Source organism: Phasianus colchicus, chromosome 7 (genome assembly GCF_987193195.1).
Source record: "Phasianus colchicus chromosome 7, bPhaCol1.hap1.1, whole genome shotgun sequence".
Classification (NCBI taxonomy): Eukaryota; Metazoa; Chordata; class Aves; order Galliformes; family Phasianidae; genus Phasianus; species Phasianus colchicus.
The window spans coordinates 21051793-21955795 of NC_143442.1; the positions used below are offsets into that span (position 1 = coordinate 21051793).

Genomic DNA, 904003 nt, shown 5'->3' on the forward strand with positions numbered 1-904003 from the left:
GCTCGGAGACGCGGGTTTTGCTGTTTCCATCCGTCCATTTTATTAGGGACACATTAATCTATAATCAAATACACCTCATAAAATTTTTATTGAAAGGCATAAAATCATTACAGAGGTCTTCCACCTGTTTTAAAACAACACAATGGGCATCTCTTTCAAAACGCGAATCCTTCCCATGGAAACTTTCTGTCGCGGGGGGGGGGAGAGGACGGGGGGACGGGGACGGATAATAATACCCGCACACGCTCTGAAATATGGAAGTGCCGCAATGTGCTTTTACTGTAACATTTTCCTGTTTTATGAGAAGTCGTTACAGTCCCAGCTTGCGACGGTTTGTTTTTACAGGCAAGAATCCCCCCTTCCCAGCGGGTTTCCTCGGCAGCTCGGAGTGTGATTAGCAAGCCAAGGCTGTTGGATGTATTTAAACACCCTGCCTCTCATTGATTAAGAAATGAATGGCAGAAATCACTCGGAGGAGGTGAAGAAATAGTCCGCGGCCGTGGGCTGCCGGCGCGGCCACGCCCGGCGCGCCCCGGGAAGGGCACGGGCAGGGAGCGGGCAGGGTGGGCTCGGAAGGGGCATCGGGCGGTGCGGGGCGGGCGGTGCGGGGCGGGCGGCCCCGGAGCGGTCCGGGTGCGCCGCGCGGTGCGGTGCTGTTGTTGATGATGATTTTTTTTTTTTTTTTTAATCACAGCAGCCCCAGTTTAGCGGATTGATTTACTCGCAGTATTGGTAAATATGATCACGTGGGCTCCGCAACCAATGGTTGAGGGTTGCAGTCTGCAAAATACTACGATTGTTCTCAGGGAGGGTATCATATACAGTTAACAGTGTAACCTTTTATATGAGTAAGAGGGGAGCCTAAAATGTCGTCTAGTGGCACCATAAGTAACTATTATGTCGATTCTCTCATAGGCCATGAAAGCGAAGAAGTTTACGGGAGTAGATTCGTCCAGGGGGGTCACAGTGCGACCTCCAGGCCATCAGGTGTGGCAGAGAGTTCCGATTTTTCCTCCTGTAGCTTTGCACCAAAATCCACCGTGTTCTCCACCTCCTGGTCCACGGTTCACCCGCAGCCGCCCGCGGCCATGACCGGGATCTACCACCCCTACATGCACCAGCCCCACTTAGGGGCAGCCGACGCCGGCCGCTACGTGCGCTCCTGGATCGAGCCCTTCCCGGGCTTCCCGGGCGGCGGCGGCGGCGGCGGCGGCTCCGCGTCCGGCTCGGGCTCGGGCTCCTCCGCCGGGCGCCACTACGGGATAAAGCCGGAGACGGGAGCAGCCGCCTCCTCTTCTTCCTCCTCTTCCTCCTCCTCCTCCAAAAGGACTGAGTGCTCCTCGTCCCGAGAGTCCCAGGGGATCGCCGTGCCCGAATACACGTGCGGCGCTTTCCTGCCGGAGCCCCGAGAGAAGGCGGCCGCCGGCAGCGCCAAGGAGCCCGCCGCCTGCAGCCACAGCCCCGGCCCCGGCGGAGAGCCGAAGGAGGAGAAGCAGCAGCAACTTGACCCAAGTAAGTGGGGAAGGGGAGCGAGAGGGGAAGAGCGGCAGGGAGAGAGGGAGCGAGGGAAAGAAAGGAAGAAAGAAAGAAATTGCCCCTTTGATTTATTGCCGAAACCTGTAAGGCTCGAATGTGCAAAACTGATAGTTTTACTAACCTATAAAAACGTCTAGACGCCTACCCCAGCGCGAGCAGCAACAAGCACCCATAAAAGACTCCACATAACCACCTACCATCAAGACATCATTTGTACAGTAAACAGACCGGGGCATTAAGGCTTTTATGATAATTCTCCCGAAGTTGTGAAAACAGTCCATCCTTCGTTAAATTAATTTAACGACCTTTCTCCCCCCCACACCCCCCTCTCCCCCATCCCTTCCCCCCTGTGCCTCCCTTCTTCCAGATAACCCCGCGGCAAACTGGATCCACGCTCGTTCGACGAGGAAAAAGCGTTGTCCCTACACTAAGTATCAAACTCTGGAACTGGAGAAGGAGTTTCTCTTTAACATGTACCTCACCCGCGACCGCCGCTACGAAGTAGCTAGGATTCTAAATCTCACCGAGAGACAGGTCAAAATCTGGTTTCAGAACAGACGGATGAAAATGAAAAAGATGAACAAGGAGAAAGGCAATAAAGGAGACTAACGCCGGGGTGGGAATGCGGCCGGGGAACGCTGCTCTGGGGCTGAGGTTGGGGCTGTATTTTTTTATTTGTATTTTTATTTTCGGTTCGGTCGGGTTTTATGCTTCCCCTGCCCCCTCGGCCCCGCGTGCTTCTCTCCTCCCTCCCCACCCCCCCGCGCCCCCGCCCCAGGACCGTTAAATCAATCGGGTCTTTTTTAGGTAGAAGTGAAACGTGGTCTGTGTCAGGTATTTGGGGAAATGTTGTCTTGCTCGCCGACGTGTTTGCAGAGTCGCTTCCCCCCCTCCTCCCCCCCAGGCCGTTCGGTCGGTGGTGTTGTGAGTGCACGTTAGCTTCGGGGACTTTAGCTGATGTTAAGTGTTCGACATGTCTCTTACAAGTGATGTAGTTAGGTAGTTCCTTTGCCAAAATAAAGGTAAGGCAAGTAATTAGAATAACGATAACAAAATACGTATTAAATCACAGTGGCTTCAATCGACGGCAGCGCTGCGTCGTCCGCGATTCATTGAGAGGAAATCTCGCCCCAACCTCTGCTTTCTAGGTCTAAATTTTTGCAATAGATGCCACCGCGAGGCCACGGGATGCCCCCCACCCCGCCCCCCTTAGTGCACCGTTAGGAGGTCGTCTCCGACTCGAAGCCATTTGCAATAGGCCTCACGTTTCCCGAGCCCCGGCCCGGTAAATGCTGTGCGCACCCCACGTCTCTAACTGCCGACCTGCTGTATCTGTGTCCGTTCTAACACAATAAAGGCTGTCGTGACCGAACGAGAGCGGAACTCTGTGCGTCCCCGCGCCGCGCTCAGACCCCACGCTCGGGGCTGCGGCCGCTCGGGGGGCATCGGACCGGGGGGGGCAGGGAGGGGGAGCGGCCCTCTGCCTCGCCGCTGTGTGAGCGGGCGGTCCGCGGCTTCCACGGGCATCTCTTGGGATCGTTTAGGGAATATTCCCGCATCGCTCCTGCTAAGCCAACGAACCAAACGTTGTTATTCTCTCTCTCTTTTTTTTTTTCTTTCTTTTTTCCTTTTTTTTTTTTTTTTTTTGGTGGCCGTTTCTAATCTGCGCGCTCTACTCGGGCTTTGTTGGCGAAAGCTCATTTCGCAGCACGTCCCGTGCCTCCAACATTTATAAACACCCACGGCTTTATCGAGATAATTGAGATGAAGTTCATTGTAAAAAATGCTTTGTTTAAAGAGCAACCATTAAAATGAAGGACCCGTAAATATTTACGAGCGGCTCGGTTAATTCAAGATTAAGGGGAGAGCAGAGACCTGGTGTTTCATGGTTTTTACCTCTCTCTTAAAAAAAAAAAAAAAAAAAAAAAAAAGGAAAAAAAAAAAAGAAAGAAAAAGGAAAAAAGAAAAGCCAGCCCATGTAGTGCCAGGAAAAGGTGTTGCATTGCTTCCCATCCATTGTCGAGAAGATACCTATAATTCTTTTAAAACAGGAAGAACCGCGGTATAATAAAACCATTGAGATGGCTAGACGTCTGGACCTAATGAGTTTACGATATGCTATGGCGCTTTTCTTTGAAACCACCTTATTTTGATGTTTGTGTTTGTTAGAAGAGAAAAAAGCCAAAAAAATGCAGACAAGCTCGGTCTTAAAATCTTGGACTATAAATTTCGATATGTCAGCGTTAGGCCAAGGCAGCGGGCTCAGAAAAGACACGGGGGTCACGAAACAGATTTTACAGAGAGCACTGATTTGTTGAAATGCATTTTATTGGATATTCTACCGCGAGGAATCCCACCGCTGCGTTTTCCAAAATCACCATGTGTGTGTTGGGAGGGGGGGAATCTATAGCTAACAGCGTGCACGCAGTATTTCTGCCATAGGACGCCATCAGGAAGCTCGGGTAAGAAATCGTCACAAAGCCCACACCACTTCCTTTTAATATTTTATCTCGGACACGGCGACATATTTTACCTCGGATAAATATCTTTTTCTTTTCCCTATTTTTTTTTTTTTTTCCCGCCCGTATTTCTTTTACTTCTTCCTAACGCTGTGTGTGTTTGGTTCAAAATGGCAGAAAGCAAAACTCCCCGCAATGCTCTTCCACGTCCAACGGCAGCCTGGTTCGGTCCGTCCGTAGCGTTACAGCGCGGCTGTGCTCAGCACAGCGCCGAGCGGCTCCGTGTGTCGCCTGCACAAAGAATCTTCCTTACTTTCTTTGCATAAATCAATCTAGAGAGACGTAAGCGCACGGGTAAACAAAATAACGTGTTCAAGACAAAACCGTATAGCTCTGAAACTACCACACATGGAGTATCTGTGGTGTAATGTGTGGGGAAACATGATCGAAAACGCGATAGCAGAGCTCTTCAAAGCTCCGGCGTCTGTGCTGGCTGCCATGTGTAAGCGAGGCGCATTCTTTGTATGTAGTTAATTAGAGCACTGGCAAAAAAAAAAATTAAAAGAAGGTCACAGAAATATGCTAAGTAAATGGCACTGGGAACTCCGTCAGACAAGAAAAAAAAAAGGGGGGGGGGGGATATATACATATTATTTATTTATTTATTAAGGAAGAAAATCGAAGCAAAAAAAAGAAAGGGAATGAAAATCCGCTCGTGGCTGAGCGCTCCGACAAGCGGATCAGAACCGTGCCGGTTCGTCGCTGCGGTTCTGGGGTCATTGGGATTGTGGAAACCCCTTCTCGGTGAAGGGCTGTGCGGGTCACTGCCTGACCGTGTCCCTGTCCCTGTCCCTGTCCCTGTCCCTGTCCCTGTCCCTGTCCCTGTCCCTGCCACCTCACGCCGCCAGAGGGCGCCCGCGCTCCACTCTACCGCCGGAGCCGCGCCCGCCGCCTGCGCCCCTTTCCGCGCCCGCGCAGCGCTCCGCGCCCTGTCCGGGTAGCCGCGCTCTGGCTCCGGCCCGGCGGATGCGGATGGGCGCGGCGCTGCCCGCGGGGCCGCTGCGTCTTTGTGGGGCTGCGGAATTCTCGGCCGCCTCTCCGCGCGAAGCCGCGCAGGGCTGAGTGGGGCTCCGGTGCCACCTCTGCAGCCCCTGCCGCTGTGGGCGTCCTCTGCCGTGTTTTTCTCATAGAAGCGGAGACCCGTGTGCTCCGACACCCGGGAGTGAGAGATGCGCGTGGTCACCGTGGGGGGACCGCCCCGTGCCCCCCATCCCCGGACAGGGATCGCTGCTCCCGAGGGGGCCGTGCTGGGCCGTGCTGAGCCGGGCCGTGCTGTCACGAAGCCCCGGCTGTGGGCGCCCGGCCGCACGCTCACCGGGCCTCCGGCAAGACCCGGACTGCGTCCCCCGCGAGCATCGAGATGCCTTGTGAGGGGCAAGGGCGGCTTCCGAGACAAAGGGAGAGCCGGAAGTGGGGGTGGGTTGGGGTGCGGGATGCGATGGGGCAAGGGCCTGAGATGGCTGTTATGGAACCACAACGTTGTTGTCAGTTCACACCAGACGGTCACGCGTGGCTCCGACAGGCCAGTCTGGTATTCCCCCTCCATTTTCCGTCTGTTCACATCAGGGTGGACTCTGACTGGTGGGGGTGTCTGCCCTCAAAAACTGCTCCCGCCTCAGGAAAAGCGGTTCGCCAGGAACCTCAGCTGGGACCGGAGAACGGAGACGGTGCTTCGCCGAGCGCTGGGAGCGGGACCGTGCAGCCCTTCCTGAGCAGCCTTCCCCCGTTCTGGAGCCCAACGGGCAGCGCCTTCCTCCCTTCCTCCCATTCCTTCCTTCCTTCCTCCATGCCCGCTAGCGCGCTCGCTGCCCCTTTCGCCCAGCGGCCCCGTGCTGCTGCCTTCGCACCCACCCGCCCTTCTTCCTCCCCCTCCCTGCCTCGCTAATGACGTCCACCAAGGGTGAAATGATGGAAAGTATATTCATGGGCATGATTTCCATTAAGTGTCAATTAACCTGGGGCCTCAGCCATGCGTGCACGGCGTCAAGGGTAAATGTGCATCTCATTTCCCAGCGCTCCACTCGCCCGCGAGGAAATGATCCGCAGGGCCCCGGCCCCACGAGCCGCCGCCCGCCCTCCCCCCCCCCCCGGCCACCCTCCGGCCGCCCCCGGCCCCGCGCACCGGGCGGCTGTTCCCTGCGGGCTCTCTCCGGCCGCGGCTGCGGGCCGGCCCCGGGCAGCGCGCCCGCGGTTATCGCGCGGATCTGCGCGGCCTCGCCCGCGCGGCGGGGGTTCGGCGGCTCCCGGCGGGGGGAGCGGGGGCGCCGCGGCCGGGGTGGATCCGGGCAGGGTTGGGCCGGGTTTTTTCTTGCCTGAGGAGCGGCACATGTAAACTGAAGCCAAAAGTCCCCCCTGAGCTCATGAGCGTGCGTGCGTGTGTGTGTGTGTGTGTGTGTGCGTGCGCGGGCTGCTGTGTGCCTAATAGGAAATAGTAAAAGCAGTGAGGCAGGTCATTTTGGGAGCGATTATATTCCAGCCCCGGTCACCGCGCACACGGAGAGCAGGAGAGGGGAGCGCACGGGGCGCGGCGGCGGCGGCACCGGGAGAGCAGCGGAGAGGCACCGGCGGCGGCACCGGGGGGAGCAGCGCCCCGTGCCCGCTCCCCGCCCGCCGCTGCCCCCTCCCCGATGAGCTCCTACTTTGTCAACCCGCTCTACTCCAAATACAAGGCGGCGGCGGCGGCGGCGGCGGCGGTGGCGGCGGGGGAGCCTCTGCCCGCCCCGTACTACGACTGTCACTTCGCGCCCGAGGTGAGCGGCCGCCACGCCGCCGCCGCCGCCGCTCTGCTCTACGGGACCGGCTTCCCGCAGCCCGGCGGGGCGGGGGGCGGCGGCGGCGCGGACTTTTACCATCCGGCCGGGGGGAGCCCCGCGGCCGCCTACCAGCCGCCTCCTCCTCCCCCCGCCGCGCCTCCGCCTCCTGCCCCCTGCAGCGGGGTTACCTGTCACGGGGAGCCCGCTAAATTTTACGGATACGATAACTTACAGAGACAGCAGATTTTTACGACACAGCAAGAGGCCGAGCTGGTACAATATCCTGACTGTAAATCGTCCAGTGCTAATATTGGCGAGGAACCAGACCACTTAAATCAGAGCTCGTCTCCTGCTCAAATGTTTCCCTGGATGAGACCGCAAGGTTGGACGCAGTCGGCATTCGCTTCCATCTCACGTCTGAGTTCGAAACTTTCTTTCCTCCTCCCGCTCCTCTCTCCCCTCTCCCTCCGTTCCTCCCCTCTGTGCATCTCGCTGCGTTCCCGCACCGCTCTCGCTAACGGAACTGCGGGAGGACTGCGGGAGGTGTGGGGGCTGGGGAGGCTGCTGAGCTCCCGGGGCCCGGCCGCCGGGGGGGGAGCGCGGGGCCGGGGGCGGTCACCAGGTGCTGCCGTGCTCCTGCAAACTGCGGCTCCGGGGAGCCGCGCTTAACGCTGCGGCCGCACCCCTACGCACTCGCGCTGCTTTGCGCTCCCCGCGCTCTCTTTTCCTCCTTTCCCCCCGAGGGATGTGCGGAGGGCCCCGGGCGCCGCGGACGCGTTGCTCCGAGCCGCCCCGACCCCCGTGTTTTTGTTTCAAACAGCAGCGCCCGGGAGGAGGAGAGGGCGGCAGACGTACAGCCGCTTCCAGACGCTGGAGCTGGAGAAGGAGTTTCTCTTTAACCCCTATCTGACCAGGAAGAGACGAATCGAGGTGTCCCATGCCCTAGGACTCACCGAGCGGCAGGTAAAGATCTGGTTTCAGAACAGGAGGATGAAGTGGAAAAAGGAGAACAACAAGGACAAATTCCCCGCTTCCAAGCAGGAGGGAAAGGAAGGGGAGGCCAAAAAGGAAACACATGATCTGGAAGACGACAGAGCCGAAAGCCACACGAATTAAATTAATTTTGCCCTAAAAGCCTTTGTGAGAGGCCATCAGAAACGAGGAGCCCACGGCCACCGCTCCGGGCCCATCCCCGCCGTGTGCGTCCCGCGGGGTCGCGTCCCGCCCCACTGCGTGCTGTGTGGGTTCGGGTTTGGGTCTAACTGCATCCGGAGCGATCTCCAGATGTCCGCTCGTCTGCTCCTCATGGAAATCTGATAGCGAGTTCGCAGCAATACATTTCTAATGAGATATATATATAGATATATATACTATTTTTTTTTCTTGCAATATTGAAAGGCAGTGATTGCGACATACACTTCCTAATGATAAACGCCAGTAAGCGAGACATGTACCAATGCTTTATTAATCAAACAAGTGCACTTGTGCTATTTTAATTCTTGTTATTTTCTAATCTCGAATAAATTAAATAAATTTAATAAATTTTGAAGATGAAATCTTAGAAATATATGAAACTTTCTACTATTGATTTAAATAAACCAAAATTATTCAAATATAAAATCTATCGGTTTCCTGACATCCTTTCTGTAATCTGCTCCTCCGATAAACTCTCGGACCTCCGCATCCGCCCTCTCCTCCGTTCCTAGCTCCTATTTGGGCGGAGGGGATCTCGAAATGTCCCACTTAAGACAAAACCTGAGGGGGGACCCCAGCCCCGGCCGGGTCCCGACGCGCCCTGACACGGGGACGCGGGGCGTCACAGGGCTCCCTGACAGAGCTTCCTCCGTGGGAGACCCCCCGCTCCCCGGCGCTGGGACCCCGGCATGCGTGCCTGGGCCTCGCAGCTTTTTGCTTGCATCCTCACCGAGGGGCTCCGCCGCGGCCCTACCGTGCCGTGCTCCCCGTTCTGTGGGTCCGTGAGCGCCGGGCCGGCTACAGCCTCCCTCACGGATCTCGGGCAAAGTGGCTCGTGCACTCAAATCATGTATAAATACAGAAAAGGGCGTTTCAGCAATAAATATCTCGGCACTGTTTCGGGGCAATTTTCCAAGCTATCGGGCAGGGCGGCGGGGGCAGCCCGTTTAGGGGCAGCGGGCACACGGTATGAAGCCTTACAAAAATTTCTGTGCATTTTTTTCCCCCTTCTCACGCCTGCAATGCGCGATGTTCGCTGACGGCCCCTCAGGACGCGGTGCGGTGAATGCGACAAACTCGACTCCCATTATGTGCCCCCTAAAGGAACGGCGCTGCCGTCGGAGAGGGATCCCTTCGGCCCCGTCCTCCCGAAGCCGCTCGCGAAGGCCCCGAGATGTGCCGGGGCCTCGTCCCGCAGCCCCACGGCCGGCAGCGGCCCGACAATCGGAGACGGCCGCGCCGAAGCCGTGCTCGGTGCGCGGGGTGGGTTCGTGCAGCTTCCCCTCTGCTCCCAGCCCGCAGCCAGGTTCGCTCAGCCCCTGAGAAACTCCAGCTCCGGAGGGAGGCGGAATCGAGCGGAGCCATTGTTCTGATTTATTTTAATCGCGCAACTGGTTAAAGCTTGCAAACGCGTGGAAACTGCGGCAAAGCGGGGAAGGCACCATTTTGCTGCACGGATTTGCATATACGCAGCAGTGCCCGGGTGGCCGGGAGCGATGCGGCTCCGGGGCCCGACTGCAGCCCGCATCGGGCCTCCTCCTGCTCCGGCCCCGGGAAGCGCGCACCGGAGCCGTCACGGCCCGGCGGAGCATTCATTTCCCGAGCCGATGTTCGTCAGTGAAAGAGCCGCTGTCGACGTTGTTTTTAATTTCCAGACTAAGAAAATGAAATTAGAATATTCCTGACGAAGTTTCCGTTAGCGTAGGGCTGACTGGGAAGGCAGCCACGCACACAAACCAACGCCCCGGTGCGCACAACGTTTGCAAAGGCCTCGTCCTAACGGGGAACTTCCCTCTCCCTCTCTCTCTTTCTCCCTCCCTCTCTCTCTCTCTCTCTTTTTTTTTTTTTTTTTTAGTTAGGGGGAAAAAAAAAAAAAATCCTGTTATGTACTTATGAAGGTATTTCCCGCCTGTAGCTGGCAGCTCAATCTCCCCTTCGCTTTCGTTTAGAGTCCTGTGCAGGAAAAGCGAAGTGAGGCAGCGGTTGCCCAGTGCGCTTTCGGGGCCGGGAGGGAACGCCGCACCGTGCGGGGAGAGGCCGGAGCTGCGCCGGGCCGCGGGAGGTGGCGGTGCCTCGGCCCAGCGGGTGCCTCATCCGAGGGTGTGCGATCCCCTGCAGCGGTGTGACACCGACCCCACGTCGTTAGCGCAGTTTGGTTTTTTTTTTGTTAGCTTTGTTTTTATTTTCTTTCCCGGCGGGTTCGTAGGGTACAGACAGAGGGCTCTTGCTCTTCTCTGAACAGAAATCGAGCGAGAGCCGCAATTTTCGTTCCTCGCTCTCCGTGACACGGGGCAGCCGTAGCCTTTTCCGAGCGCTTTTTAAGCTTCCGGGTTCCACGCGGCCCCGCGGATGCTTCGCGCTAGGGCTCGACGGCAGCGCGACCTGCGGGACCCCGAACTGCGGGGCGCGGTTCGGCATCAGCTCGGCTCGGGCTGCCTTTGGGCCATCGATGGTTTCGGCTTCAGTAGTGGGCGCTACAGGAAACACGTTTTCTCGTAGGGCCCGGCTGTGGGTAACGCAGTCCAAAGTCCCTTTCGTTAAGGCAAGGAGCGAACAGAAGGGCACAGCGAGGGGACATTAAGCGGGGTCCCCCCACCCCGAATGCGGCTCAGCGCTCCGCTCTCTCCGGAGCTCCGAGCCCGCGGGGCCCCGACAGCCGCTCGGAGCACGCAGGCCGCGGGGGCAGAGAGTAAAAAACACGAGCACAGCGCGCAGGCGAAAGAAACATGGCGCTGGGAAGCAGTATGTGCAAAATCCGCAAGGAATTGCAGTAAATTCCTTTTTGTTTGAAGAAAATTTACAACTTGGTAATAGACCTTTTTATGACCTATTTGGGCTCGTCATTGGCTGCGGCTGGTCATGTGCAGGCAGCGAGCGCTTTCATGGCCTTTTCCTGATTTCCCTGGCGAATTTCCCCCTGCATTCTGCCTTCAGAGAGTCTCAGCCCCTCTTTTCCTAACCTTTGTCTGGCTGAGGTGTATGGCAGCCGCGATGTTGGCGCGGCGCTCCCCGAACCCCACTGCTCCCCGGCCCCGTGACGCCTCTCCTCCCGCGGCACTGCGCGGAGCCGCTCGCCGCTGCCCCCCGGATTGCTACGCGGGCGCAAAATGGATTACAGCGAACGTCCCCGGCTCTTCGGCAAGCGGGCGCTGCCGCCCACCGGTAAGCCTTCGGCTGCCCCTAGCACCGTGCTCCCGCGGGCGGAGCGCCGGTCCCGCTCGGTCACCTGTCCCTCGGAGCACCCAGCGCTGTGCGGTGCAGCCGCGGGACCGTTAGCGCGGCCGCTTTCGGGGCTGCCGTTGCGCCGGCTCTCGGTGCGATTAGCGTGGATACAGACTGCCGCTCGGGGCGGCGCGGAGGAGGCTGCGGAGCGAGCCTCGGCCCCGCGCAGAGCGGCGGAAGGCTGAGGGTCGGGGAGCGGAGACACTGCGGTTCTCCCACTAAGTGCCCCTTCCCCGTGGTTTGGTTTCCCCGCAGGCTGAAGCGCTGCGCCGTGTTTCCGCGCCGCGTTTTCCCGTAGCGGAAGGGCGCTCGTGTAACTTCACACCTAACAGGTGTCTGTGCGGCAGCGCCGGGGGCGGAGGGCGCGGGCGGCCCCGGAGAGCCGAGCCCCGTCCTGCCCCGGCAGCCCCCGCCCGGCCTCTGATCCCGCAGCCGCGGGCGCGCCCGCCCCGCAGGGCGCAGAGGGAGGATCCGGGCCCGACTGCTCCAGGCGGGGCAGCGAGGAGAGGAGAAGCGGAGCCGCGGTCGTGCAGCCGGGCGGGAGCGCAGCGAGTGGGCAGCCCGGCTGGCTAAAACATGGGCGAGCACTCGATAAAATAGGTTTGGTTTGAAATGTGCAGAGGAGATAGAATGATCACGTAGACGTTATCCACATTGCCTGCATATGCGTAGACCCTGTACCGCATTGCTTATATACGGGTGTACATACCCGGATCTACATTGCCTACGTGTGTGTATGTACTTGTCCACACCTCTGTTTCTCTCTATAGAACATACTCGTAAATATATTATTTCACAACGTGTGTATTTATGCTGCATATCTCCTCCGCACTTTCAAAACACGCAATCAGAAGCCGCTGTGCTGCGCTGGGCGCTCCCGGCGTCGCTCAGGGACGGAAATGCACCGTGCCACTGCACTGCAGGAATTCACCACGTCGTCATTTCCCTCAAAAACAGCCATACATTTAGCGGCGGAGCAAAACGCCGCAATTAAACCGGGCCCGGGGAGGGTGTGCGGGTGCGGGACGCATCCCTGTACGTGTTCGGGAGGCACGGGGGGATCCTTCTGTCAGCCACCCGGCGCCCGCAGCCCGCGGAGCCGCGCCGCCCCCGTGCTGGGGCTGTTTGGGAGGAACCGTTTGCAGTGTTGAAATACTCTGGGAAAGTTGGAAAGTGTGTTGTGTTGCGTTAGGTTTTGTTCTTAGAGCCCCTCCTGGTCGGCAGGATAATTATAGCTGCTTCGTAATAAATCTCAGCCACAGTTTCGGAAAATCTCGTCCTTGAGGTATTTTCACATGATTCGTAGCCTGCGGGCAAATAAGACAACAAACGCAGGATGTTCGAAAGGGTTCTGCTGCGCGTGTGTCCATATGCTGACAAACACACAGACACAGATGCATTTACGATCCCACTGCTGTATGTGGGAGGTCAGCATTTTTTCCTCCTAACCGGCTCCTTCCTTCCTTCCTTTCTTTTCTCCTTTTTCTTTTTTTTTTTTTTTTTTCTTCTTTCATTCATTTAATTAACATTAACGCACACATACGTATGTGTATTTCCTTAAACATACCTCTGTGTGTCCTTTCACAACAAACTCTGCACGCCTGTATGTACACAGGGCACCTTCGAGGACCGCACGGTTATGCACGTTTCTGTACCTACAGAGCGCCTGTAGCCGTGCGGCTGTGTTGGTGCTTTGAAATGAGTGCAATTCCGATTTCACATCCAGCATTCCAACACCTGCTTCATTTTCCGACGTGTGTAACAGAATTTATGAGTCATTAAAAAAAAAAAAAAAAAAAAGGAAACAGGCGATCTCTAACCTATGCTCTACTGACGTAGAGATACTGAAACAAAAAACAAACACAACAACAACAAAATATGACCTCCAGGCAATGGCAGCTGGTTTTGCAGGCGGCACCCAGGTACAGCCGGCAGCTGCACCACGGGGCTCTGCAGACGCCGGGCCGGGCCCCGCTCAGCTGCCCGGGGCAGAGCTCGGACCCCCGAATGTGGGGGGCTCTGAACGAGGGGGGATGCGATCCTTGGTCTCAGATTGATAAGAGCAACGCACGTTGTGTTTGTGCTCCTAAACTCCGCTAATCCCACCAACTGGCTTGTTTCCTGATAATATTTCGCTTTTCCCAAACAAATATATTTCTCACGGGGTGTTTCATGGGCGATGGGGGTAGAAAAAAATCGGAACAAAGACAGTATTTCACCCCCGGGTTGGCAGGCAGCTGTTAAAGGTATTTACGGCTCTACTGCAGTGCGGCACTCAATGCTGTGTGGTGCGAGGGAACAAACAGGAAGCGGGAGGCAGAGATGAGGCACAATAAAGCGTGCAGCGGGAGCGGGGCCGGGCCGGGCGCGGAGGAAATGTCCCTGGCAGAGAGAGGGGCAATAAAAGGGTATTCAGCGGCAGAGGGGCTGCGCGCAGCACTGAACCTCCCCGGATGCCTTTGGGGGAGGGGTCCCCGGGCCTTGTGGGGGGCAGCTGTAGTGCCTCCGTGCGGTGCCGCACCGGCAACCCCTCGAGGCGGACCCGAAAAGGTGCCACCAGGCTGTCCGAGGGGCTTGCGGAGCCCCGCGACATCCCGGCCACGTGGCTGCCGCGCCGCCTTCGAGGTCCGGCAGCGGGCGGACTCTCGGGGACGCTCCAGAGCCTCCCGGCCCCGACGGCGCGGACCGGGGGCACCTGCCCGCCCTCGGGGCAACCGGCCTGGGCGCGCTGCGGCCGCCGGGGGCGCGTCGGGGCCCGCCGCCGCCACCAGCCGTTTTGTGTCCCACGGCCTCTTCCAGGAGAAGGCGCTGTAGGACAAGCCTGGCCGCGATCCCCGCCCGGGAGAGGGGCCCGCCGCCCCCCGCCGCCCGCCCCGGGCCCCGGGCCCCGGCCCACGCCCACGGGAGAGACCACTGCAGGGCGGGGGGCACCGCTCGACCCTCCGTCACTTTCCTGGGGAGGCCCCGGAGCCCTCCCTCTGTCAGTCGTCTTCCTGCCTCCACCGCCGACCCTCCCGCCCGTCCGGAGTCCTGCGTACCCCCCCGCCTCTCCCATGGGCACCGCTAGGAGCCGGAGCAAAGCGCCCGCTGATGTCGGCCCTCTCTCCTCCCTCCCTGCCCCTTTGGCTCCGCGCCCCCGCCCCACGCACGCCGGTGCCTCGCGGCTCTCTCTGCCTCCGCCTCATTTCGCTCTGCCCGGGCATGACCCTGGCCGCCCCCGGGGCCGTTTCTGCCCGAGCCGGGCGCTCCCATGGCCCCGGCTCCCCTCTTTAACCCCCACCCCGAGTCCCCCGCCCCGCGGACCCGCGGTGCCGCCGCCGCTGTTCCCGTTTGATGTCGGGGTGCGTCTCGCTACCGCCCTGCCCGCTCCCGGGGCTCCGCTGCCGCCGGGGCCGCCCCGGGCCTCTGCGTGCCCACATCCTGCGCAGGGAATGGGCGGAAAGTCAGAGCAGCGATAAAAGCACAGAGCGATAATGCGTTGGACGCTATCAAGGCGCGCAGTTGTTGTTCAAAGCGAGTCGGAGCCTGTCATTTTGTGACGGTGCGGTCCTGGGGGCAGGATGCTGTCTTAGTGTCTGGCACGGAGCAGCAAGGGCGACGGTGTTTCACCCTTGCGATTCGATTTCCCCAACCCTTTTATCGCAACTGTTCCCAGAGGGTAAGCAATTATTATGGGGCTTCTTCATTCCACTCTTTATCCGTCTCCAGATCATCAGCCCCGAAAATGGGAGCTGCCATACAAGCCCGAGGAAGGAACTGGCCAGAGCTTCAAAGTCAACTTTCACATCTGCATTTTAGAATAGGAAATGTGAAAATCCTAATTCCCCCTTCAGAATATCAGGGCTACTATTATTCAATTGCAGAACCACTTACGTCGTGCCTAGATCACAGGGAGCTTCCTCCCTTCCAGCTACCCCTCGGATCCCACAGTCCTTTCCCATCCCCGCACCTCCCGGACACATTTGCCCTCAGCCCACGCCCTCCCCATCTTCCAGGGACCGATGTTCACCTCTCTTCCTGTTCTTCCCACCTCCACCTCACGAGCTCTGCCGGCCCTCGAGACTGCCAGGGTAGCAGCCACCTGCCCTCGCAGCGGGCGGGGAGCACGGGCCGGGAGCCGGTGGGTGCTGCCGAGCGGCTGAGGCGTCGAACAAGAGTCGAACAAGCTAAGGAGTAGGGCGAGAACTAAGGTTTTAAGTAAACTCAAACTTCAGTGTCTGGAATTACTTCTCCAGCCGAGCGAGCGCAGCTCAGGGGAGAGCCCGCCCCGGCGTTAGGCAGGTGCCGGCCGGTGCCCACCGCCGCGGAGCCGAGCCCCAGAGGGAGTCGGAGAGCGGTGCTGCTGCCCGCAGCCGTGCGCTGCCGGACCCCGACGGGGCGGACACGGCCCTTTCCCTCTGGTGAAAACCGGCTCCCCCCGGCCCGGGCTCCAGCAACTCTGGGCCGCTTCGGGACCGTGATAGAGAACTAATGCCCGGGCTCTTTGTGAAGAAGCGGCCGTGTGACTCCAGGGACATTTGACTTCCTGTGCTCGGGCTCCTTGAAATTCTCATTTGCTAACTCACACCCTGCTCCCTTCACACCAGAGCTGTTTTATTGTTTTATAGCTCTCCTCAAACTTCCAGTCCTCAAAGATCTCATTGTGGCAGCCTTCACACTTCCCTCTCTCCCAAAGCCCGGTGCCCGCTGCTCCCAGCAGTTTGGTCGCTCGCAGACGCCCCTCGGTGCCTGGCGAACCCGCAGCCGCGGCACAGCTCGAGCAGAATGAGTCAAAACCACTTCCCAGAGCCGTCTGACTGAAATGCCACAAACACCCGGGGAGGGACGGACCCCCGCCCCGAGCTAACTCCGCGTTTCATCCCGACGCGCTCCTCTGTGCCTCCAGAGGTGGCTCTCAGAGAGGGGCACCGCCCCTAGCCCAAGGGACAGGGAACACACCCACAGCCCTACGGGATGCTCCCCGCAAAGCCGCCGCGGAGCTGACCGGCCGCCCGCCCCCGCACCCGCTTACAGAGCAGCCAGCGGACCTTTATTTAGCGAATAAAAGTTTAAAGCTGAAGGTTATTTATGGTTCCGCAGAGATAGGTCCTGAGTGGCTATTTAGGAGCACGTGATTCCAATAAACTTTGTTTTATGGCTTGAGAGTTGACAAGCCAAAATATAATTCCCACCATAAATTAGTTTAAGAGCATACAAGTGCAGATGCTTTCGTTCCTGGAAGCAGTAATCGGGGAAGTGTTAGCAGGGATTCGTCTGCGGGAATGCGGCCGTGCGGGCAGCCCCGCTCCCCGGTGCCCCCGCTCCCCCCGGCCCCGCGCCGGGCGCGCAGTAAGTCGGCGTCAGCCTCCGGGCTGCGGTGCCTCCGCGCCTCCGGGCACTGCGGGCGGGGAGATGGGCCTCGGGCTCTGCCTGCGGGAACGGGCAGGTAGAGCTGGGCCGGGAGGGGCTGGGAGCTCGCTGCGCCCCGGCCGAGGCTGGAGAACGTGGTGAAGATCTTCATTGAAACTGGACTGGAAAAAAATAATAATAAGAGAGAGAGAGAGAGAAAGAGAGAGAGAGAGGCATAGTATTGTAATGTTTGGAGTAGAAGGACTGATGCTCTTGCATTGGCCTCGCAGTGCTATCTGGAGTGCTCAGAGCTAAAAGAAAACAATATATATATGTATATTATAAAAATGATCTTGGGAAGCGAGTTATCGATACCCGGGCTATTGTTTTGCTGTTGTACAACAGCACTCCAAAATGTACCGTAAAGATACAATATTGGAGTTGAAAATTGGCTTGCAGCAAAATAAGAAAACAAAACAGATACTGGCATTTTGCTTCTAAACATACAGTCCTTTTCGGGAGCATGGGATCGAATGTGTGTTTTTGTCTTCCTTGATGTTATATTTGAACGCGGTTCTTAAAAGATTTGAAGGAGAGTTCGGGTCAGATGCATCCTCCTATAACGCAAACAAAAGCGCGTGGCTCGAGTTTACTGTTGGATAATTATGTGATCTTAAAGAGAAACGGGCTTAGAGCGGTCCGAGATTTGTTCCTATACAATTGTCGTTCTGCCACCCTTAGCACGGATGCGGTGCTGCTCTGCACACTGTGACATTTTCTGGGCGATGTTTTAGCGAAGGTGATCTGAATATTTCATTTGTAAGTGACTGAAACGCCACAAAACGACGAAAAAAAAAAAAAAAAAAAAAAAAAAGAGGCCTTTGTTATTCTTTTTTTTTCCCCCACCAGTGAAAGAGGGAGGTCTGACTTTCCATCCCTTTACTGATTATCTGCTATAAAATCTGGGCTATGACTCTAAAAGGTGAATCTGACACGCAGCTCGGGAGGGCACGTGTCCGAGGGATGCCCGGGTTCCTCACGGTCCCCGCTTAGAAGGGGCTCCCATCCCACCCGCCCCAGCACCACGCTGCTCGCGGGATGCTGCCCGCTCCTCTGCCTCCATCCATCTGTAGCAGTCCTCCAGAAATATCACCCGCGTGTGGAATACGGCAGTAACAAACGTTTGTATTGCAACAGGTCCGGCACCATGGAAAGGCACCCGCGGTAAGTGACCTCTTATTTCTCGCAGAATTGGAGTGCTTTGAAAGCACCGTTTCTCCCTCTCAGAGCAATTAGAAGCTCCGTATCCCTGCCGCACGTCGCTGCCACCAACCAACCAAAGCTGTGTCAGCGCGTTAAGGCTTTGGGGACCGTTGCGTGGTGCCACGTCGCGGGCAGCTCTGGCTGAGGCAGAGGGGTTTATTATAGGGCTCGCAGGTGCCTGGCTGCTGCCGGGCGGCTCGGGGCGCTGCCCTCTGCTCCGGGAGGCTCGGGCCGGAACCGTGCCGCCGCCTCGTTTGGAGCAGCCCGGGCAGGAGGAGCGGTGGCTGTGCCCGGGCCGGGCAGGCAACGCTGTGCCGTAGGGCCGGGCGGCAGCGTTGAGGGCGAGGGGGGGGGGAGGGAGGGAGGAGGTGGGCACGGTGCGGAGGGGGCGGCTTTCTCCAGCTGTGTGCCGGTCCGCGCCGGTCCCGCGTGAAGCGGAGGATGAGAGCAGCGCGGTGTGCTGCAGGACACGCAGCGAGCGAGCCGCTGCACGCGGCGGTGCTGCCGTTCGGGCTGGCTCTGCCTTGTCCCTCAGACGGAAGGGGAAGGCTGCGGTGTGTGAAGGTTCATTACGTGCGCCTCGCCCTCCCCTCTCCGCAGGCTGTGCTCCGATGGGGGAGCGCGCAGGAGCGGAGCTCTGTTTGTTTGCATTTCTTCCCGTTTCCTCCCCTGCTCAATAAGCTCTTTCACTGCTTCTCGCCGGGTTCTCGTTCTCGTTTTACCCTATGTGGCGATGTGGGTTTTCGAGCCCTTTAAGTGCGAGATAAACAATTGCCCCGAGCACTGCGTTTTTGGGTTAGTCCCATAGGTAATTTCCTGCTCGCACAGCCCCGCGTCACGGAGGTGTCCTTGGCGTTTTGTTTTAGGGCCGGCCTTCAATGTATGGATTACTCGTTTTCTGCTAACGTACATATAGCACGAGATTATGAACCAGAATACAAAAAGGCAGATAGATCAAAAGCCCTCTGTATGGGCAGTTGAACAGGAGGTGAATATATAACGCTTTTGTTCATCAATAAATCTTTGGCTTTGACCTGTCTGAGCAAGTCGTGCAATAAGGTGAAACGCAGGTCACAGCGTCTAACAAATATGAAAATGCGTAGGATGAGGCAGAGAGGGGGCTGCAGCTCCCCGGCCCCTCCGCGTCCCCCCCGGCGGCTGCTCCGTTCCCGGGGCTGCCCCATGGGCGAGCTGGGGGGGGGGGGGGGGGGGGGGAATTATGCTCCCTGCCCCTTCGGTCGGTAGTTAATAGAACCCAGGGGGGAACCCCTCCCCTCGGCGAGAGGAGGAGAAACCAGGAAGAGGCTCTGAAATAGTTGGGAGGAGGCTTAAATAAGCTAGGGGAGGGGGGAAAAAAAAAGAAAGAGAAATAGAGAGAAAGAAAGAAAGAGAGAAAGAAAGAGAGAGAGAGAGAGAAAGAAAAGAAAGAAAAGAAAGAAAAGAAAGAAAGAGTAGAGAATGGGGACGCAGGGTGGTTTTGAGGTGCACTTGCCGTGAGGATGGTGCCACCGCAGCCATAGCAAAGCAGCGTTTCCAAACGGCATCCCCAGCTCAGGCAGCTGCGAGATGGAGCCCAGCGAGCAGAGCGGTGCTCATCGCTCGGGTGAACGCAGCAGCCCCAAATCCGCCCTCCGCAGCGCCTGGATGTGTCGCACCCCACCATTATCTGCCCTTATGTCGCCTGTTTCACATAGTGGAAGGAGAAGAGGTTGACCGAGGGACAGCAGCGAGGAGCTGGGTCAGGCACAATTCGTGAACTTTTGTACTCTAGTGTGCTGCTGTCGGCAAAGTAAAAATAATGAAACTTGGTGATGTGTTTGCAAATGATTTGGGATGACCTCTCGCCCTGCCCTTCACCATAAACGCTACGCGGGAGAACCTGGGAGGGTGCGCGCTGCGGCTCCCGCGGGATGATGGAGCGCATAGAGCAGCAGAATGGCACCAAGGTAAATGTGGCAGCCCCCCGCTCCCCGGACCCGCTCACCCCAGCTCTACCCTCGTCTTTTTCACCCATCGCTGTCTCTGCTGTCGCCTGTTTCACTTCTGTTTCGATTTTTTTTTTTTTCCCCCTCGAGTGGGAAAATTCTAGCTAGATAGAATGCCTTCAGATTCGTATCAGGATAAATAGGTGTACCCTTTATTTCCTGTGCGGTTTTAACTAGTAGCATTCTAAATAGCGATTTTTTTACTGGGCATGTCCGTTTTCTGTAGCAAGGACGAAAACGGCGAGCACTAAAGCCGTCAGCAGGTCTTGTGAGGATGTGTTAGCCGAAATTCGTCGCCATCAGTTGGTGCAGGGTCGTAAAGCTCCATTTCGTCAATAATAACAGCCGTGAATCCTTCCCGAAATCCCACCTTCCTGCAAAGCCGTGTTTCTAAGCTCGGTCCCCACCGAGTAGTTGGCATTCCTCAGAAGACAGTAAGGAGTAAGGATTGCAGGGAGCTGCTGTAGGGTAGGTGAAAACAGAACGTTATTACGTTGTCTATATATACCCTGTAGAACCGAATTTGTGTGATATTCATATAGTCACAGATTCGATTCTAGGGGAATATATGGTCGATGCAAAAACTTCACCTTTCTGCAGACGGCCAGGGGTTTGGGCACTGACGGAACCAAAAGACGTGTGCGTGTTGAACACGGAGAAATCCCCAAAGTTTTGCCGCCTCTCTCCCATTAAGCAGATTTTAGAACGTCCCTGAGAATTCCCCTGGTCGTTGAGCCCTACCTCCCGCTGGCAGACTGTGGATTTAAACGAGTAATCTCGGGAGATCTAAAAAATATTCCGGAAAAAAAAAAAAAAAGAAAAAAAAAAAGAAAGAAAAAAAAGAAAAAAGAAGTCTGCCAATCAGTGAGCGAATCTTTAACAAAAGCCCCATAAATTAGCCCGATGTGCTGGGCGCTGCCAGAATTTCCCTGTCGTGTGTCCAAATCTCACCCAAATATTTACGACAGCGGCGAAAACAGCGCTCGACTCACTGGGACGTATTTCCTTGCGCTCCAGGAAGGATGTTGATGAGCGAAGATTGAATTTCTCTCTTTAAACCCGTGATGTTTGTAACCCAATTAGAAGCCGTCTCAGTGCAATTGGCTGAACTTTGGTGGCCAAAAGTGGACAGTTTCTCGTTATCTGGATGCTTTCGTACGCACACACGCACAGATTTTGTATGTGAGTGTGCGAGCGAGCGTGCGTGCCCACGTGTGCACACGTATGTGTTGAGGTCGCAAAGTGAATGAGAAGTTACTGATTGCCTAATTTTATTCAGCAGAACGAAATTCTGGTAACTTTTGGATGACCTCTGCGAGACAAAGACAGGACAGATCTATTGTACATCATATTGCCCTCTTCTTTGATGTCTTTTCTTTTCCTCGCCTCCTTATCTGTTCCCCCCCTTTAAGTCCCGCTCCGACTCCTCGCCCCGCATCTCTCTCGAGATTTTATTCGTATCGGAGCCCGGCGGCCATCCCGCCCGGCGGATGGGGCGGGGGGGCGGTTGGGGGGAGGTGAGGGCTCTGCTCAGACAAAGGCTGCCCGCACCTGGGGGCAGGGAGGCGGCCGCACGCGGGGAATGGCCCCAAAACTCCGGGATCGGCCCCGGAGGGCGAACCCCGGCGCGGAGGGGTCACTCAGCTCCGCGTATATTATTTAGTTAAATTCGTGGAAATTCTGAGGCGCACACAAATCCGGTGATCGGCTCCCCGCCTCCCCATTGGCCGGGCCGGTCACATGCACGCCTAACTTTATTCAGTTGACAGCAAGTAGGAGGGCTCTATGGAAGGAGAAAAAAAGACAACACGAGAAAAATTAGTATTTTCTACCTTCCGAAATTAATGGCCATGAGTTCGTATATGGTGAACTCTAAGTATGTGGATCCCAAATTTCCTCCTTGCGAGGAATATTTGCAGAGCAGCTACCTAGGCGAGCAGGGGGCCGAGTATTACGGGGCCTCGCAGGGCTCCGATTTCCAGCACCAGGGGCTCTACCCACGGTCAAACTACAGCGAGCAGCCCTTTGGCTGCGCCGGTGCCCAGGGCTCCGCCGTGCAGCCGCGGGGTCACGGACAGGAGCAGTCCGCCCCTCCGAGCCACTTCCCCGGCCAAGCCGAGCATTGTCCTCCGCCTCCAATGTCCAACTCCCGAGCCTGCGGCCAGCAGCCAGCCCTCAAAGCCCCCCACGGGTCAGCAGTTAAGCAGCCAGCAGTAGTTTATCCCTGGATGAAGAAAGTCCATGTTAACTCGGGTAAGGATCCTCTTCTTACTTTGCTCTTCTACCCCGCTCCCGCGTGTGTCCTCAGGGATGCTCGCTCGAGCCCTGGCGAGGCTGTAAGGCGAGGCGGCCAATTACACTCGTCATAAATTTTTATTGCCGAGGAAATAGGCCGTCGGCGTGCGGGGCTCTTCCGCGCAGGAGCCGCGGTGGCAGCCGGCCCCGCGGAACGGCCGCGCCGGGCACCGCCGGAGCGCCGCTGGGGCCGCGTGGGAAGGCGAGGCGGAAAGTCCCCCTTCGGTCTGTAAAGTTCTCCGTGTTTCTTTCCCAGTGAACCCCAATTACAGCGGAGGGGAACCTAAGCGCTCCCGAACAGCTTACACCAGGCAGCAAGTCCTAGAACTGGAAAAAGAATTTCATTTTAACAGGTACCTGACCCGGCGCCGCCGTATCGAGATAGCGCACACTTTGTGTCTCTCTGAGCGCCAGATCAAGATCTGGTTTCAGAACAGAAGAATGAAGTGGAAAAAAGACCACAAACTGCCCAACACTAAGGGCAGGTCTTCCTCCTCCGCTTCTAACCCCCACTTACAGACTGTTCCCAAGGACCATCAGACTGACTTGACAACTTTATAGAAGAGGTGACATTTTCCATTTCATCCTTCGATTCTGACCAGTACTGTACATAAGTGACACTATCCAAGCAGAACCTGCGTGTAGCAGCCAAGGACTCGAGAAACTGCCATCTTTCCATAAGGTACTGTGGTACAAAGGAGACTAAATGACGCTACTTCGGACTTTATTTTATTTGCCTCTCGCTAGCACAGAAAGAAAGAAAGAAAAAAAGCATCATACAGGCAGTAGGAATTGGGAAAATATTAAACGAGACCTTCTGTCCATAAAAAGTAATAAATCATTGAAAATGAAACTGTCCTGTGTTTCAGTTTTGGATTTGAAAGTGAAGGTTCGATGCTTTATTCTGGGATTTTTGCTTTTAATTGTCTTTTTATCCCACGCAGTGAGTGTGATGCTTTTGGGGCAAGTTGAGGACAGGAAATTTATGGCATAGTCCTTTATTTGAACACAAAGACTCGCGGTTGTGAACTTTTTGTGCTGCTTTACCTTTCTTGGTGTGATGAAAATACTCGCTCATTTCCATAATTTTCAGAAGCTGTGCATAGGAATTAAGTGAAAACGGGTTATTTTGTGTCCTGATGGTGTTAGCGTATTTATTTATTTGTTACGTAGAAGAGTGAAGATTAAAAAAAAAAAAAGAAAGAAAGAAAAAAAGTCAAACCAAAAAATGGGAAAGAGGGCTGAAATGCAGCATCTCTCCTTCCCAGTCTCACGAGCCCACATATGATGTTTACTTGTCTCGAACGTACACAACTTTCTGGTCCCATTTTATGCATTTCCTTCTTTGTTGTGAGAAGCGTCCCTGCTCCGTACCGTGTGCCACCGGGGCTAACGGGCTCCAAATCTCTTCCCAAAGTCTGCCCTGCTCGGCGCTGTACTTTTGACCAGCAATACGTCATTTAAAAGGCAAAAATAAACCACAAAGAAAACCCCGGAGTGAAAAATCAATGTGTTTTCTGGGATGGTCTGACCCATTCAGAGCTCAAAGCTACATGCTTTATTTCTGGCTGGGCTTAGATTTATTTTCTGCCCAACAGAGGGACGGGCTGTATGGGTTGCTGGTTTGGTTTTGTGCTTTGTTTATTGAGATTCTTTTCTTTATTTTTGTCCTTCTTTTGGTCTACGTTACGTTTGCTGGGTAGGTTTGGTTCGGGTTCTTTTCACATGGGCGGCGATTGTTCTTAAGCAACCCTCGACACATGGCTGAAACTGTTGGAAATCTCAGCAAGTTATTGAGGGAAGGAGGGGAAGTTTGCACGGGAGCCGAGCTGCTCTTAAACCACGTATTTGCCTATGGCTGCTGCTTGTATCGTGCCAAAGTTGTAGTGCGCTGAGCCTGCGTTTTGAGTCCCAACCCAGCCAAACCTGCCCCTTTACACCCTGCTCGTGCGATCTGAGCTCAGCCCTTATCTCCCTTCCCCGAGGGCAGCCTGGGAGAGGGACCATCGCATCGAGATTTTAACTAGATGATCCCATTATTAAAGGAAGAAGGGAAAGGAAGGAAAGCCGGGGCAAGTGCTGAAGCTGCACTTCTGTAAAGCGAGGTTCAAACATCGGTGTAAGTTAAAGCGCTCGTGTCTGGGCTGAGTGCTTCCCACCGAGGACCCGTTGCTTCCCGAGCTCACCCGGGAAAACGCTGCAAAAACAGGCATGAATAAATTCTAAAATAAAGGGAGAGCTTTTCAAAACGAGGGCATTCGGAGGGATTAACTATGGGCAGCGGTTAATTTCTGCCCTTTTCTCATCCCTAGCAGTCCGCACAGTGTCTTGTAAGACTTGCTCTTTTGTTTTAGAGCCCGGAGAAAACTCTTTGTTCCTCCTCGGGGTTAGCCCAGTTCTCAGACTTGCACATGGCAATACTTGAATATCTCCACGTCGTGATATTAAAGATGGATATTCCCGCATTATTCGCATCATTGTTTCTACGACAAAAAGCGCGGAGTTCATACATAGTAAAGACGTCTTTTTTTCTGACGCCTTCACGTTGAGAGGCTGAAAAGGTATTTTACTGAAGTTCGGCTAAATTGCAGGAACAGGTTCACCCAGAGGACAAATTTTCTATTCGATTAGTTGTATTTCAGCCGGGAAGAGTGACCTCTAAACCCTTAACCTTTTGGACCCAAACTGCTCTTCCCTTTCTCTGGCATGGAGAGCAGCTCGCAGCGGCGCTTGGGGAGGGAATTCCTCAGGCAAGTTTTCAAGTTTTGTTCCATCCAATTCCTGCGTTTCGTCTCCGGAGCTGACCAAAGCCCTCCCTTCTCTCTTCATGCGAACCTAGGATAAAGGGGGAAAAAAAAAAAAAAAAAAAAAGAAGGAGAAGAAGAAGAAGAAAAAAAAAGGAACAACGCTCTCCCTGGCTGCTCCCCTTGAAAATACCCCTCCCGGCCCCCCGCTGCCCGCTCAAAGTCTGTGACAAGTTGGCTCGGAGCGGGGAGAACGCGATACTCAGGGGGGAGATGCCAAGTTTGGCCTCTGTGGTGCCAGGCCGGAAAATAATGTCCCGGGATAAGCAGACCTCGCTTTGTGCTCCTTATCGTGAGAGATCGCTCCCCAAGTTAAAGGGCCAAATTCTGCTCCCGGCTTTCCTTCCCCCGCCCACTGCAGTCAAACAAGGATGTAGCTGCGAGCAGAATTTGGCTCATTGCCTTTTGAAATGTTAATATCTCCGGGATGAGTGTTGGCTTAGCAGGCTCGGCTCCCATAGCCCTCTGCACGTCCCTTTGAGCGAGGCAGGGGCACCGCGAGTTTACGGAGTTGTCATTGCTCTGTAAGCCCCGGCAATATGGGAGCTGGGGGCAGAAAGCACCAACGCAAATAAATGGTTTCCAGCTGCCAATGATCCGAAGGGTCAGGAATGCGGGCAGTAACGACCAGGAGCACCCACTGGCCATTATCTCCCGTGGAAAAGGAACCCGAGATGTATTTTTTATGATTTTTAACCGTCTTCCAGGGTCATTTTATGCGAGGGAGGGAGGGAATCCCTTATTTTCATCATGGATGAAACGTGGTGTGTCGAAGCCTTTGTTAAATGCTCGCGTTGCCCAGCAATACTCTTGTCTCTGTTAAAGTGTGATGCTTTTACAGACTTTACAGACGTTTTGCTACCATTGATTAAAGCGTTGTTTATACTAATTGTCGCCTGTAATTTTGATGTAAGCCCTCCATATACATTTGAAATAATAAAAGGTGTAGAGAAATAGATTCTGTTTTGTACCTTGTACCAGCAGTCCCTACGAGGCGGGTCCGTGCGAAAAGCCTGTCCCTCCCTTCATTACTATGCTAAGAGATGAGTGACTCCGCATTGCATCCGTCCAAATGTCCCTTTGAACAGGTCTGCCGATGGCCCCGCCATCGTGGTGTGACTCCAGGCCAAGCTGGAGCCTGTATTTACATTGAGGCTGCAGTTAAAAGCGCCTGCCACCCATTTGCTGCTGCTTTGCATTTAACAAGCCCTCCTAGAACGACTGCCGGGTACGTGCGTGAGTGGTGGGAGCGGGAGCCCCACCTGAAGCCACCTCGGTCCCCACAAGGATGTGTGGCTCCGGGAAGCGCGACGTCAAGCTGAAAATACAGCGCAACGCCAAGCTGAAAATACAGCGCAGTGAGTGGCTTTCAGCTTCACTCGTTGACCTGACACAACTGAAAGATCACACAGAAACACAGACTCGGAGAGTTTAGACTGCCCCGTGCACCCAGGGCAGACACCATTATATTCCAACCCCGCGTAAGCACCTCAGCCAACGCCGCATCCCCTGCGCTGGTGCCAGGAGCGCTGCCAGGGAGCACTCGACCCCTCGGAGCGCGGTCAGGGCACGGGGCCAAAGAGCCGCATCCCGAGCAGAGGGGCGAGAAGCGCTGCGCGGCCCGCGTGCGCCCTCGGGGCAGCGGGGGCCGCGCATCCACAGCCCCGCGTTAAGTGTCGAGACCCATTCAGCGATTATACTTTCTCTCTGCTGTTTAATGGCTCCTCCTGTTACCCCGATACATCAATACGGCTCTGCGTGCTGTATGGCCGCTAGTCGTTAAGGTAAGAATGGAGAGGCGAGGCGCAGTCCATAGCACACCCCGCGCACTGTACAGTACAGTAAATAGGGACCTCTCCGCGCGGAGCCGCACCGCTGCCAACGGCCATGTTGGTCGGCCCTTTCCCCTGATTTCTTCCTTTCCCCCCTCCCCCCTTCTTCTTCTTCTTCTTCTTCTTCTTCTTTTTTTTTTTTTTTTTTCTTTTGCAAGCCCAGAGACCAAAATAATCGTGCTAGGAACAGTCATAACAGGCAGAATTTCAAAGTGCGAGGAAGATGATAAGAATAGATTTCTACAAGTCCTGACCACGTGATTCGCGAAATAATTAATTCAGCACGTCCCTTAAGAAACACGGAGTCGTCATTAATCTGCCAAGCAAAGGACTCTATCAGACTTGAAAACTGAAGAGATCCCAAGAATATAATATACAAAGGGCGCAGCCCCTCTCTCCGCACACCTAGCTCCGTGCAAGCTGCCGAAAAAAAACAGCCGCCCGGTACGTAAAGGTTTTTTGCTTTTATTCCTTCTTATTTCAGCCTTAATGAACTTAGCTGTCAAACCCGTGACAAATAGGGCACGCCGCTTCCTGCTCGCAGCCCGGCCGCGGCCGGCAGCCGGAGCGGGTGACCTTTGGTTCCCAGGGAGCGGGGACGCGGGGCGCGGAGCGGCGGAGGAGAGGCTGTCGGTGGGCGCGGAGAGGCGCGGAGAGGCGCGGGGCGGAACAACGCGGCTGTCAGGGCATCTGCCGCCCGCTGCCGGCGCCGCCGAGAGGCCCTCAACTTCTTTTCGAGAGGGATCGTAAATCGCGTCGCGCTTCGTGTGACGGTGGGGCTACCGCGGGCGCGCAGGGCCGCTCCGCTCCTCCCGCAGCGCCGCTGCTGCCCGGCCGCGCTCCGTGCCGGCCCCGCGGGGAGGGAACCGCGCACCCTGCCCCGCAGCGCCTCTCGCCCTCGATCGATAGGGGAAAACTGGGGAGGGGGGGGGGGTGTTGTGCTGATAGGAAGGCACCCTCCGCGAACTCCGTGAAATACGGACCGCGAGGCTGAGGCTTCTCTCTTAAATCCCGGAGTCAGCTGGAAACGCTTTCTGCAAACAGGATATTCTTTATTGTCCTTGCTGGAGTAATTTCTAAAAAAATCCGAGATTGCAGCTTTTTATTACTTCCGTTTCGGTGGCAGGACAGAGACAAAGTTTCCTATGTTATGAATTATACATTCAAACAATAACACATTAATTCAATTATTCAAAGATGACAAATGTTTATGTGCTTTGGTAGTGACTAAGGAACAGATTCGCTACTTCACCGCGAGTCCCACGTTTTTATCAATGAAGTTTTATATTATCCCGTTGGCCCGGGAAGGAAACCCAACTCCTCCAAGAGGCGCAGTAAAATGGACCCGAACATAAATCGCGGCCCCTTCGTAAGAGCGTTTATTCCCGCATATAGCCCGGGCTATTTTATCAGTTTGACAATTGCCGGAGTTGTTGTTATAAATCATCATAAGTAATTCCTGAAAGGGTGCGAGGCTGCTGGGGGGCGGGCGGAGACTGTAAATCTTTCTGTTTTATTGCTCTATGAACATATGCTCCGATTGAAGAACTCTTAGATCCTTTACTGGAGACAAATTCGCGCAAAGCCGGAGTCCCACCGGCGCGAAGGATTTACATTTCCTTAGGAGCTTTGCGGTCCCCCTGCGATGCCTTCGTTCTGGTGGCGGTGCCGAGGTGCACCCATCTCCCCGCCGGCCTCCGTGTGTAGTTTCAACGGCCCCTTTTGGAGCCTCCGAGCGGCCGCTTCCCCGGGGGCGCCGGGCCGAGAGCCCCCGCAGCCCCGCACCGAACCCCGCAGCCCTTCGGCCCCGGGGCTGCGGGGCTGCGGGGGCGCACGAGCCGGGCTCCGCGACGCGCACAGACGCCGAAATAGATGGCAGGCGGAAAGGATATAAAGAACCATTACCTCTTACTCGGGGCGAGATTTAAGTGCGTCGTTTCGAAGAAATATAGGATTATAAATCCGAAGCCGTACACAATAATTTACACAGAACTTACGCTTCCATCACCGGACTCCAATCTTTTTATAACTGGTTTGCAAAGTCAGGAAAAGCAATGTAATTTAGATAAATGTTACAATGCACTTACGGTTGGTATCGTAGGGCAATACGTTACTGTCACATCCCCGTGCTTTGGATGGTAATGAAATCATAGCAGATGTTAGATTAGGGCTGGTGTATTTATAGCTACAGATACGTTAGAAAATCAAAGAGAGAACCCAATAAATGTATTTTTTTCGCCGAGCTGGAATTGCTGGCGAGCTCTGTGGGCATACATGACGGATACGTATCGGGTTCGCTCTGCTCTCAGCTTGCTCAGGGAGCGGGGAGGCAGGCTTAAGGCACAATGTCATGAGTTCTTGCTGTTTTTGTTTTTTTCCCCAACGCTTCTGTAGCCTCCAGCCAGGGCCAGTCCCTGCCGCCCGCCCGCTCCCAGGACGGAGAAGGAGAAAACACAAATCCGCGCTCTCCATTCCTCTCGGCGCACGGCCGCCGGAGCAGCGCGGGTCTCGGCCGGTCCCAAACCTCTCCTCTCCCTCCGCCGGCAATTTCTGCGCCTTGGGAACACCCCGCGGAATTCACCTTTTTCCCGGCGCTCGGGCGGGCGCGTAAGTGCGGAGCGGTGCGGAGAGGCGCGGAGCCCCGGGCCGGGAGCGGGGCGCGGGGGGGCCCGGCTGGGAGCTGCTGTGCCTCGGCCCGGAGAGCTGCTCCAGGCATCACGTGGGCAAACACGGCTGTATTGGAAGGCAGTGCCCATATTTCTGGTTATAAAGGGCTTTCTCCTGCTCGTCCCCAAAATTCATCAATGGCCGCACGATTTAAAAACAAAACAAAACGAGAGGCGGCCAATTGCTGCCTTTGATTCCGGGAGGCTGATGGCTGAAGGGCCGTGTGTTGATTTTTTTTTTTTTTTTAACCCCACCAAATTCCGATTTCCACTCGCTCTCTTTTATTGGTAGCTGAGCCCGTGCTTGTTCTCATTCTATCGGGAATTCTGGCGTGGAAATGTCTGTAAGACCGCAGGATCAGGTTTAGGACAGTGCTGTCTGCAGACAAAGGGGGAAGGATGTATTCTAAGAACTGCGAGAGCAGATCCTGAAAAGTGAGGAGCCCAGGTTATGATAAATTGGCACACAGGTAAGGAACTGCATGGCAAAACGGGACCTTTACTCACAGGGGCTGCATTACCACTTTTATTCAGAGACCGCCCGGAATTTGTTTGTAATCTCTGCCCATAACGTGTGGAGTAACATCCACCTCCTTGGAGGCTTTAAGCTCTATCTTTTATTATGCCGCTTAAATAAAAGGCGAACTCCTTCCCAAAGGCTGGGAGAAAAGCTTTATCCTTCTCCTATCTCCATTTTTTTCGGTGGTTTCAGGGAGGGAATTGCCAATAACAAAGAAAAGGGGGAGAGACAACTTTGCTGGATGCTCCCGTTGCAAAGTAAGATGGAGCACCAGGATACTCGTTGCCGTGGCGGGGGGGGGGGAGGTGTGCTGGTTCGTAACGTGCGATCTCAAGCAGGCTCGTCTGTTAACGCAGCCCGTCCGTTGGGCTTCTGAAATCTTCCTGCCAGGTGCGTTCTCATGCCTTTCCCCCCATTTCTGTCGCTCAGTGGCTGCTGCCCCCTTTTCCCTCCAGTTGTTTTAGTCTTGCTATTACCTGGCCGCCCGCGCCCCCGGCTTCTGCTGCTGCAGCTCGCGGTGACATTTATCCTCTGGGAAGCCGTCCCGGTGCGTTCGGGCGGTGGGAACAGCAGGACGGTGCCTGCCTGGGAGTGCCCGAGGGCTGCGGCCGCTCAGAAGCGCTGGGAACGGCCTCAGCTCCCCGCAGTCTGGCTGCCTTCCCCCACCCAGAGCCGGTTTCCCCCGGCCCCGACCCGTGGCCTGAGCGGAGCTCCCAGGCTGTGTTTGCGGGGAACCCTGCGCAGAGCCCCGCATCGTACTCTGGTAGGGCTGCGGCCGGACAGAGAGGAGAGGGAAGGGAAGAAAGAAGTTGTTTTTTGTTGGCTTTTGTGTGCGTGTGCGTGCGTGTGTGTGTGTGTGGTGTGTGTGTGTGTCTTTCTGCTGCACGTTGCTTTGCTCGATGAGAAGTTAAAGGCAGCGAACATTTTTCTTAGCTGTATGCCTCCGAGCTGCTGGCCTGCCAAGTTAGTCAGCTGAATCCAATTACTGCGAGCAGCATTTCATTTGGCTCGATGGAAGCACTCACTTACAACTTCACCTAAAATTTCAATAATACCGATATTGGGCCCACGCCTGAATAATCGTAAAGATTTCCCCGGTGGAGCTCCGGTAACTCCGCCGCGGCTGCGGGAGAGCAGCGCCCAGTTCCCTCTGCTCTGCAGAACGTCGGGGCTCTGCAGGGTGCGGGGTTGGCGGCCCCTGGCCGAGGAACGCGCATCCAGCGCGGCTTCTGAGGCTGCTTCGGAAAAGGAAGAGAAGTCGATAATTAATTAGGCACAAAATGAAAACTTACCGTGCTCATCACCAGCGGGCTCGCTGTGCGCTCTCTGCGCAGCCCCACTTACGCTCTCCTCGCGCAGGCCGCGAAGTGCTATTTCTAATGAACTCTGCTTAAAAAAATAAAGCACTTAAAGTTGACGTACGCCCACGTGCATATATTATATAAGACGTTCTCGGGACAGGCCCGGGCCAAGAACCTGAGCGAGCACCGTGTGTAATCGTGAAGCTCCACTTCCCCAACTCCGGTTTGCCAGCATAAATTAAGGTGATTCGAAGGGGTAACGCCGCATCCTACCGGGTTTGGGCTGGGAGAGGGGAGACGCGGAGGAAAGTTGTAGGGTCTGTTGTGTTGTGAGCTATTGGAGGCGCTTCCGTTGGTTGTTCATTAAGGGGTGAGTTATTGCTATCCGAGCCAAAGGTCATTTCAAAGGCTTATGGCTGCGAGATATCGTCTTTATAATGACCCGGGCTTCTTTGTGGGGGATTTCTGGCACTCTGAAGTTCTTAAAGTCCCGACTCGATACCTTACACAACCAGAAGCAAAATGTGCCTTTCGAGCAACAAACGTTTGCGGTGTGTTTTCAGCGCTGGGGATTCTTCGCTTCTCTGTCTCTGTCTCGGCCGGTGGATGGGGAGCGAGGGGCAGAGGGAAGGACCCGCGGTAGTTCCGCTCTCGCGGAGCTCCCCTGCGCAGGCGGGCGCCTCGGGGAGCGGCGGGGGCCTCGGCTCGGGGCCTCTCTCCTCCCGTCCCCGTCCCTGTCCCCTCCCGGTCCCGGTCCCATCCCCGCGCTGCCCGAACCGGGCCGAGTTCCCCCGCTCCCTTCTTCCTCGCCGCCGTGGAGGCGGTGGCAGTCTGGGGGTATTTCGTTCTTTTTTTTTTTCTTCTTTTGCTCCCCGCCTCTCTCAAAGCGTTATTAATAAATGAAGAGAAGCGTCTGCCCTTTGTCTGGTAAAAGATCTGACGTGGACTTAGAGAGGCGGTGAGGGGCTGCGGATGAGACGTGCGTTTATTAACAAAGTCCTAAGGAAGAAAGTCCAAAACAAAACAGCTTCCGCTGAGAGTTCTCACTTCTGTTGCAGGTCCGCGCCCAAGGATTATCCAAAGGAACCTGAAGATCCTACACACACAGTTAAAGTCAAAATTCAAGAAAAAACAAAAGTGTGGTGAGTTCTCTAAATTTCCTTTTCCATCCGTCTCCCACTCCCCCGCCGCGGCAGCCCCTCGTTAGGAGCGGGGCTGCGGGGAACGGGCGGCCCGTGCCGCAGCCGCTGCTCCGCAGGCCAAAGCTACGGCAGCGTTGGGCAGGCCCCACCGCAAGCAGACTGGGCGAGCCGAGCCCGGCCAGGGAAACGGGGGGCTCCCCGGGGACGGGGAGTCCGCACCCGCTCTCTGAGGCCGCAGCGCAGCGCCCTGCCCGCGATCCCACTCAGCAGGTGCCCCGGCCCCGCTCAGCACAGCCCCGGTTCTGTCCGGGCAGCCCCACGCCGGCCGGGGGACTCCGACCCCGTGCCCCGTCCCGTCCCGTCCCGCCCCGCAGCCGTCCCCGGGGCCGCCCGGCTCCTGCCCGCGGGCCGGGCCGCTGCCGGCTCGGGCGCGTCCCTTATATACGGGGCTCCCTCCGGGCCGGCGGCCGGGAAATGTGCCGAGTGGGGAATTCTTTTGCCGGGCTCCCTCCTACGCGCAGGCTGCTTTGCACTTCTGAAAGTGCTGGGGCTTGGGAAGTGTTTTCCTTTTCATTCCTGGCCGGAGCGTTTACTGCCACAGCACTCGCAGTCATAAATTTTGCTACAAACCACAATGACAGGTGCATTGATATGCACCCTGAGAGCTCCGGCTGCTTTAATAACCGCTCCGCTGGCCGCTCTCACCGCCTTTTATTTATTCCGTATCATATGAGATATTGATCCTAAGCGGAATTAAGTGCGGGGGAAGTTTTAGTAGGGAACTGCTTAATATGGGAGCGCCGGCACCGCGGCTCCGGCCGTGCACACGCGTGGGGTGGCCGCGCGTCCTCGCGCGGGGCTCCGCGGGCGCGCAGCGGGGGACCGGGAGCCCCGAAGATGCTGGAACCGGACAAAGAGCCCCATTATGGTGCGCCGTGTCCGGCGGTTCAGCTGAGGTTAACCTTTGTGGGGAGGAGGAAGGGAGATGTGAGGCACAGCCGTGGATACTCCGCGGCTCCCTACCCTCCGAGCCCACCTCCCACGGCTCGGCCTCGCCATTTGGATGTCACTTTTTTTCCTGGAGGCTGTTTCTGGCCGAACCAAGTGTCGGGCCCTCGCTTTGGTGTCGGCTACAAAAACATCACCCTGGGCCCTGCACTCGTGGAAAATCAAAACCTGGAAGGTCTCCCTCTTCCTCCTTCTCTCCCTCTCTCTCTTTTTAAGATCTAAAGATGAGCCACCGAACAGTTGAGCATTGTCCATGTGATTTATGGCCCATAGCCTCCTTTGTAGGTTCAAGCAGAGTTCACAAGCAGTTGGTATTTCAGAAAAGAAATAAGGCTTTTAACAGCTTAACAGCAATATTCTTTCTTAAGATTCTGCCCATCCTTTTGGGAGCTCTATTTTCCGAGGCACATAAAAGCACACACTTAAGGCAGCGCCGTGCAACCAGGAGTCCTCAGTCCTCAGCTCCCGAAAACGCAGATGCTGGAAGGGAGAAACGGGCGAAGGAGTTATTTTGCACAAAAATACTTGCAAGACCCGTCAAGATCATCACAGTTTATTAGAAATCATCTGAATCGCCACCCCTCGTTTCCTTAGATGCTCTTTCACCAACATTCTCCAGGAGAGGAAAAGGGCTCTTTCCCCATCCTTCCCGGTCCCCCGATAATCCCAGGCTTTGTTTGGGAAGAGCGGGGTGGTGGCGGGCCGGCCGGGCTCAGCTGCCCCAGCGGCTGCGGTCCCCCCGCACGGCTGTGACTGGCGGGGAATTTCAGGAAATGTATCGGTGGTACCAATCGCCACGGGGGAAAGAGAGGTGCTATTGCGGTGCTGCACGAGTATGGACCAGAGAAATGATAATTAACAGACACTGCTCTCATTTTTCTAGCTATTTTTCTCTGGTGTGTTAGTAGGCTCAAACCCTGTAGAAATACAATGAACTCCTAAGACACGCTGAGTTACGGACCTATGCAGTCAGACGAAGTGCGTGTTAGTCTTTAAAATTACTGAAAATGTCAGAGAAGAACCCAACCCAACGAGAAAAATACAGCGAAAAATTAAGAACGGAGAGTTTTGCCATAGCAAAACTGCGGGCGAGTTTCTGTCTTGCAATAAAAGAGCAGAAGTCCCGTGTTGCAGCCGGGGGAAAGGTATCACCCTGCCCCAGATGCGCCAACAGCCCGACGCGGGGGGGTTCGCTCCGTCCATTTTCAGCCCGAACAGCACGATCGGGGGGCGGGGAGAGGAGCGGGGAGAGTTCGCAGGCCGCTAAAAGAGGTCCCCAACGTCTATAGTGAAAACCATCCCTTAAAGATAATCCTCAGTGTCTCAGGTTCTTTCTGCTGAGGACGAATGAAAGGGACCAGAAACGTCGGGTGAAGGATTTTAATTCATCACGGCATTAAAATAGGGGAGCTGACCTGCGACATCCTTTATGGTGCAAAGTGAAGTTAGTGAATGGCGTCGGTTATCCTTTAACTCCGGAGGAATCCGGGGAAGAAGGAAGGCCGGGTTTACAAAGGGGACGGGGTTTGTCTGCCTTCGCCCGGCTGCAGCGCGGCTCCATCCATCATGTCAGCCCCGCGCGGCCGTGCGCACGCGTGGCGCCAGGCGGCCGTGGGGTTCCTGCCGGTGCGGGCCCGGGGGTCTCTGGGGACGGCACCCACCCGCCGCCGGGCCCCGAGCGTGGTCTGTCCCTGGAGGCCTCGAGAAAGTGACCTCTGTACCCCGTCATGTGTGCCTGCTCCTCCACAGCGCCATCGTTCTCGGGTGGCTCCTTCCCCGGTGCCCCTTCTCCTTCCCTGGTGACTCTGCTCCTTCCCCGGTGTTCCCCGCTCCTTCCCCGACGCTCCCTACCCCACCCCCAGTGTCCCTTCTCTCTTCCCGGTGTCCCTCACTGCCCCGCACTGAAGCTGTCTCTTGTGTCGCCGCTGTCCCCCTCCCCAGGTGGCTCCCGCGGCGGCGAGTGGCCCGGGCCGACGACGTGAGGCGCGGGGCGGCGGTCAATGATCTTTGAGCAGGGGCCGCGGGCCTTGGCGATCGCAGAGAGCAAGATGCAGAAAACCGCCTACTACGACAACGCGGGGCTCTTCGGGGGTTACACGTACAGCAAGGCCGACGCCTACCCCTACGGCGCGGCCCAGCAGCCCTACGGTGCGGCCGGCCTGGACGGCGAGTACCCCGGCTCCGCCTGCTCCGTGCAAAGCTCCGCGCCCGGCCGCGGCCCGGCCCCCAAGGGCCCCGAGCTGGGAGGCAGCTGCATGCGAACGGCCGGGGGCGGCCCCGGGGGCAGCCAGCCCCCCGGCATCGGCGAGCAGCAGCCCCCGGCTCTGCCGCCGTCCTCCCCGCCCAATCCCTCCAGCGCGCCCCCCCCGAAAAAAGCCAAGGGGGGGCCCAACGCCTCCGGCTCGGCCTCCGCTACCCTCAGCAAGCAGATATTCCCCTGGATGAAGGAGTCCCGGCAGAACTCCAAGCAGAAAAGCACCTGCCCCCCCTCAGGTAGCCCCCGCCCCGTGGCCCGATGTCCTTCCCACGGCCTTTCCCTGCATCCCAGCGCCCCCCAGCCCGGCTGCAGGGGGCGGCCCGGGGGATCCCATCCCGTCTCTTCGACGGGCGCGGCCCCGACGGAGCCTTCACGGGCCGAGGGCCCCGAAGGAGGCGGCGGAGGAAGGAGGGTGCGGGGGGGGGGGTGGGGAGAGGTGTGGGCGGCCGTCCCCGGTCCCACGCGGAGCGGGAGGGGCGGAGGGTTCCGGGGGACCCCGGTGGCTTTCGTGGGGGACCAACGGCTCTCCGTGCCTCTTCCCGCAGGAGAGAGCTGCGAGGACAAGAGCCCCCCCGGGCCGGCCTCCAAGCGGGTGCGCACCGCCTACACCAGCGCGCAGCTGGTGGAGCTGGAGAAGGAGTTCCACTTCAACCGCTACCTGTGCCGGCCGCGCCGCGTGGAGATGGCCAATCTGCTGAACCTGACCGAGCGGCAGATCAAGATCTGGTTCCAGAACCGCCGCATGAAGTACAAAAAGGACCAGAAAGCCAAAGGCATCATGCACTCCCCCGCGGGCCAGTCCCCGGAGCGCAGCCCCCCGCTGAGCGGCGCGGCCCACGCCGGCTACTCGGGGCAGCTGCCCGCCGTCGGCGGCCTGGGCTACGACGCGCCGTCGCCCACGCCGTTCGCCAAGGCGCAGCAGAGCATGTACGGGCTGGCCGCCTACACGGCGCCGCTGGGCGGCTGCCTGCCGCAGCAGAAGCGCTACGCGGGCGCGGAGTACGAGCCGCACCCCCTGCAGAGCGGCGGCGGCTTCGGCAACCCCGGCCTGCAGGGCAGCCCCGTCTACGTCGGGGGCAACTTCGTGGACTCGATGCCGGCCTCGGGGCCCGTCTTCAACCTGGGCCACCTGCAGCACCCCTCCTCCGCCAGCGTGGACTACAGCTGCGCCGCGCAGATCCCCGGCGGCCACCACCACGGACCTTGCGACCCCCACCCCACCTACACGGACCTCTCCTCGCACCACGCGTCTCAGGGACGGCTGCAGGAGGCCCCCAAGCTCACGCACCTGTAGCGGCCGGGCCGGCGGCGGCGAGCGGAGCGGGCTCGCCTCTATTACCTCACTCCTCCGACGGGACGGGGCCGGCGGGGCGGGTGCGTGCCCCCCGGGGCCGCCCCTTTGCTGCTCCGAGCCGCTCGGAGCACGGCAGTGCAATACGCCGCGACCCGGGGACTGGTAGCTGGTAGCGGTGTGCCCGAGGTAAGTCGTAGGGATCACGTAGAGGTAGCAGCGCGTCGCGCTGAGGTGTGTTAGAGCAGCTGTGAGCGCCCAGCTTATTTCCGACAAGTTAATTTATGAATTCCTCCGTAATGTAAGGATCGCATCGGACTGAACGATACCTATTTATTATTTGAAAGCGAGACATTTTTGTATCACTGATTATTTATCCTCGTCTTAATGTATTTATGTGGCTATTGGTAGAGTTTCTTCGCCGACACTCGGGAGCCCGACGCAGGGCCGCCCCGCCCGTCAGCACGCCCGGCCCGAGCCGTTGGGAGCGTAGTGGTGAGCAGTCGTAACCGTGGCTGGTGTTCGTAGTTTGTGTAAGGATTAATTAAGACAGCGAGTCGTAAGTCATTAATAGGGTGAAACAAACCGCGGCGTCACGCAAGGAGCCGTTACACTTCACGAAGAAAGAAGAAAAGGGAATTATTTCTCGGGTATTTATTTCGCCGGGCCGGCCCCGCGGTGGGTGCAGAGCCGGCCCTGCCCGCGGAGCCTCGCGCATATTTATTGACCGGGTACAAGAGCACACCTTCTTTCGGTGGGCTATTTACTTTTTCTATTTTTTTTTTTTTTTTAATTGCATTCTGGCTATCTGAAATAGGAAAGAAATTAGAAGCTTAGCGGAAAAAAAAAAAAAAAAAAAAGGAAAAAAAACCCCACACCCTCTGATAGCGCTAATTTCATTAGGGTCTCCATAGCAATCCGTGCAGCAGCTGCCGCCTCCTTTGTTATTTATACTGTTGTCTTTATACTAACCATAAATCAATTTTGTAGACATCTTTGGAAGCCCGAGCTTTTCCTCTTGTTTTTTATCATTAAAAAAATAAAAATAAACTTTGAAAGAAAATTGACAATCAGAAACGTGCAGCCGGGTCTGGGGCTCCTGGCCAGGATGGTCCCAGCCGCCTCTGCCACGAGTGGGACAGCGAATGCATGGGAGAATGGGAAAAATATAAGAAAGGAGGGAAAATAAAAGAAAGGAGAAAAGGGAAAGATGTTCTGAAACCTCGAGTTTCCTCCTCTTTAGTTACGCAGTCGTGTTGAACCCCTCATTGAGCTCACAGAGATACTCCTGTTTAAGGCACTGAGGTCTCCTCCTGACGGCACACATCGCCCCGAGAAGACTGCCATATCTGTCGCTAGAAGCGTTGAGTTAAGGATTAACCAAATCTTTGCATTCCTCACAAAACTCTCTGATGCTCACTTTGCAGATTGCAAACACTGCAGCTCCTTCTGCATCCTCTAAGACAGAACCTGGAATTCCCATTGTGAGAAATGCGTTAACTCCTCCAGTTCTGGCCAACGCAGCCACGTTTTCCTTTCTTTCTTCTTTCCCTTCCTTCTTTCCCCTCCCTACTCTCCTCCCCACCTTCTGGTGTTGGTGTTTGGCTGGACAGCAACGGTACAAAATGTTACTTGGGGTTTTATTTTGCCCTCTGTGCGATTTGAGCAATGTTGTGCTGCGTTGAGAAGTGTATCTTTTGTTAAATTTCACTTTGACCCGAGCGGATTTGGATATATGTGTTGTAGATCTGTAAACAAACCCGAACAGAATAAACTACTTTGATTGGAGACATATTTTAACCATTCTGAGCCCTAACATTGTTTTCTATTGAAGACCTCATACAAACTCTCTTAGAAGATCCATCCTGGAGTGACTGAAATGTACAACAATGTGGAAAGTAAGGCTGGACACTACTCATGAGATACACTTCTGTAATGTTCTGTATATGTAGATGTGTCTGTATCTCCAAACCCCTCTGTAATCGATGCAGCACGACTGGAAAAGTCCATGCAGATCCTCTTGTGTGCTCTCCACCCACAATGTGTCTCACACACTGCACAAGGCCTGGGCAGCTCCCTTCCTGGGGATCACCCTGATGCAGCCCAGCACACCGCTCCCAGGTGCTTCCCACCTTCCTGCTCAGGGCTGTTTGCTGAGCAGCGGCTGCTCTGCTTTACACCATCGGTTTATTCACAAAGCTGTTCCCTGCCCGGGGGAGGAAGGGCTGACTCGCACAGTGTCACCCCGCTGGCCCTGTCCCTGCTCACATTGAGCCAGGATTTGTACACTGGGTCTCCAGCGGGGAGGAGGAGGAGCGTGTGTGAGGGGGCTTGCTGTGAATAAATTCGCTTTCTTCTCCGTGGCTCTGGCAGAGGCATCTCGTTTGTAACACAGCAGAAGCCCACGATGATAACCTAATTATTAGAAGTAATGCTACTTTAGTGAGACCGCTGGCACTTTTACAATGTTTGTACAAGCATCAGCAATCTAGAGGAGAAAGACACTTTGGCACAGGCCACACTTATTCTTGGCCCATCGTTTAGAACTCATAAATTACAAAGGAGCTCCTTTCATGCTCAGGAGGAAACTCAGCTCCTTTGCAGCAGCATCTGATGCACTGAGCTCTGGTTACCCGCTAACTCACAACTCAGTGGCCAAGGCCAGCCCTGGGGCTCACACAGCCTTGCCTTTCTCTGCAGGCAGAGCCTTGGACCCTGCTGCAGAACCCACGGCACTGAGCTGAAGCTGGGAGCTCTGACAGCTCCAACTGGGGGACACCAGGTGTTCCAGGCTTCAGTGAGACTGCTCCTGATTGCATTCATGGGCTTTGCATCTCTGCTTGTTGGTCTCATCCTAACAGCAGTCCACTCCTGAATGGGAAAATGCCACTTCTGTGGGGCTGGGCTAACAAAGCCAGATGCACTCTGCACCACTGGCAAGAGCACTGCAAACCATCAGACCCAGTCCCCCCCAAATGGCTGCAGCATGGGACCGTGCCTGAACTGGGGACCCTATCAGCACTGACTAGAGGACTCTGGCTTGCTGAGCACCAGCAGGGCAACTGGAGCTCCACTGCCCCAGGCAGGACTCAGTTCTGGGGTCTCTGCACAACACCAGCATCGTGCTTAGCCCTGCAGAGCTGCCTGCAGGGAGATCTGGGCACAGAAGGGAATTTGCTCAGGAAAAAGAGCAAAGGGAAAGGGGATGGAAGCTGCTGGGCTGCTGCTGAGGGGTGACTGGTGGCAGCTGGAAGGAGCCCAGGCTGCCATTCTGTCCTGCCACGTGCCACGTGGTGTGCCCAATGGGACGGCTGCCCGCACACCCGCTTGGGCTGCCACAGCCCCGAAAGAACAAAGGCGGCGAGCAGTCGGGCAGCACAAAGGGCCAGCGCTGCCAGGGCAGCCGGCGGCCACGTGGCTGGTGGGGCACAGTGTGAGGCTGCGGATTACGGAGGGCTACCTCTTCTGTTTCCAGAACGGAGTTCAAGCAGCATTTCTGCGGACTGAACGCCCGGTGGGGCCGGGCATTGGGTGCGCTGCGGTCCTCTCGGGGAGTGGGGCTGGCGGGGAGGAGGGGGCTGGTTCTGAGCGTTCATCAATCACAGCCCGCGCAGCTCTACACCACAGCCCTTCTTCTTCCATCAGCTCACTGGAACTCGAGTAAAACCCATTTGGCAGTGCCTGGGCTGGGGCTGGAGTGCCTCCAGTAACAGCTCCCAGTCGACAGGATGTGACTGAGCCCCTGCGGCCCGTGTTCACTCTTCCTTTATTTGCTGATGGGCAGCGTCTCTGTATGATCCATACTTGTAACTTCTTCCTACCAAATTCATGGCTATAGGATAGCAAATGGGGAATGACGTGGCACAGGGCCCATCGGGACATCCCTCTGCCAGGGGAGCCTTGGCAGGAGGAGAGCATTTCCTCTTGGTGCTCATGCAAAGGATCCTGGAAGTGAATGACATGCACTGGGAGAGCACAGCTCCCTGCTCCAGCCTCACTGCACAAACTGGGGTCAGCTTGGAATGGGGGGCCCATGGCACGCAGGTGTTGATGGAAGAGGAAGGCACACCTTCCTCAGGAAGTGATGCTCTGCCTGCCTGAGTGTATGATGGAACTGAGCCTGCTTGCCCACTGCAGCAGCACTGTTTCCCCTCTTTGCCCTGGGGCCTCTGTACATTCCTGTTTTTAGCCATACTCTATAAAATAAACTTCCCAGTGATTCTACTTCTGTAGCAGCCTTCCTCTGCAGGCCCTTTGATGGCTGACCACTGTGTGTATTCCAGGTTCAGGGATGGATACGCATCCCCACGTAGCCAAGTTCTTCTCAGGGATCTGCATGTTTTTCTGTATGGGTGCTTGCTCCGAGCAGCTCCAGGACCCAGCCTTGGAGGAGTGCCTCGGGCATGGGGCTGCCACTGCCTCCAGCACATGTGCTGGCACAGGGCTGGCTGGTCCCATCACTCCCCCAGAGGTTTGTGCCCCTGGCTTGCACTGTCACTGCTCTGCTGAGCTCCTGGACAGCCATGGCAGCCCTCATATTCTTCCCATGCTTCTTTCTAACTATTTTTCTTTCTATTCCTCAAAATTGCAGAGGCTCTTATCCAACAGACCTCTTGCAAGAAAACATCTGCAGTCGCTCAGCATCCCATCACCAGGATTTTTGCTCAGAGTACTGTGAAATCTGGGACCTTAGAGAATTGCAATTCACTCCTCAAAAGTCAATGGCAACAGGAGACACTGTGCCAGTGTTCAGCAGTGGCTTCTGCTTTCCTCATCCCTGAGCAGCTGTGCAAAAACAAACGGGTAACGAATGAGAAACTCGGTAAGAGGATCCAGATGGGTGAATGGGAAGATCATATGTTAGCATTAACATGGTCTGCCCCTGCTTTATCATTTAGAACGCAGCTTTAGGTGTAATCAGAGCATTTGTGTTCTACAAACAGAAGCCCTCCCCTGGAGCCAGCGCTGCCTGCTTTGCTGCAGTGGGAGTTTCTGCAGCAGGGGACCCTGAGGGAGCAGATGCTTTCCTACTGGACAGCTTTCTTTGCTAAAAAGGAAGCGTGGTATTTCCAGACCTCTGCTTAGTCCAAAAATGACATTTTCTAAACCTATTTGCTTGCCTTGCATGTGCTGAGCAAGCTTCACCCAGAATTTAACCCCTCCCTCAACATTTAGGGTTTCCTAAACAGGTATATTTGATTTAAACACTTTTAACTGACACCTCTGTCCTTCGAGCATGGCGGTGTAAGTGATAGCATGTTGTTAGTGCACCGGGGCAGCACAGCCCATAGCTGTGCCTGTAGCTACGAGGCTCCGGGCTTACAGTGAGGGTTCTGTTTGAAGATGCTCAATCCCGAGTAATGAAGCAGTAATGTGCCAGCCTTTGCTCTCACACCAGATGGGCTGGATGCACTGGGGAGAAAGCGGGGCTGTTAGAAAGCCTCACTGCCGTTCAGAGCCCATGTGCAGGGAAGTGTCCCTGTGCCCTCACCATCTTGTGTCCACCAGCCCCAGGGATGTGCCCCTCCCCCTGGAGGGAAGCAAAGCGTGCCGGCTCCGAAGCAGTGCCACCAGTGGGGCACGATGGTGGGGCAGCCGGGGCTGAGCAGAGTCAAACCCCCATGGGCAGGAGCTGAGACTGCCTGTGAAATGCTGTGATCATGTCTCCCCGTGCTGTTCCTTTGCTGCCACCAGCCAGCTGTTGGGCTGCTGAGTAGAAGGCACTGGATGACGGGTGAAGGGGTTTTAATTTAATGCCTTTGTTAAGGACCAAAATACTTCTGTGGCAAGTTGCAACTTCTACATTTCCCAGTTGTCCATAGTCACCTCCTAAAACTGAGAAAGCTAAACTAAGTCAAAGCTTAAGTCAAAACTGCATAATGCAGCCCGTCCCTGTGTCCCTCGTCTGTCCAGTCCCAGGTCAGCCAAGCTCATGTGAGCTCTGTCTTCTGCTTTTCTGAACAGCATTGACACGACTCTCAGTTTTAGGAGATGGACGAAACCCAACAGCATCCAAGCAGAGGCTTAGGTAGCTCAGACCTGTAGTTCAACCTCCCAGTTAACCAGTCAGGGGAAAAGTGATCACTGCCGGAGCCCGGGGCTCACAGCCCCGCTTCTTTGCCATTCAGGGAGAAAAGGATGAGCCGGAGTTTTCGCTGGGCAGCGCAACAGGCCGCACTCCCGCGCTGCTGCTCCGTGAGCTTCCCGTGCCAGCTGTGAACACTCAGTAAGCAACGCCGAATTGCCAAGGGAAGAGTGAAAGCCCATTAGCACGGAGAGACCGGGGATTCACTTTGGAGAGCCCTCAGAGCACTTATCTGATGGAGAGAGGCCATAAGCGTCGGGAGGTGCAGCATTCCCTCCCCCGGGTGCGGACAGACGCGTGTGCTCCCCCAGGCCGGGAGGGGACAGACGTGCCGGGCACAGGGACACGAATCCGGGCGGCGTGGAGGCGCGGTTTCCCCTCCGAACTCCCGGCGAGCGGCTCCGAAGGCAGCGGCGGCTCCGGCGAGTGGGGGATCCCGAGCGGTCCCGGGAGGGCTGAGAAGAGAACGGCACCCGACTCCCGGCGCCGTTCCCTCCGTGCCAAGGCCAGACCGTCGTAGGGTCACGCCTGGGCGCTCGAGGTGCGCTGCCCCCGCATCGACCGCGGGCAGCAGGGAGCGGGCAGGGCACCGGCGGCGCCCGGGATACCCGGTGCGGGCTGCACCCGCCGGGCTCCCATTGGCCGCGGGACGGGACGTGCCTCCGCTCCGGCCCTATATCAGGGCAATATTGCCCCGTCGGGGGGTGGGGGTCGGCGTGGTGCTGTCTCCGTAGGCATGGACCTGGGCTTTTTCCCCATCGTCCTCCCGCCCGGGCTGTGCCACGGGACCCCACCGTCCCCCTACCCTCGGCGGGGACTCGACGCCTTCCCAGCGCTGAGCACCGCGGCCAGCTCCGCGCATCCTCCGTCGGCTGTTTGCGTCGGGGCGGCGGGGTACGCGGCCGGCCCGGCCCCCGGCTGCCAGCAGCCCCGCGGGGCCGCGTGGCCGGGTGAGGCTCCGCCGCATCCCGACGCGTCCTTCTGCCCCGGGAGCGGCCGCCCGACGTCATCGGAGCCCGAAAGGCCATGCTCCTGCTGTCCGACCCCGGGGGCGGCCCCGCCGGAGCCCCGCGCCTTCGAATGGATGCGGATGAAGCGGAGCGCGCCCGGCAGAAGTGAGTGGGGCGGCGGGGCGCGGGCGGGGGTCACTCTCATCCCTGCTTCCCCTGCCCGGACCCCCGCCCCGACCCTCCGTGCCCCCGCCGAAGCGCGCTGTTTCTCGGTATTTTTCGGCGTTGCAGGCGGCGCGGCGCCCCCCGCCTACTCCCTGCGCACCAGCTTCAGCACCCGGCAGCTCACGGAGCTGGAGAAGGAGTTTCATTTCAGCCGCTACCTGTCGCGGGCCCGCCGCCTCGAGGTAGCCCGCTCGCTGCGCCTCCGCGACGCCCAGGTGAAGGTGTGGTTCCAGAACCGCCGCATGAAGCAGAAGAAGCGCGAGCGAGAGGCGCTGCCCGGCCCCACCGCAGCGCCCCGGGCAGCCCCGGGCGGCACCGCCTGAGCCCGCCGCCACGGCGCGCCGCGGGGATGCTGCGGGAGGCTCCGCGCTCCTCTTCGTACCGCCGCTGCTTTGCTCCGGTTGTGCTGATGAGGATAATCGGGGCGAGCGGTCGCTCCGAAGCGCCGCCGCTCAACTTCGTCGTTTTGCGGGGGGATGAAAGAGCCAGAAGAGAGCCTCGAAGAGCCGCACCGCGGGGCCGACCCGGAGCTGGGGGCGGGCAGGACCGCAGCCCCTGGCCCGGGCTCCCCGGTAGCCCTGCCCCGCCGCCTCCCCGAGCCGTGTCCGGTGCCTCGGCCGGGCCGGGAGGCAGCGGGGGCCGGGCCTGCTCGTAGCCGTCGGGGTGGGGGTGTCGGGCAGAAGTCGTGCGGGGGATGGGCGGAAATCCCAGCGGGGCAAAGCAGAACAGGGCAATGCTCCCCTCCCAAGAAAAGGGGGGTGTATATCATTAGCAAGTGTAGCAGAAATCCCTTTTTAGAAAAGTACCCTCTTCCTCCCTCCCTGTACAAAATTGCTATGAAAAGAGCTTACTTGTACTCATCCCTCACTAGTTTCCATCCCCTTTTGTTATGTGGCTGATTTAGTTCAAAATCTGTGAAAGAAAGCTTGAATAAATGGTTCACTAGGAGAAAAGCAACCCCGCATGGCCAGCACCCACTCTGCTGCCTCCCAGTATGAGAACAAGGACAGCATAGAGCCTCTCAGGACACTGAGGCTCTCCCAGGCCTTACTGTATCTAGCATCTAAAGAAAAGTACCATATTAAGACAGTTCACAAATGCTAAGAGCCGTTAAAGCACATAAAGATGTTTGGGTTTGACTGCAGTCCTTTGTGAGACCATGGGAACTCCTGGGTCTCTCCCAGGGAACCAGTTCCAGAGTGGTGACAACCCCAGCTACTCCACTGAAGTGCAACATTCACCAGCAATCCTCACTTTTCTGGATTTCATCTTTCCCCGTGCTGAAACAATGGTATTGAAGTGGACAGAGAAGCTGGATTCAGGGGTTTTTCCAGCACCTGGCTGATGACTGGAATGTATAATGGCAGCAGAGATAAGGATGTCACCTGGATTCAAGGGACAAAGAAGGCTGGGAGTTTGCTTTGGATTTCACTCAGATGAAAGAAAAATATAGCACTGGGAAAGGGATCTGCAGGACCTGGGAATGTGGATCTGCACCTGAAAAGTAGCTCCAGCTACCAAGAGATGCTGGGATTTCTGTTCTAGTTACACACCATACCCCAGGCAGAGGCTCATGGCCATGCTTTCACAGAGAGACTTTTAGGTTTCGTGCACAGTGTTACAGCTCACTTCCAAAGAGCTAATGCACTTCACACATTTAAAAAAAAAAAGCTCCAGGGTGGAGCTACTTGTATGAAATTTGTACCAAGATACAAACCTCTAAAGTAAAGGATGGGCAGTTCCTTGTTAAAGCACTGACCCCAAACTTTTATTCTGTTCATCATTTATTAAAGAACAGGAAATATTATTCCTGCTAGCTGTTTTTGAAAAGAAGCTATTTAGAATAAAGCAAGATGTGATAAGATTCATGGATATTGCATATAATTATTAAAATCAATTACAAATCAGCTCTTTTCAGTTCTTTTTTTTAAGGTACATTTTACACCAAACCCCCTGTTTGTAGATTTGAAGAAACACAACACAAATCTACATATACATGCAGCAGGATAGCCTCTAGCTTTCCAAGAGCATCTGGTTCACACACAAACTTCAGACAACAGCTGTGTTTTCAGTTGCTTCCAAATGTGTCACATGTCTATGGGGCTGCTTGTTTGTCAGCCTGTTATTTTCTTAATGATGTCAACATTTGTGCTGGTCACTTCCAGCCTGAGGAATGTTTTCCACATTGGTGGCACGTTCCTGCACTCCCAAAACAGGCAGAAAGGTTCACATTGGTTTCAGCGTGCTGAATCAGGCTGTTAGACCACACAAAGTCTTTTATGAAGAGAGTTTCCATGCCATATATTTTCTCCACTAAGTAAATACACGTGCCAGCCTTGTAGTACTGCACAGTTCTGTATCAAAGTGGCACAGCCTGAATATATGGAGATTTACTTGCAAATTAAGATGAGACCTTACAAGCCTTTTATGGCTGTCTGAATGAATTTGCTGGTCTGAACACAACCATATTCTGTTTTAAAAACTGGTACTTAGTATTAAGTGTAATTTCTGCTCACTAAACAGGGACAGTTTAATGGCATCCCTCTTCCTAACAACCAGTTTTTACTGTATAAGCTATTACTCCTTCACACTGTTATGTCAGCAAGATACCCAGAGGAAGGAGGTAATGCGAGTCATGTGCCAGCTCCAGAATAATTAAAAATGCCTGTGGTATACATGGGTGCACACAGGAGACAAATAAATAGATAAGGTCTAAGATTCACTCACTTAATGTTCCAAGAGTTGCATCTCACACATTCCATTTGATGCCTAACAGTTGGAAGTGGGATTTAGGTTCTGCAGATAGAAGTAAGAGCACGGCTGTAATTATCACCAAAGGCAGAACACAATATTTCTGACTTCTCTCAGTAAACACCTCCCACCATATAATATACCAAAACTCATGAAAATATTATTTCCTAGCCTTATTTTCCCTCCAACAACATTAGAAACAAAGACCATTCTGTTTCAACCTAATATTAACTTTTGCCTACTGACTATTGCTCAGAGCCACAGGCTACCAAGGGGATATGAACAATATATATATATATTTTTAAACATGTTCCCATTTTGCTTGAAACAGAACAAAACAATTGATCTGGAAAGCTTCCAAAGAGAGAAAAAACTGTTAAATTACCATTCTTATATACAAACCTGTAGAGTGGATATCCTTTGGCTAGGTAAGTGATAACAGACGATCACACCTCTTTGAAAGCTGAACTCAGGCCAGGAGCCAGGCTTGCTTTGGTATCCAACAGTCAATGCAGAACTGAGTGAACAAGCCATCATGTGCAAACACACAATGGGGAATGCTTTGTTGAGGGTCAAACCCACTGCTCTGGTTTATGGCATCAGCTGCACATACAAGTTTATTTTGAGCATCAAAGACACAACAGTAAGCCAGAAAATACAAACACGCAGCCCACTCGCCACAATTCAATCTCCTTTTAAAAGTGTGCCATTTCCTCCGTGTATTGGTAAAACCTGGAACAATGGCTTACACATAAAACAGTACAGATTATTAGCAGAATAAACCAGGCTATTACTTTTAAGAAAAATATTTGCAGGCAAAATTACAAAATGGAAAGGCTTCCTTGTAGGTCCAACCATTTGTCTCTAGCAGCTAATAAATCACGCTTGTGATTTGTCCTGGACTGCTCTGTTAGCCTAGATTTCAGTGAGTCTTAAGAACAGTTGCAAATCCCTGATGGCCAGGAAGACAGAGGTGTGGAGAGAAACTCTGAGTAAGTCATGATTGGTACCAGGTTAGCACTAATAGATGACTGAAGTTTATGGGAAACTCATTCTATTGGCGATATACATCCCCACATGTGTGTGTGTGAGTAGCTCAAGCATTATTTCTTACTGCTTTTCCTTATGTCACTGAGCTAAAGGAGCCTTCAGCCACGAGAAGGAAACACAACGAAAGAAAGAAGTGAATCAAGTCAGTAATCATTTTGTTCCCTATCATAATGGTGCCTGCTGGTCAACACTGCTCCCTATGAAGTGTACCTGGAATAATTCTGGGCAATATACAAGAAAAATACACTTACCACACATGCTTTACTGTATTTTATTTTTATCCAAGAGGTATTTTTTGTTCTTGAGCACCAGCCAAATGAACAAAATAACCCTCAGCTGGGCAACATTTGAATCTTTCTTGGCTTACACTGACACCTGTATAGAGTGATGAGAACTCAGGTACAGCCCTGAGAACAGCTTGTTCCTCTGTGCCGAAAGAATCAGGCCATAGGCTCACAAAAGAGCTTTCCATAAACATTTTTTTTCCCCTTGTGCTTTTGTTTCCCTGGTGATTAACAGATCGAAAAAATTTAAGCAAACTCATGAACAAATAGAATTCATGTTTGTCTATCAGTCTTCACACCACTGAGGAAAAACAATTATCCTTCCGTAACATTACAAATAATAAAACAAAAGAAATTTCACTTCATCCTGGAGATCAGGGCACTTTTAGCTGGAGTGATGTATCAGGCCTTATGAAAACACGAAGCAGACCACACTCAAGCTATCTGGCCCCTGGCCTCACAAGGATACCCCCAGCAAATGAGGATATACCTGTCAGAGTGCTCATATCCCTACAGCTCTGCTGAGAGCAAAGCCCCTCGCGATGCCTCAATTGACCCCACTCTGGCTCTGCACACCAGATCAGGATAGCTGCTTCTGCTGAGGGAAAGGAGCCATCCATTCTGCCCCTGCTGCCTATGAAAGATAGCTGCATCTCAGTAATATGATTTCTGTGACATTAGTATAGGAGCAGAGCCTGAGAGTTAAGGCTTCCCAGCCATTACTCTTCATCTTGACTATTGTAGGACACTAAATCTGCATTCCTAATGTCTCTTTTTATGTTCCTTTAACAAGTAAACTAGATTAAATACAATAAAGTTTAGAGTGGTACTTGAGAACAGATAAAAATCTCACTAAATTTTTTAATGGCTACTCAAGATCAGATTTCACCCAGTTACTGTTCAGATAGTGGACACTGCCTTCACTCCTGGCACTTGCTAGTATCAGATCCATGTGTTAAGGACAGATACGCAAATGATTCTAAAAAACCCACACATTTATGGATTTATAAGTTACACCATTTACATAGAGGCATGTCCTCCAACATCCCAGTGTATCAAATCCAAAGACAATTACCCAGCAGTGTTAATAGCCTGTCATTAAGCCCTATATACCTCTTTAATAATTAATCTGACTGAATGCATGTCAATACATGATGGCAGTGGGCTATCACACCTATTTTCTTACATTGGAGAAACTAGACCCCAAAACTCCACGCACACACTATAGTTATGTCCTATACTAAAAACAAGATTTCATAAAGCACTGTAATTGTAACTAGTGTTGAGACTTTCACTTTAATATTAGCAGTCAGCCTCTTAAAAAGAGAACAGTACAGGACTGTTGAACACCCTCAAAGTCACGTCTCACTCAAGAAATGGACCACCTGGGCTTCTGGTTGCTTTTCAAAAGTAGTACTAAGTAGATTGGCTAATGTGATTTGATAACTCAAGTGTGAATTGTTATAACAAGAGCCACATGAGAGAAGAACCATCACAACTCTGGGGATGATCATAATTGTGATAAAAATAAATGCATTGCATCCTCTCTGCACATTGTCAATGCTATCTACTTTGCTGCTGCGTCATCCGCGACCTCATCCACCTCAGAGGCAGAAAGTCATGCTTTCAAAGGCACGGCTCTGCCCTTTTCCTCTGACAACTTGTTCCTAAATTTGAAGCCCATTGAATTTTATAAGTTAATGATGGCATATCTGGATGTTGTCAGCAGCAGTCACATCTGGACTGGGACACCTGGATCTGCAGTCACCACCAGTCTTCGATTCATTTCCTAAAACCTGTTGTACGGTCAGTGAATAAGAGAAGCATAAATGAACCCAGTGCTGACACTGCCTAGGTCAATATCTGTGACAGTTGAAGTCCATAAACTCAGAGTGCCACCAAAGTGTGCTCTTCTTTTAAGACACTGAAAAGAGGATGTTCCCCTTCATATAGCCTGTATAATCTTTCAGGGAGGAGGCACTACAGCAGAGCCAGTGATTTCTCTCCTGGAAGACTTGGGCTTCATTGCTTCTGAAGACATTTTTGCTTCAGAATGATTATGGGGATCTAGAGCTGAACCAGCCAAACATTATGGTTATTAAAAAACTCACAAAATTATCCAGTTCTGAAGACCTATTTGTTATTTCGTAAGATAGCACTGTCTTTCCCACAGTGAAATCACTTTTGTTCTGCAGCCTAAGTGAGACCAAACTGAATATTGCCACCCTAATGACAGTAACCATCTCCTTATAAGAGAAATCATTAAGGTGTCCTGATTTTCCACTATGCATTGCTCTCAAGAGGCTCCACTTGGAGCTGCATTTGAGGAGTCTGAGACAGCAGTAGAAGCTCAGGGCTGAGACAGTGACAGCCAACTCTGTCCATCTTGTTCACCCTGCCAAAGGAAGAAATTTACTGAAGAGTCATTCTATTCCTTTCTGCATGACACCACAGTGATGCAAACCTTGCAGACAAGCCTCCTATGAGAAGAGTGCATAGTCAGCACTGTAACCCACATCCCATGCTGCACAGAGCTCACCACTCAGGAATTCTCACGCTGTTTCCAGACTACATGCAGATATGTTGAAAGTGCAGTCTGACTGACCGTATGACCCAGAAGCATAAAGCTTCACCAGAGCTAATAGCTGGGTTTGCAAATATTCATTTTACTAAATAAATAGAATGCTAAACAACCGACTAGTACAACTTGAGATTGTAACAATATTAGCCTTGTACATTTACTAGCCTTTGGGGAATTGAGGAAATAATGGATTGGGAATGCTACACATGGCTGTTAGCTGGATCAGACTGGAGTTCAGTTTGCCTCCGCTCTTTGCATGTTCATGAAAACCAAATCTGATTCATGTGGCTCAAAACTCTTCTGCATCAGTGTTCAAAAACCTTCAAAGTACATATCCTTCATAAAATATTCTGAAATCATCACCACACTACTAACTGAGCACTATTTCTTCACACAGCATGAACTTCTCATTTCTGGCTGCTTGGCCTTAAGAAAGATCAAAGGAGACACCTGGTGCCTTTCTCACATCCTTCCATGACTACCAGGGAAGGGATCAATCTGCTCTGCCGCATGCCCTTACAAATCTCTGGAGGTAGCCAGCCTCACCAGCTCATACCTATTGCTAACAAGACCATATGTTTTTAATGTAGATGCATTCAAGTCATGTCAGTCACTGTCATTTTTTTCCTTCACCACAGTTACACCCTGGGGAAAAACTGTGTCAAGTATGAGCTTCCACAGCTGCAATGAAGATACAGAAGAGCTTTCCCCGTTCCTTTTATGGATCAAGACAGTGATTTTAGATGGCATAGATTCTACTTCTGAAGTTTCTGCTACATCACATTTACTGAATCAATTTTCAGCCTCCCTCAGAAATACACCAGGGCACTGCTGTACAGTCAGGCTACATGTTGAAACTGGAAACATTGGAAACAATCATGAAAAAAGCCTCTTATTTATGAAGCACATGAGGGAATGAATCACAAGAATAAAAACCTCACTTCCCTGTAAGCTTTTTTAGAAAAGGAGATTTCACATCTGGAAGCAAACAGGTTTATAGAAGATGACTCAGCTCCGTACCTTTTCTCTGTAAAAACAGAAGGGCCCAATACAAACAACAGATGCTGCACTAAGGACTGAGCATTTGGGCAGAGCCAGTCACAGCTCTTCCACTGCAGTGCAATTCACAGTGCCTCCAAAGAGCAGCTATGAACCCTACCCTGGCTCAGCAGCTGGGGCACACTCGTGGGATTGGTGACATTTGTGTCCCCACACCAGTGTGTTGGTTGGTGCCAAGCTCTCAGCCAGGAAAGCTCCTCACCTGCTCAAAGCTTGGGGCTATGCTGTGGGTCAATCCCCAGGAACTCCATAGCAAGCTTTCTTCTCAGCTGTGAAAAATTTCTGTTGGGCTCTTGTTTTGCTAGAGTTGTACATATTAGATTTTTGTGTGTTGTTTTGGTCTTCTAATTCTAAAACTGTTACAGGGGTTTGGGTTTTATCCCATTGTGGAATAGCAGCACATTTTTAATCTAAAAAATCTTTTGGGATGAGGAAACCATTTCCTGCCCAGCTCTACAATTAATCACAGCACATCCCTTATAGTGCGTTATGGATAAATAATTCATTACAGCTGCCTCTTCCCTCTATACAGGGTAAGCAGTTGTGATCATTTCCACAGGAAGAAGAAAGTTAATTCTCTCTATGCTGGCCTCCAGAGAAGGATTCAGACCATCTTACAAGGAGCTTTGATGAATTAATAAACCCCCTCAGTATTTACCACACTTGTCCAGAAACTGAGCTCAGCTGCAGCTCCTTAATTTTACAGATACCATCTCAAGAGTTTGAGAAGACTTGCCTAACCTGTGCCTGCAGTCAAACTGTGAGCAATTATTCTGACTTTCATTAGCAGGATGATTCAGGATTTAGCAGCTGTGTGAGCTACACAAACATCAGGATGAACATTTAGAGCAATTGCTACTGCCAGTTGGGGCCATAACTGCTGCTTTGACATTCCTGCAATTTAGGCAATTCAACTGTGAGCCATGCTTCAAGTTAAACAAAATAATAAACAAAGAAATAAATGAATTAATATTTGTCTCATTGATTAGAAATTCAGAAGAGATGGACAAGTACGGAATCAGTCTGTTACTACAGGTTGGACAGTCAGCACAGCAGGGAAGATGGAGGAAAGCATTTGTGGCCATGTGAGAGCATGTGCAGGGAGAATGAAGGAAGTCCAGTGGAAATCTGGATGTTTCAGAGCACGGGGAAAGTCTCCTCAGCAGTTGCCATGAAAGACAGCAATGAAAGACTGATGATGCCCCCAGTGAGTAAAAAGTGAAGTGAGGATCTCCGCACAGTAGCTTTGATGCTTGCTCAGGGCAGCTGTGAGGATGACAGATGTTCTAAAAGAGACTTGGTACCTCTTAAAAAAAAATCAGATCATGCTCTATAAAAGAAGAGAAGAAAGGAGGTGAGAAAGCAAGAAGAAAATGATTTTATCAAATTGCTTTTATACTAAGTTTAAGATCCACTCTTTGCTTTCAGAAATGCTATTCTTGTACCTCTTAAAACACTACAAAAACCCTTTTTACGCTCATGTGGGTTACTGGAAATAGATCAGCATTAGTTGATTTGTCAGTTAAGTAAGCAGTATCTTCCACAAGTGCAAAGTGGTTATGTTAATACTCTAACCACTGCATTTTTATGGAAGTATATTCCTAAAATTCATGCTTTACACTGTTTACACATCTATTAGATCAAAGTCAGTACCTCCCTGGCAATCAAAATAAGGAATACTCTCACAGTACAATCAATAGGTGTACAAAGATTAGGCTTAATAAGATTACCACAGTGGAAAGATAATCAAAATAAATGGAAATGCTCACTGGTGTTATAGGCTTGCAGTAAACTCCATAAAGAGCCATCTCTAGAAAGAGATCCTCCCTCAGTGGCAATCAGCACTTAAATGGGATCTAAGAGAGGTGCAGCCACACTCCACCCCTTCCAGTAGGGCAGCTGAATTGCCTTCACCTGTGCTCCCACAGCTGACTCATTGCTTGGCTCAGGTGGTCAATCAGAGGTTCTGGCCATGATCAACAGTTCCCATACACCTCACCATCATGCAGTTAATATTCATGGCGTGTAGCCTACTATAAAATACACCTGAACTTCCACAGAAGCACCTTTACTTCTGACTGAGTTCTAGATGCTCCCATAGGGCATATCAAGTTCCCAAGGACACGCACAGGAATTGTGGAGGGGAGTTAGGCCTCAGCCTTGACTTCAATCTCTCACAAAGCAGTATCTCAGTAAGCTCACTAAATTTTGTGGGACTGAAAACCTTGTAATTTAGCTTATACTTGGGTGATTTTGGCACCATTCCTCACATGGAAAAACAGTGCATTACATGAAACAGCTGACAGGCAAATACTTGCATGACAAACATACTAAATACGCTGTGAGATCTATTTGATCATGTCAATCTGGATCCATCTGTTTCTGCTGCTCTGCCAGGCTGCTTAGCACACAGATCACCTCTGGCATGAAGTCATGCTAGAAACACCCTCCTGCTGTTGCCTGGCACTCAGTGTGTTGGCAGGGAAGAACATGCTCAAATCCTTCTCCATTGCAGAGATCCCCAGCAGCCATAATAGCATTTTAAAGACACTGACAGGCAGTATAATTCAGACCAGCACTTAGAATGCCCCAAGTTACACCAGAGGGGCAACCTGGCAGTGGGCCAGGCAAGGAGAAGGCATTTCTGTGCCAGTTTGTTTGCTTCCTCTAAATGAGAGGAATCCCTCACCACCACTTGGCCTATTCTCAAGCACCAGCCACACCACGCAAGCAGTCTGTTTCAAAGATTCCACACAATTCTCTTTCAGGAAGAACCATCCTTATATGAATCCACAACTGTCAGCACTCATGTGATTTGGTAAGGCAGGAATTGTTTGAAACCTGCTCCATGGAAATGGAGAGCAGCAGTTTGGGCAGAGAAAGTGCTCTGAAATGGTCTGTCAAGCATCCTGAGATGAAGGAAGGTCACACTACAATACAGAACAGCTTACACTACCACCTCAACTGTTCTTTGAAGAGAAACTTTTGCTGTTAGTGCTTGGCACTGATGCTACTGTATGCCAAACACCAACAACATAAGCTTCTCTTCAGAGAAGTAGAGCCTAGATTGCCTTATAGCCTTCAAAACCTAAGTTAGACTAAGCCTAAAAAATGTATTTCATGAACTTGGGAACTGCATATGAAACCCAGCATAACTCAGGTCCAGAGAGAGTCATATTCCTACTCTTTCCAGGAATTTGATCAACCTTAAGACTTACCACACAGGTGAGAACGAAATGTTACATAGCATGCTAGCAAGAGTGGTCGTGTTAAAATTTAAGAAGCTTACTGCAAAACATGAGAAGTCTTTCTCTATCATCCCCAGATTCCCCCTTCAAAAATATTATTAAAAACTTAAGGCTGGGGATCTGCTAGAGATTTCTAATGCAGCTGCTAGAATGTGCTAGTCACAGTGGCGCCGTGCATTTTACTGAAAAACAAAAGAGAAAAGTGATACAAATTAAACGTGCATGTTAAACATTACCCAGATAACATCAAGGGAACTAATAAGAGGAGTCTTTAAATTTTCTTAGGAACGGATAAATCCTTTTTCAAATTCTAATCAATTTTAAACGGAACATTACAGACACACACACAAATATATATTTATTTATATACATACAGACAGTCCTGCTTCCCTGGTGGACAAACTCAACCCTGGGCATTAAAGTTTTGCCTGCTAAAGGCAGCCTACAAGAAGAGATGAGCTACATGAAGGCTGTACATTATCTTCCAGGCATGCATTTGTAAGGCAAGATCCCTGTTTACAGGTAGTGGTTCTACTACATTGCCTTGTAATGTAGTAATGTTTGAACACAATCAAAAGAAGAGCAATAACACTAGAGTTGCAGAATTCTACACTATGGCATATGAGAACAAGCCCAAATGAACCCTCTATAGACACAGAAACAAAGAAAGAAAACTGCTTACCTTTGAAAGTTCACAGATACACAGGGACCTCCAAAAAGGTTCCCTCTCTTCCACTGCCAACCCTTAAATGAGGTCTGAGAAGGGGTGGATCAGGGGCATTGCATGCACCTGAGCTCCCCTGGATTGGCCCTGCCTTCCCACCAGGTGCTCAATTACTGGTTCAAGCCATGACTCAGCATTTCTGCTATACCACTCCAGCTGACCTTCTGAAATACAAAGTTCTGCAGATTACCCAATTTTGCCTTTTGGTTTCCCTTGAAATTCTAACTTGAAGTGTATCTTTCTCTCAGTATTGAAATCTGATGGATTTCCATCTTGGGACCTGCTGTTTGCCTTTGCAATCTGTGAAAGGTGGGAAGCTTTCCATGGCATTAAGTATTACAGAAGGAAGCTTGCGAATTGCATGGCCAGCTGAAGAAATTATGTGTATGATGGCCCTGAAGGAAGCCGGGCTCACCAAGAGCAATTCCTGATCTCCGGTCCCAGAAAAGGGAGCCTGAGCATCTTTATCTTGCCACACTTTGAAGGCAGGACATTAACAACAATCCAGATATTCTATTCATAATGTAATATTACGGCATTTTCCTAAACTTTAGATAGCCTTTATGTCACAGAATTAAGACTAAGACATTAATGGTGGTTCAGGGCCAAGATGTACATCTCAAAACACAAGGTCTGTACCATGGAATGGTGATGAAGGAAAGGCAGTTATACCCTTAATTGATTCCCTTTAGTTATCATCCACAAAACACTTCAGGAAGCATTCACGTGTTGAAAAGGAGATAGCTGGTATGATCCATAAGAAAAACACCTGTAATTCTTGGAAATCATCTCCTGTCAAATTCAGTTAATTTAATGCCACCTTGCCTGTGCTCACTGATCATTTCTCTAAAGGTCAAAAAATGAATGATCCAGTTGGTACATATTCCAGAGACACACAGCCACATCTAGTATCTTTGTTCTTGTTCTAATTCGCAATTAGTTCAGGCAGTTAGAGGTTGATCTTTTTTTCTGCTTTCAGACTCTAAACCATATTTAGATGTTTCTGTTATCTTCAGAGAACTACTGGGATTAAGTCCTCACATGTGTTGAAGCTCCATACAGTGTAAGTGCCAGAGGAACTGAAGATGGATTGAGTTGCCTTACTTGGCAGATTCTGGGGCCTGTTACAGCATTCCCAATAGCTCTTACCTACATGGAAAATTTTTAAATAAAATCATTAAAAAAAAAAAAAAGTAAAACAGACTGAAATTACACCTTTCAGCTCCTTATCTATTTCCTCTGCATGTCAGGTGGAGCAAGCTAGATAAACCAACTTTCCTTCAGTAGTAGAGAATGCCCACAAATGGGGGCTTTGGTAGATCCAGAGCACTTTTAATAGTCCTTTGATGTTGCTCCACTGGTCCAGGGCACCCTTGCCCTGACTCCTCTCCATAGGACCACAATCGAAGTTTGTGTACACATAATATATCACCAAGAAAAAGCTGCAAAACATCTGCAATTATCCTTCCACGTGCACTTATTTCATTTTTCTCCTTGAATGAAGCTGAAGTGTCTGCAGTATTTCAGATGTCAGCCATGTTTATACTGCTGAAGGATTTGGCATCTGTCACGAGTTAAATAACAAATGTCATCGCTCCCCGAGCAAAGGCTTTACTACTGTTTACTGGATAGAGATGTGGCTAAGTCAGCCCAAGAATCCATCACAATACTCAGAATTATGATAAATATTCTCATCCATCATGATGTTGGCCAGTGTTTCCTGCTACCATTTGTCAGACTGCAGTTTTGTTTTCACTTTTCTTTTGATTATATTTCCAGGCAAAGAAAGAGAATTGTTACACCGCGGCTAAATATGCAGTTGTATCTCAGATAACATTTCAATTGGGTGCAAATTCAAAGGGATTTTTTTTCAGCCTGGATTAACTAAGGGGATCAAGACGTAATTTCCCAAATAGTGGGTTGTTCACAATCCTCTCGAAGTTCCTATCCTCTACCTATGAAAAGCTTTAAGGGGAAGTTCTGCAGAGCTGGTGCACACAGAGCCCAGTGAAGCTGCTTTTGTTGGTATTTGTGGTTGTTGCAGAAAGCGTGTATCATAATACACAAGGATGTCCTTCACGTTATGTCTCTCTTTTATGAAGTCTGAAATTGTGTGTGGCTGACACAGGGCTGCAAAAAGGCTGCAGTCTGTGCAGCAACCTTCGTTAGGAGATGGGGAATCCGTCATTTGTGGTTCACGGCGTGGAACTCAGGAACATCAGATCTGGGCTGTGTTCCTTAGCTCCACCCCCAAGAACAGGATCTCAAGTGGACGGAATGAAAGCCGTTTGGCTTCACAGCACACTTCCACCCTTTGAAATGTTTGCATTCGCATTTAGCGCCAACGCCGCACGCGCAGCTTTGCAGCGTATCATTTCCAGATGAATCTCTGCCTCACATCGCGCAGCACGCGCTCCCGACAGCAGGTCCCGCGCTGGAGTCGCGCTGCACGCCAGCCCTCTTCATCCGTTTTGAAATTTTACGTGGGACGCGAGCACGACGGCGAGGCGCCGCAGGCCCAGCAGCAGCCCTCGCGGAGGCACCGCCGCTTTCCCGCGCGCAGCCCCAGCGCCGGGCTCCGCTCCGCTCCTCAGGCCGCCCCGCCAGCCCAACCCCTCAGCAGCCGGGGCGCAAACCCCGCCCGCGCGGCGAGCGCCGGCCACGCAAAGCCGCCGCGAGAGCTGGCGGCGGGAGGCGGGCCGGGCGGCGGGGCGTGCCCCGGATACACGGCCCTGCGGCGCGGCCCCAGTTCCTGCCTGCGCCCTCGGCCCGGCGGGGCTCGCCCTGCGCAGCATGTCGCTGGTGGCGGAGGCCTTCATGAACCAGCTGGCCGGTGAGGGGCGGGCGGGCGGCCGGTGGGGCGGGCGTCGGCCCGGGGTGGCCGCTGGCGATCGCGGTTGCGTTCGGTCCCGCCTGGCGGGGCGCCGGGGACGGCCGACCGCAGGCCGCGGGAGCCCGCCGGGCCCCGTCCCCCGCCCCGCTGCCCGCGGAGTCCCGGTGCCCTTGCTGCGGCCGGAGCCCGCGTGACCTCTCCGAGGCTCGGAGGGGAGCGGGCCGGCCCGCCCTGCAGGGACCGCTCGGGAAGCCGGCTGCCCGCGGCTCCGCGCAGAGCCGTGCTCCGCACGCGCTCGTCCCGCAGGACGGCCGCCAGGGCAGCTCGCCAGCTTCCCGCTGCCGTGGCGCGGCGCGCACCTGCGGGCGGCCATCACGGCCTCTGCTCGCTTAACGAGCCTACAGCTCCCAGCTGTGCTAGGCGGCACCTTCACTTTGATTTCATAACGTTCCTTCGCTGCGTTTCTTGCGTTGCTGTTATGAAGCTGAGAAGTATAGCGATGCGTTATTTGCTCTTGTGATTTGCCCCAGCTGGGCCACATGCACCAAACGCGAGCCTCCTCATAAACGGAGGTGATGTGCGTAACTGTGACACTTTTTATCAGAAGTGCTCTCAAAGAATGAGCATGCACATCAGCTAGCTTCTGGCTGAGGAGTTCAAAAAGCACTCAGTACCTCGCATGTGGAAAGTCAGGGCATTGGTCACTTTTTTCCATTGTCTCTGTTCTTATTTCTTCCTGCTACGAGTCCACAAGGAGCAAATACTGCAAGGAGATGGCATTACAATTTCTGCCAGGCTGTTGGGGAAGAAGCCAGTGTTTGTCCCAAAAGCTGGGTCTGCAGAGGCCCTAATGTAGGAGTCCCAGTTCAGTTTTCAGATCATGCTCGCCTGTGGCTGGTGCAGTAGGGGAAACCCAGATAGCTCAAAATTGGGTACCCACAGGCATCCTTAAAGTTGCACTAGGCTCTTGGGTTGGGACTAGTTGATTCACAGATGTTTGCTCTAGCAGCACTTACATTCTAAGAGCTGGGAACCCTGGTTCCTCAGGACGTGAGTATTATAGATATGTTATGGTACGTCAACATCACTCCATGCCATTTACTGCCATGATTTCCCTAATACTTTTCATTCACTTACATTGCAAAACACAAGTATAATCACAAATGTGAGTAGGAGTTGATTGTTGTGTTTGTCTGCCCTGTGGTCTTTATGAATATCTTAAAACACATACTTGTTTCTTACTAGAACTACAAATACTGACTCAAAGCTGTACTGCATATAGGCATGTGCATAGTGTATGAAAAAATATAAGCAGGAAATACTGCAATGTCTGGCTCCTCCCTTTCTCTCCTTTCTGAGTTGTTCTTCCTTTGTTTCTGGGAAAATTCTTGCCTCCCCTTTGGGATGGTTGCTTTTGCTAGCCTCAGGCTATTGTGGTGACAGTTAAACTATGAATGTGGGACTCTGAGAGCATCAGAAGTGTTCATATGCTTCCTTCCTAAAATGTAGTAAGCATAGAGCCTCATCTTTTACCTGTCAGTTACAGGTTAAGCAATGCTATTTTTTTTTTTGGTAGTACAACATGCAGGTATCTAATACAGAATTTCTGCCAATGCTCCTGTATTTTTACAGAGCAGAAGTGCTCAGTGCTTACTTTATTGATCTGCTGGATGTGCAGCAACTTACAATAACTGAAGGTACAGTACAAATCCTTGTTGTGGACCTGTCCACTTATAACACTATGATGCAATGGAAAGCACACCAATAAGAGTGGGTGGAAAAGTCCTAGGCTGCAGCCAGTGAGGATAAGTCCAAATGCAGCAGCTGTGGACACAAAAACAAAGGAAAAACAGCCTGCTTAGCCTTAAAAAGTCTCAGGTAGACAGGAATCTCCAGCAAGATACCCTAGCCTCCACTGCCAACCCTTAAATGAGGTCTGGATTCTTGGCTGCACCCCTTCCAGTTACTCAGAGGCATTGCATACACCTGAGCTCCCCTAGGTTGGCCCTACCTTCCCACCAGGTGCTCAGTCACTGGTCCAGGCTGTGACTTAGAATTTCTGCAACACTCCACCCCTTCATGGTATGAACCAATGATTGAGCAGGTTAAAAGTAAGCCCTTTGCATTATGGTGATCAAGTACACCTCAACACTTCGTTGAATTTGCCTGTCAGAGTGTCAGTTGACAGAATATAAGACAATTGATGATTGGTTCATGGTTGAAGTTCATATTCCTTTGTGGGCCAGAACTCAGTGATCTTCAGGAGGCACATAGTAGCTTAGACCAGGAAAGGTTCAGCTCATATTTCATCAGTCTCATATAGTCCTACACCGGGTCAGGGTGATCTTACAGTGACACTAGAGCATCTCGATGTCATGTTGCTCCTCCCTGTGGTCAGGTGGACTCAAAAAGACTCACAGGGAGTAGTATAGATGTTTCAGAGGTACCAGAAAGGGTCTGCCATCTACAGCAAGATACAGGCCATGTTCCTACTCTGGGTCAACACTTCAGCTTGCAGTAGGGCATGATCTGGCTGTCTGTATCCTACCCTTTGGCCTGATATCTGAGACTGCATAGCTATATTGGGTGGCAAAAGGGGGGGCTGATTTGCCACAGAGACATGACTAAGGTCCACTTAGTAATGAATAATACAATACCTGCATGCCATATACCCATTACTGGGGAACTACCAATCCCCCAGCCTCCATTAACCTCCCCCAAGGTGCAAGTAGGCCACACCGCTTTGGAAGGTGCAAGTAGTTCCAAGGTCATTCTGTTTTACAAATACCTGGTTTTAGGTCTTCAGGCACAGGGAGCAGAATATTATTTTTACTGCTTATTTGGGATTTTACCTGATTATCACAGTGCCTGTAATTTGGATCCTTAGAACAAGCCCAAATGCAGCAGCTGCAGACACAGAAACAAAGGAAGAAAAACTACTTACCTTTGGAAGGGCACAAGTAGGCAGAGATCTCCAGCAAGAAACCCTTACCTCCACTGCCAACCCTTAAATGAGATCTGGGAAGGGATGGATCCTGGCTCCACCCCTTCCAGATACTCAGAGGCATTGCATACACCTGAGCTCCCTGGGTGCTCAGTCCCACCAGGTGCTCAATAACTGGTTCAGGCCCTGACTTAGCATTTCCACTACACCACTGAATCATTTTAAAAACAAAATTATGACCTTGCCTTTGCTTTCCAAAAGAAGATCAGTGTCAAAAGCAGCGATCTGCCTTGAAAATAATAAATACCTTTGCCAGTGGGTCATGGCCTTCTAGCTCTTCTGTATTATGTATCACTCTAAGACTGAAATTAAATAAGGGAAAAATTGCTCAATTTGTTCATATTGGAAAATTTTTCTGAAAGTTATCCAGGGTCTGGGCCAATACCCCCACTTGTAGGTTTGCTGAGGCCTTGTGTAGACACAGGGAATATTTTATTCTGGTCTCACAAGTATTTTTGAGGATGAAAAATGGTGTATCTGAAAGGAAAAACATACATAACAATGGCTGTTCTAATAGCCTTCTCCTCCTACCTGTGGTTGTGAATACTAGGCTATGTTATGCATGAGTGGAACGCTAAGGTTGATTGAGAGGGAAAACATCAACAACAAAAAAAATCAACGCCAAAACTATGAATCTGCTTTAACATTGGCACAGGTTGCTCAGAGCAGTTTTGGAATTTCCACTCCTGGGGATGCTCAGAACCCAGCTGGTGACAGCCCTGGGCAACCTGCTCCAGCTCCAGCACCTCCAGCTCAGCCTCTCTGTGCTCCTCACTGCCTCAGCCTGTTTGCACATCTGCAGAGGCTCAGCAGTCTCTGTGCAATGTGTGTGCAGCTTTGTGCTGAGCATAACTTGCTGCTGTCATGCCTTAGTGATGCACTACACACTGATGACTGTATCTCTTATGTGGAGTCAGGTGCTTGGTTTAGTGACGTTTAACTGTTCACTTGTTCAGGAATGTAGAGAGACTGATGCTGTATCGCAGGGAATAATAAATAGTTCCATAGTTCTGTGAATTGCAAGCATGTTGTACCACATTTTGAATAATCAGTTTCTGAACTGTTGCAAATATTAATTGGATATATGGTAGGGAATTTGTTTAGAGTAGCTTAGCATCAATCACATTTTAACAGGGTAGGAAATGGGTATTTATACTACAAGAAGAATTAGAATGCCAGCTTTCAAGTGGTGCAGAATATTAAACTCTGACTGTGGCAGTTTAGAGAATTTGGCTGCTCAGATCGCCTAGAAGAGATTGTTGAAATGTTGTTCAGTTGATCAGTGAATTACTCAATATGCTTAGCATTTTTTCCCCCACACGTTAATTTCAGATCAGCAATGAGAAAGAGAGAAAATAATATCCCTGTTTGTCCTTTGATCTCTGGAAAATTACTTCTGTTCATTGCAGCTGAGTTATGTCCAGAGGTCTTTGGCCAGTTTTAGTGCTGAGGGAAATGAATGCAGTTTGAAAAACAAATGCCCTTCTGCCTTTAGATATTTTACATTCTCATTGAGTCTGCCTGCAATGTAACACACCAAAGCAAAAGTAAATCTCTTATGTGCTTGTTTTATGTATTAAGACAATCTGCAGTTTGGCTTAGAGAAAACATCCAGAGTGAAAACTGCCTGCCTTCATTGTTCCTGCATATGAAGGGATGAAATGTAAGCTGGGCATGCATTTTGTACATTCGAATGTGCATGTGTGAGTGTGAACAGTTTCTGCCATTATACGGCGAAAAAAATAGTTCCCTGTTTTTGCTTAATACAGGACTGTCTGCTGCACATGCTGTTGAAGCCTCTTGCTGAAATGCTTGTAGCTGGGGGATGGTTTGTAAATACTAAATTCATCAGGCTGTTTTGGTTTTTTGTTGCTATGTACTTTAGGGGGACATGGACATGGGCTTTTTTGTTTTCTTTTGGAGGGGGAGGTAATCCAACCTTTAACTCCTTTTGCCATGAACAAGTCTCTTATGTAGCTCCTGCCAGTTTGCTCGGACACATGTTTTGTAGCTTGATTTGAATCAGTCCTTTGAAGGGATTGCCTGTCTAATCTTTTGTTAGGCCAGGGGAGAAATGACTTTATTTCGTAATAACTGCAGTACTATACATATTTAATTCTGAGTTAGCTATTTCTTGTTTTTAAGAAGCGATATAATGACAGTTTATAATAGAATGTTCCTCTATAGTTGGTTCTGGCTCCATTAAGACAAAGCAGTCTTCCTCTAATCAGGATTTTACTATTAGATGTTTTCTGCTAAGTAGTATCTTCTTTTTTTCTCATGGCAGGAAACAGGATTGCTCTAGGAGTATGACAAGAAAATTAGTAAGTGAAAAGGAACTCTTACTTTGATTTTGTCCCATTTGCTTTGCAAATACCATTGTCTCTTTTGGGGGTTGACCTGAAGATCATGAGCCCTACAGCAGCAGCAGAGGCACCAGTGCCTTCCCCTCACCAGCGGCAGTGGTTGGCTGGCTGCACCACTGCCAGCCCTGCCTGCATTGCTGCCCTTTGCTGCTAACCTGCCTCAGATCTCTGCGCTTCTTTCCTCTACCTGAGGTCCAGGCTCTCAGCACTGCTGTCATCACCTTGTGCCTCCTGGTAGTGCTGCCCTTGGCTCCTCGGGTGAGATAGGAGAAAGGGAATGGAAGGCAGCCATAATGAAAGGCCACAGTGCTGGGACTGGATGAGCAGGAAGAGTGCTTGGGGGGAAGCATTTGGAGAAGATCAGGGATATTGAGGGCAGGTCTGGTGGGACAGGCGGGTTGGATCCCTGGTGTGGGTCAGAGTAAACGCACTGGGGATGAAGCAGGGAGCTCCCAGGGGCATTTTGCAGAAGTGGCTTTCAGTCTGCCTGCCAGACATCCTTAGGAATGGAGGAGTTTGAATTGTTTGGATGAGGAGCTCTCAATCTAAAATAGCTTCCCAAAAGGCTAACTTAAAGTGTAAAAATGTAAGCAACGTGGCTAAGGGCATTCATGAGTGTCAGACATCTGTCCTCCTCTTCAGGGCAGCTCCTATGCATGGACCTTTATGTCTTCAGGCAGGGGCAAAGGACTTGAGTAGCACAAAGGGAAGAGATTGATTTAGAGATCTATAAAAAGCTATGATGAAGAATTACAGAGTTTCTTTGAGATGGAGCATTTGTGCTGAATATCAGGAATAAGTAAAATAGCTCCAGCTTGTCGAGACTTGAGAAATAAATCTATTGAGATCATTAGTTGGCACTCTGTGCTTTTCTGAAGGAGTCCAAATGTTGATTTAGGAGCAACTTGTATTTATGATTTTGTCTCTGCTGGGTTTCAGTGGCCTCTTTGAGCATGGACTTACCAGGCCACCTCCTCTCAGGGAGCATGCCGAGAGCCCAGGGACCAAAGCACAGTGTCTGTGCTCTGGGCATTCAGCTCAAAGTAATGAAGTTGGACAAATGCTTCAATCCATGCCATTAATAGCTTTCTTGGAGGGTTAAGGAGCAGATTGTCTTATCCTAAATGGCTGCTGCAGTCACGTCATGCTCAGCCTCTCAACATTCTGCCGCAGGAAACTTGAGTTTGGGAATCGCTGCTCAGATTGAGTCTTCGCATTGACGTGTCTGCTTGATCAATAATTACTGAGCAGCCATGATTTATCTGAATTGTAATGTCTCTCAGAAGGAGGCCCAGGATAGATTTAAGCAAATGATGTAATTATTTGATACATGATTTAATGTGTCCTGTTTAACTTGTGTGAAAGTGGGCTTTCATTTGGCAAGGCACTGTGGAATACTTCTTGATCCCCTGTCAGCAATGCCAGGGAGCTGCTGATGCTCTCATTTCTTCTTGGCCCTTGTCAGTTTGCAGGACCAGGCCAATTAGGTGGCATTGATCTCAGCGTGGGTGGGTTAACTGGTGGGGCTCAAGGTGGCCAATCCACAACTTCCTCATACTTGCATTACTGGTTGTGGATAATGGACGGGGTGTGCCTTCATGGCATTAACCAAAATGAATTTCTTTGCCTTATTCCTGTAGTAGAGATTTAGAAATGCATCAGTTCCTGGCATTTTCTTTTAAAACAATATATCGCTCCTTGCAAATGTGACCATTTGCATTGTGAAAAGGGAAGAAAGTGATGGCCTACTTCTTTTTGATGCATCTCGGCATCAGGCTATTAATGATCCTTTTTCCTTCTGGAGTCTGTGGGTTGGCTTTCGGTGTGGTTCCTTTGGGTTGAGCACGGCTCCCATAGCAGCAGCCCGGGGAAGCCAGGCAAGGAATGCCTTCCCAACCGTTGTTGCGATGTCTGCTCCGCGGTGCTTGGAGACTTGTAAATAATGCTGTTGGATGTGGATGCTGCCAGATGTAGGACTCGATTTCTTTGTAGTGTTTACTCTTGTGAGAAAACAGTTTTGAGGTATCTCATTATAATTTAATCAAATCTGTACCTAGGGAGAGGCTAAAGGAAACAGTGTGGAAATAATGCGTAAGTTAATTTCTCCAGCTGTAATATTGGAATACGGCGATTCAAATTAATGCTAACTTTTTTAGGTTTTAGTAGAGAGTATTTTGCCTCTTGGCTGTTTTAACAGGCCTTTAATGCTATGTGAACAAAACTGGTAAATACAGATGTTTTCGCTTTCCTTCTTTTTATGCGAGTTTAATATCAAAGTGCTTAAGAATATAACAGTAAGGGAAATGATCCATGCAAATCTGGTGACTTCAGAGAAGCTGTCTTTATTTCTGCACGGTCTGTAAACTTCTGCTTACAGTTGCAGGCAATGATTCTGTCCCAGGCCTGGCTTCACTTGCATAATTTCATACAGAGGTCTGCATGAAGGAGGTTGCTGGTCACTTGGGTGCTTGATTTACAGAAGCAGAAAGAAGGTGTTGAGGGATTAATTACTGGCAAACTGAGAACTCAGGAGATTTTAGTTTACAGGGTACTTGAGGCAGAGATTGTCTTGTTTACTTTTCTTTATGTAGTTTCAGCACTTGACAAATAATCTGCAGGGTAGTAACATTTGGTATTAGTTCCTTAGCCTTGACTCTGATTTGGCATATTTTGGCTTCACAGCTGAAAATTACTTACATCTGCATCGCCTTCGGAAAACATTCCCACTCCACCCAAATTCTATGGTTGTGCTAATTGCTGGGAACAGCTTAATTTCAAGTTGAGCATCGTCCTGCAGAACTCTTTCACCTGATAATAACTTCATTTCCCTTGAAGGAGAGAGCACTTAGATGCCTGCATCTGGAGGTTTCTCATGTCTGTGCCCAGTAGTCAGGAAGGAGCAGCCTGCAGACCTGTGCTAAATGAGCTCACGCTGTAAATCACGTCGTGTACCGTGATGGTTGAAACTGGCGATTCATGCTAGGCTTCTGAAACTGTTACATTCTTGCTTAGCATATTCCACAATTTAACATGCAAAGTGTATTATGTCTTCTTATTTCCACAGTCTGTCTTATTTTTTAAGTAACAGGATTAAAGGTATAATTGTAAGCCATTTATTTCATTTCAACTCTTTCATCATTGTGAAGCTGCTTGGGGAAAGTGGATGAAAATGGCTGTTCCCCCATCCATCCAGGCAGCACTGACATGGGATGAAGTTTCCCAGCTATTAGAGTGTAGGAGTTGAAACCAAATTTGGTACTCTAATAAGATGTTGGAACAGTCTGGACAAGGAGCTGGTGGGACTGAAGTGCTGCAGAAAGTGTTGGGAAGTGATGCCTTCCTCATCACGGACTTCACTGAGGGGATGTTCTTGCTGCCTTTCATTCTTTGACCTTGAAATTCACCTGTGTGCAAGGACCCCAGGGAAGTACAGCCTGTCCTGTTCTGAGAGCATCAGTTGGAACTGAGATGTGTGAGCCTCGGCTGAGCTGCTCTTCTCCTGCTGGTAGTGAATTCCAGAGCTCTCTTCTTGTGGCTTAAATGCCTTCATCCTTCTTGCTGTCCCAAAAGCATTTAGATTGATAAACTTTTATTATTGAAATGACAGCTCTGAAACATCTGGAAATGTTGAAGTTGGGATGTTAATTGGATATAATCTCTGACCTTAGTGTAGCTCAAGTAAAACATTTCACTGCAAAACCTAAAAATGCACCTGATGCTGTTCTTTTTTAGTGGCAACGAGTTTTATGTGACTGTCATGTCTTGTTCTATGCTTTAAAAGCTTTTTGTTTGAGCAGAATGATACATTCAGTAATTCATTCTCTTACATGACAGATGAGGCTAGTGATCTCTTTTAATAGATAGCTGCAAACCTGAGTAATTACAACTCCACTGGGAACATGCAACACACCAGTTCTCAGAGTTTCCCTCAAAGTCTAATTTGACACCGAAGAATCCTGTTAGCACTTTGTATTCTGTATTTTCTATGCTAAACTGTTAATAAGTAGAACACTTTGACTAACAAATACATTGAGCTTAGGGAAATTTTCATCTATTTTTAGTGATTTACAAAACCAAAGAAGATTTTTTTTGTAGATTTTGTTGATTAATGCTATAATAACTCCTCACAAACTTATCATTTGTGCACTAATGAAGTCAAATCCAGTTTATCCTCTGGCAACTATAGTCTTCTGGTCACTAGATGTTAGTTTCCCAGCTAAGGGAAGCTTTCCCTTAGCTCACTGTTTGTTTCCTCCGTGGCACTGAATTCTTTGCTCCTGTAACCAGGCTTATGTGGTGATACTTTCTGTGTCCGTATGCTTTTAGTTCTCACTTGCCAGTAACTTGAATTTGGTGCTTGTTCCGGATGTACGTAAGAGGGAGAACTGGTCCATAGGTGCCAGTTTCCTATAACTGGCACAAAAGCAAGCAATACAGGAGAGAAATAGGGGAAGACAACAGTCCAAGGTTTACATGTCCTGAAAAACAGCAGACAATCCATATGAAAGATTAAATGTTTGAATTCCGTAAGCATGGGAAAAATGTCATTAAAGTGAGAAAGCAATCTTCAATAAAGATTATGTGCCTGGGAGGCAGACGCATTCGGCACCACACGGTCGTGGTTCTGCTGGTTCTGGAGGCAGAAGGAAGAACCTGATTGTTACTTATTCATAAGTTACGGAGAGAAGCAGCTCCTGGAAGGTGTTCCAGGCAGTTATTTCATCCTGTGAGCAGTTAGTGATAAAAGTGTGCACTGCATAGGATCTAACGCATAAATGTGGTTCTGTGTTGAAAGCTTCTGAAACTGAATTGACATGGCCTTTGTTAATTTTCTTTCTCTTCTCGTTTTTCTCTTTTTCTCCTTCTGTCCCAGTAGCCTTGGAAAGCTTCCCTTAGCTGGGAAACTAACATCTAGTGACCAGAAGATTATAGTTGCCAGAGGATAAACTGGATTTGACTTCATTAGTGCACAAATGATAAGTTTGTGAGGAGTTATTATAGCATTAATCAACTTGATGGATTGGAAATATGACAGAACTGAAGCAGCGTGTAATATTAGTGCCTATTATTCTACAAATTATGTCTTCACCTACATTCATAAAGCAGGAGTCATTGCCGTACACATTACTCCTTTTCTCCTCTTGCACAGGCTTGTGGTGTCCCCTCAGTGACTTCTTGCTCTGTCCCCAGCAGGTTCTGGCCTCTCCGAGCTGCAGATTTTGGCCTTGCAGCAGTTGTGGGGCTGGTCTCTGAATTTAGCTCGTCCCTCATGAGCCTGGACATGAAGAACTGAAGGCTTTGGTTCCAGGCCTCTGAGCATGTGTTCACCTTGTCCACACGTATGTGCTCGGAGTTGGGAGCTCCTCTGGAGACTGGCAGATGCTGAGTGCAGGGCTGCTGTGCTTTCTTTCACACAGAACTGCTGAATTTTGGAGTTCAGATGTCCTGATAAGAGAGGCTGAGATTTTTATGTGACTGTTCATGTTTCATTTACTTGTTAAAAGACAAATTTTAGTGCACAGCTGTATGCTAGATGAGTGCGTGCAAACGTGTAGAACTGCCCTTGTGCTTTCCTTCCCCTTAGCTTGGTGTGAGCTCCTGTATATACTAGGATTGGTGGTAAAAGCTTCATATAATGAGTGACCAAATGAGGGTCAGATCCTCAGCAAATACAGTTTGTGAAAATCTGTATTTGATCAGTAGAATGTGGAAGGAAATTCTGAGCAGATAAAGGCCAGCAAGTTACAAAAACATTCTGCTTGTGTTTTGGTTTATAACGCAGATGCAGTGGTGTCTGGTTGGACTGTGCGTGCCAAGAAGCTGTGATTTGTATCGAGGGCTGCCTGTAGCTTAATGCCAAGATCAGACTGGAATTAGTGTTTGAACTTCTTGAAACAGACTTAGCTCTCTTGCTGGAAAAAGAAAAGTTCATGTAATTTTTGTGGGCCTGAGACGTGTCAGCCACGTGCCTGTTCTTCCAGTGTGGGACAGAATCCAAGAACTGGATGTAAATCTGGCATGGCAATCTAAAAACAGGCAAAAATTGTCGATAGAAACGGGCGCATGCAATTTGAAGTTCTCAGTACCATTTTGGGCATGGAAAAAGGATGCTCTCTCTTTGCTGGCACAGTGGGGTGTTGCCGTGTACAAGAGCAGTGTGCTTTTGTGGCTTACTTCTGTAAGAGTTCCAGAGGTCAGCACTGTAAGTTTGCTAAAGTACAGCACTAGCTTTCTTAATTTCCTCATTGCATTTGTTCTTCCAAGACTTGAGTGGATCTGAAGAAATGTATTTTAGATAAATTATTTTAAATGCTTAAGGTTGCAGTACCGTGGACGATACCTAGTCTCTATTCCAAGAAGTAAATGTACTTCCATCTCAAGAATTTTTACTCCAGGGCAATACTTTAATGGAAGGGTGTAAAACCAATAACTGCTACAATAAAACATAAAACATTTCTTCCTGACACGTAGGGGTGATTGGTTGCTTTCTCATGCCTCTGCTAGTGTAGCTTCGGTGAGCTCTGTGCCTTCATGTTAAAGGTAGTGACTTTTGCAGGACTGTGCAGTGATACAAACTTTCCAGTTCTGTGTGGCTTCCATACAAATTTCCATATCTTCAGTATTTTCTTGGAGTCGAAGGACTAAGGTACAAATAATGACTTTCCTGAAGCCAGTGGCACAGTTTTGTTTGAAGCACACACAGTTATTCATACACTTCATTGCTTTAAAAAGTAATCTTTGTGAGGCTAAAATACAATATAGCTTGTTGGGATAAAATCCAAGTTTGAATTGCTATCTAAGAATAGATTTCTAAAATGAATTTAACAAAGAATGTAATGGAGATAGTACACACAGTACAGTGACCCATCTTAATGCTAATATAATCGGTGCTCATTAGCTGTTGATTATTTTTGCCTTCCCATAAATTCATATGGAATATGATGAACTGCAACGGTTCTCAGTTGGAAGCCGTCATTGTCTTCTGTTCCTTTGCTTTACGACTGGTGGTGCAGGTTTTTTTAAAATGAATATTGCCATTGCTGTGCCGGGGCTGGCCGGTATTTAATTTAAAGCAAGGGGCAGCCGGGTCTTGGTGGGGTTCATCTTGTGCCCACACACCTCGCTCTCTGGGTACGGCATCGGGCCAGTCAGGCACAGAGCTCTTCCATTTCCCCAGAGCATTCTTCGTGTTTGGTTTTGAGGTTCTTGCTTCTCTCTCTGTGTTTTCTTCTGTTATTTCCAGAATTCATTGTTTTGTACCTTAATAAATAATTGCTCGAGTGGCCGGAGTTGTGATGGGAATGTCCACAAGGATGCCTTATGGCAGAGAACAGCTAGCTGCTTTTGCTGTGTGGTAATTGCGAAGCCATTCTGCAACATAGCTTGGGTTTTAGCTTTGTCTGCAACATTTAGTTTTGAGGCTTAATTTTCTGCCCTGTGTTGTGCCCCTACGTGCAGAAGAGAGTGGGAGGGGGACATCTCAGGGCAGGTCACATCTCACATCAGCTCTTTGCAGTTTGAGTTCTGCTCTTGGTAATGTTTGTGTTCTGTTAGCATCTGCAGTGCGTTGTTGTTTGGCCTGCCTAATTAATTCCTCTTCTTTCCACAGCCGCAGAGCCTTGGCCTGAAAATGCTGCGTTGTATCAGCAGCTGAAGGGTGGGTACGCTTTTTGCAATTAGTAATGACTCTATTTTTAAAAACCTATTAAATGTGCTCGAAGATAATTAACTGCGAGGAAGCACAGCAACTGTTAAGAGCCCTTTGTGTTGTTTGTCTGGTCAGAGGTTTGAGCTACGCTTACATCTGCCAATATAAACCAGCTATTCATGGCCTATAAGGTCCTTGGTTTATTATTGACTCATTATATTGGCTGCTGTAGGCAGTGTAAAATGATGTGGTTGCAGGCACAGTTGGCAGATTTACTGCACCAATAGCTGAGGCAGCAGATTTTTGAAGTCTTGTGGTAAAGTGGGCTCTCAGTAAAAAGGAACTGTTAAAATGTATAGGCTAGGATGGTTCAGGCTCCCTTTAGCAGCTCTTCATATATCATCAGATCACATTATGGCCCCCATTTGGGGCTCAGCAGCCTGCTACAGTTGTCAGAAGACTGCAAAGTAATGAAGACTAATAGGTAGCAGCCCTAGTCTTCTAAGCATGGAATTTTTATTGCAGTGAACTTGTCATCTTTCTTTTGTGTGACAGACCTAGACACAGTGTGCAGTATTAACTGCAAGCCGTTTTTATAGCTTTCTGAATGCTTTTACTTTTTAGCCAGAGGAGTTATGAAGATGCGGTTTTATTTAACTTTGATTAGAAGAAGAGTAATTGGCAGAAAGCTCAAGCGTTTGGTTTTCAATTGTAGCATTTTTATATAGAGTATACACCACTACGTTGTTGGTAGTGTATGATAAATGCAATTGCATTTGCAGGAGAAATATTCTTGGTACTTAAAAAATAATATAGCAGGTTTTCTAGCCTAGCTCCGTAACAATTATACATTTGCTCCTTCTTTTACATGCAAGAAATGCAACTCAGGATGACTTACAGTTGCAGATCAGTAGGTAAATAGACATTGCTTTCTGTAATTGTGATTTTTCTTTTTTCTTTCAACAGAAGACCAGATTTTGCTCTCTGATAATGCAGCTTCCCTTGCTGTTCAGGTAACGTCATCTCTTCTAAACTAAAGATGTTATTTCTGTTTTAGGTTTTGAATTATTTTCTTTTAGCTAAAATGTCTGTATTTTCCCAAATGAATAATTTAAGAATTATTTTTGTCATAAGCAGTGACTTATTTCCTGTGTGTGATTTGCTTCGTGTTGTCATTGAAGTGCCAGAGCCGAAAGGACACGAGGGTTTGTGTGTTCTGTACAGAGTGCTTGTACTTGTATTTATGCTATATTTTATCGTACGGTATCTGCTTGTCCTCCTGATCTGGGACCCTGTGGGGTGCCCCTGTTGTCAGCTGGGGTGCCAGTGCTCCTTGTAGCCTCTTGTATGATGCTTGCTGCTATTTCATTCTCACAGCTACTACTGCCCCAGCTCCAGGCAGATGTGCTGTGGGCATCAAATCTCCATGTGTCTCTGGTGAAATTGAGGAGAGCTATCATATATACATAGTAGAGATCCAATGTGGTTTGTAGAAATAGTCCATATAATTGACAGATTTGCATCTCTAACTGACTTAAAAGCACCTCTGTGGCTGTGAAGTCTGTGTAAACTCCATTAACCTGTTAGGTTCAGTAACCCCAGATCTCGAGGGAATGTGTTCCCATTAGCAGAGGGGGTCAGGCTGTCAGAAGTGGTGGTGGGCAGGATGTCTGTCAGGTTCCTGTTCAAAGTAGCTTTGCTACTGCTTTGTGTAGCAGGGAGCTGCACTGTTCCCCTGCTTCTTGCTTTGGTGTGTGGTCTGGCTTGGCTGCTGTCAGCCAAGACCTAGGGGTCTCCTAGGGCTGTCCAGGGGGTCACTTCTCATTTAGCCTCATGGGACACTGGAGACTGTAACTGACATTACTGCTAAAAATATTGGGATTATATGATCGTATTAACTACTCACTGGATCTCTAACATTTTTTCCTCTCAGTCTGGCAATGTAGGAAATATCTGTAAGAGTAAATTCTATCAGAACAAAAGGTACCTTTGTCTTGTGCTAGAAAAATGAGTCATCTTTGATATATCAAATAAATGGGCAATATTTTTTTTTTTTGGTTGGTGTGTTTTACGTTGTGTCTCACAGTAAAGCAAGTAAGTGCTTTTGTTGCTCCCTTGATTTCAGTGTTCCTTTTTACTCCAGAATCCTGTATTTTTTGTGGTTCTTATATATTTTCTTGCCATGTAGCGATGCACATAGGTGTGGCTTGCATTAAAAACACACAAACAAAAGAAACAATAACATAACACTAAAATTTCCTTTTCTAATGCATCATTTTACTTTACTGTATCCAGTCCACTGTTATCCTACACATGTCACTTAGATGATAAATTAACTATAATATATTAAAAACGCTTGTTTTTCTTCAATATTCTCTAGCTGGACAGCTGATAGTAGCCATGACTATAAATACAGCTCTGGTAGATATCTGATCTTCAACTTTATAGAACAATTTTCTATTGGGGAATCGTATCTATTTAGAAGAACCTGTGTAACAAGGTTGTGACTGTGAAAGAATAGTTATCCTTGGTGTATGCAATCCAATTTGAAATACTAGGAGCTGTAGTTATGTATTACTAGCTAAGAGATCAGAGAGCCTTGACTAGACCAGTGTAGTTTGCATAAGGAAATTGCTGCATTCCTCTGGTTCAGAAATGACATTTTATGCTGATAGGAGCCTGTTTATCTTTTTACTGGATATCTCTCCCTCCTGCTCCCCCTTCCCTGAGGAGTAAATGGGAGCAGTGGATAGGAATAGAAATAGGAGCTGGTACCTGTTTTTTTTTTTCCCCCACAGTTGCCATTCCCCTTCCCTTGTTAGGGATTCTGGGCACGTGACTATCACCAGGGCAGATCCATGGGTTGGTCATGGCCTGATGAACTTTCATGTGATGGAAATGCACTGGAATTTTGAATGCATCTGCTCAAAAGAGCGTGTGGAGCCGGCAGCCATCAGGTCCCTAAGGAACATGGTTCATGTGGGGACACTGGTTGTGCTGGAACTGGTCTTCTGCATCTTTCTCTGAGTCCCCTTACAACAGCCCTGTGTAAAACTGCCCTGAAGTAGCTCTTGGAAAACAGATATACAGAGAGTTACATCTAAAATAACGATAAAATCCAAGGCCATAGGAAGTAGCACTATGTGCCGTGCAAGTGGGGAGGTCGGAGTATGCTGGGTATTGCTGAGCTGCTGTATTGGTGGTGTCCTCAGTAGTCAACAAACAAACAAATGCCTTTTCTCTTGTGGAATCTCAGCTGATCCTGGTGGGTTGGTTTGTTGTTTTTTAATTCCTCTTCTACTCATGTTCTCTAATTCTTCTGTCCTCTTCTACTGTTGTTCCTGGAAACACACCGAATGAAGAATTCCTTCCTCTTTTCCAGCGTGCAGATTCTTTGAGTTTGCTGAAAATGCAACATAACTTCAAATGAGCTAGTGCATTGTCTCATGTACCACTTGGTGTTTGCACTCCTTGCTTGATAACTTGAAGGATTTTATTATATGGTCCTGTTGAGAAGGAAGGCTGCAGAACCTTGATATTGAATGCAGTGCTGTTTTCACTTCAGGGGAATTACTACTTTGCCCTGATTTTAATCTCAGCCATGATTTTCCAGCTACAGGAATGAGAAAGTTGCATTCAGAATGAAGACTCTGTTCTTCTCGTGAGATGTTTGGCATTGTTCTCGTTAATGAATATACATATACTTCCTGGGCACTGTGACTCACAGTTAAAAGCATTCTCCCCTTGTTTACTGTACTGTTTCCGAAGTACAGCATTCCTGCTTATCAGTCTTATCATACTAAAAAAGTCACCAAAACTCAGAATCAAACACACAGCTATAATTCAACCCCTGAGCAGCTCCACTTTTAAAGGAGGTAGAGATGGAGTTACTATTTAAAATGATAGCCTGAGAAATTGAGATTTATTATGTCATACTCGGGTAGTGTAAGAACACATTTAACAAATTGATACTATCTTTGCTTTAAAAAGCTGCTTCATTTCAAATTCAGTAGATTGCTATGCATTCCGTTCTGTGAATAATTACAAGGAGTTCAACAGACTGCTGTTGGAAATCTAGTACAGAGGTGTAGGCCTTTTGGAAAGAAAGGGGCCATCCTAGGAATTCTGAGGTCTTAAACTCAGACCTAACTGCCTCAGATTGTACAACTTCTACCTGCTGTGTCCTGTGTTTAAGATAAATTCTGATTTAGAAGAGAACTGTGTATGCTGGGAATGCACTTATAGGGGTTTCTGGGTTATCACTGTCAGACCATGGGTAGGAGAGAGTGGAAAATGAAAATTATGAATGCTCATTCTCAGTGATAAAATGCTGTCTGTATTTGCAGCCAGTTTATTATTATTTACTATTATTTATTTACATTTGTCAGCAGTTCCCTTGAGGCACAGCTCTGCGTTTCTCTATGCCTGTTGGTTCTGTAGGTGTGGTGTCTTCAGACATTTGCCACCCATGGGCCATCAGAAGATTGCATGTGTGTAAGCTTCTGAGCACAGTTTCTTGCAACAGGATTTTTCAGTGAGTAATTGCATTCCTCTCCTCATTGATGAAGGTGTTACCTCATCTTGGTTGGCTCTTACTTTGCTCACATGTGGTGGCCAAGGCCACCAACTCGTGCAGCCATCCTGGTGGGAGAGCAGTCTGTGGTTGTGGCACTGAGGGATGTGGGTAGTGGGCACGGTGGGTGTGGGATGATGGTTGGACTCCATGATCTTGGAGATCTTCTCCAGCCTTTGTGATTCTGTGGATTTAAGATGTGGATTACGGTTGCTTCTGTAAAGGTTATTTGTGAGAACCAAGGACTTCCAGGTGGTGAATTGGGTCTACTGTGTGTGTTGCTATGTTTAAGCTTTAGGATGCTGTTGCATTCATAGCTGGTGGATTACAGTTTTTTCATCTACTTTAAGCCACAAGCTGGGATTAAAACTAAATAACCGTAGCGGACAGTCTCAGTCTGCAGCGGAGGGCCTGCCCAGGCCCCGTCCCCCTGCTGTGCCTGGTGCAGGTGAAGGCTGGTGGGGTTGGGGTAAGGGAGGGGACAGTGGGTGCACACAGCTGTGCTCTGCAGGCCTGCGGCTGCAAGTACAGCAGCAGCATCTCTGCGTGCTGCCCCAGCTTGTCAGGGGGAGGAATGCGAGCGTTTCGGCTGCCTCTGTCATTACAGACTCTTCTGAAATATTTATGTGGGTAGCAGTGGAGTCTTGCTTAAAAGGCTGTCAAAAATGTTCACGACTGTGGAAATTCTCACAGCTATCCTGAGGTTATATAGCCAGCAGCTCATTACGTTAAGATATGTATTAATTGCTTGTGCAATTGATGTCCTTGTAAATGATCTTAATATATTCCAGGAAAGTGCGTTTAGAATTGTCTGCTCTTAGTCCTGAATGACAGAAGGATGTTTGGGCAATGTAAAATTGTGTTACATAGACTAACTGCTTATTTACTTCAACAAGTAATCAAATGAATGTGTAAATCACTCATGATTAATTGCTCTCTACACATTTGTGATTTTTTTCTTCTTTTTTTTTTTCCTGTGTATGAATTGTGGTTTGGTTTTTCCCTAGACAAAATGTGAGGAGAAATGTGAACTTGCTGCTGAGGTTGAACCAAGGCTGAGTGGAGAAATGAAAATCTGACCTTTTTTTTTTTTTTTTAAGAGAATAAAAACTGGAATTCTTCACCATGAGAAATGCAATATCAACATAATCAATCTGGCAGCATTATGTTGTAGCTGAAAACATGCCTAAATCCCAAGCCGTAGAGGTACTGTTTGTGAGTGAAACATCTTTCATATAGTTCTAAGATGAAATTACCCCTGAATGAATAGCATCTTCATTTATCTTCAAAACCTCTGTGCTACCACTGAATCTACTCCTTCCACATTCTACGACAAGAATTACATTATACCATTAGAACAGTGCTGAGCTGCAGTGTAAAATAGATTGTTTTGGAGAATGAACGTGGCTTTGCTATAAATTATGTTCACAGGTACAAAGGAATTTGTTATTTTGTTTAAAATAGTCACAAATATAATTAAGCTCTTAATTTATGTTAAACTACAAATGTGGCCATTACCATAACTGGATTAGGAATTTAATCTGTCACTCAAAGAATGATACTGAGCAGTTTTCATTTATAACCTTAGACATACTATTTCGGTTACAGGGTCTGCAGCTGTTTGATATGAAAACTGAATTATTCTGTGGATTTGTTCATGGTTTTTAATTTTAAAATGCGTTCCTGCAATAAAGTAGAGAATAACTCTTTAGTTGTCGTCACATATTGTCCTTTGTCTGCTCATGAAATAGTGTAAGAATGAAAACAAAATGCCTTTTTCTCTTTCTTCACAGCAGTATTATGCGGGTGCATTTAGAAGTGCTGCTGAATAAGAGATGCCTGCAGTGGATCGTTCTTTATTAAAAAACTAATCATGAGTATGTCTTCTTTGAATGAAGCCTGGAGTGTGTGCCATCTGACAACAGTGCTCCTCGTGTGGGGATATAAGTTGTGAACTATTTGGGACTTAGCATAAGCAATTTCATTCTTCCCTCTGATCTTGGAAACTGCAATCTGGATATGATTTACATCAAGTTATAACTCATTTTTAATGAGTGTGTGTGTGTTTGCTTTTTTGTATTATTCTGAGAGGGGACTGGAAGGGAAGAAGAGAGCATTGTGATGGAGCTCTGATGGGGTGATTTGCTGCCTGATTGGTGTTATGCTTCCAATCGACAGCATCCAAACAGTCTGGTCTTTGGGGAGGGCAAAGAGGAAGGGAGAGTGAGAGCAAAGCTGCTACATAAACCAATTAACCAAGGGAATAAAACAAAACTCCCCCCTCCCTCCTCTTACTCTTTCCCACTGTACTTCATGTGCAGTCATTTTCCATTCTTGTTATCACAGGAAGACAGAATGGCATCATTTTCGTACACTGTTTGGAGGGCAGCAGCAGCAGAGCTGGAAATGTCATTTCTGGGAGAGGAGGGGAGGGCCGGGGTTTCTGAGCTCTCTGCTTCTGGACCTTGGCAAAGCAGCACTGACTTTTTTTCAGTAATTGAAATCCAACATACTATTTACGTTCTTAATTTGAAATTGGGTAAAGTAGAAGAAAACAAGGCAAGCCTTCAGTTCATTGTGTCCTGTAAGCTACACTGTTGTTGTAAATGTACTCTAATTTTGTCAGGAGGTGTGCCTGCCATTGTTGTCATGAATGATACGCATAGCATTGTTGATTAATTTTCTAATAAGCATCACCTCAAAGCTTCTTACCAAATATTTTGGAGGGAGGTGAATGTCTCCTTGTACTCAGCTCTAGTGAAGCTGCATCTTGAGTAGTGTGTTCAGTTTGGGGTCCCTCACTATAAGAAGGACTCTGAGGTCCTGGAGCCTGTCCAGAGAAGGGCATTGAAGCTGTGAGGGGTCTGGAGCACAAGTCTTATGGGGAGCAGCTGCGGGAACAGGGATTGTTCAATCTGGAAAAGAGGAGGGCCAGGGGGGGACATTATTGCTCTCTACAACTACCTGAAAGGATGTTATGGTAAGGTGGGGGTTGGACTCTTCTCCTGCATAAGTAGCAGTGGGATGAGAGGGAATGGCCTCAAGCTGTGCCAGGGGAGGTTCAGGTTGGGTATTAGGAAGAATGTTTTTGCTGATAGAGTGGACAAGCACTGAAATGGGCTGCCCAGGGAGGTGGTGCAGTCACCTGGAGGTGCTCAAGAAACATGGAAATGTTCTGAGGTACACAGAGGCAGTAGAAGCTTTGTAGACTCAGTTCTTTCTGTCTGGAAGAAGAGAGACGTAGCATTGCTACAAAGATATTGTTCATATTTCTCCCTTACTTTCCCAGATGCCAGAAGAGAATGTGATGCTACAGGTACGGAGACTGGAAAAGCATGAGAACGGGGGTTGGTTAGCCTGCAGGGGAGAACAGAGCATGTGTGGGAGAGATGATGACAGACTCCATTAAACCAAATCTTTATTTTTAATATCTTCATCATTTTTTCACATTAACCTCATCCAAAAAAAGGACACGTTTTGTTCTAGAAATAACTTAAAGGTTTTTGTAGAGAACATTATAATGACCACAAGTTACTAACCCAGATTATCTTCCTAGTTTCTGCTTCGGTTGTTGGGAAATGTCAATACCTATCAAGAAAGTCAGGCCCTGGTTTTTAAGTTCACAGAAATGAATATAACCAGGGATGTGCATGGATAAAAAAGGAGGTCCTGTTGATACCAGGGGAATAAAGTCAGTTCTTCCCAACCTGAGATTTTATTACACTCATAAAAGCGGCGTTAACTAGTATGAGCCATGAAATTGCTCAGGCTTTTAAAATAAATGAGTGCTTTGGTTTGATTTCCTTCAGCTGTAGTTACTTTGGTATATTTATGCTTGAATTAGGTTTCCTTTGTTTGTATAAAGTCTGTTGGGCAGCCGTCTCTGATCTTCTGCAGTGTGGACAAAGGGAAATAAGAATATCAATCCCTCATCTCTCCTAATTGATCCTAGTGATTAACTCTTTTGGGTAGGTGTTAAGCAACTACTCTAAGGTTCTTATGTGAGAATCCTAAGTGGTGAAGGAGATTCACGTGGATTCGCTCTGTTAGTACTGCTGAAGTAATTTTTCACAGAGTACAAAGAGAGAGAGGAATTCAATGCTTTTCTTTAGAATTAAAAGCACCTTTGGGGGCTGACAGTTCGGCTGGGGCTCTGCTGGTGTCAGGTTTCTAGTTGTGCTGTTGCTGTCTCACCCGCCAATTTTCTAGGTGAACTTTTAGAAGGGTTTGATTAACTAGCTTGTGTGTTACTTGGAATTCAGTTGGCCCCTTTCAGCCTCTTGTAAAGTTCATCAGCCAAATTTATGATGTTGACAATGATCTCTGATGTCCTGGAATAAGTCTGGGCCCTTGATCTTTCAGGTCGCTCAGCTTTTGATGCCGTGTCTTTGAAGGGGTGTTGATATCTTCATAAATCGTGGCAGAACCACCCTGGGGTGGCTGCAGCCTTCCTTCTCACCCTTTGCTCCCACAGCACTTGGAGCACTGCCACGCCGGGGGCTTGCTCAGGTCATGTGTGCCAGGTATGGAGGGAGAAGGAGGTGTTCTGAGCTGCGTTCCACTGCATCTATTACCAGGACTAGAAACCTCATGGTCTGATGCTATCTGCACACCAAGTGTGCTGGTACAAAACATTCTACGTGAGTGGTCAAAAGGGGAACATATCCTCCCTTGATCGCTGGGCTAAAATGTTAAACAAGATAACAGACTGTAACAAGCCTCACAGACATTGCTGCTTTTGTCTTCTCTGTCCTGTGTTCTCTCTGTAAGATTCCTTAAGTCTCTGCCAATTTTCACCTGAGTTTGTGCCACAGAACAGTTGCTGTCTGAAATTGAATTCTTCTAGCTGAACACATCAGGAAAGAGTTTGAGGTTTTCTGGCAATGAGTTTTTGTAAGAAAGCATTAGTCAGAGCCATTGTCAATCTCTTCTAAAAGAAATCATGAATATTTGTGCCCAGGAGTGAAGAACTACCTGTGTAGTTAGTACCAGCAGTTTTGAAAGCTTTTCATATTTATGTCAATAAAAGAATGTAAGTATGCCCATGATGATGCCAGGCCTGTTTCTTAGGCTGAGCCCTTATGGTGGAAGCTCACTGTGGAGCTTCTGCCCTTCATTTTTCTGCACAAGAATATTTAAGGGGCACTTGAGCTGAATAGCTCATGTTTTTGGGGTACAGATGTGTGCTAAAGCATACTGGTATTTTGATTTTCCAGTCTTGTAACTTCTTAAACAACAACACTTCTTCACTTCCAGAGGACTTTTCTGGTTATTTGTCTGTGCTTTGGCGAGTATTTCAGGGGCCTTTTTTAAAGTTTGCAGAGAGTATGCTGACTGACTTCCAAGCTTGTTTATTACACAGAGTAGTGAACGTTTTATTGTGTTCAGTGAAAATTTGTTTCCATGTTAGAACTCAGTTCTAGCACAGCTTCCTCTATGCTCTTTTCTTTATTAAGTGCTAAGAAGGCACATGGATCAGCACATTTGTAGCACTGAGATGTCCAAATGGCAGCATGTTCTCCATCACTTTCAGCCAGGCCAGAGACTGAGGTAGAACTTCCCTGCCAACTATTAGAGAGGTCGCTGTTCAGTGTTCCTTGGTCTGTGGATGTTTATTATGGAGCAGGAGGGAGGAAAGTAACGTTCAGATTTCTGCAGGAATCTTGGCTGAACTCTTTACACTAAAAATATTTTGTTTATAATTTAACCTCAATACTGAGGAATGCTTTTCACAGACACAAGCCACGTTTTTGGTAGAAACTTTGTACTGTGGAGGAGCCAATGTACAGTGGACAAGAATTTGCCAAAGCAGCTCACGTAACCTGACTGTTCTATGCTGGCATATCTCATTTTTGTTGAACCAATGTGGAAATGTAAAAATAGTCCTGATTCACTTCCTTTTGCTTGACTGTGTCTCTGCGCTCATGAGCTTTTTAGTTATTCATGTGTTCCAGTACAGATCAGACATTCTCATCTGAACCAGCAGTGGGAACAGTACATGGAGGCCTTAAAATTCATCTCAAGCTTAATACAGAATTGCAGTGAACTCAGTGCCCCAGTTTGGGCAGAGGACATGATGCATATAGTAATAGCTGGAACAGTCTGCACTGTCGCTGGAGCTTGCAGAGCCAATAGGCAAAGGAAGAGCTACAGCACTGAGACAGTGCCTTATGTTCCTGCTTAAGAATTCTTCCTTTGGGTTCTTACTGCTTGCATGAAGTTTGGGAAGCAGAGACTACAAGAGCACTGATTTCTGGTGGTTGTGCACTTGGAAAGTGTGATGTTGTCAGATGTGGCCAGTGCCCTGTGTTCTCTGTGGCTGATGGTTGCTGCTATAAGCAGTTATAGGGGTGCTGGTTGGGATGAGGTTTGGCAGTCTAACGACCAGTTTATTCTAGACTAAGTCAAAGTTCTCAGCATTTGGCAGAGGTGCATCGACTTGTGGGTGTGTACGAATTGGCTCCTGAGCAGTACTTTCAGCTGGGGTTAGGCTGAAGAAATAAAAAACTCAGGTTACTGGTGGATTTTGCAGAGCCTCGGGTTCAGAGGCCCGTGCTCCTGTCAGCTGTAATCATTGTCTTTAGCAGCTTGTGACCATAGCTTCTTGCTTTAATTTGGGGTTTGGGATTACTTAGGTCATCTGAAATAGTGAGAGCCAAGTGATGTAATGGGTTGTGGGTTCTTGAATTCATTGGAAGAGGCATTGGAAGGGACCAAAGCTTTTGGCTTTTCCCTGGTACTGTTAGTATCAGTGCTTGGGTTAGAATTTGGGAATGAAGCACCTGAGGAGGAGAGGAGTGGTTTGTTTATTTGCTTGATGGGTACTACAGAAACCACAAAGTTAGGAACAGGGCTGTTGTTGATATTTGTTAATGCCATGTGGTCTTAGGTCATGCAGAGCTGCCCTTCTGCCATGGGCACTGATTTCCTGAATATAGTTATGGCTGGGTCAGGTTCTGGGAGCCTGTGGCAGGGCTTTGCTAGATGCTGTGTACCTTGTTTCCTTTGGTTTTTTACCCCCTGTCCCAAATGAGGCTGAAGTGTAGATGGAGTACATGTTGTTCAAGCTGGGAGAGCTGTTTCCAAAACAGGATCGAAAAGTATGCTGTACTGTTTGCCATCCTTGAAGATCTTAGCATTTTGGATTTGGTCTGCTTGCTTACAGTGAAGGCAGACCATGTTCTGTCCCTCAACTTACAGCAGCCCTTTTCTTCATAGTTAGTGACCTTCATGGTGTAGGCTTTAGTTTCCAGCCACAGTGGATAAAAAGGTGCGGTGTTGGAATCTGGAGTTCTGACCTTTCTATTGGCAAAGACAAAATGAATGAAAGGACTTCAGCTGAGTTGTGAGAGACTCTGGAGATTAAGATTCCTTATTTCCACGATACATCCAAATTACATTTCTTGATATTTTGCTATTTAAACAGAAACATGTTAGGGCTTTTGTAGCAATGGCAGCTGCAGACAACAATGGGTATCCCAGTGAAAATGTTTGAATCCAGGGTTGGAGATGAAAGAAACAGTAAATCCATCACTTGCACTCACTACAATTCACATACAGTAGAGGAAATAAATAAAGCAGACATGCTCTCAGAGTATTGTAAAACAAGATTTCTGATGACTCTTACAATGTGGGAAGGTGCTGTGTGTGTTTGCTGTGTTACACACGGTAAGCTCGGTTAGCCAGCTTCAGCCACAAGAAGTATGCACTGTGATTTTCGGGAGGAGCAGAATGTCACTTTATTTCTTGCCGCTACAGCACTGCTTCTGTGCATCTCTTAAGGGTGTGTGTGGGGGAGAATCTTAATTAGAGGAATTCCAGCCACTGACGATAAGCAATTGTCTGAAGAAGTTACAAAACCTTGGTTTTCTTTTTTTTTCTTAAAAGCGTTATGCAAGGATCTGTTTTTGGTAGGCACCTGCTAACAGTTTGCTAAGAAGTGGTTAAATGTATCGAGAAGAACTCATTTGTTTGTCACTGTTGTATCAATGCTCTTTCAATGCTTTGTTTCCAGGCCTTCTTGCAAATGTGCAATCTGCCAGTTCGGGTGGTTTGCAGGGCCAATGCTGAGTACATGTCCCCATCTGGTAAGTGCGGCCTTCATTTAGATTACTGCATTACACCTCCATTTTGGTACCATGGCAACTGTGCCTTCTCTCGCTGATAACAGGCGGTCAGCGCTGCCCCGTGCGGGGCCTTCCCCCTCCTCACCAGTTCCTTTCCCATAAACAATTGGAACAGTTACGTGTCAAGTAACGGTGCTACAATACGGAACCGAGGCTGTGAACGCAGCACGTCGGTGCAGCGGTCAGATAGCTCAAATCTCTGGTGGCAATCTTCTCTAAAAGGCCTAAGCAGAAAGACTTACATTTCCTAGAGTGTCTTTTTTCTGCATCCAGGGAGTATTCCTGCTGATCAGTGAGTGCTGGTATACTCTCCCGTATGTGAGAGGGTGAGAAAACTGGAGAGAGCCTCTTTTGTTACCTTACCTGAGAGATAATGGCCAGTATGTAAATACAGGGTGAAAATGAAGAGTGAGTGCATTGTCAGCCGAGGGTGACAGGTGATTTTAAACCTTTCTCTGATAAAGGAGACTGTCTGGGGAAAAAAACAACCAACCAAACGAAAACACCCCAAACCAGAACCCCACCAAACCCATCAACAATAAATTAAGCACATGAAGCGTACAGTCTGCTTTCTGCTGAAGGTGACTGGTTGCCTAAAATTTCCCAGAGCCTGGTTCCAGAAGATTGCCTAAAACCCAGTGAGAGCTGCTGACTGCAGGGCTCTCCGGTCTGGCAGTCCTTGCACTCCTTCCCAGTGTTTTGTTGCAGAAGGAGGTGCTTCTTTGCCAGCTGCCTGCCTGTCAGCATGGCTGCCACCCGTACTGGTTCTGTTGCTGCTGGTATTGCAGGCAAAGCAAGCGGAAACAGAGTAAAAGCTAGCCAAATTTTGGAGTTATTCCTTAGCAAATAAAGGCAGTGTTGGAATGCTGAATGTCTGCACAGAAGAACTTCTTAGGTGTACAGCCGTGTGCCCTTTGCCCCTCCAGCCCATGGCCACACTTGTGGGCACCTAATCTGCAATTTTGGTCTGACCCCTTCTTCTTCCTGCTGGCTGATGAAAACGAGCACAAGGGGAACTGATACCAGCTCAGTTTTAAACATAGCTACACATGCTCTTTTTGCCCTTACTCCTGGATTTTTATTCACTTTCCCAATTGTCTTTCTTTACAATATTTTGATTCTGTAAGGATAACTCGAAACGGGTTTTTAATTGCTGTCCACTCCTCTGCCTCCAACAGTTTCACAGCAGCAGTAGACAGATGTGTATCTCATCTTTTTGGGGTGAAGGTTATTTACCTCACAGTCAGCATAATGAGAAAATCCATTAGGAGAGAGTCAGAAGTGGAGCACCAGAGGGCTGTTATGTGTGAAGTGTAGCCTGACGGATTCTGTGAAGCTCTGGAGCTCAGAGGGCTCTGCGTTTTCTTCACAGTACACAGCGTACGGATGCAGTGCAGCCTTTGGTGTGGTGCACTTCTTTACCCTGAGGCCAGCTAAGCAGTGAGAGTGAATCTCAGGGCAAAAATAAAGACTGGATGTGCTGTGAGCATGAACTCCGTGTGAACTAGGCCAGCAGTAGCTTTTATGTGCGTCAGTGGAAAGGAATGCATGTATTGCTAATGATATGTTTGGAGCTGGGCAGGTATTGATCTTGCTCTTCGGGCTCTCTGTAGAGAGCAGAGTTTGCGAGACAGGAAAGTAAGAGTGTGCTGTGTCCCACTGCACTGGGCAGCTTCTTTGCTGTATTTGGTCATGAGGGCTTTGTCAGTAATACAAACTGCCCAGTGTGTGTCAGTCTTATGGCCAGTTTCAGTCATGTAGATGATCATAAGCATTTAGTCTTAAATTTACACAGTACTTAAGATTGATGTTTGTCAGTTGCAGTTGATTGAAGAGTTAGAGAATGAGCAACGTGATTAGGGTGGGTTGAAGGAAGAGGAGCCTTCAGCTCCCCTTTATGAGCTGGTCCCAGTCACTGGAAATCTAGGAGGATAGAAGGAGAGAGAGAGAGACAAGATTCTGCCTTGCTGAGTGTGCATTTTGCTTTTCCTGCTTGCTTTTCTGGGCTCGGTGCCACATCTCCCACATTCATTTCAGCAGCTGTTTCCCTGCTCGTGGGCTGGAAGGGAGGGTGGGAATGTCTTCTTGTCAAACTGTCCGAGGGCTCAGTCTGATTGCCTGGGATTTCCCACCTGTACTTCAGAGAAATGTTGAATTCAGTCTTTCCAGCAAAGCAAAATCCGTTATTAAAATACAGGTCAATGGATCTCATTCAGTAACTCTGAGATAGGGAACTGCAAGTCTTCCATGTCAAAGAGGGTGAGAAAGAAGATCAGGCAGTTACAGTGGTTATTGCAAATGAAAACTGTTTGAGCTTCATATGTAAAAACTTTACCTGTGCTCATCTGGGAAAAAAAAACCACAAAACAACAAAAAAACGAGACTGATATTCAGGCATACTTGTGGTATTTAATTGCATTGAAAATATGCAATGACAGTTGACATGTATAAAAAGCTCCTACTAAAATACATTTCTCATTTTACAGGCAAAGTCCCCTTTATTCATGTGGGAAACCAAGTAGTATCTGAACTCGGGCCCATAGTCCAGTTTGTGAAAGCCAAGGTAATTACGCACAGGCTGCATCTATTACTGGGTTGTGTACCAACCTTCTTTAGCACTGCTGTGGAGTTGGGGTGCTCTTCTGGAATGTTACTTCACTGTTAAAACGGTGCAGCAATCTGGTGCTGGTTCAAAAGAAAGACACTCCGAAGTGAGAGCGCTGAGGTGGAAATGTTTCAATTTAACATTACCTCCAATTCAGGAAGCAAATTCTATGCAGGACACGTGCACACCACTGCCACTTTCTGCAGCTGGTTTTCTACATCTCTGTCTCAGAATTCTTAAACCCAGAAATTACTGGTGTAATTTTTGAAGCTGTATTTTCAACAACATTGTCTTCCCACTGAGCACTTCATAAAGCTGTAGCACAGATGTAAATCTGTGTTTACTTCTTGATACAGGCTGTATGCTCACCTCTAACTGGTAATAACCTACATTTATTGCAGATCAGTTCTGTTACATTATAATTATTTTTCTAAAGGGCACTTTATGTAGAAAGTATGTGTGTAACTTGTTACGTGCTGTGTGACAGATCAGTGTCTGAACCAAAGCTCACTGACTTCTGAGGTCTTTGGGTCAGGCATTGCTGAATATTCCAATATCCTCTCTTATGTGTCTCTTTCTTTCCCCATTAGGGCCATTCTCTCAGCGATGGGTTGGATGAAGTCCAAAAAGCTGAGATGAAAGCCTACATGGAATTAGTCAATAACATGCTCCTGACAGCGGAGGTACAGCAAACCATAGTAACTGCACATACTTCCATAAGGGATTATAGGCAAGAATGCTTCATGATATTTTCTTGTTCTGGAAATAGTGTTTGTTCTTAGATTCAATCTTAGGTCATCAGTTTTTAAGGTGAAATCAGACAGGAATAAATTCTGTGGATCCTGTGGACTACTTGATGAAATATCCTGCAGACACAAGCCATGCGTACAGCTCCCTTTACTTGTCTGAAGCACGCCCTGTAGCTGTAGAAGTGCCAGATTTGTGCGGATGGAAAACGCCAGCAGTCCTTGCGGTCCTGCCCCAAGCCATAGCTGGCTGTGCAGCCCCAGCGCTGCCTTCCACACAGCTGCTGTCCTTGCTGGAGGCAGGCCTGCCCTGCGGGTCATGCCCATGGCCCGTTAATGTGATGTGGGGCTGGTGCTGGAAATGCTTCTGCAATCCCAGGCACATGGCTGAGGGCTGGGACCCCGGGTGTTGAGCTGTGTGTGGCACAGGCAACTGGAGTGGGCCTTCAGCTCCAGCGTGGTTCTGCTGCTTGCGAGCCAGCAACTTGGAGCTGGGCTTGTGACTCTGGTTTTAATTTCTTCACCATGTTCAGAAGTCTAATAGAAGGCACTAAATGGAAATTTAATCTAATATAGAAAGGAAAATTCTAGTAGTGAGAAATGATTGTCTCTGTATTCTCGTTTATTAGGAAGTTGTAGTAAGTGTTCTTTCTGTTCCTAGCTCTATCTGCAGTGGTGTGATGATGTTACAGTAGAGGAGGTGAGTGGTTCTGCAACATTTATCTTAATTAAAATTTAATGAGAAAACACTTTTGCTCACAAATGGAAGTCCCTACTCATAAATGAAACATTGAGCTCCATACCATTAATGATACAGTCTTCTCACTTGAATTCTGCTTGCGTATACATTTTAGGGAAGTTGTAACTTTACTGGAGGTATGTGACTGCAGAACAAATATGAGTTTTGCATATGTTTTCTAGGTAATAATTTTAAATGGTTATACTGAAAACAATAAATTCTGCACAAATAATTGCAAGGTATCACACAACATTCTTTCTCTTTATTGCCCTCTTAGCTGTTTAGTAAATAGAGCTGTCTGCATTTTTTACATTGTAACAAAGTAACTTTCTGTTTCTTAACAAAGATTACCCACCCAAGGTATGGCTCCCCTTACCCCTGGCCTCTAAACCGCATTCTGTCCTATCAGAAGCAGTGGGAGATAAGGAGAAAGATGAAGGCCATTGGGTGGGCTGGCAAGTCGCTTGAACAGGTCAGTATGAGGGGTAAAGCTTATTTCTTCCCAGTGTTTTCCACTGTTCTTTTATTTAAGACTTAAGAGAAATAACACTTTATTTAACTGCAACTGTTACAACAAAATTCCGTGCAGAGTTATGTGAGGTCAGGTATCTGTCATCAGTAGTGATAAATCTTAAATGCTGTGCAGTCTGATGGAGTGGGAGGAAGGATGCTTTACCACATGTGCATCTCTCTTCATGTTCGTTTAGCCGATGGTCCTGAAAAACAGATTTTGAATTACTGCCCCTCTCCTGTGGCATTAATAAGCACGCTTTGCAGGACTGTAGCTTCACTTCTCAGTAGTCCTAAAAAAAAAAAAAAGCAAGCAGTTTGATGTGTAGGTTAGTAACTTTCATTAAGCTAAGTTAAAAATTTCTTGGAAAGCATTTAATTAGAGTTGGCTCTACATTAAATGTGTGATTAAATAACACATAGCTGCTACCTTTAACAGCTTTTGATGCTCCAACATTGTATGTTCCTTGTTCCCTCTGCCAGCACTAATACAGTAAGGAGGTACGTATATATATGTACTGTTGTTCTTCCCTGACAATATGATTATCTTATCTCTTGTGTGTTTTGATAGGTGCTTGAAGATGTAGACCAGTGTTGTCAGGCTCTCTCCCAGAGATTAGGAACACAACCATATTTCTTCAATAAGCAGTAAGTTGCTCTCTACAGAAATGGTACATCCACAAAAAAAGCCCACCCTTATATCTATATATTTAAAAATGTGCATACAGGTATACATTTATAAATATGGAAACTTTCTGTTTTACTTTAATGGTTGAGGAAATTTGAATGTGTGGCTGCAATACAATTTCAGAAACAAGTTATTATAGATTTTAAAGGGAAAGAGCACCACAGCTCACGTAGGCTACAAGCTTGCACCTGTATACAGTTACTTTCTTAAAAAGAAACAAACAAAGATACTTTTATAGCTTGTATTTCTTAGGCAACGTTCTTTACTGAGCACAGGACAGGAGATAAAAGGAACAACTTGGCCTTTGTCAGATGTCTTCTGCTTCCACTCGTTGATGCCAACTGCAAAATGCTATTTTTTTTCTCTCTGTAATTCAATGGGTTTTTTACATATTTAAATTAAATGCTAAATAACATCTGTGGAGTACTTCCTGGGTTGTATTCAGGGCTGATAACTATAGTGTAATGAACTGTGCTGAAAACCTCCAGGTTTCTCAGGCTCTTATTTTTAGGTATCCTCTGCAGCCAGAGTTGGAGGTTTTGTGGATTAAACAGTAGTAGGGGAGTAACACTGAAAAACAGCAAAATGACCACTATGTTTGTGTGACAGTTAACCAAGAGCATGCTGAAATTTTTTCTAAAGAGTCTTCCGTGACACCTGCTTTATGTCCACTTCTATGAAATAAACGTCGCCAGCTGTTGTCATTCTGGAGCTCCTGTTCTAATTGATTAAGTAGCTCTTGAGTATGAAAAAGCACAAAAAATGAATAGAAAGAGCTTTATTTCCCCCCTCTTTTAATTTTTAGTTGATTCATTTATTTATTTAGAAAAGAGCTGCAGGAACAAAGCCAATGGTGGAGCATGTCTGACTTCAGTCAGTAACTGTGCCCCTTCTATAAGTGTTACTTTTACGTTTCCCAATTGCTAAAAGGAAAGAAAGATGACATATTGAGAACTATGCTCATACTATGCTCCTTTCCCACGTGTTTGCTAAATTCATTGTTGCTTGTTTAATTCTGAGTTCTTAGATTGCATGGTTACCTGGAAGTTACTCAAAGCAGAGATGGGATATTTCTTGATCATAATATCTTCCAAATATCTGTTCTGTTCTTCTGTTTTCACAGACCAACTGAATTAGATGCTCTGGTATTCGGACATCTGTTTACAATCCTTACTACTCAACTAATCACTGATGAACTCTCTGAAAAAGTGAAAAACTATGGTAATCTCACAGCCTTTTGTAGGCGAATAGAGCAGCAATACTTCGAAGGTCACGATAAAGATAGCTCTGCAACTGCTTCAGCCAGATATGCTAAAAGGTCCTTACTGAGATAAGTGTGTTGTTTGATGGTCAGGGTGTGCTGCATCTCAGTTTTGGGTTTTCTTGTTTATTGAGTTGGTTTCGAAAATTGTTTATTGAATTGGTTTCAAAGCTGCCAAATCATTCTGAAGCAAGAACTCCTCTCTAAATGTAGTTTTAGTGTTGTAGAATACACTGTGCACATTTAACTTGAAATGACTGTATGGGCACCTGGATTTCAATAGGCTGCATGCCACTTACTCTGAAGTGACCTTGGAAGAATATTGTATCTGTACTAAAAAGAATAAAATATTTGTAAAAGTTTCTCTGGTCTTTCTAAATAGCTTTCACTAAGCTTTACAGCAGTGGAATAGATCCTGCTCATCCTTACAGTAAAAAAGCAAACGAATACATGAAATAGTGAATGAATCATTTCACTTTGTAATAAAACTCATTATAGGAAAATACTTCCTCCTTCTGTCAGTACTCCCTAGTCTTTCATGTGCTTGCACTTCAAAAATTAATGTTGACAAAAGTGCCAGCATTTGTAAACGAGTGGTCAAAAATAGGGCTGTAGGGCTTTTATTTCCCCTTCCCCTCATACTATTCCTATTAGAATAACACTTCTACCTGGAGGATAGCTGTATGGTAAATAGTCCAAATTACTGTTTTGGACAGCATTAGAGAACTGAAGTTCTCCTGCCTCAGCCAAAATGCATCCAGGAACTGAGTGACAAAAATGTCTTGTAGCTTTGCAACATCACAACTGATGAGATTCTATTCAGTCCTTATTTTGTGTCAGTGTGTCAGAACAGCTACTGGTTGTCATTGTGTTTTACTCTGTTTGCCTTGTTTCTGCTTTTACTTCTTGTTCACCATTGGTTTTCAGATTAGAGTTCTTTTTTTCTTTTTTTCCTTTTTTTTTTTTTCTTTCATTCCAGTGTTTTTTCTCCTCAGTTTGTCTTGCTCTTTGTTTGAAATGAAATTTGCTGGCTAAGCATCTGCCTGTCTGTTTTTACCTTCAGTATGTTAACACTGCTATTAAACTTTGAAATAGTTGCTGGGGTGGTTTGCTTCCCAAAATGAGGTGGTGTGAGCCTATTGCTAGCATGCCTCAGTCCTCCTGCCTCCATATCCTGTGATGCATGTCAGCACAATAATACTGCAGTAAGCAAAACTATACCCTTTGGTGCTCCAAAAACCATGGCAACCTGGACCTTTTCAAGGAAGGAGAGACTGTGCGTAGGCCTCTGTCTTTCTGGTATTTCTTTGAGCATGTTAAATAGCATCACTTTGCTTTGCTGTGTCAGTTGTGCTTGATGCTTTTCCAGAAGTGCTAACAACCCAGGGAGAACGCTGGTGGCAAAACCAGTCCTCACGCGCTCTACACAAACTGGGAACCTGCCTGAGCTGTCTGACTTGCTGGAACCATTGTGTTTTGGTACCATAAAATATATTTATTTGGCTGTACCTTCCAGTGTCAGAATTACTGCATGGCTTGAACTGTTACACAGTGATTGAGATTTTTGGCTGCTGTTTCCTCTTCAAAACTTGAGCATACTTTGGAAAGTAGCAGCATACCTTGCATTGGCTGGGTCTCTCTTGGCTCTGTGGCTCATGAACCACTGCTACTTATTCACACTGGAAGGGACCAGCATTGCCAGCTCAACTGGAAAATGGAGCTGAATTCCTGCAGCTTGCTTTCTGATCTCGGACTTACAATGGAGTTGAACTAAGGTAAGTATCTGTGCGTAAGTGGGGTTTGGCTATCTATCAAATCACTTCTGCTAGGAGAGGAACATTGCCCTTGTTCTGTGTTTCATCTTTTTAGCTTCACAAGTTGGGCTTTAGCTTGAAAAGGAATTCAGACAAAACAATCACCTCTTAATTGCTTAGTGACAGTTTCTGCTATCAGAGTGTTGGTAGCTGAGAGCCCAGAAGTTTCTTTAGGGTCACCTTTCCTGCATTAATGTCACTTCTGGAAAAATTAGGAAGTGAATTTGTTGTGGAGGTTTTCTTGGATTGGGGGGAATGGCATATTGTGATAAGCACTGCTTTGAGTGAAATCCTCTCTGATGGGCTTGAAAGCTAGCAGTGCCACAAAGGTGGGGAATCCTGGATAAAAACAGAATTATTTTAATCCAGAAGGATTAAACTTGGATTTACTTCCTATGAACTTCAGAGCACCATTCATGAATGCAGGATTTAACTCAGCTCCAGTGGTTTTGCAGTTCTGCTATCAGTAGATTGAACTACAGAAGTAATTTACTTGGTGGATTTCCAAAGCCACCTGTGCACAGGCACGAACTTACACATAGCCTGAGAAGCACCAGTGGGCATGTATTCCTCCTCTTTTAAGGCTGCAGTGGCCATTGGCCTATTTCTTAACAAATTTGAGAGATTGCTTTGAAATGACAGGGTTGGATTAAACACCATTGCTGCATTTTGGCAAGAACAGGTTTCTCTGAGGATGAGCGAGCACTGGTAAGACAACAACTTGAATGCTGAGCTGATAGTCATTGCAAATGTTGTGTGGTAACACCTAGCAAGCTTTTAACTTCACAGGAAAAAAAACCCACTGAGGTACTGTATGTATTCACCCACTTTGAATGTCTCATCTAGAAAACATGCCCAAATGCTGTGGAAGCGGTTCAGCAAAAGATAGTGATCTGTTCCAAGCAAAGTTTGTGTAAATCTGAGCTACTCAGACTGCACTTAAGGATATGGAGACAGGCAAATTACATGGAGCTTTCAGTTCTGAAGTGAGAGGACATGCAGGGATCTGCAGGCTAACCTGAATAGCTTCTGAAAACTTAACCCCTCCCCCTCTTGCTTCTTGAGTCTGACTTTGATACCTTCATTAGTAAAACAAAATTTAAAAAGGATTTTTGATTTCCTTAAGAGCATACCTGGTCGTTCATAACTGCATGTTCTTCTGTGCAATCTCTAAACTGAAAACTACTAGAAAAGTCTCTGCTACTGATGCTAAAGATAGCTATTACACTCATAGATGGAGGACATTGAGCTCCAGCAATACAAGAAGCCGTGATGCTTTCATGAGCTCAGCACTAAGGATCACAGCTTGCAGAGACCATGCTCTAACTCTGGGAAGCTGTAGTCCTGTAAAGGACAATGACTACTGCTGAGCTGCTGTGCACAGCTCAAGAAAAAGAATGAAAAGCTGAAACATGACCAGCAATAAAGCCAGGTAGGAACTTCTTATTTCCCAAAATTAGGACAAAAATAAGATTTCTAGCACAAGGCATGTCAGGAGCAGCTGTGTCATGGCTTAATGTACATCCTCTGAATATGCTCTAGCACAAGAACTGCAATGATCACTCAGCCAAAGTGGTACACGTGGTCATAAAAGCACTTATCTACAAGTGAATGGACACTGTGGAGTCTGAACAATGCGTACATCACTTACCCTTGGTGGATTTCTTCTCATTGCCTTTCTGTTCCATTAATTGCTTCATATGGAGATGCTCAAGCTGAATGAGTTCTTGCTGGAAAATGGCACGTGCTTTCCTTGCTTGACAGAGCTAAACCAAATAGGAAAGCTGTGGTGAAAATAACTGCTCCTCTATTCCCAGGGTGCTGCTGTGCCACTGTGTTGCCTGACTCCAGCAACATCTGCATAGACTGTGGGGTGATGGAGAAGCTGGTTTCAGAGATGAGAGCGGTGGTACAGCAGGCATTTGTACTGCAGGCACTTGTAGGCTGAGGAGGAAAACAAATAGAAGAGGGATTTTATTGTTTACTGTTGCATTTACTGCGTGCAACAGATGTGATCGCTGCAGATTGAAACAAAGTCCATTTTTAGAAATGTTTTATGATTATATAACTCGCCATTGCACAAGAAAAGTGGCAGTGTTACTGTGCATCCTTTTTGGATGTTCAGAGTTGTGCCCTGTAGGCAAAAGGTTATCTAGCGGCTGGCAGTGTCTCTGCCTTGAATCTGTGCAGCAAGGCCTGCTGCCCTGGGAGGACAGAAACCATCATCATGAATTTGAACATTAAATAGTGTAGACCGGGAGTTGTTTGCGTGGGGCAAACAAAAGCCATTCTAAAAACTATAAACCCAACTTGGAACCTTGTGTGTCTTGATCTTGTCCAAATGCATTAACACTTCTGCTGCAAATGTTTAAGGGTATCTCCTTTCATTCTCTCTTTTTGATTATAATTGAACTATTGCATGGCCCCATGTTTTCCTAATGGCTTTTAGTAAGCAAGGGCTACCCCCCCCTCCCACTGAGGTGAACATCCCTTGGCCACACAGTTTAGCTCAGTGGGTAGAAGAGTGGGGTCCTGTATTCAAATGTACAACATGGGAAATGGTTGTCCATCCTACTTCACTGTGAGCAGTGACATGAAAACAGCCCAGGATGTGAAAGCAGCTGGAATTTCAGCTGTAGGCCTTACAGTGCTGATCCTGGTTTCCAGCTGACAGCTCTCCCTGAGCCCCTGCTTCTCCTGTCCCTCCCTGAAGGCAGTTCTCCACTGGGGAGTGTCTGCTGCTGCGTTTTATACTGCTGTGATGAGGTTACCAAAGAAACATTAGGTAAAGGATCTTTGGATTTAGCAGCTTTCTCTAGGATTTATCACTCCATACATCAGATAGTAAAAACTGTAGTACTGAGTGGTGTTAATGAGATATACATCTGCTGTGTTCTCTTTTATTTCTCTTCCACCTCTCCAAGGAAGAAAAAATAACCTGGCAATCTCCTGCTTCTCAAATGTACTTAAAACACGGTCTGGTGGAAAAAAAAGAGCATAGCAAGCCCTGCACATGGAGAATGCTGCTGAGCTGCACTTAATGATGCCTCTTAGGATCAGCCATGCTGCCTGAAAATGCTTCATTTCCTGTGGCTTTCCTTCTTTACAAGCCGAGTGCAGCTCCAATGGCTCTCACAACAATTATCACCCACTTGTTCTGCAGGTTTGAAGTTTTTTGCATTAGTCAGGTTGAGAAATTCATGGTATTAATCATGACTGAAGTTGTTATTTATCACCTGCTGGGTGAGAAATAATAATTTTGGCACTACTGGGGCAGCAGACCAGAAGTACCAAATTAAGTAAAACATCTAAACACTAGCAAGGATCATTTCTCTGATTAATGATTTGTTACAAAGAGAAAGTGCTATTTGTTATCTGATCTTAGGATAAAAGTGGAACTTGGAAGTAAAAACCATTAGCAAAGTCCGGTTGTGCTGTGATGTAGTTTGAAACTTTCCTGGCGGATCTCTCTGCTGTCATTCACTGACTGTGAACATGCACTCATCTGTGGCAGAGTTGCAGTACTTGGCTCACACTCCCATTGCCAACTTTGCAAAAAGCAGCGTTTGGCCAGGAGCTCAGGCCCCATTGTGTAATCGCTGGAAAGAAATGTTGAAACTACTTTAACCTTCTAGGACTTGCCTGGGCTGGAAGGTTTTGCCATAGGAACAGTCACCAGACTGGCAAAACACCATTGTGTGAAGGCGGTAATGGAGGCACAGGAAATAAAATAAGCAACATCAACAGAAGTGAGTTTATGCCCAGGTAGCTGTATCCATACACAGGGGCCATCAGTCACCTACTGGATTAAAAATCCCACAGATACTTGCTACCTGACCAGAGGTATTTCACATATAAATGCAAAAAGGGCCTACACAGACATGGTTCCATTGAAATGAGGTGAGTGTGTGCTTTTATAATTGCAAACCACCGTGTCACCATGATGTGCCCCATCCTTTCCCTGAAAGACTGTGGTAAGGAGCTGAGGAGCTGGCCAGGTAGGAATGCCCATGGAAACTCCATTTTTGGGGTTCATAAATGAGATGTAAAAACTTGCTCTCAGCTTTGAATATGGTCGAAGAACTCAGCCCTATAGAGAAGGGCCACACTGAAAACAAATTAACTTCAGGCTCAATTTTTTTTTGTTGTGGCTTAGAGAAAAAAAAAAAAAAAAAAAAAAAAAGAACAGAACTTGTTTTAGAGGCCCTTCCTGGCTCCAGCTAATACATTTTCTGGAAAGAGGACATAGCCAAAACCACTGCTGTCAACCAAACCAGCATGCATAGAGGCTGACTTGAAACCATGAGCTGACATTAGAGGCTGACGTGAAATCATGCCTTTCCTATCTGGCTTAATGTTGACAGTATTCCAGCTGGTCAATAAAAACTTCTTTTTTTTTCTTTTTCTTTTTTCTTTTCTAAGCAAGCTTTACTGCATGTATATGCTTTATAATGTAGATTTTTTTTAACCTTAAAGTTTATTTTACATTTACGAAGAAATTTAGAGACCTCAGGGATGTGGGACGTGATGGTCACCTTCTCTACAAGAGTTGCTCGAATCACCTGTCTTCTAGGGTCTGCGCCTTCAGTTCAGTGACAAGAATTTGAAATGAGAATGAAAAGCATGCCCAGCCATAAGAGCAGCTAGGAGCCTGGCAAGTGGAAGGCCATCCTCCCAGGTGGAGCAGGCAGCCATAAAGGGGTACTGGTGCCTTGTTGCAGGCACTGAGGGGAGGAACTAGTGCTGCTCAGCCTTGATCAATTTTGTGGTGCTGGAATGAAGAGTAGCCATCACTCATGCTGCTTAAACTACAGCATGATCCTGCTGCCAGAGCGTGCTCCTTTTTTGCCTTTGTCTTCTCATAATGAATTCACACTTTCTACCAGTTCTTGCCAAAGACTTTCCAGCTGTGGATCAACCTCTCTCCTCACAGACCTCAGGCTCTCTTTGTCATCCCCTCATGGATGGTAGCATCTCCTCTCTGTGCTTTCATCTACAAAGCAGAATTTTGGCCAGCTTCTCTTGACTTTGAAGCTATCTTTTGCTGGTCACATGATTCTCTCACTCTTGTGATCAGCAGTTCTGTCACTGATGCCCGGGATAATCACCTGAGATTATCTTGTGATGACTGCCTCTCACCTCTCAGATGTTAGGAAGCTGTTAGGCTAAGAGCTGCCCCTTTCTTTTCTTCTCAAGACAATAAAAACTTCCCTTCAAGTCCACTTTCTGCTTCCACGTCGATTCCTGTAAATTCCTCTCTAAAATTCCATTGCAGTTTCTGTTGGCTCCTTCCCTCAGAAGTGAGAGTATTTTGATCTACAATGCCTCCTAGCCAAGAAGTATACAGCCAAATTACTGCCTATCTCTAAGATCTCTTTCATTTGCAGTTTAAGTCTGTGTTGTAGCATGCTTAAAGAACCAGTTGATGGAGATCAGTCGTTTGGGGGCTTGATGGGAAGGGTATTTTTCTATCTACTTGAATAAATTCATCTCCAGCATATTTTGTCATAGGTTACGGTGTTTTGTAAAAGGCAGGTAGGTTTATGCATGTGTGTGATAATCACCGGCATTAGGGCAGACCTGCCTGTTAACTTCTGTATGACAAGCAAGCATGAGCACACAGGGCTTTCTATTATGTCAAAACACTCTTGTAGCAAAGCAAAAGAACAGTGCTGTGGAGAATGCTGCCCATCAGCTGATGGAAAAGTTTCTGACACACACAGGACATCTCCTGCATACCTGTTTCAAAGGAGGAGCTCTTTTTTGGTTCAGCATGCTGTCCTGGGGCCCTTCCTGCCTTTGCTGCTACTTCATGGTCTTCCTATCCTGGGAAAAGGAACGTAGTGAAGGTTTTTATACCACTAAAATCACGTTAGAGCAAACAGAAAAACCAGCTTTCTAGGCTTGTTTAGATGGAGAGAAGCACTCTTCAACCCTACCACATTCTGCAACAGTGAGTCCTCATGCTGCTTCCACAGGAAACAGAAGGCTAACAAAGTCAGTTCCATGATGTGTTTCCATAGGCCACGATGCCTAAAATCTGCTTTTCTGACTCACTAACCACAGAAAATTGCAACAAGTTTTTTTTTTTTTTTTTTTTCCCTGATTAAAATTCAGCACTGGAAAATAACAGGAATGAAGACTAAAACTCATTTGGCTAACACAGCTCTGTAAAATCTATTTGCAATACTTGTATTAGAATAGTAAAAATCATCAACGTAATTATAAACTATGAAATAATGAGAAGCAGGCTGAGAAAAGCTTGGGAGTGCAAGGAGCAACTCCTCACTGCTGAGGGGTTAAGAGCATGAAATGCTTAAACGAAGCTTTTAAAAGAGGAAAAACCAGTAGCAATAGGAGAAAGGAGTTCCATTTCAGTCCTTAGCTCAGATCAGTGGGTTTGTCAGTGCCTTGTGCTCTCTCTGCAGTGAGTTGGAGCCATCTCTTGCACTGCAGCCAGCAGAAGTTGTTTGACGCATCACTACAGCACACATTTGAAACGTCACTGGTCTGCAATCAAAGGAGTGATTTCTAGCCAAAGATTACAGAATACTTGGCAAACTGAACCAAGTGGATGAGTCAGATAGCAAAACCTGTTCAACAGAAGAGCTAAGTCAAGACACAGCAGTTGCAAGTAATTTGTCCCAAATGCGAGCAGAGCAAAATCTGGACCAGGGGGCTGGAGGCTGCCTTCCCAGCTCCACGCTCCAACCACCGCACTGCATTCTCTGCTTCTCTCGTAACCACAACGGCCTCTGAAAATAACCCTTCAAAGGCATTTCTTGGTAGTAACAAATGAACCATCAAAACCTAAACAAAGAACCCAGCAGTCGAGATGATGCGAGTTAACAAACAGAAATAACTAAGCCTGCTTTGTCCTCTGCTTATTTCCAAACAAATAAAACCCAGGTCATTTGTACAGACTTCCTCCTTCCCCTCTCCTCTGCAGCTGCTTAGGAGTCCCCAGGAGACAGGACCACTTTCCTTTGCTTTCCAATCTTTAAAATATATTCATTCCAGTTTTCAAATTGCTATTTTGTAGTGCTAAATCTCTACCCACACTAATTTCTCCAGGTCAGAATCTGACCCTGATTTGAACAAAATCTGGAGTCAAATATTCACACCAGAATGCTTCTGCCTTGCTGCATGTCAGATGCCATCTTCCTGCAAATGTGTCACACACCTTGGAGTGCAGCTTGTGGAACTGATGAGGTGAAGAGCACCGCGGAGCAGCTCTGTGCTGGTAATCACAGGACTGAAGAAACACATACATCATCTGCCACATAGGTTGGCATTTCAAGTAAAAAACCTTCACAATGTGTAAGATGTTGGACAAATGATGGCCATATGCATGTTTGTCTCTGTGCAGATGTCTTCGCGTTCTCAGCTAGGAAAAAGCTGAGGTAGGCTCTTTTTTGCAGACAGTTTAATATTAGTGACACAGTTTATGTCCTCTGCAAAAACAATAATGGAGGATAAGGTGACATAAATTATTTGCAAATCGTTTGACATATGCAGGGCATTGTCCTTGCAATAATCACCATCAGTCTGTCAGTTTAAGATATGAACCGTGCCACTGCCATTTTATATCATTGTGTTAAGCTTTCACATGTTGTAATTTTACAGATTTGTTCTTTGCAGAACACTGCAACACAAATCAAATTGTATTATGTTTAGTCATATGCTGCGTGGAGCACCTTGCTGCAATTAGGGATGGAGCAGACGAGCAAACAAACAGTCGCAGATAAGAGCCAGCTCCTCGAAAGTTAGGAAATCTGTTAGATACCATTACTCAACTTTCGTGGTCATTATTCAAGGCAAGAGGAATTATTTAAATTCATGCTAACATCAGTTGCTGCCTGCATGAGCAAAGTGAGCACTGGAAAGTATCGTACTGACAGGTCAATTTAAATCCCCCTTGTCTTTTTTGTTTCACCACAGCAGTCACACACAAGGTTTGATTCTTATGAATAATGTGGGTTTTTCTAAAGTAAATATGCGGATTTCTTTTCAACTTACAAAAGACCCCATAGGTGCCTGTAGTTTTAACCCTGCTTTCTGTAGAGGCACAGAATGTTTCTGGAATAGCAATTAACTCAGCATTGTCTCTTTTATTCTAAGTGAATTAATTCCTGTGGTACAGTTAAACAAACAAACAAACAAACACAGACAGAAAGGCCTAAAGTCAGTGGGTTATTTTTAGTCTTTTTTTAAAATTTGAACTGCTGATTACTGTGGGAACCACTCACAAGTGCATTCTAAGTGCATTCAGTGCCAGGTACCTCATTTTAACCATCTGAGAAACATTTTAGCGTGAAGGTGTGTCTTAATCAGTGGAGGAGTCAGTAGGAAATACTGGAACATACATTCCGGATTCTGCATTTCAGTGACTTTTTACTCTATTTTGAATAGAGAAACATGATTTGTTTTCCCCTGGGAAAGTTCCCCACATTCAGTTGTCAGCAGAACAGAATCTTTCTGCTTCCAGTGAGCCCTTAAACTAGAAAGATTTATTGCACTTACACCCTTGAAAGAACATATCTTTTTCTTTGAAGGCAGCCATTATCACCATCCCATTTTATATCTTTTCTGATAAGTGCAGGCAGTAAAGTAGATAAACTCCTTGCATACCAATTAAAGACACACGCACACCGAGACGTATACTATCAGGGATGCTCAGAGTAATATTCTTCTGAACACAGTAGATATATCTAGGGAGTTTGACTTTTATTATTCTCAGCTTTACACCTCTGACATTTCTAAAAACACGGCGGAAATTAATGAATTCTTGCCCAGGACTCTATTGTCTAATCTTGCCCCGGCGCTCATGAATTATGGAAAATGACAGATCAGCTGATGGCATACAGCAGGCTATTTTAGAACCACCCTTTTAACACAACCTGGGCCACAAAAAGCTCATCCCTGAATTTCATACAGCCACCTGACAAAATATTAGTCCTGTTTTACATGACACCTTAAACAGTAGCCTGTCTCCTTCACATCCAGCCTTATATGATCGTTGTCAAGCACAGAAAGTACAAAAGCTGGAGCCCTGAGCCTCAGGCTGCCTCTCTCTCTTCTCAGGTAGGGTACTGAAGTTCTAACTCAAGCAGCCCGCCTTGGACTTTTCCCCTGGAGATCTCCACAAGCTACCTGTGGGCTCAGGGACATCTTGAGGCTCTTACACACAGCCTCCTCCATCTGCCTGTGCAAGGCTCCTTCTCCACGTCCTTTCCCCAGGCAGAAGCGAGGCCTTCGCTCACAGTGACTGGGGAAGGTGCAGGCTGGAGGGGTGCTGAGCAGGGTGCAGCACCCTGGAGCCAACTTAACAGCTCAGGCCCAAGGGTCGCTGCCTGCCCTGTAACGCAGGCACAGCAGAAGCCTTCAGCCACGCCATCTCCCACACGCTCCTCACGCGGCCAAGATGGCGGTGGGGGGCTGGTGGGTGCTGCCCTGTGTGCTGCTCCCTCAGGGCCCTCGCTGAGGTGTGCCGTGACCCACAGGTCACTTTGTGCTCGGGCTGAGGCCTGCTGCTGGGACAGGGTTACCTTTAAGAGGAGATTATGGGAAGCAGTACATCTCATTCAGAACATCTGAGAGCCGACGCTATACAAAGCACTAATCGGTAATTAATACAAATAAAAGAAACAATCTTTCATGGTGCTGGTAATAATAACACTCCCGAGTTTGTTCTAATCCATCTTTTTGTCAAATGAAGCACTGGGGAATTTGTCTGCAACAATTTTTCAGAGTCTTTGCTTTGATTTGCACTGTGGGTTTAAGCACTGTTAGACCTCAGAATAAATAATAAATAAATAATCCAAAGGAATAGCTTTAATACTTGTAAGTTGGTATTTAACATGCAAAGGGAATCTTTTATATGTGTACATGCTTCTCACACCAAAATTTAACTTTATCTACAAATTCTATGAATTTATCTACAAATGTGGCAATAGGCCACTGCACAAACCCTTCCCTCCTATCTACCAGCTGAAGAATATTGAGCTTCCTCCAGAGAAGTAGCACCTTCCACCACAGCAGACAGCTCTGAACCTTTAAATAGCTCCGTGTTCGTTATATTTAGGGACAATTACACCAGCGGCTTCCTGGCTGCAAATATGATTCATTACTCTGAAGTAGAAGTAATACCTCTAATAGACTATGCATTGAGCTGACCCAAAATAGCTGCTGCTGAGTATTTGCTCTGAACCACTCCATGGATGGATCTGTTAAATGATTCTAACCATAGACAGAAAGAACAGATTACCCTGCCATGTAATTATTTGGCCCTACCCCTAGATCTTTATGTAAACTAAATTTCAAAGGTGGACAAAACTAAGCAGTGTTTAATAACGGGTTCCTAGGTATAATTTGTCTGGAACTTGCTGGGAGGTTATAAATCCAATTTTAAATTAAAAAATTTGCATTTGCTGTTTAGTCATCCTTTAGCTCTACTGTTACCATCATTCTTTGAGTTAAATTAAAAAAAAAAAAAAAAGAGGAAAAGAGAAATATATGAGTGATTCTTTTTCTGAGGAAAAGGAGCAGAAAAGGGTGACTTCCAAACCCCATAGGGCTGAGGGCACAGCTCCTGCTCCTGCCCTGCTCTGCAGTGATGCTGCACTGATCTCACAGCACTGCCTGGCACCTGCACAGTCGTTCCTGCAAGGATGTGCTGCCCTGCTATGGACTCTGATCCTATACACTGATGGGCTTACAGGTTGCAGAATTCACACAAACTGGGGAGACTGAAAATGACTTCAAGAGATTACTACGCATCCATTCCCTACTGCAGAGCCTAAGCCATAAAAAAAGATCTATTTTGCTTCTACACAATCCCTCTTTTCTTAGGTGGAGCGCACTCCCAGGTGCTCCGAGAACCTTCAGGTCACCCTCAGCACCCAAAGCAGACGGCAGTTCTCCTGCTGAAACACCCACCCTGCCTGGTGCCTGGCTGACCTGAGCTGTGCTCCATTCTAAACCATCCAGGTGGTAGCTCTCAGCTTCTGGCCCAAGCAGTGTGCTGCTCCTTTGGTTAGAGCAGCAGCAGCCTGCACCAAGCCTCACCCCGCACAGTATCTGATAGCACTGCCAAAAGCCTCAGTGACAGGGTCTTGGGGTAACCCCATTGCGCATCTCTCTGCTCAGGCTTGTACAGGGCATTCTACAGTGCTGGTACGTAATCCGGAAATCATCATAAGTAATAATTAAACATTGAGTCAGATTAATTCCAGGCTTGCTTGCCCTGGATAATAATACTATTAATTCTCCAGAGAGGAAAGTAAGACAACAATGAGAAAACTAAACACACATAATTCCACAGAACGCACAGGAAATATTTCCAGTGTTAATTTTGTAATATGGAATATTCATGTTGTAATATGGTGGTGACATAAAATATGCAGCGGCGGCAAATAGAGGAAAGTTGATGGTCTGCCAAGGCAGTTTCTCCTTAACATGCAGATGGTTCCTGAGCAGCCACTCATGCTGAGGCAGCTGCCTGCACAGCGCTCCCAGAGGGCTTCATCCGGCTCCAACATGGGATCGGACTACGGCCTGGGATCACATGGAAACCCACCCAGACTGTGGGATGGCCTTGGAGGATGTTCCCTGCTCACTGCCGCCATGTCAGAAACATTGTGCTTACAGGCAGCAATCTAGGTGCTGGAAAGCGATGTCTGCATGATATATGGCTGCTGGCAAAATGATCCTGTCCGTGGGCTATTGCTGGCTCTAATTAAAGGAAGACACAGGCTACTGAGTTGGGGTCCCTTCCATCGAAGCTGAGAGGACAGCAATCTCCAAGAGAGCTGCAAAGGAGGACAGATTCATTTGACTGATTGCATGATGTCTGAATTAATGGTCAGGAAAAGAGCCATTATTGTGCTCTTACTGGTAGGCTGCTTCTGGGAGCTTTTGCTGTGCTATCCGCTTGAACATGGAAGTAAAGCAATGCATTCTTTGAGATACAGCTGTATTGCAGACTCCATTTTTTTTCTATCTCCATATGTATATGTTCTGTGTTTGTATGAACAGTCTGAATTGCTCACACAGAAAGCGAAGCACAACCACAACGCCATGAGCTGTGTATGCAATGTTTTTGCCTCTGCCAGTGCCCGGCCCAGGGCTGTGGGGTCATTTCCAACTCAAAGTCCAGCTGCCTGTGGAGCAGGCTCAGAGCTGCTCTTCCATCTCAGCTGCTCTGTCCTGCTGCAGAAAGTGGGGATTTGGGCTGCAGTCTCTACTTTGGGAACAGCCCAAGCTGCTGTCTGCAGTTGCGGTGAAGCTGGGTATGGTGTGCCTCTCCTGGATCAATGATACAAGGCTGAGTGCCTAATGCATAATGAACGTTCAATACGCTCAAATACAAATACCTTGTAAGGAGCAGGCTGTTAGTCAAACAAATGCTGCTCTAACTTTAAAATAGCTGTATTGTTTTATTGACGCTGCGGGTGGCAGAGACAAAGCAAAGCACTGCACAACACAAAACACAGCACCAAACAGCTTTGGCTCCTGGCCTTCTTTGCGTCTCCCTGTTTTTGGGGCTGGGAAAAGCTCACTAATTAAATCCTGGTAGCCAAGCTGGAGCTGCTGGGAACAGAGGAGTGAGGAATAACTGCTATCAAACAACAAAGGCCAGGTGGCCCAGCATGTGCTTGACAGGTGGGAAAATCTGGTTCAAACCCTTGGTGTTGGGAGGGTGCTTCTATTTTTTTTGGAGGGGGGAGGAGGGCTTAATTCTTAAGAAAACATGTGTGTGAGAACTCTGGCTTCTCTCAGGATTACAGTAAACTTTCAAAACCGGAGCAAGTTCCAGAGCTAAAATTAAGCTCACAAGCTGCAGCAAGCTTGCAGGCTGGAATGAGCTTGCAAGCAACAACCTGCTTCCAACATTACATTTGAATGTAATGCTTACATTTCCCAGCTCTTCAGGATCACAACAGACTTCTAGTTGGATTACATGGCTCACATCATCTCTTGCCAAGAGCTGCGGGATCAAGCTGTAGAAGTTCTTCAGCATGACCCTTCATTACAAATATGACTCATCAGTCCTACCCCACTCAAAAGGCAGCATCAAAGTTTGCTCCTGTGGCAAACTTCACCTCTTCTGGGAATCCTCCACTACTAAGTGAAAGTCTCATCTCAGACAAAATGAAGTCAACAACACATGACAAGCCAGCCAGATTCCTTGTTTCTTATTTGCTACTTCTCTTTGGGAGTTGGCAGAAAATTCTGCTATAGCACAAATACAACCCCAATGCCAGCTGGCATTGTCTGTATGGGTTTTGGCTCCTGCTGTGCACAGCACTGACCACCAGCACCACAGGGGTATAAATGTTTCTCATTTACAGATAATGTAGCTTAAGACTCAGTGATTTCTGTGGCCAAAAATGTGATATAATCTGATCTACGTGTTATGTGTGGAGAATCACAACCAACACCCATACAAACAGGACCTGAGCAGCAGAATGAGTATCTCTGCAACTCTTCAGTGTCAGCATGTGGAAAAATTTCTCAACTCTGTTTAAAAGTTTTTAATGGAAACAAACCAACCTGTTGTTCTTTCAACACAGGAGCAGAAATGGTTAAACATTTCTATTTGATTAAAAAGCAAATCTCAGCTCTTCTGATTAAAAATTCAGAGAATAAGAAGCAATTCAACCAACAGTCTCTAATAGCAAATGGGAAATGATTTTAACCATGCCAAAACCTATATGAGAAAAGCAGAAATCGGATGACATATCTTCCTTTGTATTAGAAACAGTGTCAGTGCTGTAATTTAACTACATTTATTGTTGAAATACATCCCTTCTTGTGCACTTTCTACAAGAAACTTAATAAAGAAAGAAACATTTAACAAGATACTTTTCAAATGTGCCATTACTGAGAGTTACTGAGCACTCCTGAAACATCAATTCAAAAGCCAACACTACTCAAATCAGTTTAAGAATGAGTGTGTGCATGCACATTTGTACACAGATTAGGGATTCATACTGTTTGAATAAATTGAAACAGAAAATACAATGAACAATGCTTCACGAAGAAACAAGTAAATAGGGAGAAACTGGATAAATGTAGTTTAATGAACATGCTATAGTGAACATGCTATAAAAGGTGTTTCTTCCATTATCAACTTAGAGCTGATTCACTCTCATTCAATGTTAAAATCAGCTTTGCCATGACTGCTTGATGCTGTGTCAGCAAGTGCTGCCTCATAGGAATCTGATATTACAGAAGGAACTTCTATATTGGAATGTTAGAGTATTTATACTGAAATAGGTACACATTGATTTGGCTCTTCTGTGAACACAGGCACCTTCCTTGCAAGCAGGGTCACCATGTTATAGTAAAGAAATATTCAAAACAATCTATTTACAACATTATTTTAGTGGCTTCTGAAAAAAATATAATGTGCTTAAACTGTCAGCATTAGGACATGGAATTTATTTTCTCTCTGCCAATTAAAGTCTTTTTTTTCTGTGTCATGGCTCCAGGGCTCTTCACAGCAGGACTCCACAGAGCCAGAAACAAATCTTCGTTTGCAGCAGTGTGTTCAGAGGGCTTTTTCCCATTAGCTCTCACTTCGGAACCAGCACCAGAGCCGCATTTTGGTCCTGCTCCTGGCACTCCCAGGCACCTGAGCCCCCCAACAGCCACCTGTGCTCCCTGATTTGGTTTAGCTTTCCTAACGATACAGGACTGTGCTGACCCCTCTCCTCATTCCCAGGCATCCCTGCAACACACTCCTGTGGCTACAAACATTTCCATGCATACTTTAAAGCAGTCTGGGGCTGATTTATTCAGTGCACCTGCACGGGGCTCGAGGGAACATTCTGCACCGCCCACAGCCTCCCAGGCGCACGCATTCCCCACAGACTCCTTGGTCATGACCCTGTCTCCTTCTCCTTCAGCCCTGGGTTGCATAGCTGAAATGCTTACAGGAAGACATGTCCAAGAGTGCTGGTGAAGTGATGGGATATGGGGCTGCTACTGCACCTTTTATCACAAAATTGAGTTGAAGGGACACTTAAAGGCCATCCAGTCCAACCCCCTGCAATAAAGAGGGACACCTACAGCTCCATCATGTTGCTCAGAGTCCCATCCAGCCTAACATTGACTGTCTCCAGAGACAGGATACACACCGCTCCTCTAAGGCAATCTGTTCCAGTACCTCACTACCATTATTGTAAAAAATTTCTTCCTTATGTCCAACCTAAATCTCTTCTCTTTTAGTTTGAAACCATTTCACTTTGTCCCATCACAACAGATCCTGCTAGAGAATCTGTCCCCTTCCTTTTCATAGCCCTCCCTTAGATACTGAAAGGAACTCATGTCCAACTGGGCTCTGGCTGTCCTTTTGGCAGCTCACTCTTCTATCAGAAGCTTATATGATACATCCTCAGAGAGGAGGTATGAAGGTGGCAGCTTTAGTTGGAAGCAGGAAGGGTCCTGTGGTGAGGTGCTCTTGCCTTGATGGCTTAAAACAGAAAAAAGAATGCCCTGGAAATTTTAACACACCTGGATCTAAGCACAGTCTTTCTTTACTTTATTAGCATTTTGCCTGTTAAGATGAGTTGGAAAGGAAATCCCCTAAAGCTGCACAGCTAGGCAGATAAAATGAGACACTGATGGTCTCCCCTTACTGACAGCACTTTGGCTGATGTACATGTACAGAAGGACAAAGGAAGTCGGGAGCTCTGTCAGGCCCTTTTTGGACAATGTCTTGGAGGAATTAATCACATCAGTGCTTGCTGCACGAGGCTGTGCATTTCAGGCACTGTTTGCTCCTCCAGCTCTTTAAAACAAGGAAACACTTCTTCCCTAGGACTCAGGGGTCAGATTTGGTCCCCTTCTGACACCTCAAATCCTTTCAGTTTGCCTGCTGCTGTTCCACTAAATGGTGGTGTAAGGTAATTTATTTGGGAGCAGGGTTAAAGTGTTAATGAGAACACCACATTTTTCATAAGCTCAGCAAAACTGAAAGCAGAATTCTCAGCTGAGAGAGAAAAAAAAAAAAAAAAGAAATCCTCAGCACATACTGGAGCCAAGAAACATATGGAGCCATTTTAACCCACAGTTCTATCTTCTCAGGTTTCAAGGAAGTAAATCTAAAGCACGGTGTGACTGCCAATACACATGCAGGAAGTGCATGCCTCCACCATCAGTACAGAGCAGGCTAATGGGAGCACTGCTCCTGCGAGGTGCTGAGAGCCTTCACCTCCACTTGTAGCCTGAAGAACGGGCAAGGTTTAGCACCTTGAAGGATTAGGCTTCTAAATGTCCCTACTGCCGATAGCACATTTGCCAAGAGAATTGATTTGACAAGGGTAGCGATGTATGGCCATTAAATTGTTTGCAGATTTGACCTATCTGTCCATAGTAAGAAATAATACCTGAAATGCCATAACTCTGTCAAACATTTCAAAGGAATTCTTGTTTAAAGATCGAATGCATTATGTAATCTCATAATGTCGGATTAGGACATAAAGCTCTGGAACATGACACAGAGCAGCATTACAAGACATACTGTGTCAGAAATTTTACAAACAATTTCTTCTGGCCCTCTCACATGTTATCAGTTTGAGCAGTGACTATGATACATTTCAAATTTCTTCTGGCAGCTGGAAACAAAATGACGTGGGAGATATGTGACTGGAAATCGCATCCAGGGGCTCTTGAGAAAGGATTTTTCCATGGCAAATCACTACAGGCTTGGGGATTTTGTCCTGCTGTCAGAGCACCTGCGGGGAGAATGGGGAAAGACAAGGGGGGGGCAGCATGACTGGAATCGAGGAAAGCAACAGAGCCCACTGCTGTGTGTCACCAAGGTGAACCAAGGCTCTCAGTCAACAGAGTCAAATAACTCACAGCAAAAGAAATGTTCAACTGTGCTACCTACCACCAGTATGAGGGTTTAGGCTTACCCAGTGAGCATGGCTACAGTTTCATTAGCATCATTTTCCTCCATACGGATTTATTTTTATCTCTTGTTATTTGTCTGGCTGTAAGACAACTGAGGCAAGATAAACACCTTCCGTCTTGGCAGGAACTATCTGATTTCTGCTAAGTATAAAGCGTCTTGGAATTTGGGGAAATAGAAAGGCAAAATAAGTTCCCCGAAACTAAATCTAAAATCAAGAGAGGTATAAAAATAAACAGAGGTGATAGGAGAAAGGGAAATAAAGCAGCAATGAAATATTGACAGTGATTTTTTTTTTTTTAATGAGACTTGTAATAAGGAAAAGTGATTTTAACTTTCCCAAAGTGACAATTTGTGGAAAAACAGGAAGAAGCTAAAAATGAAGCACTGAACACACTATCCTGGTGAACTCCAGCCAAAGTTTCAGACCCCCAAACTCCCTTTTCTGTTATTTTTCTTTTATATTTAACCCTTATCCTTTTTATGACCTTTCATTTGAAAATACGCATAGAAATATATATATAGATTATAAGTAAAATAAAACTATATATATAGATTTCATAGGTGGCATTTTTGGGAACTGAAATTTAATCAGGCAGAAGCATTGGGCTCTCTGGCAACTTCTGCCCTGGCCGGTGCAGAACAACAGCGTGCACAAAGCAGGGCTGTGATGGGGAAGGCCTCTGGCGTGCAGCGAGGGGCCCACAGCACTGCAGTGATCTTGAGATCACATGGCTCAGGGCTGGGAAGGCAGCAGGAGAGCTCTGGGATGTGCCATCCCTTCCAGAGCAGCCTGAAATGCAGCTCTGATGTGGCACCCCATGCTGCTGCAGTGGCCTTGTTCTAATACCACGCCTTGGGGAACGGGTGACAGAAGAAGGATGCTGAGGCACTGCTCTGATGGGGACCAGCTGAGCAGATTCCAGATTTTTGTCTTGCTTGTCTTGGCACAGCATGCGCCAAGCTGGTCCCACACACTAGGAATGGGGTTTTAGGGATAAACGTGCAAGAGCTGCTCCACTTGGCACAGCAGATTTCCAATGAGTTTGCCTCCTTCTGTGAGGCACACGGACACGCACAGCGTGGGAACCCATCAGGCATGATGACTGGAGGAGGCGGGAGCTGCTCTATGCTGCTGCACTCCTTGCAGGAGACATGCCCTTCGACTGCCCCCCAGCAGGCTGCAGAGCCCCCACCCGTGCTTATTCCATGGGTAGCATCTTGCGGGCTCTACTTTGCTTCTGTCCCAGGGCAAACCACTCCTCCTGAGACAGGAGGCAGCCCTCTGTCTCCCCCTCTCTATGCATGCTTTGTTCAGAGCAGGGCTGTCAGGAAGCTGAGCCCAGACCATGCTGGGCAGCATCAGTCGTGGTCACAGCCCTGCAGGATGCCTCCAACACCAGGAACCCCAGCACTCAGAAACAGTTTCTCACAAATGGCTGCTCTCCAAAATCTGCCAGTTAGCCAGCACCTTTGCATTAGTGGATGGTAACTGGGTCAGAATTACTTGCATTAGATGTAATCATGCTTTGTTCCCTCCTCTCTCTTGCTAATAAGTGACTTCTTCCTTACTTGCCTTCTGGTCAGCCCTGCCCGTCAAATGACACAGCTGTCAAGATGAGCATTATTCAAAAAGAGACCTGTTGCCAGCTCTGGGAGGCTGGGGGATGGGCTCATGTATCATATCACTCTTCTCTTCCATACATCTCAATTTCCTGCTTTCTGCATGATTAATGCACATTTGCTTCTCTCTACATAATGTAGACAGCAAAGGATGAATTATGCTGCTTCATTACATTAACTGGTAACATGTCTTTCCATACATATATACTCTAATCACTGCTTTCTTGTGCCTTGTGTTAGTAAATGAACTATATAGGAAGAGTAAACATAGAATAATGGTGTGTCGAACTCCTCTAATGTCACAGAAATCAAGGAAGGGGACAGAAAGGTGTTTCTCCTATTACAGAGTTAGTTTAATAGCTCCTCCTGATTATAAAGTCGTCACTGTCCTCATTATACCTGAACTCTAATGTAGAATTTCAACAGTTTTTACTAAATGCAAGGAACAGAAGACAGACGTTTTCTGCACTCGAGAATTGATACTAGTAACAAAAAACAACCAACATGTGCATCAACATAGGCTATAATACATTGCTCACATACGGAACGGTTAATAGCTGCCTAAACTTACATCTAAACAACACGAGCCAACATTCTACCTAAACTAACATCTAAACAATACCAGCCAACATTGGTACTCACAGATAGACTTCAGCAGAGAACATGGAAATAACAGTATTATGCAGACTTGGAGGTGTTAGTAGTTAGTAGTTTGAAAGCAAAGAGCAATAGCGGATACTTGAAATACAAGGAATCCATCCTGCTAGTTAGCAGCAAAGTGTTTTTACTGCTGACTACACAGAAGGGAGAGAGTGTGTGTGCGTGCACAACGTACACGCAAACATACACATGCTGGCTGCTCTGCTGGGCATAGACAGTTCCTAAGAGGACAGCAATAAGACTGTTTTAACAACACACAGCAGCATCATATGATGTGCCATAAGGACACAATGCAAGGCAATACTGATTCCAGTTTGGGTTTTGATACAGGGGATAATGATAGCATTAACCAAATATGATGATGATTAGAAAATAAACTAACAGCTTAGCTTGGAGAAACACCTTAGGCTCTTTAACCAGAAGCAAGAAACCAGCTGTTGGCTACTGTTGTCCTTTTTTTTTTCCTTTTACTTTACAGAGCCTCCAGAAGCTTATGTAGAAAGAAAATCAATTAAATAAAAATGGACAATGATGAAGAAGTCAAGAGAGCAATTTTAAAATCAATACATTGCTTCAAAGAAGCTCACAATGTGGCTGCAGAATATGGAACAGAAGCCTGACATACCTGGCAGAGACAAGGCTGAGAACCAAAAGCATATCCAGCAATCCTCTCATACTTATCAGAAAGGATAGCATGAAGAAATCAGTAGTAACTCCAGACAATAAAAACACATCAAATTAATCTTCTATTGTCTACTCTAACTCCTAGAGGATAACTAGTGAAGTTTCAGATACTGGGCCAAGTCTTCAAAGTAATCAGTAGACAATGTTTGAGCTTAAAAAACCCAAAGCTCCAAGAATCAGCAAGGAATAAGCTCTTGCAGTAATTCAAGATCAGCACAAATATCATCCAATTCTTCTCCAAGTACAAGTCATCATTATTCAATTTGCAAATAAACACATGGCAGAGGCTTTAAAAAACAGCAACAATTAAACAATAAAACTCTACCAAAGCAAAATGTTCCATTATATGTGCAATTTTCTCCCCAAGGAGTGGACTGAAGAAAGAACATCCCACATGTGAAATGTTAGTCATGTTGTTTGACGCACTTCTGGGTGATTCTCACATAATGTGGTAAGGATGGTACAATAGCTTACACAGACTGGTGGTGAAATCGAGGAAAAAGTGGACGAACTTCATCTTAATGTTTGCTTACAGGCTGATGTTGGCAACTTTATGAAACCATCAGGGATTAAAATCACCTAAATCATCATAAAATATGGTGTTCACAAACTATTTAATGGAAAACACAAATGGCAGAAAGTGGTCCTCAAATAGCGAGAAATTTGCTACAGGGCTTTAATACTGCTTCTGAAATTGCAAACTGTACAACTCAACCCAAGACATTTCTTGGCCAGCTATTACTGTGTCAAAATTAAGGCAGAATTAAATATGACTTAAATAGGCAGTCAGGGTATTAAGTAAAAAAAAAATACATTCAGAGCCATTTTCACTTTTCATTTCAAAACCCTTCCTGTCTTAGTGCTCTAAAGAAATTCTTTGATTTCTTTTTTTTTTTTTTTGATGTGCAAAACATCTGAGTAGTGATGGACCATGATAAGCATGAGGTGCGCAAATACTACTCAGAGCAACTGACACTTCTGTCAACACAGCACTGAAAACACTGATGTCATCTGGTATTTGCAGTAAGCCCCAAGTACTCCTCTTGCAGCTGAACATTTGTTGCCTTCTTCCTATGGAACTTTTAAGCTGGAATCAGGATCAGCTATATCATATTCTATTTCTTTCCTTACATCAGGTTTTATTTTTTGAACTCTTCTGTATCAAATGCACACAAGTTCCCATCTGAACTCGCATATTTGTAAGCCTGACCTCTCCCTGGAAACAGACTTGTGGGCTTTTCCTACAGCTATTATTATTAACAGATGAAATACCACGCTTACGTTAATGAAACAACTTCAGTGATTATTGTAGTAACAGCAGCAGTGGTGGTAAAGGACAAACCTATGAACTGTGTTCTACACTGCTGCCCTGAGTTTGAGGCACTGTTGATGCCTGTTCCAGTTGCCTCTGGTTGCGGAAAAGCTCATGTAAGAACATAAAGGAGAAAATTGGTATAAGAAATTGACTGCATGGTTATGTGAGACGTCCAACTTACAATTAGAAGAAAAAGATACTACCGAGCAGGTATCAACCCATATGTGAAGCAGGGAGTGTCACTTGCACAGGACAAAAATGGGGCTGCTTTTTCATCTTTAACTTTGATACCCATCACGTTTAGAAGTGCGTTACAAGAGATAAAAGTTGCACCCTACTGTAGAGAACCCGCTTTAGCAGGGGGTTGGACTAGATGATCTACCAGGTCCCTGTAGAAGCTGATAAGGTACTGCAGAGCGTCACTGGCTGCTAGTCAGCTAAACGTCCTATCAGGATTTAAATTTACAACAAGAATTCACCAAATATTTCCTGTAAAATAGAATTCTTTTTGGAGTCTATTTTGTATAAATTATCATTATTATTATTAAGCTGCTGTCTGTTTTATCAGAAATGAGCCTTGGAGCAGATGTTTAATGATCTGCTCATGTCAGCAGCAGTTCCTTGGATCAGCAAACTGACACCAGCAGAAACAAAGAGAATTTGAAAAAGCAACAAGTCCCCTCAAAACAAAGCACGTGTAATTTTTCAACATACACATATTGAGTACTTGAAATTAATATTCCCTGGCCCTTCGCATATGCATCTGTGACTTGTATATAGGAAACAAAAATCAACAAAAGGAACCAGAACAAATTAATAATCCTCTCCTTCAGCAAATTAAACTTCACTCTGCTAAATTAGTTGACCTTCAAAGTTTGCCCGGGGGAACGATGCAAGATTGGAGGGTTTATCTGAAGAAACTAAGATGAAAACTGGGATGAAGAATGTGAAGTGACTCATGGAGTAGGTGGGCCCTGAGAGCTTTGTTTAGCTCCCATTAAAAAAAGTTCATTGAAAGAGAGCACCACCACAACCTCCACATGAAGGTAGGTTTTGTCATACCTTATTATTTATGGTAAGGAGCTTAACTACCACTGTAAAAGCACACAAAGAGAGGAGAAGAAATACCGTTCACAACTCAACACAGAATGTGCAGCATCAGCTCAGAGATGAAATGAAAAAGATGGCTATAGACATCTGCTGTGGTTTTTGAGATGCTCTGGACTGAGGTACAGGTGTTCTTCCGTGAGTGCTCTTCAGCACGGGCGTTGTTCCAAATTGCCTCAGACACATGAGCTGAGATGACGTGAGTGTCTAAGAACTGTAATTCAGCTACGGAGGATCTCCTCTTTGGCATTTCAAACGTATTGGGTTTCTGTCACAATGAACTTGGGGAGAGTGGAATGTCTAATAAGAAAAGAACCAGGATGAGTAAAAAGACAAATAATTATGTGGCTTTTTTTTTTTTTTTTTTTTTTTAAATCTTGTTAAATTCTCGTTAAATGTAAAGAGGACAATTTGTCTCATGCTGGAATTCACCTGCCCCTGCTGACTTACAGCCTTTTCCCCATAGCAGTAAGGCATTCAGCATCACACTGCACAAGCTCTCCAGTGACAAGTGTGCAGTTTTATATTGTAGGTTTTATTAAAGGTACTGCTACACAATTTCCTAAAATCTGTGATATGAGATGCAAGTATGATGGTTGATAATGACTGTATGAGTACACCAACACTAAAGCACACCCACAATTTCTCAGCCTATGAAAGTGCACAGCTAGTCCCCAGATGTCTTTCTAATACAGCCAGCACTTTGTTGTTACAGGAAGACTCTCACTAGCATGCTTCTCACAAAAAAAGGAGATCTGACTAGTAGCTGAAAACACTTTGGTGCCTGCTGCATTGATGGAAAGCAGGAAGCATAACCTTTGACCACAGAGACAATAACAGTGCAAACTCTTCTAAAAACATAACCTACAGGAATTAGAGTCTGGTATCAGTTGCAAAGTGCATTTAGAGCTCTCTATAAATCTCACTGAAGCATTTAATGAAATGGTCATCTTCCTGTGTAATTTGAAACCGATGTAAGAGTTTTGCAATGATGATGTTAAGACTCCCATGGGACAAGGGCTAGAACCAAAAGAACCCATTACTTCCTACAGAAGTAGGAGCTTTCCTGGGCTCTGTTCTGGTACCTAGAAATCCAAGCGCAGGGTCTTGGTGTTTGAAGGAGAAAAGGAGGATCAGCCAACTCCAGATGGAATATTCAGGATCACTACACTGAATAGGGACCATGCTGTCAATCACTTGGAAACACTGAGAAGGGTGGGCTTATGCAGTCTTTTAAAAAGATACGTAGGTGTTTTCATTTTGTTTCATACTCCATGGGTCAGAAGACTTTCCCCAGAATATAGAAGGTCCAGATTCTGTCCCCTGTTCCCCTTCATCCGAATGGCTCAAAAAAATCTACCTGCCATGTCCAGCAGAGCCTCTTTAAGGAGCACAGGAGGACTCCATCCTGACAGTGCTGTTTCCTCACTGAGGGGCAGGTCCTTTTTTGAACTATATGGGACAGCAAAGACAAATGTTATCTCATCAAAACTCAGCTTTTAGCAAGTCAGGGATAGGCTAACAAACATACTGTAAGTTGGCTTCCATTAACTAAATGAAGCTGGTATAGTCTAATAAAATGTTTGATGTCAGCTATGTTATTTCTTTTTTTTATCTGAAGAAGATTAATGGGCTTATCTTCTACCTAATTTTCATCATGATATTCAATTTTTATTGTGATTTGCTATTTAATGTGATTTCACCACCTTTTTCCTAATGTGAAGCCCTTTTCATGACCTTGCTGAAGATTTCTTTCTGATGTCAGAACTCCTGCACAAGCAGGTGTTGCGCACTTTAGCAGTGATAGAATTATTCTTTCATAGTCCATAGAAGCTCTTAAGCTGCCTTCATCCCCATAGCATTTAAAGTCCATTGAATAGCACATTAACTGACAAGACCAAAATCCATCATCTTTGCTTCATTCTCTCTTGAGGAAGTCTGTATATAGGAGAACGTGTAGCTTGGGTGTGGTTCCCATGGAATTTTATTTTAATCGTACTTGATGTTAAGATTCAGAAATATTCTCCTCTCACTTTGAGCAGCATAAATTTGTGAAGTTCTTTATTTCTGCCATTATTAACACTAGCATCTCCAGTCAGGTTCAGTCTTGTCCAGAATTCAGCTTTATTATGACATATGATCTAGTACAAATGTTAAGAAAAAGAGATCCCTTTTCTTAGGGCATTTTATACTGATTAAGTCTCTTGCATACATAACTGAGCTGTCCAAGCTGTCTGGAGATTGCGTTCTCTTGTATATGCATTGATACTAGCAGCTACAGCCATTGCTCCTTACGTACGCAGCTACCAATAAAGACATGCAATTGAAGTTTTGCTAGTGAGTAAAGGCTGATGGTCAGCTTTATAGTTCATTTGCTCCTAGAACATCAAACCACACAGGTAAAGCATTTCTAGAATAAGGCTATTCTAATACTCATGATAATGGAATATTCTTGTGGGAGAGTACTTAATCCTGGGGAGCTGGATGGTCACTGAGTGCCCAAATTATACACTAAACATGTTCCTAAGTGCTACATCTACCTTTTCCTTAAACACCTCCAGGGTGACTCCACCACTTCCCTGGGCAGCCTGTTCTGATGCCTGACCGCTCTGAGAAGTTCTTCCGAATATCCAACCTGAACCTCTCCTGGCACAACTTGAGGCCTTTACTTCTTGTCCTGTTGCTGCTGGGAAAAGAGGCCAACCCCTACCTCACCACAACCTCCTTTCAGGTAGTTGTAGAGAGCAATAAGATCTCCCCTGAGCCTCCTCTTCTCCAGACTGAACATAAGACTTGTGCTCCAGACTTCTCACCAGCTTTGTTGCCTTTCTCTGGACATGTTCCTGGGCCTCAATGTCTTTCCTGTAGTGATGGGCCCAAAACTGAATGCAATACTAAAGACACAGTCTCACCAAAGCTGAGTACAGGGGGATGATCACTTTCCTGCTCCTGCTGGCTGCACTATTTCTGATACAAGCTAGCATCAGCCTACCTGGTCGTGATGCTGGCTCATGTTCAGCTGTGTACTGACCAACATCCCTAGATCCTTTTCCATCACGCGGCTTACCAGTCACCCTGTTTCAAACCAATAGCATTGCCTGAGGTTGTTGTGACCAAAATGCAGGACCCCAACGCTTGAACTTGTTAAACTTCATCTCACTGGCCTCAGCCCAATGATACAGCCTGCCCAGGTCCTTCTGTAGGGCAGTTCTGCCCTCACGCAGATCAACACTTCCCCCAACCTGGTGCCATCTGCAAACCTACTGGGGTTTGTTCAGACAGTTCTCTCATCCAAATAACCAGTAAAGATATTAAGCAAGATGGGCCCCAAACTGACCCCTAGGAAACACCACAAATATATAAGGATTCAAATAAACAAGGAATTCAAAAAGGAGATATGAAAAGAGGCCAACATTACTTACTTCAAAGAAGATCCCATTACATGGGAAGGACTAGAGTTGTGGTTGCTGAACTCTCAGTTCTGATAGTGCTGATGCTGCCAAGTAGCCCTTGTTGACAGATCTGCAGAGAAAACTTGAACTCTATGCAGAATTGCTGTACTTCCTAATTTTCCCAGTATTGTTCTGAGCAAGTTAATTTTCCTCTTCCTATTTCATTAGAAATCTCCCTTAATTATTTGTTTTACTCTTGTCACAAAGCCTCTTCCAACATTTCCTGTTGAATTTCACCCCAGATCTCCTCCTTGATTAGCAAGGGATTTACCCAAGTCTTAATTTCTCTCCCCCACTGCTATTCTGCTCTCACTTCAACTCTCACAGCTCCTTCCCTTCACAGGTAATCTTTCTTTTGCTGTCTGATTTTGTTCCGTCCCCTCATTCTTGAGGCATCAGTCCTCCTCCTACACCTTCTATACTCTCTCTCTCCCCATTCATACCGCTCCATTTTGTGTCCCTGTCAGCCCAGTAGCAGACATCAATCTGGTCAGGGTCCCCATCCCCCACTGCTATTTCAGAGCTTTGGAACCAGCTCAGTGTTGTGATGCTGCCAGCAGAGCTGGAAGAGAGGGGAGGGAGAGCACTCAGAGGCAGCACAAAGGGCCAGGCAAGCAGGATGCCTGCACCAGGCTGAATGGAGATCCTGCAGAAGGGAGATGCACAGCTTCATCCCTCCCCATAGCTGTGCTGTTTCCTGTAAAGGCAGCAAATGTGAGGAAATGCTCAGGGCTGAAGCACCTATGAAGGCTGCATAGGCAGTTCTGGGAAAGACTTCAGAAATCTGTCTGAACAACGAACTAAAAGGGATTAAAATACAGGGCTCTCTCTTGGCAATCTACATCTCAGCTCCAAAAAAAAAAAAGCAAACTGATCCCAGGTCTGAGGGAGCACATGGTCACCCATGCCCTTGTCCACAAACACCACATCTAGTTGTATAAATGTTGGGATATTCTGAAAGTAATAGGAACAATACATAAAGACATGTTCAGTCTTGCTATTAGTATTTGGCAACAGAGAAACCATCAAAAAAGCCCTTTCCTTCCTTACTGGGCAACAATCTGTTAAAAGCATGCTATAATGTTTGCATATTACAGACCCACAATACAAAGAAAACATGGAAAGAATTGTCATTAATTTCCCACAGATTGTGATGGTGGGGCTCAAAGCTTTCCTCTGTTCTGAGACTCTTCCTTCAGAGGGGTTGGTTTACTCTAGCCACAGAGATCACTGCCATGAACATACCTCTGATATTTCCCACTTTCTTGTAATAATATCACAGTATGTTGGGCAGCCTCGGTATATAGCAGTAAAAACGCACGCTCCTGACAACGAGTGTCCCATATCCTGCTGTGGTGAATACTAGACATTTTACTGGCTTGAAAAATGAGTGGTTAGCCATATCAAAGGCAACACACTCCGTGTATCTTCATGAGACAGTTTGTACACTGTCTCATCTACACCAACGCCTATGTTGTTTTAACCCAATTCAGTATTATGCTGAGATGTTATTCACTACCATGCACTCACCCCATTCAACCTGCCTAATGGATCACTATAGCAAAGACATCATGAAAAAGATCCAGAAAATGAAAATGAGTTGGAGGAGGAGGTGGTCAAATACTTCATTTGTATTTTCATTCCACTAGACGTATACAAAACTGGAACACAGCAGATTTAATAAAGAGGAGGTGAAATGCCTTCTGGCCAATACCAAATTAAGCTGTAGCTCTCACTGTTGCAGCAGTCACAGAGATATTCCATGATAATTCTGAATAGGAGGCCCCAGGAGAATTTGCCTTCAATGAGTTGTGACATATATTTGGTATACATTTTTTTTTGAAGAATTCTCTATTCTCATGTTACCCATTGGGAATCTAGCCAGTAAAAAAAATTTGAATCAATTATTCATATAGGCTAATCCCAGAAAACAACCTTAACATACTCCTCTTAAACTGGTTTTGAGCTTCCAGGCTGCTTGATCAGACTTTCTAGAGACTAAGACACAACCATTCCAGCCAAGATTGCTTCTATTTTACGTGAAGAAACCTTCTGAACTGAAGCTGGAACGAGTAAGGCAACCCCCTGTGGTACTTTTGGACTACTATAGAAAGGAAAAAAACTACATATTCTTCTGGATACAGCCACACATTTCTAAGTAAAAATCAGTCTCTCCTACCTGGAGAGTCTGCAAGAACCAGGAAGACCTGACAAGATCTCAATATCTTCATCCTACTGTCAGGTCCTCCTGTATAGCTCAGGTCCTCTGTACAACCTTCCTATGTTTGGATGAAAACCAAAAGCCTCAATAGCATGGAAAATTTATAGAAATAAGCTACAAATGGCCATTTCTAACAATTAAAAAATCTAGATAACAGGACAGGATCTAAACTTTCCCTCTGTGAAAAACCAATATAAAAATATTTTAAGTAGAAAATACAGTAAATATTAAGGTTATTTATTAACAGTCAAGTTACAAAAATGTTAAATTCATTTTTGTACCCAAACGATCTTTCAATTTTATTGCAAACTTTACATTAAAATTAAGAAAAAAAAGGAAAACATTGAAGATATGAATGTACTTTTTACCACAAGCTTATCTCTTTATCATATCCTACTATGTCCATTATTGAGACATAATTCATATCAGTGAGAATTACTTCCTACTCAGCACTCTGATTCACATGAAAACGTCTTCAGCTCAAAACAAGAGCCAACTGTTTCTTTAGTATTATTGTAAGGAAATTAGAATCCTGCTTTGTCCCAGGAGGAGTAGGTTTTTAAGAGGCAAATGGGACTTAATAATTACCTTAGATCATTAACAGACTTCTATTCTTTTTTGAAGCTTGCAGTCCTGGTAAGTCAGTCACTTAATGTAGACAAAAATGCAGCACTTTGGAAATATCTAGCCACCAGTAAAGGGGATCTTCTGCAACATCCAAGTGTGGTGTATCTACCCTGCAAGGTATCCATAGGGGTAGGAATGCACAAAGGAAGAGATCGCTGATGCAATTTAAAGCTCCCACAAAATGCCAAGTCAACTTAAAACAGCCAGACTCTGTCAAACTAGTATTTTAAGATAAGGTCCTGAACTCCGATTACGTTTGCAACATTGATGGGATTGTTCTCACTGCGAGGAGTCTTGTCCTGCTTTGACCAGAAAAACATTCATCCTCACTGTCACTAGCAAAACTTACATAACAACTAGACCCTGATCTTGGCTTGTATCTTCTTTCATTCTTATTTTAAAAAATACATTATATTTAAAAACAGCTACTTTCTCTTTGAGACACAGTCTGATAATGAAAGCATCATTAATCTGTAGCATGGAGGCAGCTAGATCTTTGACAAAACACCTTGTAAAAGGCTCTAACAGAATAATATTGACTGATTGTCAATACTTAGTAAGGAATCTGTTGCAATATCACAGAATCATAGAACAGTCTGTGCTGGAAGGGACTTCTCAGATCTCACTTGGTCAGCCTCTTGCTCAAAACAAGTCCAGCTATACGGGACTGCTCAGGACCACCTCCAGCCAAGCTCTGATGATCTCCAAGGTTGAACTTCGTCTCTCTTGTTCCCTATTCCAGTGCTTAAGCAATACCACAGTGAATTTATTTTTATCTAATAAGAAATTTCCATGTCATGACTTGCATTATCTCCTCCTATCATATCACTGCATGGCTCCAAGAAAAGTCTCTCTTCTCTACAGCCCTGATCAGCCTCTCATCATTGCAGACAGCAATCAGACTCCTCTAACTTCCTTCCTCAGGGCTGAATAAACCTTTCCTCAATCTCTCCTCATATATCAGATGTTCTAGAGGCCATCTTGGAGACCTCTGTTGGACTTCCTCCAGTATGTCAACATCCTTTTTGTGCCAGAAAGCCACAAACTGGAGATAATACCCCAGATGCTCTTGCTATCACTTCATGGTATGCTGTTGGCTTTGTTTACCACAAAAACAGTCTCCTTTACTGCTTCCTGCCTACCAAGAGCATCAGGTCTTCTGCATCCCTGCTTTCTATGCAGGGATGGATATACAGCTGTAGGCTTGGACTGGGTTATTTGGTCCCAGTTGCAGGACTCCACTTGTCTTCACTGAAACCCATTCAACCCTGTCAGCCCACTTTGTCAGCCTGTCAAACTCCCTCAAAGTAGCATTCCTGCTCACCAGTATATCCCACTTCTCAACACAGTTTAGTACCTAGCAAAACCTGCAGTACATGCCCTCCAACTTGCTGTTTGAGCTATTTAAATAGAGATGTTAAAGCTGTAGCATATGTCCAGTATATGCTTAACTAGTCCCTTAATTTGCCCTTGCTGTGGGAAGGGCTTTATTCCCACAGATCCCCTCACTAATCTCAGCAACCTGTGAGAATGGAGGGCAGATTCTACTAGTAAAAACAAAGGCAAGAAAGGCACTGAGTATCCTGGCATTTTTTATGTTCCTCGTCACTGTGCTCCCCGACCCAATACACTGGTCCATATTATCCTTAGACTGTCTTTTGCTCCCAACACGTTCATAAAAATCTTTCCTGCTTCTGCTCACATCCCTTTTTAGTTTTGGCTCCAGCTGAGCTTTACTCTTCCTCTATCTCAGCACAGTGGAGTAGTGTCTTTATACTCCCCCTGGGCAGCCTGTATCTGCTCCCATCCTCCATATACCTCCACCCTTCTGAGCTCAGTCAGGAATTCCCTGCTGTCTGAGCTACCCTTCCGTGCTGCTGGCTAGACCTCCTGCAAAGCAGAACTACCATTTGCATGCTCTGAAGAGGCTGTCCTTGAATATAAAATATTAATGTAAATTAAATATATATGCATGCATTTTGAATACTACTTAAGAATGTACACTTTCCTGTATTGTATTTAAGTAACTGAGAATTGGAGAGCATACCCTAAGGAAGGCTTGCTAGTGTTCTGTATTTTATCCATGTAGCTGGTACCATATACTGGTATCTCCTGAAGGAAACAGAAAACTGGCCCAAACAAAATCAATGCAAACGCGTCCCCCAAAAGCTCCTGATCTGCAGATTCATATAGTCTTGGGCAAAGGTAGCTTCTTTTGGGGGATGTTTCAACAATGTTGCAGGCTCTGCCAGCCACCTGGTAACAAGAACAACTACACCAGGGTTGAGCTATATAAATTGCAACAAGAACAAACCACAACAAGAATGAATTGCAAATCCTGAGCTCTTTCCCCTGAGAAGAGGGACTACACAAATACGGTTAGTCAAACGACAGGCACTGTACAGTATCTCTAAATGCATAGGGAAAGTACTTTTTCATATTTCTCTCATGTAAATAAACTAAGATTTTTTTCAGAGGTCTGACATCTCACTTTTGTCAAGATCTCAATTACAAAGCAGGTAACGGACATGAGCAGGGAGCTTATGGGGAATCAACCTTACACAAAAGTGTTACACAGAGACTCCTGTAAAAGAAAAAACATTTTTAGGAACTGATTCACAATAACTGTGAAAACATGGTTGAGTATTTTGGCTACTATTGGGCACCATGGCAACACCTATTACTTTATTGTCATCATGTACTTTGGTCATGTTGTAGAGAAATACATTATTCCTGATTGTGACTAATGTTACAGCCTGCTTCACAAATGCCTGTGTGAATATGGGCACCAAACACCCTCTGAAGGGCCTATTGTCAGCTCCCATGGCCCTGGCTGAGCACAGAGCACGGCATCAGAAGCCAACCTGCAGGCTGGGTTGGCAGCCAGGGCCCCATCTGAAGGCTGGGCTCCCAAATTCCCAACAAAGTATGGGTGACACTCCGGAGCACTTCTGTGCTGTGTGTATAAGCATGAAGTAGCACGCCAGACAAGCTCCAACTAGCAGCAGCAGCACTCTTCTCTAGATTGGAACCACACTGCCATACAAATCACGGGAATTTTCAGAAATATCCAAGAAGGAATTTTCCTGCAGACAAACCAAAGGAGAGACTAAACAACAGAGGGTGAAATAAAATGATACTCCTCCTCTTCTCTTTGCTACACAAAGAAAGGTTTATAAGGAGCTGAAGCTGTGATTACATGTAGAGGAAAATTCCAATAGTCTAGTAAATTATTAATTAATATTGATGCACTATCAATAAGCACAGTACAGTTATAGAGTACTCAAAGTTAGAGAAAGGCTAATTGGTAGTCTGAAGGGAAGACTTTTTGAGAAAGCATGGCAGAAACTTTGGCTCAGATTTACAGTGGTATTTATCATTAGATTTTATGGGCTGCATGTACATTCAGTGGTTTCATAAAGTTAGTTATCAGATACTTTGTAGAGAAAAAAGTGCGACTAAGTATAACAAACTTTTCAAGATTAAGTGTAATACAAAAGCCTGCACTGGACAGGGAGGGGAGCTCCCTCAGACCAATTCATCACAGCAGTTCCAGAACTGCCCATACAAGAAAACCTATAGTTAGATTATTTAGTTGAGTAAATGCTCAACTTCTGTTCACCTCAATAAAGCCTATTTCTGTCTGGGCAATATAAAAATAGTCCTACTGCTGTAGAACAGTTAAAGATCATAATGAGTATGGATGTTATATGAACAAAGATCCGTATGCATAGCAATTTTCTCCTGTGATAGTACCTAGTGTACAGTAACACATTAATTAAAATAGAGTCAAGAATTTTTCTACATTGTTTACAGTACTGAGATTCATCATCCTGCTATAGCTTTAGAACATTTGGAATGGTAGTTACTAAACTTCAAAATTGCGTTGTTGGAGCTTGAAGACTCAGCCACATGAAATTTTGCCTGTTATGACAAATTCAAACAGTGAAGCTACCACTTGTTCCTGTTAAAACAATCCCTGATGACAGTCACTGTTTTGTGGTAGTTTGACACATTTGGTTTTAAAATCTGTCATCAAAATTAACTTTCCATCTTTTCTTTAGCACCACTCTAAGGGTTAATGCAGGTTCATCCACATTTCCTACTCAATCTCACCAAAAAGTTAAAGAAAAGATTTGAAATTGTAATTCAGATTTCATTTTAAACTGCTTATCTCTGTTCGCCTTCTGATTAAACATAATTTTTTTTTAATCCAAAATGTCACATTATCTTTATGACCACGCTCTCCATCAAAGCAGTAAAAGCTTGAAGGTTTACTGCAAAAAGGGTTCCCCTTACTGGTGATTCACAATACTGCAAGCACTCAGATACCCAATATGGCTTCAAATCTCCAAGTGATTTAATGTAAAGCAGCTGCTGGTTGTATGTCTGGAGCTGAGGAACCCTCACACAGACTTTCTTCAAGGCACACACATGTTTAGCAAACGCATGCCAGATCATCCATAAATACTACTGGTTTTTGGATTTGCAGCATCCTTACTGTATTTGGATGCTCACTGGGAGGGATGTAACTGTAAGTGCGTAAGCAAACATTACGTGCTAAGATACTAATCACAATATTTACAGATATAACACATGTATTACAGCTACACCGGATGGTTGGAAGATTTTACTGGCATTTACATAGAGTGGCTACAAAAATGGGTAAGTGATAATTGCGTCAGTCATGCCATAAGTACTGTTGAGGCCAGTTTTTTCTGCCAATATATACAGGGGATGCAGAAATCTCACGGCCTCAGAGAGAGGGTGTGTGCAAGAGGTGGTCACAAAGATTCCCACAGATGGAAATACAGAGCTGTAAAGCTAATTCTTCCTGAGCATCTCCGTCCACTGCCTAGAATAGCTCTACAAAAATAAGCTCAGATGCTTTTAAGTCCTGCTAGTGTGTTTCCCATAAGCAGTCGCACTCCAGCCTGTCAGAAGAAAGAAGAGGCCACCAGAACATGGGAAGAACCATTCCTCTGTTTCCCATGCCACACAATTAGGTGCTTTGTATTGACATTTCTTCCGCATAGACACATCAACACCACATGGGGAACGCCAGGTAGGAAGATCTGTAGTTGCACTTCCTCCCAGTGAAGGTAAAGAAGGGAATCTCAGCCTGGAAGGCTGAATTCAATTCTGTAGCTACTTTCAGGTCAGGGACTCCTCCGTGAGCAGTCCTTATCACCCCAGGGATAGGCTTAGATGCAGCAGTGCTCGCTCCCAAGGCAACAAGCTGCCTGTATAGCACCTTCATGCAGGTCCCAACCCTTTGTATCCCACCCAAGAGGCTGCAGCAGGGATGAGAAAACTACAGCCCAAATCACCAGCATCACACCTTAGCTTGCTTGCTAAGCAATGTAGCACTGTTTCTATCCTCTTTACAGCCCACTCACAGCCACAAGACATCCTGGAAGTTAGATAGCATCAGGCAACGCCAGGCAGATTCTGGCAATTTCCTGCTGCCAGAGAATTCCCTGATAACCTCTTCCATGGCTTTACTGAAACACTGCTCATTTTACAATGCTGCCCGCTGTGGTGGGATTCTCCCTCTTAAAAAAAAAAAAAGCCTGAAGGTGAGACTTAAGACTCATGACCGTGGCAGCTGGGTGCACAGCCTACATACACATTTTTTAACCATTTCTAGTCTGAGTGGGGAAAAAATTCCACAATATGTTTGGAATATTTTGTATTTTCATGTACCAGAGGATTCAGCAAGTATGGCACCCCATTAACCACCAACCTTAAATTCAGAAAATATGTACTTCTCAGCATCCTCAAATTACATTTTAATGGAAAGTTGCTAACCCATTGATCCCAGCCCATTTTTGAAGATTTCCTTGTAGGAGGTATCAATGGCATTTGGAAGCTTGCACTGGATTTCTGACCAACTTTGAGGCTAAAAGCTTTGAATGCGAATCAGAATACTGGAATGCTGCTGCAAACTAAACCAAAGCACAACAGACTGATATTTCCTCTTCACTAGTCATTACTGTCATCAGTTCTTAGCCTGTGTTTTCATGCAAAAAGATTAAACTTCTGAAATTTAAGTATCTCACCTGTCCCATTCCAAGCACTAAATGAGAGTGCTGAAAGGTGATACAGGAATCTCCACAAGAAAAATCAAGCTCAATTGACATAATTTTTAATTTAGAGCTGCAGAGCCTTCAGTGATGGTTGGTATAAAACTTTCATGTGCAACTGTGCTCCAGTTTGCTTCAAAGGAAAGAGAATCCATCCTTCAAATGGACAAGCATCTGAAGCATCTGTCCGGCCAGGATGTATATGTTGTAACTAATTCAGGCATCTGCTTTTGATGATGCCTTTTTGGGCTGTTGTAGGAAGCAGCCAGCACTAATAGTCATGTATGCCACTTTTGGCAGCAGGCCTGTTTCCTTAATTAAAGCCACTTCATTCATACAATCAATAAACACACATTTCCTTCCTAAATATATCTTGGAAAAAAAAAGTTAATTTAGATAAGGAGTAATACAGTACTTGGCCATGTTATAATAATATTAAATCAATATTTGAAGGAGATTAGGGAGCATCTTTGAGAATATCAATTTCTTCACTAATGGATTAATAGTTTGTCACATACTTACTTAACAATGACTTAGGAAAAAAATAAATCAATATCTTAGCCGTGTCAGATCAACTAACAAGAAAATTCAAAGTCAAAGCTGCTTTTTCTTGTCTCAAACCTAACCCTTCCTTGTTCCCTTTATTAAATAAATAAAAACAGAGTGATAAAAATTAAGTTTACCCTAGTACTTAGAATTTCCTGACTTGAAGCCAACTCCTTAACATTGCAGCATGCACTGAGCAGCTTTTTAGATGTAAATTACTTTCACACTTAACTAAGAAGTTTAATTACAGGCTTGAATACCACAACAGAATTCCTTTTGAGAAGAACTAAATTTCAGGTCAGACCCCAATTCTACTCCAAAGAGTACTCTGCTCTAAGCAGAGGCAAAGCAGTATTAGCTCACTCCTATTTATCTTTTGCTGGCAGTCCCGGCACTTTTCACCACGTGCTGAAGCAGTGAAGTCCCCTGTGCTCAGGGCCGGGGGGTTCCCGAGAGCAATCACAGTGCTGCAGAGTGACACTGCAGGCTGTTAGAAGGGTGGGTTTACTCTTGGAGCTGAGCTCCAACAGGAGAATGCACGACTGAAGGCAAGAAAAGCAGATTGGTGTCCAAGGTGTAGATAAAGCAGAAGCTCACCATGCATCTGTTCCTTAACACCATCATAACAGAGGCATAAAGGGAGAGCTCTCAGCAATCAGTGTCCACGTATTCCTGAAGTGAAATGGGTGATAAGTTTCTAAAACATTATTGCTATATTAGGGAAGAGGAATGAAGCATGCTCTGAATTACAGAGTCTCAGCTACCTAAATAATAGATGTCAATCATACAAAAAGTCACATTTTTCACACTCCAATAGATTGTCATGGTTTTGTGATTTTTGGTTTTTGGTATTCCACATCATAACATCATGTAGGGCACTGAAAGTTTAACTGTTAATGCTCAAGCTCTGGGTACCTGCCTGGAAGAGAAGACCTACACTCCCCAGGGGACTTTGCGGTCACAGAGAGGAGATATAACTCCTGGCAAGGTCACCTGATGCGCTCTTCTTCATCCATTCTTTTTCGCCTGCTCTTCTGCATTGGCTCTCCTCCCATCTCCCTGCTGCTCAACTGGACTGCGCATCTCACCTCAGCACTGTGGTGAGGCCTATCCACCTTTCAGACATTCTCTCTTATTGTATTTGATTTATTAGCTTCAATTCTAATTATATTGTATTATGATGTGTTATCTTGCATTCCGATGCTATATTTAGTAAATTAGTTTGTTTCTCCTCAGATCGTTGCCGCTGTTTTCAATTATTTCGGGGTCCCCTGTTCCCTTTTTCCGGAGGCATGGATTTTGCAAAATCCCTCCGCCCTGCTAGTCATGGAACCGGGCCGAACCAGCCCGTAAAACGTTGCCATAGTTCTTCGGAAAAACTAGTTCCCTAATATCACACTTATCCTGGGATTTACTGACAACTAACAGCTGCACGCACATTCCAAAAAATAGCATATTTTTTTCTTTGTGGCCTAGAACACAGACAAAAAAAACTATGATTGAGTTTTGTTCCAGATTTAGTAGGAACTTCGTCATGGTAGTTCCATCATCTAGTTTACTTAGGTACTTTGTTCAGTCTATCAACCAGCTGATTATTTGTGAGATTGCAGAAGCCTCTTTCAAACCACCACACATAAGAGCAGGAGCAAAACTGCCTATCAATGGGAAACAAAAAGCAAAATCCAGTCTTCGATAGATAGAAAAGTTCTTAGGTAAATAAATAAATATTTGGCCAAAGTCCTGCCTCTGCATTCATGCATCCCCTTTTTCTACTGCACTAGATAGGATCCCAAGTAGTTCATTTTCTTTTACTGTTTGCAGAAGTATTTTTGGCTGCCTTGGTTTTTTGTTTTAATTGTTGGTAGAGGTGGATCTTAAGAGGAGGGATCAATTCAAGGAATGAGAATCAGGACATAGAGACTTAGCCCAATAGGAATAGTTGGCCTCCTTTTGAGGGTCAGTCTCTAGAACTACCACAGCTAGACAAAGAGTTAGCGTGTGGCCAGGTTTAAGAAGCAAAGTTCTTATGCTATAGATTTATTGTGGTTTTGGCTGACTATAGAAAACACCCTGTTCTGTAGTGTTTATAGAAAGTGATCAGAATTTCTTGCTGTGGATATTTTAGATTTCTTTGAAAAATAATATCGTCTACAGTATATATAAATTTCACAGACTTATAACTGGTAAATACATAGCACATGGTCTTGCGAAATACTGTAAAAGCCTCCCAGGGTTCACTTTTTCCCATCTAAAATCTGAACTGAATGAAGCATCTGGTTGCCATTTTTAATTTCCTGCAAAATGGCTCAGAAAAGACACATTTCTCATTGCCAAAAAGACCACTTAATTCTATCTGTGTGGTACTGCAAAGAGAGCATAAATTACCCATTCTCTTTCTACTTATATTATGGTAAGTCAAATGACTTCAGTGCAACTAATCCTGATTTACATCAACATAAACCAGGAGAGACATAAGGGCTCTAAAATCCCCCAGTGTTTGTTTTCATACAATATTTTCTCCTTCTGATGGTTATCCATTAGCCTATAAATCTGAGTAGTCCTAAACTCATACAGTTCATTAATTTTTAAAGTGGTTTAAGCTATTCTTTGGAGTATACTTGAGCCAACTCTGGCAGTTCGATCTCCCAATCCCATTTCCTGATCTCACTGAAAAGGCTAATCTGTGGAATTTGTCTCAGCTTTACAGCTACGTAGGAACATCCTCAGACCAGTCTTGTGTCTGACTGCATGGTTTAGGAGCGACCTAGAAAGAACTCAAGAATATAATATTGTAACATTTATGTTCAGTAATTCTGCCATTAACAAGTACCAATTCAACATCTTCTGTCACAGCTTTTGCAAACATGGACCCTGAACAATAACAGGACCTACAAATGTCCTTAAGGGAAAAGATGGACCCTATAGGTTTCTGAGGTACTAAACCCCCTTCTAACTTCTCTTTAGATAACATTTTGACACCTGCTAAGCAGAATGTACATCAGATTAAATCTGGAACAACATTAATCAATTAAAATGTCAGTTAAGAAATTGTTCAATACACTACACAGAGAACATTCAATGGCTTAGGAGTTTTCATCCACACTGTACGTGAGGAAATCACACTATAGTCATGAAACAAAAAATGTGAAGCTTGATATCATCAGTATGATTCCTCTTTGCCTCATCATGCCTCTGAGCTATGACTTTTTCAAAGGGTTTTAGAAAGCCGATAACTCTCTCTTCAATCATTACAGGGCACTGTGCTAGCATGCGACAGCTTTCATGAAAGACTGACATCACTAGAGATGTAATGGTTTAAAAATATTTGACACTGCCATCAGTTAATGAGTACAACATCTCTGTTTGGTGTTCCCACACATGTACACCTCCCAACACTATTATTGCAAAGGAAATAAACTATTACATAGCAAAACATCAGCCTTAAATCTCTAGCAATTTGCATTTTTACGTAGTTTACACTGCTTTTCCACCCGATTTATAATAATTTTACAGTAAAAAAAATAAATTCAGCCTTCCCAAATACTAAGAAACGATTCCTAGAAAGAGGAATCCACTGTATGGTTCTTCCACTATCACTGGATCACCACTAAACCAGATAGTATTATTCCCATTTCACGGTGTAGCATAAAGACATATGACTTATCCCAAATCATACACCAAGCAGCAGTGTGGCTAGGAGAAGATTTCAGATTTCTTCACTTCCTACACACACGCTTCTTACACAGCATGAGGACACATGCTTTAGCAACATAACCAAATAAAATGGCATGGATTTTTTTCCTTTGTGTAAGGGCTGCTTTAGAATGGCCTGCTGCACTTCAGAGACAGTTGCGTATCACCTGGTGGGACAGGAAATTAAGACCATACTTATAAATTCAGAAGTGTGTGGCGCTTCTGCTGATCACAGGTGCCCTGGAAATGTAAAGTGTTTAATAATTGTAACTAAAAAGCTTAGCTTCAGAGTTGTAAGAAATTAGCATTTCCTCTTCCAGTTGCAGTCTTTTGGACTCTGCTATCTTTAATGTGAATTTGCAGCTGTCAAATTGAATAATGCGTAGCATCAATTTAAACCCTGCCTTTCGATAAATTCAGTGTAATAGTTTCACTTTGTCTCGATTCTGTTGATTGCTCTTAAATTCGAGATTGTTTTAAATTCCTTGAGATTATCCTGGAAATATCAATTATAAACTGTAGGCATTTGAGACAGAGTGCTCCCATTTAGCTGGAAAGCATTTCTTCCTATTCTTTGCACCTAATACGTTAGAGGTCACAGAAATATAATTTGCTGTTTTAAAGAAGAAATATTTTAAGTGGTTGAAGAGACTAAAAATGAAAGAAACTTCACAAGGAGCAAAGAGTCACACACAACATGCTCTTTGTCCATCTAAGTGATTCATGACTGGTGAAAGTCACTGCAAGAAGTGACTTGAAAACGCAAAGCTCATAAGCACTATATGACTTTTCCCATTCACACTGAAAACCTCCCTTGGACTTCAAGATGGAAAATGAAATCATCAGTCTTGAGGTCAGAGTACTTCTAGAACAGCATGGCTTACAACATACTCCCTAAGAAACCTGTTATTTCTGTGTGACTATATGTTCTAGTAGAGCTATGTATGCTGCACAAGCCTCCCTCCCTCTTTTTTTTTTCCTTTCAACTCATTCATTTTCCCAAGTGTTCACTGATACTCAGTTTTGCTCCAATGAACAAAATTCTGTTCACAGTCTGAGCTACTTGACAATACTTTTTATATAAAACACCTTGTTGCCTTGCAAAGAATAAAATGCTCATATCACTGAAATCAATATTGGAAATGGACTGAGAAAAGGGAATAGACTAGGGTGGGTCTAGAGAGTAAAACAGAGTTAACATTCAGATGGGATGACTGAAATCTTGTTGGCTGTTCTTCTGAATTCTTGTCCATGTGCATGGATGATCTCATAAGATCATCTGGAGGGTGTTTATGCTATGCTTAACAGATACATTCAGTTTCTAACATTTTATTTGTTACTTTCTATATTTTCTGTCTACAAAACCAATATGTGAATTTTCATCTGATACGCACGCAAGCACCAAGCAACTGTAATCAAGCCAGATGAAGATATTTGGTCTCTTCTTTTAAACCTAAATCCTGTTTGTAAGTCCTTCTTTGGCTTTCTCAACTTAAATCTAAACACTGCATTTTCTATAAATTTTCCTGACTGAAGTCATTACTAATGTTGATATTCTAAGTTTTCTTGATTAAAGCTAAAATGGGAACCAAATTGCTACCAAATGCCTATTGGTTTCCATTTTAAAATATTTTTTCTGTCAAGGATGTCAACAATTTCAATTAGAAATATTTGCTAACCGTTTCTTACTGCTCTTAAGAATTTTGGGTTTCTGATTTCCCTCATTTGGAAGCAATATTATTTATTTCCTATGAACCAATAAGACAAAGAGGGTACATCCTTGGCTCCTGGCCAGCTTCACCTCACCTGGATTCTAGCATTACAAGTGAAACTCCATTATAAGCAGATAAGATATTCGTACTTGCAGTTACACGTGTAAATTATCAGGTAGAATCACTGACGTAATCTTTGGCATAGTTGCAATCCTAGCATGAATCAGAAATTTTACAGTCATCCTTAATACGGTTATTAAAACGCATGTACTTTAACATTGATTCTTAATATGTGGTATTGTTTCAAGCCACTCAATTCCAATAAAAAAGGAAATTTGGGCTGTTTAGGCAAGTCAGTTAAAGAAAATGCATAAAATTGGGACTTAATTAAACTGGAAAAGATTATTACATCTACAGAGTCAAAGACAAAGTGGATAACATGGATATATAATATATGATTAAAGCTATAAATAAAGACAGGAGAGGGATAGTGATAGAGAAGAAACTAAAAGAACAATTTTTTTTTTTTGCATAAAACACTGTATAAACTTATCTGCCCCAGTTTTAATCTTTGCTTCTTCGTTAACCATGGTGGTTCTATGATTCTAAGAGACAAGGTAGGAAACGACCTATAAGATCATCTAGTCCAACCGTCTTCTCATTATCACTGCTATCACAAGCACTAAACCAGATCTCGCGGCTCCTCATCCAGATGCCTCTTGAACACTGCCAGGGACAGTGACTCCACCATCTCCCTTGGCAGGCCATTCCAGTGCCTGACCACTCTCTGAGAGAAGAAGTTCTTCCTCATGTCCAACCTAAACCTCCTCTGATACAACTTGCAGCCATTTCCCTGGGTCCTGTTCGTTGCCTGGGAGAAGAGGCCAAACCGCTCTTCATCACAACCTCCCTTCAGGAAGTTGCAGAGTGCAGTGAGGTCTCCCCTGAGCCTCCTCTTCTCCAGACTAAACAATCCCAGCTCCCTCAGCCGCTCCTCATAAGATTTGTGCTCCAGACCCCTCACCAGTTTCGTTGCCCTTGCCTGGACATGCTCCATCTCAGTTTTTTACTCCATCTCAGTTTGCTATTTTTCCATTTTTCTGTTCTTACATTTTTAATCTACAGCTCACCACATCTATAGCTGTTGTCTATCATTTCTAAACAAAGTCTTTTTTAAGCAGACTGGGATTTGGATTTTTTTTTTTCCTAAAAAAATAAGCTGATCTGGTATAGGACCTCTGGAGAGGCCATTTCATAATTAAACTGAACCAACTACCTTAGATGGAAGTGGCTAAATAAAAAAGGATGATTCATAAGCAGCTTTGTATGCACACAGTTCAGATCCGGGGCTTCCTGCAGTGATGGTATTCACTGTGCTCAGATCTAGCCATTCATGCAAAGGGTGGCAAATGCAGGAAACTGGACTTAAGCCACTTTAGATCTAATACATTTGTGATAGACACAAGTCTGTTTGGAGCCTTTCTGCTCAATGATAAGAGGCAATTACCTTCACTTTTGCTTCTCATCCATACACATCCCAAATGCGACAAATAACCAAGATACTGCTGACAAACTGTACTAGAATAGACAGCGCTTTCTGGAGAGAGGGAAAAGGTAGAAGTTAGGGTTTCTATTTCCTTTACTAGTGAAGTATATCCCCAAACCATCACAAAAGCTCACACTTTTATAAGAGGAAAAGCCATCCGTGCTTCGCCTACCACAGCTGCTCAGCCTCATCCCAACTATGCCATCTTCAAGACAAAGCCTGCTCCCATTCCGGAGTTCACCCAGGACTGGCAGCCTCTTCCCAGCCAGGAAGCAGACTCAACCCAAGCCTGGTTGCAGCAAATATTATAACATTAATGCTACTTATATTCCCCCATGATGCTGATGGGGAAGATGAAAAAAATGTCATTAGGACCATGCAGCCATGGAAGAAGCATTTCCTCAGTGTCCCCAGATCCAGATTTATGCTGCTAGCAGAAGTGCAGCGAATGCCAGCATGCTGCTGGAAGAGCTCACAGTGCCTACAGAAGCCACTCCCCACAGGGCACAGGCACAACTGCAGAAGCAGAGCAGGAGCCTCTTCCCAGGCTCCCGGCATCTGTATCCCCCTGGCAGGCCAGATAAAGCTGTGTGCCACTGGGAACACTTTGTGGGTAACTGCTGGGTTTATCGCGCTGACAGGACACAAGCAGCACTGTTTTCCAGAGAAAAGACAGCAACTGGAAACTGAGCAGAGCACTACACAGAGCTGTAATGACTGTGCATGCTACATAACATTCATCATGGCTATTGAGGACTGACTACGACCATAACAAATACATGACTATTTGATATATGTCCTCAAAAAGGTCATCCAGCAGCTTATCCTGGGAAGCACCTCCTGGCATGGAGCGCAAGACCAGCCAAATTGATCTAACTCGACAGTATATTTTTAGAGTTCATTTAAAACATTTTGTCATGCATATTCTCTTTTAAAGAATGATACATGATCACTGACAGTCAGTGCATACTGTTTTCATAGCCTAGCTTTCATAAATATTATGAACAAATATCACAGTGGTATTGTTATAACAAATTACAGTGATGTGTTTCTTGAGAGAGTGCCAATGACTGGTTTATATCCTTTGTGATGTTAGTGTCACAAGAAACGTGGCACAAATCTTTTCCCAAGGCTCAGCAATATCTTTAGGCCAATAATGCTACTTTTTTTTTTTTTTAAATAAAGTGTTTCCTCTGAACATTGATGCCTTTTGAAATTTTATTTTAATATGGTCAATGATCTGACAACACTTAAATTTGAAGTTTCTTTATTGTAATCTGGAAATAATTTTCTTTTGGCTCTCACCAACATAACATAAAGCCAAACATAATAATATGTGTATAGGGCAAGTAAAGTTACACAGAGGCTCTCAGGACTATACAAGGTTCTCATAGAGCCACCCAGAATTAGAATAGTGCAATACAAACAAAAAAGCAAGCACTCAGCCCTTCCCATTTACTGGCAGCCTATCTGGGATGGAAAGAACATTCAGAAATGCTGCAGAGAACACTCACCAAATTCCTGGCTGCACACAGATGAATTGGAAGCTGGGGACAAGCTCTGGGCTTTCCTTGGGGGTGTTCTGCTCCCTCCATCAGGCAGTGTTTGACACTAGGACTGGTGCCTGCCCAGCACCCTACAGCCTTCCCAGATGGACTATTTCCTCAAGGAATTACATGCCAGCAGGCCCCCTTAAGGAAGGCACAGCTGGATGGATGTGAAATCCATTTTTATAAGATGTGGGGGGAGGGAAAAAAAGAAGTCATATGCTTGCCAGCTGCTCATCTTGAGATGGGCTTGTAGTTGGAGACATTAAAAAATAGCTTTTTTTTTAAACTTTTCTTTTTCATGGTTTTTAATCTAGCCTATTCTGTGAGAACAATTCACTTAACTCCAGCTGTTTTCCACCACATTCATTTCAATAATGTTTGGTCTACTGAACATACAGAATTAAGTACCTGTGTGTTCTGAAGTGGCACAGATATTTCATCTCAGACTCTTAGAAACAAACTTCCATACCATATACAAAGGGGAAACAATATGTCAGTGTATACCTGGTTATGACTGAAATGCCAGCATTTGCTACATACATCGTGCAGGGTATGGCAAGCATATTTCATATTATAAAGAACAAGAGAGAACAGAACAAACTACAATAGCAATTATCTTTGCAACTTTGTTACTCTACCCAAGTTAAAAACTCTGCCTTAACAATAACCTGACCTAAAGAAATTCTAAATGCTCTGACTCTTCAGCACTGCCAAGAGTTTTAGATTTCACAAAGCTCCTTTTGCTTCACTCATGAAGATGTTTCTTTCCAAGGAAAAAAAAAAAAAGAAACTTTCCAGAATGATAAGGAGATCAAAAGTGCTGGGGAAAAACAAAAAGTCTTTGCCTAAAAGAAGGAAAAACCCTGAGGGGCCTAGAGCTGCAGTTTCTTAATTTGACAGGCATTTAGAAGGGTAATTGATGGGGCAGTTAACAAGGCTCTTGACCAAAACAGTTCATATGCAACAGCAACGAAACATTTAAGATAGCAAAAAATCATGCTAATATATATACACCATGAAAACACTCCAGGAGAAAAAAACCCCATGCATTAATAAAAACATGAAAAGTTTTGAGTCTTAAGTGTGATATAGTTCAGATTATTTATACAAATAAACACACAATGAAGGCATTTTCAAGAACTGTTTTTCTGCTGCATTAGGCTATGCTAACTCTACTACAAATATGATAAAGCAAATTGTCTACAATTCAGGTCTACAGTGGAAACCAATTGCTTCCCACAGTGGGGCAAGGGAAAACCAGGTCATTTATCAAAATTCACTGATGCCTAAAGCCATGGGTCACTTTTCAACCCAAAGGATAATAGTTTTTTCTTTCAACTACAAATTCCAGTCTAGACGTGCTTTATGATACCTTTTGAAATGCCTTTTTGCCTAAAGTCTGCTTCAGTGTCAGTTACCCTCAGCTGAGGCTTCTTCACATCAATCCAGAGCCACCTGTCTGTCATCAGCACTAGCAAAGCCTGAAATGGGCAGACAGAGGAGTGCTCCAATTCATGAGTTTTTTGCAGGCTGTTTGCTGACAACTTCAGTGCCCACCTGTAAAATACATGTATATAGTCTTGTAATTCAACTTTTTTTCCCCCTCTATATGTATTCTGTTTCACACTTACATAGCGTGGTAAGTTCTAGACAAACATACAGAAACAAGGTTGCAGCCACCAGAAACCTACAGGCTGGTTCTGTGACTGACATGCAGAAACTGAAGCACCTCTTGTGACAGTCTTAACTGGTTGCTGTACATTGCACAAGAACTTCAGGCAGGCCATAATGAAAATTAATCTTAGTACACATGCAGCCCTTGGAGACAGCTTGCTAATTACAAAGCTGATATTTATTACAGATGTATGGGGTCACTGTTGACATTTCAGCTTTTATTGGCCCATCTTCAAATACACACCAGAGCACAGCATGACCTGTTTAGCACCATGCAGGTCTCACACCATCAGTAGAATCAGCAATCAGCCAGCAGCAACAAACCCACCAGTTGCATTTCGATTTCCTAATGGATCTTAACAATTTCTACACAGGGAATCAACAGGAGTGAGTACCTGTCACCTACCAAACAACAGCAAAGGAGTAAAAAATCATCTGAAAGTCAAGTGAGGAACTAATGCTTCGTAGGAATGACAAAGGAATACAAGCTCTCCAGGAAGCCAGAGCCACCAAGTTTGAGCAACCTGAAAGCAGAGCGCTTCCCTAATGTCACATGGCAGAGCTGAGGTACCCAGGCAAGACAGAGAGCACGTCTCCACACTCTGCTTTTCTCCGTTCTCCTTTAAGGACCATGATCTCCAGAAACTGTCAGTTCTGCAATGCATATGAACATTAGCATTACAGAAACATAGCAATTGTTGCTTGGAGCAGAGTTTCCCCAGGCTACAGCCCAGTTAAACTGAACACCTACTAAAAGGAAAAAAAAAAAAAGCTCTGAGATACTAGCATGTGGTAACTGTAAATATTAATTTATGAATCACTAACTTGGAAAATATGAATAAAGATGAAAGGACCAAAAAGAGTGGCTGAAAATTTTATGACTCAACATGCTGAATTTGATTAGTTATGATTAATAGGGGATCACATTTTGTTCCTTGTAAATAATTGAGTAATCACTGTAAATCCATGAAAATATTCACAAAAAGTGAAAGGCTTTAGCAGAAACATCAGCCCACACAGGAAACGTGTGGTGAATTATTTTACAGCCACACAAAATCTAAACACTCAACCATCTGTGATAGTAGCCAGCTTTCTCTAAGTTTCTGGCGTTACTGTCCATTTCTTCTACCCAAAGATGACCACACAGTATCCCTGAGACAACCACCCCAGCTGTGTAAAAGCCATTTAAAAATGTTATTGTCTAGTTAAAATTTACTGTTTTTCTTTAAATGTAATCATATTTGCTGAACTAATGACATGTCTAACATACCAGCTAGTTATTGGGATGAAAAAGACGACATAGCAAGAAGCACATCTTCAAAGTGGCCTTCAGTTCTTCAACAGTGATACATCCACCAATGTTCAGTTTAGTTTGGCTAGAGAAAGGAAACAATTTGTAGATCCCTTCTGTCACACAAAAAAATCTGGGCAGACCACCACCCTGAAGCCATGACCTATAAACCTGCAGAGTGGAAAAATGCGAAGTCTATCCAACCCATCCTTACAGCTTGGAACCCACTGCTTTGCCCCTGTTACCCATCAAGCTGTCTGTGCTTGGCATTAGTCTGGAAAACTCTTTGCACCCATGAAAAGATCTCCTTTTTCCAAGAAGGTTTTTTTTTTTTCTTCCCTTATTTCCCACCTCTAACCACCTTATCTGCTAGAGACTCTTCAGACAGCCTTAACAGTTCAAGTATTTTAATTCTTCCTTAACATTTCTCCTTTAGAGCCCCAGTAGTGATTTAACATCCCCCCAGAAGTCCACACTTGAGTTCTTCCAACTTAAACTGCAACGTGACAGCAGTTATAAAGCAAATGCAGAGTATTTATCAGTCATTTCCATATCATTTCTGTATCTGATGAATACTGCTGAGTTGTGCAAGCAGTATTATTGAATTGTATCTACCTGAACTTCAAAATATCAGCCAGCAAATGCCAGATATGGACCCACAGGGAACTCCTCAGCACCTTCCAGCTGAATTCGGTTTACAAAAGCTCTGAAGGTGATTAGACTCCAAGAGCTTTTTCGCCTGCAAAGATTCTCCTTGCCAATGAAAATCTGAAACATTTTCATTATTTTCATACCTTGTTAAAGGTTTTGCATTTCCTGCTTTCAGTATTGAAAGTAAGTTTTCAATGTAAATAAAAAAATCCAATATTAGCAATGGAAATACAGACTTAATTTTGTATCAGATGAGTTTGTCTCCCTTTCCAACCCCAAAATCAGAGTGTTACATTTCATCCCCCATGAATACACCTTTCTTCACCTGCCTGAAACACACTTACCAAACTTCTACCAAAAAAAGTTCCTCTCCATACTAAAAATGTGGGCAACCTATACTTTTCTTCCTCTTTATCAACTCTTTAGGAAGACTTTACTCCTTAGCATCCTTAGAAGTAAATTCTGCTTTCCTGCAGCCAGGAGTCTGGGTTAATTGGAGGACACTGCCCAGGACTAGTGCATGGCAGTATGGATATTAGCATCTCCTGTAAATGCAAATATAAGCTACTATTATTACCAGGTGGTGTGGCAATGTTAGCTGAACTGACATGCTCACATGAGACACTGATGAAGTTAATGACTGTAAAATTAACCTTCACTTAGTCATGAAACTGATAAAAGAATTTTGTACTGTCTTCCCTAGTAGATGCTTTTGTCACTATGCCCACCTGAGCTCAGGATGCCTCTGCAACAGTTGCCAAAGGTATGTAGGCTTAGATGAAAGTGAAAGATTATTTTTGCAAATAATCTGTTTGTCTTTTTTTTTTTTAGATGTCCAAGAAGATCCTATGCTAATGTGTGCCAGGTGAACAGGCAAAAATTTTCACAAGATACTAAGGTGCAGGGGATGAGACTGTAGTCCACTTTGATACCATGATGCAAAAAGGTTGTTGAGGAAGTTAAGCTCAGACTGCTGCAAAGCAGCTGGGTAGGCTTTCCTCCCCTCCCCCTCAAATAAATAAATAAATCTGTCTCCAAAAACTTTAAGAGGGCTATTCAAAAGCCACTGAGATTACACTAAGCCTGAAGACTATTGAATATGCTCTCAGAAGCCTAGATGACCAGTGTGGCACAGACCAAAACGGAGGGTGCAATAGGAAAGCAACAGCAACTTTCAATGTCAGAAAAGCTGCAACACCTTGCTGAAATTAAGAGAGAGAAACCCACAAAATAAAACAGATCAAGTGTAAACACAAAATAAAGAATTCTAAAGAAGAATCTGAACAGAGCCTTTAGAGGAATGCCCAAATACTAAAACATTCACTGAACACATGGAAAGCAGGAAGCTCTCCTGTGATCAGGGACCAGTTGGTGACAATAAAGTAAACTCTCAGATGACAATGCAACAGCACAGATGCTCAGTAAATAATTTGTTTTCACCTTTGCAGCTGAGGAAACTGGGGAGATTTTCTTGCACAACACACGTGGCACATCAGTACAACTTTTAAAGTGGTGTTACGAGCATTGGAACTTCACACAAACATGATCAAACAATTAAAATCCTGAAATAATAGGAATGTAGGAGAATGTAGGAGAAGATGTTATGAAACTAAGAGGGGACTTATCAAATTGAATACTTCCTACAGCAAGTAGCAAAGCTCTGGAACTTGCTGCCACAGGAAGCTGCTGAGGCAGACACTGTCAACAGGACCAAGAGGGATTGAAGCAAATTCCTGAAAAACAGGTTCATAAACACCAGAAGGACTGTGCAGGCAAAAGGCCTCTAGAATTCTTAATACAACAAAAGTGACGCTAAGAGTGCACAAGGAGAACAGACCAGGGAAATGGCCAAGCACGCAGACTCTCCTTAAAGAGTCTCTCCTACTGCCTCTGCCTGAAACAGGCTGCACACATTCATATCTCACCCAGTCAGCATTTTTAGGAACTTCTATATAGCTTCTGTATCTTCACTGGTGTCAAACTGCGTTTTGCATCCTTTTGCCAAACAGCCCACTCCATAGTGGGCTGTATCAGTCTTACCATTACCATTAGATGAGTCACTGCTCCTGAACTCAAAAATGGTTGTTCTTCTGTGGCTGATGTATAACAGAAGTCCAAATGATTCATGAGTGAATATCCAAGTCCCAAATTGATGTATATGATCCCATAGTAGCACTTGTACAAGAAAAATAAATCGTGGTAGATCTCTTGTAGATTTATTTCTTGATACCAAATACCTCTGTTTTTAATAAAGGGGCCAGAAACTGAAGTGGAAAATATGTTCTGAAAACTATACTAGTATTGATCAGCCAGAACATTGCAGAAGTCAGTAGCCTAGCAAGACCGATTTTAAGAGCAATAAACAAAAACACAGGAAAAGCTGGCTAGTAACAGTGAAAAGGAGGAAGTTTACTCCTCTGCGGACTGATTTCTACATCTGAACTATAGTGGTGCAAAACAGAAGAAAGGAAGACTGAAAAGACAAATATGCCCAAAAGAATTATAAATTACAACACATTAACAAAGTCACTTGGATTTCGTCACTGGTACAAGAAAAAGTACAAGCAGCAACAGCACCCTCAATGTCCTTCACAATCAGAGGAAATACAAACAGATTCCTTAGTATACAAGTAGCAGACTCACATCTGGAATACCCTGTATTTCCTTTCTCCTCACAGTTTGATGAAAGATAACTAATTACTACAAATCATCAGCACAAGCTCACTTATTTGCACAATGCAAATTCTGAGGAAAAAAGATCTTGACAACAGCATCCCAACCATCTCTTTTTGTGATTTGTTGGTGCTGCAGAATGTACAATCATCAGAGACACAGTTTTACAGCCACTGCAATAGTGTTTTCTATTTATAACTAGAGGAATGTGAATTTACAGTCTGTGAAAGGCTTTAGAGTTCTGACTGACAGCTTGGGAGTCTTTTATTTCATAAACACTACATGATTTAGTAAGCAAGAAATCGGGAAGCCGATGCTCAGAAATGAACCTCAGAAAGTATTTTTCAATCTGAAGACAGCCATGCTAGTAAGCACGAGGTTATCCTCATCACATTGCTTCATACAGATGTGCATATGCTGCTGTACATAAACACAGCAAGCAGCAGGGTTCAAGCAAACTTGTAAGAGGGACAAAAAGTTAGAACAGCATGCTGAGAGGACAGCTGAATCAGAAACCTACCAGAAGAAATAAGTGGCTTTTCAAAGGATGCATGATACATACTCAGTAAATACTAAGGACTACGTGCTACAGACTAACACATTTATGTTCAGGGCAGGTTTGTAAAACAAACAAACAAACAAACAAAAAAACAAAACAAAAAACCCCCCCAAACCCACGAAACTTTCAAGGTATATGGTCAAATACAAAGATGAAATTACCAGTTTGGAATTTTTAAGAGATTCTGTGCTAGCTTGGCCTTGCACCCTTTGAAGTCAATGATTGTTGTTTTTCTTGATATTTTAATAGGACAAGAACTGAAGCATGTGGAATAACCTCAGCAGCTCTGCCATGAAGGTACTCAGCTTCACTCTTTATAGGAGTATTAATTACATTTTTGTGTGGATATCTGGACAATCCAGGTAGATAAAGCCAGCTCAAGAGAATATTTTTATTAGCCCAATAGGTCTATGAGTTCAGTAATACTTTTAAATATTTTGTTGAATTAACTTCATACAACCCATCACTAAATCCTTGTATCTTTCTAAACACACAAGTTGTTAATAGAATAGTTTAACTTCAGAAGCTCTTAATGAACATTACAACAATGCTGAAACTTATACATGTAAAGACCTTCCCAAATGCTTTACAACTACCAATAGTTTTAGTCTAAAACATCCCTTTGAAGTGGGCTATGTCCTCGCCCCTGCCCCACACTTTTACAGATGACTGAGATGAGATGGAGGCCATGTACAGTGGTAGCAGATTCCACCCATCTATTTCTGTTGTCATTTTGACAGACATATAAAACATCACACAGTTCAAACAATAAAAGAACCTGCTAAACACTTGTATGTACCCACACATCTACATGTATTTCACATTTTATATTACTGATCAACTACACAGCAAAACTCTAAATAATAAGAAATAAAGCACACTATAGCTGGTAACCTGAAATCTAGCCTAAGAGAGTGGCTGACTTCATGCTATACTCCCACAAACCAAAGGGGAAGCTAGGGAATTGCTGGTGAGGACAATACTGAGTAGCCCAGCTCCCTTCTGAAAGATACAAATAACCGTTAAAGACATTGAGTAGGGAGGAAGAGCAATCTCTCCTTGCTTCTGAAACAGTCTGGAAACTCAGGGGAAAAAAAAAATGAGCATGAAGCCATAATAAGAATTTGGTCTCATTTTGACAAGGCAGAGCGAGGTTCACTTAATTTAATCATCTAAAATTTGCTAAAGTCCCATTTGAGCTGGCTGTCCATCTTCCCTTTAGCACGAATGAAGATATCAATGCTCTACCAGGGTACCCCGAGTTTATCCATCTATTTCTGAACCCATTCCCAGACAACAAACTGCAGGCAGCTAAAGCTGATGATGGGAATCTTACACACCTTGAGAGCATGTGATGATTATTACTACAATGTGGGGCAAGTTTTCAATAAATGATAGTCCTTTGGCTAGTTTTACCCAGGCAGTAGAGGAATTCAACTCCCCAGCCAAACTGCATCAGCATGCAGTCCTGGCTGTGACTAACTGCAAGTGTATTTTTGTTCCATCTGTACACAGTGATGACCTAATCCATGATTTGAGCTCACATACATCACTGCAATGGAGAATATAATGCTAGGCCTTAGAAAGCATGTATAAATCCAGGGCTGGAAACTGCTAAACACTAAAAGGTTGCATTATTATAACTAGATTTAACTGCTTAAGAAATAACTGAAAAAGTTCAGTAATTAGTGCTGTCAGATGTAATTTGTCCTTCAATTTGCATAGACAAACCTCATTATTTCCTTAACATTTTTCATATATTCCCTTAGAATATGAACGTCCACCACTATTCAAGCAAAGAGCTTGAATACTTACAGCGAGAGCAGGGTTGGTCTCTTCTCAGTGGTGACAGGATGAGGGGAAATGGCCTCGAGTTGCGTCAGGGGAAGTTTAGGTTGCATATCAGGAAAAACTTATTTACAGCAGGGGTTGTTAAGCACTGTAATAGGCTCCCCAGGGAGGTGGTTGAGTCACCATCCCTGGATGTGTTCAAAAACCGTTTGGATGTGGTGCTCAGGGACACGATTTAGCAGAGGGTTGTTAGTTAGGGTAGTATGGTAAAGTTGTGGTTGGATTCTATGATCTTTAAGGTCTTTTTTCCAACCTGAGCAATTCTATGACTCTATTCATAATCAATGAAAAATATTACTGCTTCCTCACCTATAACATGTCACCTTTAATTGAAGGAGTTGGTAACTACAAGGAAAAAAAAAAATCAAGAGCATCATACTTGTTTTCCCAGAGGACACCGCTATGACTGGGAAAGGAAAAACAACTTCAAGCACTTTCCAAAATAGCAAATAAAAATTACATCTGTCAGCAGCGGGAATAGATCTTACAGTTAGTTCTTAAGCACAGCTTCCTTTTGATATTACTTAAATGGAAGGATTCGTTTTCTCAGTAGCTGTTTAGAAATGTCATCTAGAAGTTTCAGAAAGATAACCCCTGAAGGTATTACATCCCACACCTTAAAAAGAAATGTTTTAAAAATCATCCCTGATCTACACTTCTCCCTCTGGGCACACTACACACCAGACTAACATCTGCACATCTGTTCATACCTGAGTGTCTCAAATGAAAGAATACAGAAAACAAACTACTGTCTAAATCAACAAGATATTGTATTACACTCTGTGGTTCTCATTAACTCCTCAAACCTATCACAAACCCTTGGAAATGAAATCTTATCATTAATTACAGGCATTTGTCTCTCTTACGAAAAATTACAATTCAACTTCTAAATGTGACTATTTGGCACCAAAACCTGAAAATGTACTCAGTCTGATTCGTGCAAAACTGGTCTGGAAAAATGTGCAATTAAGTGATATTCAAAACGGATGTTGCTTTCCGATCAGTATAAGCAATCCTTTCTGCTGCCCAGTCCATTTCTGAACTTCTCTTTGCTGTACAAACTTCCATCATCTACCAGGATCAACATGCCATGCATGCACTCTTCAGGCTGTTGCAATGTAGATATGCTCACCACCAAAATATAAACAAGTAGAGGAAGAGCAGCTCTAGAAAACAACTCAGAATAAATCAAATAATTAAATGGATAATAAACTCTGGAGTCTTCCATGCTGAACCTACCCATGTTTATGTGTGGGTCATTATTCCTGCCTCTCTGCGAGCAATATATTCTTCTCTTTCCTTGTAAGCATCACTTGAAATTGGGAAAGGCAGTGTCTTTGAAGGTCTCTCAAAGCCCTGTCTGGAAGCAGAGGTTTGATGGATTTTTGCACCTGGTACCTCTAGGGAAAGAGATATAAGACAAGTACTCTGCCTAACTAATACCATAAAAGGGTATATCATGCTAAAATGTTTCACTCCAAAATCAAGTATCTCTGCCCAAAGTCCTTAGACACTCTAATATGCTAAAAGGAATCAAAGAGCTGTCTGCATATTCCTGCACAGTTCTAACTGCAAATTAATGGTTTTGAGTCTATCCTTACTACTACTCAGGTGGCTTCTGACAACTACCCAATAGAAACAAATAACAACAACAAGAAAACCTATTAGGACATAACTGTGATAATTTTGGTTGGAAATCAAAGGACACAAAGAGAAGCCACCACAATTAAAAAATCAACTGTCCATCTGTTATCTCTGGAAAAATGGCAATGAAATATTTCAGTCTGAAGATTACCTGATTTCAAAGCACACACTGTGGTATTTTTTGAATCGGATCCTCAGCAAGATAAAAGCTAACATTTAAGCTACCACCATGAATTTTTGTTTGTCATAAATTCAGTTTCCAATTTCTCTCATCCCAGCTCCATAAACAGTTACAACATATAACCACACAAACACTGTGGCAAAAAGGATTTACATGAGATAGCAATGGAACAGATACACGATGTATTTAAAAAGTGAAATAGTTCTGAAAATATCACACAAAACACACCCAGAGCTAACGCAGCCTTTCCCACCCATGTTAACTGGAACGTCCTTTAATTCTGCTTTCACAGCTCAACTCCTATCATTTTTTGAGACCGTCCACCATAAAACAATTCTGCCAAGTATTTTTGTTTGATGTTGTCTAGTTCTAGAAATGGCTCATAAAGCCAAGCTCTTAACATACTACACTTGAGATTAATTTTTTTTTTTTCAGTCCCCATTACAGCAGTCACTACCACTCGTTCATACAGATTAAAGTTTCTGACACACTCCTCCCTCCACAGACACGTTATATACTACGGCACTGTTGCCCTGCACACATCCAGCATGCTCCTGGCAGCTGGAGATGAGCACTCCAGACAACCAGGAACACTTCCTAGCACACCATGAATACTTCTACACCTTGCTTGTGCTTCCCTCAGTAGTTTGAATACTGATCCAAGCCACGCGTCACCTGCAAATGGATGGATGGGGAAATGACACAAATTATCAATGTGACAACTAACAAATGGGGGAGGAAGCATCCGCTCCAGTTAACCAAATGCATAAGTTTAATAGTCAACACTACATAAAGCGTCCAAAAAAAATATCACTTGAACTTCAACTTCCTTTCAGCATGCTTAATGATACTGTTTACAGTCTTTTAGCATGTTACCAGGTCTTAATACAACAAACGTGCTCAGCTACTGTCATAGCTGCCACGCTCAGTGTCTCACCCTGTGACATGCGACTGCTGCCAGCTGAACACAGCTCCGGGAGTTTAAATCTGAGCCATGAACATGCCTGAATGTTTCCCCTCTCAGTACTGCAAATGCTTGCAATAAATAACTTACAAAACACAGGCCTGATTCAGCACTGCATTACTCCATTTGTACACAGCTACTTCAACAGAGTTGTACGAGAGCAGAAGAGAAGCAGGGAGGGGTGAAGCAAGCCCTGCGTGCAGATAATTAACCATCTTTTTCATTGAACCATAATATACTTTCTCCATAAACTGGCAACAGAACCAATCAGCATACACATTTCATTTCAAATACAAAGTAATTTTAGAAGCCAGCATTATTGTACCATTTGAAATATTCTCTGTTCTCATCAAATGATTCCCCTTGTAATTGATGTCATAAAGAATATCTGTGTTAAGCTGTCTTCATTTCCACAGTTTTCAATCCTTATGATGATCAATTATTTATATACAGACTAGATGAAAGGCAAGATTGTAATGACTCCAAGAGATTTAAGAGTGATATAATAAATCTTGAAAACAGAACTCAAGTGGGTGATGGTAACAAAAGCCAGTACTGGACGATCATATTTTACTATTTTTAGAAATTCCTTCTCTCCCCTCCCATAAAAAGATCACTAAAGCAGTATCGCTCACTGCAGTCCCTCTCCTTTTGTTCCAACAACAGACATTCTGCTTCCTTGCGACTTCCCTGCCACTCTCATCACTCCTTCTAGCTAGTTTTTCCTCACCAAGGAAAAACATGTTTAGGGCTATCCTCGTTGGCCCAGTCCTCTTGGTTGCCAGGATGACCTTAATGAGGGGCCAGGGAAATTCTTTTGGTCTAATGATTTAAGAAGTCCTCCCTAGGCAAAGCACATTAGCACACCTTTATTTCACTAATGTGACTAACAGCTTCGAAGTTTATTTGTATCTGAACACTTCATAAACATCTGCTTGGCTTTGGATCAAGGCCACAATAAGCCTAAGCACTGTCACCAGCCAGTATTCATGTCATATTTAATTCAAAAAGATGATATGCATCTTCATATGACTTCCATCAGACTTGAAAAAGAAATCTGGCAAAAATACCAATGACTTATGTAAAAGAAACATTTGAACTCATGCTCCCATCTGCCTTTACTCCACAATTTTCTGAGTAGAAGCTTCAGCAGTTCGGAGTCACCAGCCTACTTTCTGGGATCACACTGCGCCATCAGATCCATCTCAGCACATCAATTCCAGCTTGCTTCAACAAATGGAGCTTCCAGCTACATTTAGGAACATTCTCTCCATTCACTGTCCAACCAAACTATACTAAAGGACAGCCTTTAGATTTCTCTCAGAACAGGATAAAGACAGTATCCTCTTCACGCTTTCCGTATAACTAAAAGCTGTCAGTCACAAATTACGCTATTACTTTTTTCTTTTAGTATTTAAAGTTTTTTTTTTTGACACATGCACCATATATAAATATACATAACACAAATGTATGTTGCAACACTAACACATAATTCGGGCATCTACTTTTGGACAACTGTAAAGAATCTCATTCAATGTAAAGCAAATTTGAAAGTGAACCCAAGCTCATGTGAAAGGTCTCCTGCTGGGACAAAGAAAACAAAGGAGCTCCAAATTATTTATCATTTTTCAGAATTAAAGCCAAAAATCTGTGGTTAAATAAAGGGCAAATTCCAAAGCCTGTAAGTAATACAAGAATTCTCACTAGTGTTTTATTTCAACAGGCCCTTCACAATTTATTACTTATATGAGAAGATATACAGTGGGTACACCTTGTAACATAGTCTTACATTTTCAGTGCGTACTAAAAAAAAAAATGTTTCCTATAATAATAGGCAAATGATGTGATTGAAATATGGCACGTTCTAAGACCAAATTTTGCAGTAAAAGAAATAAATAAACAGCAGATTTCCTCAATTAAGGCTCACAAAACACAGCCCTAATTGATTTGTATAACAATAAAAGTGGCCATGCTTACAATTAGCACCAAAGCATTTTGCCAATTTATTTCTCTCTCTCTCTTTTGGGATTTCTCCTTTTCATAATATACTTGCAAGAAACAGTAACTCTTGTAAATGTCTGCAAGGAGTTAATTCCAAATGATGAAGCAATCCAGCCCAGAAAGCAGCTAAGATTGAGCTTATGTCAACAGGTAGAATTTACAGTCTCACAAAAAGAAATGTTTAACAGTCAACTATTTAGTTGCAATAAATTAGACTTTCACTATGTTCTTCTTATCACAGAGATCTCTAGATGAAAAGCAGTATATAGTAGCTAATTATTAATTTTATTTATTACCGCAGGCAGGATTTTCTAGTAGCATTCTGTTCCTTAATGTGAAACTAGGGATCAGAATTTTATGATGACCTGAAGCTGGTTTCTTAACAGTTTCGATTTCCTGCTCTTCACAGTCACTATAAATCTTGTTTTCCTCCTCAAAGTTTCAGATGTTTCTAACTTCTTATCTATCAGCTCTAAAGTGCTTCCAGACTCCCACAAACGTTTTAGCTGACTCCAAAGTCTTGTCTGCCACTCTTCTAAGTGTCAGGCCATATATCTGTTCTGAGGGAGTTCCTCATTGAAAAAGGCATACTATGCAAAACATATATGCAGGGAGGACCCAGAGGCACCCCAGTCTCACTTATATTTCAAGTCTGAACCCATGCTGTCATTCAAACTTGCCTAGCATGCAAACTGCCTGGACAAGCCTTTGCTTAAGCTCACCAAGCTGAAGGCAGCAGCACTACAGTAATTCCTCCATGATTACAGTTCCAAGGGTGAGCAAGGCCATGGCCCACGTTCTATCCTATAATGCTTTGTGAAGGCATTACATGACTGATCTCAACATGAATACATGAACCTCAGATCGTGGACCACACCGGGACTCATCCAGCACTTTGACAGCAGACACCAGCAGCCAGGCATTGGTGAGTCCCCCGCCTTAATTTGAAACTGGCTCTCGAAGAAGGAAGAGGGTGGGGGCTGAGGGAGGAGAATGAACATTGGAGAGAGGTTGCAAGGAGGGAAAAGGAGTTTGCAACACCACATCTCAACACAGCTTAAATGTCATCACTTCAGGTTAGGATTATAACAGAACACTGCACTTGCTCTATCAATTTTCTTCACAAATCACAGCCACCAGAACAGGTCAGTAGAACAGACACTTGCCTATTCAATCTGACTTTGACTTTCAGTTGTATCCCTTGGAAGCATTCTCAAGCAGCAAAACCAAGGCTTTATCATAGCTCCACTATGACCCCACAGAAATTGTACTACTTTTGGGGAAAGCACAGAGCAAAGAGAGAAAGGAATTTACAATCCTCACACAGCTATTAGAACTGCTTCTGTAAAAAGAAATGCTAAGAGCAGCACAGCTCAGCAAAGCCATTATTTTATCCAAAAATAATCTTTAAGCAAAAACATACACGTAACAAAGGATATTTGGGACTGAAAATTAAGAAGTATAACATAGGATGACAGAATAAGATATTTGTATGACACACTGGATCCTCACATGAAAAAGTTTAAGATGTCTTTCATTATTTTGGTTTGCGTGTCTTAAAGAATACACAGTGAATACACAAAAGGCTGCTCTCCTTAGAAGAGCATTATCCTTTCATGTGTGGCAGTATGTTTGGCTAAAGTCCAGCAACATGAGGGATAAGGTGGCCTGTCCATACTGGATGAAATGTGAAATGACAAGGGACTCAATATATTTTGTGAAGGTGCCTTTAAGTTCAATTATACTAGTTTTTAAGCTGTTTGCATGTGAATGTATTTGTATATTCAATATTTGAGTCATGTGGCTTTGGTCACACGTGGCAGGGTTTATAGAACTTTATACATTCCTCTATAAATAGGTGCTGAGAATATCCTGCCCCATCTCAGCATCTGACTCCTACATGTAACATCCACAGATGGAATTCCCTTGAGTCAAACAGAGCTGAATGTTTACAGATGTACTTGCCAGATCTAACTTCTGCGCTAGAAAATCTTGCCAAATCATGATTCTTTTACTAAAATGAGGAAGAGTTCATAAAATGGGGATCCATGTTTGATGGGAAACATGTTGCTGAGGAATACCATCACATTGTGAAACAGGAAAAAAAGTGAAGAACAGTTCTTCTGTTATTTTGTAGAGGCAAGCTAATCAGCTGCAGCCATGGTTATTCAGCATTCTCCATAACGAGGACCAGCAGGACACTTGACAAGGTGAGAAAAATAACTTACTGACTACTGGGTGCTCTTGCTTTTGGTTTTAAGTCCTTGCTCAATTCTACCTAACTGCACTGTCTGAAGCTGCCAGAGCTCCCTTGTCTTTTTCCCCCTGCTCAGCTGGCAACCCTCCGCAATGGGAGGCTGCTGAGAAGCAGAGGACTCAAACAGCATTCTCTGGATTCCTTCTCTCCCCAAACACCCCAACGTGGCTCTCTTTGCTGTTAATGAAATTGGTTGCAATGACAGTTATAAGATTATCCTTCTGATTGTTTTTCCAGACAAATGCTAAGTTGCTTTGTTACATTTGGACATATGTTGCTTCTTTTCCTAAAGGACATTTCTCAAGAGCAAGACCTGCCTTGGATCAGCAAAGGGCAGGCAGTTTTGGATCGGCTCTCAGGACCCCTCAAACTGAGGAGGATTCTCACTGCACGCTGCTCACTCCTTCCCCCTCTCAGCTCTTCTGTGCCTCAACATTTTTGTCCATTTTGCCAAGTCCTTCAAACATCTGCTTCCTCCACCCCTACTCTAGTGTTCAGGAATGTCTCTGGCAAGAGCCTGTGGCCAGAATGGCTTTCCCCACCTAAAACCTATTCTCCTCTCTTGGTCTTCTCCCAGCAGAACACTTCCCCCCAGCAGAAATAAGTTTACTGACTGCAAACTTCAGTGACCAAAACTCAGATTCTTCTCTGTCTCTACAGCCTTTTGCACTGCACAAGACTGTATCAGTCTTTCAGAAGAGGCTTGATAGAGCATGACTCGATCTTCCTCTTACCTGTTCACTACTTTGCTTTCAGTGATTGCTCCCCAGGTCTCTTCCATTTAGTACCCAGAGAACACAAGTTTTCCTCCAACCACTCCATGATCTCCTCCTATTTCTTCTCCTGAGATTTCCCCACAGGTTCCTGCACATTTTTTCCCTTAAACTCTTTTCTAAAGAAAATACAGAGAAACCTTTGTCCTAAAAAGAAAACAAAAAATCCAGTAACAGACCATCCAATCAAACAATCCCCAAAAAACAAAATGGAGAACAACCAACTCAGAAAAATACTAAGAACTCCACACAGGAACACAATAGTTAACTTCTCCTTTCATCTCTAAGCTCAATCTGTGGTATTAACACCACAATGTAATTTTTTGACACTGCTTCCACTTAAAATCCTCTCCAATCTTACCTCCTCCCTTCACGTTCAATAAAGATGCTGTCATTAGTACTTCAAACGATTCCTAGACATATCTCACAGTCATTTCATTTTCATGCATTCTGTGTTATTCTTAAACACTTCACAGCATATGCTCAAATACTTACTGTCTCATACTTTCATTAATACTGCCTCAACTCAATTGCCTTATTTCTTTAACTGATCCTTTAGACAGACGCTCAAATTCTTTTCCCTAGTTTTCTGTGGGACACCTCTGTACCATAACTAGATTACAGTTTCTGTAACTTGTTTACCTAAAATAGCTTTCCCTTGTGGTAAGATGAAGTAAGTTACAAAGCCCCCTCTTCTAGCTTTGGCTCAGAGGTTTCTCCCTACATACATCTCAAGTTGCTCCTCCTCTCTGTGTCTTCTTTTCAGTTTTTCTGATAGAATGAACACATTACTCTCTTGCTTTCTAAGAGACTTCTAAATGTCAGGATTAAAACAGCCATGCAAAACCAGACCAAAATTATTCACCTCACTCCTTGCTCCCTACACCCAGTGAAACTCAAATGAGAGGCAGGAAGGGGTAAACAGTCTGTGAGACCAAGGGAGCTGGTCTCATCAGACAACCGCACCCAGCTGTTTTATATATGGGACAGGAAGAGGAAATTAGAAGCTGGAGTTGGAGGATAGTTCTCCATTCAGAAGCTGAATGCAAGAAGGCTGTTGTATTAAAGGCTGCACCTTGTTTTTACTACATAAAGATTTAAATAAATAGGAAGCAACACTTCTGTTGCAGGGAAGAAAGTGGAAAAGTGTTATTTATTTCCTATGTGTCTTTTACTTTGAATACATTGTACGAGAATATCAAAAATTGAAAGTGATTCTGTTGGATTTACCTTTCTAGTTATTTTGCTAAGTGCTTATCAGTTTTCCTTCAAGAAGTCAAGTTGCATAAGTAGATATCTCCTATAAGCCCTGTGCAAGCTTGAGTCTTGACTCAATGCCAATTTAAATAATTCTTCCAACCTAAACTTCACCCACAGGATGGTGTAGCTTGCCTTGCCTCCAAAAACACTTGCATTGAATACTGGAAGTCTATCACTTAACTAGTATGGACTATCAAAAGATCATTAGAGCAAGTGGTGATCTCTCTTTGAGAAGCGTTCGGGGAAAATACTACAACAAGTACACTCAACTTTTTAGCTCAGTTGATATCAGAAGCAGTAGTAAGAAAAACATATCCCCACTCTTACTCTCTGTATGATGTATCCATTTCCCTATTACAAGAGTAACTTTCTTCTACAACCTAAGCAAATTTACTGGTTCACAACAAGAAGCCCTGCTCACAAAAGGTTAGGAATACCAAGTCACTAGCTGCAAGGACAAAAGGTAGCGAATACAATTGCCTTTAACCAGTTCCAGCTTCCCCAAAAAAGACAGTGGTCACAATTGGTAAAAAATAAGGAGTAGCTTACCTTTTCTGATGATCGGGGTTCCCTGGAAACTCTCAAAACAGGTGAGCTCTAGGGCTGCCAGCCCTTAAATGAGCTTAGGGAGGGGTGGACTCAGGGTTGCACAGATGAATTGCTTGCACCTGTGCTCCCAGGGCTGGCCACACCCCTTCACCAGGTGCTCAATCACTGGTTCAGGCTGTGACCTAAGGGTTCCCATACACCTGCCTTTCCACAGTTTTGGTTAGGCATGGTTTGTACTGCAAGCAATACACAACTTAGAATTGCCAATCTTGGCAAAATTTTCAGCAGAACTGCTACGAAATGAAGCAACCTCATTTCTAAACCTCATTACATTCTATAACTTCGTTCTTATTTTTCCTTTCATTAAGAAAGAGATCATGCTACGTTTTATATGAATCGATAATGACTAATAGAATCATACTTCACACAACTGAAATCAGAAGTAAGTCAACAATGGATATGGAACTTAGTACAATCTATTTAGAAATTTACCATTACCACACTAAAAAAATTACAGCAATATAATAAAAAAGGAACATAATGACTGCAGACCTATTTCACGGACTCATGGTTTCCCTTTTTATCATAAAATATAAGAATATAACTTTAAAAAATGTGTTTGAAAACTTTAATTTCTAACATTTATTTACAGAACTGTTGGAAAATGTGTCTACTGTATAATTAGATTTAATTATAAGAGCATTTGGCATGTATGAGAGATGGATATAAATATTTTTACTTCGTTCTCATGATCATTGCCTGTTCAATGGGTGTAAATTGCTACACTTTTTCTTTCAATTTTGTCATACCTGAAGTTCAGAATGGTGTGAAATTTTTTTATTGCCCTTGATGCATCTCATTTTTTCTGTAGTGGATGTTATCCACTACATATTTCATTTCACAACATAATTGTAAGGGGTTTCCTTCATTTGCACATGCCATCTATAGTGAAGATGCTTCCTTCCAGGTTGGAAATAGCTAGTACAAGCAACAAAACAAGTGGCTCTGTGTGATGCAGCTGTCTAGAGAAGCCCTTTGTTGCACATACCTCAGAGCAGTTTCACATCAGCTGAATTTTGATGGAGCTCCATATTGTACAGGAAGACTTTGGCACACAGAAGATTCCCAGATCTCATCTCCAGTAGTCTCAAAATAAAAGCATTGTGCTAGGAATGCAAATATTTAGTTATATTCCTGTCAGTGCTGTGCATTGTCATTTTGTCTATTTTTGACTATGGTGTTTTTTTTTTCCTTTTCCCTGCATCACCCCATTGCCAATGAAACTTGTTATTTCCAAGTGTTTAGTGTCCCCAGAATATGAACAGAGTATGTGAGCTGCAAATGAGGATTTCTTCACGTAGATAGGGATTTGCTTCCCTAAGCTGCCCTGCTACACTGTTAACTGAATTACCTGCTTTAAAAAGGACTTCATACATAGGACGAAAACATGAACCAACCTCCTTAAATATGTCTTTAAGGACCACCTAGTGGACAAACTTTATACAGCAGTTTTATGTAATAGCACCTCTTCCCTACACGCTCCTCTCCTTTGGAAAAAAAGAAAATAAGCAAGCCCATGCTGTATCTGTGTGGAAATTTAAAGGAGAGGTGAAGAAATGCACTCAGATCCTTGCTAAAGACTGTTAGATAAGTTCACTTTCTCTTGACAAATGCCAGTACAGAAATAAAATTTATTTGCCCAAATTAAAAAAAAATCGTATGCTGATTTTGTTGCTTTTGTCTTACATGGAGAAAGACTGGAATTTATGGATGTTTAAACAAAAATGTCAAAAACTGCTTCTATCAGATATGTGTAAAAATTCATGAAATATCTGCTTAGTTCTAGCAGAACTACATTCTGTACAATCAAGTGCTGTATCTTCAGTCTCCCATCCACAGTGAATTGTAAGACAGAAGCAAGGAGCATCTATATTAAAAACTAATGATGTAAAAAATATCTTCAGTAATAATAATCTAAAATGCTAGTAACCTCAGACATGCTGCCTTCCTCCATTATGGAAATTTAAAAACGTATTTTCTCAATTCAACAGTACTCACACAGTTAGCAATACATATTCACCCTATTACATAAAGCATAGCTGGCCATGTGAAATGCAAAGCTATTGCCTATGTTATAAAGAATAAAGATGTATTTGTTTGTCTTTATTGAAAGATTTCCTCAATTTATCTTCATTCAGATTTGTTAAATATTCATGTATTCACTGCAGAATCTTGCATTTTTCCTTATTCTGCACTCAGACAAAGTGTTAATAAGCGACCTCAACTACATTCTGCATTTTTCTGTCATTTGCTTGTTTCTAAATATATCACAAAGCTTTTGCATGCAGCCTGATAGAAGTATTTTTTCCTCTTGTCCTTTCCGCCACTGGCACAACGCAGAACATTTTGTAAGATAGTAAAAAAAGAGTTTGATGCTTTGTGCCACTTATTCTGCTGTCTTGCAGATTCTAGAAATGAGGGCATTACTGTGGGGCAGAAATGCAAATGATTTTTTACACAGCATTCCCTACTACACTTAAATGGTTACATCTGTCATTGTTCCTTTTTAAAGGATCCCTTCCTATAACCAGGACTGCCTCTATACCACTTATATGGAACAGGGCTGACTAATTCAGTAAAAATGTTTGTGCACAGCAGTAATATGCTTTAATGGAAATTCACACACATCAAGTTATTTCCGTGGAATATTCCATTGCTGAAGAAGCAGATGACAGAAAAGCATCATCATGTTCGAAGCTGGAGCCTTCTGTAAGTGGAAAATACATGCTTCAGCAGCTACCTCTTTCTAGAAGCTGAACTGTACTAGTTCAGTCTGATAGACAATTTAGAACTTGAACAGGTTTGTTAATGAAAGTAAAGGCTTTCAAAAACACATCACTACCATAGATAGGGCCATAGTCCCCTAAGGTCTGTCTTTCTTGGCCTGGAAGCTATTTCACATTAGGGGTATGACACATAACCAAGGTACCCCTGTTCTTCTACAGAGATACTGATTAATTTGAACCCCAAGAAATGGGAGGCAGGAAGTGGGGCAGCGAATCCCAACATTTCTGGGCTATTTAAGGATTCAGCTTCCAACCCGGTCCAGCCCAGGTGAATCCTACCTTGCAGCAGACTGATGGGATGTCAGGTGCCACTTGTGAGCCTCTGCAAAGTTCACAGCCCCTTTACCCTCTAAGGTGGCTCAGAGGATAAGAGAGGTTGGCCAGCTGCATTCCAACAGAAATGAAAGGCTGGATTTTACCTGTGGGATTAAGAAAAGATATGCACATTCTAAATTTTGGAAAAAAAAACTTCTCCAAAACAACACACAAACAACACTCCATTTACTTGAAACATGGAACTAGCAGATGAGAACACAGGAAAAAAAAAAGATTATAAGAAGTCCAGAATAGTTGCACTGAATACAAACTGAATAAATGGGAAAACAAGCTCGTTTGAAGTCTACTTTTGATACTGAAAAGGTTTCCGCATGAATGAACTGCAAGTGCTGCAGGAACTTCGCTATCTTTTCATAAAATATACGAAGTTATTGAGATTAAAAAATTAAGTGTAAGGTGCCTTAACAAAATTCCCCATTGTACACAGTCTGTTATTATCAAGTCTCTACCAGGTCTGCTATCTTACGTTAGTCATGGAGAGGCTAAACTAAACACCACAAGTGTCCTCCCCACAGTCCTTCCTCTGAGGGGCCATGATGCTGCCTGCGCTCCACAGCGTCTCCATCTAGAACACGTGCTCCTCAGCACACGTACCTTGTACTGGAGTTTAGAAGATATCTACAAAGCTTATTCCACATTCTCTACATCAAAGGAATCCTTTTACTGCAAAACTGAGACTTTTATGACTCTTTTCTGCTACATTAAAGGGCCTGAATTGAGGATCTTTACCATTTGTGTGAAAGACTTCCTTCTCTGCTTACTTTGGGTTAAACAAACAACTTATTTTTATATGGCCCTCAAAATCAGCTTGAAAGCACCAGAAACTCAGCTGCCACAAGCTGTGTTCTGCTACTAAGAGCAAAGCAGAGGAAGACTTTGACACCTGTGATTTTATTTAGAACAACTGTGCCCAGGACAATGGCTACAACTGCAGGTTAACAGGCAAAGGAATCTCATTTGCCTGTACAAATTCAGTTCAGCAGCCTGAATGTATTATCATCTGACTGTCACCCATATAAAACTGGCAGATATTATCTTGCTTAAAGCCTTCTGTCACCAGTACCATTGTACTGGCTGGGTTAGCAGAAGAACAGGAAAACCATCCTACCTGCCACAGTTTACTTTGATTTAGGCTGGACGCATCTCGGGTGAATGATCACATTGCTGCTGTTCATGTTTTATTTATTCGATGCATAAATTCACAGACGACGATAGAATTAACTCTCTAAAGAAGAACAGTTTTCCGTTGAACTCACATCTAATCTGCCACGTAGAGAAACAGATACAGATTCTTGAAGGAGGGATTGGCTTCACTAAGTCTCATCTTGTAGCAGCTGCAAGATACTCCTTTGCTCTTTATGTCTTTGCTGGCATTGGGCGGTGACACAAAATGCACACAGCAATTTTTGAGACTCCAACACTTTTTCTGCAGCAGGGTTTAGAACATCCATTGCTCATTCTTAAAACATGGAAATCACCAAAGCTGTTACATGTGGCAGTTTAAACAAAACATAAAAACAAAGGAAAAATAACGAATTCACAGGTTCCTTCTGGTACTCATTTGATGTTTCCCCATAGCCTGTTACACCTGTCTGCCCACACCTTTTACAGAAAGTTAGCAGGCCAGCAGCAAACAACTCCAGTTGAACATACTGGCTTGCTTGTTTCTAAAGATATTTTCAACTAGTGGGTATCCGAGCTAAATTCTAGCAAATTGATGCTGGTACTGACCGTAAGTACACAGGTGCAACCACCAGGGATGATTTAAGCCTGCCTAGACAAGCTTGTCGTTGCACACCTGTCACTGATTTGTTGCCTGAGCAGCTCACTACTGAGGGCGTGTGCCAGTGTACGAGGAGGACAAAACAGAACACAACTGGCTCCCAGTCTGTCTGTATTGCTATTGTTAGATGTCTTCTCGAGGATTGCCAGTACTTCTTGTATCAGTGCTGCCGGCATTGACAACTGTAGATTTGTCAGCTGAACTACAAAATTTTAAAGCCAAATTTAACAGCAGTTTACTATGATGAGTTCCCTTCACTCCCAAGAGGATTCCCAGCCCCCTTTAGATGTCTCATGTTATTAGAGAGATATAAGACTTTTCTCCCTGTGAGATGAAGGGCTGTAGTCAGCTATTTTGGAAAGTTCATGGACTGGGTAGGCAAGGAAACAGGCAGAAGAGGAAAGCATCATATTTCATATTATCACACCACCACTATTTCCTGGTAAGGCATTACAGACTCGTGGCACCTGGCTGGTGACAGCTGTGGCTGGGCAAAGACCTTCCAGAGCACAAACCAGGGCTGCACTCTATTCCCCTCCTCCTCAGTTTGTGGAAGGAGGAGGATGCAAGTGCAAGCAGAGCTCCTATTTCTGGCCTCTAAGGGAGGCAGCATCCTAAGGAAAAATCCCACGGAGGAAAGGTAACAGCCTGCCTCCAAAATGCTGCTTGAGCTAAACTACACCCTTTTACTATACAGCAATCAACTAAGATGATACTGCATTCTGTGGAATATAGAATCAATACAGAATTATGTCATGCAAAAAAATAATCAGTTTTCTTAAGGCATTTTCAAAGATGATCATTTCTAACAAAATACTTCACTTGAAAAATGTTCCAGAATATGATAAATTCCTGAAGCGTTCATTTCTTATCAGTTCTATCATTCTGAACATTTCAAAAAGAGACAGTGACGGGACCTCAGAGGCTAAGCAGCTTTCCTATTAAAAACCTGATTCTGTACTGACTTTATATGGAGTCTACCTTTTAACATCCAAATATCCACATGGAAGTCCACATGAAACACGGCACTGTGAACCTGAACCTGCTGTGCCTTGCCTCGTGGTCCACAGGGCTGCTCCTGGGATGGGCACCAGGCAACGCCATCACACCTGTGCACCAGAGGCACCTTCCACACGCAGCCTGGGTGCCAGCCTTGGGGTAATGCACAGCAACGTGTGAGCTCTGTGAAAGGACCAGGGTGGCGTGCTGATATCCCCAGTGTGGACTCCTGGTTTCCAGAAAAGAAAACAAGGGCAACTGGGTATTTGTGCCTTCCAGTACCTCATCCCTTGATTTTGGTTTCCAGGCAGCTGGGAGCACCCTGCCACTCCTACAGCTGCAAAATCAGTCTTCATCTGTGATTCCTAAGACAAGCCCTTGCTCAGCATTCTTATCACTTTTCTGTCCCTGATTTGATTTTCTCTGTGCCCCCAAATTCAATTTTCCAGCAAATTATATCAGTTGCTCGCAAAGCCTGAAGCACGCTCTGCACGCTGCATTCCTTTGCGGTACCAACTGCTCTTCGAACCGCGCAGCCCCGCTCGCCACCGCCGTTGCACGGCTCCTCCTCGCGTGCAAACCCGTGGGCAAGGCTTTCGGTCAGCCGCCCGCCCTGCCCGTGACGGCGTCGCTACACCGCCGTGCGCGCCGTTAAAGGACAAGACGCATCCTGACGGACGGCGGTCCCCCGAGGGTTAAACCTCGCCTTAGGGCGGCAGCATCCCCCGCCCCACTCCGAGGGAGGGGGCAAGCCAAGATGGCGACGGCTGTAACGACGGCGCCGCTCCTTTTGTGCAGCGCCGCGCGCCCCGCCTCCGCGCCGCGGCCCCACCGTGGGCGACACCCAGCGGCGGCGCGGCGCAACGGCCGCCTGGCTGCGGGCATGGCGCGAGGCGCCGCGGCCTCGGCGTCTGCAGAGGCGTTTTGCTTTTCAGTGAAAGCAAAACCTCCCTTCGGGCCGGAACGGCTTCTGTCCAATCCGCCTTCTGCTGAGCTGGCGACCGGGGCTCCCGTGGCGTGAATTTCGGTACTCTGTGGCAGAGGCTATGAAAGCCGACCACCGTTACCGTTTGGGGTATTTTCCTGTATCTGCTTAGATTTTGCATATTTTGTCTGCCAAAAATGTGTTTGCAGTTGGATATTCCATGAAATAAAAATACTTATGATCAAGACAATGTCACACTATTTTCTTCATCTTCCGGTGAACTGTGTATAACATGTAAAAGTCCCTCTGAAATCACGCTTCAGAAATACCGACCTGCTGTGTTAAAGCAGCACTGAGTGCACGACCGCTCTTGTACTGCAAGACAAGTTTTTGCATCAGTGCCATAGCTGAGGGAGCCCTGAGGCGGTGTGTGCTACAAGTTGGCATTACAGATGTGACCGACCCTATTTCCGTAACAGAAAGAAAATCCCTGCATCTTTCACACGTGCTGAAGTCAAAAGAATGGACCGGGATGGGATTACCATCAGTATGTGCTGATGGTCTGCACTGGGCACGGAGTGCATGCTGCAGAAAAAACATGACGGGATTACTTACGCAGCAGTTGCTCTTAAAATCACACATTTGTAACTGCCCGCAGGCTCAAAATCCCCGTGAAGTTTGGTATCGGCTCTGACCCTTATTCTCAGAGGAAATGGGTTTGAGAACAGTGAGTTTAACTGAGGAGTTTGCCTTGCTGTCTCACCCTCTATTTCTACAAGTCTCCGGTGTCTAATAATGCAGCTATTCTGAATTTCAGTTTTCCATAGGAAAAAACGTCCTCAGGTGACAGCTCCATGCATCACTGATGCTGCTCTCGAACTCAGTTGTTCTAAATGTGGATCAGGCTCTGGCTCTGGCTTCTCTTCAATAAACTCTTTATTAATCTGGCACCATTTCTTACTCGCATATTAGGGTGGGAACTGTTCCATTGGCAAGATTATGTCTAAGTCTATACTTAACTGCAAACTACTTAAACTAAATAATGTCGCTGTCACTTACAGTTATGTCAGCTGCATCCCAACTTATCCAGTGCTTTTGATACATACTCTCATCTGTAATATCTTCTATTTAGGGTAGCTCAGCAAAGAAAGAAAAATAGCGTAGGGTACGTGGTTTTGTTTTTCAAGCTTATGTAAAGCAAAGCCTGCTTTGCTTTTGAGGAACCTTTGTCTTCTGAGGTTTTTGCTTGATGTAGTTTCATTTTGGCACCTGTGAAGAGTCTTAGATTTTCCCATGTCGCCTTCCATTTTCAGGCAATGCAGAATATCTTCATACCTTTCTCGAGTGTTTATCCATGCCTAGCTAACCATCCCATGTTCTTCTCAGTATTTTTATTCAGCATAGGGTAAATAATCTTTTCATTCCTTTTAAACAAAATCCCATATAATTTTTTCCTCTATACTGGCAACAGATGCAGGGAATATACAGCACCAGCCACTCTGTGCTAGAAGGCACATGTACTTTTCTACAGACTTTCATCCTAGGGTAAGTGGAGAAAGATAAATATGTACCACTGATCCTTTCCCTACCGGAGATATATATAATAGCTAACAAACTGGAAAAGGTGCAATTTGTCACTATGCTATGGAAAATTCTGAGATTTTTCTTAAGCTTTTTTTCTCCTTTGCTTCCCTGATGAAGACATTCTCCTGAGGAAGCTGTAGAACATAGTTATACCGAGTAATGGGCTTCTGTCTTTTTCCTTTGGCTTTTCTGTCATTGTGAATGACTTAAGATTCTCGTACTGCATTGGTTTGGGCATCACTGTCCAACATGAAGTAGCACATACTGCTTTTCTGTCAGGTAAACACTTGCCATCGGCTGCAATAATGTCTACCACTTGGCTGAAAAATTCATCTGAATGTTTTACTTTCTAGTGCATGCCCTTCTGATAGCAGCATGCACATTTCCCATAGGCTGGCACTTCCATGCTGCGTGCTGTAATACCCACAGCTCCACATGCCACATCTGTCAGAATAATCACTCCTGTAAAATTGCCTTTGATCTCAGTGTTTTTTTTTTTTTTTCCTATGACAAATTATTATGATTCAAGATGATTAATTCTTGTGCTGTGTCAGTGAGGCTTTTTGTTCCCATTCACAGTCTTATCAGACTCCAAAAAACTGCAGCAATTCTTCGCAAACTTTTACAACAAATGTTTTGTCATTCTGCTTGCATGGATACAGAGTCCAGAGGGAGCAGGTTTTGCTCCCTCAGCCTGGGCTGGGACACATGTTATATGGAGGGAGCACCCAGCTGCCTCCAACCAGCACCCTGAGTTGAGTCACTAAAGAGAACCCATGATACTGCACTAACAAATGAGCTTCCAGAGGTGCAGGATGAGGATGTAAGGCAGGGGTTAATGGGGGGGAGGTGGTAGAGATCCTTAATATGCAGGGTGAATTCATCACTGTTTCTTCTTTCTTCTCATACTGTCAGTGTGAAGAACTGTAGTCCATATCACAGTCATTCTGTAGGATGTGTGTGCTTCATGGCTGTCTTCACCTAGAACATAAAGAATATGAAAATCTTCAGAGCCATAAATAAAAACAGCTTGTCTCTTTTTTTTTTTTCCCCCAGATTTAAGAGAAGGAACTCCTCTCTGTGTCAGTGAATTTTTATTCTGATGTCTACATTAATAGTTAAAGTCTTGTGGTGCCTACTTCATAAACTAGATGACTGGCATTAGCTTTTGAAAAACTATTTTAATATGATGGATCTCGAGTGTCTAGATGCTACTGTGACTTGGTAATAATAGAGAACAATGATACATGTAAATGTTTGAATTATAGAAATTATTTCAGACCAGTAGGGCAGAAATAGCCATCTTCTCAACCCTGCCAGCTTATTGAAATTGGTCATCTTTTCTTGCTTTTCTTGTTACACAATAAATGCTATTTACTTCTAATTTATTATAAGCACATGTTGAGTAATAGCCCATAAAGCTTTTGGAGATTCTATTTTCAGTTACATTGTACTGCTGCTGAATAAGAAATGTGATTGCTGAAATTTGTTTTCAATGGTATGTTGATTAAAAGCTGCTTGAGTTTAAAATTCCAACCATCTAAAATGAAAACCCTTCACATGCTTCATATACCCGGCCAGCCAGAGTTTATTTTCCTACAGTGTATAAATAATGGATTTTGCTGTTTATACGAATCCATCATCGAACGAGGTTGAATTCTCAATTGGCAGTGTGAATTGTCTTGCAGAGAAGCTAACTAGCTGGAACTAATTTTGAAATGGGTATAGTGCATAATTATGGTAACCTAGTGTACAGGTATATCTGATATATAACAATATGTATGAAAACAATACTGAAAAACATAGCTGCCTGGTTATAAGCTAAATCCATTTTAGTTTAGTGATTTAAATCCCCTTACTTGGCAGAAAGCAAGTGTGAAAGATGAATGTATTTCACACTACCTTTTCCCACGAAGACTAAGCATAACCACTGCCAGCAGCTTACAGAGCTGCCTCTAGAGAGGTGAGGAAGGTGTCCACAGAAAAAGCAAAAGCATTAAAATGAACTTTGTTTTTTAAAAACTCACTTTAAATCTTTTATGTTTTTTAGTACCAGGGTGGCTTGGGAACCATCTGGATAAATCGCTCACAGTCAGCCTGGCGACAGCTGGGTTTTCCAGAAGCTAGGTGCATTCTGAGCTGAGCAGCTCACAGGCAGGTGACCAGCAGGATGTAGCAGGGATAATGAAAGCAGCAGTATTGGCACCCATGATGGGAAAGTTTGTGGTAGCAGGGAAGTTTCCAGCAGAAGGGTTCAGCAAAGATGTGCTGAGCAGGTGCAGTACTGTAAGGAAGCTGGTGAAAATCATGGAAGGAAGTACAAAGAGGGGAGATAATTTAAGGGTATTAAATACAGAGAGACTTGACCATCATGCTGGAGTTTGAGGATGTCTGAACTAGAAAGGGGTTGGGGGAAGGGATGGAGCCTTTGAACACAAAGAAATTTATGGACCTCTGAAAGCAGAGATAAAGATAAGGCCTTTCAGAGATGCCTGAAGATGAAAGACTCACAATTAATCTAACTTTGGGAGATAGATCTAGCTAAGGGAGCTGCAAGATTTAAACTTTTGTAGCTGCTGCATGACACGTGCCATGGTGTTATGTCTCCCCAGATAATGGTCTGTAGCAGACTCCACACCTTGCCATGCTTATATCAGTTCTCTGGTGTTGTTAGCCAGCCATGAGCTTTCTGATATAACCAGAATAGTCAGGTTTTTTTCACCTTTAAAAGAAGAAAGTTGCACTGGCATCTAATATTTATCTTGAATATATCTCATCAAGAAAGCCAACTGAGCCACTGAAAGCACTCTGTGCATATCAGGTGCTGATTTGTTATCTGCACACAGTGGTAAGACAGGTGCTGAGAATTTCACCACAGCCATCAAGTAATAAAAGTACTTCTGTAACAGCAGCTATTGTTTATTTCAGTTTGATGAATGCCAACATAGCAAACAGCACAGAGAGAAACACAAATAAGAATGTAGCATGTTTACAAATACAGTCATTTCTCCTATGCCAAATTCATCTCTGTGGAGAAAGCAGAGATGCAGGCTGCATCCTGCTCAGCTAAGCTGGGAGAGATTAGAGAGGGTCCACACCGTTCCAGTTGTGGACAGTCAAACTGTAGCACGTATGTTTCCTGAGGGATTATTCAGTTCTGCAGTTAAAAGCCACAAGTAAAAGCTCCTTGTTGCTCCGCTGGGGAAATTATTCCACAGATTATAATAATTCATGTTCAGGAAGCATTTCTTGATACTTGATGCATGTTTTGGCTTTTCAGTCACATCTCCTGACTCTTAGCTGTTCCCTGTGAATCCCACTGAAAAATGCCTTTCCTTCACTGGTGGTCTTCTTCAAATATTTGTAGGCTGTTATCATGTCCTCCATTAATCATTTCTTAGCTGAGCAATTTATATATTTAACTCTTCTAATCTCTCCTCATAAATCAATCCTTCTAGCCTTTGGATCATGTTTGGTGCTCTTCTCTGAACTCTCTAATTTGTCAATATCCAGAAATGTGTATAATATTCCAGATGGAGCTATACTAGTGCCCATGCAGAATGTGGTTATTTCTTCCTTTTGCAGTGATTTGATACTGTTTTCTCTCTGCAGTATTGTACTGGCCTTTTCACACCATATCATGTTGCCAATTCATGTCATTTAGCATGCACTATCTCACTTAGATCTCTTTCATCATTATTGCATCCCAGATTTCTCCTTCCTGTTATTCCCTCTCAGATGCCCTCCTAGCCTGCAGCTTTTCAAAGCTGAGTCTCATTTAGTTATTTTCTTTCCATGGTTCTATCTCCTCTCGGAAATTCTCTGTTATTTTCTTTGTACACTGATCTTTCGTTCTTTCATACTTGTATTTGTGAGTTTCATCAAAGTGCTGTGCACTCCCTTTTCCAGCTCATTAATAAAGAAGTCAGACACAGACCGTTCCTAGCATTCACCCACATGGTAGCCAGGAGCCATTTCCCACCATTTTACTACATTGCAGCTTATTTCCTGTAATTTCATTACAGTTTCATTGAAAGCCATATGGAAATGGCCAAGCCAGTGTGAATTACTTTTTCAGCTAAGATCTTGTGAGACACACCATCACAGCTTTATGAAAGCTCATACACAACGTGTTTGCTTAGTTCTCTGTCCTTGCTACAGGCTCTACAGCCAAAGCTCACTAAAGTAGGAGTGACTATTAGAAATTGCATTTACAAGAGAGTGTCTGGGTGCAGTACCCATGCTGTTGTAAAAGTTGATAACATTAATCTTTCCCTCTGCTCTATCTTTTTTCAGTTCTTTGGCTTATGCAAGGTGAACATAAATTAGTTTAACTAACTCCTGTAAGTCCTAACAGATGCAAGCTGGCCAGGTTTTTTTTGTTTTTGTTCACATTTCCCTAACGTGCTCTCTTGTCTGTCATTTCTCAGTTACAGTTTTTTTTTTTAATTATTATTATATATATATATATTTTTAAAGGATTCTCATCCCATCCTCCCTCGGTGCTCCAAGCGTTTCTTCTTTGTTTTTTCCCACTGAGGAAATATCTGAAAAGGAACTTGGTGTCAGAGCCATTTCATTTATTCCTTTTGTGTGTGAAAGGATCTGTTCTCACTAGCATTTCTTTTCTTCAAAGAATACTTATGAAAGCCCTTAAAAGAGTCAAGGTCAATCTCCTTGAACTCTTTGGCTAACAAAGTTTTGCAGTATGGTTTTTTTTTCAGTTGGTTTGGGGGCTTGGAGCTTTTGGGAAAAGATGCCTTTTGTTTTGGGAATTGTTTATATCTGTGTTTTCATTTCACTTGCAACTTTTGACAGGCCAAAGAGTCAGAATGATTTCTTTTAAATAGAATTCCATGGTATATGTAAGGAAAATGAAATATTTGTAAACAAACCTTTGCACCGTAACTGGATTATTACTCTGGATTATTACCCTATTACTCTGAAATGCTGGTGAAATGACATTGTTTGAAATAAGCATATCTGACCTGGATTTCTTATGGTAGACCTTGAAAGTGGATGAGAGTATATCTAGTTATCCTACATTTCATCATTTCCATGTATAATTACAGTTAGTGATCTCCAGAATAAGATGAAATTGAGTGATTTTACATTCTAAATTACACAACTAAAGAAATCATTAGAAACATAACCTTGGATGGCAGAAACTTCTTCAAGTAATTGATGAGAGAAGGAGCAGAACATGATAGCTATCAGAAATGAGTCTTGGCTCTCAACACAAAATGGAAGCAAGAAATGCAATGAAAGACCAAATTATGTCTCATATAGCCTTGTGACACTTCCTTCAGTTTGAAAGATTTTGGTAAGTGATAAGTAATCAGCATAACTGTCTTGGAGAATAGAAAGATATTGCTATCTCTCTTACTAAAGATGGGCAAACAAAAGGCCAGGAGTCAAACTGACTGTATGGCATAAATCAGACCTATAGAGACAAATCTCTTCCTTGTTCTGTTTACCCAAGCTATTTCAACAGTGAGATTAAGTATCTTTCAAAAAAACAAGCATAAAAAAAGCATGAAGAAATAATTTTGGATTGTCAGGATCTGATTTGATAATTCTTTTACATTTCTAATACTTGCCATTCTGAGATATATAAATAGGCCATATTTCTCAGATGCTGGCAGGTTCTGTCAACATCTAAGTTTTTATTATTACAAACATTTTTACAATTAATTTGATTGCAGATAGGGATTGCTCTTTTGGAAAGGAGATTCCTGTGGAATACATTATAATGGTTGCCTGTAGTCCCCTCAAATATGCTGGCTGTGCACTACAGACCAAGTAATTGACAGAACAATTGTTTCAGCCCTCTGTATCTTGTCCTTTTTTTTTTTTTCATATTGCAGCATGCAGTTGAAGTTCAATACAGTGTATGCAAAGTCTGCTATTGATTTTAATGTGCTGTGAATCCATGGTGCATGTGCCAAATGGACTCAAAGCAAAGCACGCTTGGCTGAATGAGCCAATAATGTTCTGCTACAGTCTTGTGTTTTACACCTGAATCTTGAGAAAGAGATGGATAAAATTTGAAAAAGAGTACCACAATAAGAAGGTCATGTCTTTGGCTTTCATTTAATTCTCTCCTTTTAAGCAGAGGAATGCAGTAAATATCAATGCTGAGGTAGAAACAGGATCAGAAAAAGATACATATCCTTTTTTCACTTGAAAGTAAGGTGGAAGATTATGCCAATTAACAGTATGGGTTTTTGAGTACCTACATGTAGTGAACGGCCCTTTTCAATCATGTTATTGGAAAATAGATGACTTCCTTATAAAATTATATCATAGTTGGCACTCTTTCTCTTATTGTAAAGAAGCAAAAGAATGACCTGGCATGAAGCCTATATTACATTTTCCTTTGATGGAGATCTCTTCAGATCCATGTTTTAGGCAGACTCATGAGTCAAACTGCAGTAAAATTCCATCTTTATTGCTTGTTATGAATGTGAGCTTTATGGAGAACAGGACTGTCAAGCTAACAGCTTTGTGTGCTTATTAAAATTTAACCCCTTTAAAAAAAAAAGCAACTTGTGACTAGCTTAGTAGTCTCAGCACAGTATACATGCTCAAAAGTGGAATCACCTGAAAAACAGTGCAAACACGTGGTCTGAAGATGGAGCACCTGACATCTAAGTGTTGGCTGGTTAGCTGGCTGCCTTCACTCAAAATAGGTGTTGGTCAGGGCTCCTTCTCTCGTGCAGCTACTCAGGAGAGGTGGTTAATGTAAATGCAGTCATAAACCTTTAATTCCTCCCAGTTGTGAGCTGCCTGAAACACCCTTGGGTGGGATGAGCGGCCCATGTGGAGGTGCAGTGGGGCCCAAGCCCAGCAGTGCAGCTCACCAATGCAGAGGTGTTGCAACACTGCTGTAAAACAGTGCACCGTTCTGGGTTTGCTATGTCTCTCCTGATTGCTTCTGTACAGCAGAACCTGAGTTATCTGAATTCATTGTTAGAAAATATCCCTCTGTTACTTAGAACTTGCTTGTCATGTTTTTTGATGTTCATTTATTACACGGAAAGGAACACGGTTATATTAACATCTGATTATCTCTCATGCTTAGCCTTCGCTGTTGCATTTGTCATGCGCGATGTTTCCCTTTTTTGGGCTGAAACACTCATTCCAGGTTCTGCAAGCCTGGTCCCTTGCTGTGTGCGCTGCATCCCCTGGCAACGGCCGGCTGCTCAGCACCAGTGTGGCTGGGTGCTCCCTGCCATGACGCACGTCCCTGGGGCCACCAGGCTGCGGCCAGCACCGCAGGGCTGCCAGCCAGTACCCTGCACCCGGCTGCGCTTTGTTCGTTAGCTGCAATGCCACTAATGAAGTTGCTGTGAACTTCTTTGTGCTTTACAAAATGTGAGGTCTTTGGAATTGTCCAGCAATGGATTTATTTTGTTTCAATGGATGTTGCTGACATCAATAGAGACAGAATGAGGCCAGCTCTGAAAATCTGTCTTTTCAGGGGTTTGTTTTTCCCTGGTACATCAGTAAATAAATAAATCCAATTCTCCACAGTAATTCAGCTTCTTGAGGAACTTCAGCTCAGTGGTGGTCTCTGACTTTCACAGCAGACCTGTTTTTGCCTGGCCATGCAGCTAGGCTGGCAGAGAAGCAGAAAGGTTGGGTCCTCTGTCCTCTGTCCCATGGCCTCACAGGAGAAGGATGGGTTCAGGCTGGATCCTGACACATCCTGGATCTGCAAATTCACTTCGGCTAGAAGTGTTAATTTGTATTTTCTCTCATTGCGTTTTTGCACTGCAAATGCACCTAATAGCGACACTGGTTTCAAATAATACTTTGAGGAAAAAAACATGGTGATCCTAAGGAAAGATGGACAGCTATTTCTGTTCATATCTGTGTCGGTCTAGAGACAACGCGAATTATTGGAAATCCCTGGGAGTGTTTGAATGCAAAAGCAGTCCCACTGAGTATTTTGCCATCTGCTTTCTTTTGGAAGAAATATTCCAGAGAAAGTTGGGGAAAAGTCATGAGTGCTTTAAAGCTTGCATTGTGATATTATTTCCCGAAGATTTATTGCCTTTTGATGGCAGTCTTTCAGCAGAAACTCATGAGTAGTTATGTTGTGAAGGAATTAGGAACTTTTGTGGTTTGTCTTTAATTTACAAATCAGCAAGAGTGTATCTCTCTGAGGTGACGTGCAGTCTTGCATAATTTACGTTCTATGACACGGCAGCTTTCTCCTGTGTGCAAATTGCCCTCCAGGAACGTGACAAAATGGCCACCACTCACATAGGAGCGCTTTCTTACACCACAGCGTTTAGATCCAAATCCAAAGGTTTGTTGTGTTGCAGGTGTTCCCATTAGAAAAGAAGGGATCCAAAAGCTGAATTCAAATAAAATGTGACTATCTTCTGAGTGTAGGATTTCAGTTGGCTCGTCTTTCACTACAGCTTCAATTTTGATATGCTGTTTTGTGTTCAGAATTTCTTTGCTCAGAAACATTCTTTTGCTTGTTTAGACCCTTCCATATGTCAGTGCACTCTTAATTTTTATGACATTGTTAATCTTGTTTTGTTTTGGTTCAGGATCTGGATAGTGAATTAAATGTGCATATTTATTTTGGTACTCTTCAACATTATTGCCTACGAAGTTCTTAATTAGGAGAATATTTTCCTATTCACGCCAGGGAATAGCAGATTTCTGAAACTATTCTGTAGGTCCAGACTTACTGTGAGGTTTTATTTTGGAAGAGATTATTCTCTTGATGAAAGTACAACCATCATATCAATTTTAATATTCGATCTAACTCCCTGAATCCTATGTTTATGGCAAAGGATCAAGTCAATAAGGCTTTATGACTTTGTCACAGTAGAGTCCTTTCCTCATTCAAGGAATAAATCCCAGGCCACACAGAAACCCATTATGCATTCTTGATATGTAAACCATTCCAGAATAAAATTTAATAACAGTAATGAAACTAAATCAACATGACAAATTTCAAATAATCCACTGGAACAATTTTTTTTTTTTATCATCCAGCTGTTAAGACTAACTGAAATGGCAGAATCATGATGTGCAAAGTCCTACAGAATAATGCTATGGATTTTGCTGCAGCGGCAGCAAGAAACAACCTTTATCAAAAAAACATCTGCTGAGTTCCCTTTGCAATCACTGGCAGCTGAGACCAGCGCACAGTAAATTACTCTCCCCATTCTATCAGCCCTCTCCTTTATTCCTCTGATGCAGCATACCAATTTGTACTCCTGTACACTGGGCGTTAGAGTATTTGTGCTGCATTTATGCTTGCTCTTACATTTATAAATAAAGGAATAAAAAGCAGGAAAAGTCCATATACATCGGGTTTCCATCCAGGGCTCCTGCACTTTATATATGTTTAAATGGAGATAAAAACTAGATTTAAGAGGCCACGATCTCAATCTAAAAAGTAACCTGCTTCACAGTGTGCAGTTTCTACGGCAGAGTACATCACCTGGGTAATGAATAGGATCAGCCAAGTTTTTGATGGGTTCAAATCAGTGCACATATTGCACCTGGCCTAGTTTTTGCCTTTCTTGTCTATTGCTGGAAATTTCCTGAAGGCTGCAGGCCTCCATCAATGTGTGCTACTGGAAAGCCAGCTAACAAAGGCTGTGTTAACTAACAAATCATGTCCCCAGAGCGGTGCTGGTTGCTGACATGATGGATGGTGCTGCAACATCAGGTAGGGCCCTACTTAGGAGAAAATACACACAGCCTTTGGGGGCTCATGAGACTTCAGAAGGCTTTCTGCATTGGTTGCATGTCAGGACTTCCTGTGGAGAGGGAAAGTCAATCCCAGTCTGTGAGGCCCACAGAAAAAGCAAATCACAGCTTTCCAGCATACAGTCAGATAGCTGCTCGCATCAAGCCTGCATACAGTCATTCCTCAATTTCTCTCTCTCACAAACCCCAGTCCTACATCTGTTACTCTTCTGTCAGTGAAGTAACAGCAGTTATCTGAGCCCTGAATAATTCAGGATGGATAGATCTGCGAAATGATCTGCATGAAGTAGAAAAATCTCCTTTTTTTGTTAACGTCTTCACGCAAGAAAAGGCTTTCTGACTAAAAATTTAATTATGTTATGGGTGAAACACTTGGAGGTTTCACAGAACTGTCAGAGACAGCTACCATGTGTGGGTGGGTTTGCACTGCCAGGTGGACCTGCCTCAAGGGGTTGTATTGTGGAACAAGCTGTTCCCTCTGTGCCTTCACTCTTCCTGTTTGTGCTCTACTCCCATCAGTATCAGAGTTAAAAACAACCCAGATCCTGATAGTATACTTAATATATATGGTCTGCAACTGCAAAGGGCTATTCCCTATTTATATCATACGGTGTTTTTTAATTGCTTGATGTGCTTTCGCCTCAGTGGAGCCTTCAGCTTGTTATGCTTGCAGAGCTATTTATATTCTGCCTTGCCTTGGGACTACTTTCAGAACCATTGGTATTCAACCTCTCCTAAGAAAAGTCTTTAAGCTCTGGAAGCAGGCAATAAAAATTAGACTGCACACAGCACAACAAATAATAGTAGTTGCACCAAATCCTATTAATTATTTTTAAATGTCCTTCAGCTCAATTGCAGAGGAAACTATTGGCCTCTTGGCTTAGAATGAAAGCGCAGAGGCTGTGTGGTCAGCTGCGATCGTGAGCATTCCCCTGAGCTCTGATGGGAATGGAGAACAGGCTTGTGAGTTCTGCCCTCACTCTGTGCGGAAGGTCAGCGGATCAGAAAACAGCCAGCCGAGCAGCTAGTTTCAAGAGCTTTCATGCGCTCGTTATGAATCTTATTTTATAGTTCGTGTTCCTTTTAAGTTTGACATTAGTCTCCTTACTGCATTATGCACACAATGCTATAAGTTATTTTTTGATATATAAAGATTAAAATATTCCCGAACTATCTAACCACTTCACAAAAGCAGTGGACCCAGTGACAAGACAAGTCCTCTCTCTTGGATTTCACAAGGGAATGAAGAGCCACATTTACATTAGTCCAGAGCTCTGCATCAGAAAACAACAGTGTTTTCTCATGAAAATAGTGAGTCATTGGAACCAAAAAGATTTCAAGGAGGCCTCCATATCAAAACTCTTTTGATTCAGAAAGTACGGGGAAATGTTTCTGATTTTTAGAGCGTGTCAATGTTTTCTTAAAAAACTGCTCAAAGAAATCTTTTCCTTTGAACCTCAGGCTAATGATACAACCTAAATGGTGTAATGGGAACTATCTTGAATAGTTAAAAATTGATAAGGATGTATCTAATTAATCTTCACCCATTTTATTTTTACTTTTATCAATTTTAATTTCTCATACTCTTCTAACACAGGAAAGCCTTTCTCTACTTTGTTGTCCTTGGTTGCATAGGATCTGAGACAAATTTATTTGGAGCATACAAAAAATCTTATTAATCTCACTGTATTTTGAATGAGGTCTCCCATGACTGACCACAGAGGAGCAGACATTTGTTACAACACTCTCCTGTTTTGTGGGCTGGTTCTGAGGTAGCCCACAATTCATGCATGAATCTTACCCATCCCAGAAAGACTACGGCACCTTGGGAAATAACTGTTTAAAAGGGGTCCTTTGGAGGTGTTCAGAACTCCCAAGACTTGTTACATCTGCATGTGGGTTAGGAGAAGCTGAGAAGATGCTGTTTTGCATACATGCTTTCACTAGATAAGTATCTATTTTGTGGGATAAAATAGGCAATAGCTGGTGTAATCTCTATACTATAGTTGGTTGTATTAGTGTAAGGTTGTTTTTACCTGTCTTGAAATACATGATTTTATTTTAAAATATGTATTAAATGAGAAAAAGTTGCACTTAATAGGTATCAGCCTAATTCATTATTTTTTAAATTTGACTTCCCAGCTTGCTGATTATAGTTTCACTCCTACTCTTACTGTAGTCACAATAAAGCAAAAAAGAAATGTATAGGTACTGTGTCTTAGCTGGTAGCTGACATTCTGCCTAAATGCTTTTGTGAGCTGGGTAGTGTCAAATGTTGCTGTACATTTTGCAATCCCCCTTAGAGCTCATCGCTTTGTTTTCACTGATCTTACTATGATGTCCATGCTGCAAATATCCAGGGAGGCAGGGCCTTGTGAGAAGCTGCCAGGGAGCGCTCCCAAGCACCAGGACCACTGCATCCCTCACCCAGATACCAGTGCTGTGGGCGAGCTCAGCAGCTCAGCTGCATGCAGAGACAAGCACAAAACTTGCCCAAGGTTCCCAAGACAGCTGAAACCACAGGATTTTTTATTTGAGTTTGGCCAACCTTTGTTGGAATGTGGGTTTCAACAGAAGGAGGAAAAGAAGGTGGGGTGAAGGGAAGCATGTCAGGGGTATAGGGTTGAGCTCTCACTCTTGTCACATCCCTGCCCAGAGGGGATGCCCCATTATGAGAAAATGTCCAAAAATATATATGCACAGGTCTTCACCTCAATGTGGACTGTGAGAACAGTTCAGCCAGACCTGGGTTCATCCACTCCTTTGGAGCAGAATGTCAAAATTTGACTTAAAATTACCTAAAATTAACTTTCTCTGTAAGTGCTCTGCTTGGAGCTTCCCAGCTACTGAATGGCAAGAGGTGTTTCATACTTTGTAATAGAAGTGGTGACAGTCAGAATCTTCATTTATTTCCTTTCTAAATAAAATGATGCCACGTGCATGATAAAGGTTAAAAACAAACAAGCCATCATTATCTGAATTATTTGTCCAAATTCTATCAATTTCACTATGAGCAGCAGGTTAAGAGCTACCCTCTTGTGCCAGCAGTGAATGAGAAGATGGGGTTCCTGCAACATGTGAGCTCTTTCTCAGGTATCACAGTGAAGCGGAGCAGTTTAGCAGACCCCTGCAATATTTTGCCTCTCATTTACTGACCTCCCCCAGAGAGAATCAGGATTTCTGACTAAATGTTCTCATGTTTGAAAAATCTGGGCGAAGAGAGTTGTTGTTAGTTACAAAAAATCCCCAAACGTTGTTGCTCACGTTAAAATATTCATTAAAGAATGGCTTGAGGTTTTTTCTTAATTATACTGTTATTAATCTTTGAACTCATTTTAATGGATGTGGCTTTATTGTTCTCTAACCAACTGAGCTTATAATTCTATTGCTATATTTGTGGTTGGCCGGGCACAGCACTTCTCACCACACCGACTTTCACGTTATTCTTTTGTTGTTCCATTATGAACAGTGTAACACTGGTTTTGAAGGAAGGGGGAACCCTGGGCAACCTGCTGGAGCTGGTCCTCCAGTCGCAGAGGAGATGTGGTGTGGGGCTGTAGTTTGTGCCAGAAGAAGGCTGTGAAATTAGGAAGCAAAATGAGCATTCCTCACTGACAGCCTTCCGAAACAAAAAGTGAAATCGTCGTTAAAGCGCAACAAACGATTTTGTGGTTGGCTTTTGAATTAACAGACGCAGCTTAATGCAATGACATGAATTGCGTGAAAGCTGTTCTATCGTTGCCATAACGGCGGTACGCACTGTAACGCGGGCTGAAGGTCCGAACCCCCCTCTTTTGCCACTTTCGCCGCCCCGCGGGACGCAGCCGCACACCTGCAGCACAGGACCGCTCCGCAGCCGCACAGGACCCCCTAGAGGCAGGCTGACCAACTACCGCGGCCGGCGGGAGGTGCTGAAAAAATCAGTGCTTCCCAATTGTCGTAACAGTCTGACATCCTGTTTTTGTCTTTCTGCCACCTCGGCTCTCTCAGTAGTTCCGAAGCCGCATTCCTACGTGTTTTTGACAGGATGCGACAGCCATTTCCTTATTTTGTAGGGCTATTTTTATTGGATTACAATTACTTTACGTTATGATCGATCGAGGGCTAAAACTCAGCTATTCATTTGATGTTCATATAGCCGAAATATTTCTTTGAAGTCGGAGCCCTTTTCTTAAAACAAGACTTTCCTCCATTAGTGACCGAATTGCTCAATTCCCGAGCGGCCGCTGCAGCACGGAGCACACACTGCCTGCATTGTGGGCCCGCACAACCTCCTCTGCTTTGAAAGAGTTTTGCTCCTGCTAGGAAGGGATGAAGCGAGCTGAAAGTGTGCACAAATTTTTGTTTGGCGAAAAGGACGTACTTGCTGTAAAGAGCACACAGTGCACTGTGTGCACACCTCAGTCATGACTCCCTGCTTTTCTGCCACTCTAAAAATGCTGCCAAGAAAGATCATGCTAGCAAAAATGTTCACAGTTTCTGAGTAAAGCTAAGTGAAGTGAAATATAAAGTTGGTGATAAATTAAATCACAAATATAAATATATTTTTACAGCCGGCTGTTATCTCTGAATGTGCACGTTTACCCAACGTGCTGATTAGCAATTTGAGTTCTGAAAACCCTGATTACATTTAAGATGCAAGAGATTAAAATGACTCAACAGATAATGTTAATAGTTCGTCTTCCTTGATGTTTTTATATGTTTAAAATCGCAAAAGTTACACCCAAACTTCTGGCATGGCAGACTCACCAGAAATAGTGTGGCTGTAATGTATCTCATGGCAAGTTGTGAGCCCTTAACAGCCAGTGTTTGAAAGAGAGCTCCTTGCTGGGAACACGTGTGTGTGCTGCCTTTATGTTATTTACACACACATGTCGGATTTAAGCTACAAAACTACATAATAGATAGTTGGATGCCCAAAAGAGAAATGAATGATATCTTAATTACTAATAGAACTCTAACTTCTGTGAAAGTTCATATTTTTGCCAATAATTCATTTTTCAGCCATTGTTCTTTTATATGAATAAAAATTAATTAAAAGAAGGTCTGTGTTTACATTTCATCTAAAATCCAGCTCTGTGGTACACCTCAGTTCTCCCATTCTTGTTTTGTATTTCTTATACATCTGAACATGCAAACGCGGAGGTGAAAACGTTACAAGCCTTTTTTATATGCTGGCAATCGGTGGTTCAAAAGTTCACACAATACCATATGTCCCAATAATATTTATCTAAATCTAAAATAATATGGATCTGTCAAATAGGATCCCGCATGGTAACAAATGATGGAATGCAGGGGAACTCTTAGATTTAGCCTTCTCTTTTTTGTCCAACAAGCTAATGCAATAAGACCAACAATAAAAGGTTGTGTAGTAGGCCAAAAGTCTGTGACAGATAAAAAAGAAATGTTGGAAACCGATGAAGCTTTTGCACAATTAGATTTTTTGAGGCAGTGCTGTAAGGATTGTCCGGGGCCTGTTCAGTTCTGATTGATGGTAAAATCATAACTACATCATATTAGCTGTAGAGTTCACTGACAGGTTACTGCAGATTAATATTGCTACTGCTGTTCGCTTACCATCAAACCGGTGGAAATATGAGTTGAGCTGCTGCTATAACAAACCCTGCATATTAAGAAGTAGGGTGCTTTACTGAACAATCTCCATTCTGTCATTAGGGAAGGAGATGCAAACAACATTTATCTCCGAGGTATGCGGATATATAGTAACACACTCATTAGTTTTTCCAGGGGACCCTGATGGTGCTGACCAGGTAGCAATCAGGCATGTTTAGTGTTGCTTTGAGGTTTAGTTTGTGATTAAAATGATACTTGCAAATGATAATTAACAATATTTTTCTCTGATTTAAATATCCAATCCCATGCAAATGGCAGCAGTGTGTGTGGATACACGCTTGTTTGGGGAGGTGAAATGAGAGCTGTTTTGGGACACTGGCTAAGGGAGGTACTGGCTGGAGGCACAGGGATAGATTGTGCTGCAGCCACAGCTGGCATGTGTGCTGTCTGGTGTTCGGACAGCTGGGGGAAGCATCACCGGTCCCAAAAAGAGGCAATATTGTGTCTATATGAAGTCACAAAGAGCCCTGCGAGATTTCGTCTCTGCTTTATTGATGCTGGGACTCTGTTCTGTTAGAGTCTCCTCTCGGCAGCACCTTCAGCACCCTCCCAACTTTGGCCCTCTGCTCCACAAGCCCTGAGCAGTGAGCTCCTGCTCTCCCACAGGAACACACAGCCTGGCACACCTTGTAGCCCTCAGTTCCCTTCCCACTGTCAGTGACTGTGATAATTTCTGTTGCTTGTCATGCCTGGCTGTGACAAAAGCATACTGACATGACAAGTGCTCCACATATTTCATCAAAATCTGCCTAAACCTTTCTGCTTCTTTCTGTACAAAACCACAAGCCCTTTGGCTAGGGAAAAAATGTGTGTTTCCATAGGAAGGAGGCAAAATGGTGCAAAAGCCTAAAAATGCTATTTGAACAGAAAGGGACAGCAATGGAAAAGTGCTACTGCTGGGTGATTGCAAGGGCAGAAGGGTCCTGATGCCGGGGTTGACAGCCGTGGAAAAGGGGAGTGAAGCCTCACTCCTCCTCTGGTCAGCCCGGTGAGCCCTTCTGCCTCAGTGTTGCCATCTGTAAAATGAGAATGGTCCTTCAGGAGCGTGGCAAGAAGTAATTTGTTAGTGTTTTGTGGAACTTGGAACAGGAAATGTACTACCAGAGTCCATAGATTTACAAAACAAAACCCCAAGTGTAACATAATAGCGTTTGTGATTTTAAAAATGTGGGCATGAATCTTTACTGTAAATCTCAGCTGAGTAAAATGTATTTTTTTTTGTCAAGGAGACTTTTTTTTTTTTTTTTTTTTTTTTTATGATAGCTGCTCTGTGATTCATGAGTCAACATTCTGTACAAATACCAGAAGGCATAAGTGAGTTATAGACATTTCTCCAGAGTGGCACAGCAGTTCTCCATTACCCAATTCTTTTAAAATATCCTATTTATCATGTATTTTTTTTTTTAATGGATGAAGGCTGCAGTTTTTAGTTAAGTGAAAAATCCATGTGAGAGAATATGCTCTTTGGCTGAAATGAGTTTGGATAAGAATTACAACTTAAGTTATAAAAACAATTTAAGAAAATGATATATAATAGTCTCTCTGTAAATTATACAACCTCAGTGGCATTTAATAGCCTTTCATTTCTATCAGCTACTCATTTATTTTACAAGACACAGAGATCCTTATGTCTACCTTTGCATGCTACTGCTCCTTGATACAAGGAACACTTGAAGTCTATCATCCTTTCAGAAAAGTTTTGAACTTTTTGGAATGTAGGTGTTCAGCAGATTTGCAGTAATGCTGTTCACTGAAAAATGCCTATCTGACAATCTGAAAAGTATTTGGTGGACATGTAAAACATTTCAGTGAGAAAAGTCAGGTTAAAAAAAAAAAAAGCAAGTATGAGGTCAGATTTGGTACGCTTACCTGAGATGTGGAAGACTCAGGTTCAAGTCCCTGCAGGCATTTGAACCTGGGCTGTCCCCATTCAGGTGAGTGCTCCAGTACGGGTCATGTTTAGAACACACCTCTATGTTGTTGGCTTTTTTTTTTTTTCCAGGGCAAGGTGAGAATTCTTTGGGGATTTCTCCAATTTTCCAGCACAGATGAAACCATTTCTCTGACACCACTGCTCTGCAGCACGTTTTTGAGAATTTGTAGGGGACTGGATACGCTTTAAGCCATTCAGAAGTTAAATGGATCTCAGGGACAAATACAGCCCTGCCATCAGTTTGATGACTTCCAAGTTGCTCTTGTTACCAGCAGAGTTGAATTTGGCCGGCAGACAGTATTTATGTAAAAAAGCAACATATTTAGTGAGGAGAGGCTCAAATGATCACAGGGGGCAGAGGGGGCGGAGGACATATGGGGGGGAGCTGGAGAGAAGAGAGGGGAAGACAGAAAGGAAAAGGTCATAGCGTGAAAGGGTGCTGTGAATTCCAAAAGTGTCTAATTAGGTTTCTGGCTGTGGAATTTGCCTTTGCCCTAAGCCAAGAAGCCCAGCTGTTTTACAACAGGGCTTTTGCCTCCTAGCAATGACTGCAAACAATGTGTGACCTAAACTGCAAGTGTATTTATAAGGACAACTTCCTCCACTCTTCACAACAGATTCCATAAAATATCTTCAAATGTAATTTAGTAGGTCACATAACTGCTTCAACATTTCTGATGTACATTTCTTGCTTTTGCTGCATGTCTAAACAGAGTTTTGAGAAGTCCTAAGAGGAGGGGGATGAATTTTGTTAGAGGAATTCCTCTGAACTTGTATGCCATGGGACTATTTTTAAAAAGTGCCAGGCTTCAAAATGAAATGCTTGATGGAATATTAAATTTGATGAATCATTGCCAGTTTCCATGTTTGTTAGCTTTTATATACCACATTAAAGCATTCATTAATAAAGTGTCACACAACACTGCTTTGATTGAGTCCTAAAAGGTTAATGACTTGATACAGGCTGGTATTCTGAGCTTTACTGTTTGCAGGCGGTTTGTGGTGAATGTGAAGTGCTTTGAAATTGTAACAAAAAGAAACCTTTTATTTTTCCTCTATTTCAAGTCTAGATAGTATTCTCAACCGATCTGGACATGCAAGACAAGCTACACTTATCACAATTAAACTGCAATAATTAAACAACAGGAGGAGTGAGGTTTTGTTTTTTTTCCTTACAGGACTTACATTTAATAGTAAAAAGCTTCATGTCCATGTGACACCTCACAGGAGGTGGGGAGTAGGATACATCCAAATCCCCTGCTATCCACTTATGCTTCTTCGTAGCTTTAAGCTGCCTTGCCAATCTATTTTTGAGACTGCAGCTATATTTCCTCCATTTTGAAAGTAATTAGCCAGTCCAGAATCATTCCCTATTTTTAGATATGCCAAATTTTTCAAATCTCCAGAAACTTACAGAAAGTGTGACTACAGCTGACTTATCCATGAGACATGTCTTTGAACTAGCCAGAATGCAGTCCAGAAGCACCACCATGATTTTGTCCAGAGCCCTCTTGGTAATGGCCAAGCTGGGTATACGCAGTCAAGTCCAGACATTTCGATAAGCTTAGCAAGTGTAGCCTTTATATCTGGGGCTGAATTGGTAGTATGGGCAGCAAAAATAAAGGAAATAACATTTCCAAAGTCTGTCCTCTTAACTACACAGCGTCCAGGTCTTAGGAAATTTGAACTCCCCTGAGATGGAAATAAGGTTCTTGACAAAGTCATGTGTGGAGTTAATTTTTTTTAAGATAGTGCTGAGGTTCTGCTCTGAGGGGAGTTGTTAGTAAAACAAATGACTCTAACTGTTTTTGTATGGAAGACAAATCAAAGCATTTCCATGAAGTACCAGCGGTGACCTGCTGCAACTTAACCATTTCCTGAGCAAATACAAGCTGTCCTATTGGATGGGGGATAGTTCCCATGTTAGCCATTGTACAGAGAAAAATAAAAGTTCATATAAAAGAGCCCACCAAGGGTTATATGGCTGCAATTGTTTCCAAACTGAAACAACTTAGTATCTGTTTATGATTGTCAGTATTATGTTATATTGTTCTTGTAGAATCCATAAAAGCTAAAAGTCTGTAGTATTGCCACTAAACTTCCACGGCGGCAGCCCGGAGATTTCAGAGCAAACACATTTAAACAGAGTGGAGGTAAAAGCAAAAGTTAATAAAAAGTTGACCTTGATTTAGTTTACCATCTTAATCTAAATTTGATGAGGTGCTTCGTTTGAGCGTAATAAGACAAAGAGCCAAACCCAAGCTGATGCCGTGAAGGTATTTGTGTCTGCGTCTTATAAACGCTTCCTTCTTTTATTCCAGGTTTGGAGTTGAGGAGGAAAAAGCAGTACATCTGAACTGCAACTTTCTCACCATGGCTCACACGTTTCCACAGTTCAGATTGTTATCCATTAATTTTCGGAGCCATTCAGACGTACAGCATGCTATCATATTAACACTACTCAGACGAGGATATTCATTTGCATTTTCATAGTCACTTCCTTTGCATTGTGTATAACAAGTGAAGCAGAAAACGAATGGGCAAAGATGTGGTTCTCCACTAAGCAAGACTATCCCTTGGAAGAAGCTACAAAACAATTCAGTGTCTCAGAATGTTGTCACCAAATGCAAATATAAACTATTCTCATTTTCTAACAATGCTGAAGCATTCGTGTTAATGAAATCATGTTCCAAGAGCTAATGATTAAAAAACAATGCACACTTGGACTTGAAAGAAAGCTGATGGAAAGATAGAACAATCATTTGTTGGTAAATCAGATGTATTGTCAAGTACTTGTACAAGCTAATTGCAGTGCTTTTTTACTATCTGATTTTAGATTTCTCTCTGCGTGGCAGAAATGCCCATTATTTAGCACTTCCAACATTAACATATTCAGAGTAAGATACAGACATTCTACTAGCAAGGTTCACATATATTGCATGGGTATCTGTGAGCCAAAAACGTTTTCATAGGAGCATACTGCTGCTGATACCAACAACAACAAGAAGAGAGAAAAGGGGAAAGAGAAAAAAAAGAGCAAGTCATCTGGTTAATCCTATCTCAAATATACTTCAAAGTAAATTATGCAGAGTAGCTCTTATCATCTGCAGCTGCTTAGTAGGAATGCCATGTGAGCAACACAGTTTGTAAGATAATGGATTTATGTCTATCAGGAACTCAAACGCGTGATGACTTCATGCAGATTCTGTTAGGAATCATGTTGCTAATATTTTTTCCTGTCCCAACAATGTCATATGAAAACACTGGAAATTGTATATTTGAAGCTCCTATCAGATGAGACAGGGAATGCAGAAGAGACAGAGCTTTATTTCAAGGACAGATTGCATTAGGAATGATTCCTTTTAGAGTTGCCCTTGCCAGAAGCAAAGCTCTTAGCTTCCCTGATTTGGAAATAAGGGGCACATCCTCGCATGGGGTAATTGTCATTGTTCCCTTAAAGCCAACACAGAGATGGCAATTTATGATTTGCCCCATGTACTGATGAGTCTGATAGATGAGTTTATATTGCTTGCTCGTAAACAAACCCATTTTTTCTACTTCTCAAATTAGGACTGTATACTTGCAGGTACATAGAAAACAAAAGAGAAAAATAATCACACTTGCTGAACTTGAAAAACTCAGCACTTCCTCTTTTAAACCAGTTGTTACGCCTTTCATAATAATAATTTCATATTTTATTATCCTTGCCAACAGTGGTCTTTTACCACGTCTATACAAAACTCATTTCTAATGGTCTCAAAGGACGTGGTTGGTATTTCCAGAACAAAACAAATTTAAAACAGTCACCCAGAAGCCAGTCACATGCACACACAGTGCCGGAGTGCAGCACGCTGTGTGTGTGATTTGCAGCCCGGGGACATCTTGTGGGGGATCCCGGCTGGGATGACGGACAGTGTGACTGCCCAACAGCGGCACAACCTGCGGCCTGGCTGCAGCCTGGCTCTGTGGGGTACTTTGGGCACAGGTTTGGCCTCTGCAGAGATAGCAGCACTTGTGACATGCCAACACGGCCTCATCTGGCTGCCATCACTGCAGGGATGCAGCCCACAAGGGGCAGGAATGTTGCTGAGCCCAACAGCAGGCTTTGGGGAGAAGAAGATTGAAATAGGAAGATGTGGGGAGAAAAGCCTTAAGTATTTTCTTAACTAATTGCTTGTTTTTGTAAGCTTATGGAAGAAGGAGAAGTGATTCAACAATGTAAATTGCAAAATATGTGAAATGACCAATGAGCTTAAGGGCTTGACAGTGGGAACTCTGCTGAGTTGTGACTGAATGCTGTGTGTGCTGTGGCCACACTCAGAGCCCTGACCTCGGCTCGTGCTCCCATTCCTTTACCAGCATTAGGGCACGCACAGATTGCTCACTCTGCAAAGCTCCCGAATTTAATTAGGCCCTTATATTTCAAGTGAGAAGATGGCATACACGTACACACAGCATGCACACATGTGGAACATGCACATGCACACACAGATCCAACACACGCACCATCCAGCACACACACTACACACATCCACCTCTCACATGCCATGTCCATGTTTCTTGGCACGCAGATAACTAATCAGCAGGTAGATCACTATGCGTTTTCATTTCCTTATAGGATACCTGGAGCCATATGACATGCACTGCATAAGCTTAGGTCACAGAAGTGTTAGAACATAGCTACTGGATCCCAAGGGACAGATGGAGCAAAGCCAGCACTAACTCTGCATCCAGCTCTTTACTGTTGCTCTCTGATGAAAAACCCAGTGTGCTTGGAACAGACTCTTTCATCCAGCAGCTGTTTGCATATCAGAAGTAAAAACTCAACACAAAATCTGAGAGAATGATTTTTCACACTGGCTCAAAGCAATCGGGGAATGGGAGAACTTTTTCTGCCTGGGCAGAATCCCCAGAAGAGCAGCTCCAGCTTTCTAGCAGGCTGCTGGAGATGCTGCGCTACAGAGCTCCCACAGTGCCTGAATTGTCTTCTTCCCTCCTTGTCTCCTGTATACGTCCAGCTCCCAGCACAAAGAAAGTCCCATCAGAGCAGAGCACTAGAAGTATATAAATTATCCTGCTATTACTATAAATAGTGGCAAATATCCTCATATATTCTTGCCCCTCCCCGTGGGAGTTCTGGCCATAAATGTAGGCAGTTTGAGCTCAGGAGTGCAGCCATGGAATTGCACCCTGTGCATGTGCTCTTTTTGACGTGAGAGCTGTAATCTCTCCCACAGGCTGGTGCCTTCCTTTTTTCTCTGTAGGAAACTCAAAGTGCTTCTGTTTTACAGATCTCTTTCAGGCATGATTAAATTGGCCTCAAAGGAATGGGATTTAACTGAAAGAAGACCAACTGGTATTTTTTAACCATGCTCAAGAATCTGTGCTTCATAAATAACAACTGGTGAGCCCGTCACCATGCTCAGCCAGAACTTCACCAGACGAACTTCAAGAAAAAGCATGTCTGTATCACACTGTATTTAAAGGACAGAAGACATATATTTGAAAAAATATCTTTTCCCAGTCTGCTTCTTTTCCATAATTTGCTCTTGTAAGAAGCCGTGTGAGCTTTGGTGACAAAGGCATGAGAATCAGTTACATTGCTCTATAACACCCCACTTATCTGTCTTCACTGATTTTTCCACATAGCTGGTACTTTTTCTGTGATACATTTTAAGGACTTCCATCTCAATCCTCAGTAACTCAGGGTGGATACCTCAAGCAGGACATCTGCATCAGATGCAGATTCTGTTACAGAGGGAGAACCTCTTTTGGAAAGATGTGGCCTTGATGTGAAGACTTCAGATGATCCACCCCATCCTGCAGTAGATTAATGATTAATGTTCCATGCTGGAGAAAGTACTGCAGCTTTCTGCCACTGGATCTTCCTGTGCCTTTTTCTGTTCAGCTAAGCAGCTATTTGTTATCAGAAATCTTTTCCTTACGTAGATACTTGCAGACTTTGATTAAAGCATTTTTTTTTAACTCTTTCTTAGATAACCCTAACAGATTAAAGCATCTTTTCTTGACTTTTTTTCTTTAAATATTTTTTAATAATCTTTTTCTAGCTTCATAATATACTTCAAGAACTGATCCAATATTCCCACTAGCACATTCCCTAACACAAAATGCTCAGAAGCTGCACTTAAACTCATACTTTTGCTTCTGGTCTTTCCCAAGCTACATTTTAGGTACACCTGTGCCAGTCTTGTACCATGCTGATGCTGAGCTAGACTTTCTGACCAAATTTCCCTGCTCGACCTTGATGCTATAGACTTTTCTGGGCCTTGTGGATTCTTGGGCCTGTGGCAAGTGCTGTCCCTGTGCCTGCTCTGCTCTGCTGGCTGGAGTGCAGATCCCTGTCCTGGCCTCAAGGCTACCCTCAGCTACAGAACAGGAGAAGGATGAGGGCAGTGTCTGTAGAACCTCAACAAGGGATGCTGGCTGGTTCTCAACTACTCAGCATCATCCGTTTGCTGAGTTTAGTCCATTTAGCATGAAAATGTTGCTTTATTATCAACAGAGATTCCCTTTCCAACAAAAAAAAATGAAGATCAGACTTGTTTGATAAGACTTGCTTCCCTGGAAGCATAGAGGGAGCAATGTGCTGCTGCTTTTTGTTATTTACTGATTGTGTCCATTATCACTTGCAGCCGGAAGACCAACTATATCCTGGGCTGCATTAAAAAAGGGGTGGCCAGCAGGGAGAAGGAGATGATTGTCCCCCTCTACTCAGTTCTTGTGAGGCCCCATCTGCAGTCCAGGCCTGGGGCCCCCAGCACAAGAAAGATGCAGAGCTCTTGGAACAAGTCCAGAAGAGGGCCACTGAGATGATCAGAGGGCTGGACCACTTCTCCCATGAGGAAACATTGAGGGAATTGGACTTGTTTAGCTTAGAGAAAAGAAGGTTCCGGGGAGGCCTCATTGTGGCCTTCCAGTACTTGAAAGGAACATATAAACAGGAGGCGGAATGGCTGTTAACAAGCATGGATAGTGATGGGACAATGGGAAATGGTTTTAAACTGAGACAGGGGAGATTTAAGTTAGATTTTAGAAGGAAGTTTTTCATTCAGAGGGTGGTGATGCACTGGAACAGGTTGCCTGAGGAGGTTGTGGATGCCCCATCCCTGAATGCATTCATGGCCAGGGTGGATGTGGCTCTGGGCAGCCTGGTCTTGTAGTTGGCAATCCTGCACATAGCAGGGGGCTTGAAACTAGATGATCTTTGAGATCCTTTCCAACCCAGGCCATTCTATGATTCTATGATTCTACGAATAATAAGCTTCCAAGGCATGGACCCTGGCTCTTTTCAGATTAATAGGCTGGCTGTCTATTAGTCATCACATTTACCATTTAAAAACATTTGCATGACCTTAGCCTCTTTTACAGTCCTCTCAGACTCTTCCAGCTTTTCAGAAAGCCAGTGTGTAGATCAGAGTGTTCCCTGGCAAGCTGCTTTCATCCTCCTCAGTCAAATTTGGCTGGGGTGGTCTGTTTGCTGCTGAGTAATATTTCTCTGTTGTCCGATGGGACGTGAAGAAGCTCCACAGCCGCTGTGGATCTATGAGCACTCACACACCCAGCAGCGCCGGCGGAAAAAGGACTTAAAAAGGAATTAAAATATTTGCAGGAAGATTAAAAGATTAGGTTTTTCATTATTCTGCTCTGCAACTAGGACAAAAGCGTAGCCCTGGCTTGAAACCCTCCCTGTATTACGTATATTAAACACCGCCAGCCTTGAACTTGCCTAATTTATGCCTTGTTTCATCATTTCAGCCTAAACCTCATCTAGAATTACCAACTAGGTTGTGCTCCTCAAGTGCCTTTGCTGAGAAAGCTGCAGTTGTGTCTGGAGCTGCCCTCCCAGAGAAAGCACAGTAAAACTGGCCCCAGAGTGAGCGATTCCCGGTGAAAGAGCAAAAATGTCCAGAGCTACAAGACTTAGGAAGTAGTCAAAATAATCCAGATGAGTCTAAAAAAAGAGTAAGGCTGAAAAATTATTGAAGTCACCAGTAGTCATACATGGGCAAAATATTTTGCATTTTTTTCCTCTTACTTTGTTTTGCTTGGGAAGACTTTCTGGAAGGATATATGGAGAATTTTCGTAATATTTTAGATGAAACCATACCAGTGAGCCATCTGCTATTACTAAACTACACTATTGCAAGCTGAACGGACCCTTTTTAGTCTGTAAACAAAATTTCAAATTCCTGTAAAATTCTTCTTAAGCTTCACTCATCATTTTTCCCACTTGGAATTTGGTATTTGTGTTAGCCTACTGGACTGTGCCAGTGGGAAAAGTAAAGGTGAAGGGAAACAAAATAACATTCCTAATTACTCCCATTTTAGAACAAGATCTTAGCAGCCTGCTGCAGTAAAGACACTCACATGGCAGGGCTTTGTGCTTCTGCTGGAATACAGCACTTGCTGTATGTGGTTAAACCAGGGCCCCCATTGAAGTCAATGGGAGTTCTGTGCTAAAATGTGTCTTGTGCTGTCACCTGGGCAAATGTCCACCTCGGGCTACAGCAGCAACAAAACCACCACGTTTGTTTCCACTTCTGACCTGCTGAAACTAGAATTATATTACTTGTGTATTTCATTCTGATTTCCCCCCTCTATTTAAACAAAGATACCACTGTTATAATCTGATCCCAAACGCTGTGTGAGAGCTGGGGAAGTCAATTATAACTGGAATTGCAGACTTTGTGTACCGTTACCTTGCCTTTAACTCAATGTTTCTCTTCATAGGCAATCAAGACACAGTTTCATGCCTTCAACTTGTACTCCTGTGTCTCATGACACCAGCAGCATCAGTGCTGGCTGTAAGTTCCCAGATTCTCCTCACGCTGTGCCGCTTCCTTCATGTTATTTTTATCCTGCACATATACGTTGGGGAAAAATGCACACAATTTCTAACAGGTTGTCAAGTGGCCATAGCAGAACTTAACTGTACCCAGACTTTGCAAGCCAACTTTGCAAAATGTTTTTATTATTATTTTGCTGAGATAATCCAAAGGCCCAGAACACTCTTCCAGTGACTGGCTAAATCTGATTTTTGTTTGTGACCAGCACGAATGCTGACCTTTGCCTTCTTGGCTGATCTTTGCATCTCTCAGAAAGTTCACGGAGAGGTCAGAGCAGGACTGACTTCCTCCATGCAGGCGTGCAGGGACACCTTTCTGCCACTGAGCCAGGAAGGGGCTGGCCTTGCCCACTGATAGCTCCAGGTTCATTTTTTTTTTGAATTCTGGTCCCACCACTGAGAGCCTGGCACATCCTTTTTTATTTACCCAGCATCTCTGCTGCCTTTACATTTCACTGGCAATTGCTCCCTATTAGCACAAAGTTCTGATAGCACTGATTAGCACTCAGCTCTGATACGCCCTTAGTTTAAGGGACTGGTGCTGCATACAGTGATGAATTTTGTACGACTGTGACTATATACTACTACAAAAGAAACGCCTAGACTAAAATTCCCTTAAATACGCTCATATTAAAGAAAATGAATTCTTCCCTTAGGTTGCCCTGGCATAGGTGCATGAGAGAAATAAAAATGATTTCGGGTGCATTCTTCAGCTGATGCCTTTCACAGATAAGCTCAGTGCTGCTTGTCACTGCAAAAGAGGGCGATGAATCTCACGAGAGCTGCTGACACGACCGCGGTGCAGGCACCCACTTCCCCGTCAGAGTGCGGAAAGCAGAGCCCTGAGAGGGCTTTAAATCTCTGCTCAGAAACGACGACTATTTACAAACAGCAAGAATAGCCCTGAAATGGTGAAAAATGCACTCAAGTCATATTTAGAATGATTGGATGTGGGGGATATAACAATACTTTTCAAGACTGTAAGCACTGCGTATATTCATATCTCATGCTATTTATCTTGCAGATATACAGTGCTGGAAGTTGCTGGCTGCAAGCTGGTGAGCTTGTAGCAGTGAGAAGGAAAGATCTCTCCGTTTGTCACTGGCCGTATATCACCGCAGCTGTGCCCTTTGATTACACAGAGGGCTCCTCCAGCCATTAATAATGGGAAACACTTTTTGTCTGGCGAATGCATCTCAGCGCCGTCCTCTAACACCTAGGCTTTTGTGAGGTAGGAAAGGTAAACTGAAGATGGAGCTTGTTCACTACACATTTACACTAGATGCGTAAAGAAGGATAACCTTTGTTTTCCTCAGAAAGGAAAATATGCCATTCTTTTTCCTACGATTGCCACGACTGCTTCTCGCAGAAACAATCTAGCACTGCCAATTACAGCCTGCTGAGGAAGTGACACTAATGAATCACAATAATGCTGCCCCAGCATCACGGAGAGCGCCGTGACGCCAGCCTTGCAGATTAATTGCATCACATATAATAGCGCAGCCACATCTGCTGGCCAGGTGGATCGGTGGAAAAGATTTCCCCAGAAAAGCAGAGCTTAGAGGAAATCGATGTATAGGCTGAATGCTGCATTGCCAAAATTAGATCGCTATCTGGAATTGACATAAGTAATTGATATTAAGATTGGAAAAGCCTAAACTGGTGTAAATTGTTCAGTGCTAGAGAGAACTACAAAAGGCATTTCATGCTTGATCTGCAAAATGAATCAAAATTAATGCTAAGTGCGTGTGGCATGCAGTTGCTCCTACCTCTTGCAGCACAGTGTGTCTGGGCTGCTCCAGAGAGGTGTTTGCAGCCAGGTCGCTGGGGCTAGCCTACAGCAATCCTCTCTCACAGCACTTTTGAGACAACAGGAAAAAGCAAAGTCCTTTTGGCCTAAAGCTGCTTTTAGCCATTCACCAGAACTTTGCTTTAACCCTCTCAAATCTAAGTAGATTGCTCCTAAAGTAATGCCTCCTATTTATTTCCATGGAAACTACAACCGATACAAAGAGCGCAATAACACTGTTAGATAGAGCAAATTCTCAGCTACAAAACACTGTTTTTCAGCACAGTCACCACCATTAGCTGTGCATTTTTGCCAGCGATGAACAAGAGCCTGTGTGCTATGGTTGTAAAAATCTGTACCAGCAGAGGTGACCCGCTGCCTGTCTTCACTGCTAAAACTCACCACCCACAGCCTCACTGTGCTCACATCCACTGTTTGGTCTCCATAAACATTCCGCAAATGACAATGACTGTCAATGGATGCCATTGTTTCCACATGGAGGAATTCAATGACACGCCTTCGCTTCACACGCACTTCCATGTCAGACCTCATTTAGTCAGACTGCCCCTCTGCTGCCATCTGCCACGCGGCAACAAAATGGATTGGAATACTGGTGGGAAGGTTCAACTTCTACTGCCATATCATCAACATCTGCCTTCGACATTGCGGGCCAACATAATAAAATAGGAGGCAGTACTTTTGGAGCAGCACTTGTCTAATTAAAATGTAATTATGGAGAGTTTGAGGTAGAAAAAAAAAAGAGAAAGAAAGAAAGAAAGAAAGAAAGAAAGAAAGAAAGAAAGAAAGAAAGAAAGAAAGAAAGAAAGAAAGAAAGAAAGAAAGAAAGAAAGAAAGAAAGAAAGAAAGAGAAAAAGAAAGAAAGAGACAAAAAAGAGAAACCCTGCGCTTTTCTGAAACTGGCCTCACTGCATACTGCTTCAAGTCCTCTGCTGTCCTGTTGCCAGAGGCAGCCATCTCTTCAGCAAGGTCACCACTAGATTTGCACTGGGTGAAGGGATTCTGGTAAATGAGTTGTTTTGGAGGAATTCCAAACATCACACAAAGAAAGTATCATTCCTGTCCTACATCTGTCCCAAAGCAGTGCCCTTTATTTATGTTTTGGTAGAACCCACAGTTGCTTCATTGATGGTCTTGTGACTACGATATGTTCCTCTTAAATCTGCGCTGACAACTTATTTAGGTCTTGGAGTCAGAGTTTAATTTCCTCAAGTTGGATTTATTCCCTCAAGCTGTAAAGATGTGAGGAAGCGCATGCTTGTTGCTGACTCAAACACAGAGCTGAAAACCTCTGAGGTGGAGGCTATGGTTTGCATAGTGCTCCTCTTTTTGCAGCCTCTGCTCCTCACTTCCCCAGTTGTGGACCTTGAAGTGGAGCTGATCGTGGCTCAGGGCAGTGTGAGCCCAGTGCCTGGAGTCCTGCTGCTGGTGGTCCATTGCCCAAGGCTGCAGCACAACCTGGGCAGGACATATCCTGACTTATGGGAAGGATGTAACGTGTCATAAAGGGTTTTATTTTTGTGTAGTGCTGCTCTTCCACAGATACCTAACTTAGCTGAAAAATGCCATCTATTTGTATGAATACCCACAGAAGAATTGTTAACGAGATGCGATTGACTGAATTTCACCAAGAGAACATATCAGTCGGTAGAAAGTATTTTTCTAAAACAGAAAAGTATACAAACTTACTTTTTGCTATTTTTACAATCTTCCTGCCCCAAATACAGTTATTATATTGGTCACTGAATTTAAATGATGAATTTCTCTGCTTTTAAGGCAAAGAGAAAAAGATCACTAAATTTCTTATCAGGAGATAGTGATAGACTTCTCAAAAATGCACAGCATCTTGGAACTTTGGTTTCATATCACCATTTATATTCCTGAGAAATAGACACGTCTCACATTCTGTAGCAGTGTTTTGTGACATTTGGATTTACAATGTTCAAGTTTAAGTCTCCAGCCCTTTGCAGTCTGTCAAAAACAGCTTCTCTGTCCATTTATTTTCGTCTTCTGTGCTCAGTCTGAATATCTTTTGTAAATTTATACTTGACAACCCTCGTATTTCAGCAGCTGGCTTTGTTTCACAATCTACCTTGCTTGCTCTGTTGCATTAGCTGAAACAACAAATTTAATCCATGATGTCAATAGTAAATTATAGCAGAGAAGTAATATATGCCTGACATCACTAAGGTCAAGGCCACAGTGAAAATATTGCAAATAATAGATCCAAAGGGTCTTCTCATAGAGGTAGTTGCTTGCTGCCCATTTAATGTTATGAGAAACAGATTAGTGCTGCATACTGCATTACATTGGCCTTTTACTTACAGCCAGCATAAACCTCCAGCTACTGTAAAAGTGTTCCCACAGCATGAAAAGAGGTTCCAAAGAAGTTTGCTATGTCATTATATTTCATATTTTCTAACTGATAAATAATTAAAACAAGAATTACTTTACTGAAAAGATTCATTTACAGCACACATTTTCCATTACTCTAACTGTTTGGAGGGGTTGGGGGAAACATTTATTGCATACCTTACCCAAACTACCTTGCCATTAAAGTATCTAAATTACCTCAGTGAATTCTAAGCACAGAAGTGGTTGATGAATTGCTTTTTGCATAAATGCACTTTCCCTTTGCTAGAACCTAATTTTGTGTATAAATACACACACACACACACACACAGAATGAAGCAGCTACTGAACTCTCTCAAGAAGAAAAATTGAAGCCTGGAATTTTCTCTGTGTAATGAAGTTTTTCTAAACGCTGCTTGTATTATAAGCATCCTTGGACTCTCTGAGGACAAGCCAAAAATGGGTTCTTCTACAATGGCAAAAGAGCAGTTAATGAATCATTTTCTCCTCTGTAGAAGAGCTCACTCCTGTTAATTTGTCCATTTTACAGCCAGAGCTTTTTTAATATCAAAATTTGTTTTCAGTTTAAAAGCCCATTTAGAGCCAAGGGGGAAAAAAACTCATGCCAAGTGAACCATAAGTAAGGTCAATGTATGGAAGAATATGGATATTTCCATACCTTCAAGCTCTATTGTTTATTTTCTCTGGCATAAAGAGCATCAACAACTAAGGACTTTCAATCTGCAGTTCATCCCTTTAGCCTGGCTCTACTTTCGTATCTTTATAAGAAGGGGTGGGCAGAGTGTACCGGAGTATGGCTAGAACACCTGGCTTGCCACAGGCCCTGCCTGTCGGTATGCCATTCGATAGCTTTTCTGCTCATAAGAGTGGGTGAGCTTCCACTCCTGGCTGCTAACAATGAGTGACAGACCAGATGATAATCCTTTCTTGAGGTTGTTTGGCAAGCTTGAGTGAAGCTTGTTGACAGAAAGGAACTGCTGGAACTTGTGCTTTTAACCTCTAAGCTGGAGTTTTTGGGAGGGCAGTTTTCATTACCGGTAATCCGGTGATCAACTGCCGGGAAGGTATTGCTTTAAGGATGTAAATATTAAGAAGAGCCCCAAACACCAAAGTTCCTGTGATATTCTCTTATATGCAAACAAAAACTAGAAAAAGGAATCAGTTGCTTTTGGAACCAATCAGCAGTCTCAGTATAGGCTGCTTTGATGACTATTTAATCTCGCCCATAAAAGTAGTTTAAATAATGTTGTTATGTGCCAGTGCTCTTAGCACTTGCTTTGGTGTATGATGTATGGCCAGTGTCTGCTCCAAGAATCAACAAATGTGCATTATTCCATTAGCAATTTTCTGTTTTCTACAAAGCTTTACAATTTATTAGTGTTATTTATGTTAATGTACTACTGCCTTATTTTACATATTTATATCTTCTTTCCTCTGCCATGAAAAGCAATGAAAAGTTTAAGTACTGCATCTCAGTTCAGCTCACATGACATTTACAAATGTTCTTTCTAAAAACAATGTCATAAGAGTCCTTTCTAAGCCTAGAACTGCTGTTTTAACTTCTGTGAAACTCTTACTGACATCAAAACAAGACTGAGGATTTTCCAGTCCTCAGCACCTTCTCCCCTGCTGTTATTCAGAAAGGATGAGACGCTCCAGCTGCATGAGCGGAGATGACCTTTTTATCCCAGTAAAATCTGGGAAAAGCGTAGGAAGAGAAAAGGTTTCTCTCCTTGAAGATGTGGATAAGAAGGTTTCAGCAGGAGGGAGGACTCATAGGGAGCAATGTGATAGTCCTGGAGGGTTTCTAAGTACTCTTAGAAGTTTATTCAACAAAGAGGGAGCTGAGGTCACTGGTTGTCCAGCAATTCACCCGTGTTATGGAACAAGGGACACAACAACTTAGACAAAAATTGTTTACTTTTGGCAGACTGCTTTGCCTTGAGTTCCCTGGTATGTGGTCTTCAAGGCCCGTAACAATCCTGAACATTGTCAACATCATGGCTGCACGATAGATTTCTAAATATGTCTTCTCAAGGCAGCTCCATTACATGCACCACCTTAGCTCTGCCTGTGTAAGTAACAAGTTTACCCCAGTGATGTCACTCTGGGATGATGCAAAGAAAAGCACCATGTCAGCGTGATTCTTTTCATATTTAAGTGCTGCCTGCATTGGGTCAGTACTAGTTTAATCTCTGCCCAGCTCAAGCTCATTAGTATCTGATCAGTGTTAATATTTCTAGATATTTTATTACTGAATTTTCAGACATTTTCAGTGGCACGCGTGCTCTTGTGGGTGGACATGGCCCTGAAAACAGTGACAGAGTAAGAAAGAATATATTTTAGAAAAAATGTAAGTATACTCAAACATAAATCTGCTTTATCTATAGAAGAGTTTCAAATGTCTTTTATTAGCCCCCAAAACGCGACTCAGCTTAAGCCACTATGATTCCTAGATCACTATGTAAAGCAGTGAAAAAATATGCCATGCACTTGGTAACCCATTTTTAACTGGAAACTGCATCAGCACTGGCAGCTTGAATTGCACAAGTCATGTAACAGATGTGAGAAAGTAATGAGTTTCAAGATGAGTAATGAAAGACATTGATTCATCTTGGTGACAGAGAGCTATGCCTTTTCTTCAATATCCCAAACATTCCCAGTTCTAGAAATATTTACTTATTTGACTTTTCAATGGACTTCATAGAATTGATAAGATTGGAAAAGACCTCTAAGATCATCTAGTCCAGGCACCCACCTACCACCAGTGTTGCCCACTAAAGCATGTCCCTAAGTGCTTCATCTATTCTTTCCCAAAACACTTCTAGAGATGGTGACTCAACCACCTCAGTGGGCAGCCAGTTCCAATGCCTGGCCACTCATTCTGAGAAGAAATTCTTCCTAATATCCAACCTTCTTTACTCCGCTTGACATTTCTGAAAGTTTTCCTCAGATAGAGAGAAATCTTACATTTCCAAGATCATTTCCAAGGCACTATATTATATAGGACTCAGTTGATAATTAATATTATTTATATAAGGATAAATTTCTATCAATCAAAACATTTAGGAGGACTAGAGTGTGCAAATAATGTGTAAGTTTTAGTTAACATCACTTGTCAATTTTCCTTTTATTTTTACTGAATGCTTTGAAAGGAGGAACTTCACCCGAAAAATAACAGCTCAAAATCACTGCAATGTGATCCAGCACCTGATTTAATTGTTGGCTACTCTGCCTATGGCAAAGCATTGGAACTAGATGATCTCTGAGGTCCCTTCCAACCCAAGGCATTCCATGATTCTATGATCACAAGATCTTATGCTACCTAACAGTGAAAAGATTACCTGAAGCTGAACTAGCTGAGTTCAGCTTTATCCCCTCCTTTTCCCTTCCTGGTGCATCCCTTCCATCTCTGTTTCTCCAGAGGTGCCTCAGGAGCTTCGCTTGCCTGACTTGAGAAGTCAGTCTTCCTACCACCAGTCACTCTCCTAAGTAATGAGGACCACAGAGCTGAATTCTTTCCTCATGTCACTGTCCTGGCCAGAGGATTTACTCCAAAGATACATGGCAGTCAGAAAAGGCACAGAAGCAGTGGACGATTTTTTGACTGGGAAAGCAGTTTGCCCAACTATAAGACTTTCCAGAAGAGCTTGTACTGGGATCCAGAATGTCAATGGCTTCTCTATTCACAAGCAAGCTAGTTACTATACTTACGATTCTTGTCACAGTGCTAGAATATACACCACTACCCCAATCACACACACTGCAACCTTGCTCCTAGAACTTCCAGTCTCTAAATGGCAACATTTCTGTATTAAAAATATAAATACGTCCTTCTATAAAAGGGAAAGAAAATACAAGTGTTGTTTTCTGCAGAAAACCCAGCTGATTTGAAAATAAATAAAGGGAAAATATATATCAACCAAGAGCAAACTCTGTTTCTCTTCAAACCTGTAAAACTCCAAAAAACAAATAATCTCAAAATGTGCTCTCTGTCTCTGGTCTTCCAGCAACAAGCTCACTCAGAGCTCAGAGCACTCAAAGAAATAAATTACAAGTCAGTTCAGGGGAAAAAGTAAAAAATTGGGTCATTTTTGTCTTGTTTGCAAAACTATATATCTTGCTAGGGCTTGAAAAACACTGCTGTGGATTTCCCATTTAAATTGCTCACATAGCAGGTAACTTCTTTGGGGACATTAAGAAACAAATTAAAATGCCATTTGTGACCATTGGAAGACTCTGAAAGCATATACTAATTCTCACAAACGTTATTCTTAGAGATGTAACCAGGTGTTGCTGTCATAAATTACCATTTGCACTGAAGCAGCCCTAGGTCTGTATCTGGAGGAGGAGACTCAGGAGAGCCTGCTGTGTCCAGTCCTCCTTCAGGTGAGCCCCAGATGTGCGTGGGTTCCCCCAGCTTCTCCTTTGCCCTCACATTCTCTCAGCTTCTCCTTTGCCCTCCCCTCTCAGAAGCTGAGGGGAACAGATCTGACAGAGTCCTGGGTACCCCAAAGCTGCATTAACGCTTTATTTACTGTTTCAGAGATGAAGACCAGATATCTTCCCACCACAGTGTGCAAGAGTACAGGACAAGGAATAGATATAATGAACTTCAGAAAAAAGTCTGTTCTTTCAGGGAGCTCAATGTATTTTTTGAATTACCTTAGTACTTCAGAAGCTAGCAAAGCCAGATGAAGAGATTCAGACACTTTCCTAGGTGACTTGATTTATGTAACAGATAGATAACACGCCGTGTTCTGACAATGATGCTATTTGGTAGCATTTACCTAGGCAAAGTGAAGTTTAAATTGTAACATGCATACCTAAACGCTGAAAGGTTTGCTCTCACTCAGGTTTAAAAAGGCAGGTTCTGATGGCTGGGAACTTTCTAATTAGATGTTTGGTTCATGCTTCTTTGTCACAATGAGACATTTTCAAGGGAAAGTTTCAACCACTCCTTTGTGCTGAAAGGTTTCTTAGCTCCATTTTGGTAAACCTAAAGACAAAAGGGGACGGCAGACAGCACAGCTCAGCAGAAGAGTCTCACATTTGAACCAAGTGAGACCTGAGTGGATGCCTCTGCTGTCCTCCAGCCACTTAGAGGGGACACAGCATGACCTCCAGAATTCCAGTCAGATCTATGATCCATACATCCACCAAAGGGTTTGTTCCCTTTGTTCTTTTTGCTATGGCTTCTTGCCCTTTTTCACTCACGCTTTAAGAAGGTTTATCCTTTTTATTTCTTTTTTCTTTTCTTTTCTTTTCTTTTTTCTTTCTTTTTTTTTTTTTTTTTCCTTCTGTTGCTGACTTGGCCTTATTCCAGCACAGAAGAGCCAACTGTTAGAAACTTTGTAAAGTCTGCTGGCCCAAAGCAAGGTTTCCTGCTCAGCTCCAGGAGCTGCTCCCTTCACCTGCGCAGTGGGATCGTCCAATCGGGCTTCCAGCCTGCAGGAATGAACTCCTACATGTTCCAGCCTGCACAGCCAAGATGACCATTAGCTTCCTTCACCCGAACTCCCCAAAACAAAGCAACCTCCCTACCTCATTTAAAGTTGCATGTATCTTTGTAACTACTAGAAGCAGACCTGTGCCCTGCTGTCCCTGCCCAAGGTCTGGGCATTTAGAGCTGCTTATGATCCACTTGCAGAACAGAACAAAAATTCAAGACTGTACTTATAGCGTGTTCATGATTTTCTGCAAAAAGCCTGTAAAGAGATCTTACATTTTGTTCAGCTTGGCATTTGTGTCTGCTCTGCTGGCAGAGAGCTCTAATTGTCAGGGACACAAAAGGCTGTGCTCTTATCTGTGATTAATAGACATGATCTTTCCAGAATGATAAATGCAGGTAAGGAAAGTCTCTGTGACTATATCTATGCTACATCATAGATTATCAAAAACTCTACAATGTGGACATGATAATAAGCATCTGTGATGTTTTATAAATGCTGGCTAAAAGTTCCTAATGCCTGGAGTTTGATTTTTATGAGGCTTTGTGTGGGAACATCATCCACAATAACGAAATTCAGTATTTCAGTTTCTTAGCCGTTGCTCAGCTCTCCGATCTGGTAATTTCCCTACATTCCTCTTAGAGACTGACTCTAAGCAAAAAGAAGGACCCATCCCGTGCACAGCAGGACAGCCAGGAGCTGTGGGAATTGGGGAAAGTGTGCCCTATCCCCACTATGGCCCTTTCTGGAGTGACGCACTTGGAACAACATATACATATTTCTTTTTCAGACAGCAATGTTTCAGGTGGCTGAGGTCCTCTGAAAGTTGCTGCAGCAATGGATGAACCGCCAGCATTAATATCTTGTGCCACCCAATCACGAAGGGAAAAGTGGTGGTCGCAACTGACAACCAGCGTGATTAAAAACACGCATTAAAGAGATTAAGAATCTGCAAATGCCACGGTACGTAAGATGCAGAGCACCACACTACAATGCAGATGGCAACATCTGTAGTAGAGATGTGACATTCAGAAATGTGCAACAGGTTTCTCAGATGCTCCTGCAGCCTGAGACACAGGCCACACATTGAGAGCAGATGGCTCCACTATGCTTCATCATACACAGAAATACTGATTTGTTATCATGCCATGGTGTAGATTTTTGTGGATCGCAGGTTAATGGCACTTGGCAGTAACCACTGCACAGCCTTTTTTCTATTTTTTGGTGACATGGATAATTTCTCCTTAGAGATACACAGTGTGGTACTGAGATTCCCTCCTTGGTACATCCTCACACCATCTTGGTAGGTTGGGGGGTTTGTGAGTGGAGGAAGGGAGCAGCTCAGCTCTTGTCTACTTGCGTGGGAGCCAAGGACCAGGCAGGAGGTTTTGGCTGACACACAGCTGTCTGAGGCAAGCTTTGAGAGGAGGAAGTTGTCAACACTTGAATCCTAGAAGCATTATTTTCAGCATATACATTCCGTACTACTCAGAATAAGAATGAAGCATGGTGGAAAAACAACTAAAATCAACATGAGAATCGTATCTGCTTTTTATTAATCTTGACTTTGAGCTAAACTTAGAGACAGAGCAGTAATGGCCAGAAGAGCCTTCCAGTAAAGGCAGGCCAGAGTCCTACACCTCTTCCTCTTAGGCATCTCTATTCCTAAAACTACAATTTGGATTGGATATATGTTTTTTATTTATTTTTTTTTTTACAACGGAGTTGGTGAGGCATTGGAACAGGTTGCCCAGAGAGGTGGTGGATGTCCTCTCCATGGAGACATTCAAAGTCAGGCTGGACAGGGCTCTGAGCAACCTGATGGAACTGTAGGTGTCCCTGCTCATTTTAGGGGAGTTGGACTGGATGTCCTCTAAGAATCCCTTCCAATTCAAATGATTCCACAATTCTATGATTCTAAAAAGGCGTGCTAAGGGTTCTCTGAAAAAAATGTTTGAGTCCGTGACTGGCTATATCCACTTAATAAGTCATGTCTCTTAATTAAGACCTTTTATTACACCGGGATTTATAATCCATCTAATGGCTAGATTTTCCCCAAGATTAATTAGTTGCTACAGATATCTACTCCTATTTCTTAATCTTGTAACAGATACCAACAAAATACCGGGAAAGCCATCTTCTAAGTACTGATGAAAATGACCAAGATGATAATAACAAAAAACATCCGATAAACACATTTATTCCTATAAAGCGAATCTTGGGTACAAAGATAAGATGTACAAACAATTTTATTCAAGTGAATAAAGTGTCCTTTTATAAAAAAATAGAAGATATAAGGAAGGAAAAGATGAATTATCAGCAAATTGAGAATTTGGCAGGCAGAAGTACTGTCAGAGAATAAATAGGAATGAGGAGTCAAAAGTATGAAAGAAACTGTAAGACAGCTGCAAAAACCACCCACTCTGCAGCCATGTGGGCATTACCAAATGACATATGCATGGAACACAAAAATAATTACTTTTTTTTTTTACTCTTTTATCAGCTTAAGGACATTTTAATAAGTCTGACTACTGCTGAAGATGTTTCAGAAGATGCTTTGGACCAGTCACCTAAGTACACAAAGTTAAGCACGTATTTAAGGGACTTGCTGCCTTGGGATTTTAATTATTACGGACAATTTCCATGTGCGTGTTTGTTTTAACATTGTCTCCTGCTGGAGAACAGCTGTCTGCAAATGGGCTGGCAAGGTAAACAGAAACAGGCCTGCGATGCTTAGTGACTCAGACAAGTCTTATCATCAGCACAAATTTGTTGCCAACCTGACAAGCATAAAATGTCTTGGAAGGATCCACATTTCATCACAGTTATGTCTTGCAGACTGTTACAGGCCAGCAGCAAGATATTCAGGGCAAAGTACAACAATTGCTGTTGCATGGCAAGGAAAGAACTGGGTCCTTACCAAATAATCCTTCTTTTGAAGTCTGTAGGTGAATTTGGTATTTGTGAATAAACCAGTGTTGTGTTAGTCTGCAGTGCAGTGCTGGCAGAATTGGCTGGTGCTGTTTCAGTAAACCTCGACAGCTTATTATTTTTGAGTTAATTGCAATTTGCCCAAGTCCAAAAGTGATACAAGTGATTAGCAGGCTGCTACTGAAAGACAGAAAAAACCCCAAAACAACAAACCAACAACATAAACTTGCTGTAAATAACAGGACAGAGAGAAGAAGAGGTACAGAAGGGGATGAAAAATAGATGTACTACAGAAAAGTCATCTGTAATACTGAGCAATAGACTACAAACTGGCAAAGGAAAGCAAATACCTAACGATGGTGCCAAGGTTTTGAGCCTGATAGATAAGAGAGTTGAAATGACTCAGAAGACAGACAGGATGTGATGGAGAAAACTAAGAAGCAAAATAAAATACTTTTGTTTGGAGAAAGACAGCCTATTGCAGCCATCTAGAACAGACAGCAGAAAAGGTGGTAGAAGTGCTGCAGAAGACAGAGGTGAAGAGTAGGCTCTGGGGAAAAAAAGGAAAAAAAAGTAAAATGGGTCTGCAAGAACTTCAAATTCCCCATACCTGCCTGCTCATGAAACGTTTGGAGCATTACAGTACAGAAGCAAGCAGCTTCTTCCTCCTTAAGTATGAGCTAAGTATGAGCAATGGAAACTTGGCTGCAAATTGCCTATGTCAGATCCTTCAGCAGAAGAAAATGAAATAAAAATCAAAATTAAAATACCAGCCTTTGAGCAGCAGCCTAACATAACTGTGCTCCACATGGAGGCATAGCCCACATCAGAAAACCAGTCTGTCTGAGAAACAGACTGATGGCATGTCAGGGATTGCTGCATTTTGTGAAGTGGCGAAGCAAGATCAAGGGAACTTATTAACAATGGCATGGGCTGCCTGGTGGTTGTACCTGGGAGGCACTGTCCTCACTGCCTCCCTTTTCACAAACAGCACAACACCTCCATCTGATTCTGGTCTCAGGAATCATAAACTTGCAATGAACTGAGCTACGTGGCTGGCAGGGTTGGAATATGACATGGAAAATTCTCAAATTGTATTCAAAGTGCAGAAATAGTGTTTTGGGCCACCATGGTTCACAGTAACTGTATAAAACGTAATTATGCTTTTTGCTCTTACAATCCAGAGACTTAATAATTCCCTAGCACATTGCTGGACTAATCAATAACCAATATTTTTCTTACTTTGTTAGTTAGTTTTCAGATTCATTAATTTGCCCCAGATTCCCTATATTTTTTACCAGCAAACACCAAACAAAATGTTTGGTATTTAATCAGCATGAAGAGAGTGCCATTTCTGGAAGCTGCCATACCTGACTGCAGTGGACTTACAGAGAAGAAAATTTGAGTTTCACTGCTGACTGCCATGTAAAGGCAAGGTCATACTCTGTCTCAGTTTATCATTCTGCAGACTGGTTTCTCCTAGCATGTATACAGAGATCTTAAAGTCAATAGGCTAAAAAGCACGATGAAAGTATTAATTTACTTCCCAACTTCCCCTTTTATTTTTTTTTGGAGCAGTGCATGACACTGCAGGCATCCTAGCATGACTGTGCACATGCAGACCTGTCGATGACCAAAGGAGCATGCTGTGCCACTACCAATTATGTTGCTACAGCTCCTGAATGGTACCATTTTGTTGTTAGAGTGAACAAAGGATGCCTACAAGAGAGTGAAATGTAAGGTGCTGAGAGAGGAAAGTTTTCTGCAGCATGCTGGGGCAGTGTGGGCAGCGAGGTTAACGTGACAGATCATGATGAATGATGTTACATGTAGAGAGGCTGGGCCAGATGTGTGCATGCAGTGAACAGCTGTCCTCAATGAGCTGGGCAACTTAATGGGAATGAGTAAAGAAGAGCTCCTTTCTGTGATGGGATTTCATCCCCCTCTCTGAATTGTCAGGACCTCTCATTTCAAAATGTTACTCCTGGAGCAGGAGTGGCCATGGGCTACAGTGCGTTAACCTGATTTGATGGGATAGTGCAACAGAGGAACAACTTCATCACAGGACCGGAGTGATGCAGGCTCACTACAAATGAAACACTCAGAGGAAATAATCTCTACCTCAATTCTCAGAAACTAGCACAAGCAAATCTGACTCTAGTTACACTCTGCAAACACTGAAATCAATACTAGATATTCAGAGATGCTGCACAATTAAAAATGTATTGGCCCATTAGGATGAAATCTAAAGTCAAAAAAAAGAGAACAAGAAGAGAAGAATATTTAGGAAGGGTGTTTACAGAAAAAAAAAAAAAAAAAAACCCACAATGCTTTATTTCATTTGAGGAATTAAAAGATACATATTTGTTTATGTAAATTTCTGGACAAATAGAATACTTGGCGGAAGCATTTTGACCAACTCTGGTAGCAATGCTGCATCACTGAAGTCTTTTATAAAGAGGTAAAATTTAGTTCCAGAACACAGCTAACATCATACATTGCTGAATATTTGGATATATATTATTGACAGATATGTGAAGAGGATTTAGGCTAAAGTGGTAATCAGGTAGAATTTACCCCGTAATCACACTATTTCTAACAACAGCCATCCAGAAAAGAAGTTAAGAAAACTACTGCAGTCTCCTTCTGGTCCTTTCCATTGCAGTATCCTCTCTTTGCTAATGAAATGCAGATAAGCATCAATAGTAAGGTCTGTTTTCTATGGTTTTGCACCAAAATCTCCCATGTCAATATTCTCCTATGGCTGACAATATTTTCAACAAATTACCAATAAAATCAATTAATATAAAGTCACGTAATGTGACATTCCATTGGTCACCGGAGACAATTAGAACCCACCTATACCTATTCTATTCTTTATTTCAATATTATAGGGAGATGTCCATTCAGTGGGTAATTGATGAGGGGAGTGATGTTTTCCGAGGCCTTTTTAAGACAGTCAGAAGTTAACTGGTCCCACTTTGCTGACCTATATCAGGTAATCTATCTAAACACTGTAATGTGGTCATATATAAAATGGCAATTCCTTCACTGCTCAAACAATGTAGTAATTACTTTTATTTGCAATTATTTCAACATGCCAGAGATGTCAGTCAGATGATGAGTGCTTAAAACTGTATCAGCAATTCCCTTTTCCAGGTAATTGTATTCTAGGAAGCCTTAATTTTGTTGTACCTAGATGTAACTATAAGAGGAAATATCTCTTTAACAATGAATGAAAATGGTTCGGACATATTAAAGTCATATAAAAGAACAAAAGGAAAATGCAAACTATCATCAGAAGGGGATTTTAATACAAAATATCCATAAGCAGCTTTCTGTTCTAATATTTTTATGTGGGCATACAAGTGTCAGCAGTTCTCTTTCTATTTTCTTTCTCTTCTCTGGGTCATTGGGCAGAATAACAGCTGAGATTTGTAGTTCTTACTCATCTACTATACAGTTTCTTGCAGATTTGCCTTTGATTTCCAATATACTGTCTCATACAGTAAGTTAGAATCCAGCAGTTATATATACAAGAAATGGGAGAAGTGGGCCAACAGTAGAATAAAGACTCAAAGTAGTTTCAGTGCTAAACTAAAACTTACTATTTAATCTACAACACATGCCAAGGCACATACTGATATCTACATCAGCCCTTTGAAGGAAACTAGCAGCCACGCACAGCCTCTCTGTGCTCAGTGGAGCTTGTAGAACTAAGTGCAGGACCAGGGCTTGCTTCATCATCTCCTCGGTCTGCTCACACTTCAGAATATCATTCCTACAGCAACCAGTTGAAGAGCCTGCTTAATGTCAAGAAAGCAGAACACGGCCTTTGGTAGACAGTCTTGCCCTTTTCCAGGGCGTAAGCTGTGATCTAAAACGCACACTGAAACACACTAAATTGTACTTATGGAGTCAGTATCATTCACGGGGTCTGACCACAGTATCTTGGAGACTGGAGAATGCAGTACTGGGTATTCACAGACTGCACAAACTGCAGGGTCTATCTTGTGCCAGCATCTATTGGTATTTTTAGGGGAAATTTGTGTGCAATGCTCAGAGCAAGCAGTTCAGAAGGGCATGTGCAGTCCTGGGGCTTGATGCTCACAGCTGAGAAAGCTGAAACTCAATCAGAATGGTATTTTCTTATGCTAGGTGGCAAAACTGGCCATGCGGATCATCAAAGGCTATACTGGCTTTCCTCAAAGAGGTTAGCAAATTGCAGTTCTCAGCATACTAGCAAGGTCTGAGGAATCAATCCACTGAAGCTGAGGATATAGACCTTCTCTTCCTGTCTTGTATGGGGAAAACAGCCACGTGAGAGGAATGGAAATAAAATAGGCAAGATTCTGTTAGATTTCAAAATCATAGAATCATGGAATATCTCGAGTTGGAAGTGACCTGTAAGGATCATCAATTCTAGCTCCTAGCTCCACACAGGACCACTCAAAATTCAAACCACATCTCTGAGACCGTTGTCCAAATGCTTCTTGAACTCCAGAAGCTTGGGGCCACGATGATGTTACTGATATATGGATGATGATGAAAAGTTATGGTAATACTTCAGAAGCCCTCAGAGATCCATGTGACACTCGGGGTCACCATCAATAATAATACAGAACTGTATAAAAATAAAATTTTTAAATACCAAAATACGTTGGCCCCTTGGCCTTTGATAAATATTGTGTAAGCGGTTTTGATCTCAAAAGTAAACAATGAATGTTTTATTACCATCAAGAAAATTATGTTTTCCCCTCTTGGCTTAAATAATCATAAGAAGAAAAGAAATGATCTACACAACTGTTGTCCAGTTAAATATGTGGACTGATGCTTTTAGCACTGATATATATATATATTTTTTTCTGCTTTCCTTTCTGCATTTGGAAATCATAGAAAAGAAAGAGAGGCTATACAACTTCAAAGCACTTTCTAGCACTGGATGTCATTAGAGATATTTCAGCTGTTCTTCCTAATCCAACAGCTCTGGCTTTCACATGGTGAACATGCTGAAGAATGGCAAGTGGAGAACGGATGACACTTTGCTCACACAGTTAAACTTTGGTGTAAGTACCTACCTGAAGGGACATACCTTCCAGTCTGGGTTCACAATTCTGCCAGCTCTGCTCACGCTGCAGTCATGTGAGCTTTGAGCAAACAGATGGTATCCCTCATTAATGGACTGAAGGTGTTGTTCATTTAGCAGAGAAGGAATGTGTGCTGGTGGTGCAGCTGAAGACCCCCAAGTGGGGAAAAGTGCAGGATGGCAGAGAGTCTCCAGTTCCCATGTTTCAGGAGGAGAAAAAGAGCCTCATCTGCCGTAGGCACAGTGATACAAGAAGAGGAGATTTTGCTGTCCAGAAAGACTAGGATTTTGTATTTTCAACTTCTTTTCTGCCTTAGATTGTCAGGAACTCTGATGTAACTGGTAATATGGTCTGCATAAGAAAACTCACTTCTCAGACAAAGCTCTCTACTGGCAAAATATTGCAGTTACTATTAGCATAAAACAAACAAACAATAACAAAAGAAACTAATGCTCTTGCTCCAAACAGGTCTGTGCTTCTGAGGGCAGAAGACCAATCTATGCTGTGGCCTCACCATTGTGCATACTAGAACCAGGACCAGGCAGGTTTCTGTCTCTCAGCATCTCATTCACACAAACCTACAGGTAGCCCAATTCTTTTGCTACTGGTTGTCAGACATCTTCCCACAGCATTCCACATCATCCTCTGTTGCTTCATTATAATGTAGGCATAAGCCAAACTATGCGGTTAAAGAGAAGCAGTAGATTCATCCATATTCCTTCTGCTTATGGCCTACCCTACAAACTCCTGGGGTACTACAGACATGTTCTGATTCAGCTCTGTGCACACTGCAGCTCCAGGGCACAGAGGGACAGGAATGAGATGCCTTGGCTCTAAACCATGATGTTCCCTTTCTAATGGCAAGGAGTAAGGCTTGAGAAGTTTGCATTTCCTCTACAGTGGACTGGCTCCACCAGCAGGACAAGAAATTTAGCCAGTTATTTGTACTGGCATGGCTTGCCATTGAAGAGTTAACACTGCCTCGCACTGAATGCATTGTTATCAGGCCTCTAAGGTACACATCTGATGGGCACAGTTCACACTTCTCAGAACAATTATTTTGAGCTTCCTGCAAGCTCCTGAGTTTACTCAGGCTTCATATTTGCAGGGTTATTTTTGCATCTACAAAGGCTGCAAGCTCAAGGCCAAGCTCTGGCCAGGAAGAGCTGGTGCAGGGCCATGGCACTCAGTGTGGCTGTGGTGGGGCTTGGGAGAAAATCCTGCCACCCATGGGGGCCTCAGCCAGCCTCTGCTGTGACCAGGAGCTGCCCAGCGCACTGACGCCTTGCTCTTTCAGGCCAGTAGCGAAGCACTTCTGCCAGTTTGAAAGACATATTTTTACTTATGCAGCTCTTCGTTATGAAAATCTCCAACTCTTTTTCTCCTTCCATAGTCAGGGGAGCGTTGGGCTGCTTTTCCACTTTGGCTCCATGACCCGGGCATTAATGTACCATCAAAACAACGCCTTGGTTGTCTGCAGGCAGGGATTGCAAACGAGAGTCACACTGCAGCTGATAACATTTTATTGGGTTTGGGCAAACACAAGGCACAAAGTATGGTGAGGCACAGGCTGAAGGGAAGGCGGGAAGCTGTACTTCAAAGCCAGGAAATAAGGACATTCTTTCCCAACAGCAGGTTATGAGGATGGAAAATTACCTACAACCAGGAAAATGTGAAGCTAGCATTTTCAGGATTATGTTTGTTCCTGCTCAATGGGCTGTATCTGGTAAATATTAAAACAGTCCTAAGCAATGCTTCTGTAGTTAAAGATAGGTCAGATTTTTTTCATTGTAAACACAAATTTCAAAGCATATAATTCAGTTGTATAAATCCACACCAGTCTAAAGCTTGTGATCAAACTACCATGTCGGCTTTTCATGCAGTTTCTCCTCCCCTGCACAGGTCTGGCAAAACAGCCAACTTGGTTTTAGTTAAAGAACTACGAGTAAAAAGAAACTTATTTGGTCTTGGTTAAAATATTGCCTTCCCTTTGAAGAGGAAGAGAAGAATTTAAAACAAAGATGGGAATTTCAAGACAAGTTCTTTCTCTAAGAATATCCACAACTTGCTGTGGATGTAGATCAACTCATTTTCATAACTGTTTCCAGTGAGGAGTTCTGACAGCATCTGGCACTGTCAGTGGGATATTACTGGAATACTCACAGTGAAGGATTTACTCCAACGAGCATACTAAGTCCCAGAAATGCTAGTGTGGCTTTCCACTTTAAGATAGGCACAGTGCAGATTATGCTGCTGAACAGTAGCAACAGATCTTGTCTACACATGGAAGAATTATTCTTTCAAAATCATGTCTGGATCCTCCCTATTCCAGAGAAAAAAGTGTGCTTGATGCTATGCTTAAGTCATTTTCACTGTAAATTAAAATAACTGAAAGGAAGAAGGTTTATTCTAGAGTAAGCGAGCCCATACACAGAGTTCTTCAATTATCTTTCACGTTATAAAGTCACCTCCCACCACAGTCTAAATCTGAACTGCAGATAATGCTGTATTTATAAAGAACATGTTCTCAGGGGATGAGAAATATTGCTCAAAACACCGTCCAAATGTTGAAAATGTAATATTTACACTGGATAGATGCCATTCTTGTCTGGCAGGCTAACAGATCAGAACAAAAACTATCTGTGAAATGATGACTGTGGGAGCGTCTGGGAGACCAGCAGTTTCTCCCCCCCATTTTTTAGGAGGATGTTACATCCTGGTGTTATGGTTTAAATCAGATTTTAAGAAACCCATTATGATGCAACTGTTTAAAATATCAGGGGGAAGCCCAACCAATACCATTAAATGTACAAGGGTGAGGGCTACAAATTATTACTGCCTCTCCTGCTTAACTAACTGCCTCTTGTATTAATGCATCCTGGACGTATAATTGCACATCTCCATGGTCCTAAAAAGTGTCATGAGATGTAAATAGCCACTTTTGCCTTTGAATGTCTTCTCATGCTCTCACATGGTCCAGATCAGACCTGGTGGTCTTACATACAGCAAGGCAAGTTTGTTGATTTGAAGTTAAGATTTCAGTCGAACTACACTGTAGTTGAGAGGGAATCAAAACGTTCTAAAGCTATTAGTCTATTTTGTACTTAGCATTGCCATTTATATTACCTGGAGAAATAAACAGATAACAACCCATGCAAATCATTTGTGGAGGAGCTAATTTTATTTCTTCTAAAAGCCAATATTAAATCTCTCCCATATGGTTAATACCAAGTATTATGATGCAGTCAATGAAAACGTGACTCCAGTGAAAGCAATGAGTTTTCTGACCATCTTCAGGAGAGCCAAGATTTCTCCCATTATCTGTTTCTGTAGCACAGGGCCCAGCTGTATTACAGTAAAAATAATAAAAATAAAAAAATCCAACAACAAAAGCCCGAAGCCATTAATCAACTCAGAGCGATCTGGTTAATGTATTGCAAGATGGGCCCCTGTCGGGCGGTGCGTGCCTTTAAATTCTGCAAGCACTTAAAGTACCCCGCAGAAGTGACACATGTGCAGCCCTGGTCGCTGAGCCCAGCCAGCACTCAGCCGGCCTGCTGTAAGCACTGCTGGAGCTGCAATTTCCTCCTCACTGTGGGGCCCTCCTGGCTGGCAGTGGCACTTTGCTCGTGGGGCTGCTGGGTGAGCTGGGGGTGCAGCTCCCACTGCGGGACATTGAAAGGAGCGCAGCATCTGGCACTTGGCCATCGAGCCCATTTAAATACAACACAGAGCTGCCTGTCCTGTTTTTCTGCTGGAGCGTTATGTTGTGTGAAGCTGATAGAAAAATTCAGCTGCCGAAGTAATGCCATGCAGAGCATAGAGCGCCACCATACAGTAGAAGACTCAATTTAGAAACATAGATGTTTCTCTTGCCCAAATCCTTCACACACAAGCACGTAATCTGACTCAAGTCTGTGAAGCTACAGAACAAGTGGGCTCAGACACAGGGATGCTGCACATGTACACTGTCAGGAGGAGTGCAGCACGAATGGCAGGGCTCGGTGCTTACAGAACAGATCTAAGCATAAGCTGGTGTAGCTCTGCACACCACAGCATAAAGAGGGAGTTCTTAGGATTGTTCCCAAAAGCCAAAATCCTGAGGAGCCATTCAGCAACGCAAAGTGCCTCCCCAGCCCCTTCATTTCATTTAAAACCTTCAAAGTGATGCAGGCATTCACACCCCTCAGCCACATGTATGTGGGACTGCAATGCTTCGGCGGCTTTTTAATTCAGAGAAGTTCAAAGCTTTGATCACATTGCTGCTACAGTCTCTGCTTGCATTTCTGCAGTCTTTACATTATATCTGGTGACCGGAGACTGAAAATTTCATTATTTAGGTCTCGTTGTAAACTTGTGCATTTTCATAGGTGGTTTAGGGCTCAGATTTTTCAAAACGCACTAACAACAGGATGCAGTATTTTTCTGCAGCTAGAAAAGTGCTATTTTCTGTGATTATTACTGGTTGGAGCCATTACTGTGAGATTATTGAAGCCTTATAGGAAAATCTGAGATGGAAGGAAGGCAAAATGTTTTTTCTTGCTATTTATTCAAATGTATTTTATTTCTATTATTTGTCAGTAATGATTTTATATGAATTATGCAATAATACCCTCATTTTTTTACATCAGAGCTGGTGAATGCAAGCGCATATAAACCACTACAACTTTTGAATCTGTGGGTTAAATATATGTTTTATGGCTGTATGGTCTACATATGCATACAGGTCCAGCCAAGTCTATACACAAACAGAACCACCTATTTTTAGAAACCACACTTAATTTAAGACACTTGAACTAAAGCAAGCCCTGCTTAGTGCTCTACCTCCAACTTTCCCATTCATTCACATGACTCAAAATAGAGCACAACTCCGCTGATGCTTTCTATTTTTTAACCCTAGCTTACTATGCAGTGTATAAATCCAAAAACATTTTAAATGCCATTTACTTACAGAATTCTAGATTTTCAACTAAAAATAACCTCATTTGAATTTTCTTTCCCCTCAATGAGAAGTGCAAGTGCACTTTTTGTCCCTGCTTGTGCTACGGATCTTTCAGCCAGTTTGTGCCCCAAACCCGCTCCTCGTTTCCAGCACGCCCCAGCCCGGGCTCACAGACAGCCAGGCACAGACACTACTTCTCCTGCGGGGGGGTGTTGGCCTTGAACATCAACCTTGCCACATGAGAATCAGTTCTCCTCTTTCCCAGAATAAAACGAAACTCAACAGATTTTCTATCCTCAAATCCGAAGTCAATTCCCCTGGCTTATTACTCTCCCTTTATCCTCCCCGCCCCTCCGGCTAAGCCGCGGGCGGCTCTGCGAGAGGCTGCGTGCCTGGAACCTCGGGCTGCCCTGCGGGACGAAGGGAACCCGGCCGACGCGCAGTCCCGCACCGCCCGGCCGAGGGGGTGCTGCCCCGCTTCCCGCACACGGCCGCTGCCGGCTCCGTGCCCGGCCCGGGGTTGGGAGGGGGAACCGTGCGAGTCCGGGATGCCTGCCCCGCCGAGCGGCCGTGAGCGGCTGTCCCTGTCCCTGTCCCTGTCCCTGTCCCTGTCCCTGTCCCTGTCCCTGTCCACCGGCCGCACCTTCTCCCTCAGTAGCATCTGTAGCAAAGGAAAGCGTGAACTTACGTGGCTCCCGCGGCGGCACTCAGGGCTGCGGCCGGCCGTGCCCCCCGCCCTGTCCCTGTCCCTGCCGTTCCCGTGCGGAGCGGGCGGCCAGCAGCTCCCGGAGCCGCTCCGCCGCTGCCCGCCCCGCCGGGCGCTTTGCAGCCCAGAATTGTTTTGCTCTCTACATCTCTTTTTCTTTTTTTTCCCTCTCTCTCTTTCTCTCTCTCTCTTTTTTTTTTTTTTCTTTTTTTTTTTTTTGGTCTCGATTTGCAAGAAAACGCGAAAGCCCCGTAAATAGCAGCTTTGGGGTGGGGGAGCGGCCCGCGGGGCTGCGGGGTCGGGCGCGGTGCGGGGCCGCCGCATTCCCGCTCCCACAGCGCCGCCTGGCGCCCGGCCCGCGCCCCGCCCGCGGGGATCCCCGTCAGCCGGCGCCGGGACCCGAGTTTAGCTCGAGTGCAATCCCTTTCCCCCCCCCCGCCCCCCCTTTCTTTTCTTTTCTTTTTCTTTTTTTTTCCTCCTTCCCCTTCCTGGATCCTCTTTTAAACCCACTCCACTCTGCTTCTCTGTCTATTACATGCTAATTTAATTTTACTATGGACGATATTTTCAGCATTTGCTGAGGACAGTAAATTTTGTAGTTTATGTTATTTCACTTTTTATGACTTTTTAACACTTAATAAAATTTTATTAGAGCACTTTTGTGTTTACAAGGCCACAAAACTCTTGGCAGGTTGTCAGAAGTCCTTTTTATTATGATCCTACTGATATACTGCGAGTAATGAAATAATCATGTCCAGAAATGTATCAAAGGCCAGAGGGATTATCCAATTTAATAGCTCTACAGATGCGCTGCGAGGGATACGGACAGGCAGCGCGTCGACAGGCTGCGAGCTGGCGCGGGGCGGAGGCAGACCTGCTTAATTTCGTTCCCATTTCAGGCAGTTCTGCGCTGCCCCGAGCGCTGCGTGCACCGTCATGTGACCGCGGGCGGCTTCAGAGCAAAGGCTTGATTCTGTTGCTAAAAACTCTTTCCTTTTTATTCTCCTTAGGTACGCGCTTAGTGCCAATGTGCTCGCTCCGGTGTTTCCGCTGCTTGCAACGTTCATTAAAATACAATTTACTGGAAAAAATCCAATGTCACAGCGCCATTGTGCAGTAAACAGCGGCTTCAGGCATTAAGATTTGGTTCGCCCCTTCTTCCCCCCCCCCCCCAAAAAAAAGAAAAAAAGAAAAAAAGGAAGAAACACCAAGGATAACAAACATAAATAAAAAAGGCTGGTGAAATCAAATACCAGCAAGACATCTTGCAGTCTTTTCTCTTTGTCTTTGGAAGGGCACATTGCAGGAGCACGCTCGATGGTGCGTGTGCCCTCGTTCCACAGCAGGCTGTTTTTTCTGCACTGCTGTCTGAGCTACAGCCTGAGATACTGCAGCTGTTTTTAAGGTCATTTCCTTTTATTTTAAATAATTGTTCATTTAACATACGTTGTTAAAGTCATTCTTGCGTCAAAAGGAGGCGATTATACTTCCTGACCCTGAAAGCAAGGTGGGTGGCTTTGTCTTATAATTAAATTTGCTGTGTTCAATTTCATATTTTTCTTTCTCTGCTGTTTCCTAGGGAGCATGCAAAAAAAAAGAAAAAAAGGGAGCAATGATACCAGGAACACTCCAGTGCCAGTCTGCTCCCTTTCATACATATTGCTCCAAACTATCAGGCTTCGCAGGGACACCAGAAAGGCATTCTTTCATCATTCCAGATGAACTGGTTAATGCCCTGTGATTCAAACCCGCCCCGCAGAAGCTGCCGCCAGAATATATTCCCACATTTCCAAGGTAGCACGAGGACCTTTTCCTTCCAGCACAAACAGATGTTGCATATTCGGGGGTAACTCATGGTACTGCCAATAGGGATTTTTAAAAAGAACACAGGTAATATCTGTGTATTTTTAAAATGTACTTGAGGAATTCACTGGGACTTTACAAACAGACCTGAAGACAAAGTGATCAGAGAATTTACCTTCACAATCATCACAATATGAAGGTCAACCGCACTCTGACGTATTCATGCATATTATGGTTCTGCCTCACTCTTGAAAAAAGAAAAGAATGGAAAGAGTGCCTCCAAAAGCAATGGGGGAGTCAGCAAATACACTGGGACCTGACCTGGGAGAAGTAATGTAAATCTTTTGATGCAGCATTGCTTTAAGACGGAAGTTTTGCTTTTCCAGAACAATATCATCTACTGTAAATCATATGTTTGCAGGTCAAGGTCGATTTAAACTTTCTAAACCTTTAAGAGCCATCAAATCAGAAAGCTGAGGGATGAAATGATGTGGTGAAAGAGGCTATGGGCTGGAAGTTGTTAACCTTGGAAGAGCAGCGTTGGCAATTGTTCTTTGGAGAGAAAGAGAAAACTGAGAAACTCCTTGAATATAAACACGTAAACATGCTGCAGATTGTTTAATCAATGAAGCAGCTAACTAATTTAACCCCTTCCTAGGTGACTGAGTTTTCCTCTTAACCAGCCTGAGAAAGCAAGCAGGCTGCTCCCACCTTTGTGGAGAGCAGCCAGGCCTGGGTAGGCAGGTAGGTGAGATGAACAGGGCAGGCAGGACCATCCTGGCTGAAAGCAGACAGCCTGGGTGGAATAACTGAAGGGAGCAGCATGACTGGGGATGGTGCGATCCCCCATGATGATGATGAAGCCACAAAGTCAAGTAGGCTCCCTTCTGAAATCTACTAAATGAAGTTCAATCAGGACTTCAATTTTCTTTCTGAAAATTGGCAAAACAAGTGGTAAGTATTTTTTCAGGGCTGCTAGTTATTTTTATTTTTTTTGTTCAGTAATATATTTGTGGAAAACTGCCATTTTGCAAGTCAGTTGGAAAAGTGACAAAAAATATGGGTCCCTCAAAGCAATGAAAATATTTCCAGGGACTTGATTACTATAACTTGCAAAGGAAGGCCCGGTACATATAGATTAGATATCATTATTCTCCTCTGATATTCAAGGGATCATAAACCAAACCCCTGTCTGTAGGTTCAGACTAGAGCCTACATCTGTCACCTCCCAGATGAGTGCCCAGTGCCCAGTGCCCAGTGCCCAGGGTCTTGCAAGAATCTCTCCCATTGAGGTAAGAGAGGAAATTACAGCAAAGTTTAAATAATCTGTCCCATCCTTTATCAAAATGTCTGAATTGTGGGTGCTACATTGCTGGGAAGTGAAGCTGGAATTGCTGGTCATCAAATTACAAAAAGTGCACCCTTCTATCAAAACTCTAACCTTTCCTATGTAGTTGTCTGCTAGAGAGATTAGTATACTGCAGATGTATAGGAGGACAAAGGTACATGAAGATAATGATATGAACTTAAAGTATATAAAAATAAGACAGCTGAAATGCTAACTGCATTGTAGTTTTATTACAGTTTAATGGGCACACGCCAATGAACATTGTGCCTTTGTGTCCAAACTGATAGATGTACCCCATAAAAGCCTTCCTGAGAAGAAAGTCAGATAAGTGAAACTCAGTAGAAAAATAGCTGTAGTTTCTGCAGCTATAGATTATTCAATCAGTGTAACTCCTATCTAACTCAGTACTACCCACGTCCTTGGTTTTTCTTTCTGAACTCTAATCTGAAGCACAAGCTGGCTCCCAAATTCCTCTGATGAGTGAGGTAATTTTGAATGTCCAGAACCCCTTCCCAGGGACTAAGCAGTAGTTGCAGACTATGGTTTTTATGGCCGAGACCATAGCATTTATGTTTCTCAGGATGGAGTTTGAGGTTTTCTTCCTTGCTTAGGAGCATAGTTATCATTTATAATGCAATGTAGTTTAAGTTCTTAAGCTGAGAGGTTGTTACGCTGCCATTTCATTTTTTATTATTCTGGCTTAGTCCCATTTGTCTTTTCCTTTACTTGTGCTACATGTTATGTATATATACATCATCACCAGTTCTCAAGAAAACATTAACATTTCTTTTGTGCATGTTTCCTGGTAACTTATGGAGACAACTTTATAAACAGTGACCATAGTAATACAGAAACAGTCTAACGTGATGGATTTGAAACATCCAACTCAGCATAACTACAGAGGCACAGTTCTCAGCCATAGGAATTACAAGCAGTGAACCCAACTGGAGAACCTCCCACCTTATATAGGTAACCCTTACTAGACTCCTGATGAGCATTTATGGGCTAGGGACTGTTATGATGTGTAGTACCCTGCTCCTGTCCTATGCTTTTGCTGCATGAAGCGCAGCCTTCCCTTTGGCTCTTTGCTGGAGAAGCAGCTCTGCGATTCCCTGGGTAGTTGGGAACAGGAGCAATGTCAAGGATCACTGTTATTGACCAAGATTCTGCCTTTGGGGAAGCATGATGATGACTGCAGGCAGCCCACCCTGGTCTCAGACCACACCGCATCTCCCTCTTTCCTTTTTCCACTCCCAGCCCTGCTATTGGGGTGGTAGGCAGGGTAGAGAGAGGCCTGCTATCACTTGCAGGCTTTCTTCTCCCCCTTGACCTCTGGTGTGCACTGCTTTCCTGGCACACTCTGAGGCAAGCATGAGGAGATATTTATATCTCCCATATCGATGAGAACTACCAGGATCTTAAAGTGCCATTTAGAAGTACTGTAGCAAGGAATATGTTACACTACAATAGCTGTTTAAAAGTTTCTCATGTATACAAAGGCTGCTCCCAAGAAGAGTCCCATGCATGATATTATGCAGTAATCATTAGCTTTAAAAACTATTACAAACAAAATTCACCACATCAAAATGGATTTGGGCTATGTGACCATTCAAAGCTTATTAAAATGACAAACATGAAGAAGCAGCAGGAATGCTTAAAACTCAGCACATGTTTGTGTGCTAGTTTGATTTAAAAAAGACTCCAGAGGCTTTCTTGAGCCACTCATGAATTACTCCCCAGATACCAACGCTGGCCAAAGCATGGCCATCACTTGGCCCTGGTTCCCTCCTGCAGTGTGGTCTTTTTACAGAAGATTCAAACTTGACAGTCTTTCTTTTCACACCATACTCTCAGCAACTTCTTTTTCCTGGAGGAAATCTAGAGCCTTTATCTTCATTCACACTTAAAAAATTTTTGGTTTGCTGTGCTTTCTTGCTACTAATGCAACCTGATGCTGCTGTGCAGCATGAGCTGAGGCCTTTTCTCTTAGCATGAAAGTCTGCTAGGGCATGTCTGTACCACAGCATGCTGCAGCAGCACCCAAACTAGCAGCACACAGCATGGTTTTGCTCCAGAGGCTCTTTCTCAGTGAAAATTGTTTTGCTGAATGAATATAGTCAAGGTGTATCTCCACCTTTCACAGAAACTTCAGCAAAACCTGTTGTCAGCTGCAGTGTTTGTTCACTTAGCCCAAGTCTCTTGTACCATAGCATAAGTATAGTATTTCTGAAGAGTTCACAGCTATATGTGTTGTATGGGTCAAGTGCATTAAATTCCTGCATGGTGCTGACAAAACAGGCAGTGCCTGCTGTAGGAATGGGGGTTGAGCAGGAGGGGTTAAAAGCCAGTGATAGAATGAAGGTGACAGAGGTTCATAGTCAACCTTCACCTCTTCACAAAGTAAGTTTGGCTCAAGTAACGGGCAAGGATTTGGTCAGTTCTAGATGAGCTGAATCAGCTGCAAAAAAAAAGTTTTGGCCATTCATTCGGTGGACAGCTTTGCACATCAGCTTGCTGTGTTTAAAGTGACATCGTTTTTATCACATCGATAACTCAAGTGACGTCGAGCCAACATGAGAAAAGTTTCTAGAAACAAAATCCTTCAAGCCTTATATTTGGAATGGGGTCTTCTTTCAAAACTGGAATTTTCCTATCGCTGAGGACATGTGTTATAGAGTCCCTTATCTTTCATTTTAATGAGATTGCACAGACCTCTCTTTGTGACATGCTGAAGACCTGTGATGAAGGGATGCAGTGAATTTTCTCAGTAGGACTTAAGAAAAAGATGTCTCCTAGACATCCTCTTTTGTTGTTGTTGGTTGGAGTTTTGTTTCTCTGTTTGTTTTGCTTTAAATTCAACAAAATCCGGTTACAGAATGCAAAATAATTCAAAGCAGATAAAATTGTTACCAGTAAGGTGTTTTAAAAGACAGTATCACAGGAAAAATAGGTGATAGAAAGGCAAATTAAATACAATGCTTAGTTTAAAAGTCTTTGAAAAATTAGCCTGTATTTTGTTCACATTTCTTGCATGTCTCCACTGTTTCAAATTGTTACTGACCAAACACTTTAGCCAATTCCCTGTAGGCTAACACTGATCCTTTTAAAAATGTCACAGGAGTCAGATACGGCCTGATCTGCTGCCAACAGAAAACCAATAAAACTTTCTAGCTCCTTCTAAAGCCTTTGAGCTGGTTGGTCTCGTAGTGAGTATTAGTAAAGCATATGAGAATAAGTGGTTTCTGCTGATTTCCCAAAAGCTTGGTATATTTTTCAGAGTACTCCCATGTAAGTCTGTGCTCAGTAGGCCGGTAGGTGTGTGTACACATAACATACGATGCTTTGTGAAGAGAGAGAAATCTATAAAAATTGCTCATCATTCAGTCAGAAACATATTTTTACATGAGAGCAATGCCTCGTACGTACAGTGATCGAATCAAACGGAGAAAAAAAGGTCCATTTTTATTGTTAGTCCAGTTCTAAATGTTTTTGGTAGGTGATACACCTGGGGGAACACCCCGTACTACAGGATTTGCTAAAAATGTTTCAGACATTTCATTTAATCAAAATATCAAATATCTTTCACTGCAGCCCAGTTAACCTTTGTAAACTAAACAAAGTCCATGCAAGATGGACTTCTGGCAGAGGATATATAAACAGGCTTTTCCACTAACATGCTTTGTTTGTGGCCAGTAAAAAAATCAGAGATGGGAGGGTGGAAGGGTCAGCCGCTGCTCGACATTTAAAATCTTTATCAGTACCAGCAACCCCTTGGTTGGTGTCAGTGATTTGTGGTGCGGTTGTTTATCTGTGTATCACTCACTTGGCCGCACTGTTTAGATCCAAAGGTCTCAGGACCATTTGCAATCTCTTCTCGGCTTGCTGTACCAGACAGGGCAGACATCTGGCTGTCAGTTATAATTGCATCCTGCACCAGAAGTTGTTGTTAAATACTCTTGATCCCCTTTGAACGCAGAACTGTGATGCACAACAGTTTCAAGCCATTACTGCAAGAGGCAAAGTCAGTCCATGGCTTTAGCCCAGTTTGAAACAAGATTTACGAGAGATGGAGGGGAGGGGGCAATTTTACAAAAGGGCGGCTGTTTGAGCCTGCTTGGGTTTTAATGATACAGCAGTTTCCTTTCCAGCCCGTACAACTTATTCTTTGAATGCTGACAGAAATAGTGCATCGGAAAAGTATTTTTGTGGTGTTGCCATGTTTACTGTTTCCTGTTGTCTTTCTTTGGAAGTATTTTAGCAGAAATTAGGACTTCACATAAAAACCCTACAGGCTCTGGGATGAAAGGATTTACTATTAGGTTTCCTTCTCACTCAAATATGGTGGACTGTGATTTAAACCCTGCAGACTTATGACAGGATATGATGCCAATTAAAAGCACAAAACCTAATTTTTTGACAGAATAATCACATAATCCCCTTTCTATTATCTGACTAAAGGGTTATTGACAGCACCTTTATTTCTCAGCCCAAATCTTGGATTTATTAGGCTAACAAACTGCTCTTGTTTAAGTTATATGGGCCAATGAATATTGTTGAATGTCCAGGCGCAGGACTGCATTCAATATTGTAAAGGGATGTTTTTCCCCTGGTAATTGTCACACTGGGTCAAGAATGCACAGAAATGCAAGTAGACAGCTGGTTTTGGTTGAAAGCAGAACTCTGATTTGCTGCTTAAAAACAAATCAATTATAAAGTAATTTAATAACAAATCTTATAAAGTGAAACACTGCGAAGAAAATTCAGCTGAAGTCTCTTCGGAGTTTTGAATGTAGATTGCGTGGAGTACATATTAAGCTTGGTAGAAAAACACTGCTGCATTAGAGACAAAAAAGATGATCTGTTCTGCCTCTTGGAGCTGCCAGTCTGACTGCCTGAGCCCAGTATGTGATCTGCATTATTTTGTCAGGGCAAGAATTCTGCTAAGATGCTTATGCTCCTGTAGAGGCAAAATCTGTCTCCCTTGTGACACCCGATATGGCACCAGCTCAGGTTCAGAGCCCGGTATGCACCATTTCAGCTCAGCCCCTGGTGGACTGCGTTCTCTATTACATACAAGTTTCCCAGAAATGTTTCGTTTAAATACATTTTGTGCAGCAGTGTCACAAGTGGGGGGGAAGCGCGCTCTGTCTCTGCCATGTACATGCTCACACAAACTGGAGCCGGCAATTTCCCTAATCACTAAAATCCTTTCTCCCCACATGTAAGTTGTTAACCTTCATTACATCCCCAAGGGGACATATACCAAGCAAAGGCCTGTTAAAATGAAAATAACCATCCCTTCAAATTGCCAAATCATCGTATTATAAGCCCCCTTCTTATAAAGCAAGGCTCATCATTTGCAGTGGCAGGCTAATTCCTGCTCTAAGTTGGATGCAATTATTTCTGCTATATGCTTTTATTTAAAAAAAATACTTCATTGGCTTCCACAGCATCACCATGACACATTTTGTGTTAGATTTCAAAATCACAAGGTTAAGATGGAAGTACAGCTTATGGTGATTACAGAGTTCAAATGGAGACTGCTTTCACATGCATATATGTGTTGTTTGCTTAGAGCGTCAAGGTTAATTTTTACCCTGTGTGTTTGCCAGATGCACACAGGATTTTCCTCTCATTTCCTGTCTCGTTTCTAATCTAAAATCTATTGCCACTTCATAATAATTAGAAAAAGAGCTAGGCTGCTGAAGAGCGCTGGTGCTGAGGCGGGTGTGTGCCCGTCTGATCCACCATTTTATCACTGGTGCGACTGCAAAATGGTGGTTCCTGAGCTGCGAGGAGAAGGGACCTGCAATATGCTCCTCATGTGGACATGAGGAATGCCCTTACCCCAGCTCAAAGAAGGCCAGCTCGTCTCGTTGCTCTCGCCTTTGTGCCTGTCTCTTGCGCTTTCCCAGCCCTCATTCGCCTCGGGACTGCCCATAATTCCTCTGTGGGATCTGCAAAGCCACTGAATGATGATTTCTAATTTAGAGTTCCTCAGGAGTAGCCATGGTGCTGCGTGCATGACATACAGCCCCAAATGGTGAGAGGACAAAATCACTGTAATTTTGTGTCCTGTGTGTTTATTAATAGAGGACCAAATGTCACGAAGGCAGCAGTCCCAGGACCAGTTTGCACCGAGAATGAATGTTTTGCTGGTGAATAAATGGTCCCTCCAGATCAAGGTTGAGGTCATTGGCAAGATCTAGGCGTTAGCTCACTCTCAAGCTATGTGCACATACGAATAAAGGAGTCAATACTTGGACTGTCAGTATCTTTCCTTCATAAGAGATGCGTTCAGCCTCATTTTTTTTTTTGTAATAGTTTGATACAAACAGTTCATCCCATGCTTCGGTGTAAAAACACTGCTGGCAAAACAGCAGCTCAGGCGGGCGGTGACCTTGGGCTACCGCTAGCATGATATCAAAGAGCACTGCAAAGGATGGTTGGGGAAATGCTAACTAAATGGAAATTGCTGTGATTACCCACAGCAGGATGAGCATCCTCTTTTGCCTGTGAGGAAATTATTTCCTTTCACTCAGGTACACGGCTACTGTGCTATGTCAGTGACAGCAGCTTCACAGTGAGCCGGTAAACATGGATGATACAAAAATATGCCTCTGGTTGAGAATCTATGTGTAGTTTCTCCCGGTATGAAACAGATCCGCAGCAACAGTATTTATGGTCTGCACAACAATACTATTTTCTTTCTTTGGTTTGCAGGGGTTGTAAATAAAAAAAAAAAAAAAAAAAAAAAGAAAAAGGCTGAGCTATTAAATCTAGGAATAACAAGGCTCTTAAAGCTGAGTTTATTGTACTGGGAAGGTAAAAGCTTTACATTTTTGATCTGCGGGTGTTAAATATCCTGTCTGAGCCAGGACTCCAGCTCGGATGTTATTTATCTCCAAATCTTGGGGAAGGAAGGGAGCGGACAGATGTCCTCAAACTGCGGGCACCACCTGCCGGCTGGCGCGGTGCAGGGACGGCTGCGGGGCCGGGCAGCTCCACAGAGAGACCCCCAGCAGTCCCTGCGCACGGAGATGGATTTGTATTTGGACAAAAATGAAATGAAATGCTCCCCGGTGTTTTGGTTTTACTGACTTTTAAGCGCTCAAGCCAAGTGTTATCCAATTTTTCCCACACAATCTGTTTGGAGAGCTAGTAGTGCATTTCAAAATGGCTTATTTTGATGACACGGTCATAATTCTAAATAATTTGATTTCCAAAAATATACATCATATTATGGCCTCGCTAGAAAATCACTCCATTGAAAGCCTTCCATCTTAAGATTTAGACTAAATAAAGGAGAAGTGATTGCATGATCTAAACACCTTTCTGGGGGGAGCACTGGGGGGTGTGCTGCTCTTTGCTGGGAAAAAAAGATAAACAAAGAAAGCATTTTCCAAAACCAAAAGCTTCTTTCTGGGGGTCATGAACCGGAGACATTGCTGGTACTGTCAAAAATCTAAAGAGGAAATGAAAAATAGCACTTGCTCCTTTTGAATGCATGCGTGTGTTTGCCTTTCTTGATGGCTGGAGGAAAGGAGGCTGTATTTTAACAGGGGTTTTCAGAGCACTAGAAAATGCAGAAACATATCATAATTCCCTGCTTCCTTCAGACTGAAAAATCACAGGGTATGTTTAACATACAGGTACTCTGTGTGTGTACGTAGCTTGTATCTGCAAAGAACTTCCATTATAGATGTATGTATGGTGGAATTTAAATCTTCAGCCTCCAATAAAATTGTATTCTGTAATAAAACTGCTGCACCTTGACTCCAGACTACACTGAATTCCAAATTAAACACCCCATTTACTCTACTGTAACAAGCAGAAAGGTTTGCTACAGTGAACACTATTACAGACAGGGAAGCATATTATCATTCTCTTTACCTTTTGTACATACGACAGCAACACCTAAACAGCCCCTGTGAGTCATATTTTTCTCTAGTTCCTGGCTCCTCTTACAAGAAAGAAATGATGAAGGGAGAAGGTGGATTGAAATGTGATATTTAATTTCACGTTGCTCCCTTAATTATTTAGCTAGCTGGACAGACAGCTCCAGCAGTTTAAAGGCAAGCAGGTAGCATATTTTACTACAAAATGTCTTCCTGGATTTCATGAATAACTCAGTGTCATAAACAGAAACAGCTGGCATGCTGAAGGCTGTGTAGATTTCTTTATGCATTATATATAATGTAGATGCTTTCCACATAATGCACATGAACTATCCAATTCATATCAATGTTCGTAGCTCACAATACCACTAAATAATAGACCAGGGGTGTAAAATTAGGGGACTTCAACTTGTTAATGCAGGTTATATATTAGAATTCCATTGTTTAGTGGTGAGTTGTCTATTGTTTAAAGGTCTGGCAATTTCAGATGCAAACTGCTATCGGGTGCTAATTTCCCAGTCTTTCTCTAGAAGAGCCGTTATAGAATTTTGACGTTTTTGCTGTGGTTATTAAATTAGAAATGAGAGCTCACGGCTCACGGAGGGTAACAGGAGAAGAGAAAGCCTGTTAACGCCGCTTTGTCACGTCAAGGGCAGCGCCGGGGCTGGGCTGGGCTGAAGGGTTGCAGCTGTCATCTGGTGGCAGCTTCCCTCTAGTGGACTGATGAGGAATTTTATTCCCCTTTTCATGCCCCATCCTGGTATTCATTCATTAAATACAAGGTACCTTTACGAAGTATATTCTTGGCTATTAACCTTCATGCATTAGATGGGAGCTGAATGTTAATAAAGAAAGTATTTCTAATCAATTGTGATTATGTGAGGCATGGCCAAGTCACACTGGTAAGCCAAGAATGCGGATCCCCAGGCTTCTCACAGCTGAGGTTAATCTGAAAGAAGTTACAAGTTTGAAGTTGTTTTAGATCAGATGTCTAAGATGAAGAAGAAGGGCTCCATTCCCAGACATCTGATCTAAACCCTTTGAGCCTTGAGAATTTTAACTCCAGATGCAGGTTCCAGCTCTGCAGATGATCCTTATCTTTAATGGGACCCTCTCAAACAGCCACACGTAGATTTGTTGCCATTGCAAGAGACCCAAAGAAATAAGTTGGCTTTCAGCCTTAGCTTTGGGGGAAGCTGAATTTGGCTCAAACAGCCTGAATTTGGTTCATCTCTGTTTAAAAGTGGAATCACCCAAGAAAAAGAAATGAGTCAAAGAGTGGAAAGATGAATAAAGGCTGTGGCTGTATCAGAAGATTTCCTGGGCCCATGGAGGGCGTTGTGCAGCACTGCTGGGCTAAAGAATCTATTTGCATCTACTGTAAGTTTTGTTCCAAGGGATCGGATTTCTGGAGCCTGAGACCACTTACAATACATCAGAGGAAGCCTCGTAATAGGAAGCTTTATTGCCTTCTGCTAAGTGAGCCAAAAGTCAGGGGCTTTCCCTTATAAGCATAAGGCTGGGAGGGGAGGCGGGAGGGTGGGATGTTTTTTTTTTCCTTTTTGCCTGATGTGTTTCATCCTTCCCCACCTCCAACATCAAAGTGTTTGCTAGGGCAAGTCTGTCCTGTGATGCTGGAGCTGTGTATTTCCCCTCTCCCAGTAGTTTCCATGCCCATTTCCTATGCCCCAGCTGCCAGAGCACTAACCCTCGCTGCTTTAATCACTCCATTAATCAAGGCTCTGCAGTGATCAGCACACTCGCTCTTGCTGCCACAAGCAAGCCTGTTACTTCTTCAGGACACATAATCTCCCACCAGCTCTCCTAGGGCTTTTACTCAACCGAGCCGTATTGCTCCACCAACTAAAAAGGGTATTTCACTCCATGTGAATGAGGTGTGTTTTTAACATAATGTAGCTCACGTAAGGCACAACTCAAGCATGGATCTTATATTTTAGGCACTGTGGTGGTGAAAAGACGTATTTAGCCATTTCCTATCTAAGCTTCACAGGCACTGTGATTTCATTTAAGAGATGAACACTGTCATCAAACTAAAGATCAGCAGATAAAAACAAGTCGGCTCTGTTGGCTCCTGCAGAGCTGTGACTGCATCCCCATGGGCACTGGGGGCTGTCGTATACCAAGGCATGAGCACAGACAGACTCCAGTCCAGTCAGAGCAGTTTATTAGCCACCGTTTTGTGCTGGGTAATGACAAAAGGTGGCAGATCCCATTACCCTAGGAGACTCTGAAACATTAAATGTAGACACACACAGGAAAAAAAAAAAAAAAAAGGAAAAAAAGAGATCACTTTGTAAAGCCAAAGACGGTGCAAAAATAAATGAAAGGAAAGCACAGTAACCTTCAATGGTTTCTCACATGTCTGACTCTTGCAAGGGGAATAGTACTGCACTCAAAGGTTATTTTGCTGTGTCTTTTGCAGAGTCAAGACTTGGCCCTCTGCTGACAGGCAGGATGGGAATGTCATTTCCGAAGGTTAAGAGGAAGCAGGGAGAGCCCTAAGTGCTGTGGGATGCTGCAGCTCCTGCCCGGGCAGGAGGGGTGAGCCTCACCCCCCGGCAGCTCTGCAGCCCTGCTAGGAAACCTCTCTTCCCATGCATCTGTCCCCCAGCATGCCCTGCCTTTTCCTGAGCCACCCATTTCTGAAGCCAGGAAAATTACAGAAAGGAAAGGGAAAAAAAAAGCCAGAGCTGCACGAGAAAGTGTCCGCATCACTGCTACCATCAATCCAGCAATATGTGAGCAAAGGCACAAGGGCGGGATGTGAGAACAGCGTTAGAGAGGAAATGAGCTCGGAGTTTTAGAGTCCCAGCCTGCTGGGAAGGACAAAATTGGTTGAAGGAACGGAGTCTGAAAGAAGTGGAAATGAGACCAGTCTGCTTACTGACACCAACGTGGGGCACAGAAAGCAAGCATATTGCTATTTACCAGCTTTAGGCCTTTAAGCACAAGCAACCCCTGAAATGTTTAATGTCTCGTTTCTGTAGCTGGTCATTCCCTTCTCAGATCTAAATCTGAATTCTGCAGCACGGGCAGTTTGTGACTGCTATGAGCATAATACTTCTTACAGTAAGACACTCATGCACATGCACACACATTCTTGTGGTGGGCACCTGCAAAAACAGCAGCAGCAAATGTAAATGATAACACCAAGAATAGTCCCCAAATACAAACTCTGATGCAGTGTAATCACTGCAACTGTTCTGCAGGATCATTTCACAGGTGTGTTTGCTTTTCTACCTGCTACGACTGCATGTTGAAGCTCTTCTTCCTGTATGTTAACATTTGTTTTCCATTTAATTTCTTCAGGTCTGGCTCCGTAAATGCACATCAAATCCAAATGACATGTTTGCATGTGTATACTCATGAACAACACAAATTATTTATCCCTTGGGAAGAAGGACTTGAGAATACAGATGGCCTTGATACAGTCTGATAGGAATGTAAACAGGAAAATATCTTTGTTGACTTATTTCTTGGTAATCAGTAATAATTAGTTATTGTCTAGAGATGAATTATGTTATTTCATAAGCCTTACAACAAACAGTAACTAAATGAAATCAACTTTGAGTTTCTTAGGCTTACTATACAATAAGTGCATGTAATAACTTCCTTAGCAAAGTACCAAAAGCCCATGCTGCATGTTCCACTGTGTTTTTTTTTTTAGTCTACATCACATTGAAAGGCAAGAAGCAAGATCATATCATATGTTCCAGAGTTTTACTTTGCCATTCTTTTCTGTGGTTTTACAATGGAGTTGTTTATTTATTCACTCAGAGTTTGCTTTTGCATCCTTGAAATTGCCACTCTCTTCAGATGTCAATTTTATATTTGTTGGATGGCTTTAGTTCTGAAATCATTTTTCATTCTCACAAGATTAGTCAATTATTTCCAAGAGCTACATCTGGTTTCTTGTCTTCAGGAAACCATGTTCTGCTTCTCCATTTCTGCTGAGCAAAGACCAAAAAATCTTTTTACCTGTTTGGGGCTTTTCCATAGGCTGACTACATTTCAGTCAATCATATGTGTCTCTTGTAATGATTTAGCAATTTTTCAAGCAAATTTCAATTAGTGGATTAATGTTGGCAAGAAACTAATAGCTGAGCTGCTTTTGGCTTTAGTAACGCTATGTCCAATGATGCTAATCCTTATCCTGACTTCTAGTGTGGGGGAGTCATGAAGTTGTTATAAAGGTTTGCACACACAATTTTCTTCAGGTCAGGGCAAATCAACTGCAGAAAAACACTGGGGACAAAATGCAAAAGGGTGTGAGAATGACTGAATTAATAAAAAGCCCAATAAAAGTTCATTTTTTGGCATTTTGCAGAGTTGTGGATATTTGCTGCCCCTGCCTCTGCCATTACTCCTCCTGGTCCTATCAGCCCTCTCCGCTCTCTTTGCCTAAATCAGTCCTCAGGCATGTTCAGTGTCCTGTTTCTCTTGTTTCATACATTGGTAGATCATGTTAAGCAAGAATATCTAAATCAATTGGTCAAGTGAATGATGGCTGTCTATCTTAAAGAATGTAATTATTAACAAATTCAATGGTTATTTTGGTATAATTTCATAAATATCTGTTCTTTTCAATTTTCTAAGATGTAAGTGAATTAGACCTTAGGGTATATTTCCTAGTTCATCCACTATTATGCATTAAAATAATACAGAAGGTAAGCCTGCTTCTCCTGCATAGTCAGCTACTGAGTGCAGACTTGTCATGGCGGGATGTTACAAGACTGCTGTGTGTTTGAATAGCCACCTGTTGCAGAACTCCTCCTGAACCTGTTAGAACTCACACACTGCCTCTATAAATAGTCTTGGCCAATCAACTAACAAAGACATTTGTTAATAATGATCTGTGATGGACAGAGCTATCTGACCATCTGTGTTGGTGACTGGCAATGGATGCTTAGTGGAGATGAGGCTCACAGAAGCTGGTACGTGAGGTTGATTTGAACAAAGGCATTTTCTGATGCACATAAGTTGTCTGAGGGTGACTCAGACATCGTTATGGAGATGCCTGTGTAGCTGCTCTGCAGCTTAACTAACAGTGGCCGGGAACTGCAGAATTTGCATTACAGAATCACACAATCACAGAATGGCCTGGGTTGGAAGGGACTTCAAGGATCAGGAATCTCCAACCCCCCCCCCCCCCCCCCCCATCACATGCAGGGCCACCAACTTCCCCATTTAATACTAGACCAGGCTGCCCAGGGCCCCATCCAACGTGGCCTTGAACGCCTCCAGGGACGGGGCATCCACAACCTCTCTGGGCAGCCTGTTCCAGCACCTCACCACTCTTATAGTAAAGAACTTCCCCCTGACATCCAACCTGAATCTTCCCTCCTTCAACTTAAAACCATTTCCCCTTGTTCTGCTATTATCTATCCTTTTGAAGAGTTGACTCCCCTCCTGCTTATAGGCTCCCTTTAGGTATTCAAAGGCTGCAATGAGGTCACCCAGCAGCCTTCTTTTCTACAGCTTTGCTTAATACAAAGCAGAATAATCTCTGCATCTGTCCTCTTTAATGCAGGAATAATCAAACTAGTACCCTACTGGAATAACTAATACCAAGTGAAAATACTAATAGCAAGTGAAATTAACTTAAACAAAAACTATTACATGCTGAAATGTATTGGTACTGATAGGTGAAAGTGTAATGCTCATTTCCAAATGCTGCTCATCTTGCAGAGCTGTGTTTTGTACCTTACTAGTGTCTGACTTCTTGATAGTTAGACTCAGAATGACCACATAGATTGGTAGTTTAGAGGGCTGGCCTTGGCCTCATTCACTGACAGCAGTTTGGAAACAACTGTGAGACTGCCCTTTTCTGAAAGCTTTCAAGCAAAATTGACCACATTCTGAGGAGAAATTGCAAGGCATAGCAGCTCCCGTTAGTCGTTCCAGCCAACAGGCTTCCACCAAGCTGCCTGCCTTCTAGCTGGTTCTGCTGACAGAATAGGGCTCAGGAGTACCAGTTCACTCAGGGCAAAATTAAATTCACTTGCAAACTGCCTGGTAATTAAGTCTACTACCAGCCTGAGCTGTAGTTCATCACTGACCAACCAGCAGCTGTGAGGTCAGCACCTTGGGAAAAACTACTAGGGCTTTATCCTGTAGTATCTACAGAACCAAAAGATTGTTTGAATGAATTAGGCACAGATTTATTCTCCTTTTCTATAAAAGTCATTGAAAAAAGTCTCATGCTAAGAAAAGCAGGATAGCATGCCCATAGATAGGTATCTCTTAATCTTCACAATATTTTTTCAGAATTCAGATATGGGTATGAGGAGACAAATCACGGATCTGGAAAAACAGGAATTTAAATTTCAAGCCATCTGCCATGGATTCTGTCCAGCATACTTGTCTGTCCTAGTTGCTTAGCTTTTTAAGTGAGAGTAATATTATTTCACCTTTCTAAAGTGCTGTGAATTCTTTAGATAGAAAAAGTGCTGTGTATGTTGAACCCTGAACTCAGTTTTGGTAAGTAAGTGAAGAAATTGATTTTGAGTCTGTATTTATTTGCAATTTTAAATTGCACTAAATTCCTTAGACTTACTCCAAATGTACAAATGTGTAATTGACAGCAAAATTCATACCGCACCTTCTTATAGACCTCTGTTCTAACCACTACATCAGGGTAGCAGACAGCTGTATCAAACTCTTTTATAAAACCAATAAAATCAACTTCATTTTTATAGATTTTTTTAAAAATGATTAAAATCTAGTGTTTTTTTTAATATTCAGTGCAAAAATTTAACTGTGCCAAAACAGAATACAGTAAGGGTCAAATTCTGTTCTCCATTATTTGAGTAGCTAGATAATATAAATCCATTGGTATAAAAAAATGTGTCTTTAGATTCATCTTTTTGATCTGTTGCAGAACAGGTGTGAAATGTATTTATGTCATTTTGTAATAGCTGACTTTTCTTGTAATGGCTGCTAGAAGAAATATTGACTTTTTATCTTTTAATAAGTAATACTTATAGATCTAGAAAAAATCATTAGTTATGAATTACAGCTACTGTAATGATTATAAATACATTAGCAACAAATGGTCATGCAAAATAAGAAAAGGTCTATTAAAAATTAAATAAAAAGATCTACTGAGTAAACAGATGTCTCTTTACAGCAGACATATCCCCACAGTTATTGACTGAAGCACTTCTAAGTATTAGGAAATGACCAACCATGACAAAACATTGCTAAAATAATGCTCCATAAAATACAACTTGCAATGTTTCCTTGACCAGGGATGATCAGGAGGCTAATTGGTGTACGATATTCTCAGAAATCCAATTGCTTCTAAGGAGGATCTAAATGATGTGCTTAGAAATAATTCAAGAGTTCAGACAGCAATTTTTTTGAAGAATAGCTATCATCTAAGACGACTGCACTTTAAAGGTGATCATTTGGATGTTGAATTCCTTTTTTTTTTTCTTTTTTTTTTTTTATATACTGCAGACAGAAGGTTCAAGAGAAGAGTAGAGAAGAAAATTGCAGCAAATGGACTCTGAAGCTTAGCAAGGCAGAGCACTCAATTCCTATTTGAATCATCTCAAAGCGGGCAGGGAATGTGTAGGATTGGGTCCCCAGTCGTTGTTAGCATGTTTTAATTACTTATTGAGGAAGTAAGTATATAATATAGGAGGATAATCCTATACAATAGTGATGTTCAAAAAGTAAATAAATGATGTTATACTTCAATTACTATGCTACTTCACTTTTAAAGAGGGCTAAAATTGATGCTTGAGATTTAAAAGCAGTGCTAACTTCCAGGCTAAAACAAAGCTAGTTTAAGGAATTGAAATGGCTCCAGTTCTTGATTTAAAACAGGTTTTTTACTCTGAGTAATCTCTGGCAATAAACACACATATTTTTCTTTTCAAGATGGTTTATGATCAGTGATTTCAGACCACTGCACATTACCCTACCACATGTCCTGAACTGCCTGGGACAATCCCAGATTAGGAAACACATTCACGGGTCTTGCACAAAGACTACTTTGTACAGAAATAACAAAATGTCCTAACATCTGTTCAAGGCCCATTTAGTAATAAACACATAAACCTCGACACTTTCAAGGAAGGCCTTCTACCTAGAAGGTACCACTATCTCTGGGAGATGAGGGAACCAAGTGGCTTTGCACACACACACTTTGTTCTAAACTAAATCTTAATTTCATGGATGTTATTACAGAAGCCATTAAATTTTGTCCTTGCTTTTGAGGGAGAAGACCTTAGCTTAAGTTGAATGATTCAGTTGTGTGGTAGATTTAAAATACACAGGTGAAGTGTGAATACTGGCTGTCACCCACAAAATTACAGTTACAAAAGATTGTCATACACTGTGGGAAGGAAGACTGTTAACAAGAAAAAGGAAAAACAGTGAAGCCACCCCTACACCATGGTGTCTATAGTGATAGTCGTGTAAGAGAACATGAGCTTCCCAAGAAAAAAGCACAGTGGCGGTAGTATGGGTTATTGCTCTTTGACATTTACAACTTTGATTTTAGACTAGAAGGAGAGTTTATGCACTGAAAAGGCTGACAGTCTTTTTTTTCCTTCTCAGTGGTGACCATCACCCTAATAAAACATTACTTCTCCCTTATAAACTTGCAGCTCTGACTGTCATGTACCTGTAGCAGCTAATCCCAGCCAGAGAGATGCCATTTGGTCAGATGACCACCATGCAGGATTTGGGCCTGACTGAACGGCAAAAAACAGTTCTATAATCTCAGCCCTTGCTTTTTTTAATACCAAAATGATATAATTTCAGTTTTAGTGGCTGTTTCAAGTTGCCTTCCAACATATACCTTGATTTAATGTGAGACAGTTGATTTATTATGAGGCACAATGTGAATACTTGTCTGGGCTTCCCTCCTCTCTCCACCCACAATTCCCATGTGTTCTGGTTGAAAAGTTCTGTAGTTATAAGGAACATCATCATCTGCACATGCATTGCTCAGCCCTCTTTGTAAGGTTACTTTTACAGCGAGTGCTGAAACCTACAAGATCTGTAGTCCAAGAAACCTGAATTCTTCAGACTAATGCTATTTTGGGATACGTGCGTGGCCTACAGCCATATTTTTCATCATAGTAGAAATACATTGTTATAAACAAGAGACACAAAAATCCAATAGCGCCTGGATTTTTTAACACTCAGAATAGTTTCTAATTTCTTTAAGGCAACTGCTTGAGGAAAGATAGAAGATACTGCAAGTAAAAGTAATAAAAGCTTCTCACAAAATCATTCATTAAAGCAACAATTGAAATGTACACTTCGAATGACATGACTGACATGCATGTGGGTAATTTAAATCTATTAACATTCTGGGGGAAAACGTTTTATGCTGCTGCTTGGTCTGATGCAGGATAACAGCACTGTGTCACTTAATGCTGCATGGTAACTCTAATGCTCCAGTTGAAAGCATGTTAGAGTTAAATAAGAAATAATAACAGGAAAGAGAAATTGCAGGCATAACACACAGAAGAAGAGAGATGTTTTCAGCTGAGATTTGAAATCAGATTGAGAGTCAATGAGGTAGAGAGAGAAAGAAAGGCTGTTCCAGATGGTGGGAGCTGCAGAGCAGAAGGCTGTCTTTACCACCAATTAATTTAATGAAACCCACCCACCAGTTTCCCATCCTGACTTCTTTCCTGAACCATGTTTGGCTCAAACCTCTTGGTGTGAAACCACAAGAACCCAATGTGAAAAATTCCCTGGTCTCAGCATGCTGTGGTGAGAAACTCCCAAGCAAAGAACCGTCTGCAGGAAGGCCCTATGTTCAGACAAAGGCCTTTTTTTCACAAATGTCACTGTTAAGTCAAACAGATGATTCTTGTGGAGCTCATGCCTTAAGGTGATGAGCATCTCCTTTCCCACATTGTTGTGCACATCTGGGCAGTAGCTGCTCATCATGGGGAGCAGTCTGGTACCACCGGATGAGTGCTGCTCCTTTAGCATACAAGGAAAGGCTTACATGGGTGTACTGTAAGGTCTTCCAGCTGACATGGCACATCATAGCTAGGCTTGTTTGGCCTTCTGCACAAGCAGACACCCTATTGAGCAGAGGGCAAATACCACTGTAAAGCAGCCCATTTCTTTGGCTGAGCCTAAAGGGAATTCCTTTACACATCACATCATACTAAAAATGCTCCTTCGGGGGACTCTTACACATCTGAAGTTTAATGTGACACAAACCAACCGCTGTGACAATTACTTTTGCACAGTGGAATTCACTGAAATGAATGTAAATGTTGATCATATGATCTAGATACCATAACAAGCCTGCGTCAAGTGATATTTGTAAGTACAGCTTGTCAAAGTAAGATAATTCATGACAACTAAACTAGCAGTTCATCTACATCAACAGCTCACTCTGAAGAAAAGAGTTTTGCTTATCCCCTGAAGGCCATCAGAACTGAGCACCTGCAGACAAGACATAGAGTGAGTGTTTGGAAGCCGCTCAGCTCAGCCTGTGGCCTCTTCTCCTCTATACAGGAGACCTTTTGCTGGTCTTACTGGCACAACAGTGGGAGGTGCAGGCTTTTGGGTGTATGGGTCTCAGGAGGCTTCCTACGTTAAAAGCAAAGCCCTCCGTTTCACACACAAACCTATAGGTATGCTTAATGAATCCATGGTCAATTTGCAGGAGGAAGCCTCCCTGAACCATCAGGATATTGTGCTCTCCTTTACAATAGTTTCAGTTTCTGGATGATTTCCCCTCCCTATCAGGAAGATCTGATTTTGCATTATTTAATCTTGAAGAAAGTATAACAAAGTAGTCTCCGTTTGTGGAAGCAATCACTTCATGTTAGAGAAACCATAATAAAACCTAATAAAACCACAAAATCATTAAAGTTGGAAAGATCATTAAGACAATCTAGGTGAACCATCAACCCATGCCTATGACTGTTCTAGACTGTGTCTCTCAGTGCCACATCTACCCTTTTCTTGAACACTTTCAGGGATGGTGATTCAACCACTTTTCGAACACCTCACCACTGTTGGAGAAGAAATGTTTCCTAATATCCAACCCGAACCTTCCATGGTGCAGCTTAAGGCCATTACCTCTCATCCTATCACTAGTTACCTGGGAAGTTACTTAGTTTTAGTTATGGCTGCTCCCTCATTTAATAGCAGTTAAAAGTTCTGGGATATTCTTCCACTGAACAGCACTGAACAAGTATGTGCTATCTACACATAGATATGTGTAATCCACAACCTCCAAGTCATCTGAGGTAGCCATGGTTTAGTGTGTAAGTCACCTCCCAAACACTATAAATGTGGATTCAAAATATTATTTGATTTTATTCCTTTGCATTACTCGACTTATCACAACTCTAAAAAAAATGAGATAGAAACTATTAAAGAAGTGATGACAAAAATGCCATGTTAGATTTCCATTTATTTTATCATTAAAAAGATTTACAGCCTGTACTGATATCAGATTATAAAAATTAGGGCCCTCCATAAATTAAAAGGGCTTGCTCTTGCTGAGCTATAATAAGGAAGCTAATAAGTCAGATTTGAAAGGTTCAAGAAGCAGAAAAACAAGCAGCAATGAAAACATTGCTTAAAGCATGTTGAGATTTTTAAACTAGATTCTTGTAGAATGCAATGAAATATTAGTAGAATAAGGTAACTTGCCAAAATAACTCTGCTAATCTTTTTCTTATAATAGTCTTCATGGCAGAATTAGTGATATTCTTCATTAAACAGGCTCTGCTATAATGACATTGAATTCCATGCAAATATTCTGCTTCTTTAGGAATAATTTATTGTAGTTTTACTGGAAAATTTTAGCTGGATCTTAAAAGGTTTTATGGCCTCAATTATAGCACTTTTACTCCTAATAATCAATATTGATTTTGCCCTATCATCCTTTTTAAAGTTTCTCTTGGTTTACATAGAATTCAAATCTTGACGGTTTATAAAGTGATAATATTTTCATTCTAAAATCATATTCTTTTAGACAATTACTCCAGTTCCTCAATAGTTACATCTGTTACACTACTAAAAAACAGATTTTACTTTGTTAGTTTGAAGTGAGCATAGTGAAAAGCAGTGGGACAAAGACTGTGACTAGCAGGAGTGTTCAGTGCCCCACACAGCTGTGCTCATCCCTTCCCCCGTTCTCATGGTTCTCCAAAGCTCCATTCAGTGGATCACTAAGTCCGTGTCTCATCTGCACTTGCAGCCTACTCTGCTGCTCTAATGCCTAAGAAACAGACACCAGGAAACTCAGTGCTGTATATTCCTCCTAAAAAACTGGACCTTCTCAGTCAGTTCTGTGCATCACAGACAGACATGAAGGATCTGTCTGTCCCATCTGTGCCATCAGGCTTTTCAGCCTCTTCTGTTCTTTCAGGAGCTGAAACACCACCACAAGCCAACATACACACAGTAATTTTCTCAAGTAAATGCCATGCCACTTTTCTTGTTTTAACTCTACTGTGTGTGAAGAGGCTGAGCCACGGAGTGCCCATGCCCAGGCTCCTGCTGCTGATGGACAGCAATGGGATGCAGCCACGTGTGGTCCCCAGCACTTCCCGGAGCTGGGGCTCATGGAGAAGGCAGTGGTTCAGGCAGCCAGCTGCCTCCTTCCAGTCCCACAGGGCATATCTCCCTTGTTCTCTCCAGTGAGCATGTTGGTGAGCAATATGTGCACTTCGACTGGTTAGCCATGTGCATTATTCAGTTTTAAGCAGAGAAATTGGAATCACTTGCCCTGGAGGAGGACAGTGATTCAGTGACATCCTGGAAGGCTGTGCATATAACGTGTATATTCATTACTTTTACCTCCTTTTACCAAAGTATATCTGTCTCATTATTTTACTCTTGCCTTTCCTAACATAATTAAATGGTGACATATGTGTATATATATATATATATAACCTAAATATTTACTTGATTTTGCAACAAGGAAGAATAAGGAAGAAATGTATGACAATGATTATGTGAAAAGAATAGTATATGGAAATTTTCTGTGACTGTTCCCACTAACTTGTATACACCTTTTTTTACTCTGTCATTCTGCTCCCTTACACCAGGTTTATTTCAACATCTTAGGAAATGAAAAGATCCCCTTTTGCTTCAGAATTAGTATTTGACTGATGAAAAGAATGAACCCCAGGGGCTGTCTTTTCCAATCAGGCACTGTACAAGCACTTGAGCTGACTATGTTCTGCAGAACATTGGAAACATGGCATGCCCAGGAAATGTTTGCCATCACATTAGTGATGCTGTAATGGGCATCACAAATCACCTGGACATTAATAGAATGAAATCACTTACTGCCTCTGAAAGCAGCTTTATTCTCAGTTGGTGTCCTGAAGGCACCATGTGTGCAGTCTAGATTTTCTCCCACAAAGGAGAAATTTTCAGGTATCATAAAAGTCTTGTTTTTCTTGCTGCTTTTAGAGTTTGTTTATATTGCCACTGATTATTCCTGATGGCAATCCCTTAAAAACAACTAGTATTGGAAAAAAATAATGTCAAAAAACAAGTAGAAGTCTTTTGAACTTCAAGTGATCTTTGATTTCTCTAAAAGCCATAGCGGGACAGGTTACACATGTCTTCTAATGACTGCTCTTGCTCTCACTTAGCTGCAATAACGCATCAAACGTGTTTCTTTATCCTGTTATTGCTGGTTTGTAATTTGATCATTTTGAATTCTCCCCAAGCTGTTCCAATGTGTCTGTAACAGAATCAGAGGTACCTCTGTGCACTTCTCATTTTGCTCGGAAAATAGAACAGCTTCAATGATCACAGCCCATGTGAAGCAGACAGCAGTGGTTAAATTAATTGTTGTGATCAAAGAAATGGGCTGTTAAAAATACCTGATTTCCTATTAGAGAAGACTTTTTAATTGTGCTTCTGGTGCCTAGAACACGTTGAATTTTTTATGAGATAATTCAGGTAACAGTCCATTAGAAATGGTATTCAATTTAGCCTGAGGAAGCTGAGGAAAAGCGAGAGCACTCCTGTGTGCACAGAGGCTGTCTTTTAGCCCCGACCCCTGCCAGGGCTGCAGCGAGTTCTGTGTGCCCTCCTCAGCCCCACTGTGCCCAGCCAGCCACATGGATGCACACCCGAATCAGCTGCAGGCTGCACTCACACACCTAGGTGAGAGATAAAGCGACTTGTGCCCACTCTGCTTCCCCTGCTGCAGGAGCAGCATCCTCTGCAGTTAAATTGAAGAGATCTCATGAGCCAAATCTTTTACTGTCCATAAAATGAAATGTCTGGCATCTCAGGCTTATCTTTCTACTTTTAACTTATTTTCACTTTGTATTAATAGAATGTTTGCTATACCATGTTCAAGAAAGCATCTAGTTTCTCCAGTGCTACTCTAGCAATCAAACTGATAGCTGTAAAGCAGATAAATAGGAGCTGTACACCACCATTTCTGCTGGCCCATTTTTCATTTTTTGAAATAAACCCCCTAGAGTCTTTTTTTCAGAATAAATTGAAGATAAAAAAGTTATCTTCTGATGCGGATAGTTTGAACATGTCAGATTTGTGAAGCATGGTCTTTGGCTAGCTTAGCACTCTGCCTTTTGAAAGACATACAAGGCAGAGCACAGCTGTCAGATTTTTTTTTTTTTTTTAAAGGTTGGATAAGGCAAAATTAAGTAGCTCGATTAAAAAACAGAGGATCTGTAAAGTCAGGTTCCACTCTTCTTTGTTAATGCCAAGTAGTGTTTCAGTGTACAACTCTTCCTCACTGAAATCAATGTAATAACTCAGGAAGGGAAACATGCCTAAATCTGTCCTTAACTAGTCTGATTTTGGCAGTGAAAATGCCCTTACTGCCCAAAATCTGACAAATGCCCCCTAGTCTGTGCCCCATGTTCCAAGCAGAAGAGAAGAATCAAGCAATTCTGCCAAGATGAGCAGCAGGCTCACTGATTATCAAGGACCTATTTATTTTGAGCAGTTCTTATGTATCTTTAAATTACACTGGGGAAGCTTCCTTTCTCATCCATAGCTCTTCTACAAGTCTAAAGGTTACATATATCTTTTCAGTATATTTATAAACAAAATATCAATTTTAAGCATTGCAGAAAGGAGTACACAGTTCTGCTTCCTGGTGAGTTATAGAAATGTAATTACTTTCAGCCCTCAGAAGACTAGTTATATCTGGATCAGAAATAATAGATCTGAGATTAGTAAAGGTAACAATTCTCAGTATATTGCTTCTTGATTTTCATTTTTCCACATAGATCTTCAGTAGTCAATGCAATTCACAGTTCAGACAAAATGTAGCAAAGATGTTTTTATACTGCACTGACTTCATTAAATGTTCTTGAAATGTACTTTTGCACACCTACAAGCACATACTGTTGTTCTATTCTGCTCATTCTTCTAGACTATCTGGAATGTCAATGCAGCCTTTTATTTAGGAGTCACTACAGGGACCTACTTGCCATCTCATACAGTTGCATCATCTCATCACCATTCTTATCTGCAAAGTCACTAATCCCTGGCCAACTTTGGGCAAAATAACATTTACCCAAATTTGCTGTGCAAGCAGTCGCATTGATTTTACACAGGGAGGTAAGAAATTTAGTGCAGATGTAGTTGTCTGCTTCATTGAATATTTTGATATTATGCTGCTGTGAACCAGGGGTTATGCCAGCAGTGCACTAACAAGCACCAAGCTTCACGACTAGAGCATTTATAAGCCCTGAAATAATAACATGAACAGTAAACATGATCAGTTCTGCTCTGGCAATTCTATTCAAAGAAATCAAGTAAATTTAGTAGAGTAACTGAGATAAGAACTTTGGCCAATGACAATTGCATTTCTCAGTAAGAGCTGAGGATGTATCATAGCCTGGTCATCCCTCAAAGGTTTAAATAGCCATGTCTCAAGAAACAAGTAGTAGTTGAGATGGGAACTTGGAGCCTTCTGATCAGTGAAAGAAAACATCACTGTTAAATGTGGGAAATCTGTAGCACTGTTCAAATTACAGAAGACATGACAGTGCAAGAACAAACCCATAAGTACTTAACACAGCAGTACAGATTCTACTCCTTTCATCCTAAATGTATGATTAAACTTTTAATACTCTTCAGTGATGCAAATTTGTCTTTATCATATGCAATGTCACTTTAGTAAAGATCGTCTCCAGTAAATAAGGAAGGCAACGGACATAATTCCTGATCATTCTGATATTTTTTGCCAAGGACATGCTGCTGATGTTTGTCTCCACGTGCACTGATTTGGAGATTCTCACATTATTCCAGTAAAGAAGGAAGAGAAGTCTGTGTGAGAGAAACTTTCTCTGCTAATAGTCTTTTAATACTATAAAGTGGTTTAGTCACACCACAAGTTAAAAAAGATATGTAGTTGATTAATGAACAGTCTGTATTTGATGCTTATGTGTAGGAACATCCTCACTATCTTTTTCATAGAGCAGAACACTTCAGATAAGACCTAGAATAAAGGGTAGAGTTGGGAAAAATGTGAATTTTCATTTCCGAAATTCATACAGTCTGTAGAAGGCTGAGATGGCAATGGAAGATAGAAGGTCCAAAAGAAGAAGGGAAAGAAGTCTGGATTAAATCTTCAGTGGAAAAGGCTTTAGCCTTGACCTATGTCTTTCTATATAAACATATTTGCACAAAAATAAATGGAACTGCTCATGTAATGGAAATTGCCCCTCTACTTACAGAATCTGGCCTTAAAAAGGCTCCTATCTCAGATGCTGAAAGCCATCACTTTCAGCTTCATTTTCCCTCTGAACTCCAGATTGAGCATTTGTAAGGTAATGTCCCATGAACGGAATTTCCCTTCACTTAAAAAACAACAACAAAAACAACTAAAATATCTCCTGACAAATATATTGAGTGAACTGAGTAATGATTCTCATTTGCTGATGTTCACCCAGTAAAGAAAGGAAGCAGCACCCTTCCTCTCAAAGGAAATGAAGAACGCTGTTCTCAGTATGGGGGTATATATGGGGAAAGCTAATTACTTTTTCCATGCCAGGAGAGAAATGACATGAGACTACAAAGAAAGGTGAGTTCTGGTGACCCTATGACCTCTGCAAAAACGTGACCTTGGCCCATAATGAACTGCCCTTCATGGTGGGCACAGCACTGGGGCCATGCGCTCAAAGGCAAAGAAAAAGGAGTGCAGCTCAGGAGCCAAAGAGAAAAAGCCTAGAGGAAGGTTATCATGACATTAAGCAGTCAGTGCTTCTGTATGATAATGCTTCCTCAAGCCAGATATTCATTAATCTGGCCTGAAAATATGTTCATTCTTGGGAAGTTTGCTTGTGGCTTAAGTGTTGTAAAATACACATTTCCAGAATGGCACAAAGAGAAACTTACAGAATAAAGAAGTAAACAAATCTTTTAAATACCGTTTGAGAACTTTCTATTTCTCTACCACTGGAAAGTGTCATTTAAAAATTGTTTTCCCCCTGCTGCTTTGGCTTGTCATTTCATCTTCAGTCTTCTGCAACTGGCCTTGCTGGTAGGTTTGTCCCAGTCTATTTCTGCCAGACCTGGACCACATCTCTCAACATCCCACTCTTCACCCTGGGCTCTCAGAGCACTGCTTTATCCTGAATGTGCCTTGCTGCATGGTTGGTGGGCTGGTTCCCTGCTGGAACCAGAGTGCAGCTTTCTGTCAACAGAAGTAGCTGGGGCTGCCAACTGGAAATCAACAGTAGGGTATGTTTCTTCACTAGCTCTTGGAGACTACAGCTCTTTTTCCCTTAGTTATTTTCCAAAAACATTTTAATAGCAGTAATAGCAAGGATATTTTTACAGTTAGACCATCTTCCACCCTCATGGTGACAGCATACCATCCTTATCCTCTGCAGAAGGTCAGAAAGTGAATAGTTGTGAAATGAATCAGTACACACAAAAAGAATTTAACTTCATCATTTTTCTGCTCCAGTGAAAATAGAATTAAATCTTCAATAACTATTTCATTTCATGTAGTCCTCATTATTGCAAAAATATGTGACTTTGTTACATAAGAGGAAGAAAAAAGTCATTTTTTTCTAAAATCTCCTTTTTCAGTGTTTTAGACATAAAACTCTGTACTTATCTCCTTTACAAAGGGAATTAACAGTGAATTTACTTGCTGGTGTTGCTGTGTCAAGGGATACAGAAGACTCACTCCTCAGGTGAATATTCCCAGAGGCAGAATCCAAGTTTGTAATGAATAGCTCTGAAAAGTTTCAAGTCACATATGGCCATGACTAGCTAAACTGAGGTCTGAAAATAACGCACTCCACTAACAAAATCTGGAAGAAAGAGGAAATATTTGTTTGATTCTGTGTTATAGTATAGTTATTTTAACTTTTTTTGCTCGTTTTAAGAAGTGAGAGAATAAAAAATGTTCACAACAAATCAGGGGAAAAAAAATAAAAAAACAGAAATGCAATTGCTAGACATGTTTGGAGGTGGTCATTCAATGATCCGAACCTGTGGGACTGAGATAAATTACTTGTGGTAACATTTTCCTCTTGGAAAATCACAAATGAGACTAAATGAGACGTTTTATATATATAGTAGCAAACAGTCATAGGTACATTTCATTTTGAAAGTCCCATCTGTCTTACAGCCCAAACAGTTTTTGACACCACAGAATGATTGCTGCACTTCACTTTATATGAAAAGGCAGTAAGAGTTGATATACACCAGGGCTCTAAACATCAGAGTTCTGTTTTACTATATTGAGCATTTATTCCAGGGAACTGGGTTAAAAAATAAAGAAAAAAGAAAAAGAGGAAGATAGATTAATAGTTTATATTTATTGCCCTAAAAGTGTGATCAAGCTTTGATTTCAAGACTCAGATTTAACTAATCCCTAGAAGGATCATCTAATTCATAAATTCAAGCTGTTGCATTTTTTCCTAGAAAAGCAAACAAAATGCACAAATGTGATTTATCATTTGATCACACTTTAATTGACTACATTAAAGCTGCAAATATTAAGGAACTCAGCCTGTGTACTTCTTGGAGCCTGATTCAGCATGCATCTTAAAGCTAACTGTGTGTGGCAAGCCACAGTCAGTAAGGTTTAAATTAATAATACAGAATTAAATACTGCCATCAAAGCAAAGAGTTAATTGGTTTCCTATTTGTAGTATGACACTGAAATGCCACAAGAGCTCGATGGTTGTTATCATCACTAGAAAATAAGTGTAGAGTTTATCCAAGATTGAAGAGGAATTAGCGTGCTGTCTTATTGCTTAATAAAGAGCCACCAGCAGCATGCTCAGTCACAGCTACAATCATCATCTTTATCAAGGCACTAGCAATTATTTTATCTACAGTATAATGAAACGTTTATTTCTGAGACTCAGGCTATGCCTCTGAGCAGACACTAGTTGGACTCTATGCATTACAAAATCACCTACAACAGACAAATGTATACTATTTGCAGTCCCCAGAAGGATCTTACATGACTCTCAAAAGCAAACAGAAAAGAGATTTCTCCTTTAAATGTCTTATAAAATCCCACTATTTTAGTCCATTTACAAATTCAGGAAAAAATTGTCTACTGGATAGGGAAGATGATTTTGGATCATACAAAACAGAACCACATATTTTCTTTGTGACAGTGTGTACCTCTGGAATGCTTGTATGACTATAAAAGAATCCAAGATGCAAGGGGAGTAATTTCTGGCCCAGGTCAGCTTGCTGCAAGAGTAAAGTCAAGGCCTTCCCCTGATTCTCCCCCCAGTGCAGCTTCATAGGCTTGAATCTGCCTTGGTACTACCAGTATTATGGGGGATGAAGATTAAATGAGAATTGTTTGCTCCTTTTGGTCCTCAAGCTGGCATATTAGTCAACTAAACAATTTGGACTGGAATGAGAAAGTGATTGTTCAGGTCTTTTCCAGTTTCTGAAAGATTGTGTCTGACAGTTGATGGAACAAGAATTTTCCTTTGAATTATCTTCCATGTACATGTGAAGAAGGATGGTAATTATGGAAAACCAACAAAACAAGTTCGCCTCCTTAGCATTCTGGCTTTGCAACAACACTGCAGAAGGTCTTACGTGTCCATAGAAGAACAGAATAGATAGAGATTAATTTTAGCATTTGATGTAATCCAAACCAATGTACTATGCTACAGCTCAGTGTGTTCTGCTAGACTATAACAGAGCAAGTTATAAAGGAAGGCAGATACAACATCAGTTTTTCACATTCTTAATGAACAGTGTGAATTCATTGCTTTCAGAATAACAGATGATTTAATTGAATCTGTATAATCTAATGCAATCTATCTCATTTAACTAAATGTCACACAGCCCTTTTCACCAAGAGGCAGTTTATGTACACACACCAAGGAGCAGCACCAGTTTCTGAAACCCTTACTAGTATTAGATCAGTTTTCATGAGCTGCTCACAAAAACAGCACACTTCTGTTTTGTTTCCGACTTAACTGTTAAATGCACAAGATGTGTTTGAAAGCCCATGGCCTAACAGCAGAGAATCAGAAAATTAGAAGCAAAAAACCATGCTGTATTTATTTATACACTCAGCCTGAGACATAAGCAAAGCAGAAGTTAGGAGTGAGTAAACTTTTAAGCCTTCTTTCAATTGTATATTTCTAAATTCTCTATTAAGTATCTCAGACACCATGGGGCAGTCTAACTGCTCTTATGAATATGGTTTTCCTATCTGAGTCTCAAAGAAGTGGTCTCTCTCTCTCTCTCTCTCTCTCTGTACACATATGGCTCAAGAGTAGGGTAAAATATTTAGGTGTTTTTTGCAGCTAAATTCACTTTTCCTTAAACATATGAAATGTACATTCACATACCCCCAAATGCAGTAAAGTGTACATGTATTTTCTCAAAAAAGATCCAGGGACCTAAATCTCATAACAGGAGAGTGACACTTTTGAAAATAAAACACAAGATTCTTAAATCATTTTGACATTTTGAAAATAAATCTGAAATCATTAGTGACCTCAGTGGCCTTAAGCCTCAATCTAGAGAATGACACCACTATAGTTGCAATCTACCATTCTCCCTAATTAACTGTCATTTTGTGTCAGTTCGCAAGGAAGAACAAAACTCACAAAAGACAACATTTCTGGCCTACTCCTTACTTAAAAGTTCTTCATTTTCACGTAGCTTTTGAAATCTGACTGGCTCAGAAACCAAGAAAGTAGGGGAATAAGTGATCAAAAGATGCTGATTTATGGTTTAAAGCATTTGAACATTTTTAAGACCTTCAAGAGGACAATTTAACATGTCCCCAGGTTACTTTAGTTTACACAGCCAGCCCTCACAACAGAGATAATCTAGGCAGACGTTGTCTTTGGCAACATTTCAGGACTACATTTCACAAAACTGGCCTGTTGTTAACTGTTTTTCACTGTTTCAGACAGCCACTCATGCATTATTTATGGCATCAGGCATTGCTATATCTTTTCTTTCACCTCCTATTTTATTACAGAAGCATAATTGTGGCTAGCATAAAAGCAATGAAAATACAGCAAATACAGATTTAGCTATCAGTTGTGTGTCTTGTCTTTTCAGAGTGCATAGGATTATTTGGTGTGGGAGTTTGATTTTCTTTCTAATAGATTCACTATTAAAAGTATAATCATACAAAATTTGAAGCTCTGAAAGACCTGAGCCCCTCTGAACAGTGACTGACTGAAGAGAATCTTGACCTGTATGGGTAATGGTATGGGTAAATCCAGGACACTGCACCCTATAAGCATCCCCTTATTCACAGTTGATAGTTTAGGTTACCTTCACAAAACTTAGGCAATCTACTTATTTTCTTGCAGCCATTTACACACCCCTCCCCAATATACCAAGAATATAAATGAATAAAGGGCCTGGCATTAATCTACAAAACACCTAGGCACTATCAGCACACAGGGAAGGAACACTTTTGCAGGCTATCAGCCGAATGACTTATCCATTTTTATCTACTTATGCAGTTTGTCGAGAACAAATTACACTGTAGGGGTGGGGTGAAAACTGAGTAAATTTGGGTTGATTCATCACCTGTCCTACTTTGCAGATCAATCAGTTAATAATTTCATTGACCTGGAGGATCACTCAGAACAATATATTTAATTCAGTCATGCATTTAGTTTAATTAAGGTTTGAAGATACAGTGCTCTGCTGGCAAAGAGATTAAATCTGTTTTCTTTCTGCTTTCCTTTCACCATGTGAATTTCCCCTACTGGTTATCATTCATAAAAGATCTTTTATTTTAATTTAGCTAAATTGCCTGCTTCTGTGAAATTATGAGCCATTCTTTGAAGTAAGAATCAGGTGAAAGTCTTTCACACTGTTCAATAGCAAAAAGATACTTGAAAGAAAAAGATGTGCCATGAGACCCTGGAGTACACCGTGTGTCACCATGACTGACCTCCAGATGCAGGTATCTGGGGCAGAGACCTTCCCCCACTCAAAGTGTACATATGTGCAGTGCCACTGCTTCACATTCAGTAACCCCCCTGTCAGTCCTCCCTAGATGCCATTCTGACCTCATCTCACTGCAAGTTTGTTCTTATTAGGGGCCTGATCCATCAAAGCACTTAAGCACATGGTTGTAGGTTGTAAACCCACCAGGACTTTTTATAACCCTGTAAAGTATGTAGAGTGTGTACCTATGGCACTATAAAAGATAGGTTTAAGTGATGCCTGTGATAAGATCTAGCCTTTTCTTTTCAGCAGTTTTCCTCTGTAACACAGTTTCTGCAGTTTGTGTTGCATATATTTCAAACTAGGCTGGTTTTGACAAATCGACTGTTTATTTTTTAGTTTTGTCTTTTTTTTTTTTTTTTTTTTCACCTGTCTAGAAGAGCATCTATACCTAATAAATTTTCAAGATATTCTTCCTTATCTGCATTCCTCAAAAAACCACTTAGATTCTGTTAGACACTCTGGAGGAATACTTAATAGTTAAAATTTTTCAATTCAGCTTCCTAAAAAAATTAAATAAGAAAACAGGACCATCATGGTCCCCGCAGATGCCATGGAGAGTAAATCTTAAGGATTGTTCTGAGAGCAGATTTTCACCCAGTGCAGAATTTTAATTTCTGTAAGCACTGAAAATAAAAAGTAATTAAACCTCTGCATATTCCTCGTGTACTATAAATACATTAATAAAATAGGCACAGAAAACCAACTCCTAAATTATTAGCAGTAGTAAAATGCTGAATATTGAAATAGTTTAATTTATTCATTTATAATTTTTATCAGGCTTAAATAGGCCTCTAGGAGCAATTTAACCATTACAATAACACAACTGTTCAGTACACTCAGTAGTTAGATACACAGATACTTTTGCACAAAACCAGATAGCAAACTACTGACAAAATCCCATATTCTGATGTAAAGTGATGATGAATTTACACAAAGACAGCAGATTATTCTCTCCTGCCTCCTTTATGAATGAGTAACTTCTGTATTTCAATGTAAAAACTACTGGGCAGTGAATCAGTGCCTCAGTTTCAGCTGGGATGGAGTTGTTTTCTTTAGAGTGTCTAGTATGATGCTGTGTTTTGGTTCTAGGAGAAAAACAATACTGATAACACACCAATATTTATAGTTGCTGCTAAGCGGTGTTGTACAGAGCGGTAATCGTTCTTTCAGACAAGTATTAAAAGGTATTGAGACGAATCAATACCTCCTGTTACACTCAGATATCTACCAGTAGAAGACATCTTGTATCAAAGTAGGAGAAACGTGAGTAGATCAGAGACTCTTCATCTCCACAGAGACTACTCAGTCTCTTCGTAAAGCTGTACCTTAATAACTTGCTTATATCCAAATTTGGGAAGGCTTCCTCCAGAAATATAGCATCGTAGTTAAAGGTTGAAAGGGATCTCAGGAGGTTTCTAGTCCAACTCTCTCCTCAAAACAGGATCAATGGTGATGTCGGACCAAGTTACTTAGGTAACTCTTAGGTTACTCTGTCTGGTCAGATCTTGAAACCTCCATGGCTGGAGACTGCACAGCTTTTGGCCAACTCATTCCACTGCTTGAGTGTCCTGCTGCCGTAAGTCCAGAACCACTACAGGAGTACCAATGAGAAAATCTCATTTCACAAACCGCCTCCAAATCACCCTGAGAAAAGGCCATTTATGCATACTCTGCAGCTCGCATTTTATTTACATTTTTTTTTAAAGGAGAGGTAAAATCTGCTCACTTTGTGAATGCAGTTATTAACTATTACTTTTGGTAGAGGCTCCCTCAGCACCCGAGCAAACATTATACTTTGTCATATTTTGAACATTTCTTAACCAAGAGAGCTAGAAAGAGTTTTCTAATTCATGTAAATACTAATACTACATTCACCACCTGAATGCAAAGCACAGAGTTACTGACTTAGGCCTTCATCTGATCTAATCTTAGATGCATCTGTCCCCACTGAAAAGCTTTACATTGCCTGGACATTAGACAGCTGCTGCAGAATCTGCTGCTATGTTCACCCCATTCCATGGTTGGAATATGTCCCCTGGACATACCTCCAGTGTCATCTTCTTAGGGGGATGTTGATAATATTCATGATATAAATATGATGATGATTCATATTCTTTTTTTTTTTTTTTTCTAATCAGATCTTTAAATATTTTAGTATTCTTTTTAAAAACATGTCTTTAATTCAAATTTTAAGATATTGTCTGTCATATAGTTTATCAGTCAGATGTCTCTACCACAGGTTTCTTACTGAGGACTCAAAAAAACCCAAATGCTAGGAATTTGCTGACAGTAAAGGAGGTATTAAACTTGCTTCGAGATCCCCCTCAAATTCTTAAAAAATATGCTGCATCCTTGTAGAGCCTAAACCATTAAGTAGACTTCTAATATTTCGTAAGATGCCAAGAAATCATTTACCATCAAAAGAAACTTGCTTATGTGTAGGAATATTTTATTTTGTAAAAAGAAATATAATAAAATCTAACAGAAAAGGGAAATCAAGATATCTGTGGAAGTCTTTTTCACTGTTGCCATAGTAACCCCCTTAATAAGCTGGTAACCTTGGTTAGGGACAACCCCATAGGCAAATCTACTGTAAAAATTTCTGTCAAAATGAATACACTCTAAGTGTTTGGCTTTTTGTACTGTTTTTGCAAATATCTTATGCCATTATTCTTTTCCTTGTTGCCTTTAAGAAGCAGAGAATCTGTTCAGCCATTGCTCTCAGTGTTGAGAAAGGTATGTTTCAAGTACCACACACTTAATTAGTATTTAATGAGGTTGGAAGAAAAAAAAAAAACAACCAAATTGGCTTGAATGCTCATCCAAAAAATGTCAAAAGCCTTTTCAAGAATATTAAAACTGCAAATTTAGAAATGATTGCAGAATTACTTGAATGCTGTCTGCTCCTAGCAGATCCAGCTTTCGGTTTGTGCAAAGGCTGCAACTGAGAGTGAGCTAAGAAGAGAGAAAGATTTTGGATTTACATAATCAGAAAGAGGGTCAGGGTGAAAAATTACAATCTAAATCAAAAGTTCTCCAGGTTCAAGTAATTGTCAAGATTGGGTTCAAACTATGTGTGCTAATTTTTTGTACTTAGGGAGAAAGAGGAGACCAGCTCTTGCAGCAGGGACTGGTGGGGGGTCCTGGGCCCTGAGGAGATAGGAGAATGACTGGGGATCAGGAAGGCTGTGGGTTTGGGGTAAATAGTTTGGAACCATTAACCTAAGGGGAAAAACACCCTGTCTCTATAGTATTTTAACACATCTAGAACAAAACAGCATCAAAAAATAAGGCTTTGTAGTAGGTGATGAACAAACACAGGATGACAACGTCCTGGCTAGAGCTAAAGCTCCAGTTCTGCATAAATGCACATGCTAAATTTGAACATCTCAAAGCTGTGGCTAAATGCCATAAACTATATAGCTTTCTTTCTTTTTTTAACCTTTTTCTCTTGTGAGGAGTACATGAATGGATAATGCACAAACATCACTCAGCTGGAGACAAGATAGCTACCAACTATCATATCAGTTGCAATACTCTCAAAGTTAATTATAACTATTTTTATTGTGCCTTATTGACTACTAATAATCTCTGAGGTGATTAATGCGTAAGAAAGTATGTATGTGTTGATGATAGAAAGCAGAATGAAGTGTACTGATTTATTGCAACTCTTCATTAAGTTTAAAAGCATTCCACTGTGATGAAGACATCAACCATAGGCTGTGGTATTTTCACACTGCAAAGGAATAGTTAAGGGCAGGAAGACAAAAAAGAAAGCAATGTTTTAACTTGAATTCAAGCCAGATTTCACAAAAACAAGACCCTATTCAAATCCAATGAAGTAAAACATGTGAAAAGTATCTGCCACTTTTCCCTGTTAAAGGCACGGATGAAACGTATCTACTTATGCATGCACTAAAAATGTTGCTAGGTAAGCTTTACTATATTGAATAAATATAGTAAACTGTTTCAAATTTTCAAATCTTGATTCTTATTCTTTATTACCTACAACTGAATTTAAACCACCAATTTAAGTTATAGAACAAGAAGGACATTTTCATATCTTTTTCTCTGTGAAGTTCTGATTTGTATTTTTTAATTAAAAAGAACAGTCTAAACCCCCAAAATCAGATCAAGTATCAAGGTGACATTTTAGATTATTTAACAACTTTGATAAAGATACTTATGAAACGTATTTTTAAGGAGTTGGTAGAAATGAGCTATGTAATACAGCTACAGGTTTTGGACAGAGGAAGCACAAAAGAAGCAAAATAGAAGTATTGCAAACTTCTAATTCAAAAGGAAAATTCCTTTTAACTCCAGTGGGATTAAGATTCTGTCTTGTGTTCTTAATTATTTCCTGGTGAGTTTTACACAAGTGAATATTACCAGCAAAATTCAGGTCATTAACACAACTGCCTCAACACTGAGAAAGACTGAATGCATGCTTGTTTCCCAAATGACATGTGGCCCTGCAGTCTGTGCACATATGCATCCCCATGTAATAGAGCTGAAATTCTTCATAAGCATTATCATCAGTCATTTTTCTCAGAGGAAAACGAGCACAGTATGTCATTATGCTTTAGGATTGTATCACAGTTTGGCTACTAACAGGCACTGGGCCAAACTCCAGAAAAAAAATCAGATTATATTTATTTTGGAAGCCTCTTAAAACAGGAACACTCTCTTTTGTGGCACTTAGCACACTGTCAGCACTTACAAATACAAATAAATAATTCAAAATCTGATATTCAGTTTTGGCAAAATGTTCTGAATACCTGTCTGAAGAGGATTAATTAGGCAGCTGCATCTCTCCTGACTTCAAGCCTGGATGGCTCCTGTCCCCCACCATTTGATAGCAGGACATCTGGGGCTTCTCACACCAGAATCCCCCTCTACAAAGTGTAAAGTAGCTTCTGAGCAGTGAGGCAGCAACACTACTCTGCTTTCTCACTGGTCCACATTGTCTCATAGTTGCCTTAATGGTCTCCTACTTTCTATTTACAATTAAAAAGAAGGAAAGAACCTTATTTCTGCCTTATCTAATGGTATCTCTGATTCCATCTCACATACAACAGTGTATATGGTTTTTTTCTTTAAAAAAATATTTTTTCTATCTTTTGAAATTGCTAAGGCATTTCTAATATCTTTAATGAACCATTTTCAATAGTACAGAGAATCCCTCCTCAATTCTTCTTCAGTCTGATTAAATTATCACAGACACTTAATGCCTATCTTAAACAGCACTCACTGAAGTAAACAACTGCTGGTATTTTCATTAGTGTTTCCAGGTGACTACCAGCCACCCACTGCCATTTGCAGAATATATACAGATGTTGTCTTTTGCCCATCCAGGACTTTCAGTTGGAAAAATGTTGTACATTAATTAATATCATCAAGTCACCATAATTCTCTGTGATGTTCAGAGAGGAAGTTTTAGATGTATTTCAGTTCTCTACACTCATCTGCATGGGTATGCTGCTCCTAATCATCCCAAGATTTTTCTCCATGTCCACACTCCATTCACAGAGTCTGCACCCTTCCTGCAGCTGCCCACCATTAACTTTCAGAAGAATCTCAGTACATCTATGGTGCAGAGCAGAACTTAATGTTTGGATGCAGAGTGTACTATTGAAGTCATTATATTGCTCTGTTCTCCAGTAACCTTAATTGGTTTGAGGTTATTTATGCAATGAAGAACAGCTTTCATATCTCCTTCTCAGCTGCTTATGATACAATTTAAACATCACTGCCCAAATGTGCATTTTCACTTCCTTTAAACCTTTACCACTGTATGGATTTAAAAAATATTTTTACTTCTATGTTCTGATTATTTGCTATTGGGATGAACAGCCCTTTTTATTTTTTGTATATGACTTCAGAAGAGGGATTTTGTGGACTCTTAAGTCATCCTGAGGTAAACAATCACTTCTAGAGTTACTATGTTCTTTATACATAATACAGGCATAAACTGTAAGGTTTTAAGAATCATAGTAAGGTACTTTTAATATAGCAGTACAGTCCCAGATTTCATCTGCAGAGTTTGTATCAAAATAGATAAGAAATTAATCCCTCTGTCTAATAACATTTCCTTGGAAAATACTAGATCATAATAAGTATTCCCAGTAGAAAGATCTAATAGTTCTACTGTTGTAGATGCTACCTCAGTCATTCTGATGCTTCTGCTTAATAAGGCATAAAGCCTGTCATGATAAATGTATATATCTTTACTGTCAAAATTTTGTTTTAGTTCTAGTTCCCAGAATAGGAAAAGCTACCATATGAGAAGTTACTATAGAAGGTTACAGTAGTTCCATTCATCTCATCTATGCTCTTCAGAGGCTTCAGAGGAATGAGTCATCACAGTTTCAGGCTAGACCTCTTTATCCAGGCTTACTACCTTGGATTTATTTTTATATATATTTATTTTAAGTACACTTAATAGAAACAGTTTGGTTTTGGATCTTCAATACTAGGTTCCATCCCACCTTTTTGGTCCATTTTCTCATAATTTTCACTGGTAACTAGTGAAAATCCATTTCTTCCAACTTCAGTTAACTCTCCAGTGGTCTGTCTCTAACAGGAAAAACTCAATTCTTCTTCCAAAAAGCTAACATTTAAAAATTGATTGTATCTTGCAGTTATTATAAAATCTACAGACTGAGACTTCTCAACTCCTGCAAGCCTTTAAGAACAGGTGAAAAATGTCATGCATACTCCTGCTTTGGAGGAGGACAGTGAACTCACATACCTTAAATTTCTGTTTTAAGTACTTTACACAGGTCCCAGCACCAATAATCAGTTTTCTACCTTTCTGCAGAATTTTCCAGCAAGAAACACATTACTTCAAGAGGAGACGGTGAGACCATACAGTCCTTAACAGAACTCATAAAATGTCAAGGCTAGTATTACAACCTGCCCAATCACCTCTATGTAACAGCTCAGACTTTGAGTACCATGTAATGAATACTTACAGGAAATTCTTCATAGTAAACTCAGAAATTAAAAAAAAAATCCTGAATACTTTTAAGCAATAACTAAAATTTAAGAAAGTCTTTATTATTTGTGATTGTGAGCAAAGTCATGTATAGATCATGTATACATCATACAGATGTATGAATAGCCGGGTAGTCTTGCATTTCTTAGGTTATATATATATTTTTTCTCTCTCTTAATTCAGAGCTATACAACTCTAAATGTTCTTTTTGGTATGAAATATCTTCACTGAGATTATCTGTTTATTGGTTTTGATCAGTCATCACTCTTAAGGAACTAGAAAAAAAATAAAGAAACTCAAGAAATCAAAAGAAAAGCATCTCACAGATTGGACAAAATAGAGAAAATGAGCTCATAATTCCGCCACTGTTACACAGACACATTAAAATATCATATTTGATAATTAGCTCACATTACAAAGATTTGTGCCAAATCTAACATGGTTACTTTGAAAAAATTGGTAGCATAATTTCAGATACATGTGCAAACTTTTTAGAGTTGTGATTTAATTTTAACTTGGCAGTTGAGGATTCCTGTAACTTAAATTTCACATATTTCGAAAATGGAAAATTCTAAAAGTTTTGTTAATATTATATTTTAAGGCAACCATACTGTGGATATTCAGCAAATAGAAATAAATCCATTTACTGTTTGCACGAATTATTTCCCTCTACTAAGTGTACAATGAAACCAATAAAGCAAAATATACATGAGTCATACAAACAACTGCAATTGTTTTGTCAGATATTATATCAGAGTACAAGGGGACATGCATTAAATATTAACTCCAGCTAATGTTAGTAAAGAGTCTCTTACACAGATTGTGACTGAATGATTTTGCTTTAAAACACTCACGGTATTCTAGACAAGAAAAATGGCAACTATTCATTCCTAGCCTAATCTGGAAGATGGCCCATTAGCTTTACATTAAATAAATATCAGCAATAATATTAAACAAAGCTTAACTGTTGCCACAAAATGTCAGTTATCATTTACTTTATGAGTGCTACTCAAAATAATGGTTACTATAATTATTATGTCAGTCTCTCTGACTTCTAATTTTCTGTATTGGTAAGAAACTTATGTTTATGTTAGGAAACAAGTTGTCATTCCGGAACAAGAACCCTTAGATGGTGTTGGGACCTAGTGATCTCCTAGACTTCTGCCAAAATTATTTTAATTAATCTTCTTCTAACAGCATTTAAACAAATCCTGTCCTACCAGGAAAGGAAGAAATGACTTCTCAAAGACTTCTCAGTCAGATGGTTTACTTAGTTCTTTTTCTCTGTTGCCATAAATCTTGGTGTGGAGATTATTAGTGACTTAAGACTACTTTTTTTTTTCCTTTTTTTTTTTTTTTTCCCCCCTTACACAATGAACTGCAATTGTGTTACTCACTGGAATGCTCACATATCATTCAAGTATAAATGTCCTGTTTCTGCATGGTTTATTTTCACACCATTGTTGGGTGCTAAAATGCTTTTACACCATTTATAAGGCATGGGCATTTAAACTAATCTATCTAGTCTGTTACATCTGTGTCAAAGTAGAAAAATTTTTATGTAACCATGCATTTGTGTAATGCTGTAGGTACATATATTGGAGCCAGACATGTTTGGCTGATCCTTAACACATTATTTGAATGTCAGATTAGCTGGTAGTGATGTTCTATGAATTTCATGATGCATAGAGAAGTTGAGACTGTACCTTAATCTGAATATGTGAAATGATCCTCAAACACGTCTCCCAAGAGAAATTTACTTACAGACTTTTGGGACAACAGAAGTCCATTATTTTTTGTCCACATTTAGTGAAAACATTTAGAATTCACCTCCTTATGGTCTACAAAGACTTTGCACAATGTTTGGCTCTGGACCTCACATACTTTCTTTACAAAGGAATCGCTGTCTGTTTCCTGAGTGGGAATGCTAACTTCTGCAAGCTCACAATGTGCGTGTGTGCGTGTTGCCCCAGAATTTTGAGCCGTGCAGCCCAGCACTCCATGCTGTTAAATAAACACAGCATGGCTGCTGGGGCACACAGCCAAGGCTGAGGCCAGGAGGAGGGGATGAGGCTGGGAGGAAATAAGAGCAAATTCCTCTGAAATGATCTGACAGGAAATGACAGAGTGTCAGCCTTATATAACCACACCGAGAGAGAGAGAGAGGGTGGGAGAAGTTCTTCCTAAACACAGAGCAGTGCCAGATCCCAGTAGGTGAGGATGATGAAATAATAAAGCATTTCCCGTGTGTGTTTTTCATTAGTCCTGTTTTGTTTTTCTTCCAAGTGCTGTGGAAACAGAACAGAAGCCCATGTTTCAGCCAGGATTGCAATGGCCTCCTCCCATGGGAATAGCAGCTGCATAAATAGGAGGGAAGCCCTCAGTGGAATTGCTTCCAACACCTTTCTAATGGAAATAATGATTTGCAAAGTCCAGTTTATACCTTTGCCACGTAATTAGTAGCCAAGATTAAAAACATTGTTCCAACTTCCAGCATCGTTGAAATCTGGCAAAACCTTAAATATTCCACTGTGTTCCAAGAAGGTAGCCCATAAGTGATCATTGTAAGGACAGTCTTAGCCAGTTCAGTCAAGCCCTTGAATCAATCAACACTTATTATATGGAAATTAACCAGTTTGATGTCAATTAGTGGAAATTTGTTAGCAGACATAACCTATGAGACGTTTTATTTTGAATTCCTTGCTCTCCCCACTGAAGCTAGCTAAGATGGGGCTAATGACCTAGCTGCATGTTTCTGACGGCCGAGAGTAGAATTAATAAAAAAAGAAGTGGAGTGAAGCTGTAGTCAAATACACAAAACTCTGTCTATAAGACACAAGATGAACACAAAACTGGATATCAGATTTTTTTCTCCTGCAAGGAATCAATTTCTAGTCACAGATTTGGGTCCATAACAGTCTATTCTTATGTGTCAATACTAAGTATAGGTAGATAAAAAAAGTATATCTAGTCTGATGGCAATTTGTACCCTCATTTTGTGCTACTTTAAAGGTCCTTTTCTACCATGTTCTTATACATTATATTCTCATATTAAGAAAGTAATAGTTTCTAAATTAAAAAATGTCTGACTTGATCATTAATTTTCCTCCTAAAATAACCTAAAAATGTAAAAAAAAGAAAAAAAAAAAAAGTCTGGCTACTCAAGCCAGAAAGGGTGATGAAATATTTCCTCAAGTCTTAAGAACATTACCTGTCTGGCACATGAGGTGGATTTGACTTTACTGTGAATTCTAACTTTTGTTTAAAATTAATAAAGTACCCTCACGTACCCTTCTACCTGCATCTATCAGCATTCAGTAATGACAGCCTGGTGCTATACAATTCAGATTAGATATTAGGACTCTGGGTTCAATCTCAAAGTTTTACAGCAATCCCGAAGCACTCACAGCTAAGAAGGAAACACAGAATCAGAGTCTTGCTATAATATAGAAAACTCCTGACAGTCTAGAAGCCAGGTTTTCCAGTCAGCTTACGGAAACTCCACTGTAACTACCATTAACTGACCATGACATATACAGCATAGTATCCTCCCATACAAATGAGTGTTTAAAAGAAATGCCTTATGTTGCCTTCTAGACCACAAGCTCACCAACTGGTTATCTACAATACTTTCAGCCAATGTCACTGTGGTACCCAGAGTTTTAACTTATACTTAATTTGAAGTCTCTCTTAAAACAATGTTATAAAGAAGTTCCCAAGCATTTTAAATTGCCAGAATTATTTTTTTATGCTTGTTTAATTTATAAACAGTTATTAAATGAGCCGTCAAACGTAGTGCAGTACAATACTTCCAGAAATTGACAATGTAGACACCACTGTCAAAATATAATGTCTTTCCTTTGATACTGATGGGAGTTCGGTAACCTACATGATCAATGCAATTTATCACCAGATTCAAGCAGTGACAGCACCTCCTCAAGAACAACCTGATAAAGTTGCAATTATTTCTTGATAGTGTTGGTCATCCAAGCTTCTACAATTTCACTTGTAAGAACTGTTCTAAGGCCAGGAGCCTCTCTTGGAGAGGTCATATTTATGCATGATCACATAGCTATGTTGTTGAAAAAGAACATGCTCACATAAACTAGATTGTTTCTCCACCCTTGTTTAAAGGAATTTAAATATTAACAACAATTACTGTTCATTTACACATTTAGTAAATTAGCCATGTTGTTTTATATTATGAGCGGACCTTGTTCGTCTCAAAATTAGAGATAGCAATGCAATAGATGTTAAAACATTAGAAATGTACAAAGGGTCATTAATTTATTACAAGGATACCTAGAGATTGTTCATTTACTAATGTGTCCACACATGGGTGTTGCATAATGAATCAATGATAGCGAAGTATGTTCCATTTATGAAAAAACATATTTCACTATCAATATGTTTTGCATAAGAGTTTTCAGTATATGGAAAGGTAGTATGGATCTCACCCTGAAGTATTTTTCATCTTTGTAGAGACTACAGCTAAATTCCTATTTAGATAAAATACCTGGATAAATCCTTGAATCTGGAGTGGTTTATAGGAATTTTGCTATCCATGCTAACGGATGCCAGATTTTCATTCTGGAATTTTATTTCTGAAGTTACAAAAAATGTATAATCTACCTCAGTAATCTAAGGGCATATTCCTCAATCAACACACAACTATGACAAGAGGAAGTCTGGTATGTTTACTGGGGAACTAGCAGGATATTTCTTATAAATGTAGGCTGTTTCCAGAAACTGCAAGACTTGGTCTTGCAATTCTAATATTAAGACCCTGTCACAGGACTCAAGTAATATGTGCTGCTATGTTTTCTCAATTCACATGGTAAAATGGGTGGTTGTGGAAGCATAAGCAAAATGCTATGAAAGTAAGGATTCAGTTTTTAACAAAGCACACTATTTCTGCTAAAACAATTACCACGATCAGGTCATTGATGTCAAAATCTACCAGTGGCTTTAAGAGTCACATTTATGCCTGATCACATAGTTAAACTGTAATATCACTGGGAAAAAAAAGATGCTAACTTTAAAATAGCTAAACCTTTAAAATAGGTTTTCTGTCCTTCTTTATGTGAATTTAAATATTAGCAATAAATACTGTTCAAAAAATTCTTTGATTAGTCTTTTTAGAGTAGCTTGTTTGTTCCTGAAGTTATGAAAATGGCCAGCCTGTAAACAGTGGACCAAATTCTAGCAATATGATTATACATACAAGATGTAAGACTGACAGATGAAACTATTATCATTTTTTTCTGTTCCATTTTTCACACTAGCCAAGTACATTAAGTGACAAAACCTTCAAGGCCAGAGTACAGAACTTAGGATCCCAGAGACATCAGTAACAACTAGCAATGACCCTATTCTTTCTCTTGTCATGAAATAGAGAGGTACTGCAAATAATTTTCAAAATTCATACATTAAAGAGTAGAGCTTCCTTTGCCCTTGCTAACTACTTCTTGAAGACATAATATTCAATTTTTGAGATAGCATATTATTTCCTCTGGTACTTAAATTTCTATTTATATGAACTAAGATAACTTGATGCTGTGGAACTCAATGTTTCTAATGATTTCATATTGTACAATTTGCAGGTTGCTATCATTTGCAGCTCAAATTACCATGTAAGTCCTACACTAAATGACAACTGAAAACTACACTGCTGTTCCTTGTGTGTAGAAACTTGTTATTAATTTAGAGAAGTACAGAGCAAGTGTATTACTATACCTACTTGCCACACATTTTTAACATCTCAGCATCAGCTAAATAATAATATGCAACACTAAAAACTTGAATCACTTCAGGTTAAATTATTTTAAAATGAGAATATCATAGGATATAGTGTATTTAACTAATGTATTAAGTTGGAAACCTTATACAAATTGCCTTCTTTTACTTTACCTTCAACACCCATTCAGCAATTCACTGGTGATAAGGCTAAGCATGTCAAAGTTAAGAAATACTAGAAAAATGGATGTCTGCAGGAAAATAATTCAGAGCTCTTGCACGTATACACCTAACCAAAGTGTTTAGTTACACAACAGCATGCTATTTTTGTCACAAATTCCACAACATTTTCTCAGATTTCAGAATAGTACTTGAAATACAAGAATTACAGTGCCAACTAAGATGCTCTTTAATCATAAGCTTTTTTCTTCCTGCTAGTGCATAGTCTCAACAATTATTTTCTAAACAGTATTTTAAGGTTGTCTGAAGACAGAGCACATTTTATCAGGAGAATACCTTGATCTTTATCAATATAGCATTTAATCTGTGTGAAGCACCAATCTCCTTACTGTGTCTTTGAAGTAAATAGGCACAACCACTTCTATTTCACAGCTGTTGACTTAAAGTAGATTGGTACTAAAATTAGAAGTTTCCATTGCATTTGCATGTCCATTTTAGACGGTTAATTTTGGAAATAGTGAGGAGTGATTAACAGTACGTAAGACTTCATACATTCAAAATTCAGCTGCAGGTGACTTCTGCCATGAGAAATCTTTGGTGCTGAAAGCTATAGCACACAGGATTGAGTTAGAACTTCAGAAAAAGGGGAACACGGAATTATTGACCCCATGTCAGTCAAAGGTGAGCCAGTGAGGTACTGGCACAAGCTGCCTAGAGAAGTTGTGGATACCCCATCCTTGAAGGCATTCAAGGCCAGCTTGGATGCGGATCTGGATGATCTAGTCAGTGGCAACCCTGCCCATGGCAGAGGGGGTGGAACTAGATGATCTTTAATATACATTCCAATCCAAGCCATTCTATGATTCTCAGACTGATTCTATGATTTAATGATTTGATGATTCAATGATTCTAGAATTTGAGGTCGATTTGCTGCAGAGTGAGATGTGCAGCACCATCAAGACATGTGTCAGAGATGAACCCAGGAAGATGTAAAGAGAGTTTTAATTGGTTAAATTTAATTGTTTTATTTTAATTCCTATTTTTCTGAACGTTAATTTCAGAGATAGTTTGTTTCTGCCACTGCTCTGATCTGGACAGGCTCAGAAGAATGTTATCAGGTGAAGTATCAGCTGTGGCTCATTTGCTCCAAACAGATGAGGTGACAAAGGATTGAATAGATAAAAGATATTCTCTTCATCTGAACTGATTGGATATGAAATAAATAAGTTTCACAGGGGCACTCTCTAAGCACTAGCAAGAACCCATTTTGAAATCGTGTGCCTGAGAGCAGGGACACGGCAATCACCATTTTTTTAGGCTGAGGGAGCTGGGACCTCACTGCAGCATTTCAATACCTAAAGGGAGCCTACAGAGGGGAGGGGAATCAACTCTTTGAAAGGGTAGATAACTGCAGGACGAGGGGAAATGGTTTTAAGTTGAGGGAGGGGAGATTTAGGTTGGATGTCAGGGGGAAGTTCTTTACAGAGAGAGTGGTGAGGTGCTGGAACAGGCTGCCCAGAGAGGCTGTGGATGCCCCGTCCCTGGAAGTGTTCAAGGCCAGATTGGATGGGGCCCTGGGCAGCCTGGTCTAGCATTAAATGGGGAGGTTGGTGGCCCTGCATGTGGCAGGGGGTTTGGAGATTCCTGATCCTTGAAGTTCCTTCCAACCCTGGCCATTATGTGATTTTCACTCATAGCTGAATTCACTACATTTTCATAAGGTGAGATAGTGTCTCTTGCATTGTTTCAGATTCCCAGAGCATTTGGGAGATGGTTTGTAATTCATTCAGCAAATTATTAACTAGACAGCAAGAAAATGCCAGGGATCTCTCTATGGAGGTCTGGAACTCAGCTCAGTTAGCAGGAAGGAGACAAAAACAGCTATAAAAGGGTGCCTTGGTGCATGGTATCTTTGGTGAATTGAATGTTCCATTAGATTAAAAGGCATTCAAGTGCCCACATCCTTAAAAAGCATTACAGTAGTCAGGAATTTGTGTATTAATCTCATTAACCTGAGCATGCTCTGTCGCATAAAAACAGCTTTAGTTCTATGTCTCTTTAGGGTTTCTCCTACGCTCTGGGAACACACTGCTGCCCAAGTCCTTTGGCTGTGACTCATCTGCTAGATTCTGTGGAGAGAAGGAGGCAGAAGAAATACTGCAGCCCCTTTAGGGTGAAGTGTCATTGTAGGACAAGACATGCTGAGCTTTCTTGTGTCATAAACAAGCTGCTCAGGAGGATATACAAATTTTCAGTGTTGGCAGCTTTGCACTCACAGTAGAACATTATCCTTCTGCACCAAAATACAAGTGCGCATTGGCCAAACAACAGAAGATTTACTTCAATTTGTTTTTAAATACAGCTTGACAAATTTAATCAAAGACCACATACTAACAGAATAATTTATGGAAAAATCCTTTAAATGCCCTGGATTTACTAAGTCTATGTGTGACATAAATCAAATATGGCAAAAAAGAGGAATTGTGTTTGAGTGCAAGACATTGCACCATGTTTTACCAGATAGCCAAAATGGTGTTAGCTATTGTACCATCTGATATTATACAGTGATTTTTAGATATACAACTCAATCTCCAGCATTTTAGTTCATATCTACCATTGTTAGACAGATACTATTGTTCTTACCTTCACAAAAAGCTCAAATATATAGTATGATAATACACTAGTATAACTACCTATCACACTGATCTACGTGCTGAAATGAGGACTCCATAAAATGCTAGATACTGTGCCTGGACACTGTAAAATATTATACTTCTTTGTTTTCTTTTTCTTGAAAATGTAGCAGAGGATTTTTGAAGTGGAAATTACACATTCTAAGCAAACATTTAATATAAAAAGAACTGATGAGCATACAGTGAAGTAGGCAAATGGTAAGAACACAGTGAAAGAGAACAAAACAAGTAGAAAACGTCACAGCAAGCTGATCTTAACTTTGGTTGATTGGAGAGAAGGAAGCCATCCACATGGCTCTATGCATAGTTGGCTTTGCCCCTGAAATACAGTCCAATTGCTCTCAAACTGACCCTGATAATCAAACAGCTGAGCCTTTCCAGCCTTGTAAACCATTCTTGTAGTCATATAGCACCAAAATGCTGCATCAACTCAGAGCTCTCTCTTTTATTGTCAGAAATGTGGTGAAGATATGAACAGGGTACAGAACAGCCGCTATGTATGCTTGTGAGTACTCCAATCCAGAGAAGCTCCCAATTTGGTAGTTAGAAGAGATCCTCACCTAAAGTACTTTTTCAGATAGTGCAATACGTGCTTTCAGATTTTACTGAAGTCAAAAAAAAGTCAGATTTTACCCCAAACACAAGTCTTCTGCCAAGCGCACAAGTCCTCTTTCCTGCTTAATTTCTTCTGGAAACACAAATTCTGAAATCCTACAGAAGCAACCCTGTGTCCCTGTAAGCTGTCCTTTGGTGCTTTCTAAATTAGGCAGCAAATACACATCCTAATTTGCACATAAAGGATCTGTGGCAAAAAATCATATTTCTTCCATGTAATTGGTTTTCTTTTAATCCTGACCTTAATGTATATCATCCTTGATGAACTGCTTCAAATAGGCTTTGAACTTGGATTTTTTTAAAACATTAAATAATGAAAAAATGCCATCTTATTTTACTGCTTACATCAAGATTCAGAGAGATGAAGAACAGTGACAGCATAGCTGTTCACCCATAACCCTGGGACAGCAGGTAAACTGACAGTGTGTAATTACTAAGAGGTGATATTAAGTTAAAACATATAGCTAAAGTAATGCTATTGCATATGCATCCCTTGGTTTTCAAGGCAGTGTTTAAAATAAAAAACCTTCACCGAGACAGAAAAACTGCTATAGTTATATCATAGCACACTGAGTTGCAAACCTTTTAATGAAAGACATAATTCTTCTGCTGTCTGCATCATACTATATTCTCATGCAAAACACTTTAATGCATCGTGTAAATTATCTAAGACTTTCTTAGTATGTATTACATTTCTTAATCATAGATATTGGGTGTAAAAAAAAGAGAATTATGTGACATGCTGCAAAACAAATTGCTTGGTGTTAGCATATACTAGCTGGGTCTATATCTGAAAAATGCATGCATAGAAAAGTTGGAATTTTTTAAACGTGCAGTATTTGCTTCTGGGTGTATATGTTATCAACAAGGCAAGATGACTAATCTGAAATGATGGCAGTCTGATTTTCAGCCAATATCATCAGTTTAAAACCAGATCTCGATTAAGAGTTTGGATGATGTATTTATTCTGAATTTTAGAATAAGCTCCATATCTGGAAGAGGATGTATATAAATAAACCAAATGATTTCATGTACTTTTTCCATTCAAATACATTTAGTTTAGCTATAAAGTGGTTTTAAAAGCAAATCTCATTTTCAGCAATGAAACACTTTTGTTGCCAAGTTAGCAGACAGGTTTGTGTTGCTAGTTTCTCAGCATCTAAACACTATCAGAGCTTAAATGGTGGACAGTATCACCACCTTGTCACCTTGGGTAGTTCATTGACTTCCCTTTTGAAAATAATATCTGATGAGACACACTATTTAATTTTCTGCCAATATTGACTGACATACTGGAAGTAATGCTTACTCATATTAAGTTCATATTGAGTAGCATGGAGTGCTACCCACTGGGTGAAAGTTAGCATATTGTATATTATTTATTTCATGAAATTCTATTTCAATAGATATGTATGGGACATCTATTCTGAATGCAGTAATTTATTCCTGTGAGAAGCATATGTCCAGGATTATCAAACAGAACAGAATTTGTGAAGGCTAAACTCTTATGGCCTTTGGAAAAACATAAATACATATTCCAGTTGAGAGCACAGAAGAATAGGACCCCTCGAGTCTGGTAGCATTTAACATGGACCTCTGGGAATAAGACACAGATGAATGCAGACACACTAGGATAACTATAGTCCAACATTTAAAAATTGATTGATTGCAATCATCATATTTAACCATTGCAGATATGTTGTCCTGTGTTTAAGCTCTCAGTTCTCTGAAGACCAACTTTAATGTTGGTTTTATATGCATTCTTTGCAGCTAATATACAAATACTGGTGCAGATTCTGAGAGGTGATGAATACCTAAAACTTTTAACACATCCATAATATTATTTCAGAGATGTTCTTCAAATCTTACTGGTTTTTGAATTATGTATATTCACAGTTTGGGGCAGAGGCGGGGAAATGACAATTATACCAAACTATGTCCTCCAGAGCGTTCTATGCCCAATTTCTTTCAGTAGACAAAACTATAATAGTATAGTGAATAATAATATTAAATACACGGCATTACCAATTATAGGCAAGCATGAAAATATTATATGCAATGAATTAAAAAAAACAAACACACAAGTGCTGAAATGCACATTTATATAAAAACCAAACCCCTCTATTTTAATTAACATAGATCTTAAAAATTATTCATGTTCTCAGTGAAATATAAATAGAAGTAATGTAAAATAAACAATATCAAAAGACAGTATCAAATTTTTAACAGAATACAAAAGGGTCTGACAGGAATTGCTTGCATATCTTTTGTTGTTTTTTTTATTCATACTCCGGATGAATCACAGGCTGATGTTTGTGGCGGTTATTCATGACATGTCTGGTGGTGTTATGACCTTCCCTCTTTTATTGGTTTATTTGATGTTTGTGGTATTTTATATAATTGATTTATGCCTGGTGATATGTTTGGGTGCTTTCTAGTAATATACAATAGTGATTGTATGTCTGTAAGTGATGTTACATATTGCTGTTTGTGAGCTTCCTTGGCCAGGCCACCACTGTAAATAAAACTTGTTCTCAATAGATTTTTATGTGGTTAAAGATTTTGACTGCTTGAACGACTGATTGATTGACCGGAAAACACTTGCTAGCAGGACAGTGGGGTATCATGGAAAAATGTGTCATTTGTATTTCTAAAGCAGAATAAATACAATTATCAATCTCTTAAAATAAAATAAGGTATCAAAGCAGTAAAAGAGTTGCCTACCTTTCTCCTTAGTAGTCCTGATGTGTGTAGGTGCCCACTCCATTTCATAGCCTTCTTCCTCTGACTTACAGTACTGTCGAAGCATATGGCTTATTAGTCTTCTTCTGAAAATCCTTTCAGAATGTATACTGGAATTGTCTTTTTCTAAGTTTCTTTCCTTCTTTTTTTTTTTTTTTTTTTTAACTTTTCTTTCTCTTGTCCCATTGTTTTCTCTTCTGTTCTTTCCTTCCCATTTTTTTTCTGATTTTTTTTCCTATATTCTTTCCTATGTTCTCTTCATTTTTTTTTCCTTCTTTTTCCTTTCTTTTCCTTCTTTCCTTCTTCTTTCTTATTTGTTCTGTCGTGTATCTAAGACAGAAAAAATACATAGGAATGAATAATCCAGCTCCTATAGTGATGGTTTTTCAAAGACAAAATTCATATTCCTTCTGTCATATGCTGACTGCAAAATCTACTCAAATTGATTTAAGAAAAAAATATGGCCCATCCTTTGAACTTCTTTAGAACAACCTCTAGAAATTCTAATAATTATATAGCACACACAAACTATTTTGCACTGTCTGGAAAAAGACTGTCAGTTTTTAGTTCATTATGTTCCATGAACTTGTGCTAATGAACACATGCAATTTCTATCCAGATGTACAAGAGTTCATAGAAGATGACAAATAGCACAGATCTCTCTTGGTTACACAGCAACCTGTTATCAGTATCTCTATTATAAACTCTCATTTCATTAGCATTTCCTGAGTCTGATTAACAGATGTTTGCAGGTCTTGGACCAGATATTATTTGATTCTATTTAAAGTCAAGATACTGTTTCAATTTCTCAACAACAAAAAAATGCTTGCCTTAGTGCATTCTTTGGCTCTCTGACTAAATGGAAGTTCAGCACAGGCTACAGGCAAAAATTAGCACTAGCTTCAGCTTTTCAAGGGAAAAAAAAAAAAGAAGAGGAAGTGAGGGATCTTTTGTCCGACCCAAGACAGAAACCCAATGAGACCAAAGCACAATATGTTAAAGTAAAGCCATTTAACAGCAACTGCTTTTCTCCATTGCAGGCATGTTGGGTCATGTTAAACACCACAGCAAAATGATGAAATATACTATTAGCAAAACAGACTGTTGTTCACCCTCTCATTTCAGTTGACAAAATGAATAAAACTATCCATTTTTTTTCTTGCCAAATTATTTTTCATTATGTTGAATGGGCTTGGTATGGTCCTAGCACCAGAAGGGGATCATGGCTTCCCTCTTCTGTAGCAGCACGCACTTGGACAAGCTCTGTCATAACATGTGGCTGTGAATTTTGTGTACACAGACCAGTCACCAAGGATCCCTATATAATGCAAGAGAAAAGAAAAGAAGTTCAAGACTCAGAGACTTTCCAAAATTCAATTTCAACATATATGGGCAGAGGATAGTGACGGAGGTATTAAATATACACGGAGTAGAGTTGAGCACAACCACTTCACAAGAGTCTGGGAAACCAGCATGGCTTCTACTTTATCTAGCAGAAATGGCAAGTGGCTTGAGCTTAGGATTTCACTGATCCCAAGAGATATGATTGGATTTTACTTCAGTTATGAAACAGCAAAAGAAACAAAAGAGTGAAAAATAGTGGGTTTCTTAACTTGTTTAAGGATCAGGAGAAAACACACATAACTGAATTCATAAGGAATCTTAGAATACATGTGACTTTAGAAGATTATAACCAGTTAAAAATGTAACAAGAAAATTGATGAAAAATTTAATCTTCAGAAACTTTGCACCTCACAGAATCTATCTACAAATATCACAGGAGATTGACCCTGCAAAGGCAGAAGCTGGGCTAAGCTCACTGGCCTTTCTTTGTGTTTATCTTCCCTTTTTCTTTACAAATAACAACATAATAAATACAGTTATATTTATGTCTCTGAGAAAGTCCTTGAAAGCAGCATTCCAGCCCTTACAGGATATTATGGTAGTGGGAAGGAGAACAGGCAAGAGGGACTGAATAATGCACTATGAACAACTCAACATTCAACGACCTGAATTAGCAAATAGAGCATCCTTAAGAGTAATGCCCTGCAAAAAGTATTTCTGTATACTGTATATCCTTAAAGGTAGACACAGCAGTGGACAATTCTAACTACCTAATATAACACCATAAGCTCCAGAAGGACCTCTTTCTGTAAGGATTCACGTAATGTAAACTTCTGGCACTCTTATAAACAGAAAGCAAAATAAAACCCCCAAAATGTCCCATCTTTGATCTGAAGAATATATATTTTAAGAGCTGAGAAGTGAACATAGAGTTACCATGCCAGATTGGATCAATTATCCTTCAAGCTGAGCATTCTGCCTTCACCAGTGGCCAAGGTTTGGTGCTTCAAAGAAAACAGCTGGCTAATTACACAATGTCCTACATGGCAAAAAGGCATGAGAGGACTGTTTCTTATCCCTGTGATCAGCTAACACCCTGGAGTATGAATTTGATGGCCCCACCTAGTACATAAAATTAGAAATGATATTATTGGTCATAAAATTAAGAAGTCCTTTAAAAAATCCCATTACAGTATTTAACTCTTTGACCTCTATAAGTTAACTACTATTCATGCTTTGAAATGAACTATTTAATGTTTATTTTTAAAATTATACAGTAAATTTCTTAAAGTCATTAAGGCTAATAATGGAAACACATAGTCTGTGACACCAAAAACAATACTTTGAGTTTCTGATCCCGGAATTCCGGGAAAATACTTGGCTTTGTTTGAAAAACTGCAACAAAAAACCAAACAGCTTTTCATGAGAAGTTACGTAAAGAAGCTGCTTAGGTAAGTAGATATGAAAACAAAGCTGTAATTAATTTCATGGCTGAATAATGAATTGATAGGTTTTGATCTAACTAATGTTTGCATACCTTGAAAGGGCGCTTGCTCCCACATAAACAAAAGTTCTTTCTCTTGTTGCCCTTCCTTTATTGTTAGCAAGTATATTTCAGGCGCTGAAGGCACTCAGATAAGAGAGCTCTGAGAAGGCCAGAGAGAAGGCACAGGACACCTTGCGCAGGTTCTGCTGGGCTGCTGTGCCCACTGCCACTCTGCCCTGCAGTACCTGGGGAAGCTTATTCCCAGGTCTTTCTGGTTCAAACAATTATGCAACATCAGTGTTGATTTTGGAATATAAACAAATGTTCATTGAGAGAAACTACCAATGTCGGCAGGCTTTTTGCTGAAGATCTAAATTTGAATCACATAGCTATCCTGAATATTTTTAATAAGCTTTTTTTTTTTTTTTTTTTTTTTTACCAGAAAAGAAAACATGAGGAGAGAAGGAATAACACATCTTTAATTAGAAAAATTCAAATCAGCTCTTAATTTAATTCACCATACCAGCAGCCATGATTAGATCTGCATCATGATATATCTCCAATACTATCAATTTTCATAAATGCAAACTTTCCTGAATATGGTTCTGATGTATCCTGACATTTTAAAATATGTCCTATTGTCCTTTTCTGTGCAGCAGACCAAGCACAGAGTGTTCAGTCCTATATCACTGTCACAGTGGTATTAGACCAGATGGCTGCTTCCTCGCAGAATCAGGAATTAGAGGTAATTTATGCTGTTCGCTGTTATTAGAATGTAAAAATATAAAGAGTTTGCAGCACGCATACATGAAAAGCTGCTCAGATCCATCAGTGACACCCTGGTGAAAAGGCATTCACAGTGTTACTGCACTCTTAAAGGTAAAGTCTTATTTGGTGAAGCTGTGAACCCCTGCAAAGCCAATTGAGTTCTCTGCAGAGCATACAGCACAGGGGACTAGGTTCCAGTGCTGCTTTGGTAGGGGAAAAATACACTGCATTAAAAAAAAAAAAGTATAAGAACTGCTTTCTTTTTCTTTCATTTTAAAATAAATTTACCACCTGATCATTCTCATTAATATTTGCAATGCTTATTTTTGTGCCATTGATAATAAAGTTGAAAATACAAGTTTTTTCCATCCAGTCTGTTAATCAGTACAGGAGAACACTTCTCAACAAGCCTTCATACTACAGGACTCAGTAGGTGCATCTTATTAGAATAAGAGTTAGAGGAATTTGCTCCTGTGCCAGTGAGGTCAGTGAGTTTAGTGTATCAGGGCATCACTGCACGCTGCAAATATACTTAATCTACCTGTATATAAGGGCTGCAGTGTGTATCAGAATGTTGAAGAGAAAGGTTGTCAGCCAACTCCTTTATTGAGCCTGAGCTCATTACAGCTAAGAATCTTATATTTGTCTTTCAAACATCTGAATCATTCAATAAAATAAACATTATTAATGCAACTAGTTCATTCAGAGGGGCTTCTCAACCACTATTAACAACTCCCAAAATGAGGGAGAGAAACAAAACGAAATAGAACCTGCTTGGCTTGTCCATCTTGCTGCAAGAAATTACATAAAAACATTAGTAAAAGGGAAGTTAAAACAACAAAATGTCAACCGTTGCATGCAAGTAGCAATACTTTGTTGCTTTATCTTTTCAGTTACGAAGTTGAGCACAGTAGTGTCTATGCATGTCAGATTTGCAGTCAGATTAATGACAAAAACTCTCTCATCAGTATTTATGAATATTACAACAGGAGAAAATTTACTGGCATTCACTGACATGACACTCCTACTATACGTGATCTTGGAAAAAGTATATCATTAGGAGGATGATTTGGTTTACTTTAAGTTAATTTTGAAATTATACTAAGAAACACTGCAAGGGACAGATTTGCTTCCAGCTCTCTGCGAGCATATAATTTGTATTTACAGCATCCAATGAAAGTATTGTGACTCTGAATGACTGACTAGCACCTTATGAAAGTCATTAGTTTTGTATCAAGAAAAACATTTGTAATATAATGTGTTCTTAAACTGATCAGGACAGCAGGAAGCAGCTAAGTGGATCACTTATCTTTGTGTTTGCAATTCAACCTATGTTGTGACAGGGAACAAAAAAATTAGATAATTTGTAGTTTTCTATCAGTGTTACATACTTTGAGGTAATCCTCTAACTACTTGGTGTAACTGAAAAGTGAGGAGATTGGGCTGCCAAATAAAGTAGAAAAAGGATTACTTGAGAGCATAATGAATTACTAGCTGAATGGTAGGACCAGATCACAAAGATTTATCGGATTTTTGTTTCCTGACCAGTATTGTTGATGACTGAATTTTTCTTGATTCCCTCAGAATCACTGTACTAGTTTTATTAAAAGAAAGTCTTTCAGAATGGAAGATAGTTGTTATTCAGGAGCAGTAACTCGCATAATATGAGATGGCATTTCTTTCCAGCTCTTGCTGCTCCGCTGGTTCTAATAGCAACCTGGAGCTCAATTTCCTCCTCAAGAACATTGCATTTCAAGTGGAATGTCAATTATTAAAATGCAGTGTCCCGTGTCTTACTTTTCACTAGATGAATTCATTTGCAAATTTGTTAATTTATGTAAATGATCCTTAACCTGTAACTCCCTGGCATGTATTTCTCAATGCCACTTTTCAGTTCAGAAATATATCCAGAGAATATGGATCCAACAGCATGTATGTCATTTACTTCATGCCACTATTAAAAACAAAACAAAACAGAGCACCAAGATTTAATTCCAGTACAACTCAGAGGGAGTTTCTGATTCATACATTTTTTCACTGGTGAACTTTCAGTAACAGTAAGCCTCTCAAAACAGGTAAATAATCTTCAAAAGATCACCTAAAACACCTCTTTTTTTTAATCATTACTGGTAAGCACAGTATTAGCAGAAGACTTTTGTAGAAGACAATCTGAAAATTCCATGATTTAATTATCTGATGTTTAGCATCCAGTTTTTCAGAAAGTCATGGTTCATCTAAAGGGCCAAATCACAGCTTCCTCAAGATTTGATCATTTCTAAAATTCAGACTTTGCATCTGAGACTCTCCTCTGTATGCCAGAAATCAATGAAGACAGGCAAAACAAACTGCACAGCTTTTTGGTTCACAGGGAATCACCTTCAGGTGATTAGTAGTCCAGCCACAACTCATTCTTTTCCTGACAATTTGAGCATGGATGTCACTCAGTTTCTGGTTCCATCATGTATATGCACACTGTGCTTCTCTAAGTGCTATTTCACTCCAAGCGATCTCAGGAAATCCAGACTCCTCCTTTCTTAAAAATGAAGGAGCAGCTAGAAAAACTGAGCTCATCTCCCTGCTGCCCACCCAAATCTCCCCAGTGACCTCAGACACTAGTATGGCTTCAAACCTTTCAGTGAACCTGGTCCAAATTGGGGTTTTTAACCAAAGCTGGAATAAGGCAGTTTTCCTCTGTGTTATTGTTACTGTTCAGTAACTTTGCACAGTTCAAATAAAATGATCCAAATTCCCTGTGGTGTAATTGCAGGCACAACTCCATTGATTTCAGTGAACTGTGAATGGCAGAAAGGACTGAGGCCCAAGGTCTCCTCTTAACAAACTAGCTATGGCTTGTTTTCTCTTGATTATTATCTGATTTATATGTCCTTATTTAGCTGTCCCTAGAAGGGATAGGTGAACAAGTCTCCATTTCACAGCCAGAGATCAGTCCTAGCCAGCATGGAGGTGCCATGATTAGTACTCAACTCTGACTCTGAACCACAGAGCACACGTCCTTTATGGCGTCCTGCCTGCTCTCAGACCTGGGATGCTTGCAGAGGGCCTTCAATGTACCCCCAGGTTCTCCTTCCCTGGGGTGTAAGGGAGTGTGAGAGGGATGAGGTGCAGCAGCTGGCAAGCCAACTTGTGTCAGGTCAGCTCCAACGTGTTCTGCTGGAGCTGCAGCAGTCTCACGTCTCAGTGTTTAGATTGGCTTTAGAAGCTGCAAAGCCAAGAAATGTTTGGCTGCTTTATCCCTGTTTCAGTATTCAGATTGCAAAGAGAAAATCTCAAATGGCTGCTTGCTGTGTGTTCTACACACATTTCAGTGCAAAACCGGCACCTCCAGAATCACTCACTCATGCTGCTCGGAGGTCTCAGGTATTTGATTTCATTTCTGCAAGGACAGCAGCAGGGAAGACTGAATAAAGTAGTTAGGATTTTTGAATTAAAAAGTCTATTGCTGTAATTTGTTGAAGCAGTTACCTGCAAAAATCCCAGTATCTGCAATTCAAAGTAGCCTTTATGCTACTGCTTAGTCTTGTCCACAAAGGAAACACTACACAGGGCAATGTCTCTTTAAATCCACCCTGAAGATATTCCTTCTGGCCCAGAAGATGCCAGAATGACTTGATGATTTATTTATGTGGAGCTTGGCAGACCATAGTCCAGATTGTGGCTGAGGCTGAATTTTATGAGCATTCCCCCTAGTGAGCATATTTAAAAATTAAAAAAAAATTAAAAAAAAAAAATATAAAAAAGGTCTTTATAGGGCTTGGCATGAAATTCAAGCAAACATTATCAGGAAGAAGAATGACTGTGAAAAGAGTTTTAGGAGAGAATATAAATATTAATTTATTATTAATATCTTGTTTTTAGAGAATTGGAATTTTGTGTTGATCTTTAAAACATTTGAAAAGTGAAGGAGGCATTTCTCACCCCAGCAGAGGCTAATATTTATTCTGGATTTTTCAGCAATATATAACTGCATTTTGTACTGGGAATGGGCACGTTCGTCCACAGAAAGATGGATTTCTCATTGTCATTCCAGACCATACAAGAGGCATGTTGGTGCAATGATGTAAGAAAGCAATTTTCTTCCCTATTTTATTGATTTATAGTATTTTAGTAAAGTGATAAAAACTTAATGCTAGGGATAAAAAGGAGACCCATCTGATGTAGAGGCAGCAGAAAAGAATAGAGAATGAGGAAGATCCAGCATTAATACTTGTTTGCCATGTTTTCTCAGGTCTCTCCTGCACCATTACTAAGTATGGAACTTAGTAATCTAGTCTCTTTGGTAAAGATACCGTTGAGTGCTTGACTCTCTCATTCAAAGCACAACTTGATGCAGAACTTTGGCTTTTTGAAGCATGTGCAAGAACAAGCATAGGCAAATCCTAACAGCCAGAGCAAGGACAAACATCAGCAACCCTGACTCCCTCAGCCTGGGAGACTCTGTGCTGGGCAGACAGGTTCAGAGGGCACTTGTGCCTACTGGGCATTTGCAAGCAGCAAGCAAGAATGTGATACCACAGCATTTCAGCTGCTTTACACTAATTCCTCCTCCTGTGGCCTCTCAGTGGAGCGTTACAGAGCTCTGTGCTAAGTTCACATTCTTGCCTCCTGCTGCAGGGAAGTTTCTGAAGTAGATGCGCCCAGAGGCAGAAACTCCCCTGTCCTTTGGGGAATCTTTAGTTGGGATACTTCCCATGCTTTTGGCTCAGCATAGGGGCTCTGGCCACACTGTTGAAAGGGGATAGTTTTGATGCCCAATCTCCTTTCCTAACGTTAGAAAGCAAGATCTTTCAACTTCAGATTAAAAAAAAAAAAAAGTTTGGTACCAATTTATAGGAAGGCCAAAACACACTGGAAATAAATTCAGCTGAAACTATGTTACACAGTGTTCCTGAGTGTTGCATACAAATAAATAGGTGTGATGTCAGTAAGTGAAAGCTGGAGCATATAAAGAAGTTGAGCTTTCTTTCATCCACAGTGGCACTCCACACCCTTCTCCAAACCAAATAAGGAATATTCCTAAAGGCCTAAGTGAAACACAAAGATATCCAGAACATTCACAATGTTATTAATGACTCAAGAACAAAAGGAAACATAATCACAGTGGCTACATTCATACTTTTTTCTTTTTCTTTTTTTGCCTTTGTTTGTTTTGTTACATTTGAGAATATCTCACATTACAAATATAGCATCAAAGGTGCCAAGGAGAAGGGCATTTTACAGCCAAGTACCAAACTGACCTTAAGAAGTCGAACTCATCAAGGTAAGTACTTGTTTGCCCTAGGAAGGAACTAAGTGAGATATCAGCTAAGCTGTATACAGCATGTATACCTTCAGGACTGGGACTCCCATGGGAAACAACAGTATTAAAGTTCCTAGAAGGAAAATGCTTATTAGATCTTATCCCTGGTAATGCAACAAAAGCACAGCTGTATTTCTAACTGAAGTTATTTCTAAAGTATATGCTTAAAGTGGAGGGAGCCTGTCTGTTGCTGAAATAATTTCAGAGGACTGAAAATTACTTTGAAACTTATGGTTAAAAGGCACTGCATGGAACACACATAGGTGGTAATGCTGCTAATGAAGCAGATACAGAACCAAAAGGAAGTGGAAATAGCCTCTTCCACTCTGTAGACTAAACTGCCCAGGCCTTTACCTTTGGAGAACTGCACACAGCCACAGAAACAAGGTGAGGAACAGTGGGAACAGAAACAGCATTAATTTAACTTCAGCTTCACTATTTTATCTCATTCTGATATATATAGAAAATAGTCCTCGTACTTGATTCAATTTTGTGTTTTTAATGACCTGTCAAAAGCTCAGTCAGAGCTTGTTGTATTTATATTTTTAATTAGTTTAGTAAGAAGCTGGGCTGCTTATATTTGATTTTTTTAATTAACTGTGAAAATTTCTGCATGGGATGATATTGTTCACATTGATACGTGTGCCTCTGTTTCGTTGGGTTTGCTGTGTGATATATTGGAGATAGAAAAAGTGTCACAGGGAAAGCATCCTAAATAGTACTGCACAGATTCCTGAAGCACTGATGGAAGCTGGTTATGTATTATGTAATTAATTCTTTATATTCTAAGAGGCAATTTAGGCAATATTAAAGAAAATAAGATCCAGTCACGTCCCTACATTTTTATTTTTGTGTTACACTGTTAATTTGTAAACTTTGCTGGCTATGCAAAAAAGTCACATTCAGTCATCTCAGCTGACTTGCAGTCTCTGTCCATAAAATCCCCACAGCACTAACTGCTCCTGGCTGTCTTTTGATTGCTATAGTACATCTCAGCCTTCTTGAAATTCTTTCACAGCTTTCACTGTGTATACTGTAGCAACCAAACCTATGGCTTTCTTGCTCCATATTCAAAACCGATAAGAGCGGGAGTGAAATGAGCATGCTCAATTAATTTCTTAAGTCCCTAAAAAGCAACCGGGTGGGAAGTAATTCCATTCACTCTAACATTAACCTAGATTTAAATGAGGATGTAAAACATAGCATCATATTTGTTTGTGCAGGCAAATTTAACTTCTCTTTCTGTATTCAGTTTTCTGCTGGTAACATTAAAAATAGGAGTTGCTTATAGAAAGCAATGCATTGCTTTGCCAGGTCCCTTTCCATGCACCCTGTTGAGATACCATCAGTGTTCTAACTCACTTGCAATTGTTACAAGATGGCAGAAGGGAAAAATTATCATGCAATTTTGATTTGCACAGGTGACTTGGGCTAATTACACAGTTACCAAACAACAGCACAGGAGGATTAACACAGCTTACTCTCTAATTACCATTGCTTCCAGTGAAGTTACCATGTGGTTAACCATGTAATAACATGCATTATTTCACAGTAACTACGCAAGGCTTCATGTCAACAGACAACGCTGCACAAGCGGAGTAAATCATAGGCACGCTGGAGGAGTCTGAGTGTTTCAAGGAGTGACATGAGTTTTACTAGATGGATGATTTTCAGGCTTTTATTAATAACCTCAGAGGTTTGGAGCAGAGCCATAACATTGCTGGAGGAGCTAAGAAAAAAGCTCTCAGGTCTTCCCAGTGAGCTCCCAAATGCATAGACATTGGCTCTCATGGGTATATTTGTATTCCTTAAACTAGTCCCACTGCACAGGGCAGCACAGAAAGCAGATCATTCTTCAGTTCCCTCAGAGCAAGCATTACATTCTGTCTGGCCTGCAAACAGCCAGAATCTGTAGGAAGGTTTTCTATGTCCCCATCTTGTGCAGCTAGTAGGTCCAGCCTTAGGCCTATTTAAATAAGCCATCCTACAAAACATAGACCTTGTACTCTGCCTAAAAATCCACTGTCCTATGATGCAGACAACAAGGACATGAATACAAAGTGCCAAAGAGAATGAGAGAGATCACTCAGCCAATCAAGGATAGACTGCAGAGGACTTGTAATCCAGCACACTGAGGCTGCATTTTTACACATACTTGGACAAAGAAACCATTAAGAAATACGAAATAAGGAGATATTGCTCTACAGTTAATGTAACGAAGAACAATGTTTTGATTAATGCCTTCCCATTAGTGTATGGACAAGCTAGACTGTGTTACAGGATTATGGGCTGAGTTGGCAACACAAAAGAAAAAATATGCTCAAAACTGCAGGAACAACAATTACGGCTCATAGGTGACACCACTATAGACAGCTGAGAGAAAATATTATGAACTGGAGCTAGCTAAATAACTGTTAATACTCGAACATTTGTATATATTTATATTTGTAAATCAGTCTCCTTTCACGCACTTGTTTGTGCACTGACTAATGGTATGTCTGCTTGCTAAAAAAATCACAGGAACAACACACACTAACAAACTGAATTTTGAGTTTCAGATATTGAATGTCCTGCACCATCTGCTCACTGTCTGTGGGAAGGGAAGTTCCCTCACTAATCTGACAAAATTGCAAACAACCATTAAATTTGTGAAAATCTCAACACAGTTGACAGCAATCTGCAAACTACAAAATATGACAGTGGAACAAAAGAAGATTACAGATAAGATTATTGGGGATGTTTGACTACCACAGCAAAGGACCCAACTTAATGACCCAAGAGGTCCCTAAGTATCAGATATCCCCATCATTCTGAATTATGGGCTCAGCTCTGTATGCAACAGCACACAATGCTGCATTATAAAACGCTTCTCTTAATCTTCCACAACGAAGCATCTGCCAGAGCATCTAAAACAAATGGTTCTAAATCTCACCTGATTAGACTTAAATGCACCTACAACCTTCCTCCCCCTATGTTTCCCTATTGCTGTTTAAGTCTGTGTACACTGCTGTCAGTGCTGGAAAGACACGGTAATGCTTCATGATGCTCTCTTTCCCTTCCGATGCTGCCTGGCAGTAGCTTTCTTAGGCCTCAGCTCTTACCTACATCTGTGCTTACTGAAGTGAGACTTTAATTTGCTACACTACGCCAAGGTATTAATAGACAATTATTTATTGCAAATCTGAACCATTTATACTGTTTACTGGCTGACACAATGTAAAATTTTGATCCAAATGTTAATGTGTCCATGACATTGCATAATTCTGTTTCACGCCAAGGTTTTTTCTTTTCTAAATGAATTGAACTTGCAATATAAGGAAATAGTTTTTAATGGATGAATGATTTACAGTCTCAAGCTTATAAGACTGCTTACTGGTACAAATAAGGGAGAACAGACTAATTAAAACAGCAAAAACAATTAGAAAAATTTAGGATTTTACTGGGGAGAAAATTAGAGGCAGAAAAAATAGAACTAACTAGCCAAGTACTTAAAGGGTAACTGAATAAAGTTCATCATTTTAGGGCAATTATGTATTTTAGTGGGTATCTTTGAGGCCAAACAGTTTTACAAACATTCAGCTGAGCAGAGCAAAGATAAAAATTACCCGTTCATAAAGAACTGTAAGAGCAGAAAAGTACTTCTAAGTCTCCAAATATCTGGTGAAATTACCTTTACAAATGTTTTGTGAAGTGAGGGGGGGGAGGGAAAAAGAGCTTCATACGTAAGTAGTTTTCATTACATGGAACACTTAATTTCAAGTGTTTACCTCCTCCAGTTTAAAAATTATGCCTATAATGCAATTTAGATAGAATTATTTTTTAATTGATACCTGTAGGAATCTGCAAAATACATATATTTGAGTTCAAATAATATTTTTCCAGAGCATATTCTTCTTGGCTTTCTCTACTGAACTGTGCTATTAAGTTAATCTTTTTCCATCTTTACAAGCAGAGAGATTGTTACAATAAAGTTATAAGGCAGTTCTAATTAAATCTCACATAACTACGTTCAAGTAGTAATATCCAGAACCTGTGGTCAACTCAACCTACAAAAGACATTTAAAGTCTTTGTAATATTTCAGCTTATATGGGCATGACTACACTAGAAGCCTCTCTAGCAGGTAGATTAAACATAATTTAGTACTAGAATACATTTGACGAAGAAGAAAAAACGTTACAGCTTCATCCAGTCTAGAAAAGTATCCTTATTGAAATGTTCATCAGGAGTACAGGAAAGCGGTGCTATTTTTTCCCCTTTGTTTTTATATATTTCAGATTTGGCAAGCACACAAAATGTCCCAGATATTTTGGCATACCAGAAACCAGTAATAGCACTAGGTGAGTACAGGTTTTATTTGTAACACATCACAGCTTTTCAGCTGCCAACCTGTGACTCCACAGAAGCAATGGTAGCATGCAGAGGTAGGAGGATGCATTTTGGTACACTTGGAGCAAAACAAAAGCAGGTAGTATGACTTTGTACGCAGCATATATGAAAACTGACACGGTACAGTTTTGATATCCATGAAATCAGTGGCAATAGGAACACACCTGTAAGTCACAGACCAGTGCTGGAATTTTTGGATATGGATTTTTTCAAGGACGTCGATAAGGATTTTTTTTCTTTCACCTGCACTGTAAAGATCAGGCTGACAGCTGGCATTCTAGACAAAACACCGCAGTGAGACTGTTCAAACACTACTTTCTTCTTTGGAATTATTTATAGAAAACAATTATTCTGCAGCCTGTTAGAGAACTCTGTAAAATATGATGGCGATACGCAGGAACTAGCATGCAGCCAACAACGCCAGTGACAAAGGTAATGCCTTAATATTTTGAAGCTAAAAGATACAAAAAACAAGCAGAATTTTGATTACAGTCCATTTCTCCCAGTTCAACCAAAAGATCTGTCCCAGAGAGTCCATGTTACAACTATGATTTAAACATTTTCATTTTGTTTAACATTTATTCATATTGAGATGCCTTTCTGGGGTACCAGGATAGATGCTGTTGATTTGTGTTAATGACAGGATGAAATTTTTATTATTATTGTTCTGTAATATGGATGATGTTAAGCCATGTTTTGTTTATTACTCATAATACACAATGATAGAAGTCACCAAAATGGCTCTTTTGGAGACTTCCCATGCTAGGCTGCAAATGTGTATTAACAATAGTATAGATTTCTGTGTTATAGTTTCATAAAATGCATTTGCATAATATGAAATCATAATCCCCAATGTGCGGTAAAAAGCCTATGAAAAATAGTTACTTCTCATCTACTACACAATGGTTAATTTTAATCTTCAGTCTCTCAGATGTAGGGATTGGTTATTTGGGACTTTTTTATACTGTGAAAGAGCCTAGCCCTTCCCACAGAATTAAGTCCTGTAAGATGAACCAATCAAACAAGGATCTTCTGTAAAATGGAGACTGTTTGCTACTAATTTGCATGCACACTTCATTTAATATACTTCCAGGCAGAGATGTTACTTCCAATATCATAACAGAGACTGAAATAAACAGGAAATTCTGGCAGGTCTGACTGCACAGCACTCGAGGGACCTATGCATGCAAAAACATGCAATGGCAGTAGAACAGAAAGGAGCTCAGAGTAGGAGACAGGAGCATTAGGAAGCCATCATTTGGGCTCAAACAGAACCTATGTAAGAATGTGATGCTTTCAAAATCCACTATCCAGTGAATCCCAAGACAGCTTTCTCCCAGTTTGACTGCAGAGATGGGTAAGTCTGTTTTAGTACGGCTTCCATTTAATTGCAAGCACTCACAGTAAAATATTGACTGGCTAGTCATAACTCTTTGATGTCACAACAAAGGCCTCGTGAAGGCCACAGCTACAACTTCTGTAAGAGGAAACGATTTCTACACCTCTTCCTTATGAAGAAGCCTCAGTTCTCACCTTGATGGCTACTGGGATATTCACGTGGACAATTTGTGTTTTGAGCTGCTTTTGTTACATACACATCTTTAAATGATTAATGGTTAATTAGCATTCTACTAATGGAAAATAAATGTAATAAAAACGAGTGCATGCCACTATTTTTCCTCCTTTTTGGTTCCAATTATCACATTTGCATTTTCATTGGTAAAAATCTATGGGTTTTCTTTTTGCTATGACAAATGAACAGTCTTAATTATATTTAAGTGTCCAGTCTTTAAGTAGACACTGTGTGGTACCCTGCTGCATATACACCTGTCTGATGCACCTTACCAGCTCTGAAATTCTCTTCCCTTTGTCAAAGCTTAATTTCTTAGTACATGGAAAATCTTTGCACTGTTATCTAGAATTTCAGAGCTCTTTCTCCTCCAAGGCCTTGGTGGTTTAGTTCAGACATTCAGCTCCTTGCAGATGGATCTATACAGAAACATTGGGATGTTCTGTTTGATGGGGTAATGGGAAGAATAAGCCTTCATACTATGATTATCATTGATGTTTTTACACAATGAGATAGCCTGAAAGCTAAAGTAGGTGGAAATCTCCAGGAAAATAAATATGAATCTTTTCCTTCACTGGGCACTTCCAGTGATTTACAGAACAACAGATAAATGCACTTTGTATGACTGGTAAGAATCACAGCTTGTCAAGTTACAGTCCAGTGGTCCTGATTTTAGCGGAGTCTGAACACAGTAAAATAAACTTTTCCTACAACAAAGAATGATAGAGTTATTCTTTTAATTCACCTGTCCTTTAGATCAAAACAGACAGCTAATCCAGGTGAATCTACCTACATTTGTCATTGGCAGTGCACATAAAACATACAGAATTCTGACAAAGGAGTATAATTCTACATTTACGTTATATTTCATTACGTGATAATTCATTTTACCTGGAAGGTGGTGTTTCCAGATGTAGCTGTTAATGCCATACTATGGCTATTAGCAATCACTGAATAAGAAAGTCTGAAGAAAGGGGAAAATCATTGCATCCAAACAGTGATTGATATGCTGATGAGTTTGTGCTGGTCACCAGAATTGTACCATGCCATTTTCTGAGGAGGTCTGCTATCATCCTCTTATCATATACAGCAGGTTATAGAAACTGAATTATTTTCAGAACTGGAATGTCAGGAGGATTTATTTACGTAGCTAAAATCAATGGCTACATTTCTGGGGCCCCAAAGTTACTACCACCAATCTATCCCCTTGTTTGGGAATAGATTAAGACACACTGGCCCAGCACTTGGGAACACTCAGGTACATTTAATTCCACCCAGACCTTTACAGCTGAGAAGTGGGACACTTGAACTGAGCAGCAACAGGGAAATTACATCAACCCTGTTTACAGAGAACCTTACATGATACTCGAAAGAAGTGGGACATTTCACTCTTTCAGTAGAAGAGAACCTGTGCTACTACTGCCTAGGGTGAAAAAGAACAGCATAAAACATCACACTTGCCACCTCTAGCAGTGATTTATGGGAAAATCTCCACTGCCTGAGCTCTGTCTGGAAGCACTGCCTGATGTAACTACTGCTCCCAGACAACACTTACATGTATTTCTTAAAAGGATGGTATCCTGTTCAATAGCCGCTCCAAAGGTGAGACAGAGCTATAGAGGGGAAGGAGGAGGGCAGGTGTTACCCTGCATCTAGATAACTTTAATTTGGTTTTCAAATTGCCAATAGAGAAAGTACCGAAAGAAGGGCATGCAATGAATATGTGATTTAGTTTTAAAAAATCCTGAGAGAAAAGTAGTTCTTTTCTTTCATGCTGCCCCTGACATTATGAATGGAATCTATTTTCCTCAAAGCTACCAACCTGTTCCTATATCCTTTTATGGTCAGAAATCCCTTTATATCTGTGAGAACTTTGGGGTTGGTTCAGAAGGAGTGAAAGATTGAGTTGGGATAGAAAGCACTATATTTTTATGGAGCATGTCAATCATTTAAGGAACATGGAAATTTGAGTATTGTGTTGTAGGGCATCTGACTTGGAGCCAAATCTGCTTCACATGATGTTTCTACCACTATTTTTTTCTCTCCAACAGTGGTAAATCCGCTGCAATGTGGACAATTCTGATCTGCTTTATCAGCATGTAACTACTCTGAATTCAGCCAAGTTTAAGGTAAGTAGAATTTAGCTCAGCAGCAGATAGGATCTTGCACTTTCACATTTGATGTGCTTCAGGCCTACTGCCAGCAAAATCAGGGTTTGAAAATTCACGTGCAAAAGATGGAGCCTGGAAACTGTGGGAACAACTGATGATATTTCAACTCCTACCTCCTTGCTTTGTAGGCATAATCAGGTATAGTTAAGTGGCAATAACCATGGGCAAAAAATTGCTGGCACTAAAGAGATTAAAAATAATAATAATAACAATAAAGCCAGGAATATATATGACAAAGTCTCAAACGGAGGGAGATGATTAAAATGGCAGACAGTGAAGAAGAATCTAAAAATAGGTGAAAGTTTCTGCAATCTCAACTTCATTTTTGACTGCAATGATGTGCAAGATTGAGCAACAGAGTAACAGCAGGAACATGAAGTATAGAAGGAAATTTAAGCTTATAACAGCAAATGAACTTTGTAGTGAAGTACAGTTGAAAGGTATAGTGCTACTTTTAAATATTAAACTATTTCTGTAAGGTGCCTTTTTTAGATATGATACAATAATTTTTTTTACTCATTTTAATAGAAATAATGAAAATGAGGTACTAAAAAGATATAATTACTCAGAGGAGGAAGAAGAATTTAGAACTTTTACTCTACAAGGTAACAGAAGATCACACCACCCAATCCTGCTGCAGCACCAGAATACCAGCATGTTACTGCAGAGATATTTATTTTTAACCATGTGGGGTGAAAAGCAGTGACCTGCTTTACAGCTGAGACTGATATACATGTGAACTCTGCATGCGTATAGTTAAAAAGTACTTTATTCCTGGCAAAAATAAATAGCTGGCAGTAACCAAACTCTCTCTCCATTGAAAGAATACTAGAGGGCTGGATACAGCCCCTGCAATAGTGCAATAAAATGAGATGAGCTTAACACTACCAGATGGTACCCTGTACAGTGTCTGAAATAAAATGGAGAATTAGGGTGCCCTAAGGTGTGCACAGGGAAGGCAATTACATGAAATAAATGGGCCTCAGGCCTAGATGATGCTCAAGTATGCTACACAGGAGACAGATAGTACATCTGGTGAACAGATTTTATCACACACTGGAAAGCTATAAAGCATGCCGTTGAATTTCAGATCTGGGTTTCACAATGACATTTTACCTGTGTTGGTATTCAGTGCTGTTTATTTTTAAAGGTGCTGTAATCTCAATGATGTGTTTTAAAAGCCTTCTTAACATTGTTTTCTGACGTGCTCCATTTTTTGGACAGATTGATGTAATGCCATGCTTTTTCACGGTCAAAATACAAACTACTTTGGCTGTAGACAATCATGTTTTTATTTAATATATCACATTGCTGATGTGATTTTAGTAATATGGTTATACTTGTCAGCACTCACTGCTTGGGAGAAAGCCAGTATCTTTGTAAAGTTAACTCCCACTTCTCCATTTCACTGCAAGGTCTCACTGTCTATAAAACAGCTCAAGTTCTCCCATGTTTAAAGCAGATACAGTAGATTACGTGAGCAAATCTACTAAAGTGAATCAGAGGGATTTTCTTCTTTTTAATCTCAGAAGAATTTATTTGTTTTCATAGAATTCCTGCTCAATTTGACATTAAGATTTTTTAATGTTTATACTTAGGAGAGCAGCATTCAAACTGTTAGAGGAGCTGATGAGAGCAGCATTTGGTCTTTGATGCTGTGACTTATTTTTTCTTTAATGAGGAAATTATTTAGAACTTTCCTTGGCCTTTGCTAGTTTTGGTATCTCCCTGGCAAAAAGGCAAAAATTTGAGAGACTGCAGGATGAATATTCCTGACAGAAAGATCTATGGGCTGTGAAATGGTGTCTCTATGGAAATGACGAAATCTCCATTCCCTTAAGACATTTAAAATTAGAAGAAGCAAAGCACCAATACATTCTGACAAGGTAATCCTGTTCTGGCCCCTTGTGGATGGGCAAAATACTTCCATTAGCTGAAATTCTGTATATTATTGTTCATACTACAAATCTGCAATTTCAGAATGTTAGGAGTTTGTCTTCAGAATTACTTAAACAAAAAAATTTACTGGTATCACGATATTGGTTTATCACTGTAGCTATATCAATATGTCTCAGTGCCATCCCTCTTATGAGTGCTGTATTTGGGTTACTGTATGCCACTTCTAAGAGCCACAGAAGTACCAGTAACACAACAAATTTTCTACACAGACAGGTTCCTAAACTCACCTTCCCAGCTCTGGACAGCTTGGAACCTTGTCATCATTAAGTTCTTGTTGGAGGAGAAATACACAAATGCAGGCATGGCATATTACGTTCCAATGAAAGTTAACTGTCAGCTGAAGCTACTATACGAGGTGGATACTGATGGTTGAAGCAAAGCGTAACTTCTGCAGGTAGCCTCACCTGCAGAATGAGGCAATAAGTCTATCTTTGTTCAAGGGATGGACAAACTCATTCTCTGAGTTACTTTCTTATGTCTAAACAGACTCAAAAGAGAGCCATTTATAAACTTCTCCACAGCACTTCTGAATTCTCGTGCTATAAACATTGCAAATTAGTATGAAAGCACAGAAAAATGATGGGAAAGTTCTATGGGATTTTCTCTGAAGTAAACTTGTTATTTCATCATAGTCCCTCCCCTGAGAATATATCTGCTGTATGAAATTGTGCAAGACTTCTGGACAATTTGAAACAATATGCAGCAGCATTTTGAGAGGGCCACTTGGGAGTTTTCTTAATTGTGGGGAATTTACCACAGTCACTATTTAGAGGAAGCAGGGGGCTGGAATATTTTCATACTTCAATTAAAATTGTGGCACCAACTTCAAGTTTTGGGTATCAGCCTAAGCAAATTTTCAAGGCTAACAAAGGGTTATAAAATATATACAATGACAAGCAATTAAATAGAGCAATGCAGTTGGGCAATGTTCTGTGCACAATTATCGCTGCCAAATAACGCCTTTCAACCATCAGTTATTCAAAAGCCCTGCTTGTCCTACTATGTCTGCAGTTCTGTATTTCACCAAGTGCCAGTCCTGAATGGCTTTTGGCTGCTGAATAGGAACAGCTCTTTAACTAAGCAAGAAAGGAACAGAAGCAGAAAATAAATGTAGAGAGGAGAGAAATAAAAAGAAGGGAAGAGAAAGCATGCCTGTATAGACAGATATTCTTGGACAGCTGCATATCTTTGTAAATCCCTTCTCTCCTTCACACAGCCCCCAGACAAAATTTCTGTTGTGTAGCTTCAGTTTGAAAGAAAATAACTTCTTTTCTAAGCGGCAGTGACCTCTATTCTACATCAGCACAGCAACAGAAATTAGGGAATAACAACAGTAAGGCCTCCTAAAGAGGCAACAGGCATGAATTTGGCTCCTCCGTGACAGGCTGCCTCTACTACCTGCTGTTTGCTGACTTGGCTACAGAGGACTACATCTAACAACAGAGGGCCAGAGCCTCTTCTAATGTAAACAATCTGAGCTTCAATAAATTCAGTGGTACCATGCCAATTTACTACTATTAGGGGTTTAGTGCTCAGGCTTTTCCTATGGAAATTAGGTTACAGCTCACAGAGGGTTAAGAGTGGAGTTCAGGTGGATATAGGATTCAGTTGCCATTGTGTGCCCACCTGCACATAATCTCCCAGCCATAAAAACCCCAAGGCACCTGAGCTTTCAGGCAAGCTTGTGCCCATGGTTCTGGCCATACTCAGAGGACTACAGTGTTGGCTGTGCTCAGCACATCAATACCAAACGCCAAAGCCCCTTGGGGCTTGCAGCACCAGGATTCCTCCACAGTTTGCAGCTGTATTCAACAAGTGATGTTACGTTGTATGTGGTAGACAATGTCCAAGCAGGAATAGCAGGTGATAGGAATATTTCCATTTTATCCACCCAGTGCCTAACTTTCACATCCAGCACAGAGTCTTGTGTCTGCCTGACAGCATTCCACCAGTGGCACACAGAAGTTTCTTGTCTGAATTTAATGTTTTTATCTATTCAAGTAACACAAACTGCTTAGTTGTGATCAGTTGATCAGAGATCCTCTTACACTTTCTTTGTTACTTGAACAGACAGCCCTAGTCACTGTTCTTACCAGTGCCAAGCTGAGCCTAGAGGGCACAGGTCATAGTACACGAGAGTGAGAGCCTGTGAGGTTCAGCAGGTCAGTGGCTGTTGATTACTGAGCACAGAAGGGTGTAAAGATAACTGCAATTAACTCCTGCAGAAATTAATGCAACTACTCAAAGAATTTAAGTCATTTTTCATTTACGCTATCTTGGATATTAATGCAATGCTCTGCTGTTAATGCTTTCTTTTTTCCTTTGGGTGATTCATGTTAGTATGATTTAAATACATCACAGTTCATTCAATGGAAAGACTGGTGTTCTGAAAATGTTCTTTGCCAAAAGAATAAGCTCTAAAGTAAATGTAGTGCTAGATAAACAACTCAAGTTGCCATAAGCAGAATATTAACAAATTTACAGATTAGCTGCATTTTACAGGAGGTGGGTGTAAATAAACAAAATATCAATACCCATCATTTATATGTATTCAGAGAGTGCTAATGCTTCATACAAAGAGCAAGCTAACTTTCAGTAAGGCTGTAGAAAGTTAGAACCAGTCTACTGTTACCACTATTTGAAAATCATCCTTTAAGAAGCTGTGTCAGTTTGACACCCACAGCCAGCTGGTAGAAGAAACGCCTAGAAGCAAAGTGCAGGTAACACTCAATTGCCCTGAGCTCACAGAGGGGGAACAGAACAAACTCTTGTTTACTTGGCCACACAGTGCATTCCAGGAAAGTACTGCTTTGGAAATATGTTTACATATTACTTACAAATCATGATTAACCCACAGAAATACAATGTGACAATACAGCAAAAAGAAATAAATGCGTATTGGTTGCTTTCTGCATGATTAATGCTTCTTTCAATCAGACACATACATTTCATTTTATTAAAGATCACAGTTCTGATTGCAAGAACTTGATCATAAATAAAGCATGCAAGTGGAAGTTGGAGATCTTCTAATATTAATGACAAGAAAAATGGATTTATTGAATAGCCACCTGCAGTTCATACATATATAAGCACATAAAATGATAACTCAAAAGAAGGTATCATCTCAAACTTGGAACAGATTCTGGTTTTTAAGTAGCTTAATAATAATAGCGGTGCACCTAGAGAAAATTATTTCTATCTATCATGACATAAAAATTAAGCACAATAACAAGCATTTATCAGCTACTTTCTACCTTTTCCCTCTATCTAGGAATTATAAAATCTATTATAAAGTTTAGAAACTGGAAAAAACAAGTGGCTGATGAATAAAGAAAGACCAAGAGCTAATCAAATGGGGTGCTTTGTCCAAAGAACTGATAGAAAATCTAGTGTATTATTGAAAATAAGCATATGTCTAGGAAAAATAAGTAACACAACAATAAACAAACATAACTGAAATGAAACTAATGGACTTCACATAACATAGTGCAGTGCTGCAGAAACTGCTTAGGTAGGCAGTGTAAACAAGATGAAAGAAACCAGCAGAAGTGCTGAGGAAATTTCTGAAGCGGTATAGGGCTGTTTAAGATAGGAGAAACTAGACAATTCCCCACTAAAGCCTGAGGGCAGCAGAAACAATGCAGTTGCACTGTAGAAAGCATCTGTGAGGAGAGCTTATTTTGGGAAGCTACCAATAGCTTTCATGTGATCTGTATGAGGCTGCCTGCTTGCTTATCCCACATGGAAAGGAACCTGTGATGACAAAAAATCTGCAGCTCCACCCTGCACAGCACACACAGGGTTGGCTCACATACCCTGAAGCAGCTGTTGCCTCACCAGTGATTTACCCCATCAAAGCTGCTTCCCATCACCAAGCTCTTCCAGCCTGTCACAGTTCCCACCAGCTCAGCAGTTCTTGGGAGTGTTCCCTCACCTGTTCTGTACCAGAAAGAACCATGTTGCTGGGGTTACCCAGTGCTCCTGGCACATTTTGACAAAGTACAGGACTGTAAAGGCACTGCTGGGAGATTCAGAGGGACAAACAGGTGGGAGAGGAAAGCTGAGCAAGCCCCAGGGTCCCACCATTTTGGAGTGAGAGAGCAGCCAGAGAGGTGTGCTGCTTGCACATCGTGCTCATGGGAACATCTTTGCAGGATAAGACAATTCTATGACTTTGTCTTAGTCAAACAAATTAATTGTAACATAAATACAGTACCTGAAAGAGTTAAAGATCTGAATTCTGTTTCCTGCTAGTCAGGTAACCTCATGCCAAAATTTGAAGACAAACCTAAAAAAGCCCCCTGCAGACAATGTGACAACAACACTCGTACCTGCAGCTGAGGGAACAGATATAAGAGCAGCTACCAAAAAAAAAAACCCAGCAAATATTTTTTTGCTCTAAGAAAAATAACTAAGTGGAACATGATACATGCTTTAGAATAAAGGCAAATGAACTGAAAAACTCCTTAAAAACCAGCTAAATCAAAATCTCTCACTTTTGAGACTGAGAAAGAAATGAATAGAGCTTTAAATAGTTACAAAGAACTAAAATGAAGCAACAAAAAAACTAAATCGCAAATTACAAAAACTCAACAAGCCATTCTCTGAAAAAATCATATCAGGTTGTCAGATGAACCCACAGATAACGACTACAATCTACGTATTTTCAGTTCCAAAGTTATATGGGAAATCTAGAGTGTGATCTTTGAGTTTCTAAATGACTACTAGCATTATATGGAAGTGGAGTTAGGCATTAAATCACTGCTTAAAAATAGTATCTCAAAAAATTATGCAGATAGAACTGAAGCTGACAGTTGTCACATCTGCATTTCCCCAAATCAATATATTTTTCTCAGTTTAATTACCCAGCTACACATCTTAAATCAAAACCACAACCAAGTCCTTCTTTGCAACAGCCTCTTTCCCCTTCTTGCTGCTGACAGGACGAGACTCAGCAGCATCTTCCATGCTAAGCAGCCACCTCCAGCCCCTGCTTCCAGGCCATCCTGCTTAGTTTTCATGCCAAGCACCAGAAACGGAAGGGGAAAAGGAGACTTGCACAGATGTCTGCTTGCATGTGTGGGTTGTCACACCCAGACACCAGATAATATACATTAAGAATGAAACATTTAATCTTTTATGTTGTGCCAAAAAGTGGGGAGCAGGTGCATTGATGTGAGCTGTTTGTACCTTCTTATGCTTTTAGTGAATTAAATCTAGAATCTCCTTTTTTTTTTTAAAAAAAAAAAAAAAATCTTTTTAAACCAGTTTTCTCTAGACAAGTGTTTTTTCTGCTTCAGATGGCTATACAGCTATAATCTCAAATGATTTTCAGGATTACAGCTATAATCTCAAATAGATTCCAGTGGAAGGAGTTCCCTCTTCTGCACACAACCCTCATTCCTGCCTTATCCATCCTTTCAGCTGTGCTGACACAATTGTTGGTTGGACACATAGGATTTGGATCAAGGATCTGGGCCTCATTTTAAATAGTGCTGAAAAAAGAAGCAGACAAGAGCAGAGTAACACCTTGAACAACTGGAGGGGCTGGAAATCAGGAAAAATCATCTGAGGACAGAATAATAAATATTTTAAATATTAAATATAATTTAAATATTGCTGCAGAGAAAGAAAACTGTGAAACTGCACAGTTAAACTGTGCCAGGTATTTATTTAACTAGTTAAAGAAGAAATAATATAGAGCTTGGAAGGTAAGGTTAAAGTCCAGTTTGAAGTCAATCTTAAGAGTGTGCTACCAATGTTTGAAATGATTTTATTAAACAAAGGAACTGCGTGAACAATAATTCAAATAATTTCTATTTTTAACATTATTTCCCTGCAGAATCCTGCATGCTTATGGTTCATTTATTTGCTTTCAGAACTGCAAGTTACTATCTTACCCCACAGTTTTATTAAGTACATGTTCTTGAAAAATTATAAAAGCATAATTTTGTGTGTTTTTTTGTCTGAAGGCTAATTTTCTGTCCAACCTTATTGTTGCTTGATAGAATTACAACTTGCATCTACGTAATACCATTTTCTTGCAGAAAATTTGAATTACATTGTACGTTAAGATGAGAACACAATCTACTCTTTAAGGAAGGATAAGAACAGTTTTATGGGAAAATCTTGCAGAAAAGAAAGATTCCTAGATAACTCTGGCCTACAAATATTTTCTGCTGCTTCTTCAATTTTCCCTAACTTTTCAAGATTAATTATCATTATGAAAACGCATTTCAAATGCTGACAGCCTTTATACCACAGTAAATTCATGATTTACTCAAATCATATTCCCAGAGTTTGGCTGAACAAATGGCAATATATTCAGCATTTCTACATAATGCCATTCATCAACAATTACTTATCTGTTTAGGCCTCATTTTTTGAAGTTTATATTTTTCCATATTTTTAAATATCTAATTTTCTTGTAGAAAACTCCATAGGAGTGTTTGAATCCAAGAGGGCAGGAAAGAATTGTACATCTATTTGTTGAATATTTTAATTACTTCAGAAAATGGAGAAAATATCTTTAGATCATGGAAAACAACTTTTTATCAATTCCTGCATCAACTTCTTTTAATAGGAACAAAAATCATTAAATTCTAGTCAAGTTTTTGAACAAGTGGTGTTCAGACACTCAGTGTGGCTGAAATTTTCACCATGACCAGAATGGTAGCTAAAATTGCCTGACATTTAGGAATGTATAGAATTGCTACTGCCAAAGGGAAAATTGATAATATTCAGATATTATAGGATAATATTCCAGACAGTCACTCTTATAAAGAACTTGAACAAATGGGCAGGGGAGAGGCAAAACCTAAAGTAATTATTATTATTTTTTTTTTTTTGCTACAGTTGCTTAGAGTTGGAAAGCTTATGTTCCACCATTTGTTCCAATCTGGCTAAACCTAACAGCTTAATCTAACAGCAAATCCCAAATTTTATTGTAAATATTACTTTATTAATAGTTGTTATTTTTGGAGTCTGTATGATGACAGCATTAATTTTCATTGCAGATTACATCCAAAATAAGAAAAAGGAAGAAAGACTTCCTAACAAGCAATGCCTGCTTACCATCAGTTGCCAAGAAACTGTACAGTAGCTTAGAGAACTGAAAAGTTTTGTTCTCTGGTTTGGGAGCCTGCAGCACTGTGGTAACTTACAAAATTTGGGTATCTGTAGATTTTGTAAACCTTCTGTCTTGGAAATAAAAAAATATTTTAATCTGTTTAGTACTAAGGCTAACACAAAATAATTCTTTTGACTAAAAAGAAGAATTAAAATAATAATGCAATCAGAAATTATATATTTCCAACATTTCATCTCCTTTTATACAGCTGACACCAATGAGATTGTATTTGCCTGTACATATATTGAAGCATGCAAGTTAGAGACAAAGAAACAATCCTCCTAGTACTATTGTGTATACTACTAACTAATCAAAAATCGAAGTCATTACTGCTGCTTATGTATACAAAACTTGAGCAACATCTACAAAACAATCATTCCTACAGGAGTTGTGTAAATATAAGCCCCAATTAACTATACAGTATGATCACTTTATTAACTCAGTGCAATAATTTACTCAACTAAACCCTTCATCACAAAAATAGGTAAGCTGGAAGAGCAAGGATCTGAATATAGGATCAGCAGCTTCCTGGCCATCCTATTAGTTTTAGTACTTCAATTCTGAAGAAATTAAGAGGAAGTATACAAGTCAAGAACTTTTCTTTACATTGGCAGTGTAATCAGACTTTCATCCCAGTCAACAGCAGAATGAATCAAAGAAGAAAGTTTCATTACAAGTATTCGTTGTAATTTTGCCATGAAATCTAGAGTTAATATTCACAATAAAAAAAAGGGAAAAAAAGGCCTTCCACTGGAAAGTTATGCACCAGCAGATACATTATCTAAAACTGTTTGAATATCTGTATGTAAGAGCTTTCTGGAACTGTACTTTGATACTTGATGAATAAATAACAGTTATTTCTCCACTGAAAAAAACAATTGAGTCTAGCGTAATCAGAAAGAAAAAAGTAACAACACAAAACATCCATACTCCTGGATTTAAGTGTTTAAGAAACGAAACCAGATGATTATCGGTGCTTATGCAATGCCTCTTTGAACAAGTGGATCATGTGATTAGATATAAATTAAAAAAAAAAAGAGAAACTGTCATTTGCCACGTTTGTTATCTTGAGGATATTTGTACCTCTCACCTAACCAAAGTGCTTACATATCTGGCATTTAAGTCAAGATTCAGAGTTGCTCCTATTCACTCAGTCAGCTTCTCCTTTATTTTTCCAATGTAGCTATCATTAAAATCAATGAAAAGAGATATTAGCTTTGCACTGAGAACAGACAACCACCCTGAAATGTTCTTATGCTAAGCCTCAGCTTCATTAGTTCGGAATTTGCCTCTCTGAATTCTTTTAAGTCCTGCAATTAAGGCAAAGTTCTGCAAGTCAGTAGTCAATATTTGGAACTAGTTCATCTGCTAGTAATATCTTGAATTCTTTTCTAAAATGAAATTTTGTCTTATCCTATTTACCATTTGTAAAACAGAATAGCGGCCTGTGCTCCAGGATTCATTGGAAACATTCCAGTGAGTTTTTTTTGGAGCTGATTCATAATAGTAAACCTACAAGTTCTTCACACACAACTAGTGGAACTGAGGAGCTGGTATCAAGGCTTTCATACCTTGTTCAAAAATACGGAGAAACTCACACAGTTATGTGTCCTGCATTCCTCCCAGCATGTGAATTGCCCCTGCATTTGAGGTACCGTTGAAGCAGTGAGCAAAACAGAACAATAAAGGACAGTGTTTTGAAGGCTGGGTGAAAATCAGTATGAATGATTTCTTTAAAGAGATCAGAAACAAGGAAAACTTTGCTCCAGTAATCTAAGAAGTTTCTATACGCACCAGTCTGAAAAATATACACACATTTTAATGTATGCCTAATATCCAATCTGATTAGTCTAACAGCAGAGACTGCGTGGAGTCTAAAGGAGAAGATTTAGACAACAAAAAATCAGAGCTTGTACAAGCTGAACATCAGTCTGTATATAAACTTTCTGAAGTTTTAGGATGCAGTAGACTATGTCAAAAAAAAAAAAAAAAAAGAGAACTCAACCTTAGCAAGGAAGTCCTCTCTTAGGGAGGGATTCTTTCAGATTAGGCATGATTAGAGCTACTACTGAATGAAACAAAGGATAAGTGAAATGTAAAATATCTCAAAGCAACATCTTTTCTGTGTACCAAACACAGTGTTCTGACAGTGACAGATGCCATAAACATGATGTTCCCAGACTGCTCCCTCTGTTGCCAAGAACCCGGTGAGATACAATGTAAATAGCATCACTATGAAGTAGCATTACGTTATCTGATTAAGTTTCTGGGACCCAAATTTTCAGCTTGAAATTGTATTCTAATACAACAAAATTGCATTAGAATTCTTGAAATACTTGCCAATTCCTGGGGGGGGGGGGGGGAGGGAGAGGGGGGAAGCTTACCAAGCGTAACTAAATACACTTCCATAGGTGAGGCATAAATAATCTGGAAGGTACATGCCTATGAATGGGTATTTAGAAGCAGTTTAGTAGGTATAATAATGGCCTGATGAAGTAACCTCAGCTAACACTCAAACTAAACTCTCCACATTCAATTTCTAGCAGATTAGGATGTCTCTCCTGATTTGCCTTTCTGGAGGCCTTTTGAGACAAAAAATTACTGTCCAACTTGTTTAATAATAGCAGAAAACAGCTAAGGAACAGATATCGTGCAACTGGTAAATTGTTATTTAGAGAAGATCAACCGTCTCAACAAACTTAGAAGAGAAATCCAAACGGCTCACATTCAGACATGAAACCATAACTGCAGATAGCAAGATGGCATAAATCTTTGGCTACTCAAAGTCTTCTAGGCTGAAGATCTGTTTTTTGTCCTTTTTTTATTATGCATCTATCAACCTTCATCTCTTCACTTTCATTTATTAGGAGACACCCTCTCTGCTTCTGTATTCACTACCAAACATCTCAAAGTATTTGTTTTCCTTTATATTTTTGTAGATCAGTTGCTGCAATGGAAATGAAACCTGACCAGTATATTTTTTAGCAGTTATAAAGTCCTTCACTTAGGCAATATTGTTGAAGTGCCTGCCGTGAACTCTAAAGCAGCTGGGATTTTAATTGATTCCTAGAAGTGCAATGAAAGTAGAACAGATAAAAAAATGACAGAGTTGTTGCTGATGCAAATGAAAATGCTACAGCAAAGCAGCTGGGGAGAATACTTTGCATGTTTACATTTTCCCAACATGCTTTCATTGTTTCTTCCACATTTTCCAGGCAAAGCTCACCTGGTTTTGCTCAAGGCCTGGAATGCAGTGAATTGTGTACAGCACCTAATATTTATTCATGCCATTGTCAAGAACATCCTTGCAGCTCATGCCAAAGTCTGTCATTGAACGTGTTTGTTCAGCTGCATGGCAAAAACATAATACACAGTCATCATTTTTACTTCGTCACCCACTCAATATTTTTCTTTTCTGATTAAATTAACTCATAAATACTGGGCTTTTCATGCCAGAAAAATCTTACATCCAACCAACTAACACACATTTGTACGTCTTAATGTTCTTGAAAATTTTAGGTACTTCAATAGCAAGTTCTGAAACAAGAAAAAAAGCCAAATGCTCTAATTTACCTGGGACTCTGGAAACTCTAATCACAATTCAAAAGTCTTATGTATTCAGGCAAGACTTTCTGCCAAGATAAACTCTATCAGCTACAGAAGGCAGAGTACAAACAAGTGAGAAAAATACAAGGATAGTAAAGAACCTGGTAAAAAAAGAAAAGTTTACAACTCATCTGCATTTCAGAGGTGTGTGAATGCCACAGAAATCTGACTGCAGCACAGGTGACAAAGACTAATGTTATTATATCATGAGTAAAAACAAAGCAAATCAGTGATTCTGGCTGGAAACTTCAGCTTCTATACTAATATAATTTCAACTCAGTGGCTGCCACTACCCATGAAAGGTAAAGCATGGATACTCTCTTGTGCTATAAATATGTCTCCTACCTTGTATGGCACAGCAACAACAGCTTTACATGCATTTGACTTTGTCTTTCTGAAAATCAATGGAAAATAAGACACCCCTGGGAGGTCTTTTCCTCCTCCCTGGCCAGGTTTAACTTATGACAGATGTTCCTCTTAAACCCATTCTTAAACACTTCCAGTAATAAAGGCTCAACAACCCTACCAATAAATAAATAAATAAATAAATAGAAAGCAGTGTTTTCCTAGCCTTAGAGTCAGAAAGCTTTTTCCTAAGGCCTGATCTGAATTTACCAGAGCAAGTTTGTTCTATCCACCAGAAGGAATAAATAATTCCTGTAAAAGGCTGTTGTAAATAAAATTAAATGCTGCTCTCATAGTCCATCAGTCTTTATTGTAAAGAAAGAAATACAATACACTTCTAACTTTTCAGATACATCATAGTGTTGTGACCTGTTTTTCCCATTTAGACTCTCTAATTTGTTTGTGTTTTTCTATGTCCCAGAACTTGACATGGTATGCCAGTTCAGGCGTGTTGATTTCACAACACAGTTCAGCTGTATTGAGAAGACTGGTCAAAACTGTGTCATGCAAACAGAGTGTTAGACAGATAGAATATCTATTACCTAGCACTTCTCTTTATTTGTGCCAGTTACTCTGCTTAAGAAGAACTGAAATAGATTTGTCGGGACAAGCTCTTGAAAAAATCCTATTTGCCAAGTGGATTAATTTCACAAATTCATATCGACTGCTACTTCTTTATCATCTGGTTCTTAAAAATTCATTATGAATTGTGGGAAAAATCTTTGGATAAAAATGCATGTGGCTGACCAGAGTTCCTTTGCTCCCCTTCTCCCATTCTGAAGGAACTCAGATTAGATTTGACATTTTACAGTTTTTCTCATTGATGTTTCCTGTTTCCTCCAAAACAATTACTGGCAAATCTGAGGTGGCTATGATGCACTTCATTCTGGGACAGTAAAGAAGGGTGTAAAAAAAAATAAGTGTGCCCTTATTTTATTCTAAGCTGAGTTTTCACCCTTCTTTTAGCTGGTGTTTATTACAGCTGGCACAGCACCCTATTCCTTTTTCTATAGAGCTTATTTCGCAATTGCCTAAATTCAGAATAGTTTTTCTCCTTAAAGAGTATTCTGCTTTTGCTCCCTTACCTTCCTCTCTTCATCTGCCTTGACACTTCTATCACAATCATATCACTCAAGAGAAGTTGCCCCTGATGTTCTGCAATGGGATCGTGCCGTTTGCTCAGGTTCTTCCAATGTCCACAAAAGTCAGAAAAAAAGCATTATTTGACTGAGCGGAACAGGGCATTACAGACACCCAACATCAACTGCCTGCCAACAAAGTCCATCCTTTGTCTCCCTGAGCCATTGCACCTTTCAAGATTCTACAAAGTCAAGGCACGGTCACACCGTGCTTCCAGCATCACAGAGCACAGCATTCATAAAGGCAGAGTTGTGACTCATCTAGTCCCTGCTGAGAGGTGTAGTTCAGTCATGGTTCTGACATGATAATTTCTCTGATGAAGGTCAAAGGTAAGAAAAGTCTGGCCCTCAACTCAAAGCCCAAACCCAAGAACTCCACAGTTAAACTGAATTCAGATTGAAATAAGTTTGATCTTTACTGAGAATAGTCCCTGTATTTTCATTATTCAGTACAACAGTGCTAGAGAAGGTGAATTCCCTGCTATCTTCACTGTTCTTTCTTCGGGCAAAGTGCAGAAATTATCGGATCACAGAGGATGCTTAGGACCTGCTCCATGAGTACAAAAGATCCTGAAGTTTATTTTTTGCCAAAGGAAAGCTAGTAAGTGGATATCTGAGGAATCCTCTTAAAAATTGGAAAACAGCCTGCAGGGGAAAAAAAGAAAAGAAAGAAAGAAAGGAAGGAAGAAAAAAAAACTAATTCAAAACACTGATTCACTTTCACTTTAATTACCATCAACAAAAAATTTGCTGATCAATGTTCCACAGTACTACTTTCTCAACAGATGAGTAGCTAAATCCCATGGAGTACAGGGCCTTAGAAGATTCTGTTACACATAAGAAACATTCTTCACTTTATCTTCCAGGTGTAAAGCTTTGTAGCAGATTCTAACTGGGAGACTGCCCATGTCTGTTTCTTCTTTATCATCATGCATATGCTTTGAGTTCCATTTTAGACAACAGAAACATAACATGCTTCCTTGCTTTTACCCTGCTTGTCCTTCCTGAACAATCTGTATCCTTTACATTAATACACCAGCCATATGAATTCCCCCATCAAGTCTCTGTTATGCCAATTGATCAATTGTTAAAATTTTCAGGTTTTCACATTTAGTCTTTATATCTTTTCTATTAGAATGAATGTTAATATACTAATGAATGACCTACTGTGTTGTTTCATTGCAAACTATGAACAAACAGCTTGGCCATTACTTGAAGTTTTTGATCTTTGTGCAAGCTGATAGTGTTTACTTTTGTTTATGGGGTTTTGCCAGCTCACTTCCAAACTCTTAGGCTAAAGCTACTCTATACAGGTCAGCAAATGACTATTCGAAGATGTTTTTCTTTTTCTTTAGGCTCAGTGTTTGCCCAGCAACTCAAAATATCACTAATAGTCACGGTAAACAAATATCCTATTAGTATTAAAGTTACAGCAACACATTCATCTTCAGACTCTAGGCTTGACTGTCAAATGGAAGGCTTCACAATAGACCCACTTGAGTTTCTATTCTCTGTATTTGCACCCCCTATCTGCAGATCTTTTGATCTGCTTAGCATTACTTCCAGCAGCATCTTTATGAAAGAGGATGATGCAATAGAGATCAGTGAGGCAGATGACTTGCAGAAATACCTCAGTAACACGTTGACCCACATTTCTGGGAAGCAGTATGTCTTTAGGCACTGCCAGGAGATGTTAACTCTGCACTGAAAACAATTAGAACTCACTTGCAAGCAGCTTTTTTCCTCTTTGGGGAAAAAGGCTGCCTGTCCATGAACCTCACAGGTCTTAACAGTTTTTGTCTTTTCCTTCTTTATCACTGAGTGTCTTACTTTCACAATGGTCAGTACAAGTAAACTCTCAATGTTAGCAGGTGGCTAGCCTGTTAAAATGTAGTGGACTAGACATTTCCTCCTTTTTCTGCTGGACAATACCTATGCTAGTTTACCTTATCTATTTTCTTCAGTGGTTACTGCATGTATCCTGACTTTCTATAACAGATGCATCTCTGCCTGACCACTTGCAGCTCTCTTCCCTGCTTCATAAGAGATTTTACTAGCAACCACAATCCAAACCAGATGTCCCTTCCTACCCAGCCTTCTTTGGAAGAGAATGTAGGTCACACTCCCTACAAATCTAATGCAGGACTGGAGCCAAGGCATACAGGATCAGGTCCCCATCTGGGCACAGCATTCAGTTTCCTAATTGCTAGCACAAACCAGGATGTTATATGTATAAAGAATTACATTATTTGCTACACTTCATGAAAGCATAGTAGAAAACCTGTAGTTTCAGGGTGGAAGGGAAAAGGGGGAGGAAGAGCAAGACAGAGGCAGATTTAAACCATACATGTGCCTCCAGGGGATGCTTCAAGAGTCCAAGTAACTAAGTTATGGTGCACCTTGAGGTGTTAATGGGCTGCCCCAAAGCCAACAGCAACTGAAAATCCACATAATTAGGCAATGGAAACACTCCCTCTAGTCTCAATGTAGCCCTATGCCAGTAAGAAGCGTTTTCCTCAGTCAGTGAGCTGAAGGAATGTTGCACTGCCTAGACCTATTAAACTGCTCCTCAGGCTTCTATGGCTGAGGTACAGGAAGCATAGCTTAGGTTAGGATAAGCTGTTTTTTCCCCACAGAAGACTGACGCTCTCTTTGTCAAAGATCATATAGCCTTTTCTATCACACAGCCATCATGTTGCCATCACTTGGTCAAAATGCTGGCCAGTGACATCCCCACCACCTGAGCAGTGCTCATGGCATGTGGCAGCCATGCTTTTGGCCACCTAATGGGACAAGTCAAGATGGGTATCTTCCTCACTACCTGGAAGCTTGAGGTGACTACTCAGCTGATAGGAAAGAAAAACTAACAGGGGAAGAACAGTTCCCTTGTACCTTCCACTTCTAAGCTGTATTACAGTACAGCCTCCTGAATATTCTGCAGGCTGCACTGAGAGCACTGCACTTCAGCAGGACTCTTATCAAAGCTCTCTCTGAAGAATGCTAACATGTGGGCCTGGAAAAATCTCAGTACACCAGAGCACTCTAGTATCTGCTAAATAACTTGAGGTTAGCTTCTGCTAAGTGTTGTGCATACTGGGAAAGGTGGTCTTTTTTTTTTTTTTTTGAAGGTTTGATAGCTACTGCTTGCCTTGGATTTTGTTTGTTTTCAAACAGTGCAAAGGAAAATGAATTCAACAACTAAGTTTCAGATTTTTACAAGTTGATAGTTTTTGTGCAGTGATTCTCATGTTTTTACATTATTGCACCCATTTCAATTACCCTGTTAGTCCAGAGTGGTGGAAAACCTGGTGAATACATATGGAACCCTTAACTTCCCTCTGCAACTATTTGAAGCATTTAAGAATCCATCAACCAGGAAAGAGCAGCATATTGCAAATACCATCTGGGCATTAAACATGAACTCGTCAAAAGAAGAAAGGACAAACCATTTTTTACATACTTCATGGTTAGTATTTTTTTTCTTTCAGTACACAAATTGTTTCTAACCATGCTTTATTTTTAAATAATCATTATAAGCCCAGGAAAGATTCAGATTAGTAGAAAACCTTAGTAATGATTACCTAAACTGCTTTCTCGTTGTGTGAAAACACACCGAGGAAATGTATAAATGCAGTGAATTGTTCCCCACTCTTTCATTCACTTTTCAGCATGTGAGTTCCTTCCCTTGGCATTGATATCATTGGGCATTTGTCAAAGACAGACTGTCACTTTAGAGCTTCTATTATGTGCAAGATTTGGCAACACGTTTTACCTTTGGGATTTGCTTATATCCTTTGCATGTTATTGTACTGCTTTGGCATTCAGTAAATTCAGTACACCCATTTCTTTGATGTTCATTCCAGCCCCTAAATGTGGAAACAATGACTGAAATTTTGGATCAAAGCATCCCATAGATGGACAGCAACATAACTTTGTGATCATTTACATTAACAGAAAGAAATCCGAAGGCTAAAATTTAGGCCTCTTCTACAATTTATTTACTCTTACATTCAAGAAAAAGGGAAAAAAGGGGGGGGGGGGGGGGGGGAGGATTAAGAACACAAGTCCAGCTTAATTCCTATCCATGTGCCATTTCTTAATACAATTAAAAGAAAACTTGTTTCTTGTATCAAATACAATTCTCATGGGAAAATAAGAATACAGAGATTAAAGACTGAACAAGGAAGGACAAATATATGCCTCAGAAGTTTTCTAGAACTGAGACCATCTTCCTACTTTCTATTTTTCCTTCAAATACAATACCCAATAGAAATAAAATAACCAAATAAGTTTAATGAGAAATGTTATAAATTATTTAAAATAAGAAGCAAAAATCTTTAAAAGAGCCAATTATTTTCCAAATTTGCAGCCCCTTTTTTATTCGTAGAGAAAATGAAATTGGTTTGGTCTGGTTGGTTCTAAGCTAGGCTATTCTAACAATGAGTCAATCGAAACCCAAATTCCTCACACTTCTTGGGTGCAAATAAGGGCATGGAGAGGAACTCAAACATTCATTCTCAATTATTATAATTTCACTTAAAATAGTTATATCAAATTAAAAAGCTGTACATTTTTTTCTTTGTCCTGAGGGAACATACAAGTGGTAAGACAGCAGCTGGGAGGCAGTACAATATTAGAGTCACATGCTAAAACACAGCTTTTGATATCTCCCATCCAGTGGTGTATGTGCAGCATGACAGTGCTGCTGGCATATTTGGTACTCCCATACCGACAGGTATGCTAAAGTGCCCCAAACCTCATTTTCAAAGTGAGGGCTCTAAGAGGCACGACTTTTACTGCCAGATGCGTGCAACAGTGCCATCCAGTGTCAGCTCAGCCTACTCACACAAATGTGTCCCCGGGGAATACAACAAAATTACTGTTTACAATAAAATAAATAAATGCACTCTTTCACAAATATAGCAAACTGCATTCAGATTAAATGCTAGCTACAGAGCAACAGTTAAATGTGTCTCGAGTTGTTACAGAATTTTCTCACTGTAACAAAGCCCCAGCCTGCTCTTGTCTGTGTTGGGGCACGTGCACAGGGGCTGGAACAGAAACACATAGAGCTTTTACCAGATTCTCCCTTAGCTGCAAAATGAAGTCTTGCTTCTCTGAAGCAGGACTTCCTGAGATTCAGCTTAGGATCAACTGCAATTTCGGACTGTTGGCTTAAGACCCTAAAATCACAACCCTCTTCATCCTGCAAGGCACTGACTTTCTTTCAAGCGATAGCAATAGCTGTATTTTGTGCTATGATACCTCTCAACTGTCACATTTAAAACTCTATATATTGCTTATTTGCAAACATATACTGCATTAACCAATATATGGAGCCTGCTCCGAAAGTAATGCCTCCTATTTTATTATGTTGGCCCATAATATTAGTGGCAGATGTTTGCGGTACAGCAGTAGAAGTTGAATCTTCCTACCCATATTCTGTTCCATTTTGTTACTGTGTGACAGACAGCAGCAAAGGGGCAGACTGACAGAACAGAGTCTGACACAGAAATGCAGATGAAGAGAAGATGTATCATTGAATTCCTCCATATGGAAGAAATCGCACCCATTGATGCGCTGACATTCCTCAACACTTGCTGAATGTTTCTGGAGACCAAGCAGTGTACATGCAAACAGTGACGTGGTGTGTTGTGCATGTCAGCAATGGTGAGAGTGATATGAAAGACAAGCTATATTCTGGACTGATATACACAGCTGTCATACCACAAAATGAAGAGTGTCTCAATCATCTCATCCATGCAAATTGGCAGATTATGACAAAGGAACTGTATACAGAACTGAACATCAGCTTCAATGCATGGGAAGCTGTGGTGATGTTGGAACATCACAAGGTTTGTGCCAGGTGCTCAAATGCTCACACAGGAACAGAAAAAAAAATACTGTACACTAGTTTGTCAGGATCTATTAAACCAACATGAAGCTGAAGGGCATAGTTTCTTCTGTTGCATCATTACTAGTGGTGAGACATGGTATCACCACCACAAGCTGGAGTGATGACATGCAAATTCCCCATTAAAGAAAAAGTTCAAGATACAGCCCTCAGTGGGTGAAGTGATGTGCACTATTGTTTAGGAGAGGAAAGAGGTGATCCTGATGGATTTTCTGGAATACAGATAAGTCATTGACTCTGACCACTACACCATCGTGCTTACTCAGCTGAAGGCTCAAACTTCCAGAGTCAGGCCAGAGAAGGAGACAACATTACCCTTACATACAATAACATCAGGCTCCATTCCAGTTTGAAAACTGTGGAGCACACTGCCAGTCTTGTCCTACCACAGCCATCATGTAGTCCAGATTTGGTGTCTTCTGACTTTTGCTGTACAGACCAATGAAAGATGGATTTTATTAGCAACGATGCCATCATAGCAGCTGTGAAACAGGAGGTCACCTCCACCAGTGCACATTTTATTTATTTATTTTTACCATGCAGGTTCATGTTTACAATGGGTGAAAGTGCATAGCAAATACTGTTTCACAGCTAAGAATGTGCTCTATCAGATAGTGTTAATATGCTCTTTGTATCAGTTTTAGTTTTCATGGAAAGCATTACTTTAGGAGCAAACTACTTAGATGCATGTATTTTGTACAGGACCATGCAGGAAAAAGAACTGATTTACCTCAGTAAATCATTTGTAAAGAGTATTAAATATTTTTCATTGCATTACAAAAGGCATATGATGATTCACAACAGAATCAGTTCATTTGCCAGTTCTCAGTCTTTCAAATTCCCTTGTTTTGACACCACTTGCCCAAAGCCTTGACTATTTTAAATACCACATAACTCTGGGCAGATGTACCTATTACTTCAATCACTTTGAGGGTGGATAGACTAAAATACAGAGATTTGAAATAACTTGCCCAACATAATGATGATAAGCACTGACACAGCCAAGGAACAGGTCATGCTGGTCTGACCTCTAGACTCTACCCAAGCTACCAGCTCCTGACAGAGAAAGACAGGTAGCTTTTTTTTTTTTTTTTTTTTTTTAAGTTCAAAATAAGAAAAAAAACTTATTTTAAGCGTAAGAGAAATCAGAATATGTTGTAGGGAAAGCAAATATCAAAAGCAAATACCAAAAGCTGAGGGATCATCAGCTAGGGAAATAATTATATCAAACTCTTGCCTGAAATATCTGTCAAGAACAACAAAAACCTATTTCCAAAGACCAGATGCTTCATACAGCTTGAGCTAATGATCAGCACAGAAAGCTTGCTCATTTAGGCTCTAGGCCAGCAAATTTACTGTGGGTGTGCTGGGTTAGGCTCACTACTTTGGAGGTAAATAAATAATTATGTCAATGTAATGTTATAACCATATTCAACCATTCTTTTGAAGATGAGCCTAATGATAGATGAATGAGTATTCTAGCACCGTCTCTAAAGCAAATAGGCTATTTCGGAAACCAGAATCTGGTAACGTGCTTGTTGACACTCCAGATGTGCACATAGCATCACATTTCAGCCTCTTCCCCTACAGAGCATGGGAAGGTCCACCATCTCTGCCACCATGAAGGACTTCTGACACTCTCTGCTTTCTGCATCTCAGCCTCTCTTCTCTTGCCTGAGTTCAGGCACTCCATGTGCCATTGCTGGAGCTGGTTGGAGCCTCATCCACTAACAGCCTAAGGTGATGGCTTTTGAGGGGCCAAGTTCCCCTCCCAGAGGCCTTCTCCAGCACTACTCAGCCCAGCCACCATAAGCAGCAAGAGACTGGCACTAGGAATCAGTACTCTCATTCTCCTTGCAATATTCCAAGGGCCAGGCATGTTTTGTGAGCTTCTGGTAGGATTTTCAGCATGGTAAATAAGAAGCCCATAGCAGTCCATGTATATATTTGCTAATAACCTTCAGATAACCATGCATTTTATTATACTGCATAATCTAACATGATATTCGATTTCTTAAGTATACCTTATGCTCACAAGTAATTGTGCATGATCCCATCAAATGATAAAACTCCTTGACCAAATCAGATTTTAGAATACGGCAGAAAAATTTGTTTTACAAGTGTCCTCCCATTTTTACATGGTCAACTAGTCATCTTTTCTGTATCTCAGAACATATCAGAGTGTCCATAGGAAAAATACAAATTCTATGAAATGGTAGCAAGGTTTCTGATTTACTGGTAGTTGCTGGTTTGAGTTTTCACAAAAATATTTAGCTATAGGACAGTGTATTAGGCGTATTCTTAAAGGTAAATAACTGCAGCCAATAAAAGTTCAGCCTATAAAGGGTCCCATCTTCTAGGAGTTTTCTGCACAGAGAATTACTACCAGCATAATCATGGCTCCCTGCACACTAATATTTCCTCTGATACAGTATGATCAATGTTGTGGAAAAACATTTATTATATTTCTTCTAGCTACTTAAAGGCATTACTGAATTATGAGCATCGCAAAACGAATCCACTGTGCATTTTTTCTTTATGTGACGTTTTTACAATCTTCATTTTCTGCTTTGCAGCCACTGAGCTATAGTGATCACACTATGTACCCTCTTACAACTGACACAGGGGCCAGGAACTCCTTTCTGCTTTATTACATTTGAAATGCACTTCATATGACAACATTCATTCTCATTCTGCCTTGGACCCTTATTTAAAGAGAGAAGCCATTTTTTTTTTTTACTGGACTTATACTTACTGGAAGAAATTATGAAAAAACTAAAATGGCAAAATAGTTTAAACAGCTGTTTCAAATATGCCTACTTAACAAACGCAATGAAGTTTTGACTCAAATGTGAGAAAGACAGGCCAAGAGATATCAGTGTATGGATTGGCTCTGAAAATGCTAATAACTGCAGAGATGCCATTTGAGTTTGTTATATATTGCACAGTTCCACTTCAATGGAATAAGGAATAAATGAGTAAGGAAGAAATAAACAAAAGCCGAGTCAAAAGCTTCAGCTGCATCAGTACAAACTTGTGGTAGGCAGTCCACCCAAAGGCTGCCACTCAGACTCATCACAGCCTTGTAGTAACAAGTCAGCTAAAATAAGATGCAAAGTTTACCAGGCTCATTGGAATTACATTTTCCTTTGGTAGAAGAAACCAGAATAACTCTTCAGAAAATAATCCTGATAAGCCATATGTAAATGCATTCTTCTCTATATGGATGAAAGAATTTGTCGCTCTCCCTGCCTCTTTGGGCAGTGAAAGTTTTCATCCAAAACAAGGTATTAATAGAAAGAGCGTGAGGTAAGAGAGAAATGTATAATCATTTTTAGCACTAGCATCAGTGATTTATGACCTACAGCTACAGCCAACTTTATTACAAAAATGACTTCACCTATTATAACCCTACCCAGGGCTCTCTGGAGATGGCATGGGGTTGACCAGCATTAGAACGTCGAGACTTTCACAAACAGTTCCAGCCCCACTCTAGCTTCTATTTGCCCACTCAATGTTGGTGCACACGTATCAGCATCATGTTCCTTGATATGTAGGAAGATCATGGCACATTCTTCCTTCTCTTCCTGTGGAAACTGGCCTGTCATTTGTCATGAGCTCTGACTGAAAGGTTCTTTTCACATTTGCCTCTCCTCTCCCCTGAAGGACAGCCCAATTCAGTGACCCCTTCGGTAACCCTTGAAAGTTGCTAACAATCATTGGCTCTGCTCTACAACTGATTCTGTTGAACATTTGACCACCATCTTCAAAGTGCCACACAACACACTAACTAGCCTTTCATTTTGTGAAATTGTTGTATCAGCAACTGTTTAAATATGAATCCATGCATATTTTATGGCAATTACAAACCCATGTGTATGAACCCAGATTTCCATTTTTAATCTGTCTAGTGATAATCCTACATGAGGTAAAGTATGGCACTAAAAATGATCTTCGTTTCACAAATGCAACTAAAATACAGAAAATAGCCTGCAAGAGATAGTTAGTCAGGACAGTATTAAGTTATGGCCTATTAGACAGGAAGCTTCAAGTCATCAGAGCTGAAATTCCTGCTCGGGTACACAGACATGTTGCACATATTGTTCTAAAGGTCTTTCTTGTCAGTCATAACAAAGTTATTTTGGGGTGATCAGTATCACAGTTTAGGACACAGCCTCTAAACATCACAGGTTGTTTCTCTCCAAAACAACAGATTGCAAGTGTTGTACAAGAGATACAAGACTAGCTATCAGTCAGATTTTAAATCATAAATAAGCTATGATCTCATTTATATACAATCTTTACAGGTGACAATAATATGTATGAGTGACTGCTTTATTCAGTAATGACAGGATGGACATTATTAATAGCTTAATTGACATTAATGCAATTACCCCATTCTTATTACAGTTTGTAGAATTACATGGAAAGCAGTGGCTGTGGCCTTATTTTCCCTAGAGCTACTCAAGGATAAGACATTTTCTACCATGCCAAATCTAGTCTTTGACATTAGATACTTAGCTACAGAATCATTTCAGTAAATCATTATAAATGCATAGTAATAAAGATGTTATGAGCTATTGGATATTAACCCTCAGCCCCTGAAGACAGATAAATACACTGTTCGCAAGATTTCTGCTTTCATTCTGGAATGGAAAAAGGGGATCACTTAGAACAAAAGAATTATAAAGTGTTGTACTAATAAGTGAAAAACGGATTTCACCCTCTCTGGTTAGTTTAAAGCTAAACAGACTCCAACATAAAATATATACTCATAGAATATTAAGAACTATGTTTTCAGTCCATCCCAATCAAGCTTCTCATTTCATTTACATTACAGTTGGAGATTTGTCTGAATGCTATTTGGAGACATAGCTATTGTAATTGCATATGCAGATGTTTCCATTTAAGTATCTAGTTGCTGTTTCTCACTCTTGGTCTCTTCCACATAGAAGTACAAGGCCTTCTATTGCTTTCTGATAAAGTAGTACATCAACTATAAGTTTCGAGTCCAGGAAGCCAAAATAAACATAATATTAGGCAGTCCTAAGCCTGAAACTTAAGTTTTCAACTTAAAAGGAGCCATGGATAATGCAGTTTCTAGCATAATTTATCACAGCTTGGAGAACTAAAAACATCATGACCATACATTAATTAAACCAAAGTAAAATAATGGAGTATTTAGAGCCATTGTGCTAAATAACGTACAAAGAAACAGTCCATTATTTCCTTCCCAAAGAAGTTACACTGCAATATGGGTGAAGCAAACAAAGCTGAAATGAGTTCAGGTCTTCTCTGCTTCATTACACTCAGTTAATTGGGACTTTTTTTTTCCTGACAAAAACTAAAATTCACTGTATACTAAATAAATAATTTCTTATGTTTATAAATAGAATACTTATGTCTATATTAGCATGTTTACATGTTGGCTTGCACACGTGCAGAGGAAAGTTATGTTGTTTCCCCTTCTCTTATTTCCTCCTTCCAGTAAACTGCAGGCACATAGATCATAAACTTTTAAAAGTCATATATCACTGTGGGGCATTCCATTTTTAGCTTGTCTTCCTTGGAGATGACTGGGAATAAATTCAGCTTGAACTAGTGCCTGAAAGAGATCTGTCTCCAGTATTAGTGACTGCTCAGCTATGCTAGTTTGTCACTTTTCAGGGTAGAGTGCATTTGCCTTATCTGTCCTGACTCTGCTCCTGATCACAGCTCAGAATCCCAGTGACAGTAACTCCCATCATAAAGAGCAAATTAAAAACAAAAGCTTTAGCACCAACCAGACACTTCTTATCTTGTGAAATCTTAAGTCAGGTATTCCATTATACTCAGTTCTTCTGGAACAAATACACATCTGGCATCCGATGAAAACACTTCCTGGGAAGGTTCCTCTATTCTATAGGGAAACTTTAGAGGCAAAGCTACAGGATATAGTTTTAATACAGCTCTCTCCGAGTTTGCAATACGCACTGCATATTCTTTAGGATAATGCTTAAGTGTTTGCCAAATCACAGTGTATTTTTTTCCCTCCATAAAGCATTTATTTTTGACCAGATGGTGAATTGTTGAGACTTATTGTTGCCTATCGTAGGCGTGGCGACCTGGTTCGGGAACGGCACGGCGACCAATCCCAGGCCGCTCGGTCCATCGGCTCGCTGACACCAATGTGGTGGACGGCAAATGGCGTTTATTGGCGGGAGAAACAGCCTTATATAACCTGGGCACTGAACGCTATTGGCTATCGGGAGGGGGACCCTGTCTTCCCGTACAACGCGATATCTTCCGGGCGCCAGACCCTCACTACAACACTTATCAGCTATAGAGACAAAATAATCAGGACAATGCTGGATGTCTTGCCTTCTATTTCTCCAAAACAAAGCAGAAGGCCTACCAAAAAGATCCTCTGGTCCAGTAAGAGGTGTGAGGCAATGCCAGGAGAACTGAAATTCCATCTCCTATAGAAATAAACAGATAATCTAATGGCTCTTCCGAGGCTTAAGATCTGTTTAAATAAATAACACACGTAGCAGGTTTTAGAAAAGAGCAGATTTAGAGTCCGTGTTATTTTCTTCATTATTTCACAAGAAAGAGCAAGGAAAGTAAGATAAAAGTATCCTAATCAACTGAGTTACAACATCACGAACCTCCATTCTTTAGAACAGGCGCTTCTGCAGCTCCTTGAGAGAAGAGTGCAATAACAGTTCTGGAGCAGGCTGCACGCCCCTGTGCTGACCAGTTTGTAAGCTGGATGTCAGAATTTTAAATTCTGTCTCAACACGTTTAATTCAAGTCTGGCCTTGGAAGATGGTTCTGGTATTAAGAAGGTGTAACGTGGCTCAGAGCACACTGATACATTTCCTGGCTCTGCTTCAGATTTCCTGTGCAGTGGATAGTGTATGGAACTCTTTTCTATAAGCAGCTTGCCTGAAGAGACGGGGTTCTTCAGTCTTTGCCCAGATGACCTGTTGGCTTGGCTTCACAGTTCCTTCTGGAATAAGCTGCAGCAGCTAAAGAAATTACTACTCTGTAGAAACGATTGAAACTTCAACCCACCCACTCCCTGAAGAACATGTGGAGCCCATAACAGGGGCACGGAGGGGTGGTGTGTAAACTTCCCAGCTGCTGTAATTCCTGGCCCTCACCTATTAATATAAATTAAATTTTAAGAAAAGTATTTAACTGAATATACAAGACTGTGAACAATGGCAAATGAAGGCTTTGATTCACAGCACTGCTTGGACTTGGCTGCAGCAGTGGAAGAAGTTACTGCCCCTCTCTGGCAGCTACTCAGTCCCTGCAGCCAGAGCCACGAGAGGCAGCCAGCCTATAATCCACTGTTGGTTTTCAGGCTATAACCTAATGCTGATTTTCAGCCAACAACAGAGCTATCATTACCAAACATCTATACAGTGATTAACCAAACGTTCTGGATAAAAGCATAACCTGACAGAAGTAAAAAGATGCAAAATTGGTACAATATAAACTTGATAGCACATTTTCCAGGACAGAGAAATAAGATCAATAGTAGCCTTAATCTTGCCATCTCACCTGAGTATCAGCTGCCAACAGACATACAAGTAAGTCACAGAATAAATTTCTGACAACAACTATATGGACATAAAGTAGATTCACAAGTCTGGTCCAACAGCTAAAAGAAATTATTGGACACAATCTCCAGATTTAGGCAAAATTTTGTCTAAGAATGCCAAGCTTTGCTGTTGTGGAAATGATTCCAGTAGGCTCACCTTTGAAAACACATGCCTGGGAAGGGGCAGAGGAAATTCCTTTTCTGCTATGCTACTATTAGAAAAAATAATGAGCACCCTTCTCCAGCTCCTACAATGCAGGAGCATTATGTTAGGAAACACATTCAGAATTCTGAAGAATGTTTGTGCTCTCTTGATCCCCCTACGCTGGGAATTCCTTGATAGGAGGCTCTATTTTAACACTTGCATTTGCTAATATTGTGTAGTCTCAGTCCTGACTGAGACTTCTCAGTCTTCAGCATTAAAAACACTGGCATAATTTACTGCTTTGTATACTGCAGAATGAAGTTTACTATGCATTTTCTATAGTATTGAAAACTTTGTACAAATTAGAAGTATTATCATAATTTACTGAAGCAAAATGATTGTGGTTTTTTTTTTAAATAGGATAAATGAGAAGTGGTACAGAGAGAATAGGGATAGTTCTAGCCTCGGCTTTCTGTTGATTATATCAACAGTTTTTCCACCACTCCCTATGTTTTGTTTCTTTTGCACATGAAGACATCACTCACATCTAAACCTTTATCAAATGACACCCTGATTTGCAGCAGGCTTTTCTGGCAAACAAAGTGACTTTCATGCAAGCTCTCTTCCAACTTCAAAAGTAAAACATTTTCTGTAGTTATTAATGGTCTATTCTTGTGACTATCCATGAGTGAAGGGCATTTGCCTCGCTCACATTTTTTAATAGCAAATAATTAATGAGGTGTTTGAAATTAACAACAATTAACAATGCCTGGGAACAACAGCAGAAGGTGTCTGATCCTCTCTAGACAAAGTTGAGGAAATTTGTTTCTCAGGCAAGGGCTTGTGCCTGCAAAGGAGGGAAAGACAAAGGATTTCTAATGGGATCCTCCTTTTACTTTACCTTGCTGAAAGTCATTGAAGTGACTTGTCAAACTGAAAAGCAAACAGGAGGATCTGAGCCCCTGTGATACGGGTCCATCAATTCTAACTTCCTCAGGGACTTTGAACCTTCAGTTCAGAGCCCTGAAATCAGAACTAAGTGGGATCACAATTTAGAACTTTTTTTTGAAAGCCTAGTCCTCCTACAGTAGTTAAGTCATTTCTTAGTAAAACCAGTATGTTCAAATCATACACAAAATGATTTCTGTTGATCTCATTGTTGCAGAATGTCTGCATATATTCAGAAAGAATCAGTTACACTCGTGGAAGACATCAACCTATCCTGCAAGAAATTCTAAGAAGTATTACTGAATGCTTGATTTGTCTTTCTGGCATTCCTCAGGAACAGACAAGATACTGGACAAAATAGAGCTTGGATCTAATGTAGTACAGATGTTCTTTCCTACTTACAATATAGACACAGAAATCACACTCAAACATGCAAAATAGTCACAAGCACACATAAGGAAGAGCAGGACTGCTCCTTTCTCAAGAAATTTATCTCCCACCTTCCACAGAAATGAAAAACTGGTGAAGAACCCAACCAAAATAAGCAAAGTTCCTTCAGCTTCCTAGCTTGGAATAATTTAAAATATACCCCACAAACAAAAAGTAAATTGCTACCAAGGATCAAGAACTATCTACAGCATGGAGTCACAGAGTCATTGAATGGCTTTGGCTGGAAGGAACATTAAAGGTTACTCAATCCCACTATCCAGGTCATTGATAAAGATGTTGAACCAAACTGGACCCCAGATGGAACCCTAAAGGGACACCACTCACTACCAGCCTCCACCTGGACATACAGCTATTGATCACAATGCTGTGGCTGTGACCAACCAATCAATTCTTTATTCACTGAATATTCCACCCTCCAAATACATATATTCCCAATTTAGAGATAAGAATATGATGTGGGACCATGTCATCAGCCTCGCAAAAGTCCAGGTAGATGACATCAGTTGCTCTTCCTTTGTCCAGTCAAGCTATCAGTTCATTGTAGAAGTTTACCAGATTAGTCAAGCACAATCTGCCCTTGCTGAAGCTATGCTGGCTGACAAGGATCACTTCCTCACCTTGCATGCACTTCAGCATAGCTTTCAGTAGGATTTGTTACCTGCTCTTCCCAGGCACAGACATGAGGCTCCCTGTCCTGTTGTTTACCAGATCTTCCTTTATCTTTCTTAAAATGGAAGTGAATAACAGTGACAAAACAGAAGAAAAATTCTCTTGAATGTGTAAGAAAGGCACTGATATCAATTTAATTGTGAAATTGAGAATGCCCTATTTCTAAGAATGCAATTACACAGTAGAACTTAAGGATGACAGCACATTACACTACTCCCCTCACCTTGGCCCAGGTGAACAGAAAATACTTGGGTAAATACTTCTAGATGTAAAACATCAATGTTCTCCTAGCATGTACTCAGTAAATGGTCCCAGTTTATGAAATAATCATCTCTGTATTGTCTATGAATGTCTACAGCCTTAAAACATAGTTTCAATACTTTTCCATATACAAGGGGGAGCTTTAGAAAGCACAAGTAGAAATCTCTTTCAGTGAATACTTAAGGCTACAAGTTTAAGACTGGTGCCATAAGTTGTTTTTCTTCTTGTTCACCTCCTGTTCACTATAATGCCACCAGAGTTGCCAACCTGCTAATCTTATATGCAAGAAAGTAAATAGAATTTCTATTTATTTATTTATTTATTGCCTTTGAATTCACACCTTGGAAATGATAGTGCCTCTGTGTGGATTTCAGGACCAGTAAAAGTTAGAGTACATACATATAATTTCCAAGTATTTTTCTTACAACTTGGTATTTAAATCAGGCACTACCAAGTAGGACAGTTTAATACCTGTGTTACTCTGATTTGTGATGGGAAAACCTTAAAGAATTGTAATAGTGTAAATACTGTAGTGTGATAAAAATGTAAACATAGAACACATCCTAAAATATATTATTTTTCATTCATTTTTAAAAAAGGAGAGCGTGTTACACTTGAGAAAAGAGCAGCATAAACCCAAGCACAGTTACTTGATCCCTTTCATCCAGAGCCACATCATGGCAAAAAACCCACAACATTAAGAAAAGGAAAAGTGTAATGGAATATAAAATTAAGAGAATTGATCTGCAACCATGTTGTCCAAGGAGCTTTGTCTATGAGGAATAAGATGAGGAAAGACTGGAGAATGTTTACAGAGATAAAGCAGATGCATGGAACTTCAGAGGCTTCCATGTAAGGTTAAGCCTCCACTTTTCAGGTCAGCTGCTGTAGACAAATTTGTCAATCAGTGTATTGTGACAAAGTGATGGGAGCTCTATTTCATTTATATGTACAAGTAGAGGTCAACCACCACCCGCCTAAACTGATAGCAGAGAGCTTCATCTGAGAGAAATAGGTAGAGAAGGAATGCATTTTAACCGTTTTTAACATCCCATTGGCTTTATTTGTACTTCTAGGCATGACAGCATGCATGGTATTTATGGCTGTAAAGAATTTCCGTTTGTAAGTTTATCGTGTTGTAAAAAGCAGTAAGAAAACAACTTAAATATACCAAATCCAACTTACAACAGAGGACATACATTTTATTCTCACTTTGCACACCAGAAAACCTATTAGCATGCTGCTATTTAAAGATTTAATTATTAGAGCTCCAGTGTGTTTCAAAACAACCATACCGCTTCACTTCAGTAGGTCCAGCTAGTATTTCACTGTCTCCAGGGCAGATGCCTATGGAATAAGAAGAGGACAAGACAGTTCTCCCTTATATTCTCCTGCTTCTTGCTATTTTCAGCTTGGAGCCATTCTGAAGCAGAGGTGGTTCTTATGTACTTACTAGCCATTAATGCATCTCTCCTCCATGAACCTCCACACCCTCTTTGTTAGCCACAATAAACTGTAAATACACAACATGTTCTGGCAACTATTTCCAGAGGTCTGACATTTATTGCATAAAGGACCTCTGTCCTTTGGTTTGCCTCAACTTTGGTTCTGCTAGCCCAATTTGACGCTGCCATATGTTCTGTTGGAAGACTTAGGGCATCTTCAGCAAAACATCTAACTGGAGCCCCTGAAATCAAACCACTGACAAAGAGCATGCAAAGCCTGCTTAGCACAATATTTCAATCACAGGTTGTTGCACGAAATAGACTTGACAGAAATCACATAAAAAGGTTTATGTTTTAAGAACTAGTTCAACATTTTATACAATAGCATACTATTATTGTTTTATTATCCTACTAATGTCGTGGTTTTTTGCATACAAAACCTGACTGTACAATCCTCCTTCCTAAAGGATTTTCACTGACTCCAGTGAATGTATTGCAAGATCAGTGTTGTTTACCCAAACTATATCACCAAAATAGTATACTTTTTTGACAGCTTTTTTTCTCCTGTCAGGGTACCAAGCTGTATGAATCCATCAGCATAACCTATATTATGGAACTGAACACTCAGAAGCCACTCCCACTGTAAGCTGAGCTTGTGCAATCAGATTGCTAGGCTTTAGTTTTTAAATAGAACACTAAAAAAAAAAGTGATAGATCTGGATATATAACAAAAAATTGTACATATGGACATGCAGATACTGTGACAGTGTTGAAGTAAATACAAAGAATATGAATATAGACTATTTATAGAGTCTCTTCTTTCCACAGGCATCCTAAGCATCTTTTTCCAGAGCAACAATCCACAGCAACCTCTGGAAGAACAACTAGGCAGAAATGCACTTCAACATGCATTATGGCCTTGAACATCAGTGTTGGGTAGATTTCAAGTGTAGATTCTTCACAGGAGCTAAGGAGCTACTTACACAGCGAGATCATACAGGTAGCAGGATGTTACCTTTTATGTTACCTTCAAAATCACCTATAATTTTGAAGTTGAAAACTACTTGGATAATAGAATAGATAAATAAAATAAAATAGAACAGAAAACAAAGTGTCTTCCATCTTAGTTGTACAGAATGGAAACAAGGGAAGTCATCGCAAAAATACAGATAATAGCAACTACTAGTAACAGTAACAATGATAAATTTATAAACCATTATTAATTACTTTGGAGAGTCACTAACAGGAAGATGAGCCAAACAGTAATAAGTTAGTAGGTCTAGGAATCAGCTTTTAAGGCGATTAAAACTATAACCCTAGGCCTGTACTAAGTGCCTAAGTGGTATTATTTTCAGATCTCAAGCTAGGCACATGCTACAATTCTTCTTAAAATAATTTTCTCAGATATTTATTTAGCAAGTGAAGCTGCTACTATCTACACATCTACTTTCCTCAGAGGGTTCAGCAACTTTTCAACTCTCCCTTATTAGCCAAGGAAGAACAGCAAAATAACTTGGGTCTCAGCGCCATTGGTTACATGACTTACTGCTGGCCTAAATATCAGGCACATCTTTACACAAAGTGTAAATCAAGTAAAAAAACTGCTGGGGACTAGATCTGAACATGATCAAAAACCTATAGATTCACAATTGTTCGAGTTAGAAGGGATCTTTAACGGCCATTTAGTCCAACTCCCCAGCAATGAACAGGGACATCTTAGCTAGATCAGGTTGCCCAGGGCCTTATCCAGCCTTGCAAGTCTGCAGGGATTGGGCATTCACCACATCTCTAGGTGATCTGTTCCAGTGCTTCACTACCCTCACTGTAAGAGACTTTTTCCTTATATCCAATCTAAATCTATCCTCTTTGAGATTGAGACCATTTCCCCTGTTTCAGTCAACACAGACCCTACTGAAGAGTTCATCCCCTTCATTCTTGTAGCTCCCCCTTTAGATACTGGAAAGCTACTATCAGGTCAACCAGAAGCTGCAGTGGTACTACATGGAATTCTTACATACATGACATATCAGTTATCTCTTCTCTATACAGCTCCTCAAGTCTGGCTTTCTAGCTGCTTTGGTTTCTGTTAAAATGCTGATATTTTCTCCTGATGAAGCATCAAAATGTATTTCTCTTAATTAAATTTTACAAGAACATGCAGTCAGTCATCTGAGTACTAAAACAATCTTGTTCCATTAATTCCAGGCATTTCTTTCTTAAAGTGTATGCCATTATATTTAGCAGCATGCCAATAAGTGATTGCAAATGTATCAGTTTAGGTTTTGCATGTCAGCAAATATATGCCCCATTTCATACACTCAAATATCTACAGATCATAGTAGGCAAAGTAATGCAATGTTCTTAAAGAGAATTCACGTTTCTGATTTAGGAATTCTTTACATTTCCCACAATTCAAAGAATACCTACATTTCCCTTTAAACATTCTACATTCAATTCCCAGACTGGCAATACCTCTTTGAAGCTCTGTGGCATAATTGTCCTCTTTTTCATCATCCTCAGCACTACCAATACCTTAGCAAATCTTCATGCACTGAAATCATATTGCCTCTTCACCAGTAGAGGCCTAGACAGATTTAGAGGGGAGAAAATACTTAGAAGGATTTTAGTTCACTTATTAGGATCAAGTAGTGCATCATGCAGTGGCATGATTCTTACTTTTCTATTTCAATTGGAGCTGTGTCTATTGTTTGAATAGAGACATTCTTTCCTTTCTAGGAAATTGAGCAAATAAAGGAAAAACAAATGAACAAGTAAATTCAAAACATGTTAATTCACTCTTTTCATTAACTAGTAGGTAAAATGGCATCCAAGCTTCATTTATTGTGGCTACACAGGAACTCCAGATAAATATATTCTTGCATAAGTTTCTCAAAGTAAAACACATTTCAGAAAGCAGGTTAGTATAACCTGCTATTCTGGGTATCATACTGTAAGTGGTACAATGCAACCTGCTAATGAAATGTTCTTCCATCTGACAGCACTGATATCATTCACATCAAAAAAGGAAGGAGAAGATTGTCAACAAAGCCATAAAATGAAGTGACTGTCCCATATCATTAAGCAGAGTCAGACCATACTCATTTCCTGCTTGTCCCCACATTCCACCCTGTTCACTTAAACTCACTTGCAGGTATTTCAGATTGCCATCCCTCCTCCAATGGCCGTCCTATTCCTACTCCATTCTGCAGCATGGTTTTTTCATTCCAGACTCAAAAGGGATAATGTAATGCCAGGACTTGAGGAACCTACTTGCAACATTCTTTTTTCCTCATCCAGCCCAGTGCAGTCACAGATCAGAATACTTGTTTGGGAACCCACAGGACAAAAGCGTCACATTCATATACTTGTGTAACCATGGTCAGTTGGCATCTCCACAGCTAATGTTTCATATATAACTCCAGACAGACAAATCTCTGAAAACATAGTCCACAAGTTCAATCAAGATGGTACAATGGGATTTTTTTTTATTTTTTTTTTTAACCCCAGAGAGATGTTAACTGATGAAAAGCTTACACTAAACGAGATTTCATCTTTGGCATAGTTAAACAGCCAATTATATGTTTCTGGGCTTCCCAGTACAGCTACTTTTCTTTCTACTACAAGATGGAAGATTCTGAAGTAAAAAGAGGAGCGAAAAGTACTTCATGGGCAAAAAAAAAAAAAAAAAGCACATCATCTATTTTTGATGAAAAGCAACAGTAGTTTTTAAATCACAACACAGGAATTAATCCCTTAAAGGCACATCAAGCTAAATTAAAGCTCCAGGAGATTCTTTGAGTCCCTACTTTTTGACCAAAAAAGGAGAACAACTTGTTCATGTAAGCCCCTTGGTGTATCATCTTCCCAACCATTCAGTTCAATTGAAGGGTCCTGAATAACGGTTTGCTTTCTGAATGTAATTTTACATCATAAATCTTGTCTGAATCTTCTCAAGAGAAAGCCATTTCACTATTTTGTATCAGAATGGAACAGCACAGGTTTGTATAATGGAAAGAGTTTCTACTTAGTAACTCCAAGTTCCACTTCGCAAGGACAAACACAAACATTGTCTCAATCACTCTATCAGCTTTATCCACAAACTTAAGATCAAAAAAAAAAAAAACCCACACAAATCTGAAGTCAAAATTGTTACTGCATTTTTTTTTTCCTAAAGAGGTCAGCCCAAGATGATCAAACAAACAAAAAAAAATCAGCAGTAACATTGATTTACACTAGAATCCAGCAAAAAAAAAATAATACCATAAACAGCTGTAATGTGGTGAGGTACTCAAACACCATGTATAGTTTTTATAGTTCTCTGCTCTATAATACAGTATCAGGTATTAAAGAATTCTGTAAATACTAGGCTTAAGATAGCCTAGCAGTGCGTTCAGAGGCACACCATGTTCTCAAACTGAGGTAGTTCTTACTGCTACTATCAAGTTCTTCCTAAGCAAGAAACTGTAACAGAAAAGACACTGGACACATCACAAGATTAATATTTAAATTCCTGGTCATGGTTCCTGTACTAGATCAGTTTTGTCATTAAACACCATCAGATTCATGAACTGGATCAGATTTTCACTGAAGCTAGTAACAACTTCTGCTAAACACTAGACAGGGGCTTGCATTCTGAGGAAATGTAAAGAGCAGTAGCCAATTTTACTCTTTAAAAAGGTGTGACATTAAGGGATCTGAATGCCATGACCCATACAGAATTTTTGCTGGGGTGTTGAACTCTCTTAAATATTCTAGACAACACATAGGATGCTTTCAAGGGAGTGAGAGCTCCTGTTTATTCTCTATTAATGGGAGTTCTCCATCATTAAGGAATTGATTAAACAACAAACAGAAATAAGCATCCTTGCACTTATCAGTCAGAATTTACCAACAATTCACAATTACCAATTGTGTGGCCTAGCTGTCTCCCATTACCTACAAGTAAATCTAGTTTTTGCAACTGTAACGTTGTCTTCCCTCCAAGCTATCTCCATTGCATCCTACATTATGCAACCTGAAAGAAAACAAGTAGGCAACTGAATCTACATTAAAAAAAAAAAAGCTGAGGGAAACAACATTTTCTAATCCTCTCTTAAATGAAAAAAGGTCCACAAAAGGAAGAGAAACAAGTTTATCTCTTTAGTGCAATATAAAATGTTTTCTTATCACTAATATCAATTATGAATGCTTATTTTAATTTATGGACACTCACTTGACATCAACAGAACTGACACACCCCTCCAATTACTTTCCACATATGATGGCATATTTATTTCACTCTGATGAGATGAGGCTTTTCTAATTTCCTGTGTAACCACCCCCAGCTCTCTGCATATCTGCCATTAAATTGTGAACAGGCTTCACACATTTTCAGATGCTTGAAAATGGCAGGCAGAGCTTTTTGATGTTCAGTCCCAGTGTCTCAATATTTGCTTGCTAACCCTCCAAGCTTATGTCATCCATATGAATGGACTTCAGGCTTTTGAAAAAGTTTACCACATCATTGACATCTGCCTAAAGCGCTGTAGTCAGAGGTCTTTTTTTCTAATATCAGTGCCACTTTGAGAACAAGGTTGTAGGATTCCTCCTAGTCTGGAACGTACTTAGAAGTCAATGTCTTATTTTCTATGATTAGTCCGTAACAATGTCAAGCATGAAATTTAAATTAATGAGCACTCCACTTATTGAAATTACTTCAGCACTTTTGGAACTTTCATTGATTTCTATTTACTTCAGCAACCACAAACATGAAGGACATTTCTAGATGCAACTAAACAGGTTAATAATGTGCTAGCATACAATATGCTAGTATTATAATAATATGCTAGTTTAAGTACACCCAGTGACTGAACTTTTAACTTAACCCTAGTTTTATTTAGAAACATCAACAGTAGAAATTATACTATTTATAAAGTATCGTTTCCTGCATTTCAGACAACGTTGCCTTTATTTTCTTCCTCACTCCCTCCACTCTAGTGATTGGCCTACACAACTGAAACACAGCTCTAAATACACTATCAACATCGCCTCTATGTAGAATCAATTTAACCTAATATTCATCATCCAGTAAATACCATCTCAGCAGCAGATAGTGCTGTAGCTAACCTTCAGAGCATTTCACCCTCCTTACAGAGACCAATTTGAAGAAATAAGCCATATTTGATTCATAGTAGTTAGAGAAATTTGTGAAAAATCCTTCTTTCCCCTCTGCCCTTCTTCACACATAAAACAGTTATTTGAGTTATTTGTTATAAGCTTACACAACTTACATTTCTTGCTCATACCTAACAGAGTACTAATCAGCAAAATAAGAGAAAGGGGTATTGTCTCAGAAGAGTAAGCCAAGACCATGATTTTCCACCCATAGGTTACAGAGAGAGATTGATTTGAGAGAGAAGTGGAGAAGCAAGTCTTCGCAAAGGCTTCTCAACACGTTTGTAGCACAGCAGGCTGCTCAGAGAGAGCACTGCACTCAACGGAACTCTTCATATCCTCCTAGGCTTAGCCTCATCCTTCTCAAAAATGGATGTGCATATAGACAGTATAGCACAGCCAATTCCACAGCTATTAAAGCTACAGTCTAATGTCAGGGAAAAAAAGTAACTAAGGATGGAATCTGACCTCCGAACAATAGAGTAATAGCTAAAACAAACCTTCACTCCATGAAGTGGTTGCTCTTCGTAAACATGGATCCAAAAGGTTAAATACAATAAAATAATATCGGGAGGGTTGAACCTTTTTCCTTTTGTAGTTTAAAGCCAGATTGCGCGGGCTATTAAATTTCCCATAGCAGCTGCAACTACACAGATCCTTGCAAAAATCAGTTACAGTCTCAAAAGTTTTGTCTACTAATAGAGAAGCTTGGATCATGACCAGTGTCTGTAAACTTGATGACACTTGATCCTGTACAGCTGCACATGCAAATAACTGGAAGATGAAGACTGCAGCATCACGTGTAGCCTAGAAACTTCAACATGGTAGCCCACTGACGCACGGGATTTGCAAGCTCTTTCACATATGGAAGACTGTATCGGTACGGTACTACTTTATTTTAAATCTGAATATTAACCGATTTATTTTACTTTGGTTTTCCAGCAAAACCTATAGGCTGTGACAAGATGATTTTTTTGCATCTATCATCAGGCTGGAAATAGAGTCACGAAACTATGATGCTAACCCATATACCCATGCTGCCTCTTTAGATGAAGAGATCCCTGTTATTTAGAGAAAGCTCACTTTTTTTAGGCAGCACTCCTAGACATTAGAATCACTGTAAGACACTGTAAATCACTGAAAAGGAGACTTCATTTGATGGCACCAACAAAATAAGCTAGAGATTGCAGAACATTTTCATAGGAAACTAAGACGGGGATCAGAAAAGCACCAAACTAAGGATCAAAATGAAAGAGAAGAACAAGCCCACAATCAAGAACAAGGAGCAGATACTATGACTAAGGAGGAAAGATGCATCCTCAGGGATACTCATGATGCTAGCCTAAACCCGAGAACATTTGAAAGTATTGAAAGAGTGCCTGTATCAAATAACATCAAGTTATGAAGTTGAATCAGTATCTCAGTTGTACAAAATCTAAGTTGCTTACTATCATGTGGCCCTGAGGATGAAAACCTTGTGAAATCTGAAAGATTTTGATTTAAGCTCCCAAAAAGCACTTAACATTAGAACCTGCAATTCACTGAAAATACTGTAGGTACTACAACTGCACAAAGTACAAAGGATGATTTGGTACCAGTCCACCATTATTTTTACTTCTTTCATTGTGCTACTTATTTCAAAATACATACGTTGATTGCTGTCATTAAATAATTGTTTTGCCCCACACAATGCAGTGTTCTGCATATTTGCTGATGTTTCCCCAAAAGCACTGGGGGAATGAATCATTACTGAAACAATTTACTTTCAGTTAGTGCATGAATGCCTTCCCATGATGCTTTGATGCTTTGTTTGTCCTCCTATAAAAATTATTTATGACCCAAGTGTGATCTTTTAAATCAGAATACTTACTCAGAAATCAAAGCTCCCGCATGTTAATGCAAGTAGAAGCCCTGACTAATTTTTCAAAGCCACGTTGAATATTCAAAAGCTAGAACTGAAGGAAAGGAGTTAACATTAATTAATATTTGAAGCAGTAAAATAAAAGCAACAGTGAAGCTAATTTTGCAGGACAATTAATCATGAGTCTTGCTAATTACACATGGGATTTTGCAAATGATTTTTTTCTCAGGTAGCAGAGTAAAAATGATAATCCACTACCCATCAAAATCATTGGCTCCTCACCAATGTCCCCAGCAAGAGCAATTAGTGGGAACAGCAGAGCCCTAGTAATTGCATGTCAAGAGAGGAGAACGTTAGAATTTTAATTGCTCCAAATAAATACCACTTGCTCATCCATACACCTGACTGTCCAAAACTCATCTGCAAGCCAGAGCAAGTATGTAACCACTTCCAGGTGTCTGCACAGAAATAACGCTGTGGGAGAAGCACTCTCTAAGCAACACATGCAGTTTCTGGAAGAAAATATCAATATGCACTCATTCTGAACTGCAGTGTCATCACTTGATGATAAGAACCGGGAAAAAAAAAAAAATACATCACCCACTTGGGAAAAGTGTGCATATTCTTTATATTTGCCAAATATTTATTGCTGACATTTTTTGAAGAACTTTAACTATCTTCAGGGTGCCAAGGGCTTCAAATTTACTGAATTTTAGGATCACCAATAAAATGTTTTTAACAAGACATCTCAAGAGGGCATAAAATAAAAAATTACCATATTCATGAGAGCAAGCCTGTAAGATTGCAATGCTATAAACCGCATGTCTATAATGTGCTTGTGGCTTTCTTAATTAAAAAAAAATTCTAGTAATTAGAGACCCCAGTTCCATTTTTGCACTTTATCCCAATCACTGACATGCCACCATTACTTTTTTGTTTAATACACCTACACATGGATGCACACAATTGCAAATAATCAATAATATTTAAGTATGTGTCCAAGATCTAAACGATGATGGATATATTTAAATATTGCTTTTCAGGAAATTACTACTTTACTGGTCATGTAGTAACTTTAAAAATGCATGGTCTAAAAGACACCATGTTTTTTCCTCTCATCTCTTCAAGATATTTACCATTTACTGTCATTTTTAAACCAAATGAATGCATTGCCTTCTGCTCCTATTGTCTTTTGTGTGTGCCATACTGAGGTGCTAAACCTCATACTTCCTCCTGTTAGATTTGTTAGGCGTTAAACCAAGAGCAGTAGCCTTAACTTGGCTAAATATATTCTTTGCATGTTCAAAAAAATCACTGTACATTGTTTATTACAGTGTGACGGCTCGAGAGAAGAAAAAAAAGCAGGTCATGCAGAGTGCTGCTTCCTTTCCTGAATTACCAGCAGATCACAGGTGTTTATCAGACTCCCGGAGGTGATTCAGGTAATAAACACCAGGATGGCAGTTTAAGTGGTTAGGAGCTTTTCCATCAAATACAGTCCTTGCAGTCCTATCGTTTTGCATATATTGCTCACAAATGGCAAATTATTTATGCAGCCTCCTTAAGTGGTTCCTTATGGTTTTTACTTTATTTTTCCAAAGCAGGAACCTTTTGAAGATGTGTGTTCTCATGACAAAGCAAACTATCATTCCATCTGTAAGTCTGACTCATTTCTTAGAGCTCGCTTTAGAGACATAATGCCTGTGACCTTGCTTTGCCCTTCTCTTTAGCTCAAATATCTTTTCTACAAGAGCACCAGTTTCATAGCAGAAGTTACTATCCAGCACTTATACAAAGAGAACAAGAAAAGTATGCTTTTAGATAGAAAAAGTAGTTCAAGAGCTTTTCTCATGAAAATAAAGTGACAATAGGCATTGACTAGTGACTGCTACTTGAAATGCAGCTTTTGAAAGGATTTGCTGTAAGCTACACTAAGATGAAAATAAAATTGAGTTCATTTTTGTCTAAATTGAGTACTGCCAGTGATGATGTTATATAAGTTTACGCTACTACTGAAAGTTACTGACCTAGGCATACCTCTGCAATTGCCCATTACCTATAAATAACTGGAATTTGTTTCATGGTGCTGAATCACCAAGCCCATATTTAATGCCAGGGTTGTCACATGAACCCGCTTACTACTACACACATCACCTGCTGCTTCCTTTCTTGACAAACAGCTCTGCAATAATCACTTACAAATTCCTTACATGCAAAATAGATTTCAGGAAACGATTTATGGGTATTCAACATAATTTAGCACCAGGAAGAAAGGAGGAAAAGCCAGCACAATCTGAAGTTTCTAAGAATCACCAGATCATAATTACTGCACCAGTGGTGATATTTCTGTGGATCTCCGTAAGATTTTTATCAGTTGTCTTCAACTTATGAGATTTTTATTTCCACAGAAGAAGTGATATGGAATTGAAAACAGTAGGGAATACTCAGAATCTCCAAGATAAGCCACCTTTTTTTTTTTTTTTTTTTTCTTTCCCAGTTTTTCACAGTAGAACATCAAGCCGTGGATAAGATTATAGCTGTATTATACCTCCAAGGTAAGTAATGCAATCATTGCAAGTAAGAACAAAGTGAAAACAAGTATTATTTCTGCTTTTCTACAGTATGAAAATTAGCTACACAGAAAACAAGCAACTTGCCCAAGCACACATAATAAATCCATAGCAGAACTAAAACCCAAGTCTCCTAGAGTTGTATAAGCCTCTAAACACCCTTCCTTTGTGATTGAATCTTGCAAATAAACATTATACTTTATGATCAGTAACCTTCACTGTTTAAGAAAACTAAAATAAAAGATCTAGTTAGGAATACCAAGTATTGTGTTCTCTAAAAAATAATTCAGGATGAACCTCATTTCTTTCCTGTTATCTTCTAGAGGACAGGTTTTGACGCACAGTGTGCACTTTCACACCATTTCAGACTACTATTGTAGTAAATTCATTCTTAGCTCACAGACTGTGAAAAACCATACAGGAGCCTGCAATGCTATTATGTGATGGAAAGTACTGCAATAAGAGCAGGGTGGCCAAGCCTCAGACTGCAGCAAATGAGAACAAGGCCAAATACAGCAATCACAAATACAAAGGAAGAAAATTTAGTTACCTTTGAAAGCCCACACGTACACAGAGATCTCCAACAAGATACCTTTGCTTCTGCTGTCAACCCTTAAATGAGGTCTGGGAAAGGGCGGATCCTGGCTGCACTCTTCCTGTCACTCAGGGGCACTGCATGCAGCTGAGCTCCTCTGGGTTGGCCCTGCCTTCCCACCAGGTGCTCAATTACTGGTACAAGGCACGACTCAGCATTTCTGCTACAGACCCTTTCCAATTTACGTGAGAATGAATAACCAAAAATGCCAGTAGGTTGAAACTAGGCAAGAAAGAATTTTGACTTTGGTTCTAGAATTCCAGACACTTCAGAGGACAAAAATTTTAAAATGATTTTACACGCCAACTCTGTTTCAAAGGAAGAGAAACAATTTCAAAATGAATTCATGTCACAGAAATGTCCTGTGTGCACTAACAAAGGAAAATTCCAAAATACTAGCCTGCCCAGGGAACCTGTCTTTTCTTATTATTTCAGAAGAAAAGCAAGAAGAGTCCGTTTCACTTCAATAAGCCATGACCTAATCAAAACCAATGAAGAAATAAGCTAAGAGGTAAAATATATTTTAAGACCAGAAATGTAATTTGGCTCATTGAAACTAGAAATAAATAAAAATTCTCAAGGAAAAAAAATCCAATGCTTTCACAATTTCAGGCTTTAAGAAATTTATGTCAATCATATTAGAAGATTTTATCTATTACATCAACCTTCCATCTCAGATAAAAATATATATCCCAAAACACTTTAAGGAAAGAAACTTAGGCAAGTGGCAGAGCAGATGCATTAAGCTTTTATGTGGCTAACAGGTGCTGGATTTTGAATTTGCTGACTAGCCACATTTTTAATGACTTTTCAATGAGAGGTGAAATGGGGACCTGGGGAGCCTTCCATTCATGCTTGTCTAGCTATTTTGGTTTTGTTTGTTTGCTAAAAAGTTTCAAAAGAACATAATGTATGAGGATATCACAACACCCTTCCCCAGAATTACTCCAAGTAGAAAACTAGCAGTTAATTATCCAGAAACTAATCTGTTTACATACAGCAGGTGATGTGGAAGAGGAAGTTTCAAATACTTCAGAATGAAGCATCAAGACATGTAAAGTGCAGCACATCAGAGAAAATACTTCAAATTTCTGGCCAGGAGTCTGGTCCCAAATATTCTAATACAAAAGATATTTTAGCATCAAAGACATGAGATTCTCTATCTCAGGTTTAGGGGAATAACAATACATTGCAGTTCCTGCCTCTGCCCACAGGCTTCTCTTGTTCTAATAATTCTAACCTATAAACTCTCCAGCATTTTATGGAGCTGTATTTTTGAAGCACTTCAGGCTGTGAAGGTATGGGGGCTTTCTGCCTGCAGAACAAAATGATTATACATACCCGTGTGATTACTGTGTGATGCATGCTTCCTCCCTCCACACAGGTAAGATAATTGGGTACCCTGTTATACTATAAACTACACACACACACACACTACTATTTTTAGCTACAAAATACATATGTAAGACTTGTGGCAAAATTAAAGATACGTTAATATAAACTAAAAATCAATGTTTGGTTTGAATGCCCAGCAGTAAGGAACAATCTGAAATAAAAAGCTGCCAGGAAATACAGAGTTTAGCTATGACCTTCTTCAGGGGATGCGGAGTGTAAAAGTAAGTCCTATCAAAACCAACAGCCAGAAAAGGCTATCACAGTAGCAATCTAAACTGAATTAAACACCTGAACCGATATTACAGAGCAGGATCATTAGCTAAATGATTAGACAAAGCTCTTGGGTATCCTACTTATCCTCTCAGTTATAAAGAATGGTAAAATTATTGCCCTACTGAACACAAAGCAAGAAGACAACACTGTGTTTTAGAACAGGAGAAAGGCTGTGAAAAGAAAAGAAACTTGCCCAAGGTTAATACAGTTGTCCAGTTTCATGTGCTTCACATTCACTTTCCAATATATCAACACAGTTTTAGAAAATACCATCACGTAAACAAAGTAATCCTGCCTAGTCATTAATTATGCCATCAGTCACCTATCTTTAACACACCGTAGCAGAAAATAAACTGCAAAATGCATTTTCTTTTCCTGAGGCCTCTCTACCTTGGCTCTTCGTCTGTTTTAAGTTTCCATCCACGTTCCTCCTCTCCTACAGTCTTTGACCTATTCAGCCTGCTATTTGGCATTCTTTCAAAAACAGAAATCTAAAAAATGTACAGTGATGGAGAGAGAAGAAAGGGAAATAGTCGCTATTCTCAGAATCAACAGGATGTTGAGACAAGAAATCCAGAAGTTCCTTTCCACCAGACAGATCAATGAACAAGTATCTGTAAAGCATAGGACTAGGCAGCAGGCTCAACACTGCTCAGAATTATTTACTTCTCCTGCAATTAAAAAAAAATATTCTCCTTGTCCTTCACTGTGTAATATATGAATGGGTTTGGAAAGCTGAAAATTCATTAGATGAACTAGGAAAGAGCTAATCCAGCAAGATTGCAGTAACACTAATAAGCTGGAAAAGAAACACTCTCCTGTAGACAGAGCACCTGATATGACTATAGCCAAAGTGCTCTTTATCACAGCAAATTTTGAAAAAGAAGGAATCAGCCATAAGTTCCCTTTCATTGAGGGACAAATACTGTTCATGTTTCACATTTATCCTGTGAGACTGACTGCAAGATGCCCACTCACAAAGTATGGATGATTCAGAATTCACCCCTAGCGCCTATCCCAGAAAATTTTGTGATGTAATTGTCCCACTGTGTCCTCATGCTCTGCAAAACACAGCGTCGAGCCTCCACTGCCATTTCAAAGGCATTGCATCTGAGACAATATAGATGGTCATATTAGGATAGAGGCCTCCATAAGTTGCTTGCAGTGTACCAGCAGCTGGAAGTCTATTCAGAGTTGCTGTCTGAGCCAGGGATGAAAAAATGATATTTCCATTTAACAACTAATACATGGATTCGTGCTTTCAAAAAACTGTCATGCAGCCACAATTGCTAAGATCTGCTCTACCCAGGTGTCTCAGTAGAGTTGCAGGCAGAACCAGCATTACAACTAGATGATAGTTAAAGTGTAGAAGGAGGCCTACATCAGTGAATCCAAAGACTTGGGGTAGGAGGATAATAGCTGGAGGACCTTGCGGGGAAGCAAGAGGAGCTATAACCCCTCCAAAGCAATTATTTCAAGGAGGCTGTTAGAGAGCTCACCTGAGAGAAAGCTAGCTTCCTTCGCCTGTCCTCCTGCCCAGACGGGAGTGCATATATGTCAAGAAACAGAGTGACTGCTTCTGGATATCCTGCCTAAGCAAAGAGAAGGGAGATGGCCTTATCCTCAGAGGATACTATACCAAGTAGTTTTGGGGCATCAGCAATGCTGAGAGAACGAAATGGAAAAACTGATGTTTCCTGTTACTGAGACAACCTGACACAAGTGCCCTCATGCTTGCTGTATTGGCATGAAGCACATTTCTGTGCTTGTGCTAAAACACAGAACACCTAAAGCAAACAACAAAGCAGCACAGGAAAATGGCATCTGACAGACATTCATTTCCTGGCAGATCCTCAGCCTTCCTTTGCTGAGCTTGGAAAACAGTGTACACAGATGTCTATTTTTGATAGTTTACCCAATCCATGGACAGACAGCCCACAGTTGGTAACCAAAGTCTGAACTTCAAGAGCTGAGAGCCTCAAGTCCCTTAGTTTTTATATTATATTTACAGACACAGCTATTTCTATAAGGGCACTGCTGCTTCCTACTTAATTGGCAGTGCCCAGATAGAACACCACCTCTGTTTGTACTCCATGTCTTTTTGAGGGGAAGGTAGCCAAGACTCTTTTGACTAGAATTGAAAGATTTCCAGATGGCCTCAGCAAGAGACCTCTCTTCTAGCTTCCTGTAAAAAATCTCTGACTCAGCTCTATGATCAGTCATAAATAGCTTGTTCAGAAACACTCTGTGGAAGTCAACCTAACTGGATCTAACTCTAATTACACAGAAAGACTGGGCCCCATCTATGAAGTCTCTCTGATATTTCTTTCCTCTGTGCATCAGACTGTCACTTGGTGTTGTTACACTGTTGGCTGTGTGCTAACTTTTAGAGCATTTGCCTTGCCTCCTTCCACGATGACAGCAAGAGATTTTCTGATATTTGACATGTTCATATAAATGAAAACAATTATATCGGTCAAAAATGTCTTCCTTCTTGACTGTATTCACATTCTAAGATTCTTAGGTCTATAGCATCCCCTTGCTTTTTTCCCACACAGAATTAATGTGTTGCAATCTGGGAGGTGTTCAGCATAGTTATTTTCCCAAAAATTACACTTGTTTCTGCTCTGGAGCTACTGTCAGTTCATACAAAACCATGAAACTAGCCTCCACGTCTGGAAACTGGCATTCCTTCTCATCCAGAGGACAAAGCAATCACTCTAATGGGCCACAGTGATGCAAGGCAGATTGGAGTGACACAACAGAGTTCAAAGGCACCAGCCTCCAACACCTGTGCCATGCACTCAAATGTGTTGTAAAGCATTCAACCTGAGCCTGGTGCCAGTGCCAGTTGCACAAGTATAGCACCTGCTCTGAATGTCTCTGCCAGGACATTTGACCAGGAGCCAATACTTTTTTCCAGAAGAGGCATTAACCCATGGGTTCATAGTCTAAATACCTCCCAGAAACAAAGAACAGATAGAGAAAAACTGTATGACTTTAAAACTAGATCTTCCAAGTGGACTGTCTATCATAAATCCTGTTTTCCTTACATAATGTAGAAAGTCTCTGCCGAACTGCTATGGTTCTGTGTGCATAACTCTGCTAGAAAGTGAGAGAATTTAGTCTTCATCTGTGTAAAGGTGACTGGAGATAATGGAGCAGGTTGTAATAAATTTCTTTAATTAATGCCTCTGAATCTCAGAAAGGGGAAGTCTGCTCTGTAATTAGATATGTGTTAAGCTTTTTCTACATCAGTCAAGCTCTCCACTGTAAAGAATCATATGTCATGGTAGTTTCAGAAAGAACATAGTTTAGTTTCGTAGAAATATACTTGCATTTAATGAATATCATTTATTACTGAGCCTGTGATGCTGCCTCAAACATACTCCCTAGCACATACTTTTCTCAAAGCATCAGAAACTAACCTAGTATTGTGGCTGTTCTAAAGCAGTTTATAGCACCAAAACAAATTGATTGTACTGTATTCTAACACCTGGAATGCATGGCTGTCCAATTTAGTCAGAAATTTATAATTCTTCCCCTCAAAGCCCATGCAGTTTTTTGAAGAGCTTGAATGATTAAACAGATTTGTTTGAGTTACATCTTGAATTGGTGAAAGGAGTAAATGTACTCAATGTACTTACTCAAGTAAATTAATGTACTGAAGATAAAAGGCTATCATGTTCTCAATAGGCTAGCTGAGCAATTGCTTCAGTACAGTCACAGAGCTTCCTTCACCTTGTTAGAAGATTTTTCTGATACTACTTCCTCACTACTCTCCTTAAGGCAGGCTTGCTCATTCCACAACTAACTTAAGACTGTAATTTTTTTAACTAGAGTCAGACACTTTTGAAATAGTTTACATCCAATTCTCTAAACTCAAAATATCTCTATAATAAGCCATGGACAGGGAAACCTGATCTTAACACAGTCCAACAGTCTGCTATTGCAGGTCCTTACATGTCTACTCTCGTAAGTTCCTTTCTGACAGTGGCAGTAGCAAAGTATAACTTATTTCCTGTAACATCCATTGTGCCACTCTTTACATTCTCCAATTAGATGACAAACATGAAACCTGTTCTCTCCACAATGATTTAGGCTTTTGGAGGGAATTTTTACACGATAGTAACAAGTCAGACATTCTTATCAAAAATCAAGTTCAAAAGGTGATTGCACTCTGCAAATAAAAAGGCCTAACTCTACCTCTTGGTAATAAATTGCATTTGTAAGTGCTAAGTATCATTTGCTATTAATAATTTAAATTACTGTGTATTTAACAACAACATAAGCTTGGCCAGGAAAGGAGGCAGCATGTCCCACCACCTCCTTAAGTGAACAAGTTCCTTCCTCTGCTAAGTATTCCGGCACAGAGGTACTTTATGTCAGATGAACTGTCCAGCCCATCTCTACTTTTTGCAAGGGAAGGAAGCTTCTAGCTAAAGGAAAGAGCAGCCTTAAATATGAGATACACAATGGTAGAGACCATAATGGCATCTGAAAGCATTTCCAGTAACACAGATTAATCTTTATTGCTTTCGGTATGATTATTAATTACATTAATCATGATGAACTTTAATATTATTATCTACTGATAATCTTGCACTGATACCAATGTGGATGCAATGTATAATACTCTTGGAAAAGCATACTTGGCTTCATGAAGAACAAATGGAATGCATTTTGTTGTTGTTGTTATTTCTGTTTAATTATTTTCCTGCAACCCGGGTAAATTCAATCATATATTGCCATGAAAAGAAATCCGTAACTTATGCTGTTCTGAGGCCAACATTTCCTTTTTTGGGGGGAGAAAAGGAAAGCTTCTCTTAAGCTTAGTCTTAAGGTTTGTTATATTGCTCTGGCAAATGGGTAGCATAGTCTGAGATTTATATATTTAAAACAGAAAAGAATTACAAATATTAATAATGTTAACTGCATAGAAGGAATTTGAATATAAAGTTTAATTTGTAATCCATTGTGAAATAACAAGTTATATTGGAAAACTGGAGAAGGTTAAGTCATTAACTGGCCAGCATCAATAAAAATTCTTAATACAGCTTTATACAAAAGAATTTCTATTTATCATCAGCAGAAAAGACTGAAAGCTACCCAAAACTAGAATGGCAAGAAAATCCATTGGGTAAAAAGCACTAGAGAAGAGCAATGGCATTGACAAAGACTTTCAAAAAGAGGAAAAAACAATTTTGTGATAAGGAACTCAGAAAACAAACAAGCAAACAAAAAATAGGCTACATTAGGTGCTTAGCCACTGTCTTTCTGTCTGAGTTTAGTACAGGCCAAATCTACATCAAAACCCCTTGACCACTCAATCAGCCAGCCAATATGAGGACCACTCATTCATCATAGCTATCAAATGTTCCTTCTGTAAAAGACCTTGAATGAACATCCACACTCTGTGTTTCTGCCCAGGCAGTGTGATGGAAGGGCTCAAGAAATAGTACAGCTGAGGGACTCTCTAGGACATGGGTGCCAAGTAATGCCCAATGGCAGCAATGGGAAGCAGAGTGGACAAAAATACTGCTGAGGCTGTGAAGCTTCAGACATCACCTCCACTCTGCGTGCACCTCTCCTTCAGGTCTCAGCATAGCAGGGATAGATAATATACTCACTGCTTCCCTCATAAGAATGGGTGAGCACATCTAGAGAAGTCAGCAGTCAGGATCCTCACACATAAGACACACATGACTTCACTTCTCTTTAAAGGCACAGACCATGCAGATGGCACAGACCCAAGAATCCTGAAAAAACCACACCTCAGCAATATCCAGGCCACAGAATTTGCTCTTCCACCAGTGTGCACTGCATAGTCAGGATTAGATTGAACACAACTCTTCCAGAAGACTGCAGCCCTGAAACAGATGCTATAAGTAGGGATGCAGGGAAAGATGTGCTGCAGCCTTGACTGCAGGGTCAGAATTTCAGCAGTGAAAGATTCAATCGTGGAAAAGTGTGCCAGATGCCTTAGCACACACCAAGAATTCTTAAGACGATATTAAAACAGATTGCTGTGCTGAGAAGATCTTTCTCAGACAGAACAGAAGCCCTCTGCTCCCTTTCATTCGTTCCCCCAGTTCTCACATGCATACACTGCTGATGCCCATGATGGCTGTGGACCCCTATCTACCAGTGACAGTCAATCTTGCACACCACAGATTGCAGATCTGCATTTCTTAGCATGTGTCTATTACACCTTCTAATCCCAAATTATTATTATTAATGGAAAAATTATTTTTAAGAGTGGCTTCTTTCTAATTCTGAAGAAATTTCTATCTTTTTTTCTGGTCTTGAAACAAGAAACTCCGATTTATCAAGAGATTTCTACCACTAACCCATACAAAGAGCTGTCACACAGCTCTTCCAATAATTTACAGTGCTATTTCCCTTCCGAAAAATTATTTTGCACTCTCATCCTTTTGTTTTCTTTCAAGTTTAGGGTGCTGTCATAAGAGTAACTCTTTCACTTTTCAGTCTCATTATATTTCAGCTGGAGCCCCAGGAAAGGGAATTTATCACATAACAAGTGGAAGGAGGAAAGGTGGCTTCCTAGTGGTAGGATTACACAGTATGACAACTCAGGTGATCACAGCTGGGAGCGCTGCCTCTAGCAAAGCTCTGTGCAGTGAGGAAGGAAAAGGACACAGGAACACTAGCTAGGAGATTTTGAGGTCACAGTCAACCACCGAAACACTAGTATAGTACCTGAACACACTGAAGATCCTGGGCAAGTCAGACATAAACATGACAGGAAAAGATACACCTGCATCTATTTCTGCTTTCTTTGTTTATTTCTAGGGAAACACAAGTAGAGTGAAACACTACTTGTTACTGGCAAAAAACCCTACCCCATAAAGGCAAAATGAACCTTGTCAATTAACAGCTTTTTAGACAAATGCCTTATTGCTACCACAGTTTCATGATCTGGAGATCACGCCTATTCATACATTCATAGCTGAAGCTATTCAAGGAGAAGATTCTTGCATAAAACACTGCACCAAAGCTAATTATAAGTTGAATGTAATTCATTGTCTTTAGCCTTCTAAGGGGTAAAAAACAGATTTAGTAAACATGAAAAATATATTGCAGAACTTTATCCAGATTTCTAAAAAACAGTGATGTTTTGGGCCACCTTTTGGCAGCATAGGCAAAACCTTCTGAAAATAAAATCATGACAATTAAGTAATCTGCATATTTCTGACCAACAATAGGAAAGAAATGCAATTCTGGTTGCTTCTCTAGGGTACAAGCATTTATAGGAGATCCTTAAAAGGAGTTGATCTGTCTCTTCTAACCAGTCTATTTTCCCCTTCCTTGGACAAAGCCTGAGTGGCTTGTGTCCTAACAAAGAATATAAATGTATCTGGCTGCATTTTGAACAAACGGATCCAAATTAAAATGTAACAGTAACACTGGGAAGGACAAGGTGCCAAAACTGGAAAATTCCATTAAGGACAATAGAGCTGATTCTGCATCTACTTAATAGCAAAGTCGATCAAGAGAATTGACGCTGAATTCAGAGAAGTTACACAAGGGAAGGAAAGAGAAAAGAGGAGAGGGAGCAGCAGATTTTAAAATTCCAAACCTTAAAGGTATCGAGAGCCAAGAAAGAATTTCTTACTGATTTCCTACTGAGTTCACATTTGAGAAGCAATTTTATTCCTTTCTATAAGACTTTTACATTGCTGAAGATTCTCAAAGACAAAACACTTGGTCTAGTGTGTTCCATCTGCAGTAGTGACAGAGTAGCCAATAAGAAACAGTTGCTGCAGTGAGATGCATCCACAAGAAAGGCAATAATAAGGAGAGGAAGAACACATTTTTGTTTTGCTTTGCTTTCTTTTTCATTCTCCTGCTCCTTTTCCAGTATTTCTTCTTTCATGATAAGGAGCAGAACTGTTCCAAAATGGAGGTCTCTCTGCTGAACAAAGTTAGGTCGGAGTTCACGTTAACTGAGCTATGGGAAGTCATTACACAGACAGTAAGACCCAGCTCTGGGACTTTTGCTCTCCTTCTCTAAACCTCCATCTCCTGACAATGCTACCCTCAGTTTCAACCTCTTCAGTGCTCTCTGCAAGCAAAGCTGTCTGTGGGTCATGGAAAGTTTATATACAGTGCTGGCCAAAGACTACTAGCAACCTAAAACTTTCTTTTGAGAGTTTCACACACACATTTGTAGAGCTCATCAGCTTCAAGAGCTGTCCCTTGGCTATACTGATCTCACAGTTCACAGTCCTGGCCTGCATTAGCACATCTAATGTATAAAATACTTCTTCCTGTCCCAAATCCTGCAGTTCAGCAGAGAGGCTATCAGTACTGTGACTGCATTTCTCTACCAGTGAATCATGAAGGGTACAGGAGGACATCTGTAATGGCACAGAGCAGAACTTCAGTCCTTTTCACTAGTGGTGCTGCTGTTTCTATACACCACTTTGCCTACCGCTCAGCACCCCATGTTTATTACTCGTCCTCCCCACTATGTTGCTCTGACTACACAAAGAGCTGACATTTCACAGTTACCAAAATAGTGACATTCTCATGAAGTATGCCTGTTATTTACAGAAATAGTTCTCTGAGTTCCTTTGTGTCTGATGCTAATACCACACTGTTTACAGTTCATGCTTTGACCTTGTTTTTCAGAATTCTAATATTTACACAGAATTAGAAGGTATAAATATGAGTTATCTCAATTTGCTCAATTAAAATTTTTATTCAAGTTCGCCTCAAAGTAATTCAGAATTGACCCCAGGTGTTTGTTTCAGATAGAACTGTCTCATCTGGGTCAGCTAACACCAACACTTCCAGTGGGAGCAAAGCAGAACACTCTGTTCACCCCAAAACAAGAACTAGACCACAAGCAACAGCTGACATGGCCACCCAGAAACAAAATGAGAACTGAGTCACAGACAAAACTTCATCTGCACACTTTCTGAATACAAAAAAAAAAAAGTCTGTTTTCATTTGGGTTCTGGTGGAGAGCTTTTTAAATGTATCAACAGTACTATGTTCTTTTCCAGTCATCCATGTGACAGTCTTACAAAAATGATATAACATTAAAGATTGCTCTCTTCACTCCAGAACAGTTACGTGTTCTTCCTTAGGAAAAAAAAAAAATATATATATATATATATATAAGAAAGGGGAGGGAGGGAGGAAGCCTGTGTTTGAAACTGAAGGAAAGAATGTGGCTTTCTCAGTTCTTCACTGTAAATTAATTTTAGTGTACCTAAATCAAAATGTCAGCACATACTTTGTTTTCAGTTACTGTTATATACTGTATATTACACAGCTGTGATTTTATGTTGCATTTCAAAAATACATTCCCACAAAGCATATCTTTAAATAGCAGAAAATATCACCTGAAGACACAGGCAGCACTCATAGTCCAGTAACTTTTCAAACCATTCTTGTATACAAACTGCTGTACTGGTGCAGTAATTCCCCTGGACTTTGTCTGCAGCAGTAAGTGGTAATAGACATTTCAGAAAAAGATACAAGAAACCCTGAAAAGTTTCCAAGATAGAATAAAGGGAGTTTCTTCCTTCCTATCAGATGGGTATGTCCAAGAATATGAAAATAACCTTTTTCTAATATGTCCTAGCCATACAAACATTACTTTTAAAAACAGCTCTGTTGCTGTCGTTTTTTTAGAAAGGTCTTGAAGAACTCAATCTCTTGTGGCTATCAATTTCCATATGTCAACCACATATTATCATAAACAGGACCATAAACACATGCACATAAGCTTTTGTGAAAGAAGAGAGAGGCATGAGATGCTGTGAGATTTCACGGGCACTGTATTTTAAAAACCTGCATATTTCAATCATTTCTTCCCTACTTACATGAGGCTTTTAAGCCTACAGAAATATCATATCATTAGAATAAGCAATCATATTAATTTTATATTTTACAATATAAAACAGAAAGACAGTGTATGTAGTTGTAAGTATATGCATATGGATGCTAGCTATTTAAATATGAAAATTAGTAGCTTGTACACTCAACATTTTTATTATTGACAGATCAGAGAATGTTAGTCCACGCGACTGAGAGACAGGTCACTAAATTTATGTTACCTCCACAGAACACAGCAGGTTTGGGTAATTATGGTATCACATCAGATACCACTCTTTTAAAAAGTACTATAATATATATTTTCATGGCAAGGCCAGCAATTTGCATTTAGAGAGCTTTAGAGAGTTAGGTATTACTGTGGTTTTCCTTTGAACAGCTCGCGTGCTGCTGGAAACCGTGGGTGCTTTACAACCTGATCTCAGCCTTGTGTGGAACTATCAGGCACTGCAGGGCACAGGGAGGTTCCATCAGCTCCTGCAGAATCATTCACAGAACAAAGGCAGATGCAATGCGGGTAGCACTACAGGAACTAATGCAGTGCCTACGCTAAACCTCCATACAGGAAAGGACATAGTATCATAATGTATTTAACTGCTTGAATGACTTTATTTTTAAAAAATACATGTAAATAATCCCCTGCTAAATGAAAAAATGTGCCTTACCAATTGAGACAAATTCTGAAACCAGTGCTGCCTGCAGATCAGCGCTACATCTGAAAGCTGAAAAAGGCTCTCCACCCTAAATTCACTCTCCTGAAAAGAATTTTTGGTAACATCTCAGTACAAAACAGGTAGCTTTTAAGTTCTGTGGCAAGTTTTGAAGATTCCTGCTTTTACTTATGCCAAAGGTAACAGTTCTGGAAGACAAAACTTGTGACAGAGATATATTTAATATCATGTTTATATTATGCAGCAGCTAGACGAAGTTTATTAGAACTATCTCCAATGCTCCAAAAGAATGCCACTGCATTATGTAGCTACCTTAATGTTCATCCTGTTATACTGCCAGTTGCTATGGCAATATCCTCCTAGGTATTTGTAAGGTCACAAAAAGAAGAGCTAACCCTCTTACTCCCAGAATAACTAATGCAGCTCTGTTACTGGCTTGATGTAAATAGTCTCAGGTGACAGCAAACTGTACATATAGTCAATTACAACTGCTCAAAGGAAATGATTTGTTGTAAGAGCCACTGTTCAACCTCGGTGACATCAATGTTTCTATGGCAACAGTTGCCTCTTGCACTGCTTAGAATTGAGTATTGATCAGACGAGGGCCGGCACTATTTCAGAGACTTGCTACTTTTCTGTGTGGCAATTTACAATAGGAACTCATAACATCACTGTATATTTCAAGCCCCAAGGAACCAATTTAGAAGACAGTTACAGTAGAATATTAGCAGAGGTCAATAATGGAAGTCTGATTATAGTCCTAGGACAATTATTCAATGCTTTTGTTGTCTGCCCTTTCAGCATTCCACCAGCTATTAAAATTTTCAAGTAATAATATTCATCCCTGAAGAAAGTGCTGAATTCATTCATCTTCTATTTCAAAGTTTATTTTTCATTGTTATGTTATCTATCAATAAAATTATTCAGCTATATTAGCCAAGCTCTGACCTCTCAGAAGTAAATAACTATTGATCAAGAAGTGGGGCTCTGATGGCATATCAGAGAGTTTCCATTAATGGTCTCATTGGTCCAGCAGATAAGGTGATTCCTATAGGAGAGAGTAGACAGCAGAGAAGGAACAAACAGAACGGGGCAATTCCTTGCGATGAGCAATAAGGAGTGCAGCAGCTGAGGCACAGCTGCATGATGGACTCCTCACCCACTTCTGTCAGCAGTGAAACAGAGCTCTCTGTAAAGGGTGGATGTTCTGGAATGGCATCAAGAGCCGCTATAAAGCTTTTTCACACAAACCCTGTACCAGGGCCCTCTTATTTTAAGAAAGATCTAGAAGAATTTACACTACCTTCCTTGCTGAAAGCAGATGAGGCACGAGTTTTGTTTGTTAATTGGCAAAAATGTTGAGATTGAGAACTCATGAGAAATAATAGTAAAGAGAACGCCAAGAGAATTCTGTTACTTTGAAACTGTTTCTGTATTTTTGCAAGGGTTGCAAACTGAATAGACTAATTATAACTGTAAAGCCATCACATACAGTAGACCACAAATAATTTCCTTTTATCCTTGATAAGGGGAAATAAAAGAATAATTAAGAATTTTCTTTATTTGACTTATCTAATTGTATATTAGATAAATCAGTTATTATTTATTGGATAAATTATTTATTTGCAGAACGACCAGTGTTAACATGATGCATTTTGAAAAAACTTGAGGTACTTCAAACTATTTGCAAAATGAGATCTTTATCAGAAGCAGTTTGTCTCCTGATCTTTCATCTAATTTAGTAGATCAAACCAGAGATTCTCCATGTAAATTGTACCTCAGATGCACATACATTTTCATTCAAATCAATAGGAGTCAGACATATCAAAGGAGGAAATTATACCATTATTGAGTCTTCTATTCCTGAGTAGATTTATATAACTCCTACTCAGAGATAATGCAGTTAATTACATTCATCTCCTAGTACATCACTGGGAAAACAGGATCCAGCCATCTGGAATGATCAGTAAAATAGACAAATTCACCAAGAGCTGAGAAAATTCTTTTTCTCATTTCCAAAAAAAAAGGGTGAAACTTCCAAACTCAGTACGACTTAAATGAAAAAAACTAGGGGATGTGAAGAGAAAATCTAGGTTGATAGTAAGATGATCAGTTTTTCTCTAGTCTCATTTGATACCTTTGTCTCTCCAGAAGAGGCCAAAAAGATCAGGCTGGGATGTCATCAGGATACTCATGGCAGTTTCCCCATCTTTTTTTCATTAGATCCAGGCTATGTTGCTTCCTGTCTGTTTCGATGTCTAGCCAAGACTGGGGCCTGGATGACACTGGTTGGCTGACATACAGTCCAGAAAAGGAAAATACTGGACTGGAAAAAGCAAGCTGAAAGAAGGCAGAACACATATAGCTACCTTGTCAGCAGAAGACCTGTTTTAGTATTCTAAAAGCTTTTAGGGAATCTTCTATTTTTGTGTATCAAAGAGAAGAAAAAAAGAAGTCACAACTGCCTTTCTAGTCTTGACTTGTTCTAGGATAATGGGAACTTTCTGATGCAGCTGAAGTCATTCAAGTTCCTAGTTGGTGGAAAGCAATTCTATGAGTTGTATGAAAGTGTCTAAGAACATTTAAAAAAAACAGTTAATAAAATGCAGAAATTACTTGCTCATCATCATACTGCAGAAAGCATAGTGTAATGACTGTTCTGCTGTTTTCTAAAGCAGTACAAACCAAAACTTTGGGCTTGATTTTTAAAAATGGTAGCTATCCTATAGTTTGGGATCTTTTTTTTTTTTTTTTATGATGGACTATGGCAGCTAAAACCTTCTTCAGTGATCAAATACATTGATCATTGCATGATGGAAACAAAATGCGTTAAGTAGAAGCAGAATGCTTCTTGGTTAATGCCAGTGTATCCAGGCTGTTTAGGTCACTGTTCCACTGAAGTACAGTGCTTTTGGCATCTTGAGTTGGACGTGAAGCAATCAAGGAAGAAACTGACTTCTGTGAATGCAGGGACAGAGTTTTAAAGCAGTTCTCTGTGCATATGATTGATAAGTACATGGTTTCTGTTCCTGACTACGTGTCTTGATTTAGAGAGCTCTCTTGTAATCTAAGACATAGTATTCCTGATTGGGATGAGCTATGGTGAAACAACAGGAGACCACGAGGTCACCTGTCTATCATTTTTCACCACAGTCTGCAGGTAAACATGTAACACTTCATACTTTTTATCTTTCTGTATTTCACTGTACAATCAGCAGTACTTTCACTTCAACAAAACTAATTGATAAAAATTGTAAAATGTGAAAAAATAGTAAATCTTTCATGTTGCAGAAATACAATTCACAAGACTTTAAGTAAGCCAGTCATCCAACTGAAAGATACAAGCTGTCAGAAATGCTTGAGACAGATTCCTTTTCAATGTTTTTGAATTTCACTGTGAGATGACATTACAAAGTACCCACTGACACCAGCACCAGAAGCTACCCTGGGTGCACAAAGTGATATCACTTAAATATAAAATGTACTGTAGTTTTATATTCTTGACATTCAGCCTTGTTCACCAACTAGAAACAAATGGTTATGCACTGAAAATGAATTCTGAATTCATACTAGAAAGAAGGAAACCTTAAAAATTCCACCTTCCTGGGCAACCTGAGCCAGTGCCTCACCACCTTTATTGTAAGAGCTTCTTTCTTACATCCAACCTAAATGGATTATCACAACAGACTCTGCTAAAAACTCTGTGCACTTCTTATAGCCCCCCCTTAGATATTGAAAGGACACTTTCAGGTTTCTCTGAAGCCTTCTCTTCTCCAGGCTAAACAGCCCCAAATGACTCACCTGAGGCCTTAGATGCCTAGTTGTCCATGTTGGACTCCCACAATTGTATGTTGACTTTGTGCTGAAAGTTTAAAAGTGGCAAATTCCCTTGCAATTAAATTCTTATTACATATAAGGGAATAAAAAAACTGATGTACTAGACACTTAAATGTGCTTCAAAATGCCAGTGCATCAAAAATATAAATTAAAAAGCACGTTTTGCTATTGCACCTCAGGAAAAGAGAAGAATTATGTGGAAGCCTACCCAAGTAAGCAGTCCAGGATAAGTTCTCTTATCCAAGTTCTCTTGACAAAAGTGATGTAAAACTTCTCCTTTGGAATAATATTAGAGAATTGGTTTAATGGAAAAAAGAACTCAGTTTCTCCTTCTTTAATTACAAAAAGTAATAAATTAAAGGTGGAAAATCATAGGGATATTCCATGTGTTTAATTTCAAACATACTATTTTGTAACATTTTTTACAGCAAGCCCCACAAAAGTAAATACTACATCTAAGATCAAGCAAGTTCTATAATATAAGGAGTCCATAAAGGTTTGGCAATATGAAGACTTTGAGAAAATACTAAATCAGAAAAGGAAGTCAGAAAAACCTCCCCATTAAGTAGTTTGTTGCTTTTTTTTTTGTCCTTAACACTGAATTGGGCAATTGATTAAGTACTGTTTTTTTCTAGCACTTCCAGACAACTTGTTTATTTTAAATGGGGCATTCATTAAAATTAAAATTAAAAACCTAACAGGTTTTAATATGCTAAAAACCCCCACATTCCTATATTCTTCACTTTGGCATCGCTAACTTAGGTTAACAGCCAACCCACATATTTCAAGGTCAGAAGTGACTACTGTGATCATCTAGTCTGAAATGCTGTAAAATACAGACCATAGGATTTCACCCAGCAATTTCAGTGTCTAGCCAAGTAATTTGTGGCTGAACTGGAGCATATCTTTCAAAAAGTTAGCCAGAAAGATCTGAAGCATTTGTGGAACTTCATTTGCCTCAGTACATTTGTTTAGCTCACTTGAATAGATGTAATTGTTTAGGCTTATAGTGTTCAGGGTCAGAACTTCAGGCAAACAGATTTCAGCTGCCAAAACCCCAGATTTTTCCATTATTAGTGAGGGAATGCATTGTTTTGATTCACAGAGCTCTGGGTTATACTTACAACATATAAGTTGTTGATTGGATCTGGAATACTTAGAGCTTTTAAGAATCTATTCCAGAAATGGTAAAAATCCTTTGGCTGACCTCACAGGCAAAGACACACTCACAGATCATTATTTCCATAGATTTTGGAAAGAGTAAACACTTTCCAGCCCCTAAAAAGATAATCCTGAAAGTGAAAAGAAAAAAAAAAAAAAGAGGGGAAATTAAAAAGAAAAGAATACTTGACACATGTTTTATCTTTAGATATACACATAGAGCTTCCACACAAATGAAGGGAAATCTCATCTACCTGTTTAAATCATCATCCAACCCATTTGCACAGACTGAAACTGACTTCATTTTATTCTGATTACCAAACAGTCTTCTTACACTCATACTGAAGAGGCATGATCAGGCTACAAAATATGCTATATTAATAACAAATACAATTTATAATTTGTGTACAGTCCCAACTAGGTTTTTGGTGTAGGCTCAGTTCTGAGAGCAATGGAGCTTCATTTCAGTAAGTCAGGCCCTTGTTTGTGTAGAAGGGTTTTTACAAAAAAACATGGCATCTTTTCCTCTCAGGCAAAACAAAGCCAACTTTTTTATGGAAAGAGTAGAAGCAAAGGAAATATCAGTAGAATAAGTAAGTATCACAGTAAGTTGAAACACACAAATAGGTTCTATTTCCAAATCTGTTACCAGTGTGGAAATTCTCTTCCTTTTCTCCATGTCCATTTCTAAAGTTTGTTCTGGAAATCTAATTAAAGTAGGAAGCTTTCCAGAGCAAAGTCTGTACTTGCTGTGATTATGTTTGTCTGACATACTGTTAAGTGCTAGTGAAAGTATTTTAATGTTTGTTGTTGCATGTTATGGAAGCAAGACAAGAACAGAAGTGAAAGGAAAGGTGATAAAACCTTTTGAACTAAGATAATTTGAAATACCTGAGGAAATGGAAAACTAAAATGTTAAGAGTAATAGAAAAGAGGGAAGGAGGGAAAGGGGAAAAATGGGATGCCATTGAAGTAGATGAGACAAATGCTGAGCAGAGATTAAAAATAAAAACAATAAAAATCAGCTTGAAGTCAAATGCCAGAACTGTATTTCCTGGCAGTGGTCATTTGCAGTGTGTTGCATCATTGTGCCACAGGAATCAGATGGATATTAATTAAGTTAATCTTTGAAGATAATACTTGTCTTGCCAGTATGGAGCCTGCCTTCGCCTTTATTACTGAAGGAAGATGTTTTTATTTGCCTAGTGCAATGCATTACATACATAAATTCCACCCACTCAGCAAGTCAAATTAATGCTAACCCACAAAATACATTAGGTATGGGCTTAAATCAGTCACTTTTTAAGATATAATGCAACCTAGATCCTATCCAGCTTTGCAATATATTCACCATTCAAAACACCTTGCAAACACTTTTCAACATTTGTTTGTTGAGGTGTCTCTCCTTTGCTAGCAATGTAGAGACATAAAAAATACAGGATCTAATTTGTGTTGCCCCATGATCACTGCCAATGAAAGTGAGAGCTACCAAAACAATTCACTGCCATGGGAAAATGCACCCAGCTGAAACTCATTACTTACTCACGTAACAGTAAAACCTAGCACTTTTTATCACAAGCAGTTTGCATGGGGATATGTGACCATCTTATTTGACCTGAAATCTCTTCAAGTGATAGCTAAAAGAGAATACTGATAAATTGGGTGTGAATCTTTAATAGTGTTTGGTAAAATTAAGGTCTACTTAATGGAGATGTGCAAATTTTCTCCACTTATCAAATTGTCATATTTTACATAATATTAAGCATTTGTGTGCATAATCAGTTATGAATTATAATGTGTATAATGTATCATTATTAAAAAAATAAATAAAATCAAAGTTAACAAAGCAATTCCTGCAGTTGCAGGGCTACACTTAATAAAATAAATCGAGATGTGAAGGAGGTGGGAAAGACAAAAAGAAAAAAAAAAAAAGTAGAGAAAATTCAGAATACAGACATTTCCCTAGAGGGAATGGAGGATGCAGATACAATTGTACAGCATGTGCCACTCTTTTGTCAATATTTACCCAGCAAGCGGAATGGTAATGTGCAGTCATTATTAAACTCAACCTTCTAAAAGAATAGTTTCTGGCTCTTGATAGGGTTGCTCTGTGTAAATTATGCCAGGGATTATGTTTGGATTGTGCCACTGGCATAGTTATTTCAGATCTATGTCTTGTTTCCAGATGGTTCATCTGTTTGTTCCCTTAATATATTCAAGATTCATTGTATTTGCCAGAAATTTACACTTTTTTAATGTTGGTTAGCTAGATAAATCTGATCTTAGACAAAAGAGAAAGAACTAACATCTGTAGTTTTTCACGCTAATGCTAACTTAAAAATTTCCCTGAACAGTGAAAGCACAATAAAGTTTTTGAAAGGTTAGCCAAACATTAGAGATTTTCTTGTTCATCAAATATAATACAAAGTAAAACAGATCTGCTCAGCTTTATCAAATGATTTCCTTTAGAGTAGGAAGCCACGATGTACATGAAGCTAGTCATAGGCCATCTTATTCTTGCCAAGTTTCAGACTCCGCTTCCTAGTCCAGAAACAAACCGTATCCACACAACGCAGTAGATTCATATAGTGCTCCCTTTAAAACATTTTGTGGCATTTATTACTACTTTTCCTCAAAAACAGGCACTGGAAATAGGTTATCATAAGTAAGTCTCAAGTCCAAACTGTTTTTTCAAGCTTTCCTAGTGGAACTCCACAATGTGTCTTTATTTTCCCTTTCAGTTTTCCACACTGCTCTTGTGAGAATGTTTACAGTAAACAGAAAAGTATCCACTGTTTTTACAATTTCTTTACATTACTGTTATATAATTCTGGATTCAGGAGATTTTAAAGGCATGTACCATTGTACTGGCTACCGTTTACACACAGCTTGTATTCCCAAAGTTCATGGCTACTTAGGCAATGGGAGCAAATAGTTGCCATAATCAATTTACAGGTAAGAAACTCAGCATAGGAGGGTGACTTGCACCAGTCAAAAAGACTGGGAGACACTCAGATGGAGCTGAAGTCTTCTGAGTTATAGCCCACTGCAGCTTAATATTTTCCAGAATAGATTATACAAGCAAAGGAATGGGGAGAAGTGTGAAATGTTAATTGCTTTCTCTGATACATTGGAATATAATCAGGAAAAATGTTTTAAAGGATCAGACCTCTTGTCTTGAAGACTGTCACACATCACACTAAAGTGGATTGTCACTGTTTTAAAATTTCCTGATGAATTCAGAAAAGCACTACGTCATGGGTTCTTGTATAACATAAATTTTCCAAGTGTTATAAATGGAATTTCTGCAACTTAGTGGAGTTTTAACCCTGTAACTGATGTTTGACCCTGTTAGAACTGCATTACAATATTGGCATGCTTAAAAAAACTGTCACTTTATTGACATTAAATTTTATAAACACAAAATTTGGTTTTGGAGTAGTAATTAAATGTATCTGAATTCAGCACACATACTAAAAGTGAGTTGATTAAAGCAAAGGATTCAGAAATTCTTGGACAGAAAGCCCCAAAACTTTAAACTACTGTGGCAAATGTACTGATTTTTTAACCTTGCAATATTTGTATTTTTAGTATTTGCTCTATAGCAAAAAAATATATATATCTAAACGCACAGATATAGTAAATACAGAAGCAGCTGCAGAATCTAGAGATCTCAGAATTTCAGAAAAACACCAAGTATAACGAGCTGTCAACACCACATGAAAATGCGGGATGTGAACACATTGAAAAATATTAAATAAAAAAAGATTAAAAACATCTTGTTGCAGTTGATTATTGGTATAAAGTTTTGGATCTATTGGACAGGAAGATGAATTCTTTTATAATGTTATTACTTGGTACAAAAGAAAAATTGATACAAGACATAAGAAAGAATCATCTTTCCACTTGACAAAGCCTGTTGAGCTAGCCTGTAGTTGACTAGTGTATCATAATTTTTCCCTTCTGAAGCAGAGACCAGCATATAAGAACAGAGGCTTCGTTTACCAATGATACTCTGCATTCCTAGACATCTGCAGATACTAAACGATCTTTGACCAGGCTCACAGAAGCCTTCACAGATATCTGTGAACATTCATTTTCCAAGCAATTCTCTTTGTGCTGAAGCTTGTTGAAAACACAGTAAGCAAATTTAAAAAATCAATATATATTCTACATCAATAACATCCACCACGGATATTTGAATCTAAAGGTTCTTTAGTTCCTAAGAGTCAAAACAGATCTTTATTCCATAAAACCCTGCAATATTTTGAAGTTTTTTATTGAAAATTTTTTGCCTCATAATGTGCTGAAAAATATATTTAGTGGGAAGCCATAGTTTAATAAATATTGTTTCTAAAAGACATCAGATTTTCCTAATGGATTCTTATGGGGGAAAAATAACCCAGCTCTAACAACATTACAAAATACTTTTTTAATAGGAAGCATATTTTTCCAAAAATAAGTTATTGACAGAAAATGTTCTGTCCAGCTCTTCCCAAAACACATTCCTACACACATGGTTACTTAGAGAAACATGGCATTAGCTCTTCACAGAGAATCTGCATAACAACCTCTGCTTGCCTCTTTGCTGTCATGGTAAACTGTACAATATTCTGTCTTTCAATGTGGCACGCTATCATCCCAAATTTTGCAACTGGCCATTTAGCTACCACCCTTGTTAGTAGGTAATAGTCTGGGTCACAGCATTGCAGTGCAAATGATGTTCAGAAGAAAGGGGAAAAATATGTAACATTCTCATTCCAAATATGCATAGCAAGTGCTTTCAACTTCCTTACATTTCTGCTGTGGTCAGTGTTCAGCTGTCACTTGAATTGTTAACAGTGCTTATAAAAATAAGCATTAATTTTTGTAATGTCTCTGCTTATGGTGTGCAAGATGTACTCAAAACTGGTACAAATAAAAAAGAAAAAAAGACCTGCTTACCTTGGGCTGTACGTGTATGTCCCAGTACCTCAGGGTTTAACAATGATGAAATCCTGAAAAGTTAAAAAACAAAAATTTAAAGAATGTCTCAGAGCTAAGTCTCATCTTCCCAACCCAAGGTGAATTTTGTTTGTTTTGATGTCATACAACAAAGTACATATACTACAAAGCAGACACATAAATTTTCATATATAGACAAGTCTAGTAACCCAAGAATATTGGAGTATTTGCTGTGATATTGTATGCTGGGCAGAAATTGCTTACGCAGAAGTAACCTGCAGCTGCAATGCATTTTGTATCATCTGCTCACATACTGCACTGGTCAGTGGAGATGCAGCCTCCTTTCCATCCATCTAACTTATTTCCTACTACAGGAAGCAAAGCATCATTCTTCACTTTAAGATGTCTTGGGTAGTTATTTAAGTGAAGCAGCACTATAACTTTCAAAATTCACGTTCAGAGAATTTCCTTTGAACAGAAGAACCAATATCCATTGAATGCTAAGCTTTATGTCTCACAAACAAATCCTGCTGTACTACAGAAATTCAAGAAACAAGTCTGCATGGGATAGCTATCCAGAAAATGCTGAGCCATAACCTCTGATTGTCCAGCCCTGCTCATTTTGTTAGCAGTGTGTAATGGCATTTATCCCCATGTTGTAGCATTCTCACATTTATTTCATCATTATCTAGTGCTACATGGTGATGATGAAGCAGCAGAACCAAAACTCAGTGTTCTGGCCCACCTATCAGAAAAAGGATTATTCTGCAGCACAAGTCACATGTTAAGAAAGATCATTTCAGAAAAAAGGTCCTCCTTTACTGCTGTGTTTTCCTCTTCAGTTCCAGTGTAGCCATTGTTTATCAAAACAGTGGCTCCATATTTTAGCAATCTCCATGAAATATATATTACTTTATGGGACATATGGTAGTTATTGACTTCTACTACTCAGCTCCCTAGTAGCTTTGACTTCCAATCAGCAGCTCTGATAACATATTTCCTCCTCTGTGCCCTATTACCCTCACACATCTCACATCTATCTCATAACATTATTCTCCCTGGAGGAATGCCTCTCAGCAAACTATTCTGCTAGATATGCTTTCTCTCATAACTTCTCTAAACTTGTTACTAACTAGTTAGTTCATACCTAATCACCCAACCTCCTTTTTAAAAGCAATTGCTACTCCTCAGCAACATTCCATCACTCCATATCTCAGCAGTAACTCCAAGGGGGAAAATACAGGCTTTTCTTATTGCTGGTAGCAAAGTTTGAATGTACATGTGTGCTTGGAAAGTCTGATCAGCTATTGGAGCAATCAAAGTGCATGGAAGATTGCTCAACTATTATCCAAGAGTTTATACTCAAGTTGCTAAATGATTATAGTAAAAGTTACAAAAGCTACTAGTAAGATTCCTTTATTAAACACTGGCTGGAAAATACGTGGTGCTCTTCTGGCTAGAAGTCACTGGTTTTAGAAGTATATTTTGATTGTTATGAAAGATTATTGAGGATGTGAGAGTTGTTGGGTTTTATGCTTATACCTAGAGCAGGACTTTTAAGGGAAGTTTTAGAACAGTGTAATCCTGAACTCTTTCCAGGTGAAGTGTTAAGGAGTCCATGACTGAAGAACAATTGGAAATCCATGCAAAATTCAAATTCTACTATAAATCCAGAAGCAGAAACAGCTTGCTTCAGTTGATCAAGAACCCGTAGTTAAGTAACATATAAAGCCAGCTAGCTTTTTCTGCAGTTCTCCTACTTTTCCAAGTTACTAAATTTCAACACTTCTGTTGGAAACACCTTAGAAAATAACTGCTAGCTTCTTGGAACCTCTAACTCTCAAGTTATAAAAGTGGTAGCAAATGTTGGACAGGGCTGTTAAAACTTCTATCATACTCCTATAAAACCCGTAGGTTTAATTGGCAGAGCCACGTCTTTGATCTTTTAACATGGAGTGGTTCTGGAACTTCATAATCCGGACAGAAGTAACAAAGTCAAAAGCCACAGTCCAGCTGCTGGGAGCGAACAGCTACACAACAGAAGATGTGCTGTTTGTCAGTACATTGGTACTAGAAATACTGTATTAAGCAAGGAGGCCATACACTCTGACTTCAGTTAACTAAAATGCTTCAGTCACCCACACCGAAAAGAAAAAGATGTGCATTTGCAGAATACTTGTGAGATCTCTGCAAACATCGACTTTATTTTCCTGAGACTCATTATCAGGCCTATTCCAACAATAAGAAATATCTTCAGTCAGGAAGAAAAATATCTTCAGTGTTTTAAAACTGCTTTAAAACTGTTTGTACATGCATATTGTTGATGAGAGGTATGATTAAGGGTTGAACGTAAAGTTACACTCACAATTATTTTTATCAAGGTTTTTTTTTTTTTTTTTTCAGTGAATGGCAGGTTAAATCAAGCGTTTAGTAAAATAATTCAAGTCACAGACAAATCTGTGGGCTCCAAACAATGAAAATGAAGCTCTCCCATTTCCCCATCCCGGGCCTCAACTCCAGGAATCTTTGATCTGTACTCGTCTTTTTTTTCTTTCAAAGCTTAAAGAAAAGGACAAGAACATTTCTTTTCTGCTACAGAAGCATGTTCACTCTTTTCCAAACAGTATGTTTGAAATTCCTCAGTTAGCATTCTTTCACTAGATCATGAGCCATTAACATCATTCACCTATGTGATGAAAATGATATTGCCACTTGCAGTTTGAATAAGGAAACAAAATTGATCGCCAAGGTTCGCTGCTTCGGGGCTGTCCCGGTCACAACCGCAGCGACCGATGGAGAAGTACAGGAGGGTTTCTGTCGGTTCCCTCATCCAGGGAGCCCCGAGATAACGCTCTCAAGAGAGCGGCTGACGTGCCGCGGGCGTTGCCTGGGCAACGGCTCTGCATCCCTACCTAGAAAATGCCTCCGGGAGGGCAACGGCGCGTCGCTGCCCAGCAGGGACGGAGCGGAGGAGTCAGGGTGCGTGAATCGCGTGGGCTGTTCAAACGTGCAGAAACCGTAAGCCCGTAAGCCCATTCGCGGGACTGCGCAGCGAGGAGGCTCGTTATCACTGTGAAGAGAGTGATAAGTGCTGGGGCACCTGTTAACGGGCTGGTAACGGGGCAGGGAGGTGGCAGCACTACCGGCAGCAGGGCAGGGCTGACCAGTCACACCCCATTCAGGCTACCCGAGTAGTGCTGGTGAGTCTGCTGGTTTGCCCACCCGGCGGAAGGCTACTGCCAGGAAAAATGTGGAGACCCAGAGGTCCCACGTTCACATAAAAGCAAAGCTGCGGCCAAGAAAAATGTGGAGACCCAGCATCTTCCCGAAGGAAGATGCTACTGTGCAGGTCTCTGGCTGTAGTGAATACCAGAGCCTGGCCTTTGCAGTGCTAGGTGAGGGTGACAGCACTTGTGTAAGATGCAACCAGTTAAATGACTTACTCAGCCTTGTGGTTGACCTGAAGGAGGAGGTGGAGAGGCTGAGGAGCATAAAGGAATGTGAGAAGGAGATTGATTGGTGCCAAACCCTATCGGCCCTGAGATCTTGGCAGCCAGCTGAGGCTCCACATGGAGCACGTCAACCCCTGCTGCCTTGCAAACAGGTGACAGAAGGGAACCAGAAGGCTGAGAGTGTTCCCCCATGTCCTCTCCTCCCCCTAGCAACAATTGTGAAGAATTTGGGGGTATGGGGCAATGGCAAAAGGCCCTTGCTCAGAGATGCAGGCGCACCCTCCCAGAGATTCCCCTGCCTCCCCAGCTGCCCCTGTGGAAGAAGTACAGTGCTCTGCAGGGACATGTGGACAATGCTGGTGATGGTGGTTCTCTCCACCATCTCTTTAGACTTTGGTGGTGTTACCAAAGTCTAAACCAGACCTCAGCATTAAAACCTCATCGGCAAAGAAAAAACTATGGGTCACTGTCATTGGTGACTCTCTGCTGAAGGGAGCAGAAGGGCCAATATGTAGACCAGACCCTCTATAGAGGGAGGTCTGTTGTCTTCTGGGAGCCCAGGTTAGAGATGTAAGGAAGAAACTTCCTTCCCTAGTATTCGACCTTCAGATTACTATTCCCTATTGTTGTTTCAGGTAGGCAGTGATGAAATAGGAAGAACTTCCCTAAAAACTATGAAAAAGGACTTGGGGCAACAGGTAAAGGGTTTGGGTGCACAAGTTGTGTTCTCCTTTATCCCTCCAGGTATAGGGAATGACGAGAACTAAATATGATGGGCCAACAGATTAATACCTGACTCTGAGCCTGGTGTGCCTGGCAGGGGTTTGGGTTTTTTAACCTCTGCTCTGTTTGCATGAGACCAGGCCTGCTGGCAACCAATAGGAGTAGCTTCTCCCACCAGTGGAAAGGGGTCTTAAGATGGGAGTTGGGAAGGTTCATTGATAGAGCTTTAAACTAGGTATGAAGGGGGGTAGGGGTGTAACTGGGGCCACTAGAATGGAGGCTGTATGTAACGTCTCAGTGCTTGTAGGAGAGGGATGTGCTAGTAAGATCCCACAGCCTTGTGTCTTAGTGAAGGAGGAAGACGACTCACCCTTTTGTAGGAAGCGTGGGTTGGTGGCTATGGAAACACTTGAGTATGGTCATGAGGATATTAGGACTACTGCCATTCAAAAGGAAGCTCAGCTCATGTGCTTTTACATTAATGCATGCAGCACGGATAATAAACTGGAGGAGCTGGAGGCCACTGTGAGGTCGGAAAACTATGATACAGTTGCCATCAATGAAATATGGTGGAATGACTTGCACAGCTGGAGTGCTGTGATGGATGGCTACTGACTTTTCAAAAGAGATAGGCAAGGCAGGAAAGGCGGTAGTGTAGCCCTCAATGTTAAGAAAGAATATGAATGTATGGAAATGAATGATGGTGATGATAGGGTTGCAGCTTATGGGTCAAAATAAAAGCGAAGGCCAACACGACTGATATTATCGTGGGAGTTTGCTACAGGCCACCCAACCAGGATGAAGAGATGGACAAGATACTTTATAGACACTTGGGTGAGCTCTCAAGGTCTCTCCCCCTTGTTCTTGTGGGGGACTTCAACTTCCCAGACATCTGCTGGACTTATAATACAGCAGGTAGAGAATACTTCCAGAGGTTCCTAGAGTGTGCGGTAGATAACTTGGGAGCCCAGGAAGGCTTGAAAAACTTTAAGGAAGCAATTTTAAAGGTGCAGGAACTGGCCATCCCCAAGTCACGGAAGACAAGCCAATGGGCAAGGAGGCTGGACTGGCTGAACAGAGATCATTGGCTGGAACTCAAGACTGTGGTTGGACTCAATGATCTTTAATGTCTTTTCCAACCTGAGCAATTCTATGTGGGAGTCCACATACTGTTTTAAGTATCTATCAGCTCACAGTGCCATGTCACAGCAAGCAGGCTGGACAACACTCAAAAAAATGGTTGTTTAACAGGCAGAAATACAGTAAAAGTGTTTATGGGACAGTGCGTTCTTATAGGCAAAGTAAATGTCATTGAGTAGTCTGTTCATAATTTTAAGACTTCATGTCGGATTCTTTTGCACTGTTCAAAAATCAATTTTGTATGGAATTTATGTGAGTGCTCCATTATTAATGAAGCAGCAGTAGGCAACCATGGCTGCGCTCTCAGAACAGCAGAACCTGACAAGTAAGTGGATGCTGCCGCACAAAATCCACTGCTTCAGAGCGCTCGGCTCTACGTTCTTTATACTGTGACTGCCTGGGACCATGATTTTATTCCACTTGTAATCAAAAGAATGTCAAAGGCTGGGGAATAGGTGAGTTATTGGTGTATCTCCTGAGGCCTTCACCTGGCTCAAGGTAATTTCACCTGCATGGGCATTGAGTTCATCCAAAAGTTTGTACAATTAAATTCAAATTGAATTTTTTTGTACAAGTCAATCAGAAATATGTTAGAGAATATTTTTTTTAAAAAAAGAATTATTTTCTACTGTTTATATCATGCAAAGCCTGCCACTTTCTAACTGAACAAATTGCTTTTGTACCTAATGCACTCTGGCTGCTGCATCTTTCTGTAAGATTTACATACATGTCATGGCTTTGATTTCATGAGTAACAAACAGAATTGTGATTTCTTCATCCTAATAATGTAATGTAATCCACATTTTGAATTACGAATTTGATTTCGAATTTGAATTACAATTCCCAGTATGCATCAGGTCTTCGATGTCTTCTGATGTGCTGAGATTACCATAGATCTTACTCTAATGTAGGACACACTGAAGTATGTGTTTGACCTTCAGTACTCTTAAGTACTTATATAAAACTGGAATGAGGCTTTCTATGCAAATATACAGGTGAAATGCACAGGTAGACACGAAACATTAAAGACTAAAGTGCTTTAGGAAAGTTAGCAGACAAATATTTAGGAGAGACGTTTTTGCCCTCAGAAAAACAACACTTCACTCGCCCGAGGTTTTAGGTGATCTGAGTTGTTTTGGCCTTTTAAAAACCCTCTTTCTTACATTTAATAAATTTATCTCTGTAAAAGGAAATAACATTTCCATATTGATCCTGATGTTTACAAATTGATAATGAAAATTTTCTGTTAAAGGGGATCCATATGCTGAAAACTCATAGCCCAACACTATTACATAGTGTATTAAATAATAGAAGACTGTGTACCTAACTAGCTAACAGACAAAATCTGAATAGTGCCTAATACAACAAAATTCACTTTTCAGAATTTATGAGACTCATCATCATTTAATTAACAATATAAATATTAAAAAAATTCTAATAAAATTTTATAATTGTAATAAGATACTCTGCTATATGAATTATGGAGTATTAATTAACACCCAGTTGTGTTGAAACTGGGCATGAATGAATAGATCATAATTCACAACCTGTCACGTCCTAGTGCTGAAAAATAAAAATGCAGAAAAAATAAAATAGAATGATGTCTTGCAGAGGCAAATTAAAATCTCAAAAAAGTCAAAAATCTTAAAAAAGTTATTAACATAATTTATTGTTCTGATTTTTTTTAATAACAAGCTTCCCTCTACTAAATAAGGCTTGATCTTGTAGTCCTTACACATGGAAAATGTCAGCTTCAGCAGACAGTGATGTGATGGTGCTGACTTCAGGGATCTTGCCAGAAACACTTGTAGAGATGCTCAGATCTGCAGCAGCCAAGAATTTGGCTGATTAGCTTAAGAAGCAATTTCTCTAGTAAAAGGACACCAAAATGACAGCTCTCATCAAGTAATTAGACTGTGTGGCATGTTTTCATAAATTCAAATCATAAACTGATTTGTCAAAACTACCCTTTGATGAGTCTTACTTGAACCAGACTGATATTTATGATCAAAAAAGAGAACAAGAACAGAAACCTCAAAAGATTTTTATATTTTCTAACTGAAAAATGCTGATTTTTGATTTCAAGCTGATGTTCAATTTTAATTTGTGAACATTTTAAAATGTGTATACATTCAATAAAATACTTTCATTTGTTCTGTGAACCAGAATGTCAATTATTTGCTAGCTCTGGAAAGAAAATATAGTTTGGTCACTTGTATTTAAAGCACTCAGTATGTGAAATGTTTCCAGAGAATCTAACAGCATGAATTTTCAAGATACCTGAATTTGAATCAGAGTCAGTCTTGAAAATCATCCATCCATGTCTGGAATAGTTAATATTAAGCTCATCTAACTCAAAAGTAAAAATAGTGATCCAGCCAGTTTCGCTAAAATTCCTCTCAAAGGACTTCCTTTGTCCTGTGGGCAAGACACATTGTAGTAATGTAACAGCAGTGCAGTAATTAACAGCAATTTGAGCTTTATTCTGGTTCTCGCTGAGTGCAACAAAATTACAATCATTGTATCTCTGCTCCACATCTGCCTGTTATAAACTTTCTACACACAATAAGGGGGACACGGAATAATTTTTTGTTGGGCCAAATCCAGTCATGATGCAAAGACTGTGGCAAAACATACCACACACTTGGTTTCCCTGAGACATACTTCTTGCTGGAAAGCTCCATACTGCACTTCCTTTTCAGTGCACATTAGTTCTTCTTTTATTTCTCAGTAATCTCTTCCTCTTCTCAGAAATAATTGTCACGACTAACATTTATAGACAACTGTGTGGCTATTATGACTGTAAATCTGCATCCATCTCACTCCAGGCAAAATACTTAATGCAAGCTAGAAAACTCAGATATTGGATTACATTAATTCAGTGATAACCCAGTTGTTGCTCAAACTTATGTGAGGTAAAGAAAGAGAGAACAAGAAGACAGGATGCTATTTTTATTTCTCAACACCAGCTCTTTTATTATCAGAGTGACTGAACATCAAATGTGAAATCTTGGCCCTTAGAAAATTAGTGGGAATTTTGCCACTGACATCAATAGAGTCAGGATTTTACCCTGAGTGAGCACAGCTCCCATATGTGCTCCCATAATGAATGTTAGGAATTACTGTCTGGTAGCATATGGAGTCCATTTATGCATTATGAATAAGGTTATTATTTAAAATGGAAGATAAATGTTAAGTTAACTACTATATTCATGCTTGCCTTTCACATATCAAAAACAAAAGGTAGGAATAATATCATCCATTACATATATATATATTTTAATCTATATTAAGTAAAAATTTAAACCATTGGGAAAGGACAAGGGAAAGGTAACTAGCAATCTATCAAATTCTGTGCTGTTTTATAATGATATAAGCCAGGTTGACCGGGTTCTAGATTTTCTGCTGCTTGTCAGTTTAAATGGCTCATTAGCATCAATATAATGCCAGTTTTCTGTTTGTGAATTAACATTGCTATTTAAAGAAATATATTTGAAGGAATAAGAATGGAGAAAAAGCCAAAAAAGGGAATCTAATCCCTCATGGCTCTGTACTGCTTGACCTTTCCCACCAGAAAAATGATCCTGCCTCTTTGGAAATGTGGCTCAGTGCCACCCCCACACTACAGACCTGGTTTCAAACTGCCTTGGAGTTCTGCCACAGGGAACCTCTGGCTTATTATACAGGACAGATGCCAGACAAACTGGCTGAGATGTGGCTGGTTTTTATAGACTTCCAATTTGAAAGTTATGCTATACAAATGTGATTAGATCTGACTGGAATGTTATTTCTTATTTTCTTTTATTGAAGTTTAATTGTTTCCTTATTCCACTGTCATCTCGCCATTTGACTAACACTTGTGCATCACTAAGATGCAATACTCAGCCTAGCTTTGTCTTCATATACCACTGCTCTGTGGATCCGTTTTTGTTCCTCAAAGAAAGAGAGAGCTCTGAACCTTCTCCACTTCTTTCCTGAGCTGCGGACTCAAGATTGAGATGCAGTGCTCCAGATGGGGCCTGAAGAAGTTAGAGTAGTGAGGAACAAACACCACCCTCTCCCTGCTATCACTGTGCCTCACATCACCATATGTCTAGCCTAAGGTGGAGATGTGAGAAAGGAGAGGGGTTGAGATGTTCAAGCAGAGATAGCCAAAGTGCCATAAGGCAAAAACAGGTAAAGAACTGAATTGATTGTTTCTTCATTAGACAATTCTTGTCAAATAGATGGTGGAAGGCAGTACCCCAAACACAAAGAGCCACCAGTTATAGAAACCATGCCAGTGATGTCAGGAGGGGTGGAATAAGACGGTTGCCATGCAACAAGAATAAGAAGGTACCAAGGAAACAAAGAATGCTGTAGTGCTAGCCAGAGATCACTTGCAGAAGAGTAATCTAGTGAGCAAGTCCATGTTGGAGATGGCATGGGAAGGCAGCAGGGCATGCAGCTGCTTCCCTCATTCTTTATTCCCCTCTGCCTTCCAAGTGGACGTATAGATTAAGATGAAACAAGATGAGAAAAGACACATGAGCACAGCATTGCAAACTGGTGCCCAATTAATTCAAAACAGGTAAGTCAGACCAAAATAATTCATACTCAAGGTCCTGAAAAATTCTGCAAGCACCCCACCCTGACCCAGCATCTCCCAAGTATTTACACCTCCTCTAATAAGACATGGAGCCACAGCAGCTCTTGGCACCAGACCAACCAACGTAAAAAAAAACATGAACAGGGATTAGTGACAAAATCAGAAGTAGAAAGAAGGCTAAGAAGAAAACGAAAGAAAAAAGCAATGCTGGGGAAACCAGAGGAAAGCAGCAAAGAATGCGACTGCTTTTTCATTGCTTCCCATCAGTAACGGAGATGGTCATCCAGAACAGGATGGAAACAGACATAGAAAAACACTTGGCCTGAGCCATAAAACTAGTGGCCACACACTTCAAAAGAGATAAGTGAGCCCCAAACAATATCTCCCCTAAGTACTAGAGGACTCTGGTAACTCCACACATACCACCAGCTCATACACTAAGATAAAACCTACTTTCAGGTAAACTGGAAAAACAAAAGTCACGGGCACCAGACCTACCAATGGCACTGGCGAAGTCAAATAAGGTTGGTGACAATGGCAGCCCCAGGAGCGAGAAACCTCTCTGGCTAATGAGCAACCCAGCGAGCAGGGAAATGCAGGGGAGGTTAGGGAAAAGATGCTGAGCATGCGGCAGCTTCTATGTTGCTTCCCCTCTGCATTACAGATAAAAAACCAGGAAAAGCTGGAACCAGACCTGGAAGACTATACCTCAGCCTTGACAGCGCTGACCATGCTCTCCAAAAAAAGATAAGTCATCCGCAAACAAGTCCTCCTCTGAGTCCAACAGGACTCTGGGAGTTCCCTCGCTTGCCCCAGCACCTCCCCAGCCTTTCTACCTGAGCTAATGTCACTTGGACAAACAGCAGGTGCTGGCACCAGACCTGTGAGAAGCAGAGACCACGAGAGGACGGTGACACTGGCAGTCCCAGCAGAGAGAAGCCTGGCTGGCTGACGAGCAACCCAGTGAGCAGGGCCATGCAGGGGAGGGCAGGGAACAGCAGCTGGGCATGCGGCTGCTTCTTTGTTGCTTCCCGTCTTCCTTGCAGACAAACACCCAGGCAAAGATGGAACCAGACCTGGAAGACTATACCTCAGCCTTGACAGCGCTGACCATGCTCTTCAAAAAAAGATAAGTCATCCCCAAACAAGTCCTCCTCTGAGTCCAACAGGACTCTGGGAGTTCCCTAGCTTGCCCCAGCACCTCCCCAGCCTTTCTACCTGAGCTAATGTCACTTGGACACATAGCAGGTGCAGGCAACAGACCTGTGAGCAGCAGGGACCACGACAGGATGGTGACACTGGCAGTCCCAGCAGAGAGAAGCCTGGCTGGCTGACGAGCAACCCAGTGAGCAGGGCCATGCAGGGAAGGGAAGGGAACAACAGCAAAGGTTGCGGTTGCTTCCTTGTTATTTCCTCTCTACCTTGCAGGTGGATGTATAGACACAGTATGTATCAGTCCAATGGAAAAACCAGTTCTCAGCCCTACAAAATGGAGGACACAATTTTCAAAAAAAGATAAGTCATCCTCAGACAATTCCTCCTCTGAGTCCAACAGGACTCTGGGAGCTCCCATGCTTGCCCCAGCACCTCCCCAGCCTTTCTACCCAGGCTAATGTATCGTGGACACACAGCAGGTGCTGGCAGCAGACGGACGAGCTGCAGTGGCATGGAGAGGATGGGTTGGTGACACTGGCAGCCCCAACAGTGAAACCTGGCTGGCTGACGAGCAACCCAGTGAGCAGGGCCATGCAGGGGAGGGCAGGGAACAGCAGCTGGGTATGCGGCTGCTTCTTTGTTGCTTCCCGTCTTCCTTGCAGACAAACACCCAGGCAAAGCTGGAACCAGACCTGGAAGACTATACCTCAGCCTTGACAGCGCTGACCATGCTCTTCAAAAAAAGATAAGTCATCCCCAAACAAGTCCTCCTCTGAGTCCAACAGGACTCTGGGAGTTCCCTAGCTTGCCCCAGCACCTCCACAGCCTTTCTACCTGAGCTAATGTCACTTGGACACACAGAAGGTGCTGGCAGCAGACCTTTGAGCAGCAGGGACCACGACAGGATGGTGACACTGGCAGTCCCAGCAGAGAGAAAGCTGGCTGGCTGACGAGCTACCCAGTGAGCAGGGCCATGCAGGGAAGGGAAGGGAACAACAGCAAAGGTTGCGGTTGCTTCCTTGTTATTTCCTCTCTACCTTGCAGGTGGATGTATAGACACAGTAGGTGCCAGTCCAATGGAAAAACCAGTTCTCAGCCCTACAAAATGGAGGACACAATTTTCAAAAAAGATAAGTCATCCTCAGACAATTCCTCCTCTGAGTCCAACAGGACTCTGGGAGCTCCCTTGCTTACCCCAGCACCTCCCCAGCCTTTCTACACAAGCTAATGTATCGTGGACACACAGCAGGTGCTGGCAGCAGACGGACGAGCTGCAGTGGCCACGAGAGGATGGGTTGGTGACAAAGGCAGCCCCAACAGTGAAACCTGGCTGGCTGACGAGCAACCCAGTGAGCAGGGCCATGCAGGGATGGGAAGGGAACAAAAGCAAGGGTTGCGGTTGCTTCCTTGTTATTTCCTCTCTACCTTGCAGGTGGATGTATAGACACAGTAGGTACCAGTCCAATGGAAAAACCAGTTCTCAGCCCTACAAAATGGAGGACACAATTTTCAAAAAAAGATCAGTCATCCCCAAACAATTCCTCCTCTGAGTCCGACAGGACTCTGGGAGCTCCCTAGCTTGCCCCAGCACCTCCCCTGCCTTTCTACCTGAGCTAATGTCACTTGGACACACAGAAGGTGCTGGCACCAGACCTGTGAGCAGCAGGGACCACGACAGGATGGTGACACTGGCAGTCCCAGCAGAGAGAAAGCTGGCTGGCTGACGAGCAACCCAGTGAGCAGGGCCATGCAGGGAAGGGAAGGGAACAACAGCAAAGGTTGCGGTTGCTTCCTTGTTATTTCCTCTCTACCTTGCAGGTGGATGTATAGACACAGTAGGAGCCAGTCCAATGGAAAAACCAGTTCTCAGCCCTACAAAATGGAGGACACAATTTTCAAAAAAAGATAAGTCATCCTCAGACAATTCCTCCTCTGAGTCCGACAGGACTCTGGGAGCTCCCTAGCTTGCCCCAGCACCTCCCGAGCCTTTCTACCTGAGCTAATGTCACTTGGACACACAGAAGGTGCTGGCACCAGACCTGTGAGCAGCAGGGACCACGACAGGATGGTGACACTGGCAGTCCCAGCAGAGAGAAACCTGGCTGGTTGACGAGCAACCCAGTGAGCAGGGCCATGCAGGAGAGGGCAGGGAACAACAGCAAAGGTTGCGGTTGCTTCCTTGTTATTTCCTCTCTACCTTGCAGGTGGATGTGGATGTATAGACACAGTATGTATCAGTCCAATGGAAAAACCAGTTCTCAGCCCTACAAAATGGAGGACACAATTTTCAAAAAAAGATAAGTCATCCTCAGACAATTCCTCCTCTGAGTCCAACAGGACTCTGGGAGCTCCCATGCTTGCCCCAGCACCTCCCCAGCCTTTCTACCCAGGCTAATGTATCGTGGACACACAGCAGGTGCTGGCAGCAGACGGACGAGCTGCAGTGGCATGGAGCGGATGGGTTGGTGACACTGGCAGCCCCAACAGTGAAACCTGGCTGGCTGACGAGCAACCCAGTGAGCAGGGCCATGCAGGGGAGGGCAGGGAACAGCAGCTGGGTATGCGGCTGCTTCTTTGTTGCTTCCCGTCTTCCTTGCAGACAAACAGCCAGGCAAAGCTGGAACCAGACCTGGAAGACTATACCTCAGCCTTGACAGCGCTGACCATGCTCTTCAAAAAAAGATAAGTCATCCCCAAACAAGTCCTCCTCTGAGTCCAACAGGACTCTGGGAGTTCCCTAGCTTGCCCCAGCACCTCCCCAGCCTTTCTACCTGAGCTAATGTCACTTGGACACACAGAAGGTGCTGGCACCAGACCCGTGAGCAGCAGGGACCACGACAGGATGGTGACACTGGCAGTCCCAGCAGAGAGAAACCTGGCTGGCTGACGAGCAACCCAGTGAGCAGGGCCATGCAGGGAAGGGAAGGGAACAACAGCAAAGGTTGCGGTTGCTTCCTTGTTATTTCCTCTCTACCTTGCAGGTGGATGTGGATGTATAGACACAGTAGGTACCAGTCCAATGGAAAAACCAGTTCTCAGCCCTACAAAATGGAGGACACAATTTTCAAAAAAAGATAAGTCATCCCCAAACAATTCCTCCTCTGAGTCCAAAAGGACTGTGGGAGCTCCCTTGCTTGCTCCAGCACCTCCATAGCCTTTCTACACAAGCTAATGTATCGTGGACACACAGCAGGAGCTGGCAGCAGACAGACGAGCTGCAGTGGCATGGAGAGGATGGGTTGGTGACACTGGCAGCCCCAACAGTGAAACCTGGCTGGCTGACGAGCAACCCAGTGAGCAGGGCCATGCAGGGAAGGGAAGGGAACAACAGCAAAGGTTGCGGTTGCTTCCTTGTTATTTCCTCTCTACCTTGCAGGTGGATGTATAGACACAGTAGGTGCCAGTCCAATGGAAAAACCAGTTCTCAGCCCTACAAAATGGAGGACACAATTTTCAAAAAAAGATAAGTCATCCTCAGACAATTCCTCCTCTGAGTCCAACAGGACTCTGGGAGATCCCTTGCTCGCCCCAGCACCTCCACAGCCTTTCTACACAAGCTAATGTATCGTGGACACACAGCAGGTGCTGGCAGCAGACGGACGAGCTGCAGTGGCATGGAGAGGATGGATTGGTGACACTGGCAGCCCCAACAGTGAAACCTGGCTGGCTGACGAGCAACCCAGTGAGCAGGGCCATGCAGGGGAGGGCAGGGAACAGCAGCTGGGCATGCGGCTGCTTCTTTGTTGCTTCCCGTCTTCCTTGCAGACAAACACACAGGCAAAGCTGGAACCAGACCTGGAAGACTATACCTCAGCCTTGACAGCACTGACCATGCTCTTCAAAAAAAGATAAGTCATCCCCAAACAAGTCCTCCTCTGAGTCCAACAGGACTCTGGGAGTTCCCTAGCTTGCCCCAGCACCTCCAGAGCCTTTCTACCTGAGCTAATTTTACTTGGACACATAGCAGGTGCAGGCAACAGACCTGTGAGCAGCCGGGACCACGACAGGATGGTGACACTGGCAGTCCCAGCAGAGAGAAGCCTGGCTGGCTGACGAGCAACCCAGTGAGCAGGGCCATGCAGGGAAGGGAAGGGAACAACAGCAAAGGTTGCGGTTGCTTCCTTGTTATTTCCTCTCTACCTTGCAGGTGGATGTATAGACACAGTAGGTACAAGTCCAATGGAAAAACCAGTTCTCAGCCCTACAAAATGGAGGACACAATTTTCAAAAAAAGATAAGTCATCCTCAGACAATTCCTCCTCTGAGTCCAACAGGACTCTGGGAGCTCCCATGCTTGCCCCAGCACCTCCCCAGCCTTTCTACCCAGGGTAATGTATCGTGGACACACAGCAGGTGCTGGCAGCAGACGGACGAGCTGCAGTGGCCACGACAGGATGGTGTCACTGGCAGTCCCAGCAGAGAGAAACCTGGCTGGCTGACGAGCAACCCAGTGAGCAGGGCCATGCAGGGGAGGGCAGGGAACAGCAGCTGGGCATGCGGCTGCTTCTCTGTTGCTTCCCGTCTTCCTTGCAGACAAACACCCAGGCAAAGCTGGAACCAGACCTGGAAGACTATACCTCAGCCTTGACAGCGCTGACCATGCTCTTCAAAAAAAGATAAGTCATCCCCAAACAAGTCCTCCTCTGAGTCCAACAGGACTCTGGGAGTTCCCTAGCTTGCCCCAGCACCTCCCCAGCCTTTCTACCTGAGCTAATGTCACTTGGACACACAGAAGGTGCTGGCACCAGACCTGTGAGCTGCAGGGACCACGACAGGATGGTGACACTGGCAGTCCCAGCAGAGAGAAACCTGGCTGGCTGACGAGCAACCCAGTGAGCAGGGCCATGCAGGGGAGGGCAGGGAACAACAGCAAAGGTTGCGGTTGCTTCCTTGTTATTTCCTCTCTACCTTGCAGGTGGATGTGGATGTATAGGCACAGTAGGTACCAGTCCAATGGAAAAACCAGTTCTCAGCCCTACAAAATGGAGGACACAATTTTCAAAAAAAGATAAGTCATCCCCAAACAATTCCTCCTCTGAGTCCAACAGGACTCTGGGAGCTCCCTTGCTTACCCCAGCACCTCCACAGCCTTTCTACACAAGCTAATGTATCGTGGACACACAGCAGGTGCTGGCAGCAGACGGACGAGCTGCAGTGGCATGGAGAGGATGGGTTGATGACACTGGCAGCCCCAACAGTGAAACCTGGCTGGCTGACGAGCAACCCAGTGAGCAGGGCCATGCAGGTAAGGGAAGGGAACAACAGCAAAGGTTGCGGTTGCTTCCTTGTTATTTCCTCTCTACCTTGCAGGTGGATGTATAGACACAGTAGGTGCCAGTCCAATGGAAAAACCAGTTCTCAGCCCTACAAAATGGAGGACACAATTTTCAAAAAAGATAAGTCATCCCCAAACAATTCCTCCTCTGAGTCCAACAGGACTCTGGGAGCTCCCTAGCTTGCCCCAGCACCTCCCCTGCCTTTCTACCTGAGCTAATGTCACTTGGACACACATCAGGTGCTGGCAGCAGACGGACGAGCTGCAGTGGCATGGAGAGGATGGGTTGGTGACACTGGCAGCCCCAACAGTGAAACCTGGCTGGCTGACGAGCAACCCAGTGAGCAGGGCCATGCAGGGAAGGGAAGGGAACAACAGCAAAGGTTGCAGTTGCTTCCTTGTTATTTCCTCTCTACCTTGCAGGTGGATGTATAGACACAGTATGTATCAGTCCAATGGAAAAACCAGTTCTCAGCCCTACAAAAAGGAGGACACAATTTTCAAAAAAAGATAAGTCATCCTCAGACAATTCCTCCTCTGAGTCCAACAGGACTCTGGGAGCTCCCATGCTTGCCCCAGCACCTCCCCAGCCTTTCTACCCAGGCTAATGTATCGTGGACACACAGCAGGTGCTGGCAGCAGACGGACGAGCTGCAGTGGCATGTAGAGGATGGGTTGGTGACACTGGCAGCCCCAACAGTGAAACCTGGCTGGCTGACGAGCAACCCAGTGAGCAGGGCCATGCAGGGGAGGGCAGGGAACAGCAGCTGGGTATGCGGCTGCTTCTTTATTGCTTCCCGTCTTCCTTGCAGACAAACACCCAGGCAAAGCTGGAACCAGACCTGGAAGACTATACCTCAGCCTTGAAAGTGCTGACCATGCTCTTCAAAAAAAGATAAGTCATCCCCAAACAATTCCTCCTCTGAGTCCAACAGGACTCTGGGAGCTCCCATGCTTGCCCCAGCACCTCCCCAGCCTTTCTACCCAGGCTAATGTATCGTGGACACACAGCAGGTGCTGGCAGCAGACGGACGAGCTGCAGTGGCATGGAGAGGATGGGTTGGTGACACTGGCAGCCCCAACAGTGAAACCTGGCTGGCTGACGAGCAACCCAGTGAGCAGGGCCATGCAGGGGAGGGCAGGGAACAGCAGCTGGGTATGCGGCTGCTTCTTTGTTGCTTCCCGTCTTCCTTGCAGACAAACACCCAGGCAAAGCTGGAACCAGACCTGGAAGACTATAACTCAGCCTTGACAGCGCTGACCATGCTCTTCAAAAAAAGATAAGTCATCCCCAAACAAGTCCTCCTCTGAGTCCAACAGGACTCTGGGAGTTCCCTAGCTTGCCCCAGCACCTCCACAGCCTTTCTACCTGAGCTATTGTCACTTGGACACACATCAGGAGCTGGCAGCAGACGGACGAGCTGCAGTGGCATGGAGAGGATGGGTTGGTGACACTGGCAGCCCCAACAGTGAAACCTGGCTGGCTGACGAGCAGCCCAGTGAGCAGGGCCATGCAGGGAAGGGAAGGGAACAACAGCAAAGGTTGCGGTTGCTTCCTTGTTATTTCCTCTCTACCTTGCAGGTGGATGTGGATGTATAGACACAGTAGGTACCAGTCCAATGGAAAAACCAGTTCTCAGCCCTACAAAATGGAGGACACAATTTTCAAAAAAGATAAGTCATCCTCAGACAATTCCTCCTCTGAGTCCAACAGGACTCTGGGAGCTCCCTAGCTTGCCCCAGCACCTCCCCAGCCTTTCTACACAAGCTAATGTATCGTGGACACACAGCAGGTGCTGGCAGCAGACGGACGAGCTGCAGTGGCCACGAGAGGATGGGTTGGTGACAAAGGCAGCCCCAACAGTGAAACCTGGCTGGCTGACGAGCAACCCAGTGAGCAGGGCCATGCAGGGGAGGGCAGGGAACAGCAGCTGGGCATGCGGCTGCTTCTTTGTTGCTTCCCGTCTTCCTTGCAGACAAACACACAGGCAAAGCTGGAACCAGACCTGGAAGACTATAACTCAGCCTTGACAGCACTGACCATGCTCTTCAAAAAAAGATAAGTCATCCCCAAACAAGTCCTCCTCTGAGTCCAACAGGACTCTGGGAGTTCCCTAGCTTGCCCCAGCACCTCCAGAGCCTTTCTACCTGAGCTAATTTTACTTGGACACATAGCAGGTGCAGGCAACAGACCTGTGAGCAGCCGGGACCACGACAGGATGGTGACACTGGCAGTCCCAGCAGAGAGAAGCCTGGCTGGCTGACGAGCAACCCAGTGAGCAGGGCCATGCAGGGAAGGGAAGGGAACAACAGCAAAGGTTGCGGTTGCTTCCTTGTTATTTCCTCTCTACCTTGCAGGTGGATGTATAGACACAGTAGGTACAAGTCCAATGGAAAAACCAGTTCTCAGCCCTACAAAATGGAGGACACAATTTTCAAAAAAAGATAAGTCATCCTCAGACAATTCCTCCTCTGAGTCCAACAGGACTCTGGGAGCTCCCTTGCTCGCCCCAGCACCTCCCCAGCCTTTCTACCCAGGCTAATGTATCGTGGACACACAGCAGGTGCTGGCAGCAGACGGACGAGCTGCAGTGGCCACGAGAGGATGGGTTGGTGACACTGGCAGCCCCAACAGTGAAACCTGGCTGGCTGACGAGCAACCCAGTGAGCAGGGCCATGCAGGGGAGGGCAGGGAACAGCAGCTGGGTATGCGGCTGCTTCTTTGTTGCTTCACCTCTGCCTTGCAGACAAACACCCTGGCAAAGCTGGAACGAGATCTGGAAGACTATACCTCAGCCTTGACAGCGCTGACCATGCTCTTCATAAAAAGATAAGTCATCCCCAAACAAGTCCTCCTCTGAGTCCAACAGGACTCTGGGAGTTCCCTAGCTTGCCCCAGCACCTCCCCAGCCTTTCTACCTGAGCTAATGTCACTTGGACACACAGAAGGTGCTGGCACCAGACCTGTGAGCAGCAGGGACCACGACAGGATGGTGACAATGGCAGTCCCAGCAGAGAGAAACCTGGCTGGCTGATGAGCAACCCAGTGAGCAGGGCCATGCAGGGGAGGGCAGGGAACAGCAGCTGGGCATGCGGCTGCTTCTCTGTTGCTTCCCGTCTTCCTTGCAGACAAACACCCAGGCAAAGCTGGAACCAGACCTGGAAGACTATACCTCAGCCTTGACAGCGCTGACCATGCTCTTCAAAAAAAGATAAGTCATCCCCAAACAAGTCCTCCTCTGAGTCCAACAGGACTCTGGGAGTTCCCTAGCTTGCCCCAGCACCTCCCCAGCCTTTCTACCTGAGCTAATGTCACTTGGACACACAGAAGGTGCTGGCACCAGACCTGTGAGCAGCAGGGACCACGACAGGATGGTGACACTGGCAGTCCCAGCAGAGAGAAACCTGGCTGGCTGACGAGCAACCCAGTGAGCAGGGCCATGCAGGGGAGGGCAGGGAACAACAGCAAAGGTTGCGGTTGCTTCCTTGTTATTTCCTCTCTACCTTGCAGGTGGATGTGGATGTATAGACACAGTAGGTACCAGTCCAATGGAAAAACCAGTTCTCAGCCCTACAAAATGGAGGACACAATTTTCAAAAAAAGATAAGTCATCCCCAAACAATTCCTCCTCTGAGTCCAACAGGACTCTGGGAGCTCCCTTGCTTACCCCAGCACCTCCACAGCCTTTCTACACAAGCTAATGTATCGTGGACACACAGCAGGTGCTGGCAGCAGACGGACGAGCTGCAGTGGCATGGAGAGGATGGGTTGATGACACTGGCAGCCCCAACAGTGAAACCTGGCTGGCTGACGAGCAACCCAGTGAGCAGGGCCATGCAGGGAAGGGAAGGGAACAACAGCAAAGGTTGCGGTTGCTTCCTTGTTATTTCCTCTCTACCTTGCAGGTGGATGTATAGACACAGTAGGTACCAGTCCAATGGAAAAACCAGTTCTCAGACCTACAAAATGGAGGACACAATTTTCAAAAAAGATAAGTCATCCCCAAACAATTCCTCCTCCGAGTCCAACAGGACTCTGGGAGATCCCTAGCTTGCCCCAGCATCTCCCCTGCCTTTCTACCTGAGCTAATGTCACTTGGACACACATCAGGTGCTGGCAGCAGACGGACGAGCTGCAGTGGCATGGAGAGGATGGGTTGGTGACACTGGCAGCCCCAACAGTGAAACCTGGCTGGCTGACGAGCAACCCAGTGAGCAGGGCCATGCAGGGGAGGGCAGGGAACAGCAGCTGGGCATGCGGCTGCTTCTTTGTTGCTTCCCGTCTTCCTTGCAGACAAACACCCAGGCAAAGCTGGAACCAGACCTGGAAGACTAGACCTCAGCCTTGAAAGTGCTGACCATGCTCTTCAAAAAAAGATAAGTCATCCCCAAACAATTCCTCCTCTGAGTCCAACAGGACTCTGGGAGCTCCCTAGCTTGCCCCAGCACCTCCACAGCCTTTCTACCCAGGCTAATGTATCGTGGACACACAGCAGGTGCTGGCACAAGACGGACGAGCTGAAGTGGCCACGAGAGGATGGGTTGGTGACACTGGCAGCTCCAACAGTGAAACCTGGCTGGCTGACGAGCAACCCAGTGAGCAGGGCCATGCAGGGAAGGGAAGGGAACAACAGCAAAGGTTGCGGTTGCTTCCTTGTTATTTCCTCTCTACCTTGCAGGTGGATGTATAGACACAGTAGGTACCAGTCCAATGGAAAAAACAGTTCTCAGCCCTACAAAATGGAGGACACAATTTTCAAAAAAAGATAAGTCATCCCCAAACAATTCCTCCTCTGAGTCCGACAGGACTCTGGGAGCTCCCTAGCTTGCCCCAGCACCTCCCCTGCCTTTCTACCTGAGCTAATGTCACTTGGACACACAGAAGGTGCTGGCACCAGACCTGTGAGCAGCAGGGACCACGACAGGATGGTGACACTGGCAGTCCCAGCAGAGAGAAACCTGGCTGGTTGACGAGCAACCCAGTGAGCAGGGCCATGCAGGGGAGGGCAGAGAACAACAGAAAAGGTTGCGGTTGCTTCCTTGTTATTTCCTCTCTACCTTGCAGGTGGATGTATAGACACAGTAGGTACAAGTCCAATGGAAAAACCAGTTCTCAGCCCTACAAAATGGAGGACACAATTTTCAAAAAAAGATAAGTCATCCTCAGACAATTCCTCCTCTGAGTCCAACAGGACTGTGGGAGCTCCCTTGCTCGCCCCAGCACCTCCACAGCCTTTCTACACAAGCTAATGTATCGTGGACACACAGCAGGTGCTGGCAGCAGACGGATGAGCTGAAGTGGCATGGAGAGAATGGGTTGGTGACACTGGCAGCCCCAACAGTGAAACCTGGCTGGCTGACGAGCAACCCAGTGAGCAGGGCCATGCAGGGGAGGGCAGGGAACAGCAGCTGGGCATGCGGCTGCTTCTCTGTTGCTTCCCGTCTTCCTTGCAGACAAACACCCAGGCAAAGCTGGAACCAGACCTGGAAGACTATACCTCAGCCTTGACAGCGCTGACCATGCTCTTCAAAAAAAGATAAGTCATCCCCAAACAAGTCCTCCTCTGAGTCCAACAGGACTCTGGGAGTTCCCTAGCTTGCCCCAGCACCTCCCCAGCCTTTCTACCTGAGCTAATGTCACTTGGACACACAGAAGGTGCTGGCAACAGACCTGTGAGCAGCAGGGACCACGACAGGATGGTGACACTGGCAGTCCCAGCAGAGAGAAACCTGGCTGGCTGACGAGCAACCCAGTGAGCAGGGCCATGCAGGGGAGGGCAGGGAACAACAGCAAAGGTTGCGGTTGCTTCCTTGTTATTTCCTCTCTACCTTGCAGGTGGATGTGGATGTATAGGCACAGTAGGTACCAGTCCAATGGAAAAACCAGTTCTCAGCCCTACAAAATGGAGGACACAATTTTCAAAAAAAGATAAGTCATCCTCAGACAATTCCTCCTCTGAGTCCAACAGGACTGTGGGAGCTCCCTTGCTTACCCCAGCACCTCCAAAGCCTTTCTACACAAGCTAATGTATCGTGGACACACAGCAGGTGCTGGCAGCAGACGGACGAGCTGCAGTGGCATGGAGAGGATGGGTTGGTGACACTGGCAGCCCCAACAGTGAAACCTGGCTGGCTGACGAGCAACCCAGTGAGCAGGGCCATGCAGGGAAGGGAAGGGAACAACAGCAAAGGTTGCGGTTGCTTCCTTGTTATTTCCTCTCTACCTTGCAGGTGGATGTATAGACACAGTAGGTACCAGTCCAATGGAAAAACCAGTTCTCAGCCCTACAAAATGGAGGACACAATTTTCAAAAAAGATAAGTCATCCTCAGACAATTCCTCCTCTGAGTCCAACAGGACTCTGGGAGCTCCCTAGCTTGCCCCAGCACCTCCCCAGCCTTTCTACACAAGCTAATGTATCGTGGACACACAGCAGGTGCTGGCAGCAGACGGACGAGCTGCAGTGGCCACGAGAGGATGGGTTGGTGACAAAGGCAGCCCCAACAGTGAAACCTGGCTGGCTGACGAGCAACCCAGTGAGCAGGGCCATGCAGGGATGGGAAGGGAACAAAAGCAAGGGTTGCGGTTGCTTCCTTGTTATTTCCTCTCTACCTTGCAGGTGGATGTATAGACACAGTAGGTACCAGTCCAATGGAAAAACCAGTTCTCAGCCCTACAAAATGGAGGACACAATTTTCAAAAAAAGATCAGTCATCCCCAAACAATTCCTCCTCTGAGTCCGACAGGACTCTGGGAGCTCCCTAGCTTGCCCCAGCACCTCCCCTGCCTTTCTACCTGAGCTAATGTCACTTGGACACACAGAAGGTGCTGGCACCAGACCTGTGAGCAGCAGGGACCACGACAGGATGGTGACACTGGCAGTCCCAGCAGAGAGAAAGCTGGCTGGCTGACGAGCAACCCAGTGAGCAGGGCCATGCAGGGAAGGGAAGGGAACAACAGCAAAGGTTGCGGTTGCTTCCTTGTTATTTCCTCTCTACCTTGCAGGTGGATGTATAGACACAGTAGGAGCCAGTCCAATGGAAAAACCAGTTCTCAGCCCTACAAAATGGAGGACACAATTTTCAAAAAAAGATAAGTCATCCTCAGACAATTCCTCCTCTGAGTCCGACAGGACTCTGGGAGCTCCCTAGCTTGCCCCAGCACCTCCCGAGCCTTTCTACCTGAGCTAATGTCACTTGGACACACAGAAGGTGCTGGCACCAGACCTGTGAGCAGCAGGGACCACGACAGGATGGTGACACTGGCAGTCCCAGCAGAGAGAAAGCTGGCTGGCTGACGAGCAACCCAGTGAGCAGGGCCATGCAGGGAAGGGAAGGGAACAACAGCAAAGGTTGCGGTTGCTTCCTTGTTATTTCCTCTCTACCTTGCAGGTGGATGTATAGACACAGTAGGAGCCAGTCCAATGGAAAAACCAGTTCTCAGCCCTACAAAATGGAGGACACAATTTTCAAAAAAAGATAAGTCATCCTCAGACAATTCCTCCTCTGAGTCCAACAGGACTCTGGGAGCTCCCTAGCTTGCCCCAGCACCTCCCCAGCCTTTCTACACAAGCTAATGTATCGTGGACACACAGCAGGTGCTGGCAGCAGACGGACGAGCTGCAGTGGCATGGAGCGGATGGGTTGGTGACACTGGCAGCCCCAACAGTGAAACCTGGCTGGCTGACGAGCAACCCAGTGAGCAGGGCCATGCAGGGGAGGGCAGGGAACAGCAGCTGGGTATGCGGCTGCTTCTTTGTTGCTTCCCGTCTTCCTTGCAGACAAACAGCCAGGCAAAGCTGGAACCAGACCTGGAAGACTATACCTCAGCCTTGACAGCGCTGACCATGCTCTTCAAAAAAAGATAAGTCATCCCCAAACAAGTCCTCCTCTGAGTCCAACAGGACTCTGGGAGTTCCCTAGCTTGCCCCAGCACCTCCCCAGCCTTTCTACCTGAGCTAATGTCACTTGGACACACAGAAGGTGCTGGCACCAGACCCGTGAGCAGCAGGGACCACGACAGGATGGTGACACTGGCAGTCCCAGCAGAGAGAAACCTGGCTGGCTGACGAGCAACCCAGTGAGCAGGGCCATGCAGGGAAGGGAAGGGAACAACAGCAAAGGTTGCGGTTGCTTCCTTGTTATTTCCTCTCTACCTTGCAGGTGGATGTGGATGTATAGACACAGTAGGTACCAGTCCAATGGAAAAACCAGTTCTCAGCCCTACAAAATGGAGGACACAATTTTCAAAAAAAGATAAGTCATCCCCAAACAATTCCTCCTCTGAGTCCAAAAGGACTGTGGGAGCTCCCTTGCTTGCTCCAGCACCTCCATAGCCTTTCTACACAAGCTAATGTATCGTGGACACACAGCAGGAGCTGGCAGCAGACAGACGAGCTGCAGTGGCATGGAGAGGATGGGTTGGTGACACTGGCAGCCCCAACAGTGAAACCTGGCTGGCTGACGAGCAACCCAGTGAGCAGGGCCATGCAGGGAAGGGAAGGGAACAACAGCAAAGGTTGCGGTTGCTTCCTTGTTATTTCCTCTCTACCTTGCAGGTGGATGTATAGACACAGTAGGTGCCAGTCCAATGGAAAAACCAGTTCTCAGCCCTACAAAATGGAGGACACAATTTTCAAAAAAAGATAAGTCATCCTCAGACAATTCCTCCTCTGAGTCCAACAGGACTCTGGGAGATCCCTTGCTCGCCCCAGCACCTCCACAGCCTTTCTACACAAGCTAATGTATCGTGGACACACAGCAGGTGCTGGCAGCAGACGGACGAGCTGCAGTGGCATGGAGAGGATGGATTGGTGACACTGGCAGCCCCAACAGTGAAACCTGGCTGGCTGACGAGCAACCCAGTGAGCAGGGCCATGCAGGGGAGGGCAGGGAACAGCAGCTGGGCATGCGGCTGCTTCTTTGTTGCTTCCCGTCTTCCTTGCAGACAAACACCCAGGCAAAGCTGGAACCAGACCTGGAAGACTATACCTCAGCCTTGACAGCACTGACCATGCTCTTCAAAAAAAGATAAGTCATCCCCAAACAAGTCCTCCTCTGAGTCCAACAGGACTCTGGGAGTTCCCTAGCTTGCCCCAGCACCTCCCCAGCCTTTCTACCTGAGCTAATGTCACTTGGACACACAGAAGGTGCTGGCACCAGACCTGTGAGCTGCAGGGACCACGACAGGATGGTGACACTGGCAGTCCCAGCAGAGAGAAACCTGGCTGGCTGACGAGCAACCCAGTGAGCAGGGCTATGCAGGGGAGGGCAGGGAACAACAGCAAAGGTTGCGGTTGCTTCCTTGTTATTTCCTCTCTACCTTGCAGGTGGATGTGGATGTATAGGCACAGTAGGTACCAGTCCAATGGAAAAACCAGTTCTCAGCCCTACAAAATGGAGGACACAATTTTCAAAAAAAGATAAGTCATCCCCAAACAATTCCTCCTCTGAGTCCAACAGGACTCTGGGAGCACCCTTGCTTACCCCAGCACCTCCACAGCCTTTCTACACAAGCTAATGTATCGTGGACACACAGCAGGTGCTGGCAGCAGACGGACGAGCTGCAGTGGCATGGAGAGGATGGGTTGATGACACTGGCAGCCCCAACAGTGAAACCTGGCTGGCTGACGAGCAACCCAGTGAGCAGGGCCATGCAGGAGAGGGAAGGGAACAACAGCAAAGGTTGCGGTTGCTTCCTTGTTATTTCCTCTCTACCTTGCAGGTGGATGTATAGACACAGTAGGTACCAGTCCAATGGAAAAACCAGTTCTCAGCCCTACAAAATGGAGGACACAATTTTCAAAAAAGATAAGTCATCCCCAAACAATTCCTCCTCCGAGTCCAACAGGACTCTGGGAGATCCCTAGCTTGCCCCAGCATCTCCCCTGCCTTTCTACCTGAGCTAATGTCACTTGGACACACATCAGGTGCTGGCAGCAGACGGACGAGCTGCAGTGGCATGGAGAGGATGGGTTGGTGACACTGGCAGCCCCAACAGTGAAACCTGGCTGGCTGACGAGCAACCCAGTGAGCAGGGCCATGCAGGGAAGGGAAGGGAACAACAGCAAAGGTTGCGGTTGCTTCCTTGTTATTTCCTCTCTACCTTGCAGGTGGATGTATAGACACAGTAGGTACCAGTCCAATGGAAAAAACAGTTCTCAGCCCTACAAAATGGAGGACACAATTTTCAAAAAAAGATAAGTCATCCTCAGACAATTCCTCCTCTGAGTCCAACAGGACTCTGGGAGCTCCCTTGCTCGCCCCAGCACCTCCCCAGCCTTTCTAACCAGGCTAATGTATCGTGGACACACAGCAGGTGCTGGCAGCAGACGGACGAGCTGCAGTGGCCACGAGAGGATGGGTTGGTGACACTGGCAGCCCCAACAGTGAAACCTGGCTGGCTGACGAGCAACCCAGTGAGCAGGGCCATGCAGGGGAGGGCAGGGAACAGCAGCTGGGTATGCGGCTGCTTCTTTGTTGCTTCACCTCTGCCTTGCAGACAAACACCCTGGCAAAGCTGGAACGAGATCTGGAAGACTATACCTCAGCCTTGACAGCGCTGACCATGCTCTTCATAAAAAGATAAGTCATCCCCAAACAAGTCCTCCTCTGAGTCCAACAGGACTCTGGGAGTTCCCTAGCTTGCCCCAGCACCTCCACAGCCTTTCTACCTGAGCTAATGTCACTTGGACACACAGAAGGTGCTGGCACCAGACCTGTGAGCAGCAGGGACCACGACAGGATGGTGACACTGGCAGTCCCAGCAGAGAGAAACCTGGCTGGCTGACGAGCAACCCAGTGAGCAGGGCCATGCAGGGGAGGGCAGGGAACAGCAGCTGGGTATGCGGCTGCTTCTTTGTTGCTTCCCGTCTTCCTTGCAGACAAACACCCAGGCAAAGCTGGAACCAGACGTGGAAGACTATAACTCAGCCTTGACAGCGCTGACCATGCTCTTCAAAAAAAGATAAGTCATCCCCAAACAAGTCCTCCTCTGAGTCCAACAGGACTCTGGGAGTTCCCTAGCTTGCCCCAGCACCTCCCCAGCCTTTCTACCTGAGCTAATGTCACTTGGACAAACAGAAGGTGCTGGCACCAGACCTGTGAGCAGCAGGGACCACGACAGGATGGTGACACTGGCATTCCCAGCAGAGAGAAGCCTGGCTAGCTGACGAGCAACCCAGTGAGCAGGGCCATGCAGGTAAGGGAAGGGAACAACAGCAAAGGTTGCGGTTGCTTCCTTGTTATTTCCTCTCTACCTTGCTGGTGGATGTATAGACACAGTAGGTGCCAGTCCAATGGAAAAACCAGTTCTCAGCCCTACAAAATGGAGGACACAATTTTCAAAAAAGATAAGTCATCCCCAAACAATTCCTCCTCTGAGTCCAACAGGACTCTGGGAGCTCCCTAGCTTGCCCCAGCACCTCCCCTGCCTTTCTACCTGAGCTAATGTCACTTGGACACACATCAGGTGCTGGCAGCAGACGGACGAGCTGCAGTGGCATGGAGAGGATGGGTTGGTGACACTGGCAGCCCCAACAGTGAAACCTGGCTGGCTGACGAGCAACCCAGTGAGCAGGGCCATGCAGGGGAGGGCAGGGAACAGCAGCTGGGTATGCGGCTGCTTCTTTATTGCTTCCCGTCTTCCTTGCAGACAAACACCCAGGCAAAGCTGGAACCAGACCTGGAAGACTATACCTCAGCCTTGAAAGTGCTGACCATGCTCTTCAAAAAAAGATAAGTCATCCCCAAACAATTCCTCCTCTGAGTCCAACAGGACTCTGGGAGCTCCCTTGCTCGCCCCAGCACCTCCCCAGCCTTTCTACCCAGGCTAATGTATCGTGGACACACAGCAGGTGCTGGCAGCAGACGGACGAGCTGCAGTGGCATGGAGAGGATGGGTTGGTGACACTGGCAGCCCCAACAGTGAAACCTGGCTGGCTGACGAGCAACCCAGTGAGCAGGGCCATGCAGGGGAGGGCAGGGAACAGCAGCTGGGTATGCGGCTGCTTCTTTGTTGCTTCCCGTCTTCCTTGCAGACAAACACCCAGGCAAAGCTGGAACCAGACCTGGAAGACTATAACTCAGCCTTGACAGCGCTGACCATGCTCTTCAAAAAAAGATAAGTCATCCCCAAACAAGTCCTCCTCTGAGTCCAACAGGACTCTGGGAGTTCCCTAGCTTGCCCCAGCACCTCCACAGCCTTTCTACCTGAGCTATTGTCACTTGGACACACATCAGGAGCTGGCAGCAGACGGACGACCTGCAGTGGCCACGAGAGGATGGGTTGGTGACAAAGGCAGCCCCAACAGTGAAACCTGGCTGGCTGACGAGCAACCCAGTGGGCAGGGCCATGCAGGGATGGGAAGGGAACAACAGCAAGGGTTGCGGTTGCTTCCTTGTTATTTCCTCTCTACCTTGCAGGTGGATGTATAGACACAGTAGGTACCAGTCCAATGGAAAAACCAGTTCTCAGCCCTACAAAATGGAGGACACAAATTTCAAAAAAAGATCAGTCATCCCCAAACAATTCCTCCTCTGAGTCCGACAGGACTCTGGGAGCTCCCTAGCTTGCCCCAGCACCTCCCCTGCCTTTCTACCTGAGCTAATGTCACTTGGACACACAGAAGGTGCTGGCACCAGACCTGTGAGCAGCAGGGACCACGACAGGATGGTGACACTGGCAGTCCCAGCAGAGAGAAAGCTGGCTGGCTGACGAGCAACCCAGTGAGCAGGGCCATGCAGGGAAGGGAAGGGAACAACAGCAAAGGTTGCGGTTGCTTCCTTGTTATTTCCTCTCTACCTTGCAGGTGGATGTATAGACACAGTAGGTACCAGTCCAATGGAAAAACCAGTTCTCAGCCCTACAAAATGGAGGACACAATTTTCAAAAAAAGATAAGTCATCCTCAGACAATTCCTCCTCTGAGTCCGACAGGACTCTGGGAGCTCCCTAGCTTGCCCCAGCACCTCCCGAGCCTTTCTACCTGAGCTAATGTCACTTGGACACACAGAAGGTGCTGGCACCAGACCTGTGAGCAGCAGGGACCACGACAGGATGGTGACACTGGCAGTCCCAGCAGAGAGAAACCTGGCTGGTTGACGAGCAACCCAGTGAGCAGGGCCATGCAGGAGAGGGCAGGGAACAACAGCAAAGGTTGCGGTTGCTTCCTTGTTATTTCCTCTCTACCTTGCAGGTGGATGTGGATGTATAGACACAGTATGTATCAGTCCAATGGAAAAACCAGTTCTCAGCCCTACAAAATGGAGGACACAATTTTCAAAAAAAGATAAGTCATCCTCAGACAATTCCTCCTCTGAGTCCAACAGGACTCTGGGAGCTCCCATGCTTGCCCCAGCACCTCCCCAGCCTTTCTACCCAGGCTAATGTATCGTGGACACACAGCAGGTGCTGGCAGCAGACGGACGAGCTGCAGTGGCATGGAGCGGATGGGTTGGTGATACTGGCAGCCCCAACAGTGAAACCTGGCTGGCTGACGAGCAACCCAGTGAGCAGGGCCATGCAGGGGAGGGCAGGGAACAGCAGCTGGGTATGCGGCTGCTTCTTTGTTGCTTCCCGTCTTCCTTGCAGACAAACAGCCAGGCAAAGCTGGAACCAGACCTGGAAGACTATACCTCAGCCTTGACAGCGCTGACCATGCTCTTCAAAAAAAGATAAGTCATCCCCAAACAAGTCCTCCTCTGAGTCCAACAGGACTCTGGGAGTTCCCTAGCTTGCCCCAGCACCTCCCCAGCCTTTCTACCTGAGCTAATGTCACTTGGACACACAGAAGGTGCTGGCAGCAGACGGACGAGCTGCAGTGGCATGGAGAGGATGGGTTGGTGACACTGGCAGCCCCAACAGTGAAACCTGGCTGGCTGACGAGCAACCCAGTGAGCAGGGCCATGCAGGGAAGGGAAGGGAACAACAGCAAAGGTTGCGGTTGCTTCCTTGTTATTTCCTCTCTACCTTGCAGGTGGATGTATAGACACAGTAGGTGCCAGTCCAATGGAAAAACCAGTTCTCAGCCCTACAAAATGGAGGACACAATTTTCAAAAAAAGATAAGTCATCCTCAGACAATTCCTCCTCTGAGTCCAACAGGACTCTGGGAGATCCCTTGCTCGCCCCAGCACCTCCACAGCCTTTCTACACAAGCTAATGTATCGTGGACACACAGCAGGTGCTGGCAGCAGACGGACGAGCTGCAGTGGCATGGAGAGGATGGATTGGTGACACTGGCAGCCCCAACAGTGAAACCTGGCTGGCTGACGAGCAACCCAGTGAGCAGGGCCATGCAGGGGAGGGCAGGGAACAGCAGCTGGGCATGCGGCTGCTTCTTTGTTGCTTCCCGTCTTCCTTGCAGACAAACACACAGGCAAAGCTGGAACCAGACCTGGAAGACTATAACTCAGCCTTGACAGCACTGACCATGCTCTTCAAAAAAAGATAAGTCATCCCCAAACAAGTCCTCCTCTGAGTCCAACAGGACTCTGGGAGTTCCCTAGCTTGCCCCAGCACCTCCAGAGCCTTTCTACCTGAGCTAATTTTACTTGGACACATAGCAGGTGCAGGCAACAGACCTGTGAGCAGCCGGGACCACGACAGGATGGTGACACTGGCAGTCCCAGCAGAGAGAAGCCTGGCTGGCTGACGAGCAACCCAGTGAGCAGGGCCATGCAGGGAAGGGAAGGGAACAACAGCAAAGGTTGCGGTTGCTTCCTTGTTATTTCCTCTCTACCTTGCAGGTGGATGTATAGACACAGTAGGTACAAGTCCAATGGAAAAACCAGTTCTCAGCCCTACAAAATGGAGGACACAATTTTCAAAAAAAGATAAGTCATCCTCAGACAATTCCTCCTCTGAGTCCAACAGGACTCTGGGAGCTCCCTTGCTCGCCCCAGCACCTCCCCAGCCTTTCTACCCAGGCTAATGTATCGTGGACACACAGCAGGTGCTGGCAGCAGACGGACGAGCTGCAGTGGCCACGAGAGGATGGGTTGGTGACACTGGCAGCCCCAACAGTGAAACCTGGCTGGCTGACGAGCAACCCAGTGAGCAGGGCCATGCAGGGGAGGGCAGGGAACAGCAGCTGGGTATGCGGCTGCTTCTTTGTTGCTTCACCTCTGCCTTGCAGACAAACACCCTGGCAAAGCTGGAACCAGATCTGGAAGACTATACCTCAGCCTTGACAGCGCTGACCATGCTCTTCATAAAAAGATAAGTCATCCCCAAACAAGTCCTCCTCTGAGTCCAACAGGACTCTGGGAGTTCCCTAGCTTGCCCCAGCACCTCCCCAGCCTTTCTACCTGAGCTAATGTCACTTGGACACACAGAAGGTGCTGGCACCAGACCTGTGAGCAGCAGGGACCACGACAGGATGGTGACAATGGCAGTCCCAGCAGAGAGAAACCTGGCTGGCTGATGAGCAACCCAGTGAGCAGGGCCATGCAGGGGAGGGCAGGGAACAGCAGCTGGGCATGCGGCTGCTTCTCTGTTGCTTCCCGTCTTCCTTGCAGACAAACACCCAGGCAAAGCTGGAACCAGACCTGGAAGACTATACCTCAGCCTTGACAGCGCTGACCATGCTCTTCAAAAAAAGATAAGTCATCCCCAAACAAGTCCTCCTCTGAGTCCAACAGGACTCTGGGAGTTCCCTAGCTTGCCCCAGCACCTCCCCAGCCTTTCTACCTGAGCTAATGTCACTTGGACACACAGAAGGTGCTGGCACCAGACCTGTGAGCAGCAGGGACCACGACAGGATGGTGACACTGGCAGTCCCAGCAGAGAGAAACCTGGCTGGCTGACGAGCAACCCAGTGAGCAGGGCCATGCAGGGGAGGGCAGGGAACAACAGCAAAGGTTGCGGTTGCTTCCTTGTTATTTCCTCTCTACCTTGCAGGTGGATGTGGATGTATAGGCACAGTAGGTACCAGTCCAATGGAAAAACCAGTTCTCAGCCCTACAAAATGGAGGACACAATTTTCAAAAAAAGATAAGTCATCCCCAAACAATTCCTCCTCTGAGTCCAACAGGACTCTGGGAGCTCCCTTGCTTACCCCAGCACCTCCACAGCCTTTCTACACAAGCTAATGTATCGTGGACACACAGCAGGTGCTGGCAGCAGACGGACGAGCTGCAGTGGCATGGAGAGGATGGGTTGATGACACTGGCAGCCCCAACAGTGAAACCTGGCTGGCTGACGAGCAACCCAGTGAGCAGGGCCATGCAGGGAAGGGAAGGGAACAACAGCAAAGGTTGCGGTTGCTTCCTTGTTATTTCCTCTCTACCTTGCAGGTGGATGTATAGACACAGTAGGTACCAGTCCAATGGAAAAACCAGTTCTCAGACCTACAAAATGGAGGACACAATTTTCAAAAAAGATAAGTCATCCCCAAACAATTCCTCCTCCGAGTCCAACAGGACTCTGGGAGATCCCTAGCTTGCCCCAGCATCTCCCCTGCCTTTCTACCTGAGCTAATGTCACTTGGACACACATCAGGTGCTGGCAGCAGACGGACGAGCTGCAGTGGCATGGAGAGGATGGGTTGGTGACACTGGCAGCCCCAACAGTGAAACCTGGCTGGCTGACGAGCAACCCAGTGAGCAGGGCCATGCAGGGGAGGGCAGGGAACAGCAGCTGGGCATGCGGCTGCTTCTTTGTTGCTTCCCGTCTTCCTTGCAGACAAACACCCAGGCAAAGCTGGAACCAGACCTGGAAGACTAGACCTCAGCCTTGAAAGTGCTGACCATGCTCTTCAAAAAAAGATAAGTCATCCCCAAACAATTCCTCCTCTGAGTCCAACAGGACTCTGGGAGCTCCCTAGCTTGCCCCAGCACCTCCACAGCCTTTCTACCCAGGCTAATGTATCGTGGACACACAGCAGGTGCTGGCACAAGACGGACGAGCTGAAGTGGCCACGAGAGGATGGGTTGGTGACACTGGCAGCTCCAACAGTGAAACCTGGCTGGCTGACGAGCAACCCAGTGAGCAGGGCCATGCAGGGAAGGGAAGGGAACAACAGCAAAGGTTGCGGTTGCTTCCTTGTTATTTCCTCTCTACCTTGCAGGTGGATGTATAGACACAGTAGGTACCAGTCCAATGGAAAAAACAGTACTCAGCCCTACAAAATGGAGGACACAATTTTCAAAAAAAGATAAGTCATCCCCAAACAATTCCTCCTCTGAGTCCGACAGGACTCTGGGAGCTCCCTAGCTTGCCCCAGCACCTCCCCTGCCTTTCTACCTGAGCTAATGTCACTTGGACACACAGAAGGTGCTGGCACCAGACCTGTGAGCAGCAGGGACCACGACAGGATGGTGACACTGGCAGTCCCAGCAGAGAGAAACCTGGCTGGTTGACGAGCAACCCAGTGAGCAGGGCCATGCAGGGGAGGGCAGAGAACAACAGCAAAGGTTGCGGTTGCATCCTTGTTATTTCCTCTCTACCTTGCAGGTGGATGTGGATGTATAGACACAGTAGGTACCAGTCCAATGGAAAAACCAGTTCTCAGCCCTACAAAATGGAGGACACAATTTTCAAAAAAAGATAAGTCATCCTCAGACAATTCCTCCTCTGAGTCCAACAGGACTGTGGGAGCTCCCTTGCTTACCCCAGCACCTCCAAAGCCTTTCTACACAAGCTAATGTATCGTGGACACACAGCAGGTGCTGGCAGCAGACGGACGAGCTGCAGTGGCATGGAGAGGATGGGTTGGTGACACTGGCAGCCCCAACAGTGAAACCTGGCTGGCTGACGAGCAACCCAGTGAGCAGGGCCATGCAGGGGAGGGCAGGGAACAGCAGCTGGGCATGCGGCTGCTTCTTTGTTGCTTCCCGTCTTCCTTGCAGACAAACACCCAGGCAAAGCTGGAACCAGACCTGGAAGACTAGACCTCAGCCTTGAAAGTGCTGACCATGCTCTTCAAAAAAAGATAAGTCATCCCCAAACAATTCCTCCTCTGAGTCCAACAGGACTCTGGGAGCTCCCTAGCTTGCCCCAGCACCTCCCCAGCCTTTCTACCTGAGCTAATGTCACTTGGACACACAGAAGGTGCTGGCACCAGACCTGTGAGCAGCAGGGACCACGACAGGATGGTGACACTGGCAGTCCCAGCAGAGAGAAACCTGGCTGGCTGACGAGCAACCCAGTGAGCAGGGCCATGCAGGGGAGGGCAGGGAACAACAGCAAAGGTTGCGGTTGCTTCCTTGTTATTTCCTCTCTACCTTGCAGGTGGATGTGGATGTATAGGCACAGTAGGTACCAGTCCAATGGAAAAACCAGTTCTCAGCCCTACAAAATGGAGGACACAATTTTCAAAAAAAGATAAGTCATCCCCAAACAATTCCTCCTCTGAGTCCAACAGGACTCTGGGAGCTCCCTTGCTTACCCCAGCACCTCCACAGCCTTTCTACACAAGCTAATGTATCGTGGACACACAGCAGGTGCTGGCAGCAGACGGACGAGCTGCAGTGGCATGGAGAGGATGGGTTGATGACACTGGCAGCCCCAACAGTGAAACCTGGCTGGCTGACGAGCAACCCAGTGAGCAGGGCCATGCAGGGAAGGGAAGGGAACAACAGCAAAGGTTGCGGTTGCTTCCTTGTTATTTCCTCTCTACCTTGCAGGTGGATGTATAGACACAGTAGGTACCAGTCCAATGGAAAAACCAGTTCTCAGCCCTACAAAATGGAGGACACAATTTTCAAAAAAAGATAAGTCATCCCCAAACAATTCCTCCTCTGAGTCCAACAGGACTCTGGGAGCTCCCTAGCTTGCCCCAGCACCTCCACAGCCTTTCTACCCAGGCTAATGTATCGTGGACACACAGCAGGTGCTGGCACAAGACGGACGAGCTGAAGTGGCCACGACAGGATGGGTTGGTGACACTGGCAGCTCCAACAGTGAAACCTGGCTGGCTGACGAGCAACCCAGTGAGCAGGGCCATGCAGGGAAGGGAAGGGAACAACAGCAAAGGTTGCGGTTGCTTCCTTGTTATTTCCTCTCTACCTTGCAGGTGGATGTATAGACACAGTAGGTACCAGTCCCATGGAAAAAACAGTTCTCAGCCCTACAAAATGGAGGACACAATTTTCAAAAAAAGATAAGTCATCCCCAAACAATTCCTCCTCTGAGTCCGACAGGACTCTGGGAGCTCCCTAGCTTGCCCCAGCACCTCCCCTGCCTTTCTACCTGAGCTAATGTCACTTGGACACACAGAAGGTGCTGGCACCAGACCTGTCAGCAGCAGGGACCACGACAGGATGGTGACACTGGCAGTCCCAGCAGAGAGAAACCTGGCTGGTTGACGAGCAACCCAGTGAGCAGGGCCATGCAGGGGAGGGCAGAGAACAACAGCAAAGGTTGCGGTTGCTTCCTTGTTATTTCCTCTCTACCTTGCAGGTGGATGTATAGACACAGTAGGTACAAGTCCAATGGAAAAACCAGTTCTCAGCCCTACAAAATGGAGGACACAATTTTCAAAAAAAGATAAGTCATCCTCAGACAATTCCTCCTCTGAGTCCAACAGGACTCTGGGAGCTCCCTTGCTCGCCCCAGCACCTCCCCAGCCTTTCTACCCAGGCTAATGTATCGTGGACACACAGCAGGTGCTGGCAGCAGACGGACGAGCTGCAGTGGCCACGAGAGGATGGGTTGGTGACACTGGCAGCCCCAACAGTGAAACCTGGCTGGCTGAAGAGGAACCCAGTGAGCAGGGCCATGCAGGGGAGGGCAGGGAACAGCAGCTGGGTATGCGGCTGCTTCTTTGTTGCTTCACCTCTGCCTTGCAGACAAACACCCTGGCAAAGCTGGAACGAGATCTGGAAGACTATACCTCAGCCTTGACAGCGCTGACCATGCTCTTCATAAAAAGATAAGTCATCCCCAAACAAGTCCTCCTCTGAGTCCAACAGGACTCTGGGAGTTCCCTAGCTTGCCCCAGCACCTCCCCAGCCTTTCTACCTGAGCTAATGTCACTTGGACACACAGAAGGTGCTGGCACCAGACCTGTGAGCAGCAGGGACCACGACAGGATGGTGACAATGGCAGTCCCAGCAGAGAGAAACCTGGCTGGCTGACGAGCAACCCAGTGAGCAGGGCCATGCAGGGGAGGGCAGGGAACAACAGCAAAGGTTGCGGTTGCTTCCTTGTTATTTCCTCTCTACCTTGCAGGTGGATGTGGATGTATAGACACAGTAGGTACCAGTCCAATGGAAAAACCAGTTCTCAGCCCTACAAAATGGAGGACACAATTTTCAAAAAAAGATAAGTCATCCCCAAACAATTCCTCCTCTGAGTCCAACAGGACTGTGGGAGCTCCCATGCTTGCCCCAGCACCTCCACAGCCTTTCTACCCAGGCTAATGTATCGTGGACACACAGCAGGTGCTGGCAGCAGACGGACGAGCTGAAGTGGCCACGACAGGATGGTGACACTGGCAGTCCCAGCAGAGAGAAACCTGGCTGGCTGACGAGCAACCCAGTGAGCAGGGCCATGCAGGGGAGGGCAGGGAACAACAGCAAAGGTTGCGGTTGCTTCCTTGTTATTTCCTCTCTACCTTGCAGGTGGATGTGTATGTATAGACACAGTAGGTACCAGTCCAATGGAAAAACCAGTTCTCAGCCCTACAAAATGGAGGACACAATTTTCAAAAAAAGATAAGTCATCCTCAGACAATTCCTCCTCTGAGTCCAACAGGACTGTGGGAGCTCCCTTGCTTACCCCAGCACCTCCAAAGCCTTTCTACACAAGCTAATGTATCGTGGACACACAGCAGGTGCTGGCAGCAGACGGACGAGCTGCAGTGGCATGGAGAGGATGGGTTGGTGACACTGGCAGCCCCAACAGTGAAACCTGGCTGGCTGACGAGCAACCCAGTGAGCAGGGCCATGCAGGGAAGGGAAGGGAACAACAGCAAAGGTTGCGGTTGCTTCCTTGTTATTTCCTCTCTACCTTGCAGGTGGATGTATAGACACAGTAGTTACCAGTCCAATGCAAAAAACAGTTCTCAGCCCTACAAAATGGAGGACACAATTTTCAAAAAAAGATAAGTCATCCCCAAACAATTCCTCCTCTGATTCCAACAGGACTCTGGGAGCTCCCTAGCTTGCCCCAGCACCTCCCCTGCCTTTCTACCTGAGCTAATGTCACTTGGACACACATCAGGTGCTGGCAGTAGACAGACGAGCTGCAGTTGCATGGAGAGGATGGGTTGGTGACACTGGCAGCCCCAACAGTGAAACCTGGCTGGCTGACGAGCAACCCAGTGAGCAGGGCCATGCAGGGGAGGGCAGAGAACAGCAGCTGGGTATGCGGCTGCTTCTTTGTTGCTTCACCTCTGCCTTGCAGACAAACACCCTGGCAAAGCTGGAACCAGATCTGGAAGACTATACCTCAGCCTTGACAGCGCTGACCATGCTCTTCAAAAAAAGATAAGTCATCCCCAAACAAGTCCTCCTCTGAGTCCAACAGGACTCTGGGAGTTCCCTAGCTTGCCCCAGCACCTCCCCAGCCTTTCTACCTGAGCTAATGTCACTTGGACACACAGAAGGTGCTGGCACCAGACCTGTGAGCAGCAGGGACCACGACAGGATGGTGACACTGGCAGTCTCAGCAGAAAGAAACCTGGCTGGCTGACGAGCAACCCAGTGAGCAGGGCTATGCAGGGGAGGGCAGGGAACAACAGCAAAGGTTGCGGTTGCTTCCTTGTTATTTCCTCTCTACCTTGCAGGTGGATGTGGATGTATAGACACAGTAGGTACCAGTCCAATGGAAAAACCAGTTCTCAGCCCTACAAAATGGAGGACACAATTTTCAAAAAAAGATAAGTCATCCCCAAACAATTCCTCCTCTGAGTCCAACAGGACTGTGGGAGCTCCCTTGCTTACCCCAGCACCTCCACAGCCTTTCTACACAAGCTAATGTATCGTGGACACACAGCAGGTGCTGGCAGCAGACGGACGAGCTGCAGTGGCATGGAGAGGATGGGTTGGTGACACTGGCAGCCCCAACAGTGAAACCTGGCTGGCTGACGAGCAACCCAGTGAGCAGGGCCATGCAGGGAAGGGAAGGGAACAACAGCAAAGGTTGCGGTTGCTTCCTTGTTATTTCCTCTCTACCTTGCAGGTGGATGTATAGACACAGTAGTTACCAGTCCAATGCAAAAAACAGTTCTCAGCCCTACAAAATGGAGGACACAATTTTCAAAAAAAGATAAGTCATCCCCAAACAATTCCTCCTCTGAGTCCAACAGGACTCTGGGAGCTCCCTAGCTTGCCCCAGCACCTCCACAGCCTTTCTACCCAGGCAAATGTATCGTGGACACACAGCAGGTGCTGGCAGCAGACGGACGAGCTGCAGTGGCCACGACAGGATGGTGACACTGGCAGTCCCAGCAGAGAGAAACCTGGCTGGCTGACGAGCAACCCAGTGAGCAGGGCCATGCAGGGAAGGGAAGGGAACAACAGCAAAGGTTGCGGTTGCTTCCTTGTTATTTCCTCTCTACCTTGCAGGTGGATGTATAGACACAGTAGGTGCCAGTCCAATGGAAAAACCAGTTCTCAGCCCTACAAAATGGAGGACACAATTTTCAAAAAAGATAAGTCATCCCCAAACAATTCCTCCTCTGAGTCCAACAGGACTCTGGGAGCTCCCTAGCTTGCCCCAGCACCTCCCGAGCCTTTCTACCTGAGCTAATGTCACTTGGACACACATCAGGTGCTGGTAGCAGACGGACGAGCTGCAGTGGCATGGAGAGGATGGGTTGGTGACACTGGCAGCTCCAACAGTGAAACCTGGCTGGCTGACGAGCAACCCAGTGAGCAGGGCCATGCAGGGGAGGGCAGGGAACAGCAGCTGGGCATGCGGCTGCTTCTTTGTTGCTTCACCTCTGCCTTGCAGACAAACACCCTGGCAAAGCTGGAACCAGACCTGGAAGACTATAACTCAGCCTTGACAGCGCTGACCATGCTCTTCAAAAAAAGATAAGTCATCCCCAAACAAGTCCTCCTCTGAGTCCAACAGGACTCTGGGAGTTCCCTAGCTTGCCCCAGCACCTCCCCAGCCTTTCTACCTGAGCTAATGTCACTTGGACACACAGAAGGTGCTGGCACCAGACCTGTGAGCAGCAGGGACCACGACAGGATGGTGACACTGGCAGTCCCAGCAGAGAGAAGCCTGGCTAGCTGACGAGCAACCCAGTGAGCAGGGCCATGCAGGGAAGGGAAGGGAACAACAGCAAAGGTTGCGGTTGCTTCCTTGTTATTTCCTCTCTACCTTGCAGGTGGATGTATAGACACAGTAGGTGCCAGTCCAATGGAAAAACCAGTTCTCAGCCCTACAAAATGGAGGACACAATTTTCAAAAAAGATAAGTCATCCCCAAACAATTCCTCCTCTGAGTCCAACAGGACTCTGGGAGCTCCCTAGCTTGCCCCAGCACCTCCCCTGCCTTTCTACCTGAGCTAATGTCACTTGGACACACATCAGGAGCTGGCAGCAGACGGACGAGCTGCAGTGGCATGGAGATGATGGGTTGGTGACACTGGCAGCCCCAACAGTGAAACCTGGCTGGCTGACGAGCAACCCAGTGAGCAGGGCTATGCAGGGGAGGGCAGGGAACAATAGCAAAGGTTGCGGTTGCTTCCTTGTTATTTCCTCTCTACCTTGCAGGTGGATGTGGATGTATAGACACAGTAGGTACCAGTCCAATGGAAAAACCAGTTCTCAGCCCTACAAAATGGAGGACACAATTTTCAAAAAAAGATAAGTCATCCCCAAACAATTCCTCCTCTGAGTCCAACAGGACTGTGGGAGCTCCCTTGCTTACCCCAGCACCTCCACAGCCTTTCTACACAAGCTAATGTATCGTGGACACACAGCAGGTGCTAGCAGCAGACGGACGAGCTGCAGTGGCATGGAGAGGATGGGTTGGTGACACTGGCAGCCCCAACAGTGAAACCTGGCTGGCTGACGAGCAACCCAGTGAGCAGGGCCATGCAGGGAAGGGAAGGGAACAACAGCAAAGGTTGCGGTTGCTTCCTTGTTATTTCCTCTCTACCTTGCAGGTGGATGTATAGACACAGTAGGTACCAGTCCAATGGAAAAACCAGTTCTCAGCCCTACAAAATGGAGGACACAATTTTCAAAAAAGATAAGTCATCCCCAAACAATTCCTCCTCTGAGTCCAACAGGACTCTGGGAGCTCCCTAGCTTGCCCCAGCACCTCCACAGCCTTTCTACCCAGGCTAATGTATTGTGGACACACAGCAGGTGCTGGCAGCAGACGGACGAGCTGCAGTGGCCACGACAGGATGGTGACACTGGCAGTCCCAGCAGAGAGAAACCTGGCTGGCTGACGAGCAGCCCAGTGAGCAGGGCCATGCAGGGGAGGGCAGGGAACAGCAGCTGAGCATGCGGCTGCTTCTTTGTTGCTTCACCTCTGCCTTGCAGACAAACACCCTGGCAAAGCTGGAACCAGATCTGGAAGACTATACCTCAGCCTTGACAGCGCTGACCATGCTCTTCATAAAAAGATAAGTCATCCCCAAACAAGTCCTCCTCTGAGTCCAACAGGACTCTGGGAGTTCCCTAGCTTGCCCCAGCACCTCCCCAGCCTTTCTACCTGAGCTAATGTCACTTGGACACACAGAAGGTGCTGGCACCAGACCTGTGAGCAGCAGGAACCACGACAGGATGGTGACACTGGCAGTCCCAGCAGAGAGAAACCTGGCTGGCTGACGAGCAACCCAGTGAGCAGGGCCATGCAGGGAAGGGAAGGGAACAACAGCAAAGGTTGCGGTTACTTCCTTGTTATTTCCTCTCTACCTTGCAGGTGGATGTATAGACACAGTAGGTACCAGTCCAATGGAAAAACCAGTTCTCAGCCCTACAAAATGGAGGACACAATTTTCAAAAAAGATAAGTCATCCCCAAACAATTCCTCCTCTGAGTCCAACAGGACTCTGGGAGCTCCCTAGCTTGCCCCAGCACCTCCCCTGCCTTTCTACCTGAGCTAATGTCACTTGGACACACATCAGGTGCTGGCAGCAGACGGACGAGCTGCAGTGGCCACGACAGGATGGGTTGGTGACACTGGCAGCCCCAACAGTGAAACCTGGCTGGCTGACGAGCAACCCAGTGAGCAGGGCCATGCAGGGGAGGGCAGGGAACAGCAGCTGGGTATGCGGCTGCTTCTCTGTTGCTTCCCGTCTTCCTTGCAGACAAACACCCTGGCAAAGCTGGAACCAGACCTGGAAGACTATAACTCAGCCTTGACAGTGCTGACCATGCTCTTCAAAAAAAGATAAGTCATCCCCAAACAAGTCCTCCTCTGAGTCCAACAGGACTCTGGGAGTTCCCTAGCTTGCCCCAGCACCTCCCCAGCCTTTCTACCTGAGCTAATGTCACTTGGACACACAGAAGGCGCTGGCACCAGACCTGTGAGCAGCAGGGACCACGACAGGATGGTGACACTGGCAGTCCCAGCAGAGAGAAACCTGGCTGGTTGACGAGCAACCCAGTGAGCAGGGCCATGCAGGGGAGAGCAGGGAACAACAGCAAAGGTTGCGGTTGCTTCCTTGTTATTTCCTCTCTACCTTGCAGGTGGATGTATAGACACAGTAGGTACCAGTCCAATGGAAAAACCAGTTCTCAGCCCTACAAAATGGAGGACACAATTTTCAAAAAAAGATAAGTCATCCTCAGACAATTCCTCCTCTGAGTCCAACAGGACTCTAGGAGATCCCTTGCTCGCCCCAGCACCTCCCCAGCCTTTCTACCCAGGCTAATGTATCGTGGACACACAGCAGGTGCTGGCAGCAGACGGACGAGCTGCAGTGGCCACGACAGGATGGTTTGGTGACACTGGCAGCCCCAACAGTGAAACCTGGCTGGCTGACGAGCAACCCAGTGAGCAGGGCCATGCAGGGGAGGGCAGGGAACAGCAGCTGGGTATGCGGCTGTTTCTTTGTTGCTTCCCGTCTTCCTTGCAGACAAACACCCAGGCAAAGCTGGAACCAGACCTGGAAGACTATACCTCAGCCTTGACAGCGCTGACCATGCTCTTCAAAAAAAGATAAGTCATCCCCAAACAATTCCTCCTCTGAGTCCAACAGGACTCTGGGAGCTCCCTAGCTTGCCCCAGCACGTCCACAGCCTTTCTACCTGAGCTAATGTCACTAGGACACATAGTAGGTGCAGGCAACAAACCTGTGAGCAGCAGGGACCACGACAGGATGGTGACACTGGCAGTCCCTGCAGAGAGAAGCCTGGCTGGCTGACGAGCAACCCAGTGAGCAGGGCCATGCAGGGAAGGGAAGGGAACAACAGCAAAGGTTGCGGTTGCTTCCTTTTTATTTCCTCTCTACCTTGCAGGTGGATGTGGATGTATAGACACAGTATGTATCAGTCCAATGGAAAAACCAGTTCTCAGCCCTACAAAATGGAGGACACAATTTTCAAAAAAAGATAAGTCATCCTCAGACAATTCCTCCTCTGAGTCCAACAGGACTCTAGGAGCTCCCATGCTTGCCACAGCACCTCCCCAGCCTTTCTACCCAAGCTAATGTATCTTGGACACACAGCAGGTGCTGGCAGCAGACGGACGATCTGCAGTGGCATGGAGAGGATGGGTTGGTGACACTGGCAGCCCCAACAGTGAAACCTGGCTGGCTGACGAGCAACCCAGTGAGCAGGGCCATGCAGGGGAGGGCAGGGAACAGCAGCTGGGTATGCGGCTGCTTCTCTGTTGCTTCCCGTCTTCCTTGCAGACAAACACCCTGGCAAAGCTGGAACCAGACCTGGAAGACTATAACTCAGCCTTGACAGTGCTGACCATGCTCTTCAAAAAAAGATAAGTCATCCCCAAACAAGTCCTCCTCTGAGTCCAACAGGACTCTGGGAGTTCCCTAGCTTGCCCCAGCACCTCCCCAGCCTTTCTACCTGAGCTAATGTCACTTGGACACACAGAAGGCGCTGGCACCAGACCTGTGAGCAGCAGGGACCACGACAGGATGGTGACACTGGCAGTCCCAGCAGAGAGAAACCTGGCTGGTTGACGAGCAACCCAGTGAGCAGGGCCATGCAGGGGAGAGCAGGGAACAACAGCAAAGGTTGCGGTTGCTTCCTTGTTATTTCCTCTCTACCTTGCAGGTGGATGTATAGACACAGTAGGTACCAGTCCAATGGAAAAACCAGTTCTCAGCCCTACAAAATGGAGGACACAATTTTCAAAAAAAGATAAGTCATCCTCAGACAATTCCTCCTCTGAGTCCAACAGGACTCTGGGAGCTCCCTTGCTCGCCCCAGCACCTCCCCAGCCTTTCTAACCAGGCTAATGTATCGTGGACACACAGCAGGTGCTGGCAGCAGACGGACGAGCTGCAGTGGCCACGTCAGGATGGGTTGGTGACACTGGCAGCCCCAACAGTGAAACCTGGCTGGCTGACGAGCAACCCAGTGAGCAGGGCCATGCAGGGAAGGGAAGGGAAGGGAACAACAGCAAAGGTTGCGGTTGCTTCCTTGTTATTTCCTCTCTACCTTGCAGGTGGATGTATAGACACAGTAGGTACCAGTCCAATGGAAAAAACAGTTCTCAGCCCTACAAAATGGAGGACACAATTTTCAAAAAAAGATAAGTCATCCCCAAACAATTCCTCCTCTGAGTCCAACAGGACTCTGGGAGCTCCCTAGCTTGCGTCAGCACCTCCACAGCCTTTCTACCCAGGCTAATGTATCGTGGACACACAGCAGGTGCTGGCAGCAGACGGACGAGCTGCAGTGGCCACGACAGGATGGTGACACTGGCAGTCCCAGCAGAGAGAAACCTGGCTGGCTGACGAGCAACCCAGTGAGCAGGGCTATGCAGGGGAGGGCTGGGAACAGCAGCTGAGCATGCGGCTGCTTCTTTGTTGCTTCACCTCTGCCTTGCAGACAAACACCCTGGCAAAGCTGGAACCAGACCTGGAAGACTATACCTCAGCCTTGACAGCGCTGACCATGCTCTTCAAAAAAAGATAAGTCATCCCCAAACAATTCCTCCTCTGAGTCCAACAGGACTCTGGGAGTTCCCTAGCTTGCCCCAGCACCTCCCCAGCCTTTCTACCTGAGCTAATGTCACTTGGACACACAGAAGGTGCTGGCACCAGACCTGTGAGCAGCAGGAACCACGACAGGATGGTGACACTGGCAGTCCCAGCAGAGAGAAACCTGGCTGGTTGACGAGCAACCCAGTGAGCAGGGCCATGCAGGGAAGGGAAGGGAACAACAGCAAAGGTTGCGGTTGCTTCCTTGTTATTTCCTCTCTACCTTGCAGGTGGATGTATAGACACAGTAGGTGCCAGTCCAATGGAAAAACCAGTTCTCAGCCCTACAAAATGGAGGACACAATTTTCAAAAAAGATAAGTCATCCCCAAACAATTCCTCCTCTGAGTCCAACAGGACTCTGGGAGCTCCCTTGCTCGCCCCAGCACCTCCCCAGCCTTTCTACCCAGGCTAATGTATCGTGGACACACAGCAGGTGCTGGCAGCAGACGGACGAGCTGCAGTGGCATGGAGAGGATGGGTTGGTGACACTGGCAGCCCCAACAGTGAAACCTGGCTGGCTGACGAGCAACCCAGTGAGCAGGGCCATGCAGGGGAGGGCAGGGAACAGCAGCTGGGTATGCGGCTGCTTCTTTGTTGCTTCCCGTCTTCCTTGCAGACAAACACCCAGGCAAAGCTGGAACCAGACCTGGAAGACTATACCTCAGCCTTGACAGCGCTGACCATGCTCTTCAAAAAAAGATAAGTCATCCCCAAACAATTCCTCCTCTGAGTCCAACAGGACTCTGGGAGCTCCCTAGCTTGCCCCAGCACGTCCACAGCCTTTCTACCTGAGCTAATGTCACTAGGACACATAGTAGGTGCAGGCAACAAACCTGTGAGCAGCAGGGACCACGACAGGATGGTGACACTGGCAGTCCCTGCAGAGAGAAGCCTGGCTGGCTGACGAGCAACCCAGTGAGCATGGCCATGCAGGGAAGGGAAGGGAACAACAGCAAAGGTTGCGGTTGCTTCCTTTTTATTTCCTCTCTACCTTGCAGGTGGATGTGGATGTATAGACACAGTATGTATCAGTCCAATGGAAAAACCAGTTCTCAGCCCTACAAAATGGAGGACACAATTTTCAAAAAAAGATAAGTCATCCTCAGACAATTCCTCCTCTGAGTCCAACAGGACTCTAGGAGCTCCCATGCTTGCCACAGCACCTCCCCAGCCTTTCTACCCAAGCTAATGTATCTTGGACACACAGCAGGTGCTGGCAGCAGACGGACGATCTGCAGTGGCATGGAGAGGATGGGTTGGTGACACTGGCAGCCCCAACAGTGAAACCTGGCTGGCTGACGAGCAACCCAGTGAGCAGGGCCATGCAGGGAAGGGAAGGGAACAACAGCAAAGGTTGCGGTTTCTTCCTTGTTATTTCCTCTCTACCTTGCAGGTGGATGTACAGACACAGTGGGTACCAGTACAATGGAAAAACCAGTTCTCAGCCCTACAAAATGGAGGACACAATTTTCAAAAAAGATAAGTCATCCTCAGACAATTCCTCCTCTGAGTCCAACAGGACTCTGGGAGCTCCCTAGCTTGCCCCAGCACCTCCCCAGCCTTTCTACCTGAGCTAATGTCACTTGGACACATAGCAGGTGCAGGCAACAAACCTGTGAGCAGCAGGGACCACGACAGGATGGTGACACTGGCAGTCCCAGCAGAGAGAAGCCTGGCCGGCTGACGAGCAACCCAGTGAGCAGGGCCATGCAGGGAAGGGAAGGGAACAGCAGCAAAGGTTGCGGTTGCTTTCTTGTTATTTCCTCTCTACCTTGCAGGTGGATGTGGATGTATAGACACAGTATATATCAGTCCAATGGAAAAACCAGTTCTCAGCCCTACAAAATGGAGGACACAATTTTCAAAAAAAGATAAGTCATCCCCAAACAATTCCTCCTCTGAGTCCAACAGGACTCTGGGAGCTCCCTAGCTTGCCCCAGCACCTCCACAGCCTTTCTACCCAAGCTAACGTATCATGGACACACAGAAGGTGCTGGCACCAGACGGATGAGCTGCAGTGGCCACGAGAGGATGGGTTGGTGACACTGGCGGCCCCAACAGTGAAACCTGGCTGGCTGACGAGCAACCCAGTGAGCAGGGCCATGCAGGGGAGGGCAGGGAACAGCAGCTGGGCATGCGGCTGCTTCTTTGTTGCTTCCCGTCTTCCTTGCAGACAAACACCCAGGCAAAGCTGGAACCAGACCTGGAAGACTACACCTCAGCCTTGACAGCGCTGACCACGCTCTTCAAAAAAAGATAAGTCATCCCCAAACAAGTCCTCCTCTGAGTCCAACAGGACTCTGGGAGTTCCCTAGCTTGCCCCAGCACCGCCCCAGCCTTTCTACCTGAGCTAACGTGACTTGGACACACAGCAGGTGCTGGCACCAGACCTGTGAGCAGCAGGGACCACGACAGGATGGTGACACTGGCAGTCCCAGCAGAGAGAAGCCTGGCTGGCTGACGAGCAACCCAGTGAGCAGGGCCATGCAGGGAAGGGAAGGGAACAGCGGCAAAGGTTGCAGTTGCTTCCTTGTTATTTCCTCTCTTCCTTGGAGGTGGATGTATAGACACAGTATGTACCAGTCCTATGGGAAAACCTGCTCTCAGCCCTACAAAATGGAGGACACAATTTTCAAAAAAAGATAAGTCAGCCTCAGACAATGTCTGTATTGAGTCCAACAGGAATCATGCAGCTCCCTAGCTTGCCCCAGCACCTCCCCAGCCTTTCTACCTGAGCTAACGTATCGTGGACTCACAGCAGGTCCTGGCAGCAGACGGACGAGCTGCAGTGGCCACAACATGATGGTTTGGTGACGCTGGCAGCCCCAACAGAGAGAAACCGGGATGGCTGACAAGCAACCCAGTCAGCAGGGCCATGCGGGGGGGGGGGGGGGAGGGGGCAGGGAACGGCAGCAAAGGTTGCTCTTGCTTCCTTGTTATTTCCTCTCTACCTTGCAGGTGGATGTATAGACACAGTAGGTACCAGTCCAATGGAAAAACCTGTTCTCAGCCCCAGAAAATGGTGCGTATACTTTTCAAAATAAGATAAGTCAGCCTCAGCAGCTGGGCATGCGGCTTCGTCTTTGTTGCTTCCCGTCTGCCTTGCAGATTGACAACTTTTTTTAGATTGAAGTACAGTCCCACTGCCTCTACGAAGGAAGGAGTGTCTGAATATGTAGAAAAGGATATCTCAGAAGCAGGAAATCACTACTTTCGCATCACTTCATGATCCTACTCTTTATCACGGTATTCTTATGCCTTGTAGAATGGAATATCCATTTGATTGTGTTTTAATATTTGTCATTTTTTAAAATGTTTTTTTTCCTTATTCCTTTTTTTTTTTTTTAATGTATTTCCTAAGTATGCTCATATTACATTCGGACATATAGTATATATAATAGAAGTATCCTCATATATAAGAGGAGAATGGGAGAAAAAATTGATATAAAATAACGAACAAGAAGTCACTCCCTCAAAGCACTGCATTTTTATCTAATTTTTGTTATATGATGAAATTGAATGACAGTTTCCAAAAATATGACATCTTAACTCCGGAGCGCATTTTAAAAACACCATCTGCAGGCATTACAGTGTAGATAAACAGATGTTGCAGGAGTACAAAGCCCAAGGAAAGGAAAATGGTTTGACTATTCTAAGGTTGATGCATCTGAAAATATGTAACATATGTTTCTCTGATTAACAGAGAGACACAGAAATGTAACAATTGCTTATGTTTAGAAATAGCTATTGAATAACTAACACACCGTTAATATCTGTTTTTTTTTTTTTTTTTCCTTTTTGTCCTCCTTTTCCCCCCCCTTTTTTTCTGTCAGGTTTCCTTAAGAACAGTAAGTAGATCAACTATAGAGGTTCAAGCATCTTTCTGTTTAGCATTAGGTGTTTATTTTAACTGGAGAAATTCCCTACACTATCTTTAATCTGCTTGTGTTGTTGTTTTTTTTTTCCCTTGTCCAAGAATTCCTCACTGAAGTAAACACTTCTGAAATATGGAACACTGGCTAGCTTAGTCCCACTTACTAATGGTCCTGAATTGATTCTTAATTAGCTATAGTTTTGGACGGAATCCCATTAAAATAGCTGAGTGCTTCAGTAGGAAGGAAGGAACTGGCAAGCATTGTGCTGTGAGCTGGACGGAACTTGCACCCATGATGGGAGCTATGCAAAATACAGTGAGATTCAAATCACGCTCTGAGCTCCCTGTGTGAACACAAACCTTCACGTGGTAGTTCATCCTCCATCTATATAATATGATGAAGAAAGGCATCACAATGCTGTTAGAAAAACTGCATTCTTCCAATGCTCTTCTGAACAGTTCTTAAGATACTAATTCAGAAGGCAATGGAATCTTTTCAGTAAATCACTGATTTTTTTTTTTTATAACTTTGTTTGCTATATAATTTCTTGCCTTCTGTTTATATTCTAGAAAGCCTCTGGGAAGCTACAGATTACATTTTCATGCTTTTCTCTCCAAAAAACTGAGTAGTTGCTATGAACTGAATCATATATTTGTTTGTGAAGGAAGTCAGAGGTCACTGTACAGGCATTGCTTTACAATTTGAGTTTAATTATAGAAAAGTGGGGTATCAAGGAAACAAGCTCTTCTGAAGAATTATCTGAAGCAAGTGTCCCTGTTGTTAGGGGACAGTGATGTCACGTGAACAGCTTTTGTATTCAGCAGCAATAATTCACTGCCTGCATGTGGGGATTGATCCCAGCTATGGTATCCCCAGAGGAGCCTCCACTAGGCATAGGCTCACATACTTTGATCTACAGATTAACATTAGCAGGATCGCAAGCCTTTGTCTCTTGTAAACATTTTATGTGTCTAAATTTCTATCCAGCAAATGGCTGAGTCTTGTGTTTATTTGGGTAATGAATTGCAGTAATTAATGCATGCATTGATTCCTGTACTGACTCTCCCCTAAAGGCCATTTCCATTTTTAATTTATAGAAAATGCGTACAATTCCTTTAATCAGAGCATAGTCTGGAATCTAAAATAAATGTAACACAGAAAATACTAAGTAGAAGTGATATTACTTAGTGGAATTAAGGTCAGCAGAATATATATTTAACAATGTGTTAGAAGATATCTAAAGAGCAATGAGTATAGGAATATGCTTTTACAATTTTCAGGGCAGATCCAGCCCTATAATCAGCTAAGTACAAATCCTCTTATTTTAGTGAACAGATTTCCACTTTTTTCAGGGCTCAGTTTGGTCCCTAACACATGAACAAATATTGTCACATATTTCCATTACAAGGATGTTTAGATGCTTTATTCAGTCTTTTAGCCATCTTTTTGCATTAAGAGATACACTACCATTTACTAACTGTTCTTGAGGAGATGATTCAAAGGGTCAGTGTGTGCTTCTTCTAGTAGTTATGAATACTTTTTGTTTGCTAAGTGCTATAGCTGCAGTAAGCATTGTACAGGAAGAAAAATGCAAACAGCCTTTCCCTCAAAGCCCTCCATCCCTAAAGCAGTTTATGGCATTTCAGTCATTACCTGATCTTAAACTAAACAATTCACAAACGTGGCATCAGAACAAAGCAAAATTCAAGTGCAAATCAAACAGCACTTTTTAGAAATAAAAAGAAACAAATTATAACAGATTTTTTAAAATTCTTGCAGGGGTTTAAGGAATAATGTTTTCTTTTCTTGGAAAATGCATACCTTATATCATACAGTACTTGGTATAGATAAAATCTCCATATACCTACATATATAGAAATGTGTGTAAAATATGCCCAGGAAAGTATGAAAATACAGCATTGTAAATACACAGCAAGGCCGATGATGCTGTGCTGAGAAATGCAATCTCATATTTTTCTGAAATGTACAAGTAATATAAATTAGAAAATACCCCACGGTACATATGCAGCATAAAGGACACAAAAAGAAAGAATGATTTGGAAGCGCACACAAACTAAAGGAATACCTGATTAACCTTTCACTGACTCCTGAGCCACGTGATTCAAAGCTTGCCTTCCTCCTAGAGTGATGGCTTTAGAAGAAGATGTTAAATTTAACCTCTGGCGCAATGATAAATTGACAATAAAAAATTCAATGGCTTGGTAATTACCAATCACTTTGGACATCGGCAACATTTTTCAGTTCTGTCAGCGCTCATTGGCACAAAAGCTTCAGCTGAAATTCTCTCGATCTACCTCTTTTTAACTTTGTTTTCATGATGCAGATTAAATCTGCCACCCTATTACTGATTCATTTTCCTAATTTTTCATGTCTGCACCATGCCCCAGCTGCACTAGGCTGATAATTGTGGAGCCCAGCCCTGATGATTAACATCAGAAGAATTAATTATGCCTGCCATTAAAATTCCAGGTTGCACATGGTGATCAAGAAAAATTAAGTTTCTCTAGGCCTCTAAATCATTTCACCTTTGAGGAGAATGATAGTGCCTCGACAGCTAAACTGCAGCCTGCGTTCCAGAGAAGGTCTAAACCACACACCCTTTGTGTAACTCACTGAATGCCTTCGGAGTTATTCTCACTGGTTTATTCCACTCACTAAAAGGATTTACTGCCCCGCAAATAAAGGGAACCAGAATATCTAGCTGATTGCTGGATTCCAATATAAAACACCTTTTTTCCTTCCATTCAGACACTCTCTGAGAGTATCTGTTATATTAATTTATAGATTAAAAGCATCACACAGATCTGGGCATAGACTTGGTTGCTCATAATTGGTAGAGAATTTACTTTTGTCCCAGTTATAAACCGAAGGGAAATTATGATTTTAGTACTAGGCAAAGACAATGATATTTCCCAGAAATTAATTGCAAATGAAACAGATTCCTAACGTCTTTAGGCAATGCAGTAATGAGAAGGAAAAGCCTGTTGATTGACTCATTTTGAAAATGGTTTTTGCACAGAAAACTCAAAATATACTCAGTTTAGCCTACGGTACAGAATTTACTAGAGCTGTAAAGTGTAAGATGATATGCGTTTATCATTTTCTTTTTCTACACTATGATTTGTTTTCACATTTTCATAATCAAGCACATTGCTGGCTTGCTTTGAAGACTACAAGGAGCCGTATTTTGATAAATGGATGTAACTATATTGTGTCAAATGGTAAATGTCACTCACAACTGTACCAAGTTTATGCACAAACTACACATCATATCTTCTTTGCTTGTTATGTTTAAGCAGGAAAACTATTTAGATGTGACTATTCTTGCTACTTTTGGTAGACGACCAATTTCTAGAATAAATTCAACAAAATCAGAACTGAGAGCAGTGCTAGAGCAGTTATCTTCCCCTATGAAATATGTTATAAAATGGGAGGTCTCAGTGCATTTAGAGATTAACTTCTACGGGAAGTCATGCGTATGATGAAATAAGAGAAAAACCTCTCAGTTTAAAACTTAAATCCTTGAGTTTAACGTGAACATCACCACTATAGCTCAAGGATATTGTATTCTATATAAAATGGGCCATTTAGGACTTGTGAGGACTTTATTGCATTGTCTCACAAATGACAGCTAGCATAGTATTCATGATTAAATGAACATTTATTGTATTTGTAACAGTATTCCAGGAATGCCATAAAATGAAGCATGAAGTCATCTATTTCAACATTTTTAAAACACGTCTTAAGTGAAAGCATTGAAAGTATCTCCTTACAAGACATTCAGCTAAATCCAAAACCTTTCCCTTTCTCCCTCAGGACACAAGTGATAACTCAAAGGTACCAAGATTTTCTGTAAATCACACATCTCCTCTGGAGATTCAAGAGAACAGTCAAATATATTGTCAAAAGCCTACAGAATAAGGTGAGAGAAGTCTGAATATACTTAACTTGTCTTACTTCAGATATACATGTTGAGAGAGCAAATGAAGTCCAAAAAGAAGCACACATGACAAGCAACACAAAGAAAGAGTATTAAAGCATTGGTCACACTTGACTGTAAGATTATCTCAAATGTTTTCAGAAATATATCCCCACTCCAAAATACAAATTCTATTTTCTGTGAGTATGGCTACCAGTCAATGTATTCAGCTGATAGGAGATTAATCACAGATTTAGTTTCCAAGACTTCAAAAAAAAAATCTAACAGTAGCATGATCAAATAGAATGATACTCATTTTGATACATCTAAAACTAGCTCCAAATAAATTTTCTAAGTAAATGCATAAATGCTATATCAAATTCAAGAACAGCCCAGTATGAACTTTGAGAGAGGATTAGCTTCACTGCATCTGTTCCTAGGAATGCCAAAAAAATAGCAATTTGACTTCAAAATAGCTTGAAAGAGATCAAGCTTTGGACTAGGGAAAAGGAGAATTAGTGTGTTCCATTTCCCCCAAAACAACCAACAGCATTTGTTCAGTTTATTCCTACCAGCTCACAAATGAATCTTGCTACATTTGTGACCATTTTATCTACCCGTCAACCAGAATACAACAGATGTTAAAGCATACAGTAGTACAATAGCACTACTATTGTCTCAAGTCACAGAGTTAATACCCAGTTCAAATCTGGCCCTCTCATTTATGGGAACTTGAATATTATATTTGATTAACTCAATAGCCAGAAAGAAAGCTTCAATCTGACTCATGCGCAAACTATTTTGCCTGTAAGAGATTTCAGTTCTCAGTCTCTTAATTTCGGCTAATGCTGACTTCTACTCTAAACTTTGCATTAGCACAGGAAGAAGGAAAATACTGTATGTTAGGAAGAAAAGAGAAGGCGAATAGAGCAGAAAATCTACTTGTAGAAATATTTTTACATAACTACAGTAACATGAATTGTTTTAAACTGTTGGAGAGCAGCTACATGAAGTGACATTGCTGCTAGGCAAAACTGAGATTCACAGCCTAGCTTTGCAAAACACCCATAATAATTTGATGATTAGCTGTTAATAGCAGAATTAAGCCATATCCTATTTCTAGATAATCTTTGGAAAATTTAACTTGGGATTTAATCAAAGGTCAGTGGCTCTGTATGAAATATATTAGGTAAAGAAATCTATGAAATGTTAAAGAGATACAGTTCCAGTTTTCAGTTGCTCAGTCTTTTCTTTCTAAAAATAATTATGCTGTTAGGCTAACAGTGTTTTTCATTAAAAAAAAAATTGCATTGTCATTGATAGTCATCTTCCACCATCCTTTTATCTGATTTATTTCACTGTCCATTCCATTTACATGATCAGTGAAATATGTTACTACACAACATCAGTAGATTTTGGCTTTTTATCCTTTGATAGTAATTCCTAGCACCAAATAGATTGAAAGCATCTGCCATCCAAATTTTCAGTAATGTGGTTTTCTATAGTATTGCATTATAGACTTGCATTAGACATACAGTGTGCTCACCTCTGACATGGAAGCATTACAGCAGCTATGTCTGAAGTACAATAAGGCCTTCAGCCTAATCTCTTCTGCGCTTTCTGTGATCTTTTTGGTATGACTACTATTCATTGATTGGCGTCTGCACTCCACTTTTTAACTTACAGGAATTTTAGCTATTATATATTCACATTAACTTGACTGTGAATTTGGAGCCTCTGGACTAGGTGTGGTAAAACATCGCCATTTTATTCAGTTCACTTTCGAAGATGAGATAATTGACACTTGACAGACCAGCAGGGAAATAACAAGCAAGCAATAAGGCTGAATTTGTCAATATGCTGGGCTGGGTCACTAAGAAGTTTTTGTAGCCGTTACAGAGACAAAAAAAAAAAAAGAAGAAACTTTTTAGGAGAATGATGTAAAGAATGAATTCCAAGTGGAATGATAAGCATGTTTGACTTCCCTTTGATGTACACAAATTGAAAATATTAAGAGATGCTTCTTGTACCAATGTCTCTTCTGTGATCTCTCCTACAAATAGGAGTTGGGGTCGTTTAGGTTGGAGAAGATTCAGCAAGATATTACTGCAGGAGCGCTTAAAAAAAGATCGAGAAAGACTTCTTCCAAGGCTTGTAGTGATAGGACAAGGTGCAACAGTTTCAAACTGAAAGAGAGTAGACTGAGATTGGAAATAATTAAGAAATGTTTTAGTTAGAGAGTGGTAAGGCACCAGAACAACTTGCTCCAAGAAGCTGTGGTTGCGCCATCCTTGGAGGTGTTCAAGGCCAGGCTGGATAGGGCCTCGATCTGGACTGCCTGATCTGGTGGGTAGCAATCACACTCATGGCAGGAGGATGTAGCCAGATGATCATTAAGGTAACTTCTAAGTCAAAACATTCTGTGATCCTGTAATGTATTCCTCCTGTATAATTTGAGTATTGCTCCATCTCCCAGATCTTTATCTAATTATCTCCTGCTGTCAATGTGAGAATCATATCATCATTCAGTCTTCGAAAACAGTGCAGTCAACAAATGAAGAACATAAACATCACAACAACTAGTTAATTTTCAGTTTCATACCCATGAAAAAATTCCTGAAGCTAGACACAGGCTGCCATGCTTCATTGTAACTGATACCATGCCTACTGGTTAGGCTATACTAGCTGAAGATGAAAGCATAACTCCTGATCATCACTGGCTTTGCACTGCAACTTGGACTGTTGTACAGATTGGAAGCAAACTGGTAATGCAAGACACCTTTGGAACAATTGCAACACAGTTAATGTGCTTTTATCCTCACATTATGTAAATCTGCTGTATCTCTTCTACACTAAAATGGAGGAGATTGGCATGTCTAAATTCAGCATTTTTCCTGTCAACTTGCCATACTTTCAGAGCTGTATCAATTCATTAAAGAAGATCAGAGAGAGTATTTCAGTGTCTTGTGAGAAACACAGAGGGGAAAAATAAGAAATAATATATCCTGAAGTGTATGTACAGTTATGTAGAAACGTTGCACTGCTAACGCAAGATATATCGTCATATATGAACTACAAATCATTCACTAAACACAAGCAAAGGGAGAAATTCCTTTTACCATAATTGCTGTAAAGTTATCTTAGAATGATATATCAGTTTAAGATAACTTTACAATATTTTTACCAATGTAGGATATCATTGGTTACTTGCTTACATGAGTAACCAACAAATCCAAGAAGATAAGTTATGTTTCTAAGGACAAGTTGTATGAGCAAGATTTGGAGAACTGGCATCCAAATTCATGATCTATCACATTAGAAACAATTACTTGTGTACAGTGGGAGAGTTCAAAGGAGTATTTTACTGTAAGAGTTTCCTGTGTTGCTGGACTGGAACATTACAACAGACAATTTGGGTTCCTTCTGTCTCTTGACTACTGGCAGAGGCACTGCTGGCCAGTCCTTGTTCTGTCATCTGCTCATTGCTTATCACAGCCTGCAGTATCCCTGTCCCTAAGCTGATACAGATGGCACTATGTGCGCTGTTTTCTCCTCATACCACTTCTTTCTGAGCAGCCAAGTGCTGGACTGCTGCTCTGCAGCTGATGCATAAGCAGCAAAACAGCCAAATGCAACATATACAACTGCATTTATTCTGCTTAATGCTATTGCACAGCATTTTTTTTTTATTTTGATTTTTTAAGAATTGCAACATTTAAACAATTATTACTGAAGTTAACTATATTCTTATAGAGACATTTAGCATAAGGGAACATGTAATATTTTATACCCATGAATTCTGGACTTATTTGCTCTACCGATTCCAAGTAAGTCTACTGGTTTGACTAATTACAGACTTGCTTCCAGTTAACCCTTACACAAAGAAAATGGGCTCATTTATGTATATCTTTAGTTTTATGCTCATCAGGTTTTACCTCAATCTCCATTGTTCTCTGTCATAGTAATTTGACTATGCCTAAAATATAATGAAATGTATCCATGTATTTATCTAAAGAAGATGGCAGATGTTTAGAAGGAGAATACCAAAAGGAACAGAGAAGAGAGCAGTGGGTATACCCCCTTACTGACTAGACTAGTGACAAAGTTCTCATCCTATGCGTTCCAGCTGTTAACCCGTCAAATACAAGGAGGCTTTCAAGACATCTCTTCCCAAATCTGTATTCACAGAAGAAAGATCTAGACTTGGAAACTACATTTTCTTTCATCACTCAAATCTCCATTGGAAAACTTATTAAATTCAACCCTTTCTCATATATTTCTTTGTGCTTAAAGAAAAAGATGTTTAAGTTTTCCTGCTGCCAAGTCATTGTCTCTTTCCTCCACCTTTTACCTGGTACCTCCAGAACAACTCCTAACCTACTCAGACAGTAACCAAAGTTAACTAATATCACTCTAGTGTTTGCTGAAGTCCAAACAAACTTAATTCTTTGAAAGACAGATGCTCATTTCTGCAAAGCAGGGCAATGTTCACTTCCCAGAGAAAGGTTTTCTATACAGAGTTAATCTTATATTCCACATAAACATAGGAGTTGCTAATCACATTTTGTACAATCAAACTCAGTTCATGAAATTGCATATAATTGGGCAAAGGCTCGGTCCTGGTGCTGTAGAGTTGACAGTTACAAATTATATTTAAGAACATGATTTTCTTCCCAGCATTAAGTTTTACTAATTTACTGCTACCACCTGCATAGGGGGTTCAATCCAAATATAAAATGTAAAAGTGTGCTTATTTAGGCCAGTCCATTTTGGCAGCGAGATCTACTGGGATGATTCACACAAAGATTTTTCAAAAAATCTTCATGACAGTTTTGGTGTCAGATATCTAGAGTAGATCTTGGAAATAGCAAAAATCAATGATTTTGTTATTATTTTTTAGCAATAATCAAAGTAAATACAACTAAATTGGGAAAGAATTAGCTTTTTTTTTTTTTTTTTTTTTTTTGCAGAACTATACTTACTATATTACATTTTGCAATTAATGATATTGCTTAGGAAAAAAAAAAAAATCCAAGAACACACAGAAAGTAGTGATTAATAACATTCTAGTTTGTTACACTTTCATTTGACAAGGACCTAGCAGCTTGGTCAATACTTCATCCCTGGTGACTTCCCTTTCACATGCTACTAATCTATGCTCCAGGCTTGGAAAACAGGCCACTAGCTTTAAGCAGTTTCTACATTTCTTAGAATGAACTTTGTTTCATCTTAAAATATCTTAATGTTGAAAAATCAGTAATTGTTCTCTGTGTGCTGCAAAATGGAAAAACCAGTAAAATGATGGTAATGTAATAATTATCACTTCAACATAGTAGTTTTCAAAATACTGCAACTCAGTTTCAAAATATCTTTTTCTGTTGTGAAGAATATCTGCATGAATTCTGTAATATATCTCTAGCTGAAAAAAATATAAAGATGATATATTTTCCCTAAATAATATTTTTTCATATTATTTGAAACAATAGTAATTTTTAAAAACACCATTTGGAATGAAAATAAACCCAGAAACTTACAAAGTATCCTCACATTTTCCGCAGCAACCAGGCTCAATTTCTCAAAAGATTGAGGGAGAAGGACAACAACTTTCTTACGGCAGTATCCCCTCCTTATCCTATATCAAACATAACCAGTAGCAGTCAAAGGTCAGGGGACAAATGAGAGCCACTCAGCTAAGTGAGGCTCTGAAAGAGACAAAGATAAATTGATATAGATGTGAGAATCTGGACTGAACAGAGAATTGAAAAGTCACTTGTACTGGTTTGGCAGCTGTATAGAGGACTGGAAACAACTCACTCTACTATCTATGGGAAAAGTAGCGTGACATCTCTTGAAAACCATAATCAAGCATTTAAGTCTTCTCAAAGGTTTTACTCTGCCATCAGACACGTAAGCTCCAGTTTGGAGGACATATTGAAAGAGATCATTTAACTGAAATATTACTTCAAGTTCTCTGTCCAAGAAATGGATCTTTATATGTAGACATGTTTTAGCAGCCTTTCTGTACTCAAATTCAGCTGAAGAACAGAGGTGAAAATCTCATATAGTTCATCTTTTGATGAGATACTCAGCATTTAATGATTTTAATAAGGCCAAAAATTCCACAGTTCCTTTGAAAGACAAAGACCTACAGCCTTACTTAGGAGATAAAAAAAAAAAAAAAAAAAAGGAAGGTTCAAGGTTTGATTCTGCTTTGTTCTTTTCTATCTGATATCTTGCTGGAACAGAATTGTTATGCTCCTCTGTAAGAATGGCTTCTTTCTATGAAGGAATTTGGCTTTAGTAATATGGTGAGGACTCCAAATGATAAATAACCTGCATATTGAACAGAATGGTAGCATTTCATTCACACAGAGCAGGAAAATTTAGCCCCCATGAGCTATGTTACTGGGAACTCCTTAAATCAAAATGTGGAAACTCAATATTGAGGTACATAAACCATAAGCTTTATTGATCATGTCTCTTGTGACTGGGCATTCCTACCAAGCTAGAGACATAATTCTGGAAGGAGTTGATTTCCTTCAAATCTGACTTAAGAGTAGAGTACTCAGCAACTAAAAAAAAAATACAAAAAAATAAATTAAAAAAATCACAAAATCATGTTTCTGTAGGTTTGTATCTCAGAAGAAAACTCAGAGGGATTCTCAAGGGTATTCTGCAGGTTTTCTGAAACTTTGATTTCAGAACCATCTAAGAATCCTGAAGGAAATTACTGGATATTGTTTCCAGTGCAGGAGGTTGCCTATTTGGCATAAACTTCAGTGAGAGTATGAAGTGCCTTGAAGCAAAAGGCCAGCGCCATTTTGTTTGCTGATCCAGAGTAACACTAGTAATCCATTCTTACTTATTTGCACGAGTATGTGCTATATTTCAATCTGAGTGACTATTTGCTGTGATGTATGGCGCAGTGCTAACTAAGTAGATGCAGAGAAGGACAGCCAGTAGAGGGTTAAGGAAGATGCCAAGGTTAAAAACCAGGGCTTCTATTTACAATCAAGCTTTACTTTCATGAGAAGCTTCTCCACCACAAACATGGAGGTAAGTGGAGATCATCAGAGCTCCCTACCAGGCAAAAGCCTTGCCAGCCCATTCCTGTAAATCCTCCTCAGTGTCATGTTTTATTGCCCTGGAGACACCACATGATGGCTATTTATTTAATTGCTCGGAAAGCCCGGCCAAAGAAGGGTGTCTCAAGTCTGGCATGTTAGTTTCCTGCTTACAGATTTACAATTTAGCACCATTTGAGTTTTCAGAGTCTCCTTGTTAAAAGTGTGAGGGGCCCATTTCACCATATGAAGTACAACCGCTTTGTCTGCCTCCGAGCAGCTGAAATCCCCCAAAAGGCACGGAGCAGAAATGCAGCGTGCTTGAAAAGTGTGCGCCGCTCCTCCAACCACTGATTAATATTTGACATATTCTCCAAGCAGAGCTCTATATCAAGTTCAGTGTTTTCTCTGTCCTGTCCTTTCCTTTCCTCCTCCCGCCTAATTTTGTAGACAGACAGCCATAATACGCAATAGAAACATAACTCTTTAAACTGAAAATGTCATCACTTAAAAATACAAGAGAGTGGTATGTGTCATGTATGTCTGCAAAATGCAGTTGCTGTCTGTTACAGTCTGTAGCAACTTTTAAATCTGTCATCACAGCATGAATTTCATATTAAGCTCCTTCCCAGTGCTTTAGCCAGGAAGTAAAGGGGGGAACATACTGTATCATTTATGGGCATGCTGGTGCTGGGTCAACCATGACATCACTCTCCACTCCGCTGAGCTGTAATGAGGTGAAAAGGCAGCTTTAGAACAACATAGCACTTTATTTATTAGGAAAATTTAAGTGTGCATATATTTCAATTCATGATAAAACTGAAAACAAAGGTTATGGACTGTAGCTCTCTTACAACACAAAGTAAGGGGTGGGGGAGAGGAAGGCATTTTGTAGATGGTGAAAGATTTAATGCACATAAAGCACAGAAGATTGAAAGTTCTGGTTAGGCTAAAATCCTGTACTGACAACCCCACCAATTAGAAATGGTGCACAGCACATTATGCTGCATTTGAATTGTACTATATACTTTGATCAGAGGGCGTCACTGAAACAAGAGACTAGTTGAAACTAGTTAAAATCTTCAAATTTCCACAAATGCAGGCATATAAACTGAGTACAGAAAAAAAAATGGTGAGGGTTGGAAGCTGTATGAGCCCCTGATTTCAGAAGGTTCATTAGAAATCTGCAGAGCATTTTTAATAATGTTGGTAGGCTGGGCACTTCATAGCACTTCTCCAAATTAATGCTTAAATGTAAGATGAGTGTTTGCATTTTACAGCAAGGATCCTTTTTCCTCAAAGCTGGAAAAGGAACAAAAGGGATACAAAAAACACAGTGCAGAACAGGTCTGATCAAACTTATAGTTAAGTGCTCTCATTCCTTTTCACCCCCAACTATTTCTTGTAGTGCTCTGTTTTGTTTTTAAGCCTGGCATCGTTATTTTTCATTCTTAAGTGAAACAGCAAGGAACATGTTTTTATTGCAGGCATGGTACCAGCAGTTGGCTTTTTCTGGAAAGTATGCAAAAATATTGGTGTTAATTCTCCTATTTTGAAGCTTGCCTTGCTTCTAAAGTCATCCCCCTGCCAGCTGATCCCTAGCCTGGTAATACTGTAGAGCCTGGCATACACAGGAACCACCACAATACTAAAATACAGTTTTAAAACACCTCACATAAATGGGAGCCTTTTTGTCTGTGAGATTTGAATACAATAAGCATGATGAATTCAAAGTACTACTTTCTAAGCACTACTTTCAGACAAATACTAAAATGATTTAAATAAATACACTCCTACATACAGCTAAATGCATAGGTGTAAGAAATGTAACAGGGAAAATATTTCAACCTTTGCAAGATGCTCCTTTAACAGCTCTGGTCCCAAGAAACAGAGAGTCAGAAGCTCGTATGCAGCCAGAGTAGCTAGTGTTGTAACCTCCCCAGATCTCACAGCCTCTAACATCTAGTAAGTGTCTGATGAGTATTTGGCAGAAAATAGCTTATGAAAAACCCAGCCACTGCCAGTCCCTCCAAAGGAGATCTTTTTTTTTTTTTTCAATTTAGTTGTAAGGCCACATCTCATCGTGGTGCAAATGTACAGTATATTGCTGGACCCGTAATTTTCCAGATGAAATGTAGGATTACAGTCCTCAGTGTTCATAGATGCAATAGATGTCATTAGATGTTTCTCAAAGGAACTGCATTATTTCTGTCCAAACTCTCACGTGGGGAAATTAATTATGGGGAGTTCATTTGTTCCAATATGGGAGAATTATTTTTTTATTATTTCATAAATGCATCAGAAAAACATCTCAGGAATAATTTTAAGATAGTTTCAAAAGCTGATATCAAACTTCTAGAAGAAAAAAGAGGGGAGAGGGTGGAGGGATGAGGGACAAAGTACACAAAAATATATATATACACAAAATACATAGTTTTCTGCAGGTTCTTGTTTCTGCTGTCCACAAGACAGCACCAAATATTTCATAAGTTGCTGGAGCCACATTAACAATTATGATCCTCATGATTTCCTGATTTAGAGAAGTAAAGTTATTTTCCTATATCATCTTTTTCTGCTTTTCTCCACTCTAATCGGGTTTGATTTATCTGTGGATCTCTTTGCTTAAGAAAGAAGGTCCATAGAAATGCCAAGAATGTAAGTTCTCTTAGTCTACTTGTCACTTTTCAAATAACTTTGACTGCCTTCTCATTATGTATTTGAAAAACAATTTTATTAAACCTAAGAAATCTAAGAAACTCACTGAGTTACAATATTCTCATTTCAATTTGTCTTGCAGAACTTGTTTTTTATTCCTCTTGTATATGTTACATGTTTTGAATACAGCATGAACCAACAATAAGCATTGTTTTCCATCTCTAGCTGTGATGGAAAGCACCTGGAAGACAAAAGATGGTGGGTGGAATCAAAACCAAGATGATACGGCATGAAACAAATTAATCCTTCATGTTTCCTCAACTGCTGACCTAAATTGAATTACACTGTGAGTCTGGCTCTCTATCTGCTTTTGTTATTAAATTGCTCACTGTTAGCATCTGCCTTTTCATTATAGCTTGTAGCCTTTTCTTTCCATTAATAACCTTACCATATGCTCCAAGTTCAGTACTTCCTTCACTGAATTTGTCATATATAAATTCTTTAAACTGTTTCCTTAATACATGAAATGTCTTAGAAAACAAGATGAAAAGCACAGTCTCTAAGTTATCCACTACCTTCGTGATGTTCTTCTCAACAGGTAGTTCTCTATCTTCTCCTGTGTTCTGTAGCCCTGTTTTTATTCCACTTAGTCACACCAACAAGTATGAGACTCCCTATGAATCTACTGCCTTCAGAAAGGAATAAAGGGGAAAAAATGAAAAAAACTCACATACACAGAAAACATCATTATGTCATTATATGAATGTGGGAAGAGTCACTCAAGTATGAATACAGTCTTGGATTCCCTGGCCAAAAGATTGTAGCACAATTTTAAAAAGGAAAGAAAAAAGCAATAAAGGAAAACCAACGCGCAGTTAAGAAAATGAAATCAGGACACTGCAAACATCGAAAATTCAACTAGATTTTAAAAGATGTTTGATATATTCATGAAAGGCAAATCCATCCAGGAGTATTAAACACAAAGATAGCATCTTCCATTCCAGAAATCCTGGATTGTTGAAGGCTAGAAGAACAGAGAGGGGAATATCACTGCATGTTTGTCCCAATCTCATGTCCTTCTGTAGGCCCTATCAATAGCCATCAACAGAGGAAGGAGTCTGGGCTTGCTAGTCTGACAAAGGAACTCTGGTAATGCTAGTTGGAAGTATTTAAAATTTTATCACGGCTTAGCATCAGTGCAACAAAGGTTAGTAAGAAAGGCTGTGTATTCCTGGCTTTCCTACTCCAACTCACAACCAACTGAGCTTTGGAATATAATGCTGATGTAAAACAACTTTCTTCTTTGCCAATAGCGAGGACACAGCAGACAGCTCCTCGACAAAGCCTTACACTGCTATAATAAGATTTGCAAATGCTCTTCTGATAACGTCTGCATCATCTGCAAGTCATTGCACAAAACGTTTTGGCTCAAAGCACACTCACTAGCTGACACCGCAGACCTTCTATAAGTACTTCCCTTACATTTTTCTCTGTGCACAAATTAGAGCATTCTTTTCCATTTTTACTCTCTCATGTTTCTCACAGTGCCTTACAATCTGTACACACAAAGCAGAAAGGGAAGAAACAGACAATGGCACACAATGCAGGAAGATGCCAAATCAGTCAGAACCCCCCCACTATCCACACACAATCAGCACCAGCTGTAGTCCAATTAAACTTAATCTAGTCACATGCTCATGCGTTCCTCGCAAATTAGAGGAAATCAATTCAAATGCTAATGAGAAAACCCATAATTTATTATCTGCTGAGGAATGCATGTTACATTAATTTTAACTGTAAACAATTATTTTTATTGCAAGATTAATTACACCATCTTACTGAACTTCTTTTCTCATATTTGTTGATGGAACTAGTTTTCAGCTACCATTTTTTGATCTGTCACAGTATTTTAAGCCTGAAAAAAATGTAATTGATTTAGGAACACTAGAAATGCAGTTTTATGTTCTTCTGTCAAAGCAAAGTGGGAAAAATGCCCAGGGCAGCTTGTGGAAAGATCCAGCTGAAGCTCGTGGCCTAAACAAAAGGGCAAGAGCTGTGAAAACCACACACTCTAGAGCCAAAAAAGTAAGAGAGAAAAGAGAGAAAGTTCAGGTAAAAGCTTCCCCCCCCCAGTCAATATGTGAAAACAAAAAAAAAAAAAAAAAAAGAAAAAAACAGAAAAAAATAGAACTGTAAGTTTACCCCAAATATCATTCAACTATTTCAGATTTCTTCATTTCAGTTGTTCCATTTTTATGTGATTTATTCTTTTTCTCTCTATATTGAATTTCAAACACACAAAAAAAATCAACTTCATTACAATGCCAAGGAATTAAAATATTTTAAATCAATAAAACACAAGGAAGCAGTGTAAAATAAGAAGCATTTCAGGAAAGCTTATCTTATTTGCTGAGCAGAAGTCTCACTGTTTTTCTATAAAGTATTTGAACAGAATGCAACATCTGCATTATAGCTGAAATTCATTGCAATGATACAGAGGCAGAGAAGCAACATAAATAAACCGAACATTTTTTCTTTCAGTTCACAGTCATTTTTTTGTTTGAAAAGCCTGCCCTGTTCTTAGAGAATGTCAGTGAAAAGGTACCTTATCCTAAGCAGCCTGTTACTCTTTTGGGGCTTGATTTTTAACACCAGGAAAAATTTACACTGTTAACAGAACAAAAAAACCAGAAATGCATTTGAAGAGTTAATTTAATGGCTAGACGTATAAGAGAGACCATCCAAAGTAGCATTTTCATTTTTCACTATTTACTAAGAGTTTGCTCACTACAAAACTAGCCATCAAGTATTTCTGCATAACCATGGAGCTCAGGTTCCAGAGCTAAATAGGACAACTAAATAGGACAAGCGGTTTTCTTGACAAGTACAGTAGCACTAGTCTCCATCATGTTGGGAAATGGGAAACACGATAAATGTATTTCCTCTCCTTTTTGCAAATCCCTCACAAAACTGATTTTCACTTTCACTAATTCATTAACTATTCATTATGTCAAAAGATTTACTGCACTACATTCTATTCTTGTCATATTTCTAGTAAATGCAATCATGTTTTTGTTTAAAATAAATAATGAGCATTGTTTTCTGAGGGGAAAAAAAGCATAATGTTGCAAATAACAGTCCTGAAAAAACAGATAACTCCACCCTGCACAATTCACGTGGATACAGCGAGATAAAATGATACTCAGTCTGTACCCTATAGTGTTAACAGAATACATCACAGTAGATATTAACCAAAAGCATCTGAAAATAAGTTTCAGAAGTTTGGGCAAAATAAATGGTGTTTTTAATATTAAAACAGCCCAATTCATTACAGAGAAACAGGGGACCAGTTTATAATAACTGGCCAATTTCACATCTTAAGGCAACATCTTAGAGAAGAATTACAGATTTCTTAGTGTGTCTTTCACTGTTTTTAACCTGTCTTTACCTTCCTAATAAGAATGGACACTACACTGCACACATTGTTCACTCTTTACCTTCATTTCAATGTTAAAAAAAAACAAAGTTTTTTTTTTCAAGATCTGCCACAGGAGACTACTATTGCCTAACATGAGATCTTGTTCGTAATGCAAGGCTGAAAGGAAACAACGGGTAAAGAAACTGCATCTGTCATACATTGCTTACTATTGCTGGGCCCTATGCTTCAACAGACAGAACAGGCAGTCACCTGAATTACTCTTAGCCTACTCTAAAACAAACTTTGGTTTTCTGAACAAAGCTGAATGTGACTATATAGGCTCATCACTAACTCCAATTAAGCTGTAAACCTCTTACAAAGTAAAAGGAGCGCACTAGAACATATCACACCTTAGGAATCAGTGTTACATGAACCTCTCATTAAGCACTACACTCTTCATTCAGTCTTCAGGCTGCAAACCAATGTATTTCATATTTCTTCACAGTAAAAGTGGAGGATGTGATGAAGCTGCTCTGGACCACTCTACTTCACATATTGGTGAGGTACAGCGACCAAAGTCATTTTCCCTTGACATGCTGGGTTGCCTTAACACGTGTGCAGCAGCGCCCCTTCCTCCACATTTGTTCAGATGCAACCAGCAATTCATTCTGACAAGCAGAAGTTTGACATCTGCCTTTATTAATACCTCTCATTATGTAAACAGAGCTGACAGTTTCCATGAGAAGAACTCAGGACTGTTATCTGACTCAGTCAGATAACAATCACTAGAGCTGTAAGAGCATCGTGAGTGACAACCTAAGAATAAAATGGGACCACAGCTCTAATCCTCTTAAGGAGACTGCCCTAAATAACAGCCATTAAATGATAAATTTTAAGATTTCATGCTTCCAGTTGCCCATATGTTGATCAGAAAACATGTTTTATTCAGATAGTCCACCTCAATTCCCAGCATTTCAAGTTAAAATATTTGGGGTTTTGAATAATGACTTGCTGAGGCAGAAAGCAGAGGAGAGCAAATAAGAGTGTAATAGGCAAAACTTCAACATCGGCAGGGAAAGGATGAGATGATATACCCAGGTGATCTCGACAAATGAACTTCAGCCAGCAGTACTGAGGGAAATGCCCTGTCTGGGTTCCAGGTGTATTCTCTCCCATCCAGCAATTAGTCTGAGAACATGAGCAGGACAAGCCAACCACATCTAAGAAATTTATCTTTTCAACTCAGAACACTGGCACATTATCTGTGCTCCACATCTAGTTATGACCAGCCTCTCCTTCTCTACAGAAAGCTGCAAACAAGCAAAATCCGTGGGTCTGTATACTTAGCCGGTTGTCTGGGGAAATTCCTTCTTAATCAGCTGAGGACCTGAAGAACTGTAAACTCTTCATAATCACTGCCTCAATACAGAGCTGTCTGTGTCACAGGACCACAGAGAGCAATGAAAGCATGCCAGTGCCTACTATTAACCCACTAAAGAAAGGAGAAACCTGAAGGACAGAATAATGGAAAACCTCCAGCAATGCAATCCAAAACCTCCAACAACCCCTATATTTTCTCTGCCTGTAAACACAGAAGTATTGCAATTTCTTACTGAAGCTGAATACTAAAGATCTAGTCTCTTTTCCTAAAAATCTATATGATGGTGAATCCTCCACCTCAAGTGGGAAGCAATTCCTTCATCTAATTATTCTCACAGCTTCAAGTCATTTGATCTTGTTATGCTTTGTCAGCAGGGCAGAAAAGCCCAATTATCACATTGTGTTTTTCCTTTTCCACAGGAAGGTATCTGTGTGCTTCTTGGCCTTATCTTTAAGGACCTGTGTAAATAGAACACTTTGCTTCTTTCTTGCAAGAATGACTACTTTTCTAGCATAATTTCATGGCTTTTATCTGAATTCTTACTTACACATTTACCTCTTGAAGGGTACTCACAACACAATCTTGCCTTTTTTGTGTGTCTGCTTCTTCACTTCTACAGATATTTTCATTCTTTAATATATTTAAGGATCCCTTTGCTTCTTTTACCTACTGCACTGACAGCTCATATTGAACTAAGTATTCATAAGCTACATTCTTTTAACACAGAATTACTGCTACAGTATTTCTTGTAAGAAATACTATAACTAGAACTTAAAAAGGTAAGCAGTAATTCTGTGTAATATCTATAGTGTATACATAGAGAGAAATATATAGTGTATATAGAGAGAGATAAATACTGTCACTATAATACAGTATCTGTAATGATACTAACATTCATTTGGAAACAACAGTATGATTATTAGTTTGTGGCCACATTACCAAGTCACTGAGATCCACATAACAGTTGGGCTTTTTCCTTACCAACACTAGCTCACATTTGTTTCACCTACAGCTTTTAGCAGGTCATGCTTTTATCGTTGTCTTTTATCTGACAAAAATATTAGTGTCAAAACAAACCTAGATCTCTGGGGAACTCCACTGGAAATCTTCCAAATTAACCTCTTCCTATGCAAAAGTATATTTTGATATCTGTCATTAGTCTATTATTTTTTTTATTAAGTGTTCTGTTACCTTGACATAATACAATGGGTTTTTTTCCTAATCAAAATATTTTGAGACAAAAGATATGAGAAGACATCTGCAAATTAGAGTCAACTTTGCATTTATAAACTGGACAAATACACGCTGCTCTCCTGTTCCACTTCAGGAGAAGTTAAAGGAACAGGACATTCACACACTCAATTGCAATGAGCCATATTTGTGCAGTCACTTAACATGACACACCTGCCACATTCCACAACTCAACTTGCTGCTGTATTTCACTAACTGCATGCAATCGTATTGAAGACATATTCTTATAGATAAAGGCCCACTTGGAATTAAATCTGGTGAGGGAGGTCAAGGATAGCTAAAAAGGCTTCTTAGGTACGTAAATTGCAAAAGGAAAACTAAGGAAAATGGGAGTCTGCTGCTGAGTGAGGCAAGTGCCCTTGTAATGGAGGACACTAAGAAGGCAGAATTACTGAGCTCCTTTGCTTCAGCCTTCTAACACTATCCCTCAGGAATCCCAGACATTGAAAATAAGAGAGTCTGGGGAAAAGACGACTTCCCTTTGGTCAAAGAGATCCAGTCAGAGATCCTCTGGGCTAACTCAACACACGCAAGAAGTAATTGCCAGGCCATCCTCTATCACCTTTGAAAGGTCACAGAGAGCAGGAGAGAAAACTGAGGACTGGAGGAAAGCCAATGTCACTCCAGTCTTCAGAAGGGGCAAGGAAGAGCAGCGAGAAAACTGTCAGCCATTCTACCTCACTCCGGCCACGGGAAGATGATATAGCAGCTTGTTCTGCATGTCATCTTCCAACCCTTACAGTTCTGTGATTCTTCATGACAGCAACATTCTGTGTACTACACTGAATTTTTCCCCTGTTCCACTGTCAGCCCTTGGAAGCAATGAAATTGCTTCTGACAAGTTCTATCAATACCAGGCAAAGCATCAATAGAAATATCAAAAATCACAGATAGCAAAAACTTGACTCACCTGAGTGGTAATAGGGTCTCTAGTCATAGAGCATTCCTTCTCAGAAAACAACCTTCATCCAGGAGATATTCTCCTTTTGGAGGCTAGCCCTTAAATAAACCCAGGGAGCCCATCACTTCCAGTCATGTGGGAAGCACCAGTGAATTGCCTGCACCCTATTCACCAGGTGCTCCATCATCAGTTCAGGCCATGACAAAAGTTTCCTTACATTCACATTCCTCAGACCAATGATGAAAATGTGCAGAGCTACATGGGACTCCTGAGCAAGCTACCATGCTATCGTGAAGCTCCCCACTAGAGATCTTCAACTTCCAACTTTGCAGAATCCCCTTCCCCAGTCAAAGTTCCAATGCTGCATTTTTCATATGTTACACCGGTCAGTTTTCACAGTAAACTGATATGTGCCTAATAAACACTTGACTTTTTGGGAGGCTACACTAACAACACAGGATATATTGGAAGGTTTATTCTTGTTCCTACTTTCCAGACATTTTAATTGCAAAAGTTCTGTCAAAAGCTGATGTGTCAAACTTACAAATTTAACTAGACAACATTCAAATACAGAAGTTACTAGTAAGCCTGAAGGCCGGTAGCAGAGCAAAGCCAGAGACTAAATTGCTCTCTTTCCCTTAAAAAAAATTCCTAGTTTGAAATTTCATCTTTGAGGTAAACATGTGAATAGAAAGCCATGAGGGTCATTTACTGCTTCTCAGAAGCCATGATGAATAGTTGAGAAGTTGCACAGCTTTCACTGTGACAGTTACCTGTGTACTGCTGTAGCTCCATCACAGATACTGTAAATATTCCCAATGCAGACTCAAACGTTATCCTACGAAGGCTGATATCAGACCATCTTTGTGAGTATAAACATTTGTGCAGATGAATTCCTGCTGCATATCAAGTGATGAACATAGAGATGAGTTTCCTCTTTGTAAAACAAATTCTTTCTTACTAATCAACCTTTGCATCTTGACATTTCAGTGGTATAGCATATACATCCTTTCAGCTCTGCCATCAGAATGCAATAAATCTTCCTGCTTGTGTCATAATACTTTTCTCAATATTTATAGTTACAAAAATTTAACTCTTGACTGCATGCTAAAACACAGAGAAAGAATTGATTGTTAAAACAAAAATCAATCTGTGGCTTTTGATGTTTTAACAAGCCACGAAAGCTTATAAATGTATCACAAAAAGTTTGATTGATTCATAACTTTGTAATCCATGCCTCCTCATCTATTATCCTGTAATACTGTATTAGCGATCATTAGTAGCAAGATGAGATAGAACACCAACATCTTCCTGACACAGTATGACCATAACTGGAATCTTCTAATACATAAATGCTTTTACCTGGCTATTAATAGGGCCCTTCACTGAAGACAGACTGGTATTGCCAGCCGTATTGAACGACTGAAGTTTACTATCAATGCTGGAAGCGCCTGCTCCGGATGGTTGTACCTACCGGAACAGCAGTGGAGTGCCAGTCAGACTACTATAATACTGTTTTTACCAGTGCTTTCATTAATCTCTGTATCAAGACAATCATTTAAAATTAAATCCATAGTAGGAAGACAGAGGTGTGTATTTTTCAAGATCTTGCTCTCAGAATCTGACTCTCATCTCCATGAAAAAAAATGTTTTCCTTTTTCACAAGCTTACAATTCTCCCACACGCATAAAATATCAAGATACCAAGCCCAGGCAAAGACCTGAAGTGATGTCAAATAATAATCAAAGAGTTTACTATTTAAGACTCTTTGTACCATCCTGTGGCAGAACTTTTTTGCCTCCAAACAATTTTAAACAAGGTGAAGAGTGCAGTCTCTCCCAAAAGTGAATACCCAAGAAGGACTACTATTTATTTCATTTAAAACAAAAGAAAAAAACTTTTTTTTGTCACTTGTGTACTTCAAAAATGCAGTGTAGTTCTATAGATTATGCCATAGATACCTGCAGTTTAAGCGATGCAGTGGATAGCTTGCACCACTATAGGTTTTGTTTCTTCCTTCATTTGGCACATTTTGAACTCACTCTTGTGTTCTAGCTTTTAAAATTCCAACCAGAAACAGGTGTTGTGAAAGCCAGCCTACACAGGAGAACTCACGGCCCCGCTAGATCGAATCCTCATAGTTTTCTCCTCTCTCTTACTACCCTACATTCTCACCGTATAAATGGATGAATTTTAATGCTAAAGTGCTTATTCAGAGCCACTTTCTTTTCTCCTTTCCACTGCTGTAAATCTAGCACAATTCCTTTAATGATAGTGGGGTCATTTTGCATTTATGCTTGAGTAAATCAAACCAAACTTTGTCTTTTCTGTCTGCACTTATAACATATTGCCATTAACTTCAGTTATGTTTTAGCTGTGTAAGAAATCCATTGAAATGGCAATAGCATGTAATATGGTTGCGATACTTAGAAATACGTGGCATTATATAATGTGGCCCATTTCATAGCACTGTACTTATTATTTTATACAAGTAATTCATAAAGAAATTACTGTTGAAAGTCCAGTTGTGAATGATTCTATGGAAAATTACAAACTCCAAGATAGTTTAAGTTTGTTTGTTTCGTTTCTTCTAAAGTTGCAGGATGGCAAATTGGACAGGAATGCTATGCAGCTGCCTAGGACAATTTTTCAGCGACAGTGAGCCATTCCAGACTCAAATATTTCTTACACTTTCATATATGGACTTAGCACACATTTGGCACGCTCTAACACATCTGAAATCTAACATTTAAATACAAGTAGTGAATTATATATATATATAATATTATTATTATATTATAATATTATTATTACATATATTATATTATATTAATCCCAGTCATGAGACAACCTTTCTTCATCAGAGTGATTGTCCTTGAATTTTGCATGAGGTCACCTGTCATCATGTATATCATAGTCTTCACACATATAAGACAAAAATATATATAACTTTGAGAACCCTAAACTATACTGACTTCTCCCCTTGGTTCCAGTGGGCCAAGGAATTTTTACTGTGAAGTGAGTACTAGAAATGAATGATGGAAATTAAAAGTAGCCCTCTTTGTATCTATACTATTTTCCTGAAGATCTAAACAGCCTCATGCAAAGTAGTGAATTTTCACAACCACCTTCGTATCACTAATATCATGAGGGAAGTTGAAACTGCAGAGATGGTAAAACACACTTCATCAGAGCCACTCTGCCAAGCAGTAGAGGAGGAACATGGGGGCTATATTCCCACTGAAACAGGTTGCAGAACTACCACAGATCCTAGAGCCTAATTAAATGAGCATAAGAAAAGAAACCAAATATCTAACTTGGACCAGAAAGAAGAGATAAATGCACAAGACATCTTTGGATATTTGCCAGAACCTCACACACCTGCCACGACAGGATAGGCTTGGTCAGCAAAACAAGAAATACATATAAAATTGCATTAGTACATTGTCCTATATGGAAGAAGGTATGAATCTCCTCAGTGAGTCAACATGCCTCCAACAATGCCATCTTTAAATCCATCATCTCCATATGCCCCTTGGACTCAGGTCCTGCTTATGCAGGTCTTTAATGGAATTTTTCTGGACTTGACCCAATCTTACTATTTATTTTTTTATTTCAGAGAAATGAAAGCCAGAAAGGCAAAATGACACAGGGCACACAGCAATGCTGAGCACGAATTTCAAATAAAGTGTCACGTTCATACATACAGGTTAGCATTATTGTCTACCAAGTGAATCTGTAGAATATAAATCTATAGAAGATATGAAAAGGATTTGAAGGACATCTCTTGCTCTTTAATGTTATCACCAATGAATGCTTCATAGATTTCACCTTAGCTCTTTAGTAATCAAGCCAGCAACTGAAAATTGCACACGGATATTTATGAAAGGTCTTACTAAGCTGTTTCTATAGATGTGTTTTCCTTTCATTGTGCTTTCTTTCTCCCAGAGATCAAAATGAAACGGACACTTTTAAGAGTGCTTTTTAAACATTGATTGGTTTGAACATTAAACTGTCACAAGCCTGAAATAAAATTGTATTAAATTAACACTATACTGAAGATCAGGATCCAAATTTGAAGACAACCTAAGTGTATTAGTAGCATTACTGCATGATTTGTCACAGCAAATTTATAAGACTGTCCATAAGCATATGCAACAGCATTTCACCATCATTAGTGAACATTAATTAGCTAATAGTTCATATTTCACAGTAATATCTGGCCACTGATACCTCAAAAGTTATTCAAATTCTTTCTTACTCATGGAAGTACCTTTATTAACATCTGTAAATCCTGTAAGTGAGATACAGTTCATGGATGTTTCCAAGACCAAAAGTTCAAGCATCCTCGGAAATTTCTGAATGAAATTAGTCATATAAAGAAGCAGGGAGCTGTCAGTATGCTCACAGTTCTTTACTTTCACTAGTGCTTGCAGAATCGGGCATCTTTATTCATAATACTAGCACACACTTTCAGGCGCTCTTTTTACTCGAAATTCCTTGAAAATTTTGTTTTTGAGATTAGCAAGTTCTAATTTACACAGTGGGTGAACTGTGCTAATATTTTAGTACTCCACTTCCACTTTGCAAATGATGTTTTTTTGGTTAAAAACCCATTTGTATTATGATGCAAGATTGGAGATATATGCAGATCAGATATTTTTTCAATCTTTCTTATAGATGGCATTTAAGTGGTTATCTAACACACCAAAAATTGCTCCCTATTTCCAGATGGGCTATTTTGGTGCAGCAGATTCTGCCATCTGACAAGAAGCAGCACACGAGTACTTTTATTTAGCTGATGGAAGCACTGTATAGTTTGGAGAATCTTAAGTACAAGAAGAGAACATTCCACTCATCGTATCCAGAAAGAAAAGATTTGTAAAACATAAGTTTACTAAAAATATTTTCCACATAGTTGATATAATTTAAAATTTCAGTACCTTCTTACTATGGACATTATAGACCTGATCTCGTAATCATGCAAATGCCAGAAATTCTTTCCTTTTGACTTACAGAAACTATGTCTATGTGAGTACATTTTCTGGATCTTGCACTAATCATAGGCCTGCTCTGCAAATATCAACTCACCAAAGACCTGTTATAACAATTTACCACCACTTACGTGTCATCATACAATAATTTACAAGGTTGGATTGCAACTTTATAGATGTAATTACCACAATGAGTACAGTAAAGCACTCTTCTGTGTTATTTCCCATCACACTGCAGAACTTTTCTTAAGATCACACTACAACCGAACAGATAAGTAAGATCAGTATCAACAGAAAATTCTACATACCTAAGAATATAAACCAGTATATACTGTTTATCTATAAAACTTTTTCCTTTTCTAACCCTTCTGTGTGAATATTAGGCTAGCAGCTGCCTGGAAATGAAAAACTGCATTCCAAGTTTCATTCTCTTAGGGTCCCAAAGAAAGTCTTTAGAAAGACTCTCTCAGCTTCTTAACTACAAGTAAACCAAAAGTGTTTTCTGTTTTTCAAGTGATTTTTAAGTTGTATTTAGAAGTTATTTTTGTTTCAAAGGCTCTGAGGTAGCTCATACAGAGCTATCTCAAGCATACTCACATGCTACTTCTATCATGTACTCATTTCCCCAATACCCTAGACCTAGAATACATAAGAAAAACAGCACAGACTCTAAGAAGGCTGTTACTGACAGTTATACTTCCCTAAATGAGTGGAACTCAATCATACGTGCCTGTGCCTGCAAAACATAGATCATTCTCAGAAACTTATCGGAATGAATGCAATAAACTTCCACAAAGAGTAAGGACAGCCACAAAGTCTGTTCTACTCCACTCCCAATGCAACATACATTCCTCTAATACTGATATACCTACAGTAAACACACAGCAACTTGTGGGTTTTAAAATGAAGACTCAAGCAAAAAAAGATGTTGCATATGCTTCTTTGCTGGGGAAAAGATGAGACAATAACCAATATACGACAGATATTATTCACATTTCTTCATGAGCTGCTAAACCCAGAACTATGATGACAAACATTTAAAAACCTAAACATAACAGAACCTCAGAATTAAATATCTCCTGAGAAACCAGAACACTTTACTAACACAACAGAGTCTTAACATGAAAACCATAACACTCCACCTCTTACTCCACATCACTACATCATGCCTAATACATATACAAACAAGCAATATTTAACATGCATTGCACTCACACACACACATGGAATGACTGACTGCACTTCCCCAACATCAAATTCCCTTGTGGTACACACTGAACATGACCATTTTTCTGCATCACCCACCAAGTCAACCCAGGTCCCTGAGCAGAAACGGTTCCATGGAGAGTTATGCCTTTTCCAGAAGCTGGAAAAACCCAAAGTGCTTTCCCCGGCATGCTCTTTACATGTACTACAGGGACCTTCTCTCCCTCCAGAGTACATAGAGAGCTGGATTGGCAGGACTAACACAATTTATAGATCCTCAAGTATTGACCAACCAGGTGGCTGTGTTCCGACACCCATTGCTTCCAACATGGTAACAAAACTGATAAGCTTTCTAACAAAGTTCTCTGATAATATAGAGAGGTACACCTTTCCTGGCCAATGCACAAATGAATATCATAGTTCTGGCCTGGTTCTATGACTAATGGGGCAGAGAAACCCAGGGACCCACATCCCTGAGATGGGCATGAAAACAAAATAGTGACAATCAGCTAAGGAAGAAAACTAATTTAGTAATTTGTTGAAGACAACACAGCTAGGGAGCACACCACAGAGACAAGCAGAAAAAGAAGGGGCAGTCTTGTGACTTCCAAACAGTTTTATCTTTCCCTCTGACTGGAAAACGGAAACAGAATAATGAAATCTTCTGGGATGTGTAGTTATTCTTCTTTTCTGAGAAAGGCATACCCAGAACTACTGACAATCCAGGAACTGGAACACTAACTCTTTAACTCCCAGAGATGTTATGTTGTGGAATACTGATAACAGAAATCATAAAACCACAACACCATTTCTCCAGAGCCATTTGTTCTGATCAGAAGTTCTTCAGGGATGACTACCCATACTACCTCTGTTTGCGTAAGAAAGACTGACATATTGAGGTCTCTTACATCTAGCAATTGCTGTCACTGGATTTATGCTACATCCAAATAAAATTCAATATCATATTTAAAATAAACGTATTGGAGAATTAAAGTACGGCTTTTATTAGCTGACATGCTTCTAGCTGCAAGAGAACACTTTGTCCCTTTTATTTTCATGTCCTTACATGTGTATTCAGTGTTCTCCTTTTAATCATCTATGTCTTCAAGCAGTCTCCCTATGAAGCCAAGCTGCAGTTTGTGGTAGGCATACCAGACAAGAGGTATGCCTGTGATAACCTTCACCACAGGATAGATACGTATGAAAACTTACTACAGGAATTATTCTTTCTAAAACACAAATATATAAAACGGACATATCACCTAAAATGTCAATTGTATGGCATCCAAGCAGTGGCTGTGACTCCTTTAAATAAAGAGAGTTCATTTATCTGGGTGAAGGTTCAGCCTATGGCCATTAAAATTAATCTTGCAATTGAAATTATAAGTGAAATTTGCTTCAAGCCATTCTTGCCAAGAAGTTTCTTAACAAGAAGTTAAGAATAAACTTGATGGCATCAGAGGCAATCACATTCATGGCATCAGAAACACATTTATTAGACTGACAATAATAAACAAAGTAGAATTAAAAACAGCATTGGACCAGAATTATACTTGTAGTTCCAAATGTCAGTGAGCTTTGAAACATCAGTGAAGCCCAAATCTAGCTCTGTGGATAAGACACTCCTCTGACCAAGCCAAAATACCAAGGACAATCCGTAACTGAACGTGACTCCAGCTACTGGGGAGAACAAGAAACGCGTGGCTTACTACCATGCAACGTATTTAAATACAAATTAAGCAACAAATGAACAGATGTCAACAATAATACTAAGGATATGATTATGCTAAAGTAACCAACCATTTTACAAATGAAAAAGGGTTCTTTAAATATATTCCTCAGTTTTGCTGGAAAAAAAAAAGTAGGCAAAGTTGAAACTAACTTTTCTCTTGAGGGGAATTTCTAGGCTGAGAAAGAATCACAAGCATTTGGCAAAGATAAACACAAGAGCCAGCCAGAGGCAGCCTTAATATATGGTAGGGGGAAGGGAAGAAAGGAGGAGTTCTATCATTTTGTCATTTTGTGTTTTTAGTTATTTTACAAATGTCCAGATTACTGCAAAGAAATCAGCTGGATGTAATTATGTAATGAGACAATGCCAGCCACAGTAACATTAGAGCTCTAAGATAAGCCCAGAGCTCCCTCTCAGACAAAATAGTGCTATTACATGTTAAAAAGAAAATAAATAATGAATTTCATGCAAACTCTATTCCTTATTATTCATGTTAACTTACCACTGAAATACCCAAAAAGTATTTCTTTAAAATAAATAAATAAAATCTTCTGACCATTATAGGAATATTAGACTTCTTCCTTTTTGCTGTTTCTACATACTTTGAATTTTTCATCAGATACTATATTAGTTCTATAATTGTTCTTTAATTGAAGTTTTTCCAAATATTGTGTTGCTTTTAATAGAATAAAACATAAGCACATACAGAAAGCTGCTGTTGACTTCAGAGTAAACAAAAAGAGGATTGATGAGAAACAGACAATGTTTTTAAAGGTTATTCTTTCCAAAAAGGGATCATTTTCCTTGTCAGAATGCTATGTATTACCACCGTCTCAGTAATGAAAGAAAGACTATAATTTTTCACAATCTTGACAGAGAAACAAGTGCAGTAATGGAGGAACTCATAATTGCCTCTTTTCAAACCAGTTCTAATACTAAATAGAACGTGCCTTTGATATAGAACAAATTCCAGAAGAATTCTGAAATTCTCAAGGAATAGCCAACTAGTAAACAAAGAAAACTAAGTACTTTTTCATAGACTGCATAATTGATCTGTTGAATTCATGTATATTTTTGAGCTCTATGTTAATTAGATAAATTGAAGTTGGTTAGTCACATTGCTGGCTAGTAAGCAGTTCTGTTTTTTAAAGGTTTGGGGTTTATTAGTTTTGACTTCATATCAGCAACAGTAAGGAGGAATGGAGCAAACACAAAAAAGGATTCAGCAGAAGGCCATAAGATGGATAAGGAAGACGCTAGGATACGGAAAGAGAATTCAACTGGCTTGGCAATAAGCTAAGAGCAGAAACGTTGTGGTACAAGTTGTATAAAAACTTTGGCCTATATTCACAAAAATACAGAATTTTGTCAAAGCTGCCCCTTTGCTGAATCACTCATATAAAGATATTTGTTGGAGCATGGAACAATGAGAATACAGAAAGTAAGGCTCTTAGAGAGCAAATTTTGAACATCAAGCTAAATGCAAGTCAGAATGGCTTTCGTATGACATTTGTAAATTTTATTGCCCCCTTATTTCATATTTGCACTCAGCATTTTATCCAGTTTGTTTATTAAGGAAAAATTGAGAATGAGAAACAATTGTGGATTAATGTGCTTTTAACCTATGAAGGATCACAGTCAAAACACAGAAAAATCTGAATTATAAAGCATTTATTATCATACCTATCATTCGTTATAAAAATAAGTGATTCTCTGGAGACTTTTAATCCAGTCAAGCATTGCTTTACTTCTTCATGTAACTCAGCTGACACGATCAGATTTAGATTACCCACCATTCTAAGGTTTTTAAAGAAGCGACTGGCTGTTTCGCAGTATACTGGGAGGCAGCTGATTGATGAGATGGTATCATGGTACTGACATTCAAATTATGATTAGCCTATGTGTAGTTTATTTTACATCTTGTAAAAGCCCCCTCTTACTATGCCAGGTTAATCTATCTAAATATAATAATTTAAATGAAACTATAAAAACAATCATCATGATATTGTTAGTTGTTAAGACAAGAGATAGTCACTTTTTATTTCCTGAAGGAGTAAGCACGTACCAAACTCAGGATGCAGAGGAACAAGTCGCTTAACATCTCTCAAAGAAACTACCGAAAGCATATATTCCAAAACAAACCAACCAACCAACCAACATGAGAAAACATATTCACTCATCCACTTGCTGCTACTAATCATTCTGCACTCTGCAGCTTTCTCTCCCCCTTACTGTGTACTCCAGAGCTCTTTATTCCTCTAAGGACATTTTGCTGGCTTGGGGTTAAATCCAGCTAGACTTCCACTGAGAAATCAGCAGGTATTTGTGATGTGTAAGAACAGAATGGCCTCTAGTGTCCAGCAGTAGGAGGTGAGCCATTGTGAAGAGCTCTTGCAACTAACAGCTGTACCTCATTTTTGCAACGTACTCTTGGTTTTAGATTACTGTTAAAAATATCATGCTATTTGTTTCCCTCCTTGCAAAGGCATACAATAATTGCTAGAGTTGAAAACCTGTGAGCTTCCCTAGGTATCTAAAAATAAGATACAGAGTAAGCAGCAGACAACGTCGTCCCTTAGCATGCCCAGTGGTTAGGCCTGCACCAAAAGGTGTAAGAAAATGGATGTAAGAATGCACATTTCCTCTGCTGCCATTGCTATCAATCAGTATGGGAAAGCAGAGGCAAACTGCAGTATTCATCACATTGCTATGCTGCAGACCACAGCTTTCAGCCATCTTTTTTTTTTTTTTTTTTTTTTTTTTTTTTAACAGAGAGATGGCTGTTACAATCCCTCTGCTAGGCTGGTCAGCTTCTCTTTCTCCCCACCAGCTGAATTTTTGCTCAGTCTGTGTTTATGCCAAACATACTGTGGGCTCTGTAATACAACTCCCTTTCTCACTTACAAGGCATTGCTACTACGTCTGTGTAGGAGCCCTACATTTCTACTCAAAATCATAAAGAACAGAAAATTAGAAAGAATGGTCTCCCTTTCAAAGCACAGTAGCTAGTAGCTGAAAATGAGATGTTAACATTAACAAAAAAAACATTGAATCAGCAAATCCTTACAGCTGAGTGAAGGATTGTCATTTTCAGCTGTGAAAAGCACACCTGAAATTTACTGCAATTTTAATTAATTCTAGAAACTTACAATCAGAACAAAAACATATATCCATACAAAAAAAAAATCCATTCAAACAAAGAAATCACTGGCAACCCTTCTTAAACTGTGCGTCAGCTGTTCATTTTCAATTTGCTGATGTTTCTCTTCTCTCTTTGGTTAACACTTTCCTAGTTACTCTCCGTATTTCATTTTCCAAGAAGGCCTCTATTTATGAAGAGTCACAGCCATTTTCTTCTGGATGGAAATGCTGCCCTCAAGCTGCCATTGTAACCTGAAACAAGGATGCTTCATTGCTTCAGAAAAGACCCTGGGGACTCTAATTCGTACACATATTTATCTTCTTCATGATGTACACACAGATTTTCATTGTGAAGAAAAGCTGTGTGATGCTAGACGATTGTGCCTTTCAGGAAATGAATGTCTGTTCAGAACTGAGATTAAACTGCAGCATTTGGGGAAAGAAAGAAGGAATCTTACCACAAAAGCACTTCAGCTACCATAACGAACTGACCAAATCACATCATGCCTTTTGCTGTATTTCTTCATTTCATCTCCTCTCAGATACCTGTCCCTTTACAGTCCCCTGTCTCTGTCCCCTAAAATTGGATGCTTTTCAGCTTCATTCTTGACCCTCAGCCATAATTTTATTATTTTCCTGCACACTATCCAGAATGTTCATCTATATCCACCTTTTTAATAGCATTGTTAATGATTTGAGGGGAGTAAATCACAGTCAAGATAATAGCTGCAAAAAATTAATAGACATTATTTTTATGATATAATATACTAGTATACTAATCATTTGAACAGTTAATTGAAAAGCACTAAATATTTTATTATGCATTCACTGTTCCTTTTCCTTTTATCTTTCACACTTCTGTTTTTCTTTATTAATAGAACTTTTTAACCTACTGTTTTAGTTTATCTTCAAGAGAAGTAGCAACCTACTGACATCTAATCACAGGGCTTTAAAAACACTGAAAAAACTGAAAATCCTGTTGGACTCTGAAGCAGAGGCAATAGGGAACGCAGATTCCATTTCAGTAACTGGGAAGCCTGCCACTGAACGAAATCCTATTTTATCAATCATTTTTTTGAAATTATTACATGAATTGTTGCATCTCTGAAGCATGCAGACACATAACAAATAAGCAGAGACTCTTAAAAGGAACACTTGCTAGTCCAGTGAGGCCTCTATCTTGACTCCAGCCAGAATCACAGGTTCAGATCTCTATAATGGGATCTATCAGGTCAAGTTTATTTTTCTGAAAAGTTCATTTAAGTTAATGTGTTACATGAAAATGAATTTTATTTATTTCTATCAGAAGGGCTTGGTGTTTCTTTGTTAGAGATTCAGTATTAACTTCTCTCATAATCCTTGAAAAAATGCACACCACATCCTTTACACAGCCAATAGCTAGCAGAGTAATACACCAAAAATGATTAATTATGTTGTTTGCTATTTGTAAACACAGCCAGGGGCTTTCTTAAGTAACAGACTTTATTTATTAAATGCATTGACTGAAACAAAATCAGTGTAAATTTTATCCAGTCTGGGGGAGTTTTTAGTTTTTATATTCTGACTCAGTCTAGCACTTAAGAAAATACTTCCCACACAATTTAGAAGGCAAAGAAAGGCCTGTTATTATATTAAGCACCTTTAAAATACCCCAACCCTGCAATATTTGTGCTCCTGCAGTCTTCCTGCAAGGACAGTCTCACTAAGTCCGTGATGATCCTATGTTGTTTAATACAGTTATACACTTACACAACTACACAAAGCTAATGCTAAATTATCCAACCAGCCACTCAAAGCTCCGCATCATCTGTGACGCAGCTTTTAACGAGATGAGCGCATGCAGTACTTTTCCACAGATTTCTGCCTCATTCAGCAAATGAATACTTATGCAAGTTTTTTCTTTATATTCCCCACAGAACACGCAGCCCCAAACAGATTTTTTTCAGTTTTATGTAGGCCTCTCTCAAGTGTTTGACAGAATATGAATGCATTTTTCTTAAGCAGCAAGATAAGGTCGATATCTATGAAATAAGGCACTGTTACTTCCCATGGTACTATTCTTTCAATTTTCTGCAGAGAGAAAAAAAGCAGGAATTAGCTCCCAGCTACCAAAAATATCACCAGTAACATCTGATGCTCATAAAAAGTTGCTATGACCTGACTGACTCTCAGGTCACTATCCATAGCACTTTTTAGCTTTCTACATTCAAAGCACTCTGTCCTCTGACTTTCTGAAATCTCAGATACATCTGTCTCTGCAAACATGACTTTCAAGGAGAGCTCCACAGATCACTGTCCAGTTACATAATAGAGTTCTCCCCATTACAAGAATCTGTCCCCAGGCCATCAGCTGCATTTTTATATGGACAGCCTTCTCTCCTCCTCCATCCTGGTATATGCTCAGTATATTGCAAGTATCTTAAAATTATATTAAGAAAATAAAGGAATTTTATTTTCACTTTGATATACAAAAAAGTTTATCTCAAGCATATATATGAATTCATATTGAAAACATGATGTTATTTGCTTCTGCATTTTGTACATCTATCCCCAAATACTCGTACAGCCACGCTTACAATGGATCTCTGGCAAAAAAACTGAGCTTTGACTTTTCAGACGTACAGAGCACCTGCAAATTCCTGGTGACATCAGCTGCTGGGATCTCAGCACTTCTGAAATTCTGGCCTTAGCTTATAGACTGCCACAGACATAGCCATTCTTTAATGGGCAGTTAGCATTTAGATGCACTTTAATGAGCTAAAAGTGAAAAAAAGGCAAAAAAAAAAAAAAAAAAAAAAGGTGGAGAAAGTAAAACCAAACTAACCAGGAAAAAACATTAATTCTGCTGCTGCCACATGCCTTAACAATCCTGCGTTTGATTTTACTCAGTTTATCTGACACATTTGTAAACATACCTACAACTACCTCTTCCTCTCAGATAAAGCTTGTTTACCTCAGTGGAAGTACAGCTTTAAGCACAGGTCCTTATGTTCAGTGTCACAGCTCACTGTAAGGACAACTTAAAAACACCTCTCCTAGGTAGCTGTGGGAGCTAAGCATGGCCTGCAGCTCTGGAGATAAACACGCACCCCGAAGCAGCTGTGTGGCTGGCTCCACCAATATGGTTCCTACTCACTGCATTGGAGGAAGCTGCTGGGCAGCAGATAACAAAGAGAAATCCAGCCGTCTCTAGAAAGACTCTTCTACATTTAGCTGTACTACTTTCTCATCTTCCAACCTACCAGTTAAATCCTTCTTTTCTGATATGCATATTGCGTATCATCTTATGACCTTGTAATCACACAAAATGACTTTCCATTTGCCTGTGCAAAGCTATTGTATGCATTCAAAACTAACCCCGACATCCAGTCCTCACCTTTCACTCTCAGTAGCTCCCCTTGTATTCGTATTCACTTGACTCTCACATAAAAAATATGTAAAATTGAACAGTGTTATCTTATAATATTGTTTTACTAACATTCAGTAACAGAAAGCAATAGTCTATTGCAGTATACTCTGTATACTCTGCATGAAGTCTTCTGCTTTTCTAAGAGGTAAGGAACTTGTGTTCTCACTGCACAACTGCGCTTCTCTGAGGTTGTTTTTCGTACCTAAAGCAAGAAATAGAATCTTAGAAGTTCCTCCAAAAACACTATCAGAAGTGTCTCTCAGGACTACTCTCAAGATGAATTTCACTCTAATTCTAGAGACAAAACCATTCTAGAGTTATTTCTTGAATTTGGAATTCTCAGGAACACTTAGAAGGACCAGGTGCTACGTTTACTTATTTCTTGTGGCAGAGCAAGAGTAGGGATAAGTCAACAATTCCACTGTGGCGGAACAGACCAAAACAAACAGTAACAGAAAGAGCAAGGTACCTGCTTTTGTGCACTGAGTTTTAAAAGCACTTACATAGTGACTGTTTTGGTTGATTTGTACATGGTAAAGCAAAAATGTGATGCTTTTGATTTTTAATCTGTGGAAAAAATCATGTTGAGTTGTGTTGATTACATCATGTAACTGGTTTCATCAGCTACAACTGCTGAACATAATCCTTACAAGGGGAAGAAGTTTCCTTTTCTTCTCAAGAACTAACCTTCCAAACAAAATCCTTTCTTCCAGCAGAAGCAACCTCACAGACATAATGCAAGCCTTGGATTTAGCTTGCCAGTGTTATACTTTAGAACAGCTGAATATCACTTTACTAACAGCGGGTAAAAGGGTTGCTTTGCATACTTGGAAGCCACTGAACTCTGAGAAGAGCTCTGTCAGCATAAGAACTGGAAGCCTGTATGGGAGGACTAACAAATCACACACAGGGCTAACATATCCGTGTGTATCCTGACTTCAGATCTGCAGTGAGCCAGAAGTGTAATGCTGACACTCTAAACTTTCCTATCCGTGCATCTACAAGCTGGTATAATTTCACAGTCAATGATGTGAAGCTCAGAGTGGATAATGATAAGTTAATATTATACAACTGTTTCTGTTTGAAAGGCTTTCTAGATGCTAATTACACTTTTCTCAGATTTACAGATCATAACTGAAGATTCCCATCCAAATATGTTTTTCTTTTTTTTTTTTCCTTCAGATGTATTGCTGGTATGTAGCATCCTTTCAATTCATCATTGTTTTGGCAAACTGCTTACATTTTCGGATATAAATGCAGGTATGAACATGAAAATTAAGGAGTATAATGTTAATAAGTAAGAAGAGACTTTTCACACCTCTTATTTTAATTTCCAAGAATCTTAGTACTTAGTTAACAAAAACTCAAACTTAGCTTCTTAAGATACATGTGTAAGCAGGAACAGAAGTTGATGAATATCTTTAAATCACTAAAGGAGAAAATAAAAGAAAAAAGAGGAATGCCCATGAACGCTGACCATCGTGATTCTTAGCTTTAACTACAAAGACTTATGTCCTTGATATTAGTACAAATATCAAAAAGACTAACAACTGTAAGAAGAATTGCTGTATGACAAAGGACTAGTCCTGTCAAAGTAATGATATTACAGCAGTATATCAACAGAAGAATAGCCATACTAACATCTATCTAATCTCCTATCCTATCTTCTGTTACAGCCAATAAGGCTGGCTTGGAAGGATTATAAGTATATATCATATACTGATATTTCCCAGAATAGTCTTCCAGCTTCTGGCAATCTGTAATTTAGAGATTCCTGAGCCAAAGCTGTATATTTGTAGTTAGCATTTTTTTCTCACAGCAATTTATGATTTTTGGAATCAAAATAATTGTTTCACATCTCAAAAATTAAACCTAAACACTGAGGTAAGGACTTCCATTGCTCACTTTTTTCTGTGTGAAAGAGGAGCCCTTCTGTGTTTTTCCATCTTAACAGCCACTAGATTCCTTTGGATTCCTATTCTTACTACATAAAACTACTTTCATTCAACTGCGTATGTTCCCAGTACCTTAGAAAATACCAGCATGGTGAAAGTTGTGATGCTTATTTATTTGTAGTAAAAAAAAATCTATTTTGACTTAGACAAAAATGTAACGTTTCAAATAGATTTGGTGGAGGGAGCTGAATGGACTCAGGACCCGGTTGCTTCACAGTTGTAGTCATGAATTAATTGGCATTGTTATTCTACAAAGTCTCTGTCAATTTAACTGAGATCAGAGATTTTTGTCAAACCTGAAGTTTAATTCTAAGCTCTTAGAGCTTTTCTTAGTGGTTTCAGAGTGAACACTATGATAACTTTCTGGCTCATGCTGATTTTGATTTAGGATAAAAAATAGTAAAGCAAGACAAAAACAATCCAAAGTTCTTACAAAGCATAAAGTTGTTTACACTGTTCTTCAAATACTGAGAACTATTACACTGGAATAGCGACTTCAATTCTTAGAACTGAGTAGTCTTAAATCAGAATGCCTTTTAGAGAAGTCTGCTGTGGCTTGAGTGATTTTAATTCTCATTTGCAGAAGCCTGAAAGAGGTTTGTCAGAGGCTAGCAAAATATGTTAAATATCTGAACGCTTGAGGCCCTCCTGCTCAACACCCTGAGGCAGCCCTTCCAGGCCTGTTCTTGCTGGGTTAACTGTGGTTATTCTGCAAGAGGAGATAAGATAATTTTTCCTTCAGAAGCAAGGATTATAAGAAGTTGGCCAGAAGGATCTTACAGCTTCAGAAAAGAGAAAAAAGCATTGTATGCCTTTGCTGTAGTACACAGTTCATTACCAAAAAGTTTTTCTCCCCTCAAGTTACGGCAGATCTCTGAGAAAACAGTAACCTCTAAGAGTCACTTATATTTTCTTAATTCATTTAAAGTAAAAAGATCTGTAGTAGAGTCACCACCTCACCAGAAATCCTTCTGGAGAAAATCTGTGCAATGAAATTTTTGTTTCTATCACAGCACCGTGATATTGAGGTTCATTGAGCACCTGCAAAGCCTGTACATCATTGTATAATTGAATATTTTTATATTTTTCCAGTATTCATTTACACAATCAGTGTTTCATAAACTACACCTTTACACGCTTGCTATAGAGGTTGCTCCTAAAGCAATACCTTCTACTCATTTCCATGGAAACTAAAACAGCTAAAGAAAGCACAATAACACTGTCTGATAGAGCAAATTCTCAGATACAAAATTTTTTAAACACAGTCACCACCATCAGTTGTGCATTTTTAAAACAGAGCTTGCATGCCATGCTCAGAAAAATCTGCACCACTAGAGATGATAGACAGTTTCTGTCACCACTGCTGAAATGTACCACCTAATGCCTCACTGTGCCCACATCCACTGTTTGCTATCATCAACGAGCACCACTGAATGTCAGTGGGCGCAGTGCTTTCTACATGGAAGAACTCGGTGACACACCTTTGCTCCATATGTGCTTCCATGTCAGACACCATTCTGTCAGACCGCCCCTCTGCTGCCATCAGTCACACAGCAACAACATGTAATGGGATATTGGTGGGAAGGTTCAGCCTCTACTGTCACACCACCCACATCTGCCCTAGACATCATGGGCCAGCATAATAAAATAGGAGGCATGACTTTCAGAGCAGCCCTCATTCATGGTGTTTTAGAAACAAATCAGAATGTATATCTGTATTACAGTCCAGAAGTTGAACTACAACTCACATAGACACATCTGAGTTTGCTTTGAACTATCTTATAAGAATACTGATAGCACCATACCCGCAGCAACTTACAGGCAAGCTGCCACATCTTTAGATACATCCTAGCTAGGTTTTTAACCCAGACTGAACTTTTTGCTTTGTAACTGCTCAAAGATATTCTTCATAGGAATGCTGCAGGGACTGAAACTGAATCAACCTTTTGCTACTAAAGATAATCAGATTAGAGTATAAATGAAATTTCTTCACAAAACTGACAATAGATGCCTTCACTGATAACTTAGCCATCTCTAGAAGCTATCAGTTTGCTTTCAAATAAAATATTCAATAACAATAATATTCTGGGAAAAATAATAATAATAAAAGAAGTTGTTTGATATACAACTAAAGGGTCCAGATTGCTTTCCACCTCCATCACTACTCCTAATAGTGTCACACTTGCCTCTAAGATAGCACAGAGAGATTCTAATGCAAACTAGAGCGCTACGCGCCTCTGAAAGCATTTGTTATTATAATATTTTCACGGTACTTAATGTGAACAAATATTATGTTCTAATAAAGAGCATCCTTATCATTTAGACACAATTCATTGTGATTCTACCATAAGGGGGTTTCCAAAAAGTCACTCCATCAGCATCAGTAGAAAATAAATGCATACATAGATGCAGAAACTGTTCAGATTTTTTTTAAAAAAGCTTTATTCACTGAATGTGGTTTATAATGGAGCTCGGTGCAAAATTAAAGCCTGCTTCCTCAAGAACTCTTACATCTCTTTCAAAATGTTTTTAAAGCATTTTCCTCTTCAATAGATCACTACAATGCCATGTAAATAAAACTGATTAATAAGAATTCAGTGAGGAGAGAGAGACATTTACCATAAAACCAGGAATGCTTTGAGCTCTGTAGAGATTCCTTTCTACCACACACAGCTCGGCTGGAAACATTCCACTGGTCCCACAATGCACATGTTTTCAATTACAAACTACAGATTTTATCAGAGCTTAAGTTAATTATTTTATACCTCTGAGATGAAAGCAATTCATGTTTAAAAACAAATATACGAATCTTCCTATTTTAAAGCAAAAATATTTGTGCTTCCCAAGAATGGGCTGCGAACCGTTTGGAATGATTTTTTACTTTTAACATCACTGTGATAAGAAATCTATTCCTCTCCTGTGGTTTACCTCCCTTGTGTTATCAAGCCTTCACAGCATAATGAGATTAAAATTACATCTTGTGGCAGTCTATTATGCTCTTGTTATTTACAAGCTTAAAAAAAAAAAAAAGCATCTGCACCAGCCTTTGTAAAAATGATCCAGTATGTGTTTTCTACCCACTGCTGTTTTCAACGTCCAAACCATATCAAAGTAAAACAACCCAAAGGAAATGAAGCAGTTTCTGTCAACATCCCAAATGTACCATATGAAGTTTACATCCAGTATACTTAAGATTTATACGTTAATAATATCAGCTTATATTTAATAAGTAAATCATATATATTGTTTTATAAAATTAAAAGAATCATCAGCTAGCACAGATAAATCTCTAGAATATATTACTAAACTTTAAGCCAAAACCAAAATTGTAGAAGTGTGGACATGGATTTTACAAATTCAGTATTAATACACACCATACTCTGTCCAATAAATCAGTGTTTTTTTGGTCAGTCTTTTCTGAGAGAAAAGTTCACAAGCTGCGATATCACACTGTTTAAAACTAGTCAAGAGAAAATATGTTCAACTGCTTTTGGAAGCTGCACAAGTGTCAGAAAAGAAATAAGAATTAATGAGGACTCCACTTCCATCACCAGAAGGTTATTCTCTATAAGGCCATTTGGAAAATAAAATCTTCATGATTCTGAAGTAGGAGGTGCCAGTGGACTGTAAGATGTGTGGGAGGAGGAAAAGGAGACCGAGGTCATTTTGCTCACTTGCCATGGAATTGCCACCCAGCTATAGGGAAATCCATGCTGTGCATCACCACCAATTGGTTTATCCGTCTTGGAAATAGGAAGGATAATGTTTGCTAATCTAATTTCATAAAGCCCTATGAGATTTACATTAGAAAGTGATACGTATAAATGTAAAAGACAATGAATGACCTAAGGCAAAGGGATGACTCATCGGGACTGAGATAATTTGTGGCAAACACACATTACATTAGCTAACTTGTTGCAAAAAAAAGACCGTAACAAACATTTTCTGGCCAAAATAGTAGTGCACACAAAGGTTATCTGAGAAATCATTCCTGCCATTCTAGTTTCATACTAATTGTCATGTAAATTAAGAGATATAAAATCAGCAGCTGGGAAAATAAAAGGTTTCTTTTGTTTCTTGAACGACCCTTAGAAGTCTTTCCCTCCTGATTAACTAACATTGTGTTTGTTTGTGGACAGTAACATGTGGAACAGATTATTTAATACCACTAGACCACCAGGGAAGAAGATTTAGGTGAGCAGCAGCAGAGCTGTACCATTTATTTTTATTACCATGCATTAAAAATTACGTTTACAGATAATTGTTTTTCTCTCTCCAATAAACCAAGATAAAAAAAAATCAAGGAGAATATTTAATAATACCAGACCACCAGGGAGGAATTTTAAAAGTTGATTTTTTTATGGACAAATTAGGTTCGTTCTTTCTTTTCTTCTAAATTTCCAATTATTTTTAAGTGCAATTTGTGGAAAGAAAATTTGAAAATAGAATGACAAAATGAGCTTTCAGCTGGGGGAGTTCCACACAGATTAAGTTGTCCCCTTATTGGGGTAATTAGCTAATCAAATAGTCCCTCAACACCAGCAGCTTTACAACACCTATGTAGCTGCCTACACGTTGTATAATGTTTTGCAGATGTAGGTCCTCCTAGGTCCAGTCGTACAGTCCCATCTCTTTGTATTCTTTGCCACTCCTGCTCCCCCTGAAGGCTGGAATTGCTGCTATTTCTGTGTCTCACCGAGCATAAAGTTATTCAACTTCACTTCCAAAAAAATTGTTTTATATATAAACTTCTATTCTCAATTCCCAATTCCAATTTGAAATTGAAGAATTGTGAGAAAGGTCACTCACTTCTGTGATGCTTCTTATGCTAGCAACCACCCAAAATACTGGAAGCAAAAGTAGTCAGCTTGCCTATGCAAGAGCTCCAGATGATTTATCTATAAAAGGAATTTGGGGCCAAATTCTCATGTCAATACTCATTAGCTAGACAAAGCTGATATGGGCTTCAAAGTCTGTCGTGATTTTGCATAAGTAAAAACAGCAAGTCTGTAAGGAACTGATAAGCATGTGGATGCCTCAGATTTACAAAAAGAAAAAGAAATTAAGCCACGCAACATTTAGCTGTTTGTTTGTTACAGTAGGAAAGGACGCAGATGCTGGAAGAAGAGTCCACGCTGTTAAGTAGTGCTGCTCGGGTTCACACTATTTTCAATCTGAAGAAAACAAACAATTGTGCATGCACAGCAGGGCCAGAAAAACATGCAGTGACACATACACGTGCAGTGAACTTTTTCAGATGTGCACTGAGTTTTTGAAATATAAATACTGGCTACTCAGCAGCCATTCAGCTCCCATTGCCACACTGCTTGTATCTCTGATCATTCATAAAGTGACTATGGAGATTTTTCTTACATATTTTACTACATTTACTACATATGTTTTCAGCTCTACCCTGATTCTTTTATCCTCAAAATACAATTGATCAACCATTAGCTTAAATGACAACTACACTTCCCTTAAGAAGGGCTTACATACATTTGTATGTTGTTCCCATGTGACCAGAAGACTTGAGTAATTAACAAAGCAGATAGCAATCTACACTGACATACTGCTTACCTTCTTTGCATCTAACGAGACAGAGACCTAGGCTGGAGAGTCTGTGCTTTCACAGCCATCTGCTCCTGCCACTGTCACCCATGCAAGTGCATGACATTGTGATTATTGCTGCCTCTTCTTCTCAGTACCAGCAGATGAAAGAAGAAAGCCCTGCTCTAACATCCATTTCTCAGTTCTCACACTGCTCTTCCCCAGACCTGGTTCTGGTTTTCACTTCCTACGCAAAGGACACTATTCTGACCTTACCTCCTTCTCATTTTTCACTCTCCAGAAGATTCAAAAATTCGAAGTTCTGATTGGAAGGCAAAAAGGTCCCCAGAAACACAAGGCAAACAGAACCATGCAGGTGCCCAGTAACCAACAAAGTTGGATACCCAGAAACCTATAGAGTATATCTGATCTCTTTCTCCTACCTAAACTTCTTCAGCTCATTCCTCTTAACTGACTAAGCTCTCCCATAAAGCTTACCTTCACACCGTGGAGGTAATTTCTTAGGATTTCATAAACTGTACACTAAGGTTTCTCAGATCCCAAGTTCTCCAGGGCTCTACTGGCTCCATCCTCATGAACAGCCATTTAGAACTCTCCCTGGCAGACCTACGGACCAGTACCCCTCTGTCAGATTCACATGTGAACTTCCACTTTCACTGTCATCTCCTCAAATCCCAGCCTTCATTCTGTTCCTCCCTGTAAAGTCTGTACCAAAGTAGGATTGAATTTTGTCTACATTATTAGTCCAACTGAAGAGGCAATCCTAAGTTGACTAAAATTGTTTGAAACTCCTCCAGATGGGTTAGGAGGCTGTGTTTTTTCTGTTGTTGTTTTGTTGTTTTAATTAAGACTTGACCTTTGATTCTAACCTCTCTGTGCTGGGGAAAAGCCAATGAGGTCCTACACTGTTCCCAAAATCTAGAAGATGAAATGAAACATGCTGGTAAAACAACTGACTCTTAAAACTTTTTTTTTTTTTTTTTTTTTTAATAAGATCCATGAAATTCCACATATTTGAAGGCACACCAGAATATTCAGTGCTAAAAGAAACCCTTTCTTTATTCTTTTTCAGATGTAGCTGAGAGGACGAAGCACTAAAAGCATGCATGTTCACAAGCCATTCAATAAAATGTCTTTCTAAATAAGTATATTAAGTAACAAACAAAGGAGAGAGAAATTGTGTTTCAGGTGCAGTTTGAAATGAGAGGGGGAGGCTATGAAGTAGAGGAATGAGACTTCCATATACTTAGAAATAGCAATAAACAAATAAATAAAAGACTGTTAGAAACATATGAACAAGGAAAAAGAAAAAGTGCACTTCTCTTCCTTCCCCCTGAACTTTCATCATAAGTAACATTCAAGAAAAAATCTTTCAAGTTCTCTACTAACAGCATCAATAGAATGATTTATAACAAGGCACTAAATGTAACAGCATAGAGGCCCTTGCAAAATCAGGTTCTGCAACCACAGCCACTGGAAGTTGTTTTGACCTGTAAAGTTAAAAATTAAATATTAGCCCAATCAAGAGGCTGTGCTCTTCCCAGACATTGAGGGCACTGAGTTACAAGGTTTTCTGGTTCTTGAGATGTTGCAAAGGTTGTTTCACATTCTTAACAGAGCAATAGTCTCCTTTCTCTCGCTGTTCACATCAAGTACATGAAAACAAAACAAAAAAAAACTGCAAATCATTCTGGCCAATAAACAAGCTAAAATTAGGAAAGGCAAGTAGCATAGCAGTTGCCCAGAGCAACATCTAGCTGATGAATTAAATAATGTTGATGGACAACCAACTAATTCCTATTCCCAAGGTAAATTCTGGTTTGCTAAGTAAGTTAGTAAGATCATCAATATCATTATTGCATTTACCTTACACAGCAGCTGCACCATCCCTGCTGTTATATTTTATTTTGGCCACTTTAGTAAGAAAATTTCACCATAGATCTCAGAGTTGTAGGCAGTGATATCAAGGGAAAAAAGCAAACTGAGACATCATTAATGGGTTTACAGTACAATTTTATTCCAGCAGTTTTATGAAGTGGATAGGGAAAACACTTAAAATGTTGACTCCTCTTCTTTTGCCCCTCGCCTTGAAATGCAGTGACTTTGTTGGCACAGGAACTGTGCCACTTGTATTTTACTTTAATTTTGCCTGTTGAGCGTGTAAAGATAAGAAGAAATTCTGGCAATAGAAATAATTTGTTTCTGAATTTTTTAATGTTAATGAACACAAATTTATGTAATATTCATGATGCCTTTGCACTTAGCACTTAAAGTTCCTTAAAATGCAAGAGCACTTTACAAACAGACATAAAAATGGTACGTAAGAGTCACATCATTTTCCTTAGAATATCTGCTTCCTGTATTGAACTACAGAAGACATTTCAAACATATTCAAAAATAACCTAAGTACTGTTGTATGAATGTAACTTGATACAGACATCCAGATGAAAGTATCTTTCCTGTTGCACATGGTCAAAGCCACGTGTTAAATAATCCCCAAAACAGCAACACATGAGATAAAGTACCTCACTATAGCCTTGTTCCCAAGCCCCATAGTTCAATCCTAGGGAACAGTACTGATTGCTGACAACTTGCTTCACACCTTTCCTTCGTTACTATCCCATTTTGTTTTACCCCTTTGGCAATATTTGTTCCATAACAGGCCTAATTAACACACAAGCTTAAGACAACTTTTCATAATTTTGAACTTCATTAGATATAAGTAGATAAAATTCAAAGCAACTTTCAAATGCATCATTTCAATGCAACATTTCAATGCAAAAAGCAACATCTCTCTATGTCAGTTTTGGGCTATATTGCACCTGAAAATTATTTCTCTTCTTGTTATGGCAAAAAAAAAAAAAAACCAGCATAAGTCCCAATTGCCAACATCTTCTTTACCTGCTCCTGTGTTCCATGAAATTTGGAAGCATTTATTGGGAAGATGATACTAAATTTCATCTGCAATTTCTGTCATGCAATGAAAAAAAAAAAGAGAGCTTGATTCATGCATGCTGCATGAAGAACTTTAGCTGCTCCAATGATTTGTTGTCACTGACATACTAAGGAAACCATATTTGGTAAATTCAGTTTCTTCCCCTTTTCCCTGTTCTAACTTTATAATTGTCAGAAACAGCTGTGTACATCGCCCATCACCTTCCTAAAGACTAACAGGTCTCCAACTGACAAAACTTCTATTCTGCTGCTAAATTTGTTTTTAATTATATTACAAGTAAGAAAAAAAATTGCCCCAGCTGTTAACACTGGCTCAGAAAGGCCAAAAGGAGATGTAGAGCAGACATTAGGAAATAGTTCAAAAAATATCTTGTTCATCATAATTTAAGAGCAGATATTTCTGGCTTTGAATGAACTCTGAAATATTCTTAGATGACAGATTAAACAATAGAATTTGACTAATATTTTCAGATTATAATTTCTCAAATTCCACTTCAAGAACACTGCATTTTAACTCTGTGTTTGCAGGTAAATACTAAACTATTTGTCATAACAACTTTACAGCTTTGTATTTCACCTCGCTGTGCCTTGATTGCTGAAAGTAATAGGGTCTGCTTTATGATGCCCATAAATTGAGTCAATTGACTTATTCTTATATCCTGTTTCCTGAACTTAATGAGAGATTCTGCATCATTAGGAAAACACATCATCCTAGAACAGGATCAAAAGCAAAGGAAGCCTGATAATAAGTCATTTTTGATTCCAGAGTACATTGACAGGCAAACTTTGGATGTTTTGATCAGAGCTAGGACAAACAGCTAGCTTCGTAAGTTTGCTGATTCCTGCATTTACTTGTAGATGGCTCAGAAAACACAAGATGAGATTTGTCACGATTGTAAGCTACATTTACCTAATTATAAACTCTAAGGACTTTATATGAAAAGATAACAAAACGCACAAGTCCAAACAACCAAAAGAAGTAACAAAGCAAAAAATGAAAGGAGCAGCTTCTAATATAGTTAGGGGTTTTTTTGTGGTTTATTTTTGTAATGTTGATATGTATAATAAACAAGAAGTGATTATTATGCATAGCATTGCCATCAAGACATTTGAAAGTAAGGGGTCTCTTTCTGTAATCAATATAGGAGGACAAATCTTCTGAATCCTACCAGACTGACTTCACATGCAGCAGGATAAGCAAACAGGCCACCAGTACCGAGAATAAAACCACATCCATGTAAAAGGATCCAAGGGCCCAGAGCAGGTCAAAGGAGAATGTAGTCCCTCTATTTGATTTATCTTTGCTATGGGCACAAGGCTTGTAGCAGAAAGCACTGTTTTGCCAACATCTGTACCAAGAACCATTCTAGTTCTTCTGTGATTTAAATATAAAACACTACATTATCTATATCATATTGTCCCCACTCAAAAAAAAAAATTAAAAAAATTGAACTACATTGTTGTTTAGACATTCTCAATGCAGTGGAGTGAAAAGGAAGTGCATTGAGAGTGAAAACAGACCATCCGGCTTCCCATTGCCATGATGCTCTTACTCACACTCTTATGAACAATTAAAGATAGGAGTGAGGCACAGAAAGACTGCAAAGTGTGATAAATAGACAATGTTTTCATGAAAGCTGAAGAGCAAGCAGTAGAAGGATCACAAAAATAAAGGGGTTTTCATGCCCTTTTTAAACTCATTTCTGGGCTTTTCTGGTGCTTTTGTTTCGAGTTTTTTGGTTGGTTATCATTTGGGTTTTTTTTTCTCAGCACAAAACTCATGAAATTTCTAATGCAGCCATTAAACAAACTGCAGCCTTGTTTCTCCAATCTGGTTTGCACATTCATCGGCAGTCTCTTGAATTCCCATACTTGGGAGTTCACACATTACTAATATGTATTTCTCATTTATTGTTATCTTTAAAAGATAAGGAGTAATTTCCAGACAAGATCACGTTCAATTTACATATATCTTAATTAAATTAATAAATTGTCCATTAGTTTAAGAGTTTGACAAGCCCACTGAACTAGAGCATTCAAAGATAACAACAAATGCCAGTTTTCCAAAGCAGTGAAGAGTAATCGCAGCATAGCACTATATGCCATGCAATAGCTGTCAAATATTTACACCTGCTAATGGTAAATTTTCCAACCAAATCCTGCCTTCACTCTGTGAACGTATTGTAACCCACCATTACAATCTTTCTTATTCTATAAAATAAGCACCTTTCTGTATATCTTATCTATTTTACTTGAATTCAATTATGAAACAATTACACAGTATATTAAAAATAATGTACATTGTTTTGAATTAACATAAAATCATGGGTAGAAGGTTTTCCTGCAGTATTAAGCTTTATTGTAAAATGGAAGATTTAAGACAACACTCCTGCAACTCAGCGTTTCAAAATATTTTTCCAGCAAAAAGAGCAACAGAAGGAAAGTTTTACGTATTTCATCAGTACGTGGTAGTAGTACAGAATGTGGAGTTGGATGTGCCATGGAACAGTGCAGGAGACTCCAACCTGTGGACTAATGACTTCTCTTCAGTATAACAGAATAAACCATAAAGCTTCATTATGTCAAGACCTACTTATTGTCCCATCACTTCCCAGAATCTTTACACTGAAATTCGTTAAAACTCCTGTAGAGTTCTACAGTCTCTCAGCAGAGAGATGCCCCTCACTGCCCCTCAAAGTTACCCAGTTCTAGCAGTCTGGACACATTTAGCACCATTTGCTTAGCACTACTGAACTATGTCTACTAAGTAAGAATCAGACATGAAAAATATTTAAAAGCATTCTTTCCTTACAAAATATAGCAAAAGAAACTTCCTAAACAACATTTTAAACGCTAACTGTATTTCACTTTACAAAAACGTTGGGATTATTGTATTCCAGAAAGTACTGCAGAAATTTTCTCCCCTCTCTCATCCTCCCCTTAAAATCCAGAATTGGACTGGAGGTCTTTTATCAAAAAAGAAAAATATTAAGATATTAATGTACCAAACAAAACAACCAACAACTACTTAAAATGTTTTCTTAAGCCAGTATGAATGCAAATCATAGTTAAAGCCAAGTGATATATTTGGACATCATATTACTCCTACTTCTGAGCTTTGCATTCAAGCTAAACATTAGTTTTCTAATTTTCTTCAGTTTAACTCACATTGAATAGAATCATCTAAAATGATGTACAGACACCTGAAAATCAGCCTGTAATCTCTTCAAACAAATGAATAAAAGGACATTGAAGGACACCAAATCTTGTAATGCTCTCAAGTAAAATTAGCCAAAGTTCTAAGCAAGGCTAAAAGTTGTCTTGATGTCCTAAATTCGGAGGCATTCAACTGATGGCACAAGTGAGTGCCAAAATAACTTGGTGGACATTTGCAATCCAGAGTAGAAGTGAAAACGAGTGTTGCTTCAGTAATATAAGCGAAAACTAATAAGGGTAAGTAAGCCAGAAGTTACAAGATGTAACTGTGTAACTGTTCCCTTGGCCAACAAATGCCATACCTTCAGCAAAGGATAACAGCTCAGAGAGATGCAGTATCTAGTTTAAAATAATATATAGTAAATAAAATAATTTTGTGCTGAAATGTTGCACAGTCTCAGTTTTTGACCACTTTAATGGTGCTGTGGTTAAGGTTAATGAGATGATTTTAGTTCATACAGTGCATCCATCACACAAATGGCTTCATTCTCGATACAGCCTTCTAACAACAAAGAATATGTCCACTTCTGGGAGCTGCCTCACATCCTGAGTGAATCCACACAGATAATTTATTATGCAAAAGATGAATAAATTGTTGAAGTTCTTGGTCTAAAATTAAATAAGCATGAATGCTAACAAACATATAGGAGTTGGCCTTTCTTTGGAATGGCTGAGAGCTTTACATGTACACCTGGATTAAACACTGAAGTTAATACTGAGAAAAGTAGTTGTAAAACCCTATTGGAGTAGTTTACAAAATCTGAGAGTTAGACTCTGAAATTCACTCATGGCCCTTGAGAATAAGTTCTACTCTCTGCTGAATGGTGGAAACAGCCTTTCACCTAGAACTTAGTAAAATACCATGTCATATGCCTTGTCACTAATCAATTTCTCTAACTGCAAAATGGGGCAACTTCAGCTCTGGTCTCTTGCTGCTTCTGGGATCTATTAATAAGAAAAATATCCTGATATTCTCTGGACAAATGGAATATACTGCCTTTCCCTAGAGTTAGTTAGGGAACCTTCTCTGCGCCTATGTGTTTGTAGGCTGAACACAAGCCAACTATTTCCATGGTCATTGCACTAGGAAATTTCAAGAAAAATAAATGTGCTGCACATTTGTCATGATAGAGCACTATGTTAGTCACATAAGCCAATATCACCTGTCTTCATGAACTTTTTATACAAGACAGAAGGAAATTGTGCAAGGTAAAAAAGGGGATTAAGTTCTATGAATTGGGAGCATGAATGCTGTGCAAAAGGTTCATAAATCATACCTTCTTTATCAGAAATGCCAAACATACTGTACAATCTTTACACTTGCTTCTTTTCTTGGAAATACTTTAAGGATGTTTAAAGGGTGTGGAAAGGAAGAAACTCTTTTGCTAAAACACTAACATTGGCACACATTCAGACTGTTACATAAACCTACTGCAACCGGTTCTAAAATTCTCTTAGCAAATGTCATGTAGCATGCAATATAATGTGTCCCAAAGGGCTCAGAGGAAAAATTTTGAGGTAGAAAAACCTAAATGACAGGTTTGACTTTTGTACTTAACTCTGAAATCATAAAGTCTAGGACAATTTGCCCTCAACTAGAACAGTGTTAACCAAATCCGTATCCAGCTTTTCTGAAATTCACGCTAACATATTCCTAAGTCCTTCTGCAGTGCCTGACACTTTATTTAGTTTTATAGATAGCCATGGACAAGGCTGTAGTGATGAAGATATAGCTTTTTCAGATTGTTATAGTCAGTCCTAGAGACAGCATGGATATGGAAACTGAGCTCTAAACCATAGGGAGACAAAACGTAGAATAACTGGATGAAGTGCTGGCAGTGTTATTAGCCAGAGCAACTGCAGTATTTTAATTAGACAAAGCTATTTTCAGGATCTGTCTCTGCTAGGTGTAGTATGTAAAAGTATTTGCCCAATGCTATAAAAATCTGATGGCTTATTAATGACAAATAGACCTCATGAATAATGGATATTTGCATAATGATAAATACTAGTAGCTAAATTAGGAAGGACCAGTCAGCTGGGAAAACTTTCAACGGAGAGACAAAAACCATCTTTGTTTGATAAAATCATAACAACTCTTCTCCTGAGATGACTATTTCTAGAAGCAGGAACCATTTCTTTGTCTAACATCTGAAAATAATATCCTCTTCTCTCTTCCAATATTGTACATACAAAAGCATGTCACTTTCAAATATTTCCTAGAATATAAAACTTGCTGTAATCCTCACAGTTCACAGAGTTACTCAGAAGAAATACTCCTTGTTTTACAGACTCGAAGCTTTCAGCAAAGCTGATCTAATTATTTTGGTTTTATAAATTGCTTCTAACCATTTTCACAGCTTTGTTGTCAACTTTTTCCAACTTAAATGATGCCAAATACCAGGTGCAGAGTTTCGAGTTACACCACACAAACTTTCACATTAATTATGAGGTAACATAAATGTTGTTTTGGCTTGACTTGTTTATTTTTTCTTAGCCAAAGAGACATTTTAAGTATCTGCAATGCACTCTGGATACCTTCTTTTGGCCTGACTGCATACAGGAAATAGCTTTTAAATACCAAGAGTGCACTATAGTTCTCCAAGCTTCAAATACGGATATGAGATTCTTAACAAATTTTATCATCTTCTAACACGTGCCAAAGAGGAACACGTTGAATAGCTTAAAGTGTTGGAAAAGGATGGAGGATGTGAATTAGTATCTGCTTTTGGTCCTGAAGCTATGGGTGAGTATTGCCATTAATCACAGAACGGCTTAGGTTGGAAAGAACTTTAAAGATCATCTAGTTTCAACCCCCTGCCATGGACATCACTGCAGATAAACAGTCACTCCTGAAGAATAACTTGTTTAAATAAAGATTCAAAACAACTGCACAACCAACAGACTGGTTTTGAGGACCTCAAAACTTCTCTATGAAGTCAAAAAACTTACTTAGGTACACAAGCATCCAGACACAGCAGAAAAATGATTATCAAGGACAGCAATCTCAAAAGCAAACAGAAGTTTGGGCAAAATGCCTACTGCATGATTAAAAAACATTCTGAAACAGCATCTAATTTCAGTTTAGAAACTAAGTCGTATCTCTAAGTAATATTTGTTCATGGCCCTACAGACATGCCGGTTTTCACCTGGCTTTGGAATATTTTTGAATTTTATTTTATTTTTTTTAAGTTGTCCCTTTGAATTGACAAACCATATACATCAAGCAGGCAAGAAGTGAAAATTTTCCCTATTAGTTCTATGCAAGGCCAGAGCCTCTGAAGACACTTCTTATTGATAATCCCCACCTTTCCTAAAAAGCTACATTTAAAGGAGTTCATTTGCAAATAGCTACACTTCTAGAATATATCTTAAAATATTCAGGATACCAATGAAGGTCTACATTTTAGAGATATATTTCTTTAAAAATTCACTTGATCTGATAGAGAACTAATAGAAGGCAACAGCAAGCTCAGTGGCTTTGAGAAGAGTGACCGAAATATGAGAAAACAACAGGTAAAGAATAGCAGAAAAGAGATCAGTAAAAAAAAAAAAAAAAAGCTCACGAATGTAATTTTCTAGACAGTGATATCACGCAGGCTTTATCACACTCTTAAATTAGAACTCCACCTCTCCCTTCACAGGCCAGAAATGCCAGGCATTTTTTAAAAAATGTTGCTACATTACATTCTAAAACACTTTTAAAATAAACTCCATTATCTTAAATACCTCTTCTGCACTATTCCACTTGGCATTTATTTTTAGCACAAATATTGATAAAACTTCTAATTAACAGAAGAGCCTTTTTCTTAAGGTAATCATTTGTTCGATGGACATATGCCATGGTAGCTCTGAACAGGTAGTCACCTCTGATTCACGTGAGTCACTCTAGAAATTCCTTGGATAAAGAGGATAAAACATGGCAGTTAGCAAAAAATAGATGTTCTATATCTTTCTTTGTTTGTATTTATGTTTTTAAATTTGAATTTCAGTATTCCCTTAAAAAAAATCTCCTACTCATTGAAGACCAGTAGCCAGTCTTAAGATTTGTTTGTGAAAACTGTACCTTGATTTAAACAATGATCATATTTAAATGTTATATAAACTAACTCCAAAGCAACAACAACAAAAACTCATCACTATCTTGTAAGAAAACCCAGAAAAAGAAAAGATGACTGTACAGAAAAGCAGGAACGGTAACCTTACAGAGGACCAATACAAGAACTAAACTAAGAACCAGCTAGGAGCAATTCCTGGAAAGCAAGCCAGCTGGGTTCTTGTTGGTTAGCCACCAGGGAGCCAGCTAGATAGACAACATGCCAGTCACATTAACCACACCTCAACAGTCAAGGAGATGAGGAACAACGCAGTGTGAGGCAATGGAATGTGAGGAGCTGAAAAGAAGAGAAGAAGAAAGCCTGTTAGCAAGACACTTAGAAACTCAGGCAAATCTTGGCTAATCTGGGATCCATATAAGCAGCCAGAGAAAAAGCTAGCTACTCATCAAGTGATGATCTGGGATACTAAGCAGTCTGAAAGCTTGCCAGGCTAGAGAAATAGCCTAGAGAGTCTAGAAAAGAAGTCACACAGCTGTTGACAAGCTGTTTGATTGGTACAAAACCTGGCAAGAAAATAAAAGCTCACCTCCCTGCCCATTCTCTGTTGATAGCTGTGACAGAATGAACATTCCTGTGGAACATTTTTGTTCCATCTGAAAGGCACCATTCTTCTGGAAAAAAATCTGCAAGCTCTATTGAAGGAACATTCTGTCTCTTCTAAAAATACCTACTAATCATAAAAGATGTTACACTCCAGGATAACTAACCAGCTTCAGCCACTTTATTCCTTATAATGGGAGAAATGCCTCAAACAAATTAAGGCATTGTCACAAAACAAAAACAAACAGTTCTGGATTCCAGCTCTATTGACCTAAAACTTTACAGATATGTGAGAGCAGATAATAAAAGGATGCACTGCTGCTAGAAAAACAATTAAGAACAAGTAGTAAGGAGCCAAGATGTAGAAGTTCCCTACAAATATATGTTCCTGCTGCTTGTATTTTCTCATTTCTAGAATACTATCTGTAGATAACATTTTGCTACAGAGCAGCAAAGATTCAGTTAAAATAAAAAGCATTTTTCCACCAATACTTCAGCAAAAACTTCTGGAACATTTTCTGTGTTTTTTTTCATTTCAATTTTCACATTTTCCTGACCCAAACAAGTATACAGTACTAGCAAGGGTGAGAAAGCTACTATTATGTTGTTGAAGATGGCTTTTAAAGTTTCAGAGAATAGCTCAGTTAGGTAGTAACACTTCTAACGCTATAGAAGCCCATTGCTGAAGTTTTCATGGAACTCAACATCACAACATGTGATAGCTAAGAAATGGTTCTGGTTAATAAAGATTGCTGAATAGATCAACTGTTACAAAGACACTCCTGTATTCTTAAGGTAGAAATATTTTCCATGTCTTTGGCCAAAAAAATCAGTGCTGTAGGGGAGGTGAAAGAAAGAAATATGCTTATCCTTACACTGGCAAGAGAGGGTGAGCAATGTTCCAAGCTCGTATTTTTTATTCTCATTCTGACGATCACAAACACTTACTTAAGCTGAAATATTGGACCATAGCACAGATTTTTAAAATATGATTTTTTGAATCTTGAACTCTTGACTCATATTTACATAAGAATTATGACATTCTATCCCTTAATGCTAAGGCTTGCCCATTCCTCTAATACTATATTTATATTGTTTAACTGACCAATCCCAGCACAGAAAATCCCACCACACAATGTTAAATGAGTGATAAATTACTTATCTCTCAACACCATTATAAGCCTTAGCAACAAATAACAGATCTCAAGGTCTCCAGTTCCTTATTTTCATGAAGTTGTATCAACCTTATATTTCTCAATCTGAATTTATTTTACAGCTCATCAGTTTAGTTCGTGTTTTGTCCATCAGCCACTGAGCCCAAATTCTACTTTTTCCCCCAGTTTCTTGCAGACTTGAGCCAAAAGTTTTAAGCTTTCTATCCACAGCAACCATTGTAGCCTGGATTACTTCCAGTCTTTTACAAACATCTGTCTATTTCATATTTGTGGTTGCAATGGAGTGGAATAGAAAATAAAGATGGATGGCAACGGATTAACCCTAACACTTCCTTACTGCACTGCAGCCATTTTATAAGTCTGCAGCATACTGAGTCTTCCACAAGTTTGCATATATTATATTCCCCCACCATTCTTTATCACTCATTAACAAAAGAAAAAATAATTATTTTAACTTAATGGAGCATGTTAGATCAAAATTATCAGAGATATAGCCAAGATTTCAGTCAGAAATGCAATCTCTTGCCTATTCCACTTAAGTGTATGATCTAGTTCAAATATATTGTAGCTCAAAGTACCTAACAGAAAACATTCTTGTCTTTAAGGAGTAGGAATAAAATCTAAAAGTTTTAATTTCAAGACTGCAAAAATTAACAGTGATAATTTTCACTTCTGAAAATAATTCCCCCCCAGAATATCACTTGCTTTTGTAAAAAAGAATTAATCTTTATGAGGCAAGTGTTACAGACAAGAACTAAGGAAGATGATAGAAATTCACGCAAGCCAAGCAGAAAGCAGTGCTCTGCCTTTGATATGCCAATGGAAACTATTTATTGCAACAGCTTGGTTTTTATTATTATTTTAATGTCTACATCTACAGCTTTTCTAAAGGCTGTCTCTGTGATCACTGAATTTAGTAGCAGTTTGTATGCAGACCTTATACTTAATAAGAAAGGATTCCTTCTTTGAGCGCACGATGTAAAAATAAGTTAGTTTGTTTTTTTTAAGGTATCCAAATGGGAATATTTGAAAACTTGCAAATTTATTAGCTGCTCTGAACTTCCAGTAGTCACTAGGCCTTGTGAGAGGAGAGCATTTGCCAAACTTTCAGAGGTAAAGCACATGAGATGGGTATGGAAATGTATTAGAACTGAGCTGCTTACTAATACTGGAGGAAAATGAATTTGGAATTAGGATTTTTAATTGATTATATTCCATTCTGAGCTTTAGGGTAGGAAGAATAACAACTACCCAGATCACAAAATATAACACACAGTAAAAGAGTCCCAAGATGATTATTAAAAAGTACCGTGATACTTTAAATTGTTGATCTTCTTCCAAGCTCAATATGACACTCTGTCTAATAGTTCTAGTAAACATTTACAGAAACACTTTTTGGCCTAATGGTCTTATTCAAGGTATGTGACATATACTATTTTACAAGCTCTCAAAGTTTTCTCATATAAATTCCTGGGAGACACAAAGAACTTGACCAGTCAATACATACACTAGATTTTCACCTCGAACCAGGTGACAGGAAGGCAAAAATCCTCCTTAAATTTGTTGCTATTCTTGGAACTTTGAAACTTGAAATGCACAAGGTATCTGAAATCTGCCAACATTCACTGACAGAAGATACTAAAGATTTCCTAATATCCTATTTTTTCTATCATTTGAAATGATTGGAATGAATTTTTCTGTCATTTTTCAAATGATAGAAAAACTAAGATATCAATCAAACACTATTAGAATAAAGAAATAAAAAGAACATAAAAGAATAAGAAAAAGCTGAACTGTTTCAATCAAATTAATTCTGATAGAAAGATAGAGTAGTTCTATATCTCTAGGTTAAAAGCCACTGATGTAGTTAATAAATTCTGTTCTGAATTGGGCTGCAAGTAACTTCCTTCATTTCTCGCCAGGGAGTAAATTAAAAGTTGGTGTAAATAAAATGTAGACATTGCTGGTATTACTGGCTTTTTTCTTTCTTTCTTTCTTTTCTTTTTTTTTTTTAAAGCATTAGTCCCCATGATAAATATCAAAAAGGGAGCAGATCTCTCAGTGATGGCCAAGCTGATGTTACGCATTTTTGAAAGCATCAGATAGGCAGATACATCAGTAGTATTTTCAGGACTGGTAGGAAGCTACAGGTAGGAGTCTCCAGGTAGGACAGGACCTGAAGCCTCCACACCATGGGAGGAGTGAGCTATATGACCTTCTTAAGCCTATTTATGGTCTGCACAGAAAAAAAAAACTACTTCCCTCGCCAGCCCAGGAAGTCATGAACAGATAAAAGATTGTCTTTCAGCTTATCCACAATGCTTCAGAACAAGTGCCTCTGCATTCCCACTGATGGGCCTCTACAGGAGTAAAAAGTGAAAAATGTTAGTCCTGGATAGGCCAGCCAATCACTGGTACCTGCACAGCTCCTACTGCCATCAATATCTGACAAATCTATTCTTTGGTTGAATTTTAGGAACAGCAAAAATGAGCAAGCAATGTTCCTGAAGAAAACAATGCACAAGAAATGGCAACATATCCTAAAAAGAATTGCTTATTTTTTTCCTTCCCTTATCATCATGTGAATATATAGGTGGTCTGTTTATGCACACCTGGGCCTGGCATGATGTATCATTACTCCCAAACCTGTCTCTCCTGACAAGCTTAAGAGTCTACTTCAAGTTACACAACTGAAGTCCTGCTCAACCTGAGCCTCTGTGAGTTCTATGCAAGGCTGTGTTAAAAGAGCAAGAATATCACTAGCTAATGCAACAGCTGCTACACATGGAGAAACTTCAGCTGTGAGACATAAAGAAACCTATATAGACTGCACTTCCCAGAAACATAAATAAATCAATTTTACCACACACATTAAGTCATCTGTCTCAGAGCAGAAGAGATAGTTGGGTCCTTCACCAGTTATAGAAAGGCCACTGTAAAAGCACTAACTAGGGAGGCTTTTTGAGGTCTTATTTTAAACATAATAAGTTGCTCAAAGTTCTGATGCAGACAAAAAAGAAAAAACCTTGCATCAACATCATCATTTGTCTTAATGCCTTTCTGTGCAGCTTTGAAGGCTAACAGATTCATTCATAGCCCTCTTGAGTTCAGTTTGATTACTGAATTATTAGTTATGTTTACTTGCTTATGCTATTATTTTAATAACATACATTTGAAAGTGTATTGAACTATATTAATATCTGAGATTTTCATCTAGACCCATAAATGTGAAATATAAAGGTATATGAGAAGGACTTGCAGTAGTTGTAAATTCATAACTTTTTCCAAATATAAATGGCAGATACTTGACTTAAAATCATGGAATCACCCCATCTGTTTTTGTTTCCATAAGTTAATGTCATCTTTCTATCCATTAATTGAATTCAAAAGTTATTCACATGATTTTTGGAGCACAGCTAAGCCAGCTTTTTTTTTTTTTTTTTTTTTTTTTATCCTAAATGCCTAAGGTAGTAGTCATGAAAAAAAAGAAAGAAAAAGGAGAAAATAAGTAACATCTAACCATCACAGCTAGTACATTTTTGCTTCTACCACCACTCAACAGTGTGGTACCACTTCTACAGAGGCATCTTGACCTCAGAAGTTTGACTCCCTCTAATGAAGTGATAGAACTTTACTATTAAGCAAGACAATTTATGAAAAGGGATCTGTTAGCTGCCTTAATATCAGTGAGACAGCTAAAAACAAGAAGCACCTACCTGCCTACATATTCTGTCTTCAAACTGCAGACTTGTTACTCTTTTGGTTATTCACTGCTTAGAAGAATATTTCATCTGCCTACTGTAATCTACTTCATTTGCTATAATACATAAATATGATAATTACCAGTGGTTGTGCGTTGTTTGTAAATTGATGAGATTATTCCAAATTTTGGAAAGCCAGGTCTTCATAATTTTCTGCAGAATATTTTTTTTTTTTTTTAAACAAAGTTGGGCTATTTCCAGGAAGTCAATTCTCCCTGCAGCATCTGGCCTCCAGGTTCTCTAAACCAAGAAACAGCCAGGCAGAATTAAAATAAGAAGGTTATTTATAAAATTCTCTGCAAGTATAGCTTCTACTGTACATGCAAGAGATTTCCTCTGCAGCTTCCAAAGATTACAGAAAGAAAAAGAACACAGAAAAGCTGGAAAAATTTTTCACTGTATTTCTTTTTTAACCAGAGCAGGAGTGGCTGGCTGTTTTCAAACAGTTCACACAGCAGCAGACAGAAGTTTGACCAGCATCATGAGCCAGATCAAGGGTAAACATGGTTTTAGGCTGACATTATTTATAGTTTGTAGTAACAGAGATATTGCTAAGTAAATATTTATCTTGCTAAAAACACTTCCTGATGCTCTCAGTGCCAAATCCTCAACTGAGGGAAACTGCTATTACACGGCTGAAATTCTGACAACTGAGGTACAATGTCTAGGTCTGTTGTCTCTTCTACTGCTACTAGACAGTGTCATGTCAGTTTAAAACAAAAAAAGGAGATGAATTAAGGTTAACGAGTATTTTGTACACATCCTTACTCTTCCCACTACTCTGTCAAAATACGCGGTGAAGCAACTTATAGAAGCTACACACTTACCTTTATTTTTCCAGAGAGGGCATTGATTTTGTTTATTTATTTAGTTATTTTAATTGAATAATTCTAACTCAAATGGGTACTTCACAGAAGTGCAGAATGAAAGAGGTTGGAAGGAACCTCTGGAGATCATCTTGTCCAGCACCCCACTCAAACAGGGTCACCTGGAACAGGTTGCCCAGATGGCATTTGAGTATCTCCAGGAATGGAGACTCCACAGCCTTTCTCAGCAGTCTATGCTAATGCTTAGCCAATCACAATTTGGACAAAATCTCTTGTATCTTTGACCTCTGCCAGTGCCCACAGCAGAGGAGAAGGTGTTTGACAGTGACAGAATATCTGACAGGAAGGAAGATTTTACATACATTACTGAAATACCCTTCTTCTCTATACTAAGTAGTCCCAGTTCTCTCAGCCTTTTCTCATAAGAGAGTTCTCCAGTCCCTTAATCATTTCAGTGGCCCATCACCGCATTAGTTTAATACTGGGGACCCCACACCTGGGCACAGCACTCCAGATGTGGATACATCAGATCTGATTAGAGAAATGGGATCATTATTAAACATGTCCAACATGGGCCAGTATTGACCCATAGTGTACACTGCTAGTTACTGGCCTCCAAGTGGACCAATTACCATACTCTGAGCTCAGCCTTAAGTTTCTACTTAAATATGAAATAGATCCTGTTACAAGACACTATGTAAACATTACTGGAGAAAGGCAGGTCTTTCTTCTGCAGAATCACGCAAACAGAGAGCAACAGTTATAAATCAGGAAAAAATAAAACTTTGCTAAACCCCCTGGGTAGTGCAAAGATCTGCAAATTGTTGGTATGAGATATGATGATGAAGGTATAAAAGACAATGATGCATCACCATAGATGAATTTTAGTCTGAGAAAGCAATTTGTCTTTCTTGCATGAATTTTTAAATTTGCTACAGATCATTTCACTAAAACACAAATAGCATTTTGGGAACAAATCTAGTAGACATCATTTGAAACAGTAGACATCAGTTAAAATCTAGTTTCAGCCACATAAGTGAACTGGTAAGTTTTTGAAATTCAAACACTTAAAAGCCATCTTAAAATCAAATAGCAGAGAGATGAAGTAAAAATATAAACTTAATGGTGAGCAAAACCAATAGTTTACTTATAGTTTGTTACTTGGTCAAGACTTCAGAGAGTCATTTTATAACTAGACCCTGTTCCTTCCTTGGTCAGCCCCAGGAAAGGGATGGCGTTGTAAGCTTTCTTCCCAAATCAGAATCAGATTGCTATGAATGTCAGCACCTGTCATGCTTCCTTCCAATTTTTGCCTCTTTGGATGATCACAAAATCTGGGGAATTGGGGAACTGTAAGATGGTTCTTAAGCAAGAGTAAAACACTAGCTCCTCTTCCAGGTAACAAAGAGAAATACTGTAGTGCTTTTCTGGAGAGAAAAAAAAACATCCTAGTATTTCAAGAGAAGTTAAACACTGCAACAAAACATACATACTCTAATTCCGCATACCTTAGAGGTGGTTGCCGTGTATGTTCAAATACTATAGGATACCACTGGGGACTGACCACAAATTCTTCACCTCTCATTTTTAAAAGCAGTGATATTACTAGGACTTCAAATGCAATGCATGCCAATTATTAGCAAGAAACAGCCACATTTTCATAAAAATAGTTAATTTTAATAGGCCATTTATGTGTTATTACAAATGGAAAATATTAGAATTATTTAGTATGTTTATAATTAAAATTGAAGTCATCTCCATTTAGTTTCTCAAGTCCTTCCCCTAATACTATTTCTAGCTTCTCAGGACTCTCATGCTCAGTGAGAGTTTACTCCATAAACAACAGCTGGCAATCAGTTCCTCAGTACTGAAAGAATGAGTTAACATGCAGCAGTAATGCAACATGTAAAGTGCTTCACTTTGCAGCATAACTGAACTCAAACTGACCCAGTGGTGCTGAAATGAAAATTTACAGCTTCCAATCAGAGTGGGATTAGCACACTGTGTGCTAAGCCCTATTTCTCAGTTTACAGCTAAAACCTGAAGCTTTCACAGTTTGAAGATTTACCTTTGGATTGAGCTGAATTTCACGTATAACTCAGATGCCAATAAATATTTATGGGAAGTGTAGTTAATTGGTTGCCTTGTCAAAAGAAATCAAATGACAATCATTTGGAGCAGCCAGAACACTGGAATGTAAAAAATAAAAACTAAACTATGTATATCTCCTTCCTTTTCACATGAGTGGAAATTGTGCCAGGACCTCTGCATTTACTTACTTGAAATTGCCACAGAGGGAAACACAATTTTGCAGTTCTTCAAGTAATAAATAAAAGAAGCTTCTCACAGCTCAGTATGTAACTACAGTGTTAAGATCAGTAGGCAATACAAGAAGCATTACTGAGGGAAATTTCTCTTTTCACTGGCTACAGTGGAGGAGAAATAAATTAATCCTATTGCATCACAACATCTATTGATTTCTTAGCGAGGCAGGAACTGCTAATTCACTTTTGAAAATCCAAGTAATACCATCTCTTCATATTCCGGGTTACGGTTTAACCAGTAATGGCCATTTTGTGTAGGACTTCTGCTGCTAAGTTATTCTAACTATTTTGCGCAGATGTATCATTCTATGAACCCTTTCCACACAAACAGTTGGAAACATTTGAAAGATTTGAAGCCACACTCTCAGTCTGTCACAGGCCTAAACCTCAGAAAGAAGGTCAGTAAACACATGTAGCAGTAGGTCCTTTATGACTCACACACACTCATGTTCCTCTCCTGACTTGAACAGAAGTGTAAAGATAAGCTGCTGATTTTTTTAAGAGGCCAAAACCAGTCCTAAAAATAGAACTAAAAACAAGTCCAAAGCCATTTGACACCATGGCTGCTTTCAAGTATCTCTGCACTTCAAGGAATGCCATTCATTCATGTCCCATGTTAATGAAAAGTTACATAAGAAACTTATGGCACTAGATACTGCCAGTAATACTAATATCAGGCTGCCTTCCCCTGCCCCCCCCCCGCCCCTCTCTCCTCTGGTTGACACACATGAAACAACGTGGAGAAAAGCCCACCACAGTGAGCAGTGACTGAAGTGTAAAGTTAAACTCAAGCAATACACAACACTGTCCCTTCCTAGTGTCACTGTAAAACAAAATGTTACTTCTCAGAGTAACTGAGCAATAACACCTTTTCATGATTTTGACTCCTTAAACTTCATCCCTGAAGAGATGCTACTTAGAATAGCAGTTAAATCTTTACTGCATTTACAAGCATTTCAAAAATCTGAGCACTTTCCTACCAAAATCCTGCTAGACAAATTCCATTTCTGTCGTTTCCTGCATCTCTGACAATCAGACTTGCACTAATCTCTAAGACTTCCTTGATATTCTTGGCAAAAACCACCAGAAGTGTAATACACTGCATGGTTTCAAACACTGCTGGATAAATTGCTGCCCTGCAATTATTAACAAGCAAGTACAGTTTATGTTCAGCTCTGACATTTTCTTTGCTTTCCTTGCTAACCCTAAATGCCCAAAAGTGTCTATGCTACAGCCTCCTTAATATGAGGCAAGTTGGTTTCATTTCTTTTTTCCCCATTTTACGCTACTTCAAGATAGATTTCCCTTCAGGTAGTTCATCCACTTGTTCAAACCCATAAAAACCTATTTAAATGTTAACTATGACTTTAATCACAATAATATTTTGAGGAGAGACACTGAGTGAGGCCAGAATCAACATACATAAGGGATTTTGTTACTAATTTTGCCTGAGCGAATAATTTACTTTTCTATGCAATATCCATAAATAAATAAAACAATTAATTATGAAGTAAACCCTGAGCTTTCACATGTATTCCAATATTCACTAGAAGAAATAATGGAAATAATCAGGCATATGAAAAACATGTAAGGTGCTTTAAGATTGTAATTGTGAGTGCTAAGTGGGCAAATCATTCACGTTCTGTTGCTACTACCTTTCTATAAAATTTACTATAGTTCAGCCACAAGTCAGAGTCAAAGAGGAATCCCCAGTGGAAACAGTCTATGGCCAAACTAGATAATCATAACCATCTCTTTTGGCATTAAAATTCCATGAATCCATTTTAAAGCTGTTATAAATCTGGAGAACCACTTAAAGCCTGATGACTAATAAACACAAATACATCCATTTAATTCACTTATAATGCATTATACATTGCCATATATTTAAGAAAACCAGAATGAATATGAACTGAAATAAACAGAACAAGTACAAAATGTAAATATTTCATTATATTTTCAAAGGAATTATTTCCTATGTAAAATGTATTCCACCTAGCGAAACAGTGCTTTTAAACTGTGTGTGTACGGTTTCTTCTGTTGTTAAAGTTTTCTGCTTTACTTTTATGTCATAATCTTTTTAAGAGAGTGGAATGAACATGGTTCAACTACTGATTCCTATGGGGCACAACTTCTATTCAACTATGATTGAATGATAATTCTTTTCTGATTACTCTCTCTGCCTTTTTTTCCTATCCAATTATTTATTCGCTGCTTTTGTGTACTGGAACCTTAAAAAAGCTGTACAAGTACTCTAATGTGGGTACCTTGAATTTTTGTTGTGTTTAATCAACACCTTGTTGTGTGGAATCAAACTCATCGTAAAAGAATCTAAATAAACAGCCCCTTTTTTTGTTGCTGTTGTTCATTTAGCCAAGCAACTCCATTCATCTAAGAAGAAACGTGTATCTTCATACTCTCTTCATCAGGTTATTCAATATATTTAGAGCTGGAAGCTACTCCCTTAAGTCTGAGCATTTGAATGAAAAATGGACAATTCAGCTACATCTCCCTTGGCAAAATGATCCATTTAATCAGTGCTATAGTTTGTATCTAGACAGAAGATTTTAATCAGACTATTTATCTACTAATTCTCAATCGGCAGAAATAGCAGGAGAAGAGAAAGGAGACTTACAGTACCATTGCTGAGTCAGTTTATTTCCTTTAGCTATCCATTATAGCAGAAGAAAAAGCAGGCAGATACATGTTTTACTTGAGAGGAGATTACTTCTTTTCCCCTGGAGATTCAAGTGTTGGATACAGATAACATCTGTACCACCACTCCAAAAAAGGTTCAGTATCTTCCTTTGTTTCTTTCTGTATAAACATTGAAATATTTTAGTCTATTGCATTGCTTATCCACTAAAGAGACATTATGGGCTTGATATTGTGATACTGTACTTATGGATTTCTTACTAATTTTGCCTGAGCGAATAATTTATTTTTCTATGTTAAAAATTGCAATAACCATAAATAAATAAAACAATTAATTATGAAGTAAACCCTAACAGGAAGAATGTGACAGGAAGTCACATAGTGACAGGAAGAATGAACAAATATGACAGTAGTCCTTGTCTTGTACAGAAGTAGAGTAGGCATGTGAATGAGGACTTCGGGGTCTGGGGATTTCATCTGACTGTCTTTCTACTGTGCCCACCAGCTCTGATTCACCACTGGACCAGAGTACGCCATCCAGTCACACTGCCATCAGAAAAGACAGCTGCATACACATACAATCATGAATCACATTATCTGATTTTCTGATACTGTAACAAATTATGTTACATTGCTTTTGTGAGTGTGTATTTGTTAAAGGAAACGTAAAGGCAACTACCTTAAAATTAATTGCTCTATGAGCCCATGGAATAGAACACTTCCCCTACAAGGACAGGCTGAGAGCTGGTGCTGTTCAGCCTGGAGAAGAGAAGGCTGTGAGGTGACCTGATAGCAGCCTTTCAGTATCTAAAGGAGAGCTACAGAACAGAAGGGGACAGACTCTTTAGCAGGGTCTGTGGCAATAGAACAAGGGGAAATGGCTTAAATCCAGCGTCCCTGAGCTTGAAGTTAGATATAAGGAAAAAATCTTTTACAGAAAGGGTGCTGAGGCACTGGCACAGGTTGCCCAGTGATGTGGGGGATGCCCCAACCCTGAAGACTTTCAAGGTGAGGTTGGATCAGGGCCTGGGCAACCTGATGTAGCTGTGGTGTCCCTGTTCATGCAGGGGAGCTGGGCTAGATGGCCTTCAGAGGTCGCTCCCAACTCTAAGGATTCTACAATTCTATGAAGACAGCTTTAAGTATAAAGCTCAGTTTCATCCAGTAACAGCCTCATGGAAGTTTTTTCTTTACTGCACACTCTTCCAGCTCCCAGCATTGCAAGAGAGACTCCTGAACTATGGGTAATATCTGTGTATAGTAGTCCTTGATGGATTTCTGTTCAACACATTTATCTAATTGCTGTTTAAACCAGGATAAAATTTGAGCAACCACAATGTCCAAGGACCAAAACTTTCAAAGCCAAGTTAAACTGCATGAAAAGCTAGTCTTAGTTCTCAGTCTGTCATCCTATACCTCAAGTCCTATGAATTTCCTCTGTGCCTCTCAAGATTTTAAAGGCACCTACCGTATTTCTCTCCATTAGCCATTTGTGTAGCTGAACAATCCTAATTTAGTTATTCCTTTTATTATCATTCCAGTTTTATTCTACAACTCTACTTCTACTATTCTGATCTTAAATGAGGGGATCAGAAATGCAAATAGTATTGAAGGCGTAACTGTATGATGGCTCTAAAAAAGGTTGATTCTCTTCCTTTCCTAATAGTTTCTAATATTTCATTCCATTCAGTTATTATCTAGCATTCAACAGACATCCTCTCAGAACTTGCTATCATGCATGATGCAGTTCTCGCTCTCCTGAATCTAAATAGTCATATCAAAAACCATTCCTGCATATATAAATCTGGAAATGTTTGCTTCTCGTGTCTATTGCTTTACTTTCATCAGTGCTTAATTTATAGCCTAGTCTTTCAATACTGTGTAAATTTTTGCACAGATTTCATTTTTAGTAACAAGAATAGCAAACTGTTACTTATATCCTAGATATGCAGGAGCATTACATGAAGAATTTACATGTTCTTAGAGATCATTAGGCATACAAAAATGACTTAAGTCTAACTTAGATCTAAGTACCAAGTCTGAGTGCGTCAATTCAGCAATCTCAGCTTAACCTTAAAACAAGCAAAACAACAAACACTTGATCACTTCTCAGGACTAAGCCCTTCTTTACTGTTCAATGATTTTTGATAGCCATGGAAACCGCTTCAGTGACTGACTGCTTTAGCTGATCATCATATTATAATTCATGCCTTTGCATAACCTAATTGGTTTATATCAAGAGAAACAGTGTTTCCATATTCCCTTTTTCTCACAAAAGCATAAGAAAACATTCAGTGGTAAAATTTACAATTTTCAATATTCATAGCCAATTTCTAAATAAATTATCAAAACATTTTATCAGTCTTTGAGAATCTACTACTTGATCCACGTCTCATCTGAGATTAGACAAGGATTTTCTATAAACGGATACTGACATAATATAATTCCAGATTTCTTCATTAATTTATTTTACATTTTCTAGAGAATATAACCTAAATGAGGTAAGAAAGAAGTCCTATTATTAACTTGTTTTGGGTACTCACTATTTTTCTCAGAAAAAAAAAAAAATTCAATATTTTAGGGCAATATTTGGGAACAGCATATTTCAGATTCACAGTTATATATCTGATATGAATACTCACAACATAAATTTGACTTCATAGAAAAAAAAAATAGCAGAAGAAACTTCAGTAACATTTTCCTTCCTAGATTTCCTATAGAAAGATACATTATTTTCACATAAGTTCTAAATCAAAAGCCATTATTGTCAGATTTCCCCCAGCAAAAAGCTGCTGAGCCTATTGTTTTCAATATCCTATGACTATTCTCTTTTCCCGTAAAATTAAAATGGTCAGGAAGTGGTCTCAGTGATTCAGCAAGTGGTTTCTTTCTCCTACAAATCAGTGTTGGAACAATGTTTCAGCAACGCTAGGAAAGCATTTGGCTGACAGTGATCTGCAATTTGAATGAGACAAGAGACCGAAGTTTTTACTGACCTAAAGACCTCTATAATCAAAGAAAAGACACCAGTGGTTTTCAGGGCTTCACATAAGGTTCAAAAATTGTTCCAACTGATATAAGATCTTAGTGCCTACGTTGCAACAGAAATAACTCATTTTCCCCTATATTTCTGGTTTTACTTCTGCTATGTGTCCATAGGCATTTGCTGATGGCTTTTGCTGGTCACTAGGTTTATCTACAGACTTCTCTACCCTATCACCTAAAGATTTAAAAGATGAATATAAATGCAAACTGTTTTCAACTTAAGATTTATTTATACTATCCAGAATTATTTAAATGGCTATAAATATGAAATGTGAACCCATGTTCTCTCCCAAAGGTCCTGCTTGTTTTTCAGACACATGAATCTATTGACACTGTAAGAGCAGTTAATAAAAGCTTCTGATTTTCTGCTTCATTTTTTTTCTCCTGACTGTTGTTTTTTCCTCAGAAAAGCAATAGAAGTGTAAGATGAAAGTTACCTCTTCACGTATGACCAAATTTATTCTTTATGATCCCAAAAAGCAACAAAAAAGAAACAGTTTATTTTTTAGTAAATGTAACAAAGAGGGCAACAGGGGGAAAGATTGCGAGGGCACTGATGTTTGAAGCATGCCATTAGGGCTTATGAATGCGTTTTCTAAGCATATGCTGTTGGCTTTCACTTAAAAAAAAAAAATCAATACAACAATCCAGGTGAATATTTTCTAGCATAACTGCCTCTGACCTTGTATTTTTCATTTGCAAAAGGTTAAGCCAGAGTGTAAAAAGCCACATTCATAATATGAAGTGTTTTTTCGTCTTTGCTTCATGAAAGAAATAAGCATACACAGCATTTATAGAAAAGATACTGTTTAACGTCACAATACAAAAGGACTTTTACTGTACTTTAACAGTAGAATTGAACAGAAGGAAAAAAATGAACCTTGCCATGGGATGATGTCAGTTGTTCAATAATTATATGGTTAATCTCTAAAGTTTGCTTTGATATCATCAGAATCAGATGATAGGGTCAAAGGGGAAATAATTAGCATCACAACTGATAAGGGTACAACGCTAGGACAGTCAAAAGCTATGAAGTTGTTGGATTCAAGCTGAAGCTTGTTTTACCGTGAAAGTATAATAATGTCTAAAGACAACTTTTCAATTAAAATGACTTTCTTGTTTATAAATATACATTGTCAGCTTTTTTTTGTTTTGGTTGTTTTTGCTGTTTTTTTTTTTTTGTTCAAAGTTATCATCTTTAGAAAACTGTTTTGGCTCCCAGGAGCTATTGGACTTATTTAAGACAACAGCTTTCTCTTTAAATTGAAATCCAATCTCATTTGCAGTTATGTAGTTTTGTTCTCCTTCTACTTCAACAATTAAAAATGGAAACATAAGCATTTCATTAAAATGATTTAGAAGTTTAATCCTAGGGTACTGAGGCATCAATTTGCTAGGAAAACAAATCTCACTATGGGAAATTTGAGTGCTAACTGCCAGGAAATAACCAATTTTACATCACAGCTGTTGACAATTTTCTTTAAAAAATACAGCAAAATAAAAACTATTATTACTTGTCTGGAAAGATGTTCTATGTTCTTTCATTAAAAATGGTGCAGTAACCATTTTTTTTTTTTAAATTTTGAATACCACTGGATAGATTCTGATCCCAGATACTGAGTACTGACTGCATAGGCATACATTTAAATGTTACATAAGAGTAATATCTTTTTTCCTTGCTCAAACAAAAGCAATAATAGAAGAAAAGACTGAGAAAGGATTTTACCATTTCTTATAAATATGACACTTTCCTGTGTAACCTTCTGTGGGGAACCTGCTTTAGCAGGGAGGTTGGACTAGATGATCTCCAGAGGTTTCTTCCAACAGCTACGATTCTGTGATTCAGTGATTTAGACAGAATGAAGAAGCGAGGCTTCATGTCCTCAGAAATGTGTGTACATAGAACTACATTTGCTACATCTACACTTTGTGCCTGACAAAAATGTTCTCTTATATTAGAACATGGTGTTGAAGTAGTATGATCTGGATCCATAATGTGGATCAGTGGCAGGGCTGGTCCTAACCATCACTACACACAGAAAGCTCAGAAGTCCATCCTGCATCATATTCCCAGGAAGAGAAACAAAGAAAAACATTCAAGCATTAAAAACCAGACTGAACATTCAGTGTCTTGTAAAGAGCTTAAAGGAGCCTATTTCCACAAGCACTCAAAACTTTGTTTAAAAAAAAAAAGCGCATGTGCTGCATTCAGAGAATTAATTGGTTATTATTAACACTTCATAGAACACCTACTGAAGAAATGCCCAATGGAATTACTGCTTTTGAATTTTAGTTTTTGATTTTTTTTCCTCCCACAAGACTGTTTTTCTGTTCATATTCACACAGCTAATAACCACAGTGAATCAAATTCAACACCAATTTACATCCTGCACTAATCTACTGAGTTGAATGGCCCTGTTCCAGACCTGCTATAACTGAATGTGGCCAGCAGAGTTCCATACATTTCCATTAGGACCGGATTCAGCCATTAGTCTATAAACCACTCCTGCAAGACACATTAATAGAACAGTTAGTCACTATAAATAGCAGATAAAAATAACTGTTTGATCCAAGTGTCCTCTGTGAATTGAGTTACGGATAGAAACATTTCCTTCCATTCTGTTTGTGACTGCTTGAAATAAATTGATTTTTATAGATTTTGTATGCAGGTTGAGAACTAATTAAACAGAAGTCAAAGTACTGTTCAGCTTCTGCAAAATCTACAGGCTGTTCTAAACCACCACTAACATCAATTTTGTCAACCATGAACAGTTCTCATAAAAGTCTACAGGTGACAGAAGTTCACACGAGGCACAGCTGAATTTATTCACTGAAAACTTTCATCCCACAACACTGAAACGAGACTTCAAACTTCTAAGATGTTCATAAACATAACTAAAGCAAAAGACAACCCAAGACATAGAAGCATCCTTATGAGCAGAGAGAATCAGAACTGCAGGTGGGAATGAGAGCAGATGATAAGGATTGAAAGAAAAAGAATTTTGGATCATTTAGAGTCCCTATCTGGCTGCACAGTTTGGAGTTGTTCTATGCTAGAATCATTACAGAAGACATTCTAGATTCCACTGCTTCATTTGTTACAGAAGACAAAAGGGTGCAGGTGTACTCCCACTGCGGAGCAAGGCTGAAAATTCAAGTGCAGTTCAGAGTTGGCACTCAGGAGTGCAGCTGCCAGGATTGTCACTATACTTCATTTTAGGAACTTTGCTGTGTGTGTGACAGAATTCATCCAGCTATTTCTAGAAATAACTTCTAGGCCTTTTAAGTCTTCTTCAGATTCCCTACCTGATGTACATACATGAAAAACTTGCTTTAATAATTACTGGCTTCTTTTTTCATCTTTCTTGTAATGTTTTACATCTCCCACTTCAGATTTTTTTTTTTTTTTTAACCTTTCTTGCATCAACCAGATATACTTGTTACATTACAGGAGCTAAGTGAGGTAGTTAAAAGAATTAAAAGTTAGTAGAAACAGAATGGATGATTTCTTGCCTAAGGCAGTTGAAACCTGTCCTAAGGAATTAGATGCTATCTCTGACCTACAAAGTTTTTATACAACAGCAAGCCACTCAAAGCATTTTTTGTTAGCGATCACTAAATAAGTGTTCTCTATGCATGACAGGAGTAATTGAAATCAACAGAAACTGCTCTTCGAATATGCTACTGTATAACAATGTTTTTTATACACTCTGAAGAAACAAGAAACAGCAGTGACAAACTATTCACAGAAATAGTAATCCTTTTAATTCATATGTTCACATGCCTCAGTTTTTGCACTTCTAAAATTGAGGTAACAGCAGTTTGTCTCCAAGAAGTTTGGTTAAAACAAAGTAACTGTTTTGAAAAACAGCTGGTGTGATAAGCAAAGACCACTTTGTAAAGCTCAAGAGGGAATCAAGTTTCATACCACAAACTCTATTATTGTGTTGTAAAGAAGTTGCCTGCAAACAAGAAGTTAAAATTGCTTATTAGCTGAGAAATAGAAATCTCAGTAAATGAGCTGTAACTTAGAGTAGGCTGTTAAAAGGCCAAGAAAGGAGCTGGCATGATAACGCAAAACCACCCCTGAGAAGATAAAAGGACACACCTCAGGAATGAAAGGATCACAGACTGCAATCATTCTGCTTTTCTTTTCAAAGTCAGCCAATAAAAACCAAAAATAAATAAATAAATAAATAAGCAAAAACTAAATGAGACACTAGAAGGATACACAAGCAGACTTTTCCAAACAAGAAAACAGCATACAAGACCCTCTCTACTAAAAGGTGACATTTTAGAGTCTAAAAAGTTACATCTCTAAAAAAAAATCCACTATCACCCATGCTTTTTGCAAGGTAGACTCCCATTTTCTACATACATATTTCCATAAAATACTGGCTACTGACCAAATCTGACACTTGGATAAGATTTCTACATTTTCTTGAAAACTAGCCAGAAAAACTGAAGATGGGGGAAAATTTACTTCAGAACTGAATAGAGCCTCTCAGATTAGATGTTATACATGAGAAAATCTTTAGCTTCCTAACTCCTGTGGATTTAAGCACACTTTGAATCAACTTGCTAAAATAATTAACTTATATAGAACCCACGTGACAGTGAATTTAAGATTTTATAAGAGAAACTAGAATCTTGTACTATATTTAGTACCAGAAAGAGAAACCATGTCTTTCCCCAGCCCCATCCCAGGTCCTTCCCCCAGCTCTTTCATTTGACTGCGCCATCCTGCCTAACCTAACAGCTCTGCCACTTACTTGATGCCTCAGCAACACTCTATTCCTGTCCAAAAACAATCCTTAATCTCAAACAGACAAGAATCGAGCATTATGGCTGCCACGAAGTAAGCAGTAAGAAAAGCAGGGAAAGCAGCAGCTGGTAAGGTGTGTAGGAGTACAGTATCTCAGTTTTGGTAGTGGTGAACTGGTATGCTAAGTCCTGTCTTCTCACTTTGTTTTCATGAGATTAGCAGCCTTCCCAAGCTGTTTGTTGTGTGGTCACCCCTTACTGTTTTGGCAGCACAGGTGAAGTGTGATAATATGTATATACAAATATAACTGTTGATGTTAATTGCTATGATAATTCAGATTTAGGAAAACAAAAGCTTAAAAACTAAGCCTCAACAGAAAGAAAATATTACAGAAGAACGTTTGGTTTTACTGGTTCGTTGTTTTTTTTGTGTTTTTTTTTTTTTTTTTTTGTTTTGTTTTTCTCTTCTTCTTCTTCCAGGAAAGTCCATGGCAAAATGTCCTCTTTCTCAGAATGGGTAAGGGCTTTACACAGAAGAACAACATTAGAGTCTTTAGTAACAATTAGATAAGAGTCCTCCCACAACTTTAGGACAATACACTTCCTGTTCACTTGTAGCAGAGGACCCAGTGGGAAAGCAGGCACAAAAGTTCTTCAACATCAACATTGGTCCTGTCATTCATTTCATCTAAAATTGTTCTCTTCAAGACATCAGAACTCTGTAGCTTTTTTTGTGAATTTCTAGAAATCATTCTATTTTGTATTGAGACTGCATCCAATTTCCATTAGCCTATACATCTTCCAGTAACTATTTAAATTGCTTATTCAAGGGTTGCTCTGAAAATAACGTTTCCTACTATGTTGGCCCATGATGTCTACAGCAGATGTGGGTGGTGTGACAATAGAGGCTGAACCTTCCCACCAATGTCCCATTACATGTTGTTGCTGTGTGACAGATGGCAGCAGAGGGGCAGTGACAGAATGGCATCTGACATAGAAGCGCATACAAAGCAAAGGTGTGTCACTGAATTCTTCCATGAAGAAAACACTGCACCCACTGACATTCACTGGTGCTTGCTGAACATTTATGGATAGAAAACAATGGATGTGGGCACAGTGAGGCCTTAGGTGGTACGTGCAGTAGCAACAGAAACAGTTGATCACCTCCAGTGGTGCAGATTTTGACTCGCACAGCATGCAGACTTCTCTTTCATTGCTGGCAAAAAGGCATAGCTAATGCAGTTGTCTCTGTTAAAAAATAGTCTTTGTAGCTGAGAATTTGCTCTATCAGGCAGTGTTATTGTGCTCTTTGTATTTATTTTAGTTCCAATGGAAATAGGCATTATGTTCAAGTGAGTTACGTAACAAACACATTTATATAGAGATGGTTGTATTGTATTTTATACATATTTTTATCTATGCATTAAACATGCATGTGGGCAAACATAATTCAGCAAACACTTAAAACTACTTCTAAAGCCTAGACATTCATTTAGTACAAGAAATAATGTGTAGCATAGCTTACAATGGCTTCTACAAACACAACAGTCAACAGTTTCATTAAATCTTGCCTCCAGTGACTAAACTGTCTGTAGACAATTCTAGTCATTTCATAGCTCTTGATTCCGGGGCTACGAGCAGAGCTTCCCGGGGATGCAAAGCCACATGGTTTTCCTGAGCAAGTACAGTGTGAAAATGGATGTTGCAAAGCATCACTGCATGAATCAGCAAATTCCTGCATTCCAGTAACAGAGCCAGCCTAGTAAAACAAGCAGCATAAATACAAAAACGTGTTGCTGTCTATACAATCGCTGGGATAAAACACAGCAAGATAGTTGACCAAAAGTCCTTTGAAAACTGTAAAAAAAAAAAAAGTTGTACATTGCAAAGTACTAGCAGCCTTACATTCTTAGGGTTTTCTCTCCACTTAAAGAACTCACATAGCATTTAAGGGGGCAGGCAGAGGCAGCAGCTTTGGGTAATTAACACATGCTAACTATACTGAAAATATACATAATTATTTCAAATAATTATTTAAATTCTTCAGTTTTCTGTTAAGAAAACTCGGTAAGGGCAGCAGAAAAAAGTACCTGACTACTGAATATTCCTGTGTTGTTTCCCTCACATTGCTTGATCCTTGAGGTCCCTTCCAACCCTGGCAATTCTGTGATTCTGTGTGATTCTCAGTCTCTCACACTTTCTTAGCAGCAACATACATAAGACAAAACATATAATTTGCAATGAATAAATCTCAGCTGCTAAGACTCCTTAGTATGTGACCCAAAACGGAAAACAAATACCAAATAGTAGAAGAGAGCATACAGTAAAAAACACTACCTGCACCAAAGTACCACACTACACAACTCCACTGCTGGGGAAAAGAACACTAGAAATGATCATGTCACAAACAAGAGTAAGTACAAGAGAATGACTGGACTTGGACCATCATTGTGTCAGTGGGACTTCCGAATAACCTTGAGTTATGTTTTCCCACTGACATAAGCCGGTTACTCAGCACAACATGTGAAGCCACAGGGCATGACGGCTGCACATGTTGATGCAACAGCAACTAGTGATTTTGAAAGTCTATCCCTGAATTCTTCAAGGGAGAGACCTCTGTCTCAGTGCAAACTTTAGACTAATAACATCTAGCATAACAATACAGCACTGTTGAAAACTGCCTCCAACTAAACAAAGAACAGAAATACTTGAAATACGTTCAAAATTTTTAAAAAATGCTACAAATGTTTTCTTTTAAAATGTAGTTTTTCCCTCAAGGTTAGAAACCCAATTATTTAAGAAAAAAACTGCCTTAAAAAGGTAACTATGATGAACAGAAGAGCGTCACTGGATTAAGTATGCTGCAGAGAATCATAAGTAATAGATGCCTGTGGTCAAATGAGACACTGGTAAGTCTGTTGGTTTCAGAAGGACAAGTATATTTTTTCAAACTGTTAAATTCTGCAAAAGAGATTTAGACTTCTATTTAAAACTCAAATAAGATTTTCTAAAATATTCTGATGACTTAAATATTCTTTAAAATAATCAGTCTATTGACTATTGCATTTGAGATATTGATTTAAATCAAATTATCTCTAATAATGACAGAAATAGCAAAATGACAGCCTGCGATCATCACTGTAGAACTTGGCCTTTACTGCTTCAGAACTTCTAACCAACAGTGGTTCCTTCTTGGTATTTATTGCATGTATGATTGTTCTCTTCTTTTTGTAAGCTTTTTACTGCTTTATCAAATATTCCTCAACCACAAGAATTTTGAGGGCTCCTACTACTAAAATTATGAATTTTTCTAGAAAAGGCCTTTTTAAAAAAAATCTGGTATTGGAAATATATAATCTTTACGATGAATAAAACAAGAGTAAAAAAGGTATATCCTCAAAATACAAGGAGGCAACACACTAAAAGCAGATATAACATTTTTATTCTCTCTTGATAACAGCTATTGAAATTGAAATGCTATGCACTAACAGTTGTCAATGGTAACTTACTGGATCAATTCCATTAAATATTGTTAACTTGCCTTAACTGGAAATCTAATTCATTAAACTTGCTGTATTTCTTGCAATCTGTAACTATCGTTTATTAAAATATTATAAGATGTATGAATATCTCATTATTTACACATTATTTCTAAAATAAAAGATTAGTGTTTTCTTCAGAAGTTCCAGAGTCACATTCACACCCCCAGCAGAAAGTCTATCAGCAGCAAGTAGGATATACTGAAGACAATTCCATACTGATTATAGACATTTTGGTAAGGCATCATCATTTTAATAAATCAATAAGATTATCCAACGTGTTTCGTGCTCAAGTATAAATTCTGAATTCTCACCACCGATAAGAATTCCTTGCAACTCTATACTGTCATCCAGATGAAGCATTCAGCTGAATTAAATTTCACTAAAGCTCTTTGAGGCAAAGTCATCATTAGCTCAGCTTTCACTGTTGATGTTGCAATTCTCTGCAGTTCCATGAGACATCTAAAATTATTCATACATACAAATGCTGTAGTTGGAGTCTCTTTGCTGGATCAGAGTTGATTCAATATCAAAGGAAGGGCAGTGATAAGCACTTCCAGAAGGTTCGACAACCTTGTTCTACAACACTGACATTGATGCAACCATTAGAATATGCGAGCAGCAAAAATCTCTCATTTATGCTCCAGGTTAGGCTGGCTATTATGTGGGATATCCTAATGACCTATGCTTGTGATTTTAACAACAATTTGTTTAGACATGAATGTGATTTGACACATCTAATTTGAACATAGATGAAAGCTAAGCGGGATGCAGATCTCCTCTGAAAGTACTGAAAAATACAGTACCTCATTTGTTTTTGAGCTACTTTTCTGATTCTATTTTTACGCACTATTATTTACCACCAGTATCCTCTGGGTGATAGTTAAGGAAACAGATGCTGGGAATCTCTGTCCCTTCAGTTCCTGAGAGGAGGGCTCTGACTCACATTCGTGCCCAGTCTCTCCTTTGTACTCACGCATGCAAAGGGTGGTTGTGTGAAACTTAAATTACTGCTTGATTTCCAGTTTCCTCAAAGTTTCCACTTACGTATTTTACAGCTTTACCAGTTTCATTTGAACAGCATTTTATTACACGTTTCCCCTTCCAAAACTTGAACTTCATGTTCCCAGGATAAAGTTAAATTCTGTTATTTTGAAGTGCTCTATTTACTTGGGATTTTCCAATGAAACTGGGTAGAAAAGTGTATGAATCTGGGACAAAGTTGAAATTAACTTTTAACAGATGTTTTAGTCTGAGTTTTTTCTGACATTTTGAAGAAATGCCCATTTGGTAAGTGACAGTCAAATGGTTAGAGATGAAGAACATAATAGATCATCATATCTATCCAAAGCAAAGAATTTAACTCCCTCAACAAAAGACAACTACAAACAAATAAATAGGTGTGAGCTGTATTTATCAAGCTATCATGGAGCTTTCTATTGTCTATAAGCAGACATGGGAAGACTTGCTGGCTGAACACTTTCAGATTTAAAGTAGGGATAGGACAGCAGCAGTGTTTCCTCCTGGGTGAGATACAGTACTTATTTTGTCCTAAAATGCAATCATCATTATTTTGAAAATGATGCCCAAAAGACAGCCTGAGAGCAATGATGGAGTTCAATTCACTTGGTTTCATTCATAGAAGATTCCTATTTAACTGGTGTTAAAAAACCACAGTGCAGTTCAGAGTTGAGGTCTTCTGTTGTTTAGCAATGAGTTGCCCTGAGTTTCTAGGAGAAACAGCCATAATGTAATTAATCTGGTGGAACAGCTGAATACACAGCCTGCAATTAATTTCACTCTGAATATTAGCAGTTCCACAGCAGTTGAAAAGAAATTATATCAGTCAGTAGACTTCTGAATTAAGTAGGCTGTGGGCAATAAAATAAATTATTGTTGATATTGTACAACTTGTTTAAATCAACTGAATGATTACAGTGAATTTGTATATTTAATAAATACTTACTATTGCTCATTTACGTAGAAGAGGATATTTTCACTCCAACTTCTAACTATAGAGGAAAGAAGTTTTAAACAAAATGTAGACTGCTTACTAAACTGGACAAATGTGTATTGTTTACCGTTTCATTAATCAGCATGTAAATTGCATATCAAAACAAAGCATAACAAGCATCCGCAAGCTGGAAACTTGATTCTTGATTATCCAGAGATACAGGCAATCTCTCTTCCATAGTTACTTTCAGGGAATATTTCTCCAATAAGAGATGGACTTCTATGCAGATGGTCACTGAATGAGAAACAGTGGAACAGTGGCACCCAGAGGTGAGAAGCATACTGTTCCTAAGGAGTTATTTCATTTGTTGTAATCTATTTCTCATCTTTTCCTTCTTCCATTCCCAACTTTTTCCCCCCCCCCCCAAATGACAGATGCCAGAAAGAAAAAAAAGCTGCAATTTTCAAGAAGGTACTCAAGAGTCTAAAACAGAAAGCCCCCGGTTTGTAATAACTATTACAGTTTGGAATACATTTTAGAAACACATTTTTCCTACATATTTTCACAAACAAAGAGCAGGATGAAAATAACCATGGAAAATAGAATATTTTCAGATGCATCTCTTGAGTTGGAATTCTGAAGCCACAAAACTTCACATTCCCCCTAGATTTTCTAGCTGAATTCAGTGTGCAGGATTATAACAGGAGCTGAAAATCCAAATACAAAAGTTGGTGGATTTTTGGAAAGAGGTTTGGAATCATAATACAAACAATTACAATTGACACAAGCTGTCCCTACTACATCAGATGCCTTGACTTGAGATATTGGTAAGAGTTGTTGTACTAAAGGCATCAGGCTGAGAGCACCAATCTGTGATGACCTCCTATATGTCTTCTACATGTATACATACACACATAAATACATCTGGACGTAACAGTTTTAGTTCACAAAAAAAGTTTGAATACAAAGAAATGGTGTGGGTACCCAGCATCAATTTCAGGAAGACCTAATAAAATGAGGCCCATTGATTTTTTTATTAAAAAGGCCATGTTTTTGCAAATACCAGTGGATGCCTGAACCGTGCAGTCAGACTCCGTACCTGGGCTGAGCTGAACCAAATGACACCTACATTCCCTTAGGATTTTCCGAATAGCCTTCTACTCAAGAGGCTTGAAAAGGTTTGTTAAAAGCCCTTCATCTGCTCAAAATGCAAGAGAAAAAGAAATACGTGCTTGTTCAGCTTGAAATTTAAATACAGAGCTTATTTCTGTGGGTTACATGGATTAAGAGGGTAGACCAGAATGTCTGAAGCTTCTCACTAGCAGCAGAATTCTTTTCTCTGCCCTCCACGCCACTTATTATTATCACCGTTATTATCATAATTGTTATTTATCTCCTAAATAGCAGCGGTGATACGATAGGAACAAAGACAGAGTTTACTTTTACATATCCACATCTCCAGCCCACACATGAAAGTGTTTCCATGAACTCCAGATGAATGCACACGTTCCTAAGCTCATCTCCATATCTGCTGTGTTCAGGATTGCATTTAAAACAGCACACCTGCCGAAACTATCAGCTGGAATATTACCAACAGAACACTGGGCAGTGCATCTCTCCACACCTTCCTTTCATACAAGATGTTAAACATGTGAAAGCAAAGAAGGAAACAAATTTCAGCTACATGAAAAACAACGTCTTCCTTCATGCACACCCCTATCACTGCCTTTATTTTCTTATCTCCTTAGTAAGGCTGCGACTATTTGCAAATAATTTCTGTTGCAAAGGCAGTGACACACTGCAGAGATCCAATACATCCAGCGTGTTGTTGCCGAACGAAGGCTGTAAGGCGCAGAACGAACGAATGGACGGAGATACTGTTCTCAGTACAGCGATCCCATAATGACCGCTGGCAAACGATCATCTGATAAGAATTGTGCCGAGTAACGCTAAGTTTATCGCATATTTTATCTCGGCGGGAACATTCCCGCATCAATCACGCTGACGGCTCCAGCCGCAGCGGCCCCGCACAGCCCCGGGGGCGGGACGGGGGCGCGGCGCCATCTGGCGGCTGCGGGGCGGGAGCGGCGCTGCGGATACCGATGGCGGCTCCGCCCGGCGCCCCGCGGCAGCGGCGGCCGGGGAACGGCGCTCTCCCGCCGGCGGTGCCCGCGCGGCTAATGGAGGCCGCCGGAGCGCGGCTCGGTGCGTAACGTGCTGCGTGCTCGGGGGCCTAAAGAAAGATGCCTTTCGAATTTCTGCTAAGTATTAGCAATGGAATAGATCAGCTGTCTTTCAAACTGCTCAGACACGGTATTGTACTTGTGTCATTCCATCTATTTTTGCCTCAGGTGTCCAGAAAGTGTTTTAATGATCCTAATTACGCTCGCCTGTTTCTTGTGTTTGACTTGGACTAGTCCTGTCGGTACAGGCAGGGACTTGGCTACCTCTGTTTTGAAATTCAGGTTTTAGGTTCCCAGAAAATGTCACCTTAATGGTGATCTATTCCCACTGAAACAAAAGTCACCTGAACGCATGGCTGGAAACACCCAACTGAACAACAATGCTTAGACCACAGTTCCTCTTCCAGGACTGTGCTATAAAGAACCAACTGCAAAAATATGTAATACTTATTGCCAAGCAGTAAATAAAAGTAGCACCTTTTAATTCCATAATTCAATGGGTATGGAAATGTTGCAGAGACGCAGAACGGCAGATCAGTGAGAATTTCCTTCCACAAAAAGCAGAAAATTCTCCATGCTCCATAAAAGTGCGTTGGGTGAGGGGCAGGGGGAGAGCAAAGGAAATCAAAATATGAATTCTGTCCCTATCAATAAACGAGCCTTGGAGAAATGTCAAGGCAGAAATGAACATCCTTGTTTCAATACACTCCAGCACAATGAAGGGGGTGGCAGTTATTTACCCTTCTTCCATTAAATCCCTTTATTTACAGACACCCCTTTAAAACAGACTGCTTTTTAAAAGTCTCCCAAAGGGAAAAGCGCTGCTTTAACCCTTCCTTCTTTATTTGCAGTACGTGGGCTGCTGAGGCATTCTTACACATCCTGTCCCACGATTCTCACAGTGTTAAAAAGAAAAAAAGTCCTCTTCATGCTGTAAGTGCTATGCCTCACAGCCCAAATATGCATTTTTCTGTTTTGCAAGCACTGCAGCTTATTCTACTTGGCTGTAATGATACCAGAAGAAAACAGATAGATAGCTTTGCGTCGGTGGTTAAACACTGAAAATTACTCTTGTGAGTTTTCCCTTCCAATCACATTTACGTCTTATACACGCAGCTAGGAATAAAATGCTTTGAATACCTTCTACATACGCCCTACATGCAAGGCCAACAGCTGTAGCCAGGGAGCTAATGAGCAGCCCAAACTTTTACAACCACCAATGAGGGATGGAAAGCACTGACTGCATATCTCACTGATTCTGATATGCTGTGAAGATTTTTTGGCATTTCTGGCAAATTAGATAAAAGTGCCAAAACAATCTAACTGATGGTCTACTGAGCCAACCACATTTCCCCTCACTCCAGCAGCACACAGAAGAGCTTCCCTTGAAGCATGATTCTAGAGTGAGCTAACCAGCTTGACACAGCACTTGGCAAATTCCCCCAAAGAACAACAGATTATATCTCCATGTAAAACATCGTATCTAACATCACTGCAAATACCACTATTCCTATTGTTGGCTAGTATCTTGGTTAAAGCACAATCCAGGAAGACATTTAATTTTCAGTTAGGAATTACATGCTCTCCTGAGAAAACACTGGATAAAATGGAACACAGAGAGGGAACCAGCCCAGATAAAACACCACACATTGCACAGACCTGAACTGCCTGCACCCAACACACGTGCAGAGATCATTTCCATTTGTGACTTCTGTGGCTTTACAATTAAAAGATTACAGAATGCTCAGATGAAGTCATTTGCCATAATTAAATTCCACCATCACCATGTAAGCAAATTAAATGGTATGTCTGGACATACATGAGTTTTACAGTAAATAAGGTAATAATATTCCTCTTTACAGGTTTTGTAACTATTCAGAAAAATAAATTCACTGAAGATTATTCATAAAGCCTAAAATTCAAATCTGTATTGGTAGATCCTCAGCCTATGGACTACATACATGTATATATTTATTTAAGGAAATGAAATGACAGAATATAGTCTGCTGACTATCTGATTTTAACTAACCAATACACTTATCAAAATGACAGTATTATTTTCATAGCTGCCTGAATGTAAAAATAAGTTCCATTTGATATATAATGTTTATATTAATCCTTTTAAACATTTGCTGCCTTTCACCCCATAGGTGATCCCCTGTAAAGTGTGTTGAGTGATTTATGAAGGTCTGACCCAGCAAAGTGCAGAGAAGGCTCACATCCCACTGGCTTCAGGAGCAATTAAGGGCTTTTCCATGCACCTTCCAAGCTCAAGTTCTGAGGATTTGGCTGGAATACGCTTTTGTTCAGATTTTTGTATGCTGACTTTCTTTGTCATGCTTTCACTCTGCACTGAAGTCAAATAAAACTCTAAGAAAAATATTCAGTTAAGCCAACAGAAGTTTGAGCAAGAAAGGAATACTGGTATGAATAAATGAGCAAATGTCATAGCTAGCTCTTTCCTAAGAATTTCATTTCACAAAAAAAAAGAAAATCCACAGTCCAGACCCAAAGAAAATACAGCTGTCATTGTTAATAAATAAAATATAGCAACAAATATTACCACAGTAACGAATAGTTTGAAGACCCAAAGCAAACATTCAGCAACTCTACCTGTGTAGGAGAAAATCCATTACTCTAATTTTTCTAGTTTGTTGTTTGCCTGTACACCCCAAAATTTTCTCTTTTTTCTTTGATACATTAAGAACCATTTTTAAGCAGCTTGTTAAGTAACAGTGATCATGACATTCCATAAAACATTTGAAAGGATTAAATAATCCAAAGGGTGTATCTGTCTCTGATTGAACAGATTGCCTAGGAAAATAATCTCTTCCCTTTAAGCATACTGCTTTTTAGAACACTGTGCAGGAGGAGCACTGAGCATTTTAACAGGTAGTCTGACGTGAACACCAGTAAAAAGACAGCCCAGCATTCTTAAATTCAAGGGAAAAAAAAAAAAAGTGATGTTCTTTCATTTGTGTCTTTGCTAACAATTTGGAAGCATCCATTGTATTACTACCGCAGTGTTATTGAGCTAGTTTTATTAAGGCAAATTTATAGCAATGTTAGAAATTAATACCACTCTTATTTCCTCCACTGCCTGGCTTTATTGAATGCCATGGGGCATATTAATCAGTAAAGCCAAGTAGTGCATGAAATAAAAGTATAAATTAACCTGTAACATGAATGTAAAAAGGGGCTTAATAAAATAGAAATAAATAACACTTTAATGATAATCAACCCTGCCCAGCTTAACCAAGAACATAGAGTAATAATGCTAAATACAAAAAAAGTATTTAAATAAAGTTTAAATCATGACACAAACGCTATAATTTTCAAGATGAATGCATAATTCACTCTATTGTTTAAACACACAAGTTCATACAAAATAAATAAATAAACAAACAAAAACCACCTTTCTAGTCTGACATCTCTAGTAAAAGTGCTGTCAACTCCGGGAGCAGGTCCAAAACACAGCGACAGGGCATGAGAGAGTGATTTCAGAGCTATTTCACATTTTAAGAGTCTGAGTAGCCAAAAAAACAGGTTTTCACACAATATACTTTGCATACATAGAAAACATGTCTTCAAATCCCAACTAAAACTGAAACCGTCTCTCCAAACCTATTTCACACAGGTGAACTCCACACAATGTGTACCATTATTATTGATGGAGGGATTGACCTTGCAAGTATGTGTGGTCATTTTAACCTGTCCTTAAATTTATGGGGCTTTAAAGAAAACAATGTATTCTTGGGTATAATGCAAGAGGTTTTTTTGGAGGGAAGCCTCTCTCCTCCAGGGTCCAAGAAGAATTATTTGTATTACACAAAGCAATGAATTAAGACTTAGCAAAATCAAAGTTAATTTCGTAATCATAAAACAACAGCCAGCTCAGCTTTCCACCACGGTTGTGGTAGCTCCATAGCACAAACATTTGATCACATTGTCATAAATATAACTACATAAATGAAAACACACATCTTTGCAAAAATAGGGGGAAAAATGCCCAAAATCTGTACCACAAAACTCTGTAGTGTATGCTCCCCCTGGTGGCTCTGCTGTAAAGCTAAGTATGAAACACATCTACTATGAGTGCTCCACTTCTAAAGACAATGACAAAATTTTTTGCTGGGAGCATCAAATAATATGAAAAAAGGTAAGATGAGAAGTGCTACATGAACGACTTCCATGTTTAGCAACATAAGAACAACACTGAATTGAAGGTTTCACAAATTATCATTAAAAATGCAGTGGAATCCACTACATCAGATTGTTTGGATGTTATTGAGATGTAATATTTCCAGATACTAAGGACATCTAAAAGATATGGTAAACTACTCTAGCACTATAATGCAACAGAAAGGATAGCAGGGTGGCAAAATCCTAGGCTACAGAAAGCAAGGACAAGCATAAATCCAGCAACCATGAACACAAAAACAAAGGGAGGAAAAAGAAAAACCAAAAACCGCTTACCTTTAGAAGGCCTCACGCACACAAAGACCTCCAGCAAGATCCCCTCACCTCCACTGCCAACCATTAAAAGAGGGCAGATCCTGGCTCCACCCCTTCCACTCACTCAGGGGCACTGCATGCACCTGAGCTCCCCTGGCTTGGCCCTGCCTTCCCACCAGGTGCTCAATTACTGGTTCAAGCCGTGACTTAGCATTTCTGTTATAACTACGTATGAGACGCTGTTTGGGTGGACCTGTTGCAACCAGCATTAATTTAAATTTGTTACATTTGTAAATTGTGTAAAAGAGGGTTACAGGCTGGTTACATTCCATAGTGTACCTAGGGTCCAATAGAATTAGTTCAGGACTTGACTTTCGGAGAAAAGTAAGGCACTGAACAGGAGGCAAGCTTAACATTTAGCCCAAGTGAAGTCACTCTTTGCTGAGGTTCACTAGGAGTTCTGTCAGCTAAATAACTCCCTGACAGATGCGGCCATCTCCCCTTCCAGGCAGCTGCACATTCTGACAAACAGACCCATGCAGGCTCCAGTAACAGCACTCCTAGGGAAGGGCAGACAGCTCAGCCATTGGGTATCATAATGTGGTGGCTTTTTGTAAAAGGGAAAGCATTTTTGCCATGAGGCCTTCTAAACACACATCTTTTGAGATCAGAATTTCTACCAATCTTTTTTTCTGTTCATCAACTATGGTAACAAATTCAGCCCTAACAGAACATGGGTAGACATCAAGAAAATAGCATATGTAAAGGAAATTCATTTGGACTTTTTTTTTTTTAATCAAAATTTATGCTAAAAATCTGGATTCTTCTAAGTACACTGAGTTTAACCTATTGTACAGCATTTTTCACGTACACATTCATAAACTTCAGAGGTTTACGAGATGCAAAAGGCTGCATCATTTAGAATACTGTGGAAATATACTATCTTAGGGCTATTATAACAACAGAATGTTCCACAGAAGCAAAGAAACTAAGCTGGAAAATGTATTGTTAATCCAGTAATTAAACGTAAGGAAACGAACTTTAAAAGACCTTTAAAAATGGTTCATATGGAACACCTCAAATGGACACTTCAATATTACAAATATTGGTCAATGTGTTCAGATCTCTGAACTCCACATTATTTTGTTTGGAGGTCAAATATCTTGAATAATTAATCTCAGTGCTGATGGAATTATCATCATCAGACGTGAAGAGATTAGTAAAAATATGAGTAAGTTTCTGTTTTCAATGACAGTGGAATTAGCTTTACATAAAAGAAAGAAATTGCAACATAAATATGGCACTCTAATCACATAATAATACATTTATGGATAATTATCTAATTTAAAACACCAAAAGTAAAAAAAAAGAAGAAGAAGAAGCTGGAAAATGTCCCTTGTTGGTCTCTACATTACCAAAGTATCAAAGTGCACATCTACTACATGAGAACTATCCCAACTGGACAACTCATGATAAGTTCTCTGAAGAACTAAAACCTTATGGAATCAACAGTTCTGTAGCTCCCAAGAGGTTGTGCCAACCTACAGAATGCCCCAAATCTAGGCTTTACATTTAAGTAGAAAATTAGGTACATGCATTAAAAAAAAGTGCACATCAGTCAGAAACACACTGTCTATGGAACATGGGTCAAAAAGAAGCATATGATGAAATTGTAACAGTATATTTCAGCTGGCTACATACAAGCAAACAGACATTTACAGTGGCTCTCTGAGATCCTTTCATGTCTATTAGGAGACTATTTTAATAACAGAAGACTGTTTCCTACATTGGTTAATACTTTTGCATACTTTAAGTAAATTTCCTGCACGTTTACATCATTTGATTAAATCTGCTACAAAAATCATTCTGTTTTCTTCAGATCTCTCAGTTGAATACAATGCTGTATTTTCACACCACTGTAGGGATACAATTTAGAGAGGAAGTGAGGCTGTGACAGCTCTGCTTACCGCTTGCAGCTGTCACTAACGCTAGATCTGTCTTCACAAACATTATTACAAGTGTGTTCAGCTGTGTTCATCTGAGGTGTCCTTATTCACAGCAGCTGACCTTCATGGCTATGTCTGACATTTAAAAAGAAAAGTTCTGCTTTACAACCTTCAGAGTGCCTTCAGTTATAAATTACTGGTAGAATATTAGTAATAATAATTGATTTTAGTAGTAAGTAATAGTTATAAACAGCTCCCACTATTTAATGAAAGAAATGCTTCATCTTTGCGTTTTATTTATTAGCATTCAAGAACCTTCCACAACCTCATTTAATTAAACTAGGAAAGATGACCTGTCAATAATCTTTGTTTAAAAAAAAAAAAAAAAAAAAAACATTAAAAATATATATGTATTTTCAATTTTCTACAAATGTTCTTAAGGCTTGTGTGTTTTCCTTTTGTGTTGTGAGCTCATTTGAATACAGAAAAATGAATTGTTTGAACTTTCTTTACACGTTAATAACATAGGACTCTCACCTTAATGAGCTGCATCAGTTACAAGTAAGTATAATCAATGAAGAGTTTTACCCTGTATTGGTCACACTGGAGCTCTCCTTGGTGTTTTCGAGTGAATCAATTGCAGGGACTGCCTAAGCATCTTTTTGCTGCTCACAGCTAGACCCTTACATGTATGCAGCATGTTTGTTTTTGAAACAGGATTCTAGAAAGGTAAAGCAGCACCCGCAGGTCCACAACACATAAGAAACTGATGCTCACAAATGAGAAATTACAGACTAAGAAACTTTACTGGCAAACAGTGTGATGAATGATGTAATTATTCCATCACTAATGGCAGGAAGGTTTCAAATAAACAACACTCAATTAAAATCCAACTAGAAAAGGATAGCAGCTGCTGATTTTATTTTGCCTTTTTTTTTTTTTTTTTTTTTTTTGTCACAAAGTAGTGGTAACTGAGAAATAAAATTTAATGTCACGTTATCATGATGCAGATAAAAATATACTGTACGCTTACAGAAATGTCAAGCTTGAGATTCTGTCATCTCTCACCACTAGCTGGCACCACAGCTTTAAAAATGTAGTGATGCATCCTGTTTGCATTTTACTAATTAACAAGCCAACTACATAATTTTCAACAGAAAACAATTATTCAAAGCAAATGAGGAATATTTGGAGCTATAAACTAAAATGAGTCTGAAAGTGATATTCTAAGTGATGACTGGTAAGATATATCTTCTGCAAAGGAAAATGGATAATAGTTAACAGACTTGGGGCTTGCTTTTATTAAATAAAAATAAACAGTACTGTGCACAGATGGAAGAAACTGATATTTCTGCTCTTGGTAGGGAGGTCAGTGATGACATAGAGGTCAATATGTTGGATTATAAAGTGAATGAACCCCAACAAACTGCCTACCTCACTGGGATTTTTAATCCTAAATAAACTCAGAGGACGTCTCAGGCTTTTTTTCCTAGAGAAACTGCACAACTGCACCAGCTAATAAATAGCATATAGTCCGTCCTTACCAGCTTCCTTCTCTCAGATCAGACTGCTGGCAGGACACAGATGCCCTAGGAAGCAAATATGAGGTTTCCATTCCCCCACAGCTGTGGCCCTAACACTGCAACAGACTACATTGCTGTGTTCTACTCTGACTCTTCCAAGGTGGTCCCTGGACTGATCTGACACACGCATGGCACGCGCACCCCAAATCCAGAGATGCACAAAGTGACACGGGAGTTAGTAAGTCATCTGCTGCTCAGCCTTACAAGAGACTAAACTGTTTCCAACTGTCTATGAATTTTATATTTATTTACACACTGCAGAAATAGACCCATAAATGCTCACATAATACCAACAGCAAAGCACTGCTGATGTACAAATACATCATGTTTGTGGCTGATCTGTCAGCTGTGGTATGAATAGACACTGAAACACTTCTATTGTGTAAGAAAATCCTCCATAAAAATAAAGTTTTCTCCTATCACAGGGCAGATTCTCTGCAGCTGTTCAACTAAAGCCACTGGAAAGCTGGGACATAGAAACAAGATTTCTATGTATGTAAAGGCAATCGCCTCAAGAAAACTCTGCTGGCACTGGCAACATTAAACAGCATTGCTCATAAAGTTAGACCTTTTTTTTTTGTGATCTTCCATACAACCAGAGAGATTATGAGGCACATTCTGAACAGTGGCAACACAAATACTGCTGCAGTTGATTCTCTAAATATCTAACTGATAGCTCTCTACCCATTCCTGTAAGATAGTTTTCTTCTTTACCGACAAAACAAACAACAGAAAATCCACAGAATAAAAGCTACTCACAGTTATGTAGATAGGAAAAAAAAAAAAAAAAACTGATTTGTATTTTAAATCTCTTGGAGCAGCTTCATATTTGTTAGTGAATTTTATCCTTTGCTGATATCAGCATTTTTTGTTTTGTAAATCATTACTTCAATCCCACACTGGCCAGTGTGCATATGAAGACTTCTTGGCTAATCTTACTTTAGGACAGAATGGAATAACTGACACCAGACTCATCTCTCTTCTACTTCAGAAAATGCCATCTAAGGAACACAGATTGGGACCACGAGGTTCTTTTGTAAGAGCAAAGTTTAGGTGACAATAGGCCTCTTTGCTGTATCTAGATCTATCAGATCCCTGCTGCTGGCAAGTGACATTTGCAAAGTTCTCTTTGCAACAAAAGGCTTTGAGTCTTTGCTTGGTGTGACAAAGACTATCAATAAACATCTCATTAGTTTCCTCTTCTGTTTTCACAAAGCCATGGGAGAGGACACCTTTTTGCTGCATGCTCCACAGAATAAACACATCAACAACATCAACTAATCATAACGATAAGAACATGGTTCTGATTTGCCTGTTCCAAAGTTATTTTGAGGTCAGTTTGGTAGTCCTGCACATGGTCAACAAGGCAGCCCCTCGAACTGAGTCAATTCTGCAAAATTCAGGACAGATGGCAATGTGAGATGGAGGATCATAAATTGGAGAAAAACTAGTCTTAGTGAATGCAGCAAAGAAGCTTGTAATGGCTGCAGAATAATAAACTGTTAGAGTTAATCCACTGCTATCTGTCTTTATTTTGCTAACCCACTCAAGTGGACACCACAGCACCGAGACTGCATTAATCAAAATTTGGAATGACCTGCTTTTCATTGCAAACTGCAGTTATCTTTCTTTACTGATTGGCCTTGACCTGTCAGCTGCATTTGGCACTGCTGACCCTGGGGGTTCTTTTGAAGAGCCTGGAGTACTATCAAAGGTTGTCTGACTCTGTTCCTGCTTGGCTTAATTCATATTCCACTCAACATACCCATTTTATTTCCAGTAGAAATTGCTCATTTAATTGCATTGTATGTTTTATGGGGTATGCCTCAGGCTGCGTTCTTTATGCCAAGCTTCTCAGTATTTATATGTGGAATGGTGAAGAAGACAAAAAAAAAAAAGTAATTCACAGCGCTAGACCAAGCTTCGTAATACCGGTGATTCTCACTGCTTTAAATTGTATACAAAGCTGTCTGGGAATAAAACTAACATATATGTCACCATCCAAAGTTCATTTGACAAATGTGTTGCATTTAACTTAAGCCAGGTTTGTCCCCCTTTCAGGAATTTAGAAACCCTTTCTTCAGTGCCAGTATATACATGAAGTCTAGTAATTGACCAACTCACAACTTCACTTCTAACCAGTTTCTAAGTTAGATAAGAGCTTTAGTACTACAAATGCAAAAGTTTATACTCAAAATACTAACATTCTTTCAAATACCTGTCATGGAGTCAAAAGTACTTAATTCTTCCCTTTACTTTGCAGGAGGGTTTGGGGCTTAATATTCACAAACCTGACTCTTCCCAAAGAAATAGAGAAAAGGTGTAGCATAATATAGATCTAGCATACCTGTGATGTTTGCCAAAACAAATAAGATCAATCTATTTAATTATTTAATCTAGGTATGAGGAAATGGCTTTAAATATTATACACTATACAGAAATTGACAGACTAGCATTTACCATCACCCTTATTAGTAAAAGACAAATGGTGCTCTTAACAACTTGCAAGTCCATTAAGTCACTGTTAAAATGAAGAGAAACATTATAGGATTTAAGAATGTAATGTAAAAAAAAAAGACATGACATCAACTAATTTTTGTCACTTTTTGAATGAATAGACAATCTCAACAAATAGGTCCGAATTTATGGCTAAGAATATTTAATTTTGCAATTGAATTGATACATTAAAATACTATCATGAAGATTATGGAATCTGAAATTTTAGTTTAGATCAACCAGTCAGTGGGAATGTGGATCTTAGTCATCCAGCCAGCTTTGGAAAGGACTTCTCCTTTACCAAGAACTAATGGGAACAGAATGCTATGCAAAGATCATAAATCTGCATGCAATTATTAAAGTTCCAGATTCAGACTGCAGAGCAAAATACTGATGTGGTATTGCAAGTAAAACGTATTTGTTATATTTACTAGTCTTCAATATCTAATTAAACTTACTCAGAGCTATGTTGACAATCTGATTTTAAAATCAAAAGTAGAAAATGAAGAAAAATACACGTAGTAAGTACAAAAATAAAACTATCATCAACTTAATACAATTTTTGAAAACAAACAAAAAAAAAAGCCAAGGCAAAGAGCATAGTAATAAAAATTGAAGATACAATCGAAAATCAGAAATAAAGGGAAGCTACAAAAAGAACTGGGTTGCAGCTCATCTGTGAGTTAATAATAATAATAATAATAATAATAATAATAGAAAACTTCTATTGAGAGCTCCAAAAGAAAACTTGGAAATAAAACACCCTCAGATAGTGGAAAAATGTTGCTCTGAAACTGATGTATCAGATGTAAGCTTTTGTGGAAAAGTTGTTGAGTATTTAAATATAGTTGATATAGTGTATACGGACTCAGAGAGTTTATTCTGATGTTATTCTGATGTCACGTGCTCTTAATTGACTAATTTCACTTGAATTATTATCAGTTGTAAATACAATTGTAATAAAGTTTGGAGTCTGAAATTCATCAAGTACTCATAAGGAAAGAAAACAGAGAGGTTTGTTTCACTGTTTTCTGTGATATCCCCCTATTAAATTCATCAAGCCCATTCTTTTTATATACATATATATTTTTGTTAACAGATTTTTCTCTGCTATACATAATTATTAAGAAGAACAGCAAATCAAAAAAATAAATTAAAAAGAAAGGTAAGGTATTCAGGGACTATTCAACCTGGAGAAGAGAAAACTGAGAGGGGATCATCAGTGCTTATAAATATCAAAACTACAGGAGCCATGTGGATGGGACCAGGCTCTTCTCAGCAGCAGCCAGTGACAGAACAAGGGGCAATGGACACAAACTGGAACATACAAAGTTCCATACGAACATAAGAAAAAACTTCTTGACTTTGTGAGTTACAGAGCACTGGAACAGGCTGCCCAGAGAGGCAGTGGATCTCCTCTGGAGATATCCAAAACTCGCCTGGATGCCTTCCTCTTTCCTCACCATCCTATCTAAATTATGACCTATGCAGAACCTCAGCAGAAGCAGCAATATTCACAGAGCTCTTGGAAGAACAGTAGAGTCTCAGGAAGGCATGAACAAGGTCTGAGGAGACATCTGCACTGGTGGTGTACACATAATGTTAATAATGTATGCTGTTCTGCCATACTAATATAATATAGGTAAGGTAGACAAAAATGAAACATAATTCCTGATGTTACAAACTGAGTTTATGAGACAGTTATCAAACAGAAAGTAGCACCTGGCAGCAGCTGGTAGGGATATACTCATTCCAAGTGAAACTGAACTTAATACTTAACTGAACTTATTAATACTTAATAAGGACTTAATAGTCCTTTTCCTATTTACCCTTCACAAATAAGTAATTCAGCTCAATTCTGCTCCAGGCCTGACAAAGAAGTCCACTTGGGATGTAGTGTATAATTGCATGTCTGCTTAAACTCTTGGAAGGGTGATTAGCTTAAAAAAAAAAACAATCAGAAAAGCCCTCTGTTTGGGCAGAGGACTACAGAACAGAAGCAACTTCAATTATTCCTATGGTCAACTTCCAAACAGTGAGAGAATAAAAGCAACGGGTGTACTGGAGGGTTAGCACATGACTGCACAGGAAGGTCAACGAGTACTCAATTCTTAGATAAAATGGCAGCACCAGAGTTGTTCAGAGAGAGCCAGCTGCATGTTATTCATAATTGTACTACAAGCACATTTCTTGAGTTTTAAATAAAATATTGTATACTGAGAGACGCCGAAATTTACAATAACAAACTTTCACCATTGGAAATGTCATGGTACAACCACAGCTAGTGTCTGAAATGGTACAGCTCTCTTTGCTGAATAAACCTACTAACTCCTAAATCACAGAGTCCAACGTAGTACTTCTTCAGCTTCATTCCAGAAGGGAAATAAATAGATCTATGTATCTACAGGTTTTGAGCACCACCTCTGAAATGGCACTCACATATGAAAATGGATAATATCCACAAGCGACTTAGGACTGCTTAGGTTGTAGGCCTCAGCCTCAGTCAATATAAAGTCCAAGGAACGTGCATCAGATAAGAATCTGATTTCATAACTCTAAATCCTTCGCCCCGAATTTTTGTACACTTTGGAGACATTGTTAGATGGTTTCTTTAAATCTCTTAAACACCACAAAATTAAACTACAATTTAACTGTATCTGGTACAAGATATTGTAACCAAGTCCCCTGACATCTGGGTAATATAGACTGTTACCTGCTAACAACTACAACAGCATCGTGGTTGCTGATGTTAGAAAGATGCTAGTGTTTATAGTACCTTTCCAGAGGAGTGACAGGTTTCAGAGGAAGTCAAATGACACTCCACAAATAACAGGTGTCTGTCATTCTTCCAGAAGCAAAATGTCAGCAATTAAAATTAATTCCAGTTCCATTGAAAACGGAAATGAATTGCTTTTGCTCACACAACATCACTTAAAGCTACAGCTTTAAAAATGAATATTTTTTTTAATGTATTAGCTAGTTAACCTTACATTAAATTCTCTTGCATAACCTTCTTAAATTATCATCCTCTCATTAACACGTTTAAATAAGTACGTAGACTTTAGAAATTTTTTTAAAAACAGATAAGACTTGGAATTCCAAATGCAAACCTTTGCACATGTGCTATTACCCCTTGGAATTTAAATTTATTTGGTCAGCTTTTGGAAGACCTAACATTATTCACGTGTTTCATGCCGTCTATATACAGAGAACTGTACACACTCTTTCATTACAGTAATCTAAAAATTTCAAATTAAAATAAAGGTTTCTCTGCAGGAACAGAAAATAACTGTTAAAAAAAAAAAAAAAAAAAAAAAAAAAACCAACCAAAAACAACCAATTCAATGTCTTTTCAAACATCTGAATTCCTGGAGAACATAATAATTCAAAATGCAGTACAACATGTAACCAGGTTGAAATATTGTATGCCATGAGCAAGCACAATCCTAGCAGCTTAAGCACAGCTGAGAGAATTAGTGCAGGAAAGGAATCCTTTATGTAGCTGTTATTAAAACAAACATACAAATGAACAAAAAAAACCCTGTCAATGACAGTCCTTGGCAAAACATTAGTAAGGGTAGCTACTGTGTATACCAAATAAACAGTTAACACTACATTTGATATACAAATCACAGTCCGAATAATGTGTGCAAATTCAATTTAGAAAAAGAAGTTAGACGTTCTAACGTTCAGCAGGCACAGTAAGCCATTTTGAGCCACGCAGACCCAGTGCCAGATGTGAGGCTAACTATTGGCTGAACGCTGACCATGTGCTTGAGCCATGCAGATCTGAAAACCCCTCCCAGAGCCAGATCTGCATTGCAGTCAAGGAAAGAACAAGATTTATTTTCCCTGCCTTATTCTCTTGCACAGCTACATAGGCAAGCAGGAAATTCACCCGCAGCTCCTCCCCTTAATAAAACATAGCCAATAAAATCATTTAGCTAGTAGTACAGTTATTGATAACAAGTGTTTTTCAAATGTTGGTAACAAAGAATGAACACAAAGGTCAAGAATAATTACATGCTATTCTTAAGAATTTGGATCTCAAGAACAGCAGATATTACCTGCTGTGTCCTCCATTTTTCATTCTCTCTTTATCTTCAGCTTTTTTCTTCCTGTAAAGACAATATGAACCCATTAAAATTCATTCTAGAAAGCTTGTATTTCTTACATTTTTGCATGCGATGATGATTTTTCACATATATCTTAGCACAGCGTGAGGATACACCAGCATCTCAAACACGGCATATTAATTTTCATTTTACCTCAAGTTTTCAGCTGTGATTATTACAATAGGCTTAAAACTGTTGAGAAATGGCATTTTCCCCCTAGCAGTACAAATGCACCTTTCTGTTTGATCTAAAGAAAATATGTTTGCTCACAAAATAAATAAATAAATAAATAAAAATCTAGCAGAAACAAAGTATGTTGCTTTTAAGAGAACCCTAAATTTACCCTAGAGCCTAATATAAATCAAGCAGCATAGACTATGTTAGGCGTGCTTTACTACAAGTAAGCTTCTTAAATGTGATTGTTGACACTTTAGCGTGACACCCTTGCACTGTGCCTTGGGCATAACTGTGCTAGGAATAGAATTACAAAGGTTCAGACAATAAATACAAAAGAAATGTGTACAAAATTACAAAGCCAATCATGTTAAAATGGCACCTAAACAAGGCATCTTTCCTTCACTTGTAGAGGTTTTATTGTTTGGTTGGTCCTTGTAATCATTCCAAAGGTGCACATCTTGTTTAATTTTTGACAGAAGAAGTAAAACAAATAAAATTTTAAGAAACATAGAGACAAAACCAAATAGAGAAAGCAGTTTATGGAATAACAGAGAGTCTAAATACATTCAGATTTATTTAGGACCCAAAGAAGGGCAAAACAACTGGGAAAAAAAATGTTTAAGAAACTGTATTAATTTCTACATCAATCCAAAATGCAGGATTATCTTCCATATTACATATTTGACTCATATATGAAATATTCATAGGAATAAATATTTTATTGCAGAAAGCATTAATCTCATGGTCCCGAGTGAAAATATACAACGAGAAAGTAGTTTAAAAGTATTTTTAATCAAGCTAGTTGCTAATTGTTTTGATCTCTCTCATTGCCTGGATCACAGCCCTGAGATGCAGCTCTTGAGGAATACAAGTCATGTGAAATTGTTCAAAGGTCTCTGACAGATGGTGTCTAACGGGCTTGGTTGCAAGAGTTTAGTGTTATTTGCCCAATAGTTTGCTGGAGATTACAAAGGCTCTGTCAGAATAGCAGACATGCATGTGTGCTTTAGCTCCAGGCAAACTAAGTCACAGAGCCACACATTACTTTAAACTCACTTTTGTCATTTATTAACTATAGGAAACTAAACTGAAGCAACTCACATACCTACATGCATTCTGTGACTTCCATGGGAAAAAATGTAAAGAGAAAGGTGAAACACTATCTCTAACCACTGCTACTAAGTCCTCCAGGGACTGCCAGAGTTTTGGGGTATTGGACAAGTGAGCTGGCACAGCCTGGAGTGGAAAAAGCTTTATAGAATTGCTGTTTCTGGAGTGTATATGGAGTATTATTAATGTATGTAAATAGACTACTTTTATATGTATTTAGAGAATTATTAACAATTTTTGAGATAAAGCAAATACCATAGCACAATCAGACTACCAATTCTGATGTCAATAATCAGCTTATTTGTTCTATGTGTTTTTTTATTAATTAAGTAAAGAGTATTCATGTAGCCCGTGCTACCTACAATGACAAGAACTGCCAAAATATTATCAGAATTTACATTAATACATCATCTTGTCTTTCTTAGTGCAGCAATTTAAACCCAGTGCAGAGATGAGAACAACTGTTTTTAGTTGAAGGAGATAGGAGGAGCTGCCCTGCTTGCAGAATAGCCAAGTGATGATGTCACACCTATCCATGTTTAAATACCCCCATCGTTCTCCAACCCAGAAAAAAAGAACTGAATGTTAAAATTTTGTTCCAAAACTCACACGACTATTTTACTATGCAGCACTCAGGCCTTCTTATCAAAATAGCAGTTGTCTCTTTTCAATGTACGAAATTTAAATATATTTAGACAGACTACATTTGCAAAACTACCACCACAATATTATCATTTAATTTATAACAACCCCATTTATTTCTGCTATTTAAGAGGCGTATGAAAAACATCATTGGTTCGGTGAATGAATTCCATTAACATCAGTATCCAGGAGATTAGAATGCACAGCCATTTTCAAATCTCTGTGTAACAATATTAAACAAACAAACAAACAAGAAACATTGGACAAATTTGGGGATAAGATTTCTCTACTCAAAGATCCACTCCACAATCTAAAACCACATAAAAGCCAAAAATAAATAAACAAAGAAATGAAAATGACAAGAGAAACCAGAATTTCAGTCACAGAAAGATAACATTCAAAAATCTTTCCCACATATATTGAAGCAGGTGCAAACTACTGTTCCTTAGGCTTATAAAGAAAGTACATGTCTGCAAAAACTGGTAGGAAAAAAAAAAAAAAAGCATGTTAATCATCTGCATGGATAACCAGTGCTGCATCTGCTACATAATATGAAATTACTTATAATGATGCCACCACATCAATCAGAATAGTTACAAGTGTATTAAATGGAACATTTTCTCTTAAGGAATTAATGTGCAATCTGAAACGTGAAGCAATATTCTTCTGGGTAACAACCAATCTCAAAATGCTTTGCCAGCATAAGACTGACTGAAATCAAAAGTACAGTTTTTCATCTAAGACCACATACTTGTGGATAATTTTCATAAGGAACTGTGAATCTTTTTAAAATGTGCAACCCCCCTCATAGAATCACAGAATCATAGAATCCTTAGAGTTGGAAATGACCTTTAAGGGCCATCTAGCGCAGCTCCCCTGCATGAACAGGGACACCACAGCTACATCAGGTTGCCCAGGCCCTGATCCAACCTCACCTTGAAAGTCTTCAGGGATGGGGCATCCCCCACATCACTGGGCAACCTGTGCCAGTGCCTCAGCACCCTTTCTGTAAAAGATTTTTTCCTTATATCTAACTTAAATCCAGCCTCCCTGAGCTTGAAGCCATTTCCCCTTGTTCTATTGCCAGAGACCCTGCTAAAGAGTCTGTCCCCTTCTGTCCTGTAGCTCCCCTTTAGATACTGAAAGGGTGCTATCAGGTCACCTCACAGCCTTCTCTTCTCAAGCCTGAGCAGCCCCAGCTCTCTCAGGCTGCCCTCATAGGTGTGGTATTCCATCCCTAAGCATCTCTTAGTTTGTCCTTTACGCCAGCATAGCGAGCACAATAAATAAAGCGACTACATTGCATACTAATGGATTATATGTAGGGGAGGACAATCATGAATGTAGAATTCAGATGTGATCTACCTGTGGCTATACAACCAGATCAGGCTGCATAACAAACAGCTCCCTGTCTGACACAAAGTGCAAAATGAACAGCAATCAGACTAATGCAGGTATGCCTCAAATTGAGGCAGATCCAGAATAACGGAACAAAAATCTCCATAATTAACAAGTATTTTATGCCACGTATTCAGCCAGTGCTGTTGTTTGTTTCATGGTATTCAAGGGCAAGACAACAAGCAAAGTAAATGATACCTATATTAAGATTTTTATTTGGGAAAAAAAAATAGTTCGACTGTGCAATATGTCTGGGGAGAAGAAAGGAAGATAAGAAACAGATGGGTTCAGCCGTAGCACAAAGATGAGGAGAGGCTGCTGAGACACCCAGGAGGGTTACTTTGCAGGAAGTCACCTCCGCTCACAGATTAAAATACAGCCGTGCTCCGAAAGCTTCCTTCAACTTTGATACGCAGCAGTGGTGCGAACATTTCCAAACCTATTGCACGTGTCTCCACACGTTAAGGAAATTCGTTTTAGTGGCATTATGACAGGCTGTGACACCTTACTTTTTTCCCTTTTTTATTTTTTTCCCCTCGAGGAAATACAGGCTAAAGGTAAAACCGCCCGGGTTGGATGAGTGCCCCAGATCAGAGCCCGGTACTGCGGCAGCGCACGTGTGAGCACGGCTCAACAGGGGACATGTTTGTGCTTTTTTTTCCCCTCCTCTGCATCACCTTCAACACGAGAAAAAAACGCGGAGCGGCTCGCCGCCGCCGGCACGTGCTTTGGCATTCAACCTGAACCCACTCCCATTTGCCACGGGCGAGGGCTAAACGGCCCCCGACATTTTCACAGCCCTCAGGCATCACCTCTGCGACAAGAACGACGCACGGAACGCGCCGCCTCGCTCGGAACGCCCGCACCCCTCCGTGCGCCCTCGCGCACGCGCTGAGGGAGAGCGCGGAACCAGCACGGCCCCTCCCGCTCGGCCGTCCACTGCGAACGCCGAACCGCCCCACCGCCCCACCGCGGCTCCCGCCGCCCCTCCCCCTCACGCCCGCACCCCGCGCAGCCGGCAGGGGCGGGCCGCCGTGCGCCCTTACGTGAGAGGAAGAGGCGGCGCCGGCCCGACGCCACCAGTAACGGCTGTGCGCTGCGTCTCCACCCCTCAGCGGGCGGCGGTGAGTGCGCCAGGCCAGCGCCGGCGTGGGACCGAGCGGGGCGGGAAGGCGCCGAGCTGAACGCTGGCACGGTTATATCTTTTCTTATCGCCTCTCTCTTCCCTCTCCCCGCCTTCCTTCTTCGACCGATCCGCGCTCCCCTCCTGCCGCCCCCCGTTCGGGCGGGAAGGGCCCGCTGCGCGCGCGGCCCGGGGCTGGCGGCCTCGCGGGTGGGGGAGGGGCGGCGGGAAGAAAGCGCCAACGGCTGCCGCGCGCGCCGCGGCCTCGCTCCTGCCGCGCGCTGCCGCCAGCCCGCTTTCCCGCCACGTGACCTTTACCCCCCCTTTCTTCGGGCACCATGTTGGTGGGGCGAGGGCGGGCGGGCTTACAAAATGGAGGCGATGCCCGCCGCGCGGGGGGAGTGGGGCGGCCCGGCCGGATGGCGGCAGGGAGCCGCCTCCCTCCTCCCCTCCCCCCCCGCCTTGCAGCAGCGGAGGGACTCGTGGCGCTGCCTGGGCGGGCGGGAACGCCGCGCTCGAACGCGGGGCGCGTGACGCAGCCTCTCGAGTTCCTTGCTGTCGCCTTTCCCCGCGTCGTGGCGGGCGGCCGCAATGGCGGCGGCGGGCAGGAAGCGGGAGGCTGCGGGCGGGCCGCGCTTCCGCCCCTCGGCTCTCGGCCGCCATTTCGCTGCGCTGCAGGGCGCGGGGGGAGCGCAGCCTCCATTCTGTGCGCGGGGAGCGCCGAGAGCTTAGAGCCGAGCCGAAGGGAGGTGGCGAGAAGCGGGAGCCGGGCATCGGCGTGCCGTTGTTCTGCTCTGCTGCGTGGCTGAGACCCGCGGCGGGGCGGGGCGGCGCTTTTCAGTCGCTCCTTTTCCGGGCGGGAGCCTTTGGAAGCAGCGAGGCCGCTGAGTGTCTCGTCCTGCGCCTGGCCGAGGTGACGGCGCACGGAGCCGCGCTTCTCCCCTCCCAGCCCCCCATCCCGAGGGCGTTCAGCACGTGCAGTGAGCGCTGTGGACAGGGGCATGGTGCAGAGCGGCAGTGCGGGTCACTGCCCTTACGCTTCTCCACGCCCCCGGCTGCAAACACACACGACATCCGTGGCGTCCCGCCACGATCCTGGTGGGCAGCACAAAGCAGCAGTTCTGCACAAACCACGCTCCGCATTTTCTCAGCTTGCATTCAAGTAAAGATCAGATCCAGCCTAGGGCGATGATCCGCACCCCGACTGGAGCAGAACAGTGAACTGATGTCCTGTCTCGCTTTTTTTTCCCCTCTCCCTTCAGAACATATATTTTTAGCTCAAGGGTTTCAAAGTATGGTGAGTAAAAATGGTGCAGTTCTGTCTGGGCATTGTGCCCCCTTCCTGGCAAGCTGAAACCTTTGTAGGACTGAGAGCAGAGAAACCAGTAGCTCACGCTAGTTTGTGTTACTGTGTTAAAAGCAGAAAAGAAACCTGATCCCTTAACACAACAGCTAAAAATAACTGTTTTCCATCTCAGCAATTGTTTTATTCCCTTGAACAGTTGTCAAAGGGGAGTGATGATGAGTTCAAAGCATGCTTCAGTAAAGTTTGCTAAAATTTTGTGCGTTTTTTTCCCAGCAGATATTCCTGTTAGCATTGGGAATAAACTACCAACACGCTTAGAACTGAAAATCTCTTAATTTGCTACTTTAAGTCTTAGACTTGGCAAGATATGTGGCATGCACACTAGGTCCAAATTTGTCTATACACAAATAATGCCAATAAATCTCTAGCGTTTTCTGAATGGAAAAGGGAATTTCCACTTTGAGAACATCAGCTTCCCCTCTGCTACAGTACTACTTGTCTCTTCAATGACAGTTAAATTCAGTAGATCAAAATGTTCTGATTATTTTAAAACTATTGATATTTCATTGATATTAATTATTACAAAATACTATTCACAGCTTAAACTTCTGTAAATTGGTGGGATTGAGGCAGTACTTCAGCTCATGGTATTCATCAGTAATGCAGTAATTTTCTTCTGTCCATCATCACTGTGAGCTATATGTGGGCTAGGTGGAGCCTCACTGGGGAAAGCAGGTGGCAAAATCAAAGAAATCACACACTTTAGGTTACTTCAGAAAGTACCTAGGCTTTTCCTTTTTTCCCAAATAGTTCCAAGAGATGCATTTGGGATTTGAGAAGTTGAACAGCTCAGGAGACATCAGGGTATTAAGTATTTCAACTAAATCGACCAATTTGAAGGATTTCGAGACAGGCTTAACTGTAGTTAATATACATGCCTTGATTTTACTTCAGAAAACTTGTTAAGACATTAAATTGTGATACTCATGATTTCACAGTTCGGTTCAATATTAAGATCTTAATTTAAAGCTTAGTTTGAATTTAAATGTAGAATTATAGTCAGAGTAAAAATTATTTAATTGTAGCGCAACATTAATTAGGACCTACCTGCTTTTCCCTATGCGATATTTGCAGGAATAGCACGTTACAAACAGGGAAGGTCAACCCACCATTTGAAAAGTTACCAGCAATATACCTAATCTTGTCAGCATCAGCATTGGTTATTTGGAAGCAGCACAAGTGCGGTTTTACAGTAGCGTATTATTTAGGTAACTACTCTGCCTACTGTAATGAGTTTCAAGTAACATCTGAAGTAGTAATAAATTGCTGCTAAAGATAGAAACACAGCATAGTAAGAGAAGCTGAGTAACTTAACGATCTTGGGGAAACTTGAAATAATAAAGGTTAAGGGGAATGTGATTATTTTTTGTTTCTTTGAACGCTTATATAGTGATGCACTCACTGAATTTGTCTACTGAAGTACTTCTTGTGATGATGTGAAACTTCATTAACATTCATTGATACAAATTGGGCATGTAAGTGTAGAGTACAGAGTCATAATGAAATATATCATTTGCAAGGAAAGTAATGCAGATGACCAGTGCTGCAGATTCCTGAGGATCAGCTGTTGGAATTTCTGGTTATGCAAGAATAGAATCACTAAAGGATTCTTCCGCTGGTGTTAGTGGAAAATATTTTTCAGCACAGAAACTATTCTACATCGTTCGGTTTTTCAGTTTGTAGGATGCTAGATTACTGATACAGTAGGTTATGCATAAGATAATTTTAGTAAGCATTACTTGCAATATGTTTTTTACGTTAAAAGTAAAGATTAAAAATCTGGAGTTGAAGGGTTTGATTGTTTAAGTACAAGACCCGTTCATGATAGTTATGTAAGAGACAGTACTTGAAATAAGTGATTCTCTGCAGAAAATCACATATTTTTGTTTTATGTTGCACCTCGTTATTCCAACAGCTGTAAAACACCTTTACCTGCTGGCTGGTGTTCTTTTTGCAGCAACCCCCGGGTGACATAGACTGAGCATTTTTACTCTTTGAAATGATTGCATTTTTTCTACATTTACCCTTTTCCATTTCCTCTCCTGTAAAGACATACCTGTGCATTGCAGCCAGAGAAGGCCCTGCTTCATAGGAATTGGGGTGAGTACTGACTTATCCAACCTGTTTTCTAGGTTTCCTAGATCTAAAAGAAAGGCCGAGTTAGAGTACCCTTCCAAAATGGCTGCTATTAAGGAAGAGAGAGAGGTGGAAGATTACAAGAGAAAAGGAAGACGATCATCACAGGTGAGAGCATTGCCTTTTTTAATTATAATAAAGTAGCTTTAAGGGGGAGAGATTTAAAAAAAGAAAAAGTAGAACTTAACTGGTTCTGTCTGAACATTAATTCAGAACTTTTTCTACCTTCTTCATCCTCATAGGAGTAGAGTAATTGTAAAATGCTGTATGTTACTTTGAGCTTTAAGGGGTGGGATTTTAAGTGTAGTGGGGAAGTTTTGCTTTTCTAGTTTTCTGTTATAACAAAGCTGATTAATGTATGCTTGCGACTAAAGGTGTAATTTATTTTTTTTTTAAGAAACTCATACATCCTCAGAATATTGACAGGAGGAACTTGATTCTTTCCTATCTTCACAGTCTTGTTTTTAGTGGGAATGAAGACAGGTTCTTTTTTAAATAAAAATGGTTGCCTGTTAGTCACTGCAAATGAAAGTGAGGCTGTACTAAGTAAAAATAACTGTTTTCTTTTGCTTCTAGCAGAAATACCGTAGACTGAATAAGGTGCGTAGTATAGAGAAGATGGTGGGTCTGTTCTGGGAGGATGGGAGCTAGTTACTTTGGGGCAGGGTGTGGAAATGGGAGGGGGGTGACTCTTGATACCCTTCAGAAAAATTTAAGATCAGCAAAGAGGGTGTTAAATAATGCTTGTATGGCTTATCATTGAGACGTTTTTGATTGTGCACTTTCATGTATTTGCCTTCTAACGTTACTTTTCCAGGGTGCCTGAATAGTTTAGCTAGCTGAACCCATGTTTCTCTGGCGCTGATATACCGCTGTGAGAGGATACATCCTTTTAAAAAAGAAAAGAAAAAAAAAAAACAAAACAACTTTTCCCAGTTACATTTATCCAGTAGCATAAGGTTACTTTGTATTGAAGAATAGTGCCTGAAGTCCTACTGCAAAGAGCCTCGGGGCTGTCTGCTACTTCTGGACCTGGGATAGAATGTATCACAGGTCTTCAACTGCCTACAATGAGGCTGGAATGCACCTACAGGCTACTAAGTTTCTAGAGAAAATGTTTTGCTGAGAAAGTTTTCTTCAGGCTTTCAATCCCAGAAGGCAGCTCAGGGTTGGGGACAGTCCCATTCTGCAGGTGTAGCTGCAGATGAGCTCATATTAGCTCCCACATAGAGGTTCAGTGCAGGGAAGGTTGCCATGTGCAAGAGAGCCTGTAGAGCCACCGCAGCTACAGAGCACTGAGTGGTCAAAGACCTGCTCTGTGAAAGCTGGGATTCCTGTAAACTCAAAAAGTAGTCATATATCTACAGCGCTATTGGTAAAAATACTTTGGGATGTTAGCAAAACTTAGGATTTTTGCAGAATCTCAGGGTGCTGCTCGTTACCGTTCTTTCTTCCAGGAAAGGTACAGGTAGACTGAGCCAAGTATTCATGATTTCATGGGGGGAATAAGAGTGTATAATTTGATTTTGATCATGAAAGAACTGTGCGGAGTGATCCAGGTGCTTCCCCCGCCTCCAAAATGAAACAAAAAAAGAGCTGGCCTCTCACTGCTGTTTGCCTGCAGGGGCAGCCCAGCCCCCACCCATCAGTCTGGGTGCTTGTGCCTGTGCTGCTGCAGTGCTGGGACGCGGCTGGGTGGTGTGACTGCGCCTGCGTGCTCCTGCTGTGCCTTGGCCCTGCCCCTCTGGCTCCATATTGAGTGGAGGAGACAGATCGCTCACAAAATGGAGGCGGCCTGCGCCGTGTAGGGCTTTGGCTTGAGGAGAAAGTAGGTAGTTACGGCAGGAAAGAGGGCTCCCCGCCTCCTCAGAACGTATTAATTTTTTAGAGAAAGCCCTTAAACTGCTTAGGTGCAGAAATGAAGTTTCTTTCCCGATTGCTAACTGCAGGCAGACTCGGCACTACCACCCCCACCCCCTCCCTGAAGGAGCTGCAAAATGGCGTGCGGGTCTGCAGTGCTGAGTGGGAGGGAGCTGCGGGAGCAGCACGGTGTTGAGGGGGAGGGGTGTCACATTTCCTACCCAGAGAGACTGCTATTGTGACTGGTTCGTAGCGGAAGGATTGAGAAATAGCATCATGCATGACAGAACAGAAGGCTGAAAACCCGAGAGATACTTATCTCCTGTGAGAACAAAATGCCTGAAAAATAGTTCATAGCTGTGAGGTACTGCCTTCTATTTCTGTAGAGAATTCCTCTGACACAGATAAATTCTGAGGACAAAGTAATCTCTGGTGGAAGAGAGATCTGCACGTGTTTTTTCTTTTCCCTATGTAAGAGTGGCTGTTCATTTTCATGGAATAAAAATAAGCAGAAAAGGGCTTTGATTTTCCTTTCTAGAGTGACAAGGAATTCTGTGGTCATTCTTTTAAGATAGAAATGGTCTGAGTTACTATTTGATAACTACATGGCCTTAAGTAGTCTTAGAGAACGATTGAAGTCTGGTTTTTGGGTTTCTGGATTTGGAGAAGTCTAAATTCATTAAAATAGTAAACTTAAGAGAACTTGTATTATGAGTGTTCAAAACACTTAAAAATCCCAGCTTTAAAATAACCAGCTAAAAATTAAGTAGGTACAAAGAAATGCAGTTAGGAGCAGAAAACAGTATTTCACTTACCCTAAATCACTTTCTGTATGCAGTATGTTAACCCTTCAAGATTTTAAGTTTTCCTGTAATTGAAAGGGAGGTTTTTTAAATCATACTTTTGTAGGCTAGGCCACTTAGTAGAAAAGAAGCTTTAACTTTAGCTAAGAGGCCGTTGACTGTTGGTTATTTATATAATATTCCTGTAGTAATGAAGTTGGTGCCTTAGATTAAAACTTGTTAATGAAAATTGTGGAGCTTGCTTTTGCATTTAAGGATCTACATTCCAGGTGGCTTCTCATAATCATAGGCGCAGTTTCCTGCAGTAGAGCCCAACAGCTGGAAAACAACGGACCTTTAAAGCAGTGTATAATTTTGAAATTCTCTTTTGCCAACTATTGCTTCATAGTATGAATTGCTCTGTAGAGTGGTTGTGTAGCACTCGAAGTATAGGTTTTTCTGACCAACTCTTGCACCACCACCCTTCTTATTTAAACTGGCAGAAGCTAAAGCACTTCACTTTCAGGCTTGAAGCAAGGCTGCTTCAGTATTAGAAGTCTGTGGCTAGTTTCATGTAGTTCATCTCTGAGGATTGTGCTGCTTCCAGTCAGCTTAGACCACTGCAACAGAAACAGTGAAGCCCGTTGTGTGTTACTACTGCAGAACTGAAGTCGTGTGCTGGTGTAGCTTGCCGGCACCTTGTTGTGAAGTGTCTTGCACTTGTAAAGATACCGTATTGCAAAATAAGACCTTAATGTGATTACTTGTTAGAAGACTCCTTTGTCTTGGGGATGAGAGAAAGTTGTAAGTGATTTTTTACAAACTCCTTTCAGACGTTCAGGGCTATTTCCTGCATAACTAAAATACTGCGTAACACTAAAAGAAAGCAGGAACATGAAGGCACTTGTACTTACAAGCCCACTTTATTTTGTCTTTGGGAGACTGGGCTTGAAAATCAGCATGTTTTAAAATGCACCTGATGGCATGTAAATGATAATATCAAGAGCTTCAGTTTCTTTTGCTAAGGTACAAGTCTTATTTGACTTGTTCTCCCCGTTCTTGGTTATTCATTATTCTTTTTCCTGTAAGACAAAAATCAGTTTACATAAAGAGGTAAAACGGAAAGCCACATGTACTTATACTTTTTTGCTTGAATGTGCTGAACTAATAGTTACTGAAGAGCAAAATCTGTAATGTTATGGAATTAAAAGTTGACAAATTTTCTTTCAAATGTGTACGTTTTTAAAAAGGTTTTAATACAAATGTTCCCAAAACGCAAAATGTTTAATTTGATCAATAACTTTTTTTTAATCCCATTTGTATATTGCAGTTCTTATTTTTTGATAGCTTCTTGCAGTTGTGCTTCATGAAGTGTTAGAGCTTCCCTTTATCCAGCAGTACTCATTGCTAATCCCTACAGAACAATATGCAACTCCAGTATAGGATAGGCATAAAATGAATGCATTTCCATGGGGGAGGGAAGGAAGCAAGCAAGCTGCTTAGTGTATTGAGATCTCTTTACTGTTGTTTGCATTTGAGCATTGAGCTGTTAGCTGCCGTTTTAATTAAAATCACACTTCATTAACTGTTGAACTTAACTGTGCTGCTGTCTACAATCATTAGAAGACATTATGTTAATGTTTTCGACCTATTTGTAGTTTTCTGCACAGATAAGTTTTAGTAATGCTGTGAAATTTTAATTCTGTTGTTTGTATTCAAAATATGTATTTTATTTTTTTATTTTTGTAGGGCCATGAGCCTAAGGAGCCAGAGCAGTTGAGAAAGCTGTTCATTGGAGGTCTGAGCTTTGAAACAACAGATGATAGCTTGAGAGAGCACTTTGAAAAATGGGGCACACTCACGGACTGTGTGGTAAAGTGTCCAAAATTAGTTTGTGCTTTTGAAAGGACATAGGTACTTAATCTAGTACAGAAATGCAGAGTACTCCCCTATGTTTTTAGGTGATGAGAGACCCACAAACAAAACGTTCCAGAGGCTTTGGCTTTGTTACTTACTCTTGTGTGGAAGAGGTGGATGCGGCCATGAGTGCTCGACCACATAAGGTTGATGGACGTGTGGTTGAACCAAAGAGAGCAGTTTCAAGGGAGGTAAGTTAGGGTTTTTGTTGAACATGTTTCTTATTCTCTACCTACTTAAGAGGCTCAATGTAATTTCTGGTGTTGCAGGATTCTGTAAAGCCTGGGGCGCATCTCACAGTAAAGAAAATATTTGTTGGTGGCATTAAAGAAGATACAGAAGAATATAATTTAAGGGAGTACTTTGAAAAATATGGCAAGATCGAAACGATAGAAGTCATGGAAGACAGGCAAAGTGGAAAAAAAAGAGGCTTCGCTTTTGTAACTTTTGATGATCATGATACAGTTGATAAAATTGTTGGTATGTAGTTGTTTAATGGGAAGTGACTTAAAGAATAGAAGCGCAGCTTAACCTCTGAAAAAAGCTGTTCACGGAGTATAAGATATTGGCATGATTAACTACTTGGACTATAGTAAGAAACGAGGTAGACTTAACGTTCCTTTGAAAAGTGTAGTCATGCTTTATAGTAGCTTATTATGAGTTGTACTGCCTACTGCTTTCAATTATTTGGAATTACTCTAACTTTATCCCATTTCACGTTTTTCTCTAGTTCAGAAATACCATACTATAAATGGTCATAACTGCGAAGTGAAAAAAGCACTCTCAAAACAAGAGATGCAGACTGCCAGCTCTCAGAGAGGTAAGTTTGGAGTTATGCAGGGTTATTGTACATAACTGGTTTTCAATTAATGTAATTAAAGTAAAATACTTTGCAGGTCGTGGGGGTGGTTCCGGCAACTTCATGGGTCGTGGAAATTTTGGAGGTGGTGGAGGAAACTTTGGCCGAGGAGGAAACTTTGGTGGAAGAGGTAAATTACTGAGATGTTTCTAGAGTGTGATTTCTGCTCTGGTTGTGTCTGTTTTCCTGAACACATGCTAAGTATTTAAGCCAACGACTTCGTCTGTTTTGTGTTCCAGGAGGCTATGGGGGTGGTGGTGGCGGTGGTGGGAGCAGAGGAAGCTTTGGGGGTGGTGACGGATACAATGGATTTGGTGATGGTAAGTGTATTGCTGCATCTCCGCACCCTCCTCCCCCCTTTCTCCCCTTTCCAAAATTGAGCTGCTGTAAGTCTTAGTTATCTCTCACTTGGAAGTTAATTCTGCTTTGGTCGTGTTTTGTACATTATAGTGCTGTGAAAAGTTCAGATTTGTCTCCCCTTCAAAATAATGGGTGAAAAAAAAAACAAAACAACACTCTCGTCATGAAGTCATGCAGTAGCTTGTAGTTTATGATCAGTCATGACTGTGAACAATTAAAAGAAGTTTCTGGTGTCACTTGAGATAACTAAAAGCAGTGACCATCAGCTTTTTGGTCAACTGTAAGACTTGTTGATCACTCTCTTTTTCTTGATGTATGAGCATCCAGAATACACCTGAAGAGAACTGTGCAAGTTTTCAAACAGCTATAGTAACCTCATTTTTTATGGGGGAGGAGGGAATGAGAGAAGTAGCACGTAGTTAATTGTATCTTGATTCTGCAAGCAGATATAATATTAACTTCTTTTGGACCAGTTTCACAGTTCACAGTTAATTTCATTGGTATGACTGAGAACATTAAGTCTCTCATACTCTTTTGGTGACTTGAATTATTATCTTTTTAAAGGCATCTAGTAACTTTTAACACAATTTAAATAAAGCTATGTCTAGATGAAGCATGTCCAGCCAGTGGCCTGCAGGCTGCACATGACCAGGGACAGCTAGGAATTAGCCCTGCCCCTTGCTGCTGTGCTAGCATGGCAGTGGCTCTTTGCTGCTCAGTGGTTTGGCTTGGCCTTGGGTGCACACTCAGCAACAGCCAGAACATCAGTTACTCATCAGTTAGTGCAGCCCGGGCAAGCCAAGTGGTTGGACACCTACGATCTAGGTGTAAAATCTGTGAACTTTTGATGGCTCTGTCTACTGAGTAATCTCAGTTCAGAGGAATAAAGAGTGGCAGCAGCGACAGCCACTTCTGCAAAGAATGTGATCTGCAATAGTGGAAGTTAGCTGAATTTAATAATAAAAAAAAAGTAATGATCTTTTTGTTTAGATTAAATAGTTTGGTTAAATGATTCAACAGTGACGATGAGCACAGTGTGGCGGGAAACACTGTGGGAGATTTGTGTGTGTGTTTGTGTGACTTTTTAGGTTTCTTTAGTGGACTTTTTCTTACCAGGGTTTTGCTTTGATGTGCTTAGTTTGTCTCTTCTTGTATTCAAAGGTGGCAACTATGGAGGTGGTCCTGGCTATGGCAGCAGAGGGGGTTATGGTGGTGGTGGAGGACCAGGATATGGAAACCCAGGTGGTGGATATGGAGGTGGAGGAGGAGGATACGATGGCTACAATGAAGGAGGAAATTTTGGAGGTGGTAAGATGCTAGCTCAAATTAGCTGACCCTTTTTTCATCCAGGTCTGAGTAGTACAGTGCAGAATGCTGTGTTACACAATTAAAATTCTCTTCCCTCTGGATTCACTTGGATTAAATCATGCAGCACTAATTTACTTGGAACTTATTTTTCAAAAAGCAGCTGCTGTAAATGTGTGGTGGTAGAATAGGATTATTTCAGATTTTTTCATTTGAAATATGCTGTTGGGTATTATTTTGTACCACGTAGATCTTGTCCTCCTCTGTAAGGACTAAATATCTTAAGTTTATGGAAGCTTTCTTTATTGTCTGGTTGTGAAATGAGATTCGTCAACTATTTTTATAAAAGCAGTTCTTTTACCTATTTTGTCTTTTGAAATAACCAGGAATCACATTATTACACGGCTGTTTTACAGCATTAGTAAGTGTGAACCCTTGATGAGTACATAATGGCATAGAAGACATTAAATATAAGTCTAGCTGTGTCCTGTTAAATCAGTTCAGCTATGTTCTTATTCTGTGTTGTCAGTGTTAATATCTTTGCAGGAGTTTCAAAACGACACGGTTAACTTCTAAATCTATAATTAATTCTGTAGAGGCCTTTAAGGATGTGTTTCTTGTCAGGATATACCACAAACACTAAAACATACATGGTTCTTTGCTAGATTTTTGGGGGGAAGAAGCAGTAAGAGCAAGGATCTAGTGAGTTTAGGGAGTTAAGCTGCAAAATCTATTGCACACTTATTAATACCTTCTGGTGTATATATGGGCTTATTACAGTTTTATCACTTTTTATAGCAAATAAAAATTACTCTTGGCTTGTAGTTTATGTGATTGTCATGTACAGAGCACTGAACAGTGGAAGAATGATGGTGAAACCAGAGTGTTTTTCTGAGTTGGGAGGCATTAACTTTGGCCTTCTGTGTTAATTTCAAATTGCTACTGAAATCTGTTTGAACTTTATAAGATAGCCTGCTATTTTTCCTCTTTAGTGATAGAACAACTTCTAATCTTTGGAATGCTAAAGGTTTTGCTGTCATTTGTGCATTGCAAGTACAAGTAACATGCTCAATGCTTGCAAGTCTACTTTAAATTGTTTTAAATAGCTGTTGCAATTTACACTGAATGTCACAGTTTCACAAACTTCATGAACTTGTTTCAGGTAATTATGGTGGCAGTGGAAACTACAATGATTTTGGTAACTACAGTGGACAGCAGCAGTCCAATTATGGTCCCATGAAAGGTGGTGGCAGCTTTGGTGGTAGAAGTTCAGGCAGTCCCTATGGTGGTAAATATATTTCCGTACAAAAAAAACCCTTTGTTTAAAGTTGCTTGGTATTTCTTATGTTTCAATATGTACTGGGGTTTGTTTTTTGTGCAGGTGGTTATGGATCTGGAAGTGGAAGTGGGGGCTATGGTGGTAGAAGATTCTAAAAATGCTACCAGAAAAAAGGGTAGGTGTAATGCATATTTATAATGATGATGAATAATGTACAACTGTTCACTGAGAGTAATAATTTTCTTATCCTGTATTCAACAGGCTACAGTTCTTAGCAGGAGAGAGAGCGAGGAGTTGTCAGGAAAGCTGCAGGTTACTTTGAGACAGTCGTCCCAAATGCATTAGAGGAACTGTAAAATCTGCCACAGAAGGAACGATGATCCATAGTCAGAAAAGTTACTGCAGCTTAAACAGGAAACCCTTCTTGTTCAGGACTGTCATAGCCACAGTTTGCAAAAAGTGCAGCTATTGATTAATGCAATGTAGTGTCGATTAGATGTACATTCCTGAGGTCTTTATCTGTTGTAGCTTTGTCTTTCTTTTTTCTTTTTATTTTCCCATTACATCAGGTATATTGCCCTGTAAATTGTGGTAGTGGTACCAGGAATAAACAAATTAAGGAATTTTTAACTTTTCAATATTTGTGTAGTTCAGTTCTTCCACATTTGGTACAGAGAACTCTATAACAGAAATAAAATGTAGTTTAGGGTGTTTCCTTGTTAGTAGAGAAGATTAATGCATTTTTCAATTACTATTTTGTATTAATTTAAAGTTAACAATAGAAACACCTATTGATTTGCAGTCTTAAGGGGTCTAGTCTCAGTGTATATATGTAACTGTCATTGATAAGAGTTACATAGGCATACAGAGGGAGAACATCTGTATGTTGCATTATAGTTTGTTTAGATGTATAACTAGGATTGAGTTACTCAAATTAGTGTTTGTGAATTATAGAACTAAGCTTTACCTTCAAATGAAAATTTCAAATTACTTTTTGGTTTGTGCATATTTTTTTAATTTGTAGTTCTGTATTAGTAGTAGCGCTTCAAGAAAATAAGGCATGATAAATATTTTAACAAGACCAACTTTAGTCACATTCAAGCTGTCTCCAGTCTCATTTGAGATGTATAAGGGATTGCAGTTGCTGAAGTTCTGGGTGAAGAGAAAAAGAAACTTGCTTTTTACCTTTTTATTTATTGTAATTCCCGAGAAGTTAAGGTGGGGTGGGAATCAAGTGCCTGTTTCCTTGGGATATACAATGATTCTGTTTCAATAAAACTATACTTTGGGGAGGGTGGCTTGGAATTTTCATCCCCTTCCTTTCTCCCCTCTCCCCTCTCCCTCACACCAGACTGCTGTTTCAATTAAATGAGGCATCGTAGTGAGAGTAATAGGTATGTTCCTAAATAATTTAATGGCTATATACTTTCTTGCATGCACCCTAGGCAATTTTCTGGACACATTCATCTGACTGGGAGCCAAGGGTAGCACAGGTGTAATCACTGACAGTCCCAGGTAATGGCGTTCCAAAAGCCCATTCATGATGGGCTATAAGTAGCATAGTTTTCAAGCTTTTTCCCTTATGAATATCTAAGCTCAGGTAAGAGCTTAAGGATGAAACAAAACACAATCTAGTTATATGTTACTGACCAGTAATGCTTCCCACAGCATAGAATGGTGCAGTTTTAAATTTCCAGAGGTAGAATGATAGTGTTTTATACAGTTTGATTTGATGCACTGGAGTAGCAAAATCTTATCAGCACATCTGGCTAGAAATTGTACTCAATTCTCATTACTGAACTCCAAATTAAGGCACTACAATCTCTGCTTTTCTCAGCTGATGTCACTTCTCTCTCAACTATTGCCAGGACAGTGCTTTCTGACAATTGAGACTCAGAAGAGTAGGGATACAGTCAATAGAAGAAATGTTCAGACACTTGACAATATGTGATTTTGGAAATTACACCTGTTTCACTTCTGGGTCAATGTGCAGTATAAGGTAAATGCAATTCCAGTGTAGGAATGAATCTGCAAAGATGTATGAAATGGCTCAAGGCATAATCAGTCATATTAATATTAATATAATTTTAAGAAGTTATTAGAAAAATGAGTGTGTTGCTTGGAAAAAAAAAATTAAACAATGTTATTTGAACACTGTTATTGAGTGTATTTAGACTGCAGTACACTAAAACAAGGAACCACTGTCAAGATGTTAGCCTCCAAACTGGATTTCAAAGTCTGCTTATTCTTTTCTGTGGAGTTTTAAACTATCTCTAACTTAAAAGCGAGAATTGCTGATGCAGTGAACATTCTGTTGTTGTACATAATTTGGGCTTGTGGGGAGGGTGGGTGGGGGAAGGTTGTATTTCAATAAAGGCATTTTTTTAAACAACCCACTTGGAGTTTGAAAACACATTAAAAACTAAAACATCTCACTAGGGAGTGAGCCACCCAACTGCTGACTTGCTTTGTACATTGCTACACCTAGAAGATGTGTAGATTTGTAACTGGGGCCTGCATCTGGCTGCAGGGACAACTGGAGAATGGGGTTGATGTCCCTTCTGAAAATGGATATGGTATTTCTAAAAGTTTTAGAATGTATTGACAGTGTTCTTTTTAACAGGGCCTCTTGTAGCTGTACTGTGACAACAATGTTAACTTTGAAAAATAGTGTCATAATAAACTTTATGAACAAGATCTGTATGCAACCTTTTAAGAGATGGAGTGTGTAAGTGACCGCTTTGTAGGTGGGTGGGGTAGCTTAGCTGTTGTTTGTGATGTGGAAAAGTGTAAGCTGTGAGGACAGTGATTAACCGGTTTTAAAGAACCTAGGATGTACTTCTTTGATCCATACTTTGTTAAGGAGACCCATAAGACAGGAAGGACTTCAGCAGCCTTTTGTGTATGGAGAAGTCAGCATAATTAAAGAATGACAAGGCAGCAGGAGCGACAGCTTCAACTTCCAGAAAAGTGAAGGCATAAGATACTGTGCTGATAGTGAGCAGCTTTCCAAAGTCTAGTTAAATCTGCTTGTCACAGCTGAAATATCGAAGAAAGTCTAGCAAGAGTTCTTCACCTTTTGGAACCTCCTTGAGTGATAGCTACTTGAGTTGACTCAAAATCAATAGGTCTAGCATTTAGACCTGAAAGGAAGGGCAATGAGCATAGGTAAGGTTTGCCTTTAACATTTTTCATGAATTAAAAAGAGTAGTCGGAGGTTTTGAAAACAAGGTAAGAGTAATTTCTTTAATTTTCAGGTTGAATGAGAAGCTGCTGCTTGACAAAATGGGGAATGTCTTGCACATCCTCTTCCATTGAAGGTTTCTGACTGGGTAAGATTGTAGTGCATAGTAAAATGTGTTTATTGCTTATTTCCTTCTAGGCTTTCCCTGACCAGCTTTTTGATAGCAGGGAAAGCTTTAAGTATAAAGGAGCAAGTGTTCCAAAGTATGTCCTCCACTGTTTCTTGTTCTGGATTAGGGGTGTTGGCTGACATAATTGCTGTTCAAGAATCTTGCATTCCTGGCAGGTACAATAATGCTATGTCAGGGATCAACAAAACAGAAATGATAAATGGATTTAAATATGTGCTCTAATTACCATTAGGAGTGCACTGTTTTTTTTTGTTTTTTGTTTTTTTTTGTTTTTTTTTGTTTTTTTTTTGAGAACATGTTCTTGAAACCCAGTGTGACATGGAAGGGCTAGGATATGTAAGCTGTTCATCACAGTCCAAAGTAGTTCTGTGCTATCCTGAAGCTCTAATTGACATTAAGACATTCTGTTTTTATTTGATCAGTAATTTTCCTTCCTAATAAATGCCTTGCCTTACCAAGCAAGGTTGTACTTAAACACAGAGTTCCCTTTCAGATGTTTTGGTGCTTTCAGGGTAGGTTTGTGAAGGCTGATATTTAAAGTGATACCCAGCTGAAAGCACCACTGTATATGGATAAATAGCAAGGAAATTAATTCATGGATTTTTTTTGGGGGGGAGGGGAATGTGGGTTCTTAACTCTTGGAATTTCTGCTGTATCCCAGGAATGTATCCCATACCTGTATGAATATATAATTTAAAAAGTCCTTTGGATAGTAGTTAACTATTTGAACTTCTCAATACCTCTTTCCTAGAGTATTTTTGAAAAGTCTGTTTCTATTTTAGTGTTATGCTTGACTTACTCAGAACAAGACAACTGGAATATGTGCAGTTCAGAACTTGGCCAGATTGCAGACTGATTCCAGTAGCTGAACTTGCTAGCAGCTGTCTGAACAGCTAGAAAGCAAACTTCATGTTGAAACACAATCAGAGGTTAACTTTTAAGTATTTTTACAATGGTAATGTGCAAATTTCATATAATCAGGAGATATTTAGTAAATTGAAATCTCATAGTGAGTATATACTTAAATAAAATGTTGACAAATGTTTTTACTTAGGGCCAGAATTAAACCTGCTATAGTGAGATCACAGTCTCCTTAGTATAGCATACTAGGTAGCTTGTAGGTGACTTGCTTGCTGTCTTATCTAGAGGTGAAGAACACCTTAGTTTTCTCTCTGCTATGCAGTGTTGCCCTTGTGAGCTGATGTGGTCACTCAATGCCACAAGTTACCGGGGAAAGCATTCATGTGCTCAGTTTGTACAAAAGGTATTTGCCCATTAGGGGAAGGGTGGCCATTTTTTAAAAGGAAAGATCTTGGAAAAATGAATAAGTTTTACTGAACAAAAATTTCTAGCTTGCATTCCATTACTCAGTACAACAGCCTAGTAAAGCCTTACCCTTCCATACTGTGGTCTTTAGGGTTTTTTGCACCAAGTGTGTGCAAGAAGATACTCAAGTTACTTCTGCATTTGGTTTTATAGCACTCAGATTGATTGGCTTCAATTACGCATACCCCATTGGTTAGGTTTTTGTTTTGTTTTTCTTTCAGAAATAAAACTTCTCAAAGATGATCAAATCCTTAAGGCATATTTGATCAAGTATATTTTTGCCCAAGAGACACTTCCAAGAGTTAAGAACATTACTTCATGGCTATTTTTCTCTAGCAGCTGTAAATGGAGATGTAAGGATGTGAAAATAAAGTTGCAAAGTATTGCAGTTCTGAGAAACTTATTAAATACTTAAAAATGTATGTTAACTTGAAAGCTATTTGTCCTTCCAGGTAGTAAATGTATTTGCCCAGAATGAGCCCAGGCTGATGCAGATGTGATTAACTGTTTGTTATTAGACAATACCGAAACAACATGGCATCTTAACTTTGATATCCTTTGAATATTTTAATATGGGAATGGGAATGCTCCTCCTCTTCTAAGTATTGCTTGTGTGATGTGCTGACTTACTGGTTTTCCTTCCTGCATTTAAGACATTAACTTTTATTCACAGACTGTCTGCATTACAATGGAGTACTCACATACCAGTCTGTGATCTCTGACAAATATTTGTATGTTGTGTGAAGCATGAAAGATCTTGAGTATCACTAAAATGCAGATATCTGATGGATGGATTCTTTTTCTGCTGTGGGTGCTACAGGTTGACATCTGTCTAAGATTAGCTTTTTCCTCATCTAAAAATCCAAGTATCTCCGTAGAAGAAAAATGACCTTCTTGTAGAAGACAATATCGCAAGATTGGAAACAGAATAATATTTTAAAATAACTGGCAAAGACTTCAAGAGCAATGGTGCTAGAATGGTGATGTCTGAACCTTGTGGTTAAACAAGTTTAAAAAATATGGAAATGAAAAATTTCACTATAGTCCATAATGGATTGAAATGTTAAAATATTTCATTTTTGTATCAAAATAAAGTGTATGTTGTCAAATGACTCACAATCTTACATGTGTTGCCATCACTTTTATTGAGTGCTGAGAGGAGTACGAAGTGATCTTAATTTACTGCAGTGCAGTGGTGGGATCATTGTTCAAACCAGGGTCGGCAAGTCAGAAGTTCACTTTGATTCAACTCAGCTCCTGAGCTTTAGTTTGCTTTTGAATGATTTGATCAAGAAACAAAATGTCTCCATGTGGAAGCTTGTCAGTATGTGAGGTCAGAATTGCGATGCATGAGAAGTTACATGGTGTGGCAGTGTGACTGGTCGTTGCCAGGTTTGGGAGCACATGCTGTACCTTGGTTGTGATCATAAAATGAAAGACTTGCAACCTAATATTTTCATGTAGACTTTAATGATCTAATGCAGAATAGTTCTGCCTTAATGTTAGTTGTTGTAAGTACGAATGTCATTTTGTTCGTGATGAGGGAAGTTTGGCTTTGTACTGATGCATGTGGTCTGTGTTACTTCAGACTGACTTTTTGCCAGTGGAATTCAAACAAGGTTTCTATGTTAACTGTATTCTTTTTATCACACTTCATCATATTTTTCATCTTGGTAACAGAGTAAGTAAGCCTGTATCACAGCAGGTCCTGCAGAGGCTGTAAGAATGTTTGTCTTAGACTTCTGCATTAGTGCTAAATAAGTACCAAATTAAAACGGAGGGCAGGGGTTTATCACGGACTGTTTTATACCCAAATTGTGATTAAAATGCTAATGTTTCATCTAGAATGTTTTCTTATCAAGCCCTTGATAACCTAGATAAGGGGAAGGGGGGTAAGAGGAAGGAAGGGGGAGGCAAGCATCTTACTGTTCTCTGCTGTACTGTCAGATGTATCTGTGTTAGAGCTACTGTGTATCACTGTTGAATGACAGTTCAGGGCCATAGCTTAGTATGTTTTTTTTTTTTTTTTTACTAGTGCTTATACTTCAAAATTGCCATTCTCAGTAATGCTTTAGATCACCTTGCTTTAAATGGCACCAAAGTCTCACATTCCTCTAGTGTTTCAGACAGCTTTGATGACTCCTAAGAAAGTTTTCCTTCCTTGGTAGTACTGCATTCAAAGTCAATACAGGCATACTGAACAGCAGTAGCAAGAAAAATACCCCATGATACTGTGATATCTTTGATTTAGTTTACCTGGTGACTGACTGCTCTATCTAGAGCAAATAAACCTGCTTAATCTGTCAATCCTGGCTTTCAGGTTTTGAGCCATTGGTATTGACAATTTGCTCAACAAAGTGATATCCTCTTGTGGTCAGAGTATGTCAAGGACTCTGCAGGGGGATGGACTCACGTGCTATTAACATGAAGGTTGGTAAACAAGGTAAGTGCAAGTCAAGTCACCAGGATTTCTATTTACCAACACATACCATCTGCAGAAACAAAATCCCTGCTCAATGTGAAGGGCAGTATTCCTAGTGTTTCCAACACTCTTGCAGTTCTTGTGAACAGTTGAGCTTAGACTGTTTTTCCTTTTTTTCCCCTCCTGTCTTATTGGAGCTTGCAATTGTTGCAGGATCCCTGAAACACCCTGGCTGCAGGATCAGATCATCTCTGCAGGAAATGGCCACAACAAATCTGTGGTTGGGCCAGACCAGAGTGCAGCCAGGCCTCTCTAGAGTTGTCTTACTCTGAGGCCTATTAGTGCAAATGAGAGCACCTTGCCAGCAGGATTCTCTTGTAAAGTTACTCAAGGCTTAATAGCTTGTATTCTGTCAGAAAAAAAAGACATGCCTTTGGGGATAATCTGTTATTCTTCAGCTGTGTTAGATAAGATTGAAAGTTAGGATAGTATTTTTCCAGCATCAGATACTGAACTACTCAGAGCTGCTTTTGAGACTGCATTATTTATAGAAAGGGGAAGAATGTTTGTAAGAGTGGAAACTACTGTTCTTGCTTGAGGGGCTACTCTTCCTATTGTGTGCAGCTGTGATGGTTAAGATTTTTACCAGCACAAGTGCAATCCTTGTTTCCTAGAATAAAGTTTAGACTCATTTAGCTAATATGATGATATGCATTTAATGTGGTTCTAAAAGCAGCAACAGTTTTCACAGCATTAAGGTGAATGTCCTGACTTTTTGAAAAAATTGTAAGAAATAAGTTGAAATTGAAATTGTCTCATACTTATTGGCCTTATTGTACTTACTGACTTCTTCTGACTTCACTGTATCTGCTGCCTCAGATACAAACACCTGTAGGGCAGGACCACACTTCAGAGATTAAGTAACACAGCATGAGAAGTTGTGTGAAACCATTACCTGTGCTCTAGTTCTGTGCTCTCTACTCCAGGGTAGGCACCTGGAGTCTCCGTCAGCTGGAGATTGTCTCCTGGCACTGGTACTTGGCTGCACTCTCTTTCCAATAGGTTATAATCAATAGGAGCAGGGTTCCTAGCATCATCCATCCCTGGAATACAACTACCTTCTTGGTAAAGCTGTTGGAACAGATCTGCTTTCCTACTCCTGGCTCTTCTCTGGTTAGCTAACGTCACACTTCAGCTGAAGCGCAATAGAGACCGTGTGCATGTTGGCACCAGGTAGCAGAAAGGCCTCTGCTATGCAGAATCTGTAAATGAGATAACAGAGGGTGAATGACCAGCTCAAAGTGTAAATACAAAATTCTGGGGAGTAACGAAAACAAAAGCTGATAAGGATTACACTGCTATTATTGCTGTGACCCACTGGACAATAAAACGCTTGTGAAATTTAGTGCATTCAGGGAAAAGCCAAACTGACAGCTACACCATAGTTGGTCCCAAACTAGTTATTAATATTCAGGAATAATAAACAGAGCCACTGGAGCTGTGTGAAAACAGCGGAGAACAAGTGGAAAAAAGGAGAAGCTCCATAGCATCCCCGATAGAGAAACACTCATTGAAACCATGGTTTTCTGTCCTAACCCCCTACCCTTCCTCTTTTGGAACATGAGCCCTGCCCATTGCATTTGCAGTTTCACAACACATTCACATGGGAAACAAGGCTGATTGCCAAAAGCTCTTCAACTTAAAAAATTAGCTTCTTTTTAGAGAAACGTTCAATAGGTCTAGCAAGACTTGTAGAACAGTTCAATGCTTAATGTACTAAACAAATGTATGCATGGTAACAAAATATACCTAAAATAATCACAAAACAGCCCCAGTGGCAGAAAAAACATTTCAAACGCTCCTTTTAGAAGTTCCACAGGGAAGATGATACAGTTTTTAACGTTCATTTCAATGTGTATTTCACATTATGCCTTTTCAGTATTTAGAAAGATCCACGATGATCAAATACAATGAGTCCAGTGGAAGAGTAAATGAAACACTGTGATTTATTTGCCCAATTTTTCATCTCTTATAACTCATAACTTCAAACATCACAACAGTTTTTCAACAAACTGAGCGCAGCTTCCAAAGAGTGCATTGCTCGGCCCATGGGATATCTTTTTCTACAACCTCAAACAGAACAGCAGTGATAAATGATGCCTGCTGACCAGTCAGAGATGCACAATGAATTTCTAGAAAAATTACTGAAAGGTATACAGAATTTATTAGTTGGAAAAATACATAATGCTGACACTTTTTAATTAACAGATTCTAATGCCTTTGGAGGAGATCTCATCATGAGCTTCTGAATAGTGTTCTGAGAGCAAAACAAATTATATAAACTTAGCATAGGCTTGAAACAAATGTGTTACACAATCCTTCCAAACGGTAGTTAAAACTATGGTGAGCATCAATAATGCTGACAGTGCTGTGCAATACATCTCCGCTTGTTAAGCGTATTTGTTGCATGAAGACTTATCCTTGGAAAACCAGTGAGGATATCTGAATCAGCACTTAGTCTACTTTAGGGAAATAAATGCCTATGACATAAAAAATAATAACAATAATAATAATAAAAAGTTTAATGAAATGGTAAGATGAATCAAAATCAAACAATGAGTATCAACTTGACACTAAATTAAAATCGTACATTAAATATAAAGCACTTATAAAAATTGGAAACAAATGCTACTGCATTTTTTTTTCTTTTACAAAAAAGTAAGAAGCCATACTGTTTATCTTGCAAGAAATTATATTTAGGAGGCTAGAATTATTCTTATATATCAAATCTATGAATATAACAGGAGATAAGAACAGTATATAAATATGGTATCTTTAAATATTTACATGTATGGAAACTAGTTAAAATGGTGCTAAAAGAAGGAAATGCCTGTTATAAAAGTGAGATTACAAGTTTTGCATACATACATCTGCATTACACAATTAGTTTTGAACTTGCACCTTTCATAAACTTAAATATTAATTTTCAAATCATCATTGCATAGAATTACTTGAAAAATATTACCTAATTCTGCATTCCACCTCACAGTAAAAGCTTTTGGGATAACGATACAAAAATAGTAACTCGGGGAACACCAGCCAGTCTGCTGCTCTTCAAAGTTTAGTCTCTGCCTTTCTACTTTTAGGAACAAGGAAGATATTGCCATCTCTAGTTTGCTGCAGTGAGTATTCACTAGGAGAATAAGACTTTCCATCTTCGTCACGTAGCATGCTGAAGACCTCAACATATAAGGTGGTTAATTGCTTTTTCATTTGACGAAGGCTTTTGTCATTCTCCCCTTTTTCTTTAAGCAATTTCTCTCTCTCATCTTTTAGGTGACTCAAATCTTGCTCCAGTTCCACTATATTTTCCAGTTTTCTCTTACGGCAGTTTTGAGCAGCCACTTTATTCTTGCCTCTCCTGCGTATATCTCGAATAAGTGCAAGCTGGGCTTCGCTGAACTGCTCCTTAGACATCATTTCATTGAAGTCATCAACAGGGAGATTGATGATTTTTTCTACCGGAAAAGGGATCTGCAGAGCTTTTGCTCTTTGCTCATCTCTTGTGAGATGAGCTTCAAGACGACCCGAAGGTTTATCTTTTGTGAATGGAGCTTTGGGGTGGCCTGGGCCAGCAGGAGGATCTTTCTTTGGTGTGTTCATACATTGCAAGCTGGGTGTTTGAGTGCCTGGCTCCACGGAAGGAAGTATTTGATCAGGGAACTGCAATGAGTACATGCTAGCATTGCTCTGTGGCATACTTCCAGGAGAACTGTCCATGTCTTCCATTTCAGAATCACTACAACCAAAAGTCTTATCTCCACAGGTAGATGATTCAACAGAGTGTTCGGGTGATGCTATATTAGAATTTGCATTCAGTGAAATACCGGAGTCAGAATCATTACACTCTGGTACAGTTCCTGAGTGGTCATCATTAAAAGCTCTCCACAGTGGGAAATCAGAAAGATCAATAGGTTCACTTAAAATATCTGCAAGTGACTGACTGATAGTGTTTGTTGTTACTGTGTCACTGTCACCTTTTGCACAAATAAAACTGGTATAGAAATCTTCACAGAAATCAGAGCTTGAAGTCAATGTGTTATTTAAAGAGTTCACATTCAGCTGGCTGCTGTCTTCTGGCTGCAAAATGCTGGAGAGAGGGCCCTCGATATTCTCCAGGAAATCTGGACCACAGTTAACATCTTTTTTCATGATGGGTAACGAGTTGTAGTAATTATAGCTGTTGTGCATCTCCGCTGGCTTGGTTTCAGGGCTCGTGATTGTGCTTACTTCAGCCAGGTTGTCACTTTCAATGTTTAGACACTATATGGGAAGTGTAAGAGAGGAGTTGAACAACACAAGACCAATTGATCATGAAATATTTTTATAGAATCCACAACTATTAATTATTTTAGTCATTAACACGTACATGGGGTATTGTAACACTGCTGTAACCTAGATGACTACAACATAATTGCACTATGGGGAGACAATCTAGAAAGAACAGATACCTAAGCACAATATGAAGCAACTTATCCTGAACAAAGCTATTCGGAATAAGACAGTGGAGCCTCTCAAATTCATAACAAGGTGCTGAAGAAGAAATCCATCCCAACACACTGATACGTGCAAACGACCCTCCTACCAAATCACAAGTGGGATTCTGGAGCTGTCAGGTCTGAACTTCTCACACACATCACTGCTAGTAATGACTTCACTTCAGTAAATTTAAGACTACTGAATGAGGCTTACTAAGCACTCATAGCAAACTATTTTTAGCCATCTTCAATTTTATGTGATGATTTCTTTTCCTTGAAAGACGAGATCGTTTCAGGATTCACTGAATGGAGCAGTGAATTGCAGAGAAATGTAATTCTCTGGAAAGTAAAAAAGAAAGACTGTGAACCCTTATTAACATTAACTCATCCCATACGCTTCTAGGAAAGCTGGCTAACATTAGTATGAGTGTATAAGATGATTACATTGATGGGCTTTCATTGCCTACAAAACCAACTTTCTTTCCAGAGTGGCAGTTTCTTAACTGAAGGTGAAGTAAGTGTCCCTGCTTTCCCCAAAGAATTAGGCAACTACTGCAGTGCTTCTGTTTATCATAAGGAGGGACCACACACTATTTAACTAGAGAGCATACAAAGCTTAAGATAAGGCTTTGAGTGTGAGAGCTCTTGAATTCCCTTTTCAAACATAATTCACAGATAGCAATAGCCTCAATTTAATTATCTCAATCAGAAGATTACTCAATTAATATACAGAATTAATAATTTTGGCTTGGTTTCTTAATATCTTTTCAGCTGCCTTTTCAAAGCTAGTCCTCCTTGTTACCTATGTGGGGACTTTTAGGCATACCACAGTAGTAAAGACTAGGAAAATTTTGAAATATAGAGAAATAATAAGGAAAAAAGTAGAGCGGCAGGAAATAAGGTTCCCACTGCTGTTAGGTTTTTTTCCCCCTTTTTTAATAGTCAAAACTAGATAAAGGAAATAGAAGATTAGAAAATCCCAACTAGATGCCCTCTATAATATACAACTTAGTAATGTACCAGTGATTTTTAGCTGTCTTCGTTCCCTTGAAATACTCAGTTCACGTACATTATATAATTAGTTTCTACCAACAAATATATAGTTAAGTAGTTAAACAAGAGACAAACAGAAGAGCCAAGTGTAGTTATATGTATCTACCTGTACATTCTATTATTTACATAAACCCTTTTCTTAGGTAAAATTTATTTCAAAATAAATGATTACTTTTGCACTCAAAATACTTAAATACTTTTACATTTACAATAATGCTTGCAGAAAGAATTTACGCTGTAGCTCCATAATTCAGAAGCGTCTATTTTTAATTAGCTCATATTTCCATCATGATTGTGCTGTAACCGGTTGCATACAGATGCAAACAATCATTTTTCAAACATGAAGAAGTGATTTGGAAGACAGGTTGTTTTATTAAGGCACCCTGATAAAGAACTATTTCCTTCCTATTATACATTCTTCAATATATTACTTTTTAAAAAGTAAAGATCATATTGAGTTACAGACATACTATGTCTACATTGTAAAATGCAACAAGTTAGTCATAATCACCATTGGTTGAGATGCTCTTGTACCTCATACTTGTCATACTACAGTCTGCATCCTGCTTTTTTTTTTTTCCAGATGATTATACAAAACTTTTACCTGTAACTCTGGAAGGGACAGTAACTCTTCCCAAACTTGCTCTATGTTCTGCATATTCTCTGCATCAGGAAGTGGAACTATACCAGGTGAGTTGGGTGGCTGAGTTTGATTAGAAGAAATGAAGACTGGGTCATTATCAATCTGATCAGGAACCAGTGATTGAAACGCAGCTGGAGAAGCCTGGAGTGTTGAACAAACAAACATATACTTAGAATCTTCCAAAGCAAAAAATCTCCTCTTGCTGTTTTACCTTCTCCTGCAGCATAAATAGGCATTTCTTACCAAAAGCATTTACTGAACATAATGAAATAATATTAAAGTATTCCCATGAAAGGAGTTATCACATTAAGGACAGAAATAGGAAGCAGCATGAACTGAATGATGAAAGGCTTATTTTTACTTACCAGTCTGGGTCTGTGCATCAAAGTAAAGCAGTCCAAATACATCAACTCCAGAGAGCTGAAATAAGCTCATCACAACAAATTGCAAAACTCTGCTATTTGCAGTAACACTGGCTGATGGCAGTCAGGCCAGTAAAATGTCCTGCAGGACTCAGTAAGCACAAGAAATACAAGAGCACTATGGCATGCCACCTGCTCCTGATACAGCCCAAGTTCAAGCCTACAACATGGCTTTATTCTAGTTACAGATGGCTTGGGGACAGCACTCAACTCATATCATAAATAAATATTACAGTGGAGACAAATGCTGGTATGAGAAAATAAGAAACTGATCCCCTGGCACACCACCCATGGAACTGCTGCACTGAGCGTTTACCTCATTGTCGTCTATGAATGGGAACGCTTCTGCCAAGAGCTGCATGCAGTCATCAAAGGACAAGGCCTCTTCTGGTTTTGAAGTATCTGTGCTCTAAATAGGAAAGTCATGAAAAAAATGTTACTGCATCTTTGAATAACTGAACAATCTTCCATTACAGCAACAAATGCAAATTCTTTTTAGGCAACCTCTAGCATTACACCTTCCTGCGGATGGAAAAAAGATTTAAACACACTCACAACACAATTAGATTTTACCTGTGAAAAATTGATCGGTGGTTCAGCGTTTTCTGACTGAATGTGCTGAGCTGGCTGAGCTGGAACAAATTCACCTGTCTCCTCGTCTAACACCAGCTGAGCCAGCAAGGCTTTCTCTCGCTCTTTCTGAAGCTGCTCTTGTCTTTCCTTTTCAAGTTTCTTCTGTTTCTCGAGTTCATACTCCTTCTGTCGTTGACTAAAATCAAAAACTTCACGCCTTGCCCCAAGGTCTATATCTTGCCTCCAAAGGATGTCAATCAAGTTCATGTCCTGTAATAGAAATGCTGTTTTGAAGCATCCTCCCCAGTAGAACTGGTTTAAAACAATAAGAAGGCTTTTAAATCCTGCATTAAACAGGTAGACTCATGTAAGTGAGATTCATTCTCTTAATCCTACAAAATTATCTAAATGAAACATGTCTCCATATGACCTTCCTGAAGTGTGTGAACTGAAGGTTTGGTTGCTGCAACCCACACACCAGGTCACGGAAACTAAGCAGTTGCAGTTGGTAAGGCAACACACAAACTAGACAGTATTCTTTCCTACATTATCTCATAGAATACATGAAGTGATAGAGTCAATTATATCACATAAGAAAGTAAAAAAAAAAAAAAAAGACTATTTAAAAGAGAAAGATAGAAATTAAGAAGTCTTATTAATGTAATTCTTTTTTTCAGTATAATCTTACTAAATTGTAAAAACTGGCTAAAAACATCACAAGGAGTTGTCTGGGTCACTACAATAACCATACTCAAAATGTGTTTTTAAATGTTTATGGTCCCTCCTCCCAGTATCAAGCATGAATCTTAAGATCAGCAGAACAGTGCTACAAAGCTGGAGGATAACCTGGTTCCAAGTCCCCACCTAACACAACATTACAGGAGTACTTTTTACTTTTTTTATTTAAAATTATTAAGACTATCACTAAAAATTTGTAATTCAAAGCTTAATTTCAGTTGACATTGTAAGTGTGACTGGTTTGGAGCTGAGTATAAACCACGTATCAAGAGGTGTCAAACTTTGAAAAATTGCTCAGAGCCCAACTGATTAACATATTTTTATGCTGTTAAAACAATGTTTCTCGGTGCTGAAGTTTGGACTGTTTTCTTCTGTAAGAAAAATGCACCACATAGAAATCAATCAATTAACTCTGTTCCTGCCAAAGCCATGACAGCAGCCCATTCCAGTGCCTGACTGCCCTCTCCATGAATAAATTCTTCCTAATGCGTGACCCAAACCTCCTCCGGCACAACTTGCAGCTGTTTTCTTGCATCCTATCACACTGGCTGAGAAAGGAGTCCAACAGCTTACTGCAACTACAAGTATATAAACATCATATTTCACTTGAACAGGACTTTACTGATTCAGTGAACAGTTACACCCAAGGTACATTAGATTTTCCACCATATCAAATTAAACATACCCTTCTCTGTTAAGAGTATTTTCGAGCACAGAAACAAAGTAACCTAAACCACTGCCATTCAAAATGACTGCTTCCACACAACGTGATGGCATTAGTGGGAGTCCACATCAGAGCAGACCATCATCTCTTCATTATCAGTTCAATACCATTCACGCTCATACATACACATTACATGATGTACTTCAACCGGTTGCTAAAAAAAACTTTCTTCTAGAATCTGTCAGTTACATGAAACACCCACGTAACACAATGCAGGTATTCTGACATCTAAGACATATATAATATACCTTGCTGAGAGAGACCAAACTCAGCTTTAATGGCCAGCAACGAAGAAACAGAAATAATTGCAGTGGTTGCCCAAGACAATGTTTGGTCTCTCCAGATTGGAGGGTAAAATGAACTAATTAAGTCCTGCAGTAATTGGAGATGCTGCAGTACGGTATAGCTTCATTAAGGGCCAGTAGTTTACCAGCTGCTCACTGTCTCCTTCCGCAGCAGATTCTAAACTGTTTCCTAGTCTCGGAGCATTTGCAATATGCTCTGGATAAAACTGCAGGATCTGGATTTTAGGGCTCACTTCTGAATTATTCATCTACCAGGCACTGTTACAAATGCTACTCAAAAGATGTGTGTGTGTAATGCAAGAGGCTGTGAATTAGCAGAGCTGTTTCACTCACTGAATTGCAGCAGACGATTGCACAAAAATAGCAGAACTGCTGCATGGTTTCGGTTTAAATCACGAAATACAAAAGCAATCCAAAAAGAGATGCAGAAGGCAGAACACATTTACCTTAAGCAGAAAAACATGCTGCCTTGGGCAAAACCCTCAGGTACAGCCACAAACCTTCTGGCTGTGCCACGCTGTATATCACCACTAAAACATGGAGCTTTGGGTGCTGTGCATGGCAGGCACCACTGCAGCTGTACACTGCTCTGGCAGCACAGCTCTGCTTGTGGAACTGGAACAAACTGAACACGCCTGATGTGTGGGTTGTTGCCTGAGGAATAGCACAGCATTGACTTAATGTCACTGTTTCTCAAGTGCCCACATTAAGACCCACATCTTATCTCTGGCTTTGTTAAGCAGTGCTGTGCCTCTGCTCTGGACAAAGATACCTGTCAGGAGCTTTTTTTTATTTTAACTTCTAAATGTATTTGTCTCGTGGCACTTTAAGCCGAAAAGACTTGTTTGCTTTTAATAATCACTACCTAACTGGGAAAGATTACTGCTATTTTCAGCTTGGAAAAATTCTATATAGTGTAATATTATAGTCTTAAATACTAGTAAGTAATTACTCTTCACATGAATGGGTTACGTGGAAGAAGTGTTCTCCTGTTCATTAAGCTAATATTTAAAATCATCAAACAGCATGTTGATTTAAATATAACCTGCCATTTAACATTTATCTATGATTTCAGCCAATGATTTCAGTGATACTGCCCTTGTCAAGAAAATAAGAAGTGCTGGGCATTAGGCCAAAGCCCCAGGTCAAAGTTAATGGAACCACCATTAACCAGTGACTCACAGGGGGGTGACTCACAGCCCCAGCATGAGGGACAGCAAAGGCTAAAAAAGAAATTGCAGTCTACAGAAATATGTTGCAATTTCACTCTTTCAGCCTCCCACTTCCAATTACTTTGCAGCCTTGTTGACACCGACACACACAAATGCATGTACCCACAGGTGAGTGCAGGCACTCTTTCTTAGGTCTGTCACTGAAGCATTTTTACCTTTCCCCATGAAAGCACCACACAGTGACCAGTGTTTCCAAAGCCACTAAAAGGCATTTCAGTTTTTGCTTGTGAAACACCCACCCTCTAATTTTCAAGTGACTCAACACAAACTGCTGGGTGGAGAAGGCTGGTTAGGAGGGAGGCAGCAGCAGGGATCTGCACTCAATGCATGGCGTGCAGTGGGAGCCTGGTGGTAGCTTGGCCAGCAACAGCCAAGTATTGCTTTGCACAGTCCGGTCCCCACCTCCCCCAGCACCAGGCCGGCTTACTGTAAGCGCTCCAAGGGGCCCTCGTGACTGAGTCCACAAGCATCCGTTTGTTCCTTTCTCCCTTGTGTAATTTCTTGGATTGCATCAGAGGAAGTGGTCGCCTTGGCAGGAGCGAGAGAGGCTGGAGCAGCCAGCCCTGCCCGGCACAAGGACACAGCCGCCAGCAGGAGGGATTTTATGGGCAGCACTTCCCCCTGCTCTGGGCTCAGCTCTTTCCCTCTGAACCCCAGTGGCCATTTTGAGAGGAAATACGTTAATACATTAAGGTACTTATTAGAAATATTGGACAATGGTAATTACAACTTCTGGGAGAATAACACGATTTCTGTATTTTCCCTCTGCAGATGAACAGTGGTCTTATTTCTCCCATTTTCTTCACAGTTTTGTAAACAAAAGACAACCACATAATCCCAGAATGGCTTCGGATGGAAGGAATCTTAGAGATCACTGCGCCTCAAGCTCCTTCTGTGGGCAGGGTTGCCAACCACTACATGAGGCTGCCCGGGTCCCCTCCCAACTCATCTTTGAATGCCTCGTCTCCAGGAATGGGGCATCCCTCAGCAGAGAAGGACAAGCTTTGCTTTCCCATCATTCATATTAGCAAGAAGCACCTTGCACTCATCATTTGCTTCTCTGTTCATTTAGTGATACGCCTTCCCCACCATACCAACAGCTTAGTTTGGACATATAAAGGCAGTTTTGATAAGATACACATAAATGTTAAACAATTCACATTAAGCCACCATCTGGCCCCCAATGGAAATTTTCATGTTTTAGATTTACATATCAGCATTTGCCATCTGGGCAGAGTCTGTTATACATTTTATGAGAAAATCTCCCACTACATTGTAAAGTTTGACAATTAACTCTTATCGCTCCTAAGCAAACACACTTGCAGTCGGGTAAACAAAGGAAAGAGACCCTGGTTTTGTGTTATTTCATAGAATGACTTTCCTAGTTTTCACAAAACGCTCATTCTTCCATATCATGCCTCTTTGGTTTCCCATGATCCATTAGAATTTAACTTGAAGAGAGAATATTGCACACGCCAGGGTGAATACATCCAGCCAAGAGCGCAGAAGACAACCCCATAAGAAAGCACTCCTGTCTGCAGCTTATTTACAGAAAGAAAAGTATCACTCATTTTCCATTTGCATTCCAGGAAGAGAGAGGAATGAACAAAAAGCACCTTACGTTTTTGCTGTATTCAAAATACCGCGTAGGAAGTGAAGACCGAGGTCTTTAAACACTCCCAGACTAGAATGAAAGGAAGGAGACCAAATAATAAAGCAAGACTAAGAGGAACTGGAAACATTCCTACCACTTAAGCAGTGGGAACAACAGCTGAACATCTTTCCTTCATCATCCCTAAGAGAAAATGATTTTATTCAAGCATGATTTATAAATCATTTGATTTTTTCATATGATTTCTCAAGTCACTAATTAACGATTTGTTTTCTGTATTCCAGATCTTCCATACTGGCAATTCTCTATTAAGGTAAGCTACTTAGCTAATTGTTTTTGTTCTGTAATTGACTTGCAATCACGACACCTAAGTCCTTTGCTTCAGTGAACGCACAGAAAGCAGATAAAACTATCCCACCACCACGACATTTTATGAACACACAATGAGATTTGAATGCTCGGCCACAATTTTCTGTGCCTTACAACTGGAAATACGAAAACAGAATTTAATTTGAGAAGTGAAAGAACAGAGAAAAGAAGTACTTAATAACAGGGAAAAGAGAATGTCATATGCTATTTATGCTGGAAGGCAGAGAGGCTCAATTTCAATTTTAGATGTCTGGATTTAGGATTTGGAAATGTGATGGAACAAGCAACTCCCAAACAAAGCCATAAGACAGCGACTTGTGATTCATGAATCCTCAAGGTCAAGGCCCCGACCACCCTGTGGAGCTGCCTGCTGTCCCACAGCCTTTGCCAAGACCTTCCTCCAGGCAGTGCAGGTACAAACTATGCACTTGGTCCTTTCTGTGTCTTTCATACCTGTGCCACTACCACTACTGGTGTGCCTGACACGAGATCAAAACAGCGTGGATGCTGCCTGCGTCAGCTTCATGATGTCTGTTTGCTCTTCCTGGCTCTAAGTAATCTTTGGCTACCTGATATCTTGGTCAGCAGCCTCTTTTTAAGACCCAGAAGGCTGGCTTACCTGGAAAAAAAAAAAAAAAACTTGAAAAGAATTGAAAGATAAAGCTTTACAGAACAAATGCTGTGAGAGAATTTCCACTCCTTGTCTATATAAATAAGCCAGCTAAAAAATGCTGGCCATGTTTCTCAGGACATTCTTCTGCCTCAACAGAGACATATGAAATAAGCTCAGTCCCTGAAACATAAATATTTGTAAGCAAATTTCATCTTCTTACTCAAGAAAGAAAGCTCTGGAATGTTTTGCCAGGACAGGAAGTGAAGTTCTGGTATTTCATTCGCTAGAAGTGTTTAGCCTCTGTCTTCTCCTAACATACATCTCATATTTCAGACCGTAGCTCCCACTGTATTCCAGCAGGCACTCCTAATTAATGCCAAATTGTCAGAATCTACTCTTATAAATCAAATCAATTGAAAAACTACTTGGCTGCGCTGTCTAGCATTCTTAAGAAAGTTTCCATGAATGTTGTGATTCTTCTAACAAGGAGTGGGACAAACAGTGACTGGCTGCAATGACAGCCTTCCTCTGCAAGTGCAATTCAGGACGAGGCCCACCGCAATGCCCCTACCAGAACAGAAGTAACTCCCCTGAGAAGCAAACAATTTATGTACTTCACCTGAACTGGCACCTTCTAGGAATGATAACAACAAAGGCTACAATTGTAAGATCTGGTTTTGCTCCAATGGTTTTCCCATGAGATAAATGCTATGGTAAGCAAGCTTTCCAAACTGTTAGGAACAAGATACACCTCACATATTCTCCAGGAGTGAAAAAAAACAGCTTTCTTCAAGCCTGAGGTGTATAAAATGAGCAAGAATGTAACTGCAGTAAAGAACAGATGTTTTAGGATGTTCATGGTCATGCACGTGCAGGCCAATCCCCAAAGCTGCAAACTCCTAATGTCAGCACTAGAGCAAGACCACTGTGAGTGAAGAAAGATAACCAATTACAGATAGCAAAGAGAAGGAAAAGAAGGTACATAAATTGCAGGTAACTGCTTTTCTTTGACAATAGCTTTCTCTTGCTCTGCAAAATCAATCCATCTCCACCTCCATGCCACTCATAGCACCGATTGTGCACAGAAGCCTCAGAGCAGCCCCCTCTAGCTCAGGGTGCAGCATCAGGAATGATGTCCTGCTGCTGGCTCAGCAGACAACAAGGCACACATGCATCATGAAGTATCCATTTCTGATACAACAGAGGAGGAAATTCTTCCTCAGTGCTGCAGACGCCTTTGCAGAATGCCGTTTGGCACTCTCTCACATGCTTCAGAAGCAGCTGTTTTTTGGTAAATTGTTTAATTGATTTTTGGAAAGCAGCTATACATTAATTGAGTTTAATATATAGTACATGGTTTCCAGGGGCCAAATTGCCCTTCAACATCTTAAAAAATTCAGTAAAAAAAAAAAAAACCATCTCAAATGCAGTGTCTCATTTGCATGGCTTGCAGTATGCAAACAGTCTTAAACCTGACATCACTACTTATTTTTCTTTGTATGGTATTTTAGTTTTCAGTGTTATTCTCTAGCACTCGTGGCCAAATCTATCTTGTATTCTATCCCCTATTTCTGCTCTAGCCTAAAGAAAAAGACAAAGCAAAGTCTAACATTGTAAGCCAATGGGAGTGAGCTTTGCTTTACAAATCTAATGATGCCCATATTTATAAGCACTAACCTGTCTGCTAAGCAAAAGCCAAAAACTTCTTCAAACTTCATCCTAAATCTCTTGGAGTCCCAGACTGCTTACCGGAACATCATCGTCAAAAACAATTAATCTTAGATGTTTTCATTGCTTTGTCATTTTAGTTTGATGGCTTCCATTCTTCCCATTTCCCCTTTAGATCATAATTATATTATGTTAATCTCAACATTTCCACTATAATAATTATATTATTATAATAATACATATTATAATAATTATACATATAATTATTATATTATAATATATATAATATAATTATAATTATATTATATATAATATAATAATGTCAACACTTTTCCAGAGCATAGTTGGCTGGTGTATGAGTGTTACAGTCCCCTCCATTCAAATTCTGAATTCCTCTTTCAGTTTAATAGTCATTTACTTGCTATTTCTTTACTCTTTCATCAGCAGCATTACAAAATGATTAAGTCAATAAGCACACAAAATGAGTATGTATACAAGTTACAATCCATTGCACAAGTTGCATAATGAAATTGGAAGGCTGGCAAAAAACATGGGATCGTTTTATAAAAGAGTGGGTTAGGCAGTGTATTTGTTTTTACATGTTTGATCCATCAACAAAACTCTGCCCTGCTGCCCCAGCAAGTAAACTGAGTGATTCCGTTGTGGCTTTATTTCTGGCTGCTGTCTAATCACCATGTGTTGCACTGTGTTACTCCATTTTGAAAGGCATTCAAATAGCAGCCAGAAGTCTATTTCATTTCAGGAAATGCTGGTCTCAATAAGAGCTTTGCTTTTTTCCTCTCAATTTAAAACTTCATTGTAAGAAAACTGGCATTTGTTGAATTTTGCAGTATATACAACAACAACAAAAATCCTTGACCTACAGTTAAACATACAATACAGAAGTTATAATTTCTATCTGAAAATTCTGCTGATCTCTCAGTCAGAGGAAAACCGAAGCCTTTGTTTCCCAGTTCATTTTATACAGGGAACCTACAGTAGTTGGGAAACAATTACCTGTTAAATGATGATCTTCATGCTATCCTGCTGTACCCAGCCAGGCATGTACCATGTGAGGACACTGCCACAGACTACTCATTAGTTTATCTAGGAGAGAATTTGTTTGTAGTAATGGCTCAGTCATCTGGGAAGCATGATCCAGACAAATTATAGCACACTCTTATGACCAATGAAACAAATCAGGAAGAAAAGATGCACAGAGTGAAGAACATAATAAAACTGTAAATAACATTTATTAGGTTGTGTTAACCTTGGGTTATGACCTATTAGCCACTATTTTGATTTCACCAGGATTACACTTTTTAGAAAAGTATTTTCAAGCCAAACATGAGAACAGAGTGCATCTGTTCCGGATCAAAATACACTCAGTGATTATTTATACTCTTGAGCTGTAAGTTTTCACTCCAATGAGATGTTACTGGTAGGCCTCCATTTAGCTGTCATTTTGATGACAGCTGGCCAAGCTATAGGGACAGGCACCAGATGGGTTACTACAGCTACATGACAGCCTGCATATAGAAACTGCATGCTCTGGTGTTACAAGAAGCATGTCTCACCAAGCTTCCATCCACTGATCTCACAAGCAACTCTGTTGTTTTTCATGGGCCAAACTACAAGGGCAAGCACTTGCAACGTCTACGTGGGCTAGAAAAGCACAAAGGTTCACTAACTGCAGTGCCAGCACACATCCATCAGCCCTCCTTCACCAACACAGTCAGCTATTCCATAAGGCTGCACCACAACACTTCCTCCGTGCTTACTAACGAAGCTGAGACAAAGAGCAAGGATGCTTTCAGACCCTGAGAACTCAGCAAACAGCTTATCGATTTAAAAGAATATAAGCCTGAGAATAAGCAAATCAGACTGTTTTAGAGAACAGTAATGAGGCACTGTGTGCTCTTAAGAATTAAACAACAAAAACACTCAGTGAATAGAAAGAAAATCGTGCCATCTGACAAGACCTCAGTTCTCTGTTTCTGAGGCAGAACCAGATGTCATCTTCCAAACAGTCTGCAGGAGCAGCCTGGACACCAGGAGAAAACTGCCACTGCTCTGTAGAGTACTTCTAACTCTCACATAAAAATGCTTCTTGACCTCAGATACAATTTGTATGATAGTGCTCCCCAGCAGCACTGAAGTCTGATCAGACCCACTTTCTATATTGTTTCCCCAGCTTAAAGTTTGAAGTCTTCCTTGTCCTCTTGCTGCTTCTTTCTTTTTATAATTAAAGTTCAATTCCAGAAAACGTGCCAACCAACACACAGTAATGCACACTCCACAACCACATGGTTACATTTTGGGGAATGCAAGCCTTGCTCCAGAGGTGGGCAGCTGTGCCATGTTGTGTGCTGCAGCTCACATCCAGCAGTTACACTGCCTATCTTCCACTGACCTCCGTGGGGCACAGGCATTAAATACCTTTGTGGATCAGAGTCCTGCAATTTGTGCACTTTTCACATACATGATTTATATACATAATGAATGCTGGGTATTTAGCATCAGTGCATGCTGTGAATATAGAAATAAGCACTGCTCAATGTAATAGTGTATTAGAGAAATTAGATGACAACCATGTACTTCCAATTACCCTTCAGCAAATTATGAAGAGAGAAAGAAGTCCACCATAGCTCATTTTCCTTCTTTCCCTCCCCCCCCTTCTTATTGAGTGTGTCTATAAGGGAATTAAAAAAATCCACAACAGAAAAGGCCCAAATAAACTAACCAACTGCCCATCAGTGGACACAAGATCTTAACATATTTGAGGATGCATGCTTAGCATAGCACGTTTTCCTTCCGAAGAAATAATTCATGGCTACATGGTTTATGTGACACCACGTACAACCTTCACTAACACCATACTAAAGAAAAAATTCAGTAAATAACAATACAGCTCAACTGTGCACTGATGACCAAAAACGCACTCTCCAGGTTTATCAGATGCATCATAGAAATCATTGTCACCTTTCCACAAAGGGAGTTTGTACAGCTTCTTTCCTTCCTTCAGCCACACATAGATATATGATGGAAGCTGTTTTTCAATAGAATGAGGCAAGGATAGATTTTATTTGTTCGTTTTCTTAAATACGGTAATTCACAAACTTATCACCAAAAAGCAATCCTCTAAAAATCATTAACCCCCAGGAATGTTTCGGGAAACTCTTCAACTTGTCAGTCCTAAACAGTTAAGCAACTGAAACAAGAAGGGTCAAGACCAACATGTCAAAGTGTTTGTGTGCCAATTTATCATTTATGCAGACACAACAGCTTCTGCTGAAAAAAGTAAATCCACCAAGGAACAACACCATATAAGAAAGTGAAGCCATCTGCATTGTGCCATCTACTGCTCAGTTTTTAAAGTCATGTGTAGTACTCAAATTACAAACTCTGTGAGCAAAATGAGCCAATTCATCTCCCAACACATGAACCAGAGTAGGTAAATGGCTTTACAACTCTTACCAAATTTCATAATAGCAATAACTATTTGTGCCCTTAAAAGAACAACACCATCTCCAAACTGAACCACTGATAATTCTGTCCTTCCACCCAGATCAACAGCTCTCTGGCTCACGGCCTGTAAGATGATTATAATAGGGCTGCCTCCTTCAGCCTCACAACAAAACGGACAAATGTACCTAAAAAACAAGGTACAGGCAATCACACTATAAGGGAATTTTAAAAAATCCACATTTTTCCTTGTATGCTCTATCAGCAGCAATGACCAAAACAAGATTGTTTGCCACAAGTAATAAACTCATCAATACATCTCTTCTACCCATAAGCAAATAAGCATTAAATATTTGGGGGGAAGGAAGGCACAGGACAAGGGTATTCAACTGGCAAGAAAACTACACAAAACCAAGAAATTTTAAATCCAAAGGCACGCATCACATTCTGTTAAACATTTATTTTTAGTTAATAACTGCATCTGTTATCTGAAGAAAAAACACAGAACTGATCTCTTGAACACTTATTATGTAAATATGTGGCTTTATAAATGTTAACTTAGTTAAAACCTTCAGCACATGCTGGTTCAGTGCTCTGTACCAACGGTTTGGAGGGCAACAACAGAGCACTTCAGACATTTTCTAGAGCTGCAACATTTTATCTCCCATGACCACAAGGTACAGCTTGATAAGGTATTCCACCACAGCTTCTGAAAGGGAAATGTTGAACATTGATAAAGACGATAGGTTGTCAAGGGAATAAGGAAGAGAGCTAAACTTCCTTTTCCTTCAAAAAAGTACTGCAAGTTTAATTACTCTACATCCAATGAGGTAGCATAGCAAATTGCCTTTTAACGTGCAGTAAAAGAAAATACTTGAAAACAAACTGTTCTCATACTCTCAGCTTAAGAGTCTTAATCCAAACTACATGTCCTTTCCCTTGCACCTGTATAATCACACACATTTTTTTGAAGGACAGATTAAACACCCCCTCAAGTCCTGCCATGCCTCCTGTAATGTGTGCCAAAGTATCTTTATGCCTCTTCTCTGCTCCTCTTCTCTGCCACCATGTTATTCCCAGTTCAGTGCAGAAGAGGTGGTGACAGGACAAAGCAGAGCTCTTCCAGAAGTAGATTAACCCCAGTGACAATGTTCAAAATTTGTAATTCATTCCATTTGTTCCTTCTGTTTTGTCGGCTCTGCAAAAAAGCACCTTCTTCCTCATACCTGGGAGCCCAAGGAGGTAGCTTACCCTTTTTTGTCTCTTTCTGCATGCCGTTTGTACCTGGGCTTTGGGGAAGAACTACACTAACTGTCATTTAAGTAACAGGTGGGTTCTGTCATAAAAGTCAGACTAACTGGCATAACAAATTGAAAGGGAAATTATTTACAGTGTTCCCAATTAGAGGGCAGAAAGGGTTGAGAAGAGACAGACTTACCTTGCTGCATCTGAAGAAAGCGTCTAATCTCTAAGGGCAGGGTGAAACATCCCAGCACACTGCAGGCTGTCTATCAGCAGCTGAAGGACAGCGCAGAACATAAGTGCAACTGCCCTGCATATCTGATGCCAAATTAAAGTTTGTGTGCCAAGTGCCCCAGTTAGGCAAAATAAGTTGTGGGGCTTTTTTTTTTTTCTTTTTTTTTTTCTTTTTTTTTTTAAAGTAGAACTCTTATTAAAACCAGCTTTTGTAGGTGACTTTTTCCAGTAGTTGACATTACAGAAAATTTAACTGTTTTCCAGATAAATTTATTAAGCTAAAGGAAAAAAAATTGCTGATCACTTGGGGAAAAAAAAAAAAGATCACAGAACAACAAAATATGGAATACAAAAGCAAGCGTCAGGTTTGGGTCTTGAGCTGTTTTTGGTCTTTGCCCAAAACACTTCCTCATGCCTCAGTAAATATTTGGATAGTTAGATTACAGCAAAATGCAAGTAAAAACTGCAAGACTATGATTTCTCTATACTGCAATTAATTTAGACAATGAGATGCTGATATCTCATAGGTTAAATCACTACTTACAAAGTCAGACATTAATTCTGCCGTTACTACTCACATTTTGTAAGGCCTTGTTCATCATCTCTGCCACATACATGCACAACTCACCAAAACCTCCCATCCCAAACTTAAGTTTGAATTCAAAATTATTATACTGCTCTGGCCTTAGTGGCAGAAAAACTCAATTTAAAGTTTTCAGAGCTTAAAATATTTCAGCAATTTGTTACAGCTCCATTAACAGTTTAATTACTTAAAAAGTTCAGGTTCTTCATCTTACCAGCAAAAAGAAACTTAGAGGGATTATGTGATACCTAGAAATGCTCACAGCAGTTACTGCATGACAAGGATTCCCAAGCAGTACATGCTGACTACAAACTTAAAGTGAGAGACAACTAAGGATTACAAATCATGCTGGAAAATATTCCAAAGAACTGCAAAAGTCCACTGGGTCACAACAATTTATACTAATTGAATAACTAGTAGCTATCATATTCTAGTTCAAATGCCCAAAACAAATTACAAGTTACAAAGCAGAGTATCAGAAGTTGCTGTGGTTCAGCGTTCATAGGTATGAGACACCTAAACATGATGTGCACTTCCACAGACAAAGAATTCAGTATAAACAATTTTGAAGACCACCTGTCAGCAGTCGGTACATTATTTTGCTATTACCACTTTTGTTACTGTATTTTATTTTCATCTTCAACCCTGCTTACTTCAAAAGTCTCAAGTTAGACTTATTTTTTTTTTAAGGATCAGGGGGACCACGTCCCAGAAATTCCTCAGCTGACACACAGACCTGCTCAAAACCCATCTACACTAGAAAAAATGCGTTGTAGAACAGCTTTGAGAAAATACGTCCATGTACCTCATGTCAAATAAATGACAGAAGACTTCACCAGGATCTACAGCACACTTGTTTCAAGGACGCTTAATAACTACATCATCTGCACTAGTGCATATCAGTCACTGCTTCTACGATACTGGTGAAAGCAAGTGCTAGTATAATGAGCTAAGATGCAATGCTGCACCCAGATACCTAGACTGACCTCCTCTACCATGAAGGTCTGAGTTCTCCTCCCAGTAATGAAGCTCCTGAAAAGCTGTTACCCAGCTGAGCTGCTCCAGATTCTAAAGTTGCTTTACTCAGCCCCACCACCGTCTTTCACCCACCACTTTATTGCCCAACTGACTGCAAAGCATGCATCTGGTAGCACAGTGCACGCAATCGAACTGGAAATACCCTGCTTTAGGACAGACCTCAACCTTCTTACCCAACAGGACTTAACTCAAGGAAACAACTCCTGAAGACAGAAAGAAGTGACCGAGCACCCAGGTGACACGGAAGCAAGCACCGGCTGTGGAGCAGACAAAGACAGGCCATTCACCAGGACCAGCCAGCACCACCACCACCACCCATGTGCTGCTGGTGAACTCCAGCAGAGACCTTCAGACAGCCAAAGCAATGCAGGAACTGCTCCACTCTTAACGATAACAATAAAGAGGGGAGGCACCAATACTACTCCCAGGGTTCAAACAAGCAAAACTCCCCTCCTGGATCTTTGTCTTAGCTCCTTATGGCTAAACAGCCATGATGACCTGAGCAGGAAGCAAATCAAAGTCAGAACAACTTTTCATAAAACTCTGTTGTAGAAAAGTAGCTGCTTCAACATCTTGTGGGCATGAACTTCCAACACAGCAAACAGACACACCCTTAATCATAAAACAAACTTCTACTTAAAGGCAAACTATCGACCAAGCTTCTTCTGAGTCAATTTCTCAAGCATGCATACTTTGTTTTGCAAGCAGTCTCCAGAAGTGGATTTTTTCATACTTACCAAAGATAGCATGTAATACCATTACAGCAAACAACAATAAAACTTGGATACTGCAAGGCAGGGGTGAAGGCAAAGATATCAATTTTTCCTCCCTTATGTTCCACAGCCATGCAGAAGATACTTCCTTAAAAGGTTTGAAAGTGACCGTCTCAAACTGATCTTACATAACTCATTGCTGCAACACCAAACTTAAAAGAAGTTTCTTCTCCTTTCTCCTGTTTGTTAATTTCATTGCTCACAATAATACTGCAGAACTTAGATGAAAAGTCTTAATATTCCACAAGACAAGTATAAGGGTGGGAGGTCTCAACCATCTCAGTACAGTAAACAGCATTAACGACAAAAACATAGTTCTTGAAATGATTTACTTTAACTGGGAAGATAGGAAACATTTATAGTCACAGTGCTTTTACAATTACTTAACTAAAAATAAACATTATTTTATATTCCTTCTTTTCAGTATCAAAGCTGCAGGTAATCAGGCCAAGATCAGAAATCCAAACTGAGCTAATGAAAAACTTCAACCAGATCTATAGTATATTAAAAAAAAAAAAAATCACAAAACTTAAGTGGGTACATTCTAAGTTAAACCCATCTTATTACAGTCTTGCCAAGCAGTACTTGCAGTGGGGATTACCAATATAGCTGACAAGAAAGCACTAACTTTACCATATACTATGAGTTATTAACACTGTTATCAACCCTTACACGCTTTCCAACATCTCCATGATCATATCAAAATACTTGAAGTAACTCTTAAAATGAACATTACAGTAGAGATTAGGAGTCAGACACAAAGCCCACGTACAAATACATAGCATATCCATGCAGAAGTCAGCAGCAGCCAGAGAGTACTGAGCAAGAATTTTATCAAAAAGGCTGAAGATGGGAAACAGAAGGGGTTCCACAAAATGAAGAGAAATCCTCTTTTTCAAAGGATTCAAATAATTAAATATTTTTTATCCTTACTACATGTCTTACACATTTCTTGGATAATTTAAATTAAATAATACTGCCCTCACACTTAAGAAAACCTCGAGCACTATACCATTAGCTAACTAGTAGGATTACTGCTCTTCATGTACAGTCAACAGGAACCAGGTAACAAAGTGAGGAGCACACAAAGCCTATCTTTACCTGAATTACACACCCAGAGGAGCTGCAGATGCCCCATCCCTGGCAGTGCTCAAGGCCAAGAGGGATGGAGCTTCGGGCAGCCTGGGCCGGTGGGAGGTGTCCCTGCCCATGGAAGGGGGCTGGAACTGGATGAACTGAAGTTCCCATCTGACCCAAACTATTTCATGATCCTATGGTTTTCACCTGCATCTGTTTCAAATAAACCTTTCACGTTTTAGCACAAATACAATAGTGATCATTTTGCTGGCTTCATTTCTTATTGGATGCTTTAATAGTTTACCTTAATAAACAAATACACCATAAAGCTATTACTGTTGAGCAACCCTGAACTGAATTTCAGTTTACTGCTGTATATCAGTCATCTTTGGATAAAACAGCCTTAAAGTCATGACTTTCAACTACTCCTACCAGACTTTTCATTGGTTTATGTAAGAAGACTTGCGTAATGGCAGATGAATTGTTTCTAAAACCAGTTAAGCTAGATTATTGCAGGAAAGAACTTAGCTGACCCCTGCGTTGTATTCTCTTCCTTTCACCTGAGATTGAATTCCATGGCACAAAGTCCTACTTTGATATAATGCCCCATAGCAGAAAACTGAACAGACTTGAAACTGCTTTAAGTTCACTAGGAATGTATTTTATTAGAATAATGGATTACTTAGGGTTGGAATGAGGTGGAAGCCAAAACAAACTTTAACTAGGTGATTAACCTGGGGACTCTGGAGGGCTTTTTGCCTGGCTGGAATTCAAACACAGTAGCAGAGGATTAATATTTAATTCATGCCAACAGGCTCCTGCCTGGACTTGTTCTGCACTAACCACAGCCAGCACAATTACTGCAAATACATCACACTTCCACAAATTGGCCTAATTTTCATGAACAGTTTAGTCATCTTAGAGCTTATCTTTATTAATTTCCAAGAAAAAAAGAAATAAGCGATGTTCTAGATAGGAAAAAAATAAAAATCAGATTCCTTCTTTTCAATGAAGGACACACCTGGTGTTAAAAGCATGGGCTCGGCTGGTGTCATCTACTCTTCTCATCTGGACTTTGTATAGAAAGTCTACAAAAGGTAGAAAGCCTATGTTCTTTCCTTCTGCCTCCTGTAAACTGACCTTTTCCTGGATGTACAGTCAATGCTTTTTCACCCTCCTTTAGAAAAACCCAATGCATCCTAAACATTTTTCAGAGACAAACTGTGGCAGGTTTTGCTGTTTTGGAGTTTGCTGTTTCTTCTGGAGGACCAAATCTAACGAAATTTGACAACTAGCAGAAGGAAAAATGATATGAAAGACTTGACTGAGGAAATGAAAGAACAAATATCTTATTTAGCTCCTTCCACTTCCAGCGATCTCACAAACTCCAGCATATTGCACAGAGGTTTCAGAGACTTCTTCAACATTAAAGAATGCTCAATGTGCCACTGCTACATTAATTTCAGTCAGGATCATGAAAGCAGCAGAAAGTATTTTGCTCTGCAAATTCAAGACAAAAAGGAAAAAAACCACAAGAACTCAAAAGAGTATTCAAGGGCAACAATGGATAATAACAATCTGACAATTTTAACACTGCTTTGGCTGTCAGGGTGATACATAGCCTTCTGTATTCTTATTTAGGATAAATGTTATACTCTTTGCTTTTTTTCAATTTAAAAAAGAAAAAAGCAACGGACAGAGAGCCAAAATTTATTCTTGCTCATGAACACTAGTGGGAAATGTACACAAAGCTTCCCAACCACCCACACACTCCTATAAAAATGTCCCAAGTTCTTTAAAGCACATGAGATCATCCAGCTGCTCTCTGCTTATGCTTAATGTTCTTTTTCATTCCAGTTTGGTCTCTTTCACATATTTTTCAATAAAACTCCCAAACCCAAATTGTTTCCCTACTTTGGGTTCTAATCAGAGGCTTCTTCAAGTTCTGTTTTCAAATGCAACTAACTCCTTGTATTTCAACCAATTTCCAATGCAGTGTAAATTCTCAGCACATTTTTAAGACAAAACATACAGAACAGTGTCCGTATGATAGACGTGTACAATAATAAAATATCCAATTAGCTGTTCCATTGAAAGGATTCTCATGGTCATCTTTTATTATTCAGCATTCCTTTCAGTTACAGGTACTGCACTGCATTGTATCTAACACTGGTTTAACTGAAAGATATTCTGAAGTTTTTGAATGAAGATTTTTCAGTGCAGCATATCAGGGTAAGCACACCAGAATTAAGAGAGTCTAAGAAAATGCATTTGTACTTAAGACAGAATTTGTAATAATCGCATCTATTTTTTCCACCACACTTATTTGCCATTTTAGGAATGACAGAATCATTTAGATTACAAAAGAGTTCTAAGACTGAGTCCAAACATCCATCTATCACTGCAAGTCTATCTCTAAAACACATCCACAGGTCTGTTAAATACCTCCAGCAACGGCAACTCTACCACCTCCCCAGACAGCCTGTTCCAATGCATAACCATCCTTTTCACGTTCTTGATATACAACCTAAGCCTTCCCCAGTACCACTTGAGGCAGTTTCCTCACATCCAGTGTCTCATCACCTGAGAGAGGAGACCAGCACCCTGATCGCTGCAACTCCTTTCAGGCAGTTGTACAGTGAGACCTCCCCTCAGCCTCCTCTTCTCCAGACTGAACCACCTGACTCCTTCAGCCTTCAGTTCCTTCTGAGATACCAATGAAGAATGTAGATGTTTTCCTATACTACAACGTATCTGCATACACAGATGGACAAATAGGTATCCATACACATATCTTAATCTATCAACAGACAAAAAAAAAAAAGAATCAAAGGCCGGTTGCCAGGCCTGAGTGGTGTATTCATTTGTCACTTCCTGCATAATCAGTGTCATGTGGAAAGGACAAACCATTAGGGAACAGAAAATCAACCCATTCACAAGAGAATGTAACATAGTGCGTCACAGAACCAGACGTGTAATACCTGCATAAAGCTCTACAGACCAAAGAGATGTCTCTAATGGAGCTAGAAACTCCTTTCTCAGTTAAAAAAAAACACAAACCCTTACATACACTGAAGCATGTACTCAAGTACTTGGTTACACCAGTCTTCACATTTAGCATTCAGTGCAAATACAACATACGGCCTCATTCTTTACGTGAGAAGCTGAGCAGGATTACTTTCTGCTCACCTCCTCACAAAGCTCAGCATTTAGTGAGAGCTGATGAGCTTGTCGTGCTGTCCTACAAGGCCAGAAGCACCAGGCTCAGCCATTTCAGTACCTTCGAGCTCACTGAAGAAGGAAACAAGTGTGAGAACGTAACGCTTTTACGAACTTGACTTGAAACACCTTGACTCACGTCCCAGAGTGCTTTTATCAGGTGTTTTGACACCCGTGCCGTTAGTAACAGACAACATCCCAAGCGAGTCCCATGCAGCGCTCCATTTAGCCAACAGAAGATAACCCATAAGCTCTCTAGAAACACAGCACCTTTCCACAACAGCTCCGTCAGAAACCGCGGCAGCGGGGCCGGAGCGGCAGCGCGCAGCCAGGTGGCTCCGCACGGGATGCCGCAAGAGCCGCCCCGGCCCGCACGGAGGAGAGCGGCGCAGACACCGGAGAGGCGCGGGGCCCGTTCCACCGCGGCCCCCCCGCCCCTCACAGCGCTGCGCGGCCCTTCCCGCGCCCTTCTCACCCCGCACCCCAGGGCCGACCCGAGACGGGAAACACGCGGTTGTGCAACCGCCCCCACTGAGGGCCGCGTGACGGCGGGAGGCCCTCAAGAAGGAACCGGACAAGCGGGCGGGGCGGGGCCGAGCTCACCCCCGCCACGGACTGACCTGGCCCCGAACTGCGGAGCGAGCAGAGCGAGACCCCGGCCCTCGAGGGGGGCGGGGGGAAAGTACCGGAGGGGCGGGGCCCGGCCCCCGCCGTGACTCAGCGCTGCCCCCGGGGCGGGGCGGCACCACGTGCTCCGCCGGCCGCGTGACCGCCCGGCCCGCCCCTCCCCGACCGCCGGGCCGCGAGGGAGGGAGGGGGAGGCGGGGGCGCGCGCCCCCGGTTCCCGCCCGCCGTGCGGCGGCTGCGCTCTCACCTGTGCGGCGGGGGGCAGCTCGATCTCCATGGCGCGGGGCGGCGGCGCGGACGCGGGAACGGCGGCGCGGAGCTGTCGCGGCTCGGCCGGCACCGCCTGCGCTCTCGTTCCGCCGCTGCTTGGGGACGGGGACGGCCCGGGCCGGGCCGAGCCAGCGGCGACCGCCGCGCTCCGCCCCGCCTCGGCGCAGCCACTCAGCGGTGCCCGCGGAGGCGGCTCCTTTCCCGGCAGCGGCGGAGGTGCTGGGAACGCGGCCCTCCCCCGGCGCCGGGCCCCGCGAGCGGCGGGATTTTCTGTCGGGAGAGCGCGCGGCGCTCCGGCCAGCCCCGCCCGCGCCTCAGAGCGAGCGCGGCGGCGGTGCGCTCCCCAGGTGTGTGGTTCCCCTTCTTTCCGTGTTCTGCCTAACAAGCCCGGCCCCAAAGCGCGGCTGCGAGCCGCGGGCAGCCTGCTGCATTGACAGACACCTTTCCAGACTCGTTCTGGTTGTGCCCTCCGCACGCGCTTTCCTAATACGTCAAGGTCTCATCCCAAAGTACTGCGATTCCCTGCTGTCTGTGGTTTCTTGTACTGTAATTCCCGCTCGTGCTACGGGTGTTGAAACCGTTGGCGTGCGCGGCTCAGCCGGCTGACACACAGACCCGAATCTCTCACGTGATGCTTTCTAGAGAGACGTCGTGGAAATGCCCGTCCTATCGGGTGTCAGCGTTCCTCCGTCAGATGTTCCACTGGCACGGCGCCGCGTTAGAAGAAAGCTCGATCCCTAGGGGCTTTCCAGCACTTAAAGCGAACTCATAAACATGAGAGGGACCGACCTTTAACATGACCTGATAGCGATAAAAAAAAAAAAGAGGGAACGTCTTTAAACTAGAAAAGGAGAGATGTTAGGAGGACATTCCTTATTCAGGAGGCGGTGAGGCATTGGCACAGCTGCCCAGAGAGCTGTGGGTGCCCCCTCCCTGGAGGTATTCACTGCCGGGTTGGATGGGGCCTTGGGCCTTGATCTGGTGGTTGGCAACCCAGTCCATGGCAGGGGGTTGGAGCTGGGTGATTTGGAAGGAACCTTCCAACCTAAGGCATTCTATGGCTCCATGATTCTCTTCAGTCTTACATTCCCTGGTTCTTGCTTGTGCCTTAGCGCAGCTGCCTATCTGAATATTCATCCGGTGTATTTCATGCAGTGTTTGCTAGGTGTCACCTACATCTATTCAAACAACAAATTCAGCCCTGACACAAAAAAAGATGGAAATCACAAGAAAACCTTGTGGAATCCAGATGCAACCTACTGCACATTTAGTGCTGTGGCAGTGTATCACAAATAGCGGGAAGTGGAGCAACACTGTCACAGCATTACAGACTTGTGTGTTTGTCAGCTTTCTTCTTCAAGACAGAGGAATGCCATTGTATGGGGACTGTTGAGTCACAGCCTGAAGCACCTGAGAAACCTGAGCACCTGGGAAAAGGACTGGTCAGCCCTGGGAGCACAGGTGAAGGCAATTCAGCTGTGTGACCAGAAGGGGTGGAGCCTGGCTGCACCTCTCTTAGACCTCATTTAAGGGCTGACCCCTATTAGGGAAGGATGTTTTTCTGGAGATTCCTTCTTGGTGGTGCTTTTCTTTGTAAACCTGGAATCTTCTGATATGGGTGAGCACTTTTCTTTCTTTTCTTTATAGCACCTTTCTATTGTGTTGGTTCTTCTGTCAGTGTACTTTTGTTGTATTGCTTTCCTATTGTGTTGATCTATTTGCTTACTGTAGCTGTGTAAGTGATCAATGTTTCAAAATAGTCAAACGTTATAAGGAGCTTGATGTACACAAATTGTTTTGGATATAGTTTTTTAGGTTTGTCTACTCAGTGATAATATTTTTGCTAAACAAGTAATGACGAGGATTTGATTTTATAGCTATTTAGTATGCACTCAATGATGTATTGTATTCTTTAAGATTAATAGCTAACATATAGCACACCTGGAAGTAAGAGAATGCTTCAGAGCTGATGGGCCAAAGGCCTGTATTCCTGCTACGTCATAGTTATCAAATTATTGTGATGTTTTAATTCACTTGCAATTATTAAATAACTTTCTTGTATCAGAAAGTAAGCTGGGTTCCACTTGCAGTTCAAGTAGCAGAGAAATATTTGATCACTTCAGTGTCCTGAATATAGGCCTGAAAAGATATTGCTACTGTCATCCTGTCTATAAGCTGGCTGGCAGTATGTTTCAGACGCAGAATGGCTGAAGTGGGAAGGGATCTCTAGAGGTCTTCTGAGCCAGCCCCCTGTTCAGGCAGGGACATCCAGAGCAGATTGTCTAGGGGCATTTTCTTAGGAAGCATTAATGTGGGAGTAATGTAGTAAGTATCAGGAATTCTTCATTCTGAAAGTGTGGGTTGTGTTTTGTGTTTTTTTGGAATAAGCATATTCTTCCTAAAGTTTCATACTTACAACTTTCAAGCGATCCTTTGGTTATCCTTTGTGCCCATTTTTAACGCTCCTTTGTAATATAACCAAATAATGTGAGGTTAAGACACTTACTGTTCATAACAGAAAATCAAAGTTTTCCATTGCAGGCAATTGTTTAGCTTGTGTGGCTTGAGGTTGAGGTGTTGCTGTAGATTCTCTTTGAGGTGATGCAGTATGCCTGCATGGAGTGTTCCTGGTGCTTGAGCTGTGCTAGTTCAACTTGCTAATGTACAGCAGTGGTTGCATAAGCTTTTAATAGTTGCCTCACAAGGTGCGAGGGCGTGACTGATTTATTTGTATCTACCTGTTGCAAGTGGGAGTCTATTCAAAAATGTAGAAGGTGCTTGCTTTAGTTATGTGAAATCTGTTTGAAGAAAGAATCCATAATCTAAGTAGGCTTATAATATGTATGTTTGATAAGTGTATGAGCTACAGTGGAAGCACTTGACTTGCAGTGAAAGTTAAAATGCATCCATGGAGCCACTAAATATACTGGAGAGATCCAAGCAGAACACATACTGCGTGTGTGAATGAACAAGCTGTTTTGAAGTAGCTCTCACAATACCATGCCCTCAGTTCTATGGAGGGGTAGCACAAGGTGATCATAAATAATCTCCAGTGGAAAACTATATTTTGGTGTGTTTTGTAGTACTTCAGCTGTATCTTGTGGTCTCTGGAGGAACAGAGCTCTACAGCAGAAATTGGTGCCACAGTTTAGAACTCTTTTGAGTAGAGCTGCTCCTAGCTCAAGATCCCATGCTAGTGATGTCTTTTGATTTTTTTTTTTTCCAGTACTATAAAAGAAATAGAAAGCAGAAGATAGAACACATTAGCACAAAATGAGTAATGCACAATGTCAGTCCCTGAAAGATTGCCCTGAAACTATGAAGGTGTATTTTCTATATGCTTTATTTAATAGAAAGGAAAATAAAAGCACACAGGAATCTTAAGTATTGCTGTAGATTGTATCACAGTGCAGAAATTCTGTGCAGAGCTAACCAGCTTGATTAGAACCTGGGGTGAAAAAAGGAAAAGGGCACTTTCTGGCCAGGCTAGATAAAGTGTTGACTGTATATTTCATTTGTGTTCCTTACTTAATTTCTTTTCTCCTTATCTTCACACCTTGAGCTCAGGCAGACCAGTGTTTTTATGTTCCTTTTAAAATGATAGGGAAAAGGAGAGATTAGGCCATGTTTTTAGTTAATGGTCTATTAACATTTTGATGAAGTTATTTCTAATGTCTCTGCATAACATTTTGTATTATCTTACATTAGAATAATTATGACGCTAGAAACTTCATAGTGCCACCTACTGTTGAAAATATGTATTTTAAAACCCGGCTAGTTTGTGCCAACAGTATCTTTCTTTGTTGCTTGTAATCTTTCAAACATCTGGAAAATGTTGGAAATACATCCTGATTTGCTGAGTGAATTTAAGTAATGCAGAACTTCTAAGTTTTGAATCAACTCATCTATTTTTACTGAGGTTATAATGAGAAGTGACTCTCAGGATCTGGGATTTTGTGCTATATAGAACTTCTATGTTATGTTTTTTAACGGTCTTATTTTAAAATGAGTCCCTCTCATTCAGTGAAACAATACTCATTTTTAAGTTAATAATAAGGAAATGTTCTCTGTTTTACAGAGACGTCTTAAGGAAATATAAACAAAGAACCTTGGAATCGGCATATGTGGCAACACTCCATTCCCTTCTTACTTTGTGAAGCTGTGTGATGGACCATGGATTGCTGCTTGGTTGTTGGCAGGAGGAGTTGGTATGTCCTCAGCCATGATGGCTGGAATTCATCTTCCCTAACTCTTATGATATAAAAAGTTAGATGAAGTTAATGTACAGCATAAAGTGCTGTAGCTGGCTTTTTCTTCACTTCTTGAAGAAAATCCTATCTTGGTAATATTGCTGGAATAGCATCCAAATACCTATAACATTTTTGTGTCCCAGTCTTTAAGTATTGATTATGATCTCATTCCCTGGAATATGGTAATAAGAGAAGTGATAGGATTTTGTTCATAAATATGAATAACTAGAGTAGACCTTTATTTGTTCTTCCTGAGGAAAACTCAACATTAAATTTGGCTCCAAGGACTCAGAAATGGTTTGACTTCTACTGGTACTTGTCTCAGCCTGTAGAATAAACTGATGCTTTGAATGTATGACTGTCAGAGTTTGTCCTATTATATAGCATGATGACTTAAACTTAGAAACTGATTTCCTTTCAAGTTGAGAAATTCTTGAAAGCAATATGTTTAAAACAGGTAAAAGAGCTTGTAAGGTCAATATAGCCACTTTGTGGTAGTATTTTGGAGGCCTTAAAGGGGAACTCTGTAGAACTCCTTTTTTACATTCACAGCAGAGACGGAGTGCTTTTGTCATGGTATTGATGCACTGTGTAGGATAATAGAATCACTAAGTTGTAAAAGACCACTAAGAACATCTATTCCAGCTGTTGTACTTAATTTTGCAACAGTAGGCTAATCTAATCATCAGATAAAAATTGTCAGAAAAATTTTTTAACACTGAATGTGCAGTTTTGAGTGCTCATTTTACTGATGTTTAACAGTAACTAAGTTAGCTTTTTTTAAAAAAAAAAAAAAGAAAAAGGATGTTTTGTAGCTGTTGAACTTGTCATGCCTTTAATGCAGTTAAAATGCTGACTTTTTGGAAGGGTCAATTAAACAATTTTTTTTCTAGTGTACTTTCTATGATATTTCTGTATTCCTTGTCAGGCTAAAAATTGTTTGGTCTTCTGTGCTAAAAACTGTTTTACATTGCAAAGTCCCCTACAGACTGGGGAAAATCCAGAGCCATGTGGCCTTTTTAGTCTGGAACTGAACATTCTATTTGTAAGGGAACTAAAACAAAATATTGATGATCTCCTACAAGGTCCAGTGTGGCAGAATGCATAGTTCTTTCTATAACCTTTCAAAACTGTGTCTTTCCAAAAGAAGTAACAAGAGAAAATAGGCCCACTCCTCTGAATGGAGTAGGGGAGCTCCTTCATGATACTAAAGCTTTCTGTTAGTTGTCTGCCCCAAATTCCTGTTTTCTTGAAGCGCCCACTCTTCTTGCTTGGTCACTTATAATTCAACTGGGTCTTCTTGCTTGGTTCTCACACTGAACTCTGAACTTCTAGTGTTTATTTGTGTCAGTCTAAATAATTAAAAGCAATGCATAGGGTATCCCCGAAACTTAGGTTGAAAATGTTCTGCATCTTTCCTAAAGAAAGGTACAAACTAAAATCACAGAGCAGTTGTTTTTTCTTTTAGCTTCTGTTTAATTTAAGTTGCATATTTTTGTCATGTCCAAAACATACCATTATGTACACAGTGCTCCCACTCATTAGCCTTATTCCCAATACTGCCTGTTAGTGTGCTATATGGAGAGTGTAACAAATGGACCTGGGTATGAATGAAGGATGCTTTGATAACTAATACTGAGCAGTCAGTGTGATCCTCAGCACTTCGCGTGTGTGTGCATCCCTTCCTTTTACTTAAGTATATAGTAGAGATAGGGAAGTCAACGTTTGAAAGAGTTTCTGAGGAAGTAGAACCAAGCTGGATTCTTAGAATGTAATGCAACTCTTATGCATTATTTGGGATTTCTTATAAGGGTGATTTGGTGGCTGCAGAAGGATCTCTGGTAGCCTGTGACCTGCTGACTTATTTTTTAACTTGCAATAAGTGCTCTCTTCCAGAAGTTGCCCAAACCTTAAGGGTGATGAAGAGGAACTCATAATGGACAAGTTTAAACATGTGATATTTCTGAATAAATGTGGCCCTCCAGCCACTGATTATTTTCCTGGATTTTTTCAGAACTTTCTCATTTATCTTTTACTTTTTGATAGTGCTGTGGGTGGAAATGAATATTTAAGACTGAATTCTTATATGGAAATCAAAATTAGATTGTTCTTTTGCCTTGCCATATTCTGTGCAAATTCACTTTTAGTGGCTTGGGAGAGGAAGGAGAGTTTCCCATCATTTTATTTTCCAATTAATGCAGGTTATCTCTTTCACTGAGAAGCTACTTGTATTACTCGTACAATCTTTATCAATTTGCCTGAATCTAGATCAAAACCACTACTTTTGGGGTGCTTAATTCCTTTATACATCTTTAATTTTCTCTTCACTGCTATTTGAAGGTTTTTGCAAATTACAATTGTATATGTCAGGAGCGTGCTGAAGTTTACTTATTTTCCCAATGAATACATTAAAAAATAAAATGAGTCTGAATAACTATACCTGTCATACCCTAAACATTTATCATATCCTCACAGTTCAATGTGTGATATGTCTTTGCAACACAGCATTGGTATCCCCAATATATGACAGTGTACAGTGAGCCATGTTCTGGAGGACCCTACAGGAGAACAGGAGCAGCAGTTTGGTAGTTGGCAGGATGAGGCAGCTGGGCTGTGAGTAGCCAGGGAACTTCACAGGCAAACAGCTTGCTGCTGGCAGGATGTCACTAGTGGCAGCAGGATGACATAAGGAGGCAGGACACACAACAAAACTGCATATGTGACAGGCAGGAGAGTAGTGTCCCAAGGCCCACTTGGTTCTATCATAATCCTCGCTTGAGTTTCAGCTGCAGGGCTGGTGACTTTGACACTGTTAAGAGTTAATTGCTGTTAATTGCGCTTAAGGGAGTTGCCCTACTTGTTCCCAGAAAGCCATAAAGTAGTCGCATTACTTTTGTAGCCCTTGTGTGTTAAACGAGGACGCCCTGGTAACAGAAGCCTGTGGAGTCTCATGTTTGGTACTGCTGGCTGAGAGAGGCCCCTGCCTTCATTCAAGGGACAGGTGGTCCATAAAGCAAGAGAAGTTATGGCCTGCTTATCAAAGCCAGTCTGAATTTTTTAGGTAATATTTTTGTGGAATATGGAACATGTAATGATGAAGTAGATTTTCTTTTTACATCTGCTGTTTCTCTTCAGCCATTCCTTTTCAGAATTTATCTGAACAGATCACTTAAGTTTGCACAGCACAAGCAGTCAAAATGTTTGTTGCTTGTGGTCCTAAACCTTCCAGATGCTGAGTGGTTGCTATGCAGAATTTCTAGTATTAATCACCAGGAACAGAAATAATGCGTAGAGACTGCCACAGATATGCTTTGTTTTTTTCTTTTGAAAGCTGGCGAGATGCTTTTTAAATAAATGTTCCTGAGTTCCACCACACATCTTGTGATGATAATTTGTGCTATAATTACAATATGTGTATCACCATAATTCTAAAACTATGGCAGAATGCAACCACTACTCCTTGACCCTACATTGAACATTAGATGACTACTTCTATTCATTTATAGATATTTAATCCAACCATTTTCAGTCAAATGATTTGTTTTCAAGCTCACAAAAGCTGTTTTCTAAAAGAATACAGTGTGTGTTATATTAGCTTTCACGTAGTTTTTAAGTGCAACAAGAGAGCTGGAGAGGCATTGTCAGATGAAAACAAGTCAATAGGAACACAGATGATTTGCTTAGGTGAGCCAAATAAACAAAGCAGAAAAACTCAGGCATGCACTGGGCTAAGTATTATAACTTGTGATGTTTAGAAGCTCTGCAAGTCTTTGTCATTTTGCAAATTTAACAAGAATAAGAGCTTTTCTGAATGTGAGATTTTTACTGTTGCTCATGCACAGAACTTTTTCTCTTCTAATATAGCCAGTAAGTTGGCTGTATGAGCTGGCTAGCATTTCAGCAAACTAAATTCCTGGTGCTTTGCCTGATTTCCTTGGAAAAACTGAAGCTGCTTTTAAGGAGGTTCTGTGAGAAAACACAGCAGAAGAAATAGTTTTGCTGACTTTAGCCTGCTTATATGGGAAAAACTTGCAGATGCCCTCAGGCATGAACTTGGTTACATAAAGAGTAAGAAATACAAAATAAATCATATTCTTTAATTCTAAATTGCATTATTTGATGTAATAAGAACTTCCAGACCAGATCAAATCTAAATTAGTTGCCTGACAGTGGTAATTCCCAGATGTCTCTGAGGAAATTGCCCTATTCTTCAACCTCCTTTCCCACCTCCACCAGTATAATGGATAATTATATAACAACCTGACTACAGGCGAAGTTATTTTTTACCCTCAGGCTGGTGGCTGATTTATGCCCTGAACTGAGAACATTTATATCCATTATGAATTTTTATCGGGTCCAATCTAATTCCCCACATAAATGTATGAATATGTATGTATAACCTTTTACTAAATCCTGCTAAGCACTTGGCCTCAATGATACCATTTGCCAGCATATTTCATACGCAATGAACTTTTGCCAATTTTAAATATATTGCCTTTTATTACTGCAATCAATGCTTGCTTGGAATGTTTGGATGGCAACAAGAGTGGCATCTCCTTCTGCACTTCTCCTGCTTTGGGAGCTGCAGAGAGCGGTGTGGTCACATCTTAGCCTTCTCCAGCATGGACAACTCAAGTAACCTCAGCCTCTCCTTTTGCTGGCTTTGCTGCCCTCCTCTGGACCCTTTCATGGATCTTAACATCCTTTTTATATTGTGGAGACTGGATCTGCATGCAGTATTCAAGCTGAGATCACCCTGAAGTCAGATATAGAGTGAGAATTGCATCTTTTGACTATGTCTGTGTCTAATGCATCCCAAAATGCCTTTTGCTTCTTGACTGCCAGGGCAGGCTGCTGGCTCATGTTGAGCCTGCTGTTATCAGCACACCCAGGTCGCTTTCTGCAGAGATGTTCTCCTGACACTCATCTCCATCTGTGTCTGTATTAGGCATTGTCTGTCCCAGATGCAGCACTCAGCATTTTCCTTTGTTGAACCTCATGCTATTGATGATTGCCCAATGCAATAATCACAAAAAGTGGACAGGTTTTGACTAGAAGTGAAGGAAAATGGGACAGTCTGTAGGGAAGACTATTGTATATTCTCAGTACTATAGATTGTAGGAAAGAAACAACATAAGTTACTTTGCTTTATTCTAGCAAAAGTGAGTGTTACCAACGGTATCTACAATTATAGTAACCTGAAAGGTGAGGTTGCCAGAAGAAAGGTGTACCCTTGAAAATCAGAGCTTGAATTAGTACCTGAAATGAAAAGAGGTCGTGAAACAGACTCAAGTAGTCCATGTATGAAAATCCTTAAATCTGTGTGTCTTCATAACATCAAGTCAGTGATGAAATACTGAATGGGGATGTACTCAGAGCCAACAGACATCCAGAGTGGTTGTGTCAGATGGCAGGATCTGAGAGGCAGTACTAACATAAAAGAGCTTATGTGAGTGGGATATCTGTCGATTAAAGCCACAAAGTTAAAATCTGAATTTAAATGTTTTAGTTTAGGAGTGCTGAGAAATTGTCTTCTGTTGATTCACTTAACTACATAGTGAGCAGTTGTTATGTTTTTATCCAGTTTAAAACTTCCCTGCAGCTCAAGGTAATTTAGATCTGAGATTTTGGCTCAACTCCATTCCTAGCCTGTACTCAGTATAAATTACTGCCCTAAAACCATGACATGTTCAATTTATCCTCCATTTTAAATGGCTGAAGAGTACATGCATAATTCTGTGCATACTCCACTTTCTGTAATCTACTGTGACAAACAGACCAAGTGACTGAAACTACTAGGTAAGACACTTTATTTTAGTCATGAGCCCACACCCAACTGAACTTTAAATACCGAGTAAAAATGACTTTTGAATTATTTGACTTGAATTAGTGCCAAATTCAATCTTATGCAGTCTCAGAGAGGAATAAAACCAGTGATTTATGTGTAGGAATATAAGCAGCAATTGAAATAACAGTTGTGGATCACTATGAAAAATATGACAGGTTTTTTTGTGCTATTGTGATTGTGGGATTGGGAACTTGGTGATGTTTTGATGCACAGAGTTGAGGACCATCATTCTCAGTTCCATCTTCTATCAAAAATTCTGGCCAGGCTCTGCATGCCATGCTCCACTCACACTACATTGTTCTCTATTGTCCAGTAAAATATAAAGTGACAAATATTCTCATTCTGGAGAGAAAAGTCTGAAGTAATTATGTCACAGATGTCTGAAAGAAATTATACATTTTCTAATTCAAAATAACTATGCTAAGAAATGTATCCAGAAAGAAATGCTGCACCTTTGTATTGAGTTTTGATCTTCTGGCATTTGTCCATTAGTGCTATGAGTTCAGATGTAGGAAAGTAACCTATGCAGAAATCTGGGCTGCCTAGAATTTAATCAGTGTTACACATCCCACAGGGGTAATGTTTTCTAGGATGGTTTTGGGTTCTGAAATACTACTCTTTCTTACAGTTTTTGTTACTATGTAGCAAGCCTTGCTAATAAAGTCATGTTTGCTTCCCATTTGCTAGTTCTGGAAGTCAGCAAGACAACTTTTTAGCTGTACCTATTCGCTCCAACATTCAACTCAAGCTAGGAAAAAAGACCCAGGAGTAGTTAACTTAAAAAGCTTTGTTTTGCTGTTCTGTTTGACTGCTTGTACCAAGGGAGACTTTGAATACTGAAGTCATAGACAGGTCTGACTCTTTGTATCTGTTTATGTAATTTTGTCCTTAGCCAGAGACCTATTCTCTAATTTGTTGTTTCCCAGTGGATTTTTTTCTGAATTATCATGCCAAATGGTTGTCCACTTCAGTTTTTTCATAGGAAGACACCTGTTCAATTTCAGGTACTTTTCAGTCTGTTCCACTTCATTGGTCTGCACTCCTCCTCAGAGAGCCTTGAGCCTTCTTCATATTTTAGGTTGCCAGCTCTCTTACTTTCTTTTCCTGAACAGCCAATTTTGTTCCGAAGCTCTTATGACTGAGCCAACTTCCATTCCTTCATAAAGGGATACTCTTGTTATTGCAATTGAGGAATTCTGTAAGAGGCTTTTCATGTCTCCAGGGAGTTATGTACGATGAAAGCTTGAATTAGGCTTTAACTAACACTTGTTCATGCAAATTGCATTTGTTTCTGCTATTGATATATACTTCTAAGTTTATTTCTAATGCTGCAATTACATGATCAGATTAATACACAACTGAATAAGATATTATATGCTCTGTTTGAGGAATAGAAGCAGCTAGATGCCTGAATACAGTGCAATGTACACTGCCATCTTGTGTTCTGAAGTTCTAGTGAATATAAAAGTGCAGTATACCCTGTAGCCTTTAACAAAATAGGCACTGGCTATATTAGTGGAATACGCAAGATATTTGTTGTCTTCTTTCTAGTAAGATAGAAATAGTGCTTAAAATAGCAAATCTCACTGATAACTCTGAATTTGTCAGTTTGAAGGATCCATTTCTTTTAATTAATGATTTATGGACATCTCAGGCAAAACAGCAACAACAACAAAAAAAAGACTGCAGTGAAAATCTTGCTGCAGCCAAGCCATTCTGCATTCTCCTTTTCAGCAATGAGGTTCAACATGGACTCCAAGGAATAGGTCGGTTGTAAGGCAGCCTCTGAACTGCCTGAACTGTTCCCAGACAAGCTGTCTGCCAAATGCTTCTCTTCTGCAGAAAGGGTGTGTGATAGAAAAGAGGGTGGACTTGTATTCCTAGCTGGAATATCTCTCTCTTTGGAGCAGTTGTCTTCAGGCTGTAACTAGATCATCCCTGAGGCAGTGCCAGTATGCACCACAGTACTGGCTAATTAGCTGAAAGAGGACCTACAGTGACACTTACTTAAAAAAATGAAGAGAGAGATTCTAACATCTCTGCCCTATAGTGTTTATTCAAAACTGGATTCAAAACAAAAAACAGTGACAGATCTTGGTGGATGAAATAAGTACTGCATGCTCTTCCAGTAAAAATAATTCTGTGCTAATCAAAGAAGTGGAGTTGTATGTGCATACTTCCAATTGTTTTCACAGTATAAAAATATTTTGCTCTGCCTCATCTTTTTTTATTAATTCCAACTTCTTCATGTAGTTGCTCACCAACAAAGGCTTTATAAAATCCAGATAATGTTGCCTGAAATGAACAAAATAAGCAAAAAAAGAGAAAATGGTGCCAAAAATCTTTAACTAAGCTTGGAGACCAGCAGCAGGGCAAGAAATAGTACAAGTATATCATAGCAGCAGATGTCATGGTAGAAAGGTAGAATGGCAGGAAACATGGTTTGTTGCTTTCCAGAAACCTTCCATTTCACCCATTTGGCATTCCTTAGCCCATTTATGCATGCTTTTATTTAACGTCTAATATGACTTTCCACCTCTGAAAGGCAAGTGATTATGGCATCTGATAAGACTTGTGCATGCAGTGCCTCTATTTCCCAAGGTTTCTTTTTATGGCTTAAACACGTAATAACTGAATTTAAACAACTTCTATCTCTTGTGAAAGGAGCAGTTAAAATGACTCTAAAGAGCTTTTGCTCCTGTAAGAATAATTTCATCATAGTTCTCTTCCCTTTGCGCTTGCCTTCAAAAGGCAGCATGTCATTATGATTGCATAATCCCCTGTTTCAGTAAGTTTGGAATTAAAGCTGTATGTTTGTACTCTGCAGTACCACCTCTGGGCTGCTGGATTTATCCAGAAAGTGAATTTCAGAGAGAAAGTCTCCAATGTAGGTTTCCATGATCCCTTCTAGGAACACCCTTTGTCTTCAAGTCACAGTCATAGTACAGAGCTGCAAACACCGAATGCAGCTGTGACTATCCAAATTTTCAGCGCTTTTGTGAATAAAGAGAACAGTTAGAGGAAAAAACAAGGTCAGAAAATGGTAGATGGAGTTTCACTAAGCAAAACGTCAGGCACTTGTGTTTTCTCTTGCAATTAAGCTTAACACTGAGTTTTCTCAGTGGCACAAAGCCTATTTTACTATTGAGGAAAAAGTTGTTTGAAGAGAGATCTGTCACAGAGCACAACATAATTAGGCCTTAAATTTAAAGTTATCATCATTTTTTTTGATTTATTGATTAAAACTGCCTTTCCTTTAAAGTGTCCATCTGTAGGACTATAAATGTCAGTGAAAAAGCCTCTGCTTAGCTTTTATTTTCTGTTACCAAGAGCAACTGGCCATCTGCTGGGTGAAAGGAAAGCTTTGCTTCCAAATACAGAGCACAAGTTAGGAATGCCACACCTGAGTCCTTGTGAATAATACATTTGGGCTGTGTCTAACCAAATGGTGTCTTGTTAACCCACCTTGCTTGGTTTACCAGCTCTCCTCAGGTCAGAATCCAGTTTTACGCAGTTTCAGATTTTGTTTGTGTGAATATCCAGTCTATGTAGGATTCTTGCTGTCTCCAGATATGGTAGGAGATGAGATCTTGGGCTACAGCTTTAGGCTTGATGGCAGCACAGGGAACAAGGATGCCCATGTTGCCTGGAATTTCCAGATCCTGGGCTGGGACTGCTCACAAAGCCTCCAGTAGATAGAAACTTGCTGCTAGTGTGTGTGGCTGACAGAACATCAGCAGGCACTTTTGCAGATAAACCTCTGTCCTCAGAGGGTGCTCTGGTACTGGATTTGAAGGCAGCAGAACCACTAAACCTGCTGCAGGGATTATTGACAGAGCTGTGGAGAGGGATGACAAGTTCAAAGCAGAGGCATTGATTCAAAAGAGCTCAGCACTCCATAAATCTGGGGGGTGTTTGTGCTCAGGAAGCTTAGGAATTGTGGGATATGTAGTATCACCAGGAAGAGAGATCTGAGGCTCATGATTTTTCCTCCTTAAATTTTTTTATGGTGTGAGAAACTGGTTAGAAGCTGCAATACAATATATTTACACGTTATAACAAAAGTGTTTTGAAATTCTTTGCTAATAAACAAATGTGCGCTTTACTTAACTAACAAATAATTGCTAGGAGGCTTTATGGAACGTATGTGCTATGTCTCTGTGCTCCTACTCTGAGACTAGAGAGCTCTTCACTGACACAGCAGTGCTTGCAGCATTGATCCTTTTGTTGGAGAGTTTGAATGATATATTGAGTAATACATAAGGAAAGTATAGGTAAACATCATACTGGAGGAGTAATGCAGAAATGATCCCTTGCCTTTTAAGGAAAAAAAACAAACACAAGAAAAATTCAGATTAGTGACTCAAAAATAGGCATATCAGCAGTGTCTTGCTGTCCTGTGTATCAGAAGCATTACCCTCTACATTGCAGCAAAAACTTGGTATTTAAATAGGAGTAGGGCAGTCTTGGCCCAAGTTGCTTTGTACCGTGATGTCCAGGGCAAGTGCGGCTGTTGTCACAGCAAGGCAACATCTTGATAAATGTCTCAATTTTGTCTCTCCCGTCTCTCCCTCTGCTAAATTTATTATTATGCTTTATTCTTTCTTCAGTCACGAGATTGTACTATTATCCTTAGCTGCCCTTCTCAAACTAATCCACACATTGGCCAGGAGGGAGTGCTCTAGCAGGGCTGCCAACGCTATTATCCCTGAATCTTAACAGGCCCTGTTCCAGCAAGCTTGGGAATGATTGCCCTGAGGTTTCTCATCAAGCTGCTTCCAGCTCTCAAGAACACGAGAAGTCACTCAGCGCTTCTTTTTATGTCTAGTCATTTGGTATATTTACAGTATTACTTTCTCCCTCGAAGTTTGGCACTGCTTTCTTTTCCCCCACTTCTATTTTGCAATTGTTTCCCTGCCCCTGAACTTCCCGTGCTGCAGTGCTGAGGAGCCGTGCATACAGGGACAGTTTGTTTTTTAACTTCTCAACATACAAAGCATGTTGTGTTAAAGAGAAAATAAATTGTTTTTCTCTCACATTCAAAAATGTCTACCTTCTTCAGTGATATCATTGCACGTAACGGAGCAGTAAGCTGGTCCCCTATCACACAAAGAAAGCTGTAGAGATTAATTATCTCACAAATATTTTGGAGAATCAAGCAGTTCACCCATTTGTGCTGCTCCATTTCCCATGTTTTCAGCTGAAAGAACATGCTGCTGTCTAAATTGATGGCATCCTTTTCAGCTGAGACCAGCTTAATCTATTTTCTATTCTTCAAAAAAGGAGCTGCCTTTGTTATCCCTTGTATGCACCACATTTCTCTATTGAAACAAAGCACTGGTGAACAGCACTGGCTTGATAGAGCCTGAGACTGGAGTCCTCAGGTCTGGTGCAGCAGCAGTAAGAGCATTTAAGGTGCAAATTCAGCAGTATGAGCTTTAATTTTATATACTTAGTTAAACTTCTACACTATACTGAAGAATTCAAGTCACATTGTAAGGAAGGAAGCAAAATTCTAAAAAGATAAAACCAACAAATGACCGATAATTTCAAAAGTGAAAGGAAGGCAGTTCTTACAGACTGCCTTAGCTGCTCATGGGTTGTCTGCTTTAGCAGTGCTTGCTTACTTACAGATAATGATGCTTTTTAATAGCTCCTAGCTATGGCTGTCCACCCTGCCCTTCTCCAAAAGGGCCTTGTTTAATAGTTTAGAATATTCAGGGAAATTACCACTCATTCCTCTTCACATACTGTGCTGTAATTTGCAAAATCCTGTAAATCACACCCTTTCTGTAGCATCTCTCAGGTTAAAACCATATTTTAATAACTGTAACTTATTCGCATCTGAGCAGAAGCGTTGCTCTCACTCACACAAATACTCAGTTCAGCTGCCCTTCGCTCTTGGCTTAATCTATAATTGAATCGATGTTTGCTTTGTTTCACAGAATGAACTTATTTACTTCTTGATCTCATTACTACTGCTTTAGATTCTCTCTTCTTTGTTTTTGTTTCTCAGAGCAAAACTAAAGAGCTTAGACCCAAGTGTGGGAAGAGGAGGATGAAATGAGGTGTGGTAGTTGCGTACTTCAGCCCAAAACAAAATGCAAATGTTACAATGATGTGCAGTGTAATAATAATGTATGCAGACCTGGTATAATGATAATGACACTGATTGCAAACTAGGAAATCCCATCTCTGCTGTGCAGAGCCACGTGCATGCAACACCATGTGGTGTGCTCCACTAACCAGACATGGCTCCCTGTTCATAGTTTCGTGCCTCTGCTTCCTCCTGATCCACTCTTGAGACAGCAGATCAAGAGAGAACATTAGATGCTCAGTTCCCCCACCTGTTTCTGTCTACACACTTCCTGACTTACCTAATCTATTCTCATCAACTTTCCATTAGTAATTATCTTTATAGGATAATTGTGCTACTGTGAGGGAGGTAATTATGGAGTAATATAAGAGCATACGAGAATGATATAGATATTACTGAAAAAATAGTGTGTGTTTTTTCTTATTCTAAGCTGCAGATGCTTAATTCTCTTTTGACATCTATTTCCATAAAGATAATGAAAAATACTTGGGTTTTAAGCAAAGGGAAAAAATATCAGTTGTCACAAATAAGAAGTGGAAAGTGACTAAAACAGTGGAATTACGTGACAGAAGCCTCAATAAAATCCAGCACTTAATTCAAATACAGCTCACATTTAAAGTGTGGGTTTTTTTTTTTTTCATTTTAAAGAATCACAAGATTACTCCATTTGAGAGCAGTTTTTGCATGGTATATTCAAACACTCCCCTTGTCCCAGATATGGTGTTTACACAATTGCTTAATTGTGTGTCTGATGTTGCGTACCTTGGTATTCCCTAGAGCACACTCAGGTAATTGTCTTAAAATGTAATAGACACTAGAAGATAATGCTCCTTCTCATTAAATGCTGAATTTGGATTTGTTAAGCTGCCTAGCTATCTGATCCAGGAAGCTTTTTTTTTGCTCTTGTTGTTGCTGTTTGTTTGAGTGGGATTTTTTTTGTTGTGGCTGTTTGTTTGTTTTCTTTTAGCTAGCTACAATAATCAAGTGCTATACCTTTAAGTGAAGCGTTAAACTTGGCTATCTGGTAGATATCCATTTTCCACATTAAAGAATTCTGTAATAAGATTCAGTCAAGAACTGCATAGATACACTAAGCTTTTCAATACCTTTTTCATATTTTAATTACACAAGTGAAAATCCAACAGACTTAAACTGCACTCCATCACCTTTAGCCCTCTCCATTCCATTGTATTTTTCCTCTTCCTGAGATGTTATTTCTCATCCTGACAATACAGAGCTCTTGTCACTCCTACAGGCTTCTCAAAAAAATGCAAGAGAGAATCATAGAATCCTTGGAATTGGAAGCGACCTTTAAAGGCCATTTAGCCCAACTCCCCTGCAATAGAACAGAGATACCTACAGCTCGATCAGGTTCCCCAGGGTCTAATCCAGCCTTGCCTTGGAAGTCTGCAGGGATGGGGCATCCACCACATCTCTGGGCAGTCTGTTCCAGTGCCTCACCACCCTCATTGTAAAAGGCTTTTTCCTTATATCTTCCTTCTTTAAGCTTGAAAGAATTTCCCCTTGTTCTATTGCCACAGACCCTGCTAAAGAGTTTGTCCTCTTCTTCTCTATAGCTCCCCTTTGGATATTGAAAGGATTTGAGTTTTTGAAAGTTTTTGAAAAATCTTTCAACTTTATTGAAAGATTTGGGTTTCAAACTAAAATACAAGCAACATTCTCTTCCGCAATACAGTGTATATGTTATATTGCCTGAGGAGGCAACACAAAGTTATTGGCTCCAATACTATGTATAGGGACATAGCAAGGGAAATACAGAATTAAGCATGTGCCTTTATTGGTAATTTCTTTGAAATTCTGGAAATTGTGGCAGATTGGGAGAATTTCAGTACATCAAACTACATAATTAGAGTGGATTATTTAACAAAGTGCTATAATGCAGTCTTGCTTCCAGTATTTCCCCTGATGATGTGATGTGATGTATGTTGAGATCCTAGCTGTATCCTGAGTTGATCTCAAAATTCATACGCATTGGAACATAGGTGACAGGAGATTGCCAGGATATAGCACTGTCAGAGGAAATTGTTGAATGTGATTAATGTTTACCAGATTCTTTTGAATCAATTATACATGGAACTTCTCTCTGTTGGCTGCTGACTGTCAAAGCAATACATTTTGGCAAAGAAGGCATCTTTTCTTTCCAAACACACATAACTACATAAATGAGGAGAGAATCATCATTTTAATGTCTCAAAAAGAAACTACCAACTCTAGTCAGGATAAAGTCATAAACTGGACTGAAAATGCTCATTCTCCAAAGTGGATTTTCACTGTTGCAATGCTTCTTATAAGACTCTTCCAAAGGAGGGCATAAAACTGGAGTGAAAAATGGAAGTTCTCAAAGTAAATGAAGAGAACTGAGTATCTCTGACTTACGAGATTAAGTCATCAAGATAAAATGCAGGTGTACAGGAGCTACAGCAGGCAAGAAAGCATACAGGAGGCAAATAGTTTCCATAGAGGCTCCCTTGTCATGCCGGGCAATAGTATTTCACTTTAATTGACAGCTCTGTTAAAGAAGGGGAAGGAGAGAAATTCTTGGGGCAATAAACAGGAGCGTGGAAACCACACTTGAGCTCCTTTGGGATAGACACCTTGAAAGCTAACTGTCTGTAAATGTCAAATTATGCTTACTTTCACCAACAAAGCCACAGGAAGCCATATGTGGTAAGAATATTTGGTTTTACTGAATTGCCTCGGTAAACAAATAAAAAAGCTGTATCTCTTGACAGGCTTTTGACATACATTGTGGAAGGGTTGAAAGATGGCAGGGATGTACATCTCTTCACAGTGCTTTCTTCCCTTCAGTTATCTGGATGCAACAGGACCGTTATTAGAATAGATCAAAGAAAGTAAAATAAGAATTCACTGAGAACTTGCAAAGCACATATACTATAAACTTATCTGCCACTCTTGTTACCAGTGATGGAATTTAAATGGATTTACTACCAGAAGTAAGCAGAATAAACAAATAGAAATTTATCTTATTCAGTTTGCAAAGATCTGCTTTGAACTGATAGATGCACAAACTCACCCATGCATATATCTAACTATTTAGCAGATATATTTCTTGCAAGCAAAAGATGGAATATATAAAATAGGTCTGACACGGATAATAGTAATATACTACTTCTAACTGCCCTGGGACACCAGTGGAAGGCATAGTGAAGTTGTAACCATTTCACATGCGTTTTTTAATATGCCATTGACAAGGGTTTAGCACTTGCTTCTCAGTGATCAGCTCTTGTTCAGATATAGACATCTAGGCCGTTCTGACCATCTTGTTGATTGAAAGCTGAAATCGTTGATAATCTTGGAAAATGTAATGAGAGAGAGCTGACTGCTGTGTACAAAAAAGTCCGCATTTTTTACATGTTTAAAGAGAGAACATACTGCCCACCAACCTTTTCCATATAAGAAAGTCAGCTGCTGGTTGGAGATCTCTAGATAAGAAGTTTCATCTACAGGCCCTGTAGCTCTGTAGATTTTGATCCCTTTTATCCTAGTTTCAGCTGCTTCTGTCCTTGTGTAAGCTTTCCACATCCTGACCTTTTCCAACGGCTTGAAGTCCTGCGTGCTTCTCCCTAGCTGTGCCCTTTGAGACCTGGGCCTTTCTCAGACTATAGTACTGAATCCTGTATCTTAAGCCTCCTATTGCCATAAGCTGGTAGTTCATGGATGGATGGATGTGTTCCCTTTCCCTCAGGGTCTCTGCTTGCTCTATAAACAAGACACAAAGGCTAAGTAGGAGAAAAGTTTCAGGAAAACATATTGGTCTATTCAAATATTAACGGAACTCCTCCCAGTGAATCAATTAGTTGTTGCTGAATGATGGATTCATCAAAGGGTGTAAGCTTTCCACACTGGTGATCAAAATGACTAATACAGATGTGAGCTCGAGGGCTTATGTCCTTCTTGCCATCTGTTGCCCCATAAGTTTCTTCTAAGCTCGTGATTCAGCCGTGGATGTCCCACACCCATCCTGTTCTTAAGAGAGCCAAAACCCCACCTTTTCTGTAGGTGTCTTTTTGTGCAGGGTTACAGAAATGCAGAACAAAAAGGTGTTCCTAGTACATTGGTGTCAATCACATCTGAATTGGACTGCAAGGAAGCAATATCTGAAACACACCTCATTCAAGCAACATTTCCTTCTGTTTAAACTTTGCAAGTAGTTCCATGAAAGGAAGACTCTTGAAAAAAAAAATAGTTCTTTTGCCCTGTTCGTGTTTTGCTCATCTGTTTAAAGAAATCCCTTCCTTTTGCTGTACACTAAAAAGCTGAGGAAGTACATTTTAATTAAGATACAGTTTTCCCAAATTACAGAAAAAGGTAGCTGTTCTCCTTTGGAAGCTGTTTCACAATGGTATTTTTCAGGTAGTGTATCTAGGATAAAAAAGGCCTTATACTGATGCATGAATTGTTTAAGCTAACATTTAAACTCTGTCAGGGGTAAAGACCAAAGAATCCCCATGCTGCTTCAGACCAACATCCATCCTGCAGAGTGTTCTGTCTGTGGTGCAGGCTACAATCATGAGCTCAAGTGAATCTCAAACTGACATCTGGAAGAATCAGAACCAATAAAGCATATTTGATATTTCCCCCTAATATTCTGCCATTCTCTAACCATTTTCAGTTTAGAGATTTTCCTAAAATGGTTACAGTGAGGTGAAACTGATCAGGGCTAATGAGGTCAGCTAGTGCCTCCTGGGCCTAGTGACATCCCTTGTACTAACATAACCATTTTTTTGTGTGAGGGAGTTGCACTATAATAAACATTATCAACATTTCTCTTGGTTGTTCAAGTCTTTAGAATTAAAGTTTATCCATTTGTAAACTGAACTGTTTTTCTATTTCTATTGGAAGCTACACTGTCTGCTTGCCATAGTTACTGCTACTGCTAGAATATTTAACACTTTACTTTGGGAAGAACTGTTCAGGGTAAGGTGCAGGAGATTGCAGGTTATTATTATACAGAACACAATAGATAATACCTGAAAATACCTGAATCTGTATCACTTTTTCCAGCCACTTTTGAACTACCATAGGACTCAATGTTTTTATTGCTCCATGCTTTTTGCACATCATCTGCTAAAATCTTGGCAATTTAGAGTTAAAGCTCAGCATATTTTACTTAAGTCTTCTGCCTCTGAATTTTTTACCAGTGTAGGAAAAATTATTTTTATCGAAAGCCAACTTTTCCTGTCCTTGTATAAAGCAGAGGATTTTGATTTTCTTATTGCTTACTATTACAATAATGTTATTGTGCTCAGAAACAGTGAGATGAATTAAGTCTCATAAATCTAGTCTGCTATCTAGTCCATAAAGAAACAACACAGGTTTCTACTATGGCAATAGCAGTTCCTGTTAGTTTCAAGAGGCCAGGACCTTTCAGGGGTTTCAATAATTTATTTGAAATTTTTCAAAATTCCTTTTGCTTTTTCAGTTCAGTATAGTCCTCTGCCTTTTCTTCAAGATGTGTGTGCAGCTGCTGTTTCAGCATCTCATTTGAGGTTAGATGTGTATCTCATCAATTAGCTTTCCTTATCTAATACTTACGTCTCTTACTTTTTATACAGGCATGTAGTGACAGGACAGGGAGAAATGGCTTTAAACTGGAAGAGGATAGATTTAGACTAGATATTAGGAAGAAATTCTTTACTGCGAGGGTGGTAAGGCATTGGAACAGTTTGCCCAGTGAGGTTGTGAATGCACCCTCCCTGGAAGCATTCAGGGCCAGACTGGATGGGTTTTGAGCAGCCTGGTCTAGTAGGAGGTGTCCCTGCCTATAGCCAGGGGTTGGAACTAGGAGATCTTCAAGGTCCCTTCCAACCATTCTATGAATCTGTGATCTCAAGTAAATGCTGCTGCTTTGGCTTGGCAACTATTAGCCTGCTTTAAACTACCACTTTGTAGATCTGCTGGAATTTCTGCTGAAATTGTACTTCCCTTTCTCGTCACAATTACGTTACTGTCAAAATTGTTGTGTTTGCTACATTTTCTTTTTAACCCTTCTGCTTATCAGTTAGATTTTATGTGAATTGATTAGACATTTAAAAAAAACGTGTCAGTGGTTCACAGTGCCAGGCAAATGATGAGAAACAGCAACTTCATGTTCTGCCAGTCCATTATGTTCCGACTCCCATTCATAAATATTGCCATCCTTCCAAGGGAGCTGAGGAACACATTCAGAGTGCTGACACAGAAAGGACTGAGGTGTCCATTAGCAGCACTTCCATTCCCTGTAAGATTAAGGTTCACACTGGTTTAAGTACTACCATGTTCTATCGTCCCCAGTTAAATCTTTAGATGCACGCTCTTGAAAAGTAATTGGGAACTTTTTAGACAATTAAGTTCTGAGGTAGCGATAAATGTTGCTCATCGGATATTAGTTAGATTCTATTTTTAACTTGGACCCTTAGAATCAAATAAATGAGCCTGTTACAAATTACTGTTCCTTACTAGTAAGTATAGTGCAGAGAAACATTCTGGAAAAGTCTGAAGCCTACAGTGAACCTATTATCTCACTCCAAACCTTCAGCAATGTGGAATGGTTTAGATAACAGTGACTTAAAATCCTTCCAACTATATCCAGCACTTCAGTAAACAATGTGAATGGAGAATTCAGTCAAAAGAGCTGTGTTTGTTCCCTAAAGACTGCCACCCCAGCAGCAGATAGTTAAATGCAGATATACATGAGTTAATCCAGAAAGTAGCATACAAATTACTCATGGGGGGAGAGGAGCAGGGTGGAATTTAATTCCATACCCAAACTATCAAACTGCTGGAACAGCTGTTTATATCACAGTAATAACAGAAACTTAACCTAAAGCTGAGACTCCATTGCAACTAGTGTAATTCCTGCCCCAGGAAAATTATAGACTATTTTGTAGTCAAAGTACGCTAAGGGCATCAGATTAATCATGGTTAGAATCAAAGCAAAACAAATAGCAGTAATACCTGGCTTTTATGCGCTGCTTTCAACCAGTAGTCTTAAAATGTTTGATCCAATATTGTCATACAGTCCTCAGAGCATTTCTCTTCCAACCAATCTCTGCAGGGAGACCCTGTTATCCCTGCTTCTATATGAGGAGCTATAACTCAAAGAGGCACCGATATTGCATGTGAAGTAGGGAATTGAACCAAAGTCTCTCTGCTTGTCCTCTACATACTGCTCCCTGGAGAACTTTCTGCTAGTTGGTGCTCCCCAGAGAACTTTCTGCTAGTTGCTTAACTAATGGGAAGGTATTATGTTGAAGTATCATGGGAGAAATAGGTCCTTGAAAGGAATTTGAAAGAGGATGAGGCAAGAGTTTTATGAATTTTCATGTAATTTCCTTTTATATATGATAGAATAAGCATAGGGTGAATGAAGAAGGAATGGACATAGAAATTAGCAGTGATAGGTAAAATATCATTATGAAAGCATTAATAATCACATAGATACTTGCACTCCTCTTCAAGATTTCCATAAAGGTTACTGGTGCCATCAAACTGCAAAAGGTAATCACAAAGTAGGTTCTGTGTGATAACAGACTGGACTTAAACTGTGTGAGGCAATTCAGCTTATAGAGAGATGTTGGAATTTATCTGAGGAGGTCGTCTATATGATCATCTCGCTCTGAGCAGAACTAGTTTTACTGATAGATGGTGTGTAGTCTGTTCTTGAAGATAATGGAGGTGACTTCATTCTGTTCTTAGGCAGACAACAGTTTTTCATTTTCGCTGCCATTGAAAAGCAGCCTAGTATAAATACTGAAGTTGCATCTTGAAATTTGCGCTCATTGCTGCTCGCTGACAGCATGGACAAGAAGGGCAGATTGACTGCTGCCTTTTACTTCATAGCAATCTTTTACATATTTGAAGATCTCTGAGCAGATCTCAGAGGTGTGAATATTGTCAGAAAGACTGAACCATATGCATGAGTGAGAGGCAGAGTTGTGTCAATCTTGGACATAATCAAGGCACGTTGGTATTATCAAAGGGCTTGGTATTATCAAAGTGAAGGGCTTGGAAAATCAGCTCTATGAGGAGAGGCTAAGGGAGCTGCGGCTGGTTAGTCTGGGGAAGAGGCGGCTGAGGGGAGACCTTATTACTCTCTTCCAGTACCTGAAAGGTGCTTACAGTGAGAGCGGGGTAGGTCTCTTCTTACTGCTGACAGGTGACAAGATGAGGGGAAATGGCCTCAGGTTGCGCCAGGGTAAGTTTAGGTTGGACATTAGGAAACACTTCTTTACAGAAAGGGTGGTTAAACATTGAATAGGCTCCCCAGGGAGGTGGTTGAGTCATCGTCCCTGGATGTGTTTAAGAGCATCTGGATGTGGTGCTCGGAGATATGATTTAGCAGAGGGTTGTTAGAGTTAGGATAGTATGGTTAGGCTGTGGTTTGGCTTGATGATCCTTGAGGTCCCTTCCAACCTGAGTAATTCTAGGATTCTATGATCAAGGGTTGTGTGCACGGGGCCAGCAAGCTGGGGCTGGGTGTGTGACTGTGAGGTCTGTGATGCTCAGTGCACAGGTAAAATGTGAAATGGCTCTGCTGGATGGTTTTTTTTTGAAACAGCACTGAGAGCTGCAGGTTCATTACTACTGCTGTATTCCTTCACTGCAGACAAATGTGATCAGTACTGCAGTACAGGTTACCTCTGTATTTCAGCAAAAGTGCCTGCAGCAGTGGCAGCCTCTGCCCTCACATTAGGACACTGCCGCGCCTGTCAACACTCATGATAACATCTGTAACACCTGTAAGCCACTATGTCACCTCACCAACCTATTTCTTAAATGTGTCACCCACGCTAATGCCATTAATGAGCATTTCATAATTAACTTAGGCAACCCTCAGCTTTATAGAAGCATCTCTCTCCCTCAGATAGCTCTGGACAGTCAAAGCCCAAGCTACGCAACGTCTCCCGTAAGGCCTGCGCTTTCCCGGCTGCTCACAGCCCCCAGCGGCGGCGGCTACCGCCGGGAAGGGCCCGCTATCCGCCGCCGGCCGCCCGCACGGCAGGCCCCGGGCAGGGCTCGGGGAGCGCGGGGCCGCGCCTTCCGCCCGCCTGACCCCTCACCCGGCAGCGCTCCGCGGCACAACACGGAAGTGCCATGGCGGCGGAGGCGGCGGGAAGCGGCGGCGGGTCCCCGGCCTCCGCCCGGCGGCGGCTGCGCATCATCTCCGGGCACCTGCGGGGCTCGCCGCGTGCGGCGGGGCAGGAGGCGCTCTCCCCGAGCCCCTGCAAGGCGCAGGGCGGCTCCGCCGGGCCGGCCGCAGGCTCCATCCCCAAGAAGCGGTGGGTGCGGGCGGGGGCCCCGCGGGGAACCGGCCTCGGCGGGACGGGACGGGCGGCCGGGAGCGGGCTGCGGGCCCGGCGGGGTCGGGAGGCGCCAGGGAAGTCCGGGGAGAGCGGTCCTTAGCGTCTGGGATGAGCGGTGTGTTCGCGTGCGGAGCCGCTCGCTGTCGTCCTCGGAGCTGGAGGAGAGGCTCGGTGTCTGGTGAAGGACTTGAGGATGCCGTGAGGAAAAGAGCAGTTCGTAAAGAGGGGAGGTTGTGTGCGGGCTTTCTGTGCTCCTGGGCTCACGGATATGTGAGGCCTTCTTGTGGGTGCTGCTAAAGTGCACTTGTAAGTGGGGCTCTGTCTTGAATTTATTGGAGGTGAGTGGATGTAAGTATATCTTATGTTCCTTCTGTAAGTGAAGCATCTCGTTTCACGTGAGACTGAGGGAAGACAAACAGTAGAATTACCTAGCAACAAATTGGTTCACCAGCTCTTGGATTTATCTGTCTGGTGGATTAAATGCTGTAGTTACAGTACGTAAGTATGATTTCAAGTAAGTTATCGCTGTCGGGTCCACTTTCTGGAGGAACGGATGTGTGTGTACGTTGTGATGTCCCCATTTTCTGAAGCCAGTTTGCTGTGTGCACGTTGCCTTGCTGTCCTGTAAGAGCATCTCATGGCTTAGATTATGGGCAACCCACCACTCTCCATAGAGCAGTGCACAGGCATTGGTGTGGTATGTGGCTGTATGGAGGCAGCCGAGAAGCTGGCAGGACAAGCAGCAGGTGTGACTCATTGCTCCTGTGTGGAAAGCCCATTCAGTTAGTGGTTTGCTCTGAACATTTTCTCAGACAAGCCACATGAGATATAAAAGGAACTGTCTGAGTTATTCTAACAGACCATTTGTGCCTTGAGCTGGGTTTGCCTGCTTTGAGGGGACTGGGATGTCGTAGGCGTGAAGCCAAATGTTACAAACTGAAAGCATTTAGCCCTCATGAGGGGATGCAACAAGCAGCGCTACTCACTGACAGAAGCAGGTTTTCCCAAAAGCGTTGGCTTCCATACTGAATTTTTCTTTTGTTTGAGTTCAGGAAGAAATCATTGTTTCTGAGAAATACTGATCTAGCTGCTTGTCACGGATTTACTTGAAATTGATTTTTATGTAATTTCTGGAGCAGGTTCCCACGTCTTTGAAGAGCAGCAGAAATATGGTATATGAAGGTGCATATCTACCTGAGGGTAGCCACTTTTAATGTAGAAACCATGGGCATGGTGAACTTAACACTTCCTCTTCAACAGGTTAATAGCATTGTTCTCCACTATTAGTATTTGCTATAGGAGCATAATTGCTACTTTTATTTTGATTAACTTGTTCTGGATTAAGAATAAATTACATTGTTTCAGGGATCTTAAGGTCAAAGTGATATGACTATGGGACAGTATTCTGTGATAGTGTAAGGGAGCTACTGGAGTGTGTGATCCACATAATTGGTGCAGCTGTCTTGGTGTACTTAGAGCTCAACGTTTCTGTATGTATGGAAATAAAAGCTCTGTTAGCAATTGTGATTTACAGCTTGCGAATGATAAATGCCTGAGTTCTGTTCTAGTGACTTCCAGGTAATTTGGAGCTGGTTGACCCATTCGTAATATTTAGAAAGTGTTGGGCAGAAGGATTCATGCCACCACAGGTGAGTCTGGGTGGCTGAGATTACTTAGTGAATGTGGAGAATGTCAGCCCCAGGAATACCACAGCTGTAGAGGTCTTCTGTGAGGCATAATAAAGAAAAGTTGAAGAGTAGTAGAGAAGTCTAGAGAGAATTTAGGAGAGTTAGAAAGATTTCGAGATGAAGAGCAAGTTTAACTATATTGGGGAAAAAATGGAACATTTTAAAGCAAACAACTTCAGAAATTATTAGATTTTATCAAAGGTGCTTTTGCTTGAATGAGAAGGTAAAGAGATTCTTGAGATGAATTTGAAGAACGCTGCACAGCGACTGTAGCAGTTATCTGAAGCTTGCCAAAAGTAAGAAATTTTAGGAAGTTGAGTTCTTAACTTTGCAGCTAGGTTCACATGGGTGATAGGTTTAGTGCTGGATACTCAGCATTTAGTTAAACTTACTGTTGTTCATCTGTGTGGCAGTTTTGCTTGGGTAGTATAAAGACACTTGTGTGAGTCTAGGACTTACAGTGAATGCAATGGATGTTTTAATATTGTTCTTTGCTTTGGGCGTGGCCGGAATTCTTAGGCAGTTGTGTAATTAAAAGTCATTGTTTAAATATATGCTTTCCTTCATTTGGTAAGCCCCTAAGCAAAACCAAACACCATCCTCTGTGGTCATATATTGGGTGTAAGAAGCTGAGTCTAGAACTCCTGCAAGGATTTTGAGGCAGGAATCAGGTATAAGGAACTTCAGGTATCTAAAAGAGCTTGTTCAAGTGTCTGAAGGCTGTAGTAAGTGTATTAGATGTAAAAAAAAAAAAAAAAAAAAAAAGCTGAACTTGCATTTCAGGCTGTGATTACTGAGCAGTGCGGCATACAGGAGATGAGCTGGCTAAATACAATAGATTTTTAAAGTGTAAAAGTGAGTCTAAGGAGATTTGGTTCTTTGCTTAGTAACTCAGCTGGTTAAATATCTTTTGCTGACAAAGGACTATTCCATGTTCAGTACTTGACCTACTCTGGCAATGCTTCTTTATTTCAGTTTAAGGGTGTCTGACCCCAGTGAAGCTGAGCAATCGAAGAGCGGTAGACGCTGGAGTACTTTCAACTCAGGTCTTGAAGTGGGTTACAAGGTCTTGAAACTGCTTAAAATAAAACTTGTGTTTCTGGTAACTTCTTTCATCTGTATAGATATTCACGCTTACCATTGTAACAAGCTCTGTGCTTGAAACAAATCAATCTGTACTAAATTTTGTGTTAATAGCAAGTTAAATTGTTTCGTCTATCCAATTTGATAGTGCTTTTCCACATATCTTTGCGTAACTGCATCTTGAGAGAGATGAAGTACTAGACTTGGCAGCCATTTTTCCTGCTTACCAGGGAAAGAGGAGTGTGGATTTTGAAAGCCAATGTGACTTTCTATTTTGGGAAGATCCTGAAGATCGTGTTTTTATATATTGCTAACCAGCTTGATTTAGAAAAAGTATATATCTAGTGAGAATAACTGATTTATAGATGATACAGTGATTCTGTGTGTTTTTTTCCAGCAATATTAGAATAGTTCAAACACAAATGGCTTCCTTCTTTCAGTCTCCTATTAAATCTGTTTATGACGATTCAGCTTTTCTGCCTCTTTTGAGTTATTAATTTAATTTTTTGTCAGCAAAGCTGCAGCCCAGGTACTTTATTCAAAAATTTCTTTCTTCATTAGGCCTGTTGCATCTTTCCTGTAGTGTCTGAAATAGTTAAAGCATCTGACAGGCAATTCTACCAGATCTAGCTGCATTCTCTTTGTGTAGTGTTTCTTCTGCAAAGTAGATGACTTGCTATGACCAAAAAAATGCCTTAATGCTTGCGCAGTAGTCACTAGACACTGACCTGCTGAAATGCTGCTTTCTTGTTGACAGTCTGAAGACCACACTAGTAAGGATCTTATCCAGCCATTTTTCATCACCAGCGAGGAGAGGATGGGGAATATCTAAAATGTACAGAGCTCCTGTGGGTATTCATCAAGCTGTCCCAGTTTCAAAATGCCTGTGAAGGCTAGCCAGTATGTTTGCATGTGGATGTGTTTAAAGATTGCAGTGCGATTCCTGGATTTTCTTCTTTTGATAAGTCATTTTCAGAAGAAAAAAAAAAGAGGAAATGCTTATCAAAAAAGATAAGTTATCATGTGTTTAGGGCAGCATTCTCTTTAGGGGAGGATGCACTGTAAAAGTGTACTTTATGAGTGGCGAGTCTTATGTACTGTAAGAGTAGAGAGGCGTTACTTATGGGCGCAACATTTCTGTTTTGGATTGTAGGTTTTAATTCAGTGCTGAAGTGAAAGATGGAGGTCATAGTTATAAAAACATCTGTGTCTTAAGCCTTGAAAAAACGTGCCTCCTGAAAAACTTACTAAAAGCTTGAATTGGAAAGTAATTCTTCCTTGCAAGTATTTTTTCAAAACTTAACGTTTTTCTGTTGGCTTTTGGTGGCTGGTTATTATTAAACTCATTTTACTGGTGGGACTTAAGATAACAACTTTATATATAGTTATTCTGAAGATTAACCACATGAAGTGTACAACTTGTACTGTATCACTTCGAAAGCAGTAAAGTGCTGCAATTCTTCAGGACACAGTTATTCCGGAATCACTTCTATGTATGCCAAAAAATAGGAGTGCCTCAGAGATGGAGCACTAGAATAAATCTAGCTGTAGTAGATTGTGTTATAACTAACTTAACAAGGGCCAAAGTTCTTCAGAGTTTAAAAGGGAGCGTTGATTGAATGTAATAAAATGTTCATCTGTCATCTAATAAGCTTATCTTTTTGTGTCCTGGAGCAAAGAAAAAGCAGAGTAGATTTCCTCACTTTTCTGTCTTTTTGTGGGGAGGTTTGTTTTTTTTTTTCCCTGTTGAATGAAAAGACGTTTGTGGCTTTCTTCTAGTTATTATGGGCACAGTGTTATCCAGTGTAAGCCACAGGATGAGTGCATAGCCAGTCCCCCGCCAAGTTCAAACCTAGGTTGCTCAAGGTAACTTGTTAACATCTAACTCTAGGTCAAGCAAAGCATGAGTTGGTGCCTAGAGATGCTACTTGAATATAACAGATAAGGTCAAAGGCATCCTATCATACCACTAATTTAAAAATGCTTCATTGCAGTAAAGATTTATATCATGTAAATCTAAGTGATGGCTATGCCTTTGTGCTTGCTTGAGTACTTTAAAACCAGTAAAGACTTTTGGTATTACTCTTTGTTCTCAAGTGAATTCAGGATCTGTTTAGGTTGGAGACTGGTAACACTGAAGCTTAAGGTAAGCATCAGAAGATGAAGAAGGTCTGGGGAGCACAGGGAGTGTTTCTCAGAGTTAAATCCATAGAATCACAAAGGCTGGAGAAGACCTCCAAGATCATCAAGTCCAACCATCATCCCACACCCACCGTGCCCACTACCCACGTCCCTCAGTGCCACAACCACAGACTGCTCTTCCACCAGGATGGCTGCACAAGTTGGTGGCCTTGGCCACCACATGTGAGCAAAGTAAGAGCCAACCAAGGTGAGGTAACACCTTCATCAATGAGGAGAGGAATGCAATTACTCACTGAAAAATCCTGTTGCAAGAAACTGTGCTCAGAAGTTAGCTTTTCTTCTGTGTATGTCTTGATGTTTCTCACTAAACTTAGAACTTTGAAAGGTTAGATTCCATATATGGCTTGTTTAGTGTTTGATGGCACTAACTCTTTAGGCAATGATGTTTTTAAGCAAAAGTTGATGCTGAACTAAATCCAGTGTAGCTGACTTCTAAGCTTAAGGTAATGGAAACATCGGGCATAGAAGGAAAGAATCTTAACTAATCATAAGAGCAAGAGCATGTTGCATTGAGGAAGGTGTGGCAGTTCACAGGAGGCTTTTGTGATTGCATCAAAGCAGATAATTGTTTGTCAAGGTTATTTCTTGAAGTATACAAGCAGATAAGATTCTTGCATGTAAATAGTAACGTGATAAAAGAAAGTGCCATAATTTGAAGGCAAATGTGACTTCATAAGCAACAGCAATTTGTATCTATTACCACACTATAAGTAGTTATCAGTCATGGTATGGAAGAAATGTCAGAGGTAAATTCATTTAAATAAACATGAGTTTTCTGTTAGGTCTTTTCATGTTGAGTAAACCAAGGTGAATAATGTGAATATATCCATGGGATTTTTGAAGACAGTGAAGCAGAGTTCTTGACTTTGCAAGCTTCCAAGAAATATTTCTTACATGATTGATCTTTAGTGTTTGAAAAGTGTTGAGGTACCTGTTCCCTGACTGCCTGGAAGTAACCACGTGCATGCATTTTTGCAGTAGAGCTGTCACGTCAAAGATAGAAACTGATACCAGTGGAAGTAGAAGATGGAATAGAAATTGCTTTTTGTAAAGTACTCCCTTGCATGAGAATCATCTGGCCAAGAGTATCAGAAGTGTGGGTATCTTGGCTTTCCTTAGACTGAGTACAGTGTTTCATCTTTAATTCACTTAATCCACCAAATTACTTAAGCTTTCTACAAGAGAACACTGGAGAAGCACCAATTTCCTTGTTCCTTGGGGCTTTATTATTAAAATGTAATGAAGTAGTCAATGTTGGCATTATGTAAGAAGAGTCAACGTTGTTTGTTTTTTAAACTGTTCTGATAAAAACAAAAGCAAACCAATCAAAAAAGAGCCACGCCACACTCTGCTCTGGTCCCATCAAGTCTTCCATGCCTTAAATTTTGTCTATGCTTGCAGCTTTCTGTGGATTTAAACAATAAATATGAACCAAGGTTCATGTTGCTGTAGCAGATACTTGGCAAACAGAACGGCAGCTGTAGTAGATGTGTGTGCAGCTGCAGAGGTTTATGTGAAAACACAGGCTGCAGAACTGGAATGTGTCTAAGCTTACTAAAACAGGCCTCTTATTGGCCTTCAGAAGCTATTGGACTCAGGCTTGGTTTGCTGCAGGGAAGGGTCCCTGCGAGGGAAGACGTGAGAGTGACAAACATAGCAGATATTCCCTGCCTGCAGCATGTCATTCTCCACATAAATGATGCTTTCATAAAGCAGTTCTTGAAGGGATTCCTTGGGCTGTGTTCCCTCTCCTAATTTCCAGGGACCTAATTCTAATTTACTGCTGGCTCCAGAAGCTTTCTTAACTGGTGCTGGAATGATGGGACTGTGTAGCCTGTGCAGGGACTGCTGCAGCACAGAGGGAGTGGACCTCCTGGTGTTGCCTAAGGGAATGGTTCAGAGTTAGTAGCCAGAAGTCCAGCTCAAGTGGGCTTTGAGGAGTTACTGCATAGATAATAACCTGGTGCAAATCCTTAGCACCAAAATGCTACCTGAATCTTACTGCGTGCCTGCTCCATGTCTTGGAAGAACTTCACAGCCTGTAAGACTTATCCACAGTGCTGCATTAGACAAACAGTGGTGGTTCAGCCAATGTGCTAGCTATTGAAACTGCCACTTACATGTCATTTCCAAGAATGTGCTGTTCTTGTGTGGCAGAACAGGAGTGTCTGTTTATTTTGTGTGTGTGATGTTTGCAGGCTAAGCACCAGCTGATGATTGAATTGAAAGCAGCGGTGGTTATTGTGAGAACGCTGCCCTGAGCATTTTGGCTCTGCTCTAGCTGGGTCCCATTGGTGCAGTTGGTTGAATGGCACAGACTTAGGGCTGCTTCTCTGAAGAAAATGCAGGAAATGGCCGTTGCCCATTTAGCGAAGTAGCCTGTTTGCTTCCGTTTGTATGATGTGCTACATTTCAAGTGGTTTTGTAGAAGTGAGGGGGAGGTTGTGTTGAGATAGTTGTGCTTGGATGTATGTCCCTGTAATGATGCTATAATTAATGCTACTAAGCTACAATTCATTCATCAACTTGGTTTCTATATTTCTCTGAATGTGGTCTTGTGACTTTATTGGAAGTGAAAAAACTGTGTGCTTCTGATTTTGTAATAGCAATCTGGTTTAGAACCTGGAAGATAAAAGGCTGTGACTGCTGGAGAAAATTTTCTTTTAAAAGAAAAATCTCTTTTTACCTGGCAGACCTATGTGTTGTGTGTGATGATTTGGTATATAATTGTGCCATTCATTTTAAACTACTGGAAAACAGCATGCATGATGTAATTCCTATGGGGATTGAACTTCTGGATGTTCAACTCCAATACCTGCAGGAGGGCTGGTGCTGCAGCTTGGGTTTTCCAGGGAAAGAAAAGCAATTGGCAGCCTGTCACAGAGCCACGGGCTGTGGGAGTGCAGGCGGTGTCTGGATGCTGGGAGGTCGGCCTGTCCCCTCGGGGGCTGCCCTGCCATTCTAAAGACCTTCACTGGAGACTTCAGCGTGCTTATTTTAGGAACGTTATCTATCTTGTGCTGTGATCTGCACAGCTTCGTGTAGCTAGTGCTTCAGAAAAGTGAAGGGAATTTGTCCAAGAATTTTTGCTGTAAAAATACAAATGAGTAATTCTTATTGCATCGAGTCAAACTAAGTGTTTCAGTGCAGAGCATTGTAAGGAAAGGTTTGAATTCGATTAACCTTAGCACACTGTTTTCACAACACTTGCTCCTATTGTCAGTGTTTCCATGGTAACTTGCTTTCTTTCAGGTTTGTCCCTTCAGGCAATATCATTACTTATTTTACATGCATATGGTGTGTATGTGTATGTATGCAATATAAAAAAAAAAAAAAAAGTAAAGCAAAGCTTGCTTTTAACATTTTTACATTTATCATTTCATTTCAGTACTGATTTTCTGGCTTTAAAGTTAGGAAGCAAGGAAGAACTGATCACTTGCTAATATTTAATGCGAAGGTAGGGCTAATGAACTTGATGTTCTCTTGGGGTCTCTGGACCCGAATAGAAAAGCCGTCATCTTTAAATGAGGGAGGTTAGACACAACACAAAACTTAGCAGCTTTGAGTTCAAAGCAAGAAAAACAGCAAATGTTGGTGGTCTCGTCACTCAGAGCTAGATAATTTGTCATGTTATTTTATATTCTGGATGTTTTTAGGCTGCTTGTTAGGAAGCCACGTGCAGTATTTCCTCCGACTTGCTACTGTGTAGGCGAGAAGTGCTAGGAGCCACTGTAAGTAAATCAGATAGCAGTCCCGAAGCTGGCAGTACTCCCTGCTGTGGTGGAACAAAGGAAAGAATAAATGTCAGTGGCTCATTACAAAACAGTCCTTTCTGTCTCCAAACAGAAACCTCAGAATTGCTTTGGGTAGCTTTGAATATAGAAATTAGATGTTTATAGTTAATTTCCTGTTGTGTCTGCCTGTCACAAGCCACAAAACCATTTTTTAGACAAAGGCTGATTTGCCTGACTTTGTGTTATGCAGTAGTTGAGTTGTTTCAGAACCAGCTGTTCTTCTGCAAACGTGAACTGTTGTATTAGTATTTAAATTAATCAGTCTCACCTCAGCAATAATAAGAGCTGTGTTATCTTTCAGAGCAAACCATAACCATTACTTACTTATTTCATTCAGAAATAGTTAATCCTGAAAGCTCTTAGGAAATTCTTACCCTCTGTTTAGTGGTTTAAAACCTGAAGAAAGCACCAGCCTAGGAAAGCAGGCCTGCAGGAAGGGCCAGGAACTGCAATGCAGGTGGCTTAGCAGAAGGAGCCTGTTGCTGAGTCTCCACTCAGTGCCTTCACTGTGCCCCTCTGGGTTTTGGAGGTCTCATCTATCCAAGTAGACAGTGGGGTTGTTGAGTGTCCCAGAGCAGCACTCACTTGGTTACCTCCAGTCATTGGCTCCTCTGGAGCCTGGTCCTTTGTGTCCCGTTCAGGCTGATCGTCTCCAGCCTCGCTGCTGCTTTCTCTGCCCTGTTCTACACATCACACTTAGCAGTGTTTTTTGATACTGCCTTGAAAAGAGGACCTGCTTAAGCCTTCCTCAAATTTGGTTGATTGATATCAATCTAGTTTACGTGATTGAACAAACTAGAGATTGGATGTACAGAAGTACTCCATGTAGTTAGCCTTGAGGAGGACTACAGTCCTAGACAGCTGTTCATGAAACAGCTTATTTTGGTGGCAGTGTTACAGTCAGTTCCTCAGTGTGCAGAAGTATCACGTGCTGGCTATTTCACAAATGCATCAGTTGCTAAGTGCTTGAATTTCCTATAGAGCTTGCCTAGGAAATGCTAAGTTTATCAAAGACTTGTTGGAATGTCTGTGTCAAACTTCTGTAGTGGAAGACCCCATTTTTTCCATTTGATTACTTGAAGCCTTGTGGACAGACAGTTGGAAGAAACTGAACTTTGAGTACAGCACTGATGGTATCTCAGGAGCTCGCTTTTGTGTTTTCTCTGTTACAAAGGCCTTTGGTAGTCCAGCAGCACCCTGCTACCTTGCATGTACTGCTGGAGTTACAGCTGCTTTCAGGCAGTGACTTCGAGCTGTGAAGTCTTCTCAAAATGATCATTGATCATTCTCTTGCTCTTCTAAGACACAAAAATTATCACTGATTGTTGTCTTGCTCTTCTAAGATGTAAGATGTAAGATCTATGTTTACTGTGTGTAGCAGAGTGAGATATATTATCTGTTCTTCTTTAAGATGCATTTTTGTTAATTCAATTTCATTTCTAATTTAAATGAATTGTTGTTTTTTTTTTTTTAAACAAAATTTAATTGATATGTAATTACTCTTTGTGTTTCTCTGTCTCCAATGTGTTTACACTGATACACTGCTGATGATTTTTACTGTGGTTGTTTTGGAGTGGTTGTGTTTAGATACCTCAGTTTTGTGATAATATTTTGACAATTGTTTTGTTTTTTTCATATTACCTTTCTTATGGTCTCATTACACTGAGATAATTCACACTGTGTTTGGTATATTATTCCCTCTGCTCTGTTTTTTCAGCTTTCTAAAGTATATTTTTAATGGGAATGTCTCTCAGTGCCTCACTGAGTGAATGTTGGGAATGTAATGGGATTGCAGTAATGATGTCAGGCTTAACTGAAGTTTAGTGCATTTCTTGATATCTAGAGCTACTGCATTTTTTTCATTCTTCAGCTGCTACTACCTGTTTGTAGTACTGCTACTTCTAGTAGTGATGTAGAGGTTTAAAGATGAACATCTTTCAAATGTAATCTTTGCTGGTTCAAAAATATTCATTGTACAGTTTATATTGACTTCAGCTGGTTGTTCACAAAGCATCTTGTCCTTCAAACCTTAGGATGCAATCTAAAGGAATAATGGTTATGACTGCAGATGATTTTTACGTGTATTAGGTTCTGTACTTTTAATATATATTTGACTTCTTAAGTTGCTATGCTTTCAAAGCTATAAAATCATAAATCATACGAACATTTTGGCCTTACAGTGTGCTAACATTTTCAATCACGTATGTTTTCTCCCTTCTAGACAAGAAATTCTGAAGTGGAATGGATGGGGATATAATGACTCCAAATTCATATTCAATAAGAAGGGTCAAGCAGAATTCACAGGGAAGAGGTAAGCTGGCAAATCATATCACTGAAGTAAAGTATTTTATTAGTAATTTTTTGTAAAAAAAAGTTTTAAAACTGCAGCATTCAGCTAAGCTGAAGGCAGCAGAAAGCTCCCTATATCTCATAGAACAGGTCTGTAGTTTTGTGTGGGTTTACTGAATTCTATATGAAATAGTCAAACTTCCCCTGCAGTTTAGAATGAGAATCTGTACCATCTTCTAAACCTTAGAAAACATGGATCAGTTCTATGGAGTAGTTTCACTTTTGAAAGTCTCGTGAGCATCAGCAAGTTGCTTTACTCAACTATTTTGTTTTAGGTTTCTTAACTGTTGCACTTGGAGTTTCTGTACGTTCTTAGCTTAAAAATCAAAATGAATGAATGGTTGCATGTTTTGTGGTGGCAACATAAAGCTCTGATTTGTTGTCTTCTAGCCCTTTATACAGCAAATTTGTTTTTCTGAAAAATATATCTATAGTTTTTCAGCAAAGACAAGTTTAATTCTTCTTCAGGATCTCTTTTCCTTCTTCAGTGAGTTTCAAGCCTGTCATTCGATATCTGGCTGCTCCTTTATACCTGAAAGGAAAAGATTCTTACAGCCTTTGTAGTTTTAAAAATAATATCCTTTAGTAAAGAGAAAAATAATGATAATAATAGGAAAGAGAAATGAATTTGCTGGGACACTGTACTGAAGAAAATCTCATTGTTCTTTGATTTTCTGCATAACTGGCATGAGCTAGTTTGAGTCAAACCTGCAAAAAAAGTCTCTCTCAAATATTGAACACAAGTCATTAATCTTTTAATTTTTCAGTCCCGGGTTAAAATGCAAAGCATTATCTTAGGCTCATGAGTTCATTGTATACTATGTATGGAGATGTTGGTGATATTTCATTTTGCTAAGATTCTGACCCTTGTTGCTCTGTCACTCGTTTTTTCATCTGATACCTTTATCTGGGGTTGTTTATTCTCTGCATAAAGAATTCATACAGGGTACTTTGAAAGAGGCAAAAGCATAGTACTTTTTTTTTTTTTCCCCTGGAGGAAGCACTGAGGCTGCTGTTGAACTGATGAGTACTATTCCCTGTTCTAGAAGAGATGGGAGTGATGTTTTATCATTCACCTGATTGGAGAGTCCACTGTTAAGTCCAGATTGCTGATGAAGACTGCATGTAAAACTGGACCCAGTAACAATGTGGCAATTTGCTCTCTTGTTTTGGACAGACTTATTTTTCTTATCTTAAGCCTCAAGAAGAACCTTCCCATCAGTACTGTAGCAGCATATTTTCTTTAATGGCTATTGAGGTAGAACCTCTGTGGAAATAGAGAGGGACGTAATGTAATGTTCACTGCAGTCTCCTTGTTTACTTTATTTTCACACTCTCATAGAACTCCAAGGGTTACTGAAACAGGAATTCTCTTTATGGAAGTTGCACTGACTGTCCCAACAGACTGTGTTTTTCTACTTGTCAAATTATCTTTTTTTCATTACCAACTATACCATCACACCAGAAGTAGAAGATACTTGCTTGAGTGGGCAAATAAACCTGTTTTTCCAGGGAGGACAGTTCTTATTTTATTTTTTTTCAGGGACTTCTTCTACCATCATCATATGTACAAAGCTTACCCTTGAGTAGCTAGTCATAATTGCGTTCTGTGCAGTAAACTCACCAATTTCCTCTCAGTTGGGATTTTTGTTTGCCCTGAGTTAGTTGTTAGATTTCTGTCGGCTTTACTTTGTCCTTTGAGAAAGCTATAGCAATAGGTGGGCAATACGAAAAAGTGTGTCTGGAGAGGAAAAAGTACCAAGCTGAACCAAGACATTCTGTACCTTTGCAGATTCCCAATTTACATTGTACCTTAAACTTTTGTCGCTTTTTGTACTTGCCTTTCCACAGAACTCATTCTGTTCTGTATGAATATACGTAATACAATAAATGCTGTCACAGAAGGGATCACTGAACTTAGCCTTTCTAGCTGAGTTGCGATGTGTTTGTGCCCTTTTGTCTCTAGGAATTGAGTAGATTTTTTAATTGTTTTATCAATGAGAGAACTAGAAGGTAGCTAAGATAAGGAAACAAAATGAATAGCTCTTTCTGCATAGCAGGTGACTTAATGGTAGCTGTGAAGCACAGTGTCATGGTTAGATATAATAATTAAACTATTATAGAAGAAAGATCTCTGAGGCCTAATGTATTGCTCTACATACGAGCTATGAGATTTTCAACTGCTGAAAGCTCTTTATACCGAAGAAGGGTAATTGTTTTCTTCTTGGAGAATGCTTGTGCATATATTGTAAACATATACAAAGAGTGTAAATGTATGCAATTTACAAGTTTCCACTCATTAATGTTTGTGTGTGCCCTGCCTCGCTTGTGGTACATGCCACATGCAAGAACCATGACCAGCTTCTTTGTCACTTGTTTTGCAACTTCCACCTGTCATAGCTCTTGCCAACAGGTTTGTGATAATCACATCGCTTGATGGGTTTGAATGCATCCTGAGGATGAGAGGAACCTTTAGCTCTGGTTTTATTGAGACTGTGATAGGTGTTTTGAGCTGGGTTTGTGTGTTTGAGACTGCTTTAATTTACAGTGCAGTGTGTCTGTACATACATGCTCTCCTTCTCTAATTAGCATGTAGATTATGACACTGCTCTCTGTGTCACTTAGAAATGAAAGTGGGGAGTGGGATATCTGAAAATCCTTATGCCTCAGTTCCCAACAATCACAAAGGAAAATAATGTCTGAGGTACTGACATCTGATTTGTTTTTGTGTTAAGTACAGAATACTTAAATGCAATGAAACTGTGTAGTTTCATGAAAACTGAATGGGCAGAACTTTGCAGCCTTTTAGATGAAGAACTGAATTTAAAACTTACTATTGGTACTTATGCAGAATCAAAAGAAGTGTATCTGACATACATTCTTTTAATTTAAATATGACGCTATGTAATATTGACTTTTCAGGTACAGATTAGGTGGTATGGTATTACCAACTTTTAAAGAATGGATAGAAAAAACCTTTGGAGCAAGTCTGGAGCACAAAACTACCTCTAGAGTAAGTAAATAGCCAAATCAGTTCCTTTAAATGTTAGTCTTGGTGATGATCAAGACTGGATTGTTAAAGGTGATTCAGCTGTTGTTCTGATGGTCACCTTGCATGTAATTGATTTAATCATAGTGTATTAACACCTAAGAGTTTGTATCTGGTGTAGAACTACTATGTAAAACTTCTGTTGACTTAGCACAACTTGTAGTTCTAGGTCAACTGGTAGTGCACTAATTGGATTAAGTATCTCCCACTAAGGGAAATTTTAGTCCTCGCTTGTAGGCTGTTTTTCAAGATTGTGGAAACTGCTAGCCTACAGAGGATTATTATTCATGAAACTGTAATGGTTATAAAATAAATACTAAAATAAATATAGAAGATAGGGTGACATTAAATTGTGTTGTGTTTTCAGTGTATTTCATGTTACCAAGTTCTAATTTGACAGCAGTATTTTTCACATTTGACTGAAAACTGGCTATCAGAATACTCAAGATTGTGCTGAATGTTTTCCGGAAAAAAAAAGTGAGCATGTTCAGAATGTTCTTGTTTCATGAAACATACATATTTTGCTTTTCAAGCAGAATATCTCAAGATTGACCCCCTAATTTAAGAATAATTCATTTGAGGCTGCAGGTTCCTGACCAGATGGCTGCCAAAGCAGCGCTGGAAGAAGGTTGTTCTTGTACAGTTACTGTAGCGACACTGTTTTGGGTAATAGTTTTATTTACCCATTTCTTAAGTGAGTTCAACATTGTGTTTTCTCTGAAGCAGGTAATCTCATTGGGCTTGAAAAACTCAAGCACTTCAGTCTTCTGCTAGTCAGCTTGTTCTTTCATCTGCTGACTTAGTTTCTCACGTGTCAGTATATATTTTTCCTTATATGCTTTCCTTGGTCTTAACTGGCAGCTGCTCACAGCAAAATTGCTTTAATTCATCATGACTAGGAGTCCCATGTGTATAGAATATAGAGAATAAAGCAGAATTGGAGGACAAGGGCAGATTATCAAATGGTATTTTGATTTCACAGCGTATCCTGAAGAGCTAGCGTGCAAGATAATGCCAGCAGTGTTGCTTTTTTGTTATGTCATACACTGTTGTTGTGGTCTGAACCATGCTGACTATCTTGACACAGAATAGGGCTATTCGTAGTTTCCAGTGTGTATCTGTACTTTTCATAGCTATTCTCAATACCAGAGGTTCTCTGTTTTCACGTCTATCTTACAGTTCCTGATTTATATTGCAGGTTGTCGTACTGTATTGGTTCTCACTGTCATCATCAAAGCATGAAGGAGCTCAGACGTAGGAATAGCAGTAGGGAAAGAATGTCTTGGTCTATTTGTCTTTATCTCTTCTTGCTTTTGTTCTATAGGACTGAAGTGTTCCCTGCCATGTGCAGCCTTTCTGTTGTAACTTACCACAGTAAATGCACCCACTTTTCTGCTGCTTGAGGCCTGATGACTTTTTTCCCTTTTCAGTCTAGACTTACAAAACCAGTTTAAACCTAGTTCATGTATGTTTTCTATCTAACCTTTCAGTGTACAACTTCTGAAATATCTCATTCCCATAAGAAAAAAATATTTGTGTGGCATCCTACATAAGACTTACACAGATGAATGTTAACTTTCATTTTTCATCTTCAAAATGTAAATAAATTCTTGCAGAACACAAAAAAAAACCACAATATAGTTATCTGAAAGGAATTGTTATAGTTCTAGGTAGCTTGTCTTCATCTTATAGAGAACCAAGATCATCAAGCATTTGGTGTTCAATTTGAAATGAAACAAAATGCATTTATCTACAGAAATCCATGAAGAAACAAAATGAGAGAAAATATGAGGGGAGCTAACAGGAATTTTCTTTAACTACTTGGTTACTTCGTATATTTGTTTTTCCTCATGTTTTCCAGGTTTGAGTTCTGCTCTTGAGTTTATCCAAATGCACTCTATGGATGTATGTTAATAGCAGACTAACAAGAGCTAAGAGCAGCAGCACTCAGGTTATTATGACTGGCCCCTAAAATCAGGATCTCTTAGTAGCGCTATGCCTCTTGCCTGATCTCGCCTTAATTTCCGGTTTCTGTGTTTGTAGGTGAGAGTGTGAATATGCTGGAAGGAAAACTCTTTTCTCCAATGTCTAACACCTTATTTCACATATGGCATCATTCCTAAAAAGCAAGTCAAAGTAGCACATGTTTTTTCAGAAGTAGATCATTATTAAAACTGTATTTTCATAAGGTTGAGTGACTTATATGAAAAGAAAAAGCAAATAATTAGCTGTTCTTTTGAGTCTCTGAGTTTTTGTGAGGTATCAGCTATGAACCTACCTAAAGCAAATATTCTTTACTAAATTATTCTGTAAGTCCTCTTAATTTCTGTGTAACCTTATGTAGTGTCTTCGAAGTATGCCATAGATCTTGGTAATCACCTGAATACTTTCTTGTTGGAGCTGAGGTCTTCTCTTCTTCCAGCCTGGATATGACTCTGGGCAGTGTGGTCTAGTGGTTGGTGACCCTGTCCACAGCAAGGAGGTTGAAAATAGATGATCTTAAAGGTCCTTTTCAACCCAGAGCATTTTATGATTCTTCAGATCTCATTATTCAACATTCAAAGTAGTTACAAGCATTACACTTGTGTTCACAAAGTGAACTATATGGCATAAGTATGTGTTTCTTGAATTGTATGAGAAATTTTGAACTTTATCTAGTTAAGGGTCTTCAGTACTGTTCAGGCAGTTGTTTCTCTTAAATCTTGAATTCCTTAAGACAAGTATTTTGCCTAGTATGCACTCATAAGCTTGTTCACTTCTCCAGATTTGTCAGGAAAAAAGAATCAAAATGTGCTATGGAATAAAACTGTGTGTGCATCTAGTCAAATTGGTACTAGGCAAGGCAAGTGGATCAATGGCTGAAGATAAGACAAATAAGTTCTGTATTTCTAATCTTAAATAGCTGTGTTTTGGTATTAAGTTAATGGTAAACCATTTTTTTTTTAACTGTAAAGAAATGCTGTAAGAGGGAGCTTATCTTTAATGAAAATATTTTCTTGTGTTGTAGGCATCTTTAAATGTTAATGATGTACCTCCACCTATTGTAAATGAAGAATTTCTTCAGGATCTTAGAGCCACTAAAATCTCATATTCACAGGATGCGGAAGATAGGGTATTCAGAGCTCATGGTAAGAGAAGTTCATTTATATAACTGTGCTTCAGATGCTTCCTCTTTGAACTTGATTACTTACCGTTTGTTTTTCAGGTCACTGCCTACATGAGATATTTGTACTCAGGGAAGGAATGTTTAAGCGAATTCCTGATGTAGTTGTATGGCCTGGTAAGCTTAATGTTTTATTCCTCCTTCCTTCTGATCTGTTTACTAAATTCCTGTGCTCTCTTCTTATTGAGAAGCTGTCTGGCCAAGCTCTTCTTTAGAGACCCTAACGGATTTTTTGGGGGTATGGTAATCATGATTTTGTAACATGAAGTCCCACTACTTAATAGGGAAGTAAAATGTATTATTAAATACAAGTGAAATTTCAGATGAAATTTGTGACTTCAGTAAGCACAGTATGGTATGAACTTGTATATGCACCATAAATAGCTGTCTAAATGGCAGACTAAATCTTGCTGTTTTTTTAACAAGTATGAGATGGTAGAAGGGTGATTAAATGTTTGCATTAAAAATTTTGGTCTTATGACGTACCGTACTGAAATAATATTTTAAAGGTGTAACACCTGTTAACTCCAATCAAAGCACTTTATGAAGGGTGATTGACTCGAAGAAGTGGCGTTGCAGGCTAGACCCGTTTAAAGTAGAATAATCACTGATGTTGTAGTTTAAAATGTAACAGAAAATAATGCTTGTTTTTGTCGAGTAGAAGAATATGGAAACTTTAACTGATAAAATTCACACAAATGAGCAGATGAAGTTTTCTAATTGAGTTGTGTTTCTCAGGTCACTAGGATCTACTTTTCATGCGCTGTTCTTCAATAGCTAGTGAAAAAAATCGTCTTGTACCTAGGCTGTATGAATCCAACTGTTTTTATAACTTTCTGATGCAGCATAGCTTTGAAAAGCTATGCTGTATTAGAAACCCCAAGATTACTCTTAGCTCAGTTTTCTTACTTCATTTGGGGAAAAAAATCATGTGGGTAGCCTAAAAAGACACTGTAAGATTCATCTGCATACTTGAGGACAGTTACTGACACGACAGCTGTGGTGGCCATGGACAGCACTTAATCACCACTTCTTGTGCAGCTCTGAAAGCAGCTGAAGTAAAATGATTGACTACATTGATCTAAAGCTGCTCTCTATTGCAAGAGCAAAATAGCCAGAGTTTGTAAGCCTATTATTTTTTTTCATTCCCTTTCATTCTCTGTTTGCACAAACTCAGTTACAAGTATATGTGGTCTTTACATGGTGGTACTTTTCCTTGCTAGCGCACAAGCATTTCTGTTTCATCTTTGACCAGATACATAGTGCATTCTGAAAAAGTAAATTTGACCAGCAGCCCTTCTTCTGACGCTGAACGTCATCCAGGAAGATAAAAATTGTTTTTCAACTCTCAGAAAAGATTAATTTGGCTTAAAATGGATTTGAAAATCTGTTTTCAATAAAGATTTAATCTTAATTAGTTCTCCTGGATACCTAGCTCAATTCTAACCCATTTGTTAGTCCATCTTACCCTGAGAATTCCCAGTAAGTCTCAATCTGTGAGCAGGAAACCAAGGCTATATAGTAAGTTCTTTAAAAGTGGAATTGTTTTATGTCTAAAATATACCTTGGAGCTCTTTTTACTTTGAGTCCAGCTCTTTAGTGCCTGACTTTTCAAAACGTCTTCCTTGCTGGTGTCAGAAAGGGAGCTGCTGAGTATTCAGACTGTGATATTTAAACAACAGTAACAAGCACAAATCCTGTTTAACTTTTTCAGTTTGCCACGAAGATGTAGTTAAAATTGTGGAATTAGCCTGCAAACATAATCTCTGCATAATACCGTTTGGTGGTAAGTAGTGTTAAATATCAGATTTGTTTAACATTACTAGTGCAAAATTTTTCTACATGAATTTAATTTAAGCCTGTGGTTTTAGTAATACAGTAGGAGGCATTACTTTTGGAGTAACCCTTGAATTTTAAATGCTGTCTGTTTTCTGTGATCTTGGAGTGTTAAAAGTTGCTGTACTCAGCTGAGCAAAAGTCAGCATGTGTAAAAACACTTTGAATATTAGGAGTGCAAGAGAAGCATGTATGTGAAGTTGAAATCTACCTATTTGCCTTTGAACTCTTGTAGGTCTTGAGTCCTTTTCAATCTAGAGAACTTCTAAGGGGCTTCAGGTTATTAATTATACATACTTTTTCCTAATCTTGTAAGGTAAACTATCTGTTTTTGACTAAGACATCAGGTGACATGAGATCTTGACTTTCATAAGCTTATTTCTGTGGTAAGTGTTTTGTCAGGAACTCTTAATTCTGTGCAGTAAGCTGATGCCTTGGTAATCATGCTGAAGGCATGTAGCCCCTGTAGGAAGGATGTCCCTTAAACATTGTATCAAACTAACAAAGATTGTTTCTCCCTAAAGTGCTTCCCAGATACAGTTGTATGACTGTAGACAACAGCAGTATTGACTTGTTCTTATTCATTGACTGTGATACAGGAAGATTTTCTTCAAGCCTGTTATATTAAACTATGCGTCAACTCTTTAAGTTGTTTTAGGAGTTAATATTAAATGAAAATGCTACCTTTCCTATCACTGGAAACAAAAGTGGCAGGTGTTCTGCTCTTGAAGAGCACTGGTGTTTTACTAGCTGGCACTGTATATGTAGCTTGGTGAGAATCTCTGTAGCATTATAGTTTTTTTCTTTTTTTCCTATGGCTTTTGTTGTCTTTGAGAAGCCAAAAACTTGTTGGAGACTGTTCTGTGACATGCTATAAGGATACACTAGAAACCTCCAGAGAAGTTTGATATTTGTTTTTATTCATCCATTTTTATAGTTATACTTTTTTCAGTTTTTTACTTGCTTTCAGGTAAGTATTGCATTCCTGTATTATATAGATCTCTTCAGCCCATTTTCTAGGTAGAAGCGTAGTGTCCTTTCTAGTGCTCTCAGTAGAGTATATAGAAACCACACCTATCTCTGTTTCTGGAATGACTTGATTTCTTATCCTTCCTCATTTTGAAGTTACATTCCGGGCTTTACAGTGGCAGATGAGATGGTCAGAATTTCATTATTTGTTATCAAGTGCTGTTAAAGCCTTTTGTCTGTTCCATCGTTGCCCTGATTGTGTACAACTCTCAATCTGGGAGCAGGGACAGTCTAAGAATGCTAATCATTAACTTCGAGAAGTGATCTTTAAGAAGTTCAGTATTTGAAAGAAGAGAGAAAGAAGGATCGGTATGTGGAAGGTGCGGGAGAAGTCACCTGAGAATTTTACAGTCACAGTATTCATCCTGTATTTTCAGGAGGAACAAGCGTCTCTAGTGCCCTTGAATGCCCTGAAGAAGAAAAAAGAACAATTGTCTCTCTGGATACATCACAAATGGTATGTATCTTTTCTAGGAAAAAAATATGTTGAAATTTAAATCGTCCTATGTTACTTTAGAGAAAGGAATCACTAGAGAATGACATTTCTTTCTTTCGTATAGGAACAAGAAAACATGGAAGTGTTAAATTGTACTATAATGATTAAATTAGTACTTCAGTTTAAGTGATATTTTTGTTGAAGTTACTTCTGTACTTCATATGACCTGTGTACTTAGGAAAAAAAAATCCTAATGCTGAGTCTTTGTACAGTTTTATGTAAGAGAAAATCAGAGGAAGTTACTACTCTTCTATATAGGAATTGTCTGAGTGAAGTGAAAGGCCAGTAGGAAGTTTTGTTCTTGTAAATTTTATTGTTTTTTGCAGACTTTAAAATAATAGTAATAATAATAAATTATATCTTTCAGCCTTCACAGAAGAAATAAAAGATGACTGTATTTCTATATAAAACTGTACATCTGTAACTCCTTCAGATAGCGATTCTTGTTGAAAATGAGTGATACTAGCTTTATTTATGGAAGACAGACACTTGGCACATAGATTATAGAAATGAAAATAGTGTCATATTAAGCAATATAAATATCGCTTTTTACACTGTAGTCTTTATTCCAGAATTTTGAAAGTAAAGGGTTGTTGCATGTTGCCTTTTCTACTGATGAATCCAAATAGAATTCATAATGCCGTTTTTTTCTTTTTTTTTTTTTTTTCCTGAACTATCAATCCCAGTAAATAACTCTATAATCACTTATCAGGGACGAACTGACGTTAAGCCTCTGTGGAATGTTCTCTATAAACAGAGCTAAACCCAGATTTGTTAGTTTCTTCTTCATGGATTGTCCTTGTTAATAGTTATGCTTAGTGCTTCTTTTCCTTTCGTAGAATATCCTGATGGGTCAGTGGGTTTCCCATCAGGTAAAAAGGTATAATCCTTCCCAATACCTTAAATTTCTTAAGTAGTTCCATACTTTGACATCTTATACTATATTTTACTTCTAATTTAGTGTGTCAAAATCCCAGAGCTGAGCTGGGGTACTTCAGTGCCATCTGTTCAACCTAGGGAGTTTATTTAAGAGTACTATTCTTGGAGTATGCCTAATGTCCAGATATCCAGACTCTAGCAACTTAAATTGCACTCATTTTGGAAAATACTGTATTTTAATTTCCATAGCACTTTTGTCTTAATTCTTTCTGATCTTTCTGCTTTGCTTCTGTGAATGTTTCCAGTAAGAGCTGATTAATAATGTTACTTATTGTAGAGGCTGTATAAACTCTAACACGCTGTCTAACTGTTGGAGGGAGTGGGGAGGCTCAGCTTCCCCTGCTGTAATAGCTTGAATTGTGTTAATGTTAACTTGTATGTCCAGGTATTGTTGACGTATAGCATTAGAGAAGGAAACAAACGCTGATTATTAGTTTTGATTTACTTCTTAACAGAATCGGATTCTCTGGATAGATGAGAAGAATTTAACAGCATGTGTGGAAGCTGGAATTATTGGACAAGATTTGGAAAAACAGGTATTTTTAATGTTCTGAGGTATTTAGTATTTCTCCATGTTATTCCATGTTGTTCCTCATATCTTATCTAGGCCACTGAATTCTAGCCTAGTTCTGGTGTTTTTGTGCAAACTATGGTTATTATATTCTTGGTTATGAATAACATCACATGGGAAACTGTATTTGCACATTTTTAAATTACGATTTTTTCTTTTAGCTGTAGACCCAAAATGCTTGTACACCTGTGAGTTAGTAATTTGTAGGATGTCACATTGTGCCTTCAGGCCTTGGATATGCTGTTGTATTTGTAAGATGTGACACTTGGTACAAAATACCAACAGAAGTCTTTAGATTCATTCTGTTGTGCATGCTGTGGTTATTTGGGCCAGAGGTAGTTACTTTATAAGCTTTAACCCTTCTAACAGACTTGCTACTGTTGTTGCTTAAGACTGACTATGAAAAAGTAGCATAAAGGAAGGAGGATGGACTGAAATAATAAAGATCCTGTGAAAAATTACATCACTTTTACTTCTGAGTGATCTCTAGTGACTGCAGTCTATCAGATGAGTCAGAGCACCCTCTCAGGGTCTTTCTCAGTGCTCCTTGATAATCAGGCAGGTTGTAGGTGTTTGTTGACTATTCTTCGGGATGTGCAGTTCTGCTTGCTTAACTTCCAAGACTCGAGTATTTTGATAGCTAATTGCTGTCCAAACTTAGTAACTTAGTACCTAAGGGCGCTTTACAAACATGTAGAGATTTGAAGGCTGTTTTTAATTGAACAACTTTTTTCCAGATGATTTTTGGGAAAAAAAAAAAAATTATTTAAATGACAGAGCAGTTTATAATGAGAAAGATGATCTTTCCTAGCTCATGTTGGTGGGGTTTTTTTTGTTTCTTTATATCATTTAATGTAATGTTTTAACTTTTCAGTTCTTCTACTATTTAAGCTTAAACTAAAATGAAAATTGAGTATATTCTCTCTGCAAAAGATCTTTTTATTTATTTGCTTTCCTAGAGTGGTAGTTTGTGATATTTTGTTACTATTCTGTCCTTTGAGCAAAGAGAAAATTAGTAGCATTTAAAGTAAAGAACAGTACTCCCTTTGTATGGGTTATAATACTGCTATTGTAGTCCTTTTTGAATCCTTTTGATCAGAAAGCTTAGAATCTTTCATTTGGGTTCTGGACTATGAAAAGAGTACTGATTGTCCATTTGTTCTGTAGTGGAAAATGAACTAGTGTTCTTTCAAAAGTTACTATGTGTGGAACAACTATTAATACATTCGGAATTTCTGTGCAACCCTCTCAGTGAGCAAAGAATACTCATCATTATTATGTACTGATACAAATCAGATCACCTACGTAATCTGTGTGTTTATATTTTAAAAACTCTTATTGTACAATCTGAACTACTCAGTGGAATGTGATTAAAATGAAGACTTCAGGTTAAGCTCAAATTATGCTACATAAAACAAGCACAACTGTGATGTCAATGCAGGCGTCCACTGAAATACTGGCACTTGCTGAATGCTTATGGAAACCAACCAGTGGACATGAGCACAGTGGGATGTTGAGTGATGCATTTCAGCAGTGATGACAGAGATGTGAAAGACAGGCCGTATTCCAGACAGCCATGCAGCTTTTTATGAGCATGACTTGCAGACTTCTGTTCATTGCTAGTGCAAATGCATAGCAGTGGCAGTGACTGTTGAAAAATAGTGTTCTGTAGCTGAGAATCTTCTCTATCAAACAGTGTTATTGTGCTCTTTGTATCTGTTGTAGTTTCCATGGAAATAAATAGGAGGCATTATTGGTGTGATGTACATGTATTTGGACAGTGCAGCAAAGGGAATTGCTTTGAAAGACTGCTGGGTTTGCAGCTTGCTAGTATTAAGTAAGCTTTGGATTGAAGGATCTCAGGAACATGGAGGGACTTCCGTATTGCATCAGCATGAGCAAAATAGAGATGAGCAGGGTGAAGAAAAAGCCCTCAAAATCTGGAGTAAAGGTGAATACTGTGCACATGTGGCAAGTACAGCTAAATGAAATGGGCAGGGCTTGAAGGGAGGAAATTGAGTTGTGGTGGCAGGGGGGTGGAATGTGTAATTGGCCAGAGTCCCTGCTGGAGTGGCAGTAAAAGATGGAAAAGGCTTTTTTTCTCAGAGAAACTGTGTTGCTGCAGCAGTAATCAAGACGTGCAAGAGTGAAATGAATTTTACTTTAAGGCTGGACTGTATTAGCAGTAGAAGTGAAGGATCTTATGTTCTCTTCCTGCAAACATGCTACGAGATACTGCTGACATGGATTTTTTTTTCCCCTTGGATGTTCACAGGAGTTCCAAATTCTATTGCTGCATTTGACTTTACCAGCATTATCTAGAAACTGTGAAAAGGTGTGATGCCTCTTACTCTGATTTTTTTGAGTGCTGACCTTACTTAGAAGTTTAGCATGCTCACGGTTACTGTGAACTTTACAACTTAATTAACATCAAGTGCTGGATTCTAAATAAGTAAAAGATTTAGAAAACTAAATATTGTACAGAAAAGGTGTTTTTGAATGGCACATTAAAAATAAATATGAATTTTAGAAGTATGTGTGGTTGTAGCTTAAGACACTCTTTTCTGTAAGATGAGAAGATAGACTCATAAATTCATGTATTACAATGTGCTCTATAGAGGAGCCTCAAGTTGCTTGCTTTTATCAGGAAAGAATGTGAATTAATAGTCAACAGAAGAGCATCATAGGTGAGGAAGAGTAATGAAGCTGGAACTGTTTTGTTGTGTTTTTTTGTTTTTTTTTGTTTTTTTTTTACTATTTTTATGAGCGTTATCAAGCGAATAGTGATTTTTTTGTCTTGTGTTTTGGATGAGAAGGCCATGCTGGCCATCCCATCTGGAAAGTACATAGCACAGTCTCTTTCCCCTACTCTGTAAGTATCCTTAGCACATACCATTTATACAGTGGTGTTCAAAGAGTTTGAATCTGCTGCTTTGTGCATGCCCAGTCAGTTACAAGTATTCAAAAGTACTGTCCTTTGCTGTGCTTGTGTTTATGTACATTGTAGAAGTATGTAAGCTGTGACAGAAGCAAACTTCTAGTTCTCTTGCAGAATAAGGAGAGTGCAGAAACCCTTCCCTAGTGTGATCAGTAAACATCTAAAGCCACATGTTCTTCCAGCAAGAAAAAGGACCATGGGCTCAATAAATCACTGTTAATGTTACAGAAATAACTTTCAATCACTGAAGTTAGAATCACTTTGTACTACAGAATGTAGTTAGTGACCCACATTAAATGTTGTGCTTACAATGGTCTAGTTGGACATAGATTTTTTCAGTTGCCCAGTGCAAATTGATAGTCTCAAACACTAACACAGTTATCAGTGTGAGAGTTCTGGGTCTTTAATTCTTTCTGCCTGACAGCTTTGGTGTTGAAATTCTAAGGGCATCCAATCAACCTCAGGTGCTGTGCAGATGGCAAAGCCAAGCTAATACAGAAAAATGAGAAACAAGTGACTACTTAATGTACAGGAATGCATGATCTGCATCACAAGTAGTTGACAGCTTTGCATACAGGAAGTCCAACCAGATGGCTGTATATTAAAACACATCACTCCTTGAGAGAATTAAGTACAGGCAATTTGCTCACATTTTCTGCAGACCTGCTGCATATCACATTAGAATGGAAAGAACAAGAGATTAAATGCCTTATTTATTGGCAGCATTTGTGCAAAGTTGGCAGTTACTTAGTTATAATTTTTTTCCATATGTATGTGAATTCTCACCTTCTTACAAACAACAGAGGTCTTAGTTTTAAAGTATGGGGGAGGAGTTTTACAGGCTGATGTGTAGCACAGCACATGCACAGTAGGAGCAGAATTAATTTGCATTTCATTTATGTATCAAAGACAAAATTTGTGCCTGAATAATTGAGTGAATCATCAGGATATTCCATTTCTAAGATTGTCTAGTCCAACTGTTGAAGCATCACCTTCCCTCCTGCAACTTAAGGGCTTTACGTCTCGCCCTGTCACTAGTTAGATGGGAGAAGAGGCTGACCCCCCCACTGTGCCACAACCTCTTTTCAAGTCATTGTAGAGAGTGATAAAATCTTCTCTGAACCCTCCCTTCTCCAGACTAAACAATCCCAGTTCCCTCAGCTGTTCCTCATAAGACCTGTGCTCCAGACCCTTCACCTGCTTCATTGCCGTTCTCCAAGACTTTGATGTCTTTCATGTTTTGAGGAGCCCCTGAACACAGTACTCGATTTGTGGCCTTGCCAGAGCTGAGTATGGAGGGATGATCACCTCCATAGTCCTGCTGATTGCGCTATTTCTGATACAAGCCAAGATGCTGTTGGCCTTCTTGGCTACTTGGGTGCTCTACTGTTCAGCTGGCTGTTGACTAATGCTCCTAGATCCTTTTCCTTCATGCAGCATTCCAGCTGTTCTCTGCCAGGTCTGTAGCATTGCATGGGGTCATTGTGATCAAAAGGCAGAAACCAGCACTTTGTCTTGTTAAAATTCACATAATTAGCCTCAGCTCGTCATTCCAACTTGTCCAGATCCCTCTGTAGAGCCCTCCTCTGCTGAACAGTTCAGCACTTCCTCCCACCTTGGTGTTATCTTCAAACTTACTGAGGGTGCACACAATCCCCTCATCCAAATCATCAATAAAGATATTAAACAAGAGGGGTCCCAATACTGACCCATGGGGAACACCACTGGTTGCCAGCTGGATTTAACTCCATTCACCACTACTTTCTGGGCCTGACTGTCCAGCCAGTTTTTTTAATCCAGCTAAGAGGTCACCTGTCTAAGCTATGTGCTACCAACTTCTCCAAGAAAATACTGTGGGAAACAGGCAGATCTGGAGGTCAGGCTGACAGGCCTGTAGTTCTCCAGACTCTTCCAGCCCTACTTTTTAAGACAAGCAAACCTAAAATACTGAGATTTTGAAGTACTACTCAACTGCAGACTCTGTAAAATGCATTTTTCCTTTTTATAGCTTTCTGAAAGTGGCTTCTGTACAGGCCATGAACCAGACTCCATGGAGTTCAGCTCACTAGGAGGATGGGTAGCAACACGAGCATCAGGCATGAAGAAAAACATCTATGGAAACATTGAAGATCTGGTAAATATTTCTAATACTTGTTCTAATTAATTATTCTTCTGATAGGAGGTTTAACTTTTGTAATGACTCATAAGAGGGAGTAGGGAGAGGAAACTGTTCTGTTAATCAGTGATACAGTTTTGGCATCAAATTTTGACTGAGATTGTTGTTTGCTTGTTTTTGGTATCAGTACTAAAGTATTACTGTTAATCTGAAAGTTTCAATTTGGTATTTACTAGATAGCTTAATGAATTGTGTTGATTTATCTTACCCTGTTGCTTTCTTCCACTGTTGACACTCTCTGATAATCTCAGTGTAATAATCCTGTTAAATTTGTAGGGTTTTTCCAGCAGTGCATGCTATTTCCTACTGTTCTTAAAGTTGTCCACTGGAATCAATTCACACTGACAGCCAATGATTAATTCTTTTTACCATCTCACTTCCCTAATCTAAATAGGCTTTTTTCAAATCAGTAGACTAGCCTAATTGACCCTGTGTGCAAACATGAGTGAACTGTAATCCTATTGCATGGCATATCAGAGCAATGAGGAAGGAAGCAAGGGATCAGGAATGGCAGTATTATACTCTTAATTGTTTGAAGCATTAAAATGGTTCATCTCTATATTAATGCTAATAAATTTATTTCTAAAAATTTTTAAAATTAAATCTACCTTTTCTGTTATAGTGAATATATTGAAGTCAAATCATCACTGTTCAGATTTTTCTGCTTCTTTGATTTGAACTTCAACTTTTTCCTCATAGTACCCTTTCTTTTTTTTTCCCCTTCTTTTTTTCTTGTAACATACATTTTGTAATGTATCCCCTATCACCTCAGGCTTTTTCATCGCGTTGTATTCAGAAACACTTTTGTTCTATGGACAGACATGACACTTTACTATCAGTGAATTAACTTGGCAGAAAATATAGTTTTTATTCACTATGCCTTGTTGAAACTGCTAGCGCTAACAAAGTATCATCTGCACCCTACTGCCTGAAGCATTACGGTGTGGTGTAGTTTTGCTTGTGCACAAAGGTATGAAGTACAGAAGACTATTCTATCATGGGAGCAAAACTGCAGGCTAAGACGCAGCTTCTGAAATTTTCATTAGGAGAAAACTGGTTTCAAAGTAGATTCAGAGCAGTTCATGAGCTTCCTGATGTCACAGTGAGAAAGCTTCTGGGGAAGTGTTTACCATCTGAGAAATTTTTACATCTAGAAACAACATTAGGTGTGCTCCCTAAAATCCACTTGTTGCAGAATCAACAGTTTATAAAATGCATATAATGAAGTTCTCGAACAGGATGAAAATTACTCAGTTCCTGAGTGTTTTAAAGGCAGTAGATGAAATCCTACTAATTTGTCTATATTTGAAAGTTTTGCTTACACCAAGGAAGGATTTTTATTGCTTTTTTTTTTTATTAGAAAGAATTGAATAGTATGGGGGGGGAAATAGCTCATGTACGTATCATTCTTATGGAAGACTTAATATTGACAGTGTGTTTCACAAAGGTTTTCTTCCTATTAGCAGTATTTCTGTCACAGCTGATTTCTGAATTAGATGAGCTTCATCAAGTAGCAGTTCTAATGGAAAATTTAAGCAAGAAAGAACATTCCTTCTGCTGCAAGCCCTTTTTTTTTATTTTTCCTTCTGAAGTATTGCATATGTTCTGAATTTAAATGCTGCTGTTCAAGGAGAACACTGTCCATGCTGAGGGGAAAAAAAAAAAAAAGCAGTTCTAGTTGGTACTGTCTGCACATGGCCAACAATTGATTTGATTTGGCATAGTATTTGGTTAATCTGTTGCGTGGGCAAACCATGCTGCATTAACAACAATTGTTAGTAATGGCCCTCCAGTTATCCCAAAAGTTTCTGGGACTTCCTACAGAATGTATAAAATCTGCAGAGCTGAACTGCATCAAGCATAACATGCATCTTGAAGAAAATAAATGTCATACAAAAATGTTTAATGCTGGTATGTATAGTCATTGTTTATTGTTTAAACAGGTGATTCATATAAAAATGGTAACTCCCAGAGGAATAGTTGAAAAAAACTGTCAAGTACCTCGCATGTCAACAGGACCTGATATCCATCACTTTATTATGGGATCTGAAGGTAATTTCATGTACCTGCACTTAATTCAGCTTCTGTAATGGTTTGCTCAATTGAGCATCTTCAATGCTATGGCTTCCAGTGTGTCTATAGATGGTGTTCTGCAGGCATTATTTTTTTCTGTGTGTGTTGGGATAATACAGTAGGCTTTTTTTTTTGTAGCACTGAAGTTAACACAGCTGCAAAATGCTTAAAACAGATCTAGAGTGACCATATGTATCTAGTAACAAACATCATGACTTAAAGGCTGCTTGTAGGAATTCACCGTGTAAATTATCAGGAATAGATTCTCTTTTACTGCAATACTGAATTTTTGGCACTTCTAACTTGTGTTAACTTAGAACATCCTGCTAAACAGTTGTTGGGTGATTTGTAAGAATTGCATCTTGTTGCACTTTACAACTGAGCTTTTCTTTCTTTTCTTGAAGGAACTCTGGGAGTGGTTACTGAAGTTACGATAAAGATTCGGCCTCTTCCTGAATACCAGAAATATGGTTCTGTGGTCTTCCCCAACTTTGAACGAGGGGTAGCCTGCCTAAGGGAAGTGGCAAAGCAGGTAAGGAGAAGCTTCATGTTGAATTCATGCAAGTACACTAGTTCTAACCTTGTCCAGAGGCTAGGACTAGGATTGTGCTGATGCTCTAGTCTTGATTATTGATTATTGGAAAGGAGTTGAGATAATATGAATGATTTAAGTATATATGGCCCCTGAGGCTTTTGGAAATGATGCAGTAAAGGATTGAGCATATTTTTCATTTGGTCAGTATTCTGAGCCAAATTGTGGATATGCTTTCCAATGCCTTTTTTTTTTTTTTTTAGTGTTAGCATATCCCAGCACAGAGATTTTGGCTTTTTATTTCCTTCAGTGGAGAGCTTTATCTGGAGATTTATTCATAAGTATGTAAAAGCAACCAGTATTTAAAGAAATTAAGTTGCTGCAGACAAGTAAAGATCAGTTAATTTCTGATTCCAAATGATAAAGGAACAACAGTCATGCAGTGGAAGGATGTGGCTGTGTATGCAGAGTGCAGAGAATGCTTCATGAAGTGCAGCACTGTGTTCAAATGAGCTGGATATTCTGAGGCAGAACTGTACTTAGACTTCAGTGTTTAAGTAGAGCCTTCTGAATAGCGTGGTCATACAATAAAGAAATGGGTTTCAGGTAGCAAAACTTGGACATTGGTATCCAAATTATGTAATGCTTTTCTCAATACCTGTGCTTCCAAGCAAGTCTTGCACTGGCTAGCTTCCTTTACGATTCCAGAATAACTTTCCTTGGCACTGTGCAAAATGTACTGAATCACTTCAGTGAATGGAGGAATATATATCCTGAATTGGGGAAGTAATATCAGAAATGTTTTAGGTAATGCCAAACTAAATACAGCTTTATGTATTTCCAGTGCTGGGTCTAAATTAATGACTTAATGTTCCAAGCCAGTTGTTCAAACTGGTATGTGACTGATATGTATATGCTAGTTATCAGCACAATTCTTCTGTCACATGCTTTTACTGCTGGTGCTTATCCTTCCTATTAAAGGCATCTAAGCAATGTAGGAATGCTTAATTGTACAGCTTATCAACATTTTAAGTCAATTAAGGAGCTAGCATTTTTTCCTCAAGTAAGGGGTTAGAAGAAAAAAAAAAAGTGTTAGCCACTTATGTTGCTCAGTTATTAAGCTTCTGTGGCTACTACTATTTTACTGCTTATTTAAGCCTAATCTGTTAACTCCTTTCTTCTGGTGTCTTCTTGTAGCAATTACAATGATCTCCTACTGAAAAACTGTGGTGTTCTTTTTTTTTTTGTCTTTGTTAGTCTGTTTTTAACATAAGAATAACCAACCTGCGGGGTGTAGGCTAGGTGGGGGTCAGTAAAACCTCTCATCCAGCCTTTTTTTAATCAGCCTGCCACGTAAGATTTTTTTATTTCTTCCTCCTGCCCTCTTTTGCTGTTGTGTGACAAAGTATGCTTTAACAATATGATACAGAGTGAACATATAAAATTAAGTGATAGGGGAATACTTTTATATTCACATGATTAGATGAAGGCTAGCCTAAAATTCAGACTTTGTTGTATTTCTATGGCCGCATGATTGGACACTGCCATCTCAGGTTACAGGCTGTGAGCATATACATATCACCCAGGAGGTTGTTAGTTGAAGGCAACTACTCTTACTGGTCTCCAGATTTTTGTGCAGTGCAGTCTGGATTGGTTCCAGACACAGAGTTTAATTGTTATCTGTTCACAGAACATTAGTATAGTGGGGTGGATGAAGTTTTTTCCTCATAGCAGCCCATATGGTGATATTCTTTGGGTTTGTGACCAAAACCCAGTTGTTGTGTTGATGACACACTGATGTTTTAGCTGTTGTTAGACAGTGCTTATGCATTGACAAGGCTTGTTTCTTGTGCTGTTCTCCAAGTAGTTTGTAGGTGAGCAAAAAATTTGGAGGGAACACAATTGAAACAGTTGACCCAACTCAATGGAACAGATATTCCATACCACATAACGTCAAGGTCAGCAATAAAACTGGTGGGAAGTTTTTTAGGGGTTACTATTGCTTGGGGAACGTCTGGTCACTGATTGACTGGTGGTGAGCAATTGCTTTTTCATCACTTGTTTTCCTTTCCTGTTTGGGGTGGTTTGTTTTTTTTCCCCCTTTTACTTTATCTCAACCCACAAATTTTCTTGTTTGTGTCTCTTTGGAGGAAAGTGAGTGAGCAGCTGTGTTATTTAGCCATCAACAGGAGTTAACTAGAAACAATTAAATACTTTCCAGTGATTTGTAATGACATGTATTTATGATTGGGTAGCACCATCAGCTTGATACTCTAATCAAATATGATATTTTAGTGCATTATGGCAATTAAGAAATGCACTCTATACATCACAGTCAAAGATCTTGGGACTATGTCCGTGTTGGTTTGATGTTAAACTGAATATCCTCAATGCATTATGTGGAAACATACCTAATAGAAATTGCTTCTCAAATGAAAACAAGTTTATCATCTTTTCAGTGATGATAATGGCCATGGACCTCTGATACCAAATTTACTTCTTGCATGCTGTTTTTAAATGAAAATGTCGCTGTCGTGAGTTTCAGCACATCTGTTCATAGACTTTTTATCCTTTATTTTTCTTATTTCCCCAACTGCCCCCAAGAGATGTGCTCCTGCATCAATTCGCCTTGTCGACAACGCACAGTTTCAGTTTGGTAAGTAGATTTTCTCAGATGGATATTTTTTCTTTTTCTTTTTAGAAAGAAGTCTAAAAAGTCCATCTTATTTGGGAATTCATTTCCTCAAAGCTAGACAAAGAAGGTGATGATCTCTACATTGAAATTCCTAATGTTATAACTTGTACTTTCAGAAATGGAAGTCTGTATACCTCTGGAGAAATGCTACTGACAATAACAGTCAGTAGAAAGCCATGCTGCATATATAGATGCGTAAGATTTTTTGCAGTCTTTCCATTAAAAGTGCATAGCCTACTGGGAAGGTTAAAATACTGGAGATACTGCTTTTATTTAACTCTAAAGGAGTAGAAATGATGGTTTTGTAGTATAGTGCTTGAAACATTTTGTTGTGAAGAATATTAATGACAGGTCAGGTATTAGAGTAGGGTGAGATTCAGAAGGCAGGCATCTTATTTTGTAGTTTAGTTGATCAAAATAGGTTGGTCTGCATTTCCTGATAGCATCACTGTCTGTGTTCCTGAGAAGTAGTGGTTTATTTTGAAAATTCTCTAACATGGCAATGGTTGTTTTGGGGGATGGGGGGGGGGGAGGAATGGAACTTGTCAAAAATGAGGGCTTTTTTTGTTTTGTTTGTTTGTTTAGATGTGTGCAAACAGAACTAAGCTATAGGTTAAAGTCAGTGAAGCTGCTAGAATATTACAAAATCCAGAGAAATAAATAGGACAAGGTCAGACATGCAGAGCAGTCATTTTTGAGCCCCTTCTTAAGGAAAACTGTCATTTTCAACAGTAGAAATTTCAGCAAAAGATATGTTCTGGTTGAGGACACCATTGAGAACCTGAAGTTCTACTACCCAAAAAGCTAATGGTCGTGAAACTTGAAGCACTTGCTGAGGCCATACAGTTTTGATTGTGCACAGATTACAATGTGGAGCGTGACCTTAAAATCTTCTGTTAATACTACTAAAACAAGGCAGAGTTTCTGAAATCTGTTTTGGACAGAATCCTCTAACAAATATTGACTTTAACTGGAATTAATTTGATGAGAAAGCTGAACTTTGTTTCAAATGGAAATAGACATGTCTATAAGCCTGAGAGCCTGGTAAGCATTGCTGCTTGATTTGGTCATCTTTTTGTGTTGTACTCATTCTCACAAATATATATAATAGAAAGTGGATGCCTTTTTTCAATTAGGAAAACGTTTGACCAATTATAAGCTTTAAATCCAACACTGGATTTGGCTTTGACTTGAGGTTGTAGTTTAAGCAGTAAAAGATGCCCGAGGTGCCTCTAAATTTTTCTTGTGGTTTTATTAAGTAGAATTATCCTCAGTTTTTATGGATTGTGGTTTAATAAATTAACGCTCTTTTCTTATCTGCTGCTTTTTTGTGTCTTCACCTTAGTGTGCTTAGAGGCACGCTTCTTGGGCTTTACTCTTATCTTCAGTGAGAGCTCTCTTTACTGAAGAGGAAAGGAGACTAATGAAGTACTGAAGTTCATGCTTTATTCAGGGGGAAATACTTTGTGAAGTATTTTAGAAGGAAGTATCATGTAAATGGTGCATAACTTTTTTTATGAATTGGGCTCACAGCGTGTAGACCAGATGCGAGACTGTTAAAATGAAGCAGTAATGGGAGTTCAGAAGTTGCTTGTGACTGAAAACAATGGAACAAACAGTAAAAGGCTTTCATCTCAATTTAACTTAGTCCTGAGGCAGAGATGTTAATTTAACAGACTCCAAGACACCATTTATGTACCCTGGTAATTTTAGTTCTCCATATGTGATTAAGGAAGTAATTACTAACTTTATGTAGAAAATTTTGCACAAGTGACATAACCATTAAGGAAAAAATTGCTTAACTCCTAACTTGTACCATTTTTTTGCTATTGGTTTCAATGGTTTTGGCATAACTTTAAGAAAAAGGTCAGTGGTTTTGCTTAGTTTTATAGCATGAAACTAATGAAGTGCTCTTTCGAAATTTTCCATATGCAGAATACTTGTGAAGATCTAAACTAGGACAGCTTTAATTAAGTGTCAAATGGAGTATTTGTGCACAGTTGCATGTATGCCTCTTAAAAAATTAATAAAAACCTTTTCTTAAAGTTTCTCCTCAATTAGTTGAGAAAGGTTCCTTTGATTATGACAATCAAAGTGCTCCAAATGATTCTTACAACTTTATGTTTCAAGCTATTTTTTTTTGCCCTTTGAAGTAACAATTTTAAAGAATATGGAGTGCTTTAACATGCTTTTTTCTGCTTTTTTCCAAAGGTCATGCTCTTAAACCACAAGTTGCTTCCATTTTTACATCATTTTTGGATGGACTGAAAAAGTTCTACATCACAAAGGTAACTGTTTTAGGGTTTAATATTGCTTAGAACTTTTCATGCTATCCATGGAATTTGAGACTGCAGTATACTGTCTCTAATGCATCTCTGAGTTTCTGTATAATGATGTAGAATCAGCTAGAAAATCTCAAGGTGGTTTAATCCAAAATAAGATGATCTGCTTGAGGAGTTACTCCATAAGAGATGTTCTCACAGATGTTTTCACCAATTGTATCCTTAAATTCAAGTATCTTCTCTAACAGTGAACTGGTGACAGAGCAAGACTGGTACCAACTTACCTAGCTTGCAGTCCACTGATCATCAGTTAATCCCGATGGATTGAGGCTAGCATTTTAATTTCTTCTCAGATTTTTTTGAAGGTGTGATCTACTTAATTATCACGCTAAACTAGAATTTTTTAAGAACCTCACAACATTTGAACTGCCATACAAATATAGTTCCTGTCTTCCTGAAATTCATCCCAACGAATACCACTTTTTAGTCTAGAATGATTTTACCTAAAATTTTGTGTTATTTTTTTCAAAATGAACTAGGGAGTTCCTGCAAATATGCATATTCAAATGGTGTCATCTTGGATTTAAATAACTTTCAGGTAGAGAGAGGAGGTGAACATTGAATTCTGACCTGATAGTATTGAATGTTTTCAAGGAGTGGCCTTTCTTGAAAGCCAGCAGCTTGTGTTGATGATCTTGAGCAGTTTCTGTTTCTTTTTCTTGTACTGCTGAAGTAAAGAATGCCATGAATCTTTAGGTGACTTCCTTTTGCAAAGGATTATCTATTATTTTAGAGACAACCCCAAAACTATTTTGCATTTCCTCCCTAAGCTTCTGTAGTGCAGGTATAAAGGTTTTGGCAATTGCTGTCAGTTTGAAACAGTCATAGTCAGTAAAACCTACTTCTTTGTCGGCAACAAGCACCACTGCTTACCAACGGATTTCTATGTCAATTCCAATCCTTCCAGCTCTGCAAGAGGAAAGGAGCACTGTGAGAAATGAAACAAACAGTGTGTAATACTGTCTCAAGCTCTGTTGTTAACACATGTGGAGTAGAGAAAGCAGTTTTAATGATCGTGAGATCATATCATATTTACTTTACCTACAGATTGGTCCCTGTAAATCATATTGTGCTCCTTACAGCTAGTGATAAGTTTTGTGGTCTCTTGCTATATGAAGACTTCCATTGTGTGACTTAGTTTCTTTCTTGAGTATGCCATTGATTACATTGGCTATAATATTTTAGTTAAAGCTTTTTTTAAAAAAAAGCAAACATCAGAACAGGTCAGGCTCACTTCTGTTCTTTTTATTGAATGAAGTAGTCCTGTGAATGTTACTGCTTAAAAGAATAGGCACAAAATCTTTCTGGTTTATACCTTCTTATGGTTTGGGACTGTTCACTAATAAGAAGTGCTCTAGGTATCCTTTGTGTCTACCAGGTCATGCTGTAGCTAGTTCTTCCAATGACTCTTCCAGAAAATTGTGAAGTGCTTCCTGAGCATGACAGTCAAGACAGCAGAACAGAAGAAAGGATTCGTACTAGATGAAATACAAATAGCTCTAGAATGAGAAGGGACTGTAAAATGGCATTTTAATAGACCTTTATTCCCATGGTTAGAGTTCATCACTGTAGTAATTATATTTACTTAAGTTGTCTATGCTGCTTTTGCTGTGTTAATGAGTGAGAGATTCTTTGCCTATGAAGATATATTCTTTCAAATTACAGTTTTCATGGTGCTCTTTTGGGGTGGTAGGATGCAATATCCTCTTCAGAAATTCTGATTTGGACATTTCAGGCTGGCATCACCATACACATCTGAGATCATTGACTGAAGGACTGAGATACCTTAAGATGCCCTGCCTCCTTGCTGCTTTATTGGGCCCTCCTGTTACCTTTGGTTAAGTTGCAGCATAGATAATGTATTCAGTCAAGGAAATGCTAAGTGGAATAGCAAGTAACTGATGTATTCTTGACTTGACTGTTGGACACAAAGGATGAATTTAATTCTCTTGACTGTTAATGTATTTTCTTATGATATGGTTTGGTGCTTTGTAACAAATTACCACAAACAGAATGGAGACCGGGAGCAATGAACACCACTGGAAAGGGGAAGGGGTTTTTACAAAATAATAATTGAAAAAGTCATTTATTAGTATACATACTAAGAGTACTTTGTTCCTGATTTTTTTTTAACCCTTTGTAAGTGTGAAAAGGTAATCAAATTTTATTGCAGCTTTATATTTAGAGTCATAGACTTGTTTGAGTTGGAATGAACCTATAAAGTTCATCTAGTCCAGCTCTCCTGCAATGAACAGGGACATCTGTAGCTAGATAAGGTTGCTCGGAGCCCTGTCCAGTCTGACCCTGAATGTCTCTATTCATTTCTTCTCCTTCCGAAACCTGCTCAGTAGTGCAAGTTTACTGGAGCTAATTAATAATCAGCGTGCATATAGAAAATAAATAAGGCTATTACTTTTAGGACTGGTTTTGAAAAGCTGAATCTTACCTCTTCAATTCTTAGTAATGAAAGAAAGCTATGCAAATATCCTGACTGCATTGCACCCCTAATAACTACAACTCTAATAGTATTCTTCTCATTTCAACTGGCTCTCTGCCCCAAGTTTAAGTTATTTTTCTTTTATAGCACTTTCCCAAATGTAGAGATTTTGCAGTGGCACACTGTTATAACAACTGTTTTGAGAAGAGTGATGTTTACAGTCATCATACTTGCCTTCGTGCTTTAATAAAGGAATAGCTGATAGACTATAAATGTCTCCTTATTGCTGAAACCATTTAAGAACTGTTCTTTCTTCAGCAGTAAATAGAGAGCTGTTGACTATTCCACCTTTTTTTTTTTTTTTTTTAATGGACAGGAGTGAAAAAAGTAACACACCAACTCTGTTACTTCAGTAGCTGTAACTGTTTGTCCTGTTTTCTTTTTGGGATAAATTTTCTGAAAAGTGTGTTTTCCTGATATTTTTTCTTATTTGCAACAACAGCAAGCAATGCTTACAGACTAGAGGGAATTATGTGTACATGAAAAGCAAAAACTTGTTGCTTGTATTCTACCACACAGGCAATGACATAATGCAAGGATTTTCTCTCTGCAGTTCAAAGGATTTGATCCCAACATCCTATGTGTAGCTACCTTGCTCTTTGAGGGTGACAGAGAGAAGGTTCTTCAGCATGAAAAACAAGTCTATGACATTGCCACCAAGTTTGGGTATGTGATTTCAAAAAACTTTTCATATGGAACTATCCAAGAAACAACAAGGTTACTGTGTTTACATTGCAAGTTTTGTGTAAATATCTTCTCAATTTAATAATTTGAAGTGGGAACAATGAGCTACTGAGTATTCCCTTTGAAAAACATGACTTGTGCTAATTCTTAATAGGTAGCTTTATGAAAAAACTTCAGCTGTCTGTACACTGCACCAAGACAAGTATTTGACTTAGAATTGATGTTGTTAGAATGGAAACTAGCCCTTGTAATTACTTACAGGCCTGGAAGCTGCTTGCTTTGCAATACTAAATTATAGATTCTGAATAGAGAAGAGAAACAACATTGCAAGGGTAATATTAATTCTTTGCAGAATTGATATAAACAAATAAATATAGAAAGCTTGTTCAAAAGAGAAGTTTGTGTAGTTTGAAGAATGTGCTGAATCTCTGTCCTACAGACTTCTTATTTTTATCCTTTCAACGAAACGGGAACTATTTCGCTGTAGTGGCAGGCTGAGTAATGATCAGGTAGTTCTATTTTGATTACAACAGTGATGAAAACTAAAGTCTCATTTGTAAGAATATAATTTTTAAAGAATTTTTTTTGGCAGTATTAGTCTCAACTATTAAAATACACAAACTGTCTTATACTTCAAGGTCGTCTTTTCTGAAGTTTGTTCTTTTGTTCTACCACTTTAAATGCTTTACAAAAATGGGATTTCATATGAGCAGCTTGCTACCTTTCAGTGATGAGAATTACATTTTTCTTTGAGTGTTACAGCTTAATGTTGTATGCAGCAAAAGGTCTCATCTGCAGGTCCTCTCTTGATATTTCTGGACGGTGTGAATATTTGGGGTGGAGGGAGGGAAAGTGGTCTGTTTTAGTGGCCTGTTAGGAGGTGCTGTCTGTGCTACTCAGTTCAGACTATATTAGCTATCTGTTTAATGTTTTAACTTTCTGGTTTCATATCTGAAAGCTTTCCAGGTTATCTTTCCTTTCCACCCACATAAGCTGCTCAGATTTAGAGTATCATCTAGGAAGACAAGCTAAAGATATACTGCCCTTGTTCTCAAAAGTTAATACTTAAAAGCAAACAAAAAAGACTTTCATAATTCTGCTAATCTGATATTAGTAAAAACAAGACTTCTTTTGTTTCCTTTGTTCTTTTGTGATTTTTGAAGACCAAAAAAGATAATGTACAAAACAGAATGTCCATAATGTGAAAAAGCAGTGATTCTAGAACTAAATTGGGAAAACTTTATTGCTAAATCAGGAATCATAGGCTCCTGTTTTCAGCTTCAGTTTGGCTTAATTCGTTTGTACGCTTCTGCTGTAACAGATTTGTGTGAAAAAAGCCGATGCGTTCAAGCAGCAGTCTCAAATGTTCTGCCAGGTTGGGACCTCAAATGTTCTGCCAGTAATTCCCTGATGACTAAGTGTGGTGACTCTCCAGCACATCAGCAGGTCTACAGAAGCACTTTGGTACTTTACTTCAGAAGTAAAATAGATTGAGCTGAAACACAGAAGTAAATTCAATCTGCTTGTGTTCCTAAACTGCCTTGAAAATTCTGTAAACCTTCATCATTTTTGCTGCTAAACCATACACTTAAAAAAAAAAAAGCTCTGAGGGTAGTTATTTCCTTATGTTTATTTTTTTTGACCTAGGTGATCAGGCTAATGTTACTGTGTTAACATTTCATTCTTTGAAGAGCTTCCATGGGAATTGGTTTTGCTGATCTAAGCCAAAGACTTGTCTAGGTAAATAGTGTTTGAGTTTGAGAGGTAGATGAATGGCAGATTGTTAATGCATTTTTCATCACACTGCTGTTTAGTACTCCTTGAGAAAGTTTTGTTCTTACGTATGTATGTGATCCTACTGTATCTTCAGTAAATGTACTGAAACGTGAGCTGTTAATGTTTTTTAGGTCATGGAATTAACAAAAGCAAAAGTCAAACAACAATGTTATTCCATTCATTTGGATACAGTGCTCTTTTCTTGGCTGCTAGGTTAGTGCCAGTGCAGTTACAAACAAAACAAAAAAAGTCTTGCTTTCAGATATCTTATGAAGGAATAGTGTGAAGTATGTTGATTATGAATAACTACACTACAAAGTTAGTCTTATGAAAATTGACTGCTTTGCCTGATTTTTTTTTCTTTATTGTTGTACCCAACTTCCTTCTCTCTGAGCATCTCAAAGGACAGAAGATGTATTTACAGACAGTCTATTTGCAGCTAATGTGATACAGCTTAGAGACGGATACACTTGCACAAATGTTTCAGAATCAAAATGTTGGTTTTCTGGTTATTTTTTTGAAACTTCTGAATACTGTGCTGAAAAGTTAATTCAATTCCTTAATTGCAGTGGCTTGGCAGCTGGAGAAGATAATGGACAGAGGGGATATATGCTGACATTTGTCATTGCTTACCTTCGGGTAGGTTACCTCTTGCCTCCTACTGAAACTTCTGTTATTAATAAAACAAAACTGAAAGATATCTTTGAAGATGCTTCCTAAATTCAAAATGCAGATTGCCTTGGATGTTCTCTTAATTAAATTTCTCCTTAGAGGATTGTATCTATTCCATCTCTAATTCTGTAGTGTTCACTCATGGAATTTTTCTGCAGAATACCTTATAAACATAAATCTGTACATTTAAACAACAAAAAAAGTTATCTATAAGGAATAACTTGGAGGATTTACTGACAGTTGCTAAATAAACCAGATCAGACTTACCAATCCGCAGGTTGAAATTAGTCTGAGCTGGGAGAGTACTCAAAATTTATATGTGAACACTCAGCTCTTACTCTTTGAACATCCACTTATAGCCATAGTTTGAATAAGAATTCCAGAATTGCAGGGTGAATAAATTTCAGTCTGAACTGGAGCAGCTGCTTTTCTGATCTTCAGTCTTATGGGTTTAAGTGATTTATTTTATTTTATTTTTTTCAGAATATTATGAGTGTCCTTAGTGTTACATTTTGTTTGGCCTCTCTAGTTTGGGACAAATTATTGAATTTCATTTTATTTCAGCAGACTGTAGGTAAAATGGGCTGCATGTTTCTTGTCTTTACGCTTCCTAGGTAGAACTTAAATTCTGGATAGAACTTCAGTTCCAAATAACTAATTCTATTAGATATTATGCTGATTAGAACAGTGGAGCTTTTGGATTGGTGCTAGTGGTACAAATATTTGTTGGTGGAACCATACAGACACTCTGGCAAGCTGTATTTTAGCCATGACATGAAAATGTCAATGGTCTTAGAAGAGCTCTACCACTTCTATAACAATAAACTAGTGTCGCTGGGACAGATGGCTGTTTTTGTGAAATAGACTTTCTTTCTTTCTTAAGCAATCCAAAGTTTCTCAACTGCTAGCTGTGTATCCTACACTGGAATCCCAGATGTTGGTGCTCAATGTTACTGATAATTTCCTTTCTCTGTTTATTAGGATCTGGGCCTGGATTACTATGTAATAGGAGAGTCGTTTGAGACATCTGTTCCTTGGGATAGGTAAACTGATTATTCTTCAGTATTGCTTAAAACCTTGTACCTGATTTCATTCAAATTATTCCTAACTTGTGCTTGCTCATGAGGAAACTTAATTTAATTTAAGCCTTATGTGTATCGGAGGCTCCCTGATGTGCCTCAAATCTTACAGCTGCGTTCTTGCTAAAGTTGCTGATAAATTATGGTTCAGGATTTTCTAAATGCAATGTAGACAAGTATTCAGTAATATTTCTGTTTAGGTTAACATTCCATTTGGTAAGCCAGAAACCTCTTAAAGCAGAATTTAAACTGCTTTAAACTGATTTTAATGCAACCTTGTCATTAATGCAAAGAGGAAACTATGGAAACTGTGATGTGAGCTGGTAACCTTGTATCTTTGCTACTAAATTTAGTATTAGTGGTAAAATCTGGCCTCTGCTTTGAAGATTGGGAGAGTCTGTCTAAATGACTGGGAGAAACTTGAGAAGGGTGATTTTTAAAGCAAAACTGTTGTTTATTTTACTTCAACTTTATAGGTCTTGAAGTACACTCACTTGTTAGCTGTGAGTTTGTTTTTGTTCTACCTGAAAGAATGAGTTGTTGTGTAAGAATTTCTAATATCTTTCTTAAGTTGTGCTTACCAAGGTGAATGCCTTCAAAACCTTTTTATACTTTGACTAATAAGAGCTATGAAGTTTTTCACAAATCAGGTACCCTGTACCTGATTGAATATATATGAGAAAGATACTTTATTGCTAATCCATTGAATGGATTATTTTCTCTCGTATGTAACTTATGTCAGAAAGCAGAGTAGCTTTATGTCTGCATAAAATGCTTAAAAAAGTCAAGTTACACAGCGTGGATGGTGCTACACAACTTAGAGGGAGAATATATAATTAAATGATAATTTGAAAAATATGTTCTTGAATTTTTTTTTTAACGCTTCGAATGTGCCTGAGTCTGCTGAGGTGGGTGTGAAGGGAAGATAAATTACTGAAAGTGAATTAAATACAGTTTATGGCAAGATTTAATAATTCACTGCCATATTAAACTGATAACATTTCAAGCTGGCAGAGTAGTACGCAGCTATAGTCTCTAGTTCTTGCCTTGCACCTTATCAAAGGTATGCCAGAATGTACAAGGCCTTGCACTTCTCTAGCTTTCTGTGAGTTGTGTTTGTGAGCTACAGTTAAGGCTCTTTTGTTGAGGAAAATAAGTTTAGACAGAGAAGTGGTAAGCTCTATTTCCTGTTGAATTCTTTTGACTTCTGTTCCATATGGAAAAGAGCTTTCATTCTGTGCTCTAATTCACGGTAAATTTACTGTTCAGGAGATGTATGCAAAGAGCAATGCTGGTTAAGTCTTAATGGAGGACTGTTTTATTCTTAGAATAAAATCTAAAGTGGTTGAAATTGGTTTTAGAAGGCAGTCTTCTTGGATTATATATGTTACAAAAAAAAAAATACTGAAGATTCAGTTACGTGTTTGTGGTGGTTTTTTGTTCTATAAAGTGGTGTAAAATCTTATTAAGACTTTATATTTCAATATGTTTTCTGTTACAGGGTTTTAGACCTCTGTAGGAATGTGAAGGAAAGGATAGTAAGAGAATGCAAAGAAAAGGGTGTTCAATTTGCTCCCTTTTCCACCTGCAGGTAAGCCATGGAATGACTCAAACACTTCCATTTCTAGAATCTGTTTTTAGTAACCCAACTAAGAGGTCATTACACTTGCTACCTAGTAGATAATCATCTATTAATGATAGAACGAAGACTGGTCATCTTGACTTTTCTCTTTTACCTGCAAGTAGGTTACATGTAATAGTAATTATTTCAAAGGATTAGTGGCACATCACTAGTCTTGATGCTTGTCCTTGACTCTCTGGTGCATAGTAGCAAAATAAGGCTAATTTAAGAACCTTAGCTCTCTGAAAGTCATTGCATTGATTCACTCTTACAAAGTATGTGCAAAACCAAACCTTTTTTTTTTTTTTTTTTTTAAAGTGAGTAACTTTGAGTTGTGTAGCATGATATAATGGCTGATGTTACCATACCATACAGCTCTGTTTGTAATGCAGTTCTCTTCTGCAGGGTGACACAGACTTATGATGCAGGTGCATGTGTCTATTTCTACTTTGCCTTTAACTACAGAGGGATTAGTGATCCTATTCATGTCTATGAAGAAATTGAGGTAAAGTATATAAGTGTGTCAGTTAAGGAAGAGAAGTGAATATTCTGTAATGTATGCCAAATTTGTTGGCCAAGCTAATTGAGTTTTGTAGGAGAAATCTTAATAGATTACTTGTAAGACTTTGATCATTAGCAGCTCGGAGAAGTAGACCTTAAACAGTCTACTGAGGGGTGCAAGGTGAGTATTTTAGCATGAAAGTGTTCAAATATTTCTTCATCAACATAGAAAACAAAATGATGTTTTTTCTTTGCCACAAGCTTCATGCACAAAAGAGTAGTCATTTCTGAAGTACCTTACTTTGTCATCCAGAATCTTGAAAAATCTGAATCTAAATTCCTTTCTGAATGAGTAACTTCAGTCACTCTGGGGAATTTGTTTCCTTTTCAGTAGGCATTTATCCCTCTTCTAAGCTCCCCAGCCCAATAGACTAATTTAGTTTTGGCAAGGGGAAAGTGATCCAGAATATTCTGTTCTGGAACAATAGTTTTGTTATAACAGATGTGCTTTGAAATATCTTGGCTTTTATAGGGTTCATTTGGAAAATTCCTACTTAAATTCATCTGCAGAATTGAGATGTTCACTTTTATTGTGTACCCTATATGTTTCTGACTTTTTTCATACACCTGTTAAAATGCTTACTATAGCAAGCATTTACTAAAACCAAACATCTCGTGCATTTAATGTTAAATGTCTTATCTTTCCCATCTAGAGGGCTGCTAGAGAAGAAATACTTGCCAATGGAGGAAGTCTGTCACATCACCATGGAGGTATTGTTCTCAGTCTATTGTTAATCTTTTTTAACTAATAAGTATACATGAACACATCAAATAGTTTTCAACAGAACATTTCATTTAATGCATTCAAAGTTTTTTTAAATTACTCAAAATATATTTTGTCAGTCTCTCAAGAAACCCTTTTACCAAATGTTCAGCAGAAGCATTACTACTCTTGGTCTGTTTGATGTCCACTTGCACAGCATGATATATTTATGAATAGCAGCCTCAAAACATTCCTTTGGTAGGAAATCTACAGGCTATCTGAAAAGCTGAAAAGGAAGTTTGTAAGTTTGTCATAAGCAGCTTCTATTGAATCTCGTTTAGAGGCATATTCATTTACATAGACAAGTTTTACAGCTCTAAGAAGAGCAACTTAATGTCCCTTGCAGTTAGGTGAATGCTGTTTACCCCTAATTCCAAACCACTTAGTAATATCTGCATGACATTGCTTGACACTTTAGCTGTACTATGCATATTAACTGTATTTCTGTCTGCTAACATCTGATTATTCCATCTTCTCTCTTGTGGTTTGAAAGTAATTTTTAATGTGTTACTAGTTTCTTAGCAAGACGTTTCCATGCTTTAGTAGTAAGGTTTAGAATCAATTAAATGTATAATATTACCCTGATAACTTACATATGCTTTTCCCACATATTCAGGTAGCCTGATTAATTTGATGGTGTCCTATATAATGCTGTAAACTCAAATGTCAGGAAGATTTGTTCTGAATTCTTTTTGATTTGTGTAACTAACTTCTTTAAACTGATTTAAAACAAATTTCTTCTCTACTCTTTTGGAGCATTGCTCAGCTACAGAAATAAGAGCAGAGAGTAAGAAATCTAATGGTTTAAAATAAAATAAAAATTATATAATTCTTAGAAAGCTCCCTGTGAGGGAAAAACTGAAGTGTAAAAACGGCGTTTTAAAAACACATCTGTGAGTTCTAGGGCTTGAAACTTATATCTAGGGCTGTTTCAGGCATACATCTTTTGATGGAAATTGCAGTATCAGAATATTGGAAATTGTGTAAATATTAAAAACATAAGTGAAAATAGTTTCAATATTTTAATATGCGTGTATTGTTCTCTGATTAATTTTTGCTATAATATTATAGTGAACCAGTCACTTTTCAAAACATGGATGTGAAATTACCCTCTTGATCTGCTACTATGTTCTTGCCTGCTGTGGCAACTGTATTTTACTGTGACTAGCATTTCATCCATTAACTCAGACGCAGCTGTAGCTTGTCATGATTGAGTGCATTTGCCCTCACCATCTGAAATTTTGCTTACAGCATCATGGGCAAGAAAAAATTACTTGTATACCATTTTGATACCTTTGCATACTTGAGCTTTCTGACTTTACAGATTTAGAAAACTTGATTTCTATTAGACTTCTCTTGTTCCTATTGGAGCCTGCCAAACCTTTTCTTCTTTAAGTCTTTGTGTCTGGCAAGACTAGATTTTTTTTTTTTCTTTTTTCTGTTCATAGTAGGTGTGCTGCTGAAAATTAGCCTAATAATATCAATTTTATTTACTGACCTTCAGGCCCTGTCATTCCTAGCTCTGCCAAAATCAGTCTGTTGGGGGTGGGGGTGGTAAAAGAAAATACTGGTGCAGTTTATTTTAGTATTTGTCTTGTAATTGTGATTAATAACAGTTGTTTTCACTATCTGGAAGCAGACAGGCTGGTTTGTCTGCCTACAATCATGCTGTGATAAATGGAGCTATTTTAACTCTGGTTTTGTGTATCAAAGAAAACAGATGTAGTCTGGGACTTGAGGCTATAGGAAATACAAAGCTTGCTTAAGTCAGTCTTCATCCACTCTGGGTGAAGAAGTGGTCATATATGACATCTGGAAAAATACTAACTGCAGGTCTGCCCATAGCTGCCATGCACAAGGAGAACTAAAATCATAACACCCTTTATTTTATATTAAGTCTTTCTGAAATTAGTCTTAAGTTCAGATTCTTTTTAATCCCAATATCTATTCTCTCTTTTCCTCAAACTAATGAAAATATTCTAACTGACATCGATGAGGGAATGGAGTGCACCCTCAGCAAGTTTGCTGATGACACCAAGCTGAGTGGTGCAGTCGATACGGTGGAGGGAATGGAGGCCATTCAGAGGGACCTTGACAGGCTGGAAAGCTGGGCTCGGGTGAACCTAATGAGGTTCAATAAGGCAAAGTGCAAGGTTTTGCACTTGGGCCGGAAGAACCCCAGGCACCTGTACAGGCTGGGGGGAGTTGTCCTTGAGAGCAGCTCGGCAGAGAAAGACCTAGGGGTCCTGATAGATGAGAAACTTAACATGAGCCAGCAGTGCGCTCTGGCAGCCCGGAAAGCAAATGGGATCCTGGGCTCCATCAGGAGAGGGGTGGTCAGCAGGGATAGGGAGGTGATTGTCCCTCTCTACTCTGCTCTTGTGAGGCCCCATCTGGAGTACTGTGTTCAAGTGTGGAGCCCTCAGTACAAAAAAGACATGGAGATTTTGGAAAGGGTCCAGAGGAGGGCCACGAAGATGATCAGGGGGCTGGAGCACCTCCCCTATGAGGACAGGCTGAGGGAGTTGGGTTTGTTCAGCCTGGAGAAGAGAAGGTTGCGGGGCGACCTCATTGCAGCCTTTCAATATCTGAAGGGAACTTACTCCCAGGAGGGGAGTAAACTCTTCATAAGGGCTGATAATAGCAGGACACGGGGAAATGGTTTTAAGTTAAAAGAGGGAAGATTTAGGTTGGATGTTAGGGGGAAGTTTTTTACTAGGAGGGTGGTTAGGTCCTGGAACAGGCTGCCCAGGGATGTTGTGGATGCCCCGTCCTTGGAGGTGTTCAAGACCAGGTTGGACGAGGCTCTGGGCAACCTGATCTAGTAAAGGTGTATGTTTGGTGGCCCTGCTAGGCAGGGGGGTTGGAACTACATGATCCTTGAGGTCCCCTCCAACCCAGGTCATTCTGTGATTCTGTGATTCTGTGTGATTCAGTCAGTTAGCAGTGCCGTGAGAGTATTTCCTGACCCCATGGCAGTTTTTGAGATTTAAACCTTAAAAGAAGCATAACTCTTTTTTTGTTAATGGATTACAGCTCACAGCCTTGCTGTAAGTACAGGAACTTTCCAGTAAAGGAATTGCAGAAGTGTATCAATACCAGCCTCTTAAAGCAAGCATCTCATGGACATGAGAAGCTATAGGAATGCCAGACATATACATGAGTGTGATGAACTTGGCCTTCCAGTATAACAATGATTTGTATTTTGGGGTGGAGAATCTGGAGTTGTTTTTCTTGAATTCCTGTTTGATAAAATATATGCTTTTTATGTATACATAAAATAACATTTGCTTAGGAAATATCCTTGTTAAAACTCTTCAGTATTTTTTCTTTAGAGTACAGCATGAGTAGGGAGCTGGCTGGATTTGGCCTTGATCCCTTCTGTATTGCCAAATTATGCACCCGTGCAAAACTAAAAATAGATTCTTTCCATTGCAGGTGATATTCTAACTAACAACTTGTTACTTAAGAAAGTAATTATGAGCTTATGAGTTCTAGCAGAATACATTCATTTAGACACATAACATCATAGAAAGTAGAAGAAAATTAGTTCTAGACAAATTGACTAAATAAAGATTAATATAACTCAGGCTCTACAAAAATGTGAGTTATTGTATCATTTTCCTGGCAATTTATGTAGAAAAGCTCAGAAGAAAGAGAAAGGGATGTGCAAAACTGATGTGCAGTTTCATGTTTGACACTACAATTCTGTGGTATCATTAGGAAGCCATGTCTTAAGATATACTTTGCAGTAATCCATGCAGACTACAATATCTGGAATTATTTCCTTAGGAGAGTGGTAGAGTTAGAATTGCACGTGGACTTTTCGTTATACAACAAAAGTATCCTCTTATCTTCAACTTAAGGGCTGGAGACTGACCATGCTTAATTTTATAATTAAGAGCTTACTTGTTAATTAGAATGAAAAGTTTAAACTCTGAATGTTTTCAGACATGAGGAAACCCTAATTATTTGAAATAATCACTCAGTTGTGTTTTTCTTCCTTAGTCTATTGATGATGAAAATAGAAGTGCCATCTTTGGTGTCTTTCTTGACCAAATAAATACGAAAGACTTTCTGAGTCCTCAACTTCTATTGAAGTATTAGATTAATGCACTGACCTTTCTCAGTGTATTTCAGAACTCTCTCTGGAAGAGTAATTTCTGGAAAGCAATTTCTAGGAGAGCAATATCACTTCCTGTAAGAGACTACCAGCTACAAGAAGAGCATTCTGCAGGTGGAAGAGCCCCATCCTTATGACCCATGTTACTGTTTCTCCTTCTGCAGAGCTATTGCTTCCCAGAAATTACTAGAGCTATTGCTCTGCAGTAATTGCCTCTTTATGTTGAAAGGACTGGAGTGGAGGAAGTCTAGGGCCATGTGTAGTGCCACTGGAGCCTATTTCCCCTGGGACCACACACTGCGGTAAATTTATTCTGCGCTGGGGGTAGAGCTATTCCTGGGATCCATCAGCTACGCTAACTTCTTTTACAAGACTGTTCATGTGTGCTGAAGTACATGATTTTCCTTAGTGAGAAAACTGATTGCTGCCTGCTGTTTGCTAGCTCCATTCATAGCTAGATTTTTAGCAGCCATCTATCTGCATCCTCAGAGATGTGCAACAATAGCCTTCATGACTATGGACTAGCATGTATCAGAATTGCAAAAAAGTATTTTTTCCAGCTTGTGTTTCCTTAACACATGGTCTACAATGGTAATAAAACCAAAAAATGATCATGAAATCAGGTCATTGGACTTTCTTTTTGAGTTGCTACTGGACAACCTTGTTGGCTTTCTGGTTTGAGGTATGTGATTTGTTTGAAGCAGACTCTTTGCCATTCTAGGGTGTTTGTACTGTGTGTAGTAAGCAGGGCTTCAAATTGAATTTGACTGGTCTTGAGTGCTGGGTCACGCTTGGCAAATATTCTAGCTTCATAGCAGTGAATGTTTATGGTCCTAGCATGTGTCAGGAGTAGAGCAATTGCGACTTTTAAAAATTTAATACTTACTCTCATCATTCATTTTCAAGAATTGAAGATAGAAGATTAGGCGTCTTTAGAGGAAAAAGATGAAAGAATGAGAAGTTGTATTTGTTACTAGTTGATTTCACAGGGACTGGGTTTATAATGGTGTGTATAGGATTTGTATGACCAATTTGTAGTGGTCAACAGTATTGTGCTGAGTTGGTAATCTTTATTAATGAAGTTGTTGTGTAGCATATAAAATGAGATTAATTTGATCTCTTGTCAGTTTTAGATAAATTACAACCTCCTGGCTTTAAAGGTGTACCTTCCGTAGGCTAGAAACAGAAAGGTTGTTTTCTCTAGTCCGTGGTATGATCAGGCTCAACTGAGACCTTCTAGTGGTAGGAAAGTTAGGACTTCCTTGAGCCCAAAGCTGTTCTCTGGCCAGGCTTAACAGAATTTAAGTAACTTTGCTACTTGTAGTCATTTTACTTCTATGGGAACATGTTTTAATGGTACTGTATTTTCTTCCTTTTCTCATTCTGGATGTTGATTGTACTGCCCTATGGAGGGCAGAACTAACCTGAAGTGAAACAAACGAAATCTATATTGCTTTTCTGTGTAGTGCTCTCATCTGCACAAAGCTTTCCATGGTCTATAGCTGAAAAATCCATGTATATCTTATTTTCATGAACATTTTCATCGAATGTTTGTGAAGGACCACTGTAACTAGTACAGATTTTTTTTTCTTCACAGTTCACTGATCAAATGTATGTTAGATTTATTATTGCAAAAGTATAAACCATAGAAAATTTGACAAGATAGATGTGTAAATTATCACTTTGACAGAGCTAATGATGCACTCCAAGCACCTTCTGTTTTCCAGCACTTGGTGAGCGACTTCATTAAATATGCAATGACTGTTTGGTGCTGCTCAGACAGTAGTTCAGTTCCTTGTGGAATTGCATTATTACTGGAGGTGTAAAAGAGGCAGGCATGCTAGCTGTTGGGCATCCTGCTGTGATTCTAATGTGCTCCATCTTGTTGGAGCAGTTGTTTGCAGTCTTTTCAGGACAATTACATCCATAACCACAGGACACATTCACTGAAACTATATTACAGATAACAGTTGAGAATGGTAATGACTGTTCTTCAGCTGCTTGTATATGAGCCAGTGAGAGAGGCTTGAGGTGACGGACAGACCACATCCATACCTCTTTTCTGTTTTTTTGTGTGGTAGGATTAGTATTAAAGTTCCCCCAGATAAAAGGCAGCTACATCAACTTGCTCAGTCAAATTGTAACAGTGGTATGTTTGCACCTGAGTGTTTTTTTCTTTTGAGTTCGGCTACCACAGTTCCTACTGCATGAAAAATGTTTTTGTCCTTCAGTTACGATCTTTGCTCTTTACATGAATACTGGTAATAGTTGCTTTCTATTTCTGCAGATTTCCTTCTTTCTCATGTTTGCTTTTTCAGTTGGCTTTATAACTAGCTCATTCCTTAAGGTATAAACAAATATACTCTGTTCTCCAGAGGTGTCTCTGTAATTTATTATTCTGATGACAGTTTGATGGTTACCCTGAGAACAGGGCACAAAAGATGGCTTGAATTTAGTTTCAGATACTCTTAAAGCATCTGCCTCTCAAATCTTTACTATATCACATCATACTAACAAATGGGTTGTGACAAGGTAAGGCTGACAAGGTAAATGCTATACTATGTTTAATGAAAGAATGGCCAATATTTTGCACAATCTGTTAAATCAGAGTTGATGACTTGGTTAATTAGTGTATGAACACTTTGCCATTTAACAGAACCGTTGTGAGAATTTAGTAAAATGAGTTCTTAAATGGCTAGTGTTTCAGCTTTGCTTTGTGTTTGGTGTACGTTGTGAATATCCATTTTAACATGGAAAATAAGCTTTTGTGTAATAGTGTCTGCAAGTGCCAGCCTGTGCAGAGGTTTTTAAATAAAACAAGATATGCTGACTGATAACTAGTCTTCAAGCTTTCTCTTTAGAAAATATTTGTTATTTAAACCAATACTGTTTTAAGTTTGTTTCTGATTCTTGAGCATATTCTTTAAAGCAATCAAGAGGTGTGGAGTCCTACTTCTTAGTAATGTCTTTTTTGGTTTTCTACTTAAAAAAAAAACTACCAAATTCATCTTTTGAAAACTTACCATCAAATCACTATTTTAGTAGAAAGGGTGATTTTCAGCCTAAGCTTCATCTAAATTTCATAGTTTCTAAAGAAAGTAGACAGTGTGGAACACAGTCTTCCTCTGGGAGTATGCAGAGCTTAATGAGCTTGATAGTCTGGTGGGCTCAATAAATCAAATAAAGCAAAACATTTCTCATTTTTGAATAAAAGCATTTATCACACAGTGTTTGTTCATTCATGGTCACAAGATTGATTGGCTCCTAGAATCCTGCCGTATACTGAAACTCTTTGTTTTTGTTTTTCCAGTAGGCAAATTGCGGAAGCGCTGGATGAAGGAGAGTATCTCTGATGTTGGCCTGGGAATGCTGAGATCTGTTAAAGAATATGTGGACCCCAATAACATCTTTGGAAACAAAAATCTTTTATAAAGCCCTGCGCAACATGGTGTACTGAAACTTCTTCAAAATTACCGTTGAAATTCTTCCATTTTCATTGTATTGATATCCCAGTAATCAAATATAACATAGCCTAAACTTTAAAACTAGTATCTTACATTGATTTTTGCCATCCCCTGCTCCCCAATAAAGTTTAAACATTGCTGTTAACGTTTATGGATTTTTACTCATAATGCTCTTAAACAACCCACTGGGCATAAAGTACATTACCAGCCAGGAAATGCTAATTTGATTTTCCAAGTTTGGCTAGGCAACACAGCTGACAATATTTTCAATGCTGGATACAGCCAGCTGTTTCTTACTAAAGCATCCCCCTGCAAGGAGAACAAAGACTGACAACAGTGTTTTCTACAGAAGCAGCTGCTCAACCCAGCCTCTTGCTAAAGGAAAGCTGCTAGGAGACAGATGAGATTACACCAAGGAGTACTTCTCTGTGCTGAAGAATTAGGTATGTAACAGATTTGTAACCAGCGAATACTTAAAGCACAAATGTAGGCTTTAATCAAAAAAGACGATGCAAGTTAAACTGTTTCTAAAAACTCAGTCTCCCACCTTAATAACAATTGTAAAATTGTAATCAATTGAGCTGTCCTAAGTTGTATTTGCATTGCTGGGATTATCTTAAATTAATCATAGATCAGTCGCTGTAAGTTTTGTACAATCGACATTTCTCACTGTATGTTAATAACAGGTTTGTAACAAAACTTTGCCTTCATCTGTACTGCAGTCCTAGTGTGTATGGTTTTGCTCCTGTTTTTGTTTATTTTGCAGAAATGCAAAATATCTTTTTCAGTAAAAGAAAAAAAAATTTTGGCTATTCAAGTGAAACTGCCCAGCGCTGTCTTTTGAAACAGTCTCAATGGTTTAATAAAACTGAAGTGCACATACTATCATTCCGAAAGTGAGGTTTCCCTTTTTAGTTTTGTACAGTTTCCTATGGCCTTTATGAATCATTTATCTACTTCACTAGTAGCCGCAACTTTAATTATCCATTTAACTTTAAGAAAATGAAATATTTTCTTGATCAGTATGGTATGTGAGTAAGCATTTTTACATTGAAACTTGAATCTTGATCAGTAAAACAAACTAAAAGTGTTTGTCGGTACTCATGATACAATTGTAAGGTGGGTTATTTTCTTAAAGCATGTTATTAATCTTTTTGATAATTAATGTATATGATTGCATAAGATGAAAAAAAAAAAACATGAACTGGCCTTTGAGGACACAGTCTCTCTAGCCAACTGCTTCACAACACTGTAGTGTCAGTTTGGACACCTTTTTTTATTAGTATTGCCCTTAATGAGATGAAAAAAAAAGTATTGTTTTTAAACTATTTTAGAATACTGTTTAATTAGCTCTTAGTTTTGGTAGTACAACAGAAAGAATAGAAAATGCTCAAAAAACTGCATATCAGACAAAACCTTGAACTTGTTTAAAAATGAATTTCAATTCTGTAGTTGAAATATGAAAACCCAAAGAATAGTTAAAAATCACTTCAAAATGCATGCTGTCAAGATACTAAAGGAAAACTTTTCATAATCTGCAGGACATGAAGTAGGTGGTTAACGCAATATTTGTAATGCAGCTAGATTTATTTCTGGTGGTCTATTTCACAACAGTTTGATACAGTCTAGTCTTCTCTTTTTTTGTTCTTGGCCCAGAGTTTGTATTTCAGCAGCAACCAAAATAATAGTTAGAGTTTGTTTTAGGAAACTGACTTTTCACAATGTGGTTAAGTATTCCTTTGTTTATATGTACTCAGTGATGTCTCAGCAAAGTGAATCTGTTCATGTTTATGCAGGGAAATTCCTCATCTCACATACTGCACAATGGTGGCTACTTGACCACCGCTGGAATCTTGCCAGCGACTACTATCACTCACATAGACTAGACACCTTTCTAGGAGTTGGTAAATATGAAGGGTGTTTTCATCTGTCCATCAATGAAATTCTTTAGCTATGAATAATCAGTTTTGAAGGAAAGTGTGTGAAGCATTTTGTAAAATGATGGCACAAACATAGAACAAGTTGTCATGGTTCAATAATAGCTGTCTTAAGATTTTGACTTAAAGTACTACTCAGCCCTGACTCTTTAACTTTCTGGCTATGGCTTTCTCAATCCTTGCTTTATTGAAGTTTCACGCTTATGTATGCTTTCTATTTCTACCCTTCAAGTAGCCACTGACTGTTGAAGTTATTTAAAATGCAGTAAAGATTTTTACTGCATATCAGTTGTCCTATGGTGATAATAACATGTTATAGGAGTCCCAAAGTTATATTGTTCCATAACACTGAGGAGAAGATGAACTACAACTGTAATGGATGTTTTTGCTAATGGCCACCTGATCACTGTCTTCCTAAATATTTTTTCTATCTAGAAACTGACTTGAGTTCAGTGAAATTACAGTTAAAATAATATAGTACTGATATCTTTAATTATTTCACATTTAAATTCCTAATGAAAATAGTGAAGATCATACAAGTTCAGGAGCCCATTTAAAAGAAATTTTTCCTTTTTAGTATTACGTCTTCTACCACTCCTTTCCTTCTGTATTCTGTACTTTCTTGATAAAGACTTGGTTTCCACTAGCTGCAGCCTGTTTGAAGAGGAAGCTTGATCCATGTAGATTAAAAGTGTATCTTGGTATACCACATAACTTTTTCATTTGGTTAACTATTTTGGCTATATGTAGGTTACAAACAATTTTAATTAAGATTGTTGTGACATCTTGTTACACAGCGTTGGTTCTCTTGGAAGGAAGAAAGGTGTTGAGTGAGTATGGCATAACTACTAGATGTATTTACATTGGGTTAGAGCTATCTGAAAATTTTGAGAGAATGTCATAAAAGAAAAAATGAAAATTGCCACAGGCTCTACATCTTATTCGAAGAAAAATGTCTCTTCTTGACTTTACTCACAGTACAGTGGTTACATTAAGATGTCATCTTTGCCTTACAGCTATGAACAGAGATCAGGCCAAACAGTTCTTCTGTAGCAATGTTAATTAACTTAAACCAATTTCAAAGGCAGGGATACATTAGCACTGAAATCCAGAAAACACAAGTCAGTTCTCAAATCTTGGAAATGTATGTTTATCAAAGTTGTAACTCAACTTTTGCAAATAAAGCCAAACAGTGTTTGTCATTTCAGTGTGAGATTAACTGTAAAACTTTCGGTTGTAATGTTAAGAGATAATAGAACCTTATATTATTAATAAAAGCAAAATGGGCCTAAACCAGTATGTGTTTCTGTGCTGAAGCTAAGCAGATATATTCTCCAAACTTACCATTTTGTATTGATTTGAATTTGATGGCAAACTGACCGAAGGTATAGTCATAGGAAGGTTTGAGCACTAGTAAAGAGAAATAGGTTAAATTTGTGAATGTATGCTAACTGAAGTTCTGTTTTTTTCTCCCATGCAATGGAAAGCACTTGAAAACCTTAAGCCTGCATGGCTCAGAAATCTCTTCCTCATTCTTCTGATTTGAACAACAAAGCCACCTTCTGCTGCTCTGTCAATATAATGCAGGAGAGTACCTTGTCTTACCTTATCTTTTATGCTTAAACTATTGCAGTAGATACCTTTCTGTTAATTATATGCACATCTGATTTAAAAGCTACTTGGTAACAGTCAGAATATGATTGAAAGAACAGTGTTTATGAAGCATATGTGAGCAGAAGATATGTTTCTGTTACCTGTATAGTTGCTCTAATGCTTTTATGCCCTTTAAACTAGAATGACTGGAATTACATCTTGCTTGTTCAGATGTGGTGCCCTCTGTGCAGGAGTGGCATGGACCTGTTGGAGCACATCCAGGGGAGTATCACAGAATGATCCCAAGGATGGAACTCCTCTCCTAAGAAGACAGACTGAGAGAGCTGGGGCTCTTCAGCTTGGAGAAGAGAAGGCTGCTGGTGACCTGAGAGTATCTAAAGGGGGACTATAAGAAGGAATGGGACAGACTCTTTAGCAGGGTCTGCTGTGATAGCACAAGGGGAAATGGTTTCAAACTAAAGGAGGGGAGATTTTACAATATGGGTGGTGAGGCACTGGCACAGGTTGTGCAGAGAGGAGGTGGTGGATGTCCTGTCCCTGGAGACATTCAATGTCAGGCTGGATGGGGCTCCAAGCAACCAGATGGAGCTGTAGGTGTTCCTGTTCGTTGAAGGGGAATTGGACTAGATGGCCTTTCAGAGTCCTTAGCAACTCAAACGATTCTGTAATTTGTTGAGTTGTCTTGTACTAATGTAGATTCTTCAATGCATATTATTAAAAAAGCCTGCAAGAGCCATAGTATGCAGGGAACAAAAGTTTTAATCACATATTTCTCAATATTATCCAAAATTTCCTGTCTTTGCTCACAGGAAACATTTTATTTGTATGTTAATCTACTATTAAAGGCATAAAAACACAGTAATTCTTATTTAGATCTAGATTTAATATGAGGGAGGTCTTAGATAATGATATACTTGTCTCAAAATGACAGCCAGATCCTATTGGTGTTCTTTAAATAAATAAATAAATAAATTGGACCTGACTTGCTAGCTGTGTAGATATTAAAGACTCATAGTTTATGGTTTTGCAGTCCCATTGCTGACTCTCAGTTTGTATTACCTTTAGGAAAAGCCATCGGTTTCTGTTAGCTGCGTCTTGCAGAGAGGAATTGGCAGATGATTGCCCTGTTCATGCTCAGCTTTAAGGTCTGTCACGGTGCTCAAATATAGAGATAGTTGAAGATAATTTTCAAATGTTTGACATAGTGTATCTGAAAAACAGCGATGCTGTCAATGTGAAATTAACGACTTGGTTTCAAAAATATTTGAGATACAGTTTTTTAAAATCTTGGGGTAATCACCAGTGTTAGTTGCAGTAATACATAAATCTACTGAAATGCTGTGAAATGTTTTTCTTATGAATTTGGGGGTTGGAGACTTGGGAAAAACAAAGCATGGAACTTTTCTATGGGAAACTTTATGTACATTTCATTTGGATTCAGAATAAAACTAAATTTGTTTCAATTGACAGTTCAGAAACTCCAGTATGATATTCCTGTTTGAGGAGCATTCAGTCTATCTCTGCTTTCATGATGAAAATGGGAGACTTAACAGCTTCAAATGAATGCACTTAGTGTAGTGCTATAGCCTTCTAAAGCATAAAATGGAAGAGCTGGTCACAGCAATGACGGCAAAGGAGATGATAGGCAGAACACTGTGCACCTAGTAATGTAAAGTACAATGTGCTGCTGTTTTTTAGCTTCACATCAAATCAGAAGACTGTTTTTTCTTAAAATTAGTTTAAAGTTAACATTTTTTCTAATGATACAGAATGTCAAATGATTTCCAAAACTTTGCAATTTGGTTCAATATCACATCTCAGCACTACTGAATAAAATATAAAATTGACAGTCTCACAACAAGGCCTTGTTAAAAGTATTCCTGTTTCAGGCTAGTAGAAGTGCTGGGCTCTATTCCCATGCATAACACTAATGCTAAGCATATGGACATCTGGCATTGCTATTGCACCAATCAGTGCTAGTTCAGTAAAGTAAGTGTTCAAAGCAGAGTTTGATTGAATGGTATTGATGTTATGTGCTCAAGTGAAGGTCAGCAAATACTGAAAACATAAAAGGTTGATTTGGATAGATCTATGCGCAGGCAGGGCAATTTGACTAATTGAATTACTCATAGATTGATTATTAATTGTGGCAATGATAAATGGTTGTACAGCAATCCTGAATAGCCACAAGTCTGAGGGTATGGGAGTAATGAGAAGGTACAAATACAGCAGTTGACCTTTTTTCCTTCCACCCAGTGGTAGCAGCCATCACTTTTTCCTGTTTCACTCTATTACTGCTGCTGAACAGGAAATCCTGACTGCCCAGAGGCAGGGGTTAAAAGCCCTTCTGAAACATGCTCACCTAGCAAATACATAGCAGCTGGGTAAATACATGTGGAGATGAGGCAATAAAACCCAGTCATTACAGGAAGTAAATCTGGCTAACATTAGAAAGCAAATGTGAGGAAGACATGGGTGAGCTGAACACTGAACAAAAAAAAATTCAGATTTAGAATGACATTTGTTGACAAGATATGGGTATGAACCATGTTGGCTTAGTGCACAGCCCTAGATATATTCAAAGCTTGTCCTTGACTTTCTTATGACAGAATTTTGTACTTAGTCAAGATTCCTTTTAAAAAAAAAAAAAAAGGAAATAGATCTCTTCACTGCTCATTTTGCTCATTTGTTCTCCGTTGTTATCACCAAAGCTTTTGAGCTTCATGGAAGTCTTCAGCAAAGCTTGAACAAGGTAGAAGTCTCAACAAATCAAGTTTCTACAGTTTTTGGTTAGTTGTTTGGGCTTTGTGTGTGTGTGTGTGTGTGTGTTTGTGTGAGAGAGAGAGAGAGAGAGAGAGGGAAAGAGAGAAAGCGATAGAAATACCCTACCTTTGTGCTAGCAAGAAAGAGAAAAGCTGAAATGCCAGATGATTGGTGTGTTCCGCCTTGCAGTTCTTCTTGAACCCTTAAATACTTTAATGAGTGGGTCAGCCACAACTCAAGCCAATCTATTCAGTACTGCTGCTTCTGGAAATACAGGACAGCACTGTTCTACTAGTTAGGTTTTTTTGTTTGTTTTTGTTCTTTTTTTTTTTTTTCTGTAACAAGATAAGAAATTGTGGTTTTGCCATTCTTTGTTAATGCTTTTAACTTTGCTATGACCAAGACCTCATTTTCAGTTTAGCGTATTTTATCACAGAAACACAAATAAAGAAAAGAAGCTGCTGGCTTCCTTGAGAGGACAGATCCTTTTAAAGCATAGTATTAAAGCAGACTGCAGGGAACAAGAACAAGCTGTGAAAAAAAAAGGGTTGCAGAGAGAGAAAAGACACTGGAAAAGAGAGCAGTGAGCTGGATCTGTATGCATGTTAAGAGTATGCATGTTAACTGTTCTCCTGATGAAGAGTTGCTCTGACTTTAGAGGTGTGGAGTCCTTCCATGTTATTGCTAGCATGTAGTTAAGGAAGCAGGAATTATGGTTTTAGATTGAGGGGATGAGTGACTGCTGCACCAGAAGAGGTAGAGAAAGAAAGGCTTTTAAGAGCTCTTGTGTGGTATGAAGGTTAGCATTGCAACCTGGAGCACTAGGGCTTTCAATCTGCAAAATTTCAGCAGACAGCACAATCCATCAGCACGTGTAATAAAAATTTCTTTGTATTGCTTTACCTATCTGTTGTATGACTTATTGCTAATGAAATAGCGACCAGGAAGCAAAGAGAATTACTAACGGAAAACAGAGCAAGGGCAGTGCAAGCCAGTGTCTTGTGTCTGTGTCTAAATTACCCTGAAATGAACATCTGGCAGCGGCAGCCAAGCAGAAGGGACTATGCTGCTGTGGAGCAACAATAAATTCAGGATGGTAACAAATCTGCTGATTTAGTTACAACATAGTACATTTTTGAGGCTGATGAGTGGAAATCACTCTCTCTTCATTCATAGAGCTGTGTGCTGCTCTGCAGACATGCATAAAAATGTGACATTATTTCCTATTCTTTCTGGTAGCTCTTGCAAGTCTCCCTTATGTGTCTGGGCTTGTAGATCGTCCAGCTCAGCCATATTATGCTGCTTTGGGTCCTTCTAACCCATGATTTTCCTTTACTATGGCCAAAATTATCCTTGCAGCTGTTGCAGAAAGGGTAAGCTAATTTTTATCTGCTCCTTCAAAAGATAGAAGAGCAAAAGCTTTGCTTCATGTTGTTCTTGTTGTTGTTCTGTTTCTTTTAATGCTGCATGCTGATAGGCTACATTTGTAGGCCGGGCAGCACACAGCAAGTCTGAAACAGTTCTGAGCAGTGGAGAACTTAGTGAGACATCTCATGGCTACTTTTATCACTCCCCATAGTTGCAAATGCCTGTCACTTCATTCCAGGTGCACTCTTTGCTCAGAACGTGGGTTTTGGCTCCTCACACCTCACAAGGCTTCCTGCCCTGCAGGCCCCGCATGGTGGGGTAAGAGCTGCAGGCCTGGCCCTGCACACCTGTGCCACAGGGCCCTCATCAGCCCCAGGTGCCAGAGCTGTGGGTGGGCTGGGCCTGAGCAGCTGCCCTCCAGAATGGTGCAGCCCAGCAAGGTGGGCAGAGGCTGGAGAGGCAAGTTCCTCAAGGTAAGGAGACACAAGTTATTTCATCTTTCTGAAACTGTGCTGCTATTAAGCTGAGGGTTTGGAGTGAGTGCCTAGTGGAGAGAAAGAGGCACGGGGAAAGACGTGTGTAATGGCTGCCATGGCTGAACATGGCGCCTTGAGGGGCGCAGGCTTGCAGGGGGCAGAGCAGCACCTGTTCTGGGTGGGTGGAAGCAGGTTTCCTCTCAGGGCAGGGGAAATGCACGTGTGAGAAAAAACGTGAATTTAGGTACGTGGGTTGTGCTTGCCCAGCAGAAATTGTTGTTTGTGCTCTGAAGTTGTTTCGTGATTTTTGGAAGTAGTGTGTAAGTTTTGCGTGGCCTGCTGAGACCTCAGAGAGCAGGAGGCTCCTGCCTGCCACACTGTGTTGTCTGTTTGAGGCAGACTTCTGGCTTGGTTTCAATATTCCTCTCTTTTGTGTCCCATTTCTCTCAATTTGGAAATACGTGGTGGTGAAACGTTGGTGTGTGTGCTCACCTTTTGGAACTGAAAATCTGCTCCCTTTCAGTCTTTGCCGCTTTGTGGAAACGATCTGTGTGGAAGAAAAAAAACAGCAACACGCACCAAACAAAAATTCTATATGGTGGAAGTTGCAATTCAATTTTTTCTTAACCACTGTATTGCTGTGACTTGAGTAGAACATGCCTGTAAAAATTCCCAGCTGCACACGTTCCTTTCCTGTCGGAAGGCTGGTTGTAGGATAGATTAAGAGTACAGAACTGAAACCAAGATGGGAAATTAAACTTTTATTAAAGTAAATCAGGTCCTGGATTTATTTTACAGAGTAAGGCAATAAAAGTGAATGTATAAAAAAAAAAAATTGCAATTTAAAATAACGTACATTCTTTTAAGTCATTTTTCTGTTTTCATTTTTATTGGTACAACTGAGTTATATTTACTGAAGTTGCATACCTGTGCTTTTTCCGACTGCAAGAGTGGCTTGTGCGTTTAATGCTCTTAGTTTTTGGGACACTGTGAGAAATTAGGGGGAAATAGAGTGGCAAAAGCAAGCTGCAGAGCTCGGTACAGCTCCAAGGTTCACCACTATCTGGCATCAGCACCATGTGGGGTTGCTTAGAGGTCTCCTTGTCCTACCACAGGAGAGAAAGCTTTAGCCCCCACTGCATCAAAATGGATGCTACCTCTACAGCCAGCCCCCCGCCCCTGCTCTGTGGCCATATGGGTGCTCACACCTGTGGTGTGTTCTAATCAGCAACCAGGCAGCTGGGGTGCAGGAGGAATAAGGGAGGAACCTGGGTGAGGTTGCTGTCTGTAGGTGCTGGGGGGAATGGGCTTAATCCGTAGCATTGGATTTGGGGCATTGGTCAGTCACTCCTGTAGACAGGGAAGGTGAAGAAAGGGTAATTTAGGAAGATTTTCCTCTTTAAATTTCACTTCTTTGAAGAAGAACACGAAAAACTAGGCAGGTTCAATGTCTAACGCTTAGTTTCTGTGTACTTCAGTAACAATGGTAGTAGGAGTGTAACTTATGGATCATATTGATATGCAACGTGCTGTTGATATCCTTGATGTGTATTGTTTGACTCCACTGAAAATAGAATAAAAGGTCTTCCATCTGGCTTCGGGGCTTAAGGGAGTGATGAGAGAGAACTGTATTTCTTTCAAACTTCTTCTGAATGATTTTTCCTTGCATTGAAAAAGCAGAGACAACATGCTGAAAGCACATTTTTCTCTGTGCTGTGTGAGGAAGGAGAGTGGGAGGCAGTGGAGGAACAGGTGTTTAAGCAGGTGATTCGCATCTTGTATCCAAAAGGGTTGTTGAGTTTGCCATGGATGCAAAAGGACGAATTGTATGGGTGGAGCAGAAACCTGACTTTAGAAAAAGTATTTTGCTCTTATCATTTGCTCGATCGTTCCATCTCATTTGTTTGCAGATCTGTCATTTTAGACCTGCAGATCCTAATTTCAGTTCCCACTGTCTTTCAAAATGTGCTAAATGTTATAAATCAAGCAAGGTCTCACTGTCAGTCCAAAATGCTGCCCTGCCTCCGTAGTGGTGCCACCTACAGGTGGATGAAAAAATTAATCGCTTCTGTTACTGATGCTGTAGTTGCTTTCAAGCACAAAAGTAAAATTTTCATCTGTTTGTGTTGGTCTTGGTCTGCAGATGTAGTACACTATAGGCATCAGAGTAGGCTTTGCACAATATGGATATGGGAGTGCATTCTCTTGAGTTACATGTGCAGGTTCTGCAAGTAGTAAAAAAAAAAAAATATTGTGCTTCTGTTGTCAGCTTTCTTTTTGAACAATGGGGACATTAATTGGTCTGTGCTGGCAAAGGTGTACAGAATTCCTCATGCAGGACATTTCCTCTATCACTTCTCCTATTGAGATTTGATTAATTCAAAGAAAAGAATTCATCCACTTTGCCTAGTTTTCAAAGCTCAAGGGGAATGGTTATGATTATGTCAGCTGAATGGAGGATGATTTCTAATCAAACGCTCTGAGTCAGGTCTGTCCACTGTAGAGCAGTCACAGTTCATCAGCCAGGGAACAAACCTGTGGCAGATCTGTGCTCATGTTTCCTGATTCTTCTGGGGTAGAATGTTCTCTCCTGGAATTCATGATAAGCTGCATACTTGGTGGTTTTAATCCATATCAGTGTAGTCCACAGGGAGGATTAATGCACTTTAGCTAGAGTAATGCAGTGATTTTTCCGGACTCATTCTCCATTTTAACATGCCTCTGTGTGGTTAAAATGCTAAATTAAATGTCCTGGAGCTATTGTTTCTCAAAATTTGCACAGTTGAGCAGTGGTCTGCAAAGTTGGTGTTTCCTTCTGGCATTTGGGTATGGATGGGATTGCTGTTCTGATAAGAGGGGGGAGGCCATGCCTCGTGCCCTTCAGCTTTGAGAGGGGAGATATGCAGGCAACGAATCCTCTGCAGTGCTGAATGGAGTGAGTGAAACTGGTGGATTTGTTGCTGTTACCAGTGTATTGCCATCTGGAAGTCACCAAGAGCCTGTTTAATTCACTTTTATTGCTGTTTATTTTAAAGACTGTCAGAGAAGCTCAGGCCTTTAGGACAGGTCTTGGTTTTAGTTTAGTCTAAATCAAAATAAATAATAAAATCCTCATGAAGATGTACAGGCACCATGTGATACTTATCCAAGCTGACACAATGAAAAAATAAACTAATGATGTTTTATAGGCTCATGAAAAAAGTATTTACTTACCTCATATGAATGTGCCAATAAAGTTTTAAACAGATTAAAAGTAAAGACAGATGCCAACATCCATACTAATCACTTTGCATAGGAAAAAAAAAAAACAAAAACAAAAGCCAACAAAGAAGGAAACACAATTATCCCAAATTTAAACTTGCCAAATCCAATTTAAGCTCATCAGTGTCTGTTGCAATATGTACTTGTTTCTCTTTGAAAACCAAGCAGGCTTTGCTACAGACTTGGCAAACCCCAGCAATAGCTGAAGGAAAAATAGTGCAAATGTATATTGGATAGGAATTTGGATCAGAATATGCGGTTTAGGAATGCAACTAAGCTTGAAATTAGGCTATTTCTGTCTGTGCAGTTATGTTTCTAAAGATGGCTCTGATGTACCTGATACAGCAGCAGCTGTCAGAACAAGGTTTTGTTCGCCAAAACAACAGGGGCACTTGCAAACCAAGCGTGTGAACCCAGATGGATGTGAGTGTAGGTACAGTTAGGTGTTTGAGCATTTTAAATGGCTATATCCAGGATGTATAAATGCCTAGAAATGTGCCTAGGGCAAGTTCTCTGCCTAATACAGTATTTGCAGAGTCCATGCTGTTTGCCAGAAACAACTAGTTTCAGTTGCATGTATATATATTTCTTAGACAGGGATTAGTTTTGGATCAGAGCTCTGTCATGATTTTCATCCTCTGCTAACACGATCCAGGCTGGTAGCTCTAGTACTGGAAAAATTTGGCACAGAGATTTACCACCCTCTGTGATGCAAAAATCCAAGCCTCATCCCTGGAGCACCTGCTGACCCAGCAGTGCCTCTTTGGCCATCTGATGCTGAGCCTGGCCCAGTGAATGCAGTGACAAGACTGGTGAGGGTTTGAGGTGACAAAGCAGGGCAGGATTTGGGGATATTGCACTAATGCACTCTACACATACACATATTCATAAAATGAAGCACTTGGTGAGTGGTACCAAGGAGGAGCAGCTTTGTTTCAAGTCTGTAGTTCACAAGAAAAAGTTGTGTAGAATTGGCAAATTCTACACTAGGGTATGTTTGTGGTACTAATTGCCATACAGGCATGTATCTTGCCTTGCAATGCATGACTGCCTTTTTCTCATAGACTATGCTAAATAACTGATATATTTCCATATGGTAACAGATCTCAGTGGCTCTGAGAAAGGACCCCTGGTGCTCTGCCTCATTGCTACAAAGGGCTGGTGAAGTCCTGAAGTTGGACAGCACTGGTTTTTCTATTTTTTGTTCCTCTAGATGACAAATAGATGGTACTTTAATACGCATTTTAAATATGCTTGCTTTTTACCATGAAGTTGGTCTCCCACCCAAGTGAATCAGTGATGTGCAAATGTCTAAAATAAGAGAGAATGCTTCATCCTGAATGAGCCTGGAAAAGCTGCAGGAGTAGTGGCTGGGATTCATGGTAAGAAAGCTGTCATCTTAGCACTGGAAAACATAAGACGTGCTGTGCTGATCCAGAGCTGAACTTGTATGTGAAATGAGCTTTGCTCCTCTTAGCACTGCACTCCTGAGGAGGGGTATCTCAGCCTCTCTAGATCTTCTCTGCATTTTAGTTCTGATACCCCCACATCTGATTTATATCTGGGATGACTTTTTCATAAATCAACACAATTCCAAGATTAACAACCTTCCCCCTCCCCCCAAACTTGTTTATTTTAATTTAGACCTGCAAATAAGCTTGTAAAGCAATGTGCACAAATTGCCTAACATATTCCTGCCCATGGGATATCTGTAATTGACTTTTTTAAAATCAGATTTTAAAATGTATGCACAGCAATGAGTGTGATAAAGATTAACTGCTTTGCAAAATGACTGCTTTCATTGTGAAGGGCAGATCAAAGCTCAGCAAGAAAAATGATGCAAACTCTGTTAGGTGATACAACTCTATTGTGAAATGACTAGCAGTGCTTATGGTCTTGTCTCTATTTTTTTTTTTTTTTTTTTTACCTCTTTCCTTCCCTTCAAACAAAGAAAGGGGGAAGAACAGACAAGAAAAAAGAAAAGAGATGGAACAAGACATGTAGGCCTATATTGAATCAAGACAGTAAGCAGTGGCCGTGCCAGAGGTCAGCTTATAAATCAATGAATTGGTGTTCAGAGTAGCATATGAACCTCTTTGTCCCCTCTGCTTCGTGTGCGTGTATCGTTATTTTCTAATTGGCCACAGTGGTCTGAAGTGGATGTTTCTGGCCCCTTTTCCAGGCATGTCCATTACTCTAAGTGCTTCATGAGTCTGCAGGTTGGCCTGCATCCATCCCGAGCCCCTTTCAGAAACACCTTTTTATAATTTGGAGCTACAATGAGAGCTGTCTACATGCTCACTGGCAGAGTGAGCCCATTTCCCAGCGTTTAGTCTAAGCCCTTGCTAACAAATACAGCTGTATCCCCTCAGCCGTGCTGGACTGATGTGCAGGATAAAGAGGTCAATGTCTCCTGTGCTCTGTAGCACTGGCCAAAAGTGGTCTGAGGATACAGTAAATCTTCATTTAACTCCAGATGGAAGACCTTGAAAGATAACTCTCACTTTAAAGCTAGACAGTGAAAGTTTGAATGCTAAGATGATAGTGGGGGGAAAAAAAGCATCCTGGATGATAGAGTATTTCCTCAGAGTTTCTGGACTTCTCTGTTCTTCTTCAAATGTGTTTGCTATTGCCACCATGCTGCCAGGGACAGTCTGATGGTATTACCTCATTTTTGAGTTTAGATGGTGTGATTAAAACCTTTGTTTTTCAGAGTTAACAAGATTTTAAAAATTTACTTTTAGAGTAAATGCCTTTCAAAATTACAGCCCTTTTGCTTGCATACTCTTTGACAGTCTTAACATTTCACAGGAAAAACTGAGCAAACTGCTTGCTACTGCTGTCAGTGTACTCTAGAAAGGCAGTGGCTGGTTTGGCAAGCTCCTTCCGTCGATTCTTTTACAGTGTCAGTTGTGGTCTAGAGGATTCTTGGTCAGAGAAGGAAGATTCCCAGTTCATTTAACCTGTGGGCTCTCTGGAAGCATAACAAGAATATTTATTGATGCTGTTCATTTTTAATGGCCTTACTAAAGGCCAACAACTCCTCAAATGTTTTGTGGGCCCCCAGCCCAGCCACGAGTAATGAACTGTCTGTGACAAACTCATGTGAATTCAGCCTGCACAGGGCAGTTTGCTATAAACCTGAATTCACTGGCTTCCCTTTTGACAGTTACCTTTCTCTCTTGTGGACTGAGTCAGGGTATCTGCTCCAAGGATTCCAGGCTGTGAGACATTTAAACCTCTGTACAAGTAGTGCAGATTAGGACTTGCTCTGCTCTGGGTAAAAGTTAGAGCTGCAATAATGAGATGTAAAACTCTGCATCAGAAAAAATCATTCTCATAGAAAAAATTCAGAAAAAAGCTTTTCTTCAGAAGATCAATGAGCACGTTATGTTGTTTCCCTGTCCCAGCTGAGGAAGATGTGACACTTCTGATGAGCCCTTAAGCTTCACTGTAGTTCCAGGTCTGCTCCCCTCGTCTCTCCTGTTAGTGCAGTCCCACAGTCAAGGTGGCATACGGGCCCAGACAGATTTCCTCTTATGGGAAGTTGCCCTTCCTGTACAACAGCAGAGATCCAAGTTGAGTAGCTAATATTTAGCTCTGAAACAAGGACTACCAAGCAGTTTTTCTGGATTGATCTCCTTTCTTTTTCTACTTTTTTCCTTCTTCTTTTTTTTTTTTTTTTAATTGAGTTTGATTTCTACTAGCTACTCTGATTTGCTTTTTGGTGGTTTGTTAAGCTTAGGTTATTTTTTGTGTAGTTCTATATGAAAATTTAATTCTATCTGTGAGTGCTGCATTGCAGTTATGAGGTGTTAATGGGTCCTGGCAGAACGCATAGACCTTTATTTCATTCTCTCTACACTACAACTTGAATATGTGTGTGTTTGCTATTTGGTTTCTGTCCCATCATTTTCACTAGCTTTTGTTTCTGTACTGGTAGGCCATGAAATCTAAGGGGATTTCTGCCTTGCTAAAATATGGTCACGTGGATTTTTGAAGCAGCATTTCTGGTAGTTTACTGATAAACATTATGTTTCTCTAGGGAACGAGTGGGATCATTCTGCTCCTAACTTTGTTGTGTATTTGAATTTTTTAATGCTAGTGGATTTCACAGTTTCATTGTTCCTTCTCAGGCTGCTGCTTCTTCTGTTCGTTATTATAAAGATTTGTTCAAAATTTAAAATGCTTGGGCTGTCCATAGACTCACAATTTGTCCTGATCTGTATTGTGACTTTCTGTGATCTATGGTCCCAGGCACAAGGAGCTGGCAAGGAAGTGCCTGAAATTGCAGTTTGGCTGCAGATAGGTGGTTCGGAGTCCTGTCCCTCTATTAATCTGCATTACAGACAATAGGCCAGATCGTTGCAATTCCACTGAGCTTTGATTCAGCCCAGAATTTATACCAGCTAAGAATCCTGCCCAAGGTCTTATTTATGACTGAGATAAAGTTTCCAGAGAGAGGCAATATCTTATTAGACATCTTAATTTATATGAGGGTAAAAAAAAAAAAAAAAAAGGCTTTTGAATGTACAAGACCTTTTACAGGGAAAAGTACCTTTGAGAGAATGCCACGGGAGCTGCAATCACAGTGAAAATGCTTCTGGAAAAGGCATGCATGAAAGAAGTATGAACATGGAGGTGCAGAGCTTTCTTTCCTAGTTCTCACAATTTTTGCTGTGCTGAGCCCTTCTGTTTTGTTTTAACCGCCTTCATTGTTGAGAAGACCTCTAGTCATCTCCTTCTGGATATAACAATCTCTTGGGAGCTGAACTGTTCTTGTGGGTCAGTGTGAGACCTGGCAATGTTTCCTTTGGTCCCTTGCATGCAGGGGGCTCAGTCTGCCCGCAGACAGACATCCTGCCTCTATCCCAGTGCTCCCCAGATGTCCTGACAGGGTTGGATGTGGCATCTGCGTGTTTTGGTGTTTTCTTGGTGCTGGCAGAGAGTATTATAGGTGAAATGAGAGATGGATCAGACTGAAATGTGGAGGGGATGGAGTCTATCAGGAGGAATAAATCCTTGTCCCCCCCCCTTCCCAGCCAGGTGTAGTGTAGGCCTGACAGACTAATGATGTTCTATGAGAACAATGCTAAAGTTTCCATTTCTATAACCGTTAATCAAAAGGTATTTTGTATAAACACCATAATGCTAGCTCTGGCCAGCATGGGTGGGCTGACAGACAGACCCTGCAGCTCACTGCAGCACAGTAAGCCCCATATACCCTACCTTGAGCTGGGAGCCCTGAGTACTGTGCCAGCACTTGTTTGGCAATGGCTGTGTCCACAGAGTAGGGCTGCAGCCTGGAGATCACTAAATACTCGAGGGGCTGCATGTGCAGAAGCCCAGAACGTTCACAGCTCCCAGGAATGATTACTGATCTGCACCCATACCTGCACTAAGAGTTAAACATAGAAGATCTGGCTTTTGTTGGCTGTTCCTGCCAAATGAGGATGATATTCATTGTCTCCTATTGTAAAAGATTTTTTTGAGAGCAGTGTGTAAAATGTGCTGGCTGCTATACAGTGTGCTTGCAAGTGCCCAAAGTTGGTTAATGCATCAGCAGTCAGCACTGAGGGTAGCGGTGTTTCAGAACAGACAAACCTGCTGCACGCGTCTTTGTTTTCGTTGTTCAATTCCTGGCTGGTTTTTGTGGATTTCCAGAGAGCTACTGAGTACAAGTTCAGTCTTCTGCAATCTTAAAAAGAGTGAAAATGAGCCAATGCAACAGGCCCCTGCATAACGGCTTCTTTATGCACTATAATCTTTGTGGCATCTGCTCATTCTGTTGGATTACAAAACTGTGATATTTCTTTTCACTGCAGCCAAAGAATTTGGAACTGCAGGCAAGATGGCTTAGTGAACATTAGCAGATGACGTTTTGCCCACAATCCAACAGCTAAGAACTAGAAATGAGAAGAATATTTTGCCTTGCTCCAGGGACTGGCAGGGGCATAGGAGTCAATGGCTGGGTGCATTTTTCAGAGATGACAGGGTGCCTGCTGGCTGTGCAGTCCTTCTGTGGTCTTCTGAAACCAAGCCACAGGTCTTCTCCATTGTACAGGAGCCTGCAGGATGTACAGGAGCATCAGCACAGATGCTCAAGCACCTTTCCCCCTGAGGTCATGGAGACATCATGCACTGCAAGGGGTCAGTCCCACCAGGAGAAAAGGGGCTTGGACAGGTTGCGGGAAGCCTGCAGGAGAGGACGGGGAGAAACAGTGACAGTTCACAGCATCAGAGTTATTTCTCTAAAGGAAACCATTTTATTGTCCAGTTTTATGCTGCTATTTTGCATAGCGGTCATTTATCTCAAAGGACACTTTCCAGGCTGCTGGTGCCAGGTGATTTGAAACTGCAGCATGGCCAGGACTCTGGTGCCAGGGTGATTCTGAATAGTGGCCAGCATGAACAAGAAGTGCTGGGAGGGGAATAAAATGCTGCTTCTGAAGGCACTTCCAGGAATTAGCAATCTATTTTAATTTTAAGAAATCTGACACTTTTATGAGGGTAATTTCTAAACCTCTGGGGTGGATCCAACAACAAACAAGTGCTCTGACTCTTCTCCCAGAAATTTTCTTTGAGAAATTTAAAATACCAGAATTATAGTAGGATTACTGCACAGATGGCATCAGAAATGAACATCCCTATTATGGTGACAAAAATCATGCATCTTTGTTATTGCTGTCTTCAAGTACTGGGAAGGTTCCCATCAACCACGGGCTATCTCTATATTCTTATAGTTACCAAAAGCCCATTAGGAGCAAGCAAGGCTAATGTGATGCGAGAAATATGCTGCTGGGTCAGCAGTCCTCCCCCTCCCCAGTTCCAGCTGTTGTAAAGGGTTAGTCTGGTTTGGGAGCAGTGGTTCTGCTAGATTAATTTCCATAGGTATCATCATAAAAGCAGTGGACAGAGGGAAATGTATTCATCCATACAGATTCAAATTTCTTCAACATATTGCCCTTGAAGGTTTTCTGTATATCCTGGATGGCTTAAAAGGGTAACAGAAAACTTAAACCACACAGAGAGAGATCATCTCCAAGTAGCAATTTCAGACCCAAATCTTGACAACCACAAACCTGTGGATATTTTAGATGTTCCATTTTTGGATTAGCCACTTCTATAAGCACATCTTTCCAAACTTCTTCTGGAGCCAGACATGCTTTCTTCATTATTTCAGAATTTAGGGCTGGTGACTTCGTGGGGAAAGCAGATTGATGTTTTGGTTGTCTTGAACTGATTGATTTGTAGAAAATCAGATGATAGAATTTGCCATAACAAATTGTTGGGTCGATGATCAAACACAGGTATATTGTTACTGACAACAGGAGATGATTCAAAAGCAACAAACATATTTTGCTGTGCCATCTCTTAGGGGAATAATTTCTTTCTGACACTTCTAGTGATCATCTTACACCGTGAAGCGTGAGATTTGATTACTGATACTTTAGCATGCATAACTACAAAGGTTGTTATTTTTAATGGAGTGGACAGCATGTCTCATGAGAGTTATAAACACATCGTGTGCATTTGAAATGTGATTGTTGTGATTTGGCTGATTCTAATACAGAAGGCTTTGCATAATTAGATTAGCTGATGGAAACACAGTGTCGCTCAGCAAATCAGTAGGACTCATTGTTAATATTATTCATGAAGTCTATAGATAAAGGCATTATTTTCTCCTCAGTAATATGTCTATCTTGAGCAATTTCTGCTGAGAAAGCCAGGCTTGGAAACAGCAAAATTAGATAGAAACATCAGGTATCACAGAATTATAGGGATTGGTAGGGACCTCTGGAGATCATCTAGTCCAGCCTCTTGCTAAAGCAGGTTCTCTGCAATAGATTACACAGGAAACTGTCCAGGAATATCTCCAAAGAAGGAGATCCACAGCCTCTCTGGGCAGCCAGTTCCAGTGGTCTGTTAGCCTCTAAGTAGAGAATTTTTTCTTCGTATTCATATGAAAATGTGTTCTATTTTGTGTCCATTTCCCCTTATTTTCTCGCTGGACAACATCCACTTGATTGCCATGCTTTAGGTATTTATAGAGTCTTTTGAATTGGCAGAGACTCTTAAAGGAAAGGCCATGTAGTCCAGCCCCCTTCAGTGAACAGGGATACCTACAGCTCCATCAGGTTGCTCAGAGCCCCATCCAGCCAGGCCTTGAGAGTCACCAGGGATGGGGCATTCACCTCCTCTCTGGGCAACCTGTGCCAGTGCCTCACCACCCTTATTGTAAAAAGTTCTCCCTTATATCCAGCCTAAATCTCCCTTCCTATAGTTTGAAACCATTTCCCCATTGTGCTATCACAGCAGACCGTGCTAAAGAGTCTGTCCCCTTCTTTCTTACAGTCCTCCTTTAGATACTGAAAGGCCTCTCTCAGGTCACCCTGGAGCTTTCTCTTCTCCTGGCTGAAGAGCTCCAGCTCTCTCAGAGTGTCTTAAAAGAAGAGTTCCATCCCTGGGATTGTTTCTGTGGTACTCCTCTGGATGTGTTCCAACAAGTCCATGTCTCACTGTCATCAGTGCAGGCAGAAGGGCAGGATCACTGCCTTTGACGTGCTGGCCATGTTTCTTTTGATGCAGCCCAGGATATGGTTGGCTTTCTGGGCTGTGAGGGCACATCGCTGGCTCATGTCCAGCTTCCCATCTGCTAGTACCCCTCTTTTTTGACAGGGCTGTGAAGCACTGATAAGATTCTCTGCTCAGTCTTTTCTCCATGCTGAACAGTCCCAGGTCACTCAGCCTTTCCTCGTAAGGGAGAAGCTCCAGGCACCAATCATCTCTGTGGCCCTCTTCTGCACTTTCTCTAGAAAATTCTTGTCTTCCTTAAACTAGGGAGCCCGGAACTGGATGCAAAATTTCAGATGTCCCCTCACTAGAGCAGAGGGAGGATAACTTCCCATGACCTGCTGGCCACAGTCTTCCTAGTGCTCCCCAGATTTGTATGTCTTGAAACATGAGCAGTGGTGTCAGTTCACTCTGATTTGGAGTGACCCAGGAATCACCCTTTTGGCTCTCCATGGTGGTAGTTCTGGCAAAACTACTTTTCAAAGCAGAGGGACTGTTCCTCCGTGGACATCTCATGCTACTTGCACCCAGTCCTCCAGCAGCCTGCAAGAGGCAACTTCAATCTTCGGTGCACAGATGTTTCAGAAATAGCAACAGAAGTAGATCTGACCATGCCCTCCACCAACACAGATTTTGAGCCATCTTATTCTGTGAAACTAAATAGAAGTTGCAAGCTGCCTACCCTTAAATATTTATGTAACCATAAAGGCAGTTTGTCTCCTTTTCTTTTGAGATGGCTTTCTCATTTAGTGCTTTTGGATCTGCTTTCTGTATTTGTACATCCCAGGGAAGTATTGTACCCATGTGCCTGCCTACCCACCCCACTTCTTGATTTTTACAGAGAACTGTAGCAGAGACTGCATTTATAGTGTAGCAAAACAGAATTTTAAGACAAATTGAATCACACCTTGTGGCCGCCACAACTCACTCCAAAAGCTTTAAGAATGAGGACTGAAGTTGTTATGCAGAAACTCTTATTTTCCTCAAATGTGCAGACCAAATGTTTTGTGTCTGTTACACCTTTTCTTCATTTCACCTTATTCGAAATTAGAGTGACAATGGACATACAGCATGCCTGTCTGCCTGTGTCTGGCAGAATCATGTTCATCTACAAATTTGTTTTGCTTTTTTAATATTGTTGATAATTGATAGCTTTATTTCTAAAATAAATGTAGGGGATACAGAAGATGCATTAGACTTTATGCACAGTAATCAGGGCAGTGACTGAGCTCTCTGTGTTACGAATTCACCAGTTAACAAGAGTTGCCAAGACGTATGTAGACACTTAAGGAAAAAAAAAACATAAGGTGCAACAAGATTTGTTCTTTGGACTGAGTGTTGAGACCAAGTATTTATTTGTTAAAGTAGGAGAGAAGAAAGGTGGTGTTAAGACATGGCTTGCAGGGATGTTCTGACACATTTTTAGTGGATGCAGTGGGTGGCCCATTGAAGAATTCTGTGCTTCGTTCTTGTAAGTAGACTTCTGCCTTCTGGACCACCAATGTAATATTGGATGGCAATTATTCTCTCTTGGTGAGAAGTGCTATCGAGAGAGTGCTAATGTGAATCATCTCCCCACCATGTTATCACTCACACCTCTCCAGTTCACACCAATAAACGCACTCATACTTACAACAGCAGCTCTATCCACCACAGGGGAAAGCTGAGCTGTTTGTGTCTGAGCTCAGCTTTACAAACAGCGTGCTTTTCCACCTGTGCCCGGCTGTTTTAGCTTTCAGGCTGTTTCATTAAGCACCCCTTTGCCAGCTTCTCAGCTTTAATAACAAGTAAGTCTGCAGCTGCAGTGGGTGCCTCTGAAATTCTGCCTGATGCTGTGGGATCACATAGCACCTCTGCTGGGTCCCTGCTATGAAATCCTTCCAGTCCCTGTATACCAGCTGATTTGCTACAAGGATTTCTAGTTATTTGTTTTTATGTCTTTCATTATTGGCTGTTCGTAATCACTCTCAGCCCTCCTAACCTGCATGCTCTGACATTTTATTTGTCCTAGTTCATATTCCCTTTCAATTTGCCTTTGGTTGGGCAATTTTTCTTTTTTTTTTGGAAGGCACCTGTTTGGCTTGAACAATATCTTGCTATTTTACCTTTTTATTGTCTTCCCCCCATACTTTCCTGCCTCTCCATGCCCCCCTCCTTTGCACACCTCTTTTTTTGTACTTCCATGATTATATTAAAGTTTCTTAAATGGCTTCCATGCTGAGCCTAAAGATTTTAATTTCCTTACTTTTGAATTTAAAGACTTTTTAATAGCTACAAGGCTTAATCATGAAGTTTCTTTTCACTGCTGCCCTGTGATGGGATGAGCTCTTTCCAAGGATGCCAGGTCCCCCACCTGGCTACCTCTGCCATTTCACCCCAGCTCCCACTCAGAGAGCAGGTCCATGAACCTGGTAGATAGAAAACTGTGCCGTGGAGAAAACAAAAGGGAATCTTCTGCAGTACAACAGTGGAAGATACAAACATCTGCTGAGCTCCTGGACCACCTCAGCTGTAGGATTCGGAGTAGCTCGGGGAGACAGGGTTTTGTATCAGATCCTTCTGTGTCTGCATGGTGCCAAAAGATGGATGAGAAGATGTGGGACTGTCTGACCTTCCTAGGGGCGGGATGAAGTCTTCTTACAAAAACCTTTATTCCTCTTTAAGAGCAGCAGTCTGACTGTTGGTTAGAAGAAAGCTGGAAGGTCTTCTGGATATGAGATCATGTGAAAAACTACAAGCTGGCACAGGCAGCTTCATGCTTGTCTTCAGGGATCCTGCTGCTAATTACCTGTGATATGCCCAGACCATACTGCTCTTTTATTGGGGCACAGTGAGCCAGTTGTGAGGACAGCTCTGACTAATAAAAGCATAAGGGCTCTCAGTAGATTTGCAGGCAGTCTAATTGGGTTCAGAAGACCTTAAAACAACAGCAAGTGGTGGCTTGTGCTGGCTTTTTGTTCTTTATTTCCCTTCTCTATCAGTGTTGTCTAATTTTTGTTGCTACTGTGTTGAAAGTGATTACCATCCAGGGAAAAGCTGGGTGTGCATTTTAAATCTCCTTTAATATTAGTGTTATACTTGAAGCTGTTTGTTGGCTGTTTGTTTTTCTTTGGATCAAGATTATGCTCTCATTCAGCTGAAATTAAGTCTCTCTAAATCAAAACTACACTGGGTACTGGGCAGTTTGCACTAATTCAATAAATTCTTGAAACCTGATTTCACAGAGTTAATTGATAGCACGGAAGCGTGCCATGCTAGCGCTTACCACCCCATGTGACCATGGGCAGCTGTCTCTGGCTCCAAGTTGTCCTGGCATATGGGTTACTGGGAGCAAAAGGTGCGAGTTTTCCTTATCCTGTGTCCCATCTCCCTTCATGTACATCACTTGTGGGAACAAAAAATAGTAGAGGCTGTCTCCTATCAGTTAGCTAGCGGCTCAAAGTCTTGTGCATTCGTATTTGGGGTAAACAGAGAAACCTGCCTTATTGCTTAGGAGTAGGAGTTTCTGTTTTGTCATCAGGCTTGGTGACTCCATTCAGCCCCATTTCAGGAAAGGGATGAAAGTGAGAAGTGCGTAACTAGTGCCAATAGCAAATACTTTGGAGGGAAAAGCTGTGGATGGTTTTTGGAGTTATCTAGGATTAGCTTTCCTCATGCCCCAGGAAGGCAGATAGGTAATAAACCAGGGATTACTGATGTCTCTTGAGCTTTTGGCATGCTGCAGGCTTTGGCTGATCTTCACAGGCATCAAAACAGTCAGCAGACTATGAAAAGCCACTTTGGAGCATGTACACCCAGGTGGAAGAATTCTAGGCTGTTCCTTTCCTTTTTGCTGCTGTTTAGTACACTGCTGATGTTTAGCGAACAGTAAGAACTGGCACATTGAGGCAGATGATGTGAGTGTAACGTGTTGGAAGGAGCGTACTGGCTTCTACCTGGAACACCCAGTGGCTTTCTGTGAAAAGAGGAAGCCAATCTTGAATGTCAGTGGCATAACTCAGAAATTAGGAACCTATAAACTTGGGAGAGCGGTTGTAAAATCAAAACAACTACAAATTTTTTAAGACAGGCTTTAAGACAGTTCTTTTTCTAGAGTTCAAGTCTTTCCTATTGACTACTGAATGAAGAGTCCAAAACTCTGAGCTTTGCAGAACTGAGTGAGTTTTGGCATTCCAATTTGGCTCTGGTTTCTTTTTTCTGTCTTGTTACCTTGAAACTGGAAGTTTCAGCCGCAAAGAGATTTTTATAACCAAGTTTCAAAACCCTGGAACAAATTATTTTATTGAATGTGGTTAGGCCTTGAAGCAGAGCTGTGCTAGCAGGAGCTGCACTAATGCAGAACAGCATGATGGGTGTTGCACTCTTCCTGCCCAAAGGAAATCCAGGTTGTAGAGAAAGAGACTTCACCAAGCGAAGTTCCCCGTGGTCAATAGGACTGTGATTGTTAGAGGGGTCCCTTGACCTTTCTAATGAGGTAAGGCACAAAAAACAAATTACAATTATTTGTAATTTCTTATCAGTGCAGCAGAACTATGTCCAGTCAGGACTGGTAAAGAGTTTAGGTTACACCCTAGTTTTGTTACTCCTATGCTTGGATAGTTTATTTAAACAAAACACTATGTATTTATTACCAAACTTTCCAGGCTTTGATGTAATACCAGGCAGCACTTGGATGGAGGTGTGCTGGGAGCACAAAAAACAGCTTTAATGATCCCCACGTGCTGCCCCTGCTGTTCCTCCACTGCTGTCTCTCCACAGGTGTCTCTGGGTCAGAGTTGAACTGAAAAGTCATTTCACATGAGTGCTTTAGTATATCTCAGTCCCACAGGCAGCGGACATGGTAGTAGACTTGCCAGGCTTTAAGAACAGCTTGAGAATGGTGTGCCACGGTAAGGTTGCAGCTGGCTGCAGTCATAGCCTGTATGCTTTTCTTCACCAACACTGCTGCATTTTCAATGAGAACAGGCACTGTCTTCCAGGTTTCTCCCCATAAAGGCACACAAATGGGGCCAAACTCTTCCTTTGGTCGTGCTGAAGTAAATCAGAAATAATTCCGCTGACAGCCATGAAGGTTGCAATGACGTTACACCAGCAGAAGGTGGGCTGCTGTGTCTGCATGCGTGTGTAACACTGAAACTGCTTGCCAAGCTGGAACGCTCATTTACTGCAGCACATGGATAGCATTATTGTTGCTTGAGACTTTGTTTGAGTAGAAGTCAGTGGTTAAACACCTGAAATCTCAGTAGACAAAAGAGAGCACTATAAAGTTTTATGGCTGCAGAGTAGGAGATTGCAACATGTAGGTTCCATTAAAAGAAAATCAGAAACTATGTTATATTACATACTTCAGGGGTTCTGTCACTGAGTTGATTAGTATGGCTTAGTTATTAGCTGTTACTAGAAGCTTTCTACTGAGAAATGGAATTAGAAATACCTGTTGCTGTATTTTTATTCACGGTCTTGTTGAATTTGTCTTGGTCTTGCAGATGGACTGAGAACCAGTTCAAAAGCTGTTTTATATGTTTAAGTATTTGCCTATTCTTTCCTTGTGGGGAAAAAAAATGCAATCTGTGGAGACAAAAAACAATGTTTTGTAACAGCTGGGCCTCAGATGCACAGACAGGGCAGGAAGGGCAGAGGCTGTCAGCCACATTTGTACTCTTGCAGCTGTAGTTCTGGTGACCAGGATGGTTATTTTCCCAGTGTTTGTATCCTTGTGTTTAACTCTCTCCAGCATCCCCTGACCCTCTCATATCCCTCCTGTCTGAGCGATGGGAGCTGCTCTGACCTCTAGAAAAACCAAGGGATTCAGTGAAAAGCATTTATAAAGGACTCTGGTTTTGTCCCACATCCACCAGAACCTACACGTAGGCAAAATGTTGTTTATTCCTGAAACGTATTTAGTGCATGGTGTTCCTTCGTCCAGTCCCATACAACAAGTGGATAAGAGATCTAGCTTCTACTTGAACCAAGTGCCACTACGTAAAGTTGACTGACAATGGTAATTAAAGGCAAGAAAAGCTTGTGTTCAAGCACAGACATGGGAGAGTTTAAGAACTAAGCCAAGCTTTTGACTGTGCAGCAGACCCCAGTGAGCATGACTGCTGTGGTGACTGCTTTGAGCAAGTCCTGATGTTCCTCCAGCCTCTCTAACAGCAGGCAGACAAAACTAATGGGCCAGTTGTGGTGTGTTGTCCCCAGTTATCACAGCGCTGTGTTTGCAAGTCCTTCCTTCTGACCTGATCACCAGATACCTCAATTAGAACATAAACCACTGGTAATGTGCATAGCTTTCACATTTGTAGCTGAACCTGGTGTCCCCAGGGGAGATATAGGGGTGTTTGAGAATCAGAAGGTAATTTTATTTTACCCATTTTTATTGCTGATTGAAAACTATAGCACTGAGGATGCTTTTTCTTCTTTTCCTTTTTTTTTTTTTTCCCCCCCTCATCGTATTCTTGCTATTGGAGAAATCCAAAGAAAAGAAATTGCTTTGGCACAAGAAATACATGATGTTGTATTTTATTTCATAAGGAGCACATTTTACTGTGCGCCAAACCGATTTATAAACGTGATCTCTGTAACTCACAGTTTTAATTACAAGGTGAAAAACTGAATTAGTTCATTAATGCTGTGAAAGGGAGCGGTGACCTACCTGCCAAGTGGCAAGGTGGAAATAATTAATCTGGTCAATTAAAAAGAAACTGATAAATTAAAATGCAAAGCCTTCCATGTGGTGAATTAAATTAGGGAGCCATGATTTCCAGAACGTGTGGTTATTCTCAGATGGGATCCCTCTTTCTCCTGCATGCCTCAGCACTGAGCTTGGCAAGTTCTGCTAGCAAGTTGTTTGGTGCTCGGGACTGCCATGCGTACTCAAACTCCCCAGCATGATTTGCAAAAGAGAGGAGGATCCAGCTCTTCATGAAATGCAGCTGATAAAATGTGCGTTCCTTGCTTCTCTCATCATATTACAAACCCACTCCTTTCCCTTGCTTGGCTTTCCTTGCTTTCCCACCGTTAAATGTCACTTGCTTTCCTTGGGCTGTGAACTGCTCATTCACCGTGCTGAATTGCTGGGGTCATCTCCATCTATTTATGACCTTAAAAATCTGATCCACGCGGAAACTACCGAGCTGCTGGAGCTGAACCCTAAAGTATACAGCGTATGTGCTCCACAGAACTGGAAATAGTAAAACAGTTTCTTTTCTATAAATACCAGTAACTCCTCTTGACATTTACAAGTGCGTAGTATTTTTTTTACACACTGCATGATCTCAGAAATGCTTAACAGATCAGTGAGCTGTGCATCTGCTCAGCAAGGCAACGGCAAAGCCATTATGTGCCCTGCACCATCCCTCACAAAAGCTCAGGACATTTACATTAGTTCCTGTCCATCTCAAGGCCATAAATCGAAATAAGAAATACGGGCTACTTGCTGAATGGTTGACCAGTGCTCCAGTGCAGCCTGCAGGAGAATATGAATGTTAGTGTTTACTTTAACTAGGGCATATATCATACCAAGCCAAGGTCTTCTTTGTTAAGGTGAGAAATCTCATCAGGAATACTTACTGTATGTCCTGCTGCTAGGAAAAAAATCATTTACAAATGCAAAAGCTAAACAGAGGACGGTCTGAATGTTTTCAGTCTGAGGTGTGAGAATTGGCAAGCACTAAAAATACAGAAAGAGAGTGAAGTCAGGCGTTCCCATGATGTGCGAAAAATGAGCGGTGTGCGGTGCACCTCAGGAGGCGTGGGCTGTGTTGTGAGGGGGGCAGGACCGAGATTGGAGAAACAGCTGCGGCCAGAAATCATGTTCCTGGCAGCTCAGCAGCTCTGCTTCTCCTGCTTCCAAACGACAAATCACCACTGGGATTCCCCTTGCCCCAGTTCCCACTGTAAAATCAGCAGGCAGTCCCTGCAAGGTGGCTTCATCTCCTGAATACTCACATGTGTTGGTGGATCTCCTTGCTAACTCCTCAGGACAGCGTGATGCAGAGGTGAAACACACTCTGTGCAGCCATGTTTCCTGCCCCAAGCAACAAATCCACGCCAGGTTCCAGCTGAGAGTTTTCTCTCTGAGAAGACGTGCAAGCAGCCCCTGTTGAGGGATGCGGTAATGAGTGCAGTTTCAAAGGGAATGGCACAGGAAAGAGATGGGTGGGGGAAAACAAATTTATTTACTGCAAATGAGCACAGAAAAAATATATAACCTGTCTCAGGGTAAGAAACTTATAAAATGCTGTTAAAACCATCAGGTTTCCCAACACCTCTCTGTTAGCCTCTGCTGTAACACCCTCATAAAATATTAGAGTCGTTTCTGTGCAATGACAGCTATCCCAATTTAGGAGATAAGCCCTTTAAAAGCAGTTAGAATGTTGCTGAGGCCAGATTCATTGGGAGCCTCTCCTGACATAGCAAGCTATGCAGCATTGCCAGTCAGGGGAAATCCCAGTACTCTGGCAGCTGCTAGGAGCAGCTGCAATCGGTTTTGGATCTTGTCCCTTTGGCAAGCTTTGCTCTCCCCTCATCCCAGAATACCAGGGGACCCCAGGCAGAAGGTGAGGCCTCGCTGCTGGGAGGTGAGGGGTTTTGCCCTCTGGCCCCAGGAGCACAGCCTGACCTGCCCTCGCCCCAGCTAGGCTGAGAGCCTTGCAGCAATGTGCCCCAGCACAGGTGTGTCCCAGCACAGGTATGCACATTCAGGTGGTGTCTCAGCACGTTGTGTTCCAAGGCACAGATTTCCAAAGATATCTGGGAACCTCTTGCTGAAATGGTGAGAAAGAGGTGCCTGCATGCCATAAAGCCCTCAGCCTGCAGGCTGCCTTGCTTCACCTGCAGTTGCCTTAGTACTGCCCTTATGCCTGTGAGCAAGCCGATGGGCCACAGTGTGTTTTATGTCCCTATTAGCTCCTCTCCAATGCCGGTGTGAGAATACATGATGTCTGGGTTTCCCTGCAGTCAAACTTAATATTCTGATAAATGGGGAACTGTTCTGAAGAGCTGCAGAGTGGGTGGGGGGGGTTCAGCAGCAACACTTCCTGCATGGCAGTAGGTGTGAGGTGGCATCTGACTCAGAGATGTTCCCTTTGTGTCTGTGTGTTTGATTGGTTTGGTTTATTAGAGTAAGGTAAATGTACTTTGTGTAATTCTGACATGGTGTGGCTTAAATTAGTCGGAGGTTGTGATGGGAACTCAATATGTATAAACATGAATGATTCTATAGCTTAAAAAAAAAAAAAAAAGGATGGTGAAAACTGACTGAATTTCATAAAAAGGGTACTCAGCCCTCTGAGTGCTATGTGAAAATACAAGAAATAGATGAAAGAAATAATCAGGAGTACATGAAATGCATGCTGGTTCTTAGCTGCTATAAATATTCATTGTTCCAGGGGAGTCAGGCTGTACGACCTCAGCTGGGGTGTTGGCTATGCGTCACTGACACATTTCTCTCTGAATGGAGAAGAAAGGAGGTGGCTGCAGCAGCCCTTTGTTTGCAGAGCTGAAGCCTGAGAGGCACCTGGCTCGGACAGGAGAGGCAGAATGCCCGTCTCTGAAGGTCGTGTAAGCACATACAGCAGGCCACTGAACACAGCCGTATAAGTGTGTGGTGACCTGTGAGCATGGGCATGCTTTACAAGAGCAAGGAATCCTTGGGGGAAACACTGTCAGGCTCACCACTCTGCTAGGGGTAAAAGTGCAGCTGGCTGAAATCGAGCCCAGGTCCTCACCAAATACAGATGTGGTGTTGTCAGTGCTATTGCAGCACCCAGGAAGGCTCCTCCAACACTGGCTCAGATTGCAGGGGCTCAAAGGTAGGAGGAAAAGAGAACGACAGTCATGAAAATCTCAGTGAATCCATCTTTTTTCAGCATCAGAAAACCAATGCCAGCTTCTCAAGACATGGGAAGTGTGATTGGCTGCCAAATGCAAAGAGCTCGGGAGTTCATGGGAATAATTATAACAGAGAAATATTTTCCTGACATGACCTTGGGCCATGTACTAAATGGAAAGAAGTAAATTTGGCACTAGAAATAAAAACTGAGCCACAGAAACTTGTACCTGCAGAGGCTCCACCCTTACAGAGCCTGCTCCTCAGGGCCAGATTCTGCCATCACTTCATCACTGTAAATCAGAGTGCATTCTGCTGAATTGCATGGAGGGCCTGACATGGGTAACAGCAAATGTAATTTAGTGGCTGCTGAGGAGCGCTACCTGGTGCAAAGGAGAGGTCATCACTACAGATGTGGTCTGCGGGGGTAATCTGGCATGACACAGACCCAACCTGAGTCTTATCACTGTTAAATAGTGGATTTCCTCTGTCTGGTACTTCTGGATATTTCTAATGTATTTATAACTGATCTGGTCATGTTTCTTTGCTTCCTGCATCTGACCCCTCCTTAAGACCAGATAAAAACGTGGTTATTTTTACAGGAATTGGGCCAACTTATATTTCTATCAGATAAAGGGATTATATATCAGATAGGAAAAGGATTTAAGGAAGGGAAATAAAACATTACAGCCTGTTTTTTGTTTATTTTTCTGCTGTAGCTACATGGCAGAAATATTAAGCAAATGCTGTCATATTGATTGCCTTCCTCATCATCCTGAGCACAAAGCTGATCTCTCAGGTTAAAACTCCAAATGCAAGCAGCAGTTGTTTAACGTTTTTGTGCAAATTTATGTCTGTTCGGCAAACAGAAATTAGAGAAATAAATTACACAAGACTTGCTACAGTCTTAAATTATGGGAGGTTAATACAAATCCTTGGTGTTTTCAAATGCAAAAATAGGAGGTATCTGTTTAACGTGTCTCCTTGGGGAGATATTACCTGCTTTCTAACATGAGAACACACCAGAGCCGAGGCAGAGGCCTGCTGTTCCTCCATCATGGAAGAACATGTTCCTTTGAAATCTCATCAGCTAGCAAATCAATGAGTAGGGTTTCAGATTTCATAGAGGAATTTTACTGTTTTTTTTTTTAGGTCCAAATGATAAAAATGCTATAAATTCTATCTTAGACTCTGCAAGTGAAAGGTTTAAGAGATTATGTGAGTAAATCATTCATCCCTTCTGAATATCCTGCTGATAAAAGGGATCCCCTGATGTGATACGTACTGTCAGGTCTGAATTTGAAGCAGAGAATTTCTCTCAAGCTCCCTTTAGGGAATCCGCACGTTTTACACGGAATATTAGGATCACCTCTCCAGGCATGGGGAGGGAGCCAGAATGAGACCCTAAAGCCATAGAGAAATTATCAGAAAGAGATAAACTGGTTTCCTTTTTTATTAAATTCTTCTATAACCAGCTTTATAACCTAGCGAGTCACAAAGATGTCACAGCACATTACACACGCTCACTCGCGGGCATGTCACTACATCAGGGAGGCGTCGCAGAGTTTCTGCTCTGCAGCGAGCACAAAGGCTGAGGACAGGGCTCTGCACCTCTGTTCCCAGGGACTCCAACCCTTCTCTAACAGCTTTGTATTTTCTCTCTTTGCTATTAACTCTTACTGGCATTTCAAGTTATGATTTGATTCTTGGGCAGGAGCAGGCCAAGTACAGGATAAAAGAAGCTGCCATTCCCTGTCTTTCTGTGCTCTCATATGGGTGCGCAAGCCCATTAGAGCTGCTGGGGAGGTGCTTTCATGCTTGCAAACAAACGCTCCCCATGGTACGTGCAGCACGAGCCCCCTGAATATAGGGAGAGCAGCACAGAGGATGCCTGTGCTCTGAGAAGCTGTCCCTCGGACCTGACAGGAAAGCAGCCCTCTGGCCACACGTGGGAGCTGTGGTGATAAATACCATTGACACCGCAAGAAAATCAGATACACCATGTCGGGGATCCTGCATTTCTGTTTGTGTGCTGGTAGGGCAGCCATGAATCAGCAAGTGTGGGCACAAAGAGCCCTGCGAGGCACCCGATAAATGTGCTTCAGAAAAAACTGAGCTGTGTTACATTTAATTTGGAAGACGACTGTTGGAGGACAGTCCAACCCAAAGGGATCTGAGCGTTAGCCAACTCCTCTGCCCTCTCCCACGGGAAAGAGGGCTATAAAATAAAACCGGCTCATAAAATGTTGTTAGTCAACCTGTTCCTCTCTTGTGACACAGCATGGCAAAGGTCCTAGAGGCAGAGCTGGAGGGGGAGAGGTAAGGTGAGCAGTAAAAAAAAAAGGATGAAATTCAGAGAAGGGGATGATTGTGTGCAATAGAGGACGAAAACACCCTGGAGAAGCTCAGCCCACTCAAAGCCAGTGCATAAATTCACTTCTGAAAGTTTAAAAGTTCACAATGCCAGGCGACAATTCCCATGTGTCGAAGGAGAAATTTGGAGTGCATGCTCCATAGCAGCTGGGGAGATCCCACACCATCGTAGTCCCACACTGGGCAGCGGAACCTCTGCAGACCTGCACCCCTCATTTTGCAACAGCCACGTTTTCCTAATGTGGAGCAGTCACACCATGAGAAATGCGGGGTGTGCGGTTTTCTAAGCTGAACTTTAAGTGGGTGGAAATGAGCTTTTTTTTTTTCACTGAGCTTGGCCGGGTTCTAACATTTCAGCATCAGCCACATGCTGCTCTTGGATGGCCTGGAATAGCGGTTTGTGAGAATGGACATTTTCTCAGGTGTCAATTTTAAGCTCACTGAAGTCAAAGAGAACTTGTTGTTGGCTTTGTTGGGCTTTGGTTTGGGTTATGAGCTCAACCGAATTTAAAGAGCCCCAAAGTAGAAAAGTTCTGGACTGAAGCTGTTGGATTTGGAAAGGTCTGCTTGAAGATGGGGCAATGTTGCTTAAATTCAGGCAGTTGTAGGAAAGTGTTGCTAATTGAGGTTCTTTGTGAAATGAGTCCAAATGTCTCAATTTCTATGTTTAATGGAAAAGTGTCAGCCAAGAAAAGGAATTCTTTCAGTGAGAATAAATTCCCAAAGTTTTCAGGACCCAGTGCCGTGCTTCTTTTACTTTATTTAGGTCTGCTTCTCTGGGAGCTTCAGCTATGTCACGCTGCCCAGACAAGGGACAGAGGACTGAAAACAGCTGTTCACTGAAGCAGCTCAGTCTTGATATTTTTCTGCAATAGAATGCATGCACACTTGGCACTCCTTCCATTACCAATTAGCAACCGCATGCCCAAAGCGGGGAGAATTTCAGCCCTTTCTGCAAACCCCACAGCAGCCAGGCATACTCTGAGGCCGACCAGGCTGTGACATCTTCACTGTGCTGTGAAGGTGTGCATTGTCCCAAGGGTAGCTGCTCCTTATTGTATTGAGACAGAAGGATTTAGCAGAGGCCTTTAGAGAAGGTTTTATCTGCTGAAAGGCCAAAGGGAGATGAAGGAAGTGAAGCATGGAGGGAGAGGTGAAGATACATCATTCAGTGCTTATCTTTCAGCCCACACAACCACATTGTCACACTGTGCCTGGATCTGCAAACCATCAGTTAGGGCTGAACTCTGCTGCCTTTGCTGGAGAACGCAGCTTTGAACTCAGGTGGCTAGGATAGGATGCTGTAAGATACTGTGAAACCCAGATCAGCTTTTATTTTTGTGTGTAAAATGTAATAGCATTCCCCTCCTCACCCACTTACTAACAGGGCTTGTTTACCCTACAGAAATACCTGTATCTCCTCTGAAGAAGTTTCTAGTCATGCTCCTTCACAACTACACATTAAGAAGAATCTTTTGTTTCATCTTCTACGTCTTACTATAAAGTCAGCCATCCCTTCGTTCCTTATGTTTTTTTCTCTAACTACAGAGCTGACCACAAGTGGCCCCAGCACCCTCTGTCTCTGCTCTGCTCTGCTCTAGAAGCTCCTTCTGGTTGGTGGTTTTTCTTTGCAGTCTTTTAAACGGAATTAATGATTTTTGGTTAGGGACAAAAGAACTGTGCTAGCACAGGGTGTTAATTTAGGCATGCATTACTGTATTTCTAAGGAGTATAAACCATTATTTGGTGTCCTCCCTTCCTTCCAAATAAAACTGTATGTGCCTTCCTTTATATTTTGTGTGTAAGTCATATAGGGAAACATTAAATGCAGTATAAAGATAGTAATAAAACTGGTTGTAATGTTTATAAGTTTTTCATGACCAAGTGCTTTGTAGCTAGAAGTGCCATAACCGCACACTTTGCACAGCAAGCAGTGAGGCACTGTGGAAGCAGGACCCAGCGCTCTGGTACAGGGGTGGGCAGCTGCCAGGGACAGGGAGGCTGGGCATCTCTCCTAGGCATGGAGGGGCTGGGTGCCTGCTGTTGAGGAGCTGGCTTTGTGCTCAGAGTGGAAATGCTGCAGGGTAGAGGAGGAGATCCAGCACATGTGTTACGTGAAGTCCTAACGTTAGCAATAGAGGAGGAATTGTGTTCCAGATCCTCTCTTGGCATGTCTCAGTTCTGCCTCTTCCCTCTCTCGTTTTGGCACCAGAGGCCTCCTGACATTTGGGCTCATCACATTCAGCATCACTGAAGTCGCTATGAAGTCGTGGGTTAGGTCCAGGCCAGTCCTGGCAGCACACCACACCTCGAGAGGAAAGCAGATAAAAATGTGACGTAAGGGAAGAACAGCGGAAATATTGCTGCTGACATTTTTCTCAGGGTTTTCCGGTGTTTGTGTTGGTCTGCCTGATTTGTTGCAATAGGACAGAGCATATTCTGGAGATGTGGAGTGCCCTCTAGCCACGCTTTCTGAAACAGTCGTATCCCGTACAACAGAGGAGCTCCATTTCCTTGCTTGTGTGTGTGGTTGTTTTTTTGGTTTTTTTTTTTTGGTTTTTTTTTTTTTTTTTTTTTTTTTTTTCCCCCAAGTACGGAAGGCAGCTCATTATTCAGTAAATCCTAAGCTGATTTTGGCTCTAGAGAGCTTCCTATACGCAGAGCTTTCCACCTGCTGCATCTATTTGTTTCCGTGTTGTAGCTGAGCATGTTGCTTTCGTGGACCCCAGACAATGCATTTCACAAACACTGCCATCACTAGGTGTGTGTTAGAGCCACTTGCCTGAGCTGCATCCCCTTCCAGGAGAGGATGTTGCTTTGTAGGCTGCATTGCTGCAGGTGTTGGGGTGTTGGTCCCTTACAATTGGGTGGAATAGGAAAGGCAGACACAGTGCAGGGCACATGGCTCCCTGTTGTCCTGTGGCTGAGGATCCTGTGCCTGCAGCTGACGGGAATAGGAGAGGTGCACCAAAGCTGGCCATGAATACATGTCTAATTTGCTTTCCATTCTGTCTGAACGTTCAGTGTTTGCACTGATACCAGTCTGCAATGTGATTTTTTTTTCCAAATGTCCAACACACACAATGAATATTAGACAAAGCTCTGGTGTTCTCTCAGCCAGGGCCCACAGTTTGCACTTCATACTCCGTTATGAGGTGTGACTCCTGAAGACCTCTTTTTAAAGGTCATGCTGTTTGTGCTGCATAATATAAAATATAGTTCCACTGTAAATTAAAAACATACTTTACAGCTTGCTGGTGTGCTTCGTGAAGGTGAACAAGATTTGAAATCACAGGTCTCCTCGGTTGTGGAAAATATTTAATATCATTCTAATAGGGCCTGGATGGCTTTATGGACTGGTAATAAGCTACAGAGGCCATTCCAGGGCACCTTACTACATACTGCTGCCTACTTTCTCATCTGCCCCCAGCAGAACATTTTCTTATTGTTGACACTGAAGACAGCTGTGCTAGATTTGATTTTACTTTGTTATGGGAATTCTTGAATGAACTGTAACACTGACTAACCCACAGCCATATCCATTAGCTACAGAGGCTACACTCAGCCATGTTGAGTTTCTTTCTCAGAATGGAGGAGAGTTGATTTGCTATGTTGAAATGGTTCACAGGTGTGCTCAATCTTCATTTACACCCTGGAAGGATTAAGTATTCAATTACTTGCCAGAAGGGCAACTTTCAAGAATGTTGTCCTTTCTTTCCAGGTAAACCATGGTATGGAAAATGGATTCAGACAGACCTGCAGTCTGATTCTGACGTTCACCCACAACAACTCTTCAGGAAGCCAGGATCAAAGGTAAGCAAAAGCGTTAAAGCCACAGATATTTGACTGCTATTTAGAAAACAAAAGAGAAAGGTGTTTTGATTAGAATATGTTTGCTCAGTCTGCGTAGGACATGTATTGTGTGTGAAATAGGTATTGAAAGACAGGGTAAAATAAAATGCCTAATAATAGGATGTGATGGAGATGATAAGGAATAAATAGGATTTCAGAGAGGTATTAGAGAAGCGGGAATTGTAAGTAATACAAAGAGGAAACTGGAGAGTGGATTTCTTTCATCTAATATGTTTCACATGAAATGTGGAAGAGATATATTTCACATGAAATGAAATTATATGCTTTTTGAGAAATATGGAAATTATAATTGCACATTTGTGGAGTATTCTACCGGATACTGGTGTACTTTAAGAGCGGTGTTTGGATCAAAGGGGCAGTTTAGGCTTCAAAGGAAGGACTGCTTATTGAGTTAGCACGTGTTGCTAAGTAGATCTGCAGAGTAACAGCTCCTACTTGGGAGGCCCTGGCACAGGAGTGTGAGGCATTGCAGTAGAGGAAGGGGAGACAAGGAAGCCTGTCTTGAGGCTTGAGACTTACCATCTAGTTTACTTTTGCAAGTGTAGGAATGTAGTTAACCTGATAACATAGCATGCAATTAAAGTGCTCTCCAGTAGCAGTCTCTTGCAGCTTTTGTGGGAGAAAGAAAAGGCTACGTTTTCTGTAAAACTCAGCTCTGTCTTCCTAATCCTACCACGTTATCCTCCACATATATTCTTAGTCCTTGTGTTACATCTCCAACTTGCATGAATACTCGCATATGGTTACTGAATTAGGAAAAGGTAATTTTTGCAGGATTTTATTTTTTTTAATTACAAAGCCTTTTTTAAATGTTTGAATATACTATCAACATAATGTGCAACATATTAAAAATACTTCAGAAAAAGCAGAAGAGAAACTTTTCACACACAGGCACAAACTAGAGAACTTTGTTTCTTCAGTATCTGTGCTAGAAGAGATGGATTGCAAATTATTTTTAACTGCCAACTAACATAAAGAAACTTGGTCAAACTTTCACAAGGATAGAATTTTCACCTATAAAATGTTCTGTGATATTTCTGTAGTGAAGTTCTTGATCAGCATATCTTAAGGTGTATTTGAAGTGACTGAGAATGCCTCCAATTACTTCGTGCATGTTCAATTCGAGCATTTATTTAATGTTCCACTGAATATTGTTAAAATACAGGTACAAATCTTTAAATGTAAGCAATCAAGAAAATTATACCAGGGTGAGCATCATCTCACAAGCCTAAGGAAAGAACAGACAAGGTGTTTTTTTTGTTTGTTTGTTTGTTTTTTACTGTACAGGAACATTGTTCATGCAGTCCATCCCACAATTTTATACATCAGTGCCCTCAAATGCCTGGCTTCATATGTAACAGTATTTTTCCCACTGTGCATCCTGTTCTCCTCGAGGGGCTGCTCAATGACAGCTGGAATGTTTCTTCCATACAGTTCACATTGCTTCAGAAATTGGACACACTCTTGAATGACACTGTCACGTAGCATGATCATGTGCTTGGCCATGTTCTCTAGCAAGGACAGGAAACATCTTTTGGCATAATACCACGTATCAGTGCTTAGTTTTTTGTTATATGGCTCCAGGCTTTTAATGACCCTCGAAATGCCGAAGTCGTAGTTTCCTTTCACGCAGTAAAGAGTACCAATGACTAGATTGACAATACAAAGATGGTAGATATTTTTATCAGGATTATCATAGGACAGTTGCTCTTCCCCCTTCTCAATCTTCCTCATCAGTTCCTCTGCGTCTTCATTCTGGCTTGTCAGGATGTAGGAAACACAGAGATTAGCTAACACAATGGCACTAACATTAAGAATGTTATCATAGTGCTTCTTAACTATTGGCTCATAGAAGCTAATAGCCTCTTTGTACTTGTTTTCTTGCATGAAAAGTACGTGAGCCACGTTGAGCTTCCATACCTCGTGTTCATTACAGAACTCCACTGATTTGCGGAAGATCTTTTCTACCATGGTGTAGTTCTTCATGTCCCAATAAATTTTAGCCTGAACCATCAAGACGGGTATATATTTATCCAAAGTCTCATCATACTCATTAACAGTCTTCTTTACAGCTTCATCATCCCAATTTTGCCTAGCTTCCTGTATTTGCTTTGTGAGTTTCCTCAGCTGCTCGGTCAGCATCCCTGCTGCGTCATCCAGCTTGTGGAAAGCCTCCTCAGGGGCAGTCTGACAAGTGATAACGGCATCCAAGAAGTTGTATAAGTAAGGTGTGAGCAGTTTGTAGGTTAGATGGGCGTTCTCTGCCAGCACGTCAGCTGCCAAGTCGTAGTACTGATGCTTGCAGTAGAGGAGCAGCAAGTTTCCAAAGGTTTCTGGTGGGCAGGGGTTCTGCAGCAAAAGAAACTGCAGTTTCTCAAAGCCCTCTGTGGGCTGGGTGTCCATGTTTATTAGTGCTTGGTTGTGGAGCGTGACCGGGTCCAGCTCCTCCTCCGCCCTCGGCGGCATATCGGTGAGCGCCTCCTGAGCCGCCTTCAGGTTGTGCAGCTGGTACTCGATGGCAGCTTTCAGGTTGAAGGCCTCCACCAGGGCCGTGCGGTGCAGGAGCAGGGTGTTGCCCACGCTGCGCACGTCGATGCCCTCGGTGGTCATGCCCACGCTGAGCTCGGGGTGCTGGTGGATGCCGCGCTCGATTATATCGGAGATGTGCTTGAGGGCAGGGGCGTACTGCTTGGCGGCGTAGCAGCAGAGCGCCATGTTGTAGGACAGCTCCGGACAGTAGCCCAGCACCTGCATGGCGCCCGCGAACTTCCCGCTGGCCTCCTCGTGCCGTCCCTGCCGGTACAGCAGGCAGCCCAGGTTGATCTCGGCGTCGGCCCGCTCCGAGGGGTCCTCGGCCGCCCCGGGGCCGCCGTCCGCGGCCAGCGCCTCCTCCACCAGGCTCTTGGCCGCCGCCAGGTCGCCCTGCGCGTAGTGGACGGCGGCCTGGAGGCGCAGGGCCCGGCCCTGGTAGGCGGGCCGGTCCAGCAGCGGGCTGGCGGCCCGCAGCGCCTCGGCGTACAGCCCGGCCTTGTAGAGGGCCTGCGCCAGGTACAGGCGGTACGCGTCGAGCTCGGGGTGCAGGGCCGCCAGCTGCTCGTAGCACTCGGCCGCCGCAGCGAAGTCCTGCAGTTGGTAGTAGCAGTAGCCCAGCAGCGAGAGGCCGCCCCGCGAGCGGCTGCTCCTCTGCAGCTCGCGGCTCAGCAGCGTCGCCGCCTCCCCGCAGCGCCCGGCACGGATCAGCCCGTACACCGCGGCCGTGTACTGCCCGTCGGGCACCGGCGCGGCCTCCATGGCCGCCGCACCGCGCCGGAAGCGGGCGATGGGCGAAGCCGTGCGGCGCCTCTCGCTGCCGTGGCAACGGCCCCCGCGCCGGAAGTACTCCCAATGCGGCCGGCCCGCCGCGCCGGAAGCGGGTGGTCGGCTCGGCGCGGGGCGCGCTGGGCGTTGTAGTGCGGCGCGCCGAGGCGGGAGTCGGCCCGGGCCGTTTCGCGAGGGCTGTGGGGCTCCCCGCGTGGCTCCTGGGCCGGTACCTCCTGCGGGGACAGCCCGTAGGCTGGGCTACCCTCCCGCCTAGCGCCCGCAGGCCGTGAATTGCCACACAACTCTAATCAAGACAGACCTAAGCCTCTAAAGGGCTTTCTGTACCCCCAAGCACAGCTCGTGCTTCCGTGCAAACCGTTGTAGGGGCTGAATTCAGCTGCTAAACAAACGTATACCATCTCTGTACTCTGTACTTAGCGGCACGGATCTGATCACCTACTTGGAGCAGCTGCCTCCAGTCACCAAGAATCGCCATCATCACTCTGGAGAAAAGAATTTCCTCTGCTCACCCTGCCCGGCTCTCTGGAAAGGCCAGAGAACCAGGGCAGCAGTGGGCGGCAGCAATGTACTACCCTCACTGGCCTTGTCTGCGCTCTGGCAGCATGGAATGGAAGAGATGTGTAGCTAGGGTTAGGACAGGGCTGCACCAAGTGCTGTAAGGCACTGCTGAATTCAGCTGCGTCCACCCCTCAGGCACACCAGGCAGCATGGGATGGGGAGAAGTGGATCTGCTGTGCGAGTGCTGAGCCTGGATGCTGCTGTTTGACTGTGCTGGTGAGGGAGCTGCGGGCTGCAGCTGTGCTCTGTGCAGCACCAGGTGCATATGAGTGCCGGATGCCCGTGACTGCATGCTCGTCCCCTCTGCCTCCCCAGCATTTCTTCTTCCTTTCCTCTCACTGTTCATTACTTCATTACAGTGCTTTCAAGGCTCTGCTTGTGTGCTAATTACTAGTCGCAGTGCTAAGTAGGTTCTCAGTGCCAGAACAAGATGGGTTTGCCTTGTTTTTCTAGCAGCCATGACGCAAATGAGACCTTATGCCAGATAAAGAAATTGCATTATCTGTATTTGCCTGTTGTCTGCTTTCCCCTTTGTGCTATTATCTTCTAAGCAGTAAACTGAAATGTATAATAATTATATCCACATCAGCTAGAATAGATCTCTTATCCTTAAAATACTACCTAGACCTGAATATTTTTCTCAGTTCAGTATTTCCTGAAGCTGAGAAGAACAAAAAGTAAAATTAAATAAATTTACTGATATATATTTTTTTCCAAATACTTTTTTTTTTTTTTTTTTTTAAATAAATCTTCAGAAATAGCCTTAAGTATTTCTAAGCAGTTACACTGTAAGAAAAAGCCCTAAGTTAAACACGTAACCTTGGAACACAGGATGGCAAGTACTTTATTGATGCTCTGTACTGTGTGATGAAACTTCCCTTTTACAATACATTAAGAGCCTAAATTTGCTCTTAATGTGCTTACTGCTCTTCTATTTGTGTGATGGAAGGAAGGATGTTTGTATCTGAATAGAATATGATAGCTCTCCTAGCTCTCCAACTGCTTTAAAGGAGTAGATCAAATATTTTCTTACTTTTCTGAAATTGCTTATTTCAACAGTAATTTTTCCTTGGAGGGAAGTGGATATGGTGTTTCTACTGAATAATGCTACATCCGGTGTCACTGACTTGTACTGATGTATATAATTTTTATACAAGTAAATAGTTCTGTTGATGTCTTTGGCCGGATCTGGTTTCTGGTCATTCCCTAATAATGCCAAGTGCAGCAGGTGAAGTTAGGTTTCTTCCCAGGAATGACTGCTGCAAGGTCATGTTTCAGAAGTTATATTTGAGCTGTTCAGTTGCATGTGTTTTCACTGCTCTTCTATTTGTGTGATTCACGAATCAATACATACAGTTCTGATTCATCCTGACAAGTCAGTTTCAATGAAACAAACAAACAAAAGTCAAAATCACAGGAACGATTAAGTGATTTATTTATTTTTTTTTTTAGATAGACCAATAAAACCAAATGGTTAATTTCAAAAACATGCTTTAAAAAGCTGAATCAGCATTGTTTGATCTACTAAAGCAAAACAATGAGGGTAATGATCTTAAAATGCAAAAAGGGAAAAGGAGGCAAGGATATTTATTGTGCATTTTCAAAAGTAAGTAGGATGCACTTGCATTAGAAAATACACACACTGTTTCTGTGCATGTGTCTGTTGTTGCCCATACATGAAGATTGAAAGCTCACAGGGGTACTCTCCACACTACTGTAAGATGCAGTTTTTAACACGCTTATAAATTGGTAATTAAATACGAGATATTCTAAGAAAGAAAAGGTAACAATCAATACACAGTACAGATTTCAATATTGTCACGTTCAGGTAATGAATATCTCTCATTTCACCTGCTATTTACTTCACAATTCTGTTTTCTTATAAACCATTCACACTATTTTACTATTGAAATCATCAGTTTCTTTGACTAAGCCAATGAAAAAAGAAGTCTTACTCTTACATTTTCTTGCCCAGATCTTTCTAAGCATTGGAAGTGTATATTAATGTTTTACATGGCCTTAAAATAAACCTGTCTAAAAATTGCACTCAATGTATAAACTGTCTATAACTCAGATTGTTTAACTGTATGAAGGGAAAATAAATATTTGGCCTGTAAACTGAAACACTCCCATTTTTCTATTAGGATCAATTAGTCTAAATGTTAAAAATTATCTTAGGCACTGCTGGTTGCAGTTTTCAAAAACAGTTTGTGAATATTAGTATTGGCTTTTGCTGATAACTACAGGCACATTATGAAATAGCAGTGCACTATAAGGAGGAGCAATTAGTAAGGACACCAGTCCCAAAAATGCAGCTGCTATACCAAGGACACCATCTGAATGAATACCTGAGCTAAAAAGAAACACACTCATCTACGCTCTAGTTATTTTCAGCAGGGTACTAAACATACTAATGACCTTCTCAGCAAGATCCCTGGTCTGGCAAAGGAGAGCAAGCTGGCTAAGACAGAGCTGCATGGGGAGTTACGTGTCTGATTGCCACGTTAGGCATCCTGATTAAACTTTCATGAGGTACTGTTGCCTAACCTTGTATTTGACACCAAACTGTGTCCTGCCAGAAGCAGCTGTCTAGGTGTTGATTGAGTTAGGAAGTTTTATTTTGCTTGTAGGTCCCAGGCTAGGAGAAAGGCCTGAACAGTGATTCAGTTTTAGGGCAAATTGCCTGATTTTACGGCTAGTACCTTTTGGTTGTCTCATTCTCAGGAGGTGGAAAATTCTTCTTCTATCTGATCCATAGGAGAGCCTTCAGTTCAAGTTCTCTGAGTGAGCCTTGAGCAGTACTTGGTTTCCTGGTGGGGTCACAGAGTTGTACTGCTGGGCTCTGCTCTAATCTAGGAGGATGCACACTGGAGGCCCTCCTGAGTTCTTCTACCAATGCCTTTCTGCCTTGTGCAGCTCCTCAGGCATGAAGCAGGAACCACACACTTTAATGTCCCATCTCCTTGATAAGTGTGAGTAAAGGGCTTCAGCAGGAGGGCAGAGACAGGCTGCCCTCGTGCCTCCCCCTGGGGAGCAAGGTGCACCTCTAGTTTGAAGCCTGCTCTGAATCAAACAGGATCGGAATGCCAGGTACCTTCCTGGTTGCCCTAGGTGGTGCTGTAGCATTTAGATCTTTTCTTCCTTGCTGAGAAGGGGTTCATTTTGGTAAGCAGTTTCACAAGTGGCAATCCTGAGTGGAAATGCTGCCTGGCCTGAACTATTTTTGAAGACTCCATTAGAACTAAACTGAATCAGAGCACCTCTGAGGAGAATGCAGCTCCTATGGATGCACCTTGTGCTAACTCCATTTTAGGACTGTATTTGCAAATTCTTGAGTCCCTGTTGCAGGCAAAATTTCCACCGACAGCAGGGGCAGAGAAGTTAGGACTCCTCTGTCACTGAGCCACTGAGTGTGGTGGGCACCTGCAGGGGAAGGCAGAGCAGCAATCTACCAGCACTGGCCTAGGTAACAGTGGGATCTTCGTCCTGCTAGCCCTGTGCTTTATATGCAACCATGGAACCTATTTCATGCATTTTGATGTTGTGCATTGGGCAGGGAAAGGAGAAAAAAAAATAATAATTCAGACTTCATAACCCCCAGTCATCTCATCTGTGCTGTGTGTGTCTCAGGACAGTGTCAAAACTGATCAAATTGCTGGAAGAATGTTTTGGAGTCAGAGAGAATGAAAAGCAGATACAGTGTCTGCCTGTAAAGCTTGTAAGCACTCGTTAAGAACTGTTTTCTATCCTTTTTAATATGAGAAACTTGGAATATGATTCTTTTTTGCTTCCACAAAGAATTTTCTTTTTCTCTCCAAAATGTGAATCTTTTGCTGACTCCTAAGCTGTATAGAAAAAAAAAAAAAGCTTTTATAAAATAATATTATTGACCTGTATGACTTTCAGACACCAAATTCTTCTCTGTGATATGCTGTTGTGACCCCCCCCATTTTCATCAGGGCTGCCTCATTTTGCCTGAGAACAATTTGATAAAGATCTAACTGTGCACTCTCATTTTCTTCCTTGTGATGGAGGAACAGAACCATAACATTAGTCAGCACTTTCTGGATTTTGACCCACAATAGCCAAGCTACCAAAAGACAGGAGAAATAGATGGAGGCAATTACAAACAGTCACTTGATTGATGGTTGACATTGTTAGAGCTTCAGCTGGATGTCAGGTGGTGCAGTGCTGAATTCCCATCACTGCTGTGGGAGTTGCCATGGGCAACAGCGCACTGAAGCCAATAAAAAGGAGAGGAAACGAGGGGAAACTCAACCTTGGGGGAAGCTTCAGGGTATGTGCTGTAATTTATGTTACACATAGCAATATGCAATATCAAAATTCAGGAAAGCTCAGTGTACCAGTCAGCAGTACTATGTCAGTTCCTGGTGTCTGTTTCCCCCATAAAGTATGCATTACAAGTTGTATGTGTCTTGCTGTTTACTATCCTGCATCTATCTTTATTCAGGGAAGAAAAAAACTGGTAAAATAATAGCAGAAGCATTTCCACTTGATGTGTATATTCCCTGCTGTGCATTCTGTATTTCTGCTCCTACACTGCTTCATTCGATAGAGAAGGCGATGTGGTTCAGTTGCGTGGTAACAGGTTGGTTTGTAATGCTACTGGAATTTCCACCTCTTTCCCCTGTACACGATTGGTAGCACAGAGGACTTTGTTTTGGTTTTGGTCTGTGTTTTTACTTAAGGAAGTGCTCAGCAGATTTGTTGTTTCTGTTTGATTGCCAGACAGATGTCAGCTTTTCAAAGGTGCTAAGGATTCCTTTTCACTGGGAAGCAGGGAGGATCTTTTTGGCATTCACTTGGTGGGGCCAGGCTCTGGTTTCTGTGAAGCTGGTGCCAGTTCAAGGTGATTCCATGGAGCAAACGGACATCATCACAGGAATAAAATGTAGCCAAATTCAGCTTTAATTTTGGTTGCCAGACAAGCCTATATTCACTATGGCATTTTCAATGAGTACAAAGGCTTTTCTTCTCCCATGAATGGGAACTCTTAAGTGCTGCAACATGACTCCTCTTGGGTCCCATCACGCAGCAGAGAAATCACCCTCAATTCAGATGCCATAGCTTTGCTACACTACGTTAATGGAAGGAGACCAACTTTCACATAATACCAATGTCATCGCACAAAGCTGAACACATTTGGTTTTGTGACCTCCTGGTTTTGATTAAACTTTAAAGAACCCCTCTACCACAGATGGTTATGTGTGAGCCTAGCGCTGTGCTAGCTGTAATAACATCATCTTAAAGTGTACTGAGAGTACTGCAAGAGAAGTAAGAGGTAGTCAGTTCAGTATGATAATATTCTTTCTCTTTACCATTTTAAAATGTTCATTTCCACTGCAAATTATACTAGAGAGGTTCATCCATGGTCCAGTTTTCAATTTAATATAAACCTGAAGCATAAGGCAGCAGATTTCCTTTTTATTTTTATTCTATATTCATTGAAACCCATTACTTTTTCCCTTAGGGTACACTGTAAATTAAAAAAAAAAAGAAAGGAAGAATGAGCTAAAGGAGTATTTAAAAAAAAAAAAAAAAAAAAAACCTCTAAAATTAGCATGCAGTATTTTGTTTTAATGCAAGCTTCCCCTTGCTGAGAAATTTACTGCATTGTTAATATGAATTTCTCAGGGAAGCAGGGACAGATTGGTATTTTTAAAGATAATAAAGTTTGTTTTTAAATGTAGCAAAGGTAGGCAATTCTAAAGGCCCTGATCAATCACTAAGAAGCGTTGTTGTAAAAAAATACTTCTTTAGAATACAAAGCAGGCTTCTCAGAACATCCAGGCATAATAGAGGAAGGAAGAGAGGAACATCACAAAAGCAGGCATAATTGATTCATAACGTGTACTGAAGAGATGCAAAACAACAATGTAATTACATACTATTCTGTTTTCCTGCGGCTCCTTGCATATGAATTGACCACCTCGCATCCCAGTTCTGCTCTGTATTATTAATTTTATTAAGTTGTAAGTTCTTATATTTCAGTCTGTTGTCAGTTTTACAGATTTTTATGGTAGCAGTTGAAATGTAGCAGAGCTGAATGAATGCTTCTTGTGCTAAGTCCTTCTTGTAGCTTTGGAAACCAGTGCAATCTCACTGCAGGCCTTCTCTTCAGAAGGGAAGTAATAGCAAATCAGGCTGCCATCAAGATACTATCCGATCAATTAAGCGTATCTGTGAAAGTGTTTCTTAAAAAAAAAAAAAAATTAAAAAAAAATGGTGTGCCAAAGCTTTTGAAATCCTTTCAGACAGCTCTTATCATAAATAGACACTGACAGTTGCAGGCTTAATTTATGTCTTTGAGAGACATGGTAAAGGTAGAGGAAAAGGAGGATGAAGATGCTGCCTGAGAAGGAAGTCTTTGTTGATGCAACTCCTCCCATTTACCTCTATTTACTGCCACAGAGTCCAGCATAGGCTTCAGTTTCACATTCAGCTTCACGAGACACTGGAAAAAAATAGAAAGCAATAGAAGAGAGGAAAAAATGTTAGTATTTCCAGTCTGCTGATGGATGGTCTAGGGAGTTACATGATAAAAGGAACCTGATCTGTACTGTGCCCTCACCCTCCTCACCTCCAGTTGTAAATTCTTTGTAGGTAAAGTTTTTATTTCATTTGGGATTTCTTTATCTCATACTCATTTGATCTGAGGCTTTAAGTAATCCACCAAAAATGTCCAAAAAAAAAAAAAAAGCACATAAGGTGGCAAAATTGCCATTCAACTACTTTGGTTTTCTTATAAGCCTTGAAGATAGTCCTTCTGAAGCATCCCCAGTGTCTGGGGCTTCCTGCTTGCTGCCTATGAACTAGTGAGAAGGCAAGGGTTTTTTTTGTTGTTGTTGTTTTTTTTTTTTTTCCCCTACTTTAAATAGCAGGCTTAACAACAGCTAGTTTAAATAGCCCCCAGAGCCCAGACACCACTAAGAACTGAATGTTTTATAGTTAGCTTGCAAACCATGTAGTTTGGCTATCCGCTGAAGTAAGTCTTGGTAAATTTTTAATTGAGCTATTATATGATAATTAAGGGTTAATGGTCTGATCTTAAGATGTGCTGAAAAAGTGCAATTTCAGTTGACTTCAGTAGGAAATATGAATGCTCAGCACTTCTGTAAAATCACACCGTGAGTAAGTAGCTGATTTGTGTGGAAGTTAAAGCAAATTGAATTAAAATTATTTGCTGAGAATGTGGTGTGGACCTACACAACCTTGGGCCTGGAGTAAGAGGCAAAGCTGACTGTGGTCTCTGCCATGGACAGTACTGCTCTCTGGTGGCATTCATGCTATTTTTGGGATGGCTGTGCATAAGTAACACTCCTATCACCAAACCTCACAGTTCCCTCTTTTGAGCACCATATTCCAGATGTTATGTATTCCTCAAACCTGGTTTGATTGAATCAAAAATGGAGGGGAGTAATGCATGCTAAACGCCTCCCTGAGGATCTCACTGCTGTTGTCCTTGATGCCTGCACTGCCTCTGCCAACACTGCAGGCATTCTCATTTTATAGCAACTTAGCAGATCCTTTCTGTGCATGTGCAAAGCTAGCATCCATCTCCTAAGCTTGCTGGTAGGAGACGACAAGCCTCTGATGTGCGTGTCTGCATCTCGCCCCACGACCAAGGGTGACAGGAGGACGGTGGGTGCCTGAGATACTGAAGCCAACTGGCTATGCTCTGCCTGCAGCCATAGACACCCAAAGCCACAGTAGGCCAGGAGCAGTATAGCTCTCTACAGCTACCTGAAAGAAGATTGTGGTGAGGTGTGAGTTGTTCTCTCCTCTGCCGTAACTAGTGATAAGATGAAAGGGAATAGCCTCAAGTTGTGCCAGGGGAGGTTCAGGCTGGATATTAGGAAAACTGTCTTCTCTGAAAGAGTGGTGAGGTATTGGAACAGGCTGCCCAGGCAGGTGATTGAGTCACCTTCCCTGGAGGTGTTCAAGAAATGTTTAGATGTTGTAGGGACGTGGTTTAGCGGTGGAAATACTGGTGGTAGGTGGATGGATGGACTAGATGATCATGGAGATGTTTTCCAACCTTGATGATTCTATGATTCTAAGCACCTGCACGCCATAATCACTGAATCTTATGAGCAGTGAAGTCCGAAAGTAAATTGCTTGATAGAAATGTATGCTTAACCAGATAAATAACCAGAATGGTTAACTAATAACATTAACCGTGATGAAAATAAGTTAAGAGGAATATTTTAGAAGGAATAAACCATGTCTTTGATATTCAGTTTTACCACAGTACAAGCAATTAATTCTATGCAATGCTGACAAAATATACAGTGTAATTTTAAAAAACTTTATTTTGTTCTACACTAATTTAGATTAGGGCTACTCACCAGTGCAGATTTTGCACTTACTCCATGAAATATCTTTATTCAGACATTGATTTGATGTTCAAACCACTGCTTCTGGATTTAGTATCCTTTCACTTCAAGACTCTTTCATTCTGATCTAGTCTTTTAATTAAAGCAACTACTATAATTCCTATGGAAATTAGCTTTTATTTTTCTTCCAGTTACCAAAGCATTTCAGTAGGACTTTTCTGATACAAAGTACACAAATTGGATTTTACTTCTGCTTGAGATGTAATTAAAAACTCATTTGATTGCTATATTTCTGGCTCTGTTTTAATTATTAAACACCAGTAATCAATTTTCTTTTATGAAGCTTTTGGGAAATTATCTCAAAAGCAACACATTTCTCTCCCTTCTGGCAGGTTCTTGACCATTTACTGAATTACATTCATAGCACCTGCTCCTGATCTGGATTAAATCACCAATTTATTCCTAAAGCTATTTAGGTTTATTTGGCTGTAACCTAGTCAGGGTTTTCTGCCTCCTGGCTGCACTTTTTACTTTCCATTTTATTGCACAAAAGCCTCTTGATGTACTGCTCTTCCATGCCTCTATTTTTGATGCATGCCTTGTACAAACTGCTTTGCTAGTGATCTGTCTAATTTGCTACTCAGCTTCTTAGGCCTAATTTATTCTTTACTTCAGTAGGAAGAGGTTTGGTCTTCAACAGCTGTCTGACATAGGATACTTCCAAATAATGCTGAAGTTTCAGAAATACCCCTTTTCCTCAATTCTCTTTGGTGCAGCAGGTGGGCTTTGGGACAAATGCAGAGTCCCCATCCCCTGCCTGCAGGCATTCCTTCTTGTGCAGTGCAGCTGCCTTGCTACACAGAGATCGGTGTGGGATTGGAAACTTTCCCATTTCATCCCCTTTCCTGTAATAGCTGCTCATTATCACAGGTTGATAAAGCATGCTGGGAGAGCAGTCCCACCAGTGGCTCTCATTCCAGCACTAGAAAAAGCTAAATAGATTTGCAGTCCTCTTCTGTAGCCATGCATTACCTCAGGTATGTAACTAAGCTGTTTCTCAGAAAGTTATTGTATAGCACTGACTTTTTCTACCACTTTCAGTGATATAGGCATCTTTTGTGACTATGTGCTGCTTGTAGATCATCTGCCTCCTGGGTGGTGGGGACAGAGGACTGTGTCAGCATCTGCTTCATCTCTGGAAAAGCACATTGTTTGAACTAGCCAAGATGCAGCATAGGTGTGGCTGAAATCTAACTATTGCTTACACAAATACAACACTGTTGTGCTCTTTGAGTCATGTGACATCATTTTAAGGGGGAACATGGCATGTCCCAGCTTACGAACACTGCAGGACCTCCAGAGTATCGTTTTATTTATTTATTTATTTAGGTTCTCACCCAAATATTGACCAGTTGTTTAACTTGCGTGCTTTGACAAGATTATGGCTCATGGAAGTATGGCTGCGAGTCTAATATTTGTAAAGTGAGTTTATGGAATAAGACCATATAAATTCAGTTTTATGACTGAGCACATATCAAAAAGTTATAGGTCGCAGCGTTCACTCTGCTTTGGAACCCAGTGGTTTCTAATGAATCACTTTTATTATGTAGGCAGTTTCTTAGTTGGAAGGGAGGACTAGTGACCGAGGAGCCACAGGGATAAATTCAGACCTGGTGTATAAGCACATGAAGCATTGCTGAAGTCAAGAGAGTAGTGACCAGTTACAGCAAAGCTGAATTGGACTCCTGAGTTTTGCTGAAGTGGCTTTCATGTAAGAATACGTAGGCCAAAGGTGAGCCATCTATCTGAAAATCCTTGAACTTCAGAGTAGTTCAGATAAAAGGGAACCTGCACTGCAGTCATCCAAAGATTTGATCCTCATAATATACTTGATGGAAGATGTTTTGAAAAACCAAAAGCATTTCTGCACACAAGCCTGTGTACTGAAACCAAAAAAGACAGCTGAAATTCTACCTTCTGTAGGCGGCATGTAGAAGATACAACAAAATAAAGAAGCATCAGGGATTAAGTTCTGTGAACCTTTTGATGTTGTGCGTGTGACTTAATTATTTGCCCTACTGATTCAGAGTCATATGTTTTCATTGGGTTCCAGATGAAATAAATGATACTAGTGTATTTGAGAGGAGCTCTAATTGATTCTCCAGTGGTGTGATGTGCAATGTACTTCGGGGAGGGAAATACATACAGAGTTCTTCTGGTAGCAAAATGTTCTCTGATCACTATCAATACTTTGCTGTCAAAGGGAGGGAGTAATATTGAGGGACTGAGTACCTACTGAAGTAGCTTGACTGATGCGTTGCTGTAGTTGCAAATGTTTCACACGTTCATAATAATTTGAAGAGTTACAGTTCCATAAATAACTTGTCTGGTTCTGCTCTTTATCGTTTTGGTTCTGCATCTGAAGCATGCAAAATACAAAATGTTTCTACCCCTTCTCCTTTCAACATTTTAACCAAGCAGCTGATCGATGCCTTCTGCCTTACTATCAAATGGATTTTGAAAAACTTTTCAAACTGTATCAATCTCATATCCTCATTTAGTTCTTTGAATTTGCCCTCAGCTGGGAATTCTGCAGGCAACTGTGGTTCTGTTGTGTTAAACACTTACTTGAAGTGTCTCATCCATCATCATTTCTAGTCCTTTTCTGGTGCAATGTAGTTTGTGCTTCATCTTTCTTGAAAACTGAATGGCTGTTAAATTATCCATTTATCTTATTTCAGATATGCTGTACAATTTGAGTTCCCTCTATCTGCTGTCTCTTCTACCTTGTCTGCCAACGTTTTGGTTTACTTCCTCAAATCTTTATGTGCATTTCCATACGTGACTGCCTGTCCTTCACAAAACACTGAGCAGATAATCCTAAGTAATACAGCAACACAAACTGTAGTGTTCTGAATTACTCACTTTTTCTCACAGATCATGGTGAAAGCCTGTCATGAAGCCTAGTTTCACTGAAGCTGGTGGCAGGTATTCATTCTTCTGTATTCTCTCAAATGCTCACTTGATGATTTGCCCTTTCAGTTGAGATATTTTGGTGTTAGAAGAGTAAGAAGTAATTTGAAGTATTCTTTTCTGAAAAGAAACATGTTTCTTCTCTCTCTTCTTCCAGGCAATTTGAGAAAAATTGTAAGTTCCTGAAGTTGCCAACACTAATTAATTACTAATTACCAGAAGTTGTTATATAGTCAGAGTACTTGAGTTTTCTGAAAAGTCCAATTTCAGGTGGCCTCACTTAGGTTCATTATTAGCAAACAAGCAGTAGGGCAACAAATGTGCTGAACCCAGCCATATAGCAGCCAAATAGTCTGCTATTTCCAGACTATGGAGAGTAAGAAAGTCTCCTTTCTCTGGGACAAACCCTTATCCCTGAAACAATCCTTAGCTACCAACTCCTGCCAGCACTGGCATTTGGCACAATCTGCCTGATTAAATTTCCTCTGAAGCAGATTTCTCACAAACACAGTATGCTGCACCTGCTCTTTCTTAGATAATCTTACCCCCTGGATTGCAACAGAAAGAGGGGCTAATTTAATCTGCTGATGTCTGTGCAGCCTCAGTCCATAGCGTATCACAGTCTGCATCCTAAGCCTACCTACTTTACAAATGGTTGTCAGCCAGGGAGTCCCAGGAAGCAGAGATGCATTATTCTCACTCTCTGTGTCCAAGTCAAGCATCAGATGTAAGCCCTGCTGGAAGTGTGCATTTTCATGCACACATTGATCACGTTTCTTTCTGTTAACACACTTTTCTCAGCCGCTTAGACCTAACTTCCTAAGCCCACTTTTTCTGTTTTGTTGTTACAATAGTTCTCAGCAACTAGGGTACATGTTTTGGTGAATGCCTGTCTATTGCTCATAGTGATCAACTCCCTACCAGTGCTACCATTTCTTCATGACTAAATGCAAACAAATAGAACAATGGCACTCTGAATTTTGTGCCAACAACTTCAGTTTGAAGTGAGTGCCAGGTATAGCAAGCCATTACTAAAATGTTCATACAGATAACATCTTCCCTGTTATATATATATATATATATATATATATATATATATATATATATATATATATATATATATATATATATATATATATATATATATATATATATATATATATATATATATATATATTTTAATGTCTTTGTTGTGACTATACAGAGAGGACATTTGAACTAAAACATAGATAGCTTTGGCTACAGCCAGAGACTCTTGCCTGAGTAAGGACTAAGTCATACCATACAACTCAAACTGGACTTCTAGAGAAATGGTCCAAACCTTGAATTTCTTGTGATATTTCCTTATGTAAAATTGTCATTTAGAGTCTGAGGGAAAAAATAGTTTTAATAAATGAGGAAGGGTTGTATCAGGACATGGCAGTGTAAGAGTGATTCTTAAAGCATACTTTTCCTTCTTTTCTGCAAAGGAATATTGAAATATTAACCTCTTGCCTAATAATTGTGAGTATAAACTTTTTTGGGAAAAAAAATCAATGTATGCACATGCAGTCCTAATTCCGATGTCAAAGTCAATTTTTTGAACTGGAGAAATTAAAGCATGGACATGGGACTTCTGTCTTTTTTCTACACTTTGCAGAAGCTCTACCACTGATACTACCCTGTGCCTTTAATGTCTGCTAATGAGTAGAATAAATGTTTTTTGCAGCTACATCACCACTGGGGAATTACCCAAAAGTTAGATTTAAATACAAGGCGAGACTGTAGGAAGATAGGCATATCCAAGGACATAAAGTTGTAGACAAAGCAATTAGATTTCTTGCTGAGTACATCAGGGTGATAAGGGTAGGCTTTGTCCTTCCACATAAAGTCTAGTACATTTAAAGTACTTGCTAAAATAAGTATTTTGGCTCTTTCTTGATTTTTTTTTTCCCTAGAATCTAGAATGAAGTAATGCGAATTCAATTTTGTATTTACTATTATGTGTTAAAAGCTCTCCTTACGCAAGAAAATCTTGAATAGCACTAAAAATAGCACTAAAATGGAGCAGCTCAACTGAGCACGGAGGTAGAGGTGAGCAGGGCAACCTCAGGCACGCATAAGTTGTATAAGCCATGAGCTTCTTTATCCTCCACAAAGACGTCTCCCTTAAATTTAAATAGCTGCTGTCATTGTCACTGACTACCTGACTATGTATTTATCTGCCTAGAAGCAGAGTGCATGGCCTTTGGCCCTGCTATTCATAGCACTGCTGTCTCTGCCTAACAATGCTGTGAACAGAACTGGGCTTCTCTTAGTGTCTTTTCTTTGAAGTGAATCACTAATGCTTTGATGTTGTTTGTGAGGAAAAATAATGATTAAAAAGAGTAAGATTTTCACTATCCTGCTCCATCTGTTCCCCACAGAGAAATCTAATCTAAGTTTAAAAAAAAAAATCTGCAACTAGTCCTGCATTAGATGTGCACAAACTGTAGCGTTCAGGGCAGGAATCTGTTGGTGTTGAAACTCTTAGTATCTTTACAGGAGGTTCAGAGAGGTAATTTGTCTTAATGATTAAAATGCTGTACATGTTACAAGAACATTTATGTCCAAATAGGTACAGAGTGCTTTCTCAGTATAGTGAATGTAGCTGTCAGTGTAGCCATAGTGTTTTATTTTCAGTGGGATGTCTTAGATTTTCTGCTTGAGTTGCATGTGATTCCCCTTTATACAGTGTTCTGTGAAAAAAGGGACGATTACTTCATATTGAAGCTACATTAGTGTATTTGAAATGCTCTACAGATCGTAGAAATGTATTGTTCCTTACAAATGATTATTCTAATAAGCTTGTTTCTCATCTGTCTACTGACTAATGCTTTCTTTGCTGGCATTTTTGAATGAAGAGCAAGTGTGATGCAGTAAAGCATAACTAAAGCCCCTAAAATCAGAACTTCAGAGTAAATGTGTGGCTGTTCTGCTACTCAGGGCAAAAACTTTACTGTCATATAAAAATACTTTGATCACTGCAGTAACAAAAAAGTAAATTCAATAAAATTATAATGTCCCAAGTGTAATAAAAAGCAATGAACAAAAAATTGGGAAGCTTTTATCTTCACAGTCCTTTGATACACAGTATGAAGGAAACAGATTTTATTACTGTGGCATTTTGATATTGGAGGTGGCCTAATTCCCAAGTCAAGCAGCATATGTGGGGCAGAGTGAGGAGCAGAACCACAGCTTACCCTGTGCCAAGAGCAGAGTCATGCTTACAGAGCAAACACAAAAAGGTTTTGATTTAGACTGTCTGATATGGGAAATCTGTATATAATTTTTTTTATATCCCAGTTATTACATATCTACATATATTCAGCTTCAAGCTCCACATTAACTTATATAGCACATTTTGTAGACCTTTTCATGATGGCTAGCAGAAGGTTCACAGATCTTGAGGAATTGCTAGATGTTTTTAAAACTTCTTACAAAAAAAATACCCCCAAAAAACAGAACAGTTCCAGCCAGGTGAGCAAAGGTATAAATCTCCTTCTGTGTGGATGCACTGCTTTGGCACCCCTCTCCCTGATGAAGGAGACTTGATCATCCTTCTCTTGAGAGAAAAACTGCACCTCAAAGTTGAGAGCTGCTCTGAGGAAAGGCAGAAAAGTGAGTAGATGCATAGAGAGGAGGTTGGTAGTGCCAAATCTCCCCAGAAGACTGATTAAGTCCTAAAGAATCTTTCTGAAAGGAGAAAGAAAAACATAAGGCAGGGGGAGGCCACAACTCTCTATAAAGCTCTGTAAAGTGTACCAAAGGTTGTAATTATCGAATGTTCTTTGTGGGCACTCTGGTATCTTACTTAACTCATAAGCCTGGACTCTGGACAAGGTGCAGTTTGTTGCAGCACAGCCAATGACACCAGAGTGGTATTTAAGTGCTCATGTAAGGATTATGAAGGTCCTTCTATATTGCACACTTCAAAAATCCAGAGCTGCCAAGAATAGTTTACTCTTGGGACTACTTCACGGGCCTCCACTGATCTTGTCAGTATGGATGTATGCGTTTCACTGCAGAGCTCTCTTTAGCCCTCTGGACACCAGAATGTGTCCAGATGGATCCAGGACTTTTTAATCACTTGCACGAAGTAATTATATGCAAAAGCCTTGAGTTTGTTCTTTATGGCTTAATGTTGTGATTTTGGTATCAAAACAAGTGTCAAATGTTTGTCAAACATACTGCTTATAAAGCTTTGTGCTAGTGAGCTATATAAGTACTGCTAAGATTTTACTAATTTATCAGCTGCCATTCTGCCTCTTTATGTTGCACTTGTAATGATGTAACCCATTCTGTCCCCACATGCAGTCCCAACAACATATTATAGAGGCTAGGATTTTAAAGAACATATTTAGAAAGGAAAAAACAAATTAGAATCTAGGACTTTGTCATAGTTGGAGTGTGCTCAGGCAGCCCTAACCAGAAGATTTAGAATGCTTGAGTACACTGCTGATGTGATGTGTATTGAGGTTTGATTAAGCTGGATATGAAAATTAAAACTTGACTATATGTTCAAGAGAGAATCTCCTGCAGTGTGATACTATGACATCAAGTTTTCTGTTTACCCCTAAGGCTGGTACTGCAATGACTTCCAGGTTTGATGGTGTCTCCTTTTTAAGTTGTTGAGCAGCAGGCTAATAGCTGCACAGCATGATACAAAGACAGCAGAAAACAGGGAAATCAGTTGTGAATATATTCCCTAGAGATCTCCTGCTAAGATAGAGCTAACTAACCAGAGCATTAGTGCTCAGATCTAGTCTTCTCATGCAGAAGATGGTCTGATGATCAGTTCTTCCTGCTTTATTGTACTTTTTCAGATCATAAATTGTGAATTCTGATATAATATGCATTCTAGTGTAATATGAACTATTATATTCAACTATTATATTATAATTATATTTTTAAAGTTTTCCTCCAGTGTCAATTCTCCCTACACACTGGTGTCAAAGATGAGCTTAGTATTTAAAAAAATGTAACTTTCTATGGGTCTGCTGCGCTTGCCTTGTCTTAATTGGTCGAAGCCTATGGATTTACAGTTTATTTTATCCTGATAAAGACTGATGTGAGAAAGCAACAGGATTTCTTGTCAAAGCATTAGCCCACCTCACTTTTGACACCAGCTCACATTCTTGCTGTCACACAGCAGGGGTTGCCTTTGCTACTGGACAGCCCCTTCTTTAGTGGCAATCTCAAATGCCATGACGTAGAGTGGGTAGCGGAAGCACATCATCTTTCTTAATAAAATGGAACGTGGTCTCTGTGGTTTCAGTGTGTAGGAAAATGCTGGCTGACACAGTTATTGATGGTTAAGTTTCTATAGTGTCATTTTCTATTTATCATTCTGCCTGTGTAGCTCTGTTTTCTGTGCAGATAAGAGAGAATAAGTTAAAATGGTGAAGTTCATGTTACACACAAGTCAAATTCCAAAGCTAGTTTAATCCAATGAGAGGAACGTTATTCTGGTCATTGAGAGCCTAACCAAGTAGTAGTTGAGTGTTTATACCATATGCCAAACATCCAAGCAACCTGTATAGAAACATTTAAAAGATTAAGCTCCCAATTAAACAGCACACAGGTTAAACTACAAATCACTTGTCATTCACCTTAAAGGCTTGACCTAGGGAGTCCTTTAACAAGTCTTTTGAAAAGGAACCAGAAGGGAGTGCAAAGGCTCAGCCCTGAGTATCACCTGGATCACACGTATTTGGATGTGTTCCCAGGCACAGGACTGACAGCAGCATGTAGTGAGTCCATCCCACCAGCATCACTCTGCTGAGCACTCCACATCTTGCCACGACAAGAATCAGTTTGTCTCAAACAACATAAACAGTTACCTTAACAGTTTTCATAACTCAGAGAGAAATTATATTTACAGATAAAACTGTCTTCAGGGAAACTGAAGATTTCTGCATAGAATTCAGTCTCTTGTTAAACTCAGAGAGAGATAAAGCATTCCAGGGGCCTTCAAGGCTGCACAGTAAGCTCTTTTCCCTAGAGAGGCAAGAACAATCTTCTCTGGACTCTACAGGAGCAGTAAGTAAAAATTACCTCATACAATGGCATGCAGATGCTATCAATCCACTCGAGCTGCAACCTGGGTAGTTCATCTTTCCTGTTCCGATCAAAAATGGCCTGAATTGAGAAGGGAACAAAACTGTCATGGTTTATTACACCAGAGTATTTTACAGGCATATCATCCAGCACTTCAGAGCCATGATCAAATTCTTACAACCAGAACATTTTGTAAACCATAGTCAATCTTTGCAATCTTTCTTATTGCTTTGTCTGGCATGAAAAACAAACTGTTTATTTTGATTTCTGTTTCTAAACTTGTAGGGTGAATGTATTTGAATTTTATAAGTCCATAATGTAAAATAAATGTTCTGCAGTTGGGGTTGAGATGGAAAGAAACCTCCTGTAGAAATAGATTATTGGCTGTACTGCTCTATGAAAGGAGATGGAAGAAAATGAGTTCTCAAGGGTTAGAATGTGAGTTTCCTCTGTACCCTACTGGAGACCACTTAGTCCAGCAGCTTTTCCTTCTACAGGATCTTAATCCTCCTTCTAGTAGCTCATCCATACCATTCACTGAATTTCTTCTTTTATTCTCTGAAAATCCCAATTTTTAAACCTTTCTGATGTTTCAGTGGAAAGTCTGTTCTCATTCTAGGCTCATCTTCCCCCAGCTTGATGTCTCCTCAGAAAACTTAGTTTCCTTCTTTCCCTTCCCCAGTCTCTAGGCTATACATATTAAATACTTGGCTGACTTCTTCTAGTTGTGTCCTGCTCTTCCTGACAAATAGTTATCACACAGAATATCTAAATAAGACATGGAGCTAAGATTCGAGGACTTAGTCTTAACTGAGAATCTTGTGTGAGATCTTGGAAAACTCTGTTATTCCTGTTAAAATCATTTAGAAAAATACTACCCTTTTCAGATCTTTCCAAGGGCAATGCAATAAAAAGACCCTTGAGATACAAGAGAAGATAAGATTGCAGTATCTTGCTGACTAACAACTCTCTATCTGAACATTTTCTACAAGCTTTTTAACCTTTATTTCATTACATCACCACAGGTAGTATGCTCATGTGCCAGTTATCAAACAGAGAACAAATCTGAGCCATCAGAATGAGTATTTTTAGAAGAAAAGCACCTGGCTTGTAAGTTAGATTCTTTTCAAGACTTCGTTTCCTTCAGTTTCTATTTCCTTCAGATAACAGCTTGCACATGGTTTGAAGTATTTAAGCTGAATAAAGCTTTCTCTTCAAATCACTCACTGAAGATTTTAATGATCTTTTTTTCTTAATTCTCATTTGAGACTTTATACCCATCTGTCTATATTCCAGTTAATTTAACCTTTCAATCCATGTTGTATTTGGTTACATAGCTACAGAAATGCTTTTCTGTATTTGATATATCAAATAACACATAGCAGACAGCAGCAGCTTAATTTCCATAAGTACAGTGTGGTTTTATTTGAATTCATGTATTAAAAATAATACCTGTTGCTTAGAAAATTGAATGACAGAATAACCCTGTGAGAAGGTAAAGAAAATGGAGATTGGCTCAAAGGAAAAGTGACTCTGTTGCCTGTACTGCTTTTTATGTGTGGCTTTCAGTGCATCTCCTTATTGGAGAGAGCTTTTGTTTTATTCAGAGATATTTATTTCCATACCAAAATGCAGTTGTTGTTGTTTTTTCCATGAATCCAATTATATTTTCTTATCCAATTCAAATAAATAACTATTTCAGAAGTGATAAATACTTACTGAAGGAATGAGTTTCAGTTCAGATCTTTCTCTATCTCCTTGTTCAAAAAACTCACTGGTTACCAGCTCAGCTGCCTAAAATACAAATCACAATAAACTTTAGAGGACTTGTAACATAACTTTTAGGGTACTAAGTTCTTGCTTAGACCATGACTTCAGCCTGTGCTTTGCTGTAAAGAAGTTAATAGCCCTAGTTGCATGACTGATGTCAGGCACATGTTTGTATACTTTTCAGAGCGGGGCACACAAGAGGGTATAAATAGCCATAACCAGAAAGAGTCATATTTATCACTTTTCAATAGGGAATCAACTGGGGAAAGACATTGCAGTGTGGAGACAGCACTGCGTAGTTGTGTGCAACTTAGTCAAGTATTGAGAACAGAACAGAAAATGGTAGCTTCTTGTTGGCACGCATAATTATGTCTGTAAAAGTGCTTTGTAAAATGTGCAAGAGCTCTCTGGGTATTTACAGGCTGTTGCCCTGTATAAACAACTTCACTTGTCAAAGGAACTTAATTAACCAGTAACCTCTGTTGTCGTAATTTAATATGAAATCATAAAGTTTTTTTCCCCCACAACTGTCATCAGTCACTATAGTACGTATGAGCTCAAACTATGATTATCATATTGAATCAAAAGCAAGACAGGGTAGGTTGGAAGTTGGAACGTGCCTTTCTGATTTTTGTGAATGAAGATTGTTATTCTATTCAGCATAGAATCTCAGAAGTGTATGAAATTTAATAACAAAATTAACAGTGGAAGCAATAGGAATTTTAAGAAACCAGTGAAAAATTTGGATATCAGCCCTTTCTAAATGCAGGGCTTAGAAAGTCGGCACAGGTGACACTTGAGATACTGAAAAAAAAAAAAGGAAACTTACTTACTGAAATCAGAATTCGGTTCCTAAAATTCCTGTCATGCCTGCTTATAGTTTTCAAGTGATTTTGAGATAAGACATGATTTCATAACACCACAGCATAACAGGGTGAACCAAGAGAACCTGTGCTTTATAAGTCTCAAAATTTCTTGATCTAGCAATTGCACAGTATCTAACATACACAAATCCTGAGCTTGCTAAACTTGAAATAGGGAGTACCAAAATAAATTGGAAATAGGTGAAGTGGTGTTATAAAGTACTCTTAAATCCTTAACCAGGCTACCATGCAGTTTGGAACTTTATAACGTATATAATCCCACTACACTAATAAAATTAATCAATACTCCAGACAGAGGAATAATTTAACAACTTAACAGCAATTAAGTGTTTGCCAAGTGCATTGCATAAAAATAATAAGATGTAGTCTCATCCCTGCCTCACTGCTATTCTGATCACGTTTCTCCTTGTGTCCCTTTCCCTCTTCTTTTGTCTGTCCTCTCTTCCTAATATTTTTCTTCCTACATTTCATCTTTATTTGTTTATGCTTATACTTCAGTTTTTTCTCCCTTTTCATATTTTTTTCCTTTAGGCACACTTGAGGTCCAACTATTGCCTCTACTTCTCTTCTGTGCACTGATTAGCTTCTCTGCTCAACCAGCTGCTGTTTCACTCAAATAGGGTTTTTCAATACAAAGTAAGCCTGTACATCAGACTTCAGGGGAATTTTCAAGTGCAAACCTCAAAAATGATAAAAATAAAGAACAAATTGCCAGAACATTCAGCACTAATTGAACACCATAACACAAAGATTCACAGCATGGGAAACAGACCCTACCTGATATTTTGGCTGTCAAGGAAAATTGAGAAGCTCACGGGGGTAAAGAGGAAAAGCAAGGGGAATTTGCACAAATTGCAGCAGTGGCTAAGTGGCACTTTAAGGTCTTGTGACTTGTTTTCCTACTGCAGAATAAGAGCAAATTTCTTTGAGAGGTGGTCACATTCTGGACAAGAAGATATAATAGCCTGAGAAGGACTATTGTTCTAGTCTGCTTATAAAAGCAAAAAAGAAAGACTCATTAGACAAAACTGCAAGCTGAGCTGAAGCCATCACTTCATTAATGCTTTTTTACTGAGTTAACGTGTGCTCCTCTGCAGCAGTACCAAAATAACATGCACAAGTCCCTTCCCTTTCATCTCCCGTTACATTCTGTGTCCCTATCCAAGAAATCTGGCTGCTCCTACCTTGATAGCTAGCTCGCTTTGTCCAGCTTCTCATCTTCAACTCATCTTTTTAGCTGCCACTTTCACATTAAGCCTGTCAAACTCACTGCAGCTGCTCACCTACACCCAGTTGTGCTGATATATTTCCTATCTGCTTCATTATGTTGCATATTCCTCCAAAACCCTATCTCACTACCCAACCTGCTACTAATTTGTTCTGGACTTCGAGGGACAGAGAATTACTAGTATGGGAAAGAAGAAATATTAATGAAGGGTGCAAAGTATGGGAAGATGACTAGAAGAGGGAAAATTGTATGGTAAAAGACAAGACCATTAGAACAAGCGTTTGTTTAGTAAGCCAGACACTTGGTTAAGTGTGCTGCAATTACTTGCTGTAGTCAGCATTTGGACCTGAGTTTTATGTATATATTTCTACTGGGCCTACTCAGCAGCAAAAGCCTGAATCTTTCTTTGTTTCTAAGTACAGGATGCTAAAAACATCTCTATGCTACATTGTAGGATTGTTTTTTTTTCCCCAAAGTTAATAAAAATGAACATATTCTCTTAAACAGAAAAAAATTGATGTTAATTAAAGCTTGCAGATCATCTCCTGATTTAGGGAAGATTCTGCCATGACCAAGGAAAACTCCAGGACAAACCAAGGAAGTGCAGCTACACGTAGCTCATGGTTTTCATTGTTGTTGTTTAATCTATCCTTTTATTAATATGGATTTAAAAGGTTAATAAGAGGAGAGGTTGTAAAACCAGATCTCCTCAGGTACCAATGTGCTGCTCACCAGCATGCATACATGGAAAGATTAAGCAATAAAGTATTTCTTACAGAACCCCCTGCTATTTTTTATAGCATTAATACTGCTGTAAATTGATTCCAGTTTTGGTCCCTTGTAAGCCAGGGCCCTGGGAATATTGTCCCGCCAGTCCCGCCTCCTCCCAACCCTGCTATTAATCATGGCTTGCCTGTCTTGAAATCTCCCACGGTTTGGTCACAGCTCCAAGGTCACAGGCTGTCATTAGCATTGATCTGAAAAACAGAAATGAACAATACAAGCTGAATCAACCATTGTTGGATTTCTAAACAACTCTGCTCTGGATGCATAAATAAATAATATATATGTGTATAAAATGTCAGCCCTGTTACCTTCTTATCCTCCAGAAAAGAATGACATGTTTGAAACCCCAGCGATCAGCGTGGCTTTTACATCACAATTGTGCCCGGGAAACATAATTGTATTTCAAGTCATCAGACAATGAATTTTTGGTATTGTGAACTGCACACTAGAAAAGTAATGGCATTGCAAGGGAATAACAGCTAATTTTGCAGTACCCCTGATACTATTTATATAAATATATATACCATATAAATATAAATACCAGAAAGCACGTACTTCACATGATATAAGCAAGGGTATTATTATATACTAATACCTGCAAACTGGATTAATTTATTTGCCTATTTGTAAGTGACTGCTGTTGCAAGAGAACCTATAATCACAGGAGGCAACCCAGACACTGTTTAAGCAGTTTCTACTGCTCATCTACAATAAAAATTTAAGATTTACTATGAGCTATACTGTTCCACTGTAGTTTAATACCTAGCTACAACCATGTTTTATATGCATTAGAAGAAAGAAACCATTCAGCTGTAGAAAGCGTTTATGTACAGTACATGATGCAGATAAAAGTCTAGGAAAGTTTAAATGAAGAACAAGGGCACTGAAAATGAAGCATCAAATATATTGCCTGAATCTGAAATTAGGAGTGGATGAAATGATATGGAAAACAGAAAATGGCTAATTTTCTTGGTTTAAAATAATTTCCAGAAGGAAACAGTATTTTAATGAAATTGAGATGTAATAAGACACGCATATACAAATGCACACATGCATGTCTCAAATATGAGGTGCACTCCCACCATTTAAAGTATCTATAGGGTGCACGCTCAGGTCATTCTTGAGTGTTAGAAGAGTATTGTGTATCTGCAAATTCCCAGTTACAGACAACAAGCATGGAGAGAAACATAGCCTGTGACAGAAAGCAGCTGGGAGGAAGAGAGAAAAGGAAGCAGAAAAGGAAGATCTTTGGATCCTAAGGCAGAGTACTGATGCTTTTTTGAAAAAGAGGAGAAAGGCTGAGCAGTAACTGATGAGGCTGGGAGAAAGGGAAAAATACGTGACAGAGGAAGAAATAGGAATGGAGAAGGTGAAGTTGTACTGATTATACCTCTGCTAAAGTTTAGTGACATTTAGAAATTGTATCATGTGTTTCATGTAACAGATTGCATTTTTAAAGCAAGCTATCTTCTTATTGTAGTCTTTCCTCCATGACATAAGAATCTCCTTTAACAAATATGGTTACATGTTGAAATAACCAGAAAGCAAGAAATGGTAATGCTCACCGAAATATTTCTCGATGGTTTTTAGCATTCCAATCATAACCACCTTTACTGACAAGTTCAAAGAATTCTGTCCTTCTCCTGCAACAAAAACGGTTGTCAGAAAGGGAAACAGACACTTTCTGGGCAGCACTGCAGCAGAAACGTGGTTCTCTGAATGATACAATATCATCGCACCTCATTTATTATTGTTAAAGACGTTACACTGACAGTCCATTTAAGCGAAACATACTAATTTCCGAACATGTTCTATAAATGTCTGTTACCAATGTCAGAGCTGCCTAGTAAAAGCAATACTGTATTTATAGCCTCTGCAGATAAGGAAATAAATGATACCATGGAAGCATGAAATGTCTGACTAAAGAAGTGGACAGACAGACAATAGAAATACCCCTGAATTATGCACACACTTCACTTTACTTGTCCTTGCAAAATGCTTTTTAACTCTTGGATTCCAGAGGGTTTTTCAAAGCCCTGTAATTACTGTTATTTCCAACAGATGGAACACAGAGGCTGTGGGCATCTTTAATGTGTAGTTCTCACTGACTTTAAATGAAGTATCCCTGCTGGACCTCATGCTTTGTCTTTCAGAAGATCTTGCCAGTCTCTGTGAATAGGAACATGTTAAAGCTTGCTTGTTTGTTGATTATTGAGTACCAACATTTGGACTTGTCATAGTCCATAATTTTGTCACAACTCACACTTGGCCTTCAAGGGACTCTTATTGCACACAGTGTGACCACACACAATATGCAACAGATCCTGTCTCACTATGACAGAAGGTAGAGAAATACAGAGCATCAAATCTTGAAACCAAATACCTATGTTTTGGATGACAGTCCAGTGTCTTGTCTCATGGGAGTTTCCTGACTGGAAGAAGTTTACAGAGTTTTATATTTTTCATACTTACTTCAGCGGGGCTGAAATTTTCCATAGTAATTCTTGAAAGCATAATCTGGATGGCATAGACTACAATTTTTATACTCAAGGGGAAGCATGCTTTTGGGAACATTGCCCCCAGTAAATAGACAGGGGCCCTTACATAACAGATTTCACAATGGCAATTAGAACACAGATTTAGAGACAATATGATATCCTATCCCTTATGTTTCTTGAAATAAAATATTAAGAATTTCACATTACAGAATTGATGAGTACAAATTATTTCATTTTGAAGTATTGATTATTCTGGGCAATTCATATGTTACTGGAAACAAAAAGTCAACTTTTTTTTCCAGTCAACTGGAAACAAAAGTCAATTTTTAAAGCTGAAAGGTCAGGAGCATGAGATCCCAAAAACCTCACACATTCAAATTTAAAGTATATGGGTTCATAAAAGCAGGAAAATGTTAAGAAAATGTTAAGAGTCTTGCTTTGACATCCTCAGGAATGGATGTAGAAGCTTCAAGTCTAACACCACAGAGGATTTCTAGTATGAGAGTCAACCTGAGGAAAGCATCCATGTATAAGGAAATAATTCAGTGCTTCCTGCTGGTTCCTTAGACACAATGTCCAACAGGAAGAATTTTAATGCTATTAAGCATCATAGCGTGCCAGAATTTAAGAAATTATGCAATGCTTTTGAGTAACGTTGACTCTTGTATATAGTCTGAAAGGGAAAGCTAGTTTGCTGTACAACAAAACAGCTACTTTACAGTCCAGTGGCTCAAGACATCATTTCAGTTGATTCCCATAAACATCATTTTGATTCAATTATTTTTATCTGTGAGCAACATTTAAAATTATCCACTAAAATTAAGTACATTTTCCATTTTGAAATTCAGCCGATGTCCTCTTTGGACCTTATTTCTCTGCATTAAAAATAGAAAGACCACTTGACCATGTAGTTTTTCAGCCTAAGGCAGGCAGCAAAAAAAAACTCCATTGTGTCTGGCTTCCCTTTCAAGGTGCTGCTGCAGACTCTCCCCAGGGTTAGGCTTTCTGGCTCTTCCACAAGCTGCATGGTCTCAGACAGGGTAATGCATGGTGCCACGCAGGGCAGCTGTCCTCTAAGTCCTTTCTACTCATCCTCTCCCTGACAGCACAAACCAATTGTGCACTCCTGTCATTTGCAGTTACACAGGAGAATTTGTACTTAAACATCCCCATGACTCTTGCATCCCACTTAAATTGGTCAGCAAGTTCCACTGCCATAACAGACCTCCAGATCCTAACAAGCCTTTCAGACTGCTTCAAAAATTATGTGCCTAAAAAGATTTGTCTTCTTGAGGATCTTCATATCTACACACATGGGCTAATCTTATAAATTATTTACAGTAAAGCTATTCATAAAAACCTTAAGTACAATTTCTTTGAGAATAGACTTGCAGAAAGCAAAGAACATCAATGTCTCTGCTGCCAGTATTGCTCAGAAACAGCTCTTTACATAATAACCCAATATTGGCAAACATGGCAGCATCCCAGTTAGTATTTTTACAATTAACAGTTAAAGATGCCTTGTTGAACAGTTAGAATTTCTGAAGTTTTCTGGAAAATTCATGTGGTAACTAACAACTATCAGTACGCAGTAATTGAGGAATCTATGCACACCCCTCTCAAAGTTGAGGGATACATTACCAAATGCTACCCAATAATGTATGAGATAGGATGATAATGGACATCCAAAAAAAAATTCCTAAGGATGAAGCCTTGTCAAGGCTAGGAAGAATCACAGAATCATAGAATCGCAAGGTTGGAAACGATCTGCAAGATCATCTAGTCCAACTGTCCTCCCATTACCATTGCTGCCACAAGCACTAAACCAGATCTCGCAGTTCCTCATCCAGATGCCTCTTGAACACTGCCAGGGACAGTGACTCCACCATCTCCCTTGGCAGGCCATTCCAGTGCCTGACCACTCTCTGAGAGAAAAAGTTCTTCCTTATGACTAATCTAAACCTCCTCTGGTACAACTTGTGGCCATTTCCCTGGGTCCTGTTGTTACCTGGGAGAAGAGGCCAAACCCCTCTTCATCACAACCTCCCTTCAGGAAGTTGCAGAGTGCAGTGAGGTCTCCCCTGAGTCTCCTCTTCTCCAAACTAAACAATCCCAGCTCCCTCAACCGCTCCTCATAAGATTTGTGCTCCAGACCCCTCACCAGTTTCGTTGCCCTTCTCTGGACTTGTTTCAGGGCCTCAATGTCTTTTTTGTAGTGAGGGACCCAAAACTGAACACAGTACTCGAGATGCGACCTCACTAGTGCTGAGTACAGGGGGATGATTACCTCCCTGCTCCTGCTGGCCACACTATTTCTAATGCAGGCCAGGATGCCGTTGGCCCTCTTGGCCACCTGGGCACACTGTCGGCTCATGTTCAGCCGAGCATCAACCAACACCCCCAGGTCCCTTTCCTCTTCACAGTTATCCAGCCACTCATCCCCAAGCCTATAGCGCTGCATGGGGTTGTTGTGGCCAAAATGCAGGTCCCGGCACTTGGCCTTGTTGAACCTCATCCCATTCACCTCAGCCCAGCGATCCAAGGTTTCGAAGACAGCACCCCAAAGCTGTACACCAGATGGTGCTCTCCCTGCAAGTCAGCCAGGTACATGCCAGAGAGCAGGCTCCAGCCACATCACGTGGTGGTGGCATCATGACTCCTCCAGCCACATGCACTGTCCAGTCTTACTGCAAATATAGCTTGGTAATAACAGTGTTTGAAAACATAACATAGCATCAAATTGAAGACTACTTAAGAGATCTGACTTGCAGATGAGAAAAATGGACAGTTAAAGAGAAGAACAGCAGAAACATATTTCTCTTCTGATACAAGTTATCTTCAAAAAGCAACATGTACGTGTTCATTACCTCATCATCCATCTTTTCTATTAAATATAGTATTTTTAGTATAGATTGTTAGAAACTCTAAAATGGTGGAAAAGAATTCTAAAATGTCATTGATTTTCTACATCTCTGACGAAATATCACATAAAGGACAGAAGAATTATGGCAGAAAACTGTAGCTGATTCCTGGGATTGCTTTGAAGTATGAGCCCAGGACTTTTCCCTTGTCTTTTGTTGATGTAGACATTACACATTAAAGCAAAACTTACTTAGACACTTGGGATATTTCTATTAGCCTAAAATATACAAAGTATTAGACTAAATTTTTTTCAACCACAGCTAAATATTAATTGTTCACATTATATATCCTTATTGGTATTTAATAGGTCATTAGACTACATGCTTCAAATTGTCATTTCTCAAACACAAGAAATGCCAATACTTACTCAAAATACAGAGTGAGGTCTGTTGCCAATATCGATTGCTTTAGAAGCTGCATAAGGTCACTGTAGTCCTTAGAGGACAAGTTAGCAAAGATGTTGTGACCCTATAATGAAAGAGATAAAGAAGGTAAAGGACTAGCAATCAATATCGGTTTTTAAAAGGTTTTCTAACTCTTTCTAACAGTCTACTGTTTCTCTCTAGCAAAGGCCGTTTCTGATTCATGGCAAATCTATGGCAAAATAATAATGTTAACACTGTGGAGATTACATCGGGGTGTAAGATTTGACAATTGTAATCAAGCATCTGGGATGTTTTACTAAACTCTGCTGAAATTATAGCCTCTTGAGGAAAGATTTACTCTTTACTCCTACCCTGCACAGACTCAGTTTATGGAGGAAAACTATGGATACATCTCAATCTTTCCTCTTATTAAATGTTTCTGGGAGCTGGGCATTTCAGCTTTTGAGTTGTGCTCCTAATAGATTTATCTGTGCTGCTGCTTGCAGGCACACAAACTGCTGTTAGAGTAGTCAAAGACACTAAATCAGTTTTTCATTCAAAGCAGCCTGTTTGCTCGCTCTGACCCATTATTGCATTCTTACTACATACACAAGCTTTCCCTGCACAGGCTAAAGAGCCACAACCTTCCGTGGTTTGAGGGTCTGATAGGATACTCTATAGAGGTCATGGGCTTAAGAATTTGAAAGGTGCTTCATAGCCAGAATGGAGGGATACAAACTAGTTGTATATTGCTATTCAAGAGCAGAGATGTATTTTGTAACTGAAATTCTGAAAACTAATAGGGACAGAGATCCTACAATTTTTCTATGAAATCACCCACAGAATCACTGATGTTCTTGGTAAACAGAGTCTTATTTTGGTGGCATTTAGCAGTGTAATGCACATGTATACTGCTAAGGAATATTAAAACACACTTAAAACCAAGAATTTTCCGGAGATGGGATTGTTACAGCCATGAATGTCTGAGGACAGACAAGGCAAGGTTTGGAGGGAGAGTTGGTTCTTATTTATTTATTTAATAAGTTAGCTTATTGTTGGTCTAAAAAATATAGCTGTCATGCATAAAACATGGCCTTTGTGACAGTGAAATGAGTTTTTATCTTTAGCTAAGCATTAAAAAGGATTTGAATATGTAAAGTTCATTAGAGAAGAACAGATTTAAAATTAAAAAAAAAAAATAGCAAAGTAAAATGTATGAATAAAACAGCGGCTATTCCAACAGGAGTAATTTAAACTAAGTTGTCAATCTGTAATTTTTTGGTTTTTTACATTTCTGATCTGTTTCATTATGTGTAAAACCATGCCAGCACAAAGCTCAAAATCACTTATATTGAGGTTAGCATGGCAGAAGTAGAGAATAAATAGCTCGTCTTTGCAGCATGATAAAAATTCAAAGTAATCATGCAGTATTCTATGTTTCATTTTAGATAGCCAAACCAGACTAGGATATCAACATTAGTGCATAGGATATAATCTAATTTTAGCATATTTGAGGCAAGAAACAAACTGCTCAGCTTGTAAAAGTTGATATGTCTATTTAAGTAGTTTGGAGGATCCAAATCTGTATTTATTCCAAAAGGAGTGGTGGTGTAATCCCATTAGCAAATAGTACCTAGTGAATAAATATCTTGTGTGATTAATTTTCTGGTCAGGAAATGAGGACTAGAAGCAGCAGCTTCTTGAATGATTAAAGACGATGACTTGTAGTTCAAGTAAAATATCTGCAAAAGATCATAGATTCAAGGAAGCATCCAGAAAAGAAGTAGATTCCAAGAAAAAAAAAAGTAATTTAATAAATGTATTGAATTCTAAGCTGGATTTTTTTAGAGTATCTAGTCTGACACGAGCTATAAACTGGCACAAAGTTGTCCATGTCTTAAGCCTATCTTCAGAAGGGCATTCAGACATGAAGACTTGAAGAGCTAAGGCTTCTTTGAGCAGACAGTCTCATTGGTTTAAAGAAAACAACAAGCAAACAAACAAAAAACAAAACAAAAGAAAAAAATACCACTTTCCTTTTCCCTATTCCCTATGAACTGGTCTATTTAGCCTTAAAATGCTGCTTTTTGTTATGTCTTTCTCTGCTAGCTAAAGAGCCATTTGCTAGGGGATCACCTTTTAGATAATCAGGTTAAACTGAGCAGATTGAATTGTTTAAATCTCATGCTGAGGTTCTCCTTTACCATGTCTACATTGTAAATATTATGTTAAAAAACTAGACACTAAAACCCAGAGGTCAGTCCACTGACTGTGGACACTGCATAGAGTAAAGGCATTACCCAGTTCCCATTTGCCTATAATCGTGGACATCCCCATGCCTTTCAAAAGTTAGTGCAGATCAGAATAGTCTCTAATTGTGCTGCATGAATAAGACTTTTTATAAATACTGAACACATTTTGTAACAAGCTATCCGTAAATTAACAAAATACATCCATTTTCTTCATAAAGATTTTGTGTCTATCCCTCTACTTCTCCCACTTATAACACCTCTAGGGCAGTGTAACCTGCATATTGTTGAGCATAAGGTATTCTAGGCAGGAACTTTGTCTTTATAGGAATCTGCACAGTAGCTAGTGTATTTGGACAGTGCAATATTGCTGATGTTAATTAAAAAAAAAACCACAAACATTTAGTAAAATAATGCAGAACCAGTAAAGGATTACCGAGATACACTGAGTGCAACACAATACTTGTGGGGAAAGGTAAGAGCATTTTATGCAACTATAAGGCCCCGAGCAGGATCTGTGTAAGACAGAAAAACTGATAATATGATTAGGATATATTCTCCTTGCTCCTAGCTGATTGAGACAGATATAATCTCTGGGATCTACGATCAGCATTTGTAATTGTTTAATTTTGTGCTAGTTGTGACCTTTGAGGTAACCAATAAATAATTCCTCAAGGAGAGGGCATTAAAAAGGTACTGTATGTGGTATTTCCTTTCCCTGGCTGAAACTGCCCAACAGCTTATAGTGAGATTAATAGTAATGCTTTGTACCTCACTTTGGAGAATCATGACAGCATGATTGAAATGGTGGTGCTCCAAGGTAGCAGAGGTGCCATAGAGCTGAGCTAAGGCTGATCCGCTCCTGAAACAGAATGCAAGGAGTCAACAAATGCTGCTCAGTTGCTTACAAAGCAGATTTGAGAGAGAATTTAGTAATGAAAGCATGCAATCACACTTGCCCTTATCCATGTCAGCAACCATACTTGAGAATTGGCCTGATCAAAATAGTCATTTATAGCCAAATACATGGCATTTATGTTTATGCTAAATACCATCAGCTGAATAAAGACAGCTCCTGAAACAAAGTTATGGAATGCAACTTCCAAGGAGCCTTAGCAGTAACTGTGCACCACTGTGCAGTAAAAACAGACTGTATCATCCTTGAGCAGGGGTCAAGAGATCGGCTCTTCTGTTACTTTTAATTTTCAGTTATTAGTAGATATTAACAAAAAAAGGCTTACAAAAAGGTGATTACATACCTTTAAGAACAAACTAAAAAAGAAGTTCAAATGCAGTGAGGTTCTGTCTGTATCTAAAAGCACACACTTAAAAAAAAACAAAACTAATGTAACCAAAAAACAGCACTGAGAATAGTAAATGTAAAAGTAAAGTTTACCATCTGTCTAGAATGTATTTTTTTATCATGTTTATTATCTAAAACAAAATCAAGCTTCAAAAGGCACAGAGCAGTTGGGTTTCCCAAGTTTAAAGAATAAAAACCGATGAAATACAGTTATTAAATTGAGAATTGTTGGGAGGTGCAGAGAATTGAACTGGATTGTCAGAATAGTTACTGTTCATCATTACTTCACTTCTGGGACCCAGCCTAGAGCGACAAGATGGGTTTTCTTTCCAAAGAAATGAGAACAAGAGATTATGCTAGAGACAAACAGAAAGAGTCTCCTAGGAAAATAAACTATAAAACTGCACCATACTGCTATTTAATTATCAGAAGCAGCTATATTAGAGAGAAAGATGTCCAGGAAGCATCATCCCTAGAGAATGTGGTGTTGAGATATATAACAGAGATATTTCAGACAGCTGTGATATTGCCTTCATTGTATACCTCTTGAACTTTCAGAACACAGAACGGTAGCGCTGAACACAAAATAGGAAAATGTGCTTAAATTTGTAAGCCAAGTTAGAGAAATAAATCATAGCTGCTGTTACGAAAACTACAGCTTCCATTTTCAGGGATATTTTGTATGTGTGGGAATCTTTGTCTTTTGTTAAATGTCTTCAGCAATTTCTTTATGCAGTCATAAATTGGCAGTCTCCTCTTTGTACTCAGTTGTCAAGGAAGTTTAAGTGATAGCAGTCTGATGCTGAAATCTCTTCCTTTAAGTCAGCCATCTCTCTGCACAAGAGATGTGGCTGTATAATGTTACAGTAGAGAAGTGGTTAACTTAATCAGAGCCTAAAATGGCCTGGATGTAAATCTTAGGTTTCATTTTCGTAAATTAGGAACATAAACATCAATCAGCTGAGCTTCCCATTTGTCTCCTCTTTTTTGATTCTCCTCAAGACTCAGCTGTGAACAGGCATCTAGCAGTGCTTGGTAACCTTTGCACCATGAGCTCTGTCTTTTGAGCACTGCAATTGATTTTCCTTGCTATAGTGATTGAAGATACAGACAGTGTCATTGTTTCATTGAGATTGTATAGCAGCACCAATAGCTTAGGAAATGGCAGCTTAGCAAACATCAGAAACATCAATATGAGTGATGTTCACTAAGGATACTCACCCCCAGAAATGCAGCAGCCAGTGCATATTACACACTGCAGCAAACAGGCAATTCCTGCTGTCTTTCAAAACCAGATTTTGGAAACAACCTGATCTTGGTCAACAGAGTTATCTTACCACTCTACAGTGTACCCTCAAACTTTCCATTAGCCTGCTGCTATTTCAGCAACACATCTAAGGGTAGCAGCTTGGATGGTAAAAACAAACATGAGTCAGGGCTGCTGGATCAGGTTCTAAGCAACTTGAATAGAATGACATTCACTTTTGGAATTGAAAATGGTCTGGAGAGCACAATTTCACTTAGGTGATGTAAGAATCTGCCTGTGAGATCCAGCCTTGTGCTGTAGTGGGTACTGACCATGTCAAGGAGCGGTCAGCCCAACCCTGTCTGTGGCAGCAGGACTCTAAGCATATGGAACTCTGAGAACTCTGGCATATGGAGCAGGCCAAGGAGGTGGCATTTCTACAAACCAGGAGCAGCCCACCCACTGCAGATGATATGCATCAGAGTCCAGCATGATGGTAGCAGTTTCATACTCTGTATGCCATGAATTATATGCTGTGCTTGCCTAAACCATTTTGAAAATTGTTGGGAAAACAGGATTTCAGTTTTACCTTTTTTTTTTTTTTTTAAATTGCTTAGCTAGGTTATGCTTAACTTAACGCATTCCAGTCAGCGTGAGCAACCCAGATAGATAGTCTCAGTATTTTCTGAGTTGAATACCAGAATTAATAGTAACAGAGCCAGAGAGGAACATCAAGTTTTGGCACCACATTTCAATATTCGGTGTCAGCTCACAAGGATTAACCCAATCAACAGCCTGATCCAAAGGACAAGGCAGCAATTACCCCAAAGAACAGAGAATTATAAAGATGGATAGTCCCTCACTACGTACAGGAATAAGAATACTTGGCCTTGGCCTGGGAGGCTTGAAATTAATGCTTCATTCTTTATCCTGGTCACCTTTTGCTCTTCTGTGGAAGAAAAACAAATTAAAGTAATAAGAATTAGAAAACTTACTTGGCTTGGAAGGCATTGTTGGTTCCCCTGTGGTCAAGGTCGTGACACAGGCATCCCACAATCAAAGCTAAAATTTCAATTTCAGTCAGAATCTCTTGAAATCCTGCTGTCTGAGAACAGGAAAAAAATAGCAGCCGTAACTATCAGTAGCAAAAGGGATAAGTAATGTTAGTCCATCAAGCAACAGCCAACTTTGTTTTGATAGCATGAACATATCAGTAAAGAGAAGATAAATGCTTTATTGTCATATTATGTTCCCCGCTGCATGTTAGATGGTTAGCAGAACAGATACATCCTTAGAGTGATCTGTTATTATCTCTCCATGCATTTCCAGCATGGCATTCCCCAACTACCCAGAAAGCAGTAATGGCAAAAAGAGCTGGAAACAAACACCAGTAACTACACAGTAAGACAGGAACAGGAATCTCTTACCAGAGAAATACAAAACAAAATTGATTTCATTTTGAAATTATTGTTCAGATAAGTACTTTAACACGGATTTCTTCAATTTTGAGATGGCCATCTCAGTTAATCCCTCCTGTCAAAGATATCTAATTTGTTAAATCAAGAGACCTATAAAAGATGCCAGCTAAAATATACTCTATGGAACTGGTATGAACATTTAAGAGATTTGTTATCTGGGACACATGAAATGAAGTGACATGATTTAAGGAGGAAATATCTCAAAAGGCGTAATTCTACTGCAGATACCCACTTGAATTCGATAGAAAGTTTTGAAATTTGATGTACTGAAATCCCCCACAGCCAATTCAGATCTCATATGCCAGTGTGAATCCCTACAAATATTTTTTGCCCCTATACCTCATCTTGTACAGAAGATGTGCTATAGCCTGAACTGTCTCATGCCAGAGAAGAAACACTGCTGCTATTGCTAACCTCGAGCACTCTGAACAGGTCATGTCTGAGAAGGTGCTGTAGGTCTGGTGCACCGTACCCACAACAGAAACAACATGGTTCTTCAACTCTTCAAAAGCATGAGGGCATATTGCATGCAAGAATGACTGAAATGGAAAACTGCTAATCCTTTTCTTTCCACGGTATCAGGCTTGAACCACATTCTCCAACTAGCCACATGATCCAGTTAGCAAGAGAGGAAATTGTATAAAAGAAACAATTTATTTTGAAAGATAAAACCCAACTTGAACAGTATGTAAGAAATTTTGAATTCCGCTGATTTTCAGTGGAGCATAATTTCACCCACTGGCAAGAAGAGCATTAAGTGACACAAAGACAGTGAATAACTGGGATTTGATGTCCTTGCACTTCTGCAGGAACATACAGCCCACTCAGAGATGCCACTCATTGTTGCAATACCAAGTGAGAACTTTGCTATTCACTTGGAAGACCATAAATTCTACTTAAATAAATATATATTCTCTGTTTTCACAGTCTAAAATGTGGCTGCAGTTAATTCTTAGGCAGTACAGGGAACCCACCCTGCTCCAGGTTGCTCAAAAGTACATTTTAGCATGAACTATGGAAGTGCAGGACTTACTACAAATGCTTTATAACTGTGCAAAGTTTATACATCTAAAAAGATAACTAAATATGAGGAAAAAAGATTCCATTCATGTAATATCCACTGGTGTACAGATGAACCTGACTATTATGAAAGGGCTTCTCCTGATACTTTTTAAAATTCCAGTAGTAGATACTCAGGCAGAGAAAGTTATCTAAAAATAGTGTTTTCTGGTTTTACTCTTTAAATATTGCTCTTGTATAACAAACATAATAAAGGTCTATTTAGGGAAAAAAAAAATTGAAAAGAGGATTGTAACTGACAACATACCATGTGTCAACTTTCAGTCTAAAGAAAGAATTCATACTGAATTAAAGCAACTTAAAATAGGAGTTTCATAATAGAATGTTGATACTGTAATAAACAGCCTTCAGCATAACAGAAGCTTTGATTAAACTCAAAGACTCAACCTGTATCATAAATGCAGGGAGACTGATTAAGGAATTTATTAACAGTAGCAATATCTTGAAAATAAATTCAACATTTAATCAAAAATATTGTCATGGAGTATATGAGAGAAATATAGCATTTCTTAATAAGAATGTTCAATTTAAAACAACATCATTGTAAGAGGATATCTTTTTTTTCTTTCTGCATTATGTTCAGAGCAGAGAATCACATTTCCTCATTTTTTGAATTTACAGAGAGAAAAAAAAAATACACAGCTGTATACGATGGCACTGTAAAATTTATTTTCACCAGAAAAAAAACGACCCATAACTCACGAGTGGCAGAGTCTCCAGTGAGTTATGGAGGTCATTCTCTCATGTGAGGAAATGAATTGCATTCGTTATACCTTGCTCCACATTATATGTTTTGTTAGTAGCTCACCAGATGTGATTTTAATTTTATATTACTGACTTTTTCATTTTTACTTCTGGAACAAAGTATTAATATGGAACAAAGTCATTGATTATCAAGGCTGGACTTCATCCTGTGGTTTACTCTCACGTGACATTCCTAACTCGCAAGAGCAGCCTTGCTTCAGTGCTTGTCTTCAGAATATTTGGGTGAGCCTGAAGCATGGCTCAGAGGACTGGATTTATAATTCTCCAGTGTCTTGGAAAGAACAAAATCTATATTTAGACATACAGGAATATATGGTACACATACAGAAGGCTGACAGAGGAGTGAAACACCTGGTTTAAGCATTGCAGAATTTCTGTTGGCTTGTTTAGCCCAGCTGGATTTTGCTCCTGTTTTCAATGAGAGCGTGGTAAGGCCATCAGAGGATAACTGTTACCATGTAATGTAGTAATGTCTAATCTGTTAGGCTAAACCTTCATGAAAACTCCCTAAAATAGACCTATTTATTTATATTTGTGGTGCAGATAACATTATCGATTTTCATGGAAAAAGACTACAACAACTTTAGGAAAGGGTCTTGCATATTGACATATTCATATACACAAACCCTGCAACAAAGTACGGGGCACAAATCAGTATCTCTACAAGGCAGAGAATTTTCCCTTTTTGCAGATGAAAAACAAACAATGAGGCATACTACGTAGGATGGCTCTTCCAACAAAAAAGGCAATATGAGCAAACATTGTGCTATTACTAGTCTCATGACTATCACTTTTGTGTCTCTTTTCACAAAATCAGTCTTCCTATCTCTGAAAGCGAGAGCCCCAGAGCGGCTCCCAAACTGCCTGGCTTCTGTTTTGCACCAAAGCCACAGCAAGGCAGGACAAGACATGGCACAAAAGCCTCTGGTGCACGTGCTCAGCCGCCCACCTGGAACCGGTACTGAAATGAGCTGAGCTTGAAAATCCTAGATCACCTCCCACAGATATCTGTGCTCCCACACTGCTTGCTTAAACGCATCCTGAAATTAAGCTTTGAATGTGGTTGCAGAGTTCAGCCTCGCTGGCCTGCTGTTGGCTCTTCAAGAAACCGCGATCTTCCTCCTCCCCGCTGGCTGCCGATTTGCGATTTGGCCGCCTCCAGCTGAGATGGAGGTGCCCGGTAGGAAAGAGCTTTTCCACCCAAAACAAAACCTGCCGCAAAGCCGGCCTCGGAGCTCCATCTAGAGGACGCTTTCCCCAGCAGAGGAGCTGCGTGGAGATGGAAGCAGTGGCTTCCTCACTCCCGGCAGCGTTCGGCAGAAATTAAATTCCCAGACGTTGTCTGACTTGACTCTTACTGCTCAGAGTGAAAACCTATCTTTATATAACTTAACAACAAGCTTGCCACGGTCGTAACACTTTTAGAAACTACCAATGGCCAGATTACAATGAGTTTTCATTTAAGAACAACAGAAAGTGTCTGTAGGAAGATGATGTTGGTTCCGCCCAGCTGCACAATCTCCACTTCCAAGAGAAGGGATGATTTCTCTCACTCTCATTAGAGGTCTCTGTTTGCTTTGCCTTGTTACAGCCCTAACTGCTCACAGAACCTAACCCACACAACTTGCAGGACAGATCTAGCACATGGCCCATGTCCTTTACCTGCCTGGGGACCTCATGCTCTGCTTCTTCTTGACTAAGGTACTGGTTGTGCCACAGAGATGATGTCCAACCAGGAACAACAGCTGGAAATCTAAGCCAACTGTGCCCTATATAGAGGTAACATGCTACAGCTCACCTAATGGCTGTGTAACACAGTGGAAATATTTCAGTGGCAGCAGACCGATCTGGTGATCTCACTACTGTATGATTAGCACAGGCAGTGCAGGCTCCACTGATAACACACAGACTGATAGCATGCAAATGTTAGCCATGCTGGCATCTCAGCAGCAACAAGAACATAAAAATTCAGTAATTAAGTCAGAAGATTGTTCCTCTGTCCCTAGGAAATGTTCTTGTATTTGAAAATGCAGCCTTTGCTTTGGGGATCCTCCTGATGAAAATATTCTAAGATGCTTTTTAGATAAACGCTCCTCTAATTATATAACATAAGCTTATGCATCAACCATCTTATTAAAGTATCACCTTACGAACATCACAGTTTTACTAAAGCCTAAAATATTCATTTCATTTGAAATTTTATCTGGAGATACGGAAAAAAAATTAAAAAGCACAATGAAAAGTGTTGTATGCACAGAGACACATTGCTTCTCTGTTGCCACATTAAGCAGAACCTTAAACAACCAGAACCACGGTCTTTTTACAGATATGTTTGCAAGAATTAACTTAATTAAATATGCATTATTTATATATAATATATAATAGTATATATATAATATATAATGGCAAGGTTGATGTGGGGTAGGAGGAGAGAGTGTAAAAGCACTGGTATTTTTAACAGAATTAACTCGTATGCCGAGAGAAGTTGTAACTACTGATGGTGATAGAAGTAAACTAAATGCACCAGTATTACAGTGTCCAATGAAGACAAAAGATTCACTTAGATCACTATGGAAGAAGATGATCTTAATGTTTTGAGGCAGTATTTTTCACAACAGCTTGGATGAAATGGGAGAAGAAAATATTAAATATCAACAAAATACATAATTCTTCTAAATCTTCCATGTTTTTTATGTCCCAATTTAACAGTCCAAAATAAATGTCAAATTAAAGAGTTCCAAAAGGAAAGCATTATTGTAAGATGAAGATCCATAATAACAAGCTTAATCCAAGACTTCCATCTGTTTTCAGTCACTTTAATATGCCTGTGGTATCATTGTCACTAAAACACTATAAGGTTTTGCCAAACACATGCCATCTTAAGTTGAATAACCTAATTCTGTGTGCATATCTACTGCAAATGAATGAATATCATAACAAGTAGAAAAACACGTTGGAAAACATTTAGACAGGTAAGGCAATGTAGCACTAAAAGATCTTATGGGATTGTGTCTGTAGTGGGATACTTACAGTTAACATGGCAAACATTAGTTGGCACACGTTGAAAGCATGTCTCCAGTTGTGATACAAAACCATTCGATAATTCTTCCTAACTGTCAAAAGCCACCTACACAGCGTCTGAAATGAAAAGTACAAATTTTATCAGGGCTACTAAATGCGTGCAAATGGACAGAGCAGTGCCAACATGGAAGCAGCAGATATCTCTGCAGAACAGATGGTTACCTCGTAGTCAATTTTAAATTTCTGAACCATTCCAAGTTCCATGAACATCCGCAGGGCTGCAGTAATCATGGCATCCACATCGAGTGAGAAGTCATCAAAATGGATGTCATCAATGCCAAGCTCTGACACCAGAGGGATGTTTGCTGCCTGAAAATGCCAAAGGGAAAGGGAAAGTTCTGATTCAAAGCTAGGTCCTTTTTTCCTGTGTCTCTTAAAAAAAACCACCCGTACATCTGCTCTGATCTGCCAACATGTCCCCTGCTGTATGTGAATTCCAAGCAACAAAGCCTTCATCTGAGAAATACAAACAGGTCAGGCTAACTGAGGTTGGAAACAGGGGGAAGGAGAAGAACCAGATGCAAGTGGAAAATACATCCCAACTGTATGTGGAGCTCACATACAGCAGTTAGGCTGGAAGAGCTGACCACTTAACAGCTACTGCAGTAACACAATATATTCCAATGCAAATTACAATGCTGTAATGTGAGAAACATCTGGACAGCCAGCAGCTGTGAATTTTAATTGCTACCATACAGAAATGCAAAGTAAATATACTGCTCTGCAGAATTTCCTCATCCAAATGTCCTTAAGTTTATAAGCATACAAGAACTGTTCGCTTTATACTTCACATAGAACCAAGAGTAATACAAGACATGCATAGCAAAAATAGTTTTCCAAGGAACAATAACAAAAAAAGTTAATAAGCTATAGCAAAAGCTTTGTATCTTCTTTCTTCCATTTGATAGCAGATTCACATTCCATTTGTAATAGAGGAATGAGCTTATTGTGCAGACAAAAACAAATGAAGAAGTGTGTGGGACTGGCTCATGAATACTGTCGTGCACACGATTGTGCTTTGGGTGGCCTGGTGGCAGCATCTGCGGAGGCCAGGTGGGGGGGCCAGCAGCCCCCGAGGATTTGCTTGCCCTTCCTTGTGCCCCTTCAGAGCTGCTATTCATCTCCCCAGAGAAGGCAGGTGGAGGAGGCTGCCTCTGCTGAAGAAGCATCTGTTTGCTCTCTCCAGCAGTAAGAAGGTGATAGGTCAGGTAGAAACTGTAAGGGGCTGAGTCCACCTTACAGGCCAAGAGCCGGACCATACTGAATTTGTTAAACTTGCTGGAGTCAGCTAGCATGGCACATCCAGCTCATCACATGCATGTAAAAATATCCATTTGTTCATGCCATTCTAAGTTCACCTTCGGAGTTACAGCATGTACATGATCACTTAACAGCTTCCTTTTGAAAACTCGAACTTTGAAATATTGCACCATAACTATGACAAGTTACTGAAAAGAAAAAAAGGTTTTTCTAGACAAAAGAAAACTGTCACCTCGATTATTACTTTACATGAAGATTAAGCCGGTTCAGCCATACCTTTTAAGAGCAGAGAGCACAAATCTGTCGTTCAACAGTGGTGACACTGCAGTACCAACCTAGCTGCTAGCTAGAGAAAGCTCTCTTTTCAGTTCAGTGCCCATACCACAAAAAGTCATGATATTACACCACTGAGGTTAACTGATGTGGGAAATGAAACAAACCCATCAAGCCAAAGACACAGCTGAACAACTTAAGGAGCATGCAGGAGAGAAGCAAGCTTGGTTAACTGCATACGTACTTTGCCCGCTTTGTCAGCCTGCTGATCAGGATTGAACCAATTCAACATCTTCTTTGGAACAGTTGTTGAAAAATTTAAAATAGTTATTAATGACATTGATGGGATTTATGACTTAATACTCCTTAATACCTGTCTGAAAAGCTGCGCATTCAATTCCAGTGTAAAGAATGAAGATGCTGTTAGATGTGAAACAGGAAAGCTGCCCCAAACTACATCACCCTAGACCTTCATTGGTCTGCCAAAAATTGTGGCTTCTTATCCCCTGTTTATTATTCAGAGTTTGGAGGATACTCAGGTTGCATACTAATCTTTACCCTACAGATACACTTACTGTGTAGTAAATGTATTCTATTCAAAATATCTACAATGGAAGAAAAACATTTGTCCATTTTATTTATTTCTTAGAAAAAAAGAAGTTTAAAGTGGAAAAATGCTGAAACAGAATTTCTTCACTGTAACCAGCCCTGCTTGGAATTGCTTTACTGAACCCATCCTTACAAACATACTGCTGCATTTTCATTAGCCATGCAGTGGGCTCTGATTAAGGTTTTAACTTTTTTTTTTTGTTGTTCTCTCAAAGGAAAACAGATATTTCCCTTGCAATTTTCCACTTGAAAAAAAATGTATTTACCAACCTGTTACAATTCAAGTGTGTACACTTGAAGCAGTTGCTCAACTGTGACTGTTTTTCCTTTTCTCAAACAGTAGAGAAATAACAATATATTCCAAATCTATTACAAATTGAACAACAGGATATTAACAAAGCAAGTCAAAAACAATTTCTTCCCACGTCAGTCTGAAACTTTTAAATATTTATGAGATTTTACATTCCTAAATTTAACAGGAGTGCCATAATCCAAAATAACAGCTGAATTAATAGCCAGGAGATAACATTTGTATAAAAGAACCATTTGCTTTACAACAGCAATAAAGGAAACAACAGAATTATGAGTGTTGAGACTAATTTGAATAATGTTAAAAAAAAAATGCTATGGGGCTGCAGCAATATTCCAGCTGCACCTGGCGTTGTCTGTCCTGAGCTTCTTATGTTGCAAATGCAACAGTCCGGGGTTTATAAGAGAGCAGCCATTAAAACTTCATTTCTTTAATTACAAAGATATAAAAAATATTCATAATACAGAATATTAAAGCATATCCAGCCCTGACATTTTGCTGCACTGCAGGAGAAATTCCAGTGAATTTCTTAAAATAGACAGCAACAATAATGTTCTCTTCCAGGAAAACAGAGGGGATGAAAGTACTACGACAATAAGAGGAAGGGGCAGGCAATTAAAATTCAACTTACACTGAAATTATTTTCTAAAGCACCCCAGTGATTTAGGATCACTTAAAAGACTTGCTTCCTTTGGAATGTTTTGATGTTCAATTTCCTCTTTCTAAAAACAATTAAGAACATTACACACTGAAGTCTTTTTACCCTGTGGACCAAGCAATTTCAAGGCTCTTCATTCTTGAGAAATATTCACGTGACTTCTAAGAGCTTACGGTAAATTAAAGCTGGATGAGACTCCTCTGGTCAACATCCCTGCTTTAATTCCAAGAAGTGATAACATTCATCTTGAAAGGAACCACGAACACAAGCCGGAGTTAGCTCAATGGACATGACTGATCTTGCCCAAAGTAGTACAAATTTAGTAGTTTCCAGGCTGGAAAACTCTTACCACTTGTAGACAGCTTGAGAAAGTGAGCATCGTGCCCCCATGAGAAAGCGTGGGGCAAAAGTCTGTAGCTACCCCGTACTCGGATTTGCACAGACCGGGATGGATAGGGAAAAGGGGGAACAAATATGCCTTTGTACTCAATTCAGAATAAAAGTCAGGTTCTCCTTTCCTCATTACTCTGCTATCATGAAAATTGCTTCATAGGCTTCTTGGTACATGTGAATGGTGGGGAGAGAAATTAGAGACCAATCAAATCTTAAACAAAGCTACATCAACAATATTCAGCCCTTTAGTGACCACTAATGACCATCGTGGAAAACTATTAACTACGATATCCCAATCCTGGCCACTATCAAAGATAGCCTGCGGTTCTTGTTCAGTAATAATAAGCCTCTGTGCTGCTATGGATAAACAAAAGCTAAGAAAGAAAGAAAACTTTAGGAAACGAAGGAGTCAAAGTTTTAGGGAAACACTGAGAGCTAAAATTCTTCAAATAAAAGCTGTTATCTGGTGCTTACACCTTAGTGCTGCTGAACACAAGTATTTTCACAGTTTTGGAAGGATGCATACAGCATATACTGTATAATTTCTTTATATTGTTAGCACAGAACTAGACAAGAATAAAATATCCATTCCTAGTCTTTCATTCTTGAGACAGTACATGTGTGTGTGCATACGTATGTCAGAAAAATGCAATATAATTAAGCACACACACAGCATTTTACAATGTTCTCGCTGTAAGGGCTGAATGAGGCACTTGCAAGCAGTAGAAATCAATCAACACAAGCAAAAGGGGAAAATTCTGCTGCTCTTACAGAGCCTGTTTCCTGAATGAGATATAGGTATCATATTCAGCTTGGTTAATGTTACTGCAAATTGCTTTCCTTTTAATCCTGCTTTCAACTTCTGTCATATACCACCCTAGTACCTTCCTAATGGCCAATGCTGCTGTTGAGAAAGTATACGCAAAACATACCATTAAATGACAACTTATATTCATTAATGCCACTGAGAAAAAGAAATTAACTTTAAATCAATTTGTATTATAAATAATACAAGAACAATCACTTGAAATGGGTAAAAGGAAAGGCAGTGAAGTTCCCTCTTCTCATTCCAGCTACTCAGATATTCTTTCAGCAGAGACCAGTCGTCCAGTCACACTTTGCCATCATGAAAAATGCACAGTGGGAGACAGCTCTTTGTAGAGAAATAACTGTATAACCTCAGGGACAAATATGAAATGGCAGTTTGGATAATTAGCAATCTTCTGTAGCAAAACTTGATTATGAGACAAGTCTGGATGAGTGATGGAGAGAGGGCAATTTGGTAGTTTGATTATCAGAGGTCATCACAGACCAACTGGCAGCTTGACAAGTTTCTCACACAGAAGATACCTGAAGGGTGTAATTGTAGAAAGTTCATTCAGCATTACATATAATATACGACAAGCCAGATTTTGATCCCATTCGGCACCAAGAACACAGGACAAAATATGATTTGCACAATAGATAATTTTGTACTAATTCTTTTTAAAGCATATTCTTAGCAATCATATATTCCGTATTTGATAATGTGATGAAATCAGACTTGAGGCCCTTTTAAGTATCTCTGCAGTGTGACACTCAAAGATCAGAAACTGAAAAAAGCTTGAAGGTGGATCATCAAAAGCTGTGCAGAAAGCATCCAAGTGAAGAATATTTAAATATGCCTTCTTCATCTCTCACTTTATCTTCTATGAAGCCATAGTGAAGACAGTAATTTCAGATGGCACAGATTTTTATTTCCAAAGGGTTCTTTTCATACACAAAGGCTCCTAAAAATACTTCCTTATATTTATATCTGCAGGCTTTTTAAAAAAATGTATCTTTATTGTCAGCTATTAGCAGTAGTGGACAAATCCTGAAAATATTCACATCCACGGAGGACCAAAGCCTGTCATGCTCCAGTCTGACACATTTCTTACTCTCTCCAAAGGGCAAGAATCAAATGCTTCAGCTCAGCAATGTTTGAATGCCCAGAGCAACCCAGATTTAAAGGCCTCCATCTGTTAATGCAAGCTGCAACTGGCTGCCCTTCACGGTGCTGAATCAGCACTTCTTTTCCAATAACCAGCCCAGCAGGAGCAGGACAGCAGCATTTAAATGGGCGTTTATAATATTTACAGTAAAGTGAAGTGGGTGTGGAACAGATTTAAAGCACGTGTATGCATTCTCCTACGGACTTCAATGTTAATGTTGTTTTTTTTTTTTAATATGACTATCACTGCTGTCTTCTGCAGTAAGATCACGTGGAGTCACAGAGCCATTTTCGTTGGAGAATGTTTCTTAAGACCAGTCAGTCTAGCCCCTTACTCAAGCAGGGTCACAAAATTAATACTTCACGTGCTCTTCAAAAACTTACATCAAATTTTGATTCCCTGAATGAGGGCACTGTAGGAAGAAATACTTGAGTGGATGAAAGCAGAGACTGGAGTGAAACAGTAGTAGCATTTTGGCCCCACCTGAAGGCAGGTTGGTGAAATCAAATGATATAAGGAGAAGTTGTGCTCCTATACACACATTTTGCCAGTATGATCAAGACTACAGGACTCCCATCTTTTCTGGTTGCTGTGAATGTTTCATCCAAAAACTGCTCACATGTAAAAGACATCAAAAGTCCCTCAAACTGTATTTACAGATTTTAAGATCTTTTAGAGTAACCCACCAGATAAGCAGTGGGATGCAATAGTGAAAGCAAACACTCAAACTCTGTCCCAAATCCCACAGTGGGTGCCTGAGCCCTTTACTTGAAAAGGTCATTGTGCTATGTCAAAATCTCACATCTGTAAACTGAGAATAGTGCTATTCTTGCATCCAGCTTTAAAATCTGCAGATGAAGCATAGATAAGTGGTATACACTGCTTCCTTTTCAACTGGCAAATTAACAGAGCAGCATGCAATTTAAACAAATTTTAAAGCTGCATTTGGTCTTGTTTCAAATGTTATGTTTTGTAAGTGGTCAAATCATATGTAACTACTTCTGAGCGTGAATATTGCTATTTGCTTTAATTAGAAGAGAAACCTCTTGGCATTAAGCAAGCTATTAATTCTGCTCCTTCTACTAGGACAAGAAAAGTAGCCATTAAATAATATCACTAACAAATATAGCATTTGGCAAATGTTTTCATTATCACACATTGCGGTCATGACAAAAATATGCTATTTACTTTTTGGTTCTGGTATAATGGCACATGTGCCTGAAAGGAGGCTGTCTTATACTTTCATTTTTAAAAAGGCAAATGAAGAAATGTCATCACAGCATTTCACTTGCTGTTTTCAAAGACATACCCAGAATTACATCAGAAAACCTGGAAGTATTTTTAGTGTTCAGTCAATCCTGTCTGAACGTGCCACTTTCTGAAACCGAGACCCTTCAAAAAGAATAAAAAGTTTCACAAAGATAAAAATATTACATTTAAAGTTCTGTTAAAAAACTGTAATGGAAAAGATACAAAATACATTATTTATTTTGCTAAAAATCAATCCACAGCATTAAAGGTGTTTCTTAGTATGCAGAAACAAAATATATAGCAGTCTATAAAAGCAACAAGAAAATTCTATTTTAAAAGATCGGAGACATAAAACAGAAACAATTAATGGTCTGAGTATCTATTATTCTTAAGGCCAAAGTACATAACCACAGCAGCCCAGGACTGGAGTTTTACAGGGCATGCACATTGTACACAATGATCTCCCGAGGCGCACAGGGGAGTGTTCACGTCCTTTTGGCGTATGGTGATTAGGAAATAGCCAGTGAGTCACATACTACAGGCTAGCAACTGTCTACTTTTTATGACCACTGGTGCAGATGAGAAGCTTATACAAAAGAGACTATTCAGTCTCAGTCGCAGAATTTTAAACAAATGCAAGCAGCAAACCTAGGGCAAATATTTCTCTGTGATACAAAATAAGTGTCAGACATGCAAGGCTGCCATTTCCCACAACAGCCCTATTTGGTTTGGGTAGGCAGAGTCAGCTTTCTTGCTCTCATGAAGAGCAGAATGGGTAATGAGGACTGATCCCCCTCATGCCTATAAATTTGGGAGAGTGAGGAAAGAGGGACTGAAAAGCAGCCTTCTTCACAAGAAGACCTAGGAAGGGGAAGGAAGGCTCTAGCTTCTTCATTGAAGGCTCAGAAGAGGAACAACCTGATTAGAAGTGAAAGAACAGGGTCAGGGTTCTCCTCACAGAGTAATGTGAAGAAGCAGGGAGGAACCAACTCTTCTGGTGGCAAACAGCCCAAATTGTGCCCTGCAATTCTAAGAGGACACACATGAGCTCTCGAGAGAGGAAGAAGTGAAGGCATTGCCAAGAAAAGAGAGAAAAAAAAGCCATCAATAAAGAAACAAACTCCTTGCTGGTACCACAACAGCACATGAACTGGTATTTCACTGTTTTTCCTGTCCCAGTGTACCCTGGCAGCACTCACCACTTCCTGACACAACCTGCAGGAGCTCTGCTCACAGGCCATTGCCATGGGGCCATGGGAGTGCTGCCCGAGCACTCAGCAGTGACACTGGATGGCGTTCCTGCTGGCCACTGAAGTTCTCTTCGTAAGCACCTGTGACAAATCAGGCTGGCAGAGCAGTGACTGGTGGAGAAAGTTATGCAAAATATATGAGAGGGCTACTACATTGCTGGGGAGAAAGTCCTATTTCAGGTCTGCTAGAGTGACAGCTATAACACGCTATTGCTAGGCAGACAATAAATAATGTTGAAAATACCAACAAATTTACAATGTACATTTACAGAGAAATCTATTGAGAAACCTACAGCAATTGTTCTTAAAATATGTTTTATCTTTTTCTCCTTAGTTTTCATCAAGTTTTGATTGCAAGTTAAAAAAAATAAATAAATCCACCTTTCCTACTCTGGATCCATAAGTCACTCCCTAGGCACACTCAGGACTGCTCAAAGTCTTCAACAGGGTCAGTCCAGTTCCCACTCTTTGAGCCAAAATACATTCTCCCCACACTCATCCTGCAGAGCAGCAGGGAGCTCTGCTTTACACATGACCCACCACCTCCCCACAACATTATTGCTGAGAAAATACAAAATTTATAGATCCCATTTTTTCAAAAAAAATAAATAATCAGAGTTTAAATCTTGTATTTAGGTCCTTATTTACTACCTAGATCTTACTAGCTTTATAAATTTTCTTTAACAGTTGACCTTCACTCGCTGCTATTTTGAGATGGAAGGCTGCAAGACAGGCTTAAAAACTTGCTTTGTGTTGTTCATAGAGTTCGTATTGAAGGTCTTATAAATACAATTAACCATCCCCTAACATGGTAATAAGATATTTCATAGCTATTACTGCTCCTTTTCTCCTAGATACCTTGGAGAAATTAAGGTTTTGAATATACTCACATTGCATGCTTAGAAAGTGCTGCGGAGGGGCTGTAGCAGCAGCCATGGGATGAGTGAACCCTGGTGACAAGGTCTGTCTGTGTGACTTTCAGGGACACTGAGGACCGTAGAAAGCTGTAGAGTGCACCTAATAGCTGAGCCATCACTGACTCAGAGAAGCTGTTAAGGTGCAGACAGGTGAGAAACGAGCCAGGCAAGAACCTGGATGTGGGCCCCTATGGGGCTGCTTTGCTGCACTGCACCAGAATCTCTGCCATGTGACCTGGGCCAGATGTTATCCACAGTTCAGGTCCTGCCACTACCTGCTGTAATACTGCAGTGCTAATGCTGCTTACAGCCTTTCCTTATCAGCACAGTTCTGTGCACAGCAGCATGGAAAGCAGCATTTGTTATACCACTTTTAAGCATCCCAAAAAAGATGCTGTATGTGCAGGTGGAACAAAAATGTGCTGGATAACACTGATACCTGATGTTTTCAGCTGCTTTGCATGCACTCAGTCCTGGATATAGCTTGTTGCAAAGCAAAAGAAGATTGAACACTACATAGAAATGGCCTCATAAAATATGCAGTTTCCTGTTTTTGCCTGGGGCACAATCTGCACATTTTCCATACAGTTGGACCAGGAAAAAGAAGTGCTAGGGTCTATTTCTCATACATTTAAAGTGTTTACACTTCCAACAAAATAGGCTAAAAATGCAGAGCTACCAACATCAATTTTCTGTGGAAGAAAATGCATGTACTCCATCTAGGATTTTGCCCAGACTAAAACAAGAGACTTCTGAGACTAAACCAATTCAGGAATCCCTCAGACAGATATTGGAACAATTTACTAACACCAACAAGGTTGTAGCCTCCTATAAGTGCTTTACATAATATATGTTAACCATAGTTTTTGCTGGATGACACATGCCCGTACACCCCAAATATAAACCTATTTAGAAAGCAACCGTGTATCCATGCAATTTTTTTTTCCTTTCAAAAATCCCAGAACCTTATTTAATACGGCACAGGCTGTTTGCACACTCCCATACAGGAGCAGGTCTCCCAGCAGTGCCTCATCCTGCACCAGCTGATGGAGGAACGCACAGTAAAAGCGCTAGGTATGAGACTGTGAAAATAACATGGCTGAACCCACTGTGATACTTCTGCCAAGTCTCTCTGTGACCGTGTAAAAAGGACATGCTGCCCATTCTGTAACATATTCCAGTACGCCCACACACTCAAAGGTTACGATAGTGTGAAATTGCACTGGGATTACCTTTTTCAGGATTTTACCACCTAACAGAAACACTGCTAAGTGCTCAGCCTTAAAGTGGAGCAAGGATGGCACCCAGTGGCCAAACAGATTCATCTCAGAAAAACGTTTCCAGCTATTTTCCGTTCCTCGCTTGTTTGGGCTTTAATTATAAAAAAGGTTCTACCTCTACTGTGAGCTGGTTGACAGAGTGAAAGGGCCTTTTAAGGGCCCTAGCTCCTTTCTTTAAGGGATATTTATGTTTCCTTTTGTAGTTGTTTTTTTTTTTTTTTAAACCTATAGAGGTGCTACCATTAATAATTTAAAATCAATACCAGCAAAGGTTTATGACAAACAGCTGTTTGCAGCCAGAACCTGGTGTACAAAAATAAACAAAGAAAAGTATTTTGTCCCCATGTAGAATGCATACTGGGGGACAAAAGGAAAGATTTCTTCTTGATTTTAGAATTAATATTGCTATTAAGGAACTTGTTTAAAATTAAAGTTTTAAACATAAAATTTCTATCCAAATGGTGAAAAGCAACTTGATTTTTTAACCAGAGAATTCCCACCTATATATTAAAGTCTCCTGGGTCTATGGAATGAATTCAGGCTGGTTAAATAATGCTTTTGATTGTAAAACATTATTCTGTTTTTCTGTATTTCTTTGACAAATTCTTTCCTCCACATGGGATGTGGGGAAAAACTCGCTCCTGACTGACAGGGAAAGAACTACAACAAACCCACAGTGAAGACCTCTGAAAGTACCATCTTTCAATACTACTTCTAATTTCTCTAATACAAATTAAGTATACGAATCTTTGATTGATACTGCTCCTGTTTGAAATATAATATAAATATAAATTCCCAAGGCTACCATGGACTCACCTACTACTTTATTACTTGACAAGTGTTGATTTTTCAAAAAACCATTCTTCGAACACTCCTCACACTCCTCAGCCTTGCACAACACTTTAAATGTATTCTAGCCTTATCACCTCTTGCATGGTTGTTGGCTAACTACTAGAGCAATGTTGAATTGTACTTATTTGTCAAAGTTTTCTCATTGAGATTTTTGTAGAATATGATGGCTGATCAGTTGGTCCTTCTGACTGCCAGCAGGTCTGTTAGATAATGAATCATTACACTTTCAGCTGGGAACAATGCGATGTCACCAACAATCTCTTTTTCTTTTTTTCTTTTTCTTCTTCTTTTTTTTTTTTTTAAATCTAAACATTCTCAAGTCCTGGACCAATTGTAGTTTTGGATGTGAAAACATATGCAACAAATTAGAAACTTTCCATGTACATAACAAATATACTAGTTGAGCAGCAAAGGAGTAGCATACTTTTCTCTCTTTTTTTTTTTTTTTTAAGTATGGGTAAATTAATAACTGTTTTATTACTCACTCTTCTGTTAAAATTTTCTGTTGAAGTACCATTGTATTAGTGTGTGTAATTACTATGAAACTGAAAAACAGCTGCTATTAAAGGCAGTAAGTATTATTTTAATATACTCTGAATGACTTTTAATACTGTAGGAGAATATTAGAAAACAGCAGAAATTCCTGGAGCTCTATTATAATCTAAACCAATTGAAATATATTTCAGTTTTTTTTTTTTTAGCAACATAGTACAAGGATGAGTTTTAATCACGCATGTAATGTTTTTTTTTTCCAGTGACAGAAGTTTATTATTTATCAAAGTCTTTAGCGAAGATACTTAAGCTGTAGTACCACTATGAGGAAGCTGACCTCAGAAGTGCTCATTACATGTATTTCTAATTAGCATGTCTTTACTCTGCAGTCAGTACATTGATTTTTCACATTTGTTTTCAATCCTAGCCTTTAAACCTGTCTCTCTTTAACCTACAGTATAAATATATGCAGAAATTATTCTGTATAGGACACATTTAAGAATTTTAAAAAATCATTTACATATTCAAATAATATTTCTACAGAGTTTCTTACTGGCATCTGGATGATTCCCTTTGCCCTGACTTAATCCGCAGACCAGAACCTATTCTTTGCCAAAGGAAGACTATTACTTCTTAAGTTCATTCAGTGACCCGTGCTACCTCAAACTAACATGATGTAATGTGTTGGAATGGGTATATGATTAAATTGTGGGCTTCAACTAGACTCCAGGTCATAGATTTTTCACTTTTGCCTCATCTCTCTGAAATCTCACGGTGGCTTTTCTCTTGAGAAAACTTTTTAAAACGAGGTTTTACTGATGTCCTGTGCTCAAAAGTAAACCAGCTTTGCACAGTCTCACAATAGAAATGCAATACAGTTATTTCTAATTATAAGACAGAAGTGTTGAAATATTTAAACAGAGGTGTTTTCGTATTTCTGTCTTTTTTTTTGCAAAATCCAACATGAAGTGCTTTGCCATGCACGGATACAACACTGTGAGCCACCCAGTAAGACTGCAAGTATTCAGAGGTGGGCAGGTGGGCTTGATATGCTCCTCACCTGTAACCTCAGCTTCACCTCTCTGCAGCCAAAAAAAGGGGGGTAGGCCCCTTTGAAGAACAGCTCAGTACCTGATCTTCACCAGGCTAAAATAGTCCTTGCAAAACATCCCTCCACAATACCTATTTCACCTACCCAGAATGGAACCTTTTACCCTAATCTGCATGTTTTCACCAGGAAACAGTGGTCATTTAAAAAAAAAAAAAAAAAATCTCAGTGACCTGCAACATTTTAATAATCATCTGGAATGTTAATACAAAATTTAAATGCCAAAATTTCAATTAAATTGAATGTTCAGAATTCAGAAAGCAAATTCAGAATTTCCATCATGTTTTCTATCAAGCATTTCTAACGTTAGGGCAGGCACTGCTCTGATAGTTCATAAGCAGATGCCTCTCATGCCTCTGCCACACCAAAATCATCCTACTTCTCTTATTTCTGATAAAATCTCTCATGGAACATATTAAAAATAGCTCACATTTTTCCTCAATAAACTGTAAGATTGTTCTTTTCTATGCTTTATCTTCATTAAACCCTATCATACTGGACCAGGTTTCATTCTGGGAGGAACTGTTGCACTGTAAGAAATGCACTTGAGAGCCACAGGTCCTGGCATTGTAGAGATCTGAAGAGCAACTTCATAGAGCAATTGGGAAACGCTTCCAGACACAAGAAGGGACGGAAACACCTCTTACTTAAAAAACAACAACAAAGCAAGACAGTAATTCAGCAAACTCAGGGGTTTCCATCAGACTATACCTGCAGTTTCAGGAATTTCTCTGCAGCATAAAAATAGAGGACAACATCTCTTCTGGGTGACATAGTGATGTAAAAAAAAAGCAGGGTTTTTTCTTTTCCCACTTCAAACAACTTTGATGGAAGGCTCTGGTTAATAACATAACAAGGGCAGTACTACGTCAGACTAATATTCCTTCTAAGGCCTGCTCCTTAACTCAGAGTGATGGACATAGGGTGCTCCTCCCAGCTTCAGCAAGATGCACCTCAGAGATTGCCTGAGTCAGAGGCATCTGCCTTCATACATCAGCCCTCATTTGCCTTTTCCTTCTGTTATCTTTTTTTCAAACAAAACAACAACAACACATTAAGATCTCTGGTTATAGGTCCCAATTTAACCATGTTTTAGAAAGACTGAAATCTATACCCAAGAATTTCATTAGATGCTCTTTAACCTAAACACTGTATGAGCAAAGATCACAAGCAGCCTTTCACTACTCCTCTTTACCATGCCTTTCCATTTCCTCTCTTCACTCAAATTTAAAACCGTTTTCCAATTTTACATATCTCTGAACGACAGAGCATTAGCTCTATGTCAACAGATGAGAGCCTTGCATTTCAGAAACTAGAATTAAAAAGAAGTATTTTATTTTTAATCATTATTTATTTGTAATAATTTTCAGTGCATTTCTGCCTTCTTGTTTCCATGACAACTGAAGACATAGGCACATGTAGAAGGGTACAAAATCATGTAATACAATAAAGATCTCAGTTTCATGAATTATAAAGCTCTCAACACTATGCTCTAGGTCTTGTCTTACATCAGCTGTACACGTGGAAAAGCAGGAAAAAATCATCAGTGCTTTAAATTTTGCACACGTGCATTCCCCAAAGAGGAAGCTCAATAGTAACACTTCAGCCCTGCTGCCCCCGAGCTTTCTCCTTATTTTACCTTTTCCTGGTATGCAGAACAGGACCTGAGCCACTAGAAAAGCAATGGGGAACAGCTCTGTGTCAGTCCTATCCCTCCTGCCACACCAAAGAGTAGTCAAAGTCTGTTTGACTAGTCTTGGTGAGCAACCTTAAAAATACTTAGGTATGTGAATAATTTCATACACTTACTGAGTAGTGTGGGGCTCTGAAGAACTCCATGTGCTTCACCATATTCACAGCTGAGACTATGGCTTGCTACACCTCTTCTGCAGCCATTACAAGTCTGTGGCCCCTTATTGAATCCACATTACCAGGCGGATCCAAAGTGTTACCTACACAGCCAAGTGTGAGAAATCTCATCTTTCAGCTACACCTTTACACACTGGAAGTAGTTTGTAACTGGTCCAAAACAAAAGGCAGCTTGTCTTTCTGAAATTCATTTGCCAAGTAAGAATAATGTAATTTTCATAAAATATTACAAATGATTTAATTACCGTGATATAAAAGTAATTAGCATAGTTCTAAGTTGAAAGATGATGACACAGCAGAGAATAATATTGCCTAGGAAAGCATTCCCCATCCTTACAGAGGTTGGAGATAAAATAGATATATAAAATTATATTTTCTGTTGTGCTGCCACTGTTCCATTTTTAAGGGGAGTATAAAAATTGTAACAGCATATGACATGAATACCAAATTCACTTCATCTCATACATTTAGTGCATCTCCCAGTACCAAACTCATGGAAACCAGATATTTTTCATTCATTCAGTTGTTTACAATATCATAAAAAATAGCTGTCCTAAAAGTTGTTTCCCACTTCGGTTCAACTCTCTTCATTTTTTACTCTATTAATACCTATTTTCGAGACACATACAAAAGCCTCCCTTTGTGAAATAAGTCTTAGCTAGCTACACCTCAGGCTACAGAGTTGAGAAATACAGGGATTGTTATTAATGCTGCATTTTGAATCGAAGCCTCTGTAAAGCAGGTGATACATTATTTTCTGTTGTGCAGATCTCCCATGTGCTGTTTGACCTAAAAAAGGGAATCTCTCACAGGGCTATAAATAATGCATCATAGTCATTAAATATTGATTTGGCTTATACCATTCACAGCTGCATAATTAGGTTAGCTTTTTAAAAATAGCTTCTTGTATATTACCCATAATAGGACAGTGTTTACATATTCTCTTTGGAAACTATATTAAATTTAAAAGTGATTTGTGTTTGTGAGACTGCTTGCTGTCTAAGTCACAGGACTTGTTCATTTCTGTCTCAGAAGGCAGTAACTCCTGCTATAAATATCCCACCCTGGACACAACTCTGCATTCGTTACTCACGTATCTTGGCTTTCTATATTTGTCTAAAAGGTGACTATTTTTAGGCTCAGAGAGCCTGCATTTCAATGAGAAGAAACCTGGCACTGAAGAACAATGCTATAGGATATCATCAATCTTAGATTAATCAGACTTCATTAATCTTAGATTTTCTATTCCAATATTACAAGTGCTTTTTATTTAAACACTAGAACGTAATGAAAATAACATATTTTTTGAAGTTTAAAATATAAGAGGATCTTCAGTTTTCACAGATTTTAAAATTATACATATATCTAACTTCTCAAAGAATAAAAAGTAATGTTGATATGGTTATGATTCACTGGTGTTTTACTTGAATTTATTCCACCAAAATTCATTTTGAATTTAGCGCCATTATGCTGATAGTAATGATGAGGCATATAGTTATAAATCAGGCTTACGACTTCAGTCAGTCATTCTCAGGTGTGCAGTGTGCCCAAAAGTACTGCCTCCTATTTTATTTTGTTGACCCACAACATCAGAGGCAGGTGTGGGGGTTCTGGAAGTAGAGGTTGAACCTTCCTATTAATTATTATTATTGTTTTGTTGCCTAGGAACAGATGGCAGCAGGACAGACTGACAAAATGGTGTCTGACATGGAAACATGGATGCAGTAAAGGTGTGTCACTGAACTCCTCCATGCAGAACAATGGCACCCACTGACCTTCATCAATACTTGCTGAACGTCTATGGAGACCAAACAGTGGATGTGAGTACAGAGAGGTGGTGGGTGGTGCATTTCAGTGGTAGCAACAGTGGGTCACCTCTGCTGGTGCAGATTTTTCCAAGCACAGCGTGCAGGTTCTTGTTCATCTCTGGTGAAAACACATAGCTAATGGTGGTGACTATTGAAAAATAGTGATTTGCATCTAAGAATTTGCTCTATCAAATAGTGTTCTTGTGCTCTTTGTATCTGTTGTAGTTTCCATGGAGATAAATAGGAGGCGTTACTTCCGCAGCAGCCTACATACATTTTAACTTCTTTTAATTCATACACCTCAAAATGCACATCCTCTTTCGTATAACCTGGTAGTACAGTGCATATCCCACATACAGGTCTAACGGTAGCCATGCTGCAATTAATTCTGATTAATAATTAATTCTGATTCAATAGGTTGTTTTTAAACTCTATCAATTAAGTTTTTCATGTTTTTTTGTCATTTAAAAAACTATTTTCAGGAAAACGCACCGATTTTATCTTGTATATCTACTCAAAGTTTTATTTAAAATTCATTTTAAGTGGGCATGAAAAAAAGGACTGAAGCTTAACTTTTTTTGCCAGAGACCTTGTTCTATCAGAAGACACAGTGCAAAAGACTGACTGTCATGAATAAATGGATAGAGAGTGGGAAGATCACTATGCAGCTTTACAGATGCCAAACTTAGCTGAAAGCAGCAATATCTTGAGTCTGCTGAAATCAATAACAAACTTCCCTAGGGTCAGACCATCACCTACAGAAACTAAAGGCTTGCTCAGGCTCTGAACCTAGATCTAAGAGGCAGTGTTTGCATCTGTCTTGAGGGCTAACGCCCCTTCTCATCGCTGAAAGGAGCTCACCAGGTGATGAGTGTGCTCCTTCCATCCCTCTCACCCTAGGCACTGGCAGCAGAACCTGCAGGCATCCCCTCGAGGTCAGCAGAGCTGCACCACACTGCCTCCAAGCTGCACATCCACCCTGTGCCTCCTGAGTATTGCGTGCCTGCTAGTGTCAATGCTAACAAATCCCAAAAGCTTTAATGCAAATACTGAAAAGGACTGATGACATGAATTTTTAGAATAATGCTTCACATAATTAGGTATTCTTCTGAGAAAAATACCTCCATTCACTAATGGAACATTTCCTGCTCGTACAAGCATTTTTTGAACTCTGCTTTCAGATTTTTACAATGAAAGCTATATTCTAGTAACATCAGAATTGGAATCCCTTCAAAAACATGCAAAAACAGTTTGATATGAATTGATACTGCCACATTTGCTTTCAGACAGTTGTTGACACCTGATATGAAACAGTCCAATTGCATTTCATGGGCAGTTATCTTACCCTCATTTTTCATCATCCCAAACTGTAAACTTCTCCCTGTATTGTCCAGCTCCACAACCAATGGTATTCCACATATTTTCCCATTCAAACTGCTGAAGAAAGATGCTTCTGTAAAAGCCAGAAGTGATCTACTGGCATTATTCTCATTTAGATGTTTCTATCAAGGGTGTTGCTCCTATTCTGATTGAGCAGGAACAACAGGTAAATCATAACAGACATTTTCACTGACATGTGCCAATAAATCAGTGAAAGGAACAGAGACAGTTAAGCCCCAAACACTTCCAAAGGGAGGAATTGTTTACTAGCTAGTAAAGTCTGCAAGATGACCCTCAAATAACAAAGGGCTTACACAAAATATAACAATATCAGAAACAATGATAAAGAACAGATTTCTAGGTAGGTAGGATGCCCCAGGAGACCTTGGCAAGAAGATCAGCTGCCAGAACTCTGCAAGAAGGAAGACAGGAGCAATTTTATCCCATAGATGGATGGCTCTCTCTCTGGGGATAAGCTCTTTGTTGAGAACCCATAAGGCAAGCTGGTCGTCTCTCTCTCACTGTAAGATCATTGGTGTAAGACACTACAAATGCTACCCAGCACTCATATTTTTGGGCAATTGAAAGCAAGACAAATAGATATAGGGGAGAGAAATATTCTTCTGAAAAAGATGTCATCTTATTTTAAGCATTACTCTATTATGGTCCTTATTTTCTCATCTCTATCATTTATTTAAAAACATAGCTATTGTGCTTTCTAATAAACACTTTTCATACCTTTTTTGCAGTTAATGTCTTCAAGGTAAATAGATAATGACAACATATTCTTTGTTTGGAAACTAGCAAATCTATTAATGAGGACGCCTTCTCACACTAACATCTAAGTTAAAAAAAAAATAATTAACAGTGAGCCTTTATTTCAGCTACATATATCAGCATAGAGAACAGTTGACAATCAAGAAGAAAGACTCTCTGGAATTCAGCAAGATATTTGCTGAATCGTGGCAAAAGCTATATTACATGTTGTTATTCTAAGGTAAATTAAAATACCAAAGATACAATGAAACATTTATGGTCCTTCATCTTTTTCTCTCACTTGTCTCTTGTGCAATGCTTAGTGCTCTGTAAGTCGAAGTACAACTTACTAAGTACGCTGAAGTACTTTCTGATGGCAGCAGTGATCTTTAAGTAACTTGCTTGCAGTAATCTAAACTTCATCTAAGAAAGGTGTGTAGCTTGTCACCAGCTACTGTTGCAGTATTAAGACATAGCTTTCATTTGGGCTGTACAATTAATTAATTAAGACAATTAATGAACTACTAAGTGCTGCCTTACAAAGCCCAGGTAACTCTCTAGTACCAGTTCTGCAAAGTCACTCACAGCTTCCATCACGACCACCTCCACAGTACAGAGAAGCTGTGGCTAGCAAGACAAGTTGTAGAGCAGCCATCAAGCACTGGTCAGACAGACACCAGGAAGTCACACCAGGAGATGTGATCATCTTTTGCAATAGCCCAGAGCTTGCCACAGCCTCCAGATGTACACTGTGTACAGCAGACTAACGCTGATATCCGCCACAGGAGCTTCTCAGACAGCACTGGTAAACTCTCTATACCACAGACCCGTAGCAGACAAAGAAAGGCCACCAAGTTTCCCTAGGGCTATCTCAAGCAGAAAAGGGCAAAGCATATCACAAAAACAGCTCTCGAGTGCCGGCAGCATTGAAAGAGCAAGGCCACAATTTCCCCTACCCTCTACTCATTGGCAAGGCAGAATTTGGCATGAATGCGTCATTATTGATTCCTAGCAGTGCTAATTTCAGCATGCACTGCTTTACACTTTTGCCCAGGGCATTTCAAGAAGTTGGAAGAGGATTTCTTACCTTTATATCCATCCTTCTGAGACTATTTACAGTCTTGACTGTGAATCCTGTACTTCATTAGTAAACACAAGAAAGCTTCCACACTATATGCAAAGCCTAATGTTTTTCCCATTTTCTCTAGTTTCTTCCTTAGCTGTCACTGTGGTATGACTTCCCCATGGTTGTTCCTGCTAAGGAGGCCACCAAACCCATACTGATGTGTAGTTCCAGCAGCCAGGGATGGCACCATGATATTTTGCTTCTGTGCACTTATCACTGCATCTCTTCATCACGTTCAAGATTTTATTTTCCACTTTCTCTGTCTGACAGCCTAACGCATAATACATCCTTCCATGACATATTGCTGATTATTATTTCTACATTTGATATAAAATAAAGTTTTAATCTGCATGCATTTTAATTTACTGTTATATTTTCAGAAATAATTAAAAACTTAAATCCTTACCTTAAATTTATCAACTTCTGCCTTTGAACATGTTGCATGATAAGATAAAACCTGCCTCAGAAAAAAAGATAAAAAATACTTCTGTAGAATCAACAAGAAATAATAGGGCTCTTACTGCAGTCTAATCAATGATTTTAAAAACAAATTTAATTAATACATGTGCCTGATAATTCAGTTCTGAATATCAACATACAATTATTAATTGCAGGTTATCATTTGGCATTTATATTTTAGGTAATTTTATGGGGAAACATGGATAGTAAGTAATTTTATAAGTGCTCTTTTATTGTTATCCTGGAGTTCTGCAATTAAAACAGAAAGAATTTAATGTAAAAATAACTGTAGATTTATAGACATTAAATAATGCCTTTTGCTACACTGTAGAGCTTTAATGCCTCTGCTAATGGCACATCATTGCATGCAAATTAGCACCTCTGTGCTACTCCTGACATTCTTTTCATTTCTGTCGTGTAGAAGAAAGTATCAAATATAATGCATAAAGTACTGCATATCTAGTGTAATAACCTAAAAGTATGCATACATGGCATACATTATATACTTATATGAAGATACTAGCATTGAACAATCACTCCAGAGGGCACAAAAGCCATCCTGCGCACGGTAGGAGGCAAAAGTCTGCAAGAGAGCTTGGAAAGCCAGAGTACTTCTACCAAGAAGTACCCCAGCAACAACTAGTCTGCTCATGTACTTAAGCTTTGATATAGACTCCTAATTTTAAAATTGTTTTCATATATGAATGTTTCTGCTACTCATAACAGAGTACAAATAACCAAACACTTACAAATGCCCTTGGCTTGCAATACCCCGTGGCAATAAACCCAAAATGTATTTACTCATATTAGTTTTAAAGGCATTGACTTTTACAGTAACAGGAAATCCCTGCACTACGAAAGATTAAATTGCAAATGCCAATTTACTTGTTCTGTCCCATGTTTTACTTTCCATAACTATATATCATATCCTTCCTCAAAAAGTATCTATGTCCTGTCCTAACATAGTTTCTCTCAGAAATCTATAAAACTAGGAAAACAAGTCTTCTGCTTATGACAGATTACACTTAATACAAAAAAGTTTCTCCTTTATCTGCATTCATATCCCTGCAGATTTTTGTTGTCCTCTCTATTATCCTTTTTTTTTTTTTTTTTCCCCAATCATACACAATTTTTGAATACTTAAAGTCAATCTTTCCTCAGCATTTATTTACTTCTTGGTTTTCTATTTATTAGTCAGTCTTAAAGAACTGTATCTCTGCGTTTGGGTAATAGTATAAATCAAATTGATTTTATATGATAACAATGTCATCATGAAATGTCACTCATCGTCACCCTAGCCAAATGCATACGTATTCATAAAGTATTCTCTTGCTGAAAAATTAATTCACAGTCCTTCAACATATACCTTTCTTTTGTACAGTATTTTTCTGCTATATCTTATGAGTTGCCTTTCATTTATAGAGGGAATTACTCCTTTGAGCAGCATAGTGGCCATTTATCAGATCTATTATATTTAGGTAAGTTATATGGCTATGAGTCCTTTTTAGATCTAAGAAAGAAGCAAGAAATTCAAATTTCCTGAATTTCAGTAGTAAATAAATTTCTATGTTACCATTTATATCTATATATTTAAGTGCGATGCCTGCAACTGCTTTTTTCTTGCCAGGAAGAGTATTCTGTCTAAGCTGTTATTTTGCACAAATTACTGCAGTTGGTGAGAGTTTGTAGTAATTAATGACAGTGACATGTAAAGAAGGAATCTTTGCAGCAGGCCAGAGCAGCAAAGATTTTCCCTTTCCTTCCAAAATGAACACATAAATAAGAATAATCAAAATGCTACTAATGCTTAGAATGTTTTCTAAAAGGCTTAACATGTTTACATGCTTTATGGGATTGATTCCTGATACAAAGACATATCTTCAACCCTAAAGGAAAGGAGAAAAAAAATGCTATCTTCTTAGCAATCCAGTTTGGTTTGATTTTTGTTTTAACTTAGAAAAATTTCTATGTCATTCAGACTAATGCTGGTGTTTTGGTTCTTATCACAATGGTGAGTACAGTGTAAATTTGAAGGAGCTCCACAGTTACAAGCATGCTCACATCAGGGATGTCTAAATCGTTTCCTTTTTACAAGATGTGAAATTTATTATAATACTAAAATCATACAAATCTACTCTTTTCATTGAAGGAATCATAAAAATTATGAGTCTAGCATGATGCTTCAAAAAGAAATTAAATTTCATTCAAACCTCGCTCAGTTATTGATTCAGTTAGGAATAACGTAAATCTCTAAAGCTATTCTCAAAGTTCAAACCTTTGTGCTCATGATTTTTTCCCCCACTATCTTATGTTTAGAATGCCCAGAATATAATAGAGAATAGAGCCTCATTGTTGAATCAGCTTATAGAACCTGTAAGAAATGTTCTGCATTCTATAGTCTGTTTTACTGGAGCAGATAAGTTTTGGGGGAAAAACACAGGAAAAGAAATTTGTTCAAAGTTAGTGGAGGAAGACAGACATCAGTTTTTTATCTATTTAACTGCTCTGAATGTTATGTAGACAGACAGTGTACTGGAAGACCATTATGTGTTTGCTCTGATCCACAATAGCAGAGTTTCTACTGATCACTTTTTTCCTGTTCACACTACTTCTCATTCACAACACTAGAAAAGAAAGACAACAGGCTATGTAAAAACAGCAATTTTAAAGAAATATCCAGTTAATGATGGAGAAGAGGAAGACTCATTCCTGCAAAGACTATATCTGCAATGAACTAGTTTGTCATCACTGTCCCCTCTTAAAGTGAAAACAAACAACAACAAATCAAAAGTCAAAAAAAAAAAAAAAAAAAAAGGAAAGGAAAGCAAAGCAAAGCAAACCAAAGAAGAAACAACCAGGGACATCAGGTGGGATTTCAAAATTATGTAAAGCTGTGCATGATCTTCACAGCTAAGCGTATTCTGAAGTTTCCCTTCAGTATTTCTGTAAAACAGTGCTCCAAAGTGCAGAAAAGTAGATTTAAAAATGAGTACAATAAAAAAAATAAGTACAATAAATTCAGAAGCAGTAGCTTTCTGTACTTGTACACTTATGATTCACAAAGAAGTTTCATTAAGAAGTATACATACATCAAGAGCCACAGACTGTTTTGCCCAGGATTTCTTCACTTGGTCATACATAATTGTGTTGTTGATACCCAGACCACAGAAAATAACAAAGGCCTAAAATGAGACAGAGGTGGGAGGAAGAAGAGAGAAAAGAAAATCAATTATCATTTTGTTATAATACAAACATAAAGATGAATGCTGGCTTAACAACTGAAAAAAGAATTGCCTAGAAGTGTTAGGAATGTTTATACAAGTTACCTTGAGAGTGAATGTAAGTCACTGGCCTTAATTAGATGAGAATGATCAGCTGCAAGAGCTATTTCAGACAGGATGCAGCCTTATTGAGTGCTTCTGAGAACTAATCACAAATACAGATAACATTCTTCCCACCTCCCTTAAGTAGGCTGAAGGAACATTACCCAGAAATATCAAATACTGCTGAAAAACTGTGTTTCTGCTACAAGATTGAAGTCTCTTACCTCGAACAGTCGCTGGTCAGCATCATCAAAGGGCTTCCCATCAAGTCTGTTCAACACTTGAGCTACCCCTTTAGAAAGAGTTAATATAAATTATCATCTTTATTCACTAAATTAATATGCAGAACACTTTATTCAATAGTAACATTTAAAATACATTTGTAAAACTGGAAAGCAAACTTGCAAATATTTATCAAGAAAAACAATAAGCAGCATCAATATGTGGAGGTCTGTCTGTTTTGATACCAGGACTGCTTATTTCTTTCAGCTGTTAGTCTTTGTTCTGTAAGTATAACATTGGGGAGCTAAACAAAGTGACTCCCAGTGCTTTTCAGAAAAGGTTCAACATCTCTTTCGGAAAGGATTTCACAAACAGAGTAAAGTTAGTTGTCCTAGCAATTTGAAGTTGCATAATTTACCAAAACTGACCTTCATTCCTAAGTATCAGCTAATTTAACAACATCAGGGTGTGTAAGACCCTTTTTTTGTCCTTCTCATGACTGGTCCACAGATGTATTGAACAATGAAAAAAATAGTTTCCTTAAACCACCTGGAAACATTCAAAGCTCTTGGCTCTACAGAGCTGAACAGAGTTCTACTGCAACAAACGATTTCTACTTCATTTAGCTAAGCTTACCCTTAGACAAACAGTATGAACTATCAGCTTCTGAGCGTTGAGTTTTCCTTCTACTTTTCTCAGGTAATATGCAATTCACAACAAAGAATGAGCCACATATATAAAAGGCTCACTTCCCACAACATCTCTACTGATTAAGCTCAAAGATTCTGTGTGGCACTGAGTACCTTCAAAGCAATCCTGATTCCAGCTCTCACCAACTGCCACAGCATACAGGGATGCAAATATTACAAGTCTAAACTGATACAGCTTTGACTTGAAATTTTCTGGGGAAAGCTGAGGAGGAAACCAGCACTAATTTATAAATATTATTCTTTTTTCAGCCGAAAGCCAGTAAGAATGCAGGTGTATCATTGTTGGGAAGCACCCTATCAAACAGGCAATAAAACCCTGTCTCATCCTAATCCAGCACACACTGCTGCCACAGGCAACCCTGACAGCTGCCTCAGTCTCTACGGTAAGTCATCCCTAGCTGTGCGTTTCATTGTTAAAAAGGGAAACTGTCTGGCAGGACTGCAGGAACAGTTGCATGAGTTATACACAAAAAAGGCAGACTCACAAAAAAAGTATCGAAGTACAACAAACTTTTTTCACTAATAATGTTAGCATTTCAGTTTTCATCGTGTTTGTTTTCAAATTTCAATACCATGAATAACTTAACAATGATACAATGGGAAAGCTGAAAAAGTCCATACAGTATCCAAGTCAAAACATCCCTTCTTGGATACTTAGCATGCATCCTAGGTACCGTAACTTCTTAACAATATTCAGCTGGGAAAAAGAAGAAAAGGAACACAGAATTAAAAAGACAGAATTCAATTTACATTAGCACAAAAATGGTGTGGCTGTGAGGAAGTTCTTACCGATTATTTGGTGGTTGCTATTCCATATAGGAACACAGAGAACAGACCTTATGTGAAAGCCAGAGATCTGGTCAGCCTAAAATGTAGAAATAAGAGCTTCCATTATGCTCTTCTTTTACTACACTTGACTATCCATACAAATAATCCATTGCAACAATTAAATTTAAGAATAAAACTTTCACATGAGCCCACCAACAGAAAATAATCACTGCCCTTTGTATCAAATGATTTTTTTTTTTCCTATATATAATTGGGCAGCACTTCAAATGGACTAACTGTAAACCAAATACAAGACAAATGAATTGTTCGGGACATAACATACTGAAAGTACAACTGCAAACATAGCAAGGATTGGCATGCTTTATTTCAGCATAACTCTTTGGCAAGGAATAGACCCCAGGCATTAATTGTACTTCTAGAAATTCTGAATAAATTAGCATTAACACAGGGTTTTTTGAACATTTTTACAGCTGACTCCTTTCAGTTTTAGTTTTCTTCTTTTTTGGCAGTCTTCTGATGTGGCCACTACTATCCATAATGACATACGTAATAAAACTGAAGCCAAGGAAACTCTTGCATGAAATACTTCCAAGCACATTCGCTGTAGTGTTATGATTTGGTAAGCTTGCTGACCAAGACTGTCCACTGATTCATGTGCAGCCAAACTGCTGGCCAAGTCTCCCATAACAATACTGTTCCACTGGACAGAATGCAGTGAAGACTTCATCTTTCCCTATGCCTTTCACATTTATTCAGGCACTACGCGTATATATGTGCACACACATTTTTATCTTCCTAGCTGTGACTGGAACTAATACCTTAGGACTCATACAAAACATCTATTACGAGCGTTATTCATCTTGGAGAAAATAACTAGACCAATGCATACATTTGTTTTGTGCAAAATACCACATTAAGAGGGTAGTTGGCCAAGTAAGACCACAAACAACATTTGTTCTTTAGATGTTGGTTGTTTATACTCCATGTGCACAATCCCAGTCACTCTGACAGCTAGCAATGACATTGCTAACATCAACAGCAGAATTTTCAGCAACGAAAATCCATTTGTGTAAATCTCAAAGTACTTCATAGTGGAAGGTACTGCTTAAACATTTGCTAAAAAAGAATCACCAAGAAGCCAGTAACTGCCTGTAGTCATACGCTAATTCAGTGACATGTTTGCTATATAAAGTCACATCAATACCAGCAGGCCTGAACAAGGACATACTGAAAAGAAAATAATTCAAAACGGATACACTCAATTTTACAGTACCTTGTAACTGTAGAACTGTATTGTATTAGTTTCAAAGCCAAAAATACAATGTTACATTCACACTTCTAAAAATCTTACTTCAGCATCAAAGCGAGGATCCTGATAGGCATCACTGATATTCACTGGGAGACCCGTGGAAGCTACAAGTTCAGCTATGCTGTTATTTATTAGCCAGTCAGAGTAAGATGGTGATTTCTCCACACCCTCTTTGAAACTATCAGAAGATATAGCAAGAGAAGGAAAGAATACATTCAACGTTGCTTGAAAGTCCAGCACATTTTACAGGCATTCTCATAGGAACTGCAGAACTGTTCACAGTTACTAATGGTTAGTAAGCATTATCTTTGAAGCAGTAATTTGCTATTTATTGAAAGAGGATATAAAAAAAAATTCTCCTTTACACAACTCCTCTGATTGAAAATAGCATCGATCTCCCGTGATACTTACACATTTAATAATGAAATCCACTGACACATGGATCAATAACAGGATCATGTTCACATCTCTGTGGGAGATAAGCCTGAAACCTGTACTAAAAATTTTCTGTAAAGCTAGCTGAAAGCACAGAATTTCAGATCTTAATTTTTCAAATTAGGCTTATAATTTTATATATTTATATATATTTTAGTCCATACTTCCAATGATTCTTTGTCTTTGCAAAATGTTTTTTGTTTTTAATTTTCATCTGCAGTGTTAGATCAGATTAGAAGGGATTGTGAAATGAGTCTTGAAATCAATAATGTGTGTTACAGCAAGTGGATCCTGGTAGGTATATAATACATTAATGTTTCCTCCTTGACTGACTTTCTGCCACAACTACTAAAGGGCTACAGAGCATAAGATACAAGAACTGTGAGCTCAACACACCAGCATCACCTCAGCTTGTGCTGAAAACTCAGTGTCTACACAGACCTTGAAAATCCTCATACATTCTCTTATCTACTCAGAAGGAGAATTCTCACAGACTTATTGCAAACAGGTTTTTATGGTTGGCAAACAGTAGCTATTTGCGTGAACATCTGTATGCATACTATCTTAGCTTTGAGAATAAAACTGATCAACACCTGAGACGTTAGCTAGGAGAAAGTGATTGAATAGCTGTGGAGAAGACCACAATGGCTTGATACTTCAAAGTAATGAATAAGATGAAGACATATGCACAGTAAAATGTTCAGAAGACTCAATCAAAATGAAAGGATTGATTTTTGTTGGCCACATTAATTTTCTGAAAGCTAATTCAACTAAGTCATTCCTTTGAAAGAAAACTCAATATTCCTAAAAGGCTATAAATAAAGATAATAATAATGATTTACACAAAGAAATCCAAGTGTATCAGCTTTAATTTGGATAAGAATTTTGAGTAATAAATGTTGCATATGCACTTTGACAGGAGCCTTTACTGAAAGAAAATATTTTTGAGCTAGGTAAGAAAATATATTTTCATGATGTAAGATTTATTTGAGGACATCAATATACTTGAGAAGCGGAGGAAAAAGATCTTTCAGGATAAGAATCTAATTTCAAATGCATAGATCCCACTTCATATCTTAAAAATCTGGATACTTTCATTATAATCTAAAGACAATTTAAATTGGGTTTAGAGTATAACTGTTCAGCATTTTAAACAGTAAATGATTTCAAGTCAGGAAGAAGTTTTAAAAGTATGTTCTGCATCATTCCCAACCCTTGCAAGTGCTTTACAACCACACTTTGAAGAGATGCACTTGACTTTCACCAGAGGAAATATCAGTGTTTAATTCTGATGCAAATCTCAGCCAGCTGGCTCCCTCTCTATTCTCAGCAGCTCAGAACAATCAGAATTCCTCTAAAAATCACAAGCAACAATATCCTTCATACCGTGGAAAACCGTCAGCTGGACTGCTGGACTAATGCAGGCAGCTGCATGCCACTGCCTCCTGTTTTGCCTACACACAGGCAGAAGCATCCTGTGCCAGACAGGAAAGAATACTCTGCTCTAAGAGCACTAAGTGGTGCTGCAGGCTTCCCTCACACAACTGCATTCTTGTGATCTTCCCAAAAGCTATATTCTCTGACAGGGGCAGCCAGAAGCACAGCTACCTTTAATCCCCTCTAAATTAACGTAAACCCTTCCAACTCCTAGGATTAGAAGAGCAGGAATATGCCTTAAGAAGCATAAAAACACCGCAGGGAATGAGGTGGTGCAGAAGCGAGCATCATTCCTAGGGATGGCAGCAGTGAAACAGCAATAACATGGATTTCTGCACTTTGTGTGCCTGCCTAACTGGGAAGGAGAACAGATATTTTCTGTGCAGCTCATACTAGCCAAGGTTGTTCACCTTCTCACCACCGCTGGTATTCAAGTTATTGAATAGGAATGTCAGCTACATCATCCGCTAAGATGCCTTCTGTGCAGGAAGGACATGACTCACAGCACCTGTCCCCCTGCTCACCTCTGCCCAGAATACATCCAAACTGAACTCAAGGCTTCAAAGACTCAAGTAGCTTTCTTTCAAAGAGAGAAAAACTTGAAAACCCGTGCTTCATGAATAAAGTGATTGTCATAAAGGACAGTATCTTATGAATTAGAACTGAACTTGATCCTGGCACGTGTTGGAATCTGTCAAACAGATAAATTCAAGTGTGGTCTCACGAGGTATTTCTTTATAACCAACAGCAAAGAAAAAAAGATGTGAGTATTCAATTATAATGTTCAAGGACTAAGCTGGTAAATTCTTACCATGCAGAGATGAAAAAGGCAAAAGAAAAGCTAATTTATTCTAAAACCGAAGGATAAGTTAGAACCTAAAACAATACGTTGTCCTTGGACTTTCTCTCTCCTTCAAATAAAACGTACAGGTTGAGAATGGTTCTAGTTATAATCTGTTTAGCTTTCCACTAAAACTTCAAAACAAAAATATTTATCTCCACTGGAGTCATGATGAAGAAACTCATCTTGCCATTTATTTTCCTACAGGACGCTGCATTAGTTAGGTCCATAGAATGTGGAATGAAAAGGGCAAAACTCACTAGAAGAAATGGTCAAATGCCAAGGGCTCCTCACATTGTTCTGTATCCTAAATAACCTTTATTTTCCCACTATAGTGCCAACAACTCAAGCTGTGCCTGTGCTAGATCCAAATGTAACATCATATCTGTCAGTCTGAACTTAATCTTTATAAAACCAATTTCTCCCCCCACTGGATGGAAAAATGAAAGAAAAGCAGTCTTTACATTAAAATACACAGAAATAGACCTCTATAAATCTTACTAATGGTTGGCATGTGTTTATTCATTTCTCTAACTAAAAGTTGAAACAATCGACTACAGGCAGTGCAGGCTACTACAAATTGCTTTTTGGTAACATGCTAGCATAACTATGGTAACAAGAAACAAGCCAGCTTGGTTATTTTCACACCAGTCTACACTGTGTTGACTAAGCTGGCTACTGATCAAGTATGACAAAAACAGGAATAACAACCACATCTCCTGATTCACACCTCTGACCCCTAACAAAAGGAATGTATAGTCGCCCATTTAATTGACCTAGGAAAGAGCAATTGCTCTTTCTCAAAGGGACTAAATTACAGTTCCCAGATGGATAAACAGATTATTTATTCATGTTTAAACCGTAAAGTGATATTTTTTTTTTAATCACTTGCTTTCCTTTCCTATTTTGTCTCAAGAATCCATCTCTTCAGTGGTTGGTAGGGTACAAAAGAGATGTAGTTTCTATCTGTCCTTCTGTGTGGACCTGGACTCTGCTGTCAGCTAGTAAATTTTGTAATTGTGACAACAATCTACGAAAAACCTTAGGAAGATGTCATAATTTGGAGTACATTATACACATTCACCTTAATGAAGTGGCAATTTCTTACCACACTGGAGATAGATAAGAAAAGCACTAAAGGCAGCAATTTATCCATAAATATATTTCAAAAGCTGTTTGAAAAAAATGTGTGTGTCAAAGCACAAAGTAATCTTCAAGCCTGCTATGTATTGCAAGATGGAGAGAAGGCTTACACCATTATGGCAACAATTCCACACGGGAAATTATAATTTAGAATCAGAATCATTTTACTTTGCATTCAATACATATGAGTTAATTATTGATTTAGGGTCTTAAAAGATGGGAGAAGCCTTCTCACAATATCCCTGAAACTTCATCCACTTATTTGATATTTAGGACCTTTTATGTGAACTTCTATGTTTCCAGATATATTATCTTGTAGGCATTAGTACAATAATCCCACAAATAGCTCTCATACTACTTACAGCTAGCCCTTTATCATGTTTAAAAACAGATCCTATTAAGCAAAACATACATTTGTTTTGACTGGACTCCCACACCAGAGTTACTCACAGAATGCAATTTTTAGCATATGCATGTTCTGTGAGATTTTTAGGCTTTACAACTTGACAAGAACAGAAATCAAATCTTACTGGAAACCTTTCAATGCAACTGTAAGGAGGCATTTTGTAAAAGATCAACAAACAATTTGAAAAAAAAAATTGTAATTTTTACTTCAGCACTTACCATGCAAAACAATATTTGTGTATTTTCCACAAGTTCGATAACAAAAATCATCATTAGTTTCTTGGTTTCTGTTTTGAGATACTGATAAAATGCTATATCAGCATGTATAGCAATATTAACACATTTATTCAACCAGTTTTTCATTTGAACAAGATCTTTGCTTCAAGTAAAAACAGTAGGCTGACACTCTTCAAGCAAATCTATCTAAAGGTTCATAACAAAATAAAACCAAGATCAAGCAAATTTAAAACTGAAAAATATAAAGCAATCTATTACCATAGAAGACACAAGCACCAACCTGTTTTCAGTATCAGCACTGCATTTTGGAGATAGTAGCTCAAAGGATTTTGTAAATTTCACTACCTGTTACATAAGTAAAAGGAATTTTAAATTGTTGTTAGAATTACAAGTACACAAGTAAACATTAATGTAAGGTTACTGTATTTAAACCATATTTTTCTCCAATGAACCTACAACAAAGAATTAAATCTGTATTTCCTCAGTGAAGAATTCATGTAAAAATGTACTATGCACCATTCATAAAACAAACAATACCAAATCAAATGATAGCTTAATGAATTATGAAGAACAGAAATCATTTCTGCAACAGTATGCTTCCCTTCAGAGTTCTTTGGAACATGAACTACAGAGCTTTACCTAAATCTTTTTTTTTTTTTTCTTGGGGGGGTGGGGAAGCAAACAGAAATATGCTTTTGCAGTAATTGCAATCTCTTTTCCTTGAACTTGTGTCAACAGTACACAAACAAAGCATTTTAAGAGTAGCTGATGCAACACAGAACATAGATAATGGTTTTAGATGCTAAAGAACATCCACCTTTTATTTCAGTTCTGAATTGTAAATATTTTTCATGCTGTATATGGATGATATTTTAGACATGGCTTAGCATTAAGTTAGTCTATAGAGATCCATTTTGATATAAAGGTTAACCCTCTGAAATAGGGAAATTGGGAAAATAATTGCTTTGTCACTTTGTAAAAAATATATAAATGAGCATTTAGATGCTGTTCTCCTATTGCAAATTAACCTAAGTTTTATTATTATTTAAAAAAAACACAAGGGTTTGTTGTTCTCAGGCTTATCTGAATACCTCAGCTGTCTGCATTTCAGGATTTGGTCTAGGTGAATGAGAAGACTGTGTAGTTGGGAAAAAACCCTCCATGTTAAGTAGTAGAAAAGGTACTAAGAACAGAAAAAAAATGAAATGCCATCCACCATCTGCCAGAAACACAACGTACTACTGCTCTATGAAAAATAAAAATGATATTATACTTGCAAACATAGAAATGTAGTAGATTTATATCATCAAGAAATGTGGGGGGAGGTTAGTGTAAGAAAACACTAGAAACATTAAAATTACATAGCAGAACGTACATGAAATCCAAAGCTCTGTCGTGCTTTCACGAATGCTAGTGTAATTTAGGGCATACTCTGTGGAAAGTACTTAATTTCTATTAATTTAAATGCAATGAGAATCATAGCTTTCCTCCAGGAAATAAATAGTTTTTCTGCCATATATACAATCTTGTGATTCTCTTATAATCATTTAGACTCTCACTGATGCACTGCAAATCAATTACAGAGTCAATGAATCTGAAGAAACTTGGATAGAAAAGAATGCTTCAACTACTGATTTAATCAGTTGGAATGAAGGAAGATCGTGCTCAAATGGAGACACTAATATAAAGGTAACCAACAATCATAACAATGTTTACATTCCTAAAAGAGGCTCTCATACCCTATGAATGGCAGTATTTAAAGCGTCCTGGCAAAGGTTCATGCCAAAATGAAATCCAGCTTTGGACAGATAGTTTCATATGGTTTACCTCTACCTGCTCAACTTAAGAGCTCTGCAATGAAGTAGTTATTCCTTGATCAAATTGACTGAGCAATTGGAAAAAACAAGAATACTTCAGTAATGTTGAAAGTAATGTTTTCACTTAACCTGCTCAATGCAAATGCTTCCTTCTACCACAAGAGCAAGTACAGTTCTAAAACTGCATGAAGGCACCACCTGCTTGATAAGGTATTAGCCTGAAAACATCAACAAGGTCGTAAGTTCCAGGTAAATGTGAACAAAACTACAGACAGGATTTTTCTTTCCTCCTAGTGGCTATGGTATGAAAGAAAGAAGCCAAGCAAATAAATAATTGAGAACAAATCAGGTCCCTATTTTTTACCAAGCAAATCTAAGAAGTGCTTGCTGTCCTAGCTGCTCTGCAGTAAGCACTAATTCCATCACACATGCAACTGCGAAGGACAGCTAAACTGCTGGGTCACAACACTGATAGATCCTTCAGCAACTTACAGGCCTCATATTAAATGCCTTTAATGAACAGAAGGAATCAAAAATACATTTCCGTTTCCCCTCAAACAAGTGGTACTGGATAAAGGTACATACAACCTGTACATAACTTGCATTGAAGAATTATATGCTGAAAGAATTCTTGCTATCCAATGCTTACATTAAATATGAAACAGCTTCTCCACAATACAAAAAAGCTGCTACTCAACTCATCTATTAACCCTTCAACAAGAGGTGCAGGTATACTTACTGGGGATTCAATATCTTCCAGAAGTAATACTGAACACCGTTCACACTTGAGTAGAGTCTGGGCCCGATGCATAATTTTCTTGACAATCTTCTCTAAGTCAGTCTGTTCTTCGAAGAGGTCATTCACTACTTCCAGTAAAGCCTGTATACAAGGATACAGAACTCTTATACTGGTTACAGAATACATAAATATATGGAGCATTGCAAGGAGTCAATCTCTGCAGTCTTGATTTTAGTTTAAGTGAAAACTGAAATCTTCATTCACAAAATTCTTAATGATTATGGCAACAGTCAGTGGTGTGTGGTCAGAGGGGTATCTAGAAAAATAAATAAGCACACATCTCTATACTCAAAACTGACCACAGTTCAACTCCTAGCAATAAAAAGGGAATCTTACGAACTATTTCATTTTGGTTCAAAAATGAAACAATGGGTGGAACGCAACCCCCCAAGTATGTAGTATGGATTGCGTTGCTTGATTTGCAATAATGAATTTGCTAGTGCATTTATTTCCCACTTTGTATGTTCAAAATTTGAGAGAAGATTATATTAATACTTCCATATTCAAACAGAGCTCTGATCCCATTTTTACTACTAACAATTTATCTTCTCCCCTTCTCATTTCATTACCTACAAAAACAACAGGTCATGCTCTTTCCTACAAGTTCAAAAAAGGTCCAAAACCCTTTCCTTTATTCTGGCTAATGGCACTGAAACTGAAAACCTGCCCACTTAGGTAAGCATAAAAGCATTAGTGGGCTTAGCTGTCCCAATGCAGTAGTCATCAAAATATTGATCACAGTCATAGAAGTCGCACCACTCATGTCCTCATTGATGGGGAGGCCAAAATATGGGTTTAACTATCACATTTTACTTGCCAACTATTTTCAATCATCAGCCAAAGCTGAAGACCATCAACAGGTCAGAAACATAAGTACAGACTACCATATACCTGTCAAATGGCAACAAATATTAATTATGCTTTCCATGGCTGAAGCACTAAGAAAAAATACCTGCATCTCTAAACCTATTTCCTAATGCGTCCACTCGCCAGAATTCACCATTTTCTGACACCAAATGAGAACATCCAAAATATTCTTCTGCAGAGAGAATGTCTCTCAAAAGATTAAATGCTGCTTCCTCAAAAGCCTGTCATTGTTCCCAGAAGGCTGGGAACCTGTAGCAAATTTTAAATCTCTAAGCGCTCAAAAAATTTTGTTTCAATATCAAACAAAGAAAAACCACCACCACCACAAACAGTGGCAGAAAAGCATTTTTTCCCCAAGCCTCCTCCACACCCCCACATCCAAAATATAGTAGTCATTAGTTAGACCTGGACAAAAGACAGCTCAAATATTTAACAATATTTACATTTACACATTATTAGAATGGGCCATTAGTTTTCAGCTGAGTGGAAATCATTAGTCTCCATACATGAAAAGCACTAAAATCCAAGCAATGAAAATGTTAGTGCTTGATACAAGGACCAACCCCACTGTAGTTTCCCCAGCTTTGTGAAGTAAGATTTGTTAGGCACTACAGATGGTATTTCAACTGAAAATTCAGTGTGAAAATCAGGAAAAAACTTCCCAAATCACAATTTCATTTCTTTAAAAAATAAAAGTCACACCAAAAAGCAAAGGGCATGTGAGCTCACTGTTACTCTCACTTCTTTGAAGCCTTCTATCCCAACTCACACATCATCAGCAACCATGAGTAACATACCTATGCAGATACATGCTTTTGAAATCTTTTACATACAAGTCTTTGCTTGTTTACTTTTATAAAGATGATCTAAATTATTCACACACAAATTGAATGCCAAAGTTTTGATATTTCTGGAGTTTTACTAGAGTTTGAATCACTGCCAATGTAACTCTTTCTACTGCACTGTCACCAGTACAATTGTCTCAGTACTCCAAAACAAGAAACTGACATCAGGAAACAACAGATACCACCAAGAGCTTTTCCTCCCACGTTCCCTGCTTGCTGCCTTAGTAAAGTTTGCTATCTGCTGGAAATGCATCTTTGGAAATAAAATGTAGTTAAGACAGTCTGGTTAGCAAAAAAGTACACATAGCTGAAATCTGAAAGAACAAAAGATGAAGATTTGATACTAGTTCAACATATGAGGACTGCTCAAAAAAGCACTGCCTCCTATTTTATTATGTTGGTCCACAACATTAGAGGTGGACATTGCTGGTATGGCAGTAGAGTTTCAACCTTCCTGTCAGTATTCCATTACATGTTGTTGCTGTGACAGGTGGCAGTAGAGGGGTAGTCTGTTAAAATGGTGTCTGAAATGAAAGTGCATATAAAGCAAAGGTATGCCATTGAATTCCTCCTTGCAGAAAAAGATGGCACCACTGACACTCATCGACACTTACTGAAGTGTTTATGGAGACCAAACAATGGATGTGAATACACTGAAGCAGTGGGTGGTGTGTTTCAGCAGTGGTGACAGCAACATGGAAGACAAGCCATGGTCTTGTCACCTAGTAGATTTTTAAGAGCATAGCATGCAGGCTCTTTTTCATCACTGGCAAAAATGCATAGCTGATGGTGGTGTCTACGTTAAAAAATAGCATTTTGTATCCAATAATTTGCTCTATCCAATACTGTTATTGTGCACTTTGTATCTAAGATAGTTTCCATAGAAATAAATAGGAGGCATTACTTTTGGAGCAACTTACTTACATTTTGTTACTCACCCTGCTTCTGTCATATTCCTTCCTTGAAGCTGCAAATAGCTGGGCATTGGATATGGCAATCCCACAGAATGGGAGGTACATCTGCATCACCTAGTGCCAAAAGAAACGTCCCGCCATTAAATACAACTGCAGTTAGACAGTCTAAACAAAGTTAACAAAGTTAAGAAAGACAGTTAACAAAGAGACAAACTTAAGTGGCGTCTCTCAGGAAAGTCTCAAGACCACTCACTCTTCGATAGACAACTAAGTACAATCAAAATCATCACAGACAAAGCACTAAAAATTGATGGAACAAAGATCAAACTGGAAGGAAAGAAAAATGCATTTGAGTTCATAGGTCCCCCTATGGCTTGACTGGAAAACTGTGATTTTTGAGTCTAGAAATTGTCTTCTGAAGGCGATATTAAAATATGTAGACACTGCAGCTTCTCCAGTGAAAGTATTGCTCTTATATTTCCTGGTCTGCCTTTGTTCTAATACCTAAAGAAAAAAATGAGAACAGCAATCTTGAGTCACGTTCCTGCTGATTTTTAGAGGACACAGATTTTGTAGAATACCAGCTAAGTATAACACAACACATTCATCCCCAAACTCTTAGTCATAGAGCTGATTCTCTTCTCAATGGGGAAAAGGAGGTTCAAGATACGCTCAAGAAAATTCCAGAGAAGAGAGATTAAAGGCAAATTAAGTTGAAATGAATGAAAAAAAAAAATTGCAAGGTCTGTTTAGGTCTGCAAGAAAATTCATATTTATTTAGTCCTCTGAGAGGACCAAGTTGGGCCTTAATGCATGATCACACATTAAGAAAGACTACACAGGAAGGTCTGGGAAATATTTTGAGATGCAAGCTGACCATACTTTAAACTGGCTCTGAGTGACACATACTATTCTACTCAAATGCCTGAATACCTGGAGAATTGGCACATTTCACACGGATGTCGATGCACTGAAGACTAATAATATTAACGTATTTAAGCCACATGAAAATAATAAGCCTACAGCAGCAGTCAGTGCAGAGCAGTTCAAAGTGTAGGAAGTAGCTCTGATAGCTGCCGAACAGCTTTAACATTTCCCAAGCCAATGGGAGTTGGAGCACTCTGAGATCATTGGGTGGTTAGCAGAATATATGGAAGGACAGACATAAGGCTTCAATAGACCTTAATGCCTTTGGACAAAATGCTTGATGAGACAAGCACTGAAATGGTATCATCACAAAGGAAGGCATATCCATTTAATTTTTAAAACTATTATCATTTCTCTAGCACCATCACCATCTTTACATATCATATGTATGACCTCCTCCTTTTTGGTTATCAAATACATAAATGAAATTTGGAAGTGGAAGATCCTTTCCAATTAAAAAATAATAATAATGTTACAGCAGCTAACCTTCTCACCAGTCTTTGTCAACGGAGAGATCAACTGCAAGCTGTACTCTCCTGTGAGAAGTTTTGGCATTGAAAAGCTGGCATTTTGTCTTTGAAGCTTCATTTAATTAGGAAGTTATTGCCAACTCAGGGAAACAGACTATTAAGACTACTTAAGGGGAAAAAAAAAAAAAGAAAATCAACAAAAAACAACCAAGAGCTGTAATCACTCAGAAGAACCAAAACTCTGCAGCAATTTCTGTTCTACTTCATCTTCCTTAAACACTCTGTAGACTATGGGTCTACTAAATTTGTGTTTGCGTAAATATGAGTTTTCTAACAGGATTTTCATATCCTCTGACTTTTGCACTTTCACAGCTGCCACTCTGTCAGAATATGTGTGGTCTTCCTACTACAGACACCTATTCTGCTAGTTTGCAAACACTTCAGTCTTTTTCCACCATGGTTCCTCTAAAGAAGAGTTACACACTTCAGATTTGACACTTACCTTTGTGGAAGACAGTAATTAAACTGGTAATTAAAAAGTCAGCTATCGCAACAAGTCTGCAGGAAAGAGTACAAGAAATGAAAGAAATTCTGAAACACAATCACTGAAGGGGTCATTTTCTTATAAGAGCTCCTCTGAGATAATTTTGCCTATTTCAACTTAGATTTTGCTTACAAAATGAAGCAAAAATTTATCTATATTTTCCTGTAATAGTAATAAACACCACAGACACGTAAAAGATGACCAAGGAAGATCTACAGAACAGAAAAAAAAATTAACTGAGAAAAATCTGCCATAATTAATAAATATCATAGTGAGACTTATTAAAAAAAAAGTAAAAGTAAAAGTTAGTACTAATTGCCCACACACTGGAACTTCTTATTCAATTATAATGTGACATCATGGTGATAGAAAGCATATGAGAAGTTTTAGTAAGATGAAAATGCAATACTGCATAACACCACTTCCCAAAATTTGAATTCCAATCCCTTTACAGAAAGCAACATCCATGAAATGCTGGTACATGTAATGTCAAGAGTTTGGAAAGCTGCTGATCTATGTCATCCTTTTCACAACTCAAACTAATTGTGTAAAGTTTAGCACAACTAAAACTGACACCAAGTACCAAACTGTTAAATATAATCAGTAGAAGAAAATAAATGTTGACAACTATCAAGAAAAAATGTATTAAAAAAATAAAATCAACTGTCAGATAGAGAGGAACCACCCCGTAATAACAAGTAAATCAACTATTACTGTTTATTACTAGAGATCATGTGTCAAAACAAAAGCCTACTGTCATTCCTCTTTCCTACTTTCTGAATTGTAAAGGCAACTGCTGTCTAAAGAATCGTTGGCAAATTGTAATACCATTCCAAATATAGACATTTCTAATGGTAACTGAATTTTAAATAAGGTTTTTTTTTTTAAATCCAAAATTACAGAATATAGTACAAAACTTTTATCACATTTTGACTTTAAGCACTCAAGACTTTCTTATTTCTTATTTATTTTGCAATGTTTTAAGAGAAAGGAAGTCTTTACAAGCATCTCCAACCTCTTGATGTTACAGCCGTTGACAATCCAAACAAATTAAGTAATAATACTGAACTTTTCTCTGCCTGAACCACACACTGTAATGAACTGTTATTGTTATGCTAGATTCCCCATGAGCATTTTCCCTCAGAAGGGAATGCACAGAAAGAACTGAGGAAATAGAAAGAGCAGAGGAAATGGCACATAACACCCTTTCTTCCTCCCTTGAAGTTACAGGTATGCTATTAGAGACCTTTTGGTGCTCCAACACATTGCATTACAGAATAGCAATGCACTGTAATTCTATTTCCCTTCCTGCTGATTATTACTATGGCTCCTTAAATAGAAGCATTTTACTTATAATAACATAAAAGCACAGTCCACATGCTTTGGTAATGTAGTATTGATTTTTGATAATAGCAAATAAATTAGGTAGAAGTCTAAATTGTATAGAAAAGACAGATTATAGATGGACATGAATACACTGTTATGCAGCATGTCACAGCAATGGACATAGATAACACACATGGTCATTTTAATTTGCCTCTGAGAGATGATCTTGCCAAGAAGGAGCTGTTTTCTCTTTCCCTGTCTGTGATTCTTCCCGTAACACTGGGCAGGCCACACAAACTCTGCACAGGTTTCACCAAATTGTTTTATTATACAGTAAAGCCTACATAATGCTGAAACTTGTAAAGGTATTGCTGACACCCAGATTAAAGCTGGAGTGTGCTGCATGTTTCAGTTATACTAATGCAAAGAAACATGCATGGGATTTGTGGAAAAAACAGTCCATATTCACTTTCAAAAGACATAAAATTATTTCCCCTAGTCTAAAGGAGATTAAAAATCATTTTTTGGAAGGAAAATATAGCGTACCTGAAAGGAAATTTCCTTCCATATTTAACTTGAACTAATGAGAGGAGGAGAGCCCACAGATTTATTAAACAAAGCCAATTGCTAAGAAAGCAAATAGACAGAATATAAAAACATTAGGAATATAGCTTTACCAGATATATCTTGTCTATTTATTCCAGCAAATAAGATTAGCTGTAATGACTCATCACAGTACCTTGCAGCATATTAACAAACAAATCAGTAAATTTATAATACTATATTTTATTAAAATAATGTTCAATCCAAATAACAAGCTAATCTAATGAACCTACTGAGATGCTAGAAGAGACAGCTGTTTGTTCTGGTGCCAAATAGAAGGCATTCAGATAACTGCAGATTAACAACATTATATTGTGAATTACTTGGGCATAGAGGGGCCAGGTAACCTGACAATTTTTTCATACTTAACAGTGCAGCAAGCACAAAACCCTCAGCAACTACAGCTGCCTTAAGTTCACAATGACGTACAAAAGCTAAGGAGTTGTATTCATTCACAAAATGTTCAATATTTTGTCAGGGCAAGAAACCCTCTACAGAAAGAAATAGAGCAATAGGCATTAATTCAATATCTCATCCTCTTCATTTCTAAATTTTACTAGTTTGTTACGGGATATCTTATACCAGGAGTACAAAAACACAAATAGCAAGGGAACAAACAGCATAAGCACTGGAAGCTGCAATATTCTATTGTACAACCAATAACATTTTTAGCCAAGGTCCAAAGATGATGCATCTTTTCTGGAAAAATAAAATGGAGAGATCAAGTGGCTGCCCTGACCACTGTTACTTTTTCCTTTCTGCATATATTCCCATGGCTTTCAGTATCTCCACACATTTTTCAACTGCTATGCCCAAAGTTAGACCTTTAAATCAGCAAATATAGCGTACCTGAAAGGAAATTTGGAAGTACAAAGTATTACAAATTTTCACAGTATTAACATCCAGGACAAGAAGGCTGCAAATAAATGTACACTTGTTTCATTGTTTTTTTTATGGCATCAGTTCTGAAATGCAGATGAAACCTACCAGTTCTCCTTCAGAATTTCAGAATATAGTCTTTCACATGATTCCTCTGTTCACAGTTTTATAGATCAAAAGTTCTATATCTGGCTTCACAATTGTCAGTGTTGGGACAGCTATCCTAATGCCTTGAGATGTAGCACTCATTAGCCTTTCATCTGGCTTTTCACCGGTGCCAAGATATAGACAGAATTTAAGTTAATAGATACTTAGCAATGTTTCTTTTAACTGCTAAAATAAGGATTTTCTCTGGTGATCTGGTCTTGAGAGTCATAGTAACTTCATGCATGATATAAACCTTATTATTATGAGAAACAGACAGGACCAGGCCGGGCTCCTTCTGACAATGCCAGGGCTCAGAGCAACCAACTTACCCTTCAAATAGCCTGGGGAAGATGGTGCCTTACTGAACTGACAGTTCTTCTTTCTGCTGCCCTAAAAAAACTCTCTGCTAGCTCCTACTTTCAAAATTTGAAATAAGGCTATTTTCTAATTGGGTTTCTTATGGGTAATAAAGTTTTGAAATTGTCAGTTCATGAAAAGGTACAGAAAGCCTTTAGTTTCCTTACCTTGGTATTCAATTTTCTCAAAGAGTACAAGCTTTACATCAACTACAAACCAATATGAAATGTAATCTGTAGATCTCATTGTATCCGTTTATTTTTAATGACAGAGATGACAGAGACGAGAAAGCTGCACACATGCAGAACCTGCAATGCAGAAAGTTACTTGCTAACCATGAAAAACAGCCAGTGCTGCAATGGCAGCACACTGCAGAGGTAAAAATGCTAGCTTCATGCTGCTGACTGGAAAGCAGCCCTGAATTCAGCTTCAGTGAAATGCAATGACATTTACCTTGCCTCCCCCACAGGCTGTTTTGCCTGCACTAAGCATTCTCAGAGAGCACCCAGTACCATAACTATTTGACGGATACAATCTAACTCGGGAATATCAACGTGCTCCGAGCATCCTTCTGTCTGTGGTCACAAAAGACAGCAATTAGGATATCTGATGGAGATAAGAAGCCTCTCAAAAAGGATGGAGTACTCGATCTGACACAAATTATAGGTTAAACCTCTCGGTGAACACTTGTCTGGTTCGACTTTCATCTTCAGGGATCGGAGGAGGCACTTTTTATACAGTTTATTTGGTGAGGCTGAGGGGGAAGCAAGGAAATTGAGGCTTCCTAGAAAGAGAAAAATATCCCTGTGAAGTAAATATTTTTACATTAAAATTGGAAATGTTTTATGAATATACTTAAAAACAAGCCAGGGAAGCCAGCTGCCCCTTGAAACATTTCCTGAAATGTTAAAAATAGGTTTCTGAAATGAAAGAAATATTTTACTGAATTCTGAAAATGTGAAACCAAAATTGATTGCAAAATGGTTGGTTAAGCACAAGTGCTCAAACTCCATTGCCTTCTGCCAACTATGCAGTGCCTGGCTACCCATGCCTCTGACAAAAACCTGACCACCACCTAGGTTTTCAGTTCAGTTTTCAAAATTATTTTTCCATTCCAAGCATGGACTAAACCTCTGCTTGGTAGAGACATCCCTTGAATTATAGGCATACAAGCTCAGCTCATAAGCTCATGCTCACATCTATGAACCTACAGAGGCTCCTGAATCAATTTTCTATTGCCCCAGTGTTTTTTTCTCCTTTTTAAAAATTTTTGTTTGCATGTGGCTATTTATGCAGTGCCATAAGAATGTCCTAATGCTCACAAACAGATGGCACCATCTCGGTCTTGTAAAGCTGACCATAAAAACATGAATTGGTGGCTGTAAACAGCCTGAAAAGGAGAACAGGAGCATTTCTTCAGCACTATCTCTGTGCTTGGCTGCCTCATATAATTACTGGCACACATTCAAACTAGATAACTGCGTCACCAGACAGATTACAACACACGTTGCCTGCAGGAACAGACTTATTGCAGTTTTAAAACCTGACTTCTATGTAGGTCACCATCCTCATGAGCTGCGGCACTGGGAGACTACTGCATACACAGCCAAGGAGCTGGGGAGGGCAGAGCACAGTGTGTACAGGTTCAGCCTCAACTCTGACCCTTTTCAGCCCTCCTCACAGCCCTCCAGTTTCTACAGCACAAAATTCATCTTCTCTCTCTTTTATGCAGGGCTCCGCAGACGTGAGGTGAGGAAACAAATGAACACATCTACTTTGATTTACAGTGGACTCCTGTAAGATTATTTATAGAGTCAGAACTATACACATCCACTAATCCTATTTCATTTTTCTGGCAGATATTTTTAGGCTTCTTGTCCCAGCCATTTTGCAGCTAAATGTTATTCATACCTTCCATCGCCAGTAGGAGACAAAGCTCAAAAAATCTAAACAAGACATACTGAATTTTCTGTCATACACACAGAAACATTGTCAGGGTCTATTAAATCTATTCTTAAAAATATATGACACATTTAAACACTTCAACATTGCATTGAATTTAGTAGTTGTTATAAAGTGGAAAAAAACAATAAATTTCGTTGTAAAATTCCACAGAATATCTCACATGAAATGCTATTGCTCTAGATAAAACTGATCCATGAAAGCATTTCTGCTAGACTAGGACACCACCCAAAATTCAAACATATGCAAAATGGCTACTATTCTAGGATCAAATCTTGTGATCTCATATTCTCAGAGATCATTCTATTTTCATCAGAAGCTTCTCCCTGTTTGACACGTGCTACATCAATGATGCCCAGTAATAACCTCTGTCCCAGCAAGCACTTTAAAGCTACCCTTCAATTATTCAAAACGTGACATTAAGACAGGATTTCCAGCAGGAAAATCAGAGACAAGAGGAGGATAAGAGTAAGACAAGGAAGAAGAGTGGTTCTATTAAAGCTAGATGTGCAGAAAATGAGGAAGTATAAGGATGGCAATCAAAGATAAAAGAGCATTGCCAGAAGGAGCATTGCAGTCACAGTATAAGCACCTGTAAGCCTCATGCCTGGCAAACAGCATTCAGTCCTAGAGCTTGGCAAAGGCACATCCAACTTGAAAGCTAGGAAAAAGACACCTCGTGAGCAGCCCAAGCGAGAACTGCAAAGCTTACATAATATGATCAAACCGGTGAACCTACACGCTCCTGTATTACAAAAGCCATGGAGACTCCTCACTGCAAAGGCTTTGGAGATCTCCCAAATCTGGATGGGGGGGGTGAACATACAACTACATACAGTCAGAATTTCATTAAATCAACACAGAAATTGTTTCCAGTGTTTCCATCCATTGTTTTTGAAAGGTGCCAGTGCATCGTCTTTTGTGGCAAAGCCTGATAAGAGAAGCAGTAGGCAGATTTTATTCGTTCCTCTGAAATGACATGAATGAACAGCATCATGGGACAGACACAAATGTCCTCAGAACTGCAGTACCTACTCAGCAATTAACTTTCTGTCCTTCAAAGACTGAATGTCAGTCATCTTTGATGCATTCAAGTTATACCATCACCTTAATAAAAGTCAAGTTGATAGGGTTCATGGAGAACTTTTTATCTGTGTAATGTTTTCCAAAGAGACAAGAGGGGTTGTTAGTGCCTGGCTGCTCTCTGCTGTTGGAAGACGAGTCACCAGAGACTGGTCCCCAGGTATGGGAGCCTACATCCATTGTGTAAGAGCATTGGCAGGCAGTTCTGCAGTGTTTTAAATCTCAGTATGTCAAAGCACTTTGGAAGACAAGCAGTGAAGTTTAACAGCAGCAATATCACGTCATAATTTTCTTCTGGAGACAGGAAAACTGAGCCAAAGAAAGAGTAACTGATTTATCTATGTGGATGAAGAAGGTCACAAAGAAAGACTTGGTAAAAATTATGGAAAAGCTCCTGGTTCCCACCATGCCTGAATCAATGGACCCTACCTGCTTGAAGACGCAATTATAAAAGCTTTATAAATGTCACTGCATGAGACTAAGATGTTGGTACTGTAGAATAAGAGCAGTTGAAGACTGACACTATCACTGATAAAAAAAAAAAAAAAAAGAGCTCCAGATCAGAGCTTTAAACCTGTATAGAAGGATTAATGGATATCACTTTGAAGTTGATTTTTTGTTTAACACAATTGCAGATTTCTGTTTCGCCTCACCAGACTGCTTCACGTATCTGATCTGCGGCAGAGAACTACACATAATAACCTACAATGATAGTTAAATGGTATTGAAAGAAATGAGTAAATTCCACATACGCTCCTTGAGAATGTAATTTTCAGGTTCTACTTACAATTCAGTTACCAACTCCAAACTCTCATAAAAAATGAGAAGGTATGTACAAGGTATACTTGTACACTTCTTGATGCAGTATTAGTACTGAAGTGTACACACAGAAAACCATTTCTACAGACTGTTGGCTTTCATCAGGACAGAATAAAGATGTCTTTCAGCTTTCTTACAAATTAAGTTGTCTTTTGAGTCAGAGTGGAGGCATGCATTTCTGTGAGTTGTGAGCAAAACATAATCCTATTGTTGCATAAATACCATGTGCAGTTTAACCAAAAAAAGAACTTAGCTCGTCTATATATAGCAGCCCTCACTGACATCACAGCGACATTACTCTGTCTTTATTCTTCTCTCATATACTTCAAAAGGAGTCTTGTGATTTTGGAGAAGAAGTTACACAAACAGCAATTTTTTTTCATATTGAAGTTTAACAGAGATAATGTTTCTGGAAGAGCTGACTGCAGAGGCCTGATTCTTTGCCACACTGAGTTCCTGCTTTAGAGAAGCAGGCATTCTCGGTGGAAGTCCTCCTCCTCCTTCCTGACTGAACCCGCAAAGGGAATACAAAAGCCTGAGACTCATACAAAAACCAACCAGATTTCCTGGGTTAAATTTTAGCAGGTAGGAATTAAAGTTAGCTACTCTGACTGCCCACTGTTTGAAGCATTACTCCAAAAGGGATGGAAAGGATTGCTTCTGTTTTCACAGAACATTTAAAGTTTTCTTATGCAAATGAGACAGATACTCGGCAATAGCTTGAAAGACAAGAAGAGACTCAACACTAACTATATTTCCTTATGTATTCCCTTACATTACTCCTGCCAACCAAAGCATTTCTATTATTTTATAGGCTACAAAAGCTTTACACCCAGATGGAAAAAGAAGAAATGGAAATAGTAGAAAGGTCAACATAATAGCATAAGGGACTGTTACTTTTACCACACCATCTCTCTTTCCACTGAGATGCTTCTGTGTTTATTCACCTTGTTGAACTTTCATGATACATAGAAGCCTGACTACTAAACAAAATTGCATTGTATTTTTGACATTTTATGTTATTTAGTTAAAGTTTCTCCTGAACACTGGGAAATTCGCCAGTGGTATTCTTCATTTGACTTTTTTCAGTTTGTGTGTATTTAATGATTAATCATTGCTACTGAATGTCGTGGGACTTTATAATGGTGATGCTTGCCTGCTCTCCATGTACTTATTCAGAGAAAGCTGTTCCTTTTCTTATTTCCATTTCTTAAGATGAAAAATACTTTTAAGAAATATAGTGCATTTTCAGTCTATTTTTTTTATTTTGTAAAAAAAAAAAAAGCAATCTATTTCCTTTTTATCATAAAGCAAAAGTACTTAGACTGTCACACCAGGAGAATTGATTATGCAATTGGACAAACTCAACAATGTTCTGATCTCAATTAGTTTATATTAGGGAATTTTCAGACCTAATTATTTACAATACGTAGTGTAATTTCCACCTGTCGCATTATGAATGTTAGCATTTCATGTGAAGTGGTGAAATAAAGCCTACAAACCTGTCTACAAAAAGCAGCTCACACACCCTTCATGTTGAGCTTGTATATGAAAAAAAGAAGTGTACGTTCATAACATTTCTTTAGAACAGCTTCCATCCAAAGTGACAGAATGTTTGCTAGAAGGAAAGTATCTATAAAATCTAGACAGTATAACTCTTAGTAGGCTAAGGTTAAAATAATTTCTTAAATCACAAGGGAAAAAAAAAACTATTTCAAACAAAGGGAGCTTTTGGAAGACCATCACAAAGTATATAGATTAAAAAAGTATTTTTAAAATAAAACAAATGTGTTGAGCAATTATATTGTCTACTTTTTTTCATTACAAGCACAGTTTAAAGGAACAGTAGAAAAGGATACAAACCAACTACTGCTCTCATCTATATCACTATGGGCCTGCAGTAATACCTCTGACATTTTAACTTGGGTTTGTGTGGTTATAATTTATAGAATTTTGTCTTCTTTGAAGGTGTAGAAATGGAGTTGATGCCTGAAGGACATTTTCATCAGCTCAGGCAGTATCAATTTCATAGAAGGCAGACTAACATTAAAATATATTTCACCCTTTCCAGACAGATGCCAGTTGGAAGAAACTGAGCATAAATATTAACAGAATTTCTGTGAAGCCATGTAATCTGACAGCCTGATCATTTTGATATTTTCTACTTTCTCTACCTGTTCTACATCTATCAGAACACCCAAATCTCACACGTTGCTCTTTTGCCCATGCACAAGAACGTCCAATAAAAGCGGGAAAGAAAGAAATAATCTCTGCATAGAACTTTGAATACTAATCATAATTTTAATGACAACAAGCAAAACAAATACATGCAATATTTTGGTAAGATTTAGAGACACAACTGTAAAAGACAGTGATCTAAGAAAAGAACACATATAGGGAAAAAAAGGATTATCCAGCAAACAATAAAATGTGCAATTTAGGGAGATAAACAATGATTCAAATTACAATATTGAAAACATACCCATTTCAGAATAAAGCCTTGTTTTTATGTGAAAAATAATCCACTTCTCTCTTTTTTCCTAGATTAAGGCAAACAAAAACCACCAACTTGAAGCCTTTTTGAATTCAATTGCCCAGAGTCCTCATTAGACATGAGGTACCAGACCAGTTAGAGGTAAGTCAGATGTATTCCTGAATTGAACATCTCCTGTTTGCCTTTCTGTGATGACATCTGGAATTCTCTTTAGTACCAGCACCTTATGATAAGTGCTTTTCTGGAACTTACCAATTTCTTCCTTATAGACTTCATTAACTTTGCAGTCAGGGAGGTGAATACCATTAACTGATTCCACTATCAGCTAACGAACTTTTAAAAGTATAACAAAGTAATAGTTTGAGCAGTTCACTAATTCTTTAGAACTTACAAGTGGATTAATCTGGGGTTCCAGGCTAAAAAAGTTAAAATACTCACTTGCATATTGCAAATCCAAAGAAACTGCAACAATACTGATACTACAATCTGAATGTTTAATAGTATGAGTAAGATTCATTAAATTAAGTAAAATTAATTAAAAATAAAAATTAATAACTACATTGCTGAATGATATAAGCTTGGACTGTAAACGTCTTCTTCCCACTAATTCAAAAGGGGTTTTTTTGTTTATTTTTTATCCTGACACTGATAAAACTAAGAAGTCCAAAGTCTTTGTTACTGAAAAAAATGTGACAAAGAATCCCATCTCTCACATTAAAAGAAATAAAAATAATCAAGAATAGATATTTTGGTGAAGAAGGGATGTTCATCTATTTAGTTCAAATTGTGGCAATTAACAAAGACAATAATTTACTGTCTTTCAAAACTGCCTTTTGAGCACTGCTGGGTGACAGAGCATGAGGAAAAGCACTGTGTTGCCTATTACAGCACATTTGAGTTTCAGGACTGGGTAGGCTGTAGCAGACTGACTTGAAAAATTCGATTTTTGTCTGTGCTGCAGACTTCAAGGTGCTGATGAAAGTGTGTGGGCTGGTTTGGATGTGAGCCATGCTTATTCCACACATCATTGTGTCTCCTGCACTAATGACTCACACCTGCAAATGCTGCTATCTGATTTCTAGGCAAAGATATTTATAAACTGGGACTGTGAGACCAGATCGTGGTGGTATAACCAGATCACAGTGTGCCTAAAGCACCCGTCCGTGAAGCATAGAGGATTTGGGGATTCCTTCAGGATGTCATGAAAACTGGGTTTTCTCCTCTGATAAAAAAACACACTGCAATATTATTTTGCAGACTGTAATCTATTTGATGTGATAAAGCACTACTTTTCACTTGGCTGCACAAGAAACATGATCATTGATCCGTGAGGTCCACTGAACACAGAAAAACATCCCACTATCTTCTCTCACAGTAAGTACAGGAATTATTTGCCATAGAGATTATTTATACCTAGAAATTTATCTGTTACAGAGTACTTCAGACAAAAGAATACTTAATTCAAGCAAAAATAGTGTCTCCTAAGCTTGTGATTACAGTCTTGCCTCAAGTATCTCACTCTCTGGTCCAGACAAACGTTCTAAATCAGTGCTCAGAGATTTATCCTACTTATGGCTGCAGAAGCATACACTTTTGGTAGCACTTACATAGCCTTTCCTCCTTTCTCTGCAACTAGCCTTGAGTAGTTTTACTATATCTTCAGATCTTTGTTCTCTCTTTGCTACAATTTAGTGAAGGGCACAGAAAAAAAAAAAATGAAAACACCACCATGTTTGAGAACAGCTGCCTAAATGATCTCTGTGTGAGAACAGCATTGTGAACCACACAGTGGGAAACATCCACAAAGAAATAAAGCAGTGATTTGCTACAGTGTAAATTTTGAAAGATGTTGATCTTACACCTAAGTTCACAGCATCCTGCACCCTAATGTTGAAAATCACACAGTCTCTTCTGAATCTTAGATGAAGGCAATTGTGTATCTAAATAAAGCTCTGTTTAAATGGAGGGGCGAAAGGGGGAAAGCTTTATATATAAAATGGGTGCATAAGCGAGTCTGTAAGAGTTGTTTATACATATTTTTGCTTCCAGCAAAACAAAGGTTCTTCCAAACAAGTTTATGTATACTTCATCCTGTGCCTCAGAGAAAAAACAGTAAGGTATCAATATTAATATGGCTGTTGAACTGCAGACCAGAGGGCATTTGATTTAAGGTAGTTGAAATGTATTCAGAAATCATTATGCCACTGCCATCTTTGGTGTGAAATTACTGATGTTAAGGGCTTACTTCTGCCGATACTACAAACTATTCCATTCAGCCCTGTGAATGTTTAAAACAAAACAAGGCCTCTCTTCCAGTTGTAGCCTCTAAGTAGTCAAGGTAAGGCAGAATGCACCCTGATGCTCCCCAGTAAATATTTCACAAACTGAAAAAGGATATCTGGTCTTTAAGCTGCAATACTAACAGCATAGAAACCTGTCCTGCCATTGTACAGGCTGTTCTCCCTTCTCAGATATTTTATAAAGGCAGGCAGAAAGACTATTGTTCTTTGATTTGATTAGGATTTGAGTAGGGCTGCTTTCCTTCTTTTTGTCTGTATAGTTTTGGACTGCAGAAAGCTGTCATCAAACAAGTGAGGAAGATTAACCAAACAGAGCTTGAACGATAAGGGATATGCCCTGTGTTGTACAACTCTGTTTCATATGGCTGTGTGGCACTGCAGCAGAGGTGCAAAGCTAAATCAAAACTCAGTTCACTGCACATTTGCCCAACTTCGTTCTCCGGATTTTATTCCTTTTCCATATCATTTTAAATACGTTTCCAATGCTCAGTATTTTTGTGTCATTTTATCTGCCTAAGAAACTATCAGTCTCAGCTTAGATTTCCGTCTGACAGGCATTCAATCCTGTTGCTGTCCTTACAGTCACTTTCTAAGACTGTTTTATATTTTTTCTCAGAATTCTTATTTCCAATTCCCTCTCTGGTTAGGGAACAACCAGTTTTCATTTAGCTATTGTTTCCTTTTAATTTTTTTTTTTTTTAATTTTTTTAAATGATAAAACATTCACTACTCAAAAAAAGAAAAAAAAAAAAGATTTTATATGCCTAGAACTAGAATATTCCAAGAAACAACGCATGAATTCCACATCCTACCCTATCAGATGTCCGGAAATATCACATAAGTAGGTAAATAAGATTTATTCCTAGTACTTTCCACTGTAAATGGCTATTTTCATTTATTTTATCAGTACCTATGTGATTGTGGATTTCATGATGTTTGAGAGACTAAGCTCAAAACATGAAGTGATTTCACTGAAAAACACCAATAGATGGTGCCAGTACTATCAAATCCAGACTACTAAAAAGCTCTATATCCTTATACATTTTGCCTGAGAGAGCTTACTGCTTTCTTTTTTTTTTTTTGTTTACGCTAGCTAAGGGTTTCTTGAAAATAAATCATTTTTAATTAGCAACTACGAATCAGACTGCTGCTTCTAAAACAAAAACAACAAAAAAACCCATCAAACATCCTTTCCACACTCCAAAAACACCATCTTTTCAACCTCATTTCTTAGAACTGCTGGCCTAACATAGAAACAACTAGCTATTTTTAGTACTGGCATCACCACTCCTTCATTCCCCTTTACCCACCTTTAGCCCCATGCAGATTTGCTGAAAGTCAGAGACTACATCCATCCTGATATAAGAGCAGAAGCTCCATGGCACAGGGCTAGTTCTAACTTTTTACCTGCTGCCATGACCAGTCTGTGTTCATGCTTTTATTTTTACTGAATCAATTTTGTATGAATCAGCTGGAGCACTTCTTCTATGAAGAAGATAGGTTGAGGAAATTGGGGTCATTCAGCCTTGAGGATTCTCCAGGGAGACTTTACAGCAGCATTCCAGTACACAAAGGGGTCTACAAAAAGCTAGAGAGGAACTCTATCAGAGAGCGTAGTTACAGGACGAGGAGTGATGGCTTTAAACTAAAAGAAAAGAGATTCAGATTAGATATTAAGCTGAAATTTTTCACTCAGAGGGTGATGAGGCATTGGAACAGGTTGCCCACAGAAGCTCATCTCTGGAGGCCAGGTTGGATAGGGCTCTAAGAAACCTGGTTTTGTGGCAGGTGTCTGTGTCCACAGCAAGGAGCTAGATGTTTTCTTAAGGTCCCTTCCAACTCAAGCCATTCTGTGAATTTATGATATATTCCCTACTATCTTTAATATAGAAGTAGTTACATAAAAGAACTTGGGCAATCTTTTATATCTTCCTATTCTCAGCTTGCTAGCAAAAATGCTATAAACGAGCACCTCAGCTGAGTGTGCTCATTTTAAAAGAAATACAGATAATACATTTTGTTTTAAAATAACTTAAAATAGGATCATATTTCAAGCCATATACTAAACCAATGCTAGCAAACATAGCTGCCCCCCTCAGAAATCAAATCACTATAGGCATTTCAAGAACATAAATAATAACAAAAGAAAACTAGATTTCAGAGTTACATATGCCCACAAAACATTCTTACTGCACACATGTACTGATCTCAAAAATAATTATAAACGTAATATTTCCCTGATGAACAAGTTCAATTACACTAGGTTCTACACCGGTCTTCAGCTGAAGTTTTATCAAAAAAAAAAAAAATCAAATTACAGGATCTTTTTATCTCACAAATGACATTGCAGTGCCCAAAATTCTTCCTATTTCAGCTCACAGGGAATAAAAGACATTATAATGAAATGCACAGAGTTGCTGAGGTTAAGCATCTCATACCCAGCTCACTCTGCAAAACATAGTAGTGTGGTTGTGCCAGAAGCAAGCTGTACACTCAATGAGCACACAACAGGTACTATGAGAAAAGTTATAAACAATGACTCACATTTTCATGCTGTATCTGTTGTTAACACCTACATCACAGCGCAAAATATATATTAATTATTTCAATAGTATTATACCAAGGAAGGAAAAAGGGGAGAGGTAAACAAAACTTTTAAGTTTATACAATGATCTATTTCACTGGGGTCCACAGATGAGAAGAATAGATGCAACATTTGCTGTTCTACGTCACCCAACTCTGTCCCACCTCATACCTTACAGTGTTAAGAAATCTTCCTTGTACTTTATTCTTGTCCTCTGCCTGATTTTACAAGTTTCTAAGGGCTTGCACTAAATCAATTCCAGAGGGCTGTCTAGGGCAAGCCAGTCAATCCCAGTCTGCCATTAATGTAGGGTACACCTGACTCAAAGGGGGAAAAGCATTCTATTCCAGAAGTTGGCAGGGCTCATCAAGAGTGCTTTAAGCTAGATTTGAAAGGGGAAGGTGATAAAACCATGCTCCCTAGAGATGAGCTAAAGGGCAGCATGCCAAGGTTTGGAGTGAGACCAATAGCCCAGCTGGCACACACCTACACCGCTGATAATAAACTATTGGCTAGCACACTGCAATCAGAGGGGTTGCAAGTCAGTGAGATCCTTCAATTTACTCAGTGAGGTGCTGGGTACAACAGAGCACATCTGAAAAGATTCCACACCAACACATGCAAAGTGGAACAAGCAAGAGCTAAAAATCTGTGACATCACTGACAGAAGCAAAACCTAGTGGGAAGAGCCCCGTGACTGGTTTAGTGCAATGACTCAGTGCACTCAGGCAACCAGGAAGGTCAACCATATCGTGAGGTGCATCAAGCACTGCATTGTTAACCAGCCAAGTGAAGTGATTGTTCCACACTGCACTGGTGGGGCCTCACCTCAAATACTATGTGCAGTTTTGGAGACCGCAGTACAAAAGAGGACATAAGACTATTACAGTGTCCAAAAAAGGGCTACAAAGATGGTGAAGGGTCTAGTGGGGAAGGCATACGAGGAGCAACTAAAGTCCCTTGGCTTATTCAAACCAGAGAAGAGAAAACCAGCTTCTTCAGGAGGGAGAGTAGGGGGGCAGCCATTTGTCTCCTCTCTCTGGTGACCAGTGATAAAACAACAGGAAAAAGCCTGAAGTTGTGACAGAGGAGGTTCAGGTTGGATATCAGGAAAAGGTTCTTCAAATGTGTGGTGGGGTATGGGAACGGTTCCCCATGAAAGTGGCCAGGGCACCGAGCTTGCTGGAGTTCAAGAAGCATCTGGACAAGGCTCTTAGCCATATGATATGATTTTTGAGTGGTCCTGTGTGGAGCCAGTAGTCGGACTCAGTGATCCTTATGGGTCCCTTCCAACTTGAATAACTCCAACTTTGAAGAATTCTACAATTCTTCAAATTTTTTTGAACACCTGAATCAGAATGAACTCTTTTCTGCACTTCATGGTAGTACTGTGTTTCACTAGGTTGGTTGGCCCAAAAATAAGGAAATCCTGTAGCCTCTTCAGAAGGACAAAGAGCAATACAGTGCATCATTTAACACACATCTCCACATTTACCAGAGAATCATTGATAGCTTTGGAGAGACCATCTCACTGCCGCACTTGAAAACATTTTAAGTGCAGGTACACTGATGTCACCTGCATTTGAAAATGAATATCCAAAATAATAAAATGTAAACAAGGGCAAGAGTGAAAAAAAAGTACAACTTCACACAGCATAAAGTTAAATCAAGAAATAATCATAACATCATCTTAAATACTTTAGCATTCATACTTCAACAGCAGAAAGCATTATGTAGGCTGTACTAAAACGTCTGTCATGTTGGTTGTATGATATTACAAGAAAATGCATTAAAAAAAACAAACATGAACTTGAGTGTTAGATGGCCCAAATCATTTGACAGCAACATGGACACATAACAAGTAGTAACTATCTTGTTCTGGTGCTGCTTTACTATTTCAACTTCTAGGACCACTGCTTTCAAAGCTGATATTTATGGTTAATTGACTATTTCAATTAAAGTGTTTGGTTGTTCATGTACACACTATCATAGAAGATAAAGAATGAAACAAGTATCATGGGCTGGCCTAGAATATGGCTGTGCTCAACTCTCTTGAGAATATGTAAGGGCAAATTTGTACCTCACATAGCTCCTGTTCTGGATTTAGAATGATTCAAAGTAAGAATGAACCATTTCTTTTCACCCAATTTAACAATTTGCTTAGCTCATGTGAGCTATGCTTGTGTTGCCAAAGTTAGGTAGTCAGTGTTGACAATATCATAGTTATTTTCTCTTATTACTAGAAGACAGGTTTAATTCCACACAAAGAAGGAAACAGAGTTGTAGTTTCTTTCTCAGCTCTAACACTGACCTGGAGGGTTACTGTGAGCCACTGCATCTTAAAAGATGTACCTGCACAATTTTCAAGTTAAAGTACCACAGAATACAGAAAACGTGTTTTTTCCAGTCTTCATTGAACATATTTTGCCCCTGTTCCCATGTATCTGAAGAACTTAAAAACTTTCACATTGATAAAGTCATCAGTAAGATTGCTGCATTTCTTCTGTTCTCCCAGTAAGCTATTTCTTCTCCACTCATTCTGTACAGAGGAGCCGTCAAGTCATTAGACAAGCATTGCTTATTTCCTGCTAGCAACCTAGCAGGAATCACAGCCTGTGGATCACAGCCTCCAGCTTAAGAAGTGCTAGACCTTTTCTCCCTAATGCTGCTTCTCAGCTGCAAGATTTCCTTCCTCTGGGACTCTGAATTGGAATGACAAATATCTAAGGTTTCCTTGGGGGGTTGGGGACAGTGGGGATGGGGACAGCACATGCTATGTTCAGATGATAACAGCTGCTCGGTAAAGTGCCAGAAAGTCAAAGGAAACAATGGTTTCCACAGCACAGCTCTGCTCAATATGTAGAAACACACATTGAAAATTGAAACTTTCAGTCATCCTCCAAGTATGTGTTTAAGACAAATCCTATCCTTCCCACCATAACTAAACAATCACAAGAGTTATCTCTAGAGCTAGGAGACTAAACACAAGCACCCATGAAGCTTCATTTTGAATAGAAACATTCATTTCCTACTGGTGTATTCCAGCCTCCACTATATTCTTGCCAAAAAAAGCGCTATACTTACATTTGTAAATAATTGTTAGTTACAAGAGAAATAAAATATTTCCCTTCCCACACACTGTATAAAAACATATATTAGGAGCAGCAGTACATTAATAGCAGTAGCAAGCCAATATTTAGGGAACATGAAATAAGCATGAAAGAAATGTGAAAGGGCAGCAACCAGTCATCTCATTTCTGGATTTCTGAAGGCTAAAAATCAAATAATGAATGGCTACCACAGACACTTCTGCAGCTTTGAATAGCTTTCTTCAAAGTGAGGAGTTAAGAGCGGACCTGTTTCCACTGAAAAGGAGCTGTTTCTCATCAGGAGAAAATTAAACAGAGATAGCAGGTACAGATTTATTTTTTTACAGAAGTACTTTTTTTTAAAAAAAAAAACACACTCATGCCTTCCTTTTGGTCCATTTAGCCCAACTGTGACTGCAATTTGGTTTCATCAGAAGTAGTAGATAGAGTAGGCACTGCTTTGAAACAACATTATTTTATATAAGCAATGCATTCATTCTCACACTTCAAACCCATTTCCCTCTGAGTTAGCCTTCAGACAAAAATCTTCCTTCTTGTCTTACTCAGGGTCATGTTACTTCTCATTAGTACGTGTCCACAGAGCTTCTCAATGCAATCAGACATGTTCCATATGAACACCTCTGTTTTGCACTTCAGCAAGCACGTGTCAGTTTGGGAACATCTGCTGACAGTCCTTTCTGTTCTGTAAAGGAACATAATAGCTTCAAAATGGCTATAAAAAAAATGAAATGCCTAATGATTAAAGCTACTAATGTTAACAAGTCTAAGCCCAACACTTGACAACAGCACATTTATAGTGTGCATATTCCATTAACCAGTGAAAAGTACTCTCCTTGTTTTAGATATGAATAAGAACAGTGTTGTGATCATCTCTGTGCTTTATGGTGTGAGTCATCTTGCATAAAAAGTCCCTTGATTTTACCTGCTGCAGAACACATTAATTTGCTTCCAGCTGTGTGGAAATCTGTAATCCAAATGTCTGAGAGCTCTTTGGATGTGGGCTGCTGCCCATTCTGACAGCTGCTAATACAACTGGCTAATATTATTGGACCCCATTGATTGTGTATATTACATAATACAAAACAGAATTTGAGTTCTATTTCAACAGTATTAAAACCCACAAATCACATTTCTTGGTAATGGAGTACTCCCTGCAAATTAAAAGATGGATTTTTAGTTAAGGGGACAGATTCTGACCTTTTCTCCCCAAGTCTTAACTCAGGAAATCACTGACATTTTCCACAAGTCATACGAGAAGAGACACCTATAGGTGAAAAGCAGAAAATGCACACATTCATTATCTGGTAGGACAGTAGTACAGAGCACAAGGCAGCAGTTGGAGCTATTACAGACTGCAGAGACAGCCTAAAGAAGCTGAAAAAATTGGATTTGCCAAGTCTGACTGCTCTAATGTCTACTAAAGATTGTGATTACCTCCAGATTAAAAAGTAATCTTGAAAATTTAAAATAACTTCCAAGTTGAGCTATTCTTAGAACAATTCTGCCACATACAATGAATTCTCAGCTACGTGATGCAGATTTAAGCCAAACCCTACAGTTGGTACGGTCTGACATAGATGGAAATTTTAAGTAAATAGGCTATTTTTTACAAGGTTTATAGCCACCTCAAAAAACACACTCCTCTCTGTAAGTCTGATGATTTTATAACCTTTGGTTCCATGATACCTTGAATACAGCTGTAATATTAGTTACTTATTACAGCTTCATTAACAAGCTGACAGAGACATAACTATTCACTTCCTTCACTAATTTTATAAAAGTTCAGAGTCACAGAAAACTTCCTGCCCAAAAGAATTCCCACACCTCCACAGGAAAAAGATTTACATTAAGAAAACTTTTTTCCTCTATACTTGAGCACACATTACACACTACAGTTAATAAGTAGACAGTACACCAACAGGAGTGAAGAAACCTTTGTTCAAGTACACCAAACCAAATATATGAGCCAAGAACAAAAAATTACAGAACTTGCTACAGGAAAAAAGGATTCTAAATAACTGACTTTAAGAAAACTTCCTGAAAGCATTAACTGTGTAATACAGAAAATCCGTCAAAACCATATAATATCCTTTTCATGCACTAAAATGTAAGGAACAGACACAGTATGCTTTTGATACATTTGACAAGGAAATGCGAGCACAGTGTCAGACCCTTCTAGACTATTTTCATCATTAATACACAACAGCATCAATGAAAATATATTGTCATTTTGTCCTTGTGGAGGTAAGATCAACCTTGTGACCTTATGGTTCTACTTTGTGATTACATGAGCCAGCCTGATCTGCAACCCTAGTCTAGTCCTATTAAGTCAAGTTAGCCTATTTCTAGAGGTGAAGAGTTTGCCACTTTTACAGTTTCTCACTTTTACATGATTTTTTAGTTCCCTTGACATTTGTTTGTGTGGCCTTCCTTCAGCTGAAAAACTTAAAAATCAAAAATTCAACTCCCACAAACTATACAAAGGGATGTCTGAAGCCTACTAAAAGGTCAGCAGACGTGTTTGTGACATCCAAGCTGTTTGGGTTTTTGGTTGTGGTTTTTTTTTTTTTCTTTTTAAACTACTCCTCTATCCTCTCTTTGGATAAGCAGTTGCCTCCTGCTCTGTTTGTGGGCACATAAAGAGTTTGTACAGTGCCCACCACAACCATCAAAAAGCAGACAGATGAAAACAAGATACACTCTTTCAAAAAAAAAAAAAACAAACAAACAAATTAGGTACCTAAAAAAAGATGATTCTTTATCTCCATAAAACTTAAAATTTTCTCATTAGTATTACCACTTCTGTTATTCTCCGAAGTGAATATCAATATTTAACTATGTCAACGCATTACATGTGACTTGCTCAGGAGAAATCAAAACATTTAGTAGTTTATTTCAGACTACTCAAGAGTCATGCATGTTAGTAATAAAGCACATCGTATCTTAATTTATGGGTTTGGCTTGGAACTTGCATCTAAGTGAACACTCGAGGAAGAGCTGCAACGCCTTCAAATGAAGCCTTACCACCTCCAGTCCAAGTGTCACCACAGTTAAATCAATGCCAAGACTCAAATCCTGGACTCAGGATTTTTGCTTGGCTGGTGAATTTTGTCTAGAGCACATTTTGCATGGAGCATTTTCTAGCTTTCAAAGCAGGCACAGACTCACATTTAAGAGCAGGCACAGACTCCCATACGGACATAGTGATTACATCCAAGCACAGTGTTACCTTCAGAATCTCCTTTCAGCAATCTTGTGCAAGAGGAAATACAGTGAGATTAATAGCAATAGACCAGAAGCTAAGAAACACAGAACAAACTACCACTCTTTCAATTTCTTTTCTTTCTGAAAAGCAAGTACATTATCAATAGTATTTTGTAAACAGTATTACTTGCTTAAACATTGAAGACTTAAGAACACCTTTTGGCTTTCATAACAAAACTATTGATGTTTATTTTGCTCCTTTACACATAATATAACATATAACTTATGAAAGCATCTCTGATTGCTGAACTATTTAATCATGCATGCTGTTTTTTTTCCTCCTCCTTATATCTAATTTAGCCTAGTGCAGGTGGTCATCTCATCTAAAAAAAAAAAAAAAAAAGGACTCCAGAGAAGGTATTACCATTCTAGTAACCAAAGCTGACAGCCATGTACAGAAAGACAAAATGAAAAGGCAACTTCCTACAGAATTTCATATACTTGCATGAAACATTTTTGCCACTTGTCTTGCAGTTAACTTGAGTTGAGTAATGAGGTCAGAAACCAGAATGTGTTATAAGTAAGTTTGCTAACACTCAGCTTCAGAGAATCAACTACCTTTGTGTTGGCAAAATATAGGTACTACTTCCACATTTCCCACACACTCTTAGCTTTTCATTTTATTTTTTAAGCAGTGCCAGGTTGTGATAACCTCCAGTAGCAGTTTTCATGGTCTGATATCTAACAGTTCTGAGCACACACAGGTTTTGTAACATTAAAAGATTTTATGGAATGACCTCACCAGCCACCAGCGTGTTTCAGCATCTGAGTGCAAAGTGATACATGCTGAACTTTAGCAAACAGCAAGTCTTTCAAGAACCCTACCCCTTTCACAAGTGCACACATCTGTGAAAAACATAGCAAAACAACAGACAGGAGCCAAATCATAGCAACAGGATAACAAAAAAGGGAAAGCGCTGAGAGAAAACAGGCTTTATATATAGTACAAAGTTAAGATACTGATCAAAAAAGGATGATACAGCTGTTGCAGGAGAAATTGAAAGAGAGAGATACGTAAGCTAAAAAGCAGAATAGCAGAGCTCCCCACCACCTACAAAACCACAGAGAGTATCAGGCTACTCCCAGTATGTGACATCCATGCATCCAGCCACATATATCCCAACTCCCAGTAGTTTGTTTAAAACTGTATCTGCTGAATATTTAAGAGTTAGATTTTTCTAACTTTAACATCACAGGCTACTGCAGGCATCTAACATCTACATTAATTCTTTTATATAATCAAAAATAGATCTTAGTGTGACTTGTCATATCTATTATCATTACATCCACAAAACTGACAGCAGAAGCAAAACAGAAGGCCATACAAATTAAAATAAATTAAATTACAATCCAAGTTATTCATCTCAAGTTCAATAATCATTAGAAAAAAGTATAGGTACATGATGAAACAATAATTGAAGTATTTTTTCTTAATATTCAGGATGTACTAATTCAGAATTACATCAGTGAAGTAGACAATCATTCAGTAATCTGAGTGGAAAAAGTGTTTAATCGATTAATACACGCTAAATTCTGCCTACTTCACAGTATACAGGCTTACAAAGTAAATTTCTTACTATTCTATTATTTTTTCCTCTAGAAACAGATTTTTTTTGGTAATGCAGAAACTGCAACAGCTTGAAACCCCCTTCCCCCCAAAATTAGTGTTCATTCTTCAAAATGTAAGCATCAATACAGCAATTTCAAACCTCCCAAGAACTGAACACATAGAATGAACTAGACCCTCCGTTTCTACAGGTTGTGATAATTTATCAGGTGTTGTCACATCTCACATGAATGGCTTCTGCTCCTTGCTTACAGTGATTTCTCAACCTGCTTCAGAAAAATAAAAGACTTATCTGTATATGAACAGCTCCGGCTGGCATCAACTATTGAGCTTATTACTTAGTGACTGGGTTTTGTCAGATGTTCATGAGATCACAAAAACCAGAACATCTTTCTGCTTATAAAGGAAAAATAGTCTCTATATTGCATATTGTTCCAAATTTTCAATTAGATGCAGTATTCAATTTCTTGATTTGTTGGTGAGAAGCTTCTTGCCAGCCTGCCAGTTTAATACTTCTGTGGGCAGACTTCAGCTGTTACAGACAAGTTTTCCAACTTTCTGAAGTTCAGAATTATTCAACACTATTTCAGAGACCAGAGTTTACCATTTCTTGCAATAGCAATGTAACTACAGCTATGTTTCTGCACTGTGCACATCCATTCTGAGCTGCTGTTGATAATGGAACCTTCTGGACATACAGGATTAAAAGTTCATGATTTTATGCCTTGAACTATAGGAGAAGCCCTGCAACCCCTGGGTATTGTAGTTAACAAACCTTTGTGATTCAGGCACAAAAGCAAATATACAGCCCTCAGTAGTCATCTTTTCCACTGAGCATGACAAAAGGAAAATTCAGATTGTGTTTATGGTAACAAGCTTTGGTGATCCCTCATCTTTCAAAGCTGCTTCTTTTCAGTAGGAAGCAGGATCAACTCACAACAGCCCTGATCCTTGGGACTAGTCTTTAGGTCTGTTCCAACTCAGACTGCAATACATGGCCCCACTATCTTACAGGACATTCCATTGACACTGGGGAATAAACATTCACATGCTGATGAATATACATTCATCAACATTCATCACACAATCCTTACTTGTATCAAAAGGAATTTCCCACATAAAGTCAATGTTATCACAATGTTATCAGCAAAAAGGAACAATTTCCATAGCTTTCATCACTTGTCTCTTCACCACCCTACTGCAATACAAATTCACTACAAATTTTAGACTGAGAAAATAGTCACTAGGACATCCTCAGGTCTCAGCCCTCCACAAGTCTGTCACAACTCCACACTTGCCTTCATTTGGACCACACAGCCTTATGCATCACGTCCCATCCCATGGCTCCAAGGCATTTCCACTCATCTCTTGGTGAGAAAGCACACCATAACACCAGTGAACTAGTACCATGCCAAAGAGCTATTATCCTTGAATTTGCCTTGTAACCATGACACCAGCATAGCAAAATTCTGCTGGTCCATTATTATGCAGCAAAACTTTTTCTTTTTTTAAATGGGAAAGTAAAAATAACAAGATCTGTTTTTATCCATTCAATGCTACAACACTGGCAGGTAATTGCCAACAAATTAACAGAGGTTAATTTCATGTGAACTTCAGTCCAAAGACTGTAGCCTTGAAAACTGCTAATATTGACATGGTTTTGCTAAAAACATATGGTGATAAATAATCTAACTGAAAGGTCTCCCCCACAGACCAGGCTGACAATTAAAGTACTTACTCACAGCTTCCACAAAGCACTGTTTGAGTGTTCTTCCTAGCACGCCAGCCAGTATCACTATGCTGTTCACAAGAAATATTTTCATAAACACTTTGCTTAACCTGATAGAGGCTACTTAAGTGTACTGCATAATTTTCCTACTGAAATCTAATCACCACTTCATGATTTTAAACAATATACATCAGTTACCTCTGATAGCACCAACAATGGTTCTGACTGAAAAAAGAAACTGTCATAACATGGATTAACTCTAGCATTTGCCAGCTAGGCAGGAAAGGTGAAATCAGCTCCACTCAGCAACAAGTAATCATCAACCTTGTTGACTAACTTTCACTGGTGGCCTGACATTTTTTATGCTTTGTTCTAAGGGTTTTTTTTTTTTTATTTATAATAGGACACTTTCCAATATCCACCATGATTCAGAAAGCTTTAGAATCTTTTTGCCAAAATTAACAGTCAAAGACAACCAATCAGGTTGGATACCTAACAAAGACTTTTATATTCCTGTGATGCAGTGGCATCAAAATGCCAATACACAGCAAATAACTACCCTAGCTCTCAAAACCTGGGCATACCTGACAGTTAGTTTTAGAACAGCAGGAAAAAAAAAAAAACATTTATCATTTTTCTTTATCTGGCTACAGCACACAAAAGTGGTTCAAATCATTCCTGCTTCTCCAGATAAGGAAGTGCTTACTTGTCACAGCAGACTCGAAGCCCAAGACTTGGGAGCAGACATCACTCCTCCCAAAGCAAACAGTTCACTGCCTGGAGGAGCTGCTCCAGGTGGCAACTTCACAGCTTTTCAAGACTTGTGTTTCTTTAGCGAAAAACAACTGGCATGAAAATGAATAGGAAGCAGCTCTTCCCTATGTTAACTAAAAGCAAAGCAAGGAGGAATAACACAAACTTAATGAACATCAGATAGGGATTCTTCACTCAACATGTAGGAAGTTTTTGAAAGCTAACAATTCAGCTGAATCAACTCTTCGAAAGGGTTGACAACTGCAGGACAAGGGAAAACGATTTTAAGCTGAGGGAAGGAAGATTTAGGTTGGATGTCAGGGGGAAATTCTTTACAGAAAGAGTGGTGAGGTGCTGGAACAGGCTGCCCAGAGAGGCTGTGGATGCCCCGTCCCTGGAGGTGTTCAAGGCCAGACTGGATGGGGCTCTGGGCAGCCTGGACTAGTATTAAATGTGGAGGTTGGTGGCCCTGCATGTGGCAGGGAAGTTGGAGACTCATGATGCTTGAAATCCCTTCCAACCCTGGCCATTCTGTGATTCAGCTTACTTCAAGAAATGCCTGAATAAATTTGTAATTGGAAAGTCCTTGGGTTGGTAATGAATTCAAGATACCACATCTGGTAAACGATGAAAAATAGGAGTGCGCAAGAGGAATTTCACCCAGAGCTTGCCTTATCCAAGGCATTTTTCTTTGAACAGCTGACAGAAAGGTCACTGAGATAGTCAATCTTTTCACGTATCTTTTATGCTTTTATGAAAGAAGAGGGACAGGAATTTTACTCACTTTATGGCCACAGAGTTAATTTGCTAGATACAGAGACAACACATTCCCGTGTGCTCCATATTGTTGTTTACATTCTCAATTGCTGGTTCGGCAAACTTCAGTTTCTCCAGCTAGCAGTAACAAAGACAGTGAGGAGGAGGACTGAGTTCTTCCTTTTGATATACAACCAGGAGTCCACCAATTTTAGACTCGCTATACATTCACAAACCAGTCAAGCACAGTTTACATTGACATGTAAAGCTGAGCACGTGTATTTTTTGCGATTTTGTGTTTTCTAACCAGATCTGTCCAGACTACAGCTGCTGCATGTAAGAAATGCATTCAGCTAATTTTAAAAGCTGTGGCTGAGCTTAACAAGAAGGGAAAAAAAAAATCTTAGGTGAGAATACTTAAAATGAAAAGTCTGATAAATATTAAGTGTGGAAACACCTAATACCATTTTTATAATTTGAAAGCCTACTATGCGATTTACCCAAAACATACCATGAGTCAGTGCTAGAATAACAGAATATTGTCTCTAATTCTTAGGAAGCCTGTAGCAGCAGGCTTAAGGACAGATGTAGACTTAATTTTTAGCAAAATGATCTGCTAAGCAGTTTTTGATATCTTATCATGTAATCTATAGTTACAGACAGGCTCAACATCACTATTCTAACAGAAAATACTTTTGATGGCAAGAACTGCTGTACAAACATCTTTCCCAAAGCAGAGCGAAATAAGTAATTCTCAGGAGACGTGAAATACTATTTTCTAAAAGCTTCTAAATCCTTAAAGTTATCATGAAGAACAGTATGGAGAACTGAATAGACTGACAGAAGTTCAGAAAAAGCACTTCAGTAGGGATGAGGCACTCCCATTCAGCCATCAGGGCACATATCAAGTAATTAGAATTGAGGTCTTCACTAGCTGTAGACTAGAAAGGTTCTTTTACATGCTTCTGTAACCATGTTCCAATACAAGTTTCTCCCAGTACAAGTTTTGCTTAAAGCAAACAAGGTTTGTCTAATGAGCTGCCACATATCCTTTCTACCGAGAGATGAACCAGGCCAAATTGACTCAGTTGCTTTGGTATTAGAAGCATTTTTTAAACCACTGAAAGTTATTAATATCCTGTTCTCACAGAAAGATTAAATTAATAGTTGGTGAATACAAAAACATCACACACAGTTCCTGAAGCATCTGAAGATTATGATCAAACCCACACAACTCTTAGCTTCTGGGTTTTCTGTTTAAAGTGTTAGGATAGAAACACATAAAGGGTTCAGTTCCTCCGTGCTCTCACCAGATTTGTTTCACAACCAGCAGCCAACAAATACTGGTTTCACACTAATGGCTCTCTGTATAGGTCAATTTCCAGGACCAACTAACATTTCTACATCAGATCACACTCCCTCCCCCTGATGTTTTATCAGTTGTCTAGAGTCTGAAGTCACATCTAAATTAATTGAAAAACCCATGAAGAACAATCTAACTTGAGAGACACTCACTTCTGTTTTGTCAGAATGTTGTCTGACTCTAATGAATGTTCATGAAATTAAATAACTTTTTTTTCACCCCCCCATGTCTAGCAAATCAAGGGGCTTGTTTGATCAAGAGCAGAAACTGCATTCAGCCCGTTGGAGCCTCTTCTGCATCCAGTGGAAGGGAAAGATAGAGAAAATAACTCACCTTATTTCATTAGTCTGACTTAGATTAATTTAAGCTCCATAGAATAAGGATCTGCATTTAATGAAATATTCCTAAATGGACAGAGGTTCAAAGTTTGTCTAAAAGCCCACAAAGTCAGCAGAGATTCTCCCATTTAGTTTATTGAGCTTTGAGTTGGGCTCCAAATCAAATGCTACAAAATACGTTAACCAAATCACAATCTAAGTTTACAGAAGAAAGCACTTATTTATCCAAATCTCTCTGTATAAATTATTTAGAAAGACACGAGTAATACAGGAAGAACAAACGGGTTCAGACTCCCACTGACAACTATGTGTAGAATCCAGACACCTTCCCCACACTCACAGAATACAGCAATCAGAGAACATCAGCCCCCACAAATAAAATAAAATAAATGAAACACTGAGCTGTTTTCAGTAGAAAAGTCCTTTCAGATGCCAGATCTGAAGGTATTTGTTTCATGGCAGCATCTAAAAGCCTCAAACAGGTATCAAGGATTCAATGTACTACATACTACAAACACAAAGCAGCCCCTAAACTTAGGAAGATGCATATATTTGAGAGATAACTATTTCACTAAAACACCATTGTAAGACATCTTAAACTTGCCTCCACTCCTCAGAAGTGAGGCTGGCAGTTAATATTTGAATTAAAAGTCTTCAAAACAGATACTGAGATGTAAGTTAAAGCATATTTAGTATTCTGTAATTGAAAACAACCTAAGCATCCTCCATAACTTGAAGTTTTGACTGAGTGTCCACAGGACTGAAACAAGCCCACTGAACTATTTGTCACCGCAGTCGCTTAACACTGTTTGCAAATCAGTGATGTGAGCATGTCCTGTTAAAACCAATATTCTAGTGACAAATTGCTTTAAACTCCCCCAGCAAGAGAATTCCGTTACTGTGATCTATTTTAATTTACATTTGTGAAGCAAGTACTTTCAAGAATAGTGCCTAATAGACCATTAGTTTTCCCAGACAGTTGTAGTGCTTCAGCACCTTCATCCTTCAAGTGTCTTTGTTAGTTTCTGCCCTCTTTCAGCAAATTCACATCTTGTATTTGGATGCAATGGCATGCAGTCCCATGAGATATCTTTGAGAATTATGCCAATTTTAAATAATAGATTTTAGAGTCACACTGCTATGCAGATTTATCAGAGAAGCAAGGTAGAGTTTAGCAGGAGCGTTCAAGGCCAACATTATCACATAATGAAATACATAAAATACGCAAAAAGATTATTTACCTCATTTGTTTCTCATTTTCCATTCTAGTGCACCCAAAGTAATTTTCAGATGACCTTCTCACACATTCTTCAGATTCAGAGCTGGATGCATGATTTTTCACAACAGTCAGAAGTTAGCATGCTCTGAATCACTCCTTCTGATACTTTTATTTACTGCTGATTACTTCCAGAAGGTAATGAGGCAGTAATACCTGACTTAGAGATAACTGTCTCCCAGCATGACTCTAAGCCCATCATGCAAAAATTCACAGAAGGCAAGTTAGCAGGTACAGCAAAATCTCTACAAATCATTCATCATTATAGTAATCCCAGTATAGAATGTATTTAGGCCTTAGCTGATATGAACCAGAAGAGCATATTAAATTGGGCAATTTAGACTCAATAGGGCTGTTATTAGAAATGCAAGAAATAGAAATGATAGAGCCATATCTTAAGGTGCTCCAAACCACAAAGTTCACTAGCTGAACCCTAGAGTCTGGCTATATTGCTCTTAATAGAACCATTCATAGAGCATAGACAACCAAATCCTTCCTGGGAGGGGGCTGGAAAAATGGGATCTCACTGCATTCAAGATAGTCTCTTTCTGAATCAAGCAGAACTCAACTCTAGCTGATCCTATGTAATATACCTGCAGCTGATTCACTTCCTTCAGGCTAGGAGAATGCCAGAGACAGAGAGGAAAGGGACACCAGGAAAAGGGATGGTGAAGCTGATGATGCCACTTGTTAAGCCTCTGATGGAGGCTTAAATTTGTTGTGACACCACATCTCAGGAGACTATGAAGTGCGCACAATTGTCTAAATCACAGACTGTCAGACTTTTACCAGGTAGTTTCCTCACTTGTCCTGCAACACATGACTCACCAACAAACAGCACAAATACTGAAGTGTCTCTCCAGGACAGCACTAGCAACACACAGGCTGCACTCTTCTTTTCAAGGCTTTGGTGGTTTGTTTTTAAGCCTTCCAGATAAAATGACATCCACTCTTGGAAGAAAACTGATATTCTTCAGTGTATTTATTTTATTTTTACAAGTTACCAACTAATGACAGTGTAAGGTGATGACTGCTAAGTTAAACAATTAATACTTTTGTAATTGTCTATAACAAAATAGAAATCTCTACACCATTCTGGCTGACCAAGTCATTGATGCTGAGGAGGTAAAACCCATACAGCAATTTGTCGGGTCTAGTTTAACTCAAAACAATGAATTGGTTGGATCACCCTTTATATCAAAAGGAAACAGTTTGTTAAGCAATTGGAAGCAATCATTACATGCAGAAAACTTAGCAGTGATATTAACACCATGGCCAGAGGTACAGAAGAAAAACCTGAAAGTCTGCCATGAAAAAATTACAAAGCTTGGAAATCTAATACTCTATTTTAGATATTGCAAAACATAAACTTGGTTACAGCTTGGGAGCATTCAAAACTCCCCCAGTCTTAAATATTTTATTTGCTCTAAATTTCAAAAAAATAACTAAAAATACATGAAGTGATGCTAGTATCTACTTAATTGTAATTGAAAACATTATTCTTTGTTTTCTATCGACTCAAGGCACTAGTGCCCCCAAGTGACATTTTATTATACAATAGTCTAGTAGCTTTGCAAAAAAAGATAAAATTAATTGCTTCACATAATAGCAAGTATAGAAAGACACTTCCAACAGAAGTCATACGTAGAGACACTGAGATTTGTTTGAATGGGCCTGGAGGTAAGGGTCAGTTTATTACAGTCTCATTTTATAATTCTTCTGAAGTTGCTACTTGTCAGAAATTGTAACATCAACATAAAATGGGGTTTGCTTGCTAGCTAGTCATTAGACTTTACTACACAAAGCACCTTAACACCCAGGCAGATTTTCCTTTCATTGTTCCAAAAACATTTCTCAGGTGACTTTTTTTGCCCCTACTTTTCTCTTGCCACTTCTCCTTACAATCACCTCCTCTGATATAGTTTTTAAAAAAGCATTCACTAATCCTGAAGACATTCTCTTGGAAGTGCATTTCTTGGCTTCCCAGAGGTATATCATGTTTTCTAGGTTACAAGTGAGGAAAAAGCTTAAGAGCACAGATCTAAACAACAACAACAACAAAAAAACAAACAAAAAAACAACCAATCCTAGACTTGCTACAGACCACAGTAATCTTTACCTTCTCACTTATTTTTCCCTTAAACAGTACATTTGAGAACCCATTTAATATATTACTGAAAAATTATTAGAAACATATTTGTTTCTAACTGTAACAATAGAGTAAATGACTAGAAAAACATAAAGATGGCAATTAAGTTGCAAGAAACTAAAGATTTTTTGTAATCAGCAAGTAACCTCTGAATGGAAACCAAACACCACAACTTCAGTACTAACATCAAATATTATATTAACGTGTTTATGGAATACACAGTTGACATCACACAGTAGTTTTGCCAGTTGAACATATGATATTTGAATATTCTATCAAAGATAAAATGTATACAAGATAAAGGCAGCACTTCAAACATATTTTACACAAGAACAAGGTATACTAAACAAGTACAGAAACGCTCATTCAGGAAAAGTTGAATTTTAGTACTTGAATTTGCATTTGACTACCCACTCTAGCATAAACTGTATGTACTGCACCATCCATTTTACAGATCTGTTGCAGAAATCATTTTTATGGAAAAAAAATTCTCACAAGAGAAAAATTAGCTTAACGTGCTACTAGAATAGTTGATACTGATAAAGACAATTTTTTTTCTTGTTGCTCAGCACATTAAATACATATACTGGAATGAATATTGTTCCAATAAATACCTTTTGAGTTTTAGAAAACTACTTCTGTTTGTGTGAATGGTAGCCCCAGTTACTTAGCTTTAATAAAAATAATATAAAGCTCACACATTGTACCTCGGAATAACTGAATAGCTGCCCTACCTGAATTGTCTGCCATACCAATAGGCACTCATCTCATTAATTTATACTTCACTCCTTTTCACTTGTTGAATGCACTTTCAATAAGAATATTATATCCAGGTATAAACCTAATCTTTCAACTCTGATCCAAATTGGCTAGGTCAGTGAGAATCTGCACTTCAGCTAAAAGTTCGCAATCAGCTCAAGAGCAGAACAGATCAGAACAAAATGTTGAAACAGATTTAGGAAAAGTATCCAAAGCATATAGCAGTACAGAGGAATAAAGCCGACTCCTCATGTGCAAGTGCGTACTCTTTCAAATAACTGCTTGAAGATCTCTACTTAGCAGCAAGAAAGTGCTATGTTAAATCTAAAATATTTGCTCATAACTGTTTCTATTAAAAGATATCTGATAACTAATAGAAGGTATACGCATGATTAAGTCATCTTACACTCTCAGCTACTGTTTATTCACTTTGTTGTATTTCATTTGGCAAGGATTTCCCTACCTGGATGGCAAAATATTCCTTTGTGCAATGAAATTTCACAAAAGACTATCCATTTTGAATTACTCCCACTACACAAGAAATCAGAGTATGAAACTATTAACAGGCATTAGTCACATGAAGATTCATATCCTCAAACCACTGTTTCAAAAAAAAAAAACTGTGAAATGGCTCTATACTATGACCTAAATGTATTGCCATACATATATAACAAGTAAAAATAGCCATTTAGTAACCATTAAAGGAGTACATAAATACATTCCTATGCTTTCTACAGAGAATGAGTTTGATTTGTGCAATGTTTCACAGCCTTGAAACATTAGTTTAGCTTTGAGACATTTCAAATATGTCATACTGTCTTGATTCTAAACATTATTCCCATCTACTGCAATGAACCAATGAGGCAGGATTTTCTCTTTCCAATAGGCATTGCTTAACACCTCTTCTTTGTCATAGCACAGGAATGTCAACACGTAATAATACACCAACAATGGCTTTCTGTCAAGTACTAACTGCTTTTGAGTCAGCTTAAGTAAGTTTCAGGGGCAAAGTCCATCCCTACCTACACTTCTACAAAAAACAGATTCAATACTATACTCATACCAACAGAAGTGTGCGTTGTTTCATACATTCTTGAAGGATACTCCATTTCTATTTCCTGGATAGAGTTGCTATGCAGCTTGCTGACTACCCTTCTTTCCAGTCATTTTTTGGCTTCATTCATTCATTCCCTTCATACTCCGGTGCAGAAACCCTGACTTTAATAGCACCATTTCCCATTTTCCCTAATTTTAATTCAAAAATCCTCCTTGTTGTTACTTGAACTCCCTTTACTCTCCAGATAAATCTTAATGAATAGGACAGAAAGAAGAAAATAAGTGTTTATTCTTTGATAGGGATTTGAAAGTCTCCTAATGCTTTATGGTAGCATGAAGGGGTAAATGTAACATCCCCTAAAACGAAGTTAGCTTATATGCTACAGACATATATCCTATGGAGAACATTCAAAGGAGGTGATGATTTTAAGCAAGCAAGCTTAGGATTTTCTCTGTGATAGTTTTCTTACAAGCTTATTACTACACATAATTTTTCTATAAAAAGAAAAACCAACATACGAACAAGAAAACCACAGCTAGTTTATCACACAGAATACTTGCTTGACAAACAGAAAACTGTTTGTTCTAATATGAATACTCAAAGTATTTGGAGAAAAATAAAGAATAAACTATTACTTCAACAAAAAAAATAATTCTTTGAAAGATTTTATTTAGAGGTTAACGCTGAAGTCTTCCCATTAGTGTATTGCATGAGAAGTCTAACAAAATCTATGAAGTGTTAAGCTGAAGTTTAATAGGCAAGGTCTCTTGCATTTACAGAACAGATGTATGCTGTAGCATAAAACGTACGTTTTATATTAAGCACTTAAATACCATTAACATAAAAGGCTGCTCCCCGTACCTTAATGGTATTAAGCTCCCAAGTGCACCTGATCTTTATAAAAATAGTTACAGACTGACAAGTCATCTGAACCTAAAGCAACAGCCTCTACCGACTTAATTTCATTCTGAATCAGCATCTAACATCTCATTTGTTGGTGATACAAAATTTTTAATTGAAACTACCTAACTTAAAACAGAAGCTACTCAAGATATTATTCCTACAGTGGGGGAGGCATATGCATTAACATCTATAAAGAATACGTCAGTACTCATGTTCTTAGTCTTTCTTTCTTAATGCAATTTAATATCTTAAGGTTTCCCTGAGCTACCCCACAATGATGGCAAAACTCTTAATTTCACAGCTTCTAAATTCACTAGAGAATAGGTTTCTGAAACTCTAGTTTCTGTATTGCAAGTTAAAATCTACAAAGAACTTAACTTATGTCATGAAAGGTCGATATAGAAAGACACCCACACATAAACAAGGGTTTTCAAACTTAAGTAATAGATTGCAGGCCAAATAAGGAAGCTAAAATTTTGAGAGCTAAAGATTTGGGAAAAAAAAAGGCTGCGAGAACAAAGCAATAATAGTGTATCAGTTGTAAGTTTCATAAAACAAGTATCAGCTTTTCTGCTTTACAGCTAATTTTCTAAGACATTAACTCAGATTTTTTTTTAAAAAGCTATGAAAGCATTAGAAAACAGATCAGTAGGAGTTTTTAATATAACATGGAGTGATTAAAACTTATCAAGATACGAACTGAACAAAGTAGTAACACCAGATCTCCCCTCCACTCTAACATGTAAAAAGAGGAAATAAATTGTACATAAAATGCTGCAGCATTGTTGTACCTGAGAAATTTACTAATTACAATTTAATTACAAAGTCTATAATATTAAAGAATAAGTCTTCTATTCATAAAATCAATCTACAGTAAGTACTCCTAAGAAGAGTCTGTCAGGCTACATAAAAGAAAACAGAAGAAGGCAGTCTTACTTTTTCATCGTCATCAGAAAATGGGGCACCTCCAGGAGTCTTATTTATTGCTTGTGCCACACCAATAATCTCTCCATCACTGTTTCTTATGGGCATGCACAGAAGTGACTTTGTCTTGTATCCAGTCAGTTTGTCAATCTCATCATTAAAGCGGCGATCCTTCAAGAAAAAACAGGAAAATATTAACATGCATATTGTATATTTGAGCTTCCTTCAGGTAGCAGGGTACTTTACTATACAAGACACTGAGGAAAATATTATTACGTTGCCGTCTGTGTTATTACCATACCTTCTATTAGCTGTTTTTCCCCAATTAAGATGCTGAGGGAAACAGTTGTCAAATTGCTGTACTCAAACTACACAAGCATAAAACAAAGAAGGACTTTATGGATACCACTTAAAAAGATCAGCCACAATACCAAGACCCAATCGAATCACCGCACAGCTTGCTGGAAGCATACAGGAAAGTATTTGGGTAGACAAAGTTCCTAAAACGTAGTATACATCAGAGTATTTTTTGAGTTATTCCATAGTGCTCTAACAGGAAATTTGGCACCACCCCTCTAAACAGTGTTAATGGGAACACAGCAACTGAATCGCCCCGGTGGTGAGCAGCTACGCAAAGGGAAAATCTGCAAGTGTGATTCTTTGTAGTAGTCTTCATTTTTGAAATTTTTAAGACCAAGAACTGTATCATCATCAAACAAGGTTTTATTACTGTTACACTGTAGAGGTTGTTTTGCATGCACAACTTCATTTGATTTTGTATCCACTTGCATCTAAGTTTCAGAACTGCGTTAACGCAAAGTTCAAAAATCTTTTAATTATGTCAATAAATGCATATATAAAATCTCCTCAGCATGCTTAAGTATCTAGTATAATGTCATTGATCATAAAGCATCCACTTTCTCAAAAAATACAGAACACATACTATGAGCATGAGTCTGCTTACATTGCTTTCCAATCTCACAATCAAATAAGAATGGTAATAAGATGTTAAAGAGTAAACATACTTCAAAGGCCAATTTACCAGTAAGATTAGCAAGTATTCCATCTGCTTTAATACTTGCAAGAAATTTTAGAATGCACTAACTGTGAAAGAGTGACAAACCACCATCTTCACAAACACAGAAATGGAAAAACATGCGTAGGGTGACAATACCACATCTTTAGACCAAATTTCATTTGCTCACTTTAAAATAAGTCCCATTACTGTATAGAATGCTTACTGAATGATATTTTAAGACTGATATCTGGTGTTAGTTACATAATCTTAGATACACATACATAATGCCATTTCACATCTATATTTTGCAGATGCCCATGATTTCTGGTAAACAGATGGAAACACTTGTTAGCTATACCTCTCTGCCTGCTGCACTTTAAATTTAGTAAGTCAAATATGCCTTGCTGTAAGGATTAGTATTACACTGCAGTATAAGTGCAACGTACTACAGAAATTCAAGAAAACTTTGGTTCTTCCCAGAGAATCGATTATCAGAACATTTTGATTTAGAAAGACCCCTCATGCCATTATATTTCTCAACGTATAGCTTCCTGAAGAGAAAACTGCACACAGTTTGGATGTGCAGTTTAACCTTCCACTGTAGAATCCACACAGTTGGTTACCACTGAAGAAAGATTACCATATATAAAAACAAAAGAGCTAAAAGATGAATTACACATTTTCCATACAATTTTCTAAAGTACTTCATTAAGTACATTAACATTTGAAGTTAAAAAAGCTTTAAAGAGCATTATTCAAATCTTAGCTGAAAATGACTTTTTAGTTTAGTTTGGAAAGTTATACTGGAAAGTATAGATTGAACAAAGCTAAAGGAAACTGAACTTTTTTTTTTTTTTTTTTTTTTTGCATGGTATTGTACAGATAACTATTCTGCCATGAAACAGTACTGCTGAAAGATGACTGCAAAGTCACTCTCTGTAGAGAATCATCTTCAATAGTTCTACCATCAACTGGAGAGGGAATTGGTAGCTCCATTCTTTCAGTACAAAGTTAGCATTTGGGTTGCAACCAGTTCTGGCACTCCCAACCAAAGGTAACTAAACTCTTCTACAAATAGAAGCAAGAGTTTTGATTTTAAAGGTTCGGACAACATCAGCTGCAAAATAATATCTGCACATATTTATGTCCTGTGATGAAAGAGCAATTCTTACATCCATACAGTCCTTAAAGTAGGATAAAATTTAATTCTGACAAGAAAGAGATATTAAATCTTCATTGATATTCAACATTGACACATTTTCCAGATCATCTTATTCCTACTTTTTTTTTTCCCTGTTGTGATCGGCAGATAATGTAGAAACATCATTGCCACTTCAAAAATAATGTGATTTAAGTGACCTGCGCTCAACCAACATTGATTAACATAAACATTTGGGTATTTTATTCCTTTATGCAAATTGTCAGACCTCTTAACACCAGTAATTAATAACAATTGATATTCATATGCAAGCTATAGCACTCTTCTGCCACCCAATAACAAGCTCTTGAATCTGTTTATTATACCATTTTTTTCCTATTTTAATTGTAATTTCGTTAGGGTTTGTTGTTCTTCCTTAGACCTATTTTTGTCTCTTAAGTGTATTAAATACTTTTTGCTTTCAAGAAGAGCAAGTTACTAATATGCATTCTTTGATAAGACAGTGAGCTTCCCTTGAAATATTTGTGTTTAACAGTTTGCTTAGGAAAACCACAACACCCACAATATAAGTCAAAGCACCATCTGACCTGCAGTGGACAGCATCATGTAATACAGAGGTTTCTGAACCTGTCCAAAATGGTATCTCTATAGTACAAGTTGCCAGTACTGCAAACAGATGTGACAAAGGTACCGGTCTTGTATTCCTTAGTGGACTCTGAAGAACAGCAGGCACAGAATGGACTAGCAATCTGGAATTAATTGCTACATCATATTTCATGCAGATTTAGGAAGTTTCCTGTTTGTGTTCCTTGTTGTGATCTCTACAGGGGAAGAAGGGAGGCACAGGGATCCCAGAGCAATTGAACAGCCTCAGTCCCAAATATGTAACAACTCATTCAAGTGGTTCCATCATCTGATAGCAGATTACCCACTTCTTAACCTTCTGTAAAAGGTAGTTCAGTTCCCTAGCATATTTGAAACAGTGAATAAGAGGAATATAGAGAAACTTATGCATTTATTTGGGAAAAGGAAGAGATTAAGGCAAGCCTAATTAAGAACTCATTAAAAAAATAGAAGTAATCAAGATGCAAAGTGAAACTTTGTATCTAACCTCTTGTTGAAGTGCAGGCAGGAATTTCCTTTCAGTGACATTTGCAAAAAGCAATGAAGGAGACATAAGCAATGAAATACTATTTCTGCCAGCATTAACATTGTTGAGATATGCAATATACACAAGAGATAAGTGACCGGATGACCTGCCTTATGTCCCAGACCTTCCCCTTTTCACACCTATCCTCCTCCTAGTTTTCTGTCATCATTTATTACATCTTCATAGGATGCACATGGTAGGATCTAGCTGAGAGGTTTAGCTGAATTTAACTGCATCAATAAAAACTCAATACCCAAGTGTGAACTGTGAGGGCTGAGGAGCTTGTATAAAATTTACATCCACCTCTACTTACAGGGTAGTGACCTTGAGCAAGAAGGCCTGTTTAGCAGCTGATAACAAAGCTGCTAAATCAGAGAGAAGAATTCTGTTAGACGGCAAGCATTTTATGATGCAAACTATTACCCCATTTTTTTTTGGAACAGCTTGTGGCATAACAGGCACCTGTGCTGGGCTCCTGGCTGTTAGGGAATATCAGTGTTAATGCTACAAATGCAGCATCCTCTTTTAGGTTTCTTTTTTGTAAAGAAGAGTTACTCAGTAATTAGGGATAGACTAGATATAAAGTATACTTAATTTTGAGAGAAACTTCACTATAATTGCAATGGTATCAGCAATATTTTCATGCAAGAACACTCAGGAATTACGAAGTCAAGACTTCTGATTGTTAAAAATACTGCTAACACAAACAAACAAAAACAATTATCTTTAATGCCCTGCTTCTACATAATGAGGTTGCTAGATGCCAGAGACATTGCAAATGTAGTGACTTAGGCACTCTGAACTTGAATTTGAACTGCCAACAAGGAGTGGTTATTTGGGAGGATAAACCTCATCTGAAGTTGCTTATTGATTGCAAATTCTTCTTTGGGAAAATATTGCCCTGTAAAATGTGACAGTCAATCACAGGAAGAGAGCAAGATTGATTCATCAGTTCAAGTGCTGCTATTTCAACTGCTGAAGCAGTAACACAGTCTCCATTCTTTTTGGATCTACTTAGAGATTTGCAGTCAGCAAGAAAAGTATTTTCATGCTTTTATACTACAAAGCTTTTATTCTATAAAAGGACAAATTGGGGTAGAGTCAAATCCTGTAATCCTAATGTTATCATGATTTCAACTTTCATTAATACATTTAATTTCTAGTTCCTGTAATTGTGAGAACAACATTAAAAGTGTGGACTACAATTTGAGAACTTAACTATGAGAAACACTAGAGCCTTGAACAGAAGTTGTGAGCAGCAAAAATATTTTCTAGCTGTTTCAGCTGAAAAGACAATACTGACTGTGCCCAGCAGCTGTATGTCAAGTCCTCTAATGACCTCTGTATTCATAAGATTAGTTTAATTCTGACTATTAAAGATATAAAGGTACTGGGCAAGGATTGAAAAAAGTTCATTAGGTGTATTATTGATAGGATTGGAAGTGGAAAATGAGAAGTCTTAGGGTTTAATCCTCCTGGAGACCAGCAGCAAATTAATCATGGATCTGTAGTCACTAAACAATCTGACCATTATGAAAATGGAACAGCTGTACTTAAAGGGGGGGGGGGTCTATAAAAACAAAATTCACACTGAAATAAAGAGGCAAAAAATCTCATTAAAAGTTACAAATTTTATCACTTGCTGAAAGAATATAGACATTCCATAATGATTCCCAGCTTCAGAAAATCTTTAAAAACATTAACAACAGGAAATTTTTCACAGAAGGTCACAGAGGACCTCCACAACTCCCATGAGATGCTCTTGTTCTCGTTTTTAATCTAGCAAGATCTTCCCCTCACTCCCTAGACAATTAAAGAAATTAAATAGATTAGGGTAATAATGAAGGCAATTTCTGAACAACTAGAATTCAGGTTTGATTTTCAGTTTAAGTAGGTGGTTCACAAGTTGTTAGCAAAGCTACAGTTAGTCTAAACACAGCCCTCAGAACCTGAAAAAGAAAACTTGTTTTCTATATCCTTACCAAAGCTAGTACAATTAATGCCGATACTATCAGAATGATTTATTAGAAAAGTATGCTCCTAAATCAACTTAGCTCAAAGTCAAATGACATAATGCAGGATGAAATCTCTCTGAAAACATTTTCAGCAGTGAGATGTTCATGAGACATTGTTTTCACTTACCAAAGTCTGCGGATATAACGTCTAACTGTAGTCAAATGAACTAGATGACCCAACTGAAGTTGACAGCTATAAGCAAAAGGTACCTCTCTTTTGACAATTTGAAAATACTGCTTGTTAATCATACAAAACAGAAGAATACAAGAGGTACTCACAGTGGGACAGGACTCCTCACAATTTAGTTTTTTCTTAGGAATGGCTCAAAAATATAAAAACACCTTGAAGCTCCTTTGAATATCCTGCATTTCAATTCCTGATTTTTAGTTAGCTATTCAGCATCAAAATTAATATAAGAGCAAGGTTGTCAGCATTGTTAACCTAAGAAGTATTGTACTACTGCACTGCATAGGATATAAAAATGTGATTTAAGGTGTTTGGTTTTTTTTGTTTGTTTGTTTATTTTTTTCAACTTTACAGGAAACTGATCTGTAGGAGCACTGACATTTCTAGAAATAGAGAAACTGACATCAAAAGACTTGCTAAATTTCTTAATCATGCTTCCTATGAGTTTAGAATAACACATAAGCTTTTATAAGAAAAGAGCAATCCAAAAGACAGCATATTGCCCAGACCCAAAGCACAATATAAAAAAGCCAAAATACAAGTAAATGATGGCATCTGTTCTGGATACTCTTCTCTGAAAAAAAAAGTTAAAAATGCCACAAACAGTACGAGTTAACATTGTGCATGAACAAGGAGCAGAAATAAAGCAATAAGACAGAATAGTAGATATGGGCAAAACCTTGTAGATAAACTTACACACAAAGACCAACCAAGTAAACCAATCTCTTAAGCATCTTCAACATAAGGATTTTTGCAACCATTCCTGTCAACTTCTGCAAAGTCTCTAAAAGCCCCAGAGACAAAAGGCAGCAGGAGAACAAAGTAGCACCATTCCCCAGCTAAAACCTAATTCTTCCAATAGGCACAGTTATCTAGTAACAATCAGTGACAGCAATATTTCTTATAAGATAAAATGAGTAAAACAGATAAAGCATAGAACATCTCAGCCAACTCCATTTTGTCACTCCCATAACAATTCTTCAGATGAGTAGGGAACATTGACACTCAAAATCATTAACTTCCAGATTTAAAACTAAGTCTATATATACTTTGAGCTTAAAAAAAAAAAAAAGACTTCAAGGGGAGAAAAGTGATAATCAAGTGATAATGTTTATGTTTTGGTTTTAAATGCATCAGCAGTTTAGGCTTTTCTTTATTTAGTCAGGGTGTGTTAAATTATCTCTCTCATTTTAATCACTGTTACATTTCTTAGTTGAAGAATGGGTACAACAGTGCACGTTGTCTACTTATGTAAGCAATGGAACAAAATAGAATAGTATAGAAAATTACTTCTTTTCCTAAAAAACTGCAAGCACTAACAAGTTTTTAGACATGAATATCAAGCTAAGAATAATCATCACACCTCATGCTTCATACTCAGAGCTGATCAACAGTGAGATTGATATCTCTCTGCAGGACAACACTCCCCAGCTCATTACAAAATAGTTTCATTGTTCCTCCTTCAAAACAAACTACCAGTAGAGTGCTGATACCAGTACAGTAAATTAAGTTGTAATCTAATCATTTATGGCACTGTATGTGCATTTCTACTCTGCTCATGTACCTATCAAAGAAAATAAAGAATTGTTTTTTCCACTAATTTTAGTTTTAAATATTTAGAGATAAAATCCACTACTGTTTGCCCCATCACAGTGGCCCTGGGCTCTTTGATAGAAGGCACACAGAAGCCCCGCTGAGAACCAGCCACAAATATCTTCCCATATTCCCATTTTACACCAAACCCACTTTCAACCACTTCTTGATGCTGTTCTCCCAAACTCAATGTTTTGTTTTTTTTTTTTCTTAAGCCATGCAATGCTTTATATAAAATTAAATATATATACTTCTATTTTACATATAAAATTAAATATATATAGTTAATACTTCCCTTAGAAAAACAACCCAGCAAAACTCCTGTGTCCCTCAGTAGACGTTTATCTATAGGTTAGCCTAGCTCCTGCAAGTGATTGCATGGGAGCAACAGGTGACTTCAAGTGTTACAGAAACATAAAGTCATTGAATAATAAATTTAAAACATTATTGTGATAAACCAGTAGTTATTAATCTTAGCCATTCTAATTTTTAAAAGGTGCACTTTGGACACATTAAACCCAGATTGCATAGTTATTATCCTGCAAACACACTCTGCTGAATCATTAGCTCAAGCTGTTTATTTCATAGTTACTCAATAGGGTTGTTGTAGAAAAGTAAAACAAATTCACTCGTGTAATGATGTATGGGTACTTTTTTTCTTTTTAACTGTACTATTCTATAGCAAAAGAATACAACATGAAACTATAAATAACTAAAAGTAACATCCATTTGTTTTGGAAAAATCTAAAACCATTCAAACACACCAGCAAGATCCTTTACCAAGCAAATCCACAGCTTTATTCAGTCTTGTAATGGGATTTCTGCTAAAATTAGAAATGGGGGTTTAGGTACTTCCATTCTCACAGTCACTGAAATACCCTAATCAAATATGTAATTGAACTATATTATGCTACACCGTCATAATGCATCATGCCACGTAAATGTAAAATATTTCCCTTCTGTTCTTGGAGTTTATTATATTAAAAAAAAAACTTAATTATATCCCCTCCTAACACCCCCTGATATTGTCTTCCATACCATCTTTCTAGCAATGCTCATACATAAAATGAGTAGACAGACAGATCAAAGACAAAGCCAAGCACCAAATATACTTAGGTAAGTGAATATCTACTGTAAGTATAGATTTGTATGAGTGCAATGGAAGCCAGATCCATCTAACAGATTTTCAGTGGAGTCAGCTAAATGAGCATAAAGTATTGATTCCAATTTGTCTTTCAGACTTAAAACTTCCTATTGCTACCACTGGCCAAACTAGCAGAATTCTCATAAGGTAAGAAGCAATGATTTAAGAAATTTTCTTTTGCACTTATCTTCTAAACTCACTTCTCATTAGATTATTTTCATTTATTTTAGAAGTATTTGCCATTTGATATTTAGTCTATATTCTCATCTTTAGTTCTTATTTGACCCCAGTTCTTCTACTGATGAGTTACCTTCTCATTCTGGGCGTGGTCAAAAATATGTATTTTTTTCATGTACAAGAAATTCCACAGCATAATAAGAAGGAGAAAAAAAGGGGAAAAAAAGTGCCTGACATGCATAAGTGAACTATATTAACGGAAATGAAATTAAATCTACTTTTTACTTTGGCTGATGTTCATGCTCACTAGTTATTAAAAAAAAAAAGCAAACCAAAACAACAGATAAGATGACCTGTGATGAAATAACCCAGACACAACATCAGAAAAGGGAGAAGACCTCAAAAATCTCTTTTGTCTTTAAATATAATGTGCACTGTATCATATATAACACCACAGCAAAAAGCTGAAGCTCTTAACTTCTTTAACTGCATTTCCATGTATGCAAATCGTTGAGTATTTAAAAGTTAAGATTCCTACAATATCTACATAAAAGAATCTAAGAGAATCCCAAATCCTCAAACTAAATAAAGGACAGCAGTTCTGAATTAAGTGATGGCAAGCACAGCATCACCTGTGCCATCAGTTTCACCAGGGATGGCAGGATGAATACTCCTCATCCTTACACAAACCTAGATTTTTCCAGTTAAGCAGAGCCAGGTGAAGCTCACCAGCAGACACATCACCCAGAGCTGGGGCAGACAAATAGAAACAGGTTGATTTGCTCCATGAAATACAAAATGGCAGCCCTTTCAAAAGTAGCAATTCCAGCAATGCCTACTCTCCTACCCCTCAACAAATGTTAACCTCACTCTAGTAAAACAGAAATCTAATGAACACAAAAAAATCCACACTGAAGAAATCCTGAACCTGCCTCTACTTGAGACTGTAAACTTCATCTAGACAAAAAGGAGAACAGGGTGCAGATAGATACATGTAGAATAATCCAGATTGAGACCCTTTCTATATCTTAACAGTACTGCTACTTCACCACTTAGAGAACATATACTCAGTTACCACAAAGGCTTTTGTAGCTATTGATTTGCAAAATATATTCCTAAAAAAAGCCTAAAGCAGTTTCATGAAGCCTGTACCATGTCCCCATACAAGGTACCTAGGACAAAGTAAAGGTGCAAGCACTTCTGCCCCTTTAGATCACCACAGACTCAGACAAGTTAAGAGATGCAAGCAGGCATTGTTCCCCCCCCCTCCTCCCAAAGCTTCCCTAATTTCATTTTCCACCATAAAAACTGGTGAGGACAAGAATAAACCAGATCAAAAGGCTTTGGACTTCAAAGCATACCATCATACTTCTCCAGCACCAAGACAGTACCAGGGAACTCAGAGCCTCCTCTCTTCAGAGCAGCCTGGGGAGTTACAGGCCAGGGAGGGCCCCGCTTTCTCACCCAGAGGAAGATCCAGCAGGGGTGACAGGTTAAAAAAAAAAAAAAGAAATTTTTTGCTTCTTCAGGCAGACAGGCTAGCTAACTGATAAACCAGCAAAGTCTGACAGCCTGATAAAAGTAGACCTTACAAGGGAACAGGAAAACTAACCCATGGGGACTTCTGTAGGAAGAAGTAATGAAAAGCCAGCCCTGACCACCACAGCTTTTTTCATAACTAGTGGTTAGGATGCTGAGTAACTACTCCATTAAAGCAATGGAGAAAACAGACCAAATATCTTTTGATAAGGAAAAAGATCCAAACTTACCAATCTGCTGATGATGCAAAATCCTACACTCACTTTAGGAAGCTGCATTCATCACCCCGTGTCAGCAACCCAGCCTACCTCAGCACTATCTATAAGTGCCACACCCTATTGCTGATAATTACTTAGTAACAGCAAATAATCCCCAAAATCCTTACACCTGAGCAGGGGTGGGCTTCAGACTTAGCTTTCCTGCAAACAGGACCCACCTGAGCACCCTTCTCCAGAAAACAGATCAGGCACTCAGGTGCTGGGTAGTCATGAGGTGCTGGCCCTGATGTAAACAGGTCAGTGCGTAGCCTGGCCCGTAAGGTAGCCTGGTTTCTTCTCTCACAGTATGCCTTCTATCAGCAATATGGTGTGTTGCACAGCCTAGGAAGGTCCCCGGATGCTTTACACTTCACTCGGGATCTGCTCTCTGAGAAGCAAGCTCCTGGGCTGAGGCAGAAATGGAAGGTATAGGGGCATTAGTGCCCCATGCAGGCCATAACCATGTCTACCTACCTCTGTGGCTACAGATAGCATGAGGCTGCTTTCCAGGGACTCACAACTTTAACTGTTTTGAAATGTTGTATGACAGACTGGTGTGCTCTTTCCCGGAGAGCACACTGGAGCAATTTAGTTCTTTACTGTTGCAATTATCTCTTGTGTTCCCCATGATGCTTCCTAGTCATGTTTAATGCATGGCGAAAGTTGTTCTAACGCATTTTTTTCTGTGTTACATGGAACTTTTTCTTTTTTGTTAAATTACTGCTTATTCTGCTTGCCATGTTTCATGCTATCAAGAGGAGCAACCTCTGTCTGCACTGAGAGACAGTACAGAGATGCATGCAGGCGTTGCTGGTGCCAGTAGCTGAAGCAAGGCAGCTCTTAAATGCTTCCTACCCACAGGACTAGATCTCCCAGGACCAGGGGTTTTAATGCTGTAACTGCTCTTTAAAATGGAAACAGACACACTGTTAATACTGATGGTAACAAGTAGTTATCCCGTATAATAAAATGTGCTTCCCATCTGTTCGTTACAGTCTACATTAAGAGCCGTTTGCCTGGAAGGAGAACCTTTTCCTCTTTGTGTCTGCAGTGGCTTAAATGTGACAAAGTCCAGAGCAAGGCGGTATTAAGGTCATTCATTTTGTTTGATTTTAATTCCAGTAAGGTAGTTTTAATATTCTTTTCAAAGACTTGAGCTGTCCCAAAAAAATCACTTCTAATCATCTTTTACTGCCCTTACTCCAGCTTCCAAGAACTCATGTCTTAGTCTTAGCATAACTCCTTTTCATATTTCTTCTCTCTTTTCTCCTTACTTTATTAAAACATCAATCTGGAGAGCCATTTTATCTCTAAGGCTATTTTTTAAATTCCAAATTTAACATAAGATGTACAGAAAACTTTTTTTTCAGCTGACACTGGCAAATGGCCAAATATATTTTTTCAATACTTTCTGATATATACTTGCCATTCTGAAGAGCAAGATTTTTCAGTAGTCAGAAGGATGTGGGATGCTATTAAATTAAATCCAAACTTTTGCACATCTTAAACTACAGCAGTAACTAAGCATTCCTTGTGTTTTAAAATTTTGTTATTTAAATGCTGCTCTAAAAGATGGAACAAAATAGAAATGATCAGGAATCTTAGCTGGATGTCATAGAAGATCTGTAAGAAGAAGGGATTACTTGAAAAATCCATAGCTTTAAGTAGTGAGGAAAAAAAGGGAAATTTCTAAACAACTCATAAGATCTCTGGATAAAGATTTAATACCACTTCTATCTACTTAGAATATATTTAATACGTTTCATACTTGTGCAAAAACTACATCTATGCTTTGTTAAAGGGAGACTCAAAGGACACTTAAGTCCTTCCTTCCTTGCTAATATGAACTGATTCTTTGAACACACATGCTCAAGACTTACTGGATTATTTGCATAAGGAGTCAATAAAGCTTCCAGAATTAATATAGGAAAAGGATCATAGGCCATGTTTTAAAACCTAAACTTACTAGGACTCCAAGTTACCACTCAACAGGATCACTTCCAGGATAAAGTGTTTAAAACCGACTCCAAAATGTAAAGAAAGTGTCTATCTCCACTCCTGTTTTGAAAAATTCTGTGGACTCTTACAAATTAAATTACAGATCTTACAAATGTTCATACAGTTATAAAACCCCACCTTAATCACATAACATGTAGTCAATAAAACTTTTAATGTTATGAATGAATCCTGCATCTCTTGACTCAGTTATATAGCATTTACCTAAACCTTTCCATAAATTAAATATTTCTCAAATTCTCTGATGCAGTGAACTTCCAAAGTGTTTGTTCAGTCATTTACTTCATATCAAGTTTATAAATCAAGCTACAGTGAGATATCCATAGTTGTTGCTTATTACAGTCATTTCAGCTCATATTTGATCAGGCTCTAAGAAGATAAAGGTGGCCACATGATCATAAAATACATTTCCCAATATTGGAAATGAGGTAACTAATGATGTGGAAGTATTTTTACCTGTTTATAAAAAAAGTTTGCTCATTTAAAAAGCAAAAAGCTATTACGTTAACCTAGAGGTGCTGGTTTGACCTAATACAATGAAAGGCCTTTCCTCACCAAATGAGTAGCTTCACTGTAAACATTCTCTTCAGTGGACAAAATGGTGCTGCTCTCTCACCTCTTTTTCTCCATCTTCATCTGTCACCTTGACAAAGTTCCCTGATAGTGCTATTTTTTTTTTTAACCTGATGGTTGATTAAACGCTTCCATCATCAGTGGTAATGCTGACAAAAATCATATTATTGCATTTGTTAATTTTTAAAGAGTGATATTGTGAGCACCACAATGACCTCAGATGGAACAGCTGTCACTTTTTGCACATGTATCTGGCCCTCCCTAGGGCTCTTTGTCCTATTAAATTAGAAAGGTCTCCTTTTCATGATGCACAATGGGTACAAACCTGCCAGGTAAAAGAGTGAACTGCATTAAGGTGGAAATGTGACAGAAAGCAGATCCCTCTTTTATTATCAATTAAAACTTTCATTAAAACTACAATGCCTAAAGTTTCTGTTTCACTAGAATTAATCAGAAGTAACTCCACAGAAAGCAGTGAAGTTGCAATTGATGTAATTACAGGATAAATTTGGCTCAGAACTTTCTCTTCTAAGGTACAATAAATTGTTGAAAGTAGCTGGGCTTTTCCACAGGGAAGTAAATACAAAGTGAACAAACACTTGAGAAAAAATAATAGTCCCTTATGACTAGGAAAACACTTGCCTCTCCAGTGACATTCTCACCTCCAAAAGAGGTGTCCAGGGCTATTTGGACCTAAAAGATGGGACCAATCTATTTCTAGTTGAATTCAGATATTCTCAATCTGTTTATTCACTTGAGACTACTGAGAATATCTTCTGCTTGACCCTAAAGAGCATACATTTTGGGAAGAGTACAGTTTTAGAAAGGAAAGTTATAAAAAATAATAATAATAATCAGATAATGGGCATAAAGGAAAGAAGAAAGGAAGAGAGCAAGCTTAGATTTTTACAAAGCTTAACCAATAAGCAGTCATTTTAGGCTGAATATTGCAGTCTTTTTACCAAGCTCTGTTCTTTTTCTTCGAACTCTGTGGGCTGCAAACCTCTCTTAATGCGTACCTGCGAGGAGCTCGGTATTTTTCACTGGTTGACAAAAATATGAATATTCAGCCCCAAATACATTTAGCCTAGCTCTTCTGTATTTCAAACAAAAACTCCAATATTATTTTTCTAAGTTTACTCCTTGGATGGTTTGTTACAAAGCATCAAGCATCATCTTTTTTTTTTTTCCCCCATGCTGCTTTTTGTTATTATTCTAAAGAATTAGACACTGGACAATGGTTATTACCAGAATTCTTAAAGACATACATCTCTCATCGTCCTAAAACTTTCCAAGATCCTCGTTTAGAAATGTGTAGTTTTCTGGTTATTAATTTTCTAAAGACTCTGACACTGCTGACAGTGCCTCATGCTCACACGTATCAGAAACAATCCCCAGGACTGCGGGAGAGGGTTGTAAACCCGGAGCTAGCAAAGTGAATACACTGTTTTGCATTTGCACGCTCGGGACTTCTGTCCATGCTGAAGCCTGAGCATTTTTGCCCCGAAGCCAGGACTACATTTCACGATTTAAACTGAAGCTTCTATGAAACGTGGGGAAACTCCCTGCAAGAGAATAACAGGGATGGATATATAACACTCCTAGGAAAGGGTCTGCAAACGCATGCCATGCGGTCTGAGCGGGCATAAGCAAAGATGGAAATACACGCTTCTTTGAAGGCAGTGAGATTATGTCAGCAGCGGGCAAGCGGGGAACGCTATGTGAGACCGAGATTTGAGGAGATGACTATTGGGACCATCACGAGAATCTCTTTAAACTTTTCTTCAGCGAATTCCAGAACTCTTTCGGGAAACGCAGGGAGCCACCCAGCACTCCCGAGAAAGCCGGCAGCACAGCTGTAGCGCTTCGCCGCCAGCCGAGCCCCGCTGTCCCCCCCGGGGTGCCTTTCTCGAGACCCCCGTACCATCCCCGGGAGGCACCCAGGGGGAGGCAGGGCCGAGGACGGGCGGCGGAGCCCAGCGCCGAGGGAGCCGGGGGCGGCGGAACGCCGGGTCCCGCCCGGCTCCTACCTGGTAGGCGTCGGGGATGTTGACCGTCTCTCCGTGCTCCGCCACGTAGCCGATGATGCCCTTGCCCCAGGGCACCTGCACCTCGCTGCTATTCTCGGTGGAGCCGCAGGGCAGCAGCGGGGTGCCGGCGTGCACGTCGAAGAACTTGGAGACCAGGCTCTTCTTGCCGGCGGCCGCCCCCTCCACGAGGAAGAGCGAGCCACGGTCGGCGTCCACCATGAGACAGACGAAGATGAGGATCTTGTAGCTGAGGCTGGTGAGGTCCAGGTCGTTGGAGATGTCCTTGACCAGCTCCAGGAAGAACTGCCGTTCGTTATGCTCCTTGAGGTAGCGCTTGTAGTCCAGGGCCGGGGGCGGGTACTGGGGCAGGCTGACGCGGGACTCCAGCAGGGCGCTGAGGATGTGAGCGGTGGTGGGGGGCAAGGAGCTGGCTTTCCGCAGCAGCGCCCGCCGCCGCACGCTGCTCAGCGGCTCCTGCGCCCGGGCGTGCACGTGCTCGTCGTAGGTGAGGTTGACGTGGATGGCCTTGGAGCGGGCGAAGCTCTTCCGCAGCTCCTTCTGGGAAGCCCTCCGCTGCAGCCCCCCGGCTCCGGGCCCGCCCGCGCCGCCCCAGCCGCCGCCGACCCGCCGCTCCTCCGACGGTCCGCCGGCGGGCGCCTTGGGAAGCGAGTTTCTCCTCTTCAGCCACCTCTCCACCAGCTCGGGGTGCCTGTCCAGGAAACTTTCCACCGCCGCCACGTCGAGGCCGCCGTCGGCCGCCATGGTACGGGGAGCGGGGGGCGTTTCAGGCCATGCCCCGACGGGAGCTGCTGCTGTCCCGCGGCCGAACCGGGCCGCTTCTCTTCGTCCCCCCCTGTCCCCGCGCCCTCCTTCTCCTGCCACCCTTTATTATTACTATCCGCCTTATTCCAGGTATTCTTTCCGCTGCCCGCCTCCTGCTCCTCCTCTGCTCCTCGGTCCCGGGCTGCCGCCGCGCCTCTGGAGATGCTCGGGCAAACCCCTCCCGCCCGACGCTGTCAGCGCTGGCGGCGGCGGCTGCGTAACCCAGGCGGCGGCCCACTGAGCGAGGGGGGAGGCGGGGAGGGAGGGGAGGGCGGCGGCAGGACGCGTGAGCCGCGCGGGGGGGCGGCGGGAGGAGGCAGCGCCGGAGAGCCCGATTGCGGGGGGGGGGGGGGGGGGGCGTGCGGGGCCGGGAGGGCCCGGGGCGAGGGGAACGCGCGCCGCCCTCGGGAATTTCGTGGGGAACTCGGAGCGAGAAGGGGTCCTTTTGTCTGCCACGCGTGTGCGGGGAAGGGGCATCCCGGCGTTGCGGGGAGAGGTAGCGCGAGTGTTGCTGTCGGAGCGGGTTAATTGATAGCATCATCTGCCAGGCTTGAGCACTTCAGGAGACAGACGGAACGAAAGGAGCTCGTTCAGACCGAGTGAATTCTTGGGTCCTCGAGCGGAGGTGCCTGCACGTCCCCGTGCGGTGCCCGCCCGTGCCCCGCTGGTCCGGCGCCGAACCGTGGGTCCGCCACTGGGCTGCCGCCACCCGGGGCTCCCAGCGGGAATATCGCCCTCCGCCGGGGCCCGGCCCCTGGCCCCCGGCCAGCGCCGCATCCACCGAGGCAGGCGGTGCGGGGTTATTCCCGTGCGCACGTGGAGCACGTTTCAGCGCTCCACTGATGCCTACGCAAAAGCGATTGAAAAAAAAACACGGAGTCATGGAGCCTAACACGTGAAAAATGTCTTTCATGCGCTAGGTAAAGACTGAATGAAGGCGGCTTCAGAAATTCATGAATGGGAGTTGGGCTGGCTGGGAATCACGGGCTAATCCGAGATCGGAGGAGATTCCCGGCCGCCGGAGCTCCCCGTCCCTACAGCGGTCCGTGCGGCGCTCAGCCCGGACACCCTCCGGAGCGGGGCTCGCGGGGACACTCGGGGCTCTCCGCCGCAGCCGCGCGTAGCGAGAGGTCGGGCGAGCGCTGCGGGCACCGCGGCCCGGAGACAGCTCGGGGAGCGGCAGACAAAGGAGCTCGCCTCCCGCCTCACCGCGGCCCCGAGCCGCCGAGGCTCCGCGCCCCTCGGCGAGCCCCGCTTTGCCGCTGCTCGGCCCCCTCTCCCCCCGCACGGGGCGGCTGCGGCAGGAGGCCGGCGCTCCATTGAGAAACCGCCGGTGGCTCCGCTTCTCAATGGGGCGGAGAGGGGCGCGCAGGCGCGGGCTGCCGGGGCGGGGAAGGGGAGCGGAGCCGCGCCCCGGCCGCCCAGGGGTGCCCGGCTGCGGAGCCGCGGGGCGACGCTCTGCAAAGGGGCTTCTCCGGGCTGCCCGCGCCTCGGCCCGCCGCTGGAACGCTGTCAGGGTTGGGGAACGGGGATCGCTGCCCCTCAGCCTCTGTCACAGCACGGGAGGAAGACACCGCCGAGATGCCGGCCTCGCCGCCCGCTGTGTAAGCATCGCCCTCGGGGGGCACCTGCTCGCCCGCAGCCGCCGGTTCCCGCCTGGCCTTTCCGCTGGCATTTACTTTTTGCAGCGCGGGCACAAACATGTCGCCTGCGCAAAGAAACATCTTGAGCTGCTGAGCGCTCACTCACCTCGATCTCTCAGCAGAGGCCCTTTAGGCATCTCCATACGGTTGAAATAATTGTATGTAAACAGTTTTTTCCCATCTCAGTGTAGTAGCACTCATACCAATGCTTTAATACAAAATGGGTACTGTGCGGCAGTTCTGTGTGTAGGCAATGTAGTGTTTCTATAAGTTTAGGCATAATGCTTTTTCTGTATCTCTTCATAGAGGCTATTCTGTGAGTTGTCGCAGTAAAGCCTTCCTTGGAAGCCTGACCTGTTGTTTCAGTGGATGTTAGGAGAGAATTGGGGTTTGCCTGCAGCCTGGCGCATGTCAGAGGACGCCTCCATTTGCAGCGTGAGTACACTGAGCACACTGTACTCTGGGCTCCAGCTTCATGTGCGGGCCTGAGATTGAGTATCTACAGCTTTTCTTGAGAGAGACAAAAAGGCATTTTGTCAGCTCCATGGTTTTGTTGTGCGCTGTCATAGTTCTAAGATACGCTGCGGTGAGCTACAGCAGCATATAGCTGGTGCATCTCAGGTATGGTGCACTGATTGTTGGTATGGATTTACAATGCCAACTTTGACACCATGGCAGCTTTGTAGCCTGATCTCCTTGGGCACAAAGCACACAGATGCATTAACAGGATGACAAGCAGAAGCATCAGTGCATTTGTCAGGTAGTCTGTTTCTCTATTGAGAAAAGTAGGGGCTTAGCACTCCTCAAAATGCAGTTGAGGAAAGTACCTGAGGAAACTTTTGTCATTCAGGCAGATGCTTTACTTTAATTGTCTGTAAACAGTCAATAGAACAAGTCCAAAATATTACACTTGAAATTGGAATGCATCTTAGAGCTACAGGACACAAGGAAAGTAAAGCAGGTACTCATTCACTTGTGTCATAGAATGATTTATCTCATTTTCACTTACTGCCTTTGCTAAATACAGTACTCAGCTCTGGAGCTCTTTAAGACAATTAATTGAAACCCCTTGTTGGCAAGCACTGGAACAGTACCGATGAGTACCTGGGCACAGACATGATAGCAAATTAGTTTTGTACTAATGCTGCTTTTTGTGATGACAAAAGGAAACCTTGCTGGAGCGGGATACTTTTTAATCATTTTTAAATCATTTATGTAAACAGATAATTAAATTGTAAATCTTGATTCAAGTGGTAAAGGAGAATTCATGAGGTTTTAGGAGAAGCGTAGTCACCTTCATCAACAATCCACTGTTAATGAAAATATTATTACTAATCTCAGTTGCTAAAGTTAGTCAGTACTCAATCATTCTACACGTTAGAGGAAACCTCAGTACATTAGCACCAAGTGGAGAAAAAAATCCACAACTCTGAAAGATGACTGGTAGATTTTTATGCCGTTTTAGTACATAAAGGAGCTCTGACAATACAGTGAACAAGAAAACCTTCTCCAAAAGAAAAATTTAGTTGTCCAACCTGATATAGAGACCTTCCTATTTGCTTAGCTATAACCAAATAACACATAGTTTCAGTGGTCTTTGAATAACTAGTTATAGAATTGGACTCTCTGCTTAGGGAAGGGAACAATATTTCATGTAGTGTACTCCTTAAAGATGTATGAAATACATGATTCAATGTTAGTAATGTTTACCTCTTGAAGTTGTTTATGAAGATGCAGCACCCTGAACCATACTTTTATTTGATTTTAAGGCCCTAATAGACAATAAATATCAACACACTAAAACTTGACATAGCAGCTCATCAAAATTCAAAATGTTTTTTCAGTGTCATAACAGCTGCAGCAGCAATGGTTCACAAAGAAGTTGCTTTTTTCAAGTATGCAATAATGTCGGCTCTTTCATTCTGCTTTTTAATTCCAGCAAAAATCATTTTTGTGCCAGGAATGTATTTCTTAGGTTTTCCAAATACTCCAGTGTACTCTCACTCCAGGTAATTCTTAAAAAAGAAAAAAGAAAAAAAACACAGAAATAAAACAGCAAAATGCAAGGCTAGTCTAACATGGTATGTTTCTGGCAGTTACCAAGAGTCTCAAGGTGTGGTGGTCCTCCTGAGCATAATGTGCGCACAATCCAAGGGGAATTTGAACACTAGTGATGCATAATATATGGTGCAGAAAGTGCAAATCATCTTTGAGTCACTTCAGTAATTCAAACATAAATCCCCTTTTTTCCCCCATCATTGTCAGTTGCAGTTATTTGTGCCAGTTCACATGAACAATCCAGTGCTTTTGAACTATGTAAATATCTTTGTAATTTCACTATTTAGAAGATCCAACTGCAAATGAGTGTATAGGGATTGACACTAAACTGTTGACTGCAAAAGGACCTGGATTATTGCAAGAGAATTTGAAGAAGTATTAATGTTTCCTTTCAACCCCACTAAATTCTGCCTGTCAGCAGAAGCTTAATGTTGTACAGAAGCCTACTGAAGTACCTAATCATAACTTAGATATTATTTTGTTAGTTTTCTTTTAATGTTTTGTACTAACATTCATATTATTAGTTCACTAAATTTTCAGTAAGTTAATACATGTTGTAACATATGATATTTTATACAAAGGAAGTCCCACTACAAAGCAAGTGTTAAAAAACATACCCCAGAAACCACAGGAAAATTAAAAAGAAAAAAAAAGTCAACAAATTCTAAAACACCCAGTAACCAGAAAAAAAGAAAAAAAACATAGGACTATATTTGTAATTAATAGCTTCATTTGAATATAGTTTAAAATATTCATTAAAAATGAAAGCTTGAAAAAGAATACAGACTTATTTTCCATTTGTAGATGTTGTGCTGCCTTTCTAGACTGTACTAAAATACAAAGCAAGTCATTGCTTACTAGTAGGTGATGATATTTAGTCAAGTATTGCTGAGTAAAACAAGTGCAGCACACCACGATGCCAGCAGAGGGTAGGAACGAGTAAACAAAATCCAGAAGCACCCTTAACAGAAATGATAATTTGCCCATTGATACCGCACAGTTTTGGGAAAGCTGCATACATTCTGACCTAGCATGATAAATACCAGTAACATTTCTTTTTAATTTATAGGCTGAGAGATTTTGTTTCTGAAACTGCAGTTCAGATTCACCTCACATTTATGCAAAGCAGACAGCTATGAGTTAACTCACTGTGAATGAGCCTCTATGTTGTACCTCTAAAGAAAATGTTGTGGTTTTTTTTTCCTTTTCCAATATATGTTCCATACAGCACTGCACCTCATGTCATGTTAGCTTAACCTTTCTTCTTGTTTGCCTCTGAGCAGGAAAACAGCTTATCCTGTCCTGCAGCCAAATAAACTCCAAAGATTTGGTCCTGTCTTGTGCTTTCCACTTTCTTCAACTGTATGGCACTGAGAACATTTTTGAATAAAGATCTTCTTGCCTTTTTCAACATCACCCATTTTGATGTATGTAAAAATAATAATAAAAATAGAATGACATTGTAGAGAAGTAGTTTGCTATTACTGGCAACATTTATCTTCTACAGTTCTAGAAAATATTTGCCTTGCACAGTAATAAAAATAACATCTCAAATTAAAGAAATATTGACCTGGACTTGTTAAGATGCACAATTTCTTATGTGATCAGGTTATTGACAATCCTATGTCTGGAGGCCAATGTGGTTTTGAGCTACGTAACTGCTCTTACAGCGTTACTTCCATGGTGAGAATAAGGGTTACTTGAAGTTTTTTTAAGAGTTACTTAAAACGTCTCCAAATTTCCTTGAGGGCCACAGTGCAGCTTCAATGTCTCTGTGTACCGTAGATTTCAACTCCTCTGACATATCCAAAATATCCCTTACTCCAGTCTCTTGCTCTAATCTACGTTGTTAAATGTTTTGAGAGCAGGAAGGAGGCTGCCACCACAATAGAGATGTGATGGATTGTTCCTAACCAGAAACAAAACTCCCAGGAGTACTTCACCTCATAAAACAATGCTAGAAAGAAATACAAAGCTCAGTGTTTCCTAAATCAACACACATGAAAATAGCCATGAAAGTATCTGATGAATAACTAATGTTACCTCATTAGGTGTTATCATCTATCATAATTTATATAGAAGGAGTTTTCAAAAAAATCAGCAAGTGTCCTCTAATCTGACATCAAAATAGCTTTTCCAGTTCAGGAGAATGAAAAGTTGTGATTACTTCCCCTCTACTTAAGGATACATATGGATCTTGTTTCATTAACATTTATTAAGACTATACATTTATTTTATAATAGCGTAAACATAAATGTATCTTGAGCTAAACCATATAAAAAATACTCAAGATTCAAATACAGTAATGTCCTTGAAAGTGTTTATTAGGTAGGAAAATGTTGTAATAAGAAATGCAGAACATTTTGAAGACTGTTTCCACAAATACATTACAGTAGATATGCTTCAGTAAATATTAGCTACGCATTCATGCACTACATGTTCAAAATCAGAGGGTTGGACAAGGAAAGATAATAAGGACCAAAAACCAAAACAACCAACAATACCCACACCACAATTCTACTGTGTTATTTTGCAAAAACTCTCGGGACACTCTATATAATCAATAAATATAAAAATATTATAAGTACAAAATAAACAAGAGAGTATGGCTGAGCAGGTTATAATAACAAAAAGAGAACTGATAAAATGCTTGCCCCCATCCTGGCCTTGCTGCAGAACTCCAGAGGATGGATCTCCAAAAGAGATCCTTTCCTACTGGTAGTCAGCTCTTAAATGGGTCTAGGAGAGATGGAGCCAGGCTCCACCTCTTCCAGCAGCACAGCTGAATTGCCTTCACCTGTGCTCCCAGGGCTGACTATTGCTTGCCTCAGGTGATCAATCAGAGGTTCAGGCTGTGATTCAGTAGTTCCCATACACACTTTAAAAGTATCTTTACCATGGCTACTTTTGTACGCCAGTACAAAATGTATTGTATCACCCTTTCAAAAAAATCCAAATTGAAAAGAATGGCTTAATTGTTAAAGCAATACCAGAAGGGTCTGAAAAATATGAAGTCTAATCAGTGTAGATATACAATTGCAGTAATAGGGCACTTAAGAATGCAATCAATAAAACTTCTAAATAATGCAATTAGAAGCAAGATATCTGAATTCTCAAAAGCAATAACGGAACAATGTTTTGCTATATTCAAGACGACTTAGAATTGTATTGATGATGGCATGCCAACTGGGAAATATTCAAGTACGGCATTCAAAGATGCAGAATCAATGTTATCAAATCACACTATGACATAAGCTCATTAAAGTATGTATGTAAAAGAGAGTTGTGGATTTAGCCAAAAGGATAGTTGTGCTTCCTGGTGTTTGGTGTATAGAACTATATTGGTTTACTTTTTACCATTCGGTCCTATCTTTATTTGTTTATTTATTTATTTACAGTCTAGAGAGCGTCTTTAAAAAGTCTTCAACTACCACTACAGCATCAGGGTTTTACCATTTATCTTAGTAAAAGTTAGCCTTTCAAAAAATTCCCTTCTAAGGTAATGTTTCTTCCCCAAAACAGTCCTGGGTAGGAGCTCTGAGCTCTTCTCTCAGTCTGTACACATACTTAGGATTGCCCCAACTCAATGTCTTGCATTGTGGAACCTCATTAAGTTCTTGATTGTACATTTTTCAAGCCTGTCCAGATCCCTCTGGATGGTGTATCTCACTTCTATTGTGCCAGTGGCACCACTCATCTTGCTGGCATCTGCAAACTTGCTGAGGCTGCACTCAATCCCATCATCTATGTCAGCGATAAATATGTTAAGGAGTACTGGTCCCAGAACCGACCCCTGTGGGATGCCACTCATCACCAGCCTCCATTTGGACACAAAACTGTGGAGCACAACGCTCAGGCTGCAACCACCCAACCAATTCTTTATTCACCAAACAGCCTTCAAGTCCGCATCTCTCCAGTCTAGAGATAGGGATGTGATGTGGGATCACGTCAAAGGCCTTGCACAAGCACAAGGAGGTGACATCAGTTGCCCTTCCTTTGTCCGTTAGTCTTCTTCATCCATTTATAAAACAACAGCTGAAGTTTAATTGCTAACACAGCTGCTGGGCAGGTACCAAACATCTGGAAACACTTTTTTTTCCCTCCTCCATGTAATGTGCAGACTAGCAGAAGAAGCCAGTCTGAATAAAAAATACCAAACGATACAAAAACAAACAAACAAACCCAAACAACAAAACAAAAAAAACAACAAACAAACCAGAAAAACGAAAGCAAATCAAAAAAGAAACAACACCCCGAGGACACCCCAAAACAAGAGTTGTACTCAGGCTGTGTTCCTTCAAGAGACCCATTTTTAATTGTAGCCTTGTAGCTGGGCACGCAGGCAATGGCAGCATCCTTACGCAGGGAAGCTAACCAAGGCTTAGCTAAGGACCTTCTCAAAGGAAGCCACAGCACCACGAGCCAGGCGAAAGCGGCACCCCGCCACCCACTGCACCCCACCCGACCCCGCCTGCACCCCTCCTCGCGCGGCCCTCAGCCCTGCCAACGGAACGTCACGAAGAGGCGGCCAATCATGAAGAGGAGATCTCCGCGCCTTCTCTTCTGATTGGCGAGTGGCAGATCCGGGGGGCGGGACTAAGCGCTACACCCCCCCCTTTCCGGGGTGTGCAGGAGGTGGTGCGCTCCGTGCGCCGTCCCAGCGGCCCGCGCGGGGACGTGGCGCGGCGTGGGGGGGGGGGGGGGGGGGGGGGGTGCGGCCATGTTGTCTCCCCGGCGGAAGGAATCGGGCGGCAGCGCTTCGCCCGCCCCCGAGCAGAGCCAGCGCTCCTCCGCAGCCCGCGAGCCGAGCGGCGGCCCCGCCATGGAGGAGAGCAGCGGATTCCGGCTGTCGGCCGAGTGCCTGGACGAGCCTCCCAACAGCCGCGTTTTCGTGGTGCTGGGCAAGGACGCGGGCGAGGCGCTGATTCGGGAGCGCTTCGCCCCGTTCGGGGACATCCAGAACATCTGGCTGCTGCGCGACAAGCGCACCAACGAGTCCCGAGGCATCGCCTTCATCAAGTTCGCCCGCAGCTCGCAGGCCTGCCGGGCCATGGAGGAGATGCACGGCCGCAGCCTGGCCCCCGACACCAAGCCCATCAAGGTACGGCCGGGTCGGGCCGGAGCCTTCGGGCCGCCCTCAGCCCGCATCCGTCCCGGCACGGCGGAGGGCCGCAGCTCGCAGGGTGTTGCCTTTGGCCCCGCTGCGTCGTGAGAGCTGCTGCGGGCTTGGGTGAAGTGCGGTGCCTGAAAACTATCCTGTCTCTGTTGTATCGCTTTCTTAAAACCTTTAATGCCTGTACGGTATTTCAAGGGAATGTATTGTAGGTGCTTTAATGTCTTTGCAAGAGTGCTTTATGTGGGTTTCGTATCTCGTGCACAAGCTCTTTGCGTTTTTAAATCTATGGAACCTGGTGGTAGGTTTCAGCCTCTTGAATTGTTTTTGCATTCCTCAGATAATGATAACATTTGAACGATTTTGTACACTGAAGATCCCATGCACTTTACTGTGGGGAAAAGATGAGCATTTAGGGAAATCTTTCTTGCTGTTAGAAGTCAGGAGATCTGAGCTGTGCTCCTTATCTTCCTGCACAACCATTACAAAAACAATTCCAGAGTTCTGTGAAACCAATTGCTACTTTTGCACACTGAGCTTGTTTGGAAGGTTCTTACTGTTTTTAGGGTGGGTTTTTTTTCTTTTTTTTTTCCTTGCCTGGATATCTTCTAGGATAACTTCTGGGATGTGGTTTTCAGGTAAAGTTTGTTTTGAAAACTAAGATATTCTCACTACAGATCTGAGAAGCTATGGTTAAGTGAGTGCTACCTGCAGACTGTGGTCTAGCTGAGCTGGAAACTGAAGCTCCCGATTTCCCCCTGCACCTCATTTGTTTCAGTTTGTGCGCTCTTTTCATTCTCATTAAGACTGCTATACTAGGGCTAACCAGTTGCAATAAAGCATGTGCTGCTATATCAGATGCCCCCTGTGGCACTGGCAGTGTTACTGGACTGGGCTTTAATATTCCTTGCCGTACTGCGTTATCCCCAGTGGAAACTTGTGCTGCCTGCTGTCCTGCTTGAGAAACCATTTTGGGTGTCCTGTGCTTACAGGTCTTCTGTTGCAGGTGCATCTGTGATCAGAGATGTTCTTTTTCTTACTAAGAAATCTATATAACGTGAGTGAGAAATGCAAAAATTTGCCTAAAAACTAACTTGGGATTTGGCTAGGACTCTTCCTCCAGTAGTTAATGTAACTTTTCTTAGGTATTCATTGCACAATCAAGAGCTTCTGGAAGCCACCGAGATGTTGAAGATGAGGAGCTTACACGAATCTTTGTTATGATACCAAAGACCTATACAGAGGAAGACCTGCGAGAGAAGTTTAAGGTGCTGATTCACTGTTAGCTTTTTTCTTAATTTTTCAGAGGAGCTTAAATCATGGAACTCTAATGCATTTTCAAATATTGTGTATTAATACATTTCTTAATTGTTCTAGATGTATGGAGACATTGAGTATTGCAGCATTATTAAAAACAAGACTACTGGAGAAAGCAAAGGTTTGGGCTATGTGAGGTACTTAAAACCATCGCAAGCTGCCCGAGCGATTGAGGAGTGTGATCGAAGTAAGAATCTAATTGAACTCGTTAAAATCTTTCACGATAAATGTGTACCATCATTAATATACCTTTAATTGTTACATTTGCTTGCAGGTAAATTATTTATGGTGTGTAAACACATCTTGAGACAAAAGTTCTGTTGCAAATGAAAATAGTATTACTAACATTCACCTAATAATGTTCTTGTATCACTAGCCCCTGGAAGGAAGATCAGTGAAAAGAGTGTAGAAATTGATAGTTTGTCTTAAACCAGGTGATATTCTCATTTAGATTTCATACCCAGGACAACCTCATTTTTAGATATATATATGGGAATGCATATACTATATATATCAAACATAATCCATAAATAATAAATTTGTTGTAAATAAACTTAACCTAAAATTGTTCTTAGGTAATTTGTTTTTTCCTTCTTCCCTCCCCCCTTCCATTTAATATTGGGATTAATGTATTACAGAAAATAAGTCTTTGCCCACTTTATAATCAACCATTTGTCATTTATGCCTTGGTACCAAACAGTTGTTAAGGAATTGGAATAAATCCAGTGGAGGGCTGCTAAAGTGCATGACCTGTGAGGAGGGGGCTCAGGGACTGGGCCTGCTCAGCCAGTAGAGAGGCTTTTGGGGAAACTTAACAGCACTTTTCCAGTCCAACCTCCTTCACTTACTAAATATTAAACACTTTGGCATGTAGTTTTAGGTTTTCTGTTATTGTTTTTTTCTTTTTGTTGTGTGGGAGTTTTTTGCTCATTTTTGTTTTTTTTAAGTAATATGCCTGGTGTATCATAAGAAGTTCTGAACAATTATTATCCCTATGCAAGAATACTCATAAAAATGAGTGATATTTATTAGCAGTTCAATTTATTTCCTTTATGATTTGAGTTTGAAATGAAATGGATTAGATGGCCTAAGAGTTAATACGTACTTAATACCTAAACTACTGATAAACAGAATGTAGATCAGCACAAAACATCTATGAGCAGCTGTTACAGTTCTGTGGAAGTTGAGCTGATTGCCTCCAGAACATCTCCAAGTCCTGCCAAATATCACAGAATGGTTGAGGTTGGAGGGGACTCCTGGAATTTGTCTTGTCTGGAAGCACGTCCAGATGGCTTTGAATATTAATTAGGTTATTCACAAGGACATGCCTGAGTTGTTTTAGGTACTGATGCATGGTCACCCACAGAGTAAGTAGGCTCACTTGCACTTAACATGTTCCACATGTGACACTTGTCATTGATTATGCCGACTTGCGAGAGTTACATGTTAAATGAGAGTATTTGGTGTTTATTCTGAGTAAAGTGTTGTTGAATGAGATATTTAGAGAATGAAGATATGTTCAGAAATATTTAAAGTATGCTGAGATGTTGCAATATGTGTGATGGTTTCTTCCAGGCTACCGAGCCATTTTGGCTGAACCGAAAAATAAGTCATCTGAATCTTTTGAACATGAATATTATAGCAATAATGCAAGACAAGAACCAAGAGGAAACGTATTTCCATTTTGTAAGTCACAGTTTTCTATACTGAAAATTATTTGTAATCAAATCACAATCTAAAGGCAGTTTGGAAAAAGGCAGTCTAAAGGAAGCCTAGTTTCACAGCTGGTGGATTAGATGTTTGAGTTAGAAATGAGGTGGGCATTTCACTCCTATGTTGTTATGGCATGCTTTGGTCTAGTTGCCTGATTATTTCAAGATCTGCATTCATGAAAAATGCATATTACTTTTGGTGTGTAATTCACTTAGATTGCAGTTTTCATTCAAATTTCAGAAGCATATGAATTGAAGGCATGCTTATTATAATGAATTTGGTTGTTTATTTTTGTGTTGATTCTTGAGGTGCTCAGCCAGAGTTTTGTAGTTTTGAAAAAAATGAGACCAGAATTCAGGAGTCAGTCTCCAAACGTCTGTCAGTGGTATCACGGCTTCCTTTTATCCAAGAACAGCTGTTTGCCCTCTTTGATCTAGTCCCAGGACTGGAGTATTGTGATGTTCAGCGAGATCCTCATACTAATAATGGTAAGTAAAACTAAGTAAGTAAAAGCTTTTTCTTGTGTCAGTGGTTAAGTACTACCATTGCCTAAGACTAAACATTCTATTTTTATTGAACCCTCATTTACAAAAAGAAAATAATAAAGTAATTATATGTAAGACTAACAGAATCTCAGGAAGGGACATAATCAAATCCTTGAGAATCACTATTTTCGTCAAGTGAAGTTAATAGTTCTAGACATAATGGAAAGAAAAATACCTGTAGATTAGACATCTGTTTATAGGACATTAAAAGTAGATCACTGAGTTCTCATCGTGAAATAGTTTGGTGTGTGGGGGTGTGTAGTGTGTTTAAAAAAAAAAAAAATAAATAAAATAAAAATAAAAAAAAAAAACTGACATGAGTAAATGGGATGAAATCATTCCAAAGCATAACTTCTTTTGTATTGGAAGAATTGTTTTGGTTTCAGTGTTCTTGTTTTGCTGTAGATGGAAAAACACGAAGGAGCCCTGTGCAGTGTGAAATGGAAATGATTCAGTTACAGTGTAACTGTACAGTGCCACTGTTGGAATAATTATATTTTTAGACTATTGTTCTAACTGAGAGTTAGGCAAGAAGACATGTCCTATGTTGCTGTATTACCAGCTTTTCAAATTAATATAAACATAGGTGATTTGTCACTAGTTAATTTCAGGGTAGTTTATTTCACAAATAATATTAATATTGCTAGTAAGGAATGTACAACGTGGTAAAGAGACTTAGGAATTTTGTAGCATCCATGACTAACCTGTAGTTTGATCCTACTTCTTTACATGAGAGTATCTTAACATTTGCTTGTAAAGCACTGGAACCATGTGTGTTGTATTTGTAGGGTATGCTGTGATTCAGTACAGTACAGCTGCATCAGCTATATATGCCAAGTATAAGCTACATGGGTTTGAGTATCCTCCTGGAAACAGATTAACTGTCATTTTTCTAGAAGATGGGAATGACAGTTCAGAGTAAGTACCAATACTTAGAAAAATTGGTAAGTTGTATTCTGGAGAACAAAACTATTATTATTTCTTATTTAACAATAGAAGGTAACAGTGGTGTTACTAAATTAGTTTCACACTTTGTGTGTTGGTTCTTTGTTTTATTTTTTGAAGTTGAGAATGAATATCTTGATTTAAGAGGAATTAATTTGAGGAAAGATTAAAATATATATTCCTAAGACATGTTAGGAAACTTGGCAAGAATCCTTAAAGGTCCCTGTAATAAGTAGGGTGTCTAATGTATTTTTTGAGGCTTTATATTTGAAGCAGATATTGCTTGCTTGATCTGTTAGCAGTGTTTGCAGTACTGCAGACAGTGGCCTTGTGAAACACACAGGCTGAATAAATCCAAGGATCTGGTTTTTTTACTTGTAAAATCTGGCAATCCTTATACTTCAAACCTAAATATCTGAATGCTGGTAGAAGTGGAAGTAACCTATGTGTTTTTCTATAGTGAATACTTCAGATTCCTTTAGGAAAGAAATGGAGCTATTTGATACATCAGAGCTGTTCTGGGATACAAATAAAAACAGTACTGTACAGAGCCATGATGGGAAAATTGACTTCGGAAGTGTTATGCCTGATCTAAGCTTGAAAAAATTCATTGCAAATATCCTTCTTGCAAATGTTGTCTTTTGCTCTTCAGTACTTTCCTATGATTTTATGGCCTTAAAACATAGGCTGTGTAAACGTGCAATTGCTTTTCTTATCCTCCCATCAGAATGAAGGAAAGAGTATTGGAGAATGAGAGCTGGAAATGAACTTCATTTGATAATGTTCTGTCTTCTGATTTGAATCCCTGTGCTTTTCTTTTAAAAACAAGAGAAACTTCTGTCTCTTCTGTTACCTTGGCACCTTTCACGTGATGTTAAGGGTTCTGTAGAGTTGATGTTTCTTTTTTGTTGTAATATTGGAAAAAGCAAGGAGTTTTGTGTTTCTGTGTAGAACTGAGTTTTTTCAGTGGGTTGCTGGTAGAATGTATGCTTTCAGATTGAGTTTAGAGTGTTATGGAAGTCTCTTTTTTTAATTATGTACTTGAGTTTGCAGATTATTGTTATCTTCATGTGTTTCTAGGATGAACTTTATTTTCCTCTTGCTGAAGTTAACTAACGTAGTTCTTGCTTTAAAACAATTCATTATCACTTCTTGCAGCCTCATCAGAAAAATGGCAACACAACTGGTAACAGCACATATGACCTCAGTGCTGCGAAATAATAACGCAATTGTTCAGCAGTATAGGACACCTCCTGTAAGTTAATATGATGGATGCTGTTAATAGTCATTTTCTTTGAATTAAGAAACTCCGGATGTAAAGAGCACTGCCTGCTTTTCTTCTGTAATAGCTTCAGATGCTACATATTTAGAAAATATTTAGAATATTTAGAAATACCTCTGGTTGATTTGTGTGTGTGTATTGGTTTTTTTTTCATTCCCTTTAAATATCTGACCTTATTTCTTTGTTATTCAATTTAATGAAGTAGATTTAAATTAACTGTTAGAGCCTATCTATGTCCTGTAGTAGGAACAAAAATTCTGAACAAGATGAAATGATGCTATTTTTTCTCCTAGGATTGATTTATAGTTGATTTTTTTTCTTCTCCTGTTTCAGCAGGCATTTGGAGGAACCTCTGGCTCACCGTTACTTCAGCCCCAAACTGATGCTTTGCTTCCACCACCCAAAAAAAAAGTTCCACCTGACACTTCTGTGAAGGAAAGGCTTTTCATACTTTTTCATCCTCATCCTTTACCTGTGACTATACTGGAGGATGTTTTCTGGTAAGGCTTCATATACAGCTAAGTGTTTTTCCTAACAGTGGAGTACTTAAAATAAGTGTTGAAAATAAAAAACAAAAGAATAAAAAAGGTTGCCATCAGGAGAACTCCAAGAAAAAAATAAGACAGGATCAGTAAATAATGGCTTCTTTTTAAACAAGCATCTAATGGAATAACAGTGCAGTATGCTTATAGTAAACGTAACCATAAAAATTATTTAACCAAGAACATAGTACTTCCTGTTCTTGTAGTTTAATTAATTTGTCACTTTCTTCTACAAGATTACCATATGGAATTAAAGTATTTTGGTAAATTTCCGCAGTAATTTAAGGAGGGTAAGTTTAGGGAGACTTTTTCCAGATAGGTTTTGATGGTTTGCATCTTATTGATGCTTTTTCAGCAGTCATTTCACACTACTCTCATATGAGAAACAAGGTCATAATTGAAAATTATGAAAATTGAAAAAAAGGTTTTAATTGACAATTCTTGCCATCTTTAAATCAAATCCACAATTCAGCTGTTCACCAGTGGTTTGATTGCTTCTTTCTTTCTACTATGCTGTTGAAGAGTACATTTCCCTTTTCTGATAGCTGGCATTTGCAGCAATTATCTGGAAAGCAAAGTATTTTCTAAGCCCCAGGATAGGAAAAGAAGTGATATGCACTACTATTAGAATTCTAAAAATGTACCTTTTTTATGTACTGGACTTTCTGGTCTTGATACTTATGTAACTTCAGTATGAAGTAGACTTTTACTTCAAACTTGCTAAGGAACAGTCTAGGAATCTCCTGAGGATTTAGATTTTCTATGAGGCTTTAGCTTTTGCTTTGTGAGTCATTTCAGCAAGACCTTTTCAAAGATGAATTGCAGCTGAACAAGTTCATTTAAATAAGATGTGAGTGAGTTGCCTCAGATGCCTTTGCAATTGTCTGGTGGTTTTTATTTGGGGTGGGTGAGGTTTTGTTCATTTGTTTAGTATTTACTGTGTGTGGCTATTTCATAGAGTAGCTTTAGTGATTCTAAAAGAATATGTAATTGTAGTTCTACTGTAATATTCCATGGAAGACTTTGCCTATAGACTCTTTGGGCTTATTTCCATTCTTGTGCAGAATTCTAGAGAAGGGAATGAAAACTAGGACCTTTCAAGGCAGATAACACAAGATGAGAATGGAGAATTTGCAGCTATCAAATTTCATAGTTGAGATTGGATGATAGCTGTCAGTGCTGCATCAAAACCTGTGAACTCTTCTGTTGTTGTTCTTTCTTTTTTTTTTTTTTTTTCAGTCGTTTTGGAAACTTAATAAAAGTTTATCTCGTGGCTGGAAAAAATGTGGCCTATGCAAAATTTGCAGACAGAGCAAGTGCCAGTGAGGCCATAACTGCGTTACATGGCAAGATTGTGAATGGTGTCAGACTTAAAGTAAGGTTGGCAGACTCCCCCACAGAGGAATCTAACAAACGTCAGAGAACCTACTAAGTAGGTGAGTACCCAGTCACAGTGGTTGTGTAAGCTGAAGTTCAATTATTTGAAATAGTTGGAAGAAAGGCATTTTGAAGTTGTATCATGATAAATTTTAAATTTCAAGTTAGTTGATAGCTAGAAATATACCTAACTTATGGGGGTTGTGTATGTATGGGGTGTGTGTATGGGTGTGTATATGTTTATATATACAAACTTTTATTTTAGTAAAGAAGTCTTTATTTTTTTAATGTTTCTACAAACACGAAACAATTAACAACAATCTGGATGTTCATAGAAACATTAACTATATGTACATAAAAGTAGCAGGTCTAACTGAAAGAGTATTGGAAAAATAAACGTTGTAACTGAGACCAGCTTGTGTGTGTCTTTCTTTTGTTACAAACACATGCCCTGAGTGTGATATTGAGTAAGGATGCTGAGTATAGTCCTGGAAAGAACAAATGAAGTAAGGAGTAAATAAAATGGCTGTGGGAATGTTGCTAAGTGAAACCAAACGATCTTTAGTAATTTGGGACTGGATCTGGACTCTCAAATATCAGAGGTAGCTGGAATGTGCGATGGTGAACAAGATACTGCAGAATGTGTGGTGAGGTGAATGTTTAAAGTGCTAAGTTTAAGTATTTTAGTTAATGACATGGCCAATAAAATGTGGTAGAGCTTGTATATGGAGGCTTTACAAACTTTAGGAACCGTAACTCACTTGTTCTTATGAAACATTGGTTTAATTCAAATTTTATATTACTTTTTTAATAGGCCATTGAGAGTATGATTCCAGATAATTTCAGTAACCAGATCTCTATTGCTGGAGGGGGAAAAAAAAAGAGGTTGTTTCTTTCTCTTTTTTTTTTCCTCGTCCTTTTCTCATTCTAAAAATATCACTTGAAATCCCAACTCTCTTCACATCAGTGTTTTACGTGGAAATTTCACACCTTGTCATTTCAGTGTGGGTATTTTCCATGACCTGGGAGTTACAAAGGCCAAAAAAGACTTCACCTGCATGACTCTCCTTCTTTTCCTAAGGACTTCCGTGTTTCTCTTTTGATAAGCAGCAGTTTTTGAAGGTCTTTTCATGTATGACTTAAAAAGGAAAAAAAACAAATCTGTCTGCATGGAATTGGAGCTAAAACTCTTCTGAAACGTAAAAATTGTCAGTTCCATTGAATGCAATTCATACCCATGTTTTTATTTACAAAGTTTTTTTCTTAAATGTGTTTTTTTTAAAGCATCTAATAATAAAAGACCAAATCTTTCTATCATTATAGGGGAAGCTATGATTTGAAGTGTAATGTAATACCAACTCTGTCTTGATTACAAAAAAACCCTACTTTTTACTACAAAAGTATAGATACGATAAAAACATCCAAAGTTAGTAATAAACCTCAGAAAATGTTAATTCCTGAAAAAAATAATTGCAGGCTGCAGTTGTGTCCTGAGTGAGGATGAGGCTGCCTATTACTTGTAAGACTGGCTTTCTGGAAAGTAGTGACTGAAAGTGGTTTAGAGTTTCTAGGTAGTTAACTGCTTGCTATGCAGAAGTTGTTAAGAGTTGAGAGAATTCTTGGGTTTAGTGGGAAATTCCTGGATGTAATAGGAGGGAATATTAGCATTAGAGAAAGCATTACTGTTCATGTTGTAAAGGTTATCTAACTTTCTGAATGATAAGAAAACAGACCAAAGAATTATTTATAGTCTAAAACCTGAGTTTAGAGGGACTGAGTCTGAAGACATGACCCAATCTCAATCTATAAGTATGCTCAAATAAACAAAGAGAAGAGGTGGTGTGTGTTTATTACTTGTTTTTTAGTGATAATATATAGGATCCTGTGGTAGGAAGTTGATGCCAGATGTATTCACCTGCTGTAGGAAGCCTGCTTTGGCGGGGGGGTTGGACTTGATGGCCTTTGGAGGTTCCTTCCAACCCCTACAACTCTGATTCTGTATTCACAAAGTAGAAGTAAAGACCTGGCTCTTTCTAATGGTAATTACCTGTGAGATGACTTTATGTAGGAAAATCATGCATTTTGCAAAACATAAATAATTTAGGATGGTGTTTTGATTCCAGGCTAACTATTTATTTTTGTGGTTTGGGATATTTAAAAACTGAAACTGAATGCATGATGGTGCTTTCTGCTTTAAAATGTCAGTAAACTTGGTTAGTGTTTTACGCCGTACTGCAGTACAAAGAATGTATGGGAGTCTGTCATAGATGAAAAGCGAGTACAGGGTGGAAATTTTTAGTTATCGCTCCAAGACAGTGGACTTCCATTGGCTGCAGAAGCTACTTGGTCCACTGTATTAATGGGAGAGGGAGGGAAAGAATCAAATGATTAGCTCTACTTCCCTGTTTTTAAACAGTTTTTTTTATAGTTTATACAGTTTTAGTAACAATCTAGTTACTAAAACTAGATTGTTGCCTTACCCTCTAATTTTCCTAACACAGCTAACATCAAAAGCATAAAAATGATTGTGCAGGATTTGGAAATTCACTAAGGGTTTGGCTATTGGTAAAGGTTACTGAGATAAGTGAGAGAAGTACGTGGCATCCTTCTTACTGTTACAGAAAATGTTTAAAAGCAAAAATTCAGAATTTAGAAAATAACTCTTAACACAAATCCCTGAATTGACTTGCATTGTTTTTATTCACTTAAATCTTTTTTTAAAAAAACTTGAAGTTTAATGTGTACACATAATGACTTACTGCTGTGCAAAAGTATTTTAAAATAGTAATTACATAAGAGTTGAAAAATATGCCAAAATAATAATTTTTCAAATATTTTTTATCAGCACTGTACTGTAGAAAAATTGCTGACTTACACTCACTGCTCAGAATGAGGCACTTTCTTTTTTTTAAAAAAAAGGAAGTATGTATGATACTGAATATTATTCTTCTGAATGTGTTAAAAGCCTTTATCACCTAGGCTGTTGTAATGCAAATAGGTATGTTGCTTTTTGATACTATTTTTGTACTTGTGTTTTTTCTACAGAACTAAATAATGACATGACCCTCGACTGACTGACTGACTGAAACGTGACTAGACATGGTTCCTGGGGACAGTGACATCTTTTTCTTTTCTTTCTTCCTTTTCTTTTGCATTGTTACTCTGTTGGTATCATACTTTCTGTTTTTAAGAAGTGTGGACACGCAGTTTTAAAAGAATCTAGCAGTTTTAAAATTGTATACTGATGATTGTTCATGTAGAATCCTGTTATCTTGTATTCCAGAAATAAATCTCTTGTGCTAACCTAAGTACCACAAACATGGAAATAGCAGTGATGGGAGTCAGGTTTTTGTGGCTTGACCTGCTTAATTGATAATGAATCAAATTGTAACTACTCGAAGGCACTTCCAGTGGTCAGAATTTCTACTGAATTCTACTGAAGTAGAGCAGTAAATGAAAAGAAAGTGAAAGAGCTATTTCAAAAACTACTAGCATATTTGAGAGTATTAAGTCAGATTTGATGGAAAAGCCATATTCATGAAAGTGATTCAAGAACAGTCTTAAATATTTCACTGACTTGGACCAAGAGTATTCATTATGCTTTATATACTGTTTAGTGTAAAGGACACTTGACTATGGGTCAAGCTATCAAAGCTGCTTGCATTTATCATTTTCTTGAGGTACTGTCATTGTAACTACGGAGAAATTATGGAGTCTGGGAATGTTTTTTCCCTATCTTTCACTTCTTTTCTTAAGAAGCTTTCAATGAATACATTGTTGAAGAATTGGGTAATTGAACAACAGTTCAGTATTTCAGGAAGATGAAGAGAATTTGAGTGTTGCTAAAGAGTAAACAAAGATAATTTGAATAAGTATTTGCAAAGATAATTGTCAAATACAAATACTTCCTGAATGCTATATGTTGAATTGAAAAATTTGTTGGTTATTAAATGTTTACAGATAAAACTGAAATTCTAACTGCATGCACGCTGGTGTACAAGCACACTCTTTGATGTACCTGGCTTCCAACTCCTCCAGTGCTGATCCCTTGATCCTCAAATGGGGTTAAGTAGCTGAGCATCCACAACTTCCTCTGTTTCTGAGCGCCTTCAGAAAGATGTCCTTCCAAAAAATCTCCACCCCACAGGCAGGTGAGAATGTAGTCTCATGACTAATGTTCCTGGGAAGAATTTGGCATTTGTTTTCACGTAGCTCTCTGAGTTTTAGCATCGTTCTACCTTTTATAGATTCTTAGCTGTCCTCTCAATCCCTCTTATTCTTTCCAAGACAACTAATTCTTGACAAGAAATCTTTCCAGCCTTCCATATGGTGCTCCAAGCCCCTGACTTTCCCAATCCAAATAGTCAATGTGCAAAAGCACAGTGCCTTTTAAGTGATATTTTTGTGTCTTAGGTTATGCTTTTACCTGTGGTAGATACCCTCTTTTTCTTGTTTTCTTTGTTCAAGGAGAAGGAGGAATTAAGGTATCGGTAAATATCTCCAACTGAACTGAGGACCAAAAATATGCTTACTCAAAACATACAACTTTATCATTTGGTGCTTCACAGTCAGCTGTCTTGAAATACTGCCATAATAATGACAAACTCCTCTAAATTAGCCTTCTAGTAGTGTAATGTAAGTGGACTTACTATAAAATTAATGCAATTAGAATAATATTTACATACAGTACAAAATAGTTTACATGCTGCATTATTTTGAAGTGTTTAGTGAGTTGTTCTCTTAGGTAAGATGCAGGCATGTTAAACCTTCATTTTTTCTTTTTAAAATATGTATAAAGAGTACCAATTTTTTTTTACCTTGGAGATAGTAGGTAAGAATGAGAGCTGTTGCTGTAATTGGTTCAGAAATTTAAATTTTAAGTGACAGAAACTGTGTATTTAAAAAAAGTACAATGTAGTGTTATTTCTGAAGTTAAAATAATGTTAGAGTTCAAATCTGCAAACATTAACTTGCAGAAGGAAGGTTGCCTAAAAAACCTTGTTTTACTCTTCTCTTTTCCCCTGATGTGTTATGATGCAGTCCTTGATGACTCACCACCAGCTTTTTTTGCCAAGAGTAATCGTTTCATTCAGCACAAAGAATTAAATTGTATCAGGGTAGCATGGTTGAAGGAGAGTATGAAATTTCTGCTTAATATCTTGTAGACTTCAGAACTCATATAGTGAACAGAACTGCTTTATGGTTAAACCTGGAGAACTGGATCTTTGTGACTCTGAGATTGTTTGTTTGTGACAGGTGCTACCATTTCTCTGGACTTCCTCTGGAAAAATCCTGCTTTTTTTGCTGTTTTGTATTTTTTTTCTTTTTGAGTAAGTGTGGAGCTTTCTTATGTTTCCTTGGCGGAACAGTGCTGACCAGGATGTCATAGATCTAAAACTCCAGAATTGTCAAGCAGTATCTTTGCAGACTTAACCATGCTGTATGTGTGCATGCGGTGTTTTTGGAAAGCATCAGTTCTGCTGTGCAAATATAAGTCATTCTATCCTGTTGGTATAGCAGCTCTGGCATGCTGCTGAATGTGCATCGTGCAGTGCATCTTTGCATCAGGAATAAGCAAATGGTGATGTTCTGTGCCAGTGCAAAAAAATCTTTGCAGTATATGTGCAGAAGGTCCAATGGCTTATTTTAATTTTATTTTTTACAAACTTGAGGTAACTATGCATGATGCTACAGAGGCACTGAAACTAAACTTTTTCCTTAGGTTCAGGAGACTTTTGCACTTTTTTGTTATCTGAATAGAAAGCTTGGATATAAAATGCAGAAATGTTTTTCTTTGCCCAAAGCAGACAGTTTGGAACAGAGTTGTATTTGAGAGGATATTTTAAAGCATAGTATAGTGATGCGTGTGTAATTCAGATGCACGTTTTATTGTGGTGAAATAATGGGAATCTCTGCACAGACAGTTGAGGGGAAAAAAAAACCTGCTAATTTGTCCTTTAATTGCCCCTTTTGATGAGTCCCTGCTATGTCAGGATCTATAGTCTAAAGTGACGTTGAAGTTCCTATTTGTTTAGTTGATGTTAACGTTCTCTAGGAATATAAGTGCTCTGAAAAAAAAAAACCTGAAGTGACAGCTATCTGACCTTGTCCATCCAAGATGTGAAAGAAGAATCAACTGTTCAAATAATCCGAACAGCTACTTGCCAGAGCCTTCAGCCCAAAGGGAAGGGAAAAGACTCTTTACAAGTTAAAGCAACGTTGCTATTTTCCTATCCTTCTCTGTCCTGTTACACTTATTACGTGTCTCTGCACTGGGAGATCAAAATCTGGGACATCTGTAGTCCTACTTCAGGCTGTTTGGTCAGGTCTTGCTCCAAATGGTTTTGGGCAGGTACTGGGAAGGAAGAAATTGCCCCATTTTCCATACTGAGACTTCAGGATGCCATAAGAAGTAACTGCAAGCAGACGGTATTTTTTCTTTTGGGATGTTGTTGCATCAGTCTATTAGGTGACTAAAATGAACTCATCTGTAGTGTTCTGCTAACAGTTCTTAAAGTATTCTTACAACCAAAACTGACTCTTTCCTTAAGAGTTTAGTGTATTTTCTGAAAGTGTAGATATACTGATCTTCTCCAGATAAATGCCAGTTTGTGTAAATACATTCTGCTGTTTTAAAGTCAGCCAGCACTTCTGGTTGAATATGATATTCATTATTTCCTGTTTAAGCTGTTTTGTAGCACTGCCACTAAGTAGCTGTCACACTGCTTTTCCAGGCCTTTTCATTAGAAAATGATAATTTTGTCTGCTGAGAGCATAAGCATTAGTTATTGGGGGGGGGGGGAACCAACTGTATAATCTATATTGCTTTTGCTGGTGGTTAGTGAATTGGCAAGAACTGCATAATTTTTTGTGCTGTTTTGCAGTAATAGCACGGTAATGCTGGTAAGTAGAATTTTGCATGCTTATCTGTAAATGACTTCAATTTCAGCTGTGTTCATCAGCTGTAGCTTCTGCTGGCATTTAAGAGCAGAAGATTATCTCATTTTCCTTCTGAAATAATACTTTTCATAAATTATGCTAAACGATGTCCACTAGAAATTTTGTCCATTTACTGAATCTTACCTGCGTGGTCTGCAGGAGTGCCTTCTGCTTGTGTAGCTGTAGAAAGATAATAACTTGTTTATGTTGCCACAGAGTCTACATTAAAGTATATCTGATCATTAAGTGAAACAAGGCCGTTCTCAAGAGCTGTGTTTTGACAGTCTGATTGCAATTAGTTCCCTCCACTGGATCTCCTACCTGAGACCTTGTTCTTTGGTGCTAACAGGGTGCTACTGGAGTACCTAAAGTGGGAGCAGAGCCCAGGCTTGCAGTGCAGAGTGGAATTGGCTTTCACTTGCTTGCTCCTTCTCTTCCTGTTAATGGTCCATTTTTTGACCCAAGGTATTCAGTCATTATTTCTGCTCTGTGTGTGGAGAATACCATCTAATGTCTGCAGTGCCAGATTATGTCAGTATATAAGAGGCAAAAGGAAAAAGAACTGTGGAAATGGAAGCAGCTGAAGATGAAAAAAGCATGTGGTTATGTCCAGTTTGAGAGCATTGCATGTTCTCAGCATACCACTTCTCTAAACTTTGTTAAATGCTTTGTCAGAGACCCTGCTGAAGTTCCTCATGGAATATCACATTTGAGTTGCAGTTATATTGATAAAATGTCTGCAAAACAAACTGAAGAAAAAAATAAGTGAATGGAAGGCTAACTGTACCAAGTTGACTGAAGGGTATAGCAAAGGCACAGTCTACAGCCTTGCTTGGTAATTCACCCCCCTTTTCCAGCAGAGGTCACTGGTCTCCTGGATGTACCTAACATACATAGGATGCAACTTAAAATTGATAATACTATTGAAATTCTTTTACTCCCTTTTAAGATAACCAACTAAAATATAGAATTTTGTAAAGAAAGGGACTGTTTTCTGTTTTGATAGGTTGAAATACCTTCAGGTAATTCTCAATTTTTAACACGATTCAAAACCCTTTTCTGGCATTCTAATTGAGAAGACAGAATCCCAGTTCATCTTCTTCCTGTTTACTTTTTAAATCTTTTTTTCACAGCCACTTATTTTTGAAATACAAATAATCTATTTTCACTTGCATGAGTTCCATCTGTGTATTTGATCACTTTAACTTCCTGTTCCAGAGCCTTGCCATACTTTTGTGTAGTTAGCCTGATAGTGCAAGTAGGAAAATTTTCTAGTAGACACCCAAGAACACCTCTTTCGCTCATTTCTTAATATTTTGTCATTTCTTAGAAATTTCTCAGTAACAATTTGAGTGAGGGAATGAGGAAGAACAAGGAAGAGAATCAGAAGAAAGACAAAATATTGAGGGGAGAGGGGGAAGGGAAGCTATACTAAAAAAAAAAAAAAAAATCTGGTTTTGAGGCAAGAAAATTGAAAACAGTCCTAATTAAAGAGGTAAAGCATGGCGGGGCTTCCTAGGGAAAATCAATTCTCATATTGCGAAAACAGGTGAATACAAAAAACAAATATTAAGGGAGAAAAGATGGAGAGAACTATGGTGATCTGGAATCCAATTGCTCCCTGATGTTGAGCACAGGGATTTTGAGCCTTTTGGTGGATAGATAACTTCATGAAGAACCACAGAACCTTGTAAGTTTCTCTGCAACATGTTCAGTGTTGTCTTATCCTTTCTTTTAAAACATACAGCATGACTTTTAAAATATACAGTGCTCACTGTATGGCGTGCCATGTACTTCTCAAAAGCACAATTCTTAATATTATTGCACCAAGATTATATTTAAAGCCATATCTGTTATTCAAAGATGTGTGCTCTCTGAGCAATTCTGTCTTGGGTAACTTCTTTGTTCCTCAGCTGCATGGTGCTTCTGTTGCTTCTCCTGGCACTGACAGCCCAGCCCATAGCTGCAGTTGCCTCGAGATCACTGAACAACTTAAAGCACAACTTTGCATCAGGCACCTCATCCACAGTTTGTGCTTTTGGCAGGAACAAATACAGCAAACTCAGCTCGACCTACAGAGTGAATCAGGCCTCATAGGGCAAACCTCGTGCTTCTCTGTGCTTCTAAGTTACAGGTGCTTGCAGCTTTGGCAGCTGAAGCCATAGAAGATGAAATGAGGCAGCTCTGTGTTGGTGATTCCAAGTTAAGAGTGACATGCTGCTCTATGTAACACAGAGCACTTCTCAGCTTTGCTCTCTGCCTGGTTAAAAATACTTTACGGAAGCAGTGAGAAGCAGCTGCTTGGATGGGTGTTGGCCTTCATGGCCTTAGTGCCTTTATAAACACCATAAATCACAGCTTTAAAATAACTCTTCAGTACTGTAAGATCTATGTATCCCACAGTTCAGAAACACAGCCACACCACCTACACATGACACTTTTGGGTTACTCTTGAATGGAAACAGCTACAGGAAGGAAAAGTCTTATACAATTTATATGTATTAGCATGGACCAGAGAACTTCTCTGTAACTGTTTCATGTAATGTGGAAGCAGGTGCTTTACACTGTTGGTGGAGATGAAGGAAAAAAATAAACCAAACCTGAGATGCCGTAAATTCATACAGAGCATTAAGAATCTACATGGCATAGCATATATTGCATTTTTGCTGCCATGGAGCTGTCAAATTCTGCTAAATGCTGCTCCTACACATGGAGACTTTTTATGATTGCCGTATCGGTGAGGGAAAAAATATTAATGGAAATAATTCAATGAATGTTCTAAAGGAATGGCAAATTTTAGACCCACTGGCTAGCTAATAAGATAATTTTAAAAAATGGAAAAACTAAATTTGTGTTAAATTGTGGGCAGTTCATTAAATATCAAGCAGAAAACCATCAAAATACATAGTGTGTAATGAAGATAGCCTATTAAAAAAAAAACACCCTACTGTGCATTTCTTATTTTTTAAATGGTAAAATTGAAAATTTGAATACTAGTTTCTGTAAGCCCATGTTACTGTGAATGAAGGGGAACTGCTCTATTCTTGTTACATAAAAAGGCTTTTAGCCCAATGAACAAAGCTTCAGAACAAACGGTGGTTATGGATGGGATTTTCTGAGTAGCTTGTCAGTCAAAATTGGGTGGGAAGGAGGTTGGAAGTTATTAAGCTAACATCCACTGTGAGTAACAGTGCTGAAGTACAACTATTTGGCACTTAGGATGTGGACTGTAAGTAACCACACTAATTGGATTACAGGTGATTGCTGTATCAATTAAATGTTTATGTGATTGGTGACCATGCTGTTTTGATGTGGTTCTTGCTAATTGTTGGTATAATTGCCCTCTGAAATGTTAAACAGAGGATGCAGGAACATACTGGCATACAAACCCAGTGTAGCATCCTGATATGTTATACCAAAAATCTGTATGTATGATCTCAAAGTCAAATTCAGCCACGAGAAAATTCTCATTTAAAACTTATTCGATGTGAACAAAAATTAAAAAAAAAATAACGTTAACAGGGAAATTTGGAACAGTGAATGAGCTAGTGATTGTTTTCATAGGTGGCTTGTTTTGTACTTAGGTAAATTGTCCTGCAATGAAGTTAGAGCTAAATAGTAAGGTGATTGTTATCTCTTTTAGTGATAAGCACCAGACTACTCATACTTCTTTTATCTCAATTTATTCTTGCAAGTCTGCAAACTTGATCTTGGGCAGAAATCTCTGAGTTTCACTTTGCAATTAACTTGCTAGTTCCAGCTAGGCATAATGACCCCCAGGCTTCTTGGGAGAAGCTGCTCTCCTTGGCACACCAGAAAAGGTAAGAAGCATTTACATACGGCAGCAATTTCAAGAGACCTTAGGGCAGGTTCTCAGAACGGTGGTCTAGGAATTGGTAAGCATTCAGCAGAAGACAGGAAATAGATAGGGTGAAATATGGAAACAGTGCTTTAAGCTGTGATGCCACTAAATCACTGCAAGTGATAACTTTCCCAGGAGATCGCTTTGGGATGAATGGTCTCCTGTTGATTTGCAAACTTGCTGTGCTTTTCTCTTGTAGCAAGTTTTCTGAGTCTTTAAAACAAACCTAAACAATGCAAGGTTCAGGATACATGCACTTTGCCTGCTGACAAACGGAGGTAGTACCATCTGTAGGGAAATATTCAACTACAGGGTGCAACAGCACAGGAGAAACACTTTGTTAATACAGAACATTTGCAGGGCCTTGCTAAGACTAAAAGAGTTAATTGCTGACCTGATCTGCTCTGTAATTAGAGAAAGTGTTTACAAATCCTGATCATGAGGGTAAAGAAGATATCCTGGGCATTCTTCCAACCGATCTGACAGAGTTCTGCTTTCTGAAGCTGCTAATTAGTAACATTTTGGGTTGTCACTTTAAGAAATCCAGTACAATATTAACAGAGCATATGTAGTCACTTGGACATAAAAACTCTATTTGGAAATGCAAATACATACTGGAAATATTTTCCATAAGTGAAATGATAAGCAACTTAACAGACAAAATTGAAAGAAAGCTGAAAGTTATTTTAAGTATCCGATCTTTGATTGTCCTCATCCTGGGCACACTAAATCCCCCTCCTAACATGTCTGTTCCATATAAGGACAGCAGGAGCAGAGTGGTTATATTTAATCAGTGAAACGAAATCAAAGGCGATGGCATATGAAAGCATGTACTCTGTCTTGAACTGCTGACTTTTTTCAACTTTTAATAATGTCCATAGTCTTCTAAAAGCATACATGTGTCTTAGAAGTGTTTCTTACCATTTTATAATAGAAGTTATATCAATTGGATATTTTAAAAATATTCCTGAGCTATCTTCTGCTGTCAATACGATTTCAGTTGTACTACATAGTGCCCACTTAATTTTATTTATGTGTATATATAGAAAGCATCAGAAGTCTTCACATATATATTTTTAGCAAGTTCATACTACTTCAGTTTCACAGTCTAAACAGTAAAAGGAATCATAACTTCTGCTGAACATGAGGCCTTGGCATTACTATCTATTGATGAAATAAGGTATGAAACAAGCTCTTTTCTGAGTGGAGATAACTAGCTGTACAGAGTACCAGCCATACAGACTTTGTTTATATGAGATGTAACCACTCTGGTTGATTTATCATATGTTTGTCTTCAAGGATTCTTGGAGTTCTGCCAAACTTTATTTCAGATTTGCTTGTCAGACTTCCAGTTTCTTGTTTTTAATAAGGGCATCTCTAACACGGTTCTTAGAAACTGGTTGTCTACACAGGACTTCTACCTGCTGCTAGTTTTTAAAGCATCTTTGTGTGTTTCTGCTTTACTTTCCTATTTCTTAAATAAGAAGAAATTTACTATCCCTTTCTCCTCCAGGATGTCCAGGGAATTTTATTCTTGTGATCTATGGAAGTGGAAAGTATTTTCAATATATTCTATGCATGTTTGCTGTTTATTACACTTCAGGATTTTTTCTCCCCATTACAGAAGTAAAGGGGAGAAAAAGTAGTGTTGATGTGGATGGCTGATGCATATAGATTGTCATTACTCAATCGGGCTAATCACTAGAGAAACACTGGGAAAGCATTCTCTTCAGGGGCATGGAAGAACTCTCAACAGGAAGATAAGGAACTATTCTGATCTCTCTCTCTCTCAGGACATGGGAAAAGACAGATGTATGTTTCCATACCTAGAAATCTCTTTGTCCTTTCTTTCTCATACCTAACTGAGCAGGAAGATAAGAATCAACCATATGATGATCAGGGGAGCATTGGAACAAGGCAGGTGAAGAGTGTCCCTTCTTACAGCTTTAGCAAGCAATAGGTAGGCACTGAAAATGAAACTGTGCTTAATAGCTGAATTTATTGTTTGTTCCTTCATGTAATCCCTGTTTAAGAAACATCTGTGCCTTCAGTTCCGTAGTGCTGTGTCACAGCAAGCCAAGCAATTTAATAACACTTTATACAGCAAAGTTCTTTGCAGCCGTTGTCTTAAACCTGCTGCCTGATCATTAGCTGTGTCTCCCTCAGGACCTGTAGAATGAAAAATGGCACGCGGTTGTTTCCTCTCGGGTTCCTACATCTCATTCATGACTGTATGGATCTGAAGGCAATCCCTTCTCTGTTTCACAGTTGGGATTCTCCTCACATGGATGGAATTCCATACCCCTGACTATTCCTTTAGCTCCGTAGGTTTTCTTGTTCTCCATTTCCATATGAAGGAGCCAGAACCATACACAGTACTCAAGTACACAAGAGATTTACACAACAATGTAATGAGCTATTCTACTTTGTTCTCAATTGCTTCTGGAGTAATTCCTAACATTGTTTGCCTTCCCATCTAAGGCTGAGCAGCAAGCTAATGTTTGCAGAAAGCTATTCACAACAGCTCCCAATGAAAAAGGTTAATTTAGAGTCCATTATTATGCATGTTTAGTAAGGGTTGTTTTCATTGCTATTTACTTTAGTTTGCTGTTATGGCCATAGAATTCTTCTGCTGTCTGTCTGCCCACTTGCTCACTATTGTGAGGTCCTTTTACAGCTACTCACGTCTTCGCTTTGGCTCTTACAATGAGTAGTTTTGTATCACGGGAAAAATTCAGAGATTTTTGGTCCTTATAGAAGGAATTTTAGGCTATTTAGGTGCAACACTTTTCAGTTAGAAGTATTCTAAATAATTCAGTCCAATGGAGCACTCGAAGATAGTCAATGATGTGTTTGGTAGTCAGAATATGAGAGAGAAACTGGAGGTTTACCTGGTTTGCTACTCAGAATGGAGCATTGTGGTGTCCCAAATGCACGCACCAATACTAACAACAAGCAGCAGTGGAGAAACGACACTACTGCTACGACAGGAGAAAGTAGAAAACTGTTTTACAGCCTTCTGTTAGAAGGAATGCTTCAGATTATTATGTACGGTTAAGAATTATAATTTGAAAGAAACATTTTATGTGCTTTTCTACACATTTTAAGTATTGGCAAGTTAGGAAAAAACACAATTCTATAGGATACCCACTTAAGAGTTTAACGTTGAGATCGTTATAGAACACAAAAGTTGTTTGAAACATGGCAGATAATTACTAAATACACATTTAGTCCTTGGTTTTCTTTCTCAGGTTGGTAATGGTGAGTGGCCACTTAACTGAAATTAGTGGTGGTGTGGAATGCTGTCCTTAAGGGATGATTAAGAGCTGTGTCCTTTATCTCCCTGCCCTATTATTTATTTCATAGAGGAGAGAAAATTAAACTTCTGATATTAAGCTTTAAATAAGTATGAGATTTTTCTTAATCTGTGTTTTTATACTACGCTTACTTTGATGTCTCCCTCTCAGCATCAGCTGTGGCAATGACCATTACATACATTTTTTCGTTTGGGAAGCTTCTGCTGGACTAAGGAGACTGTGTCAAGAGGAATTGCTCTGGCTGTCTCAGCTCCAATAGGAAAAGAGCCAGGACTTTGTCTGACACAGTCCCCAGTATGGTCCTTTGCTGTACACAGTGATACTGAGTCTGGGATCTCTAGTTCAAGAAATGAGGGAAAAGCTAAAGCATCATCATAGAGCCTGTTTACCTCACTTAAAGGAATGGTCTAGGCCCAGTAATTGCGTTGCTTGAACCCGGTAAGTTTTTTCACTACACTTTCTATGGACTATGACATATGTTTTACACTAGTATGACTGAAGTTACCACCAGCATTTCCATCGCCAGGTCTTTTGATCTCTTTTCATGAATACACACGCATCCCGGCCCGTCGAGGCGACCTGTGGCTCTCAGCTGAGCTGTGCGTGAGCAGCCTGGCTTCCTGCCCACCGAGGTGGGACGGGGGAGTCACGGCTGTCACGAGGGCTGTAACGGTGGATCTGCAGGAAGGGAAAAAAAGAAATAAAGGAAAGGCAAGCTAATATAAACCCAGGGAGCAACGTCTCGCGGTTTGCGAGAGCACCTGGCGCGTTCCCCCCCCCCAACCTCCCATTATCGGAGGACAAAGAGCAGCGCTAGGGCGGAGCGGCAGCGCGGGGCTGGGCACGGCGCTCACCGGAGCGCAGCCACACCGGTGCGGGCGGACCTCCGTCCCGTCCCGTCCCCGTCGCTCTGACCCCTTCCCGGCGCCGGCCCCGCGCTGCCCCTCGCGTCACCGCGTCCCGCGGCTGCCCACGTTCTTTACATCCCAACGCAGACCTGACCGCGGCCGCAGCCCCGATGCTCGCTGCCCGCCGCAGCCCCGCTTCGTGACTCCGCGATTCGCTCCGCGCCGTTCCCCGAGGCCTCCCATCCTCTCCTGCCGGGCCCCTCGTCCCCGCGGTAGGTGGGTGCGAGGAGGGCACCTTGGCGGCGGGCGGGGGCGGGGGACGGCGCGGCGGGGCTGCGGCGGCGGCGCGGCTGCCCGCCCCCTCCGTCAGACGGGCGGGGAGCTGCGGCGGGCGGGAGGGAGCGAGGCAGCGGGAACGGCGGGGTGCAGCCGGCCGGGCCGCAGCGGGGATGCGCCGCGGATGCCGACGAGGAGGTGGGTGCCGAGCGGCGGGGCGGGGGCAGACCGCGGCGCGCTGCGGGCATCGGGGCTCGGCCGTGCCGGGCCCGGAGAGAGCCGTCCGAACGGGCGGAGGGGTGGGAGAGAGCCGGGGCGCGGCGGCGGGCCCAGAGCGGGAGCCGGGTTTGGGTGAGGCAGCGGGAGCTGCGGGCGGCACGGACCGGGGCGAAACTGGAGCATCCGGAGCGGCCGCGGTTATGTAATCCGTGAAGCGGTGCCGCGGAGCGACCCGGCCCCGCTCCCCCGTGTGCGGCTCTGTTGTCTCCAGCGCGGTGCGGCTGGAAATGCCCCGGTAAACTCTGCTCCGCCGCGGTGCGTAGCGGGGCCGTATGGCGAAGTTGATGCGCTCTCGGGGTACCTTTGTGCTTGCGGTCTCTGCCTCTCTCAAAAAAAGCAGGAATGGCCTGCTATTCCTAACTCCTAGCAGTGCTGCAAAACCCTTGCGAGCTTTTTGAATCCGCACAGATTCATTATAGCGCTGGTTTAGCAGTCATGCGTTTCCCAGAAGTGCTGATGCTCACAACGACCATCTGACGTGGCTTTGCCATTGGCCCGTCATTTGGTTGTATTTTATAGCTGCTTTGGCGTGTTGCAAGACCACGATGTTGCCGCTCTCCCCGAAGCCCGTCAATGCAGATGCGGTACCAACGGCACGGCCACCAAAAGGGCTCGCTGTGCTCCTCAGGGCCGGGCGGGAGCCCAAGGTCGGGCCGATCTGCAGCACACCTTGTGGGGGGTGACATCGGAGCACACAGTCCCGGCACGGGGCTGAGTGACGAGGTCCCTTAAATAGAGCCTCACAGAGTTGATGAAAGAGCTCTCCAGCGAAGGTGTGAGGAATTAGCTATTTCAGGGGAACAATTAACTATATCAGCTCAATTTTAATGGAACTAGTACATTTAATTGCATTCTTAACAGATTTTCTATTCTCTGGATGATTAGCTTGCAGAACGATACCAGCTTAAAGATTAACATCTCATCAAATATCTGATGGTTTCCATGCAGCATAATTGTGCTTGGTTTATATTAGCTTTCTTCTAATGACCAGCCTTTGTCTATAGTGCTGTGGGTTCTCTAATTAAACCGTTTTCATCTTGGTATGGATGACATGACCTTGACCTTAGCAGCTAAGCAGACATGGTGGTACTGGTGACAAGCTTAACAGGACATTTATTTTTGTGTACACGTAACGCATGGGTCTTTCTTTCACTTTAGTTTAAAAAGTTTACAGAAGAGAAAGACTGCTGTCTCTTTTCTCTCCAGTGAAGATAAATTAAGCAATATGTACAACCTAAATGTTTACTATTTAACATACTCTAAAGAGATTTATATTTGAAGAGGTACCTTCCGTGCTGCTGTAGTTCCTCATGCCAATGTGTTCCATCTCTTGCAGGGCTCCTGTGTGCTCTTTCACAGGGCTGGTGAACTGCAGTGTAGGGCTGTTGTCAGCAGTGTTTTTTGTCACTGGCCCTTTGTGTTCTTTGCCCATTTGTACCCTGTATACGCATGTCAGGGATGCTCCAAGTTTCTATTGCTGCTTTTCTCATGTTTGTTTTGCTTCAGTTCCATGCAGGGATAAGAAAGCATTGGTTGCATTTGTAGAAAGGAATGGTTCTTTTCAAATGCAGCTGTAGAAGGGCCATACTAAGTGCATGTGTGTTTGTTTGGATGAATTGTTTATCCAGCTGATACCAGTGTAATTTTGCTTGCAGGTGTTAAAGTTACAGTGTGACTGAGGAGCCCCTTTGGACCTTTCTGCAAAGACACCATGGCCATGGGAAGGTAAAGGGTCAGCCCTATCCTCTTACTTTCCTGCATGTTCTGCTGGAGATGTCTCTTCTTCCTTCTGCCCAGGTCTGAGATGAAGTCAGAGGACATTCACTTTTCCACTTCATTTTCCTTCAGTTCTTCTGCATGCGTGTGTCTGCCCCTTGGTGCCTCACTTCCTGCAGTATAGTGCCTCTAGGTTTCCTGGTGTGACAGAAGTGATTGTCTTTGTTGTTGTATGCCCAATGCATGCAGTATTTGCATGGGTTTTCTCTATATTGTTGTTGTTTATTTGTTTGTTTTTCTTCATATATTTATTTAGATTTTCAAGAACTTAGGTTTCTGGTATGATGTGGTTTTGTCCCAGGAGAGCTGTATTTCCCAGGGGATGCTGACCACCAGGCCCATCCTCCTGTATCCCCTGGCAAATCTGCTGTCACCACTCCCAGCATGGCAGGGGGAGATAACAGGAGCTGCCAAAGGGATGTGTGTCTGTGTTCATGTGTGTGTGCATACCTTCAGCAGCCTGTCCTAATGATTTAGTTAACCCTTAAGCCATACACACGGTGTAGCAAAACATTGTCCATTTACTCCATCTTTTCTAATGTATTTCTTTTTAAACACAGACCTATTCAAATGCTTCCCAAAGGTTTTTTGGTGTGCTTGATGATAAAAAGAAGGCCTCCCAGTTTTGTTTTGTTTTGTTTTTTCTTTTTTTCTCCCAGTAACTAAATGCATGCAGTTTTTGAAGCTTTTGATGATGTCTGGCATGGGAAAAGGCAGCAGTTTCTGTAGATAATTTTCATGGGAAATGTTACTCTGGGCAATTGCACTTTTTTAAAAGGAATTTCTCCAAGAATTTTCTCCAGGGTTGTGTTTCTTTTTTAAGCTGGGTTTTAATGAGATTTAAAAAATCCCTCCCACTGGAATACTTAAGCAAATGCTTACTTTGGGTTTTGTTCTTTTTATTTTTAACTTTTTGGTTAAATTTGCAACATCAAAGTTCGAGATGTCAGAGGAGGTAGCAGCAGGTATTGTGTTCAAATGAGAGTAAATATACTCAGGCCACGTGAAGGGTGTTGTGTTTTTGGCAGATTCTGAGTATGTTTTTGTGATGGGGAAACTCCAACTGTGAGCGGTAATGGGGAGGAAGTGGTGAAATGAGATGACAGCTGAAGTTAGCTGAATTTGGTTAAAATACTATGAAATATTAAAAATACAAAAATATTGTAGCACACACAATATAAGTGTTGGTGTTACTTATATATGCTTGCAATTAATTTTACTGCCTTCATACCTATGTTTTCCAAGCTGTAAATACAAAACTACAGCTTTCAGCTGTTTCCTATATGTCAGGACATATACATGTAGGCAGCAGGAGCTTTCTTTGAACGGCTGTGTGTGTCCTGGTGAATGGTGTTTGTAGCACATCCCTCTTTTAGGGCTGTTCCCTTCTGAAGAGCTTTTCAGTGATGGCAGCTGATAAGCTGGTCAAAGGGAAGTCAGCTAAAGTGTGGGATATGGAAGATGGGAAAAGAACATGAGGGTCATGATGTACAGGCAGTCAAACTAGTGTTCTTTAAGGAAAATTCTGGGTGGAATATACTAGTTAAAATAGTAAGTTAGGGAAAAAAATGAATAATAGAGAAATACTACTGACAACTGCTGAACACTGGAGTTTAAAAAGGAGTGGAAGGAGAGGGGTCTGGAACCACAGAATTGCAGAATGTCCTAAGCGAGAAGGGCCAAAGATCATCCTGGCTCCATACAGAACCACACAAGAGTCAGACCTTGTGTCTAAGAACATTTTCCAAATACTTGTTTAACTCCAGTGGCTTGGTGCTGCGACCACTGCCCGGGAACTGTATTACAGTTGTAATAGCTTAAAGATTAGATGAGCTTTTGATTCTTTGAAATGCTTCAGTATAGCAGAGAGAACAGTGGTGTTTTGAAACAAAGTTAAATAATTTCCTTATTGTTTTTTTTTTTTTTTTTTCCTGAGTTCCTCAAAGGCAAATAAATTTTAATACTAGTGGAGAGCACTTCTCTTGAAGAAAAAATGGATTCATTGGTGTATGATAACTGCTGAGTCACTGCCTGAAGCATTGATGGAGCACCTGGGGAAATGACCCGGTCAGCCCTGGGAGCACAGGTGAAGGCAATTCAGCTGTGTGACCAGAAGGGGTGGAGCCTGGCTGCACCTCTCTTAGACCTCATTTAAGGACTAACTGCCCCTGGGGAAAGATATTTGGTTGGTAATCCTTCCCTTCTGGAGTTTTCCTTGCGAGCCTAGATCTTCACAGATGGGTGAGCACCTTGCCTTTTCCTTTGTAATACCATTCCATGTGCTCTTGTCCCTTTGCTGTTAAGCTCCTGTATCACCATTTCACTGCATTGATCTTTCTGATTGTTTTTGTTTACTTGAGCTGTAAAGAAGGTTGCATTAATTTATCTGTGTAAGATATTATGCTCTAAAATGCCATTTCTTCTAATATAAATGCTGTTCTGTTGCCTCAGAGTTTTTCTATATGACTTGCTGATTCCAGCTGAGTTACGGAGTTATGTTTATGCATGATTTAAATATGTTAAAATGATGTATTAGATCCTTTTTGGTAGTACAGTCAGTCACAGTCTTAGGACTGCTTTGCTGTGGAAGTTACTAAACCCAAAGTAAGGGTGTGTGAGAATGATCTTTAAATCATCTTACAGATACCTAGTCTTAGTCTGCAACGTTGTTTTTCAGGTGATGAACTGAAAAGTTTTCATTAAGTGATAAAATAAGCTCAGGCTGCCTTGAAGGAAAGGTCTGATGAAACCTGTGCTATTTTGTGAAGGCTGCTCACCCAGTGTGAGGAGACCATGGCTTCATCTGCCCAGCTGTTGCTGACCTGATTAGTCCTAGCTGAGTTAGAAAATGAAGAATCAATAGAACTTTGCTCTGTAGTTGTTGCTAACTTCACACTTTCCATAACACATTTGGGGTGAGAGACCAAAGAGTTGCAGAAACTGGTGATGACTGCTAGTTGGCCTGAGATGTGGACTATGGAGTTTGAGCTCCCTTTGATGGCTCATGCTAACAACTAAATAAGAAAGCAGTAAATAACTAAAACTTGAACAGTGGTTGGGGGGAAAACAGACACAGGACATGTACATACCTTTGGCACTTAGGCAGAACTGGAGGTGGAATGGGAGGCCCAGGCTACTAGTGAGGACACGGACACATCAAGCTGCTGGGAATGAATGTCATGTTTCACTGGGTCCCTGGTGATGGTTTTGGGTGTGTTTCATAGGATGGACAAGCTAAAACAGTTGTTTGTGGCCACCTATTGCACCCTTCCTGCTTAATAAAGCAAGGCTAGATTATGTGCTACTGAGCAGTAATCCCTCCCTTCTGGAGTTTTCCTTGCAAGCCTAGATCTTCAGAGTATTGTTTCTATTCTTGCAGCCTATTCTGCTGTCACAAACCCAGCATGGGTGAGATAATGCTAAAAAGAATTTGGGTCGAGAGAAGTTTCTGTGAACAATCTCACAGGAATGATTTCAAGCTGGTGATTCTGCTTCCAGTTCCACCTCTTGCCTTGCGGCCTCCCTCCTCTGTGTGGTTAGCCCTGTTTGTGCAGTGAGACCACAGGTAGCCTCTTGACCACGCTCTACTATATGAGGATTTTGATGCCTGAAACACTTGTGGTGGTCTTCAGGAAAGTAACTTTTTACTCCTTTTTCCCATCCTGTTTTTCAAAATGAAGTTCCTTGTTTTCTGGAAATTGTTGGCACTGTTAGTTGAGAAATTGAGAGGAAGGAAATCAAGATAGACAGTGGCTCATCTTCTCAGTTCTCATCTTTAAGGCTTTGGTCACAAGATAAATGTTTCTTCAATTTACTTTCTCTGGTAGGAAGCCTTTAGGAAAGTAGTGGGGTGCTACTTATTTTCTTTCTTTTTATTTCAAGTACCGGTTAGTTGTTTTGTCATCTGGTAGTAGTTGACCTGGGAAAACTGGAAGGACAAGGTCACTGGTGTAGAACTATAGAAACAGTAACAAATATCCCAGATAAAAGGGCTTTCAGCTCAAAAATACGAAGCTGGAATGGTTAGCTTAGTGACAAATTCTGATTCTTTCAGAGTGGTGCAGATCAGATGGGAGGGAAGATGATGGTCAGAGGGAAGGATACCTAGTTAAAAGAAAAAAGGCTGAGAAGAAAACAGCTTGTTGAGATCTGAAACTGGCAGTTGGTGTTAAGTCATCTTGGGGTCACTCTGACTCCAACATGAGCATGACGTGCCCCTCTGGAAAGTAACTATGTCTCCATGTTTCTTGGTTTTAATATGTTTCTGGAGAACAGAGTTGCAGAATGTAGTTGCTGAAAACAGAATAGGAGTGATATAAAATGGAGATGTAGGTTATTCAGAGGGCGAGTTTGGATGTAAATTGTCAGTGTGCCTCCAGTACTAGAATGTTAGTTCTGGAGCCATGCAGATTCTGTATCTGTCATTGTAATGGTCGCTGATGCATACAATCTTCTTTTTTTTTTTACCCTGCTTCTGTCTAAATGAAATTCGTCTCTCTGAGTTCACGTACACTTGACAACTGTGTCTGTAACTCCTGGTAACTATGGCCAGGCAATAGCTGCCACCTGGTATCATGATTTTGGGTGACAAAATCGCAAGCAAAAATAACCAACTCTCTGGAGGAAGAAGAAAAATTCTCTAGCTTCTCCCTGACTGTGACCTGTATTTGCAGATACACTGTGGGCGACTAGTTATAAAACATATGATGGTCCACTGAGCAGGCTTCTCTGTCACCTCTATGGCTGGCAGTGTACCTTATGCATGACACCAGTGGTCAGTTTGCTCAATGTGATTCAGAGTGACATGCAATGCAAAGTATTAAAAAAAAAAAAAAAAAAAAAAGTAAGGTGTTTTATTATTTTTAATTTTTATGTTTTAAACTAGCTGCACCTTGCAGTTTGAGGAAGAAAAGTATACCTGCCCTGGTCACCATAAGTATTGCTGTGTGACTGAACTCATAATGGCATGGATGGCTTCTGCCTGTAATTAATACAATGCTGGCTATGTATTTTGCTAAATGTGATTTCTGGATTATTAGAGTAGGCTTCAGATCAGAATATGAGAATTAGAATTAGTCAAGCTGACTAACCCTCAAACCTTTCCATGTAATTCAACATGCTTCGCAATGCCTGTGTGTTTAAGGAATTGAAGTCATTTCAGAATTAATCTAAAATATTACAACAGTTGAAGAGATTTAAAGCACGGTAATCCTAAACTATTTAAGCTGTGACTGATGCCAACTAGGCTTCTGTGCTCTCTAGAAAAGGAGCAGCATCTCACAACAAGGAAGTTTTATTTCTCAATGCCACCCCAGGTGTTCAGTGATAAGCTATATGTTCTGTTTTTCTTTGTTCTGTTTTCCTTCATCTGGCTGTGGAAACCATGTTCTGTGCTAAGAAATGCTTGTGGAGGGCATGGCAAATTTATTTATTTCATACTTTAGCATCTCTGGCAGTGTTCCCATGTTGAAAGCTGATCAAAACAAACCGCTCTTCGGCCGCAGCTATCTGGAGGAATGTGTTGTTCTGTTTTCTTGGCTGGTTCTTGGGTAGTTTGTAGTGAAAAATGTGTCATAGCTGTGTGATATAACACTAGAGAAAAAAAAAAAGTTGGATAAATCTCTTTATAGATAGAAATTAGTTTCTCAGAAATATACAAACTAATTTTGAAACAGAAAAAGCACAGTTTTTCATTTGTCTTCTGGGTTCCCAGCACTCACATGTCCCTCTCCAGCTTCTGCCTTCGGTATTGTTCTGCCTCTGCCCCTAGCAGGTCACTCCTGACCTGTTAATATATCCCTCCCAGAATCTGGGTCCTGAGTTCAAGGACGTGGGCACATTTGTACATCCAGGTTTGGTGATGTTCCAGGCCTCTCCAGCCCAGCTGCCAGCCATGCATTCTGGCTTGGTGCTTGTATGAGCATCCTTGGCCCTCTCAGTAGATCCTCTGTGGAAGCCTGAGAACAGGGAGGGTGGGATTATCAGCTCTGTAACCTGGCTTAAAGCTGGGCATCGTGTGGAGGGCTAGATCAAAATTGCTATACAAAACCTACTCATGATGAGTGCCTGAAGAAAATGAAAACATACCAAACCGTTGAGAAGAGTAGCACCAGTCTCCGTTTCAGTGCTGATTTACGGGTCTTGTTCTGAGTTATCACAGTCCAGTTGACCTGTTCAAATATGTTTCTGTTCCTTTCATACCTACTGATTTATGATAATATGGAAACCTGGCTCACTCTCTAGGGAAAAAGTTACATAAAGGGTAAGAAAAAGACTTTGAAATTCACAGGGTGAACATACCAAGGAAAATCCATTATTTCCTAGTGGACTTTATGTCTAATAGCAATGTGAGGTGTCATTTCTTAATGACAGCGATTGATATGTATTTTCAATTTCTGTTGGTCAGGCTGTTGAGGTGGGTTATACAATTAAGTAATTCCAGAGCAGATTTAAAAGCATTGGTGCAACTTCCTAAAGTTTCTTGTTTAGAAGGACAAGTCTGAATAGAAATAAATATTTGTATCATGAGATACAAAAGGTAATTCAAGCAAACCTCTCTGAAGTTTTTTCTTTTAAACAATCACAGTATGCTGCAAAAATTGATTTTCAATTTTTCAGACTCCCACAGATTGCAGCACAGAAAATCAATGCTTTTTCAGCTAGTGTCAATTTTTTCCATTAAAGAAAAAATGAGGAAGCGTGAGGCTTCCAGGCTTTTCTGATTTCTGTGCATTTACCAGACAAATAATCTTTATTTATCTTTATATTTTGTGTAATGCATGCTTAGTGCTTGTCATTTTATTCTCTTTGCCAACCATAACTTGTGTTTAAGAGTTAAATACTCAAAATGTGATGGAATTGTGGTGGATTTTTAAAACTCTTGTTCCAGCACCTCAGGCTAGGAGGCTGAATATTTCATTTGAACCGTGATCGAACCAAGTATATGTAGTTTGTATTATAGTATTTGTTCCTTAATGAACTTCTAGATCTCCCCATAAGCATATTTTTGAAAATACCTTTGGTCTGTATTAGAGAACATATTTTTTTTTCTTATCTGAAGCAAATGTGCACTTTGGAATGCATGGAAACTTTCTGTTTCCGTGCATTTATCAAGTTTAGCAGGGAATGGCATGATCAAAGGTAACATGACAAGTTAGAAGTGAAAGATAGCAAATGTCACCATTTGGAGTTTGCTCATTATTTTTGTTTTGCTAATGAGGGCATGTACACATATAAGCAGAGCACAAGAGGTAACAGTGCTCACTATGGAAGATGCAAGTAGAGAAATAGAATACTCCATCTTGGGAGGAGGTGGATTGTGCAAGTAATGACACTAATAATGAGTTTTGGTAAAGTTTCTCCCATGATGATTTTTTAACGCTGCTGTAGAGTTTGCCTTAGCGTAAAATAAAATTACTTTTTAGCAGTGGCTAACAGAGGCCATTGCTGGGCAGTAAGAAACCGGATGAGGTTTAACAAAAGCAAGTGTAGAGTCTTGCACCTAGGGAGGAATAACTGCATGCACCAGTACAGGTTGGGGGATGACCTGCTGGAGAGGAGCTCTGCAGAGAGGGACCTGGGTGTCCTGGTGGACGACAGGTTGGCCATGAGCCAGCAGTGTGCCCTTGTGGCCAAAAAGGCCAATGGCATTCTGGGGTGCATTAAAAAGAGTGTGGCCAGCAGGTTGAGGGAGGTGATCCTCCCCCTCTACTCTGCCCTGGTAAGGCCTCATCTGGAGTACTGTGTCCAATTCTGGGCTCCCCGGTACAAAAAAGACAGGGATCTCTTGGAAAGAGTCCAGCGGAGGGCCACAAAGATGGTGAAGGGCCTGGAGCATCTCCCCTATGAAGAAAGGCTAAGTGATCTGGGTCTGTTTAGCCTTGAGAAGAGAAGACTGAGAGGGGACCTGATCCAGGTCTATAAATATCTAAGGTGTGGGGGGCAAAGTGGCAAGGCCAGACTGTTTTCAGCAGTGTGCGGAGACAGGACAAGGGGAAATGGCCAGAAGCTGGAGCATAGGAAGTTCCTCACCAATGTGCGCAAGAACTTCTTTACGTTGAGGGTGACGGAGCACTGGAACAGGCTGCCCAGGGAGGTTGTGGAGTCTCCTTCTCTGGAGATATTCAAGACCTGCCTGGCCGCCTACCTGTGTGACCTGGTGTAGGGATCCTGCTTTGGCAGGGGGGTTGGACTCGATGATCTCTGGAGGTCCCTTCCAACCCCTACGATTCTGTGATTCTGTGAATGAGGTTTTACTCAAAGGTCTAAAAAGTACCATAAATACAGATAGTGGGGAAGAAAAGGCTATGTGGAGAACAACTGAATGTATCCAGCAAACTGGATTTGTTTTTAGGTACGCAGTGCCAGAAAAAATAAGCATTTTTCACTTTGGGACATGCCTGATGGCAGTGGATAACTTAGAATGAGTTTATAAACCCACTTTCCTTGCTCAGGTGCAGTACAGGGGTGGGCTAGACAGCAAAGCAGCACCCAGTCAGGACAGTAGCTCTAATTATGGCCATAAGAGATGTGCCCCTGTCTACAAATATCTGTGGTTGTATACTTTGGTTGACAATCCTGCAGCAAGTTGAGCAACATTTTTCAATATTTTTCATTATGATTAACTTCTTACATGCTTCAGTACATTTAGTACCATGTTCTAAGACTTCATGTACACACAAGCAGATCTTTCCATCTTTGTTATTAAACAGCCTAGCTATAATGGACAGTTCTTCTTAAAGGAAACTGCTTAAAGGAAAAAGTTCAAGCCAGAAAATCAAAATTGAAGAAACCACTTCCAGTGCTATTAGTAGATTTAAGCGCAAATATGGCATTTTGCAAGTGGTTTTAAAGACTAAAGCATGAAGGTTCAAAATGAATGAACAGCAGATTTCAAATTCATATCAGTAATTTGACAGTTACCCATTGTCTTGCAAGGTTCTGGTTGGAGCTGTGTGGGACTGAAGACCAAGGCACTTTTTTCTGTAGGGAGTTCAAAATAAAGAGTAAAAGCACATTAAGGGAAGTTAATTTCATAATTCTTCCAAATATATGGGTGAATGCCTGCTCGATGAAATGCAGTTTTTCTTCAGAATGTTCCTTAAGTCAAAGAAAATAAGGATGAATGTGAATTTTTTACTTTTCATAACAGTGCAATTTCCTCTTGGATATATCAAGTGTTGGTGTGTTGTTTTTTTTTTTCCTAATTCCTCTCTTCTTTTTTATCTGCCTTTCAGAATGTTGCTAGTTGGGAAACTGTCCCAAAACACTTGTTTATCAGGTGGTGTTATGTAGTTCTAACACAATTAACCCTGCGAGTCCTTTTGTCTTTTTTAGACTGTTTGTTTGGTAGACTCTGGAGAATTATTTCTGCTATTTTCTGTTGTTGACTAATTTTGGAACAGGTATTGCATACAGCAGGGGAGTTTCTCTTCTATGTAAAAGACTTTGGACATCTTGGCTGATGTTTCTGACACATACTTGGAGACATGCTGACTTACAAGCTATTGTCAAGGTCTTGGGAGTGGAGCAAAAATAAAATGAGTTACTTAAAAAGTATGACTTGTCATTACAGTTGGAGTGATTTCTCCTCTACAGGATGAAAGAATTCTGTAACAGAAACAAAACTTGAAATTTGGTATTTAAATCAAATAAATGGCAAGATTAACAAAATATTTTCTGATGTTTGAATATTAAATTGTCCTAAAGTGCTCTATAAAATAAAATATATCATTCAGTATACAATATACAGATTTGTAAAGAGTTTCAACTGAAAACCTCTGAATAAGACTCACTTTTGGGTAGCATTCAGATACTTCTCTGCAATTGAGTTCTGATTCAACTTTCAAATGGGTATTTATTTGTAAAAGTGCAAGTATTATGGCTGGTATAATACATTATAATACTTTTTTTAGTGATAATACTTACGTATACATATACCACAGTATATGTTCACTGTCTACATGATAGAACACTCAAAATCAAGGTAGTCTGGCAGTTTTATTCTTGTGAATTTATAAGTGCTATGTTGCTCATAACTTGTGAATGGTAATGAGGAGCAGAAAGAATTTTAGCTGTATTTCTATTTTCCTGTACCTTTTATGGTTTTTCATATAGGAGCATCTTTACTTTGGGCATTACTTTTGCATGTAGTACATTTTTCAGGAGTATTCTTGTGTGTTTGTCAGATCAAATTTTTCAGTAACTAAGAAATCAGTAAGCAGAATTACAAGAGACTTAAAAACAAGATGCTGTACTTCAAACTGGGTTGTACAGCTCTAGAAATTCAGGAAGAGTTGATGAATTGAGTTAAAGTTTCAGGCGCAAAATGTTCAATTCTTCACTGCCAGAAAAATGTGAGGTTAAAAAGCTCTATCTGTCTTTCTGCTTTAGCTGTAGCACATAACTGTTGTATTTTGGCATAAATATATGCCATTCCTCTGAAATAGGGAAGAGGATTCTTGTATTTTGGCCACCAGTTTTATTCATACAAATTTGTTGTTACAAACTGTGTTTTGTTGAACCTCTCTGTGGAAAATTTCTTAACATCTCAGGTATGAGTAGGAAGCCCTCAGACTGAGGTTGATCCTTCCTGATCTGTCAAGGTCAGTGAATAGGAGAAGAGAAACAAGGAGGGATGCATACTGAACATGCTTTGATCAGAGGAAGTGATGGCAGTGTGGCCAAGATCTCAGAGGAAGTCTTGCAGTGGTTGTTAACAGCAGAGGTGGAGGTGTTGCTAGGATCCTGGCAGGTTCAGAAGTCTGATGTAATCATGAAAGAATGCTTAGTGTCCTATCCTCTTCTCCAGGCTGAGATTCTGTCCTAGAATTGCGAGTTTGTGTGGTGCTCCATCTTCCTGAGAAATCATGACAGCAGTAATTGAAACAATCAGATTTGTGTTCAGCTGTTTACTGCTGGAGGTCTTTTTGTTGTCCTAAACCCAGTGTAATTTAGATTACTCTTTAATCTAAGTGATAGGTACCACATATACTACTTCTCTTGACTGCAAGTCAGTACAGACTGCCCACAGAATACTGTTCACTTTGGTGCTAGTTTTCTGCTTTCTCTTCCTCCAGGCTTAAGTAAGAATAATGCCTTTTTGTATCTGTTTATACTGTGTTTGTTAAAGCATCATTAAGAAATTGAAAATGCCTCTGAGTGTGTTTTATGAAAGATGAAAGCCACTGAGTGAAAATGGCAGGATATCACTGACTGTGTTGGTGTAGTCAATGCTGCTGGCAACGTTTCAGGATGCAGAATACCTCAGCAGTCAGTTATCTGCAACATGGGCTCCTCAACCTGGCCTTACTGAAGTATTACCAGTGGTAAAATCTGTTTGCTTTCTTTGGACGGTGAAGATTGACTGAAAAGGTAAAACACTATTGTAAGAAACAACCACCCATTCTGAGGTAGAGGTCAGGAAAGAGGTTGCAAATGCCTCAGGAAAGAAGTTGTAAATCTAGCCAAGCAAAGGCTTGACGGGAGCTCCACGATCAGTTGTGTCTAAGTCAGTCCATCAGAAATCATTATATATCTTTTGTTTAGCAGGAGCTATTCTCAGGCTTTGGGAATTGTGATGATCCCGGGGGGGCGGGGAACTGAGTTCCAGTGAAGGCAGCTTCCTCGGGGTTGTGGGAATGTTTTTCATTCCCTTGTTTTTCTCTCTTCTCTGTGGAAGTTGAGCACGTGATTACTGCAGCACGTTTGGACTGGGAGCCCTGTGTTTTTAGCTGGGACTACTTAAAAAAAAAAAAAAAAAGAAAAAAAAAAAACTTTTAAGAAGTAGAAATCTCATTTGATTAATTTTCAATGAAATGCTCATGCTGATATGTCCTGATGTAGAAACAAGCTTTTCCCCCGGGTTACTTGAAATTTCTTCTTTCTTCCTTCTTTTGGTCTCTGAACTAAAAAAAAAAAATAAAAAATCCAGTATTGATACACCCAATGTAATTCTTTTTTCAGTTAAGGGTTTGAGGATTATGAAACATGTCAATAAACATGCCTGAATGAAATCCTGCCTGTTCCTAAAATATAAGGCAGACTTTTCTAGGGATGAAAAGCAAGCCCAACATATGGTGTGTTTCTTTTAAGATGCAAAATATTCATATATTGAGATGAACCTTCTGGAGGAACTTTGAAGCAATAGCTGCTGCTCTTGAAGTTTTCACCTTTCTTTCAGCAGAAACTGTCTTTCTGAAAAGATTTCTTCCTAATCTCCAAAATATGTTAAGTGTCTTGCCAATCTGTTGTTAACAATCTATTTGTTGTAGGATGCTGTTGTGTATAAATAGGTTTTAATTTACCTTTTCTAGCTATGAGAAACTTTCAGATTTGTATTCAGTTTGATTCTAGAGAAACATTAATATTTCTGGCATAATAGTTGTTGTAGTCCTCTATGACAGCTGCACTGTACATATTAGCTTGTGTGGCTGTGGTTGCGGAATAGGTTGGGTGTTATGTGACTGTGCTACTGCACACAGGGCTGCCTCACCTGATTTTTCGGTGCTTCCTTTGCTCTGACCTGTATTCAGTGTCACCGTGCTAGGGTGATCTTCAGCCAGGAAAAAATGCCTTGTTTGCACAGCATCCCAAATGACAATTAGGAGTGGTTGCCTCCTAATTGTGTAATATCCTTGTCAGAAAGCACAGGGATCGCTGTGATGCAGGTTGGGACCCCACAGCAGAAATGGCATGCTTCCATGCTCAGAACAGTGGAGCATCAAAGGAATGTTGTTGCTTCCCATTTGGTTTTTATCTTGGCTTGGACTCTTTTCTGCTGAAGTGGTGAAAAATAAGCAAAGGCATGGGGTAAACAGATGAGTAGGAAAAAAAAGAGTCCTCTGGGGAGGAGGAGGGTGCTTTGCATTGTGGATGCAGAAGGAAAGCAGTGGAAGACATCAGAGTACAGAAAACCACTCAAAAAAAAAAAAAAAAAAAGAGGAAAGCATGGGAAATGGTGAAGGAATGGTATAAGTGGATATTAAAAAAAAAAAAAAGGGAAGCATTTTTTTTTTTTCTCAAACATCCTGGAAGTGTTCTGCTAAAACTGCATTTCTTTGTGAGAAGTAGGGTTGGTTTTTTTTGTCTTCGGGGAAAAATCTGTTTCAGTTTTCTTTCCTTTATTATTAAAAAGAAATCAGCAGACGTATTGTGTTTTGATACTTGGCTTTGATTCCCTAATATAAAAACTGTTGAGGATTCTTTCTGGGTGCAGGTGGCTTATCAGCCCAGTGCGGTTAAGGCATACTTGTATTTTGTAGCCAACAGCACACAGGGGAGCAATATGGCTGGTACCACATCTGTCTGCCTTTTTTCTTCCCAGCTTGAGCAAAGAGCTCCCTGCTCACAGCCAAGATAGCTGTGGGCAGGCCCTGGCCCCCAGCCAGGTGAAGAGCTCCTGTCTCCACACTTGGAGCACAATGCTGTGGCTGCATCGTTGCCATTCACCCACCTTATTTTCCTGATTTTATACCCATGAAGCCTGTGACCTCTTGGATAGCTCGTGTTCTATTCAAAGTATTTGCTCCATCTGTTGTCAACATTTGAGCTTTTAAATAAATTTTGAGTAATTTGAAGTTTTCTCTAGCTGGTAAAGAATTATATAGCATGGAAGTCTTTTATAATAAAAGGTAAGCCTAGAGAAAACAAGAACAGAAGAAGGATTAAATAGGGAATAACAAGTGTCTCTTTTTCGTGTTTTCCTGAGAAAACTGTATGCACCTTTTTTGTTTGCTGCCAAAGGTGTTACTGAGGGTAACTTTGTTCTGCCATGTTCAGGTATTGCAGAAAGATGCTGCCTGCCAGTCCAGTGCTGGTGCCAGTTACACCAAAATCTTTTCTGTTCTCATGATGCTTAATAGTGGATAGGAATTTATTTGATACTTTTGAGATATACTTCAGTTCTTGCCCTGTTTATTTTATGATCTGAGTGATGTCTGTTCATGTTATTGCATGATCTTTAGATACCACGGTGAAGTTTTGTTTGCCTATTCAGCTTCTTATAGGACATCAGTTCTCTTTTAACTGCTGTTCCACTGTGTAATTTCATTACAGGTGACGTCATCCTTAAGGCTTTTTGCTACTGTTGTATGGTTTGATGTGATCAACAAAACCTATTACACTGATGTGTCCTAATGTATTAAAATCTAATTTTTACTGGTTGTTTGTTGTACTCTGTCAGCTACTTTCAACGTGGCTGCTATAGAATACACAATTACTTTGGAGAGTTCATACATGTGGGAATGGGTTTAGAAATTGGAGAGCACTAGCTTAAAAGTGACAAGGCTGTAATGCCAGTTACACCAAAATCTTTTTTGTTCTCATGATGCTTAATAGTGGATAGGAATTTATTTGATACTTCTATGAGATCTACTTCAATTCTTGCCCTGTTTATTCTATGATTTAGTGATATTTTATATTTTATGATTTGAGTGATGTCTGTCTGTGTTATTGCATGATCTTTTGATACAAGGTGAAGGTGATTGCCTATTCAGCTCCTTACAGGACATCAATTACTGCGGTAACAGAACATACTGAGTCCGTTATATAAACATGCTCGTACAGCTTGCCCTGTCCTGATCTCTAAACTCTTTAGTCTGTAGGGTACCCCACCTGAAAAATGTGACTTATTTGGAGATTTGGAACTTGATTTTCTTTCCCTTTTTGCTGACATGTTTGAACTCAAAGGCAGTAGTAGCTAGGTATATAAACCAGTCATCCCACTGCATGGATTAGGGCGAATTTCTCCCAAGGGCTTTGTGTGACCAGCTTTCTACCCAGGCTATCTGCTGCTGGGAATTGTTGTTTTATTTGGATTTAAAGTCTAAATACATGTAGGAGGTTAGTGTTAGGATCATTTATTCATTTATTGTTGACTCTAATCTCTAAATGCAACTAACTAAAATGAAAAGATGGTATGTCTGAATATATTATCCTCAGGAAAAGCAAACAAACAAAAAAAACCGAAATGTTTCTGTGTAACAGATTTTTATTATTGTAGATGACAAAGAGGTATACATTTTTACAGACAGTTTTCTTCCTATCATTGCTTTTGTGTTATAAACAATAAGCACAGAGGGCCATCTTAGTTTACCCCATGTTTAGGTAATAGAATAAATTTTACTCAAGTATCTTTTTTCTTTCTGCATTGGAGTTAAAGTCTCTTTTCTCTGGTATTTATATACAAAGATTCATAACCTTTATCCATTTTATCCAGAGGGGAAAAAGAAACAATTATGTATTTTTTTTATACAATAGCTGTTTACATTATCCCTTGTAAAGCTGTATATTTCATAGGCTGTTTCACAAATTCTGTGTACTCAGATTTTCAGATTTTCTCCTGTTTTTAAACAATACATTCATTATAATATTCAAAGTAGTTCTAATCTCCTTTTTAAAAAAAAACTGTTCTATAATTGTTCAACTTCTTTTCTCTTCCATTTATTTCCTTCATTTGCACCCTGATTAATTCCTAGTTTTTCTTCTGCTCGCGTATTTCCCAGGAGATTTCCATGTATTATTATTTTTATTCGATTAAAATAGGATCCTTGAAATATTTTCTGAATGTCTGCTATTAATGTAATTGGGAAGGGACTCTCCTGGCTGCTTTTTATTTATTTGCTTGTATCCTCAGTTGGAGTGTATTGTTATGTATCATTACACAAGTCAAATGGATGGGTGAATCATTATGATGTTCGTCAGATCAGAGTCACAAAGCCCCTCCCCCCCGGTCTTGCTTAACTCTTCAGAGGTATATGGTCATTGGTAATGACTCATTTCTGACTGTTATATTCTTACTATTTTTTAAAAATGTTGTTACTGCGGCGTATGTAGTACACGTACAGAACAAAATAAGATGAGGTATATTTTATATTTACACACATGCAGGTGTGTAAATTGTAAACAAGTGAAGGGTGCAAGCTGCGTTCCAGATACAGACTTCTAGTGTGCAGTGCAGTCCAGGATCTGCTTCTGGCATTGATACTTTCAGAAGTTTTTTTAGTAACTACATAACGAGTTTTGATGTGAGAGGCAGAAGTCTGCTTTTTCATATAAATCAGAGAATTCTTGGGAGTACAGGAAGAGATGATAGCTGCCTTATTTGGTCTGCTACAGGACACAAGATAAAACTTCACTTATAATTCCTGCAACGAGTCCATGATATCTATTGCAACTGCACCATATGTTTTTAGCAGTAATTCTGCACTTCACTCCTACTAACTTCATTTAAAAACATAATACTATGGAAGAAGAAGAAACCTCCGGAGTTAAGGGTTCCAATCTACGGTGTCACATTTTGTAGTGGACATTAAGTGCAGAAAGTCTGTACAAGCCCCTGCTCTAGCCAGAAGTCAGAAATATGCCCAGCATCAAAATCCCAGAAATAAAGGGGAAAAAAAAAACAAAAAAAAAAAACAACCAAAAAACAACCAAACAACAACATGCAGTGTGCTACCAGGAGAACAAGACTCTCTTTATTGTCTTGAGGTACCACAGTGACTTGGACATGTTGGTATATCCCCAGCAAAGTGCTCGTATTTGCCTGTCGTGTGCCTTGCTGTAGTTGCAAAAGTTGTCTTGATGACTTTTTCAGTTCAAACAGAAAGAAGGTCACAGTGGTTTTAATATACAAACTCATATTAAATATGTTATTTGAGTTGCTTTTTTAAGGTTGTCTAATAAGTGTAGGAGTGGTTTTCATTACGTTTTTTTTTTTAAACTGAAGGAATGAAAGTTTGAAAAGCCCACTGAGAATGAGCAGCGTGAGATGGTGGAAAGGCAGAGAAAAGGATGGGCAGCTCAGCTGCTGCTTGCTTTCTGTTGATACACTCCCTGAGCTGGGATGTCTAGAATGGTGATGGGAGGTCAGCTCAGGTGTGGTCAGCACTGAATCTCATTCATATTATCTTTAGTGGCCAAAGGTATGGTTTCTTTGCTTAATTGCAGATTATATTCCAAGACATACCATGCTGCTAATTTTTGTAGCATTAGTTTATGATAGAAAGGAGTAATAATAGATTTTATCTTAATTTCAAGTCATCGTATTTTCCAGGAGAGCAGGAATTAATAAGCAAAGCTATGTTCAAATAGGAAGAAAACAAAGGGAGGATTATATTTATTAAAAAAACTCTTTAAAATAGCTGTTTTAAAGATTTGACTGTGGATTCTCACACTACTCAGAATCAGATCAGCTGCAGGCAATTTATTTTTAGCATATTAGCTTTATTGAACATTAATAAGATATTTATGTACCATTAAAAATCTTTGCATTTCAGCTGGTATACCACAGGCAAATTTTGCTGATGGAAAAATGATATTTTTTTCAATTTTGTTTTTTTCTGAATTCAGAATTACAAATAACAGTAAATACAACAAGGTCTATCAGCAGGTAAGAGCATGGCATGAAGAACAATTATCTATACTATGGAAAAACTGTTTCTTAGGAGACTTATCACATTCTGCTTTTTATTCTGATACATGCATACTTTTGACTAAAATGCTTTCAGTATAGTGATGGACTCACAATTTTGCTTTTTTTTTATTTTGCTGTTGCAATTTGTGTGACAAACTTCATGGTGCTCTTTTATAAATTATTTGTACTTTGCCTTAGTCTGGAACAGATTTCATGTGGCAACAAGGAGTCGGTGTATATCATTGCCAGGGATGAAGAAGCTGTAAGGAAACATCTGATCATCCAGCTGTGCTGCTCCCAGTAGGGATGGATATATACCACCACACGAGGCACTATGCTGCTCCTAGGTTACTAGGAAATGGTCTTGTCCTACTGTTTTTTAGGGTGATGTATTTGGCCATTATGTGTTATCTGACAGTGGTTCAAGGAAGTGCGTTGTAGCACTGTCATCAAGAGTGTATCAGCTTCTTTCAAAAAACAGTTATTTAATGACACTGTTTTCTCCTTGATGGGCTTGCTTTGCAAGTGATGCATTTCTTAGGAATGGGTTTGTTGATTGTGTGGGGTAGATCTCAGTGAGAAAAGAAATTGTTTCCAGGAAATGCTGGCATTTCTATTGGTGTGGTTTATTACAGGAGAGCAGTCTTGTTCCTGTTGTCCTATGCCTACTACAGCCTTTGGCTGTACTTCAAAAAGACAATGTGTACCAATGTTGTGTGGTTGGGTTTTTTGTTTGCTTGTTTTTCTTGAGCCTCCTCAACATTTCTATTCTAAAGTATTCATTAAATCATCTCAGCCAGAATGATGATTTTAATTCTTATATTTGGTGCTGCAATACATTTGAACAAAAGCATTTATTGAAATCATTGGTTCTCGCTAAAGTCTTTAAGCTCACCCGGGTGAGTGAATAGTCAAAACCTAAAATATTAATATTTCAGGATATTCACATTAAAATAATTATTGCTATAATTTTTGTGTGAGCTTAGGACACTGCAGAACGTTTTCCTGCACTGGCAGTGTGGAGTGTGGACAGTGAGTCAGAGGCTCTTCTGTCTTAACTGGCTTGTAGGAGGGAGGGTAAGGCAAACCTACATTCCTCATTGTGCTGCTCCCCAGGGGCTTTCAGGCAAGAATGTGGCAATTGTCAAAGTGGCTTTAGTGTTGGGGAAGCTGTTACTGATTCCATCGGTAAGGCCAGTACGTTTTTTGGACGTGCTAGGCTGATGTTAGTGAAGAATGATGTTTGCTGCTAGTCTGGTTTTAAACTGGATCCTAGTGGTCACTGACTCTCTCTGATCTTTGAGTTACAACTCTGGTATTTGACATGGGTATGCAATCTTTGCTGGATAAGACATTACTAGTATTCTTTGTATGAATAAAATGATAAATATTTCTTGGGCTTAATCTAATATATAAGCATGGTAGAATGGGCAAGTTTAGGAACTGTTATAAAACATTCCTCTAATTTCTGCCTCATTTCTTTTTTCTAAACATAAGAATAAAAAGAAAAGTACTCATTTTTTTTTGTTGTCATGTCATGCCTGTGAAGGGAGGGAGCAGTGACCAGATTTGCACCCTCCCCTCTGCCAGTTAGAATTAGGTGAAAGTGACACCCAAAGTCCAAGCACAATTACCAATTTTAATGAGAATCTGTACTACAATTATCTTAAGTGTTGGCACTCTTACAATTGTATCAATCAAACCTGTACACCTGAACTGTGTGACTTGATAAGAAACTGAAATAAGCCTTGTTTCTTAGCAGCTTTATGAAGGAAAAAAAGGAATAAAGAGAGGGAGTGGAGGTGGGCAAGAAAGAGACAGAGAAAGGGATCACCAGTCTGGGTTCCAGCATTGGTCCAGCCATTGAGGGGGTCCTCTGTCTCTGAGAAAGTCTCCTAGGGCTTCTTTCAGGCATCCTTTCATGCCTGCTAGATTTAGGGGGTTTGCTGTCAATGCATTTGTTCATCAACAGTTTCATCAACAAACAGGAGTTCTGGACAGAGCAAGGCTGTTCCCTCTCCAGAGGGCTCCCTTCTCCAACCATATCTTCAGCTTTTAGCCCATTGTCATGGCAGTGGTCTTATCTTGCAAGGGTTTGATACAATTCCAGGCATACCACAGATAAAGCATTTTTCATTAGGTGCTACACCTGATAGAAACTGAATGGATTGTATCATTTTCTCTGTGCTAGGTTAAGTTCTGTTTGGAGGTGTACAAACAACTACCTCCATATGGCTCAACAGTTGGAAGAAGTAGTTTGATGTTTTCTCGCTATGAAAATTCCATGAAATAATTACAAATCTGTATTGCAAAACAGCAAAATGTAGGTATTTTTCTTTTTTTATATTAGTAACTTCTATTTTAGTTAACTGGGTCAACACAGTAAAATATAATTGCAAGCAATTTTTGTTTCTCTTGGAGTAGCAGTTAATACCTGTGCATGACTTTCTGTTAAGAGGAAATGCTTGGTAATTCCTCAATTGCAGTGAAATGTACAGAGGTGATGGCATGATGACTGCCTTCCTGTTCTCTCTATTCTTTAATTTCTCCATGCTGCTCTGAATCCCCTGACTTCCCAAACCCTCTTTTGAATGTAAGTAGAAGTTTCGCTCTTCGCAGATGATCAGGAACTGGGAAGAGTGACTGGTCTCTTTGGTCAAGGAACACACACCTCAACTACCACTTCTCTTGTCAGCTTGTTCAGGCAGGTCTATGCAGTGGCTAAGCAGCTGAGGATTATAACATAAAATGGTGTGTGACATGCATAGGGATTAGATCAGAAAGAGCAGAACTGACATGTAAATAGGTGTGGACTACTTGGGTAATTCTGTTTATAAACCAGCTTTCCTCATAGTAAAGTGTAATAGATTTGGTTTTAAGTTTTTTTATTTATTATGAGTACTGTTTATTAGGATATATTGTGATCAGGTCAACCTAATGAATTGTGTGTGTGTATACACATACTTTTTGCAGTCCTTTTTGTTTTGTACTTATTCCTATGCTCAATGTAGAGAGGTTGGTTCCATCCCTTCCTATGTTATCTAATAGAGTTGTGAGCAGAGGTTTTAAAGGACAGAGTACTAACTTCAGTTTACATATATGTGGAACAGATAATGTGTTTATAGCTGGAAGGTACTTATAGAAAGGGATACCTCAAGACTTTGACTCTAGTCCATTTGATTAAATGTACCATCTCTTGAACACTTCATCATGTCTTAAGTGATGAGTCATTTCTGACTCAGGCAAAGAAAAAAAAAGCAGATCTGTGAAGAAGTTTGGCTTTGAAACAGTACTGAAAAATGGAACAGAATAAAAATATGAAATTTTGGAAGTCTGGACATGAAATTATTTTAGCACCTCATTTCTTTACACTTTTATTTGTCTAGTGGATGAAGTAATGAAGAAAATCATTCTTAAAAAACTATGCACAATTATGGTCTGGGAAAGCAGGCTTGTGCTCTTTACAGAAGTGGTTTTGGTATCTTATCTCAGCTCCCAGAGAGCTGAGGTGCTCTCTGGGAGTTGGTGGCAGAGGTCAGCATAATGTCTTAGTACCAAGAACAGTATTTCAGACAGGACAGTGTTTTATTTTGCAGTGGGGGGAGGGGGGGACTTTTTTTTTTTTACAGAGCATGGTGACAAATGCAACCTGTTGCACTGCACACTAACATGCTGTTAACACTTTTATAAGGCAGACAAGAATAATTCTAGAAATACCTTTCTGAGCCATGACAAAGCCTCATATCCAGTTACAACCTGACACTGAAGAAATCTTCACCTCAGTGTTGCCCTGTGGATGTTGTGCTGATACACTCTGATTTTACGTTCCTGTGCTTCTCAAGAAAGACTATATTTAGAAGCAGTCAATAACAGCATCTATAACGTAGGGTGTATAGTATGTTAGGGAAATACCCATCTGAAATGTGACATAATTATTAAAAAAGAAAATAATCAGGGATTTAATGAGTCTGGCAGAAGATGCATGTGCATGCATATCTGTTTGTAGTCCATATTGCTGCTTCCTCCTGCCCCAGTATGGTAAAACACTTCGGGAATGTGCTTAAGAGAACACGTGTATAATGAGTTTAGGGTGGTAGTTTTCAGTGCCCTTGCAAAACAATTCATAGTTTGAGATGCGTGGAGCTACCACGTTTATATCTGAAACATGTTAATTGCACAAATTAATCTTCAGCTGGTTGTAATTTAAAACCCATTGTTTTGGTTGAATCTTTGATATGTATTAACATAACCATTGCAGAATTAATGGCTCCTTGCAGCACAAAATACAGATGTTGGTTCAGTTGTCATATGCATTTCTTTTTGTTGGAGATGAGATGGATGATAGAAAGTAAAGGAAGCAATCAGAGGTGAGGATGTTCGGTGGAAAGCAAAGGGCAGATATGCAGTGAGATGCTCATGCCCTGTTCTGAAACTGTGGGAGGGCTGAGGCAAAGATACCAGAAGTTGAGAAAGCGGAATCTGGAGAGAGAATTATAAATAAATAAATAGAAATAGTTGTTGGATTTGTCACGAGACAATTTTTGATGATTGAACTGTCAAATGATAGATGTGTGTGATACAGAGCCTCTTTCTGTACTTGAAGTAGGCATTGGGATCTTGTTCAGGCACAGTGCTGGGGTTGCAGTATTCTAATTTAGAAATCAGATATGTGTCAGCACTGGATAAACACATAGGAAGGCTGTTTTAATGGTACATTTTCAGTTGTTGCTGTAGGGCCACAGAAAATTGCTTTTTTCATTTCTGTCTTCATGTTACACAAATTGAAAATGCTTCACGTTGTTGCAAACAATTTGTGGACTTGAGTGCAAAGCTGCTGCCTTCTATTGTCCCTCAAACACTTCCTGACTGTAAAAGCTTCTGGTAGATTGCTGCAAACTTGAGAAAATGAACTGGGGCCATATTTTACTATGTTTTGTTTAGGACAAAATACAGCAAGCTGGTTGGTTCTGTGCTGAGAGCATTTGGCACTTCTACAGCTGTGCATTGGGTTACCAGTCTATATGAGACAGCAGGCATATCAGTCAGATTATTTGAGACAGCAGCTGCGTGATAATTCAGAGATTTCCTTTGTGCTTTCTCCAGTAGTTAAAAATTTTACATCTCTGAAGTACTTCTCAGCCTGTTTTTCTATTACAGTCCCTTCACAGAATTACCAGCCGTTCTTCTTCTTGAGCAGGCTGCCTGGAATCTCAGGAACCACTGAGCAAGGTTAGAATACTGCAAAGTCATACTGCCTACGTCCTCTCTGCGGATGCAGCTTGGCTTGTAGCTGCTCACTGGTCCTGAGGCAGAGATCTAATTTACGGTTATTTGCTACTTGCTAAATTTAGGTTGGACTGCTTTTCTTGCCTGTTTGTTTTTTTTTTTCTTTTGTTTGACACACAGTTGAGGTATTTTAGTTTGTTTTGTAACTTTTCTAAATTGCTCAGTTAAAAACAGGATTCTCTGAATTACCTTTTGGAAATGAGCCTCCTTTTCTTCTCATGGTTCGTTTATAGGTTCATTACACAAGACAAGTCCCAGTATTAAAAGATGCTTTTCTAGGTGGGATCCTTAGTGTTGACTTAATGTAACCAATGAGAGAGAGAATTTCTCAGTGCCCATTAGCTCTATTGGGCAGCCATGTGAGTGCTTTACATGAGCCTCTACTGCCAGCACTTCTGATAATGAGCAGAAAACACGTGTGCAGCATTGCCACCAGTGGCTGGGATAACCTAATGACCATCCTTGCAAACATCTATGCTGCTGGATAACCCTGCAGTCCCTCTGGGATTTTTGGAGAGACCTGCAGCAGCTCCCTGCTTGTTGCTTGTCCTAGGTGGTTAATTTTGCCTAGTTACAAGTATCTAAGTATTTAATTGCTTTTTTTTTTTTTCTATTTAAAGTATGAGAAAATGAGTTGGTAATGGAAAGACTGGTAGATAAATGTTTTATGTGCCACATATAGCAAAAGGACATACAGCAATTCATGATAAGGTGTCAGCCAGGATGTGTGGGTGGAAGTGTCTCCGTAATCCTGTTCAGGATGGCGTGGCCATTCAGGAAAAGCACTTTCCCTGAAATGCTCCTTTTTGTTGGGGGCATCTTAACTTGCAGATGAGGGGACATCAAGTTAACTTTCAATCATTCAAACAACAGAGGAGTAGTAAACCAATATTTCATTTTAACTGCAATGAACCATTCTAAGATTTTTTTTAGTGTTTTAATACTTGGTGCGGTAAGTGTATGTGTTTAAAAAAAAAAAAAATACATAATATGACAAATTAGCCATAATTCTACTGCTGCTGCTGGCTTCTATAACTTCAGTGTCCCCTACCTTCCAATTCTATTTGCAGTTTTTTTATGAAGAGATAATAGTACTTATATCACAACAATAAATAAAAAAAAAAAAAAAAAAAAATCAGCTTTGCAGTAGCAAAAAGCAGGAAGAACTGCTTGATCCTGCCATGCTGATCTTTCCATGGGTCAAAATGGCAACAGGTTGACTGTAGGCTAGTGGTACGTGGTTAATCCTGTGCTATGTTATGTGCAGGAAATGTTTTGATTTAGGAGAAAGCTATGTAGTTCATTGCTATATTACATAGCTTTTTACATGTTTCCATGCATGTAATTTAATAGTAACTGTATTATAAAGCAGAAAACAGGGAAGAGATTGAACAGTCAAGTCATTCCATTACTTTGCTGATGTTCATGAGGATTAGAGAGCATGGTGTTATTGTATAAGACATGAAGTTTTTGGTTATTAGAGTTGAAACAGAAGATTTCTTCCAAATTTTTTCTTGATGCTACTTGCATCTTCCATTCCCTTTATGGATCAGGTGGTGGTTGATGAGAAGCTGTTGCATGGCTCATGGCTGGTGGTTCATCTTGGCCAGCTGATTGGAGGGATGTAGTCAGGACTGCCGAAGAGTGCTCTTCCAGTGCTGTACATAGATTTAATAAGTTTCTGCAAGACTTTCTTATTTGCTGGAAAGGATGTTAAGGCCTGTCGGAAGGCAGAATGCTAAACTATGGTCTGGACAACTGAACCTTGTGTTTGACTGTTCATGATTGGTTAGCAACTGACCAACTTAAGGTACTTGTGTGAGCTCAGGAAAAAATGGAACTATTTTTTTCTGCAAAAATTCATTCACCTTCTCTCATCCGAAGGAAAAAAAGCTTTCCCAGATTTTCTTCTTCCAACTTCTGTGATGCATGCCTAACCTTGCTGTGGGTTTCATGGTTGATCTGCCTCACTGCTACTCTGAGTAGCTCTCTGAAAGGTCCCCAGTGACATCTATTTCTACAAACCTGAAGTATGAAGCTGTGGCATTTATAGATGGAGGAGCGATATATCATTTTGTGTGGGACCTATTTTTAAAAAGCTTAAATTCACCTTATATAATTACGGTGGTTTTAAAATTGTGTTTATCAAGTATTCTTGTCAATGTACTTAAATGTGCTTTTGAAATTACATTAATTCCTTTAAAGAAAATTCAGCTTAGCTTATACTGTTAGATCAAGCTTAAGTTAGTAACTGAATATGGAACACTGTATTATTGTGGTATTTTTAATTAAGAATGTTTTTAAAATTTTAACAAATATACCAATTTCCTTGTATTTCTTGATAGCGTTGGATAATAGTTATTTGCTGACAACATTAGCAAATGGTTGCAACTCTGAAAAATGATTTTTTTTTCCAGAAGAAAGAAATTTGTTTCTTACTGGTGAAACTGAATGATTATTCTGGACCTATTTAAAATTGTATTGAAATTAGGCAGTTTGGATTTTTCTCCTGAGATCAGTTTGGGAGTTTTGTGTTTGGACACAAAAGAAAATGTGTTAGGTCTCAGTAAATATTCTTCTAGGGCACAGTGACAAACTGTGTTGTGCATAATTGGCAGTCACTTTCCATTTAGAGCTTGAATGGAACTGTTATTTCAGATCATTAATGTGGACTTTGTGAGAATTGATGGCAACATGCAAACTCTGCATCTGCTGTGGCTGACTTGACTCCATGCTAAAATTAAGCACCTTAAAATGCTTTTGAGAGCTACAGATGAAAAGCACTGGTGTAGGTGCTGATAATGTTGCCGGTGTAACTTTAAGCCCTTCATTACAAACCTTTTGCAAAGAAAATTACAAATTTGTAATAAAGTGATAGAGCAGTATAGGTTTAGTAGTGCTGAAATGAGACAGCCTTTGCTTGTTAGCCACGTAAAACCACCTGCATGGGAGCTGCTGAGTCGTGGCCTGAAGCACTGAATGAGCATCTGGGGCAAGGACCCAGTCAGCCCTGGGAGCACAGGTGAAGGCAATTCAGTTGTGTGACCAGAAGGGATGGAGCCTGGCTGCACCTCTCTTAGACCTCATTTAAGGACTAACTGCCCCTGGGGAAAGATCTCTTTCTGGAGATTTTTCCTTGGTAAAGCTTTCCCCTGTGAACATAGAATCTTTTGATATGGGTGAGCAATCTTTTTCCCTTTCTTTATAATGCCTTTCTATCGTGCTGGTCCTTCTGTTGTCGCACCTTTGTTGTAATGCTTTTCCTGCTGAACTGATCTGTCACACCTCCTTATATCTCATCCCTGGAGGGAGAGAATGGGCATAGACCTCTGTTCTGCAAAGCAGGAGGGCACAAGTTTTATTTTTTCATCTTGTAGATTCTTTTTTTTGGTATGCTTTTTTCCTGTAACTTGAATCTGCAACCATGGCTTCTGCTATGAAGAACAAGTTTCTGCAAATAGAACATATGTTTAAAATTGTCTTTAAGGAATTTGTTGCTGTGAGCTCACCTAGTCTCTTCTCTGTGAATAGAGCTTGCGTGAAAAATGGAAAGATAAACAACAAGGTTCACGATTGCATGGAATTTATGAGAGGAGCAAAACACAGTAGAAAAGGATCTGGGATGGTTGTGAAATTTGAAGGGGTAAATGAGTCTTAGAAGAGGATGCATGCTTCATGATCATCTGAGGGAGAATGGAAAATACAGGAGTGGGAGCAGAGGGATGAGTCTGTGGGATACACAGTGTTGTGGGAAACTAGGGTGTTTGTGAGGCTGGCAGCAGGGAGAAACGTGAAGCTACTATGAAGTTGAGACATGGGTGATACGTAATGGTGTGTTATGGAATTGTGTTTCTGCTGCTCTGCTGTCCCCACAGGCCTGCACTGGCATTACCAAGTACCTAGTAAGGTTAGTAGATATGAATATTGACACAAAATAGTCCTCCTTTTCAGCCTTTGTAATGTTAACCTGTTTTTTCTGTTGACTGGCTGTGTCACCTGGAATGTCACCTTACAGACAACTGGTGTCTGACAGTGCCTGAACAGGTAACCAAGGCTCAAAACAGTAAAACAAGAATAGTTTGGTCCAGGGACAGAGGCATAGGAAATAATATGTAAGCCACATGTTCATACAGGGGTGAGGAGTACTGCTCACAAAAGCTGTTTGTTTGTTCATGGCATTTACAGCTGATGAAGGGGAATTACTGCTGCATCTGCCATGTGGTTGGACAAGATGCTGAAGACCAGAAATGCAGAAGTACATCTAGTGCTGTGGGATCCATGGGAATTACCTTACTATTGCACCAAAGTGACCTTTTAACATTTCTGTCTAAAATTTGTCACTTCTTTAATCAAAGTGATACTTGTCTAAAACTTCTCAGCCTCAGCTTTGTTAAAAATCTTAAGTTGTGAGAAATCATATTAGATGCTTGTATTCTTTTATCAATACTAAATATGGTGCATTTCTTTACAAGCAAATCTTGCATTTGAGGAGACCCCCTCTGTGTAACAAAGCAGCTCTTCCTTGTAAAGGCAAAGTTTTATTAAAGTTCCTTGGCCACAATTTGAAGTTTGGCATATTTAAAGGAGAAATGGTGTGTACACACTTAATAATGCAGGGAAATTATCTGTGGTTGCTGCTTGTCACTGGATGCTGTTATATAGTGTGTTTCTAACATGAACCAATTTGCAGAATTTTCTTGACTCTGTTTATGTTAGATGGCCAGTGTCTTTTCCGATTTTATAACCTGTCTGTATAATAAAACTACTTCAAATATGTATCAGTTCTATTTATAATACTTTTTGTTAATCAGTGACTACTGGACAGCATATAGCCTTTCCACGATGAGAATATTCTAGGACTGTAGAGGTATTTTTTGTGAAAGGTGCCTGAGGGCATTTCTGTTCTCAGATCATGCTTTGTACACAGGTGGAAGCGATTTAGTGTAGTGTAATTTCAGTTGAAATTGCTAATAATGTTGGAGGTAGAGTTCCTGTTATAGCAGATGTTACTTTTGTGTGTTTTTACACTGTTTTCCATCAATGCAGTTGAGTATTTATTAGCATTTTAAAAGCAGGAGGAACTAAGCATGTTTAACTATTGGTGTGTGCTGGGCTTCATAACAGTGTGATGATAGGGAATATTCTGCCTTCCCTCATGGAAAAGTCAAGAGATAACTGTGTATTAAGAGGAAAGGGTTTTTTTTTTTCTTTTGCCAATGACTGCTTCTGTCAGGAAACTGCTTCTGAGCAATTTGCTTGTTCCTGAGTTCATTTGAATTCCAGTCAATATATCTTAGATTTTGCGGAAGCTTCAGAAGCAATTATTCCATTTCATAGTGTTTTCAGCCCCACCTGAGAGTCCTAGTGGTTTTGTGAAGGGCTCAAGATGTTTTTTTGTACTGCACTGGTATAACCTATAATAATTTATTTTTCTTTTCTGTCTTTCTAATGAAACTAATGAAATAGCCATAAAGAAATTCAGGTAGTAATGAGATAAAAATGGCCCTTCCACAAACCTTTTTTTTTTTTAATATGTGTCAGTGAGACAAATTTCTTTAAAGCAGCTAGAAATTCAAATATCAGCACAACAAATATACAATTATTGAAATGTATGTTAATCTAGACTTGAAAATCAACTAACATTATTTCATATAAAATATCAGGCAATAAATGCCTAGAGATGTCTGAAGATAAAATTGTAGTAGTTCAAATGGAGATATTAATACAGTGCACCGAAGAGAAGAATTAGAATTATTCCTTTTAGTTTCTATCTGTTTTTCTTTTTCAATGTTTGATTTGTTTACAACATGATGTAGCCTGACCTCATACCATGGAATAGGGAATCAGACTTGTCTGGATGAAATCCTTCTTCCAAATTAGTTGTGTTGCAGCTTTGAAACATATAGAGAATATTGAAAATAGAATTGAAAAAGTATATCCTCCTTGATCTAAAAATGCCCTACGAGCACCTATTGTAAGCTTCAGTGTATTTTTAGTGTTTGATTATTCTTGCTGTTGTATGTCTGTGCCTTATTTCCAATCTACATACATTTAGTTCCCTCCCTTCCCTTCTTTTTTGTTCCTCTACATTTTATTAAACCCTTTGAGAAGAATTCTGCTAATAATTTCCCTTGTATAGTAGACCACAGATTGTCACGAAGGACTGTTCAATCTTCTCTTTGATAAAATATATTCACCTCTATAAACTATTTAAGTAATTAGCAGTAATGTTTGTCATTCCTGTTGTCATGCTCGTGGTTCTCTTTTGAACTGATTTGTGTATGTTTTTGAAATGTTGGCAGCAGAGCTGGAGACAATGACTTAGTAGTAGTCACAGAGGTAATTCAGCCTCTCTATTCCTTCGTGCTGTTTATATGTAAGTTTATACATAAGCTATTAACTGTATTATCCTGTGTAGTTCTGATCAGGTGTAATACTTAATGTTTGTCCAGCTAATTGCTTCCAAGAATGAAATTCCCAAAGTGTAACTATACTTCAGTTTTTGTTCTTGGATGTGACCTTCAATTTCGCAACCCAACAACTACATTGCATGGAAACTCTGATTAACCCTCCGATTTTGTGCCTCAATTTTCTGTGACCTGAATGAACTTAAGCAATCTTGTACTCCCATAAATACACTGCACTTCAAGATAGCAGCAATTTTTGTGGCATCTTTCCTACAATCATTTCATGACGCACTGTTCAAAATTCAATAAAATAGGCACTTCTTACCTTACTCTGAAACACAGAAATCAACATTTTATGTGGTAGATTTGAAACGTTCAGCAAAAATGTAAAGGTGAAGTAGTGGAAATACAACATGCAGAGAAATGAGTGAGAGGTTTATAAAACATAGGTGGTAAAGTGCATCCAGACATGAATTTCAAGCACCACAACCATGTATCACGCTCCAACACTGGAAGCTCAGAAGCATTTTGTAGACCTTTCATAAAAGAAATCCAGCTCTGTGCTTTAGATCACTGCACAACTGAAACTTGTGTATAAAAGCAAACCTAGTCTTTTACTTTCTAAAGTGTTGTTGCTTTGTCTAGGCTGCCCAGAACTAAAAAAAAAATAACAGAAATCATTACTAAAAAAAAAAAAAGGATTGCTTGCTATTTATTCATTGAAAATTGTGTTGTTTTATCCATAAAAAGCACAGTACATGAAAGCATTTTCTGAGTTTTGATTACAATTTTCAGTCTTTTTCTATCTTGTATTAAAAGCATGAAAAAAGTTCATGCCTTTAAAATTTTATATAGAAACAGAAATCCTTCAATATGTGTTTGGTATAAAAATGAGTTGGAAGGATGGAACAGTGTGTGGTGTTTTTGTTTTTTTTCTCATGTTATTTTTAAGTGTGTTTGAATCATACACCATCTCAGAAAGGATGATAATATATAGCATTTAATTTTTCCTGTTTTTATCTAACTGGGATACAGTGCATTATATTTCTGTATTTCTAAGTATATATATATACATGCTTAAAACTCCGCTCACAGCAGTCTGTTACAAAACACATGTAACACAGGTCAATATGCTGCCTCTGTATGATGCCAAACATTTCAATGCCATGCAAATCAATATTCTATTATAGTGGCAGAGAAATGAGAAACAACAAAAATCCCAATGAAAATCTTTAGTCATTTCAGCTACTGAAGCAATCCTCAGAGACCAGGTATGAGGTGAATGTGTATTTTGAAATTATCTTTGAAGCTAGAGGTTTGGAATGCTGAAATGCCACTGATTGCCACGTGCACTTCAGGGATTTGAGGAGGGTGGAAAACTGCTTAATTGTGTAGGCAAGCAGAAGATAGGAAAGGCAGATGCCATACTGACCTCTTCTTGTCTGAATCTGATTATCAGTTGTTTGACCTCATCCATCTATTTGATTAAGTCTGTCAAAATGGTGTATTTTACTGATGTATGTGCATGCAGGTACCACTCTGGAAAAAAATTATACATCGGTGTTAAGTCATACCAGGTGTGAAGTGCTAGGAGAGCACCAAGTGTCATTAGAGAATGGCTCTGAAGCAAGAGCATCTCAGAGAGTGGTTGCTGGTACAGCTATGTGTCGTAAGTATTTTAAGTGATAATGACTATGAAAGCAGTCAGAACTCCATAAAAAAAATGAAAACAAAAACTGCAGGGATCCTTCCCAATAGGACATTCCTAAAACAAAGCCTAAGGACATTTAATAAGAACAGTCACCAATTTGGGAAATGCCATGTTAATTCATTTTAATTTCTTTAATAATTCTTTCAGTGCTTGCTTTTCTGGTGGTTGACAAATGTAGAGGTGTAAAACATAACTGCAATGGAATTTCTATCTTTTTTTCCATTCCTTTGGCTGCGTTCCTGAGTCAAGATGATGTGGTAGTGTAATTAAGAGCAGTGGTACAGGTTTAGGCTTTACTCTTAAACATTGTATCTTGACCAGTTAATAATGTGATCTAGAAAGAGCTTGCAGAAAATTGCATGTGGAAATAGGTAATAACTGCTTTTGTCTAGCATCAAAAAACAAGATGTGCATTTGTTATTCATACCTCAAATTGACAACTTTTAAAATACTTCAATGAGCCAATGGAAATGTAGCCATATGAATAAATTCCATCTTAAATTCTATCTTAAAAAGCACGTACTGCAAAGAGACTTCTAACTTTTCTTGTAGCACTTCATTTGTGCCTACTCAAAAATATTGGACCTAAAACCAATCAGTGTTCCCTTAGATCAGCAGTGTTGTGTTGGTAGCTATCTGGGGTTTAAAATTCACTGGTCAGGAGGTCAGGACGTGCCTTTTGATAACTAAGCTGAATATTAGTCTTATTATCGGAGCAATTCTGCTATTGAAACTGTACTGAAAAAATAGTGTGGGAAAGTGACTTAAATGATAGGAATTAGTGAATTTCTGAATTAAAAAAGGAAAAGATTGTGTTTTTTGCTTTTTTCCTTTTTTTTCCCATTCTGTAAACATGCAAAATTCTGTCAATAATTCTTCTGAATCCAGAATTGGATCCTTATGACTTCTGACAGAACCTGTAAATAAAACCTATCTAAAAACTAATTGGATAAAACCACTTCCCAAAAATTGATAGTTTAAAATGATAAATCTGTTAGGAAACTAGTGGTTTTGGGTTTTTTTTGATTTTTATGGTATTTTCTTTCTAATGAATCATTTTTAATAGGACATTGAAATGCAGCAAACCTTGAATCTAGAGCAGCAATTTCTAATGTTACCAGAAGCAGCAATGTTTCTGCAGTGGTAGCAGTCTGGTGACAATCCTTTCTCAGATGGGTGGATGGGAGCTGCAGGATCTGACAGTAATTTTTCCTTGTTTGGCTAATGATCAATAGAGAGTATAACTAAGGAGCAGCACAGCTACTATCCTCAGGTTAGCAAATGAGGCTGTTTCTTACCAAAGCCAGATGTTAAACTATTGTCTGCGGAGTTGCTTGCTAGATTACTTATGTGGTCTCTGCTCATCTTTCAGCTTCTTTGGGTTTGGTTATTGATCAGATTTCATGCTGTATTTTCATTCTCTTGTCGCTGTACACATAGAACATGCTACAGAGTTCATCTCACCCAGCTGAATCATAAATGCTCATGTGGCTGACTCTTGTATAGGGGTTGTAAAGTGATTGATTTGCAATTTTATAGAGAGGGGGGAAGAAAGAAAAATTGCTTATTTCCTATTAATGGTCTATGAAATTGCCACAGCATTGAGATATATTATTTCCATTACATTTTTGTGTTTGCAGCATTTGTGTACTGCAGCAGGGGAGCTGTAGGTTAGGATTTTCCTGCATGGGAATCAGTGGCTGGGGGGGGACGGACAAGCTGTTGTGTATCCTGCATAACATGGGAACAGGGGTTGTCCTCTGCTAGGTGCAGGAGAACAGAGTGAGTGTGCTGTACAGATGCACGCTTCACACAACCTTCTCCTTCCCGATGAATAACAGCCTGTGTTGATGCATCAATGTGAAGATGCTTTGGTTGGAGGAATGCCAGTGACATTCGCATATTTTTAGTTAACTTACGTTCAGAGGCAGCATTCTGCACCCTAAATCGTCTTCTCAAATTATGCCAATAGTGCATAGGTTATTAAACAGACTATAAAGCATCCTGGGCATTCTTGCAGAAAAGAAATCAGAGGATACAAAGAGCCAGTGAGAAATAACACCGCGTTTGTCACTGAAGTCTGTTTTTTTGAATTAAGATTTCATTTGATGTTACCCATTGAAAACTTCTATTAATGTGAGAATACAGGTTTATTTATAGTTCTGTATTTGTGCAAGTCATCTGTTTGTACACTTTGTCCACCAATATCCATATCTAATACTAGACCAGGCTGCCCAGGGCCCCATCCAACCTGGCCTTGAGCTCCAGGCATGGGGCATCCACAGAGTCTCTGAGAAAGATCGTAACATCATTGTTTTTAATGTTGTTCTTTTAGGTTTTCTTTATTTTCTAGAAATATTGTAGAAATATTCTACCACAGTATGCAGCTTGTTTGTGTTTCCAGTGAAGATAAGAGCAAAATTGCCAGTGATGGATGGAAAAAAAGCAAGTGAAAAATGCTTCAAAAGCATTCGTTTCATTTTGGTAAACTGAATTGGTTCACCAAAAAATGAGGTTTATAATTGTTTGCTTCAATCTTAGTTACAGAGAGACAAGCATCTCTTTAAATCAGTTTCACAAATTTATTTCTTCTACCATGCTCTGAAAAAGATGTATTACCTAAATTTTAAGCTAAAATTGGAGGATAAGCTCTTAGCAATGGAGAGAAACGGAATCTAAACTTAGTGTGCAAGAACAATAGCGAAAACCTCAGTGCTAGCTCTTGCTAATTCACATTAATATTTTCGTTGTACTTATAGTGCTCATTTTCTCAAATATCCTACTTCGGGTTTTTAACTTTTGACCCTGAACTGCTCCTCCATCAGAAATTTCCATGTCTAAGTAATAGCAATTTTTTTTTTTTAAGTTATTGCCCTGTTAAATAGGGCAAGAAGCAATGTTTGCTTCTTCAAGTGTGAAGGGGATATTTTAGTATTATGCTGCTTTGTGAGGGACAGCAATTGATAAATCAAGTGTGGTTTGAGAGAGCTGCTGGTTAGCTTCAGGCTCCAAGTGCTTAGGGAGCGCCACAGAACCCGAGGAGTTTGGCTCAGGTGTACACTGCTGTTTTATTTGGCTTCAATACCTTCTTTTTTTTTAAAAAAAAAAAAGGATTATAAAGCATTTCAAACCTAATGAGTACAGAACTGTTTCTGCTGAGTACCACTTGCTAGCTTTGCATTTGCTTTTACAACAGCACCTACGCTTCCCGAAAGCCTTTAAAAACACACTTAAAGTGCCAGATCGCTGTCATCCTGTGCCAAAGCTAAATATAAGTGTTTCCACGCGTCATCTGAGTGAAGATCAGATGTTTTAAAAAGCATTTGATTTTCATTTGCCCAAAGGCTGCTCTGCTAAAAATTTTTCAGTGACCTCATGGCTGAAAGTGAATGAAAATTTGTCCTTTTAGCTGTTTCATAACTTGACTGTTCTGCACAGCTTTGTGAACTGGGATTATTATTTCTTTGTTCTGCTATTTCTAACTTTCATTATTTGAGTTTTGATTTGTAGGAGAATTGCATAGGTCTTGAGGTATCATTGTCAGTGCACATCTTTGGCTGAAATTTGCCTGATAGTTTGTAGGATATGGAAATGCTGTTCATCTAGATCAGCAGTTCCTGGCATGCTAGGCTGAAAGGAAAGGCCTCTCTGAGAGCAACTTCATTAAGCTTTCACTTTGAAGTCCTGAAACAAATGTGTTGTACAGCCTTCTTCTCTTTCAAAAACTGTATTGCTGGTTAATGCCCTCCCAAGTGCTGTTCATTTATTCCTTAGATCCAAATGTTGGCTTTCTTTGCTCACTTTTGTGCATCTTTCATCTATGAAAGATAAAGTTCAGTGCTTTTTAGTGAGTTGTATTTTCTCAAGAAAAGACAATTTGACCTGATAATGGATGTTTTAAAATGTTTATTATTTGTCTTGCTGCATACAAATGATACAAATACTAGATTCACAGTAATGCCATTGTATGTGAACCGTAATTTTAATCAAATGCAAATGAAGTCTGCAAACAGGAATGGCAAAATGTGAAGAACTACAGCAGCTCTGGAAGATGGGTTTGTTTTGTTCTTTTTTTGTGTGTGTTTGAAGCTGCACAGTAGCTGAACAGGGTGGGGAAGATGACTCAGAGTGGGAGCAGGGCAGAGCAGAGGGGAGCTCAGTTCTGCTGTGCCTGGGGACTCGGCTGCAGAGTCAGCCAACTTCAGTGAAACAACTGGCAGCTGGGTCTGTGCCTGCAGCCCCAGGTGGAGTTCTGCTGCCTGATTAACCAGCAAGCCTTGGCTGGACCAGGGGGAAGCTTGTTGGATGGTAGGGAGGTCCTGGGGTCAGCTACGCAAGCTTTTCTCCTGGAGCTCTTTTGGCTATCCTTGTTGACTCCACTGCTGGGCCTGCCACAAAGGACTTCTAGGTCATTTTGCTTAGGGTGGCAAAACTAAGTAAAAACTGAAAATACCTTCTGTTACTAGTAATAGCATTTTGCATCTAGTAAGTCAAATTGTTACTGAGCCCTAGTGACTTCCTGCAACCACTGTCTCGTAGCTGGCTGGAGGAGATCCAGCTTATCTTTTTAGACCACTTCTTCTATCAGGAGTGTTTCAACCAGAAAGGAACAGAAAAACTGTCAAGATATTCAGGTTCTATGGGCTGTTTGCAAAAGTACTGACAAAATAATAAATTGAGGTTATTTAACTTTCCACAGTACAGTAAGCAGAGAAGGTGTTATATATTTTTCATTTTAAAATGACTTGCTCATTAGACACGATTCCTGCAAAAGACATACAAAAGACCTGAGATACTGCTCAGATTCTGCTCTTGAACAATGTGAATTTTTAAGTGTTGCCAGAAAACCAGATGACGGCATGAAGTCTGTTACTTACAAGTCGTCACAGAACTTCACTCTAGCAAGAGTGTTTGTTAGGGTGTAATATTCTGAAATTGCTGGCTGCAAGATGAAATGTAATTACTTAGCTGCTTCCTCTGGGTTTAGGAAGATAGTCTTGCACGGACATCTGTTGTGACTGGAGAAGCTAAAGCTCTGTCTTCATTATGTCATAATTTCTTGAGCCTATGATCATTTCTGAGCATTGGTTAATGTGTTTTGTCCTGATCTCATTAAGTATGGTGCATGACAGCACCTTTCTCCACACACATCCAAAGCCAGCTGTACTGGGCAGACTCTTGATGTGCTGTCACAACAGCATTTTTGGAAGGACGTTGTGTTTCTTAATTAGGGAAAGAGCAATGGAGAAGATGGATGATAGTTTCACGCAGAGGCATCATTCCAGGGAATGGTTTTATCTGAGGCTGGTTAGCTGCTCGGTGGGATGGGAGGAGGAAATAGGATGCAAAAGCGTATGGAATGAAATGAAGGTGAAGAGATTGCTATTGTGGGCAAAGCAGTCTCAGCCTGGGGAAAATTAGATGAACTTATTGCTAAATAAAATAGATTTGTATAGGAAGAAATCAGAGACATTAAACCTGCACCTTGCCAGAACATGGATGATAGGTTATGGTCAGTACAGAAGTTTTCCCTTCAACTCTTTCCTCCTCACATTTTTCTCAGGTTGACATGGGTTCCCCGTGGGCTGCACTTCAGGAATATCCATTTCTGTTGTGGCTACTGAGGAGTTACTTGATAGTGTTGAGATATCATGCAATATGAGATATTGGCCCCTTGGAATAGGTTGTAAACTTGATGTGAGAATTGCTGTGAATTGCCTAAGCCTTTCCATTGAGGCTTTTGAGATAACGTAATATCATCTTCTGTGAGAATGTGTTTCTATTGGTTAGAATAAGGAAAGGAAGTAAAAATTCGGGAGATCGGTTGGATTAAGTAGGATTTCTTTGCTGCAGAGCTGTTTTAAAGTGAAGGTGTATTCATTCTATCTTTCTCTCACATTTTTCTTTAAGGTGAAGTTCAGCTGAGTTTAAACTCGTTTGGCGCTCTGTAAACTGTGAAACAGAAGAATGCAGAAGAGTATCCCTTGCCTTTTTGTACATGTATGATAAGAGCACAAGATCATTACTGCAAGTTTGCTGCGAAGATGAGTTCGGAGGAGAAAAGTATATCTCCTGTTCACAAAACGTCCACTCCATCACATAGAAGTGCCTCCTCTTCATCATCATCTCAGAGGGATAGGAGACAGGTAAGGAGAAAGTTCTGACCTGTGAGATGTCTGGTGAAATTATTTATTCCTGTAGAGTTCTTTGTCCGTATGAGCCTACATTTGCTCAGACTGTTTTTTCTTATATATAAATATCTAATATCTCTGTTAACTAAACTACAGAGATGTCACCTTTTCTCAAGATTATATTTCAATTCCATTTAAATATTACATTGTTAGTCCTCTATGAAAGCACTTAAACCAAATTACATTTAAAATCTTACTACAAATTTACCCTGATTGCTCGAAGTCATGTAGCAGCAGTCCAGTTATGTTAGACTTTTGTCTATGTGAATGAATCACATTTTCTCTCTAGGATCCTTTTCAGAGAGGGCTGTATTATTTCCACTCAAAACAACCTGTGCGTTCCTGTGGATTTTTTAGTGGGCTGGCTATACAGTCTGGCTCCAGCATCAGGGGCCCTTTAGAAAGTGTCAAGAGCTATTATCACAGATCATAGCTTGTAATAAATGCAATATTTGGGGCTGAAATATTTTGTTAAAATAAAATATACTTTGAAACTTGGACTTAATGGAAATCTTAAATATAAAATGAGCTTTTAAGTTAACATCATCCTGTTTAAAAAGAACTGTGGAAATATTATCATTAATGCAATAATTTCTTCTTTTCAGCTTAACAAGAGAAAGAGGCAGGAAAAGAACTTTAATTAGTGTTTGTGTGGTACACGTTTACTTGAATGACTGTAGCTTAAGAAGGTTTTCCCAGCCACTTCAATGCCAGCTGAGATGCTTTTTACTCAGCTGCTGCTGAAGTAGTTTTTTCTTACCTGAATTGTAAAACTCTAAAGACAAAGTATTTTGGCAAATGCAGTAATATTTATGGCCTTGAATGTAAATGGTCTCACCATCAAGTATATTTAAAATGTTAAATGTGAAAAGACTTCTAATGTGTGTTTGTTAACAGGCAGAAAATGTCTGGAATTTAAAAAAAAAAACAAAAACAAAAACAAAAACAATTTATAATGCCTTTCAGTTTAGGCGAAAGGCAGATGATAAATACTTTCCCTTTTGTGTTGTATAGAAATAGGGATAGCTGTATTTGGTTACATTCTAGTTACTGTATGGTATGCTCTTAATTTTTCGCTAATTTCACTTGAAAATTTGATATACTGATGTTCAAAACAAAACATGTTTTATCTTTCTGCAGTTAAATCGAAAGAATGCAGGACTTGTGAGGGCTGCTGAGCTCAGCTAAAGAGCACATCCTCCGAATATGGTTTGCAATTAGGTAGTTCGGTAGGATTGTGCAAGGGAGAATTAAAAAAAAAAAAAAAAAAATTGCCTTTGGGAATAGATGTTACCATAAATCTAGCAGCTACCATATTTGTTACCATGGCAATGGGGTAGTGTAAGGTATACCTGTCATTACAATAAAATGGATGCTTAACTTTAAGTCTGTATTTGGTCACTGAAATGTGAAGCGTGAATTTAAAATAGTTGGAAGAGGTTGATGGTGTGATGGTGCATCTGGAGCTATCTTGGATCCAATAATGTCTGAAGATGCTTAGCCAGTATATCTAGGCACATAAATGTGGAATGGAAAGGAAAAGAATGAAAAGCATTCATATTGGTGTTTTTAGTGATAGAGGCAGAGAAATATTGAGGAGAATGGATAGATCAGCAATTTTCTTCTGCAGCTGGAGTGAACAATACAGCATGAGATACAACAGTACTATACCCAAGGAAGTGAACATGCAAGTGGTTCCTTTCTGCTTATTTTTAGATCCAGCAAATCTTGCATATTCTTTGTACCATCTACTGTTACAATTGTATGTCTAATTTCTTTCCTCACTTCTGGCATAATTTGTACTCATTTTGCTTTTTGTAGGATTTTCCCAGAACGTAATCATGGTTGAGGCTGTAGGGGATTTTGGTGTGAGGGCTCTTGGTTTGTTTACTTTGAAAAACCTTGCAAGTTCTCTCTTACTGCTGCCTCAAACTCTTCATAGGAGCTGGGAAAAAAGCACCCTCTCTAAAGATGTGATCTGTATGGATGTGCAACGTGATGTGACTGGGTAAAGTGTCAGTGTGGCTTTCATTGTCATATGTGAGGATAACACTGGATATTTCTAGATGGTTAATGATTGAAATCTTCCCGTCATATAATTCTTGTCAAAGTCACACTAGCAATTACGGAACAGTTTCCCAATAAATTATGGTGCGGGAGGTTGAATGAGTGTGAACATGGCTATGATAAATCATCTCAGGGAGAGTGGAAAATGTCATGCTGTATATAATGCTGGCATTTTAATGTAGCTTTCTTATTTGTGCAATATACATCACCTAAGAGAATTAGCAGTCAGCAAAAGCTTTGACATTGCCAATTTGCAGTCTCCATGACTAAGTAATTGATAAATGAACAGAATGTCAGCAATAGCAAAAAAAAAAAAATTGGGATCAAACTTCTGTTGTCATAGGAACTTCAGTGTCATTTGTTATCAGCAAAATCTTGGTTAATTTGGATGATCAGAGAGGCCCATGCCAAACCTCTGTTGTTTAACCCTTGGGCTGAGCTATGCTGCAGGGCAGTTGTGCGTTCCTGATGGGAACGCTGCAGAGAGGAGCAACAGAGCAAGAGTCTCCGTCAATTGCAGGAAAACTAGCACTGTTTGTAGGAAGTGCAGTTACATGTTGTTATGCATTATGTTATGCATTCAATCAGGTGATTGTAAACTCTTCGTGAATGTTCTGTATTTTAATTCTTGATTAAGTATGCAAGTTGTACTGCAGTCTATATTGTTATATATTCACTGCAACGTATAGGCAGTAATATTGTGCTGAGAAGGAAAGCATGTTGTAAGGTTAACATGGCACAGTTTAGTAAACTGGGGCCTGATCCCTGGCTATTAAACCTGCAGTCGCAGAACAAAGTGTATGTGTTGTAGGAGAAGATGATGATAAAATTAATAATGATAAAATTTTGAACAAAGATGAGAATTTGACTTTTCTGACCACCATCTAAAGGGTAGCTAGTATGTAATGGAAAGTGAATTTAGCAGCATCTGCTGTTTTTGATGTGGAGGCTTTTTAATGTCTCAGTTTTCTTTTTGTTCTTTTAGGAAGGAGGCATGATCAGCTGTTATCTCTTCTGCTGATTTCTGCCCATTACTGTTTCAACAAAACCTTGGTTCATTTCCAGTACAGCAAACATAAAAGAATGGCTTTTAGTTCTGTTGCATTTAGCCTTGTATGGTCATCTTTCTAATAGGAGAGCTTTAATATTTCAAATGATATTGTTTTAGCCATATATGTAGACTGAAAGATGGAGGCTATGAAGGAAAAAGATTTTTTTTGTTTGTTTGTCTTTAAATAATTATTTCTGCACTTTTTGCTTGATAATCTAGGTTGGCAGAATGAGGCACATCACGTACACAGGTTCATCTTGCTTGCTGGCAATTCAAGTCGTTTGAAAGAATCTCTCTTTTCATTGCAATATTTCATTTAGCATATTTGATGCTTTTTCTGGGACACTCAGAGTAACTGGATGTGTGAGAGCTGATGAAAGGACTAAAGGGAATGTTAACGCTTGCATGGTTGCTTTTTTTGGTTTTATTTTTAGTACACTGAGTTACCTCAAACTCAGCTTTCTCTTTATGACCACTTATGATCAGTGCTACAATATCCAAGACCCTTTTTTTGTCTCTGTGAAATTTCTGCTTCATAAATAATGACAATATGGCTGATGGCCCTTTTTACCATCCGTGCCTGTCTGTTTGGTGTGCGTCAGAAATCGTTGCTCTCACAAGATTGTAGCACAGTATAATATATTCCATGTAGAAATCTGAGGACATTTATATCCTGTATTTGAGTAGATGCTCAAAGTACTCTTGCTCACTGCTGACAGCCTGTTGTGACATAGTGAAAAATTTCTTGGTGGTTACCTGTAAACTTCATTTGCTTTTGTTACTCCATGACTTTAAAGGAAAGGAAGTCAAGGACAGATAGCTGTCGGTAGTTACATACAGACCTGACAACAGTGAACTTTATTCCTAGCTTTGTGCTGCAACAAAGTGTAGACTTTTTGTGAGTAGTTTAGCTTCTCAGTAGTTCGTGAGAATTATTTCAATAATAATTGCTAATTTCTTTCAGAGTTTCAAATTGAAGGTGCTATTAAATTCCAAGTACTGTTGTTGTAGTGAAGTAATTCTCTTTTGCTCTCTCTTTCCTAATTAACTTCTCTTCAGGATAACACAGATGAAGCAGCATTAGTGCAGGAAGTGTTAAATACTTTAAATGGCAGCAACTCACTGGAGCAAACAATTATTCTGAGGGAGCTAAAGAATGAAGTGGTAAAATTGGTAACAAAAACATGCAATTATTTTCTAAATCAGCTAACTGCTTCTACTCTATAAGTTTTTTGATAATTCTCTGCATTTAACACAGTCTGTAAAGCTTCATTATGTTAAGAAGACAATGGCTTTTATTTCAGCATCTGAAAAATATGTGTGAAAGGAGGAATGGAGTAACTTATGAAGATATAGGACCACCGCTGTGAACGTTCAATGACATAGCACTTGTCTTGAAGGAAGTTGTAACTCCCAGACCTACTAGATTCCTTATTTGTCACTTGGGTGGTTACAGTGAATTTAATCCATGAGCAATTGTCTACAAGTTGAGAGCGATTTGTATATGTACCTGAAGTGTTGTCCCATATGTGTATCTTGTCTGAGCCCACCAACATAGCTGTTGGAATTGCCTTGCCTCCAGAAGTATGGGGGCACAGTGGGGTTTACAGGTATGCACTGGAGATTTCTTTTTAGACTGTCAGTTTGATTAGAAATGGCCTGTGTAGCTATCTTCTGTGTTTTGTAACAGGAAATTGCTTGCATAAAAGCTCAATTACCCGTGCAAATTAAGATTGATAAAGTAGTATTTCTAGAACATGTTCACTCCTGCTCTCTTTGTCTCATTTTTCCCCCTCTGCTGTGCTTATACCTGCACAGGCATGTTTCCCTTCTTTTTCTTGACAACGTAAGCTAAAAGGTCAGCTTGGACATAAAATAATAAAAGTCATACTGTTCAAGTATCCCCAAACACTGATTGAGATTATTACAGTATGCACTCATTTTCTAACTTGATCTCTAAAGGGCTGATATTGATGAGGTGTGTGCATGTACATACAAGCACAAATTCTGACAAGTCCAGTGCTTCCAAAGTGACATTTATGTTTTCTTCAAGAGAAAAAGAAGCATGATTTTGGTTTCATTACTTCAGTGGAGATAAAAGACAAAATTAAAAAAGATGGAGATGATGGCAGGTATGACATGAAGACTTCTGTTTGCAAGATACTTGTGCAAGATTGGAAGGATCCATATTCAAGACACAGAAATGTGTTAAGAAAAATAAGTGCATGCCATAGTAAAGTTATTTACTGTTTCAGTGTCTGTTTTTCTTAAATGCTCTACCCTAGCATTGGAAATGAAGCTGTTGAATCAAAACTGTTTTTTCTTCAGTAGTGTTTTATGTTTTTAGGTGAGTGTCCAACTTTATGGTACTTGATTTGTTAAACTTGTTTGCAACCACCTATTAGTGAAAACTGTATATATTTTTCTGAAGGCCAATCACCATGGATTCTTGAATTAGTTAATATATGAACACAGCACAGAATTCTTCTTGTGTTATGGGGATTTCTTTCCCCTTATTTTCTTTTGCTACATCAGCATTAATAAAATGTTATGCTATCCTGGGACTGTTTAGAGAAATATCTATCCTTTAAATTGTGATTCTTCAATGGTCATAATAAAGCTTTGTATCATTAGCAAACATTTACGTTTTCTGTCAGATATTGCCAGTTTATCTGTGCTTCTTTGAGTTAAGCTTGTCAAAATCTAAAATGTAAAAGATGAACAATGTCATTAAAGACTTTGGCTGTGATTTGATGGTCATCCCAAGCCCACTGTCACTCCAGCTGATTGCTGGCATGATGACAGCTTTCCTCTGCTTTGCTCAGTTCTGTAAATGCCTTCCTCTACAAAACTCATCAGAGAAGCAAGAACTCTTCAGCTTATTCAAAGTTTCTTCTAAAAGTAAAGGACCCTTTGCTTCTGGAGGCTAAAAGAATTGGTATAACATACTGCCTTACAATACAAAAATAGAACCCCAGAAAGAGTTGATTAAAAACCTGCAAAGCAAACAAATCCTTGATATTTCTGTAGGACCACAGTGATTTTATGCGAAGAAAAAAAACCACACAGAAAGAAAGGAAGGAGAGAGACAGTGTTAGAGGCAAGGTTGCTTTGCTTTGTGATCACCCTTCTCTGTGATATGTGGGATTCTGTCTTTATTCCAGCATCTGCTAAAGGAAAGTCAGACCTGCCTGAGGAGCAGCCAAAGACAAAAGCAAATTTCAAGGTTATTACATTTGCGAGTAATATTGCAGAGCAACTCAGCATTTATCACAGCTCTATTTAAAAGGTGTCAAAACTGCATTTACCCTGCTACTGCTGTTGTATTTCAGATAACTGGAAAATGCTCTGTTTTTAGATGACAGCAATTGATGAAGTGTTTCACTTCGTATGATCTGGGCTTGAAATACAGAGCATGAGTCTGTGCAGGGATATCTAGATTGTAAAAACAATGCCAGTGAAAATAGCAGGTAAAAAAAGAGATGCACCAATTAGTACTCTAGATTAAAAGAAAAAAAGAAACAACAAACCACCACCAGAAAAGAAAAAAAGCTCTGTTTTGCGTTTGTGTTGTATAAGTGTATCAGTTAATGTCCTGTGGTTATGAGTGTTGAAGGCTGCTGAATGCTGTGATCAAGAAGAGTCACCCTCCAATTCTTTTTCATTCATTGCCATGTTATGCCTGTTTTTGAACTAGAGGGTCTGAGCCCAAAGTGAGTGATTAATTCCTCACCAGCTTGTCTTTTTCTTGAAAGTCAGCAAATTATAAACTGAGAGAGCTCATTGCATTAAATGCAATTAATTCCATTAAATAATTAAGCAGCAAAGCAGAAAGGGAGACCTGAGTGCCAGATGTGTCCTTCATTGGATTTCCTATCTCTACTTACTTTTCCCTTTGAATACGCACTTGAATGTTTTTTCTCTAGAGGGGAAGTCATATTCAGCTAAGAGTCCGCAGCCTCTGCGACCTGGTGGAGACCAGATGCTCCACGTGCTAACATTGTTTGCGTAGATGAGGTGAATGGGTCACTGACCTCTTCAGTAGGAGACAAAAATTGATATTAGTGTAAATTATATAGAGTCAAGATGTGTGGAAGATGCTGTAAAATAAATTTTCTATACTTGCCTTCTAGAGAAGGTGAGTATATGAAACGTTGCATCATTATTCTCTCTCATCAGATTCCTTTAGGAAGCAGTGTGAACTGAACACAGGACAGAATCAACATCTGTGTTATGCATGTGTAGGCTTCCTGTTTATTTTCACCAGCTTACTTTACTGATTCTGTTTTTCTTGTTTAAAAAAAGAGAAAAGATAACATCTAAATCTAAATATTTTTTCTTTGTTTTGTGCTAAATGCATAAAGAAATTTCTGCATCATAGAAGCAGCTGCTTTTCAAATGGCCAAATAACTTCCAACAGTATAATTTCCAGCAGTAATTCTGCAGAAATATAGCCTGCATTAATGAAAGCATCTTATGCCAAAGGATGTATTTTGATACTATACTGGAAACATGTCACAAATTTAAAGGAAGCATTTTGTGTCAGTGTAATAGTAGCTATGACAGAAAAGAACTGGAAAGCAGATATTTCCAGTAAATGAGATAAAGCTTGTTGAAATAGGGAGTGTAAAGAAGGCAATTTTAAGTGTTCATTTTCTGATTTACAAATAGTTGAAAATGTCAGCGTTCATTAAAGTGCTTTTAGCTAGTCATGTATTTTTTCATCTGTAGTGGAACTGCAATAACAAGGCTGATTAAGAAAACAAAGAAAGAGAGGAACCAAAATACAATACAAACTTTGCCTTAAAAGGATGTAGTGGAAAACGTCACTGGAAATCTGGCAAGCCAGGGGCTGCTGGGTTGCTCCACTCTAAATATTTTACAAAATGAAATAGCAGTTATGTAACAACAAACTGTATTGGCTGCTAGATGCGATACCTTCAGAACATCTGTGTTGGGCATTGCTCCATCTCAAGATGGAGAGGTTCCTGCCTGCCAAGCAGAACTGGCGAGAAAGTTGGGAGTTGTCCTGACTGTGATAATTGAGGCATTTTAATCTTCCTTGGAGGAACATATGTAGGTTGTATTGTATATTGTTCAAATCTGATACTCTGTGCAAATGTAGCATTAAATCTGTTCAGTCAGATCGCTTTGTTGTAGTTGTTTTTAGTATTATTCTGGTGCTAAGCTCAAATGAATGTATTAAATTATTCGACATGTAGCGTAGGAACTTGTGCTAAATAAATGCAGCCATTTTCTCAGCTGTCTGATAGTGGTCATTGGCCTAACAAATCTGGTTTTTTTTCTCTGATAAAACAGTAAACTTCAAGCATGAATGGCAAAGCTCTCCTTGTTGGCCCTGAGGAATGGGGTGGGCAACATAACCCTGCTGCTTTTCCTTTATTTTTTTGGCTGTAAAATTAAATTATAGTAACTGAAAATAAGCACTAATTATTGTTTTATTGTGGCAGGGGTGCTTATTAATCTCCACTGATGGTAGAGGCCATTCTCATATATTTCCATTTTTTCACTGTTGCAAACTGAAAGCGAAGAACAGTCAGTTGTTCTGCAGCCTGTGTAAAATGTGCAGTTATTTGAATAGCTGTGTTTATTCTAATTTATTTCAGATATGATCCTGATGTACTTAGTTATCTGTATAAATAATAACATTTATTCTGCTGTTTATATGTATTTTTATATTCCCTGATAGTTTCTACACTCGCTTATACCTATGTAGTGTCTTAAGTCTCTTCTCTGGTGATTGTAAGGAAGCTGATTTGAGAACAAAAGTTTAATTGTGATTTTCAGTAAACAAAAATTTACCCATCTCAGAGAACTGTAATTGCCACAATTCATCATTGTGCTACATGTGCTAGAAATGAAATATTTTCATATCATGCCACAGAGGTACCAGCAATTCTCACCAACTGATAACATGGAATGTTGCAAAATTGTTCCAGTCAGACAACGATATGCAAAATGGAGCAGATGGGCTGTAACAGCTGTAATGGTTGAAGATTGTTTTGCTCAATTAATGTTTACCAGTGAGCTTGTCGGCATAGACCCTGTGGCTGATCTTGTGAATACCTACAATCTGTACTCATGTAGTGAGTTACAGCATAGCTTGAGAAGCCAGTAACAAAAAGCCAAGATGGAATGCCTTACCTGTAAAGGTTTGTTTTGGAAGTGGGTGTGTGGCAGTTCCCACTGTGTGATATACACTTAGTGTTTCAGCTCAGCAGAAAAGGTCCAGCTGGGAACACTTTGAACCTCTGTAGGAAAGGCAAGTAATGCAGTTCATTAGTTTTAAGGCTGGTAATAAGAAAGAGAGGCAGGAAAGAGATGTGTTGCCCTACAAGATGAACTTTGTTATGCGTAGGGAGTACTTTATATATGTTTTCAGCCACTACGCTTATGTGAAGTATTAGGCTTTGTACCTATTATATACTCTATAACGTACTCTAAACTATATTATATGTGATCAGTCATTAATTATTCAATATGCATTTTTAAAGTTACCTTTGAATGATAAATGGTCATCTTTAGGATTTTTTGATTTTTTTTTTTGTTCTTTTTTTAGAGCATTAATATTTTGGAACGGAAGGCTTCTTCGGGAAGCACAGATCCTTCCTTAAGCAAGCAGTTCCTTGAAACAGACCCTATCTCCCTGTCCAAGGTAAGGAAGAGCACAGGCTGGGATCCAGACACTGTGTTTCCTTCTGTTCTTACAGTGTAGTTTGACTAAGCTTTTGGGTGTTGGTTTTTATGATTCTGTCACTGAATGCATTTTGAGTCTGTCCCAGAGCTTCCTATTTGCTGCCTTAGGTGTCAGGGAGGCCAGTAATCTTTATTAGATTTTGTATTAACAAAATTAAGGGTTTGGATGGTGGTGGAGATTGCTTTTTCCACCTGTGAATGTCTCCCAGGAGCAAGATTGACTAACTCAGAATATGGAGCTAGAAGGGACTTTGAGAAATGTTCCAGTCCAATCAGAAAAAAAAACAACAACAACAATATCCAAGTCCCAAAGCGCTACTAATCAGTATGTTGATTAAAAATACATAGAACATTCCTCCTAATTGCATTTTTTGAGGTAGTCTCCTGAAGTTTGAAATTGTTGCTGAGGCCTTCTGTAGAACCGTAGAGGTAACAGCACTGATTCCTGAATGATGCACCCTCACATGCAGTGCTTTGTAGTTGGTGTCCTCTAGGCTGAATTCCTGAGTTCTGAAAGGACTGATTCTAAATAAGCCCAATTCTGATTAAAGAAGGCTTCATTTTAAGTTACTTCATATAAAAAAGTAAGTTTGTTACTGAAAAGGTGAGGATGCTTTGATGGAATACTTGGCAAAAAACTGAAATTAAATATCTATAACTCATGATACTTGGGAAAACACATTCAATGTGAAACGTGCTATTCAACTATGTAAAAGTGAAATTGCCTGTCTTATTTGGAAAAAAACAAAAAACCAAACAAGTCCCTTATTGCCAGCAGCTGGAGCATACGCAGAACTAGGCCTGTAAGATCTGCCTGTGTTCCCTGATCCTGCTGCTCCATGTGGAGCTGTTGCTCACTTAATGTGCAGTGAACCATAGAAGTCCTGAAACGGCAAAGCTGTGCTTTGAGTGATCCAGCATCAGATGAGTAACCTTCGCTGTCACTCTTGTTTTCCCCTTTCTGGCTGCTCTTGCAGTAGAATGGTCTGTGGCACAGTGTACCTCGTACTTGGCACATCTCATCATACCAAATGTGGATGGGGTGAGCTGCAGTTAGGATGGTTAGGGTGGCTTTATAACACCTTGTGGCACTGGTGCAGCAAAAGGCAGCTAATGGTTATTGCACTGAATAATGGCTCATTATGTCTTCCTGTATCTGGCCTTTCGGTTAAATGAATAGCTCTATGAGATTGTGTGATTTCTGGTTGAGAAGTAATCAATACTGATGTTATCTGGTTGATAAAAGACTTATGCCCACAGCTGATCTTCTAAAGGAAAAATCAATAGGAGGAGTCAGTTGGCAGAGTAGAGGAGAGATCCTCTGCTTGCCCCAGGGGACTCATAGTTTAATTTCCCCCCTTAAGAGCCAAGTGCTTCATGGGGAAAAAATAATGCATATGTGCTTCCTGCTGCAGTAATGGAAATAGAATATCATATCAAAACACAGTGAAATCAAAGTGATGGTTTTTGAACTGTGTTTACTGGCCCCGTGATAGTTTCAATTTGCAGTTATGCAGGGAAAGTTAAACAGAGTTAAAGTTTTTATTAAAATTTACAGTACTAAGTATTACTTGGGACAGAACTTTTCATTCTTGTTAGATTAGCAACTTACTCAGGTTTGTAACCGTGAAGTTTGGTGTTACACTTATAATCGTATTTTCACAATAGTGACGTTGATGGTATTGAAGCTCTGTAACACAGGCAGGGCTGATGGTTCTTGGCTGTGAGCAGTTTCATGGGAAATGGAGGAAAGAACTTTTGTTTCTCTTCAAATGTTTGATGACCTCTTCCCTCTCCCAGTCACTTTATGTAACGTGAGTGAGAGTTGTGACAGCTGAGAAAATGCCAGTTTGCAAATTCTGTTCATTATGATAGCAGCAAGGGGATGTGAATAAAGGGATGACTTTTTTCTCATTAAAAGCGTTGTCCTGTAGCTGTTCACTACGATGTTTCACAAACTCAGACCTGAGTTGTACAAGTGGTCATGCGTAACAAGCATGTTTGCAAGGAATGTGCTTGGCTTTCAGAAAGGCGACAGCTGGTTGTGTCTGAAACGATGCAGCTCATATTCTTTTCTCTAGGGAGAGAATTAGTTAGCTTCCCACAGATTTTCCCTTAATGCAATGAAAAGGAATGACAAGAAGCTTTCATAAAGATCAATTTCCTTTTACGTATTTCTAAAGGTGCAATTAGCCTCTGCAACTCTGCCTCATAAACTGCCACTGAAGACCAACCACAAGTCAACCTCTTCTGCTTGAACTGTAGATTTTTAGGAAAATTAAGAGTATCCAAAATCAGTGCAGATTGTATGCTAGAGATAGGAAAGCTTAAATATTCTTATGATCAGGAAGTAGTGCAAAGTACACTGTTAATATATTCCCATATATTTAACAGTAAGATGTCTACATTTCATCTCATGATCTCACTGTTTTTAGAGGCGTACTCTGAGTAAAGTTACATTTTGAACATGCAAATTCTGCCCATGCTCCACTTACAACATCTGTTGAGTCTTTTTAGCTCTTACGATGCAGAGTTAATCTTTGTTTTGCATTGCAGAATTTGTGCTGCATATAAATGCAGTTTTACATCATGTGTACGCATAGTTATTAATCAATGTGTTCATGCTTTTTCACCAGGAGCCTGACAGCTGGGAAATCATAGAGGGTCTGAAAATTGGCCAGACTAATGTACAGAAGCCAGATAAACATGAAGGCTTCATGCTGAAAAAGAGAAAATGGCCCTTAAAAGGTTGGCACAAGGTAAAGTTCTCATAAAACAGTCAAAGGATTATTGCTTCCTTTTATGATTTGGAATTTTTTGTCTAGAGAAAATACAGTGTAGGATGACTGACAAATAAAAGCCCAGAATTTCAGTGTATGACTTTATCTTCAGACTGTATAAAGAATTAGTCTGCATACACAGCTTTGTGGCTTCAGTGTTGCAGGGCTGGCTGTGTAATGTTATATTCAAAATCCAGGCAGACAGTGTAAATAATACAGCAGATGCCTCGTGTTTTAAGAGGTTTAGCCAATATCGCTTTCATTCTTCTGAATACATTATAACAAAATATAGCTGTGCAGTGTAAGTTTGAATTCAGTTTACATGGAAGTAGCCAAGAATCTGTGAGAGCTGAGGAGGGCTTTGGTATGGACCAAGAAGTTCTTACTGGAGAGCATCCCCTGAAGTTCTTTTCCCTTCAGCCTTCCTGGCTGGGCAGATTTGCTCATCCCTGTCCCCGAATTTGTTTGTGTCTGTAATCTTAGTTGTGGACATGAAGCATGACTATTTAACAAAACACCATCACAAACCCCTGAATCTTCTGTTTCTATTTAGTTAATGTGGAGACATTTCTCCGTGGACACTTTTACTTTTTGGTAACCCTAAACCCAGTGTTCATTATCTCTTCTACCTGTATTTTATAGCATAATAATTGCACTTCTTTCAAATCCTCTGTTAACAAGATTTGGTTATTGATGCCTACCCATATTTTGCACATTGAAATAGATCAAGAACGATCATTTTCTAGGGCACAGCGTTGTATTATGAGGAATAGTGAAATCTACTGTTACAAATGGCTTTTTTATTCCTAGTCTGTGTTCATATTCACACTGTATTAGTATAGAACACACTGTTTTTCTTATTTCTCTATTCTTTGAATGCTGAATTATCAGTACAAGATTTCCACCTGTCTGCTACTCTTTTTTTTTGTCTGCTGACGTATCAACCTTATTTTGTTTTGGTTTTATTTTACTTAGCTAGAATTTATGTTTTTGGCATCCAAATATTTACGTACCACTTGAATTTAGCCTAGGGAGACTACAGGTTTTCAAACTGGTATTCTTGAAATACTGAAAGAACAGAAAAGGAGATCTCACTTAAAAACAAAACAAAACAGCGAAAGTGAAAAAACAAGAATCAGTCTGATACATGAGACTGCATGGGGTAGTTCACTGCTTCCATTCCTTTAAAATGCAATACATTGATGTGTTGTTTCTTTGACGAGTTTTTTTCTGTAGGAACATTACATATAAACTGCAAAGGGAATTATGCCTGGTGATCTTTTTTTTTCATCCTGACTTTAGAGCAGTTATCTTTTCTAGTGTGATTAATTAGCTTCACAGCCTCCCTCTATGCTCTACCTTACATTTCACCTAAGGAAGCTTTTGAATTTTGGGTTAGAAACTGTGCATTGGTAAGTAATTTTTTTCCAACTATTTTTTTCCAACTATCCTGCTGTTTCTGTAACATTACTTTGTGCTGAGAGCACAATGAGGAGTTCAGAGACAGAACAATCCACAGTGATTGTACTGTGTGCTGTTAGTGACCTGACAGCAAAGCCATGGAATCCTCTGTCTGTTGAACAGGGTATGTCAAATTCTGATGGCTCTCAGTGTGCTTTATTAGCATACCACTTACAATATGTACTTACTTGTAGTACTTGTAGTAGTTCATCTGCTTCTGAAGTGCTGTATGCTGTGAAACGCAATGTGACAAAAGATCATTGTTGTATGGAGCCTACAGAGGCAGAAAAATAGGAAATTAACTTTGTGTTCTTCTTTAGTCCATTAATGACCATACGTAGTAAAACTGAAACTTCACCACCCTGTTGTTTTGACATCTTATTCAAGAAGCTACACTACCAGCAAAGCTGGAATTTTATCACCCCGTGTCAGACCTTGGTACCATCTGTTGTGCAACTGACATCATTTCCAGAGGCATCTTCAGGAAATATTTTCTGCCGTGCAAGTACTGACCCTGCTCATAATGTCAGTTTAACAGGTTCATGTCAGGCAAATGTGATCCTTCTCTTCCATATCAGACAGCTTAAAGAGTCTTGCGTAATAACTTGCTGTGTTCCAGATCATTAACATATACCAGTGCTTTAGGTTAGGCTCTAAAAGTATGAAGTATTACTTGCATGTTGATAACACAAGTTAGTGAATCTCAGTAAACATCTACATTTCCTGCCAGGCTGCATCTTTATGCTGTGTGCCAAATGCTGTGCTAACTTGTCCGCAATGCAGCTAGAGCCGTCTAGTATGCACAAGCTACAGCAGCTTTAATTGTTGGAGAAGCATGTTGAATTGGGGATTCTGCTTTCTGCTGTAGGGAAAAAACTGCTCAGTGAAATAAAGGTGTAGCAATGGCGCAGATAGGCGTCGTCATGTTAGCTTTAATTTGCTATTCCTTGTAGCTGCATCAATGAATACACAGTGACTCACTCCATATCACTTGCAAATATACAAAACACAAACCCTCCATGACCAGGGTATGTTGCTGGTAATGCTGTAATATTTCCACTTGTACTAACGCATCTAGCTTACATCTAGAAAAAGTACAAGGAGCATGAATCACAGCTTCATCTTTACTTCACTGTACAAAGGTCTGCTTTGAGCGCAAAGTTTTGGATGGTAGAGCCATGTCTCACAGCCTGCATCACTTCCCAGCTGGATATCCAGGAGACCACAGGAATATCCATCTGTGGTCTTCCTTCCAGGGTGTAGATTTTGCATTAGGAAAAGCTTTTCAGCTTCTGGATCGATAGGACAAGCAGTTAGGTTGAAACACGACCAACTTATTTGGGAAGAAAACAGGAGGAAAACAAAGAAAAAGACTTATCTCTTTCAGCCTATCTTGTCTTTCTGGTAGACCTTATTGAATTGACCAAAAAACAGAAAAAATATCCTTAATTATTAAGGTTCCTTAAGTTCAACATAGAGCATACTGTTGGAAACGGAATCTAGGTTTTCACACTTAAAAGATAATTGTTATCAAAGAAGGAGAAAAAAAATTATTTGCTACCATACTTATGCTCTCTTTCCAACCTGTGAACAGTCCTTAGTTGTTACAAAGTTATCATTTTCTTTTGCAGATAAATTATTATGCACAGTTTAAGTTGCATCTGATCATTAAGAAAAAAAAAATCTTTTTTTCCACTTTCAGAGGTTTTTCGTCCTGGATAATGGACTATTAAAATATTCAAAGTCACCAATTGATGTAAGTAAAGTTGAAGACTGTTTTAAAATTTGTGTTAGAATTCAACCTGCTAGAGGCTCATTCTCATACTAGGCACGTTTATCACAAGCGTACACATGAAAGTTGTTGGTGGATTCAAAGAGAGATTTGAATATGGAAAGCATGTAAGGTTTAGGTTGAGTTATATTCCCCCAGATTCTGCCTTTTATTACTTTTGTAAAAATAGAAGGTGTATTACTTAGTTTATTTAATGAAGATGTTTGAAAGATTAGCATGAGCATGTATTGTACCTTTTTAATTTTGATGTCAGGGAGAGCTCATTATATTGTGATATGTGGATAGGACAGAAAAGTGATTATGATGCACTCGAGATGTAAGGGGTAGTATTAAATTAGATACCAATAACCATCAAGCTGTATCAGCAGGGAGCTAAGTGCTGTCTAATTTTCTCAGCTTCTCACTTAACCTGTAGTTACATGCTAGTGTGAACTACCACACTTTTCATTTGGAGTTGGCTCTGCAGTTGTGAGATATTTTTCTCATCTATAAAAGGAAGAAGTTTTTAGTTTGAATACAGGATTTAGCTTTTATGTGTTTTTATACTAAGATATTCCTAAAAAGGGAAAACATTTCAGCACCAGATATTTTGCTGTTAAATATAATGAAATACATGGTACTACCAATTTTGTACTCTGCTTTTTGATTTCAGATACAGAAGGGCAAAGTACATGGAAGCATTGATGTAGGCTTATCAGTTATGTCTATTAAGAAGAAGGCTCGAAGAATAGATCTTGATACAGAAGAACACATTTATCATCTGAAGGTAAAAGTGATGCAAATATGTATTCTCTTTTCATCCACAGTGGAAATACATAATAGTAATTAGGAAAAATCTGCTGTGGTAGAAAGAGTGTTATTTTGAATGCTTCTTTATAATGAGTTACTTTTGTAGGTGAAGTCCCAGGATACATTTGATGCATGGGTTTCAAAATTACGCCACCACCGGTTGTACCGTCAGAATGAGATTGTGAGGTCTCCGAGAGATGCTAGCTTCCATATATTCCCCTCAGCCTCTACTACAGAATCTTCACCAGCTGCTAATGTACCAGATGGAAAGGTATGTTGTGTCCTTTTGTTGGAAACTCATGCCTGCTGGACTTGTTCATGGGCAAGCCTGAGTTTCAGTGGGCTCTGCTTGGAGTGCCAATAGAGAGGAGTTTTCACTGGAGGAACTGATAGCCAGCAAAAAGCTGGGAGTACTGTAGCTTTCATTAATGGGCTGCTGTAGAGACTGTGCAAAGAACTCATCGTCTTCAGAAGAATTTGCACTGGCCTTTTGCATCTGAGGTAAATCTGTCTGTTATTCTGTAGTTTTCTTCCTCTTTAACAACAACTTTTGTAAGTGGTGTTTATCAAACATAGTTTGTGAGGTCGTTGGTTTGATTCTCCAGCATACCGTGCAGAAATATCTGTGTCATGGGCAACTACATAGCCAAATCACAGATGTCACTGGAATCACAATGTGTACTTTATTTTTTTTATTCCAAAGAAATATGGTGATTATACTGACTGAGCAACACATGCAACAATAAGTGTAAGCATTTTATTATACCTTAGGTACAACAAAATAGCTTCCCATGGCAATCTCCTATACCTTGCAGTAACAGCCTTCCTGCAACCTGCACTACTGGGCAGAGTAAAGTAGCAGCCTGGTTGCAGGACTCAGAAGAGATGGACAGATGTGCAGAAGGTTAGTCTTTACCATTTTGTGCCTTGCTCTTTTAGCAAAATGTCGTGTTGCTAAGAAATAACATACAGTCAATGGAAGTGGTTAAGTAGCATCTTTACGTGCCTATGAGGGAGCTCTTTAGGTAATAAATTAGATGCTTATTGTAGGAACTTCCCTCTTAGCTTGTGTTATGATGTTGCTTTTAATTTTTTTTTTTAAATATGTGTTATCTTAATGGATATCATTATTAAAGTATGCTTAAGTTTTAAGGTCCAATCTTGTTGCTGACTACCATAGAAATAACAGGTGCTCAACATCTCTGACAATAAGGCTACTACTTAGATGCTTTACTATTGGGTTTGAGGCATTTGACTTCTGTAATACAATAAAATGCCAGTGGTGAACATTATGGCAAAGAAAATATCTGAACTGAAGCACCTAATGATTTTTTTGTTTTCTGTGTTTTAGATCTTGCTCATTGTCAGTCAAACCTTGTGGAACTCAGTAAACTTCTTCAAAATTTAGAAATACTACAGAGAACTCAGTCTGCACCAAATTTCACAGACATGCAGGTAATTCTGTTTGATAATAAATAACTATGTTGAAACATTTATTGGTTGCAGTAAAGGTATTGTAAATATGCTCTCTATTAATTTAAAATTGATTTTCTGAAATTGTAGTAACTCTTAGAGGAAAGGCTCATCTTAATCACTTTTATCTTAATCATGTTTAATAGTGTTTAGTGTGTAAATGGATAAGATGTATTAAGATTATTTGAGTTAAATAGGAAGGATCAAATAATTAAGTCATTTGCAAAAGCAGAACTAAGAACCATTACAATAGAATTATGTGTACACTAAAATTATATTTAAGGAGCTGTTATTGTGCTCAGTAAGATACTATTTTAAGTTTTTAAGGAGTGCAGTTTCAAACCTTTGAGATGGGAGGACATTTTATGTTCTAGAAAAGAGGGCATAGTCACAAAGGTCCCAAGCACTGGACCATTTCCCACTTCAGGGTGAGTTTTCCTCTTGACCAAAAAAAGCAGTAGCAGATTTTTAAATCTTAAATACTTTCTTCCTTTTTCACTCAGGCCACTTGACTATTGAAGTCTCCCAGTGGTGTTTTTGTGTTGAAAATACTAGTTCCAATGAGGACACTTACCATTTCAGGAAGAGCTGAGCATTTCTCTGATAGTGACAAAATAGAAATACATGAGGATTTCAAAATTTGTTCCTAAATGTTGCTTGCTATGATGACAGTATACCAATTGTTGTGCTACATAAGTTGAACACACCTTTTTTTTTTTTTTTTTAATAGTAGGGGCATAGGTGTCCACAGCTGGTCACTGCTGTAGTTGCAGGTCATGGCAGCAGCATTCTTTTCTTCACTTTCTAATTTATTAATGTCTAACACTACAATTCTTTACTAACTCGGTGTACTGTCTGTATTGCTTGTGTCAACTTAATAGTACCTTGTTGCTTTTAACTATTTGTGTAATGTAGGCTAACTGTGTAGATATTTCAAAGAAAGACAAGCGGGTCACAAGACGATGGAGAACAAAAAGTGTCAGCAAAGATGCAAAAATTCAACTCCAGGTACTGAATCCACAATGTTTTCCTTTTCACTGTACTTTTAGATTAACTTCTAAGCATGAACTGATATATTAACTGAAAGTAGGAATTCAATGTACTGCCTCTTATGTTCCTGATGATGCAAATTAAATCTCAATTGGTTGTTCAAAACCTAGGCAAGATAGTGAAAAATGTATTGACTTTACTTTCATTCATATGAAAACATTGCCATCTAGGGAAAGGAAGAGAGGCTGAACACTAGTCAGCTAAGGTGCGAAAAAGACTGTATGCCTGCAGCGCACAGGGATACTGGTATTCGATCTTTAAACTAGAAGAGAGAGACGGTTGAGCAGGTGACATCAAACTAAACAGAAAACATGAATGAAGTACTAAACACGCCAGTTGCCTTTGTCAAAACCTATACTAGGAATGTTACCAGTGAGAAGTTATCAAAAGCCCTATCTTATGAAACAGGCTACTGTGGGAACAAATTGAATTAAACCAAAGAATAAATTATATGAAAAAAAAAAAACAAAAAAACAATTGACGTCATCCTGCCTTAGATCTGAAAAGTAGAAGCACAGAAATAAGCATAGAAACCCTGAGTCACTTCTAGATCCAGGGAATCTTACTGTGTTTTGTCAGAAATAGCTGTGTTTTGAAGCCTAATCCAAAAACTGCTTTATTTTTTATAACTGAGCAACTGTTAATGAAGACTATACTTTACAGACTTCAGGAGCTAACAATTACCACTGTGCTGTCTGCTGTGGAATAAATATATGTCAGCAACTTCTGATTAATTTAAATTCCTTGAAATTCATGCAGACTTTTAAAACCTTTAATATGTCCCTCAGAAGCATAATAAGGAGTTTCTGTGACTCAGAGACACAGTAAGAAGTTCTCTGTGACTCATTTAAGACTGACAGCCTTAAGGAAGGAAGACTGTAAGGAAGGAAACTTGGATTGCAGCTGTAGTAGGTGACTTTTCTTTCTAGCTGTTATTCTAGATTAAGGACAACATGTTGAACAATGAAATATCTGTTGTAATCTGGTGTAAAAAGCTTTATTAACAAGGGAATTTTGGTGGTTGATGTCATCCTATTATCTGCATGTGGAAGATCACTGTGTTTCCTTGTTGTTGAATAATTGTAGGCTACTAAAAGTACCAGGAAAATGGATGCAAGCATTTGTTGGAAAGGCAGAGGCAAAATCCATGTTCTTCTTTCATACCACAGCGGTCTAAAGAAATTTCTCTCAGTAAAAAAAAAAAGATGTAAAAATTTTTAAGACAACAATACGTGATGATCTAGGGTGCATCATAAGGAATTGTGAGCTATTCCTGAGTTGCCTGTGCCCTGTCAAAGTGACACTGTGCTGGGCTTCCTGTGGGAGACTTAGTTTGGCACCTGATTCTCAGTATGCTGTTGGTGGTATGGGTCACTTTGCAGATTTCTCTGAGAGTTTGTATGCATAGCACTGCTTTACTTTGGTCTATCATTGCTGGGGGGAGATAGTGAACTCTGCTTAGCCTGGGGCAGCTTTGACTCCTGACGAGTGTAAAGCTGGAAAATGAAAAGCTTATTTTATTAGAGCAAAGCATTAAATGATTGATGACTGACTTACAAATTAATTTGCAGGGAAACAGAAACAACAAAATGATTCTAAATTTATGTGCAAGATGAAGATTTTATTTTTTTGGCTGTTTCAATATCTTAACTAACTTGATTGGCTTGGTACGCTCTTTATAATTCTGAGGACTATTCTGTCCCAGGAATGGTCTAACGCTGTGATCTGTGGAAGATGGTCTCATTCTGACTCTTGTGTTAATCATAATTTGCTCATGCTGCTATTCCACTGGATTTCCTCACAGATTGAAGTTTTTTTTAAGCTTGCTCTCCTGTGGTGTTTTTCTATTAACCATTTTTTTCTAGCTTCATTCCATATAGGTAATTTTTTCAAGATTACTCCACCACTTTATAAACTATTATCCACTACTTTGAATCACTATCTAATTTGTGATCATTTCTTCATGGACAATACACATGATTTGCTATTAAATAATTGGGAGATTTGATGCCAAAAAAGCTTTTGTTGTCCTTTTCCTTTTCCCCCTTCTTCCATACGTATCATTAGTTTTTTGGGATAATACTAATAATAACATACTAACTTCCAGCTAGATGGACTATTAATTCCATTTGAAATACACGCGCCAATTGATTGTAGAATAAGGAATTATTAATTACCATAAAATGACCTTTTGCAGTATGAGATTGAGAGCCAGAGAGCATGAAAATGAGGTGTTCTGTTCACAAATAGCAGGGAACAATGCTGTAATTTTTGCTAGCTCTGTGTCCACTGTGTAAGATGCAATGAGAAAATTCTCCCATCTAGTGTCTATTGTACTCAAAATGAGTTAGTAAGATAGTTTTTGTGTTCCTGCTAACACATTCCTAGAATATGAGTGCGAGGTATATAAAGAGTTTTAAAAGTACTTTTTATTGTGAGGACAAGTTTGTCTACTTGCTTCTACTTGCTTTGTTTTTTAGAAACATTTGCCATTTAGGTATACCAGTCGTGTATGCATGTAACTTTGTTTACTGTGGTTAATTCCCCAATAAAAGTGGGGTTGCTTCACTGAGGAAAATTAATCATAGCATGTACATATGTGTTTTTTTTACAATTGGGGGTTTAGTTTTGCTGAATAAATAGCTTAATTTACAAGCCTTTATTCAGGAGAAAAATACTTGGATTGTTTCTCTGAAGAAGGATTGCTTATATAAGGGAGGTTTATTTTATTTTTTAAAAGTATTTTAAAAATGTCTTAAAGTAATCTACAACAACAGGTTAATGAGTCTGCATTCATTCTTTTGTACAAAAACTGACTTTTTTTTGCTTGGTTAAAGAACAATTTTACATTCTTATGATTGTCTAAAGATCTTGAAAGGAAGAAAAAAATACTACCGAACAGCAACAAAATGAACTATCATTGATATAATTTCATTCAGTGCTCAGAGAAGTAGAGTTCCAAGACTTATTCAAAGGAAGACGGAAGGAGAATTTATTTAGCAGAACTATTTAGTACAGAATGATCTGAAAAGTCAGCTTGCTCTGCTGAGGCTTCCAGCTCATGAATTATTGGTTTATTACTTTTTTTCCTTCAATAAGTACTTAATGACATGTTATTAATTGTAACTCAGATAATTACCTGACTTCATATTGTGTTTTGGGGTGGTGCTTCTGTGGAACTCATTGTTTCAATTTTAGTAATGTGTACCTGCATTCAGGATCTTGCATTTTTTGAGTGCTTAATATATATACGTTTGTGCATCTCTTTGTACATGTATGTATAAATTTATGTCTCTATTAGTTAAACAGTAATAATCTTCAAAACTCTGAATGAGAGTATAGTTATACTTCTGTAGAGCACAAAGAGCTTAAAATTCTGCATATGATGCAGCCTCTTCTTTAATGAAGTTGCTAGTCTTCTTTAATGAAGTTGCTAGTTTTAGAAGTTATCTGCATGTTTTTAACAACAAAATAAAAGGTGCAAATCAAAGCTTCTTTTACTGCCATTATTAGGCAACTATTCTGTGGTCTATAGTTCTGCCAGTTTGCTATTTCTGTGATACGCAAGTTGCTTTCAGAAAAAGAAAAATGCATATGAATTTAAAACACTGAAATTGCTGTAAATGCATATATAGATTAAGAAGAATGTGAATAATTGTTTTTTTCTGTAATAATAAGGTGGCTTTTTAGTGTTATAAATTCATCCAAATGCTTCGAAACAGTGACATTATGTTAGGCATCAAGTAGAAGAGCTTTGTGGTAGGTGTGGAGCTATTCTGCATCATGTGTACATGCTGCATGAAGTCTGCAACTTTGATGTACCGTGATGGATTTTGTTATAAGTCATGTAAAATTTAAGTTATGCGGGATGAAGCCACATGTTAGACATGCAAAAAACACAGTTGTTGGAACACTTAGTTTTCATTTGTGCTACTCTGTCTGAGATTTTGAGTTGCTTTGAAAGCCAAGCCTTCAGTAATGAATAGAATGAGAAATAAGATCTTACAACACAAAAGGATGATATGTGGGGAAAATGAACGCATAAGCCTAAGGATGGACAGAGAAATGCCAGAAATGTGCACAGGAGTATTTATGTAAGGAAGCTTCCTATAATGTACACACTCACGTTTTACTATTGAGATGCATGCATCTTCGGTAACCACAGTTGGTGCACTTCCACAAATGCAAAGTGATCTCTTCAGAATTCATCTTCTAGATGGTCAAGTGAAGGAGTTTTTGTTTTGCATTTTCTTCCATGCCATAGCATCTGTTTTGTTTTCTTATTCCATAATTGCGTTATGACTCTGAACAGCAAAGCTAATAGTATTAATTTTCTTTTTTTGTCCACTGCAGTCCAACTCTTCTGGAGATAACGTTAGCGAAGTACCTAGCTATATAAGTCTCTGGCATACACAGGTGAGAACATACAACATGTTCTCAAAATGTGTAGGACATAAGAGTTAACAAAATTGAAATCCACTTAAAGACTCTCCCTCTCCCTTTTCTGATCATCTTTCATCCTCCTGTGTCCATCACCCCTTCCCTTCTCTTTCTCTACTTCCTTCTCTTCTTGCATTCACTGTCAGGAAGGGCCGGCACCGAAGGGCCAGTTCAGCACAACACGACGCCGGCAGAGACTAGCAGCTGCAGTGGCTACAACAGTGAGTGGATTTTAAAAATCAAGGCATAGCTTGAAAGACGGGAAGCTGTGTAACTTGAATGCGTATTAAGCTTATGAAGCTGGTTCTTGCACTTTATGGAGGTGTCCATGCTACCCATTCTGAGCTGAGTCACTTAGAAGTGATCAGGCCTGACACAAGTGGATCTGAGCTTGTTTTCATGGTAATATCCCTCTTCCTTTATGCAAGTGCAAGTGATGAAAAGACTCGGGCCCTGCACTGTTTGAAAATAGCTTTGTTATACGCTCTATATTATTTAAAATGGACCGAAATGATCACATTTTGTTAAAAGATTCTCATAACGGTCTATAGTAAGACAGTGAAGACGAGGAGATTTGCTACAAACAAACGAAATAATGACGCTTCCTGATTTATTTTTTTTTAGTAACGTAAGATTAGCCTTTTCATTTAAGGTACCTTGTTTACATTCCATGATCCAAAAAAGTCATATTACTGTTGCTAGTGTCAGTATTTCATTTTTGCTAATTCTCCAACCTTTAACACAAAATTTGGAGCTCTAAAATCAACATTCAGGCTCCTAATTGGGAGTGGGAAATGCTGTTTATGAAACCAAATTAGCATCGTAAGTATACCTTCAGCTGCTGCTTTGTCAGGAAAGCAATTATTAGGAATGCACAATATAGATTAGTCCCTCAAAGGATTAGTGAAATGGATGGGGAAGACATAAAGATATAGGGAAAAAAAGAACTCTGTGCAGCTGAAGAATACAGTGAGCTTTAAACACATACCTCTACCTAGCTCAAGCAGTCAACATCAAGCTAAAGTTTTCGAAGGTGTGCTGCTCCAGCCCATAGCTGAAATCCACTAGTTCAGATGTAGCTTCTGCCTAAGCCTGAATAATTTGAGTCCTGTTGCCAGAACCATGAACCTCATTTGCTATTAGGTCCTCCTGAAAAACAAGAGAGAAATCAGTGCTCCTCCAGTTCCCAAAATAACTTCTCTAAATTTAATCCCTTGTAATCAGTTGAAGCCATGTATAGATGCAGAATATCAGTCAATTATTGATTGGGTTATTTTATCTCCTCTGCCTTTGTAGCAGAGAAATAAACCCCCATCTCAGTTTGCTGTCTTTGTAGTCTGGAAGATACAGAATTACATCAGGTAAAATGCAGAAGGGGGATGCTTGTGTTACAACGCACTGTATTGGGAACAGTCTGTCTCTACATGAGCATGCAGTTCTGAAGATGCCGATGAATGAGTGTTATTTCAGCCCTTAGAATAAATCAGAAAGTCAGGACAAGGTGTACCTGAAGTCGTGTATTCAAGAATGAGGAAGAAAAACTAGAGGGATGTATCAAGAAGCTAAGTACTTAAAAAGATAGAAAAACTAATAGGTAATCAAGGCAGCATCAGACCACCATGGGTGTAAAGAGAAAGCACTACAGTGAAAGAAAAAAAAAAAAGGGAAGAGAGATTTATGGACATTGCTTCTTAGACTGCTGGTTATTCAAGAAAATAAGTTTGTTTGGTGTTGATTTTTTTTTTCTCCATTGGTTGTGGAAAGTAGCTTGGAAACTCTTCCAAGATGCAGATGAGGAGAGTTCATATAGTCAACAGTTAATTATTTTTGGGTCTTGTATCTAAAGCAGTCAGCAAAGCAGTTACTTGTCCCTGACATGTCAGTGTGTATTTCTTGCAAGCAATGTGACGGTAATTGTAGAGCATGCAAATGCTGTTTCTAGGACATACTTTCATACTGTAAATAAGATGTTCTTTTTTTCAATAATCCTCACCAAAAAACATTGCTTTTCAGCCTGGCCAGCTGAGGTATGAGGCAACAATGCTATCTCTAGAAGGAATTTATTCTACATTCCTGTTAACAAAGTCGTCTTGATATGAGTCAAAAATGAAGTCCAAAAAAAAAAAAAAACCATCTACTTTGATGGTATAGTTAGAAATCAAAACGAAGAGGATAAAGTTTACAGTGGTTAGGTGCCATGAAGCCATTAGTCTGTGCTATATGTATATGGAAATTGAAGGGCAAGGTCGAAAATGGTATTGCCAGAATGTGCTCAAGATGTGATTAGTAGGTCCAGTTGGATTTTAAGGGAGAAACCTAAAATGGTTATTGATAACAAATGTAATAGGAAGGGATTGATAGAACTATTCTTTAATGTAATCAAATAACAAGGTACCAATTTCAGATACTGATAGCAGTATATAACTTATCTGTTGATGTAAAAAAATGTATCTTAGTAATATGACTTTTTATCTGCTACTCAGTCATGTCTCAGAAGACTCTTTTTTTCCCTCCATTTTTCATATTTAAATAATTACATTGGGCTGCAGTGTGGAAGTTTTTGATTTATACATTTGGTCAATATCATAAAATAAATTAGGTTGAATTTGTTTAACAATGCTTAAAACTGAAGTAAAAAAATGTAGTTCTGCACGCATTCCCCTTTCATTTAGTTTTGAAAATTGGGTTCTTGACTGGATTTTTTTATACAAATGTATGTAAATGATAAAATTAAAACATACTGTCACGCACGTATGTCACATACATAAAGCAGTATACATACATTACTTATGGAACATATAGGTAACTAGTTAGTACACGTGATATATATAAAACTTATAAATAAGGTATGAATGTATATTTTTGTTTACTGTACTTGAAAGGTATAGAAGGAAAAAGAGAAGTGAAAACTAATAAACGAAAGTGTTTACTGCATTTTACTTAACTGCATCTCTTTGCATTAATTTGTGACTCTTGTACTTCAAATGAAAGTTAACTGGAAATTTAATTAATTTATTTTTTTTTTTAGATAGAAAATGGAAAGACCACATGATTTTTCCCTTTTCGTTGTTGCGTGTACAATGGTTTCTACTTAAGGTTTAACAGTGGTTTTCAGATTGTTAGGTAGATTAATTTTCCACGATACATTTGAGAATAGTGTATCCTATCTCTAGGTCTGTGGAGGAACTTGCATGTTGGTACTGTAAAAATGGATTCATACTATGTGGACTCTCCAATGACAAAATACAAAGAAGCATGTGTGGCTGAATTTTTTTGTCTTCTTTTAAGCACTAGGAAATGACTAATTTTTGTAAGTGTTAGAATTGAAATATTCCACTGCTAGCAATTAGCTCAATACTTAGGCTATTTTTGTCTGTTTCAGTGAAAGTTTTCAAGTACTACAAGGAATTCTGCATCAACTATGCTGTGATTTAGGACAGTAAAAAGTTACATGTTTTTTTCTTTGTTCTTCACATTTCAACCAAGCACTTTTTTTTTTTTTCAGAAGGAATAATTTATATTTTACTTCAACAGAATTATAAAGTTGGTTTGCTTCTTAAACAATACATCTTTACTGTTTCTTGCTGTAGGTCCCTTTCAGTGCCACGATGTCCCCGGTTCGGCTGCATTCGTCCAATCCCAACCTTTGTGCAGATATTGAGTTCCAGACCCCCCCAAGCCATGTAACAGATCCTCTGGAGTGCTCTACAGAGTACATGAAACTTCAAGAAGAATTCTGCCTGATGGCACAAAAAGGTAACTAGAAATCTCAAACCTTTCCTTTACTGTGCTTTTCTGTGTTTTGTTATTACCTTGACTTTGTCATGGCCAAGATGTTCATCTGTGTTAGATGATACCAGAAAAGAATATAGAGCTGGTCAGGTGATTTACTTAAAGATTACATATACTATCCTTCATGTTTTGCATAGATATTGTGAGTATGGAGAAAGGTAAACCCTCAAATGAGGGCTTTCCTTTAGAAAGAATCTGAACTTGTTTTTGCACCTTGTAAATACACGTTTGATACTGGAAACATTTAGTTTTATCTCTTCCAAAAAACAAATCAAAATGTCACTAATACATAACCTTGTGCAGGAATTTTTTTTCTAGGTGCAAATTTTTGTGAGATATTCTCTGCATCTATGGATGCAATGAAGGTAATGCTTACTATTAAAACGTACTTTAGAAATGTCATTGCATTGCCAAAAAAAAAAAAAAAAAGGTTCTGCAGATTGAAAAAGGCTTTTAAATAGAACTTGCAGTCAGTTTGCTATTTGGTAAGTAAAAAAAACTCAGGAAAAATATGACACTACTTAAAAATTATCAAAAGTTTATTTGAAGACCAAGTAAGCCTTGTTATTGATGCAGTATTAAGTCTTAATCAAACTTCAGATTTTATTACTCTGAAACATACACAAAGAAACAGAAAAGAAAAAAAGAAAGCATCAGACACAGATTTTCCAAATATACAATTGTTCATTCACTCAGCATCAAGAATATACTCAAATAAGGTGCGAACACATTGTATATGCATTGCAACTCTAAGAAATAAGTGTTTGTACTTAATTTGGATACACATTACTTCAAATTCATTCAGGCCTGTGTTTCAAATTTCTGTATGTGTGGGATAGAAATTTCACTCTGTCTTTATTGCTAAAGTATTTTAATAAATGTAAACACGTACTTCCATATCTGAGAAAACCTGTTATCTTTTTTTTTTTTTTCCTTAGTGCATTCTCTTTTGAAGTCTGCCTTTAACAGCATAGCTATAGAGAAGGAGAAGCTTAAGCAGATCGTCTCAGAACAGGATCTTACAGGTCACAACACTCAAATAGCACACCTCAGACAGTCCCTTTCTCAGGTATGTTTTTTATTTGATTGCATGCTCAGCTAGTTTGCCAGATGCACCTTTTCTTTGTGTTTTGGCTATTTCCTGAGGTGTAGAGGGAGCCAAGCGAACAGCAAGGTTCTTAACCAGAACTATGGCATATATTCTGTTGTGGACATGAGAACATAGGTCCAACCTCAGTGCATGTGGAGAATGTGTGTGTGTGTATATATATATATACACACATGTATTTATTATAATTTATTATAATTTTCCAAGGTAAAATGAGCATTAACAATTTTTATGGGAGTGATAGATATCTTTTTTTTGGAGCTGCCTCTAGTACATTCAAAGAGATACTCTAGTTTTTTTTAATTAAGTTTTAAATTTTGACTGTATATTTTCAGATTTGTTTTATATGTCCCTGTCTCCAACTGCAAAAGGAATTATGTGTTAAAGAATAATCATGGGTAAATTGGATTTTCAGATCCAAACCTGTTATTGGCCAGTGTCTCTCCCACTTAAGCTAAAGAAAAATTTGTCATTGGCTTTAGTTGGGAAGAAGAGATGAAGCAACAGTAAGTGCTTTGAACTAGCCTACACTATTCTGTGAGAGGTATCTTCAGGTTGCAAAACAACTCCAGTTTTTGAATTTAGAAAAGCTTGCACAAGCAAGAAATAAGAGCAGAGGTGTAGGGGCAAATAGAAATTGACCCAGATGTGAAGATAATTTCATGCAGTATTATTGTTACTGAGTTGTATTTTTTTGCCGTGAAAGTAAAATTGAGACATAATGTTTCTTTAGACATAGATGCATGATGTTACATAGATTGATTACTGCATATGGCAATAAAGAAAGATTAAGGAAATTAAGGCCAAAATATGAGGGTAACCATTTCTTGTCACTGATACAAATTTAACCAGGACTTGTGGAAACTTGCTAGCAACTGCTATGAAATAAATGGTGGTACGTTCCTCTTGTTCTTGACCTCCAGTGTCAGTCTGAAAATCACTGTCACTCATCAGTTCACTGTCTCAGTGGGCAGCAAATGGAAATTTAGCTTAGTCAGTCTCTTAACCAGGTTTTGGCAGTTTAGGAAGCTACAGCCCAGCTGATGTTAGTGGTCTTACCTTGCATTTCCTCTTCCATGTGAACATGCCCAGATCATTTCAGAATGAAGCAAAATGGCATCGTTTAAACTGTCTTCAGTGACTGTTGAAACCCATTTTACTTTGATCCTACTTTGTTTCAGTGCAATCATGTAATCTGCTCCACGGGAAGGAGCGGAAAGATTGTGACTGTGATAACAGTAATTGCCTACTACAACAGTATGTCTGCTGTTCTATAATTCCCAGTGCAAGGGATACATTAGGTTTAAGTCAATTCACATTCTGGGTATATAACATTATGCTTTTTTGGATTTCAGCAGACATGTAGTCACGTCCTTCTAGAAATGAAGTGTGTTTATAATCTAGCTTGGGCATTAAAAGAGGAGAAAAATTAGCAGATACCAGGCACAATTTACATTCTGCTGGCATCAGTTTATGTTGTGGTCCATAGTTTTTTGTGAGCACACACATCCAAATGCAGCAGCTTGGTCTGGACAGATAGACACTCAGTGATGCAAGTGGTTTCGTTGTTTTCTGCTGAAAAGCAAGCAATTTCCTTCCGTGGGCTGTAAGAGTTGATAACTGTCATTCAGAAAGTGCTGTTGAGCCATAAATCAAGAATATTGCAGTTGGTTTCTTTTCATCGTTCTGCAGTTTCGTTCTTTCTTGCTACATTCACTTTCCATTTCTGTAATGCACATAAGCTACTGGCGTAGCTGCCAAAGAGCTACTTGAAGAATTAAGGTAGAATGTGACTTACATTGTGGGAGAGTATCGGTGCCCTCTGACCCTGGAAGATAATTGAAAGCAAGCCAATGAAAAGATGAAATTATGTTATAGGGGATCTTGAAATGGGTATTTGCTTATAAATGAAAGAAATTAGGTTCTGTGACTTTTCTTTTTTACAAAATTTCTGAGGTTAAGATTTTTTAAAAATATTTTTTGGCTGTTTAACACTTTTTTAAATTTGTAAATAAAATGTGTGATTTTTATTTTAAGGCTCTCAACCAGAATGCTGAACTAAGGAGTCGCTTGAACAGAATACATTCAGAATCTGTTATTTGTGATCAGGTTGTCAGTGTAAATATTATCCCTAGCCCTGATGAGGTAAGACTTCAGCCTTTACTGGGTTAGAATATGATCAAACCCTGCTGTTCCCCACTAATAGCTAAAACGGATTATCAGATCTTTCAGGCTGGAAATTGGATATTTGTAGACGTTTTCAGACTATATTTTCCTACATAAAATTTAAACTTTTGTCTTTGAATATGTCAGGGCTCATGAAAGAACTATGTTCTCTGCAGAGAAACAGGGAAGGATTGCAGCTTTGTGGGAATTAATGAGGTTTTACTGTAATATAACACACAATAACGCACAGTAGGTATCTAGTTCTGTATCTTACTTCTTTTGCCAAATCAACAAAACAAAAAGTGTAGTGTCTAATGGAGAGTGCTTAGGTTTAATATCTTGAATAGTGTTCAGAGGGTTCAGTGCATGAACCAAGCACTATACTAATAGCATATTTGCAACATGTAGTCTATCTTTTTTTGCTTTTTTCAGTTGAGAGATTATCAAACGTATTACAGAGACAGAATCAGTCTCCCCTGTGAGAAGGACAGATCTGAATTTGCGACCTGTAATACTGTTGCATTTAATACTGTCATTTTGACAGCCATTCTGCTTGCATTTTACTGAAATACTTTACATTTGTCACTTCCATTCGTTATTTTCTACATCATTTCAATTAAAATACTGTGGTTTCCTAATTATTTTTTCCACGAGGAAAGGCAAGTGAAAATCTGTTTCTGGTTACTTTATTTGATTTTTCGAAGCATCCCTACAATTTTTTGAATGCTGACAAAGAGAAGATGGAGGTGACACAGTGCCAGGGCACGGCAACCTGCAGTTGGAGCAGCTGACAGTGAAGTTCTGAGCAATTACTGTCTCTTCTATTTTGTATTTTTTGGAGCTTAGCTGTTTCTTTTTTAATATGTTGTCTTCATACGAGTGTGTCTGATTGAAAAAGAGTTTCAGAGAGGATCCCAGATCTCTCTTTCACTTTTATAAGTATAATCTTAGTTTATAGAATATGCATTTTTGAGCATCTTCTATATGTATTTATTATAATTCATCAAATGTCATAAATCATCCACAAGCTTATAAACCTCAGTTAAAAAGGATGAATTTTTGACCTCCTGGCTTGTTTGTGACTTTTTTTATTGTCAGTGCATTTTGAAGCATCTGTGTAGAAATAGGACGAAGGTGTCAACAAAGTCATTTGCAAGACTTCTGGAGTAAAGTTAATGGAGATGATATTCCAATATGAAGAGAAACTGTGTTTAAAACACACTGTATTATCCCAGAAACATTATGCTGTATAAATTAAGGGATTAAATAAGAAGTCTGTTTGCCTCCACAGCAGCTGCTGCTTTGGTGGAATAATTCAGAGAGAGAAGCTTAAATATTTTGTTCCTTCTTTTTAAAAGCTTGTAGAGTAACATGCTGAAACATGGCGTTCCTCTCGTCAAATAGGAAGAGGAGGAAATGTTCAATTATTTAAATTAGCTTGTCCCTGAATTGATATCCACAGAGCACAGGTTGGGAATTCTTGCATTTGCTGTTAAATTTTCTTTAAAATAAACTATAGGGAATTAATCCCCATTAGTAATTGTGAGTCAGTGTTAATCGCTTAATTCAAATGAGATTTGGAATACTTATATGATAGCCATGCTCCTGGATATTCAAACTTTTCAAACATTTATTACTTGACTAGTTAGCAAGTCTACTTATTTTGAAGGTAATGTGTAACTCCCTAGCCTGATTGAGTTTTTGGAGCTGGATCCAAGTATTGTTAGTTGTTATGATCTGGTATCTTTTCATCTGAATTTCATAGTTGAACTCATTTGACACAGTGCAGCTATTGTCCACCAAACCATTCTTTTGCATAGAGAATTAACTCTGTAATTATTCGCTGCTAAAGCTTAGTAGCGAGTGCAACTTAGAAGTAGACCTTAAATGAAGACAGGTTGAACTTGATTTTGTAATTGTTCCTGCCTCGCTTATTGGGTACACAAGAAACCCTACTAACATGTTATCTTTACTGTCTTTTCCTATATGTGACACAGAAAAATATTCAGGTCATTTACCACTTTTATGCGTATTTCTTTATTATTAGAAGTAATATTTATATTTCTCTGTGCATTATTTGCAGACGGGTGAACAAATTCATGTCAGTTTGCCATTGTCTCAGCAAGTTACTAACGAGAGCAGGCTCTCTATGTCTGAATCAGTGTCAGAGTTCTTTGATGCACAGGAGGTGCTTTTGTCTGCCAGCTCGTCAGAAAATGAGGTAGGCTATGACAGTGTACTGCAGCCTTGCTGTCAGACAGATTCAGGTATTGATGTCACTAGTGAGTGGTTATTTTTTAATGCTATTTAGAATAAAAAGGTATCAGAATGCATAAGGTTTAGATAAATTTGCCTGAGACGCATTTGTGATGGGCTGCAGAGGTTCTATGAAGTGTAAAACTGAGCTGGAAGTTGTATCAATAATTTATGTTCATTACATGTTCTTACTAGACTATGTCAGTTTCAGGCAAAGATGACAGCAGCAATTAGGTCTGACTATGTGGTCAACTAATTTAGACTTTAAAGTATTCATTAAAAATAAAACAAAACAAAGTTCTTCTATCATATTTAAGTTATTCTCTGTAGTCAGAGAAGTAGACAAATGTCAAAAATTGTCTCATTGAAGCTCAAAGATGACCCTGCATCATGTGGCTGCCCACAACTTTCCCATGGTATTTGAGGTAACTGTGCAATATTTTACAGATTGGCACTTCAGCATCCCATTGGAGATGTGCACAAGACAGACAGAGATAAACAATTATTTTAATTGTTCTGAAGAAAAGAAGTTTAAACAAGAATTTTAAAAGTAGTTTTAACACGGATACAGTTCTTGTTTTTCAGAATGATTAGTCAATGTTTGTATTTGTTTCTGCTGAAATGTACAGTTTAATGTTTGATTCTGTATAAAAAACACGTCTGACCATCTCTTCTTACCTCCCATCCCCCATGTGTTATGCTGTCCTTTTTTACTTCTTTTGATCTCATTTGGAGTCACACTTTTGTAAATTTAATATTTGTATTTGGCTTCATAATAAGCAATGCAGAAACATAAGGAGAGCATAGAATTTATTTTGACACTGTTGGTGCATTAGAAGTATGGCTGATTGAAACCTCTAGTTGATTTAGTTAATATCTCTAATTGAGTGCCGATGATGTATTTGAATATTTTTGTTTCAAGTCATTGTGTGTATAATTTTTTAGTAAACTTTATATACATTTGAATTAATTGATATTTTATTTATGTTCTAGGCTTCTGATGATGAATCTTATATCAGTGATGTGAGTGATAATATATCTGAGGACAACACCAGTGTTGCAGACATTTCTCGGCAAAGTATACTGCTACATTTTGAACTTTGGGAAATTATGTTGGTTTTGTGATTTGCTGCTTCTCTGTACAAGACCAACTTTGCTGAAATCAGTGAAGCTGGGCTTATTTTTTCTGGTGGTGAATTTAGTTCAGTTACCGAGACTGTTTTCCTTTGTGTGGTGCTATGTTGTGATAATACTTTTCTCCCTTCCCAGTTGTCAATGGTGAACTAACTGGAGGAGCATTCAGGAATGGACGGCGAACTTGTCTCCCGGCTCCCAGCCCTGACACCAGTAACATCAATCTATGGAATATCTTGAGAAATAACATTGGCAAAGATCTTTCCAAAGTATCCATGCCAGTTGAGCTAAATGAGCCTCTGAACACCTTGCAACATCTTTGTGAAGAGTTGGAATATAGTGAACTCTTGGACAAGGCTGCTGAAACGGATGATCCCTATGAACGCATGGTAATAAATTTAATGTAGCACTTCTTATGTCTGTATTAAAAAGGAAACTGTTTTGTGGAGGTCTATGCAGGGCCCTTTATTGCTCTTCCATTTCATGGAGCTCCCTGCTTGGGCAGGTCCAATAGGTATGTCTGTGTTTTTCACCTGACAGCCAGCAGCCAGCATTTGGCTCTTGTGTTTTTGTGTATTGTGTCTTTTCTTCAGGGGAGACAGGGAAAGGTGGTTAAGGGACTTGGCAGCGCTATTGCTGAACATATTTGTTGTTCCCTGGCACAGCCTCGCAGCACTGCAAATACCTGGCAGTAGATGGCTTTTTGTCATGGCCAGGTAGTAGGGTTCATTAACTGCCCTGTTCACGTGGCCTGAAAGGGAGCAAGGGATTCTAAATGCTAGTGTTTTTTCCTTACCTCTGAAGAATTTGTACCTGTCTTATGGTAGGAGCTTGAAGAGGAGGTAGAAGAGTTCAGGAAGAAAAAGATGGTACAACTGAAATCTTCCTTGAATTAAATCCTTATATCTGCTACAGAGATGTAGTGCACTACTGGGCAACTGGTACAAACCAAACTTAACAAGCACCTTACATTTGCACACTCTAGCTGAGGCACTTTTAAAAACTGACGAATGCTGAGCTACCCAGATCAGACCATAAGTGGTAACTGTGCTGTGAATGTTGCCTGCTTCTGCTCTGCTATTGGAAAAAAACAGGAGCTTGTCATCTGTGTGCCTGACGTGATTCCTTGAACTGCAGTTGCTAACTGGAGCTGCAATCTGAATTAATGTGGCACGTCGGTTAGCATAATACTCCAGCTGAGTCTTGTTCAGAGGTTGGAGTATACAGGTAGATATAGGGGGTGGACAGGCCGCACATGCACGGGAGATTGTGAGATAACTTTGCATGAAGGACATCATCAGTGGGAGCTCTTTGTGTTTGGCAGTAAATAAAATGGGTACCAATGGGGGAAAATTGAATGTGACCCTGTCATTAAAAATTATCATCCAATGCTCACAAAGAGCATGGGTGGTTGAGTCTGTGTTGTAGGTCATGGGTAAGCCTGATCAAAGGTAGGAAATTAGTGTCTTGTACAGATTGTTTTAGGGGCCTATGAGAAGAGACTGACATAGGCCATGAAAAAAAATTATACCATGGGAGAAACCCAGTCTGTACTGGTTCTAGCTGGGTTGTGTGGTTTACTTCCAAGTGTGCTTCCTTAGTTCAGATTCTGCTATGTGGTATTCTACACTACAAGAATCTCAGCCTATTTTCTGTTATGTTCTTGTCTGTATTCTGACAGGTTCTCATAGCTGCTTTTGCAGCATCAGGTTATGCCTCTACGTATTTCAGAGCAGGAAGCAAGCCATTTAACCCCGTGCTTGGTGAAACTTATGAATGTATTAGAGAAGACAAAGGATTTCGATTTTTCTCAGAGCAGGTAAAGCTTGTTTCTAGATGGGTATTGATGTTTAGATTTCTTTGTTTGACAGAGTGACCTTCTTCCTTCTTATGAGTTAAAATAGTTTGTTTTCTTAATAGTAAAGAAAGGTAGCAAGTATGAAAGAACTCATTAAATACTAGAAGGTGTCTGTTTTTATAGTAATTTCTGTCGTAGTGTTTTAAGCAGATAATGTAAAACTGAAGCTTAAACTGTCATCTGGTTTCATAGCAGAACAAGTTAATAGTGTAGGCTGCTTACTATCTTTGTTGTAGTTGTGTTGTTTTAGGACTGAAAATTAATTGTTTTTAACTCAGACAAGCTGTTTTTCAGGTTAGCCACCATCCTCCCATTTCAGCCTGCCACTGTGAATCGAAGAACTTTGTGTTTTGGCAAGGTATACCTTTTTAATTGAAAAGCATAGAACTTTTTTTTTACTAGGAAGTAAAAACTTTTGTCTCTAGAAGCTGAGCTTTTTATTTGGAACTCACCTGAAAGTTTTATACTTAAAGTTTGTAAAAACTGATGCTTTGAATTAATACACTCAAAATTCTCATTCTTAAGAGTAAGTAGATGTGTTACAACTTCTTGTCACTTGCAGCATGTTTATACATTTCTATTTAAAAGTTTTTTACCAAGAAAATTATTATTTCTTATAAAAACAAGCAGTGCTTTTTTTTTTTTTTTTTTTTTTTTTTACTAACTTGAACAAGCAGATGTTTATTTCTATGTCTCTACTGTCATACATGTTGAATTTATATTGAATATTCTCAGGAGATATGTTACAGCACAGGTATAACACCTAGAAGAAAATGAAACTTCTCTTTATCTTTTCTGATCTAATACCATTCTCCAGTTGTTCTTTTTTTGTGTGTTTTCATGACAACCTCATACTGTGCTGTTTTAAATGATGTAGTACAGCAGATCCCTGCAAGAGGGAGAACTGAGTCTTTCTGGTTTTCTAAGTCTTTTCTTTTATATTCAGATATCAGGTGGAAAAACAAATTTTGGGGGAAATCGATGGAAATTCTTCCAGTTGGAACCTTGAATGTGACTCTTCCAAAGTAAGCTACTGTTTTATTTCCTTTTGGTTTTGGTTTCTGATGTAGTCTAATCTTGTGCTTCCTTGTAGCTGGATTGGATGAAGTGTAAGCAAAGGGCGCGTGAATTGAACTGTGTGGGTGAGGGCTAGCATGAAGCTCAAATCTTTTGCATATACACGCAGGTGGGGACACTGAAGTGATCAGCTGTTCAGAACAAGGCTGACAGTACTTTCAGCTAGCATTGTCCTTATTAAAGCTCTCAATACTGCTAGTATGGCCTCAGAAGAACCAGTACTAATATTTGAAGGTTATTTTTTCAAAATGTGAAAGCCAAAAAATGCACTTTGATTTTAAACAAATAGTAGAAGGAAGGAGTTTAAATACAAATAAAATTGGTTTTAAGTTGTAAACCATAAGAATATGCAAGGAGAGGATACTTTAAGCATGCCTGCAGGTTCTGCAATACTCTGTTCTCGATCCTTTAAATTGAGGTCACCTTTCTTTCTGCCTATAACAGTATGGTGTCCTTAGGGACTCCATCTGTTTATCCACATCATCAAATCTAAGTAAATGCACTCTGGAGTAGCTTTGTCTTCTGTCTACATGTTTGGCTCTCAGCTCTGAAGGAGAATGTGTTTCATTCATCCATTTTACTCTCTGACAACAGATGTGCTCTTACTCCAAGTAGCTTTTACAGAGGGGAAAGAGATAATGTACCAGTGAGCCTACTTCACTTCTGTTTTCTTCTTTCCATATTTTGTTTGTTCTATCTGTAATTTAATTGCTTTGTCTGCCACTGGCCTAAATCCAACCTTATACTGATCTTTAGTTCATCCTAGAACTGATGCCAAAGCACATAATGCTCTGAGGACAGTGAATATGCTGTGCAGGACTTCAGTGATTCATAATGTCTTGATTTGTGTTTTGTAGCATCATTCTTCACTTCTCCGCACTAGAGCTTAGGTGAACTTTTCCATGGAAGATTAATAACATGCCCAGAGCTTATGCTTTTAATAAAATAAGCTATTTTTACAAAAGTTTTTCAGGAATATAGTCTTGTAATTGTTAATGATTTACTTTTTTTTTTCCCCATGATGATTATGATTAGTTTGCATTATTAACTTCTTATTGATCTATTCTTAGGTATGGAGACTACTATGTCTGGAACAAAGTCACTACTTGCATACATAATATCCTTAGTGGAAGGAGGTGGATAGAACACTATGGAGAGATAACAATCAGAAACACAAAAAGCAGTGTTTGTATTTGTAAACTCACATTTGTCAAGGTAACGCATTTATTCTAATGCATTTCATTGCATGGCTTAAGTTTGTATAGAACTGTTTCTTCAGTATTCCTGAAATATGTTAAATGTTCTGACTTACCAACATTTGTGAGTATGTAAATCATCAAATAAGAGTGCTATTTCAAACAGTATAACTCTTCTATTGAACTGGTCGATTTTATATCAGCATCTTACATTGCTATACTGCTGTTGATTTTAATGAAAATCATTTAAAAATGAAGTAGCAAAATTTCTGTTATTACAGTGAAAACGCATGGTCACTGAATAGACTTCTGTGCCATATTACTTCTGCCTTTGCTAGAACTTGGCCACCACTTTTATCTCTTTGGCTTCAGTAATGTCTTGGCTCCTGTTATTTTAATATCCAGGCAAGGACCATAAATAAAAACAGATCAGTGTATAGCAAGCAGGTAATTAACTGTACTTAGATACCTTTATACCAAAACCAGTTATCGAGTCATTCAAGGTTTCCCGTACACTAACACAATTAATATCCAGATCATTAAAATTTTGAATACCAGTATTCTTGGTGAGAAATTCTGATGCAAAATTTTGACAGTTGGTGACACATTAAGATTCATGCAATGTCAGTGTTGGCACAACAAGTGATGTGATGACTGAGTAGTAATTCCTTGTAAAACTTGCAGGTAAACTACTGGAATTCAAATGTAAATGAAGTCCAGGGAGTTGTGATAGACCAAGAAGGGAAGGTAGTGCATCGCCTCTTTGGAAAGTGGCACGAAGGTCTTTATTGTGGTGTAGCACCTTCAGCCAAATGCGTGTGGAGGCCAGGTAAGAAGCTTGTGATAAAGATACCACGGCAGGCACCATGGTATATTTCTAAACTGTGTAAAGCACTCTGAGCAATCATTTTAAGTACATGAAATACTACTGGGGAAATATTTTTTTGGCTAAACAAGTGAACAAGATTTTACAGGTGTTTATAATGAAGATAAATGGAAATGTCCCTACTTGGCACAGTGTTCTACATCTTGGTTTGACTTCTGATCAAATCCTGTGGGGTGCTGGGAGACAACATAAAAATGAAATTAAGAAAATATTTGGATGTCTAGGTCTGCATGACTACTTTCTTAGAGAAAGCAGGACTGTCTTACCAAATTTAGTCTTTTGTGAAACCAAAGGATTTGTCTTCAGAGATAGTGAGCTCCTGTGATTTCAGAAACTGAATTCAGCTTCATTATTGCTTGCTTAGAAACTCTAGGGTTTAATTACTTTTCCTTTGCACATGTAGTATTTTTCATATGAAAAATATGAAAATATGGTGAAGAGTGATTATCCAGAATCTGTCATATTGATAATGTTTTGTGCCTACTGTGTTCTGGTGGCTATCAATGCTGAAGGTTCAGGACAGTGCCCAATCAGTCTTTGCATGAGAACGTGGTCCAAAATTAACACAAAAATTTAGCTAGGATTAGCTTTTACATACACATCTGAAAAGCCTGGGAACAGGAAGCTATTTTGCTTGAAAATCTTGAGAACAGTAATTTTTATTTAAAAAGGAAGGATCATGAAAGCTTTGAATCTACAAGCAGGTAATTACAACCTATACAAGATAAGCAATTGAAATTAATGTTTAGTGCATGTTGTTCTATCTAGAGAATATCTTTTGATACTTTTAAATTGTGTGTAAAATAAAATATTTTAATTTTTTTTTGCTTTTACAATTTAATAAATATATGAATATTTTGCATGTTTAGATTAGCAGTTTAAAAAGCATTTTTTCTTCCTCATGCATATGTATGCAGGCTCCATGCCAACCAACTATGAACGATATTATGGCTTCACAAGATTTGCTATTGAGCTCAATGAATTAGATCCTGTACTGAAAGATCTTCTTCCAACAACAGATGCACGATTCAGGCCGGATCAAAGGCAAGAATGCTTGTGCACTTAATATTTGGTGATTTTAAGGGTGGGTTTGGCTGAGTATTGAATTTTGTCTGTGAACAGTCTGGACTTGGAGAATTCTCGTAGCTGTGAAGGTACTCAATAGTGAAGTCAAATTTCTGCTTTACTCAATTGAAGGACAGGAAAATAGAAAGCATCCTGCTTAGTATACTGCACAAGTCTTCTAGTAGAAGGTAGTATTCTTCATGACAGGCTGGAAATACATGCTCTGAATGTCATGCCCTGCAGCTGTGAATGGAGGCAATGGGAATTCCCTCCTAATTCTCAGTTCATAGTACTTCAGTGTTTGTGATACACTGAAGTAACTAGAGATGATGTATGCCTAAGGCTGGAAGGCAGTTACCTGCAACTGGAGAGTCGAGTATCAGTCACTCTTGTTTTCTGAGGTTATGACTAGATCTTACAAAGGGTACAGCAAAGACAGGGGGCATGGTTTTTGCTAGTCTTTTGTGATGAACAGTCCAAGGAAATTCCTTGATCAGATACTGTGTGATTGCTATAAGACAGCTGTTATCCATACAGGCTTCTAGAGGAAGGAAATATAGAAGCAGCAGCATCAGAGAAACAAAGAATAGAAGAACTCCAGAGAAGTCGGAGGCGGTACATGGAAGAAAACAGCATTGAATATGTACCCAAGTTTTTTAAGTGAGTCTTTTCATTTCAGTAGTAAACCTTTGTTGTGCTGTGACTGAATGAAGTACTGCACCACTCAGCCAATAGTTTTTGAAGTTTAAAATGGAATAGAAGTATAACGTTCTAGGAGCTGTTAATGTGCATCATTGTTGCTCTTAGGAAATAAGATTTAGCTAAGTTATTGTAAGTCATTGCGTAGACAAAGTAATAAAGTAAATAAACAAAAACAGCATATGTACACACACACAGATGTAGAATGTATATATACACACTTAATTATAATTAAATTTTAGAGAGTTTTTTTTTAATTAAGCAGTCTTTTGAAACAACGGATACCCATTCCAAACACCATGATATTCATCTTGAAGAATCAAAAGACTGAAGAAGGCCAATGTGCATTTAATGAAATACTATGGGTAGATCAGAGATGTGCTATTGATTGTATATTGTATAGGAGAAGAGATTTGAGATCAGACTTCTCTCTCTTTTTTTCTTCTATAGAAAAGTTATCGATGCTAATCAAAGAGAAGCCTGGGTTACCAATGAAACCTACTGGGAACTGCGAAAGGATCCTGGATTTAGTAAAGTAGAAATTCCTGTACTCTGGTAAACTGAGAATGTAGATCTAGTAAACATATCACTCTCTGAAGAAAAAAATAACTATGCACAATATGTTTCTTATAGATAAGCGTGGTTTGTGGGTCTATGGAAAAAAAAAAAAAAAAGATCATTTGCATTTATTTTCATCTTTATAATGGACTTTTGAAAGTGCATTAGACCAGGCCCCTGACCACTTCTGGATCTTTTTAATTTTGCAGCAGCCATTAAAAAAAAAAAAAGAAAAAAAAAGAAAAAAAAAAGAAAGAAAAAGGAACAAAACCCTTTTGAAGTTTCATACAATGAAAATTCAGAAGAGAAGCAGATGAGTTATCCAAAGTCACTTGGAGGAGGCGGTAAATAAAAACTGCAATCGGTGCTCTAAACAGACATTAAGAGTAATGTAATTTAAATTAAAAGAAAAAAAAAAGAAGAAAAACAGAAAAAAATCCATTTTGTTTCAACTATTTTTGTTAAAATTTTTTGAGTCACCACACTGTCATTTCTGGCTTCAGGTTAGTCCTTTGGTGTTCTGTGCTTGGACTGGCCTTGTCAAAACATGCTTTTCTGAAAGCTGTTCCCATTCATATGCCATTGTTCATGCCTTAAAGAAAATATGAAGATGTACAGTAAGTCATTTTAAAATATATATGCTTAGGCTTGTGTGAAGGGCAGATTTTTAAAGCATTAGGATTTTATCATGGTATAAATATTGGAGAACCTGTATTATTTAAAATCAAAAGACAGCCAAACATCTAACTGTATTTCAAAGGAACAAGATCTACTGTACATGCTTTAGCTATGGGGAGCTGACTGTATAATCAGACTGAAAAGAAGCTGCTAACTGGTTAAAATTGAGGTTATTTTGTTAAATGCATATGAGTGGCTAGTCAGAAAATTCATATTTTAAGTGGCTAATGTTGAGATGCATTTGTCGCTTTTACCTCTGATTGGACATGGTCTTGCAGCAAATTCATTTCCCTATAATCGCTTATACAATTAGGATTCCCTGAAGCTTTGCAACAGTGTTAAAGCACAGAAAGATTTCATGGGAAGGTCTCTGGCTTCGCTTCAGAGGTTGGATCGTACTGTAAATGAAACTAGTATTTTCTTCCACACATGCTGTTTACTGGCTCTGTTCTTTCCCCAGCCACTTATTGCATCTAAATTTATATTTGAGAGTAGGGCAGAGGCTCCTGTGCTTTGTAGCTAACTTCTGCTACTTGTGTTGCCAAAATAGCTTTTGTGCAAAATTATATTTTACAGTTTTTCTGAAAGTGACTCTATATTTTTGGTTAAGAACCAAGACTCTTACATATTGCTAAGCCTCAGTTAATATATGTAGGAGATGGTTTGGCACTTTCTGTATGAAAATCTCTGAAACGCTAAATTGGTAGGAGGGCAGATTTTAAAAGAAAAAGGGTAATTTTATTTGGTAAAATGTGCATTCCATATGGTATGATCTAGTCTTTCATTTATATGCGTATTACACATCCACTCCACTGATGCCAGGTTAGATTTCATAAATAGACTCTGTATTACTTTCTGCACATATACAGCATACATAATGCATGTAACTTTTTCTATTTAAAATTGATTCCAATAATGAGACCTAAAAAAAATGATTTGTTAACTACGTGACTCTGCCAGAAATGCTATACGGACAGCTGTCAGTGCAATACAACATGTACCTATCCCTCCCCTACCTCTTGCTTTTGCAGAGCTGACACCAGTTGGGTTACTGAATGTGCATTTAGTTCTTCCCTTTGTTTATAAAGCAGAACAATTGGCTACTAATGAATCCCAGTTTCTTCTTCTTACCAGGAAGAAATATGAAAACCTGAATAAAATATTAAGTTTAATTTTAAATAATTATGAATACTTGTTAGGAAAAAAAAAAAACAAAACAAAACTGTGCAGATTACCAGGATTTCTTCCAAAGAAAAATTTTAATTAGTTAAAAAATGATGTAATTTTCTTTTTTACTTCAGTAGAACTGGATTTTTTCTTTTTTGAGTTCTACATTTGTTATTACAAAAAAAATTAAGATATATAAAGATTTGGGTTTTTTAATTGTATTTGTTTGACTTCAACATACTTGCTCTCATGGTATATACTACAAAACAAATTGTCATGCTATGTGCAAAGTAGTGATTGATTATACTGGGTCACTTTTTAAAATGAAACACTATTAAGCATTTGCCCATCTCATGCTTCAGTCTCTGTGTGCGGTTTGCTGCAGCATTGGGAAGTTTTATGTGTGTGTGTCTGCAAGTATATTTGAGGGACAGAAACTAAGTCCTCTTTTGTTTTTTGAGAGTTTTTTTTTTTCAAATTTATATACAAAAATAAGGTATTTAGTTTTATGGTGTTCTGATAGTGTTTCATGAATGCCATTCTTTGCAATGCAAACTTGGTTAACACTGAAGATGCTATCACTGCTTTAATTATTCTTTTACGATTGTTTATCTGATACTCATAGTAAAAAAATTAGCATTCAATTTTTTAGAGTTAACAAAATGTGATGCAGTAAGTCTTTCTATTGAAGACACTCTTTAAACCTATGGAGTGTTAAATTAACAGAATGTTAAACTAGTTAATTAGTAACTAGAGGAATTACAAAGTGTTGCAGGATATTTTCTGTCTTTATCAGAATTCTACAGTGCCAGCAGGTGTGCCATAAGTCGTTTCCTACAGTACAGAATTCTCTGCCTTCTGTGAAAATTTTCCCTGCAAACTTGATTGGACACTGTGACAGCTTGTTGGACTGTGGTATGTTTCTCTGCCCAGGTTGCTGATGAAATATTAATCTATAAGCACTGCAAATTGACCCCTCTTTGCAGGCTACCAGCAGGGTCTTAGCCGCTGGTCGGTGCCCTTCGAGCCTGAGGATTTGGGCAGTTTCCAGCCCACCCTGTTCAATTCAGCCAGGCAATATTTCCTTTACAAGGGCATAAAAGGTATTTACCTGCTCGGCAGATTTAATTGCCACAGATTTGGTCTGTGATGAAAATCAGTGCCAATCATTTCATGTTTTAGAAACTGAAGTTCAACTTTCAATATAAACAAGTTTCCCTTGCTTTTTCTCTTGTTTTCTTTAAATATTTCTGTGTAAAATAAACAGCCCTTATGCTTCAATTCTGCAGTAGTGAAATGTACTGTCAATAATACTTTAAAGTGTACTTCATTTTCTTCCTTGTTCTGGTACTGTGGATATGATAGGGCAACAGTAGCTATGTCCATCAAAAGCGTGTGATCTTATAAAGACTTCAATAACTACATTCCTATATTAGATGCGTATTAACAAGATAGCAGATTTTCCTGCATATTAGAAACTGTTACCTTGCTGGAAATAACATTTGAATATGAGTTGATTTTCATATTATCACTGTGATTAAAATGTCATTTCAGCACTCATTCTAATTCTAGATAGATTCAGGTTGCATGAAATAAATATTTTTGTGTTAGATCCTTCTATAATACTCTGGTCATCTTACAAATATTGTCACACCTTTTTGTATCTTTTTTTCCCCTAATTTTGAGCATCTGAATCTGAATGAGCATTTATGACATTTTGAGTTTTGCTTGAACAGCAGGTGCCAGACAGATGTGAAGTGCTGCAGGACATACACGTTACCAGCACTGGTCCTGCCCTCCCATGTGAGGATTTGTGCCCCAGCCATGTGGTCCTGCTTATTGTGTTCCTTTCCCCACCCAAAATTGGATTTTTGGAAGTCTGGGAGGAAGGAGAGCTTCACTTGCAAATGCACAATAACTGAGAGGGATGGATATTCTGGGTTTTCTTTTGTGAGTTTTAAAAGAACTTTCTTTAGCTATCAAAGTTAGTATGTTGCCTTTGTTTTATGGGATTTTTAATTGTCTGGTGCAGAGATAGGCATTAACCGTTTTAAATGCCGTTGGCTACAATAGTCTGAGGAATTAACTGTATTGTAGTTGTCCCTACTAATTCTGGATTTGCAAAATGAAAGCAAATGAAGAATTTTTAGATTAAATCTAAAGAAAAAAAGGTATTTTTATTCATATGCTGAAATTGAGGGGTTATATTGAAGAGAGTTTAGTTCAGCTATGGGAAAAAGATATTCACAGAATTGTATTAAAAAAAAACAAAAAACGTTGGAACATCCTCACCTGTCAGCATGTATTATACAGACACCTTGGAGAGGGCTAAGAGATTGGTATGTCTTAACTACTTCTCTGAGCATCTACTGGGGCTGCTATCTAGTGTTTTCATTTTGGATGTCATTAAGTAACACTCCTTGAAATTGGACACTTATTGCTGGAAGTCAGGGTGGTCAGAGATACAGTTGCAACTTGTTGTTGTTATTGTTAATCTGCTCAAAATTGTAAGGGAACATTCAGTATAAAACTATTTCTGTACTTTCTACTTTATCAATCCTGATTAGTTTTACTGTGATTCTGGTATCACTCAGAAGATAAGTTTCATGGAGAAAGGATGTATTTTTTCCTGTTTGTTTTTGTTGCTGTTTGATTGTGTTTTGTTTTGTTTTAGATAGGAGAATCTAAACTAAATGTGTTAATTTAAATTTAATTATTAATAAGGAGAATATCTCCGTAAAATCTTTGTGCTCCCTCAGAACAGGGTATGGTACCACGAGAATGTTATAAATCTCATTAAGTTTAAAAAAAAAAAAAAAAAGGCTTATTTACAGCAGTTGATTTTATTTTTTGTATTATGCAGTGTAAAGGGTCTAATCACAAAAGTTTGTTAAACTTGAGCATGTAAAGCCTTTTGTTGAGTATCTTGGTGTGCATTCCATCCTTCTTCCACTGACATGAGAAGCCTCTTTATAAAAACCTCCTTAGGGGAATTTCTATATGGCATCTTGCAAGTTTAAAAAGTGTCAACAATTTATCCATAGGTGTTTTATATAAATGTACACTCCTCTTTTGTCAAGTTTTGGACTAGTATTAAACCCATCATGTCTTTTTTTTCCCCTTATGATCTCTGTCAAACCTCAGAGTAGGGAGAGACTGCAATGAAGAGTAGTGAAACCAGAGACATCAGTTCTGTCAATGGCACCCTTGTAGCAGAGCAGAAAAAATTCAAACATCTATAGATTAAAATGTCATAGCAGCTGTTAAATCTGTTTCAGGCAGGTTATGTTAATACCATTTCTCTTTCTAGTGTTCCATGACAGCATGAGAAAAGGGAGGATTGATGACATTTGCTCAGAATTGATTCTGAAGGTGAAAGGAAATTTTATTCCATTTATAAATAAAAATGACTGTAGACAATATTTGTCTGAAGTGATATTGGTAATATGGACAAAGAGAGTTAGAGATTTTATAAATACGGAAATCAAAAAGTTGGGATATATATACCACTCAGCAGTGTGTAATATATTCTCTTCTGAACTATGAATAGTAAGGGTACCTATTCATATCCCTGGAGCCATGAACCAGATGTTGTCTCCTATGAAACACTAAAAAACATTTCCATGTTTACTGCTACTTTTAATGATCTGCGTTCATGGATGAGGCATATCCTATGCTAATCTTGCTGTCACAAACTATTAGGAACACAAAATGGGAAGCAGAGTCTTTCAAAATGGCAGAGATGGATGATTTAATTGTTTTTACTCTAGGCATCCTCACGATAAAAGTGTTATATATAAAAGCAGCACAGGTACTGACAAATATTCAAACAGAACAATTCTTCTTCCTTGTGTCAGTCAGTTTAGCCACAAATGCAACATCTTTTTCTGGAACTTCTTGCATTACTATTTGTGATTGCATTTCTGGCAGCTTGAGCCTGTTGGGCTGGTTTCTCATGCCCACTGAGGACAGTCAGAAGTAGACGGACTGAAAATTCAGATTTCTTTTCGCGTAATTCTCTGTTCCTTTGTCTCATAGTCCTCTACCTTTTGTAAACTTACCTCAATAAGGAATATTACAATTGCATTTTAAAAATTCAGTTAAGATTAACTATCAGTATTTTGTGGGCGAAGGAGAATTCAGGATATGTTCCTTAACTATGTTGAATAAATCAAGTGATACAAAATTATCATTATATTTGCCTGATGTTTAACATACATATTTGGAGATCAAATTACCAATAATGAAATAGTACATAAAAATTTAAAATCTGCATTTTCACCTGTCTTAAAGGTGAAGATTATCATTCCAACATAAGGTTAGAAATTAGGCATATTCCGTTCTTCAAATAAATGTGAATGGTATTCATTGGAGGCTTAAATGTATCATAAGAAATTGAGATCAGAATAAACTTTATATTCAGCTGAATGTCAACTAAGACGTGACTAGGAACTGAGAAATAAATGTTGATGAGTGTATTCTGGTATGCAGGCATAAATCCAAAGATTGCAACTAATAGCTTAGTTAAGCTTTTGCTATAATTAGCAAAAGCACTGTTCTTTTCCTTTATTTTTAGGTTATTTTCGAAAATTCATTCCTCACCCAACAACTAATCGCATATCAGGTTAGA

At 40.5% G+C, this 904003-nt stretch overlaps 14 protein-coding genes and 7 long non-coding RNA genes across 70 annotated transcripts; 12 read left to right on the forward strand and 9 right to left on the reverse strand.

Annotated features, from left to right (window-relative positions):
• Nucleotides 1–683: 683 nt before the first annotated feature.
• Nucleotides 684–2908, forward strand: HOXD9 (homeobox D9). Its single transcript, XM_031599436.2, has 2 exons — nt 684–1512; nt 1904–2908. The coding sequence occupies exons 1-2, from the start codon at nt 867–869 to the stop codon at nt 2143–2145; spliced, it is 888 nt and encodes a 295-aa protein (XP_031455296.2). The 5' UTR covers nt 684–866; the 3' UTR covers nt 2146–2908.
• Nucleotides 2909–6437: 3529 nt separating this feature from the next.
• Nucleotides 6438–8350, forward strand: HOXD8 (homeobox D8). 3 transcript variants are annotated; one of them, XM_090143357.1, is made up of 3 exons: nt 6438–6805; nt 7043–7190; nt 7629–8350. In XM_090143357.1, the coding sequence occupies exons 1-3, from the start codon at nt 6683–6685 to the stop codon at nt 7922–7924; spliced, it is 567 nt and encodes a 188-aa protein (XP_089999483.1). In that variant the 5' UTR covers nt 6438–6682; the 3' UTR covers nt 7925–8350. The 3 variants fall into 3 exon arrangements, with proteins under 3 accessions (XP_089999483.1, XP_031455273.1, XP_031455274.1); XM_031599413.2 differs by having other exon boundaries at nt 6438–7190; XM_031599414.2 differs by having other exon boundaries at nt 6438–7190; nt 7632–8350.
• A 2638-nt stretch (nt 8351–10988) lies between these two features.
• HOXD3 (homeobox D3) lies at nt 10989–37641 on the forward strand. 2 transcript variants are annotated; one of them, XM_090144074.1, is made up of 4 exons: nt 10989–11164; nt 32277–32360; nt 35310–35861; nt 36171–37641. In XM_090144074.1, the coding sequence occupies exons 3-4, from the start codon at nt 35369–35371 to the stop codon at nt 36917–36919; spliced, it is 1242 nt and encodes a 413-aa protein (XP_090000200.1). In that variant the 5' UTR covers nt 10989–11164; nt 32277–32360; nt 35310–35368; the 3' UTR covers nt 36920–37641. The 2 variants fall into 2 exon arrangements, with proteins under 2 accessions (XP_090000200.1, XP_090000201.1); XM_090144075.1 differs by lacking the exons at nt 10989–11164; nt 32277–32360 and having other exon boundaries at nt 34619–35861.
• Nucleotides 21636–22914, forward strand: HOXD4 (homeobox D4). The gene is made up of 2 exons (XM_031599434.2): nt 21636–22053; nt 22352–22914. The coding sequence occupies exons 1-2, from the start codon at nt 21645–21647 to the stop codon at nt 22654–22656; spliced, it is 714 nt and encodes a 237-aa protein (XP_031455294.1). The 5' UTR covers nt 21636–21644; the 3' UTR covers nt 22657–22914.
• A 6096-nt stretch (nt 37642–43737) lies between the features above and the next one.
• On the forward strand, nt 43738–44499 carry LOC149917261 (homeobox protein Hox-B1-like). Its single transcript, XM_090143358.1, has 2 exons — nt 43738–44116; nt 44243–44499. Exons 1-2 carry the CDS (start codon nt 43738–43740, stop codon nt 44497–44499), a joined length of 636 nt encoding a protein of 211 aa, XP_089999484.1.
• A 96-nt stretch (nt 44500–44595) lies between these two features.
• LOC116232826 (uncharacterized) lies at nt 44596–58480 on the reverse strand. 2 transcript variants are annotated; one of them, XR_016468306.1, is made up of 4 exons: nt 55832–58480; nt 47330–47444; nt 46904–46972; nt 44596–45561 (listed from the first exon to the last, which is right to left on the reverse strand). It is a non-coding gene; the product is annotated as an uncharacterized LOC116232826 (long non-coding RNA). The 2 variants fall into 2 exon arrangements; XR_004167771.2 differs by lacking the exon at nt 55832–58480 and having other exon boundaries at nt 47330–49589.
• A 66-nt stretch (nt 58481–58546) lies between these two features.
• Nucleotides 58547–91334, forward strand: MTX2 (metaxin 2). The gene is made up of 10 exons (XM_031599432.2): nt 58547–58706; nt 71686–71733; nt 72691–72737; nt 84312–84384; nt 86910–86986; nt 87619–87711; nt 88436–88474; nt 88860–88985; nt 89595–89671; nt 90835–91334. The coding sequence occupies exons 1-10, from the start codon at nt 58667–58669 to the stop codon at nt 91043–91045; spliced, it is 831 nt and encodes a 276-aa protein (XP_031455292.1). The 5' UTR covers nt 58547–58666; the 3' UTR covers nt 91046–91334.
• On the reverse strand, nt 88981–494074 carry LOC116232825 (uncharacterized). 5 transcript variants are annotated; one of them, XR_016468302.1, is made up of 10 exons: nt 493990–494074; nt 489803–489853; nt 347296–347348; nt 265247–265594; nt 159148–164311; nt 157983–158122; nt 155906–156023; nt 98526–98612; nt 94438–94730; nt 88981–89316 (listed from the first exon to the last, which is right to left on the reverse strand). It is a non-coding gene; the product is annotated as an uncharacterized LOC116232825 (long non-coding RNA). The 5 variants fall into 5 exon arrangements; XR_016468305.1 differs by lacking the exons at nt 489803–489853; nt 493990–494074 and adding exons at nt 342315–342482; nt 349982–350198; XR_016468304.1 differs by lacking the exons at nt 489803–489853; nt 493990–494074 and adding an exon at nt 488512–488991.
• On the reverse strand, nt 138101–154882 carry LOC149917262 (uncharacterized). The gene is made up of 3 exons (XR_016468308.1): nt 154858–154882; nt 139474–139579; nt 138101–138953 (listed from the first exon to the last, which is right to left on the reverse strand). It is a non-coding gene; the product is annotated as an uncharacterized LOC149917262 (long non-coding RNA).
• Nucleotides 355951–358192, forward strand: LOC149917263 (uncharacterized). Its single transcript, XR_016468033.1, has 3 exons — nt 355951–357180; nt 357466–357722; nt 357863–358192. It is a non-coding gene; the product is annotated as an uncharacterized LOC149917263 (long non-coding RNA).
• Nucleotides 467879–479763, reverse strand: LOC149917264 (uncharacterized). The gene is made up of 2 exons (XR_016468034.1): nt 479732–479763; nt 467879–468827 (listed from the first exon to the last, which is right to left on the reverse strand). It is a non-coding gene; the product is annotated as an uncharacterized LOC149917264 (long non-coding RNA).
• A 77-nt stretch (nt 494075–494151) lies between the features above and the next one.
• Nucleotides 494152–511988, forward strand: HNRNPA3 (heterogeneous nuclear ribonucleoprotein A3). Of its 18 annotated transcripts, XR_016468299.1 has the most exons (15): nt 494217–494372; nt 497799–497910; nt 498379–498402; nt 502194–502316; nt 502406–502552; nt 502631–502841; nt 503092–503181; nt 503243–503350; nt 503460–503540; nt 504742–504888; nt 506048–506173; nt 506267–506339; nt 508033–508163; nt 509422–509496; nt 511317–511988. XR_016468299.1 is itself a non-coding variant. In XM_031601391.2 (13 exons), exons 2-12 carry the CDS (start codon nt 497845–497847, stop codon nt 506317–506319), a joined length of 1176 nt encoding a protein of 391 aa, XP_031457251.1. In that variant the 5' UTR covers nt 494152–494301; nt 497799–497844; the 3' UTR covers nt 506320–506339; nt 506426–506802. The 18 variants fall into 18 exon arrangements, 13 of the variants coding, with proteins under 13 accessions (XP_031457251.1, XP_090000208.1, XP_090000211.1 ...); XR_016468298.1 differs by having other exon boundaries at nt 509422–511988; XR_016468297.1 differs by lacking the exon at nt 508033–508163 and having other exon boundaries at nt 511086–511988.
• NFE2L2 (NFE2 like bZIP transcription factor 2) lies at nt 501331–540463 on the reverse strand. Of its 9 annotated transcripts, XR_016468295.1 has the most exons (7): nt 540282–540463; nt 520516–520785; nt 520259–520351; nt 519482–519661; nt 516312–517609; nt 514242–514548; nt 501331–501526 (listed from the first exon to the last, which is right to left on the reverse strand). XR_016468295.1 is itself a non-coding variant. In XM_090144076.1 (6 exons), the coding sequence occupies exons 3-6, from the start codon at nt 520780–520782 to the stop codon at nt 516401–516403; spliced, it is 1749 nt and encodes a 582-aa protein (XP_090000202.1). In that variant the 5' UTR covers nt 520783–520785; nt 525949–526114; nt 540282–540442; the 3' UTR covers nt 515275–516400. The 9 variants fall into 9 exon arrangements, 7 of the variants coding, with proteins under 7 accessions (XP_090000202.1, XP_090000203.1, XP_090000204.1 ...); XR_016468294.1 differs by lacking the exon at nt 501331–501526 and having other exon boundaries at nt 513005–514548; XM_090144076.1 differs by lacking the exons at nt 501331–501526; nt 514242–514548 and adding an exon at nt 525949–526114 and having other exon boundaries at nt 515275–517609; nt 540282–540442.
• Nucleotides 540464–544270: 3807 nt separating this feature from the next.
• On the forward strand, nt 544271–619361 carry AGPS (alkylglycerone phosphate synthase). 2 transcript variants are annotated; one of them, XM_031601377.2, is made up of 20 exons: nt 544271–544512; nt 576814–576903; nt 579864–579954; nt 582998–583118; nt 583196–583270; nt 584868–584939; nt 586396–586475; nt 587909–587989; nt 592971–593096; nt 595082–595190; nt 595616–595743; nt 598348–598399; nt 600650–600726; nt 603831–603943; nt 606307–606376; nt 607391–607452; nt 608990–609079; nt 609515–609614; nt 610324–610381; nt 617867–619361. In XM_031601377.2, exons 3-20 carry the CDS (start codon nt 579880–579882, stop codon nt 617986–617988), a joined length of 1611 nt encoding a protein of 536 aa, XP_031457237.1. In that variant the 5' UTR covers nt 544271–544512; nt 576814–576903; nt 579864–579879; the 3' UTR covers nt 617989–619361. The 2 variants fall into 2 exon arrangements, with proteins under 2 accessions (XP_031457237.1, XP_031457236.1); XM_031601376.2 differs by lacking the exon at nt 544271–544512 and adding an exon at nt 565596–565801.
• Nucleotides 619362–625300: 5939 nt separating this feature from the next.
• Nucleotides 625301–746280, forward strand: LOC149917265 (uncharacterized). The gene is made up of 7 exons (XR_016468307.1): nt 625301–626175; nt 653940–654031; nt 713194–713348; nt 721562–721695; nt 729492–729597; nt 744812–744902; nt 746019–746280. It is a non-coding gene; the product is annotated as an uncharacterized LOC149917265 (long non-coding RNA).
• Nucleotides 654847–657450, reverse strand: IFT70B (intraflagellar transport 70B). The gene has a single exon (XM_031601375.2). It carries the CDS (start codon nt 657380–657382, stop codon nt 655388–655390), a length of 1995 nt encoding a protein of 664 aa, XP_031457235.2. The 5' UTR covers nt 657383–657450; the 3' UTR covers nt 654847–655387.
• Nucleotides 664187–785496, reverse strand: PDE11A (phosphodiesterase 11A). Of its 2 annotated transcripts, XM_090144086.1 has the most exons (20): nt 784452–785496; nt 769606–769764; nt 733175–733264; nt 730465–730605; nt 728189–728253; nt 723453–723588; nt 722102–722177; nt 720605–720672; nt 720147–720239; nt 717005–717055; nt 697196–697342; nt 696983–697090; nt 691625–691734; nt 688852–688942; nt 685834–685934; nt 681612–681689; nt 680170–680237; nt 677098–677168; nt 675376–675459; nt 664187–664445 (listed from the first exon to the last, which is right to left on the reverse strand). In XM_090144086.1, exons 1-20 carry the CDS (start codon nt 785211–785213, stop codon nt 664284–664286), a joined length of 2661 nt encoding a protein of 886 aa, XP_090000212.1. In that variant the 5' UTR covers nt 785214–785496; the 3' UTR covers nt 664187–664283. The 2 variants fall into 2 exon arrangements, with proteins under 2 accessions (XP_090000212.1, XP_031457234.2); XM_031601374.2 differs by lacking the exon at nt 784452–785496 and having other exon boundaries at nt 677098–677172; nt 680174–680237.
• A 2954-nt stretch (nt 785497–788450) lies between these two features.
• Nucleotides 788451–790395, reverse strand: LOC116233931 (cytochrome c, somatic-like). Its single transcript, XM_031601134.2, is given in 3 exon segments — nt 788451–788894; nt 788897–788931; nt 790232–790395. Coding segments are annotated over 3 exon segments (306 nt in total). The 3' UTR covers nt 788451–788787.
• Nucleotides 790396–793659: 3264 nt separating this feature from the next.
• RBM45 (RNA binding motif protein 45) lies at nt 793660–805795 on the forward strand. Of its 3 annotated transcripts, none has more exons than XM_031601371.2 (10): nt 793660–794075; nt 795233–795355; nt 795465–795591; nt 796980–797090; nt 797426–797605; nt 798451–798580; nt 799766–799862; nt 800223–800389; nt 801671–801867; nt 804854–805795. In XM_031601371.2, exons 1-9 carry the CDS (start codon nt 793695–793697, stop codon nt 801861–801863), a joined length of 1509 nt encoding a protein of 502 aa, XP_031457231.1. In that variant the 5' UTR covers nt 793660–793694; the 3' UTR covers nt 801864–801867; nt 804854–805795. The 3 variants fall into 3 exon arrangements, with proteins under 3 accessions (XP_031457231.1, XP_031457233.1, XP_031457232.1); XM_031601373.2 differs by having other exon boundaries at nt 800226–800389; XM_031601372.2 differs by lacking the exon at nt 804854–805795 and adding an exon at nt 802812–804484.
• A 113-nt stretch (nt 805796–805908) lies between these two features.
• On the forward strand, nt 805909–897789 carry OSBPL6 (oxysterol binding protein like 6). 13 transcript variants are annotated; one of them, XM_090144096.1, is made up of 28 exons: nt 805909–805959; nt 818985–819054; nt 821052–821346; nt 855833–856068; nt 865812–865907; nt 868585–868707; nt 871892–871945; nt 872634–872747; nt 872877–873041; nt 873542–873674; nt 874122–874225; nt 875159–875251; nt 879647–879709; nt 879880–879954; nt 883324–883489; nt 884464–884594; nt 886671–886778; nt 888883–889020; nt 890049–890133; nt 890325–890578; nt 891871–892008; nt 892342–892405; nt 892994–893072; nt 894195–894339; nt 895005–895149; nt 896124–896250; nt 896809–896931; nt 897421–897789. In XM_090144096.1, the coding sequence occupies exons 4-28, from the start codon at nt 855925–855927 to the stop codon at nt 897527–897529; spliced, it is 2976 nt and encodes a 991-aa protein (XP_090000222.1). In that variant the 5' UTR covers nt 805909–805959; nt 818985–819054; nt 821052–821346; nt 855833–855924; the 3' UTR covers nt 897530–897789. The 13 variants fall into 13 exon arrangements, with proteins under 13 accessions (XP_090000222.1, XP_090000219.1, XP_090000220.1 ...); XM_090144094.1 differs by lacking the exon at nt 805909–805959 and adding an exon at nt 816917–817046 and having other exon boundaries at nt 821042–821346; XM_090144095.1 differs by lacking the exon at nt 805909–805959 and adding an exon at nt 816965–817050 and having other exon boundaries at nt 821042–821346.
• On the reverse strand, nt 813522–817064 carry LOC149917266 (uncharacterized). The gene is made up of 3 exons (XR_016468309.1): nt 816924–817064; nt 816432–816604; nt 813522–814778 (listed from the first exon to the last, which is right to left on the reverse strand). It is a non-coding gene; the product is annotated as an uncharacterized LOC149917266 (long non-coding RNA).
• Nucleotides 897790–904003: the final 6214 nt, after the last annotated feature.

Coding starts and splice junctions, on each gene's coding strand:
- HOXD9 (XM_031599436.2), top strand. CDS start 867: ATGTCGTCTAGTGGCACCATAAGTAACTATTATGTCGATTCTCTCATA. Junction 1,513..1,903: donor GCAGCAGCAACTTGACCCAA/GTAAGTGGGGAA, acceptor CCCTTCTTCCAG/ATAACCCCGCGGCAAACTGG.
- HOXD8 (XM_031599413.2), top strand. CDS start 6,683: ATGAGCTCCTACTTTGTCAACCCGCTCTACTCCAAATACAAGGCGGCG. Junction 7,191..7,628: donor TCCCTGGATGAGACCGCAAG/GTTGGACGCAGT, acceptor TGTTTCAAACAG/CAGCGCCCGGGAGGAGGAGA.
- HOXD4 (XM_031599434.2), top strand. CDS start 21,645: ATGGCCATGAGTTCGTATATGGTGAACTCTAAGTATGTGGATCCCAAA. Junction 22,054..22,351: donor GAAAGTCCATGTTAACTCGG/GTAAGGATCCTC, acceptor TTTCTTTCCCAG/TGAACCCCAATTACAGCGGA.
- HOXD3 (XM_090144074.1), top strand. CDS start 35,369: ATGATCTTTGAGCAGGGGCCGCGGGCCTTGGCGATCGCAGAGAGCAAG. Junction 35,862..36,170: donor AAGCACCTGCCCCCCCTCAG/GTAGCCCCCGCC, acceptor CTCTTCCCGCAG/GAGAGAGCTGCGAGGACAAG.
- LOC149917261 (XM_090143358.1), top strand. CDS start 43,738: ATGGACCTGGGCTTTTTCCCCATCGTCCTCCCGCCCGGGCTGTGCCAC. Junction 44,117..44,242: donor GCGGAGCGCGCCCGGCAGAA/GTGAGTGGGGCG, acceptor TCGGCGTTGCAG/GCGGCGCGGCGCCCCCCGCC.
- MTX2 (XM_031599432.2), top strand. CDS start 58,667: ATGTCGCTGGTGGCGGAGGCCTTCATGAACCAGCTGGCCG. Junction 86,987..87,618: donor TCCAGTTTGTGAAAGCCAAG/GTAATTACGCAC, acceptor TTTCCCCATTAG/GGCCATTCTCTCAGCGATGG. Junction 88,986..89,594: donor CTGGCAAGTCGCTTGAACAG/GTCAGTATGAGG, acceptor GTGTTTTGATAG/GTGCTTGAAGATGTAGACCA.
- HNRNPA3 (XM_031601391.2), top strand. CDS start 497,845: ATGGCTGCTATTAAGGAAGAGAGAGAGGTGGAAGATTACAAGAGAAAA. Junction 503,182..503,242: donor GACTGCCAGCTCTCAGAGAG/GTAAGTTTGGAG, acceptor ATGTAATTAAAG/TAAAATACTTTGCAGGTCGT. Junction 504,889..506,047: donor AGGAGGAAATTTTGGAGGTG/GTAAGATGCTAG, acceptor AACTTGTTTCAG/GTAATTATGGTGGCAGTGGA.
- NFE2L2 (XM_031601380.2), bottom strand. CDS start 540,311: ATGGAGATCGAGCTGCCCCCCGCCGCACAG. Junction 520,352..520,515: donor CACCGATCAATTTTTCACAG/GTAAAATCTAAT, acceptor TTTCCTATTTAG/AGCACAGATACTTCAAAACC. Junction 519,662..520,258: donor CATTCATAGACGACAATGAG/GTAAACGCTCAG, acceptor TCAACACTCCAG/GCTTCTCCAGCTGCGTTTCA.
- AGPS (XM_031601376.2), top strand. CDS start 565,617: ATGGCGGCGGAGGCGGCGGGAAGCGGCGGCGGGTCCCCGGCCTCCGCC. Junction 587,990..592,970: donor GACAAGATTTGGAAAAACAG/GTATTTTTAATG, acceptor TCCTTTTTATAG/CTTTCTGAAAGTGGCTTCTG. Junction 598,400..600,649: donor CAACGCACAGTTTCAGTTTG/GTAAGTAGATTT, acceptor TTTTTTCCAAAG/GTCATGCTCTTAAACCACAA.
- IFT70B (XM_031601375.2), bottom strand. CDS start 657,382: ATGGAGGCCGCGCCGGTGCCCGACGGGCAGTACACGGCCGCGGTGTAC.
- PDE11A (XM_090144086.1), bottom strand. CDS start 785,213: ATGGCGGCCGACGGCGGCCTCGACGTGGCGGCGGTGGAAAGTTTCCTG. Junction 697,091..697,195: donor AATTTAAAATTGACTACGAG/GTAACCATCTGT, acceptor TTTTCATTTCAG/ACGCTGTGTAGGTGGCTTTT. Junction 664,446..675,375: donor TCTGCATGCCATTGTATGAG/GTAATTTTTACT, acceptor ATTTTTTTCCAG/TGTCTCGTGAAGCTGAATGT.
- RBM45 (XM_031601371.2), top strand. CDS start 793,695: ATGTTGTCTCCCCGGCGGAAGGAATCGGGCGGCAGCGCTTCGCCCGCC. Junction 795,356..795,464: donor ACCTGCGAGAGAAGTTTAAG/GTGCTGATTCAC, acceptor TAATTGTTCTAG/ATGTATGGAGACATTGAGTA. Junction 795,592..796,979: donor GATTGAGGAGTGTGATCGAA/GTAAGAATCTAA, acceptor GGTTTCTTCCAG/GCTACCGAGCCATTTTGGCT.
- OSBPL6 (XM_090144096.1), top strand. CDS start 855,925: ATGATAAGAGCACAAGATCATTACTGCAAGTTTGCTGCGAAGATGAGT. Junction 873,042..873,541: donor CTAATGTACCAGATGGAAAG/GTATGTTGTGTC, acceptor ATTATACCTTAG/GTACAACAAAATAGCTTCCC. Junction 892,009..892,341: donor TTCGATTTTTCTCAGAGCAG/GTAAAGCTTGTT, acceptor GCTGTTTTTCAG/GTTAGCCACCATCCTCCCAT.